This window comes from Pseudochaenichthys georgianus, chromosome 4 (genome assembly GCF_902827115.2).
Source record: "Pseudochaenichthys georgianus chromosome 4, fPseGeo1.2, whole genome shotgun sequence".
In the NCBI taxonomy this organism is placed as follows: Eukaryota; Metazoa; Chordata; class Actinopteri; order Perciformes; family Channichthyidae; genus Pseudochaenichthys; species Pseudochaenichthys georgianus.
The window spans coordinates 37,964,535-39,117,967 of record NC_047506.1 but is presented as its reverse complement, the minus strand read 5'-3'; the positions used below and the strand labels follow the sequence as shown (position 1 = coordinate 39,117,967).

Below are 1,153,433 nucleotides of genomic sequence, written 5' to 3'. Positions count from 1 at the left end.
CTTATGTTGCCATGTTAGCAAAGTGCTACCTGGCTGTATCTGCTACCTCTGTCCCTAGCGAGAGTGTGTTCTCCACAGCAGGAGACATTGTTAGTGCCAGCTGCCAGCAGATCTGCCCTTTCGGCAAGCAATGTGGACAAGTTAATCTTTCTTTAAAAAAACATGAACATACAATGACAAGCAAGTCCTAATGTCAAACTGGCTGCTTAGGTGCTAGTACAGTACAGTTCAAATACAGATTATTTCAGTTCATCGAAATGCTGCACCTTAATGTTTATTTTATTATATTTTGTATTTATTTGAGTGAATACATTATTCACAGTTTAATAATAATAAAAAAAAATATATATATATGTTTTTTTTTGTGAAAAAAATTCTGCTGTACCGAAAACGTACCGAACCGAACTGTAACCAAAAAACCGAGATACGTACCGAACCGAAATATTTGTGAACCGTTACACCCCTACATGCTACACAAATTACAACATTTTGCAGATCTCACTGCATTCTCAATAATAATAATACCACAAACTATGTTTTAATTAAAAAGGATAAATTGTTACTTTAAAACCACATCATTGACTTAAATGAATTAATAAGAGTGTTTATCTCCACTTGGAAACAAGCACCAGAGAAAACCTCATCTGAACACCTGCGCCGTCTAAATTACACAGAAAACAAACCGAGCACAGGCAGACCGCGCTGGTAAAAAAAAGCAGCTGATTGCGCAACAGCACTCTCGCAAAGTGCGGCAACAGATCAAGTACATAAACACAATAAACATACCAACGGCGTCACCGGAGCCTCACACCCACTGTCGCCTGGTTCTCTCTCCGTGGCTTTGAGAACAAGAGACCGGCCATCACAAACTACACCCCTTTTGTAGCCGTGTTGCCGGAAGCGGCATTCATATTTTTTCTACAGCTCGCTTCTGAAAAGTAGCATACACTATCCAAAATAAACAAATACCCTCTCCTCGTATTGAACAATACTATAATAATAATAATAATAATAATAATCTAAATGAAACCACATAATTATTTATTAGTCCGTTTTTCACAGATATTATTACATAGGCCTATTGACTTTCGTCTCGACAATGCCTTATTATTATTATCTCTGTTTTTTTCTAATAATAAGGATTGATGTTATGGACCTATTTGGCCTCGATTGTAAATAAAAGGAGCCAGATTTATTTAGGTGAAAAAAGCAATATTACAAATGTAAAAAAATATATAAGAAGTTGTAGCGCCAGGAAAAGGGAGTCGGAGACGGTGTATTCAGAACGGAGTTCCACTCTTTATTATCCATTAAATATATAGAGGTCAACACATCGTCTGCTCTGCTTAACGAGCTAGCAGGAATGGAGGCTAACTCTCCAGGTGTTCCCACTAAAGGGTCCGTGTGGCAACACAATAAGAGAGGTGAATTATGTCCCATAACGTGTCACCACACAAGCCCCCCCAGAATTCACGTGTAAACAAAATCCTTATGGCGGGGAGGAACAATCCGCCTGCCCCCACGAGACCTGTGCACCGGAGTCGGTACAGCGACCTCCGCCCGTGCGGCCCCTGACAGAGGAGGGACCGGAACAACAGGTCCACACTCACTGACAGGAATCAAAGCCGGGGGTCGGCCCCGTCTCGGCGGCCGAGCCAGCACCACCGGCTGGTCCACGTCCAAGTGAGCAGCCTTCACCCGGTCAACCGAGACGTGCTCAGCCTTACCGCCCATGTCGACCACCAGGTGTTTTTCACCGTGTTCCAAAACCCGGAAAGGTCCGTCGTAAGGGGGCTGCAGGGGGCCTCTGTGTGCATCGTGACGGATGAAGACGTGCCCAGCTGAGCGTAGCTCCGCGGGAACTTGAGACCCTGGCGCACCGTGCTGAGTAGTCGGGACTGGAGCGAAAGCCTCCGCCGCGTCACGCAGAAAAACTCGCTGGGCCGTGGCAGTCCAGGGAGCTGATGCATTTGGGAGGAAATCCCCCGGAACTCTCAGCGGCTGACCGTAGACCATCTCCGCTGTAGAACACTGCAGATCTTCCTTAGGTGCGGTCCTCAGGCCCAGCATCACCCAGGGCAGCTTGTCGACCCAGTTACCGTCCGTAAGGCCGGCCTTGAGGGACGCCTTGAGGGACGCCTTCATGGAGCGATGAAAGCGCTCGCAGAGGCCGTTAGCCTGCGGGTGGTAAGCGGTAGTCCTGTGCAGCTTGACCCCCAAACCGCCTGCCACAGCGTTCCAGAGCTCGGACGTGAACTGAGAGCCCCTGTCTGAGGAAATGTCTGATGGGGTGCCAAAACGACAAACCCACGTTGCAATGAAGGCCCGGGCAACGTCTGCGGCTGATGTCGAAACGAGTGGAACTGCCTCCGGCCAACGGGTCGTTCTGTCCACCATGGTGAGGAGGTAGGAAAACCCCTGAGAGGAAGGCAACGGACCAACCAGGTCAATGTTGACATGATCAAACCTCCTCTCAGGCACCAGGAAACGCTCCAACGGGGCCTTCGTGTGGCGGTGCACCTTAGCGCGTTGACAAGCCACGCACTCCCTGGCCCAAGTCCTCACATCCTTTTTCAGCCCATGCCAGACGAACTTCGCGGCCACCAAGCGGACCGAAGGTTTAACGCCGGGGTGTGATAGGCCGTGCACCGTCTCGAACACAGAGCGCCTCCAGCTGGCAGGGACGACAGGCCGCGCCAGGCCCGTGGAAACGTCACACAGGAGGGTAATGCCCGCATCGCCGAACACTACGTCCTCCAAGCGCAGCCCCGCGCCCTCCACCTTCAGAGCCTGGACGCCGGGATCTGTGACCTGGTCCGCCGCCATGTGAGTATAGTCCAGGCCCAACTGGACGGCACCGATGACGACTCTGGAGAGGCAATCAGCAACCAGGTTCGACTTGCCAGCCACGTGCTTAATGTCCGTAGTGAACTCTGATATGTAGGAAAGCTGCCGCTGCTGACGTGCCGACCAAGGCTCCGCCACTTTTGACATGGCGAAGGTGAGCGGCTTGTGGTCGACAAACGCCGTAAATTCACGGCCTTCCAGCATGAAACGGAAGTGCCGCACGGCCAAATAAAGTCCAAGGAGCTCTCGGTCAAAGGCGCTGTACCTGCGTTCTCTGGGCGTCAGCTGGCGGCTGAAAAAGGCGAGCGGCTGCCAAGCGCCCTCCACCCACTGCTCGTGCACTGCGCCGACCGCGTAGTCCGACGCGTCCGTGGTGATGGAAATGGGAGCCGTAGATGATGGGTGTGCCAACAAAGCCGCCTGAGCCAACGCGGTCTTGACCTCAGCAAAAGCGACGTCCGCCTCTGCTGTCCAGTCGATCGCCTGGACGGGGGTCTTGCCTTTCAACGCTTCATACAGCGGCCGCATGATGTGTGCGGCCCGGGCGATGAAACGGTGGTAGAAGGTCACCATCCCCAGAAACTCACGGAGCGACCGGGCTGTGAGCGGGCGAGGAAAAGCCGCAACAGCCTCCACCTTCGCTGGCAGAGGTGTCGCACCGCCCTTGGTGACGCGGTGCCCCAGGAAATCAATGTCAGACACCCCGAACTGGCACTTTGCAGGATTGATGATTAATCCGTGTTCGTTGAGCCGTGTGAAAAGGGCTCGGAGGTGGGACAGGTGCTCCTGCACTGAAGCGCTGGCGACGAGTATGTCGTCGAGGTAGACAAACACAAACGGCAGGTCCCGCAGTACCGAATCCATCAGGCGCTGGAACGTCTGAGCGGCATTCTTGATTCCAAAAGGCATCCGCAGGAACTCAAAAAGTCCAAAAGGTGTTATCACTGCCGTCTTGGGAATGTCCAGGGGGTGCATGGGCACCTGGTGGTATCCACGCACCAGGTCCACCTTGGAAAACACCCCTGTACCGGCCAGATGCGCCGAAAAGTCCTGAATGTGCGGCACTGGATAGCGGTCAGGCGTAGTGGCGTCGTTGAGTCGGCGGTAATCCCCGCACGGGCGGAACCCGCCGTTCGGTTTGGGGACGACGTGCAGGGGGGAAGCCCAAGGACTGTCAGAGCGGCGGACAATGCCCAGGCGCTCCATGGTTGCAAATTCCGCCCTCGCCACAGCCAGCTTAGAAGGGTTCAACCGCCGGGCCCTGGCGTAGACAGGAGGCCCCCCGGTAGTGACGTGGTGCTCCACGCCATGCTTAGTGGTAAGCGCAGAGAAGGTGGGCAGCGACAGGTCTGGAAACTCGGCCAACAGTCTGAGAAACGTGTCTGCCCCTGACAGCGAGCCCGACAGCCCGTCGTACGCTGCGCTGCCAAGTGTGCACACGAGGGAAGAAAACGTCAAGGCATCAATCAAACGCCTATTCTTAACGTCCACTAAGAGTCCATGAGCACACAAAAAATCCGCTCCGAGGAGGGGAAAAGAAATGTCCGCTGTCACGAAATCCCAGCTGAAACGCTGTCCTCCGATGCACAAACACATAGGCCTCACGCCGTACGTGCGAATGGGACCGCCGTTAGCCATCGTCAATCGCGGTCCGTGCCCTCCCCGGGTGACGTCTTCACTCGACGCGGGAACTACGCTCCGTTGAGCGCCCGTGTCACACAGAAACAGGCTCCCCGAAACGCTGTCGCTGACGAAGAGGAGCCTGCACGTGCCGCCGACGCTCAGGGCCACTACCGAGCGCCGGCCCCTCCGTTTCCCGGGGGTTTGTAGCTGCACGGAGCGATGCATCTCTTCGCCCTTGCCCCGAAACGTGCGTGGTAAGAGCACTCTCCGGTGTCTCCACGCCGGCTTGCCACAGCCGTGTCCGGCCCCCGCCATGCTGTCTTGACTGCAGATGGGCCGCTGAGCGTCGCGGCTAACGTCTCTGCACCGGGCTGTTGTGTAGCCAGGAAAAAACGATCCGCTTCCTCAGCCAAGGCACGCGGCTCCGTGACAGGCGTGTTGGCCAGCGCCGTCTGGACCCGGGGAGGCAAGTGACGCAGGAAAATCTCCGTGAATAAAATCCGGGGATCTTCCCCCCCTAGCAGATTTAGCATTTTCTCCATTAGCTGAGATGGCTTGCTGTCTCCCAGGCCTTGAATGTCAAGTAACTGGCGGGCCCTCTCCTTAGCAGATAAGCTAAATGTCTTAAGGAGAAGGGCCTTAATCGCCTCATATTTGCCATGATGTGGGGGGGCTGCGATGAATCCCACCAACCTGGACGACGTAGAGCAGCCCAGCGCTGCTACCACATGGTAGTATTTCAGGTCCCCGTCACGGACCTGTCGGCAGGCGAAGTGCGCCTCCACATGTGCTAACCATGCCTCCGCGGCGTGCTCCCAGAATTCCGGCAGCTTTACGAACACATCGCGTTCAGCCATGCTCGTTAATTTTCCGGAAACTTTCTCGGAAACGTCAGGGTCACCAGTGTAGCGCCAGGAAAAGGGAGTCGGAGGCGGTGTATTCAGAACGGAGTTCCACTCTTTATTATCCATTAAATATATAGAGGTCAACACATCGTCTGCTCTGCTTAACGAGCTAGCAGGAATGGAGGCTAACTCTCCAGGTGTTCCCACTAAAGGGTCCGTGTGGCAACACAATAAGAGAGGTGAATTATGTCCCATAACGTGTCACCACAAAGTAGTAATAATAATAATAATATTCAAACGTTTTTATATAGAACAGTTCAAGCCAATTTACAAAGTGCTTTCACATAATAACATAAAATCACTTAATTGAGGTAAAAGTAGCAATATTACAAAAAAAGAAGTAATAACTTTATTTATATAGCACCCTTGCACAAGTGCTTTCATATAAAAAACAACACATTTAAATACACAGAGAGAATGAAATCAACTTATAACCAGCCATTAAACAATTTAAGAACACAGAGAGTAAAACAAACAGTATCAATAAAACACAAATACAATCACATAAAAGCTGTACTTGTAGTATTTAATGTGTATGTGTGCGAGGGTCTAAATTAATTATTAAAAAAGCTAATATTACACCATTAATACTGTATGCCAAAACTACAGTATGGCCTTCTGAATTAATAAATACAACATAGTAAACAACGTTTTTTATAATATGGTTACTATTAACCCGCAGTGCAATTGAATGCAAATCCCTGTAGTGTAGGAGTATTACAGTATTTATTACCACTCTTCGACTCATAATTTCCCTTCAGAAACATTAGGTTACAGAGTGAAACGGCGGCAGATAAAGGCCACAAAGTAAGCCGTAGGTGTGCTAAAGTTATAAAACTCAACGAGTATCTGGAATGGAATTGCATAATTTAAAAGGATCCAGGATGTACACATCAGGAATGGGCTTGGCAGTCGGATGGAAACGTTGCTATTTGTATTTTCCACTGCTTTTCTATCAGTAAATGCCTGCCTTCAACAATGTGAGCTGTCGGAGAACAGGGGAGCAAACGAGCTCTGAAATGCCGACTTCCTGGTAAAACACACTCGGCGCGACCTTTACTTAACGGACAAATTGAGCCGGAGCACACTTCCGACTCTTGAGTGAACACCGTTGAGTAGTTTGAGGCAGTGTGTGTGAGTGTGAGTATGTTAGTGTCGCTTGGTATGTTCGGGGCAAACGCATTTTGTTAATTTCCCTTGATTTTAAATGTTAGTCTTCTTGATTTGTTGGTATCAAAACCGAATGAGTTGCTCGTTTCATTATATTGGAGTGACTTCCAGATGTTTGCAGTCTGCCAATGACCTTTGAATCAGAAAACATCCCATGTGGTCCAGCTGGAGTCTCCTCTGCCTCCTGATCCCTGCCTCTGTCCCTCTTTCTGACACTTCATCTTTATTCCTCACATACATGTCTTCTTCTTCACTAATGTATTCATCTCCTCCTCTTCCTCCTGCTCTGACCTTCCTGGTCTCTTCAGTGAACTCTCTTTTCCTTTTCCTCTTTCTGTTCGTCCTGATCACTTCTCAGATATGTCTTTGTGTTGTTATTGAATCACTCCAGCTACTCTGGCCTGCAAGAGTCTACTTGTGAAAAGCACTGGTACAAATGCTTGTATAACTTTACACGTTAGGGCCATGTAGCTAATAAGTAGCTAGCCTATAATAAATATAAAATCAGAAATTATTTATCAAACGCACGCAGGCAGCTTTGTTTAGACCCAGTTTGACGGTAAAGGATATATCCTGGTTTAATTTATCTGGCTTCATAACTGTGATGTGTAATTTACGTGGATTTAATAGTACCGCATAGTTTAGCAAATAAAGTGATCGATCTCCCAGCTAGCGCTGTCTGTGTAGTATTTTGTAACATAACGTCCCAAAAAGTGACCGTCTGTTAAACGCTATCGATTCAAACTGCAGCGTTTTATAAAAAAAAATGTCAATCTCTGATCTTTAGTAACAATAAAACTAGTGGAAGGGGAAATGATCCCAGGGGAATGTGATCCACCTTCAGGTGCTGGGACAGCTCGCTCCCTCTCTGCAGCGGTGTGAGCCACAGTCTGTGTGAACGCTGCTCCGCAGTTTAATGCAGGGCCGTAGCTACGTTTTTAACGGGCCTAAGATCATATTTAAAATGATTCTGTTTTAATTAATGCACTGCTTGTTTTGTTGCTTGAGAAGCTTGTGGACATAGTGTAGGTTTGTTTCTACAAGTACAGTTTTAGGGACACAAAGTTAGGGGGGCAGCTGGGGGGGCAAGGCTCTACAGTGGGGGGACAGCTGCCCCCCTGTAGATCCGCCCCTGGTACCTTGTAAGTGTGAATGAATATTTGCAGATGTCAAGGTTGCAGTTCAGATCAATTGTAATCAAGCACTCAGTTTTAGCATTAAATTGCATGGATGAGACTGCAATTTTAACATTTAATAAATGTAATTTTGAATACATATATTTTTTCCACAAACGAAACCTGGAGAAGTGAAATTAAGAAGTATTGAATGAGTAAAGCGGTAGCTGTCATGAAGCCTGTATACTGCTGGATTATTTAAATAGACATATGTGTTCTGTTGGACGTTGTGAGATGATGACATGATATTTACTTTATATTTAGACACAGATAGCAGTAGTGGTCGCTTTAGGCCAGAGGCCTGTACTACGAAGCTGGTTCAACCTAACCTGGATATGTTTGAGTTAGCCAGTTGGCCTAATCCAAAACATACGCGCTCTCGCTAAACGGTCCTACGACGCGGGTTATCAAGTGGATCGCTCAAGCCAGCCGTGTCCTATCTAGTTAGGTGCGCGTTCACATGAAAGGGGTGGTATTTGGAGCATTCGACCAATCACAAACATGGACAAGCGTACTGACAGCGCAGCGCGTCATACTTCCTGAATGAAAAGTCAACTATAATATTAGACATATGAAGACGTTACAATTTAAACATCCATGACTAAAACACATGGATTATCCAGGATAATAGCCACATAACATTACCTACAGCTGGTAAAAGAACAAATGTTTGAATGCGTACATTAACAGGTTTATGATATCACTGCCCCGTCTAAGACACGAGTGGATTTGACTTTAATTACATTTGACTCGAGTGTTTCGTCAACTTAATGTGTTGCTTAAAATAATACTTCTGCATACAGTATGTGAAACAAACAAACAAAAAAACTGAGATCATTGTTTTTGGAGCAAAGAAGGACCGATTAAAAGTAATCGCAGAGCTTCAGTCGGCAGACTACAAAGTAACTCACAAAGCAAGAAATCTGGGTGTAGTGATGGACTCAGACCTGCATTTTAACAGTCACATTACAACAGTTATTAGGTCTGCATACTACCACCTGAAGAATATATCAAGGTTTAAAACTAATGTCGCAACAGGATTTAGAAAAACTTGTCCATGCTTTTATTTTCAGTAGACTCGACTACTGCAATAGTTGCCTTGCCTTGCCTTTAATCCTAGATGTGTTCTTAAGGTGATGGTAGTCTTTCTTCTAAAACCTTTTTTTATAAAAGTATGTCTTCTTGTTCATGGTAGGTACAGTATGGTTTAAGTAACGGAACGATCAGCTGATTGTCATTGCGTACAGGAAGTTAATGGTTTATTTAGCACTTAATAGTGGCTACGATCCTGACAAGACATGTTGCACATGATTTATCACTGTTCAGATTTAAATAATAATCAAGGGTTATAGAAACGATAACATGTATAGGTTTTGTCTCACAAATGATCCAAGGTTTAAGGCCTTCTTTTTTGAGAATAAACCTGAAAAGGGTGACTTAAACGGACATCCATTGAGATTCAAGTATCTTGGCCCCGTTGGAGAACTACATATCTGATATAGAAGATGTCAAACCTGAAACCTTAATATTAATTCATAGTTGTGTTAAAAGGTTCTTACATTCCAATCTTCCAGGTTTTTTTTGAATAAGCAGTTTCTAGGCAGGTGAAACATTTCTAATTATATTTGGTAGTCCATCAACTTTTTCACACAGCTACCCGGTGATATCAAGCTCCTTATTTACACAAAAAAATAAATTAGCCATCTTATAAAACCATTCAAATGAATCTTTATAATGTTTTAAGACAGGGGTGTCAAACTCAAGGCCCGGGGGCCACATTCGGCTCGCGACTTCATTTTATGTGGCCCCACAAGAGATTGCAAAGAATATAATATGATTATTATACGGTTACATGCTACAGAAGCACGTTGCCCATAAACTACATGTCCCACAATGCATCTCAAATATGACTTTTTTCTCAGAATTTGCCTTTTTTTCTTCAAAATATGCATTTTTTCATAGAATTCCTTTTTCTCAGAATTAGATTTTTATTTCAAAATGTCACTTCTATTTATTTTTTCTCCAGAATTTGGCTTTTCTTTTTAAATCATTTTGGGACATACGCACTGAAGAGACTTGCCCTAGACTTCTGCTTTCAGACGTAGTTAATTATGAAGTTATTACCCTATCCGATGATAATCCAATGCAGAGGCAATGATGTAATATAATACATTATTTTATATATATGATATATTTATATGTGTATTTTTATATAGTCTTAAAGTTACAACCGGCCCTTTGAGTGCAACCATAATGCTGATGTGGTCTGCGATGAAATTGAGTTTGACACCCCTGTTTTAAGATGTACCTCTCATAAGGCTTAAACAAACCTGAGTCAAGGTGTAATGGAGGATGTCAGACTCGATCACAACAGGTCTCTCAGGTGATTTGACAGGGTTGTTATGAATGTGTCATAAGAGCAAGAAGACCGGGATGAAAGAAACACGAACCCTTTGAAATCCACACTGGTGTTCCAAAGAGCTGAAGGTCACCCGTTTCATAGCTGAAGCAAAAGTGTCATCTTTATTTCACACGACAACCAAACCTCCCTAATTCAAAAATGATTTAATATAATACTTTCATATTTTCTTCCCCAAAACACTGATGTCTTTGCCTATTATGCAGAGTAGATCTACTGTGGATTAAGGAGCATTGAGTCACATAAGTGTACCAGTCTACTTTTAGGTTATTTTAGTTGTAGGATCAATGTGAGGTAGTTACTCTACCTTAGACCTTCCCTTTAGATGTGTTATTTCTATTAATGTCTTTAGATGTTTGCCAGCATCAGGCAACACTATACAAATCTGTATTCTCTTCTTTTGCCTTGAGCTGGTCAATTATACAATCAATTTACAGCTGATGACTTTGGTGCTGTCACCGGAACCTTGCTTACTTCCTACTATGTGTAATTTACGGTAATCTTCAGCAACTACAAAATAGCTTTATAGAACCTTCCTTTATTGTGTCGTTCAAATCTTCTTTTATGACACTGATTTTAAGTTGATGTCTCAAAACAGTAGACACTTTGAGCAATACCTTTCTCATTACACATAGTGTTTTGATCTTTCGTTCATATCATATATTAAGACATTTTCCTCAGCTTTGTATTTGCAGATTCAATGGGAAAACAATTATGCTAATATCAGGTTCATATTTGTATGTAGTGTCTCTACTGGGACATGTCTCCATGCTTTAATGTTCTCATACTGCCTGTGCTGCAGCACCTCTTTTCACCCTCTGTCTGAAACCAGAGCCCAGTCTGCTCTGATTGGTTAGCTGGCCGGCTCTGTTGTGATTGGTCAACCTCTTGAAAGGGACTTTAGCCTTTGCATAGCATTTACTTGCAAAAAACCGAAATAAAACAGTACAGGAAAGGAAAAGGGCCTCTTTAAGTTTCGAATCAAGAACGTTTGGTCAAAATAGTGCAAGAACAGACTCATCCGTTCTTAAGTAATGTAGGTTGTTGGTGTTGTTTTTCTTGTCACTTTTGAAATCCCCTTATTAAATAATAATTTTAGAACATAGTAACTATAGTGCCCAGACATTTGTCATGAATGCCTTTCAGGTATATTTTCACATTAATGTCAAAGTATGTGTTAGAACGAGGCAGTTTTACAGTCTTTTTTAAATGTTTGAAAATGTTTGACATGATGCTGGGTGTCAGTTCCTGAGATGAAGCATGTAATTGTACTTCAAAGGCAAAGGGACTGAATCTGGAAATACAGCACTCTTAACTATTTGACAGCGCACACTGTCATGTGTGACAACAAGCCCTGAATCGGAGTGGCTTGTCACTACATGTGAAGCTTTCATCTGTAATAGCTTCAACTTGGAGTGAATTATTAAGACTTTAAAAATTGCATTTTTAGAGAAACCCTAATTGCTTTAAAAATGCCGGCATTAAGGTGCTGCGAAGAAATACGCAGAGTGGAAAGTGACAATTAGTTTCAGCATCCCCTGTGTTTCAGTGTGTTATTGTAGAAAAATGCTCTTTGTGGCTTCTGACAAATAAAGCCATAACAACTCGCTGAGCATGCGTGAGTTTAACAAACCAGGGGCATATGCTGTAACACACATTTACTGATCAAAGACCTCTTCATGTCCATTTCCCTCCCTCCAGCAGCCCCTCTCGTCCCCAGTCTATTTGACAACTCCATTAGGGATCCATTACAGAGACAATATGAAAAGCAGCTTCATTTTCTTTTTCCACAACACTGAAAGGATAGCCATACGTAAACCCAGTGATGATAGTCCTGATGGGGGGGGTTATTATATTATATTAGTGCATTTACTATTTTCACCCTGTTACTTTCCCAGTCATTTGCTTATCAAAAACATTGTGATGCAAGAGTTAACATCCCAACTTACTGTAGACTCGCATTGAATCTGCTTTATGTTACATTTTATTAATTTTTAAGGAGATCGCATGTGTGTGTGTGTACCAGCTAGCAAATTCTCTGAAATCAGTGTGCATTATTAAAACAACATTACCCGCTATAAAATACATGCAAGCAAGCATCACGAAGCAACACATCACAGCCAAGAAATATAAATCAAACGCAATTGAACTTTATTAATATAAGCAACAACAATCTGTCTCTATATGCATTTATATATATAGATATATATGAATATATATTCATCCGGGAGAATATATGCGCCAATTTGTGGCCTTCAATTGTATGAATGGAACCACAGGCACGTTGTCGCTGTCTTTGGAAGTGGAAAGTACAAACAGTAGTAACAAACTTTGAAGGACACAACTCAATGGTCAGTGTTTTGAAAATGTTCATCTTCTGTACTGCTTTTCTTCATTTTGTTAGCCCCTGGGATCTTCATGCTTTACAGTCATGTGCCATACCGTGCCGGACGCAGCAATGTTCAATCCTGTGCCGATCTGTTTGGTACAGCGGAGACAAATAGGCTCCTGCGCGTTATTGTTAGTGTTCGGACATAAACAAAGGGCTCTATTTCTAGCCTCACCACTGAAGGTCTATGATAGAGATGTTATGTCTCCTAGTATGTTGGTTCAGAGACACTTATGATGAACCAGGTCCAGATTCTGGTGCAATCTGATAGGAATACAACTGCCTCTCAGTTACTTACTAGAAGGGTTTTATGCTCTGCGTTTTGTCTGCGAAAAAAGACAATTATGATCTGGTATTTTTTTGGCTTTTAATTTAAGTGCAAATGATTAACTTTCATGTAAAACAATACATATTTTGCAAATATCCAGCGTATTTTTGGTTGAAACATATAGGTTTCTTCATTTCATAATTTCAACAGTAGCCATGTGTGTGTACTAATACATAATTGCTGTAAGATTGATTAATTTAAGCTACTTTTAGAAATGTCTTGGTGATAGCTAATATATTAAGTGCCCATCCACCACCACTGTGCTACATATGAATGTCACGATACCTCTTTCAATAAATGACTGATATTGTGTCCTGTTGAGTCATGAAGCTTAGCGCAAGTTCAATAAGGAAGACCTAACACGAGTCACTTACACGTCACTCGATGGCTCCCTTCCCCCCTCATTAAATATGAGGGCGTCACCCCTCAGCAGCCAATAGCTGCACATGCTAAATTCCTTAAATGCCTGCTCTTCCTCCCTGTCAGTTGTCATTTGCAGATGACCGCAACCCGCCTCCACCCCTCTCGCCTCCAGTTTCCTCCAGGACAAAGCTAAACCTTCCCTCTTCAGACCGGTCTCACCTACTCAGCACCACCACCAGTGTCTAGACCCCGGGGATTTCATCGGAGCGGTGCTTTCCCTCCTGAATGATTATCCTGCAAACCGAGGCCTAATCGCCAAACACCATTACATTCTCCTGTTGTATTATCATGGCAATCATTTTATTCATATGACGTGTAAACAATAAATATGTAATTCTTACATCACGTCTCTCCGGTTTGAACTCCATTAGGGACATCACTCATTTGAGACCAGGCTGAAAGGAACAATGAAGGACCTTGACCTTCTGATGGAAAATGAGGGCAAGACTAATCAACAAGAATATAAAAAGATGGTGATATTTTTTCCTTTTAAGAGGAAATAAATAGACCCTATTGTTCTTTTGCTGGTTTCTCCTTTCCTGCAGTGTGTTATATCAAATATATAAATGCAACACTTTTGTTTTTGATCCCATTTTTTCATGAAATCAAATTTCTAAGACTTTTTCTAGGTATACAAAAGGACTATTTCTCTCAAATATTGTTCACAAATGTGTATAAATCTGTGTTTGTGAGCACTTCTCCTTTGACAAGATACTCCATCCACCTCACAGGTGTGGAATATCAAGATGCTGATTCGACAGTATGATTATTGCACAGGTGTGCCTTAGGCTGGTCACAATAAAAGGCCACTTTAAAATGTGCAGTTGTATCTTGAAAAGAGACATTTAACAAAATAAGAATGGGGGTGTGACCACCATTGGCCTCACGCAGTGCAACACATCTCCTTCCCATAGAGTTGATGAGGTTGTTGATGGTGGCCTGAGGAATGTTGGCCCGCTGCGCAAGGTTGCTGGATATAGGCTGGAACTGGAACAAGCTGCTGAATACGCCGATCCAGCATCCTGAACATGTACATGATAGGCTAAAGGACTGGACATTTCCGGCACATCTCTAAGCGGTTGGCCAATCACAACATAACCGGACAGTTTACCAATCAGAGCAGACTGGGCTCTGGTTTAAGACAGAGGGTGAAAAGAGGTGCTGCAGCACAGGCAGTATGAAGAAAATAAAGACCTTTTTGAACATTAAAGCATAAACTCTAGAGACATGTCACAGTAGAGGCACACAAATATGAACCTGAAAACGAACAAAGTATGTCCTAATTAAACTACCAATAACTGGTCATTATTGAAATGCATTGCCTAAAGAGAAGTTAAGCTTCACCATCACTGCTGATCAATGTAGTGTATACCTGTGTGGTTCTCTGTTCATCTCTCACCCTGACAACATCTGGGAAAACCTTGGAACTGTGTCTGGGTGGACCACACAGGGACTATATTAATGACAGACACACATAAAGGTGGCACCTGCCTGTGTGACATGCTGGTAAAAGAAACAGGATCCAAAATGATAAGTGGCATTCTGCAGGATACTAGAACTGCACTGCCAATATGACACACACACACACACACACACACACACACACACACACACACACACACACACACACACACACACACACACACACACACACACACACACACACACACACACACACACACACACACACACACACACACACACACACACACACCTGAGCGGACATGTCAGAAGTGAGAGGTCTGGCAGGTAGAACATTGGTATTTCTCTTAAAACTGAGAAGTGCTCCAAAACCTGGCTGGTGTTTGAAAGACCTGTCGCAAACAGGAAGTGGGTATTAGATGAGCTGACAAGCTGTCACCAAAACTCAGTTGAGCTGCACTTAATGTACAAAGAGGAAGGGCCAAAAGGTATGTCTTCTTGCTACATTACTTCAATACTGCTTTTCATCTTTATGAGGCTGCTTCCATCTAAACCCCCCACAATCTGCCCGGCAGTTGTCCACATCTTTTATCAATTTAATTATTATTTTTTTCTACACCCTGTCTTGTCCCTCGGCTCCATCAAAGTCCATGCCTTACGCTTATATGCCACATTCTATTATGGTTTCTCCAAAATAATGTCGAGTATAAAACTCCCCGGGGACTTTCTTGCTGCTTTTACTTAACTTGACAAATAGCTTGAGTCAGATGTGTTGATTCACTGGTTTAGCTGTGACCGGTACCAATCAAATTAGTAGAAAAGTAGTATTTCACATACATGTACATGTGCATACATGTTGTCTTTCACAGGTTTTATGTTTTTTTTTAATTTAAACGCACTAAACGACAAACAGGCAAAGCTTTTCGCAATGATACTCTCTCAGGAGATGGTGGGAACCAAACCGAGCAAAGAAAAGACATTTACATTTATTATGTGACCAAAACTACATATCCAAACGACGTAGGATAATTTAGCCTGGTGTCTGCAGAATGTATACATAAGAAAGTGTAGGCTAACATTTCAGCAACAATTATCTTTTTTAACATTTTGATTGTCTATTTTGTCAGCCTATTACCCTAACCCTAATATATGCACACAATACCTATTGCACCTTTGTCGGTGCTGAGAGAGGGATTGCCCTCTGTTACTCTTCCTAAGGTTTTTAACAGTTTCCACGTTAATTGAGGGGTTTCTTGGGAGTGTTTTAGTGGGGTTCAAACTTGTTTTTCTACAAATAATGTAATCTGCTCAATGGCAGTGTGTGTAATTATGCTGAGAGTAGTACAACAATCTCACTGTGAGACTTAAAGGTAACTTGTACTTGCATGAAATGACAAACAATATTAGCAGAAAAACACCAACAGAGGACAGTCAAATAATTAAAATGTTTAATGTAAAACAAACATAGGATTGTGAGCAACACTCATACATTTTAACTGCATGTGAAAGTATATGGTAGCATACATCTTAATCAGAGAACAATTAGTTAATTGCAACTGAGTCATTAAAAGGAATGTTAAACTTTTTTTATAATGCAATCAACACTAACATATAAACCAGAGTCAGACATTAAAGCCCTGGCCACACGAGGACGATAACGGTCGTATCTGCTATAGTTCACTATCAGATAGACTGTTCGGCCACACGAGGCCGACATGGAAACGCAGAAAACGATAACGGATCCGAAGGTGGGTAGATCTGTGGAGGAAACGCTCTGGGGAGGCAAACGGTTCTGTGTGTAGCCTACGCCTATATGATCATTTCCTGATAACGATGACGCAATAGCCCCAGTGTTTCGAGCAAGGTCCCGGTATGTCGCAGGACAGTGCACCCAGCAGGAGCTCCCAGCTAGATTTGATCGATATGGACATAAGCGCGAGTGAAGTCTAATCGGACAGGAGAGGAGACACGCAGCTCTGCATGATCACCTGCAGCTCCGCCCGCTGTGACGGAGCGATGAGCGGAACAAAACACACACTTCATCATCAGATCATCACCTTTAGCTATTTTAATTACTTGTCAAACTACCTAAACTAGTTATAAATATGTTTATTTTGACTGTCGGGTCACTCATTACTGGATCAGCCAGCTGCATGAGACCACGGATACTGACGGGCTGTCAGGAGAGGGGGAGGAAAAGAGAGGCTCCGTCCTCCATGTATTATTATTATTTGTATTATTATATTATTATATAGAGTCGTTATTCATCTGTTTTAAAGCTCAATCAATAACAAAGAAGACCTTTGACCGGCACTTTTCTAATTTTGTCCGGAAGATTTAAACTTTAACGGACATGTTGACCGGCGAAACCCCACCACTGCTGCTGAATCCAGCGAGGAGAATAAACAGAAGGGCAACCATGGCAACCATACATGCACGAGAAGTCTTCTTCGCTGCTTTTGGTGTATTTTGTGGCCGAAGTACAGCGCCACTTACAGACCTGGCATATGTACTACACAACAAGTCCTCCAACTCATACGACCAAATGGGCCGATTTTTCAGGCCCTTATTACGACCAAATATGTTGTTTGTTCAAGCGTTTAATACGTCCTATAATTAAGTTTTAAAGTTTTCGCCCTCTAGTGCTCCCATTGAATGCAAACGTTACAGATGGTCGTTTATTCACAAATAACCCTCTAAAAGTAAAATCCTAAATTGTAGGATTGTTTGGCCATTAAAACACTTTTTGATTAGATTTCTAGCGAGAAGTGTAGATTGTACTTTTAGAATCCACATCCAGTCGATATGTAGGATCTATAGTTTGATAGATATTACGAAGATGATTTGAGGAATGCAGCAGCCTCCATGTAAAGTTACGGGTTGAAAACAGTATTTCCGGTCTCAACGTTTTCATATTAAAACCAATGATCAAATGATTTAACAGTGATATCTGCAGTACTCATCAGTTTATCCTTATTAATTATACGACATTTATTGGTTTAAATTGTGTACAATGCTTTTGTGTTTTTCCCATAGGTCTTTCTCTTTCGATTCTGAGAGACACCTTTCTTTTTTCAGAGGTTTTGATAGGCTAAAACATCTATTGTTTTAGCCGCGATGCATTTCGGGATATGGTGTTTTTGTGATATGAAATCGGAAAAAAATTTTTTTTACATAAAATAATACTTTATTCCGAGTGTTCTTGCTTTTCTCTTTGGAAGTCAACACATAACGGCATTGTAATACACGGTTCGGCTTCTTTAAATATTACATATCTTTCGTAGATATTTATTCATAGAGCCCTGATCAGAAGACCATTTGACAAACTGTAAGAAATGCCGCCAAAACTGAATACGTGACGTGGATCATAAATATATTAGCAATTAAACAACATCTTCAATTTCTCTTCACACAATACGTCTCCTTGCAGTATCAACACTAATTCGGCTGACTTTTATATTTGATCCAATTGGTAGATAGGTTATATTTATATATCATGGTGCACAGCTGATAGAAAGGGATTTTTTAAAAGATATTATTTACAACCTTTCCATCTCCTCATGCAGTTGACTGTTACAGGTCTATACAGGTTCATGGTACAATGATACTGTAGTGATCTCTACAATAACACAGTTTAGTGCAGGACGTCCAAAGATATTAACAGGAGGATGTGCAAAACAGAAAAACTAATAAGGCTTTATTTAAACATTAAAGAATACGTTAAGTTAAGGTCTTCTTTTGAATAAGAAAAAAACGTTGGGGTTATCCACAGATAAATATGGAGTTTGACAAAGTACTTAACGTCCACTATATTGCATAGTTTACTTTGGCACTTGACAATCACCTTCCCTGAATTTGACTCAGGTGTAACTAAAGTCTGATTTAAGGGTTGTTTATATTTCACATCATTACTCAGAATCTGCAAGGTAACTAAAATAAATGTTGTGGAGTAAAAATACCAGGTTAACCTCTGATTTTTAGTCGAGTAGAACAAAGTAGTACATGCTGCTGTAACAAAAACATTTCCCAACTTTGGATCAATAAAGTATATCTTATCTTATCTTAAGATGATCGATGGCTAGTAGCTACTGCCATATTTTCAAAATGTGCCTCTGAACCTTGACAAGTGCATGTTTCAGGCTTATCAATGAACAACAGGAGGGGTCACAGACATAAGACCAGCTGTTAAATAAAGCTCTTCTGACCTTAGGTGTCATGTGGGTATATTAATTCACCCATTTATTAATTATATGTTTTAAATTTGATAACACCACTGTGTTTCGTATCCCCTAAACATCCAGGGTGTACACAGTTTAATACTGGCAACTTGTAATTGTGGGAAATATGAAAATGTCTTATAAAGAGACGTGCCATAGAACATGTTGCGAAACACACAATAGCCAGCATGTGTAGTTCTGGGGGGGGGCTGGAGCCGGGGGCTGGACCCGTCCAATTCCAGTTTTGGAGAGTCTATCGTGGTTCCATTCCATTTCATAGAGCTGTGACGCTCAGCGTAACCTTGTCGCACTGCCACTCCAACATCCAGTCACAGGGCTTGATGACTAATCACGGGGTTTGCAAAGCAAGGCGGATGTTGTAGTCCCAAACGATAGCTGGGGATTCTGGGTAGTGTAGTGTCTTCGGAAACTGTCGTGTCTTAACTCCGAAAAATCGAAGGTTAAAAACACAAAAGCATTGTACACAATTTAAACCAATCAATATTGTGTAATTAACGCTAAGGATAAACTGATGTTTTTTAGTGGATGAGTAATGCAGATATCACTGTGTAATCATTTGACAGTGAGGGGAATATATCCGGTTTTATTATGAAAACTTCGAGACCGGAAAAACGGTTTTCACCCATGCTAACTTTACATAGAAGCTGCATACACGTTACGCGAGACCTCAAATCATCTTCGTAATATCTATCAAACTATAGATCCTACACATCGACTGGACGTGGATTCTAAGAGTATAATATACACTTCTCGCCAGAAATCGAATCAAAAAGAATTGTAATGGCCAAACTATTCCACAATTTAGGATTTTCCAGAGAGGGTTATTTGTGAATAAACGTCCCTCTGGAGCGTTTGCAATCAACGGGCCGGGAGCATGTTGTTTCTTACACAACCACTAGAGCACCTCTAGTGGTTGTGTAAGACACAACATACACTTTAAAACGTGTCTCTGGGTCGTAATAAGGGCATGAACAATCGGCCTATATGGTCATTTTTTGTAGGAGGACAGGCTGGTACTACAGCGTCTCCAGCGCTTTCGAGCGGTCTCGTGTGAACGGACACGTTTCTGGTGCCTGTTGCGTGTGGACGGAAGACTTCTTTGATAACGATTGCGGTCAGTTTGCGTTATCGTCCTTGTGTGGCTCCAGCATAAATGTCATGTTACCAATTATACAGTTGCAGCTCCCTGTTCATGTGTGTTTGTTATCTTGCTGATCATGATAATTGCCATGTAATCATGTTTACGTGAAGGATTTGTAATTAAGCACCACTTAAACTAAGCGTAATCTGATTATGCTCGAATGCATTCCTACAGTGTCTTAATGAGGCCTTGTATTAGTTTCATAAAGACGAGTCCAGAGTCTTGTTGGAAAATCTGAATATCAACATAGGTATAACGTTTTTGCTGCTGAAAAACTGTATTCTTTCTGGTTCAGGGCTTAAAAAACTTTGCTCTTTTACTTTCCCTTTGTCATCCTTGGTATTCTTCCAGCTTCTTGTTGTCCTGCTGCAGAGTTCAGGACCTCTGACTTCAGATGTATTAGACTGTCAGTGGACTCAGCAGTACCTTATTTGATACCTCGAGCTCATGTTGTGCGTGTGTGTTTTGTTGAACTTGTTTGAACGTGCATAGATGTGTGCAAGTCGAAATAGTGCAGTGTAATTGCGTGTGTGTTGCCCGCATAGTGTGTAATCATCACCTGTACCTCAGTGTGGGAGTCACAGGTCAGGGATTTGGAGCTTTAAGATGCTCTGCACTCACACCATCCACACAAACACAATTGAAGCGGATTAGGCCGTGGTCCTCCGAAGGAGACTTCACTACATCTGGATTGGTCTTACCTCTAGATCTGAACAGTGTGTACACAGAGGTAGTGAGGACATGTTTTGTTCACCAGTGGTTTTAGCTGCTTTAGAAATTAAGTTCTGATCTTAGTAAAAAAAACTGCTTTGTGGCCTGTACTACAAAGCAACATTTGGGGTAAGCGAGGTAACTTTGGGTTAACTCTGAGTTTTTGGTCTTTTGACGCTGGTTCACCTTTCGCGGGGTGAATAATAGGCATGGTAACATGGTGAAAAGCACCGTCTATGGACCAATCAGAGATCAATGCTTAACGGCCCCTACACACGGCGGCGTGCGTTGTCGCTTGCCGTCGGGGGGGGCTGAAACTCGACAACCAATCACATGAATCTTCCGCCCCAGACACACAAGCACGCGGTTTGATTGGCTAGAGCTTGTACTGGGATATGATTCGATTGGCTGACGCGTCCGTCGAGGCGTCAAAAGTAGAACACTGCTCTACTTTTGCAGCGAGCACCACGAGAGAAGCTACGCTTTGCTCCCACAATGCAGTTTGGTGAATTGTGACGTCACCCCATTCAAAGTGAATGGGCAGAAGCGTTGAAGCCTTATGGCCCCGCCGTGTGTAGGGGCCTTAAGGCTTTGAAGACATATTCCATGCTCAAGGAAACACAGTTTGAACTGCCAAAGGCAGGAAAGACGGTTATCAATAAATTGCTGACTGTGCGAACATATAAATGTATAGAATATCACTGCCCATATAAAGAACGATCTAACTATTATGCATATATATATATACTCTCTCTCTCTCCCTCTCTATATATATAGAGAATATATATATGCATAATAGTTAGATCACTCTCTCTCCCTCTCTCTATATATATATATAGAGAGAGAGTATATATCACACTTTGTACTAATTCGGTAGAATGCCCCATATATAATCTCTCTCTATATATGTATATATATATATTTATAAAACGGACAAGTCAAATCAAGCAATCTGATTTGTTCTTAGCCGTGATATACTGAGTGTATACCATGGGTAGAATTGTAAGTTACTTTTCACAACAAGTCAGTATCCCTCCGCATCTGAGAAAAACAGTATACAGTTGGGCTGAAAAGCAATTCAAACTGGAACAAGAAAGCAGCGGAGAAGTAACGGGGCAGAAACCCTTCTTTTTACACAGTGGTCCAGACATAGACATCAAACGGCAAAACATATTCAGTGTGCAGTTCCTTTGGCATTAGGGCAGGGATCTCTAGATACTTTCCAAGGTTTGACATAATGAATTGTGCTACTTTTAAAGAAAGTAACGATGTTTTCAAATCTGTAATCAAAGAGGTCCGCAAAAACGCTATCGACCAATCAGATTGCTTGATTTGACTTGTCAGTTTTATAAATATATTTACACTTCTTCCGTTACGAAACAAACTTACAAAGCATAAAATGGAAACATTTAAGATTAACTTCGACCTCCGGGGTGGCCTTACTATGGAGTAGTGGATTGAGCAGTGCCTATCTCCAGAAAAAAAGCACCTAAACGACAACATGCAGAGCTACGTGAAGAGCAGGTAGACCAACTGGAAAAGTACCACCATTCAAAAGCTTTCTGATGCGGGTCTTGAAACAAAGCAGAGAAATGATGACCGTTAGTGGCCACAGGTGCGAAAGCTCTCTCCAGAGCTACTGGAAGCCGAATCTCGGGGACCGGAGAAAGTGGAGCAATATTCTCGCCACGCCAAGCAACAGCCTAGATTAGAACAACCTCAACCTATACAAGTAACCACGTAAGCCATGCTACTGATGCTGGACAGGTTTTCAGTGGGTGCACAATAAACGGCAACATACAAATGAATGTAAATAAATAGCCAAATAATGGATCAACGCCAGTGGCGGATTTAGACAATTTTACATGGGGTGGCAAGAGGTTTTGGCAGGGGTGCATGGGAGGATGGATGAATCCACTACACAAAACACTAAAACACAGACATACATTTAAACAATGTATTGTTATAGTATCCCAAATATTAACATGCCTAGTAATCAAACAAAACAAGACATATTTTGAAACATAAAAGTTTCAGCAAAATTAAAATAATACAAGAATTACAATAATTTCTCAATAAAAAAATATACAACAGCAGGCAAAATACAAGTAGACTATATCAAATTTGACACACAAGTGAAATTACTTTTGTACAACTTAAGTCCTTGGATGTAAAGACATCACCTATCTATTTTAAGATAGCTTGAGGCGCCGGTTGTTGTGCTGTGTCTATTGCTTTTGCATGCTCTTTCTCAATTCTGAGAATCGTTAGATTCCTCAGTCGGTCCTCTGCCATGGTTTTGCGCAGGTGATTTTTTACAAGCTTCAAAGTTGAAAAGCTTCGCTCACACCCTGCAGTAATCACTGGCAAAACAATAGCAATCTTACATAAGCAAAAAAGTTAGAAGAAAACCTCTCGAAAAGGTTCCAAGAACTTCACAAACTCAGTCAGACTGGACGGGTTTACTTTGCCATTTGTTCTGTTTCTTTCCAGAAGTCTTTTTGCCTGGTGTATCTCAGTTTTCAAGTCTTGCCAGTCAGAGCCATATGCCTCTCTCTAGGTCGTCCTCAGACGAGCCCTCCATCGTCGCTTCCAGTCATCCCGGTTCTCCATACATCTGGCCAGTTCATTGGTACTTTGTGCTCCTGCGTCGTTCTTGAGTACGTCCACGTATGTTTGTGCGGGACGTCCTCGTGACCGATTCCCGTGTGTTGGTTCCCACAGCACCAATTTGCCGGCTGGCAGCTCTTGATGCCTTTGGCAATTTCCTGCTAGTCTCATTCTCCTGGCTGCAATTTTCTCGCTCACCCTTGGTATTCCTTCGTACAGGATGTTGTTGGTTAAATGTACACTCTTGCTGATGTTAAATACTGCTCGCAACATTCTGGTGTAGCATCAGTCTAGAGACTTTTGCAGGGTTGGCTTCAGGGTCCAGCATTCACTGCCATAGAGGAGAACTGACTCTACCGTTGCATAGAAGAAGCTGAGTTTGATTTGACGGGTGATGTTGGAGTTCCATACACTGGTCATGCCATTCAGGGCCCTCCATGCAAGTGCCTTTCTCACCTTAAGATCTTGCTCGGTTGAGTTGACCCATGAGCCCAGGTACTTGAAGTCCTTGACTTCTTTAAGCACAGTGCCTTCTGTTGTTGTCAGAGGTGGATGTTCCTGTAAGATGTTATAGGTAATAACCTCAGTTTTCTTGGCGTTTAGCCTCAGGCCAACCTTGGCACACTCTGACTCCACTCTGTTCAGGAGTTCCTGTGCTTGCTCCACGCTGTCGGAGAGCAGGCTGATGTCGTCCGCATAGTCCAGGTCTGTCAAGACTACTGTGGGGTGTCGTCTCGACCTCCTTGGTGTTAGAGTGAAGCCGAGATCCTGCTCTCGTCCACTGATGGCCTTCCTGAGCGCGTAATCCAGGACCATGATGAAGAAGAAGGGGGCCAGGGTGTCCCCTTGCATTACCCCAGCCAGGATGTCAAACTCCTCGCTGTTGCCATCTGGGGTCACCACCCTGGCCCTTGTTCCTGCGTACATGGTCTCTATTGCCCAGAGTAGATTGGGAGGGACACCGTAGGCCTCAAGGATCTTCACCATTGTGCTTCTGTGGATCGAGTCAAATGCTTTTTTGAAGTCGAGAAAACACAGTACAGCTAAACTTTGAAAAGCGCCTGTCCATCTCTCTGATCATTGAGTCAACGACGGGAGTGAATATACCTATTCTGAAGGAATCTTTGCTGTCAATATGTGTTCTCTGTCTGACTGTAGATGTTACAAGACTATCATGTAGTCTGCTAGATGTGTGTCTGGTTCTTTTTGATTTGGCAATGATAGAAATGTTGCAGCCATTGCATGTTTTAATGACTGTATTCCACAGCTCATTCAAATCAAATCAAATCAAGTTTTATTTATATAGCACATTTATAAACGATTTTTGGTCGAGCCAAAGTGCTGTACATATAATAAAAAATAGACTACAGTAGAGACACTTTACAGCAAATACAACAGCACAGATTGTTCAGAATATCAGTATGAGAAAAACGACACCCTCTATCCTTAGACTCTCACATCGTACAAGGAAAAACTTCCAGAAAAAACCCCACAGTTTAAGGGGAAAAACCTCAGGGAGAGCAACAGAGGAGGGATCCCTATCCCAGGACGGACAGACGTGCAATAGATGCCGTGTGTAAATCGAAGAGATAATACATTTTACAGCATATAGACCGAATGTTAGGAAATGCATGTGTCTGTAATAAGAAGATGAATCCACGAGGATGTCAGCAACAATCCTGTGGAAGCCATCAGGGAAGCAGCATGGCGAGACCCAAGGCAGGACCGCAGAGATGGGTTCAGCCACGACCCGAAGTCCACGACTTAATCCAGAAGGATACAAGACACAGGACTACAGAAAGAGGATCAGCCGTGACTCCGGATCCCGGCGTAGATATAGATACAAAACAAGAAAAAAGATTTGGCTGGGTTAATCGGAACAAGAGAATACACAGACATAGAGGGAAAAGGTCATTGGATAAAAGTTATTCTTGATAACCCTCTAGAAAGATCTCATGAACTTCCCCACTCAATCGATCAAGAGTTCTATTAGATAAGAAACAGAGATAGGGAGCACAACAAATCATCAAAGCTCTCTTCTTTGCGATATTCTTCAAAGGTCAGTCTGAGGGTTTCAGTAAGGTCAGCTGCTTTGGTAAGGTCAACATTAGGTGACTGGAGCATCTCAGATAAAAACTTTGCTTCACCTAGCACTTTTCTGAAGACAGCTAGGAGACCTATGAAATTAAGGTACATTTGAGAACGTAGCCCTCTTGCGTCTACAGCTCTCTGTGGATTGGCTTCATCTGAAATGTCATCCAGCACTCTTATGACTGCAGTCAGCCTGTTCATGAGGTTTCTCCATGCAGCATAGCGACAGGCCCATCTAGTGTCACTAAGTCTTGGTAGTTCCCGTGGGGCCCCAGTGAACATTTCTTTCTGGACATCCATCCACTTATTGTGAACATATGAGCCTGACATGAATGTATACAGTCTTTCAAGCAACATGAAAAAACATGCAGCTTCAGGGACACTCTTCACACAGTCAACAATGACAAGATTCAAACAATGAATGTATACAGTCTTTCAAGCAACATGAAAACACATGCAGCTTCAGGGACACTCTTCACACAGTCAACAATGACAAGATTCAACAATGTGCGTTGCAGTGAACATAAAATGCATATTTGGCCACTTCCTTAACCCTTGTTTGCACACCAGAGCACCTGCCACTCATGACTGCAGCCCCATCATAGCCTTGGCCCACCAGGTTCTCTTTGTATTCCAGCCCATACTTCTCAAGACAGGAAATGATTTTCTTTGTCAAACTGGCTGCATCCAAGTGCTCTGCTTTTTGGTACTCAAGGAAGCTCTCCTGAACCACACCATTATAATAATAGCGTATGACCAGAGACAGCTGCTAAAATGTTTTTATATCTTTAGTCTCATCTGCTAAAATAGAAAAGTGTTCTCCTTCTTTAACCTCTTTTATATTATCTTCTCTTACGATTTCTGCTAAGCATTCTAACATTTTGTTTTGAGTGCCTTTGCTGGTGTACTTTGCATTCCTGGGACCCTGTGACAATCGTCTTTTAACTAAGGGATCGTGTTTACTTACAACATCTAAAATCTCAAGGACATTTCCCTTGATTTTGGAAGTTTCAGACTCATCATGGCCACGTTGGGAAATGTTTTGAGTAGCTGTCAAAAGTAAAATCTCGGCCAAAGTTTTTATGTATTTTTGATTTTCGGTTACTTGTTTTTGATTTTCATCTCCCATCATTCCAAGAATAGTTGTATTTCTCCCGGCCATGCTTTTGTATTCTGTCCATCCAATCATGGCATTTACATGTGTGTCTGATCTGGCATGTACACTGAACCCACTATCTTTGGAAGTGGCCTTCTTCCAGTTTGAATAGCCATGTTCTGCTGTGAAAACACTTGCTTTTGCAGAAGCAAAATGTCTGCATGCAAAACAGTATGCTGCATCTTGAGAGAGGGAATACTCAAGCCATGGCCAAGAACTGTACCACTCCTTGTGAAAGCTTCTCTTTGCTGCTCCATGTAGTGTTTTGGGAAATGTCTTAAGATTGGGCTGCACAGCTGCATCATCTTTGCATTTTGATATATCTAAAAGAAAGATATAGAATTGGTCAATATAATTATCTAATGCAGGCGTAAAGTTGTTCTCTATCATAGCATTTGTTTTATATATTTGGTTTGATCATAATCACTAATATAATAAGATGCATTTGTAAATCTTTACACAAGTAATCCTATATAACACATACAACAGAAAGTAGGTATTAGTATTAGTAGTATTTTATTTTACATTATGTTGTATGTCAGGGACATGCCTTGCTATGATACTGTAATGGATGGGGAATAAAAACATACCATGTGGTCCAGCTAGAGTGGTAACTGCCTCTCTGCCATCTGCCTCAGCCTCCTTCTCACTTCCTGCCTCTGTCCCTCTTTCTGAGTCTGAACCCTCTTCTTCATTTCTCACATCCACTTCCTCTCTATCCATATCTTCATCTCCTTCTGTGGCCTTCTCATGTTCTGACACTCCTGGCCTCTCCACTGTACTCTCCTCTCCTTTTTCATTTCCCTCTCTCTTGTCCTCATTTTCAGTTCTCTGACGTTTTGTGTTAAAAAAACAAGTGATATTCCCTTTTCTCTTCATTTTTATTCCAACAACTCCAGGCCTGCAAAAGTCAAGATGTGAAGCACTGGTTAAAATCCTCGTAATACATTACACTGTCTGGCCTTTAAGAAATTCAAAAAACTTAAATTAAATCAGAAAAGTAAAAATCATTAAAGCAATTGTGTTCAGACTATTTACTAGTTTGACGGTACACCTCTATTTACAGTCTATGCGGTAAACATTTGCGATGTAACTTGTTTTCATTTGTTAATTCATTGCTGTGACATGTAAGGGTAACCTACGTATCTTTTAAACTGCTTAGCTAACTAAATTAAAATGATCGATCACCTAGCTAGCTAGCACAGTCAATGTGTAATGTGTTATTGGCTAACGAAACGGCCTGAAAAGGAGACCGTCCGTTAAACACAATACAAACACGCCGTTTTGAATAGTGTGTATTAAACTCTTTGTGTCTTTACTTACAATACACAATAATACAAGCTTATACAAGGACAAAATGGTCCGACGGGCTACGTACAGTAACGGTCTTCACCTCCAGATGCTGGGGACAGCTCAGTCGCTGCTCTCTCTCTCTCTGCAGCTGTGTCACCCGGAGTCTGTGGCCCCGTCTCAGGTCGACTATTTTAATTTCCTCGCTCCTCGGTCTCACCGGAAGTTGATTTGCCTGCGCCATCTTGAGTACCGTCCCATGGCATGAGAGCAGCCAGCGGAGTGAAGAAAATACATGAAACTCACGAGAGTCACTCCTCAGTTTATACCGTGTTTTGTTTCAATTAATGTTTCATTTAGTTACAAATATGTGATATATCTGAACAACAAAGTGGTCAAAAATCATTTTATTCATTTATTGGAAACATTTTCATGATCGCTTTTTTCGTTTTACATTTTCATTTATTGTCATTTCCATTCAGTCAGTCATTAAGTGCTATTAAAATGTTAATGTGCTACATATCCACACAAACAAACAAAGTGTGCAATCCAATGAATGTTAATCTAACTGGGTTTTGATAGATAACATATCTCTTTTTCTTCTCTCAATTATTTTATTTCTATTGTGCACTCTAATCAATATTAATCAAACTAGTGTTCGTTTATACATTTTAAGAATGTCGTTTATCTTTTTTGAGAATGAGTTCTTATTTTATTTTATTTATTGGGGTCTACAACAGATGATACAAATGTTTGTGTCAGTAAATGTGTGGCAGGGGTGTTTGTGAAAATAAAGGCGACAGAGCTGCTGTCAGACGAACAGCTGTGCTGCGTCATCACAAACGGACGTCGCTTCACGTGACGCTCCGGAGGAAAGGACGTCCCATTGCTCTTAAAGCTCATTTCCCTGCTTCTCGTGGTTTCCTTGCGTCCCTCCATGCTTCCCTGGTGGGAGGGACTAGACGCAGGGAAATGACGCAAGTGAGGGAAGCAAGGATTTAATTTAACCGACCTGACACAGGGCCTGTGTGTACGCTGCGCTTCGCTGTGCGCGCATGATGCAGGACCGTACCAAATGTTTTAGGGGGTTTAGGTTACTCATTATTAAAATAGGTAAATCAATTGCTTGTTATAATGATTGGAGAAGGTTGTTGTGGACATAGTGGTCTTTCGATTTACTAATAACAGTTTTAAGAACCAAAAAGTTAGGGGGGCAGCTGGGGCGGCAAAGCTCTTTAGTGGGGGGGGGCAGCTGCCCCTCCTTTCCCCCCGTAGATCCGCCCCTGATCAACGCTCTCTGTCTAATATGTTCGCTAGCTGTTAGTGTTGTTGCATAGCAACCACCTCGCACTATGTTTCGTGCAGAAGGCAACGGAGGGACTATTTTATTTTGAACATCATTATTTACCAATAAAAACTATTTAAATTAAAGTGTGTATTTTTCTTTCATATTGCCACACTTGCTAACCGTTTTATAAAAGCAATAGCTCACTTACATTTTACAAAGAAAGTTTGCATTATGATTTTTATGAATTGTATACATTGAACTTTGAAATTTGATTAGAAATTCACTTTTATTGATTTAATTGTGAAAATCCTCAATTATTAACTATTTAGAGAAGGGAAGGTAAAACAATCTTAAGAGGTTAAAGGTGGGGTAGGTAAGTTTCAGAAACCGGCTCGAGATACACTTTTTGTTATATTCCATGGAATGCTCTTAACATCCCGATAGCAATGAATATCTTAAGTGCTTTGACAAAAAATCATCTGTAGAAGCCGTAATACTGTACTTTTTTTTTTTTGGATGGCCTACCTGCCTGTTAGCCTTCCATCGGGGCACAAACTTATCTCGTGCCCTCATTGGTGTGTTGGAGGAGGGGCTCTATAAGGAAGTGGAAGATTTTCTCCGGTTGTGTATTTTCAAATTCTAGCGATCTCGAGCTGGTTTCTCAAATGTACCTACCCCACCTTTAATATAATACTTTTTTACTACAGTGTATGTACTATGTTTCGGTAGTGACCATTTTTGTGGAGGAAGAACATTCCAATACAGTCTGAAAATACGATATAAAAATGTATGGTTCTTTTACTAGATATGTGTAATTTGGATACGGTACAAAATATATATATGGACAAAGTTTTGGGAATAAAACATACAACATTTCAAAACATTTACAACCTGACTTTGGTACAATTCAGTAGCGTGGCCCATATATATATACAAGCAGTTTCACGTACAAACTAATGTTTATTTAACACTGCTAGTGGCCACACATGTTTCTCAGCTGGTTTCTCTGATAACCTTACATCCAGGCATTAGAGGTTTTTACTGGAAGTCTAATTGCCCCAAGAAGCTCCTCCTTTTAAAATCCAAAAGACATAGAATGTTAGACAGGTAAAACACCCAAAAAGCGGTTTCATTTAAAAAAATCTGTGTTTCGTCAGACTTTGGATGGTCTTTATTTTTCAATTTAATTGGCAGCTTTTATCACCTTTCTTATCATTGCTAGATGGTGACACTAGGACAAAACATGTTTTTGCAGTCTGGAAATAAAGTTGATTGTGCTATTTCAAATTTCAGTGTTATTCTATTTGAATAACTGCCTATAATACTAAAACCAGTATCACTATCCTATAATAATAGTGGTGTAACTCTATCGGTAGTGGCATTTTGTCCTTTTATTTTCCATGGTAACAGATTGATTAATCTACAATAAGCCCTGTTAAAAGTCCATCCTTGTCTTCTTCTAGCAGTGAGGAACACCTGTCACACACACACACACACACACACACACACACACACACACACACACACACACACACACACACACACACACACACACACACACACACACAGGTTTTGTGCAGGGGTGAGACATCTGCTGTTTGTTGTTCACAAATTATTGATAGCAGTAAACAGAAAGTTGAGGGGAAACCAGGCATTTCTCATGCTGATGAAATTTTCACGACCTGTCAGCCCATTCAAACCATCGCTTTGTTACGGAGCGGGACGGCACGACAACGAGACGCGTCGCCGCCACATATATCCCACAGCGAGGCAAAGAGGCACTGACGGGGGGAGTGACAGAAACAAAGAATATACACGGTGAAAAGAACGGGGACAGATGGAACTCTTTCTCTTTTTTTCCCATTTCTCCCGGAGCCTTTTGTCCCTGAAAAACCACCTTCACTGGAATCATTTATACGCTTTTTGTGATGTGAATGGATTCCTCACTTATATATTTGAATATTTCAGATACATTTGCATCCCCCTATTTTGACAGGACATTTAAGACCTTTCCGAGAACATTGTCATGATTTAAATAATTGTATATTAATGCATTTTGATTTAGGGGGTTTTAAGTTGGATTATTTAGAAGAAGAAAAAAGCATTTCATGATCCAATATTCAAAGGTGTATTGTATAAACCTTAAACATATACACAACTACAGTGTAATTATGTAATGTATGAAACACTTAGATCGCAGGTTCCTCAACAGTGCAGTTTACAAAAAACACATTTCCCATCTACCATAATGACATGCTTGACATGTGCTATAATGTGATCAGCAATGGACCACAATCATGTAAATGCTTGTCTCTCACCATCTGTACCCCCGTTACGTTCAAACATGTGGCATATCAGAAACGGAATACCTTCATTCGTCCCACAGAGTGGAAATGTACATTTGTTGCTAGGAATAGGCTTTGTTTTTGCATTTCAGGCCTCGGTTGCACATTGTGATGTTGATTTTGTTCCCTACTTTTGAGAGTGTGGTTTTGTGTGTATGACAGGTATGAAATGTGTGTGTAGATCAGGGAGGAGGATGGTCATAGGTCATCAGATCAGAGTTAGTGTTTGGTCATGTTCCTTTTTTTCATCAACTGTAATCACAGTTTCTAGTCTGGTGCACCTGCAACCACACCACCAGTGATGTGAATGCATGATGACATCACTGCACCGATGTGAGAAGAATTTCACTGAACTTCAGCAAGACGAAATAACCTGTAGGCTATTACTGTTTAACCAAGTGTGTCAGGTGTCTAACCCCATACGTAACTTTACTTTACATCATTTTACCACAAGCTTTCCTTAACTTTTACAATTATGTAATGCAAACATATTGTAGAAAGTGAGAATTTGAAAAACATTGGCATTTGAGATAATCTGAGGACTGTTTGGCTACGGTTAATTTTAAAGCTACACTACACCAGATAAGATTAGGCCAGCCTGTCCTCCTACAAAAAACGACCATATAGGCCGATTGTTCATGCCCTTATTACGACCCAGGGACACATTTAAAGTGCATGTTGTTTCTTACACGACCACTAGAGGTGCTCTAGTGGTTGTGTAGGAAACAACATGCTCCCAGCCCGTTCATTGCAAACGCTCCGGAGGGACGTTTATTCACAAATAACCCTCTTTGGAAAATCCTAAATTGTGGAATAGTTTGGCCATTAAAATGCTTTTTGATTCGATTTCTGTTGAGAAGTGTATATTATACTCTTAGAATCCACGTCTAGTCGATGTGTAGGATCTATAGTTTGATAGATATTATCATAGGCGGCGCGTGAGGCTCAGGTTTGGGAAGGCTAAATTATTTTTTTTACCTGCCGCTGCCCGCCTCCGGCGTCTATAGAAAAGAGATCAACTCAGTGTGCGGAGTTTAAATCTCTCAAGTCATATTACAGGACAAAGGAAATACAGTTTAAACTGCCGTATGCAGAGAAGACGCCGACGTGTCGCACTTATCATTCATATTACATCATCAATCACATCATCACTCATATAATATCATAATTAGGGCTGTCAAGTTAACGCGTTAATAACGCGTAATGCGTAATGACGCAGCGGAAACAACCGGGGTGGTACGACTTCCCCAGGGCCTGCAGGACTGCATGTCCATGATCAGATGTCCACATGCGTTGCACTTGTCTGCAGACTGCTGGAACCCAGAGTACAGAAAGTCCTCTTCACAGAAAACCCTTCCTGCGTCATAGTAGAACGCCTTCCCTCTCAGCCTTCGACTACAGGCGCTGCAGGTGAAGCAGCCGTCATGGTAGAGGCTGCCCATAGCTTGGCAGGCCTGGCTGGCTCCATACACCGTCTTGTTGCACTTAACCCACACTCCTGTTTCAGCGGAGAGTGGAGTCCCCTGTGCCGTCCTGGCTTGCCGTGTCTTTGTCCCCCCGATCCGCTGACGGCGGCTTCTGGGCTGCCTGCTAGAGAGATGTCTTCCTTCTCCTCCGGCTCGCTGATGGCGGCTTCCGAGTCGATGCTGAATAGATTTCCTCCCGATCTTCCTTCTCCGGTCCGATGATGATGCCTCCCGACTGCTGGATGGATGTCCTCCCGATCCTCCTTCCCCGGTCCGATGATGATGCCTCCTGGGACGACTGCTGGATGGATGTCCTCGAGGTCCTCCAGTCCGCTGATGACAGCATCCGAGTCGACCTCCATGACGAGAGCCAGATCCGTCCTGATGTCGTCTAGGGTCCTCGCAGGTGTTTTCCCGACCGCACACTGGCTCCAGTGGTACCAGTTGTCCCCCTTTCCTTGTAGGCGGACGGCATGGGATGTCCTCTGGGTCACTCGGTAGGGGCCGGAAAACCTGGGGTTGAGCCACTTTGTCCTGATGACAGTCTGCCTCCTGCGTCTCGGGTCCCCCTTTTGGCGTCAACAACCTGTGTGGAGAAATCTGATACAAATCCCTCAAGCCTACGCTAATTGTGCAGCTTCAGAATCTTAATACTTGGACTGTGCCAACTAAATAAGAACCCCAACATCTTTAGGTAAACTAAATAACATATTTCAATAGCTCTGAATTTCTGACAAGCATCTGTGTTTATTTTTAAATGAAATCCTTGAGATCCCATTAAAAATCTAAATATGATTTGAACTGCTAATGTTTCTGGTAAAGAAACACACTAATGTTATGGATACAAAAACAACCAAAATCACAATACTAACAAAGTGAATGGCTTCCTGGTGATACTGCTTCTACCCGTCAGTGCTTAGATATTATCCCGCTGGAAAAATGAATACAGAATTCCAACAAACTGTCCTCAAATGTCTTTCTATTATAAATGTAGATGAAATGTATATCCCCATAATGACCTAAACAATAAAGTATATGGCTTTTACTTCTTTACCAGACTAGTTACATGATGTTGTTTAAATTACATTGTGTCTCATTACATTACTATGTTTTAGCTTTAACTGTAAATATGTTCTTTCTACATTTCAAACCTCAGTTACTTTAATACCTGTTGAAACATTAGTTGACACATTACTCACAGGTCAGCTTCTTCAGTATTCCATTCTGGACTTACATCTCTCTGGTAGCCCCTTGGCCACAGATTCTTTATCTGTGTTACCTGCTATAACTCAATCAATATTAGAGACATGTCAACATTCATCAAACAGTACGTTATCCCCAAATATGGAGCAGGTCAATTCTAAAACTGTCAATCAATGGTCAGATTGAACAATGGAGTTGGAGCAGCAGGTTCCTTTCAGTCCCTAAATGAAAAAAAAAATGTACATTGTGAAGTTTACACTATACACACACACACACACACACACACACACACACACACACACACACACACACACACACACACACACACACACACACACACACACACACACACACACACACACACACACACACACACACACACACACACACACACACCATTTGTATTGAATGTGAGAGGTTCCAGGTTGTTGTGTTTAATATTCATGAGAATATTTGTCATTGTTCAAATGATAATACACATTAGCATAAAGCATATTTGTCCACTCATATGTTAAGAGTATTAAAAACTTGAAAAATATTCCTCTAAGGTACATTTAGAACAGATCAAAAATGTGAGATTAATTTGCGATTAATCGCGATTAACTATTTTTATCGACTGACAGCCCTAATCATAATATATCATATATTTCCTTATCTGAGTCAGCTTCTCGAGCCATATCTGGCCGTGCAACACTCACAGTGTCACATACTGTATCCATGAGTATTATTTTAAGCAACACATTAGGTTGACGAAACACTCAACTCAAATGTAATTAAAGTCAGATCCACTCGTGTCTAGATGGGGCAGTGATATCATAAAACTGTTGTACGCTTTCAAAGACTCGGTAGTTTATTTATTTATTAACCAGTTGTTCTATATTCACTTTGCAGGTGCAACCATGTGGCTTGTATCCTGGATTGTATGTTTAAAGTTCATATTTGTCTAATATTAGTTTACTTTTCATTAATGAAGTATGATGCTGCGCTGTCAGTACACTTGTCCCAGATACGACTTTGGCTTGTTCCTGTTTGTGATTGGTCAATGTTGCTAACCCCACCCCTTTCGCGTGAACGCTTTCAGCTGGAGAGAGAAACCCTGGCTTGATTTACCGAGTTGATAACCAGCGTCGTAGGACCGCTTAGCGAGATCTCGTTTGTTAAGGTTAGTTATGATAACTCAAAACATATACAGGGTCTGTTGAACTGGCTTCATAGTACAGGGCACAGGTGGCTGCATAGCAGCGCTAATGTCAAAGACACCAACATTATAGGCTACATTATATTTTTATTTTTACCAGGATGCAGCTTCCATGTAAAGTTAGCGTGGGTGAAAACAGTTTTTCCGGTCTCGAAGTTTTCATAATAAAACCGGATATATTCCCCTCACTGTCAAATGATTACACAGTGATATCTCCATTACTCAACCACTAAAAAACATCAGTTTGTCTTTTTTAATTACACAACATTGATTGGTTTAAATTGTGTACAATACTTTTGTGTTTTTAACCTTCGATTCAGAGAAACAAATAATTTTTTAGGAGTTTAGACACTACAGTTTCCGAAGACACTACACTACCCAGAATCCCCAGCTATCGTTTGGGACTACAACATCCGCCTTGCTTTACAAACCCCGTGATTAGTCATCAAGCCCTGTGATTGGATGTTGGAGTGGCAGTGCGACAAGGTTACGCTGAGCGTCAACAGCTCTTTGAAATGGAATGGAACCACGGCAGACTTTCCAAAACTGGAATTGGACGGGTCCAGCCCCCGGGTCCAGCACAGTTTGCAAATATGGCGGTAGCCATCGATCATCTTAAGATAAGATAAGATATACTTTATTGATCCCAAGTTGGGAAATGTTTTTGTTACAGCAGCATACTACTTTGTTCTACTCCACTACAATTCAGAGGTTAACCTGGTATTTTTACTCCACTACATTTATTTAAGCTACTTTGCAGATTCTGATTAATGATGTGAAATATAAACAACCCTTAAATCAGACTTTAGTTACACCTGACTCAAATTCAGGGAAGGTGATTTCCAAAATAAACTATACAATATATTGGACGTTAAGTACTTTTGTCAGACTTCATATTTATCTGTGGATAACCCCAACGTTTTTTTCTTATTCAAAAGAAGACCTTAACTACTTATAGTATAGTATTCTTTAATGTTTAAATTATTAGCCTTATTAGTTTGTCTTTTTTCCCCATCCTCCTGTTAATATCTTTGGACATCCTACACTAAACTGTTTTATTGTAGAGATCACTACAGTATCTTCTTGATATTTTCTATTGTATATTTCTATCATGCCTTCTAGTGTTTCTGTTCTCTTTTAAAGGATTGGTTCGGTCTAGTTTGACTTTACACCTGTATTGCATTGTTGTATCTCAGGGAAACATGATTATTTTTAGACAAAGACAATTGTTACATTTAATCATATTATTTATTAAAGGAATTAAAAACAAAAAAAATCTATAAACTCTAAAGAAAAAATATTTGTTTTATCTCATTACAAACCCTGTTACATCTGCTCCTTCATGTGATTAAAACATATTTTTTGAAATATCCAGACCTCAAAAATACCCATCTTTACAGGTAAACAGTCAAAAGATCACACAGATTTAATAACCATATTATTTTAACCACGTATTTGGAAATATAGCATTTAATAGAAGGACAAGCCATAAGGCTTATCATTGACCATACATTATAAAGAAAAGAACCCAAGGCCAGGTTTTACAGATTGTGCAGGGATAATAGCGCTGTATACAAAGAGCTTTGAGAGGCACTGTTGATAATTTGAATTAACCCACAAAGTGAACAAAAGCTTTAGAAGCCAGACAAGATATGAGAAAAAAAATCCCTTTTCTTCTAAAAAATCCTCTTCAGGGTTGTTTACCTCTCTCAGCGATATGGTCCTGCTATTCCTGGCCTCTTTATTAACTCCTGCTGCCGCCTTTGTTATCTCCCCACTGTGCAGTCTGGAACAAGTGGCCACCTTAAGTGTTCTTCAGTTCTGCGCCTGTTGTGGAGCTTATTTCTCAAACAACTCGGTTTGCGGTTCATGGTGTGGAGAGATATGGCAAAACTTTACAGGAGAAATCACTTAGGTGCACGTGATAGCGCGAGTGCCTGTTGTTTTGAAGCCGACAATAACAGAAACATGGAAACACTCAGGGCATGAAGAAGAGAGTTGAATTCGGGAAAATGTTGTGCTTTCCGTTTGTGTAACATATGTTAGAACTAGAGTAAGGATTGCATAGGCGTAAAATATCCAAATTACCACTCTCTGGAATTGTTCAAATATGTCATACTCTTCTTTTAAGTTAATCTGCGCTTTTCTTAATTCTATGACTCTTGAGAGTTAGTTTCTATGCCTTAAGATTTGAAGTTCGCTCCAATTTTCTCAATGCTTATAAATGTTCTTGCTTTCTCACATGTCTTCTTCAATATTAGTTTTAGGAAACTGATGGGAAAATTAAAGAGAATGGATATTTATCAAAGATTTTCCAGCCTATTCTCCAAATAACAATAGGCGCTTTCACACCGGAGTACTTTTCACAGTATAGTTCCGATATAGTTCCGAAAATGTGCGTTCACACCAAAAAAATCCAGAACTAGAACTTAGTTCATGAGAACCTTTTCACCCCCTTTACAGTCCCTGATAGAGAGCAGGTACTTTCATGGGTGAAAAAGGTTCCCATTTCTGATTGGCTGGGCGGATTGCAAACCACGCCCCCGTAAAACTCCAAAAAGTTTTGTGAAGCCGCCATTTTATTATCCTCGCATTAGCATTATTAGCATTAGCCCAGCGCACAAACGCAGAGAGACTAACTTATGGCAACACAAAATAAAACATGGGAGTGGTGGAGATGAGGAGGTGTCGGCATTCTGGCGATTTACTCGGAAGGCTTCAGTAGAAGCTACTGGGAGTCCCATGCTCTTAACCTTTTATTTTTTCCAGCAGCCAGTCCCCAACTCCGGAGACTTCCGGCCGGGGACTTCGGGTGGCAGTAGCTATACGCCGTGAAGTTGTACCCAAAGCAGAAGAAGTGACGTCAGCGGCTTCATTTGCCTAATCCTCCCTCAGGGACTTATTCCGGTGTGAACGCGATCTGCTCTTTAGTTCATCAGAACTAAAGAGTTCTGATGAACTGAGTCCTCATGAACTAATTACGGCAAAGTACTTGGTGTGAAAGCGCCTAATATTCCCATACCAATTAACTCCAAATCCCAGTAAGTGCATGTTTGGTGAACGTAAAATAGGTAAAAATGTCGTTCTGAATCAAGAATTGTGGTGTTACAGAGAAGGTATTCTACAGATTGATTTACATTTCCTTTTTTGGTACTGGTCGGTTTTTTTTTTAATTATAATGTGGAAAAGTATAAATGGTTATTTCCTCCAAAAATCATATCACAATTGCAATTTTAGTAATCACCATTGAATGTTTCCAGATCATGCAGCCCTAGACTGAAGTTCTTCCTGGAGCGGTACAATGGTGGCAATTGGTCAGAAAGTTTGAAAAAGAGTAAGGAAGAGGAGGATGCATTGAAAGGGTCATGAGGTTCACCTCTGGCAGAATCATAATAAGGTCAGAGGAGCCAGCTTATCCTGGTTGGCTAATCTCATATACATGATATGCAAATTTCATTAAGCAGCTCTGGGGTCAGGCCTATAGAAACCTTATGGCGCTCCACATATTACACAGAACAAAGGGTCTTAGGATAGCCACCATAATTAAAAGTGTGATTTAAAACACGGACAGACTGTATTGTACGTATTATAGCAGACAGAGATGACTTTGGTGCTAATCCCTCCAACACATTATGGATTAAAATCCAAATTGGACTCAAAACAAGCTGAATGAATTGCCATTTTTTCCAGAGCACTGTGTTTAATTAGATAATCATTTTAAGCTCTTTTAATAAGACATACGTATGATATTGGTAAGGAATTACTCCATGAAGCGTCTTCTGGAGCATATTCACTTATATTCATATTCAATACAGGGTTCTGAATATATTTGAATATTTTGTTTTATAAACCCTTACATAATTAAAGAAGTACGTTCTTCAGCTTTTAAACTATATATGCTGTAGCTCTAGAGGAGTATTCTCTGAGCTGTTGAAGAAAGGGTTGGGTTTATATTATTTCTAAAGAGTCTAAAAGACAAATAATACAAAACATATATAATATAATAATATATATAATTAGGTTTTATAGTATGGAGTTTGACAGGGTCAAATGTGCAACAATTGCCCAAACACTAACATTAGCAGAAAAGCGATGCACTTTCAAAAACGATGCAAATATAAAAAGGAAAGAATATATATATATTGAAGCTTGTTGGCATTCAGGGATTTACGTTGGCCAGCTGTCCCTGTAACATATAGTATGTTTTTTAATTGTCAGTATCTTTGAAAGGCCTGGAATAGCTACTGCATGTTATCCATCTAGCTTACAGCAGATCTGTAATAATATCGGAAGGCTGAAATAACATCTGTGGTTAACACAAGATATTTTCTTGTTCAGTTCTAAGACATAAAATACATCTGTAAATACCCTGCTGGTGAATGTATAAAGCTTGTTTGTGTCATAAGAACAGAAGTTGCTAACAAGTGGCTAAATGAGTCATGAAAACATCACATCAACATTAGCCGCCAACTTAGCGATGTTGATGCATGCTACTGTAAGGAATACATCAATATTTATATGGTGTAACTTAAAATGAATAACACTGTTTTATTCTGTAACCGGATGTTCACGACATTGTCGACAAACTTGACTTCCTGTCTTTTCAGACGGTTTTGGTAGCATTAGTATGTAGCTAATAATATGTTTAGCACGTGAATATAAGGAGAAATGACACGTGGTGTTGTACAATAAACACAACAATACTATTATTAGGGAATGTTTAAATGACCAATAAACAAGATAGTAAAACAAACAACAGGGAATGAAGACAGACAGGACGTGCCTTGAACCCGCCCCCGTCAACTCTAAGCCAATTTTTTTGAGAAAAGTGCCGGTCAAAGGTCTTCTTTGTTATTTATTGAGCTTTAAAACAAATGATATGATTCGATATTAAACAAACTAATTATAGTAGATTAACTACATTATTGAAAAGTGCACAGTAACTTATAATAACAGAGCGCTCTCTCTCTCTCCTGACAGCCCGTCAGTATCCGTCTCATGCAGCTCGCGGATCCAGTAATGAGTGACCCGACAGTAAAAATAAACATATCTATAACTAGTTTAGGTAGTTTGAGAGGTTTTTAAAATAGCTAAGTGTGATTTTCTAACCTGAAGTGTGTGTTTTGCTGCGCTCACTGCTGCAGGTGATCATGCAGAGCTGCGTGTCAGGAGCAGCTGATACTGATCTCTCTCTCCCGTCAGTTTAGATTTTACTCACGTTTATGTCCATAACGATCAGATCTAGCTAGTTCTAGCTAATGATATGACTACCTGCTTATCAAGACACCTAAACAATAAGTGTCGCTATGCAACCGGGTGAGGCCGCAAAGTATAGCGCAGCATTTTGCATTTATTTACATGCCTACCGGAACCCCGAGGCATTACCAACAGATCAACGCACAATCAACCCATACAGGACATATCTTTCTCCACATTAAATGTTAGACATTATAATAATAATAATTATTATTATTAGCTAGTCCGAGTCCGACCCTTGTCAATTAACTACAGGGGTCCCTCAGGGCTCTGTTCTTGGTCCCCTCCTCTTCTCCTTGTACACAAACTCGCTCGGATCAGTCATTAGCCCGCATGGTTTTTCATACCACTACTACGCTGACGACACCCAACTAATTATGTCCTTTCCCCGCTCAGAGACCCAGGTCGTCGCACGCATCTCTGCTTGTCTACCTGACATCTCTCAGTGGATGTCTGCTCATCACCTCAAGCTCAACCTTGACAAGACTGAACTGCTTTTCCTTCCGGGAAAAGATTGTCCCACTCTTGACCTAACAATCAACATCGGCACCTCTGTTGTTTCCCCGACTCAGACTGCAAGGAATCTGGGTGTGATCCTAGACAACAAACTGTCCTTCACTGCAAACATCGCTGCTACAACCCGTTGCTGCAGATACACGCTCTACATCATCAGGAGGATACGTCCCCATCTGACCCAGAAAACAACGCAGGTTCTGGTCCAGGCTCTCGTCATCTCACGCCTAGACTACTGCAACTCCCTCCTGGCTGGTCTACCTGCATGTGCCATCCGACCTCTGCAGCTCATTCAGAATGCAGCGGCTCGTCTGGTCTTCAACCTTCCAACATTTTCCCACACCACTCCGCTCCTCCGCTCCCTTCACTGGCTTCCGGTAACTGCTAGAATCCACTTCAAGACAATGATACTTGCATACCATGCTGCGAATGGATCTGGCCCTTCCTACATCCAGGACATGGTTAAACTGTACACCCCAGCACGTGCACTCCGCTCTGCATCAGCCAAACGACTCGCTGCACCCTCACTGCGAGGGGGACCCACGTTCCCATCAGCAAAAACACGTGGGTTTGCTATCCTGGCTCCAAAATTGTGGAATGAGCTCCCCATTGAAATCAGGACAGCAGATAGCTTACACACCTTCCGGCGCAGACTGAAAACTCATCTCTTTTGACTCCACTTCGAGTGATAGAATTACTAACAAAGAACTGCTACCAGAGCACTTATATACTAACAAAGGACTGACTTATCTAAAGCCAGTTGAGTAGCACTTGAAATGTTTTAGCTCTATGAAACCTGATGTACTTATATGATTCTGTTTTCCTCAAGTTTGTATCTTGTTGGTCGAATGCACTTATTGTAAGTCGCTTTGGATAAATGCGTCAGTTAAATGTAATGTAAAACAAATGTAATGTAATAATAATAATAATACATTTGATTTATATAGCACACTTTAAAGACAACGTCATCTCAAGGTGCTTCACAAAGCTATAAGGAAAACATAAATACAAATATATCTAAAGGAGCATATTGAATAAAATATGGCAATATAAAAAATTAAAATAAAAAGTTAAGAGCATAAAAGGTTTAAAAATAAATAAATAAAATAAAGGACAGTCAGTAAGATGTGGTGCGGAACAGGTGGGTCTTGACTCTTGAGGCTTTTCCTAAAAACTTAGAGTGATGCCGAGGTCCGTATGTTCTCTGGAAGCTGATTCCACAGACGTGGACCCAGGGAGGAGAAAGCACGGTTTCCCATGCCGACCAATTTTGTCCGCGGAACAGCCAGGAGATTGGAGCTGTCTGACCTGAGTGTGTGCGTGAGGTATGGGAATGTTTGCTGGTTAGCAGTTCCTGTAGGTAGGTGGGGCCAGTGTGGTTGATGGTGTTGAAGACCATTATGAGGACTTTATAGTTGATCCGGTGTGTTACAGGGAGCCAGTGGAGTGAGTGAAGGATGGGGGTGATGTGCTCTGATTTGCGTGTTTTTGTGACTATCCAGGCGTCACAGTTTTGTACATATTGTAGTCTCTGAGTGGTTTTTGCTGGAATGCCTGCAAGCAGAGAATTGCAGTAATCAATGCGGGAGGTGATGAAGGCATGGACCAGTTCACATTATAATTGAATATTCTTGTTTGTCGCATAAGTGGTGCAACTGATGCGGTATTGTGCTAAGGGGAAATTATTAACATTTTGACCGGAGAGATTTGGATTTGCCGGTCTTCAGCATATTTTACCGGTCAAAGTCCGGTTATTACTCTGATATTAGGGCCGAGTCACCATTTTGTAATTTCATTGTATCATCGTACTGCAACACACACACACACACACACACACACACACACACACACACACACACACACACACACACACACACACACACACACACACACACACACACACACACACACACACACACACACACACACACACACACACACACACACAGTGCACCACCCGCAACTCGTAGTGATGGGCATTTATATTCCCTTCGGGGACACGAATCCTTTGATTCAGGTCACTTTAAAGATTCGTTCACTGATTCGTTCACCGGTTCGCGAACGACTTCTAGTGATTTGCACGTTCGCGAAAGATTCGTCTTAGTACTTAATTCGTTCAGTAAGTCTTCACTACTGCCGAAGTCCGTACAAGAAGTTTGCTGGCGTAAAATGTATGATATTAAAACACATTTTACACCTCACCTTGTTGCCCCATAAATTATGCTCTGGGAATAGGCTACGTATTATTTAAGAAATATAATTGGCCATTGTTAAATCTCATAAATGTGTGCCTGACTATACGATGTATTACAGCAGGCTAGCACGTTATACTTTCAAACCCATGCACGTACTATGTGGCCTAACTGAAATCCCAAAGTATTAAACTCCATAGACTGTATGTACCCATCTATGTTTACCTAGGGTGACCATATTTTGATTTCCAAAAAAGAGGACATGCTGCCCCCAGCCTCGAGATACTTGATGATACTCAACGTTTATTCAAAGATGCCTTATTGTTTTAAAGTATGCCTCCTCTGTATGGATATAAAATTATTATTTATATTATTTTACTGTATATAACACAATAATATCTCTCTATAACCAAAGACACACCAAACCAAGGTTACTCAACAATCAACATGCTTTATTATGCCTAGAACTATCTCTGACAAATCTCAAATGCACAAGAATAACTTAAACATCAACCTGTAATAAAATAATAGCTCTCTTTTCAAGTCTTACTGGACAAAAATAAATAACAAAATATATGAAATAGTAGAAAATAGAAAATCCAGCTTTAACAAATAATCTCTTTGTATCTTGTCAATGTAAACAATAAAACAGTAACCTCACAAAGATACTAATCCAATTATTTTAAAAGTGCACTATGCAGTTTTGGATTTCACATTTGCATAATTGCCATTAGTGAACATAACATAACATTTGATTACCTAAATCAAACCAAACACATTTTGAGGCACCATGAACCAAATATAAGCCTACTTTAAATGTTTGTAAACACAATTCCAGGCCCCTTCATTGTAAACAACCACAGTGAAACGACAACTTTTCACATATTTCTAGCTTCTAGCTAACAGTTTTCTAGGGTCCCAATTTAAAATTTAAAGTTTAAAGTTTCTCTCCCACAGCTACATAGCTTTCTCTCTCTGCATAGCTGCATACTTCAATCTTCTTCATCCTGCTTTTCTTCTTCATCCCCCTTGTCTGCCCATCGATATTTAGCTGTGGAGCTGATCTTTCCCAGCAGTTTTCGGTTGCTCAACAAATAAGCATGAAAGTCTTTGCAAGACATGTCTTTCAAATTGTATTGCACAAATAGAATCCCCTTCAGTGACTCAACAGACAGCTGGTTTCTCTCCTTGGTCCACTGGCTCTGCATCAGTGAGAAAACCCTCTCAACATTTGCATTGTGAGAGGAAAGTGCAAAGACAAACTGTGCAATCTTCAGTAGTTCTGAGTAACATGCAATGCTTTTGGCCTTCTCAAAATATTTGGTCCACTTCTGGTGCACCTGCAGGCCACTGAACTCCTCATCACGGTTGCACCTTTCTGTGAATCTCTTCAGATTGGTGACCTGGTCAAAACACTTGACATCATCAATTACCACCCCCTTCTCTCCTAAGAACTTGATGCAGGCCTCCACATCATTCCACTCTGGTGGCTCACTCAGATCCATCCACGTGAATGTGGAGAACTCTTCCATGGGAGTCATCCACTTCTCCAGATACTCCAGACATGTACTGTACAGGCCTTGCACATCAGCACAGAACTGGTCATATTCCTTACCAAGTCCATCACTACGCTTTTGTGCCAGTAGTCCCTTAACTTTAAGGGACATGAAGTTGTTGCTCTTGCGTTCAAGAAGAATGGTGTGGATGCTGTTCATTATTTTCTTTACCTCCATAATGGAGTTCTTCTCCTTTTCCATGTCTTGAATGTGGGTGTGGAACGCAGACATGAGTGAGTGCATGTGCCAGAGGTAGATCTCACTGAATTCGTTTTCAAAAAACTTCTTGATCACTATGGGTGGTTTTTGCTGAGACAGAAAGAATGCCTTTAAGGCTGGAAACATCTGTATCATCCTCTCAATGCCTGGGAACAATGACAGCCACCTTGTCTTGCTGTGAGAAAGCATCCTTCTGTATTCAATGTCAACAAAATCACAGTACTCCTTCAGGCTCTCAGTGCGCACAGTGTAAATGTGGAAGTACTGGTAGATTTTGAACATGATATTCTCGAGGTCAATATCTATTGTGTCTGCCCCATGATGAACACAATTATTCAATATGTGTGCTGGGCAACCCACACCGATCAGTGTGTTCTTCTGCAGCAACCTCTTCAAATTTGCAAACACATTCTTTCCCCCTTCATCACGTCGGATTCCTCCAAAGTTTGTGTTGCAATTGTCGCCCGTAAATGCAATGCATTTTTCAGACAAATTGTTTTTTGCCAATGTTTCAATGAGATATTGTGCAATGGTTTCTGCTGTCTCATTTGGTGTGTCTTTAACCTCGATTAATTTAGTTTGCATGCCACCCCTCTTCCAGTCAAAGTACTGGATTATGATTGGGAATATTTTCACTGCTCCGTGGTTACTCCCGTCTGTAGAAACACCACAGTACTGGATTTCTTTGAGTGCTTCATGTGCGACATCAATCGAGTGGGGCGCTATAACACCATTGACAATGGCTTCGGTTTTAGTGCGCGCACTACTGAATTTTTTGGCAGTGTCAGAGTCTGGAAATGCTTTTTTTAGCAAGGCACTTGTGCAATCCATAGATCTGTAGCGGTTGTGATGTTTCACAGTGTGAAATGCAAACGCACCCTCCGCTGCATTTACAGCATCCTCTGTTTTGCCTGGTCTAACAAAGAAGTCTGTCAACTTTGCCGACAAACTCTCACCTTGCACAGCTTTCCGATGTTTGTCTGTGTCCATGTGCGCTTTAAGATCGCCTGCACCTTTATTGGACACACACGTATGTGCAAGCTTTGCACACGGTGCACTCCGCCTCCCATTTGTTCCGACCGGGTCGGTACATTTGGAATTTCTTCTGCAATTCATCTGTAAAAGTACATTTGCGCTTTGGCATTGTGAATGTGAGCTGCGGTCCGCTCTGTCCCCTTCCTCTGTTTGTGTGTCAGCGTAGTTGTAGAGCCGCCCACAAAGCTTCAGACTCAGGGATTACGTCACACACGCAACAGAGTACCGTAGTGTGCAATGCGCCAGTCAATTTAAGTACATGCAAACGGTCCGCGAAACCCGGACATTTTCATGAATTTATAAACCCCCCCCGGACGACCCGGACAGGGCGTGAAAAGAGGACATGTCCGGGCAAAAGAGGACGTTTGGTCAACCTAGTTTACCTTTACCTAGCGGCTAAGCTAGTGGGACGCTACGGAACCCAGCTATCGGCCCTCTGAAGCTTTTAGGGCCGACAGGGGGAGGAGAATGTCCCGCTAACGCTGTGTGTGTGTGTTTCACATTAGCGGGACGCTACGGAGCCCAGCTATCCGCCCTCTGAAGCTTTTAGGGCCGACAGGGGGAGGAGAATACAACGCTGTGTGTATTTATCGCTAAGCTAGCGGCTAAGCTAGCGGCTAAGCTAACTGGACGCTACGGTTCAGGTATCCGTCCTCTGAGGCGGACAGGTTGAGGAGGATGTCCCGCTCCTGTGTGTGTGTGTAACAGAGCCCCAGATGAGAGGGCTCTGATTACAGTTTTAATCCTCTGTCAAACTGCATGTTTTCTGCTATATTTGATGAGAGATAAAATGATTTTCTGCCACAGGAGTTTGACAGAGAATAACTGAAAGTACACAGTAGCCTACTTGTGGTAGAAGTCCAACTAGTACTGAGTCCAACAGTAACTTACTTCATTGTATTTGTGGTAGTTGTCTAACTGAGTCCAACTCTGTGTAGACGGAACATCCAGTATTTCGGAGGGGCCCTAACGGGACCCTCCTCTTGAAAGAAAGGGATATAAGATAAAAGAACTGTAGGAAACAGTTCTGAACTGTTTCCGCCAGTACTTTAAGTTTGTCGTTCGCGAACAGCTTCTCTTTAGCTTTTGGCGGAAGGCGGCGACTCAAACAAAATAATCGTTTTGTGGGAGGAATCAGTTAGCGCTAGCTAGCACCAGATGCTAACCACAACGATCTCCGGTAGATACCCACCGGTGCGCGAGCTTCTCTCTCTCTCTCGCTCGCTCGCGCACACACACAAAATGGCTCAGGCCACCGCCACACAAACACAGAGCAGAGCTTGAATGAAACACAGAGACCCAGAAGTAAGCTACTTGTACTCACGACGCTTATTATGTGCAGAATCCCTCTCGCTTTCAGGTGGTTTTGATTGAGTGTCCACACGTGGAAGTTTAAGGACTAAAAAACGATATTTTTTTTCACTTTGCTGTTAGCAAATCATTTGGCGCTCTAGCTAACAGGAAGTCACTCAAGTGTCACAAAGTAATTTAGCCTATGGGTAGGTCAAAAATCGAATGGGTGGGGGCCATTGGCCTAATCATATCACCTGTGTTGGCTTTATGTTTTTGGTCAAACATTTGTTTGTTTCACATGCATTGATGTAATCAGTAATGTTTCTAATTTAATTTAATAAAAATAATAATAATAATAAAAAAAATAAAACATATTTCTTGGGGGTGCTTACCCCCTAAACGCACCAGGAGTGTCTGCACCACGCTGCGCTGCGGCTGCGCTGCGGCTGCGCTGCGGCTGCGCTGCGGCTGCGCTGCGGCTGCGCCACGCTGCGACCTCCTCCTGGGACCTAACACACCAGGCGCGTTTCAAAACGTTGCGGAAGCGGAGCGTCGTGTGTGCAGCCTCGCAGTTGTTGTTGATTTTGGAATATTTCCTGGACATTTGTACTTCTACAAGTAGTAGGCTAGTTAAATGGTTTATGTTTGTGTCTGTTTAAATTGGGTTTATTGTTGTTATTTCCTATTTTATTGTGTTGTAGACTACAGACACAGTTAATAATAATTGTAATATTCCAGTTATAAACAACATGAATCAAAGATGTGTTGCTGTATTTTAGTGGTAAAAAAATATGCATTCATCATCATAATTATTGTATATATATATATATATATATATATATATATATATATATATATATAATTGACAGTGCCTGTAAACCGGAGGAGAACGCTGGCATGTATTCTCCTACTTGAAAGACGGTGGTGGGGGGGAGGAGAAGGAGCCGGTTTTGGGTGCACCCCCTCAACCAGCAAAGCAGACAACAAGGTGATTTTCATCACTTCCTGCCGGCCGTAACGCGGCACTAGGTGCTTCAGCACCCCCTAGCCCCCCCTGGCGCCGCCCCTGCTTGTAAGTAGGCTTCCTGGACTCTTTTTGGCTAATCCTGGGCTCAGAGTTAAAAAAAAAACTACACTACCCTGGTGTAGTTTGTTTATAGAAAGTATAATGAACCTGTGTTTCCCAAGGATCTTATATTTTGCAATATTCTGAATCCAATGGAAGAATTCATCTTGGTAGCCATTGCGATTCTAATTACAGTTTGGCCTACACAAATACTTCATCCTTGCACCACTGTATTCTTTTAAATGACCTTAGCTAACCATCCCTTTAACAATAGACATGGCAAATCTGAAGCAATCACATACCAATCATTTCTGTAATGTAGTGTTGGGTCCATGATGCACCTCTGATTCTAAGAAAAGGGCCAAGAAATGAACCAACCAACCTCCCTATCAATACACCCCCCGCCCCCTTTTCTCTTGTGGACCCTTGGATTCTTAGGGATGTGCATTGTTAATAATTCAGCCTTGAGGATGGATTGTGGTCTTCATTTTGGAGCATGACATACCTTGCTCCACTGAACAATGCACTCACGCCCGGGCCCCTGATGTGTCTTCAGAGCCAAAAATAGGAAAAGCTTTTTTTCCCCCGTAAGATGGCTGCTTTTGAAATGCATGGTGTCTTAAAAGACAGGGTAAAGAAAATGGACAGGGAAGACAGTAGCAGTGATTTTCTGAGAACAAGGCACCGGAAGATCATGGGTATTTTTTCGAAACGTCCCTTTTTCCCCTATTTTCTCTAATAGTTCATTTTTGCTCAATTTCCTCAGTGTTTCCACTTTTTCCTGTTTCGTGACACATTTTCATGCGGTGACATATTAGTATCCATCAGTTTTGAAGGGCGATCTGGGAGGCCTGTCGACTGCTACATGTCATACATTATAGCGCAGAACTCATTTCCTGCCCGAGTTTAACAATGGCTGTGTCCTCTGAGAGGTGACACTATATGAGGGACACATCATGAGCTCAGATGTGTTTCAGATGGTGTGTGAGTGCATATGTGTGTTAAAAACAAGACCAAATATGGAGAAAAGGGAGAGTGAAAAATGCATCTGTCCTCCAATGTGACATTCAGTGTCCGGCTGGCTTCAAACTGTGTGATTCATGAATCACATGTTGGGCATTCTGTTTGATTATAAATAGCAGTACTTAATGAAATGCTCAGGCTCTTTCTAAAGCTACAATACTGCTGAAGTAAATGTGTCTTACTCTCACTCGCAGATGTATAAGAGGTCCCTTACAATTATTTTTTAAATACTGACCATTTATGTATTGGTTTATTGTGTTATGTCACGGTTTAGGGGAACCTAGACATAACATAAATGTGCAATTGGCCACATTTTCCACTCCTGGAAAGGTCAGTTACACAATTTAAAAATCAAATTAGGAGTTTAATATGATCAGGGAGGTATACAAATAATAAAACGAGTACAACAGAGCCAGTTTATTTGCTTAAGCTGGCTTGATATACCCATCTCTGATAACAATAACGAATTTGCCACACAGGCATACAGATTAATTATTCTTACTAACATTCACATAACACAAAACCGTCTAGTGTCATAAAGATAGTGGTTGTTAACAAATGACTAAATAAACTACAAAACCTCATCATGCCAACACGAGTCAGCCTTTAGCTTAGCGATGGTGATGCGCAGCCATGCAACACGCTTCAAAAAACATAAATCTTGTGTTAATATGTGGAGATTATCATGCTGAACAAAACATTCGGCATAAAGCTTATTTTCTGCAATATACCGAAATCCAATAGGGAAATCCGATTGCTTTTAATGAGGGAGCCCTTGCCCTTGATGCTCTAAGTCATAACTGCACCACTTTATTTTGCTGATGTCATTAAGGTGGTCAAAAAACAGGCCCAATCACCACGGTTCACCACACACACATGCACACTCTCTAAGAGAAGGATAGAGATTGGACACATAAATAAAAAATCATAAGGGTCAACACGTTTTTTTGATGCTTCTACAGTATGTAGTGCTGCGTACCTGGACTCACATTCAGGTTCAGGTCCGGACTCAAGTCCAGAGGTTCAGGTTCAGGTCCGGACCTGAACCCATGTCTTGTGTCAAGTTGTGTGAGTAACTAAAGTGAACTTATTGTGAGATAATTATCAATTTAAAATTAACAATAATCAACTCAAATTCAAACTCATCAGGTTTATTGTGCTCCCATCTAACTTGTGTCTACATTTCTCTACAAAGTACAAATGTAGAAAAAACACTTTTTGCCACTTAGTCTACAAATGACTTATGACAGCAACTACAGTGAACTACTACAAAGTTCAAACATTTATTTCATTTACCAAACTAAAGTAACCAAACAGTCCCTAAAGCGTTGCTGAAAGGTAGAGTGTAGAGTAGACTATACGCATTACACTGTTACACACCTACTATACAGTATAGGCTAAACGGTAGTGACTGTACAGTCAGTGTACTGTACTGTCTGTACATGTATTTTCTACAACTCTACATGTGTACATTATACAGTACATACTACATACATAGTGATGTACATACATACTGTTAGAAATTAAAATCAATGTTGATATGGCGTAATTTTGAATTAAATACACTATTTAATTTAAATCAGTTTTATTCTGAAAAAACCGGAAGTTCACACTATTAACTTAACTAATACTTTTATTCTGAAATTGTTTCACTTCCGGTTAGCATTAGCATGTGGCGAAAGGCTACGTTTTCAAACCGTGAATCGAAGGTGAAATGACATGTGATGTTGTACACTGAGCACACTGGGATTAGCACTCATTTATTGACGCTGAATAACGTTTATCAGGGAATGTTTAAATAACAACAGACACCAGAATATACGTAAGTGCTAGTTTTTTTGCGAGTCCACGTACCGGTTCCCGACGTTCCGGTTTTAACCGGACTTGAACCGAAACTTTTTACAAGTCCAGTACCGGTTCGGCTTGCCGGTACGCAGCACTACTTCTATGGTTGGCTATATGAGCCCTCAATTTGTATTTATTGCTAACAATCAATTACTGGGTTTATCTGTCAAACTCAAATTCTAAGTTTATTATACAATCAAATCACATCTTAACCTCTAATTACACACCATTATAAACAACATAATGATCCTATATATATATATATATATATATATATATATATATATATAATCTTGAAGTATACCTCATATATATATATGAGGTATACTTCAAGATTACTAGAGGATACTGTCATCCCAGTACAGCTTAAGGTTTGTTTAAAAAAGTAAAACAACCTTCATGTTTTGCTGGCAAAGGCTTCTAGTGGTCATATGGAATTTTCACCGGCTGAACAAAGGTGGAAGAAATGTCGAGGACAGAGGGGTCAGCCAAGTGTGTGACTGCTGTTCATATCTCTTTACTATGCATCCAGTCAGTTTCCTCTGGACTTTTCCTGCAAGCTGTTTTGGTTCATGTGTCTTTACATCCATATTTGAAACAGATCGGGAAACCCTAAAAGGCATACTAGGACTTGTTGTTTGTAAATATATTGATCTGGAATTATTTGAGTAATTTGCTGTCTTTATTTTCTCCCATTTTATTATTTTCTCTGATGATGGCATTTTGACTAAAATAGTTATTTGTATGATAATGCAGGTCCTTTCTCTGCCCCTGGGGCCTTTGTTAAGGTATTGCTCTGGTATAGATTCTGAATATATTCAATAATAATAACAGTAGAGGTAATGCCGATGGCCCTGAAGGACTTCTAGGGATTCCATCGTATCCGTCCAAAGGCTTTATGTAATCGGCCTAAATAGAGATATTACTTGATCTGTCTTCTGCTAAGATGAGTGTTGTCTTCTTTAAGTGAGAGAAGTAGCTAAGGTGAATAATGATAATGAATCTCAGAATTGGTAGACAAAGACTGTAATGGAAAACTTCTGGAGCAATGGACTCGAAACACAAAGAGACATGGAAGAGCTGTAACTTGATGGCAAACAGCTGAAAGTTTATTATGAAGTTATGGCCGAGAATTGACAAGACATGTGCTGCAGCCACGAGGTGACACGGCAGTTGCTCAAATCAATTCTGAAGAATCTTTCCCCTAGTCAGAGATTCTAAATAGTTAAGAAAGAAGAAATCAAAATTCTTCATATTAAGACTAAACAAACAGGGCAACATAACTTGTAGGGTGTCTGCCAGAGAGATTTGCTCATCTTATATGCAGGACTTCCAGCTGTCCCTGGACATAAACTATCATGTGTAAGCTTGAAAGAGACAGAGCTGCCTCTATGTGAGAGAGATAACAGCAAATCTCCAAGGCTACATGCCTCTGCCATGAGAAACCAGAAACAGAGAGTAAAGAATGATGATCGAGGTCAAAGGCCAACACCTAAGCAACAATATTCCTCAAAACAGACCAGGGAATGAGACTCACCGGGTTCAAGCTAATGTTATTTGTCAATTCTCAGGCAGAAACTTCCAATACACCTTCAGTGTTTGACATCAGTACCAGGTTATTGTGCCATGAGTTTCCATCAAATGCAACTATTTAAGTCATGGGCGTCGCAGCCATTATATGAGGGTGGGACAAGTCCCCCCCACTTTTTCAAATGATTAGTTTAGACCCCCCCACTTTTACCATGTGGAAAGTCCATTAATCGGTCTATCCAGTCGCCGCACTTTGTAGAGCGCTGTGTCAGTGCTTCACTATCAAATCCATTCCACTTGCTTATTGAGAGAATGCCCAAATCAATGAAACTCCGTACCATGTTTTCACTGCTACTTTGTACCAAGGCAGATTCTCACATAGCGCGCATGTTCAAGGACTGTTGTCATAGTTGGACAGCTCAGATCTGTTGTATGAAGCGATGCCGGTAGCGGAGGTAAGGCACACACACCAAATGTTCAGGAAATGGTTCATACAGCGAAAATCAAAGCTAACAATCTCTTGGTTTTATATGTTTTCTCCCCCAGACAACATGGACATAAGAAACAAAATGTCAAAGAAGAGGAAAGTAAGTCATCAGCTGGTAGCAGAACAGTTAACAGTGATGGCGGCGGCGGCTCACTTCTGGAGAGGAGTTTCGTCTTTATGTCATGATAGAGAGATACAAATACTGAATAGTTTAGATGAGAAAAGGCATCGAAATGCCAGGTTACTAGTATTTATCATGTAAACAGGGAACATGAATAACCCGATCTCTCTGTGCTCATGTAAACACCATGATGTCCATGTACAGATGTAGCGCTTCGTTTCAGACGCCTACCCGGGCGGGTCCGTGATCGGCACGGGGTGGGCCCCTGCTGAAAAGGAAAACCCCCCCGCAGGACTTGAAACGCCCCCTTGATAAATACATTTAATTATAATGAAACCAGCAGCAATGGATCATGGATCCACCAGGGGGAGCCGTGAAAAGCTGCCACACTGGAACTCATGTGAAATAAACAGCTGATCTACAGGGATCTGATATAGCGGATATTTGTTAAGATCCATATATGTCACGGATAGGATCACATTCTGTGCTTAAGTAAGAGACATGTAATCATTTACTAAACATCACCATGTTTTTATTTAACAAAATAATGTTTAATTCACGTTGGCGTAAGTACAAAACCATCGCTATGTTTTTAGATCAGGAAATGCATCCAGGGTCAAACAAACGATGTTCGATCGTGATCCTCGCGATCATTTAATGTATCATATTTCGCGAGTTGAAATGAATGCACTACATTTAATCCACGTGAGTTTACAACAACGACAATAATCGCTTTGTTTTTATATCACATCCGACGCAGCGGCTCTCTACCGATCATCCTAATCCCACGGGCAAACAATAATATGTACAGTGTTCATAGTTTACTGTATTATTAGTGTCTAATATTACTGCTATAATAATCACACATTGAGTTGTTGAAATCAGACCGTCGTTTTTTTTAAACGCTCTGAATGAAACAGCAGCTCTCAGGTGATCAGCTGTGTGTTTACACAATAAAATATGCATAGTAATTTAATACCTTCCAACACACATTGTAAGAACAGTTCTGTTTCATATGAGTGTTGAGAGCCGTATCCACAAATCTACTAATTTTGCCCTCAGTGCACCAGATTGATGCATTTAACTTCAATTTAAATAAAAACATCTTCTGTTGTAACAACAATAACATTATAAATAGTAACATAGCATGGTATTGCACATTTACTGTAGCTTTGAGTGTTACTGGCCTGAGATTTTTTTATGACATGAATGAAGGTGACTGAGGCTTTTTAATATAGACTTTTCAGTGTCCCACATTTTGCACAGAACTGTCCCACATTAGGAAAACAGATTGTCTGAGACAACTTGGCACTAAGAGTACTAATATGTCTACCATTTCTTGTATGAGTTTAATATCTGCATGTTCTCTTTTGGTTTGATTAGGACACATCCTGGGGATTTCAGAATGTTACTGGATTTTGATTTATTGTATCGGCTTCATGTCGCAATATATTCCCGAAGTCTGAAATGCAAAAATGTTCCACATTAGGGCAATTCACCCTACATTTAATCATTTTGTTTATTTTTAACGAAATAAATGTGGTTTAATCCATCATGAAATTAATGTAGGCTATTTACTTAGTACATATCTGACATTAACGATTAACACACTGTTCATACTGCTCACAGGCTGATATCTAGTGTATTCATACCCCTCACTGTTTATTCATCATTCAATTCATTATATATTTTATTCTGTAGATTGTGAACATTACTTTTCACTTTACTGCTTGTTGCACCTGGTTAGAAGCTAAACTGCATTTCGTTGTCTCAGTACCTGTAATCTGTGCAATAACAATAAAGTTGAATCTAATCTTGAGCAGGAACTAATGTAGGCTATTTACTTAGTAGGCCTACATATCTGACATGAACGATTAAACACGTTTGTGCATTCTTTATGAATGCAAACCGAGTCATTTCGTTTATTTTTAACGAAATAAATGTGATTTAATCCACATAATTTACTGTGTTAATTGTTTACTTAGTATTGTTTAACTTGAATGTTCTTCACTTTTTAAATGCCTCTGTGATGTGCTGCTACCCATTTCCCCTCGGGGACTAATAAACGAATACTATGACATTAACGATTAAACACATTTGTGCATTCTTTATGAATGCAAACCGAGTCAAGCCGACTCTAATAAACGAATACTATATATTGAACGTCTATTGAATGGCCTTTGTATGTATACAGTAGTATAGCCCAACCATTTACACCTTCCTTTTTTCCCGTCAAGAGTTTGAATTGGAGAAAGGTAATCGGTGGTGCTTTTATAGCCTATTGCATAATAACTGTGTGATTTATATTGCTTTTCAAATGCATATGGCCACCCATTTACACGGCTCTTCCCGTCAATAATATGAATAGAACTTAGTTAGATCACTTTACATTTCTGCGAATGAATTTGTAATCACACACGTCTCCCCATCCCGAAAATAAAAAGAGGAAACAATTTTCAAGTTCAGTTTTCACCATTTTATTTAAAATAACTGACATACAGTATAAACACATGCTGTAGGCCTATCTGCTGCGGAAACCAGGACGAGCGATTTCGGGATCTGTTTTTCTGAGGCTCCTCAGTCTCTCGTTTACCCGGCTCCTGATCTTATGCCACTGGTCAATGTTCAGATTTGGGAACCGATTGGAAACATAAGACTCAATCTGTTGCTTCACATTGAGGGGAAGAGGCATTTTCCCATTGGTCCCAGTCCAGTTGGTTATTTTCACCATTCTCCCATAGCCTATGTTACAAATGGCGTTATGGCCATGAACATATTAGCAGCATAGATCTCAGGGCGATGCTGTCCCTTAAAAAAGCTGTCCTGGTAAAAACTTTCCTCTCGTTCTGAGGAAACAGCCCTGGTGGGTTCATCAGGAGTGACCGCCGATACTGAGACAACGAAATGCAGTTTAGCTTCTAACCAGGAGCAACAAGCAGTAAAGTGAAAAGTAATGTTCACAATCTACAGAATAAAATATATAATTAATTGAATGATGAATAAACAGTGAGGGGTATGAATACACTAGATATGCAGTATGAACAGTGTGTATGAATATGCTAAGATATATAAAGTATGAAAACGGTAGGACCATACCATTCTCCAGCCCCAACCCCCACATGTTTCATATGTATGTTGGGGACCCTTTGTTTAAAACTAATTGGCCATCGGAATGTGTGGAGTCACATTCCACAGCTCTCCCCCCTCCTGTGATCCCCCGCACACAGAGAAAGAAATATCAAACATTTAATAAAAGTGAAAAACAATGAACAAGACTTAACGTATTCATCATAATTAATTATATTTATTTCGTTTGGATGTAGGTGATCTTCTACTATATGACTGAGTTTTGGGGCGGTGGTGGCGAAGTCGATAGGGACTTGGCTTGGCAATTGGAAGGTCACCAGTTCAAGTCCCGGCAAGACCAAGTGCTACCGAGGTGTCCCTGAGCAAGGCACCGTTCCCTACACTGCTCCCCGGGCGCTGTTCAAAATGGCTGCCCACTGCTCCTAACACTAGGATGGGTCAAATGCAGTCAGTGTGTTTTACTGGAGCCTCAGTTCGATAAGAGATTATTTTCTGAGTTCTTTAACTTCGGTACTCTCTCTCAAAATGGTAATGTGCATAATGTTTTAATTATACTTCTTATCATTCAGAAGCTTTTTGTGTGTGTTTGTTTCACTGAGTGCTTATAGGCCATTTCCATCCCAGTATTCAGTTAACTATTTATTTTCTGTGCACATTACATAGACTAGCTAATATTCTACCTAGGACTTTGAGTCTTCAAAATGTCCAATGTCACAGACTGGGACTTACTTTAGAGTCAGTTGTATTTACATTCAGTATGATGTTATGATTCAATGTGAAAGAGTATACTCCTCAATAAATAGTGGTCACTTCACCACCTCTCTTGACATCTAGGCGCTTGAGAGTGAGTCAGAGGCAGAACACAGGGACAGTGGAGAGAGGTCCGTTGCTGAGGTGAGTGATGAAAGGGAAATGACAGTTTAGAGTAAATTGTGATGTGGACTCTCATCCCAGCATTGTAAGGAAATCAGTGGGGGCATCATATGACCAATATAGACAGAAGAGCAACATTTATTTGAAGTCAATGATACCATTTCTAGGTGAACTTAACATCTGTATGGAGTCTGATCAGTCTCAATATTAATAAATGCTCACAGAAGGATTCACAAATGTATTTTGCGATTTATATATAAATGACTCTCCACAACAATATCTCTCAATGCACTCACAAATATTTATTGTTGTATATAAATGTACAAAAAATGGGCATTTAAACTGCTTTTTATTCATTCAAAGACGGCTCTGAATTAATAATCAAATATGTTTCCTTTTTTTACTACTGGATGAAATTACAAAATGTACCCATCGTTTTCCTCATGCTAGTATAGCCACATAAAAGTATCAAACCACCATCTACTATTTCTTTTTCGTGGAGGGGGGTTAATACTTAAAGTCTGATGTTCCGAAACTTCCTCAAAATAGCGTCCTCAATATAGCAAAGAAGTCATGATTTTATAGGAACGATCTTTGTGTCTGTGTTTATTTTTAGAATTAATTTGCTAAGTATTCCATTAGGGTTTATCTAGGGATTATCTACAATTCCTAGACAACTTGACAAAATCAACTCTGTTCATATAAAAATCATTTTATATGATCCAAACTCAAAGCAGCTACTAAATGGAACTTGTTGTAAGATTGCTGACTGATTTATGACATATGATGCTATTTTTTATTTTTGTTGGATTTAGAATAAAACAGAATGTTTGGCCTTCCATATTTCTTTTCCATTCACAACAAAACCAACAACGTTTGCATAGTTCTGATATTTGTCCATGTTTAAATACGTGTTGATACTGCCAGGGGAAACGTTTGCAGAGAAGCCAAACAAAACGGTCTCTTCTAGCGGACGTGGTTTATGACCAGTGAGACCAGGAGAGAAAACACGGCTCATGTTGTCTCTCCTGGTCTCTGATGATTCACTATATCAGAGATAAATATTCATTCTGTCAGAAGAAGAATAAACAGTTGCAGCATTTCCAAGCCGTGTGCACCCTCTGGCTATTACAGACAGCCTCTAACAACCAGCACATAACTTACATTAGATGAATACAGTTATCAATTATGAATGACATGTGTTGTTGCATATTAGGGTGCATTGAATTCCAGTTATGAGTAGTGAGTGATTCAACACATTTCTAACAGTGCCCATCACTGTGAGGAATCCGTGCAACTGCCATGGCCCTGTGTTTCTCTACAGCAGAGTATGCCTGCTCAAGCTGGAGCCGATCACGTCACACCAAGATGGTCGACACAGCCTTGAATGACACCTGCCGCATCATCACGGGACAACACCTGTCCCGTGCCTCTATACGCTAGCCGGCATCTCTCCCCCGCACATCAGACAACTAGGTATCGCTCAAGATGAACGGAGAACACAGGAGACAGACATCAGACACCCCTTGCATGGCCACGTAGCACCCCCACGCAGGCTCCGATCCAGAGCCAGTTTTGTGCAGACAGTCCTGCCCCTCCAGACAACCAAACAAGCAGCAAGGACCAACATCTGGGAAGATGAATGGCAAAGAAATGACACACGAGCTCTTGAATGGCTGGACAGAGGAATCACACCAACGGAAAGCCTCACTAGTGGCCACGACCTTGGCTGGACAACCTGGAAGTCACTGCGTGTGGAACAGGGGAGGTGCAAAGCACTGATGAAAGTGTGGAACTACACCACAGAAGACACGTGCAGCTGTGGATCAGTGCAGACAATGTCCCACCTACTGGAATGTACCGATGCCCCCCGGTGCAGTCCAGAAGACCTGGCAGAACCTACCCATCAGCTGTGGCCTGTGCCCGATACTGGCAGAACGACATCTGAGATTGCTACGGACTCGAAGAAGAAGAAGACTGTGAGGAATAAGAGGCTGATGAGTGAAGACAGAATCTACACGGGCATGGTGTGATGACCAATGAGCAGTGTGTCCGCCATTTTATAATGAGAGGACAGCTATGTGCCGGTTCGCTCATTTACAGTATAGTGTGCTAATGTACCGCAGTGATATAACCTCACCAGGGAGCCTCAACGGTGTGAAACTGTGTGGATGAACTGCCATCATCAGTGTCTCATAGGCACACATTTAGTTAGACATTTGTATTTACATTTTTTTTTTATTACTTTGATTCATTTTTTTTACCTTGGAAGGATTCAATAGTCAATACACAGTCAACACGTTGTTCAAAAAAACGTATATGTTGGCAAAGAGTATGAATAACACAGGACAAAACAACATGTATTATTGATTGCTTTGTCATAAAGCAGCTTTATTTTGATTTTCTCTCGTGAATGAAAAGAAAACTCAATTATTATAATTATTACATTATTAATAATTATAAGAATATATATTATTATTGGTATTATTAATGTTTATTATTAACTAACGTAATAATAAGTAAATCACCTAACACTCCAATTAAACAAAAAACTGAGGTAATGGTTTTTGGAGCCAAGGCAGAACGTATACAAGTGAGCGCTGAGCTTCAGTCTGCAATGTTCAAAACAACAGATAAAGCCAGCAATCTAGGTGTAGTCATGGACTCTGACCTGAGTTTCAACAGTCACATTAAAACAGTTACTAAATCAGCCTACTATCACCTAAAGAATATATCTAGGATTAAAAGACTAATGTCACAGCAGGATTTGGAAAAACTTGTCCATGCTTTTATCTTCAGTAGACTGGACTACTGTAATGGTGTCTTCACATGTCTCACTAAAACATCTATTTGGAAGCTGCAGCTGATTCAGAACGCCGCTGCTCGAGTCCTCACTAACACTAAGAAAGTGGATCACATCACTCCTGTTCTGAAGTCTTTACACTGGCTTCCTGTGTGTCAAAGAATAGATTTCAAAATACTGCTGCTGGTTTATAAAGCACTGAATGGTTTAGGCCCAAAATACATTTCTGACCTCCTGCCAAATTATGAACCATCCAGATCTCTCAGGTCTTCAGGGACTGGTCAGCTTTCTGTCCCCAGAGTCAGAACTAAACATGGAGAAGCAGCGTTCAGTTATTATGCTCCAAATATCTGGAACAAACACCCAGACACCTGCAGGTCCGCTGCAACTCTTACTACTTTTAAATCCAGGCTGAAGATTTTTCTTTTTGTCGCTGCTTTTAATTGAACTGTTCATATCTTAGACTGCACTGTAACTTTTATCCATGTATTTTTTCTTTTAATGTTTATTTTATTAGCTTTTATTTTTAATGACTGATTTTAAATGCCATTTTCTTAATGTCTTTCATTTTTTGTAAAGCACTTTGAATTGCCTTGTGTTGAAAAGTGCTATATAAATAAACTTGCCTTAGTTAGCATATTTGTTGTCATGTGACCATACATCCAGGAAGCACCCATAATTTCTATTTGGCTGTGATGGAGAGATCACGTGGTAAAATGGTAAATGTTTTTTTGACAATAAACCATGTTTTGGGTATCAAAGTAAAGTTTCAACATGTCAGGTATAATTACTGTTATGACGAAGCAAAATTAACAAGGTCTAAACATATATATCATACATGTTGGTTATTTAGCAGGGTGGGTAAACCATGTCAATCATTTTGCTAAAGATTAGCATGAAGGACAGTTTTTGTCCAAAAAAGTGACTATGGGGTAAATTGAGTCAATGATTATAGCCATTTGTGATATATGCATTATTTTCATTTTGATTCGCCCAAATATTAAGTCCCCAAATAAATCCTCCTTAATTGATCTAATTTTAATAAATATAAATAAATAAATAAATATTCATCTGTGGGAGTATTTGCTAATGATGTGAGTGACCACTGTGTTGTAGCCACAATTAGGGACACTAAGGTCCAAAAGGTTAAACCACGTATCATCACAAATAGAGACAAAAAACACTTTGTGGAGCAGGTTTTTTTTTACATGATCTGTTTGATTTTGATTGGGGTAAAATTAATCTATGTGCTGATGTAGAAACTGCATGGTCTTATTTTTATCTTGGTTTTATGAAAATTATAGATAGACATGCACCTCAGCGTACATTTAGAGTGAAGGGACGAAACAATCCCTGGTTTTCTGCTGAGCTGTCCAGTCTACTTCATGAGAGAAATAATGCTTGGGCTAAGGCTAGGAAATCAGGCTCAGAGGTAGAATGGCTACGTTTTAGGCAGCTAAGAAATAGCTTCACATCTCAAATAAAAAGTGCTAAATCAAAGTACTATTTGTCAGTTACCACAGAAAACCTGAATAATCCTAGGAAATTTTGGAAAGCCATAACATCGATTTCCACTGGTGATATCCCAAATGAGCTACCTCCGTGCCTTACCACAGCATCTGGCATTATATCAGACAGGGCTACTATGCTAAATTGCTTTAATAAGCATTTTGTGTCTTGTGGCTCTATGTTTGATTCTGTCACTGACTGTACTTCTGCTTCTGTGAACGCTCCAATCCTTGACTGTGAACAATGTGGTCTGGAAAACCCTTTCAGTTTTACTCCTTTAACTATTGGTATTGTTCATGAAGCATTATCCAAGTTAGATCCTAGGAAACCGGCTGGCGCGAACATCTTAGAACCTTTCTTTTTAAAGATAGCTGCAGATTGTATTGCTCCACCTCTTACTTCGCTTTTTAACCTCTCCCTCAGCACAAATGCAATTCCAAAAGTATGGAAGTCTGCTTATGTCTTGCCTTTACTAAAAGGAGGGGAGGCAACTATTTTAAATAACTATAGGCCAATCTCTAAATGGTCAGTTCTGGCTAAGGTGCTCGAACGACTTGTGAGTAAACAAGTAAAGGAGTTTTTATCTATAAATGATATCCTGTCTAAACATCAGTCAGGATTCAGAAAGAAACACAGCACCATCACTGCCACAATGAAAGTGGTAAATGACATTACTAGTATTTTAGATAATAAGCAGAGTTGTGCAGCTCTGTTTATTGACCTTTCCAAAGAGTTTGACACCGTTGATCATTGCATCTTAAAGCAGAGGCTACTCAGTATTGGCATGTCCAGCCTTGCAGTGGGGTGGTTTGTGAACTACCTCTCTGAAAGGTCCCAATGTGTTCATTTTGATGGACTGTCTTCTGAGTGGTTAAACATTTCTAATGGTGTACCACAAGGTTCTGTTTTAGGACCACTTTTATTCTCCATATATATTAACAGCATAGGTGATAATGTGGATGAAGCTACTTTACATTTTTATGCGGATGATACTGTGATGTATTGTGCAGGTCCCTCCATTCAGGAGGCTGTTGTTAAATTACAGGCTGTTTTTAACACTATTCACACTCAGCTCTCTGAATTAAAGCTTATTTTAAATGTGGATAAAACCAAGGTAATGCTCTTTTCAAAAGCAAAAAAGACACCAGAGCCTGTTTTAGATATTGTAACTACGCAAGGAACAAAACTTGAAGTTATTGCCTGTTACAAATACCTTGGTATCTGGCTTAATGATTGTCTCTCTTTTAAACTTCATGTCAATAACCTGCTAAAAAAACTGAGGGTTAGGCTAGGTTTCTTCTACAGGAACAAGTCCTGTTTCTCGCTTGAGGCCAGGAAAAGGCTCTGTGACCTTTTTACCTGTGCTGGACTATGGGGATCTGGTCTATATGAATGCACCTGCCAATTGCCTGGTCAAGTTAGATGCTGCGTATCACAGTGCACTACGATTTGTGACAAACTGTAAAGCATTAACCCATCACTGTACCCTGTATGCAAGGGCTGGTTTGCTTTCACTAACTGTACGGAGGCTCAGTCACTGGTACATTTTTATATACAAAGCCATGTTAGGGAAACTTCCATCTTATATCTGCTCCCTGATCTCTCGGAGAATTGTAAGTGGCTACTGCCTGAGATCGCATGCTGTGGTTTTATTAAATGTGCCAACTGCTAGGACTGTCTTAGGGAAGACAGCTTTTAGATGCGCAGCTCTTCTGTCTTGGAATAGTCTGCAAATTAAATGGAAACTGAACAATCTGGTGCCACTAAATGTTTTTAAAGCTCGGTTGGATGCTACTCAATCGGAAGCTATTGGTACCTGCTTATGTGGATAATTATGTAAATGATGCTGTATGATGTCCTTTTGTTGTTCTGTTTATGTGTTTATGTTTCATGTGGAACTACTTGAGCAGGTCTACCTTGAAAAAGAGATCAATGATCTCAATGGGATTTATCTGTATAAATAAAGGTTTGAAATGAAATGAAATGAAAATGATTGACAGAAGACATCCCAAAGTAAAGGTTGTTGTTGTCATTTGACTTCTATCTCATTTTTCCTTGCCTAGCTGACAACGAAAGTACAAATTGGCTCATCTTACCCCACTCTACCCTATATATTTATAACACATTTAGAGCCGAGGGTCCCTCCCATAGGGTCCCTAAAAAGATGTTTGTGAATGTTCCAAACATATTTCGAGTAAACTTCTATTATTTAGCTAATGTGCGCAGGACTTGTCATACTTTACCAAATATAAATATGCAAGTAATACGCAGAATACACTTTTAAAATAAATGTTTCATAAGCATCTTAAAAAGAAGGGTCATATTTTCTTTATTTTCACTGCTTTAATGTGTTGCTCCATCTTTATAACCCTCTATTTCTGACTTATTAATTCTCCTCAATCATCTCCTCTGTCTCTCTCTGTCATCATCTCCACTCTGAGATGACAAGTCCCCCCTGCTCCTCTTCCTCCATCAGTCTTCCTCTCTGACACCCATCTGTGTCAATATATGAAATGCGGGAGGACTGACAGGCCGGCTACTGCAAATACCTATCACCTTTTATTCCCCTAGCGGCTAAAGCCTTTTAAAAGTGTCACAATGGTGGGTGCTGGTAGGCAGGCGGTCTTATCTCCCCCAAACACCTGTACCTGTTCCATAGTGCCATTTAAGGCCTGATCGCTGCACAAATAGGTGACAATGCGGATTTTTGTGTCCCTTTTAAGAAATGAGGCATGCTATGCGATTAGAGGGCCCTGGGGATTGTGAACGCCCTTCTCTCCAAACACCTCTTTCTTCCTGACTCTCAGATACTTTTGCTCATTCTTTTTCTTGCCTCTCATATTTGATCAAATGTTTTGCTGTTTTTTGGGGGGTTTTCTGAGATTTTGGACCTGTTAAAATATCTACAATATAGTATTAGGAGGCATCTGAGCAGCTAAGACTTACAAGGTGTTATTTGAAGAGGTGACTGACGGTGTGAAGTGTGTGTTATTATTTTCATTATGAACCCACAACCTGCTGTTGTCATTCGGATGTGTTGTAAGCTACTTACTGTAAGACAATTCCTGATACTAGTATTACCTGATATATATATTCATCTATTTTCCAAAAGAGTAATGCATTTGAACAGAGTCTACTAAGTATATACAGTATAGGGCGTTCTTTCATTTTTTCGAGCTGCGCACTTGGCTCGAAGCCTGGATGCGTCAGCGTAAAATGTTTTATGACAGAAAAATCAATAAGTGTGTGACATGTGTTTATGCGGACTTGAGGATGGTGTTGAGGCATCTCTCGAGGCGGCGGGAACACATTTAGAGCTGGGGAACCGTAGACTTCCAGCTCTGTCACAGAGGGGAGAAGGAGGGGCTGTCACGCCGCTCGCTTCTTCTTCCTCGACTGCTGGCCGAAATCCTGGGTTGGCTGCGCCTGGGCTGCAGCCGGAACCGGAGATTTCCTAGGCCAGCTCGCCCTCGTCCCCTGCCTGGGCTGGGGACGAGGGGCGGACTGCGACCTCTGCGTTTTCGGTATTTTTAACCGAGCAGGGTTCGGGGCAGCTTGGACAGGAGGAGGGAGGCAGAGGAGACACGAGAGGAGACACGAGCGGAGCCGAAAATCCCCTCGGGAACGATGGGCATGTCAAGCACATCCTCCTTTTCCCGGTCTGGGAGGTTGGTGAGGTTGAGTCATCTAGCTCCTTCCTGCACCACCATGATCCCCATTGTTTTGCCCGTGGCCTGGACGGCGCAGCGTTTGACACAGAGACAAATGTCTGTGACTGCGGCCAACTCGTCCAGAACGGCCGGTCCAGGATTACTCGACATATCCTCACAGAGCTCCGCTTGGTATGCGGTTAGCAGTGAGGAAACGTTCAGAGCCCTGGCGGACAACGCTGCGGCTCTGTAGGACCGTTCAGTCATGGTCGACTGGAAATGGTCCACCTTCGCTGGCAGCGTGGGGTTCCTGCTTGGTGACGGGCCCATCCTCGGTAGAAGGTGGGCTGCCACCAGCAGTTCCATCGGCGGTATGCGGAGCAGGCCGAGCCTCCGCGGGCGAGACCCTGGTGAGGTCTCGCCGGGAGCTCCCGCCTGGTGAGGCGTGGGGCTCCGTTCCCGCGTCTCTTGCCGCCACCGGGTCCCGGCCTGACACAGAGTGGGATCCCGGTTCCGCAGCTGCCGGGAGCCCCAGACCGACACAGTGAGGGGCTCAGTCTCTGCGGCGGACGCCCACGTGTCTTGATTGCCAAACGGCGAATCAGTGCACATGAGGGAGTCCTGTTCCAACAAGCTAGCTTGGTGTGCTAGCCGTCGGTGGAGGCTCGTTCGGGTGAAACGGGCACAATGCCTGCACGAGCCGGGGTTGTAGATAGCCTCCTGGGCGTGTTCCAGCCCGAGGCAGGACGAGCAGACCTGGTGTGAGTCTGTGCCTGCTATCTTCAACCCGCAGCCGCATGACTGAGCCTCCGAGTCCCTGACTCCTTTGGTGTGAGGGGGAGAGGCATCCATTTTGTTCGCCTCGTGGCGTGGAGAGGACCCGCTCGTAACAGGTACGTCGTTGAGAGAAAAGTGTTACCAACCCGTCCTTAATCCGGAGAAAAAAGGGACGGTGTGGGTCCTTTGTTCTCAAAGAATATTGACTGGTGTGTCAATATACTTCTAATCCTTTTCTCCTCCGTGAGAGAGAAAAAGAAAAGCGTCCTCGCTACCGTGGTGACGGTAGTAAGGGGAAGCTAGCTAGCAACAGGTGTGTTGCTAGCTTGAAAAAATCAGACCTACCTTACTTTCCGGGGAAGAGAAGGGCGAGGTCGATTTCAATACTAACTGGCGTTAGTATTACCGTCTTCCTGCAAAGCAGAAGGAGTAGCCGGCGAGCGCCCGTCGACCGAAATGGTTTTATTTGGGTTCAGTCTGTCGACCGTTAAGCTTGTCCGGCTACTGTAGAGATGTGCTCTGAAGCGAGAAGAGGTGTTTGAATGACGCATGCATTGTGGCGCAAGCTACTTATAGGGGATGAATTCCCTGACACTGACGTCAAGATCACCAGCCAATCAGGATTGGCGTAATGAGATTGATGCTTCGCAATGAGGCGCATCCCATAGTGAGACATCGAACGGAGTGTTATGAATGAGAACTCTGAATGTCTGAATTGACCAATCAGAATCAAGTATTCAACCAAGCTGTGTAATCATTTGGATGAGGTGGAATATCAGAAGTCTTTAGCAGTAGTATAATTGAGTTGGGTGCAGGCAAGGGAAAAAACATTTGAAAAAAGAAGGATTGTTTTGAAAGCAAATTGGATTACAAATAGGTCGCTGTTTTTTCCAGAACTGTTTCAGTGCCGTAAAATTACGTGCTCCTTTTCATAGATTGTTCCACGTTTGGAAGTCTACTTGATGGATAAACAGCATTGTTCCCACATATGTTCCCCCAGTCATGTTTGGAATGACAGGGGTGAACAGTGCTGTTAAACAGAAATCTCAAAAGTGTTCACTTTGGAGACTGTTAAGGATGTAAAATATGGTTCAATAACATACAATAATTTCCATTATCGACAATAGATTCAGTGAGCCCTACCTAGTGCCCTCTATAAAGTAATATCTTCTTTCCTTTTTAATTTACACTTGTGTATTCTGCTTTACAATTTGAATCACACAGACATTTGAAAGGTTATTTGAAAAATCTCATTAATGGAGTACTCTTGAGCATTTCTGAAAAACCTGAAAGTTAAGGTTGGGTGACATTTACTTTATCAATATTTTGTTAGGATATTCCTCCAATAATTGCCAACACATTAATTCAAAGGTTAAAGTAAATGTGGCCTTGAAGTATACTCACGTGACATCTCAGGGGCTCGTCATATGGACACTTTTATTACTCACTTTCTCTACTCAGCATTACATAGTGAATCATCAGCTCAGCTCTTGTTTAGCAGTGGCTTTTTTTCGTTGCCACAAAAGGCTGATAACCAGGGGTGCACATCACTTTCTTAGTGAGTTACTCAGATGAGTACCAGGAGACCGCATTTGGTACGTAGCGTGGTGTTAATAAGTGCAGTCTTCCTCACTCTCCTCCTCAGTGTCTCCTTTACTGTCCTCTATTTCCACTTCTTGCATGGTAGATGATGAAGATGCTGCAGTCTTCCTCACTGTCCTCCTCAGTGTCTCATTCACTGTCCTCTATTTCCACTTCTTGTATGGTAGATGATGAAGATGCTGCAGATGCACCTCCCTGTCCCTGTATAAGCCTCCCATTTTCCGAGTTAAATGGTGTACTACTCCACTACATTTATTTAATACTTTCTTTACTTTACAGATTTGTAATAATGCTGTGAAATATAATCAACTCTTAAATCAGACTTTAGTTGTTGTTTGGACATGTCTAGTAGTTTACTGTGTTGACAAGAAACACGTGTAGACGAAATATGTGTTTTGTTTTGAAGAGCTATCAGGTACGCAAAGGCGCGTTGTGACACAAGTGACGTTACGCATTTCAGATTTCTGCCACGCATGCGTACCAGTTATGTGCACCCCTGCTTTTAACACACATTTTATTAAATACACATTTATGTCTACGCTCCCAACATGTAAGAATAAACAGACAAAACACATGTACATTACACAATTGTTGATTTTTCTTGTGACACTATGCTTGTCATTTAAACAATTACTTTCCCTTGTTTGTCCTGCATATCAAATCAAATCAAGTTTTATTTATATAGCACATTTATAAACTATTTTTGGTCGAGCCAAAGTGCTGTACATATAATAAAAATAGCCTACAGTAGAGACACTTTACAGCAAATACAACAGCACAGATTGTTCAGAATATCAGTATGAGAAAAACGACACCCTCTATCCTTAGACCCTCAAATCGTACAAGGAAAAACTTCCAGAGAAAAAATGTGAGAAACCTCAGGGAGAGCAACAGAGGAGGGATCCCTCTCCCAGGACGGACAGACGTGCAATAGATGCCGTGTGTAAATCGAAGAGATAATACATTTTACAGCATATAGACCGAATGTTAGGAATTGCATGTGTCTGTAATAAGACGATGAATCCACGAGGATGTCAGCTACAATCCTGTGGAAGCCATCAGGGAAGCAGCATGACGAGACCCAAGGCAGGACCGCAGAGACAGGTTCAGCCACGACCCGAAGTCCACGACTTAATCCAGAACTCAGGATAGAGTATCCAATACACAGGACTACAGTAAGAGGATCAGCCTCGACTCTGGATCCTGGCGTAGATATAGATACAAAACAAGAAAAAAGATTTGGCTGGGTTAATCGGAACAAGAGAATACACAGACACAGACAGAGAGGGAAAAGGTCATTGGATAAAAGTTATTCTTGATAACCCTCTAGAAAGATCTCATGAACTTTCCCACTCAATCTATCAAGACCCGAGTAGTTCTATTAGATACAGATAAGAAACAGAGATAGGGAGCAGATGCACTCCCCCCATACTACATTACATTACATTACATTGTATTTAGCTGATGCTTTTATCCAAAGCGACTTACAATAAGTACATTCGACCAGGAAGACACAACCTTGAAGAAAACAGAATCATATAAGTACATCAGGTTTCATAGAGACAAGTATTTCAAGTGCTACTCAACTGGCTATAGATAAGCCAGTCCTTTATTAGTATATAAGTACTCTGTTAGCAGTTCTTTGTTAGTAATTCTATCGCTCGAGGTGGAGTCGAAAGAGATGAGTCTTCAGTCTGCGCCGGAAGGTGTGTAAGCTTTCTGCCGTCCTGATGTCAATGGGCAGCTCATTCCACCATTTTGGAGCCAGGATAGCAAACCCACGTGTTTTTGCTGATGGGAAATTGGGTCCCCCTCGCAGCGAGGATGCAGCGAGTCGTTTGGCTGATGCAGAGCGTAGAGCACGCGCTGGGGTGTACAGTTTAACCATGTTCTGGATGTAGGAAGGGCCAGATCCATTTGCAGCATGGTACGCAAGTACCAGTGTCTTGAAGTGAATTCTAGCAGTTACCGGAAGCCAATGAAGGGAGCGGAGGAGCGGCGTGGTGTGGGAAAATGTAGCAAGGTTGAAGACCAGACGAGCCGATGCATTCTGGATGAGCTGCAGAGGTCGGATGGCACATGCAGGTAGACCAGCCAGGAGGGAGTTGCAGTAGTCTAGGCGTGAGGTGACGAAAGCCTGGACCAGAAGCTGCGTCGCTTTCTGGGTCAGCTGGGGACGTATCTTCCTGATGTTGTAAAGCGTGTATCTGCAGCAACAGGTTGTAGCAGCTTTGTTTGCAGTGAAGGGCAGGTTGTTATCTAGGATCACACCCAGATTCCTTGCAGTCTGGGTCGGGAAACAACAGAGGTGCCGATGTTGATAGTCAGGTCAAGAGTGGGACAATCTTTTCCCGGAAGGAAAAGCAGTTCAGTTTTGTCAAGGTTGAGCTTGAGATGATGAGCGGACATCCACTGAGAGATGTCAGCTAAACAAGCAGAGATGCGTGCAACGACCTGGGTCTCTGAGCAGGGAAAGGACAGAATTAATTGGGTGTCGTCAGCGAAGCAGTGGTATGAAAAACCATGCGGGCTAATGACAGAGCGAGTTTGTGTACAGGGAGAAGAGCAGGGGACCAAGAACAGAGCCCTGAGGGACCCCTGTATGTCTAGTAAGCACAACTAATATGCATTTAGATAAGACAATTGGTTAAAAATTGAATCTAGTTATTCATAATAATAATCTGTGGTAAATCAGGATACATTACAAGTTTTTACTTATATATTTGTGGGTGGATGAAAACAAATACACATTGGGTGTTGTAATAAAGAATTGCATGACAAGCTGTTGAGAGGAATCAGAGGTTCTTTTAACATATCAACTTAGTTTTTTTACTTACAAGTATTGCAGTGACGTGCGTTGAGGTTCATGGCTGGTGAGGCACTGACTCTTTCAGAGTCAGATTTACAAATATTATATTTTGACCTTAATCGAAATATTCGGTTATTTTCAAAAGCTTTTTTAGTCTGATGCTTCGATTCATTTGAAACAGACCGTTCAACAAAAGGATACCTAAAATCTAAATATTGGATTGTTCTTTCTTAGTAAGATCCCATTTTCATTACAATTGGGGTCTTACCTTGACTTGAAGATGAAGTCCATGCTATCCTTCTGGACAACAATCTATATTACTTTTTTGTAAAAGTCCTCCTTATCTTCCTCTAGTTTCAAAAGTCTAGTTTGTTGTTTGCGTCTACCGTCTCTACGTAGAATAAGAGGCAGAGCTCGCCCCTGCCTCACTTCTCATCGCTACCCATAGTTGTCGCGGAGCTCGGCAAATTTGCTGATTTTGACTATAAAAAGCGCTTGGAATCATACATAAATCACATTTACAACACAGATCAGTGGAGACATTTTATTATTATTACTATTTCGTTTTTCTTTAGTTGTTTTTCCGTTACATTGGAGTGTGACAGGTGAGGCTTTGCCTCCCCTGCCTCCCCTGACTGCACGTCGCTGAAGTATTGGCTTAAAGTCCCTTAATTAGCTGACAACTACATAAGGAACAGTAATAAAGTAACATCTGCTACAGAGTGAATGTAAACAGCTTGCCTGTGAAGAAACATCTCACACAATGAGTATAGGCATCTCTAACAAACTAAATTCAATGGTGTTCTTCTGTGTTGTTGTGCTTCAGTGGGACGGCTCATCGCTGCAAAATGTTGTATCAATGTTTTATCTGAATTTCCATCAAGAAGCTTTTTAAAAAGGATTACACACCGGATTATCTCCTTAGTCATCAAGCTTCTGAAGTTTTGCCAAATCTGCACTGAAATTATGGGAGGAAGTTAAGGTCAAATTAAATAATGATAATTTTTCCAGAGTAAACACGACACACACATTAACAGTGCCTTTCGATCAATACTTCCACTATGAGATTTTGGTCCAAAATGCCATGTAGGATCTAGTATAACTAATATGTGCTTTCTTATATATATATTAATATTTTAGCTTATTGTGAAATATTGCCTGTTTTTGTTTACCTGCTATGCCACTTTTGCTGTAACAATGTAAATGTCCCCGCTGTGGGACTAATAAAGGATTCATGATTCTGATTCTGATCATATAGACCTGGTGCTGGATATGCTAAATGAGCATGATGCACAGAACACAATACAACTGTATTATGCATAAAGAGTTCAGACTTTTATCTATTTTAATCCAATTATAGGTATTTTATTACATCATAATGGTGTTTTCACCTGGAGCATTATAAACACTAATTTGAATGTAAATGTGGATTACCTCCAGTCTTCCAGAACAGTTCTCTGTGTTGCTGCCTGAGTGAGGCTGGACACTCAGGGAGCCGTTAAATCCAACACTTAATTAATATGTGGACTTTAATTAGCTGTCACCGGGCTGGGAATAAGGCAGCGACACCGGGGGTTTGTACACGGCCCTGGTAAATATTAACAACCCACTCAAATAATTGTTGTTTACAGTGTTCTTATAAATGTAACATAGAATACAAGTTATTCAGTTTATTAAGCTACAAGGTTTTGTTCAATGGAAGCAACAAGCTGTCATTACTTGCTAAATGGTGCATTAGAGCTGATAAAACAGCTGTTTCCATGAAGCCAATAGAAACATTTGAAATAAAGAGGACATGTTATGCTCATTTGCAGGTGTGTGGGAAAGAAACTCCCTCTGGAGGGAACACAGGGATTTTAGCCAGACCATTTACATCAGTAACCACTATCACAACACTTTTTCGGACTATTTTATTTTAATAATAATGTACAGTATGTCTTGTAATTGCACTGTTTCACTGTTGAGGAACCTATGACCTAAGTTAAAATACCTACATGTTTATTATAATAATGTCTCTCTCTCTCTATTTTCTATCACTTTCCGCTGGAAACAAAGTAAGACAAAGCTAATTGTTGAGCACCCTGCCTGCCTTTCAGGCAGTCAGAGAAAAATAAATTGGACAGCAACCACATCATCATTTATTTAACTGAGAAGCTCAATAGTTTTATTTCAGAGCAACATGCCTGTTATAATATTTCAACCCAGTCTCACAGCATTTCGTGTTATAGTCACAACATTTAATCTATTGATTCGTGTTCACCAACACGATTTACCCCTTTTTTTCGTGTCACACAGAACGATTTTAAAAGCAATGTATTTCTATTGGTAGTATGTTTCGTGCCTGCAGCACGTCTTTTTGTCCGGTCGGGTCTTGGAAGAACGGAAGCTGTGTGGTTCATAAAACCATTTTCTTACTCAATATCAAGCCACGATTATTGCTTTTATTTTAAATCGTATAATTTCTGACTTTTTTTGTCGTCTGTGAGGAAAATAAATGGGGCTCAGAGCCTCAGAATACTGAAATCTGTATATTTTTAAATATTTTTTTCCTTCTAATTTGTTATTATTTTCTAAATAACAGACTGTTATTTACTCACCAATAACACACAATTATCCTTGCTTTTATTTCTTTGTTTAATTCCATAATCTCGGGCGTTTTTGGCGTCCGTCAGGAACTGAATTTCAAAATAAAAATAACCGGAAACAGACGTAGGCCTATAAGGGACATTTCGAGCATCATTGCGATACACAGCCACAACTGATTACCCAAGATCCTCAGCTATGGTTTAAGCTCGCTGATTGGATGTTTTAGCCGCAATGCATGTAGGGATATGGTGTTAATGCCATATCGAATCCGAAAAACATTTCTGAGTTTAGGATGGCCGAAGACACTACACTACCCATAATCCCCAGCTATCGTTTAGGCCTACTGTCCCCGTGATTAATCTTCAAGCTCTGGGATTGGATGTTGGAGTGGCAGTGCGCCAAGGTTACACCGAGCGTCAAAGAGATGTTTGAAATGGAATTAAACCACGCCAGACTATCCAAAACTGGAATCGAACGCCCCCCTAGAACTACACATGCTGGCTATTGTGTTTCGCTAAATGTTCTATGGGACGTCTCTACTGAACGTTTTCGTTTTTCCCACAATTAGAAGTTGCCAGTATTAAACATATTGGTGGTATCAAATGTAAAACATATCATTAATGAATGGGGGAAAATCGCTTGTATCCATAATGGGCAGCATTAATATATACCCACATGACAGCTCATTGTTACTTTTGTAATTCTACTCCACTACAATTCAGAGGTTAACCTGGTATTTTTACTCCACTACACTTATTTGAGTTGCTTTGCAGATTCTGATTAATGATGTGAAATATAAACAACCCTTAAATCAGACTTTAGTTACAGTAAAATTCAGGTAAGGTGATTGTCAAGTGCCAACAATCAGGAGAGATATTTGATAGTTGGTGCTTGAGAAGACTAAACATTTATCTTTAATTGACATGAATGGAAACGAGTAATAAAGTATATTCATTACTCGTTATTCTCTACTAATAGTTAATTAAAGACTGTATAATTGCTATTTTGCACATCCCTTTCAAGATCTCAAGATTGTCTAAGGTGTATTGACATCATATACACAAATATGGTGTAGTTATGCAATGAATGAAAAACTTGGGTCACAGCTGAGGTTCCTCAACAGTGCATTACAAGACATCTATCAATATGTGTGTACCTCCACCATTAAACTGTCATATTCTGCAAATTTCTTATACTATCTACATACATAAGAGTATCATTCTAATATCAGTTAAAATAAGTGCTTCAACATAGTTAACATTGCAGGAAAGCAATATATTAGAAGTACTTTGTCAGGCTTAATAGTTATCTGTAGATAGATACCCCCAAAGCTTTTTTTCTTATTTGAAAGAAGACCTTAATCTAAAGTATTATTTAATGTTTAAATAAAGGTTAATTCGTTTTTCTGTTTTGCACATCCTCATATTAATATCTTTGTACATCCTGCACTAAACTGTTTTATTGTAGAGATCACTTATAGTATCTTCTTGATTTTTTATATTCTATATTTCTATCATTGACCTTTTACTTTCCCCCTATGAAAGTATGTACTCTTAATATTTTTTTCATCAAATATAACACATACAAACAATAATTCAATAACGTGCTTTAAGGCGGTGCACACAAGGTACACACAGCCATAATAACTTTGTATTATTAGTGTAGGACACTTATGTATGTACAACATCTGAAGATGTGTAGTTTTATTCATGTTCTCACATAATTTTACAGCATATTGCTATACTATTTCAGACTCAGTATCTACATTCTTATATTCAAAGAAAATCAGTAATATCTTTAAAAACTACAAGTCCTTTTATATCAGCTGTGCACCGTTCTGGTGTAAATATAACCTATCTATGAATTATATGAAATGTAAAAGTCAGCTGAATTACTGTTGATACTGCAAGGAGACGTATTGTGTGAAGAGAAATTGAAGATGTTGTTTAATTGTTAATATATTTATGATTCACGTCAAGTATTCAGTTTCGTCGGCATTTCTTCCAGTTTTTCCAAAGGTCTTCTCATCAGGGCTCTATAAATAAAGAACTACGGCAGATCTGTAATATGTAATGCAGCCGAACCGTGTATTACAATGCCGTTATGTGATGACCTTCAAAGAGAAAAGCAAAAACACTCGGAATAAAGTATTAATTATTATTTTTTCGGATTTTATATGGCATGAACACCATATCCCTACATGCATTGCGGCTAAAACATCCAATCGGCAAGCTTAAACCATAGCTCAGGATCTTGGGTAATCAGTTCAGTGGCTGTGTATCGCAATGATGCTCGAAATGTCCCTTATCGGCCTACGTCTGTTTCCGGTTATTTTTATTTTGAAATTCAGTTCCTGACGGACGCCAAAAAAGCCCGAGATTATGGAATTAAACAAATAAATAAAAGCAAGGATAATTGTGTGTTATTGGTGAGTAAATAACAGTGTGTTATTTAGAAAAGAATAACAAATTAGAAGGAAAACAATATTTAAAACAATACAGATTTCAGTATTATGAGACTCTGAGCCCCATTTATTTTCCTCACAGACGACAAAAAAGTCCGACATTATACGATTTACATAAAAAACAATAATTGTGGCTTGATATTGAGTAAGAACATCTTTTTATGAGCCCCACAGCTTCCGGTCTTCCAAGACCCGAACGGACAAAAAGACGTGCTGCAGGCACGAAACATACTACCAATAGAAATACATTGCTTTTAAAATCGTTCTGTGTGACAGGAAAAAAAAGGGAAAATCGTGTTGGTGAACACCAATCAATAGATTCAATGTCGTCACTATAACACGAAATGCCGTGAGACTGGGTTGAAATATTTGTAATAAGTGCATTTTAAAAGGGACTTAAATGCCCGTGATTTGTTCCACAACGGTATTTTTTCATTAGAGATTAAAGTGAAAGTAAAACTGCTTTGAAGCAATGTCATCACAGTGTGGCAGTCTGTAGGGAGAGAGCGGGTTTAGTGGATGGCGGGGATAAGAGGCTCTTAATGGAGAGCTGCGCTTTCTCTTCTGTTATGGCGCATTTCCACTACAGCGCGGTTTAAGCGTGCCTTGCCCTGCCCGTTTTTGGTTGCGTTTCCACTAGGCGTAGTTCCGGCTAGCGGGTACTTTTTCACAGTTTTCTGGCTCTCTAAAATCGAGGTTCTTTCCGGGCCAACAACCGGGCTGAGTATGCTAAACTAGTGAGAGAATTGCTGGCAACTACAACAAAATGAACATATTTTACTGTGATTTAATTGTAATACACGTTTCAAAATGATGCCGAAGTAACAACATAATGATACCGGTTAGTAAAAACCATGAATTCATGCTTTGACAAGTCTGCAGACAGACGGCAGGCGAAAAACCTTTTTAAAATGCGTGTTTTCTGAATGGAGATCGGCTAAGCTAACGTTGTATGCTCTGACCGTCCACACTCACAACAACGGCCTACAGACATAAATAAACCAGCGACTGTATTCGCCATGACACAGGCAGTCTGTGGTTTGTACTTGTTTAACTTTTGTCTAGTTTCTGAACAGATATGAGGAGCTGTGAGCTCTGAGTGCTAAGAGCTAACGGCTGATGTTTGGTTTTGTGTTTCGTATGCGCAAAAAATGCGCATTTAAATAGTATCTTGTCACTATATCTCTTTACGTATCTTACATCATTTGTAACAGTTGTTATTCATGTCAGCTCATCTGAGGGCAATAAGGGTTAAGCTAGGGTTAGGGCAGCATTTCTCAAAGTGTGGGGCGCGCCCCACTGGTGGGGCGCAGAGATGTGATAGGTGGGTCGCGAACAAAAAAATATAAAACACATTTATTTATTATTTATACACTGGTGGAATATCAAAACAACAGCCCGCCCGGGGTGCAAAACGTATCAATGAAAAGCGACCCTCTACCACACAAAACAACACCTATAGATAACCCAATTTGTGTTCTTTGAAATTGAAAAGGATATTGCATTGTGTTTGTTACTTTCGTTGCAGTTGTATGTCTTAAGTGTAATTTGGCATGCTTTTATTTTGAAGGCAAGTTTACGCTGTTGACAGTTGTTGTTGCTATGGAAACAAGAAACGTTTCACAGCGGGCGGAACTTGTCAAAAAGTCCGCGATAATAAAGCCCACCCATTTAGAGGGAAGATATGATTGGTCAATTGTACTGTCATTTGACATTACTCTCGTTCAGTTACTATAGCTGGCCCTCTGTGAATTCATAGCTGGACGTCCAATCAGCTCCTGTCTTCACAGACTCGCAGCGAGGAGCTTCTTTCATTTAACCCTTCACATTCAAACAGAAACTGAATAGGCAGATTCAAAGGATTTATTTCTTTGGAAATGTTATTTTAAATACCATTTAATCAAGTTATTGTTGGTAAAACTATTGACAAATATAACTAAAAACATATTTAAAAAAAATATATAAAGAAAAATATAATTTGTTTTAATGTTTTTAAATATTATTTTGTAGAATATCTTAGGCCCTCAGAGACCGGCTCGCCACTGGTAAAAATCTCTCATACACACGTGTGAAACGCTCTCACAGACACACACAACAGCGTTGCAGTCAGGAAGAAAAGCAATATGGAGCGAGAGAGCGAGAGAGAGAGCAAGAGAGAGAGCACACCTTTATCTATTTAATAAAGTTGTACAAAATAAAGTAAGAAATCATTCCAATGTGTACTATAGGACAGTAAAAAGTTTAAAAGGGGAGTGATTAGTCAAATATGCATAAATAAAAAGAAAGAATGCTAACTAGGTAACATAAGATAAGAATAAACAAGTTTAAATGATTTGTTGTGATCATATTCTAAAGATGTTTGGATTATTGAAAAGTATACAGCTCCCTTTCATCTGAGTGTTGAAAGCTGTATCCATAAATTCATGTTGGGCTCAAAGTAGGGCTGCTCGATTATGGCAAACATCATAATCTCGATTATTTGGGTCAATAATTGATATCACGATTATTAAAAACGATTAACCATTTACTTTGAAAAACATCAATTTATTGAAGAAAATAATTTGAAAAGTATGTTTTTAACAGTTGATTACCCTGAACTTTAAGTATAATTCAACTGAAAAACCTATTTAAAAAATAAATAAAATCGTTTTATTTCGATTATGTTGTTTTCATAATCGTTGCAAGCCAAAATCGTAATTGCGATTAAAATACGATTTAATTGAGCAGCCCTAGATTGCACCAGATTGATGCATTCAACTTCAACATTTAAAAAAAATCTTCCTGGGGGTGCATGCCCCCGGACCCTCGAGGATGTGACGTCCACCACCAAATAAAGCAGGTTAAAATAATTAAATTGCATACATTTTATTTGAGTAAACACTGAAAACGGGTCCCACAGACCCAAACAGCACTCAAAGGTTAAAGGTAGCATATAATAATGTTAAAATGTGCTAAATATATATACTGCAAAAAAACAAAAAAGAGGAGTAAAAGTAGCTCACTACTTGTTTTATTTTTTTAAAGTAACCCTCATCCTAAAAAAAGTTGGAGACCCCTGGTATAGAACGATACATTTGACAATTTTAAGCTTGGCCTACCATTTTATTGGAGCGATGAGGAACAGGTGGGGCTTGAAAAGGCCCACCTGTTCAAAGTGGGGAATGACAGAAAAAGTTTGAGAACCACTGGGTTAGGGTGTTCTGGGCCGTTATGACTATTACAAACAAACACATTTATGTCCACAAAAAGAAAATACCTTTATAAAATCTCTTTATTATTCAAGCAAACTATTTTAATACCAACATAGATTCATAGATAAGTGAAAACAAAGGTAAGGAAGTTAGAAATATTTTCCCCGCTGTTCTTATGTCAGGTACACTGAAGGAACAGTTTATCTCATACTTCAAAAACTATTTCAGGACTTCCCAATTCAAGTCATGACAAAAATATAAATCTTTCATTTTCCCACGAGGGCTTGTATACATTCTACAACCTATATATATCAAATCCTATCATACTACATAGCACATCTCGTGATTTCAAATAAAGTGGTGTTCATGCTGAATACGTGAACTTCACTCTGCAACGGCCGAAGCAATGAAGATGTTTTTTACTTTTTATCTAGACCGATATTAATGAATTGGTGGAAGGATGTAGCATGGGCCGATGAAGAACCCATACATTTTTTAGACGTTTCTCTTTAGGTATTAAACACAAATGTTGAGTTTATGATACATGATGTGTCCTCTGTAGCCCAGGTACAGGTTTGGTACAGGTACAGGTACAGCTACCTTTGCCCTTTCATAGCACTCTATAGATAGGGGTAACATTGCAATCCATTAATAATTGGACACATCTATGAGCGGTCTTTTTGCTCCTCCTATTCCTTCAGAATTGATAGAGTGAACATGCATGTGCATATGTAAAAAATATTCCAAAACGAATGTATCAGCATGAATATGACAATTTATTAATTAGGAAGGTATGATTGAAAAAACAAGGGGTTAAGATAATGACAGGTTACTCACAACAGTCCTTTTGCATTGTGGGTTGTTTCACATTGCATTAGTATTGCTAGGCTTCCAAGTTCCTTTAAGTCCATGTGTAGTCTTTTAGAGTAAGTCAGCCCGATAGCCAAGTACAACAAGTGGGAGTTTCTGGCGTCTTGTATAACATATGTTACTGCTGTGGAGGAAATACATTTCTGACAAAACCAGTCATAAGCGTTTCCTGCAGAAAAGGACCTGAGGCCAGATCAACTGTCAAACACGAAGCATTGCCGCTGTCACAGATGATGAGGAGCACAACATAATGAAAGTCTGAAAAATGCAAAGACAAAATCATTTCAACCCAGAGCCTGACAGGAGATTGTGTGACGAATAGAACACTACACACATGTGGGATTGATGTTGTACTTTAATGGAAGCATTTTATGTTTTACTTTCACAATTTTAATCAAGGTCATCTTATATTTGGATCACCAGAGTAGATTAATTCTGTGTTACTCAGAGTCAAATTGTTGTTATTCCCAAGATGTTGCTTTGATGTGAAATGGTGCATACATTAACAAATATCGATATACTTTACACCTTTTTTATATTATCAGCAAGTGGAGCACACTCCTGAACTGTTCGCCAGAGCCTCACAGCGGAGTTACTGCGGAGCGCATAAAGCAGATCCTTCTGATAGCAGAGCGAACAGGTACAGGAGGGGTAGTTAACCGATCGCAGATGGCGTTGTGCTCGTGGACGGATAAAAAAAGATGAAACCTAAATGGGTCGCGAAATATACTTTGGTGGACGTCAATATACCTGGGCGGCCCGCCCAAGTAAAGTCTATGTGTGGGAAACCCAGTACACATACTGTAATGTTGCGCATAGAATCTTGTAACAAATGTTTGTAGTGGCCAAACAGTGGTACTACAGCTTCGTATCAGTCATTGGGCCGGAAAATAGATTGTTTACCATTGACTTACATTGGGAAAGAGACGTCTGTTAATCAGTGGACATTTTTGTTAAGATAAAGCAACTCCCATGTATGGTCACTAAAATAACATTTATGTAAATGATTAGATCCTAAAAGTTGTAAAATGCGCCAAAAGCTGACACCATTGTTATTTTCCCTCTCCATTCATTAAACTGAGCCTAGACTCGCGTCTGACAGACTCTGTCCGTGACAGAGCTGACTGGAGGCGGGGCTGAAGAAAAACGCAAGTGCACATGCTCAATGGGCCCAGCACCCCGGATGATTTGGGTATATTGGTGCCCAAGACTGAGGCCATGTTGGCTCCAATAAACACTTCCAACGCTGTATCCAGTTCTCTTTATACACCCAGGGCCTCAGGGTACTGGAGGTGTACAGATCGTAGAGGTACAGCACGCTGCAGCAAAAATCAGCTTCTCCAAAGAGCAAATGATGGCTGCAGCGATGTTGGGATGGACTTGATGATGGCAGTGTAAAATTCACCATCATTGTCTTTGGCAGGCTGAACTTTTTCATTCATTTTGCTGAGGAGCTGATGTTTTGATTCCATTGAAGTCCCGGGTGATGATGGAGCCCAGGAAGCGGAACAGCATCGACTGAATGGGGATAATGGGGTTGGTGGGGCTGCGTTTCTCCTGATCTCTCCTCCAGTTTTACAGGAATCTGTCTCTACAGACCTGTCTCTCTGTTTATCAGTCCTGTCCATCTAACTGTCTGTCTGTATTCCTCACTGGTATCCCAACCCAGTCTCACAAATAAACGTGTAATAACTATGTTGGTCCACAACGTAGGATGTAGTATTTATACGAAAACGCCTCTGAAATTGTAAGATCCCTACGGTTTTTTTCACCATTCATTCCAATGGCTGGCGTCTATGTCACGTGATCTTCACATTTCTCCCTACAGAAAAAAAAAAACATGGCCGAACTTCGTTTTATTCTCGGTGTAAAATGCCTATTTAAAGTTACTTTGGCCATTAAAATGCGTTTTGATGTCATTTGATGCGAGAAATATGAGTTGTTATTTCAGATTATGTGTGCAGTGGATGATCTCTAGTTTGCTAGTTATTACGAAGATTACTTCAGGAAATGGTGTCTATACAACGTTTTCATTGTTACCAAGGTGGTTGCTAGGGACGCTGCTATCGATATTATTTCTGTTATGTTGTGTAACTGTTTAATGGTGTTATCTTTATTGCTACCCCCTTCCCCGTCAAAGTATAGTGTTGGTCCACAGCGCAAACGTATTAGTTTAACAAAATCCGCATCTAAAATGGTGCAGAAATAGTTATTTTCCCCTGTACAATTCCAGTCTCACATCTCACAGCACATCGTCATTAACAAATACCGGAAACAGACCGAAAACACTTTATTCCGAGTGTACTTGCTTTTGTCTTTGAAAGTCATCACATAACGGCATTGTAATACACGGTTCGGCTGCATTAAATATTACATATCTGCCGTGGTTCGGTATTTATAGAGCCCTGATGAGAAGACTTCTAGACAAACATGAGGAACTGCCGCCAACACTGGAAACGTGACGTGGATCATAAATATATCAACAATTAAACAACATCTTACATTTCTTTTCACACAATGCGTCTCCTTGCAGTATCAACACTAATTCGGCGGACTTTTATATTTGATCCAATTGGTAGATAGGCTGTATTTACACCATAAAGGTGCACAGCTGATATAAAGGGACACCTAGTGGTTAAAGCATGTTATTGAATTTCATTATTAGATATTAATAGAATCCCTATAAAGTATGTTCATTACTCGTTATTCTCTACTAATAGTTAAGTAAAGACTGTATATAATGACTATTTTGCACATCCCTTTCAAGATTTTCTAAGGTTTATTGACATATCATAAAGGCCTACACAACTATGGTGTAGTTATGCAATGAATGAAAAACTTGGGTCGCAGGTTCCTCAACAGTGCATTACAAGACATCTATCAATATTTGTGCATACCTCCAGCAATGTTAACTATGTTGAAGCACTTATTTTAACTGATATTATACATATGTATTATACTCTTATAAAATGTATGTAGATAGTATAAGAAATGTGCAGAATATGACAATTTAATGGTGGAGGTACACATATTGAAATATGTCTTGTGATGCACTGTTGAGGAACCTGTGACCAAAGTTTTTCATCTCCGACCTTGTCAGGTATTGAACAATCAATAAATAAAGAACACAGAATTATTAAATATAAAACACAGAATTTGTGTGATTATACTAAATGATTTACAAATAAACACCACTGCATATGTACAACTATACACATGCAAATGTTTCCAACTTGGGATCAATAAAGTATATCTTATCTTAAGATGCTCGATGGCTACTGCCATATTTGCACAATGTGCCTCTGAACCTTGACAAGTGCATGTTTCAGGCTCATCAATGAACAACAGGAGGGGTCACAGACATAAGACCAGCTGTCGTGTGGGTATATATTAATGCTGCCCATTATGGGCACAAGCAGGGCCGGACTGGGACAATAAGTCAGGCCGGGAATTATACACCCAGCCAGGCCACTACCAGTTTTTTGTGCCATTTTGCTGGATCTATTTGTCAATTATTACAGCGTTGCTGCCCATAGTGATAGCCCTCTAAATCTACCCAAAAATAAACATATGGACATGGGTTACTATTTTAAAAAATGTGCAAATCTATTTAGGAACCTATGTGAACATATTTTAAGTGGGGGTGTACCTCAAATCCTATAGGGGGGTCCGGGGGCATGCTCCCCCGGTAAGATTTGTTTTTAAATGTTGGACTTAAATGCATCAATCTGGTGCATTTTGAGGGGGAAATAAAGAGACTACACCCATATGAAACATAACTGTATACATTTAAATAATCATAAAATCATAAAAACATGGCCATAACCAATAACATACCATATCCAATATGAAAAAACATTGAAACTTGTTTATTTTATTGTTTTGGTTCATTTATAGTTGTGAGTGTGTCTGAGCTCCTGAACCAGCCTCACCCTTCTCCCCCTGCTCCTGAGGCAGAAGCAAAGACTCGTTTTAGCTCTCAACAAGTTTTAATAGTTTATCTTACCTTTTTTCACCTAGTTAACGTTTTTTAAAATTATTATTCATGCATATTTTATTAATCACTCCCCCCTCAAATGGAAATAGGTGTTTACATAAATGGTGACCAAACCGTTTGAGACCCACTGAGATAACTTAGACTAAGTTAACTATCTAAGCACTCAGAGAGTCCTTTACCTCACCTGAGCTGAGGTTATCAATCTCTCAGTCTGACAGGAGAGGACTCTCCCTCCACCTTGTTGTTGAAAAAGCTCCTTATATCCGTTAGCGCAGCTAGCTAGCACCAGATGCTAACAACAACAATACACGTAACCGGCGAGCGCGCTTTATCTCACTGGCTCGCGCCACACATACACACACCCTCCCGAGCTTGAATGACACACAGAGACCAATCGAGGGCATTAGTATGATCTGTATGAAAGTGGTCATGTCGGCAGGCCACATCATGTAGACAGCCAGTCACCCTCTGTGAGGCAGAGTCAGACCCAAATTTGCGCAGCGTTGCATTCACAATACAAAAAAAATCTTTAGGCCAGCAGGCCACTTAACATGCCAGGCCATCGGGAAACCTCCCGGTCCTCCCGATGGCCAGTCTGGGCCTGGGCACAAGCAATTTTCACCCATTTATTAATTATATGTTTTAAATTTGAGTGTTTCCTATCCCCTAAACCTCCAGGGATGTACACAGTTTAATACTGGCAACTTATTATTATGGGAAATATGAAAACGTCTTTTAAAACTACAACTCCCAGTAGAGACGTGCCATAGATAGAGGACATGTTGCGAAACACACAATAGCCAGCATGTGTAGTTCTGGGGACGGAGGGGGAGGACGCGATGGACCCGTTCAAATACAGTTTTGGACAGTCTGCCGTGGTTCCATCCCATTTCAAGTGCTGTTCGACGCTCTGCACACTCTCCAATCACAGAGCTTGAGGACTATCACGGGGTTTGTCAAGCGAAGCGGAGAGAATACTTACTTCCGGGTGTAATATTCTGTAAAGCAAATGAGCTGCTCCGACCCTCGGTCCTGACGGACTCCAACTTGTGTTTATTAATCAAACAATTAAATAAACAGAAGGATAATTATGTGTTATTGTTGAGTAAATGGAGAATTGCACAGGGGAAAATAACGTATCTATTGTGGTGATTGACATTATTCACCCACAGATCTATGGGTTAGGGTATTGTTCTGCACGGACATTTTAGTGAGCCGGACTTCCTGTCTCCGCCGGTCTTCGCTTCCCGGGCATGAAGCTGTTTACATGTGTTTTGAGATGCCAAATAAAAGTCTAGCTTGTACCTTTGATACCCCGCCTCCGACTCCCATCTCTCGGCACCACACTATGCCACAATTTTAGATGCGGATTTAATACGTTTGCACTGTGGACCAACACTATACATTGACGGGGAAGGGGGTAGCAATAAAGATAACACCATTTTACCCAACATAACAGAAATAATATCGATAGCAGCGTCCCTAGCAACCACCTTGGTAACAATGAAAACGTTGTATAGACACAATGTCTTGAAGTAATCTTCGTAATAACTAGCAAACTAAAGATCATGTACATCCACTGCACACATAATCTGAAATAACAACTCATATTTCTCGCATCAAATGACATCAAAAGGTGTTTTAATGGCCAAACTAACCTTAAAATAGGCATTTTCCACCGAGAATAAAACAAATGTCGGCCATTTTTTTTTTTTTCTGCAGGGAGAAATGTGAAGATCACGTGACATAGACACCAGCCATTGGAATGAATGGTGGACAAAAACGTAGGCATTTTATAATTTCAGAGGCGTTTTTGTAGAAATACTACGTCCTACGTTGTGGACCAACGTAGTTATTACACGTTTTTTTATGAGATTGGGTTGGGTATCCCCTGAGTGAAAGAACTGTATTCAGAGAAACCTGCAACAATGTTTGTTGTACTCGAGTACAGTGGCAATAAAGATATTCTGATTCTGATAGCAATGAATTCCTTTTTTCCATTAACCAAGAGGGATTCAATCAGGTTCCTCTTGCAGCTCCCCACTTCACATGCTCTTTCTCTCTGTTTGAGCTTGAGCTTGTTGGGCCCTTTGCCAACAGTTAGATCTCAGTGGGGCCCATCCATATGGCCAACATGTTCGGCATTCATTACAGGGCCATTTAACACGTCTAATTGTTCAACATTTGACACCTTGTCAAGACAATTAGCACAGATAATTCCTGTGTAAGATATCGTGATGTTGATCTTGTCACAAACTGTTGCAGCATAATACATAATTGCCTGCTGTTTTTATATTGACATTGCTGCTACCTGTATCTGCTGTACATAATGAGACGTTTCCTATTTCACGCTCAAGTTGTTGGGATTATCAGGCATTCATTTGAAAGATGATTTATTTATTTTTGTACTTTCAATAGAGGCAAGATTTATAGAGACTTGGTTCAAGTTCTGGCTATAAATAATTCTTGTTGTCCGTTTTTCATTTCAAAACAATGTCAATTAATGAACAGAACCCAGTAGATTTATATTTCATGTAAAAGGACTTCGGAATATAGTAATCGGTAGACATCTTTGAACGTTTTTAAATAACATGGGACATATCCTGCTCATTTTCTGGTTCTTATTTGGATTGGGGGTTTCTACTCTAACCAGTTTACAAAAAAACATAACTTTTTATCTTAAAATCTATTAATCTCATTAGATCTGTCTAGGGGCCCGTCCACACGGAGATGATTTCTGTTGTATCTGCTAAAGTTCTTTATCGTATAGACGGCTCATCCACACGAAGCCGAAACCGATAAACGTTGAAACCGGCTCCCAAAGTGGAGTCTGGAGACGACACATGGAGGCTCTGTGTGTATGCCCTATACGATCTTTTCCTGAATCAATGACGCTATAGCCCCGCCTCTCCCCACCTCTCCTGCTCACCCCACATCATTGCTGATGAACAACAACAACAATGGCGGATCACAGGGTTGCGTTCGTGTTCCAGACGCTACTGACCATGATACAGATTTTAGTGCAAAAATCTACAGCTCCTCTGCCACAACCATCAGCAACAAGTGGACATGGAGAACTACATGAACTACCTTGTTTGTTTGTGCCTTATGCCCATGCTCAGGGGTCTTATTCGCTACTTTTGGTGTATTTTGTGGCGGAAGTACAGCGCCACTTACAGGCCCGGCATATGTACTCAAGTGTCTCCAGCGGTTTCGAGCGGTTTCGTTTGGACGGACATGTTTCTTGAGCTGATTCCGTGTGGATGGAAGACTTTTTTGAAATCGACTTAGGTTCTAAATCGGTTTCCTCTCCGTGTGGACGGGGCCTAAATTCACCTCTATTCACCCCTGTCTATGTCTCTACGGCCTCATTTATAAAGCCTTGCGTAGGATTGGTGTGGGAAGGTTGCTTACGTAGGAAAAAGCAAATAAATCCGCACCAACACTTTCCGATTCATAAAAGACTGCGTACAGGCGCAGGACTTGCGTACGGCACATCCTACGCCGGTTTCCCTTTATAAATCACAATCAACTCGATATGCGGCGCAGCTTTTGCGGGCTTCACGTAACGCCCATATTTGCCTATAAATAGTCAAAGAAACGCCCATTCATTCATTCTGACTGACTGCATGACGAAGATAGCAGGAAATGACGACAGAACAGCTAAAAAAGACATCTCACACCGTGTCAGATTTTGGTTATGTTGGGGAGGTCGAGATAAATCATATTGTTTGGTGGATGCAGTTTGAACCAGAGTAGCAGCATGGAGGTCGGATCGTCACCAAAATAAATAAATAAGTGGTCCGAAAAAGATTAATGACAGAAAAAATACACATAGCCTTCCTCAGGCAGTGTGTTTGTAGGAGACACCGCCTTGATGAGAAACTGTAAGAAATGATTGGGGAATCCCTCCGGAGTGGAGTCATGACGAATACAACTAATGTGTTGTGTTATATTAGCTGTACAATGTACCACATATGGTGTTCTTAGTTTCCATACCTCCTGTGTTTTACGAGCAACTTATCAAGTATTGGCGAACGGCATAAAACATGATTAAACATGATAGTATATAAAACCATGCTCATATCAATACAACATATAGAAATGCAAAACGGCGTGAGTTTAAAGTAATTCTCTCCTTCTGTTTACCGCATCATTTATGAGAATATATTTCTTAAGAGAACATAATCGAGGGGTGATCAATAACATTTCCGTATATATGTATTTCTCCAAGTTATGTTTTTGTGTGCACTGAGGAGTCGCAAACAGGCGTTTGTTTAATCATGTTAAGATTGGCTTTAATCAATGTTTGAAAATGAATTCTTCATATATGATAAATGAGAGGTAACATTTTATTTATGGTATTGTTTTCACATATTTCTCTCCATTCTTCCTTCTGCCAACGGTGTCGCAGTTTATCGTCTCTCCCGTTGTTGTGCTTAGTGCGTATACGCATGGGTCAGAGTTTGCGTGGAGGACCGCACATTTTCCCTTTAAGTTTGTTTTTTATAAATCGCAAGCAGTGCGTAGAAACTGGCCTACGCCATCTTTTGTGCGTACGCACCGTTTATAAATGAGGCCCCCGTTATTTTCGGTTTGTCTTTGAAAAGTGGTTAGAGGTTCTTAAATGTAGTGATGTATATTATAATGAGCCTGCATGTGAAAGGGAAGGGGAGCCACACGTTTCTATTTATTCATCTATATTCATGGATTCTTTCGAGTAATATACGTATATCTTAGTCGATAATATTAGAAAATATTGAAACATTTAAATTTAGATTGAATTGATTGTTTTATCTGATATTAGATAGGAAAGAGACAGGAAGTAACTCATCACATTTGAGAAGAGCCAGAGCATGTAAGGCTATTTCGCTTGATAAATGACTCAAACCGTTCATTTATAATCACGTCTTTGGTAAGTTATCTTCCCTCCATCAACCGCTCATTTGAAAACAAAAGTGTATTATTCTGATTTAGGCACAATAGCACTTAGGGAGGGTAGTCATGACTAACCAATCTGTAGGTCGGCAGTAGGCCAATCGGTAATCTTCTGTCCTGGTTTTTGTGGTGGGTTCCGCTGCCGGCACTAGTTGGTGGTGGCCAATTCAGCATGTTGAATCTTTTCACCCAAAGAGAGAAAAGACTCGTTCAGATGATAATTGAGAGGATAAACAAAAAGTGATGAAAATAAGCATACATATAGGTGGTTCCTTTGGCCTGTTCGGAGAGGGTTTGGAGCTGGTGTTGTGTTTCCAGTACAGTGGCGATTAGCTCCAGGTCCCAAAAACATTCCACTGAGGCGACAGCAATCTGCTCAGCCAGGTCCAAGAACCGAGAGAAGCATACGTGATACTTTTTTAAGTAGTAGTGCCGAGATCGCAGAGTAGTTACGATGTGATCAGCCACATATAAACGTTTCATTTATTTATTATTTAGAATTCACTGAATGACAACCTGTTTTCTACCATTGTAGTAGTGACATTTACCAATACATTCAAAGCATTAATGGTAAATAATTATTATGGCATTTCCTGGGTGGAAAAGGAGAGAACAAACTGGGTCTTAATTGGTTTGCAGTTGGTTCAACTTTAAGAACCAGTTGGCTTTTCCACCCACACGTTGAACCAACTACCAACCAAACTAGCCGGAGTGTGGAACTAGATCATTTCAGTGAAAAAGGGGTTACCCTTTCATTTCAATTCACGGATAAAAGCAGTGAGCGATGAATGAGGCCCATGTTTTTCCGTTTAGCTTGTTTTCCTTTTTTTATATATTACCTGCTGTAATGGAGAGTTATTTTCTTTCACACATTTGCATAACCTACCTGCTGGTTGGCATTTGTTTTAGTCTTTGTGTTCTGGTAAGACTTTTTGCCCAAGATGCAGAAGACATGAGGCGCTTGTTGATGCTAAGTTTTCTGTTCTGGGAGATTTCGGCATATTATCAGGGTTTGTCATTCTTCCCTGTCCTTTTACTGTATTATCAAATATCAATATGGTTATATATTTTAACCATGTCTTTGCATATATTCCATACCTGTCCATGGTGTGTGTGTACAACATGGATGACTGTGTTAGCGATCATATGTCTGCAAAGCTTAATGCAATGTTGCTATGTTGAGTAATCTGAGCAGAAGACCAATGAAGATATGTCCTTGATATTTGACGTCACTGTGTATGTCATTGTAAGAGAGAGACATACTAATGTTCGTGAAAGTAGACTCTTCCCAGGAGAGAGATGGATGCCAGAGTTAACTCCTGGCATCCATCTCTCACTATTCATCTTCCACATATTTCATCCCATCATCCCTTTTTCTCAATCTCCTCTGCTTGTTCTTACCACCTCTTCATAATTTCTATATATTTGTTTCTGATTTCGTCACAAAACATTGTCCTCCTCCCTCGGTTCACATTCCTCTCTGTCCTTTCTACCTGTACCCTCTCTCTCCTCTTATCTTACATTTTGTGTCTATGTCATTGCAAGTTAACAGGTCAAGCGTAAAGGCTAATCTAAATTTCATTCAGTCCATCACCTGGGAGTTGGGAATAAAAAGGAAAAGGGGGAGATTGCCTCTTTCTCTAACACTATCTTTTTTCCTTTCACTGTCTATTCTTCTCTAGGTCTTTTGCCCTTTTCCTATTGCTCTGTTTTGTAAACCATATGTTATTGCTGTCGTGCTACTGAAGGGCACCGTATCAAAAGACAGGTCAGAAACACTGAAAGACTTGGTCCAAAGACTGTCAGTTTGGTTTGCTTTATGAATACTACAGAACATAACAACCTAGTAGACAGACCTTTACTTGACCTAAGGTTTGTGACGTAATCAAGAAAGGATTTGTAGACATGAATCGTGACTTCAAAATTGTAACTCTGTGTTAATGCACTCCCTGTCAAAAGGCCTGAAGCACTGCACTGTAACTTTTATCCATGTACTTTTTCTAAACGTAATTAAACTCCATGACATTTATGATGAAAAATAGTGTTTTGGTAACACGGAGTGTTTTGGTAACACTTTTAAAGACTTTGTTATGGAAGCAAAGCAGGGGAGGGGGTGTGTACAGCCTCCTGAGGGTCCGATTGTGGATGTCATGCGAGCAAAATATGGTGAAGAAAGTCTGTCTAAATTAAATCATATTTTAGACTGCACTGTAACTTTTATCCATGTATTTTTCCTTAATGTTTATTTTATTAGCACTGTAACTTTTATCCATGTACTTTTTCTTGTAATGTTTAATTGAACTATTCATATTTTAGACTGCACTGTAACTTTTATCCATGTATTTTTCCTTAATGTTTATTTTATTAGCTTTTCTTTTTTAATGCTTAATGTCTTTCATTTCTTTTTTGTAAAGCACTTTGAATTACCCTGCGTCGAAAAGTGCTATATAAATAAACTTGCCTTGCCTTGCCTTGAAGCGTACTGTAGACTAGATACATTGTGTAGCAGTGTTTTAGGTGGATACCGTACCATTTAAATATTTGATTATGTTCATTCACCTTACTCTAAATTTGGAAAATCTGCCAACAAATGTAGCATCTGCTGTGGTAACTGAGACTTACTTCACGAAGCAGTGTTAAATGAGGATAAGGCAAGGATGAACAAAACATTGCCTTTCTTGGAAGGGCACTCTAAAAAGGATGATTATTAGACAGCAGAATGGTCTCAATTCAAATCATAATTAATTGTGGCAAGAAGATAATGTTTTAGTTTTGTTTGTATGAAACTTGTCAGAAGGGTCGAGCATGGGCCAAGGACGAACCTAACCCTAATCACAGGTTTTACACACACAATATGTTTGTACAAATGCAAACAGCATAGGAATATGTCTGCTCTTTCAAAATGTCCTATTAGTTTAATATATGGATGTGTGTGATAACTGATCACTACATAAATATGTCTTCCCCCAATGGTTGTGACAGAAAGCTTTTCGTTCACGAGATGATTAACAAAATGCTACACAAAATAGTTTATTTCTTCCTTAGATATCACTTTTTTTCCGGTCAAATGATGGTGATTCTTATCTCTTGGGATCTCTAATAGGCTGTCTTCAGTTTCCTTTTTTTCTAGTTGTCAGATAAACTAATAATTACTGTAAGATTCCAGAGTCATTGGTGAATATCAGAATATTTGTGAAAAGGAGGTAAGACGTTTTTAGGAAAATACATTTTTCTCTTCAGAATGATTGGTGAATGAGTTATTTTCTTTGGGTGGGGAACTTTGGCTATGAGGTAGTGTGGCAATCTACCAAGTGAGAGGTTGTTGGTTAGATCCCGGCCCCTTCTGTCAACATGTCAATGTATCCTTGGGCAAGATTCCTAACTCCAAGTTGTTCCCAATGACCAACATTTGTTTAATGTTGCATCTTGCATGGCTGCCTCTGTATGACTCGCTTAATGCTGATTGTAAGTAAAAGCACTTTAGAAACACAGTAATTTACTATTGATTTTGTATTGGGCTTCACCAAAGCAGATCTAGTAAACAGGAATACTGTGGACAAACACAATCCATTGTATCCAACTGCAGCTGTTGAGGCCAGTGTAAAAAGCATTATAATGAAGCAATACACGGTTCAAATGTCACCTTTCCGTTGCACTTACAACTCATGCACATGTGCGACCTTTGACAAGTTGTCTTGAAAACCCATAGAATGTGGTTAATCTGTATTATTTCCTCATTGTTGGAAAAAGCTGCTGTAAACCTGTACAATCTTGGAAATCCAATCTATATTGCATAGATGTCATTGAAGCTTTTAATTTAGAGAAACCTTGTTTACAATTGAATTTGTTCGCATTCATGTTGAATACCAAAGAAAGAGGGTGGCTTTAGAAACTTGTACTTTCCTGATACATTTACACCTTGGATATTGTCCTTTTATGGTGATTATAAGCCAGCTATGTTGGTCTTGTTGCCTTGAAGAAAAGTTCACAAATTGTCAAACTTTCCAGAAACAAGAATATTCTATATTGTGATTACTTATGTTGGTTTTCATAAGAAGGTTAAGGTGTGTTTAAGTGTGTGATCATAGGTATTTTGAGCACATCCTGCACCTCCTCTGAAGAATCACACCCAGAGGATCACACTTAATCACATGCACTTAAGAAAGCACATTGACGGAGACTTAACAATGTAACTGCCACGGCAGGTCACAAAGCAGTCACATGCTCAAGACGTGTCTTCAGGACAGAAGTGTATATAACAGTATGCATGAATTCTTAAGATTGACCTCCATCTGGTCTCATAATACACACATGCACACAGAAGGATTCACTCTTGTATTTCATGATCCGCAAAAGGATTCACACTTGTGTTTTTCAATGCACAAACAAATGTGTTCTGTTTCATATACATGTAAATAAAATCCAAATACAGAAAAAAGATTTACATATGTATTTTTTATCCACACATTTGTTTTCCGTTTAAAACCGCTGCACCTGCAAACACAAACCGCTTTCTGTGCACGGATCGCTGTGCATTCGTGTTTTTTGAGACTCCCCTGACGGTCACCCGATTCGTACTTGTAATTTGTTCTATCTACAGTATAGCCAATCAGATGTCTACTTCATTCTAAGCCAATCACATGAGCGCACCCCCATGAGGGTAAGATGTTATGCGTTCATGACGTAGCACTTCATAAACGCATTTTGCGCTGTCAGGAGCTGACAGGTCCATGGAGCCTACCTGCAGGCGCTAATCTCAGGACCGAAGGACCATAGTCACAGTCTCACTCCCTGATAGTCCAATAGCGATGCTTGGTCAGGGTCCTTTGACGTGCAGTTGTGACGTGCCGAGGCTCCTTTAGCTTCATAAACGGATGCAAAGAGCTTTCAACTTATTGCAATGTATTCTCATCGGCGTCGGTATTTGAAGCTCAGGGAAGCACCGCAGCGGTCCATGTCGGCGGCAGTTAAGATAGTAATAAGGGCATTTCTACCGTGAGTTCTGTGTAAAAAAGCGTTAGCATTAGTTAGCATTTTTTCGCTCAATGCTAATTCAAAGGCTTGGTATTACTCTTGTGTTTTTTTTAGCTAACAATTGTTCTTATTGTCAGTTAGCGGAGTTTCTTACCTTTAAAAGGGTATGCAACATTAATAGTTTCATACATGTTAAGAAGCCCTGAGACATAGTCTCGTAAAAAAACGGTGGGAGGGGTCCACTGGGGGGACCTTCGGGCTTAAGAGGTTAAAGCACATTAAATTGTACGTCACCTCGTACAGGCTGTCTGCTGGGTCCATCTTTGGTTGGTTCATTCTGTTAGGGTTAGTGAAACAGGCAGGACCCAAATGCAGATTGAACAGAGAAAAATACCTTTATTTCAAGGTTGTAGGTGACAAAAAACAGAACACTACCCTGAGAACACAGTCTCAGACAAACGACGAACTAACAGAAAAAACATAACTTAAATACACACAGGACTAATCAAGGAAACAAGAGACAGGTGAGGAGGGATGAGAAAACACAGGGGCACCAGGTGAACACAATCAAGAAAACAGGTAGGAGGGAACAGGTAGGAGGGAACACACACAGACAGGAAACCAAAGACAGATCTAAACAAGACAAAACACAACGCAGACAGATTGTGACACAGGTAGCAACAACACAAAAACTGAAAGACAATGAACCGACAAGGAACACAGGGGAAGACAAGACTAAATACAAATAGGGTTAATCACAGGACAATCACAAGGCAAGGCAAGGCAAGGCAAGTTTATTTAAATAGCACTTTTCAACGCAAGGCAATTCAAAGTGCTTTACAAAAAAAAATGAAAGACATTAAGCATTAAAAAAGAAAAGCTAATAAAATAAACATTAATGAAAAATACATGGATAAAAGTTACAGTGCAGTCTAAAATATGAATAGTTCAATTAAACATTACAAGAAAAAGTACATGGATAAAAGTTATAGTGCAGTTTAAGATATGAATAGTTCAATTAAAAGCAGCGACAAAAAGAAAAGTCTTCAGCCTGGATTTAAAAGTAGTAAGAGTTGCAGCGGGAGTTTGTTCCAGATATTTGGAGCATAATAACTGAACGCTGCTTTACCATGTTTAGTTCTGACTCTGGGGACAGAAAGCTGACCAGTCCCTGAAGACCTGAGAGATCTGGAGGGTTCATAGTTTAGCAGGAGGTCAGTAATGTATTTTGGGCCTAAACCATTCAGTGCTTTATAAACCAGCAGCAATATTTTGAAATCTATTCTTTGACACACAGGAAGCCAGTGTAAAGACTTCAGAACAGGAGTGATGTGATCCACTTTCTTAGTGTTAGTGAGGACTCGAGTAGCGGCGTTCTGAATCAGCTGCAGCTTTCTAATAGATTTTTTAGTGAGACCTGTGAAGACACCATTGCAGTAGTTAAGTCTACTGAAGATAAAGGCATGGACAAGTTTTTCCAAATCCTGCTGTGACATTAGTCTTTTAATCCTAGATATATTCTTTAGGTGATAGTAGGCTGATTTAGTAACTGTTTTAATGTGACTGTTGAAACTCAGGTCAGAGTCCATGACTACACCTAGATTTCTGGCTTTATCTGTTGGTTTGAACATTGCAGACTGAAGCTCAGCGCTAACTTTTAAACGTTCTGCCTTGGCTCCAAAAACCATTACCTCAGTTTTATCTTTGTTTAATTGGAGAAAGTTCTGACATATCCAGTCATTGATTTGTTCAATGCACTTACTCAGTGTTTGAATTGGAGCATAGTCTCCTGGTGAAATTGTTACGTAAATGTGTGTGTCATCTGCATAGCTATGGTAACTTATTTTGTTGTTCTTCATTATCTGAGCCAGTGGTAGCATGTAGATGTTAAAGAGAAGAGGCCCCAAGATGGAGCCTTGAGGAACCCCACATGTCATATTTCTCAACTCAGATGTGTATTTACCTATAGAAACAAAGTTGTTTCTATCCTTTAAGTAGGATTTAAACCAATTTAGAACTGTTTCCGAAAGTCCCACCCAGTTTTCCAGTCGGTCTAGTAATATGCTGTGGTCAACAGTGTCAAACGCAGCACTGAGATCTAATAATACTAACACTGAAGTTCTGCCACTGTCTGTGTTTAAGTGGATGTCGTTAAAGACCTTTACAAAATCAGTCTCAGTGCTGTGGTTTGGACGAAAGCCTGACTGGAACATATCGAAACAACTATTTAAATGCAAGAAATTACTCAACTGTTGAAAACAACTTTTTCAATGATTTTACCTAGAAATGGCAGGTTTGATATGGGCCTGTAATTGTTCATTACTGAAGCATCTAGATTATTCTTTTTTAAGAGCGGTTTAATGACTGCAGTTTTCAGGGCCTGTGGAAAAATACCTGAGTGAAGAGATTTGTTTACTATATGAAGTAGTTCTGAGGCCATGCAGGGCAAAACATCTTTGAAAAATCCTGTTGGAATAATATCAAGGCAGCAGGAGGAGGATTTCAGAAGTTGCATAATGTCCTCTAGGTTTTTATCATTAATCTGATGGAATTGTTTCATGATGTCTGCATTGATGTTAAGTGGACACAGAGACAACACATTTGCTGTTCCTGATGCAGAGGCACTGACTGCTTGTCTGATGTTCTGAATTTTGTCAGTGAAAAAGGAGGCAAAATCATTGCACGCCCTGGTGGTTAGAAATTCAGAGGCTACTGACACTGGGGGGTTAGTTAGTCTGTCGACGGTAGCAAACAAGGCACGTGCGTTGTTTTTGTTTTTGGTAATGATGTCAGAGAAGAATGATTGTCGTGCGTTTTTCAATTCCAAATTATAAAGGCCAAGTCTCTCTTTATAAATGTCAAAGTGAACCTGGAGATTTGTTTTTCGCCACCTGCGTTCAGCTTTTCGACATTCTCTTTTTTCTGTTTTAACGGTCATGGCCTTTCTCCATGGAGATATTTTCTTCCCAGTCACTTCCTTTACCTTAATTGGAGCAATGGCATCTATAACATTTTTGAATTTTTGAATTAAAATTATCTACGAGCTCATTGACTGAGGTGTTAGCAGGGGCAAGTGTGGAAGAAAAATTCTGAGTAAACATTTCCCTAGTATTTTCAGTTAAATATCGCTTTGTGGTTACCTCTTTTTGAACACTTGTGTGAACAGAAATAGAGCTCTCAAAGAAAACACAGGAATGGTCAGACAGTGCAACATCGGTCACCACAACTTTAGAGATATTCAGACCCTTTGAGATAAGTAAGTCCAGAGTGTGCCCCTTATTGTGCGTGGGCTCCGTCACATGCTGAGTCAGTCCATAGCTATCAAGAACACAAAACAGTTATTTTGCCCCTCTGTCCTGGGGGTTGTCAACATGGATGTTAAAATCACCAACAATGACTAGACGGTCAAAGTCAATACACACTACAGACAGCAGTTCAGTAAAGTCATCAAAAAAGCTTGCACAGTATTTGGGTGGCCTATATATATTTAGGAACAGAGCTCGAGAGGAGCATTTCAGCTGAAGGGCCACATATTCAAAATAATCAAAGTTTCCATACGATGTCTTCCTGCATTGAAGGGAATCATTGAACAGAATAGCAACTCCACCCCCATTCTTATGCATTCTTTCCTGAATCATAAAACTAAAGTTGGGAGGGGTTGATTCGATAATAACAGCTGAACTGTTATTTTGTTCAATCCAAGTTTCTGTTAAAAACATAAAATCAAGATTGTGCTCAGTGATAAAATCATTGATTAAAAATGTTTTTCCTGCCAAAGACCTGACATTTAATAAAGCTAGTTTAAGTTCGTTAAACACACTATCAGTCATGTTTTTTGTAACAAGCTGTGGCTGACATGGAATCACTGCTAAATTAGATAAACTCACACAAACGTTTGAGCGCTTCCTGTATCTAAGATGATTCACCGTTCTTAATCTATTACCTATCAAGACAGATATCGGCAAAGCTAGGGCCCCGGCATGTCCTGGAAAGATTTGAGAGTGCCATACGCCCTTGCGCCTGGACCCAGCAGATATCAGTTTGCAGCGTTTTGTACACACACATCCCTATCAGGCTTTGAAGGGGAGGGAGGACCCACCACCCTGCTCCTCTCATCATAGGAGGGCAGGGTGAGGGCTACACTGTAGGAAGGGGGGTTTGGAAATCTGCTTCCATCTTCCTTGTATTGTTTTGGTTTGGATGATTGTGGTAGGCATGGTGATGAAGCCGGGGGAGATGGTGCGCATCTCTGCTTCGGTGATTTTGGTGGGCTTCGGTGAGGGGCGGGGGTAAAGGATATGCTGCCAGCCCTGCGTATCGCCTTAGTTTGGTCTTTGAAATCCAGGAAGGAATCGGTGTATCTCTCTGTATCTCCTTCATGTGTTCAACGATCTCCAGGATGGTGGGCGAGGGTGAAAGGGTGAACCGTGTGTTTCATAGGTCTCCCATAATCAGAACATTCCTCAGGCGGGTGCAGTGATACTTCATCAGGGTTTTCTGCGCGATGTGTTGTGTCTTTCTCCTGTTTTGATTCCTCTTGCCGCTTGTCCTTGGCAGAGGGAACAGATTGATGACGCAGGCAGTTGAATATGTTAGGCTGCGGCCACACGAGGACAAAAACGGCTAAACGCATAGGATTAACGCAAACGCAATCGCAAACAAGCTTCCGTCCACACGCAATAGTTATCCGGATAGTGTCTGCCCACACGAGACCGCTCCGTTTAGCTCCAGCCGCTGGAGAAGCTGCAGTACATATGCCGAGCCTGTAGTGGCGCTGTAACTTCCTCCACAAAAGCAGCGAAGAAGCATGGTTGTCATGGTTGCCCTTCTGTTTATTCTCCGCGGTGGGGGCCGAGGGAACCGGGCAGAGTTTTTCGCCAGTCAACGTGTTTTAAAGTTTAAATCTTCCGACAAAATGATAAAAGTGCCGGTCAAAGGTCTTCTTTGTTATTTATTGAGCTTTAAAACAAATGAATAACGACTCTATATAATATAATAATAAAATACACAGAGCCTCTCTTTTTCCTCCTTCTCTTCGGACAGCATCAGTGTCTGTCTCATGCAGCAGCTGATCCAGTAATGAGTGACCCGGCCGACAGTAAAAATTAAACATATTTATAACTAGTTTAGGGAGTTTGAGAGGTAATTAAAATAGCTAAGGGTGATGATCTGACTTGAAGTGTGTGTTTTGCTGCAGCGGGAGGAGCTGCAGGTGAGCAGAGCTGCGTGTCTCCGTCCTGTCAGATTAGACTTCACTCGCGAGAGAAAGATAAATAATCTGAATTCAGGGTGCAGTTTACTTTGACGCGGGGGTGAGCAGCAGAGGTGGGGAGAGGCGGGGCTATTGCCTCATCATTATTGCTGTAGATGTTGCACAAACAACTGTAGCATGGTCAATAGCGTCCGGAGCACGATAGCAACTCTGTGATCCGCCATTGTTGTTGTTGTTGGTGGCGAAACACTTCAGCACTGGCGCGGGGTAAGCGGAGGTGAGCAGAAGAGGTGGGGAGAGGCGGGGCTATTGCGCAATCACTATCAGTGATCTGAAAATGTTCGGATAGGGAGCACACACGGAGCCGTTTGACCCCCCAGAGAGTTGCGTATGCCTTTCTATCCACCTTGGGACCCGTTATCGTTTCCTCAGTCGTTTAGTGCCGTATTCGGTCGTCCTCGTGTGGCCGAACGGTCTATATGACACTAAACAGTAACGCAAACGACCGAATTCGTCCTCGTGTGGCCGCAGCCTTAGAGATAAACAATTTTACTCCTGACTTGTTCAGGCAAACTCCATTTGCCTTGAAAAGATGTCTGCGGTCCCAGAAAAAGTTAAAATTGTCAATAAAATGAACAGAATGGTCAGTACAGGCAGTTGAAAGCCAGGTGTTCAGTGCAAACAATCTGCTGAATCACAGGACAATACAAAGACACAGCTGGGCAGGGGGAGGCAGAAACACAAGGGCAACAGACACAATCAGACAATCAGACACAGGAGGAAAAACACTGGAAGGAAGACAAGAGACAGGGAGAACAGAATTGCAAAATAAAACCCATAACAAGACAGACAAAACTAAAATCGTGACAGAAAGTGGCAATGTACTGAGAGTGGAGATGTCCTGAGATTAGCGCCTGCAGGCAGGCTCCATGGACCGGTCAGCTCCGGACAGCGCAAAATGCGCACATGAAGCGCTACGTCATGAACGCAATAAATCATACCCTCGTGGGGGCGCGCTCATGTGATTGGCTTAGAATTGAGGAGTAATCTGATTGGCCATAGATAGAAAAAATTACAAGTACGAATCGGGTGACTGTCAGGGGAGTCTCAAAACACCCACACACGAATGCACAGCGATCCGTGCACAGAAAGCGGTGTGTGTTTGCAGGTGCAGCGGTTGTAGACGGAAAACAAATATGTGAGGATCAAAAATACATTATGTAAAACTTTTTTCTGTGTTTGGATTTTATTTACATCTATATGAAACGGAACACATTTGTTTGTGCATTGAAAAACACAAGTGTGGATCCGGAAATACAAGTGTGAATCCTTTGGTGTGCATGTGTATATTATGAGACTGTTCGGAGCCCATACATCTGCAGTGTCACCTGTTTTAAGACAATCCAGATGGGGCTCTTGGAGGAGTCTAATAATAGATCGATGATTTGCTGCTTCATGTTCAAAGCCACATTAGGGTTATGGATAGTAAATAATGTACCTATGATATCACAATGACAATTTCCCAGTTCATTATGCTTACTCACGGTGAGGCAATTAGTATTTTAATAATAATAATAATAATAATAATAATGCATTACATTTGTATTAGAGCAATTACAAATATTGCTTACTTGAGTGAACATTGACAATAATATATAAAGCTAAAGGCATGGCAAGTGATAACAACGCTCTCTGATGACGTTGCCATTGGCGTTTCTATGGAGAGAGCGACACTCAAATGTTGCAGAGAGCTGCAGTGCTACTGAAAAGGATAATAATAATGAGGAATTCTCTAACTTGGTGTGTTTTTCAGCTGAACTACTAATTACGGTGTTGGGATGATCTACCGTAATACCCTACTCTACCCTAATATACCCTACGTTTAACTATATTGTTAGTGTTACAGTGGCTTCAGTGTTTTTTTGTTTTTTTTCTATGGATTTTTCATGTGTAGGCTCTGTTGCCTTTCTTTTTTTAACCTCCTAGCGTGAACAGATTTTCAGATGTAAACGTAATGACAGGATTGTGCTTTGCTGGAATTCATCATTCCTTACCAACATGTTATGGGTTTTTGTTCAGCACTTGAAGGTGCAAGGCTGGTTTCATCTTTATCATGAAAGTCACAAGAGGATGTTGACTGAGTCATTGGAACAGATGCTTTAGTCATGTTTACACATGTTAGCCTTCTAGCTAAGGTGACTACTGCACTACCACCCACTTATCCTTTTAATTTTATTTAGATATACATATTTTTCCTTCTCCTTTTTTTCTTTCTTTCTTCTTGATGCACTTTGATAGTACTCTGGACATTCAGTAGTCAAAATGTATGTCAATAAGGTGCAGTTGCCCTACAGTTGACAATATCAACGATTACTCTTGAACCACTGTAAATCACAGTCTTTACACAAGAAGCAGTATCATGAGGGAAGTAGTCACTCCCTTTCTTGAGTCAACGACTTTTGGACTAATTAAAACTCATGAAATATAACAGATTTAACTCAATATACACAACATGTTGTTATCTGGTAATGCACTCATACTGAATGTACCAACTCCATTAGCTACCTCCCCAGTCCATGACCTGTGTAACCTTCTCAGTGATTATGTGTCATGATGGATGTGTTCAGGTACCTCTATTTAATCATACTGATAGTCATGATGGAGAATTTACTGCCTAGAACTGGCAGCATGGCAGTGACATATGTTCACATGTCGACACATACACCTTCATACCCACACCCGCACACATGCAACAACACACGAGGGCTGCCAATGCAGAAGTCCCTTTGGAAACATAGCTAATGGCACTCCAGAAAGCTAGCCATCTGTATGACAGAGGGGTGCACAGGGGGTTGGGACAAGTGTACACTGACTTTACAGTCCTAACTGTCGGCTAAATTCAGGTTTCAAAAGGAAGAACATACCCCACTGTGAAGGAAATCCTGAAAAACAACAACATTTTAGTTAAACTCTCAACTAAAAAACAGAACAAAAAACTCCATGCCCCTAAAACAGAACAATAAACAAAATAACTTGGCAAATGAAGTAAAATTGTTCTAGTAGAGTATTGTGAACATTTGTAAAGACAGGGTTACAGCAAATATGATGAAACCCTTAAAAAGCATTTTACATCGGAAATACAATGTACTCTAATAATGATATAGTTCTATACAATTTGAGTACTATATACTGTATAAATGTCTGCAGTGTTTGACAAACGGTCCAAGGCTCAAGGCCAAAAGCCTGAACATAACATTTCCCTATGTTGAACGGTTAAACAAAAGTCTAAGAAAACAACAAAGCCCCACCCCAAATGTGTTGGCCATGTTTTGTGTTTCTGTCTATAATTGCATACATTTTTAAGAATTGTGGCATTGTTTGAGAGTTCCATGACTAAAGGCCAAGAGTCAGGAAAGCCACATCCCAAAGGGGGACAAGGTAACAATCAAAGAGAACTATGAAGTCCCTTTTGGAAATGCTGATTTTGCCACTTTAAAATTTGAAATGAGCCCAACTTATTGTCCAGTAAAACATCTCATAATTCTACACTTCCAGTAAAGCTTTTTTACAGCATTGTTTATTATGGCTGACAACACTTCAAGGATCTTGAGATGCATTTAATATATAGTGTCTAAGTTCCTAGGACTATTTTAAGAGAAAAGGGTCAGAGTAATTACACATTTCACCAGCACAGGACAACCAAAGAGACCCCCTATCATGCATGGGTGGGGGTCCTATGGTAGTGACTGTGTAGTGCTAAGATAACCCCAAATGATCACTAATAATTGGCAAGTCATATTATCTTTGTACATGAAATCTCACTGCAGCTAAGCCCCCATGTTTAACATCCACATTTGGAGACTACTGGATAAGTTCTTACAGAAGCTGTTCCACAAGCTCAACATACCCAGAAAATACATAAAGGTATTCTTGGCAGAGTGTGTCAGATAATGCTTGTCAGTCACAATCTCAACTCTTACTTCACATTGACCTACCAATTTCACAAGATATTACGGTCTTAGCAAATTCACAGCTGAACAAAATGTCAAACCCATCCTCACTAAGCTATTCAACAGTGCACTCATCCACTGGACATACTGGAACCATATACAGGGCCGCCCCTGGCCAACTTGGGGCCCCAAGCCACATTGTGAGATGAGCCCCCCCCCCGCCAACCGACAGGAGTGAACACTTTTTTTTTGGAAACAAAGTAAGCTACTTTGCAAATATAATTCCTGTTTATTATTATTATCAACACTGTTACTTTTTTATACAGTGAGGTAAATGGTAAATGTGCATGTATGTCGTTCAGTATGTGTTTACAGGTGAATACGTTTGCATTTCCTGCCAAATACTAGCCTCAAAAACATTAAAATATAATTAATGCAAATAAACTACTTCTACTAATAATAATAATCAATTCAATAATATAAATACTATATTATTTTTATTATAATATCGTTGTAATATAGTCAAGACAAAACATGCTTATGACATGCTCAAAAACTGATATTTCTTAAATCTGTATTCAAATGTAGTTCCCTCTGTCAGCAATGTATCAACAACTACACACACATTTCTATCAGTATTTCTCTGTGTTGTGGTTGACATGATGATGACTGCTAGGAGTTAAGGGGAGAGGCTGAGCATCACCATGATGATGACTGCTAGGAGTTAAGGGGAGAGGCTGAGCATCACCATGAAATGTGCAAATTGACATAAAATTATTAAAAGAGGAAAAATTGCTCCATATTTTTTAGGCTGTACACTTTAACTGTTATGTAAGCCAACTAGACAGACACTCTTCCTCCTGTACATTAGCAGATAAAAGGCATCATACTTGAATGAATGTTAAATAAAGAATGCTGGAAATAACTGCATGTCCATTAGCCTATATGCTATGCAGAGACTGCCTTCTTCATGTCGTGAATTGCAGCTGATGTTTTAATATGGCAATTGGCAATTTGACTTATACAACATTCACAAGTTGTACATTTGACACATAAAATAACCCACCTTGCTCTAGTTTCTTCATGTTTTGTTTTTTTCCCTCTTGCTTGCGCCAAACTGAAACTGTTTTTTCACCGACATCTCTTCACCTGCACTAGTGGCCGTATCAAAGCCGTGATTGGTCAGATGTCGATTCATTGCAACGGTGTCGGGTTACACACGTGCTCCCCTTGTCACCTCTCACTGGCGCATGTCAGAGGGGGGTGCGCGGAGAACTGCGCACAGCAGCTGAGGCCCTCTGGGCGGGGCCCCCTGCGCAAGGCGGGGCCCCATGCAGCCTGCGTGATTGGCCTGTAGGGAGGGGCGGCCCTGACCATATATATCACTATATATTACCTTGTGTAAAGGTCATCTGCTCAGTCGTCCACACTATTTACAACACGGTTCACGAGGCAGCGAAACACCGCAGGCATGCTACATGTTCCGGGCCATATGTGCATGGCTGTATGGGCATCATTCCAAAGGTTGTGGTGAAAGGTTCAAACTCGTGAGCTTGAACAGACCTGCCACTATCGCTTTAGAAGGTCAGTGTTTGGGTCAAAGGATCTGCAGAATGTACTTGAAGACGAGTGAAACCAGGTAAAAGCATGAAGCTTCAGCAGCACCGTGACTCAGATGTCGAAGTGTTTGTGTTAATTGGCTGACTTTCTTCAACATCAACATTATGCTGAACGAGACGTGTACCAGATCAGAACACAGCAAGGGGTAACTCTCACTGAGATGAATGAGCGTAGAAACAATGACTTATCCAAATGTCATACACATACAGATTCTCCTGTCTGAGATATGTCCCAATCAGCTTGGGAAACACTGTCATTACCAGCTCATCTGCAACATCTCCTGCTGAGGTGCTGGTTGGCATGGCACATGGTTGATCTCCCCTGGACAAGTTCCACATGAAGGACATACAGAATGAATGACTTGTTAATATGTGCAGACCTTAATATGTTAGCAGACTACTCAAAATAAGGCTTTACGTGCCTTCAAAAATGTAATTAGATTTGTGGACTTTTGTTAACTTCAGTATAAAAGACTCCCTATTATGCTTTTAGGAGTTTTCCTTTTCCTGTTTTGTGATATATACAGTATGTTTGTTATGCATGTAAAAGGGCTTTAAAGGCTGAAATCCCAAAGTTACCTCCAGAGGGAGTTTATCCCCCCCCGCTGTAACGCCTCCATGGGCTGGTGCTGCAACACATTGTGGCTAAGGGGTGGAACATCTCTTAGTGGTTGCCCAATCACAACAGATCCTGCCAGTTAACCAATCAGAGCAGACTGGGCTCTAGTTTCAGACAGAGGGTGAAAAGGGGCGGCGCAGCACAGGCAGTAATATAAAAATAAAGAGCTTTTTGAACATTAAAGCATAGAAACATGTCACAGTAGAGGCACAAGATACTAATATGAACCACATAATTACCATATTTGTCTTCTTAAGCATAGCATGAGTATGTTCCGAGTGTAATCCGAGTCAGTTAGAAAGAACACACATTTGAGGAAAGTCATTTCCCAACTGTAATAGATGCTGACGTTTACATTGTGTCTTATGAGAACTGCAATATTATATAAATGCCACATCTTGAGTCAATGCATTGGCTGGTTATTTTTGAGTTAAAACAGACTGAACAAATACTCCATTCACTAAAGGTGATACATCTAACTCACCTGTGCAGACCGCAGTACGTGGGACTGTAGGCCACATTGACCACTGTGCAGCCATTCAAATGTACCACTTTAAAAAACAAAAGTAAGGCAAGGCAAGGCAAGTTTATTTATATAGCGCTTTTCAACACAAGGCAATTCAAAGTGCTTTACAAAAAATGAAAGACATTAAGCATTAAAAAAGAAAAGCTAATAAAATAAACATTAAAAGAAAAAATACATGGATAAAAGTTACAGTGCAGTTTAAGATATGAATAGTTCAATTAAAAGCAGCGACAAAAAGAAAAGTCTTTAGTCTGGATTTAAAAGTAGTCAGAGTTGCAGCGGACCTGCAGGTTTCTGGGAGTTTGTTCCAGATATTTGGAGCATAATAACTGAACGCTGCTTCTCCATGTTTAGTTCTGACTCTGGGGACAGAAAGCTGACCAGTCCCTGAAGACCTGAGAGATCTGGATGGTTCATCATTTAGCAGGAGGTCAGAAATGTATTTTGGGCCTAAACCATTCAGTGCTTTATAAACCAGCAGCAGTATTTTGAAATCTATTCTTTGACACACAGGAAGCCAGTGTAAAGGCTAAGTGTTTACTTTAAATTGACAAAATGTAATGTAAAATCACCTAAAACAAAACAAAGCTTAACTTTTTCCTAAATGACAGATGTCTATAACATCTGAAAAGTGAAGCAGAGAATAATTTGTAGAAAAATAGAGGAATAAGAGGAAGTTGACAAATTGAAAAAAGCACTCAAGAATTAGAGGTGAGACACACACAATAACAAATAAATAGGTGAGCGAGGAAGATTGTCAGTGGAGAGGAAGGTACAGGTGGCTGGACGCGGCAGATGGAGGGTTCAGACCTGGCTTGTTTTCCCTGAAATGTCACAACTGTAAAAAAGGTTTTATAAAGCATCAATCACGGAGAAGCTGCACCTCCAGGAATAGTCATGGGGTTTCGGAAATGAGGCCCCCGCATTGAACTGCAGAGGCAATCACCACTGCACGGTTCAGGTCACCACACTACTCACAGAGCGGAGGAAATGGAGAGGAGAGGACCGGAGAAATAAATGAGGAGGGCGGAAGAGGGAGGAAAGAGACAGGTGAAAAGAGAACAGGTGGACATGTTGTTATTAAAGCTGCTGGAAGCACTAACGGTTCTTTAGATTTGACTTTAAGTTTGACTATCTCCTTAAAAAGCTTTCAGAAGATCACACAGGTTTTACAGACTGACACTGCGGTAATAAACATCTTCTACTCCACATTTAGCACAACACACATGGATAGCCTGGTCAGACATGTGTATGCATAACTGTCAACAAGTCGAAGTGTCTTTGTGCAAGATATCCAAGTTGCTCCCGTAGAAATGTCTACAAAATGTATTTTGCTTTTAATCTGTAAAGCACTTTGAATCGCCACATTCTGAAAAGTGCTATATAAAAAAAATTGCCTTGCCTTGCCTTACAAAAGTCGTGTATGAAGTTTTATTTGCCTGAAAGGGTCACCCAATAATATGTAATGCACTGTTATGTTTTCATTGGTGTATAATCCCTAGATAGATAGATAGATAGATAGATAGATAGATAGATACTTTATTGATCCCAATGTGGGACATTATTTCGTTACAGAAGCAGCAGTGTGTTCACATTTTTTATTTTAAGCCAAAAACGCATCAAGCCATTCCCAATGCGAACCTTATGCTAACAGTGTTTGCCGCTCTTTGTGATTGATAGAAAGGGAACAGGATAACTGAATCTATATTTTCTTCCACAACTCTCTTTTGTTGTACTGCATCTCACAGAAACATATGTGAGTGCCTTGTGGCCGTCTTCTGCCTGCTTGTACTGTTGCATTGCAGCATGTCTTGGCATGGATCTACCACTTAAAACAGTGTCATACAGTTGTTCCCTGTAATGATACAGGGAACAACTAATCATTCAAATGAATCGTAGCTTTAAAGGTAAAACGCAGGATACCTTTAAGATATTAGACACTTTTGGATTTTAAAATGTCGACAAACTAAATACCGTAAAGTCATGAGAACCCACATTTTTTGCATCTACAACTAAGTAGTTGCATTAATCTGCTTACCATACCTCATAATCAGCCTGTGTCAATCCACGTGAGCCTTTGGGATTGAATGAGGCTTTTTATGGCCTCTGTTTCACTGATTTCTGGAAGCATATGACATTTTATATGACATGCAAAGTGCTTCAGGTCCCCGGGCATTTATGGACAACATATTTTAGCCTGACTTTACACAGGGGTGAGAAGCAAGTATTTTATATTGTGTGTGTGTGTGTGTGTGTGTGTGTGTGTGTGTGTGTGTGTGTGTGTGTGTGTGTGTGTGTGTGTGTGTGTGTGTGTGTGTGTGTGTGTGTGTGTGTGTGTGTGTGTGTGTGTGTGTGTGTGTGTGTGTGTGTGTGTGTGTGTGTGTGTGTGTGTGTGTGTGTGTGTGTGTGTGTGTGTGTGTGTGTGTGTGTGTTTTCAGCTTGATTAATTAGAAGATGCTCGGAGGTCATTTATGTTACTGGGTTGTGTTGCTGATTTTACATTCTCTTGCAGTAGTGACAGCTGGTAAAATGTAAGGAGAGTGTTATTTGTTCTCCTTTTATTGGTGAATTTAAAAGGAAAGGTTTAGGGTTTTGGGAATCTTGTTTTTAAAAGCCAGATAGTAACTCCATTTTATTTTCTAGGTAAAGAAGGGAACTTCTGGGATTTTTAAGGCACAGTGCTTTAATTTCTTATCTGGATGTATCTTTTAATTTGATCGAGAACAAAAGGTGCAACCTCAATTGGCCCAAATATCTACAGCCACTATAGAATATCAGATAGAATGTTTTTTTCAAACCTTTATTTATCCAGGTGAATCCCTTGAGATCATTGATCTCTTTTTCAAGGGAGACCTGCTCAAGTAGGTTCCACATGAAACATAACAAACATAAACAGAACAACACAAAGGACATCATACAGCATCATTACAGGGATTACAATTTACATAACTATCCACATGAGCAGGTGCCAACAGCATCCAACTGAGCTTTAAAAACATTTAGTGGCACCAGATTGCTCAGTTTCCATTTAATTTGCAGACTGTTCCAAGACAGAGGAGCTGCGCATCTAAAAGCTGTCTTCCCTAAGACAGTCCTAGCAGTTGGCACATTTAATAAAACCACGGTATTCGATCTCAGGCAGTAGCCACTTACAATTCTCCGTGAGATCAGGGAGCAGATATAAGATGGAAGTTTCCCTAGCACGGCTTTGTATATAAAAATGTACCAGTGACTGAGCCTCCGTACAGTTAGTGAAAGCAAACCAGCCCTTGCATACAGGGTACAGTGATGGGTTAATGTTTTACAGTTTGTCACACATCTCAGAGCGCTGTGATACGCAGCATCTAACTTGACCAGGCAATTGGCAGGTGCATTCATATAGACCAGATCCCCATAGTCCAGCACAGGTCAAAAGGTCACAGTGACTAGCCTTTTCCTGGCCTCAAGCGAGAAACAGGACTTGTTCCTGTAGAAGAAACCTAGCCTCACCCTCAGCTTTTTAAGCAGGTAGTTTACATTATTTGCATTTGTTGAGTGTAACACAGTAGTTGTTTAAAATCATGAGGTAATATGTAATAAAATCCAATGGTTTCCATGAATAAAACCAGGTATAATCAAACCTGATAGGAAAAATAGGTTGCAATATATTGATCCCTGATAAACTGTTATCATAATCCTCTAACTTGTTCCTTTTTATTATTTTGATAGAGGATGGAATGAATGCATTGTTGTATCAGTCTGGAGGGAAATGTGTCTAACTCTAACCCCAGAATTTGATGTTCAGAATTTGTTCAATTGCCTTCAGAATACTCTGAACTTCCCTGTGCACAGATGCTGCGTTAGGGGCTGAAGATAATGATGTTCTTTAAAACAGTTCTTTACTGTATGCTGTACAGTCACTGACTCGGGACTCTAATTCATGTCTATCAGTGTCTACTGAATTACTACATCTTAAAACTGTTTGCTAACATGTTTATGTGAAATATGACTACTTTTTGTCAGGTGCGAAGGAAAAGGAAAATGTTGTATAATTGGAATGTGAAACACTTTCATATTTTAACTCAAATAATCTGTCAGAGTTAACAGTGAGACTTCATGGGTTATCTTTGACAGCCCAAATTGGGACAATTGGCGACATTTTATGAACTATTTTTTAGTTTTACCTTCAAATAAAATGCTTATGATAATCTGACTGAACTTCTAGATTGTTTGCATATTCTCTCTCTCTCTTTGACCCATCTGACTTGATTGTGATAATATTGTTGTGTTCCCTAAAATAACTGATAGATATTATGGCCAACACTTAAAAAAACAACTACGGTTTCATCAACATCCAACAGTTTCTAGTCATGGAACGTTGTCTGATTAAAACATTAAGTGTCCCATCGTGAATACAAGACTATTAAACTATACTAGACTATTACATGTCTTCCATTATTAAAGGCATGAGTTTTTTTCAAAGGCTTAAGTGGCCTTAATTGTCTTTCCTTGAACATTTACCTGAGCCTACTTGTTCAGTCTGAATAATGTATTCACTTGTTCTGTGAATGGGAACATATCTAAACGGGGTTATTAACTGATTAAGTCTTTGTCTCATGGACAGAATGACTCAGACATTCAGGATTAATATGGAAAATTACCTCAAGCAGATGAAGAAATCTAATCATGAACTCATATAAAATGTGTATAATGTGTGTGTGTGTGTGTGTGTGTGTGTGTGTGTGTGTGTGTGTGTGTGTGTGTGTGTGTGTGTGTGTGTGTGTGTGTGTGTGTGTGTGTGTGTGTGTGTGTGTGTGTGTGTGTGTGTGTGTGTGTGTGTGTGTGTCTGCCTGTGAAGTTAGTGTTTCATTTTCTATGTACACTTATTTTGTTTGTTACTTTAATTAAGATAAACATGCCATGCGTGCTATTTGTTCATATCAACTTAGAACAATATGCTGGGAATCAAGTCTGTATCAGTGTTTCCCTTACGTACAAGCACACTACAGGCGATTGCCTGGGTCAAATATGTTTTCACTAGCTGTAACTACTCTGATAGGTTAGGCTCAGAGAAGAGAAGAGAAGAGAAGAGAAGAGAATGGGCCAACTTGCAGGAGGCAATGAAGGACTCTATCATTATTGGCTGAATCAGACAATACACAGACTGAGTATCAGGGAACCAGCAGGGTAAATAGTGGGCAATCTGACCTTTTGGGGGCCTCAATACACATGGCTTCATTTATTGTGTCATCAGTCATAAAGCTAGGAAACCACTGCTGTAATATATACAGCACCCAATAGAGTGACAATCAGCTGATCCCAGTTGAGTATAAATTACTCAAATGGGAAGTCTCACTCAATTTCAAAGCATAATAAACTGCAAGTCAGGGGATATACAGTATTTAAGTCTTTCCTCTACGGGCTAACATTACATTACATTACATAACATTACATTTAGCTGACGCTTTTATCCAAAGCGACTTACAATAAGTGCATTCGACCAACAACATACAAACTTGAAGAAAACAGAATCATATAAGTACATCAGGTTTCATAGAGCTAAAACATTTCAAGTGCTACTCAACTGGCTTTAGATAAGCCAGTCCTTTATTAGTATATAAGTGCTTTGTTAGTAATTCTATCGCTCGAAGTGGAGTCGAAAGAGATGAGTTTTCAGTCTGCGCCGGAAGATGTGCAGGCTTTCTAACATCTTCAATTGCTGAAAGAGAAAGTTTGCAAGCTCATCTCGCTAAAGCTAGCAAAGCTGAACGGATTGTAATCAACTGTTGATTTAAGTTGGGTATAAGGCTTGAACAGCAGTTGCGGCTCCAGAGTATTTGTGTTGGGTAATCTATGGTAGGGCTGACCCATACAGTGGTGGGGCTCCAGTCAGGATTTGCAATGTAGGCCTATTTACATCAGAGGTCGAGTTAACCGAATATTTTCCGTCCATGACGGATTCTGTTTAACAATGACAGAAAAATCTGAAAGCAGTTGGTAATTTTGACGGATTAGAACAAACTCGAAACAGCGCCAAAGTTTCCCCGCAGCGAGGCTCCTGTGTTATGCATGCCTGCCAAAAAGGAAATGATACCGTTTCCCAACCCAACTTGGCCGTACAAATCATTGAAATGTCTGTGAGTTTTGGCTTCACGCTGTGCGCACTCCCACGAGGTGCAGTGGGCATGCATAACACGGCGCTAACAATTCACGAGCGTGTGCCCCCCCCCCCCCCCCCCCGTTGACAGTTCGCGACTGTGCTCTCCCCCCCCCCCCCCAGTTGACAGTTCTCTCTCTCCCCCCGCCCCCCCCCCAGAGTGTAAAGGCCGACGAAATGTTTACGATCCTCTCCGTCAAAATGACGGGCAGTGAAAAAGTCTAGCGCAACCTCTGATTTACATACACTCTATATCGCCCCCCTTGACAGTGAAACGCCACGCGTGAGGTTTAGATTATTCCCCCACATTGTAGTAAATAAAAAGGTCGACCTGGAGCCAATCCTGCAATTTCCCCACAAGTGAAAGAGTTGACATGCTGAAAACACAGACACAGGGGGGTCTGGGGGGATTCTCCCCCAGGAGATCTTTTTAAATACTAAAATAAAATACACATTCTGGTCTTCTCTTGAGAAGAAAAATAAATAAATCTATTACTACACGACATATTTAAAAAAAATGAATGCCATTTTAGTTTTTTGTTACTTTGTTCTGAAAGCTGAACCTGCTGCTCCTCACAGAGAGAAGAGGGAAGAGGCTGTGAATTACTTTACATTGTGGATAAGGGTGGATAGCCCCCATTGTTCTGTGTGTCAACATGAAAGACAGCCCACACACACATCAATCATCAAACTGTGGGGTCTTATTTCAGAACGTGTTGATTTCTATCAACACTTAATGTTGTATCGATGTATATAGAGAGATGTACTACAGCAAAAGTATTCTCCGTCGGGACTTCCTGCAACAACACCACGCCGTTATCGTGATTCTGATTGGCCAGAAGACATTATCAAAGATGTTCTATTGAGAAGACGATCACTACGTGACAAAAGTTTTCAAAACCGTTTCTAGTCTTCGGTATTTCCAGACGAGTGGCTACGGAAATCAGTCTGACTAACTGCTGTCTGTGCAATTTACTCCGCGCGAGTTGGCGGACTTTATTTTGCTTACTTTAACATCATTGTTCATGGTGGGGCTAAGCCATTTCTTGGTATGGCTGTAGCCTACCCCAGCCATACCCTGGCACCGCCACTGTTGAGCAGTAAAACGTATGATAAGATTAACCTCTTTTAGTTAGCCTCTGTGATAAAGAATGTTACAAGATTGACTAAATTAAGCTAAAGTATGCTACGGTGTAACATCAAAACGCAGGAAAACAGGAAGTGACAACACACGATCAGCGTAGAAATTCCCATCCTTGCTTCAGCATATACATTGCATTTAGCATAAATCTGTTAATGTCTGGCCATAGCGAGATGAAGAATGAGTAGGTGTCATATTGAAGGAACTTCATGCTGTTCAGATTAATTACTGCAAGTGCAGAAACCTGACAACTCGCACCCCCCTCTGACTTTGCATTACACACCAAAGTGCTCGGCTACCTAACCACACGTTCACCCTGGAGCCACTTCACTTTTCACAAGCTTTAATGAGTAAATGGAGGAGTAGCAACAGTCTCTAGGCTTCTCAAGGTCACGGACTGTAATGTGAATCGCATGAAGTTGGTGATTCAGCAGTGGGAATCACAGGACAAGGAATAGTAGATTATACAAAGTTTGGATCACCTGCAGGTCTGATTTGGCTCATTGAATGTTTTATTAGAGAACCCAAGTCTCCCTCAAACTTTTTTACAAATTGGAATAATGTATTCAAACATATCTTATAAAACATATAAACTTGAAATAATACTGTGAGCGTTCAGGCTCAAATACATTATTTGATAAAACATAAATGCATTTGGACATTTAGACACTTTCACCCTGTGTGCAAGGCCAGTTTGTGGCAAACATAGGGTAACCACTTTCATACAATCGACCGCCAGATTGGGATTTTCTTTGTTAGTTTTCAGAAGAACACGCAGGAGGTCCAAAAGTATTCTCTAAAATGTACAGAGAAAAACAGAAAAAGTTGGAGATTGCCGTGTAACTGGCAGAAAAGTATTGATGATCTGGTTGTTGCCTGGGAGAGTTATTGGAAGCTGGATTTAAGTAAGTAAAGTGAAGCTCGATGATTTATTCTAATGGCATACTGGAGTTTACATTCATCATCAGAAATACCCTTTGAGAAAGGTGCTTGTCTTGATGGTTTAACAGCATGATGGTTTACAACCTGACTTCTAAATGTTCTCAAAACGTTCCAGCAATGCTGTGATGTTTCCAGATTCCAGCAACTACATTTGACTATGTTGACTACCATATACGTGATAGTAATGAAAACAAATTACCTGCAAGTTTTAGTAAAGCAGAATTGTCCTTTATTTACCTCCAATATTCATGAGCATATAGATCTGGTACTGGCCTTCAAATTATTTGTTTCTTTTTTTCATCATTAATAGTGACTAATGATGGAATATTTCCAGGCGCATTGTGTATACCTCCTCCAGTTTTGTCCTATTTCAGTGATATTTTTTTTTAAATAGAATGGGTTGAAATCTGACCGACCTTCCTTAAGACGTCAGACTGAAAAGGGAATTGTCAATTGAAAGACTCCAGCGTGCTGCCGGGCGCATTCAAAGGTGAAACGCGGAAGCTTTGAAATAAAGTTATTACAGGGGCAGCCGTTTCATCGCTTAAGAGAAAAAATCAAAATAATTGTGCTCGTCACAACGGGAGACGAAAATGAAGAAAAGAAAAAAGGCAAACATTAGAGATGAAAGACAGCCACAGGTTAGAGCGCAGTAAAAACCATTTCATTTGGCCCATCGTCTCATTTCCATCTTGAAAGCAGGTCTCTTTTGTTCTTTCTCACCTCCACCCCAGCCTCACGCCCACTCGTCTTTTCTCTTTTCCCTATATTACTCAGCCTTTGCAAAGGCACAATGCTGATCATTCTGTGAAGGCCTTTGTACCATTATTTGAATTAACAAATCCCCTGCAGGGTGCGGAAATGAATGCTAAAGAACAAAAGACATTTTACATCTGTAGAGCTCCAAAGGGGTCTTCTTTCAACCGTAGATAGTTTTTCTTGATTTCACCTTTTAAACAAGTGGTAGTGACAGTTTTATGGTGGTGATCTCCTGACGTTGCATGCAACAGCATCATCACTTCAAAATTGTAATTTGTTCAATTCTGCGGTGAGGACCAAATAGCGACCTGCAAAACCAACCACTCCAACAAATGTCTTTCCCATTTAAAATACTTGACATTATTTTTTAGACAGTGATAGTGGAGAAAAAGATAACATGTGGGGTAGGTGAGTAAGGGTAATGACAGGAAGGGAACCAGGGACTCGTTGCTCGGGGCATTTGTGGAATTTGTTGAATGAAGTAACCTAAGCCCTCAGCGATCAGATTAACCCAATGTAGTTTCTAGGCTGAACACATGGCGCTTTTAACATGAAAAACTACGATGGTATTGAACTATTTCGCAGAGCATGTGACTGTCAATTTGAATAACAGTCAGCTTTGGTTCACACCAGGGTTCCAGTGATGGCTTTCAAGCAGTACTACCTACTCGAAAATTGTTTCATCAACCCGATTAAGATTTAGCATTCTGACATTAGGATCTATCTCATAACATTTGCTAGCTTCGTCCGATTTATTTAATCTTGGACACAATCTTATTTGTATTAGTCACAGTCACTTTATGTTTGTACAGTAACAATTCCAATGAGTTTTGAGTTCAAAATGATGTCCTCACTGTAATGAGGGCACCAAATCAGAAAATGCACATGCAAAACTGAGTTGCTGTATAACATGTCAAGTAAAAAAAAAAAAACGAGAAAAGAATACCATGCCTAATTTGTCAGTGTGAAATAGTTTCATAGTTAGCCCTGACACTTTCCCCCAATATATGAACTGACAAAAGAAATCTGCAGGATGTTGAGGAATCTCAGGCATACCCCCTCCCTCTCTCCCCTCCTCCCTCTCAGCCTCTATCTATGCTATTTTCAGAGGGAGAGCAGTAAGTGAAGTATTGTGAGAGGTGATACAAAAGCTTCCTTCTCAGGGGAGCGAGAGGCAGAGGAGAGAGTTTGTAAAATATGCTGCTGACTATTCATCTCCCTGCTTTACCCAGGCTCCTAGAGAGGCCACTTCATATGCTTGGACACAAAGAATGTTCACTGTAAATAATGCAGGTATTCCACAATTTCTCCATATCTCACTTTTTTCACCCGTTTTTCTCCAGGCCATTCGAAACGCCGGATCCATTCCAGCATATCAGCCGTAAGTAAAAATATGACACATTATCATAGATGCATTGTGTTTTTGCTCCTGAAACCCACAGGCAGTTTGTGAATGGGTTTGCATTTCCTGCTCCAAGCATTTGAGGTCACTTTGCAAGGAAAACACTTGATTTGATTTACCATGCCATCCCGTTTTCAAGCTGTGTAATCAACCCTTTTTTTTTTTTTTTAAATTAATGTCGTTTATCAGGGGTAACATTATATGCATCTTGTTTAACTGGTGGTGAGTCACCTAGATCAATATCGTGTTTGAAAAAAGTCGTATAGGAAGGTACGTCAGAAAACAGCTGCTTATTCTGTGCAGAATCAGTTCGACCACATCTGCACGCTGCACATCAGGTAAGTGAGCTAAGATTGGTTAACATCTCCAAATTAACATGTGGGCACTACAGAAAAGGAACAGGAGGTGAAATGCATCCTGGACAACCCCCCATATATGTTACGGCCACAACATAAAGAATCATTTCCGGCCTCAGTTGTGACCCACAACACATATTGACAGGCCAGACCTGATAAGGTTTACAAGAAAATAATGTGTAAGGTGTATTTATATCAATATTTAAAAGCAAACTGAACTGCAAACTAAGTTTAACCCTCTGGAGTCAAAGGGTATTTTCTCGATTTTTAGATGTTTTCTTAAATCACCTTTTAAATGTATTTCTTCTAACATGGCACCCCATGTGTTACATATCAAAATGTTCAGGACAATCTCTGGTATTGCTATATATGCAAATTACTCACCTTAGAGCACTGGTTGATGAGATAAGTAGCTCAAAAGCTTAAAATGTGACATCCGATTTTCGGAAAATCTTCAAAGCTCTTGTGAAAACACAAATGTACTCATGTGATCGAATTGTTTTGGTGTTTTAGATTTGGTTACCAAAGTCTTAGGATCACAAAAGAGGTGAAATATTTGAATTACACTGTATATAAATGTGTTATTCATGTCTAAAATAAAAAAAATTAAATTCGAATTTTGAGTAAAATAGGTGTTTATCACTCTACTTTCACCACAGCAGGGACTGAGATACATTAGGACTGAATAATGACTTCATATTACATACCAAGGTTCATGGGATGTGTAAAAATACAAATTGAGCATTCAAACTTTTTTTTCAACCAACAATTTATTATAAATATGTTTTTTTCAACCAACTATTTATATAAATATAAGAAACTGGAAAATCTAACTATTTACAATATTGAACATCAGAACTTTCAACCAACTATTCATTATAAATGTCAAGACAGTGTCAAGGTCTTTGTCTGTCTTCCAAGACAGTGGGTCTGGCTGCTGTGTAGGTGGGGGTGATGGTGCATGGGCTGCTGTGTAGGTGGGGGGTACAAGTGCTATACGAGACCTCCATGAGACCTCCTTGCTGGCTGGGTTGAAGGAGATGGCTGTGGTGGAGCCTTTGTGCTGAGGTGTATCTTGACCTGGTGGCAGCCGCAGATGGAGGTGGAGGCAGCTGTAGTGATGCTGGTTTGCTGGTCCTTGGTGGTGATGGCTCTGGTGAAGGCCCTTGAGCCACGGTAGATCTTGACCTTGGGGCAGGCACAGATGGATGTTCTGGCTGCTGGATAAACGCCGCCTGTGGGCCACTAGGCCCAGACAGCTGTGAAACATCTCTGCAAAACAAATTAAAATGTAGGACAATAATTACAACTAATTTCATTGAAATAAAGTTCAAGTAAAATGTTGCTCATGCACAAATAACAATGCACACATAAAAAGAAAGTTTGGGAGGTTGGAGAAGGAGTCTCTCTCGATCTCTCTCTCTCACACTCACACACACACACACACACACACACACACCACACACACACACACACACACACACACACACACACACACACACACACACACACACACACACACACACACAGGTATTTCCAGTTACTTTACATTCAGTATAAAATCACAGACACACATATACATAGGCTACATCTGATTACACAGAGTAAACGTTTGCTAATGGAGTCTATTTTGTCCCAATAAAAAGTTCATGACTATCGATAAAAAATATTTATCAATAAACCTATTGTTAATTTTCGCGGTATTCCCCACACATTGCCAGTAGGCCTACACTATTACTGTAATATTTACACTTACCCATGTCCAAATGGATCCTTGTTGTTGTCTTTGTGTTCTTCTTCTTCAGAAGAGTCGAAGACTTCAGGTTCTGAGGCTCTATCTTCACTGCTGCTAGTGAAAAAAATCTCTCACGAAGTGGGCAACTGTAAAGTTTTTTTTAGCCATTTTCTCTGTCTCTCTCTCTCTCCCCTCACAGACGTAAACTGATGGGAGACACGTGGTTTATGTTTTGTTTACTTGGTGGGTAGGTCCTTAGTGATTTCTCGATGTCCATTGGTCATTTCAGACCATGATGGCTGCCGGCCGATATTTCCTTGACGGACACACGAATCCACCAATCCCACACAGTGTAAAGTCAAGCTGCTTTGAGCGGCCATATTGGCTGCTGTGCCCTGGTTACAGTCTCACAGGAGATTCCAGTGATTCCGCAGATATCTGAATCATATTTCTACTCCTTATAATCGAAAATATATAATTAATTACGTACAATTATGCGCACCTGGACGCGCCGGCGCATCCACCGACTCCAGAGGGTTAACAGGAGAACTGGCCAAAAAGCGGAGGGAAATCCAGGCCAGCCACACCAGGGGAAGTAGGACCCAGAGTAGGACCCAGATTAGGTGCCCCCCCCCCCCCCCAATCTAAGAAATAAAAAAGCTGAAAGTAGACTACCTTCTCCCCCATCCTAGAAACAAACAACAAAGGAAGTAATGGCAGACTTAAGAGTAAACTCATATACTAAAGGTGACTGAATGCCGCAGTCCTTCAAAACCGTCCTTCTTCGCCCAGGGTGGAAGGCCGAGAGAGAAACAAATGGGGGGGCTGGTAACAATTCCCAATATCAGACTATTAATATCTGGTTGAAATGTGCTTATGTAGGTGCTTTGGTGTATTGTGTGTGTAAATGTCTTTGTATGTAAGGGCCTTTAATTTGACATGTGCTGCAATCATGCTTCAATTGTGCTAATGTGTTTTTGCCTGTGGTTATATGCTCATGTATGTTTTATCAAAAGCCAAGGGACACCTTTCCAGGGACTACAGATGAAAGGTAGCCTCTTTGCTAAATCTGGTACATGTACATGATTGATGTGCTGATCTAAATTAGTATGAATTGTTCCTTCTTAAATAAATAAATACAAGAAAATGTTAATATTTGCCAAATGTGGGCAATATGTTGATGAAGAGCTTTTGTAGACCGTATCGTTAGCCAAACCAAGGTCAAAGAAGGAGGAATGGAAAACTTTATAAAAGAAAATGTAAAGTGAAGGCTCGAACAGCATAGTCGGGTCTGTCCAAGATATTAAAAAGCTTGACAGTGATATGTTTATAAGTAGTAGCTGATAATAGCAGTAAGCAGTAGCTGATAATACAGCTCATTCACAGACCTTTCTGCACCCTGCATCCACAGCAGCAATTTGGGAATCAGGATTGTCAACACTGTTGTTTCCCAGCAGTTGTCTATGACTGTATCTTTGTCAGCGTGCACCACATATGATGGCTGCCCACAGTGCATATGCTTGACTGCTCCATTTGATTGCTCACTCCAGCAGCACTCTGGGAAATGTTAATAGGGGGCAGTTAACATCAGATACAGTTCACCAGCATCTGTGCTCTACCCACCATCACCCTGATGGAGAGATGGATAACACATTTTTAAAAAAAAATAGTGCCAATTTTTACTTAAAGGGGACCTATCATGCAAAATGCACCTTTTACGTCCTTTATACATGAATATGTGTTCCCGGTGTTCCAGGGAACTCACCAAGTGTCAGAAAACACAACCCTCTCTATTTCCTCCTTAGCCAAATCTCTAAAAAAGGGGCTGCAACGGATCTGAAAAAAACGGATCCAGATTTCAACACTTTTCTACGTCACAAAGAGGTGCTCCGCTTATTGGTCAACTCTGCACCTATCAGGGGAATGAGCCACGGCCACGTGCATTGCCAAACCTCTCATTCGCATATAGGCTATCGGCAGGCTAAATCAACCCCAGTCACATCTGTGTTTTTGCCTGCTCTTGCCAGGATGTCTAAGCCAGTTAAACGTTGTGCTGTTGACAAACTAATGCTAAACCCGGGATCAATACCAACCATCCGGGACCAGGCCAGTGAGGACACATCCAATTTTAAAGCTGTAAGTTTTTATTTAGCGGTGTTTTTCCTGATAAAGCTATCTCTAGCTTGTAGTATGTAGCAGCATGTAGCATGTAGCTTTGCCGTATCAATGTCGCCTCAAACCCAAATAGTAATCGGTTAGGTGTTTATATGTTTTTGTAACATTTTATTTTGTACGCTCCGCAGTCTTTGCTTTGTCTTTTATTTTAATTATCAGGCATTTGCTAACATGTTCAGACATACTGCCATAATGGCGATCTGTGTGAAGGCTGTAAAGCCACGCCCTAGCCGATAACACAAGCATTTATTCTCCTATTTATTAGTATTTTGTATCCTCTAAAATTATATTGAGTAAGTTATAATAACAAACGTAATTTTCTGTAGGTAAGTGCCGTTATTTTCAGCGTTATATATAAAAGCTTTTGTGATTGTAGTCTGTAAGAACGATCAGATATCATCGATCTGTAAGCTAAGCTACGCTACGCTAATGAGACATGCCGTTTTTTGCAGCGTTATATGTAAAAGCTTTTGTGTGTTTACTTGTTCGCACACATGAATATAAATGGGGATGTGTTAGGATACAACACTGTGTGTATGTATGCGAGGGGACACACACACCACGAGTAAAACGGAGCTAAAGCCCCGTTGGTCTGTTGTTGTTGTTGACGAGGCCTTACCTCTAGCAACATGCTAATTAGTGGCTAGCACTCATTACAGTCGGTCTACTGAGCTCAGCCCCTCTCCAACACATCATCGGTATTGAGTCAGAAACACAGCATGCACGTTACGGTTCAAAACTAACTCAGATTGGAAAAAGCAAAGAGCTTTGCTAAATAGAGAGTTTTAGCCCCATCTTTTGGGATTTCAGACTATATTTATCCAAATAGTATTTTCTCATCCTGAATACTACATTTAGATGATTTTGTTCTAACTATGTTTTCTTCTTTACAGTCCAGCACCTCACATTCTTAATAATTAGTGACAATTTGTACATCCTTTGCTATTATTTAAAAATGTTTGTATCATGGCGGAAATGAAAGACTACCTGGCAGCCCTGCACTACAATGAAAACGCTGAGCGTGCACAAGCCACTACATCCACTGGAAACCCTCTGTATAAACTGCAGTTCCCAAAGGCCAGGAAGGGAGAATGCAGAGCAAAACCAGTAAAGACCGTAAGTGTTTAAAATATTTATTATACAACTATTTACAAATATAAAATAAAAAAATTAGGAATAACTTTCAGTTTTCTACATGCATATACTAATCTAAACCACATTTTTTGTTGTGCTTTTTTTAACATTGCACAGGCTACGTGGCCAACTTGATGGACCTCATCTTCGACCAAGTCTTTGTGGACCCTGCACCATTATGAGCGACCTGACAGGGAGGAGGTTATCGCCGGGTATGCTACACGGTTCAATTTGGCTGCTGTCTGAACCCAACATAGACATTTCGCGGATCAGGAAACTCCCTGCGAATCCTGAGGACAACGCAGGCCGGAATCACCACTCTGATCCTGCGGCCAAAGAAGCCCCAGCACCAGCTCACAAAGCTTCTGTAGGCTAGATACCTGTGACGCCTGAAATCATTAAAAAATATATTTAGTATCATTTATACAAAATACGAGTACATTTCGGTTTTTTTGTATGGGTTCAAAGAACCGTTGATTTTGACAATAAAGTTCCGAGTTGATATCAAATGTGTTTCAAAAGCATAAGGTTGTGTGTGGACTTTTGTTGTCGTACACATGGGTGTGTTATGCCATTGCTGTGTAGTATATAATATAATAGTGCATGTACAATGAAAGATTGCATAAAGCCATATACACCAGTATTTATTTCCATGAACAATATTAGCATTCGTTTTACAATTTCAGTCAAAACAAACAAACCACTCACTGCTCTATTTGCCTCAACTGTAGTCCACCATATTCAGCTCTGTAAATATTCAATGCATTCTGCAGGGAGAACACATTCAGGCACACAGGCTCCAATCCAGGATGGTCCACCATACAGGTTACAGAGTCCTCAAGTTCCTGCATCCGTCTTGACACCTAGTGTGATATATGTTCACCTAGTGTGAACATATATTGAATGACATGTGAAAAATGTATTCTCTAAACAGACAACTTAGTGAAGCTATCAAAAATGTTACCTGTGGTATCTCCATGCAGCACACATTCTCCGTTCAGAAGGCATGGTGGCGCAATTTGCACATTTAAAAACACATGAAAATGCACACATTGCTGACAACTGAGGTGTTGGACTTAGTTAGTTAAGTTGTTAGTTATTGAACTTTCCAACGGTTGTTACACGATGTTGGAAGAAAAGGACTGTAAACTATTAATAAACGCAATGAGGCCATTGTATATATGCTGAAAATATGAATGTCTCCCTTTATAAATATATATATGTATCGCTGTTTTTGCGTTACAAGCTCTAAGTTATAAACTGTACACATTGCATTCTTGCTAATTAGCCAAAATATGAACGGAATAAGTAGCAAGCATCGTAACAGAGTAAAAATAAATAGGGACAACAGCTTGTCAACTAACCATTCAGAAACATCTTGCTGCAACCGAGATGTTTGCACCTCCACCAAAACCTCCGCTGCTTCAGGGTCAGTCTCTGGATCAAATTGATAATATGCTTGAACACATCATTGCTCTGAGATGACATGTTTATTACACACTCGTAATCACAGCAAGCATGGTAACGTGACTCTCGTCTGCTTATGCCTGCTCTTCTGCAGGGGGGCGTGGTCAGCTGCTGCTCAGAATTTTCAAAGACAGGCTTGGAATAGAGCGAAAATGAGCGAAACGAGGCATGGCTAAAAAATGATCTGTTTGGTATTTTGAAAAATAAAATGTATAAATATACCTTATATAGGTATGGTCATACACTATATCATTTAAATATAGCATGATAGTGCCTTTAAAGCAAGGGGATTACAGTAATGCCTCCAACTAATAAACTGTTTGAGAAATATAGCTTTAGAAAAAAAAGTGGTTTTGTGGCACAACTTGCCCCCGGTGCGGGGTAAGTTGTGCCATTAGAGACAATACAATGGGGTAAATTGTGCCATTGATAATTGAAGTAAAACAGATCATTTTAATCTCAAACAATAATGCTATATAAAAGCAAGAAAAATGCAATACACAATTATTTATTTAATGTTTATTTAAAGTTTTAACAACATCAAAGGCCACTATTCTATAACAAGGCCTATGAACACCTAACATTCTACTTGTCCAATGCTGCAGGGAAATATGAACTTCTGTTCCCTACTGGCTGTACCACCAAGTGTTGTGGTGTGGCCAATTTGCCTAAACAAGGCCTAGCGCCACATGAACACATACTCAGAACACCACCTTCAACATTCTCATAATCGTCATCATCGTCATCATCATCATCATCATCATCATCATCATCATCATCATCATCATCATCATCATCATCATCATCATCATCATCACCACCACCACTCGGGACATCTGAACTCTCATAATGAGTGGCATCGCTAAGTGGAATCGGAAAGTCACTCTCTTCTGAGCCACTGGAGAGCACTTTCTTTTTGGGCTTTGTTGGTTTTGACCCTTTCAGAGCCCCCTTCTTATTTCCACTCCTTTTCTTCTTTTCAGCCCATTCCTTTTCTCTGCTGTGTGTCTTCTCCAGGCCATCTTCTGCCTCATCATTGGTGGTGGAGCTTTCTTCTGAGCTACTGTACACAGCTGTTTTCTTCTTGGTTTTGGTTTGATTTGCAGCTTTCAGAGCCCTTTTCTTCTCTCTTTCATTCTTTCTATTTTCCTCTATAGCCTTTTTATCTTCTTTTTCTTTGTGAGCTTTCTCCAACTCCATCTTCTCAGGTGTGTCGGTCACGATTCTTGTTTTCACTTTCTTTCTTACAATTTTTTTTTTTTCTGTGGCTTTTGGCAAGGGAAGAAGGACTTCTGGAGACACGTAACCCAAGTGAGCAGAAGAACCAGATTTGTCACTTGATAAATGCTCGGGATTTGGCAGAGTGGCAGGTGGCTCTCCTGGGTCTGGATCTGCTTCAAGGAAAGGAAAGGAACTTTATTGTCATTGAACACAGGGAACAACAAGATTACGTGGTAAGGTGGAGGGTAAGCCTGAGCCATGCCACTATGTGCACCGCCACTATTGGCCTACCAGACATTTTTTTAAATACCTGTGACATGTGTTGGCTCATGAGATGGTCCATGCAGGTGAGCAGCTGCACTGGTGGAGGGCTCTTCTCCAGGCAGGTCAGCAGTGGCACTGGGTTCATCTTCTGGATTTGCCCTGTCTGTCACCATTGATGGTACATAGTCTTCTTCCGGGAAGATGTCCCTGTTGAAAGGGTATATGCCTGTTGCTCTGAAACCTGAGGTTATGTTTGTTGGTGACATTGCAGAGAGGAACGCTTGCTTCACAAGTTCCGAGACCTCATAGATCGATACGGTTCGCCCAGGATGTGATCGCATCCACCCATCCATCGCTCGGTTATAGTATAGGTTTTGAGTTGTCCATAGACAGTTTTGTCTAATGGTTACAAGCGGTGTGAGGTGTGAGGTGGCAGGGTGAGCACAATGACCCCATTCTCTTTAGCAATTGTCACTGACTTGAGTGAGATGTGAGACTAATGGTTGTCCAGAATGAGCAGGACTGGGTGATCGGTGGAGCAGTTGGTGTGGCGGATGAAGTGCTTCAGGAAGATGAGGAAGGCGTCTTCATTCATCCATCCAGACTTTGTACAATGACCAATGGAACCTACTGGTGATCCATTGAGGAGGCTGTCCTTGAAGCGGACACGCGGGAAAATGAACATGAGTGGGACTGCATTTCCAGTGGCGTTTACTGCACAGGCCACAGTGACGAGCTCTCCTCTTTCAGCAGATGTTACTGAACCCACTTGTTTCTTCCCTTTCTCTGTGACAACCTGCTTGGATGTCTGCACTGCCGTCACACCAGTTTCATCCATGTTGTACATCATGTGTGGAGGGAAGCTGTACCTGGAATGAAATAAAAGGTAGTGCTGATGATCAGAGATGTTTAAAGCAGTTTTAACATACTTGGATGTGATTGTGTGTGTACATGTCAACTCTGCTGCCGAGGACAGAAGACCCTCTAGAGATGCTGTGCCCTCTCGCCAGGCTGCCAGGCTACCTAGCCAGGGTGTGGGTGGGAGGGTGGGGGAGAAAGAGAGAGGGGGGGGGCTCGGAGTGTTCATGTGATCATATCAGCATGTCAAAGCCAAATGATTATTAAGTTATCTGTCCATCACTTTAGAGAGGTTATCAAATAACTCCCCCACGTTGTGCTTATTAAAGACAGTAGTTCTTCCAAGAGAGGTTGCTTCAGGAACGTGGCTTGCCAAATGGTAGCGTGCTTTAAAGGCGTTGAACCAATCAGGTCCTAGAAAAGGTTAAAAGTTGATCAGCACATTGCAGTTTACATTCAGATAAGTTGAAACTATCCGCTCCAAATAACTATCGAATAGCCTATACTTGATCTAACCTAGTTTTGTCGTCTCTGGTCCAGCTGGCAGGCATGTCAATGCTATTTCTTTATGCAAACTCAAAAGCCAGTTCACAGCATTTCATGACACCTATGCCATGAAACATTGCTGCTAGTGTCTTAATATGGTCAGCCAGCTCTTTCTCCATGTTCTCATTGAAGACTCGTTTGGCGACTGCTGTTCTTTCATAGCCTGGCTTTGTTAATTCTCCTATTTTTTTTCTTATCCATATATATTTGTATGGTCATCCTGCAGATCTTCATCTCCTTTCCAACCTGACATATGGTCTTCCCCTGTTGCACCTCTTTCACTGCTCTTTCCAACTCCTCAAGAGGAGTTGAAACCCTGTCTGTCTTCCTTTTGTATTTACGTGGCATGATGGATTTTGGTCTAAAATTAAGAATGTCACATAGTTTTAGTGATCAAATGTAAGAATACAATGTACAATAACAATAAAATACAATAAAGTAATATATAGTAAATAATCATAAGTTAACCCAGGCCCTTTGGCACAAATCACCCCAAGCCCACCATTTTGAAAAAAATGCATCCCCCAGCTGTTTTGAGTATAGACTCATGGTGTAGCTTACTAAAGCACTAACACTTGTGTGAACTGTTTTCAAAGTTGTCTAAATTATTCAAACACAGCAATCAAAAAACCTTGATCATAGAAATGTTACTTTGGAGGGCAAAACATTGTTTTTTGAACATAAATGTGCTTACCTCTCAAGCCATGTGTCTCCCTTCTTTGCAGGATGATTGAAATGGATGCCTCTTCAAAAATATGTGGTCACATGACCAACTTCTTCTATGGTTTTCTAGATAACGGGGGTGGCAATACTTGCCCCTTGGCACAAATTACCCCACTCTCCCCTACTGGTCAATTTTGAGATTTTGTGCTATTTTGATTCTATAACATGTTTTATTTCAGGCTTTTGGAAGGAAAACGTACAAAATACACATTTAAGTGTTTATTTGACTATAGTTTGTCTATTTGCGTCTGTAGATTTCTACTATATTCACCAAATGTTAGCATTCTAACGTAACATAAAGTACCGCGACCGCTGTGTGCACCATGTCAACAGAGATATCGTTGGAAAGCTGTGTCTCTCCTGCACAATCTCATCGGATCCAAATATGGTCATTTCCTTTGTATCAGTAACCAATCGTGAAAGCACAAAGGGGTCTTAAACCAAGAAACTAAATCTCATTGGCTGGTGATTCGTTCAGATGCGTCATGTGGTGTGCTAAAACACTTCCTGGTTAGCTTTCCGCTAGAAATTGAAATCTCAAAATGGCAAAAGAACGGCAAAAAAAACGTGCACAGAGAAGACGACAACAATTGTCACTTGCAGGAAGCAAGGTTATACAAAAAACAAATGACCCCGAACATGAAATACCTTCACGGAGTGAGTCGATGCGCAAGCTATCATCCAAAGAACAGGAGGGTTTAGCTAGCACCTCACTACAATCTTTAAAGGTCGTTTTCTCAAAATGAGTTTTTTCTCCTACTCTGAGTTCGAAATTTCAACTTCAGTAGCACGTACATACACCAAACCTTCCAGTTATATTCCTATCAATATTATGAAGGCTTTTCTGTAAGGGTTTGTTCATATATCATTCATAGCCTGAAGTATTCAACATTGTTTACCTAAAAACATGGCGAAAATGGATATTTTAGGGCTGTTGACAGTATTTTCTGATTTATGGAGTGATAAAAAGAGATATCCAATATCCCTTCCGTAAAAGCCTTAGATACTAATATGAATACAAAATGAAACAAGAATTTTGAACATGGCTTTATCCAAAGTTCAGATTTTCGATTCCTGAAATGTGTTAAAATATGTATATGTACTGGATAAAGTGTTTAAGTCATGGATGTTTAAAGTTAAACGTCTTCATATTTGTCTAATATTATAGTTCACTTTTCATTCATGAAGTATGACACTGCGCTGTCAGTAAGCTTGTCCCTATTTGTGATTGGTCAAATGTTGCTAACCCCGCCCCTTTCATGTGAACGCTCTCTCAGCCGGACAGAGAAACCCTGGCTTGAGTTACTGAGTTGATAACCAGCGTCGTAGGACCGCTTAGGGAGAACGCGTTTGTTTTGGGTTAGGTAAGCCGGGTAACTCAAACATATCTAGGGTATGTTGAACTGGATTTGTAGTACACACCTCTGATATGAACGGTGAAACGTAACAAAAATGTGCAATGTAATAAGGACAGTTCAATGTTGTTAGTTTTTACATCTGTTGGGTTCGTTGTGTTTCAGAATCATAATACTTTGTTTATCCCACAGGAAATTGTGTTTTGTTCGTTTACAATGATTAAAAGAAAATAGAATATACATATAAATAAAACATATTGTCCTACAATATATATCACGTATATAACAATATATACAGTGGTGTTTTAATAGGATAATAATATTGAATTGCACAGTTTGAAAGGGTTTGGCTTTTGATGGTGGAATAAGTCCAGTTCCAGTGTATTGACTTTGAGTTCCCAACGTTCTGAGGGAGGAGTTAAACAGTGTGATGGCCACAGGCAGGAACTACTTCCTGCAGGGCATCTTGGTGGAATAAATCTTGCACTGCAGCCACTCATGTGCCTGATCTGCATGTCATGGAGTGGGTGGGAGACATTTTCCAGGAAGACCTGTATCTTGAATCTCCAACACTGCTCAACTTCCACAACATCACTGGCCTTGCAAATAAGTTTGTTGATTAATTATAGCGGAGAGAGTCCCATCAAACCCCCCTGGAAATTGGTGCCATGTTTGTGTATGTGCATATTACTCATGGCTTTGTGACTGAAGTGTGCACTGGTGTGAACAGGATTTACATCACTGTGTGAAGAAGGTGTGAAGCAGAAAGACAGTTAGGTACATCTCGTCCAATGGTCCGTCTACCACTTTGGCTACTGTTGCTCTGTCACAGTTATCTCTCACACACACACACGCACGCACGCACACACTGTTAGGAGATTTAGTGGACAACTCGTCCGCTTTCTTAAAATCTCCTCGCGTCCCTACACAAGCCATTATCTTACATGGAGGAAACCCAGCATACAAGTAACCGTTAAACAATAATCCACTTTAATGGTAATATACAATGCAATACAATCAAGTACAATCAATACAGTACAAATTACATACAGTTCTGTGGGATCCCACATGTACCTGATACTCACGTGAGCCAGCCAGCCAGCCAGCCAGCCAGCCAGCCAGCCAGCCAGAGGAGAAAGAGGCCGAACACAGCGGGGTTTCTGTTTATATCCCTTGCTGACCCAAGGAGGAGTTATCTGCGCCTCCCTTCCAGACCAGTGATTGGCTGCCCAAATTATCATCAACACCCCACATCAGGGATGACTGTATGTTAACTCCTGACCTTCCCCCTCTTCCTGTGTCCTCTAAAAACCACATGTTAGCAGACCCAAAACCAGCCCAGTTTTCTACACAAATCATTTTCAAGCTTCTTCACAGTTTGCATGAATACATACAAATATTTCCTTACAATTCCCTCTTTTGCACTCTTAAAAAAGAGAGTGCAATTTATACAAGGCACTTGCAAAAAACTGCATCCTTGTCTGCTGAGTCTCCATACTTTTTATTCTCAGTGTCCACAGTGAAGGGCACTCCGTCCAGGCTCTCGTTGCAGATGACGCAGCGGAAGCAACCGGGGCGGTAAGACTTCCCCAGGGCCTGCATGTCCATGATTAGATGTCCACCTGCGTTGCACTTGTCTGCAGACTGCTGGAACCCAGAGTACAGAAAGTCCTCTTCACAGAAAACCCTTCCTGCGTCATAGTAGAACGCCTTCCCTCTCAGCCTTCGACTACAGGCGCTGCAGGTGAAGCAGCTGTCATGGTAGAGGCTGCCCATAGCTTGGCAGGCCTGGCTGGCTCCATACACCGTCTTGTTGCACTTAACACACACTCCTGTTTCAGCGGAGAGTGGAGTCCCCTGTGCCATCCTGGCTTGCCGTGTCTTTGTCCCCTCTGATCCGCTGACGGCGGCTTCCGAGTCGATGCTGAATAGATGTCCTCCCGATCTTCCTTCTCCGGTCTGATGATGATGCCTCTCGGGACGACTGCTGGATGGATGATGGATGTCCTCGAGGTCCTTCTCCTCCAATCCGCTGATGACAGCATCCGAGTCGACCTCCATGACGAGAGCCAGATCTGTCCTGATGTCGTCTAGGGTCCTCGCAGGTGTTTTCCCCGCCGCACACTGGCTCCCGTGGTACCAGTTGTCCCCCTTTCCTTGTAGGCGGACGGAATGGGATGTCCTCGGGGTCACTCGGTCGGGGCCGGAGAGCCTGGGGTTGACAGTCAGCCTCCTGCGTCTCGGGTCCCCCTTTTGGCATCCACAACCTGTGTGGAGAAATCTGATACAAATCCCTCAAGCCTACGCTCCGGGCTCTGGGGCCCTCGGCTGTTTGACCCACCAGTGCGTGGCAACTTGGAGCCTGTTGGTGGGGTGTCTTACAATAACAGACGTCTGAGCACAGGTTTTCTAAATTAATTGTGCAGCTTCAGAATCTTAATACTTGGACTGTGCCCACTAAATAAGAACCACAACATCTTTAGGTAAACTAAATAACATATTTCAATAGCTCTGAATTTCTGACAAGCATCTGTATTTATTTAAATGAAATCCCTGAGATCCCATTAAAAGTCTAAAAATATGATTTGAACTGCTAATGTTTCTGGTAAAGAAACACACTAATCTTATGGATTCAAAAACAACCAAAATCACAATACTAACAAAGTGAATGGCTTCCTGGTGATACTGCTTCTACCCGTCAGTTCTTAGATATTATCCTACTAAAAAATGAATACAAAATTCCAACAAACTGTCATCAAATGTCTTTCTATTACAAATGTAGATGACATGTATATCCCCATAATGACCTAAACAATAAAGTCTATGGCTCTTACTTCTTTACCAGGCTAGTTACATGATGTTGTCTGTTGAAACATTACTCACCGGTCAGTCTCTCCAGTATTCCATTCTGGACTTACATCTCTCTGGCAGCCCCTTGGCCACGGATTCTCTATCTGTGTTACCTGCTATAACTCAATCAATATTAGAGACATGTCAACATTCATCAAACAGTCTCTTATCCCCAACTATGGAGCAGGTCAATTCTAAAACTGTCAATCAATGGTCAGATTGAACAATCGAGTTGTGCCAGCCGGTTCCTTTCAGTCCCTAAATGAAAAATGTACATTGTAAAGTTTACACTCCCCCTTTTTTACACATTCTCATGTGTAAACAAAAACCTGTATGGGAAGAAAACCTTCAGGTCATAATGGATTATAAGACAATACCAAACATTTTTCCCAGTAAACACTTGAGAGTGTTTCTCTCCATCATTCAGTCCTAAAAGAAACAGAATTCCAAATGTCATAGTTTGAGTTTCACATTCTTCAAACCGCCACCTTCTGTGGGAGTGAAACATCATGAAGCAGATTAGATACGGTTTCCCCTTTTGTGCAATGTTAGGAAACCTCTCATTTCACACATTATTATCACACAAAAATAATGTGTTAGTCCAAAACATGCTTGATTAGTCATCGTTTTAAATCATGCAGTTGCACTGATCAGGTGCAGACATACACTCACTCACACTCACACTGTCAGGTTGTAAAGTCAGGTTTGGTCAGGTTCACCGCAGAGTCAGTCATTGACAGTGCCTTCCCAAGTTACCCTGTCGGTCAGTTGGTCTCAGTCTTTTTGGCCATGTGTCGTGCCCTGCAGAGATGTTCCAGCACAGGCCAGCATCCTCCGTCTATACAAATCTGTATATATGGAGCGCCATCATTTATTAATTCACAATTACAACTATAATGTTCAAGATATCTCCAACCCCTCCTTGCTGTTTCCCACATTCCCTGAAAAGTGTCTAGCCAAAAAAATGTCACTTCCTTATTGTACTATTACTATTACTGCAATTCATTTACACCTAATTAGTATTAAAATGACTAATAGATCTATTTCAGAAACATGTGTACTTCACTATCTTGTGTCAAAACATTACTAGGATCTGTAAAGATCTGCTATTTATTCCATAACTCATTCTATCAATTTATCTTCAATTCTGGTGCACTTAAAGAACAATGTTCTTTAACCGTGCGTGGAACTCTGGGTGTCTGAACATGAAACCAGTACCTCAAATTGAAATACTATATTTTGTTTAAAACCAGCTTTCCCTTCAACATGACCTATATAAATAAATATTTATCTGATCTTATAGAGCTGTTACTAAAACTCTCCCTTTGAACAGATCAATACTGCAACAAATTAAAACACTACCAAATTCACACACGAATAAAAAGTCCAGTGCATACTTCCTTCATGCCCCCCCCCTTTTTTTTTTTATCAGTGTGTATTAGACTGATTTTCCACTTCCCTTTAATAGTTCCCCTCTTTTCCGCTATTTTTATTTACCACTTGACTAATTTATGGTCCATACGTCTTCTTATCTTCACTTATTTATCAAGTCAATTCAAGTTCTTTACAATACATTAGTAGATACCTTGTGGAGTCTTCACAATAACTAATCCCCTCTAGGATATGAAATCCATTCATCTTCAAGCAGATACTATGTCCTTATCTATGTTTTGTTCACGATAACAATGGTATAACAACCACATGTCATCCATTCTGGTCCACCCAAAACCAATGTTAAACTCTTTAGCAGTGTGTGGAACCCTGGATGTCCAAACATGCAACCATTCCTCCCTCCTTTATCAAGGATTTAAAACAGAAGTAATTTCATATTTCCTATGGTAATAACTATGCTACAATGGTGAAATCAATTATTTAGATTGGAATACTATATCTGGCTTGGCACCAGCTCTCCCTTTAACATTATCCATACAGATAAAGATTTGTCTTATAGAGTGGTTCCTAAAACTATCCCACTACTTTATTCACACGTGAATAAAAATGTCAAAGAATATTTTGTTAACCTGATGAAAAGATTGAAGAATATGGTTGTATTCTGAACCCTCAGTGTGTTCTCATTTTACTCTAATAGTTTACTGCTATTTTTAATTTAATAAATCTTTCTGCCTTTACGTATTTATGCTTTAAATGTGCGTTTTGTGAATAAGTGTGTTTATGTGCAAACTCACTCATTCCCGTTTTCCTTTTCTCCTCCTCTGGTTTTCTCAAGCCGTGACCCCGGCCTCCTAATCGACCATGCCAACTCCTCTGATTCTGTGTTCTCTTCAGTCCATCAGCTGTAACTTCATCCGCTGTCAGCCATTGGCCCAGTTACATCTGCATGCGCCCTCATGCCAATGTTCTTGCACTGCTTTACATTTCATCTCCTCCTTTACAGTCTCCCTGCTGTTTTTATGGAGGGCGGATTCTGCTCATGTCCCACACTTTGCGCTTGTGCTCAGCTTGGAACTTCATGGTCCCCTCTGAGGGACTGATGAGCGTAGATCTCTGCCCGTCAGCATGCTGTTTGGTTCTGGATGCCACAGGTGGAGATAGTTCTGGCTGCAGTCTTGTTGTTGTTGTTTCAGCTCTGGTTCTCTGTCTGTTCGATGGAGAAGGAGGAGTCTCCCGTTGGGTTAGGTCTTTTGTCTGCTTGGAGGGTCGGGATCGTAGCCTTTTCTAACTCAGAGGGGGAGTCCAGGTCTCGGGACGCATTACCTATAAAAAATCTAGCACACTGAGGTTAAATAAATCCAACCCTTTCCACTCTGACTCTTTGTAATCATACTATCTGTCTTAATTGTTAAATGCCATCTAAACAACCTAATTGATGTCTACAAATGATATTACAAAAACTCACTCTAAAAATTGTTTCATCCATTGCTACATATGTACCCAACATAACTCTTTCAGGAAACCATTTTCTCCTATACATTGAAGTTATACATGTATCCAGCATCACATATTCCACACACTACGAAAGAACATCTACATATTTTCTCCAATATTTTAAGCTAGTTTCTATAGCAAGATTATCATGTGTGACATAATAATCAGATGTCTTGTTTGCTAACCAAGAATATTAAACTTTAAAATGTATTTTGGCCAGTTGAAGTCCTGCTTACTTCATCCTTAAACTCTTCTTTAATTTGAAACCAAAAAAGGTCTTCCTTCTCCACCATGATCCTATCTCTATATCAAAGTCCAGACAAACTGATGATTTATCTTCAGAAACCATGAGGAATGACTCATAAAACACTATTCTCCCTTACTTCAGTTCTAAATCAAATAAGCCAGACAGGAAACCCCCTTTAACCACTTGCTTATCCTATTAATTTTGATCAAAGTTGTGTTACAAGCAGGTTAGATCTGTAATGAATTAAAATCAATATTTAAAGACGCAATATAAGTTAAATATATTGTTAAGCTAATTACTGTTTTATTGTGAAGGCCTCTCTGGCGAACAGCGGCCTTTGGCTTTTATTTTGAAAGGCCGTTCCGGAACAGCGAGTCCGATTCCTAGAAACACGGCAAGTTGACAATCGTTCTAATGCATTAACTATAGTCGTGAAAGAGACAAGGAGGGGGAAGGCGTGTGGAAGCAAGCAATGAACTGAAAATGCCACCAATCCTGTTTTAACGTGATGGGGAACATTGAAAACCGAAGCGGGCATAAGCACCTCTGCCATAACTGACAAGCGTTCAAAAACCTTTCTGCTTATCCCTTATGCTACTACTTTTTGTGTTATTCATAACCTAAAAATACAATTGTGATGAATAGCTTGCTTTTGTATCATTACATTTACCAACATAAAACAAGGTCTGTACTAATCAACAATGACAACCTACGCAATATATTGACTTCGCTTTTATTTATCTGACTTAATTAACGTGCTTCCCCCCCTTTCAGCCACTAGATGGCAGCAGCAGAGCACAAATGAGCTTCACTCTTCTGAGCGAATGTGTGATTATCACAGACAATCGGTCACACAGATTATTCAGGTAAAAATCACACAGATTTATTCCCCGTACAGTTTGTCCGGCTTGATAACGTGCTACATATGTCGTCACGCAGGACTCTCTGCCTACCTTGCGATCAACGTTATGTTTACGTCAGCCTTTCAAATTAATTTTTACAGACAAGGGAAACGGGAGCCGGTCTCGTCACAATGTAGGTGACGTTAGCGCTCTCTCCCAAGGATTTAACAGATAACAGTCCACTGACACTTTTGCTTATTCGGTCTCAGACTGCTATTTTACCCCCAGTTATAAACGGCGGATCGATCTGAAATATCGATCATCCAGGTTTCGCCGTGTGGGACTCACACCCACATCCCACGAACTGCACCGCTCCTACGCCACTTCAGGACTAAAATACCTGAGATCCACGCAAACTGCTCTAATTTCTCGTCACGCAGGACTCTCTATACCTGGCGATCAACGTTCACGTGTTATATATAACTTTCCTAACATGGTAAAAAATATGCATTGTATACTCCATTCAAACTTCAAAAACACTCTGAAACGCCTACAGACAATCCTACACGGCCCTGCTATTGTCCGAGGCGTCTAAAAGTGCTTGTTCCCGACCCAGTGTGGTCGTCTGAATCCCTCCACAGCTCATGTTTATTCAGCGTCGAGATCACCATTTGTTAGGAGATTTAGTGGACAACTCGTCCGCTTTCTTAAAATCTCCTCGCGTCCCTACACAAGCCATTATCTTACATGGAGGAAACCCAGCATACAAGTAACCGTTAAACAATAATCCACTTTAATGGTAATATACAATGCAATACAATCAAGTACAATCAATACAGTACAAATTACATACAGTTCTGTGGGATCCCACATGTACCTGATACTCACGTGAGCCAGCCAGCCAGCCAGCCAGCCAGCCAGCCAGCCAGCCAGCCAGCCAGCCAGCCAGAGGAGAAAGAGGCCGAACACAGCGGGGTTTCTGTCTATATCCCTCGCTGACCCAAGGAGGAGTTATCTGCGCCTCCCTTCCAGACCAGTGATTGGCTGCCCAAATTATCATCAACACCCCACATCAGGGATGACTGTATGTTAACTCCTGACCTTCCCCCTCTTCCTGTGTCCTCTAAAAACCACATGTTAGCAGACCCAAAACCAGCCCAGTTTTCTACACAAATCATTTTCAAGCTTCTTCACAGTTTGCATGAATACATACAAATATTTCCTTACAACACGCACGCACACACACACACACACACACACACACACACACACACACACACACACACACACACACACACACACACACACACACACACACACACACACACACACACACACACACACACACACACACACACACACACACACACACACACACACACACACACACACACACACTGCTCGCTCGGTTGCCTCCCTGGCCCCAAAATGCTGTGTGCTGCTACTCACATCCAGAGAAGCATTGGGCCGTACACACAAACACAATCACATACGCAATGATTTATGGCCTCCAATACAGTCAATAAGAGCCATGGCCAAGATGAAGGACTTGCGAGTAGGACACACAACAACAACAACAACAAAAAAACACACACACACACACACACACACACACACACACACACACACATATGTTGTCCATTAGCTAAGTGTACTGGAGAAAGCATCTCAGCACAATGGTTCACTTTATTAGATTCCTGTTTAATGCCACTGCTGCCTCTGCTGCCTCATGTGAAGTGTAAAGGTGTATTTAACCTTTGTAAAACTCACAATATGACATGTGGATTGGTATGTAATTACCATGAAACCAGCAGTGTGTGAACTTTGATTGACACACATGGTGTAAACAAATTACATCATAGACCTTACTCTATAAATCAAAAATACATGTGTCATAAACCCAAGGCTGAAATCAGCATGACCTACTCATTCTGGTGGAGGAGCTATATTCAATGTTTGACATTTCTAAATTGCCACAGAACCATTACTTCGTCATACAATGTCTTGTAATGTTCCGCTATGGTCCTTGTGACAACATAGCACTGTATGAACTTGTGTTAGTAGTAGTAACCATGCCGCTTTCGTCCGCCCAGAGTCCGACTGGTATGCGTTTGCGTGCCTGCTTCATAAAGCCAAACCTCGCGGATGAAATCAGTTGTATTAATTTCTTATGTCTCTATCTGCAGCTTTTCCGGAGTCATTTCTGTGGTTTAGTTATATTCTTATAAAAAAGTGTACTCGTGTCAATAAAGGTTTTTTTAAAACACAACTGCGTCCGAGGTCGGTCTTATTTCTTAAGGTGGACTGAACCATGAGTGTGGAGTAACGTTGTATCTTTCATTTAAATGAACTGTAACCTTCACCCAGGTATGTAACATCTGTTCTCAAATGAACACGTGAAGTAAAGTTTAATATTTATAGTTTCATAGATTTATAATGAGTTATAATGAGAGGTGATCAACGTGAATGCTCAGGTTCCACCTTAACACGCAGACACGTTGCTTCACCATGAGCAGCAACCTTTATATATACAGTCTATGGCAGAAACACTGAAACTCTGAAACTCTTGCTAAGTTTCTCCATCGTTGTGTACAAACTGGATAAAACGCGTGCTTTTTGTTGTTGTTCAGGAGTTGATCTGTCTCTGCCCCTGCCCCCGCCTCGACGTAAGCGTGACGTATGTGGTGCTTTTGCTCTCGCCGGACAATTTTTTGGTGCTTAAAACGAACCGGATTCCGGAACTAAGAGGCTGCTCCGCTGCGGTGTGAAGAGGAAAACCCGGTGCTTTTCAAGCTCCAGCTCCAAACCGGCCCTGAAACACCGTTGGTGTGAATGAGGTAATAGGTTCCTAAATAGATTTGCACATTTTTTTAAATAGTAACCCATGTCCATATGTTTATTTTTGGTTGGTAGATTTAGAGGGCTATCACTACGGGCAGCAACGCTGTAAATATTGACAAATAAATCCAGCAAAATGGCACAAAAAACTGGTAGTGGCCTGGCTGGGTGTATAATTCCCGGCCTGACTTATTGTCCCAGTCCGGCCCTGGGGGAACATAGCATGCTAAGATATAAAAATCAGAGTTTTAGCATGGTAAATAGTACACAAAAGGACCTAAATAAAACCCAACATGTTTATTGTTAATTGATAGCATTTTAATGATTTTTAAGCTGAAGTTAGCCTTAGCTCAAAGCACTAGAAAAAACAGCCTCACAGATCTGCTGATATGGCTGTAGAGTGTTGTCATTGGTAAGGCTTAACATGTCCTGTCAACATGGTTCTTCTATTTGTGTTATAACATACATGCTTTCCATTAACAAGACATTTGGTGTCTTTTCAACTTGTGAATACATGGACAAAAATGGCAAAATCCTTATTTTTTCGGATTATATCATTTTGTGGGTTTGAATAGTAGGCTACTACTGACAGGCTATATTTAATCATTTAAAAAAAGACCTACTTATTATCCTTCACATCCTGTAATAGAAAGCAAATTACCCTTTTACCTGACCTTCTTTTATATCCCATATTCTCTTCCCCAGTCTTTATGTCTCCTCTTCCTTCTTTTTATGCTTTATTTTTCTCGTATCCACTTCTCCTCCCATTTTCTCTCACTGGCATTTGTATGCCTAATAAACACAGCAGTGTCTCTTAGCTTGAAAATAAAACCAACTTTTTTTTAGGGAGCAACACAAGCTGTGCTTTCACATAAAACAACAGTCAATTAGACTTAAGACGCTGAGTCTCTTCCTGGGCCATAAAACATGGTTAACAATGTGCAAACTACAAACAAGAAGCAAACACACTCTTTGTCCGCAGATGTTTTACTTTTTCGTTTCAGGGCCTCTTTGAGAACTTTTTATAGTATGTTTGTGGTTTCCATTGGATGTTTATGGCTTCTATATTATAATGTGCTTACTAGGGATGTAACGATACCAAAAACTCACGGTACGATAATATCGCGATAAAAAGTCCACGGTACGATATTTATCACGATATTGAAAAGTAAAGAAAGAAAATGTGAATTTTTTCTTTATTAAATAATAAATCTGATTTGTACAGCATTTTAGTAGGATAGTAGTATTTTAAAGTGTCAACAATATAATAATCAGACCCTGCAATAGAATACATCAAGTTTCACTTTAGTTTTTCAAGTAACTCAACTCTAACTCACAAACTCACTCACTCAGCATATGAGCATGTCCACATTTCGAGGTAGAAGCTGGGATGTTTGGGCGTTTACAATATCCACTGCTCTGGAAAAAACTCTCTTGCTTGGTACTGATGTTGCTGGGACAGAGATTGGCCATGGGTGACAGCAGTGGGTCAAACTGTGCATTGTCTCTCCACCTCTTCGAAAACAATACAGTTGTTGCCAAGAAGGTGAGGCTTTTTGACTATGGGATTAGTTTTGTATCATAAAGATAAAGCAACACGTTCTCAGAATAAAGCAAAACTATGAGTTTAAAAGAAAAAAAACGGAGTCAAGCAAAATAAAATACATTTCAAAAAGAAAACTATAAGTTGCAAACACATCATTTGTGTAATTATGTAAACTATAAGTCTTTTTTCTTTGTTTTAACATAGGTTTTTGTTTGCAGTTCTTGTTTCTTCTTTCTCAATGATCAGACTTTTGCTCTCGCTGCAGCTCTCTCGTTTGGTACTTGTCAATGTCTCTAGGTTTGTACATGTAGCCCTGTAAATACGATGTCCTTTATTGTTATCTGTTGTTTTATGTTCATGTTGTAACCTACTTGCTGCCATGTTGGACAGGTCTCCCTTTAAAAAGAGATTGATGATCTCAATGGGACCACCTGGTTGAATAAAGGTTTAAAATATATATATATATATCGAGATATTCGATATATCGTTACATCCCTAGTGCTTACTGAGGGATTGTCCGAGAAGGTTTTATGTTTCTCTGCTAGAGCTAGAAGATGTTATTCAGAAGTAGAGCAAAACAAGTACCGGCCTCTAGATCTGTTTCCTGTGGTTTTCAACTAAAGGTTAGGTCACAAGATAAAACTGATGGGTTTATCACATGTATCAAAAGATTGTAAGAAAAACTAATTAGGATTGAGTTGTGTTCACTACACATTTTCTTGGACGTATAGTTGCAACAATTAAGGACTTTTACCCAGAAAACCCATAAGTAACTTCGGCACATAAGAAACAGCACTTCCATTGATCTTTTTATTAACACAAACTTGGCTTGTTTGTGATTTATGCCACAAGTTGTTTGTTCTTTAACATTGCCAAGTTGTTTCCTGTTAAGACACATTTTAATTTTGAAAGGACTGTATGGGTGGAATGAGAATATATTGATGTGAATTATTTCTTAGTAAATTACAATCTTAGAAATAATTTAAGGGTACTGTATGTTGAAAATCTAAAAAAACGAATGGATAGTTCCCATGTAATTTATACAGACACACATAGACACAAGCGGATGAATCCTAGCTTATATGGCCCTTAGTCTTTTTTGGATGTCTTATCTTGGCTGGTTTCTTCTGTTCTGAAACATTGGATAGTGTGGCCTCTTAGGACCATACTGATAAGGCGGACTGACAAGTGAACAGTGTTTTAAAGAACTGCTCGCAACCTCTAGATATTCCGTTGAGATTAAGATATGTTTACAGAGAAAATAACTTTTCATAAAAAAATGTACTGGTTCAGAAACTCTTTAACAGTAGTTACTAAAAGTTTTATAGTGGTACTCAAGTTGTTTTAGGTCATATTTGAAACCTTACCAATTCATAAGATACTTCCTGATTTTGCGAATGAAAAACAAAGGTTTGTTAATGCTAAACTGATTGTTTTGAACAAATGTCTTAGTGTTGCAATCGAAAGTCCTATTAGCCGCGTTCACACTGCGGTACTTTTCGCACAAAGGTTCATGCGAACTTAGTTCATGATCGCGTTCACACCAAAAAGAGCCGGTACTAAAAGTAGTTCATGCGAACCTTTTTACCCCCTCGAAAGTCCCTGCTCTCTAGCAGGGACTTTCGAGCGGCTCTTTTTTGAGAAAAGAGCTATATTCCTGATTGGCTGGGCGAATTGCAAACCACGCCCCGTAAAACTCCCAAAAAGTTTTGTGAAGCCGCCATTTTATTATCCTCGCATTAGCATTATTAGCATTAGCATTAGCCCAGCGGAGAAACGCAGAGAGACTAACTTATGGCAACACAAAATAAAACATGGGAGCGGTGGAGATGAGGAGGTGTCGGCGTTCTGGCGATTTACTCGGAAGGCTTCAGTAGAAGCTGCTGGGACTCCCAGCAGCTTCTACTGAAGCCTTCCCCAACTCCGGGGACTTCCGGCCGGGGACTCCGGGTGGCAGTATACGCCGTGAAGTGGGTTGCGGCCTGCCAGTAAACCCAAAGCAGAAGAAGAAGAAGAAGAAGTGACGTCAGCGGCTTCATTTGCCTAATCCTCCCCCAGGGACTTTTTCTGGTGTGAACGCGATCTGTACTTAGTTCATGCGAACTAAAGAGTTTGCATGAACTAAGTTCGCATTAACCTTTGTGGGAAAAGTACCGCAGTGTGAACGCGGCTATTGATACCGTCTCTCTGGATACATGAAGTTGAAACCTTCTAGTCACAAACTAAAAACATTTTGAACTTGCTGGCCTCCAGAAGGTCCCTAAACGTATTGTAATGAATGATTTCATGCTAATACATACATTAAAAAGGAGTAGCCTACAAGTGGTGGTAGTTGCAGTATGGTCAAGCTTCATGTGACAGAGTGTCTGCCTGCCCTCACCTTGAGGTAACTGTGTTAGTGCTGTAATGTGATTTGACAAACACTCCATTCTCATGTGACACAGTTAGAAACAGTCAGCAGATACACTGGCCTGTGTGTGTGTGTGTGTGTGTGTGTGTGTGTGTGTGTGTGTGTGTGTGTGTGTGTGTGTGTGTGTGTGTGTGTGTGTGTGTGTGTGTGTGTGTGTGTGTGTGTGTGTGTGTGTGTGTGTGTGTGTGTGTGTGTGTGTGTGTGTTTCTGTGTGTGTCATGGGCCACTTGTGAATCTAAAGAGGACTTTGTCAGTGTACCACAGAGTGGATCAGGTTCTCCTTCTCTTAAAACCCTCTATGGCATGACTTTTTATTTTGGGAGGAAAACAATGTTTCGCCATGTGTTTTAGGAGCTTAGGGGTTCCTGATATTATATCAATTATAAAATGTGACCCCCCCTCACCCCTCGACCAGGGGTTGGTTTGTTGCCTCGGGGCAACAATATACTACGAGGGTATTGAAACACCAAGGATTTCTACAGTTCAGAAGAAATAGAAAAAACAACTCTATATGAATTCAAAATGTTTTATTGTGTGTGTGTGTGTGTGTGTGTGTGTGTGTGTGTGTGTGTGTGTGTGTGTGTGTGAGTGTGTGTAAGTGTGTGTGCATGTCTGTGTGTGTCTGTGTGTGTGGTGTGTGTGGTGTGTGTGTGTGTGTGTGTGTGTGTGTGTGTGTGTGTGTGTGTGTGTGTGTGTGTGTGTGTGTGTGTGTGTGTGTGTGTGTGTGTGTGTGTGTGTGTGTATGTCTGTGTGTATGTGTGTATGTGTGTGTGTGTGTTTGTATGTGTGTGTCTTTGTGTGTGTGTGTGTGTGTGTGTGTGTGTTGTTGTGTGTGTGTGTGTGTGTGTGTGTATGTCTGTGTGTATGTGTGTATGTGTGTGTGTGTGTGTTTGTATGTGTGTGTCTTTGTGTGTGTGTGTGTGTGTGTGTGTGTGTGTGTGTGTGTGTGTGTGTGTTGTGTGTGTGTGTGTGTGTTTGTTGTGTGTGTGTGTGTGTGTGTGTGTGTGTGTGTGTGTATGTATTTGTGTGTGTGTATGTCTGTGTGTGTGTGTATGTGTGTTTCTGTGTGTATGTGTTTGTATGTCTCTGTGTGTGTGGGTGTGTGTCTGTGTGTCTGTGTGTGTTTGAATGTGTGTTTGTATATATGTGTGTGTATGTGTGTTTCTCTGTGTATGTGTTTGTATGCCTGTGTCTCTGTGTGTGTGTGTGTGTGTGTGTGTGTGTGTGTGTGTGTGTGTGTGTGTGTGTGTGTGTGTGTGTGTGTGTGTGTGTGTGTGTGTGCGCGTGTGTGGGGGGGGGGTGTCTGTGTGAGAGTGTGTGTGCGTGTGTGTGTGTGTGTGTCTGTGTGTGTGTGTGTGTGTGTGGTCTGTGTGTGTGTGTCTATGTGTGTGTCTGTGTGCCTAACCCTATGTTGACCTTCACTGTCCTCACTGTCAGACGGAATAGCCCTAACAGCCTGATCGTGTCCCTTCTGCCCAGAACATGTTTTGGGGTCCATTTCCTGTAAATATCAGTAGATGGTAAAAACATTGATTAGGGTTATCATTTTACAGCTAAGCACATTTGCACACTTGCATGATATTGCCTAGAAAAAGGTGGTCAAGTGGCACGGTGTTGCCCTGAGGCAACGAACAAAAAAACATAGTTTTAGCTAATTAATAAATACTAGGGCTATCAGTCGATTAAAATATTTAATGGCGATTAATCGCATGATTGTCCATAGTTAATCGCGATTAATCGCAAATTAATCGCACATTTTTTATCTGTTCTAAATGTACCTTAGAGGAATATTTTTCAAGTTTTTAATACTCTTATCAACATATGAGTGGACACATATGCTTTATGCTAATGTTTATTATCATTTGAACAATGACAAATATTCTCATGAATATTAAACACAACAACCTCTGAACATTACAAATATTTGCCTCAATTCAACGTGGAACCTCTCTCATACAATAATAATAATCATGTTGCGCGCACTATCCGTGCTGAGTGTGCTGACTTTTTGTACACTGTCCCACAAGTCAAGTGCTCGGCGCAGTTGTGTGGATAGAGCGCTCCTCTGTTTTCATTTAAACAGCTCCTTATATCCGTTAGCGCAGCTAGCTAGCACCAGATGCTAACAACTACAATGCACGTAAGGTCTCTCTCTCGCTCGCCAGGGCCACACATACACACACCCTCCCGGTCCTCCCGATGGCCAGTCGGTGCCTGCCGGTGAGCGTGGAAGTGTGGTCTACCACAAGCGGACGGCAGGAGCAGGGCTGTCAGCATCAGCTTGTCGATGGTATTTTAAACTCGATGCGCTCTGAAACTACGGGGCGGCCGAGGAAAAAAAAATACACATGCGTTAATCGCGTTAAAATAATTAGTGGCGTTAATTATTTTTTGCGTTAACGCGTTATTAACGCGTTAACTTGACAGCCCTAATAAATACATAATCAGTCTTTAAACAATCAAATATACTTCTTTACGTATTCATGCACATGCATGTATTTTTTATTTTAAGTTGTGTACATTTCTAATATGTTAAAAAGTTAAATGTACCTTACCAAGTGGTGGCCCTGAGTCCCCGAGAGGGGTCTGCCTGCAGACCTCCACTCTCAGGACAGTTCCGGTGCAGACCTCCACTCTCAGGACACCTCCACTGTCAGTACAGGAAGTGCACGCTAAGAATTCCAAAATAAAATCACCACTATCAGTACAGTGCCACTTTCCAAACAGGAAATGCACGCTAATACAACATAAAATAGCACTGACACTTATTATCTATATATATATCTATATAGATATATATATATATATTTATTTATATAAATACGACATCTTGTATTTTAGTTACACCCACTAGACAACAGTGGAAGGTTCGAGAAACAACCTTGTTTGCCGGGTGCACCGCGGCGGAGGTGGAGAGGTTCCAGCTGGGAACCTCCACCCCGCTGCGGGACCCGTGGGACCCCTGGACGGTGCGTCTTGGTCACGCTTCATATCGGCCGGCGCGGAGGCCCTCCGACAGTGTGTCGCGTTTGCCATTCGATCAGTGAGAGGAGAGGAGAAAAATGCAACATCAATTGTCAAAATCCGTTAATATATGGATGAGTGGGGGGGGCTGGACACAGGACACCCGAGACCAATGTCCCCGGTAGAAACCGGGTGAATTAACCTAAACAATAATAAAACCGGGTGTTGCGAGGTAGGGGTTTTTACAACCCAACTCCTCACCGCGTGTTGTTTTGACGAGTCCTGCTTGAAATCATAACAGGGAAGGAATTAGAAGACACCAGGATACCAGTTAAACAATAATCCGTTTTAATTAAACAAAGTAGTAATAATGCAATACGATATAATATAATACATTACTTATACAATTCAGATAATCATATAAGCAATGTGTGGAGTACTCCCGCCCTTATTCACACACTGCGGACATCCTATTCGTCTTGTCAGAGCATGAAGAGAGGGCCAATCACCAGAAAAAACATTTCCCTAATACAAAAGAAGGGGTGGCGTTTCATTGGGGAGATACCAAAACGCTATCTCACAGGGAAATCAGCGTCTGGCAGCTTTGAAAGCCACAGGTGTTGGGAAGGCACCCCATTAAAACTCAAGGAAAATGCCCCTCCCCATTTGTAAAGCCTATCGATGGTTTAACCCAGAAAACATTATCAGGGATAATCTTTACACTCCAAACAGAAATCACCCTTAATTCTGCATCTTCCTTCTTCACAAATAGCTTAAAACCCTCTTTTGATAAACAGGTAAACAGTCAAAGAAAAAACTATTGTGCTCATCTATTTCTAACAAAAAAGGGAACATTGTTTCAGAAATCTATAAAAAATCTCTCTATATTGGAGAGGAAAAATGTACCTTTTGTTCCTTCAACTATTAACACACAGGAATGTATAAACTCACACATATACTCATTCAAGATACATAGATTTCCTTAAAACCTGGCCTGCCAGAGATCTCAAACAGAATTTCCTCTCCCCTGCCCACTCACCCTGTGCTGCATACCTCGACCTCCCCCACTGCAATAAAATTTATTTTTTACAGCCCTTTATCTCTCGCCATTTTAGTCCTCACATTTATGAAAGGATCAAAACAGAGAAATCACTATAAAACACAAACACAGGTATTGCTTGAACAGTATTCACTTAACTGCTACTATTTGATAATTACCAGGGAACTCAACAGACCTCTTTTAATGTCTGGAAAGTGCAACAAGACTTTTTGCCCTTTTACATGTATCACACTTCTTTGGTACAATATCTCACATCAATTTCCACAATTCCCTCTTTTGCACTCTTAAAAAAGAGTGCAACTTACACAAGGCACTTGAACCATAACTATTGTCGCTCCTCTCCACTGTGTTCATCTCTCAACATTATATTTAGAGCCCTTTAAACATTTAGAAACAGCCCTTCATAGCAATTTCTTATAGCAGAAGGAGAGGGAGACCAAAACATGTCAAAAAGCTGAGTCCCCATACTCGTCCTCCCCCTCCGAGACATAGGCCAACAGAGGCATTTGATACGGGGGGGAGAAGCATCTTTTCCTTCAATGGTGGAACTGATTAGTCTGACACATAATGAGCGGATGCACGGCACACAACAACACCCACAGGTTAGTCTTTGTCCATGGATATAACTCGAATGGTTTCATCAGACCCCTCTGAGGGCAGGATGGGCTGGTTACACGCAGCACATTTAGGCGCCAGGACCCTGTGGTAGTCTTTCAGACAGTAGATTTTATTCTCAGGGTCCACAGTGAAGGGCACTCCGTCCAGGCTCTCGTTGCAGATGACGCAGCGGAAACAACCGGGGCGGTAAGACTTCCCCAGGGCCTGCCGGCCTGCATGTCCATGATCAGATGTCCACCTGCGTTGCACTTGTCTGCAGACTGCTGGAACCCAGAGTACAGAAAGTCCTCTTCACAGAAAACCCTTCCTGCGTCATAGTAGAACGCCTTCCCTCTCAGCCTTCGACTACAGGCGCTGCAGGTGAAGCAGCTGTCATGGTAGAGCCTGCCCATAGCTTGGCAGGCCTGGCTGGCTCCATACACCGTCTTGTTGCACTTAACACACACTCCTGTTTCAGCGGAGAGTGGAGTCCCCTGTGCCGTCCTGGCTTGCCGTGTCTTTGTCCCCTCTGATCCGCTGACGGCGGCTTCTGGGCTGCCTGCTAGAGAGATGTCTTCCCTCTCCTCCGGCTTGCTGATGGCGGCTTCCGAGTCGATGCTGAATGGATGTCCTCCCGATCTTCCTTCTCCGGTCCGATGATGATGCCTCCTGGGACGACTGCTGGATGGATGTCCTCGAGGTCCTTCTCCTCCAGTCCGCTTATGACAGCATCCGAGTCGACCTCCATGACGAGAGCCAGATCTGTCCTGATGTCGTCTAGGGTCCTCGCAGGTGTTTTCCCCGCCGCACACCGGCTCCCGTGGTACCAGTTGTCCCCCTTTCCTTGTAGGCGGACGGCATGGGATGTCCTCTGGGTCACTCGGTCGGGGCCGGAGAGCCTGGGGTTGACAGTCAGCCTCCTGCGTCTCGGGTCCCCCTTTCGGCGTCAGCAACCTGTGTGGATCTGATACAAATCCCTCAAGCCTACGCTCCGGGCTCTGGGGCCCTCGGCAGTTTGACCCACCAGTGCGTGGGCAACTTGGAGCCTGTTGGTGGGGTGTCTTAAAACAACAGACGTGTGTGCACAGGTTTTCTAAATTAATTGTGCTGCTTCAGAATCTTAATACTTGGACTGTGCCCACTAAATAAGAATCCCAACATCTTTAGGTAAACTAAATAACATATTTCAATAGCTCTGAATTTCTGTTTATCTTCAAATGAAATCCCTGAGATCCCATTAAAAATCTAAATATGATTTGAACTGCTAATGTTTCTGGTAAAGAAACACACTAATGTTATGGATTCAAAAACAACCAAAATCACGATACTAACAAAGTGAATGGCTTCCTGGTGATACTGCTTCTACCCGTCAGTGCTTAGATATTATCCCACTGAAAAAATGAATACAGAATTCCAACAAACTGTCATCAAATGTCTTTCTATTATAAATGTAGATGAAATGTATATCCCCATAATGACCTAAACAATAAAGTCTATGGCTTTTACTTCTTTACCAGGCTAGTTACATGATGTTGTCTGTTGAAACATTACTCACAGGTCAGCTCCCAGCATTCCATTCTGGACTTACATCTCTCCCCGCAGCCCCTTGGCCACTGATTCTTTATCTGTGTTACCTGCTATAACTCAATCAATATTAGAGACATGTCAACATTCATCAAACAGTGTCTTATCCCCAAATATGGAGCAGGTCAATTCTAAAACTGTCAATCAATGGTCAGATTGAACAATCGAGTTGTGCCAGCCGGTTCCTTTCAGTCCCTAAATGAGAAAAAAATGTACATTGTGAAGTTTACACTCCCCCTTTTTTACACATTATCTCATGTGTAAACAAAATCCTGCATGGGAAGAAAACCTTCAGGTCATAATGGATTATAAGACAATACCAAACATTTTTCCCAAATGTACATCCATTATTTCCACAGTAAACACTTCAGTGAAATGAAGTGTTTCTCTCCATCTTTCAGTCCTAAAAGAAACAGAATCTTCAAATGTCATAGTTTGAGTTTCACATTCTGCAAACCGCCACCTCCTGTGGGAGTGAAATATCAAGTAGGTTAGAAAGAAACCTCTCATTTCACACATTATTATCACCCAAAAATAATGTGTTAGTACAAAACATGCTTGATTAGTCATTGTTTTAAATCATGCAGTTGCACTGATCAGGTGCAGACATACACACACTCACACTGTCAGGTTGTAAAGTCAGGTTTTGGTCAGGTACACCTCAGAGTCAGTCATTGAGAGTGCCTTCCCAAGTTACCCTGTCGGTCAGGGTCAAAGGTCAGTTGGTCTTTTTGGCCATGTGTCGTGCCCTGCAGAGATGTTCCAGCACAGGCCAGCATCCTCCGTCTATAAAAATCTGTATATATGGAGCGCCATCATTTATTAATTCACAATTACAACTATAATGTTCAAGATATCTCTGTTTTCCCAAATTCCCTGAAAAGTGTTAGCCAAAAAATGTCACTTCCTTACTGTACTACTACTGCAGTTCATTAACACCTAATCAATATCAACACGTCTAATAGATGTAATTCAGAAACTTGTGTACATCACTATTATCTTGTGTCAAAACATTACTAGGATCTGTAAAACTCTGCTATGTATTCCATAACTCATTCTATTAATTTATCTTCAATTCTGGTGCACTTAAAGAACAATGTTACCCTCTTTAACAGTGCGTGGAACCCTGGGTGTCCTGAACATGTAACAATCACTCCTTCCTTTATCAAGGACCTAAAAACAGAAGTAATTTCATCAATGGTTTGTAGCTGAACTTAGGAATCATCCCTCATGGTAGGTATGTTTTTACTTTTCAACATCTCTAAATGTCAGTTAATTACCAACTAAATGAATGTCCATTAGGAGGTGGTGCCGCTAGTCCTCTAAACTCATAATCTGGTGCCGTGCGCTTCCTGTGAAGCTGCAAGTAAGAATTTAAAACCACTGCAGGGTGGGTCGAGCGACCCATCCTCTCTATTGGTCGTCAATAATATGCACCCTTCTAATGGGTGATTGAAGGCCCCACATTATTTCCCATTTCAGCATCAGCCCTCTTTACTCTAAAATTACCTTTTAAATAGGAATATGTAGAAATGGAACAAATATTCAATCTTCAGAAAAGTTCTTAACCAATGTCTATCTGGTGAACAGCCAACATATTTTAAAATGTCAGATGTATAAAAATAAGCCTAAATACTCCCTTACCCTCAAAGTCCAAATCTAGACACAAGGTGAACAGTTTTGGTAACGGACAATTTAATCTAAAAACAAAACAAAATTGGACTTGTGTCCTTGTTATTTGTTCTTCAAAATACATTAGCAAATACCCTGCGAAGTATTCGCAACCTAACTAACCCTCCCTAGGATATGAAATCCATTAATCCCTTTACTCATAGTTAGTTTATATGTCTAAATTATTATGTGTGACCTAATAATCAGATGTCTTGTTTGTCAACCAAGAATATTAAACTTTAATCTTTTCAGTATTCCAGACCATCATTTAAACAATCAGCCTCCCCTCTCAAACACTAATGTTGTTGTTGTACACCACCCTCTGGAAAACTCTTGCACAGTTATGCTGTCAAATCATCGCATAATTTCCTCAGAGTCTGAACCGTCTGAGACCAGCCTGTCTCAAGATATTGTCACATTGTGAACAGTCAGTAATGCGTTGTCCTCTGCAGCTGTAGTCAATAGGATCAATGAAACTCTTGCACTGGGATGTCCTGAGGGGGAAGGCACCTCTGGATCAATGTGCTACAGTCAGCAGACACACTTGTCCTCTGCACAGCAGGAATCCCCAAAAACTGCTGTTCCTCTTCCCACCACTGTTGCCTTGGCAACGAGGTACACGCAAAATGTCAAACCCTCCTCAGATGCGTTCTTTGCACAGTTCTTCTGTTTCTGTAGTGAGCAACTCTTCACCAACACACTGATTCAGAGTACAACCCAAAGGTGGCGCACAACTTTCCAGTGCCGCTTTAAATCACAATAAAACCAGCAACTGGAGATAAACTCAATTTAAATCTCTCCCCCAAAGGGTTACAAAATAAAACGGCTGAGTGTCTATATGGTCAGGAATGCTGAAACATGTGAATGTTAAAACAAATCAATGGCAGTAGTCTACCCAGATTCTTTACTCTTTTGTCTAGTTGAAGTCCTGCTTACTTCATCTTTAAAATCTTCTTTAATTTGAAACCAAAAAAGGTCTTTAATGGTATCAATTGTGGACTTCCTTAATCTGAATTGTAAATGCAACATATGTTCTCTTTAGAACACAGATATGACAGTAGCTGCTGAAACTGGTTCATAGCAGTTTTCTGTCAACCTAGTTAAGCATGTTGTTGTTATATCTAGTAAATATATTTTTATTTCATGTTTAATCACAAAACAATATGACATTATTTAGAAACAAGTTTTACTCTCTCTGAACACTTCAAAACATCCACTTGTCTTTCTCTTTCCTCCCTGTGCCCTGCAGCTGCCGGCTCAAGTTTCCTCTCATCAATCACCGGTGTGTTTGTGCAACACCTCTGTCATGCGTAACCATTTAACAGATTCATTCTGACTGACAAACTCATAACAACCTCCCGTTTACTTTCTACTCTTTCTTCATAAACTTACAAACACAATTAATGTCTACTAATGATATTATAAAAACACTAGGTGGAATAATCCACTATTATGTTCAATTTGAATCAAACTTTAACCTGCTTCATATACTCAGCAAACAGTATTATTACTTTCCCTCAACGTTACTGTATGCAATAAATGCCTTTGAAATATAAGTAAACTTCTCAGTAAATGACAAATACCACGAAATTCACAATGCAATGTTTCTTATTTATTTAAATATCTACGACACATTGATCTATTAATCTTCAATGTTATTCCCTCCTTTTTCAGAGGAAAGCTGTGAAGTGGGGTCTTTCTCAAACCCACGCCTCCAGCCAACTTGACTTCGCAATCCTTTATCTGACTTTTCTCCCTTATCTTTGTTTAGTTTCCTCCGGCTTACTAATCCGTGCTTTTTTTGGTTTAGGTCACCCAGTTTTTTTACAAGTTGTCGTTCATAAACATTTAGAGCTGAGCTTAAATTTCCTAGAGCTTCATCTCCTCCCACTCTGTCTTCTTCTATCATTTTTTTTTTTTTTTTTTTTAATGGAGGAACCCAAGGTCGGCACAAGCCTTTTTCTTGTCTCCCTGTTTGAGTCCACTGAGAATCAATCTCTCAGTCTGTCCCTATTTGCTCTCGGAAACTTCCGGGAATTGGGACGTGTAAATCTTTATTTTTAAACTGTCCCTCCATGGTGATTATATCTTATTTATCTGACTAGGTTGCTATGTGTTCAGTGTTATTTATTAATATAATGGACAATACTCGTCGTTACTCCTAACGTAGTTAATGTAACTGTCCTGCCCTTAATTCAAATGTGTAACTCTTTTTAGTGTAAAAAACTGAAGTATTACACCCCCACTTTGAATGATGTATATTTATATATATATATATATATATTATATTATATTAATCAAGAAGTACTACCAGAAGCACTTATAATGCTATTAACGGACTGGCTTACCGAAAGGCAGTTGAGTAGTACTTGAAATGTTTTGGCTCTATTAACCCAGATATATATTTCAATTATCCTGTGTTCTTATTTTTTATTTAGTCTAACGCACTTATTGTGAGTCGCTTCGGATTAAAGGCGCCAGTCAACTGGAATGTAATAATGCAAGAAGTACTACAAAATACCTCCACCAGATGGCGGCACCTCACCAGTTCCACCTCACTTGAGGGGAAAGATGCTTCTGAGAGCAACCAGCTTAAACTATGCGTATTTATCTGGTCTTTTCTCCCTTATTTATTAGTAGTTATTCACATAAAAGTATTCCCCGTACAGTCTATCGAGCTTTTTTGGTGCGATGTTTATTTCAACAGATAATGCGACCTTAGAATGCGCTTTCGACACGGCTTTTCAGCTATGTGACATCCTCATGGAGCCGAAACCCAGGTCAACAGAATCCTTTATCGTCACGTTTAGCTTCTTAGATTAATAACCCCACAGAACAAGAGAACGAGATTCCGTTCGTTTCAAAATGGCTTTTTGAAATTTGCGTATCTCCTCTTGGTATTTAATTACATATAATACACTCCAGCGTCCTATGAGGCTGAAGAAGTATTATTCAGTTTCGCCCTGGATGGATATCTTTTCAGGAAATCCACTGGACTCGCACCGACTGAAATTGCCGACTTGATTTCTTTAGAAATCAACGGGGCCTTGCACCATTTCTTACATTTCTCGTCGCTTCACGTGTAGCATCCTCAACCTTTGCTTTATCATCATAGAGTAGTCCAAAGTTACCTACTTTATTCTATATGTACTGCATAATTATACCACAATTATAGTCCGTCGTTACCTATCTATGTTAATGTGGGCAGTACACTATCTTATGAGATCAGTAGTCCGTCGTTACCTACCTATACTAATATATGCATTGCATTATTTAATCATCTAGTCGATGACACTGAGAAATATTCCTGACAACTCTAAAAAATTTGAATATATCCAAATCACAGATTTCGAGTGTAACGGGTATCCGTGCTTACCTGTGTTTTTGTATAGAGCTCTGTTTTTAGTTGTCAGAAGTATTTTGAGGTGCCCCCCTGGACTGCTTCGTCCGCTGGCTCCTGATGTGACTCCCTGTGAACTCCCACTCGCTAACGTCGGGTCACCACTTGTTGCGAGGTGGGGGTTTTTACCACCCAACTCCTCACCGCGTGTTGTTTTGACGAGTCCTGCTTGAAATCATAACAGGGAAGGAATTAGAAGACACCAGGATACCAGTTAAACAATAATCCGTTTTAATTAAACAAAGTAGTAATAATGCAATACGATATAATATAATACATTACTTATACAATTCAAATAATCATATAAGCAATGTGTGGAGTACTCCCGCCCTTATTCACGCCCTGCGGACATCCTATCGTCTTGTCAGCACATGAAGAGAGGGCCAACCACCAGAAAAACATTTCCCTAATACAAAAGAAGGGGTGGCGTTTCATTGGGGAGATACCAAAACGCTATCTCACAGGGAAATCAGTGCCTGGTAGCTTTGAAACCACAGGTGTTGGGAAGGCACCTCATTAAACCTCAAGGAAAATGTCCCTCCCATTTGTAAAACATATCGATGGTTTAACCCAGAAAACATTATCAGGGATAATCTTTACACTCCAAACAGAAATCACCCTTAATTCTGCATCTTCCTTCTTCACAAATAGCTTAAAACACTCTTTTGATAAACAGGTAAACAGTCAAAGAAAAAACTATTGTGCTCATCTATTTTTAAGAAAAAGGGAACATTGTTTCAGAAATCTATAAAAAACCTCTCTATATTGGAGAGGAAAAATGTACCTTTTGTTCCTTCAACTATTAACACACAGGAATGTATAAACTCACACATATACTCATTCAAGATACATAGATTTCCTTAAAACCTGGCCTGCCAGAGATCTCAAACAGAATATCCTCTCCCCACACCCTGTGCTGCATACCTCGACCTCCCCCACTGCAATAAAACTTATTTTTTACAGCCCTTTGTCTCTCACCATTTTAGTCCTCACATTTATGAAAGGATCAAAACAGAGAAATCACTATAAAACACAAACACAGGTATTGCTTGAACAGTATTCACTTAACTGCTACTATTTGATAATTACCAGGGAACTCAACAGACCTCTTTTAATGTCTGGAAATTGCAACAAGACTTTTTGCCCTTTTACATGTATCACACTTCTTTGGTACAATATCTCACATCAATTTCCACAACACATATGCTTTATGCTAATGTTTATTATCATTTGAACAATGACAAATATTCTCATGAATATTAAACACAACAACCTCTGAACATTACAAATATTTGCCTCAATTCAACGTGGAACCTCTCTCATACAATAATAATAATCATGTTGCGCGCACTATCCGTGCTGAGTGTGCTGACTTTTTGTACACTGTCCCACAAGTCAAGTGCTCGGCGCAGTTGTGTGGATAGAGCGCTCCTCTGTTTTCATTTAAACAGCTCCTTATATCCGTTAGCGCAGCTAGCTAGCACCAGATGCTAACAACAATGCACGTAAGGTCTCTCTCTCGCTCGCTCGGGCCACACACACACACACACACCCTCCCGGTCCTCCCGATGGCCAGTCGGTGCCTGCCGGTGAGCGTGGAAGTGTGGTCTACCACAAGCGGACGGCAGGAGCAGGGCTGTCAGCATCAGCTTGTAGATGGTATTTTAAACTCGATGCGCTCTGAAACTACGGGGCGGCCGAGGAAAAAAAAATACACGTGCGTTAATCGCGTTAAAATAATTAGTGGCGTTAATTATTTTTTGCTTTAACGCGTTATTAACGCGTTAACTTGACAGCCCTAATAAATACATAATAAGTCTTTAAACAATCAAATATACTTCTTTACGTATTCATGCACATGCATGTATTTTTTATTTTAAGTTGTGTACATTTCTAATATGTTAAAAAGTTAAATGTACCTTACCAAGTGGTGGCCCTGAGTCCCCGAGAGGGGTCTGCCTGCAGACCTCCACTCTCAGGACAGTTCCGGTGCAGACCTCCACTCTCAGGACACCTCCACTGTCAGTACAGGAAGTGCACGCTAAGAATTCCAAAATAAAATCACCACTATCAGTACAGTGCCACTTTCCAAACAGGAAATGCACGCAAATACAAAATAAAATCGTACTGACACTTATACATAAAGTATATTTAGATATAAAAATAGGGACACCTTGTATTGTTTACTCTCAGTACAGCACCACTTTCCGAACAGGAAATGCACGCTAATACAACATAAAATAGCACTGACACTTATTATCTATATATATATATCTATATAGATATATATATATTTATTTATATATATAAATACGACATCTTGTATTTTAGTTACACCCACTAGACAACAGTGGAAGGTTCGAGAAACAACCGTGTTTGCCGGGTGCACCGCGGCGGAGGTGGAGAGGTTCCAGCTGGGAACCTCCACCCCGCTGCGGGACCCGTGGGACCCCTGGACGGTGCGTCTTGGTCACGCTTCATATCGGCCGGCGCGGAGGCCCTCCGACAGTGTGTCGCGTTTGCCATTCGATCAGTGAGAGGAGAGGAGAAAAATGCAACATCAATTGTCAAAATCCGTTAATATATGGATGAGTGTGGGGGGGGGGGGGCTGGACACAGGCCGTGGGGGGACACCCGAGACCGGGCAATGTCCCCGGTAGAAACCGGGTGAAATAACCTAAACAATAATATAACCGGGGAAAAGTGGAAAAAAGTGTCCGAAAATAGGCACTCGTGAGGCGGGCAGAGTCCCCTGTCAACTCCCGTTACATATCTCCATGGTGTCATTTGAGCGAAAAACTTTTCAATCAATCAATCAATCAATGTTTATTTATATAGCCCAATATCACAAATGTTACATTTGTCTCAGTGGTCTTCACAGTGTGTACAGAATATCAGTATGACAATACGACACCCTCTGTCCTTAGACCCTCACATCGTACAAGGAAAAACTTCCAAAGAAAACCCAGTTTAAAGGGAAAAATGGGAGAAACCTCAGGGAGAGCAACAGAGGAGGGATCCCTCTCCCAGGACGGACAGACGTGCAATAGATGCCGTGTGTAAATTGAAAAGCTAATACATTTGCAACATAGGTAGTCCAAATGTTTGGAAATGCATGTGTGTATAATAGGAAGATGAATCCACGAGGATATCCATCCAGGACCTATGATCCAGGACCACAGCCACGACTCAAGATCCAGCGCTCGCGATCCAGGACACAGGACCGCAGGATCATCCATGACTCCGGATCCCAGCGTATATAGACACCAAAAAGAAAGACATTTGGGGAAGCTGGGTTAATCGGAACATGAGAACCAGGCTGGGGGGGTCAAAAGGGCTTGACCAAGGACCCAAAGTGCACGATGGTCGGACTCATCACCTCCGTGATGAGTCTCCATTGTGATTTGAAAACTTCCATCAAACGAGTCCTTCTGTGGGCGGGAAGAAAACGCGTCAGAATCGTCACTTCCTGTACTGACAGTGGAGGTGTCCTGAGAGTGGAGGTCTGCACCGGAACTGTCCTGAAAGTGGAGGTCTGCAGGCAGGCTCCCATGGAGTCCCCTGCAGTTTTTCTTGCAGAAAGGACTGCTCCACCCCCAGACAAAATGCCACACCCATATAATTCCCTCATTTTATTGGACACCATCATGTTAGGTGACATTGTGTATATTTAAAAAAATAAAAATATTTAGAGGGCCAGTGTGAGGTAAAAAAAAGTGGTTTGTTGCCTGAGGGCAACAGTATGCCATAGACTAGAGCAGGGGTGGGGAACCTTTTTCCTCTCAAGGGCCATTTCAATGTTTTCAACATCCTCCGAGGGCCGTACAAATGATTGACCTCTGCTTAAAAATACTAAAATCACAGCCCATTCATTTCACCTTTCTTTCATGCTATGCAAAGAAAAAGCAACCTTTTAATCCAGATATCTTACAATGACTCGCACATGCATTCACATGCACGGTTGTGGCATGACCACCAAAACAGAAAGATATGGACACAAGATGTGTGCAAATGTATTTAGTTTCATGTGGACATGACGATTTTTGCACTTTGAGAGCAACATTAGGAGATCTATGGATATATTTCTCAACACCCATATGAAACAGAACTGTAAGCAGATTTATTTTTCTTTATGGATATTTTTATTTGGAAATTCAGTTCCTGATGGACGCCAAAAAAGCCCGAGATTATGGAATCAAACCAATAAATAAAAGCAAGGATAATTGTGTGTTATTGGTGAGTAAATAACAGTGTGTTATTTTGAAAAGAATAACAAATTAGAAGGAAAAGAAGATTTAAAAGATACAGATTTCAGTATTCTGAGGCTCTGAGCCCCATTTATTTTCCTCACAGATGGAAACAAAAGTCCGAAATTATACGATTTAAAATAAAAGCAATAATTGTGGCTTGATAGAGTAAGAACATGTTTTTATGAACCACATAGCTTCCGGTCTTCCACGACCCGACCGGAGAAAAAGACGTGGTGCAGGCACGAAACACATTACCAGTAGAAATGCATTCATGACTAACCAGTCATGCATTCATCACTTCACGACTCGACTACTGCAATAGCATCCTCTACGGCATACCATCCAACCTAATCAATAAACTCCAACATATCAAGAACTCTGCTGCCGGCCTCCTCACCCACACCCGCTCCCGAGACCACATCACTCCCGTCCTCCAGAACCTCTGTCCGTCAAAGAATCAACTTCAAAGTCCTCCTCATTACTCACAAAGCCCTCAACAATCAGGCCCCCCCCTACCTCACAGACCTGCTGCACCACCACGCCCCTTCCCGCTGCCTCCGCTCATCAGAAGCCAACCTCCTATCCATCCCCACCCGCACCAATCACCGGACCTGGGGGGACAGAGCCTTCTCCGTCGCTGCCCCCTCCCTCTGGAACTCACTTCTCCAACCCATCAGAGACTGCACTGACCTCACCACCTTCAAAAAACTCACAAAAACTCACCTCTTCAATCTGGCTTTTAATGTGTGATTGTTTTTGTATTATTTGACTTTAACTTTAACTATATATTTATGTGTTGTTCCTTCCTTTTCTTTTCCCTTCACTATATCTGTAAAGCGTCTTTGAGCACCTGTAAAAGCACTAACAAATTAAATCTATTATTATTATTATTATTAAATACATTGCTTTTAAAATCGTGCTGTGCAACACGAAAAAAAGGGGGAAATCGTGTTGGTGTGAACACGAAATGCCATGAGACTGGGTTGCATGAGCACCCTGACCCGCAGTTTACCCCCTTCCAATCAAACTGGCTTAACTGCAGAGGCCCACAGGAAGGCCTGGTGGTAGCCGGATAACAGGCAGAATGACAGATCAACATACAGCAGGTCAGCTCTGCTCATTGCTATTTTCTAATGCTAGTTAGGCTGCGTGTGTAAGTCTTGTTTTTCCAACAGTTCACAAGTTCTGCATGACAGATAGCAACATTTTCATGTACTCAAAATATGGTTTATGTTTTTCTTTAGCTGTCTAGATTTGAGGCTTTGTGATTTAAAGAGTTACCTGATTGACAGAAGGCTGATTTGACCACTAGTTGCTAAATGTAAGCTAACCGCTAACTGCTGCTAACAACAGTTAGCTGTTAGCTCAGTTAGCATCAAGAGTGTTCGAGCAGGCAACTTGTTGGTAATATTAGCTGGTTTGATATGTCTTGGGTTGCTGCATTTACCTGATGTTTGGTTGTTAATAAAGTTGTTGAGACAGAAGTTTTAGATCATGCCACATGGTGCCAATCATATGCATACAAGACACTTAACAACATGGTCATGTAACATTTTAATGATATACACTTCCAATTATTCAATTATTTCCAAAGTTTCTATAGTGTAAGACAAATGTACTATGATTGAGGACACATTGGAAGCTTTGGAGTTTGAATTCAAATCCAATTAACTATTGAATCAAATTATCTGATGAAATTAAATGTACTTTTACCGTAACATTTTCAAGTAACGTTACTTAGTTTTGACAACCTAATATCCAAATGGAGGTGCCTCTGCAGGTTAAAAAAATAACCATGTGCTCTGCTGAAAATATTAGCGCAACCTCATGACAAATCAACTAGATTCTCTTTCTTGGTCGACATTCTGTTTCTCTCGACATCTTATACACATATGGAAGAGCAAGGTGCGTCCTTTAGCTTACAACTCATCTTGTTTTCTATAGTTTTATTTGAAAAAGAAGAAAAAGCAAAAGGAGGTTTGAAAAGATAATGATTTGTTGGCATCTGAGCTGAGTTAACCTGGGTGTTTTCCAGCCAAGAAACATATCCAAAATAGAACCAGATATAGGAGCTGACAACCCATATCTATAATGAGAAAGTATATACAATGTGTTTTAATTTTAAAACAATTTTAAGCATGTAAAGATCCAAATATTCTAGTTCTTCTTCTATTTCTACATTTACTAAAGCCAAAATGCTTTATCTCCTTGAAAGGGAATATACAAGCAAACCCAACCCTTAAACAGTTATTAAAGAGTAAATATAAAACAAATAAAAACAAGCTTAACTAGATGAACATTCATTGATTTTCCAAAATATAAAGTGCACTCCAATGTGGGCATAACTAATCTGACAAAAAGGCCAACACTCACCAGTGACTGCCTGTCTCTCAATAATTCACATTTTCCTGACTTTCCAAACCTTGTAAGGGGCTATAGTGGTTCCAACTGAATACATAAATCTCTGAAAACTGCTAAAAGATTCAACAAAAGAAAGCAAGTTATGCTTAGCTTTTTCATTCAAACGTTTATTCATTAGCAGAAACTCTTGGCTACGGATTGAGACCCGATTTCTCAATAGCAACACTGTCTTTGTTAATGATGCCGTTGGATGATTACGCTGAGTGGAGGAAACGTACTGCTCAAGAATGCAAATGTGAATGGAAAACATAACTTGTATAATAATAACTATTGATATTCAGATTTATGTTAGCATTGCATTTCAAGAGTCCTCATTATATACGCTAACCCTTTCTTTCTGACTCCATATTGTATGTTCAGTTCCACAAACACCTTTTATTTGAGTTTGATTCACTCAAAAGGAGGTATGTCCTTGAGAAATGTGTATAGGACGAGAGCAATTACTTTTTACGATTTATTGTATAGAAACAAATGAGTATGTTTTTTTTACAAAAATGAAGAGACCTTGGCTCACGAGTTCATTTCTCTTCAGTGTGTTTGAGCAGAGCATGGACTCATCTGATGAATAATATATAAAAAGCGAGGACCATGACCATATCTAAGTTTAGTTCGTTGAAAGTGAAAACTCTGCAGTAAAGTATACCACAGACTTATTCTATTGTATCAGAGAGAGGGAGACTGATTTGGTGTATTTCGGAGAGTGTGTCGACCGCTGACTCTGCCTTTTTCCCGCGCCTGGGTTATCTGCAAGGGGTAATGAATGGAGTCCAATGGCTTTAAGTTGAGATGAATGGAGACGAGCTCTGGATTCAGCACAGGCCTTATCATCACTGGAGTATGAAGGTGGCTATTAAACAATGCCTACAACATAGGGTGTGTACAGGAAGCAAACTGTAGTGATTGAACATTAAGATTGCTATTCTTTTAATATAATGGCAAAGAAACCCAGTTATTCACACAGTGTTTCTGTTGTTATTATTAATCCTTGAATTAATCCTTACTTTTAATGAATGATTAACCCATTTTCAGTTGAAACTGTTTGCAGCATATTTTTAAATGATGTTGTAGTTGTAGATATGTTGGGGTTTTACCGGTTTTAAACATTGTGACTTCCATATAATTTTTTTTTTGCATTTTCTTGTCTAATTATATTACGTTAAGGGTTCCTGCACAAAATGCAATATTGATATTAATCAAATGTATTGTGATACCCTGGTGTTAAAATGATACAATATCTTATCTTATTATTTCCTGTTGTTTTAAAATGACGGTGCCTTAGCCCTATTTATTACTTAATATATGTGCATTCATATGCACCAGTGGGGCCGTTAGGGCTCAGTTTGAAACCCATCACACAATGTGCATCTGGCATACTTGTGCTTGATACAAAAAATGGACACCCACTGAGTAAATCATTAAACATGAACCCCATTTCCTGCAGTCTTTAGTGATGCTATAAAGGTATGGAGAAAGAAAATAAATCATTCAAAAACAATGCTTTATTCAGTCTGATATTTGGAACATAACAAAAAGAACAATATATTGTGGACTGCCAGGGAACTCAGTTCTTATTTTTTATAAAATAAATTAATTAAAAAGGGTTTCATATTTTCCTAGGTAACTACAGATCTCAGGATTGCTTCAAGATTTAAGAGTTGAGTGTAACTTTGGTGTTTTCAGATCAGCCACCACATTTGTCCTGAGCATAAATGAGAGGAAAGGTCCTGTGGCAGACACAAGTTAAAAGACTACACATATTGTACTGCAAAGATAGAGGGGTGGCAGTGTGTAGTGTTTGGATTCATTTCCCTTCTGCTCCTCCCAGGAGCTGCAAGTAAACTATTGTTGGATGGATAAAATGTCAACATCCTGATTGTTTGCCTGAAAAACCATTTAGAATTAGGGAAAAAACATAGCTCTGTACTTATCTTTCGACAATCAGTGTTTATGATAACCGGCCTTAGTTTCTTTGAGTCTTACATTTAAACAGCACACCCGAACAACAACAAAAAAACATTTCATAACACAAGCAAGATACCAAACAAAGTGCAATTACCACGGTTTATGAAAACAAAAGGGTAAAGCCCATTTCCATTTAGTAAAAATAGGCCCTCTTTGAATGCATATGAAGTACATTTGTTTATTTTCGGAGCAACCAGGCTTTCATCTGACAAGAGCGACAGTGAGTGCAATCAATTAGTAGTGTGGAACAATCAGCAAGGCATACTCACAGCACTGTGCTGGAACAGTAGTTTCTGATAATTGGTAGACTGTCCTCCCACTGACGTGATGAATAACCATGACGCATCTGGAAAAAAGGAAGTCTCTAATATTCAGCGACACTTCAAATGAAAGTGAAGAGTGTGTTTACGAGACATACAGAGGGAGAGGGGGGTTAGGTGGAGGGATAGTGAATTATATAGTGAGGGAGGGAGGGATGTTCAGTGTGTGGTTCATTAACTCAGTAGATGTAATCAGAGGGAGGGAGTGAGACATTTGGCCATCGATTAATGAGCAGCAGGGGTAGTGGTGCTGCAGCCATACTGTATGTGCTCTGACTGAACTCCTGTCAGCTCTGATGTAGCAGTCTGTGGATGATCATGTTTACATCTTTGGCTACAGATGCTCCGGGGTCGGACATCGTGATGTGTGGGAGTTCTAATGTTGTAGAAAAGTAATCATCTCTATTTCATGGTGTAAACAACATTGTGACTTCTCGATCCAATGCATCTGGGAAGGGACATGGCTGTATACAGAATACTGGATGCAGCATGTTAGGCAGGCGCCAGTTCCTTCCTATGAAAGCTGCTCACGGCTCAGTCGAATGAATGGAAAAACACTGGAGTTATCATGATTTTAGTGTTGTGTGTGTGTATAGTTTCCTATTTTATTTTGAAATTCATTTTCTCCTCATGTGTCTGCTTCCTGTCTGTGTTTTCCATCCTGTCTGATTGTCTCATTGTGTTCACCTGTTGCCCCTGTGTTTCACCTCCCCTCTCCAGCTGTGTCTTGTTTTGTACTTACCCTTGTGTATTTAGTCTTGCTTTCCCTTGTGTTCCTTGTCGATTCATCGGCTCTCTCGCCACTCCCATGTTTGTCCCTGAAGTGTTTTGGTTCTGGTCCTTTCTCATGCTCCACTGTTCGGTAATGTTAAGTTGTTCCTTGTTTTTCTTTGTCATCGGCTTTTTTTGGAAATGAAAGCTCGCATTTTCTTAATACTCCTTGATTCCCTTTTGTACTGCGTTTGGGTCCTGCTTTACCCCAACATCATGACATCATTTGTTTTAAAGCTAAATGTACAACTTTTAGGACCACATTTTTTTAAATAGGGGCTATTGAAGGGTGCATGAATGAGTCCTAAAACCCCCAAATTAGTTATCATTTGTATTTATTTATATATTATTCTGGGTTGTGGATTTAGCTCCATAAATTATCAATAGGTGAACAAGTATTTTCCGACCCAATGACATCACGTGACTAAAGTTTCAGTTCCTCCGTTTAGCCACGACAAACATTTTCTGCAACACCCTGCTCACATCCTGGGGGCTTGACAGGTGGGATGGCGGGACTGTCCGTGCTGCACGTTGTCACATTGATAATACATGTTGTGTTATGTCATAATCTATTTGAAAATCACATCAACCTAATGTGAATTCATCAAATATTAGAACATACAGTGTGTGCCTATCACATAAAGAATATAAAAACACATGCACTGAATATATCATATTTTTTTTGTTTTTGCTATTGTTATAAATGTTATTTCATGTGACAATTAGTAGTTGGTAGAGTTGAGAAATCCACAGCCATTCATCATAGTTATACATGGAAAATGTACTGTATACTGCATCAAAAACAGCATTTGAAATACTTTATAAGCAGAGTTTTCCTAGGAAAATACAGTTTATCTGTAGATTGGTCAGTAGAAGGGAAGGAAACACTGTTACTGACATGCACGTCAGTTGCAATATGAGCATGCAGAGTAAAGATGATAACAAATAAAGCATGCGTTGGGTTCACAGAATGCTTCTCCACCACAGAGCAGCCACATGAGACACATTATGGGCCCACCGTGTGGCGCCGTCAAACTGACATCTCACAGTGATTTAACCCAGCTGGTAGTAGATGGATCCATGCTTACCTTCAAAGTCATCCGTCTCCCGGCTCTCCGAGAGTCTAAAAGTCTCCCGGGACACAGTGCAGCATGTTTGCCATTCAAGTACCTCTCAATTACTGCTTTTAATTCCCTTCCTCTGCTTGTGTGTCTCCATTAGCGCTGACATTTATCTTGAGATATAGAACTCTATAGCCACTTTTTCTAGTCATCACCATAATCCCTGTCTTCTGTAGGGATATAGACAAACTGTTAGCATGGGACATATTAATCAAACTGTGTGTCAATTTATTTTAGCCTCTAAAAAGCTAATTTCTATTTCAGGCTCATATGCTTCAATCTAAATAATTTGATTTAAAGAATTATGTTTTTTATATTTATTTAGTCCTGGGATTGTATGCTTTGTAGTGTGCTTCCAGAGCAAGTGGTTTCAGGTATTATAATGATTAACCTCTATTTGTAAGGATCACCTTAATTGGCTTATTTGAGAAAGCTTCAGTGTAGTTATTATGATAATTATACTTAGACATTAGGGTTGCCCAATAAATGTCCATGATTGGAATATCAGCCAAGGAGCCTATAATGTGACTTTTCAAACTGTGTTCATGTAACACAGTAGACTGGATAACACCATGGAAAGGTATAGAGTTTCACAAACCTGTTGAGAACTTGTAATCGATATAAAAAGATGGTGTGGGATGAAATAACCGGTCAGATCAGAAAGACGGTGCTAAAAGCAAAGCAGCAGGAAGCCTATTCTAATTGTTCAGCCTTATTTCTGCTTGATGCTTGAACATTCTCAGCCTTTGTTTCTGAATGCTATTGAAATCAACTTAAGTACCACTCAACCAGCGAGTTTGGCACCATTTGTTCTACTGGCATCCAGCAGTCTGATTGCCACTTCCACTGACAGGACATTTAGGAAGAAACCAGAAAGAAGCAGAGTTTTTAATGGATTGCATTGCCTAATTGTATAGTGACAAAGAATGCTACTTATTTCCTTAAATCTGTTAATGAGCATGTTCAATGTGAATTGTTGTTGATGCTATGTAGAGTACTACCCTGACTAGAGCAGGGGTTCCCAAAGTGGGGGTTGCAAGATGATTCAAAATAATGATTCAAATTGTTATTATTATCCAGTGTTTCCCCACATAATTTGATTATATTTGTAGGGGCACCGCAGTTTTTAGGTATAACATTTTATATAATTCAGGCTATGAATGATATATAAACAAACACTTCTGTAAAAACCTTCATAATATTGATAGGAATAAAACTGGAAGGTTTGATGTCTCTACGTGCTACTGAAGTTGACATTTGTCACTCAGAATATGAGAAAAAACTCATTTTGAGAAAACGACCTTTAAAGATTGCAGTGAGGCGCTAGCTAAACCCTCCTGTTCTTTGGATGATAGCTTGCGCCTCGACGCATTCCGTGAAGGTATTTCATGTTCGGGGTCATTTGTTTTTTGTATAACCTTGCACAATAACGTTCACAATAATTTACATTTTTTTACTATGTTCAATCTGAATTTACTTTAAAATAAAAAAAAATCTATATTGATTCTGATGCTTTTACGTCCAACTCACAGGTGTAAACTTGCTTTGAGAAAAAAGATTATTAATTTTCCCCTTTTAGAAGTGAAGTTATGGTCATTTGTTCTGGGAAGGTCATTGTTCGAGCCTGAGACCTGGAAAATAGGCTCGGGGCTTAACAGGTTAAGAATCAAGATTGAATCAAAAATAGAGAGCAAAACAGGGTGGACCCAAATGCGTCCTGCACAAAAAGAAAAAAGACCCTAATGGCAGGTAATCAGCAGAGCAGGGCAAGGCAAAACAAACATAATAAAACTCTCTGACGCACAACAAGGATCTGACAACGACACACAGAAAACCAGGACTTAAATACAAGCCGGGCTAATGACAAGGACAATACACTGCTGGGGAGGACAGGAAAAAACACAAGACCACCAGATGAACAGAATCAGGGCACATTCTCAATTCCCAGTTTGCACCTCCACGATTCCTCTCCTCGACTCCGATTCTTGCGTCTTGGTCCCGCCCTCCGGAGATGCGAGTGGAGGCCTATGAAAAACAGCTATCGACTAACCTATACAAATAAAGAGTGGAACATACGCCTGTTATAGTTATGCTTTCTATCCAGACCTTAGTAGCTGTTTTCATGTGTTAACATCAAGTCACAATTAAAGCAGACATAAGTAGCCCCATATCCAGGGGAGATGTCATCAGTGCACGAGTAAACCAACGTTCAAGGGCAAAAAGTTTGAAAGCAGATTTGATACATTTCATTCATATAGCACACTTTAAAAACAACGTCATCTCAAGGTGCTTTACAATGAGGAGGGAAAAAAAAGAAGAAAAGTTTCTAAGGAGGATATTGAATCAAATATGCTAATACTTAAAAGGTTAAGAGCATAAAAGGTTAGCATAAAATAAAGGACAGTCAGTAAGATGTGGTGCGAAACAGGTGGGTCTTGAGGCTTTTCCTAAAAACTGAGAGTGATGCCGGGGTCCGTATGTTCTCTGGAAGCTAATTCCACAGACGTGGACCCGGGGCAGAGAAAGCACGCTCTCCCATGCTGGCAAGTTTTGTTTTGTCCGAGGAACAGCCAGGAGATTGGAGCTGTCTGACCTGAGTGTGCGTGAGGTATGTAAATGTTGTCTGGTTAGCAGTTCCTGTAGGTAGGTGGGGCTAGTGTGGTTGACGGCGTGTTAGACCATTATGAAGACTTTGTAGTTGATCTGGTAGGTTACAGGGAGCCAGTGGAGTTAGTGAAGGATGGGGGTGATGTGCTCTGATTTGCATGTTTTTGTGAGTATCCGGGCGGCACAGTTTTGAACATATTGCAGTCTCTGAGTGGTTTAAAAGTAACAGCGGGAACAATTACATTTGCAGAGCTGTCATTGGTCATCGAGATAAATCCAGCCATGCGTCACACCTCTTTTAACATCATTGTTGTCGAAAATACGTCAACCGAGGATACATCAGTGTTTCCTCGCTCATATCTCTCCAGTAATTCTCGATCCTTGATTCTAGATGTGCATTTAAAGAAGTGGCATGTCCTTCACCATGGCCCGCTGACCTCGATTTCCGGGTCACTACCGGAAGATCCTTTCACAAACGAGCTGAGGACCAAGATGCAGAACACGGGAAACCAGGGATAGTCGGTAACCAGCTTTATTGAAGGCAATAGGCTGGTAGGAGACAAAACGGCAGATAGTTGGCAAAGTGCTGGTCGGAGACAGGCGAGGATCCAGGAGAAAGCAGGACGGGAGTCGCAGGTACAGCACGGGTCAGGGAGCAGGCGAGGCAGGCTGGTAAGGGACAGGCAGGGTCGAAACCGGGAGAGCAATCTGAAGGGTAATGTGGGAAAGACTGGCATGCTGCAAAGTACGATCTGGCACTGAGGTGAAAGTGAAGTGGGCCTAAATCCTAATGGAGCTGATGGGTGTAACAGCGTGAGAGAGAGAGACAGGGTGTGACTACCAGGTGACTAAGGAATGTTAATGCAGAAAATAGGTGAGTGAGAAAGCAGACTGTGACAGAACCCCCCCCTTAATGGACGGCGCCTGACATCTAAGAAAATTCTAGGAGAGAGAAAAAAAAAAGAAAGAAGAATCAACAAAAACCCTACAGACACAGGGTGGAAGGTGGAGGTATGGGAAAGGTTAGTACTCATCTGAGAATGCTCTTTCGGCCTCTCCCTCCTGGAAATCCTCGTCCTCCTCCTCCTCCTCGTCCTCCTCCTCCTCCTCCTCCTCCTCGACTGATGACGCTTCCCCCTCCTCCTCGACGAAGCCTCTGGTCTGTAGCGGACGAGTGCTCCCTGGCTTAACGCCTGGTTGAGCGTGGGTTCTAGAAGGCTGCTCCGGGTAACGCAGGTGGAAGTCGCGGATGAGTTGAGGGTTGAGGATATGATGAGCAGGAATCCACTGCCTTTCCTCAGGACCATAGCCCTCCCAGTCCACCAAATATTGAACCCCTCTTCCTCTGCGACGGGAACGGAGTAGACGACGAAGGGTGTAGGTAGGACCCCCATCGATCATCCTAGGGGGTGGTGGTGGAGGGACGGCGGAAATCATAGGAATCTCCCGGACAGGTTTAATCCTAGAAACGTGGAAAGTGGGATGGATCTTCATGTTCCGGGGCAAACTCAGTCGAACCGCTGCGGGGTTAATGACCTTGACAATCTTGAAGGGTCCAATAAACCTGGGCGCTAACTTCTTAGACTCCACCCGAAGGGGAATGTTCTGAGTGGAAAGCCACACCCTCTGGCCTACCTGGTACAGAGGTGCCTTGGTGCGTCGGCGGTTCGCTGATGTGGCGTACCGGTTAGCAGACTGAAGCAGAGTTGTTCGAGCCTGCCTCCATGTCCTCCGACAACATCTGATGAAAGCCTGGACACACGGAAAGGTAACCTCCTTCTCCAATGCAGAGAACAATGGGGGTTGAAAACCGTATGCACACTGAAAAGGGGAAAGACCAGTAGCGGAACTGATGAGGGTGTTGTGGGCATACTCCACCCACAGGAGTTGTTTTGACCAGGTCGTTGGATGATCGGAAGCCATGCAGCGGAGAGTGGTCTCCATCTCCTGATTCTTCCGTTCGGTCTGGCCATTGGCCTGTGGGTGGAAACCGGAGGTGAGACTGACCGTCGCCCCGATCAGTTCACAAAACTCCCTCCAAAACACAGAGGTGAACTGGGGCCCCCGGTCGGAAACCAAATCAGTCGCCAGTCCGTGAATGTGAAAAACGTGGAGAAGAATAAGTTCTGCCATCTCATTAGCTGACAGGATCTTAGGCAGGGGTACGAAATGAGCCATCTTACTAAACCGATCTACCACCGTCAAGATGGCAGTATGTCCGTGGGACGGTGGTAGACCGGTCACAAAGTCCAATGAAATATGTGACCAAGGGCGACGTGGGACCGGTAATGGATGAAGGAGGCCAGCTGGCGCTTGGTGAGATGGTTTGTGCCGATTGCACACAGGACAGGCGTTCACAAACTCCCGGGTGTCAGCCTGCAGCGTGGCCCACCAGAACCGTTGTAGGACCATCCCTCTGGTACGTTGAATTCCAGGGTGGCAGGAAAGTCTGGAGCTGTGAGCTCACTGAAGCACCTCAGCCCTCAAAACCTGAGGCACAAACAAACGGTTGAGAGGACAAGAACTAGGACCGGGTTGGTCCACCAAAGCGGTCTTAACCCTCTCCTCAATCTCCCAAGCGAGGACGCCAATCACTCGAGGAGCAGGAAGAATAGTGTCCGGAATAACCCAGGTGTCTCCCTCCCTCCCTCCCGAACTGCCGGGACAGAGCGTCGGCCTTCACGTTGCGGGAGCCCGGGCGGTAGGAGAGGAACAAATTAAACCGGGTGAATGCCCAGCTGTAGTGCGAGCTCCTCGTCAATGATGCTAACATCTGATCCGGAGTTGATAAAAACAGCCAGAGCCTGAGATTTGACTGTCAGGAGGAGTCGAGCATGGCACAAGGGTCTTAGATTGGGGATCAGCTCAGAGGTTTGGCCCACCAGTATACTCCCCATTACTGATGAGCTCTGCCTTTTACCGGACAACGGGAAACCATATGTCCAGCCTGACCACAGTAGAGGCAAAGATTACCTCTTCGACGTAATTCCCTCTCCTCAGAGGTAAGACTGGTACGACCCACTTGCATGGGCTCGACCTCCCCGTACCGTGAGTCAGAGTAGGAATGGGAATTCTCCGCCGAAACCGGAAGTCGAAATCTCCCGGAAACCGGAACTTTCGACAAAACGGCAGGAGACAAAACGCCAGATAGTAGGCAAAGGGCTGGTCGGGGACAGGTGAGGGTTCCAGGAGAAAGCAGGACGGGAGTCGCAGGTACAGAACGGGTCAGGGAGCAGGCATGGTCGAAACCGGGAGAGCAATCTGAAGGGTAATGCGGGAAAGACTGGCATGCTGCAAAGTACGATCTGGCACTGAGGTGAAAGTGAAGTGGGCCTAAATACTAATGGAGCTGATGGGTATAACATAGTGAGAGAGAGAGACAAGGTGTGACTACCAGGTGACTAAGGAATGTTAATGCAGAACATAGGTGAGTGAGTGAGAAAGCAGACTGTGACAGATCCAGAATTATTAACAGTTTTCAAAATAACACAGGAAACACTGACATTATTGTCATCATGCTCAGATACAACAACATTTTGTAGTCCCTCTAAAAGACATACCATACATATAAGAGCAGTGATCAAAGCAGTATTGGCAGCAAAAATAATGCACTGGTTGTAATAAGTGAAATATACATATTGACAACTTGTTTAAAGTTACAACATGTACATATGTTTAAATACATAAATACAAGTTATACTAAATTGGAAGTGTTTATAGATGCATTTTACATGTTATGCCACCTTTTATTTACACACTTAAGGTAATTTCAGATGTATATTTACTTAATGTTGTGAAGTCATATGTATGAATATTACAGGAGTAATTAGTGTTCTCATTCATAACACTCCGTTCGATGTCTCACTATGGAATGCGCCTCATCGCGGAGCAAACAGAAGCATCAATCTCATTACGCCAATCCTGATTGGCTGGTGATCTTGACGTCAGCGTCAGGGAATCCACCCCCTATAAGTAGATTGCGCTACGTCGCATGCGTCATTCAAACATCTCTTCTCGCTTCAGAGCACATCTCGATGGTAGCCGGGCTAGCTTAACAGTCCTAAGACTGAACCCAAAGCTAACTTTCGGTCCACGGGCGCTCGCCGGCTACTCTTCTGCTTCGCAAGAAGACTGTTAATGCTAACACACCAGTTAGTATTACAATCGACCTCGCCGTTTCTTTCCTCGGAAATGAAGGTAAGGTTTTGATTTTTTCAAGCTAACAACACACCTGTTGCTAGCTTGCTTTCCCTCACTACCGACACCACGGTAGCGAGGACGTTTTTCTTTTTCTCTCACAGAGGAGGAAAAGATTAAAGAATATTAACACACCAGTTAATATTCTTTGAGCAAAAATCGACACAGTCCTTTTTTCTCCGGATTAAGGACAGGTTGGATTGTACCTGTTACGAGCGGGTCCTCTCCACGCCACGCAGCAAACAAGATGGACGCCTCTCTCCCTCACACCAGAGGAGTCAGGGACTCGGAGGCTCGGCTCTGCGGCTGCGGGTTGAAAATATCAGGCACAGACTCACACCAGGTCTGCTCGTCCTGCTTCGGGCTGGAACACGCCCAGAAGGCTATTGACAACCCCGGCTCGTGCGGGCATTGTGCCTGCTTCACCGTAAAGAGCCTCCGCCGACGGTTAGCACGCCAAGCTAGCTTGTCGGGACAAGACCCCCTCATGTCCGCTTATTTGCCGGCTGGCAATCAAGGCGCGGGGGCGTCCGCCGCAGAGATTGAGCCCCGCACTGTGTCGGTCTGGGGCTCATCAACAGCGGCAGCTGCGGAACCGGAGTCCCGCGCCGTGTCAGGCTGGGACCCGGTGGCGGCAAGAGACGCGAGAACGGAGCCCCACGCTTTACCAAGCTGGGGCTCCCGGCTGGACCTCACCATGGTTTCGCCCGCGGAGGATGTCCTGTAATTGGATTATATGGAGGACGAAGAGGGTGAATCTGAGTTCCTCCTGTCTGATTCGGATGAGCAAGAAGACGATATCTTTGTGTCATCGGCTCAGGCTGCAAAGCCGGGAGCGATGGCTGCTCTCCCGGGCGATAGCACACCAGCTTCGCCCTGTCTGAGCATGGACCTGCAGGCCGTGTGTCAGCGTGCCGCGTCTAGACTAGACATCCCATGGTCTGAAATGGCCAAGGAGACCTCCAAGTCCCGTTACGAGGGGAAACATTTTCCCCAAGCAACGAGGACAAAGAGGCAACGAGGACAAAGAGGCAACTCCTTCCGGTCTTCCCGGAGATGTTGGATGAGGTGTCGGTCTCGTGGAGTGACCGGCCCTTTAGCAACAAGGCCCCAATCCAGGGTGCCTCCTCCCTAGACTGTGACGGTATGGAGAGGCTCGGCCTGCTCCGCATACCGCCTATGGAACCGCTGGTGGCAGCCCACCTCCTACCGAGGCTGGTCCCGTCACCAAGCAGGAACTCCACGCTGCCAGCGAAGGCGGACCGATTCCAGTCGACCATGACTGAACGGTCCTACAGAGCCGCAGCGTTGTCCACCAGGGCTTGCTGCTAACCGCATACCAAGCGGAGCTCTGCGAGGATCTGTCAAGCAATCCTGGACCGGCCATTCTGGACGAGGTGGCCGCGATCACAGACATTTGTCTCTGTGTTCAACGCTGCGCCGTCCAGGCCATGGACACGGCAATGGGGATCATGGTGGTGCAGGAAAGGGCTAGATGGCTCAACCTCACCAACCTCCCAGACCGGGAAAAGGAGGATGTGCTAGACATGCCCATCGTTCCCGAGGGGATTTTCGGCTCCGCTCTCGCCTCCATGCAGAGGAGATGCGAGTCGAAAAAGAAGGAGGACGAGGCCCTCCACCTCTGTCTCCCTCGAAGGGTCCAGCTGCTGCCTTCACAGCGGCAGTCCTTCGCCCAAGCTGCCTCGAACCCTGCTCGGTTCAAAGTACCAAAACAGCAGAGGTCGCAGCCCGCCCTGAGTCCCCAGCCCAGGCAGGAGACGAGGGCGTGTTAGCCGAGAAAATCTCCGGTTCCGGCTGCAGCCCAGGCGCAGCCAACCCAGAATTTCGGCCAGCAGTCGAGGAAGAAGAAGCGGGCGGCCTGACAGCCCGCCCTTCTCCCCTCTGTGACAGAGCTGGAAATCCACGGTTCCCCAGCTCTAGATGTGTTCCCGCTGCCTCGAGAGATGCCTCAACACCATCCTCAAGTCCGCAAAAACACATGTCACAATATTGTTGTTGTTTCTCACATAAACCATATTCCGCTGACGCATCCAGGCTTCAGGCCAAGGGCGCAGCTCAAAAAAATGAAAAGAAAAACAATAAACAGTCCGTCAACTGTTCCCCTTCTGAGAGCAGCTACGGCCTCTCTCAAAAGGCGGATAATAGACGGGTCTGTGAAGGCACCACCGTCACGCGCATGCGCAGTGCCGGCTGGGGTTGAGAAGGCACCACCGTCACGCGCATGCGCAGTGCCGGCTGGTGTTGTGAAGGCACCACCGTCACGCGCATGCGCAGTGTCGGTGGGGATTGTTGAAATGGGGTACCACCGTGTTCAGACACTAGAGGGCACTATAACATAACAAATAGAGACTCAGAGGGTAAGAGACGTGACATCTCCGCTGGCTCTAAGGAGCATACAGTGGAAGATGCTCACAACATCTGCTTGGGTTTTCAAGACAGTAACACGGGGCTACAGACTCCAATTCGCTGTCACCCCCCCACGCTTCTCGGGCATTCTGTATTCACAAGCCAGAGGAGAGTCAGCCCATATTCTAGAGAGAGAGATCCTCTCACTTCTAGAAAAGAGGGCTATATCTATAGTACCCGCCGAGCAGAGTCAGAGCAGCTTTTATTCCAAGTATTTCCTCGTTCCCAAACGGGGAGGGAACGGGATTCGGCCAATACTAGATTTGAGGGTTCTGAACGAATATCTAAAAAGATACGAATTCAGAATGCTCACTCACACATCTCTGCTGCGTCTCGTGCGACAAAACGACTGGTTTACATCAGTCGACCTGAAAGATGCGTATTTCCACATCCCAGTATATTACCCACACAGGAAATATCTGAGGTTCGCATTTCAGGGGATCTGTTATGAATACAGAGTACTTCCCTTCGGTCTGTCTCTCAGTCCAAGAGTGTTTGTACGATGTACGGAAGCCGCGATAGCCCCGTTAAGACAACAGGGTATTCGCCTGGCGACCTACCTAGACGACTGGCTGCTTCTCGCACAGTCGGAGCAGGAGGCTATTACGCAGACAAATGTCCTCGTAAAGCACCTGCTCAACCTGGGTTTCATAATAAACACAGATAAGAGCATGTTGTGCCCAGCACAGACTGTACTCTTCCTGGGTTTACACCTGAACTCGGTGCCCTTTTCAGCTCGCCTGTCAGTGGAAAGAGTGAAAGCTTTCAGAGCTTGTCTCGCTCATTTCCAGCTGCGCAAACATGTTCTCTTCAGATCATGCCTGCGGTTACTGGGGCTCATGGCGTCAGCATTCCTGGTCGTACGACTGGGACGCTTACACATGAGGGAGTTTCAGCGCTGGGTAGCGCGTCATGGCGCGCGGAGAGTAATGGTTACTGTGAAATGCGTAATGGCACTGCCACTGGCTGCACCCGACTTTTCTAGTACGGGGCGTGCCTATGGGTGTTGTCCTGGTCACCACGGACGCATGTCTGACAGGCTGGGGAGGTATTTACGAAGGTCGTCCGGTGAGGGGTCTCTGGAGCAGAGACCTCCAGCGGGCGCACATAAATTACCTGGAGCTTTTAGCGGTGTTCCTCACCCTAAAACGCTTTCTGCCTTTTCTCAGAGGACATCATGTCCTCGTGAGGACAGACAACACGACCACAATATCGTATATAAACCGCCAAGGGGGTTTGCGTTCTCTCCAGTTACACATGCTGGCACGCAAACTGATCTTAGGCAGACGTCTCCTCTCTCTGAGAGCGACGCACGTACCAGGAGTGATGAACCTCGGGGCGGATCTACTGTCCAGAGGTGCACCACTATATGCAGACTGGACTCTACATCCAAAGATTGTGAGTCAGCTGTGGGTGCGTTACGGCAGAGCCGCGATAGATCTGTTCGCATCAAAAGAAAATTCTCAATGTCATCTGTTCTTTTCAATATGCGATTTAAACGCACCGTTAGGCGTGGACGCGCTCGCGCACGTTTGGCCTCCGGGCCTTTTGTACGCGTTCCCACCCCTGACTCTGATACCCCCAACTCTGGCCAGAGTGAGGGAACAATGCCACACACATCCTGATAGCTCCGCACTGGCCCGCAATGTACTGGCTGGCGGAGATATATCAGCTGCTGTGCGGGCAGCCATGACAGCTCCCACTACGCAGGGACATACTGTCTCAGGCGGGGGGGGGCGATCTTTCACCCACACCCAGAGCGCTTGGCACTATGGGCCTGACCCGTGAGTGGTACAATCTGAATACAGTGGGACTCCCTCAGAAGGTGATAAACACTAGTGCGAGAGCTTCCTCCACCAGGTCTCTTTACGACTGTAAGTGGAGGGTGTTTGAGGAGTGGTGCCTTCAAGAAGGGCACATCTCTTTTCAATGTCCTGTCGGGGTGATTTTATCATTTCTACAGGACTTGATCGATAAACACAGAGCTTTCTCTACGATCAAAGTGTACCTGGCTGCTATTGCTGCATGCCATGTGGGCTTTGAGGGAAAGACGGCTAGCCAACATCCTTTGGTCTGCCGTTTTATGAAAGGGGCTCGCAGGCTCCTCCCTGTTTCCAGGTCACTGGTGTCCTTATGGGACTTGGCAGTGGTTTTAGATGGGCTCACTCTAACCCCATTTGAACCCCTTGAAGAAGCTGACATGAAGCACTTGTTACTCAAGACAGTGCTGTTACTGGCATCCGCCAAGCGAGTCAGTGACATTCATGCGCTATCTGTACATCCTTCATGCAATCAGTTCGCCGCAGGGCAAACAAGAGTGTTGTTGAAGCCCAATCCTGCCTTTATACCTAAGGTGGTTGGTTCATGTACCCCAATTGACATTGAGGCATTTCCTCCGCCGCTGGTTTCCTCCGGGGAGCAGCAGCAGGATCTGTTGTGTCCAGTCCGGGCTTTACACACATATATGGACAGATCAAAAGAGTTTCGTCATAATGACCAACTCTTTGTGTCCTGGGCTAACCCTCAGAAGGGCAAGCCCGTTACTAAGCAACGGCTCTCCCACTGGATTGTGGAGGCAATTGCTTTGGCCTATACGAGTCAGGGTTTGCAGGCACCTTTGGGTCTGCGGGCTCACTCGACTCGGGGCCTGGCTACATCCTGGGCTTTGTTCAAGGGTGTTTCCATCCAAGACATTTGTGCAGCAGCGAGCTGGTCCTCGCCGCTCACTTTTGTCCGCTTTTACAGGCTAGACGTCTGTGCTCCAAGTGTGGCCCGAGCAGTGCTGGGCACCTTGTTGAGTCAGAGCTCTACCTGTTAAGTTCTGGTTGGTTTGGTGAATTTCGAGATAAGCTCGTCTGGCAATACGGGAGCTACAATATCCCATAGTGAGACATCGAACGGAGTGTTATGAATGAGAACTATAGGTTACTTACGTAACCCCAGCCCTCAGAGTAACATGAAGTGAGATGTCTCACCAGACGGCCCTCCTTGCTATGGTGAAGCGAGAAGAGGTGCTTATTTTGAATGACGCATGCAACGTAGCGCAAGCTACTTATAGGGGGTGGATTCCCTGACGCTGACGTCAAGATCACCAGCCAATCAGGATTGGCGTAATGAGATTGATGCTTCTGTTTGCTCCGCGATGAGGCGCATCCCATAGTGAGACATCTCACTACATGTCACTCTGAGTCCTGGGGTTACGTAAGTAACCTATAGTTTCTTTATTTGTTGCATTTCATTTGTTTGTGAGGAGTAATACACAGCATGTTATGATTATGTGGTAATTACACATTATACTGTTGTTGTCCTTACAGTTTCACACTTCTCCAATTAAAGAACCATATGTCAGCTCCTGTAGTGGTTGCTTTTTTGGCGGAAGGTTTTTTGGAAGAACTGTTGTTGCATTTGTCACAAATATTAAGCTACAAAGGGTTTAATGCAACAACTGTATGATATCAGCTTTTAAATCATAAAGAAAAAAAACTACCTTTAAACTGCTCATAAGATCAATATAATCATGAACAATGAGAGGAATAAGATCCCTTCCCAGTGGCTGGGTTATTGGGACATTAATTGTAGCTATATATCTCTACACACACGCAGACACACACACTTACACATGTCTAAACACATGCAGTCATACACACAAAGCAATCACATTGGGTTTAGTCAGGCAGTTAGAGGCTGCCATGTTGTTGCTGCTTCCTCTTAGGGAACATGTATATCAAGAAAAGCTTTTACCCATCCACTCTCTCTCGTCGCTTGATGGGCCCTCAGGCTGATTTGGCAGCAGAGTGACCAAATTCGTCCAATTAGGAGTCATCCATGGCATGTTTTGGCTTCTTCTGACATAGCAATTCTCCACGCAAACAGGGAAGGAGACAAGTACAAGACAGGATTATAGTTTAAGAACACGTCTGGTCTGTCAACATGTAGTATGCATGTGTGTTTTGCTGCGTTGGTGTTTTGGTGGCTGGCGTCCTCTTATTTTTAATCTCAGTCTTGCTCCGCAGGCACCGCGGTCATGCACAATCTCTTCTGTTCTGTGGCACGACACAAAACTGCAGACATGTACACACACACACTTAAACACACACTCACACACACCATATCTCTTCTGCTCAGCGCCGTGCCTTTTGGTGAGTGTTCACAGAGTGTTGACACAGGCGGAAGCCAACTGTGTCCGTCATATTTGGCGACACAGTCAGTGAGTTTCTGTGCCATTACTTAAAGACTGCTGACGTGCACAGCCAACATGTGATGGGGAAGCTACACACAGGTTCCACTGCTTCTCATATCAATCAATCAATCAATCAATCAATCAATCAATCAATCAATCAATCAATCAATCAATGTTTATTTATATAGCCCAATATCACAAATGTTACATTTGTCTCAGTGGTCTTCACAGTGTGTACAGAATATCAGTATGACAATACGACACCCTCTGTCCTTAGACCCTCACATCGTACAAGGAAAAACTTCCAAAGAAAACCCAGTTTATGGGAAAAATGGGAGAAACCTCAGGGAGAGCAACAGAGGAGGGATCCCTCTCCCAGGACGGACAGACGTGCAATAGATGCCGTGTGTAAATTGAAAAGATAATACATTTGCAACATAGGTAGTCCAAATGTTTGGAAATGCATGTGTGTAATAGGAAGATGAATCCACGAGGATATCCATCCAGGACCGATGATCCAGGACCACAGCCACGACTGAAGATCCAGCGCTCGCGATCCAGGACACAGGACCGCAGGATCATCCATGACTCCGGATCCCAGCGTATATAGACACCAAAAAGAAAGACATGTGGGGAAGCTGGGTTAATCGGAACATGAGAGTACACAGGTATAGACAGAGAGAAGGAAGAAGTAAGATGTCCCCCGACAAACTAAGCCTATATCAGCAAAACTAGGGGCTGAATCTAATCAGCCCTAACTATAAGCTTTATCAAAAAGGAAGGTCTTAAGCGCACTCTTAAAAATGGATAGGGTGTCTGCCGCCCGAACACAAACTGGAAGCTCATTCCACAAATGTGGAGCTTGATAAGAAAAGGCTCTGGCTCCCATTGTACTTTTAGAGATTCTAGGAACAACCAACAACCCTGCATTCTTGGAACGCAATGCCCTAGTAGGACAGTAGGGTGTAATGAGTTCTTTAAGGTAAGATGGCGCCTGCCCATTAAGGGCTTTGTAGGCGAAAAGAAGAATTTTAAATTATATCCTGTGTTCTCCTGTGGGAGCCAGTGTAAGGCAGCCAGAACAGGAGTAATGTGGTCCCTTTTCCTAACTCTGGTTAGTACACGAGCCGCAGCATTTTGAATCAGCTGAAGCGACTTGATTGACTTCTTGGTACTCCCTGATAATAAAGAGTTACAATAATCCAGCCTTGAAGTAATAAATGCATGGACTAGTTTCTCTGCATCGTTTTGAGGCAAGATATGCCTGATTTTTGCAATGTTACATAGATGGAAGTAGGCGGTCCTTGAAATTGATTTTATGTGGGCGTTAAAGGATAAATCCTGATCAAATATAACACCAAGATTCCTTATAGTCTCACTGGAGGCCAAATTAATGCCATCCATAGTTAGTATATCTTTAGATAATTTGTTTCGTAGATTCTTCGGGCCAAGTACAATAACTTCAGTTTTGGTCGTGTTTAACATCAAAAAGTGTAAGGTCATCCACGTTTTTAAGTCCTTAAGGCAGTCTTGAATTGTATTTAGATGATTTCATCAGGCTTGATTGATAAATATAGTATCTATAGAATAAGAATATAGTATATAGAGTATTATCCGCATAACAATGAAAGTTTACAGAATGATTCCTTATAATATTGCCTAACGGAAGCATATATAATGTGAACAAAATAGGTCCGAGCACTGAGCCCTGTGGCACTCCATGGCTAACTTTGGTTTGCGTTGAAGATTCATCGTTAACACGTACAAACTGAGAGCGTTCAGATAAATAGGACCTAAACCAGCCTAAAGCAGTTCCCTGTATGCCAACTAAGTGCTCTAGTCTTTGCAATAGGATATCATGGTCGATAGTATCAAATGCAGCACTGAGATCGAGCAAAACAAGAATAGAGGCAAGTCCCTTGTCTGAGGCTATTAGAATATCATTTGTGACTTTAACCAGAGCTGTCTCTGTGCTATGATGTGCACTGGCTCCCCGTTTCACACCGCATCCACTACAAACTCCTGGTCCTCACTTACAAAGCCCTGCACCATCTGGCCCCCCCCCCTACCTCACTGACCTCCTCACCCTCTACCAACCACCCCGGTCCCTCAGATCCTCCTCAGCCGGTTTGCTTTCAATCCCCAAGGCCAAACTCCGGAGCTTCGGGGACAGAGCCTTCTCTGTGGCAGCCCCGAAGCTCTGGAACTCCCTCCCCCAAGACCTCCGTGAGTTTGAGTCCCTCACCCTGTTCCAGTCCCGCCTGAAAACCCACCTCTTCAACTCTCTATCCATAAGCCCCCCCCCCCTCTCAATCAACTTCCTCCTGACTGCTTTTCTGTTGTGTTTTGTTTCTTTTTGGTTCTGTCTTTGTTTTTGTTTTGTTTGTCTACCCTCCCTCCCAAATGTAAAGCGTCTTTGGGTTCAGAAAAGCGCTATATAAAATTGATTTATTATTATTATTATTATTATGTGTTCTAAAGCCAGACTGAAAATCTTCAAATAAATCATTGTTTTTTAAGTAATCACACAACTGTTTTGCGACCGCTTTCTCAAGAATTTTTGAGAGGAACGGAAGATTAGAAATAGGTCTATAGTTGGCTAAAACCTCTGGATCGAGGTTGTGCTTTTTAAGAAGCGGTTTTATCACTGCTACTTTGAATGATTGTGGAACATAGCCTGATAATAAAGACATATTCATAATATTTAATAAAGAAGTGCTAATTAATTGAAAAACTTCCTTCAACAGCTTAGTTGGAATTGGGTCTAACATGCATGTTGATGGTTTAGAAGAGAGAATCATTGAATGTAATTGTTCAAGGTTAATGGCTGAAAAGCATTCTAGTTTACTATCTAGTGTAATATTAGAACTTACGATTCCGGGAGCTGTTGATAACATTATACTGGTCAAAGGCAAGAGGTCATTAATTTTGTTTCTAAGAGTAACAATGTTATCGTTAAAAAAGCACATAAAATCATTACTACTGAGTGCTATGGGAATAGAAGGCTCAATGGAGCTGTGGCTCTCTGTCAGCCTGGCTACAGTGCTGAAAAGAAATCTTGCATTATTCTTATTCTCATCTATTAATGAAGAGTAGTAGGCTGCTCTCGCTTTACGCAGTGCTTTCTTATATTCATTGAGAGTAATATGCCAAATTAAACGAGATTCTTCAAGTTTAGTGGAACGCCATATCCTTTCAAGTTGTCTAGACTTTTGCTTTATTTTGCGGGTTTCGGCATTATGCCATGGAGCTAATCTATGTTGTTTTATTTTCTTCTTTTTCAAAGGAGCAACAGAGTCTAATTTTATTCGCAGCGCATCTATAGCACTATCAACAACATGATCAATTTGGGGTGGTGTACATTTTGTATAAGTTTCCTCCCCTACATGCAGACATGCTATCAAGTTAAGTATTGGTGGAATCTCTTCCTTAAATGTGGCTATAGCACTAACAGGTTTCTGCTGCAAGAGCTTTTGACTAATGCTTTGTAGTCTCGTAATAGTACTTCAAAAGTTACTAAGAAATGGTCGGATAAAGCAGGATTATGCGGTTCGACTAATAGTTGCTCAATTTCAATACCATAAGTCAGAACAAGGTCGAGAGTGTGATTATAACAGTGGGTTGGTTTATTTACACTCTGACAGAAACCAACAGAATCTAATATAGAGTTAAATGCAACAGTAAGGCTATTTTTATCATCGTCAACATGAATATTAAAGTCACCTACGATAATTACTTTGTCTGTTTTAAGAACCAAAGTTGATAAAAACTCAGAGAATTCTGATAAGAATTCTGAATAAGGACCTGGTGCACGATACACTGTAACAAATAAGATTGGCTGCAAAGTTTTCCAGGTCGGATGCGTAAGACTAAAAATAAGGCTTTCAAAAGAGGTATAATTTAATTTTGGTTTAGTATTGATAAGTAAACTTGAGTCAAAGATTGCTGCAACTCCACCTCCTCGGCCCGTGCCTCGAGCAATATGAGTGTTGACATGGCTGGGTAGAGTGGCCTCATTTATGCTGACATATTCTTCATGTCTCAACCAAGTTTCAGTGAGACAGCATATATCAATATTATAATCTGATATTAAATCATTTACCAATATTGCTTTAGATGCTAGAGATCTTATGTTTAAGAGACCACATTTAATCTTCCTGTTTTGTTGCACTGTAGTAGTTGTTACATTTACTTTTATTAGGTTATTATGTATGACACCTCTATTAGGTTTTACCTTAAATTGTCCTTGGGCAGACACACACACCGCTAATATTGGGTATTTTATTGGGTTCGGGATTCCTATGGGTGACTGCCTAGGAGAGAGCGCAGAGAAGCGTGTAAGACTGCGACTCTGCCTCCTGGTCTCAACTCCAGTTTGTCATGGATTACGTCCACAAAGCCCTGAAATGTTTGCCGAAATGAGATCTGCACCTTTCAAAGTAGGGTGAATGCCGTCTCTCTCAATCAGACCAGGTTTTCCCCAGAAGGCTGTCCAATTATTTACGAAGCCCACATTGTTTGCTGGGCACCACCAAGACAACCAGCGCTGAAATGATGACATGCGGCTATACATGTCATCATTGATCAGATTGGGGAGGGGACCAGAGAAGATTACGGTGTCCGACATTGTTTTAGCATAACTACACACCGACTCCACATTAAGTTTGGTGCATTCTGTTTGGCGTAAACGAACATCATTACCACCGACGTGAATAACAATCCTACCGTATTTATGTTTATTTTTAGCCAGCAGTTTAAGATGCGCCTCAACGTCGCCCGCTCTGGCCCCCGGAATGCATGTGACTGTGGAGGCTTCGGTCTCTAAATTCACGTGTCTCATAATAGAGCTACCAATAACCAGAGTTGGCTTCTCAGCGGGTGTCTCGCTGAGTGGGGAATATCTGTTAGATACGTGAACGGGTTGGTGGGGACCTGCGGGTTTCGCTTTATGCCCCTTCTAAACAGTCACCCAGCCTCCCTGCTGCTCGGGAGTTGCCGGGGGACGGCTAAGAGGACCTACCTTTTGCCGGTCCGCACATGTTAACATGGGCTTTACTTTAGCTGAGTTACTTTCTAAGATGCGGAGCCAGGCTTCAATGGCTATGATTCCCGCCTCCAACCTAACAACTATACTACATTTAACACATGTATCCTTACCAGTAAGGGAGGCCGGGAAGTAACCAAACATGAGACAGGAAGAGCAGGAAATAGCACCAGAGGGTGGGGAAAGAGCCATGGCTAGCTATCAAGCTAAAGTAGCTACCGTTAGCAAACCCGAAACGAGTGTAGGCAACTGTGGAGTTACAGTTACAGTCGCTAAGAGAAGGAGAGTTGTGAGTGCTTAAGCTGTAGTAACGTGTGATTACAACGTCAGGCAGTTGCCGTGATCAAGAGTTTTAAAACGATCGATTAAGTTTAAGTTAATAAGCTATCAGCAACAGAACAGGCACACGGGATACCCGGAGATGACAACAACAACCGGAAGTTACAACGTGCTCACCGCAGTAGGTTCCTCCGCAGTAGGGGTGTCAAACTCAAGGCCCGGGGCTAGCTTTCATATGCACTTTAATTTTAGAAAGAGTTAATTAGTCTCATCTTTCAAGTTTAATCATATGTTTTCTGTCTGGGTGATGGCTAACCCTAACCCTAGCAAAATCAACATGCTGAATTTCGGTCATTTGGCAGACAGGTTTGGAGATGAACAGATTAGATGTAACGGGATTACGTCATCAAGATACGAAAAAAGTAAAATCTACATAATAAAACAGGTAATCAGATTACTGTCTCATTAAAAAACAGGATTACAATTTTATTAAAAAAAGGGATCAGATTATATTTATTTTTGGAAACTGTACTGTGCTGTGGGCTAATACTTTAAGTGTGAGTCTATACGCCTACTGCCTGAATCTGCTTTATGGTTTTCACTTTCGTTGGTTCATATGTCCTTTTTTGTATTCATTAGGTGAACCTATATCAATGTTCATAACATCTCATGAAAGGCGGGTCTTCCTATAAATAAAATCTCTGAGCGGAGGACTCATAGTCTTACATAATAGTAAAAAACATATTATTGATATTACTTTTTCTTTTGCATATTAATTTGATATTGATGTAATCCAAAAGTAACAAAGTCATCAGGTTACATTATTACAGTTATTGTAATTTCTTCTAGTCCGGTACAGTGTGTGAATACATCGTTGGTTGCACACCTGAAGTTTTAAATAAAATGAAATAATACTTTAGTTTGTTATAGAAACTAGTTGGATAACTTATTTTGTGTTAGAGGCAGAACCTTTGCTGCATTTCTTTATTAAATGGCCTTTAGAATGGCTGTTGTACAATACAAGTCAAATCCCCTTGAGTGTTGGTGATTGATATGGGCATTATTCATAGTGTTCTGACATTTTATAGACAACACTTGTTTGAAAATAAGCAATTACAGAAATTATTATTTGCAGCCCTAAAGCCAACACCATGTTTTCATCAGCTTTTCTTGATAACAAAATGGCAACATCTAGCCACACAGTAGTTTTAATTGTAGCTTTGAATGGTGTCACAAAGATGTCTGCCGAAAATGTTTTCAATGTCAACTGCTTTCTTTTTGGTTCAATGATGGCGGGTAGGTCCATCTCTCTTAACACATATCTAAAGTAATATTAGATTGTTGGCATTTGAGTGTTGTACCAATAATCAAGGTCCCCAGAGGATACATCCTACTGACTTTGGGGATACCCTTAAGAAAGAGTGGTAAAACTGCTTGCGATGCCATGAAGAGAGCGGTGCCACTTGACTATGCATCGCATCGTGCACCGTTCGAAATTCACCTTTCGAAGCGCAACCAATCAAATAACAGCTCGAGGGGGGCATGTTAAAAAGGGGAGGTTACCAGAAACAAAACGTATCTGGTTGTTTTCAACAACCAATCAAGGCTGTGCTCCTCGTGGTGAGCAAAGAGCTAATTACATATCATCTGAAGGCAGATTTACTTTTCATTTTGCAAAACCAACAGGTAGACCTTTTTTATTTCAACATAAACATTGTTTATCTCAACAACTATTTGATAGCTTATCATGAAATTAAGTGCAAACATTAACCTCTTCTACAACACACCCCTGATACCGGGGGGAAAAATGCAGGAAAACAGCGTCTGAGGGCATCTTAATATTTAATAAACTATGAATGTTTTATATCCATGTAATGGGAAGAAACTCAGCTAACTGATCATTTTTATTTTATTTAAAAAAACAAAGCTAGTGCTGAGCCTATGAATTAGCCACGAGCGAAAAATGCTAACGGGGTGTTGCACAGAAACTCACTCATAACTAGGGTTGGGTGTAACGCGTTACAGTAATATATTACTTTTTGCTGTAACGAAGTAATGTAATGCATTACTTATGAAATATGGGTAATATATTACCCGTTACAATGCTCAGTAACGCAGTTACAACACATTTGAATCCAAAATTAAATGGTGTTTTATTTTTTAAGAATTTACTAACATAGTGAGACGTTCGGACACCAGAAACAAATTGTGCGGGTATGTGAAGGACCAGGGTACAGAAAAAACAGGAGTGCAGGTTGAGGTGCAAAAATACGGATTTTATTGACCGAATACAGTATATGTACAGTTTTAAGATGGGTAATACAATCAATTAGGTTTAAACAAAAAGGTGTAGATATAAACAGACACAATCTAGCATGTACACGCATAAGCAGAACGTCACAAAAATGGGTGACATCCTGTATGCTCTTCTGTCCAAGAGAAACTCACATACCCCCCCTCATCTCCACACTGCAGGAATGTATAGCACCACTGGTCAGTCCATTATTGCATGCAGGGGAAAGAGGCTCTAAAAAGGGGTGGCCTCTTCAAACACCCCTCAGGGTTTGAGAGGAATGGTGTAGTCCAATTAGCTGACACGTCTATAAAGGCAGGTGTTTTCCATCAGCTCAGCCTTTTGCCAGGAGCAATGTGAGCTGTAAGACACTGACAATAGGATTACACACAACACAAATCACAATAGATACTTTAATCTCTGTAATGTAAACAAAATCATAACCTTTACGATGTGTGTTCGTTTGTGAGGCTTGTAGCCCTCACAGGGTAGTTTAGTAAACCTGGTGTGTTTACCCTTCAGACTTTGCGTCGGGATCTTCGGGGCAGTTGAATGTTATGCACCCTCTATTCAAAAAAGAGAACGGAGCGAAAAATACAAACAACAAATTGTGTCAGGTGCGCGAGACCTGCTCCGGTGCGCGTGCATCATTTCCAAAGTGCTTCCACAGCAGTGACACACATCTGTGGATAATCATTCATATGAAAATGGTTAAAAGCAACCATCACTAAACGTCAGCAGCACTGCATCTACTGCAGACAGTAGCAACAGGTCAGATGGGGACATCACGTTACCCTCCGTTGTGGACACTAGCTTACTCCCGCCTGACTCGCCGCCCTCGCCCCCGGAGCAGCAGTCTTCGTTGCCCGAAACTACGCCGCCCCTCTGCGGCCCGCAGGTGCTAGGATACCACGCAACACAGAGCCTGCCCAGGTATATCCAAACAAGTACCCGCCTGTACAGTGGGGTTAGGCGGTCATTTTGCAGCTTGTGGTATAAAAATAGACAATGGCTAGAATATTCATGTGAAAATAGTGCCATATTCTGCCATGCCTATATTAATGTTGGGTCAAAAATAATGCATACAATAGCACAGATGCCTTCAACACGAATGGCTACAAAACTATCTCATATCCCAAGTTTATCAACAAGCTGATGTTGCAGCTGAAATGTTCTCCAGGTCACAACGTCAACCTCACATGATGATGTGATACCAGTTTTCAAGTGTAAGGGAAACTTCTGTGTAGCAATGCAGTGGGAGTCACCGACTCAGGAAAGAGACACGGGAGGAGCAGGAGCTTTGATGTCAAACACTGATGGTTTATTTGGAGTTTCGGCCGGAGAATTCACATCACAAGTCACAGCAGCCACGATCTGACTGCACGGTATAGTTGCCACGTCAATTCTGAAGAACTCTACCCCAGACCCATGTATTTAACTAGTTCCGAGAGCATCATCAAGATGCTGCATAACAAGATAACATCATAACACCTCTATCAGCTGACGCCAACCGGCAGGAACAGGGAGACAGAACACTGAGAGCACAGCAGCCAAGGCTACGAGGTGCGTGTGCTCAGTCAGGACAGTTTGAACTGATAAACTGGGTCAAAGTTATGGGCCTTGGAAAATATTCCCCAACATCAAGCACAGTAAATATTCTCTTCCCAGAGTATATGATGGGACCAAGGGGATGATTTAGTACATGGTTTTAATAATACTTTTGCTTTTCAATGTTTTCCATTTCAAACCATGAGCTGGGTTAAATAATATTTGCCTTGATTTACAATATGTTCTCATTTGTTTTATCAGTACAGGTTTGAAGCTATTGTGCTTGTCCTTGCTGTTAGAGAATATTTCTTCTCTCTTCCAAAGTGTCAAATAATAATTCTTCCTTACTTAAGATATTTAACCTTATTGCCTGTTGACGTTTTACGACCAAACCCTGGCTCTGTTATCTCTCTTAAGGAATGGGAGGCTCCAGCTATCTTGATAAACCAGTTCAACTCTCGGTCACAACATGTGTTACGGCTGTGGGAACGCTGGCTTCTAAACACCACTGACAAGTGATTGAGTATTTCTAGTTGGGGGATATGACAGAATCAAAAAGAGAGCCACAGGACACAAAATGCTCATTAAAACAATTTAACATAGTGGCCCTATAGTGCCAGATGCTGTGGTAATGCACGGAGTGCTCATTACGGATTTCGATGTAATGGTTTTCCACATTTTCTAGGATTATTCAGGTTTTTTGTGGACAGATAATACTTAGAACTTTTGATTTGAGATGTGAAGCTATTCCTTAGCTGCCTAAAACAAAGCCATTCTACCTCTGAGCCTGATTGCTTAGCCTTTGCCCAGGCCTTGTTTCTCTCATGTAGGAGACAATTCAGCAGAGAACCAAGGATTGTCTCGTCCCTTCACTCTAAATGTACGCAGGGGTGCATGTCTATCAACAATTTCCATAAAACCAAGATAAGAATAAGACCATGCAGTTTCAACATCATCACACAGATCGATTTTTCCCCAATCAAAGCCAAACAGATCATGTACAAAACCCTGCTCCACAACATGTGTTGTGTCTCTCTTTATAATAATGTGAGGTTTGTCCTTTTGGACCTTTGTTACATTACATTACATTACATTGCATTTAGCTGACGCTTTTATCCAAAGCGACTTACAATAAGTCCATTCGACCAGGAAGACACAACCTTGAAGAAAACAGAATCATATAAGTACATCAGGTTTCATAGAGCCAAGCATTTCAAGTGCTACTCAACTGGCTTTAGATAAGCCAGTCCTTTATTAGTATATAAGTGCTCTGTTAGCAGTTATTTGTTAGTAATTCTATCGCTCGAAGTGGAGTCGAAAGAGATGAGTTTTCAGTCTGTGCCGGAAGGTGTGTAAGCTTTCTGCTGTCCTGATGTTAATGGGGAGCTCATTCCACCATTTTGGAGCCAGGATAGCAAACCCCGTGTTTTTGCTGATGGGAACTTGGGTCCCCCTCTCAGCGAGGGTGCAGCGAGTCATTTGGCTGATGCAGAGCGTAGTGCACGCGCTGGGCAGGGCCGCCTTAATGCACGGGCTGACCTGGGCTGAAGCCCAGGGGCCTACGGAGATCAGGGGCCTATCATGAGCCAATAAAAAAGTTTAAAAAAAAAAAAAAAGTTTTTTATTTCGGATGTTTTAAAAAAACATTTAAATAAACAAAGTCTTGGCTTTCAGAATATGAAACTTTTATTTCCAAAATCACACGATAAATATATTTTTGAAGCTTGTAAAGGGAAGATGACAGCTCTCATTCGCCAGTCGCCACTCACTCCTCCTCCCTCCGGCTGACATTATGAATGTAAGGCGTAGAGTAATCATAGATAACACGGCAGGATCCGTTACAGTTTGTTTTCATCTGGTTTCAAATAAACAAAGTCTTGGCTTTCAGAATATTACAATTGTTTCGGCAAATTCAGATGATAAATAAAACGTTGAAGCTTGTAACGGCATAATTACAAGCGGAGAACGGAGTAACTTGACGCATAAGTTACTCCGGCATAACAACAGCCAGTGTTTCTCGTGAGTGTTTTCTCCGGGAAACAAACACAATACACACAAACGCAAAAATACACAAACACACACACGCGAGCTTTCCCCAGACCAGTAATCCAAACGAAAATATCTTCCCTCCGTAGTATTATGATCATTTGCTCCGCTAATCAATCAGATCGATGGATTCCAGAGATTTTTCTCAAACATGATGACTCCGAAACAGTCAGTGGGCACCACTTAACAGCCAATCAGAATGAGAATATGTTTCACATGTGACTTATTCAAATTGCGAGTGATTGAGTGACAGGTGAAGGTTTTTGAGAAGAAAAAGTTTGAGAGTGGCGCTCGGGAAAGGAAATTGTTGAGGGAAAAGGAGTTTCGAGACAAGCAGCTATTACAAAAAATGCCGAAGCTTACAGGTTATTTTAAACCTGTAGGCCAGGATGAGGAGGAAGGACAGATGAGTTCTGTACCGAGCAGTAGCGGTGCCGGCCGCGGGGCCTCGGAGCCAAGTAGGCCGTCCGGTTCTGATAGCGATGGAGTAGCGGGAGAGGAAAAACAGACAGGAGGGATGTTGGAGGAGATGGAGAGGACGACGAGGACTTGCTACGTGGAGGGGAGCCAACGGCAACTGGAAAAATACATGAGGGAGGCCCGATACGTCAGTCATCTGGAGGAGAGGACCAGGCGCGCGTAGAGCAGAGTGGAGAAGTGCGATCACAGAGCCTGCCGAGGCTATAAATTACTTTCATTTGTTGTTTAAATAGGGGGCCTACAAAACCTATCAGCCCCAGGGCCTCATGGCAGGTTAAGGTGGGCCTGGCGCTGGGGCAGTGGCGTAGCCAGGAATTATTGTGTGGGTGGGCCTGGAGAAATGTAGGTGGGCCAGGGGGAGACATTAAGTGTGGGGTCTGAGCTGAAACTTCATTAATGATTGTAATGATTTTTTAATGCACCAATAGAACTTAAGCATAAATTAGCAGTGAAAACAAAAACATAGGCACGGCGGCCTCAGAATGTGTGTAAAACTGACATCCACATAGGGATGGCTATCGTTAAGGCTTTAACGGTACTACTACTTTTATCGATAGCGCTTACGCTTATGCTCCAGGTTCAGTACCAACCACATCATAAAGTACGCGGACGATACAGCAGTGGTGGGACTCATCAGGGACAACAACAAACAGGCCTACACGGAGGAGGTGAAACATCTGACAGACTGGTGTAACACCAACAACCTGATCCTGAATGTCGATAAAACAAAAGAGATGATTGTCGACTTCAGGAACAAAAAGCACCCACCACTCCACATCAACGGCACAGCAAGTGAAGACTACAGGCAGCACCAAGTTCCTGGGGGTGCATATCACAAGCAGTCTGACCTGGTCCACTCACACTACATCACTATTTAAGAAGGCACAGCAGCGCCTACACTTCCTGCACAGCTCCCCCCTCCCATCCTCACCACGTTCTACAGAGGAACCACAGAGAGCGTGCTGACCAGCGGCATCTCCATCTGGTCGAGAGACTGCAACGCCAAAGACTGGAAGTCTCTGCAGAGAGTGGTCAGGACAGCAGAGAAGATCATCGGAGTTTCTCTCCCTCCCATCAGAGACACCGCTCAGAAACGCTGCCTAACAAAAGCCCAGAACATTTTTAAAGACCCCACTCATCCTCACCATGCTCTGTTCTCCCTGCTGCCCTCCGGCAAGAGGTTCCGCAGCATTAAGAGCAGAACAGCCAGATTCTGCAATAGCTTTTTCCCCAAGCCATCAGACTGCTGAACAGCAAGCAGACCAGTAACATAAAGATTACATTACGCTGTGTAAAGGGCACATATTTGTTATATAGTATGTCTATTTTATTTATATGTATAGTAAGTCTTTATATTTTAAACGCACACTTTATCTTTAATTGTATCAGCACCACGTCACTATTATTTATTTATATGTACAATTTTAGCAAGTTTTTATATTGTCCTGTTCCTGTAAGCCAGTACAACGAAATTTCGTTTTAATAGTACACTCTGTGTCTTGTTGAAATGACAATAAAGTATGTCTATGTCTATGTCTTATCGATCCGGTCCTTTAACATTACTTTTATCGGTTCTTTTGGAGAAAAAAAGAAGGTAAACTAACTAAACAAATTGTGAACAAAACTAACATTGCTTTTTATTTAAATTAAAATTAAATTAAATACATAATATTTCACATCAAAAGAAACAACAATGTTTTAACAAATCATATTAAATAATGTGATGACAGAACTGTAAACAGAATAGCTGAAACTTTAACAAAATAAATAACTCAGTTTCCTCTAATCATTAACCCATGTTTGTATAATGTAGTTAACTCGGTGTGTCGCTGCTAGCAAACATAACACCTGACGTGGAAACGTTCCTCGTGGATGGGGCTACAGAGCTACTAGAAAGACAGTGGAACCCGGTGCATTCCTCCGTCTGGATGTGGAGCACTTTTGCTAAATGTTTAGACAAATTGCTCGTGTTACCGCCCTCACATGATAAACTCTTATTCCACTTTTGATAACGAGTATTGTCCACATAGACACGGCTATAGTTTAACCACACCTCGGAGCGCGTTCTCTCCGCCATCTCCTCTGTGTGTGTGTGTTGCTGCATGTTGTAGCAGCTGCGTGTGTGTAAACTGCCCCGCCCCCTCTCACACAGACGGGGGCGAGATCTCTTAAACGGAGTTGGCGACACTTAAACTGCAATGTAATGTTTGTGTAGCAATAATACATACAACATATATCGGGGGCACAGGTTGTTTATCCTTGACAGTCGCACAATGGGCACACACTGAGTGTTTTCATATTCAGCAAATGTGTACATGCTAAACTGCAGACCTCAAGATGAAATAATACTTTCATTCACTCACGGCAAAAGTTACTTTACTTACTATAAAAACTCACGGTAAAAAAATGCACTCCCTATTCCATTGTCATGAAGGTGGAATCTAACTATATCCAGAATACGTTTTATTGGATCCAGGCAAGAAAGATGTTTATTTCTGCTGTAAAGTTGGGCATTTTAACATGGGGGTCTATGGGAATTGCTCCTTTTTGCATCCATCCCCTGTCGGCCACTAGATGAACTGCAGTTTGTGGCACTTCCTTCTGGGCTTCCCGGCTCTGCGCTATGAAGCGCTGATTGGCTGTGGGTGGGCCAGACGTGCATGTGGGTGGGCCCAGGCCCACCCGGGCCCACCCACAGCTACGCCGCTGCGCTGGGGTGTACAGTTTAACCATGTCCTGGATGTAGGAAGGGCCAGATCCATTCGCAGCATGGTATGCAAGTACCAGTGTCTTGAAGTGAATTCTAGCAGTTACCGGAAGCCAGTGAAGGGAGCGGAGGAGCGGAGTGGTGTGGGAAAATGTATGTCCCTAATTGTGGCAACAACGATTTAGTAGTGTTAGAAAACTGGTTCAAACCAATTTAAAATATGAATATAGTCTGTGGTGTTGGTAGGCAGGTATATATGATATAACTCGTGTTAAAAGAACATATGAACTGTACAGAGGTCGCGTTAACCGAATATGACGTTTTTTTTTTAACAATGACGGAAAAAAATCTACCGCTGTGTACATTATAGTGCTATTTATTCATGTGCTACATGACAATACTTTTAATAATAGGACATATTGGGAGAAAGATGAGTATTAACATAATATTTATCTTGAGTATTTAGCAATGTGATATCTAATTACATCTAACGTATTGCTTTGGTTGTACACCTTGCTCATTTAAGGGTTTTCTTCATTACATATTTAATATCCTGTAGACTGGGAGCAGATAGTCTGACTAATACCAATTTACTGTTAATTGTGTTTGTTAAATTCTCCATAGCACATTACAAGAAAACAATCCTATTAGTTTGGTCCAAATGAAAAACAATTGGTTTGGATTTTCACTTTTAAAATGCTGATAATGGCTCTGAAATGATTAATGCCTGCACTTTAGGTGCTGTGCAAAACATAACTGCCCACTGATCTACAGAGAAAAAGAACTGAGAGAGAAAAAAAAGGAATAAATAAATGAAATGGCTCTAAATTGGGCATTTCCAATGAGGGATGAGAACTGAAAGCTAAAAGCAATTAACGGAATCAGAGGTCGGTCTCTGCGGGTTCTTGAACTCTGATTAAATGTTCTGATTGCCAGAGAAATCACTCCTTAAGAGGGCGATCCATAGCTGCCTGTACTGTAAAGTGGCATATCTGCACATTCATTATGCGCAGAGATAGAGGTGTTTTCAGACAAACGCTCATAAGGACTCTGTTAAACATCAAAGGGTAGTATTTCACAGATGGTACAAGCAGCTCAAAAGCTTCCAGGCTTGTCTCAGAGGATCCTTGGCTGCTCCAGGCTGATGTGTTGCAGCCTTTTTGCCAACAGTGTCCCTAGGCGTGATGTAAAGGTTCCACTTCCAAGATAGCAATGCTACCATTCGTGCAGTTGTCTGTTTGTCTGTGTTTCACAGTTGCTGACGTCCTCTGGGTCTTCCACACGAACGCATCCTTGAGCTAAAAGTGGATTCAGGCTGATGAAATTGTCATGGCCCAGCAAGTGTGGGAAATGTACAGTGGTGTGGATTGAGTGGCCAGTGATAGACATGGTGGAGGAAGGGATGGGGAGAAAGAGAAGTAGAAGACAGTTGCCTAAAGCAAAAAGGCACAATTATTTATTTGAGAAAACACACTTTGAACCTTCCCTTCAATCCCCATTGGTTTCACTGCATCTACTAGCCATCAATAGATTATGATGCTACAGTTGTTTTTATGTCTGTTAAAATGATATGAGTGCAACAGGAAAGGCCATTATCAAACACAAACCCATAGTGCTGGTAGTGTCCAGTGCATGAGTTAGCTTGTTTCACTATTAAGGAAAGCCTGTTTCTGTTTGCCATTAACCCTTTTACTAGCTATCAGCAACTCACTTTAGTTGTGTAATAAACTCAGACTTTAGTTGGTTCTTTCTTGTGGCTTGCTCATTTGGAGCATTATATGTGTTGCGTTTGCTCAACCACCAAAGTTAAACTATTTCAAAGACTGCAGGTCAGGTCAGGTCACTCCAGTAGCCTGAGGGCCGTTGGGGCATTTTGATGACATCAACACCCATCTCCTCACATCTAGATCCTCTGCCAGTCTCTCTCATAGTTCTTGTTATATGTCTGAACCACTTCATCTTTTTTTCTGTCAGCGGTTCGACAAACCCTGCCAGAGTTGTATGTACGATGAATTGTCATACAGGATCCTCTTGTAGCGACACATATCCAAGGCGTCCACTCTTTTTTCAATATATCTACATCTGTAGACTGTAATGTATGTTATCAGTGAATGCATCCGATTTACTTATTTATGGTAGTTGAATGGTTCCATCAACTCCATATCTAATTTAGTTGCAAGCTGGGATGTATCAATGGTCGATCTTCTTCTCACTTGCCTGTCCGAAGTGTTTAACATAGACCAAAGGTATACAAAATGGTCCAGCATCTTTCCATCAGCTATCAAAAAGACTTCAGAATAGTTGAAAGGATACCTCTCATGTCAACTTCTCATTACATGTTACGTGTACATGTCACTCAGAAAACAATGTGTGTGAACACTACAAGCCAGCCTTGCAAAGACTACAGTAGAAATGAATGGTCTTTTTCTGACTTATGGATTGTGTTGCCTCTGGCGGTAATGCACAGCAGGTTGAGTGGCATTTCCATTCCATTTCCCTCTTCACACAAGAAAAGGTTTGGGGCCAAGGCTTATCCGTTGAGCCTCCATGCTGCTATTTTTGTATGTTTCTGTGATTTAGAAGTGTTATGAAGCTATTAATTTGAGTTCAACTCGGCACAGATTTGAAATATGAATTCACCTCACCTCCAAAGAAAGGCCTCCAACATTGACATTTCCGTCTGGTTGGCCATGTGGACTTGAGGTTGACCTTTGAGCCAGACTACCAATGCTGATGGAACGGCTCTGGCTGTCATGGCTCCCATTAACCCATAGTTCCTTGCTTCATGGGGTCATGGTTCTGTTATTTCAAGATAAATTAAAAGATCATTCAAAGCCTTGCACAGGCCCTGCTCTACTTTTAATCAAACAACCGTCCGGGGTTTCAAAGAGTGAGCACGGACATGCATGCAGAAAATTACAGCAGAGAAAAAAGCAGAATGAAGGGACGTTACTGCAGACAACATGAATGAGGGCGGTTCAGAAGAAGAGTGAAAGAATCTTACCTGCTATGTTAATATGCTCAGCGGAGCGCTTATGAAATGAAGAGATGGAGGTTTAATCGGTGACATTTTCATTCATTTGGTGTCAGGTAGATCCTCTCCCCACCGCTGAGCTTGACATATAAGGCTGTTTTCTCACACATTTCAGATTAATTGTGCACCGTAGAACAGCGGGGATTGACTCAGAACTGGCGTGAAATATATATGGATTACTCTATCCCCTGGTAAACCATGTAATGTTATTATTGTAAAGCAATTGAAACGGCTGCTCACTTGGTGTGTAATTATTATGTGATCTGAAAATAATCGGACCTGTGGGTATGATATTAACAGCCAATTTCCCTCTATCTACCTCACATTGATCCATTTTGAATGTGGTCTTAGTTAAGTATGAGTGAGAGGTTTAGGTGCCTAAACGGCTATTCTTTACAGTCAGATGCCGTATTATAGTACCCTTTTTGTAGTTCCATAATGTGTTATTCATTGTTTATCATGGGTTTATACGCTTGGTTTATTCATGAATTTAGATGTGATGTGATGCAGAATATTTAGGAAGGCTTTATCAATACCAACCACATTGAAAGCATATTGGGTATGCTATCCCGACTAAAATCTGAAGGATGCAGGGGTAAACCGAAGTGAAGGAGGAGGAGAGCCGGGGTTTTTATGGAGAAAATGAGATACAAGCCCCTGTCATCATGGACAACGTAAGATCACTGGCTCATGGATTGGACGAGCTAAGGCTGTCAGCTAGGACTCAGACAGAATATCTGGTGTGTAGTTTATTGTGCTTTTCGAAAACATGGCTGCACCAGGATATACAGTATCTGACGACAACCTTTCTATAAAACGTTTCTATCTGTTTAGGCAAAACATTTTCTATCAACGTTTCCTTCAACAAAATTCCCATCAAAAACGTTTCCAACATTTCCTTTGATGGCTTCTGGACAGTTTGGGCCGACAAAGATTGAACTGAGAGTCTTTAGAAGGTCTCTGTGAAGTGGAGGAAGTCCGGCCTCCTTCCTGTGCCTCTGATGCCGTGTCCTAAGGACTTTTATTGCACATTTTTAATTCATAGTTGTGATTTTTTTATATAAATATTTATTAATTGTATTCTAATATTTTGGTTGATTGTTTGATTGATTTATGCAGAATTTGTTCAATATCTACATCGTTTTTATCCTGTTTAGTTACACTTAGCTTTTGGAGCCAGGCCGATGCACAGTCACAGTCAAATGACTTTTATACCTAGGCCCTCTGACCCCCATCCATTCCCTCGAAAAAAAAGAAGAGTTATTACGTCACAACGTACACTTCAGCGGAATATCAAAACAGCGGTCCGGGGTGCAAAACGCATCAATGACAGCGACCCTCAGTCTACCACACAAAACAACACCATTTATATAAACACCTATCATGACAGGGCACCCACAGCAAAGTAACAATTACAAATGAATGAAGTCGATGAAATGACTTAGGCCTACCTTTGATGATCAAATCACTTAAACACAAAGTCTATCCTCCTGTCCTTTTTGGATGAAGCACTTGATGGCGGGTCATGCAGCTGATCCTTTGCCACTCCAGTTTATCATTGGAACTCAATCTTGAAAATGACTCGGTTAATAATTTCGCAATGATGTCATCACTATCACTGACATGAGCCATCATGAACGAACTTATGCTAATCATAAATCTATCGATCATAAATCTATCGTTTAGATTTATGATTCGAAAATAATAAAAGTAGGGTAGACATGTGAATATCCGACTGAACAAAACGTGCATTTATCTAACAGGTTCGTTTTCCACAGATCTTATTTCGAGCTATTTTCCAAAATCCTATGGAGAAAACCCATTGCTTTCTGTCGAGGGAACCCGAGCACAGCTTACTTCCGGGTTTTAGGACGCGTCACTGCACCCCTTGCATAGACCTCACAGCGGGCGGAACTTGTCCGCGAAAATAGATCCCCACCCATTTAGAGGGAAGATATGATTGGTCAATTGTACTGTCATTTGACATTACTCTCTCGTTGAGTTACGATAGCGGGCCCTCTGTGAATGTTGAGAGGGACCAACAAGCTCTCCCGTCTTCACATAACTCGCAGAGACTGCATTTAACCCTTCACATTCCAACATAAATTGAACAGGCAGATTCGAAGGATTTATTTCTTTGGAAATATTATTTTAAATACAATTAAATCAGGTTATTTTGGTAAAACTAATGAAAAATGTAACAACAAAAACATATTAAAAAAATATTTAATATATATATATTTTTTTTTTATGTTTTCAAATATTATATCTTAGGCCCTCACAGAGGGCCTAGAGGGCCCTGACGGCTCGCCACTGTCTAATTAATGAAAGAGAATGGCATTGAACATAGTAAACTAATCCATCAATAGATCAAGTAGTCAGTATATCAAAAAGAAATATCATTAGTCCAGCCAGCTTATTTTGCAGAGTGGCAAGAAGGAAGTTACATAAAAGACACAAACAGAAGCTTAATTTCAAGTATACAATGTTAAAGCAGTAGTTCAAATAAGTATTTTCCAATTACATAAGCGCTACAAAAGAATATTACATGGTTGGTCGGATCTGATCAATTCATCAATTCTTCCCGTGAAGTAGACTCAACCATTCCAACAAAAGAAAGGCTAGATCACTGCGTTTAATTGTGAATGTAATTTGCTTTGAGAGATTTTTAAGTGCTTCCCTCTGTCTCTGCGCTCACTAATTGGCAAGATTCACATCCGCTCATTTGTATGCTCGTACACCTTTGTACAACATAATTGAATCACCAAATGAATATTTCCCTCTATATTTATTTTCACCACAGGAGTTTGAAATGATTTTGTAATGGCAAATCAAGCGAGGTTATTGTGATATTAAGCCATTGCAAATGCATTTACATGGGGAAGTAGCAAAGCCAATAGCGTGCAGCATTTAGCCTTATACAAAAGTATTGACAGCACAAATACGTTTTTTTTTCCTACTTCCCATTTCAAAAAACTTAGAGACTTTCCTTAAAAACAAGTCCTAAATCAAATCCTTGCATCCTTAATGTGTCATGCTGATCTATCTGTAAACCAATGTCATTAATAGGGCCAAAGAAAAGGACTAGTTATTTACATTGACATACAATGTGAGTATAGCACTAGCATAGCGTGTTGCCATTGTTTACCACTGTTATTTGTTCATTACACGAGCATCCCATTGTTCTCTCTATACCGTATGTCCTTCCTGTTCTCTCTCTCCTACCTTGTTGCTAAATGATGGCTCATTATTATTCCAAACCTTTAAAGAGAAAAAAGGGAGGGTCTTGTTGAAGACATTTCTCCTCTTCACTCCCTACCGTTGTCACTCGTTTGCACCTTTATAGATGCATCACTTCCTCCACCTCGCCACCCACTCCTACATCTTCTACCAAACCCATTAATCTTTATCCTTCATCATTCCCTCATTCATGCCTCCCTCTATCCCTTATCTATTTCACTGCCATCTCTGCACCGTTCTGTCTTCATTTCCCAACAACTCTCTTCCTGTCGGAGATGCGCAGTCAATTTCCACATGGTTGACTGTTCACCAAGTCAACTATCTGATATTTCTTTGGTGCTTTGATGACAGTATTTTTAACACCAACCTTTTATGAGGAGATGCCTCTAAATTCTGTCGGGAGATTTTAATATCACAACTGAATTGGGCAGTTGAAGTTACAATTTAGTGTAATAAATGTAAGACTGTGAATTGAGGTTTCCTATTAGTAATTGACCACAGCATCAAATATTCTGCATGATTGTCATGTTGTAACGAGAGAAGGTAAAACCCTATTCAAGTGTGGACCAATTTTTCTTCAAATAAACTGATCCCACCTTTTGGATTGGGACAACTTAAAAGACATCTGCGACATCTGCGCTCTGCCACACTCACACTTAGGTAGGGCCACACCTCATTTACTGATACCAAAATCCTTCGGGATCGCTTAAACAGATTTAAGAGAGTTGTCTGAATTGAAACAGCAGTTAGTTTTACCTGGTTCTTCAGGAGTTAGTAGAGGTGAGATCTTGCTGATGTTGGTGGATCTGAGCCAAGCAGTAAACTTACAGGGACTCAATAACTTATGTTAGGTCAATTAGTAGGTCTGAGTAATTTACCGGAATAAGTTAACAGGCCTCCCGACTCTAACAGCACATAAATCATATTGCACAACAGATGTGTTGTAGTCAGGGCTGCACAAAACTGGTACGCAGGTGCGCATGCGCACCTCCCCCAAAAAAAGAGCACCGGGTCGTTTGAAAAAAGGCTCATTTGCGTACCAACATTGAGAGAGAGGAGAGAGAGAAAGATATTTGCGAGTTGCATATGAACTCAGGGCCGGCCCGTAGCACTGGCGTTATAGATGTTCGCCTAGGGCGCCATATCTGGGGAGGCGCTGAGCTGGCAGTTCTGGGAGGGAAAAAAACATTTTTGACCGTTGGTGCTAATCCTAATTTTCGGCCTTGATGTAACAATATTCATAATTAAGTAAATGTAACACCCTTTTCACCCCGGGTACATGTTTCATTTGCCCTGTACAATGGGCGCTGTAAGTGATGAAAATGGGGGATGTTGGCTTATCTGGCACCCTCAGCTCACAGCCAAAGTGCGAGTGAGCGTGGGAGCGAGGGAGAGAGGGAAGGGTGCACCGGTTCCGGCGCTGTTGTTATTAGCATCTGGTGCTAGCTGCTCTAACGGATATAAGAAGAAGATGTTTCTACAATAATGTGGAGGGAGAGTCCTCTCCAGTCAGACTGAGGCTGATAACTACAGCTCAGTGAGGTAAAGGACTCTGAGTGTTTAGATAGTTCACTTTAGTCTAAGTTATCTCAGTGGGTCTTAAACGTTTTGATCACAATTTATGTAAACACATATTTTCAAGGCACTCCTTTATAATTATTGGGATAAAACAGGTTTGAAATCATTCCAATGTATACTATAGGACAGTAAACCAAAAATATCCTTTAAAACTGGAAAGATAAAAAAAAATGCATAAATAAATAAATGTTAAGGTAAAATAAGCTATAAACAACAAACATAAAATAAGTTACATTAATTTGTTATTGGCTATGGTAGGTTATGTTCACATACTTATTTGATTACATCCACTTGTCTAAGATGACAACAGAGACTTTCGACCCAAAACCAGCTGTTGACTTGTGGATGCAAGCAGCTAATCGCAGACTCAACCAGAGAGAAAGAAGTAGGCCTACATCATCAGCTACCATGTCTGACAGAGAGGAAGACAGTGAGGAGAACAGTCAGGAGAACAGTGAGGAGAACAGTCAGGAGAACAGTGAGGAGAACAGTCAGGAGATCAGTGAGGAGAACAGAGAGGAAGACAGAGAGGAAGACAGTGAGGAGAACAGTGAGGAGAACAGTGAGGAGAACAGTCAGGAGAACAGTCAGGAGAACAGTGAGGAGAACAGTGAGGAGAACAGTCAGGAGAACAGTCAGGAGAACAGTGAGGAGAACAGTCAGGAGAACAGTGAGGAGAACAGAGAGGAAGACAGAGGAAGACAGTGAGGAGAACAGTCAGGAGGGTAGTGATGACAGCTTGTAGGATTACTGGTCGTGCTAATGTTGTCTTGTGTTCACCTCTGCATGTGTGTTCTGTGTTCACCTCTGTGTGGTCAGTGCCGTGTGTCTGGCAAATAAAGTCAAGACCCCCTCAAAAGTTACGGTTTATTTCATCTTATGGATGAGCACCAAGCAACATCTCCAGGTGCTCCTTTGAGAACCATGGCAAAAAATGTATGTGCACCCCTGGTTATAGTCTTTATTGTTATAGGTGTTGTGTTCTACCAGGACCTGCATGCAGTTCTACTCCAAATTGCTTCCAGGTGTGAGCTCATAACCTTTTCCTGGAGGGTTGGCCTTAGAAATATATTTTTGATTCTATCTTGTCTATCCATCCTCAGTGGTTTCCATCCATTCCCCCCCCCCCTCTTATAAGACTCTCTGCATTATTTTCTCAGCTTCCCTCTCTCTTAATTTGAGTCCCTTCCATCTTCCTCTGTCAGCGCTTTACCCACAACACTTCCTTTCCTATTTTTCCTCCACATGTTCTTCCCACCCCCCCCCAGCTCCTTCCCTTTTTCTCTACAGGGGAGTGTAGCGTTGTCCTGTGGCAGAGAGGATGATTCATGATTGACTGGCAAGGGAGAAGGAGACATATTAATCAAGAAGCAGCAGTATACTGTAGCTCCGCCATAATGCAAATGGAGTGTTAATTGAGTGCTGGATGGCTTTGAATAATGGCCCGGGCTTTTCACTTCAATCAATGCACATCACAACAATGGGCTGCAAGCTTTCACAATGTAGGATACATCCCATAATGCTATAAAGCTTTTTTCAGCTCTTTGTTTTACAATAACATTAAAAGGGTGGCTGTTTATGCTCGCATATTAGAGTGAAGATTTTATTTGAGATAATTCACAGCTTACAAAATAGATCCGTGGTTATTCTCCGCATCTGTTTTGATATGCCAGTGTGAAATGAGATTAAAAAATGAATGCAGCAAACGGGAATGGAATGATGATATCAGGTTTATTCAGCATGAGACTATATCAAAAATAAATGAGCAGCCACAAGTGTGGTGTTAGTTGCTGGGAAAACCCTGGTTGACTTTTCAATTTCAAAATCTGAAGGAAATATTGATATATTACAATTATGACGTAACCTTACATTTGTCAATTTCTCTCATCATTAGGTCAATATCCGAGGTATAGGCAAACTAAGCAGCTGCTCAGGGCCCTGTGGCAACCAAAGGGGCTTACATGTGCCACAAGACAGCCTTACACAAAGCCCTATAGAGTGGCACAGGAATGAGTCCTAAAACCCTGATGTAGGTAATTTCTCGTGTTGGCTTTTAACTTTGGGCACTTGCAATCAAGCTTAATGTAGGGATTATCCTGCTGAACAAAACCTTTATAGTAGTATAAATCTGTCTTTACCAAAACATTTCTTCAATATACAAAGATCTAATGGAAATATTCCATCGCTTTTTGTCGAGGGAGCTCTATCGATTCTAACTTCCGGGTCACCTTAAAAAAAATAGATAATCACTGCACTCACTACAAAAGTTGCGTATGCCCCCACCTCCCCCCTTGGGGTGTCAATGTTCTCAACTTGTATAGAATAGATAATGAACACACAGAAAGGGATTGAGGGAAACAGCTATTAGGTTAGAGTTCAGCATTAAAGGGCATCCGATCCTTCTTCTGGTGAAAATATACCATCCAAGTAATTCAATACTAACGTCACAGCTGTTTCAGCAGCCCCACATCGGCCGCAGCCATCTTGGTTGTTTTTAAAAAGCTTCAATAGTGCTCAACTGTACAGTCAAATGCAGCCATTGCAGATAAATGGTTGTGATTGATAGGCTGCTAAAAATATGTCCAAAGCAGAAATCCCTAAATGGCATGACCCCACCATATATTTCTGAGCGGCACCCTTACACGCCCAACCGCCCTCTCCGGTCAGCTGATCAACTGCTCCTGAACGTGCCCAGAACCAAGTCAAAGCTCAGAGGGGGCCGTTGCTTCTCTGTAGCGGCTCCCACACTGTGGAACAATCTGCCCCTGCATATCAGACAGGCCTCCACACTGCCTGTTTTTAAATCGCTTCTTAAAACCCACCTCTTCTCCTTAGCGTATTAACATCTTTTAGAGCGTTGCTTTTATTGCTTTTAAATTGTCTATTGTTTTTACTTGTACTTGTTTTATGGTGTGTGAGCTGTGCTGTGTTATTTTTTGTATGTTTTGTTTTATTTATTTGACTGTACAGCACTTTGGTCTGGAGGTTTAAAGTGCTCTATAGATAAAGCTGTATTGTATTGTAAGGGAAACAGACATTTCTGCCAGAACAAATTTGGTTCATCAGTAACATTCTTTCTTGAAACATCCGAACCAAATGTTTCGTACAACACACTATCATTGTAACTTGTGCTGGCCAAAAATCTATTACCTTTCAAGATTGTTGTGTATCCCCTTCTTTTTGTTACCTCTTGCCTTTGCAATTGGTTCTTTGCCATACCGAAAGCAGAGGTAGAGGTCTTATCTCTGCTGAATATGCTATAAGCTCCTGTAACAGGTTGGCTAAGCTACTGGATTTAACTGTGAAAGTGACTGGATATTACCAAACACACACAGACATGCATACATGCAAATATCATCTTCACTCCATGTCAACAAACATCTGGCAAACACTTATCCCCACAACAGAACCCCACCCTGTCCCTCACTGGAGACTGATTGACCCATTAGCAGCTCCTCCAATAGAAAACAGGAACTAACTGGGCACCGGTAATGCTATCCAGCCATACCTTTAATTACAAAGCATCAGGCTGCTAAATGAGCTCTGCTGAGAGACCCTGTGGGGAGGACAGATCGGCATGCACGGGATCTCACCCGCTGCAGAGAGGTTCTTCGTCGCCATGACACTGATCTATGGGATTAAGACTCTATTTCCTCATTCACACCAACGCAACTCCGGTTCAAGCTCCGTGCTAGAGCTTTTCAGGTTCAGAACCGGTTCTTCGGTTTAGCTCTTTTCACACCGCCCAGAGTCCGACTGGTGCTGCGTCATTGCGTCATCGTTTGCGTCATGACGTAACCGTTTGCGTGCCTGCTTCATAAAGCCAAACCGCGCGGAAACCCCACCCACAGATGACACTGACAACAACAACAATGGCCGATTGTGCTCCAGCTTCCTCTGTACCTCTTCGGAAGACCAGATTCCCAGTATGTAGCTGGTCTCTTCAGTGGACCACTGCTGCTTGTTAAGTTTCTCCATCGTTGTGTACAAACTGGATACAACGCCGGCTTTTTGTTGTTGTTCAGGAGTTGATCCCGCCCCTGCCCCTTCCCCCGCCTCGACGTTAGCGTGACGTATGTGGTGCTATTGCTCTAGCCGGACAATTTTTTGGTGCTTGAAACTAACCGGATTCCAGAGCTAAGAGGCTGCTCCGCTGCGGTGTGAAGAGGAAAACCTGGTACTTTTCAAGCTCCAGCTCCGAACCGGCCCTGAAACACTGTTGGTGTGAATGAGGTATATGTTGAGGAGAAGCCTTGGAGCCATGCCGAGCACTGCTGTCGGCATCTGTGATTGAAAATCACTCTCTGTTACAGGAGTTAGGATAAGGTGGGAAAAGTGAGTAATGTCATTATGCTTATCATTGAGAGTACTTCTATACTCAGTTTAACTATCGACAGTATATGCATTGAGGAAAAAATTGATTATTCACATACTTGCATTGAGCTTGTTTTTTTATTTACAATGACCACAAACAATGCTGTTATTACAATTTCCACATTGTGTCTATGAACACATAAGGCACAGCATGGAATCTTGACCAAGTATGACGTGTACCTGCACACCACAGTCGTAGCACGTTCTCTAACTACTGCTTCTGTCTGTCAACCCTCCCTCAAATATTTCAAACTGATAGTTACGGGGGAACATTTTTTTTCTATTGTATGTAGGGATTTTTCGGGTTGAACTGTTCTACACATGCACACACACTATATAAACACCATAGCACAGGCTTGGATCTCCCTTGCAATTGAAGTAGAGCATCTCTGAGTCGAGATTAAACCAGGTGACAAGCGCACGGCTGCTGACATATCTGACTGTATCATAATTAGTTTATTATCAAGCTATCTGTTCAGAGACAAGTCCTCAGGTGGGCTGTTTCAAACACTGCCGGGCTGACACTGCATTTACATTTGCATTTTTCTGTCCGTCTTTGTGGCACTAAAAATACAAAAATAAAATGAATTTTCCCATATAAATTACATGATTAAACTAGCACATTAATAAACGGATGTTCTGGAGGTCTACACTAGTTTTTTGTTAAACTTTCCTGTGCACTGTCCACCCTTCGAAACTCCCCCCAAAAAGCACCTTTGTTAAAATATAAAAAGTCACATGATCAACTGCCTCAGATGTTTTTAAAAACAAATTTTGGTCAACTGTTTTTTCCTTTAGAGCCGCTATTTTGTTTGGTTTAAAATCCGGAAGGAGACAACCATCAAATGAAATCAGGACACTGCAAAGTAATAATGATATAAGACAGAATTTAACAATTGTGGAAAGTCTTTATTAATAACTATTACCATTTCTTTATCCTCTATACAGCAGTTAAGAAATAACATGTGGTCTCTTTTTCCCCTCTCTCTCCAAGTGAGGTTCTTACCCTCATTACCTCTGCCCGTCCTACCACCTGTCCTCTGGACCCTATCCCTTCAAACCTCCTTCAGACTATGGCTCCTGATATTCTACTGTTTCTCACCCATTTCATCAACACTTCTCTAACTTCTGGTCACTTTCCAAACAGTCTCAAGGAGGCAAGAGTAAACCCTCTCCTAAAGAAACCCACTCTCAACCCGGCTGATGTTATAAACTACAGGCCTGTCTCTCTCCTCCCGTTCCTGTCTAAAACACTTGAACGCGCTGTCTTTAAACAACTCTCCTGTTATCTCCATCAGAACAACCTTCTGGATCTGCACCAGTCTGGTTTCAAGGCAGGTCACTCCACAGAAACTGCTCTCCTTGCTGTCTCTGAGGAACTGCACACTGCTAAAGCAGCATCCCTCTCCTCTGTCATCATCCTTTTGGACCTGTCTGCTGCATTCAACACGGTGAACCATCAGATCCTCCTTGGCACTCTCCAAGAACTTGGAGTTTCAGGCTCTGCACTTTCCCTCCTCACCTCATACCTCAAAGACTGCACCTACAGGGTAACTTGGAGAGGGTCCAAGTCCGACCCTTGTCAATTAACTACAGGGGTCCCTCAGGGCTCTGTTCTTGGTCCCCTCCTCTTCTCCTTGTACACAAACTCGCTTGGATCTGTCATTAGCCCGCATGGTTTTTCATACCACTGCTACGCTGACGACACCCAATTAATTCTGTCTTTTCCCTGCTCAGAGACCCAGGTCATCGCACGCATCTCTGCTTGTCTAGCTGACATCTCTCAGTGGATGTCTGCTCACCACCTCAAACTCAACCTTGACAAGACTGAACTGCTTTTCCTTCCGGGAAAAGATTGTCCCACTCTTGACCTGACTATCAACATTGGCACCTCTGTTGTTTCCCCGACTCAGACTGCAAGGAATCTGGGTGTGATCCTAGATAACAACCTGTCCTTCACTGCAAACATCGCTGCTACTACCCGCTGCTGCAGATACACGCTTTACAACATCAGGAGGATACGTCCCCAGCTGACCCAGAAAGCAACTCAGGTTCTGGTCCAGGCTCTTGTCATCTCACGCCTAGACTACTGCAACCCCCTCCCTTCCTCCTGGCTGGTCTACCTGCATGTGCCATCCGCAGGGCCGCCCCTGGCCAACTTGGGGCCCCAAGCGACATTGTGAGATGAGCCCCCCCCCCAACCGACAGGAGTGAACAACATTTTTTGGAAACAAAGTACTTTGCAAGTATAATTCCTGTATATTATTATTGTCAACAGTTACTTTTGTATACAGTGAGGTAAATGGTAAATGTGCATGTGTCGTTCAGTATGCGTTTACAGGTACGTCTGCATTTCCTGCCAAATACTAGCCTCAAAAAGATTAAAATATAATTAATGCAAATAAACTACATCTACTAATAATAATAATAAATTCAATAATATAAATACTATAATATGTTATTATAATATAGTTATAATATAGTCAAGACAAAACATATGACATGTTCAAAACCTGATGTTTCTTAAATCTGTATTCAAATGTAGTTCCCTCTGTCAGCAATGTATCAACAACTACACACACATTTCTCTCAGTATTTCTCTGTGTTGTGGTTGACATGATGATGACTGTTAGGAGTTAAGGGGAGAGGCTGAGCATCACCATGATGATGACTGTTAGGAGTTAAGGGGAGAGGCTGAGCATCACCATGATGATGACTGTTAGGAGTTAAGGGGAGAGGCTGAGCGTCACCATGATGATGACTGTTAGGAGTTAAGGGGAGAGGCTGAACGTCACCATGAAATGTGCAAATTGACATAAAAATGAATAAAAGCGGAAAAAATGCTCCATGTTTTTTAGGCTGTAACTTTAACTGTTATGTAAGCCAACTAGACAGACAGTGTATCTCTCTTCCTCCTGTACATTAGCAGATCAAAGGCATCACATACTTGAATGAATGTTAAATAAAGAATGCTGGCAATAACTGCATCTCCATTAGCCTGTATGCTCTGCAGAGACTGCCTTCTTCATGTCGTGAATTGCAGCTGATGTTTAATATGGCAATTTGACTCATACAATAACCCACCTTCGAGTGATGCTCTAGTTTCTTCGTTTTGTTTTTTTCCCTCTTGCTTGTGCCGGACTGAAACTGTCTTTTCACCGACATCTCTTCACCTGCACTAGTGGCACTATCAAAGCCGTGATTGGTCAGATGTCGATTCATTGCAACGGTGTCGGGTTACAGACGTGCACCCCTTGTCACCTCTCCCTCTCAAGGGGGGTGCGCGGAGAACTGCGCACAGCAGCTGAGGCCCTCTGGGCGGGGCCCCCTGCGCAAGGCGGGGCCCCATGCAGCCTGCGTGATTGGCCTGTAGGGAGGGGAGGCCCTGGCCATCCGACCTATGCAGCTCATCCAGAATGCAGCGGCTCGTCTGGTCTTCAACCTTCCTAAATGTTCCCACACCACTCCGCTCCTCCGCTCACTTCACTGGCTTCCAGTAACTGCTAGAATCCACTTGAAGACACTGGTACTTGCGTACCATGCTGCGAATGGATCTGGCCCTTCCTACATCCAGGACATGGTTAAACTGTACACCCCAGCACGTGCACTCCGCTCTGCATCAGCCAAACAGCTCGCTGCACCCGCACTGCGAGGGGGACCCAAGTTCCCATCAGCAAAAACACGTGGGTTTGCTATCCTGGCTCCAAAATGGTGGAATGAGCTCCCCATTGAAATCAGGACAGCAGAAAGCTTACACACCTTCCGGCGCAGACTGAAAACTCATCTCTTTCGACTCCAATTTGTGCGATAGAATTACTAACAAAGAATTGCTAACAAAGCACTTATATACTAACAAAGGACTGGCTTATCTATAGCCAGTTGAGTAGCACTTGAAATGTTTTAGCTCTATGAAACCTGATGTACTTATATGATTCTGTTTTCCTCAAGTTTGTATCTTCTTGGTCGAATGCACTTATTGTAAGTCGCTTTGGATAAAAGCGTCAGCTAAATACAATGTAATGTTCCTATTTTAAAATCTGAGTGAATGGACGGCCCATGTTTGAAATCTAGGTCAAAGGGTAAACCAGACAATCTAATTTGTATTCATGTAGCCTCAGTGGCGATCCTAGAGTCTGCGGGGGCCCTAGGCAAACATTCACTGGGGGTCCCTCGAACCAGCTTTTCATTACCACGCACAGCCGACAGTGGATAAATTATACCCAACTATAACAGTCCTCACTGTTGTATCATTGGAATTGCCAATAGCCATATTTCATATTGAATTAACAATGTGCTGTTTATATCAATGTTCCAAAAGTCCTGGAAAATATGGCAATTGGTTCATGGTAGTATTAACTATTATGTATTACAGTATGTTACATTTGAACATAAATGCACATTTTATAAAGTACAATAAATGGGTAAGATCGTAAAAGATGTATGAAAGCATTACAGTATTCTTTAGCTATCTGCAACCCAACAAAGATAGATGATCAAAAGGTAGTTATATTTGGACACCTTTATGGGTTTGTGGCACATCGTTTGTGTGTGCGTGCATGCATGCGTGCATAAGTGTGCGTGCGTGTGTGTGTGTCATATATCACCTAAGATGAGGAGAATTGATTCCTGAGATGCAGCAATAATTACATTCCACGAGAACAATTGGATTGAAAGCAGGACAGGCGGTGTGTGCCGGTCAGAATGTGCAGAAAAATAACTGCGAACGCTTTTTATCAGCTGTGACGATCAAGGTCACATCTTCAGCAGTGTGAACCCAAGCGCACTGACTAATCAAGATTCTGCACGGGTTAAGATTTGCCACATTATTTGAGGACTACGGGAGGTTATGAAATCATCTGTTATCTAACCTCTATAGGGGACAGCTGCATGATGGGAGAAGAGCTCCCCAGAGATGCAAGGGTTAGCTGACCACAGATAATGCCCCCGGGGACACAACAATGGCTGTATTGCAAATAATGTGACATCAAGTTTCAGCTCATATTGAGGCATTTTAAAATCTTATTGAAACAATACAATGTTGATTGAAAATACCTCATATTCTAACAAGGAAGACAATTTGTTGGGGATTCAAAAGGCATTCACTTATTGCTATGTGAACAAATCAAGAAAACCAAAAAGGTCACAATAAGGGGAAAAGAGAAAACACTTAGTGACCTTCTACACCAGTGGTCGGCAACCGGTGGACCGCGGTCCGGATCCGGACCCAGGCGCCGACCTATACGGACAGTCCTATCCTATATGGATAGTTGATACCCATGTTCTGCACTGTCAATGCCACACACAAAAAACCGTTTTAGCCATATGTCTTCAAAATGTTTAAAGAATTTGTAATGCAAACGCTTACATGTCGTATTTAACCAACTTAAACATTGCGTTAAAGCTACAGGTGCCAATTTCTCAAAGATGCTCTAAATAACCATCTACTTCTCTGATTTGGTCAGCAGTTTGAATCAGCCTGGAGTTGTTCCTATTCACGGCTGTTAATTTATTGAATGATATCTCAGAGAGAGGGAAGGTATGATGGAAATTGATGCAGCTTATAGGCAGGACTTTGAGTAATAACAACCCCTTGAATTTACATATGTCATTCAAGAGGACATATTCTGCTCATTTCCAGGTTTATATTTGTATGTTGTGTTTCTACTGTGACATGTCTCCATGCTTTAATGTTCAAAAAGCTCTTCATTTTTCTCATACTGCCTGTGCTGCAGCACCTCTTTTCACCCTCTGTCTGAAACCAGAGCCCAGTCTGCTCTGATTAGCTGGCCGGCCCTGTTGTGATTGGTCAACTATTTAGAGACGTGTTGGAAATGTCCAGTCCCTTAGCAAGTAACGTACAATGTGTTGGAGTGCTAACCAATAGTAGCGAGAGTGTTACAAAATGATGTCATTATGGGCAGGGCATGGAGTGTGTGGGAGAGGAACTCCCTCTGGAGGGAACACAGGGATTTATATTTGCATGCACAGAAACCTATAGAACACTCTCCATGAAAGGGAACATGCCAAAGAAAAGGGCCTCTTTAGAATGTGTGAGAAACTTCATGTTAAGTGGTTATTGCTAAAGCTACAGCAGCTTTCATGTGGCCTGGACATAATGTCGGTTGGACACAGCGGCACTTGCTTGGTTAGTGCTTAACAGACATGCTGTAACACACTTAAACACTTGCTGCACCATGTACATTGCACCATTTGCCTTCATTAAACAACGGGTCGAGGCAGATGACCTTCACTCTCATCGCTGGGGGGGAACGTTATGTTGTGTCTGTGTTTAGACCCCAGGCCTGTACGTTTATCTTTGTTATCTGGCTTGACTAACCCTAACAACTGTGATCCTGCTAACGATTCCTACGACAGTAAACGAACAGTTTCAGAATCAGGCTATGTGCTTACTTACATTAAAATGTTAAGGTGTGCAGCGAACCAATCACAAGCTTAGAAATGTAATAGTCAGAGGCATACTTTATACAAATGAAGACTAAACTATCATATGAGACAAATACTGTGTTTGTCCCACACATAATCCAGAAGAAAAGCAACACTGATAATTGCAGGACACATGGGGAGACAATACATTGTACATTCATAAATTGACAAGTTTGTAATATCACTGCAAGTAGTCCTGAGTATAATTGCATGTGTGTATTGTATTGTATTGACATACTGTATTGCTTAGAGATGTTTGTCTTGTGAATTAAGAATATAAGACATTTAATTTATCCTCAAATGAAAATATGACATGTATGACAATATTTTAGTCTTATTATTTCATTTGCAGCCTTAGCAGTGTGAAACAGACTAATGAGACAATTACAAATAATACAAACAATGACATAATTCAAAGTGGTTAACAGTAACTTAGCATGGCAACCTACTGTACTCAAGAAACGGACACATGTAAATGAATATAAATGATATGAGAAGATATGGAATATGATAAATGCTGCAGGTCTTTGTCATGCACTTAAGAGTACAATTAATGGAAACCTAGGTTTTATATATTGTTGTATCTGATAGTCTAGTACATGTAAGTACATATTTACACTTTAATTTAATGGAAAATAGAAAATATATTAACACATACATATAAGCATGTTCATTACATTTTAGGTTCTTTAATATCTCTTAAAAAATACCAAAAGAGTAAAAAGATAACTTCTACACATTTCCTTCTCCACCGTGCTATTTCGATGTCAAACCGCTGCCTGTTGCTACTTGTGTCTCCTTGACGTAATCCTTTCACGGTGGGAAATTGTACTTTCTGACTTCTTCTGCATGAAGCATATTATTAGCATTTTTAGAAACCATGGACATGTCTCAAGTTTTATAGAGATCAGTCATGACAGAAATGAATCTAAGCCTGTTTGATGTAAAGAGAGTGGTTAGTATCCCTGATAGCTCTCCTCTGCTTCATGGTAACCTCCGTGAAAATGTCCAAGGGCTCAAGGGTCCACAAGAAAGGGAAGACAGAGGTACTTGATTTTGTTCTCCAGTTAGCTGTAGAGGGCGAATAGTGGAGGAAGGATAATTGAAGGAGCTTCAATACTGTAGATGCTGATCCAGATCCCCCAGAGGGCCGGGGGTTGGGGGGGGGATAGGCTTCATGCTGGACAGAGAATTAGAGGGAGGATTTGCTGCAGGCCTCAGCTCCTCTAAACCAGTCTTCACTCATCATACTCTTGAGACAGGCAGGCTCACTTTCTAACACCACTGTAATACTCATTATTAGTTGAGAGTACTACCAAGCAGAGGGACTTAAGGTTCTAACAGTTCAGTAAAGAACAACAAAGTCATAGTATTAACATTTCATTTTGTGTTAGAAATCTATCCGTGCAAACTTCATGCCATAAAGAATAACGTTAATGAAGAATGGTTTAAGGTGTCGGACGACCCTGATCACTTTCATTCAAAATCAATATACATTATATTAAGCTTTACATAAAATGTCTTACATAAGAGCTGATTTTTTTTATAACACTTATAATAAATCTGATAAAAACTGTGGCCTCACCCAAGTAGTAACCAACCCCTTTCCACTCTCAAATAATAACTATATTCACATTCAAATGGGAAAACTATATGCAGCATATTTTATTCAACATAAGGAGGGCTGCAGGGAAGAAAAAAACAAGGAAATATATATAACATGAGTGGGCGATAACACCATTTTCAGTTTCATATTCTACTGTCCCATGTTAACATGCTTTAATGTTCAAAATTATGGGAGAGAAACTACCTCTGGAGGGGCATTTGGGAGTTTAGCCTTTGCAGACCATTTATATGAAAAAATACCTACATAACACACTACAGGAAAGTAAAAACCCCAAAACAGCATACTAGAGCCGCTTTAATATACTGTATGCATTCCTTAATTTGTACAGCTACTGACCAAGCCCTAGAGTTCCATTAGTCTTCCAAGGTCATTTAGCCATGGCTCATTGTGAATATCTAGACACATATTATTTTTGTGACAATGTTTGAGGAATACTCTGGGTTTACAGATACAATAATGTAGAACATTTGTCATGAAAAAAACAAACCATTTGATATTCTGGTGTTCAGAATGTTATGCCAAACCGCAGTAACTCCCTGGAGTGTTTGGTTGCCTGGCTGCAAGCACTTTGCAACAACTGTTAATTATATTTCTCACACTACACTTTTTGGACAGATTAAAGAAGAGAGATATAACATGTTAGGTAATAACATTAGGAGGTGCTAGTAGATAGATATTATCACTCAGCTACAAACAGTGCTAGCTGTTCCTCCCATTTATAGTCTGTATGCAGAGCTAGCCAGAGTTAACCTAAAATACTATGATTGTATTTCCCCATTGACAAATTCATCTTCTAAGTATGTTAATGGCAGATTAAGCATTTTAGAAAGTCTGAATTGTACCAGACAGAATCTCAACAGATATCAACACTGGATAAATCATGTGAGTCAAACAACAATTTATCTAGAAGAATTTGTGATCCAACCCAATCCAACTTTATTTATAAAGCACTTTAAAACCTCCAGACTACAGTGCTGTACAGAGAGATTAGGGGTGTAACGGTTCACAAATATTTCGGTTCGGTACGTACCTCGGTTTTTAGGTCACGGTTCGGTTCGGTACAGCAGAAAAAATTATCACAAAACATAACATATATTTTTTTATTATTATTAAACTGTGAATAATGTATTCACTCAAATAAATACAAAATATAATAAAATAAACATTAAGGTGCAGCATTTCGATGAACTGAAATAATCTGTATTTGAACTTTACTGTACTAGTAGCCTACTCACAAAACATAAACTATTAGTTTTGGGTTTTTAATTATTATTAAACTATGAATATTCACTCAAATAAATATAAAATATAATAAAATAATATCTGTATTTGAACTGTACTGTACTGTACCTAAGCAGCCAGCTTGACATTAGGACTTGCTTGTCATTGTATTTTCATGTTTTTTTTAAAGAAAAATGTACTTGCCGAAAGGGCAGATCAGCTGGCACTAGCAATGTCTCCTGCTGTGGAGAACACCCTCTCGCTAGGGACAGAGGTGGTAGCAGATACAGCCAGGTAGCGCTTTGCTAACATGGCAACATAAGGATATTTGCCGTTTGTAATAGCTTTGGCTCGGTCTGAAGTGTTTGCGAGTGGTGGAGGCTCAAATGCTAGCGGGAGTTGGGTTTGCACTTCAGTCTTTTGGTACCGGTGATATTCACGTTCGGGTGATGCCTTTTCAAGAGTGTGCACGTTTGATGTATTGCCAGCCACGTAACCAATGTTAGTTGAACAATGCCGACAAACAGCTTTGGTTCGGTCCACCTGTCTTTGTCCGTCATCCTTGTACGTAACTGCGAAAACCAAAATGTTCCCAAACCGGAGACTTCAATGATGCTGGAGGATTTTTGAGCTCAACTTTATCTGCGTTCGCCATTTCGACAGTTCCTCAAATTACTGACTACATTTGAATGCATCCCTCTGACCAGCTCGTCCAATGAAATGACTTGCTCGCTCTATGACGCGTTGAACACAATGGGTGCAAATTACTCTGAATGCTGCGACGCAGCACCTGAGATTACTTCCAAGAAGTTGTTCACGTTCTCAATTTTTTACGTTTAACGTTACATGCGTTCGGTACACACGTGTACCGAACCGAAGGGCCCGTACCGAATAATTTCGGTACGGGTACGTGTACCGTTACACCCCTAAGAGAGATACATAAAATATAAAATCACACAGCTCAGCTCACCAAACATAACAATAAGTATAACATCACATAAAAGATACGAACACAAAACAAACCAGAATAAACGTAACAATTACTAAAAGGGGATTAGGGGCTCAGTACCTTTTACATTGTGCCTTGATGCAGAACGTTCAAACATGTGGTAAACGTTGTGAAAGGGTCAACGGCAACAAGGCAACACATGTACTTGTTTAGGATTAGAAAAAGCTACTTCTGTAACATCCTGTGACTTAGTAACTAACGAAGCATCACGTGTCAAGTGACTAAAAGTTGTTGGTAAAAATGAAAACAGTTGGTTTCACTGAGTCAGACTAAACTAGTCAGTTGTTCAATTCTAAGTTCCTGCTGTCAACAAGTCACAGGGTCCTTGGGCATGACTTTACCCTAAATCGCTCCTATTGGCAGGTCTATGTTATTGAAGTAAGTTGCTTTGGATAACAGTGCCAGCCAAATGATATGTGATGTAATGAATATCCTGTGTTTGTTTGACCAATCCACCACCGAGTGATGTTACGTATTGCGCCAAGGCTTCGGAGCGTGTGTCGAGTAATCCCAGAAGCTTTTTGTGAAGCTTGTATCGAGGCTTGTATCGTTTTGGGCCAGTGAAGTCACCGATGACAAACGAAGCCTCGCTGCCTGTCGATACCACGTGACTGCTTCAGGAAGCGATTCAGATCGGTTGAACCGTTGAACCACAACGCTCATAATACCCATGGATGTATAATAAGAACCATATTACCCCTCCTGTACCCGGGCCCGGTGACACGATGGAATCAAGAGAGCTCAGACCCTCTCTTATAGAGGTCTGAACATGTCATAAGTATAAATAGATACAAGCATGAATAAATGTAGGAATAAAAACATCAATAAATACAGGAATAAATATGTTGCAGTGTTTTCAGGGAGCTTTAGTGTGTGTGCTGTGGCTCAGCTGGAAAGCAGTTGACTCATGACCGCAGGTTCAACGACTGAACAATACGTATTGTTGTTTATAAAAGCTACAGTTAAATGAGATAATGTAGTTAATAAATGTATTCTTTGATATGGTTTAGCCTTTCTCAGGCTACAACATGGTTAAGTTTACGAATATTATTAAGGACTACAAATCCGTCTTTGCAATGTTTACCAGCCTCCTTAGGCTTTTCAATCACAATCATTCAACTGGAATAAAAACAATATTGTTAACATGAAAATATGATTTTATGTTCGTTGTTTAGAGTTATTCTAAGGCTTTACTCATTGGGAACTCGGTATGAGATAGAGCACACTGTTAAGATGTCCAATCGGCCTGTTTTACACACTTTGACCAATAGGGGGGTTTGTGTTCAGATGAAGCCCATGATGAAGCCTCATGAGATGAACCCTTTTGAGAACCAATTGTCTGGAAAGCTTCAAAGCTTCATAAGGCTTCATCTCACCATCACTACCTCCATCACAAGACTGGGGAATTTAAACAAGAGGTAACTGGGCACAGGTGGAACCAATTAGGGGCGGGGCTGAAGCTGATGAGAGTGGGAGACACACACAAGGGTAGGGAGTCAAGAGTTGCGTTCGGATAGTTTAAAAATCAGCTCCTAAGTTCTAACCCTATCGTCTATTCCTTGACCTCTGAGTGAAACGTCACGGGGTTAAGGGATAGTGGATAGGAGAATTCAAAAGGACTTCGGAGAAGAGACTGCGGTACTTTAGAGAATCCGAATGCACTTTCACTATCCAACGTGTTTATGATGCGCCAGCGGACATCATTGTGTGCTTCTGCTGCTGTGGGGAAACCATGGAAACTACAGTTTTCTATACAGCGGACTACAACATGGATGTTTAATAAGAACGAGGGACTCATCTGGAGACTCTGAACCGTGCTCTGATGCAGTTGTGTTATGCTTTATGAATGTGGACAACAGAGAAACATATTCTTCAGGACCAAAGTTGGAATTGAAATAAAAAATGAAAGTGAAACTTATGCTCGTCACCCTCTCCCTCCGGTCCACATTAATACAAATGATCCCAATACGTATGATTGCATGAACTATGAAAAGATCTTAAAATCAATACAGATGTATTTATTATAAACGTTAGTCCTTAACACCTATCACTGTGTACATCACCATTCAAACATCTTTTAAAAGTTGAACAAACCCCACACAGCTCAGTGAAATGTTGACTTTATTTGATCATTTCAGTAAAAACTAACGTTCATATTTCTCTTTTTGATTATAATACTGATGAACGTTCAAAACAAAGCACTTTGGCTGCTTACCACATACGTTTTAAAAAGCTTAATAAGCACCGTAACTTTCATGATATAATTTCTCCGTCATAATCGTTTGTGTCCGTGAACGGCCGACTGTTGTGTGACGTCAAATGCCGCGGCTGCAATGCATTGTGGGGCAGCATTTTCTCCTCTCCTTTCGGTTAGGGAGGTCCAGTGGTTCCTAAGCTAAAGGAGGTTATAAAGGAAGTTTGAAACCTCCTTTCCTATCATCTAGAGAATTTGAACGGCACTTATCATGGCTGCCACTGAGGGACTTCCGGGTCATTTCACTCCGTTAGGAAGGTTCCTAAGCTAAATGGACTATTCGAGCCAAGGAACCTGGAATGAAACGTAACAGGTGAGTGTCAAAACAAAACAGGAAGTGGGAGACAATACAAAAATGGACTAAACAAAAACATGGAAAATGACTAAACACTTTTGACGGGACACAACAGGGACATCATATTGATTACATTAATAATTCAACTTTTCTCCATCAATATCTGCTATGACATAAATTCCTCAATGAACCTATCCCACATCCATAGTTTCTATTTGCACCTACGAAATGCAGTTTCTTTTCTTGATTGTGAATAGGAAATATGTACATATGCCAGTAAATATGCATGTTTAGTGCTTACACAAAGTCAATCACATCTGTTTATTTCCGTGTAATAAGTCTGAAAAACAGTCCTGGCATTCCTTGTAGATTTCACGCAAGGCTTTGTAATTGTGTTCCACTGCGGTTCTGCATCAAGAGATCTTTAAAGAATAATTCAATCATATTAAGACACACCAGAGTCTTTATAACACACTATTGGAAATTTGAGTTACGGTAGATTATCCATGGTTTTATAGTACGAGGCAGGCTTCTTTCAGCGAAAATGGGCCCTTATTTTTTCTGTCATCGTGGGTAGCAATGAAAATAAAGCACCTACTGTTGCGATAAACCTCCAAAATCAATCAGGTTCATTTAATGCTTCATGCGATCTTTATTGAATCCTGTTATGAGACTGCTCTGTTTTATCAAATGAAATAAAATCATGTTAAGCTGCAGAATGTGCTACCAAGCAAGCATACTCGAGATTGAGAAACACCCTTCCTGTTTGTCTTCTTCTGCTGTTTACTTCCTGTGTGTCTTCTTCTGCTGTTCCCTTTAGTGTTTACTTCCTGTGAGTCCAACCCCTATCTAGAAGTAAGGTTCCAGAGCCGACGCTGTGCGTAGAGGTGAGCCCAACCAGATCCAACTGGTACCGCTCCACCTCCCGCACAAGCTCCGGCTCCTTCCCCCCCAGAGGTGACGTTCCACGTCCCCAAAGCCAGCTTCTGTCTGGTCCGTCGAGACCCTCTGCTTTCACTGCCACCCTTCTGGCAGCGCACCCGACCCCATCGCTGTTTCCCGTAGGTGGTGGGCCCGCGGGACGGAGAAGCGGAGGTGTTGCCCCGTGTTGCCTTTTCGGGCTGTGCCCGATCGGGCTCCGTGGCAAGCCCGGTCACCAGACGCTCGCCGACGAGTCCTCCTTCTGGGCCTGGCTCCAGAAGGGGACCCCGGGCTTCCTCCGGGCCGGGTATCCTCACTTCCTGTGTCGTCTTTCATGAGGTATTTTGAACCAATCTTAGTCTGGCCCCTTGCCTGAGACCAATTTGCCATGGGAGACCCTACCAGGAACACAAGGTTCCAGACAACACAGCCCCCAGGTTCATCAGGGCACACAAACCACTCTACCATGGTAAGATTCTGGTTCTTCAGAGAGGACAAGATCATTTCAGTATGAAATATAAAAAAACTAATATTTAACTGTGAAAGCTCCATGTCCTTAAGATAGAAAGGCACAGCCAGAGAAGAGCAGAGCAAGGGGGAAAATATATTGTGAAATTGCAGAGGCTCAGAGAAAAAGCATATCGACTTGGACTGTCAATTTGTTGACATTAACCAGGTATTACTAGACAGCATCCCTCATTCCAGCATTGTTCAGGAGAAAGCCATGGTCCCTGGCTCCGTTCTCTGCCATAATCAATGCAATATTTTGTGTGGGAGATGCGACATTGACTGCTTGAGGCGCTGAAACCCAGCCTGCGTCTCCTCTCCTGCTATGCTTCACGGGCTCATGCTGCGCTGCTTTTCAGCCTGGCTTTTCAGCCTGGCTTTTCAGTATCAAAATCCCATCATTTCTACTCCTAATCCTCATTCACTCTGCAACTGCTGTTCTTTCCTAAAAAAAAAGGCAAAGAATCAGCTGCAGCCATCGTTCCTACCCTCTAACCACGCCCGTGATTATTACGAATCAGTTTCAAAGGGTTATGCACTAATGCCATTTAAGTACTGAATTAGATGTACACACGCAGATGAGTCATTCGAAGTGGTGCGTGCAGAAGCAGAAAAGCTAAAAAAGCAAAGCAACAGAGGAATATATAACATCCTATTGTCCTTTAACTGTTGTTTTAAAGACAAAAGGTATTTTTCGTGCAGTTGAGTAACAACAGCTGCAAGAATAAAGGCGTGAAAACTCCACTTACAAGCTTTTCTTATCACACTCTGCTTTACCTTCCCACTATCCTCAGATCTGAATCGGCTCTCCAGAATTTAGCATTACTTTATGGTCCTGTAAGAGCCTTAATCCTACCCTGTTCTCTACGTTTTTCTTTGTCTTGTATCTCTCCCTACCCTTTCTTCTTTGATTATCTGCTCTCTTTTTTCTCCTCTGCTTGTTTTCCCTTGTCTGCGCTGCTTTAAATAGCTACTCATGTCCTCTATTTTTGTATCTTCGCTATATGTATGTAGAGAGGTGTATGTTTCCTTTGACCTGGTTGGAACAAGGCAGAGTATACAGCCTAGGAGTAGCAAAGCAATTTATTTATATCTCTGCCTCGCTTGACCCCTTTTTGTGGAAATCAGATTGGCTCTAAAAACTGTCTTTTTAAGGGCAAATCCGGGGTCTCGTTTTGTGCACGGGTAAATCTGACATTTCCTGCCCTGTCGAGGTGTTAGGTTGAGAACCCCCGCTGGTTATTCTCCCAATTGCACAGGCTCTGAGAAATATGGTTTGGCAGTGGGCTTAGTGCTAACAAGAACAGCAGCCGGTGCGTGATCCACATTGAACCCGTGCAAATCCAAAATGGGTCCTTAATTGTCCATGTTCATCCAGAGGATTAGAAAATGTCAGGTTTAGGTTTTTGTAAAAGCACATGTTTTCTGTCCATATACCAGGCTGCTTGTAACAGAGGTAGCTCATTTTATTTTGTTCATCTACTGTAAGTGTATCATTACATTGCATTTAGCAGACATTTTTATTCAAAACAACAAAAGTGGATTCAACCATGAAGAAAACAATCTCAAAAAGCAAAAATCCTGAAAGTACAATAGCTTTCAATAAGCCAAACCATTGCGCTACTGCGTTGGCTTCAAATAAACTATACCCTTTAAAGTGCTATTTAAGGGAGTGAGAATTGTAGTCATATATTTTTTCATTTCTAAGGGGCAGTGGAAATAGGTGGGTTTTCAGACCGTGACGGAAAATCTGTAGGCTTTCTACTGCCCCTGAATCAATGGGGAGGAGCCTAATATGTAAATGTACATTATGTGAAGAAAGGTCTATAATACATATTGTATATTAATATTAGCCATCAGCATGTATAGTTAAAAAATACGTTTTTAATATCAGCATCACAAAAAACAATATTGTCAAGTCAATAGATTAGTACAGGAACAAGTCTAAAAACCTGGATATTAGTTAGTATTTTACAAAATCTGGTTCCCTCTTCTCAAAGGCAGCGTTTTTTAACATGTTTTTTCGTTATATGCCTGATTAAAATCTGTGGTTAACGCAGACTTAAGAGATTTTCGTGTTTTGTTCTCCCCAATTTTCTTTTTTATCCATTTATCAATTATTTAATAAAGTTAGATTCAAACACGTTGTTTTCATTCATCTTGCGTGTCTTTATAAACAGTTAGTTCACATACTGTACCTCCACCATCTGACGGAGGTGCCAGTGAATTCTCCTTCTGCTCGCTGCTCAGTATCTAGTGTGGGACACCAGATGGCAAACCTGAATGTTGTAGCCCCTCCGTTGTACCTAGATGCATTATTCAGAGCCTATTTATCACAGGAAAAGTCTCAGCGTGGCCACATTAAACATCCACTGGCTCGTTTGTTTATGCCTTATTTATGCCTTCAAAACACAGAGCAAGGCTGTAGAATTAGTGACCTATATTTAACCCTGTGTGAATATCCCTGCAACATTTAACAGTCATCATTTTATTATGTCATGTTGTTATGCTACATACTTCTTAGATGGGAATTCATAAAAATGGAGGCCTGTCATCTACCTTTGTACATCATATAGCACAACATTCTTGTTTCTTGCATATACTTGAAATACACCTTATTGTGGTTACGTTTAATTATCTGCCATCATGGTGATACTGAGGTTCATACAGTAGGGTATCTGATCCAGTGATGTCTGTGAACTATAGCAGATGTAATTACGTTTGCACCATATTGATTTTTTCTCCTTTGTCAATCCGCTTGCTCTCTGCTGGTGTTCTGTCGAGCAGGAGAGTGATGATTGTATCAGGGTAAGCCAGGTCCAACCCGGTTTTGATTTGCTTACATGTACACACAAACACACTCCTCGCTTCTCGGATGCAGTCAGGGTCAGGATCCGTGTGATCGATAGCCAGCAGGACCTCTGGAGGTCCCGGTTCCATAGTTGGTGAAGAGAGCCACATCCGGCCCGCCATACATTCTCATCCAGCCCGCACGACGGGGGCGACTGTGGTGTTGGCAGAGTGATTAGTGCGTTCGCGCCCCACTCAGTTTTTTTTGTACAACGTCTCGTGAGTAATGTGCAGTACCGGAGTCCAACAGAGAGGCAGCAGCTGCGGGACGGTAGACTGCGTACTGCAAAACATTCCCTGCCTTGAAGAAGAAGTGATCCTTCGTTCTGAAGAATCTGCTTTACACGCTCCGCAGCACAGCGGTAGCCCCGCTGCGACAGAGTCCAACAGAGAGGCAAGAGCTGCTGGACAATAGTCTAGAAGTGATACTTTGTTAGCGTGAAGAGTCTGCCCCCATTTGGGCAATATACAAATCGCTGGCCCATGAAAGTGTCTATTGGATACATTTTGGCCCTTGGACAAATAGACATCTATTTGTGTATGTGAATTTGAGTCTTTAACTAGAATTCACGTCTAGATTGCTGTTTTGCTATTTGCTAGAATGTAAAATATGTTTGGCCAACCTTGAATAACAAGGAACATTGACTTCATGCTTTTGTGCATGAGAACGGAAGCAAGGCAAGGCAAGGCAAGGCAAGGCAAGGCAAGGCAAGGCAAGGCAAGTTTCAACACAAGGCAATTCAAAGTGCTTTATAAAAAACGTGTGCTTTTTTTAAAGCACACTTTTTCTTCTAAAAATACAGTAAACAAATACAGACTACTGCAATTGTGTTCATTAAACATGCAATTTACAAAATGGCTACTTTGCAATAATCAACTTTATGTGCAATACATTTTCTTAATATCTCAACACCTTAACACTTGGCTTTTAAAATCATGCTACTCATGTTCATCCATGGCTGTGATTGTGTGCTTTTTGTCTGTGTTTGTTTCTTTTTTTTAATGTTAGGTCACTTTAGCTGTAACGCCGTACAGTTTCCTGATGCGGGACCAATAAAGATTCTGATTCCTAATAAATAGGTAGAGAAAATAGGGTACATTAGAGTTGGATAGGCTCAGTTCTCATTTGCTATTAAAATAAGTTGTTTTTGTGCACATTTTTCTTTTATTGCGGGTTTTATCACATTATAGTTATAGTGGAAACAATCTGCAATACGTACCTTGGGAGGTTACTATATATTGGCTCAACACACTAAAGAAACACCTGCACACTTAACAAATGATTCATTCACCTTCTGTTTAAATTGTGACAAAGCCACAATCCAAGATGGTGCAGTATTATCCATATTATTTGACTTTCTTCTGCTTAAACGTCTTGCAAAAAAATCCTGGGAGTTATTTGATCAATATGGAATTCTCCTTTCAAATTCATTGCTCCAGATAACTTACCAGCGGCCTCATCTATAAACGTTGGGTACCCTCAAAAATACCAAACAATGTGATTTGTCTCCACCTTCCCAAAAGAACCAACATCTGACACGGAGTGAAATGTCTTTTTTAACTGTACTGTCGTCATTTCCTGCATCTTCTTCATGCAGTCAGTCAAAATATTAATACTGGGCGTTTCTTTGACTATATATAGGCATATATGGGCGTTACGTGAAGCCCACAAAAGCTGCGCTGCATTTCGAGTTGATTGTGATTTATACGCAAGTCCTACGCCGGTACGCAGTGTTTTATGAATCGGAAAATGCCTGTTCGTATTTATTTGCTTTGTCCTACGTAAGCAACCTTCCCACGTAAATCCTACGCAAGGCTTTAGAAATGAGGCCCCAGGACTGATTGATGTGGAGTTCAGACTAATAATTAAAACCAAATAAACATCAGCAGAATAACCTAAGGAAAAACATGTTTTTGTAAGATTGTATTCAACAATTTTATTTAAAATGGTGACACCAAAATCCAAAATGGCGCTGTGCTACGAGAAAGCAGATATACCTACTATTAAATCAGTTGCTTTTGTTTTCTTTGCTCTCTTCTTTAAAGTCAACTTTGAATTTGAACTTGCCACTCTCTGTCTTCAACCTCTCACTATTGATTCCTGATGGTTCTATGAATCAATATTGAAGGTTCTTTCGTATTTGATGCTGTGGTTGACTGACTGATGAACAGCCCGGACTCGATATAACTAATAACATGAAAGCATAAACAACAGCAGTATCCATAACCTAAGAAAATGCAAACTTTTGTAAACATTTTTCACAGAAGTTGTATTCAAAACAATATGGAGCAGATTGCCCCTGTACATCATCACTGTGCCCTTTGAACAAAACCAATTGTATAAATATTGTTGTTCTTCTGTGGCGTTCTGGAGAGGGGAGCCTTCTGTGCCAACTATGAGTCCTCAATGGTATTAAACAGTGTTTGTTCCAATTACCACCAAGATGAATTGCGGACCATCCAATCAATGGCTCTCAGAGGATTTCCGCTGCTATGATAAAAAGGCAGAGATAAAGGGCTCAAAGTATTTCTCATCCCCAAATGTCATATTGAAATCCTGAGGGGTGATTGGTAAACAGGAAGTGATGCCAAAAGGTCACAGTGGTCTTAATTATCTCACAGACAGATGACGAAGGGCTCAACAACGTATTGGGCATGTAAACATAAAATGATTTGACCTTCTTTATTGATTATGTTTGCATAGTCATGTATTTGTTTGATAGATTGAATCAAAAGGAAATTAGCTACGCCTGTTTATTGATCTTTCCAAAGCGTTCGATACCGTCAATCATCATATCCTGAAGTAGAGGCTGACCAGTATTGGCATATCCAGCCATACAGTGGGGTGGTTTGTGAACTATCTCTCTGAAAGGTCCCAATGTGTTCAGTTTGATGGGCTGTCTTCTGAGTGGTTAAACATTACAAATGGTGTTCCACAAGGTTCTGTTTTAGGTCCATTATTATTCTCCATCTATATCAACAGTTTAGTTCAAAATGTGGATGGAGCAACTTTACATTTGTATGTGAACGATACCGTGATGTATTGTGCAGGTCCCTCCATTAAGGAGGCTATTGATAAATTGCAGGCTCTTTTTTTATATTAGCTTGCGGAGCTTAAGCTTATTTTAAAAATATTGATAAAACTAAAGTAATGCTTTTTTCAAAAGCCAAAAAGACAACGGAGACCACTTTGGATATTGTTACTACGCAAGGACAAGTACTTGAAGTGGTTGCCTGTTATAAATACCTTGGTATCTGGCTTGATAATTGCCTTTCTTTTAAACTTCAGGTCAATAATCTGCATAGAAAGCTGAAGCTACGTCCCGCCAACACAGCACCCAGACGCCACACAGCATTCTCATCTGTTTGTCCTTACTGGTGTCATTTTCTGGTTGCTAACGCCATTGTAACACATAATCACTGATGTTCCGCTGTAACGGTGGAAGACCATAGTGGTAGACTCAACAGAACAGAGTGGGCGAGCTGACCAATCAGAGCACAGTGGGCTCACAGGGAGGGGGGGGGGCAGGAGCTCCAACAAGCCGTTTAGGACAGAGTGAATACACATACTATACAACACATTCTATACAGAGATGCTGTATGAGAAACCAATGTGAGTTTGGAAAATTGCACAATATAAATATATTCTACTACTGTATACCTCCACAATGGAATAATGATCAGTAGAAATGGCCATGACATGGGACCTTTAAATAGCCTGTTTATTCGTTATGTACAAGGATTACTGTTTATCATCCCCCTATTAAATTACACTGTATCAGCCAGTTAACCAAACAACCGTGTATCTATGAAACGAATAACCAACACCCACATCTCTCTAACAGTTACTAATTTGTTCATCAATTTAAATGGATTTTCCTTATTGCGTCATATTTTGTTTCCTTGTTAGCGCTTAATGGTTTATCATGGAAATTAATTTCCGTGCAAGATAATTTAATTCACTGTATTTGGGTTTTCTAGTGCCAGTGATTAATAACAGGGTCCAGGCTAAATCCATCTTACTCAGAAAGAGTTGATTATTTCATTAAGGAATTTCCCGGAGAAAAAGACCTTGGTCAAATGTGCCCCTGCTGTATTGTTTACCACCAACCCACTCCACAAACACTCCGCCCCTCTACCCTCCTGTTGCCCTTCATTCCTCTCCTCCACCATCACTCTCCTTTGTCTCCTCTTTCTCTTCCTCCCCTCCAGGGATCCAGCACATGTATAAATTACACTTTTGTCACTATTAATTAAGATCATGGAGAATTAATGACACCAATTTGAAAGAAAGTGTTAACGAGTATTACCATGATATTCCATACCCTAGCTCACTGGTCAACATTTTGCAAGAAACAGTATGATTTTCTGAAATTGAAAAAGAAAGAAAAACACAATCAGGGAGGAAGTAAGAAACATGCATTCAAAAGCCCAAACATTGTAAATGTATCAATAGTGAAGATTCAGGCATGAGAGACTGTGCAGATAAAATAAAGTCGCCCAATGTAAACTCTTTGGTGGTCAACAGAAAGTATGTTAAGAGTCCATGTTATCCTTTTTGGGTTTTCCCTTTCTTTTGTTGCGCATGTACATGGTCTGCAAAGGCTAAAATCCCAAAGATTCCTCTAGGGAATTTCTCTCTGAATTGATTCACACTTGTAGTGCATTTATTTGATGCATGTAGCTAGGGTCAGTGGATTAGGGTTAGAAGCTGGAATTTCCGTCAGACAAGAGTCTTTATTTGGTTGATTACAGTCATAGTCTGTAATGTGTGTATTTAAAAGGCTGTTCAGAGTAAAACAAAGTGGTTGTCATCTAGACTGTGGCAGCCCGCCATATTCCAATTTGTCCTGGGGCAGTTTCCTAATGAACCACAACACATATTTATAAATGTATCAGTGGGTGGGCTGGCTGACCCTCACTGGGCTCATTCCTACTTGTTATTGAACTGGGACAGCTCTGGTGGAGGCTTTAAAAGGAATAATTGGAAGTTGTCTCACAACTCAATAGTTCCATAGTGTGGCAACTGACTTTGCCTTTAGGAGATGGTGCACTGACAATAGCATGGTGATACAACACTCCGTTATTTAGAGAGATAAACCATTTCATGAGTCAATCAAAGAGCACAATCACTCTCTCAGATTCAAAGAAGCACATAGATTCAGTCAGCATCCCAGTCAGTCAGCTAAAAGGATCTAAAGTCAGTGAGGCGGATGCATACAAAGTCAGTCATTGGGTCAAGTCAGTGAGACAGATGGAGATGAAAAGATCAAAGTCTGGGAACTAGAGGGAGCAGCAGCCCAGATGGCCATGGAGACAGATCCCAGCCCAAGTTAACAGTGTCCCAGCCAACACATTACCAGACAGTGTCTCAGCAGCAGCCAACTGCCCCGGAGCTCAGCAGGCACACTGTGGCTGCCAGCTCTTTTTCAGGCTGGGAAATGGGTCACACCGACACGATCACGGTCAGAGTCTGATGCTGCAAAGCCACAGGACACAAAGCCTTGATTATCCAAGAAATGTCAAACAGTTCAAAATCTTATGTAACATTTCACCTTTCGATACAAAGGAAACATAAATACAATACAATTCATTTTGTTTTTTTCAAATACAAATTTGCAGAGTTTTAGTATGGAATTAACAAAGATTCAAAGTCAATATGTTTACAATGGCTTTGCATTATGTACTTTATACAGTTAAACAACCTCTGTCCATACGCTCTTGTTTTGGATAAGGAAAACGCAATTTGGCTCTATCTTTTTCACATTCATCCAATTCAATTAGAAAGTACACATTTAATGGGGTGTTTTATTTAAAGGGGACCTATCATGCAAAATGCACTTTTTGATGTCTTTTATACATCAACATGTGTCCCCGGTGTGTCAGGGAACTCACGCAGCGTCAGCAAATATAACCCTCTCTCTTTTCCTCCGTATCCAAATCTCTAAAAACGGGGCTACAACGGAGCTGATCCAGATTTGCGTCCAATATGACGTAATATCTGAAATGTGGACCCACGGCACTATCAGAAAGTTGCTATCAGAAACAATGCTCGACTGTTTTGGACGTAATATGGTCGGTGTTTACATTAGCATGTACTGGAGAGCATGTGTGTGAAGAAACAGGAAGTAAAAAGGAACTCACCTTGTGGTATAACCGGCAAGAGATAAAGCCTTTGAGCTCCATACTTTTTCAGAAGTAATCCTTGATAATCCATGATATGTCGTTTCATCACGGCAGTATTTAGTTTAGACAGTAGCTGCAGGGTCCCGCATGAGCTCAGCCCCCTCCTCCTCCACTTTTTTTTTTTTAAACCCTTATACCCAAAATCAGCACTTTTGCATGTTTTTTTTGTATTTGTATATATCCGAGACCTATGCTATTGCCTAAAAATATCATGATAGGTCCACTTTAACTATTTAAAAAGCTTTAATTTCAGGATTAATATTAAACTTCCCAAGATTAGTAGCACTTACCCTTGCTCAGTTCTGTTTACTCAAACTAGCTAACGCTAGATATTTGTATGACTTTCCTACAGTCACAGACACATATTTCAATAGATGTATCATAAATCTGGAAACTGAAGACTAATTCAGTGTGCCAAATTCTTGAGCTTGCTTGTTGTTCTTGATTATTTGCCTTTGTCATTTAGCTAATTCTCAGTTAGCATTTGAAGCATGTGATAACATGTCGTTGCATTATTTCTGTTTACTAAAGCTTTGAAATATAAAATATATGACTGTGGTTTGTATTCCACTGTAGTGTTTCTAGCTGAACAGACAGGCAAATATGTGATGTACAGAAGAACTAGCATCCCACAATAGAGAGTCATTGGTCAAAATGCTGTTTCAGATGATTTCGTTAGCATCGGATTCAGTGGGCAGCGGTAGTGCCATATGGTTTAAATGTTGATTCATACAATTTCATTTGTACCGGTTTCAGTGGACAGTTTAGAGTTATGTGGTAGAGATGCAGCATCACAGAATTTCATTAGTATTGGATTCAGTGGAGTGTTTTGTCTGCCACTTCAGAGACCTTTTGCACTCTGCCAGGAAACCAGTCTGGGGGAAATGCTGATCTACGGCCTGTTTTCAAAGAATGTTTGATGAGGAATTCAGAGGAGTTTAGCCCCTCTGGGTCCTGTAATTGACTGTGGATTCAAAGTCCTTGAACCTCAGAACTGTATACGCATGCAAGCATACCCACTGCTAAAATCTTTCCCTCTTCAACTCAATCTCCAACTCTGTTCATTTAATAAACCACAGCTTCATTTATATATATATATATATATATATATATATAAAAAAAAGGGTACTTAAACTTCATATTTTCTAGCATTCTCACTACAGAATGCCCAAAGCCATGCTTAAAGTACCTTAACTTTAATTGAACAAACATTTAAAACGGTAATTAGGTAATTAACTTCTCTACTAGCAATTTACAGTTTAAGGCCATTCCATTGAAAACGTCACTTTCTAACTGCCTACAATAGAAGAGAGGGGGAATATTAAAACAAAAGTGAACTAATGCAAATTGTACTGTATGTGTCTAACTGTCTTTGAGAACTTTAAAAAATAAAATCATATCAGGACACTAGTGTGACTCTTTAAAATGTGCTTGCTTGTCTAACAAACTTAAATAATGATAACATAAAAATACCCAACAATGAGTTTGTGAACTAATTCTGTGCATTTACCTCATAGATTAGATAACATTATGTTAGATTATACTTTATTAAAGAGATAAATACTTTTGCCAACATGACAACATATAGAAAGAATAACAGGCACGATAATGAAAAAAGAGACCTGACTCAAATTGGGAATGCATGACAGTTAAAAGATCAATATAAATTGTAGAGGGCATTACAAATTAAAGCCTACTTCTCCTCCCTCGGGCCATCTCAATGCTGTTATGAAACAGCTTTTCCTGCTGATATCTTCCCTGCAGTCGTTCTCTGAGAATACTCATAGAGATCGTTAGACAAAAATAATTCCTTACAAAAACTCCCAGTGTGAAAGATAATAAGGAGAGGACTCTTGAGCAAGGGAAGGACAATATGTGAGGAGGTTTGGCTGAGCCTGATGTTAAGTGTAATAATAATTAATATTCATTGCATTTATTTCTGCACTTTTCTAAGTTCTCAAGGAGCTTAACATTACATGTTAGATAGATCAGACATGTACTACATCAAAACTGTGGACAATACCCACAGGAGCAATTTATGGTGAAGTGTTTTGCCCATAAACTGTATATCTTGCCCAAGGACAAAACAACATGTTAACAACCACTACTAAAGAACTGATATGCACTTCGATGTTATGGTGTTAAGGACCTTACAGACACTTGGACTCAAACGCACGACTCAAAAGAAAGTTTGTTCAAAAATAGTCTTTACTTTGTAAAAGTATAAAGTTCAAACAAAACATCACTCCTAAGAGGCAAAACATAGCAAAGCAAATTACAAACTAAATAAACTTGACTATGGTCACAAAATACAATAATCTCTGGGCGAGACAAGCTGGCTCTCTAAATGGCAGAAGGCACAAGACGAACTGGCACAGGACAAAGGGAGACAGGACTATTTATACATGAGGTAAGGGGGAACAGGTGGAAACAATCAGGGGCGGGGCAGACACTGACGATGGCGGGAAAACACACAAAGGGAGGAAGTAAAGGGACCTGAAATGAGACCAGAGGTAAGTACAACATAAAACAGGAAGTGCAATGACAGGACTAGACAGGTGAACAAAAAGACTTGACTAAACATAAATCTAACCTGGGCTATGAACTAAACGTGAAACAATAACATGAACCTGATTAACATGACATGAACAATTTAGCAGACATGACGGGATGTTACATATGGTTGATCATGGGTATGCTGCAGATGTGCGCCACAGGTGACCAGAAAAACAAAGAAACTCCAAATAAAGCCCATTAGGCGGAAGTCCATTTTATCCCCTACCGTTATTAGCTTACGGTGCAAGCATCTAGTTGAAAAAATAAATTAATCAGTACATTAAAATAGCATTTGGTTTTTAATTCACAGTGTAATTAACTGGACATTTATTGACAACCTGATTGTAGATAATATGGCCACATTGTGGGCTTGTTTATCATTTCTAAACCACCTATGTTCATTAATATGTTGGGCTTAATTCAATCTGTGTCAGCAGTCTTTAGAAAATACATTTGGTGAATCTGTCTATAAACAGTACAGAACTAAATACAGTGACAAGACACAGCTTAAGAGGGCCGGTAAAGACACATTGGCAGAGAAGAGATCACACACACACAGGTGGAAAGAATCACAAAGGCGTGAATACACAAAGAAAGGAAGCAAAACAAGAAAAGAGACAAGGAGACAATATATTTCAAAATAAAACAGGAAACATGAAACACAAAAACCAAGATCATGACATTAATCCTGTGACTTAATCCGGTCACTAGGGCACAATGGAAACAAGTTATAATGTCACCTTTATGAAGAACATGTTAACATACAGGCTGATATGTCTTGTTTAAATTCAGATGGTAAATTAGGCTGTGTTTGTGCCTCATTTTGCTCCGAATACTTGAGGGTAAGTGTTCATATCTAAATTACCCATTGCTTCAGGGTTGACTGAGATTTTAACATTGAGCCATCTCTATCTTTCCCACTCTCTATCAGTCTTTCTAGTACTAAATATTTCTAAAAAGCCCTCCATTTCTATTTTTTTCTCCTGCTGGGAGCCAACTGTCAAGATCATTTTTAAATGTTGGGAATTTACAAAAAAACATACTCGTTCCACCAAGTGGTAGAAAGTGAATAAATCAGATTTCTGCAGGGATGGCAAAATTAAACACATACTTTACTCAAGTAGAAGTACAGATACTCGTGTTCAAAAATACTCTGGTAAAAGTAGAAGTACTGACTAAACTTCTTTACTCAAGTAAAAGTAAAGAAGCATGGGCTTCTAAAACAAAAAGTAAAAAGTACCCATAACTATCATCTGTTTTAAAGAGTAATTGACCTCATTTTATATTAATTGAACAATAATGTCATTGTTAGCTAATGAATGTTTCAATGCTGAACAACGGCAACAACGTTTTCATTGGTCCCTCTTCTTTAGAGAAGACCAGGAAATGATGGATACACGGATCGTGTTCAAATTAATAGGCACGCAATGACTCTAAATAATAATAATGATCACGCCACAAAACACACATTCAAACTAAAGTAACACACCTGTACAATGTAAAGGAAACGTACAGGTTTTTGTTTTAAACATGTAAGAAGTAAAAGTAAAAAGTCTTCAGAAAGTAGTGGAGTAAAGTACTGATACCAGAAACATGTACTTAAGTACAGTAGCAAAGTATTTGTACTCCACTACTTCCCACCTCTGGATTTCTGACCGTCGTAACTAAATCATGCATCTGAAAAATAAATTATAAAATATGCTGTTACACTTAAAGCAAGTTATATTTTTCCTTAAAACTATTATTTTGGTACTTTCAGCATTTTTCCCAAGTGCAATAAGGAATTACTGACTTTTTAGGTGCGATCACTTTCAGTTTCACTTCAGGTAAAATATGTTAGATTACTTTTGACTTTTGAAGATAGTAAATAAATCCACGTAATTAAAAGAGTCATACCCACTGTTAAATAATGGTTTACAGAAAGAAAATAATTTCCACTGTGAACAGCTGTTGAGGAAAAAATGTAAAACAGAACTCAAGAGGAGAGTAAGAGGGAACATTTGCTAAATTAGACACTGGGGAAATTACTGCCAACAACTGAGAAAGAAACTTCAGTTTGAAACAAAGCAAGCTTTTCTTTGATTTGATTCAGATACAACAGACAATGGTCCCGGAGATAATTGATCAATCATCTGGATAATCTGGTAGCTTGTCTGGAAACGGTCCGGTTATCTAAGTGCTTATGCTTCCCAAATTGAAAGAAACCATAATTATCTTTAAATATGAGTTTATGCTGTGTGGCAAAAGTAGAAGGAACCACATTAATGACCACGGTGTTAATGACATCCAACCAGTCGTGCCAAGCCTACCATTACATCTTTGCTTCCACAAATTAGCAATTGTATGGAAATTGTCTGTCTTGAGGATTTTCTGAATGAATACATCATGTACTTGGATTGAGACTGGATGTTCCCCTCTGTCTGCCCCCCCCCCCCCCAGGCCCCCCTCTCGACCCCCCTCTCAGTGGCAGTGATACTTTGTATCCATGCCCTCACAAAGGCATAATCAATTCAAGAGTTTGTCTTGGGTCATTATTACCTGCTGGAGGACCATCTGTTCACTGAGGCTGGCCCAGGACTCTGCCAGACACACACACACACACACACACACACACACACACACACACACACACACACACACACACACACACACACACACACACACACACACACACACACACACACACACACACACACACACACACACACCCTCAAGGCTTGCCAGGTAGATTTGGATCGCAGGAAGAAGTGATATGTTGAATAATTTTGCCTCCAGGTTCTGTAAATGGAAGAAAAATCCCCTTGACAATACGAGCCTGTGTACATTTACATTTTCTTTATTGTTCGTACATACATTTATGGTTCCATAGTACCCTGTCCATCTGCATGTGTTTGTCTCTAGTAATGTGACATGTGTGAGCAACAGTGTAATGAGTGGGCGTACAATGTGTGCATGTGTGTGTCAGGTACAGATGGTGAAGCCATCACCTAGCCAAGTGGTTAAGCTACTGGTTAAGAGTTGCAAAGCAACATATATTTACAGCTAACAACATCCTGACTGACTCACTAATGCTACTTTTAAAGAAAAACAAAACAGCATATAGCAGGAAATAGTCAAAAGGAAGACATGTAAAACATTATAATGCATGTTTGATGAATCTTGTAACCCGACGATACCCAACCCCTATCAATAGATACAGCCAACACACTCTCACTCCCTAAATGTCCAGGAGCGACGCTTGGTCAGGGTCCCGTGGCGTGCAGTTGGGACGCGCCTAGGCTCCTTCAGCTTCATAAACGGACGCAAAGAGCTTTCAACTGATTGCAATGTATTCCCATCGGCGGCGGTATTTGACACTCAGGGATGGTCCATGTCGGCGGCAGTTAAAGGCAATGTGAGCGTCCATTCCCATTGGATAACGGAGAATTGTACACCCGGAAGTAAGTATTCTCCTTACTGTCGATTGATTTGACAGTGATATCTCCACTACTCATCAACTCAAAAACACCAGATTAATACTTGTTAATTGAACGACTTTGATAGGTTTAAATAGTGTACAATGCTTTTGTGTTTTTCCCCTTCAATTCTGAGAAACAACTTGTTTTCTCTGAAATGTGGTGCGCCAAAGAGACTACACTACCCACAATCCCCAGCTATTGTTGTGACGACGCCTGTCCGCTTTGACAAACCTCGTGATAAGTCAACAAGCTCTGTGGATGAAACATAAATTCATACAAAAAAAGTCCAACCCTGTCCCCTAAAAATTGCGTTCCCACAGAACTAAACTGCATTCTGAATTAGGTTTAGCTAGAAACGTATTTTCGCCCATGTTACGTTTGTTATGAACGTATCTCAAATACGTTTATTTTCTACATATCTTTGCCATTTATTGTCTTGCTTATAATAATGATAGTCATTTATAAATATCATTTTAGACCTCACATTTGAAATCGAGAATCGGGCTCCATATATGGTTGAATAAAAATCAGTAGGCGAGGCTGTACTATCGCCAGCTGTTACTCTCATGAACGAGGCAGAAAATAATAGTTTTAACATGCTAAAAAGCTGCTGTCGTTTATTGCACCTCAAACATTAAAACAAATCCAGAGTTACGTGTTTCTGTACTTCCTCTAAGAAGAAAGGACAGTAACAGAAGATCTCTGTGGCTTCAGGCTTGATCGCCATTCAAATTACAGCATTGGTTTCCCCAAAGTGGGCGGGGCTGTAACATGATGTAGATTTTACTCTCATCAATCAATCAATCAATGTTTATTTATCTCAGTGGTATTCACAGTGTGTACAGAATATCAGTATGACAATGCGACACCCTCTGTCCTTAGACCCTCACATCGTACAAGGAAAAACTTCCGGAGAAAACCCACAGTTTAAAGGGAAGAATGGGAGAAACCTTAGGGAGAGAAACAGAGGAGGGATCCCTCTCCCAGGACGGACAGACGTGCAATAGATGCCGTTTGTAAATTTAAAAGATAATACATTTGCAACATAGGTAGTCCAAATGTTTGGAAATGCATGTGTGTATAATAGGAAGATGAATACATGAGGATATCCATCCAGGACCTATGATCCAGGACCACAGCCACAACTCAAGATCCAGGGCTCGCGATGCAGGATCGCAGGATCATCCATGACTCCGGATCCCAGCGTATATAGACACCAAAAAGAAAGAAATTTGGGGAAGCTGGGTTAATCGGAACATGAGAGTACACAGGTATAGACAGAGAGAAGGAATAAGTAAGATGTCCCCTGACAAACTAAGCCTACATCAGCAAAACTAGGGGCTGAATCAGCCCTAACGATAAGCTTTATCAAAAAGGAAGGTCTTAAGCGCACACTTAAAAACGGATAGGGTGTCTGCCGCCCGAACACAAACTGGAAGCTGATTCCACAAATGTGGAGCTTGATAAGAAAAGGCTCTGGCTCCCATTGTACTTTTAGAGACTCTAGGAACAACCAACAACCCTGCATTCTTGGAACGCAATGCCCTAGTAGGACAGTAGTGTATAATGAGTTCTTTAAGGTAAGATGGCGCCTGCCCATTAAGGGCTTTGTAGGCGAGAAGAAGAATTTTAAATTATATCCTGTGTTCTATAGGGAGCCAGTGTAAGGCAGCCAGAACAGGAGTAATGTGGTCCCTTTTCCTAACTCTGGTTAGTACACGAGCCGCAGCATTTTGAATCAGCTGAATCATCTAGTATTCAGAACCATTCTATTTATTCTAACGTAAATTACATGCCAGTGTTTTATCTTTTTATTACTTATATTGTTATACTTTATTTGCTATGTGTTACGGACCTTACAGACACTTGGACTCAAACGCACGACTCAAAAGAAAGTTTGTTCAAAAATAGTCTTTACTTTGTAAAAGTATAAAGTTCAAACAAAACATCACTCCTAAGAGGCAAAACATAGCAAAGCAAATTACAAACTAAATAAACTTGACTATGGTCACAAAATACAATCATCTCTGGGCGAGACAAGCTGGCTCTCTAAATGGCACAAGACGAACTGGCACAGGACGAAGGGAGACAGGACTATTTATACATGAGGTAAGGGGGAACAGGGGGGAACAGGTGGAAACAATCAGGGGCGGGGCAGACACTGACGATGGCGGGAAACCACACAAAGGGAGGAAGTAAAGGGACCTGAAATGAGACCAGAGGTAAGTACAAAATAAAACAGGAAGTGCAATGACAGGACTAGACAGGTGAACAAAAAGACTTGACTAAACATAAATCTAACCTGGGCTATGAACTAAACGTGAAACAATAACATGAACCTGTTTAACATGACATGAACAATTTAGCAGACATGATGGGATGTTACAGTACCCCCCCTTCTAGGGACGGCTCCTGACGTCCCAGGAACTTCTGGGTGATCCCGATCAAAATCTTTAATCATGGCCGGATCAACAATGAAACTCGCTGGGATCCATGTTCTCTCTTCTAGACCGTACCCATCCCAGTCCACAAGGAACTGTCTTCCTCGCCCTCGCTTACGAACTGCCAGCAGTCTCTTTACAGCGTAGACGGGGCCTCCTTCTACCATCTGGGGGGGTGGAGGGGGTTTAGAGGCGGGTACCAATGAGCTCTCCCTGACCGGCTTGATCTTGCCGACATGAAACGTTGGATGGACCTTTAATGACCTGGGTAGACGTAACTGCACAGACACCGGGTTTATGATCTTCGATATCGGGAATGGACCAACAAACCTTGGCGCTAGCTTTCTCGACATGACGTGGAGGGGTAAGTTCTTGGTAAGGCAAGGCAAGTTTATTTATATAGCACTTTTCGACGCAGGGTAATTCAAAGTGCTTTGTAGCTAACCAAACTCTTTGTCCAGGCCGATACGGTGGAGCAGGTCTCCGGCGTCGATCCACCACCTCCTTCATCCGGCTGGCACTGCGCAAGAGAGCCCGACGAGCACCGGCCCAGATCCGGCGGAACCGACGGACCATAGCGTGAGCTGATGGGACCGTGACCTCGGCCTCATTGGCAGGGAACAGAGGTGGTTGGTAGCCGTGCACACACTGAAACGGTGTGAGTCCTGTTGCGGAAGTGGGCAGCGTGTTGTGGGCGTACTCCACCCACATCAAGTGCTTGCTCCAGGATGCCTGGTTCTGGGAGACCAGGCAGCGCAAACAGGTCTCTAGCTCCTGGTTAATGCGCTCTGACTGGCCATTCGACTGGGGGTGATATCCTGAGGAAAGACTCACGGTGGCTCCAAGGAGATGGCAGAACTCCTTCCAGAAACGGGAAATGAACTGTGGGCCCCGGTCTGACACAATGTCCCTGGGAAAACCATGAATGCGAAAGACATGACGTAACATGACCTCTGCCGTTTCCTTGGCAGAGGGAAGCTTGGATAGTGCAATAAAATGTGCCATTTTACTAAATCTGTCCACCACCGTCAAGACGGTGGTGTTACCTTCTGATATCGGTAGTCCGGTGACAAAGTCCATCGAGATGTGGGACCATGGCCGATGCGGAACAGGAAGTGGCTGCAGCAACCCCATCTGTGCTTCAGTGGAGGTCTTGTTCCTGGCACAGACAGTGCAGGCCGCAACATATTCTGCCACCTGCTTCCTCATAGCCTGCCACCAGAAACGTTGCTTGATCATGAAAGTTGTGCGTTTCACTCCAGGATGACAGGTGAGCATAGACGTGTGAGCCCAGTGTATTACCTGTGATCGAACGGAAACAGGGACAAACAACCTATTTCGTGGGCAACCCCTAGGTGCCGGGGTCTCACCATTTGCCTGCTTCACCACCGATTCTATTGGCCATGAAACTGCTCCAACCACACGGTTAGGTGGAAGGATGCTCTCGGGCTCTTTGGCAACAGGTTCAGGATCGTACAAACGTGACAATACATCAGGTTTAACATTCTGTGTGCCTGGTCTGTATGACAATACAAAATGAAACCGATTAAAAAACAATGACCATCTAGCCTGGCGTGAGTTCAGTCTTTTGGAGTTCTTAATGTATTCCAGGTTTTTATGGTCAGTCCAAACTAGAAATGGTTGCTCAGCCCCCTCCAACCAATGACGCCATTCCTCCAAAGCTGTTTTAACTGCTAAAAGCTCCTTATTCCCCACATCATAGTTCCTTTCTGCAGTTGTCAACTTACGTGAAAGGAACGCACATGGGTGTAGCTTGTTGTCCTGGACAGATCTTTGGGACAGCACCGCCCCAATGCCATCGTTGGAGGCATCCACCTCCACGATAAATTGTCTCCGTGGATCTGCCACTGTGAGGATTGGGGCAGTCGTGAACAGTTTCTTGAGCTTCTGGAAAGCTTCATCCGCCTGTATATTCCACTTGAACATGACATGGGGAGAGGTTAAAGCATGTAAAGGTGCTGCAATGCCACTAAAGTTTCTTATAAACCTCCTGTAGAAGTTTGCAAAGCCTAACAATTGTTGCACCTTTTTCCTGTTGGTGGGAGATGGCCAATTGGCCACTGCACTGACCTTCTCTGGATCCATCTGGATTTGATTGGCCGAGATGATGTACCCCAGGAAGGAGATGGTCTTGACGTGAAACTCACACTTTTCAGCCTTGCAGTAGAGTTGATTCTCCATCAGGCTTTGCAGTACCTGGCGGACATGATGGGTGTGGGTCTCCTCATCGGGTGAGAAGATCAAGATGTCATCGAGATAAACGAATACAAACTTGTTGAGATAATCCCTCAGCACATCGTTGACAAATGACTGAAAAACTGCCGGAGCATTGCATAATCCAAATGGCATGACTAGATACTCGTAGTGACCACTGGGAGTGTTAAAACCGGTCTTCCACTCATCCCCCTCTCGTATCCTAATGAGATGGTAAGCGTTTCTCAAGTCCAGTTTGGTGAATAGTTTTGCATCCTGCAAAAGTTCAAAGGCTGAAGACATGAGAGGGAGTGGGTATCTATTTTTAACTGTTATTTCATTAAGGGGACTATAGTCAATGCATGGACGGAGGGTACCATCTTTCTTATCGATGAAGAAAAATCCAGCGGCCGCTGGGGAGGAGGATGGTCTGATGAGTCCAGTTTTTAGAGAGGAGTCAATATAGGACTTCATAGCCTCCCTTTCCGGTGCAGAGAGAGAGTAAAGTCTCCTTTTAGGGATCTGAGAACCAGCCAACAGATTAATGGGACAGTCATAAGGTCGGTGGGGAGGTAGGGACATGGCCCTAGTTTTGTTAAATGCTTCCTTTAAGTCCTGGTAACACAAGGGCACTTTAGACAGGTCGGGATAATCCGAAATGGAGTCAGGCTTATGAGTGTGTTTGTCTTGTTCCTTTTCAGGTTCTGTGGAGAACCTAGGAAGGTCTGAACAGGTCAGCCTACAGCCTGGGCCCCATTCCTTAACCCTCCCTGATCGCCAGTCAATGATCGGATTATGTTTGATCAGCCATGGATAACCCAAAATCAAGGGGTGTAGTGCAGAGTCAAATAACTGGAATTTCATTTCCTCTATGTGTGTATTGTCAATGGTTATTTGGACAGGTTCAGATACATGGGTTATTTTAAATAATAACTTGCCATCTAAGGCACTGGCAGTAACAGGGGAAGTCAACGGAACAGCCTTGATGCATAGTCTCTTTGCCAAACTCCAGTCCATCAGACTTTCGTCGGCACCTGAATCGACTAATGTCCCCACAGTAATGTCTTGGCCACGCACTTGAATATGTACCATGGTCAATGAACGTGGAGGGAAATCAGTTGCAGAGAATTGGCTCACCAGCTGCATGGGTTCCTCCGGTGCAGCCGAGGGCGCTGGTTCCTTGGGCGAGGCTGAGGAAGGTGGACTGGAGCTCCATGGGTGTCGAAAGGCAGGTGAGTACCCCATGTGGCTCGGAGGTCGTGCACTGGTTCTGATTCTCTCCTTCTGCCTTTCATGAAGCCTGTTATCAATGCGAATTGACATGGCAATGATGGAATCAAGATCTGTGGGTAGTTCATGGGGTGCCAACTGGTCCTTTATAGAGTCTTGTAGACCATTCATGAAGGCATCAATTAAAGCAGGGGTGTTCCACCCACTGTCTGCTGCTAGAGTACGGAAATCTATTGCATAGTCTGTCACTCTCTGTTGTCCCTGTTTGATCTGCATAATGACTCGTGAGGCTTCTCTGGAAGGTGATGAATGATCAAACACACGGCTTAGGGTCTGGGTAAACATGTTCAGTGACTGACATATGGGCGAGTTTCTTGACCACTCGGCTGTAGCCCAAGCAGCGGCTCTACCAGACATGTGGGACAACATAAAAGCTACCTTAGCTTGGTCCGAAACAAAGGCAGCAGGGTTATGAGCAAAATGTAGTTCACACTGTACCAGAAAGGGTCGACAGTTACCAGAGTCCCCGGAAAACCTCTCCGGAGGAGCCAGGCGAAGCGTCGATCCAGGTGGGGTGGTGTGATCCGAAGCAACAGACGGTGGACCTGGCATTGCTGGAGTAGGTGCAGAGGAACCGTCTTTGAGGGGTGAGAGAACTTGCTGCATTTGAAGTGCCAGGTGATTTACTTGGTTGGTTACAGCTGATTGGAATTCATCCTGACGATCCGTGAGACCAATCATTCCTTGGTTGATGGAAGACAGCTGTTCAGCATGGAGGGTTAGCTTAGCATCCTGCGCCAACACATCGGCCTTGAAGGAACCGGAGTCGGCTGAGTCCATTTTTTGGCCAGTTCGTTCTGTTACGGACCTTACAGACACTTGGACTCAAACGCACGACTCAAAAGAAAGTTTGTTCAAAAATAGTCTTTACTTTGTAAAAGTATAAAGTTCAAACAAAACATCACTCCTAAGAGGCAAAACATAGCAAAGCAAATTACAAACTTGACTATGGTCACAAAATACAATCATCTCTGGGCGAGACAAGCTGGCTCTCTAAATGGCACAAGACGAACTGGCACAGGACGAAGGGGGACAGGACTATTTATACATGAGGCAAGGGGGAACAGGTGGAAACAATCAGGGGCGGGGCAGACACTGACGATGGCGGGAAAACACACAAAGGTAGGAAGTAAAGGGACCTGAAATGAGACCAGAGGTAAGTACAAAATAAAACAGGAAGTGCAATGACAGGACTAGACAGGTGAACAAAAAGACTTGACTAAACATAAATCTAACCTGGGCTATGAACTAAACGTGAAACAATAACATGAACCTGTTTAACATGACATGAACAATTTAGCAGACATGACGGGATGTTACACTATGAGTTATAGCTGAAGCAAATTATGTTTCTGAAGATGTGTAGTCAATTCCACCCTTCAATGTAGCATACATGTGAACTCTCATTACAGAAACAATACCGGAAATGCACGTTTTTAAAGATATTACTGATTTTCTTTAATATAATCAATCAATCAATCAATGTTTATTTATATAGCCCAATATCACAAATGTTACATTTGTCTCAGTGGTCTTCACAGTGTGTACAGAATATCAGTATGACAATACGACACCCTCTGTCCTTAGACCCTCACATCGTACAAGGAAAAACTTCCAAAGAAAACCCAGTTTAAAGGGAAAAATGGGAGAAACCTCAGGGAGAGCAACAGAGGAGGGATCCCTCTCCCAGGACGGACAGACGTGCAATAGATGCCGTGTGTAAATTGAAAAGATAATACATTTGCAACATAGGTAGTCCAAATGTTTGGAAATGCATGTGTGTAATAGGAAGATGAATCCACGAGGATATCCATCCAGGACCGATGATCCAGGACCACAGCCACGACTCAAGATCCAGCGCTCGCGATCCAGGACACAGGACCGCAGGATCATCCATGACTCCAGATCCCGGCGTATATAGACACCAAAAAGAAAGACATTTGGGGAAGCTGGGTTAATCGGAACATGAGAGTACACAGGTATAGACAGCGAGAAGGAAGAAGTAAGATGTCCCCCGACAAACTAAGCCTATATCAGCAAAACTAGGGGCTGAATCTAATCAGCCCTAACTATAAGCTTTATCAAAAAGGAAGGTCTTAAGCGCACTCTTAAAAACGGATAGGGTGTCTGCCGCCCGAACACAAACTGGAAGCTGATTCCACAAATGTGGAGCTTGATAAGAAAAGGCTCTGGCTCCCATTGTACTTTTAGAGATTCTAGGAACAACCAACAACCCTGCATTCTTGGAACGCAATGCCCTAGTAGGACAGTAGGGTATAATGAGTTATTTAAGGTAAGATGGCGCCTGCCCATTAAGGGCTTTGTAGGCGAGAAGAAGAATTTTAAATTCTATCCTGTGTTCTATAGGGAGCCAGTGTAAGGCAGCCAGAACAGGAGTAATGTGGTCCCTTTTCCTAACTCTGGTTAGTACACGAGCCGCAGCATTTTGAATTAGCTGAAGCGACTTGATTGACTTCTTGGTACTCCCTGATAATAAAGAGTTACAATAATCCAGCCTAGAAGTAACAAATGCATGGACTAGTTTCTCTGCATCGTTTTGAGGCAAGATATGCCTGATTTTTGCAATGTTACGTAGATGGAAGTAGGTGGTCCTTGAAATTGATTTTATGTGGGCATTAAAGGATAAATCCTGATCAAATATAACACCAAGATTCCTTATAGTCTCACTGGAGGCCAAATTAATGCCATCCATAGTTAGTATATCTTTAGATAATTTGTTTCGTAGATTCTTCGGGCCAAGTACAATAACTTCAGTTTTGGTCGTGTTTAACATCAAAAAGTTTAAGGTCATCCACGTTTTTAAGTCCTTAAGGCAGTCTTGAATTTTATTTAGATGATTAATTTCATCAGGCTTGATTGATAAATATAGTTGAGTATCATCCGCATAACAATGAAAGTTTACAGAATGATTCCTTATAATATTGCCTAACGGAAGCATATATAATGTGAACAAAATAGGTCCGAGCACTGAGCCCTGTGGCACTCCATGGCTAACTTTGGTTTGCGCGGAAGATTCATCGTTAACACGTACAAACTGAGAGCGTTCAGATAGATAGGACCTAAACCAGTCTAAAGCAGTTCCCTGTATGCCAACTAAGTGCTCTAGTCTTTGCAATAGGATATCATAATCGATAGTATCAAATGCAGCACTGAGATCGAGCAAAACAAGAATAGAAACAAATCCCTTGTCTGAGGCTATTAGAATATCATTTGTGACTTTAACCAGAGCTGTCTCTGTGCTATGATGAGTTCTAAAGCCAGACTGAAAATCTTCAAATAAATTATTGTTTTTTAAGTAATCACACAACTGTTTTGCGACCGCTTTCTCAAGAATTTTTGAGAGGAACGGAAGATTAGAAATAGGTCTATAGTTGGCTAAAACCTCTGGATCGAGGTTGTGCTTTTTAAGAAGCGGTTTTATCACTTCTACTTTGAATGATTGTGGAACATAGCCTGATAATAAAGACATATTCATAATATTTAATAAAGAAGTGCTAATTAATGGAAAAACTTCCTTCAACAGCTTAGTTGGAATTGGGTCTAACATGCACGTTGATGGTTGAGAAGAGAGAATCATTGAATGTAATTGTTCAAGGTTAATGGCTGAAAAGCATTCTAGTTTACTATCTAGTGTAATATTAGAACTTACGATTCCGGGAGCTGTTGATAACACTATACTGGTCAAACGCAAGAGGTCATTAATTTTGTTTCTAAGAGTAACAATTTTATCGTTAAAAAAGCACATCAAATCATTACTACTGAGTGCTATGGGAATAGAAGGCTCAATGGAGCTGTGGCTCTCTGTCAGCCTGGCTACAGTGCTGAAAAGAAATCTTGCATTATTCTTATTCTCATCTATTAATGAAGAGTAGTAGGCTGCTCTCGCTTTACGCAGTGCTTTCTTATATTCATTGAGAGTAAAATGCCAAGTTAAACGAGATTCTTCAAGTTTAGTGGAACGCCATATCCTTTCAAGTTGTCTAGACTTTTGCTTTATTTTGCGGGTTTCGGCATTATGCCATGGAGCTAATCTATGTTGTTTTATTTTCTTCTTTTTCAAAGGAGCAACAGAGTCTAATTTTATTTGCAGCGCATCTATAGCACTATCAACAACATGATCAATTTGGGGTGGTGTACATTTTGTATAAGTTTCCTCCCCTACATGCAGACATGCTATCAAGTTAAGTATTGGTGGAATCTCTTCCTTAAATGTGGCTATTGCACTAACAGATAGGTTTCTGCTGCAAGAGCTTTTGACTAATGCTTTGTAGTCTCGTAATAGTACTTCAAAAGTTACTAAGAAATGGTCGGATAAAGCAGGATTATGCGGTTCGACTAATAGTTGCTCAATTTCAATACCATAAGTCAGAACAAGGTCGAGAGTGTGATTATAGCAGTGGGTTGGTTTATTTACACTCTGACAGAAACCAACATAATCTAATATAGAGTTAAATGCAACAGTAAGGCTATTTTTATCATCGTCAACATGAATATTAAAGTCACCTACGATAATTACTTTGTCTGTTTTAAGAACCAAAGTTGATAAAAACTCAGAGAATTCTGATAAGAATTCTGAATAAGGACCTGGTGCACGATACACTGTAACAAATAAGATTGGCTGCAAAGTTTTCCAGGTCGGATGCGTAAGACTAAAAACAAGGCTTTCAAAAGAGGTATAATTTAATTTTGGTTTAGTATTGATAAGTAAACTTGAGTCAAAGATTGCTGCAACTCCACCTCCTCGGCCCGTGCCTCGAGCAATATGAGTGTTGACATATGCTGACATATTCTTCATGTCTCAACCAAGTTTCAGTGAGACAGCATATATCAATATTATAATCTGATATTAAATCATTTACCAATATTGCTTTAGATGCTAGAGATCTTATGTTTAAGAGACCACATTTAATCTTCCTGTTTTGTTGCACTGTAGTAGTTGTTACATTTACTTTTATTAGGTTATTATGTATGACACCTCTATTAGGTTTTACCTTAAATTGTCCTTGGGCAGACACACACACCGCTAATATTGGGTATTTTATTGGGTTCTGGATTCCTATGGGTGACTGCCTAGGAGAGAGCGCAGAGAAGCGTGTAAGACTGCGAATCTGCCTCCTGGTCTCAACTCCAGTTTGTCATGGATTACGTCCACAAAGCCCTGAAATGTTTGCCGAAATGAGATCTGCACCTTTCAAAGTAGGATGAATGCCGTCTCTCTTAATCAGACCAGGTTTTCCCCAGAAGGCTGTCCAATTATTTACGAAGCCCACATTGTTTGCTGGGCACCACCAAGACAACCAGCGCTGAAATGATGACATGCGGCTATACATGTCATCATTGATCAGATTGGGGAGGGGACCAGAGAAGATTATGGTGTCCGACATTGTTTTAGCATAACTACACACCGACTCCACATTAAGTTTGGTGCATTCTGATTGGCGTAAACGAACATCATTACCACCGACGTGAATAACAATCCTACTGTATTTATGTTTATTTTTAGCCAGCAGTTTAAGATGCGCCTCAACGTCGCCCGCTCTGGCCCCCGGAATGCATGTGACTGTGGAGGCTTCGGTCTCTAAATGCACGTATCTCATAATAGAGCTACCAATAACCAGAGTTGGCTTCTCAGCGGGTGTCTCGCTGAGTGGGGAATATCTGTTAGATACGTGAACGGGTTGGTGGGGACCTGCGGGTTTCACTTTATGCCCCTTCTGAACAGTCACCCAGCCTCCCTGCTGCTCGGGAGTTGCCGGGGGACGGCTAAGAGGAGCTACCTTTTGCCATTCCGCACATGCTAACATGGGCTTTACTTTAGCTGAGTTACTTTCTAAGATGCGGAGCCGGGCTTCTATGGCTATGATTCCCGCCTCCAACCTAACAACTATACTACATTTAACACATGTATCCTTACCAGTAAGGGAGGCCGGGAAGTAACCAAACATGAGACAGGAAGAGCAGGAAATAGCACCAGAGGGTGGGGAAAGAGCCATGGCTAGCTATCAAGCTAAAGTAGCTACCGTTAGCAAACCCGAAAAGAGTGTAGGCAACTGTGGAGTTACAGTTACAGTCGCTAAGAGAAGGAGAGTTGTGAGTGCTTAAGCTGTAGTAACGTGTGATTACAACGTCAGGCAGTTGCCGTGATCAAGAGTTTTAAAACGATCGATTAAGTTTAAGTTAATAAGCTATCTGCAACAGAACAGGCACACGGGATACCCGGAGATGACAACAAGAATGTATATAAGAATGTAAATACTGAGTTGAGAGAATAGTCAGGGGATTTGGGTGATGGGAGACAAGAATGTATATAAGAATGTAAATACTGAGTTGAGAGAATAGTCAGGGGATTTGGGTGATGGGAGACACATCTATGTAATCACAATTTCAATAGCTTACCATTAAATGACAGATATACCTTTCTGTCTGATGTTTTACAAATCAGATATTAATGTGTAGAAGTAAAACATCCATCCATCCATCCATCCATCTTCTCCCGCTTATCCGTGGTCGGGTCGCGGGGGTAGCAGTTCCAGCAGTTCCAGCAGAGAGCCCCAAACTTTCTTTTCTAAAACATGAGAAATAATATAGCAATATCCTGTAAAATGATGTAAAAACATGAATAAAACTACACATATTCAGATGTTGTACATACATAAGTGTCCTACACTAATAATACAAAGTTATTATTAGTATGCTGTGTGTACCTTGTGTGCACCGCCTAGTGGTTAAAGCATGTTATTGAATTGTTTTAGTTGAATAATGTTATTTGATGAAAACAATAGTACATACTTTCATAGGGGGAAAGTAGAAGATCAATGATATAAATATAGAATATAAAAAATCAAGAAGATACTGTAAGTGATCTCTACAATAAAACAGTTTAGTGCTTTAGTGTTAATTTCGTCAGCTATTTTTTTATTTAATTATAGTCTTAGTCCTGTGTTAACTTTCCTTTTTAGTTTTAGTCATATTTAGTCACCTTCATCCTGTTTTTATTTAGTCAAGTTTTAGTTGACTAAAAGTCTGAGCATTTTAGTCTTATTTTAGTCGACTAAAACAGTAAACATTTTAGTCAAGATTTAGTCGACTAAAAGTCTGAGCATTTTAGTCTTATTTTAGTCAAAGAAAACTTATTATTTTAGTCTACTTTTTGTCAATGAAAACTGTTGAATCTTTTTTAGTCATCAGATTATATAGAACATTTCAGTCAAACTAGTCTAATAATAAATAATAATTCCTTACATTTATTATAGCGCTTTTTCAATGACTCAAAGCGCTTTACACATATATCATACATGCAATGGTCAGATACTGTGGACAATACCCACAGGAGCAAGTTCAGGTGAAGTGTCTTGCCCAAGGACACACCGGCTTTACAGACGCAGCAGCGGCGGGTTTCACCCCTTGATCTGATGATCATTGCACAGTGCACTGTGCCACACCGTCCATCTTCACGCCTCGAGGTCATCGAGGCGCTTTTACAAGTACACATTGGTATCATACATGTACTGTGGACAATACCCACAGGAGCAAATCCGGGTGAAGTGTCTTGCCCAAGGACACACCGGCCTGACGCAGTGGGGGCAGGAGCGGGTTTCGAACTGGAGTTCCCCAGCACTTTTGTCATTTTAGTCAAACGTATTTCACAATAAGAATATATCTTGTCCTTATTTGATGAAAAACACAGGTTGAATGATTAAGAATGCAGCTTTGCAGAGAGTATCTGGTCAGGTTTGTGGTGTTTTTACCAGCTGTGTTATGGCCACATTGCTTCCCTTCTGATAAAACAATGCATTCACTTTTTTTCTCCGCCTCATTGTAGCGAAAATGGGCCCAAATATCACATTGTTTCTTTCTCCCAAGCAGTGGTGGCTTTAGACTTTTTCGTTGTCAGTAATTTTGACGGACAGGATCGTAACATTTCCATCTTAATCCATTATTATCCGTCGAGTGCACAATTTATCAATCACTCGCGCTGACGGGGGGGTATTCGGTTAACGCGAGTGCGACCACTGTTCCCAAGCCCTGTTGTTGCCATTTTATTTTCTGTTAAATAAGGTTAGTTAGACCATGAGTTAGACTCGAGTTTTCCTGACAGTTCACAGTGTGCCGCTGCCCGGTGTAATTCAAATATACCGCCACTCGCAGCACAGACACACAGCTGCTGCCCAGCCGCAGCACCGGAAATGGAACTGCTGGGAGAAAAACTGACTATCAGAGATGTAACGTTATCTTTGATAATATTTCGTCTCCTCATTTTTCGTCAACGAAAGTAAAGAGAGATTTTGACAGTTTTTATTTAGTAAACTACATTTTCGTCTCGTCACTTTTCGTCAACGATATTGCATGATGATTTTGTTACAGTTATTGTTTACTGCCGTCGGTGCCGTCTCGTCATCGTCTCGTTTTCGTCATGGAAAAAAAGGTCGTTGACGAACATATTTCGTCATAGTTTTAGTCAACGGAATTAACACTAGCTGGATTTACAAAGATATTAATATGAGGATGTGCAAAACAGACAAACTAATTAACCTTTATTAACACTATTCTTTTAAATAAGAAAAAAGCTTTGGGGGTATCTATCTACAGATAAATATTAAGCCTGATAAAGTACTTAACGTCTAATATATTGCTTTCCTGCAATGTTAACTATGTTGAAGCACTTATTTTAACTGATATTATACACATTAATGATACTCTTATGTATGTAGATAGTATAATAAATGTGCAGAATATGACAGTTGAATGGTGGAGGTATACACACATATTGATTGATGTCTTGTAATGCACTGTTGAGGAACCTGTGACCCAAGTGTTTCATTCATTGCTTAACTACACCGTAGTTGTGTATATGATATGTCAATGAACCTTAGCAAATCTTGAAAGGGATGTGCAAAATAGCAATTATATACAGCTTTTAATTAACTATGAGTAGAGAATAACGAGTAATTAATATACTTTATAAAGATCTGCAGATAAATGTTTAGTCTTCTCAAGCACCAACTATCAAATATCTCTCCTGATTGTTGGCACTTGACAATCACCTTACCTGCATTTGACTCAGGTGTAACTAAAGTCTGATTTAAGGGTTGTTTATATTTTACATCATCAATCAGAATCTGAAAAGTAACTCAAATAAGTGTAGTGGAGTAAAAAGACCAGGTTAACCTCTGAATTGTAGTGAAGTAGAATTACAAAGTAACAATGAGCTGTCATGTGGGTATATGTTAATTCTGCCTATTATGGATACAAGCGATTTTCACACATTTAGTAATTACATGTTTTAAATTTGTACACACCAATTTGTTTCCTATCACCTAAACCTCCAGGGCTGTACACAGTTTAATACTGTCAACTTCTAACTTTGGGAAAAACGAAAACGTCTTTTAAAACTACAATTCCCAGTAGAGACATGCCATAGAGAACATGTTGCGAAACACAATAGCCAGCATGTGTAATTCTGGGGGGGGGCGTTCAAGTCCAGTTTTGAATAGTCTGCCGTGGTTTCATTCCATTTCAAAGAGCTTGACACTCGGCGTAACCTTGGCGCACTGCCACTCCAACATCCAATCCCAGAGCTTGAAGATTAATCACGGGGTTTGTCGCAAAGCGGACAGGCGTAGTCACAACAATAGCTGGGGATTGTGGGTAGTGTAGTCTCTTTGGGGCTCCACATTTCAGAGAAAACAAGTTGTTTCTCAGAATTGAAGGGGAAAAACACAAAATCATTGTACACAAGGTACTCTGGTGTTTTTGAGTTGAGTAGTGAAGATATCGTTGTCAAATCAATCGACAGTAAGGAGAATACAATTACAATGAATACTTACTTCCGGGAGTACAATTCTCCGTTATCCAATGGGAATGGACGCTCACATTGCCTTTAAGAGCTGCCGACATAAACGGGTGCGGTGCTTCCATGAGCGTCAAATACCGCCATTGATGGGAATACATTGCAATCAGTTGAAAGCTCTTTGCGTCCGTTTATGAAGCTGAAGGAGCCTCGGCGCGTCCCAACTGCACGCCTCGGGGTCCCTGACAAAGCGTCGCTCCTGGACGTTTAGGGAGTGAGAGTGTGTTGATACAGCAGATTGTGTTAGATATTTATGACCTTGAGAATTGTTTGTCTAGGGTAAAAATAAAAATTGCAGATTTTAAAACAATCAGGTTTTGACAACGGACGGTATTACCGAATCTGTTCCAGTCTGGGTCAGAACGTGTTCATATTCACATTCAGGAGGTCAGTATAGTGTGTGGCATTGGAGCTGTCCAAAAACTAAGAAAAATGTATCTCCTGTAAGGGAAACTTCTGCAGCAATGGAGAGTCAGGACTCAGAGAGACACGGGACGAGCAGGAGTTCTGATGTCAAACACGGATCTTTAATACAAGTATCGGCCAGAGAAATTCACATCACAAGTCACACAGTCAAAGGTTCTGACTGCACGGGTGGGTTGCCATGTCAAATCTGATCAGCCTCGCATCTTGGTAGACCCTTTAACTAGTTTACAGAGAGTCAACCCACATATTGGGGGAAGGTACGTGAACACCTGGGAAAAATGGAGATGTCTCTGACATCCGTGGTGCTTAGAAGCCCGTGTTCTCACAGTCGTAAAACCCCCCCTGTGCCCGCCAGGTCAGGCCATAAAACCTGGTAGTATCAACATATGAGTCCATTATCACATTCCTTACGGGAGATTAGAAGCAGGGATGGTCATAAATGTCAACACACAGAATAAGTTAAATATTTAGAAGTAAAGACAGAATTATTCCCTTACATCTCCCATCAACGCTATTATTTAAATTGTGCCTTTTTCTTCCATTTCTAATCCTTTTTAGTCTTACTAGTAATTTCCCATCATGTTTGATTGACTTTGGTTCCAGCAGGCTTTTTATTCTCTCACATTGCTCATTACTTAGTTTTCAGTCACAGCAGCACGTTGAATTCAGTGAAAAAGCAATAAAAAAAACACAATATAGCACTTGCTAAAAATACTTTTACTTGGTGAACATACATTAGTGCGTCTGTTGCAGATAATGAGCCATATAGTTCATTCAAGATAACCCTAACCCTAACAATAAATAGCTTTTTGAACATTAAAGAGCCTGTGACAGCCTCCCAACAACTGTTGTGCTATGAAATATTGGGCTACTAGTCATCTCGAACCATCAGTTTAAAAAAGAAGGTGCGATACCGTTCCGATAAATATCAATAATTTCAAATATCGCGAGGAAATGCCTTCGACTCATTTTGAAGTTTTGGGGGAAGCCGGAAGTGACGTCAATGCGGGACCTAACGCTTCACTGTACGGCGAGAGAGCCAAACACGGACAAAGTGTGTTGTCATGCGTAGAAATGGTGAATTACTGAGTTTAGGCACGTTAATAATGTTTTAATGAAGTTGACTACAGTATATTCATATTTGTCAATTCGGCGAACATAAACATAAATGATCGTGGTGAAGATGATTACATTAGGATTAAAATCGGAGCTGCTGAATTTCCTCCTGTCGGATGTGATATAAAAACAAATCGATTATTTTTGTATTTGTAAACTCAAGTGGATGAAACTACATGTATTAGTGTTTTCATGTCAATTCTGCGAACATATGATACATTAAATGATCGTGAGGATGATGATTTAAAAATCGTTTGTTTGAGCCGGTCTGCATTTCCTGATGAGAAAACAAACCGATGTTTTTTGTAGTTGTAGTACACCAACATGGATTAAACGTGTGTTTTTTTTACCACAATGTTGGGGAAATTAATGGATAAAATGCACAGATTATTATTATTATTATTATTATTCCCACTCCGATCGGGACACTAGGTCCACCATTTCCCCACAGCGAGGCTCCCCCTGTTGACAGTTTACGTGGGCTAGGCTGGGCTGGGTGCAGTGGCGGACTGGCCATCGGGACGAATCCCGATGGGCCGGTACCGAAGTGGGCCGGTCGAGAGTCCCGGGATGATTTTTAGTCCCAGTCCACCACTGGCTACATCGCCCATATTGACACACCTAATTCCTAAACTTCTAACAAATACAACATAAACCGATGCTTCAGCTTCATATGAGCTCTCAGACACGTTCAAAATTAAACTGTCATCGCTGTCTGAGCTTGCTGCTGTGTGCGCCATCGTGCGTTTGCATGCAGATGCTGGGATCCTGAACGGTGCAGCTGGAGGAACAAAATACAAATATGAATCTGAAAAGGAGCAGAATATGTTGTCTTTTCAGGGTAAATGTTGTTATTCTTCTCCCTTTCAAGTCAATCATTGTTGATGGTGAACAAAAACACAAAGGCTATTTTTCTAGTTTCTTAAAAAGGATTTTTTTGGAGCTTAAAAAAGTCCCTCTGTCTCAGATTTGAAACTAGAATGGCTTGTTTAGTTTAAGAAACAGTACTTTTCACACCCCCACAGTTTTCACACCAACACCACAGTGCATTGTACACACACACACACACACACACACACACACACACACACACACACACACACACACACACACACACACACACACACACACACACACACACACACACACACACACACACACACACACACACACACACACACACACACACACACACACAGTGTGACTCAGTGTCATTTTTAAGGGAGGGGGAAGGTGACAGTGTTTGTTTGTGTGTGCACGCTGAGACAGTGGTAGGCGATAATGAGTGATGTGCGTTAGCTGTTCAGCAGCATGATCTGGGCTATATTTAGATGTGTTTTTACAGAGGGCTTGAGAGAGGGTGTGACTTTCAGCAAAATATAAGTTTATTATGTATGAGTCACAAAGTGAGTGAGCAAAATAACCCCATTTGTCTTTGTGATTTCCTTATGACACTTCTTGTGAAAATATGGCCGTTACTCGCAGGATATCTAATAATAATAATAATATATTAATTTTATATAGCGCTTTTCTGAACCCAAAGACGCTTTACATTTGGGAGGGAGGGTAGACAAACAAAACAAAAACAGAACCAAAAAACAACAGAAAAGCAGTCAGGAGGAAGTTGATTGAGAGGGGGGGGGCTTATGGATAGAGAGTTGAAGAGGTGGGTTTTGAGGCGGGACTGGAACAGGGTGAGGGACTCAGACTCACGGAGGTCTTGGGGGAGGGAGTTCCAGAGCTTCGGGGCTGCCACAGAGAAGGCTCTGTCCCCGAAGCTCCGGAGTTTGGCCTTGGGGATTGAAAGCAAACCGGCTGAGGAGAATCTGAGGGACCGGGGTGGTTGGTAGAGGGTGAGGAGGTCAGTGAGGTAGGGGGGGGGGCAGATGGTGCAGGGCTTTGTAGGTGAGGACCAGGAGTTTTTAGTGGATGCGGTGTAAAACAGGGAGCCAGTGGAGTTCTTTGAGGACCGGGTGATATGATGCCATGATTTGGTGTGGGTGAGGAGTCTGGCGGCTGCGTTCTGGACACGCATCTAAGCTCATTATTGAGTACATTATAGTGTTAAAACAGTAAAGAAAAACACAATGGTGTGGACTAATTTATGATGTCTATCTCTAAGTTATTCACTTATTGGTTGTCTTGTAAATGCCCCTCAAGTAGAGCCATTTCTGTCACATTAGCTGCCACAGAATTCAAAGCAAGAGTGATATAATATTGGCTTAATAAGAGACATTGTGCACCTGTCACTTAACCTGACAATTATGACCTGTTAGGGCTGTAATTAAAATAGATTTGTCAAGAAATAGGGACAAATTGTACTCATGGAAACAGAAGTGGGGGAAAATAAATGTTTTAATATAAGCTAATGGGCTCTTAGATCGATGGGTGTTAATTAATGTTTCTTTCCACATGATTTGAATGCCATTAGCCATTATGTTTCTATCTTAGATTCCAGTTTTGGCTCCCACAGCTAGGTTGTCCTGCCAGCCAGCTCGCCAAAATTCTGCCAGCAAGTCAATATGTCAGCCTGGGAAATCAGTACATTTTCTTTTCAAATATGACTTCCTGTCAGGCTGTAAATAAGAAGCTGTGTTCTTGGCTAAATATATAGGAAAGTTAAACTAATGTAATCACATTTGGAATGTTTTCTTGTGCTTACCCTTACTCCACATAGACTCTTATTTATCGTCATGAATCCTTATTAGTGTGATTGTATACAAATGTTTTTTATTTATTTTGATTGTCTTGGACAATGTCTTTTGTTCTTAATGTGCAATAAGTATACTACCAATTGTTACCACTGTTCCACAATTGCCTCAGAGCTCAGCGTTGCACTCGAGGCTAGGTTAAAACTATTAAAGCATTGTGTCAAAAAACAGGGCTGCTAATTAATTGAGACCAATGGATTTGGTCAGAGTGTTGGAAGAGATTCTCGGCCTTGGCCGTTGAAGTGTCTGAAACCTCCTTCTCAACACTTTAACTTATTGCGTAACAGTGCAATTCTAGGAGGTGCAAAACAATTTTGTCAAAGATCGAAAACAAAGTCTGAGCAGACCTTGGGATCATACTGTTAATCAAACTGTATGTAAGCATTTGCATAGCTAAAGCCTCCTGGATTCTTTCTGTGGGACGAATAAAGGTATTCTTATTCTGATTTTTGGTGGACATAGGTGGAGGACGATAAAGCCCCTCCCCCCTATTCTCATGTACACGTTTCCATACATGTGTCCATGGTCACGCTCCCTGCACTACATTGACACTTGACCTTGTTAGTTTTCTTGAGAGGGGAGTTTTACCTTTGTCAATTTTTCGATCGTTACTTTAGTACCCCATTAACTTCAGAGAATGAGAAGAATTGTTTACCTGAACCTACTCTGACGGTGGCCTTTTCTTGACACTCTAAATTCAACTGTTTGTGAGCCCTTGATTTTAACCTTGTTCATACACAATATTATGCTCCTAACATTAACTACTAGGGATGTAACGATACCAACATTTTTTTTTACTTACATTTTATTTTTCCATTAAATTATAAATCTGATATGTAAAGCATTTTAGTAGGATAGTAGTGTTTTAAAGTGTCAACAATATAATAATCAGACCCTGCAATAGAATAAATCAAGTTTCACTTTAGTTTTTCAAGTAACTCAACTCTAACTCACTAACTCACTCAATCAGCATCATCAAGGTTATCTTTTAAGAATATGAGCAGGTCCACATTTCCAGGTAGAAGCTGGGATGTGTGGGCATTTACAATACCCCCTGCTGTGGAAACAACTCTCTTGCTTGGTACTGATGTTGCTGGGACAGAGAGATATGCTTTGACCATGGGTGACAGCAGTGGGTAAAACGATAGTTACGGCTGTAACTACGGTTCTATGAGTCCCGGATGACCGCCAGAGGCGGTGCTTTAGCACTGGATATGTCCATCGCGCGCATGCGCAGCTCGAGTACCAATAACAACAAAGTCACCTGTGACCCACGTGACACCGGCTATATCAGCCGGTATTGTCAGAGGATCTGTTCCCCGAATCTTCTCGCGAGCACACAAGAATTCTGAGTGACAGGGAACTCTGGCGGTCATCCGGGACTCATAGAACCGTAGTTACAGCCGTAACTATCGTTCTATTTCGTCCCTACTGACCGCCAGAGGCGGTGCTTTAGCACTGGATGACCTATACCAACAATGTCATGAAGAATCCAAGCCCTTGCTCACCAATGGAAGCAGCGGAGCTCGGCAAAAGGACCACGCCCAAAGAATGGGGAGTGGCGACATTGACCTGATGACAACTGGAGAATGTGCCAGAAGACGCCCACGACGCCGCGGCGCAGATGGTCTCCAGGGGCACCCCTCTCAGGGCAGCCCAATATGTTGAGATGCTCCTTGTAGAGTGGCATCTCAGCCTGGTGGCAGGGGGCGGCCACTGGCCCCGTAAGCCTGTGAGATGGTATCGACAACCCAGTGGGGAAGCCACTGGTTAGAGGGCCTAACCTCCTTTAGTGCCGCCAGGGCAAACTCAAGAGTTGCTCCTCCTGCCGTATACAGGCAGTAGCCTTGATATACGCCCTTTGGGCACCCCCCGGGCACAGCAACTTCGATGTGCCGTACTCCTGAATGTCAAAGCGTGCCAGCTGGGCAGGCTGATTGAAGTGAGTTTGTGGAAGGACCCCGGGCGGGAATGCCACATTTGCCCAAAGGGCAACGCCTGAGAGTCTCACCTCGGGCATGTATTGTTTATGGAGAAGACATGCAACTCCCCGACTCGCTTCCCTGAGGCTATGGCAAGCAGAAATGCTGCCTTTGTGGGAAGCCACCTAAGCCCCACCTGGGCCAGGGGCTCGAAGGGAGGAGGTGATAGGGCATCCGGCAGCAAGGGCAGGTCCCAAGCCGGAGCCCTCGGGGTGCAAGGGGGACGCTGCCGTAAAGCCCCTCTCATAAAGAGGGACACTGACCTGTGGCACCCCGCCGTGGCGCCGTCGACCCGAACATGTTGGGCAGAATCGCAGCCACATAAATTCAGAGTGGAGTGAGAACGTCCACTATCTAGAAGGGACTGTTGTCTAAGCAACAATGTACATGCTGTCCCCAAGGAACACGCACATTCTTGCCCCCCAGTTGGGGTAGAAAGTGCGTGAGTGCAAGCTGCACGGCCCGAAGCTCTAGCACGTTGACCCGGCGCGCACTCTGCTGGGCAGACCACTGACCCTGAACGGTCCTGCCCTGCCGCACTGCACCCCACCCTGAGAGACATGCACCTATGGTGATGGTCTCCTGGCGGGATGGGATGGCGCCCATGGGCACGCCTACCAGAGATAGGCCCCGCCCCTCCAGCGTGACGGAGAGTGGAGCAATGCTGCGACACCCTGACTTCACTGTGCCTGTGCCACTTGGCGTCCAAGTGAAGGCTGTTCAGCCACATCTGCATGGGGCACAACGACAGCGGGCCTAAGGGCCCAGCGGCCGAGGCAGCTGCCAGTCTGCCCAAGGGCCGGAGGAACTGAATATAAGGCACCCTCTTGCCCGGCCCACGTGGAAGTAGGCATCCCTCGGTTGGGAACCACTCCACCTGTGCGTATGCAGTAGTCAGCATATAGAATGGCAGCACCTTCAGGAATCTGTTGATTTCTCTGAGGTCCAAGATCGGGCGAAATCCGCCGACTTTCTTGCTCACGAGAAAGTATGCCGAGTAGAACCCCCTGGCTAAGCAGAGGGTCTTACTGGGTTGATTGCGTCCTTGGACAAAAGGACGGACAACTCTTGGCCCAGAGGTAGGGCCCCTGCCGGATCGCTGACGACTGTCAATTAGACCCAGCCGAAGGCTAGGGGCCGGAGCTGCGGTCCGTACCCCTGGGTTAAGGTGAAAACCACCCAAGGGACGGAAGTACAGACTGCCCAGAAACTGAGCTGCTGCTGGGAAAGCAGCCGCCGACCACCCCCGGGATTTCAGAGCCCAGCCCCCCGGACCCTGGAGCCTCTTGGGGGGGTTCCGGTAAGGCTCTGGGGCACGAGGCCGCCTGGAAGGCGGGCGACATGGGGCACGAAAGTCATTGGGAGGCGGTTGAGTGGGCCGCTAAGACCTCTGCAGACCACCCCTGTAATCCAGCGGCTGAGTGCGGCTGCTAGAGCGGCCCCTGGGCCTGCTGGGAGTGGGCACAGGTCTGCGAGGACCCGAGTGCTGCTGCCTGGTCTGCCTAGCTTGGGCGGCACACTCCAGTGCCTCCAGGGCAGCTGATCTAAACAGCTCCCCTGGCTCGACTGGTACGCGACGGAGGACTCTCCGTCAACCGGAGGAGGTGCGTCAGCCGAAGGAGGGGCGCCAACCGAAGGAGGGGCGCCAACCGAAGGAGGGGGGGGGGGGCAGCCCGCTAGCAGCCCCTACACCGGGCCCAGGCTGAAAGGCCAAGAGGCGACTTCATCATGCCCCTATCGGCAGCTAGCCGATCCACTTTAGAGGACAGCCTATTTCTAGTCCTTCTATTGGGGGGAGCACACAAGGCCATCGCTCCCTCAAGTCGCCGGGAACGGCCGAATTGATCTGGAGGAGTACGTGACAAGGAGAGGTGTCTGTTGGCTGCTGCCAGACGTTCCACCTCAGTGATTCGAGCCACTCTGAGCACCCGAGGCATGCAGCTATAGCTTATGCAGGCGTTTACCGTGAGAACCTCCCTCAGATGCTCGAATTTCGTCCCCACTGACCGCCAGAAGCGGCCGAGGCAGAAGGGGCAGCGGTCGTGGGCGTCCTCGGGCTCAAGAGAAACCCTACAGGCGCTACATGAATGAACCATTCTGTAGGTAGCCAGATGCAGCGTAGCCGGGAGCGGGTGCGGGAACACAGCCTTCACCAGCTACCTGCTTAATGGAAAGAGTAGAGCGTTGCTGCTACTCGCCGAACAGAAAGAGGGATGTAATTACACCCACGTTACGGCAGAGGGAGCGGGAGCGAGATCACTGCCTTCACCTAGCTGGATTAGTAAATAAGGCAGTTTACCAAGAGCGGGGGCGAAAACACTGCCTTCACTGGCTGAGCTAGAGGCGAGTGCCAGATGCAGCGTAACCGGGAGCGGGTGCGGGAACACAGCCTTCACCAGCTACCTGCTTAACGGAACCAGGCAGTTTAGCGTCTACCAGGAGCGGGGGCGAGAACACTGCCTTCACTGGTTAAATTAAGACGAATGCCAGATGCAGCGTAACCGGGAGCGGGTGCGGGAACACAGCCTTCACCAGCTACCTGCTTAACAGAATAAACAAGGCAGTTTAGCGTCTACCAGGAGCGGGGGCGAGAACACTGCCTTCACTGGTTGAGTTAGAGACGAATGCCAGATGCAGCGTAACCGGGAGCGGGTGCGGGAACACAGCCTTCACCAGCTACCTGCTTAACAGAAAAACAAGGCAGTTTGGCATCTACCAGGAGCGGGGCCGAGAACTGCCTTCACTGGTTGAGTTAGAGACGAATGCCAGATGCAGTGTAACCGGGAGCGGGTGCGGGAACACAGCCTTCACCAGCTACCTGCTTAACAGAAAAAACAAGGCAGTTTGGCGTCTACCAGGAGCGGGGGCGAGAACTGCCTTCACTGGTTGAGTTAGAGACGAATGCCAGATGCAGTGTAACCGGGAGCGGGTGCGGGAACACAGCCTTCACCGGCTACCTGCTTAACGGAGAAACAAGGCAGTTCCGCGTCTACCAGGAGCGGGGGCGAGAACACTGCCTTCACTGGTCGAGTTAGAGACGAATGCCAGATGCAGCGTAACCGGGAGCGGGTGCGGGAACACAGCCTTCACCAGCTACCTGCTTAACAGAAAAAACAAGGCGGTTTGGCGTCTACCAGGAGCGGGGGCGAGAACTGCCTTCACTGGTTGAGTTAGAGACGAATGCCAGATGCAGTGTAACCGGGAGCGGGTGCGGGAACACAGCCTTCACCGGCTACCTGCTTAACGGAAAAACGAGGCCGTTTGGCGTCTACCAGGAGTGGGGGCGAGAACTGCCTTCACTGGTTAAGTTAGAGTCGAACGCCAGATGCAGTGTAACCGGGAGCGGGTGCGGGAACACAGCCTTCACCGGCTACCTGCTGAACGGGAAGAGTAGAGCAGTGCTACTACTCGCCGAACAGAAAAAGGGATGTAGCTACATCCGCATTACCGGTAGAGGGAGCGGGAGCGAGAGCACTGCCTTCACCTAGCTGGGTAAAATAAAGAAGCTAACAGTATACGCAAGACGTTAGCCGAGCGGCTGCTGCTAACGATCAAGCGAGATAACACAGTCAAGTCAACGATCAAGTCAAATAACACACATGTTTAAGACCAGATAACTAGCTTCTAAAGAATAGAATAGCACAGAGCCGTAGTTACAGCAGTAACCATGGCCAGGGCTCACACGGCATCTAACCGTAGTTACAGTAGTAACTATGGCCAGTACTTACACAGCTTAGAACCGTAGTTACAGTCGTAACTCTGGCCAGTACTTGCACGGCTTGGATACTTACACAGCATAGAGCCGTAGTTACAGTAGTAACTCTGGCCAGTACTTGCACGGCTTGGAACCGTAGTTACAGTAGTAACTATGGCCAGTACTTACATGGTTTAGAACCGTAGTTACAGTAGTAACTATGGCCAGTACTTACACGGCATAGAGCCGTAGTTACGGTATTGCCTATGGCCAGTACGTGCACGGCTTGGACCGTAGTTACAGTAGTAACTATGGCCAGTACTTACGGCTTAACCCCGTAGTTACAGTATTAACTATGGCCAGTACTTACACAGCTTGGAACCGTAGTTACAGTAGTAATTATGGCCAGTACTTACGGCTTAGAACCTTAGTTACAATAGTAACTGTGGCCGGTGCCTAAAAGTGTCAGCCAACGGCTACCCACTAGACAATATAATATTGGGAGGATGAAATCCTCCTTAATGGCCATACATGCAGAGCACACGGCACACACAGTGAAGATTGTTCTCTGCATATCGTCCTAGTGCTAGGAATCTAGAACTAGGAGCAGTAAATACCACGATATAGCGCTACTGCAACCATACCATGCGTTTACCGGGAGCAGCATCGAGAGCACTGCCCTCACCGGCTGAGTTACATAATGAAGCTTAACCGTACATGCAAGGTGTTAGCCAAGCGGCTGCTGCTAACAATCAAGCAACCAAGTCAGAACACAATGTTAAGACCAGATAATTAGCTTCTAAGAAAGAGAACAGCCCGCATAGAACCGTGTCTGGTTACAGTAGTAACCGCACATGCCGAGCACACAGCACCCGCCGTGAAGATGTTCTCTGCATATCATCCTAGTGCTAGGAGTCTAGTACTAGGAGCAGTAATACAACGAACTAGCGCTACTGCAATCAAACCCTATGCTACAGGGAGCGGGAGCACTGCCCTGAGTTAATAGTTAAGCTCAACAGCAAGGTGTTAGCCAAGCGGCTGCTGCTAACAATCAAGCGACCAAGTCAGAACACAAATGTTAAGACCAGATAATAGCTTCTAGAAAATAGAAAGTACTTACCTTACTTTCTGCATCTAAACGAAAAACGGGTTTAAAGTATGACACTCTTGGCTTTCCATACTAAATCGAATGAGGGACGCAGCCAAAGCTGGGACTCAAATGCTAATGATAGCTCGGGCACAACGCCACAAGCAGAACTTTCAAAAGAGCATAAGGGCAACTTTATGGGAGAGGAAGCGGGAACACTGTCGTCACCAGAAAGTCTAAGCCACAAACAATAAGACGGTAATCAGGACAACTTGGCTGGGAGCGGGTGTGGAAACACAGCCATCACCAGCAACAAGCTGACACAAACCTGTCTGTCGAGGCTCTGCACAGCTGGCGCAGCTCCTGGAGGACGCGTCTAACGACCCGTAGCCCCGACTGTCAGTCACGAAGCTCCCCGCGGCCAGCTGTTTGCAGAGAAATCCCTCAGATCAAACGTTCAAACCTGAACGCTGTAGGCTACGAAAACGTAGCCACGGTACCCTCGCGCAGCGAGAAAATGAAAAGGAACAGATCCTCTGACAATACCGGCTGATATAGCCGGTGTCACGTGGGTCACAGGTGACTTTGTTGTTATTGGTACTCGAGCTGCGCATGCGCGCGATGGACATATCCAGTGCTAAAGCACCGCCTCTGGCGGTCAGTAGGGACGAAATAGAACTGTGCATTGTCTCTCCACCACTTCAAAAACAATACCGTTTTTGCCAAGAAGGTGAGGCTTATTGACAGGGCGAGATATAAATATACTGTTGGTACTGTAAATACGATGTCCTTTTGTGTTATCTGTTGTTTTATGTTCATGTTTTAACCAGTACTCAAGTTGTAAAAAAAAATCAGGGGGGATGGTGGATTTTATCATATGGGGACATAATGTGTGCTGATAACCCGCCGAGGGTGGGAGACCAACCAGCATAAAGGTAATTATTATACTCCTAAAACAACATGCATGTTATGGATGTTCAGATACTCCTTTCATTGCTCTTGACCAAGGCACCTCAGAATTAGAGTCGGTCCCCGGGCTGCCATGGCACCACTAACATTTAGGGTCAAATGCAGAGGACAATTAGTGCAAAATCTTCTTTTCACTTTAATTTAAAGGGGGGGAGGGGATACAAAAATGTGGTTATAATGGAAGTCTATGGTACAAATCTTGTAGGTTAATAGTCCCTCATTTATTATTCAGATGGATCAACTGATTATACTAATAATAAAGTCAAAATCGTTTTTAGAATATTTAATTATAGTGTATTTTTTCCAAAAAGCAGTTACTGGTATACGATCAAAACTGGTATCTAAAGGGTTACATTTGTATCGTAATTAATTAAATCATTATGTAAATTAAACAAATTTGAAAAATATTGATCCGTCATCATCTTATTGCAGTTAAAATACAAATATTTTATGTTAACATTCCCAATGTTACTTTTTTTAACAGGGCATTAAGTGCAAATTGAAATTGTTTACAAAATATGAAAATATTAAAAGATTATACAAAATAGGATCAATGCCTACTCCACTCTCTCCCATCTCATAGAAGTTTCCAAAGATTTTCATAATCATGCTTTTTGGTCTCAATTTTTCTGGCTCTTGCTTTCGGATTGTTAGCTAAGCAATGGCTTTGAAACCAAGTATTGACATATACCTCTGGTCTGAACTTGTTCAGTGGAGGGCCAACACACTTGATGAAAAGCAAGGCTGACATGCTTTTTACCTCTAGGGAGCTTCTAGTTGTGGTTAAAATGTTCATCTGACTAAACCCACGTTCACACTCAGCTGTGGAGATGACCAGAGTGTTCACTGCTTGAAGGAGGGGTTTCAGCTCTTCTGGTGCTGGTGGTATCATGTCATCAACAGTTTTGAGTCTTACCAGCTAGCTAACACGAGAGAAAAACTTAGCGAAACTCCAAACTAAGTTGTTATTGCTGCTTAAGTCCATATATTCCACCTTTGGTGACTAAAGTAGTGAGTACTGACTAAGATTACTGACTCTTGACTTACCTGAAATGTTATTTTTAGTATTTTAAAATATGAAGTCCCTCACATCGCGTTGTCCTCCTGGTCGCTTGGCCATTGTGATGACCGTTACCTGCGCTTCTGGCATCGATCAAACAGGCGCATCACGGCGCTCTGGTGCCCTCTAGGGCACTCGCATAGTATAGCGTCAGTGACTTGGTAAAAATGTCATTGCTCCCTCGCCCACAGTATTTTACTCAAAATGCGCTAAATTAATGTTGAAATAGCAGTAATACCAGTGCCACGTTCATTGATAACATTACATAAGGGATGGAAAGGGGGAATGGCAGTTTTAGAAGGGGGATGATTTTGACCGTTTTTATTTCAGGGGGGATGCCATCCCCCCTCATCCCCCCTCAACTCGAGTACTGGTTGTAACCTACTTGCTGCCATGTTGGACAGGTCTCCCTTGAAAAAGAGATCGATGATCTCAATGGGACCATCTGGTTAAATAAAGGTTTAAAAAAAAAAAACGCGGTATATTTTGTCACTCACGACGGTATTGAGACATCTATTTACCGCGATATCGCAATATTCGATATATCGTTACATCCCTATTAACTACCATAATGATCTCATTCTGAGTCCTTTACTACTACATTGCATACAAGTATATTTCATGCAACAAACTGTATCTTTCTACAAGAGCTCTGGCAAGAACATTTAAAAAAAAATGTTGCACCGCACTTTCTGCACAAAAGAATATGTCCAAGAACTATAAGATATGTATTATAGCATGGAGCTTTTACTTTATTTTCTCTCTTTTTACATCAAAACAAAAAGAGATTATAACTGCCCTATATTTTCCTATTACTGTTCAGTCCTCATTTTAACTGTCAACTCTCCTTCTTTAAATTGGTTTTCTTGGTTTATGTTCCATCCTCTCTTCAGTACCCTGCAGCAGCATTCCCACATCAATGCAGACCCTTGTGTTGTTTTGCCAAAGGCTTTTCAGTCTGAAAGCACCCTAAGTGCCGTTTGAACAGTGTTGGGACTAACGCGTTACTGTAACGCCGTTATTTTTGGCAGTAACTAGTACTCTAACGCATTACTTTTTAAATTCAGTAACTCAGTTACCGTTACTACATGGTGCGTTACTCCGTTACTCCGTTAGTTTTTTTATATAGTCAACAGCCAGGCGAACTGAGATGAGAACTGTACTTAAGTACAGTACTTGAGTAAATGTACTTAGATACTTCCTGTGTCACATGCGGAGACAGGCTGTGGGCGTGTTTGTGTTGTTTACTAACAAGACTATCATGGCGGCGGCGGAGCTCAAGTCTAGTTTCTCCACCTGGAGATATTCTCACTATTTCGCTTTTGTCGAGCACAAAGAAAAGAAAGTTTCTGTTAAATGTAAGTTCTGTCCTGGCGGGTCAAAGATCCTATCTACTGCCCAAAACAGCAATTCAAATCTGTTGAAACATCTGCAGAAACAACATGCTAGGACGAAGCTAGTAGCTAAGACCACAGACCCAGACTCAGCCGACGCCACTCCACCTGCACCTAAGCAACAGCGGCTGGATTTTAACCAAGGGACTGCTAGCCAGGGAAAAGTCGATAAAGCCATTGCACGGTATGTTGTAGAACACATGCAGGCTATTGCTACAGTGGAGTCACCCGCTTTCAAGGAGCTAGTTAGCATGATAGCATGTCCGGGCGGCACACGGCATATGAAACGGAAAACTTTTTCCAACTACCTGGAGAAAGAATATACAAAAATGGAAAGCCAGCTAATATCGATGCAATCCAGATTGCATATAATGCATGTCAAGTTGATCAACAGATTGTATTATTCTCCAATGCAATAACAGTACTGACATGAAGGCTATAAGGGCATTAATGGCAGCCCTTTTTTAAGTAACTAAAAAGTTACTTTTCACAGTAACGCAAAACTTTTTGGTGTAAGTAATCAGTAAATTAACTGAGTTACTTTTGAAATGAAGTAACTAGTAATTGTAACTACTTACTGGTTTTCAGTAACGAGCACAACACTGCATTTGAAAGGCTCACCTCAGGGCGAAGAGCTTCAGTATCACACAAAGACAAGCAGTCACTCCATGAGCTTCTAGTTCGAGAATCATTTGTTCATCTGTTGTCTACATTACCAGCCAACCATTCAGAAAATCCGGTTGCCAACATTCATAGCAACATAACAAATAAATTGGCCCTTTTTACAGCAGGAGAGGCACAGGTGTTACTAATAAAGTTAATTATGGGTTTTCCATTCAAGGTTCATAGAAGGCAATGACAGTGTGACAGTGAGCCAGCATGAACAATATCAGGACCCAGAAACTGGAGCAGCTTAATGGAATCCAGTCAATGTTAATGGTATTATTCACCCGTATGCCATTCCCACTGAGACATGACAACATGTCCTCCATAAAAAGCCTTCCAGCATGGTCCCAATGATCGGGTGGTGAGTCTGTCACCTGGCGGCTTAATGAGCTGGCAATTTACCTTTTCGCCAGAGGGACATTTTATGTCAAGTTTAGGATACAAAAGAAAAACACAAAGTCCTAAAAATAAGCGTAATTATTAATTAGTATCAACCTTACCTGATCCCTTGTTCTTACCTTTTTTTAATGTGTTATTGTAATCGTACACACTTAATTGGTTCATCGTCAAAAATAATTTAAGATCCAAGGCGCCTGCTACAGAGAGGCACTTTGTTCAGAACATGGGCTTATTAAGAAGAACTGGAACAGTGTTACAAAATGGTGCCCAATTATGTTTGTTCTATGAAATGTGTTCACTAGGAGCATGCATTGAACAAAGAAACCCTCTGTGAGTGTCCATGCTGCTGCATTGTTGGCACATATAATGTGTGCCCCTGTGTAGGAATCAAAAGAAGGAAGTAGGAAGGAAGGAAGTACATGTATAGGACAAAGATAACTGAATATCAACATGTTCTGGAATGTATGAACTTTATATGCAATGACCACTGCTCAATTAGTTTAGTTTATTTGTATATATATATTAAACAAGTACAATGCATACAAATACAATAAACAGAGAAAATATCAATTGTGCCAGATTAAGCTATTGGCTCATTTCCATCTAAACGTTTTGTAAGAGCAGAGTCAGGGTTTTGGGAAATGGGAAAAGACACGAGGTACGGGTAAAGTAAATGTATTTATTATAACTAAACAAACTAACCAATATGAGGTGTGTGAGTGTAATATAAGCAGTGGTTATGTGTGAGCACGATGTAGTGCCAAGTGTTGCATGTCAAAAACAAAGATGATGCCAAACAAAGGACAAAACAGATAGCTGTACTCAGGAAGGAGTAGGCCAGCAAAGAGAGAGCTCGAGACACTCTGGAGCAGGGCTTTAAAGGTGCAAAATGCACTTTTTTATGTATTTTATACGTAAATGTGTCCCCGGTGTGTAAGGAGACTCACAAAGTGTCCGAAAATAAAACCCTCTCTCTTTTCCTCCTTACCCACATCTCTAGAATATAATAGAATAGTTTAATGTCATTATACATGTACAATGAGATAAATGATTCTCCCTTTCAAGGGTGCCATCAAAACAAAAACAAAACATCACAACATAAGACAACAAAATACACGCAGCATACATACTTAGGAATAAGGGATACAAGAATAAAGAAAAAGTGCAGTAATTATTTCCAGGAGTATACAAATAAAATCTGTAATGTAATAAATAATAATAATAATAATAATAATAATAATAGTGTGTATTTATAATAATAATAATAATAATAATAGTAATGATATATATGTACAGAGTCACATTGATTCACATGTCAGGTGTTAAGAGCAATGATGGCTCTTGGGAAAAAACTGTCTTTGAGTCTGCTTGTGTTGGATGTGATACACCTGTAGCGCCTGCCGGAGGGCAGCAGGTTGAACAGGTGAAAGCCGGGGTGTGAGCCGTCCTTGATAATGTTGTTGGCTCTACTGAGGCAGCGGGAGGTGTAGATGTCCATCAGGGAGGGGAGAGGGCAGCCGATGATCCTCTGTGCTGCTTTTACGACTCTCTGGAGCCTCATCCTGTCGGCCTCAGTGCAGCTGGCGTACCACACTGTGATGCAGTATGTCAATAGGCTCTCGATGGTAGAGCGGTAGAAGGTCACCAGCAGCTTAGTGGCCAAGTTGTTCTTCCTGAGCACCCTCAGGAAGTGCAGACGCTGCTGGGCCTTCTTGATGACAGCTGTGGTGTTTTCCTTCCAGGAAAGGTTGTTGGTGATGAGGACGCCGAGGAACTTGAAGGTGTGGACCCTCTCCACACACTCGCCGTTAATGTCGAGGGGAGCGAGGTCGGTAGTATTCCTCCTGAAGTCTAAAATGGGGGTACAACTGAGCTGATTCAGATTTGCTGAGAACTTGACGTCATCACTGAAATGTGGGCTGGCTTAACAATGTGTGACGTGTTTTGGAAGTAATATGGTCTGTGTTTACATTAGCAAGCATTGCCAACACTCAGAGCTAACGCTGTATTGGATGTGTAAAAAGCCGGAAATAAAAAGTATTGTCCTTGTGGTAAACCTGTGCATTGGAGCTCCATACTGTTTCAGAAATAATGCTTGATGTGGTTTGAAACATACTATGGAGTTTAATCACGGCAGCGTTTAGCTGAGTTTCTGCAGTTTGACAGCCTTCTCTTCACAGAGCTCACTGCTTGCATTCGGCCACTCCAAAGGGGCGTGGCCAGCAGTAGCTCGGTTACATTTAAACTGTTTTCTTTTACGAAACTGTGTCTCAGGGCTTCTAAACATTTAACAACCTATTAATGCAGTGGTTCTCAAACTTTTTCTGTCAGGCCCCCCCTTTGGAGGAAAAAAAAAGTCGGGCCCCCCCAAGTCAGGCTCAGTGGCGGCACCAGAGATTTATTTTGGGGGTGCTGTGGGGTAGCTTGACGTTTCATAGAGGGTGCTCAAATATTTAGGGTTTCCCATTAATGTGTCCCGGGCGCTACAGTGGAATTTTCTACTGCAACAATCCCCACGCATATACACAACGTACCTGCGACTGTTACAATGAAGGCTTGATATCAGCTCACGGCATATAGGTGTAAGCAGGGGTACAGTGCTATTTTTATAGGTGGTGTGTGGACCTCACATGGGGGGTCCGGGGGCAAGCTCCCCCGGGAAGATTTTTAAATATTGAAGTTAAAAGCATAAATCTGGTGCACTTTGAGAGCAACATTAAGATATCTATGGATACATCTCTCAACACCAGAGGTCGCATTAAAGGGATAGTGGAAATTGAACCCCAAATAGTTTCGTTTCAACTTATATACAAGCATAATTACGTACCAAAACAATCACACCTGATTAAAAAAATATAATAATTGCCTTACACATGTTAGAAGCACTTTATTGCAGCTTCCCCGAACTTTTTTAGAAACTAAATGATCGATTCAGCCAAACCGGAAGTGAGGAAAACTCAGGAAGACGAAACGATAACAAACCATGGCGTCTATGCAGAATGAACGTGGAAGGGCAAATATACCAGACAAAGAAGAAGGATTGTACGAGGTATCCAGTGATGATAGCGAGTCAGAAACATCCTCTCGGCTTTCCTGCGAAAATGTAGTTTTAGGAATCTGAATCCGGTTCAGTAAGTGACGATGGTGAGAATATTGAGCCAGACGATGGACCATTACGTCCTTATTTGTTCGAGCCCGAGGAGATGGAGTTAGTTCACGGCATGGGCAATGGCGAGGATGACCAGGACCAGGCGCCAGATGATGTACCCCTACGCACAAATAATCTTGACTGGTAGGTCCCTAAGCATAGCTCACGCTAGGCGCTATATTATATATTGCAAAAGTTGGCATGCATGCACTGTAGGCCTATGGCTATGCCCGAGGATGACTGCATGTAGGGTACATTTCATAACATACCAGGGTCAGGTTCACATAAATTATCTTGTCACATTTATTATTGTATATGTAACAGCCTTATGGGCATTAATTACATGAATACATGTAAATTAATTGTATACTAGCATGATATACAGCTAGAGCCAATCAGTCTTTTGACGTAGTATGGTCCTAATCCTAGGCTAGCCAGGCTGCCTGTCAAGTGTAGGCTGTACTCACAGTACTGTTAGTCTATCATGTCTATATGATGACTGTAGTGTACACATTCGACACTGTGTACCAGATTATCGGATGACGAGGCCTCCGGTCGCCTAATCGACAGGCAATAAATGGAGTTGTACACAATGGTACAGGCTTATGATGCATTAAATCAGCCAGAAAACATAATAAAATACTCGTGCCTCGTCCAATGTTTGTGCCCGTCTTCCTTTGTTTTCGTCATCACCCGAAGATTCCCGAAGTATTTCGTTTCATTGAGAGGGCGTGGTCGGGAGCAGTACAATTGAAAATAAAATGAAACTAGTCGCATGAAATAAAAAAAAATGGTTTATTATGCTTATTTTTAATAAAAATACATAAGTTAAACCCAAAATTCGCGGATTTCCACTATCCCTTTAACCGAATATTTTCCGTCTATGACGGAATTTTTTTAACAATGACTGAAAAATCTGAAAGCCGTCCGTCATTTTGACAGATTAGTACGAACTCAGAACAGCGCCAAAGTATCCCCTCAGAGGGGCTCCGTTATTATGCTGTGTTATGCATGCCCGCCCGAAAGGAAATTATATAGTTTCCAAACCTAACTTTGCCGAACAGATCAACACAATTATTTGCTTTACGCTGTGCGCGCTCTCGCGAGGTGCTGTGGGCATGCATACCACGGCGTTGACAGTTCATGAGCGTGCTCTCTCCGAAAAAGTATAGCACAACCTCTGCTCAACACCCATATGAAACAGAACTGTAAACAGATTTACTTTTTCTTTATGGATATTTTACAAATCACTCCCTTTTAAACTTTATTCTTTTTTTAATGTCATATAGTATTTTATACCTGTTTTTAATTTATTCTCTTATTTTTTTATAACTATAATGATCATATAAATGTGTGCCTCGGAAATAATTGTTTACATTAATGGTGACCCAAACGTTTGAGACCCACTGAGATAACACTGAGAGAGTCCTTTAGCTCATTGAGTCTCTCAGTCTTACACGAGAGGACTCTCCTCCACTTTGTTGTTGAAAAAACTCCTTATATCCGTTAGTGTAGCTCGCTAGCACCAGAAGCTAACAACAACGATCTCCGGTACCCGTGCTCTCTCTCTCGCTCTCTCTCACTCGCGCACACAAAATGGCTCGTTCCACACACACACAGAGCCAAGCTTTAATGAAACACAGAGACCCTGATGTAATAGTACTGTACTGTACAGTGGCGAGCCGTGACTTTTATACCTAGGCCTTCTGCCCCCCCCCCCCTTCCCTCGACAAAAGAAGAGTTATTACGTCTCAGCGTATACTTAATAACGCATCAATGACAGCGACCCTCCACCACACAAAACAACACCATTTATATAAACACCTATCATGACAGGGCACCCACAGCCAAGTAACAATTATAAATGAATTAAGTCGGCACGGCGGCCCACATTGAAAATGACTTAGGCCTACCTTTGATGATCAAATCACTTAAACACAAAGTCTATCCTCCTGTCCTTTTGGATGAAGCACTTGATGGCGGGTCATGCAGCTGATCCTTTGCCACTCCAGTTTATCATTGTAACTCAATCTTGAAAATGACTTGGTTAATAATTTCGCAACGATGTTGTCACTATCACTGAAGTGAGCCATCATGAACGAACTTATGCTAATCATATATCTAACAATCATAAATCTATCGATTAGATTTATGATTCGAAAATAATAAAAGTAGGGTAGACATGTGGATATTATCCGGCTGAACAAAACGTCCATTTATCAAACAGGTTCGTTTTCCACAGACCTTATTTCCAGCTATTTTCCCAAATCCTATGGAGAAATCCCATTGCTTTCTGTCGAGGGAATCCGAGCGAAGCTTACTTGTATTACGTGATTGAAAATGATATAGATTTGTATTAAACTTGAAGACTTTGTATACGTTAAGCATTAACAAAAGTAATCGACGAGGCCATACCCATAAAGTATTTGCACTATATTCTAATGCAAGGTTCAGTATCATACAAGTAGGTTAGAACATACAGTACATGTTCTGACATGTATTACGATGATGCAATCCAAAAACAGCTCGCATACTCTGTCCTCTTGAGACTTTCTCGCTGACAACGACATGTCTCCCAAGGGCAAATATACAGTAATTACAAACCTGTGTGTATCCCTGGAAATAAACGCACACACGCACGCACGTGCACACACACACACACACACACACACACACACACACACACACACACACACACACACACACACACACACACACACACTAAACAAGTGGTGATGTTTTTTTACTGTGTGTTTTTGACAGCTGCCATCAGCCACCTCTGCTTCCAATCCTTTTATCTGACTACAACATAATGCTTGGCCCAGGGGAGATCCACACCCACACACGCATGCAAATGTACTGGCGTCAATACCTCCATCTCCCCATCCCTCCAACCGCAAACACCTCTGCTGTTTGATCTCTCCTATCCATCCCTCTGTTTAATCCCTGTTTCTCTCTTGGCCTCCACCAAATGAAATGCAAATAGCTCGGCATAACCTGGGGCGTCATTTATCTAAATTAGAGTGCCGAGTGTGGATCCCCAAAGGGCGCCATATGCTAGCGTAGTTAGCGTCATTAGCTTCATTAGCCCGTGTCAGACCATTAATTACACATCAAGCCTATCAGTTAGCTGGGGCTTGGGGTTCTCATCCACTCTAGACTTCAATGGGCAGGGAGAAAAAAGAAAGACAAGCCTTTATCTCTAGAAGTGCTAGAGCATACTGTCTCAGCATATTTAACATGTGGGAGTTGTTAGAAAAGAACAGAAGTAAACTCTGCAATCCAACAAGTCCTCCAACTCATACGACCAAATGGGCCGATTGTCCAGGCCCTTATTACGACCCAATATGTTGTTTGTTCAAGCGCTTAATACGTACTATAATTACGTTTTAAAGTTTTCGCCCTCTAGTGCTCCCGTTGAATGCAAACGTTACAGATGGTCGTTTATTCACAAATAACCCTCTCTGTAAAATCCTAAATTGTAGGATAGTTTGGCCATTAAAACGCTTTTTGATTAGATTTCTAGCGAGAAGTGTAGATTGTACATTTAGAAGCATGTTGTTGTTTGTCGAACGGACTGACGCACTGAGTTTGCACCTGAACAGAACATCCAACTTCCGGGTTTGCTGGACAGCACAAGCCCATGCACAAGCCGGTCAAGTTAGAAATACCATACGGGTCAGAGGACACCTCCTCCATGACCATCGGGGCATCCTCGACGCTGTGCCCGAACGCAGCAAGCCGGTCCCGGTCCCCGCCGCTCCCCTCGTCCACAGCCCCCGGCGTCCCAGATCTCCGCTCCCCCGCACCGGCAGCTCCACTTCCCAGTCGACACAGCCCAGCCAGTCCGTCTCCGGCACCCCCCCTGCCCCCCCCCCCCCCCCCCCTAGAACCACCCATGCTCTCAATCTATCTCTCAATCTATAAGGAACCACAGTAGACAAAAGGTGTTGCTATAGCAACGCGTCATGTTTGTTGACACGCAAAATCAATAGCACGAAAAGGGGTGGGGTCAATATGACCCGCTGGGCGGAAATAGGTATAAATGTCAATTTTCTTCAATCTGACTTCATATTGACAATTTTTAACAACATAGGGTGCTACATAACACACTTTCAGGAAAAGTCACGGACTGGGAGACTTTAATATTTTATTGAAAAAAAGTTACATACAATAAAAACAGCTCTGGGTCAAATTGACCCGATTGGCGGTTCTAGTGTTAAAGCCAGAGTTGCTCCAATATACTTTTTTATTATATTTGTTAGTTGCACGTGGAAGTTCATTGTATAACCTGGGGGAAAAAATCCAACCCATTATCCTAACCTTCAGATCCTACAAATCCTTGAATCTTTAACTCAAGGTCCAGTTACAAGCTTTTTCCACGCTTCTTTTAACTACATTTCATGGTCATCTGTGGTGTAATTAAGTTCAGTTATGTGGTCAAGGAAGCCTCTTCTTTCCTTGTTCATCCACTGAATCCTGGTCGATTCAACGCCTTTCAAATCCATTTAAAGATCCGATATGTTGTTCAGGAAATCTGATTTGCCCTGTTTATTCCGATACTTTTTTTAATTCTTTGCTTTTTCACTAATGTTGTCAACTATTATTAGCTTAATCGTATCTGCCTGATACCAAAACAGAAAGCAACACTGTACCAACATCTCGTAAATACAAATATATGTATATAATTGGGTTGTTTTTCACCAGTTAAAACATAACAGCAAGGTTCTGACTATTTGACAGAAATAAATAATGAAGTAATCAATTAATATTGTGTTTTAAGATCTGATTCAGATCTTGTCTTTTGGGCCAGCCACATCCGCCTGTTCTGTTTCCCCAAATCCACCCGCTACAGAACAAAAAAGCCTGACATTCAACTGTAATGGACTGTATAACCTGTTGACTTGAGGGTAATGCAGTTTTTAATGGACAGGCATGAACTTTCATAGCCGGGAATGCAGCACAAATGAGAGCGAGGGCACAAAAACAAACACACAGCTAAGATAAGAATGTTGGGCTGTTATTGTTTTCCGTGTCTAACATCCTAAGACGTGGCCTGTGGTATTCAAGAGATTTAATGCAGAGGGGAGAGGGAGAGATCCATAAAGCCTCTACTCTGCCTCAACACCCCAGGGGGAAGCCATCTTTAATTCATGAACACTATAAAAATAAAGGTTTTTCTCTGAAGGCCCTGCAGCCTGTAACAAACTCTCACAGCAACATGGCAGCGGCCAGATGTTGATGCTGTGGTTACGGATAGATATCGGCACGTGAGACTCAGGCAGGTTATATTTTATGAGGAAATTAACATTCTAGCTTCGGCTGTGCTATTAAATGGATTCCAATAAGCTGCATGTTATTTTGTCTCTCTGCAGACAACAGACACATGACAGCCAGATAGTAAATGAACAGACTGCCAGTTACAGTACCACAGCAGATGAATGAACTACATTGAGGGCATTAATATGCATTTTATTCCACTTCATGTACCGAGAAGGGTATGTCTGATGGATGCGCATATTCAATATACTGGCTTTATTTTTGAAATATTTAAATCGGAAACAATTCTCCAGATGGTATATCATAATTGTGATGGTATGTACGCTAGCTTGTTATATAACAGCATATCTCGTAATTTAGCAAGTCATTCTTTGACCTAACCTAATTCAATATATACATTTTATTTGTAGCCTTGTGGAAATATATTATTCTGTTGTTATTGGTCTCTATTTCACACACACACACACACACACACACACACACACACACACACACACACACACACACACACACACACACACACACACACACACACACACACACACACACACACACACACACACACACACACACACACACACACACACACCTGGAGACTTATCCTAACCTTAACCATAACCAACACATGCCTAACCCTAACGGTACGTCCACACAGCAGCTTCAGAAGAATCTTCCACCGCTTCCAACGCTTCTCTGCCCATTGACTGTGAATGGGGATGACATCACTTTGCCTCGCTTTTCGCCGAACTGCATTGTGGGGGAGCGAAGCGAAGATTTCCAGGATGTCCAGGATTCAAAAGTTGAGCAATGTTCAACTTTTGAAGCTGAGCTGGAAGCGCCAGCCAATCAAACACGTTTATGCAAATCTGACATTAGAAGCGCTAGCCAATCAAACCGCGTGTAAGCAGGGAGAACCAGACCGCAGTTCATTTCCTCATATTCCAAACGAGAAATTACGGTAGCAAATCACCCGGTTCTTTACGACCAGAACTATTAACGGGATACAAACCAGAGGAACCAGGCATGGAGGGAGGTGGCAGAGACAGTGGGTGAAACTGGTAGGTTTTTGCCTGTTTGGGGAGTTTATATATATATATATATTGCTCGCATAAAAACCCCGGGGTTTTTTGCTTTGTATGTCGAGGGCGGGAGATTCATGTGATTGGTTGTTGGTCGCATTGCTCGCAAAAAATCCCCAAGCTGTCAGACACGCCCAACTCCAAGATTTTCAAGATTTTTGAAAAGCTGCTGTGTGGACGTACCGTAACCCTAACCCTTAACCTTACCCTTACCCTAATCCTAACCAAGTCTTCACCCTAAAATTAATGATTCCCCTTATGGGGACCTCCAATTTGTCCCCATAAGGGAGGCCAGTCCCCACATGTGACTGTGTAAACAGATTTAGGTCCCCACAAGTATAGTAATGCTAGGCCACACACACACACACACACACACACACACACACACACACACACACACACACACACACACACACACACACACACACACACACACACACACACACACACACACACACACACACACACACACACACACACACACTTAAACAGACATACAGACGTGCATCAAATACGGAGATATGTCAGATAATAAAGTGGTGCAGGAACGAGTCCTAAAACACAGAAATTAGTTCCCATTTTTACAACTTGCGTTCCCTCGTCTTGATTCCTGCATTCTTTAAACATTTTCTTAAAACAAGCTGAATAGATTTTAAGGTTTTGTTATTCAACATAAAATGTGTCAGTAAACACAAGGGCTGCCCACTAATACTCAACTTAACTTTAGTCGGCTAAAACAGTCTTAGTTGAGCAAGTTTTCAGTAGTCTACTTGTCGCTGGAAAACCAAGCCAGTTTCACAAACAACGTGTAATTACTACAGTGGTCCATAGGGCAAAACCAGAGCCGGTTCTGACCAATTGGCTGCCCTAGGCGAGATTTTAGCTGGTGCACTTTGAGCAGAAATACTAGAGACTATAGGGTGTACAACTTTAAACAACCATATGAAAAAGATCGGTTTACATTTTAATAATCAAATAAGTATGTGAACATAACCAATAACCTACCATGGCCAATAACAAATAAATGTAACGTATTTTATTTTCGCTTTACCGCACCGTTGTGACGAAAAGAGAGCTGAGCCAGAAGGCAAAGCTCTCTGTCTACCGGGCCATTTTCGTTCCTACCCTCACCTACGGTCATGAAGGATGGGTCATGACCGAAAGAACGAGATCGCGGATGCAAGCGGTCGAGATGGGTTTTCTCCGCAGGGTGGCTGGTGTCTCCCGTAGGGATAAGGTGAGAAGTTCGGTCATCAGGGAGAGACTCGGAGTTGAGCCGCTCCTCCTTCGCGTCGAAAGGAGCCAGTTGAGGTGGTTCGGGCACCTATTTAGGATGCCACCTGGGCGCCTCCCTAGGGAGGTGTTCCAGGCATGTCCAGCTGGGAAGAGACCAAGGGGTAGACCTAGGACCAGGTGGAGGGATTATATCTCTTCGCTGGCCTGGGAGCGCCCTGGGACCCCCAGTCAGAGCTGATTGATGTCGCCAGGGAAAATAAAGTTTGGGGCTCTCTGCTGGAACTGTTACCCCCGCGACCCGACCACGGATAAGCGGGAGAAGATGGATGGATGGCATTTTATTTTTGTTGTTCATTTATATCTTATTTTACCTCGTTAATGTTTATTTATTTATGCATTTTTTTTTTTATATATATTTACTGTCCTATAGTATATATTGGAATTATTTGAAATTTGTTTTTATTTATCTTAATAATTATAAAGGTGTGCCTTGGAAATATTTGTTTACATAAATTGTGATCAAAACGTTTGAGACCCACTGAGATAACTTAGACTAAAGTTAACAATCTAAACACTCAAGAGTCCTTTACCTCACTGAGCTGCAGTTATCAGCCTCTCAGTCTGACTGGAGAGGACTCTCCCTCCACCTTGTAGAAACATCTTCTTATATCCGTTAGCACCAGATGCTAACAACAACTACAGCTGTACCGGTGTTCTCTCTCTCTCTCTCTCTCTCTCTCTCTCTCTCTCTCTCTCTCTCTCTCTCTGAGCTGCGGGCGCCTGATAAGCCAACATCAGTGATGGACGCTGCCACAATGGAACTCATATGAAATAAACAGCTGATTCCTCACACACACTAGCCTGTTGTTTCTATGCATAAAATAGTGAGTGACATGCCTCTGATTAATAATTATATAACTTATTTTCTCCATAAAAGCTGGTGGGTTGAAAGCAATACGGGAGTTTAAAATAACTATATTGTAGAATATAGAAGAATTGTGATGCCGTGGATTTATCTGAAAACTGACAGCATAATTACATTTATGGCCCGGCCGGGACACACATATTTATTTAGATATGTTTTAAACAAGTTTAAATAAAAGGCTAGAGTGTTTCTTGCTCTGCCAGGTACAATAAGTGGGATTTATCTTGTATTACTACACTGTAGAATATCGTTTTGTATTCCCACTGTCACGGATATAATCATATTCTGCATTGAATAAGATACATTTAATTGTTTTTAAAAAATCATATTTTGTTTCTATTTAACTAAATAAATGTGGTTTAATCCACGTGAGTTTCCAACTACAAAAATAATCGGTTTATTTTTGTATCACATCCAACGGGAGGAAATGCAGCACGGCTCTCACTACCGATTTGTAATCATAATTGAATCATCATCTTCACGATCATTTATATTTATGTTCGCCGAATTGACATGAAAGCACTAATAAATATGAATATGCTTTAGTCAACTTTATTAAAACGTTATTAACGTGCTTAAACTCAGTAATTCACTAAAAAGAGGTTTATGGAGCCTCGTCATCTCACTACGGCTAAACAAGAATATTTACTATAATATTATACTATTGTTAATAGTTTACTGTATTATTAGTGTTTAATATTACTGCTATAACAATCACACATTGAGTTTATTGTTGTGCAATGTTAAAATCTGAAGAACTTCTACTGTAGCTTGAAATGCTTTTCATATGTATACAGTACAGTATACTATAGCCCAACCATTTACACCTTTCTTCCCGTCAAGAGACGGTTATCGATGGTGCTTTTAAAGCCTATTGTATAATAACTGTGTGATTACTATTGCTTTTCAAATACATATAGGCCACCCATTTACACCGCTCTTCCCGCCAAAAAACCAAAACAGAGGAGTTCAGTTTTCACCGTTTTATTTAAATTAACAATGACATGACCAATTAGGCCTATCTGAACAACACACTCTCACTCCCTAAGCGTCCAATAGCGACGTTTGGTCAGTGTCCGTGGCGTCCAATTGTGACGCTCCTAGGCTCCTTCAGCGTCATAAAGGGACGCAAATAGCTTTCAACTGATTGCAATGTATTCCCATCTGCGTCGGGATTTGACGCTCATGGAAACACGGCATTCGTTTATGCCGGCTGCCCTTAAAGGCAATGTGAGCGTCCATTCCCATTGGATAACAGAGAATTGTACACCCGGAAGTAAGTATTCCTCTTACTGTCGATTGATTTTACAGTGATATCTGCACTACTCATCGACTAAAAAACACCAGATTATCCTTGTTAATTACACAATATTGATTGGTTTAAATTGTGTGCAATGCTTTTGTATTTTTCCCCTTCGATTCGGAGAAACAAATATTTGTTCTGAGTAAAGGATGGCAGAAGACACTACACTACCCAGAATCCCCAGCTATCGTTTGGAATACACCATGTGCTCTGTTTGACAAACCCCGTTTTTTGATGGCTGGCGTCTATGTCACATGATCTTCAAATTTCTCCCTGCAGAAAAAGAAAACATGGCCGAAATTCGTTTTATTCTCGGTAGAAAATGCCTATTTTAAAGTTAGTTTGGCCATTAAAATACGTTTTGATGTCATTTGATGCGAGACATATGAGTTGTTATTTCAGATTATGTGTGCAGTGGATGTACATGATCTTTAGTTTGCTAGTTATTATGAAGATTACTTCAGGAAATTGCGACGTTTTCATTGTTACCAAGGTGGTTGCTAGGGACGCTGCTATCGATATTATTTCTGTTATGTTGTGTAACTGTTTAATGGTGTTATCTTTATTGCTACCCCCTTCCCCGTCAATGTATAGTGTTGGTCCACAGCCTAAACATATTAGTTTAACAAAATCCGCATCTAAAGATAGCCTACGTTATTTTCCCCCTGTGCAATTCCAGTCTCACATCTCACAGCACATCGTCATTAACAAATACCGGAAACAGACCGAAAACATTTTTTAAAAATAATAATAATACTTTATTCCGAGTGTGCTTGCTTTTCTCTTTGAAAGTCATCACATAACGGCATTGTAATACACGGTTCGGCTGCATTACATATTACATATCTGCCGTAGTTCTGTATTTATAGAGCCCTGATGAGAAGACAAACATGAGGAACTGAAAACGTGACGTGGATCATAAATATATCAGCCATTAAACATCATCTTACATTTATTTTCACATAATACGTCTCCTTGCAGTATCAACACTAATTCGGCTCACTTTTATATTTGATCCAATTGGTAGATAGGCTGTATTTACACCATAAAGGTACACAGCTGATATAAAGGGACACCTGGTGGTTAAAGCATGTTATTGAATTTAATTATTTTTATTATTAGATATTAATACGATCCCTATAAAGTATATTCATTACTCGTTATTCTCTACTAATAGTTAATTAAAGACTGTATGTAATGACTATTTTGCACATCCTTTCAAGATTTCAAGATTTTCTAAGGTTTATTGACATATCATATAGGCCAACACAACTGTGGTGTAGTTCTGCACTGAATGAAAAACTTGGGTTGCAGGTTCCTCAATAGTGCATTACAAGACATCTATCAATATTTGTGCATACCTCCAGCAATGTTAACTATGTTGAAGCACTTATTTTAACTGATATTATACATAATGTATTATACTCTTATAAGATGTATGTAGATATTTCATCTCCGGCCTTGTCAGGTATTGAACAATCAATAAATAAAGAACACAGAATTGTTGAATATAAAACACAGAATTTGTGTGATTATACTAAATGATTTTCAAATAAACACAACTGCATATTTACGTGCGTTACACATGCTGATGTAACGCAAATGTTCCAACTTGGGATCAATAAAGTATATCTTATCTTAAGCTGATCGATGGCTACTGCCATATTTGCAAAATGTGCCTCTGAACCTTGACAAGTGCATGTTTCAGGCTTATGAATTAATGTAATGTAATGTTATCACAGGGGTCACACACAAGCTCTTCTGACCTTAGCTGGCATGTGGGTATATATATTAATACTGCCCATAATGGGCACAAGCAATTTTTTCACCCATTTATTAATTATTAATGATGTGTTTCCTGTCCCCTAGACCTCCAGGGATGTACATAGTTTAATACTGGCAACTTCTTATTATGGGAAATACGAAAACGTCTTTTAAAACTACAACTCCCAGTAGAGACTTGCCATAGAGAACATGTTGCGAAACAGAATAGCCAGCATGTGTAGTTCTGGGGACGGGGTGGGGGAGGGGGGGGACGCGGTGGACCCGTTCAAATCCAGTTTTGGACAATCTGCCGTGGTTCCATCCCATTTCAAGTGCTGTTCGAGAATCGGCTTAACCCTCGGAGCACACTCTCCAATCACAGAGATTGAGGACTATCACGGGGTTTGTCAAACAGAGCACATGGTATAGTCCAAACGATAGCTGGGGATTCTGGGTAGTGTAGTGTCTTCTGCCATCTTTTACTCCTGGGAATGGACGCTCACATTACCTTTAAGGGCAGCCGACATAAACGAATGCCGTGCTTCCATGAGCGTCAAATCCCGACGCAGATGGGAATACATTGCAATCAGTTGAAAGCTATTTGCGTCCTTTTATGACGCTGAAGGAGCCTAGGAGCGTCACAATTGGACGCCACGGACACTGACCAAACGTCGCTATTGGACGCTTAGGGAGTGAGAGTGTGTTGATCTGAACGAGGTGTTTCGGGATCAGTTTTTTGGGAGCCCCTCAGTCTCTCTGTAACGAAGGTAACTATGGAGTCAGATTTGGGTCAATATTCTAGCGCGTAAAACAAGCTACTCACGAGTGGAAAATGTGCTTTTACACGCGCATACAATGACCCTCGCGCGCAGATTAAACCCCCGCGAGCGGTTCTGCGCCCGCGAGCGGCTCTGCGCTCGCGAGCGAGAGGCTCTGCGCTCGCGAGCGAGAGAGACAGCCCTATTGCTTGCTCGCGGGAGTGTCAGCCTCGCGGAGTCTGTCTACGCGTGCGTGAAAAGTTTCTGGCACTTTGGGGCGGGAGCCACTGGACTTTGATTGTCAGCTTCAAGGAAACCCGGAGTTGCCAGGTTTGATAAATACCTGAACTACCAAGAGCCGAGGAGTGACGGCAGCAAAATCAGTTGGACCAGATTGAATAGTAAAGTTGTCCATATGTGTATATATAATTGTTGCATTTAAGTGATATATTGGTTGTAAAAATTGTTTTTTTATTTGCTTGATACAAAAGGACATTCTTTATAACCAATTGCTTTATTATCACGCATTTGTAATATTTGTATGCTAGAACTTTTTATATTCTTTTTGAAAAATAAAAAATAAATAGCTCACTTGTCATTCATTTTTATCCTTAATTATCAATCCAACACTGAAAAGGTGGTCCTTGTGAATAATCTCATCACTATATTCCCTCAGCTGAAAGTCATTTACAACAATAGTTTGCTGAAGATTAAGTTTGTTTTAACCAAGGTATAAGGTTTTTTTAGGTGTGATTTTATGAATTATCTATTCTGTCAACATTTGTTGAATTAGAAAAATATTAATGTTTTTAAATGTTAACAATTATTTTCTTAATGACATATTGTGCTAATGAAATCCTTGTAAATAAATGTCCAATGAATTTATTCTTGCATTCGATTTTTTGAATAAAAACCATATCCACCACCTGGTACAGTAATCGTCATTGACACACAATGTGCAGATATAACACAATCAAATGTTAATTCTGGTTAAAGAAATATAACACAAAATGTGCAGAAATAACAAATGAGTGTGTTCATCTTGGTTACACATTTATGACACACAATGTGCACATTGTGTGTTAGGGGCATGCAACACATTTTGTGTGTAAAAATGATTTACACATAAATAAACACAACACGTGTTGTCCCTGAGCACACTCTGTAGGTGTGTTGAAATGAAACACATGTTGTGTCATATTTCACACATCCCTTCTAAGAGTGTACAGCAGACAGTAGCTAGCAATTTTCGACAGATACAGCCCACTCAAAAATATATTGTTTTATATAAAATACATGTATATATATATATGCAATTTTCGACAGATACAGCCCACTCAAAAATATATTGTTTTATATCAAATAAATGTTTTTGCTGCCGTCACTCCTCGGCTCTTGGTAGTTCAGGCATTTATCAAACCTGGCAACTCCGGGTTTCCTTGCAGCTGTCAATCAAAGTCCAGTGACTCCGCCCCAAAGTGCCAGAAACTTTTCACGCGCGCATAGACAGACTCCGCGAGGCTGACACTCCCGCGAGCGAGCAAGAGGGCTGTCTCGTGGGGGTTTAATCGAGTAGCATGAAGCTGCAGCGTCGGAGACAGCAGTTACAGGACCGCACTTGTAGAACCGCACACACAGGTTCCGCGTCACGGCGGCATGTGACGGAGCACGTTCACATTCAGAGAATGTGAGTAATGTGAAGTACTTTTACAGTTTTATTTGTTTAACATTAATAACAATTCCGGTGTCTTGAAATGAAGTGTGATTAGCTAACATTAACTATGATGGTGTTAAGGCAATACAAACAAACATCTGTTTGCTTATGATAGCTTCTAACCGTATTAAAGTCTCTAAAAACAACTATTCGTTAGCTATAGCTTTCGGCAAAAGCATTACCAAAAGCATTAGCTTCGTTAGCATATTTGATCATTTGTTTAATGAAACTAGCGTGATTTTGGCAAGCCCAACTAGGTGTCATAGTTGAGTAATTGAATCACTAATTACAGTAAGAGTGTGAGTAATGTGAATCATGTTTTTTTTTTAAAGTTAACAACTATTCTGTTGTATTGAACAGCCATACAAGCAACAAGTGTTAAATGTAATCTGTTAGCCTATGATGACTCACTGCAAAACCAACTGTTAACCATTTTGTTTATTTGTTTAATGAAACTGTATGTTATGGTTATGTTATTTGACAGAGGCTTTTATCCAAAGTGACTCACACAAAAAACATAAAATAACCATAATTAACATTAGAATTTCAATACAAATAGTTACATAGTCAAGTTACATTACTTATTACAATTTAACAGAGTAATTACTCATCTGTAACCGAAAAAGTAAACTTCCCAACCCTAATGATTAATTATAGTCAGCTAATTAATTAAACTTCAACGGATGACAAAAGCATGTCAATATGTCCACTACATTAAATCAGCAGTAGCCTAAGTTCTGTCTTCAGTGTAAATGCTTCTTTAATAGTCATTGTATTACAATTTGAATTGACACGAAGGACTCCCAAGAACTCAGATGCACGATTATTTCTTGACTTCAAAACTATCTTTTAATATACAAAAGATTTCTCAAAGTAACAAGGTATTTAGGATCTACTAGGACACTCAAAAGTTCACTAGGTTCGACTAGGTTGCTCAAAGTTACACGAGGAAATACCGACATGGACTTAGTGTTGAGACAAGACGAACCGACAAAAGACAACAGGAAAACAGGGCTACATATACACAACAGTTAATGAGGCACAGGCGCAAACAATTCAGAACAGGAGATCACTATCAAGCTGACAAGTGACACACCACCACAGGAAGTGATGACACATGAAACGAGAGGACAGAGTCAACATCAAAATAAAACTGCAAGGCCACCAGAATAAACACAAAACAATAAGCTCACAGACTCTAACGCTGAAACCTTACAGTACCCCCCCCTCTTACGGACGGCTCCAGACGTCCCTGAAGCCTGAGACTGTTCTCTATCGAAGTCAGATATAAGGGTCTTGTCCACAATGGAGCTGCCTGGGATCCAACACCTCTCCTCTAATCCGTACCCTACCCAGTCGACCAGGAACTGTCTACCTCTGCCCCTCTTCCTTTCAGACAGTATTTTGTCCACATTGTACACTTGACCCCCGTCGACAATCCGGGGAGGTGGAGGGGGCGTGGAGATGGGGACCAGTCTGCTCTCTTTGACTGGTTTCAACTTGCTGACATGAAACGTGGGGTGGACCTTGATGGATTTAGGAAGACATAAACGGACAGCAACAGGGTTAATCACTTTGGCTATGGGAAAAGGACCAACGAACCGGGGAGCCAGCTTCCTGGAGGCGACATGGAGAGGAAGATCCTTGGTAGATAGCCACACTCGTTGTCCGGCCTGGTACTTGGGGGCCTGGACGTCGTTTCCGGTCGGCCAATGCCTTCATGCGAACGGCACTCCTCTGCAACATATGGCGAACTCCCGCCCAGACCCGACGGCAGCGGCGAACCAGAGCATGGGCTGATGGTACGGTGACCTCCTTCTCGAGCTCCGGAAACAAAGGAGGTTGATACCCATGGACACATTGAAAAGGGGAGATACCAGTGGCTGATGTGGGTAAAGTGTTGTGCGCATACTCCACCCAAATCAGATTCTTACTCCAGGTGGTAGGTTTCTCGGACGCTAGACATCTCAAACAGGTCTCCAAATCCTGATTCATCCTCTCCGCTTGTCCATTCGACTGTGGGTGGTATCCGGAGGTCAGACTAACAGTGGCTTGGATTAGGTGACAAAACTCCTTCCAAAATCGTGACACGAACTGAGGGCCTCGGTCTGAAACGACATCACTGGGAAAACCATGGATCCTGAACACATGGGACAACATGGCCTCTGCTGTTTCTTTGGCATTAGGTAACTTGGGCATGGCGACAAAGTGTGCCATTTTAGAAAAACGATCAATCACAGTGAGTATGGTGGTATTGCCTGCCGATGTTGGTAATCCCGTCACAAAATCCAACGCAATGTGAGACCATGGTCTGTTGGGAATGGGCAGAGGTTGGAGAAGACCTGCCGCAGCTTGCCGAGAAGTTTTGTTCCTGGCGCACACAGGACATGCCGCCACATATTCTGCAACATCCTTCCACATCCCCGGCCACCAGAATCTGTGTCTCACCATGAACAGGGTCCTTTTGTTTCCAGGATGACAGGTAAGTACAGACGTATGGGCCCAATGAACAACTTGAGATCGAAGTTGCTCCGGCACAAACAAGCAATTCTGAGGACACCCTCTTGGGACAGGATTTCCAACGTTTGCCTGTTTGACCTTGGCTTCAATGGGCCAGGTCACCCTCCCTATCACTCGGTCTGGCCGCAGAATGGGATCTGGACTCTTGGGGACTGGCTCAGGATCAAACATCCTGGAGAGTGCATCAGGCTTTCCATTCTGCGAACCAGGTCGATATGACAGAGTGAACCTAAATCTGTTGAAGAACAAAGCCCATCTGGCCTGCCTAGAGTTCAGACGTTTGACCTTCCTGATGTATTGCAGGTTTTTATGATCCGTCCAGACCAGGAAATCCTGCTCCGCTCCCTCCAACCAGTGCCGCCACTCCTCCAAAGCAAACTTCACCGCCAACAGTTCCCGATTTCCCACGTCGTAATTCCTCTCAGCAGAAGATAGCTTACGGGAGAGATATGCACACGGATGAAGCTTGTTGTCCCCCGCTGACCTCTGGGACAGTATAGCTCCAACGCCGTCGTTGGAGGCGTCCACTTCCACCACAAACTGTCGGTGGCGATCAGGTACCGTCAGGATGGGAGCTGTGGTGAACCTCCTCTTCAGTTCCAGGAAAGATTTCTCTGCCTGTGGATTCCACACAAACTGAACATGGGGAGAGGTAAGGGCATGGAGAGGAGAGCCAATAGCACTGAAATTGCGTATGAACCGTCTGTAAAAGTTAGCAAACCCCAGGAATTGCTGAACTTTCTTTCTAGAGTCTGGTGTGGGCCAATTAGCCACGTCACTGACCTTAGCTGGGTCCATTTCCACCTTGTTAGGGGAAATCACAAAGCCCAAAAATGCCACAGTGTTCACATGAAACTCGCATTTTTCGGCCTTTACAAACAAATGGTTAGCCAGGAGTCTCTGAAGAACAAGGTGAACATGGTTAACATGAGTTTTCTTATCTGGGAAAAGATGAGAATATCATCGAGATACACAAAACAGAAAACATTCAGGAAATCTCGTAACACATCATTAATGAGGGCTTGGAAAACAGCAGGTGCATTGCAAAGTCCAAAAGGCATTACCAAATATTCATAATGTCCCGTAGGTGTATTGAAACCTGTTTTCCACTCATCCCCCTCCCGGATGCGCACAAGATGATATGCATTCCTTAAGTCAAGCTTGGTAAATATCTTGGCTCCCTGTAACAGATCGAATGCCGTAGGGATGAGTGGAAGGGGATATCTGTTCTTAACTGTGATCTGATTAAGTGGACTGTAATCAATACAGGGCCTTAATGAACCGTCCTTTTTCCCTACAAAAAAGAAACCTGCTGCTGCTGGGGATGATGATGGCCGAATCAAGCCAGCTTTGAGTGATGATCCGATATACTCTTCCATGGCCTCCCTTTCAGGACCAGAGAGAGAATACAACCGTCCTTTGGGGATAGTAGAGCCAGAGAGAAGGTCTATGGGGCAATCATACGGTCTATGGGGAGGCAAGGAAGTAGCTCGTGTCTTGTTAAACACCTCCTTAATGTCAAGGTAACACTCTGGCACTTTGGATAAGTCAGGAAAGTCAGAATGTTTAGAAGAAATGATACTGTCCCTATCTGACGTCTGTTTACAGTTCTCAGATCTGGGCGGTCCACTCGAAACTGTATGAGAGGTTAAACATGAACGAGAGCACTCACTCCCCCACCCCTTAACCTTTCCTGTAAGCCAGTCCATGTGAGGGTTATGTTTAACAAGCCAAGGGTAACCCAAAATGAGAGGCTGTTGAGCTGAGTTAAATAAATGAAAGCTAATACGCTCACGGTGCTCCTGATCTATGACAATTTCTATGGGTTCCGTGTGATGAGTAACTGTACATAAAAGGCGTCCATCCAATGCGCTAGCCTCTAATGGCTGATCTAAAAGGACAATGTTTAAGTTCAACTCTTTAGCCAGCTCCCAGTCTAACAAGCTCTCATCAGCCCCAGAATCAATTAATGCATCCTGAGTCACAGTCTTATCCTTCAGTTTCATTTGTACCTGAGTCAGTCTTCTCGAGGAAGGGTTGAAAGAAGTCACTCGGCTCACCAGCGTCCCTCTTCCCGCTGATGAGCCTGATCTTTTGCCCGACAGGCTGCCAGAACATGACCCTGCTGGCCGCAGTAGAAACACAGCCGCTCCCGTAGGCGGCGCTGACGCTCCTCCGGAGTGAGTTTGGCTCTTCCGAGCTGCATCTGTTCCTCCGCGGCGCTAGGGGTCGCTGGTCGCTCTGGAGACGAAGTCCGGGTATTACTCCGCCAACCGTAGTGTTCCCTCTGTAACTCCCGTCCGAACAGTGGAGTGAAAGCTGTTTTCTCCCGACGTCTCTCTGCTAGACGTTGGTCCACCCGGATAGCCATGGCGATGAGCGAGTCCAATTCTACAGGCAACTCTAATGGAGCTAACTGATCCTTTATGGGATCCGCTAATCCATGCAGAAACGCATCAAAAAGAGCCGCTGAGTTCCATCCACTCTCCGCTGCCAGGGTCCGGAACTCGATCGCGTAATCCGCCACTCTCCTCTGCCGTTGTTTGATGTTCACCAGGGCTCTCGCTGACTCTCTCCCGGGTGCTGTCTGGTCAAAAATGTTTTTCATAGAATCCATGAATAACCTTTACGACTGGCAGACAGGCGAGTCTCGGGCCCATTCAGCTGTTGCCCAGGCTCCCGCTCTTCCCGTCAAGTGAGATACTATGAAAGCTACCTTAGCTTGATCAGTGGGAAATGCTGCGGGCTGATGTTTGAAATGGAGATCGCACTGTATCAGGAATGGACGACAGTTTCCAGAATCCCCGGGGAACTTCTCCGGTGAAGCGAGGCGGAGTGAAGACGATGGCATGGGTATTTGAACGGGGATCTCAGCAAACCCGACCTCCGTTGGACCGGAAAACTCTGCCGCAGGAACAGCAGGACGTGCCTCGAGGTGCGTAAGTATGTCATGCATCTTTTCCGCCAGGTGATTTATTTCCATTGTCACTGTTGACTGGAAGTGTTGCTGACGGGCATTTAAGTCCTGAACTCCCTGATTCATTGTTGTCAGCTGTTCCTCATGGTGATGCAGGCGTGTTCCTTGCGCCTGAAAAGCCGTCTTTAACACGGTGGAATCGGCTGAGTCCATCTTGTTTGGTCGGTTCGTTCTGACACGAAGGACTCCCAAGAACTCAGATGCACGATTCTTTCTTGACTTCAAAACTATCTTTTAATATACAACAGATTTCTCAAAGTAACAAGGTATTTAGGATCTACTAGGACACTCAAAAGTTCACTAGGTTCGACTAGGTTGCTCAAAGTTACACGAGGAAATACCGACATGGACTTAGTGTTGAGACCAGACGAACCGACAAAAGACAACAGGAAAACAGGGCTACATATACACAACAGTTAATGAGGCACAGGTGCAAACAATTCAGAACAGGAGATCACTATCAAGCTGACAAGTGACACACCACCACAGGAAGTGATGACACCTGAAACGAGAGGACAGAGTCAACATCAAAATAAAACTGCAAGGCCACCAGAATAAACACAAAACAATAAGATCACAGACTCTAACGCTGAAACCTTACATGAATTCATTGTAAATAATCTTTACTGTGCTGACTGCCTGTTTACCGTTTATCAGACAGTGTCATCATTTTGACATGGTTTGTAATATTGCATGAGGTGTTTTAGTCAGTTATTGAGATTATTAATGCATATCAATTGTGCACCAATGCCTTAGCCTATGCAATACTTTAGATGACGTCTTGTTCTTATTGTTTCAAAGGCATGGCCAAAGGTTTGCCTTCTGGACTCTGGAGGCCAGAAGCTTGCTGGAGGGAACCCTTCAGCCAATATTCAGAGTGCCACGACAGGTTATCTCCCTCGAGAGGGAACAGCAGACCCCGCCTCACCCCCAGTGAAGAAACGGCAGACCCCGCAATAAAAATAAATAAAAATGTATTCTGAACTGAAATGCCTCTCGGTCAAACTGCTTGTTTATCTTTTGCAGGCTGGTGCATGAACACACTAACAGTTGTTTTTCAGTAATCTAGCACCTCTTCGAAGACACCTTTGATTTATTAATAATAATAATGAAACGAGAATTATGATACTGTAGAAGGAACAGTGTTTAACAGTGTTGTTTTCTTTTGAATAATAATGAAACGAGAATTATAAACATAACCAAAACTAAATTATATATATAAACATTCATGTGAACGTGCGTTGACCGTCACGCGAACCCCGTCACGTGCTCCGTCATGTGACGCAGGACCTGTGTGTGCGGTCGTGACGCGGGACCTGTGTGTGTGGTTCTGTAACTGCGGTTCTGTAACTGCTGTCTCCGACGCTGCAGCTTCATACTATTGGAGTAATCTGCGCGCGATGGTCATTTTAAAAGCACATTTTCCGCTCGTTAGTAGCTTGTTTTACGCGCTAGAATATTGACCCAAATCTGACTGACGGCTTTTGGGGCCTTGTAATATTGCACATGTGGGTTTGCACTTTATATAACGACTTCCTTTTGCACAGTAATAATGTCACTCAGCACTTTAGTGAACAGTTTGCACTTTATTAGCATGATTTGCACAGTAGTTTGACATGGCCTATTTGCACATTTTTATATAATCTATACTATTTATTGATGTAGTAGTTGTTAAATGATTAAACCGTATTATTTGGAATGTCGTCTGGCAGATGCTGGTCGGTCCTCGGCTCCACCTGAAAAGAGAGGGGAGTTATAGCGAGAGCGCCGAGAGTGTTTATGATTGTGTAAGATTGACAGCGGATGAGATTAGTCATTGTGTGGAGATGTCCTGTTTTAGCGTGTATATGTCATGACATTAAGTTGCATTCATTGTAGAAGTGAACACTGTAAAGGTTACGTCCATCGCTTACCCATGCTGTTTCGTCCTGTGTCCGCTCCAGTGTGTTTGGCCAAAAGGTCCTCAGGGGAAAACAAAGTTAACAAACACTGACTAAAGAAGGTTCCGGGACGAACCAAGTGGCGGGATGGGCGTAGGGGTTTCTGTTGTAGTTGGGAATGTATTTCTATATATTATGGTCAGTTATAATGTGGGTTGTGGGGTTACATTAACGGCTGGCTGGCTGGCAGGCTGGCTGGCTGGCTGGCTCTTTATGGTGGTTGTGAAATAAAGACACTATGGTGTGCAACTCTACCTCCTCTCGTGTTTGGTTCTTTCACTGGAAATCCAGCCGCTAAAAGGGTCGCTGTCTCACACTCTTGTTTACCCGGTTCCTAATTGTATGCCACTTGTTCAGGTCTGGAAACCGATGAGAAACATAGGACTCAATTTTCTGCTTCACATTTTGGGGAAGAGGCATTTTCCCATTGCTCCCAGTCCAGTTTTTTCTCTTCACCAGTCTCCCAAAGTTTCAAATGGCGTTATGGCCATGCATACATTAGCAGCATACATCTCCGGGCGATGCTGGCCGGCGTGACCCCATGTGTCGGGGCGTGACTTGTGGGCAGTGGGCACTAGTATGCTGACGTTGTCCGTGTCAACAGGTGTGACAGTCCGCACACACACAAGTAGTGCTGCGTACCGGTACGCCGAACCGGTACTGGACTTGTAAAAAGTTTCGGTTCAAGTCCGGTTAAAACCGGAACGTCAGGAACCGGTACTTGGACTCGCAAAAAAACTAGCACTTACGTATATTCTGGTGTCTGTGGTTATTTAAAAATTCCCCGATACACGTTATTCAGCGTCAATAAATGAGTGCTAATCCCAGTGTGCTCAGTGTACAACATCACATGTCATTTCACCTTCGACTCACGGTTTGAAAACGTAGCATTTCGCTACAAGCTAATGCTAACCGGAAGTGAATAATTTTCAGAATAAAAGTATTAAGTTAATAGTGTGAACTTCCGGTTTTTTCAGAATAAAATTGATTTAAATTAAATAGTGTATTTAATTCAAAATTACGCCATATCAACATTGATTTTAATGTCTAACAGTATGTATGTACATCACTATGTATGTAGTATGTACTGTATAATGTACACATGTAGAGTTGTAGAAAAGACATGGTGTACAGACAGTACAGTACACTCTGACTGTACAGTCACTACAGTGTAGCCTATACTGTATAGTCGGTGTGTAACAGTGTAATGCGTATAGTCTACTCTACACTCTACCTTTCAGCACCGTTTCAGGGATTTAGGCTCAGTCAGCTCAGGGACTGTTTGGTTACTTTAGTTTGGTAAATGAAATACATGTTTGAACTTTGTAGTAGTTCACTGTAGTTGCTGTCATAAGTCATTTGTAGACTAAGAGAAATGTAGACACAAGTTGGAAGGGAGCAAAATCAACCTGACGAGTTTGAATTTGAGTTGATTATGAGTTAATTTTCAATTGATAATTAGCTCACAATAAGTTCACTTTAGTTACTCACACAACTTGACACAAGCCATGGGTTCAGGTCCGGACTTATAAGTCCGGACCTGAACCTGAACCTCTGGACTTGAGTCCGGACCTGAACCTGAATGTGAGTCCAGGTACGCAGCACTACACACAAGACCGCAATTATGGCAGAAGCAAAAAAGCCCCAAATATATCATTTTCACTCCGAGTGGGAGGATGATTATTTTTGTATCTATTCCAATTCAAAGTCCATCTGTCTCATCTGCAATGCGAGCGTGGCTTTATCGAAGAAGGGTAATTTAGGAGCGGCATTTCAAAAAAATGCACAAACGCTACGAGACGGAATTCCCTCCTAATTCTGCCCTACGCTCCAAAAGGGGAGGGGCCTGAAAGGACAGCTATGCACAGCAGTCCATTTCCACCAGGCCCAACAACAAGAGTAAGGCTGCTACCATAGCATCTTATCGTGTCAGTCACGTTCTTGAGAAACACATGAAGTCTTTCAAAGACGGCGAAGTTGTGAAAGAAGCATTCCTGGAGGCTGCCGGCGCGCTTTTGGGGACAGTAAAAATAACAGCAGTATTTCAACAGGTTTTTGATATAATAAAAACTCAAGTTAGATACCGTTATTAATCAGCTGTAAGTTTTAGTTTATTTGAACTTATTCATTATAATTATAGTACAAAATGGTATAAGAATGCAAACATTAAGATCTGTTCTGTTTAAATTGATTATAGTCTATTATCAATTCAGGTTAAGAAACTAGTGTTGCTTGCATCCTATTTTAAAGGCATTTATTTTTATACTCGACTAAAATGCAACACAAAAAAAGGGTTTGATTATATTAATTTTTTCTTTTTTATTGCACTTTGGCAGCAGATTCCTGAGTAGCTTCAGATCTGAGTCGTCTTATTAGTAAGCCTCATTTATACTTTTGTAGCAACACTATTTTTATATAATGGTAAAGAAAGGGTTCAGAGTATTTTCTTTTTTCCCTGTGTCATATGTGGCAGCACTGTTCAATGTTTCTTGAAAACATTACCCACTGTAGTGTGACGTGTGAATAAACTCCAACTCTTTATCAACAACACTGTTGTGTAACTTCAGTTAAATACTTGTATGTGTGTAGACTAGAAAGAGGTAAGATAAAGGATATGCAGTATTTTATGAAGTATTCATCGTACGAAGGTCAGTTTTATACAAGTAGAAGTGTGTATTTACCTGGTAGTATACGGCTGTCAGTAATGGCTACGCCTCTCTATTTGGACTGGTATATCTCGGCAGACTGGCTACTTTAAAAGTAGCTCTCGGTTCAAAAAAGGTTGGGCACCCCTGGTCTAAAGGGTAGAGTATAGGTTATTTACAATCTGTCAGCTCACCTGTGCAAGTCTCCGGGACTGGTAACAATTGGGAGCTTCCATTCTTCCTTGATTCTCACAAAAGAAAAACGTTGCAAGTTATGCATTTATCTCCGGATTTGAATCCCATCGAGCTGGTCTGGCACTTGATGAAAGACTACATTCGGAAGGAGGCTAAACCAGGCTCAAAGCAGGAGCTAATGCAAGCGATACAGGATTTTTGGATGACAAGACTGACCCAAGACACCTGTTGTCGACTAATTACAGGCCTCAATAAAGTCCTGCCATTGGTTGTGCAAAATAAAAGTGGACATAGTGGAAAGTAAAATTGACCTTGTCATCAGGTGCTATAGGCTATTTCAATAAAAATATAAAATAATTGATTTGTGTATGTGTTTTACTGAACGAGCATACTGTACTGTGATCTACATGCAATTATCAAACATTTCATTAAAGTAGGGCTGTAAAACGATTACAATTTTTTATCAGATTAATCACAGTTTAAAAATGAATTAATCATGATTAATCACCATTCGAACTATGTCCAAAATATGCCATTTATTTATGTATATTGTTGTGGGAATGGAAAGATAGATGAAAGAAGGCGGATATATCCATTTAACATACAGTATGTTTATTATAACATTTTTCTGTGTGTCAAAATGAAAGACAGCCCACATCAATCATCAAACCGTGGGGTCTTAATTCATTACGTGTTGATTTCTATCAACGGGGGAGTACTTCAGGAAAGTCGACAGAGGGGGGGCTAGTGGAGTACTTCGTGACCACAGAGTGTGAACGTGGGGGGGGAGTCTCCCTCCGCAGCCGGTTGGCGTAGTTTTGGCACAATTCCGTTGTACACACCGACGTTAACAGCAGCCCAACACTTTACTCGCTGTCCTCCACGATAACATCCACCTTTCCAGATTTTTGGTTTGCGTTGAGGAACACCAACGCATCGACATGTGAGGGAAGGAGGCTTGACCGCTTTCGGGTGACAGTGTTGCCTGCCAGGGAAAAACCCCTCTCACTCGGGGTGCCTGTGGCTGGAATAGCCAGGTAGCTCCTCGAAAGCTTGGCTAAACGGGGGACGCGGGGCGCGTTTTCTGCCCACCACTCCAGTGGGTTATTCACTGTGGGGATATGCAGTGTCCGCTGGCAGTAATCCCGTAGCTCATCATCCGCATCACTGTAGACCCGTTTTATTTTGCTGCTCGTCTGCCTCTGTCCTGTGCTGACGCCGGTCCGCTGCTCACTGGTGCTAGCATTACTGCTAGTGCTAGCTGTCGGCAGCGGGTGTCTCATCTTCAGATGGTTGCGCATAGCAGATGTATTTGTGTGGTACTTCAGTACAGCTGTACACAACTGACACTTCACTGTGGAGTTGGTTACATCTTTGTTGAAGTACTGCCATACATAAGAATGTCGGACAAGTTTTGGAGCATTTTGCAGCACCTCGTTTACCTCCATTTTTTTCACGACTAGTTGACTAGGGCCTACAGCGCCGACTAGTGGTAATGGTAGTCGACTAGTCGACTAGTCGACTAGTTGGTGAAACCCGTAGAGCTCGGTGAGACTCATTAAAGGAGCGCAATGTCTTTTACGCACGGCCTAAAAACAAACAAATAAAGAATGTCGGACGATCCCAGGACATCTGCTGACGCAGAAACGTTGTTAAAATCACTCAAAGCCTCCCGCAGTGGGAAATTAGGAGCATGCACAAGGAAGATGAACGAAATGAAGGCGTGGAGGAGGGGAATGTGGAACATGTGAATGAAGCTTTGGAAATGTTCAAACAAAATATAAATGACTTGTGCAGTGTTCATGAATCCATACAGCAACTTTTATCAGAGGAGGAGAGAGAGGAGGATCATGTGGACTGGTTTGAGCCACAAATTACACATTTTGAATATTGTATGAAAGATGTGGATGTGTGGAAAAGAGAAAAACTTGCACAATCAAAAATTCATCCCCATGACAGCATCTCTAATGTTTCACACAAGTCAAGGAGCTCAACAACCTCTTCAGTCTCCTCAGCATGTAGAAGAGCGTCTGCTGAAAAGGCTGCCCTGCTAGCCAGAGCAGCTGGGTTAAAGGACAAACATGCACTGCTATTACAACAAACAACACTAAAAGCTGAACTGGAACAAATGGAACTGGACACAGAAATCACAGCATCTGCTGCTAAAATAAAGGTTCTGCAAAGCATTGACGTGGAGGAAAAAACGGAGGATGGAATGAATGCTTATCTGGAGGAAAGAAAAGAAAAAAGCACAGACACTTTGGATCCTGAAATCTCAGCCATGGAGTTCATGCCATTGGGTGCAGTGCCTAAAACACCACTTCAGAGGACTGTCATTAATCTTCGCAGCCCTCAGCAACCCACAACACAGTTTAGACCTTTCAAAATGCCCACAATGCATAGCTCCACCCAACGCAATAAAACCCATGATAACCTCGACACTGTTATACAGAGACAGACAGCTATTGCTGACCTCATCATTATGCAGCAGAAACTTACCTTGTTACCAACAATGGAGATAAAAGTGTTTGATGGTGATCCACTTGAATATCAGTCCTTTATGCAAGCTTTCAAACACCTTATTGAGGATAAAACAGCTAGCAGTCATGACAGGCTCTACTTTCTCGACCAGTACACTTCCGGCCAGCCCAAAGATCTCGTTCGCAGCTGCCTGCATATGGATACCCAAAGAGGTTACACAGAAGCCAAACAGCTGTTAAAGGAGCACTTTGGGGACGAGATCAAAGTAACCAGCGCTTATTTGGAAAAGGCAATGAACTGGACATCAATTAGACCGGATGACGGCAAAGCGCTTCAGGCATATGCAATGTATTTAAGAGGATGCTGCAATGCTATGCAAGATTTAAAGTACATAGAGGAACTAGATATTCCTTCCAATCTAAGATCAATAATATCTAAACTCCCTTACAAACTGCGAGAAAAACGGCGGACAGTGGCTTATGATATATTACAGAGAACGAAGGAGAGAGCTAGATTTCGTGACCTTGTGGAGCTTATGGAAAAACAAGCTAAAATACTCCTGGACCCATTATTTGGGGATATACAGGATCGCCACATCTCTAGCCCAAGGATGGCCACTAGGAGCAAACCCATGAGCCACAGAACACCTAAAAGTAGAGGCAGCAGCTTCGCCACCATCTAGGAAAAGGCTGACATGTCAAAAATGTCAAAAGTGTCACCCAACAATACTTCACATTGACAGTCCACTTCTACAAAAGCCTCCCCCTACTGAAACAAAAGGAGCGTGGGTCAACAGTGCACTTGTCTCGGCTGGTGAAGCCACCACTGGGGCCGGTAGGGATTGTGCCCTAGCCATAGTGCCTGTTCGAGTCAAGGTTCACAAAGGAGATAAGTTTATCTCAACCTATGCTTTTCTTGATCCCGGCAGTTCAGCGTCATTCTCCACAGAGAATCTAATGAGAAGGCTGAATCCCAAAGCACGAAAAACGACAGTCGTTCTACGAACAATGGGTCAGGAACGACTTGTAAAGAGTTACGAACTCAAAGGATTGGAGATGGGACATTTAGATGGCAGTACTTACATTGACCTACCTCAGGTGTACACACAGAGTAAGATTCCTGTCTCAAAAGAAAATGTACATACCCAAAAGGATCTGGAAAGATGGCCTTATCTAAGTGACGTACAGCTGAAAGAAATGTATGCTGACATAGAGCTTCTAATAGGAGTTGATGTTCCTAAGGCAATGGAACCTTGGGACATATTAAGAAGTCAAGGAAATTGACCATATGCAGTCAGGACAGTGTTTGGATGGGTGGTGAATGGACCACTCAATATTTGTACTGCTGTGGAATCCGGACCTGTGGTCACAATGGTCAACATAATATCAGTAGCCAACCTGAATGATCTCCTCATCACACAATACAATCAGGACTTCTCGGAAAAAGATTATGAAGAGAAGAAGGAAATGTCAGGGGAAGACAAAAGGTTCATGGAGATAGCATCAAGCTCCGTAGAACTCAAGGATGGACACTATCACCTACCCTTGCCTTTTCGAAAAAAGGATATAGTTATGCCTGACAACTACGAAATGGTAAAACAACGTACTCTAAATCTCCTAAAGAGGTTTAAGAGGGATGCAGAATATGCCATGGAATACAAAACATTCATGGAGGATGTGTTAAAAAAGCGTTATGCAGAGAGAGTGCCACCAGAACAGCTTAAAAGGAATGATGGACAGATATGGTATATACCTCACCACGGTGTTTACCATCAACAAAAGCGCAAACTTAGAGTTGTGTTTGACTGCACTGCATCATGCAAAGGCACATCTCTTAACAAGGAACTTCTCCAAGGTCCAGACGTGGTGAACACTGTCATTGGAGTTCTGCTTAGATTCCGCCAAGAACAAATAGCTTTCATGGGGGACATCGAGGCAATGTTCTATCAAGTGCAAGTCCAGAGAGAGCACAAGGACTTCCTTAGGTTTCTGTGGTGGCCAGATGGAGACACTAAAAATTCATTGGAGGCATATAGAATGAAGGTCCACCTCTTTAGCGCTGTGTCCTCACCTAGCATTGCTAACTATGCTCTCAGACAAGTGGCAGAAGACAACAGCTTCAAGTATGACGAAGAGGTAACTGAAACAATCAATTCCAACTTTTACGTTGATGATTGCCTCAAATCAGTGGCCACAGTTGAACAAGCTATTAAGCTTATCAGAGACCTCAGAGACGCATGTGCCAAAGGAGGTTTCTCATTGACCAAATGGGTCTGTAACAACCGTGAAGTGCTTGCAAGTATACCTGAGCATCACAGAGCAAAGCTATTCAAGGATCTGGACTTTGACATGGAAAACCTGCCAATTGAAAGAGCACTTGTAATCAAATGGGATACAGAGAAAGACTCCTTCATATTCAAAGTCAATATCAAAAACAGAGCTCTTACCAGGAGAGGGATCCTCTCTACAGTCAGTTCCATCTACGACCCATTAGGATTCCTCTCCCCATTTATCCTTAAAGCCAGGCAGATCCTCCAAGAGCTATGCAGGATAAAGTGTGGATGGGATGAAACCATCCCAGAAGAATACTCAAAACAATGGCAGAAATGGATCACAGAGTTGGAGCAGCTTAGCAAATTTCAAGTGGACAGGTGTATGAAACCTGAGAACTTTGGACCAATCAGGACTGCAGAGCTTCATCACTTATGTGACGCAAGCGAAAAAGGTTACGGCACCACCAGCTATCTTCGCTTTACAAACAGTATGGGAAGGGTCCATGTTTCATTTATTTTGGGAAAATCAGATCACTATTCCCAGATTGGAGCTTACTGCAGCCACACCTGCAGTAAAGGTGGACAGGATGTTGAAAAGGGAGCTTAAAGTGGACCTCAACGACTCAACCTTCTGGACAGATAGCACCTCTGTCCTCGGATACATCAGCAACCAGACTAAACGATATCACACATTTGTGGCAAACAGAGTTTCAGTGATCAAGGACCTGTCTCAGGAGAAGCAGTGGAGGCATGTGAGCTCCATAGACAACCCTGCCGACGACGCATCCCGTGGGCTGCATGTAGAAGACTTTCTAAATACATCAAGGTGGATAACAGGACCTAAGTATCTGGAAAAGGAAAAGGAATATTGGCCAAAAACACCTAAGAACCTGGGCCTCATTCCATCAGAGGACCCAGAGGTTAGAAAGGACGTAGCAGTTAACAGTTTGAGTGTCCACGAAACCAACCCAACCAGCAAACTGTTTGAGTATTACTCATCATGGAGCAGACTGCAGAGAGGGGTTGCTTGGATACTTAAATTAAGGGGAATTCTTTTTCTGCTAAATCAAAGAAGGAAATCTGCAAAGGCTGACCTTGCCCCAGATTGGACTCTTTTGAAATCCTTAAAGGACAAAATGAACAAGCTAAAGTTGACATTTGGATCACAGCATCTGTCTGTGGAGGACATTAGAGAAGCTGAAAGGTCAATAATTCACTCTGAGCAAAGACGTCACTTCTCTCAGGAACTTGCATTTTTGGAGAAGGGAAGGCAAGTAAGAGCAAGCAGCACTATCAGGAAGCTGGACCCAATAGCCTTAGTTGAAGGCATGCTAAGAGTGGGAGGACGAATAAGCAAATCAGCAATGCCAATGGATCTGAAGAACCCCATTATCCTGCCCAGAGACTCTACTGTATCCAAACTGATCCTGGGCCACATCCATCAGCAGATTGGACACTCGGGGAGAAGCCACATGCTCTCAAGACTAAATCAAAGATTCTGGTTGCCTCGTGCTAACTCGGCAGCCAGAAAGATAATCAGAGCCTGTGTTTTCTGCCGAAGAATGCTAGCCACAGTTGGAGAGCAGAAAATGGCTGACCTCCCAGAGGATCGGGTGTCTCCAGATCTACCACCCTTTACTCATGTTGGTATCGACTTATTTGGACCCCTGGAGGTTAAACGAGGCAGAGCAAATGTAAAACGTTGGGGAGTGATCTTCACCTGCCTTGTGAGTCCTGCCATACATCTGGAAGTTTCAAGCTCATTGGACACTGACTCCTGCATCAATGCTTTGCGCAGATTCATATGTCGCAGAGGGCAAGTGACAAGCATCAGGACCGACAACGGCACAAACGTTGTGGGAGCACAGAAAGAGCTGAGAGCTGCTCTTAAAGACCTGAATCAACACAAGATTCAAAATGCATTACTCGGGGACTGAGTAAAATGGACTTTTAATCCGCCATATGGAGCCCACCATGGTGGAGTTTGGGAGAGGCTCATCAGACCTGTAAGATGCTGTGTTCCGTTCTAAAAGAACAGAGATTAGATGATGAGACTCTACAGACAGCTTTGTGCGAAGTTGAGAGCATCATGAATGACATACCATTGACTACAGTTTCAAGTGACCCAAACGATCTCGAACCCCTCACGCCAAATCACCTCCTTCTGCTAAAGACAAAACCGATTATGCCACCTGGACTCTTTCACAAGGAGGACTTGTACTCATGGAGGAGATGGAGACAGGCACAATACCTCACAGATCTCTTCTGGAGGAGATGGATAAGAGAATATCTCCCAACCATGCAACAGCGAGTCAAATGGCACAACCCCAAACGGAACCTTCGCCCCAATGATCTCGTCGTCATCGTGGATAACACTGCACCAATACATTCCTGGCAACTGGGCCGGGTGATAAAGACACTGTCAGGGTCGAAAGGGCTTGTCCGAAGTGTAGCACCTTACAGTGACCAATTGACAAGCTCTGCCTGCTTCTGGAAGCGGTTGATTGAACACAAGGTGTCATGTGCTAGAAACCTCTGACACCCAGTATCACACACACACACATGCCCCCCCCCTTTCCTCTTGAACTCATGCAAACACACCACACAAACATTGGACTACAGTATGAACTATGACAATGATTGTATATTGATGACAGTTACATTTTGAGTAACTGTTTGTTTTTTGGCTCTATTATAATGTATTAATTGTTTTGCTACTGCGTCAACAATTAGGGGCCGGTATGTTAGAGCCACAAAGTTATTATTTCGAGTCATAATTTGATAAATGATTTAATGATGGAAAATGATTTATATTGCCATGGTGAATATGTTTTGATGAAATGATTGTTAATTTTATATCGTAAATAGGATCTGTTTCCTTGTACCTTCCGGTGTGTATTTAAGTGAGGTAATTGAGGACAGCCGGGGTGCTCGGAGACCTGATGAGACCGGGAGCGGAACAGTTTTTCGACCGCAAATTGCAGACAGAGATTAGTGTTGCAAATTGGACTGCACACAAAGTATAGTTTAGTTTATATAGGAAAGCATATCGCCGAAATATTGTTTGAAGATTTGTTATTTTGAGACTATTTAAGTCAATACTTTTTTGTAAATAAATTACATATCTTTTGACTGAAAACCTTCGGCTGCTTATTGTATTGGATTGCGTGTCGTCAACCCCGCTCTATAATACAAATGAAATACTGCTCAACAGCCCCCCTCAAGGTGATCAACACATGCAGGGCATCATTGCCGGTCTGAAAGGGTATCTGGAATATCAAACATGTAATTAAAGTTTTAAAAACAGTGACGGGGTCCAAACTCAGAGGTGGAAGAAGTATTCCGAGTATTTACCTAGGTAAACATATGTGTTAGAAGTAAAGGTCCTGCATTCAAAATTGTCAATTGCCCAGGTGAAAAGTATTATCATCTGAAAGTATAATGAATCATTATTTTATTAGTATTAAATAAATACTGTATAGGTATTTTTTAAACTTATATTTAGAAATACTCTACTCTAATTATTGATGCATAAATGTGGCATCTGCCACAGGGTTAATGTATGATATTACTTAATAATACAATACATTATAATATATTATATGGTAATTTAATTTGTATTTTATTCATTTCTTATTTCATAGTTTCTCATTATTATTATTTTTACTTAGTATTACATCATCTCAAGCTCAACCTTGACAAGACTGAACTGCTTTTCCTTCCGGGAAAAGATTGTCCCACTCTTGACCTGACAATCAACATCGGCACCTCTGTTGTTTTCCCGACTCAGACTGCAAGGAATCTGGGTGTGATCCTAGATAACAAACTGTCCTTCACTGCAAACATCGCTGCTACAACCCGCTGCTGCAGATACACGCTTTACAACATCAGGAGGATGCGCCCCCAGCTGACTCAGAAAGTGACGCAGGTTCTGGCCCAGGCTCTCGTCATCTCACGCCTAGACTACTGCAACTCCCTCCTGGCTGGTCTACCTGCATGTGCCACCCGACCTCTGCAGCTCATCCAGAATGCAGCGGCTCGTCTGGTCTTCAACCTTCCAAAATGTTCCCACACCACGCCGCTCCTCCGCTCCCTCCACTGGCTTCCGGTAACTGCTAGAATCCACTTCAAGACAATGGTACTTGCGTACCATGCTGCGAATGGATCTGGCCCTTCCTACATCCAGGACATGGTTAAACTGTACACCCCAGCGCGTGCACTCTGCTCTGCATCAGCCAAACAGCTCGCTGCACCCGCACTGCGAAGGGGACCCAAGTTCCCATCAGCAAAAACACGTGGGTTTGCTATCCTGGCTCCAAGATGGTGGAATGAGCTCCCCATTAAAATCAGGACAGCAGATAGCTTGCACATCTTGCGGGGGAGACTGAAAACTCATCTCTTTCGACTCCACTTCGAGCGATAGAATTACTAACAAAGCACTTATATACTAATAAAGGACTGACTTAACTAAAGCCAGTTGAGTAGCACTTGACATGTTTTAGCTCTATGCAACCTGATGTACTTATATGATTCTGTGGAGTCCACTCTAGAGTGCTACATCTTTATGGAGGGTGGAGATCTAGAGTATTTAGTAAAACATAATTTTACGAAACTTTCGCTACTTTTTTAACTTTTGGACTGAGCTTATTACAGAGATGAGGACTGCTACTGCACTTGCCGTGTGTGAGAGGGAAGGGAAGAGAAGGTGGACTGTCGCATGCAATGTTTCTGCACTTAACTGTTTTTGAAGTCATGTGTTTCATGCACGTAGCCTCCTGATATTTTGATATGAACGTAAAACTTTAAAAGTCTCCTGATTTAGGGTGTGAATTAATGCTTATTTGTTATTCATTACCAAATATGCACTGCGCATTACGCGGCTGGTTATGCATTTGGTTGGGGGGTTGGCTGCATCAATTAATAAGAAAATCCATAAATTAATAAGACGAGAGTGTTTAGACCGGAGAGTGCGTGCGGACCTGTCGGTTAGATAACAGGCGTGTGCAAGTCCTGCATCTGTACGATACAAATTTGTGAAAATTATACCGGGCACTGTAACTAATAACTCATCTGGTTACGTTATTACATTGACCCCTCCCCCCAAAAAAAGGACATTGATTATTGGCTTCCTCAAATGTATACCCCATGCCACGCTACTGTGAAGGGCGTGAATACATTTTATTCATAACATGGAAAGACAAAGCTGGCTTGAGTTTGGGAATAGTTCTTAACTGATAGTAACTATTTTAACAACAGAGCTCTGAATGTAATCACAACGAACAACAAAATTGGGTTGAGGTTACTGGCTAGATAGCTACTGGACATCGGAGGAACAATAATAATCACTTCAGTTATGTAAATGTTTTAAAGAATATATATATTTCCTACTCAGCCTTTAATGGCCTAAAGAGAGTCCCAGAGAGGCTGTAGGGAGATCTTAGATTTTAATGGAAGGTGCTGTGTTAAATAATCAATGAAGAAGTGACAATAATGTTATACTTTCTTATGATTTTTCCGATACGGAGCATACAGCCTGAATAGAACTGGGCCCAGGATGGAACCAGTCAAAAGCTCTTTGACTGTAAAAAGTGGAAAACTTTACAATACTGAGAATGTCTGATAACGTTGAGTGTTGTACCCTTTAAATAACCACTCAGTATGAATGGAGCCTCTATAAAGACTCTCAATCATTTCATACACTGCCATTTGCTTTTATTTGACCGCAGTGGTTTCAACCATTTTATCTCCGGGACCCATCGGGGTGTTGGGGTTATTGTATAATCCGAATGTGTTTTATTCATGGATGAGAGAATATACAATGGATGGTAACTTTGAGGTTGTTTTAATATATCATTTATGTGGGATTGTGAATATAGTTATTTTGTGATCCTTGCATTTTACTTTGCCGTCCTGGCAGTTCTCTGTGCCATTATTGACAGCTTGTTTTATGCTCTGTAACTACAGCAGCTGACAGGGTTGTGTCAAATGAAATGATTGGTGTGAAGAAGTGTTTTGGGAAAACCTCTCTCGATCTTTTTTTTTGTATCCACTGATCACACTAAACGTGAACGACAGTCTCACCAGCAGGCCAGCGTTTCAGTAATTTATGATTGCAGGGTTAATCTACTGTACACTAGTGAAAGCTAGCAGAGGCAGCAGATTACCTGTCAATCTGTTTGGAGTATTTGATATCAGAGAAATTATTTGAAGGGCGACTCTGTTGCAGCATACCAACGCTGTCGCTCCTCACCTCTTCAAAGCCACCCATCTGTTTATGATTATGAGGACCAAACAAACAGAGCTGCCGTTGCACCAGCAATCTTATTTAAATACATATTATTATATTAGGGGATGTCTAATGTCTCAGCCAATGTTTAGAGAATGTTTGTTGTTTTTTTGTTGCATTTGATTCTCTTTGTCTTTCACAATACATTATTACCTGTAATTTTGATAATGATGACAATACATACAGTTTTAATAGCAATACCTTTCCATTCCTTCAATTATATTCTTGGGTATTTTTGCATTGGTAAATGCATGTATAAAGGCATGGACAATAAAGTTGAACAGAGACTGCATGCTTACTGTTCATGTCAACATACGGAGTCATTGACGGATATCAATGACTCTTTGGATGCAGGGCTTATCCGGCCTTCATCATCTCCTGCTGGTGCAGGTTTTTTCTTCGTGGGTAAGAATGATAAGACTCTGCGCACATGCATTGACTACAGAGGACTCAATAACATCACTGTCAAGAACAGGTACCCCCTTCCACTTGTTTCTTCTGCATTTGAACTGTTACAATGCGCTACTATTTTTACCAAGCTGGACCTACGTAATGCGTACCATTTGGTGAGAATCAGGGAGGGGGATGAGTGGAAGACAGGATTTAACACTCCTAGTTGACATTATGAGTATTTAGTCATGCCTTTTGGACTCACCAATGCACCTGCAGTCTTCACACAACCTAGCTTTACTTAGCCAAAATGGCAAATAGTCTTACCTTTGCTGTTTTTCTGATCAAAAGTTGTGTTCAATGGCATTACAACGATACAAACGCTGCTGAAGGTTAATCCTTAGTGTAATCCAATGTATCTGAGTCACTTTGAAATGATTACTGATAATCCATCAGCAATAAGCCTAGTTTTCAGTCTTTAGATTTCTGAGCGTAACATAGCTTTCAGTTTGGGCAAACTGCGTGTGCATCACTCTCACTCCTCAATGGAACGTGGAGGTGGATTTAGGAACCTCCCCTTCGATTATATTGGCTCTAACGGTTCAAAAGAGATGTCAATCACCAAAATCAACAAATACACTCAAATGACCCCAGAGGTGGGTTTTTTTGTGCTAAACCTCTCTAAAAAGGTCAAATGTCACTTGCTTTGCATCAACCTTGATACAGGGTACTTATTATATGTTATAGTTTGGATTCCTAAAGCTTTTAGTCTACTATCCCATCATTCAAGGGTGGTTTTCACAATAAGTAATGTTTTCTTTTAATAATATACATGTTTTTACTATGTTCAATCTGAATTTACTTTAAAATAAAATACATCTATATTGATTTTGACTTTTCTACATCCAACTCACAGGTTAATCATTGCTTTGAGAAAAAAGATTATTAATTTAACCCTTTTAGAAGTGAAGATATAGTCATTTGCTCTGGGAATGTCATTTTCGAGCCTGAGACCTGAAAAACAGGCTCTGGGCTTAACAGGTTAACTTTAACTTTTAAGCTAGCACACATTATCTATCTATACATCTGTCTATATATCTATCTATTTGTCTATAAATCAAGCTAGCTAACATTTGCCATCCATCTACATAGTTATTAGCTAATCTTAGCTACACATCTAACAAGCCAAATGTGTGGTTCTTGTTGTTTAAATTAGAATAATTGTTTACCAGACGTCTAGTCTCCTCCAGTTCTCTGCTGAGCTCAGGCCTAGGGTTAGACTCCCAGCTGTTAGCATTAGCAGGCTGGCGCATGAACGTAGCAATTCTCTCAACGTCTGTACTGCGGTTTTTGGGGCCCCGGGACCCCCTGTTGTGTCTGACATGCTTCATCCAGGTTTCCTGGATCAAGAAACCCCTCAAAGTGGGGCCAGACACTGGTTGTCTGCTTGTTCTCTGCAGGCGACTTAAGCCTCAGAGTTTAGACCGCTGTAGCCCTGTACCCAGTTGAGTTGCTGGTGTTCCTCGCTGCATTAACCTCTTAAGCAGATCGACTCCTGTTGACCAAGCATATAAGGCAAACACTTTCCTTGAGGTGTATGTCGATCTTCCAGGGGAGAGAGCAGGGTAACAACATATAATTCTCCTTCAAGACATCCCAGTCCCCTCATATCTATGGCGAGGCCCAAGTTCATCTCCGGAGCTCAGAACAGGTTGCGTAATCATTCCTTCTTTGCCTCGTAGGCTGGGATGACTGGCTGAAGAGTGTTTTGTAGTTTTTTGGCCAACCAGGGCATTTTTTGTAGAGACATAATTGAAACGGGGAGACAGAGGGGATGACATGCAGCAAGTGGTCCCGGGCTCCACGTGGTGCCTGTAAATGTTCTCCAGCTCTACCAATTGAGCTATACGGCAGCCCCATGTCTTCTTTTGACTAGCTGTGTACATTTTCTACATGACATGCTTTTTTTTTTTTATTTAAATATTATACTTTGACTTAATGATATTTCTATGACAAACTTTACTATGTAATTTTTCTATGACATACTATTACCATTCATTACATATTACTATATTTTTCATTCCTTTCATGACTTTTAAAATTACTTTGTTCAAAAGAAAAAGCCTTTTTTGATGTATAACTGCATATAATGGAGGCAGTTAACTCATCAAACGAAATGCATTTAGTCGCTACATCTACAAGTGCATGTAAACATTCCACCATGCAACAAGTGAAAGCCATATATGAAAAACACCAAGAGCTCGTCTGAGATGGAATGATGCAAAGTGGAAAAGTGTGCTGTGGTCTGATGACTCCACATTTCAAATTGTTTTGGTAAATCATGGACGTTGTGTGCTCCGGGCTGAAGAGGAAAAGGACCATCCAGATTGTTATCAGCGCAAAGTTCAAAGGCCATCATCTGTGATGGTATGGGGGTGTTGCCCATGCTCAAAGGTACATACAGGTTTTGGAGCAACATGTGCTGCCATCAAAGCAACGTCTTCTTCAGGGACATCCCTGCTTATTTCAGCAAGACAATGCCAAGCCACATTCTGAATGTGTCACAACAGCGTGGCTTCGTAGTAAAAGCGTGCTGGTACTAGACTGGCCTGCCTGCAGTCCAGACCTGTCTCCCATTGGAAATGTGTGGCACATTATAATACGCAAAATTAGACAACGGAGACCCCGGACTGTTGAGAAACTGAAGTCGTACATCAAGCAAGAGTGGGAGAAAATTCCTCCAACAAAGCTTCAACAATTACTGCCCTCAGTTCCCAAACGCTTATTGAGTGTTCTTTAAAGGAAAGGAGATGTAACACAGTGGGAAAGATGCTCTTGTCCCAGCTTTTTTGAAACGTGTTGCAGGCATCCAATACAAAATGAGTGAATATTTTCACTCATTTTTTTCCTTTTAATTTCTCATTATTTGGTGCAGGCACGAAACATACTACCAATAGAAATACATTGCTTTTGTATTTTTGCTCGTTCTGTTTGACGCGAAAAATGGGAAAATCGTGTTGGTGAACACGAATCAATAGATTACATTTTGTGACTGTAACACGCCACACAAATGCCGTGAGACTGGGTTGCCTCCCCACATGATTTATTGAAAAAGAGCTCCAAAGTATGGTGATGTTTCGGTCACAGACATCAGCCATAAACTGCATCTAACTAGAAACGACAAGGCAGTGTAGCAGCAGTCAGAGGGAGACTAACAAACATCTTATTTTAGAACTAGCCCAGGGACTTGCTGTGAGAAAATAGTTGCTGCTCTGGTGTCACACCCCAGTCAGAAAATGGTGCTTTCAGATGTAATACTGTAACCTTGCAGATTGCCTATTTATCAAATATTGAATCATAATTCAGATTTAAATAACTTTTGGAAGGTTTCTTTTTTATTAAAAGCAAAACAACATTTGATATAATGGGGCCTTATTATGCTGATTTTAAGGTTCATAATTATGTTTTGTGTCTCTACTGGGACATGTCTCCATGCTTTAATGTTCAAAAAAAGTCTTTATTTTCCTCATACTGCCTGTGCTGCAGCACCTCTTTTCACCCTCTGTCTGAAACCCGAGGCCAGTCTGCTCTGATTGGTTAGCTGGCTGTCTCCGTTGTGATTGGTCAACAACGTTGATATGTCCCTCCCTTAGCCTATCACGTACAATGTGTTGGGTACTAGCCAATAGAAGCGTGAGTGTTCAATATATAAGTATTTAGAACCTTTACTTAAAGGGGACCTATCATGCAAAATGCACTTTTGTACGTCTTTTATACATGAATATGTGTCCCCGGTGTGTCAGGGAACTCACCAAGTGTCAGAAAACACAACCCTCTTTCTTTTCCTCCTTACCCAAATCTCTAAAAACGGTGCTGCAACGGAGCTGATACAGATTTGAATTTTTCTGACGTCAGAAAAGTGGTGCTCTGCCTATATGGGCAACTCTCCACCTATCAGGGGAATGGGGATTGGGCCACGGCCGGCCATTGCTGCTCGAAAGCGCTGGAGATGCTGTAGTACATATGCCAGGCCTGTAAGTGGCGCTGTACTCTGCCACAAAAGCAGCGACGAAGACTTCTCACAGAATCAGCCCTTGCAAAAACAGGGCTGGAAAAGAGCAAATAGAGCTAAAATGCATGATGTTTGGTATTTTGAAAAAAAAACTTCACAGACATGTTTTATATAGCTATGGCCCTACAATGTTTCAAATATAGCATGATAGGTCCACTTTAAGTAGAATTACTAATACATTAATGTCAAAACACTCAATTTCAATTAGAAGTCCAACATTGAAAATGTACGAACAGTATCAGAGTTACTCATTCTGCAGAAAAATGAACTTTTACTGTTGTAGCCAGACAAAGTTCTGATACACAAATTATACCTGTTTACAAATGTATTTTAACGTTTTATTATGGTTTAATATTACACATAATTTGAAAAGTTTATCATGTTTAACATGTTTTTTTATTGCAGAATATTAATCTGAAAAGTAACTAAAGCTATTAAATGAAGTGGAGTAAAAGTACATAATTCACCTTTTAAATGTAGTTGAGTAGAAGTATGAAGTGCTGGAGCATTACATGGAGATATTCAAATAAAGTGCTTTAACGTAGCACTTAAGTACTTATCGTAAATATACTTTACTTTAGTTACTTTCCATCAGGGAGGTAGTGTAAAAAGGTAGTGGGTCTTATTTGGCATAAGGCATTGAGTCATCTTTGAATCTAACTAGCAAAGAACAATTTTATAAAAACAACATAAAGTGTTTCATTGCAAGGATTTATTTCCCACTGGAGATATGCATCAGGCAGAAAGCCCACTGCAGTGTGTGGCTGTAACGGGAGGTCAGCAGTTAAATGAACTTGTGTTCCCTTTTACTGAGAGGATCCTTCATCTGCATTGAGCTAGAAGTAATGAAAGTGTGGTGAAGCATTCAAGATTGATGCCAGGGAACTCCCAGACCTCTTCCCTCTGCTTTTTACCCTCTCCCCTTCATCTATAAACACTCTGCTGCCTTCCTGTTTTCAACACCTTTGCTTTGAGTCGCAGCCATTGCCTTTGTGCCTTTTCCCTCCTCAATGTGTCTATGGTTCCCGCCTCTCCAGGACCTCTAATTGTCTCCGTCTGTGTATGCTTTTCTCCCCTTTGTCCTTAAACTCAATCTCTTTTTGATCTGCTTTTTATAACAAAATACGCTAAACTAGGACAATGCAGCGACCGCTCAGACATCTTGGACTTATTCAGATATGAAATTATTTAGAATTGTAAAATGTCCAATAGACAATCATCAGTGTCAACAGTAATATGCTTGTGTAGTGGTGTAAATACTTAGAGTCTTTGCCAAATGTTCCAAAAAAAATAATGTTGCAGATACAAGACAGTATCCACTACATGAAATAAGACAAGGCACACATGTAATGAAGTTGGATTGAATAAATATCTTTATTTTTTAAGTCCTTTTTTTCATGGTATCCACTTGTTATTAGCTGTGGCTTAACAACTTGCTTATTACTCCTTTTGTTTAAACCTGAAGTAAACCTCTCTGTACGATGAACAATGTTCACTGAATAACAACCTTTAACTCCAACTGCAGTTTCAAGCCAATTGATTTTATTTAGCTGATTATTCCTTTACCTATTTATTTGTATCCCAAGCAGTAATAGATTGGGTCCGTTTTTAATTATGAAGCATGTTAAAGGGACAGTTAAACTTGATGACATACCAAAACAAAAGCTGGGAGGTTTTATACAGCTGATCTCCAGACCGAAACCACACACACACACACACACACACACACACACACACACACACACACACACACACACACACACACACACACACACACACACACACACACACACACACACACACACACACAATATTTGCATGCATTTCACTGAGGTTTAATGATGCTGTTTAGAAGCTGTGAACTGAACCAGAGCTGGTTTTACACACACAGAGTTCACACAATTTCACAACCCCCCCAAAGCTATGACTTCATGTTGCTACGTTTTTGGTGCATATAAAAGTGTTCTGAAGCCCTAGTGGCCATAGCCAGCTATTTGACCATTCTTAGAAAAAGTAACAAGCTACGACGCTGCTAATCAGGAAGTACTCGTTTGAGGACATGGGGACTTTATTATCATTCATGTAAAGTGAAGGTGTAAAAGTAAGCCAACGTGGTTTGGAAAGATTTGAGAAGAAACAAATAGTTTACAAGAGTATAAACAGTTCTGACATGTGGTACAACTTATTCTACACCATTTGTATTCTGTATTCTTATGTGATTCATTTCAAGGGAAAATAGGTCATCTTTAAATGATGTCATAACTATCCTTTACTTGTTACAACTTTAAAGTATGCAGCATTGACACAGATTGTATATGTAATATACAAAATATTTATAAAGCAGATTCTTCAAAAACCACTCCTATATAGACCCAATACGAGTGGATTGTTTTGTCTCCAACTTGAACATTTAAAATACACCAAAACATTCAGATATATGTATATATTTTGTTCTTCCTTTTATTTCAAGCTTTTCTTCAGTGTCAGGTGAGGTCTGCACTCCTCTTCAGCCCAGAGTTTGGGGAGTAGCTACTTGATGGTTGAGGGCTGTTCTCAGGGCCGCCCTGGCCCTACAGGCCAATCACGCAGGCTGCATGGGGCCCCGCTTTGCGCAGGGGGCCCCGCCCAGAGAGCCTTAGCTGCTGTGCGCAGTTCTCCGCTCAGTTCTCCGCGCACCCCCCGCGAGAGTGAGAGGTGACAAGGGGAGAACGTCTGTAACCCGACACCATTGCAATGAATCAACATCTGACCAATCACAGCTTTGATACGGCCACTAGTGCAGGTGAAGTCTGGTGTTGGTGAAAAGACAGTAGGCTTGTTTGAGACAAGCGAGACCTGCGCAGTTGCGATCAACGTCTTGCTAGTGTGTTGCATTATGGTTAGTCATTTTGTCCGACTTGCTCTGGAGGCTCGCCTACATGAGACGTTGAAATCTCGCGGGACAAAGACGCCTGCAGCCTTGAGAGTGAGGCGCGGCGAGGTGGCGCAGTTCCTCTCCACGGGCTGCGGAAGCGAAATGCTTGATGGGAAACGGCTCGCTGGTATCTCGAGCTGAGCGCTCATTGGTGGTTTTTACCCCGTGCTGCTGATGAAACTCTCTAATTGGCTCGGCAAAAGTTTGTTGTTGTTTTGTGTCAGTTTTACGTCGGCACATCCATTCCCATTTTTCATCATTGTTCCACAATGTTTATCATCATGAAATTAATATCTATGTTATACTTGCACTGCTTACCGTTTCATACTTTATATATCTTAGCATATTCATACACACTGTTCATACTGCTCACAGGCTGATATCTAGTGTATTCATACCCCTCACTGTTTATTCATCATTCAATTCATTCTATATTTTATTCTGTCTATTGTGTACATTACTTTTCACTTCACTGCTTGTTGCACCTGGTTAGAAGCTAAACTGCATTTCGTTGTCTCAGTACCTGTAATATGTGCAATAACAATAAAGTTGAATCTAATCTTGAAATACAAATGTATTTCATTTCATTTCAAACCTTTATTTATACAGATAAAATCCCATTGAGATCATTGATCTCTTTTCCAAGGGAGACCTGTTCAAGTAGTTCCACATGAAACATAAAAGCATAAACAGAACAACAAAAGGACATCATACAGCATCATTTACAAAATTATCCACATAAACAGGTACCAATAGCTTCTGATTGACTAGCATCCAACCGAGCTTTAAAAACATTTAGTGGCACCAGATTGTTCAGTTTCCATTTAATTCCAAGACAGAGGAGCTGCGCATCTAAAAGCTGTCTTCCCTAAGACAGTCCTAGCAGTTGGCACATTTAATAAAACCACAGCATTCGATCTCAGGCAGTAGCCACATACAATTTTCCGTGAGATCAGAGAGCAGATATAAGATGGAAGTTTCCCTAGCATGGCTTTGTATATACAAATGTACCAGTGACTGAGCCTCCGTACAGTTAGTGAAAGCAAACCAGCCCTTGCATACAGGGTACAGTGATGGGTTAATGCTTTACAGTTTGTCACAAATCTCAGTGCACTGTGATACGCAGCATATAACTTGACCAGGCAATTGGCAGGTGCATTCATATAGACCAGATCCCCATAGTCCAGCACAGGTAAAAAGGTCACAGAGACTAGCCTTTTCCTGGCCTCAAGCGAGAAGCAGGACTTGTTCCTGAAAAAGAACCCTAGCCTAACCCTCAGTTTTTTTAGCAGGTTATTGACATGAAGTTTAAAAGAGAGACAATCATCAAGCCAGATACCAAGGTATTTGTAACAGGCAACAACTTCAAGTTTTGTTCCTTGCGTAGTTACAATATCTAAAACAGGCTCTGGTGTCTTTTTTGCTTTTGAAAAGAGTATTACCTTGGTTTTATCCACATTTAAAAGAAGCTTTAATTCAGAGAACTGAGTCTGAATAATGTTAAAAACAGCCTGTAATTTAACAACAGCCTCCTTAATGGTGGGACCTGCACAATACATCACAGTATCATCCGCATAAAAATGTAAAGTAGCTTCATCCACATTATCACCTATGCTGTTAATATATATGGAGAATAAAAGTGGTCCTAAAACAGAACCTTGTGGTACACCATTAGAAATGTTTAACCACTCAGAAGACAGTCCATCAAAATGAACACATTGGGACCTTTCAGAGAGGTAGTTCACAAACCACCCCACTGCAAGGCTGGATAGGCCAATACTGAGTAGCCTCTGCTTTAAGATGAGATGATCAACGGTGTCAAACGCTTTGGAAAGGTCAATAAACAGAGCTGCACAACTCTGCTTATTATCTAAAATACTAGTAATGTCATTCACCACTTTCATTGTGGCAGTGATGGTGCTGTGTTGCTTTCTGAAGCCTGACTGATGTTTAGACAGGATGTCATTTGTACATAAAAACTCCTTTACCTGCTCACTCACTAGGCGTTCAAGAACCTTAGCCAGAACTGACAATTTAGAAATTGGCCTATAGTTATTTAAAATAGTTGCCTCCCCTCCTTTCAGTAAAGGCAAGACATAAGCAGACTTCCATACTTTTGGAATTGTATTTGTGCTGAGGGAGAGGTTAAAAAGAGAAGTAAGAGGTGGAGCAATAAAGTCTGCAGCTATCTTTAAAAAGAAAGGTTCTAAGTTGTCCGGGCCAGCCGGTTTCCTAGGATCTAGCTTAGATAAGGCTTCATGAACAACATCAACAGTAAAAGGGGTAAAACTGAAAGGGTTTTCCAGACCACGTTGTTCAGAGTCACAGACTGTGGTGTTTACAGAAGCAGAGTTAGTGACAGAATCAAATAGAGAACCACAGGACACAAAATGCTCATTAAAGCAATTTAGCATAGTGGCCCTGTCCGATATAGAGCCAGATGCTGTGGTAAGGCACGGAGGTAGCTCATTACGGATCTCACCGGTTGATATCGATTGTATTGCTTTCCAAAATTTCCTAGGATTATTTAGGTTTTCTGTGGTAACTGATGTGACGACCACTCCCCCCTTCTGCCTGGCTGTGCTCCCTGCCTTGCTGTCCTCTGGCAGGTACTGGGAGTGTCGTCCTGTTTGTGCCCGCCCATCTAGAGGCGGAGCCACAAGAGGGTATAAAGGTTGCCCAGCTGCAAGGATCACTCTCTGATTCAGATCCTGGCATGCTGCAGCAACCTCAGCCTACAGCCTGTGCTAGGTTTGATGCACCCTCCAACATGCTACAACACCCTTCCACACACTCACACACTGCTCACACTACTGACAGTCTGATTCTTACCACATTATACATCAGAGGTGTTCTTCAACAATCTGTTAAATAAACATATATTTTCATTTAACTCTGTGTGGCCTCCCTGTTTGTTCCAGCCTTTGGAAGGTTGTAACACTGACAAATAGTACTTCGACTTTGCACTTTTGACATTTGAAGTGAAGCTATTCCTTAGCTGCCTAAAATGCAGCCATTCTATCTCTGAGCCTGATTTCCTAGCCTTTGCCCAGGCCTTGTTTCTCTCATGAAGGAGACTAGACAGCTCAGCAGAAAACCAAGGATTGTCTCGTCCCTTTACTCTAAATGTACGCAGGGGTGCATGTCTATCAATGATCTCCATAAAACCAAGATAAAAATAAGACCATGCGGTTTCTACATCAGCACACAGATCGATTTTACCCCAATCAAAATCAAACAGATCATGCACAAAACCCTGCTCCACAAAATGTTTTATGTCTCTCTTGATGATAATGCGAGGTTTAACCTTTTGGACCTTAGTGTCCCTAATTGTGGCTACAACACAGTGATCGCTCAGAAGAATATTTATGGGGAACATTAGTTAAAATGAGATCAATTAGGGAGGATTTATTAGGGGACTTCATATTTGGGCAAGTAGGACTCAGTCCACAATCTGAGTAACATTCAATGAGATACAAAGGTTTTTAAAATCCTCTGACACTGCAGTTAACCAGTCCCAGTTAAAATCTCCAAGTAGCACTATTTCCTTGTAGTCTAGTTGTGATAAAAGATTTGCTAGTGAAGACAAGGAGTCCTTGACAGCTGAGGGGGGTCTGTAACAACCCACCACCATGACCTGTTGACCCTTTGCCACTTCTATATTTAAGGCTAAAAATTAAAATTGCTTACTGATAGATTTGGAAACTAATGTGGTTACACTGAACTTATTCTTAACATAAATTGCAACGCCACCACCTTTATTAGGCCGGTCGGTACGATACACATTGAAACCATTTAAGGCAATGTCAGAGGCCAAAATAGACTTATTTAGCCATGTTTCAGATAAGACAATGACGTCAGCGTCAGTCGATTTTGCCCAGATACGGACAACATCTAGTTTACCTAACAGACTGCGCACATTCAAGTGGATGAAACCCAACCCAGACCTAGCTTTAAAATCAGCAGGAGTAGCGATCTGATTATTACTACTGGGCGGACCAGGGTTAGGTTGTACATTTCCTGACAGTAATAACAACAAAAAAAACAGGCATCTTTTCCTCTTAAATGACACACATACATTGTCATCTAATTTAGAAACACTGGATAAGTCTGCGAGAGTGTGATTAGAGCCTAAGAAGCAGTCCTGAAGAACCATCATCGCAGGAAAATAAAAAAGACAAACATATTTTGTCGAGCAGATTGACTGTGACAAGGCAACCGGTAATTGTTTGAGCAACACATCCAAACCTTTGCAGGGGATGCCCACTGCAGGTGGCAGAACAGACCTGAATCCAGTAATCTTCTCAAAATGACTAGAGATCTTCTCATAGTCCAAAACAGTTAACAGGCACAGCAGAATCCCGATATGGGCCATTTTCCCAGACCAGCAGAGCATCCGGATAGGCGTGCAAGCAGGCCCGAAATGTGGAGGCGCTCCGTTCTCCTCGCGATATCCCCGGTGCAGAACCTCCTCAGTACAGCAAGATAGGCGAAGCAGGACCAGCTCGAGGCGTAGAGGCGCTCCGGTCTCTCAGCGATATCCCCGTGGTAAAACGTCCTCGGCACCGTAGAGCACGACAGGTGGAGCAGGTGGATACAGGCCTCCGCTACAGCAGGTGTAAAGCAGGCCGCAGCCCGAACGCGAAGCCGCTCCGGTCTCTCCGTTACGCCCCCCGGGGTAAAATCTCGCCAGGACAGCAGCACACGACAAGTGGAAGCAGGTCCCTGCCACAGCACAACTGGGCCGGTGGAAAAAGGGGGCCCAAACAACAACGTGCAGCCGCTCCGTCTCTCCGCGACTTCCCGGGAAAAACCTCCCCACAACAGCACAGGTGCACAGGTAAACCTCCTATCCACGCCGACGGAAGAGAGGCAGCCCTGCCCCTCACTTTCCACGCTCCGTGAGGCGGATGAGAAAATGCGCTCCGCTCGCTCTGATCGACGAGTGTAGAGTGACTAGTAGTATTTACTTAGTACATATCTGACATTAACGATTAAACACATGTGTGCATTCTTTATAAATGCAAACCGAGTCAAGCCGACTCCGGAGGTGGCGGTATGCACCTTAAAGTTGTTTGCAATCCGCCAAAAAACCGAGAGAAGAAGAAGATGAAGCCGACTCTGAGCTGTCAGACTTCAGGCGAGCTTTTTGAGACCTCCCCCGGCTGCGATCGGCTATTCTCGTCTACTTTCGCGGCGAGCCACAACGCGTCTCAAACAAGCCTAGTTTCAGTCCGGGGCAAGCAATAGGGAAAAAAAACAAAAACATGAAGAAACTAGAGCATCATCCGAAGGTGGGTTATTGTATGAGTCAAATGTACAACTTGCGAATGTTGTCAAATTGCCAATTGCCAATTGCCATACTAAAACATCAGCTGTTCACGACATGAAGAAGGCAGTCTCTGCAGAGCATATAGGCTAATGGAGATGCAGTTATTAACAGCATTCTTTATTTACCATTCATTCAAGTATGTTATGCCTTTTATCTGCTAATGTCAGGAGGAAGAGTGATACACTGTATGTCTAGTTGGCTTACATAACATGCTTAAAAAACATGGAGCACTTTTTCCCCTTATATTCATTTTTATGTCAATTTGCACATTTCATGGTGATGCTCAGCCTCTCCCCTTAACTCCTAACAGTCATCATCATGTCAACCACAACACAGAGAAATACTGATAGAAATGTGTGTGTAGTTGTTGATACATTGCTGGCAGAGGGAACTACATTTGAATACAGATTTAAGAAGTATCAGTTTTGAGCATGTCATAAGCATGTTTTGTCTTGACTATATTACAACTATATTATAATAAAATAATATAGTATTTATATTATTGAATTGATTATGATTATGATTATTATTAGAAGTAGTTAATTTGCATTAATTATATTTTAATCTTTTTGAGGCTAGTATTTGGCAGGAAATGCAGACATATTCACCTGTAAACGCATACTGAACGACATACATACACATTTACCTCACTGCATACAAAAGTAACTGTGTTGATAATAATAATAAACAGGAATTATATTTGCAAAGTAGCCTACTTTGTTTTTTTGTTACAGCAGCATGTAAAACATACAATTTATTGTTAATTTGTAATTCTACTCCACTACAATTCAGAGGTTAACCTGGTATTTTTACTCCACTGGATTTATTTGAGTTACTTTGCAGATTCTGATTAATGAGGTGAAATATAAACAACCCTTAAATCAGACTTTAGTTACACCTGAGTAAAATTAAGGGAAGGTGATTGTCAAGTGCGAAAAATCAGGCAAGATATTTGATGGTGCTTGAAAAGATTAAACAATTATCTGCAGATCCCTATAAAGTATATGAGTAACTCGTTATTCTCTACTAATAATTGATTAAAGACTGTATATAATGGCTATGTTGCACATCCAGTTCAAGATTTCAAGATTTTCTAAGGTTAATTGACATATCATATACACAACTGCGCAGAGGCGCGGGAAGGTATTTTGAGTGGGGATGCTGAGGTGCTGTCCGATGTGCTAATTACGCACCAACGGGGGGACAAAACCACACACACACAGTGGCATAACAATGGACTCCAGTGAACACTATTACGGGCCCTATAGAGCACGCACACGTATTATTTTACCAACAATCTGGAATTTATTGGCTACATATTACACAGATTATGCACGGCTGCAGCAGTTATAACCATAAAATAATAATTAAAATACCACAAACATGATATTGATACATATACAGATTATGCACATGATTTAGCAGACTTAGCATTTTTAGAGAGAACAAATTCCAAGATACGTTTTTTCCCCATGTCAGTTAGTGGCGAGCCGTGACTTTTATACCTAGGCCCTCTGACCCCCCTTCCCTCGAAAAAAAAGAAGAGTTATTACGTCACCGCATATACTTCAGCGGAATATCAAAACAGCGGCCCGGGGTGCAAAATGCATCAATGACAGCGACCCTCTACCACACAAAACAACACAATTTATATAATCACCTATCATGACAGGGCACCCACAGCCAAGTAACAATTACAAATGACACGGCGGCCTACATTTAAAATGACTTATCACTTAAACACAAAGTCCATCCTCCTGTCCTTTTGGATGAAGCACTTGCGGGTCATGCAGCTGATCCTTTGCCACTCCAGTTTATCATTGTAACTCAATCTTGAAAATGACTCATGAACGAACTTATGCTAATCATACATCTATCGATTATATTTATGATTCAAAATTAATAAAAGTAGGATAGACATGTGGATATTATCCAGCTGAACAAAAAGTGCCTTTATCTAACAGGTTCGTTTTCCACAGACCTTATTTCAAGCTATTTTCCAAAATCCTATGGAGAAAACCCATTGCTTTCTGTCGAGGGAATCCGAGCGCAGCTTACTTCCGGGTTTTAGGAAGCGTCACTGCACCCTTGCATAGACCCATGGACCACAGCGGGCGGAACTTGTCATAAAGTCCGCGAAAATAAAGCCCGCCCATTTAGAGGGAATATATGATTGGTCAATTGTACTGTCATTTGACATTACTTTCTCGTTGAGTTACTATAGAGGCTTCTCAATTCTTAAATGTCTCCTCCTCGACTCCCCTCCTCAAGACTTAGTCCCGCCCACAGGAGATGCGAGCGGAGGACCGAGGAGGGGAACAGAGGAGAGAGGAGGGGAAGCAGCAGATGTTTAAAGAAGTGAGAACTCCTCTCTCCTCTGAGCGGTCATATTAAAGCGACGTCCGTTCATTATTACGTGGCAACAGCTGCATCAGCTGTCGAGTGTTTTGTCATATTTTATAATCTCTGTTCTATATAAATATATGCAATTTAAAGTATGAGAGCACTCTCATAATAACGTAACACAATCAGAGACTTGATATATCCCCCCCCCCCTCTCTCTGGTCGCTGGAATTGAAATTACAGGCCAAAAGTTGTATTTGCAAGTATTACAAGTAAGCAGAGGACACCAAACCAACTGAGACCTGTCTGTCCGCCGCATCTGCGCACTGTACAACACACACCGACACACTGTACAACACGCACCTACACACTGTAGCCTACCACACACACACACACACACACATAAGAGGCTTCTCAATACTCAAATTTCCCCTCCTCGACTCCTCGACTCCTCGGTCCTCCGGTAGTGACCCGGAAATGAATTTCAGCGTGCCATTTTGAAGGACGTCTCATTTCTCTAAATGCACACCGAGGACCGAGGATCGAGCATCGAGGAGGCTCTCTGGAGGAGCTATAACCGAGGATACACTGATGGTTCCTCCACGGCTCCTCCGCAGATGCATTTCCGGCCGGACTTATCTCAGCCAATGACAGCTCTGCATGCATCCCCTGGATATTATTTGAGAACCTGCTCTCATCGCAACGCGATGTTTACAGTGAGAACAGCTGTGAGGTCCTGCAGAAAGCAGAGCAGTGTGTAAAATATATATCACTCAGTATAACAGACCTACTCTCTTTATTTGCTTTAGTTTAGTAGATATCTACAAAGAGTCCATATTTTTCTAAAACCATTTAGTGCTTCACAATAAAATACACAACGGCTGTTGCCTGATTATGCTTTAGCAGCTGTAGGTGTGTGTGTGAGATATTCTAAAAAATAATATTTGAAAACATTAAAAAAAAACATTTAAAAAATATATATTATTATATTATTATATATATTATTTTTACCCTACTTTTTCATTAGTTTTACCAACATAACTCGATTTAATTGTATTTAAAAAACATTTAAAAAATTTATATTATTATATATATTATTTTTACCCTACTTTTTCATTAGTTTTACCAACATAACTCGATTTAATTGTATTTAAAATAACATTTCCAAATAAATAAATCCTTCGAATCTGCCTGTTCAGTTTCAGTTAGAATGTGAAGGGTTAAATGCCGTCTCTGCGAGTAACTGTGAAGATGGGAGAGCTTGTTGGTCCCTCTCTATATTCACAGAGGGCCAGCTTAAAGAGGCTTCTCAATACTCAAATTTCCCCTCCTCGACTCCTCGACTCCTCACCGACTAAAAACTAACAAAAAAAACTTTTTTATTTGTCTTCCCAGAAGCAAAATAATGTATTATACAGTTCTAAATTATCATTTAAATATATGCTTTTTTTATTATCATTTAAATAATAATATATCATAAAATATATTCTCAGGCACAATGAAATGAAATAAATATATATAAAATAAATGTGCAGACAGGGGAGCTCCGCTCCGCCTGCCTGCTGCTAAGGGGTGCTGCAGCGCCCTCAGCACTATGGGGGTTATTCCCTATCTGTATTCAAGAGCATGGTATTTAAATTTGAGAGCATACTTTATTGATTTCTTTCCCTCAAACCCTGTCCTCGCACTCAAATAGTGCTGCTTGCACTTAGATTTGCTCTGCTTCTGCTCAAACTGTGCGCTTGCACTCAGATATATTGCTGCTTTCAGATTTATTCTGTGTGCGCTCAAAACTTTTGTGCAACAATCCTGTCAAAATCCCTCAACCAATAGGAGGCCAGGTGTCCTTGCGGGTGCGTTCGCTTTACTTATTACAGCGTCCCGTAAGGGCGGTTACTCTTTGGTTTATAAACTCCCGCCCTCCACGGCTTTATAACATGGCATGTACTGCACTTGTTTGATTTACAACTACCTTACATAATAGCTACTTTCAGTGGCGGACTGGGACTAAACATCAGCCCGGGAATAAAATAAAGTCGTCCCTCCGTTGCCTTCTGCACAGAACATAGGTGGTTACTATGCAACAACAATAACAGTTGTAAATCAAAACAAGTGCAGTACATGCTGTGTTATAAAGCCGTGGAGGGCGGGAGTTTATAAACATGTTTTACTTCTACACATTAATATCTGATTTGTCACATCACAGACATAAAGGTATATCCAGCATTTAACGGTATGCTATTGAAATTATGATTCCATAGATGTATCTCCCATCACCCAAAACCCCTGACTATTCTCTCAACTCAGTATTTACATTCTTATATTCAAAGAAAATCAGTAATATCTTTAAAAACTACAAGTCCCTTTCTATCAGCTGTGCACCATTGTGGTGTAAATATAGCCTATCTACCAATTGGATCAAATATAAAAGTCAGCCGAATTAGTATTGATACTACAAGTATTGTGTGAAAATAAATTAAAGATGTTGTTTAATTGCTGTTATATTTATCATCCACGTCACTTATTCAGTTTCGGTGGGAGTTCTTCCAGTTTGTCCAGAAGTCTTCTAATCAGGGCTATATACATAACAAACTACTGCAGATGTGTAATATGTAATGCAGCCGAACCGTCTATTCAGTGGCGTAACAAGGTTGTGATTGGCCCCGGTGCAAATATTGTTTTGGGTCCCCCCCCATTGCCCCAAACATAAGCGCACGATGATGCGCTCACACACGCACGGACATACACTCTCTCTTGTCCTTTCTCTTTTGAGCGCCGCTCTTGTGCTTTGGTTTGCTGTATATTATAAATGCAAGCTATTACATGTTTTATAATGCTGCCGAACTTGCTGCTGCTAGCTACAGTACAGTACAGGTTGATTAAACGGTTCGCTCATCACGCAAGGTATCACATGACATGCATGGGCACCTGGCCGGCTCTGGGCCCTGGTGCGTTGCACCGGCTGCGCCGTCGATAGTTACGCCACTGCGTGTATTACAATGCCATTATGTGATGACTTTCAAAGAGAAAAGCAAGCACACTCGGAATAAAGTATTATTTTCCTTCACTTTTTAAATGTTTTCGGATTTCATATCACGTAAAACATGGGGCTAAAACATCCAATGACGAGCTTCAACCATACCTGTGGATCTTGAGTAATCAGTTCAGTGGGTGTATCAAAATGTCCCATTTTTAGGCCTACGTCTGTTTCCAGTATTGTTTATGACGGATGTTTTTTGTTATACACACATTCCTTTACATTTTAATTTGAATTTACATTTAAGTATTTCGTGAGGCCTTCTAAAATGTTTTCATATATAACTGGGGCTCTAGTTGAAGAGTTTGTAAATGAACATGAACCCAAGCTTTTACCCAATTTTAAACCCCAAATCGATGCAAAAAACCCACAGCAACATAGAAAAGACGGTCCTAATATGACCCGGCGCTCTAGTTAATAGACAAAATAATTTCATACATAATATTATTAATGACTTTATTTTGAAATTCAGTTCCTGACGGACGGCAAAAAAGCCTGACATTATAGAATCAAACAAATAAATAAATAAAAACAAGGATAATTGTGTGTTTTTGTTAGAAAAGAATAACAAATTAGAAGGAAAAAAATATTTAAAAAATACAGATTTCATTATTCTGAGCCCCATTTATTTTCCTCACGGATGGCAAAAAAAGTCAGACATTATACAATTTTAAATAAAAACAATGATCGTGGCTTGATATTGAGTAAGAAAATGTTTTTATGAACCACACAGCTTCCGGTCTTCCAAGACCCGACCGGACAAAAAGACGTGCTGCAGGCACGAAACATACTACCAATAGAAATACATTGCTTTTAAAATTGTTCTGTGTGACACGGAAAAAAGGGGAAAATCGTGTTGGTGAACACGAATCAATAGATTACATTTCGTGACTATAACACGAAATGCCGTGAGACTGGGTTGGATAAGTATAGAAATTAAAGATATCTGGAAACTGTGATTTGAAATCCAGGTCACTACATGGCATACAGGAAGGTGTGTGACGCCCAGAGTGGTCCAATGGTCGGTGAAGGTCTGCACTGCTCTGGAGGTCTGGATCTGGACTGGGACCTGGACAAGGAGGAGCTTCAGGAACCAGAGCCCATCATGGACCGCATGCAGATGCAACATGTAGACTGCCAGAGATCAGGTACGATTACACTCACAATATCCTAACCCATGTGTCATTTAGAGGGGGCTTATTGTGCTCTTTGGGTTTTTTCCTTTCCTATAGGGTGTTTAAAGTGGTCTCTCCCACGCTACCGCCCCCCACCCCTGCCTGAAACGCATCCATTAGAATACTTTGGTTACTTTTGTAACATAGTGACATCACCATGTAAAAAGATATCACTTAGCAGTTGACCAATCAAAACAGAGCCGGCAACTAACCAATCAGAGCAGACTGGGCTCTGGTTTCAGACAGAGGGTGAAAAGAGGTGCTGCAGCACAGGCAGAAAGATAAAGAACTTTTTGAGCATTAAGGCATGGACACATGTCACAGTAGAGGAACAGAATACAAATATGAACCTGAAAATGAGCATAACGGGGCCCCTTTAAGATGTCTACCGGTTTGGTAAAATGGACCAATTATATTAATAAAATAAAATTAGGGCTGTCAGTCGATTAAAATATTTAATCGCGATTAATCGCATGATTGTCTATAGTTAATCGCGATTAATCGCACATTTTTGATCTGTTCTAAATGTACCTTAGAGAAAACATTTTCAAGTTTTTAATACTCTTATCAACATATGAGTGGACAAATATGCTTTATGCTAATGTTTATTATCATTTGAACAATGACAAATATTCTCATGAATATTAAACACAACAACCTCTGAACATTACAAATATTCGCATCAATTCAACCTGGAACCTCTCTCATACAATAATACAATACAAAGTGCGTGTGTGTGTGTGTGTGTGTGTGTGTGTGTGTGTGTGTGTGTGTGTGTGTGTGTGTGTGTGTGTGTGTGTGTGTGTGTGTGTGTGTGTGTGTGTGTGTGTGTGTGTGTGTGTGTGTGTGTGTGTGTGTGTGTGTGTGTGTGTGTGTGTGTGTGTGTGTGTGTGTGTGTGTGTGTGTGTGTGTGTGTGTGATGGATCGTTGGAGCTATCCTATGTGCAACTCAAGGCATATGCTCGAACGGGAGCTGCCTGGACACTGCAATCATGTTGCGCACTATCCGTGCTGAGTGTGCTGACTTTTCGTACAATGTCCCACTGTCTGGCTACCTGCATAAAGTCAAGTGCTCGGCGCAGTTGTGGCGAAATGTCGCTCCTCTGTTTTCATTTAAACAGCTCCTTATATCCGTTAGCGCAGCTAGCTAGCACCAGATGCTAACAACAACAATGCACGTAAGGCAGAGATGGAGTACTCGAGTCCTGGACTCGGACTCGAGTCGGACTTGAGTGCCGATTTTCGGGACTCGTGACTCGACTCGGACTCGCGCACTGATTGACGCGACTCGGACTTGGACTCGTGAATTCTCGCACAGGATGACTCGGACTCGGACTCGTGAATTCCCCCCCCCCCACGATGACTCGGACTCGACTCGTACATTGACGCTCGGACTTGGACTCGGACTCGAGCACATTTTCTCTGGAGTCTGATGTCCTCTATCCTGTATGGCGAGTTCACGTACTGGGCCCCGCTATTCCAGTCTAGAGATGTCTACAGACACACCCCGCATCATGCTGTATGCTTTCACACATTCTGCTTCCACATTGGAAAAGAGCAGCGCAAAATGCTCGTTATGTGGAAACAATATAGAAGAGAAGGCTCCGTAACACATTACTCTAAGGATCGAGTTCAGACATATAGGCTGTCTTGAACACTATCATCAGAGTAACGTGATCTAATCAATAAATAAAGATTCAGCCGATAACGAAAGCACATACTTAACATGCAGAATGACGTCATTTTGCATGCTAAGTAGCCATGTGCTTTCTGGGGATAAATCTTTATCGGTAAACTGATTTAACCCGTAAAAGTTCCTTCAAAATAAGAGTCCCGATCTTATTACTATCAAAATAAAAGTGCAAAACGAAAACTTTACCATAGGAAAATATTGGCATACAAATAGAATCACTTCTCTAAAAGGTAACTCATTTTAAATATAGTTTATTTATATATAATAATAATATTAATATTAGAAATAAGCTTTATATTTGTATAGCACCTATTACAAGAATTGTAGCCAAACTCGCTTCACAGCAGTTCAATAGACAGGATAACAGCAATGTAGAGGAGCAGCTACATTTCAAAACATATATCCACGAAGATTAATACATGAAGACTTGTGACTCGGACTTGACTTGGACTCTTCTTAAGTGACTCGGAATTGGACTCGGACTCGAACACAGGTAATGATGACTCGGACTCGACTTGGACACTCCTTGGGTGACTCGGACTTGGACTCGGACTCGACTACGACTCTCCCTTGGTGACTCGGACTTGGACTCGGACTCGAAGAGTGGTGACTCGAGGGTGACTTGGACTCGTGAATTGGTGACTTGACTACAACACTGACGTAAGGTCTCTCTCTCGCTCGCTCGGGCCACACATACACACACCCTCCCGGTCCTCCCGATGGCCAGTCGGTGCCTGCCGGTGAGCGTGGAAGTGTGGTCTGCCACAAGCGGGCGGCAGGAGCGGGGCTGTCAGCATCAGCGGGGCTGTCAGCATCAGCTTGTAGATGGTATTTTAAACTTGATGTGCTCTGAAACTACGGGGCGGCCGAGGAAAAAAAATACACATGCGTTAATCGCGTTAAAATAATTAGTGGCCTTAATTTTTTATTAAGTTATTAACGCGTTAACTTGACAGCCCGAATTAAAATACCTTCAACATTCAGTGACCAGCATATTCCAAATTTAAATTCAACTGGCCTTGCAGCTAAACACAACTTATACACAGTAGATAATTCAATACAAAAAGTCTATGAGAACTAGTAATTGGGATACAATCATTTATAAGCTCAAACTACAAGCCAAAAGCCTCACTCTCCATGAACGACCAATGCCTTGCAAATGACCTGAATCAGTTTTACTGCCGCTACGAAGACAAACGGCGCTTTCACACCAAGTACTTTTCCCAGGAATAGTTCCCGGAACTTTTCCCCGGAACTTTTATTTCCTGGAACTATCTAGTAAATCGCGTTCACTCCGGAATAAGTCTCTGAGGGAGCCGCTGACATTACTTCTTCTGCTTTGGGTTTACTGGCAGGCCGCAAACAACTTCACGGCGTATACTGCCACCCGAAGTCCCCGGCCGGAAGTCCCTGGAGTTGGGGACTGGCTTCAGTAGAAGCTGCTGGGACTCCCAGCAGCTTCTACTGAAGCCTTCCGAGTAAATCGCCAGAAGCACCGACACCTCCTCATCATTCCACCGCTCCCATGTTTTCTTTTGTGTTGCCATAAGTTAGTCTCTCTCCGTTGGTGCGCTGGGCTAATGCTAATAATGCTAATGCAAGCAAATAAAATTTGTTTTACGGGGCGTGGTTTGCAATTTGCCCAGCCAATCAGAAACTTTTTCTCCCCAGGAAAGTCCCTGGGTGAAAAGGTTCGCAAAAAGCTCTAGTTCCAGATCTTTTTGGTGTGAACGCAAAATCCCAGGAACTATCGGAACTACTCCTGGGAAAAGTACTCCGGTGTGAAAGCGCCAAAAGAGTTCAGTCCTGTCACCATCTCCCGTGACACCTCCCAACAGCTTCAGTGTCCTACTTTCCCACACCACTGCCCTCCCCCGACACACCACATCATCTCTATCAATGAGAGAGATGTAAACAGTCTTTTAAAAAAACTCAGTACCAGAAAATCTGCTAGCCCTGACAATGTCTCCCCCTCCACCCTGATGCACTGTGCCGATCAGCTGTCTCCGGTGTTTACTGACATATTTAACACCTCACTGGAGACATGCCACGTACCAGCATACTTCAAAACCTCCACCATCATCAAGGATCACAGGATTAAATGACTACAGACCCGTCGCTTGACCTCTGTGGTTGTGAAGTCCTTTGAGCGCCTTGTCTTGTCCCACATCAAATCCATCACAGACCCCCTCCTGGACCCCCTGCAGTTTACCTACAGAGCCAACAGGTCTGTAGATGACGCTGTCAACATGGCCCTTCACTTCCTCCTCCAGCACCTGGACACAGCAGGAACCTACGCCAGGATCCTTTTTGTGGACTTCAGCTCCGCCTTCAATACCATCATCCCGGCTCTCCCAGCTGCACGTGCCCGACTCCACTTGCAGGTGGATCACAGACTTCCTGTCTGACAGGAAGCAGCACGTGAGGCTGGGGAAACATGTCTCTGACCCCCGGACCATCAGCACTGGTTCCCCTCAAGGCTGCGTTCTTTCCCCTCTGCTCTTCTCCCTGTACACCAACAGCTGCACCTCCAGTCACCAGTGTGTCAAGCTCCTGAAGTTTGCACACGACACCACCCTCATCGGCAGTGGCGTTTTCTCCTGGAGGCCAAGGGAAGCCAGGCTTCCCCTGTTTTTTTGGATTGTAGTTATAATTTTAATAAATAAATAAAAACACTTCGTTTAGTTTCGGAAATTCTTTGTTGTGTGTTGCTGCCGGCCCGTCTCTCCCCCATTCTCATTGAGTATTTTACAAAGAGTGAAACAGCGCCCCTGTTGATGTTATGGTAAAACAGTAGATGGGACTCTCTGTTGCGAGAGGAGGCTAGCCGAAATTGGCTTCCCTTGGTGAACAAAAATGGAGTGATTGACCAATCAGACAAGGCTCACGTCATGCCCCTGCCAACCTGTGATTAGTCAGGACCATGCCAAGGGACCAAACGTCGCTCCTGGACGATTATGGAGTGCATTGGAGCATAAGAGAAAATCCACGGTAACGACCCACTTTGATTCATTCAACCATTCGAAAATGCTTTCTGCTGCTGCGGACAAGAAAGCCAAACAACTCACGTTCACCGAGGCATCAACCTCCAAAACCCTTTCGAGGGCTACAAGAAATGAGGTGAGAAGCCCACAAGATTGAAACATGAAAACAGAATGAGGCGGAGAAGTGTGTGTGTGTGTGTGTGTGTGTGTGTGTGTGTGTGTGTGTGTGTGTGTGTGTGTGTGTGTGTGTGTGTGTGTGTGTGTGTGTGTGTGTGTGTGTGTGTGTGTGTGTGTGTGTGAGAGAGTGTGATTAAAATAGCCCAATTGCTTTTACAATAAATAAACATTGGATGTGTTTCATTGAATAGTAAAGGGGTTTAACGTTGGTAGCAGGTTGTGTGTGAGAGAATAAATAAGACAGTCCAATATTTAAAAACAAATATTTACCATATTTCGCAACTTTCCGCATATTTCGCAACTTCCCGCAATTTCACCGCATACAATCACATAAAAACCCTGCATGTTTAATCGCATAATCAAGGATTTTAGCCCGCGTTTTTCTGGAGGGTCTAATTACATTAATGCACACAATGTACAACAATATCTGTTTTCTTTTTTTTTAATGCTGCCGATGTGTATTCCAGATTTTATTCCTCTTTATTCCATTCCATTGCAATGTAAATTCTGTTATATTTTACCATCTTTTTTTATAATTTAAAATATTTTTCTAGTTCTCTACCTGTGTTTTTAATTCTTGTTTTACTTGTATGTATGCACCACGACACCAAGTCAAATTCCTCGTACGTGTAAACCTACCTGGTAATAAACCTGTTTCTGATTCGGATATTGTGACATGCAGCTGATCTCATGTAGAGCAGAATGAAAAGGTGATTATGTTGTTCGACTAAAAGAACAATTACAGCTCATAAAACATGCTATGTGCTTTATGTCACTTCCATTAACAATAGGAGTTTGTGAATAATTTATAAAACATGTTGACACCTTAATGAGAATCCAACCGCTCATAACTTTAGAAAATACAGTTTGATAAATAAAAAGTATTACCTAAATCAGCTGACGATGCCTTGTCTCATGTTGTGTTTGTTTTGATTGTGACATTTATTCCTGTAATTCACTATGATGTGATGCAGATGCACCATTTCCTTCAAGAAAATGTTCTGCACCTATGACCTTTTATGATTTAAACATGCTCATATCATAAACAGTTTTCTTTATTAATCTTGAAGCTGGTAGATTTTCTCAGCATGCCAAAACACATTTCTGTCTCATCTTAACAAGTATTTTATTTGCACAGAAGTTCTTCGGAAATCCTTTGACGTAAATTGAAACAACCTGTCACTGAAGAAAAAAAGAAAATTCAGCCTTTAATGTGAGAAGTTTGCCTCTGCCAGCAGCTGCAAAAGAGAGACACTTTTTAAGTACCCTAAAGCTAGACTTGAGTTCCTCAGCTTTGAAGGACTCTGTTTTGAATTGTTCTGTGTGAGTAGTAGTCTTCTATCCTTGCAAGTGCTTCTCAAGAAGGAGGGCTGATCGTTTTAGAACTCAAAATGAGGCATTTTTCACTCAGCCTTTAATTTTCTCAGCCGCGGCTCTGCGGATCTCCGCACACACACACACAGCCCGCTGAGCAGGCTGAGTTCCGCGGTGTCTCGCTGTCTCGCAGACCCCACGCAGTAACCAGGAAAGGACACCAGTAATCCAGCTCACATTGTTATGACATGTTATGCATAAAACAACCTCTAGATGTCTCTGTGGTTCGAACAGAAAGCCCTTCAGCTAGCTTCCACTGAGGAAGTTGACATGCTAAAAAATCACTGCTGAAGATTTTGGTCAACTTTTGAAAGGTTACCATATCGTTTTTGACATATTTTAGTGTCAGAGCACTTACTGAACATATTTAGATAACTTGATGCACAACAAAAGTTTTAACAAGAGTGTAATTATTTTTTGATTTGGCCTTTTATGGTAAACTAGCAATATGACTTTTTCAGAGTTTCAGAGATGTTTTCCAATAATATATGTTAAATAAATGGCTAGATTCATGGTAATATTAAAAAAAAAATGTAGTACTGCCTTTTGAGTTTCAGAGTGATACTAATGTATATAGCACCTTTCATGCATGGCATGCAACCCAAAGTTGCACACAGATGAGCAAGTTAGGCCAACACAGAATATAGACATTTGCTGTTAGACCAGGGGTTTCTTTTTAGGCTAATTCAGCATATACAGTAAAATGAGCAAGTATTTTTGTTATTATGAAAAACACTTAACATTACCTTTTTCCCCAACATTTTTTTTTTACAATTATAATTTATTATCTTTTATGAATATGTCTGGTTGTATATGGGATTACACTTTCTCAGAATAAAGCAAAACGATGAGGTTAAAAGGAAAAAAACTGAGTCAAGCAAAATAAAATAAATTTCAAAAATAAAACTATAAGTTACAAACAAATCATTTGTGTAATCATGTAAACTATAAGTCTTTTTTCTTTGTTTTAACATATATTTTCGTTTGCAGTTCTTGTTTCTTCTTTCTCAATGATCAGACTTTTGCTGGGGGTGCGTCCCCATTGGCTACTCAGTTTTTGAGTGACATCTCAGTCCTCCAGCGATTGTACAGTGCAGGCAGCTGTGGTGCGGTAGCTGAGCGTGGATAGAACACCTCCAGAAGAACAAGCATTTAAATTATTATAATAATACTACAAATGAAAATATATGTGACCTGCTCCATCGAAATCAGTCGCATTGACCCGAAGACACATTTTGAGTTGTATACACTGTTGGAAAGAGGATATTCCTAGCTTTCTAATGATATCAGGATTGTTTTTGTACTCCATATATTAAGCGAAATATGTCACATTATATAATGACTGTCACCGAGTCCTCATTTTGAGAAAAAGGCCTTTAAAGTGTCCTCTTCTCTGGAATCCATCGATCTGATTGATTATTAGTGGAGCAAATGATCAAAATACTACGGAGGGAAGATATTTTCGTTTGGAGGGGAAGCTCGCGAGTGTGTGTGTATACGTGTGTGTGTGGGGGTGTGTGTGTTTGTGTATTTTTGCGTTTGTGTTTGTTTCCCGGGGAAAACCCTCACGAGAAACACCGGCTGTTGTTGTGCCTGCTGTGGCTTTAAATTACTCCGTTCTCTGCTTGTAATTATGCCGTTACAAGCTTCAAAGTTATATTTATCATCTGAATTTGCCGAAACAAGTTTAATATTCTGAAAGCCAAGACTATGTTTAATTTAAATCAGATGCAAACAAACTGTAACGGACCCTGCCGTGTTATCTATGATTACTATACTCTTACGTTCATAATGTCAGCCGGAGGGAGGGGGGGCGGCGCTGCTGGAAGAGCAGAGTGCGAGTGAGAGGTGCCTGTCTTCGTCCCTTCACAAGCTTCAAAAATGTACGTATCGTGTGATTTTGGAAATAAAAGTTTCATATTCTGAAAGCCAAGACTTGGTTTGTTTAAAATAAAACAAAACACCCGAACCCTGAAAAAATAGTTTTTTACGTAAATCCACGTTTATTCTGAAATGAGCCGTTGCGACTTCCGACTGATTTCGATAGAGCGGGTCACATATGTAAGTATTGATCATTTGTGTTGTTTGTGCTGTACTTAACGGTCTGTTTCTTTATTGTGGTAAGTGAGAAGTAAAGCTGTGCTATGAAAGTTAGCTTTTGCTACCTTTAGATCCATAACAATGCAAGCTAAGTAGCCTAACAGTTAGCTACATAGCTAGCAGTGAGTGAGCGTTCAGACACCGGCGCACACACTCAAACGGACTTGTGTGCCTGACTCTACCAACAGGCTTTCATGATTCTGTTTAGATATGCAAGTATAAGCTATGATAGCTTATTTTATTAACACGCTAATTTCATATGAAAATCAATGGAGACTGAGTTTGTAGGAAAACCTACCGTCCATAATAATAATAAATTATATTTCCATAGCACTTTTCTTGAACCCAAAGACGCTTTACATTTGGGAGGGAGGGTTGACAAACAAAACAAAAACAAAACAAACAAAGAAACAAAACAAAACATGACTGCCCCTGAGCTGTGTTTTATTTGTTAACTTCATATTTTTCATCTCCTAAAACATTTATCTTCCTCTCATATTAACATTGTGGTGTCCAGAGTCTTATCCCGTTTTCCCACTTCCTCTGAGGGGACAGCACGGAGGGGGGGCATGAAGAGAGGCCTGCACCATCTTCATCCACGCTGGGCGTGTCATTTCATTTGACCAAATGTCTTTACATATACATTTAATACATTTTATTATTATCCACCTTTTTGTTGTGTATCCTTTTATTTAAAACATTCTTTGAGACTTCTTCTTCTGGTTCAAATTTCAATAAATGTAATTTGTATAATCACTCTTTTGTCTTTATTCTACATGAAAATGTTAGAGATTCCATTCAAATCTGTTGATTATTCATATCTTCCTCAGGCTAGGAATAGTATGTTGAGTTTTTAATGCAAAATGTATATCATTTTCTCACAGGATATATAATGAGACAACACATTTTGTATCCATTGTGTATGAATGCTTCAGCTCTTCTGACCAACATGCAGCCTAGGTCTGCTCTGTCTAATAAAGCAAATCTGCCACTTTTATATTGTAGAATTGGTTAAATTAAAGCAGTCTTTAATTGTTTGTCCTAAACATAGCAATATATGCTTTTGAAATGTAACATGTCTTTGAATAAATAACAGTATACAGTTTATATTGTGTATCACCTTTAGCTTGAAAGTACATAGATGTGTTTTTTTAATCTATACAATTAATAGACAGACACTTTATCAATCCCAAATTGGGAAATCATTGAACAGCAGCAGTGTGTTCAGGTATTACAATATTGAAAGTTGGAATAAAGTATATACTACACAACACAAGTCTAATGCACCCCTAACAGACCCGCTCACCTGGGACATTGGTGTCAACATCGAAAACAAAAAATGAGGGAGCGCAAACGAGAGAGCTGCAACGAGAGCAAAAGTCTGATCATTGAGAAAGAAGCAAAGAGAACTGCAAACAAAAAGATATGTTAAAACAAAGAAAAAAGACTTATAGTTTACATGATTACACAAATGATTTGTTTGCAACTTATAGTTTTATTTTTGAAAATTATTTTATTTTGCTTTATCTTTATGATACAAAACTAATCCCATATGTGTATGTATATATTGCTCATTTTCCATAAAAGAAACCAATGTATTTCAGTTTGTGTTTTATTTGAGTTTGATACAAATTTCAGTTTTACACAAATACTGTACTGTATATGATGATTGTTGAAAATTCACTTTTACCATAAAAGGCCAGCTCGACCTGCTGGTAGAGGCTCATAAAAACAAAACTGTGTGGTCAGTAAAAAAATAAAAATGGTTTGTGGTTATTTGTGGCCCATTTGATACAAAAATGCAAACAAATAATGTTTCCATAGATTTTTTCTTGGTCTGGCAGTTAAAGGGTTAATATTAAATGCAACTCAAACAAATACAAGAGAAAATAAATATCATACCATGTTTTTACTTAACGGTGGGGTGTCATTTATTTCAGAAAACACTTTTTGTTATATTCCATGGAATGCTCTTAACATCCCAATAGCAATGAATACATTAAATGCTTTGACAAAAAATCCATACAGAAATGTCATCTGTGGAAGCCGTAGCACTGTAAAAAGCACGACTAATCATTTCAGTCGGCCCGGCTAAAATAACTGGATGGCCTACCTGCCTGTCAGCCTTCCATCTGTGCACAAACTTATCTTGTGCCCTCATTGGTCATGTGCGCGTTCGTGTGTGTTGGAGGAGGGGCTCTGTAAGGAAGTCTGAAGGAAGAGGCAGATTATTTTCGGGTGCGTACTTTCAAATTCTAGCGCACTCGAGCTGGTTTCTCCAAAATTACATACCCCACCTTTACGTGTATAATGTAAGACAACAGCACAATGTTACCTTAGAAAGGAAGAAACCAAGATATGCAGGATCCAAATTGATTTTATTGATAGGAAAACCTGCCTTTAATGAAGCAGATTCAGCCAGTAAATACACCAAAACTGAAACACATACTGTCGTGTTCAAAATTCCAGGAAAGACAGACGACTTCTAAGTTTAACTATTTATTATGAGCGAGCAAAAGATATATAGTCAGTTGGCCAAGGACTCCGTCACGTCATAGAAATCACAGGCAGCAGAGCTGTAATCTGTACGTCTATTTCCGGACAAGAGCCTCGAACCTTGTGCGGGCCTACATTTTTATTACACAGGGAATTGCCCGTACATTTATGATTGGTCAAGACTAGCTGAAGAGATACTGCGGTTTAAGGCCCTGCCACACCTACCCGATTTTGGGAGTCAGAGGCAGTTGGGCATTTGCGGCGCCCTACTCAGGTTAGTGTGTCCCGCACCGTCTTTGCTTTACGGCACATTTTCACACCTCCCGCAGCCGAATATCGGCCAAAGAAATCACTCTGATTGGCTGTTGCCTCTTTTGAATGATGAATACACACTACCGCTGCCTGCTGGTAAGGACAGTTTTGCCACTCGTCGACTGAAGTCTTTGCGGTGTGTTCGTAGGCGGGCGGCGTAGCCGACACGGGCGGCGTAGCGGACGTAAAAGTCGGGACGCCTTCAGTAGGCGTTCTTTGGTCTCAGGTTGGTGTGTAGCGGCCTTTAGACTTGGTTATCTTTGGTTGGTGCACAGACTCAGATAGAGTCTCTTGGCAACACGATCCTCCAATCAGCATTCGGCCAGCCTGTGGAAGTCCCTCCCTACTCTGGCACCATCATTTGTAATTTGTTTTTTCTGAAGGTTTCTGCAGATATAGTGGAATCTTCATAATGCTGCTTCCTAGCTACAGTGGGGCAAAAAAGTATTTTAGAGAGTATATATAGAGAGGCCTGTAATTTTCATCCTAGGTATACCTCAACTATGAGAGACAAAATGAGAAGAAAAAAATCCAGACAATCACATTGTAGGATTTTTAAAGAATTTATTTGCAAATTATGGTGGGAAATAAGTATCTGGTCAACTACAAACTCCACTATGGCCAAGACCAAAGAGCTGTCAAAGGACACCAGGCTGGGAAGACTGAATCTGCAATAGGTAAGCAGCTTGGTGTGAAGAAATCAACTGTGGGAGCAATTATTAGAAAATGGAAGACATACAAGACCACTGATAATCTCCCTCGATCTGGGGCTCCACGCAAGATCTCACACCGTGGGGTCAAAATGATCACAAGAACGGTGAGCACAAATCCCAGAACCACACAGGAGGACCAAGTCAATGACCTGCAGAGAGCTGGGACCAAAGTAACAAAGGCTACCATCAGTAACACACTACGCCACCAGGGACTCAAATCCTGCAGTGCTAGACGTGTCCCCCTGCTTAAGCCAGTACATGTCCAGGCCCGTCTGAAGTTTGCTAGAGAGCATTTAGATGATCCAGAAGAGGATTGGGAAAATGTCATATGGTCAGATGAAACCAAAATAGAACTTTTTGGTAACAACTCAACTAGACGTGTTTGGAGGAGAAAGAATGCTGAGTTGCATCCAAAGAACACCATACCTACTGTGAAACAGGGGGGTGGAAACATAATGCTTTGGGGCTGTTTTTCTGCAAAGGGACCAGGACGACTGATCCGTGTAAAGGAAAGAATGAATGGGGCCATGTATCGTCAGATTTTGAGTGACAACCTCCTTCCATCAGCAAGGGCATTGAAGATGAAACGTGGCTGGGTCTTTCAGCATGACAATGATCCCAAACACACCGCCCGGGCAACGAAGGAGTGGCTTCGTAAGAAGCATTTCAAGGTCCTGGAGTGGCCTAGCCAGTCTCCAGATCTCAACCCCATAGAAAATCTTTGGAGGGAGTTGAAAGTCTGTGTTGCCCAGCGACAGCCCCAACACATCACTGCTCTAGAGGAGATCTGGGCCAAATGGAGCAGCATGGAGGAATGGGCCAAAATACCAGCAACAGTGTGTGAAAACCTTGTGAAGACTTACAGAAAATGTTTGACCTCTGTCATTGCCAACAAAGGGTATATAACAAAGTATTGAGATTAACTTTTGTTATTGACCAAATACTTATTTTCCATCATAATTTTCAAATAAATAATTTAAAAAGTGATTTTCTGGATTTTTTTTTTTACTCATTCTGTCCCTCATAGTTGAGGTATACCTAGGATGAAAATTACAGGCCTCCAGTGGCGACTGGTCATTAGGGGCAGGTGGGGAACAGCCCCACCTAGTGTCAGCAGAAAGTATTAAAAATAATGATTACAAAAAAATGCAAAAAATAAATTAAAAAATATATAAAATATATTTTAAGATCATGTTTAACCTCTTAAGCCCTGAGCCTGTTTTTCAGGTTTCAGGCTCGGAAATGCCACTAACACAACAAAGACTATATCTTCACTTCTAAAAGGGGTACATTAATAATCTTTTCTCTCAAAGCAAGGTTACATCTGTGAGTTGGATGTAGAATTGTCAGAATCAATATAGATGTTTTTATTTTAAAGTAAATTCAGATGGAACACAGTAAAAACATGTAAATTCTAATGTCCGCCTAAAAAAAACCCATTACTTATAGTGAAAACTACCCTTGAATGATGGGCTAGTAGACTAAAAGCTTTAGGAATCCAAACTATAACATATAATAAGTACCCTGTATCAAAATTGATGCAAAACAAGGGAAATTTGACCTTTTTAGAGAGGTTTAGAAAAATAAAGTCCAAGCAGACTCACCTCTGGGTAATTTGGGAACCATCAGTTCCATTTGAACTTTTTCACTGTAAAAATCATTGTATTACTTTGAATTATCACTATTGGTATTCATTCCATCCAAATACAACTGTTCTGAAAAGAAAAAAAAAAAAAATAATATAAAATAAAACATAGTTTTCTGTTATCCTCTGAATTAGCCCCGAACGAAAAATAAAAATGGTTTACTGTACCGAAAATCACTCCTAGCTCCCTTATTACTTATCCTAGCTGCACATCCAACACATTGTTTATGATCGTAAAGACACAGAATCTAACGGTGCCCACCTCAACACTGAAAGATACAAACTCGTGACGTTATCAACAAAAACGTACATCAAAACAAGTGGCGCTAGTGCTAATGCGCTAGGCTAACATGGCTCACCTTCCTCTTTGTCTGGTCTAAACTGGTCTTCAATGGCATTAAAACGATAAAAACGATGATGTAGTTAATCCACAGGTTAATATCCAATGTGGCTGTGTCCCCTTTGAAATGTTCTGATAATCTATAAGCAATAAAACTGCAATTCCGTTATCTGCTGTCCGCTCTGTGCTCCATGCACTCTGGGTCCTGCAATTCCTGCTTCCTTACGTAGTAAACAATAAGCAAAGTCTGCTGCGTAATGTACTTAAACTGGCTGGCATTCTTTATACTTTACGCAGGACCATATCTCTGGAACCCATTGGTCGATGTGGGTGATTTACACCTTTTTCTTAACCATTACATCCAATAGAATCGATGGGCAGTTCCCAAATCCACGTAAACATTACCATTGCGGACGTAATAGAGAAGCAAACGAAACATATCTGAAAGTACAAGCCTGGACGGCAAAACTTTATACCCAGTATATTGCCATAAATATGATGATGGGTTATCAGTAACAATTTCTACGTGACACAAAGACATTGGATTAACCTTGAGCGGCGTTTTTATTCCGTTGAACACAACTTTTGATCACAAATCAAAAAAGGTAAGACGTAATTATTGTAAAATCTCTGAAACCGGATGTTGTTTACTTTCTCTTTTCTGGCTGATAGCTCCAGGAATTCGAGGTCGTACAGTGATGATATTACATGTGTGGAATCTGTGGAGTCTCAGCTTTAAATCGTATATCTTGTTTGTGCAGTTACGATAGTAATAAGGGCATTTCTACCGTGAGTTCTGTGTAAAAAAGCGTTAGCATTAGTTAGCATTTTTTCGCTCAATACTAATTCAAAGGCTTGGTATTACTCTTGTGTTTTTTTTTAGCTAACAATTGTTCTTATAGTCAGTTAGCGGCGTTTCTTATCTTTAAAAGGGTATGAAACATTAATAGTTTCATAAATGTTAAGAAGCCCTGAGACATAGTCTCGTTCAAAAACGGTGGGAGGGGTCCACTGGGGGGACCTTCGGGCTTAAGAGGTTAATCATCTGATTCGTCTGTACATTGCTGTTTTAGTCTGTGTTCTTCTAATTAGTGTCTACAGTGTGTGCCTGAGCTGTTTAGAGCCATGTGGGACAAAACCCGATCATGCCCCTCCCTCTACTCTGCTCATGCTCAGAATATTTTCCTATTTAATGTGTGTGGCAAAAAAATAATGACCATAGGGGCATAGAGCTGCCATCCCCACCATACGTCATCTCACATCATTCAGAGATGATTGGCTGTAAGTACGTGTGCCGCGAAAAGTGTGGTGTGTGAAGAGGAGACGAGAGAGCTGCAGTGACACGTTCTAAAACCCGGAAGTAAGCTGCGCATGGCTTCCCTCGACAAAAAAGCAATGAGATTTCTCCATAGGATTTTAGAAAATAGCTCCAAATAAGATCTGTAGGAAACAAACCTGTTAGATAAATGCACGTTTTGTTCAGCCGGATAATATCCACATGTCTACCCTACTTTTATAATTTTCGAATCATAAATCTATTGATTAGATTAGATTTATGATAGACTTTTGAAACTACAAGAAGATAAGGAGGACTTTTACAAAAAAGTAATAGAGATTTTTGTCCAGAATGATAGGCAAATGGACTTCATCTTCAAGTCAAGGTAAGACCACCATTTTATTGAAAATGGGATCTTACTAAGAGAGAACAATTCAATATTTAAATGATAAAATGAAATTGTTTGGGTATCCTTTTGTTGAACTGTCTGTTTAAAATTAATCAAAGCATCAGACAAAAAAAGCTTTTGAAAATAATATTATATTTTGATTTAGGTCAAAATATAAGATGTGTAAACCTGAAGTGTCAGTGCCATCTAAGTTTTTTGTGCCCCACCACTTTTGTACATATAAAAACGCCACTGCAGGCCTCTCTCATCTTTTTAAGTGGGAGAACTTGCGCAATTGGTGGCTGACTAAATACTTTTTTGCCCCACTGTATGTGTGGGAACGAAGCTCTCCCAAAGCTCAAGGTCGGAGTGTTGTCCTGTTTATGAATAACTCTGTATTCTTTCAGTGTCTGCACCTGACCTTGCTGCTCTGTATTGCAGACTAAAGATGTCTATTTATTCCAAGTCACAGCCACATAAGCACAATAAGCTTATGATGTAATAATAAGAATCATTTTTTCTAATGTTATATAAAAATAGCCTCCACAATACTACAGTTTAAAAAAGCAGAAATAAAATCTAAGCTGACAGAAAATGCTCCATTTTAGTTTAATACACACAGTTAAGCTCACACACACTATTTTATTAACATATAGGCTCACCTACTGAGTTAAAAAAGGAACAAAGAAAGTGAAAACCATAAAGCAGTTTCAGGCAGTAGGCGTATAGATTCACACTTAAAGTATTAGCCTACAGAACAGTACAGTTTACAGAGAAGAGATAACATCTGATCCTTTCCACAAAATATGCAATATGCCCTTTTTTTGTATTCTGGTAACATTGTATTCTGCTAGTAATCCCCAATATTTCAGAATGTAACGGTAATCTGATCACGTCTTTTCTATGTAACTATAAGGAAATACAGTTACCAGTTTGATGTATCCTGAGTATGTTATCCCATTTCATGTAATCCATTCCATCACTCCCCAAGCCTGCCTCCACTCTTCGTGTAATTCATTTTCTACATAAAAGTTGGTAAAGCATTTTTTCCACGTATAGGGTGTTCAGACCCCGGCCCCGACCCTGACCCAGAACTGATGGAACCCATCCAGCCGTCTGTCTCCGTTTCACCTCATGGACGATTCGAACGTCTTCAGGAAGATCCCAACTATATCTCCCACTTCACCAGGGCTCCGGGCCATAAAGGCCAGCGAAGAATCCACTCCTTTCTGCTCAGGTGATTCAAGGATTGCTGAAGTAGCAGTTGTAGAACTCAAGTCTTAAATTCCCTTCTGCAGAAACTGTAGGTGATTTTATGACTTGTATGTGTTTCAGTGATCCGCTACAGTAGCATTAGTAATAGCCGGTGTCACCAAATCTACCAACATGGACAATTTATCGTGTTAATACTTTGAGGACATATAGGCCTGAAAGAATGGACTGGAAGGAATTGTGAGGGAACCGTGTGGAATACTTTACAGTCCTTGCCACCATATTAATGTGACATTACACATCTCTGTTTTTATTCTGCTTATTGACTGTCAGAAATTGTAATGAATGAACAATGCAAAGTTATTAGAGCGGTTATGCCATTTTTACCAACAGGTGTAACCAAAACCTGCTTTGTTTTATCCCAGGAAATTGTTATTGTTCCTCATTTCCAAATTTGGATCAATAACATTGTATCTGATCTTATTTACTGCTAAAGCATTACAGTATGATGGCTCAAAACATTTAGGAAGAGTAAGAAATACTGATGTACTTTACAAATACTAGACAAGATTATTGAGAATGTTCTAACCTATTTTCCAGGTCATGCTAGGGGCAATGCTGCATTATGGAGGCCCTGATTGTAATTATATAATGTTCTCTTCTAACCTTTGTGTAGGCTCCCATGCAAGCTTGGACATCCATCCCAGCTTTAACTCTTAAACTGTAACCCTATTGTCCAGACATCTGTTTCAGCTCCAAAGGCAGGAGTGATAGGATGGTATCATAACTATTGGGCTAAATTACCAGCTTTTCAGCTTTTTTCTTGACTGCTATAATCCTAAAGAAAGACAATCTTAGGATACACTTTATGTTCACCAATTAAATGGACATTTTAGTTAATTGATTGACTGCACAGAGAGTCCGAAGAAGGTTATCGTATTAAGTGTCTTGTTTCCAGATGCTGCAAAACTTTCCTAATTTCCTCAGAATCATAATAATGAAATAAATCAGACATATGGTACAATGATGATATTTGATCGGATGAATAATTGAACCTGTTTTTTTATCGATTGGAAAAAAGTATTGCAGTTTTACGAATGTTAAATATTGGCCTTTTCCAAATATATAAATGAAAAAGGAAGTGAAACGTGCATGCCGACCTTTTGGTACCGTAAATCAGGTTAAGTCAATAACATGCATTATTCATTGTTCATTTTTGATGAATGTTTAATAAAAAATAAATAACTCAAGGATTCTTAGAGCTTATACTAAACAAACCCCATGCATCCTCTGAGACAAACTAAAATATAAAGTTGACAGCACAATCTCTTTATCTATTTCTGTTTATTCCCTTTTTCATAGGTACTTCCTGGCAGGGGTGGGGCTTTTTGTCCTGGGTGTCCTGATTGGCTGGTTTATACGCACACCTGCCGTTAAACCACCCTCTGCTCCGGCCGCCAGCTCGGACCTGCTGGAGGATCTGCTGAAAGGAATCACAGCCGATAAGATAAACGCTCTGCACAGGTATTAAGCACTCGACTCTGTGTTATTTTAAATAAGAAATAGGGAAAAGGTAACACTTTTTGTTGTAGACACAAAGTGGAAACAGGAGCGTGTGACATTGTGCAGATCCATTCACTCAAAAGCCCTTGTTCAACTCAAGCTGGCTTCACAGTGAGAGACAGGTGCTGAGTGGTCACAGAGAACTGTTGAATAGGAAATACAGGAACAAAACAAGGCTTAATGTGCTGAATGTGATAAGTTGCAGAATGGATGGATTGTGCAAACCAATTTATCCGTTATCTTTATTGTTCCTGACTGGTGGTGAAGAGAGGGGATAGAATAATTGCAAACAGACTGAGCTTTTTTTTCCTTTTGATTGAGTGACTAAAACAGGTTCACAATACTTATTGTTTTGTTTAATTTTGTTATTTTTAAAAACATATTCATTTGAGAGTTATCTCCAGGTGAATGTTTTTTCTCTTTAAGTCAAGCTTGCAGTAGGTTACCTAAGCATTGTGTGTTGCACTGATGTGCAAAGGTAAAAAACAAGCAATCATAACTTCAGCAAACTTATTTTTCAAGGTGGATTAACGGGTACAGCCAGTTGAGGTAGTATTCAGTTTAGAATTGTTTTCCGCTGTCTGTCCACATTTCTTTGTGACATCTCTTTCCGCCATTTACCTTTTTTCTGAGAAGCACATCTGAAAGTAGCATTACTTGCTGCACAACTTTGTATGGATACATTCTGTGTGGATGGTTGGATGTACAATTGTAGAACTCAAGCTTTGACACCATATACAGTAATGCTGTAGCAACTTGTTGACACTTTTCCTATCCTCTACTGATTAGTTGTTTTTTTCACAAGCACAATCTTCCCAAATCTTTATTTAAAAATTGTAGTTGACTAAATCCAACCATAAGACACAGTGGTTGTGATTGAATTGTCAAAAGATTCGCTCATATTGTCTTTTCCTAACCACTATTCCTTGACCTTTGTGTAAAATGTCACAGGGTTAAGGAATAGTGGTTAGGAGAATTCAAAAGGACTAAGGAAAAGAAAACTGGGCTTCAAGAGAATCCGACTGCACTGACACTATCCAACGTATATATGATGCGCCAGTGGATGTTGTAAGTAAGTTTGGCATAAGTTGTAAAATGCTTAATAAGTACCGTAATGTTCATGATACGCATTTCTCAATCACGATTGGCTGTTTCTGTGAACGGCCGAATGTTGTATCATGGTAAATGTTGTAAAGGTATTGTGGGACAGCATTTTCTCCTTTCCTTTCGTAAAGGGAGGTCCAGTGTTTCCTAAGCTAAAGGAGTTTATAAAGATAAGATAAGATAGAGCTTTATTGTCTCCCTTAGGAGAAATGTGTCTTGGGCATCGAGATAATACACATAAAACATTCAGGTCAATCAATCATAGATACAGAACAGAGATCACATATCACATGGCAAAGAAACAAACAAGAAACATACAGGTACAGCACTTTCCCTATTGCACATACATAATTAAATTGCACTTTCCCTATTGCATTTATACATACATCAAATATTGCACCTTCCCTACTGTATTCATACACACATCAATATTGCACTTTCCCTATTGCACCTTTGCATAGTGTCCGTCAAATTGCACATATCCCTATTGTGTCCATACCAATAGGTAGGTAAAGGACGTTTCAAAGCTCCTTTCCTATCATCTAGAGCAGGGGTGCCCACACTTTTTCAGCTTGGGAGCTACTTTTAAAATGACCAAGTCAAAATGATCTACCTACATTAAAAATGCTAAACATATATTTATTTATTCATATACTGAGTATACCTTATGTTAGTGTACCTTGCATAACTGCCCGTATGGCACAATACAACTCAGTACATTTTTGGTCATTACGTCAATTTTATACCCTTTCTTTAGTAGAAGTATATCAATTGGAAGAGTAACTATATCAGCCCTGCCGGAGATTTGCATTGAAAAAAGAAAGAAAATGTTAGCCATATCATCCATCCTTACTATGGCATTTGCCACTTGATTGACGTACAGTTAAACCAGTCTGAGATTTAATTTTTTCTAACACGCAGTTCCCCATGCAGTGCATTTTCACCAGGCCCAACAACAAGAGCAGGGCTGAAGTCGAATAGTCCATTTAGCTTAGGAACCTTCCTAAAGGAGTGAAATGACCCGGAAGTCCCTCAGTGGCAGCCATGATAAGTGCCGTTCGAATTCTCTAGAATGATGAGAATGATAGGAAAGGAGGTTTCAAACTTCCTTTATCACCTCCTTTAGCTTAGGAACCACTGGACCTCCCTAACCGAAAGGAGAAGCGAAAATGCTGCCTCACAATGCCTTGCAGCCGCAGCATTTGCCGTCACTCAACAGTCGAGAAATTATATCATGAAAGTTACGGTGCTTATTAAGCATTTTAAAACGTATGTGCTAAGTTGCCAAAGTGCGTTGTTTTGAACGTTCATCAGTATTATAATCAAAAAGAGAAATATGAACGGTAGTTTTTACTGAAATTATCAAATAAAGTCAACATTTCACAGTCTTTACTGAGCTGTGTGGGGTTTGTTCAACTTTTAAAAGATGTTTGAATGGTGATATACACAGTGATAGATGTTAAGGACTAACGTTTATAATAAATACATTTGTATTGATTTTAAGATCTTTAGTTCATACAATCATACGCATTGGGATCATTTGTATTAATGTGGACCGGAGGGAGAGGGTGACGAGCATAAGTTTCACTTTCCTTTTTTATTTCAATTCCAACTTTGGTCATGAAGAATATGTTTCTCTGTTGTCCACGTTCATAAAGCAAAGCAGCAGCATCAGAGCACGGTGCAGAGTCTCCAGATGAGTTTACAGTAGTCCCTCGTTCTTATTGAACATCCATGTTGTAGTCCGCTGTATAGAAAACTGTGGTTTCCATAGTTTCCCCACAGCAGCAGACGCACACAATGACGTCCGCTGGCGCATCATAAACACGTCGGATAGTGAAAGTGCATTCGGATTCTCTAAAGTACCGCAGTCTCTTCTCCTAAGTCCTTTTGAATTCTCCTATCCACTATCCCTTAACCCCGTGACGTTTCACTCAGAGGTCAAGGAATAGACTTATAGGGTTAGAACTTAGGAGCTGATTTTTAAACTAGCCCAAGGCTGCAGTCGAATAGTCCATTTAGCTTAGGAACCTTCCTAACCGAGTGAAATGACCCGGAAGTCCCTCAGTGGCAGCCATGATAAGTGCCGTTCGAATTCTCTAGATGATAGGAAAGGAGGTTTCAAACTTCCTTTATAACCTCCTTTAGCTTAGGAACCACTGGACCTCCCTAACCGAAAGGAGAGGAGACAATGCTGCCCCACAATGCCTTGCAGCCGCCGTTCACGGACACAAACGATTATGACGGAGAAATTATATCATGAAAGTTACGGTGTTTATTAAGCTTTTTAAAACGTATGTGGTAAGTTGCCAAAGTGCTTTGTTTTGAACGTTCATCAGTATTATAATCAAAAAGAGAAATATGAACGTTAGTTTTTACTGACATGATCAAATAAAGTCAACATTTCACAGTGTTTACTGAGCTGTGTGGGGTTTGTTCAACTTTAAAATATGTTTGAATGGTGATATACACACTGATAGGTGTTAAAGACTAACGTTTATAATAAATACATTTGTATTGATTTTAAGATATTTTCATAGTTCATACAATCATACTTATTGGGATCATTTGTATTAATGTGGACCGGAGGGTGACGAGCATAATTTTCACTTTCATTTTTTATTTCAATTCCAACTTTGGTCATGAAGAATATGTTTCTCTGTTGTCCACGTTCATAAAGCATAAAGCAACAGCATCAGAGCACGGTGCAGAGTCTCCAGATGAGTCCCTCGTTCTTATTAAACATCCATGTTGTAGTCCGCTATAGAAAACTGTAGTTTCCATAGTTTCCCCACAGCAGCAGAAGCACAAAATGACGTCCGCTGGCGCATCATAAACACGTCGGATAGTGAAAGTGCATTCGGATTCTCTAAAGTACCGCAGTCTCTTCTCCTAAGTCCTTTTGAATTCTCCTATCCACTATCCCTTAACCCCGTGACGTTTCACTCAGAGGTCAAGGAATAGACGATAGGGTTAGAACTTAGGAGCTGATTTTTAAACTATCCGAACGCAACCCAAGGCTGCTACCATAGCATCTTATCGTGTCAGTCACGTTCTTGCGAAACACATGAAGCCTTTCAAAGATGGCGAAGTTGTGAAAGAAGCATTCCTGGAGGCTGCCGACGCGCTTTTGGGGGACAGTAAAAATAACAGTAGCATTTCAACAGGGTTTTGATATAATACAAACTCAAGTTAGATACCGTTATTAATCAGCTGTAAGTTTTAGTTTGTTTGAACTTATTCATTATAATTATTGCACAAAATGGTATAAGAATGCAAACATTAAGATCTGTTCTGTTTACATTGATTATAGTCTATTATCAATTCAGGTTAAGAAACTAGTGTTGCTTGCATCCTATTTTAAAGTTATGTCTTGTTATACTCTACTAAAATGCAACAAAAAAAGGGGGCAGTTTGGAATTGGGCCTAAATGAAGTTGCCAGAGAGAAGGCTACTTTTTAGGGCAGAACCACGTCCAGTTTTTACACCAAATGAAATCATCATTGAGTTTAGGGATGCACGATAATTATCGGTCCGATATTAGGAATTATGACGTCATCCCGATAAACCCGATACCAGTATTAATAGCCCCAATAATATAAAATATATTTTTTGGGTAAAAAAAAGGAAAAAATACTGCGGTGTGGGTGGATTGGGATGAGGGGCGCTTGTTTTTCACTCGGCTCCTCCCGTTTTGCCAGTACTGTGGTGTTAGTGGTTTAGGAAGAGGGGAGTTCTTTACAAATCCAGCGCTCCCTAATACTTCGAACCTGATCAGTCACCTGAAACATCGCCATCGCTACGATGGTGTGATAAAAGCATACAAAGACAATAATACAATACAAAGTGTGTGTGTGTGTGTGTGTGTGTGTGTGTGTGTGTGTGTGTGTGTGTGTGTGTGTGTGTGTGTGTGTGTGTGTGTGTGTGTGTGTGTGTGTGTGTGTGTGTGTGTGTGTGTGTGTGTGTGTGTGTGTGTGTGTGTGTGTGTGTGTGCGCGCGCGCGCGTTGGAGCTATGTGCAACTCAAGGCATATGCTCGAACCGGAGCTGCCTGGACGCTGCAATCATGTTGTGCACTATCCGTGCTGAGTGTGCTGACTTTTCGTACAATGTCCCACTGTCTGGCTGCCTGCATCAAGTCAAGTGCTCGGCACAGTTGTGGTGAAATGTCGCTCCTCTGTTTTCATTTAAACAGCTCCTTGTATCCGTTAGCGCAGCTAGCTAGCACCAGATGCTAACAACAACAATGCATGTAAGGTCTCTCTCTCGCTCGCTCGGGCCACACATACACACACCCTCCCGGTCCTCCCGATGGCCAGTCGGTGCCTGCCGGTGAGCGTGGAAGTGTGGTCTGCCACAAGCGGGCGGCAGGAGCGGGGCTGTCAGCATCAGCTTGTAGATGGTATTTTAAACTCGATGCGCTCTACAACTACGGGGCGGCAGAGAAAAAAAAATACACATGCGTTAATCGCGTTAAAATAATTAGTGGCGTACATTTTTTTTAATTATCGGTTATCGGTATCGGTCTTGAGAAGCAGGAAGTTATCGGTATCGGTATCAGTCTCAAAAAACCAATATCGTGCATCCCTAGTTTATTATAAACATGACTACTTAAACTCTTTATAAAACTACAACTTCTGTAGAAAAAAACTCAATAAATTACACGTTATTTGACTATTCAAACTTGCTTCCCTTCTTACCTCATTATGCGTTTCTTGTCATAGCTGAAATATGCTTGGTATGTTGCTTTTTCAAAGTCTATGTAGCATTTGCAGAAGTTTTTGCTGATGCTGACTCATTTGTATCTTTATTTTTCTGAGCTGTTAATGTAAATCCAGAAAAAAACGTTTCACTATTCCTTTTTATTATGTTAAGAGATGTGCGGCATAGACAATGTAACTAACAGGTGACAGGAAGAAGCTAAAGTACGGTACTGTATGTCTTGTTGTTGCCAAAGTGGCGAAGTGGCTTGCATGGATAATAGCACCATTATTTGAGCTCCTCCTCTGTTCATTTGAAAAGCCTTAAACAAACCGAAAACAAATGCAGGAAACTTCCTTCTGCAGAAAACTTTAAACAACAAAAAAAGTGTTTTTAGAATCTTCTTTTGGAGAAGTCACTAGTGCATAGAAAAAGAACAAAACAGTTTTGAAGATAATAGTATTTAAGTACCACAACACCTTAGCCATACTTTGGAGCAGGAAGAAATTAAAGATTTATGAAAATTACCACAGTGTTTTTCACAACAAGCTTTTTTAACAAAGTGGTCATGGATACTTGCTCCTGGTCTAAACAGCTCTCTGGAGTTAAAAAGTGTTACATATATTTAAATAATGTAAGAAAACACAGTATGAATACAAGAACATGGCCCAGTCGAAAGCCTTAAAGTAAAAAACTGTTCATTTTACTTCAGCTTATGTTCTCTAGCTGCTTACTCTGTCAGTATTAATGTGAACAAACTGTACTTTCTTTTGGAACTTGGAGACTTCCAGGTGAACTCTTTGTGGGACTTAATACAAAAAAAGGAGAAAATGTTGTGCACCAAATCTAAATGACCTTAAAACAGATTAAGAAGCTGAAAAGTGGGTTGAACGTAGGGGGGTGCGGTCGCTAGGGACACGCCTTGGAAAAGTCAATTGAAATGTTTGTGTTTGAATTTGAGCTGCTTCAGACACTAATCAGTGAGGTGGAGCTGTGGTCCATCCCCACCATCTTTTTACAGCACCACTTCTCCCAGAGAGTCCTCACCACTCAAACAGCTTGTTTCCTCAGAGGAAGCGGAGCTACAGTGGCCTTCACAAGTTATATTTAGATTTATATATTTATAAAAATATGTTTTTGGCAACACAATCTCACTCCCTAAATGTCCAGGAGCGACGCTTGGTCAAGGACCCCGTGGCGTGCAGTTGTGACGCTCCTAGGCTCCTTCAGCTTCATAAATGGACGCAAAGAGATTTCAACTGATTGCAATGTATTCCCATCGGCGGCGGTATTTGACGCTCATGGAAGCACCACATCCATTTATGTCGGCAGCGCTTAAAGGCAATATGAGCGTCCATTCCCATTGGATAACGGAGAATTGTACACCCGGAAGTAAGTATTCTCCTTACTGTCGATTGATTTGACAGTGATATATCCACTACTCATCAACTCAAAAACACCAGATTACCTTTGTTAATTAAACGACATTGATAGGTTTAAATTGTGTACAATGCTTTTGTGTTTTTCCCCTTCAATTTTGAGAAACAACTTGTTTTCTCTGAAATGTGGAGCACAAAAGAGACTACACTACCCACAATCCCCAGCTATTGTTGTGACGACGCCTGTCCGCTTTGCGACAAACCTCGTGATAAGTCCACAAGCTCTGTGATTGGATGAAACATAAATTCATACAAAAAAATCCAACACTGTCCCCTAAAAATTACGTTCCCACAGAACTAAACTGCATTCTCAATTAGGTTTAGCTAGAAACGTGTTTTCTCCCACGTTACGTTGTTATGAACGTATCTCAAATACATTTATTTTCTACATATCTTTGAGAAACATATTTTCTCCCACGTTACGCTTGTTATGAACGTATCTTCAGAGGTGGGAGTAAGTCCTACATGTGCAAGTCATGAGCAAGTCTCAAGTCTTGACCTACAAGTATCAAGCAAGTCCCAAGTCACTGTGGAGAGAGTCAAGCAAGTCAAGTCAAGTCATTGCTCAGGTCAAGCAAGTCAAGTCATACGAAATTCTGATGAATAAGCCCAGTTTCCGCATTTAAATCAGTTAAAAGACAGTGGTTATGAAAATGGATTCAAACCACACTATGATCTTCATTACATACACAGCTAATCATTTGAAATCTAATTTAGACCAATGACAATCATATAATGGTACATACAGTGGGGCAAAAAAGTATTTAGTCAGCCACCAATTGTGCAAATTCTCCCAGTTAAAAAAATGAGAGGCCTGTAATTTTCATCCTAGGTACACTTCAACTATGAGAGACAGAATGGGGGGAAATAATCCAGGAAATCACATTGTAGGATTTTTAATGAATTCATTGGTAAATTCCTTGGTAAAATAAGTATTTGGTCACCTACAAACAAACAAGATTTCTGGCTCTCACATACCTGTAACTTCTTCTTTAAGAGCCTCCTCTGTCCTCCACTTGTTAACTGTATTAATGGCACTTGTTTGAACTCGTTATCAGTATAAAAGACACCTGTCCACAACCTCAAACAGTCACAATCCAAACTCCACTATGGCCAAGACCAAAGAGCTGTCAAAGGACACCAGAAACAAAATTGTAGACCTGCACCAGGCTGGGAAGACTGAATCTGCAGCTTGGTGTGAAGAAATCAACTGTGGGAGCAATTATTAGAAAATGGAAGACATACAAGACCACTGATAATCTCCCTCGATCTTGGGCTCCACGCAAGATCTCACCCCGTGGGGTAAAAATGATCACAAGAACGGTGAGCAAAAATCCCAGAACCACACGGGGGGACCTAGTCAATGACCTGTAGAGAGCTGGGACCAAAGTAACAAAGGCTACCATCAGTAACACACTACGCCGCCAGGGACTCAAATCCTGCAGTGCCAGACGTGTCCCCCTGCTTAAGCCAGTACATGTCCAGGCCCGTCTGAAGTTTGCTAGAGAGCATTTAGAATGATCCAGAAGAGGATTGGGAGAATGTAATATGGTCAGATGAAACCAAAATATAACTTTTTGGTAAAAACTCAACTAGACGTGTTTGGAGGAGAAAGAATGCTGAGTTGCATCCAAAGAACACCATACCTACTGTGAAACATGGGGGTGGAAACATCATGCTTTGGGGCTGTTTTTCTGCAAAGGGACCAGGACGACTGATCCGTGTAAAGGAAAGAATGAATGGGGCCATGTATCGTGAGATTTTGAGTGACTACCTCCTTCCATCAGCAAGGGCATTGAAGATGAAACGTGGCTGGGTCTTTCAGCATGACAATGATCCCAAACACACCGCCCGGGCAACAAAGGAGTGGCTCCAGTCTCCAGATCTCAACCCCATAGACAATCTTTGGAGTGAGTTGGAAGTCTGTGTTACCCAGCGACAGCCCCAAAACATCACTGCTCTAGAGGAGATATGCATGGAGGAATGGGCCAAAATATCAGCAACAGTGTGTGAAAACCTTGTGAAGACTTACAGAAAACATAAGGGACAAGATATATAGAGTTTACTGGCCAAATTAAACTTTCTAAATGCCAAACACTATTTACTATTTGCTTACAGTGACATTCAGTGGCAGTGTACATTTCTTTATTCTCTAAGGTTATGTTAACCTTGGAATGGCATTGTATGTGTTTACAAGCATGCATATATGTATTGCTGCATTCCTGTCCCTTGTGCCTGAATGTGTGAGTTGGAAAAAACAGCCCTTGTCAAAACAACACTGTGAAAATATGACAGCCATATCAATAACACTGTGTTGGTGTTCCCGATTACATCAGAATGTGAATAGCAATATTATGCTAAGAGATGAATACAAATCCACCTGCATATTAAGTTAGACAGCAGCCAAACGGACACATTGTGCAATTTGCAGCAGTTACATGTAAATTATTCCCAGTGATGGTGTTGAAATAAAGGGGAGGCATATTTTATTCTCATGGAAATTTCTCGCTGACATTAAGGGATTGTGATAGAGGGAAGAGTGGGGGGACAGAGAGGAGGCGTTTACTGGGAGAGTGGAATTTAGAGAAACAAATGAAGATGGAAAGGGTGAGCAGGCGTCAAAGAAGGAATTCAAACAAAGAGAAAGGACGGGGGCATCTGAGGCCATGATGCACAAGCATGTCATTTTCTGGTCATTTGTTATTTCCAACCCATAATTATTATGACTATTAAATAGTTGACTTTTCCCTAAAAGTGACGTATTTTGTACTGACACATTAGTCACATTTTTGGACTTCCTAAACTTGTTTCAAAATCCACAAAATGTTTTGTTTTTTCATTGGTTGATGAAGTTTGCTCAGTTGCAAATATTAATTTCCTTGCTAATAAAGAAGCATATACAACTATTTTCAAGGTCAACAGTAACGTTGGTTGAATTATTTGTAAAATGTTTCAAACAGATATCGAAAAATATATTTAGATCCTTATGCTTACATGTTCAAGTGTGAGCTGCACCGGAGCAGGTTAATTCTCCAAATCCGCATACAAATGATGCATTCAGGCGCATTATTTAGTGTAGATCACCTGCATTTTGGCGGGGCTTAAATCCCAACACACAATCCCTGTAGTTAATCGCTTAAAAAGTGGAAAATATACTTAGGCACATATAGCAAAAGAGAAAAAGCCTTTATGTTGCCTAGTATTCATCTTTTCTATAGTAATTATCATATTTTAAACTATTTTAGAATTCACCTACAGATCTACCCAAATTAGTTTTAAATCTTTTAAACATGCTGAATTACCTACAACTGATTCATAACTCTATCAGTCTGTTTCTTTTACAGTGATCATGACTCAAAGCCTGTTCTGCATTAAAACCAGTGGTGTAGTCTACGTGATACGCTGGTATACGCCGTATACCCACTAGAAAATGCCAGTGATTTCCGTATACCCTCTTAAAAATGAACGATGACTTAACAACATCATTTTGTGACTGCGCTTTCACGCTTTCGCCTCTTCGTTAATACTTTTGGACGTCTGGAGCTTCCGTGGCCTGTGGCCTGTTGCTAAGCAACAGCAACACACGGCTCTGACAAACCCCAAGTTTCTCTAACGTTATCAGAATTTGATCCGTCCACCATTCAAGTTCGCGGAGCGCTAAACAGGAAGAAAACATGAAACGAAAACAGACGACAATATTTCAATGTTTTCCGAAGTTTTCCCCTATTACCACTATAGAAGAAGAGCCATGTCAGGTGGCTGTCCTAAAGGTGGAAAATGTAACCGGTAAGTGAAATTAGCATTAACGTAACTGTAGCTAACTTGCTAACTTGCTAGCTAACTTGATCAATGTTAGTGTGGTGGATCAATGGAAGAGAAAGGGAGGGAGATACTGCGTGTGTGTGTGTGTGTGTGTGTGTGTGTGTGTGTGTGTGTGTGTGTGTGTGTGTGTGTGTGTGTGTGTGTGTGTGTGTGTGTGTGTGTGTGTGTGTGTGTGTGTGTGTGTGTGTGTGTGTGTGTGTGTGTGTGTGTGTGTGTGTGTGTGTGTGTGTGTGTGTGTGTGTGTGTGTGTGTGCAGTCATAAACAGAACACAATGTTTATATTATCTCCTTGTTTCGGACACAGGTGAGAGCTCCTGGCCAGCCTTGTGGACTGAAAGTCAGGCTATGGAATTTAAGAACAGACATCCTTGGTTAGAGTGGAGGGACAGAAAGTTAGGTAAATAGATTAGACGACATGAGACGTCCAGAGCACACAAAATAGCCCAGGAGCTCACGGAGAAGGGTGGACAGGATTTAGTTGGAAATTTGGTGAGAGCTGTGTCAGAGACTGTGTTTGCAGAGACAGATTCTGTATTCAGAACAGCATACTATCTTGCGAAGATGAACCAACCTTTTACTGACCATGATAGTCTCATTGAGCTTCAGGAAAAAAATGGTGCCAACATGGGCACTAGTCTGCACTCAAAGTACAGTTCCACAAAAATTGTAAAACACATAGCAAAAGAGATGCAGAAAAAAATAGTTCACAGTATTGTGACATCTTCAAGCAAGTTGTCTGTTCTCATTGACGAGGCTACATCTGCAGGGCTTGTGGACTAACACAGTGAACCCAGTATGGACATGTTGAGTGCTTTTTCAACCCTCATTTATTGAGGTGAAGCTTATTTGTTAATTTGTTTCTTGTTTGAAGCTAATTTGTCTTGTAGCACTTCAAGGATGTTTGCTTGTTCATTTAAGCTGATACAGTACATAGTTTGACAATGATTTATGGAAGATAATAGGGCTGAAGAAGTTTGAATAAAGTAATGCATTGAAAAATAGGTTTAAAATGATTATTGTGTGATATTTGTGCAGATCTATGCGAAACAAAGATGTTTTTTTAAGTGTAGAATATGATGTGTGGGCCAGGACATCTGTAGCATGACCATATGTATTGTATATTACTTGAAAATTGCAGTAGGCCATGTTGAAATTTTGATGAAAATGTCGATTTAATTGTTCAACCCTAGAAGATAAGTGGGCTTTTTCCATCATTGTTCATTCTTTTATTTTTTTATTGTTAATGTCACTGGCAGTTAAAAGTCACATACAAATGCTTATAATACATTGACATGTCGATAACACATAACCAGTCTCAAGACTAGTTATGCATTAGTGAGTGTGATGGTGTTCATGAGGTGTTGCTTCGAGACAGGTGTCGCTCCGCGATGCGTCGCTCTAGGATGGATGAATACAATTATTACAGTATACCCACTACAAAAAAGTAGACTACACCACTGATTAAAACTACCCAATCCCTATCATGCTTTTTGGGGTTTTCCCCTTCCTTTACTGTGTTCTATAGGTTTTAGTGGATGTCAATGGTCTGCAAAGGCTAAAATCACAAAGTTCCCTCCAGAAGGAGTTTCTCTCCCACACTTCCCGTAACATGGTGACGTCACTACAAATTAAAGTAATGTGTTATAGCAGAACGTTTAATACAGCATATTTCTGGTATATTCATTTTATTATGTCATCTGATATATAAGAAGTGTGTTGAATTATGTTATCCCTAATATATGTGTGTTTTTATATACTCTTGTGTGTACTTAATTACTTTGTATTAAATAGTAGCAGTCTGTATAGGCTGTGTAGACTGACACAGACGTTTCACGTTGGTTGAACACTGTTAGACTGTTAGAGCAACAGCAGCAGCAACAGCGTGCAGAGAGAAGTTTTTGCGACTATTGACAATTTACTGTTGTGCATGCGTAACATGCAGTATAACATCTTAATCGCTGGATTCTATCAAAGTACTTAATGGGTCCAAAGAAAACCATCGCTGCGGAGGAGGTCGAGGACATTAAAAAGTCGCTCGACTTCCTGGCGGAGGACATTTCTGCTGTCAGGTTGCAGCAGAAAAACATTTTGGACCTTGTAAAAGAGGTTAAGGATCTGTGGATCCAGAATTATGAGAAGGACAAGAGGATAACTTACCTGGAGAGCAGAGTGGAGGACCTTGAGCAATATACCAGGATGAACAATGTTATCGTTACCGGGCTCAACATAAAACCCCGGTCATACGCTCGTGCTGTGACCGTTAACAACAGGGGTGAGCCCGGGGAGCTTGATGTCAGCTCCACGGAGCAACAGGTGGCTGCTTTCCTCCAGTCCAAGGGGATCGAACTGGGCTGTGAGAACATCGAGGCATGCCACCCCCTGCCAAGGAGTAACGCTGGCAACAAACCGGCTATTCTCATCAGGTTTGTGAACAGGAAACACAAAACGGCCTTACTCAAACAAGGAAGGAAGCTGAAAGGATCAGATGTCTACATCAACGAGCATCTGACCAAGTACAACGGTGACATAGCCAGAAAGGCTCGCTTCATGAAAAAACATAAGAAAATTCAGAACACCTGGACAACAAACTGCAAAATATTTATAAAGCTAAACGGAACACCTGAGGAGGCCAAAGTACTGGTCATCAGAAACATGGAGGATCTGGATAAATACCAATAATCTTCATGTTCTGGACCACACATAAGGTAACAAGCACACACAACCATGACTCACACTGAATGGAGGCAATCATCTTCAATAGGGGAACATTTTAATATGTCTCAGATGATCAAGGAACAAGACCAACTGTTGCTAAAAACATTTGAATACACTGACTATAAAACAAAAGATCTGGATTATGAAATAGACCCGGACAATAATTTCTTCTCTTCTATCATCAACAACTGCTGTTATTACACTGATCAACAGTACAACCAGAGCATATCATCAGAGGGCAAGCTATCTATTATTCACTTCAACAGCAGAAGCATGTATGCGAACTTTAACCTCATCAAGGAATATTTAAATCAGTTTCAACAAACATTTAGCATCATTGCCATATCTGAAACTTGGATCACGGAGGACAAAGGCATAAACTTTGAGCTGGAGGGCTATGAACTCAGATACATCAATAGACAAAACAAGGGTGGTGGAGGAGGAGTAGCCTTGTATGTGGACAATACTTTACAATTTAAGGTGATGAATTATATGTCAACAGTGATTGATAATGTATTGGAATGTATCACGATTGAAATCTGCAAAGAAAAAACGAAAAATGTAATCATCAGTTGTATATATAGAGCACCCGGCTCTAGTATTGAGATTTTCAAGGACTGGATGGAGGAAATATTCTCAAAAGTGATTCATGTTTTTATTTGTGGTGACTTCAATATTGACCTTCTAAATCCAAATAATCACAGCATGACAGAATAATTTATCAACACAATGTACAGTATGAGTTTATATCCAAAAATTACTAGACCGAGCAGAATCACATCGCATTGTGCTACTCTCATAGACAATATATGCACAAATGACATAGAAAACAATACAGTAAGTGGACTCTTAATAAATGATATAAGTGACCACCTACCAGTATTTGCAGTTTATGACAAAAACTACAGTAACAACATGCCGGAGAATGCTACTCAATACAGACGAGTTAGATCAGAGGAAGCAATGAACGCTTTAAAAAATGCTTTACTGGCACAAATATGGGATGATTTATACAAAGAAAACAATATTGACAGTGCATATGATCAATTCCTGAGAATGTTTTTATCATTATATAATACATACTGCCCAATTGTCAAATACAGTAGAAAAATGAAATATGCAGAATGTCCATGGATCACAAGGGGTTTACAAAATGCCTGTAAAAAGAGAAATGCATTGTATAGAGATTTCATGAGAAATAAAACAAAAGAGACAGAGATTAGATATAAAAAATATAAAAATAAATTAACAATTATAATAAGGACCTGCAAAAGTGAATACTATCGGAAATTACTCGACAAAAATAAAAACAACATTAAAGGAATATGGAGCATACTGAATAGTATTATAAAAAATGGGTCTAGAAAAGGGAGTTATCCAACATACTTCATTGACAAGGATAAGGAAGAAGAAAATATGGATGTTGTATCCAACAGTTTCAATGATTTCTTTGTAAATGTTGGACCTAAATTAGCAGGTAAAATCCCTGATGGAGGAACATCAGAAGAAAACTGGAAAACTTAATAAAACGTAATCCTTTCTCAATGTTCCTCACAGCAGTGGATGAAAGAGAAGTTGTTCATATTGTAACGAAAAGTAAAAACAAAAAATCAACCGATTGTGATGACATTGACATGACTGTATTAAAAAAGGTTATAGATGTTATTTCAAAACCATTCACACACATATGTAACTTATCATTCCAAACTGGTGCATTTCCTAACAAAATGAAAATAGCAAAAGTCATACCTTTGTTCAAAGCTGGGAACAAACATCACTTCACAAACTATAGACCTGTCTCACTTCTACCACAATTCTCAAAAATTATTGAAAAGCTTTTCAATAACAGACTGAACAATTTCATAGAAAAACACAAACTTCTCACCGAAAGTCAATACGGATTCAGAGCCAATAGATCAACATCGATGGCTTTAATAGACTCACTTGAAGAAATTACTAGCTCAATTGATCAAAAGAAACATGCCATTGGAATATTCATTGACCTAAAAAAAGCATTTGACACAATTAATCATGACATATTAATAAAGAAACTGGAACGTTATGGAATCAGGGGTGTAGTTTTGGAATGGGTAAGAAGTTATTTAACCAACAGGCAACAGTTTGTGAAGCTGGGAGTGTTGTTCTTCATATTTGGACATTACATGCGGTGTCCCCCAGGGGTCAGTATTGGGGCCAAAACTATTTATTATGTATATTAATGAAATATGCAATGTATCGACAGTACTCAAGTTTGTTTTGTGTGCTGATGACACCAATATGTTTTGTTCTGGGGACAATGTACAGCTACTATTAGAAGAGATCACAGCTGAAATATGCAAACTAAAGTTATGGCTAAACAGTAATAAGTTATCATTAAACATGAATAAAACAACATTAATCATATTTGGAAATAGCAATACACTAGCATCCATTAAGATAGATGGGATTTTAATTGAGAGAGTTAAAGAACATAAATTCCTTGGAATCACAATTGATGAGAAACTGAGCTGGAAACCACACATAAAACATATTCATTCCAAAGTCTCAAGAAGTATTGCAATTTTAAGGCAAAACAGATTCTTGATACAAATTCCCTTTACATTCTTTACTGTTCATTGGTGTTACCTTATTTAAGTTACTGTGCAGAGGTTTGGGGCAGTAATTATAAAACTACAACACAATATTTTACAAAAAAGAGCAATAAGACTTATTACAAATGTCGGCTATAGGGATCATACAAACCCATTATTCTTAGAGCTAAAATTATTAAAACTGTCAGATCTTGTTGAATTCCAAATTGCACAAATCATGTTTAAGGCAAAACACTTTCAATTACCTGGGAATATTTAGACATTGTTCAATGAAAGACAAGGGAATTATAATTTACGTGGTTCATTTACATTCACTAATGTTAGGGTGCGCACAACAAAGAGAAGTTTTTGTGTTTCTGTCTGTGGGGTGAAGATCTGGAACAATTTGAGTGAGGAGCTAAAGGGATGTCCAAACATCAAAGTATTTAAAAAGAGGTATAAAGACACAATTCTCACAAGGTACAGGGAGGAAACTATAGGTTACTTACGTAACCCCAGTCATAAGAGTAACATCAAGTGAGATGTCTCACTATGGGATGCGCCTCATCGCGGAGCAAACAGAAGCATCAATCTCATTACGCCAATCCTGATTGGCTGGTGATCTTGACGTCAACGTCAGGGGAAATCACCCCCTATAAGTAGCCTGCGCCACAACGCATGCGTCATTCAAAATAAGCGCCTCTTCTCGCTTCACCATAGCAAGGAGGGCCGTCTGGTGAGACATCTCACTTCATGTTACTCTGAGACTGGGGTTACGTAAGTAACCTATAGTTCTCATTCATAACACTCCGTTCGATGTCTCACTATGGGATATTGTAGCTCCCGTATTGCCAGACGAGCTTATCTCGAAGATCACCGATCAACCAGAATTGAGTCCCGACTCAACAAGGTGTCCAGCATTGCTCGGGCCACGCTTGGAGCGGAGACGTCTAGCCTGTAAAAGCGGACAAAAGTGAGCGGCGAGGACCAGCTTGCCGCTGCACAGATGTCTTGGATGGAAACACCCTTGAACAAAGCCCAGGATGTAGCCAGGCCCCGAGTCGAGTGAGCCCGCAGACCCGAAGGTGCTTGCAGATTCTGACTCGTATAGGCCAAAGCAATCGCCTCCACGATCCAGTGGGAGAGCCGTTGCTTTGTAACAGGCTTACCCTTGTGAGGTTTAGCCCAGGACACGGAGAGTTGGTCATTAAGACGAAGCTCCTTTGATCTGTCCATATATGTGTGTAAAGCCCGGACTGGACACAACAGATCCTGCTGCTGCTCCCCGGAGGAAACCAGCTGCGGAGGAAATGCCTCAATGTCAATTGGGGTACACGAACCAACCACCCTTGGTGTAAAGGCAGGGTTGGGTTTCAACAACACTCTCGTTTGCCCTGGGGCGAACTGAGTGCATGAGGGATGTACAGACAGTGCATGGATATCGCTGACCCGCTTGGCGGATGCCAGGGCCAGTAACAGCACTGTCTTGAGTGACAGATGTTTCATGTCAGCTCCTTCCAGGGGTTCAAATGGGGTCATTTTGAGCCCATTTAAAACCACTGCCAGGTCCCATAAGGGCACCAGCGACCTGGAGACAGGGAGGAGCCTGCGAGTTCCCTTCATAAAACGGCAAACCAAAGGATGTTGGCTAGCCGTCTTACCCTCAAAGCCCACATGGCATGCAGCAATAGCAGCCAGGTACACCTTGATCGTGGAGAAAGCTCTGTGTTTTTCGATCAAGTCCTGTAGAAATGATAAAATTACCCCGACAGGATATTGAAAAGAGATATGTCCTTCTTGAAGGCACCACTCCTCAAACACCCTCCACTTACAGTCGTAAAGAGACCTGGTGGAGGAAGCTATCGCACTCTGAATAGTGTTTATCACCTTCTGAGGGAGTCCCACTGTATTCAGATTGTACCACTCACGGGTCAGGCCCATAGTGCCCCGCGCTCTGGGCGTGGGTAAAGGATCGCCCCCCCCCCCGCCTGAGACAATCTGTCCCTGCGTGGTGGGGGCTGCCATGGCTGCCCGCACAACAGCTGATATATCTCCGCCAGCCCGTACATTACGTGCTAGGGCGGAGACATCAGAGTAAGTGTGTGGCGTTGCTCCTTCACTCTGGCCAGAGTTGGGGGTAACAGAGCCAGGGGTGGGAACACGCACAGAGGACCCGGAGGTCAATCGTGTACGAGTGTGTCCCCGCCTAACAGTGCGTTTAAAGAGAACAGCTGTCATTGAGTATTTTGTCCTTTTGCGAACAGACTTAACGCGGCTCCGCCATAACGCACCCACAGCGGACTCCCGATCCTTGGATGAGGAGTCCAGTCTGCATAGAGTGGTGCACCTCTGGACAGTAATTCTGTCCCGAGGTGCATAACTCCCGGTACCTGTGTCGCTCTCAGAGAGAGGAGACGTCTGCCGCTCCAAGGGATCAGTTTGTGTGCCAGTGTGTGTGACTGGAGACAACGCAACCTCCCCTGGCGGTTCATACACGATATCGTGTTGTCTGTCCTCACGAGGACATGGTGTCCTCTGAGAGAAGGCAGGAAGCGTTTTAGGGTGGGGAATACCGCTAAAAGCTCCGGGTAATTTACGTGTGCCCGCTGGAGGTCTCTGCTCTAGGGACCTCTCACCGGGCGACCTTCGTAAATACCCTATCAGCCTGTCTGACCTGCGTCCGTGGTGACCACCTGGGTTTAGTTTTATTATGAGGCCCATGTTGAGTGGGTGCTTTACGAGGACATTTTTCCCCGTAATCTGACTCCGCTCGGTGGGCATTATAGATAAAACCCTTCTTTCTAGGAGAGAGAGAACCTCTCTCTCCAGAATATGTGTTGACTCTCTCTTGGTTTGTGAAAACAGATAAAGTATAACTGTTTTGAGAAGCCCAGGCAGATGTCGTGAGTATCTCCTGCTGTATGCTCCTTAGAGCCAGCTGAGATGTCACGCTTACGGCTCCGGCCGGCACTGCGCCTGCGCGTGCCGGTGGTGCCCTTACAGCTCTTGCCGGCACTGCGCATGCGCGAGACGGTGGAGCCTTCACGACCCCTGCCGGCACTGCGCATGTGCGTGGCGGTGGTGCCCTTCAAGCCCCAGCCGGCACTGCGCATGCGCGTGGCGGTGGCTTCACGGACCCGTCAATAATCCGCCTCTTGAGAGATGCCGTAGCTGCTCTCAAAAGGGGAAGAATTGGCGTGCTGTCCTTTACAGCTCTAGCCGGCACTGTGCATGCGCGTGACGGTGGAGCCTTCACAACCCCAGCCGGCACTGCGCATGCGCGTGACTGTAGTGCCCTTAAAGCCCCAGCCGGCACTGCGCATGCGCGTGGTGGTGGTGCCTTCACAGACCCGTTTATTATCCGCCTTTTGAGAGAGGCCGTAGCTGCTCTCAGAAGGGGATTTATAGTTAACGGACTGTTTATTATTTTTCTTTCAATTTTTTTGAGCTGCGCCCTTGGCCGAAGCCTGGATGCGTCAGCGTAAAATGGTTTATTTAAACAACAAAGATGTGACATGTGTTTTATGCGGACTTGAGGATGACGTTGAGGCATCTCTCGAGGCAGCGGGGACACGTTTAGAGCCGGGGAAAGAACTTCCAGCTCTGTCACAGAGGAGAGAAGGAGGGGCTGTCAGGCCGCTCGCTTCTTCTTCCTCGACTGCTGGCCGAAATGCTGGGTTGGCTGAGCCTGAGCTGCAGCCGTAACCGGAGATTTTCTCGGCCAACTTGCCCTTGTCTCCAGCCTGGGCTGGGGACTCGGGGTGGACTGCGACCTCTGCGTCTTTGGTGTTTTAAACCGAGCAGAGTTCGAGGCAGCTTGGGCAGAGACTGTACATCCGAGTCAGACAGGAGGAACTCAGAGGTATCCTCTTCGTCCTCCATGTAGTCTAACTCTAGGACATCTTCCGCGGGTGAAACCATGGTGAGGTCCAGCCAGGAGCCCCAGCTTGGTAAAGCGTGGGGCCCCGTTCCCGCGTCTCTTGCCGCCACCTGGTCTCGGCCTGATATGGCGCGGGATTCCGGTTCTGCAGCTGCCGCTGTCGATGAGCCCCAGACCGACCCAGTGAGGGGCTCCATCTCTGCGGCGGACGCCCCCGTGTCTTGATTGCCAGCCGGCAAACCAGTGGACATGAGGGGGTCCTGTCCCGACAGGCTAGCTTGGTGTGCTAACCTTCGGCGGAGGCTCTTCATGGTGAAGCGGGCTCAATGCCCGCACGAGCCGGGGTTGTCAATGGCCTCCTGGGCGTGTTCCAGCCCGAGGCAGGACGAACAGATCTGGTGTGAGTCTGTGCCTGACACTTTCAACCCACAGCCGCAGAGCCGAGCCTCCGAGTTCCTGACTCCTCTGGTGTGAGGGAGAGAGGCGTCCATCTCGTTCGCCGCGAGGCGTGGAGAGGACCCGCTCTTAACAGGTACGTCGAGAAAAAAGGTGTTACCAATCTGTCTTTAATCTGGAGAAAAAAAGGACAGTGTGGGTATTTTTTCCTCAAAGAATATTACCTGGTGTGGTAATATTCTTTTAATCCTTTTCTCCTCCGTGAGAAAAGAAAAGAAAAAACGTCCTCGCTACCGTGGTGTCGGCAGTGAGGGAAAAAACACAAGCTGGCAACGGGTGTGTTGCTAGCTTGAGAATCAAAACCTTACCTTAATTCCAGAGGAAGGACGGCGAGGTTGATTATAATACTAACTGGTGTGTTAGTACTATACTCTTCTGCGAGGCAGAATAGGGTAGCCGGCTAACGCCCGTCGACCGAAATTAGCTTTTGGTTCAGTCAGTGGACTGTTAAGCTAGCCCGGCTACCATTAGAGATGTGCTCTGAAGCGAGAAGAGGTGTTTGAATGACGCATGCGTTGTGGCGCAGGCTACTTATAGGGGGTGACTTCCCCTGACGTTGACATCAAGATCACCAGCCAATCAGGATTGGCGTAATGAGATTGATGCTTCTGTTTGCTCCGCGATGAGGCGCATCCCATAGTGAGACTTCGAACGGAGTGTTATGAATGAGAACTGCTAAACCATAACTGTTATGTTCTTGTTTTGTATTCAATTTATGAATTTATGTATACATATGTGTATATATATATTTATAAATATATAGAGACAATTCTCTTAACTTGCCTGTATATATTATATGAATGATTATATGAATTATTCAAGGTTAAGGTTGTTGTTTATTGTTATCAGACTATGATACTACAGATTATTCAATTATTATTTAAATATTTCGTTTAGTTATTGCATTCATTTGTATAGTACTGTATCATATCTGTATCATCTTTTGTTTAATTTGTATTTTCTTTGGTTTTACACGCTCGAAAAAAAAAAATAAACTAACTAAACTAAACTGTATAACAAGAAGCTGGAAATATGAGAAGTGAAACATTTGTATTGAGAGTAGTGGGGATGGGAGATATGAGATATCCTTATTTGGACACAGCGTGGCAGACATCTGGAAGGCAGCAGAGTAAGATGGGTGTGTGTTCATTGCAGTGGCTATATGCTGTACAATTACTGCTCAACTATACCTGTGTTTGTGTTTTATTGATTTCTCTCTGTTTTATTCTTTCATGTTGTGAGTACTAAATTGCCACAACATTGTGAAGTAGTTGGCTTAAATGTGCTTAATTACTCTGTATGAAGTAGGAGCAGTTTTGCATGACAGGAGACTAGAGATGTGGGAGAGGAGATATCCTTATTTAGACACAGGGCAAGTATCTGGAAGGCTATGTCTAAATTAGGTGTGGGATCTAAAGTAACTGATATGTATTACTTGTATTGGCCAACTATAAACAGCTAGGTCGTAAACATATCTTTAAGATACCAAAAGTATGTGAAGCTGTGTGTGTATTGAACTGATGGGGGAGGGGGCCGGAGAGAGGGAAGTATATGCAGAAAATGTGTGTGTATGCAGGGCGCAGGAATGTGGAACCACGGACACCAGATGTGTTTGTTTTGCCTCAAACTGAAGAGACTCTTTTTTCTGGGCTGCCTCCTGGCTGGCTCGCACTGATTCGCTGCGACAGGCTATTGTTTTTTATATCTCCCGATAGATGGGCCCTATAGGAGCAGCATCCGACACATCTCCTCCCCGTTGTTCTTACATGTATCCTGTTGTGTGCTTTGTCCGGTCTCTTTTTTCCTCCTGCTGCCAAGATAATAAGATCTAACAGCACTCGGACCAGAGCAGGGGTACCCCTTTTAACTTGTATTGGTGTTCTTTTACCATTAAAACAGATTATTGTTTAACCTTATCCTGGTGCTTTGAATTTCTTCTTTGATAAATTTGACTAGCTCATCAAAGGACGCGCGGAGCCGAGGTGGGTTTCAGACCACTCCTTGCTCCAACAAGATGTAGCGCTTCATTTCAGACAGTTTGAAACGCGAGCGCCGTGATTGGTACGTGATCTGCCCTCGCTCAAGGGAAAACCTCCAGCTTGACTTGAGACCGCCCCCGTGATAAATAAATGTAATTATAATGAAGCCAGCTGCAATGGATCATTGATCCACCAGGGGGTGCAGTGGGGTTCCACACTGGAGCTCATGTGAAATAAAGTCAGATACAGTACGCTGGATGTACAGCGGAACTTTGTTAAGATCTATATGTCACGGATATCATACTCTGTGCTAAATAAGAGACATGTAATCATTTACAAAATATCACCATGTTGTTATTTCTCAAAATAATGTTGTTTAGTCGAAAAAAACGAACGGGAGGAAATGCAGCCTGGCTCTCCATTTTGAATCCTAATTTAATCATCATCTTCACCACAATAATTTATGTTTATGTTCACCGAATTGACATGAAATCACTGACACATATGAATATACTGTATTCAACTTCATTAAAACGTTATTAACGTGCCTAAACTCAGTAATTTACTACAAATATTTATATTTTAATGGACCCTTGTCGGCAGATCAGGATCCCGACGCGTAGCGGAGGGATCTTGATCAGCATGAAGGGTGTTATTTTCCCCATAAGGAACAAGTCGCTGCAAATTATCCCGCTTATTACATGGCCACATTCTCAACAAAGTAACGACATGACTCCCAATATTAATTGAAATGCTTTTATGGATTTAGAAAATGTTTTTATTGATTTAAAAAATAGTTGTATGTATTGATTTAAATTGACATGCATCCGCTAAGAAAGATAGTCCGTTGTTACCGTTTTTTAAACAGTCTGAATAAAACGGTAGCTCTCAGCTGTGTATTTACACAACTCTCTCCCCCCCTCCCCCCCTGATCTTTCTTCTCCAGCAGCTCAATTAACTGCAGGTTACTCTGAGTGACAAGCTTACAGTTATACACAACACTGTCATTGCAAGTGACCCTCAGTTAGTTGACCTTTATGTTCAACTGCTAAATTCGTTACTGATAAAAAAGGGCTTATACTGTAATTACCTTAACCACTAGAGGTTTTCGTATAGCCCACCATCAAATCTCGCTATTAGAATGCAATTTTTAACAACATAGGGTACTACATAACACACTTTCAGGAAAAGTCACGGACTGGGAGACTTTAATATTTTATTGAAAAAAAGTGTGTGTTGTGTGTCAACACACATCGCACAAATTGACCCGATTGGTGGTTATAGTGTTAAATAAACTCACTAATTAATGAAACAAGTTCAATACGCATTATTCTTATTCTTATCATTCTTTATGAGCGCAGAAATAGTCTTAAAATCAGACCTGTTTTTTAAATGAAATCTGACGGCAGGCAGTTAGCTCTGATCACCTATGATAAATGCACCACACCTAATCGCTGGCCATTCAGCCACAGAGCTCCCTCTATACAAATCAAACTGTAGACGGTGTGAAAGCACCTATTGTTTTAAATAATGGTCGGAATGTGACCTGTGAGCCTTCTGAATTACCGTGGGACAGCACATTCTAAACTAAAATGTTCAATCAATAAAGTAACATCTTATCTTAATAATATCTTCATATTAATAATAATAATAATAAATCATACAGTTTGTGTCCGAAAGGGAGCAGGAGGAAGCAAACACAAAAATATACAAAAAATATATTGCATATTAAAGCAAACGATTGTAAAGGTAAACGTATGAGCATAACAAATAAAGAAGTGTAATGTAAACATTTACATTATTATTATGATTATTTAATATATAAAGACTATATATTATTGAATTACAAGATTAGATATACTTTAGTTGATCTAAAATATTGATGTGTTCAAATGCTCTTCAAAACACAACTGCAAGTCCATGAAACTTGACTTTCTGTATTTGTGAATGAAGCGCCATCTCCTGGTTAAAACCTGAAATTGAAAATCTGGCAACGCCCTCTTGGAAAATAGTGGGAGGGCTTAACATTCCTCAATACTGGTCTTAGGCAGGTCGTAGGCAGGAAGCTGTAAGCTGGAGTCTGAAATGAGGTGCTACATCTGTATGTTACATTCGTGCTTGGCTTGCGCTCCAACACATTGTACGTCATATACTAAGGGTTGGGATATTTCCAACAGAGCACACTGGGCTCTGGTTTCAGACAGAGGCTGCAGCACAGGCAGTATGAGAAAAATAAAGAGCTTTTTGAACATTAAAGCATGGAAACATGTGAAAGTAGAGAAACAAAATACAAATATGAACCTGCTAATGAGCTTAATAGGGTGCCTGTGGAAGCTATTCTGTATTCATCACATGTATTTAATGTATTTATTTGTTATTTTTTGTTTTGTAGAATTAATTGATTTACAGCCATATTATTTAAGTTAAGTTTTGTTCCAGCTAATATGCTTTTATTTTGAATGTGATGGGTCAATTTGGGCACACAGCTGGGTTTATTTAAGGCAATCAGGGCACAGCAGCAGGCAGTGGGCACCGGGAAGGTATATGGTTTTTTACCAGTGTCAGGGCTGAGTTTCAGCAAACATTTAAACATCTTTTGCTGTATTGTTCCTGCAAGGTGAAACTAATAAATACCACGAAAACGTTGATGCCTTGTCTGGACAATGGATTAATTAACGGCTCCTGATCTGCGTAAGATCTGCTAACTGGTGCCTCAGTGGCCTTTTGAAATGTTGGTGTTGTTGACAAATAGCCACTACATAAAGTAAAAAACCTTCCTTATTTGAAGAGGACACTTTTATTGTTTTTTTTTGGATTTTTTGCATTGCATGGACGTTTGGACTGCACACCACCGCGCTCAGGCTGAGATGATTGTGCTGATCAGGGGACAAAGGAGCATGGACGCCGGCGCATCAGCGTTTGATCTGGAGATCTGAGACAATGCTCATTGACTTTGTGAAACTTTGAATTGCCTGTTAAGGACACGATCGGAGAACAGAGGACCACCCACGGCTTAAATGGACGCCGCACAAACCTACTCCACAACAACATAACATTGGTATGTGAAGGATAATCTGTCAGCTTTATTGGAAAAAAGCAAACTTATTTGGAGTGACTGAATTACTGTTTCGCTACATGTTGATGAATATTGGGAGTTGTTGGACTTGAAAAGACTTTTATTCATAAATCTCCGACGTGAAGTGTCAATATAATTGCCTGTGTGAACTCAATCAGACAATATGGAGCAGCTGGTTGAGACAAACGAGACAATGCCTGTGGTTGATTCAAGTGTGGAGAATGTTGCTCCGCCCGAGCCCTCTGTAAAACGGAGCCTCAAGTTTACCCCAAAAGGCTTGGCGTTTTACATAGAAACGTGCCAAGAAAAGAGATCGGCAAAAATCAAGCAGGCCAAGAAATACATTGAACCAATACGTGTCTGGATGAAATCTACTGACAATGTGAAGTCTGTGCTAGCTCATTTGTGCAACTTCATCAAGTGTTATGAGGACGCTAAGAACATGCATGAGTCTTTCATAGATATGGATTTGCCCGAGGAGGAGGTCAAAAGGCAAAATACATATTTCAATGCAACAATGATGACATTTTGTAATTTCACAACAAATGCTGTTTATTCTGCCAACAAACCAGCCACTCACTTGAAAAATGCTCACAGTTTAAGTTAAAGACACAAAATGACAAGATACATTTCATAAAGGAGCATGTAATTTGTTTTGGTTGCTTGAAACGGGGACACATAAGCAAAGACTGCAGGAGTCGATTGGATTGCAGTGTGTGTCAGTAAAAGCATCCATCAGTCCTTCACATTGAGCAGAAGGGTATAAGTACACCTTGTAATGAAGCACACGAACCTGTGAGCACTCTTGAGTGTAACATCTGGTCAGTCTCAAACATGTGGCCATATACTGTAGGGGGCGGAGATGAGTGCAATGTTGTGTTTTCAATTGTTGCAGTTCAAGTGAAAAGCCAAATGAGTGACAGAGTTATACAGTAAGGGTAATTGTGATTCTCACAATTAGGGGCCGGAATGTGGAAGCTATTCAGTATTCTTCACATTTATTTAATGTATTTATTTGTTATTTTTTGTTTTGTAGAATTAATTGATTTATAGCCATATTATTTAAGTTAAGTTGTGTTCCAGCTAAAATGTTTTTATTTTGAAGGTGATGGGTCAATTTGGGCACACAGCTGGGTTTATTTAAGGCAATCAGGGCACAGCAGCAGGCAGTGGGCACCGGGAAGGTATATGTTTTTTTACCAGTGTCAGGGCTGAGTTTCAGCAAACATTTAAACATCTGTTGCTGTATTGTTCCCACAAGGTGAAACTAATAAATACCACGAAAACGTCGATGCCTTGTCTGGACAATGGATGAATTACCGGCTCCTGATCTGTGTAAGATCTGCTAACTGGTGCCTCAGTGGCCTTTTGAAGCTTTGGTGTTGTTGACAAATAGCCACTACAGTGCCTTCAACAACACATTTCTACAACAATAATGTAAGAAAATGAGATTGGCTGGAAAAAGGTGACGCTCTTAGAATATTTTCCTATCTTAATCATAATTTAAATGAGACGGAGCACACTAGAACCTATTACTAATTATAAGCTTCGCAAAATGGTCAAATTATAGTACATTATCCCGATTTTACATTGTACAGACAGAAGTCACTGTTTCCTCGCATTAACTATATATGTGTCTCCAGACAATCCAAAACTTAATGTGTACTGTATGTGCGAGCAAAAGCTCTAAAAAAAACTCATTCCAACGGCTAAAATGACCCGCGCTGGGGCTTTAAGTCATTTTCAGCCAAATGTTAAAAACATGTTAGTGCATCTATCTCTTTAAGACTCATAAGTATATGTTTACTCCCAGTGTTACTTGTAAATGCAACTAGGTCAGTCCTTCTCCTTCAGTGGAATGCAAATGAAATAAGGAATAAATCATCTGAGGGCGACAAGTCAAATTTCATGGTAGGACTGGCCATCTGCATAGTGTGAAATATGGCTTGTGCATTCCAGCTTGAACAGAGAAAAAAGAGCAAGCAACAGCAGGGATGAATAAGAGACTGAGAGAGAGTGTTGATGGGGTTTCTGCTGAGTGTGCATGGTTACTGCTCAGTCAACGCTGGGTCTCATTACGAGGAAACACACTCCGGTTACAACACAGGGGATCTGCTATATATGTATACAGTATTAGGGTGTTTTTATGGGTTTATGAGGTCAATTTATCTGCTTTTGTGATGACTGGAGTTGATTTACAATGTCTGTTTGATTCAATAGGAATAAAAGAGGTTTACAGTAACACTTTAACTTAGAGGAGAATCCTCTCATACTGTTTTTACTTCTCTTTCTCAGTCTATGCACACAAAACTTACTCTGCTTTTAAAGTCAATCAGTCTCAGATTAAACGTGAATTTTTACCAATTTTAATTGTACAAAATTGTCAAAGCCATCAATCTGGTGCACTTTGAGCACAACATGAATTTATGGATACAGCTCTCATCACTCAGATGAAAGGGAGCTGTATACTTTACAATAATCCAAACATCTTTAGAATATGATCACAACCAATAACAAATCATTTAAACTTGTTTATTCTTATCGTTACCTAGTTAGCATTCTTTCTTTGTATTTATGATTTTACTAATCACTCTCCTTTTAAACTGTTTTTTTTTCTTTTTTACTGTTCTATAGTACACATTGGAATGATGTCTTACTTTACCTATATTAAATAGATAAAGTCTCGCTCTCACTCTCGCTCTCTCGAACGGGTACCGTGTTGGCTAACCCTGGGTTAAATCATAAAGACCAGCTGCCTTTTCATTTTCTCTGTCTTTATTGAACACCTCATCACAGCATTTGGTGTTAAATAACACCTCTTCCCCTTCATCAGTGCCCAAAAGTAGATTGTCATCACCCAATCTGAGTTCAATCCCCATTATCCCTCATTAGGAAACATGTTGCAGTGTTAAGAATTATCCTCAGGGCTGACATCAGTGCTGGTAGTGATGTGTTAGTGGTAGGTAAACTGAATGTCATCACTGATCATGCCATCATCCGTGCTGGTATAGATGTGGAGACAGAGGGCGGAAACATCATCACCAGGAATTGTCATCCATCATTGAATCTAAAGGTCCCCTATCTTGCAAAATGCACTTTTTGATGTCTTGTATACATAAATATGTGACCCGCTCTATCGTAATCAGTTGGAAGTCGCAACGGCTCATTTCAAAATAAACGTGGATTTGCGTAAAAAAATAGTTTTTAGGGGTTCGGGTGTTTTGTTTGATTTTAAATAAAAAAAGTCTTGGCTTTCAGAATATGAAACTTTTATTTCCAAAATCACACGATGAATACATTTTTGAAGCTTGTAAAGGGAAGATGACACCTCTCACTCGCCACTCTGCTGTTCCGCAGCGCCACCCCCCCTCCCTCCAGCTGAAATTATGAATGTAAGGCGTATAGTAATCATAGATAACACGGCAGGGTCCGTTACAATTTATTTTCATCTGATTTCAATTAAACAAAGTCTTGGCTTTCAGAATATTAAACTTGTTTCGGCATATTCAGATGATAAATACAACTTTGAAGCTTGTAACTGCATAATTACAAGCGGAGAACGGACTAACTTGACGTCACAGCAGGCATAACAACAGCCGGTGTTTCTCGTGAGGGTTTTCCCCGGGAAACAAACACAATACACACGACTACACACACAACACACACAAACTCGCAAGCTTCCCCCAGACCAGTAATCCAAACAAAAATATCTTCCCTCCATCGTATTTTCATAATTTGCTCCGCTAATAATCAATCAGATCGATGGATTCCAGAGAAGAGGAAACTTTGAAGGCCTTTTTCTTAAAATGATGACTCGGTGACAGTCACTATATAATGTGACATATTTTGCTAAATATTTGGAGTACAACAACAATCCTGATATCATCAGAACGCTAGGAATCTCCTCTTTCCCACAGTGTATACAACTCAAAATGTGTCTTCGGGTCAATGCGACTGATTTCGATGGAGCTGGTCACATATTATGTAAAAATGTTTGCTGTATTTGGATTTTATTTACATGTATATGAAACGGAACACATTTGTGTGTGCATTGAAAAACACAAGTGTGAATCCTTTTGCGGATCATGAAATACAAGTGTGAATCCTTCTGTGTGCATGTGTGTATTATAAGACTGTTCTGGGCTCATATGTAACTCCTTCGTACTTGGCAGAAGAATTAACAAAAAGGCATCATGAGTCAGAGATATGTGTGCCTCGTTTAACCAAATTCTACTGTTGGCGCCCGTACCTGTCTTCCTTAAAATTCTGAGAAGGAAGGAGAATACTAAAATGCTAAAATCAATACCTCCATTATTATCCATTTCTACCAATAGCTTTGACTCAATATGTCAACACTTTTGTGAAGGCAGGAGTGTGCTTTCAATAGGGAATGTTTCTGATCCAGGGCTCTGAATCTGATCCTCGTCTCAGATTTGTTATAAACCTAAAACTATAACAGCGAGGATTTGTTCTCTGCTTTAATGTCTCCGTCTGGTGCTTCACTTCACTGTCTTACACACACACATATGAGCATATAGAACACACACACAGCTTGTTGGATTTAACAGCTTTTTACAAACTGGTACCTGGAGCTTCACACTCAAATACGTTTGACTTGAGTTAATTGTGTTTTTGTCTCTGAGTGTCTTAGTACCACGGTGTGTGTCTGAGTCACGAGGATAACGACAAAGCTGTATCCCTTGTGAGCTGGACATACCTGCCTTATTAGCCGCGTTCACACTGCGGTACTTTTCCCACAAAGGTTCATGCGAACTTAGTTCATGCTCGCGTTCACACCAAAAAGAGCCGGTACTAAAAGTAGTTCATGCGAACCTTTTAATCCCCTCGAAAGTCCCTGCTAGAAAGCAGGGACTTTCGAGCGGCTCTTTTTTGAGAAAAGAGCTATATTCCTGATTGGCTGGGCGAATTGCAAACCACGCCCCGTAAAACTCCCAAAAAGTTTTGTGAAGCCGCCATTTTATTATCCTCGCATTAGCATTAGCATTAGCCCAGCGCAGAAACGCAGAGAGACTAACTTATGGCAACACAAAATAAAACATGGGAGCGGTGGAGATGAGGAGGTGTCGGCGTTCTGGCGATTTACTCGGAAGGCTTCAGTAGAAGCTGCTGGGACTCCCAGCAGCTTCTACTGAAGCCTTCCCCAACTCCAGGGACTTCCGGCCGGGGACTTTGGGCGGCAGTATACGCCGTGAAGTGGGTTGCGGCCTGCCAGTAAAGCCAAAGCAGAAGAAGAAGAAGTGACGTCCGCGGCTTCATTTGCCTAATCCCGTTTATCTTCTTCCAATTTCTTATGAAACCCAGGCTTTGACAGATGCGATACGAGATGTACCGCCTGTAAAGCGACTTCGTCCCTGGAGCGAGCCAGAAAATAGCAGGTCGTCCAGAGGAAACCACCCTCTCATCCCTCCTATGTGTAGTGGCTCCAGCCTTCTCTAAACAAAGCGTAGTATTTACGTGTCACAAGAACGCGGATATCTTCAAAAATCTTTAGCGAAAGAGTCTTTCAAGACATCCGCGGTTGTTAATTTAAAGAGTGAAGCAGAATGAAGTGTTGAGTAAAGTAAAAATTCTCCGTCAGCTACATAAAATGACCAATAAAAGCCTTGAACCTTGAAAACATACTTAAAGGGCAAAAGGTAAAAATACTTGTTCTTCACAACAGCCCAAGTGTTTTTCTTTTCTTTTTTATTATGAATATATTGCGAGGTAGCTTTTGAAGTTGACCAAGTAACCAAAACGTTTATTTTAACTCATAATTGTACAAAATACAGTATTTGTTGATTATAGTTTATATTTTGTATGTATTTATTAATTTCTTTTTTATTCCTTTAAAAAGAAAAAATCTACTTTGTATAATCTTAATATGTAGTATTCAACCCCACATTCACTCAATACAAATTACATGATACAATAACAATTAATTAATTAAAAAAAAAAAAGTACATTTCCTGAATGAATTTACTTAGTAACTGTCTAACACTGGTTGGTTTGATGTACTATTTACACTGCTATATATTGTATTTGAGTGTGTCTTGCCCAAGGATACTTTGGCATGTTGTCACGAGGTGGGACGAAGCTGCAACATTTAATTAGAAATTGGCATAAATCATTGCAAAGACAAGTTTATTTGTAAAGCATAAATACTATTTAAAGTGCTTATCCTGATGCTTTAAAAATATTAAATACAAGTTTAAAGAAAGAAAAGCAGATGTATAAGCACAGGATTTAGATGTAGAGGCAATTGAGTTCAAAGACAATTAGAAAGGACGCTTTAGAACCTTCCTTGACAGCTAATTATTTCTATATAAACATCAGGTCTGTATTTTTAAAATGTTCTCCTGTGTTTGCCAGGACTATGTTCACTGGTCTGTGGAAATGTGTTAGAGTAGTTAGTAGCATAACACATGCACACAAATACCTGCTCTGCACCACAATGATTCTACTATTGGCTGATGAGCCAGCATGAGAGCAGTTTGATGTTCTGATTAGAAATGGGACAGTCCTGATCGTCAACGCCCTTTCCCCATCACCCTCATAAGACTGATTTAAAGTGTGGTTATGTTTTGTCAGAAAATATAATGTTAAAAGTGATCGCTGTCCATGTTTCAAAATGAACGAGTCATGTTGGGACCGTAGAGAAGTTTGAGTGCTTTGATCAGTAGCTTCAAAATGTTTCTTGCTCGTTGTCTCCCAGATGTTGCGCAGTTGAAGCCTTTCGAAGAACAGGGGAAGTGACAGAAAGGCAGAGTTCAGCCCTTTTATGTCTCTTGCTGATGACATACACATATTTTCTCTCACACCTCTGACTTCTAACCATGCCGATAGTTTTGGATTTGATCCAGGTTTTGAGATGTTTGTCTCAGAGACTTCTGCCTCCATCTCAGTGCATTGGAGGTGAATGGAGAGAAGCGGTACAGAATCTGCTAAAAGGAGGCCTTTAAATCAGCCCCATCTCATAGGAATTCCGTATATAAATAGTACTAATAATTTGTTGCAAATGACGTTTCCAGGACTTAATTGCCTAACAATCCCAAGACATTTTGAGTTGTGCGTGTGATTAGGTTCTGGCAACAAAAGCACTTAAGTTAAGGTTAGGGAAATATCAGTAACACATTAAACATGTCCTGTCTCATTTTCTAGTCCATTTTTTGTATGTTCTATACTTAAGGACACACTGTTTCCATAAACGAACAGAAGAGTTCCCAATTATTAATTATGCAGTATCAACATGTTTGCAACATTTTGCAACAAGGCAATATGTTAATAGGGTCTGAGCTGCAGAATTGCTAGAAGATAACAAGTGGTATTTCTAAACCAAAGCAAACCAATCAACCAACAAGCTACATATTCATATACAAATTCAATAATGGTCTATGGACTAATATTTTGAAGGCTCATGTTCAGGCATGCTTGCGATTTCTGTGACTACTTGTGTGACAGTCTCAAGTGGATATTACGAGGTTGGTTCAAACACTACTTCATGACAGTTCATTAATGATCAATACATTTATGTTTGCGCACATGTAACCCAGGTCACAAAGGGTTAACCACACTGAAGTGCCTTAGCCAATTGTTACACAGAGTTTACAACAAATAAGTGCCTTTGCCAATCAAAATTCAGCATCATTCTGTAGGCGGTCAAGACACAGATACAAAAGAGATATATACTATTTAAAAAAAAAGCACTTCTATAATAGGAGGGCAAAGGCCAGGTGTTCAAGTGTGTGATGTCGATCTGTGCAAGTGTCTGCTCGCGTTTGATTCAAGAACACCACAATGTTACAATTAACTTTCATGAACTGAAACCATGAAATCAGAACCTTGGTTAAATAAAGGTGATTACTGTCTGAGAAGATCATGTTCATGCAACATTGCGTTCTGCCTTAAATTACTGGGCCTACTTGTACCTACATAAAATAATTTAAAGAGGGCATATCATGCTCATTTTCAGGTTAATATGTGTAAGTGTCTCAATTGTGACATGTTAACATCCTAACCCTAAGCCTTGTTTTAACCTGACTGTTCTGCAGCACCTCTTTTCACACTCTGTCTGAAACCTGAGCCCAGTCTGCTCTGATTGGTTAGCTGGCCAGCTCTGTTGTGGTTGGTCAACCAGCTAGAGATGTGTTGGAAATGTCCCACCCCTTACCATATCATTGTCACGATTCTTGTGTTGTGTCACGTTTTTAGTTTTGTGTGTCTGGTAGTGGGTGTTTTGCTTGTCATGTTTTCCTATTGTCTGGTCTTTTTCCCTGTGTTTTCCTCTCTGTCGTTAGTTTCCCTGGTGTGTCTAATTTCCTGATTGTTTTCACCTGTCACCCCTTCTGTGTCTCCTGTGCTCATCAGTGTCAGCCCCGCCCTGGATTGTTCCCACCTGTGTCTTTGTGACGGGGCTCTATTTCTCCGTTCAAAACACTGGCGTAGTCGGTTGGGTTAAGCTCCAAAACTTTAATAACAGCAGCAACACAATTAAATAACGAACCAGCACAACTTAAACAGAATAAATAAATGTCCAAATCAAACGTCCATCACTCCCGGAGAGTAAACGTGTTCAGCTGTTGCCTTCTCTGCAACGATCTCTCGAACACGTCCCAGCTGTTGCCTTCTGTGCAACATTCCCCGAGTTCCCCTTCCAGGGCCAACCCCGTCCCTTATTAACCCGTAGCCCCTCCCACCAGGCTTACCGTAAACAGGTGTAAGTAGTGATATTCATACCCCTTTCGTCACATTAGTATGCATACAAGTGACAGGTGGTGTGACGGGTGACACCTCTCCCTACTTATTTTATGACCCCTAATAAACCTTTGATGTGAGAAGACAGGTGTCATATGTTTATGATCCCCAATAAACCTTTGATGTGTTAAAATCACAAACTTGCCTTTTAGAGTCAGTCTGAAAATACATTTGTTACAAAGTAATTGACATTCTACCAGTTGTAAAATGTTCCTACATAAAAGTGTATCTAAAGGTATGTTGGTGAGAGAACAAAAAAAATTCTAAATTATAAAACTGCCATTAAGAGTCACATTCTTAACATCTAGTTCGACAAAGTATTTTATTTTCTAGTTTTAAAATGTTGCATTAATAAAAGTATCTTGGCGAGAGAAAAAAAAAGGCAAAAATATGACTAGTGTCAGTAAACAAGTGTTAAAATCACAAAAACTTGCCTTTTAGAGTCACAGTCTTTAAGAAAAAACGTGTTACAAAGTGATTGACATTCTACCAGTTGTAACTTTTTCAAACAACAAACTGTACCTAAAAGTATCTTTGTAGCAGAAAAAAGCAAAAATCAGTAGTCGTCAAAAACTACATTGTTTAACTGGATTGCCTTACTTAAATAAAAAACTGCCATTAAGAGTCACATTATTAAATAACATCTATTTAGACAAAGTATTTAATTTTTCTAGTTACATTTTTGCACACATAAACGTGTATGTTACAGTTCCTTTGTGAGAGAATTACGCACAAATCTGTCATCTCAAAACATTTTATTGCACTATTATATCTGTTTTATTTGTTCTATGTCTTCTTGAAATTTGAAATGATCAAAATAATAGGTTACTTACGTAACCCCAGGATTCAGAGTAACATGAAGTGAGATGTCTCACTATGGGATGCGCCTCATCGCGGAGCAAACAGAAGCATCAATCTCATTACGCCAATCCTGATTGGCCGGTGATTCTTGACGTCAACGTCAGGGGAAATCACCCCCTATAAGTAGCCTGCGCCACGACGCATGCGTCATTCAAAATAAGCACCTCTTCTCGCTTCACCGTAGCAAGGAGGGCCGTCTGGTGAGACATCTCACTTCATGTTACTCTGAGACTGGGGTTACGTAAGTAACCTATAGTTCTCATTCATAACACTCCGTTCGATGTCTCATTATGGGATATTGTAGCTCCCGTATTGCCAGGCGAGCTTATCTCGAAGATCACCGATCAACCAGAATTTAACAGGTGGAGTCCCGACTCAACAGGGTGCCCAGCACTGCTCGGGCCACGCTTGGAGCGGAGACGTCCAGCCTGTAAAAGCGAACAAAAGTGAGTGGCGAAGACCAGCTTGCCGCCGCACAGATATCCTGGATGGAAACACCCTTGAACAAAGCCCAGGATGTAGCCAGGCCCCGAGTCGAGTGAGCCCGCAGACCCAAAGGTGCTTGCAAATTCTGACTCGTATAGGCCAAAGCAATCGCCTCCACGATCCTGTGGGATAGTCGTTGCTTAGTAACAGGCTTACCCTTGTGAGGTTTAGCCCAGGACACGAAGAGTTGGTCATTAAGACGAAGCTCTTTTGATCTGTCCATATATGTGTGCAAAGCCCGGACTGGACACAATAGATCCTGCTGCTGCTCCCCGGAGGAAACCAGCTGCGGAGGAAATGCCTCAATGTCAATCGGGGTACACGACCCAACCACCTTTGGTGTAAAGGCAGGGTTGGGTTTCAACAACACTCGTTTGCCCTGGGGCGAACTGAGTGCATGAGGGATGTACAGACAGTGCATGGATATCACTGACCCGTTTAGCGGATGCCAGGGCCAGTAACAGCACTGTCTTGGTTCAAATGGGGTCATTTTGAGCCCATTTAAAACCACTGCCAGGTCCCATAAGGGCACCAGCGACCTGGAGACAGGGAGGAGCCTGCGAGTTCCCTTCATAAAACGGCAAACCAAAGGATGTTGGCTAGCCGTCTTTCCCTCAAAGCCCACATGGCATGCAGCAATAGCAGCCAGGTACACCTTGATCGTGGAGAAAGCTCTGTGTTTATCGATCAAGTCCTGTAGGAATGATAAAATCACCCCGACAGGACATTGAAAAGAGATGTGCCCTTCTTGAAGGCACCACTCCTCAAACATCCTCCACTTACAGTCGTAAAGAGACCTGGTGGAGGAAGCTCTCCCCCCCCCCCCCCCGCGCCTGAGACAATCTGTCCCTGCGTGGTGGGGGCTGCCATGGCTGCCCGCACAGCAGCTGATATATCCCCCCCAGCCCGTATATTGCGGGCTAGGGTGGAAACATCAGAGTAAGTGTGTGGCGTTGCTCTTTCACTCTGGCCGGAGTTAAGGGGAACAGAACCAGGGGTGGGAACGTGTACAGAGGACCCGGAGGTCAATCGTGTACGAGTGCGTCCCCGCCTAACGGTGCGTTTAAATCGTGCATTAAAGAGAACAGCTGTCATTGAGCATTTTCTCCCCTTGCGAACAGACTTAACGCGGCTCCGCCGTAATGCACCCACAGCGGACTCCCGATCCTTGGATGAGGAGTCCAGTCTGCATAGAGAGGTGCACCCTTTGACAGTAATTCTGTCCCTAGGTGCATAACACCCGGTACTTGTGTCGTTCTCAGAGAGAGGAGACGTCTGCCGCTCCAAGGGATCAGTTTGTGTGCCAGTGTGTGTGACTGGAGACAACGCAATCTCCCCTGGCGGTTCATACACAATATCGTGTTGTCTATCCTCACGGGGACATGAAGTCCTCTGAGAGAAGGCAGGAAGCATTTTTGGGTGGGGAACACCGCTAAAAGCTCGGGGTAATTTACGAGTGCCCGCTGGAAGTCTCTGTTCTAGAGACCTCTCACTGGCCGACCCTCGTAAGTCCCCTGTCAGCCCGTCTGACCTGCGTCCGTGGTGACCACCTTCCGTGAAAGGACTGCACCCGTAGGAGCGTCCCGCACTGGAAAAGTCGGGTGTAGTGCCACTACGCATTTCATAATCACCAAAACTCTCCGTAAGCCGTGGCGTTCGGGGTTTAGTTTTATTATGAGGCCCATGTTGAGCGGGTGCTGACATTTTCCTCCGTAATCTGACCCCGCTCGGTGGGCTTTATAGATAAAACCCTTCTTTCTGGGAGAGAGAGAACCCTTCTCTCCAGAATGTGGGTTGACTCTCTCTGGGTTTGTGAAAACAGATAAATTATAACTGTTTTGAGAAGCCCAGGCAGACATTGTGAGTATCTCCTGCTGTATGCTCCTTAGAGCCAGTTGGGATGTCACTCTTGTGGCTCCGACCGGCACTGCGCATGTGCGTGACGGAGGTGCCTTTACAGCTCCAGCCGGTACTGCGCATGTGTGTGCCGGTGGTGCCCTCACGGCTCCAGTCGGCACTGCGCCTGCGCGCGCCGGTGGTGCCCTTAAAGCCCCGGCCGGCACTGCGCATGTGTGTGGCGGTGGCTTCACGGACCCGTCAATAATCCGTCCTTTGAGAGATTCCGTAGCTGCTCTTGAAAGGGGAAGGATTGACGGGCCGTTCTTTACAGCTCTAGCCGGCACTGCGTACGCACGTGGCGGTAGTGCCCTTAAAGCCCCAACCGGCACTGCGCATGCGCGTGGCGGTGGTGCCTTCACAGACCCGTTTATTATCCCCTTTTTTGAGAGAGGCCGTAGCTGCTCTCAGAAGGGGATTTATGGTTAACGGACTGTTTATTGTCTTTCTTTTCATTTTTTTGAGCTGTGCCCTTGGCCGGAGCCTGGATGCGTCAGCGGAAAATGGTTTATTCAGACAGGAAGATGTGACATGTGTTTTATGCGGACTTGAGGATGACGTTGAGGCTTCTCTCGAGGCGGCGGGAACACATTCACGGAGGGGAGAAGGAGGGGCTGTCACGCCGCTCGCTTCTTCTTCCTCAACTGCTGGCCGAAATTCTGGGTTGGCTGAGCCTGAGCTGCAACCGGAACCGGAGTTTTTTCTCGGCCAACTTGCCCTCGTCTCCAGCCTGGGCTGGGGACTCGGGATGGGCTGCGACCTCTGCGTCGTCGGTGTTTTAAACCGAGCAGAGTTCGAGGCAGCTTGGGTGTCGTGAGTATCTCCTGCTGCATGCTCCTTAGAGCTAGCTGAGATGTCACGCTTACAGCTCCAGCCGGCACTGCGCGTGGCGGTGGTGCCTTCACAGACCCGTCAATAATCCGCCTTTTGAGAGATGCTGGTGCTGCTCTCAAAAGGGGAGAAAATTGGTTTTATTGATTTTCTATTCATTTTTCTGAGCTGCGCCCTCGGCCCTCGGCCTGGATGCGTCAGCGGCAAATGTTTAATGACAGAGGAATCAACCAACGTGTGACATGTGTTTGTGCGGACTTGAGGATGGCGTTTACGCATCTCTCGAGGCGGCGGGAACACATTCATGGAGGGGAGAAGGAGGGGCTGTCACGCCGCTCGCTTCTTCTTCCTCGACTGCTGGCCGAAATTCTGGGTTGGCTGAGCCTGAGCTGCAGCCGAAACCGGAGATTTTCTCGGCCAACTTGCCCTCGTCTCCAGCCTGGGCTGGGGACTCGGGATGGGCTGCGACCTCTGCGTCTTCGGTGTTTTAAACCGAGCAGAGTTCGAGGCAGCTTGGGTGTCGTGAGTATCTCCTGCTGCATGCTCCTTAGAGCCAGCTGAGATGTCACGCTTACAGCTCCAGCCGGCACTGCGTGTGGCGGTGGTGCCTTCACAGACCCGTCAATAATCCGCCTTTTGAGAGATAGCGTTGCTGCTCTCAAAAGGGGAGAAAATTGGTTTTATTGATTTTCTATTCATTTTTTTGAGCTGCGCCCTCGGCCCGGATGCGTCAGCGGCAAATGTTTAATGACAGGAATCAACCAACGTGTGACATGTGTTTGTGCGGACTTGAGGATGGCGTTTAGGCATCTCTCGAGGCGGCTGGAACACATTCATGGAGGGGAGAAGGAGGGGCTGTCACGCCGCTCGCTTCTTCTTCCTCGACTGCTGGCCGAAATTCTGGGTTGGCTGAGCCTGAGCTGCAGCCGGAACCGGAGATGTTATCGGCCAACTTGTCTAGTCTGGCCGCAGCGCGCTGACACACGGCTTGTAGGTCCATACTGAGACAGGGCGAAGCTGGTGTGCTATCGCCGAGAGAGCAGCCATCGCTCCCGGCTTTGCAGCCTGAGCTGGTGACACGAAGACGTCGTCTTCTTGCTCATCCGAGTCAGACAGGAGGAACTCAGAGGTGTACTCTTCGTCCTCCATGTAGTCTAACTCCAGGACATCTTCCGCGGGTGAAACCATGGTGAGGTCCTGTCGGGAGCCCCAGCTTGGTATAGCGTGGGACCCCGTTCCCGCGTTTCTTGCCGCCACCGGATCTCAGCCTCTCGATATGGCGCGGGATTCCGGTTCTGCGGGTGCCGCTGTCGGTGAGCCCCAGACCGCAGTGAGGGGCTCCATCTCTGCGGCAGACGTCCCCGTGTCTTGATTGCCGGTCAGCGGATCAGTGGACATGAGGGGGCCCCGTCCCGACAGGTTAACTTGTTGCGCTAACCTTCGGTGGAGGCTCTTCACGGTGAGGCGGGCACAATGTCCGCACGAGCCGGGGTTGTCGATGGCCTCCTGGGCGTGTTCCAGCCCGAGGCAGGACGAACAGATCTGGTGTGAGTCTGTGCCTGACACTTTCAACCCGCAACCGCAGCACCGAGCCTCCGAGTTCCTGACTCCTCTGGTGTGAGGGGGAGAGTCATCCATCTCGTTCGCCGTGAGGCGTGGAGAGGGTCCGCTCATGACAGGTACGTTCGAGAAAAAAATGTTTACCGATCTGTCTTTAATCCGGGGGGAAAAAGGACAGCGTGGGTCTTTTTCTCTCAAGGATATTACCTGGTATGGTAATATTTCTGTAATCCTTTTCTCCTCCGTGGAAGAGAGAAGAAAAAAGTGTCCTTGCTACCGTGGTGTCGGTAGTGAGGGAAAAAACACAAGTTAGCAACTGGTGTGTTGCTAACTTGAAGTCAACACCTTACCTTACTCAGAGGAAGAACGGCGAGGTTGACTATAATATTCTTCTGTGAGAGAATCGGGTAGCCGGCTAACGCCCGTCGACCGAAAATTAGTTGGGTTCAGTCTGTGGACTGTTAAGCTAGCCCGGCTACCATTCGAGATGTGCTCTGAAGCGAGAAGAGGTGTTTGAATGACGCATGCGTCGTGGCGCAGGCTACTTATAGGGGGTGATTTCCCCTGACGTTGACGTCAAGAATCACTGGCCAATCAGGATTGGCGTAATGAGATTGATGCTTCTGTTTGCTCCGCGATGAGGCGCATCCCATAGTGAGACATCGAACGGAGTGTTATGAATGAGAACTGCATTGTCTCACTGAAACACCCCTAAAAATCACAAACTGCCATTAAAGAAACCCAATTCCTTACAAAGTACTTCATATTCTACCAGTTGTTAAGTGTTGCATACATGAAAGTGTATCTAAAAGTATCTTAGGGTGCGTTCACACCTGCCTTGTATAGTCTGGTTGAATCTAACCCTGGTGCGTTTAGCCGCTTGTTGCGGTTCATTTGGATCGGTGTGAACGCAGTCCGAGACCTCTGAAGTGAACTAAACAACCGGACTCTGGTCCGCTAAAATAGGTGGTCTCGGAGTGCTTGCTTGCGAACTCTGGAGCGGTTCATTGCTGGTGTGAACGCAGTCCGCACCAAAACATAGGAAGCGTAGTATTTACGTGTCACAAGAACGCGGATATCTTCAAAAATCTTTAGCGAAAGAGTCTTTCAAGACATCCGCGGTTGTTAATTTAAAGAGTGAAGCAGAATTAAGTGTTGAACAAAGTAAAAATTCTCCGTCAGCTACATAAAAGTAATAACACCTGTCTTCGGTGAAACGCCCCTCCTTACTGCAGAACGTCTCTCATTATGTTATAATGTTTTTTAACGGACGTTGTCTGATTATATAATGATATGCGCGGCCCGCAAGTGTCTGTTGATCTCCAGATTAACAACAGCATGAGAATAACCTGCCGAAAGTGCCGATGCTCCATGGCGGAGGCTCCGGTAGAAATTGCCGGGATTTGCGTTTTTCCGGAGACGTCGCGAAGAGACTGAGCGGCTCCACCTGTTGCTGCCTGCGATCTGCGATTTACGGATGCCTGCTCGTCGCGAAGAGACGGAGCAGCTCCACCTGTTTCTGCCTGCGATCTGCGATCTACGGAGGCCTGCTCCCACCTGTAGAATACGGCTGTACTGGAGAGGTTTTTACCCCAGAGTCGTCACGGAGAGACGGAGTGGATCCACACTTCGGGCTTGGCCTGCTTCCACCGGGCGTGTGCTGCTGTTGCAGAGGCCTGCTTTCACTCCGGGGATACCACGGAGGGACCGGAGCGCTTTCCCGCTGCTGTTTTCGCCTGTCCTTTGCTGCTGTGCTGATTTTGCTCCAGGAACATCGCGGATACTTTGTGCTGGTCTGGGAAAATGGCCCATATCGGGATTCTGCTGTGCCTGTTAACTGTTTTGGACTATGAGAAGATCTCTAGTCATTCTGAGAAGTCTACTGGATTCAGGTCTGTTCTGCCACCCGCAGTGGGCATCCCCTGCAAAGGTTCGGATGTGTTGCACAAACAATTACCGGTTGCCTTGTCACAGTCAATCTGCTCGACAACATATGTTTGTCTTTTTTGTTTTCCTGCGATGATGGTTCTTCAGGACTGCTTCTTAAGCTCTAATCACACTCTCGCAGACTTTTCCGGTATTTCTAAAGTAGATGAAAATGTATATGTGTCGTTTAAGAGGAAAAGATGCCTGTTTTTTGTTGTTGTTATTACTGTCAGGAAATGTACAAAGTAGTCAGATCGCTACTCCTGCTGATTTTAAAGCTAGGTCTGGGTTGGGTTTCATCCACTTGAATGTGCGCAGTCTGTTAGGTAAACTAGATTTTGTCCGCATCTGGGCGAGCTCGACTGATGCTGACGTCATTGTTTTATCAGAAACATGGCTAAATAAATCTATTTTGGCCTCTGACATTGCCTTAAATGGTTATAATGTGTATCGTTCCGACCGGCCTAATAAAGGTGGTGGCGTTGCCATTTATGTTAAGGATAAGTTCAGTGTAACCACATTAGTTTCCAAATCTATCAGTAAGCAATTTGAATTTGTAGCCTTAAATATAGAAGTGGCAAAGGGGCAACAGGTCATGGTGGTGGGCTGTTACAGACCCCCCTCAGCTGGCAAGGACTCCTTGTCTTCGCTAGCAAATCTTTTATCGCAACTAGACTACAAGGAAAAAGTGCTACTTGGAGATTTTAACTGGGACTGGTTAACTGCAGTGTCAGAGGATTTTAAAAACCTTTGTATCTCTTTGAATGTTACTCAGATTGTTGACAGTCCTACTCGCCCTAACATTAAGTCCCCTAATAAATCCTCCCTAATTGATCTCATTTTAACTAATGCTCCCTATAAATACTTATCTGTGGGAGTATTTGCGAATGATTTGAGTGATCACTGTGTTGTAGCCACAATTAGGGACACTAAGGTTCAAAAGGTTAAACCTCGTATTATTATTAAGAGACATACAACATTTTGTGGTGCAGGGTTTTGTTCATGATCTGTTTGGGTTTGATTGGGGAAAAATCGATCTGTGTGCTGATGTAGAAACTGCATGGTCTTATTTTTATCTTGGTTTTATGGAGATCATTGATAGACATGCACCCCTGTGTACATTTAGAGTGAAGGGATGAGACAATCCTTGGTTTTCTGCTGAACTGTCCAGTCTCCTTCATGAGAGAAACAAGGCCTGGGCAAAGGCTAGGAAATCAGGCTCAGAGGTAGAATGGCTGCATTTTAGGCAGCTAAGAAATAGCTTCACTTCAAATGTCAAAAGTGCAAAGTCGAAGTACTATTTCTCAGTTACCACAGAAAACCTAAATAATCCTAGGAAATTTTGGAAAGCCACAAAATTGATATCCAGCGGTGAGATCCGTAATGAGCTACCTCTGTGCCTTACCACAGCATCTGGCTCTATATCGGACAGGGCTACTATGCTAAATTGCTTTAATGAGAATGTTGTGTCCTGCGGTTCTATGTTTGATTCTGTTTCTAACTCTGCTTCTGTGAACACCCCAATCCGTGACTCTGAACAATGTGGTCTGGAAAACCCTTTCAGTTTTACTCCTTTTACTGTCAATGTAGTTCATGAAGTCTTATCTAAGCTAGATCCTAAGAAACCGGCTGGCCCGGACAACGTATAACCTATCTTTTTAAAGATAGCTGCAGATTGTATTGCTCTTCCTCTTACTACTCTTTTTAACCTCTCCCTCAGCACAAATGAAATTCCAAAAGTATGGAAGTCAGCTTATGTCTTGCCTTTGCTAAAAAGAGGGGAGGCAACTATTTAAAATAACTATAGGCCTATCTCTAAATTGTCAGTTCTGGCGAAGGTGCTCGAACGCCTAGTGAGTGAACAGGTAAAGGAGTTTTTATGTAAAAATGATATCCTGTCTAAACCAACACCCTCTCACTCCCTAAGCGTCCAATAGCGACGTTTGGTCAGTGTCCGTGGCGTCCAATTGTGACGCTCCTAGGCTCCTTCAGCGTCATAAAGGGACGCAAATAGCTTTCAACTGATTGCAATGTATTCCCATCTGCGTCGGGATTTGACGCTCATGGAAGCACGGCATTCGTTTATGTCGGCTGCCCTTAAAGGTAATGTGAGCATCCATTCCCAGGAGTAAAGGATGGCAGAAGACACTACACTACCCATAATCCCCAGCTATCGTTTGGACTACACCATGTGCTCTTGACAAACCCCGTGATAGTCCTCAAGCTCTGTGATTGGAGAGTGTGCTCCGAGGGTTAAGCCGATTCTCGAACAGCACTTGAAATGGGATGGAACCACGGCAGACTGTCCAAAACTGGATTTGAACGTGTCCACCGCGTCCCCCCCCCCCACCCCGTCCCCAGAACTACACATGCTGGTTATTCTGTTTCGCAACATGTTCTCTATGGCACGTCTCTACTGGGAGTTGTAGTTTTAACAGACGTTTTCGTATTTCCCATAATAAGAAGTTGCCAGTATTAAACTGTGTACATCCCTGGAGGTTTAGGGGACAGGAAACACTCACATTTAAAACATATAATTAATAAATGGGTGAAAATTGCTTGTGCCCATTATGGGCAGTATTAATATATATACCCACATGCCAGCTAAGGTCAGAAAAGCTATATTTAACAGCTGGTCTTATGTGTGTGACCCCTGTGATAACATTACATTACATTAATTGATAAGCCTGAAACATGCACTTGTCAAGGTTCAGAGGCATATTTTGCAAATATGGCAGTAGCCATCGATCAGCTTAAGATAAGATATACTTTATTGATCCCAAGTTGGAACATTTGCGTTACATCAGCATGTGTAACAGTTAAATATGCAGTTGTGTTTATTTGAAAATCATTTAGTATAATCACATAAATTCTGTGTTTTATATTCAACAATTCTGTGTTCTTTATGTATTGATTGTTCAATACCTGACAAGGCCGGAGATGAAATATCTACATACATCTTATAAGAGTATAATACATTATGTATAATATCAGTTAAAATAAGTGCTTTAACATAGTTAATAGCTGGAGGCATGCACAAATATTGATAGATGTCTTGTAATGCACTATTGAGGAACCTGCGACCCAAGTTTTTCATTCAGTGCAGAACTACACCATTTGTGAATATGATATGTCAATAAACATTAGAACATCTTGAAAGGGATGTGCAAAATAGTCATTATATACAGTCTTTAATTAACTATTAGTAGAGAATAACGAGTAATGAATATACTTTATAGGGATCCTATTAATATCTAATAATAAAAATAATGAAATTCAATAACATGCTTTAACCACTAGGTGTCCCTTTATATCAGCTGTGCACCCGTATGGTGTAAATACAGCCTATCTACCAATTGGATCAAATATAAAAGGCAGCCGAATTAGTGTTGATACTGCAAGGAGACGTATTGTGTGAAAATAAATGTAAGATGTTGTTTAATGGCTGATATATGTATGATCCACGTCACGTTTTCAGTTCCTCATGTTTGTCTAGAAGTCTTCTCATCAGGGCTCTATAAATACAGAACTACGGCAGATATGTAATATTTAATGCAGCCAAACCGTGTATTACAATGCCGTTATGTGATGACTTTCAAAGAGAAAAGCAAGCACACTCGGAATAAAGTATTTTATTTGTTTTAAATATTTTCGGTCTGTTTCCGGTATTTGTTAATGACGATGTGCTGTGAGATGTGAGACTGGAATTGCACAGGGGAAAATAACGTAGGCTATCTTTAGATGCAGATTTTGTTAAACTAATATGTTTGCGCTGTGGACCAACACTAAACATTGACAGGGAAGGAGGTAGCAATAAAGATAACACCATTAAACAGTTACACAACATAACAGAAATAATATCGATAGCAGCGTCCCGAGCAACCACCTTGGTAACAATGAAAACGTCGCGATTTCCTGAAGTAATCTTCGCAATAACTAGCAAACTAAAGATCATGTACATCCACTGCACACATAGTCTGAAATAACAACTCATATTTGTCGCATCAAATGACATCAAAACACATTTTAATGGCCAAACTAACTTTAAAATAGGCATTTTCCACCGAGAATAAAACGAAGTTCGGCCATGTTTTCTTTTTCTGCAGGGAGAAATTTGAAGATCACGTGACATAGACGCCAGCCATTGGAATGAATGGCGAAAAAAAACGGGGTTTGTCAAACAGAGCACATGGTGTAGTCCAAACGATAGCTGGGGATTCTGGGTAGTGTAGTGTCTTCTGCCATCCTTTACTCAGAAAAAATATTTGTTTCTCCGAATCGAAGGGGAAAAATACAAAAGCATTGCACACAATTTAAACCAATCAATGTTGTGTAATTAACAAGGATAATCCGGTGTTTTTTAGTCGATGAGTAGTGCAGATATCACTGTAAAATCAATCGACAGTAAGAGGAATACTTACTTCCGGGTTGTTACGGATGCTGTCTGTCTGTTCTTTAATCTGCCTGAGTGTTTTCAGCTGTGTGTGGGATTATGCAAATTAGCTGTGTGGTTGCCCCAACATCATTGGCTGTCATCTCCTGGTCCACTTCCGAGGACACTGATTGGAGCACGCCAGGCCCGACGTTCTCCAATCCCTGTGCAAGCCCAGCGCACACCTGCTGGAGAGGACTACAAAGCTGTGGACAACCATCACTCTGGAGGCTCTGCTGCGATCAGACGCCTCGTACCTTTTGCTCGTGTGTCATGGACACTACAGACTGTGTTTAGTGACGAGTGTCAACTTATGTATTCAGTGTCGAGTGACAACTTATGTGCTTACTGTTGAGTGTTTAGAGTAGTTTAGTTAGTGTTTCGAGTAGCTTAGGATTTGTGACTGTTGCCTTTAGTTTAGCTGTGTGTTTTGTGTAGACCCCCTTTGTTAGTTGTACCACTCTTGAAGTGAGGTTTTGTTTTGTTCTCTATTTTAGTATATTAGTATGTATTTTCCCTGTAAGCCTTTAGACTCCTTTTGAGTCCTCCCTTAGTTTGGTCAACTGTCAACCTGTGCCCTTTTGGCCCTTTTGTTTGTTTCAGGCTGCCTGCCTGCCATTTTGTTACACCTTGCTTTATAATAAAACCACTTATAATTATACCAATACTACTCTGGTCGTGTCGTTTCCCCTTTGTTCCCCCTAGCCAATTGGGAACGTAACACGGGTGTACAATTCTCCGTTATCCAATGGGAATGGACGCTCACATTGCCTTTAAAGGAATGGTATGCTCATGACACTCATTTTAAAAAAATTATCATCCGATAAAACAGGCCAGTCTCTCTCTTTTTTTTTTTAATCCGATGACATTATCAGTGATTTTAAACTGATTATATACCGAAATAACATCAACACTGTGGGCGCCGCCATTTCCCGGACGTGACGTAATCCATGCGTTTGGTTTTCGAAGACACGTTGATCTCCATGTTATTTACTGTAGTTTCTCTCTTCAAATATGCCTCACTGTATCGCGAAATATTGCCATAATTCGGATAGGAACAATCCACGGAATGCTCGGTTCCATCTGTTGCCAAAAGGTAAGCATAAGAAGTACATTCGGAGGCAGTGGCTAGCGAAATGTGGCCGGCCCGAACCGAGAGATTTACAGGCTCATGTATGCAACGAACATTTCACATTTCCGGACGACTACTCTGAGAGTATGATCAAACATAACATGGGATTTAAAGAACAACCATTACTCAATTGAGATGCAGTACCATCGGTCTTTCTGGTGTCATCACCGACCAGGACACCAGTTCGGCCAGTAGAGAAATCGCCCTCTGCAAGTGTGAAGCGACGGAGGAGCAGAAGTAGTGCTCGGAGTAAGAATAAGGTATGTTATAGCGCATTTCCATTGCAGTGGCTAGCCCCGTTTTAACGTCCAGGCCAGGACAGTTTTTGGTGGCCTTTCCATATAGCGTAGTACCGACTAGTGTGTATTTCCCCCCAGTTTTTCCGGCCCCATAAAATCGTGATTCTATGGCCAGGGACAACGAAGCTGAGTATGCTAAACTATAGAGAGGGAATCGCTAGCAAGGGTGGTACTACATGCATACATATAGTATCTTATATCATCTTCCCATTATACACACATGCATTGTCAAACATTTGGACTACCTATGTTGCAAATGTATTATCTTTTCAATTTATAACACAAATAATATTAAACTGATCTTTTAGAGAGGGCAATTGAACAACAGGTCATCAGACACTCATCAAAGGACGTACATCAAAGATGTATTATACCATGATAAACAACACCTCATAAACATACGACACCTGTCATCACACGTCATAAAGATTAGACATCACACCTCACATCAAAGGTTTTTTTAATAGGGGTCATAAACATATGACACCGCCAGGAGCGCTGTGGCCGCCAGGAGCGCTGTGGCTGCCGGCCAGGAACGCTGTGGCTGCCAGCCAGGAACGCTGTGGCTGCCGGCCAGGAGCGCTGTGGCTGCCGGCCACGCGCGCTGTGAGGGCATATTATTTAATAATAGCATATTATCTTCTCTTTAATAAGTATCCAAATCCATTAGCAATATGTGCAAAACACATTTTCTCTAGAAAAGTTGTCGAAGGTATTAGTCATGTAGTAGGAACACAACCTTTTCGGTTTCACAACAGTGATGTTTGTTTGGCCTTCTTTACATCTTTAGTGGAGTTATTGCATTGCTAGCATTTGTTGTTGTGTGTGAAAGCAGGCAGCCCAGTCTTAAACTGAACAAATACTGAGGTTCTGTTTGGATTTGTTCTTGTTTCTGAAATGTACTGCAGCTTAACTAAATGATTGGCAAGGTGGTATAGTGGTTAGCACTTTAGCCTCACAGCAGGATGGGTGTTTCTGTCTAGAGTTTGTTGTTCCTGTATGGATTTATTCACATGGTGCAAAGACCTGCACGTTAGGTTAATCGGCCCTCTGAATTGCCTTTTGTGTGAATGATTGTCTGTCTTTCTGCGTCCGCCCAGCTCAGGGTCAGGCTCCGGGATATGCTGCAGACCTAGTACACGGCCTAGCACAGTATGTATCTCTGCCCTACAGGGGTATCAAATATGGATGGGAGAGTAGAATTGATTTAACCACTCAAATTCTTATAAAGCTTCTTGTACTGTGTATGATGGTCATTGGAGACTTTACAATTCATTCGGAAATAATTGTAAATATAACCTATTAATTAAGCAGATTAATGGTGAATTTATTGTTGAACCTAGATTCAAGGATGCAAGGGCATGCTAAGCTACTCAATTTGTTTGTATGCGCCCCTATAGCACCATAACCTCACACCCCCCCCAGTATATAGCAAATACCAATTGTATAAGGCATCCTGATGAAAAAGGAGAGACACAATTTGTCTGTATGCCCGGTCAAACCATCTCCAAATACATATTATTAGTGAAAGTGTCAATAACAACCAATACGGTTTCATATACAGATGTAGCGCTTCGTTTCAGACGCCTACCTGTGCGGGTCCGTGATCGGCACGGGGTGGGCCCCTGCTGAAAAGGAAAACCCCCCGCAGGACTTGAAACGCCCCCTTGATAAATACATTTAATTATAATGAAACCAGCTGCAATGGATCATGGATTCACCAGGGGGAGCCGTGAAAAGCTGCCACACTGAAACTCATGTGAAATAAACAGCTGATCTACAGGTATCTGATATAGCGGATATTTGTTAAGATCCATCTATCACGGATAGGATCATATTCTGTGCTTAAGTAAGAGACATGTAATCATTTACTAAACATCACCATGTTTAATTCACGTTGGCGTAAGTACAAAACCATCGCTATGTTTTTAGATCAGGAAATGCATCCAGGGTCAAACAAACGATTTTCGATCGTCATCCTCGCGATCATTTAATGTATCATGTTCGCGAGTTGAAATGAATGCACTAAATTTAATCCACGTGAGTTTACAACAACAACAATAATCGCTTTGTTTTTATATCACATCCGACCGGAGGAAAATGCAGCGGCTCTCACTACCGATCATCCTAATCCCACGGGCAAACAATAATATGTACAGTGTTAATAGTTTACTCTATTATTAGTGTCTAATATTACTGCTATAATAATCACACATTGAGTTGTTGAAATCAGACCGTCGTTTTTTTTAAACGCTCTGAATGAAACGGCAGCTCTCAGGTGATCAGCTGTGTGTTTACACAATAAAATATGTATAGTAATTTAATACCTTCCAACACACATTGTAAGAACAGTTCTGTTTCATATGAGTGTTGAGAGCTGTATCCACAAATCTACTAATTTTGCCCTCAGTGCACCAGATTGATGCATTTAACTTCAATTTAAATAAAAACATCTTCTGTTGTAACAACAATAACATTATAAATAGTAACATAGCATGGTATTGCACATTTACTGTAGCTTTGAGTGTTACTGGCCTGAGATTTTTTTATTACATGAATGAAGGTGACTGAGGCTTTTTAATATAGACTTTTCAGTGTCCCACATTTTGCACAGAACTGTCCCACATTAGGAACACAGATTGTCTGAGACAACTTGGCACTAAGAGTAATAATATGTCTACCATTTCTTTTATGAGTTTAATATCTGCATGTTCTCTTTTGGTTTGATTAGGACACATCCTGGGGATTTCAGAATGTTACTGGATTTTGATTTATTGTATCGGCTTCATGTCGCAATATATTCCCGAAGTCTGAAATGCAAAAATGTTCCACATTAGGGCAATTCACCCTACATTTAGTTTATTTTTAACGAAATAAATGTGGTTTAATCCATCATGAAATTAATGTAGGCTATTTACTTAGTACATATCTGACATTAACGATGAACACACTGTTCATACTGCTCACAGGCTGATATCTAGTGTATTCATACCCCTCACTGTTTATTCATCATTCAATTCATTATATATTTTATTCTGTAGATTGTGAACATTACTTTTCACTTTACTGCTTGTTTCACCTGGTTAGAAGCTAAACTGCATTTTGTTGTCTCAGTACCTGTAATCTGTGCAATAACAATACAGTTGAATCTAATCTTGAGCAGGAACTAATGTAGGCTATTTACTTAGTACATATCTGACATTAACGATTAAACACGTTTGTGCATTCTTTATGAATGCAAACCGAGTCATTTCGTTTATTTTTAACGAAATAAATGTGATTTAATCCACATAATTTACTGTGTTAATTGTTTACTGTACAGTAGTATTGTTTAACTTGAAGGTGCCTGATGTGAACATTTCCAGAATGTATTGTCTTCACTTTTTAAATGCCTCTGTGATGTGCTGCAGACCATACCGTTCACCAGCCCCAACCCCCCATGTTTCCTATGTATGTTGGGGACCCTTTGTTTAAAACTAATTGGCCATCGGAATGTGTGGAGTCACATTCCACAGCTCCCCCCCCCCCCCCCCCCTCCTGTGATCCCCCGCACACAGAGAGACACAGGGAGATCGCTCTTCTGGAGTGAAGAGAGCGGAAATAATGATATTGCAAGTTAGAAACGTAAAATGCATTTTGACAGACACTTGGGGGAAATATGCTGCATTTTGAATGTCCGATAGTCCACCATTAACACCTATTCCGTCTCGTCTCATCAACGAAAACTAAATATACATGACATACTTTGTTTTATAGATTTCGCATGAGAGCAAAAGGAGAATATCCGTGTGTAAGAGTGAAAATATGCTGCATTTTGAATGTCCGATAGTCCACCATTTCCATCGGAAATATCAAACATTTAATAAAAGTGAAAAACAATGAACAAGACTTAACGTATTCATCATAATTAATTATATTTATTTAGTTTGGATGTAGGATTTTTGACTTTGTTTAGAGCAGTGATCTTCTACTATATGAACATTTTGGACCCAACATCACAAAAAAAACGTAAAAACAGATTTTGAAAATGATATTATTTATTATTTAACACAAACATACACAACGAAACCATTTAAAAGCTGGAAATATATACATGGGATGTCACTATGATAATGTGAAAGTTTGATTGAGGTAGCATGGGATTTCATTCTGATAAGGCAAAAGTGTTATTATATATATATATTAGGGCTGTCAGTCGATACAAATATTTAATCGCAATTAATCGCACATTTTTTATCTGTTCTAAATGTACCTTAGAGGAATAAGGGAGGACTCAAAAGGAGTCTAAAGGCATACAGGGAAAATACATACTAATATACTAAAATAGAGAACAAAACAAAACCTCACTTCAAGAGTGGTACAACTAACAAAGGGAGTCTACACAAAACACACAGCTAAACTAAAGGCAACAGTCACAAATCCTATTGCAAGTTTTGAATACTCTTATCAACATATGAGTGGACAAATATGCTTTATGCTAATGTTTATTATCATTTGAACAATGACAAATATTCTCATGAATATTAAACACAACAACCTCTGAACATTACAAATATTCGCCTCAATTCAACCTGGAACCTCTCTCATACAATACAAATTGTGTGTGTGTGTGTGTGTGTGTGTGTGTGTGTGTGTGTGTGTGTGTGTGTGTGTGTGTGTGTGTGTGTGTGTGTGTGTGTGTGTGTGTGTGTGTGTGTGTGTGTGTGTGTGTGTGTGTGTGTGTGTGTGTGAGTGAGTGAGTGAGTGAGTGAGTGAGTGAGTGAGTGAGTGAGTGAGTGAGTGAGTGAGTGAGTGAGTGAGTGAGTGACGTGAGTGAGTGAGTGAGTGAGTGAGTGAGTGAGTGAGTGAGTGAGTGAGTGAGTGAGTGAGTGAGTGAGTGAGTGAGTGAGATCGTTGGAGCAATGTGCAACTCAAGGCATATGCTCGAACGGGAGCTGCCTGGACGCTGCAATCATGTTGCTGCAATCATGAGTGTGCTGACTTCTCGTACAATGTCCCGCTGTCTGCTTCCTGCATCAAGTCAAGTGCTCGGCGCAGTTGTGTGGATAGAGCGCTCCTCTGTTTTCATTTAAACAGCTCCTTATATCCGTTAGCGCAGCTAGCTAGCACCAGATGCTAACAACAACAATAGCCGCGTTCACACTGCGGTACGGTAATGCACGTAAGGTCTCTCTCTCGCTCGCTCGGGCCACACATACACACACCCTCCCGGTCCTCCCGATGGCCAGTCGGTGCCTGCCGGTGAGCGTGGAAGTGTGGTCTGCCACAAGCGGGCGGCAGGAGCGGGGCTGTCAGCATCAGCTTGTAGATGGTATTTTAAACTCGATGCGCTCTGAAACTACGGGGCGGCCGAGGAAAAAAAATACACATGCGTTAATCGCGTTAAAATAATTAGTGGCGTTAATTTTTTTTTGCGTTAACGCGTTATTAACGCGTTATTAACGCGTTAACTTGACAGCCCTAATATATATATACACACATTATGTACAAAAATCAGTTTTTTCTGTCTTTATCTGTGCCACGCTTCAAAACGGTTTCTGTCAACTACGACACAGAGGGCAACATCACAGATTCCTCCTCCTCCAGGTCAAAAAACAAGCTTAAAGCTTGACTCACGTTCAGAGTTCTCTTCATCATAGTTGAGTCTTCAAAACTCTAAATCTATCTAACTATATCTAAATTCTCAATGTTTGTCTGTCACTTTACTTCAATCGCAGTCTCCCGCAGCCTCTCTTCGTCTCCCGCCGCCTGTCTTCGTATATCTTCATCTCTCTCCATTTCCCGCCGTCTCTCTTCGGTTCCCGCCGTCCCTCTTCGTCTCTTTTCGTCTCGTTTCGTATCACTCCGTTTACCTGATTACCTCACCCCCTCCCTGGTAAATACATCCTGTTGAGCAGAATCTACAGTTTCCAGTATTTTCCGTTTCGTAAAATGATAAAATACGGCGAAGATATTAAAATATGTGCTTCCATTATTCATACTTCTGAAATATATCTGTATTAACTTTATATCATCGTATGTCCGTGTTTATTGGGTATTTTTGCATGAAACAAAGACTGGCATATTGTTTCAAGCCAGTACCTTCGACAGAAATACACATATACATCATGTTGAGCAGGATCTAGAGTTTCCAGTATTTTCCATTTCGTAAAATGATCAAATACGGCGAAGATATTCAAATATGTGCTTCCATATTTCATACTTTTGAAATGTATTAACTTTATATCATCGTATCTCCGTGTTTACTGGGTCTTTTTGCATGAAACAAAGACTGGGATATAGTTTCAAGCCAGTACTTTCGACAAAAACACACAGCAATGTTGTCCGGACTGTTGTTTTTATGCGGCACCGGCTTGAACAGGTCATGTGATCTGATCACGCCGGCGTGACGGTCGACTCCAAAGGGTGAATATTAAATACATATAAGTATTTTTACAACTTGTATTTAGAAATACTCTGTTGTAATTATTGATGCATACAGTACATGTGTTCATCCATTCAATGTGGATAATGTGCTATAATGGGGTTAATGTATGATATTACTTAATAATACAATACATTATAATATATGATGTGATAATTACATTTTAGTTTTATTCATTTCTTATTTCATAGTTTCTCATTATTATTATTTGTATCGCTCATCTTATTTTTGATTTTATTAATCTGTGTGAATCTGTGCTGTCCTGTTTTTCACTCTCACCCTTTTGCTGTTTGAACTACTGAATTTCCCCACGGGATTAATAAAGGTCCATCTTATCTTATTGTATAAGTTGATTTACTTCAATCTACTGTACAATATTACAAGAAATATACTGCATAAAGCAAACTATATACGTTATTTGATCTAAAATATTGATGTTTCTACAACACCCATTGTGTATTTTGTGAATGAAGCGCCATCTCATGGTTAAATCCTGTAATTGAACAATTGGGGAAATTGGGCAACGCCCTCTAGCAATTTGGCAACACCCCCAGCCACTGGGCTTTTGACTGGGACACACCCATTTGAGTCTGATCTGGAGTGCTACATCTGTATATTCTTTATTTTGAGTATACACTGTATCATACTGTCTTTATTTTACCAGCTCTTTAGTGTATTCATATTTGTAATTTCCTGGAGAAACGTCACATTTAAACTCTTGTTTCCTAATAGAGTAAATAAAGATGCTCTCTTAGCATCCCCTCGAGCACCGTTAATGTTTAAAGAGCCCAGCTTTATGTCACGCATAATTAACTTATTGTTGCATCCTAACAAAATCAAAAACCTGGCTGAAGAAAAATAAAAAATAAAACCAAGATGTACTTATTCATCATTCTTTGCAGTTTCCTCTCTAATCCTCTGAAGTATCTTCTTTAACCGAGCCTTCTCTGGGCCGCTGAAGAAAGGTTCCCCTAAGGCTTCTTTGCGCCGCATGAGAACCCTGGCAGTATTGTGAAAGATCTGCAAATCTGCAAAAAAGTCATCTAATTTCACCCCCCTCCACCCCTTAGTTTCCGCCAGAAAGGATCTGATCCTCTGGAAAGAGAACTCCTCTCCCTTTGCTACCTCAACGATGTCAAAGAATGACTCGCTGTCACTGTCCTCTGAGTCCTCTGAGACTCCCTCTGGCTGAGAGGAGGAACACAGCGACTCCCTCTTTGACACCTTCCCTTTCTGAGCCACACTTCCTTTGCTCACTTGTTCGTTTTTCCTTTTAACAGGTAATCTTAACAAATCCTCATCCAATCCCACATCCTCCAGAACAGACTCAGCCACTCTGGCTGCAGTGTGCTCACTATCTGCTTTCTGTGTGACCTGAGTGTGTGTGTGATACTGTGTGTACCGGCTGCCTGTGTACTTTCTACGCGTGAAACCGTTGGCTCTGCCACGGACCGACTGACCTGCGGTTCCACCACCGGTGTTTCCGCCACGGGCGCGGGCCCGAGCCCGGCCGTGGACAACGCAACCGGCAGCGGCTCCGCAGCTGGCGCGGACTCCAGCACCGGCGGCCCGGCCGTGGACAAAGGGACCTGCAGCGACTCCGCCACGGGCGCGGACCCCAGCACCGGCGGCCCGGCCGTGGACAAAGTAACCGGCAGCGGCTTCGCAGCTGGCGCAGCCCCGGCCGTGGACAAAGCACCCGGCAGCTGGCGCGGACCCCAGCACCCCGGCCGTGGACAAGGCAACCGGTAGCGGCTCCGCCGCGGGCACCGTTGGGCCGGCTGCGAGCGCGGACACCACGGGCGCGTCACAATTTTAAACTTGAGTCAGATTAAGTTCCCCTTCATCCTTTTTCAGGACCATAAGCACCTGTCTCCTAAAAGACTAAAAGACACAACGTGCTTGAGGTGCGGGGATTTACAGCCCAGGGGGATCAACTTAATGGGAGACGCAAGCTGCCCGTGTCGAGCCAGCTCTCTCTCCAACAACTCGTTTCTCAGAAACGGGGGTACATTAGAGATGATGATTTTTTTAGCTGCAGTGACAAGGGGTAGCACGGGTAACAACGTCCCTTTAATCACTAGCCCGCTTTCCACCAGCTGGTTAGCTTTTTCTGTGCAGTCTAAAAAAAATAACCACTGCACTGTTTATATATATATATATATATATATATATATATATATATATATTATATATATATATATATATATATATATATATATATATCTATATATATATATCTATCTCTATCTATCTCTTATCATATATATACTATCTATCTATCTATATCTCTCATCTATCTATCTCTGCTATCTGGATATCTCTATATCTCTAGTGCCTCTCTATATCTATCTCTATCTGAGATTACCTCTATATCTCTCTGCTCTGCGCGCGCGCGCGTCGCGAGCGCGCGCGCGCGCGCGCGCGCGCGCGGCGCGAGCGCACGCGCGCGCGCGCGAGCAGCGCTCGCGCGCGCGCGCGCGCGCGGCGCGAGAGAGAGAGAGACGTTTTGTTTAGTTTAAGGTCAAATGCCATAGCTGATCCCAACAATCTGCAGCAGAGCCGTGGTGCATCAGTGACATGTGTCATATTCAATGTATTATCATAATGTCAGGTTGAAGGAGCGTCAATCCAGTCAGGAAGGTCAAAGGTTCAAAATCCATGTTCAATTTAAAGAGGATGCACACTGTTAAAGAAAAATGTCTAGGTTATCAAATCCCAGTCATCACTGTATGCTGTGTAATGCATAAATCATGTATTGTTATACTTTTTTTATTATTGCATGGAAAGTGTGCACAAATGTTTTACTTGCACAATACATATCTGGTCAACTGAGCTCTGCCATATAACTTCTGCTTTATTAGCATCTTAAAATGGAATAAATGGAATACTTTGCAGGAGTGATTGCTTCAGCTACACAGACTAGCCTCCAGTTTCAGAAGTTCTCTGCATTTTATTGAGTCATTTACATTATAATGTCAAACCCCTGTAGATACATACCAAACACTGTCTAATAGTTAGTCAGTAAAAATGTAAATGTTAGGGTGAGTCACTTGATCAGTGAAGATAGTAAAGCAAATACCGAATACTGAAGTGCCACATGTGAAATAATCCACCTCTAAAATGGTAACTAAACAATTCAACTATTTTCTCCTGTTTGAGTAATATTTGTAAAAAAAAATCGAACTCTTTGAAGTAACATCTTAGACGTTCCAAAAGAAGAAAACACTATTTATATTGGAGAATTTTTTTTATAGCGGTACTGTATTATTTATGGTCTTATTAAAAAATCCATAAGGTCAATAAGACATTTTTACCAAAAACATTTACCTCAACCTCTCAATGGATATGAATACTTTATTTAATCAAACATTTAATTTGACTGAAGCATATATTCAATCCTTATTAAATTATAATTATTATTGGATTGATTGATTTTTTTTCTTTTTTAAATCGTCATTTTAGTTTTTACTTCAAACGTATTGGTATTTACAGTAGTATCATTAGCAGTATTATTTGCTTACTTGCGTATACTTATTTATTCATTTGTTGATTGTAAATGTATTATTGTTATGATAATTATTAGGGATGCTCCGATCAGGGTTTTTGGGGACGGAATCAGTATCGGCCGGTGCCGATCGGATCATAAGGTGGGTGGGGGCTATGGGGATCTTCCATTTAAAGTGATGTTTAAATCTCAGTCAATGGGGCTCATTTTTATATTGCTTCAGTTTATAATCGTTACAGATCGAAAAGTTCCGATTAATTTTTCAATACATGATGCGCTTCCACAAACAACAACCAACATAATTATTACATTCAAATGAAGTACATTATTCAAGTGTACATTAACTTTGGATAATAACACGGGAGAAATTAGCGGAAGCGCTCTCTTTTCCTCTCTCTCCCTCCCCTGACAGCCCGTCTGTATCTCATGCAGCTCGCTGATCCAGTAATGAGTGACCCGACAGTGAAGAATAATCATATGTATAACTAGTTTAGCTTGTTCCAGAGGTAGATAAAATAGCTAAGTGTGTTAAGTCTAACTCTTAGTGTGTGTGTTGCTCCGCTCACCGGTCCGTCACAGCGGGCGGAGCAACCCTGTCTCCTAAAAATTACGTTCCCACAGAACTAAACTGAATTCTCAATTACGTTTAGCTAGAAACGTATTTTCTCCTACGTTACGTTCGTTATGAACGTATCTTAAATACGTTTATTTTCTACATATATTTGCCATTTATTGTCTTGCTTATAATAATGATAATAGTCATTTATAAATATCATTTTAGAGCACACATTTGAAATCAGTAGGCGAGGCTGTAATTTCGCCAGCTGTTACTCTCATGAGCGAGGCAGAAAATAATAGTTTTTAACATGCCAAAAAGCTGCCGTGTCATTTATTGCACCTCAAACATTAAAACAAATCCAGAGTTACGTGTTTCTGTATATCCTCTAAGAAGAAAGGACAATAACAGAAGATCTCTGTGACGCCAGATGTGGTGTTGTTAATGCAATATGATATCCGAAAAAAGACACTACCATACCCATAATCCCCAGCTATCATTTGGTACTAAAGTCCCATTGACAAACCCCGTGATTAATCACGCCCCCCCAGAAATACACATGCTGGCTATTGTGTTTCGCAACATGTTCTCTATGGCACGTCTCTACTGGGAATTGTAGTTTTAAGGCGAGACACGGCAGGCAAAAACATTGTTTTTCAAGTACTGGTCAATTTTGAGATTTTGTGCTATTTTGATTCTATAACATGTTTTCTTTCAGGCTTTTGGAAGGAAAATGTACAAAATACACATTTAAGTGTTTATTTTACTATAGTTTGTCTATTTGCGTCTGTAGATTTCTCCTAAATTCACCAAAAGTTAGCATTCTAACGTAACATAAAGTACCGCGAACGCTGTTTGCACCATGTCAACAGAGGTATCGTTGGAAAGCTCCGTCTCTCCTGCACAATCTCATCAGATCCACATATGGTCATTTCCTTTGTATCAGCAACCAATCGTGAAAGCAGAAAGGGGTCTTAAACCAAGAAACGAAATCTCATTGGCTGGTGTACATTTCTGACAACGTGATTCGTTCAGATGCGTCACGTGGTGTGCTAAAACACTTCCTGGTTAGCTTTCCGCTAGAAATTAAAATCTCAAAATGGCAAAAGAACGGCGAAAATAACGTTCACAGAGAAGACGACAACAATTGTCACTTGCACGAAGCAAGGGTATACAAAAAACAAATGACCCCGAACATGAAATACCTTCATGGAGTGCGTTGATGCGCAAGCTGTCATCCAAAGAACAGGAGGGTTTAGCTAGCGCCTCACTGCAATCTTTAAAGGTCGTTTTCTCAAAATGAGTTTTTTCTCTTACTCTGAGTTCGAAATTTCAACTTCAGTAGCACGTAGAGACACCAACCCTTCCAGTTATATTCCTATCAATATTATGAAGGATTTACAGAAGGGTTTACAGAAGGGATTATACAGAAGGGTTTGTTCATATGTCATTCATAGCCTGAATTATACAATATTGTATACCTAAACACATGGTGAAAATTGATATTTTCTGATGTATGAAGAGATATCCAATATCCCTTCTGTAAAAGCCTTAGATACTAATATGACTACAAAATGAAACAATCATTTTGAACCTGGCTTTATCCAAAGTTCAGATTTCGATTCCTGAAATGTGTTAAAATATGTGCATATTTAATGAGATAATGGTTCAATTTGCATATTTAAACATGCTATTCCAGAAAACTTGTAATACAAAAAACAATTGCCTTATTGGAAGTAATTAACTGGAGACATTTCTAGCTGATACCTTTAAGTTAAAAAAATTAAAAGACGTTTTCTTTTTTCCTAAAATTAGAAGTTGACAGTATTAAACTGTGTACAGCCCTGGATGTTTAGGCAATAGGAAACAAATTGGTGTGTACAAATTTAAAACATGTAATTACTAAATGGGTGAAAATCGCTTGTGTCCATAATGCGCAGCATTAATATATACCCACATGACAGCTCATTGTTACTTTGTAATTCTACTCCACTACAATTCAGAGGTTAACCTGGTATTTTTACTCCACTACATTTATGTTAGTTACTCTGCAGATTCTGATTAATGATGTGAAATATAAATCAGACTTTAGTTACACCTGAGTAAAATTCAGGGAAAAGGTGATTGTCAAGTGCAAACAATCAGGAGAGATATTTGATAGTTGCTGCTTGAGAAGACTAAACATTTATCTGCAGATCTCTATAAAGTATATTGATTAATCGTTATTCTCTGCTAATAGTTAATTAAAGACTGCATATTATGGCTATTTTGCACATCCCTTTCAAGATTTCAAGATTTTTTAAGGTTTATTGACATATCATATACACAACTACGGTGTAGTTATGCAATGAATGAACAACTTGGGTCGCAGGTTCCTCAACAGTGCATTACAAGACATCAATCAATATGTGTGTATTCCTCCACCATTAAACTGTCATATTCTGCACATTTCTTATACTATCTACATACATAAGAGTATAATTAATGTGTATAATATCAGTTAAAATAAGTGCTTCAACATAGTTAATATTGCTGGAAAGCAATACAATAGACGTTAAGTACTTTGTCAGGCTTAATATTTATCTGTAGATAGATACCCCAAAAGCTTTTTTCTTATTTGAAAGAAGACCTTAACCTAAAGTATTCTTTAATGTGTAAGGTTAATTAGTTTGTCTGTTTTGCACATCCTCATTAATATCTTTGTACATCCAGTACTAAACTGTTTTATTGTAGAGATCACTTACAGTATCTTCTTGATTTTTTTACATACTTCTATCATTGACCTTCTACTTTCCCCCTATGAAAGTATGTACTCTTAATATTTTTTTCATCAAATAACATTATTCAACAAAAATAATTCAATAACGTGCTTTAACCACTAGGCGGTGCACACAATGTACACACAGCATACTAATAATAACTTTGTATTATTAGTAGGGCTGTCAAGTTAACGCGCTAACGCAAACATTTTTTAACGCCACTAATTTTTTTAACGCCACTAATTATTTTAATGCGATTAACACATGTTTTTTTTTTTTCCTCGGCCGCCCCGTAGTTTCAGAGCGCATCCAGTTTGACAGCCCCGCTCCTGCTGCGCGCTTGTGTCAGACCACACTTCCACGCTCACCGGCAGGCACCGACTGGCCATCGGGAGGACCGGGAGGGTGTGTGTATGTGTGGCCCGAGCGAGTGAGAGAGAGACCTTACGTGCATTGTTGTTGTTAGCATCTGGTGCTAGCTAGATGCGCTAACGGATATAAGGAGCTGTTTAAATGAAAACAGAGGAGCGACATTTCGCCGACAACTGCGCCGAGCACTTGCAGGAAGCCAGACAGTGGGACATTGTACGAATAGTCAGCACACTCAGCTCAGATAGTGCGCAACATGATTGCAGTGTCCAGGCAGCTCCCGTTCGAGCATATGCCTTGAGTTGCACATAGCTCCAATGATCCATCACACACACACACACACACACACACACACACACACACACACACACACACACACACACACACACACACACACACACACACACTTTGTATTGTATTATTGCATGAGAGAGGTTCCAGGTTGAATTGAGGCGAATATTTGTAATGTTCAGAGGTTGTTGTTTAATATTCATGAGAATATTTGTCATTGTTCAAATGATAATAAACATTAGCATAAAGCATATTTGTCCACTCATATGTTGATAAGAGTATTACAAACTTGAAAAATATTCCTCTAAGGTACATTTAGAACAGATACAAAATGTGCGATTAACTATGGACAGTCAGTCGATTAAATATTTTAATCGACTGACAGCCCTAATTATTAGTGTAGGACACTTATGTATGTATAACATCTGAAGATGTGTAGTTGTATTCATGATTTTACATAGTTTTACAGGATATTGCTATACTATTTCTCATGTTTTACTTCTACACATTAATATCTGATTTGTAAAACATCACAGACAGAAAGGCATATCCGTAATTTAATGGTAAGCTATAGAAATTGTGATTCCATAGATGTGTCTCCCATCACCCAAATCCCCTGACTTATATTCAAAGAAAATCAGTAATATCTTTAAAAACTACAAGTCCTTTTCTTTCAGCTGTGCACCGTTATGGTGTAAATATAACCTATCTACCAATTGGATCAAATATAAAAGTCAGCCGAATTACTATTGATACTGCAAGGAGACGTATTTTGTGAAAAGAAATGAAAGATATTGTTTAATTGTTGATATATTTATGATCCACGTCGCATATTCAGTTTTGGCGGCAGTTTTTCAAGTTTGTCCAGAAGTCTTCTCATCAGGGCTCTATAAATCAGGGGTGGGGAACCTCCGGCCCCCGGGCCGTATACGGCCCACGAGACCATTCGCTACGGCCCTCGAGGTAATTTATAAACATATGCAAAAAAGAAAAAAATTAAAGAAATCTAGACCGCAAAAAAAATAAACAAGCGAGTGCCTGTTTTTTCTGGCCAAGGTCAGGGTCCTTGAACACATCACGAGCCTAACGTGTCATCACGTGGTATATGTCTCGTCTGACAGGGATGCAGTTTTGACGGAGAGCACCAGAACGCCGCTCGGCCACTTCCACAAATTGCAGTACCCATAAGGAGCTGTATACATGCTGCAGTTCTTGCGTGGCTGTGTCTTTAGTTGTAAGCCCAGTGGCATCTGTTCATCTGTCATACTGTCAATAACTTTGTTGTTATTGGCATCTGGTTAGCTAGCTATGCTAACGAATATAAGAAGCTTTTTCTACAACCAGTGAGGTAAAGGCACATCTTTATAAAAAATAAGTTATAAAGGGGAGTGATTTGTAAAATATCCATAAAGAAAAAGAAAATCTGTTTACAGTTCTGTTTCATGTGGGTGTTGAGAGATGTATCCATAGATCTCTTAATGTTGCTCTCAAAGTGCACCAGATTGATGCTTTTAACTTCAACATTTAAAAAAAAAAAAAATCTTCCCACGGGAGAACACCCCCCTAGAGGAGGTTAGCCCCCCCCCCCCCCCCCACACTTAAATCATGTTCACATGGATAGGAAACTAAATACATTTGAACACATCTTGTGTCCATATCTTTCTGTTTTGGTGGTCATGCCACAACCGTGCATGTGCATGCACGAGTCATGGTAAGATATCTGGATTAAGAGGTTGCTTTTTCTTTGCACAGCATGAAAGTTTCAAATTCACTATTGTTTTGTTTTAAGATTAAAAGTTTTAAAAAAGAAAGATGAATATTCAAGAGGTCTTTAAAAACATCACACTGATCATCAAAAGTTCATAAAATGCTCATGAATATTCCAAAATATTCTGAACTTGCCACAATCATCCAAAATTCATGAAATGCTCATAGTCATGAAAAGTTCATGAAATACTCATGCACACTTTTTGGGGTTTTAATTATAATGTTGTGATTGGCTGGATCATGAAAAGTTCATAAATTGCTCATAAAAGTCTGTCATGAGCAAAACAGGAACTTTATATGAATGAACAATGTTCATAACAATTTCATGAACTGCTCTTTAAAATGGTTCATGAGCATTTTAAGAATTTTGGTTCATGAACATGAAAAGTGAACATATAATGAGTTGTTCATGAATGTTTCATGAGTGCTCATGAAGTCATGAACTCCATCTCGCAGGGGCTATTTATATTTAATAATACAAATAATACATTTCAATAGCGTGCTTTAACCACCAGGTGTCCCTTTCTATCAGCTTTGCACCGTTATGGTGTAAATATACCAATATATCAATTGGATCAAATATAAAAGTCAGCTGAATTAGTATTGATACTGCAAGGAGACTTATTGTGAAGAGAAATTGAAGATTTCGTTTAATTGCTGATATATTTATGATCCACGTCACATATTCAGTTTCGGTGGCAATTCTTCCTATTTGTCGAGAAGTCTTCTCACCAGGGCTCTATCAATAGCGAACTACGGCAGATATGTAATATGTAATGCAGCCGAACCGTGCTGTTATGTGATGATGTGACGGGGTTCTATTTCTCCGTTCAAAACATGGCTTAGTCGGTTGTTTAAGCTCCAAAAACACTTTATTTATATCAGCAAAAAAACGGAACCAGCACAATTTAAACAACAAAATAAAATCCAAAACAGGCCGTCCTGCACTCATCAGAGTAAACATGCTCCGGTGTTGCCTTCTCTGCAACCATCTCCTGAACATGTCCCAGCTGTTGCCTTCATTGCAACATTCTTCTGAGTCCACCCTCCAGGGCCAAAACCGTCCATTTTGAGCTCATAGCTCCTCCCACAGGCTTACCGTCAACAGGTGACGCAATTACCTCAAACCACATTGTCAACATAAAAGAATCCGACCCAAACATAAACAGGTTAACCACCTCTTAACATAATCATTTAACAAATTAACAAATGCACAATAAATAATAAATTGCATGGTTCATTTGGGGAGAGAGCAGGAAATGTGTGGTGTGTGTGTGTGTGTCGGCTGTCAGTGGCGGAGTCAGTCACTCTGTGACCCGCTCCATCACAGATGACCTCCAAAGAGAAAAGCAAGCAAACTCGGAATAAAGTATTTTATTTTTAAAAAATGTTTTTGGATTTCACATCAACAGGAAGTCCGGTTAACTAAAATGTCCGTGTGGAACAATACCCCAACCCATAGATCCGTGGGTGAATAATGTCAATCACCACATTACACAGATCCCTTCACATTTACATTTTAATTTACATTAAAGTATTTTGTGAGGCCTTCTAAAATGTTTTTAAATATAATTAGGGTTGTAGTTGAAGAGTTTGTAAATTATTGCGTTACCTGGCTGTGGCAACATCGATTTAATACATTAATGTAGTCTTTGTTTCTGCTAAAAGAGGTGGCAACCAGCTGGGGCAACAATAAAATCTGCGAACTCGAGTGTGACTATTAAAAAATAAATAATTATTATATTAATATTGACAATAACAACCGACCGTCGGGGAGCATTCTCATGGCGTCTATTATCAACGCTGTGGGAGGTCTATGAAGGTCTATGGGACGCCCTGCCCGTTGAAAACTGACTTTCAAGGGGTACCCTATCCGTAATAGAGTGACGGGGAGGGGCCCTGACCGACCGTCAACATGTGACGGGTTGGGAGTGAGAACGTGTTGAGAAAAGTGTCATCTATTTTACGTCATGTGATCGGCAAGTATAGAGAGCACCGGTCGATCGGCCGATATTCACTCTCGGCCGATAACGATCGGCGGCCGATCGATCGAAGCATCCCTAATAATTATTATTATTGGGGCGGTGGTGGCGAAGTCGATAGGGACTTGGCTTGGCAACTGAAAGGTCACCAGTGCAAGTCCCCGGCAAGACCAAGTGCTACCGAGGTGTCCCTGAGCAAGGCACCGTTCCCTACACTGCTTCCCGGGCGCCGTTTAAAATGGCAGCACACTGCTCCTAACATTAGGATGGGTCAAATGCAGAGAAACTATTTCCCCACGGGGATTAATAAAGTATATCAAATATTATTTATTTCTCTCCTTTTCTCTCACTTCTCTTCCTATTCCCTCTCACTTGCAGTTAGTTAGTCTAGAACTACTCTACATTTCATGTGTTAAATAAAAATATATGTCTTAAGGACTCATCATGGAGACACTGATGGAAGCATTGGAGAGGGGTTAGGTCCATGTTGACTGTACGGTAAGCTAAGGAGAAGTTTGAGCCATCCATGGTGTCACTCTGATGAAGTGTGGATCCTGTGGGAATATCTCCTGCTGCTTCTTGTACTCTTCATTGGCAATGTGCTGACAAACCAAACAGCATGCACGATACAGCATCTGCAATCCTAATGACTGGCAATGCTAATGCAGTATTTGGCTTCCCAATTGTCACATGTAAACAAACCCTTAGACTCTTATTGCACTATTCCACCATTTTTTCTTTTTGTATTTACTTGCACTATTTTTTCAGTTTTATTGTGTTGCACTGTTGGAGGAGCCTGTGACCTAAGATTTTCATCGTCATAACTACACTGTAGCTATGTACGTATGACCAATAAAAGCCTTGAACCTTGAACCCAACAGACAACGTGGATTTGTAGCTATGGGAAAGGTTTCAATGGTCATTATACAAATATATATAATAAAGACGTGGAGGACTTTCTGATACAATATATGTGCATTTATCCTCTAAATAAAACTGAGTTAAATAATATGTCAAAGATATCCCATTAGTACAAAATAAGATTATACATTTCTATGTGTCTTGTAATACCCCATAGCAACAGTCTTCAGTAAACCCTTCAATAATCAAACACAAAAACAATTTGGAAGAAAATACAATAATAAATCCGTGAATAAAAATCAATTCCATGAAGAAACAGCTTGACAACATGAATCGCAATCCAATAATTGTAAGCAGTATGTGCTTCATTTTAATATGTACTGTGTTTTCTATGTTGGTAAAATCCTACAGCTGGTGTGTATTTGAAAAAGACATTTAGAAAAAGAGCCCTTTTAATGTCGTGTTCAGCATTCTGAGCCAAGGCTGTGGTAATCATGCAGCGAGCTCACAATGCAGTAATATAAATAGCTTTGTGTGTCCATGTGGGGATATACTTGGTAGTTTGTAAGAATGTCTGCCTGTTTTCCACTCCCCTTTGTGGCCGTGAAATGTTTAATGTAGGAACATGAAAAGTCTCTCTTCACACTGCTTTACTCAAGACACCCATCCCACTTTTCTCCTTACGTAACACTCAACATCTATCATTCCTTACACTCCTTCCTTAAGAGATGACAAGAGAGACAAAAGTCAATGTTGCGCGAGTTGATGGGAGAGGGTTTTGTTTGTGGCTGAGATGTGACAAGACAGTCAGACATCAACTAAAAAAGGTTACGCAGCCAATCAGCCAGGAACATAGCTGAGAGCTGCCACGGCAACAAATCAGCAGTGTTGATGAGGGCTGGTGCTAGAGGCGCTCGGCGGGGAGCAAGTGTGTATTTGTGTGTGTTTGTGTCACTTACCATCAGAATAGATGTCTCTGCTGCCTGTCATTTTCATGTACATCAAACCGTTTGCCTTGATGGCTGCTGACGATAGTTTGACACGTTCCAACCAAACGCAGAGCCTCTGGTGGCCCGGCACGCTGCTGGCTGAGCTTCTGAGGCTGTTAAAGAAAGAAGGTTCCAAAGTTTCACACTCATTATTCTTCTCTCTTTTTTTCTTCTTTTTAGAAACCATTTGGAATTTCCCTGGCGTAATTCCCGGCCCCCTCCACGCATAAATAAACAAATAGTCGTTACAGTCGTTTTGCACAGCTCAGTGCAAATTACAGTGGAAAATCATTTATCTGGAGCCGGTGGGAAAAAAGGGCCGTTAGGATGGCTGAGAGCCGTTCACTCATTCAAATGCACATACGAGCGGATTGTGTACCGGTTGGTGAGCACCTGAGTTTACACAGTGAGAGCGTGTGGCCCCAATGGGAAGGCTTTTTGCCCCTTTTATGCTCTTAAACTTTTATTTAAACATTTTATATTACCATATTTTATTCAATATGCTCCTTTAGATATATTTTTATTTTATTTCATTCTTCTTATAGCTTTGTGAAGCACCTTGAGATGATGTTGTCTTTAAAGTGTGCTATATAAATCAAATGTATTATTATCACAGTAATGATGTATTTTTGTAGGCCAACCAGGATGTTAGCATCGCAAGGGCTCCATCGACAAAAAGCAATGGAGATTTTCCATTGTAATTCGGGATTTATGCAGGGAAAATAAGCTTTGTGGCAAACACGTTTATGATTTTTAAACGTTTTGTTCAGTAGTAAATCTCCATATTGTATATATTATTTGAAGGGTAAATGCAATCTAACATGGCTGCGTGTCACCACCGCTATGCTAAAGGTGGCTAATGTTTAGCGCTATGATGTTTAATCGTTTATTTCCTCACACTCCACTGTAGTAATACTATGTTACAATTAAAAGTCTGACATTTAGTAAGAAACTTGTTAGGATACTGTAAGTAAAGAGGAACTTCAACATTTGGTGATATGGCTTTTTGGGTTGTCACGTTTTCCATAGTCATTTGATCCAGTGTCAATAGAAACCGATTAATAAGCAGTGATGGAAGTAAAACAAAAAAAAAACGTTGGTCTGAAAATACTCCATTACAAGTAAAAGTACAAAAGTATTACCATCCAAATGTTCTTAAAGTACTCATGAATCTGAATGACCATTTTATATTCAAATGTATTATATCGCTTTATTATAATGAATGATCCATGTATGTGAACACAATTTTACTGCCAGGTATCGTAATCCATAAGAAGAATGTCATAATTTATTTTATTACATTTTGTGTTAAACATTTGAATTTAATGAGTGGGTAGTGAGTAAAGAGTTCATTCTTTTTATTTCAAATTGTTGTGGATTAGAAGAATGTGTTACAACCCGGCTCCTGGGCTGCAACATAAAGCGGGGAGGCGAGACGAGGGGTATGATAAATAATGTTCATTTATTCAAAACAAACAAGTACACAAACAACAAGAACCGGCAACAGGTCCCTGACGCTGCACAGGACAAGTGCCCAGAGAAGACAGAGCGACATAACGGCTGGGCTCCTCCTATATCCTCTTCCTTTCCAGGTGTAACTCATCCGGCAGGTGCGCCTCATCAGACAGCTGCAGCTGGAACCTGCAATCACACACACAACCAGACGGCACCCCACGTGGTGTGGAGGGGTCGTCACACTCCCCCCCATAAGAAAGGAGTTCCCCTAAGAACACCGTTAAGTACCCGAATAGCTAGGAGCTCTTCTCCGATATTCCGGCGTGGACAGAAAACGACTCTGACCAGTCCCCTGACCGTGCACCGGGAAGAACCCGGAATGTCCCTCCAGAACCCGCAACCTAGACCCTGGCAACAAACCCAAGACCTGACCCCCAGGTCGCTGCCGAACTGCCCCACCCGTCCGACATGCGTGACATGACCCAACATACAGAGACACATCTCTCCTCAACCCAGGCCAAAAGACATGCCGCAACAGGTAACCACATGTTTTACGGACACCCAGATGTCCCGACTGCCCATGCGCTTTTCTGAGGACCTCCTCACGAAATCTGACAGGAACCACAATCTGATACGCTGGCCCACCACTTTCTGACCAGCAATCCCCCTTGCAGCTGACAAGACCTGGTGACACCATTTCCATCCCCGGTGGAGAGAACCGCCTCAAAAAGCGGACTGAGGGAGACATCCGCTTTCTGCTCCATCACCAACTCACTGCGGGATACCGACAACAACCAGTCAGGAATAACCACTGAATCTGTCGCACTGACCTCTTTACCCTGCTCAGATCCCTCCTGTGCACGGCTCACAGAACAAGCCACCAACACTGCAGGTGAGCACTTGACATTCTCCCTTGCCTTAACAGTCACAGTGGGTGAAGATGACTGCATGGTAGGCGGTGGACCCTCAGCCCACACACGGCTGCCAGCCAGGCCGTTACCCAGGATAACATCCACACCACCAATTGGCATTACAGGACGGACCCCCATGGCGACCTCACCCTGCACCAGACCTGAGTTAAGCACAACAGAATGCAGAGGAACAGGCACAACAGTCATTCCCATACCTCGCATCCGGACAAAATCCCCAGTATATTTTCCCCCTTTGAAAACACCTAACTCGAACAGATTTGCTCTTACAATCCCTCTTATGTTTTCCTTCATCCTCTTATCCCCAACATCCAAGCGGAAATGTTCAGCAACACCGATCAGCTGCTCACGTGAGAAACCCTCCAGTAGCTCCTCTGTAGGCGCTCTCACAAACTCCTCCACACTCTCCATCATGCAAACACGGAGTGCACGTTCACGCTACCACACAACCTACACGCTACCGTGGCCCGTCCCTCTAACTGCCTTCAGAAACTAGCTAAACTCCCCGCTAGTCTTCAGGTGCTAATTATGGCGGGTACTTATGCACTGTTCTACCGTAAGCTCGGCGAGGCGACCGGCAAACTGGCAACTCCACCTGCAGCCTCGGCGTGCTCCCGAGCTAATAGCTCTAACCACTTTCACACCGCACTAACAGCCCCCCCTACGACCTTCAAGGAAGACCGTACTATACCTAACAGGGACAGATACCACGGTAACTAATGATCTGTCTCTACTTGCTGCCATACACTCTCCGTGTACTTGAACTGCCAAACACTCACCCCCGCAATGCTACTCCCAGCCAATCAGCTGCACAAAATGACAACAGCAGCTGTGCGAAATCCGTCCCCACAACGGACATCCAGTTCGCACACGTTTCCCAGGTCCAAAGCAACGAGCCCCCATATGTTACAACCCGGCTCCTGGGCTGCAACATAAAGCGGGGAGGCGAGACGAGGGGTATGATAAATAATGTTCATTTATTCAAAACAAACAAGTACACAAACAACAAGAACCGGCAACAGGTCCCTGACGCTGCACAGGACAAGTGCCCAGAGAAGACAGAGCGACGTAACGGCTGGGCTCCTCCTATATCCTCTTCCTTTCCAGGTGTAACTCATCCGGCAGGTGCGCCTCATCAGACAGCTGCAGCTGGAACCTGCAATCACACACACAACCAGACGGCACCCCACGTGGTGTGGAGGGGTCGTCACAAATGAAAGTAGCCTCCAATGGAAATACAAAGTAAAGTCTAGTCGACATAACTCAAAAATGTACTTCACAAAATCTCTTCATATTGTTTTAACCAGACCTTTTTTCAGGCTTCTAACCAAAAACATGTTCAAATACCACAGACATCGAGAGTGGTTTAATGCTAACTAATTTATAGGTTTTAAGACACATTACTGCACTACTCTATTACTTGACCGTAGAAAAATATCAATATTTGTTTGGTTCAATTTCCAATCATTTATCAGCATAAATGTTCTTATGCATGTGTTAGAAAAATCTTACTCGTCACCGGCTTGAGTTTCAGTATCAAGATACATATATTTATTATACTTGCCAAAATGGAAATAGTCATCACATACAGGCAAAATGGTACTACTAGTTCCCCGAACAGTGTCCTTCACATACTTATATACGAGAGAGGGTGTTACACAGTCACAAGATGGAGGAATACAGGTTCAATGTCACAACCTTAAGGAGAACCCGAATGCAGCACTCGAGAAACCAAGGACAATTGGTAATAAACTTTATTGGAGATTCCACTGGATCTGAGGAATACCAACCGAGCAGTTTAACGCATCGGAGGACAGCGGGCAGAAGGTGAGTCAAGGACAGGCAGAGAGTCAGGGAGTAAGCGAGGCACTCAGCGTAGATACAGGCAGGGTCAGATAACAGGCCAGACAGGATAGTTGAGGGACAGGCAGGATCAGGGAACAGGCAGAGCAGGCAGATCGAGGACAGGCAGGGTCGGAACCGGGTAGACAATCTAGTGTCAAACGCGGGAAAGATAAGCATGAGGCAAAGTACAATCTGGCAAAGAGTGTGTGTAAGGTGCGGGTTTAAATACTGGGAGAAGCTAATGGGTGCAGAAGAGAAAGAGAGTGAGCTAACGAGTGGGTGTGGAAAACAGGTGAATGGAAAACTACTGGTGAATGATGGAGTAGACTATGACAGAACCCTCCCCTTAATGGACGGCTCCTGACGTCCCTAAATTCTAATCTACAGAGGAGGGTGGGAGGTGGGATTAGTACTCCTCTGAAAAAGTTATTTCGGCCTCCCTCTCCTGCCCCCTGTGGGAATCTGCGTCCTCATCAGAAGCCGGCCCCTCGCTGTCCTCCTCTGAAGAGCTGACGGTAAGAGGAGAGACTCTCCCTGTGTCTCTGCCCGTCAACGTGACGGTCTTAGACGCTTGCTCAGGATTACGCCGATGAAACTCCCTGATGAGCCGGGGGTCCAACACATGACGAGCTGGAACCCAAGCCCTCTCCTCAGGGCCGTAACCCTCCCAGTCCACCAGGTACTGGACTCCTCTTCCTCTGCGACAGGAACGAAGAAGTCGTCGGAGAGTGTACGTAGGCCCGCCGTCAATCATCCGGGGGGTGGTGGGGGAGGGACCGCAAGAACCAAGGCACTCTCTCGGACAGGTTTGATCCTGGAAACGTGGAAGGTGGGATGGATCCGCAGAGTCCGAGGCAGTCTTAGCCTTACTGCTGCAGGGTGCTTGGAGACTATACAGCGTAAGGTCGTCTCCATCTTCTGGTTCTTTCTTTCTGTCTGACCGTTGGATTGCGGATGGAAACCGGATGACGGACTGAGGAGCGTGCAGAATTCCCTCCAGAACACCGAGGTAAATTGAGGACCACGATCGGAAACCACATCAGCCCATGGAGCCGGAACACATGGAGCTCCGCCATCTCTTTAGCTGAGGGGAGCTTGGGTATCGGCACAAAATGAGCCATCTTACTGAATCGGTCTACCACCGTCAAGATGGCAGTGTGTCCGTTGGACGGTGGCAGACCAGTAACAAAGTCCAGAGAAATGTGAGACCAGGGGCGATGAGGGATAGGCAGAGGTCGTAGGAGACCAGCAGGAGATTGGTGAGAAGACTTGTTTTGATTGCAAACAGGGCAGGCATTAACAAATTCCCTGGTGTCCTCCTTAAGTGTTGCCCACCAGAACCTTTGCTGGACTACCTCCCATGTACGTTGGATCCCAGGATGGCAGGTGAGTCTGGAGTTATGAGCCAACTGGATAACATCAGACCTCAACGTCTGCGGAACGAACAGGTGGTTCGGAGGACAGGCACTGGGTCCCGGCAGATCCTGCTGGGAGGCTTTGACCCTCTCCTCCACCTCCCAGATGAGGGCGGCGACGAGCTGAGGAGTCGGAAGGATGGTGTCCAAGCCCCTGGGAATGTTACCTCCCTCTCCAAACTGACGAGAAAGAGCGTCAGCCTTAATGTTCCGAGAACCAGGGCGGTAGGAGAGGGAGAAATTGAACCGAGTGAAGAAAAGGGCCCATCTAGCCTGTCGGGAATTCAGTCTGCGGGCCGACCGGATATACTCCAAATTATTGTGGTCGGTCCACACCAGGAAAGGTTGACTGGTCCCCTCAAGCCAGTGACGTCACTCCTCCAGAACCAACTTCACTGCTAGCAGCTCCCGGTTTCCCAGATCATCATTTCTTTCCGCTGGAGTTAAACGCTTTGAAAAGAAAGCACAGGGATGGAGTTTTTGGCTGTTCATTGCTCGTTGAGACAGGATGGCTCCCACCCCCATATCAGAAGCATCCACCTCCAAAACAAACTGTCTTACAGGATCGGGTACTCGGAGGATGGGGGCGGAGGTGAACCTGGCCTTAAGGTTCTGGAATATTGATATAAGTCTCCATGGAAACTCTTTCCGGAGCAGACAGGGAGTACAATCGACCCCTGGGAGGGCTGGTGCCGGGATGCAGGTCGATGGCACAGTCGTAGGGCCGGTGTGGTGGTAAGGAAACGTACCCTCGACTTGCTGAATACTTCCTTGAAGTCCAGATATTCCGGTGGAACCCCTGTAACATCTGGAACTTGGCTGGGGTTCACCGAACGCTGAGGCGCGGAAGCCTGTTTCAGGCAGATCAGATGACAAGAAGGACTCCAACTCAAAATGGCTCCCGTCTCCTAGTCAATGTTAGGGTTGTGGCGGCGGAGCCATGGATAACCCAGGATCAGCGGAATATGTGGAGACCGGAGAACATGAAACTGCATAGTTTCGTGATGGTTCCCAGACAGGAGCATGTGAACGGGTACAGTCTGATGAGTCACTGTCCCCAGCAGGTGACCGTCTAAGGTGTTGGCTGGAACTGGGCGAGACAAAAGAACCCGGTCTATTCCCAACTGCAGCATAAGCATCTCGTCCATAATATTCGCGTCCGAACCAGAGTCAATAAAAACCGCAAGAGCCTGAGAGCTATCCGGTAATATCAACCTGGCGTGGCTCAATGGTCTCTGAGCGGGAACAAATCCAGGGGTTTGGCTCACCAGTATGTTCCCCATTACTGCTGAGCCTTGCCTTTTACCGGGCAGTGAGAAACAAAATGGCCGGCCCGGCCGCAGTAGAGACACAAGTTACGACGTCTGCGATGCTCACGTTCCTCCAAAGTGAGGTTGGTGCGACCCACTTGCATGGGCTCATCCCTCCCTGGTTGCGGCTCTGGAGTGGGGTGAGGAGTCGCAGCCAAACTCGGACGTCGGGGCGCCCAGGCATGTTGAACTCCCTCCGATCGTCGCTCCCGTCTCCGTGTCTGGATGCGCCGATCCATGCGGGAAGTCAGTTCAATCAACCCATCCAGTGAATTGGGCAGATCAAACGACACCAGCTCGTCTTTAATGTAATCCGCCAAACCACGCAGATAGGCGTCACACTGGGCTGCAGAATTCCAGTTGCTGAGGCGGCCCTGGGTGCGAAACACAATGGCATAATCCACCACAGATCCATTACCCTGGCTCAGGTTCAGTAGTCCTCCTGCAGCGTCTGGACCCACAGACACGGGTCCAAACACCTTGCGCAGCTCCGCGGAAAAAGCGGGGAACAAAGAGCAGGCGGGTGTTTGTTGCTCACACGTGGGAAAGACAAGCATGAGGCAAAGAGTGTGTGTAAGGTGCGGGGGTTTAAATACTGGCAGAAGCTAATGGGTGCAGAAGAGAAAGAGAGTGAGCTAACGAGTGGGAAAACAGGTGAGACAGGTGAATGGAAAACTACTGGTGAATGATGGAGCAGACTATGACATTCAAGGCAGTATACAATGCATTTTTCCCACGTCAGAAATGATCATGCTTGGCATATGTCTATCTCCATAGAGGCTGAATCATCATGTTAATCGTTGTCACATAGCTATGCCTAAAACAGTGTGTAATGATGCTCTTCTAGGTACATTAATCATAGCCTACATCCTGCCATACACACTGTTATACTCTTGGGCCTTCGTTATCATGAAAGAGTACATTTAGTATTTTCCCAACAGCATGTAACATGTATTTGTTCCCTCAGGCTGCTTGTAATACTTTGTGGGTTCATTTGTGATGATGTGAAATATGTTTATGTCATGTAACAGGCCCCGCTATGCAGGGCGCGATGACAGATAGTATTCCTGCAAAAACAGGAGAAATGATGAACAGCCAAATTCTTAGCTGCTCGTTTGGCGGGTCTTGCCAGAATTTATTATTCATTTGGCACACACAATTGTTAATGCCCTTAACCATTTGACACAACACACACACACTTGTTAATGCCCTTTTCTGTCTTCAATATAAACACTTGTCTATATATATTCATGTCTTCAATATATTTGAAATAAACACCATGACTTAAAATAAGAATTTCTCTATTCAGATATTGATTTTGTAATCAAACCCTTTTAAATACCTTCCCAGGTAAAGCATCATAAACTAAATCTGTGATAGCATTAGCAGTCAACAAGCATTTATGTATTAACTCTGACCATAGAACACATACAGATAATACAAAACACACACACAAAATACTTAAGATATAAACCCGGAAAATATGTAAGTACAAAATGTACAGGAGCTGTAAACAATTACATTTACTTGCATTCACTTTTGATCAAAGAGCTCAGTTATGCTATATTAAAATAGTGACCGCCATTACACACACGCGCACACAGCAACCACGAGGCAGTCTCCTACGCAGCATTGAAGACAATAAATAATGTCCAAACACCACCTCAAACACTAGGACATTGTGACACAACACTACCGTGGATTCTTATAACACTTGTGACAATATGGACACAAAACTGACCTGCAAAACAGGAGAAATGATGAACAACCAAATTCTTAGCTGCTCGTTTGGCGGGTCTTGCCCAAGCCCCCAGGAAGTGCGCCGGAGTCTGATGAGAATATTCGTGCTGGTCAAACGGCGGTACTACACTTCCTTTAGGTTGCTGGGCCCGGAAACACTTTTTCCCATTGACTTACATTGGGAAAGAGTGGTCTGTAACTCGTTGGATAATTTTTTTTAAACTAAATAAACTACCCAGTATGAATGTTTGTATAGCCCTTATTAAAAACATTCGTTCCTCAAGTTGTAAAAATGTGCTAATAACGTTATTCTGAGAGTTATTTCCCCCGGCATTATGAACGCCCATCTAACCCACGGGACCGCGCCGCCCGGCACGTTCAAGTTACGTGTTCAGTACTCCATGAGTTTCTCTTTACCCATGGATGCACAATAACAACGGACCCATATCGCCTTACTGCCAGCCCACAGAGCTGTAATAATGGATATATTGCACATGTTTGCTGTAATTCATCATTTGTAAAATATTATACTACATGGGCTGTATGATGTAAATCTTGTCCCGTAAATGTTGTATTAAATAAAGTTAATATTACCGACGTAGATTAACGTCCCTGTAGCTTCTTATTGCACTTGCAATTGTTTTAGTTACTTGTGGGCTACTTAACATGAATAATCACAGTTACTATCCTTTTACTCCATCACATTTCAAAAATAAATAGGCTATTGTTATTTTAACTCCACCACAGTAATCCATCATCAGCTTTACTTTTTAGATAAAGTTTTAACTCACAATTGATCATAACAGGCTTCAGCATATACATTTCATGTGGTTTCATGTACAACCCACACAAGTATCATGCTAAATGAAGCTCTGTTGCTTGGATATCACTAGATCCTGATGTCAGCGTAATATAAAAGTACATAACGATTGATGTGTATAATTTAGCATAATTTACTAGCTAGCCGCTAGCTGCTAACTGCCGCTTCGTTAATATAAATCCAGTACCATGCTGTCATGAACGTGCGGTGCTGTTACGTGTACGCAAATTCACGTGCTTAATGTGAACGAGCCTTTTGGGCGGCGTGGTTAAAGTTGCGCATGCTCTATGAGTGCACATACGGGTACTTCTCAGGCATGCCGGGTAATCTGTGACGTTTCGCTCTCTCAAAAGTTGGGCCATTTTGTCATCATGCGCTAATGAGCAACTCTCATAGGAATGAATGAGGCCCCGCCTCCCACGCTGTATCCAGTTCTTATTATACATCCATGGTCTTGGCAGAATGTCAAGCCAACGGCAGCTCCGTCTCCACATCAGTCTGTTTACGGCAGGCGCAAATCACAACAAACCCCTTTACGGCAGTGTTACCCTGCCATCTACTGCCCCCTGCTGTCCATTGTTAAACAGGTTTCTAAAATGATATTAAATATAAACATACAATTGTGATCACACACTGTGTGGGTCACATATCATTAGCCATTATAATATATTTGCATAGTTTTTCTTCTAACATTGGCTGGGTGACATTCAGACAAATTAGTTTCTGCCGTTTCTCTTTATTCATTATTAGGATTATACCTATAAGGCATTCATCAACAATTCCCTTAATAAGAATGTATCCACTTACTGCCCTGCAGTACTTACCCCCCTGTGAGTTTATTTTTACGTCCCTGGCTGGGTAATTACCTGAGCTTGTTATAAGCTGGGGACTTTACAATACAATACAATACAACTTTATTTATAAAGCACTTTAAACCTCCTGACCAAAGTGCTGTACAGGCAAATAGATAAAACACAGCTCAGCTCACACACCATAAAAACAAGTACAAGTAAAAACAAAAAACAATTTAAATGCAAAAAAGCAACACTCTGAAAGATGTTGAAACGCCAAATGTTAAAACGCTAAGGAGAAGAGGTGGGTTTTAAGAAGCGATTTAAAAGCAGGCAGTGTGGAGGCCTGTCTGATCTCCAGGGGCAGAGCGTTCCACAGTTTGGGAGCCGCTACAGAGAAGCAACGGTCCCCTCTGAGCTTTGACCTGGTTTTAGGCACCTTCAGGAGCAGTTGGTCCGCTGACCTGAGAGGGCGGTTCGGCGTGTAATGCTGTAGCAGCTCAGCAAGGTATGGTGGGGTCATGCCATTTAGGGATTTAAAAGTAAATAAAATAATTTTAAAATGGATCCTAAAATACATTTTAATACCAAGGTTCGTAACGGTGGGCTTGGTATACGGATTCAAGGGACCCAGGTCTACAGAAGTGGTGTCAGTGGTGCTACCAAAAACCATTACTTCTGTTTTTCCTTCATTTAGTTTAAGGAAATTGCACGCCATCCAGGCCTTTATGTCATCTTCTTTGTTAGAGGGACATAAATCTGGCTATCGTCAGCATAGCAGTGGAATGCGATGCCGTGCTTTCTAAAAATGGACCCAAGAGGGAGCAAATAGAGGGAGAATAGCAGGGGGCCTAATAATGAGCCCTGTGGGACCCCATACAGGAGTGGAGCAGAGGATGACTCGGAGTGACCAAGGCTGACAGAGAAAGTTCTGTCCTTCAAATATGACCTGAACCATTCCAGGGCTTTTCCCTCAATGCCCACCCACTTCTCCAAGCGAGAGATCAGGATGTCATGGTCGACTGTATCGAAAGCAGCAGTCAAGTCAATAAGCAGGAGCACAACGCAGTCCCCAGAGTCAGTAGATACGAGGATGTCATTAAAGACTCTTAAAAGCGCTGTTTCAGTGCTGTGCATAGTTTTAAAACCGGATTGGAAAACCTCCAGTATGTTGTTCTCTTCCAGAAAAAACATAATTTGACTGTAGACAATCTTCTCCAGGATCTTTGACATAAAAGGCATTTTGGAAATGGGCCTAAAATTAGCCAGAACTGTGGGATCCAGGCTGGGTTTTTTAATACGAGGTTGCACTACTGCATGCTTCAGGTTTTCGGGGACCTTCCCTGAGAGCAGGCTGCTGTTTAAAACTGCCAGCACAGATGGTCCAACAGTGGGGAAAACCTCTTTAAAAAGTTGAGGCGCGACAGGGTCATTTGGAGAACCAGAGGGCTTTAACTTGGAGACAATCTCCTGTACTAAAGACAGGGCTACATGCTCAAACTGATTAAAGACAGCAGAACACGGTGCAGGAACTGAGGGGTCAATTGCAGGAGCAGAGATTTGAGCTCTAGTGGAGTTTACCTTATTAATGAAAAAGTGAAGAAAATCTTCACAGACCGCGGTAGAGGTCTCCATAGAGCTATTCTGGGGGGCATTAAGGACCAAATCAATAGTCTGGAACAGAACGCGTGGCTTATGACGATTTGACAGAAAGATGTCAGATAAAAGTTTGCTTTTTGCCTCCTTCACAGTGATCTGATAGAAACGCCAACACTCCCTCAATATTTCAAATGAAACTTGCAGTTTGTTCTTTTTCCATTTACGCTCAGCTCTACGGCAATCCTGTCGGACAGCCCGAGTCGTGTCATTTAACCAAGGCTCAGATTTAGTTTTAGGTTGCCTGGTTTTTAAAGGAGCAACAGTGTCTATGGCAGCTTTGCAAGTAGAGTAAAACCATGAGCTAAGCTCATCCGTTTCAGGTGACATAGGTTCCCGATTCACACAGTTCTGTTTAAAGGCAACAGAGAACTGACCAGCAGTGGAGGGGTTAATAATGCGAGCGCGCCGAGGAGCAGCGCGCGGTTTAACCGTTTTATAAGCAAGACTCACATCAAATAATACAGGCATATGATCAGAGAAAAAGGCGTCACAAATCTCCAGGTTAAGAACAGGCAAACCATAAGATAAAACAAGATCAAGTGTGTGTCCGCGTTCCTGCGTTGGGCCAGACACAGACTGCACAAGATTAAAGGAATCAACAAGGTCTAAAAAGTCCTTTGCCATAGCTTTGTCGGGGCAACACACATGAATATTAAAATCCCCAACAATAAGTACACGATCATATTTTGGCATAATTTCAGCCAAGAAGTCAGAGAAATCGTTTAAAAATCCCTTATTGTATTTGGGAGGTCTATAGACCACAGCACACAGCACTGTATGAGAGCGACCAAGCTCGAACACGCTCAGTTCAAAGCTGCCGGGTGAGAATGTCAGTGAAAGCTGCTGGCATTTAAAGTCACTCTTAAAAACAGTTGCTATACCTCCACCTCGGCCTGACGTCCGCGGAGAGTTAAAATAACAGCAATGCTGCGGTACAAGTTCTACTTTGACATTAATGTAGTTCTCTATGGTGGAACGTGCCGATTTTCAATTTCAGTTTGTGCGCGTGCATTTTACACGCTCTACACACATTCACATACACGTGTACTCTTTGGAGTGTGAAACCTACAGGTAATTACTTAGCCACTGTTCTGTCTTCCACATCAATGTCCCTCTGATCAATAAAGGTATTAGCAGCAAGCGCTAGCAGCTCTGAGGCTAACGTCCCCAGGGGATGCTTCTGAAGCCATACAGTAGATTGGACTCTTACAGATTCACCAAATCGTTACAAAATATCCCTTTAACAACATCTCTAATCTAGTATTGACTCTTTTAGTTCTTAAAGTAGTAATGAAAAGACATCAATTCTTGATTATCAATTCATAGTAATGCATAATACGTTATAATAATCACGTACTTCAACTGGTTCAGAACTCTGCCGCCCGCATCATCACCAGAACCCCCTCCATTAACCACATCACTCCTGTTCTTCAGCAACTTCACTGGCTCCCCGTCAAATCCCGTATCGTTTTTAAGATTCTGCTCCTCGCATTTAAGGCCATCCATAACCTCACTCCTCTGTACCTCTCCGACCTCCTACACATCAACACACCCATCCGCACACTCAGATCTTCTGCTTCCCTCAGCCTCACTGCACCCCCCTTCCGTTTAACCACCATGGGGTCTAGAGCCTTCAGCCGCTCTGCACCCCGCATCTGGAACTCCCTCCCACCTGACATCCGCAACACTGACTCTCTCCCCATTTTCAAATCACGCCTCAAAACATATCTCTTCACACTCGCATATCCACCCTGATCATTATCATCACACATCCTCTGTTTTATTTATTTGATTTGTTATATACTGCATTGTCTTATTTATGTTTCTTATGCTGGTGTTAGGTATTGTGTATCTTGTTTTGTATGTGTTTGTACGGCGACCTTGAGAGCCTTGAAAGGCTCCTATATAAAATAAATGAATTATTATTATTAGTATTATAATGTACCGTGTAATAGACTTATTTCAGGAAATGGGTATAACCATGCAGTGTATAGAAAGGCAGTGTGTATGATTAACTGTGACAATTCATACAGATATTGTTACATACTGTAGGCCAAGTAATAGGATATATGTATTGCATATAGTAAAAAAGATGAAAATGAGTTGTATGTGTATTGCAATGTGTCATGTGGTTAAGTACAATGTGTTAATAACATGTGGGGGAATCAGAGAATGAAGACCCGCTCCCTATGCAGGAATGAAGGGCTCATTATAAACACAAATGGTTTATTAATTAGATAATTCATTTCATGATCAGTTGACACGTCATATATTGGCCAAGGCCATTAATACATTATAATTATTTAAAATCTTAAAAATATTTGAATGCTCAATTCTTTGAATATAGTGTTTTATAAAACCTGTATATTAATTCAGGAAGCTGATGTTAGGGTATGTGTGGGATTGTAGTGTGTCAAACAGGAAGGTGCTTTCAATATGTTAACTACAGATGCAATTGACTCATACTAAAGAATAAAATACTTTACGCAATAAATGTAAGGTTTAATTAACCAAAATCTGGAGAAAAAAACGTCTGGAATATAGTTCTCTCTATAATGTACTGTCCAATGATGCACCAGTCTGATCTCCAACTGTGCACTAAATATCTGTACAATTACAATATGCAAAGCAAAAGCATTTAAACACTACCTATATTACTGCCCACTTTTAAGGGGAAGAACTGAAATATACCTGGGCAATATTAGCCAAACTCCAACATTTTTCAAGGCTCTTAAATGCATTTAAGGTTTATTAAGGTTTTATTAAGCCCGTAACTCGTTATTTCCCTCTGTTGAGTTGTAAATACGTTTCACTCTGTTCTGTAGCCTTGATCTGGACCATGGTTGCAGACTGCACTGAAGCATTATAGTGTGGAAACCTGGGCCAAAGTAAACAAGAGGCAAAAGTGGCCGAGTATGCACTTAATACAGCTGTACTGTATATAACTTTGTGGAAATGTGATAAAAGTATAATTATGTACCCATATGACTCTTGAGTCTAAGTGTGTACCAATTAGTCCATGTGAGGCATTTGCTTATTTTTTGGAGAGGTTTGGCTATAAGTACTTTTCTATTTTAGTTTTACTCTCATCCAAGGATAACATGAATAGATACTGCACATATTGTTTATTACACCTGGCTGAGATCTAATCACACCACCTCCACATGTAGTCTCGCTCTCACTGTCAGGATCTCGACACAAACTGATGAACCCAAATCCACGACCCAGAGACAAAGTCTTGAATGTAAAAACAATTTAATTTAAAATTTCACAGATCAGGTTATCCCCAGGTATGTCATTTATTTCAGAAACACTTTTTGTTATATTCCATAGAATGCTCTTAACATCCCGATAGCAATGAATATATTAAATGCTTTGATCATCTGTGGAAGCCGTAGCACTTTAAAAAGCACGACCAATCATTTTAACCGGCCCGGCTAAAATAACTGGATGGCCTACCTGCCTGTCAGCCTCATCTGTGCACAAACTTATCTCGTGCCCTCATTGGTCAGATTTTTTTCCGGTTGTGTATTTTCAAATTCTAGCGCACTCGAGCTGAGGCCTGCAATACGAAGCAGGATTTTCGCTTAGCCGGCTAACTTCAGGGAAAACTCAGGGTTTCCGGTCCTATGACGCTGGTTCTCTTTTTAGCAGGCTAGATCTCCATGGTAACTTATGCTGTGCGGCTAACCTGCCCCGGAGCAGGTTAGGTTGCAGGCTAAGAGCTCAACTCAGTGAAAGCACTGCCTGCTGACCAATCAGAGCTCCGTGTGCGGAGTTAAAAGCGATCAAGTCATATTACAGGAGAAAGGAAATACAGAAAAACTGCCGTTGCAGGAAAGATGGCCGGCAAAAATCACCGACTGTGTGAACGTGAACATGAATAGAATATCACCTCCCATCTTCAGATAAATCTGACTATTATAACATTAGCGTTAAGAAAGCTTAATTAAATATCTGCCACGACATAAGTAACCGGATCAAAGTAACAGTACAGTCCGCGGCATATCACATCATCATATTTCCTTATCTGAGTCAGCTGAGCCGTATCTGGCCGTGCAACACTCAGTGTCACATACTGTATGCAGATGTATTATTATAAGCAACACATTAAGTTGACGAAACACTTGAGTCAAATGTAATTAAAGTCAGATCGTGTTTTAGACGGGGCAGTGATATCATAAACCTGTTAATGTATGCATTCAAACACTTTTTCTGTTACCAGCTGTATTCACCTTGCAGGTGCAGCTCTGTGGCTTTGATCCTGGATAAAGTGTTTAAGTCATGGATGTTTAAAGTTTAACTTCTTCATATGTCTAATATTATATTTGACTTTTCATTTAGGAAGTGCTGCGCTGTCAGTACGCTTGTCCATGTTTGTGATTGGTTCAATGCTCCAAATACCACCCCTTTCATGTGAACGCGCACCTAACTAGATAGGACACGGCTGGCTTGAGCGATCCACTTGATAACCCGCGTCGTAGGACCGCTTAGCGAGAGCGCGTATGTTTTGGATTAGGCCAACCGGCTAACTCAAACATATCCAGGTTAGGTTGAACCTGCTTCGTAGTACAGGCCTCTGGTTTCTCCAAAATTACCTACCCCACCTTTAACAGAGTAGGTACTGGAAATAACAAAAGGTGCTCACAAGGAGGAACAAACTAGGTATAACAAAAAGAGAACTTAAGCCTACAAAATTAACAAAATAAACAAAACCTGACATGAGTAAAAGCGATCCTTTCTTAGCTGAGGCTAGGCACGACCATTCGGAGAAACAAACAAGACGAACTGACACAGGACAGGGGACCGACAGGACTATTTAAACATGAGGTGAGTGGGAACAGGTGGAAACAATCAGGGGCGGGGCAGACACTGATGATGGCGGGAAAAACACACAAGGGGAGGAAGAAACAGGTTCTATTTCGTATATGGCTTCGCCCTCTAAGGCTATCGCTATTGGGTAATCCCCAGATTCAGCGCCACCTCTGGCTGCAGCAGGCGTCTGTCACAGAGCCGGCCAGGAAGGTATTACTGGACGCTCCGATCAGCCCGGACGGGCTGTTCGGACCCCAGTTCCTCGCCATGGTGGAGTCCATGAAGGAGGCTGCGGAACAGGCGGACGACATCCGCCAGCACGTTAGCTGGCTCCAGCCTGCAGGGCGGTCACAGCGGCACCAACACCCGCAGAAGCCACAGCAGCCGCAGCAGCATCCAACTCGGCCACAGCAGCATCCAACCCGGCCGCAGCAGCATCCAACTCGGCCACAGCAGCATCCAACCCGGCCACAGCAGCATCCAACTCGGCCACAGCAGCAGGCGGAGAGATGCCCACTGCAACCGCAGCCGCAGCGTCAGACTCGACCTTCGGCGGCGGCAGGGGCGCCGTTTCGCGTCTCCGGAAGAGGAGGCTTCCTCACAGCCCTTTCGCTCTAGGCCCACCTTGGGTTGCCTCATGGGCAGCGGCGGCGAGGGCTCTGGCGTGGCTCGTCGCCATGACGACCACAACACATCTCGAGCATGTGCGCCCGCTCTCAGAGTGGCAGCGCGTGTGTCTGATGGACAGATGGATGAGCAGGCTGATCAGCAGAGGGTACACCCTGCAGTTTGCCTCTCTCCCCCCACAGTTCAATGGGATACAGGAAACACTCCTGTCATCCCAGGAACAGTGTCTTGTGCTCCAGTCAGAGCTGCGGGTACTCCTGTTGAAATAAGCTATTTCCAGGGTTCCTCAAGGGGAAGAAAATCAGGGGTATTACTCCCGCTATGTTCTTGTCCCGAAAAAGACAGGGGGAATGAGACCCATCCTCGATCTGTCAGCTTTCAACGAGGCAATAATGAAAAGGCCTTTTCACATGCTGACGATCAAACAGGTGCTAGAGTGTGTTCACCAGGGAGACTGGTTCACCTCTATAGACCTGAAGGATGCATACTTCCACATACCCATCATCCCTGCGGTTTTCATTCCGTCTGCCGTTCGGTTATTCCCTTGCTCCTCGCACCTTTTCAAAGTGTGTAGAGACGGCGCTGCACCCGCTAGACAGAGGAGGGATGAGAGTACTGTTTTACCTGGACGACCTGCTGCTGATGGCTCGCTCCAGGGAGGAAGTTGCTTTACAGACGGTACAGCTCGTATCGCATCTGTCAAAGCTGGGTTTCGTAATAAACTGGAAGAAGAGCTGCCCTCATCCCTCCCAGAGTATTATTTACCTGGGTGTGGAACTGAACTCAGCCCGCATGAGAGCGTGACTCTCACAGCAGAGAGTGGAGGCACTGACAGCTCTCCTTCGACACGTCACACCCCACAGCGTGGTGACAGCCCTCTCCGTGATGCAGCTGCTTGGGATGATGGCAGCCGGTCACGTGGTGATTCCCCTGCGTCTCATTCACATAAGGAGACTCCAGAGGTGGTTTATTCGCCTACGCATCGACCCCGTGCGACAGAAGAGGCGCATGGTGGCCATCCCTCATTCCGTGGGTTCAGACTTAACTCCGGATCCAAGGAGATCGCAGTTCATCTGTTTTACGCCCTAACCTGGCTTTTATGTCAAAGGTCATCACAAGCTCTTTTAGGTCAAGAGTGATCACCGTGGATGCTTTTTTTCCGCCTCCTCACAGATCGGAGGAAGAAGCCACGTCTCATCTCCTCTGTCCTGTGCGCGCGCTGTCCTGCTATGTGGCGCGCACGGCTGCCTGGCGCCGTTCTCAGCGCCTGTTTGTGCACTATAGAGAGCGCTAGATCGGGCAACCTCTGTCTGCAGAACGGCTGAGTGAGGCTGTGTCACAGGCATATGTCTCTGGGGTGGAGCCCTCGGAGAACATCAAAGCGCACTCCACCAGAGGAATTTCCTCCTCCACGGCTTTGCATGGAGGAATGTCAGTGGAAGACATTTGCACTGCTGCATCTTGGTCTTTCCCCTGTTCATTTATTCAATTTTATTTGAGGGATGTCTCCCATTCCTCTCTGACACACCCTGTACTGGGTGTCCTGTCAGAGTGAGTGACGTCAGGGATCCAGCTGTGCGCTCTCCTGCCTGTCTGAAACGCAGAGAGCTGCTGGGCCTTTGTCGCTGGGCAAAGTGTGACCTTCGTCTCAGCGGCAGGTATGTATTGTTCCCAGCCTTCGTCCCCTCATGGAAAATATTCATGTTTTGCTATGTTCCAGGGACGGTGATGCGCCATTACGCATGGCACAACAGGTATGGGTTGTTATTGAGCAGGTGTGTCTGTGCTTCTAGTACCGAGCGGACCCAGTGGGGCGCAGACTACATCATGCTTCGCCCTTAACCCAATAGCGATAGCCTTAGAGGGCGAAGCCATATACGAAATAGAACTGAAGTTACCTACTGTAACTCCAGCTTCTATGAGTATTGGCGTAGCCCTCTAAGTGCTGGGCCCCACTGGCTCCACGAATAGCTGAAGAAAAGTTATATTGTATGGGAGCAGATTGTCGGGCCTCCTTCCTATTTATACCGGAAGGCAGCCCGAGGGTGGGGGCCACCTGGCGGGTGGGCGTGGACTACAAGTGTTTCAGTGCTGCGCGGGGGCGCAGGGGGATTACCCAATAGCGATAGCCTTAGAGGGCAACGCCATCTACTCATAGCAGCTGGAGTTACAGTAGGTAACTTCAGGTCTGAAATGAAAGAAAAGAGGTAAATACAAAATAAAACAAGAAATGACGGACAACATACATAAACACAACTAACACATTCGACGAGACACAACACTCACTTTTTATTGATTGTTAGGCATTCATATAAATCTTCATTGAATGTAGCCTGAGGAGTTTACTTATTCAGATACAATGTCCAGATCGCATGCTAATCCATACATAAATGTGCTTATAAAATCTTGCAATATAGATGTAACTTAATTCCAAATAAACGTTATTCATACACAGCACAACATATGGTTTCAGACACACTACACAAAAGGTATTGGTATCTGTATCCTGGGGGAGACAGTCATTTGACAGGCTGTGTACATTTGTCAAATGGGTGTTATAACAGTGTAGTGCATGGTGTAATATGGCTGTAATATCATGGTTACATGCATTTCATATGGGTCTTATAACAGTGGAATAAAGGTGTTATAACGCTGTAACATAGGTATAATATGGGTGTATTTCGGTCATATTAATGTGTAATATGGATGTAATAATAGTGAAGTATGGCTGTAATTTTGGGCCTAATAAAAGTTTAACAGTTTAAAAATGGGCATAATAAAGGTGTAATGGCCAGGTAATATGGGTTTAATAGCAGTGTAACAGGGGTGTAATAGCGGTCTATTAATATGGGTGTAGTGTATAAAATAGCAATGCATTATTTTTCCAAAATATTTATGTGGATGACAATTTAGGGTTAAAGTGACTAAGTGGCAGTTATAATCAAATTGGTTTGATTTTTAATGACGTGTGGTTCATTCAAATATGACATCAGAGCATGATACTCAAGAACAGTTATACAATCCCTAAGCAGCATAAGATATATGAATAGATGTTGGATACTTTAGCCGTGTCAGGAACTCTAAAGCACAGAAGGAGGTCTGGATGTGGAGTGAGACAAACATCATAGCAGGAGCTCTCGAGCTGTCTCTGCTTAAAACTTGAAAGGGAAGGCAGGAGAGAAGAGAGGATTCTGTGAGATGAAAAGCGAGAAAATAAAAGCCAGTTGGAGGATGGAGAGAAAAGGAGGAGAGACACACACACATAAATGTGCCTCAGGAGAGAGTCTGAGAGTGACAGGCTGCTGCCACAACTGTACCGGCTGTGAGTAAACTGTCAAAACATCCACTGGTCCGCCTGGCAGCCCTCCCATTCCAAAGTCTTATTATCGGTCTTTGTTTCTTTCTTATTTTGCTGCCCCATAAGGGAAACTTCCAACATTAAACTGGCTGATGACAAAAGTAAGAAGAATGCAGGACAGAAACAGAATGTATAACAGTCACATTTATTTAGTTGTTTCCTATGTCAGCTGGTCAGTTGCAGCCAAAATATACCTATTAATAACCATGATTCTGACATTTGAATGACATCCTCTTTATTTGGCACACACATGTACATGTATCACACACAGTGAAATTTGGCCTGTGCATTTAACCCATTCTAGTAATATGAAATCAAATCAAAGTTTATTTATAAAACACATTTAAAAGCGATTTTTGGTCGGGCCAAAGTGCTGTACATGTAATAAATACTACAATCACATAAAAACACATTACTACAATCACAATAAAAGACAATAAATGTAGTAGGAGCAGTGGGCAGCTGTGGGGGGGGGGTTATGTGCCATGCTCAAGGGCACCACGACAGTGACCACGTCTTAATTTGGTCTGATGTGGGTTTTAAGCGCCACCCATTTATCAAACCAAAAAAAGAGTTTCATTCGAATATACAGCAAATTGCAGTTTTTTTGTACAACTTATTTTGTATCTAACAACTTTTTTCAAACAAATAAAAAAAAACTATTTGGACACCACAGCATGTACAAAAAGCATTATAATGCGACACAAATAACCCTGGGTTATGACTCTAGAATAAAATAAAACATCACTGTTGTATTCACAGCAGTATCAAAATACGCTTAGAGGTAGTTTTATGAGCCATCAAGATTACTTCAAAGTGAAGACAGCTATTAACAGAACATAACTCTGAATACCAATATACCAATAATTTGTAAAAAAAAAAACAGTGGATTAATTAAAACTACACTGAACAAAAATATAAATGCAACACTTTTGTTTTTGCTCCCATTTTTCATGAGATGAACTCAAAGATCTAAAACATTTTCTATATACACAAAATAACCATTTCTCTCAAATATTGTTCACAAATCTGAAAAGATCTGTGATAGTGAGCACTTATCTTTTGCCGAGATAATCCATCCCACCTCACAGGTGTGGCATATCAAGATGCTGATTAGACAGCATGATTATTTATTGTACAGGTGTGCCTTAGAAAGTCCACAATAAAAGGCCACTCTGAAACATGCATTTTGCTTTATTGGGGGGGTCTGGGAGGGTCCGAAAACCAGTCAGTATCTGGTGGGGGTGTAACGGTTCACAAACATTTCGGTTCGGTACGTACCTCGGTTTTTTGGTCACGGTTCGGTTCGGTACGTTTTCGGTACAGCAGAATTTTTTTTCACAAAACAAAACATATATAGCCTATATATATTTTTTTTTATTATTATTAAACTGTGAGTAATGTATTCACTCAAATAAATACAAAATATAATAAAATAAACATTAAGGTGCAGCATTTCGATGAACTGAAATAATCTGTGTTTGAACTTTACTGTACTAGTACTCACAAACATAAACTATTAGTTTTGGGTTTTTAATTATTATTAAACTGTGAATATTCACTCAAATAAATACAAAATATAATAAAATGAACATTAAGGGGCAGCATTTCGATTAACTGAAATAATCTGTATTTGAACTGTACTGTACTTGCACCTAAGCAGCCAGTTTGACATTAGGACTTGCTTGTCATTGTATTTTCATGTTTTTTTAAAGAAAGATGAACTTGTCCACATTGCTTGCCGAAAGGGCATATCTGCTGGCACTAACAATGTCTCCTGCTGTGGAGACAACCCAGTCTCACGGCATTTCGTGTTCACCAACACGATTTTTAATCTATTGATTCGTGTTCACCAACACGATTTGCCCCTTTTTTTCGTGTTGCACAGCACGATTTTAAAAGCAATGTTTTTCATTTCATTTCAAACCTTTATTTATCCAGATTGGTCCCATTGAGATCATAGATCTCTTTTTCAAGGGAGACCTGCAGCATATAGGTTCCACATGAAACATAAAACAATAAGGACATTATACATTATATTTACAGGATACATAGTTATAGACATTTACAAGTGCCCATTGTATCAGCAAGCATTTCATTTACCCTAGCTTTAAAAACATGCAGAGGAATGAGATTGCTCAGTTTCAATTCTTGCTGAAGATTGTTCCAAGCAAGTGGAGCTGCGCACATAAAAGCTGTCTTACCTAAGACAGTCCTTGCTCTTGGCACATCTAACAAGACTACATCATGTGACCTCAGACAATAGCTGCTTGCAACTCTCTGTGTGATCAGAGAGCAGATATAATACGGGAGTTTACCCAACAAAGTTTTATAGATAAAAGTGTACCAGTGACTGAGCCTCCGTACAGAGAGTGATGGTAAACCTGCCTTGGTATACAGTGTACAGTGATGTGTAAGCGCTTTACAATTTGTGACAAATCTCAGAGCACTGTGATACGCAGCATCCAATTTGCTCAGGTAATTGGCAGGTGCATTCATATAGACCAGATCCCCATAGTCCAGCACAGGTAAAAAGGTCACAGTGACTAGCCTTTTCCTGGCCTCAAGCGTGAAACAGGACTTGTTTCTGAAAAAGAAACCTAGCCTAACCCTCAGTCTTTTAAGCAGGTTATTGACATGAAGTTTAAAAGAGAGACAATCATCAAGCCAGATACCAAGGTATTTGTAACAGGCAACAACTTCAAGTTTTGTTCCTTGCGTAGTTACAATATCTAAAACAGGCTCTGGTGTCTTTTTAGCTTTTGAAAAGAGCATTACCTTGGTTTTATCCACATTTAAAAGAAGCTTTAATTCAGAGAGCTGAGTCTGAATAGTGTTAAAAACAGCTTGTAATTTAACAACAACCTCTTTAATGGAGGGACCTGCACAATACATCACAGTATCATCCGCATAAAAATGTAAAGTAGCTTCATCCACATTATCACCTACACTGTTAATATATATGGAGAATAAAAGTGGTCCTAAAACAGAACCTTGTGGTACACCATTATAAATGTTTAACCATTCAGAAGACAGTCCATCAAAATGAACACATTGGGACCTTTCAGAGAGGTAGTTCACAAACCACCCCACTGCATTGCTGGATATGCCAATACTGAGTAGCCTCTGCTTTAAGATGCGATGATCAACGGTGTCAAACGCTTTGGAAAGGTCAATAAACAGAGCTGCACAACTCTGCTTATTATCTAAAATAGTAGTAATGTCATTTACCACTTTCATTGTGGCAGTGATGGTGCTGTGTTTCTTTCTGAATCCTGACTGATGTTTAGACAGGATATCATTTATACATAAAAACTCCTTTACTTGTTCACTCACAAGACGTTCGAGCACCTTAGCCAGAACTGACAATTTAGAGATTGGCCTATAGTTATTTAAAATAGTTGCCTCCCCTCCTTTCAGTAAAGGCAAGACATAAGCAGACTTCCATACTTTTGGAATTGTGTTCGTGCTGAGGGAGAGGTTAAAAAGAGAAGTAAGAGGTAGAGCAATAAAATCTGCAGCTATCTTTAAAAAGAAAGGTTCTACGTTGTCCGGGCCAGCCGGTTTCCTAGGATCTAACTTGGATAATGCTTCATGAACAATACCAATAGTTAAAGGAGTAAAACTGAAAGGGTTTTCCAGACCACATTGTTCAGAGTCAAGGATTGGAGCGTTCACAGGAGCCACACAGCCAAACAGAGAGCCACAAGACACAAAATGCTCATTAAAGCAATTTAGCATAGTAGCCCTGTCCGATATAGGGTCAGATGCTGTGGTAAGGCACGGAGGTAGCTCATTTGGGATATCACCAGTGGAAATCGATTTTATGGCTTTCCAAAATGTCCTAGGATTATTCAGGTTTTCTGTGGTAACCGACAAATAGTACTTTGATTTAGCACTTTTTATTTGAGATGTGAAGCTATTTCTTAGCTGCCTAAAACGTAGCCATTCTACCTCTGAGCCTGATTTCCTAGCCTTAGCCCAAGCATTATTTCTCTCATGAAGGAGACTGGACAGCTCAGCAGAAAACCAGGGATTGTTTCGTCCCTTCACTCTAAAATTACGCAGAGGTGCATGTCTATCTATAATTTTCATAAAACCAAGATAAAAATAAGACCATGCAGTTTCTACATCAGCACACAAACTGATTCTACCCCAATCAAAATCAAACAGATCATGTAAAAAACCCTGCTCCACAAAGTGTTTTTTGTCTCTCTTTGTGATGATACGTGGTTTAACCTTTTGGACCTTAGTGTCCCTAATTGTGGCTACAACACAGTGGTCACTCACATCATTAGCAAATACTCCCACAGATGAGTATTTATGTGGAACATTTGTTAAAATTAGATCAATTAAGGAGGATTTATTTGGGGACTTAATATTTGGGCGAGTAGGACTGTCTATAATCTGGGTAAAATTCAATGAGGTACACAGCCGAAGGGGCCCTGTAGCAGCCCACCACCATGACCTGTTGACCCTTTGTTACCTCAATATTCACAGCTAAAAATTCTAGCTGTTTACTAACAGATTTGGAAACCATATTAGTTACACAAAACTTATTTTTCACATAAATGGCAACGCCACCACCTTTTTTAGGCCGGTCAGTACGATATACACTGTAACCATTTATGTAAATGTCAGAGGCCAAAATGGATTTATCTAGCCACGTTTCTGATAAGACAATGACATCAGCATCAGTCGAACTCGCCCAAATACGGACAAAATCTAATTTAGGTAACAGACTACGCACATTTAAATGAATTAAACCTAGCCCAGATCTAGATATAAAATCAGCAGGAGTAGCTATTTGACTAATACTGCTCAGTGGACCTGGATTTGACTGTACATTTCCTGATAGTAACAACAATAAAAATACCAAGCACCTTTTCCTCTTAATCAACACACATACATTGTCAGCTGTTCTAGAGTCACCAGCAAACTTCGCGAAAGTGAGATTAGAGTTTAAAAAACAATTCTGAAGGACCATCGTGGCAGGCATGTGAGAAAGACAAACATTTTCCGAAATGAATGTCCGCGACAGTGCAACCAGCAATTGTTTGTGCAACACCTCCGAAACTGTACAGGGGATGTCCACTGCGGGCGGCAGAATTCAGTAGATTGTTCAGGACGACTAGCGATCTTCTCCTTGTCCAGCACAGCCAAGAAAAGGCACAGCAGAAACACGACACCCGCCATTCTCCCAGTCCAGCACAACAGTATCCACGCTGTTCCCGGAGCAAGGTGGAACCAGGCCTCGGCTATAGCAGCACAGCAGAGTAGAGAAGGTAATCCCACCGCGTTACACCGGCTATTTAATCCACTTTACATCTCCGCCGGTAGCACAGGCGCGGAGAGGAGCGGCGATACGCGGTATGAGGAGTGGCGAGAGGAGCATGTATGTAGGAGCATGTCATGTATTTCTACTGCCTGCAGCACGTCTTTTTCTCCGGTCGGGTCGAGGAAAACATGTTCTTACTCAATATCAAGCCACAGTTATTGCTTTTATTTGAAATCGTATAATTTTGGACTTTTGTTGCCGTCTGTGAGGAAAATAAATGGGGCTCAGAGCCTCAGGATACTGAAATCTGTATTTTTTAAATCTTTTGTTCCTTCTAATTTGTTATTCTTTTAAAAAATAACACACTGTTATTTACTCACCAATAACACTCAATTATGCTTGCTTTTATTTATTGGTTTAATTCCATAATCTCGGGCTTTTTTGGCGTCCGTCAGGAACTGAATTTCAAAATAAAACTAACCGGAAACAGACGTAGGCATTTCGAGCGATTACCCAAGATCCTCAGCTATGGTTTTAAGCTCGCTTATTGGATGTTTTTAGCCGCAATGCATGCTGGGATTTGGTGTTTATATAATATGAAATCCGGAAAACATTTTAAAAGAATAAAATAATACTTAATTCCGAGTGTTCTTGCTTTTCTCTTTGAAAGTAATCATATAATGGCATTGGAATACACTGTTCGGCTGCATTGTATATTACAGATCTGCCGTTATTCTTTATTTATAGAGCCCTGATGAGAAGACCTTTGGAAAAACTGAGAAAATGCCGCCGAAACTGAATACTTGACGTGGATCATAAATATATTCAACAATTAAACAACATCTTCAATTTCTCTTCACACAATACGTCTCCTTGCAGTATCAACACTAATTCGGCTGACTTTTACATTTGATCTAATTCACAGATACCATAACGGTGCACAGCTGATATAAAAGGACTGTAGTTTTTAAAGATATTACTGATTTTCTTTGAATGTAAGAATGTAAATACTGAGTCTGAAATAGGATAGCAATATGCTGTAAAATTATGTGAAAGCATGAATAAAACGTGTCCTACACTAATAATACAAAGTTATTATGGCTGTGTGTACCTTGTGTGCACCGCCTAGTGGTTAAAGCACGTTATTGAATTATTGTTTTTATGTGTTATAATATAACACATAAAAACAATAATGTACTCTTAATATTTTTTTCATCAAATATTATTTGAATATTTGAATACAAATATGAGGAGTACATACTTTCATAGGGGGAAAGTAGAAGGTCTGTGATAGAAATATAGAATATAAAAAATCAAGAAGATACTATAAGTGATCTCTACAATAAAACAGTTTAGTGCAGGATGTACAAAGATATTAATAGGAGGAGGTGCAAAACAGAAAAACGAATGAACCTTTATTTAAACATTAAATAACAGATTAAGGTCTTCTTTTAAATAAGAAAAAAACGTTGGGGGTATCTATCTACAGATACATATTAAGCCTGACAAAGTACTTAACGTCTAATATATTGCTTTCCTGCAATGTTAACTATGTTGAAGCACTTATTTTAACTGATATTATACATATGAATTATACTCTTATGTAGATAGATAGAATAAGAAATGTGCAGAATATGACAGTTTAATGGTGGAGGTACACACATATTGATAGATGTCTTGTAATGCACTGTTGAGGAACCTGTGACCCAAGTGTTTCATTCATTGCATAACTACACCGTAGTTGTGTATGATATGTCAATAAACCTTTGAAAATCTTGAAAGGGATGTGCAAAATAGCCATAATATACAGTCTTTAATTAACTATTAGTAGAGAATAACGAGTAATGAATATACTGTATTACTCGTTTCCATTCATGTCAATTGCAGATACATGTTTAGTCTTCTCAAGCACCAACTATCAAATATCTCTCCTGATTGTTGGCACATGACAATCACCTTACATGAATTTTACTCAGGTCACGTGTAACTAAAGTCTGATTTAAGGGTTGTTTATATTTCACATAAGTAATCAGAATCTGCAAAGTAACTCAAATAAATGCAGTGGAGTAAAAATACCAGCTTAACCTCTGAATTGTCGTGGAGTAGAATTACAAAGTAACAATGAGCTGTCATGTGGGTATATATTAATGCTGCGCATTATGGACACAAGCGATTTTCACCCATTTATTAATTATATGTTTTACATTTGATAACACCAATGTGTTTAATACTGGCAACATCTAATTGTGGGAAAAACGAAAACGTTCAGTAGAGACGTCCCATAGAAAATGTTGCGAAACACAATAGCCAGCATGTGTAGTTCTGGGGGGGCGTTCAATTCCAGTTTTGGATAGTCTGGCGTGGTTTCATTCCATTTCACACAGCTGTTTGACGCTCTGCGTAACCTTACGGGGACTGTAGTCCTAAACGATAGCTGGGGATTATGGGTAGTGTAGTGTCTTCGGCCATCCTAAACTCAGAAATGTTGACAATCGCAATGATGCTCGAAATGTCCCTTATAGGCTTACGTCTGTTTCCGGTTATTTTTATTTTGAAATTCAGTTCCTGACGGACGCCAAAAAAGCCCGAGATTATGGAATTAAAGCAATAAATAAAAGCAAGGATAATTGTGTGTTATTGGTGAGTAAATAACAGTGTGTTATTTTGAAAAGAATAACGAATTATAAGGAAAAAAATATTTAAAAATACAGATTTCAGTATCCTGAGGCTCTGAGCCCCATTTATTGTCTGAGCCCCATTTATTTTCCTCACAGACGGCAACAAAAGTCCGAAATTATACGATTTAAAATAAAAGTTGTTCACGTTCTCAATTGTTTACGTTTAACGTTATATTCGTTTGGTACACTTCGGTACACACCTGTACCAAACCGAAGGGCCACGTGTACCGTTACACCCCTAGTATCTGGTATTAATAATAATCATAATAATAATCATGCTGTCTAATCAGCATCTTGATATGCCACACCTGTGAGGTGGGATGAATTATCTCGGCAAAGGAGAAGTGCTCACTATCACGGATTTTTTCAGATTTGTGAACAATATTTGAGAGAAATGGTTATTTTGTGTATATAGAAAATGTTTTAGATCTTTGAGTTCATCTCATGAAAAATGGGAGCAAAAACAAAAGTGTTGCGTTTATATTTTTGTTCAGTGTATAAGGATAAAACTCACAGTGTGAACACAATATGTGCTGTGCACTGTCCTGACCAAAGTGACAGCAAAAATAACTGTTTTCCAACAAATAAGAAAATGTACATGACACCATGGGAGGTATAGCAAATATAATCAATCCACATGAGATAAATAACCTGCCAATTCTTATAGAATTAACCGTAGAATAAAAAATCCTTCATGAGCAATCTTAAAATGGCCTTGGTCTGATACATTAACTATTTTCCAAAATGAACAGTACTCAAGGAAGCAAAGCTTCCGGGCTTTGATGAACCCCTCTGTAAAAACACCTTTAGATTATCTGACAAAGTAGCTTCATGTTTGTTATACGGCAGAGATTGCTCCCTAGAATAAGTCAAGTTAACTTCTTCTGCTTCTTGGAAAATCATTACTGACACCTGTGCTGCTGTGTGTACCAATCAACAGGCTGCAGAGAGAAAATGGAGGCAGGTTGAGAGAAAAACAACTGATACACTCAAACCAATTTAACAATGATTGAATATATTGAACAAAATGCTGATATACTGGGCCAATCATGGCCTACAAATGCTGGAGTGTGGACCAATATTGTATGTCCGTGAGCTAAGGCTGTCCTCATCAAAATATATCATCTTCCTCCCCAATTGACAAATTGTTGATTTTTTGACAGATCTGTAAAATGTAGTAGTAGTAGTAGTCCTTACGGATAATCAATCAAAGATATACTTATAAGTTACACAAAAACAAGTTATAGAGAATACTAACAGCATCAGAAATGACTCATCGAAATCTTGCTTGGCTTAAACCAAAACTGTTGAGTCAACTTAGAGTGTGCAGCCGTAATGTGAACACATTTGTCTGTGTTTGTGTGTGTGTCACGCTGACTGATAGCCATGCCCCTCCAGCCCAGTGTGTAGTGCCCTGTGAGACCCAGCAATAAACACACAGCCATGCGTCAGCCATGAATCTTTGCCATCACACAGCCGGAGCCACACAAACACACTGCTAAGACGCTACAAATTTCTACAGCAGCCATGATACTGTAGCTGCAGTTACCCCGTAATCCAGTCATCCCATCCATCTAGAGCTCCCCCTCGAAGGGCCTGGGTTAAACATTGCTGTGTTGCATTCACAGCAGTATCAGAAACAAGTGTAAACAGACTCAGAGCTAGTTCTACAAGCCAACACGATTTCTTAAAAATAAAGAAAGCTATTAAAGGAACATGAGTCCCAATCAGTGACGTGCGGTGAGGTTCATGGCTGGTGAGCACCGACTCTTTCAGAGTCAGATTTACAAATATTATGTTTTGACCTTAATCGAAATATTCTGTTATTTTTAAAAGCTTTTTTAGTCTGATGTTTCAATTACTTTTAAACAAACCCTTCAACAAACGATACCCAAAATCTAAATATTGGATTGTTCTCTCTTAGTAAGATCCCATTTTCATTACAATTGTGGTCTTACCTTGACTTGAAGATGAAGTCCATGCTATCCTTCTGGACAACAATCTTTATTACTTTTTTGTAAAAGTCCTCCTTATTCTTTCACACACAGTGACATCACGAGCTACCCACAATGCAACGCTCAAAATACGCCATTTTCTGGTTAGGGACATAATGATCATTATTTACAATTTTACATCCATTATCATTATTTCCACAGTAAACACTTCAGTGAAAAGAAGTGTTTCTCTCCGTCCTTCAGATTTTAGTTTGAGTTTTACATTTGCAAACCGCCAACCCCTGTGGGAGTAAAATATCAAGTAGATTAGAAACGGGTCACATGTGCCGTTTCCCCTTTTGTGGAATTTTTAGGAAACCTCTCATTTCCCTTTGAGCTCCAGCATAATATGTTAGTCCAAACACATGCTTGGTTAGTTATTGTTTTAGAATCATGCAGTTACACTGATCACATGCCGGCATTCATTCACACTCACACCGTCAGGTTGTCACGTCCGCTTTGGTCAGGTACACCCCAGAGTCAGTCATGGACAGTGCTTTTGTCACACTGTCAGTCAGGGTCAAAGGTAATTTGGTCTCGGTCTTTTGGCCATGTAGTGCTCTGCAGAGTCTTTTCAGAGGTAATTCAGCATAGGCGGGTACCCTTTATCTACAAAAAAGATATCATATGCGGAGCGCCATTCCTTATTCATTCACGATTTCAACTATGATTTTCAAGATGGTTCTAACTTTTCATTGGGACTTCTGCCTCCCACCTTTCCTGAAACTTGGTATAAAACTCACTTCCTTAGAGTACTACTACTACTGCCATTCATTTACACCTAATTAGTATTAAAATGTCTAATAGATCTATTTCAGAAACGTGTGTACATAACTATTATCTTGAGTCAAAACATTACTAGGATCTGTGTAGCTCTGCTATGCATTTCATAACTCATTATACTCAATTATCCTTAGCAGTGTGTGGAACCTTGGGTGTCCGAACATGCAACAATTACTCCCTCCTTTATCAAGGATTTAAAACAGAAGTCATTTTATCCCTCCTATGGTAATAACTATGCTACAATGGTGAAATCAATACTTTAGATTGGAATTGTATATGTGGCTTGGCACCAGCTCTCCCTTTAACATTATCCATACAAATAAAGATTTGTCTTATAGAGTGGTTCCTAAAACTATCCTTTTAATGGTGATCAATATTGTAACAAATGAGATCACTACTTTATTCACACGTGAATAAAAATCTCTTAAAGAATGATTTGTTAACATGATGAAAAGATTGAAGAATATGGTTATACTCTGTCATGTCTCCCCCTTTATCCCTCAGTGTGTTTTAGGATGATTCTCATTTTACTTTAATAGTTTCCTCTTTACTGCTATTTTTAATTTACCAATTGATTATGGTGAATAAATCTTTCTGTCTTTACGTATTTATGCTTTAAATGTGCGTTTTGTGAATAAGTGTGTTTATGTGTAAACTCACTCATTCCCGTTCTCCTTTTCTCCTCCCCTGGTTTTCTCAAGCCGTGACCCCGGCCTCCTCACTTCTAATCGACCATGCCAACTCCTCTGATTCTGTCTTCTCTTCAGTCTATCAGCTGTTCAATCCATCCGCTGTAACTCTTTTAGGCAGCCTTTGGCCCAGTTACATCTGCAGCCCCCATCATGCCACTGTTCTTGTACTGCTTTGCATTTCATCTCCTCCTTTACAGTCTCTCTGCTGTTTTTATGGAGGGCGGATTCTGCTCTCATGTCCCACACTTTGCTCTTGTGCCAAATCTCGTGGCTCAGCTTGGAACTTCATGCCCTGCCTGAGGGACTGATGAGAGTAGATCGCTGCCTGTCAGCAAGCTGTTTGGTTCTGGATGCCACAGGTGGAGATAGTTCTGGCTGCAGTCTTGTTGTTGTTGTTTCAGCTCTGGTTCTCTGTCTGTTCGATGGAGAAGGAGGAGTCTCCTGTTGGGTTAGGTATTTTGTCTGCTTGGAGGGTCGGGTTCTTGGCTTTTCTAACTCAGAGGGGGAGTCCAGGTCTCGGGACGCATTACCTATAATAAGTCTAGCACACTGAGGTTAAATAAATCCAACCCTTTCCACTCTGACTCTTTCTAATCATACCATCTGGCTTAGTTGTTAAATGCCATCTAAACAACATAATTGATGTCTATTAATGATATTACAAAAACTCACTCTAAAAATTGTTTCATCCATTGCTACATATTTACCCAACACAACTCTTTCAGGAAACCATTTTCTCCTATAAATTGAAAAACGTACATGTTTCCAGCATCACATAATCCACACACTACCAAAGAACATCTCCATATTTTAAATCCCACTGTTTCTTAGAACAATAGTAAACCTGCAGAGCACACTAATCAGATCACAGTAATGAAATTTGACTCAAGTGTAGGCCTATGTCTACTTTCAATTATACTTATTACTTGTGCTGAACATTTATTTATATTGTCTAAATTCCTTGTCTATGATGTGCAAACAGTTCGAGTGTAAAATGTGTTTTTCTCAATGTATTTACACTACATTCCTTATTGTTTTGTACCAGTTTTCCAAAATCAGTTCTAACTGCCGTGCCGTTTCAGGAAAGGTGGCGGTACGGCTACACAATGTGTAAGTGGTAGGGGTGTAACGGTACACGTACCCGTACCGAAATTATTCGGTACGGGCCCTTCGGTTCGGTACACGTGTGTACCGAAGTGTACCGAACGAATATAACGTTAAACGTAAAAAATTGAGAACGTGAACAACTTCTTGGAAGTAATCTCAGGTGCTGCGTCGCAGCATTCAGAGTAATTTCCTCACATTGGGCTCATCGCGTCATAGAGCGAGCAAGTCATTTCATTGGATGAGAGGGCATGCTATGAGAGCTGGTCAGAGGGATGCATTCAAATTTAGTCAGTAATTTGAGGAACTGTCGAAAATTAATGGCGAACGCAGATAAAGTTGAGCTCGAAAATCCTCCAGCATCATTGAAGTCTCCGGTTTGGGAACATTTTGGTTTCGCAGTTACGTACAAGGATGACGGACAAAGACAGGTGGACCAAACCAAAGCTGTTTGTCGGCATTGTTCAACTAAAATTGGTTACGCGGCTGGCAATACATCAAACTTGCACACTCTTGAAAAGGCATCACCCGAACGTGAATATAACCGGTACCAAAAGAAAAAAGACTGAAGTGCAAACCCAACTCCCGCTAGCATTTAGCCTCCACCACTCGCAAAAAGTTCAGACCGAGCCAAAGCTATTACAAACGCCAAATATCCTTATGTTGCCATGTTAGCAAAGCGCTACCTGGCTGTATCTGCTACCTCTGTCCCTAGCGAGAGGGTTTTCTCCACAGCAGGAGACATTGCTAGTGCCAGCTGATCTGCCCTTTCGGCAAGCAATGTGGAAAAGTTCATTTTTCTTTAAACAACATGCAAGTCCTAATGTCAAGCTGGCTGCTTAGGTACTAGTACAGTAAAGTTCAAATACAGATAATTTCAGTTCATCGAAATGCTGCACCTTAATGTTCATTTGATTTATATTTTGTATTTATTTGAGTGAATATTCACAGTTTAATAATAATTAAAAACCCAAAACTAATAGTGTATGTTTTGTGAGTACTAGTACAGTAAAGTTCAAATACAGATTATTTCAGTTCATCGAAATGCTGCACCTTAATGTTTATTTTATTATATTTTGCATTTATTTGAGTGAATACATTATTCACAGTTTAATAATAATAAAAAAAAATATATATATATGTTTTGTTTTGTGAAAAAAAATTCTGCTGTACCGAAAACGAACCGAACCGTGACCAAAAAACCGAGGTACGTACCGAACCGAAATGTTTGTGAACCGTTACACCCCTAGTAAGTGGGTACCAACATGTTCCTTTTTTAACTTGATCCGGAGTGCATCTGCAGTGCGTTCTACAACTTCCCATGGTCCACTGCATACAGGTTGCAATGAGTTCATCTTGTGGACTTTTACATTTACCCAATAACCTGATCCAACAGAAATATTCGTCATGGCCCTGGCATATGCTTCCGCCTCAATATTTCTAATATCTAACACTGGTTCTCCTCTGTATTGTGAGGTGCTACCTTGTGTTGGATATTGCTGAGTGGGGCAATCTCTGGCCAGATGTCTACAATCTCCACATATGAAGCAGCCATCATTCCTTCTTCCTCTCCATTGTCCCTTTTGTTGATGCTGTATGGGAGTGTATACCTGTGCATGCGGCTGTACTTGGGTAAGAAGATACACAGGTATTTGCTGTTGAAGATACTGTGGTGCTTGTGGCTGTACTTGGACAGGAGTATACACAGGCGGTTGCTGTACTTGGAGATAATACTGTTGTGTCTGAGGTTGGAATTGTGTAGGATTGTATTGTAGTACTTGTGGTGGGTTTTGTATTTGTTGATGCGGACAATATCTGGACCAATGGTCCATCTGACCGCATGTGTAACATCCCGCTTTCTTGAAACCCTTTCCTCCGCAACTTCCTCTACCTCTTTGTTGGTACTGCATCTGATTTTCTGACACCATCTGAGCTTGAACTGTTAGCTGTGCCTGCATTACTGTCTCCGTTTCTATGGTCTTCTCTGCTGTAGTTGCCATTTTGCCTTGCCGCTTTCTTGTTTTTATTAGCTTCGGTATCTCTTTCAGCTATTGGTAGCTTCACGAGTCTCCTTGCTTGGATTTTATCGTCCTCATCAAGTCCCATTTTTGCTGCCTGGTGTCTGATATCGTGGTGGCAGGGCCCTCATGTCTCCCAAGCACAGGTGGTCTTGGGCTATGTATCTCTCCAGATCATTCACCCACTTTTCACCTCCTTTGGTGAGTGGAGGTAGCTTTGACACTAATGTCCCTGTGAGTCCATGGTTGGCATTGAAATCCTCTTCTTCCAGCCGCTATCAATGGCATGGCGGTATGTGCACTGGTCTTGGTTCTTCTAGTTTTGGGGCATGTCCCAGAGTAATGTTGCTCGTTTTCGTTGCTACTATTATTCTCAGGAGGAGATGCAAAACTGCGTTGTTGCTGTGACTGTTCATGGTATGGGGAGTGTCTACTGGTTTCAGACTGTGTACCGCTGTCGTCATTTTCATCTAGTGCCCATTGGAATAGTCAGGAGAGTAGTTTGCTCGGCGTTTTCTTTGAGTTCTTCGTTCTTCTTATTCTCTCCTTTGTCTATCTGCCATCATGTCCTGGAATCTTACATCTTCTTGTCGTCTTTCCGCCAGAAGTTATTGGTATGTATCTCCCCCCCTTTGTCTTTCTGCATTAATGTCATTATGGGCTTCAACTGCCTTCCGTCTTTCTTCAATAATGTCATTATGGGCTTCATCTGCCTTTTGTCTCTCTTCCATTCCTCTGATGAGTTCTGGTTCCATTCTTCTGCCGAGTTCTGCTTCCATTCTTCTGCTGAGTTCTTCCATTACTGGCAGATCTTCTGCTGCTACCACATGTAAGCTGTTTGTCAATCCCTGGCTGGTATATTTTAGATGGAGAATCAGATTTGCAACCATAACTTTTCTTTTTTCAGCTTTTTTCATAGCGTTTTTAGCAGGTCCATACCGAGGGGGTTGTCCGGCTTTGATCCATGCTTTTTCCTGTTGTAGGTATTCAGCATTCTCATGTTCAACTACAGCTTTTCTATGGGCTTCCGTTGGTCCAGGTTGATCATCTGCTGGAATCAATCCTCTCGTTTGCCACTGCTTGAACAGTTCCTCTATTTGGTTCCATGTCTTCTGTATTTTAGTGGGAACTGTCCCAGCATCTGACCAGGTGTTTACTCTCACCTTAATATCTGCAGTTGTGCCTGGCACTGTGAGTGCTCTTAACTTGGTGTCTTCTGGCGACATGTTTCTTAAGTACACGGATAATATTATTAAGTTATCAAACATGAATTACTAATCCTCTGAATAGTACATTTGTATTCTTTATAAAGATATCCTATGTCATCTGAACTTAACTTTAAAATCTGGCAATTTTATTTTTTAACTTTTTTTTTACAGAATTTAGAAAAATAAATTTAAATGTTGTAAAACTGAGATTGGAAAATTAAAATTATGCACATTTTTAAAATCTAAATAAATAAATGAAAATGAACAGTGTATGGTTTTTACTTTGTAATATGAAAATAGGAATATGGTGCAAATCCAAATAAACCGTGTACAGTGTATACTAAAGTTTATGAAATGTTGCAAATGTCATCAAATGTGTTAACTACAATACTTCAATTCAAAGAAACCACATGTAATCTTTATCTGTGTGGTGAAGAATGTATTAACTGTAATACTTATTATGTCCGCTAGGGGAGCTGTTTTATTTGTAACTCCTCTCAAATGTATCAACTAGTACTTCCGGTTCATAAACCTACTTCCTGTTTATTTCCTCAAAATATAAAGTTCAAATTACTTTCTTTGAAAAGCATGAAAAACAAAACAACTCAATCTACTCTCAACGTTAATCTACACCATCCCTGTGTATTTAATCAGTAGTTACCGGTTGTATCTTTACTCAAACTATTTCACCATCTAGTAATGCTAACTGGCTTAGTAGTATAGCATTAACCTCATGTGACGCATGACAACACAATCTTCATTTATCTTAGCTCTAAATTCTATAGATGCTGACCAAAAGCTGATCTCATACCAAATTGTTTCGGCTTAGAACATCAAACAAAAATATACTTTTCGGCTTAAAAACTCCACACAATATACTTTATTAAACCAGACTACGCAGGTTTAACACATCAAACATATAGACTAACATGAATGGACCCAGTCCAGCGTAAAACAGATCAGGTCTGGACACAGAGGTATCCCAGATAACATCTAGTGCCTCCCCAGAAGGTCTTAATACTATGTAATATTCCCATTAATCGGGCGGCGCCGAAGATACAACAGAGACTAATAGAAACACTATATACAAACTCCACACCACTTGCAATCACCACGGAATTAAACAGGTAACTGTCTCACCTTTTGTTTAGGCCCAGCCAAAAACTAATTGTCTGCAGCCTAGTGTGATGCTAGTTAGCTTGCAGCCTTCCCCTCTCTTCCAGCTCAATCCCGCTTCAGAGTCCACCCAGGGACGCCATGTTAGTGTATTCTAGAACCCTGAAGGCAGGAGAGACTGAAAAGAGTCAAGGGAAGCTTATAAAAGTTAACAGCATTTAATTACACAAAAGATGCGGTGGTGTACAAAATGAAATGTGTGAGTGGAGGCGCTCTCCTCATCCGACCGGTCAGTCCAGGGCCCTTTCTCATTTCATCAAATCCCCCTCCTCGACTCCTCGGTCCTCCGGTAGTGACCCAGAAATGAATTTTAGCGTGCCATGTTGAAGGACATCTCATTTCTCTAAATGCACTCCGAGGACCGAGCGTCGAGGAGGCTCTCTGGAGGAGCTATAACCGAGGATACACTGATGGGTCCTCCACGGCTCCTTCATGGATGCATTTCCGGCAACAGAGATGTTTCAAAGAGTCGTGACGCACGGACGGACTTATCTCAGCCAATGACAGCTCTATATGCATCCCCTGGATATTATTTTATTAACTGCTTTCATCGCGACGCGATGTTTACAGTGAGAACAGCTGTGAGGTCCGTGCAGAAAGCAGAGCAGTGTGTATAATATATATCACTCAGTATAACAGGCCTACATTACTCTCTGTATTTGCTGTAGTTTAGTAGATATCTACAAACAAAGAGTCGATATTTTTCTAAAACCATTTAGTGCTTCACAATAAAATACGCAGTGATATCTCCATTACTCATCCACTAAAAAACATCAGTTTATCCTTGTTAATTACACAATATTGATTGGTTTAAATTGTGTACAATGCTTTTGTGTTTTTAACCTTCGATTCGGAGAAACAAATTGTTTTTTCGGAGTTTAGACACTACAGAGTTTCCGAAGACACTACACTACCCAGAATCCCCAGCTATCGTTTGGGACTACAACATCCGCCTTGCTTTACAAACCCCGTGATTAGCCCTCAAGCTCTGTGATTGGATATTGGAGTGGCAGTGCGACAAGGTTACGCTGAGCGTCAAAGCTCTTTGAAATGGAATGGAACCACGCCAGACTATCCAAAACTGGACTTGGACGGGTCCAGCCCGGCCCTCCCCCCCAGAATTACACTTGCTGGCTATTGTGTGTTTCGCAACATGTTCTATGGCACGTCTCTACTGGGAAATGTAGTTTTAAAAGACGTTTTCGTATTTCCCACAATTAGAAGTTGCCAGTATTAAACTGTATACATCCCTGGAGGTTTAGGGGACACGAAACACATTGGTGTTATCAAATTTAAAACATATAATTAATACATGGGTGAAAATTGCTTGTGTCCATAATGGGCAGCATTAATACCACATGACAGCTGGTCTTATGTCTGTGACCCCTCCTGTTGTTAATTGATAAGCCTGAAGCATGCACTTGTCAAGGTTCAGATGCACATTTAGCAAATATGGCAGTAGCCATCGATCATCTTAAGATAAGATACTTTATTGATCCCAAGTTGGGAAATGTTTTTGTTCCAGCAGCATGTACTACTTTGTTCTACTCCACTACAATTCAGAGGTTAACTGGTATTTTTACTCTACTACATTTATTTTTGTTACTTTGCAGATTCTGATTAATGATGTGAAATATAAACAACCCTTAAATCAGACTTTAGTTACACCTGAGTAAAATTCAGCCTTATCAGTTTGTCTGTTTTGCACATCCTCCTGTTAATATCTTTGGACGTCCTGCACTAAACTGTTTTATTGTAGAGATCACTACAGTATCTTCTAGATATTTTCCATTCTATATTTCTATCATTGACCCCTATTTTGTATGTAGGCTACTCTTAATATTTAAATGTTTTCATCAATAACTAAATAAATATAACTTATTCAACAACTACATTCAATAACGTGCTTTAACCACTAGGAGGTGCGGTTTAGACCAGTGGTCTAGTTAATAAAACATAATAATATCGTACATAATATGACTATTCACTTTATTGTGAGTTTAAAACAGAACGGTAAAGGAAAATACAGTTTCAGTCTCTCGATGTGAAGCTTATGCATTGTACCATGAACCTGTATAGACCTGTAACAGTCAACTGCATGAGGAGTTGGAAAGGTAGTTCAGAAAATCAGTAATATCTTTAAAAACTACAAAAAAGTCCCTTTCTATCAGCTGTGCACCGTTATGGTGTAAATACAGACTATCTACTAATTGGATCAAATATAAAAGTCAGCCGAATTAGTGTTGATACTGCAAGGAGACGTATTGTGTGAAAAGAAATGGAAGATGTTGTTTAATTGTTGATATATTTATGGTCCACGTCACGTATTCAGTTTTGGCGGCATCTTCCAGTTTGTCAAAAGGTCTTCTGATCAGGGCTCTATAAATACATATCTAGGGCAGATATGTAATATTTAATGCAGCCGAACCGTGTATTACAATGCCGTTATGTGATGACTTTCAAAGAGAAAAGCAAGAACACTCGGAATAAAGTATTATTATTATTTTTTTTAATGTTTTCCGATTTCATATCACATAAACACCATATCCCGACGTGCATTGCGGCGTGATTTTAGCCTATCAAAACCTCTGAAAAAAGAAATGTATCTCTCAGAATCGAAAGAGAAAAACCTATGGGAAAAACACAAAAGCATTGTACACAATTTAAACCAATTAATGTCGTATAATTAACTAGGATAAACTGATGTTTTTTTAGTGGATGAGTAGTGCAGATATCACTGTTAAATAATTTGATCATTGGTTTTATTATGAAAACGGCGAGACCGGAAATACTGTTTTCAACCCGTAACTTTACATGGAAGCTTGCCGCATATACACGTTCTCCTGACGAAACCTCAAATCATCTTCGTAATATCTATCAAACTATAGATCCTACATATCGACTGGACGTGGATTCTAAAAGTACAATATATACTTCTCGCTAGAAATCTAATCATAAAGCGTTTTAATGGCCAAACTATCCGACAATTTAGGATTTTACAGAGAGGGTTATTTGTGAATAAACAACCCTCTGTAACATTTGCATTCAACGGGAGCACTCGAGGCCGACAATTTTCAAACGTAATTATAGGTCGTATTAAGCGCTTGAACAAACGACATATTTGGTCGTAATAAGGGCTTAAACAATCGACCCATTTGGTCGTATGAGTTGGAGGACTTGTTGAAATATATAAGTCATCATGAACACATCTGTCCATCAGACAGAGGGCTGCTGTGCCTTCTGTCATCATTAATGGACGTCTCTTTAAAATGACCGCTCAGAGGAGAGGAGTTCTCATTTCTCTAACCACCTGCTGCTTCCCCTCCTCTCTCCTCGGCTCCTCCGCTCGCATCTCCTGTGGGCGGGACTAAGTATCGAGGATAGGAGTCGAGAAGGGGAGTTCGAGAAATGAGAAAGGGCCCAGGTCAGCAGGTAGAAGAGGTCAATCCTTGGCTTGCTCTTCCTGTTGTCATCTTAGGTATTCTCCTATTGGCCGGCGTCGTCAGGGGGCGGGTCCAATGCAATTCCTGCCTTTTTCTATTGTTAAATTACATCATTCTGGTGTCTGTGGTTATTTAAACATTCCCTAATAAACGTTATTCAGCGGCAATACATGAGTGCTAAACCCAGTGTGCTCAGTGTACAACATCACATGTCATTTCACCGTTGATTCATGGTTTGAAAATGCAGCATTTCGCCACATGCTAATGCTAACCGGAAGTGAAGCATTTTCAGAATAAAAGTATTAAATGAATAGTTAGTGAACTTCAGGTTTTTCAGAATACAACTGATTTAAATTAAATAGTGTATTTAATTCAAATTACGCCATATGAACATTGATTTTAATTTCTAACACTAGCTGTTTAGATAATACACAGAACATGAAACAATAATAATGTCAACAGCCACACTAGTAACTCTGTGATGCTGTACTTAGCAGCATTACCTTGAGCTAATTGCTAATGTCAGCATGCAACATGCTCACAATTACAATGTTTACATGCTAATTTCCAGCAAGTAGCCTACAGTTTTAACCATGTGTACTGTCTAAGTGCAATATATTATGTTAGCACATGCCAATCAAAACTAGACATAAAGTTAGGATGAAACTGAATATAGTTGTGCATGTACATGGGTTTTCTCTGGAAGTGTTTCCTTGTACGATCTGAGGGTCTAAGGATAGAGGGTGTCGTTTTTCTCATACTGATATTCTGAACAATCTGTGCTGTTGCATTTGCTGTAAAGTAGACTGTAGGCTATTTGTATATGTACAGCACTGTGGCTCGACCAAAAATCGTTTATAAATGTGCTATATAAATAAAACTTGATTTGATTTGATCCTACATAAAAGTGTAGGATGTACATTGTCGTCTTGTTTTTCTTGTTTTCTTACTTACTTTTTTTCTGGTTTCAATGTAATCACTTCTACTACTACTAATTTACTTACCGCTAGTAATTGTCATAGTCAAAATGTCATAGCAATTCATTACATTATTTTTGAGATATTCCAATAAGGACCAAAATGGTGGACTAATGGACCAACCCAACCACTGTTTGACTGCTCTTTCGCTGGTTAACAACAGCAACAATGAGCATCTACATAAAGTCCATACAGTACATCTAAATGTAAAACATTGTAATTCAATTAAATATCTTAGTACATGCAGTAGTATTTCTTAGCAGTATTTATCTAGCATTAAGAGGCAACACACAGGCAAGACAAACAACAGTACAATTCACCAAAGTATTTTGGTAGAGGTTATATTACCGTGTTTAGGACTGTTTTCAGAGCCATATGTTGTCATCAACGCTTTGTAATGAGCATCAGGGATTTTTTTCCTGTGGGAATCTGTAGAATGAGCTGAACTGGTGGTGGTAGTTATGAAGGATGTGCAACATATTTTGAATTTCTCTTTTTTTAACCCTTGTGTTATGTTCACATTTCGCACCCTTTGGTAATTTTCGGGTCAAATTGACCCGGGACATATTTCAAGGTTTAAAAACAATACAGAACTAAATTCAACATGCACAATTCCTTATATATATTGTCTTTAACTCATTCCCCAACAATATAAATGAAATATATGATTAGTTTTTGAAAATACACTTTGCTAGATCAAATTTAACAATGGAAGTGTCCATCATTTTTTGTGATAAAAATGTAATTTATGTTTAAAAAAAAATACACTGTAATAAAAACTAAGTTTACATTTTGCTCATGCTTTTCTAGGACTAATGTAAATGAAACATTTTTTCATTAATGTTTATTATTTTTAATCTGTCATATAATAATCAAAGCCCTGAAGGAAATAAAGCAATTTATCAGCAATTGGAACACAAGAACCACACAGCCAAATGTATTTGGCTGTGAAATATAGAGAATGAAACATCCATATAAATTACATAGAACAGATATGAACACAAAGCAAATAAAAACAATTAACAGTCACTATTCATAAAATACAGTATATCCGAAAAATATATTGATGAAGTGACGCTGCAGAACATCATGTGAGTCAATGGGCAAGTCCGTTTAGGAAACACATGATGTGCAGAACTTCTTCGTATGTATAGCACAGATGTACTTGTTGCAGTTGCTGCATGTAGTCTGTGTCTTTGAGTCCTTTGAGGGTCCACAGACCTCACAGCTGGCTGTGGGGGTCTTCCAGAAGCTGGCTCTGAGTCAAGTTCATCTTCCAATTTGCTGTCAAATTCTGAGTTTACCTCCACATTATCCTCATCTTCAGAAATGTCTTCCTGTTCCACTTCACCGTGTCCTTCTAATGCATTCCACTCACTCTCATCCATTATTAGCTCCAAGGCTCTCTGAGCAGAATATCTTTTGGCCATTTTGTTGGTAGATAATTGTAGTTCTGCACTACACTGTTACTACACTGAGGTTATGTCTCTGTTTAGTCCCTCCTCCGGCGTGCAGGTGCGAGGGGGGACAGTGCGAGAAAATGTAAAATGTTTATACATTTCTGGAAGATCTAAAATGTTTTTAATGTTCTAGGATAGTTTTGTGTGCACACTACAAAGGGTAAAGATCAAGGGAAAACAGGATCAAACAGCTTCTCTATGCATACCATTTTTTTGTATTCATTGAAAATGGAAATCGGGTCAATTTGACCCGAACACCACACAAGGGGTAACCTTTCAATGTTCTTTTATCTCTCTGCCTAATTTCCTTTCCATTCCTCTACCCCTCTTAGCGTAGGATGATGAGAACGTTCCGATACATAGACATTTCTAGATATTTTTCCCAACTATATTTCAATTATAAAGTTTTCATGTGTTTGAGATCTTGCCAGGAATTAGCAGTTGGGTTGAGATTGATAGCTTGTGTTGGTGTACAAAGGCACAGCATAACATATTGCGTTTTAAAGATTAAAGAGCTCCATTGATATCAGTCTCTCTAATGCCTGCAGCTTGAATGACTTCAAAAAGTATTTGCATATCGGCACATGCATGCACATGAGAACAGGTTTCATCATGATGCCTAATGTTTGTCATCCCCCTGGGGTGACGCATTGACTTCAAACAGAGCAAGGTGAGCAGTGACTACTGCGAATCACTGGAGTGCACAGGAGAGAGTTAAGTGTTACATGGGATGTGATTGCATGTGCTGCCGCAAAAACATGCTCCTCAGGGCTTAAATTATACAGAACATTCAAATCATACAAACAACTTCCAGCTTACCCACGCACAACTTTGTAAAGTATGTGATTTCCATTTCATCACATCTAAGTGTCACATTCAGAGTGAATCAATGTGTTAATGAACAGTTTTAGTTGGGGAAATGCCAAACACACTTGACAGACTCAAGAGTGATTACACCAAAGTGGAAGCAACATTTAGTTTCAAATTAATTTAGATTAAGTCAGGAAATTGAATAAGTAATAGTTTCCGACAGGAATTTGATGCTAACGGGAGCTGTCTTTCAGCTTGGGAGAGTGTGCGTTTAGATGGATGGGATCATCAGGAAGTGTGAATTACATTTTTTACAGTAAACTGCAATATCTATTTTCAACTTCACAACTGTGTGAATAATACTGACCAGCTTTGATGTCAAATATGATACAACTTTCCTTAAAAACAGATAATCTTACAACGGTTATGTGAATCAGGGTTAATCAATCTTCTAAATATGACATATTCCCTAACATGACTTATAACTTTTCAGGTTTGAGAGGAAAAACACATGTTCGCAACATAAATATAAGATTTACATTCCATATTACAGTAAATTCATCAAATGAAATGCCCCATTTGCTGTTCTCTAGGTTCTAATGGCTGTCGTAAGGATTCTTAACGTAGAAGTCTCTGGAGGAGGCAAAGGTTTTGTGAAAAAACAAGCTAAGTTATAGAAAGGTTGCATCTACCTGAATTAAAACTCATTCATTGCAAAACCTTGCGACCATGCGCTACATGAAACAAATATAGTACTTTGTGTGCCCAAACATGCATGAGTCTAGCTAAAATTGTTCTACATTCACTTAGAAAGTTATGTACCTTCAGTGAAGTGTGACCAACCTTCCTGCTGTTTTTTACAGAACTAATTTATCTCAAAATATCTAACAACTTTGAGAATGCAGTGCAACAGACGTGCTGAGTGGACTGGTTTGAACGGGAACAGGTATTTTATTGAATATCTTCTAGCTGTGTGTGTGTGCTAGTGTATTCACTGCATGAGTCTATGATGAGAGGGAATTAGACAAACCTTTACAAATGGATCAATGATGGAGCAGAGGGAGGATTACAACATTCATGAAGCTATTAAAGCCCATGATACCGAACCATACACGATCACGGACATGTGCAGCCTGCTAAAGGAGGGACCTCAGAGAGTTGGATAAGGCATGAAGGATCAATGATGTAAAATGGAAGAAGCGGATCTCCTTTACTATGGTCTTTTCTACCTTATCTGAGGTTAGCCCGCTCATAGTTGTGGTGGTATTAACCCTCTGGAGTCTAAGGGTATTTTCTCGATTTTTATATGTTTCCTTAAATCACCCTTTAAATATATTTCTTCTAACATGGCACCTCATGTGTTACATATACAAATGTACAGGACAATCTCTGGTATTGCTATAAATGCAAATTACTCACCTTCGAGCACTGTGTGATCAGATAAGTAGCTCTAAAGCTTAACATTTGACATCCGTTTTTGGAAAATCTTCAAAACTCTTGTGAAAACACAAATTAAAAAATGTCATCCAATTGTTTTGGTGTTTTAAATGTGGTTACCAAAGTCCTAGGATCACAAAAGTAGTGAAATATTTGAATTACACTGTATATAAATGTGTAATTCATGTCTAAAATTAAAAAAATTCAATTCGAATTTTGAGTACCACAGCAAGCACTGAGATACATTAGGACTGAATGACTTCATATTACATACCAAGGTTCATGTGATGTGTACAAATACAAATTGAGCATTCAAACTTTTTTTTTCAACCACAATTTATTAAATATTTTTTTTTCAACCAACTATTTATATAAATATAAGAAACTGGAAAATCTCACTATTTACAATATTGAACATCAGAACTTTCAAACAACTATTCATTATAAAAGTCAAGACAGTGTCAAGGTCTTTGTCTGTCTTCCAAGACAGTGGGTCTGGCTGCTGTGAAGATGGGGGTGATGGTGCATGGGCTGCTGTGTAGGTGGGGTGTACAAGTGCTATACGAGACCTCCACGAGACCTCCTTGCTGGCTGGGTTGATGGTGATGGCTGTGGTGGAGCCTTTGTGCTGAGGTGTATCTTGACCTGGTGGCAGCCGCAGATGGAGGTGGAGGCAGCTGTAGTGATGCTGGTCTGCTGGTCCTTGGTGGTGATGGCTCTGGTGAAGGCCCTTGAGCCACAGTAGATCTTGACCTGGGGGCCGGCACAGATGGATGTTGTGGCTGCTGGATAAATGCCGCCTGTGGGCCACTAGGCCCAGACAGCTGTGAAACATCTCTGTAAAACAAATTAAAATGTAGGACAATAATTACAACTAATTTCATTGAAATAAAGTTCAAGTAAAATGTTGCTCAAGCACAAATATCCGGGTGGACCACAACGTCCAACTTCATTCGTTACTACAAAAAACCCCACAGAGAAAGGTACTACGTGAATGTGTTGTGTTAGCTAGAAAGCTAACGTTAAGTTTAAGCTACGTTAGACTTGGTTTCAAATCGATTAAGCATTGGAAAGAGAAGACAAAACGGTAAATGAACACTAGAACCGCCAAGGGATTCATTTTGACTAACCCTGATACTGACGGGCTGTCAGGAGAGCGAGAGGAAAAGAGATGCCTCGTTTATTTCCCCTGTGTTATTATCAGAAGTTACTGTAAACTGTACTACTTTTAGTAGTTTCTTTAAATGTTTTAATTATGTTGTTTTTGTTTGTATAAGTGCATCATTCCTTGATTTATTGTAAAATGAATCTGAACTTTTTGATCTGTTATGATGATAAACTGAAGCAATTTCAAAATGAACCCAATTAAGTGAGTTTTAAATCGTCCTACTTAGTTTATAAGGAAATTATGAAGAGGAACAAATGAAATGATTTGAAAATAATATCTATGTAGGTTCTCAATTAGCTGCAGATGTTTTAGTGAGACCTGTGAAGACAACATTACAGTAGTCCAGTCTACTGAAGATAAAAGCATGGACAAGTTTTTCTAAATCCTGCTGTGACATTAGTCTTTTAATCCTAGATATATTCTTTAGGTGATTGTAGGCTGATTTAGTAACTGTTTTAATGTGACTGTTGAAACTCAGGTCAGAGTCCATACACCTAGATGTATGTTGTTTTGAACATTGCAGACTGAAGCTCAGTGTTAACTTGTATATGTTCTGCCTTGGCTCCAAAAACCATTACCTCAGTTTCATCTTTGTTTAATTGGAGAAAGTTTTGACACATCCAGTCATTGATTTATTCAAAAAGCGATACTTTATAAAAACAAAAGATACAAATGAATCACAGCTGGAGATGGATCACTTAAAGGTGGGGTATGTAAGTTTGAGAAACCGGCTCGAGATACACTTTGTGTTCTATTCCATGGAATGCTCTTAACATCCCGATAGCAATGAATATCTTAAGTGCTTTGACAAAAAAATCCATAAAAAAAGTTCATCTGTGGAAGCCGTAGTACTGTAAAAAGCAGTGACGTGCGGTGAGGTTCATGGCTGGTGAGGCACCGACTCTTTCAGAGTCAGATTTACAAATATTATATTTTGACCTTAATCGAAATATTCGGTTATTTTCAAAAGCTTTTTTAGTCTGATGCTTCGATTCATTTTAAACAGACCGTTCAACAAAAGGATACCTAAAATCTAAATATTGGATTGTTCTTTCTTAGTAAGATCCCATTTTCATTACAATTGTGGTCTTACCTTGACTTGAAGATGAAGTCCATGCTATCCTTCTGGACAACAATCTCTATTACTTTTTTGTAAAAGTCCTCCTTATCTTCCTCTAGTTTCAAAAGTCTAGCTTGTTGTTTGCGTCTACCGTCTCTGCGTAGAATAACAGTAGCATCAAGAACCTGTGGGCTCACGTGCGCCCCCTTCAGTGCGGCAGAGATTATGGCTGCCTCCCCTGGTGCTTTGTTCATTGCCGTTGTATGATGAGACCAGCGAGCCTAAATATCATATATACGTGAAATAAGTTATTTAGAGACTATGGATGGCGAGGGTAAATGTAATAAAGGGATCTAGAAACATTACATTGGTGACCTACAGTGAGATGGTGCAGGCATGCGCTTAGGGCCCGCTTTCCAGCCAGTTTCTGTGGGTTGACGCATTCTGAGGTGAGATCTCATATGTGCCTCACCTCACCCCACAGTAACTGGCTTGAGCGCGCTCACAAAATAAGTGCCCACGCTACATTAGTGCCCACGCTCCAGCCAGTTACTGTGGGCTTACGAGAGGCAGAGCTCGTCCCAGCTTCACTTCTCATCGCTACCCGTAGTTGTAGCGGAGCTCAGCAAATTTGCTGATTTTGACTATAAAAAGCGATTGGAATCATACATAAATCACATTTACAACACAGATCAGTGGAGACATTTTATTATTATTACTATTTAGCAGAGGTGGGAGTAAGTCCTACATGTGCAAGTCATGAGAAAGTCTCAAGTCTTGACCTACAAGTATCAAGCAAGTCCCAAGTCACTGTGGTGAGAGTCAAGCAAGTCAAGTCAAGTCATTGCTCAGGTCAAGCAAGTCAAGTAAAGTCTTACGACATTCTGACGAATAAGCCCAGTTTCCACATTTAAATCAGTTAAAAGACAGTGGTTATGAAAATGGATTTAACCCACAATATGATCTTCATTACATACACAGTTAATCATTTGAAATCTTATTTAGACCGATGGCAATCATATTAGATTCATATTAACCCCAGAACTGCAGACAATATAGCTAGGACTCAATCAAAAAGTCTGTTCAAAAAGGCAGAATTCCAGGTAAGAAAATCATATATGGCATTTGCAATTATACATATTTAATTTAAATTGATGTTAACACTAGAACCGCTAACACCTAGATATCATTTTCAAATCATTTAATTTGTTCCTCTTCATAATTTCCTTATAAACTAAGTAGGACGAATTAAAACTCACTTAATTGGGTTAATTTGAAATTGCTTCAGTTTATCATCATAACAGATCAAAAAGTTCAGATTCATTTTACAATAAATCAAGGAATGATGCACTTCTACAAACAAAAACAACATTTAAACAAACTACTACACGTAGATGAATTACATTATTCAAAAGTTTACAGTAACTTCTGATAACAACACAGGGGAAATAAACGAGGTCTCTCGCTCTCGCTCTCGCTCTCTCCTGACAGCCGTCAAGGTTAGTCAAAATGAATCCCTTGGCGGTTCTAGTGTTAATTTACCGTTTTGTCTTCTCTTTGCAATGCTTAATCAATTTGAAACAAAGTCTAACGTAGCTTAAACTTAACGCTCGCTTTCTAGCTAACACAACACATGCACACGTTTTTTTTGTAGTGACGAATGAAGTTGGATGTTGTGGTGGTCGTGTCACTGATCTTTATGCTGCAGACTCTGCATACCGCTGTTCTCTTCTTATTACCGTCATCGACAAAATAATCCTTGAATCCAAACTTCACTATTTTTGGAGTAAAGCTAGCCGCTGCCATGTTAACTGAGACTCCTGCCTTCTAGTGGGTTGCCAGGTTTGCGCGCATGGCGCTATAATCACGTTTTTCGAAAAAACTAAACGTAATATCTCACTACAAAAACAAACACAAATATTTAATTGTAAACAGTCAAGTCCTTTCAAGTAATCTATCTCAAGCTTAAGTCAAGTCTCAAGTCATGAATACCAAGTTAAAGTCAAGTCTTTTATCAATGTTAGTCAAGCGAGTCTCAAGTCAAAAAATATGTGACTCGAGTCCCCACCTCTGCTATTTAGTTTTTCTTTAGTTGTTTTTCCGTTACATTGGAGTATGACAGGTGAGGCTCTGCCTCCCCTGACTGCACGTCGCTGGTAAAAAGCACGACCAATCGTTTTAGCCGGCCATCTGTGCACAAACTTATCTCGTGCCCTCATTGGTCATGTGCACGTTCGTGTGTGCTCTGTAAGGAAGTGGCATATTTTTTCCGGTTGAGTATTTTCAAATTCTAGCGTACTCGAGAACCAGAAAAAAACATTTACTTCTCCAAAGCCTACGCACTTCTCCCAGGACATCTTACCCGCCAAAGTCACTTAGAAAAGGTGCTTGGGGCGCAGATTAGGACCTAAAGAGACACCCTTGTTCCTATGCAAAGTCAGTGGAGCATCCAAATGATTCTAAAATCTGATATTTGATGGTGAAATGGATACATAATGGACCCCTGGGCTCCATGTCGAGTCTATTGTTGCTCTTAAAACCTGCTCAAACATCAGCCATGCCTAATGTGTACCAATTGCAGATTCAACAATCACTCAAGACTTCAATTTCAATGTAATACTATGTAGTCAAGCACACATACATACATACATTGTGTCGGCAATAGTTACAGGCTGGTTTACTGTAGCCCAATATCAATCTCTCACACAGAATGCATGCATGTAATATACATATACAGGTGAGCCCTTTGAATTTAAGTTTGAGTGTCATACATTCAAAATGGTCCCAATAAAAGGGACCCAGTGTCAAAAAGCAAAACGCATACAACACTGGCAAGTGAACCTGAATGCATCTCCCTCTTTACAATGGGTGCAAGCAGAAGAACAGTGCACAAATCAACAACCGCAGGTATTAAAGTCTGTTCTTACCTTTAAATGTCTGCCTCCAGGCTTTCGGGGGCTCTAACACAACAACATTTGAGAGTGCCACACAAAGTCAAGCCTCATTTTATTTTTTCCCTGTAGATTTTATTTTGAGAAAATGTTTCCCCGGAGCCTCATTTGCCCTTTTAGAAGTCAGAATCAGAACTATTTGTATTAGACCCGCAGTGGGGACGTTTTGTTACAGCAAAAGTGACAGTGCATATAATAGTCAAAAAAATTAAAATAAATAGTAAGCCAATATAATAAATATAGAGGCAAGCACATGATAAATAAAATAAGACAAATAAGTACAAATTACAAACAGGGCCCAGGGCTTGAGAATGAGGCTGGGATATGTTGTGTGTGTGTTCATAAAGTATGTGACAGCTTGTATCGCCAATTATCCAGTGTATTCCAGGATAAGTGAAAGGTATGACTGGAGAAGGAGAAAGACAGAAAATGTGTGAATTCAAAGGAAGCAAGAAAGAAAAGGAAGGAGAAAATGGCACCATTACAAGAAGCACGAAAAGGAGATGCGCATGGTAGACTGAGCGAGGTATTAGAGGTGTGATCTTAGTCAACATTCACAGCCATCCCGCTTGGATTTTCTGAAGGGTTAATAATCAATGCCAACACATTGTGCCCGGCCAATAAACACACAGCTAGAGATCTACCATGACCGGGTAAATGGAGCAAGAGAGGGGGGAGAGATTGATTTTGATTATAAGGAAACCGCAACTCTCTTTGGCTGAAGGAAGAAAATGCCTGTGTTCAACTGATGATGTTATTCTTAAACAGTCTTCCTTAAATTAGGCAATCAGACAAACCAGGCAGTGGAAAAATTGGTGTTGCTCAACCATGGCGGTGTAGCCCTTATGTAACATGTGTGACCTTTCCTCCATCACAAGTGAGGAAAGTACAAAGTATGTCTGAATTCTTAAAATTGTAAGTTACATTAAAAGATAGTTTTGACTGTTAGCTTTCTTTTTGAACAAACAGATGTTTTTTTCACCAAATGCACTTTGTGAACACAATACATTTCACCAAATGTGTTTACTTGGGGCCTAATAAATCTGTTGCAACTCTGTCCTTCTTCCAAAAACATTGGCAGAGTTGATTGTTTCTCTACCCACAATGGCTAGAATCTGTCCTCTTCCATACCTTTGGATGGTGCATTCATGTTCCCTGCAGGGCTCAGATGCTTAAATGCGTATGCATGAGCAATCTGGTAAACCAGGTAAACAACACAAAGAGATGCTAATCGAAATATTAGGCTATGGGCTACCAGTCCAAAATCCAACTGGGTAATTTTAAAGCTGCATTTACTGTTGTTATGTCATAACAATGACTTATCTCACACAACAGGCACAATGCAAAGTTGTTATGAAAGACATGTTAACAAAAATATTCAGAAAAGAGAGTCTTGGATATTAGCACATACATTTAGCATATAGCATTGTTTGTCTCTTAAATTGGTATTTTAAGCGGCAAAATGTTTATCTATCTATGTATTAGTTTTAAATGTTTTCACTGATGTTCACCAGGTAGTTTTCCAGAAATTTTTAACTGAAAATAATAGTTTTCTGTGGCTGATGAGAGCATAATTGTGGGCCAAAAAAACAAAACAATGACTCAGAAAATGCATGTGATCATTTTCTGTGTATTCATCTAACCAAATCCATTCCATATACTTGATAGTCATTTATTACATCTTATATATGAACTTCTTATCAATGCCAGTTTAATTTGCAAAATTAAGTAACTTGCTGCACCTTCTGCAAAGTAAACATAGCATGTGCAACTTCTTACTTATACAACAGATTGAGATTCTTCTTTCTTTGTGGTGTAAAAGTATGACATAGGCGAAAAATTCAACCAGCGTTTTTGAATGTATGTCTGTTGTTGAACATGTTGTACATGTGCATCAACGACATTGCAAATCTGAAAATGTAATGTTTTACTGTGCACTGGTAAAGCCGTTCCGTATCACCCATTAATGGAAAACATACAGTAGTTATGTTTCCGAGGATTTAGGATTTCAAGTCAACAAACAACAAACACAACCTTGAGATATCTACATGACTTTAAAGTGGACCTATCATGCTATATTTGAACAATATATGCTAGGGCCATACCTATATAAAGTATATAAATATAGTTTTTTTTTCAAAATACCAAACAGATCCTGCATTTTAGCCATGCCTCATTTCGCTCTATTTTCTCTTTTCCAGCCCTGTTTTTGCAGGGGCTGAATCTGTGACGTAGCTTTAATGCAAATGAGCTGCAGCTGACCACGCCCCCCTGCAGGAGAGGGGAGCGTGCTTTGAGATCAGCTGCTGGGCTGTCAGAAGAGGGGAAGAAAAAGAGATCTCTGTCCTCCGTGTTTTATTCTTATATGATTATTAGACCCTCCAGAAAAACGTGGGCTAAAATCCTTGATTATGCGATAAACATGCGGGGTTTTTATGTGATTTTATGCGGTGAAATTTTAAATATTGGGCTGTCTTATTTATTCTCTCTCACACACAACCTGCCATTAACGTTAAACCCCTTTACTATTCAATTAAACACATCCAATGTTTATTTATTGTAAAAACAATAGGGCTATTTTAATCACACTCTCTCACACACACACACACACACACACACACACACACACACACACACACACACACACACACACACACACACACACACACACACACACACACACACACACACACACACACACACACACACACACACACACACACACACACACACACACACACACACACTTCTCCGCCTCATTCTGTTTTCATGTACTTGTTCGTTATCTGACCAGCTTCAATCTTGTAGGCTTCTCACCTCGTTTCTTGTAGCCCTCGAAAGGGTTTTGGAGGTTGATGCCTCGGTGAACGTGAGTCGTTTGGCTTTCTTGTCCGCAGCAGTAGAAAGCATTTTCGAATGTTTGAATGAATCAAAGTGGGTCATCACCGTCGATGTTCTCTTATGCTCCAACACAGTTGCACAGGGTGCAGAATAGTTTCCCCCCACTTTCGTGCAAGACATCGGGGTACTGCTTTGCCCGGTCTTTAGCAGAAATGTTCGTCGGTAAATGAGATGGATTCGATTTTTTCATCTTGGCGTTTTCTCTCTCGTGTGAGTTCCACACGTTCACTCTACGGTGTTGTTTACCTTCTGTGATGCGCGAGCTGATGACGTTGCGTCGTCGTCATCGTCATCATCGTCATCATCATCATCATCATCATCATCATCATCATCATCATCATCATCATCATCATCATCATCATCATCATCACCACTACTTCACGTCAAGACGAGTTCACTTTTTTTTTTGGAAAAATGCGGGGATTATGCAGCCTTTTGATAAATATGCGGCCTTTCAAAAATCTGCGCCATTTTGCTGATTATGCGGTAAATTCTGCGATCGCAGAATCGCGTTTTTCTGGAGGGTCTAGATTATATAGAGTCATTATTAATTTGTTTTAAAGCTCAATAAATAACAAGGAAGACCTTTGACCCACACTTTTCTAATTTTGTCCGGAAGATTTAAACTTTAACGGACAAAAAAATATAACTGAAACTCTGCCGCACAGTCCCCTCGTCCCTTGGAGGAGGTGGATATGTGGGTGTTTGTCATCTGCTGGTGGACTAACCGGAGATAATTACAGTGCTTGCCTCGACGGGGGGCGGGGACGGGGAGGGATTGCATTGAATAACAGCAGCAGGAGCAAACGCTTGCCTCGGGGAGGGAGAAAAAGTGCCACGGCGATGTGCCACATCGGAGAATAAACAGAAGGGTAACCATGGCAACCATGCACGTGAAGTCTTCTTCGCTGCTTTTGTGGCAGACTACAGCGCCACTTACAGGCCTGGCATATGTACTACAGCGTCTCCAGCGATTTCGAGCGGCAATGGCTGGCCGTTGCCCAACCGCCCATTCCCCTGATAGTTGGAGAGTTGCCCATATAGGCGGAGCTCCTCGTTCCTGACGTCAGAGCATTTTCAAATCTGGATCAGTCTGTATCAGATCCGTTGCAGCCCCGTTTTTAGAGATTTGGGTACGGAGGAAAAGATACATATTCATGTATAAAAGATGTACAAAAGTGCATTTTGCATGATAGGTCCCCTTTAAGCGGGTTTTGTATAAAGCACATTCAGGTAAAATAGTCCTATGCAGTAAGGCCGTAATAGAGATAAATATCTGAATCAAGCCTAAACCAATCTATACATTTTCCTTCCTTTTGTCGCTCTGTCACCACACACAAACAATCAGAATCAATTAAAGACAGCATATGTTTTTGTTATATATTTTTGGAGATAATATATGAATAAGGGAAGATCAATATAGGCTAAACAGTGTCTGTACATTTTGCAGTTTAAAATACAGATAAAACCCATCCCAACACATATTCCATATAAATATATATAAGATTCAGAATTAGAAATATAAATACTTTTGCTAGCAATATTGGGGGTGGAGTTTATTAGCATGAACATATAACTAAGAAGATAAAGATGAACAAATTTGACTTTTTATAAAACATTTATATCTTAGGTGTCTGTTTTGTTCTAGCCTCTTTACTTAAATGATATACATTTGGCTTGTATCAATTAACCATCCTGTGTGTTGAATTGTGATTATTTAATATATCTCTTTGATTAACATTCAAACTATTAGATAACATTTGTCTACATTACAAAGACCCGTACAAAAAAGTATGTTTGTTGAAAGTGACCTCATTGAAGTGAATGTGAAGGTCAAGCTGATAAGAAACGTACATGGAAAACTTTGCAGCTATTTTTATATAAAACATTGCACTAAAGCTTTGTCCAAACAAAGCTTACAGATATAACTTTGATATTGACTTGTATTAGCCACAATCTACATATTCTGGATTTTGGAATCAAACCGTCGCTCTTCCAAAAAAGACCACAGAGACCTGTGTGATGCTGTGACCCTGACTGTTAACCATTGTTCAGAACCTTGGGTCATACACCTCAGTGTAGCCTGCAGCCCCCCACAGCCTGACATATTTGATCTGATCTGATAAAACACCCCCACCGGCCCTCACACTCTGCCCTCATCACATCAAAACTTGTTCTGTGTTCATCACAGTTGTTACCCTCTTGATCAACACACACAGTTTCCCTGTAGTTTAAGATCTGGTGATTTCTGGGCCCTTCAGTGTATGACATGTTGTTTACTTGATTTGGCTGGACACTTTAACTGTGCATTCACAGGTGTTTAAACAGAAGTTCTCCAATAAAAGCTGTGGTATTTGAGCCCCTGCTATTCTCAGGGATAAGACTTTAATACAGGGGTGGCCAACCCGAGGCTCTCGAGCCACATGCGGCTTTTTGTCCAGTCTCATGCGGCTCGCATGCACCTCAGTTCATATCGAATTTTAATTGTGTGTTTTTTTTGTTGCGCATATGTATCCCAGTTCACAAAGGGTTAACAACACACAAGTTCCAGCCCAATCGTTACACAGAGTTTTCAACAAAGAAGTGCTTTAGCCAATCAGAATGCAGATCCTGCAGTACTGGAGGCGGGCTTTACTGCACTCGCGATGTGACAGTGAAGGGAGAGATCTGCTTCCGATCGGCAGAAATATAACTCGGATAGAACCGTAATAACTCAATATAATGTTGTCAAATCAAAACGGTAACAATTTGCAGTTGTATGTGTATGTGAGAAGGCCTGCTCCAGGAAAGCTGGCTACTGACATAGAAGGACTCCCGGATTTGGTGATTTGCGGTAAAGAAATAGAGAGAAAGTGCATCTCTGTCAGCAGAGCTAGGTACAAGTTGAGATGTCATGCGAGGAGAATGAACTAAAATACCATCCATCCATCCATCTTCTCCCGCTTATCCGTGGTCAGGTCGCGGGGGTAGCAGTTCCAGCAGAGAGCCCCAAACTTTCTTTTCCCTGGCGACATCAACCAGCTCTGACTGGGGGATCCCAAGGCGCTCCCAGGCCAGCGAAGAGATATAATCCCTCCACCTGGTCCTAGGTCTACCCCTTGGTCTCTTCCCAGCTGGACGTGCCTGGAACACCTCCCTAGGGAGGCGCCCAGGTGGCATCCTAACTAGGTGCCCGAACCACCTCAACTGGCTTCTTTCGACGCGAAGGAGGAGCGGCTCAACTCCGAGTCCCTCCCTGATGACCGAACTTCTCACCTTATCTCTAACGCAGCGTCCACACTACAGCTCCAAAAATAGCTTGGAGCTGGGCGTGTCTGGAGCTTGGGGATTTTATTCAAGCAACACGACCAACAACCAATCACATGAATCTCCCGCCCCCGACATACAAAGCAAAAACCCCCGGGGATTTTATGCGAGCAATATATATATAAACTCCCCAAACAGGCGAAAACCTACCAGTTCCCCCCACTGCCTCTGCCACCTCCCTCCATGCTGGTTCCTCCGGTTTGTGTCCCGGTAGGTGAAGAGGGTCTGGTCATACAAAACCGGGTGATTGCTACGGTGATAGTTAGTTTCTCCTCCGACTTTTTTTGAAATATAGAAATGAACGGCGGGATATCTCTCCCAGCTTAGACGCGGTTTGATTGGCTGGCGCTTCAGCTGTCAGATTTTGGGAAACGGGATTTGATTGGCTGGCGCTGGCTACTCCGGCGTCCAGGCGACCAGAAGTTGAACATTGTTCAACTTCTGGTCGCCTGGGTCGCCTGAGACGCCTCGCTCTGCTACCCACAATTCAGTTCGGCGAAAAAGCGCGGCTACGTGACGTCACCCCATTGAAAGTGAATGGGCAGCTTGGAGCTGCTTGGAGCTTTCGACGCTGTAGTGTAGACGGGCCGTAAGGGAGACACCAGCCACCCGGCGGAGGAAACCCATCTCGGCCGCTTGTATCCGCGATCTCGTTCTTTCGGTCATGACCCATCCTTCATGACCATAGGTGAGGGTAGGAACGAAAATGGCCCGGTAGACAGAGAGCTTTGCCTTACGGCTCAGCTCCCTTTTCGTCACAACGGTGCGGTAAAGCGACTGCAATACCGCTCCCGCTGCTCCGATTCTCCGGCCCATCTCACGCTCCATTGATCCCTCACTCGAGAACAAGACCCCGAGATACTTGAACTCCTTCACTTGGGGTAAGGACTCATTCCCTACTTGGAGTGGACAGTCCATCGGTTTCCTGCTGAGAACCATGGCCTCAGATTTGGAGGTGCTGATCCTCATCCCAGCCGCTTCACACTCGGTTGCGAACCGATCCAGTGAGTGCTGAAGGTCGCAGACCGATGAAGCCATCAGAACCACATCATCTGCAAAAAGCAGTGGTGCAATCCTTAGTCCACCGAACTGCAGACCCCCCCCCCCCCACGACTACGCCTCGAAATCCGATCCATGTATATTACAAACAGGATTGGTGACAAAGCACAGCCCTGGCGGAGGCCAACCCTCACCGGAAATGGGTCCGACTTACTGCCGAGGACCCGGACACAGCTCTCGCTTTGGGAGTACAGAGATTGGATGGCCCTGAGTAGAGACCCCCTCACCCCATACTCCCGCAGCACCTCCCACAGTAACTCCCTGGGAACCCGGTCATACGCCTTCTCCAAGTCTACAAAACACATGTAGACCGGATAAGCGTACTCCCCCCTCCAGGATCCTTGCGAGAGTAAAAAGCTGATCCGTCGTTCCACGACCAGGACGGAATCCGCATTGTTCCTCCTCAATCTGAGGTTCGACAATCGGCCTGACCCTCCTTTCGAGTACCTTGGAGTAAACTTTCCCGGGGAGGCTGAGTAGTGTGATGCCTCTGTAATTGGCACACACCCTCTGATCCCCCTTTTTGAAAAGGGGAACCACCACCCCGGTCTGCCACTCCTTCGGTACTGTTTTCCGACTTCCACGCAACGTTGATGAGACGTGTCAACCATGACATGAACTAAAATACACTTCATTTATTTTTAAATAACTCATGAATGTGTGTGTAGAGATACAGACAAGGAGAAAAAAGTCCAGGCATATTTTTATTAAATTATTTAAAGAAATCGCAAATGTGCCCTTTCATGCATTTGAGCCCCTTCCACATCCTCTGCACATTTCAAAGAAGCAACATGCATAGTAAGATACGAGTTTGTGTGTGAGACACAATATTAATGATTGACAATAACTGGCCTCTGGTCTTAATAATGGTAGGAGAGGTTTAAGCCAATTTCTGTCAATATCATGGACTGTGACATTTATTGGAAATCTGGCTGAGCGGAGGTAGCCTATGTGTTTCTGTATGTGAGAGGGTGTGTGTGTCTATGGGAGGGTGTGTCTTTGAGTGTGTGTGTCTGTGTGTCAATTATTGTACATTTTTAGATTTTCATTTTGTATGTGTGAGAGATCGAGATGGGCACATAGAGGAAGAGAGTGAGGGAGCACACAGAAAGGCTGAGAGCAAAAGAGAGAAGGAGAGAGAGAGAGGTCGGGGACATACACCCAGCATGTGTGCCTGTGTGTATGATGTGGCCCTTTGCAGTAACAGTCAAATGATTGGCTCTTTACCTCTGATTGGTTGGCCACCCCTGTTCTAATATATTAAGACTACTTTATGAATATGGCCCACTCCACTTCAGATGGTGTCATGCTCTATGGGTTGTCATGCCAGAATGTTTTTAGTATTTACTACAGATATGCTGACCATCAGAGGTCTTTGGCCCATAGAGCAGTCGTATTAGTGTTTTTCTTTAGCCCCGCCTTTGATCCGCTCAAATACATCCAGTCACGGCTTAATGAAACAAATCAAGAAGGAGAATAACTATGGGATCTGCTTTTAAATAAGGGCTATTCAAGTGTTTGTACTGGTTAGACAATGGGACATTTTCTTTTTTGGCCAAATGACGTCACAGACTAACACAGACGTTGTAGTACCACTGGCGCTCCAACAGATTGTACGTGATATGCTAAGGGCCGGGACATTACCAACACAGGTTTAAGCAGTTAACCAATCACAACAGACCCGGCCAGCTAACCAATCACAACAGACTGGGCTCTGGTTTCAGGCAGAGGGTGAACAGAGGTGCTGCAGCACAGGCAATATCAGAAAAATTCAGACGGAAACATGTCACAGTCAAAGCACAAAATACAAATTATCCTGAAAATGAGCATAACATGTCCTCTTTAATCAAATGTTTGCTGAAACAAAAGTCTAATATAAATACATATAATAATGGCAACCATTGTGAAATATGCTTGATTTTCAGAAATCTTGGGTGTTTTTGCTCCCTGCTCAACTATGCTTTAAACTCATTCTCCCTCTTTCAGATTTCATCAGTCTCCAGGTTGCAGGTGTGAACTCGCTCTTTGATACCATAACACCACTTTGACTTAGAAGTTTGTGTCACTTTAACCACGCTTTATCGTGTAGTTTTTAATCCTCCCTATTTCACGCCAGCGGGACCAGTCAGTAGCTCTTAAAAGTACATTAAGCCAGCTGCAGGAAAATTGAGGAAGATTATTTAGAGATTAGAATGGTAAGATCACCTGCAATACTTGTTGTATTAAGCAAAAGACCATCTGTCAATCACCCACCCATTTGTATGATACCTTCTGCTCTGAGGTTTATTGGTGGTTAAATGCCCCCTCCCTCTTTCTTTTCAGTCACATTTGAAGCAAGAGAGCCCGCCTCTGCAATTCAAACCGGCCAATCAGGTCATGTCTTAAATTAAACCGAGAAATACACGTTTTTTTATACATTAAACAAGATAAAAAATGCATCAATTAATGATCTAGTTTATTAACAATGATACTTCACTTTCCAAACATTTAAATTAGCCATATTCCTCTGGGAATTGAACTTAATTGCCTTCCAATAAGTCATATATCCCCTTACCAATCACAATTTAGACCCCACCTACTTCTAAGGCACATATGAGTATAGTGTAGGGGCGTGGCCCCTCTATGGGCACTAGCACAAGATGGCTTCCAAGACTGAAGGAGGACTGCAACACTGGTGATGGCTTTAAATATTGTGTATGTTTAACATATATTAAATAACTAGTTTTAACTTAAATGCAAAGTATGCTCATTGCTAAATGGATATTACAAAACCATACATGAAATTAACAACATTCTTGTGTAAAGGTCCTTACACACCAAGCCGATTTTCGGCGTCGATAGATGTCTGGCCGTCGATGAGTCCTGTCGACCTACTCAGATTGGTGTGTCCCGCCACGTCATGTATTTTCGGCCATGTTGAATGCCTCTCTCTCCCCTGACAGCCTGTCAGTATCTCATGCAGCTCACTGATCCAGTAATGAGTTACCCGACAGTGAAGAATAAACATATTTATAACTAGTTTAGCTTGTTCCAGGTAGATACAATTGCTAAGTGTGTTAGGTCTAACTCCTAGCGTGTGTGTTGCTCCGCTCACTGGTCCGTCACAGCGGGCGGAGCTGCAGGATTTCTGCTTCACACACATTGCATACCGCTATTGTATTGTCTTTTACGGACACCTTAAAATACTGCCAGACTGGTGAGCTTGTTTTGCCGCGCACAGAGAAAAGTGTCATGTATTTTACGTCATGTGATCGGTTCTCCTGATCGGCCTTTATCGAGAGTACTTGCAATTGTTTCATCATGTCTCTTGGCCCGTTGGCGGAACTTGTGTCTCTCCGCAATTACGTTTACCTTCGGCACGAAATGCGCCCGTAGTGCAGTCACGGCATGGTTGAATGTAGTTCCCGTTTCAGTTAATGGGTAGAACATCCTCTGTGCTTCGGTTCCGACCAAGCGGCAAACTCTGGGGAAGAGCCAGGACGCCAATACGGAAGTGCCACACACTGCAGTTCATCTAGTGGCCAGTAGGAGCAGGCTGCAGAAGGGAGCAATTTCCATAGACCCCCATGTTAAAATGCCCAACTTTACAGCAGAAATAAACATGTTTACATCGTGGTTCAAAAAACCATATTCTCTGTATAGTTAGATTCCCCCTTCATGACTACTGTGTGGGGGGTGCATTTTTCTCAACTCATCTGTTTAAGTAATATTAAGCCTTACATATTTTTGCATAAATTAGGGCGTGATCACTTTGATGGACATGTACATGCCTCACTGTCAGCTAACAGCAACTTGTCCACTCTGCTAGGCTACAACCATAGAGGCTACAACGTTAGTTAGTTGTAGTTACTGTACTTGACCCTTTAGCCGTGTTCGTGGTGATTGTGCTTTTTAGGGAATATTGTTACAAATACCAGACAATTAAAATGTTGTGCTGTGCTCTTGAATGTACTAACAGAACTTCCAAGAAGTCTAAAATGATAATATTATACATGTTAACCCCGTTCGCAGGTGTTTGTGTGCTTGGTAGCTTAACTTGCTACTTATTAGCCAGTGTGGAAATTGATGTGAGATATTGTACCAAAGAACTGTGATACATGTAGAAGGGCAGAAAGTCTTGTTGCACTTTCCAGACATTAAAAGAGGTCTGTTGAGTTCCCTGGTAATTATCAAATAGTAGCAGTTAAGTGAATACTGTTCAAGCAATACCTGTGTTTGTGTTTTATAGTGATTTCTCTGTTTTGATCCTTTCATAAATGTGAGGACTAAAATGGCGAGAGACAAAGGGCTGTAAAAAATGAGTTTTATTGCAGTGGGGGAGGTCGAGGTATGCAGCACAGGGTGTGTGGGCCAGGGGAGAGGAAATTCTGTTTGAGATCTCTGGCAGGCCAGGTTTTAAGGAAATCTATGTATCTTGAATAAGTATGTGTGAGTTTATACATTCCTGTGTGCTAATAGTTGAAGGAACAAAAGGTACATGTTTCCTCTCCAATATAGAGAGGTTTTTTTTATAGATTTCTGAAACAATGTTCCCTTTTTTGTTACAAATAGATGAGCACAATAGTTTTTTCTTTGACTTTTTACCTGTTTATCAAAAGAGTGTTTTAAGCTATTTGTGAAGAAGGAAGATGCAGAATTAAGGGTGATTTCTGTTTGGAGTGTAAAGATTATCCCTGATAATGTTTTCTGGGTTAAACCATCGATAAGTTTTACAAATGGGGAGGGACATTTTCCTTGAGTTTTAATGGGGTGCCTTCCCAACACCTGTGGCTTTCAAAGCTGCCAGACGCTGATTTCCCTGTGAGATAGCGTTTTGGTATCTCCCCAATGAAACGCCACCCCTTCTTTACACTAGGGAAATGTTTTTCTGGTGGTTAGTCCTCTCTTTATGCGTTGACAAGACAAATAGGATGTCCGCAGTGCGTGAATAAGGGCGGGAGTACTCCACACATTGCTTATATGACTCTTTGAATTGTATAAGTAATGTATTATATTATATCGTATTGCATTATACTACTTTGTTTAATTAAAACGGATTATTGTTTAACTGGTATTCTGGTGTCTTCTAATTCCTTCCCTGTTATGATTTCAAGCAGGACTCGTCAAAACAACACGCGGTGAGGAGTTGGGTTGGAAAAACCCCCACCTCGCAACACCAGCTAAGGACGTAACCCTTTATACATACATATACATTTTAGTTTATGATTCAGCCTTGGGTAAGACTTTTATAGTCTATGGCTATGACGCCCATAATGCTAAACGGGAGCAAATGTTAATAGGGGACCCAATTATCCCAGTGGTGGCCGCCGGAGCTAACGGAGCCGCAGGGGGCTAGCTCCAGCCGGCGTCCCGGAGCTAGCCCACTGCGGCTCCGTTAGGTCCGGGTGGTGTAGTCCGTCTTTTCTCAACTTGTGAATGACAAGCATTAAGAATAACAAAATATAGCTAATTCTCTTGCAGATTGTCTCATTTGATTATAAATGTAACGTTTATATAGGGGAACTACACTGTTAGCAGTAACTTGGTATGCATGTATTTCATGTTAGCTTAGCTTCTTAGCCTGAGTTAGCTCTGTTTACTTTCAGTTCGGAGGCAGCAGGTCCCACCTCGGCTCCGCCTCTTTGCCCTTATTTGGAGCAGGCGGGATTAGACTCTGACGTCACAGTCGAACCGTTAGTGGCCGACTCCGCCTACTAAGGGCTTCTCGGCAACTCTGCAGAATCCTATGGGTGACGTCACGGACACTACGTCCATTTATATATACAGTCTATGGTTCCGACGCTGTGTAGCAGTGTAGCACGTATACGGGTATCTGGCCACTTGGCTCCTTCCACGTCGATCACGAGCATATCGTTTTGGAACATTTTTAGCCATGTTCCAAATGGCATAGGTTCTCCCGGACACTGAAGAAAGGTGGGAGGTAAAGGGGTATGAACCACGGCCATCCTCATCGCCAGTGTGTTGTGTATTAGTAAAAGAACATTAATGAAGCACGGGACAGAGGATACGGGTACTAAGCTCTTTACTGTTGCTCATGCTTAACCGCCACATCATCAACTCCCGGGCATACACTTATTCTATTAACATTGGATGTTACTCTGGTTACACTGCTTCCCCTATTGGCAGGAGTATATCAGAACACAACAATAGGCATATGACAAGCATGATCATTTCTGACGTGGGCCTCAATATATCTTTCCATTTTATCATTTAATAACTTTAATTTGACTTATATGCCTTGATCATAAAATATAATACTGGTTAATTACTCTTCAGACTTATTTTGTTATATGTTGCCCAGCATTTCAATAAATTATGGTAAAACTAGGGTTACATTAAGGGAATTGCTGATATTCAGTAAGCGAATAAACTAGTAATCATACAATCAGTAGTAGACAGGTTGGAAATAATCTAAAGGAGGAAAAACTGAAAAGGAACACAGAGGAAAAATCCATAGTAATCCATCATCACACAGGAAACCTGTGCGTGTGAAAAACTGTGCCAAGTAGAGTAGGTCAGAGTTGAACCGTGAAGAATGTTTACCATAAACAGTTTGAATACTAATTTCAGCATATGCCTTCCTTTTTAAAAAAAAGTTTAATCCTGTTTTTCTGTCTCATATTTATGTGACCTTTTCTTGATGTCAAGATGCAGTCAAGCATACAGTACAACCAAATTATTCACTGCATCCTATAAATAACGGGAAATACCATAATAATAAAGTTATGTTGTTCCCTCTGGAGGGAACACAGGGATTTTAGCCTTTGCAGACCACTTAGCTGGACACAAACTTTCTAAACAGTAGAAAATACATATCCTAAAAAGTTATCTTTCCTTATTTGATTTGATTTTTGTTAACCTTGGTTGTCAGAAGTTTTCTCAAGGTAACATCTGGCTGTAGCTCATGACTGCTCAAAAGAGTCACGTGCCGTACGTCTGTCACAGCAAAGATTGCTGAAGAAGTCCTAGATAAAAGAAAATGTGATTCCAGCATGTTGAGCTTTTATCATGTTGCCTTTAATAGTTATTTATATCTTATCATCCCATTACCAACTATAATTATGCCCAGTATGACAATGTTTGGAGGAATGGATTTATTCTAAACAGATTTTTAAAAAGAATGTTTTTCGGTCATTTATATATAACTGGAAAGTATGTAGAAATACCTGCTAAAATAACAAATTATCTCTTATTCCCTTTCTCCTGTGTTTCTATGCAAACCCTGCCATGTTTTTGTTTGATAAATATAGCACTGGCATTTGTACTTGCAGACTTTATACAGCTGAGCAGCCATAAACGCACTGCATGCATATATGCACACAGTGGCAGTAGGAGTTGCTTTTAGGAGTAATGGTCTTGTTTTAATTACTTATTCATTAATTAAGTGGCTATTCTCCCCCATGCCCATTTTTGATTAAACATGAGACTTCAGGGTCTTCACTGTGGATCAGAGTGGAATTCTCTTAAAGCTGTCAAGCCACTTAAAGTTATAATGAAAAGGCAAAAGTGTTCTTGAAGAAGCAGTAGGGGTAATGGTCTTTTTGTCTTTTCACAATTGTCGTCGAGTGCCTCCTCTCAAGCAAGCCCTTTGTTTCATCAGCACTAGAGTTAATTGTCTTTTAACAATTAATTCCTAGTCCTTTGTCAAGTTTTGTTGTTAGTGTTTTGAATAATATTCAATAAACCTCATCAGTATTTTATGTTCATTTTAACATTAACAGTCTGGGTATGAAGTGCATGTAAATGGTCTGCAAAGGCTAAAATCCCAAAGTTTCCTACAGAGGGAGTTTCTTTCCCACACAATGTCTAATGTATAAGGAATAATTGCAAACCTAAACCAATTTAAATTTTCATTTAGAACCACCATTAATCAACAAATTGCCTCGGGCCCAATGCACATAACAACTAAAACAATTGGAGCTGGGCAGAGTTCTCCTTTGCTCAATAGTAATGTGTGCATCAGGGTTTTTTTAATATGAAATATGTGTGAATCAACCAACTAAATCCACCACAAATCACCAACTTTATGCATTATCAGAGGAAAGGATTGGAAACTAAGACAAGACTGAGTAGTGTACCACCTTGCACTTAGATTTGCTCTGCTTCTGCTCAAACTGTACGCTTGCACTCAGATATATTGCTGCTTACAGATTTGTTATGCTCTCAGATTTATTCTGTGCGGGCTCGAAACTTTTGTGCAACAATCCTGTCAAAATCCCTCAACCAATAGGAGGCCAGGTGTCCTTGCGGGTGCGTTCGCTTTACTTATTACAGCGTCCCGTAAGGGCGGTTACTCTTTGGTTTATAAACTCCCACCCTCCACGGCTTTATAACATAGCATGTACTGCACTTGTTTGATTTAGAACTACCTTACATAATAGCTACGTTCAGTGGCGGACTGGGACTAAAAATCAGCGCGGGAATAAAATAAAATCGTCCCTCCGTTGCCTTCTGCACAGAACATAGTGCGAGGTGGTTGCTATGCAACAACAATAACAGATAGTGAATGTTGTCGTTTAGGTGCTTTTTTTTTCTGGAGATAGGCACTTCTCAAACCACTTCTCCATAGTAAGGCCATCCCAGAGGTCGAAGTTAACCTTAAATGTTTCCATCTTAAGCTTTGTTAGTTAGTTAGTTAGGTTCGTGACGGACGTAATGTAACAGTTGTCAGATGCAGAGGGATACTGATTTGTGAAAAGTAACAAGAACTATTCCCTGGATATACGCTCATTATATCACGGCTAAGAAACATCAGATTGCTTGATTTGACTTGTCCGTTTTATAAACATATACTAACTGTGCTTAACCACCCCCCCCCCCAGTTGTAAATCAAACAAGTGCAGTACATGCTATGTCATAAAGCCGTGGAGGGCGGGAGTTTATAAACCAAAGAGTAACCGCCATTACGGGACGCTGTAATAAGTAAAGCGAACGCACCCGCAAGTACACCTGGCCTCCTATTGGTTGAGGGATTTTGACAGGATTGTTGCACAAAAGTTTCGAGCCCGCACAGAATAAATCTGAGAGCATAACAAATCTGTAAGCAGCAATATATCTGAGTGCAAGCGTACAGTTTGAGCAGAAGCAGAGCAAATCTAAGTGCAAGCAGGCACAGTGCGAGGACAGGGTTTGAGGGAAATAAATACATAAAGTATGCTCTCAAATTTAAATACCACTCCCTTGAATAAAGATAGGGAATAACCCCCATATTCCAGAGCCTAGGGCCAGCTGCTGTGAAGGCTCGGTGACCTCGGGTTTTGAGCCTTGTCTTGGGTACTATCAGCAACAGCTGGTCAGCAGACCTCAACCTGTTAAGCCCCTTCCCCCCGATACCGGGGGGGAAAACGTGTTATCTGAGGAAACAGTGTCTGAGGGCATCTTAATATTTAATAAACTATGAATTTGTTATATCCATGTAACGGGAAGAAACTCATCTAACTGATCTTTTTTTTTTAAAAACCCACAATGATAAGGCTGATCCTCTGAATTAGTAACGAGCGAACAATGCTAACAGATTATTGCACAGAAACTCACTCACAAAACCCTTATTAATTATCTTTTCTGCACATCCAACCCATCGCGACTTTTTAAACAAAAACAGACATCAAAACATGTGGCGCTAGGTAGCTAAAAACGCTAACATGGCTCACCTGTGTCTTTGTCTGGTCAAACGTGGTCTTCAATGGCATTAAAATGATAAAAACGCTGCTGAAGTTAATCCATAGGTTAATCCAATGTGTCTGTTTCCCTTTGAAATGATTTCTGATAATCCATAAGCAATAAACCTGCTTTTCCGTTTCCAGATGTCAGAGCGAGAGATAGCTTCACTCTCATGCAAAACCCACACTTTTTTGTGTTAACGTTGGTGTCTATGTGAAAACTCCCCTTCGATTCTATTGGCTCTAAAGGTCAGAAAGAGATGTCAATCACCAAAATCGACCAATGGGTTCCAGAGAAACGGAAGAAACGCCCATTTCCATCCAAATGACCCCAGAGATGGAGTTTTATTTGCTAAACCTCTCTAAAAAGGTCAAATGTCACTTGTTTTACATCAATCTCGATACAGGGTACTTATTATATGTTGTACTTTGGATTCCTAAAGCTTTTAGTCTACCTTAACATCATCCAAGGGTAGTTTTCACCAATGGTGTAGTTGGGCGTTGGACGCGGAGGTACGCGGTGGTACGCCGTACCCCCACTTATTTGGAGCATGATCTTTTTTTTAATAGTCTAATAAATATAAAATCATTGCCAGTGTTATCAGTTGCAAGTGTGTATTAGTTGTAATAATGACAGAAACGCTCGTGACCTCGCGGCGAGCTGGGGGTGTATGGGGATTATTCCCTATCTTTATTCAAGGTATTTAAATTTGAGAGCATACTTTATTGATTTATTTCCCTCAAACCCTGTCCTTGCACTCAAATAGTGCCTGCTTGCGCTTAGATTTGCTCTGCTTCTGCTCAAACTGTACGCTTGCACTCAGATATATTGTTGCTTACAGATTTCCTGTGTTCCAGCTTAAAACCTTCTCCTCGCACGCAGGTTGTTTCTGTGCGCTCGTGAAATGTCTGCTGCTCTCAGATTTCTTCTGTGTGCGCTCGGATCTTTTGTACAACAACCCTGTCAAAATCCCTCAACCAATAGGAGGCCAGGTGCCCGCAGTCACCCACTGGTCACCCACTGGGGGTGTATCAGTGACACTTGTGCACTTGTGTGGCATTGTTTGGGATGACATGATTAAAATAGCGTCCCCCCAGTAAAAAAAATCCCCACTACACCACTGGTTTTCACTATAAGTAAAAAAGGATTTTGGACAGACACTATAATTTACAGTTCTCATTCATAACACTCCGTTCAATGTCTCACTATGGGATGCGCCTCATCGCGGAGCAAACAGAAGCATCAATCTCATTTCGCCAATCCTGATTGGCTGGTGATCTTGACGTCAGCGTCAGGGGAAATCACCCCCTATAAGTAGCCTGCACCACGACGCATGCATCATTCAAACACCTCTTCTCGCTTCAGAGCACATCTCTACAGTCGCCGGGCAAGCTTCACTGTCCACAGACTGAACCCAAATACCCATTTCGGTCGACGGGCGCTCGCCGGCTACTCCTTCTGCTTCGCAGAAAGACGGTAGTACTAACGCCAGTTAGTATTAAAATCGACCTCGCCCTTCTCTTCCCCGGAAAGTAAGGTAGGTCCGATTTTTTTTTAAGCTAGCAGCACACCTGTTGCTAGCTCGCTCCCTCTCTACCGACACCACGGTAGCAAGGACGTTTTTTCTTTTCTCTCCTCCACGGAGGGGAAAAGGATTAAAAAGGAGCATACTGCCACACCAGTCAGTATTCTCTGGGAATAAAAAACCCACACTGTCCTTTTTCTCCGGATTAAGGACAAGGTGGTAATACCTTCTTTCCCGTCCCACCTGTCAAGAGCGGGCCCTCTCCACGCCACGAGGCAACAAAGATGGACGCCCCTCTCCCTCACACCAGAGGAGTCAGGGACTCGGTGGCTCGACTCAGTGGCTGCGGGTTGAAGATCTCGGGCACAGACACACACCAGGTCTGTTCGTCCTGCCTCGGGCTGGAACACGCCCGAGGCGCTATCGACAACCCTGGCTCATGCGGACATTGTGTCCGCTTCACAGTCAAGAGCCTCTGCCGACGGCTAGCGAGACAAGCTAGCCTGTCGGAACAGGACCCCCCCCATGTCCATGGACCCGCCGGCCGGCAGTCAAGACACAGGGGCGTCCGCCACAGAGAGCGAACCCCTCTCCGTGTCAGTCTGGGGCTCATTATCGGCGATGGCCTCAGAACCGGAATCCCGCGCCCTGGCAGGCCGGGACCCGGTGACGACAAGACACGCGGGAATGGATTCCCGCGCTTTACCAAGCTGGGGCTCCCGGTTAGACCTCACCATGGTCTCACCCGCGGAGGATGTCCTCGAGTTGGATTATGAGGAGGACGATGAGGAGGACGCCCTGGCGTTCCTCCTGTCCGACCCATATTCGGAGAGAGAGGTCTCTACACAGACAAATGTCCTCGTAAAGCACCCGCTCAACATGGGTCTCATAATAAAACTAGTATTGGTTATTAAGTAATGCGTAGTGGCACGACACCCGACTTTTCTAGTACGGGACGCGCCTACGGGTGCTGTCCTTTCACGGAAGGCGGTCACCACGGACGCATGTCAGACAGGCTGATAGGGTATTTACGAAGGTCGCCCGGTGAGAGGTCTCTAGAGCAGAGACCTCCAACGGGCGCACGTAAATCACCCGGAGCTTTTAGCGTTGGTCCCCACCCTAAAACGCTTCCTGCCTTCTCTCAGAGGGCACCATGTCCTCGTGAGGACAGACAACACGATATCGTGTATGAACCGCCACCTCGGGACAGAACTACTGTCCAGAGGTGCACCACTCTATGCAGACTGGACTCCACATCTAAGGATCGTGAGTCCGCTGTGGGTGCGTTACGGCAGAGCCGCGTTAAATCTGTTCGCATAAAGAAAAAATGCTCAATGACAGCTGTTCTCTTTAATGCACGATTTAAACGCACTGTTAGGCGGGGACGCACACGTACACGATTGACCTCCGGGTCCTCTGTACGCGTTCCCACCCCTGACTCTGTTACCCCCAACTCTGGCCAGAGTGAAGGAGCAACGCCACACACTTATCCTGATGGTTCCGCCCTAGCCCGCAACGTACGGGCTGGCGGAGATATATCAGCTGTTGTGCAGGCAGCCATGGCCATCATAAAAAGGCAGTGTGAGAAAAATAAAGAGCTTTTTGAACATTAAAGCATGGTGACATGTCCCGGTAAACATATGAACCTGAAAAATAGCATAAAAGGGGCCCCTTTAAGCGTAGTATATGTGTAATATTATTGTATGGTCTCTGTATGAAGGTAGATATGGTGCAAAATGTGAGAGCGTGTAAAACCTGATGTGAGCACTGGCAGAAAAAAAATCTGAGCTTGTGTGCATACATTTACACTTGTATACAATATCCACGTAACTGTGAATAAAATGTACACTTGTAAAAAATATCCACGTAACTGTGAACCAAATTTGAAGTCACAGAAGAAAAAAAAAAGTTTTGTAGCTTGTAGAAAAAAAATGAAATCAATCAATCAATGTTTATTTATATAGCCCAATATCACAAATGTTACATTTGTCTCAGTGGTCTTCACAGTGTGTACAGAATATCAGTATGACAATACGACACCCTCTGTCCTTAGACCCTCACATCGTACAAGGAAAAACTTCCAAAGAAAACCCAGTTTAAAGGGAAAAATGGGAGAAACCTCAGGGAGAGCAACAGAGGAGGGATCCCTCTCCCAGGACGGACAGACGTGCAATAGATGCCGTGTGTAAATTGAAAAGATAATACATTTGCAACATAGGTAGTCCAAATGTTTGGAAATGCATGTGTGTATAATAGGAAGATGAATCCACGAGGATATCCATCCAGGACCTATGATCCAGGACCACAGCCACGACTCAAGATCCAGCGCTCGCGATCCAGGACACAGGACCGCAGGATCATCCATGACTCCGGATCCCAGCGTATATAGACACCAAAAAGAAAGACATTTGGGGAAGCTGGGTTAATCGGAACATGAGTGTACACGGGTATAGACAGAGAGAAGGAAGAAGTAAGATGTCCCCCGACAAACTAAGCCTATATCAGCAAAACTAGGGGCTGAATCTAATCAGCCCTAACTATAAGCTTTATCAAAAAGGAAGGTCTTAAGCGCACTCTTAAAAACGGATAGGGTGTCTGCCGCCCGAACACAAACTGGAAGCTGATTCCACAAATGTGGAGCTTGATAAGAAAAGGCTCTGGCTCCCATTGTACTTTTAAAGATTCTAGGAACAACCAACAACCCTGCATTCTTGGAACGCAATGCCCTAGTAGGACAGTAGGGTATAATGAGTTCTTTAAGGTAAGATGGCGCCTGCCCATTAAGGGCTTTGTAGGCGAGAAGAAGAATTTTAAATTCTATCCTGTGTTCTATAGGGAGCCAGTGTAAGGCAGCCAGAACAGGAGTAATGTGGTCCCTTTTCCTAACTCTGGTTAGTACACGAGCCGCAGCATTTTGAATCAGCTGAAGCGACTTGATTGACTTCTTGGTACTCCCTGATAATAAAGAGTTACAATAATCCAGCCTAGAAGTAACAAATGCATGGACTAGTTTCTCTGCATCGTTTTGAGGCAAGATATGCCTGATTTTTGCAATGTTACGTAGATGGAAGTAGGCGGTCCTTGAAATTGATTTTATGTGGGCGTTAAAGGATAAATCCTGATCAAATATAACACCAAGATTCCTTACAGTCTCACTGGAGGCCAAATTAATGCCATCCATAGTTAGTATGTCTTTAGATAATTTGTTTCGTAGATTCTTCGGGCCAAGTACAATAACTTCAGTTTTGGTCGTGTTTAACATCAAAAAGTTTAAGGTCATCCACGTTTTTAAGTCCTTAAGGCAGTCTTGAATTTTATTTAGATGATTAATTTCATCAGGCTTGATTGATAAATATAGTTGAGTATCATCCGCATAACAATGAAAGTTTACAGAATGATTCCTTATAATATTGCCTAACGGAAGCATATATAATGTGAACAAAATAGGTCCGAGCACTGAGCCCTGTGGCACTCCATGGCTAACTTTGGTTTGCGTGGAAGATTCATCGTTAACACGTACAAACTGAGAGCGTTCAGATAGATAGGACCTAAACCAGCCTAAAGCAGTTCCCTGTATGCCAACTAAGTGCTCTAGTCTTTGCAATAGGATATCATGGTCGATAGTATCAAATGCAGCACTAAGATCGAGCAAAACAAGAATAGAGACAAGTCCCTTGTCTGAGGCTATTAGAATATCATTTGTGACTTTAACCAGAGCTGTCTCTGTGCTATGATGTGTTCTAAAGCCAGACTGAAAATCTTCAAATAAATCATTGTTTTTTAAGTAATCACACAACTGTTTTGCGACCGCTTTCTCAAGAATTTTTGAGAGGAACGGAAGATTAGAAATAGGTCTATAGTTGGCTAAAACCTCTGGATCGAGGTTGTGCTTTTTAAGAAGCGGTTTTATCACTGCTACTTTGAATGATTGTGGAACATAGCCTGATAATAAAGACATATTCATAATATTTAATAAAGAAGTGCTAATTAATGGAAAAACTTCCTTCAACAGCTTAGTTGGAATTGGGTCTAACATACACGTTGATGGTTTAGAAGAGAGAATCATTGAATGTAATTGTTCAAGGTTAATGGCTGAAAAGCATTCTAGTTTACTATCTAGTGTAATATTAGAACTTACGATTCCGGGAGCTGTTGATAACACTATACTGGTCGAAGGCAAGAGGTCATTAATTTTGTTTCTAAGAGTAACAATTTTATCGTTAAAAAAGCACATAAAATCATTACTACTGAGTGCTAAGGGAATAGAAGGCTCAATCGAGCTGTGGCTCTCTGTCAGCCTGGCTACAGTGCTGAAAAGAAATCTTGCATTATTCTTATTCTCATCTATTAATGAAGAGTAGTAGGCTGCTCTCGCTTTACGCAGTGCTTTCTTATATTCATTGAGAGTAATATGCCAAATTAAACGAGATTCTTCAAGTTTAGTGGAACGCCATATCCTTTCAAGTTGTCTAGACTTTTGCTTTATTTTGCGGGTTTCGGCATTATGCCATGGAGCTAATCTATGTTGTTTTATTTTCTTCTTTTTCAAAGGAGCAACATAATCTAATTTTATTCGCAGCGCATCTATAGCACTATCAACAACATGATCAATTTGGGGTGGTGTACATTTTGTATAAGTTTCCTCCCCTACATGCAGACATGCTATCGAGTTAAGTATTGGTTGAATCTCTTCCTTAAATGTGGCTATAGCACTAACAGATAGGTTTCTGCTGCAAGAGCTTTTGACTAATGCTTTGTAGTCTAGTAACAGTACTTCAAAAGTTACTAAGAAATGGTCGGATAAAGCAGGATTATGCGGTTCGACTAATAGTTGCTCAATTTCAATACCATAAGTCAGAACAAGGTCGAGAGTGTGATTATAACAGTGGGTTGGTTTATTTACACTCTGACAGAAACCAACAGAATCTAATATAGAGTTAAATGCAACAGTAAGGCTATTTTTATCATCGTCAACATGAATATTAAAGTCACCTACGATAATTACTTTGTCTGTTTTAAGAACCAAAGTTGATAAAAACTCAGTGAATTCTGATAAGAATTCTGAATAAGGACCTGGTGCACGATACACTGTAACAAATAAGATTGGCTGCAAAGTTTTCCAGGTCGGATGCGTAAGACTAAAAACGAGGCTTTCAAAAGAGGTATAATTACATTTTGGTTTAGTATTGATAAGTAAACTTGAGTCAAAGATTGCTGCAACTCCACCTCCTCGGCCCGTGCCTCGAGCAATGTACACTTGCAGAAAAATACATATTTTTTAAATATATTTTCCATTACAACTGCAACTTTATTTATTACAACCTCTCAAATCAGTCATTACAACTTGACGAATCTGCTCTGTGGCAGTATAAATCGACAAATCTGCGGTCTTGACTTTTGCTACACTTCTTGCGATAAATGTGTCGCAAAAGTAATTTTCACCTGTAGATGTGGATGTAGGGAGGGGCAGAGCCATACAATTGAAGAGTTACGACAACGGAAGTCCAAAAACGGTTATCGTCACGTGGTTCATGTAGACGAGGATCGTTCCCCGGAAGTTCATGGCGGGCAATGTGAATGCAATGATAACAGGAGATAGAACTACGATTTTTGGTAATTATTAGTGAATAAAGGTTTTGATTTGCAATATTTATACAACAAATCGATATGTGTATGTATTTACATCAATATGTTTTAAAAAATAAAATAGAATTTGCTAATATTAAGTGATAATATTAGGATTAGTGTGAACAACTAGTTTACATGTTACTAACAGTGCCTTGGTTAAAGAGCCTGTTGTTGTTTATTTATAGCTTTGAATTCTTTAAAACCAATCTTCTTAAACTTGTATGGTAGTCAGGAGGATCACTTTCTAATGTTTATTGATATATTTAGCGGGAGGGGATCTAAAGTAATGCTTTAAAATTCCGATCAGATTAATTTCTACCATTTTCTTAAATTCATGGTAGTTTCAGTAATCCCCTGGTAATTGAGGACACAAATTATCTAAATGACTAATGTCATCTTTATGGCTTTCAGAAAGGACAGGAGACCGACAGGTGACTATCAAATGACTAGCAGCAGCAGCATGATGATAATGATGTTAAATGTGTTGTTTTAGGAACATCCATTGCAAATACATGGAATTCAATAAACATTGAATAGCATATCATGCAGTTTGTCTATGCCTTTTCCTCCGTGTTGTCCTGGTTTGCTGTGCTGCCTCCTAGTCGCCACCATGGTTTGCTGTGCTGCCTGGGGATGCTCCAAACGCTCAGAGAAAGGAGTACGAATGTACGGCTTCCCCACTGACACAGAGCGGAGGAAGCAGGAGCAATTTCACGACCAACAGCAAAAAAAGATGTGATTTATATACAAACACTGCATTTGCACTTTTTCACAAAACGAAAACCACACCATTGGGAAAGCTTAATGTTTTGTTTAATACAAAAAAAACAGGGAAAGGCTTGAAAAACACTGAGAGTTGAGACTCAGGGTGCAGGGAGAGGGTCTCAGTGCAGGTATTCAGGCTCCATTGAATCCCCCTCTGGTTCTTGTGCTGAAAGAGGGAGTAACAGACAGGAGAAAGGGTTATACACACCTATATAGCACACCTATTGGATGGGAAATTGCCTTGGGGAGATAAGGTGTGGTCTCTGTTCCCAACTGAAGTTATAGAACTTTATTATTTGTGAGTTTAACAAAGTATGACAAATGGCATCAGTAACAGATGTGATATGAATTTCTATAAAGTTGTCTCACATTCTTGGTCATATTGTATATACAGTATGTAATGAGTATAACATGTCCAGTAAGTATAAAGTATTTCCTAATACTGTGTATTCAACCACTATGGAATATGTATGTGGGCAGACACAACTGAGTTGTTCTGTGTGTGAAGTAACCTCAAGTCACTCGTTTGTCAAGACAAAAAAGGGCAAGACTAGGCTGAGAGCAGAGGCTATACCCACCATCTTCGTGCATCGCCCTGTGGTCAAAAAGAGAAGGGCCCCTGCACCACGATTCACCCCGGGACCTGTATCTACAAAGCCCATAGCTCATGATCACAGCGATAGTGTGAAAGGTGACACAGGTATAATAATGAATGAACTCTTAGTAACAAAAGTAATATTTCTTATTTCTTATTTTTAAGTGGTATAATATGTTAAATGTTCGAACATTTACAGTGCCATGTCTTCTACTTACATTAGTCTCAAGGATTGAAGGAAGAAGGGAAGGGATCACTGCCCTCCACCTGCCAGCACCCAGCCAGAGGAGCGCAAACAACAAAAACAAGCAAGGTGTCCCGTCATGTACCTGGAAGTTTTGGTTGGCAAAATGGAGTAAGAGAGGGACTTGAAAAACCTTGGTGGCTCGCTACTCATGTTGTTACAGTTGTCTTGGTTACAGCTCTCAATTTTTTTTTGTTTGTGCCATTTACACATCTTTAGAAAATATGAAAAAATGTAAGTGAAATCAACCTCTTCTCTGGAGAACAAACTTTGATTTCTCTGTCTTGTGAGTTTGCAGTCTTGCTCCTCCACCTGTAACATCACTGCCCCTCCACCTGCCATACAGTAGGTTACTAACAAGATTACTTATATAATACAGTGATATAATATATGTTTAGTATGCTTACTTATATAAAACAGTAGTATTAAACTTACCTTGTGTTTTCACTCTCACTTAAGTCCCTCTCCCTTTGCCATCAATCCAAAATCAGCTGAGCTGCAACATTATACAGACGAGTAATAATCAACATAATCACAAGGACACAATATGGCTCTGCTAAAAACACTCACTCTTACACGCACCAAAGTTATATTTATCTAATATTTAACTCCCTCCACCCCCGCATACAATCCCGTTTAGAAGCCCCTCTTCTCTAATTCAACAACGTTGGACGAAATGACATTAAGAGAATGGAATTTACAATTAAAAGGCTGTTCAACGTGTGTTGCTAACTTGATCGGTAACCTAGCTTAATCTGTTATCTGTAAACGTTCCCTAAATCTACTACTTTAGGGATAATCCACTGACATCCTTTAATACACATGTTAATTTGAATCAGATGTACTGATAATATCCGCAATATAAATCTTTAAACTTCTTCTTACCTTTAAAAGTCCGTCACGAACGGTCTATTATGCTGCAACTCCACAGCTCTGCTAGCCTTGGCGCTAACTTCCGGGGAACGATTGAGAGGCTCCACGATCCGCCATTGCTGTAAAAAAGTGGTCCATTGGAGTGAACGGAGATGTCGTAACTCTTCTATTATACAGCTCTGGGGAGGGGGGTTGGAGCGAAGGGGCGGAGCTATCAGAACAACGAGGCTTGGGTCAGTCACAGTCAGGTCGAACCGGATGACTGCGGGGCTAACTGTTCGCTAACGGTTCGTGTCGCTACCAGTCCGCTGACATGGCGCGTCAATCAACGGTAAGTTTTGCCCATTCAATTACTTTGAATATTATTATTGTGATTGAGGATTAAATCCGCTTTGAAGACCACCGTTTTATATCGTGCAGTTTAGCGGCAAAATAACGTCAGTCAGCCAGCTAACGCTAGCTTTGTTGAGTTTATGCTAGCTAAACAAGTAGTGGTTGTAGTCTATGTAAGGGATAATGTGCTGCGACGCTTCGCGCCGGGCTCCTGATCAGCCTGTCGGTGTTCTTTTCCCCATAATGACCAAGTTGCTGCACATTATCCCGCTTATTACATGGCCACATTCTCAACAAATTAACGTTATGACTCCCAATATTAAGCCATGTAATAAACAGCAGTAATTAATATATTATAGCCTACTGCTTTGGCACTAACGGTTGATAACCATTTATGAAAATAAAACCAATTGAACTGTACTGAAATAATGAAAAGTTTTATAATTGTCTTGGGCTCGTGCTGTGTTTTTAAAGCCTTTGTAAATTATCCATGCAGCTAACGTCGAAGTAGTGTATGTGAAATCAACCTCACAATAAGATGTGTGTATATTACAATTATTAATGTCATATTTCAAGATGATTACTTAGATATTACAATATGGTTGGTTGAGCTGGAGTTCATTATTGAGCTTACAAGTTAACGTCACAGTCATCTGAAGAACGAACCCAAACCTTGTTGTTTTTATTAATTGTATTACAAATTGATATCAAATAAACAGTAAGCATTGGTAACACAATTTCCAAAGTTACAGTAAAATAAAAAGGACCCTGACTCGGACAATACACAATCCAACATGTTCAACAGAAGAGAATCAGTTATATTGTTTGTACACATGGTACTTTACATATATATCTGTTTGTTTAAGGTGTCCAGGTGATGCAGACAGGCTGGACCAGAGAGTGAGAGACAGAACTGGACTCCTCACAGCAGTGAACTTCAGCACAGGTACTAAGACTCTTTTTTCATACTGTACAAATAATCTAGAAATATATTGGTTTAAATGAATGAAGTATTGACTTGAATACACTGATATACATTCCATTAAACAATACCAAATCACCTACACATCAGTTAAGTTGAGGGTTTTTTCCATGCAAAAACTCACATTTAGATGTTAACAAGCAATATGACAGCTTTCTAATTTAATGTATTGAAGGCAAATATATTTAACACATAGTGAGAACTGCTACTATGTATCTCTCAATATTGTCTGTAAAAAACGTGGTAAAAGTTATTCTTTCAGTGAGACAACAGAGCAAGCTTCTACAGTTGCACTACGTTTTGATAACAGTTAAATATTATTTTGATAATAACATATATTTCAATGTTGATGAATTTCATACTGTTCATTCATAATCTGATTACAATAAAAAAATAATTATATCAACAGCCCCATAACACACAAACACACCTCTTTCATAAATAACACACTTGTTCTGCAATAATATGTTTTATGTTTCCTGTAATTTTTGTTAGGAAAGGACATGCCCGAAAGACATGACATCTTCTCCTTCTCTGAGGGTCAAGAAGAACATCCAAGAGGAACATTAAAAGCTGATGTTATGAGATTTTAAGACCAGTACAGGACATTCACTAAGAAACTACTTTTATTGTGAGAACAAAGATCTGCACACCGAATATTTTTGTAGTCTATCAGGACCATCATTTGTTTGTGACACTGCCTGCACCTCAGAGAAGGGGTGGTTATAGTCAGGCTTATAAAGTGTGGCAAAAAACATAGTCAGCTGATCGAATGCACCTATTTCCACATCTATTTCTATTTGCCTCACTTTATGAGCTTCACATCACCTGTGCCTTGTACCGCAGAGTTTGCAACATCACAAATAAATGGGGCCAATCTTCAGTCAGATGTGAATGTGTAATATAACATTTTCAGTAAGAATAATGGACAAAAGGAGTGCAAATACAATTTATTGAAATGTGAACCAAAAGTTAATCAAATGTTTTAAATAAAAAGCACATATGGATAGAAGGTGTAAACACATGTAGTCAAATAAAGTGACAGACTAGGCCTGTGCAGTTGGTATTAGCTATGCCCAGCATGGGCTCCTCCACCAGGCCTGGTCCTCCTCGCTGAGGAAAGACCCTCAGTCCTCTCCAAACCAACAGACAGGACGTCCATCACACAGAGGTTTCTCCCTGAAGTCTCTGCAGCCCTCTGGACACCACGCTGTCTCAATCCATCCACACTGAATATGAGAGGGGGAAAATGAAAATAATAAATGCTTTAGACAATAAGAAATATAAAGTTGACTGTTGAGTTGCTCAGTTTTTTTAAATTGTCAATACTATTACTGTATAACTAATATATCAGGTTAAGAGGCACCTTCAAATAAAGATTGGTCTTTAAATACATGTTGTCTTTTGAATTGTTTGTCTAAAGTCAAGGATCTAGAACTGGTACTTAGTTTTAATGATACAGTATGGTTGTTATGCTGTTTGGAGGAGGCCTCACAGGTAAGAGCACTAACTAGCTACCATCACATGTACCTTAGCTTGACTTAAATGTATTAAACGTATAGTTCAGTGATGGCAAAATATAAATAACTAATGTCATGCAAACATATTAATATTTGCTTGATTCCAGAGTTGAATTTAGCACAATTGCATACAAACGTTTAGGGATTTTAAGATTCTGAAGTCTTCGTTCTAAATAGAAAATAGCATGGATAATTTACAAAGTCTTTAAAAACACAGCAGGAGCCCAAGACAATTATAAAACTTGTCATTATTTCAGTACAGTTAAATTGGTTTTATTTTCATAAACGGTTATCAACCGTTGGTGCCAAAGCAGTAGGCTATAATATATGAATTACTGCTGTATAGACCATAGATATATATAAACTAGGGCTGTCAAGTTAACGCGTTAATAACGCAAAAAAAAGTTAACGCCACTAATTATTTTAACGCGATTAACGCATCTGTATTTTTTTTCCTCGGCTGCCCTGTAGTTTCGAGTTTAAAATACCATCTACAAACTGATGCTGCTGACAGCCCCGCTCCTGCCGCCTGCTTGTGGCAGACCACACTTCCACGCTCACCGACTAGCCATCGGGAGGACCGGGAGGGTGTGTGTATGTGTGGCCCGAGAGAGACCTTACGTGCATTGTTGTTGTTAGCATCGGGTGCTAGCTAGCTGCGCTAACGGATATAAGGAGCTGTTTAAATGAAAACAGAGGAGCGCTCTATCCACACAACTGCGCCGAGCACTTGACTTTATGCAGGCAGCCAGACAGTGGGACATTGTACGAAAAGTCAGCACACTCATGATTGCAGCAACATGATTGCAGCGTCCAGGCAGCTCCCGTTCGAGCATATGCCTTGAGTTGCACATAGCTCCAACACACACACACGCACACACACACACACACACACACACACACACACACACACACACACACACCACACACACACACACACACACACACACACACACACACACACACACACACACACACACACACACACACACACACACACACACACACACACACACACACACACACACACACACACACACCATTTGTATTGTATGAGAGAGGTTCCAGGTTGAATTGAGGCGAATATTTGTAATATTCAGAGGTTGTTGTGTTTAATATTCATGAGAATATTTGTCATTGTTCAAATGATAATAAACATTAGCATAAAGCATATTTGTCCACTCATATGTTGATAAGAGTATTTTAACTTGAAAAATATTCCTCTAAAGTACATTTAGAACAGATCAAAAATGTGCGATTAATTTGCGATTAATCGCGATTAACTATGGACAATCATGCGATTAATCGCGATTAAATATTTTTAATCGACTGACAGCACTAATATAAACACTAGATGACTCACCCGCGCTGCTGGCCAATAGAGACCGACGTTGCCACTTGTCCGCCATCTTGCCACAGGCAGTTCTCTCATTCATAACATTATGGTTTACTATTTAAATAACCATAGCTTGCTCAATTTTCAACCAATTTTCAAACGGTTTGGTTTTTTATAAACATCAAAGATGTAGTTATGATACTGCATACTTATAATCATGGACTTTCATATGGAAATAACATTAATCAGATAAAGCAATAGCTATACACACACACACACACAAGGTATTTATATTAAATATTTGCTGGTGTATATATTTAAAATAAATTATAAATAAATTATCAAATTAAAATACATTTATAATTTATAAATAAAAATCGGTCTCATGTTACCACTCTGTAAGCCAAGAGTTGTTAATTTAGCAATGCCTTAGCTTGAAGAACAGGGACACAACTAATGACAATAGCATATGTTGGTATATTATTTAGATATTCACACCTTAATCAGAAGAACCAAACCAACATAAAATGTGCTCACAGACAGGCCAGTTCTGTCTCATTTATCACAATTATTTTTGACATGAGATCTTCATATCATCCTAGTTTTGTATTTAGTTTCTCGATTTGTAAACAAATCCAGAACCTTTGAAATATGTTATTGAAAAAAGACCAATAATAATATAAACTGTACCATGTGTCCTTTTGTGTCCTTCTGTAGTCCATTTGTGGTTTGTCTTGTCTCACCCGGCTGATATATCACAAAATCCACTGTTTAAATTGTTCCCTATATTGCCCCTATGCCCCTGTAAGGTGTCCTTGGGTGTTATGAAAGGCGGCCCCCCAAAATAAATGTATTATTATTATTATTAAGAAGAACAACTTGGTGTGGTGTAGGAAGCAGGAGCAGGTTGGGAGAGATGGGGCTTCAAGGTTATTTGTTTTAAATGTGTCTTGGAGATAAGGACCAGCTGCACACAATAAAATACAGTATAACACAAAACCAATAAGACACACGGTGACACATGGCACACCAACAATCAATCATCGTCCAGCCTCAGCTTTGGTATTCTTTCACAACCATGTTATGGGTTTATTAGACTGAGCAAACATAAACATATGTGGGGAACATAGTGCTGCGTCTCATGGAACATGAATATTTAATAAATACATAGTAGTTGGCGATATATGCTCCTAGTGATAGCGATTCACCATTAAACATCCGTAGGCTGCACATAAGTCCGGCATAGTCAGGTACTTCTGTAAACACAAAGCCAGCAAATTCCTGTATCATAATGCAAGATGTTTTTAACAAGCCAAACCACTTGGAAGAAATCATGTGTAACTTAAGTTATGTTAAAAAGAAAGAGCAGTTCTGCCTCTCCCACTAGTGTAAAGTTGCTGGGTCAAATTTGTAATACTAGGTCTCACTCACAGCCTCCTGTTATTAGCCAGCTAATAAATACAACCACATACCAGTGGCGGCCGGCCCATAGGGGCACTAGGGGCGCCGCCCCACCTCTTGCCAGATACAAAATAAAAATTAAATAAAAAAAAAATAACTTTAAAAAAAATATATATAAAAAATATATATATTTTATATTTAAATTTGTAATGAACAAGGTAAATATCATACAATTAGTATCACAAAAATGTATAATCTACAATACAATCTCGTTTAAAATTGTGTTACGATGTCTAAAGTTACTGATAAGTCACCTGTTTCCTGCCTGGCCTTGCCCATGGCATTAGTTTATCATTACAGGGCAGAGCCCCCGAGCGAAACAGCAGCAACCAGCAGGTTGCAAAAGTCTCAATAGTAAACTGTGCCGCCGAAACATAATTTCAGCCAATCAGCGCCGTCAAATATTTTGGTCACGTGGGCGCTCACGTTGGCGCCCATGTTGCTTACGTGCGTTGACGTGAGGAGTTGTTTTTTAGACTCGTGAGTGACCAAGGTGACGCAGTATTTGGATGAGAATGGTGTGCAGGTGGAGTCGCCGGAACCTCGGTCCGCCAAAGAGCTACTCTCCAATCCTTTTGAAAGGAGAAGTTTGGGAGATAAATTGATACTTAAAGACCTTGGACCGGACCAACCCGATTTGTATATATCACAGCAAGCTCGTGAAAAAGACAAAACGTATCAACAAGGCTTCTCACATGGCTAGCTGGATGCAAACAGGTAAATGCTATCTTTTGTTTCACATGCTTGCTCTTCAAACAGCCGGGGACAGATACGATCTGTTCAGAAACTAGACAAAAGTTAAACAAGTACAAACCACAGACTGTCTGTGTCATGGAGAATACAGTCGCTGGTTTATTTACGTCTGTAGGCCGTTGTTATGAGTGTGGACGGTCGGAGCATATATAGCGTTAGCTTAGCCAAGCTCCATTCAGGGAACAAGCATTCTAAAAGGTTTTTCGCCTGCAGTCTGTCTGCAGACTTGTCAAAGCATTAATTCATGGTTTTTACTAACCGGTATCAGTATGTTGTTACGTCGGCATCATTTTGAAACGTGTATTATAATTAAATCACGGTCAAATATGTTACTCTTGTTGTAGCTGTAGCTCCCGAGCCAGCGCGTCTTGTTTGAATGATGCGAGTAAACACAGCTGACAGCTGCGGTGAAACTCGAGCGACTAGATAGGAGCGTTTAGAGCAAAGCGAATATTCGCATCGCGTCCGGTCTGAACGCAGCATTAAAGCGAGCTCCGCGCTGCACTGGAAACGCGCCATTACATCACCAGAAGTCCTAATTTAAGGGGTCATTTCTCCCAATGTTTACTCACTATATCAGCAGCCCCACCAAAAATATTTTCCACCAGCCGCCACTGCCACATACACAAAGAAAAGCTGCAATTTCAACATGTCCAAGCATCCTGTATCATAGCCATGCTAATAATGTTTCTAATAAACCAAACCGATTGTAAATCAGTCAAGATTTCAGAGAGTTAAGAGTATTTTTGTGCAGATCACTCACCTTACAACAGCTACCATAACGCGAATCAGAGTAACTGTTGACTGTGGCAAGATGGCGGCCGGTCAGCTATGCTGGAAAATCTCCCATGAGCCATCTAGTGTTTATATATATATATATGGTATAGACTACAACCACTACTTGTTTAGCTAGCATAAACTCAACAAAGCTAGCGTTAGCTGGCTGACTGACGTTATTTTGCCGCTAAACTGCACGATATAAAACGGTGGTCTTCAAAGCGTATTTAATCCTCAATCACAATAATAATATTCAAAGTAATACTGGGCAAGTAATGGGCAACATTTACCGTTGATGGATGTGCCATGTCAGCGGACTGGTAGCGACACGAACCGTTAGCCCCGCAGTCTCCAGTCACCCGAGCCTCGTTGTTCTGATAGCTCCGCCCCTTCGCTCCAACCCCCCTCCCTACATCCACATCTACAGGTGAAAATTACTTTTGCGACACATTTATCGCAAGAAGTGTAGCAAAAGTCAAGACCGCAGATTCATCGATTTATACTGCCACAGAGCAGATTTGTCAAGTTGTAATGACTGATTTGAGAGGTTGTAATAAATAAAGTTGCAGTTGTAATGGAAAATATATTTAAAAAATATGTATTTTTCTGCAAGTGAACATTTCATCTCTAAGTTCATTTTTTTCTTCTGTGACTTCAAATTTGGTTCACAGTTACGTGGATATTTTTTACAAGTGTACATTTGATTCACAGTTACGTGGATATTTTATACAAGTGTACATTTGGTTCACAGTTACGTGGATATTTTATACAAGTGTAAATGTATGCACACAAGCTCAGATTTGTTTTCTGCAAGTGCTCACATCAGGTTTTACACGCTCTCACATTTTGCACCATATCTACCTTCATATCTCTGCCCCAAGCTTAAATTGGTCAGCAGGCTGTGCTTTTAAACGAGTGGATCTCCTATCTCAATTATAACATGCACCGGAGCAGGTTGGGTGTTCAATACAAGTTACCAAGGCGATATCATCTGGTAGGATGTATACCACCGTCAGAGGACTTAAAAACCCAGAGTGTACCCTGAAGTAACCTCGCTAACCCCAAATCCTTCTTCGTAGTACAGGCCTCTGATATTGTATGGATAATGAATGGCAATGTGTTGTACAAGATGTAGCTTTTACAATGTAAAGCTTCCAGATGTTCAATGTTTTGCCCTGCTAATGAACTTCCTGCCAAAGCAAGCCTTCAGAATGGCTGTTGTTGATACTTTAAGCAGCATCGTATGGGATTTATTCTTCATAGAGCTTTTAATGTCACACATTTTGACATGCCTGCAATAAATAACATTGTGCATTTCATTTCGCACCTGTGTGCTATTACAATTCAAAAAGCCTGCCTTAAACAGATCCCTTGTCAAATGAAACAGTTTAATGATTTAAAGATAATGATGTAATTTAATGACAGCTGTTTTGGGGCTTTTCTGTGTTCTGTAAATTGAATTACCCAATAGAATGGGATGGTATTATATCAAAAAGGCAGAAGATAGGGTTAAATATATGACTTGGATGGGGTCGTTACTCAAAAAAAGTAATATATTACAACACACACGCACACACGCGCACACGCACACACGCACACACACACGCACACACACACACACACAGGGGCATCACATCAGGGGCAGTAAAGCACCGGGCTCACACTCCATCGTCCCCTCACTCGGAACGAGACCCAAAGATACTTGAACTCCTTCACTGGAAAAAACTAGTCAGAAATGTTCTGAATATGGTGAGAATCAATACTGGGGTATATCCTCCATGCTAGAAATACTTACATTTATCTACATGGACATACCATACATGACCTAAATCTTGTGCACACCAGAATCGTCCATGTCGTATAGTGATTGAACTCTCAGATGGTGTACCCTCCTAAAGGCCTCCCTTCTGTTTTGCACCGCATAGAGCACTCAGTGGTGTGTTGAATCTTCTTTATTGGCAGCCTCAATCATCACTAAGGCTCCACCTTAACGCCATCCCTGGCACCTGAATAAAGATTTCCTATCATGGAGCTTGAGCACAGGCGCCACGCTCCTAAAATGGGACAAATGCAAATGGGACGAGAGAAATCAAATGTGACTAACGCGTACTGAGACAGAGAAAATCAATTGTCTCCTGAACAAATGGACGAGCTATTAAAATGATCGTGTGCTGCAGGAGCTGCCAGCAGAGGCAACAGCGACTCATAATCCAAGTGTGCTCGGCCAAGGAACACACACAGAGCTTCCACTGAGGCAATTATATCCACACTCTGCATGAGAACAAGTGATTGATATGCCTGCTATCATGCTTACTGCCCTTAAACAAGTCATTACATTTTTTTTTTTAATTTGTCTGTTCCTCTTCCAAAGGCGATGGTGCAACGATGCTAATGACTTTGCTTTGAAGCAACATCACCATTTTCCAACTTCAACAACACAAAAGCTTTTGACTTGTTTATAAATCTAAGCTTGGAACTTAGGGACCAGACTTTGAACTGTTGTTTTAAATCACGATGAAGAGACGTTTATTTTCCCTCAACACGTTTGTCAGTGATATGGAGATAAATGTAGCCTTAGATGCCAGAGACAAGATATGAATACAAAAATAAAAGGCTTTTATAAAACAATTGCAGCTGGCTGAAGTTTTTATAAACAGTTCTTTATCGTTCTCTGTGGGGTAGAGAGGCTTCAGAGGAGAGGATTCAATCGACTCATCAGATAAAGACGGGCGCTGGGCTTCAAATACATCCTGTCAACACTTAAAAAAACATCAGAGCGTCTCTGTGGTCAGGAAAATACATTTAAATGGCACACATGTTCCTGCTTTTTTAAGTTTCTGAACTTTTTTTAAATAATATTCCCTCCAAAAATACAGATCATGCACATTAAATATATTCTCGATTCTATTATCTAGAAGAATATCCCTTTGTCTTAAAAAAGGAGATATGTCTAAATGGTATGAATGTGAAAATTCCCTTCTGAAATGACAGGTTTAGTGGAGTCTACGTGGACCCATTATAGTTTTCATCAATCAGATTACAATATGACAATGTGGTCCACTGCTTTGAGTGACCAGGTTCCTTAATTCAAATCGTACTATCATACATTCCCCCTTTTCAGGGCTGGACTGGGACAGACAATTGGCCCAGGCAGTTTGGCCCAGACTGGCCAACAACCATGAAACAAAAACACAGTAGCGGCTCCTGACCAGAGGAAAATGCTAACTATCAGTGCACACAAAACTACCAATATACACAAAGGTGTAACTTTGGTTTGAGAAGTGGGGGGGGGACACAAAACACGGGGTCTGGGGGTCCTCAGCCAGAAAGATTATCTTGATTGTAATACCATTTCCTGCATTTCTACAAACATTTAGGGAATATGGTGATAAAAAGTCCTCCTTCTGAATTGTTTAATATAATTTTAAGCAGTGGAAAATGTTCACAATTAATGTTGTGTGATTCAAAATAATGTGAGATTCAATTTCCACAAAATGTTCTTCTTTTATTTATGGTCATATAACTATAGACAGGGAGAAACAAATATGTACACATGGCGCTCTCCAAAAAGAGGAAAGTGGACAATGAGAACAGAGCTTTTAACCCTGAGTGGACAGACTCATTCATGTTCATCCTGCCCACTGGGAGCACAGAGCCACATACCAACACGTACCTTTTATAATTCAATCACATTTACGTGTTCACCAACATGATTTCCCCATTTTTTACCGTGTCACACAGAACGATTTTAAAAGCAATGTAAATAATAACAAATTAGAAGGAAAGAAAGATAAAAAAAATAGACAGAACGATTTTAGAAGCAATGTATTTATATTGGTAGTATGTTTCGTGCCTGCATCAAATAATAAGAAATTATAAGTATTCTGGGTCTCTGAGCCCCATTTATTTTCCTCGTGGACGGCAAAAAAAGTCAGACATTATACAATTTTAAATAAAAACAATAATTGTGGCTTGATATTGAGTAATAAAATGTTTTTAGGAACCACACAGCTTCCGGTCTTCCAAGACCCGACCGGACAAAAGGACGGGGTGCAGGCACGAAACATACTACCAATAGAAATACATTGCTTTTAAAATCGTTCTGTGTGACACGAAAAACAGTTGTCGGCAGTCAGCGAACCAGGCTGTTGACGTCCGGCCGTTCTGTGATTCTCCAGAATACACAGCTGGCCAGCGGCCCACCAAATCATTAGGATTTGAAAAGTTTACATGTACCTGAACGGGCCGTGAGAAAAAAAATATATATATATTAAGTTGAGTCAGCCTAAGAGGCACGTCGGCCCACCGGGAAAGTGCCCGGTATGCCAGTCCAGCCCCTGTTAGTCAGGGCTGGACTGGCCGGAGAGACGTCATCAAACAATAAACAGTGAGGAAAAGACAAATACTACTTAATGGAACACTGAGCCCGCAATTGCTCTGTCTTCAGGGAACATAAATCATTTTGCCACGATAATTGACATCATTAAAACTAATTAAAATGAACACAATTTAATGTTGTAAACCCCTTCCCCAAACAGTGATTATAAAAATCGTAATTTACCAATCCTAAGCACAGCAGGACCGTCCATTTCGGCTAAATACAGAAGATGTTAACCTCTCAAAAAGCTACTGGAGTGAACCTGCATTACTGAACACTAGGAACGGAGACTGAAGTTATGTTGAACAAAAAAGGTTTATTTCGGTTAGGCTGTAGCAGGGGACAGAGCAGGAGAGATGTAATCCAGAAAAACAGGGGATAAGGGAATCCAAAAAGCCAGGGCCAAGGAATATACTAAGAACTGGAGCGGAGGTCAGAATCCAGGGATCTGGGGTGGCCGAGAGAGCAGGCTGAACCAGGGGAGCGAAGGAACACGGAGGAGCACAGCAGGTAAGAGAGGTGGCTGGGCGTGGCAGGCAGAGGAGCAGGTAAGTTGGTCACTGGACAGGGAGAGCACAAGGTTAGAATTAGCAACAAACACTTAGGGTGCGTTCACACCTGCCTTGTATAGTCCGGTTGAATCGAACCCTGGTGCGGTTCATTTGGGTCGGTGTGAACACAATCCGAGACCTTAAGTGAACTAAACAACCGGACTCTGGTCGGCTAAAATAGGTGGACTCGGAGCGCTTGCTAGTGAACTCAGGAGCGTTTCATTGCTGGTGTGAACGCAGTCCGCACCAAAACATAGGAAGCGTAGTATTTACGTGTCACAAGAACGTGGATATCTTCAAAATCTTTAGCGAAATCTTTAGCGAAAGACTCTTTCAAGACATCCGCGGTTGTTTAGTTAAGTAAAAATTCTCCGTCAACTTAGGCCTACATAAAAGTAATGAATGAATGTTTATTTATATAGGCCTAGCCCAATATCACAAATGTTACACTTGTCTCAGTGGACTTCACAGTTTGTACAGAATATCAGTATGACAATACGACACCCTCTGTCCTTAGACCCTCACATCATACAAGGAAAAACATCCGGAGAAAACCCACAGTTTAAAGGTGGAAATGGGAGAAACCTCTGGGAGAGCAACAGAGGAGGGATCCCTCTCCCAGGACGGACAGACGTGCAATAGATGCCGTGTGTAAATTGAAAAGATAATACATTTGCAACATAGGTAGTCCAAATGTTTGGAAATGCATGTGTCATTAAGAACACCTGTCGTCGGTGAAACGCCCCTCCTTACTGCAGAACGTCTCATTGTGTATGTGCTATAATGTTTTTTAACGGACGTTGTCTGATTATATAATCATATGCGCAGGCTGCTAGTGTCTGTTGATATCCAGATTAACAGCAGCATGAGAATAACCTGCCGAAAGTGCCGATGCTCAATGCTTAACATGTCTACTTGCATTTGGATACTGTAACCCTAACCCTATACTCGGTATACCCTGCCAAATGTAATTGTTCTTGCTTTTTTAAGTGCTTAAATGCTTATTTAGACGTTGTTTATTCTCTTTTCTTTAGTGTCATTAATTGTTTGACTGAAAGCTCCTACACGGCATGTTCCACACACAGGTGTTTTTTTGCTTGTTGTTACTCTTTAGTCTGTGTTCAGACTTATCAACATCTTTACTCTCTTGTAGCTTTTCTTGCAGCTATTAGGAAATGTGCAGCCAGTAAGCCATTACAGTGTGACAGAATACACACTGCAACTTAAGCATTTCAATATAATTCATTACTTATTCACTTTCACCTGTCCTTTCAAACTGCTACATCAAGAGGGTTTTTATTTTCTGAAAAGCTCTGTTAGTTTTGGCACACAGGTTTGGCACGTGACCTAATTTCCTGCGTTGCTCCTCTAACTTCATTCTGAGAAGAGCTAGACCAAAAACACCTGATGGGATGGGAAAGTCATTTTGTTGTTTAGCAGCGTAAGAATGTTTTCACTTTTCTGGTAATGATCTAGAATCATGATTGCATTCCTCGCCTCCTGATGAATGCAAGTCAAATAGTCACTGTTTGTTAAGCTTTTGTTTTGCCTCCAATATCCTTCATGGCTATTTAGTTGAACTCACACACACACTCCACTAAACAGTGACCAACTACCTTAAACCGTCTGAAGAATGGTTCATTGTCAAAGGACCTGTCTGTAAAAGTAGCTTTGTTTATAACACAATCAGTCAATATATTGCTCAATTATTTACATTGTTTGGTAGAACTTGAAATAAGTAAAGTAGTTTCTACTTCGGACAATTTATGATAATACTTCATCCTCCTTTTTTTTGTATTTTCCATTCGTATATGACTTGTTTGCATACACACACTTTTGTAAAGATAGACCCATGTCATTTGTGGAAATGGGGTAGTCTACTCTTAACATGTTTGGCAAAAAATACATTAGCCCACAGTAGTGTAGATCACCACACACACATGCAAACACAGACACACTCAAAGTCACTTGAGATATCGTCAGAACGGGCAAGTCTCCCAAACCACAGGAAGTCCTTCCAACAGCTTGGCTTGTAGACGAAGGTCTCTGTGAGCACACAGACATAAAGAAAATCACACACTCGCGCACACGCATCAAAGCGCGACACACACACACACACACACACACACACACACACACACACACACACACACACACACACACACACACACACACACACACACACACACACACACACACACACACACACACACACACACACACACACACACACACACACACACACACACACACACACACACACACACACACACACACACACACACACACACACACACACACACACACACACACACACACACACACACACACACACACACACACACACACACACACACACACACACACACACACACACACACACACACACACACACACACACACACACACACACACACACACACACACACACACACACACACACACACACACACACACACACACACACACACACACACACACACACACACACACACACACACACACACACTTCCTCCTGCTGCTGCTGCTCCTGGCGAGCTATGAGACGTGGCCGGCTGACTAGAGAATCGCAGAATTGTGTGTTTGGGCCATCTGCTGCTGAGACTGATATAGATGTCACTACCACACACACACACAAACTAGACACATACTATAGGCATGCACACAGTTTGTCCACACACTTGCAGATAGAAACTTAAAAAGATTGTAGCAATTATACTCGTACATATCGCATTTATACATAGACAGAAGACAGTTGGAAAGATTACTTGCAGTTGAAGTAAGCGTTTTTGAGAAATATGTTCATTTGTGTTGTTTCAGAGGTTTAGCGTGCAACCATAGGCTCCGACTTGGACAAAGTTGAGTTGGGAGACTTTTAAATGTACTAAATTGACAGTATAGTAGTATGTCAGTGGCGAACCGTGTCTATCACAACTGGACCTTCTGTAGACACACACCCGCCACCCCCCCCCCCCCCCTCCGCGGCATTATAATGTCCGTCTTTTCACTGAATTGTCGTCTTGAAAAGGGTACTCACAACAATTCCGCAACAACTTCATCTTCACCTGTTGCACTTGTCATTTCAACGTTAAAAACAATAAAACGGCATGAATTGCTTCGTCGCATTAATCTAGATCCTCTGTCTCGAGCCAATTAACTAGCGGGCATTCTATTCTAGAGTACCCTGGAACCGAGGGGAACTCTGAAAGAATACGCCCATTGGCTACAAATCAATATATGATTGGTTGATCAAACTGTCAGTCCAAAAGTACGCTCTCATTCAGTGCAACGGCCAGGGCATTCGATCAAGGACGTAGATTACCTTGGTTGAAGGATACTCTACCCAGAGACCCAGAACAAGATCTGATGGGTTGCTTTCTTTTCCAACACAACACCACTGACATGCGTAGTGCATGCTCCGAGAAGGACAAACAAATCAACGTAACACTGTAATATTACAGATCAACAACACAGATACGATTCTCATTTATTCATTTTATATACATTTTATTACGAGCTGCCAGATTTGCTACATTTCTGTTGTACATGTTGTTTTTAGATTCCTTTTGTCCTTTGGAGCAAGTATGGAATATGAAAGAGACATACTCACCAACATTGGAGAAGTAATCAATCAATCAAAAATACTTCATAAATCCCAGGAGGATATTATGTTTTGTGACAGTTGCACCATCTTAAAATAAAATATAACGTTTTTAAAAGTAAAGTAAAAGTAAAAATATGCAATTAAAGTCCTTGTATATATCCTACTTTCGAGCAGTCCCTCTAATAAATATCATGTCGAGTTTAATTACGTTTAACTTTAAACAATTTAGACTTTGTACATCTCACCCAGTATTGAAAGCCCCTTTTAGTTTGTTGGATCTCGTGAAGTCAATCGGTTCCACCCCTCGCGCTGGTCCCCTCGTCCCGTACGGTTTCTGTCGAGGTAGAGGAGGATCCAAAGATCCCGGAGCTAGCAGCCACCAGCGTCCAGAGGTGTTCCCAATCGAACATACAGAGATCCTGCCGACAACGCCATTTGTTATGGAAATCTAGGACCCAAATACGGCTGGAGAGTACAAGTCAAAGTGATCAAAACAAATAAATGGTGAATCGAGAAAAGCTGTCTTTTGGTTATTTATTTGAAGCTTCAAATACACGATAGAATAATTCAATGTCACAAGTCGAACGGAGTATAAAATATGTCTGCCCGAGAGTGAGCAGTACAATGAAAAAGCAGAGATTATATATGAAAAGAGTGGGAATGTTATAACTCGTGTTCAAACGGCGAAATTGTTATGAGACACCTTCTGGCCTTGAGCAGATAGCATAACGGTTCTTGTGTGACTGTGTATGAGTCTCCCAGTCGCCAAAACAGCTGTGACCTTGCAGCCCCTGGGAATAAACCCATAAGAGAATATAATAGAATAATAATGGTAAAAGCACATCAGGAAATAAGAAGCATTTGGTTTAAGCATATGAAGGATATAATAAGAATGATATAATAAAAATGTCCACTACACCAATCAGCCACATCGTCTTAGGTACAGGAACGCCCATCTGGAGACTCATGGTGAAGACAAGGTGAAGCTCTCGGTGCAATCCTTGTTGATGGCATCTTTCCGACCGCCTAGCCAGAGAGATCGACCTGGCGGACTGAATGTCACTGAGGGCAGATTAATGGACCAGGGAAGGGAGGGGAGCCGAGAGGGAAGCTCTGCTAACCCAGCTAGGACCTAAGGCACTACATCCAAACCTGCTCTTGGCTGATGTCTAGCTCCGGGAACACCCAGGACTGTGAGGTTACATCACCCCATATCAACCGGTTGCATTTTGTGAAGGACTGAAGGCAGAGTGCAGGGTTGCGTTCCAATAGTCCATTTAGCTTAGGAACCTTCCTAACCAAGTGAAATGACCCGGAAGTACGTCAGTGGCAGCCATGTTAAGTGCCGTTCCAATTTTCTAAAAGAAAGGAAAGGAGGTTTCAAACTTTCTTTATAACCTCCTTTAGCTTAGGAACCACTGGACCTCCCTTGACGAAAGGAGAGGAGAAAATGCTGCCCCACAATGCATTGCAGCCGCAGCATTTGCCATCACTCAACAGTCGGCCGTTCACGGAAACAACCGATTATGACCGAGAAATTATATCATGAACGTTACGGTGCTTATTATGCATTTTAAAACGTATGTGGTAAGTTGCCAAAGTGCTTTGTTCTGAACGTTCATCAATATTATAATCAAAAAGAGAAATATGAACATTAGTTTTTACTGAAATGATCAAATAAAGTCAACATTTCACAGTGTTTACTGAGCTGTGTAGAGTTTGTTCAACTTTTAAAAAGATGTTTGAATGGTGATATACACACTGATAGATGTTAAGGACTAACGTTTATAATAAATACATCTGTATTTATTTTAATATATTTTCATACAATCATACGTATAGGGATCTTGTATTAATGTGGACCGGAGGGAGAGGGTGACGAGCATAAGTTTCACTTTCCTTTTTTATTTCAATTCCAACTTTGGTCATGAAGAATATGTTTCTCTGTTGTCCATGTTCATAAAGCAAAGCAACAGCGTCAGAGCACGGTGCAGAGTCTCTAGATGAGATCACAGCAGACCCTCGTTCTTATTATACATCCATGTTGTAGTCCGCTGTATAGAAAACTGTAGTTCTCATTCATAACACTCCGTTCGATGTCTCACTATGGGATGCGCCTCATCGCGGAGCAAACAGAAGCATCAATCTCATTACGCCAATCCTGATTGGCTGGTGATCTTGACGCCTCATCGCGGAGCAAACAGAAGCATCAATCTCATTACGCCAATCCTGATTGGCTGGTGATCTTGACATCAGCGTCAGGGGAAATCACCCCCTATAAGTAGCCTGCGCCACAACGCATGCGTCATTCAAACACCTCTTCTCGCTTCAGAGCACATCTCTACAGTAGCCGGGCAAGCTTCACTGTCCACAGACTGAACCCAAAATACTTTTTCGGTCGACGGGCGCTCGCCGGCTACTCCTTCTGCTTCGCAGGAAGACGGTAGTACTAACGCTGTTAGTACTTGGAAATAAATCGACCTCGCCCTTCTCTACGAGAAAGTAAGGTAGGTCCGATTTTTTCAAGCTAGCAAAACACCTGTTGCTAGCTCGCTCCCTCTCTACTGACACCACGGTAGCAAGGACGTTTTTTCTTTTCTATTCCCGACGGAGGGGAAAAGGATTAAAAGAGGAGCATACTACCACACCAGTCAGTATTCTCCGGGATTAAAAGGCAAGGCAAGTTTATTTATATAGCACTTTTCGACGCAGGGTAATTCAAAGTGCTTTACAAAAAAGAAATGAAAGACATTAAGCATTAAAAAAGAAAAGCTAATAAAATAAACATTAAGGAAAAATACATGGATAAAAGTTACAGTGCAGTCTAAAATATGAATAGTTCAATTAAACATTACAAGAAAAAGTACATGGATAAAAGTTACAGTGCTAATAAAATAAACATTAAGGAAAAATACATGGATAAAAGTTACAGTGCAGTCTAAAATATGAATATTTTACTCAAAGAACCTCCCTTAGGAAATCCGAACATTTCCGTCCATATATTTAATTTAGACAGACTTTCTTCACCATATTTTGCTCGCATGACATCCACAATCGGACCCTCAGGAGGCTGTACACACCCCCTCCCCTGCTTTGCTTCCATAACAAAAAGTCTTTAAAGTGTTACCAAAACACTCCGTGTTACCAAAACACTATTTTTCATCCGTCGATGCCAGATATTCCAAATATCTCTGCTTTCGAGCAGTCCCTCTCATAAATGTCATGGAGTTTAATTACGTTTAAACATTACAAGAAAAAGTACATGGATAAAAGTTACAGTGCAGTTTAAGATATGAAAAGTTCAATTAAAAGCAGCGACAAAGAGAAAAGTCTTCAGCCTGGATTTAAAAGTAGTAAGAGTTGCAGCGGACCTGCAGGTGTCTGGGAGTTTGTTCCAGATATTTGGAGCATAATAACTGAACGCTGCTTTACCATGTTTAGTTCTGACTCTGGGGACAGAAAGCTGACCAGTCCCTGAAGACCTGAGAGATCTGGATGGTTCATAGTTTAGCAGGAGGTCAGAAATGTATTTTGGGCCTAAACCATTCAGTGCTTTATAAACCAGCAAAAGACCCACACCGTCCTCTTTCCCCGGATTAAGGACAAGGTGGTAATACCTTTTTTTCCCGTCCCACCTGTCGAGAGCGGGCCCTCTCCACGCCACGAGGCGACAAAGATGGACGCCCCTCTCCATCACACCAGAGGAGTCAGGGACTCGGTGGCTCGACAGGTCTGTTCGTCCTGCCTCGGGCTGGAACACGCCCGAGGCGCTATCGACAATCCCCGGCTCATGTGGACATTGTGTCCGCTTCACCGTCAAGAGCCTCCGTCGACGGCTAGCGAGACAAGCTAGCCTGTCGGAACAGGACCCCCCCATGTCCATGGACCTGCCGGCCGGCAGTCAAGACATGGGGGCGTCTGCCACAGAGAGCGAACTCCTCTCCGTGTCGGTCTGGGGCTCATCGTCAGCGATGGCCTCAGAACCGGGATCCCGTACAATCTGAATACAGTGGGACTCCCTCAGAAGGTGATAAACACTAGTGCGAGAGCTTCCTCCACCAGGTCTCTTTACGACTGTAAGTGGAGGGTGTTTGAGGAGTGGTGCCTTCAAGAAGGACACATCTCTTTTCAATGTCCTGTCGGGGTGATTTTATCATTTCTACAGGACTTGATCGATAAACACAGAGCTTTCTCCACGATCAAGGTGTACCTGGCTGCTATTGCTGCATGCCATGTGGGCTTTGAGGGTAAGACGGCTAGCCAACATCCTTTGGTTTGCCGTTTTATGAAGGGAGCGCGCAGGCTCCTCCCTGTCTCCAGGTCGCTGGTGCCCTTATGGGACCTGGCAGTGGTTTTAAATGGGCTCAAAATGACCCCATTTGAACCCCTGGAAGGAGCTGACATGAAACATCTGTCACTCAAGACAGTGCTGTTACTGGCCCTGGCATCTGCCAAGCGGGTCAGCGATATCCATGCACTGTCTGTACATCCCTCATGCACTCAGTTCTCCCCAGGGCAAACGAGAGTGTTGTTGAAACCCAACCCTGCCTTTACACCAAAGGTGGTTGGTTCGTGTACCCCAATTGACATTGAGGCATTTCCTCCGCTGCTGGTTTCCTCCGGGGAGCAGCAGCAGGATCTGTTGTGTCCAGTCCGTTACTAAGCAACGGCTCTCCCACTGGATCGTGGAGGCAATTGCTTTGGCCTATACGAGTCAGAATCTGCAAGCACCTTCGGGTCTGCGGGCTCACTCGACTCGGGGCCTGGCTACATCCTGGGCTTTGTTCAAGGGTGTTTCCATCCAAGACATCTGTGCAGCGGCAAGCTGGTCTTCGCCACTCACTTTTGTCCACTTTTACAGGCTAGACGTCTCCGCTCCAAGCGTGGCCCGATCAGTGCTGGGCACCTTGTTGAGGTTGACCTGTTAAATTCTGGTTGATCTGTGATCTTCGGGATAAGATCGTCTGGCAATACGGGAGCTACAATATCCCATAGTGAGACATCGAACGGAGTGTTATGAATGAGAACTATAGGTTACTTACGTAACCCCAGTCCTCAGAGTAACATAAAGTGAGATGTCTCACCAGACGGCCCTCCTTGCTATGGTGAAGCGAGAAGAGGTGCTTATTTTGAATGACGCATGCGTTGTGGCGCAGGCTACTTATAGGTCGTGATTTCCCCTGACGCGGACGTCAAGATCACCAGCCAATCAGGATTGGCGTAATGAGATTGATGCTTCTGTTTGCTCCGCGATGAGGCGCATCCCATAGTGAGACATCTCACTTCATGTTACTCTGGGAACTGGGGTTACGTAAGTAACCTATAATTTCCATTGTTCCCCCACAGCAGCAGACGCACATTCATGACGTCCGCTGGCGCATCATAAACACGTTGGATAGTGAAAGTGCATTCGGATTCTCTAAAGTACCGCAGTCTCTTCTCCTAAGTCCTTTTGAATTCTCCTATCCACTATCCCTTAACCCTGTGACGTTTCACTCAGAGGTCAAGGAATAGGAGATAGGGTTAGAATGTAGGAGCTTGATATTAATCCTCTCTTCTCACTTTATAAAAGTGTATTGTTAAACTAAACAAAATAACAGACAATGAAATACATGAATGCAGGAAATTAAAATAAAACAAAATACTCTTGAATGTTTTTCTTTTTTTAATTATCTTAAAATAAAATACCTTCTTTAATATTTCTAATTGCTATTATGGCTCCATTAGTTGGAAATGGTGGCATTTTGAAAAGAGGGCATTGCATTTTGTGTTTTTAATTATTTTCCCAAAGAAAAAAATTGCTTTATTTAGTTGGATTGTCTTTGTTAGCAGCTTTTCTGCAGAACCTTCCTGTTATGGAGATATCAGACTCTGGCATTGCTCAGTGCCGTGCTGGATGGCATATTTGTTCTTCGCCAAAAGGCTGAAATTCCAGTCAGTTCGTGGAAACGTCTTTATTGCTGAACTTTTGAGTCCAGTCCTCTCAGAGTCAGAACAATAAAGAGAGTAAACAACCAGCCCCAAATAAACCCACAGAGGAGACTCAAATAAGGCCTGGATCAAATTGTATTGACATGCCCTTCATGCAATTAGGAAAACGGAATTGACAACGACTGACGGCTCCTGTGAAGCGCTGAGAGTGTGTGTGTGTGTGTGTGTGTGTGTGTGTGTGTGTGTGTGTGTGTGTGTGTGTGTGTGTGTGTGTGTGTGACACAGAAAGAGGCTCACCCACGTTTGACAAAACCAATAGAAACTAGAAAATGCATTTCTTGCAGAAAATGCGTGCGAATGCTGGAAACTGTGAACATTTATGGCTGAATTTAGCTGAAAATGCAGAAAAAGCTGAATATGTTATTAGCTGAATAGTAGCTGCTTTTAGCTAAACAAATGCAGAAAAAGCTTAATATTTAAAAGAAAAGGTTTAAAAAAAGGTGTAAACAACTACTTATAGCCCCAATGTCCTGAAATAGCTGAATAATGTAATAGTTGAATGGTTTATAGCTGAAATGAGGCTGAAGGAGTTAGATATTAGCTGTAAGTAGTAGTGAATGAATGTTTACAAACACCTGTGTGTGTAAACCCAGAGATCAAAGTTTAACATGATGACGACTTAAGACCATTTACCAAATGCATAGAGAGAGAGAGAAATTCAGTGTGTGTGGTAGATAGCTGTTCAGTGTGTGTGGTAGAGAGAGAGTGTGTGTGTGTGTGTGTGTGTGTGTGTGTGTGTGTGTGTGTGTGTGTGTGTGTGTGTGTGTGTGTGTGTGTGTGTGTGTGTGTGCGCGTGTGTCTGCGTGCGTGCGTGCGTGTGTGGGGGGGGGCAGATGTGTATGTGTGGCCTCAAATATTTCAAAATGAAAAACTAAAAATACTACTCGGGGGATATAAAGAGAGCTGCATTGTTGCAGGACAGTTTGTCTCTGCCTGCCACAGTTTGAGAGAATCAAACTGAGCTGACACACCAAATTCTAAGCAGTTTGTATATAACTGTTTATGTGTTTATTTGTGTGTATTCGTGTATAGATGTTGCAACTTAGAGCTCTGGCAATATATGTCACTATGGTCATGCTAATAAAGCTATTGCATTTAATTGAGTGTGTGTGTGTGTGTGTGTGTGTGTGTGTGTGTGTGTGTGTGTGTGTGTGTGTGTGTGTGTGTGTGTGTGTGTGTGTGTGTGTGTGTGTGTGTGTGTGTGTGTGTGTGTGTGTGTGTGTGTGTGTGTGTTTGAGAGAGAGAAAGTGTGTGTGTGTGTGTGTGTGTGTGTGTGTGTGTGTGTGTGTGTGTGTGTGTGTGTGTGTGTGTTTGAGAGTGTGTGTGTCTGTCTGTGTGTGTGTCTGTGTTTGAAAGAGTGTGTCTGTGTGTGTGTGTGTGTGTGTGTGTGTGTGTGTGTGTGTGTGTGTGTGTGTGTGTGTGTGTGTGTGTGTGTGTGTGTGTGTGTGTGATGTCTTCACAGCTGGACTGTTGAAGTCTGCTGCATGTCAGTTGGAGTGATGACATCATCGTGTTCCATGACACAGGTGTTTCTATTTGAGCTAAAGAGCTCTGTAGAGATCACAGGTTTCCATTGTTCTGAATGAGAGATGAACCTCTTACATGTGAACGTTTTGTGGAAGAACCGTAACAGATATCTGTGAAATTTCAAAACGTGAAGCATGTCAAGGAAGTTCAGTATCTGAAGTGTAATTTTTGTGTAGTTTTGGGTTAATAATGTGGCCTTTTTGGCAGTTTAACTAAAGGTGTGCGGCTGCTACCGTGAGGAAATATCTGCCTGAAATTACAATGGGCTTCAATGGAGGAATGTTGAACGTTTTTGTCACTTAATGCCCTCAAGAGGCATTTTGTTTAATATGTTTTCTTACTGTTTTCTTATTTTCCAAGCTAGGAGAGGTTTTCCTACGTTTTCCATGAAAAAATATGTCTGAGGAGTGTAGGGTTTGGGAATTATGGCAAGTTTAAAACATTTTTGGGGGAGAATTTCAGGCACCGCTGCACTCTGTTTTGAGATCAAAGCACTCTAGAGTTAATGAGCTGCTCCATCCACTCCAATGTTAAGATCTGGAAAAAGCCTCTCTGCTAAGCTCCAAACTAATTCCAATATCTGAAAAGGTTGAAAAGATATCAAAATTATTTTATACAAGTTTTATAGCTGAAGGTATTGTGATCATTTGAAAGTTGGAATGAAGTGTCTGGCTGAAATTATGTGGAAGGAGATGCATTTGGCGCAAAGTGTAGGAAAAGTGGATTTGAAGGCATCTCCCATTGACTTCAATGTTACAAAAATAGTTTAAAAAGCTGAATATTTCAAAAAGTATGAAATATTTTTGAAAAAGTTGAATGTTTCTTATCAATTGCTGAAAAGGCTGAATAGTTTAATATTTGAATGGTTTCTGTAGCTGAAAGTAAGCTGAAGTTATGGAGAGCTAAAGTATTGGCTGATTTGAAGGCTCTTCCCATTGACTTCAATGTTAAAAAAAGAGTTTAAAAAGCTGAATATTTCAAAAAGTATAAAATATTTTGAAAAAGTTGAAGATTTCCCATCGATTCCTGAACAGGCTGAATAGTTTAATATTTGAATGGTTTCTGTAGCTGAAAATAAGCTGAAGTTATGGAGAGCCAAAGTATTGGCTGAAATAAGAGGAAGAATAAAGTTTTGAAGTACTATAGTGGAATGCTGTATACAGCATTCGCACTAATAACTCAGCTTTTCCCACTGTTCCCATTGAGATCAGTTTGTAGAAGTATTGCCATTGTTGCCAAACATTTTACATGCTATATGCATTTCTCTTCATTTAAGTATTTTAGGCAATCTTTTATTAATATTTTCCACTCTAAAAGAACATTTTCAAGAATGCCATCTAAGGAACTTTCCTTAGAAGCCTTCAAAAGTCAACAAAAAAGTTGAATTTATGAATGTACAATGTACAATATACTGGATGGTCGCAGACAGTTGCAATATTTCTAATGTTTTATATAAAATATAATTGATTGTGTGGCCAAAAGATAATACCACATGAATAATTGTCATTTTATTATTGTTCTAATGTTTTATAGCAAGTTTGGCGTTGACATAAGAATTGTGTGTAGTGGCATAACAAAGGTCTTTATTTTTCTCACACTGCCTGTGATGCAGCACCTCTTTTCACCCTCTGTCTGAAACCAGAGCCCAATCTGATCTGATTGGTTAGCTGGCCAGCTCTGTTGTGATTGGTTAACAACTTAGAGATGTCCTACCCCTTACCCCTTTTATGATGTACAATGTGTTGAAGGGCTATAGCCAAGACAAGTGCAGGTGTTACATAGTTATGTTACTGTTGAAAAAGCCCCAAAGTGACACGTTATTGTTCCTTATTTTTGTTATTATATAGAGTTAATATCTGTTTGTGATGGTTATCATAGTGGGGAGGGGCTAACCTACGTTTCATTGGTGACGTCAGAAGGTAATGGACTTCAGTCGAAGCTGGGGTGCAGATAGTGCGTTAAGTGTCATGTGCCCAAATGAAAAGTGAGTATTTGTCCACAGTATTGCTTGTGATGTTGTTTTGCTTTGTATTATTCCAGTTATGATAACATCTGTGCCAATGTGGTTTGTAATGTCATCACGCCCGCCTCAAAGCTTGGGAATAGATACGCTACGTCGAGTGCCAAAAAGTTATTGTTAATATTGTAATCTAAGCCGTAGTTTATGCTGTTGAAAGTAGATGTTCAGCTGAATGCGAGGTGTTTAGTGTATTACTTTTATTGCAAGCATCTTTATTCCTGTCTACCGCTACCTGTCATGCAAATTGCTTTGCTAACTCAATGACAGGAAGTGGCACGTCTCTAGCTTTTCACAATAAAAGCACCAGCTGCCGCTTTGTCAGTGAACAGGAAGTTGAATGTCAGCATTAGAGCTTACCTAACTTTGCATGTCTGTAAATACCTTATAAGGAGTGTTTGACATTCTGTATTAATGTAAAGAGAGTGAAATATAGCTGTAGTTGTTTTATATCTATTCCTCTGTTTACTATAATTGGAGTTTAAGAGGCATTGGTTGTACTTTTTACAGTATTACGGCTTCTACAGGTGACATTTTGTTATGGATTTTTTGTCAAAGCACTTCACATATTCATTGCTATCGGGATGTTAAGAGCATTCCATGGAATATAACAAAAAGTGTATCTCGAGCCGGTTTCTGAAACGTACCTACCCCACCTTTAAGGTATGATAATATTATATATATTATTATGTATGCCTATTTTATCATTTATCGATCTGTATTTTGTTATGTCTCTTATAGGAAAACCACACACTGACCCATACAAATGTACATGTATAAGATCTGTATGACTGCAAAGAGAAGTCAGTAAAGGAAGTCAGTCATCATCTCAGCTCTTAATTTCTCTGCTCTGGACATCTGGAGTGGAGTGCACCAGCTGGGCGTAACTCTGTTGTAAAATCACAACAGACTAGTATCCATAGTAACGTAAAACAGGCAAGCAGGAAAATAGCGATGGCAGTGCGTCTTGTTTACATGTTTAAGAACGAAAGAGCATTAAGAAGATAAAGAGTCGTCCGTGATCGAACAAACCCACTGGACATCTATTTAGTGAGCTGATAGAGTTTTCAATTCGGCAGACAAGCCCTTTTTGATTTAATCAAGGAGATCTCCCCTCAGCAACAGAACGGATCAGACAGAAACGCTGCGCTCTGCCCAACCTTGCAGGTGCTGATTGCGCTCAGATTCTACGCGAACGGGGCCTTTCTGTGGGAGACATGATTAATGTTCATCGCACAACTGCATGTCAGGCTATTAGACAAGTTTCCTTGGCTCTCCAGCGTCGCCTTAGGAATTATATTCACCTTCCAACACAAGAAGAAGCAGCAAAATCCTCCTGGCATCCGTGAAGATATCGGTAGACGACTTACCCGCAATCACATAATAAACAACATATAGCCCTGTATATTTGTAATATGAATGCTGTTTTTTGCAATTGCATTTCAATAAGGTCCCATCGTGACCACATATTTTCATTAGGCCGTTTTATAGCCTATTTTATTCAAAAAACATTAAATAACAACATTTGGAGAACTATTAACATGAAATTGAGATAAAGAACAAGTACAACAAATATGATTAGAGAATGGTGAATGACACTGCAATGGAGGTGATCTCTGGGCCAATAAATCTCGGCCTCCGTTACGGATTGTATAGCTTCATTGTTGTTGATTGTGTTCACCTGGTGCCCTGTGTTGTCTCCTCCCCCCTCACCTGTGTCTTGTTGGCTTGATTAGTCTGTGTGTATTTAGGCTCTGTTTTTTTCTGTTAGTGTGGGTGTGAGATCCTTGTTGCTGGTGACAGTGTTCACGTGGACAGTCATATTGAGGCTGCGTCATGTACCACAATGAGAAATAAATGCCCACACCGGGTTGTATTTGGGACATTCTGCCTCTGCCTCCTTGCTTGGTCGGGCCGCTCAACGGTCAGCTTCAGACACATTGTCTTCTTCAGTGATTCTTTGCTGATTCTTAGGAATGATAATTTCGAGTCTTAATTTCTCCAACTCAATTTTGTCATGTTCCGCTCTCAGTTTTGCGGTCTCCACCTCTACACAAACTATCTCTTTTTCCACCAGTTCACGCTGTAGCTCTGTAAAATCCCTCTTTTTTTTTTCGGGGTGTGGGCGTCATTTTTCTCTTCTTTTGGTATCCATCACTTCGTTATCCAAGTCTTAGCTTGCTCTGAATGGAGGAGTTTGAGTGTTAAATTATGTAGACGTGTGTTGCTTGGCAACAATTACTGTTTTGCGTGTATTCACGTGGACGCGCATCTTAAGACCAGGCGCAGCTACGACTGAGACTAGACAGGCTTGGTGCACTCGCTGTAAATTAAAATCACTAAGTCGGACGTAGCTAAGCCCGACGTTAGAGTTAAGACCTACTTTCTTACGCCCAGCCACTTAAGGCCACTCCTGGCCTTAAGTGGTGTTCTGGCCGACAAACTGGGGTGAACTTCGTCATAAATACAGAGCTAGTGCCAAGACAGAGTTATCCCTATCTCTCCACTACAGTCACGAGAAATAAACAAAATAATCCAATGGAGCTTTTTCAGGCGGGGGGAGGGAACTTTGGGATTTTTAGCCTTTGCAGACCATTTACATCACACATGTCAAACTCAAGGCCCGCTAATTACTATTAGATCTGGCCCGCCGGTATATTGCACGCACAACTTCTCTCAATCCTGAGGGTTTCCTCAGCTCAGAGCCTGACCCCAAACATTGATGAACTTGCACCCAAGATGAGATGCCAAGTATCTGGCTTGAACTAGCATCACAGAGCAGCAAACTGAGTTTCAATGGATGTTTCCTTTTGCACTTTTTTTCTTGAGACAACAAGGCATGTTTGTTTTTTCTTTGAGGGAAATTGTTTTTTTGAAGCTGTTGTTGGCCTGTGGAAAAATGTAATCATTACAAATGACTCTGGAAAAGCTGCAGATAGAGCCATAAGCAATGAATGCAACTGATTATTTAATGTTTAATGTTGTTTTTATAGGCAATAATTTAAGCTAGAAGTTCATTTCAATACGTTTTGCAATAAACATTGAACTAGTCCGGCCCTCGACTAGTAATCATTTTTTTTATTTTGGCCCACTGTGTATTTGAGTTTGACACCCCTTATTTACATGCACAAAAACCTATGTAACACAATACAGGAAACGGAAAACCCAAAAACTATCAAAGGGCCGCCTTAAAAAAAATCCTGAGTTTCTGAAAGTATCTCGGTACTTTGTATCAAGAAACAAGTCAAATCAAATATGTAAGGTCCCACTCAAATCTGTAGGGAATTTATAATTGATCCAACACTGTTATAAAAGCCATTGTTCTGTCTGCTGCTTGCAGGTCCTTCTCCAGCCTATCAGATGACAGCGAGGAAGCCGTAGCCAGGTACCTCTCCAGGCAGTGGGTGGGACTCGGTTTGACTGAGGTCCATCTGTCCAATCACACTGTTCTGCTCAGCTTGCCTGGTTCCACACCTAACACCATCACTGACAGGTCGAGTCACCAGTGTTTCCTGCCCAACGGGATCCCATGTGACCAGCGTGGACCGAATGATCTGCCCAAGCAGCAGTTCTCCTACGCAGCCTACTCTGCTGTTGGAAGTCTGCAGGTACTGTACCATCGTCCTGTCTTGACATTTCCTTAACCCTCCTGGCTGTTGTACTCTTTTCATGCTCTTCCTCCTCCTCATCACTCTATATTGTCAGATTGTGTAAGTGTCTTTTCCACCGGCCACAGAAGGGTCATCAGTAAAGGTCATCGTTGGGTCTTTTAAATGTTAGAGCTTGACCTACAACGGTTCAGGTTCAGAGGTGTCTCAGCAATGTTATTTCCAGCAAGTCAGGCAACAGTATAGATGTAATTACCCATGCCAAGGTTATGTTTTCAGCACTGTGTTTATCTGTTAGCAGGAAAACAGAAGGATAAATACTAGACAAGGACAACCCATACAATAACGAGAGTGGCTTGAAATCACGAGGCAGGTGCAAAATATATCTTTTGCTTTTGTTTCTATTGCTAGAGAAGGCTTCTGTGCGGCATTCATGTGTTATTGGAATAATCAGAAAATGCACTCACCTACTGGGACATTTCACGTGAAGCTCCCTCCAAGTGGAAAAACTAGCTATCGATGTGTTGTTTACAAGCTCTGAGCAAGAAAAATAAAACATCACTTCTTGTTGGTAGCCTTCTTGGTATGAATTTAAGCTTCTCTGGAATGAAGCTTTCCGAGACGCACATCATTGAATCATCAGCCTTTGTGGAGGGCTAAGCTCTCTGATAGCCAGTTGTCACGATCTGTCTGTGTTTTGTCTTGCCTTTTTCTGTCTTTGGTTTCATGTAATATTTTGAAAAGTGTTCACCCCCTGTCTTGCCTGTTGCTTTCTGTCTGTGTTCCCTCCTACCTGATTACTCGATTGTGTTCACCTGGTGCCCCTGTGTTTTCTCCTCCCTTCTCACCTGTGTCTTGTTTGTGTGATTAGTTTTGTGGGTATTTAAGTTCTGGTTTTTCTGTCTGTCTTTGTTGGTTCATTGTTTGTCTTTGACTGTGTCACGGGGTCGTGTTCTGTTTCTGACGCTTTCCTTGGAATAAAGGTATTTTTTCATTGAAATCTGCGTTTGGGTCCTGCTTGCTTCACTCAACCCTAACACCAGTCTTGTTTATATTTGTGTTTTCTGGTAGAATGTCAACTTGAGATGTGGCATAAAGAACATTTTAACTGTTTTTATAATAAATTGTAAAGAGCCGGTGGTTCAAGGTTCTCAAGGCATTTTTTGTTGCAGTTTAGGACCTTATCTGAAGTATCTGTAACCACAACTACTATATATCTATACACTTTACTTCATCTGATGCAAACAATCTGCTGCAAACCTTAAACTCTGCACTCTCAGTCCTCAGTAGTTTACCTATCGTAACAATCAATACTTAAGTATATTTTTAGCTGAATAATTCATATTAGTGTTACAACAAACTATTAAGAAAGTCAGCCCCAAAGCTTCTGACTCACTGTTAACCTACAACTTATCCATATAGCAATTACATTAGTGAGTGCAATGCAATTGTAAGGGGGAAGGGACGTTGGTTTTTTTAATGGTTATTTTAGACCTGCGCATGATATGCTGCTGGCTCCAATGTTTTTCTGTTAACAATAAAGAAACAAGAGTAATCTGCCCTACTCACACCACAATCCTGTTCCCCAAATTTGGGCAGTGTTTAAATACTTGCACTTCCAGGCAGGGATCTGAACTCCTGTTATAGTAGTATTCGTTTATTTGTCCCAGTAGGGAAAATGGGTTGCAGCACATCACAAAGGCATTTAAAAAGATAAAACATACGTCAAGGTACAAGCTGTGATTTAAAAACTTGACGCAACCTCCATCGTCATTTGTTTGTAGAGTATGGTTTTTAATCTCAGATTTGGCACTCGGCAGTCCCCATCTTGTTTTTTTTTTTGTACCAGAAGTGATTTAGAGAAAGGAGCAAGTTAATATTATTCCAAAAATATTGTAAGGGCACCAAAATGAACTAAAAATAGTAAATTGAGGTCGTCATGTGAGTTACCTCTATCACAGGTTAGCACCCTCCTATAGCATACACTGCTTCATCATCTACCTGACTCTGAATATGATTAAAAAATGTATCCAACTGTACAGTAAGTGAGAAGTAGGGTCATTTTCTCATAGACTACTACAGACCTATTTTTAATAACCATTGGAGTCCTTATTCTTAGAAAGAATGCAGTTTAAAGGCACTTTCACATTGATTCTAGTTTTTAGACTTCTATGGTAATGATCCAATTCCCAAAAGTAGAAATGGAGCATTAGGATAGAATATAAATATGACACCTTCTGTTAGGGATGCTCTGGGGGCCGATCGCAGATCGCTGGAATCAGTATCGGCCGATACTGATCGCCGATCCGAGTGGGTGGGGGCTATGGGGATCTTAAATGCAAAGTGATGTTTAAAACTCAGTTAATGGGGCTCATTCACTGGTGCTTCCCCAAACAACAACCAACATAATTATTACATTCAAATGAAGTACATTATACAAGTTTACATTAAAGGGGACCTATCCTGCAAAATGCACTTGTGTATGTCTTTTATACATGAATGTGTCCCCGGTGTTCCAGGGAACTCACCAAGTGTCAGAAAACACAACCCTCTCTATTGTCCTCCATACCCAAATCTCTAAAAAAAGGGCTGCAACGGATCTGATACAGATTTGAACACTGTCCTGACGTCAGGGCGGTGGTGCTACGGCTATTGGTCAATTATCCACCTATCAGGGGAATGAGAGGTTGGGCCACGGCCAGCCATTGCTGCTTGAAAGCACTGGAGACGCTGTAGTACTGTACACATGCCAGGCCTGTAAGTGGCTCTGTAGTCTGCCACAAAAGCAGCGAAGAAGACTTCCCTTGCATGGTTGCCCTTCTGTTTATTCTCCGCTGTGGCTCTTTTTCTCCCTCCCAGAGGCAAGCGTTTGCGCCTCCTGCTTTAAAACAAATGAATAATGACTCTATATAATCATATGTAAGGGATAATGTGCAGCGACGCGGTCATTATGGGGAAAAGAACACCGACAGGCTGATCAGGAGCCTGACGCAAAGCGGAGGGATCTAGATCGGCATGAAGGTGTTTTACCAACCTGATCTCACCAGAATGCGTGACTCCACCACGACTCCTTAACACCACAATGCGTGGTGGAGTCACGAACTTTGTTACATTTACGTGTCGGCACCACGCAAACAACCCCAATGTAAAGTGAATGAGGCTCCTTTGTCGTGGTGCACACACGCATTGCTACAACGTCCCGCAGTGAGCTTTTATTCTATAAAACGTTTTTTTTAAATCTACTTTATAGCTTGTAGTAACTCACGGGAGGCTTCTTTTATTGTATTTGTATTCATAATAATTTTAATTTTTCGTCAGAATGTAAAAATTACATTAGTTACGAATTTGTGTTCTCAAAAAACAGTGCATTGTGTGTAATGCAACTGTGATTTTTATTAAATTAGTTAGCTTTTAAGGAAGGCCAGAGCTTCAGCTGTGTCAAATAGATTGTTCCCTTTAGTTAACGTTATTTAAAAGATAATGATCATGTCCCCTGTATTGTATTACGAGCGTCCATTCCCATTGGATAACGGAGAATTGTACACCCGGAAGTAAGTATTCTCCTTACTGTCGATTGATTTTACAGTGATATCTGCACTACTCATCGACTAAAAAACACCAGATTATCCTTGTTAATTACACACCATTGATTGGTTTGAATTGTGTGCAATGCTTTTGTATTTTCCCCCTTCGATTCAGAGAAACAAATGTTTTTTCTGAGTTTTAGGATGGCCGAAGACACTACACTACCCAGAATCCTCAGCTATCGTTTGGGACTACACCATGTGCTTAGCTTGACAGGCTCCTCCAACAGTGCTACGCAATAAAACAGATAGGCCTACACAGAAAAAATTGTGAAATAGTGCAATAAGAGTCTACAAGTGATTGGAATATGATATATTAGATAAATAATTTCTAAGTAGCAGCCAGATGAATGTTATGGATGTTGTTTCTAAGTTCAGATGTTTAATAATCGTATAGCCTGTGGGATGAAGCTGTCTCTGTGTCTGGTGGTTTTAGTCCGGATGCTGCGGTACCGCCTGCCAGACGGCAGCAGACAGAACAGTTTGTGGCTGGGGTGATGGGGTCTTTTATAATCCTGAGGGCTTTCTTTAAGGTTAACCTGGTATTTTTACTCCACTACATTTATTTTAGTTACTTTACAGATTTGGATTAATGATGTGAAATATAAACAACCCTTAAATTAGACTTTAGTTACACCTGAGTGAAATTCAGTGAAGGTGATTGTCAAGTGCCAACAATCAGGCGAGATATTTGATAGTTGGTGCTTGAGAAGACTACATTTTTAACTGCAGATCCGTTTAAAGCATATTCATCACTCGTTATTCTATAATAGTTAATTAAATACTGTATATAATGGCTATTTTGCACATCCATTTCAATATTTTCTAAGGTTTATTGACATATCATATGCACAACAGTGTAGTTATGCAATGAATGAAAAACTTGGGTCACAGGTTCCTCAACAGTGCATTACAAGACATCTATCAATATGTGTGTACCTCCACCATTACACTGTCGTATTCTGCACATTTATTATACTATCTACATACATAAGATAATTAATGTGTATAATATCAGTTAAAATAAGTGCTTCAACATAAACCATGCAATTTAAACTTTGTCAGGCTTAATATTTATCTGTAGATACCCCCAAAGCTTTTTTCCTATTGAAAAGAAGACCTTAACCTAAAGTATTCTTTAATGTTTAAATAAAGCCTAATTAGTTAGCACATCCTCCTATCAGGCACTAAACTGTTTTATTCTAGATATCATTTGAGTATCTTCTTGATATTTTCTATTCTATATTTATATCATTGACCTTCTACTTTCCCACTATTTTGTATGTACTCTTAATATTTAAATGTTTTCATAAAATATAACACATTCAAAAGTGCTTTACAAAAATGAAAGGCATTTTAAACAGTCGTTAAAAAGCAACACAATCTTCCTGCATTGCAATTACTCTAAACGTGCAATAACGTGCTTTAACCAGTAGGTGGTTTGGGTTAAAAAGCTGTAAAGTTTACAGTGTTAACAAAATAAAATATACTGCTGTTTCTGGTTTAGTTTACGACCAATATTATTTTGTTATTGTTTTGATATTTGTAACACAAAAGTGATGGAAAAAATCCATAGCAACACAGAAAAGATGGTCTTAACATGACCCAGTGGTCTAGTAGTTAATAAAAAACAATATCAAAACAAAATATGACTACTAACTTTATTGTGAAATTAAAACACAACGGTAAAAGAATAGTTTCCGGTCTATTCTGAGCCCGATCTCTGTAGATAAATAAAGAACTACGACAGATGTGTAATATTTAATGCAGCCAAACCATTTATTACAATGCATTCACGTGATGACTTTCAAAGAGTAAAGCAAGCACTGCTGAATAAAGTATGATTTTCTCTTTTACGAAACCTTTTTTTTCATATGGAATGCAGTTGGAGGTCAACCAATCAAAGCGCTTGAGGACTGATCACAGGGTTTGTCAAGCTAAGCACATGGTGTAGTCCCAAATGATAGCTGAGGATTCTGTGTAGTGTAGTGTCTTCTGCCATGTCATGTAGTCATGTGTCATGTCTTGTTTCTCCAAATTGAAGGGGGAAAATACAAAAGCATTGTTCACAATTCAAACCAATCAATGTTGTGTAATTAACAAGGATAATCTGGTGTTTTTTAGTCGATGAGTAGTGCAGATATCACTGTAAAATCAATCAACAGTAAGGAGAATACTTACTTTCCGGGTGTAAAATTCTCCGTTATCCAATGGGAATGGACGCTCGTAATACAATACAGGGGACATGATCATTATCTTTTAAATAACGTTAACTAAAGGGAACAATCTATTTGACACAGCTGAAGCTCTGGCCTTCCTTAAAAACTAACTAATTTAATAAAAATCACAGTTGCATTACACACAATGCACTGTTTTTTGAGAACACAAATTCGTAACTAATGTAATTTTTACATTCTGACGAAAAATTAAAATTATTATGAATACAAATACAATAAAAGAAGCCTCCCGTGAGTTACTACAAGCTATAAAGTAGATTTAAAAAAACGTTTTATAGAATAAAAGCTCACTGCGGGACATTGTAGAAATGCGTGTGTGCACCACGACAAAGGAGCCTCATTCACTTTACATTGGGATTGTTTGCGTGGTGCCGACACGTAAATGTAACAAAGTTTGTGACTCCACCACGCATTGTGGTGTTAAGAAGTCGTGGTGGAGTCACGCATTCTGGTGAGATCAGGTTGTGTTTTACATGATCCCGCTTATTACATGGCCACATTCTCAACAAAGTAACGACATGACTCCCAATATTAATTTAAATGCTTTTATGGATTTAGGAAATGATTTTATTGATTTAAAAAATAGTTGTATTGATTTAAATTGACATGCATCCGCTAAGAAAAATAGTCCGTTGTTACTGTCGGAACTATCGTAGCAACGGCAAGAACTGCTTCGATAGTGTTTTTGAGGAGCTTTTTGATTACAGATTTGAAAACATCGTTGTTTACTTTAAAAGTAGCACAATTCATTATGTCAAACCTTGGAAAGTATCTAGACATCCCTGCCCTAATGCCAAAGTAACTGCCAACTCCCTGCAAAAACAGGGCTGGAAAGAGCAAATAGAGCGAAATGAGGCATGTCTAAAAATAATTTTGAAAAAATATATATATTTATATACTTTATATAGGTATGGCCCTACAATATATGTTGCAAATATAGCATGATAGGTCCACTTTAACTTTGGATAATAACACAGGAGAAATTAGCGGAAGCGTTCTCTTTTCCTCTCTCTCTCCTGACAGCCCGTCTGTATCTCATGCAGCTCGCTGATCCAGTAATGAGTGACCCGACAGTGAAGAATAAATATCTTTATAACTAGTTTAGCTAAGTGTGTTAGGTCTAATTCTTAATGTGTGTTTCGCTCCGCTCACCGGTCCGTCACAGCGGGTGGAGCTGCAGGGTTTCTGCTTCACACACGTTGCATACCGCTATTTTACTGTCTTTTTTCGGACACCTTAAAATACTGCCAGACTGGTGAAGCCATTTTGGCGAGCTTGTTTTGCCACACACAGAGAAAAGTGTCATGTATTTTACGTCATGTGATTGGCTCTCGCGATCGGCATTTATAGAAAGCACAGATCGATCGGCAGAGAGTGAATATCGGCCGATATTGATCGGCGGACGATCGATCGGAGCATCCCTACCTTCTGTCATCAGACCCCTATTTCTGCCATGTGACATAAACGTATCAAACTGAACAGTTTAACTATTAAAGTTATCATAATGAGAATGACAGGGTTTGACATTATATTTTGTTATATTTTGACTGTTCCCCCAGCTAGCTGAATCTGAGCTGAAAATGGGGCAACAATCGCTAGTCACCAACTGCACTGAAATCATTTTTATTTACTGTGATAAAACAGTTTAAATTTAATTGGAATCCTGAGATCTAGAAAGAAGGAAAAAGTGAGTTTGAATGCATGTTAGTAAATGAAACCATGTTCTCTTAAATGGGTCACACAGATATATTTTCTTATAAATAGAGCAAAAGGGGACATTTTCTTGGTAGACTGCCTCAAGCCATCTCTCAGAGACAAGAGGCAGTTCACACACATTATACATTCAATTTATTCAAGAATAGACGCACAACACCAGCAAACTCGACGTGGAAAGTGTAAAGAACGGTCTGCGTCATGCTAGATGCACTGTTAATCTCTTCACTCTTTCAGGAGCGTGAAGGTTACTGGGAGTTATTATGCATGTAGTCCGCCCACACCAGCCAGCAGACACACAAGCTAAGAAACAGTCACACTATTTTTAGAGGGTTGTACTTCTCTGTATCCCGGGAACAGAGAAAGGTGTTGAAGGAGACACTTGTTATTCCCCGAGCCCCTGCAGGCCTGAGGGCAGATGAAAAGTTGGAGTGAGTCTTTGAATACCAAGTTTTCCTCCTATTTTCTCTCTCCTTCCTCTTTCCTCACTTTGCTCAATCCATCCAGCTGTCCGCTCGTCGGAGTCTACCTAAAGGAGGGTCACAGTCATCCATCACCGGATTATTTCCTTGCTCTCTGTTCCTGGACGCTGCCTTGTATTAAGCGGCAGTTTGCTGGATCTAAACGTGGCTTTCAGACAATTAAATATGGCGTTTGTGATGGATGGATGGCGGGCCACAGCGAGTATACCGGGTTAATAAGTCCTGCTGTTAGTAGCACTGTTTTGCTGGTGCTGCGGAACTGTGATCTGACACACACAAACACACTTATACACACACTTGCGGAAAGACGGTAAAAAAAGTGACATATCAACGTGGTTCGAAAGAAGGATAATTGGATCCTTGCTTGTTGTATGTAACATTGCAATATGCTGCTTGAGTTGCATATAACACACATTTTGCTTTCATAATAGAAAGTAGTTATACAGACTGCTAACACTCCTGTCCAGGGGCGCAGGAAGGGGGGTGCTGTGGGCGCTGCAGCACCCCCTAGCGGCAGGGAGGCGGTGCGGAGCTCCCCTGTCTGCACATTTATTTTATTTTTATTTTATATATATTTATTTCATTGTGCCTGATATATTTTATATTATGTTATTATTCAAATGATAATTTAAAACGATATAATAAATAATTTTGCTTCAGGGAAGAAAAATAAAAAAGATGTGGAATAAAGTTTTTTTGTTAGTTTTTAGTCGGCTAACTTTAACGTGACGCACAACAACACAAGTAACTGACATGGCGCAAAAACGCTAAATCTGCAAAATCATGTGCATAATCTGTATACTGGTCAATATCATGTTTGTGGTATTTTAATTATTATTGTATGGTTATAGCTGCTGCAGCCCTGCATAATCTGTGTAATGTGTAGCCAGTACATTCCACATAGTTGGTAAAATAATATTTTACATCTTTGTAGTGTGTGTGCAAGTGCTTTTGTGCGTGCTCTGAGTGGCAAAGTCACGCCCATCTACTTCCGGTCCATGGGACCTTATTTCAGAAAAATTATGTATTGAAGTCAATGGAGAGAGAAAACATATCTTTCTATCCCGTTTTAATTGTGCCATGAATTACACATATGATGTTTGTCAATCTTAAAAAATCATTTCCATGTCAAAATAGTCACAGTTTGTCTTAAAACTGTTGAAATATAAGACTATGAAAAATACGCAACTAGAAAGACTACAAATCCCAGAGTCATGTAAGTGATGTCACAATTGTTTGCCTCCGTTAAATATAAGAGATAGTTAAGATAACTTTAACAAGATGCCTGTGTATTAGTACCAGGTTATTATCATACCAACAATGGGTCTTGCTCGTTCTTTCACTTCCCGTCTGATGAAAGGACCAGGATTGGCTGGATCAAGCACATTAGTTAGCATTGCAGCCTTGACATTTGTATTAGCCTTAACATGAAGTAACCCAACATGTTAAACAGTAAGAGTAGTAGTCATATTTCGTGAACCCTTTGAAGAGTACTGTCACACCGGTGTGATCATTCTATAATACACCATTTAAGCCCGGGGGAGAAATGCTAACGCTAACGCTACATTAGCATCGGCAATCTTTTCTACTTCATGCTATCTGCACAAATGGTTGACATTAAACATTAAAAAGATCAGGCAGTTCAGAGACAATCAAGCAAGGCAGGCAGCTTTGCATGACATTCATTGTGGTGATAGTGAGTGTAGTCAATCCCTTTTTTGACAAGACAGTAGTGACGGCCATCTTGGTGACGTGTGTTGTTGCGCAAGAGATGTAGTTCATTGAGAGTTTCACACAAAAAAATGTGTTACTTCACAGTTTTACGACACATTTTTTTTGTTTTGACTTGCAACATTCTCTTTTAAATTGACAAACATCATATGTGTAATTCGTGGCACAATTCAAACGGGATCGAAAGATAATCTTTCTCTCTCCATTGACTTCAATACATATTTCTTTCTGAAATAAGGTCCCATGGAGTCCATTGTTATGCTGTGTGTGTGTGTGGTTTTTCCACCCCCCCATTGGTGCGTAAATAGCACATCGGGCAGTGTCACTACCCGATCCGTCCCCCTGCCCGATCTGCAGTGCGCATGTGCGAGATGGTCTGCCATATTGGACAACTCCGTACGGCAACCCAAGTAGGACACTTGACACAGTGGCTTTTGGCAAAGCACAAAAAGAAAACTCGAGAGAGGTGAGTTATTGTTATTAAAACGTGACTTCACTATTATTTAACAACTCTTTTTATTGGGTTGTTTTATTTGGGGTTAAGTACATTGTCAGAATAAGTGAGAAATGGATTTAACTTCTGTTAGACAGCTATATGCCATACATTCACAGCAAATATTTATTCAGTATGATAGCAGTCTAACAGAAGTTAAAGGGTTAGGGTTAGGTTGTCAAATATGGCGGACCATCTCGCACATGTGCATTGCAGATCGGGTAGTGACAGACAGCACCCCCACTCAAAATACCTTCCCGCGCCTCTGCTCCTGTCCACAATACCAAATCATAATGCAGCAATAATCATAATACAATAATTGGCCATGATTGGAGGTGGGATGTGAGGCCGAAAGAGGGGGGGTTTCCTGAGGTAGTGTGGAGATTAATTATAATTAGTATCATATGTATTGCCAAGTACAAGGAAATGCAAATAATTTGCTCTGGTTAACAGTGTCTGGTGTTAATTACATTAACACTAAAAGGGAAGAAAAATCTAAAGGAAAAACAAAAAATGTAGATTATACCAAAAAGAGAAATGTTGACACGAACATTTTAATATACAAATAAAGTACAGTAAAAATATGACCAAATGCTATGAAAAGTTATTTTTGAATTATTACGATTTAAAGTAGAAAGCTGTGCTGATTTTAAAAAAAGAAAAAAAGCTTTTCATAGAGAGATGCAGTTTTTGTATACAAATCATTGTGGAGTTACTTTTAAACAGAGCCTATCGGGTTACACTACAATACATTCATTTATTAGTTTTCAATTACATGGATCTTGGAAAAAAGGCAATGACACAATGTATTGTATTTATCTGGTTAAATAAAGGTTAAATAAAATTAAAAAGTATGCAGTAATCCATAAAAACATGCATTAGGTGAACTATATATGTGTCTTCTTATGAACTCTAACACGCTGACTTATTTAGTTCAGATAGTACAACCTTTCTGTGATCTGTAAAACTGCCCTTTGGTAGTCATGACAAATAATGAACTAAACTATCTTATAATGTATGCTGTCAACCTGGTATACCAGATATTTGGTTAATATGTTTCTATTTTCTTGACACAAATTCTTAAATTAAATAACAAATTAAATTTGCTTCAAATCCAGCTTGATGCCAATGACCAAGTTGAAGGTAAGGTAAAGGCACAGGCTTTATTACGTGACTCAACCCTCGCTGCATCAAAAAGCTCACTGATGCTTGATAAATGCTCCCTTTTAAGCCCTCCAAGGATAGGCTGTGGGGAAAAAGCCTCTGACAAATTCAACACAGCAACGGAAAGTACTTCTTCCCTTATCCTCTTCCCACTCTTTTTCACCTTTTTATTTCTTCCTTTCTGCTGTCTTTTGGATACAATCCCATTTGTATCCTGAACAGTTTTTATTTGGAATACTCAAGTAATATGTATTGCCCAGGGTAACTGAAGATCTATACATGCACTGCTGATGGGCTTTGGTTATCCCTGTCAAGGCTTGTCATCAGATCAGTGTACTCTCTGGTTACAGCTGCCCCCTGAACTCTGAACAAAGGGAAAAGCTGAGAATTCAGTTAGAAGGCTACACACATACTGGGAGGACTGTGGTTCTGTGAGAAATAGTACAAAGTGTTTCTAGTTTGTATGTGCTCTCTTCTACATTCAGAACGCCGCTGCTCGAGTCCTCACTAACACTAAGAAAGTGGATCACATCACTCCTGTTCTGAAGTCTTTACACTGGCTTCCTGTGTGTCAAAGAATAGATTTCAAAATATTGCTGCTGGTTTAGCTTTGAATGGTTTAGGCCCAAAATACATTTCTGACCTCCTGCTAAATTATGAACCATCCAGATCTCTCAGGTCTTCAGGGACTGGTCAGCTTTCTGTCCCCAGAGTCAGAACTAAACATGGTAAAGCAGCGTTCAGTTCTTATGCTCCAAATATCTGGAACAAACTAACAGCAACCTGCAGGTCCGCTGCAACTCTTACTACTTTTAAATCCAGGCTGAAGACTTTTCTTTTTGTCGCTGCTTTTAATTGAACTATTCATATCTTAGACTGCACTGTAACTTTTATTGTTTATTTTATTAGCTTTTCTTTTTAATGACTGATTTTAAATGCCATTTTCTTAATGTCTTTCGTTTTTTGTAAAGCACTTTGAAGTGCCCTGTGTTGAAAAGTGCTATATAAATAAACTTGCCTTGCCTTGCCTTGCCTATAACAAGCTTGAGAACTGATAAAAGGATTGAAGGGCTATAAGGAACATGATTTACTTCCAGCGAGGTCCACATCATCCATCAGCCTTTACAAGTCAGAGAAAAAGGTGGTGCAGTCAGGGCTCGAGCTTAAGGACGTCCCGTCGTCGAATAAATTAGGGTCGGGGAGGATAAAAAATAATTTTGGGACGAATTTGGGACGAGTGTTAAAATAAAAATACCCTGCTAACTCTACTACAAACGGCGATGAAAATGAAACCGACCTCACGTTTTGTGAAGCACACAGTTATTAAACCTCCTTGTCAACATAAACACACGTGCACAAAACATTTAGCAACCCGCGAAATACACACTATCACACGCGCGCACACACACACACACTTTGTATTGTATTGTATGAGAGAGGTTCCACGTTGAATTGAGGCGAATATTTGTAATGTTAAGAGGTTGTTGTGTTTAATATTAATGAGAATATGTGTCATTGTTCAAATGATAATAAACAAACATTTGCATAAAGCATATTTGTCAACTCATATGTTGATAAGAGTATTCAAAACTTGAAAAATATCCCTCTAAGGTACATTTAGAACAGATAAAACATTTGAAATTAATCGCGATTAACTATGGACAATCATGCGATTAAATATTTTAATCGACTGAGAACCCTAATAATTAGTCCAGCCTTACTCTGCTTCTGGTTGGCTTACCCTGACAATGTTACCCGTATGTCACTGATTTTCCTGGCCCGCAAATCCGTGGGTCTAGCTATGTACTGAGTGTGTGTATTGCGTGGGTTGAGTGATGTACAATGACAATGGCATCCCGTGGAGGAATTCTGAAATGTTTTACCGTTACATCACAAAAACGCACAGCAGAACCAGACCCTGGAGCGCCGGCCTCTTTATTTACTTACTCCTCTGCATCCCCTATGGGTAATTACGCTGAGATGAGAACTCTCCATTGCATTTAGTCCTTAGTGTAACCAGTATGTCAGGTGTGTGAAAACTGGACCAGTAGTCCAGGTTCTTAAAGGATGGGTAATAAATGAAGTCGAACACCAGAGTGAATGAAGTGAATACTGAGATGTTCTAAAGAAAAAAATATATATATTGGCACAGGAACAACATTCTTCTAAATAAAGCGCTTGACACTTGGGTGCACCCCAAATAAAATAAAAATTAACCCCCAAAAGAAAATAGTTCTTGGTTCAGTTCCTCTCAAAATCCTCTCAAAATCCTACCACTGGTAGCGGAAAGATGTGGTGTTCAGGTTGTCATTGGTAGCTCGCCATCCCCCTCGTCAGGGAGAAAATCCACAATCCAGAATCTTCTTATCCAAGGGCATCATAAAAACCCAGCCGAGGAAAATAAAATAACAATCAAAACTCCCGCTTTCCAAAGCAGCTCCAACCTCCAACAACAGCCCCAGAGATTGGTCCACCGCGGCCCCGGTAAAACTCTCAATTTGCGCTGTTTTGTGCATATAATGATCACAAGTGTCTCCGTTCTTCCAGCGTGACGCTGCTCCCTCACACACACATCTTCAACGTGCCCTCAATAACCTAAGTAAGGAGGCAGGACTTGGCGGATTTGAGTCCAACTGCAATCATGTGCGTTATGAACCAATGAGCTTTGTTCTTAAAAGTTGACCATTAAACTAAAATATACTACAAAATAACTAAATAAATAATAAATTATTATTAACAAACAAAATACAAGAACCTTGTAACCTTGGTTTATCCAGTGGGTTACATTAGCAATATTCTGCGCCTCTCCCCATGTAGGGATGGGTACCGAGCCCCGGTATTAAACGGGCCCCCGGCCGGAATTATTAAAGACAGTGGTACCGTTAAGCTCCGACGTTATCGAACTTTTTATCGGTACTGGAGACATTTAAAAAATATATTTCATATGTATTATTGCTACATAAACATTATATTGCAGTTTTAGCTTCGCCAACTCTGTTTATAATATGCAATAAGACTACAAAATGCGTCTATGATGTATTTTCGATCTTTCCAATCCAGACGAGATCTCTCTCCCGTCTGTGTGCGAGGTGGCGGGGCAGTCTGTAAAGGTCTCCTGACTATGTTACAGACTGTCATCCTGGTTAGTGGTTACTCTGGTTTCTGTCTTCAGGACAGTGTTGGATTTGTTTGTTAATTGGATGGGACTTGATTGGATTCAATATCAGAGTAATGTTCTCGTTTGTTTGAATATATTTGACCTTTGTGATTGACTGATTTACTCAAATAAAAAGGTTGATGAATTATCATCTAATGATTTGTATGATGTTTTATTTATGTTAAAGGTCACTTTGAATGATTTTAACTAATGATAATGTAGAAAAACTTCTATTTTAAATTTGGGACGGTCCACATTAATTTCGGGACGGCTTAGATTGTATTTCAGGAATAAAGTATCTATAGAATATAATTGGGAGGGATCAATACCTCTTTAATGGTCACACATGCAGAGCACACAGCACACACAGTGACATTTGTTCTCTGCATTTAACCCATCCTAGTACCAGGAGTCTGGTACTAGGAGCATTGGGCAGCTATTGTACAGCGCCCGGGGAGCAATGGGAGTGGGGGGGTTGTCTATATATATATATATATCCCATTTTCATTTCAGATATATCTTTAGGAGCGAGGTCAAGCGACACCTTTAAATATGACCATGCCAGTTTTTTCATGGCCAACATTTATCCTAACTTCCTAACAAGCTATTGTGACAGAACTATAAGACGTAAAACTTAACTATACGTAAATTCATATTTGAATCTTTAGATTTTCTACATATTTTGATATTCGACTCTCCTTTTTTATGTAAGGAATCATTAACGTAGGTCTTAGGTTTACATATCTCTCCTTGTATCAGATCATTCTCTCCCAAAATAAAGATCCATAACATGGACGTGCAAAAGTTAAGACTGGCACAGTGTCCCTGGGGTAAATGATATAGAAAGTTAGACAGCGATGATTCATTGTCTTGCTATTGGATTGTTTTGGCTAGGATTGGAGGAATCATGAAAATGACTCATCTTTAGATAAAGACGTTTATTGCTTGCCCTGTAAAGGATAAATATCACCAGGGAATTGATGGGTTTTAGAATGGATGTTGGCATACAATGTGATTGCATGCTTGAATTTGCTTGTTTGTTCATTTTGTTTCGCTTGGCCAAGCCTTTAAGTCTTTTCCAATATTATTACTCAAAAACAAATTTCCATCACAGTGGATACAAACCCATAACAACTTTATATATGAATGGAAGAAACAGCATCCAGGATATGTGGAGTGGGAGGCTGCACACACCCTGCTGTCTGGTCAAGTCTGGACAACCTGACATTGAAGCTGGCTGTCCCTTCATTCAAATCAAGGTTGGAGAATGCTACACCCCAGGTCTGGTGCCTCTGGGCAATGGCTGACATCTCTACCGAGACAGCCCTAGATTTACAGTGTATTTGAGAGGTTAAGAACTTTACTCTTTGATGGAAGATGTAATGTGCAAAGTGCTGCCCTTTATCAGAAACTACTTTTGACCTTCTGCTGTCGGAGGCAGAAGGATGAATGGGCTTGTCCCCTCTGCTACTATCAGACTCAAGACACCTGACAGGAGGGGAAGACGTGACATGAAGATCAGTTTCTAGATTGACAGAAATATCCTGCTGTTGAAGCTGAGAGCAACGGCCGGTCACTCATTCCTCTTCTGGAGGACACGGGTGTGAGTCAGTTGAACTAAAGCTTTCTCTACAGAACATAGTTTAATGGTGTTTTTTTAATGAGTTTGAGTAGGTCTTTCTTGAGCGCAGCACAAATGAGTCTTACTTTATCAACATTGAAGGCTTTTGACATCATATTTTGGTAGATTTTAATGGACAATAGGACTTGGGGATTGGATTGAAAAAGAGCCCAAAAAGGTTAGGGTTAGGGTTAATGTCCCTCTTATACAGCGGTAGAGTATGTCCAATGTAAACCAAATAAATATCAAGCACAAGTACAGGCACGAGCAAAAAATAGGACTCAAGAGCACAACCAGGCAATAAGTTCTTTAGTCAAGCGTTTAATCCAAAAGGTAAAAATAAAACAGACAATGATCAAAAGATGTACTGACTTGAAGTAACGAAAAACAACCAACTAAGTTGGTGGAAAACTACTAGAGAAGCAACAAAAAAAACAACCAACTAGGTTGGTACAAATGCTAAGCAGCTAGAACAATAGCTTACATCAGAAGAGAAACATGGAGCACTTTCCGCTATACAGACTAGACAAACTGGCACTGACCAAGGAAACAGCACAGACTAAATACACAGGTGAGGAGTGATCATTAGGGACAGCTGAGGCTCATTGAGACCAGGCAGGTGATTAACAGGGAGAGAAAATACACAGGTGAGGGAGTGAGGCGATCAGCCAGGGCCAGGATGTGACATAAAGCCTGAATAGATAAGGCAGGAGCCTCGCCTGACTGCAGGTGCTTCATCCATGTTAGGTTTTTCCCAGTGCCTTAATTCTACTGGAAACTTGGTGATGGCAAAGATTCTTACTGAAAGTTCTAGAATATGGGTTTGTAAGAAAAGCTGTATATTGAGGATCCTCAAGGGGTAGCAGGGACCAATGTGTCCCTATTTAACAGTTTGTCTAATATCTTGCTTTAAATTATCTTGTTTGTCATTTTACCTATAAATGTAAAGCAAGAAAAAAAACACCAGTTTGTGACCAAATGTATTGTTATGTTACGGGATAGAGGTTGGTTTGGATTGAAATAGCTACAAGTGGCATTACTTAAATTAGAAGTCACATTACAAATAACGATCAGTGAGTTCATCTTCACACAGTACACAACACTGTTCTGCTGGTGTAAGTCATGGGGTTTTGTCTGACCCATCCATTCACCAAAACCTCCTCCCTAAGCAAACTGTATCTGATGTTGTCCTACGTCACCTGTCCTGGAAAGTAAATAAGCATGTTTACTGAAGTATTGTACTTCCTACTTGCCTTACTTAAGTATTTACTGTACATGTAATGCTACTTTATTTCTCTACTCCACTACATTGCAGAGGCAAATATTGTACTTTTCACTCTACATATGTAACACTAATAGTTACGTTTAATATACACTGAACAAAAATATAAATGCAACACTTTAGTTTTTGCTCCCATTTTTCATGAGATGAACTCAAAGATCTAAAACATTTTCTATATACACAAAATAACCATTTCTCTCAAATATTGTTCACAAATCTGAGAAAATATGTGATAGTGAGCACTTCTCCTTTGCCGAGAGAATCCATCCCACCTCACAGGTGTGGCATATCAAGATGCTGATTAGACAGCATGATTATTGCACAGGTGTGCCTTAGGCTGGCCACAATAAAAGGCCACTCTGAAACGTGCAGTTTTGCTTTATTGGGGTGGTCTGGGGCGGTCCGAAAACCAGTCAGTATCTGGTGTGACCACCATTTGCCTCACACAGTGCAACACATCTCCTTCGCATAGAGTTGATCAGGTTGTTGATTGTGGCCTGTGGAATGTTGGTCCACTCCTCTTCAATGGCTGTGCGAAGTTGCTGGATATTGGCAGGAACTGGAACATGCTGTCGTATACGCCGATCCAGAGCATCCCAAACATGCTCAATGGGTGACATGTCCGGTGAGTATGCTGGCCATGCAAGAACTGGGATGTTTTCAGCCTCCAGGAATTGTGGACAGATCCTTGCAACATGGGGCCGTGCATTATCATGCTGCAACATGAGGTGATGGTCGTGGATGAATGGCACAACAATAGGCCTCAGGATCTCGTCACGGTGTCTCTGTGCATTCACAATGCCATCAATAAAATGCACCTGTGTTCGTCGTCCATAACAACGCCTACCCATACCATAACCCCACCACCACCATGGGCCACTCGATTCACAACATTGACTTCAGACATCTGCCCTGAACAGTGAAAACCGGGAATCATCCGTGAAGAGAACACCTCTCCAACGTGCCAGACGCCATCGAATGTGAGCATTTGCCCACTCAAGTCGGTTATGATTACGAACCGGAGTCAGGTCGAGACCCCGATGAGGACGACGAGCATGCAGATGAGCTTCCCTGAGACGGTTTCTGACAGTTTGTGCAGAAATTCTTTGGTTATGCAAACCGATTGTTGCAGCAGCTGTCCGAGTGGCTGGTCTCAGATGATCTTGGAGGTGAACATGCTGGATGTGGAGTTCCTGGGCTGGTGTGGTTACACATGGTCTGCGGTTGTGAGGCCGGTTGGATGTACTGCCAAATTCTCTGAAACGCCTTTGGAGACGGCCTATGGTAGAGAAATGAACATTCAATTCACGGGCAACAGCTCTGGTGGACATTCCTGCTGTCAGCATGCCAATTGCATGCTCCCTCAAAACTTTCGACATCTTTGGCATTGTGCTGTGTGATAAAACTGAACATTTTAGAGTGCCCTTTTATTGTGGCCAGCCTAAGGGACACCTGTGCAATAATCATGCTGTCTAATCAGCATCTTGATATGCCACACCTGTGAGGTGGGATGGATTATCTCGGCAAAGGACAAGTGCTCACTATCACAGATTTTTTCAGATTTGTGAACAATATTTGAGAGAAATGGTTATTTTGTGTATTTAGAAAATGTTTTAGATCTTTGAGTTAATCTCATGAAAAATGGGAGCAAAAACAAAAGTGTTGCATTTATATTTTTGTTCAGTGTATATCAACACATGATATGCTAATATGATATATTACTTAACTGTCTTTTTTCTGAAGACTCTAAAATGAAAATGCTCTCATGCATGTATTTGTTAGTGATAAGAACAGGATATTATAATAACAATAAAATACTGTGAAAAGAGACTTTTCCTTTTCATACTTTTGCTACATTTTACTGATAATACGGTACCACTTTACGATGAGACTAACCTTATAAAGGGTTTACGAATAGTTTGTTATTCATTTATTAATTAGGTTGTGAACACTTTATAAATCATGAACAAGATTGTATAAGACATGAGATCGACAGGGCAACTGTGACCGATTGCTTGCCAAAATAGTGAGCCCACATTTATCTGGACTGCTAAGCCTTATATTGGCTACTTAGCTTACTTCGTCTTCTTCATCAGCCAGCATCCTTGGTATCTGTTGCTCACTGAGTTAATTCTCGCTAAGTAGGCTTAGTCTCAAATAGTGAGCCTGTGTTGATGTATGAAAACTATGTTAGAACTGGTTTATAAATGGTTCTTAATGATTAATAAAGTGTTTATAACCTAATTATATCCCTTTACAATAAGACTACCCTTATAAAGGATTCATAAAGTGGTACCGATAATACTTCTACCTTGTATTATCTCAAATGGTTCATTGTGCAGAATGATGACTTACTTGTTGTACTTTCAGTACATTTGGATGCCAATACTATTGTACATTTACTTAGAAGTAGGATTTTAAGACATTTACTTGTCAGGGAGTATTGGAAGACCATAGTATTTCTACTTTTGCTAAAACAAAAATACTTCCGGTCCTCTATCAATATTACTACGTGTATGCATAGTTTATTTTATCTGCGATGTATGCCAGCACACAGAATTTAGCAAGAATATGTTCAGACTAAAAAACTGGCCATGGCTTGTTTTTGTTCTCTCTACATCTCTGGCACTGTACAAGGTGTATTTCTTATTTTATCACAGTGGCCCCCCATGTCCCCCCTCCCTATACATCCAGTCACACACCTCCCTAATTTCCATAACCTCACTCCCTCCAGCCTACATCCTCCAGATTTACCTCAACCATATGCATACAATCACTTGCACACAAACAAACCAGGCTACCAATTATAAATATGACATTACTTATAGACCATTATATTATGTTTCACAAGCAGGTTAACATAATGTGTACATAATATGCATATGTACACTTGTGCATTGGTAATCAGAGAGTAAACATTTGCCTTCTCTGTGTAAACTATGAATGCCATGTTAGAACAATCTAAAATGATATGCTAATGAATGAGTAATTGGATCCCAAAAGAATAAACTATATAATAGACTCATATATATGGAAGCCCTTATATTATTTGGCTTTTGTCAAGGCATTTCACTTACTCATCTTTTAGTATAGCCACATTTATTCTATGAAAAATATCAATCAATCCATGAATTTATGAATCAATCCATGAATTTATGAATCAATCAATCAAAAATACTTTATTAATTCCAGGGGAAATTAAGTTTTGTGACAGTTACACCAGCTCATAATAAAATAAATACATATTATTTAATAATAATTTTAAATAAAAATGTGCAATACAAGTCCTTGTTCCCACTGGGACGCAACTTCTTGGACACGGGAACGAGGCAGGACATCCTCCACAACACAGGGACCCTCTGAAGACTCATGATGAAGACATGATGAAGACTCAGGCTCATGTTGAAGACATGATGAAGAGTCAGGCTCATGGTGAAGACATGATGAAGACTGAGGCTCATGGTGAAGACATGATGAAGACTCAGGCTAATCGTGAAGACATGATGAAGACTCAGGCTCATGGTGATGACATGAAGAAGACATGATGAAGACTCAGTTTTCATCAGGCTCATGATGAAGGCTCAGGCTCACGATGAAGACATGATGAAGACTCAGGCTCATGGTGAAGACATGATGAAGACTCAGGCTCACGGTGAAGACATGATGAAGACTCAGGCTCATGATGAAGACATGATAAAGACTCAGGCTCATGATGAAGACTCAGGCTCACGGTGAAGACATGATGAAGACTCAGGCTCATGATGAAGACTCAGGCCGGAGCATTCACAAGGTAAAGTCACAACTTTCATTATGAGATCCCAAGCAAGCTCTGAACAAAGGGAGACAGGAGCACAGATCTATACAGCAGAAAAGGAGGGAACTAAGAGCCCGCCTTTTCTCTAATTAGTACCAGACATTTGGAACAAAAGCACCTCTGTTTTGCAACTCCTCATGTGCCCCAAAACCCCTCACCCACAGGAAAGGCAACATACCTTTTGAGAAGTTACACAGGAACATGAAAGAAATACTGATAATCTATAAATACACAGATTGGATTAAAATATTCTTTGACAATGACAACTCAGGCTCACGGTGAATACATGATGAAGACTCAGGGTCATGGTGAAGACATGATGAAGACTCAGTTTGCATCAGGCTCATGGTGAAGACATGATGAAGACTCAGGCTCACGGTGAAGACATGACTCAGGCTCACGGTGAAGACATGATGAAGACTCAGGCTCACGATGAAGACATGATAAAGACTCAGGCTCACGGTGAAGACATGATAAAGACTCAGGCTCATGATGAAGACATGATGAAGACTCAGGCACATGATAAAGACTCAGGCTCACGATGAAGACATGATAACGACTCAGGCTCACGGTGAAGACATGATGAAGACTCAGGCTCATGGTGAAGACATGATGAAGACTCAGGCTCATAGTGAAGACATTTTGAAGACTCAGGCTCATGGTGAAGACATGATGAAGACTCAGTTTGCATCAGGCTCATGGTGAAGACATGATGACTGTGAAAAAAACTTCTGATGCAGCAATGTAGAACCAATGTTCAGGAAAGGATGGAAACTGGAACGTCTTTAGTCAATACACTGATATTTGTTGAGAGACTACGGCCGGAGAGTTCACAAGGTAAAGTCACAACTTTCATTATGAGATACCAAGCAAGCTCTGAACAAAGGGAGACAGGAGCACAGATCTATACAGCAGAAAAGGAGGGAACTAATGATGAAGACTCAGGCTCATGGTGAAGACATGATGAAGACTCAGGCTCATGATGAAGACTCAGGCTCATGGTAAAGACATGATGAAGACTCAGGCTCATGGTGAAGCTTTCAATGCAATCCTTGAACCAGCTATCCTCCTTTATCTCATTGCTTTACCCATAATCCTCTGGGCCCTTCTTCAGATTTCAGTGGGGAAAGCAGTTGTTCCAACAATCATGCTAGCCGGCTTTAGCGCACTTAGCTTCTCCCCGATGTAAACAAGATGATAAAACAGTGGCACGAATGCAAAAAGCAGCAAATCAACAGTAAAAAAACAAACAAACTCTTTACAAGAAAGTTAAGAGAGGGCAAAGCTTAATATGTTACGAATAGAAGTTTTTTAATGAAAAATAACAAGTTTGATCCAGGCTGAATGATTGTTAGGATAGCGTTATAGGCAAAGATACATATTCCAAAACTCTCTACCTACCAAATAAAACTATATCTTATTCAGTTCACCATACTGTTTTCCAGTCTAAATGATTTCAAAGGTAATATGCAGCTTTTGAATGAACAAGACACTTGAGCTGCCTTATCCCTCATTAAGCACCATCATTTAACATAACATGCTAACTTATGAGATATGTAATTAAGGCAATTAGCATTATTTAGAAACTAGAAGTACGTCATCATACTCATCTTCACATAAATCATGGCTCTTACAAATATGAACTCTGCCTCTCGAGCTTAATGAAGTCCTTGCAATTCCAAGAAAAACTGTTTTTCCTCATTAATATGCAAATGAAAGCACATGTGCTCTAGAATCTAATGAAATCATCTCCTCTATAGGGCTGTGTAATTATGAATATACTAGTATATAGTTTTTTTGCACAATAATTTATTCCTAGGATTGTGGCTGCATATGGCAAAAACATAGACATATCGTGATTGCATAATGATATTTTTATCATCAAAAATTGTGGATATAAACCTTTTGGACGGAATATGAACCCATAAGTGTAGTTTAAAATTGCAGTTTAGCAAATTATGCAGCAGCTTAATGGCACTTCTGCTTTATTGAAGATTAGTAGGCCTGTGTGTATAACTTATAGTATCACTTCTTATACCAGTTTTCATGTGCAGCAAAAATCTGCATGTTTCTATATACTGCCAAATCACATACTACACATACATTAGACATAAAAGAAAAGTCAACAACAAGGTGTTGTAAATTGTCTTAAATTGTAGGTATTATTTACACACACAATTATGCCACGCATATGAAGCTTTTTATTTGAGTGAATTCATATTTCCTGTCAATCAGTTGTATGGTTATGTCTTGGTGGGTTTGAATTGTACATTGCACATTCCCTCCCATGCTTGCCTTTGCAAGTCAATCAATCAATCAATCAATGTTTATTTATATAGCCCAATATCACAAATGTGACATTTGTCTCAGTGGTCTTCACAGTGTGTACAGAATATCAGTATGACAATACGACACCCTCTGTCCTTAGTCCCTCTGTCCTTAGACCCTCACATCTTACAAGGAAACACTTCCGGAGAAAACCCACAGTTTAAAGGGAACATGGGAGAAACCTCAGGGAGAGCAACAGAGGAGGGATCCCTCTCCCAGGACGGACAGACGTGCAATAGATGCCGTGTGTAAATTGAAAAGATAATACATTTGCAACATAGGTAGTCCAGATGTTTGGAAATGCATGTGTGTATAATAGGAAGATGAATCCACGAGGATATCCATCCAGGACCTATGATCCAGGACCACAGCCACGACTCGCGATCCAGGGCTCCCGATCCAGGACACAGGACCGCAGGATCATCCATGACTCCGGATCCCAGCGTATATAGACACCAAAAAGAAAGAAATGTGGGGAAGCTGGGTTAATCGGAACATGAGAGTACACGGGTATAGACAGAGAGAAGGAAGAAGTAAGATGTCCCCCGACAAACTAAGCCTATATCAGCAAAACTAGGGGCTGAATCTAATCAGCCGTAACTATAAGCTTTATCAAAAAGGAAGGTCTTAAGCGCACTCTTAAAAACGGATAGGGTGTCTGCCGCCCGAACACAAACTGGAAGCTGATTCCACAAATGTGGAGCTTGATAAGAAAAGGCATGGTAAATGGTAAAACAATTTGACCAAAACATATCACCATGAAACTTCCCCAGTTGATTACTAACTATAGGATTTTTTTTTTGGATTTTAGGTTTGTATGAATTGTTTATTTAAATATGGAAATGACGCAACACAAATCTGACCATTGGATATAGCCAGATTCAAAATGGTGTTCCTTTTCTCATTTTCATGATGGAGATAAAGGTTTTTACTGAGGTAATTGTTGAGGGATATCTCTTTGTAGTACACCATCAATCCAAAGATTACTGTTAAAAGTCATAATAAATGTATGTTTTGGGAATTAAATGTTCGATAAATCAGGTTCAACCATGTGACATGTGCAGCATCGCTGGATAAAAAGGTATTTGCCAGCACTTGCCCTCTTCAGCCTTCCTCTCCTTAGCCGCGTTCACACTGCGGTACTTTTCCCACAAAGGTTCATGCGAACTTAGTTCATGATCGCGTTCACACCAAAAAGAGCCGGTACTAAAAGTAGTTCATGCGAACCTTTTTACCCCCTCGAAAGTCCCTGCTAGAAAGCAGGGACTTTCGAGCGGCTCTTTTTTGAGAAAAGAGCTATATTCCTGATTGGCTGGGTGGATTGCAAACCACGCCCCGTAAAACCAACAAGTCCTCCAAATCATACGACCAAATGGGTCGATTGTTCAAGCGCTCAATACGACCTATAATTACGTTTTAAAATTGTCGGCCTCTAGTGCTCCCGTTCAATGAAAACGTTACAGAGGGTTGTTTATTCACAAATAACCCTCTCTGTAAAATCCTAAATTGTAGGATAGTTTGGCCATTAAAACGCTTTATGATTAGATTTCTAGCGAGAAGTATATATTGTACTTTTAGAATCTACGTCCAGTCGATATGTAGGATCTATAGTTTGATAGATATTACGAAGATGATTTGAGGTTTCGTCAGGAGAACGTGTATATGCGGCAAGCTTCCATGTAAAGTTACGGGTTGAAAACAGTATTTCCGGTCTCGCCGTTTTCATAATAAAACCAATGATCAAATGATTTAACAGTGATATCTGCACTACTCATCCACTAAAAAACATCAGTTTATCCTAGTTAATTATACAACATTAATTGGTTTAAATTGTGTACAATGCTTTTGTGTTTTTCCCATAGGTTTTTCTCTTTCGATTCTGAGAGACACATTTCTGTTTTCATAGGTTTTGATAGGCTAAAATCACGCCGCAATGCACGTCGGGATATGGTGTTTATGTGATATGAAATCGGAAAACATTAAAAAAATAATAATAATACTTTATTCCGAGTGTTCTTGCTTTTCTCTTTGAAAGTCATCACATAACGGCATTGCAATACACGGTTCGGCTGCATTAAATATTACATATCTGCCGTAGATATGTATTTATAGAGCCCTGATCAGAAGACCTTTTGACAAACTGGAAGAGATGCCGCCAAAACTGAATACGTGACGTGGACCATAAATATATCAACAATTAAACAACATCTTCCATTTCTTTTCACACAATACGTCTCCTTGCAGTATCAACACTAATTCGGCTGACTTTTATATTTGATCCAATTAGTAGATAGTCTGTATTTACACCATAACGGTGCACAGCTGATAGAAAGGGACTTTTTTGTAGTTTTTAAAGATATTACTGATTTTCTGAACTACCTTTCCAACTCCTCATGCAGTTGACTGTTACAGGTCTATACAAGTTCATGGTACAATGCATAAGCTTCACATCGAGAGACTGAAACTGTATTTTCCTTTAACGTTCTGTTTTAATTTCACAATAAAGTTTATAGTTATATTATGTACGATATTATTATGTTTTAGTAACTAGACCACTGGTCTAAACCGCACCTCCTAGTGGTTAAAGCACGTTATTGAATTTAGTTGTAGAATAAGTTATATTTGATGAAAACATTTAAATATTAAGAGTAGCCTACATACAAAATAGGGGTCAATGATAAAAATATAGAATGGAAAATATCAATAAAACAGTTTAGTGCAGGACGTCCAAAGATATTAACAGGAGGATGTGCAAAACAGACAAACTGATAAGGCTGAATTTTACTCAGGTGTAACTAAAGTCTGATTTAAGGGTTGTTTATATTTCACATCATTAATCAGAATCTGCAAAGTAACAAAAATAAATGTAGTAGAGTAAAAATACCAGTTAACCTCTGAATTGTAGTGGAGAACAAAGTAGTACATGCTGCTGTAACAAAAACATTTCCCAACTTGGGATCAATAAAGTATCTTAACTTAAGATGATCGATGGCGACTGCCATATTTGCTAAATGTGCATCTGAACCTTGACAAGTGCATGTTTCAGGCTTATCAATTAACAACAGGAGGGGTCACAGACATAAGACCAGCTGTTAAATAAAGCTCTTCTGACCTTAGCTGTCATGTGGTATTAATGCTGCCCATTATGGACACAAGCAATTTTCACCCATTTATTAATTATATGTTTTAAATTTGATAACACCAATGTGTTTCGTATCCCCTAAACCTCCAGGGATGTATACAGTTTAATACTGGCAACTTCTAATTGTGGGAAATACGAAAACGTCTTTTAAAACTACATTTCCCAGTAGAGACGTGCCATAGAACATGTTGCGAAACACACAATAGCCAGCAAGTGTAATTCTGGGGGGGGGGGGGGCTGGACCCGTCCAAGTCCAGTTTTGGATAGTCTGGCGTGGTTCCATTCCATTTCAAAGAGCTGTTTGACAGCGTAACCTTGTTGCACTGCCACTCCAATATCCAATCACAGAGCTTGAGGGCTAATCACGGGGTTTGTAAAGCAAGGCGGATGTTGTAGTCCCAAACGATAGCTGGGGATTCTGGGTAGTGTAGTGTATTCGGACACTCTGTAGTGTCTAAACTCCGAAAAAACAATTTGTTTCTCCGAATCGAAGGTTAAAAACACAAAAGCATTGTACACAATTTAAACCAATCAATATGGTGTAATTAACAAGGATAAACTGATGTTTTTTAGTGGATGAGTAATGGAGATATCACTGCGTAATCATTTGACAGTGTGGGGAATACTTCCGGTTTTATTATGAAAACTTCGAGACCGGAAATACTGTTTTCACCCACGCTAACTTTACATGGAAGTTGCCCCATATACAGTACACGTTCTCCTGGCGAGACCTCAAATCATCTTCGTATATCTATCAAACTGTAGATCCTACACATCCACTGGACGTAGATTATGAAAGTACAATATACACTTCTCGCTAGAAATCTAATAAAAAAGCATTTTAATGGCCAAACTATTCCACAATTTAGGATTTTCCAGAGAGGGTTATTTGTGAATAAACGACCCTCCGGAGCGTTTGCAATCGACAGGAGCATGTTGTTTCTTACACGACCACTAGAAGTGCTACACTTTAAAACGTGACTCTGGGTCGTATTTAGCTGCTGAACAATCGACCTATATGGTCGTTTTTTGTAGGAGGACAGGCTGCGTAAAACCCCCAAAAAGTTTTGTGAAGCCGCCATTTTATTATCCTCGCATTAGCATTATTAGCATTAGCATTAGCCCTGCGCAGAAACACAGAGAGACTAATTTATGGCAACACAAAATAAAACATGGGAGCGGTGGAGATGAGGAGGTGTCGGCGTTCTGGCGATTTACTCGGAAGGCTTCAGTAGAAGCTGCTGGGACTCCCAGCAGCTTCTACTGAAGCCAGTCCCCAACTCCGGGGACTTCCGGCCGGGGACTTTGGGCGGCAGTATACGCCGTGAAGTGGTTTGCGGCCTGCCAGTAAACCCAAAGCAGAAGAAGAAGAAGTGACGTCAGCGGCTTCATTTGCCTAATCCATCCCCAGGGACTTTTTCTGGTGTGAACGCGATCTGTACTTAGTTCATGCGAACTAAAGAGTTTGCATGAACTAAGTTCGCATGAACCTTTGTGGGAAAAGTACCGCAGTGTGAACGCGGCTCTTGTTGGCCGACATAATGACAGTGTGAGTGTGAAGGCACTTTGTTAGTGATAAGAGTTAATTACAGGCTGGATATGAGCAGCCTTCAATCAGTGCACTGCAGAAACAATCCATGACCTCCTCCGTCTCATCCCTGCATTCCTCCATGTCCCTCCGTTCAGAGACTGAAAGAGAGCATGCAGGAGTCAGACTTTACCTAAAACCAAACCACTTTACAAAAAAAAATGTCTACCTAAGAGCAGGAATGGAGATATATGTATAAAGCTGCATCGAGGAGGACATTTCTCTGCAGGGTCTTTATTGTCATACAGAAAAATATACCTATTGTCTAATAAATATACCTATTGTCTAATAAACAGCTAAGATAAAACAAACAACTAAATTGTAGGCCCTGAAATGTATACTTCTGACAGAATGGTCAATGTTTCAAAGATTACAAAGAAGTACAGCATTGGGAGAATATTGATTTTTGTTGAGACATCATGTGTTTCCCTCTGCCGATGCACACAATCAGTATAAAGATTATTACATTTTCTTCAGTCTTAATGAGATCATGGGTCATTTAATCATGGATTGTCTGAACACCAGCTCCTGATTGGTTGGATATCCCTGGAGCTCCTTTAATTGTTGGTCCAGATCATTTCCTCAGTTGAGAAAATCATTAAAATGCTACTACTTCGATTTCTACAAACAGCACGAAAAACATCTCACTATTTAAGCCAGCTCTCTTGTTCTTTGTTTGTGAATAACTTTAGTGTGTGGAATGTGCTATATAAATAAAGTTTGATTGATTGATCAATTGAGTATTTCATCTCAATGCCACAACAACACTTGAAATAACAAAATGTAGATACTAGTTTAATTTACTCATATTTAAATGTTTGGATCTGGCTTCATTACATGCTGCCAGTACAAATTGAAATGACACATAAATTAAAAGGTGTGCCTTATTTTACTCTTAACATAAGATTTAAAAAGGACCTATCATGCTCCTTTTCAGGTTCATATTCATATTTAGTTATTCTACTGTGACATGCCTCCATGCTTTAATGTTCAACAAGCTTTTTATTTTTCTCATACTGCCTGCAGCACCTCTTTTCACCCTCTGTCTGAAACCAGAAACAAGTCTGCTCTGATTGGTTAGCTGGCCAGCGCTGTTGTGATTGGTCAACAGCTTAGAGATATCCCGTCCCTTAGCATATCACGTACAATGTGTTATAGCGCTAGCCAATAGAATCTCAATTGTTACATAGTGATGTCACTACGTTCACTTGAATCACACAAAGGAGTGACCCAATGGAGGCGTTTCAGGCAGGGGGGGGGTTGTGGAAGAGTAACCCCCCTCTGTAGGAATCACAGGGATGTTAGTCTTTTACATACAAAGAAAACTATACGACACTATAGGAAAGGGAAAAGTATAATAGGGTCTCTTTAATTCTGTGCATATGAGGTCTATTGATACATTTGAAAAAAAAGGAGTTGGAAGGAGTTGGTTTGCTTTAAAAATAAGATGCAGATTTGGGTGATGATTTTTTATACTACATACATAAACAATCAAACCAGAACAAAAGATCCACAGTTAGATTAATGCTGCAACAAAGTTCATAGATATTGAACGCAGACCTTCTTATCATCCTTCAAAAACTCAACCAGAACTTTTGTAAATGCGTTGATGTGCTAAGAGGAATGAATCATCATCTCAACAGGAGAGGGATGCTCGCAGCTTCAGCCAGACACCGGCCACTCACATTGTTAATTTCATTACCGCGCCGAGATGAAACGAAAAACTAAAGGCGGAGAGGGCGGAAGAGGGATGGATCTAGCTCAAACCGCAACATCCGTAAAGAGATTCTTCAATATTTCAATTTGCTGCGCCTTGTACTGTTCCACAGTATGCAGTTTAAATGGAGGACTTTTATGATGCAAATGCAGGCAGGAGCTATACATCTCTCTTGCTCTCCTCTCCTGCGCTCCCCTGATGCAAAAGATGTGCTCTCTCCTTTTCAGACACACATATACACACTCACACTGAGGCGCTATCCCCGCACTCTGCCTAGCTTTCTTTCCACTGCAGCATCGTGTTACACTCGCCCCCTGGCCACATGCAAAATTAATCAGGTCCATGTGATGTAGGGAGGGGGGAGAGGGGTGAGAGAACAGAAAGGAAGACAGGGAGAGAAAGACCCCAAAAAAGTAATGCTTTGACTTTCCTCGACAACTTCTAGGTCACTTTAAATTGGACGATGATAACTCAGTCAGCCGCTTAATCACACACGTGCACGTCGCTCCCCGATCCTTACTGGAAACCCGGTGCATATCTGTTCCTGCCCGTGATGCTGACTGAAGCATCTCGAGGCAATTTACGGCATTTTTGTGGGATTTCAATACAAATATGTAATCTTTGGTTTGTCTAGTAGTTATGAAATAGAACAATTAAAACTGTTCCTTTTTTTGGTAAAGAATGTCTAAAATATGGGGCTATATAGTTTACCAAAGAAAAGCTGGTGAAATTCTTGCATTGCTTTAATAGGGTGATTGTTAAACTCATTCAATGAAAAAAATGAAATACGTTATATCATAATGTACACTCATTAAGATCCTTTTGAACCTAAGACACTAACAGTGTTGTAAGATTTACTCTAAACATATTTTATCAATATGTATTTCTAAGGCCCTCACAATTATTTTATATTTACATTCATTGTCAGTTTTGACACGTTAAATCGTGTGTTTTGTATGCACCTGTTCCTATTTGATCTTCGTTGGATTTCTGAAAGGCGTGTTCTCTGTGGTATCGGCACTTTATCAACAACACCGTACAACGATGTTGGTGACAGGAAGCAGTGCAAACACACACTATGTTAAAATAATCCCAAAGTATCAGGTTGTATTGAAGTGCTATGCTCTTATAATGGCTGCATAAAGAATGACTACATGCAACTCATATGTTTACATTTTCTTTACTGATAGGTCTATAGTTTCGTATTAATGTACGAGTGATGTATCCTAATTACGTAATCCACTTATATGTATTGCATTACTCCCTGGCACTCTTCAAAGAACTCAAAGGACAGCAGTTCAATACCCTGTCCTTTTACAAAGTGAGCTTAAACACACAGCTAACTGGAGCATACACAGACTACCTGACATCTGGGTGGAGTATTACACACAAACATCCAGGGAGAAGCTTTAATTAAAGAGCATGTAATGATTTCAGTAACTGCTGACCCCTTGAACCCTCTGTGCTGCTCCTCTTCACCAGGGGGAGGTGGTGGATGTGCAGTACGCCGGCGTGGACGACCTCCGGAGGGCCAAAGACAGCCTGAACCTCACCAACCAGATCGCCCTGGTCAAGCTTGGCCGAGCACCTCTACTGTACAAGGTACGATCCAATCTAACCTCTGCTACCGCTCTGCTCCGCTGATAAGGGAATTGCATGCATGTGATTTAACGCTGTACTTGAGATCTATGATACTATAATCCTGCAGCAGGGAAACATATACTTTTGATCTTTAAATAAGTGCAAGGTATGACTCAGAAAATTATGTTCCTGAGCCTTTAAACTAAATCCTTCCTGATCTCGGGTATTTTATTATACTTGCATCGCGTCGTACCTCACTGCATTTTAAAGTAAGTTAATAAAGCCTGCTGCAAACAGATTTGTATACTGGCCGGTCATGCATCACTTAATCTTCATTTTATTTCTTCAATAAATGTATCATACTTGACTCGTGTATCCGCAGGAAAACTGTCTGAATCTATCCGTCTCAATAAGAAGTAGCATTAGCGACGCACTGATAGATTAGGCCTTCTCCTGCTTGGGTGTGCGCCCACGTTCCGCTCTAAGCAGTTTTCTTATCAATTAGAAGATGACAGGGAAAATATATATTCCAATCCAGTTAATTAAAACATAAATAGCTACTTACATGTTAATTACTCACACATTCATCTTCAGTTTCAATTAAACTAAAAGTAATTTAATTATGCAAATGTGAAAACAAACTTAATGTGGATGAGATGGAATATTGAGTAATGTAAATGTTTACTGAGAGTAGCTTTGATGTTCTCCATGTATGTCGGATGTATGTCCGTTGACTTTGAATTAGTAGTTAAACTGTAAAATGATTGTATTAAATTATAATTATGTTTACCATGTTAAATGATATTGATATCCTTTCATAACTGAGGTTTAGATGCAAGACGGGGAAACAAGCTTTTTTCCGGAGAATCTGAAAGCTTTGACTGCATGCTTTGTGCAGTAAAACCAAAACCTGTAATGTGATAGAGACTGTGATGACTCAACAAGCATCCACAATCTGCATCTATAGAAAGGTTTATTTGGTGATATATTCGCCTGTATGTATCAAACTTAAAACAACTTATATATTGCTAAAAGCTCTGGGAAGACTAGTTAATGAGCCTTTGGTTGTTCCAACTAATGTCTAATATCTAACTATCTTTTAACAGATAAACATTTCTACCTCCATTTCAACTGATCAAAGTTCAGCCTCTGATAAACACAGAATCTAGTTTAAAGCTCTGGAAAAAGCTTAACAAATTAACCTGGTGCTCGATTTGTTTTGGAGCTTAAATGCACTTAAAATGTTATATGGAGAAAACTTTGATGTAAATATGTTTTTGGCTATAAAATTATGTATCCTAGTTTCATTTAATTTCCCTTCAGTTAACAGATATGTATATGTTAAGGGGTTGTAATGAATTATTAAGTAAGCTAACTACGTTATGTATACATGTCACCACTGCCATGTAAGTTGAGTATGCTACGTAACTTGACATAAGTCACCATTAAGCTATGGTTTCAATCTGGACACAAACAGCATTGTTTTGGTATTTGTTATCAGGGGGTTTCACTTTTGCTTTCAACCATGTTTCACCAGTTAGTGGCTGTATTTTGCAGATAAAGGTGTGAAACTCTGGTTAAAGCTACAAAGACGACCTTGGGTTTGGAATGTTTGCCAAATTATACTCTTATTTGAAGTCCAAAATGTCCTTTTAAGTAGTTCAATAAATGCAGGCACTAAAAATACAAGAAAGCAGTTTCCTCTGCTTTATTCATTGAACATGACTCTACTTCCGAATGTGAGGCTGGTGAGAAATGACAGGCTAATGAGCCATAACAGGGGTAAATGGAGGTTAACAAATAAAAGTAGAGTAAACGTTCAAAGAGGGGTCAGCATACTGCATTTGCATTCCTACAGTTAGAGTTTTAGAAATCCATTAAATCAGTCTGCACCTCCTGCCTCATGGGAGCAGGCCAGCAACAGCTGACCCATTTGTCCTGCTCGCCCACAGTTTGTGACAAATTTGATCATGTGTGCTCCATAATGTCTCCGTGTGTCAGAGAGGAATGATCGCCCTTTACGTAGAACTGGGGAGGAATGATGGATGAGCCTTGTACCCGCACTAATGATCGTGTGACGGTGACCGCAGGCCCAGTGTTAACATACGCTACACTCATGTTTAATACAAACATGGAGCATACGTTTGAACCATAAGTCATTTAGTTCCATTAGTACTAGCTAATTTGAGAATCACAATATAGAATTGGGATATTACGTTATAATATGTTCTTTATGATTAATGGTTTTCCACACATTTTACTAACACGTTATTTCATACGTGTATATGAATGTCAATCATGTATTTGTGTGCCTTCTGTAATCATGTACCTGTGAAAGTAAAGGCTTTCACACACTATAGGAACATGATCATGCCAGGATACGGACAAGCACATTTTTCCTTGCTTGAAAATATTATGCCTCATATCTATATGTACTGAGAGCGATGATAATTAGCAACGGTTAGAATAGGTCTTCTTTGGCGTTTGTCTTTGGACCTCCAGCTCTGTTGAGGTGAGCCAGGCGTTTCATTGTCCATGTCGATCAGACCACAGTATTCAATGACCTTGATCTTGGTGGTGGTAAGTCCTATCGCTAGGCATTTGCATTTAGCATTATTTGAAGGTGCTGCCTGACCTGAAATAACTATAGTCGCTTTCACACCGCAGGACTTGCGGCACTAAAGTACCACGGCACTAAATCCGCCAGGGGGCTAGTGCCAATCGCATTCACACCGCAGTACTTTCCCTGAGGCACGATTACGCTGACGTCACTTCGTCTTCTTCTTCTCTGGGTTTACTGGTAGGCCGCAAAACCACTTCACGGAGAGTACAACAAAAAAACGAGAGAAGAAGAACTACACGGGGGAGGGGGTATAAAGCCCATCCGCTGTATGAGGCGTTTGTTTACTTTCTGACCTCAGACATGATGGAGTTCATAAGGGTAATTTACAAATAAAATACCCCATTATAACAATGGACTTTATCTTTATGTATTTATTATATATTACCCCCTCAGGCTGATTTTGGAAAAGGACATGGTGTGTTTTTCCCTTATTTATCTAAAACAAATGACATGATACATTACTTGTGTTTATGTGTGTAAGACTTGTGTTTCTGATCAATTCAACCACCTGTCTGCTCTCACATTCTTCTATTCTGCAAATTTGGGGTGGGACACAATAAATAAAGCTTCGCCAGTTTGTTTGTTTTATTGCACAGTCAAGACATACCAATAACGGCATCATGCTGTTCCAGGTGTGTCGTATGCATGTAAATTGAAGTTAAATAACAGTGTGAAATGTAAAATAAAGTGTAAGTAGTTTCAAAACAATGTAACAGTGGCAATATATATAGCAGCAGACACGGCTTAGTGCAAGTTAGGTGTCAGTATTAAAAAACAGTGGCAATATATATATATATAATAACAATAGAACATCGTTACCACTCTTATTATTGTGGTCTTTAATTTTTTTATAGTCCTGCCTGAGTTTCTTTATTTTTACCCGGCATCCGTGTGCACTGTGCACGATTCCCAGCTCAAGTAGCGAACATCGCTCAAAACATTTGGAGTTGGGAACTGCTTTCTGTAGAAGCTGCTGCATCCCGTCCTTGGAGTAAATTGCCAGAAGCGCCGACACTTCCTCATCATTCCACCGCTCCGGTGTTGTAGTACGTGTGGTCATAACTGCTTTAAAGTACAAAAAAACTACTCGCTCAGGTGTGGATGTGGTTTTGTAGCGAGGAAAAAAATGGCTGCCTAACAAAACAAATTCAGAGTCTAACGGGGCGTGGTTTGCAATTCGCCCAGCCAATAGAAATAGAATAGAAATTGGCACTCTTTTGTCACCAGGTTCGTACCACCTCTCTAGCAGGGACTAAAAAGTACCAAAAGAGTTCCCGGCACTGAGTAGTCCCGGCGGTATGAACGCGACATTATTGGTACTAACGGAACTAAAGAACTAAAGTACCAGGGAAAGTCCTGCGGTGTGAACGCGGCTTATGCTTGTTGCGGTCTACAGACGTGGTCAATACATTACTTGACCACTTTTTAGGCTTATAAGCCCATACGCTACTTTTAGGGGAGGTCAAGTAAAGGATATCGTTTTCCACCCTGTGTTGTGGGCCGTAAACATGCCGTGTTAAACCGTCATTTCAATTGTTTTCAAAGTTGACGCGCGGAAGGCAGTGCTCAACATTTGAAAGTAGTTTACATTTTGGAACTCAGCATACATGGGACAAGGGCCAAACAATTGACGCTGACAGATATGTTCCTTAAATATCAGTTTACAGGAGGAGTTGTTTGTTTATGTGCGGGGTGATCAATACCCTGACTATAAGATCTATCCAGTGTTTCACCTATATTCATTTCATGAGCACTGCTGCTAAAATGTCATTCGATCATTAATAACCTCTTGTGTGCAGAACCCACCTACACTCGCAGAGACATAAACAACAGTTTCTAGGAAAGCACTTATATGTATTAATACTTTAAAAAACATTTTATGGATTAGATCAGAAGGTATGGTTAGCTGTTTATAATTGCTGTTCAACTTGCCTGAGTGCCCTTGAAAAGTTGTCTGAAGAGCAGACACCCAACCACCGACCCACGGGCCCTGCGTCTTCAGGCGGTAAAATACGCTGCATGTGTGCAGCCCTTTATGTCTAGGGATTCTAGGGAGGAAAGAATGGAAGGAGTGGATCTGGTATAAGCTGCTTTAGTCAAGGATGACAGGATAAAGAAGGTTTCTATTTGTGTTCATTGAGGTGGATTACGTAGCCTCAATATTGTTGTTTGGATAAAGACACAACACATAACTAATAATTGTGTACTTTACTCAAATGGATTGGTATCTACCTTTTATTTGCAAATAATATTTATAAAGAAATGCCTTCTTTATTTGACATGTAAAAGTCATGTTCTGTGTGAGAATATGTATGTCCAACAACAGTTCAAACTTTGTTTTGCATTGACCTGATTAAAAGCACGGGGGAACAAATATAAAAATAGTAAAGGCCTTCAGTATGCAACATCATGTGATTTTGTTCATGAGCAACAAAAGTGTGTTAAAGGTCCCATGTCATGGCCATTTCCACTGATCATAATTCCATTGTTGTGGTCTACTAGAATAGATTTATACTGTGCAATTTTCCAAACTCACATTGGTTTCGCATACAGCATCTCTGTAAAGTATGTGTATTCACTCTCTCCACTAAATGGCTCGCTGCAGCTCTTGCCCCCCCCCCTCCCTGTGAGCCCAGTGTGCTCCGATTGGTCGGGACCAGTCGGGACGTTGTGAATCGCGTTGAGCTCCGTGGAGGTGTGATTTCCTTGTTTAGCGATACACAGAGAAACACAGCCAAACTCACCCTGAGCACACACAAAGTCACAGCCGAAGTAAAAACAATAAGTGTGGCTTGATATTGAGAAAGAAAAAGGTTGATAAACGCTGTGAGAATGGGTCTGCAGAGAGAATTTTGCTGCGATCCCAACTGTCTGTTATCAGCCTGCAGCCAGGGAGGAGAGATCAGCAGAGCTGCCTGCACTGAGTGTGTGTGTGAGGAAGTCTGTGGATTGGTCAATTTGGACCAATCAGCGGGGGCTTAACGTAACGGCTGCGCGGACGTAACGTAACGGCTGCGCGGACGTAACGTAACGGCTCCACGGATTGGTCCATTTCGTTCCGGGTACGACATGACATCAGATGTCCCCGGAAGAATCAAATGGATGATGACGTTTCACCAACGAGGCGTTTTGGACAGGTATTTTCTGTGTTAGAGTTTTACTCGCTACAGGGTGTATTTTGAGGGTTTTGACTCTGCACACCGCTTACATGCATAAAAACCTTCATAACACACAAGGGGACAGGTAATAACCGGAAAAGCATGACATGTGACCTTTAATTTCAACATGAGCAGAACACATGGTAAACAGCGTGTGTATGGTACTTGCATGACGTTCTCTGCTTTTTCGTAATGTAAGTGGTTGATAACCGGTGTGTGTAAAGTTAAATGAGTGTGTGTGCTTGTGTGCAGGGTCTGCAGTCAAGGACAGAGTTGTGATGAGAGGAGGTTGACCCTGGTTGGTGTCACATATTCAATAAAATACTCATCCACCCTCATAAAAAACAAGGACGCTACATTTCCCATGGACAACAATGAAATACTGCTGTATGCAGCCCACTGCCTCCCACCCAGCAACTATTCTCTCACTGCCATTAATGTGGGATGAATAAACACCTATGCAGTGTAACCTTTGACAGCATGAGAACCACAACCAGCCATATAAGGAAACTCTGACTTCAAAAGGATGAGATATAATAAGTCACTGCAGTAATTATAAATGTACTTTCTATTCAGCAAAGTAAGACCACAGAGATGTCACCACGTTCACACTTTAGAGGCTTCTCAATACTCAAATCCCCCTCCTCGACTCCTCGGTCCTCCGGTAGTGACCCGTAAATGAATTTCAGCGCGCCATGTTGAAGGACATCTCATTTCTCTAAATGCACACCGAGGATCGAGTGTCGAGGAGGCTCTCTGGAGGAGCTCTAACCGAGGATACACTAACGGCCCGTCTACACTACAGGCATCAACAAATCTTGAAGCTGGGCGTGTCTGAGGCTTGGCGATTTCTCGCGCCCAAGGCGACCAACAACCAATCAAGAATCTCCCGCCCGCCCCTGGCATACAAAGCACTAGCAATGTTAAAACGAAGTAAACTGGATATAAAATCCCCAAACAGGCGAACACCTACCAGTTCAACCCACTGTCTCTGCCACCTCACTCCATGCCTTGCTCCTCCGGTTTGTATCCCGGTAGATGAACAGAGACTGATCATACAGAACCGGGTGATTCACTACCGCTAATGCTCACTACCGCTAATGCTCGTTCACATCAAGCACGTCAATTTGCGTACACGTAACAGCACCGTGCGTTCATGACAGCATGGTAATGGATTGTTATTATGATGGATTTGACGGCAGTTAGCAGCTAGCGGCTAGCTAGTAATTATGCTAATGTACACATCAATAGTTATGTACTTATATTACGCTGTAACAGGATCTAGTGATATCCAAGCAACAGAGCTTCATTTAGCATGAAATAATTATTGCAATAAGTGCAATAAGCTTCTTAGTGCAATAATAAGCTACAGGGACGTTAATCTACGTCGGTAATATTAACTTTATTTAATACAACATTTATGGTACAAGATTTACATTATACAGCCCATGGAGTATAATATTATCACAAATGATGAATTACAGCAAACATGTGCATTATATCCATTATTACAGCTCCGTGGGATGGCAGTAAGGCGATATGGGTCCGTTGTTATTGTGCATCCATGGGTAAAGATAAACGCATGTAGTGCTGAACACGGAACATGAACGTGCCGGGCAGCGCGGTCCCGTGGGTTAGATGTGCGTTCATAATGCAGAGGGAAATAACACTCAGAATAACGTTATTAGCACATTTTTACAACTTGAGGAACGAATGTTTGTAATAAGGGCTATACAAACGTTCATACTGGGTTGTATATTTAGTTTAAAAAAAATTATCCAACGAGTTACAGACCACTCTTTCCCAATGTAAGTCAATGGGAAAAAGGGTTTCCGGGCCCAGCTACCTAAAGGAAGTGTAGTACCGCCGTTTGGCCACAACTAATATTCTCATCAGACTCCGGCGCACTTCCTGGGGGCTTGGGTAGACCGGGGCCCTTTCTCATTTCTCTAACTCCCCTCCTCGATTCCCTTCCTCGACTCCTATCCTCGATACTAGTGCCGCCCACAGGAGATGTGAGCGGAGGACTGAGGAGGGGAACCGAGGAGAGAGGAGGGGAAGCAGCAGGCGGTTAGAGAAATGAGAACTCCTCTCCTCTGAGCGGTCATTTTAAAGAGACGTCCATTAATGATGACAGGAGGCATAGCAGTCCTCTGTCTGATGGACAGATGTGTTCATGACGACTTATATATTTACTTTGATTCATTCACAGTGCGGTATAATGAGACAATAACAGGCTACAGATGCACGGACCTCACAGCTGTTCTCACTGTAAACATCGCGTCGCGATGAAAGCAGTTAATAAAATGATATCCAGGGGATGCATGCAGAGCTGTCATTGGCTGAGATAAGTCCGGCCGTGCATCATGACTCTTTGAAACATCTCTGTTCCCGGAAATGCATCCGCGAAGCAGCCGTGGAGGACCCATCAGTGTCTCCTCGGTTATAGCTCCTTCAGAGAGCCTCCTCGAAGCTCGATCCTCGGTCCTCGAAGTGCATTTAGAGAAATTAGATGTCCTTCAACATGGCGCGCTGAAATTCATTTCCGGGTCACTACCGGAGGACCGAGGAGTCGAGGAGTCGAGGAGGGGGATTTGATGAAATGAGAAAGGGCCCGGGTAGCCTGGACCGAGCGACCTACGAAATGAGACGGTCTAGCCTACGGAGCGCTTCGTATTTAAGTCACGTGATACGCGCTGTTCGGTTGCGCTGCTCCAGCAGCCTGCTAGCAAATTAGCTTACAAGCTATCTCAGCTGAAAAAGATCCAGAAACGTTACTTTTATTTTTTTACTTTAACCATTTTGTGGAGATCACCGAAAATAAAGAGGACCATGGCCAGGTAAATAAGATGAAGCTGTTCCTTTAGCCCCCAGTAATGTTACATTAGTAAGTTAACAAGTACATTAGGCTATATATAGCTGATGTAATTTAATCATATTATTTCATATTTTAAATAAATCTTAATTTTTCTGTACTAATAAAACAATACGTTTTTTTAATGAAAAAAAGCATGTTGTATAGATTGATTCTTACAATAACAATATTAGTTTTCTAATCTTAATATATAGCTGTGATTATAACAGTTTATATTCTCCTTCTTCCCCTGAACCAGCCCAGATGATGTCCCACTGACCCCAGGTCAGCACCTCCAGGTCCAGCAGCACCGTGACCCTCCGCTCTGCTGAAATACACAATTAAACATTTTCTATGATCTATTTTTTGTATTAATAAAATTAAACAGAACTTAAGACAGTTGAATGACCTAGAGATATCCTATTATTCCACTGCGTATGTTCACATGTTGTAAATAATGGTTAAAATCTCAGTAAATGAAATAAACAATGTATTTAACAATTACTATTTTAATTTAATTTAGCATTTTGATTTTCATCTAATCACAAAGTAGAGGTAAGAACATATGCATCCTCTCTCTGCAGCTTCATGTCTTCTATTATTATAACTTTCATCATTGAGACAGAGGAAATCAATCATGTTATTTAACATCACCAGCAGTAACACAAATATCAGCAAAAGTGTGTTTATGGAGTTGTTTATTTGTATTATATGTGCAGCAAGTATATACACTGAACAAAGAAATAAATGCAACACTTTTGTTTTTGCTCCCATTTTTCATGAGATGAACTCAAAGATCTAAAACATGTTCTATATACACAAAATAACCATTTCTCTCAAATATTGTTCAGAAATCTGAAAAAATCTGTGATAGTGAGCACTTCTCCTTTGCCGAGATAATCCATCCCACCTCACAGGTGTGGCATATCAAGATGCTGATTAGACAGCATGATTATTGCACAGGTGTGCCTTAGGCTGGCCACAATAAAAGGCCACTCTGAAATGTGCAGTTTTGCTTTATTGGGGGGGTCTGGGTATAGAGTTGATCAGGTTGTTGATTGTGGCCTGTGGAATGTTGGTCCACTCCTCTTCAATGGCTGTGCGAAGTTGCTGGATATTGGCAGGAACTGGAACACGCTGTTGTATACGCCGATCCAGAGCATCCCAAACATGCTCAATGGGTGACATGTCCGGGAGTATGCTGGCCATGCAAGAACTGGGATGTTTTCAGCCTCCAGGAATTGTGTACAGATCCTTGCAACATGGGGCCGTGCATTATCATGCTGCAACATGAGGTGATGGTCGTGGATGAATGGCACAACAATGGGCCTCAGGATCTCGTCACGGTGTCTCTGTGCATTCACAATGCCATCAATAAAATGCACCTGTGTTCGTCGTCCATAAAATACGCCTGCCCATACCATAACCTCACCACCACCATGGGCCACTCGATTCACAACATTGACATCAGAAAACCGCTCACCCACACGACGCCACACGCTGTCTGCCATCTGCCCTGAACAGTGAAAACCAGGATTCATCCGTGAAGAGAACACCTCTCCAACGTGCCAGACGCCATCGAATGTGAGCATGTGCCCACTCAAGTTGGTTACGAAGACGAACCGGAGTCAGGTCGAGACCCCGATGAGGACGAAGAGCATGCAGATGAGCTTCCCTGAGACGGTTTCTTTGGTTATGCAAACCGATTGTTGCAGCAGCTGTCCGAGTGGCTGGTCTCAGACGATCTTGGAGGTGAACATGCTGGATGTGTGGTTACACGTGGTCTGCGGTTGTGAGGCCGGTTGGATGTACTGGCAAATTCGCCTTTGGAGACGGCTTATGGTAGAGAAATGAACATTCAATTCACGGGCAACAGCTCTGGTGGACATTCCTGCTGTCAGCATGCCAATTGCACGCTCCCTCAAAACTTGCGACATCTGTGGCATTGTGCTGTGTGATAAAACTGAACATTTTAGAGTGGCCTTTTATTGTGGCCAGCCTAAGGCACACCTGTGCAATAATCATGCTGTCTAATCAGCATCTTGATATGCCACACCTGTGAGGTGGGATTATCTCGGCAAAGTGCTCACTATCACAGATTTTTTCTGATTTGTGAACAATATGAGAGAAATGGTTATTTTGTGTATATAGAAAATGTTTTAGATCTTTGAGTTCATCTCATGAAAAATGGGAGCAAAAACAAAAGTGTTGCATTTATATTTTTGTTCAGTGTAGAAGCAACTGTTTGTGTAATCAGACAGACTCAAGCTATAATCGTTAAATATCTATTAAAAGAAAGGACACATACAAAATCAAATTCTGAAACTAAGACACAAGTCTGTAGGACGGCAGTAAGCAGAGGTCTGGGTGGAGGATGTTCCTGATCGCCGTTTTGCTTTCTCCAGCACCTCGGGGGGTCCAGGTGGATGGCAGCTCTGTCCTGATGATCCGCTGTGCACTTTTCAGATTAGGGGTCCTTCTCTAGCAGATCCATTTCTCCAGAATTTAAAAAACTCACTCTTCCATTGCGCATTGCAGCCTGGGATATGGTAGACCGCGAAGGATACATCAGATGTATCCTCCAAATCCGGGAAAAGAAGGCTGCATTCGTGGGCCGCATTCGGAGGAGTCTCGTCTTTTTTTAAAATTGGGACAGCCTTCTTTCGGTGGAAGTGACGTATGCGGTCTACAAATGCAGCCTCCGAATTGAGACACAGCCATAAGTTGTGGTACATTTACACTGCATTTTCTACCCAGAAATTACACAAGGGGGAAAGAAAATCAGGACGCAATTGCAGAATAAAAGAGGGCAGGCAGGTATAAAAGTGTTAACAAAAGCGAGCTTTATCGTATTAAAGCTGGGGCAAAATAACTAAAATAAACTATAGGAGCAGACAATGTGAAACAAGAGGAAAATAAACAAAACAAAACAAGGAACAAACCGGTAAGACTTGGTGAATACAGGAGTGAATGATCGGAAAGGAGCTTTGAAACTTCCTTTATAACCTCCTTTATCCAAGGAAGCACTGGACCTTCCTTTACGAAAGGAAAGGAGAAAATGCTGTCCCACAATGCCTTGCGGCCACAACAATTGCCGTGACACAACATCCGGCCGCACTGTTTCGGTTCATGTGAGGCCCACCCCAAAATGCTCTCATTGGTTGGGACTCGTGATGACGCCCATCCTAAGCCAATACTGATCAACATCCCACCCCTCCTGTAACCCATGGTTTTTCTGTATGTGACTTCAGAGCCAGTGAGCAACAGACTTATATACGGAATAATACAACAAATCTTAATGCTCGATAAAATGATTGTCTGCGTTAATGAATGAATCCGTTAACGAGCCCAGCCCTGCTCTTTATTTTAACAAACAAGGGCCATAGAGAGATGTGGAAGACTTTTGTGTGCAAGCCTCTTTCCAACCAGTCAAAAATAAGTACCGCTACCGTTTCAACAACAATGTACACAACCCCACCTCCCTAACACAAAATGAAGTAGAAACTCAAAGTTGGCTATGAGATGATTAGAGTGATGCATATGCAAAGTAAAGGGCTTGTTATTTCTCTTGGCATGTGTTGTATAACAGCTGTGATGTGTAAATTGGCAGTTATTTCCTTTTACTTTAACATCTTTGAAAACAACGAACACGTGCTAAAATGAAATAAAAAAGGTTTTGAATCATGCTGAGATATGAGTTGTCGCAGTCTTGCCTGCACAATTAAAGCATTTTTAGCATAACATGTTTCTTATTGTGTGCCTCCAGCTATCCCTCCTGTCTGAACTGGGTTTTGGAGGTGTTCTGCTTTACATTGACCCATGTGACGCCCCCCCTGGAAGCCACACCTGGCATCAAGCCTTCAGAGTAACCCTCAACCCAGGAGGAAACCCTGCCATATGTAAGTGCCTTTTTATTAGTCAAGTTAACATATACTTGCCTATTTAAGTTTGGGAAAACCGGAAAAATCATGTTTCTCTCGGTATTTAACACTAAATCAGGCTGTAATAATTGTAAAAAAAACCTTGCATTATGCTCTACCTGTTTGTGTGCTTTCTGTCACAAAACACAAGTTATTCAAATAAATGTGCTTGTTGCATGTTATAGCCCTTTCTTTACCCAATTTCTAATATGCCTATACACTGACATTGTTCATAAAGGGGAAACATGCCCACAGAATAATTGTCCACTTAGCTGCTTCTCGATATTGTGACTTTGAATATCGCAAAGATCATTTCATTTAAAGAGAAGATATTATGCCAGTTCTCAGGTTCATATTAGTATTTAGTGCCTCTACTGTGACATGTCTCCATGCTTTAATGTTAAAAAAACTCTTTATTTTTCTCATACTGCCTGTGCTGCAGCCCCTCTTTTCACCACTGTCTGAAACCAGAGCCCAGTCTGCTCTGATTGGTTAGCTCGCCAGAACTGTTGTGATTGGTCAACCGCTTAGAGATGTCCTACCCCTATCACATTCAATGTGTTGGAGCGCTACCAATAGCAGTGCGGGTGTTGCATAGTGATCTCATTATGTTGCGGAAGTAATCAAAGGAGTCCAATGGAAGCGTTTCTGGGGGGGGGGGGAAGTGTGTGGGAGAGAAACTCCTAACATTTGGATTTTATCCTTTGCAGACCATTTACATGCACATATAACATATATAACACACTGCCGGTTAGGGAAAAGCATAATAGGACCTCTTTAAAGCCAAATCGTATTGAAGCTGGAAATTCAACCTTTCTACTCATGCCAGATTTAAAAATAGCCTTCATATGACGTGGGAAACAAATACTTCTCCCTTTTTTAAAGTGTTTTCAAACCTTTATTAAACTCATTTTTATTATAAGCACTAAATAAAGTAAAGCTCAATGCAATTATACATATTTGGGAATCTGGTCATTCCCTGAAACACATGTTCTACCTTGGCCTCAGGCAGAGGACATTATATCTCTCTGTATCTCTGTGACTCGTTGCTACTGTATTTAAATCCCCCTCCCAAGATGGATGACCTCTCCGACCCTCAGTCTTGTCCCTACTTCCTGTTTTTCTGCCCGGTCTGGCCAATGGGGACGTGTCATTACCGCTGAAGTATCTTTAGTCCTTGTAAGAGTCCCACTACCAAGACCCTGTAGAGCCCCGCCAGATGTCTGGACTGCTGTGTAAGAGTGTGTGTGTATGTGTGAGGGGATGTGTTTAAGAGAGAGAGAGACAGATGCTGGCTGTCTGCGCTCCAGTCCCCTGTGCTAATACAGCTCAGAAGAACAGAAGATGTGAAAGGACACCTCATTATTCATATCAACCAGACTTTATTCAACTGCCAAATACTGTTTTTATTACTGGGAAATATTTCTATAAATGAATCAAAAGAAATGGGGTCTACCCATTAGAGCAGGTGTCTCAGACTCCAGGCCCGCGGGCCAGACGCGGCCCGCGAGACAGTTTCTCATGGCCCCGTTGTTGATATCATGTAATAGTGTTAATCTGGCCCGCGCGTTTACGTTTTCAAATTTTAATTACATTTTTGGATTGATCCCGCTGCTGGCAGGGAACTGCTGCGCGCAGTTCCCTCGCCCCTCCCCCCTCCGAGGGAACTCCGCCACGTCAATCAAATGCGTGCAGTGAGTGATCCAAAAGTGACAGAGTGGAAGGAAAATATATCGCCCAGTCATGTCTACATCAAAACTTTCTGTGCTGAATGCACTGAATAAGAAGTTGCAGGGCCAGGGCCAGCTTGTCAGTGCAGCATATGACAATGTCAAAGCATTCTCTACAAAACTGGTGTTATGGAAAGCCCAGCTCCCTCAGAAAAACCTCTGCCATTTCCCAGCATGCAAGGCTCTCATGGACAGGGGCACAGCATTCAGTGGTGAGAAGTATGTTGATGCCATTGTGAAGCTACAGGAGGAATTTGATCAGCGGTTTGCAGACTTCAAGACACACAGAGCCACTTTCCAAATGTTTGCAGACCCCTTCTCCTTTGATGTGGAAAATGCCCCTGGTGTGCTTCAAATGGAGCTCATTGACCTGCAGTGCAATTCTGAGCTCAAAGCCAAGTTCAGGGAAGTGAATGGGAAAGCAGACAAGCTTGGACAGTTCATGAGAGAATTGCCCCCCTCCTTCCCTGAGCTTTCCAGGATGTTCAAGCGGACCATGTGCCTTTTTGGGAGCACATATGTGTGTGAACAGCTCTTCTCCACCATGAACTTCAATAAGTCAAAGTACAGGTCCAGACTTACTGATGAACATCTTCAAGCCATACTAAGGGTTTCAACGGCCTCCCTCAAACCAAATGTGGCTCAGCTGTGTGAGAGGAAGCGCTGCCAGGTCTCTACCAGCAAGGAGTAGGCAAGAGCAACTGTAAATAGTTATGTTGTGAAGAACCGTTCATGTTAAGAAGATGTTGAAGAACTGTTAATGTTGTATTTTTTAATACATTTTTTGTGGAATACTTGAAGCGGCCCAGACGTGCCCAGACTCTACGTCCAGCGGCCCCCAGGTAAATGGAGTCTGAGACCCCTGCATTAGAGGGATACTTAAACCCTAAAATCATCAATTGTCTTTCACAAATAAATGCTTCAGAGTAAGACAGTTTTAAATATTTAAAAAAGTTAGGTTTGAGTGACATGTGTTGGAAAGTAGTGAGCAGAATGGATAAATAAGATTATGCTGCAATAGCTTGTTCTGATATGAGGCCTGTAGTACTACGAAGCCAGTTCAACAGACCCTGGATATGTTTGAGTTATCTGGCTTAACTAACCCTAACAAACGAGATCTCGCTAAGCGGCCCTAGTATACGACGCTGATTTTCAACTTGATGAGTCACCACAATATAGACAAGCTTACTGACAGCTGAGCGTTATACTTCATGAGTGAACTCTAAATTATCATGTTATACAAATATGAAGAAGTTAAACTTTACACATCCATGACTTAAACACTTAATCCAGGATAAAAGCAACTAAATTGCAACTGCAAGGTGCAGAAACCCAATACACGGGGGCTCCAAGGAGATCCTCTCGGTCCTTCTTGGATATGGCGGTAAATCCTAACCACACGTGACGCGACGCCATTGTTGCCAAGGACATCACCCGCCCCGCTGAGGCGGCCACCCCATGGATCAGATTATTCATCTGACCAATGCAGCGGTCCGGATAATCGCTACCGCCATGAGACGGGAGGGCGGGGGTGTCCGTCTGAGGGGTAATCAGGGAGACACCCAACACGCCAAGATTATTAGCCGCAACCGCCATCTGTGTCCCGAGCCTGAATATTTTATCCAAATATTCTAGGGTATCTCGGTCCCGTGACAGCGGGGGCAGAGGTTTCTTTCTCTCCGCCCAACCAGCTGCCTGCGGAAGCAGATGGGCCGCCAGGCTCTCGTCGAGGAGGGGCACACCGGGACACGCCGTGTCCGAGCGGCCCTGCACCCTGTTGATACCTGCCATGGCTGCTATTGGGGCCTTCGTCCTCAATGGCTCCCACCATGTCGCCTCCACACTAGGGGTGTTGACAATAATCGTTTCTACGATGCATTGCGATGCGGACGTGGACGATTTGGTATCGAAGCAGTGACGGAAGATAATCGGTTATAGCGTAGTAACGTTGCTTCCTGATTTTCCGGCCGCGGCTTTACTATAACGTTTTTTTCTGTCACTTTAATATCAAATCGGTCGGTGACGCAGAGATCAGGGAACAGACGTGACAGCGGCACAGCAACACGGAGCAGTCTACTTTATCCACCAACACAAGAACACCAGTCCAGAACCAATAGCAGAAGGACCCGCTCTGAATCACTCCGTGTCGCTGCGGCACAGGGATTTATGTTTTTCAAAAATAATTGCGTTACAATCATGTCAGGTTTTTGGTGGATTTAATTAAGTCTTGGATTGCAAAGTATGAATGTCCTCTAGCAATTTTCAGACGATATACGTGTGTAAAGTTTGTGAAAGCAGGAGGAAAAAAGCTTCCGTGATCACCGTCTCCTCTCCGTTCGTCCAAGCCCCGCCCCCTCCCTGAAAATAATGAGTGACAGGCTGATAGTGACCCGATAGAAACTTTATTATTCACTTAGATATAATGAAGATAATTTAATCTCATACATTCATGGGATTTATGGAACAGTAAGACAGAGAATGTAAGTGTGCACCCACATGCAGTATTTTTGTTTGTATATGCTATTGTAAATACTCCTGTTGTCTGCTGTGTTCAGACTCAAGTCCTGTGTGTGATGCCTCATTCAGGACATTCAGTGTCCTTTTTTTAACAGAAGACCGTGGCTAGAAGCTGCAGCTAGACTGCAGAAGCATTATTTCACACAACTTCACACACAGATATAGGGAGGCTAGACCTATACTATTCATTTATTTTGGTTTATAAATTAATGTCAAGACATTTATGTTATTGATTTCTGAAGCACTTTCTAAATAATAAAAAGAGAGTTCATATGTATTTACTGCATGTATGCATTGATGAAAAATAAGCCATGTGCAGTAATATAGAAAATTGAGGATGCAATGCATTGGTATGAATCGCGATGCATCGTGATGCATCGGGATATCGAATTGAATCGAATCGTTGGCAGGATAATCGGAATCGAATCGTGAGACCAGTGAAGATGCACAGCCCTGCTCCACACACTGCCAGATATCTGGCAACGGGGGCGAGACGAAGGCCGGATGCCCTGTGCCGTAAAACCCCTGTCGAAGGCGGCTTACTGGCCTCGGTGGCAGCGGTGGGGGGAGCGGTAGGCCCACACGCTCCGCTGTCAGGGTCATCACCGCGGGGAAGTCCAGGCGCGCAGACCTGTGTGCTGGATCCTCCTGGCCGCTGGACCCGGAAGTACCAGACAACGAGGCGTCCTCGTCGTCTTCCTCCACCCGGCCCCTCGGGATGGCGAACACGAATGGCACCTCGTCATCCTGTTCACCACCTCGAGGTCCTGATCCGTATTATTCTATTCAAAATGCATATATTTTTCTACAAGGAGAACCCCTTTTAGGGTCTACCTACTACAAACATAACACATCAGCTTTATTTATTTTTTGAAGATGATGCTGCAGTGTTGTTTAAAAGCCTGGCTCATTAGACACTCATGTACGCTAACGGAAGTATCATTGCGTCTCCTGGTGGCAAGACGAAGAAGAAGAAGTGAGTCGTTCCGGGGTTTGGTGCTGTACTTCATACATACTCAAACAATCCCAGGCAATTTGGTGAAATGTAGGCCACTTTTCATGTGCACTTATGTGGCAGGAACAGAGGCGTACCCCACTGCTCTGCGTGACTGCTAAGAAGCTGTTGCATTGCACCTGTTTTGTGTGATTGAAAGGAGTGTTTCCTTTCAGGCTCTCTGTGTTTTTAGAGCTTTAAAACACCCCTCAGTGATTTCAATAGCATCTTCCTTTTTCAAATGGAAAAATAAGACACAAGGAGCTGACAGGAGTGCTCCCCAGTGGAAAACGCAGCCAGTGGAGGAGCTGTTTAGAGTAAATGTAATTCCGCTGTTTGCCATGGCTCTGTATAGCATTCCCCAGACTTCCCCCCCCCACCTCTCAGTTTATTGTTTGGACTTTGTTGTTTTCCTCTCTCCACCCTCTCCTCCCTCAGCTTGTTAATTTGACTCTTCCTTGTAGCGTTGTGTCGATGCCGTGTTGTCGTGCACTGCCTGCTGAGACAGCTTCAGCACATCAAAGCCTCTGCCTCCTCATACATATATTGCTCCGAATTCTCTCATGTAGCATGTTACTGAATGTTTGGATATGTGGGTTGTCTATATGTGCGTTCCAACCCAGTCTCACGGCATTTCGTGTTATAGTCACGACATTTAATCTATTGATTGGTGTTCACCAACACGATTTTCCCCTTTTTTTCGTGTCACACAGAACGATTTTAAAAGCAATGTATTTCTATTGGTATGTTTCGTGCCTGCAGCACGTATTTTTGTCCGGTCGGGTCTTAGAAGACCGGAAGCTGTGGGGTTCATAAAAACATGTTCTTACTCAATATCAAGCCACGATTATTGTTTTTATTTTAAATTGTATAATGTCGGACTCTTTTTGTCGTCTGTGAGGAAAATAAATGGGGGTCAGAGCCTCAGAATACTGAAATCTGTAATTTGTTATTCTTTTCTAAATAACACACTGTTATTTACTCACCAATAACACACAATTATCCTTGTTTTTATTTATTTATTTAATTCCATAATCTCAGGCTTTTTTGGGGTCCGTCAGGAACTGAATTTCAAAATAAAAGTAACCGGAAATAGACATAGTATCATTGCGATACACAGCCAATGAACTGATTACTCAAGATCCACAGCTATGGTTTAAGCTCGCTGATTGGATGTTTTAGCCGCAATGCGTGTAGGGATATGGTGTTCATGGCATATCAAATCCGAAAAACTTTTTTTTTAAAAAGAAAATACTTTATTCCGAGTGTTTTTGCTTTTCACCATATATGTAAACATGTATTTCCATTTGAGGGGGGAGTGATTAGAAAAATATGTGTTACAACCTGCCTTAAGGCTGGAACAAATAGGGAGGCCACACAGAGTTAAATGCCAAATATCTGTTTATTTAACAGGTTATAGAAAAAGACCTCTGATGAATAGTGTATGTAAGAATCAGACTGTCGTGTGAGCAGTGTGTGGAAGGGTGTTGTAGCATGTTGGAGGGTGCATCACATAACACAGGCTGTAGGCTGAGGTTGCTGCAGCATGCCAGGATCTGAATCAGAGAGTGATCCTTGCAGCTGGGCAACCTTTATACCTTCTTGTGGCTCCGCCTCTTGATGGGCGGGCACAAACAGGACGACACTCCCAGTACCTGCCAGAGGACATCAAGGCAGGGAGCACAGCCAGGCAGAAGGGGGGAGGGGTCGTCACACCCCCTCCCTTAAAATGGAGGACCCACTAGGATCCTCCAACCTGAGGCACAAAAACACAACCACCAAACACAATAGACACAACCAAAGTCAACCTTGAAATGTTCGTACAACCTGCAAGCACATCTGTAGCCTCTTGCTCAACCCCTCAGCAACTTTGGTACCCAAGAAGCATTTTAAGAGAGGGCAACTAGAAAAAACAGACACCCTTGCAGGGAGGAAAACACTAGTTAACCTAAGAGGTTATAGCCCTGGACATGGCATCAGCCACTGTATTATCCACACCTTTGACATGCCTGATGTCCAGATGAAAAGGCTGGAGGAAGAGACACCAACGCATAAGGCGTTGATTTGGATTCTGGAGCGAGTGCATAAAGGTTAGGGTCTTTATAGACCACCAGGGGCCCAACTCCACTCCCGACATACACCTCAAAATGTTTTGACGCACAGATGAGTGCCAGTGCCTCCTTTTTAAAGATCGAATAGTTTAATTGATGAGTTACATTTCTTAGAGAAGAAACTCGCCGGGCATTCGGAGCCGCTCTCATCAACCTGCGCGAGTACTGCCCCAGCTCCAACCTTACTAGCATCCACATGAAGAATGAAGGGCTGGTCCATCTGGGGAGCTGCTAGGACAGGAGCAGAGCACAACACAGTTTTCACAGCCTCAAAAGCCTGTTGACATCGAGGAGAATTCAAACTTGACCATAGGGCTGAGAAGAGAGGTGAGGGGCGCAACCACCGTAGAGAAATTCTGACAGAACCCACGATAGTACCCCACCATGCCCAGGAAACGAGAGAGTTCTTTTCTGGTTGTGGGAACAGGGAACCGGTCAATTGCCAGCACCTTTGCCTCACTGGCTTAACCTGTCCTTGGCCAACTACTTTACCCAGGTAGGTGACTGTTGCCTTAGCAAACTCACACTTTGCCAAGTTAACGGTCAGACAAGCCCAGGCAAGACGTTCAAACAGCGCATTAATGTGTTGGAGATGTTCCTCCCAAGTGTCACTGTATACTAAAACATCATTCAGATACACAGCGCAGCCAGCAAGACCTGACACCACCTGGTGCATCAGGCGTTGAAACGTGGCTGGGGCATTTCGTAACCCAAATGGCATTACAGTGTATGAGTACAACCCACTGGACGTGATAAATGAGGCGAGAGGTCCCGGGTTCATATCCCGGACGAGTCCCCACTTGTTACAACCTGCCTTAAGGCTGGAACAAATAGGGAGGCCACACAGAGTTAAATGCCAAATATCTGTTTATTTAACAGGTTATGGAAAAACACCTCTGATGAATAGTGTATGTAAGAATCAGACTGTCCGTAGTGTGAGCAGTGTGTGGGTGTGTGGGTGTGTGGAAGGGTGTTGTAGCATGTTGGAGGGTGCATCAAACCTAACACAGGCTGTTAGGCTGAGGTTGCTGCAGCATGCCAGGATCTGAATCAGAGAGTGATCCTTGCAGCTGGGCAACCTTTATACCTTCTTGTGGCTCCGCCTCTTGATGGGCGGGCACAAACAGGACGACACTCCCAGTACCTGCCAGAGGACATCAAGGCAGGGAGCACAGCCAGGCAGAAGGGGGGAGGGGTCGTCACATGCATGAATAAAAATAAAGAAAATGTTAACAAGGTGAAAAAAGGTAATATACACTTTTAAAGTCTTTGCTGGTGCCTCAAAGAGGAGCGAGATAGGTGATAACTATAAATGAACCGAAAATAAATAAATTAACAAGTTTCAATCTTTTTTTATATTGGATATGGTATGTTATTGGTTATGGCCATGTTCTTATGATTATTTAAATACAGTTATGTTTCATATGGGTGTTTCCATCAGTGACGTGCGGTGAGGTTCATGGCTAGTGAGGCACTGGCCATTTCTCAATGTCGAGTATACCTGCTGCTGCAGAGCCCCTATTTCAAGTATACTACGTCATCGAGTGGCGCTGAATGCTGGGCATTTAACATGCATTTAAACAGTCCTTCGGCGCCACTCAATGACATAGTATACTTGAAATAGTGGCTCTGCAGCAGGTTTACTCGACATTGAGAAACGGCCACTGACTCTTTCAGAGTCAGATTTGCAAATATTATACTTTGACCTTCATTGAAATATTCTGTTATTTTCAAAAGCTTTTTTAGTCTGATGTTTCGATTAATTCAAAACAGACCCTTCAACAAAAGGATACCCAAAATCTAAATATTGGATTGTTCTCTCTTAGTAAGATCCCATTTTCATTACAATTGTGGTCTTACCTTGACTTGAAGATGAAGTCCATGCTATCCTTCTGGACAACAATCTCTATTACTTTTTTGTAAAAGTCCTCCTTATCTTCCTCTAGTTTCAAAAGTCTAGCTTGTTGTTTGCGTCTACCGTCTCTGCGTAGAATAACAGTAGCATCAAGAACCTGTGGGCTCACGTGCGCCCCCTTCAGTGCAGCAGAGGTTATTGCTGCCTTCCTTGGTGCTTTTCATTGCCGTTGTATGATGAGACCAGCGAGCCTAAATATCATATATACGTGAAACAAGTTATTTAGAGACTATGGATGGCGAGGACATGTAATAAAGGGATCTACAACATTACATTTGTGACCTACAGTGAGATGGTAACAGCAGGGTTGCCAACTTCCAGAAATGGAGAAACGGGACGCATGTGTCCCCCGCGCGCGGAGATTTTCGGGTTTCTGGCGGATTTAGTTACTTTATTTCGGTTTTAGGGTTAGGGTTATGTTATTTAATTATTTTGGGGGAGCCAGCCCCCTAGGGTTCGAGGGGTCAAACCCCCCAAAACCCTCAAAATGCATAGAAAACTATGCATACCTATTACACAATACAAACACAATGGTCTTACACCTGCATTAGGCTACAACATCACATTGTACATCAGCATGTTCAAATCGGATAGGTGGGCACTAGGGACATCTGGGCACCTCGATGTACAAACAACAAGACAAATGGTATTAAGTAATGCAAAGTATACATGATGTGAACATGCACGGTACATCATTATTAGACTTAATGTTATCCTTCAACCAACCATTTTCCCAGCATTTTCCCATCAATCAGCTGACTGACACACACACACACACACACACACACACACACACACACACACACACACACACACACACACACACACACACACACACACACACACACACACACACACACACACACACACACACACACACACACACACACACACACACACACACACACACACACACACACACACACACACACACACACACACACCAGAGTTCCCGTTTTTTCGACGGTCAACATGTGACAAAATGAGAAAAGTGCCGGTCAAAGGTCTTCTTTGTTATTTATTGTGCTTTAAAACAAATTGATATGATTCGATATTAAACAAACTAATTATAGTAGATTAACTACATTATTCAAAAGTTTACAGTAATTTACAATAACACGCCCCTTACGAAAAAACACTATAGTATTACTATTGAGAATTACTATAGAAATACCACAAAAAACTGCTATAGTATTTCTATGGTGTTTTGGGACACACTATAGAGAATTACTTTAGTAATACTATAGAGTTGGCTATGGTGATCTTATAGTGAAGTTACAGTTATACTATAGTGTTTCCTGTAGTATTTATATGGTTTTTCGGGCCACTATAGGAAATTACTATAGCTATACTATTGAGTTTTACGTAGTATCACTATAGTGCTTTATATATTATTTCTATGGTTTTTTGGAACACACTACAGAAAATTACTATAGTAATACTATAGAGTTGGCTATGGTGATCTTATAGTGGATCTATAGTTAATTAGCTTTAATAATTATGTATTCATCCCTATAGTAAGTATGGTATCAACAAATTCAAGTTAGCAAGCAGAGCAGTTTCAATTTGAAAGATAGGGACTTTATTAACAAAATAAAATACATTGTTCACAGAATATGAATACGAATAACTTAAATGTAAAACATTTACAAGAACAATTTCAAGCCCGAAACAGAAATGGTTGGGCAATGAAATTAAGGGAAAAAGTGTCCCAACCCCTATATATAAACACATTTCACATTCATATACTTACAACCCATGCCTCTCTACCAAGTCAGAGATGCAAACTTTGACACGTGTGAGGCTGGTCTTCTCGGTAAGAATGGCATTAGTTTGCAGTTCATCAAATATTTCTGGAATTTTCTTCTTAAGTAGATCAGTTAGGCCGTTCAGAAGAACTGGTTCTTGGCTGAACAAAACAATAAGAGCAAGCACAGCACAAAGTAAAGTTCTGGCCTGTGTGATTTTTTGAAACACAATTTAACAAGCATGGTACGTGTATACCTGAGTTTGACAGACTTCTCTTAGGACAGGCTGAAGATCCGGTGCTTCAGAAAAGTGCACTTGGAATCTGTCAAAGTTACTGATGTTCTCACTTCTATCAACAGCTATAAACTCTTTGAAGTCTGTGTTGTATTTTAAAATCCTATCCAGGATAAATCCAAATTCACCTGTTACTTCCAGGAGATGGTTTGTGCTTTGGACACTGTAGATTATTCTATTAATTTCCTTTTTGCTAGGACTTTAACAGATTCCTGCAGCTCATTCCCGCTTCCTGTAATTATAAGAAAAAGACAAATTCATCCTGATGATGACTAATCATATTATGCCAGATTAAATTAAATGCCATCATCTATCATCTTCTAGTTAAACCCATTAATACACACCTTATATAAATTATAAGCAGTATGGTAATTTTAAATTAATTAACTTCACCCATAAAGACAACTTCTAGAGAAGCACAGGGGATATTCTGCTCAGCCTCCAGTGGCGTTTTCTCCTGAAGGCTGGGTATTTCTTCATATTTTTTATTTGTATTAAAAAACATCTCTCCGCTGTTGTCAGTGAGTATTTTACAAAGACTGAAACAGCGCCCCTCTAAATTAATGTGTGGTGAAACACAGTATTGCACGCTACACTCACTCTATACTACACCCGAAGTCCGCTGTGTCAGGGACATGTCAAGGAAAGCCCGCCGGCCTTCCCTCCCAACGATTTGATTGGTCGGAAGGAAAGCCCGCCGGCCTTTCCCTTCCGACCAATCAAATAATCGGAACGGAAGGCATGCCGTGCGTGACGCTGCATCTCACATACACAAGTTGCCTTTCGCGACAAGAGGCAGATATGAAATCTCCCTTCTACACAATATAATATTTGCAAGTATAGAGTAGTGACTGATGTTTTAGAAACAGGTAAACTGTAGTGTACACATACTACTAATAACTTTAGTGCGAGTAAGTTACGTATTTGCACTGTAAGAGACTGTATATCAACGCAGCATGGATAATTTACAAAGGCTTTAAAAACACAGCAGGAGCCCCAGACAATTATACAACTTGTCATTATTTCAGTACATTTCAATTGGTTTTATTTTCATAAACAGTTATCAACCGTTAGTGCCAAAGCAGTAGGCTATACTATATTAATTACTGCTGTATAGACTACAACCACTACTTGTTTAGCTAGCATAAACTCAACAAAGCTACCGTTAGCTGGCTGACTGACGTTATTTTGCCGCTAAACTGCACGATATAAAATGGTGGTCTTCAAAGCGGATTTAATCCTCAATCACAATAATAATATTCAAAGTAATACTGGGCAAGTAATGACTAGACTAGAGGTCCACCCCCACTGAAAATATGTTCACATGGATAGGTTCCCAAATACATTTTCACATTCTTTAAATAGTAACCCCTGTCCATGTTTATTTTTGGGTAGTAGATTCAAACTATAGGGCTATCACTATGGGCAGCAACGCTGTAAATATTGACAAATAAATCCAGCAAAATGGCACAAAAAAAGACTGGTAGTGGCCTGGCTGAGTGTATAATGTTTGAGTGTGTGCACACGTGTTAGTTTTAAAGACCCCCATAGAGCTCAGTTTATAACTCGAACCCTGATTGTGATGCAGCAAACATTGAGAAAGGTTGAAAAATGATTGGTTGAAAAGGTTGAAATTAGTTATTGAGTGTTATTATGAATTCAGACTTATTCAAATCTGAGCTGTAAAACTAAAAAATAATTATAGTCTTGACTGCGAGACAATGGCAAAATAATATATATTAAATTGATTGTACTCGCGTATAAAAAGTGTTAGGCAGCATTGTTAATGGTGCAGATGCTGATCTTGGACATGTTTCCATCCATAATAACAACAGGGCATCATGCCTAAAATATATGCCATGTTCCAGACTAGTGATATAGCCGATCACTAGAGGGAAATGGAAACTGTGTTCTCCCTTTGTGGAAAAAGAGAAAATAATTGTTTCTGGCACATTTGACTTATCGGAGGCAGCGTGTTTTTTGCCAAGTTGATGCCCCTGGTAGTGAGGCAATTTCCGCTATCCTTTGAATGTAGCTGCCATGTGTGGGGTTTTCTGTTCACCGATTTATTTCCATATCCCCTCGCTGTGTTCGACAAATGAGAACTGCTGGCCATCAGTTTGTGACTGCTATCTGTACGTGATCTCTTTGATAATTTACACCACTGGCAATGGTATAATTGTGTTAACCTTTATCATGAAGCACCTCTTTCCAAGCGTTCTCTGATGTATCCAAACAGATACTGTTCAAACGACTTCCCTGTTCTCATTTCTGAACTGGTTGACAGGTTTGTTATTTAGAAACCTATGTTGGAATCAAATGAGCCCAATACATTGTGACTGGCATATTGATTTAAATACAAGGTTGCTACAAGACATGTTTACCGATGGTTCATTTTAAGAGGAAAATAAGTTCCTCTGAAGAACTTCAGAACATGTGATTTAAGCATCTCTACTATCATTTGCTCTGATGAAGGAAAAACACAATCGCTGATTATGTAGTCAATCAACTGCATTTCCTAGAATTACATTGGATACTAATACTTTTTTTGCCAAGTAGATTTTGGCTGAAACGTAGTTTCTGTATTGATTATTTTCACGGCCCACATATTTTTCTCCCAATCCAGAAAGTTTAACATTCTCGAACCACAAATAAAACAGTTTGAGTTTAACAAGTCCAGGACTTTCAAATTGGAAAACAGCAGGGTTGGTGACACGCAAAATGCATAATTTGACAGATGTATAATTGGTAGGGCTGTCAAGTTAACACAACATTTTTTTAACGCCACTAATTATTTTAACGCAATTAACGCATGTGTATTTTTTGTCCTCGGCCGCCCCGTAGTTTCAGAGCGCATCGAGTTTAAAATACCATCTACAAGCTGATGCTGACAGCCCCGCTGATGCTGAAAAGTCAGCACACTCAGCACGGATAGTGCGCGCAACATGATTGCAGCGTCCAGGCAGCTCCCGTTCGAGCATATGCCTTGTGTTGCACATAGCTCCAACGATCCATCTCAGTGTCTCTCCACACACACACACACACACACGCACGCACACACGCACGTTTAATATTCATGAGAATGTTTGTCATTGTTCAAATGATAATAAACAAACATTTGCATAAAGCATATTTGTCCACTCATATGTTGATAAGAGTATTCAAAACTTGAAAAATATCCCTCTAAGGTACATTTAGAACAGATAAAACATTTGCAATTAATCACGATTAACTATGGACAATCATGCGATTAAATATTTTAATCGACTGAGAGCCCTAATAATTGACCAGCCTTACTCTGCCTCTGATTGGCTTACCCTGACAATGTTACCCTTATATCACTGATATAACTCCTAGTGTTTTAACCTAACTATACCAACCAATAAAAGGAATTAGTGGAGCTTGGTGTGGCATGACCTTATCAGTGGGGGAAAATCCAACAACATGCTGTGGAATAATTAATCAGGTTCTTACTTTTCGATGCACAGTGATCGTGTTTTTTCAAAAATAATCTATTGTGGTGTTCGGGATGTTCTGCTGTGAAACAAATGGCCTTTTTGTCGAATAAGACATTTTTAGGAATGTCAAACTTTAGAATCTCTTGACCATCCCAAATGGGCAGTTTGCATTCTGAATATTTAATTCACTTACTAATAGGTTAAGGAAAGGTGATGGCTACCGCAACTTCAAAATAGTGTGGTCATGGCAAGTTCACTATTATTCCATTATCTATAGGGTTAGTTAAAGGGTTAAGGAAAGATTGAGTTCCTGATCAATTTAAGTTCTGTGACAGCATGTGTTCTGCATGAATATCATAGGGCTAGGGTTAGCCCATACCCATCACACTTGCATCGAGTTGCCGATAATACATCCATACAAAAGTGGGGTTTATGTTGGCAAAGGAAAAAACTTTTCATTTTATCTTGCTAAAAACACCATCTAGGTGTTTTTTGTTTCAAATTAGTCCTTTTGACCCACTGTTTTCAGCTAAAGGGCTCTTAACACAAGTGAAGACTAGCTGATGTGGAACAAAGTGGAACATTTCACAAGTAAAGAGCGATATATTTTTCTCAGGTGGTTGGTACCAAAAACAGAACTCAAAGATAAAAGAAAATGAATATTGGACTTAAATTCACAACTTCTGTATGTAAAAGTCAGATAACCATCCAACAACCATCCACATCCATGATCTCCAAACCATAACACTCTGCCTCACTACATACATGGCACAATGTTTCCTGTTTATTTGCATTGAACATTGGCATTATCGTGAATTGTGAGGTACATAATCCTCCACTTCAGCATACTTAAATTATTCATTATAATGTATGTATTTTGGTACCAATTCAAACTTTTAAAAAAAAAAAACAATACAGGACTTTTTACTGGTTTAAATTGAACCTAGGATTAACTTTGGGTTTTTTGTGTCGAAGATATGATCATATGTTACATGGAAAGTGGTGAGCTTTGCATTATCCATTCAGGAAATGTCTGGATACTGGCTGCTTGAACATTGAAAAGACTCACTCAAATGTATCCTTCAACTACTCTCTTGTCTTTGAAACACTGTTTTTTCAAGTGGTAATACCCCTTCAGCAACAAACTCAAAGTGACATGAATAACACTAAGCATCCTATCAAGTCAAATGGTTCCAATTTGAAGGCAATTTATTTGGGATCACAATTGAAGTTCTCAGCCTGCTCAAAGTAAGGGCATTCAGTATGAAGTGAATCTATCACAGAACTCCTGACTTCCCTTTTTCTCCCAAGGTGAAAACTAGCTTTTAGTGAGTTCTGTTCAGGAATTAGATCACGCTGTAATGACTGAATGAACACAAGTAGAGGACTCAATAGCATGACTCAGAGACTGAGGCTTAGGATGCAAAAAAGGTATTTATAGCCAAGGTTCGGTACACGGGAGATCAGTCAATAAGGCTACCAAAACAGACGAGGAGTAGGCAGGGACCGGGTCAGGACACAAAGCTGGGTCAGGTACACGTGGAATCAGATACTAGGAAAAACACTGCTGGAACGCTAGGAATAACTACGACGAACTGGCACTGAAGGGAATGTGGATGCAGACTAAGTAGACAGAGGGAGAGATAATAATGGGACACAGGTGAGGCTAATTAGGGATGGGAAGCAGGTGGAGTTTAATCAAGGTCAGGAAAGCTGAGACTGAAATGAGAGAAACAAAAATGAAAACCAGAAAAATAACAAAAACATCAACATGCTGGCTAGGCCCTTACACACACAGTTTTCGGAGGAAGATCTTTCTCTGTTCATTTTGTTGAGAGTAGGACTTTGCTGGATTCATTATAGTGAATTGGCTGTTTAGTGGGACACTACTGAACAGTCGAGATTGGGAGCTGCAGCTGTAGCAATAGCATCAGTGCGGGCTGAATTATGCATGGAGGTTAAAGCTTCTGAAAGCTTCTCCTCATGATTTATTAATGTCTGCTTGCAGATAGGAATGGATTAGGTCTGCGGCAGGGAAACCAAACAACGACACGGTCACAATGTTCACGGCGGAGTTGTGTTACAAAACGGGATTGGAATCAAAGCCGGAATGATGATGTTATGCTGTCGACTTCCAACATTTGTGAAACGGTGGGTGCTCACAGAATTTTAAGTTTCATTCATTGTGTATGAGACAGACTCACAAACTGTGGGAAGACAAATGCCTCACCTTGAGCTGCTCTGAAGAGCCCGGATGAAGCCGACTGCTTCATAGTATGGCACACTGGGATCCAGTGGTGTGTCCAGCCTTTTGACTGGGGTCTATATAGAATCAAGTCTTTCCAACTTATGCAAGTGCCCCACTGCAATACAATTTAACAGCATGCCTTGCATTTGATCAGAACACATCTTAAAGAGGCCCCTTTATGATGTTTGGGGTTTTTCACTTTCCTGTAGTGTCTTCTATAGGTTTTGTGTACATATAAATGGTCTCCAAAGTATTTATTACAGAAGTGGTTTCAGGGAAGAAAGTGCCATTGATTACCAATGTATTTTTTGTTAAATTACCAGTGATTTACGTATTGAGAATTTAATATAATAAACCATACTTTATCTGTTTGTGAATTAGAGAAATCTGTTATTCCAGAGTGATTGGATAATCGAATGAGAGAATACAGCATTAGTATCTTCCTAAGACCTAAATATATCCAAAATATATGGGATGACTCACCATACATAAAAAAAAGATGAGTCTTATTTTATTATAACTACAAATGCAAGAAGAAATAGCTCTGTAAATAAGAACAATGTATGTTTTATGTAAAATACTGACTTTTGATTTGTCACGTCTATGCCATCATTAGGTATTTATACAGGCAAAGGAAAAGTGTGCCACCATGCTAAACTTGTATTAACTGTGTGAGTTAGAACCGAGCAAGACAGAGATGTTTCAACATTCTTTCTTCCCCCAAAGCCTCCGTCATCGTTATGTCTGAGTTTGTTGAGCTGCTCACCTCTGTCTGCTGCAGATCTCCATCCACATTACTGCTTGGTGACTTCAACATCCATGTCGACACCAGTACATGCACCTTTGCCTCTGAATTTCTTTCACTACTCGACTGCTTCAACATCACACAGCACGTCCAAGGTCCCACCCACACCAAAGGTCACACGCTGGACCTAGTGTGCTCTATTGGCACCCCTCCCTCCCATCTCCAGTGCCTGGACCTAGCTGTTGCGGACCACCATGCCATACTATTTTCTGTTCCTGTCCTTCTGCCCATGCAGCGTGCGAAACGCACCATCACATTCAGGAACACCAACACACTGAGTGCACGATAGCATCCCACCTAGCCTCCATTCCCCTTACCACCACAGTGGATGGCCTGTTGCTCGCTACAACACAGCTCTATCCCTCAGCCTTGACTCTCTAGCCCCCCTCAAAACCCGGACTGTCTCCTTTACCCGTTCGGCCCCTTGGTTCACCACTGAACTCCGTACCCTGAAGGCTTCTGGTCGTCGGCTTGAGAGACTCTAAAAAAGAACTGGCCTCACCTTCCACCATGAAGCCTATCAGGACCATGTAAAGGCCTACAAAGAAGCCCTCTCCCGGGCTATGTCTTTGTACTACTCCACCCTCATTGGCAACCAACAATGTCAACCGAGAATGCTGTTCTTCACCATAAACCGGCTTCTCCTTCCCCTCGACCCACCCCATCCTCCAGGTGCTCTCGACCTCTGCTCGAAGGCAGCCCTACGCACCATCTGCCCCATCATAGTTGACATAGTGAACTTGTCCCTGTCTTCTTGCATAGTCCCAACCTGCCTCCAAATTGCCTCAGTCTCTCCAATCCTGAAGAAGCCTGGCTTGGACCCGGAGGACCTGAACAACCACCGGCCGATCTCAAACCTTCCATTTCTCAGCAAAATCTTGGAAAGAGCAGTTGCCACACAACTGCAACACCACATGTCATACCATGAGCTCTATGAACCCCTTCAGTCTGGCTTCAGACCCCACCACAGCACAAAGACTGCCCTCATTAAAATCACAAACGACCTCCTCATCGCATCTTATTCTGGCCTCATCAGCATTCTCATCCTCCTGGACCTCTCTGCAGCCTTCGATACCATATACCATACCATCCTCCTCAGCCGCCTGTCTGACTACCTTGGCCTCAGTGACACAGCTCTTGCCTGGCTCGAGTCCTACCTCTCTAACAGGAAACACTGTCACCATCAGTGACTGCAGCTCCCCTCCGGCCCCAGTTAACCAAGGTGTACCTCAAGGCTCTGTGCTTGGACCCCTCCTATTCACCATCTACATGCTCCCACTTGGTCAAATCATCCGCCAACATGGTCTCAGCTTTCACTCTTATGCTGATGACACACAGCTCTATCTCTGTACCAAACCGTCCACTCAGCTCCCCCCTCAATCCCTTGTCAACTGCCTACATGACATACAAAACTGAGCAAACCTGCTCAAAATCAACAGCAATAAAACAGAGCTCATAATTGTGGCTCCCAAGGCACAGCTCGAGAAGGTTGGAGACCTGCTTCTCTCCATTGACAGCTGATCCATCTCCCCGTCCACTGAAGTCCGGAACCTAGGAGTCATCCTGGACACCACCCTCTCTTTTCAGGCACACATCAAATCTGTTACCAAATCCGCCTTCTACCATCTCAAAAACATTGCCAGACGCCGGCCTTCACTCTCTGTGGCAGAAACACTTGTACACTGTACACTGCCTTCATCACATCGCATCTGGACTACTGCAATGGAGTCCTGTCCGGGGTTCCCAGCAAAACTCTGGACAGGCTCCAATACGTCCAGAACTCTGCCGCCAGGCTTCTCACCCGCACCAAGCCATGGCAACATATCACTCCCACACTCATCCACCTACACTGGCTGCCGGTCAAGTCCCGGATTCAGTACAAAACACTCCTCCTCACGTACAAGTTCCTCCATACCCTCGCCCCCCAGTACTCATCGGACCTCCTCCATCCCTTCACCCCTTCTCTGAGTCTGCGGTCCTCAGACACGGGCCTGCTCTCCATCCCCCGCTCTTGCCTCCTAACTGTTGGTGACAGGGTGTTCAGTGTTGCGGCCCCCACCCTCTGGAATGCACTTCCTGCCGAGATCCGTAATGCTGCCTCCCTGGACATCTTCAAATCATCATTAAAAACACACCTGTTCACCCTGGCCTTCGGGCCCTAGCCCTTTCTTGGTCCCCCGGCATCCTTTATTTTTTGTTTGCCCCCTGGCCTTCGGGCCCTAGCCCTTTCTTGGTCCCCCGGCATCCTTTATTTTTTGTTTGCCCTTTGATTGTCTGTTTGTTTTGTTTGTCCACCATGTACAGCGACCTTGGGTCCCTTGAAAGGCGCTATATAAATATCATTTATTATTATTAGCTGTGTATCCTGTGTAGCGCGAAATGGAAGAGCAAGAGCGCCTGAGATTAAAATATCCCCTATAATCTGTGTTTTTAATCATGTTGCAAGTACACATGGTGGTACAGCCCTGAGCTCACTGAGACGGCAGGATCCCCTTCACATCCTCACACACCGCTATAATCCTCTCGTACTGTCACAACAGCTACATCTGCTACCTGTGTCATACACAATCCTATTATCTCCCCTTTACAATCTAAACACCACTGGAGGTGCCTGACATCATGTTGCAGAGATAGACAGGTGCATCCTGTTTGAAAATCCCGTCACACCGGCTTTGCTGAACTTTGCCTGCCAGCCTATTTCACGGCTGATCCATCATGCATGTCAAGTGTGTCTGTTTAACCCACTAAAGGACACACTTGGCCTTCATTACACCATTTCCTGACTCCCAAAATGCTTTGCTCTCAAGTTTTGTTGCTGGCATGATTCTGGTTGTGTGTGGGTTGGGATGTTGGGTGTGCAGCAGAGCTTCAAATTGGCTCTCCTTGCCTTGCGTCGAGAGCCCCAGTTTTCCGAGGTAATAGACATGCAAATAACAAGGTGTGGGGGGGGGGGGGCATATGTGCTTATATTTCCAGGCGCCATTACGTCTCTGCGCTTGGTCAATAACATTATGGAAATGTGCCGTGGAGTCTTTGGGTCTCACTGTTTGAGTTGGATAACAAGGCAGTCCAATGAGCCTGTTAGCGCGGAGACAGTGACAGAATGAGGTGTTTGTATTGTCGCACAATGTATAGAAGCGGGAGGGGGAGACTGTAGAAGAAAGGCAGCGGGCGAAGTAAAAAGTACAAGTGATCAAAGTTCCACACTTCCCTGTTTACTCCATTTACCAAAGGAAACATGTGCAAACACATTTTCTCACTTTGTTTCTTCGCTGTCAAAGTTTATGTTTGTCGAGTTTAATTGCTTATCAGAATCAACATCAGGTTGCAATTTGAATCCACTTGCATAAATACGCTTATTTTGTTTGGACTGAGGCATGCTTCAACACAGCAGTGGTGGAGAAAGTATTCAGATGTTTTACTTGAGTTAAAGTACCAATACCACACTATAAAAATACCCAATTACAGGTAAAAGTACTGCAACTAGAATGGAACTTAAAGGAAGTATTTAAGTACAATGAGGAAAATGTACAATTGTTTTATTATTTCAAAGCAGAAAAAGCTAAAATGCATACATTTGCAAGATTGCTGTCAATTAATTTGTATGTCAACCCAGCATGGTTTTAGTAACTTAAATCAAATGTTGGATGGTTTAATCTATACCAAATAATTATAATTCAAGAGTTTTATCTAAGTTGTGTGTGTCAGAATCATAATTTGCAAAGTAACTATGAAATAAATCTGTGAAATAATTTAAGTGGAGTTTTAATGAAGCTCTTGATGCTGGTTGTGAACATAGACAAAAATAAGGAGTGTCTCAGGGATTTCCTTTATGATTTATTGTGAACTGAATTGAAATGTGCAGACAGATGCAAAGGCACACATGTATTACTTGTTATTGAAAGGGGTGTGTGGTTTTAAAGAAAGGAAACAAACATAGGCATTATCTACCATTAAAGTCTAACAATTTACCACAACATTTTACAACTACTTCTAAACAGATAAAGGATTCCACTTAATACAAATGTACTACTAAATCACTAACATAAACTACTATCTTTAAGTAACAACACACATCACTTACTTGTAGTCAAGGACGCACACAAACTCAACTATCTTTCCATTATGTGAGCAATCTGTACAGGAGCACAAATACACAATTATTTCCTAAATGTAGTATAGTAGAAGAATACAGTACTATGAAATGGAAATACTCGGGCAACCCTGCCACAGACTTGTGGATTTTCCGATGCCGACAAATGAAGTTGTGGTTTATCTAGAGCGCGTTTTCCTTAATTGCCTTGGCATAATTATCGCCATTCTCAAGACAATTTCCGCGCCCGGAGAGGTTTGTTTTGTCTGCCATTTCCGAAGTGCATGTGTGTAAGAATAGAGTCCAGTGGGAGATTTGAACATCTGTGTCTCACTGCCTCTGTATGCCCAGGAGAGAGCTGAGAATAGATGGTTTGCCTATAAGGAATGTGCTTCAGCAGGTGGAATATAAAAAGGAAGAAAATAAACGATATAACATATGGTTAACCTTGCACTTACTTATACTTTTGTACGGTTGCAGCTTGCAATCATTACACTTGAATAACGCTGTAATTATGTTGTCCTTCATGGGAGTAAGCATTTAAAGAAGACAAAATGAAATAGACAAAAGGTTGTTGTTAGGGCAGCTATTCTGAGACGGTTAGTCCTGTAAAATGTTTTTATTATTTACTTTTACCCAAGAGGATACATATTGCAAGAATGGATGTTGGCTGTATATGACTATTATATAAGCTTCATTTTAAAAAAAACGATATTAAGTTCTGTGAGATCGAGTGCATTTAAAATGTATATTGATAAAGGTGTCATCAGTGAAGTAAAAAACTAAGTTGGCAGGCTTTGATATTTTGAAATATGTTCAACAGAATAAATAAGATGTGTGTACAACTTTGATGTCTGTTTGACCAGTGGTGGAAAGAAACTAGTTCATTTACTATTGTTGTACTGTTCTTAAGTATGATGTTGAAGTTCTTGTTTAAAGTATTTTCATTAGAATCTACTTTATACTTTTGCTCCACTACATTTAAAAGGGAAATAATGTAATGTGTGGGGCAGAGAAACTCTCTCTGGAGGGAACTTTTAAAACGTAGTCTTTGCAGACCATTTACATGCACAAAAAACGATATAACATAAGGTGAAACCCAGCTAAGCATAATAAGGCCTCTTTAAACGGCAAATATTTTGCTCAGCAATGAATCCGATCCCTCTAGTTGCTTGTCTCGTAATGGTTTTCACTTGGAATAGGTGTGGCAAAGTTGTTCAATTGTTGGAATTAGTCGGACTTGGGTTTTGTTGTTATCAACTGTTGAGCAAATCTGTACATTTGTGTCATTCTCACAGTAAATTAAGTTATAAAACATGGATTGCATTTCATATTCTCAAAATGTTTCTCTGGAGCCGTTGTTCTCTTATTTTTTCAGGTTCAGCAGCCCATTATAATTCTGTTTTTAGTCTTCTCTCCACACAAAGTAAAGCCAGGATGAATGGCAAAAAGCATTCAGGCAGAATTAGTAACCAAACCCTCTATCTCCTCCGCCGTTGCCTCTTCTGGCCAATTAAGCCGTTTTCTATTCTATGCCTCTATCTTTTCTGGCACTTGCTCCCTGCAGCTCATTTAGGATGAGAAAGACACTTGGCCAAATACCAAAGTGTTTTCCTCTCCTCTCTGTTCCATGTGTCTTCATGTTGGTCATTATCCAATTTGGTTATCATGATTCTCGGGCCTTGATGCCACTAGCCCAGTTCAGACTATCCAAAAATATGTACTATTTCTGGTTTAAAAAATATCTGGTTCACATAACATTTTGTGGTGAAATATTCAATAGTTATTGAATCATTTTACACAGAATCACAAATGCCAACCTGATGTCGGCAAACGAGGACACATTATCTGGGAAACAAGAATATGTGTACAAACATTTGCCAATTCATGAGGTAGATTTTAAGATGATTACAGGATAATGGATATGACCCCCTTGTGGTACTATAGAGACAGTCTTGGGATCACCAAAGTGATAATTGTTCATCCTCTGTAGATGAAGAAGATGTGTAGAACATTTCATTGCAATCTATAAAAAAGTGAATGAGATATTCAGTCCGGCCCAAATTGGTGGACATTATAAAAGGAGAGAAAGACCAACCAGGGATTTCCCATTCTGAGAGCCATGCCATGAGCAATGGCTAAACATGTTGTTTAGTTAGACGTTGTCATTATGTGAAGCTTAACAATAGAGAGACTGAGAGAGGTGATCAAACTATTTATAATTGTATCCCTTCAAAAAAGGCATGGTGCCAGTGGTATCAGACACTGTTCAACAATCCGGTGACCACTTTGGTTAAACCATGTGATGCTCTAAGTTGGTGATTAGCTAACTATCTAGCATAAGGTTTCTTCACGCAAAGCTGTTTTTTGGGGGGGGGGGGGGTTCTCCAGAGTGAACTGTCCCATCTTGCATTCTCCACAGGACCAGCAGCAGATGGTAGTGGCTGTGGAATTGTTAATGTGTGGACTTGGTGAAGGCTGGGCGGCCCATTGTCACACATACTAAACATTGCTGTAATGCAACAGTTCATAAGCGTAGCTGACGTCTCTTGCACTGTCTGGGAATCCTCTGGGAATTCTCAATCTGGCCCCGGAAAACACAATGTGGAAATGTGACGATTAGTTGAATTGAGTTGAGGTATAAATGGACTGTGTGTGTGTTCCGACAGATGTGAAAATGTAAGAGCAAAAAAAACGGTGTTCGCAGTCTCAATCAAGCCTTCACAGACCCCTGCAAAGGAAGTGACCTTCATGAGAGGACCACATTATTATTATATAGTCCCAGTTGGGTCCTTATATAATATTGCAACAGTATATGTAAGGGATAAGGGATCTCGTCAGTATCCTGATCCTGAACAATAGTTAATTTCACCATGTAACAACTGCAGCAACAGTAACATGACAAGGTTTTCTATAACTGCCAAACTTACTTTTATTTTCCATAAACAAGTCTTGAAACACTGCCAGAGCCCATGCAGTGTTCCTTAGTGTTTACTTCCTGTATGTGTTCTTCTGCTGTTACCTTTAGTGGTTACTTACTGTTAGTTTTATTATGTTGATTTCTCTGGCGTTGGGCCTCTCTCTTTTTATTTTATAAAGTTTAGCCCTTCCTGCACTCCAAAAATATAAAAATGTATATTCAAAAAGTATTCCACTGTGTTTTCAGATAGAGAAAACTAATGTTTGTTGTACATAGCTACCGTTAAATTGACCAGACTTCTTTCTGCAGAATGATATGACTGCACATAGTCCCTTGATCCATAGCAACAGTTTATTTTCCTTAGCAATGGTCTGTTTGAGAATCAACAAACTCTGGAATGTCCACATTGACAAATCAGAATTGAGTATTCAACTTAGCCATGTTATACATTTTGTGAACTGTATCCTCTGTTTAATACTTATATATACCTTTTTTTTCTGACAGCTGTTTTTAGAAAAAGTTGACAGAGCAAAAACCTTGTATTTGTATTAAAGGTCCCATGACATGGCCATTTCTACTGATCATAATTCCATTGTTGTCTACTAGAATAGATTTACATTGTTCAATGTTCCAAAATCACATTGGTTTCTCATTGTCACAATTCACATGTTATGTCACGTTTGTAGTTTTGTCTGTGTTGGTGTTTTTCTTGTCTTTGGGTTTCCTGTCTTATTGTGTTAAGTGTTCACCCCCGTTTCCTGCCTGTCTGCTTTCTGTCTGTTTCCCTCCCTGATTACCCGATTGTGTTCACCTGTTGTCCTTGTGTTTCTCCTCCCCTGCCCGGCTGTTTCTCGTTGTCATGATTACCCCTTCTTGTATTTAGTCTTGTCTCTGTCTGTGTTCAGTGTTGGGTCATTGTTTGTTGGTGACGGAGTTCACCGGAGAGTGTTCTGTTCTGTGTTTGTCTGTATCCTTGGAATAAAGGGTTTCTCAAGAGTTATCTGCATTTGGGTCCTGCTTCCTTCACTCATCCGTGACACTCATACAGCATCTCTGTATAGTATGTGTATTCACTCTCTGTCCTACACGCCTTGTTGGAGCTCCTGCCCCCCCCTCCCTGTGAGCCCAGTGTGCTCTGATTGGTCAGCTCACCCACTCTGTTCTGATGAGTCCACCACCGTTACAGCGGAACATCAGTGATTACAGATGTAGCACTCCAATGGGTGTGTCCCAGCCAAAAACCCAGCAGATCCCAGTGGCTGGGGGTGTTGCCAAATTGCTAGAGGGCATTGTCAAATTCCCCAATTTGTTCAATTACAGGATTTAACCATGAGATGGCGCTTCATTCACAAATACACAAAGACAACTGGGTGTTGTAGAACTTAGTCTGTTTGCAATGTTTGCAGCTCTGCAGTTGTGTTTGCTGAATACTGTAGCATTTAATCACTTATTTGTTATGGTTTTCACAGGCTACTATAATGAAAAAACATCAATATGTTAGATCAAATAAAGTATATAGTTTGCTTTATGCAGTATATTGTTTGTAATATTGTTGGGGTGTTTTTACACAGTACATTAGATTGAAGTAAATCAACTTATACATTAAGATAAGATAAGATGGACCTTTATTAATCCCTGTGGGGAAATTCAGTAGTTCAAACAGCAACAGGGTGAGAGTGAAAAACAGGATAGCACAGATTAATAAAATCAAAAATAAGATGAGCGATACAAATAAAAATAATAATGAGAAACTATGAAATAAGAAATGAATAAAACTAAAATGTAATTATCATATCATATATTCTAATGTATTGTATTATCAAGTAATATTATACATTAACCCCATTATAGCAGATGCCACATTGAATGGATGAACACATTTATGCATACAAAATTACAACAGAGTATTTCTAAATAAAAGTTGTAAAAATACTTATATGTATTTAATATTAATAACAATGATTAATTTCAGATGATAATACTTTTCAGGGTTAGGTCCGGTCTGACAACGCTTAGCTCTCTGCTGCAGAGAAGATCACTGCTCTAAACAAAGTCAAAAATCCTACAGCCAAACGGAATACATATAATTAATTATTGTTAATACGTTAAGTCTTGTTCATTGTTTTTTACTTTTATTAAATGTTTGATATTTCCGGCACAGACCCTTTCATACCGGTGTTGTGTCAAATTATGCACCCCCATCATGAAATGCACCCCTTGTCACGGGAACGCGCATTTGTAAATGAAACGTTAAGACCTTAAAACGATGCTTAAAACGAAAACTAAACGTCCAGGTTTTTTTTAATGGTAATTTACAGACTGCGAGTCGCTTAGTGGTAGCTCATATAGTCTTGATTCTTGTGGTTAAACTTTTCGCTCTGTATTTTGATGGTAGTGGTGTCGAATCCTGGATTTTTCATTCATTCATCACTTATTTTACGTTCCCACAGAACTAAACTGCATTCTCAATTACGTTTAGCAAGAAACGTATTTTCTCCCACGTTACGTTTGTTATCAACGTATCTTAAATACGTTTATTTTCTACATATCTTTGCCATTTATTGTCTTGCATATTTGTCATATAATAAACAAAATATATGTTTACAAATGTTACATAGTCTTTGTCAGCATATGTTTGCCACGTTATGCACCCCTTGCTATCTTACAACATAAAAGGGTCACATACATGAAACTTGCACCATGCATTGGTACTAGTCCTACATCCATACCCTAAAAACATGGTGATGTTTTGTAAATGATTACATGTCTCTTATTTAGCACGGAATATGATCCTATCCGTGACTTATGGATCTTAACAAATATCCGCTATATCAGATACCTGTAGATCTATCAGCTGTTTATTTCACATGAGTTCCACTGTGGCAGCGTTCTAATCACGGCTCCCCCTGGCAGTGGCGTTTCTATATGTACAAAAGTGGTGGGGCACAATATATTTATCATTTAAATATTGAATTGTTCTCTCTTAGTAAGATCCAATTTTCAATAAAATGGTGGTCTTACCTTGACTTGAAGATGAAGTCCATTTGCATATCCTTCTGGACAAAAATCTCTATTACTTTTTTGTAAAAGTCCTCCTTATCTTCTTGTAGTTTCAAAAGTCTATCATAAATCTAAATGATGGATTTATGATTCGAAAATTATAAAAGTAGGGTAGACATGTGGATATTATCCGGCTGAACAAAACGTACATTTATCTAACAGCTACGTTTCCAACAGACCTTATTTTGAGCTATTTTCTAAAATCCTATGGAGAAATGTCATTGCTTTTTGTGGAGGGAAGCCATGCGCAGCTTACTTCCTGGTTTTAGGACGCGTCTCTCTCCTCCTCTTCACCTGCTCTTCACACACCACACTTTTCACGGCACACGTACTTACAGCCAATCAGCTCTGAATTATGTGAGATGACGTATGGTGGGGATGGCAGCTCACTGCCCCTATGGTCATTATTTTTTGCCACACACATTAAATAGGAAAATACTCTGAGCATGCGCAGTGTAGTTTTTACAGTGTGCCCCACCTAGCCCTCTCCCGGTTTCCTCCCGTGGTCATATTTGTTAGGATTATGTTTTAAACAGGACCCAGGCGCAGGCAAGGACTGAAGATGTTTAAATAGTTTATTGCTTCGGAGACTCAGGCAGGTTTGGTGATATGGAGGTCCGGAGTGGAGGTAGGCAGTGAGAGGCTGGACTGATTACAAGGCAGGCAGGTATGATGCAGACAGGTTGGCTGGAAGCTCTGGTGGTCGATGGCCAAGGGATTGCACTGGAAACACAAGAGAAACTAGTTACAAAAAGGTACGGAATTACACGCAGACAGGATAACTGAATGGGCAGCCAGGAGGATGTACTACCACTGATGTAGAAAACAATCTGGCGGTGAGTTGCTGGGAGACTGGAGTAGATAAGCTGTGTCCTGATTAGATGATGAGGGACAGCTGAGTCGGACGGCCAGGTGAGAGCAATCAGGCTGCTGCCTGCAAGGGAAAACACACCCTCTCCACACACAGGGGAACAAACAGGAACACAGTTTGGACCGTGAAAACCAGAACCAGAAAATGACACGTAATGACAAACAGATGAGAATGCTGCGTGGGGTCTGGGTGCCGTGTTGGCGGGACGTTGCGGGGCTCGCTGCTATGAGGCTCGAGGAGTGGACAGTGTGAGCTGGATTACTGGGGTCGTTTCCTGGTTGCTGCGTGCAGTCTGCGAGACAGCGAGACACAGCGGATTGGTCCAAATATGACCGTTACGTCACTATGACCAGGAAGAAAAAAATGGAAAAAGAGAAATCTCCAACGAGGCGTTCTGGGGCAGCATAGACAGGTATTTTCTGTTTAAGAGTTTTACTCGCTACAGGGTGTACTTTGAGGGTTTGTGACTCTGCAGACCGTTTACATGCAGAAAAAGCTACATAACACACAAGGGGACGGGTAATAACCGAAAAACATGTCATGGGACCTTTAAAAAAAATTGCCTACTACAATTTCATGTAATGTGAGCCAGGACGATTGAGAGCTATATAAAATGAAATGAATCCCCCTTAGGTGTTATTATGATGGACATGTTCTGTACTGGACAGGTTGTCTATCAGCCTCATGCTAAAGCAGCTTTTCTTATCCCCTGGATGAGTATGCAGTGAAAGTAGATGGGTGGTAAGACCACCAGAGGGGAACTCATGGGCAACTTCATGACGCTGGGGACTCCTGCATGGCAGAAGGATGGTCCAGCAGTAACGCTGGTTAAATGCAGGCTCAACAGGCTTAGCTTTTATCCTTTTTCCAACTAAAGACACACTTTGAAACCTCCTTTAACGAGACACTTAACCTCACAACCCAACCAGAGGACGGAGAGAGACTTCCCTCTTGGGGTCGAACTAAGTCCGTCAAATCAAACAGTGTGTGTTTATCCCTCTTTGACTAATTTCCCCCGCCTGTCAGGGTCATTATTTAATTCTCTCCCTCTCTCCGTAAGCAGCTTTGAAAGCGCCACTCTGAGTTGAAGCAAGTAGCCGAGCATGTCTCCCCTCAGGCTTACACACCAACTGCAGTGGGTCAGACTCTTCAACTGTGAGCATCTCTATATGGCGAGATAGTCCAAACAGTAGCGACTTCTCTTTACCGCAGGGATTAGAGCCCCACTCCCTAATTGCAATGTAGTGGTGCCCTCTTGTGAAGTAGCATGCTTTCATTCACTTACGAATAATGCAAATATATGATTCTACACAAGAACCAATTACTCATAATGTAGCCATGCAGACAGGTTTGGTTCAAGAATGAAAAATGTCTCCCTATTGGTGGTGTTTGTATGTAATTGTACACAGGTATGTAGTTTAAATTAAGAATAGTGGTGAAGAGAGACCAATCCCTTCGGAGACTTTTAGGAGAGGGAGTTTTAGGAGGGCCATGATCTTTCACTTAGGTTAACAGTATGGAAACCACAACTGAATGGTGGTTTAGCAAATTATATTCTTTCTTTTGTCTTTTGTGATATTTATCCAAAATATGAAAATGACATTCAAGGTCCAAGGTGAATTGCATAGCTACATGCAGGAATCTAGCAGCAGACAGGATTTCACGTCCTGTTTTTCATGTCATTCGACTATCAGTAATCAGTTTTAAAAAAAGATACAGAACAGTACTATCTAACAGCAGGGGATACATATTTTGATCACAAATAATAGCTGGTCGAAATATTGCTGCCGAATGCAACCAAAGTAGAAAAATAACAGCCACATCAAAACCATTTCAATTCACATTAAATGTTTATTAACAGCGGCATATCGTTTGGTCTCTCATATTTTTTACACAGAACATTAAGGAGTGATGATTAACTAACTTTCCCCCGAAGACTACAGGTGGACTTGGGAGGGATGTTGTGGTGGTGTTTGGGCAGAAAAGCAGCAGCAGCAGAAGAGATGGCAAATTGCAAAGCTTAAATAGAGCACGATTTAGGACAATCATCATTGGTGCTAAAGTTGAATGCTTTGACCCATACATCTATGACATTGGAATACTTTCTGTATGGTTTGTGTTGTCATTAGTCTATTTTAGATACCTTTCGCTAAATGACCAACATTACATGTTACTAGCCAGTATAAAATAAATGTTGAAAATGTAGCATTGAACCTAATCACATTACTCACAAAGAACTGACTCCATTAGTGGAAATCTAAATCATTGTGTACGCCTGTACTTGTTTTTATATCACTTATTTTCTTCGAAGATGGACATGGTTTCTTGCTGGAAGCAGGAGGTTGGCATATTGATGAAGGTCACTTCAGTCTGTTTTGTGTTTACCCTCAGCTATCTGGGGGTTATACCTGCAGTATTACAAGAAAAGACGGGAAAAGAGCTAGCCGGTTAGCATGCTCATACTAAGAGATACATAATACTATAATACATATGTCAAAACTCTTTCCTTTTTCACATTCTGATATTGTATGTCAATATTTTTGAATGTCTGAATACAATTGTTTGGCCATATACAGATTGAACGTTTAAACATTTGAAAAAAATCAACAGGAACACCTTTTTACCAACACATTGTTCCACTTAAGAAATAGTTTCTATGAAATCAGTTTTTTTGTGTTTCGACAGTCCTTCAGCTTTGATAAATATGCCAAGTCCAACAAAAGGCATTCTGGAAAATAAATTAATATATTAATATTTATGGAATTTTGTTTATGGTGTCATCTTTTGTGATGCAATTTAAGAGCATAAATTATTGAGCTAAGATGAATTTCAGTGTGGGAAAGATTCATACTCTATGGATTACGATGTATTATTATTCAAAATTACTCATTACATTCAGTTCATACATATTGTATGTCTAAAACTCACAAGAACAGATATACAGCGTGCAGGGCCAGCATGGGTTCATATACTGCATGGGCAGGATTTCTGGCATTTAAATCGGTATCCCCACATATGGCCCTCATGGAAATCAGCCTAATTCTGCTTGAACCTGGCTTCTCTTGAGGAAGCTTTGCACATGCTGCCAAGGCCAAATTCACACAATGGAAGTAATTGCGAGTGGCATGACCTGTATGGGTTATACTGTATACACAGCTGTGTGTAACCCTGGTGTGTTGCTGCTTTCTCTTCATTTCCTGGTTAGAGGAAGTCATTTCTGGGCCACAACCTCTGCACTGTGAATAATGCACCTAGTTGGGCGTCTGATGACTTCTCTCTGGCTTCTTACCTCCTTTTCTCCCTTATGTTAATAAAAAGCACGATGCTTTTCCCTTACTCTTAGCATTATGTGCATTTAGAGATATGCTTTTACAGTTGACTGACATGTTTTAATGTCAATTTAAACTGCATTTATTTATGGGAGAAAATAAAATGGACACTTTAACATTCTATTGAGGTCATTTTCGCTCGTAATGAATTGTACAGATGTATTAAAAAAAATATGTCTGTCATCCATTAGTTAAATACAAGTCAGAAAATAGAACACACCAAAGCAGTAAAGAAATTAAAGTAAAACATATTGAGATAAAAGTAAAAAAACACGTTATTTTCCATACAATATTAATCTAAAACATCACAAAATAGGACCCCTTTGAAACAGTGATTCATAGCTTGTCGGTATGGTCCCCATGAGTGCAATTTTTTAAGTTAGAAAATGATGACCTTTCTAGTATTGTCTTTCTTCTATCTAATAATATTTTCTTAAATGCTTCTATGACTCCTGATCTCTCCCTGTAATGCAACAGCCAGACAAAGGGAAATAAGTATTCTGTTCAGCTCTCCGCACAGCTTGTGGAGGGTTTGGTCTTGTATAGCCTTGTCCTTAATAAAACCTTGACCTTATTAAAATGTTCCTCATAATCTATGCACAGCCAAATCTCATTGATAGATTTATGGAAAAAACGTACTGCCTGCCTGCATCCTCTTGCACATCAAAGGGCAGTCAGTTAGGCTTGCAAAGGCCAGGGCAGGAGTTATTTTTGAAGACTAACAAGAAACAATCTAAAGAAGAGATGGTCCCAGAGCAGGCTTTTAATATGCATGTATGTACAACTCACTAAAGGCATTGTTTGTCACGTTTTTGTCACTAGAACAGATAGCCATGACCTTACTAGGGTATCGTTTGAATTTCCACAATTCCGATTCTACTTTTCGATTCCGGGGTAAAAAAAATGATTAAGTTCTTGTTGAGAAAAACAAGCATATCTGCCTTCGCAGGCATACCAGGAATAAATGTTTGAACATTTTAAAGTAAAATGCTTCAATCTGGTGCACTTTAAGCAGAATTACTAGAGACTAGATCTAGGGGGTACATAAACACCCATATGAAAAAGATCGGTTTACATTTTGAATAATTAAATAAGTATGTGAGCATAACCAATAACCTACCATAGCCAATAACAAATACATGTAACGTATTTTATGTTTGTTGTTCATTCATATCTTATTTTACTATTTTATGTATGCATATTTTTTTATCTCTCCAGTTTAAAACGATATGTCAGGTTTACTGTCCTATAGTATACATTGGAATGATTTCAAACCTGTTTTATCCCAATAATTATAAAGGAGTGCCTTGGAAATATGTGTTTACATAAATTGTGATCAAAACGTTTGAGACCCACTGAGATAACTTAAAGTGAACTATCTAAACACTCGAGTCCTTTACGTCACTGAGCTGTAGTTATCAGCCTCAGTCTGACTGGAGAGGACTCTCCCTACACATCATTGTAGAAACATCTTATTCTTCCGTTAGAGCAGCTAGCACCAGATGCTAATAACAACAGCGCCGGTTCCAGTGCCCCCTCCCTTTCTCCCTCGCTCACTCGCACTTTGGCTGTGAGCTGCGGGCGCCAGATAAGCCAACATCCCCCATTTTCATCACTTGCAGCGCCCATCGTACAGGGCAAATGAAACGTGTAACCGGGGTGAAAAAGGGTGTTACATTTACTTAATTATGAATGTTCTTACATCAAGGCCGAAAATTAGGATGAGCCCCAACGGTCAAAACATTTGTTTCCCTCCCAGAGCTGTCAGTGCAGCGCCTCCACAGATCTGGCGCCCTAGGCGAACATCGAAAGTGTAGGTACAACGCTACATATCCCGCCTCGCCGCAGTCATACAGTAGGCTACGGAGAGCGGCGAGAAACATTTCCTCAGGCATCGAAAAGTGGAACCGAAATTCACATTTCTAAATGATGCCGTTGGAATCGAAATGTTGGAACCGGTTCCGAACCGGAACCGGTTCTCGGTACCCAACCCTAGACCTTACCGTGACATTTTAAATTACATTTGTCCAAAATTAAGCTGTTGGTAAAGTGATCGTATAGATGGTTGTCCTCCAATCAGAAAGAGGATGTGGTTTATTTTTCTCGGATGAAGGAATGTTCTGTGCAAAAAGTTGGTGAGTGTGTGTTTTTTCTGAGGCAACACCTGTTGTAATGCCTCTGCCGTTAAGTTGCTCAATTCTCTGCTTGTCATCGTACGTTCACAAGCTTCAATGCCGTATACATCCTCTGAATGCTGCGATAATGCTTGACTATTCATACATGCAAGACTTTGTTTTTATTTGAACTTAGACAAAAAAAACCTGTGTCGGACCTTGCCATGTTACTATCACGTCATTATTTCAGGGAGGGGGGTGGCTGGCTGTGATCGGAGGAGATGGTGGTCGCTGATGTTGTCATCCCATCTTCGCAAGCCTCAAACATGTATCTATCATCAAAATATGGTAATAAAAGGTTCATATCCTTAAATCCAAGATTTAGTTTGTTTAGAATCAACCAAAAACCAGAAAATGACCAAAACACAACTGTCTTTGATAAATCCACAATTTATTTCAATAAAGCAGATCACAAATGTGTGTTAGTGTCAGGGTTTCCGCTAGGATTTTTTCTCGCCGGTCAAATGTCCGGGCAGAATTCATTTTACCGGACTAATTTGAAACTTACCGGTCATATTTCAATAATAATAATAATAGTTGTGTAGCAGAGTTTCCGTTAGCATGTAATTACCGGACTATGAGCAGATATGCTTCAGTTTAAAACTCAGTTCACGGGGCTCATTTTTATATTGCTTCAGTTTATAATCGTAACAGATCGAAAAATTCAGATTCATTTTTCAATAAATGATTCCACAAACAACAAACAACATAATTATTACATTCAAACAAACTACTTGTAGTAGATAACGTACATTATTCAGAAGTTTACATCAACTTTGAATAATAACACGGGAGAAACGGATCCTCTCTTTTCCCCTCTCTCTCTCTCCTGACAGCACGTCAGTTTCTCATGCAGCTCCTGCAGCCCGCTAAACAGAGGGCGGGGCTTCAGGTGATTATGCAGAGCTGCGTGTCTCGGTCAGACTCAGCAGCCGATCTGATCTCTCTCTCGCGTCCGGTTACACTTCATTCGCGTTTATGTCCATATCGATCAGACCCAGCTCTCCTGATCGGCCTTTATAGAGAGCACCGATGAAACTATTAAGAGTGAATATCGGCCGATAATGACCGGCGGCCGATCGATCGGAGCCTCCCTAATTATTACCAGACATTTTGACCGTCAGGTTTTGAATTTACCGGTTTTTTATAAATGTTACCAGCTAAAAACCGGTAATTACCGGCTAACGGAAACCCTGGTTAGTGTGTGTGAATGTTAGTAACCCTGCAGTTGGCACTTTGTTGCGCTGTAATTTGAGGGGTAGCAAAGACAGGGAAAGTGCAAAATAAATGCAGTTCATCGATTTCCAATTAGAAATGTGGACACAGTTTATACATATTTATACAGTCTCAAAACATTGGAACTACTTTACAAGATATCACCAGCTACAATATTGAGAACTTTTTGGTGGACATTTCAATTGGTCTCACCCATAACGGTTACCATCATGTATTTTTAACGATTCCATTTTAATATTAAGTGTAATTTGGCATGCTGTGTGGCTCATAATGAACACTGAACTCTCTGAAGTGTCTATAGTACGTATATAGGGTAAGACTTAGACTACATGGGAGCTCTAGCACTTCACTGGTGTCTATGGATTAGGGAGCTTTGAGAGGCCACTTCAGTGTCTTCACCCCAACATGTCTGTAGTCATGTCTCTTAATACCACATGTCTCTCTTCTTCTTTCCCCCTTCATCTTTCTATGGTTTTGGCAGATGCTGACAGTGAGTACACCAGGGTGTTAAGAGTGTCATTAGGCTTTCATTAAAACACCATCATCATTAGAGAAGGATTAGTGATTCCCTGGATCCACCACTTCAGCAGCTCAGGAATATCAGGACACAATAGTCTATTAAGTCTATTAAAACAACAATGTTGACTGCCCACCAAGAAGCACCATTTGGCTTCCAACAGATACCCTATTTGTATTTATTTTTTCTCTGAGTAAGAGACGATCTACTTTGGATTGACCTGGAACTGTTAAAAGTGTGCCAAAAACGTCTTGGTGATTCACTTGGTAGCATGTTTAAACTCTCATTTACACAAACATTCTGCACAAACACACATACATTTGAACAATGCTCCTGCAGAAAAACGATTTTTACTTCCTCTAGATTATGAAATATTAATGTCTTAGACATATTCCTTTAATGCGAGGTGTTATAGTCATCATGACCTGACAGATACACCTTATAGTATATCTGACTTGCATCAGGTAATAAAAATGTATATGTATAGTTTAATTAAGCATCTTGAAGGAGAAGTACAAATATTTTCACAAACCTCTCTGTGTGACTACCTTTCTGTTCCATCTGTTAGAAAAACAGAACACTCAACCTTGGCTCTCCTTTTACATTCTGATCAAGTTCCAATTTTTTACGAATGCATTCTGTCTGACTGATTACCATTTTTTACAGACTTTTTGTCAGAATAACTTGGGCAGATACCCCTCTGGATGAAGACAAAAATACCTCCTCCAAGGCTGCCAACAGTGACCCATGACATGGCCTGAAGCTTGAAATATAACCAACATTTAGAATACTATTAATTTCAAGCAGTTGCTTTCAGTGGGAACGGTTATACAAAAAAACATAGTATTTACTACTTTACTTTAGGTACTCAGTATTCAGTATTTGGTTCAAGTTTGCACCAAAGGCCACTAAATCGAATTGATTTGGATTCAGTTATCTCAATAACTCACGCCTTACTCTAAGGCAGGGGTCACCAACCTTTTTTAGGATGAGAGCTACTTTCAAAAAATAAAACAAGTCGGGGCTACTTTTACTCCTCTTCTTTTTTTATTTTATTTTTTTATATATTTAGCACATTTTAACATTAATATATGCTTACTTTTAACCTTTGTGTGCTGTTTGGGTCTGTGGGACCCGTTTTCAGTGTTTACTAAAAGAAAATGTATGCAATTTAATTATTTTAACCTGCGTTATTTGGGGGGGGACCTCACATCCTCTAGGGGGGTACGGGGGCATACACCCCCGGGAATATTTTGTTTTAAATGTTGAAGTCAAATGCATAAATCAGTTGCACTTTGAGCACATCATGAATTTATGGATACAGCTCTCAACAGTCATATCTTATGTTACCTAGTTAGCATTCTTTCTTTCTATTTATGCATATTTTACTAATCACTCCCCTTTTAAACTGTTTTTTGTTTTCTTTACAGTCCTATAGTACACATCGGAATGATTTCTTACTTTATCTATAGATCACCTTTGAAATAGATAAAGGTGCTCTCTCTCTCTCTCTCGCTTGCTCGCGCGCGCGCTCACAGAGGCTATGTGCTCCTCCGTAGCGATGATAGCTTGCGTTAAAAAATAATAACATATTTGTAAAGTGGGGGGACACAAACGGGATTTCGAAAAGTGGGGGGGACATGTCCCCCCTGTCCCCAGTGGAAATGACGCAATGCGTGTGTGTGCGTCAAGTGCAATACATATATGCAAGTTGCAACACACAGAGTAAAACTCTGCCCTCATGTGCTGTATAGGCTGGCACGACTAGGCTGTCCAATGGGGCTGATGTGTTGAGTAGATTCTGCCAGAAGGAAAGGTCACACTCCTTATGTAGTGTGCGGTGAGCTGCCGCTCCACATTGCTTTTCTTCCCGACTGCAAGGCTGGTCCCGCAAATCAAGCAAGAACGTGATTGGTCGATATTCATCGTGGGGTGGGGGGAGGAGGGGTGTTAGATAGACATAGAGTTGTAGTAAGTAGATAGAGTTCCTATGATTGAGGTTTCGTTTATGCATAGGGTAGATTATTTTAATTACATTTCCTTTTTAGTTTTGTGTATTTTTTACATTTTGGATTTGCTTGAAGAGCTATTTTTAGAACATGCCCCGCGGGCGACTCACGTTGCCCCTGTGGGCGTTGTTGGTGTTGGCTACCCCTGCTCTAAGGTTAGCTTGCCATTGATATTTTATATATATATGTAGTGTAGGTATATTATTGTCTTAAACATACAAGAAGTAGAGTGCTCAGCCATGCTCTTCATGATGAAAAGCACATTGCAAATGTTTTGCTTTGTTATTTTTTCAATGATACGATAAAATACGATAATACTTTAATGTCAGATCAAATCTGACATTTTTCTCGCTTTAAAGCAGCTCCATTCAACACATCACTAAGAACAGTTAACATAACATTAATTCATTGACACCATGTTCAAGACACTCGTATGACATTTGACCTGGGATTTGACTCAGTACCTCAGATTCTATGTTAACAATTAATATATTTTGATTATGTTTGGGCCAGATTAGCCTTTATTAGAGGGATGCATCGGAGAGAGGACGATAGAGGGGATGATGCGTAAAGTTACTGCAGGCCAAATTCAAACCTGTCTCCGCTGCAGCAGTGACTGAGCTCCAGTACATCGGTCAACATCTCTACCAAGGGATCTATTGGGCTGCCTGCTTTGTGTAATGTTGAACCTTTTAATTGCATTTTCAATATAGCAGAACCAGGGATGTTTCAGTTTTTATTCCACACATTTTTCTTCCATGTCAAAATCCATCACTTACATTACCCACAATGCAACCACACTTATATCTGCACAGGTACATTGGTCTTGGCTGAGAAAACGATATAGTACATTTTCCACAAATTATGCAAACATGCCTTTGTGGTGATCATTTCAAGACAGATATGACATTAAGGAAAGCGGAATGCTTGGACCACCATGGAGCGGCCGTCTGGTATTCGTTTACACAGTAAATTTGCTTAAAAGGAATTAAAATCTAATGTCTGAGACTGTGGAATAACATGTCAGAAACAATGCCATCTCCAGCCCCTTTGAGGCAAGCGCTGACATAATGAAGATCCCACTATATGTGATTAGATTTAGACAAAAGCCATAACAATTATTTCTCACTGACTGGCCCGAGCTGCCAAAGGCAAAGGCAAGAACGGGAGAAATGACTACAGACCGGATGAAACACAACATGAATAATTCGGAAATTAAAGGCAAAACTGAATTAATTTTGGCATTGTGTCTTCTCTGAATGTATTTCTCCCTGTGTCTATATCCCTGTCTCTCCATTTCTGTCTGCTAGTGTGAGCTTAGCAAAAATGTCTAATGGTGAGGTGTGTGATATTCCTTGGACGGGAGGAGATGACCCTCCTGCAGTGCTTATTAGCTGTAATGCATTCCTCCCCTGTGCTTTGATCACTGTGGGAGACAGTGTGATGCTTCCTGCCATCTCATTTGTCGCATGTTTACATTTCCTCTCCCTTTCATCCATCTTTCACGGCCCCTTTCTCATTATGTGTTTGAAATATCCACATGCATGTTCACTGAGACATGTACAAAGGCAGGAATGAGCCAAGTTATGGGGTTACATATTTGATGTGTCTGATAAGGTATAATGTGTTATAAATTGCATGTTACATTATACGTTATTTTGGTCAACAGACTTGGCTTTTAGAGTGGTATCTTAGATCTATGTTTAGCTAATGCTAGAAGTATGCAGTGGTGGAAAGTGAGTGCTTTGACTCAAGTACCATTCTCAATGCAATACTTTGACTAGAAATGTAGTATGTTCACAGTGTGGTTTTACTCAAGTAAATATTCTGAATACTTTTCCCATCACTGGTGGTATGGCAATGTTGGAAGATAACAAGTATCGTGGTCTGTCCCCTAAAGCTAATTCTATAATTGTATAATTTCTGGAAGAGTTTTAGAGTTTAATTGCAAGAAAATCCACGGTCATAACATGTAATCTCTTCAGTCACAAATATTGCATTACCTTACATCAGGGGTTTTCAAAGTGTGGGAAGGTGAGCCTCCCCTCAGAGAACATAAGAACAGCCGCGCCCCCCCTCCCAATTATTATTGCTATTATTATTGTTGTTGTTGTTGTTGGTGTTGGTGTTGTTGTTGCTATAATGCAGGGGTATTATTATCCAGTGGAATGCCCTGACCGACTGGCCTAGTTAAATCGTCAAATGAAATCGCAGCACACAAGGCTCGCGTCTTGTGCTGCATTCACTTGCACTCGAACATTATGGATTTTCTCTCATACATGTCCGATGAGCCACAACTTTTATCTCAAAACAAAGCTGCCAACTGGGGTGGCAGCTGGGGTGGCAAGGCTATTTTTAGGGTGGCAGTTGCCACCCCGGTAGATCCGCCCCTGCTTGACCGGTACTTGCTTTTGATCAAAGTCAATGCAGAAAACCCGCACTCACACAGGTAGGCGGAGGTGAAGGGAATGAGCACATTTACAGCCTTTTTGGCGAGGTGGGGAAACTCGGTCTCCACAGACAGCCAAAAGTGTGCAAGTGACGTTTTCTGCCAGACGCTGTCTCCTCTCTCACTTTAGGTAACTTCACTAAAAATCAATCCATGTTGCCGCACGCATAAAGTTAGCTGAAGTTAACTAATAATAATAATAATAATAACACACACAAAGCTGTGGCAGCACATCACTCTCACCCTCATCCACCTCCACTGGTTGCCGGTCAAGTTCCGCATAACTTATAAAGTCCTCCTCCTGACCTACAAGTCCCTCCATGCCCTTGCCCCCCAGTACCTATCGGACATCCTCCACCCACATGCCCCACCCCGGAACCTGCGGTCTTCAGACTCTGGCCTGCTCACCACCCCCCGCACCAAACTGAGAACCTTCGGGGACAGAGCCTTCAGTGTGGCAGCCCCCACCCTCTGGAACGCTCTCCCTGCGGAGATTCGCAACATCCCCACACTGGACGCCTTCAAAAGGGCCCTCAAGTTCCATCTGTTTGCCAAGGCTTTCGGCCCTTAAATCGATCTGTTGTTTTGTCTGTCTGACCTTTGTTTTGTTTTGTTTGTGCTTGCCCTATTCCTGTAAAGCGACCTTGAGTCCCTTGAAAGGCGCTATAGAAATATCAGTTATTATTATTATTATTATTGAAGTTAACTAGCTTAGAGTTAACTTCTTCTAAGCTGGGGGTGGATGAGATCCGCTCTGGGCTCTGGGTGTTGAGGGACTGTCATGGTTGACACGTCTCATCAACGTTGCGTGGAAGTCGGAAACAGTACCGAAGGAGTGGCAGACCGGGGTGGTGGTCCCCCTTTTCAAAAAGGGGGATCAGAGGGTGTGTGCCAATTACAGAGGCATCACACTACTCAGCCTCCCCGGGAAAGTTTACTCTAAGGTACTCGAAAGGAGGGTCAGGCCGATTGTCGAACCTCAGATTGAGGAGGAACAATGCGGATTCCGTCCTGGTCGTGGAACGACGGATCAGCTTTTTACTCTCGCAAGGATCCTGGAGGGGGCCTGGGAGTACGCTTATCCGGTCTACATGTGTTTTGTGGACTTGGAGAAGGCGTATGACCGGGTTCCCAGGGAGTTACTGTGGGAGGTGCTGCGGGAGTATGGGGTGAGGGGGTCTACGGCCTCGCGGGCCGTATACGTCCCACGAGACCATTTGGTATATGGCCCTCGAGGTAATTTATAAACACACGCAAAAAATAAAAAAATTAAAGAAATCTAGACCGCAAACTAATTAAACAAGTGAGTGACTGTTTTTCCTGGCCAAGGTCAGGGTCCTTGAACACAGCACGAGCCTAAGCTGTCATCACGTGGTATATGTCTCGTCTGACAGCGGTGTAGTGCTGACGGAGAGCACCAGAACGCCGCTCCGGCACTTCAGAAAGTGCAGTACCCATAAGGAGCCGTACACATGTCGCAGTTTTTGCGTGGCTGTGTCTTAGTTGAAAGCCCAGTGGCGATCTGTTCGTCTGTCATACTGATCGTACATAGTCAATACCTTTGTTGTTATTAGCATCTGGTTAGCTATGCTAACGAATATAAGAAACTTTTTCTACAACCAGTGAGGTAAAGGCACATCTTTATATGATCATTATAGTTATACAAAAATAAGAGAATACAGTAAACGGGTATAAAATACTATGACAGTAAAACAAAGTTGTTATTAATAAACAAGAATACAGTTTGAAAGGGGAGTGATTTGTAAAATATCCATAAATAAAAATAAAATCTGCTTACAGTTCTGTTTCATCTGGGTGTTGAGAGATGTATCCATAGATCTGTTGCATTCGCACCTAATAGTCCGTTCTCAGGTGCGCACCAGACCACAGTTTGTTACATTGTTTCATTTTTCAGAAGGTTCGGACTATAAACTTTAAACACAAGTCATGTGCACGGAAATGCTGTTCAACCATTGGTCAGACAATAAGGGGGTAAAAATGCAAATCCTGGCAATTTCTACCGGAGCCTCCGCCATGGAGCATCGGCACTTTCGGCAGGTTATTCTCATGCTGCTGTTAATCTGGAGATCAACAGACACTAGCGGCCCGCGCATATGATTATATAATCAGACAACGTCCGTTAAAAAACATTATGACATAATGAGAGACGTTCTGCAGTAAGGAGGGGCGTTTCATCGACGACAGGTGTTCTTACTTTTATGTAGCTGACGGAGAATTTTTACTTTACACAACACTGTTCAACACTTAATTCTGCTTCACTCTTTAACTAAACAACCGTGGACGTCTTGAAAGCGCTCCGCGCTCTTGTGACACGTAAATACTACCAGACTATAAAGACTATAAAAGGCTGGTGTGAATGCACCCTTAGGGTGCGTTCACACCTGCCTTGTATAGTCCGGTTGAATCGAACCCTGGTGCGTTTAGCCGCTTGGTGCGGTTCATTTGGGTCGGTGTGAACGCAGTCCGAGACCTCTTAAGTGAACTAAACAACCGGACTCTGGTCCGCTAAAATAGGTGGTCTCGGAGCGCTTGCTTGCGAACTCTGGAGCGGTTCATTGCTGGTGTGAACGCAGTCCGCACCAAAACATAGGAAGCGCAGTATTTACGTGTCACAAGAACGCGGATATCTTCAAAAATCTTTAGCGAAAGACTCTTTCAAAACATCCGCGGTTGTTTAGTTAAAGAGTAAAGCAGAATTAAGTGTTGAACAGTGTCGTGTAAAGTAAAAATTCTCCGTCAGCTACATAAAAGTAAGAACACCTGTCCTCGGTGAAACGCCCCTCCTCTGCAGAACGTCTCTCATGGATAATGCTGCACATTATCCCGCTTATTACATGGCCACATTCTCAACAAAGTAACGACATGACTCCCAATATTAATTGAAATGCTTTTGTGGATTTAGAAAATTATTTTATTGATTTAAAAAATTGTTGTATTTAAATTGACATGTATCCGCTAAGAAAAATAGTCCGTTGTTACTGTTTGAACTAACGTAGCAACGGCAGGAACTGCTTCGATAGAGTTTTTGAGGAGCTTTTTGATTACAGATTTGAAAAAATCGTTGCTTGCTTTAAAAGTAGCACAATTCATTATGTCAAACCTTGGGAAGTATCTAGATATCCCTGCCCTAATGCCAAAGTAACTGGCAACTGAATATGTGTCGCCGTCTGACCTATGTCTGGACCGCTGCGTAAAAAGGATGGTTTCTGCCCGTTTCTTCTCCGCTGTTTTCTTGTCGCTCTTGTCTTGTCAGTTTCAGCCAAACTGTATACAGTTAAATCGAACGGACTTCTTTGTGCAGATGTGAGTGTCCTTAACAACGGTCAGTCTGTTCTGGATTAAAAACGTGTCACGTGTTTTGAATTGACCAATCAGAATCGAGTATTCAACAAAGCCATGTAATAATGTTTTTTAACGGACGTTGTCTGATTATATAATCATATGCGCGGGCCGCTAGTGTCTGTTGATCTCCAGACTAAAAGCAGCATGAGAATAACCTGCCGAAAGTGCCGATGCTCCATGGCGGAGGCTCCGCTAGAAATTGCCGGGATTTGCGTTTGTACCCCCTTAATGTCTGACCAATGGTTGAACTGTTAGCATTTCCGAGCACATGACTTGTGTTTAAAGTTTATAGTCCGTTTTGCCCGTGTGAACGCAAACCGAACCTTCTGAAAAATGAAACAATGTAACAAACTGTCGTCTGGTGCGCACCAGAGAGCGGACTATTAGGTGTGAACGCACCCTTAATGTTGCTCTCAAAGTGCAAAAAAAAATAATTTCATGTTCACATGGATAGGAAACTAAATACTTTTGCACACATCTTGTGTCCATATCTTTCTGTTTTGGTGGTCATGCCACAACCGTGCACGTGCATGCATGCGTGAGTCATGGTAAGATATCTGGATTAAGAGGTTGCTTTTTCTTTGCACAGCATGAAAGAAAGGCATGCTTTCAACTTGCAAATAAATAGATACCAATGTGGACGTCATATGTAATGTGAATGCAGGCATAAAATAGGTGTATGTTATTCTGTCATAGGAAGTGAAGCACCGTGGACTCAAATGCAATGAACGGAAATACTTCACTTGAAGACTTAACAGAGAAATTCCTTTTTTCAAGTATCCAGTACAGTATTGACACGCAAGTCGAGACAATGCAAAACCCAACAGAACTTTCCATACATGTATACTTCTTCTTCATTTGCTTTTAACAACAGCTTGCATCCATGTTGTTGCACTACTGCCATCTTACGGTGCTAGTAACTTCTTGCAAAGTCCATTGTTCATATTTTCCTCATCAATCCGGTTATTCGAAGAACATCCTCTTGCTAATCCATTTCCTCACAGTCCACTGTACTCCACCGTTTCTTCTTCCTCACACATATCACAAAATCCAGTCAGTTATCCCAGCCCTATCCTGTATGGAATAGAGTTTTCTTCCTCTTGTCTCCCGATCCCATACAGTATGTGCTGCCAATGATTCCCCTGCCAGAAATACTCTTCCCCTCAGATTTTGACTATTTTATTTTGCCATCTATTTTGTCCTTCCTGTGCACCTATTTTTGCAAATCTGCCCACCCTCACCCAATTCCCCAACTTCCCATGTGGGGAGGAACCCGAAGGCAACCTTAAAGCCTCGATTATTGACAAAGACTATAAAAGAAAAGGAACAGAACTTTAATATAAGCAGAACTAATCACAGTCATAAGATACAGCTGGAGAGCACATGGAATAACTCAAGGGCAGCAGGTGAATAGAACCAGGTGGGAAAACACAAAGAATGGAAGTAAATCAAATCATAACCAAGGGCTGTGAAACTTTTGAAAAATAAAACGGAGGAAGGAAACACAAAGAAATGCCATGACACCATCTCAGGGGATTTGTGCTGTCTCAGCTACGTTGCATAACCCTCTAAGGTAAATGCTGCTGTCCCATTGTATATGTATTGAACCCTTATTAGTTGTGGCACATTGTGACTCACTGAGGCTTTTTAGCATTGCATCACTGTGACTTCTCCTAGGACAGGGGTCTGCAACCTTTTTGACCAAAAGAGCCATTTTGCCCACTTTTCCACCAATTTCTTTTGTCTGGAGCCGCAAAACATATTTGATAGCTTGATAGCTTATAAAGTTGTATATATTGTTACATCAGACAAAAACTACAGTTGTTTTGCATTTATTATTTATTACATTATAGAAAACGGTTTACCTCTAATAATAAACAAATAACTCTTATAAAGGAGAATTAAAAAAAATACACTGGCCTACTTTAAAATAAATCAACACAGCACTTGGGGAGTTCTCTGCACATGTGAAGAAAATGGATATAATTCAAATGGGCCCACTTTGAAATAAATAAAACATATAGCTGCACCCTGAAAAGAGTTAACTGATTGAATTATGACTGAAGATTGTCAGCTGTCATCCTCTTCCGTGTTTTGCCTTCACTACGTAAAGGCTGCAGCACCTTTGACAACTTCTCTCTACATATCAAACATACCGGTAAGCCAGCATCGTTTGCTGTGAAAGCATATACTTCGTAGAAAGCATATAACACGCAGAATTAAATCTAGTGTTCCTCCGGTAGGCTACTTTTCTTTGATTTATCCATAGTTCGCTCATTGAGCCGGGGGTCAGGTTATTAGTCTACAAGAAAAGGCGCTGGTGCGACCTAATTAAATGAATTGTTTTATGTGTCACAGTATCACCTCAAAATACAAGATACGAAACATTTTCAACCCTGCAACAAAATATAAATAGTCCTACAAATATCTTTATTTTATTTCCTTCTTATTTTTGTCTAAGCTCAAGGGAGCCAGAGCATAGGGCTTAAAGAGCTGCATGTGGCTCGAGAGCCGTGGTTTGCCGACCCCTGTCCTATTTGTTTTAACAATAAGGTACATTTCTTGACTAAGATACATATTTATAGTCTTGCACTATGCACCATAATATCAATATAACTACATACAGAGCAAGCCAGGGATTAATGGATGTCCACACCACAAATACAACCCAGTTATTGAGTTTCTTGAACCTTGTTGGCATGGGAATCACCGCGTGACAACGTTATTACATTCCACTAGAAGTCAATCAATAGTGAAATAATACACTGTTAAAACATCCATCATCATTTGTCACAGTTAGAACATATTTCATCAAATGAGAAAAACATGTTCCCACTGTTCTTTTCTTTGAAGAATGTCAGTGAAATTAGTCATGACATTTTGAAATAAGAGTCTTAATATGACTAAATGCTTCTTGATTGGTGGAACATTCTCAATATTCGCCAGACTTCTTTAGAAAAATAGGTTCTTCGATTAGTGTGTAATTGATTGTGGCTTGTTCAAGATTTGAGCAACACAGCTTCATTTATCTCAGAACAAATTGGTAAATGATCGCAACTTAGTAGTGTTAATTAGCAGGCCTATAATTCAATTTGTTGGCAAGCTTTAACACACTTTACAGACTGTTGCAGAATAAATAAATGATTAGATTGAAAATAACTTTACTCCTGAGTGTTGGAATAACTCATGCAGACATACTCATGCAAAAGGAGAGAGCAAATACATATCATAAGGAAGTGTTCGTGTAAGTGTTGAGACACTTTCAAATATCTTGAAACACACACACACACACACACACACACACACACACACACACACACACACACACACACACACACACACACACAGCTGTAACATATAGGTCATTGTGCTGTTTGTCTGCGTTTGGAGAATTTTCCTGAAGAACTCCAAACCTCTTTTCATTATGTTAACTAGATAGGAACGTGATTATTCCAACAGACCTTGACACATGATTTTAAAAGACCAAATCACTTCATAGTTTGCCAAGCTACCCTTCCTGTTTTCTTTCTTTCATCTCAAACTATTCAATGATTTACCTCGAAAGACTTAGGACCTTGTATAAGAGACATTCATCATTAATACACCCCCTGGCCTAGGAAATGAAATTGTTCCATTCATAAAGTTCCACCTTGTTAGAAACCATATTTTATATTAAAATCAAACAATACAAAACATGGTTTGAAAGATTGAACAATGGACATCCCTGTACATTGTAACCTTTTCGCAGTTTAATTATTTAACTACAGTAAATGAAAACATATGTTCTTTTTGTACCTTACTGTAATCAAAACCAATTTAAAGATTCTTAAAACAATAATTCATTTAATTACTAAGCATTACCTGCAAATCTAAAGCCTGATATAACTTTTTCCTTTGTGCTATATTTGCCGTCCAAAAACACACCAATGGGCCACGCTGTTGAACGGGTGGACGTGTTCCTTCAATACCACAAACACATACAGTTCACACACTGTAGCTTATGTTATCCCAATAGAGTGATGTTATGATGTCTTTTTTAAGTGTAAATGCAATCAGCAGTAGTAAAAAGCTAACTTTGTGTTATAAACAAACTACATCACAGTAACAGGACTTCTCGTCACCACGGCTAAGCTAAAGGAGGACTCTTGTTGCCAAGATGAGGTGAAATAGTTTATAAAGTCACTTGTTAGCAATCACTGTTTATATGATACATAGAAGCTTTGGGCATTCACAAGTGGGGTATTTACTGACTCATATTCTGTCATGTTACCATGAGAACATCAAGTAAACATGTTTTACCAAGGGAAGTGCACTGCTACATGATTTTCTAGAGAAGACTAAAAGCATTTATTTTCTTCCATGCACTCAAACCTACCATTTGTTTAGACGTGCATTGAGAAACTCACACAGTACAAAGTGTGAACGCTTTTAGTCCTGTAAAAAACATATATAAGTAGTGCACTTTTTCACTTGGCAGAACTTTATTCCACCTTTTTAAGAGATGAAAGAACACATTGTTTGATTATCCTGGAAAAACGTTTTTATACTACCTCTTTTTAGTCATGAACACAAGAGTGGCAATTATTAACATCAGACTTAGAAATTGTTTTTATTCTGGCGTGTAAGGGCTTTTTTCATCTCCATTAAACCAAATGCTGTTATATAAATATCACCGCAAACGGAGAACATTAGATTGGAATCACTTACTCAATAATTAAGTGTCTTTTTCTAAAAAATAGAAAACTTTTGTCAGACTCTAAAGGCTGACAAATGGACTTCTAAAATATTTAAAATGGAAACCCAAAATCAGACAATACCTTATCCAGTGTATTGTCTATAAAACAGAGACATTATGTTTAATATCAGGTGGATTCTCTGTTCCTGAACACGTCAATCTGTTATCTAAGGACTCTTGGAGGATGATTTTTTTTGTGTGCCCTGCACATCATGAAGTCAGTGGCTGGTCCTGCATGCCTCTGAGAATATGTCAAAATGTCAAAGGCCTGCACTGGTCTCCATATACACAGAAAAAGCACTGGTCAGATAGAGCCAGTCTGTCACTCCAGGTATCAGTTCATATCAGTGTTCTCTAATGGAAAGACTGATTTACAGAGCGTGCACACTGTCCAGGTATTGATTTGCAGAGTTCTTGCTCTGCTGAACATACAGAGGATGGAGAGAAGGGAACCATCATCATGAGATCTTAGCTGTGTGTTTGGAACCAGAATGAGTTTAGAGTTGGTTAACAGCGTCTCCTTAGAATATCAGATTGTCTGCATTCCACTTATATATTACCATCCATCCATCTTCTCCCGCTTATCCGTGGTCGGGTCGCGGGGGTAGCAGTTCCAGCAGAGAGCCCCACACTTTCTTTTCCCTGGCGACATCAACCAGCTCTGACTGGGGGATCCCAAGGCGCTCCCAGGCCAGCGAAGAGATATAATCCCTCCACCTGGTCCTAGGTCTACCCCTTGGTCTCTTCCCAGCTGGACGTGCCTGGAACACCTCCCTCGGGAGGCGCCCACGTGGCATCCTAACTAGGTGCCCGAACCACCTCAACTGGCTCCTTTCGACGCGAAGGAGTAGCGGCTCAACTCTGAGTCCCTCCCGGATGACCGAACTTCTCACCTTATCCCTAAGGGAGACACCAGCCACCCTGCGGAGAAAACCCATCTCGGCTGATTGTATCCGCGATCTCGTTCTTTCGGCCCACTTTTCGTCACAACGGTGCGGTAAAGCGACTGCAGTACCGCTCCCGCTGCTCCGATTCTCCGGCCCATCTCACGCTCCATTGTTCCCTCACTCAAGAACAAGACCCCGAGATACTTGAACTCCTTCACTTTGGGTAAGGACTCATTCCCTACTTGGAGTGGACAGTCCATCGGTTTCCTGCTGAGAACCATGGCCTCAGATTTGGAGGTGCTGATCCTCATCCCAGCCGCTTCACACTCGGTTGCGAACCGATCCAGTGAGTGCTGAAGGTCGCAGACCGATGAAGCCATCAGAACCACATCATCTGCAAAAAGCAGTGGTGTAATCCTTAGTCCACCGAACTGCAGACCCCTCCCCCACGACTACGCCTCGAAATCCGATCCATGTATATTACAAACAGGATTGGTGACAAAGCGCAGCCCTGGCGGAGGCCAACCCTCAGCGGAAATGGGTCCGACTTACTGCCGAGGACCCGGACACAGCTCTCGCTTTGGGAGTACAGAGATTGGATGGCCCTGAGTAGAGACCCCCTCACCCCATACTCCCGCAGCACCTCCCACAGTAACTCCCTGGGAACTCGGTCATACGCGTTCTCCAAGTCTACAAAACACATGTAGACCGGATAAGCGTACTCCCAGGCCCCCTCCAGGATCCTTGCGAGAGTAAAAAGCTGATCCGTCGTTCCACGACCAGGACGGAATCCGCATTGTTCCTCCTCAATCTGAGGTTCGTCAATCGGCCTGACCCTCCTTTCGAGTACCTTAGAGTAAACTTTCCCGGGGAGGCTGAGTAGTGTGATGCCTCTGTAATTGGCACACACCCTCTGATCCCCCTTTTTAAAAAGGGGAACCACCACCCCGGTCTGCCACTCCTTCGGTACCGTTTCCGACTTCCACGCAATGTTGATGAGACGTGTCAACCATGACAGTCCCTCAACACCCAGAGCCTTCAGCATTTCTGGACGGATCTCATGCACCCCCGGGGCTTTGCCACTGTGGTGTTGTTTGACGAGCTCAGTGACCTTCCCCCGGGAGATTGGTGTCGATCCCCCGTCATACTCCAGCTCTGCCTCTAACATAGAGGGCGGAGTTGTCGGGTTCAGGAGTTCCTCAAAGTTTTCCTTCCAACGCCCTAACACTCCTTCAGTTGAGGTCAACAACGTCCCATCCTTACTGTACACAGCTTGGATGGTTCCCTGCTTCCCCCTCCTGAGGTGTCGGACAGTTTTCCAGAACAACTTTGGTGCCGCCCGAAAGTCCTTCTCCATGTCTTCTCCGAACTTCTCCCACACCCGCTGCTTTGCCTCGGCCACGGATGAGGCTGCTGCCCTTCGGGCCTGTCGGTACCTTGCAACTGCTTCGGGAGTCCCCCGGGATAACAAATCCCTGAAGGCCTCCTTCTTCAGTCGGACGGCTTCCCTGACCACCTTATATATTACATTGCATTACATTTAACTGATGCTGTTATCCGTTAAGTGCAATCAACCATGAAGATAGAAACTGTAAAAACTAGGAATACTGCAAGTACATTGGCTTTAAATAATCCAAACCTTTATAAGTGCTACATACAGAAGTGGAAAATGTTTTTTTTTCTGTTTCTCCTGATATTATTGCTGAGCTCGTTCCTCCATTTTGTTGCCTGGAGAGGAAACAGGTGTTTTTCTCTCGAATGATACCTGGTTCCCATTCGCAGTAATAGCAAGCTGATTGGCCAATTTGGTGCAAACCGTAGGTTATGGAGTGTATGGGCCTGTCCTGGAAAGAGCCTGATCTATTAACATCACGGTAGCTCAGTACCAGTGTATTGAAGCAGATTTGTAGGAACTAACACAAATCCACTGTTGAGTTGCATATCTGGACATGTAGGATCCAGTGTTCTTCGAGATTAGCTTGAAAAAAGGCCAACAATTGTATGGAAAGGTAGATAGTCAACTTCTAAAACCTAAATCTAAAACGTCTCTGAAAAGTTAAAGTGCTTGGAGGGTTGGATCAAGCCAAGCCCGCATTTTCGTTTCTATATATGGCCAATAACATATCTTCTTTCAATCATTGTTGGCCAGTTAACACTTGTAGAATTCCCTGATACCTATTTTCTGAATGACTTCAAGGGATACATTAATTACATGTTAGAAGCTTGACAAGACAGGATTTAATGTAGATAGGGAGAAGATGAAAAACCGAAGTCCAACATCAAAGACAATCGTTCTCAAGCATCTCTTAATGAAGGGTTTAGAGAGTTCTGGAGGATCTGCAAACGAAGAGCTTGAAGCGATAAGTGCTCTTATGTAAGGTCCTCTTACCCCTTTCATGTCATGTTCGCACCTCAATATTGATGCTCTCAGAAAAAATATTCGGCTTGTATGACAAAAAGAAAGCTCTTCATCGTTCTGGAAAAATTAAATATTGTTTTCGAGACAAACATTTTTTAATTACGGCAAGGACATAATGGAATGTACACGTTTTTTTCTTTCTGTGAAATAACCTTTACGTACAAGGTTACAATTCATATTATTTTTGCTTTATTTGTAGTTTCAGTTAAACATCACCCCCCGGCCTGAATCTCTGAGTGTGACATCACTATGTAAGACTCATGCTTCTATTGCCTAGTGGTCCATCACATTGTGCGTGATAGGCTGAGCTGGCCAGCTAACCAATCTGGGCTCTGGTTTCAGACAGAGGGTGAAAAGAGGCTTTTTGAACATGTCAGAGGAGAGACACTCAATACCAATATGGACCTGAGAATGAGCATAATATGTCCTCTTTAAAGTTAGTCAGGAATCACTTATTAGAAATGTATTAATTAGGCCCATTATTTCATATATTGCATGTTCCTTGGTAAGTGTTACCCTCGTTTCTAGCCATGCTGTCACACATCTTCTCTACCAGACGTAAACGACATTGTCTCAGAGGGGAATTTTCCTTTTCCCAGCAATGTAATGTCAGACAGCACAACAAACAATGACAACAGAACACTTAAACAGTTAAAGACTGAATCAGGTGTTCCCCAAATCAAGCCCCTTCTCCCTCTATTCCCTTAATCTCCTTTTTTGTCCTTTGCTTCCCCTCAGCTCGTCTTCTTTCAGCTTTCTACCCATGTCACTTAATCTATTCACATTTTGACATTACCTGCATCCTCTCTTCTAACCTTGTATATTTTTTCTCAAATATTTGTATATTGCCTCCTGACCTTCCTTTTTGCCTTATTTCCCGTCCTCACTATTCGTTCCCTGCTCTCTCCCCCTTGTCGTACATGGATTATTAATCATCTCGTGGAGTTGGAATGCCGCTGTGGCACTCTCTACACCAGCCACATAAGGCTATTGACTAGAAGTTTGGTTCAAAGAAACCACAAGGGATTATTTTCAAGGGTTGCTGAATTTGTCCTCGCAGCTAAGGTTAGAATATAGATTATTCACAAACTTGGACAAAGTATGGATCAGCTGCAAGAAAAGAAAAGAAGCAACAATATGATTCAGTTATTGGGCTATACAAGATGCAACTAGCTTAGAAAATGATATATAAAGGACACTAATGAATCGTGTCTCTGTCGGTTATGGCTGATTGCAGTTTCCCTTTTAATGTGAAGATACTGTAGGAAATTCATTACAACTCTTTTTATCAAATCAGAAATCCTGGCAATGATTAAGACTGTGTCATTGGTTATTTTAGTTAATAATTACTTTAATATATTAAGATATGGTGAGATATTTCAATTAAACTCATACTTCTTCTGTTAGCATAGATAGCTCTCCTCTTTGATGCCACAAAAAATGCAAATGTACCCTTTATTTAGTTAGTTTAGTTTGTGTCGAGGCCCTTTGGAGCCATTCGTTTCCATGTCTTAAAGTCCTATTATGCTTTTTGGTGTTTTCCCTTTCCTGTAAGTGTCTAATATACAATAGGTTCTGTGCATGTTAACGGGCTGCTGTGTTTGCTCCTGTGATAACATAATGACAACACTATGTCACACTTGAGCTTCTATTGGCTACCGCTCCATCACATTGCATGTAATATGCTATTCGGTTGACCAATCACAACAGAGCCAGCCACCTAACAGAGCAGACTGGGCTCTGGTTTCAGACAGAGGGTGAAAAGTGGTGCTGCAGCAAAATAAAGACCTTTTTGAACATTTAAGCAAGGAGACATGACAACTGAAAATAAGCATGATATATCCTTTTTCAAAAACACACCAATGAAATGATGCAAACTTCAAGCAAACAGCCATCTTGACATGAGATCACACCAGCCAACACGAGGACTTTACTTAAACCCTGCCCATTTTACGGACGCTTCCTTTAATTTGATATCAAAAATACATCTGTGAAGTTGTGTTTATGCACACAGACAGACAGACCTTTTTAGCTGTGTGTTGCTTCATCGTTGCCGCAGCTGGTAAAAAAACAAACAAATGAGTGACATTACATATTGGGACTTTTGCCATGATAACCAGTCATTCACGTGGTTATAAATATATTTTGACATTCCAAAAAGGTGTGCAGCTGGCGGCAGGAAGTCTTTGGAGACAGCAAGAATATTCCTGATAAAACTGGAACAGCGTTTGGTTTTCCACAGTCTTTGTCAATGTGTAATTACGGCTAGGTTTATCTCAGCAGACTGAGGGTACACAGCCTTCTGACAGTGTGTCTGGACTAATCTCTCCCCAGTCAACTGACACACTTTTTACTAGAGCAATATCAGAGATGCGTTTCTCTAACACAGGGCTTGCATTTCATACAAGTATTCAAACTGGCTTACTGCAATTTTATCATTTAGTTTTATCAAACTAACATTTATCTTGCTAGAAGAATGTTGCCATTAAATGCCACTTATACATGACACACTGTATTTATATGCTGTGCACCTACTGTGTCTATATTCAGGGCAGATACAAGACAAACTGAGAGATTTCATTTAAATAACTTAAAGTCTTTAAACGCATATCCTTTTTTAATGTCTTTGCCTAACCTTATGAGCCACGGCTGGAATTACAACCATCTGATTGCTGAGTCAGCCTCACAATCTGGACTTAACCTCCCATAGGAGATACTCACATTGACGATACGTTTAACAGGGATTGTAACTAATGAGGGTTTTAATCACTTATTACCTGCTTTTACAGAGTATGCCAAAAATAATGTGTCAGTTTTAAGGTTTAGTTTCCTTTTTTCTACCTTTTGCTGTGTTTTCAGCGGGTCTCCTTAGATCTGATACAGATTTGACTTTTTTGGCTCTCTGACATGACTTTCCTTTTATATGGGATGCACAGTGCCTACTGTCAAAGGAATACGTGTGAATAAAATGCAGAAGAGTATTATTTATTATAACAATAAGCTCTCTGAAGAACCAGCACCTTACCGTAGTAGAGAGGTTTGTGTGCCCTGATGAACCTGGGGGCTGTGTTGTCTGGAACCTTGTGTTCCTGGTAGGGTCTCCCATGGCAAATTGGTCTCAGGCAAGGGGCCAGACTAAGATTGGTTCAAAAGACCTCATGAAAGACGACACAGGAAGTGAGGATACCCGGCCCGGAGGAAGCCCGGGGTCCCCTTCTGGAGCCAGGCCCAGAAGGAGGACTCGTCGGCGAGCGTCTGGTGGCCGGGCTTGCCACGGAGCCCGGCCGGGCACAGCCCGAAAAGGCAACGTGGGCAACACCTCCGCTTCTCCGTCCCGCGGGCCCACCACCTACGGGAAACAGTGATGGGGTCGGGTGCGCTGCCAGAAGGGTGGCAGTGAAAGTAGAGGGTCTCGACGGACCAGACCCGGGCGGCAGAAGCTGGCTTTGGGGACGTGGAACGTCACCTCTCTGGGGGGGAAGGAGCCGGAGCTTGTGCGGGAGGTGGAGCGGTACCAGTTGGATCTGTTTGGGCTCACCTCTATGCACAGCGTCGGCTCTGGAACCTTACTTCTGGATAGGGGTTGGACTCTATTCTTCTCCGGAGTTGCTCAAGGTGTGAGGCGCCGGGCGGGTGTGGGGATACTCACAAGTCCCCAGTTGGGTGCTTCGTTGTTGGAGTTTACCCCAGTGGACGAGAGGGTCGCCTCCCTACGCCTGCGGGTTATGGGGGGGAAAACTCTGACTGTTGTGTGTGCTTATGCACCCAACAGCAGTTCAGAGTATTCGGCCTTCTTGGAGACCCTGGAAAGAGTCCTGTATGGGGCTCCTGAAGGGGACTCTTTAATCTTGCTGGGAGACTTCAACGAACATGTGGGCAATGATGGAGACACTTGGAGGGGCGTGATTGGGAGGAACGGCCCCCCTGATCTGAACCGGAGTGGTGGTTTGTTACTGGACTTCTGTGCTAGTCATGGATTGGCCATAACAAACACCATGTTCGAACATAAGGATGCTCATAAGTGTACGTGGTACCAGAGCACCCTAGGCAGAAGGTCCATGATCGATTTCGTTATCATCGGACCTGAGGCCGTATGATTTGGACACTCGGGTAAAGAGAGGGGCGGAGTTGTCAACTGATCACCATCTGGTGGTGAGTTGGGTCGAGTGGCGGGGGAAGCCTCTGGACAGACCTGGTAAGCCCAAACGTGTAGTTCGGGTGAACTGGGAACGTCTGGAGGAGGCCCAAGTTCAGGAGGCCTTCAACTCACACCTCCGGCGGAGCTTTTCGGGCATTCCTGTGGAGGTTGGGGACATTGAACCAGAGTGGGCGGTGTTCAAAGCCTCTATTGCCGAAGCCGCGGCGGGGAGCTGTGGTCTCAAGGTCTAAGGTGCCTCAAGGGGCGGTAACCCTCGAACCTCCTGGTGGACACCGGTGGTCAGGGAAGCCGTCCGACTGGAGAAGGAGGCCTTCAGGGATTTGTTATCCCGGGCAGCAGCCTCAGCCGTGGCCGAGGCAAAGCTTTCGGGCGGCACCAAAGTCGTTCTGGAAAACTGTCCGACACCTCAGTATTCTTTTACACTGTAAAGTATTTCATTTAACATTCAGTTTTTAGCTCATCTTATTCTATTTTAAATGTATAGTTTATTTATTCCACATTTACTTTCACATTGGTCTTGCAACCCTCTCTTACACATTTGTATTCATTTTCTTTTTCTGCTCGCACTTTTTTAATGTTTTAATTTTTTTTTAATTGTTTCTTGTCTTACTATTTAAGTTGCATTTTTTGAGGAGCTTGGGACTTTAGAATGTATGTGTGCTAACTACACTGTAGCTACTGTGCAGATGACAATAAAGCATTTTAATTTAATTGAATACCTTTGTATTTAACACATCCAATAATTCAACTTTGTGATCCCTTGTTAATATTATGTCAGTGATAGTGAAATCACAGGTAGTTAGACATATCTCCAACATTTAGTATAGTAAATATCACTATTTTGGACAAATTCTCATTATGAAATTCCCTACCTAAAACTGCACTTACGGCCCGTCCACACAGCGGCGTGCGTTGACGCTTCCCCATTCACTTTGAATGGGGTGACGTCACTTTTTGCAGAAATGCATCGTGGGAAGCGACGTGGAGCGTAGCTGGTGTGGCTCGCTGCAAAAGTTGAGCAATGTTCAAGGCGTCAGCCAATCGAATCATATGCCAGTACAAGCTCTAGCCAATCAAACCTCTGCTTGTGTGTCAGGGGCGGGAGATTCATGTGATTGGTTGTTGGTCGAGTTTCAGACACGCCCGCCGGCAAGCGTCAGCGCACGCCGCTGTGTGGACGGGCCGTTACATTTGTAATTTATAGGTAATACAAAGAAAAGTGAAATTGACTCTTAAAACTGAATCAGTCATTGAAGAGGGGAGCAATAAGTCTCCTCTGTATGTTATATGTATGTTATATATGTTATGTTTCCATGTGGATATGGTTACCATTGTTCTTTCTGCACTAGCTAACTTTTTTCTGTACAAGTGATATTCATTTGTGTCTTTTGGATCCTGCCTTAAATCACAAGCAAATCACACCAGGATGCTACTAAACAACCACACACGTACCAATAACAATAAGAGTAGAATGACAACAGATGAGTTGGCTAAATGCAATCATAAAAACATAGTTATTTCTTCATTGTAGTCATTATACCAGCTGTGAAAATTAACCACCAGATTTGAAGTGCTCACATCATACAATGTTTTTCCATCAGTTAAAATGTGTTGCTTTGCTGTATTTGACTGCTGTTTCATAGCTAGGAGAGCAGCAAGGTGATTGGCTGAGAGAACTATTTATTTAGGGTTAATCAAATAGAGAAGTCCCGAAAGAGAAGGAACATAATAATTGTCATGTCTAATATGTGTACTATGTAATTGTAAAGCGCTTTGAGCACCTGTAAAAGCGCTCTAATAAAAAATGTAATGCATTATTATTATTATTATGTATATTCCTTCATTCCAATCACATTGGATTGACTTTCAAGCTGCTGGCAGCAACATACGGTCATGTTACCAATCTATCACAAAACGCACCACTTATTATCCCTCCTATATCAAGACCATGACATCTAGGTGCTTCAGATCTTATTTCACTTTAATTAAAAAGGACAAAATATATTATAAAATAATTCTAATTCAGACTGGCTGATGCTGGGATGTCTGCTGCTCGAATGTGTGTATAACCAACTCAATACATCTGTTGACAACAAACTGCTTCATTAGGCCTTGTTGTACCTAACATATCTTCTTCACTGCATTTTTAATATATTACTCAGGTATAACTGAAGTGCTTCTTATCATTCTGCATTGTTTGATTGGATTCAACTAATTAGCTTGTGGGTCTAAAGCTCTATGTCTATTTCCGGAAAAAATTACCACGTCACTCAAGATAATCCACAGAACTTGTTGTGAGCAATGTTATGTTAGAGCTATTTTGTTTTTTACTGAAATATATTGGCCAACCGTTTCATGGCGGTCATTGACAAGAGACTCACACGGACTCCCTGAGTTAGCTTATCATTAGCGAGCTAGCTTAACACTACAGCTTAACCGGGAATTATGCTATTATTGTTTGCATCTCCGACTGTCCCAGCACCACAATAAGGTCTGTGCCTTATCACAAGGTCATAATTCCTGGGAAGAAATATTGCCAGTAAGCTTTCAACAGATATGTTTGCCACAAGCCAAAGGCAAACTACATTATTTCTATTACAATCAAGGGACAGAAATCTCCTGGACTGATATGTCTAACTCTCTGGAACTTACACCAAAACATATACATCTAGATCGACGAATAGCACTACAGGTCAAAGTAAACATATGAAATATTGTTTTTTACAGGGGAACTGTCCCTTTTACAAATAAAGTGTTACACAATTAGATTATTGTCATAATGTCCCTATTGTTGTGAGAGTCACGTTACTAAGACTGTGTCTTTCAGGAAAATAGATTAAAATGTTATTATTTTATTGTTATTACGAGATTTCACAAATACATACAACTGGCTACAATAAGCACAAAATAAATACATTATTACTGTTAAATGTTGATTACTTTTTAAATGTAAAAATAGAAGCACAATGGGACCCAAAACTACATCTGAAATGGAATTGGAATAACACTGGGATAACACGCTGTTACAAAATCCGTCTTTTTCCTTGATTTTCACCTTGATTTCCGTTCTGTATTTCTGTATTTCTCTCTAGCTGAGGTGTCAAGAGAAGCCGGAAGAGGTCTGACGTCTCTGTTGGTGCAGCCCATCTCCACCTTCCTGGCCAAGAAGTTACTGTCCTCTCCGTCCACTGGGCAGGGAGACTCCTGTGTGCCTCTAGCCAGGCCTCCCAACACAGGTAAATACACAATGAAATAATTATATCATGACGTTAAACTAAATATAAAGTAAAATCACCAATATTATATGCAATCACAAAAAATAAATACAAATAATAATAGTTCTTGAAGGAAAATCCTTCACTAGTAGTTCATGTGTCACTACCTATTTGGCCAGAAATGTAGAGTAAATAATAATAACCAACCGTTTAAAAAAGGTTTGTTCTCTTGCTCAAGCTCACTGTACTGTAGTTTTAACTGTTCCGTGTTACAGCCAGTACGGAAATGTGTCTGTTCAAATGTGTTATTAGACTTTCAAAAGAGTTAACACCATGTCCTCCATTGTGTCCCGTGGCAGCACTAATGGAGATACTGGGGGATGGGTCACTGTACCACCAGAATGAGAGCTTTATCTCCGTTCTCAGGAATATATCAATCGTCTATTTTCCAGTTGATGTCAATTTGAGTGGTTGTATTGTGAGTTCAAACAGCTGGAATAAGCTTGAATCGCCAGGTGATTGGACCAGGTGTTTCGAAAGATTTTTGAGGAAAACAGCAGTTTCTTCCTGGAAAGAAGCCAGTTGAGTTGATTAAGGTGTATGGGTAAGATATACCCAGCATGCACACCTTTTCCTTTTGTTATTAGGAATGTCCAACATGGAGTACAGATGTGTGAATATCTAGAAATAGCACTGCGTAGGAAGAGCTGGAGGTCATAGCTCAGGAGACTTTTGGGTGGACTTTGCTTATCCAGCTGCCTCCAAATCAGGAATGCAATGAATGACTGTATTTGTGTCTATTCTGTCGGCATGAAGAGTTCATAGCTGTCTGATTATATCATCATTTTACCTACAGATCCTCTACTGCAGTGTTTCTCAAACTTTTTCATACCAAGGACCAATAAAAAAACACTCCACAAATATCCAAAAACACATAGTTTTTTACAAATCGCCTGAAAATGGTACAAACAACAAGTGGAAACATGTGCGATGAAGGTGTTTATCTGGGCTATATCATGCAATCGAAAGTGAAACTTAAGCTTGTTCCATTGCGGAGATATTCCCACGAGAGTGCGAAAAACTTAAATAAATGTATTTCTTTCAAATGTGACATTTTACCAATATATTCACGGACCACTAGGGGGCGCTCACGGACCAGCAGTGGTCCGCGGACCACACTTTGAGAAGCACTGCTCTACTGTTTCAATCCAATAACACATGTTGTAGGGATCCCTTTCAGTCTTCTACAGTGTATGTCACTGATGGGTGTTTATAATTACGAGACTAACCCCCCTCCTATCTGTAATTCAGAGTAGAGTTGAAATGATTCAACAGTTAAAAAATACATTGAAAGATTATTGGCAAGTATTTTGATAATTGATTCATCATTAAAGACAATTGAGTGAGAATGTTTTGCAAACGGGTTATTTCACTGTTTGTCAGACTCAACAAGACATTCAAAGTTGTCACGTTGATGACCATAACCCTCACCCTAACCCATGTTTCTTTGACTATAAGCACGTTTGGTCACGCCTAAACCTCCCCAAACCTTAAACAGTCAAGTCAGATTCTAACAATGATTTTCAACAGCTTGTAAGGCAGAAACACTTCCGGTTGTTTTGTTAATAGGAGATCAGAAATAGCTCATTTGTTCTCAAGGGAAATTAAAAACAACATGGTTTTGTGTTGAATTTAGAGCACTGAAAAAAAGAAGTTAAAGCATCACTAATTCAGTTGTTATAATTGTAGTGATAATATAAAAAGCCTGCATTTCCTCTAGTAATGTATTTTGTGTGTGTGGATGCTGCTTGTAGAGGCTTCTCCACTTTTCCGAACCACAAAGTAAAACTGCCCAACATCTTCGACACGGTGCTACGTTTTGAGCTTCAGCACCCATTATTGTTGACCTTAGGAGTGGGTAAGGAAAGAGCAAGAGGAATAAAGGTAAGGAGGCATGCAGAGATATCATTTAGTCTATATATTATAGGCCTTTGTACCTCTCACCAAGCAGGCTGGTTAGTGACTCGTGTCGAATGTTACTCTCCAATATGTCAAGCCTCTACTAACACAGTGCGATCTAAGCAAGGCCCCCCAACAAAACATGTCTTTAAAGATTATTGTGGCACAAACAGTCATATTTTACAAAATAATTTCCAAGCAGTGCGAGATTATAGACTTTTGTTATGTTTCCTTTGTGTTCATGGAAAGAAAGTGTGTATTGTATTTAGAGTTGAGAGTAGGATGTTATTTATTACTAGTGTCATGTTGCAGGTAAGCTGCTGTTGTTATTTTGGTATTAGACTAGTCATGTTCATACTGCATTTCTGTGACACTGTGTAAAGTGTTCTAATACTTTTTAAGCAACTCTTTTAACCATGTACGTTTGCTAGCCAGTTAGCAGCTAATGCGAGACTGACCTCCACGTTGGTATCAGTTTTATCAGTGCGATATGGTAGCCTTAATAATGAGTAGTATGACGGAGCCCCGTCGCAAAATTGTTTGTATGTTGTAGGCCATTTTGCAATGACTGAATATTTATATAGAAGAGTATAAGTATACATGACCCTCAAGAGTTTGAGATGAGGTGTAACCTTTTGGTTTTAAATATGCCCTATTATGATCCTTTTCAGGTTCATATTTGTATTTGTTCCCTCTACTGTGGCATCTAGGTTCTTTAATGTTCAAAAAGCTCTGTACTTTTCTCATACTGCAGCACCTCCTTTCACCCTCTGTCTGAAACCAGAGCCCAGTCTGCTCTGAACTTGTTGGCTCTGTTGTGATTGGTCAACCCACTACAGGAAAGGGAATACTCCAAAAGCAGAATAGGGCCTCTTAAGTAAGAACATGACAATCTCTGTGTACACAATGAAAGTTGAATACGCTGTGTAGTGATTGGGAACCTAAGGTTATATTGTATTATACATCTTACTGAAAACCTTTATTACATGTGTAGATTGAGCCTGTGTGACATCAATCTGTGCATGATACGATTGCTCACTGCCCTTCATGTACTACAGTCCTTTCTTATAGCAGTTGTATTCTATTCTTGCTCTTGTTATTTTGTACCTTTTTATAATTACGGTGCAGTTTTGATTGCCTTGAAATGTAACTTGTCTCTAAGGTGTGCCTCACGGTCAGGTCATCGCAAATGAGATGCCATTGTTAATTAACCTGCTGTGAATGAGGTGAGGGAGGCTCTAGGAGCCACAGAGACCTTTCTTCACACGACAGAAGAATGAATAGATATATGGGATTACATAAAGAGATAGCTTCTAATGATTGTAGCTTCCAGATTCCTCCTTCAAGGCAAACACGCCAATAAAATATAAGAGAATCATGGAAAGACATTACAGACGCTGAGAGCAAAAACTGCCATGCATTAAAAAAATCAATCAATCCTACAGAAGAGGAAATCAGCAAGTGCAGCAGTGTCTTCAGCAGCAGTCATTTCTCACACGTTGAAAGGAAACCTTTTAAGTAACCCACATATAAATTAAAGCAGAACATGTCTGGAATAAATATATATATGGACAGTTTAATTTCCTTTGCCGAAAAGAGATGAATAGACGATAAGAGGACGGCAGGGATATGTCCCCATCATTCCAACAGGAGGGTGTAAATATGGAAAAAGAGAATGCAGAAAAAAAGCCAAACAGGAGAACTAAAAAAGGAGGTGATGAAGGAATACTTTAAATGGCTGTTTGTAAAGCATCTCACCTTCTTAGCGATATTACAACGTGTTAATGTGATATGGTTCCCATCATACAAATAAAAGGCTCTAATTTATGATTTTGCAAGATTGAATGTTGAAAGGATTTATAGTACGGCCGCATATACGAAACATTTACATTTGCCTCCCTCACACGTCTTTTCTTTGTGGATGAAAAGGTGAATACACATTTGTCCCCAGCAGCGAAGTACATTTGCATTGTGTTGTGCTTAGCTTTGGTAAACCTTTCAGGCAAAAATAGCCACTGCAGGACAGGGTCACCTGCATATGTGTGACTTTTCCAAAAGAGTGTAAAACAAAGCAAGTTGCTGTTTATGGGCACAGCAATGATTGGAGATAAAAGCTAAAATAATCATGGCAACACATTTTAAAGAGGACATACTATTCTCATTTGTAGGTTCATATTTGTATTTAGGCTAGGTTTCTTCTACAGGAACAAGTCCTGTTTCTCATTTGAGGCCAGGAAAAGGCTAGTCACTGTGACCTTTGACCTGTGCTGGACTATGGGGATCTGGTCTATATGAATGCACCTGCCCATTGCCTGGTCAAGTTAGATGCTGCGTATCACAGTGCTCTAAGATTTGTGACAAACTGTAAAGCATTAACCCATCACTGTACCCTGTATGCAAGGGCTGGTTTGCTTTCACTAACTGTACGGAGGCTCAGTCACTGGTACATTTTTATATACAAAGCCATGTTAGGGAAACTTCCATCTTATATCTGCTCCCTGATCTCACGGAGAATTGTAAGTGGCTACTGCCTGAGATCGAATGCTGTGGTTTTATTAAATGTGCCAACTGCTAAGACTGTCTTAGGGAAGACAGCTTTTAGATGTGCAGCTCCTCTGTCTTGGAATAGTCTGCAAATTAAATGGAAGCTGAACAATCTGGTTCCACTAAATGTTTTTAAAGCTCGGTTGGATGCTAGTCAATCAGAAGCTATTGGTACCTGTTTATGTGGATAATTTTGTAAATGATGCTGTATGATGTCCTTTTGTTGTTCTGTTTATGCTTTTATGTTTCATGTGGAACTACTTGAACAGGTCTCCCTTGTAAAAGAGATCAATGATCTCAATGGGATTTATCTGTATAAATAAAGGTTAAGAAGAAAAAGAAGTGTTTCTACTGTGACATGTTTCCATGCTTTATCATTCAAAAAGCTCTTTATTTTTCTCATGGTGTTTTTCTTTTCACCCTCTGTCTGAAACCAGATCCCAGTCTGCTCTGATTGGTTAGCCGGCCAGTTTTGTTGTACAGTAAATGGTCCACCGCTTAGAGATGTGTTGCCAATGTCCCGCCCCTTAGCCTATGAAATACCATGTTTTTTAGTGCTAGCTGCAACTGTTACATAAGGATGTCATTATGCTAGGAACTAAACAAAAGGAGTCCAATAGAGGCATTAAGCCTTACTAATGTATTCATCAAACATCCTTGTCTTTTCATAATACGATGTTTAGTTCAGTTTTGGACTGATTCTGTAAAGGATTGCTGCACTTAAGTACCAGGTAGCATAAGGAGTCTTGACATACTGAGGTGTAAGGCTCTGCTGATGTGTGTGGTTAGACAGAGTGTGTATACTGTATGTGTGTAAGAGCTAGAGAACGATGAGATGGATACAGTAGTAAGAGGTAGAGTAAATCCCCTCTTATCTCAGCATCACAACCGCAGGCCTCTACCACACTGCCACCTCCTGAGCCCTCACTCCCTCTGTCTGAGTCCTCTGTCTTTCACTTCAGCCTCTAACCATGCACCCCCCAACCCTATCTCACCACAGCATTTTTCGTGGAGGGGGGTCGTCATCTCTCGCCAGCATGTTTCCCCATTCTACGTGTGCACGGTCTGTCCATTTCCATTTATCCCCCAATAAATCCAAGCAGCTGGTCAGTGAATGGAACACTGCTTTCTGCAGTTTCCCATGTTGCACAGATAACAGTCACACACACACACACACACACACACACACACACACACACACACACACACACACACACACACACACACACACACACACACACACACACACACACACACACACACACACACACACACACACACACACACACACACACACACACACACACACACACACACACACACACACACACACACACTGTTGTACACCCATGATGCCCGAGTGAGTCACATAGGCAATCAATGTAGAACCCTCAAAAAGCAATGGCCAAAGACCTGAGTGCAGTGTGTGTGTGTGTGTGTGTGTGTGTGTGTGTGTGTGTGTGTGTGTGTGTGTGTGTGTGTGTGTGTGTGTGTGTGTGTGTGTGTGTGTGTGTGTGTGTGTGTGTGTGTGTGTGTGTGTGTGTGTGTGTGTGTGTGTGTGTGTGTGTGTGTGTGTGTGTGTGTGTGTGTGTGTGTGTGTGTGTGTGTGTGTGTGTGTGTGTGTGTGTGTGTGTGTGTGTGTGTGTGTGTGCATTGTTTGTCACTTCCAATGGCACACTTTATTTGGTATTAAAGCTATTGAGAAAATAAAACATTTGTGGTTTATTTCTTAATTTATCTTATTACACTTTCAATTCAATACCTTTATTTATCCAGGTAAAATCCCATTGAGATCAATGATCTATTTTTCAAGGGAGACCTGCAGCAGTAGGTTCCACAAGAAGACATAAAAACATAAACAACAGAACAACAAAAGGACATCATACAGCAAAATGTACAGGGATTACAATTTACATATCTAACCACATGTACAGGTACCAACAGCATCTGATTGTGTAGCATCCAACCGAGCTTTAAAAACATGTAGTGGTACTAGCTTGGTAATTTTCCATTCGTTTTGCAGACTGTTCCATGTTAGTGGAGCTGCACATCTAAAAGCTTTCTTCCCTAAGACAGTCCTAGCACTTGGCACATTTAATAAAACCACAGCATGCGATCTCAGGCAATAAGTACTTTCAATTCGCAGAGAGATCAGGGAGCAGATATAAGATGGTAGTTTATCCAACATGGCTTTGTAAATGAAAAAGTACCAGTGACTGAGCCTCCGTACAGTAAGTGATGGAAAAACCGCCTTGGTATACAGGGTACAGTGATGCGTAAGTGCTTTACAATTTGTCAAAAATCTCAGTGCACTGTGATACGCAGCATCTAACTTGCTCAGGTAATTGGCAGGTGCATTCATATATAACAAATCACCATAGTCCAGCACAGGTAAAAAGGTCACAGTGACTAGCCTTTTCCTGACCTCAAGCGAGAAACAGAACTTATTTCTGTAAAAGAAACCTAGCCTAACCCTCAGCTTTTTAAGCAGGTTATTTACATGAAATTTAAAAGTGAGACAGTCATCAAGCCAGATCCCCAAGTATTTGTAACAGGTAACCACTTCAAGTTGTATTCCTTGCGTAGTTACAATATCCAAAGCAGTCTCTGGTGTATTTTTAGCTTTAGCTTTAGAAAAGAGCATTACCTTGGTTTTATCCACATTTAAAAAAAGCTTAAGCTCAGAGAGCTGAGCCTGAATAATGTTAAAAACAGCCTGTAATTTAACAACAGCCTCGTTAATCGAGGGACCTGCACAGTACATCACGGTATCATCTGCATAAAAATGTAAGGTTGCTCCTTCGACATTTTCACCTAAACTATTAATATAGATAGAGAATAATAGCGGACCTAAAACTGAACCTTGTGGTACACCATTAGTGATGTTTAACCACTCAGAAGACAGCCCATCAAACTGAACACATTGGGACCTTTCAGAGAGGTAGTTCACAAACCACCCCACTGCAAGGCTGGATATGCCAATACTGACCAGCCTCTGCTTCAAAATGCGATGATCGATGGTATCAAAAGCTTTGGATAGGTCAACAAATAGAGCTGCACAACTCTGCTTATTATCTAAAATACTCGTAATATCATTTACCACTTTCATTGTGGCAGTGATAGTGCTATGTTGCTTTCTGAAGCCTGACTGATGTTTAGACAGGATGTCATTGTTACATAAAAACACCTTTACCTGCTCACTCACTAGGCGTTCAAGAACCTTGGCCAGAACTGACAATTTAGAGATGGGTCCATAATTGTTTAATAAGGTGGCCTGACTGGCCTCCCCTCCTTTGAGTAGTGACAGGACATAAGCTGACTTCCATACTTTTGGGATTTTGTTCGTGCTGAGAGAGAGGTTAAAAAGAGTAGTAAGAGGTGGAGCAATACAATCTGCAGCTATCTTTAAAAAGAAAGGTTCTACGTTGTCCGGATCAGCCGGCTTTTTAGGATCTAGCTTGGTTAAGACTTCACGAACAACATCAACAGTAAAAGGAGTAAAACTGAAAGGGTTTTCCAGACCACATTGTTCTGAGTCACCGACTGTGGTGTTCACAGAAGCAGAATTAGAAACAGAATGAAACGGAGAACCACAGGATACAAAATGCTCATTAAAACAATGTAGTATGGTGGCCCTATCCGATATAGTGCCAGATGCTGTGGTAAGGCACGGAGGTAGCTCATTACGGATATCACCGGTGGATATTGATTGTATGGCTTTCCAGAATTTTCTAGGGTTGTTCAGGTTCTTTGTGGTAACTGACAGATAATACTTAGATTTAGCACTTTTGATATGTGAAGTGAAGCTATTTCTTAGCTGCCTAAAACGCAGCCATTCTACCTCTGAGCCTGATTTCCTAGCCTTTGGCCAGGCCTTGTTTCTCTCATGTAGGAGACTAGATAATTCAGCAGAAAACCAAGGATTGTCTCGTCCCTTCACTCTAAATGTACGCAGGGGTGCATGTCTATCTATAATTTCCATAAAACCAAGATAAAAATAAGACCATGCAGTCTCAACATCAGCACACAACTCGATGTTTCCCCAATCAAACCCAAACAGATCATGTACAAAACCCTGCTCCACAAAATGTTTTATGTCTCTCTTGATGATAATATGAGGTTTAACCTTTTGGACTTTTGGGTCCCTAATTGTGGCTACAACACAGTGGTCACTCAGATAATTCGCAAATACTCCCACAGCTGAGTATTTATAGGGAACATTAGTTAGAATGAGATCAATTAGGGAGGATTTATTTGGGGACTTAATATTAGGGCGAGTAGGACTGTCAACAATCTGAGTAACATTTAAAGAGATACAAAGGTTTTTAAAATCCTCTGACACTGTAGTTAACCAGTCCCAGTTAAAATCTCCAAGTAGCACTATTTCCTTGTAGTCTAGTTGCGATAAAATATTTGCTAGCGAAGACAAGGAGTCCTTGACAGCTGAGGGGGGTCTGTAACAACTCACCACCATGACCTGTTGACCCTTTGCCACTTCTATATTTAAGGCTAAACATTCAAATTTCTTACTGATAGATTTGGAAACTAATGCGGTTACACTGAACTTATTCTTAACATAAATGGCAACGCCACCACCTTTATTAGGCCGGTCGGTACGATACACATTAAAACCATTTAAGGCAATGTGAGGCCAAAATAGATTTGTTTAGCCATGTTTCTGATAAAACAATGACGTCAGCGTCAGTCGAGCTCGCCCAGATGCGGACAAAATCTAGTTTACCTAACAGACTGCGCACATTCAAGTGGATGAAACCCAACCCAGATCTAGCTTTAAAATCAGCAGGAGTAGCGATCTGACTACTACTACTACTGGGCGGACCAGGGTTAGGTTGTACATTTCCTGACAGTAATAACAACAACAAAAACAGGCATCTTTTCCTCTTAAGCGACACACATACATTGTCATCTACTTTAGAATAACCGGAAAAGTCTGCGAGAGTGAGATTAGAGTTTAAGAAGCAGTCCTGAAGAACCATCATCGCAGGAAAACAAAAAAGACAAACATACTTTGGCCATTATGTATGAACTTTTATTGTTATCTTTTTTTAAACTGTAGTATGTGCTCATGTGTTTCATTGTTGATGTATAGGCTGCTGCCTCAATATGCTTAAAGAAAGGAAGACACATTTTTATGCCTATAAATAGTCAAAGAAACGGCCATTCATTTATTCATTTTGACTGACTTTATGAAGAAGATCGCAGGAAATGACGACAGAACAGCTAAAAAAGACGTCTCACACCGTGTCAGATTTTGGTTATTTTGGGGAGGTCGAGATAAATCATATTGTTTGGTGGATGCAGCATGGAGGTCGGATCGTCACCAAAATAAATAAATAAGCGGTCCGAAAAAAGTTAATAACAAAATACACATAGCCCTCCTCAGGCAGTGTGTCAGTGTGTTTGTGGCATTGGGATATATATGTTTTAAATCCTCTGGAGCAGAGAGAGGAGCTGTGTACTATTGTTATTGATTAATGCATCAGTGTTTCTTAGGGTCAAAAACACTAAACTCACAACTTAAAATGAAAGCGTTTAGTTTATTTAATAAAAGAGCATATGTTCAGGGGCGCCGCCAGGGATTTTGAGCCCCATGAAAATATATCACATTGGGCCCCACCACCAGGCACAGGCCACTTTGTTTATAAATTACCTCGAGGGCCGTACCAAATGGTCTAGCGGTCCGTATACGGCCCGGGGGCCGGAGGTTCCCCACCCCTGCTTTAATATAATAACATTAGTATTAATATCATAACCAAAATGTCTGATTAACATTTTGTTTACAGACTGATCACTCAATGCTTCAAACTGTCCATCATCCTAAATAGACTAAAAGCAGTTTTTTGTTTTATATAGATCATTAGCTATGTGGGAAAATACTGTGTTTTAAATGTATAATGTTGTATAATGTTCGCTTTTTGTTATATAGTATTCCAGTCTCCCTTCAGATATGTTAAGTGGCATGTCATTCAACACAATGCTGCTCACCTCCTTCAGTTGGGAGAAAAGCTGGTTCAGGTTCAGCCTTATGGGGGGACAGGGCTGCTGAGCTTAGAGATGGATCTGTTGGACCTGGCACCAGGGGGAGGGACAACTGATTTAGTATGAATAGGCGCTAAAAATGTGCCTGCATTTATTAAAGGTAGGGAGGTAAGAATGGAGAAACTAGCTCGAGTGCGCTAGAATTTGAAAGTACACAACCGAAAAAAATCTGCTCCTTCCTTCAGAGTTCCTTACAGAGCCCCTCTTCCAACACACACGAACGCACACATGACCAATGAGGGCACGAGATAAGTTTGTGCCCAGATGGAAGGCTGACAGGCAGGTAGGCCATCCAGTCATTTTTGCCGGGCCGGCTCAGATGATTGGTCGTGCTTTTGACAGCGCCACGGCTTCCACAGATGACATTTTTGTATGTATTTATTGTCAAAGCATTTAATATATTCATTGCTATCGGGACGTTAAGAGCATTCCATGGAATATAACAAAAAGTGTTTCTGAAGTGAATTACCTACCATACCTTTAAATATCAGCTAAAAGAGCAGTGAAATTAAAGACCTCTGAATTTTCTGTAAAGATATTAACAGTACTTAATGTCAGCTTAGTAAACAAAAAAACATTAGCTAACAGACTAATTTCCACCACTCATGGACCACACCCACCTTTTCTTGTGAAAAACTGGGTGACATACTGTCACGCGTTAGTCCCTCTCTCTTGTCTTTATCTCCTTTCTCTTCTTTTCTTAGAGCCTGACTTTGTTGGTTGTTGAAACATGGTACAACACACGTATGTAGGCTAAGTACTAGCATCCCTCCTCACATGCTTTCACTCTCTGCAAGTGCCGGTGCCGCACTGCGTTTGGAGGCAGGACCAAACCATTACATGTAAATAGAAGGGGGTGTACAGAGGCTTTGGGTAATTAACTTTTGGAATTAAATAAGTTAAATGAATCATAAGTTTAGTGAGTAATTTATCAATATAACGTTCTATTAATGTTAATTATTGATTAAAGGTTACTTACATTTTTTTTCTTAATGTTTAATGTTCTGAACATTTTGGGGCCCCTGTCAGTCATGGGCCCTTAGAATCGTCCTAACTGTTCACCCCCTTACGGCGCCCCTGCATATGTTCAATGTGAAAAGTGACAGTAGATATAGATAAGTTGCAATTTGGTGCTATATATATATAAATTGTGTGACAGAAACTGTTTATGCTCTGTGTACGTATTTGTGTGTGTGTGTGTGTGTGTATGTGTGTCTCCCAACTCTCTGATGACAGATTCTGTGTAGACCAAGCATAACGTACATCCAATAGTTCTGCAAGGCAGGCTTCTTTCTGAAGTGTTTCCATTACATCAAATGAGTTCCAAAGAGGGAGAGAATGGGCGCGAAAGAGGGAGAGAGACAAAGGGGTGGGAAACAAAGAGAGGGAGCGAGAGAGAGTAATCTGTCTCAAATCGATTGGCTGCACCTCTGACCACTCCTGGGATCCAACTATCATTAGTTTCCATCTGCCCGCCTCCTTTTATTTTTTTCAATTCCTTTTCTTCTTGTTTTTTCTCTTTTAATTCCCATTCAATTAAGGCTGGCTGTATTGGCTGGCCATTGGTTAATTGCTCAGGGTCCCTCCGTGGAGATCGGTAGACCCTAATGAGATGATGCGGTCAAACTCACAGTTCACTCAGCACTGCTTTTTAGTGTGTGTGTGTGTGTGTGTGTGTGTGTGTGTGTGTGTGTGTGTGTGTGTGTGTGTGTGTGTGTGTGTGTGTGTGTGTGTGTGTGTGTGTGTGTGTGTGTGTGTGTGTGTGTGTGTGTGTGTGTGTGTGTGTGTGTGTGTGTGTGTGTGTGTGTGTGTGTGTGTGTGTGTGTGTGTGATACATATATAAATCAGTTTTTTTTGTCTGTGCATGTTTACATTGATGTTGCTCTCCCTGAGGTTTCTCCCATTGTTTCCCCTTTTAACTGTGGGGTTTTCTCTGGAAGTTTTTCCTTGTACGATGTGAGGGTCTAAGGACAGAGGGTGTCATTTTTCTCATATTCTGAACAATCTGTGCTGTTGTATTTGCTGTAAAGTGTCTCTACTGTAGGCTATTTTTATTGTATGTACAGCACTTTGGCTCGACCAAAGATCGTTTATAAATGTGCTATATAAATAAAACTTGATTTGATTTTTGATTGATGTCTAGTTTAAAGGCTTATGCTTTTCAGTGATATCCGTTTTATAGCATTATCTGTTATCCTGCATGCTTTATATAACATATTTTTGTCCATGCTGTTATAGTTTTTAATATTTGTTACTTATTAATTAATTCTTACTTTTACTGAGTTGGTCTGTTTGTTGTGAATTTGTTGATAATATATATGTTATTTAATTATTTTGCCTATTTTACCTCCTTGTATTACTTGGAATTGATTCTATCATGTATATCCGGCAGTGGCTCAGTCGGTCGGGGCTTGGACTGTGAGCCATAGGGTCGCTGGTTCGAGTCCCTGACCAGACCTAAATATGGAGTGTGGACTGCTACTTGGCCCTGCTGTGGTGCCCTTGAGCAAGGCACCGGACACCCCCCTCTTTTCTACAGTCTTGAGTTTTGCTGGAATCTTTCTGGCTTATGTCTATTGACTCATTTGGATGAATACCTTGTGTGATGTAGTGTCATGTATGTGTTAGTAGTACATATGAAGGGGTATTTTCAGCCCTTTTAGATTGATTAAGCCCATGAACACATCCTGTCCCCATCAGGCCTTGGGGTCTAGGCTCTGACTCTATCTGTTGAGCACACAATTACTCACCTACTCCATCACTATCTCCAAGGCGTGCTGCAAGCCCCTGTTTACCTTGTCAAGGCTGACTGATTGGAAACACATTGATACACTTACACATAGGCAACATACCAACACAACCTCTTCTGCTACTGCCACCTTCATGTTCATGCAAGTTAATAGCTCATACCTGAATTGAAATCAGAAGATTCACTCGTGTGTGCTTTGGCTAATCTGTAGCTGTTATTTATTTATGCTTGGTTAATTATGGTGCTCTCATAGACCTTGTAACAATACATCAGTTTGTGAAGTTCCTCAAGGTTCCTGAAATTATATGATTTATGTTTTATGTAAGATTGAGTCAGATTTAATACAATTCAAACCTAATTGCATTCATTTAATTTAATTTCAAACCTTTATTTAACGAGATTGGTCCCATTGAGATCATAGATCTCTTTTTCAAAGGAGACCTGCAGCATATAGGTTCCACATGAAACATAAAACAATAAAGGACATTAGACATTATATTTACAGGATACATTTACATAGTTATATACATATACAAGTGCCCATAGTATCAACAAGCATTTCATTTAGCCTAGCTTTAAAAACATGCAAAGGAATGAGATTGCTCAGTTTCAATTCTTGCTGAAGATTGTTCCAAGCAAGTGGAGCTGCGCACATAAAAGCTTTCTTACCGAAGACAGTCCTTGCTCTTGGCACATCTAACAAGACTACATCATGTGATCTCAACCAATAGCTGCTTGCAACTCTCTGTGTTATCAGAGAGCAGACATAATACGGGAGTTTACCCAACAAAGCTTTATAAATAAACGTGTACCAATGACTGAGCCTCTTTACAGTAAGTGATGGCAAACCTACCTTGGCATACAGGGTACAGTGATGAGTAAGTGCTTTACAAAGCATTAGTGAGGTTAGCCACTGATCTCATGTACAACAGCCTGGGGAGGGTGGATCATGAAATCAACCTGTGCAGAGCAGAACCTGTTTATGCATCAAAACCTGGGAGGCATGTGGCGCAGTGGATAGAGCCTTGGTGTTGGGATCATAACGCTTGACCAAAAAGCTCACAAACCACTTTGGTAATGATTTGATCTTAGGTATACCTTTATAAGGATGCACTATTGAGGGTGGCATTAGCTCAGTTGGGAACAAAAGGGTTGCCGGTTCATATCCCAATCGGACCAAAAAAAGCAAGGCACCAAACCCTCAACTGCTCCCTGGCTCTGGAAACAGGGCAGCCTCTTTGCTCTGCCACCTCTCTTTTCTGTATTTTATAGGTCTTATGCATGTGTGTATTTGTAATGGGTGTGCTTATACAATAACAAAATGCAAAACTGAATTTCCCCTTGGGGATTAATAAAAGGTCTTTTTATCTTATCTTAGACTACTTTATTTAACTTTGTTGGTTCAGCCTTTTACCATTTTATTATTATCCTAAATGATAAAAAGAGGGCCATTACTCAACAGTGGATGGTCCATAGGGGCAAGTGATCCCATCTCACACACACACACACACACACACACACACACACACACACACACACACACACACACACACACACACACACCACACACACACACACACACACACACACACACACACACACACACACACACACACACACACACACACACACACACACACACACACACACACACACACACACACACACACACATTATTAGTAGTATTACACTCATCCTTAATCAATACATACTGTAGAAATAATCATGGGCGTAATTTCCTCTGGGGACAGGGTGGACATGTCCCCCCCACTTTTCAAATGTGTTTATTATTATGTTTTACACAAAGGGTCATCTTCACGGAGGAGCATCTGTGTGTGCGTGGCACAAGCGCATTTTGTGTGTGAGAGAGAGAGAGAGAGTTACGGGGTTGTTGTTGTGAGCATCTGGTGCTAGCTCGTAGCTAACGGAGATTAGAAGCCCCCCACCTAGAGGATGTGAGGTCATCACAAATAAAACAGGCTCACATGGAGAGGATACTATAAGTTTGCGCACTCATTACACTACACATTTTTCTTCGATTAGTTAGCACCAAAGTCCCTAATATATTTGTAGAAAGGCAGGAAATGGAATTAAATTGAGAACATTGTTTCATTGCGGAGGACCCCCTCTTTTGTTCCCCCCCCACTTCTGAAACCAAAGCTACACCCTTGGAAATAATCACAACTAAAGAATATGATTTCAGCAAGTGAACCGTGCCTGAATTTTCTTTGTCTCATTTTCTACCTTTCTTAAAAATGTTTTTGAGCATATGCAATTATTTCTCTCTGTCTCCCTCTCTCTCCCACTCAGAACTAATGCCAAAAGTGTAACAAATTTCCGAGGCAATCACATTGTGTGGCCGCGGAGGGAGAGGTGAGCGAAGCAGAACAACTTGAAATGACTTTATAGAAGGACTCCCCGGCCCTTTAATTAAACCACTATTGATTGCTGCGTGCAGGTTTCCCACATTCACTTACTTCTTTTTCTTGTCAACTCTGCATTAATTACCCTGCAGAGAGCGGCGCTGAGACGCTTCTGAATTTAGACTCCGTGATTATATATCAGCTCTTTTCATTAGGTGCCGCTTATGGTTTGAATCTATGTGTTCGTTGGTGATGAAATTGCATTATTATTATTATTGCAAAATGTGATTCATTTGATATGGCAACAGGTGGTTGTTAATCTGCTGAAATATGAGTAATATATTGCATGTTGTGTATGTAAAAAGAATGCAGGTTTTTTGACGCCTTTGGCAGCATTAATATTTAAAGGGGACCTATCATGCTATATTTGAACAATATATTGTAGGGCCATACCTATATAAAGTATATAAATATAGTTTTTTTTTCCTACATTTTAGCCATGCCTCGCTCTATTTGCTCTTTCCAGCCCTGTTTTGCAGGGGCTGATTCTGTGACGTAGCTTTAATGCAGATGAGCTGCAGCTGACCACGCCCCCCTGCAGGAGAGGGGAGCGTGCTTTGAGATCAGCTGCTGGGCTCTCAGAAGAGGGGGAGAAAAAGAGATCTCTGTCCTCCGTGTTTGATTCTTATATGATTATATAGAGTCATTATTCATTTGTTTTAAAGCTCAATAAATAACAAAGAAGACCTTTGACCGGCACTTTTCTAATTTTGTCCGGAAGATTTAAACTTTAATGGACATGTTGACCGGCGAATACAAATCTAACTGAAACACTGCCGCATGGTCCCCTCGTTCCTTGGAGGAGGTGGAGAGGTGAGTGTTTGTCATCTGCTGGTGGACTACCGGAGAGAATTACAGTGCTTGCCTCGACGGGGAGGGATTGCATTGAATAACAGCAGCAGGAGCAAACGCTTGCCTCGGGGAGGGAGAAAAAGAGCCACAGCGGAGAATAAACAGAAGGGCAACCATGGCAACCATGCGCGGGAAGCCTTCTTCGCTGCTTTTGTGGCAGACTACAGCGCCACTTACAGGCCTGGCATATGTACTACAGCGTCTCCAGCACTTTCGAGCGGCAATGGCCGGCCGTGGCCCAACCTCTCATTCCCCTGATAGGTGGAGAATTGACCACTAAGCGGAGCACCAGTTCTGTGACGTAGAAAATAATTCAGATCTGGATCAGTCTGTATCAGATCCGTTGCAGCCCCGTTTTTAGAGATTTGGGTATGGAGGAAAATAGAGAGGGTTGTGTTTTCTGACACTTGGTGAGCTCCCTGGAACACCGGGGACACATATTCATGTATAAAAGACGTACAAAAGTGCATTTTGCATTAGTTTAGTTTAAACTAGTTTATGTCCTCATGCTTTTATACATTCATTGCTAATAACCCTTCATAAGGTGTCCAGTAAACTGGATTTTTTGAGAGATGTTTTGGTGCTACATGGAACACATTTGAATCTATAGGCTGTTGCAAAAATAATTGACTAAAATGGCTATTCAGGACTTAACAAGAGTTAATAAAGATGGTTTACCAATGTGGATGCTTTTTTATTCCTCAAGCCACCGATGAATGGTTTAACATTAACATTCTAGTTCTGGAGACTGGATGTCAGCGTCAACTGTTGACTTAATTTCAAAAATGTTCTTATTCTGATCAATTGGATGCCATGAAATTGTTGTTGATGGAAGCCATGGAAGCTATTCATGAGAACATTGTGCAGCCATGTAAAGCTCATTCAACTACACTCCAGCAATTCTGTCTGACTCCTGGCTAACATGGTTAGCTTGCCCATTTCACCAACCAGTGATCTTACGTTGCCCATGATGAGAGTGCAAAGACACAGCTTATTGTCTAATGTGGACCCAGCTCTCCTCCTTTGTTTCTTTGGTTTACCTAGCATCTTCTGTGTCTTTCTACAGATTTCAGTGAGGATAGCCATTGTTCCAACCAAAATGCTAGCAGGCTTTAGCGCGATCAGCTTCTCCCGGGCGTAAACAAGGCAGCCATGAGTTTGCTGTCCAACAGTGGAGTGATCAACAAAGCTGCAAATCAATGGTGAAAAGAAAACTAAGTAAATCTCTCCCTACAAAAAAGTTTAGAGAGTGCACAGCTTAGTCAGTAATTAATAGAAACATATAAAGTAAGATCAAATAAGAAAGCTTAAAGATGAAAATAATACAAATAGCAGAATCAACTGCACCAGGCTGAATACACGATTGGCATGCGTTGAATGTAAATAGCTATTTAACTTATATAGGTCTCTTACTAAGTCCCTTTGGATAAAAGCGTCAGCTAAATGCAATGTAATGTAATGTAATGAAAGGCAATTCCAGACAGGCTTCTTTGTAGTTTTATCAGGAGGACTTTCTATAATACTTTTTTTTAGGTTCAGTCATGTATGATATTCCTTGGAGTGGACAGAGGTTAAGTATCTTGTTTAAATGTATTTTGAGAGACTGAAGGCTGCGCAGAGAGAGGACCTGTTCTTTGAAGGAAAACCTTTCCTACCACCCTGCTGCTTTCAGGGGAGAACATGAAATGCCAAAACCTATGGCAAGCCATTTTTAGAATGTATTCCATATCCTTGATATCAGACGGCAGCTGCCGTAAACTAGTGCACGCACATGTCAACTAGTAAGTCATTGTGTTGAACTTACTAGAGAGAATAAAACCACAACTAGTGGGCTGAAAATATCCACTAGTTAGGAAAAAGCCATACATGTTGAATCAATAACTAGTTGCATACAGTTGCTCACTAGTATGACAAGCATTTGAGTATTTATTCCATATCCTTGATATCAGACGGCAGCTGCCTACACTAATTGGCTCTTTGATTTCACTTGTTAGATATATGGTCAAACTAGTTAGGCACTCTGCTTTACTAGTTAAATAAAACATTTCACTAGTCGCTCTTTTTCAGCAACTAGTGGCACTTTTGTCCGACTAGTTACCACGTATGCCTTACTAGTGACGCCAGGAGCAGCACTAGTAACGCCCAAAGTCCCAACGTGTAAGCTTTTTTAAATCAATAGCTAACTAGTTGCATTGCAGTTGCTCACTAGTGTGGAAAAAAGCCAAACTAGTCGAAGGAGGAAAGGTCTTACATGTAAGAAAAATGTGTAACATGTAAGGTCAAAAGTCTAACATGTTTATAACAAAAACCTGACTAGTGAGGAAAAAATGCCCTCCACTAGTTAACTAGTAAGAAAAACATCAGTGTCACTAGTTTTACTAGTGACTCTTCTAAGGCTTCAATAGTTAACTAGTGAGCTAAATTGTTGTGTAACTAGTTAACTAGTAAGGTAAAAACAATGTACTAGTGTATCTAGTGGAAATTTGGACCTCACTAGTTAACTAGTTGCGCATTTTGAGCCCTCACTAGTCAGCTTAGAAGACCAAAAAAGGCTTCAACTAGTGAACATGTTGCCTTCACTAGTTAACGTGTATGCTGCAATATACATCCACTAGTTAACTAGTTGCCGTTCATATGGCCAACACGGTTAACTAGTCAGCCATATGCAAATGAAGCAGGCGGGACCCAGATTTTGATTGGTCAGTGTCCAACACTGAGTGAAGAGCCTTATAAGCATAGATTTTTTTCTAGGTAGGGCTGTGCCAATGCAATCAATTTGACGCAAACATCCCAGTATGACTTAATGCAAAAAAAACAGTAGTTTCAGTGTTAATTTATCAGTCTTAAATTGTTATGCCTCCATAAACAAGTTAAGCATTTGAGACTATGTACAAAAACTATAGGTTACTTACGTAACCCCAGTTCTGATGTAACATGAAGTGAGATGTCTCACTATGGGATGCGCCTCATCGCGGAGCAAACAGAAGCATCAATCTCCTTACGCCAATCCTGATTGGCTGGTGATCTTCACGTCAACGTCAGGGAATCACCCCCTATAAGTAGCTTGCGCCACAACGCATGCGTCATTCAAAATAAGCACCTCTTCTCGCTTCACCATAGCAAGGAGGGCCGTCTGGTGAGACATCTCACTTCATGTTACTCTGAGGACTGGGTTAGTAGAAAGGAGATGTGTCCTTCTTGAAGGCACCACTCCTCAAACACCCTCCACTTACAGTCATAAAGAGACCTGGTGGAGGAAGCTCTCGCAATCTGAATAGTGTTTATCACCTTCTGAGGGGAGTCCCACTGTATTCAGATTGTACCACTCACGGGTCAGGCCCATAGTGAAGGATCGCCCCCCCCGGCTGAGACAATCTGTCCCTGCGTAGTGGGGGCTGCCATGGCTGCCCTCACACAGCTGATATATCTCACTCCGCCGCCCGTACGTTGCGGGCTAGGGCGGAGCCATCAGGATAGTGTGTGGCGAAGCTAGGAATATCCTCTTTCCAACAGTGTAACAACGCAAAATGTGTCTTCGGGTCAATGCGACTGATTCGATAGAGCAGCTGTTGGAGTCTACCGACCAGGTCCGTCCTCCGCGCAGATCGTTTGGATATGGCCAGAGCGGGGTCGCCGTCCGGATGCGCCGATGACCGTTCTTAGTTCTGAGGGAAAAGAATTGTGGTCCTAGACACTATTCTCTGTTAGCTGTACAAAACTAGACGTTGCACTCCAATAGATGTTTCTTCAAATAAGCACTTTATTACACAGTTCAACAAAGATATATCAATCTGATACTATACCACAAAAGCGCCTGCCGCCTTGGACTCCTTCTTGAGTTCCCACCGTGACAAGCTCGTCAGTGTGAGATCCCAGTTGAAGTGAGTCCAGAGTATGAATACATCCTGCTTATATACTGTTCCTAGCTGAGCCCCCACTTTTGCTGCTCTCTTGTGGTTAATCTGCCTTTGCTGACCCTAGCAACTCTAGGTTAGCCTTTGGCGCGCTTGTGTACTTCCTTATTTGCTTTCACTCACAAGACTGCCCTTGTGAACTGTTGCGCCTGCTTGGTGGGTGATTAGTGATTAGTCTGCAACCTTTGGCTTATCAGTTTGGACATAACAGGATGCCTCTGTTCTTAATCTGGTTGACCCCGCGTTTTGTACCACACAGTATTGACACCGTATATTTCCAATGAGGCTGCTCAGCAGTTGGACTTTAACACAGTACTGTACTTTTCCACTCAGACAGCTCAATGTCTTTTCCATGATAGGCCCACTATTTCTTATATTCACTGCCACATTTGCCTTATTTTTATCCTTCACAGGTCACATATATCTAACAAGTGAAATCAAAGAGCCAACTAATGTAGGCAGCTGCCGTCTGATATCAAGGATATGGAATAAATACTCAAATGGCTTGCCATATCCCACTAGTTGCTGAAAAAAAGCGACGAGTTTAATGTTTTATTTAACTAGTAAAGCAGAGTGTCAAACTAGTTTGACCATATATCTAACAAGTGAAATCAAAAAGCCTACTAGTGTAGGCAGCTGCCGTCTGATATCAAGGATATAGAATAAATACTCAAATGGCTTGCCATACACGCCACACTGGACAATGTGGCACTATGTCTGATTCAGATGGTGAAGTAAGGACACATTCTCCATTGACTTTAGTAAGTAGAATATCATGTCAGAGCTATGGAATCTCCTTTCACATTTAATTGAGATTTTGAACGTCTGACACATAGTCTGGTCCCTTTGAATCTGTTCATCAACCTTTTAAAACTTAACTCAGATTTACCCTTTACTTGTAGCAGAGGCCTCGGTGTGTAAACCCATTCTCATGAAGTGGAATTACTCAATGACAAATCTCCCTCGCCGCTCCCTGTGAGTACGTCTGCAGATTGATGGAGGGATGGAGGATGGAGCGGAGCTGGGGTAAGTGGGCTGTCATGGCTGTAGTGCTGTGCTCTAGGCAGGGACCTCTGTCACACACAGTTTGAATCCCTGCTTCACATCTTTCCTGGCACCCCCTCTGCATTTCCCTCAGATATCCAGCCATCGACCCCCCAGAGCTCAAAGCCGTCCAGCAAGGCAGCAGAGCTGGCAGACACAGTGACTGCTCTGTCAAATTCATCGTATGGCACTTTGTGTGTTTGTGTGGGTCTGGTTTTACTATTTTACAGAGTCAGTTTGCATTTTTAAAACATCACATACATTATATTCTATCATAGGTCATTTTGGTTGTTCCTCAGTTCTTTATTGGGGGGATTTACACTAGGATGACTAGATTATAGGTGCTCAAAGAGTTGTACAAGCCCTTAGTCACTAGCATACAAAGTAAATTATAGATATTTGTATCCCACAAATGTACAGCTCCATTATCATATTCACGTTTCGGATAAAACATGAATGGGTCACTCAGAATGACAGACGGTGAAAACGCTATGTGTTGGTACTAACAGAAGATCATTGTAATACTGAGCGTTTAGGGTCAGGGTTGTGTAAATGGTTTAAAGTTAGGACATATTTTTTGTGGTAGGAACTTTATGCTAAAGGGTTATATTTAATGAAATCAACATAACAAAGAAAACAATTGCCGTATCTGCCAAATGGCTCTGTAGAATATTTCAATTATTTTCCAAAAGCTTCTGGGGCCAGAGTGGACGCAGCGAAAACAAACTTGATGATGGGCTGTCGGCTGGTGTTATTTTTGCACGCTGCATTTGAAGAGTGGTGTTTTTAAACTTGAGCAATCACACACTGTGGATGAACTTTCAGATGTACTAGCAGCTTCTCTGATTTTGTTTTCCTGTCTGTACGCTTACACTGCGACAGCATCTTTGACAGAGCCTGCGAGCCGTGCTGTTTCTAATGTATATCCTCTCGCTGGTCGATTACCAACTAAATAATGGTTCAGCATCCTCCTGTGTCAACACATTGGGGACCATTTCCTATTCGCATAACAATGTCCAATTGGCAAAGGCTGGTCTAAAATAAGGATCATGATTGAAAACAGCTTCAGGGAATTTCAAAAAGGTAACAGCAGTTTGTCTTTCTTGTTTTCCTAGAACGAAACGAAGATTACTCTGACTGTTGGAAATCAACTGTCCTCCAAGAAGATCTACAATGTTGTTGGTTACCTGAAAGGAAAGAGAAACCCAGGTTTGTACAAATCCTCTGCAGTTTTTTAAAGATCTAATTGTAGTCTTAATTAACGGAAACAGGTTCACTGTTCACTATTAAGTTTAGTTTAAGGTAATTTCAGCCCTGTTTACAAAGTGCTGATTCTGGCCCTTTAAATGTAACCGTAACAACAACCACATCAAGGGCAATTTCTGAAAAAGTATGGGGCTCAAACGCTTTCTCTGTCTTTACCACAAGGACAGTACCTTTTTATATCTGGTTTCTTCACACATATTCTATCCTGTACTGCGTTAGCTCCGAGTGTTAGCGATGTTCGCTAATGTAAACACAGACCATATTACTTCCAAAACATGTCGCGCATTGTTTCTGATACAGCATATATCCTGACATGTTCTTTAGTGTTTACCACTAGAACAGTGCCATTGTATGTATTATATTACAACTTTACCCTTAAGTCCCTCCTGTAGACAACCTGCTGAATACACACACACACAGCTGCAGGGAGGGGAGTCAGCTAGCCTGCTGTATATGGGGATGATAGGTTTGGCCGTGGGTGGGATTGTTGCCAGGAGGTCAATGTAAAGCCAGCCCACATTTCAGAAATATCTTCATGATCGCAGCAAATCTGGATCAGCTCCGTTGTTCCCCCATTTTTAAGATGTGGGTGAGGAGGAAAAGAGAGAGGGTTGGTATTTTCCTGACACACCGGGGACACATATTTATGTATAAACACATAAAAAAGTGCATTTTGCATAAAAGGTGACCTTTAAACATGCCAAAATAACGCAAGTAATATTCAGGGTTTTTTTGCTATAAATGTTGGTATTGATACAGTGAATTACAGCTATTACTCAAAAACTGAGTTTAACCTACTGTCGTTTACCAACGCACATTGAAGCTCGAAACATTCAGGAGAGTCCTACTGTATAAGCTACTTTTTATTTCTATTCATTTTTGCTTATTTTTCCTGACACAGCTGTCATTACATGAATGAGTTGCAGAATGACACGTTTAAACTGCACATTCCTTTTGTGAGTTCTCCCCTTTCTTTCTGAATGGAACTTACACATTTATCAATGATTTATTGAATTGTAAAGACAATTATAGATACCTTGACTTTCCGGTTTTAGCTTTCCGAATTTGAACATTTTCTATTTATTTCTATTATTTTTTTTATTACAGAAAAACAACTGTCACCAATTCTCTGAATTGAACACTTATCTGTTATTGGAGTATTTAAATAAGTCACATAAAAGAAAATAAGCAGCATAATAAGGAACTAGGTTCACCAGCATTTATTTTCCTATCTGGTGCGGTCCAGGCAGTGAACAGTGGATTATCAGATGTATTTAGTTTATTTTGGACAAAATGGCTGCTGGCATTGAAATGATGGGTGAGAGTGGACAATGGGAGCTGTGCAGTACATAAAATAGAAAAGGTTAAAGGCTTTGACCTTTGTTTTTAAACGTTTTATTTTCCTTTCGTCCTGGTTAAGCATCGGCTCAGGTCATTTCCAAACACATTATGTCCATTTAATGTTGAAATAGCAGCCCAGCCCTCTCTGCTCAGCTCCCTTGCCCTTACCTTTATCCATTCTCATTCTGCAGAGCATGTCGCCCCTTGCCCTCGCCCCACAGTCTTCCTTGTCTCACGTCCTCCCCCTCTACTTGTAACATACAGCTTCTGTACCTGTCCTGCCTAGTCCAAGGTGGAAAATTACCTTGCTGATTTACAGTGTGACATTAGGAAGCAATAATGGGCCCACTATAGCAGATAATCTGGGCCACAACTCTCTGGAAGGAGTGACAGTTTTTACTGGTTGTTTGCTGTTTGAACATATGCTCTTCACAGCTCATTTATCTCCTCCCTAATCAGAAAGAAAAATTCATGCACATTCGCACGGTTTTGACTCATAGGAATGAATATATCATAGGCTGCAACAATATATATTACTCCACTTTTTAGCACAATATATCCCAAACACTGTAATCAGAAGATAAGGTTGTATTTAATGTCAAAGTCACAGAGAGTCTACATTACAGTAGGATACATTAGAGTTTATATTCAAAACAGCCGTGTTTCGATCTAAATTGTATTGCACAAATGAACTCAAAATATAGGCAAACCAAAAATATGAAATAACACTTGTTTCCATCAACTACTGCTATGCCATTATTCAGAGTTGCTTGGTGTTTACTTCCTGTCTGTCTTCTTCTGTTGGTTTATCTGATGTCCAGCGCTCTGTCTTTTAACCTATTTCCTCCTCTTGTTCTTTTCTTTTTCTCGGAACAGTTTAGCAATCATGAATCCAAAATGTCGTTCTCTCCACAAATATAAAAAATGTATTTCAACAAGCATCCATGATTTTTTTCTAATGGAGAAAACTAATGTTTTTGGCCACACTGACTTTAAACTGACCGAACTTCTGTCTGTGAATTGATATTCACCTAATCAAAATGTCTAATCGGTTTACTAACAAAAAGAGCATATTGCAGAATGGTCGATATTCACCTAACAGCATTGAGTATTCAACTTAAATGTTAATGACCTACCTGACTATTCTTTCTTTATTCCATATGTAACACAGCCACAGACTGTGAAAATAATAACAATATAGGAAAGAAAAATCAACCATCATCGATTAAACAAACTGACTGTTGAACTATCAATGTCAATTTGACAAGGGCAGTGAAAACACAAGACAGATTACTGATGCTTTTTTATGAATGCTTCACGTGTGAATCCTGAACAATAAGCATACCCATGACAACATTTACAATTAAATAGAAACAAATAAGCTAATAAGCTTTCACATATGACTGATTCCAAGCAGTTTACAGTAATGGTTGATTTACCCTGCAAGCTGCTCTCTGTGCAATAATGTGTTGTCAGATTTCTGAGGCTAAGCTAGCAGGCTTCTCTAAGCACATCTTTTCTCAAACAAAGTCATCAGTGCTCTGTGCTGGAGTGATGAGCTTTGCTCTCTTCTTCCCTCCGCCTGCAGGAAGCTGCTTTGTGCATCCACACTCAACAGTCCCTTTGTAGATAATGTAAGGTGTGCGATGAGACCTGGGGCATTCGTGAGTCAGTATTTGTAAGGGAAACCAAACATAGACACTCTACTTGAATACCCTTTTTACCAACACTTTTACTGAGCGATAGTATTATATATTTACATTTGATAAATCTATTTAATACAAGGCTTGGTTGAATACTTAATCCTGATTGGTCAATTTGCATGGTTCAGAGGTAGATAATACTCAATCACACACTGCTAATGAGGAAAATCCATCCACCGAAAGTAGTCCGGTTGATTCAACGGCAAATGTTAACAGAAAATATTTCCATCCGAAATCTTCATGGTATACTATTTTAATATTCACATTAATATTTGTCGAGAGCCAAAAATCTTCATGACGGCTTAGAATATTCTTCATTCTGCTCTTTTTTGTTAGTAGGCCGTTAAGGACGTCATTCTGATTAATGTGCAGTCATATACATCTACAGAAAGGTCAATTTAAAGTCTGCAGTGGCCAAAAAAACATTGCATGCAGCATGACATTTGGATTGATGAAGGCTAAACTATCCTCAGTAAAGAAAAAAGAAAACAGCGCAAGAGAAGGAAAGAGATTAAAAGACAGAGCGCTGGATGTCAGAAAAATCAAGGGAAGAAGACAGAGAGGAAGTAAACACTAACCCCCAGTTTCCACTGGGTCTGTCTGCGCCGCGCTGCGCCACGGTTTTGGTCCGACCTCCTCTAGCGCCATAACCCACCGGACGCGTCCCGGAAGCATTTCAGAAGCGTATCGTCGTGCGTGCAGGCTCGAAGTTTTGTTATTGATTCGGGTATCCTGGACATTTGTACTTCTACAAGAAAGTAAGTAGGCTACGTAGTTAAATGTTTTATTTTTGTGTCTGTTTACATTGTGTTTATTGTTGGCAAAAATAGGATTCATCCTAATTTTAGAGAAGCGCTGCGCCGAGCCGCTTCTGGGACGCGTCTGAGCCGTAACGTGGCGCGTGTGGTGGAACAGCACCCATTGACTAGAGTGGCCGCGATCCGTACGACCGCCGCGGCGCAGCGCGGCGCAGCGCGGCGCAGCGCGGCGCAGTCGGACCCGGTGGAAACTGGGGGTAAGGCCCCGTCCACACAGCAGCTTTAAAAAAATCTTTTTTTTTCAGGATTTTCAGGATTCAAAAGTTGAGCAATGTTCAACTTTTGAAGCTGAGGTGGAAGCGTCAGCCAATCAAATCCCGTTTATGCAAATCTGACAGTACAAGCGCTAGCCAATCAAACCGCGTGCAAGCTGGGAGAGCCAGACCGCAGTTCATTTCCTCATATTCCAAACGAGAAATTACGGTAGCAAATCTCCCGGTTCTTTACGACCAGAACTATTTACCGGGATACAAACCGGAGGAACCAGGCATGGAGGGAGGTGGCAGAGACAGTGGGTGAAACTGGTAGATTTTCGCCTGTTTGGGGAGTTTATATCCAGTTTACTTCATTTTAACATTGCTATTGCTTTGTATGTCGGGGGCGGGAGATTCATGTGATTGGTTGTTGGTCGCGTTGCTCGCAAAAAAAAACCAAGCTCTCAGACACGCCCAGCTCCAAGATTTTCATGATTTTTTCAAAGCTGCTGTGTGGACGGGGCGTAAAGGGAACAGCAGAAGAAGGCCCAAATCCAATCCAATCCACACCCTACCCCTACACAAGCCCTCAAACAGCGAGTCTGCATCGGTGCTGACTTCAACTGTTGCCATACATGACCGGAGTCACGCTGTGTGTGTCCGTCAGGAAACACGCTGTTTATAAGTAGTTCCAGCAAACATCCACTGATAAATTCAACCCGATATCACGGCAAGACGTGAACATGTGGCGATTTACCATGCTGGGAGACGTGAAGATGTCACAATTTCATCCCTTCAAACGTGACAGTTACACGGTATTGTTAACCCATGTTAACCATTGGAGAAATAACCGGAAATGCCAAGCAAATGCTACCCCGACGGTCAGTTGTTATTGTCAATATTAATATAATAATGATTTATTTTGTAATAGTCACACTCCATTACGCCACTTTTCTTGTGCCAAAACTGAAAACGATCATAAATATATAAGCAATTAAACAACATCTTACATTTCTTTTCACACAATACGTCTCCTTGCAGTATCAACACTAATTCGGCTGACTTTTATATTTGATCCAATTGGTAGATAGCCTGTATTTACACCATAACGGTGCAGAGCTGATAGAAAGGGACACCTGGTGGGTAAAGCACGTTATTGAATTTTATTATTTATTATTAGATATTAATAGGAGGATGTGCAAAACAGACAAACTAATAAGGCTTAATTCAAACATTAAAGAGTACTTTAGGTTAAGGTCTTCTTTTGAATAAGAAAAAAGCTTTGGGGGTAAAGAAGAAGAATATGGAGGGATGAAACCCTCTTTAATGGTCACACATGCAGAGCACACAGCACACACAGTGACATTTGTATCTACAGATACATATTAAGCCTGACAAAGTACTTAATATAATTGCTTTCCTGCAATGTCTTGTCTATGTTTAAGCACTTATTTGTTTATTATTAAACTGATATTATACTGTATTATACTCTTATAACATGTATGTAGATAGTATAAGAAATGTGCAGAATGACAGTCTAATGGTGGAGGTATACACACAATATTGATAGATGTCTTGTAATGCACTGTTGAGGAACCTGCGACCCAAGTTTTTCATTCATTGCATAAATACACCGTAGTTGTGTATAATATGTCAATAAACCTTAGCTTAGAAAATCTTGAAAGGGGTGTGGAAACTAGTCATTATATACAGTCTGTTGTGACAACACAGTCTTTAATTAACTATTAGTAGAGAATAACGAGTAATGAATATACTTTATAGGGATCCTATTAATATCTAATAATAAAATAATAAAATGCAATAACGTGCTTTAACCACCAGGTGTCCCTTTCTATCAGCTCTGCACCGTTATGGTGTAAATACAGCCTATCTACCAATTGGATCAAATATAAAAGTCAGCCGAATTAGTGTTGATACTACAAGGAGACGTATTGTGTGAAAAGAAATGTAAGATGTTGTTTAATTGCTTATATATTTATGATCCATGTCACGTTTTCAGTTTTGGCGGCAGTTCCTCATGTTTGTCTAGATGTCTTCTCAGCAGGGCTCTATAAATAGAGAACTACGGCAGATATGTAATATTTAATGCAGCCGAACCGTGTATTACAATGCTGTTATGTGATGACTTTCAAAGAGAAAAGCAAGCACACTCGGAATAAAGTTTTATTTTGTTTTTAAAAAACATTTTCAGATTTCACATAAACCCCAAATCCCAGCATGCATTGCGGCTAAACCATCCAATCATCGAGCTGAGGATCTTGCCTACGTCAGTTTCCGGTTTAATTTATCACCGATGTATTTTGTTATACACACATTCCTTCACATTTACATTTAAATTTGCATTAAAGTATTTCGTGAGGCCTTCTAACATGTTTTTAAATATAACTACGGTTGTAGTTGAAGAGTTTGTAAATTAACATGCACCGAAGCTGTTGCCTGGCAACTCAATCGCACAACGTCACGTCCGTTAATTCGACATCCACACGCATGGATTAACATCGATTTAATACATTAATTTAGCCTTTGTTTCTGCTAAAAGAGGTGTCGACCAGCTGGGGCAAAAAGAAAATTGGCGTAATCGAGTGTGAATATTAAAAAATAAATCATTATTATATTAATATTGACAATAACAACCAACCGTCGGGGTAGCATTTGCTTGGCATTTCCGGTTATTTCTCCAATATACCGTGTAACTGTCACGTTTGAAGGGACGAAATCGTGACATCTTCACGTCTCCCAGCATGGTAAATCGTCACATGTTCACGTCTTGCCGTGAAATCGGGTTGGATAAATTGCGATGTTAACAACCTCATGATAACCTCATATGTTTTTAACTTAGGATCATACCTGTGTTAAGTCTATAAAAAGGTAAATGTGTGCATTTTATTATAAACTTGTGTATATTTACAGACCGTTGCAAAAACTAAGAAGCTTATAAACATCAGGTTTTAAACTAAATGAGCTTTAGAAAAAGGTAACACAATTATAGATGTTTGGAGTTTATTTTAGTTATTCATTCTTATTTTTTGTCCAAGAGATGCTGATTTGAAACCGTTGTTACATACAGCTACGGCATTTCCTGTTTCTGCCGGAGAGAGTGTTGGCCGTCCCAAAGCTTGCCGCTGTATTCACACCCTCAACCTGAAAGGAGGAAGCCTCGTTAAGCTGCGAGTGTCACTCCGTCACGGAGTACACTCCGTCACGGAGTGGGAGTGGGTATGGTGTGGTTTGGAATTGGGCCGAAGACAGACAGGAAGTAAACACTAGACAGTGAACAGCAGAAGAAGACAGACAGGAAGTAAACACTGACAGAAACACGGAATGAGCTCTGTCAGTGTTTAGAGACTGGTTCATGGAAAATAAAATGTGAAGAGGCTTGGACAGTTACAGAAAACGGCACGTCGATTGATAACATGACCTCCAAAACATATTTTCAAGGTTTAAAAGGTAACAGGGTCACAGTACCAATAATTAACGGTACAAAACAATAGCATGAATCCCTCATTAAATACATCCCTGGAGTTCAATGCAACAAGGGGAAACCTATATTCAAAGATACCAATAGATGTTGTAATAGGCTCTTTAAAGAAGTTATGAAAATTACAACAAATTGCTTTAGTATCCCAAGTTGTTTAAAATATGTTATTTTTCATCTCTCTTTGAAAATGACCATGGAGATGATTGACTCGTTTTGAAAAATAGGCTATAGGATTTAATTGAAATTGTTCTTGCATCTTCAATTCAAATTGGAATCTACAACATGTTTTCATATTGGTGCAGGTGATTGCTTAGCAACACATCTTTAACCACAGTTATTGCTTGTGACTGTATTGGGGATTTCTCTTTTTTATTTTTCTAAATGTGGCCAATACATGCATAAATACATTTGACATGTGCTACAGTAGCAATATTCACCTGCTGCCAAAGACAAAGATGCATTCATGTATCTTCACTTCTCATTCTATATTTTCTTAGATCGCTATGTGCTGGTTGGCAGTCGTCATGACAGCGACCAGGGAGGCGGAGCTTCAGCCATCATGAATCAGCTGATCGCGGCGTTGACAGAGCAGACCAAACAGGCATGGGTGCCAGACCGAACCACTGTGTTCTGCTCGTGGGGGGGCTCAGCCCTGGGGAACATCGGGTCCTATGAGTGGGGAAAGGTCAGCAGGCACAAGTGCATCTGTTTTAGTAAATGTCAACACAAAGGTCAAATATTTTGACCTTTTCATGTATTTAAGAAAGAAATACAAAAAAAGGCTGCAACATATGCTACTGCTATAGGGCTTGTTAGCATTTAGCAAGCTATGGGCCAAATACTAATCAAAATGATAAAGAGAAGGTTCACACAGCAGCCTTTTAAAATGTATGTGGACAGAATTTACATTAAAAAGAGAAAAGGGGATTAAAACAGGAGTTCCTTTGGTTTTCTCTCAGGATAGGAATAATAGATTTGAAGAACAATCCACCAAGGCAGCAATTGAGTAGTTCTCATGTATAATTGACTACTTCTAATTTATATTCCCATGTAACTCTATTACAGTATAGCTGAAAATAACTCTATGGTGTTGTTCTTTAACAGGAGGACCCCCAGGGAGTCCTCAATTCTGTTCACAGTCACTGCAGGGGGGCCACTAAATCGTTTTTTCTTTCTTTCTATGTCTGAAAAACACTTTACATTTATATGAGTCCAACATAGTATTGGCAAATACAAACCAGCTTATTTGCTTTAAAATTATTGTTTTCAGCTAACTGTGATTTCATAGTGCAGTCACAGTTAGCTGATCTGTTCTAAAGCAGCACTTATTACCTGGAAACTAGTTCATTACGGCTACATTATGCATCAATAAGAAATGTGTTTAAACATTGAAATGTAGGATGTTACATATTATTGGCCCAGTTTAATATAAAAATGTTATACATAATTAGTACAGGTTTCCCTAATCTATGTAGTAACAAAGGATTAATGGTTAAATCATATAAATAAATTAAAAATAATAATACATGAATAAAAAGTATTGAATTTGATTGAATTACATTACAACCTAATATACTTATAATTACACAATTGTGACCAGACAACCATGATACTGTAAGGAATATCATTGGCAGAGTAATGATGACAAACTGTGTGTGTGTGCGTGTGTGTGTGTGTTCCCTTCAGGATAACAGTGTTGTCCTACAGAGCAGTGCCGTGGCCTACGTCAGTCTGAACTCTCCAGTCAGAGGGACGGAGACTCTGCGAGCCACAGCGTCTCCAACACTGCGGCAGCTCACCTCGGATATACAGAGAGTAAGTGCTAGCACTACTGCACTAACATCAACCAATCATTACTGATCATTGAATCCGCAGGTGGCAATTAGGCCACATTGGAGACAGAGGAAGTGTCGTAGGGTGTTTGACATAAAGAACACTGCTCAATGGCATAATGTAAAGTCCATGCACTCTAAATAAGAAATAGAGTCATCTTGACGTCACTTGTTTGTTTGTTAACTATGGTGTCCAAGCTTTAAGTTTATGCATTTTAGCCATTGCCATCTTGGTTTTTGGCATTATCCATATTGTTCTTTTGAACCATCAACCTGAATGGACACAGGATCGCAGAGCTATAACACAGTTCAGTCACTTTGTTCGCAACAGACGTTTTTATGACCCATTGAAGCTTTGGACATTTCCGATTCAGGTGTTTACTGACGTATTTTATGTCCTGGAACAAAACATGAACATCTTACAAGATTGTGTAAAACTCAGACCTTAATGCAGGCGCTTAAACAAAAACACGTCAAAAACGACAACAACTTCTAGACGAGGTAAAATGGTGAAACACAAAGTCATTTCTAGGACTCATTTCTGCACCACTCCGTTGTCTTTACTTTTTAGACCCAGAGGTTACCACTTGTTAATAATACGAATATAATCTCCTCACTCTTTATACTATTTCCAATATTGTTACTTTGTTGGGATTTTTGTTTAGTTGTACGCATTGCGAGTTATATTGGCCAAGCTCTGGGTCGCCCCCAGTACTTTCTAAAGTATGAGACAGCTTTCCCAATGTTGACTAAAACCTTATTGTATACCTTCCTACATTTCCTAAGGATGCTAGCATTTTATTAAGGCATGGTGTTGCTGTTGAAGAGAAAATTAAGGACACCCTGCTTTGCTTTCACATGCTGCTGCCTCGGCATTTCCCATGTTAAATGGGTGTAGACAAATTATAAGAATGTCTATTCTATTGATTTTAATGATATATTTTATAATTCCTTATAATGTAATACAATGAAAGCATTTACCCCGTAATAAATCATATGACTGTTTTAACTACTGTTTCATTCAAGTTAGTTAGCAATATACTGTATGTATAAGGAAATACCATTTTGACTCTTCCACCCATACTGTGCTAACTTTACCTCGATCAAAGTTGCCAATGTTGCTCCACTTTTACGCTCTCTGCGCTCCGCAGTCATTCATCTCTACACTTTTTATTACAGATTGACACAACAGTTAACACAATAATGAGAACATAATCACAGGAAATGGGGAGACTGTGGCTGTTCTTTAAAGGAAGTCACCTATTCTGTGAGAAGGGGAGGAAGCCACTCTCGGTATGATCTAAATAAAAATAACTTCAATCTCTCCACATCCCACTTTCACATGCAAACTGCAATGGCCATTCGACTGATTAAGTATAGCAGCTGCATGAGTCAGCCTCCCAAACCGTCTCTGTATTCCAACCTGGGGGTGTTTTGCAGATACGATCAACGCTCGCAGACATTTTCTTCCCAACTTTACCGTCTATTCAAACTTTGAAAACTTTTGAAAAAAGTAAGAAAAAACGCACCTCCTTGTCACTTTCTCTCATGTCCTTCCTCTGCCTCCACTACTGCCGCCGCCTCCTCCTTTTTTTGTTCTTCCCTTTCTCCCTTAAGCACAACATCCCTACCCTGCTCCCTCCTCTTCTATCACGTCGTAATCTCCTCTTTCATCAGCAGCGAGCACCGCATCCCACCACCCTCTCATTTTCCTCATTAAAAATATGCCTCTTACTTCTCATCTGTCTTCACTCTTTGTCTCTTCAGGTCATGCTGTGCAGTATTTTTTATTTGTGTCCTCGGGTTAGTCATCCATCCTCAAGGGAAAAGTCATGGTCTTGCCAGGCACCTAGACGCGTACAAGAGGTCAGGAGTGAACAGAACGCACAGCGTAATGTCCCTTTATTCCCCTGCATTGACCATAAACCAACCAATTAGTAGGGCCTGGCCCGCCCGGTGTACCTGTGACATTCAGCTGCAATGAAGCTGCAGACAGCCTCTGCCACAGCCACAGAAAGAGATTAAGGAGACAGAAATAACTTTTGATGTCCTTTAATGACATATCTTTTCACAGAATAAAAGAAACGGTTCCGACAATGTGTGTACATACTTGACATAAGCTTCTCCTCTTCTTCTTTATTAAACATTCATTCATTCTGTCAGAGTTTTTGGTAAGCTTTCATGCTTGTAGCAGCAACTCCAGTACTGTCTTCTTTAGGAAATATGGTTTTCCTACATTTTACTCTCAGAAATCACTCTTACCAGTCATAAGTGTTAATGCTGCTGTGGTTAAGAAAAGATCTTGCATAATCCAATCTGAATTGCCTCTTCTTTAATTGCGGGAGGACGGTTTCTCACTGAACTCGACACTTTTTCAATCTTAGTCTTGCTCTATATGTCCAGCAAATGATGGTGCATCAATTCCGCTTGGTAATTGTACAGTTTTTACTTGAACATTTGTTTGTTTTTCTAACCCTTGCGCAATCCCGTTTGTCTATTATATTACATTACATGTCATTTGTTAGACGCTTTTATCCAAAGCGACTTGCATACATTCAGTACTGTGGACAATCCCCACAGGAGCAACGACATGCTGACTGCAGTGGGACTCGAACTGGCTATCCCCTGATTCGAAGTCCAGCACACTAGCCACTGAGCCACAGCCTCCCTTATATTGCCTTAACCACTAAAGACCAGATAACACACAGGGTGTCAAACCAGAACATGGCTTGTCCACTTCAGAAACAATTGTGTTTATTTTATAAACAACGGGTTCATGTTGTTGGGTTCTCTCTCTCTATGGGTTCTCTCTAGAGCAGTATGCTCAAATGTTTGAAGAACCTGTATTGCCCTTACCAGCAATGTGTGTACATGTTAACTAATGACAACGGTTGAATGCATCATTACTTACATGTACTTACCAAAGAATCATCCAATAATCCCTCTTCAGAGTTTACTTTTTATTGACCCCGTCGTCTCCTCTTGTCTCGCCTCGTGGTACCTAATTGTCCATTAGGTGACAGCTGTATCTCTGGCATGCTCTGTGCCTCTACTCATTATCTCAAGAGTCTCAGAGCTGCCCCATGTACGCTCCCCCAACTCCAAATATTGAGAAGCACGTCCAAGCATGTCGTTGATCTTGTTCGTGCAACAGCCGTAATACTTCCTACTTATCTTACTTTGCTGGGAACTGTCTTCCAGGTTGAGGTGCTGCACCACTGATACTTTTGGAATGGGTGCTTGGGAACCAATTATAATGCAACTATATTTCTCCTGTAGAGGATTTACTCAAAAAAGGGCAACGACAGGGGGGTGATAGACAAAAATAAATAAACCAAGTGAAAGGAGATACAAAGGGAAGCTTTAGAGGCTTGAAGAATACAAATAAATAGAGACAAGCTTGTGCTTTAATTGGCTATTGTTACAGAGATGGCTTGGTGCAGGGACCTCCATTTTACAACAAATGGTCATCAGTGGACAGCACATTGTTAGACTGAAAAAGAGCAGCGAGGCAAATCCTTCATCTGATCTTGCTCCAATCAATTGTGATGAACCTGTACACAGGAGATACAGGGAGACATGGGTATGTAAGATGGTGATGGTTGTGTTTGCAGAATGCAGGATTTTAAATGCATAGACTCGGGTTCCCACAATATGTTGGTTAATGTTTTGGAAAGGTTGTGGATTTTGTTAAATATATGGGTACCACTTTACAATAAGACTACCCTTATAAAGGATTCATAAAGGGTTTATAATTAGGTTGTAAACACTTTATTAATCCTTAAGAACCATTTATAAACCAGTTCTAACATTATCACCAACACAGGCTCACTATTTGGCAAGATGACTAAGCCTTATATTGGCTACCTAGCTTACTTCGTCTTCTTCATCAGCCAACATCCTTGGTATCTGTTGTTCACTGAGTTGATTCCCCCTTTCCATCTTGATGTTTCTTGGCATCTCTTATGACCATTTATTTACGAGTTACTAACATGTATAGTTGCCAAAAGGGAGCCTTATTGTAAAGTGTAAAACACATTCCCATTTAGTAATGAGTTACAACCGTTTATAATAAGGCTTAGCAGTACAGATAAATGTGGGCTCACTATTTGGCAAGCAACCGGTCACAGTTGCCCTGTTTATCTCATGTCTTATAAAAGCTTGTTAATGATTTATAAAGTGTTCACAACCTAATTAATAAATGAATTACAAACTATTCATAAACCCTTTATAAGGGTACTCTTATTGTAAAGTGGTACCAATATATGAAAGGTCTAATGAGCCCTTAAAGTATTTGTTCCTCGTCCTCATGTTTCCAGATACCTGTAGGATTTCTGAAGGTTAATAGACTTTTACTTGGAGTGCTTTACATTACATTTCATGAAACGTTGATTTAACATGAACGTCTTTGCAGACCTAGAAGGAGATGTGGTGGCTAAGGCTTGGAGAGATAATCCAGCCACCAACACCGACTGGAGGTAGACACTGGTGATGGAAGAAACAGTGGTAAACTATTTCCCACCAGACACACTCGGCGCCTCAAGCATTTCAGTATGAACCTGCTGCATTTGTTTCCTATTTGACATGTGTCTGGTTCATACACACTGAGCATCCCCACAGGCTGGGCTCCTGACAGCAGTTCTTTGAGCTGGTTCCTGAGGGGCCAGATTTGGGACTGGTTCCTTCTGGGCACGTCTTGAGGTTGGTGCCTGAGGGTCCGATGTATGGGCTGGTTCGTTTGAATCTGGTTTTTAAGATTGTTCCCGAAAGGCAGGTCTTGGGGATGACTGAGAGTCAACCACATTCTCTCAAACTATCTGTGTAATGTATATTGGCACAACATGTATTCACAACTTTGCCTGTTTTCCAATACGTGGTATTTTGAGGCCACTTTGTATTCACTGTGACACACTTATCTTGTACTCTGTGCTAGAGTATGGTCTGACTGGAAAAATAACGGCTGATACTTTAATAGAATCATGACACCATGACATGCTTTCAAACATGAAGAAGTGATGACAATAGACCGGCTTCAGAATCACCCCGTAAATGGTAAATATGACCATCATCTGCATTAGGGAATATGCAAGAAGTGTAATTTACACATCTAATTTATATGTTTTCCCACATAAAACCAGCAGAAATGAAGCTCTAAATAAATCACCAGAATGAGTCTGTGACTTTATGGCCGTGCAGCCTTCCAGGATGGTTCAACAGCACACTTGGCATAATGTTTGACATAGTACACTGTCGGCAATATGTTTGAATTATACCAGCCCTTGTATTGTCAGGAAAGGTATTGTGCGACTGCGGCAGGCCAGATGAATATGCATAACCACGAGGAGAAGCTGCCTCGGCCTCACAAAGTATTTATACAACTGTCATTGCGGCCCTTTCATCACAGTTTCACAGTGACAGGACATAAGTAAAGGAATGAATGGTATAATATTTGTTTGGTGAGGAATGAGCCTTGTCAGTACTTGTGGCTGTGACATTCGTCAGGTGCTGTGGTGAGATGCATTTTTCAGACAGTAGTTTGCCTTGTCTGCAGGTGCCATGTAAGATTGTAAAAGGTAAAGGCAGGTGCAGTTAAAGCCCTCTTTAGATTAATTTCTACTAAATAAATGCCAGCTAAATAAATTAAAGACACATTACAGCCTTGGAAGATACATAATTGCTTAGCTAGGATTAATCAATGCCTATTCCCTAAGTGCATGGTTTCTCTGTGGGCAATCTTCTGCAAGCTTGACTTTTAACCCAATCGTTTGATCAATCACTAGACAGGAAAGCACAGAGGAATTATTTCCTGTGATTGGGAAAATAAATTTGAGTGGGTAATAAATAATGCACTGCATATGTTACAGCATATTGTACAGTACAAGATGAATTATTCATTGTTCCACTGACAACCAATCATAATACATCCACACGCAGGTTGGGTTTTCTGTATGGTCATGTGGCTTCAAACCAATCATTGTCCCAGACTGGCAGACAGGCAAGGGGAGTGACCAATGAGGGACAGTGGCTTCATTTTTGGTCTATGAAGTATGAACTGGAAATGGTACTAAGGCCCATTCCCAAACCGCCCCCTACACCCTACCCCTACACCCTACCCTACACCCTACCCCTCCGTTTGCGCGTTCACGCGGAGGGTCCGCCATATTGAGGGCTGTTCCAAAGCAACGAGTGTGGAGGAGGAGTGGGCTATCAAGCCCTCAAACAGCGAGTCTGCAGCGGTGCTGACTTGAGACCGGTCTCTACCTGACCGGAGTCACGCTGTGTGTGTCCGTCAGGAAACACGCTGTTTACAAGTAGTTCCAGCAAACATCCACTGATAAACTGCGATGTTAACAACCTCATGATAACCTCATATGTTTTTAACTTAGGATCATCTTTTTCAGTCTAGAAAAAGGTAACTGTGTGCATTTTATTATAAAGTTGTGTATATTTACAGACCGTTGCAAAAACTAAGAAGCTTATAAACATCAGGTTTAAAACTAAAAGAGCTTTGAAACACAATGAAAGATGTTTGGAGTTTTATTTGAGTTATTTATTTAAACTTTTTTTCTAAGAGATGATGATTTGAAACCGTTGTTACATACAGTTACGGCACTTCCTGTTTCTGCCGGAGAGAGGGGAGGCCGTCCCAAAGCTTGCTGCTGTATTTACTCCCTCCATCTGACAGGAGGGAGCCTCGTTGAGCTGCGAGTGTGGCTGCAGGCGGAGTTCACTCCATCACGGAGGGGTAGGGTCGAGGGAGTGGTTTGGAATTGGGCCTAAGTTTGCACTGAAGAGGGTTAAAAGGGGTGCTTTTATTAAAGGGGCCCTATTTGACTAAAAAGTCATTGCGTTTTGTGGATTCAAACACTTTACATATAGCAATTTCTTGAACAGGCTGCTGTAAGTAAAGAGAAAGCTGGTTACGCCAAATTATATTGTGATACGTTTGTCAACACACTACAGAACAAGGAAAACCCTAAAAAGCATAAGAAGTCCTCATTTTGGTTGCAGTACTTTGTTATGTTCATCATATTGCCTTATTGAAAGGTGTTTTTAGTATTTAGTCAACCCCTTTTTACATACACAGTCGGAATGAAACAATGAAACGAGTCCAGGGGTATTTCTAGAAACATATACTATGAGGGCGATACTGTGACGCTGATATTGTGTATAAGATTATCAATTAGTGCGAGAACATGACACCCGTATACAAGATGGCGCTGTGTCTGAGCGTCTATTTGACACAATTTTCATATTTTTTTTGTATTTATATCGTTTTTGAGGAACATAATATTGTTTTCTGGCATCACTTTAAAATGTTACGAGAAAAATCTGCATTTTGGTATGAGGGCGCACGCTGAGAGTAAGGGGGCGCACACTGAGTAAGGGGGCGCATCGCTCCTGTTACCCGGTTTAGACAAAACACTAATTATTATTCAGTCACACTACAAGATATACATTTTCAATATTGCAAATACAATATATACCTTGGAAAGTTGATATCAGTGCAGAATATCTTTCTGTAGTCATCGACTACATTTCTTTTTTAAATATTGACATCAGTGCATAAGCTCTTGGTGTAATCGTAGTTCAAAGGCACCCACAATCACTCATATTCTACTAACATATTTTTCATACAAGCAATAGCACTCTCATGAGGCTCTTGAAATGTAATTGGTAGTGCACTGTTTAGACATTTTCATATCCAGTCACTGTAACTGCACAAAATGTGTTATTTTCCCCTTGACTCTTTTTAATTGAAGGTCAAGTAATGATTGCTGTGACTTTTTAGATCCACTCTTTCTGTGTTTTCGTGTCTCTCACTCCATCCAATCTCCCCTCCTGTTATCTCTTTGTCTCTTTAATATCCCAGTCTCTCATTTCTGGATGGCTGGGAGATGTTTTCAGTTCAACAGCTGCAAATGGCTTTTCCAAAGACCGCAGTCCGGAACAGAATGATTATCATAATCATAATGCAAAGTTGTTTTTGTCATTTGGCACTTTGTTGTTGCTGTGGGTTGCATTGTAAATACGGAACATCAGTCCAAAACCTTCAGCTTATTTGTCTCATTTATCATGTGTCATACACAACAAGATGTTACGGTCACATGTATCTTTTCTGTTCAATGGAACAAATGTCCACAGTAGATAAATAGGATGAGAACACACATCAGGTTCCAGTTAAAAAATTGTTTTTGGTATTTTACCATCTGTTCAGTATAAGAATAACAACAATAAAAGATTCAGGCACAACTGGCCCAACAGATAAACTCTCTTTGATACCATTTTTGGAAATACTCCCTCTGGAGGGAACTACTGTATGGGATTTTAGCATTTACTTGCACTAAAAACCATTATAACACACTACAGGAAAGTAAAAACACCATAGGGAACACCAATACGCCCTCTTTAAGGGAGGTAGATAGATAGTAGAAAGGAGATAGTTGTTCGTAGTTAACAAACCTGAAGGTCGATTTATGAGGGGATTGACATGAAGAGTTGTTAATGTGCTATAAACTGCGTGAAGCCCTAAATCCATAGATGAACAATTTTAAGTATCTGAAGAAAAATGTAAAAGAATGTTGTGTTTAATGAGCTATTTTCATCTAGTGATTTCCGACAGGAACTTCAACTAGAGGTATATTCACGTGACAAAGAAGATCATACTGTACAGGTCTTTAGTTCAATTTAATTTAAATTAATACACATTCTAATGCACTTTTGTTTTGACATTTACCATATTCTTTGCTAGTTGCCATTTCTTTACTTTGAAATATTTATCCGCACATTTCTCCAGGTCTTTCCTCCTTCTATCTTTGGCTCTCTTTTTCTTTTGCGTTATCATTCTTTCTGCAGTTTTGCCAAGCTGCACCTGTACTAGTCTATTTAGGACCAAGACCAAGGCTTAACTGTGCACCAGGTGTAGAATCCCTGTCCTATACTGAATTGAGTTAGCATTACTGCTGTTGCTAGCCAAGCTAACAATTTCTCCTAGAATTTCCACATATATTAAGTAACAGTTTTGTGAATTTGCCGGATACAAATATTTTAAAAGTATTCAAATGTTTTCATGAAGTGATGTCATTTCTTAATACTGAATATGTATGTAAGCTATCATGACATTGTGCCAATATTTTTCCACACTTCTTTTTGGCGCCTCCATTATGGTTTCAAAACAGACTATTGTTTACTGATGGCTGAATATTTCCTGAAATACTTGTGGTGTTCTTGTAGCAGATATTTCACAGGCAAAATGTCCTGAATCTTACTGATAATGCTTTGGTTTGTGATCCCTACAGGGATCCATCCTGCAATCTTGTGTTGTGTGTGCCAAAGGGAAACCTTTTTCGATTGATGTCTTGGCTGAAATTCAAGCTTAACCTCTCACCCTTGTTTTCCTCAATCTAACGGGTACACAAATATATAGAGCTGAATTTGGAAGAATGTATGTGACCTGAGGTTATGGCATTTACTCAACACTTTAAAGGCCTGTGCAGTCTTTGATTTCAGCTATAAAGAAAATGGGTAAAAGAGAAAAATACCTCGACTTAACTCACAAAGTAGGATTACGTATAGAGATAGACTATCGTTCCATCTCCTGGATAGAAGATTTAAAGTCAAGACATGTACCTCTTCTCTCCTTTTCCTCTCTCACAACCAGACACAGTGTCGGAGCAGGGAAAGAGAAACAGAGACGGTTTGAATGAAAGTAGATACCTTTAGAGAGTGAATTATATAAGAGGGAGGTGTAAAAAAGGGGGATGCAATGGGAGGATAGAGAGAATAAGAAAGTGAGCACAGACGAGAGAGAATGGATGATTTCAGCCTGTGGTGCCACACCAGGAATCAATATTTAATTTCTTTGTCTGCTACAGTATGATAAGGAGAGAGCCAAATCATTTGAGATATTTTCTAACCACTCGATACCACTCAATCTCCAAAATGGTATGTGCTACAAAGAGCGGCTTGCAGGACCTGAACGTAAATGCTTGAGACAAGATCATCTTCCATTGTGAGTCAATTAAGACTATTTGAAGGAGGCTATGTCAGAGTTACTTTATGTTTTTATTCGAGAATACAAATATAATATAAGAAAGAAACCATGCATGCACAAAGGCCAAAACAACAAATCCTCAGAGGACAATTGTTAACATGATACATGTTTTGTGTCCCTTAAAGAGGCTCTATTATGCTTTTGGGGGGTTTCCCTCTCCTGTAGTGAGTTATATAGGATGTTGTGCATGTAAATGGTCTGCAAAGGCTACAATCCATGTTTTCCCCTGCCTGAAACATCTCCATTGGACTCCTTTGTTTACTTCGGTAACACGAAGACATCACTAGTAACACTTGTGCTTCTATTGGCTGGTGCTCTAACACATTGTTCGTGATAGGCAGGGGAGTGGAACATTTCCTATTCATAAGTGATGGACCAATCACAACAGAGCCGGCCAGCTAACCAATCAGAGCAGACTGGGCTCTGGTTTCAGCCAGAGGGTGAAAAGAGGCGCTGCAGCACAGGCAGTAGGAGAACAATAAAGAGCTTTCTGAACATTAGAGCATGGAGACATGTCCCAGTAGAAGAAAAAAACATAAATGAACCGTAATCGAGCATAATATGTCCCCTTTAATATTAGCATATATCCCAATGATGTAATTTAGTGTTGGGAACCGAAACTTGGTTCCAGATGAGAACCGATAAAAAAATGCCGGGTACCGGGTACCCATACAAAATACACAATTTTGGTTCTGCTTCGCGGTTCCTAAACGCGGTAGACCCTGTATTCCACCGGATCCGTCTGCGCTGCGGTGACCTGAAGGAATACAGGGTAAGGGTGTTCTGGAGAATCACAGAACGGCGGGTCGTCAGCAGGTCGTTGACGGCCGGCTCGGTTCGCTGACGGCCGGCACCGCCCTTCATTTTTTTAAACGGCATCATGTAAGTTGCGGCGACAGAGGTCCACAGTTGCCCCGCAGCGAGGTTCCCCCCGCCCTCCCGTAGACAGTTCACGAGCTCAGTTACTTCATAACACCAAAGATGGGTCGCGGTAAACGCTCTGAAGTGAGGCTCCACTACACTAAAAAAGAAAAAGACAAGGCACATTGTAATGCCTGTTAGCCTGCCACAGGCATAGCTCAGTTCAAATAAAGCACAGCTATTGTGCAATACATTTGTATTGCATGTATATTTTGTATTTGTAAAAATGTCAGTTAAAGTTTAAAAGAATAAATATATTTTTGTTATCTAAACGTTTGCCCTCTTTCTTTTACAATTTTGGAATCGAAACGGGGAATCAATAAGAACCGGAATCGATAAGCAGAACCGGAATCGGAATCGATACATTTCAAACGATACCCATCCCTATTTGTTGGTCTTTGCAATCTCTTCACTGTAGCCGTAGCCTTCTGTCAATATGCCAGGTGTGTCCTTGGGCAAGACAATTAACCCCATATTGCTGTAGATAAGTTGCTTTGGTATAGGGGTTGTCAAAATAATATATAATATTTTTAGTGCTGTCAAAATTATCGCGTTAACAGCGGTAATTAATTTTTTGAATTAATTGCGTTAAAATATTTAACGCATGTGCAGAATGGCCCGCCCATACGTGCCACCAGTGGCAGCGCCAGGGTATGGCTGGGGTAGGCTACACCCATACCAAGAAATGGCTTAGCCCCACCATGAAAAATGATGTTAAAGTAAGCAAAATAAAGTCTGCCAACTCGCGCGGAGTAAATTGCACAGACAGCAGTTAGTAAGATTGATTTCAGTAGCCACGGTTTTGAAAACTTTTGTCACGAAGTGATCGTCTTCTCAATAGAACATCTTTGATAACGGCGTGGTGTTGTTGCAGGAAGTCCTGACGCAGAATACCTTTGCTGTAGTACAGGGCAGAGCCATATAATAGTACTAATATGGCTCTGGTACAGGGGTGCACCTAACTGGTACGCAGGTTATGTGCGTAATCTGAAATGCGTACCGTCACTTGTGTCACAAAGCGCATTTGCGTACCGACGTACTTGTGAAGCTTTTCCAGAAGGCGGTTAGATCACCGGATGACAGAGTCGGTCTCCGTGTGCACAGACAGGGCTGCTGTTAACGTCGGTCTGTACAACGGAACTGTGCCAAAACTACGCCAACCGGCTGCGGAGGGAGACTCCCCCCTTCACTGGAGAACTGCGCTAAAACAGCTGATCACAACGTTCACACTCTGTGGTCACGAAGTAGGGCTGTGGGCTGTCTTTCATGTTGACACGCAGAAAAATGTTATAATAAACATAGATACTGTATGTTAAATGGATATATCCGCCATCTTTCATTTATCTTTCCATTCCCACAACAATATACATAAATAAATGGCATATTTTGGACATAGTTCGAATGGTGATTAATCATGATTAATTAATTTTTAAGCTGTGATTAATCTGATTAAAATGTGTAATCGTTTGACAGCCCTAAATATTGTGTAATATCTGCAATTACCAATGGAAAGTACAGTACCTCCACAAATGTATATGGCCGAGCCACATCAATCGGCTCCTATCAACATGAGGAAGTAGTGGTTCTTCTTGATGTCTTATGTCCTTCTCTTTCCCAGGAGTGTCGTCGCAATCTCATTCGAGCAACTTGTATGTACAATGTGAATCTTTAGGTCCTCCCACCAGCAATCCAATACTAGATGCATTACTGAATATTGCCTCATTAATTGTGACTATTGTTTTTCTAAAGCACTGACCCAGGCAGAAACCATCATGAATTGTTTTAACTTGCCCACTCATGGATACAAGGTAGACAGTCAGTGCCTGCTATATGGCATACTTGCTCACAAATTGGATTGCTCAGTGGTGGTATGGCTGCTCTAATCACAGGCATTCATGCAAATCAAGTTCAGATGTAGTTCATTCAATATCTTGGTTGAGCAGCAGCAGTTCCAGTAGAAAGCTCAACTGGCGAAGACAGAGGTTGAGCTTGTAAAGTGGGTGGATGCTGGACACAATAAAAACAAGAGTAGCACAGTGTAATCCAATTTTATATACAGTGTACACATCCCATATGAAATCCAATGTAACATCACTATAACCCGTCTAAAATATGCATTGTGTTAAATCAACACCTCTTGCACAGTCTCAAATGAACATTGAAAGATAAGAGACGGCTAATAATGCAAGACTAAAGAATTGGATTGCATTCAATTGTGCAGTTTTTACTTTCATTGTGTCATTTTTGTGACGGATATAGGATAATGCACCATGTTGTATTAAGCCTTGTTCAGATTTCCAGCCCATATCTGTTTGTTGGGTTGTTTTACAGATTGATTTTAAACTTTCTCGGCAGCAATAAGACCCTAGATGCCATTTTATTTTTGGAAATTAGATCCAAAATACTTTTTAAAGTAGTATGAAATGCAAATCCAATTACATTTTTGAATCATTGGATGAGGACTACTTTTGTATCCAGTCAGTACTTGGCACGAGCACACTTTCTGCACAGTGAAGCCAGCCATCAAAGCAGCACGGAACATCACAATGTATACCAGCCTCCTCCATAGCCCCAATCATATTCAGTGAAGGAGGAAGAATGTTTCGATAATATGTGCTGCAGTGATGATTGATAAGTCTTGCATTGCAACTCAACGGTGTTATTGATTGGAGGACGAACCGTTGAGCCTTCATTTGTCCTGCTTCCGCATTGGAAAGCTGCCTCACTGGCAAAGCTATATGTCATCACTTAACACAACTTTGGACTGAAGTTAATATAAATTCAACTTAATCAGATTTGACTAATATATCTATTGATTAATGATCTCATAGATTATTGTACTGATAACCTGTGAGGGTCACTTGTTATGTATGGTCAACATTACATTTAAAACTGCAACCATCCGAGTGAAAACCTTTCTCTCTCTGAGATAAGTACTGCATGCTGACATGTATTATCTGAATCAGAATGAGGTACATTTACACATACAAGGAATTTGCTTTGGTGTATGGGGGTTGCTAACATATAAAACATGAGAACAAAAGTAAAAAAGAGAGTTTATATGACCACAGAGTTTGAAGGCAGATGTTCACTAGTTCTCCCTGAAGAGAGAGTCCTTCCTGGGATGAAACAGATCTCTCTGCGTAAAAAGCTGTATTCAGAGAGTTAAAGTGAGCATCATTTTGTTAGGTAACTGATTACATTGATTGACTTGCTCTGGGCTTTATAGGCTTGCCTAGACTTCATCTTAATTGTTAAGTAGTCAGTGCTTGTGCGCATTGGCACTTAACCCAGAGATAATTAGCGAGCATTTACTTGGCTGTTATATATTCTGACATTTATAATTGGAATGTAGTTGTTTTGTCTTACTTTGTTGAGCTACTGATACTACAAGGCTTATTACCCAGTATATTCTTATTTCCTTTTAAATTAGAAAAAGTAATTCTGTGTTTGGATTTAAATAACTTTACCGGTAGCAATTTCATGAATAAAGAGAAAGCTCGTTACGCCATACAATATCGTGATAAGTTTGTCCTCTGGATGCAAGCTTCCCTTATGAATATAAATCAACTTTCAAATTGTGCACACATGAACAAGCATTTATTCGCACCCTGTTAACTCCCACAATTAGCCATAAGTGGGTAATGAAATGCCTTTCATGAATATTGATATGCTTGTAAATTTATTTTGTCCTTCCAGCTTTTTTTTAATTTCTGCTGGAGTAAATGGAAAGGATTACAAATAGAAATATTGTGCCACCGAGGTACATGCTGCCAGGTCGAGGCAAGGTTAAAGGTATTATTGACTTACCTTCATTCAGGTTTTGTGACAACAGCGACGGTCAGTGTTCAGACAACAAACAGCCTTCAGAAAAACTAAAATAGAAAAAGTTGACAACAATGTGTCAGTGACAGTGGTGGGGGTGATTGGACACCAGAGCTCTCTCCCCTTGACAGACCTTGATAAAAAGAAGCTAATTAAATGCAATGTGACAGAAGAACATGGTGACTGCAGGCAGGCTGAGCAGATGTGGACAGTGGAGATAAGCCTCTAATTGATTGACGCTTGCATTCTGTTTCCTTCCACTAACCACATTTGTTTTATACAGCAGCCTTGTTATTCTTTCAATTAGGAACAGCAGCGGAGAAGGGTTCAACCCAGGTGACAAACTACATGTAAGCTGTGGAGAACTGTGACAAAAGCTTGAATCGTGCAGTTAGCCGCCAGCCAAATGTTAATCACAGCCTCCCCCTCCCCGATAAGCACTGTACCGTTTTTAGCAATGTTTGCTTGTCCTTGACTGTTCCTGATGAAATCAACATTCAAACTACTTTTAATGGCTGCAATTAGTCAGCCCTTTCTCTCTCAATGGCACAACACAAACAAACCATGTCACACTAATGAAAGCTCAGTGCAAGTTCAATCAGGAAGACCAAGCTCTTCATTCATATTACATGTCATTTCAATACTCTCTCCTCCCTCATTCAGTGATCGGGGGCGTCACTCCCCAGCAAACAAATCGCTCCTCTCTCCATTCTCACAAGCCTATCGTTGCACCCGCTAATCCCTTTAAATCTGCTCTTCCCTCTTGTCAGCTGTCATTCCAGGTGACAATACGCAACCCTCCTACACCCACACGGAAAGAAAGTATATGAACATATATATTTTTAATATATGTCACATATTTTCAACATATATGTGATATATATGAAATTGGACCCCTACATATATGTCTCTGAACATATATGTACATATATATCCATATATGCACATATATGCACACACATATATGTACATATAGGTTGCACATATAGGTTTCACATATAGGTTGCACATATATGCACATAGGTTTCACATATATGCACATATAAGTTTAGCCTATATGTGCATATATGTTTATTTACACCTATGTTCAAGGTTTATACATAGCCTACCTACATAAAAGAATACAACACACAAATTGTATAAGTCATTAACATACATTTATTGTCAATAAATGTCAATTATTTAGTGTGTGTGTGTGTGTGTGTGTGTGTGTGTGTGTGTGTGTGTGTGTGTGTGTGTGTGTGTGTGTGTGTGTGTGTGTGTGTGTGTGTGTGTGTGTGTGTGTGTGTGTGTGGGATCGTTGGAGCTATGTGCAACTCAAGGCATATGCTCGAACGGGAGCTGCCTGGACGCTGCAATCATGTTGCACACTATCCGTGCTGAGTGTGCTGACTTTTCGTACAATGTCCCACTGTCTGGCTTCCTGCATAAAGTCAAGTGCTCGGCGCAGTTGTCGGCGAAATGTCGCTCCTCTGTTTTCATTTAAACAGCTCCTTGCATCCGTTAGCGCAGCTAGCTAGCACCAGATGCTAACAACAACAATACACGTAAGGTCTCTCTCTCGCTCGCTCGGGCCACACATACACACACCCTCCCGGTCCTCCAGATGGCCAGTCGGTGCCTGCCGGTGAGCGTGGAAGTGTGGTCTGCCGCAAGCAGGCAGCAGGAGCGGGGCTGTCAGCATCAGCTTGTAGATGGTATTTTAAACTCGATGCGCTCTGAAACTACGGGGCGGCCGAGGAAAAAAAATATGTATGCGTTAATCGCGTTAAAATAATTAGTGGCGTTAAAAAAAACGCATTATTAACGCGTTAACTTTTTAACAATAATGTACAATTATCAAATATTTAATAATTTACTAATCTTAAACTGATCAGCTGACGTCGAGCGGATATAAACACCTGGTTCCGGTCCTGGGTGAAATAACTAAACAAAAAATGTTGCTTCATACAATAAAACATACCTCAATCTGCATTGAATGGAAATAAGTACAATGATTAATTCATGTAGTTATATAGAACTTTGGAATAATATGCACATTACCACATTACCTTGCAAAGACCTATATATACAGTATGTATGTATGTATGTATGTATGTAGGCATTCTGTATGACATATATGCAAAAAGACAGATATATGAGCTATATATGAGGCATTATGTAGGAGATATATGCAAATATATGAACCTGACTTTGGCATATATGTGGAAATATATGAGCTATATATGACACATATATTTCCTATTAATCCACATATATGCACATATATGAACATATATGAACCTGAATATGACATATATGCAACATATATTCTGCATATATTTGCCATATATTGGGATATATGTTCATATACTTTCTTTCCGTGTGGGCACCCCTTCGCCTCCCGTCTCCTACAGGGCCAAGCTAAACCTTCTCACTTCAGACCGGTCCCACCTACTTATCACCACTGTGAAGAAAACTTCTGTTCAGCAATGCAGTGGAAAGGAATGGAAGCTGGAATCCGCTTAGTCAGACACCGAAGTTTATTAAAAGTCACACGGCAGGAGCATTTACAAGGTATCTCACATAACTCTCATCATGGAAAGACCCTGCCAACACTGAGGACACAAAGGCAGGAACACCTCTATATGTGAAAAGGGGGAAGCTGATAACCGCGCTTTCTCTAATTAGTACCAGACATTTAAGAACAAAGAAGGGTCTGTTAATGCCAACTTGCATCCACACTTCCCCCACAGGAAAGGCATCGGGCCTCTTGACCGTTGTCCTCTTCAAATTACAAACAGGACACATACAAGAAAAGACTGAAAGTCTCAAAAATACACAGATCAGATTAAAATATTCTTTAACAGTTCCTTTCTTTTTATCAATTTATTGATAACCAATTAACATTAGTCTAAGAATATTTCAGTCACTACTTAAATCAAATAAAAACGTCCTCAGAGTTGTGTGGGTTCCCATTACATTAATTACATCAAAAGTAGAATAAGATTGAAACATTCAACCACAATGGTTGATACAGACAACCACAATAGAAAAATCATCTTTCTTCAGTGTTTGACTTATTTTGTCAAAAAGCACAATAATAACACACATGCAATACAAAAATATAATAGTAAAATATATGTTTCAAAATCAAGATCTTTTATCATTTATCACTCAGTTAATCTCATTCATCAAACACAAATTCAAAATCAGTTTACATCTCAAAGATTTACTACAAGGCAATTACTTATTAAAACACAATTAGAATTTAGGATTATAAGAAATCCAATTGAGGTATAAAATCAGAATCATGAGAGATCCAGTTAAGGTATAAATTCACAGTGATGAATCTGTAATCTGTAAAGTTACAGTGTCCTCAATCTTTAACATTACTTTACGTTTATTTCAGTACGCTTATCCAAGAGTAAGGCACTTAGTAGTACATACATTTTATTCAAATACATTTCTTCAAAATCTGAAAAGGAAAAATCAGACATTTTATTGTAACAACCTGAGGAAGGAAAAATCAAAACATCTGTTCTTTATTCAAGGAAAAATCAAAACATCTATTCTTTATTCTGAGTGTCAACTTTAAATTAATTTATCAATCGCTGAATGGGGGTACCCAAGGTGCAGAAACTGCGATGGAGACCCATGGGTCTGGGAGGTCAGCGTCGTACATCAACATTGTGTCATTTACAGTTGAATACCCCACTAGCCTCTGTGGGGCTTGGAGGGCAGTCTTGGCAACCCTGCGTATGGCTAATTTAACTACAGTGATCAAACAAGGTCACTAGGATTAGCACAACCAAGATAAACACTGAAACAGTAACAACACATTTAACCAACCCCGCTCCCCAGGATCCAAGGATTCCACTTAAATCCCCAAATGTAAAACCATGAGTTTCATGCAATTATTTTATTCCCTTAGCCGTATCATGAACCATATCCATAACTTCAGGTGAGGCATCAGAGACGTAAGAACAGCACTCAGCTCCAATCACTTTACATGTGCCCCCCTGGGCAGCTAAGAGGAGGTCCAGCGCCATGCGATTCTGTAGTGCTACTGTCCTAACTTCCTGTAATTCTTTGTGTTCAGCTAACATCGCTGTGTTAGATACATTTAGATGATTTTCCACTACTTTGGACAATGCCATGATTTCCTGCTGACTAACATAAATGCCGTACCAAGGCAAAAATAGGCTCACTATCTGTTGTCCTTGTGTAATGGACCTGCTGTTCCTGTGTAGAGAGGGAAGTATCGCTGCAATCTCATTTGCCTCTACTTTACGGATTAAAGGAATTAGGTAGGCTAGATAGCAGGTGCCATAAAAAAACGTCATACGGCACACAGCCGTAGGCCCGGTCGCCACAAACTAAGTAAACTCTCTGTGGGAGGGGAATTCTGGCTAATCTTACCCTCACTATGGTATTACAGTCGCTGTGTCCCACATCTGGAGAGGTGTGAGATCCTGCTTCATTCTGGAAACAGATGGACACATTCTTCCATTCATGTACTACAATTGGGGGAACATATACTGAACAGTCACGTGTAGGGGGATTGCCTAGGGGTATTGGTTGCGTACAGTCATGTATTTTAACCTCAACGGAGTCCACTGTTCTGGAGCCAAACCAGGGTACAACTGTTACCAAAGCTTCAACTAACAAAGATGCCATGTGTGGTTGTGTTGTGCATGTTGGACTTGTGGAATTAACCACACAATTAGTTTGGGCCAGAGCTAACTGGAATCTGTATTCAAAAGCTAGGTTAATGTATTTCTTCACATATATTAGTTTTAAAAACATCAATCGTTTGAAACCGTCAGGCAGGTAATTTGTATTTACTGTATCAACGATGAGAGAGACTAGACCCTCGTACTGTAACGGTTTCTCAGAGTCCATTGGGTAGGAAGGGGTGTAACAATCCTCAGCCTCATCGCTAATTCTGGATGCTATGTCATTCCAGCTCACTAAATCATAGTCAGCTTTCGTGAAAGGAATTGGGCTAAACATGGGAGAATGCATAGATTCTGGCATATTTTGGCACAGCCAACAGTTGCTAATATTGCGTTCATGTGCGTAGTCTAACATTAAACTTACAGCAGAATTAGTTTTAGTTTGTTTAAAAGGAGTGATTAAGGCCTTTTTTGAAAAATATACATCACCTGCTGAGTATTTAAGTGGAGTGGATAGAACATTTGTTTTTCTATCTGGTCCAGAAATGTTGCATGCAGTAGCACCTGGATTGGGAACCTGGTAATCTGGTTTCCTCATTCTACATGTTGCCGTATCCCTTATCAGTGTCTTAAACTGTTCTACAGTGCTACACCACAGTTCTGGGGGCATTTCTTCAATGGTGTTGAGAGCTATTCTTACCCCCTCCGATGCGATCCCGACCCCATGGTACTGGTCCCTTGGATATATCTCCCACGTTGAGTAAACTAAGGACACAGGAAACACAATAATACAGTTAGATGCGTCACATATTGAAGCTGGACAGTTAAAAGAAACAGTCTCTGATTTCTGATCAGGGAGGGAGACAATCCTCCTGATTCTTCCTCCTTTTCTCTCTCGTTGTGTCTCTTGCAACATACTGAATGTCTGTGTGGTGATTGGATACAACCTGTCCTTGTCGCTAGGCACTGATTTGCCCGTTGGTGTCACCACCAGGTATAGTAGACCCAGAATGACGATGATGATGACTGCCTTCATACTCCAGCATCCGGTAGAGGAGAGAGACGACATCTGGAAGCGTGAATCCACTCCGGTCTACCTTGTACTCTCAGGGCTGTTCTGGTCACTATTAACACCTGGAAAGGACCTTTTCACCTGGGAGACAGAGCATATTTTTCAAGAGATTTGATTAGTATATTATCACCAATCTGAAAGGGGTGGGTGGGCTCCTCTCCCGGCTGGGGGAGCCTGTCAGCCACCTGCCTGTGAAACTTTCTCAACATGTCAGTTAGATATTTGACATAGTTAGTCATGTAATCATCTGTCCACAAAAGAGTGAGTTTGTGGGGTGTTACTGAGGCGCTAGATCCTGCGAACATTACCCTTCCCATCAATACCTCGTGTGGGCTAAGCCCTGTCGTTGCATTTGGTGAGCTTCGAATGGAGCACAGAACTAGCGGCAGCGCGTCTACCCATTTTAGTCCTGTGGTCAACATTGTTTTAGTGAGTTTCTCCTTTATAGTCAAGTTCATTCTCTCAACCTGGCCTGAGCTCTGTGGGTGATAGGGAACATGCAATTGCCATTTGAACCCTAACACTGTAGCTAGACTCTGGGTTATCTTAGAAATGAATGCTGGACCTCTGTCACTGTTAATTCCTGTGGGCACACCAAATCTAGGAATAACATCTTTGAGAAGACACTTTACAACTGTTCTAGCATCTTCTTTTCTGGTAGGGTAGGCCTCTACCCATTTGGAGAACTGGCACACTATTACCAACAAATATTTGAATCCTTGGCATGGTGGCATATGTGAAAAGTCAATTTGCATATTTACAAAGGGCCCCGAGGGGGGCGGTAAGTGTTCATGCTGAACTTGACCACTTCTTCTTCTTGTCTGCTGGCATATCATGCATCTGTCTACAAGGGTCTGTGTAGCTAGTGTAATGCCTGGAGCAAACCATTGTGACTTTATAATCCCATTCATCCCTCCTTTTCCTACATGTGATTTGCCATGTGCAACATGTGCCAAAACATGGAGGAACAAACGTGGACAAACCATCCGTCCGTCTGGGTGGAGCCACAAGCTGGACTCAGCGTCAAGTGTACAACCTCGTCTTAGCCATAAATCTTTCTCCCTAATATCAGCGAGGGCTTGCATGTCCGCGACTTCATTAAAGGAAGGCAAACAAATGGGTTCTGCGGGTTGTGTTCAGGGGCATTGGAGCACCATAGAAAAGCAGGAAACTGCTGCTTGTTTAGCCGCGGTGTCGGCTAACGCATTTCCACGCGAAATAGGATCATCAGAATTTGTGTGAGCAGCACACTTAACTACTGCTAGCTGTGTAGGGAGCATGATAGCGTCTAATAGCTCAGCTACTAACGCATGATGTTGAATAGGCTTACCGGCCGATGTTAACAAACCGCGCATTTTCCACAAGACACCAAAATCATGGCACACACCAAATGCATACCTGGAGTCTGTGAAAATGGTTGCAACTCTATCTTTAGCCAAAATACACGCCCTGAGCAGAGCATACAACTCTGCAGCCTGAGCCGACGTGCCATTTGGCAAGGCCCGGCTTTCTAAAACCTCCCAGTCGTTCACAACAGCATAGCCTGCTAAGTGTACTGTGTCAGAATTGATAACCCAGAATCAGATCTGAATTAGGGATAGGAGTTTGCAACATATCAGTTCTGGGGGAAGAAGACATGTCAATCGTTGTGACGCAGTCATGTGTTATTTCAAAATCTGGAATTGGCACCAGCGTAGCTGGGTTTAGAGGGGGAGAGCGTTTAAGTGTGATGTGTGGGCTTGAAAGAATTATCGCTTCATAACCAGATCGCCTTGCTGCTGTCATATGCTGAGTAGCAGAGGTGTTCAGAATATGCAAAACTGCATGTGGGACATGTACTACACAGTCACTGGCCAGTACAATGGGAGAGGATTGTTTGATAACAATTGCAACTGCGGCCACTGCCCACAGGCATGCAGGCATACCGAGCACCACAGGGGAGAGTCGAGATGAGTAGTATGCAACAGGCCGGAAATTAGAGCCATGCTTCTGTACCAAGATGCCCGTTGCAAAGCCCCCTTTTTCATGGACGTGCAGGTGAAACGGCTGATAGTAATCAGGGAGCCCCAGGGCAGGAGCTGATGTCAGGGCTCGCTTTACATTACATTGCATAAGTCCTGAAAAGCTGTGTGCATGTCCTCAGACCATTGAACAATGTTAGGAGCAGCCTGCAGAGTGGCAGCACGCAGGACAGAGTCCATAGCAGCGTACTCGTATATCCAATGTCTGCAGTAGTTTGCCATGCCCAAGAAGGAAAGCATCTCCTTCTTTGTGCGGGGTGGTGCCACTTTGTTCAAAAGACAAATCCTTGCTGGCGAGAGGAGTCGGTGTCCATCCCTCAGAATGTGACCCAGGTATGTGACCTCAGTCTGGCAGTACTGCAACTTAGCCAGGGATGCTCTGTGTCCGCATTCAGAAAGTCTTTTCATGAGCAGAATGGAGTCGATGCGACATGCGTCCATGTTGGGAGAAGCTAGCAACAGGTCATCTGCGTACTGAAGCAAGGTACTACCTCCTGTAAGGACCAAAGTGTCCAGATCTCTCTTAACCGCTGCTGCGTACACAGTAGGCGATTCAACATACCCCTGTGGGAGGCGCGTGTATGTGATTTGTTTACCTTTAAAAGTAAATGCAAACAGATACTGGCTGTCTGGATGCAGAGGAACAGAGAAAAATGCTGAACACAAATCAATGACTGTATAATATTTGGAATCTGAGGGCAAAGACGCAAGAATCAAATTAGTGTCAGGCACTATAGGAGCTGTCGGAATGACAATAGCGTTAATAGCTTGCAAATCTTGGAAAAACGCCACTCATCAGGGCGATTGTGTTTAGGTATGGGTAGAATTGGGGTATTACACGGGCTGGTCGTGTATCTCAACACGCCCTGATCGAGCAGAGATTGGATGACTCCTTCAATTCCCAAAATGGCTCTATGGGGTAAATTGTACTGCCGGATAGCTGGCAATCTGGCATTGGCTTTAAGTGTGACTCTGTGTGGAGGGGCTGAACAAACAAACCCCACATGATTCTTGTGTTTAGCCCATAATGTGGCCGGAACCTCAGAAATATCTGATGGGGGTCCATATTGTGTGGGTGCAGGTGGCTGTAAATAAAGAAATGTGCTTTGAGGGAGAGAAATTAGCTCAGAGAGGCGCAGCATGTAATGCTCTTCTCCGAGGTTAATTAGATTATATGTGTGGATCACTTCCTAAAGTCACCGCTAGTGTGAGGTGAGGAATCGTGTCTGCAACATAAAGAGCCTGCTGTGTGGTTGTGAGCCTCAGGGGTAATGCGCACCCCTGGGGTCCTACAAATAGAAACTGCTCACATTCCAACTGATCTGAGCTGTTGCAAAAACCTCTTACTGATAGCGCATAGTCATCTGATGGGTTAAAAGCAGCTGTGCAGTGACAATTCAACACAGGCCGCATAAGGGACATTAAGGAAGCACACACAGGGGAAATGCTAACAATTTTCTGAATTCCTGTTGTTGAGAAAACAGAAATCATGTTGAAATCTGGAAATAACCAACAATAAAGGTTGTCTTGAGATGATTGAATGAATTGGACAGCTTGATAGACTTTGCTGTCAGGAATAGCCAAAAACAATCCGTCTGGAGTGCAATGTATTGTTGCCTGTAATTTACAAAGCAAATCTCTGCCCATTAGATTAATAGGACTTCCATCTGAAATAATGAAAGAGTGTTGGACATTTGACCCATCGATTGAAACATTAGTACTCTCTGAAATGGGCTCGGACATAGGAATGCCATAAACTCCCATTGTTGTAACAAAATGATTAGTTGCTTCACACACTTTGTCCTTAGTGCGCACTGCTGACAATGTTGCTCCGCTATCAATCAAAATATCTACCGCCGTACCACTAAATTCAACGGGCATAATCGGATCTTCACGCGGGTTATTGGAAAGGCGAATTGTTGCTGCTTGAATGGGGAAATGCTGTGAAATTGATCCTATTTCTCCATGGCCTCCCTATCGTCTATTAAATTGACTTTGCTGACCGTTTTGCCCCTGTTGAGCCTGCCTGTCGTAGTGACTGGTAAGGGGAGGGGGGGCAATAATGCAGGGTGGCGGGGGGGCTGGGGGAGAGCAGGCAAGGATTGTGTATTCTGCTGCGCTCCCCACCGTCTTTCGCACTGCCCGGCCCAGTGGTCCGTCGCACCGCAAACATGACATGGCATCAACTTTTTGGAATTTTTGTTCTGCTGCTGTCTGCCCTTGTCTTGATAACCCTGTGATCTTCCCTGATTTTGATACTGCTGTGTGCGGTTTTGTCCCTGAAACTGCTGGGAGTTATCCGCACTCTGATAAGCCTGTGTATTTTGAGGCAACTTTTGCATCAGCTGGGCAATTCTGGGGGTCAGAAATATCTGGCTTCTATGCAAAGCACGCATTGTGGCTATCGTGGGTTTCCAGGTTTTGACTTGCCAGTCAGGAGTAGCCATCATGTAGGCTTGAGCTGTTTCAGGGATTAAATTATGTAACAAACTCTGTATGGCGAACAAATCATTGCCCTCCCTTTTAATGCCCACATTATTATCCCACACTGTCATGAAACGCTGGAGAAATTCTGGGACAGTTTCTGTTGGGTTCTGTACGCAAGCCATCACTTGGGAAAATCTGTGTGAGTCTTAGCGCATGCTCTAATAGCCACAGCAGCGACGGTCTGGATCCACATATCACGCGTCTGTGCCAGAGGCCAATCACCTGCAGGCGTACAGTCAGGAAATGTAAACTCGTCCCTGCACGTGGGCCAATCTGCCTTGTATGTTAGGATTATCAGCTGTTTAACATCATGAACCAAACGGTTATAAACTGGGCAGACATTAGTCAACCACGACAGATACTCATCTGTGCTTTTAGTGGGACTGGGAGCGTGATTAGTGACATCCATGACCTCAGCGGGTGTCCAAGGCTTATAAACTGGAACTTCTCCTATCAGAATTGTCGGTGCGGTCACAGTTTCAGCAGAATTATTATCCTGAGATGTTTGCAGTCTCGTGATAATTCTATGCAGGACATATTTTTTAAAACTGCTGCCGTACGGCGTGTCTGGATTATATAACATTGTTGTTGCGAAACTAGAGGTGGGTGTTTGTAATGGGCTTCTGTCTGACATTTCCTCTCCACTGTCCGCTGCACTTTGTTCCTGCTGCTCAATTTCTTGTTGTCTATACTGTCCTGCCTGATATGTCAACCCATTTTGATTCATGATAGCTGCAGCTGTCATTAACAGATCATCATCGGAGTTTCTTGCAACAGGATTTGAGAGTCCTATCGCGGGAATTATTTGTGTACAGAGAGCTACAGCCTGCATTTCCTCTAGCAGCCCAGCGCCTGTTAGAATGGAAATTAGCTGAGCTGTGCTGGGAGATTTCCCTTGTCTTTTCAGCCAATCGTACATAACTGATTTTGCAATGGCTGCAACGTCCTTTCCGTGTCTTTCCTTAATTCTGGACATGTTCTCTGATGTAACATCAAAAGCAGCCTCTAGGCTAAGCAAATGACAATTTGCCGCACATTTAGAAACCCTATCAAAGCCTTGAGCTCAATGGAGCCTCGCTCGGTGCCAACTGATTTTTCATTTTTCCGCTCATCATAACCTCTTTTTTCTGCAATAGCCATCCAAGCTTTAACACATTCCTTCATGTATGTTACATCCCAGGAGCAATTCGCCTCATTTTCAATTAATTTGAACGCCTGCCACAACACGGCCATGTCAAAAGTACCAGTTAACGGCCAATCAAATAGAATCGTACCTTTCTGACTATTCTGTTGTAAGTGTTCACAAAGTAACGAGGTAAACGGCATAACTTTAGACCAATCCAAGCTTCTTCCGACAATTCCAGACAGCATATTAGGGGAAAACATGTGCGTGTAGTGGCTGTCTGTAATAGGATTTTTTGGAAGTGTCTTGGTGCGTGAATTGTTTTTCCTCTTACCAACCGAATCGTTTGTGGAGACAGTATTACCCATGTTTAACGGTTAGTACAATAAAACAAACACTGCAATTTAGACAAACAAACATAAACTCTTAACAACCATCAGCGTCACAGAGAACTCTTCCAACTTTAATTTAATCCGAATTAGGGAGACTTTCAGAGGGGGTAGAGAAATATCTGTTTAATTATGAGTGCCTTCTTACTCATAATCCTTGTACAAGTGCTAAGAACGGAATCTGTTGAAGAGCAATAACTAATTTATTCTCAAATCAACAAACACTATGCTTATTTAGTGGTACTTTACTCTTCGTCTAAGAGCATAGACTTTAATTTTGTCTCACCCTTTCTTCCAAAAACAACAGCCAAATTCAGCAACTCATATATCACATTCTCACACCACGTTTAACCGCTTTCTTTAGTTCGAAATTGGCAGTGCCGTGGAAATAATGTGACGATGTGCTGTTTTCCTCTCTCTTTGCCTGCGGCTCTCCACAGGGGGGAAGAGAACAGACAGGCAGCAGGAAACAATGCCAGCTGTCGATTTAAGCAGTTTAACCTCTGAAATCTCCAGAATTCGGTGATTTGTTTCAATACAAATCTATCACATTGCTTCTAATGCAGAAGCTCCACTTTACTGATGCTCTCCTTTAAGGTCTCTCCGAATATTTGCTGTGTGTAATTGTCCGGTAATTTAATTCCGAGAATCACACACAGAGGAAATCAATGAAAGTCGATATTCCCAGGTTATTTATTAGCCCCAAATATTCTCATTGTTTTTTACATGAGCTGTGCTTGTTCTGTAGGCACATGCCCCAGCAACAACCACAGGGTAAATCGGCCAGGACAACATCCCCTAGACACCAATTTCCAAGGTTATTTATTAATCCTCCAAATGTAAACGAGTAGAGAAACCAAAAAAAATTGCAGCCGCTCAGTTTCACAGGTAATTTTATGATACCGTCAATCACAGATTCTGGTAAGGCAATCTCAAAATAGAAATGTACACTTACCAGTCTCTGAAGATCTTTTGGTATCTCGTTCGTGATGCCAATTTGTGAAGAAAACTTCTGTTCAGCAATGCAGTGGAAAGGAATGGAAGCTGGAATCCGCTTAGTCAAACACCAAAGTTTATTGAGAGTCACACGGCCGGAGCATTTACAAGGTATCTCACATAACTCTCATCATGGAAAGACCCTGCCAACACTGAGGACACAAAGGCAGGAACACCTCAAAATGTGAAAAGGGGGAAGCTGATAACCGCGCTTTCTCTAATTAGTACCAGACATTTAAGAACAAAGAAGGGTCTGTTAATGCCAACTTGCATGGTCCACACTTCCCCCACAGGAAAGGCATCGGGCCTCTTGACCGTTGTCCTCTTCAAATTACAAACAGGACACATACAAGAAAAGACTGAAAGTCTCAAAATACACAGATCAGATTAAAATATTCTTTAACAACCACCACCAGTGTTTAGACCCCGGGGGGTTTCATCGGAGCGGTTCTTCCCCCTCCTGAATGAGTATCCTGCAAACTGGGGCCTAATCGCCAAACACCATTCCATTCACCTGTTATAATTATGGTAATCATTATTACATTCATATTATGTGTCCCGGTAATACATATGTATTTCATACATCAACGTCTCTCCTGGTTGAAATGTCATTTGAGAAATGCAAAATCGTATACAACTCATGGTTCATTATTTCAAGGCCCTTATAGGTACATTTTGGGTAAACAGCAGTTGAGGGCATCTGAAATGTACTGTAGGGATCTGGATGAAGTTTCCAGTGAGCACACATAACAGCTGAACTGTTAGCTCTCAACAGCTCAGGTTCTGGACAGTTCATGTCCTTAACATGGCCAAATCATTTGGCTCAAATAAATCTATCTGAATACCACAGTCAGCCAAAATCCTCAACCTCGTCCAAAACGCCAAATTCACAATCAGTGCGAAAAATAAAATGTAGTTCGACCTACACAAGATATAAAAAATATATTCTCTGTAACATGGGTCATAATGTCAAAGAAGTCAGAGGACTCCGTGAACGGCTGACTCTTACACCCTTCTTCCCCACAAACATTTAAAAAATCCCAATTTTAGTTTGGCCGCTCTTCACCACATCATGAAACCAGCTGCGTCTGAAGCATCCACTGCTTCCTTCAAAAGACATTGCGGGGAAACTTGTCACAGTCCTCACTTTGCCACTCTCCCGTGAGAATTATGCAGAACATCCAACATTTTTTTTTTTAGTCAGTTTATTGAACATGTCAGAAACAAAAACATACAACAATAATATATATATATATTCTCTTTTTTTCTTTTTTTTCCCTCACTCAAATTAATAATTATAACAAAGTACAAAAAAACAAATAATAACAGCAAAAATAAATAAATAATAATTCTCAGATAGTCTCTGTCATGTTCAACCTAAACTCTATACACCTCATTAACAATCCGTTGCTATTATAAATCTAAAACATTGTGGGCATTTGTTCCCACTGCCTTAAATGTCAATTCAGGGTTCATGTTGTTACTAAGGAAGCATTAACTAAAGAGTTCAAGAGTTGTATCTAGAACTCAGTTATTTATTTTAAATTGGGCTAGGGTTGGGGTTGGCAACTATTGGCAAATCTGTGGCTTATAATTCTACTAAACCCTCATAAGCATATCTGCCCTCTTTCCTCAAGTAAACCCCTCTCATCTTACCAGTAGCGTGGGGTGGGGAAAAATGTAGGGGAAGCCAATGTTTTTGGGTCGGGGGGGGGGGGGGGGGGGGTGGGTCAATAACGTAACCAGATGAGTGATTACAGCGCCCGGTAACATTTTACACACATGTGTATCATACAGATGCAGGACTTGTACACACCTGTTATCTAAGCGACAGGTCCGCACGCACTCTCCAGCTGAAACTCTCGTCTTATTAATTTAAGCATTTTCTTATTAATTTATGCCAGCCTCCCCCCACCAATGCAATACCAGCCGCTCAATGCGCAGTGCAGATTCGGTAATTAATAAATAAGAAGCATTCATTCACAAACTAAATCAGGAGACCTTTAAAGTTTTACGTTCACATCAAAGTATCAGTATGCGTTGTGTTGATAATGGACGAGACCCGCAGAGTCAGCGTAAAGTTGAGACGATCTCTGTTTAATGTCTGAATCTGATAACAGATAAAATGATCAGTTTTACATACATTTCCCTCAGTGACTCCTCTCATTGGAACGTTTACAAAAAGGGAAGAGGAAACGTGAGGGACACAATATATACAAAAAGTAAAATCACAAAGAAAGGAAATGAAAGTCCTCACAACAATAAACTCCTGAGCACAGCTCTCCGACCTTGCCAGGTATTTAACATTCAATAAAATGAAGAACACAGAATAAAATAATATAAAACACAGCATGTGTGTGATTATACAAAATTAAATTAAATAAACCCCACTGCATATTTACATCTGTTACACTAACACACACGGCAAGTGCAGCAACAGTCCTCGTCTCTGTAATTAGTTCAGTCCGTAGTCCAAAAGTAACACACAAATATAAACAATCTCATCTATTCAGCTGATCGGGCCCTATATGGCATGCTATCTGCGGTGCTGATTTTCAGATAGCACCCTGTGCTAATTAAACAACTGCAATAAAACAACTACTTCAGACTGAACACCTGCAGCTAAATCCAGGCAAGCACAATAACCAACAGAACCACATCAGAAATGGCACACATAGCTACACGGGCAGTTCAGGCAACAGGTATGCACAGAGAGAAAGGGGTGTGCATTTCACTCACCCTATTTGAAGAGGAAGGCCATTCTCCTGTCTTTCATGGTGGCGAAGTGGTCAATAACAATGTCATAGAACTTCCCAGCGGCCTTTAGGTCCTCCACAACAACAGAGTCAATGGATATTGTGGCTAGGTTGACAAGTCTGTCCTGTCCACACGTGTTCCTCAGATACGTTTTGATCCTTTTTAGACAGGAAAAGGAGCGCTCTGCTGATGTGCTGGTGGCTGGTATCGTGAGCATGAGCTGGAGCAGCTTGTAGACCTCGGAGAGTGTGCCCTGTAGGTCATCCTCAATAAGAAGCTGTATCAGCTCTCCTGGTGGCTTGTGAAACAGCCTGTTGTTGTACAGCGTGTGCAGCTCATTCCTTAACTTCTGCTCATCAAAGAATGGATACGTGTTGATCAGCTGAGCCAGCTCACTGCTGGGAATTGCATCAGGGTTGCAGAACGATGTGAATGATGTGTGTTCCAGTATCCGAAAAAAGTGCAGGTGCTCCATATCTGCAAATCTTTGGGTCATGTGCAACACTATGCCGTCAACAATCTGGAAGTAAAGACGCCGGAAAGACACAACCGTGTCCTCATCTCCTTCTTGTTGCTGGTTAAACCCCTGCTCCAGGTCGTCCCAGCCGCGGCGACGTCGTTTACGTCGGGGCACAGGATCGCCGACTGCTTTGACCGTGTCATCGTAAATGCGACTGAATGTCTCATCTGTCCTTGTGGCTTTGAGAGCGCTGAGAGTGCTCATGATCCGATCCTGGCATTTTTTGATGTCCGCCGTCTTGCTTTGCAGAACCTGGAAGAGTGGTTCTGTGAGGCCAAAAATGGACTGAAAGACCCCGAGCAGGAAGGTGAAGTCAAAATCCTCAAGTTTTTGCTTCAAGGAAGCACTCTGTGCAATGGTCTCTTTGTCCCATCCCGGCTCTGTCATTATCCTGTCAAAAGCGATACAGAGCGACCCGCGTCCTTCATGGATGGCGTGTACTGCGCGGCTTTTAAAATTCCACCTCACAGCAGAACCCCCTGGTACACGCACAGCTCGATCAACTTCAGACAGTAGTGCTGATCTCTTACAAAAAATTGTGGAAGGCATCGAGATTGGCAAAAAACAGTTTGGCTGCTTGGATGTTGTTTGTGCCTTGTGCTAAAACCAAATTTAATTTGTGAGCATAACAGTGGATGAATAGCGCATTGGGGCAGTGTGCTTTCACTAAAGCCTGAATGCCACCATGCTGTCCACTCATGCAGCTTGCTCCGTCATAAGTCTGACAAATCAGTTTGTTTGTTGGGCTGTAGTTCCCGATGGCTCTCATGACAACTGATGTTACAGCTTTTGCATCTCTTTCTAAGCTGACATCAAAAAAGCCGAGGAAACGTTCACACACACTGTCTTTTTCATTCACATATCTGATTATGATAGTGAGTTGGCACTTATTGGAGATGTCTGATGTGTCATCCACTTGTACAGCAATGAAAGGAGAAATGTGTATTTCTTTATCAGTCTCATCCTGGATACAACCAGCTATGCTCTCAATGATGTCATTTTGTATGGTGTTTGACATACTGCTGAAGACTGTTGACGATCCCAAGTGCTCCGCGAGTGCAGTGTCAAACTCTGCAAATGCACGTACCAGCTCTACAAAATTGCCCCTGTTAGAGCTGCCAGCGGCCTCATTGTGTCCCCTGAATGCTTGCTCTTGACGTGCAAGGTACAGGGCAGCAATGATGAGTTTCCTCAGAATATCCCGGTTCTTTTGTACTTGTTCGTTGTGCTTCTTTGTGCTAATGGTTCTTGCTACATCCAGAGCCTCGTCAATCCTGACGCGTCCAAAAAGCTTTAATTTCACAGCACAATCTATATGATTTTTAGATTTACCGTGCCTCTCAATTGCCCGTGACAGGTTGGCAAGGTCGATGAATCCTGAAGTTGCCCAAGGATTGTTCAGGGAGCACGAACCCTTGTCAAAAAGAAGACATGGCCAGCAAAATAGACCCTGAAGTTTAGCGCTTCCAGTTAGCCACTCCGTGCGGACATAATTGTCCTCATTGAACGTCCGATTAGATCCCTTATTCCTCTGTGTACACAGCTCGAGTGCGGGCATTGTCCTGCCATCTGCTTTAATTTTTAGTTGCTGCTGTAGCGGAAGTTTAGTGAAGTTATGCTTAATTAAGTACGCCAAATCTCCTCCCTCCATAATGCTTCATTTGCTTGATAATTTCTAACGGCGGTGATGACAGTTACAGTATTAAAATTGATGTTGATGTGATTGGATGGCAGTGTCCAATCAAAATCGCCAGCCGCCAGCCGCCCCTGAAGGGAAGCTAGAGGCAGCTGGCTTCCCTTGGCATGGCCCTGACCAATCACAGGTTGGCAGGGGCATCACGTGGGCCTCATCTGATTGGTTAATCCCTCAATTTTTTTTCACCAAGGGAAGCTAGATTCTGCTGCCTCCTCTCGCAACAGTGAATGCAATCTACTGTTTCACCATGACATCTAGAGGGGCGCTGTTTCACTCTTTGTAAAATACTCAATGAGAATGGGGGAGAGACGGAGAGACGGTCCGGAAGGAACACACAGGAAAGGAGAATTACAGAAACAAAACAAAGTGTTTTTATTTATTTATTTAAATTATAACTACAATCCGAAAAAACAGGGGAAGCCTGGCTTCCGGGAGAAAACGCCACTGCATCTTACTGCTTTTCTTTCTCTTTTTTGTTTGTCCTCTCTGTTAGAGACAGCTTCTGAGTTGCATTCGTGGGGGGAACTGCCCTGGACCCAATGTCAGCTCGCTGCAGTTGCCTGGAGATGTGAATTTCTTCGCCAACCAACTGGCGGTGCCCACAGTGGAGTTCGCCTTCCAGCAGACCAAAGCAGAAGAGGTACTCATGCCAACAAACCACTTTTTTCCCTTCACTTCCAATGCTCTTATTTTGCAAACCGATGGCCTTTTAGACAAACCCTCTCATTGCCTCACTTGAGTGTTATTCTAATGGGTATGTTCAGTAAGGTAAGATTTAAACCAATTAGCAAAAGTACAAGGAATGCCAACAAAACTGTGGAGTCTACTTGTCTACACTACAGTATCAAAAGCAGTGCTTAAGTCAGCTAGTACTTAAACTAAGAGCTTGCTATTTTCTGCATTGAATTTTAGGTAATTTACAATCTTTATTTATGCTTTATTGGGTGCTATGATTAGCATGGAATCCATATGGTTTACTTGAAAACACTTGTGGGAGTTGATCAGATCCTATAACTGATTCCCTAAAAGTTCACTCAATGGCACATCGGAAACTAGTCGGTAGTTGTTAACATTTAAAGCATCTTAATTGTTTTGCTTCAGAATGGGACTTAAGCAGTTTTTTAGGAAGTTAGAAAGATATCTATCTCAAACTAGTGGTTTACTATGTTAAGAATATATTCAATAAACAAGTTCAAATCAGTTAAAAAAGGAATGGCATCTTAAAAGCCGGTTGTGGTTTTTATTTGTGAAATAACATTGCCAGGCATCTCAACATTAACCAGGATTGTTTCGGATTTCATGACATACAAATAATGACTGAGCTTCATTACTTGAGTTATGCTAATGGATTTGATCACTGCAGTGCAGGGAATATACTCTAATTCATGCAAGACACAATCACACCGTGTTTCCCAGCTGTGAACGGCTTTATTTGGAACTGCTGTTAGCCATGGGCCACAACTTGTTTATCTTAAGCTCTTAATTTGAAGTCAAGTCTTTCCTGGGAAGATGCACGCACCTGTCAGTTGTCAGTGTGTATAACAAGCTGAAGGAAAGTGTCATCGGTAAGTACACCTACAATGGTCACCGCAGCAATTTGTCCAGTTCTCACACACAGTGGATGTGATAATAAGCATCTGCTGCCTATAAGACTAATACTATTATTTAGATGTATCAAGACCATTTGCAGACTTGATACACAGCAATATGGATTATTTCTCTATAAACTCAACACATGCACATCACAGAGCTGACAAATTATTCATGCCCCATTTACCTCTGCTAAAAATGCAGTATTGGTGTTTGTTGTACCGCCTTGGGATGGAAACACAAAGATTTAGCCCAAGCTAAGTCGGCCCACTCAAATTCAGAACTGCTGGCTAGGATGGCAACTTTGAGCCTAATTAGTGTGAACGTTCTTCATGATGTTTATCCGGCCCCGAGGCATCCTCACAACCTGAAAATAATAGGTATTGGAGGGTGATATCTGCAGGCTTCAGAATAAAAAAGGGAAACCCTGGTTTAATGGAAAACAGTAAGATGTATAAATAGGCTTGGCTCTGTTTGGGGGAAGTCCAGTATGCAGACATTAGCATAAGCTTATTAGCATTCATACTGAACTGTAGTGTTAAAGATCAATGGGTAATCCCATTTCCTGTATTATTTAATTTCTCTACTGACACTATGGAAAAGCAGAGCGAGAATAGAGGTAACACATTTTCGGGCAATGCATGCCTTCAAAAAGAGAGTAGTAAATGCCTAGCTAATGAAAGGATGCTTGTATGAAGTATTATGCAATATTCTGGGCTTGGTTTTTGTTTTTGATTTGATTAATTAGGGACTCGGTACAAAACACAGGGGACACATGACCCTCGACATTTGCACAGTCTCCATTTGTCCCACCCAAGGAAAGTAACAGAGTACTTTTTGATTAACTGATAGAAGATAATAGTCTCAACAATGCCGCTGGTACAGTAAGTTGTTCCACCTCTAAAGCATGCAATCCGTCAAAGAAAAACAAGAAAAGCTTACATTTCCTGTTTAGTCCCCCTAAAGCTTATAATTGCATCTTTTTTGGGATATCTCAAGGAAAAGACTGGAGAGGAGCTTACGTTTTGAGTGTTTCATTGCAAGGAAAAGCAAAGTAACCCAATGCAATCTCTATAGTCATTCAATCATTCCCTTATCGACTCGTTTTCTGTTCTGTTCTTTGGATTTATTTATCTAGGTTATATAATCATGCTATTCTGCTCCATGCAGCTGGGTCATCATGTTTTGGTGTCAACCTGTTCTTGCAGTTTTTGGAAATGGAAGTGGTTTCAAAGTACAAATGGTGTACATGCGGACAGGAAGTCCAGGACAGCTTATGCAGTCCTCTCACTACGGATTGGAACTTTGACTTTTAGTTGTGTGCACTCTCCAATTATGACCACGGCATTCTTGCAATAAATATCATTTATTATATCCAAAAACTGCGTGTGTTTGCAACACAACACGGTCAAAACGGTTTGCTCACACAGCCTCAATCAGCCACACCTGTGCCGGTGAGGTCACCTAAATACCCTGGGCCATACAAATGGGCACAACATATGCTATACTCTCAATACATGTCTACTAAAACCTTAGGTGTCCAAATGATGGCACATTGTCCATTTAGAATTTTCCCTCAGCAGATTCAAAAAGTTTAATGGAATATGGCCCACACCTGAAACTCTACTTTTCTTATATTGTACTTCTTAAATATATATTTAAACTAGTGCTGTCAAAATTATCGCGTTAACGGCGGTAACACATTTTTTAAATTAATTGCGTTAAAATATTTAACGCATTTAACGCATGTGCAGAATGGCCCGCCCCATACGTGCCACCAGTGGCAGCGCCAGGGTATGGCTGGGGTAGGCTACACCCATACCAAGAAATGGCTTAGCCCCACCATGAAAAATGATGTTAAAGTAAGCAAAATAAAGTCTGCCAACTCGCGCGGAGTAAATTGCACAGACAGCAGTTAGTAAGATTGATTTCAGTAGCCACGGTTTTGAAAACTTTTGTCACGTAGTGATCGTCTTCTCAATAGAACATCTTTGATAATGTCTTCTGGCCAATCAGAATCAAGATAACGGCATGGTGTTGTTGCAGGAAGTCCCGACGGAGAATACTTTTGCTGTAGTACAGGGGTGCACATAACTGGTACGCAGGTTATTTGCGTAATCTGAAATGCGTACCGTCACTTGTGTCACAAAGCGCATTTGCGTACCGACGTACTTGTGAAGCTTTTCCAGAAGGCGGTTAGATCACCGGATGACAGAGTCGGTCTCCGTGTGCACAGACAGGGCTGCTGTTAACGTCGGTCTGTACAACGGAACTGTGCCAAAACTACGCCAACCGGCTGCGGAGGGAGACTCCCCCCCTTCACTGGAGAACTGCACTAAAACAGCAACGTTCTCTGTGGTCACGAAGTACTCCAGTAGCCCCCCCCCCTCTGTAGACTTTCCTGAAGTACTCCCCCGTTGATAGAAATCAACACGTAATGAATTAAGACTCCACGGTTTGATGATTGATAGGTGTGAGGGCTGTCTTTCATTTTGACACACAGAACAATGTTATAATAAACATATATACTGTATGTGGATATATCCGCCTTCTTTCATTTATCTTTCCATTCCCACAACAATATACATAAATAAATGGCATATTTGTGTAGTTCGAATGGTGATTAATCATGATTAATTAATTTTTAAACTGTGATTAATCTGATTAAATGTTTTTAATCGTTTGACAGCCCTAATTTAAACATATATGACACAGTAGTATTCATGTTTTAATAAGCCCACGTTTAAAATAAATGCAGTCAATTAAAGTTGAAAACTTTTTCTAATAAATAGTTATAGACAATGAAAATAATGTAATTACATAACAAGCTTGAAATATACCCTTCATATTTTCCCTTATTATAAGCAATGTGATGCTTCTGTGTGAAGGTATGAGCAGCCAACAAGCAATGCATTAAAAGCTCTGATGTAGGATGTTTTTTTCTTATTCATATATTCAGCATATTCAAATATCAAGCCTATGACATACATTTCATTGATTTTGCTAACTTGTGACTTCACTTATGAGGCAATGTACCTCACCTCTAGTGAGTGACCCAGCCCTTCGTATATTTTTCTGTATGTGGCCCTCAGTGAAAACGTTTGGACACCCCTGGCTGAAACGGACTGTTTTTCCAGAATTCAAACTCCCGGTGACTCATAACGGGTTAGAACACCTGTGGAGAGCTCGGAAATGTTCGATGGCAATCATTTCATAGTTAGAAAAGTTAATAAAACGCCTCTACCTCCGGGCCTAACAGAAGGCCAAACATACATCACTCAGGCCAGTTTGAACATTTTATCTACTCTCAGACGCTCAGTGAATATCAGGCCAGCTATATATCTCAGATGATGAACTCAACTGTGAGGAGAAAGGTCAGACACCCTGTAGGCGTGAAGAAGGTATCCTGAGCAGTGACCTGCATGCATTATCACACCCCCGACACCACTCTCCTCTTGATCTATTAAATGACAAATATGTTGAAATGTAGAGGTGGTTGTGTTTCAGAAGTGTGTAGCAGTTGCAATGTTCTTGCCACACTTTTTGTTTGTAACTAGTGCAATGTGTGGGCTAAAAAGTAAGATTTGAACGGCATGTGTCCTTAGATATAGAAACACCATCATTATTAAATCAGATTTTTCACCTTTCATCCCGACAACACTGTCCGTTTGTGATATGATGAGCCCACATTTCTCCCAGTTATGTTTTACATTTATATCTTTTTAACAGTCATGTACTGTGTTATTCATATCTCTCCCACACACAGATTGTGTCCTGCTCTTTGGTGTTCATGCTATGACATATTATCAGTGTTGTCATGGTGAATAGCCATTATTTTGAAGAGGAGACGGCAGCACATCTGTGATACTGATTTTCATATTCTCTCCTACCAAAAATAAAGTATAGAATGGCAAATGGTGGTCGGTAACTGCAGATTCAGTTAGATACTGAATTTAAGTAGCATTTTCTGGTATGTGATGTTGCAAATCCTCTATTCCACCACATTCATTGGACGGATCATTATGTCCAGAAGTTACTTTTCGGATTAGGATTCTAGATAAGATATTGTCAACTCATTGCTAAGATTAAACCCTAGTCCCTAACCATTTGGCTTGTAAAACATGTCTTTTCGAAGCCCTTTGCCATTTTTAGATGTTAATTGTTCCGTTTCATCAAAGACACATATCCCCTCTTACATCTTAGTTGGTTTCATTTGAAAAACTGTTGGTGGCCTTTATCCATTATTTCAATAAAAAAGAGAAACTATTAAAACTTCTACTGAACCTTTAGTACTGGTTCCTAATATAGTCGTTTTATATTTAATTACAATTAGCTTAACCTTTTAGCTACAACAGCAGTTTACATTGTTGAATTAGGTGGGGCATGGGAAGGGAGTTGCCAAGTAAAAAAAGTACAACATTTCAAACTTTTTGTAGGGATAAACCTTTTTTTAACCACTGTCAAACACGTGATAGGTATGTATTTAGCTTGTGACAGAAGACCGGCACTGACGTTAGTAGACAGACGTTTGTTTGTTACAGGACATTCTTCCAGGAGGCGCTCTTGGGAGTGAAACCAATTTATTGTGGGTTAGATTCGGCTTCTGCGGCTCAGGGGTTAGTTGATTTCCTCCTATCGGAAGGTCAAGGATTAGTTATCGGGCCCCTGCAGTGAACACGTTGATGTGTACTTGGGCAAGATACACAATATCTCACATTTGCTTCCGATAGCTTGTATGAGTGTGTGGATGTAAGTCTCCTTGAATAGGTGGCACCTTGTATGGCAGCATATGGCTCAGCTGACTTGAAGATGTAAAAGCACTCTAAGGGGGGAAAGTCTGGATGAAAGTTATATTAATGCAGTCCATTTACCTTAAGCGATCAATCGCCATATGTGACGAGTTACGGGAGATGTATCCGGATGAGCATCTTACTATGTAAATGTATCCTGTAAATATAATGTATGATGTCCTTTATTGTTTTATGTTTCATGTGGAACCTATATGCTGCAGGTCTCCCTTGAAAAATAGATCTATGATCTCAATGGGATCAATCTGATTAAATAAAGGTTTGAAATCTGGGCCGATGCCTAACTGAGGAAAGGACACATCTGTTCCTGTCTTTGCCCGAGCACACAACCAGGTTCCTGTCTTGTTGGCATCACGTTTATCAATAGTGATTGACAGCTCTTGGTGTGGACATCCCTTCCTCCCAAAGGAACACAGCTCATAGATATCTGCCAGACAAACAGTGATGTGTACCTCCACCTGAATGTGAAATGAGGGAACTGAGTTATCTCACACCTGTGTAGAGGTGTGTGTTTATTCTGTGGCAGACTGGTGTGTGTAATATGATCAAGGTTAGAGCAGTAAGTATCTGTACGTAAAGGCAATGCAGAGGTCGCAGGTTGATTAACACGACGGGTGGCGCAGTGGTCTGTGCGTTTGATCATCAGATCAAGGGGGCATTGGGGAACTCTAGTTCGAAACCCGCTCCCGCCCCACTGCGTCAGGCCGTTGTGTCCTTGGGCAAGACACTTCACCCGGATTTGCTCCTGTGGGTGTTGTCCACAGTAGATGAACATTACATATATGTATGATCTGTATGTGTAATGTGTATTTTTAAAGTGCTTTGAGAGTCATTGATAAAGCGCTATAATAAATAAAAGGATTATTATTATTATTATTATTATTATGTATGCATTATGTTTCTTTGGACAAATAAGCCGACATAATTAAAAGGTAATACCTATATAATACACATATCCATTATCGTGGATTCAACAAAAAATATGTGTTTACAATGTATTTATCCCTAAAAGTAACTTAGATAAACACAGTTTCAATTCAGAACTTCTTTTTGGTGTACTTATTGTTGGCCATGTTGCAAAGCTTTTGAGAAACATTACATTACATTGCTTTTAGCTGACGCTTTTATCCAAAGCGACTTACAATAAGTGCGTTCAGAATCATATAAGCCAGTCCTTTATTAGTATATAAGTGCTTTGTTAGTAATTCTATCGCTCGAAGTGGAGTCGAAAGAGATGAGTTTCCAGTCTGCGCCGGAAGGTGTGTAAGCTATCTGCTGTCCTGATGTCAATGGGGAGCTCATTCCACCATCTTGGAGCCAGGATAGCAAACCCACGTGTTTTTGCTGATGGGAACTTGGGTCCCCTTCGCAGTGCGGGTGCAGCGAGCCGTTTGGCTGATGCAGAGCAGTGTGCACGTGCTGGGGTGTACAGTTGAACCATGTCCTGGATGTAGGAAGGGCCAGATCCATTCGCAGCATGGTACGCAAGTACCAGTGTCTTGAAGTGAATTCTAGCAGTTACCGGAAGCCAGTGGAGGGAGCGGAGGAGCGGCGTGGTGTGGGAGAATTTAGGAAGGTTGAAGACCAGACGAGCCGCTGCATTCTGAATGAGCTGCAGAGGTCGGATGGCACATGCAGGTAGACCAGCCAGGAGGGAGTTGCAGTAGTCTAGGCGTGAGGTGACGAGAGCCTGGACCAGAAACGTTGGGATGTTGGTCTTTGCAGACCATTTACATTCACACAAACCTATATAACACACTACAGGAAAGGGAAAACCAAAAAAGCACATTAGGGCCTCTTTAACAACTGCCTGGTGTGACCTGGCAGTGACCTCAGACATATTATTCCTATTGTGAAAAAAGCATCAATATAACAAAATATGTACAAAGTCTACTATTTGAACATATTCATTTATGTGTATATTACAGATAGGAACCATCTCTAACATTCCTTGATAATGAGAACCAAACTGAAAAAGGGATAAATGCAGGCACATGTATCTTTCTGCATTTTTAATCTAGAATCTTTAGAAACAGATGCATGTTGCCTCTTAAGTACAATCAATGTCACACACTCCTTTCTTTAATGTGTAATTATTTGAGTGATGTTATCTTAAATAAATAAAAGTAAAGAAAGTTCTCTGCTGTATTGAGGCTGAAGGCTGAGGTAGCAGAGATGAGTGAAGACACCGGGGAGCGTACTGAACTCATTTAAGTAATATATTGAAACAGATACATATGGTCCCAACCACACAAGGCAACCTACGCATCTGTGTTCTAGCATTGTTCAATATTCCAAACAGACCACTATATGTGATCTACTGTGTGTGTAATTGTATTCATTCATCCTCGTATGCCCAATAAACAGAGTTGCGGTGCTGGTAATGTGTTGGGAAACCACCAGATGTTGTGTCGCAGGAGTGGGCTTCGTTAAACATTTGTTTTCTCGTTTAGCAGCTGTTTTTCCTCTCCCCACATGAAAGTTCTCCTCTGTGCAGTCATAACGTTCCATACGCTGTCCTGTGATTATTCACCTCCTGCGATAATTGTACAAAGTTTGTTTTAGAAAGTTTTGCATGCTTGTTTTAAGATAGCTGAGGCATCACAAAGATGTTCATTTGCATAAGAGTGTGGAGGCAGAATAAAGTTTGTTCTTGAGATGAGCTTGGTTTATTCATTTAAAGCAGTTTGGTGCATCAAAAGGAAAGAAGCAGTGTTCATTTTGGCTTTGGTTGTGTTGATAATTATGTACCTTCTTGCTTGTCAGTGTTTCCTGGGAGACAGACCCAATCTCAATCACTCTGCTCTGTGTATGTTCTTATATACTTGTCCACACTGTAATTAGGGCCGAGCACCCACATCATTCTATAACGCTCCCTGCAATGTTGCCCAAAGGTCGGCCCTTGCTCAGGTGTGGTAGGTGTGATGGAAACTTCTAAAGCAATGGAGACGAAACTCAGCGAGACACGGGGAGAGCAGGAACTTTGATGGCAAACACTGATGGTTTATGTGAAGCTTCGGCCGGAGAATTCACAAGACGAGCCACGCCACGAGTTGACACAGCTGCTGCCAAGCCAATTCTGAAGATCTCTACCTCAGACCCATTTATTTAGCTAGTTCTGAGAGAATAATCAACATTGCAACTTATATCTGCTCCCTGATCTCACGGAAAAGTGTAAGTGGCTACTGCCTGAGATCGAATGCTGTGGTTTTATTAAATGTGCCAACTGCTAGGACTGTCTTAGGGAAGACAGCTTTTAGATGCGCAGCTCCTCTGTCTTGGAAAAGTCTGCAAATTAAATGGAAACTGAACAATCTGGTGCCACTAAATGTTTTTAAAGCTCGGTTGGATGCTAGTCAATCAGAAGCTATTGGTACCTGTTTATGTGGATAATTATGTAAATGATGCTGTATGATGTCCTTTTGTTGTTCTGTTGATGCTTTTATGTTTCATGTGGAACTACTTGAGCAGGTCTCCCTTGGAAAAGAGATCAATGATCTCAATGGGATTCATCTGTATAAATAAAGGTTTGAAATGAAATGAAATTGTGCATAACAAGATAAAGCACAATAACACCTCTCACAGCTGACACCAACAGGCAGGAATAGGGAGACACAACACTGAGAGCAAAGCACCCAAGGCAGGTGCCTGTGCTCAGTGAGGTCATTACAAACTGATAAACTGGGTCAAAGTTACGGGCCTAGGACAATATTACCCCAACTGTTGGTACTTTCATAACATGAACATTACGTTGTATGTTCCTCACTTTATGTAGAGCAACATAATGTTTGTTAAGTGTGTGTTCTCTAGCACCACATAGTGGACAAAGGAGCTGGTGCAATATTTGCAATATGTCATGACAAGTGCATCACACTCCATGCAAGTGATGTTCACTCGTGCAGCCTGTCTCTACCATTCGAGGCAATTCACTGCCACGTCAACTGGAGACCTGGAAGTGCCTCCAATGTGCATGGACGCGTGAGGGCCTGTCCATCACTGCCTGCAGCTTTATGTTATGGTTACTCTTAAAATGGCTTATTAATTTGACATTTAATGAATTGTTTTATTTGTATTAGTTTAGTTGACAAAAACCATAAAAACATTTATTCCAGTTTAAGTACTATTTATGTAATTGTACTCATTACGTTTTTCAAATGTTTTATTTGTTTCTGTAAAATCCCATTTCATATTGAAAGTGTCTTTGAATCTATCCAAATCCAATTGTTATTGACATTTAGTCACTTGTTTCACATATGATTGTATCTTAAATCAATTATTTGATGTATTTTATATTACAATGTCTTATATTATTATTGTATTATTATATGCATAGTTATTCGTTTTTTTTATAGTAGGCATTTCATAACATTAGTTGGCCCAGTGAACAAGGTTCCCACGTTATTGTCATAATAATGAATTGCCATGTAACACTGTACTTTCTAAAAACTCCTTCAAGGGATCTTTCCACACGACTGACATCTTGAAATAAAATTGTATCGTTGCCATGCGTGGGAGTAGACACATGTCATCAAGAAGTGATATTGGCTCTGACTGACCGGAAAGTAACTCCGACAGGCCGTTGATGTGAGGAGAATATTTGACATCCTGTCATCTCTGCTGCTCCGCAGTCCGGGCCACATTCAGGCTGGGAGAACAAAGTCCTCACACAGCCAGGGATCTTCATCTTGACTTTGGCATGTACTCCGCTTAGACCGGAGGCCATCATCCCTCTGCAGATAATTATATCCTCCAAGAACTGTAAGAACCTGGGCTGTGACATCTTGTGCCCTCTCGGCTTCTGTGACATCCTTTAACTTGGCTTTGACAGTGTTACTGTCTGAAACACAGCTCTGCAGATGATGGTATCAGTAGACCTATCCGACATGACAACACATTGTGCTTCCCTGGTTGAATGTCTTCTGAAACAACAGCTTATTGCTCCTCCACCCGCACCCTCAGCACTGGCTCCCCGCAGGGCTGCGTGCTGAGCCCTCTACTCTACACACTTTACACACACGACTGCTCTCCCATTCACCCCTCCAACTCCATTATCAAATGTGCGGATGACACCACTGTGCTCGGTCAAATACATAAGGGAGACGACGAGTCGGCATGCAGAGACGAGATCCTGAGCGTGGTGTTCAGCTAACAACCTATATCTGAACACAAGCAAAACAAAATAAATCATCATAGACTTCAGAAAGCACCGTCCAGAACACGCCCCCCTTCACCTCAATGGAGAGAGAGTGGAGAGGGTCTCCACCTTTAAGTTCCTGGGGGTTCACATTTCGGAGAGCCTCAGCTGGACAGCACACACCACTGCAGCAGTTAAGAAGGCCCAGCAGCGACTACAGTTCCTGAGGGTGCTTCGGAGAAACAGACTGAACAAGAAGCTGCTGGTGTCCTTCTACCGGGCGACCATGGAGAGCGTGCTGTCATACTCCATCTCGGGGTGGTATGCAGGATGCTCAGCTGCGGACAAGAAAGCCCTGCAGAGAGTGATCAGGATGGCAGAGAAAACCATCGGCTGCCCCCTGCCCTCTCTGGAACACATCTCCACCTCCCGCTGCCTCAGCAGAGCTAATACACATAGTTAAGGACAGCTCTCACCCAGGTCACAGACTGTTCTCTCTCCTGCCTTCTGGGAGCTTCAAGTCACGGACAAACAGACTAAAAAACTGTGTCTACCCCTGGGCCGTCAGGCTGCTTAACCACCACACTTAATGCAATAACCGTAATCATCTTCAAACATATACACCTCATACACATTTTTAATGCACTTTACAACTTTATCAATATTTTTAACTATTTATTCCCCCCGTATGATTGCTTATGTTGTCTGTCCTACTGCCGTGTTTTTAATGTTATGTTTGTCTAGTTTTTGCACACTGGGACAGAGTTGCACTCTGAATCTCGTTGTATTTTTTTGTGAAACGCTTTAACTAACTATAATTATCTTCTTAAATTATCTACAAAATTAAGCTCCAAACATATGCTTTCATTATCTGCCATCTTACCCTCATTGTGACCCTGCAATGAGCTCTCTGCAGCAGAAACACAACACTGTAAATCAGCCTCCTCAGTGTTCACCTTTTCATTGTGCACTGCTATTTACCTTCTGTTGGTTCAGTCAGAAGTCCACCTGGCAGTCGTACATTGTTGATGCCCTCAGGTGTTGATGTTGTAACCTCCTGTCTTGTAACTGCCAAGTGGAGACGAGAGCTGTTTCTAAAACCTGGTGAGAAACTTTACTTACTGTGAAAGGCAAAATGTCCAAGCAGTATATACCGGAAGATAAACACCTGATCCAAAAGGTGGATAACACCAACTAGCAGGGCAATAAAAGGTCTCCTATGAAACATTTCTAAATACACAATGTGTACAAAATATCTAAATTCGTACAAAAGTATGAAAGGAAAACATGCGTATAACACACGGAAATGTCTGTATCGCAAGAAAAAGGTGAACAGTGAAAAAGCTGATTACTTGTGTCGTCTTTGTGCCACAGAGAGGTCATATTTATACAAAATATAACAACAATGAACAAGACAAAGATTTGAATTACAGCCGGTCATAAAGTAAAGTGTTATATTTGCACGCGGGTTAAAGTCCTAAACACGGCCCAGTTGTCTTTTTTAGGGTTTTCCCTTTCCTGTAGTGTTTAATAGGTTTGTGTGCATGTAAATGGTCTGCAAAGGCTCCAATCCCTATGATCTGTTGAACACCAGCCAAATATGCCAGAACGTGCAGTGTTATTGATCACACGGAATATTGTCCTGACCAGTGATGGGGTCGTTACTCAAAAAAATAATGTATTACACATTACTTTAAAAAAAAGTTATTACTTTACTTCTTTACTCTCTACATAAAGTTGATACATTACTCTTTACATTACTTTTGCTTTACTCAGCAACAGCTTATATAGCCAGTATATCTCGGAAAGATGTTGATTCCACTGTGCAAATGGGCAAAATGTCCTCTACTGTAAAGGAGGCTATGAGCCTGTCCATCTCTGCTTTAGTTACCGTTGGAAATTCTACTTTTTGCTGGTTGTTCGGAGTCGGCACACACTCAACATCATCACTCTGGGTTCGGGGGTCTTTAGCTACTAGCTTCTTGTTAGCATGTTGCCTTTGCAGGTGCTTGGAGACGTTTGATGTTGTGTTTGCAGCAGTGGATAATAGCTTCTGGCCTGGACACAGTTTGCACCTTACCGTCACATTCCTGTCCTTTCTTCAGACAAATTAAAAATAATGGGTATACCTCCACCCAGGGGTTAAATTGGGCCGGGGCTGTCCGTGGCTCTGACGTCACCCTCGCACATTCTCATATGTTTACAAAAAACGATATGTTAAAACTTTTCTCGTTCTTAATATAGACTATATTTAGGGTCGATATGTGTTGACTTTACTTTAAAATAGAAGATCTCTGTGACCGGATATAGTTTTTCAGCTTTGTGAGTATGTCTCTGCTCCGATCAGGAGCTGCAGCTCCTCCGTGTAAAGAGTCTGCAGCGGTGCCGCCAAACCACCGACCCGTATTGTAATCCCTCTAGTCTGTTAAAGGGAGAATCTAGTAATTGTTTCGCGCAATGTTAGTAACTGTATGTGTGACTGCTGAATTTATAACAGTTACGTGTTACATTACTGCGTTACCAAAAAATGTAATGTGATTACAGTGACGCGTTACACCCAATACTGGTCCTGACAACTTGGCAGTTGGCTAACCATAGTGAAGGTAAATTGGCAGCATCTCTCAAATCGTGTTCTATTTAAAAGTCAGCATTTACCCATTTACACCAATTCATACTGAGGCAGAGGCTGCCCTAGAAGGTTTCCCCTTCTCAAGAGACTAACATTCAAACAAAATTGTAAATGCTATCAGGAGCAATTTGGGGTTCAAGTATCTTACATTGATATGTTGCCTGCAGGGGCTGGGGATCGAACCACCAACCTTCTGATTGGTGGAAGTCAGCTCTTTGCAAGGGTGGCTTAACTTTCAACTAGTGTTAATGCAGTAAGTAGCAAGGCAGAGATTCAGGGTGTGGAGTCTTCAGTGAGAATTAGTGCTGTCAGCTTGTTAACTGTCGGCTGGATGCTGACTGACAGGTGGCTGGCTTGTTTGGAAAGCTATTGTGACTGACGACCACAAGCAGGATACTAGCAGGCCACAATTGAATCTCCAAGACGCATGGATGCTTTCCTGTGTGACCTGTGTGAAGTATGGCTTGCATAAATGTGGCTAGGTGACAAGTGGCAGTGGAGTGGAAAGTAAGATATTATACCATACATCCTTAAACACGTCATTTATCGCATATTTGACAAGCTGCTTTGTGTTTGGCAGCAATGTCCTTCACAGCAGTGTTCCAGGAGCATCAGGTCGCAATCTATCATAGGAGGAATACCATTTTATTACACCAATTTACAGTGGCATTTTGTCCATTTCCAATATTCATGTTGAGCTGTAAAACACCGTAAATGGCGTCTTGTTAAGAGGCAGTAGATATCTGTGCCGAACTGATCTGGAAGTCTGAAGCTGATGAGGAATGATGGAAGGATATTACATCTGCACCCAGCTCTCCCCTGCACAGCTGTCAGGCAGAAACACCTTTTGGTGCTTCTAATGGAGATGATACCAGGGAGCAGTCACGCAAACTGAGGCAACCTAACACACACCCACACACACAATCTCACACACACGTGTATCTCCATACCTCTTACTCAAGGTAATTCCACTTTGAAGATGGGGGATGAGTGAGGGTGTGAGAGCATATGAATAATGTCTGTGGAGTGGATGGAAGGTGAGAATTAAGATGTGGAAAAGGTGATAAAGTAAGAGTAAGACGATGGGATGTTAACATCTATAAATTATTACTATATTACATTTGATAAATCTCTGCCAAGAGGACTCTCAATTGCTAAAATGTTTGTATTGATATGTTCATTAGAGTTTAGCAGAAACTGGGCTGGATTATTGTACAACACAACAGGAAGATGATAATATCATCAGGCGATGAGTTACTTTATTCATCTGTAGTGTTTTTGTATATTGACTTGATGAATGTCTTTTGTTTGAGCTTGTTGGACTGGCATTATAAACATAAATTGAAGTGATATACCATAGAATATATATTATATGTTACTTTTATTAACAGTGCCGTTGATCGATTGTAATTGCTTTAAACACAAAAATAGTCTGGGAATTATCATGATTAATCACAAGTTTAAAATAATAATATTAACTTGTATTTGTGGTGTTCTAATGAAAAAACATGACAAACTGGTAGAGAAATCAGATGGTTTCTTTATCATAAAATACATTTATGAAATAATGTCTGACAAATGTCCGACCCTTTGCAAGAGCTTCTGTATGGAGAGCTGCTGTGATTGCCCCCTGTATAATGTACGCTACACAGGGCATATGCTCGTATGGTATTATTCTTGGTGCTGCTATTCTACTGCGAGCTCCATCTGTTCCTACAGTGGTGACCATTTCCACTATCTCACAATCTTGTGCAACTTCAAGAAACTGGCGGATAGTTTGGTGAAATCCCTCTCTGTGTTCACCACACCTGAATGCAATTGCCATTTCTCAGATTAGGTGTGAAATTGCTTACTGCTTACTGAGGTCCAGTAGTCTAAAGGCCCTGACACACCTACCCGATTTTGGGAGTCAGAGGCCGTCAGAGGCAATCGGGCATTCGCGGCGCCCCACTCAGGTTGGTGTGTCCCGCACCGTTGTTGCTTTACGGCACATTTTCACACCTCCCGCGGCCTCTCAACATGTTGAATCGGCCAAAGAAAGTCTCTTTTGAATGACGAATACACACTACCGCTGCCTGCTGGTAAGGACAGTAGTCATTGCCACTCGTCGACTGAAGTCTTTGCGGTGTGTTCGTAGGCGGGCGGCGTAGGCGGGCGACGTAGGCAACGCAGGCGACTTAGCGGACGTAAAAGTCGGGACGCCTTCGGTACGCGTTCTTTGGTCTCAGGGTGGTGTTTAAGTCAGTGCGATACATGTAGCTTGGGCCATTATTCCGCTTTATTTTCCTTTTCACTGCCATGCAATTCATGGAAAACGGATTTATGGCAGAAAGTCTGGGTCTTGTTGCTGTGATTAATTTGCGTTAACGTTGATAGCAGTGGCGGCTGGTGGAAATATTTTTGGTGGGGCTATGGAAATAGGGACCAAGCGATACTAAGGCGGTCCGGGGAGATCCTCCCCCGGAAGACATTTTTGAGAAATGACCCCTTAAATTATCTGGTGATGTTAGGGGGGGGGGGGACAAATTGAGGCTTAAAAATATGAGATAATCCATAATCTTCAGTGTGGTTAGCTATGAATCTTCCAAAACTGTGCAACAGTACAGTAGGCGCACACAAACTGCAGAACACTGATGCTTTGGGAACACTCAAATGATTTAATTCCAATTTAAAATCAGGAGACTAAATACGAAAATTATGTGTGTGGGTGTCATACTTGCCAACCCTCCCGATTTCATTGCCCTCTCCCCGGTTTCCTCCCGGGGTCATATTTCTCCCGATTTCTGACAAAATCAGATTTACTCACGACTGTTTCCACTCGGACTTTAATACAGCTACACCATTGTTTGGTTTCCATGGTAGCGCGTCTCTTTATCAGCGCGCGCAATTCAAAGTTTGAGAGGGTGAGGAAGATGAAAACTGAACAATAATCGACAACTCCACCCTCTGCTCACTCCTTTCCTGTAAAATACAGGTCCAGCCCACACATATGCTCCATGGTGCTACAGTCAATCAATCAATCAATCAATCAATCAATCAATCAATCAATCAATCAATCAATCAATGTTTATTTATATAGCCCAATATCACAAATGTTACATTTGTCTCAGTGGACTTCACAGTGTGTACAGAATATCAGTATGACAATATGACACCCTCTGTCCTTAGACCCTCACATCGTACAAGGAAAAACTTCCGAAGAAAACCCACAGTTTAAAGGGAAAAATGGGAGAAACCTCAGGGAGAGCAACAGAGGAGGGATCCCTCTCCCAGGACGGACAGACGTGCAATAGATGCCGTGTGTAAATTGAAAAGATAATACATTTGCAACATAGGTAGTCCAAATGTTTGGAAATGCATGTGTGTATAATAGGAAGATGAATCCACGAGGATATCCATCCAGGACCGATGATCCAGGACCACAGCCACGACTCGCGATCCAGGACACAGGACCGCAGGATCATCCATGACTCCGGATCCCGGCGTATATCGACACCAAAAAGAAAGAAATGTTGGGAAGCTGGGTTAATCGGAACATGAGAGTACACAGGTATAGACAGAGAGAAGAAAGAAGTAAGATGTCCCCCGACAAACTAAGCCTATATCAGCAAAACTAGGGGCTGAATCTAATCAGCCCTAACTATAAGCTTTATCAAAAAGGAAGGTCTTAAACGGATAGGGTGTCTGCCGCCCGAACACAAACTGGAAGCTGATTCCACAAATGTGGAGCTTGATAAGAAAAGGCTCTGGCTCCCATTGTATTTTTAGAGACTCTCGGAACAACCAACAACCCTGCATTCTTGGAACGCAATGCCTTAGTAGGACAGTAGGGTATAATGAGTTCTTTAAGGTAAGATGGCGCCTGCCCATTAAGGGCTTTTTAGGCGAGAAGAATAATTTTAAATTCTATCCTGTGTTCTATAGGTCTGCCAGTGTAAGGCAGCCAGAACAGGAGTAATGTCACAGTTTGCTTTCTCACTCACCTATTTTCTGCATTAACTTTCCTTAGTCACCTGGTAGTCACACCCTGTCTCTCTCTCACTCTGTTGCACCCATCAGCTCCATTAGTATTTAGGCCCACTTCACTTTCACCTCAGTGCCAGATCGTACTTTGCAGCATGCCAGTCTTTCCCGCATTACCCTTCAGATTGCTCTCCCGGTTTTGACCCTGCCTGTCCCTGACCAGCCTGCCTCGCCTGCTCCCTGACCCGTGCTGTACCTGCGACTCCCGTCCTGCTTTCTCCTGGAACCCTCGCCTGTCCCCGACCAGCCCTTTGCCTACTATCTGCCGTTTTGTCTCCTACCAGCCTATTGCCATCAATAAAGCTGATTACCGACTATCCCTGGTTTCCCGTGTTCTGCACTTTGGTCCTCAGCTCGATTGTGACAGAACGATCTGGCCAGAAATGGACCAAGCAAACACCGGGTCTCCTAGAGACCGCTTTGAAAGGGTTGAGGATGCCATCCAAAGACAGGAGGTCACGATAGCTACCTTAGCTACCGAGACCCACCAGACAACCTCAACCCAGGGACAAATGCTGGATTACCTTACCTTCCAGATGCAACAGATGGGCGCCACGGTACAACAGCTAACTGCTACCATGGTTGCTACCGCCCCTCCGCCCACAGCTCCGATGCCCGCTCCAGCCCCGGGCCCGACGGGATACGCTCCGGAGCCTCGTGTGGGAACGCCGGAACGCTACGCTGGTGAGCCGGAGGGATGCAGTCCTTTTCTCACAAACTGTTCCATATTGTTTTCACTGCAGCCCCACACCTTCGCCTCCGAGGCGGCTCGTGTAGCTTTCACCGTTAATCATCTGACGGGAAGAGCCCGGTTATGGGGAACTGCAGAGTGGGAGCAGCAGACGTCAGCCTGCGCCTCTTTTGCTGCATTTTCCGCGGAGATGCGGAAGGTGTTCGGTTCCGTTCGTCTGGGTCCCGACGCTGCCGGGGGTCTGCTGAGTTTGAGCCAGGGTTCCGGCACGGTGGTGGATTACGCTCTTGATTTCCGCACCAGCAGCCGCCGCAGCAGCTGGAACGAGCCGGCGCAGTGTGACGCATTTCTGAGAGGATTAGCGGATTATATGAGAGATGAGCTGGTTTCCTATGATCTCCCTGCTTCCTTGGATGGGTTGATTGAGCTCACCTCTCGGATTGACAGACGAATCCAGACCCGGAGAGGTCTGGATTCGTCTCCCAGAAACTTCCGGTTTCTGGGAGATTTCGACTTCCGGTTTCGGCGGAGAATTCCCATTCCTACTCTGACTCACGGTACGGGGAGGCCGAGCCCATGCAAGTGGGTCGTACCAGTCTTACCTCTGAGGAGAGGGAGTTACGTCGAAGAGGTAATCTTTGCCTTTACTGTGGTCAGGCTGGACATATGGTTTCCCGTTGTCCGGTAAAAGGCAGAGCTCATCAGTAATGGGGAGTATACTGGTGGGCCAAACCTCTGAGCTGATCCCCAATCTAAGACCCTTGTGCCATGCTCAACTCCTCGTGACAGGCAAATCTCAGGCTCTGGCTGTTTTTATCGACTCCGGATTAGATGTCAGCATCATTGACGAGGAGCTCGCACTACAGCTGGGCATCCAACAGGTTCGGTTGCTCCAGCCGGTACCGGCTAATGCTTTGGATGGTCACCTACTGGGAACAGTGACACACCAGACGACGCCGGTACATATGCTCATGTCGGGGAACCACCATGAGACAATCCAGTTTCATGTGCTACGGTCCCCCCAAATCCCTCTGATTTTGGGCTATCCGTGGCTCCGCCGCCACAACCCAAACATTGACTGGGCAACTGGGTCTATCTTAGGTTGGAGTTCCTCCTGTCATCAGGTTTGCCTCAAGCAGGCTTCCGCACCTCAACTATCTGTGGATATGAACCTGGTTCCGGATGTTACTGGGGTTCCGGCAGAATATTTGGACTTTAAGGAGGTTTTTAGCAAGGCTAAGGCGACATCTCTCCCACCTCATCGGCCCTATGACTGCGCCATTGAGCTACATCCAGGAGCAGTTCCACCCAAGGCCCGGTTGTACTCGCTTTCGGCACCAGAGAGGAAGTCCATGGAGACTTACATCAATGACTCTCTGGCTGCAGGAATTATTCGTCCTTCCACATCACCCGCAGGAGCAGGTTTTTTTTTTGTGGCGAAGAAGGACAAGACCCTGAGACCCTGCATTGACTATCAGGGCCTGAACGATGTCACGGTGAATAATCGTTATCCCTTGCCACTCATCTCGTCAGCATTCGAGTTACTACAGGGGGCTACAATCTTCACTAAGCTGGATCTACGAAACGCGTATCACCTGGTACGAATCCGTGAGGGGGACGAATGGAAGACCGCCTTCAACACCTCTTCAGGACATTACGAGTACCTGGTGATGCCATTTGGACTTACCAATGCCCCTGCAGTTTTCCAAGCATTGGTGAACGACGTACTCCGGGACATGTTGGATCGTTATGTTTTTGTTTATCTGGATGACATTTTGATCTTTTCAAGGAACCTCAAGGAACACGTCCATCATGTCCAGACGGTCCTCCAGAGACTTCTGGAGAACTCTCTGTTCGTCAAGACGGAGAAGTGCGAGTTTCACACTTCCTCGGTCGCCTTTCTCGGCTACATCGTGGATCAAGGAAGTGTGGAGATGGATCCTTCTAAGGTTTCTGCGGTTACTTCGTGGCGGGTCCCTGATTCCCGGAAGGAGCTGCAGCGTTTCCTGGGATTCGCCAACTTTTACAGACGGTTCATCCGTGGCTACAGCACCGTGGCCGCCCCGCTCACCGCCCTGACCTCGTCCAAGGTGACGTTCCGATGGTCCCCTGCAGCCGAGGAGGCTTTTCAGGACCTCAAGGGCCGGTTTACATCGGCTCCTATCCTGCAGGTACCAGATCCTGCTGGTCAGTTGGTGGTGGAGGTGGATGCTTCTGACGTTGGGGTGGGGGCCATCCTGTCGCAACGTTCTGGGGAGAACCAGAGGCTCCATCCCTGTGCTTTCTTTTCGAGGAGATTGAGTCCGGCGGAGAGGAACTATGACGTGGGGAATCGGGAGCTTCTAGCAGTCAAGTTGGCGTTGGAGGAGTGGCGACACTGGCTTGAGGGGACAGAACAACCATTTCAGGTTTGGACCGACCATAAGAACCTGGAATACATCAGGTCGGCCCAAAGACTGAATCCCCGACAAGCCAGGTGGTCGTTATTTTTTACCCGGTTTAATTTTTTCCTCTCCTACCGCCCGGGCTCCCGCAACGTTAAGGCCGACGCTTTGTCCCGGCAGTTCGAGAGGGGGGGAGACAACTGGGGTATTCCGGACACTATTCTCCCTGCTCCTCGGGTGATCGGCGTCCTCACTTGGGAGATTGAGGAGAGGGTTAAGACCGCTTTGGTGGACCAACCCGGTCCGAGTTCTTGTCCTCTCAACCGTTTGTTTGTGCCTCAGGTTTTGAGGGCTGAGGTGCTTCAGTGGGCTCACAGATCCAGACTTTCCTGCCACCCTGGAATTCAACGTACCAAGGGGAGGGTTCTAGAACGGTTCTGGTGGGCCACGCTGGAGGCTGACACTCGGGAGTTTGTGAACGCCTGTCCTGTGTGCAATCGGCACAAACCATCTCATCAAGCGCCAGCGGGACTCCTTCATCCATTACCGGTCCCACGTCGCCCTTGGTCACATATTTCATTGGACTTTGTGACTGGTCTACCACCGTCCCACGGACATACTGCCATCTTGACGGTGGTAGATCGGTTTAGGAAGATGGCTCATTTCGTACCCCTGCCTAAGATCCCGTCAGCTAAGGAGACGGCAGAACTGATTCTTATCCACGTTTTTTGGCATTCACGGACTGGCGACTGATGTGGTTTCTGACCGGGGGTCAGTCTCACCTCCGGGTTCCACCCACAGGCCAATGGCCAGACCGAACGGAAGAATCAGGAGATGGAGACCACTCTCCGCTGCATGGCTTCCGATCATCCCACAACCTGGTCAAAACAACTCCTGTGGGTGGAGTATGCCCACAACACCCTCATCAGTTCCGCTACTGGTCTTTCCCCTTTTCAGTGTGCATACGGGTTTCAACCCCCATTGTTCTCTGCATTGGAGAAGGAGGTTACCTGCCCATCTGTCCAGGCTTTCATCAGACGTTGTCGGAGGACTTGGAGGCAGGCTCGAACAACTCTGCTTCAGTCTGCTAACCGGTACACCACATCAGCGAACCGCCGACGCACCAAGGCACCTGTGTACCAGGTAGGCCAGAGGGTGTGGCTTTCCACTCAGAACATTCCCCTTCGGGTGGAGTCTAAAAAGTTAGCACCCAGGTTTATTGGACCCTTCGAGATTGTCAAGGTCATTAACCCCGCAGCAGTTCGACTGAGTTTGCCCCGGAACATGAAGATCCATCCCACCTTCCACGTTTCCAGGATTAAACCGGTCCGGGAGAGTCCTATGATTCCCGCCGCCCCTCCACCACCACCCCCTAGGATGATCGATGGGGGCCCTACCTACACCCTTCGTCGTCTACTCTGTTCCCGTCGCAGAGGAAGAGGGGTTCAATATTTGGTGGACTGGGAGGGCTATGGTCCCGAGGAAAGGCAGTGGATTCCTGCTCGCCATATCCTCAACCCTCAACTCATCCGAGACTTCCACCTGCGTTACCCGGAGCAGCCTTCTAGGACCCACGCTCAACCAGGCGTTAAGCCAGGGGGCATTCGTCCGCTACAGACCAGAGGCTTCGTCGAGGGGGAGGGGGAAGCGCCATCAGTCGAGGAGGACGAGGATTTCCAGGAGGGAGAAACCGAGAGCGCATTCTCAGATGAGTATTAGCCTTTCCCCATACCTCCACCTTCCACCCTTTGTCTGTAGGGTTTTTGTCTATTCTTCTTAGATATATATATATATAGTTTTTCTTTTTTTTTTTTTCTCTTTTTCTCCTAGAAATTTTCTTAGACGTCAGGAGCCGTCCATTAAGGGGGGGGTTCTGTCACAGTTTGCTTTCTCACTCACCTATTTTCTGCATTAACTTTCCTTAGTCACCTGGTAGTCACACCCTGTCTCTCTCTCACTCTGTTGCACCCATCAGCTCCATTAGTATTTAGGCCCACTTCACTTTCACCTCAGTGCCAGATCGTACTTTGCAGCATGCCAGTCTTTCCCGCATTACCCTTCAGATTGCTCTCCCGGTTTCGACCCTGCCTGTCCCTGACCAGCCTGCCTCGCCTGCTCCCTGACCCGTGCTGTACCTGCGACTCCCGTCCTGCTTTCTCCTGGAACCCTCGCCTGTCCCCGACCAGCCCTTTGCCTACTATCTGCCGTTTTGTCTCCTACCAGCCTATTGCCATCAATAAAGCTGATTACCGACTATCCCTGGTTTCCCGTGTTCTGCACTTTGGTCCTCAGCTCGATTGTGACAAGTAATGTGGTCACTTTTCCTAACTCTGGTCAGTACACGAGCTGCAGCATTTTGAATCAGCTGAAACGACTTGACTGACTTCTTGGTACACCCTGATAATAAAGAGTTACAATAATCCAGCCTAGAAGTAACAAATGCATGGACTAGTTTCTCTGCATCGTTTTGAGGCAAGATATTCCTGATTTTTGCAATGTTACGTAGATGGAAGTAGGCGGTCCTTGAAATTAATTTTATGTGGGCGTTAAAGGATAAATCCTGATCAAATATAACACTAAGATTCCTTACAGTCTCACTGGAGGCCAAATTAATGCCATCCATAGTTAGTATATCTTTAGATAATTTGTTTCGTAGATTCTTCGGGCCAAGTACAATAACTTCAGTTTTGGTCGTGTTTAACATCAAAAAGTTTAAGGTCATCCACGTTTTTAAGTCCTTGAGGCAGTCTTGAATTTTATTTAGATGATTAATTTCATCAGGCTTGATTGATAAATATAGTTGAGTATCATCCGCATAACAATGAAAGTTTACAGAATGATTCCTTATAATATTGCCTAATGGAAGCATATATAATGTGAACAACATAGGTCCGAGCGCTGAGCCCTGTGGCACTCCATGGCTAACTTTGACTGAAAATCTTCAAATAAATCATTGTTTTTTAAGTAATCACACAGCTGTTTTGCGACCGCTTTCTCAAGAATTTTTGAGAGGAACGGAAGATTAGAAATAGGTCTATAGTTGGCTAAAACCTCTGGATCGAGGTTGTGCTTTTTAAGAAGCAGTTTTATCACTGCTACTTTGAATGATTGTGGAACATAGCCTGATAATAAAGACATATTCATAATATTTAATAAAGAAGTGCTAATTAATGGAAAAACTTCCTTCAACAGCTTAGTTGGAATTGGGTCTAACATGCACGTTGATGGTTTAGAAGAGAGAATCATTGCATGTAATTGTTCAAGGTTTATGGCTGAAAAGCATTCTAGTTTACTATCTAGTGTAATATTAGAACTTACGTTTCCGGGAGCTGTTGATAATACTATACTGGTCAAAGGCAAGAGGTCATTAATTTTGTTTCTAAGAGTCACAATTTTATCGTTAAAAAAGCACATAAAATCATTACTACTGAGTGCTATGGGAATAGAAGGCTCAATGGAGCTGTGGCTCTCTGTCAGCCTGGCTACAGTGCTGAAAAGAAATCTTGCATTATTCTTATTCTCATCTATTAATGAAGAGTAGTAGGCTGCTCTCGCTTTACGCAGTGCTTTCTTATATTCATTGAGAGTAATATGCCAAATTAAACGAGATTCTTCAAGTTTAGTGGAACGCCATATCCTTTCAAGTTGTCTCGACTTTTGCTTTATTTTGCGGGTTTCGGCATTATGCCATGGAGCTAATCTATGTTGTTTTATTTTCTTCTTTTTCAAAGGAGCAACAGAGTCTAATTTTATTCGCAGCGCATCTGTAGCACTATCAACAACATGATCAATTTGGGGTGGTGTACATTTTGTATAAGTTTCCTCCCCTACATGCAGATATGCTATCGAGTTAAGTATTGGTGGAATCTCTTCCTTAAATTTGGCAAAAGCACTAACAGATAGGTTTCTGCTGCAAGAGCTTTTGACTAATGCTTTGTAGTCTCGTAATAGTACTTCAAAAGTTACTAAGAAATGGTCGGATAAAGCGGTTCGACTAATAGTTGCTCAATTTCAATACCATAAATCAGAACAAGGTTGAGAGTGTGATTATAGCAGTGGGTTGGTTTATTTACACTCTGACAAAAACCAACATAATCTAATATAGAGTTAAATGCAACAGTAAGGCTATTTTTATCATCGTCAACATGAATATTAAAGTCACCTACGATAATTACTTTATCTGTTTTAAGAACCAAAGTTGATAAAAACTCAGAGAATTCTGATAAGAATTCTGAATAAGGACCTGGTGCACGGTACACTGTAACAAATAAGATTGGCTGCAAAGTTTTCCAGGTCGGATGCGTAAGACTAAAAACGAGGCTTTCAAAGGAGGTATAATTTAATTTTGGTTTAGTATTGATAAGTAAACTTGAGTCAAAGATTGCTGCAACTCCACCTCCTTGGCCGTGCCTCGAGCAATATGAGTGTTGATATGGCTGGGTGGAGTGGCCTCATTTATGCTGACATATTCTTCATGTCTCAACCAAGTTTCAGTGAGACAGCATATATCAATATTATAATCTGATATTAAATCATTTACCAATATTGCTTTAGATGCTAGAGATCTTATGTTTAAGAAACCACATTTAATCGTCCTGTTTTGTTGCACTGTAGTAGTTGTTACATTTACTTGTATTAGGTTATTATGTATGACACCTCTATTGCCCCTTTCACACCAGCGCCTTTTCAGCTCCGGCTCGGAGCTAGAGCCTGAAAAGCGCTGGGTTTTCCAGTTCACACCGGAGCTGCGCCGGCTCTTAGCTCCGGAATCCGCTTCATTTCCAGCTCCAAAAAATTGTCGGTCCAGAGGCAAGAGCTTTGGAGCTAAGAGGTGACGTCGCTTACGTCTCTCTTACGTCGAGGCGTGCAGGAAACTAAACCCACCTCCCATGGGTCGACTGTTATGCGTGCCTATAAACACACTTTATAAAGTCAGGCAACACTAACCAGGCTTCGTGTGATTCTGTTTATTTGTGCCTTACTTTGACCATCCGTTCGCTGTTATAGATCATTGTGGAGAGAGGCAGACGTGTTGTTTTGTATTATTGCAGCTATCGGATGCAAGTAGTCAGTTTAGCTTCGGTTGCTATGCTAACATCACCCGTTTTATACCAGAGAAACTTTCATAACAGCATTGTGATGCCAAACAGTGTCAATTCAGACTGACACACATTCGCTAAGGGGGAACTGGGGATATGCATCAGCTGCTTGTGTGAGTCGGACAGTGATACTTTAGAGCGGCCGCTGCAGTGTGAGCTAACCGGGAGCTAACGGGAGAATAAACTCCTGTGGACGAGCAGCACTGCAGCGGTCGGTAAATGCTGCAGAAACACATTGATAAACAATGAACCACATCACTCTGGAGCAAAGCATAAGGTTGGAGAAGTCGTTATTCAATTTATTCTGGCTTCGTGTGATTAAAAGCAACACGATCATCGACCCGACGCAGTTGTTGTTGTTGTTGTGAGCTGCCGTTGGGGGGCAAATCAGCGATGTAAACGGTGACGTCATGACGCAGCAAGGGCAGCTCTGGGGCGCCAGTGGGCGGTGTGCACAGAGCGGGAGCTGAAAAGGGAAACCGGAGCTGAACCAGAAAAGCTCCCGCTCGGAGCTAGAAACTGAAAAGCGCTGGTGTGAAAGCCGCATATTAGGTGTTACCTTAAATTGTCCTTGGGCAGACACACACACCGCTAATATTGGGTATTTTATTGGGTTCGGGATTCCTCTGGATGACTGCCTAGGAGAGAGCGCAGAGAAGCGTGTAAGACTGCGACTCCGCCTCCTGGTCTCAACTCCAGTTTGTCATGGATTAAGTCCACAAAGCCCTGAAATGTTTGCCGAAATGAGATTTGCACCTTCCAAAGTAGGATGAATGCAGTCTCTCTTAATCAGACCAGGTTTTCCCCAGAAGGCTGTCCAATTATTTACGAAGCCCACATTGTTTGCTGGGCACCACCAAGACAACCAGCGCTGAAATGATGACATGCGGCTATACATGTCATCATTGATCAGATTGGGGAGGGGACCAGAGAAGATTACGGTGTCCGACATTGTTTTAGCATAACTACACACCGACTCCACATTAAGTTTGGTGCATTCTGATGGGCATTGCCCTTACAACTACAATAAACATGTAAATGTTAATCTACAGCTCCGGCGATCCACTAGCACCGTAGTCTCCACCTGCAGACAACTACTGTAGCGTCACCTTGGATACAAGTCCAAACAACTCACAGACACACAGGCCAGGGCGCTGACACTGCGCCCTTTGAGAATCAGATCTGACGACGCTGATTGGCTGAAATTATGTTTCGGCGGCATAGTATACAGATAGCAACAGTCAGCTTGTTGGCTGCTGCTGCTCTGGCTGAGGGCTCTTTCCTACCGCCCGGACGAGAGAGGGTAATGACACACGCTGCAGCCAGGCAGGAAACATGTGACTTATCAGTAACTTTAGACATCGTAAAACAATTTTAAACGAGATTTTATTGTAGATTATACATTTTACTGATACCAATTATATAATATTTACCTTGTTCATTAAAAATAAAAAACAATAAAAAAAATATATATTTTTTTAAATATATTTTTTTATTTATTTTTAATTTGTAATGACAATCGAACATGTGGGAAGAGGGTGGGCGGCGCCCCTAGCGCCCCTATGGGCCGGCCGCCACTGGTTGATAGTCCTGTATGTATGAGTTCATCGAGAAAATCAAGACCAAAAAAAAGTCAGTTGTGAACTGCATTGTGTTTTAAATGTAGCTTGTGTCATTTATTCAAACTCCTGAATTTCTCCGCATGGATAAAGGAAGGTCCATCTTATCTTATCCGCTTACTTTTCCGGAGGAAGTTTCAGACAATGTGGTAATGTGATTAATAGGGATACATTTGTTGTAATGCAATAGGGTTTCCTAATAAATCGTGAGCATTAACCTGTAACGTTGATAGTCCTAATTGTTACTTTAAAATATTATTTGTTAGTAATTAAACTTACTTTTACCAGTTCCCAACAGCTTGCAGCTACTTTCCCTTGGAGACTGAACAATGAAGGCAATAGAACAGAAAAATACTGTATTATTGTTAATGTTGTCTATTATTAATAATATAAGGTATTGCAGTGTTATTGACTCTGACTGAAATTGCCTACCCTATTGTTGTATGTGCAACACTGGTTGTACTCCCAGAGGGATATTTAAATATTCACGTTTTAAATATTTGTATCTCCATATCTGTTTATTAGGCCATTAACTAATGTTGATATAAGCAGATGCTATAGAACAGTAGCTGACTTCGCAGAAGTGATTTATTAGTGGATGGTTGTTTGGACCAGTTAACACTTCAGGAGAAGAAGATAATCAGCACTTTCTGTAGGTCCAGCTTTTTATTAAACTCCCGAAATACAGATTGTCAAGAAAACTGCTACCAATCTTTTCATGACAAAGCAGTTTGTTCATGAAAGCGATTATTTATCATTATTTTAAACCTCTTCAGCACGTATTCGCCTGTTACTGCAGGAAACATGGCAACATTTGGTACCACTTTACAATAAGACTACCCTTATAGAGGATTCATAAAGGGTTTATAATTAGGTTATTAATTAGGTTGTAAACACTTTATTAATCATTAAGAACCATTTATAAACCAGTTCTAACATAGTTTTCATACATCAACACAGGCTCACTATTTGGCAAGTTGACTAAGCCTTATATTGGAACTAGCTTACTTTGTCTTCTTCATCAGCCAACATCCTTGGTATCTGTTGTTCACTGAGTTGATTCTCCCCCCATCCATCTTGATGTTTCTTGGCATCTCTTATGACCATTTATTTAAAGGTCCCATGTCATGCTTTTCCGGTTATTACCCGTCCCCTTGTGTGTTATGAAGGTTTTTTTGCATGTAAACGGTCTGCAGAGTCACAAACCCTCAAAGTACACCCTGTAGCGAGTACAACTCTGACACAGAAAAGACCTGTCTATGCTGCCCCAGAACGCCTCGTTGGAGATTTCTCTTTTTCCATTTTTTACTTCTTATAGTGTAGTAAGTACAGTGACGTATTGGGTATAGTGACATAACGTCTCCACGGATTGGTCCAAATAGACCAATTTGGACCAATCCGCGGACTTCCTCACACACACACACATTCAATCTTTTCTCAGCTGCAGCTCCGGATTTCTCAGCCTGAGACGGTGAGACGCGGCGGGGCTCGGCCTGGGCTCGTTCTGAGCACACACGCAGACTCACAGCCAGGCTGCAGGTGTGTTTGTGTGCTCGGGCTGGGTTTCGCTGTGTCTCACTGTCTCGCAGATCTCCCGCAGCAAGCCAGCTCACAATGTCCGCCTCTTGGTTGACATTTTGTTAGATACAAAATCATACAGACAGGATCAAGAAAAGGTAGAGAAAAACGTTTTATTTCTCTGTACGATCCTTTCCATAATTCTGTCAGAAAAGTATACTAACCAATCTGAGCAGTGGCAGAAACAAGCACTGTTAGTGGATTTACATTTAAGCTGCTCCATTGCCTGATGGGATTACATAGCAGTCCATTTGGCGGCTGTAGCTCTTCTGCTCAATTCTGGACCAATTTCAGAAATTGCTGTCCGCATTAGGCACAAAAACCTGAGAAGATACAGAAGTGACACTTATCCTATACATTGAAAAATACTACAGTTATCCTTTGACCTATCTATTGGTTTTAGCCTCAAAACCACATCAGACCTTGATGCTGTAAGGCTCAGTTGTTATGCTGTGTGTGTCAGTGGCACATATGTTTCTGGTGTACAATCAGGTGAAATAGAACCTTGGACCAGTTTTGAGACATATATTTGGCTGGTTTGGTGAACAGCTTGAGGACACATCTGACATGTATTCATAGAAAGCTTGATTTGTGTGTGCTCAGACACATATAATGGCAGCTTTTTTCTTCATTGCTATGTTTGGGTATTTATGGGCTACACAAAATAACCTGTCAAATAGGGTATTAGGGAACCTTGGCCTGTTGTCTCTTTCTAATACTGATATTCAGCAAGTTATTTCAGTTATTTCGGCCATTGATGTACAGTAAATAAATGGACTAGTCTGTGTCCAACATATGGCTGCATAAAATATCGGCCTGATGTCATCTGACCGATAGGTTTCTGGATAGTTCTGCTCAATGTGGAAAGTGACCCACGTAAATGCCTACTTATTCCCTGTCAATCCAATTATGGGCAAACAGGTGTATTGTGGGTGGAGCTGTGAGGGCAACTACCTGTCACACAAGCACCCAAGCCCTTAATTGTGCATTATTTTAAGGCTGAATATAATTTAAACAAGTCAGTTGATTAATAAAAGTTGTCATACATGTGTCAATTAGGGCCCAAAACTCATTTAAGAACCATACCTTGAATTAGGGCTGGGAGATATATCGAGTTTACACGATTCATCGTGGATTGCACAACCTGCGATGTCGTAAATGACCACGTCGTGAACATCGAGTATTATGTTGTCAAATCAGTTTCCCGCCGCGGCCAAAATGAGCTTTCCTTTCTCCCTCATAAGGTGACCAGATTCTCTAAATGAAAACCGGGGACATTTTGAGTTTTGCGGTCAATATATCATTAACATATCCAATTGCCTTCACTGTTCACTGTAAAGAAAAAAGGGGGACAATTCTGGTTTAATGTAATTCGAACATTTGAACTGTTGGATACAAACAGAAGGAAGATAGCTCATATATGAGACTACAAAGGTATTTTATTTTGAAACTGTACATCAGATTGTCCTGATTTTCTCTGATTGACTAGATGGGGTCTCCTGCTATCACCCTGAAGTGAAATAAGTATTTGATTGACTTCGATAGACTATTTGATTATGGACAGTTTCTATTAAATAATAATCAAAATATAGATGGACAATAGATCTAATTTGAGATTTTAAACCATACATTTTAAATTGTGCTTCAGAAAGTAATGTTATTTTAGGAGTGTTGTGAGATGGTGTCAACATCAATTGAAATGAGTCACCCAGTGGAAATGTCAGATATGTCTTCATAACTGTATCCTTACATTTTACATTCACTCAGTTATAATGTGGTAGTTAAACGTAGTTTGTTTTAAATGATTATTGATCACATTATATAGTACATATTTCTTAATTTAAGCTCCATTATATATGAATATGTTTGGTGTGTTTTTTAGGTATATTTGTTATTGACCGAGTAAACGCTTTTATTTTGAAGGCAGTTTTTACAGGCCTCTACCGTAATGCATAGGATATTCGCGCACCGCAATAGAGAACCGCAGTGACGCGTCCTAAAACCCGGAAGTAAGTTAGCATTTTTACCACGTCCGGTTCCTTCGATAAAAAGTGATGCAATTTCTCCATAGGATTTTGGAAAATAGCTCCAAATAAGGTCTGTGTTTGACACAAATTGAAGAGACAGATCACGTTTTGTTCTACGACATTAAATACATCACCAGTGACCCCGCTGGTGATTTTTGAAGAGTTTACGTGTCTGAAAAACAATGGTTGTTAACAAGTGGCTGAATAGGACTGCAGAAGTTGTCGAGGCCGGAAAGACTATGGAAGATAGGTGCCGAGGCTGACGAACTTGTTCAAAAAAAGAACAGCACTGGGTCCGTAATTTGGTGGTGGTTTGGTTACCATAAGGATGACGTTTCTCAAACAACGGTAATCTGTAAAATATGCAGCAAATCCGTTGCCGCCAAAGGTAATAGTACCTCAAACCTACGACTACAGATTTGTGGTCCAGTAGAACCTGTGAGCCATATCTCAGCTTGACCGTTCATTACGTCGACAACTGGGAGTTGAAGAGTGCATGCCTCCAAACGTCCTTTTTCCCGGAGGATCACACAGGCGAGATAATAGCGCAAGGTTTACAAGAGGCTCTCCTGTCATGGAACTTACCAGAGGCTCGTCAGGTGTGTATCGCCACAGATAACGGGAGTGACATCGTCAAAGCTGTGAGCCTCAATAAGTGGAAAATACTGCAATGTTTTGGCCACCGGCTGCACCTCGCAATTGGTGAGTAGGCTATCCGTCTGCCTGTGTTATGTTTTTAATATCAGCGATGTTACAACCATACTTGTCAACCCTCCCGATTTTCACGGGAGACTCCCGATTTCATTGCCCTCTCCCGGTTTCCTCCCCGGGTCATATTTCTCCCGCATTTCTGACATAATCAGATTTACTCAGTACTGTTTCCACTCTAATTTTAATACAGCTACACCATTGTTTGGTTTCCATGGTAGCGCGTCTCTTTAGTAGGGCGCAACTGAGGGTGAGTAAAATATATCACAGAAAACAGAACAAGAATCGACAACTCTACCCTCTGCTCACTCCTTTCCTGTATTTAATACAGGACCAGCCCACACATATGCTCCATCAAGGATGGTGCTACAGACCGCAAGGCAGTGCACTTACAACTACAATAAGCATGTTAATGTTAATCTAATACAACTCCGGCGATCCACTAGCACCCCCCCCCCCCCTCTCGCATTCTCGTGAATGTTTTTGTTACTGTGCTGTATTTAAAAAATATTTGCCAAAAATATTATGGGTGCCAACTCCACGCTGATTGACTGAATTGTTGGATTTCTGTTTATTTTTCTATATTGTCAGAGAGAAGCATGAAAGACTCCCGCATCGATTGTGCTGTGTTGGTGTTTGTAAGAAGGTAGTGAGCAGTTTCCCAGTCAGCTGGAAAAAGAAGAGAGATCTTGGCACAGCACAGCAAGAGCTAAACTTACCTGCACACCAGCTGATCAGTGAGTCTCCTACCAGGTGGGGCTCCCGAGCCAAAATGATTGAGCAAGTGCTGGAGCAGGAGCGAGCTATCTCACAAGTCTTGGCCGCAGACAAAAAAACAAGGCATCTGGTACTGACCTGGCAAGACCTGGAAATCAGGAAGTCAGTGCTCAAGGCCCTAAAACCCCTCCTGGAATTCACTGACGCGTTATCAGGGGAAGACTATGTTACAGTGTCTTATGTAAAGCCTGTGCTTCATCTCTTCCACTCCAGCATCTTGGCAATTCAGGATGACGACACCGCACTTACTCAGTCCATCAAAGTCTCCATCCTGGATTATCTGAGGGAGAAATTTGATGACCCTGCCACCAACGACCTGCTGGACATGGCTGGCTTAGTGGACCCCAGGTTCAAAACAAGATACATAGCGGAAGACAAGCTAGAGGAAACCAAGTGCAGAGCCATATCAGAGATGGAGGCAATGCTGTCTGAGTCTGACCAGGGTACAGCTTAGTCATCTGCTACACAACATCAAGCACCAGCAGTATCAGAACCACCAAAAAAGAAAACCCTTGGAAGCTTCTACAAAAGGGCAACAACATCCTCTGCTCACATCACATAGAGAGCGGATTGAAACAGAGTGATTTGCCTACTTGCAATCTGTCGATGCTGACAGTGAATCAGATCCCCTGCAGTGATGGAAGACCCATGAGGAAATGTTCCCAAACTTGAAAAAAGTGGCAAACAAGTATCTGTGTATGCCCGCCACCAGTTTTCCATCGGAACGATTATTTAGTACCTGTGAGAATATAGTTACATGCCATCGAGCATCTCTCAAACCCGACACAGTTGATAGACTTGTGTTTTTGGCACAACACCTGTAGATAAGCAGTTAGTACTGACTGCAGACATGACACAATCTTGCACAAAATGCAGCTATTTTTTTGTTTATAGTTTTTGACCAAACCAGTTTGACATCATGCACTGGTTTGTTGAATTAAAAGAAAAGATGCACTTTGATTTAAAATGTCTAAAAAGTCATTTTATTTATGTTACATTAAAATGTCCAGTGACATGCACAAAGAGTGTACTTTAATTTATTATTTTATTATTGCACTTTCAATATGTTTTGATATGTATAAGGGTTTCTGCGCTTTTTCATTGAGCTCTGTTTTTGCCCATAGAAATAGGCAACAATATGTATGTAGGCCTACATTTATTTTAATATGTATTGAATAAATACTATTTAGTTCAACTCAACTTTATGATTTACCGCACATTTGTCTCATTATTTTACATTCCCTTTTTTCTAAGTATATATTTTGTGTGTGTTGGTTAAAATCGTTTTAATAGAAACCACTAATGAAGACAGTATAAATAACAATGGTTTAATTCAGACATATGTTGCAGGGACTACTAGAATCATCATACTGGCGTGACTGTAAACATCAAGGGGTTAAATAAAAAAAATGTATGTGTTTTAGAGGAAATTTCAGAATATCGCGATATATATCGTGTCAGTAAATATCGCAATATAATTTAGAGACCATATCGCCCACCCCTACCTTGAATATGTTTATTTCTGCCTTAGAATTGGGCATTTGATCTTAGAGTCCATGAATATTGCCTTTTAGAGCCAGCCTCAAGTGGCCATTTGAGGAACTGCATTGTTTTGGCAAATTCAAATTGGCTTTTGTTATCGGCACTGGAGGTTGCCACGTCGTGTCTACGTTCAAAATACTTGATCGATATTTGACCATGAGCGAGACTTCATTATATGTATTTCTCTGAGAGGTACAGCCTGCATAATAATGACATGAGCATTAGTGACACACTGCTGAATATTGAACCAGTTAATTTAGCAAATCTAGTTTTAGGACATGAATTAAATGAACATAATTGCTCAAAACTTAGAAAAAGAACAAATAATTTAACGAGATTATTACCAGCCAAATCTATTATACACTACCATACTTTTAGTATGATCCATTATTTTAAGAAACCACCAACCTGACCCTTTATTATAAATATGGTACAGTAGGCCTATATGTAATCTGTTTACTTGAATAATAAATAAAAACATAAAATAAAGTAAACTATGAGAACTGTAGTGCACAGCTACTGGTACAACTTTAAACTGCACTGCAATAACCCACAAAACAACCCCTATCAAACATCTCTCCACCCTGGTGTGTTGAGATTTGGCCTGTTTGATGGTTTGACATTCTTCCCTCACGTCAAAGTGTTCCTCATTTGAAACATCACAGTGTGAGACGTAGCTGTCACTTCTCCCCCCGCCGGCTGCTGCACGTCAAAGCGCAGCTAAACAAAGTTTTGTACTGAATCAGCTTTGAGCATGTGTGACTGACTGTGGATAAATAAAAAAGGCAGTTGCCAGATGTTTCATCATTTCTAATATACTTTAAGAGCAGCCTGGTTTAAGCTTAAGATCACAATATACAGTTACTTATCAGCTCAGCTGACAGCTGGTTGTCTGATCCGAATTCCAATATAGCTTTGTTTCGCAAAAGCTCATCATAAAAGGTTGAACACAAGGTTAATCTTTTCTCTCCTGATCCACTTATTCCTGCTGCTCCACCCAGACACAAAGTAACATAAACTGAACTCTGAGATAATGACATCGCAAGAAAATCAAGGAAATAATTGTAAAATAGAACATCCCTTACATACAAAATAGGCATCAAAAACAATTGGCCACGTCGCATGTGTCTTGGCCAACAAGTTGCATATGAACACGTCGAAAAATACATCCAACTATCATGTCATTATTTTCCTTCATGACAGGAAATCACTCTACAGACCAGCAGGCGGCAGTAGTATGTTATTGTAATGAAGAAAAGGAAATCATAGATTTCCCATTTTTTTTAAGATTTCCCGTTTAACATTATGGCATTACCGTCAACAGCCCTAATACAAACATTCAAACAAAGCAGTGTTCGCCGACCATCACCCCTTTGACTCAGCACTTAGCTTGAGTAACCCTTGAACTCCAAAGCAGTCCTGGTGCAATTATGCAATAATACCCAGCTGCAGCTACAGCAAGCCCGTGGAGATTGAACCTGCAGGAAGTTGAAGGAAGTTGAACTTCCAAATATTGTCAGAAGAGAGCTCGCTTTAGGTCAGGGTTAAGTTATGGAAGAGCGTGGTGCACTGGCTCTCGGCTCTCTGGCTATCAAAGGTGATAGGGGGGGTGAAGGGCGTTGGAGACTCCTCCATTTGTGTCATAGGTCTCCCATAATCAAGACATTCCTCAGGCGGTTGCAGTGATACTTCTTCAAGGTTTTCTGCGCGATGTGTTGTGTCTTTCTCTTGTTTTGATTATACTTGTTGCTTGTCCTTGGCAGAGGGAACAGATTGATGATGCAGGCAGTTGAATACGTTAGAGATAAACAATTTCACTCCTGACTTGTTCAGGCAAACTCCATCTGCCATAAAAAGATGTCTGCGATCCCAGAAAAAGTTAAAATTGCCAATAAAATGGACAGAATGGTCAGTACAGACAGTTGAAAGCCAGGTGTTCAGTGCAAACAATCTGCTGAATCTCTCCACTCCTCTTCTGACTGGCGGTAGAGGGCCACTGATGAACACCTCTGAATTTAGAGAGCTGACAGTTTCCAACAAACATTTAAAGTCTTCTTTCAGCACTTCTGACTGTTGTTTCACAACATCATTTGTTCCAATATGCAGTACCACATTCTTCACAGTCGGATGTTCAGCCCCAATATGCAGGATCTTCTCAGCCAAGTCAGAGACCGTATCCTTGGGAAAACAGAGTACTTTGGTGTTGTTCTTATTACACAGACCTTGTACATCTCTTACAGCAGAGTCACCCACAATCAGAGTTTCAGGCCCAGTCGTTAACTTTCCCTCTAGCCTTTTACTTTTGGAGTAGCTATTGGTCCTTACCCTGCTGTGTGAAGAGGGCATGTTATCCAGGTCATCAGAAAGGGATCTCCGGTTCTCGGTCAGCGGAGCGTATCTGTTCTGCATTGGCACACTTGGTGGTTTAGGAGGATTGTTTGTAGTTCTCCCTTGAGCAGCTGTCCACGACTGTTTCCTAGTATGACAACCCAGTCTCACGGCATTTCGTGTTCACCAACACGATTTTTAATCTATTGATTCGTGTTCACCAACACGATTTGCCCCTTTTTTTCGTGTTGCACAGCACGATTTTAAAAGCAATGTATTTCTACTGCCTGCAGCACGTCTTTTTCTCCGGTCGAGGAAGACCGGAAGCTGTGTGGTTCATAAAAACATGTTCTTACTCGATATCAAGCCACAGTTATTGCTTTTATTTGAAATCGTATCATTTTGGACTTTTGTTGCCGTCTGTGAGGAAAATAAATGGGGCTCAGAGCCTCAGGATACTGAAATCTGTATTTTTTAAATCTTTTTTTCCTTCTAATTTGTTATTCTTTTCAAAATAACACACTGTTATTTACTCACCAATAACACACAATTATCCTTGCTTTTATTTATTGGTTTAATTCCATAATCTCGGGCTTTTTTGGCGTCCGTCAGGAACTGAATTTCAAAATAAAAATAACCGGAAACAGACGTAGGTTTTAAGCTCGCTTATTGGATGTTTTGGACGCAATGCATGCTGATATTTGGTGTTTATATGATATGAAATCCGGAAAACATTTTAAAAGAATAAAATAATACTTTATTCCGAGTGTTCTTGCTTTTCTCTTTGAAAGTCATCACATAACGGCATTGTAATACACGGTTCGGCTGCATTGTATATTACAGATCTGCCGTAGTTCTTTATTTATAGAGCCCTGATGAGAAGACCTTTGGAAAAACTGAGAAAATTCCGCCGAAACTGAATACTTGACGTGGATCATAAATATATTCAACAATTAAACAACATCTTCAATTTCTCTTCACACAATACGTCTCCTTGCACTATCAACACTAATTCGGCTGACTTTTACATTTGATCTAATCACAGATAGGTTATATTTACACCATAACGGTGCACAGCTGATATAAAAGGACTGTAGTTGTTAAAGATATTACTGATTTTCTTTGAATGTAAGAATGTAAATACTGAGTCTGAAATAGTATAGCAATATGCTGTAAAATTATGTGAAAGCATGAATAAAACGTGTCCTACACTAATAATACAAAGTTATTATGGCTGTGTGTACCTTGTGTGCACCACCTAGTGGTTAAGGCACGTTATTGAATTATTGTTTGTATGTGTTATAATATAACACATAAAAACAATAATGTACTCTTAATATTTTTTTCATCAAATATTATTTGAATATTTGAATAAAAATATGAAGAGTACATACTTTCATAGGGGGAAAGTAGAAGGTCTGTGATAGAAATATAGAATATAAAAAATCAAGAAGATACTGTAAGTGATCTCTACAATAAAACAGTTTTGTGCAGGATGTACAAAGATATTAATAGGAGGAGGTGCAAAACAGAAAAACGAATTAACATGTATTTAAACATTAAATAACAGATTAAGGTCTTCTTTTAAATAAGAAAAAAACTTTGGGGGTATCTATCTACAGATAAATATTAAGCCTGACAAAGTACTTAACGTCTAATATATTGCTTTCCTGCAATGTTAACTATGTTGAAGCACTTATTTTAACTGATATTATACATATGAATTATACTCTTATGTATGTAGAGAGAATAAGAAATGTGCAGAATATGAATATGTTTAATGGTGGAGGTACACACATATTGATAGATGTCTTGTAATGCACTGTTGAGGAACCTGTGACCCAAGTGTTTCATTCATTGCATAACTACACCGTAGTTGTGTATATGATATGTCAATAAACCTTTGAAAATCTTGAAAGGGATGTGCAAAATAGCCATAATATACAGTCTTTAATTAACTATTAGTAGAGAATAACGAGTAATGAATATACTTTATTACTTGTTCCCATTCATGTCAATTGCAGATACATGTTTAGTCTTCTCAAGCACCAACTATCAAATATCTCTCCTGATTGTTGGCACTTGACAATCACCTTACCTGAATTTTACTCAGGTCACGTGTAACTAAAGTCTGATTTAAGGGTTGTTTATATTTCACATAATTAATCAGAATCTGCAAAGTAACTCAAATAAATGCAGTGGAGTAAAAATACCAGGTTAACCTCTGAATTGTAGTGGAGTAGAATTACAAAGTAACAAAGAGCTGTCATGTGGGTATATATTAATGCTGCGCATTATGGACACAAGCGATTTTCACCCATTTATTAATTATATGTTTTACATTTGATAACACCAATGTGTTTAATACTGGCAACTTCTAATTGTGGGAAAAACGAAAACGTTCAGTAGAGACGTCCCATAGAACATTTTGCGAAACACAATAGCCAGCATGTGTAGTTCTGGGGGGGCGTTCGATTCCAGTTTTGGATAGTCTGGCGTGGTTTCATTCCATTTCACACAGCTGTTTGACGCTCTGCGTAACCTTACGGGGACTGTAGTCCTAAACGATAGCTGGGGATTGTGGGTAGTGTAGTGTCTTCGGCCATCCTAAACTCAGAAATGTTGACAATCGCAATGATGCTCGAAATGTCCCTTATAGGCCTACGTCTGTTTCCGGTTATTTTTATTTTAAAATTCAGTTCCTGACGGACGCCAAAAAGTCAGAGATTATGGAATTAAACCAATAAATAAAAGCAAGGATAATGGTGTGTTATTGGTGAGTAAATAACAGTGTGTTATTTTGAAAAGAATAACGAATTAGAAGGAAAAAAATATTTAAAAATACAGATTTCAGTATCCTGAGGCTGTGAGCCCCATTTATTTTCCTCACAGACGGCAACAAAAGTCCGAAATGATACGATTTAAAATAAAAGCAATATATTGAGCTTGATATTGAGTGAGAACATGTGTTTATGAACCACACAGCTTCCGGTCTCCCACGACCCGACCGGAGAAAAAGACGTGCTGCAGGCAGTAGAAATACATTGCTTTTAAATCGTGCTGTGCAACACGAAAAAAAGGGGCAAATCGTGTTGGTGAACACGAATCAATAGATTAAAAATCGTGTTGGTGAACATGAAATGCCGTGAGACTGGGTTGAGTATGAATAGGGGTTGAAGAGGCGCTCTTCCTGGGTGATAACAATGCAGGCCAGCAGGTCGCAACACAGATTTCAGAGCGCTGGGCACTGCCTGTTATCCGTCCTCCCAAATCCCATGGAAATGTTTTACTCTTAGGCTTTGCACCCAGGGAGGACTACCACTTGTAGATGTATTACCTGGTACACAGCCCTCCTGTTCCTTGGAATCCTAGCTGCTAACTAGCTGTGAGTTAGCATGCCTTTGTCCATTATTTTTTCAACACTGGTAAAGTGGTGTCATTCCAACCTAGTCCATTCACTTCCAGGTTAACTTCCAACTATTGCATTTTCATTTACAACACGGCCATCTTCTGTAGAAGTTTAAGGAAGTCATCTGTAGAGAACGGAGGCATTTTGCTGCCAACTAGCTTAAGCTAAATAGCATGCAGTACCAGGCTTTAGCTGTTGCTAGGCCTAGGCCACGCTACTGTAAGACTGAGGTTGTCGTAAAAATATTGAACTTATATGATATATAAATGCAGGAATTTAACATTTATAAAAGTATTCTTATTTTTAAACATTATATCATTATTAAAGCATGATTGGAAAACAATCGAAAAGTTCCGTAAGCAGTTGTTATCACCCAAAGACAGTTTGGGGCCCATTTACTATCAAAAAACAACTTGAAAAAACAATTCCCATTCATCTGCCTTTCTGATTTTTTAAGATATTTTCCATTTGTTCTCCTACATTCTTAAATGAATGTACTTTTTTAGTTGCTGCTCTTTACTCCCCTGGCATCTAGTCTTCTTTATCTTATCCTCACTGTTTTGTTATCACTCCTATGAGAGAGAATAAATGAGAGAGAATAAATGCTACCTAGATGAGAGGGTATACCCTCTCATCTAGGTAGCATTTATTCTCTCTTAACCAGGAGAACATATTCTAGTATGTGACCTTAAACTGTCAAAGCCACACTTTAAAGTAATATTAATATGTTGAGTAATATTCAAAAGACCATCGATTAATATTTTTTATCCTTAAAATCACTTTCATTGTCTGGTGCCATGACTTCGGTGTAATAAAGATACATTTCAATATTACTGCTTTATTGTCAATGTCAATAAGGCAAGTAAATCATATTCTGAAAATAAAAAACAGATAAACTGATTTAAGGGTTTAACCTCCACTGCATCCTTTAGTTATTCATCTTCATCACTCCCCATTTTCAGTTTTGTACCCTCTGAATCTTCCCTTCTCTCTGCCTCATCCACATCACTTTAATCGGAAATGATAGCTTCCCCCCATCCATCCCTCTTTCTCCTGCCTCAGTAGCACCCAACTGTCTCTCTCACACACACACACACACACACACACACACACACACACACACACACACACACACACACACACACACACACACACACACACACACACACACACACACACACACACACACACACACACACACACACACACACACACACACACACACACACACACACACACACACACACACACACACACACACACACACACACACACACCCTCCACAGATGTTCAGTCCAATCAACTGGATTAGAGGGTTTAGTATTGGTATCAATTACCTCCTCAGGAGCAGACGCTGCCAAAATAGTCCCAAGCCAAACGTCTGAACCCTCTGGAATCTACAGAGGAGAGGCTGGAAACGTACGGGGGTAATATATGTGCGCTATTTAAGGACTTTTCTTATTGCAGGGGTGTGCTGATACATTATGTGAGCTGGGGAAATAATAAGGTTCCTTCTGAGTAAAATCTGTGTACTCACTTTGTCGTACCGATACTTCATCCAGATATAAACCTTATAACTCCAAGACCGCTATTCACAGTGGATCCATTTGTCCATAAGGTACAAATCATGCATTGACTTTCAGTCTCACTACATCTTGCCGCCTCTGGAGCTGCTGCTGTTTCACATTCTTTTTTATGGCAGGAACCACTTAGGGGTCAAATTGATGATTGAATATGTTTGGTGCGTCTTAGAATTCCTTTGAGATGTAATGCCTTCGCTGAGGAGGATATCTTTGGTTTGTTTGTCAGCAAGATAAAGGAAAATACTGACCCTATTTTCATAAAGCGAATCATTCTGATTTATCTGATCAATACAATAAAGATTATTAAAAAAAAAAATACTGACCCGATTTTCAGGAATCTTCTTTTTGTAGTTCAGATTTATTTCCTACTCTACTTTGATAGAGATTCACTTCTATGAAGTAGAAGGAAGATCAAGACAAAAACGAGAGAATGAACAACATGCGGGAAGACAGGAATAGTTCTATATTCATGATTCATTAAGGATTACACAATGCCTTGTTCTTGAAACCATCCTGCATGCAGAGCACATAATGCACAGTGCAAAGGTGTGAGGAGAAATGCCCACAGAATGAAGAATTTAAATGAAGCAGAACAAGAGAGTTTTTTGTATTGTGATGGAAATTGGGTCTTAGACTTTGCGCTGAAAATAAACGCCTCAGAAGCTTCTATTATTCTGCCACAATGTCACTCTGCTGCCAATTTGGAGATGTTACCAACAAGATCATTATATATGTTTGGCAAATCTGTAGAAGTAATGAGATAATGTCAACCAGTAAATGCGTTTAGAGCAATGTCATAAACATACATTAATATTAAATACATTTAAAGGAGGAATGCTGGTAAATCAGTCTGCTGCTCTAAAAGAATACAATTAGTGATGTTTCAGTATCTACAGTATTGTCTACAGCTGCATTATTCTGTGGGAGGAGCTTCTCTTGAATTCATTTAAATGTATTGAATCCCAGTAGCGTTCGGAAGGCAGCAGGACACATTTGATGATAAATGTGCAGCTTCTAATTTGAGAGGTGCAGCAGAGAGCCGGTAACCCTGATCACGTGCAAACTACAGAGTAAGCTTCTGAAAAACCACACACAGATCTACACACACTCTTCTGCCTGATTGGGTGAGAAAAGTTGGTTATATGGAGTGTGTTAGAACTGTGCATCACAGCCTTCTGTTTAACATGTTTTAGTAAAGGTTGCATCCCATGTTAGTGCTTCATTGCAAGGACAGGTGGTCAGAAAGGCCAAACAGGTGGGAGGTCATAGATTTATTTTTTAAAAGTATTCAGATGTCACTAGTTAATGTATATTCCTCCACTATGGCAGCCTGACCGTCAGACCAGCATACATCACAGAGGAAGGTGTGGTTTGTGAGAATCGGCTCAATTAATAATTAGGACATTGAAGGTGGTCACTGCCAATTTGGACTGATCCGCAGTTTTGTTGAAATGTGATTGGCTCAGTACATTTGCATTGTGACCGCAGCTGATCTTCCTTAAAGTTCAACACACCTTACGCCTTAGCTGTCAGCTAGCTGCGGCTAGCTTTGGGGCTAACCAAAGCCTCTACCATACCACAGCGCCCTGAGCTGGACAGGTATGATTTGAGGGTGTTGGTGTATATTTGGCAGTGTAATGAAATCATAATTACCAACGTGCCTTCATACATACTCACTCTTGTTTTATTGGGCACTTGCTTGTGTTGAACTAACAACCTGTGCAGAATTGTATTTATTTAAAACAATAGCCTGGGGGGTAGTCAACGGGCAGTAACCCTTTTTTTAGTATGGGGGAGTTGGTAGATCCTGTTTAGCTGGTTATTTCAAAAGTATAGCTTGCAAGCTAAAACATGTGGGAACACTTTGATTTTACCACACAATGAGAAACAAAGCCTGGTACCTGCGTCTCGCACATGGTTGTTCCACAAGATTCTGCTAGAGCAATGCTCCTGAATTGGCCCTTTACGTGTCCCTTTGCAGAGAAATAGCTCATAGCATTTCATTGGGCAGCTTTAGCTGGAAAGAACACGTGGCACAAGATGTTGTTTCAATTTGTTAGAGGGAAAATTGTATTTGCGAATGATTGTAGACACATGTGTTGACCGACCGACAGTGAACTATAGAACGCCGTTTTCATCTTACTTGTAGACCATGCGTTGGGGACAGCTGCAGATGAGGTATTACCTGAAATACAACTCACTGGGTTTGGGTTTACCAAAGGTCATCATGAGAACAGGATAAATCCAGCTTTTATTACAGAACTGATCTCTGAGGAATGGCATCAGTACTTTTGGTCTAGTATGTATTTCCTTTGTGGAAAAACAAAACTCTGAACAAACATTTAAACGACCCCACTATCCTTCCAACCCGACAATCTAATCTCGGACTAATGAAAATCTTTTAATTGGTTGACAGTTTGTTAAATCAGGATGGAGGAAAAACTCTGAGATACACGAGGCCATTAAGTACAGTATTGAATGAACAGTTAAATGAATGAATGTGCATAGAAATAACGTTTTATTACACATTTTACTGACATTTTTACGAGGCGGTGCAAGGATACGGCTGTGGTCAGGGAGGAACCTCCATCATGTTTAAGGTTTATTGCGAACTGACTCATCAGTCTGAAGCCTGTTAAGTTGGAGTACATTATCTTAAGCAAACCACTTAAAGAAGCTGCAAAAGAACACAACCTCTCTGCGTCAATGTAGCTCAATCTCCCACTCATTCTTTACTGCTGTTTGAAATTACATAACCGAACCCCCATGTGAAATGTCTCTTAAGTGGACGATACGGGGTCATAAGGCTGTTTGGAGTTCAAACTCATAACCTTGTTGCTAATTTATGACATATAGAGAGGCTGTGGGCTATAGCATGGATCTCTGCAGACCCTGTGCAACTCTTTTCTCTGGGTCAGCAAGCTTAGAAAAATGTGTGTGGAGGTATTTGTAAATCTCTATGTTCTCTCATGCATGTTTAATACATTCCCCCGATTGTGTTTACGTCACCATTTCCTCAAGCTGTTCTATACATGTCTGTGCATATGTTTGCATGCTGTTTAAGTCTGTGCTTTTTGTGAATATGTGTAGGGTGCAGGAGCAGGTTTTTAGTGAGTGTCCTTCAACTGTTCTGCCCCCCCACCCGCTTACAGCTAGCACAATGAGTGTAATAGGATCATACATGACTGAATGCATGCAAAATGCCCCAGTCCCTGCGCTGTCTTTGTGTGTTGTCTTGTCACGCAGCCATAACACGGACTGACAGGCCAACATGCATCTAATTTCATACGCTGGAGGCTGGGATTCACTTGAAGAGAATGCGGAGAGACACGTAAACACCCACATGGCCATACATCCAAATTAGGCACATATGCATTTCTAGGACAGTCTTGTAGAAAACATGTGTAAAAAGATGCTCAACCCAGAACATTACTGACATGTTTCACTATGCTTATAGGTCAGAACATCTAAATTGGATTCAAAATTCAAAAACATACTTTATTAATCCCACCAAGGGGCAATTAGTTACAAGCTGCGGGTACACAGAGAAACACAGAAACGCATACAAAAAAAAGCATACACCAAGGACCTTAATGTGGAATAAGATCTATAAATAAATAAATGATGTTAACATATTTTAGAGTAGTTCACATTTGGATGACAGAGGTTATCAATGATTTGAAATGGCTGTTAGTTTTACAAGCAGGTAAACATTCTGCTGACCTCAGACTGAGTATCCCTAATTAATATTCGGAAATGGTCAACGGATTAACTAACTTTGTGGTTATATTGTATTTATTTTGGACATAACAGCAACAACTATTGATTAAAAGGATCCAGAACATTAGAATAAAAATGAACTGAGTGGAACATTTTGTCTAATGGACAAATATGGAAGCTGTAAAGGATCTTAAAGCGCAAAAATGCTGTCTCCCCCTTCTGGCAGTGAGAGTAATAACCATATAGAAGAGACCATTGCGGCAGCGTTGGCTAAGAGAAATCAGCATTGTGTCAACTTGTTTGGCAAGAGCTCATAGTGACAAACCTACACAGTATCATCAGCTCTGTCTGTTTCCCTTAACTTAAAGTGTTTTAGTTTATTTCAATTTATTGTTTTAGCTCTACATAACTTTCTCTTATCTGGTTATCTCTTTACTACGGTGGCCCTGAAGTACAAGTCAAAACAGCATTTCACAAAACACCACAGCATTTCACAAAACACGACGTACTTTACTGAACAGCTCTGATAAATGCAGAGTAAACTAAACCTGCCCAGAACAACATGGCAGGGTTAAACTACTGGTGAGGACAGTGGATAACTGTCAGCAAGGAAAACAAGGTAAAGCTAAAAAGAGAAGGCTTGTCGGACTTTCTGGACAGAAAAGCTATGCAAATGTTAATAAAAGCAATGTTTTGTTGTGGTAATGTTGTGGCTGGCCGCCCGGATTCTCAGTTAATGCAGGATAACCATGTTAAAAAGCTAGTTTTTTGTAAGTAGGTTTAATTTGATATTGGTATATTAACAGAAAACATTTTAGACTTTAGTTTCACGGTGTTACCTGTTGCAAAAACAAAACAGATAATTAAGTTTGCAACTTTAGCAAAATGATGATTCCTTGAAGAAAAACTAAGAAATGTCACTTATTCACCTGGAAGTACCATTATTGGTCTCTCACTAATGATTAAAGGGGCCCTAAAATGCTCATTTTCAGGTCCATATTAGTATGCTGTGTCTCCACTGGGACACGTCTCCATGCTTTAATGTTCAAAAAGCTCTGTATTTGTTCTCCTACTGCCTGTGCTGCAGCACCTCTTTTCTCTGTCTGAAACCAGAGCCCAGTCTGCTCTGATTGGTTAGCTGGCCAGCTCTTTTGTGATTGGTCAACCGCTTGGAGATGTCCCGCCCCTTAGCCTATCATGTACAATGTGTTGGAGAGCTAGCCAACAGAAGCACGAGTGTTGTATAGTGATGTCACTATAAACAGAGGAGTCCAATGGAGGCGTTTCAGGCAGGTGGGGAGTGTGGTAAACAAACGTCCTCTGATTCAAGATTCAAGGCTTTTATTGTCATTGGTACATAGCTTCAGTGTAGTTATATCGAGGGACATCTTAGGTCCCAGGCTCCTCCAACAGTGCAACACAATAAAAGGTTTGATTTTCTATTGGCATATTAACACAAAAAACATGTTAGGCTTTAGAAACAAACGTTTGGATTGTATCCTTACAGACAATGCACATAACCCTTCAAAAAAGCATAATAGGGTCTCTATGGTAAGAAAGAAAATGTGTTTAAACTTGGCCAACAAACTTGAGAACAGCTGAGAGCTTCCTCCGAAGGTACACCTGCATCTGAGTTTAATGACATTTGTTTGGCATACTTTAGCACTATTTAAATGGTTGTACACCAGTTGGGATTGGCTGCCAGTTAACAAAAACATCACCATCCGCTTGTGAGACAAATAAAACCTCTATGAACAAGACATATTTACCCAAACAGAACACACTTTAAGTCAACCCTTCCTTATGAAGGTTTGCCAACAATCATAATGTGTGTACTGTTGAATAGATTGATCATTTAAATGTTGTTTTTGGTGCTTTTGATCTACAAAGAAAACTTTTGTATGGGTTCACCGTTTATGCCTTTTGCAGCATTTTCATCCTGCTACGAATCCTCTGCACTAAATTCAACATTTTAGTCATTAGAGGTAGTAAACATATCCTGAAAAGTAATTGAAAGGAGGTATTTATGGTCAGACATTCTGTTTTATCTATGGCCAGCCTTCCCTGAAAGTGTAATTCAATTTGAAAGCCTTTCACGGTTTGTGTAGCATCATGCTCCTCTGCCTGGGACCCAATCCAAAATGATTTAAACCCGGAAGGCTGCTCTGTGGTGAATGCAAATAGAACATCATCCATTTCTCAGTTTTGGGCTTTGACCTTAACTGGAGTCATGTTTTACTTTGAGTTTATATAGGGACTTCTGAGCCTGGGACAAAGAGATAATAGTAAAACCTTCTTTAGACCACTTTTCCCTCAGAGATAAAAAGCATAACATTTGAAATGTTACAAAGGTGTAAAGGGTTTAACTCAGTGGAAAGAAAGTGGATGTGTAGTCATGTGAGTAAAATAAGATTTAGCGTTTCTGTGTGCTGGAGGTGAAGAGGCACAGACGATCTGTTCGCACACTGCACTTATTTGCTGCTGTTTGCGTTACTCTTTCTGATGTAATCATTTCCTGCATGAAAATGATTTCAAATCATATTTAATATATGGTGTTCATCTAGTGTTTTAAGGCTAGCGTGTGCTTCAAACTAATTTGTCCGACATGTTGTCTGATCCTGTTTGTAGCCAAAACTGTTGGAATTAAAGAGCCTGTGACACCATCCCAACAACTGTTGTGCAATGAAATATTGGGCTACTAGTAATCTCGAACCGTCAGTTTAAAAAAGAAAAAGCGATACCGTTTCGTTAAATATCAATAATTTCGAACATCGCGGGGAAATTCCTTCACTCATTTTGAAGTTTTGGGGGAAGCCGGAAGTGACGTCAATGCGGGAACGCTTCGAGAGCCAAACAAGGACAAAGTGTGTTGTGTCATGCGTAGAAATGGTGAATTACTGAGTTTAGGCACGTTGATAACGTTTTAATGAAGTTGACTACAGTATATTCATATTTGTCAGTGCTTTCATGTCAATTCGGCGACATAAACATAAATGATCGTGGTGAAGATGATGATTACATTAGGATTAAAAATCGGGAGTGAGAGCTGCTGAATTTCCTCCCGTCGGATGTGATATAAAAACAAATCGATTATTTTTGTGGTTATAAACTCAAGTGGATGAAACTACATTTATTAGTGCTTTCATGTCAATTCGGCGAACATATGATACATTAAATGATGAGTGAGGATGATGATTAAAAATCGTTTGTTTGAGCCGGTCTGCATTTCCTGATGAGAAAACAAACCGATGCTTTTTGTAGTTGTAGTACACCAACAACGTGGATTAAACGTGTGGTTTTTTACCAAAATGTTGGGGAAATTAATGGATAAAATGCACGGATTATTATTATTATTCCCACTCCGATCGGGACACTAGGTCCACCGTTTCCCCGCAGCGAGGCTCCCCCCGTTGACAGTTTACGTGGGCTGGGTGCAGTGGCGGACTGTGGGTGCAGTGGCGGACTGGCCATCGGGACGAATCCCGATGGGCCGGTCGGATAAGTAACTAGCACATCCCCCATAGGCGGCGCGTGAGGCTCAGGTTTGAGAAGGCTACATAACTTATTTTACCTGACGCTGTCCGCCTCCGGCGTATATAGAAAAGAGATCCACTCAGTGTGCGGAGTTTAAATCTCTCAAGTCATATTACAGGATAAAGGAAATACAGTTTAAACTGCCGTATGCAGAGAAGACGCCGACGTGTCGCACTTATCATTCATATTACATCATCAATCAGATCATCGATCATATAATATCATAATATATCATATATGTCCTGATCTGAGTCAGCTTCTCCAGCCTCATCTGGCCGTGCAACACTCACAGTGTCACAGACTGGATGCAGAAGTATTATTTAACACATTATGTTGACGAAACACTCGAGACAAATGTAATTAAAGTCAGATCCACTCGTGCCTTAGACGTGAACGCGCTCTCAGCTGGAGAGAGAAACCCTGGCTTGATTTACCGAGTTGATAACCAGCGTCGTAGGACCGCTTAGCGAGATCTCGTTTGTTAGTTTGTTGTTGTTAGTTTGTTTGTTACTCAAACATATCCAGGGTCTGTTGAACTGGCTTCGTAGTACAGGGCACAGGTGGCTAGCAGCGCTAATGTCAAAGACACAGACATTATACATTATATTTGTATTTTACATCCCCCACTCCCCCCGTTGACAGCTTACTAGCGGTACCGAAGTGGGCCGGTCGAGAGTCCCGGGATGATTTTTAGTCCCAGTCCACCACTGGCTACATGACCATATGATCGCCCATATTGACGCACCTCATTCCTAAACTTAGAAGATACAACATAAACCGATCCTTCAGCCTCATATGAGCTCTCAGACACGTTCAACATTAACCTGTCATCGCTGTCTGAGCTTGCTGTTGTGTGCGCCGTCGTGCGTTTACATCTGACTGTATATATATAAAGGTTTACATGCAGATGCTGGGATCCTGGACGGTGCAGCTGGAGCGCTGTGCCCGCAATGACGTCACCCATCATTTGGCGGGACTTGAAGAATCCGCGAGAAGATCCAGCAAATTGTCAACATTGAAGGCAGATTAATGGTTATCAAAGTACAAATATCCAAAATCAGTTCAGTAACGGTTTTCAAGGGGACAATATGTACTCAAATTGATGGGTTTGGATGATGGGGGAAAACCGTGTCACAGGCTCTTTAATGAATGTGCAGTGAAACTCTTACAGCATGTGAGCTTATAGGAATGAAATGAGAGTCCGATCAATTTAGCAAGACATATAACTGCCACATGTTCAAATATTACAACAAGTGCAATGTAATGTAAGTGCCACATCACGTTTTTGTATTACTTTTTTGCTTTATAATAAGTAGTTGGTTTCTGTCTGTGTTGCATGTAATATATTTCCAGATTACAAAATATGGATCTTACATCTGTTTACATATCTCTTCTCATGTGATCTATTTTCAGCCTATCACACTTGGTATAAAGTATGATGCTGATGAACTTGGATGTTGTGTTCGGCTGTTGTTCGCCATTCATTGGAAGACAGTTTGCACGAGAGATGACAAAAGTTCTGCATACATGTAAAATAACAGTACACATAGAATAAAATTCGTTTTTAGTATTTAATTTGCTGGACTGAAAGACTTATGCTTCACATCGGACGCAAAGTACATTTTTTGTCGGTGAAATTACATGTAAGGTCCAACTCAAGCGATCTATCATGTGTAGTTTTTAGTTACAAAAATAAACACAAATGATGACGCGGTAAAACCTGCTCCCACACTCCATTACAATGAACACATATGCCCTGCTCCGTGCATCATACCTACTGTGTCAGCTTGCCCTAAACAAATGTTGGGTATAAAATAAAAAAACATGTAAATATATGTTTTGTTTTTTGTAAAACTTTACATTCACGCCATGTTTTCATGGTTTTGACGAACATTCGCAAAATACATACATTTTAGGCCTCTGGTACGATGGCAACAGTGTTTTCGGAAAGGGAAGGAAAGTTGTCCAACTTACCAAGGCAACATTGTGTTGGCTTAATACTGAGTAAAGCAATGTTTGTTAGAGAACTTACTGAAGCTTAGTTGGTGTATGAAATGGTGCTATAACCTATTACTGTTATCTGCTGTGAACCGGAGGAACAACTCCCCTAGCTATGTGGAAAAAATGTGTAGTCCCGCCTTTCCATCAAGAACCCTTTTACCAACATGAAATCCTCCGGTAAAATGTGTGGTGGTTGCCCTAGTGGAGCCTTTCAGCCGTCTGAACCAGTGGACCATGGCGATATGGGACATATCCAGGTGAACCTGTATCAAACCGTGTGAAGCAGAGCGTTGGCTAATAAGTATGCTCAATGAACACAAATCACATAAAAGAAAGTCTGGGAAATAGACCAGCAGAGCATTTCAAGAAAAGAGGTAAATGTGTGCTTTAATGTGCTCCGTTGACAGCAAGAGTAGATAAGTATATACTCCAGAGGCTCCATGCAGTCAAATGTAGAAGACAGCTGCAGTTTGTTTTCCATTTAAATGTCAGGATATCAGGAAACCCCTGATTAATGTCACCAAGAAATTACCCTTTTAAAGTTTATGATTGTTATGAAGTAATTGGAGACTATTGTTCTCACTTAAGAGGAATGAAGCGCATGCAATCATTCATCTGCATTTGGGCAATTGTGTTTCCTATAAGTCATTGTCTTTTTCATAGATCTGCTTTGCAGCACTTTCTGCCATGATCCTAGTGTTATGTCACAATTTTAGTTTTGTCTGTCTTGTTATGGGTTTTATTTTGCAATTCTGTTCTCCCTGTCTCTTGTCTTCCTTCCTGTGTTTTTCCTCCTGTGTCTGATTGTCTGATTGTGTTCACCTGTTGCCCTTGTGTTTCTGCCTCCCTCTGCCCAGCTGTGTCTTTGTATTGTCCTATGATTACCCCTCTTTGTATTTATTCTTGTCTTCACCTGTGTTCCTTGTCGGTTCATTGTCTTTCCTGTCTCCCTCCATGTTGGTCACGGTCAGTTATTGTGTTGTTGTTACCTTGTGCTACCTGTTCGATTCATGCCGTGTTTTTGTTCATCAGCTTTTAAAATAAAGCTCGCTTTTTGTTTATAGACCGTTTTACCTTTTTTGTAGTCTGCATTTGGGTCCTACCTTTTCCACGATTCTAACACTTTACCAACCACAGCAGCAGGCCCGATGCCATTGGAGGTCCAGGTAGGGCCAGGCTTGGAATGTTACGCACATTCTCATGCATGCTGTTGTTACCGTTGTTTTTGTCGCCGCGTACACAATGCGCAGTTGCAAAGGTGGTTTCTATGTTGCTGCTTGTCCGTATTTGCGAGCACATTCGTTTCCTTTAATGCTGTTAGCTTCATAGTCAGCCACGTTTTAATTGTAATTAATTTGTGCTGGCCACATGACGGTTTTATGGGCCCGATAATCACAGTATGTTTGCTTTTGTATGCTATACAGCAGTGTTTCTCAAACGTTTTCATACCAAGGACCACTTAACCAATAAAAAAACACTTGCGGACCACATAACACCACAAATATCCCAAAACACAACAACAACGTTTTTCTAGAACAGATTATAAATCGCCTTGAAATGGTACAAACAAGTGGTAACATGTGTGGCGAAGGTGTTGCCCTGGGCTATATCATGCAATAGAAAGTGAAACTTAAGCTCACTCCATTGCGGAGATATTCCCGTGACAGTGCGGAAAACGTAAATGTATTTATTTATTTCAAATGTGAAATGTTACCAATATACTCACGGACCACTAGGGGGCGCTCACGGGCCACCAGTGGTCCGCGGACCACACTTTGAGAAGCACTGCTATACAGGTAATGCAACCCGTAAAACCTTTAAGACTTTTTTTTTAAGTAAAATCCCTCTTACATTGAAAAAGAACATGTCAAAGGTCAATTTTCTTTTCACGGACTATAAGATTTGGCAAAGACTGGGGATCTTGCAGGGTCACTATATGCAAGACAGAGTGTGAGCAGAGCAAACTCACACTTCAAGTTAGAACACTTAGCTATTATAAAAACCTCTCAAACTAAATAAACCCATATAAACTTATGTTAGGAAAAGGTTCTAAAAACATTTTTTTTTTCATAAAACTGAACTTTATTTGGATTAAAATTGAAGCCATTTCAATGATTCTTGACAAGACATGGAAGGTCTGAAAAGACATGGTCCTTACGAAAAATTATCCGGCCTTTCTCCCATAGGCTGGCAGTAGCCTCAATATTGGATTTGTATGCAAGGCAGTTCAAGGCAGGTTTATTTTTATGCCATAATTCACAATTCAAGGGCAAAATACGAGTTAGCAAGCTAGCCTGCAAGCTAGCTGTCAAGCTATGTAGCTGTGGTTAGTATTTTAAACCTGACTGTATCAATACTTTAAAAGTGTAATGGCTAACTCATTAACATCAAATTGCATGGATGTAATATGTTTAAGGGGCACAACATATTTATTGAACCTGACTACAAGCTAGCTTTCAAGCTAGGTAGCTGTTTTTAGCATTTAGAGACCTACCGTACATTAACATTTCCTACAATTAAAGTGTTATGGCTTACTCATTTACAACATATTGTATGGCTTCACTTTTTTGTTATATTTTTTGGATGAAAAACCTCCCAATAATTGAATGGAGTTCATTTTTTAATGTAGCAATACCGTTTTAAAACTGATTTTACTCTGTGTGGGACAGTTATATACACTTTAACAGTTGTTTGGTGTCAGGCCATAATATGACTGCTGCTCATTGTGTGTCAGTAATACAGTGGAGTAGCGAAACAGTATTATCCCATGTTTGTCTGTGTTATGTGTAAGAATGTGTAACGTTGCTGCCTCCCTGGCCAGGTCAGCATTGTAAATGAGATTTTGTCTCAATATTTTCATCTGGTTAAATAAAGGTTAAATACAAATACAATTCCCCATTATCCTGTATGGGGTCCCACAGGGCTCAGTATTAGGCCCCCTGCTATTTCCCTCTATTTGCTCCCTCTTGGGTCCATACTTAGGCTGGAGCCACACGAGAACGGTAACGCAAATGAACTGAAATTGTTATCAAAAAGTATTCCGTCCACACGCAATAGGCACCAGAAACGTGTCCTTCCACACAAGACCGCTCGACCCGCTGGAGACGCTGTAGTACATATGCCGGGCCTGTAAGTGGCGCTGTACTTCCGTCACAAATACAACAAAAGCAGCGAAGAAGACTTCCGAGCATGGTTTCCATGGTCTCCCTCAGCAGCAGCTGATCTCTGATATCTCTCTCTCCTGTCCGATTAGACTTCACTCGCGTTTATGTCCATATCGATCAGATCTAGCTAGTTCTAGCTAATAATATGACTGCCTGAGTGTCTGAGGAAACTCTGCCGTGCGGGGGTCTGCTGGAGGCACCTGCTGGGTGCACTGTCCTGCGAGATACCGGGACCTGGCTCGAAACACTCGGAAAACTGTTGTTGTTTTTGGCGAAACACATCAGCAATGACACAGGTGACACGGGGGTGAGCAGGAGAGGTGGGGAGAGGCGGTGCTATTGCGTCATCGTTAATCATGATCGTGATCGTTAATCATAAAATGATTGTATAGGGCGTACACACAGAGCCGTTTGCCCCCCCAGAGCGCTTCCTCCGCAGATCAACCTTGGGACCCGTTATCGTTATCTGCGTTTCCATGTCGGCGTCATGTGGCCGAACCGTCTATATGATAGAGAACTGTAGCGGATACGACTGTTACCGTTCTCGTGTGGCTCCAGCCTTAGAAAGCACGGCATCGCATTCCACTGCTATGCTGATGATAGCCAGATTTTTGTCCCACCAAAAAAAAGAAGGAGGGTTACTCAATTAGCCCACTGTCAAAGTGTCTAGAGGACACAAAGCCCTGGATGGCGTGCAACTTCCTAAAATTAAATGAAGGAAAAACAGAAGTAATGGTTTTTGGTGGCACCACTGGCATCACTTCTATAGACCTGGGTTCCTTGGCTCAGTACACCAAGCCCACCATTACGAACTTTGGAATTAAAATGGACCCTGCACTAAAACTTGAGTCAGATGAAATCTGTGGTAAAAACAAGCTTGTATCACCTTAGGCAGCTAGCCAAAATAAAACCTTTTCTCCCCAGACAGCAGGTTGAGACAGTAATCCACGCCTTCGTCACCACTCGGCTGGATTACTGTAACTCTCTTTACATGGGGTTCAGTGGGTCATCCCTCGCTCGTCTGCAATTGGTGCAAAATTCAGCCTTTTTAAAGGAATGGTCCACTCATTAGATAATTAATCAAAACTTCAGTATTTAGTGAAACATTATGTTTAAACCATACCCTGAAGAAATCAGCGATATTCCCCGGTAAATAATGATTGTATAGCTCTTTTTTATCAAAACCTGTATATTCCGTTTGGCCGCCGCCATTTTTGCCATTTTCAGTAGTCACGTGATGGTCGTGACGTCATCCATGCGTTCACTTTGTCAACACACGGAAACATGGCGGAGTATTTGAGTTCGGACTCGTCAGCAGAGGAAGAAGTTTTGACCAATGTGAAGAGATTGGATGGGGGAATTCAGCCATACATATCAGTATGACAATACGACACCCTCTGTCCTTAGACCCTCACATCGTACAAGGAAAAACTTCCGAAGAAAACCCACAGTTTAAAGGGAACATGGGAGAAACCTCAGGGAGAGCAACAGAGGAGGGATCCCTCTCCCAGGACGGACAGACGTGCAATAGATGCCGTGTGTAAATTGAAAAGATAATACATGTGCAACATAGGTAGTCCAAATGTTTGGAAATGCATGTGTGTATAATAGGAAGATGATATAAGATACTATATGTATGCATGTAGTACCACCCTTGCTAGCGATTCCCTCTCTAGTTTAGCATACTCAGCTTCGTTGTCCCTGGCCATAGAATCACGATTTTATGGGGCCGGAAAAAACTGGGGGAAAATACACACTAGCCGGTACTACGCTATATGGAAAGGCCACCAAAAACTGTCCTGGCCTGGACGCTAAAGGACGTTAAAACGGGGCTAGCCGCTGCAATGGAAATGCGCTATAACATACCTTATTCTTACTCCGAGCACTACTTCTGCTCCTCCGTCGCTTCACACTTGCAGAGGGCGATTTCTCAACTGGCCGAACTGGTGTCCTGGTCGGTGATGAAAGACCGATGGTACTGCATCTCCATTAAGTAATGGTTGTTCCATAAATCCCATGCTATGTTTTATCATACTCTCAGAGTAGTCGTCCGGAAATTTGAAATGTTCGCTGCATACATGAGCCTGTGAATCTCTCGGTTCGGGCCGGCCACATTTCGCTAGCCACTGCCTCCGAATGTACTTCTTACGTTTACCTTTTGGCAACAGATGGAACCGAGAATTCCGTGGATTGTTCCTATCAGAATTGTGGCAATATTTCGCGATACAGTGAGGCATATTTGAAGAGAGAAACTACAGTAAATAACATGGAGATCAACGTGTCTTCGAAAACCAAACGCATGGTTTACGTCACGTCCGGAAAATGGCGGTGCCCACAGTGTTGATGTTATTTCGGTATATAATCAGTTTAAAATCACTGATAATGTCATCGGATTAAAAAAAAAAAAAAAGACTGGCAGAGACTGGTCTGTTTTATCGGATGATAATTATTTAAAAATGAGTGTCATGAGCATACCATTCCTTTAACTGGCACACGGAAATATGAGCACATTTCCCCCATTTTGGCTTCGCTCCATTGGCTGCCAATACATTTTAGGATTTCAAAATCCTTTCATTTACTTTTAAATCCCTAAATGGCATGGCCCCGCCATATCTTTCTGAGCTGCTACACCCCTACACGCCCAACCGCCCTCTCAGGTCAGCTGCTCCTCCTGAATGTGCCCAGAACCAGGTCTAAGCTCAGAGGGGACCGTTGCTTCTCTGTAGCGGCTCTCACACTGTGGAAGGATCTGCCCCTGCATATCAAACAGGCTGCCACACTGCCTGCTTTTAAATCGCTACTTAAAACCCACCTCTTCTCCTTAACGTATTGACATTTATTTTAATTGCATTGCTTTTAAATTGTCTATTTTTTTTACTTGTTTTATGGTGTGTGAGCTGTGCTTTTTGTGTGTTTTTGTTTGTTTATTTGACTGTACAGCACTTTGGTCTGGAGATTTTAAAGTGCTTTATAAATAAAGCTGTATTGTATTGTATCTTTGGCCATCACCCACACAAATGTTTTGATTAGCTGTATTGTGTTCAGGTTCATGATTGTACACTTTTTAGACCATACAATTATGATGCTCAAACCCACACTCCAGACACCCACCATTGTGCCCTTTTCAAGGTCTGTTTGCAAAGGCTTAAGGACCACTATAAGTAACCCATTCATATGCAAAGCTAGTGTGGAAATGGAGTTGCTGTTGCATGCAGCTGTATATATGGAGACTCATTTGAAATTGGAGGGAGAGTCCAATCATTTTTCAGAGGCTGAGTTTATGTCCAATGCTTACTTCCTCTATTTAAGGAGTTCTTCTATGGCTTGAGTTATCTTGATATAGTTGTCAATGTTATAGAATTGTTTTAATCTAACAGAGTTCTGTCAACACTTCCTACTGCAATTTAGACTTATTGAGTATTATTAGCTTATTTGGAGGTGTAAGCTTTTCCATCATTTCACATGGTAAACACGTTGAATGTGTTTGTTGCTATAGGTAGTAAAAAAAACGTCAACCGTTTTGAATGTACCCTGATCAGTTGTATACACTTTAGTAACCTGGTGACCCACCCTGTATTAACTCTCAGTATCATCCCAACAGATGCTTACACACTTAGAACAGGTGAATATAGATCTGTAAAACTCAATTTAATATTCTTGCTAGATAATTCTCAAAGGGATACTGCACTTCATAAAAATGTGCATTTGTATATTAATACTCAACCCTGCATGTAACCTTGAATTATTGAAGAAAATATTGTTTTCCTTGCATGCCAGAGTGAACAAAGAATCCAAAAACAGTTCTGATGAATTAATGGCATGAATTAAAGTAAATAGGGGCAACATTTAACAGCTTCTAGGATATATACAATTACTATACAACCATAATACCTCATGTATAGAATAGTACAGTCTTAATAGTCACGTTTACCAATGAATACCACACCAGCATATGTAGTTTGACTGAAGGTGAATAGCAGTGGAGGGGCACACTGTCAACTGGCCGCGGTTTTCATGTGGTTAACATGAACTTGGTAAGGTTTAGCCTACAAAGTTACTTGGTTACGGTTTAGTAAAGTATGTTTGTTAAGTCATCATTTTCCTGCTGTTTCCCCACAGGACCTTGACAGCAGTCTCAAGGGTGAAAGATTTCATTTGTTTGACTCATTCATTCACCCTGACCTCCTTCTTATGTAGTCATATTTCATCTCCGTACCCTCACTCCCTCCTTGGCTCCAACCATAAGGACAAATAAGTTTACAGTTGAAACCCACAACATTTTTTGGACATCATCACAACTCAGAGTATCCGTAGCCACATGCAGAAAGTACATTTTCCTTATTTTTTCTTCACTCATAACATCCCTTACAACGGTGCGGTACTATTATCATATAGTGCTCTTATCCTTAATAGATTTGCAGAAGGAAAATGGAAAATACTTTGTTACCAATGATGGGATGAAGTGATTTCACCCGACCAACTCCAAATGCAGATTGAACCAAACACTGGCATGCTAATGGAACAGCCTTATTAACAAAAACTGCCTTCATTAAAAAGGAACGGGACTCCAGCTTTGATTTCATACTTGTTGAGTCTGGCCATCCAAATGCTCTCGATATCAGAATGAGGTTGCAGCTTCTTCCTTTGTTCCCTCAGTGACACCCAGTGGTGAACCATATAGACAGATGGAGGGAGAAATGATATGATGTGGATTTAAAGAAAGCAACATTGAGAGACAGAGCCAGAGAAACAGAGTGTGTAGGCTTACTTTAGGAACCCCAGCTGATTCCAAATGAATATCTTATCACAGTATTGATCCAGACACTGTCACCACTATTCTTTATCCCACCTCCTGCTCTCAGTCCCTCTCTTTTTCTCCCTCACTGTCAAATTCAAATTCGTCCCATTCCTTTCCCTCTCCTTCTCATGGTGCTCCAGGGTATAATCAAATAACTGCCACAGAGATGGAGTGTATCAGGAACTGGCATGCAGCTCAGTGCATGTGAGCATGCTTTTTTACCTAATGTCCTGACGGAAATAGAAAGACCCTCGAGGGGTTAGTCCGTGGACAGGCCTGGGTTTAGGTTTTGAGATTATAGTGAGGGATTTTGCAGGCTCTGGTTTTAAATAGTCTTTCCTGTGATCTTTTTATATTGCACTTCATGGAGATTATGTCAGTCACACACACTTGCAATTTCCTGTGCTTTTCAGCATTTTCACACGGAGGATCATTTACATTTGCCAGGTTAGTTAAAGTTTGTGTTAGATCAGGCAGAGAAGAATGAGGTTACAAAGTTGCAAGACAAATTCAGTATGTGCATTTTGTATGTATTATTCTGAAGCATAAACACTTCAGTTGTCCTGGCAATTTCTGAAAGGAGAATTCACACTTCAAAACCTTTATTTTTGATATAGTTTATTTAACAGGGACAGTGCACATGTAAGGTCACGTCAACTTGTTCATGTCTTTTATACATAAATATGTGTCGCAAGAGATTCCGAAAAGTTTCAGGAAAGAAGATTCTAGTTTTCATCGAGGATCCGAAAATGAGCTGATCTGATTTCAAACCGGAGAGACGTGATGTAAGGAATACATATTTATTGTTTACACGTCATATGAATGAAATGATTGCCATGATAATACAACAGGAGAATGTAATGGTGTTTGGTGATTAGGCCCCGGTTTGCAGGATAATCATTTAGGAGGGAAAGCACCGCTCCGATGAAATCCCCGGGGTCTAGACACTGGTGGTGGTGCTGAGTAGGTGGGACCGGTCTGAAGAAGGAAGTTTAGCTTTGTCCTGGAGGAGACGGGAGGCGAGAGGGGTGGAGGTGGGTTGCGTGTGGTCACCTGAAATTACAACTGACAGGGAGGAAGAGCAGGTATTTAAGGAATTTAGCATGTGCAGCGATTGGCTGCTGAGGGGTGACGCCCTCGTATTTAATGAGGGGGGAAGGGAGCAATAGAGTGACGTGTAAGTGACTCGTGTTAGGTCTTCCTTATTGAACTTGCGCTAAAGCTTTCATTTGTCCACATTGTGATGGTATAACTGTCATTTTGGTCAGGCAACCATTAGCCACTAACCGACCAAGGTAACGCCCACCAACGTATCACCAGAATCCCCTCTATGAGCATTATTTCTAGAAAAATGAATTAAAAAAAACTGAAGATTGCTGTGTGTTTTATTGTAGCAACCAGTGAGACACTTCTTCTTTCAATTTATCCTAATGGATGAAAGGAGAAAGCACAAAGGACGTCGGGTGCTTGTTCTGCTCTGAATAGATGAACCATGAAACTCCTGCAAAAACAAGACATGAGAAGAAAAGACACGTCTGCCAGCGCTAAAGCAGCGAGCAGAAAGCTGAGCTCATAAAGAAAAAATAACAAAAAGTTGTTTGTTTGATTGGGCCTAATGATGCCTGTAATGTTTAGTTGATTTTTTTAACTCTCCGAGGTCAATGTTCTGTTTTAGCAATGATAATATAATAAATGAAACCATGTCCTTTAAGGAAACATATAATGTAATGACATGTGTGACAATAATAACAACAATGGAAGAACATGGGGGGAGAGAAACTCCCTCTGGAGGGAACTTTGGGATTGTAGCCTTTGCAGAGCACTAAGGCTGCGGCCCCACGAGGACGAATTCGGTCGTTTGCGTTACTGTTTAGTGTCATATAGACCGTTCGGCCACACGAGGACGACCGAATATGGCACTAAACGACTGAGGAAACGACAACGGGTCCCAAGGTGGATAGAAATGCATACGCCACTCTCTGGGGGGTCAAACAGCTCCGTGTGTGCGCCCTATACGGACATTTTCAGATCACTGATAGTGATTGCGCAATAGCCCCGCCTCTCCCCACCTCTTCTGCTCACCTCCGCTTACCCCGCGCCAGTGCTGAAGTGTTTCGCCACCAACAACAACAACAATGGCGGATCGCAGAGTTGCTATCGTGCTCCGGACGCTATTGACCATGCTACAGTTGTTTGTGCAACATCTACAGCAATAATAATGAGGCAATAGCCCCGCCTCTCCCCACCTCTGCTGCTCACCCCCACGTCAAAGTAAACTGCACCCTGAATTCAGATTATTTATCTTTCTCTCGCGAGTGAAGTCTAATCTGACAGGACGGAGACACGCAGCTCTGCTCACCTGCAGCTCCTCCCTCTGCAGCAAAACACACACTTCAAGTCAGATCATCACCCTTAGCTATTTTAATTACCTCTCAAACTCCCTAAACTAGTTATAAATATGTTTATTTTTATAGTCGGCCGGGTCACTGATTACTGGATGAGCTGCTGCATGAGACAGACACTGGCGCTGTCCGAAGAGAGGGAGGAAAAAGAGAGGCTCCGTGTATTTTATCATTATATTATATAGAGTCGTTATTCATTTGTTTTAAAGCTCAATAAATAACAAAGAAGACCTTTGACCGGCACTTTTATAATTTTGTCCGGAAGATTTCAACTTTAATACACGCTGACTGGCGAAAAACTCTGCCCGGTTCCCTCGGCCCCCACCGCGGAGAATAAACAGAAGGGCAACCATGACAACCTTCTTCTTCGCTGCTTTTGTGGAGGAAGTTACAGCGCCACCTACAGGCTCCTGCATATGTACTGCAGCTTCTCCAGCGGTTGGAGCTAAACGGAGCGGTCTCGTGTGGGCAGACACTATCCGGATAATTATTGCATGTGGACGGAAGCCGTTTGCGATTGCGTTTGCGTTAATCCTATGCGTTTAGCCATTTTCGTCCTCGTGGGGCATGCACAAAAACCGAAACGGAAAACCTCAAATAGCATGACAGGGCCTCTTTAATAACCTTTAGCCAGCTAACTAGCTTACATTATCACTTACGTTAGCTTTAGCCAACACTTTCTCTATGATTTCATACATTATCATCCTCACTGATAAGAATGAAAAAGCCAATTGTTTTATTACGCATATTGATAAGAAAGAAAAGCACTGAACACACACATTTGAGATGAGAGCATCAGATTTGATAGAACAAACGCACCCTTTGTCTCATTGGTACTTGTGGCAACCAACAGCCCTTTGCATTGTTGCTTTGCATTCTCCTTTGGGTTAATGAGTGCAAATCCCTGCAGAACAATTACAAATCTACACAAGATATATGTGTGTTACATTTCTGGATCCACCTGCCTTTAGTCCTCAAGCTCTGATTGTGTGTGTGCATGTTTTAGGCCTTCAGAGGAAGTCTGTATTGAAGAAATACCCGAGACCATTAACCAGGCTTTACTCTGTGCTGCTGCCTCATCAGCCACTAACTCCTCTAGATCCTTCTGCGGTAATACCAGCGCCTCAGAAGAACCAGCTGAGGGAGAGGAGAATAATAGGAGACAATGAGGGATAATTGAAGAAAATGTGGGGGAATTAGGGCTCAAAAGGAATGGGATGATGAGAAAGTAGATTGCAGAGAGGTGGTGGGGGGGCTGTTGGTCAGAGAGAAAAGTCATTGAGGGAACATTATAAAGTTTAAGTTTAAAGTCACTTTTAGAGGAGGAAACTGTCTCTCTGCAGTATTTGGTTTTACATCTGAACTCTAGACTACACTGGATTTGAGGGTTCAGGCTCCCACATTGTCTAAATTCAGATCAAATAATCCCAACTCAAAGCTATATGTTTTCACAATGACAATAACAGTTTAATAAATACTTGAGGGCAGAACACCTTTAGTCAAGGTTAATCCAGATTGGATCAAATTACAATCTTGTACATTTTGAATTTTAAAGTGGGAAGAAAAGGTTTGGAAGTCAATTTGAGAAAATAAATATATGGAATTAGATATCAATATTGTGATTTTGGGATTAAAAGGTTATATATGCATTGTGAATGCGTTGCTCAATACAATCAACATTTTCACTCTTAAATAGAAAAACTGATATACAGCAAAAATATAAACAGTGTCTTGTGTTAACACAATCTCAATTAATTAACCAATTAATGAATGTATAATATAATACATATTGTAAACATACAACATTTTAGAATGCTTTAATTCAGCAACATTGACATGTTGGTCTATGCACTGCTGAATTACAAACATGATAAGAATAGACACAAACCCAAGTTAGCATAAGAAAACTCAAAGGTCAAAAAGAAAAAAAAATCTAAACACTGATTGGCTCATTACAAGTATAATGAATTTGAGAGAAAATGTGTTATTTATTTAAAATATACAGCCAATAATACATGCAACTTGAATTTGTAGTCAACTTGGTAAATGTGAATGATACCAAAACCCTTAATTCCTATTTTCTGTTGATGTCTGCCCAGATATTTCCCCATTCTCTTTAAATATTGTCATTTAAAACACATATCTGACTAACTCATAAGGGACAAGCCACAAAACTAAATAATTGTCAGACGCAGTTTGAAGCTCATACTCATATTTTGAGATACCCCTACCCGAGGTAGAACAAATGACAACAATGATTTGTATTATCTTTAGGGTCTCCCATTAATGAAATTGATTGTTGTCAAATTTTATTTTGGGGGAAAACTACCCCAATCCCTGAAAAAGAGCCAAATTAGACCAGGCCGAATATGGGAAAGGTGACAAAAAAGCCCATAACTTCACAATGACCACTCTTTTCCTCTTCAGATTTGCTGAGGTATGAACCAGGTGGCTGTCCTACATCACCAAATAGTCAGACAATTATTTAACTAAAAAAATACTGAATTATAGTCCTGTACACTTAGCTTTAGTTTAGACGGAAATTGTACTTTTGGTGATAGGAACATAGGAAAAATATACCATTACTGAATTGTCTAGGGTGCTATTGAACACTAACCAGTAGTTGTATGGAAATATCTGGTACAGTTCTATTGCAAATTAGATGTCTTTAGACATAGGCCTACCTCTTCTCTGAGACAGTCAAACTCCGAATGGGGGAGAAGTGGCATAATAGCCTATACGTTAAGAATGCTCACTCTGATGGTCATTATATTTGGAGAGGGAAATACCAGGTGGCTGAACTACATCACCAAATAGTCAGAATAAGAGTATCCCAATACAATAATGTGTATTAGTTCTAAATTGCATGCCTCTAAAACATAGGTGTAAATAGTACATGTTTTATTGAAACTGGAACCTTAATTCAACGTACAGTATACAAATCATCAAATAATTCGGTGAGAGATCAAGTATATATATACTAGAATATAATGTTAAATGTCAGGTTCCTCAGAAACGTTAGGGGACACATGTTGACATTCTGCACAGCAGGACTCCATAACAAGGGTTTGGGTTCGGGCTGTGACACCATATCGCTGTCTGAAACATTGCTCTTTACATGTTGTTGAAATGCATCCTCTGTTGGCGGCAGATTTTCCGAGGCTGCATCTGTTGTTGATGCAATTATGAACCTCAGTTCATCCAAGTTTGTGCACATCAGTCCAAATTCCTTTTTCCCATATAGCAGAAGCGCAAATTCTCTTGCGACTGGCAAAGACTCTTCCAAGCTGGCAGAGTCCAAAATGGGCCAGATCTTTGAGCTCGCTGAGATGGACCTTGAGTTTGGTGAATGCTGTTGTCTTTCCTATTCTGTACAAAATAGTTGTTGTGCCACAGCCAGTGAGTGCATGACATGCTGGTAGACAGTTACTGTAGGCATGTGGTTGCCGCCCAGCTTCGGGACCATCTCCAACTAAACGGCCTTGTAACGAAGGTAACTTCGTTACTATGGACTGACGGCTTTGGGGGCCTTGTACTATTGCACATGTGGGTTTGCACTTTATATAACGACTTCCTTTTGCACAGTAATAATGTCACTCAGCACTTTAGTGAACAGATAGCACTTTATTAGCGTGATTTGCGCAGTACAGTTTGACATGGCCTATTTGCACATTTTTATATAATCTATACTATTTATTGATGTAGTAGTTGTTAAATGATTAAACCGTATTCTTTGGAATGTCGTCTGGCAGATGCTGGTCGGTCCTCGGCTCCACCTGAAAAGAGAGGGGAGTTATAGCGAGAGCGCCGAGAGTGTTTATGATTGTGTAAGATTGACAGCGGATGAGATTAGTCATTGTGTGCAGATGCTATGTTTTAGTGTGTATATGTCATGACATTAAGTTGCATTCATTGTAGAAGTGAACACTGTAAAGGTTACGTCCATCGCTTACCCATGCTGTTTCATCCTGTGTCCGCTCCAGTGTGTTTGTCCAAAAGACATATCAGTATTGTCATATTCTGGACAAACTGTGAAGTCCACTGAGACAAATGTAACATTTGTGATATTGGGCTATATAAATAAACATTGATTGATTGATTGATTGATTGATTGATTGATTGATTGATTGATTGATTGATTGATTGATTGAAAAGGTCCTCGGGGGAAACAAACACTGACTAAAGAAGGTTCCGGGATGAACCAAGTGGCGAGATGGGCGTAGGGGTTTCTGTTGTAGTTGGGAATGTATTTCTATATATTATGGTCAGCTATAATGTGGGTTTTGGGGTTAAATTAACAGATGGCTATAAACCACTGATCATACATGCACATAATATTATAGATTTTCGTTATACCCATTATGATGACGTGTATTTATAATGGATTACCTGTGAATTGTTTCTCCCAATAAGATCCTCTATAAAAGAGCCAGTCTTCAGTTGGAGGAAAGTGGTGAACACCTCCATGCTGGCTGGCTGTTCTCATATGGTGGCTGTGAGATAAAGTCACTATGGTGTGCAACTCTACCTCCTCTCGTGTTTGGTTCTTTCACTGGAAATCCAGCCGCTAAAAGGATCGCTGTCTCACAGGCGTCTTTGAGAAATTCCAGTCCGGTTTCCGTTCCGCCCACAGCACTGAAACAGCTCTGGTCAGAGTCACAAACAACCTGCTGATGGCGGCTGAACCTGGTTCCCCATCTCTCCTCATCTTCCTGGATCTGACTGCAGCATTCGACACTGTCGGCCATAACATCCTCCTTCAGCGCCTCCAATACACCATCAGACTCTCTGACTCCGCCCTGAGCTGGTTCCAGTTCTACATGTCTGGAACAACAGAGTACGTCTCCTTGGGAGGTGTGAGATCCCAGACACACCCTGTCACCCGTGGTGTCCCTCAAGGGTCGGTCCTCGGGCCCACTCTGTTCACCCTGTACATTCTTCCCCTTGGCCGTGTCATCAGCCAGCATGGAATATCATTCCATTGCTATGCTGATGACACGCAGCTATATATAAAGACAGACCCTATCCCTAGTGATGGCGAGATGAAGCCTTATGAAGCTTTGAAGCTTTCCAGCCAATTGGTTCGCAAAAGGGTTCATCTCATGAGGCTTCATCATGGGCTTCATCTGAACACAAACCCCCTGTTGGTCAAAGTGTGTAAAACAGGCAGATTGGACATCTCAACAGTGTGCTCTCTTATACCGAGTTCCCAATGAGTAAAGCCTTAGAATACCTCTAAACAACGAACATAAAATCATATTTTCATTTTAACAATATTGTATTTATTCCAGTTTAATGATTGTGATTGAAAAGCCTAAGGAGGCTGGTAAACATTGCAAAGAGGGATTTAATAATATTCATAAACTTAACCATGTTGTAGCCTGAGAAAGGCTAAACCATATCAAAGAATACATGTATTAACTACATTATCTCATTTAACTGTAGCTTTTATAAACAACAACAAATACGTATTGTTCAGTCGTTGAACCAGGGACCCTGCGGTCAGGAGTCAACTGCTTTCCAGCTGAGCCACAGCACACACACTAAAGCTCCCTGAAAACACTGCAAGATATGTATTCCTGTATTTATTGATGTTTTTATTCCTACATTTATTTATGCTTGTATCTATTTATACTTATGACATGTTCCGACCTCTATAAGTGAGGGTCTGAGCTCTCTTGATTCCATCGTGTCACCGGGCCCGGGTACAGGAGGGGTAAGTAATATGGTTCTTATTATACATCCATGGGTATTATGAGCGTTGTGGTTCAACGGTTCAACCGATCTGAATCGCTTCGTGAAGCAGTCACGTGGTATCGACAGGCAGCGAGGCTTCGTTTGTCATCGATGACTTCACTGGCCCAAAACGATACAAGCCTCGATACATGCTTCACAAAAAGCTTCGGGGATTACTCGACACACGCTCCGAAGCCTCGGCACAATACGTAACATCACTACCTATCCCACATGCATCCTCACTGTCACCATCACCATCATCACCATCATCATCATCATCATCATCATCATCATCATCATCATCATCATCATCATCGTTCCCATCAACATCCTTTAACACCTGCATTGAGGAGATAAAGGCTTGGATGCAACAAAACTTCCTGCAGCTAAATAGCTCCAAAACAGAGGCTATTTTAGTTGGCACACCAAACCAGGTCCAGTCATCCCCCATAACCCACATCACCTTTTCTGGCCAAAACATACCTCTCTCCACATCAGTTACCAACCTGGGTGTAAGATTTGACTGACATCTGACCTTTGACACCCACATCAAACACCTGTGCAAAACCTCCTACTACCACCTCAGGAACATTGCAAAACTCCCTGTGAGATGCTGAACAACTGGTCCATGCCTTCATTTCCTCAAGGCTTGACTATTGTAACGCTCTCCTCATCTGGACTCCTAGCGGGAGCCTTCAGAAGCTCCAATACGTACAGAACAGTGCCGCTAGGATCCTGATGAGGGTGAGAAAGTACAACCACATCACACCCGTCCTTCATTCCCACCACTGGCATAATTACAAGCGGAGAACGGAGTAATTTAACGTCACAGCAGGCATAACAACAGCCGGTGTTTCTCGTGAGGGTTTTCCCCGGGAAACAAACACAATACACACAAATGCAAAAATACACAAACACACACACACACACACTCGCGAGCTTCCCCTCCAAACGAAAATATCTTTCCTCCGTAGTATTTTGATAATTTGCTCCACTAATAATCAATCAGATGGATGGATTCCAGAGAAGAGGAAACTTTAAAGGCCTTTTTCTCAAAATGAGGACTCGGTGACAGTCACTATATAATGTGACATATTTCGCTTAATATTTGGAGTACAAAAACAATCCTGATATCATTAGAAAGCTAGGAATATCCTCTTTCCAACAGTGTATACAACTCAAAATGTGTCTTCGGGTCAATGCGACTGATTTCGATGGAGCAGGTCACAAATATGTGTGGATCAAAAATACATATGTAAAACTTTTTTCTGTAATTGGATTTTATTTACATGTAGCCTATAGGAAACGGAACACATGTGTGTGTGCATTGAAAAACACAAGTGTGGATCCGGAAATACAAGTGTGAATCCTTCTGTGTGCATGTGTGTATTATGAGACTGTTCTGAGCCCATACATTTCTGCTGCCAAGTAGCCGAAGACTGTATGGTTAAATATTCAAAAAGTCAACACATTCCCCCAGGCCTAGTTTTATTACATTTCAACCACGTGCATGATCTTCTCCTTACTTACAAAAAAAAGGTGCTTTACTGAGCATCTGTATCTCTAATAAAGGCACTCACTGGCCAAAATAATATATTTGGCTCACTGGCTTTCCAGTGATATATAGGTATGCAAAATAGGATTTATTTAGCCCTAGCCAAATATGTGTGGGGGCATAGTACCCCTTGCACCCCCTTAGGAACATTGATTCTGAAATGTGTTTGTATAACAAAGCTTGTTAGCAGGCTTTCCCTCATAATGTTTAACAGTCAGCAGATGGAATGAATCCGTTTCATGATTATGCCAACTCATTTTTAAGCTATAGTAGCATCAGGGATGAGGATGTGTTTTACCTGTAAGAGGAACATTCAGGCAAACTAAAGTTAGCTAGTGTGTGTGTGAGTCTGTGTGATTGTGTGTTGTGTGGATTTCCCGAGGAAATACACAATAAAAAAAATTCTGATGTAATGCAATAAGGTTGCTTTGTTCGCCACTCGTCATTAACACCGTATTATCTGAATTCGTCAGTTATATTTTGATATTCCGAAAGTCAAGGCGTTGCTCTTATTTAAAACTGCTCAAAAAGGCCCTGTCCCATATATACCCTACTTTGTTGCTATCAGTCTGTCATTAATTATTTAGGGAGACGGAAGGAGGGAACCCTAAAATGACCAAAACACGAGTTTTTTACGTAAATCCATGATTGTCTCTGAATGCGTCGTTGTAACAACCGACTGCTTTTGATACAATCACATAATGTCAGGGGGAAAAAAGTGTGTGAATTGTGAACTGTGAATTGTGTTATTATAAGAAAGAGATGTTCTAGCAGAATAAGAGTCAAAACACAATTTTCAGGTGATCTTCCTCAAAGTTATTATATGGGCTTCTTCTCTACGTCCAGGCATGAACCCCACATGGAGTCTGGAGCTGGTGTGAGGTGTGATGCTTGTTAGAGTTAGACCACAGAGTCTGGTCCTGGAAAATGAGGAAAATAACCTCCCATGGGTTTAGCGCTCTCTGGCAGGGACCAGGTGGTTCATTTAAATGATTCCTTTGTGGTTCTGTGTGAAAGGTATCGCTTTGTGTGACCATGCTGCGGTTTTACCTGCTCCTTTCAGCCGTTCCTCCAGCCCTTGAGGTCATAAGATGCTGGGTTATACAAGTATCTACTTCACTGAGGTCACACAGCTACGGAGATTAGGGATAGAGGTGGGAAGTAACTACATTTTTCCCAATTACTGTACTTAAGTACAATTTTGAGATACTTGTGCTTTACTTGAGTATTTCCATGTTATGCTACTTTGTACATAATATACCACTACAATTCAGATGTTAATCGTGTACTTTTACTTGAATACATGTATTTAGTACCTTTAGTTACTTTACAGAGGAATGATGATGTGAAATATAATCAAGTGTTAAATCAGACTTTATTTCCACCTGGAGTAAATTCACAAGCTACCCTGCAGTATACAAAGTCATTCAAACTAGCTGCACCTTTACCAGCTTTGAGAACACTTTCATGATCAATCATTATAACATATATTATTCTGAGATGGACCAATCCGCATAGTTAGTACTTTCACTTTTGATACTTTTGATAGAAGTATATTTTGTTGCTTATACTTTTGTACTTTTACTTGAGTAACATTTTGAATGCAGGACTTTAACTTGTAACAGAGTATTCCTAAACTCTGGTACTTCTACTTTTACTTAAGTAAAATAACTGAGTACTTCTCCCACCTCTAATTAGGGAGCAACTGTGATGATAAACTGATGCAGACGTATATTTGTATAGAAAAGGCATATGTATACTATGTATGAATACTTTATATCTGCAGTTAGTCATTGTTAGCTGCACACAGGGCAGACCGGACCTCGCCATATTCCTCCACCTCCAGAGTTTTAAGCCCACAGTTTTACAGAGAGGGAATCCAATTACATCCAGCACCTGGAAGGACGGAAAGAAAGAGAAAATATAGACGGATATAGGACAGGAGAAAAAAAAGAAAAAATAAAGAAAATCAATGACAATCCAACTGAGGTGGAACTAAGCTTGACAGCACAGCTCCTCTCTTTGCTTGGACCCATTTAGTTTTTTCCCGAAGCGATAAAAGCGACTGTTGTGGTGTTTATTTCACATGAACTCCCCACATTAACCTCTCCAGCTCGCTCAAGGATGTTTGGTTTCTTTTTTCATTATTTTCAGTTTTCCTCTTCTTTCTGTTCCTGACTTTGTCCCTCCTTGCAGCCGCTCATTAGCTCTTGTCTCCCTCCGACTGCTTCCTCTCCCTCATGTGTGAGTTTGGATTACTTCACACGGATGTTTCACTTGTGTTATTCTTCAAGGGTCATTTTCATCATAATTAATGTCCTGAGTTTTAGTAATTCGTAATATTCCCGTAGCAAAAAAATCTATAGAATACTATAGAAAAATCTATGGACGAATTCTATAGACATTTTCTGTAGAATACTACAGGATTTTTGCGGATATACTATATAAATTGCCTATGTGTTTTACTATAGATTCTGGGAAATAATCTATAGAATACTATAGTACTATAGAAAATATATACTGTGTAGATGTTTTTTTTGTAGAAAAGAATCTATAGAATCCTATAGAAAACCCCATGGATACTTTCTATAGAACTGTTCTGTAGAATACCATTCTGTAGAATACTATAGAATTTGGTGTTGGTCCTGATGGAGAGAGGTGTTGGTCCTGATGGGTAGAGGTTCTGCTCCTGATGGAGAGAGGTTTTGGTCCTGATGGAGAGAGGTGTTGGTCCTGATGGAGAGAGGTTTTGGTCCTGATGGAGAGAGGTGTTGGTCCTGATGGAGAGAGGTTCTGGTCCTGATGGAGAGTGGTTCTGGTCCTGATGGAGAGAGGTTCTGGTCCTGATGGAGAGAGGTTCTGGTCCTGATGGAGAGAGGTTCTGGTCCTGATGGAGAGTGGTTTTGGTCCTCGTCCTGATGGAGAGAGGTTCTGGTCCTGATGGAGAGAGGTTCTGGTCCTGATGGTGCGCAGCCTCCAGCCAGAGGGTTGTGTTGAAGGCAGAGCTGAAGTCCACAAACAGGATCCTGGCATAGGTTCCTGCTGTGTCCAGGTGCTGGAGGAGGAAGTGAAGTGATAACTATTAGTAAACCATAATGATGGATGTTATTATCAGGGCATTGATTATTTCATAAGTTTAGAAGGGGGGAACATAGTCTAACAACAGTTAGCTTTTGTTAATTTTACCTCGAGCCAAACTTCTGAGACTTGTTTCTGAAATCCCTTTCTCTTAATGTGAATACATACAAAATAAAACAATGGAGGTTACTCTAAAACTAACCACTGGATTGCTTGTCTAACATGACCTAGTCCATAAGTGAGGTAAGGGTGGGAACAATGAAACGCACCCTCCCAGGCACTGCGTGTTAGCGAAGTACAACTGGGATTTCGAAGAGGAAGATATGCTTGGTCAATTCTTAATAAAAAAGAAAAACCAACAAATTGAGCACTTGAGTCTTCATTAGCAGCGCCTAGCTACAGCTGCGGAGCTTCGGTCAATACCACTAACAGTCTATTTCCTTAAAATGGTACATATCGCTGAATCTATATTTTCATCTTCAGGTGATTAAATCTGCATAATGTCCCTGTACTATAAGATTCGAGCATTTTGTAATCCAGTGAGGAAATTCAAGACCAGTCAATATTGATTGATTATTACATGGCTTAGTTGAATACTCGATTCTGATTGGTCAATTCAGAACACGTGACACGTTGTTAATACCGAACAGACAGACCGCTGTCAAGGACTTATTGACCGTTGTTAAGGACGCTCACATCTTCAGAAAGAAGTCCGGTCGATTGAACTGTATACAGTTGGGCCGAAAAGCAAACTGCATGCAGTTTGCTTTTGGAACTGGGACAAGAAAAACAGCGGAGAAGTAACGGGGCAGAAACCCTCCTTTTTACGCAGCGGTCCAGACATAGACATCAAACGGCGACACATATTCACTTGCCAGTTACTTTGTCATTAGGGCAGGGATATCTAGATACTTTCCAATGTTTGACATCATGAATTGTGCTACTTTTAAAGCAAGGAGCGATGTTTTCAAATCTTTTTCAAAGCTCCTCAAAAACGCAAGCAGGTCCTACCGTTGGCTTTTCAAACTGACAAGAGACGCTCTCACTGTTTTTCAAATGTAACAGTTTGAAAAGCAAGCAAACTGTCTGATTGTCTTTAGTTTTCCGCTGTCGTGTGATAGCAACATGGAGGATTTTAACATTCATTTTAATATATTTGGAGAGCACAGTAATTTGGAGTAATAGTTAGTGGCTGATGAGTCCCTAGTGAAGAAAAGAAAAAGACAAGAGGGACAAGAAAACAGCGGAGAAGTAACGGGCAGAAACCCTCCTTTTTACGCAGCGGTCCAAACATATACATCAAATGGCAAAACATACAGTGTGCAGTTACTTTGGCATCAGGGCAGGGATATCGAGATACTTTCCAAGGTTTGACATCATGAATTGTGCTACTTTTAAAGCAAGCAGCGATGTTTTCAAATCTGTAATCAGAAAGCTCCTCAAAAACGCTATCGAAGCAGTTCCTGCCGTTGCTACGTTAGTTCAAACAGTAACATCGGACTATTTTTCTTCGCGGATGCATGTCAATTTAAATCAATACATACAACTATTTTTTAAATCAATAAAATCATTTTCTAAATCCATAAAAGCATTTCAATTAATATTGGGAGTCATAACGTTACTTTGTTGAGAATGTGGCCATGTAATAAGCGGGATAATGTGCAGCGACTTGGTCATTATGGGGAAAAGAACACCTTCATGCCGATCTAGATCCCTCCGCTTCGCGTCGGGCTCCTGATCAGCCTGTCGGTGTTCTTTTCCCCATAATGACCGCGTCGCAGCACATTATCCCTTACTTAAACAACACTAAATAAAATGTTAGTGTTTTCTTCAAACTCAGACTCTCTGCTGCGGCTGTACCTCAAAAGACAAAACAATTGTCTGATGATCTTTGTTGAACAAGGTCTGATTGTCCTGTACATGTACAATGTGGGGTATTTTTAAATACTGTACTTTACTAAACCACATTCAATATTATGTTAGACACAAGTTAGTTATTACTCACATATCAAAGTCTTTTCATCTCCAAGATGGAAGAATAGCTGGGTGCTGCCTGGAGAGACTGATGAGAGGGACACAGGCTGGCTTCAGCAGCTTTCCACACAAAGCCATCACATCTTCTCTTCCATCGTCCTCACTGTCCACTGGTGCTCTGTCAAAAGAGTGAACGTCACAGCTGTCATGTTAACCCTTTGTTACACAACATGCAACCAACATGTGTCAAAAGTGACCCGAATTAGTTTTAATTGTAAATATCTTTGCAATAAATTACTTTAACAATTCAGGATTCCAGGGTATACTACGAAGCAGGATTTTCGCTTAGCCGGCTAAATTCAGGGAAAACTCCGGCTTTCCGGTCATCCGAAGCTGGTTCTCTTTTTAGCAGGCTAGATCTCCATGGTAACTTATGCTAAGCAGCTAACCTGGTCGGGACCAGGTTAGGTTGCAGGCTAAGAGCTCAACTCAGTGAAAGCACCGCCTGCTGACCAATCAGAGCTCAGTGTGCGGAGTTTAAAGCGATCAAGTCATATTACAGGAGAAAGGAAATACAGAAAAACTGCCGCTGCAGGAAAGACGGCCGGCAAAAATCACCGACTGTGTGAACGTGAACATGAATAGAATATCACCTCCATCTTCAGAGCAATCTGACTATTATAACATTAGCGTTAAGAAAGCTTACTTAAATATCGGCCACAACATAAGTAACCGGATCAGAGTACATTAAGTACAGTCCGCGGCATATCACTTCATAATGTATCATATCTCCTTATCTGAGTCAACCTAGCCGTATCTGGCCATGCAACACTCACAGTGTCACATACTGTATGCAGAAGTATTATTTTAAGCAACACATAAGTTGACGAAACACTCGAGACAAATGTAATTGAAGTCAGATCGTGTTTTAGACGGGGCAGTGATATCATAAACCTGTTAATGTACGCATTCAAACACTTTTTCTGTTCCCAGCTGTATTCACCTTGCAGGTGCAGCTCTGAGGCTTTGATCCTGGATCAAGTGTTTAAGTCATGGATGTTTAAAGTTTAACTTCTTCATTTTTGACTAGTATTAAAGTTCACTTTTAATTCAGGAAGTATGACGCTGCGCTGTCAGTACGCTTCTCCATGTTTGTGATTGGTCGAATGCTCCAAATACCACCCCTTTCATGTGAACGAGCACCTAACTAGATAGGACACGGCTGGCTTGAGCGATCCACTTGATAACCAGCGTCGTAGTACAGTTTAGCGAGAGCGCGTATGTTTTGGATTAGGCCAACCGGCTAACTCAAACATATCCAGGTTAGGTTGAACCAGCTTCGTAGTATAGGCCCCAGGTTAGGTTGCAGGCTAAGAGCTCAACTCAGTGAAAGCACCGCCTGCTGACCAATCAGAGCTCAGTGTGCGGAGTTTAAAGCGATCAAGTCATATTACAGGAGAAAGGAAATACAGAAAAGCTGCCGTTGCAGGAAAGACGGCCGGCAAAAATCACCGACTGTGTGAACGTGAACATTAATAGAATATCACCTCCATCTTCAGAGCAATCTGACTATTATAACATTAGCGTTAAGAAAGTTAATTAAATAGCTGCCACAACATAAGTACACTGAGTGCAGACGTCAATGTGTCTCATTATCATTCATATCACATCATATATCTCCTGATCTGAGTCAGCTGAGCCGTATCTGGCCGTGCAACACTCACAGTGTCACATACTGTATGCAGAAGTATTATTTTAAGCAACACATAAGTTGACGAAACACTCGAGACAAATGTAATTGAAGTCAGATCGTGTCTTAGACGGGCAGTGATATCATAAACCTGTTAATGTACGCATTCAAACACTTTTTCTTTTACCAGCTGTATTCACCTTGCAGGTGCAGCTCTGAGGCTTTGATCCTGGATCAAGTGTTTGAGTCATGGATGTTTAAAGTTTAACTTCTTCATATTTGACTAGTATTAAAGTTCACTTTTCATTCAGGAAGTATGACGCTGCGCTGTCAGTACGCTTCTCCATGTTTGTGATTGGTCGAATGCTCCAGATACCACCCCTTTCATGTGAACGCGCACCTAGCTAGATAGGACATGGCTGGTTTGAGCGATCCACTTGATAACCCGCGTCGTAGTACAGTTTAGCGAGAGCGCGTATGTTTTGGATTAGGCCAACCGGCTAACTCAAACATATCCAGGTTAGGTTGAACCAGCTTCGTAGTATAGGCCCCTGGTATTCCTCAATTAACCTGTTTTGGATCAACACCAATTCTATAGGATTCTATAGATTTTTTTGCTAAGGGTTCAAATAAATAATGTGGCATGAAGAGATTAACATAAAACAAATGATGAAATAAAACATGCAAGAATAACCAAACACAAGCACAGTAAGAAACATCAACACTAATTTGAAAAAAATAGATAATAGAGAAAATACAAACAAATACAGAAGGTCACTGTAAACAAAAAAAAACCCAGAGTGGGACAATCCCATACTTTCAATATAAGGGGGAATAGCAGGCCCCTGGACTGATCCTTGGTTTCGTCAACATGTTGCTGCTAGCAGTAGTTGGCTGTTTTCTGTGACATATTGCTTTTGACCGGCGGGTCTTGTTACAGTGCTAACGTGCTTATAGAGACTATAGAGGAGGAGGCTGGTGTCACCAAGTAAAGTGTCTTGAAGGTCTTCGGAATCATGAGATTGTTTTCATACTATATAAATGGTTTTATTGTTAAAATAATTGCAAACTTTTTTTGGGCTTCAGCTTTTTTGCCTTCACATGATACGTAATTTGTTCTTTGGTTACCGCAAAGTTGGGCATGTGCCTTGCGGTACAAAAACTGTTTTGCTTCTATGGTTACTTCTCCTACTCGCTTGCGGTGATTCATTTTCGCTTTCATCTGATTGGTCGCCCTTTGAAAGTTCAGCAGCAATCAAGGTCAAAGTAGAAGTAATTTGAACTTTGAGCCTTCTTAATTAGGCTGAACCGCTCCATCCATAGAAACACAGCTGCAACATCAGGGCAGAGTTATTTTACCGCTTATCATTGAGATGCAGCTTTACCCCCTGATCCCACCGGAAGCATCTGTGCTGCGCCGCGCCGCGACTTCCTCCTGCGTCATAACCCACCAGGCGCGTTTCAAAACGTTGCGGAAGCGGAGCATCGTGTGTGCAGGCTCGCAGTTGTAGTTGCAAACTAATTCTTGAATGGTATTGCTAAATATAAATGTGTTTTTTTTTTATCAGCCTCAATCCATCTCCATCCATCTCGGCTGCGGAGCCGCTGCCGGGTGCTTTGTCCACGGCCGGGGCTGCGCCAGCTGCGGAGCCGCTGCCGGTTGCGGAGCCGCTGCCGGTTGCTTTGTCCACGGCCGGGCCTCCGGTGCTGGGGTCCGCGCCCGCGGCGGAGTCGCTGCAGGTCCCTTTGTCCACGGCCGGGCCGCCGGTGCTGGGGTCCGCGCCAGCTGCGGAGCCGCTGCCGGTTGCTTTGTCCATGGCTGGGCCCGCGCCCGCCGGTGGTGGAACCGCAGGTCAGTCGGTCCGTGGCAGAGCCAACGGTTTCACGCGTAGAAGGCACACAGGCAGCCGGTACACACAGTATCACACACACAGACACTCAGGTCACACAGAAAGCAGATAGTGAGCACACTGGGACGGGTGGCGCAGTGGTCTGTGCATCCGATCATCAGATCAAGGGGTAGTGCGAGGGAACTCCAGTTCGAAACCCGCTCCCGCCCCACTGCGTCAGGCCGTTGTGTCCTTGGGCAAGACACTTCACCCGGATTTGCTCCTGTGGCTCCTCGATGACTTCGAGGCGTGAAGATGGACGGTGTGGCGCAGTGCGCTGTGCAATGATCATCAGATCAAGGGGTAAAACCCGCCGCTGCTGCGTCTGTAAAGCCGGTGTGTCCTTGGGCAAGATGCTTCACCTGAACTTGCTCCTGTGGGTATTGTCCACAGTTTGACCATTGCATGTATGATGTATGTGTAATGTGTGTATATGTAAAGCGCTTTGAGTCATTGAAAAAGCGCTATAATAAATGTAAGGAATTATTAATTAATTATTATTATTATAATTACTGCAGCCAGAGTGGCTGAGTCTGTTCTGGAGGATGTGGTAATGGATGAGGATTTGTGTGGCTCAGAAAGGGAAGGTGTCAAAGAGGAGAGTCGCTGTGTTCCTCCTCTCAGCCAGAGGGAGTCTCAGAGGACTCAGAGGACAGTGACAGCGAGTCATTCTTTGACATCGTTGAGGTAGCAAAGGGAGAGGAGTAGTCTTTCCAGAGGATCAGATCCTTTCTGGCGGAAACTAAGGGGTGGAGGGGGGTGAAATTAGATGACTTTTTTGCAGATGTGCAGATCTTTCACAATACTGCCAGGGTTCATGGCTCATGCGGCGCAAAGAAGCCTTAGGGGAACCTTTCTTCAGCGGCCCAGAGAAGGTTCGGTTAAAGAAGATACTTCAGAGGATTAGAGAGGAAACTGCAAAGAATGATGAATAAGTACATCTTGGTTTTATTTTTTATTTTTCTTCAGCCAGGTTTTTGATTTTGTTAAGATGCAACAATAATGTCATTATGAGTGACATAATGCTGGGCTCTTTAAACATTAACGGTGCTCGAGGGGATGCTAAGAGAGCATCTTTATTTACTCTATTAGGAAACAAGAGTTTAAATGTGACGTTTATCCAGGAAACTCACAGCACTGCTGAGAACGAGAGTGACTGGGGGGGGGGGGGGGGAGGGTTTCTTCAGCCATAAGCGCAGCAATAGTGGAGGGGTTGCCATTCTCTTTGCGAGGGGCTTTACACCCTTCTCCTGTGCGGTCGATGAGGTCATCCCAGAACACTTGCTCAAAATAAATGCTGAATTTGAAAAAGTTAAAATATGTTTTATACATATTTATGCTCCCAGTGTGGGCGCAGAGAGGCTTTTGTTTTTTGAGAAACTGAAACACACTCTTAGCACCTGTGATAGTGAGGAGTATCTGTTCCTGGGGGGTGACTTCAACTGCACAGAGAACCCTGTGCTGGATAGGAACCACCAGGAACCGCATGCTGCCTCGAAGAGTGCCTTCATAAGACTAACATAAAGCTTTGAGCTGTGTGATGTTTGGAGGCACTTCCACCCGGGCCAGCGGCAGTACACGTGGGTGCACTCTAGGGATAACCTGGATCGTGTCTATGTTTTTAACCATCACATGAATGTGAGCAGAAGCTGCTCCATCAGTCCAGTGGGAATCTCTGACCATTCCCTCGTACAAGTCTCAGTTTGTATTAATCATGTTAAGTGTAATAGTGCGTATTGGCACTTTAATGCTTCTCTGTTGGCCGACAACCATTTTAAAAATGTTTTTAAATTATTTTGGGAAAACTACCGTTTATCTAAGAGTGAGTACAATTCTCTTCAGCAGTGGTGGGATGTAGGTAAAGTGAAGATCATGCAGCTTTGCCTGCAGTACACTTTCAATGTCACAAAGGACATGGCTAGATCTCTGAGAGCTCTGGAGAGAGAAGTGGTGGAGCTGCAGGGATTGGCAGACTCCACAGGAGAGCGAGAACATGTTGACGTTTTCAAAAGTAAAAGCTCAGCTCTGTCTGACCTGCTGGGGTTTTCTGCTCAGGGTGCTCTGGTCAGATCCCGGTTTCAGAACATCGTGAAAATGGATGCTCCCTCTCACTTGTTCTTTGGTCTCGAGCGTAAGGATGGTCAGAGGAGGCTGATGCACTCCCTGCGATCCAATGCTGGGCAGCTCCTTCAGGAGTCCGCCGACATTCGTCAGTGTGCTGTGGAGTTCTACAATGAGCTCTACAGAACAGAGTTCCAGGCCGAGCCAGAGGTGGCGCAGTCGTTCTATGAGGGCCTTCCTAACGTCCCTGAGGAGGACCATGTTGAGCTGGAGGCGGAGCTCTCTGCCCAGGAGCTGCAGGAGGCCCTGCAGAGCATGCAGAGTGGGAAGGCTCCTGGCATAGACGGCCTGCCTGCAGACTTCTATAAGGCTCTCTGGCCAGTTATAGGTGACGGCCTTCTGAGTGTGCTCAGAGACAGTCTAAGTAACGGGAGGTTGCCTCTGAGTTGCAGGAGAGCTGTGCTCACTCTCCTCCCTAAAAAAGGAGACCTGCAGGAGATTAAGAACTGGCGTCCTGTGTCTCTACTCTGTACCGACTACAAGCTGCTTTCCAAAGTGTTAGCGACGAGGCTGAGGAAAGTGATGGAGCATGTCGTTCACGTAGACGGACATACTGTGTACCCAGCAGGTTGATAACTGACAACGTGACTCTAATTCGAGATGTTTTGGACCTCTCCGGTTCATTGGGCTGTGAGCTTGGTCTGATTTCTCTAGACCAAGAAAAGGCTTTTGACCGAGTTGAACACCAGGACTTGTGGCAGACGCTGGAAGCTTTTGGGTTCAGCTCTGGTCTCATAGCCAAGATCCAGGTCTTGTACAGGGACATTGAGAGTGTACTGAAGATAAACGGTAGTTTGTGTGCTTCTTTTGAAGCTCAGAGAGGAGTCCGACAGGGCTGCTCTTTGTCCGGGATGCTCTACTCCCTGGCCATAGAGCCTTTTTTACACCGGTTAAGGTCAAAATTACAGGGTTTTTCTTTTCCTGGCTGTAGGGATGTTTTTAAATTGTCTGCGTATGCGGATGACATAATGGTCTTTGTTAAAAAACAAGATGACATCAATGTTTTAACTGAAACTGAGCAATTTTTGCAAAATCTCATCTGCTCGAGTCAACTGGGGGAAAAGTGAGGCCTTAGCAGGAGGAGAGGGCAGTATTGACAGCTTGTTGTTACCTGGGGGCCTTGGTTGGAAAAGGGCAGGGTTAAAGTACCTGGGTATTTATATTGGTGATGACATATTTTGTTTGAAGAACTGGGACGGGCTTATAGAGTAAGTGGAAGGCCGGTTAAAGAAGTGGAAGTGGATCCTTCCCAAACTTTCTTTTAAAGGGATAATCCTTATTTTAAACAACCTTGTTTCCTCCATGCTGGCTCACCGGCTGGCGTGCACCGACCCACCCGTAAACCTGCTGTCCAGGGTGCAGGCTCTCATGGTGGACTTCTTCTGGGACCGCATGCACTGGGTCCCTCAGAGCGTCCTGTTCCTGCCAAAGGAGGAGGCGGGACATGGCCTGGTTCACCTGGCAAGGAGAGGGGCGGCCTTCAGGCTCCGGTTCGTCCAGAGGTTCCTGACTGGACCTGCTGACCTGGTCTGGAGACCCGTAGCTCGGGCCTTATTGGAGCGCTGGGTCTGGCTGAGTCGCTGTTCCTAATGGACCTGAAAGAATTACGCCTGAACAATCTCTCGGGTTTCTATGGAGGTCTCTTCAAGGTGTGGGGACTACTCACAAAAAAGAGAGAGAGAGAGATTTTTTTGATTTTTGAAAAACACTTTTATTTAGAATTTCAACAAACAAACTAAAATGTTCACTTATTTACATTGAGAGAGAAATTCCATTTTTTTTCCTTACACAAAGACAGAGTTAAAAGTGAGCTCCTCCCCCACCACAGAGCACACAGCTGTAGTGAAACACCACCGGGTTAAGAACTCTTCTATGCTTCTCATCAGACAGTGAAATCTAAAATCTACGCTCACTTGTGCCTTTACCAAAGATAAAAACATGTGATTGAGCTGCTGACCGGCTGTACTGTTTATTTTGTTTTTCCTGCTTTTGTAGATCGATATTTTTGCCTGCCCCACAATAAAATGCAACAGTTCCCACTTCCCTGCATTCTGCTTCTTGTAGCCAGCACCACAAATAAAAGCAGTCTCTGTAAAAACCTCCCCACAGTCTGAAAACACAGTTTTTAAAACATTAAAAAGAGGCTTCAGTCTGTGACAGTCCAGGTAGCAGTGAGTGGTCGTCTCTCTGTGAGTGCAGAACGGACACTCGGAGGACACGGTGGGGTTTATCTTCGACACAAAGGCGTTAACACCCAGGGCCCCGTGGAGGATCCTCCACTGCAGGTCTCCTGACCGCTTGTTCAGTGGAGGTTTGTAGAAGAGCCTCCACACTGGTTCACAGGCCCCCGGGCCGTTAAGCCTCTGTTTCCACACCGTGTCTCTCCTCTCGCTTAGCTTCTGCTTGTTCAGGGCCAGAGTGCAGAGTCTATAAAAACCTTTCCCATTCAGCATGTGGAAGTCTGCATGGAGTCTGTGTTTGAGTCCATCCTGGTCTGCTAAAATCCAAATGTCCGGAAAAGGGTCCCCTTCGTCAGGGGTTTGCTTCCTGTTGGAATACTCCCGCAGCATCTCCATCTCCATCAGATAGCCTTTGAACCCACTCGTTCAGGATGGTTCTGGTGTGGCGGGCCGACTTCAGGCCGAGCAGAGAGGCCACGGCCTCGGTGTTGTGGAGTCCAGGACCTGCAGCATCCACGATGTTCCTCAGCTTCACGACCCCAACGGATTGAAGCCTCTCAGTGAATGCAGGTCTGCTGCCGTCCTGGACGTCCAGCCGGGCCCCCCACACCAGAGGCTCTTCCAGGAGCCAGAACAGAGATGCTGCGGGACCCACTCTGGCCCATTTAAAAAGTGTCCATACTTTAAAAAGTCCTTTGTAAAACGGAGGCAAAACACACACACGAGTAAAATCACAGTTTGTTAAAAACAATGACGCATCCAAACCCAGGCCTGCTACCCCCCTTAAAATGGTGCTGGCTACCGGCCCCCAGACGACATCATCGCTTCCTGTCAGGTATCTTTGTAAAAACTGGAGTTTAAAAGCAGCTGCTCGACTCTCCAGGTGCACCAACCCTTGCCCCCCTTCTTCCTTTGGCAGGTACAGCGTGCACTGAGGAACCCAGTGCAACTTATCCCAAAAGAAATTTAAAATAATGCCTTGCAGCTTTTTTAAAAGACCAGCAGGGGGCTCCACACACTTTAGCTTATGCCAGAGGCTGGATGATACCAGGTTGTTGATGACTAGCACCCTGCCTCTGTAGGACATGTGGGGAAGCAACCAGCGCCACTTGTTGAGCTTCCCCTCCACCTTTTCTAAAACCCCTTCCCAGTTTTTCTCCAATGTGACCTCATCTCCAAGATGGACCCCCATATACTTTAGACCCCCCCTCTTCCATGTCAACCCACCTGGGAGTTGAGGGAGGCCACCAGTCCACTCCCCCACTGCTAGGGCCTCACTCTTATCCCAGTTGACCTTTGCAGAGGAGGTCTTTTGGAAAGTATCCACCACCTGCCCTAGCTTTAAAACATCCTGTTGATTTTTTATAAAAACAATGATGTCGTCTGCATAGGCCGATAAAATAAAACGTGCATTAAAACCAGGTAAAACCAGACCCTCATTAAAAGAACGGATATTATGTAGCATTGGTTGTTGCGACAATGGGACAGCCTCCTGGGGTGTCTGGATATATGGTCTCTCTGATCCGTTCCCCCCTCCGTACCCTCTCTGTCCCCCTCTAGCCCGCCCCCTTCCTGGTGGGGCTTTATGTGGGCACTGCTTGAACCAGTGATCTGGCTGTCCGCAAATGAAACACACCTTCTGGTATAAGTCCAATCCAGGAGTCATTCCAAAGCCACCTCGACCTCTGACCCCGCTTCTGAACCCACCCCTCTGTTGCCAATAACTATTATCGTAGCCAAATTGGGGCTGACTATAGGGCGGACCCTGGTTGGAAAGGCCCCCTTGTGGGTTTTGCTGCCCCTGTGGCTGCACGGCCGGCGCTACAGGGTGAACAATCAACTGTTTGGCATTCTTTTTGTCATGCTGAACTGTTTTCCGGGCTATTTCTAGCTGCGTTCGCAGTAACAACTCCTCTTCCTCAGTTTTACTCTCTGTATGTTGTTTGTTAAATCTACTCAAATGATGGGCTAAATGACGTTCCCACGTCTGTGTGTTTAACTGATCTACCTCTGGATTGTCCTCCATCAGACTTTTAATTTCTTTCGGCACCGCTGCAAGCACTGCCTTACGGAACATCTGTATATGTTGGTCATTATTATCTGGACTGTAGTCAGTTGCCATTGTGTATTGTTGACGTGCCCTGAGCAACATGGTTGCTGCAGCCTCTCCAGGTGTAAATGTAAATGACAGTGAACCGTAACCTCCCCCTGTCTGTGGGAAATGCTCTCTCATTGCTTTGCCCAGCTGGCTGTGAATATCGTTAAAGGAAATAGGCACGTCATCTTTCATTGTTGATGTTCCTGATCTATCCTCAACTCTTTCTACCTCATAATAGGAAGTCTGTTGTGCCAGTATTCTCCTGAAATCTCCCAGACAGATAGTCTGTCCTACAGCCATGTCCGCAAACCTTCACATCCAATGTCTCCCTCCCTCAGTAGGCAATGGCATTTTATCGACCAGCGCATGTATGTCCCCTAGTGTGAAAGGATGATAAGCCGTTTTCCCATTTTGCGCGGCCACTAAAGGCGCCTGTAATACTGGAGCAATAAAAGCATGCTTGGTGGGGTCTTCTGCGGTGTGGTGAGAACTTAATCTGTTACGGGGCATTGAAAGAATCTGACCTACATCCACTCGTTCACTGATTGTTCCCGTCAGAGATATCTGCTTAACTTTGCACCTCGCCCTCCTGCTGTCTTCCTCTTCCTGTCCTGCTTGTTCCTGCTGAAAAGTGTCCTGATAGCTGTCTTCACGACCCTGGCCTCCTGCTTCATTGTAAAACCCCTCAGTTTCATGGCTTGCTGTTTCCCTATGCCTTTTATGGCCAGCTGACTTTCCCCCACTTCTGTGGTTCGCTGTCTCTTCCTCACTTTCATGGCCCGACGCCCCCCCCTCAACGCATGGGTAATCAGACGTAGACGTCTGGCGTGATCTGTTCTGAAAAGGATCACATTTGTCCCCCTCCTCAGCGCGCCTGCGTACACCTGTGTGCTGGCCTCTCCTCTCCCTAATTTCCTTTATATCTTCTACCGAGCCCTCATATCCGCTCTGTTCTTGTCTCCTGACTTCCTCCTTGCGTCTATCTTGCATCTGTTGTTCATAGCACCGCCTTTCTCGTATTTCCCTCTCGTCTAGGAGGTCAGTTATGTATGTTATGTCTGTCTGTGTAGCGCCTGAGTGGCTCTTTGTAAGATCTGTCAGAAGGGAAGTCAATTGTTCTGAGGTGAGCTCCCTATCAGTTGGTCGACTGTCCCTTCTCGGGGAAACCACCTCCTGGTCTGTGTTAAAACTAGGCCTCCGCGTGGTGTGTGCGCTGTCTATTCTGTCTAACGGGGAGGAAACTTGTGTTTTTTTAACATTTAGTCTTTTCTTTGGAGTAGGGACGCCCCTTAACGGACTCAACGCTACTGTTCCCACCATTCTATAGTTCCCTACGCTCATGGCAATCTCCCCTCCTTCTGTGTCCGATGCATCTGCCACTATCATTTGCAATTTATTTGCGCTTTCGTCGGGTAGAGAATAAGGGGGAGGGGGCTGTGTAATCAGACTACCTAAGTCCGGGTAAAGGAGAGAAGAGCGGGTGGGAATAGCCGGATTTTGTATGGGCCCCGTTTGAGATTTCTGCTCTGAGTTAGAGACAACATTATTTTGCATTCTTTTAAAATATTCAACTCGTTCTGCTACATAGTCAAGAATGTCTCAATTTGTAGGCACCTTCGTGTCTTTAATACCATGAGGGAAGAGAAGAGTGTTAACTTCATCTGTTTTTATGGGGCTTTGGATTGCCATTGCACCCGGGAGATTTTCCGTCTGTGACGGGAGGAATATAAATTCCAATCATTGCGAGGGCAGCATTGTGACAAACCCTCCTCAATCTATCTAGTGCCTGTTTTTGTTTGTTCCATTTGCTACGGGCAAACCATCTGGGCTTCTGTTCGTTTAGGTGTGCAAGTTGCTTTACAATCTGTCTTTCATATAGATTCAATGCTGTGCCCAAATTACCTACGGTGTCGTCATCCCCCACTCTATTCTCTGTTATCATTTTATCGTGTAGGAATCGGAGATCTGTACAAGCCTTTTCTTTAGCCCCCTATTTGATTCCACTTAAAATCAATCTCTTAATCTGTTCCCATTGCTCCCGGTAACTCCCTGGAATTTCAGAATTGTCTTTACCATTCTGACGTTCCATATTCACTTCGCTTTTATTTATCTGACTTAATTGATATGTGTTCACTTGTATTAATATACTGGGCTATTGTCGTTGTTACTATTAACGTGCTTCCCGTCTTCAATACCGGCCAGCAATGTAATGATTAAACTCTAAGCTTGAAGCTAAACCATATAAAAATGGTTACCCCCTTTCAGCCACTAGATGGCAGCAGCAGACCACAAATGAGCTGCACTTTTCTGAGTGCATTTTCTGAGTTCTGCAGACAATTGCTCACACAGGTATTTTAGGTAAAAATCACACAGATGTATTCCCCGTACAGTTTGTCCAGCTTTTATAATGTGATGTTTATTTCAACAGGCTAGTGGACCTCGAATGATGCTTCGACACTCTTAAAGAATGTGACCATTCCATGGGGTATAAACCCAGGTCGTAAAGAGCCCTTTATCACACGTTAGCTTTTCAAATTAAGTTTACAGACAAAGGGAAACGAGAGCCGGTCCCGTCACAATTGTGGTGAGGTTCGCGTTCTCTCCCTCGATTTAACATATAACAGACCTCTGGATTTTAGCTTTCAGCCTTGGTCTGTTATTTAACCCCAGTTTTAAACGGCGACCCGATCTAAAATATCGAGTTGCCAGGTTTTGTCGTGCAGGAATCAAACCTCGCAACCAACAAACTGCACCGTCTCCACGCCACTCAGGAATAAACTACCTGTAGATCCGCGCCAAACTGCTCTATTTACCTTACGCAGGACTTTCCGTCTACCTGGCGATCAACGTTTACGTTTTGTATATAACTTTCCTAACATAGTAAAATATGCATTGTATATTCCATTTAAACTTTAAAAACACTGTGAAACGCCTACAGACAATCCTAAAGTTTTAGCGTATCCAATTACAGACAGTTGATTTTCATAACAGGCGTCTGCGTACCTTATTTGTAGAGTTGTGCAGGGCCCTGCTGATTGTCTGAGATGTTTGAAAGCGTTTGTTCCGGACCCATTCCGGTCGTCTGGATTCTTCCTCAGCTTTGTTATCAGACACGTCGGGTCACCACTTGATGGAAATTTAAAGGGATAACTGGTCCGCTTTTCAAATCTCCGCGCGTCCCAAACAAGCTGGTTATCATACAGGAAGAAATCCAGAGCTACCAAGTAACCGTTAAACAATAAATCTACTTTAATGGTAATATGACAATGCAATACAATCAATACAGTACAAATTCAATCCAGTTATCTTTGGGATCCCATATTTACCTGATAATCACGTGAGCCAGCCAGAGGAAAAGACTGAACACAGCGTGGTCCCTGTGTTTATACATGCTAACAATGGGAGGAGTTATCTGATCCTCCCTTCCAGACCTCCGTGATTGGCCGCCCAAATATCACCAACACCTCAAATCTTAGGTCTCCCCAATCACAGTAGCTCAGCTCCATTATCTTCTAGATCTAAGTTGAATGCAAGTCAAACTCTCACCTTCCCCCATCTTCCTTTGTCCTCAACAGCACATGTCAACAGGCCCCAAATCCAGCTCACAGTTTTACGCATCATTTCCCATTTTAAGCTTATTCATAGTTTGCTAACATGAATACATACAAATATTTCACTACAGTTATGACGCAGGAGGAGGTCGCGGCGCGGCGCAGACGCTTCCGGTGGGATCAGGGGGTAAAGCTGCATCTCAATGATAAGCGGTAAAATAACTCTGCCCTGATGTTGCAGCTGTGTTTCTATGGATGGAGCGGTTCAGCCTGATTAAGAAAGCACTGTGCTCAAAGTTCAAATTACTTCTACTTTGACCTTGATTGCTGCTGAACTTTCAAAGGGCGACCAATCAGATGAAAGCGAAAATGAAGCACCGCAAGCGAGTAGGAGAAGTAACCATAGAAGCAAAACAGTTTTTGTACCGCAAGGCACATGCCCAACTTTGGGTCCCTCAGAGCGTCCTGTTCCTGCCAAAGGAGGAGGGGGGACATGGCCTGGTTCACCTGGCAAGCAGAGGGGCGGCCTTCAGGCTCCGGTTCGTCCAGAGGTTCCTGACTGGACCTGCTGACCTGGTCTGGAGACCCGTAGCTCGGGCCTTATTGGAGCGCTGTGGTGGGCTGGGTCTGGCTGAGTCGCTGTTCCTAATGGACCTGAAAGGATTACGCCTGAACAATCTCTCTGGTTTCTATGGAGGTCTCTTCAAGGTGTGGGGTCTACTCAAAAAAAAAAAAAGAGAGAGAGAGAGAGAGAGAGAGAGAGAGAGAGAGAGAGAGAGAGAGAGAGAGAGAGAGAGAGAGAGAGAGAGAGAGAGAGAGAGAGAGAGAGAGAGAGAGAGAGACCGTTTATAGAGTCAAATCCACATATTGGGGATGGGTGTTTACATCTGCAGACACAGGAGATGTCTCTCACATCTGTGGAGCTTAGAAAGCCAGCGTTCTCACAGTCGTAAACCATTTTGTGACTGAGAGTTGAACTGGTTTATCAAGATAGCTGAAGCCTCCCATTCCTTAAGAGAGATAACAGAGCCAGGGTTTGGTCGTAAACGTCAACAGGCAATAAGGTTAAATATCTTAGGAGTAAGGAAGAATTATTCTTTGACACTTAGGAGTAAGACAGAAATATTCCCTTACAATAATGACTAATGATGTCACAATGTAACTCTCATGCTTCTATTGGCTAGAGCTCCAACACATTGTACGTAATAGGCTAAGGGGCGGGACATATCTAAGCAGTTGGCCAATCACAACAACAACAGATATAGATAACTAGCATTAACTGTATCTGCTGAGCATCTTTGGCATTGATTTAGGTTGGGATAAGTGTCAAACATCCCGACATACTGCAAACTAAATAGAACTTTATATTGTTTTAAATAAGAAATATAACGTGAATTCTCCCCACTTCTGTCAAATGACACCACTAAATATATAGAGATGTATCATTTCAAGGATAATATATTGTATTGTCTGTACTGTGAGATACACTGAAGTGTGCTAGAGTTCTTTCATGCAGGTTTTGTAGTGTCTTCACTTCCCTGTTCCCTCAGCTCTCGCTTTCATCAGTTGTCACGGCAGCTCTCTGCAGAGATACTGTCAGGCCTATAAACAATACATTAATGACTTCAGACAACGCTAGCATCGCTTTATCAAAAGAACGCCTCAAAGAGTCTTTTTAAGTCTATAAGGTTAGATTTTATGATGTAAGGGTTTACATAACGGGTACAATAAAACAGCCATATCAAGGTGTACTTGCAGCAGGTTATTCAAGGAGTAAGGATAAAAGTTATTTGTGGGTGATAACTTTTTCAAGGGGATGACAAGGTGTATCATTTATAGATAAAGATTTAGTAGTCAAATAATTTTTATTTTGGACATAAAAAGATAAATCCGTTAGCCAATTGATATTATTCCGTGACCTCCTCTATCTATCTATATTTTATGTTATCTAGAAGGATTAAAAAGTTGTCTAAGAACTTTTGCAAGTCTTTTTTACAGCAAAATTCCTGTCTATGCCAGATCCTCACTGGATGTGTGTTGTGGAGGTTAGTATTTTGGGTCAAAGTACAATTTGATCTCTGACCGGAAATTCTGCTGGAGTATCAGCATGCAGCTATGACTTTTGAAGCTGCTGGAGAGCCAGCACTGCTGCAATGTCCAACTGGCGCTTGGTGCTGTTGAGTGCTGTAAGGCATTTTTAGTAGGTTGATGGGTCAATACTAGACTTTTTTGCCAGATAATTCTGTAAGACTAAACAAGAAGACAGAACATGTCAGCCTATTAAGGGTTTCACACACTGCCAACAATGTGTAGTACTTTGTTGTTGTCATTGTGGGTTTTTCTGGATTTCATCCATTTCGGACTTGGAGTCCAAACAAAGTAATTCTCAGAAAAATAAACTGCATTTTCAACACATCTTTGATAGAAATATTTTATTTGTTGTTCTTTAAGTCAGTTGCATGGTGCATTAATGCCAGGCAAGTTGAAAAAATCCTCAATGACATGCAAGTTTGCAACCTAGTGCCCTTGCCCTATGTGTTCTATTGACCATAGATACTACTTTATAGTGTGACTGCTACCCTTTCCTATCTGGGTTGCCCGGTCATTTTGTGTGAACATGTGTGTATTTTCCATGGAAGAGATGTTTTTTTACTGCAACAGTTCAACACTGCTCGCCCCCTGTCTAATCACCATTAAAGAATACTAACTAAGGACATAACATAAATCCTTTCCCAAAACGGATTCCTTTCACCAACATATAACTGGCATTAAACATTCCATCAATGTTTCTTACAGAGAAGCAGGATCAAGATGGCAGATAAGATTGACACTCTGATTCATGGCATATTTTCAGTCCTATCATTATCTGAAGAAGAGAATGTTTACGACCTTGCTTTATTCATGTTCAGAAGTAAGAAGGAGGTTGAACTGAGGCAAGGCAGAGTGGAGAATTCTGCCTTCAGAAAAAGGAGAGATGAATAATTCTCCAACAATAACAATGTTATCTACGAAAAGGTTGGGATGAAAGGACGGGCTGATTTGTCTGTCATCTTCTTGATCATAAAGTTAAAGGGGCCCTATTCTGCTAATTTTCAGGTTCATATTTCTATTTTGTGTAGGGTGACCAGATGTCCCGGCTGCACAGCATTTTCACGACTTTTGGTGCGTCCCGCAAATTGAGACGATGTCCCGCATATTTCATTTTGATTGGCTTAAACGCTTTTCTTTAAAATCAGTTTCATCCAATGGCTGTTGAGAAAGCAGGGAAGGCTATCATCACGGGAATGTGTTTGCTGTCAATCAAACTGTAACACACGGCGGGTGCTGGTCAAGTGTTAACCAATGAGAGTAACTCACTCACACACCCCCCTCTTTGCAAGAGTACTTTTTAAATTTCACATGGCAGTGAATACGACGTCAAAAGACACCGAGAATGCGATTCTCACAAGAAACGTTTCGCTCACAAAGAGACATCCCACTCTATGGAGACATTCCTACTCAAACCAAAAAATGATGGCCACTCAGACAAGGTAACAGCAGCAGAAATAACCAGTGTTACCATAGTGACTGTGGTAACAAGCTAGCGCCGACCATTTTTCCAGACTCTGAGATAGTAAAGAAAATGTCATGTGGTCGTACAAAAGCAGCGTCCATAATACCATATGTGCTTTCCCCTGCCTCTGTGGAGACTTGTTTGACAGAGTTAAAGACACCAGTGGTTCTAGGTGACAAAATAGCACACACTGTGGGGGGGCCCACCTGCTGTTGCTGTGATGGACAAAACTGAAAGCTATTTTATTTGATGTATTATTATGTTTCTGTTCCCTCCAGGCCAGTTTTGATTTGTATTTATGGTTTTATTTGATCTATTAATTTATGCTGTGCCTACTTGTACAGGTAATACACTAGTTGAATTAAGAAGATGCATTTCTAAACACTTGAAGTGAATAATGCCTGCTGCCTTGGTTAGCCTTAGTTTACTTTTCTTTGTTAAGATACTAAATTTTTACTGCATTTTGACTTTTTGCTCTGTTGTTACGTTTTTTTCTTTTCGGGGGGGTCTGTGGGGGTGGGCGCTGTTGAGAGGGTGTCAACAAACATACTCGTTGTCCCACATTTGGTTTGTTGGGATCTGGTCACCCTAATGTTGTGCCTCTACTGTGTCAGTTCACATGTTTTATTTTTCAAAAAGATCTTTATTTTTCTCTGCCTGTGCTGCAGCACCTCTTTTCACCCTCGGAAACTGGAGCGCAGTCTGCTCTAATTGGCTAGCTGGCCCAAAATAGCAGAATAGGACCCCAACCATTCACTAACACAGACTGGTTCACATATAAATGGTGTTCTTTTTTCAGTAATGACCGCCTCGTTGCACATTGTCCCGCTTAATACACGGCCAGATCCAAACAAAATTAATGAATTGATTCCCAATATTCATAATATTGCTTCTGCTAAGAAAAACATATTATATTCCACGGTATGTCTTTCTGTGATTGTCTTGTGATTATGTCTTTGAAGCAGTTTATGCAGTTGATGTGAAAAGTTATTTTGCACATGCAGGAATTGAAGATACTGCAATGTTTACTTAGAAGAATATGCTTGAAGAAAAATAAGTCAAAATGGTGTTATCTTTTTAAGTTGGTGGCAGGTATAGACAGTTCAGACTCTCCAGCTTAAGCATGTTTTTAATGGTTGACTGCAGTAGGAAGCCTTAGCATCCAAAGGGAGTCCATGCCAACACAAGGAGAGTAAACAATCTCCACATGGGAAAGGAAAGCTGGCTATTATTTATGTTGTTAATTCCAAGTAGGGATGTCCTCAGACAGGAACATGCACTTGTGTTCAACCTCTAACCCCTCAGTATGAACTTTTTTATTTTACACAGCAAGTATAAGGTATGATATTTAAGAACAATTTACATTTTTATTTAGCTCTTCCAATTTGGTCATCAAATCATCACTCTGCGGAAAGTGCATGACAGCATTTTTGCGAAAGGATGATAATTTGATACCAAAGAGAAAGGGTATAGAGCAAGAGCACGCCTAAGATCAAGGCGAACAGAGGGCCTGTACTGTGAGAGATGAAGTGAGGGGCAGATGAGCAGTACAAAGGGCTCTCAGTACAAAGTGAATGGAGCGCTGGTGTCTTTGATCGTGGCTATCTCTCTCTTTGTTTAAAGGCTTTCGCTCTCCAAAACCCCTTCATCCTGACCCTGTGAAGTACAGAGCAGAGTGCTTCATTTGGCCCTGTGCTTAGCTCCACGTGGCCATGGCTAATGGCGCTGTACTGTACCGAGGAAGGAGAACCAGCAGGTGGATTATCTTGAGTGTTAAAGTGCATGTATGTGTTCATGGGACATTACATTACATTGCATTTAGCTGACGCTTTTATCCAAAGCGACTTACAATAAGTGCGTTCGACCAACAAGATACAAACTTGAAGAAAACAGAATCATATAACTACATCAGGTTTCATAGAGCCAAAACATTTCAAGTGCTACTCAACTGGCTTTAGATAAGCAAGTCCTTTATTAGTATATAAGTGCTCTGTTAGTAATTCTATCGCTCGAAGTGGAGTCGAAAGAGATGAGTTTTCAGCAAGCGGCAAACTCTGTGGAACAGCCGGGAAGCCAATACGGAAGTGCCACACACTGCAGTTCATACATGGGCCGTTAGGGACTGGCTGCAGAAAGGAGCAATTTCCATAGACCCCCATGTTAAAATGCCCAACTTTACAGCAGAATAAAACATGTTTCTACCCATGGATGCAATACATATTATTATCGATATAGTTAGATTCCACCTTCATGATTATGAATCTGTGAGTGAATTGTTTTCTAACACGACCCTTTTATTTATATTAGGTCTTAAAGTTTTTGCATAAATTAGGGCGTGGTCACGTTGATGGACACGTACATATATATATATATGAATTTCAATCTGGCTTTAGAACATCCCACTCCACTGACACATGCCTTCTTTATTTGAGCTACTACATCAAACAAGAGGTGGACGAGGGCAAGTACTGCGGCATGGTGACGCTGGACCTACACAAGGCTTTCGACACTGTCAATCACCCCATTCTGATTGACAAGCTAAAAGCAATTGGTTTTGATAAACTATCGGTGAGCTGGATGCAGTCCTACCTGGAGGGGAGAGAACAGATGGTGGAGGTAAACGGTACTCTGTCCCCCCCCCCTCCCAGTGAGCTGTGGTGTTCCACAAGGAAGCATATTAGGTCCGTTACTGTTCCTAATTTATGCAAATGACATGTCATCAGCATGTGACTGCAACTTGTTCCTGTTCGCAGATGACTCAGCCCTGCTGGTCTCTGACGGGAGCAGATTGCAGGTTGAAAAAATCCTCAGCTTCGAGCTCGGCAGAATCTGCACCTGGCTCGCCGATATTAAATTATCATTACACCTGGGTAAAACAGAGTCCATTCTCTTCGGTTCGAAACATAATCTCAGCAAATCCGACGACTTCTCAGTTGCAGTGGGTGACATTATTGTCACAAGTAAGAAGGAAATTACATACCTAGGATCTATTCTTGAGGCAAACCTCTCCTGTGACAAAATGGCATCCAATGTAATAAAAAAAGTCAATCAAAGAACTAGATTCCTATACCGGATCTCCTCTCTAGTAAACCAAAACACCCTGAAAACTCTGGCAGGAGCACTCATTCAAGGGTACTATGACTATGCTTGCACGTCATGGTACCATAGCACCTCCAAGGCGCTAAAAATAAAACTTCAAACATCGCAAAATAAACTGGTCAGACTACTGCTTGACCTTTCATCTAGAACCCACCTCACCTCTGCCCACTTTGACAACCTAGGATGGCTTAGAGTAGACGACAGAGTACAGCTACTTGCAATGGGCCTGGTCTACAAGATCCACTACACCTCTATGGTACCCATGTTCATGTCAACACTCTTCCCAAAGGTCAAGGAATAGCATGATCATAACACCAGAGGGAGCTCCACAAATCATGTGAAACCCAGATTTGGCACAAAAAAAGGGGAATACACGTTTCGCAATTATGCCACATCAAGGTGGAACGCTCTTCTCACAACTGTAAAGGAAAGTAAAACTATACTTACCTTCAAAACCTCTCTTAAAGAGCACCTTCGGGGGAGAGCATTGCAAAACTGGCCCCGGTAATGGTACAAATCTCAACCTGTCGTCCAATGGACAGCTTCCCCCCCCATCTATGTATATACTCGCATTTTAGACTCTGTTACTAACAGTATATCTGTAGACTTGGTATGTCTTAAATGTCCGGTTAGGATGTATTAGAACGAAATCTAAAATGAAAATTGTAAATAAGCAATCGGTATGTAAAATACCACCTGTATGTAAATTGTAAATAAGCCATCTGTATGTCAAATATGTCTTAAATGATATGATGAATTGAAAATGGGGGACCCTGATGTAAACAAGACGAAAGTCTTTCTCTGGTCTGCATCCCCTTAACAATTGTATGTTTTGAGCTGTACTGCACTGTACCCAATATACAAGCTGTTAATAAACTTTTCAATCAATCAATCAATCAATCAATACATGCCTCACTGTCAGCTAACAGCAACTTGTCCACTCTGCTAGGCTACAACCATAGAGGCTACAACGTTAGTTAGTCATAGTGTACTTGACCCTTTAGCTTTAGCCGTGTTCGTGGTGATTGTGCCTTTTAGAGAATATTGTTACAAATACCAGACAATTAAAATGTCGTGCTGTGCGCTTGAATGTACTAACAGAACTTCCAAGAAGTCTAAAATGATAATATTATACTAGGGTTGCCAACTTTGGGTACCTGGCTGGAGTGAGATTTTGATATCATGGGTTTAATTACACATATGCGCACTAAATGACTGCTATCGTGTCAGGAGCAGGACATTATTATATATAGGATATAATATATACAATATATGCAAATACACAATATTGGACAGACTTTAAAGGCAAGGCAAGGCAAGGCAAGTTTATTTATAGAGCACTTTTCAACGCAAGGCAATTCAAAGTGCTTTACACAAAAAAAAAAAAAAAGAGCAAGCATTAAAAAAGAAAAGCTAATCAAATAAACATTAAGAAAAAAATACATGGATAAAAGTTACAGTGCAGTCTAAAATATAAATAGTTCAATTAAACATTACAAGAAAAAGTACATGGATAAAAGTTACAGTGCAGTTTAAGATATGAATAGTTCAAATAAAAGCAGCGACAAAAAGAAAAGTCTTCAGCCTGGATTTAAAAGTAGTCAGAGTTGCAGCGGACCTGCAGGTTTCTGGGAGTTTGTTCCAGATATTTGGAGCATAATAACTGAACGCTGCTTTACCATGTTTAGTTCTGACTCTGGGGACAGAAAGCTGACCAGTCCCTGAAGACCTGAGAGATCTGGATGGTTCATAGTTTAGCAGGAGGTCAGAAATGTATTTTGGGCCTAAACCATTCAGTGCTTTATAAACCAGCAGCAGTATTTTGAAATCTATTCTTTGACACACAGGAAGCCAGTGTAAAGACTTCAGAACAGGAGTGATGTGATCCACTTTCTTAGTGTTAGTGAGGACTCGAGCAGCGGCGTTCTGAATCAGCTGCAGCTTTCTAATAGATTTTTTAGTGAGACCTGTGAAGACACCATTGCAGTAGTCGAGTCTACTGAAGATAAAGGCATGGACAAGTTTTTCCAAATCCTGCTGTGACATTAGTCTTTTAATCCTAGATATGTTCTTTAGGTGATAGTAGGCTGATTTAGTAACTGTTTTAATGTGACTGTTGAAACTCAGGTCAGAGTCCATGACTACACCTAGATTTCTGGCTTTATCTGTTGGTTTGAACATTGCACACTGAAGCTCAGCGCTAACTTTTAAACGTTCTGCCTTGGCTCCAAAAACCATTACCTCAGTTTTATCTTTGTTTAATTGGAGAAAGTTCTGACACATCCAGTCATTGATTTGTTCAATGCACTTACCCAGTGTTTGAATTGGAGCATAGTCTCCTGGTGAAATTGTTACGTAAATTTGTGTGTCATCTGCATAGCTATGGTAACTTATTTTGTTGTTCTTCATTATCTGAGCCAGTGGTAGCATGTAGACGTTAAAGAGAAGAGGCCCCAAGATGGAGCCTTGAGGAACCCCACATGTCATATTTGTCAACTCAGATGTGTATTTACCGATAGAAACAAAGTTGTTTCTGTCCTTTAAGTAGGATTTAAACCAATTTAGAACTGTTTCCGAAAGTCCCACCCAGTTTTCCAGTCGGCCCAGTAATATGCTGTGGTCAACAGTGTCAAACGCAGCACTGAGATCTAAGGGCATCTTAAAGGGCACAAAGTTTCATTCACTAATGAAAGTCAAACATGTTTCCACTGTTTTATTGTGTGCATAGGCCTGTCGTGATAAACAATTAAATGAGTTATCGTACGATAAATAAAAATGAACTCGATACATTTCCATTTACATGAGGATGTGACTAGCAGTTTGAAAGGATGGACTTGAATTATTATTATATATTATCATTATGTCAGTGGTCTAAAATGGTCATACAACGGTGCCGACAATATTATCGTTTATCGCAATAATTTCTGGGAAAATGTATCCAACAAAATTAATTATCGTGAGAGGCCTATACATAAAACACACACAAACAAATCTACAGACTTACTACAAACTGCCAAATATATTAATTAACACACTCTCACTCTCATATACTCTTTGACTCTATTTTGGCCAAGTAGAACAATAAACAGCAGACTTTTACTTTTTATCATTTCTACTGGATCTTAGATCTGAGCATGCGCAATACGGGTCGGGGATTGACCAACCGGCTCCCACTGCTCTGCTGTCTGTTAACGTTGTTAAGAGTGGTGGGGGCGGGGAGGGAGCGGCGGCGTGTGTTGCCGCTTGGCGGTGGGCGTGTCTTGAGCTTGGGGAGTCAACACGAGCAACACGACCAACAACCAATCACATGAATGTCCCGCCTCGGACATACAAACCAAAGCATTCATGCTACATCCATGCTGGCTAAATATACTGTCTATGCTTGCCAGCTGTCCATTCAAACGAAGTACACTGGATATAAACTCCCCAAACAAGCGAAAACCTACCAGTTTCACCCACTGTCTCTGCCACGTCCCCCCATGCCTGGCTCCTCCGGTTTGTATCCCTGTATGTAAAGAGGGACTGGTCATAGAGTACCGGGTGATTCCCTACCGCCACGATAATTTTCTCCTCCATTTTTTGACATATGGGAAATAACTGCGGTCTGGCTCTCCCAACATACACGCGGTTTGATTGGCTAGTGCTTGTACTGTCAGATTTTCATACGAGGGATTTGATTGGCTGACGCCTCCGTCGAGGCGGCAAAAGTAGAACATTGCTCTACTTTTGCAGCGAGCACCGCGAGAGAAGCTACGCTTTGCTCCCACAATGCAGTTCGGCGAATCGTGACGTCACCCCATTCAAAGTGAATGGGCAGAAGCGTTGAAGCGGCAACGCACGCCGCCGTGTGTAGGGGCCGTAAGGGCTTCACGGCAACTCTGCAAAATCCTATGGGTGACATCACGGACACTACGTCCATTTATATATACAGTCTATGGTTTTCAGTCTGCGCCGGAAGATGTGCAAGCTCTCTGCTGTTTCAATGGGGAGCTCATTCCACCATTTTGGAGCCAGGATAGCAAACCCACGTGTTTTTGCTGGTGGGAACTTGGGTCCCCCTCGCAGTGCGGGTGCAGCGAGCTGGACATAAGCAATGGTTTAAACCTGCAATAACTGACTGAGTTCAGGCAGCAGGAACAAGATTTAAGTTGATATATGAAGCTTGTTTGCAATCACTTGCTTATTCACATGTCCACCATGCCAACAATATCGGGGGTTTGATCCCTAGCCCCTGCAGTCAACGTACATGTGTGTCCCTTGACAAAACACTAAACCCCAGGTTACTCCCAATAGCATTGCCAATAGTTTGTAGTGTGTACATGAGCAGGTGGCTCCTTGTTTGGCAGCCTCTTGTTCTGTAGGAATGTGTGTGAATGAGTGAATGCTGACTTGTATGTGTAAAAGCACTTGAAAGGGTTACAAAGAGTATAACATTCAGATTTTAAAGGCAATCAATTTGTCCATACTTTTGAGTTTTGCCATCTGGTGAATGTGCGTTCCATATTCACCTTCTTTAAGCACTGGGTTTGGGCTCTACCCTAAGAGAAATATTATAATATTTGTTTGCTGCACAAAACACCACTCTTTATTTCTGTAGTTTTTGCACTGAGAAGGTAGTTTTAAAAACAATTGAAAGCACCTGGGTCATTCCGTGTCCACGAGAAACTTACATTTTTAATTCTGTTCAAAGCTTATGTTTAAACTATTAATTCAAAGTTATGTTAAATATTATTACCAAATATGGCACTGGGATTGTTGTTCTTAGCTAAAAACAACATTTAACTCCTACAGCTATGAAATTATGTATGGTCACAGATAAAATGGTTTACATGTCAAGCAAATGTGTCAGTATTCGCCCACAGAAATGTTAAATGGATTGTTTCGGGCCCCAGGCAGTGCCTCAAAGTATACATTTAGACAATACACAATGTCCTGCTTAATTTCAGTGGCCTCTAATGTACACAGAATCATAAAAACGATATGACTTTCAAGCCAATGTTGCAATTTTTAGTTGGCAAAATGGCCAAATGTGTGAAAATACTATTTGCTATAAGTATTTTGTGTATGAAGTTAAGGTTCCCTTCCACTTTTTCTTAATGTTTAAATGGACTAATATTAATATATTGTTCCATTTAAAGAATATGATGAGGCTCATGATGCCCAATCAACTACACATGCATATGTTACAAACTCAGGGTATAGGACCCAATTGCACGACCCAAGTATTTGTAAAATACTTTATTTTCAAATAGAAAATAACACTTTCTAATCTCTTGATGAGATGACGAAAAGTGAAAAAAAGAAAATCGCTCACGTAGTGAGGAACAAAAACATCATGGTATCAGGAGAGCATAGATCTGACCTAGGCATGAGACAAGACGAACTGACAAGGAACACTGGAGACTGGGGAATTTAAACACACGACAACAAGACACAGGTGGAAACAATCAGGGGCGGGGCTGGTGCTGATGAGCACAGGAGACACACAAGAGGTGGATAATCAGGAAACCTGGGGGGTATACTACGAAGCAGGATTTTCGCTTAGCCGGCTAAATTCAGGGAAAACTCCGGCTTTCCGGTCCTATGAAGCTGGTTCTCTTTTGAGCAGGCTAGATCTCCATGGTAACTTATGCTTAGCGGCTAACCTGGTCGGGACCAGGGGCCTATACTACGAAGCTGGTTCAACCTAACCTGGATATGTTTGAGTTAGCCGGTTGGCCTAATCCAAAACATACGCGCTCTCGCTAAACTGTTCTACGACGCGGGTTATCAAGTGGATCGCTCAAGCCAGCCGTGTCCTATCTAGTTAGGTGCGCGTTCACATGAAAGGGGTGGTATTTGGAGCATTCGACCAATCACAAACATGGAGAAGCGCACTGACAGCGCAGCGTCATACTTCCTGAATGAAAAGTGAACTTTAATACTAGTCAAATATGAAGAAGTTAAACTTTAAACATCCATGACTCAAACACTTGATCCAGGATAAAAGCCTCAGAGCTGCACCTGCAAGGTGAATACAGCTGGGAACAGAACAAGTGTTTGAATGCGTACATTAACAGGTTTATGATATCACTGCCCCGTCTAAAACACGATCTGACTTCAATTACATTTGTCTCGAGTGTTTTGTCAACTTAATGTGTTGCTTAAAATAATACTTCTGCATACAGTATGTGACACTGTGAGTGCTGCACGGCCAGATACGGCTCAGCTGACTCAGATCAGGAGATATATGATACATTATGAAGTGATATGCCACAAACTGTATTTAATGTACTCTGATCCGGTTACTGATGTCGTGGCCGATATTTAAGTAAGATTTCTTAACGCTAATGTTATAATAATAATAATTGCTCTGAAGATGGAGGTGATATTCTATTCATGTTCACGTTCACACAGTCGGTGATTTTTGCCGGCCGTCTTTCCTGCAACGGCAGTTTTTCTGTATTTCCTTTCTCCTGTAATATGACTTGATCGCTTTAAACTCCGCACACTGAGCTCTGATTGGTCAGCAGGCGGTGCTTTCACTGAGTTGAGCTCTTAGCCTGCAACCTAACCTGGGGGGTATACTACGAAGCAGGATTTTCGCTTAGCCGGCTAAATTCAGGGAAAACTCCGGCTTTCCGGTCCTACGAAGCTGGTTCTCTTTTTAGCAGGCTAGATCTCCATGGTAACTTATGCTTAGCGGCTAACCTGGTCGGGACCAGGTTAGGTTGCAGGCTAAGAGCTCAACTCAGTGAAAGCACCGCCTGCTGACCAATCAGAGCTCAGTGTGCGGAGTTTAAAGCGATCAAGTCATATTACAGGAGAAAGGAAATACAGAAAAACTGCCGTCGCAGGAAAGACGGCCGGCAAAAATCACCGACTGTGTGAACGTGAACATTAATAGAATATCACCTCCATCTTCAGAGCAATCTGACTATTATAACATTAGCGTTAAGAAAGCTTACTTAAATATCGGTCACAACATAAGTAACCGGATCAGAGTACATTAAGTACAGTCCGCGGCATATCACTTCATAATGTATCATATATCTCCTTATCTGAGTCAGCTGAGCCGTATCTGGCCGTGCAACACTCACAGTGTCACATACTGTATGCAGAAGTATTATTTTAAGCAACACATTAAGTTGACGAAACACTCTCGAGTCAAATGTAATTAAAGTCAGATCCACTCGTGTTTTAGACGGGGCAGTGATATCATAAACCTGTTAATGTACGCATTCAAACACTTTTGCCAGCTGTATTCACCTTGCAGGTGCAGCTATGTGGCTTTGATCCTGGATAAAGTGTTTAAGTCATGGATATTTAATTTAACTTCTTCATATGTCTAATATTATAGTTGACTTTTCATTCAGGAAGTATGACGCTGCGCTGTCAGTGCGCTTCTCCATGTTTGTGATTGGTCGAATGCTCCAAATACCACACCTTTCATGTGAACGCGCACCTAACTAGATAGGACACGGCTGGCTTGAGCGATCCACTTGATAACCAGCGTCGTAGGACCGTTTAGCGAGAGCGCGTATGTTTTGGATTAGGCCAACCGGCTAACTCAAACATATCCAGGTTAGGTTGAACCGGCTTCGTAGTATAGTCCCCTGGAATGACAGGTAAATGGTGAGTGACAAAACAAACATAAATCAACATGAAAATGAAACTCCCTTAACATTTCTGTCGGTGCACAACAGCATATATCTATCATTACATCAGATGTGATTAAAAAGGGTTGGAGAAAGCTGGTTAAGATCATGGCATTGGATATCTAGTGAGATAGAATGTTCTGGATGAGCAGCAACATCCTCAAAGGCTGCAGTGTTAGCCATACTTAGGTGAGGAAAAGCCTGTAACTGTGTGTTAGAAAAATATCACTCGACACCAGGTTGAGAATCAATGATCAGGTAACTAATTTATTCTTGCAAGAAGGAGCAGAGTTAAATCACATACAAAGGATATGGGTTAACTCACACATATGGGGTATGTTGCTCAAAGGAACAGCAAAAAACATCAGGCTGATATAGTCCAAAACACAGGAGATAACAACAAAGTCGTACATCGAGGTGGCGCTAATATCAGCAGCGGGTGTCGGAAAGTCGGGTCATCTGCGATGGGTCATCTAATAATATATCAGCAGAAGTAATCAATTGCTGCTCTCAGAGTAATAATTACAATAATGCTTGAAACTGAGTAATGAGCTTCAACAACTGCATACCTTCCTGTTTGTGAGCGGCCATTGTTCAACCACATTTGTGTACACGCATCTACATCCTCTGGTTTTAAACCAATCATTGCTCTGAGTAGACACGGCAAAACAACTTTGTGAAAGGGCTACTCGCAATGTAACCAGGTATTGGGTGGAATGAGGCTGCTTTTTGGGAAACGCTGCACATATTCAGCTTGACATCCAGAACAGGGGCATATTTTGAGGCAGATGTTGCGTTCAATAATTCACATATTTATTCGGAGGCAACACTCAAGCAGGCTTCATAAAAACTTTCGGTTTATGCCTTGCAATGTGTAAATATGTGAATTATTAAGTTAAAGCTCTACTCCCCTAACGTGCCCACGTAGCTGCTGCCACATTGCCTGCATCAGATTGTTGGCGAGGTTCATCCCAGATCCAAGCTGCTTTTCCTGGATAGATATTTAACGATTTCCTTAAAATCTAAATGTTTTTCCTACAGAATCATAAAAAACTCTAGGTTTTTCCATTTATGTTCAATATGATGAACAACAACTTGCTAATCAGAGTTATGCTTAAACTCTGAGAACGCCTAACTTACTGAATGTTTTATCGCTAAAATACCCACAACACACACAATACATTTCTCCAGGCCACACAACATGATGCATTTGTATTACAGTAACTCCTATCGAAACACATACACCTATTTTAAATTATTCCAGGACTAAATGATCGTTATATTCGATAATGCTTACCCTTACCTTTGCCTTTGAAGCCAATGTTCAATGGACATTTGGGTGTAGACACACAATTCATGTTCAACCTTTCATCGAGCCTAAACAGTATTTTTCTTCACCTGGGCTAAGTGTTTTAATGTGCATATCTTCACCATAGCCATATCCACAATCTTTCCCCAACCTACAAAACTGTAGAAAAGTGAGACAGGGTTTTGCGGAATCCCCCATTATCTGACATTCTTGTCTGGTCATGGATGGACATGATATAAAAAGACATTGGACTGTCAGGTAGAGCCACATTATGTTCCTGAGCACATCAAACATTGTTTCTGAAATAGTTTGAGCTTTTTTCACTCCATTGTGTTCAGACAGCCCAGTAGCTTCCCTAAATTCTCCTCAACCTAACTTGCCAAATGTTAAAGCTACCCCTATTAGCCAAACCAGCAATATAAAACAGTATAGAAGCACAGTAATAGAAAAACATATAGCTTCCAAGTTTGACGTGTAGTCATAGTTGGCATCAACCTTTTTTCCAGCCTGTCCAAAATAAATACTAAATAGGATGATGTGCTACAAGTGTATATATCTATATATATATATATATATATATATACGTTTTTCAGATATTCATTTGTTCTGTGCTATACAGGAAGAATTCTAGTGTTTGAACCTTTGAGATTATTGGTCGTGCTACTTAATCTGACTGCAGGAAAAAAACGAATCCTCTACAAAGGCAGCGGCGGGACTTTGAAGTCAAAATGAGGTGCTTTGTTTCGGGGGAATGAAAAAAATACGCTGAGGTGGCAATGAGGTAGAGTTTGGGTGTGTGACTTTGTGTGTGGGACTCTATGTGTGTGTGTGTGAATGTATATTTTTGACAGCAGAACAAAATGTCCTGGCAGCAGGGTGGCCTTGAGAGCAGTTACTGTTGTGTTCCTGTCAAAAGCTTGACAGGCCACTCCACTCTTGGAAAATAATAGAACAAACTAAAAAACAACAGATGAGAAAAGCTGTTTTTTCATTTTGGCTTGGACTGTAAGAATGTCACAGAACATGTTTAAATGAGACAATGATTTCACTTGAAATTACAAGAGAGATGAACATGTTCAATGTGGTATAATGTGTGACAAATGCTTCTTTTGTTTCCTTCATCTCAGACCACCAGTTTCCTGTCTGAAGCCCAATTTTCTGCTGAGTCGCCGGAGACGCTCGATCCACTTTTCAAGTTCCACGAGACCATTGCTAAGGTAAAACCACTATCACATCAATCCCATTTCCAACATCTAGCAATAGCATTAGCAGCCCGATGCTATCCAATATGGTTACAATAGGGCAAAGGTCCTTACACACCAAACTGACACCAAAGAACACGTCCCGACCAAGCGGCAAACTCTGGGGAAGAGCCGGGACGCCAATACGGAAGTGCCACACACTGCAGTTCATATATTGGCCGATAGGGACTGACTGCAGAAAGGAGCAATTTCCATAGAACCCCATGTTAAAATGCCCAACTTTACAGCAGAAAAAAACATGTTTCTACCCCTGGCTGGAATAAATATTATTATGAATATAGTTAGATTCCACCTTCATGATTATGGATCTGTGAGTGGATTGTTTTCTAACACGACCCTTTTATTTATATTAGATCTTAAAGTGTTTGCATAAATTAGGGCATGGTCACATCGAGTGACAGCTCTGTCAAGTGACTGCTGCTGTTAGCTTCTTGTCTCTCTGCTAGCTGCTCCGTGAAGCTAGCTACAGGGACTCTGCCTGCTCAGCTCATCCAGGAAACACAACTTGAAGCCGGCCGTGGTTGTTTGTTCTTCATGCTTATATATCGGACTATTGTGACTCGCTCTGCGGTTGAAACAGACAGTGCATGAATGCGGTTTTGCGGTAAGTGAAATTCGAGTACTTATTTATGTGTATTTTACTGTATTTAATGATTTTAATCATCTACGTAATGAATGTTAAGGCTTGGGTTAGCGTGTAAGCGAGTGGTAGCTACATCGGTGCTAATGATGATAATCGTAGCCTCCAAGTTAAAATCATAGACTATATATATAAAGGTTACAACGAAATAGACAAGTGTTAAGCGTTAAGTAGGATAATACTGTAGAACAAATGGCTTCTGTTTGAGGTTGATAAAATAAGGTCATCCTTGTAACTTAGACAGAGATATTTTATTACGTAGATAGGAACTGTATGCATCGCTAAGGTTACTTTAAATCCACTATGCTCGAGTATGTCGACAAGCTAATGTCGAAGTAGTGTATGTGAAATCAACCTCACAATAAGATGTGTGTATATTACAATTATTAATGTCATATTTCAAGATGATTACTTGGATATTACAATATGGTTGGTTGATCTGGAGTTCATTATTGAGCTTGCACGTCAGTCATCTGAAGAACGAACCCAAACCTTGTTGTTTTTATTAATTGCATTACCAAATTGGTATCAAATAAACAGTAAGCATTGGTAACACAACTTCCAAAGTTACAGTAAAATAAAAAGGACCCTGACTCGGACAATACACAATCCAACATGTTCAACAGAAGATAATCAGTTATATTGTTTGTACACATGGTACTTTACATATATATATGTTTGTTTAAGGTGTCCAGGTGATGCAGACAGGCTGGACCAGAGAGTGAGAGACAGAACTGGACTCCTCACAGCAGTGAACTTCAGCACAGGTACAAAGACTCTTTTTTTCATACTGTACAAAGAATCAAGAAAGATATTAGTTTAAATTAATTAAGTATTGACTTGAATACACTGATATACATTCCATTAAACAATACTAAATACTAGATGACCTACACATCAGTTAAGTTGAGGGTTTTTTTCCATGCAAAAGGTTACATTTAGATGTTAACAAGCAATATGACTTTGTCAGCTTTCTAATTTAATGTATTGAAGGCAAAGATATTTAACGCATAGTGAGAACTGCTACTATTTATCTCTCAATATTGTCTGTAAAAAACGTGGTAAAAGTTATACTTTCAGTGAGACAACAGAGCAAGCTTCTAAAGTTGCACTACGTTTTGATAACAGTTAAATATTATTTTGATAATAACATATATTTCAATGTTGATGAATTTCATACTGTTCATTCATAATCTGATTGTCTTTGTAGCTCACTGTTGAAATAAAAAAAAACATTACAATTACAAAACAATTATATCTACAGCCCCTAAACACACAAACACACCGCTTTCATAAATAACACACTTGTTCTGCAATAATATGTTTTATGTTTCCTGTCATTTTTGTTAGGAAAGGACATGCCTGAAAGACACGACTCAACATGTTCTCCTTCTCTGAGGGTCAAGAAGAACATCCAAGAGGAACATTAAAAGCTGATGTTATGAGATTTTAAGACCAGTACAGGACATTCACTAAGAAACTACTTTTATTGTGAAAACACAGTCAGCTGATCGAATGCACCTATTTCCACATCTCCACTCCATCAGCTGATTATTTCTATTTGCCTCACTTTATGAGCTTCACATCGCTTGTGCCTTGTACCGCAGAGTTTGCAGCGTCACAAATAAATGGGGCCAATCTTCAGTCAGATGTGAATGTGTAATCTAACATCTTCAGTAAGAATAATGGACGAAAGGAGTGACAATACAAATACAATCTATTGAAATGTGAACCAAAAGTTAATCAAAAATGTTTTAAATAAAAAGCATATATGGACAGAAGGTGTAAACATATTAAATGTATAAGTAAACACATTTAGTCAAATAAAGTGACAGACTAGACCTGTGCAGGTGGTATCAGCTTTGCCCAGCATGGGCTTCTCCATCAGGCCTGGTCCTCCTCGCTGAGGAAAGACCCTCAGTCCTCTCCAAACCAAAAGACAGGACGTCCATCACACGGAGGTTTCTCCCTGAAGTCTCTGCAGCTCTCTGGACACCACGCTGTCTCAATCCGTTCATCACACGGAGGTTTCTCCCTGAAGTCTCTGCAGCTCTCTGGACACCACACTGTCTCAATCCGTCCACACTGAATATGAGAGGGAAACAATTAAAATAATAAATGCTTTAGACAATAAGAAATATAAAGTTGACTGTTGAGTCAGTTGACTCAGTTTTTTTCGATTGTCAATACTATTACTGTATAACTAATATATCAGGTTAAGAGGCACATTCAAATAAAGATTGGTCTTTAAATACATTTTGTCTTTAGAATTGTTTGTCTAAAGTCAAGGATCTAGAACTGGTACTTAGTTTTAATGATATGTCTGGTTTGTATGCTGTTTGGAGGAGGCCTTACAGGTAAGAGCACTAACTAGCTACCATCACATGTACCTTAGCTTGACTTAAATGTATTTAAGTGATATCAAAATATAAATAACTAATGTCATGCAAACATATTAATATTTTCTTGATTCCAGTGTTGAATTTAGCACAATTGCATACAAACGTTAAGGGATTTTAAGATTCTGAAGTATTATGCTAAAAACTCAATAACATAGATTATTATTTATAGTTTTGCTGAATAGTTTCATGTCTGCTTACCTTAGAAACGTAAAATGCGACGGCAGTGTGCATATGGGGAGCATGTTAGCTTAGCTTGGTAGCTTCAGCTAGCTCTGGAACTTCCAGCTTGGTGGCAGCAGGTCCCGCCTCGTTGCCCTTATTTGGAGCAGGCGGGAGTTGAATTCTGACGTCACTGTCGAGCCGTTAGTGGCTCGACAACTCTGCAGAATCCTATGGGTGACGTCACGGACCCTACGTCCATTTCTATATACAGTCTATGGTTCGGATGTCACCTCACACGTCGCCTCACGTCTCCTTACCAGCAGGCGTCGGTAGTGTGTATTCGTCATTCAAAAGAGGCAACAACCGGAAGAAAGACTGCGTGATACACCGAGAGAAGAGGAACAGACTGTGTGATATAAACAAACAACAAATAGCGTGTGCGTTCCATTTTCACAGCGAGAAGGGAGAAGCTCATGGGGCTTTCCCAAACCTGTGTCGAGAGCTGAGTTAAATGAAATCTCAGATTTGCCTTCTTAATAGTTTGTTTGGGTCCCTCACTTCCGTTTCGCTTCTCATGCACTGATTCGCTAAGCTGAACAGCCAATCAGAGTGATTTCTTTGGCCGACGGCCTTTAGTCTTTAGTCTCCCGATTCAACATGTCGAATCAGTGGCGGAAGGTGTCGGGACGGCCGAAAAGACACGACGGTGCAGTACACACCAAGCCACACCAATCTGAGTAGGGCGACACGACGCTCATCGACGGCCCGACATCTATCGACGCCGACAATCGGCTTGGTGTGTAAGGACCTTTAATTGAGCCCTTTTGATTATCAAGTGCAAAGCAAGCCAAAAACAGGGAGGGAAAAAAAATAAAACACATTTTTTTTATCTATATTGAGTACCAAAACAACAATTAGTTTGCATTTCTTCAGCCAATTATTTTTGCATTTTTCATGCGCACAAATTGATAAATAACAAGAAAATGCTTTTATCTCTGTTGCTAACAACTATCTAAAGGCTGGCAAGACTGAACATGCTGCCTTTACTGTTGTAATACATCTAGTTATTCGGACAAATTGGTTACGGGAAATACAGGAAAAAACATACTTGATAAATATTTTAGCCTTGCCATTAAATGTTGCTTCCATTTCAGTCCCCAAAAAACACTTATATTTTGGAGCCTGAAATAGAACCAGGCTATAGTGCTGAATCATTGGAATATAGTCTCCGTCCACTAGTGGTAACACTCAAGAAAATTATGTTGAGCTACATGCCATGGTGAGCAAAGAAGAAGTATAGCTCTTTTTTTTCATTGTGTTTTTGTTGGTATACAACTAAACTGCAATCTCAGTTGAATATTGAGGTAAACCTATTTTCTAAACCCGGTAAAAGCTGTATATTACAACAAGACACACACTCAACGAAACCACTTTTTAGGTCTTTACTTTTTCCAGTAAAGCAAATCTAATGAAAAAGGTGTTGGCTGTGGCCCCAAAATTAGAACAGGTATTCCATTAATCAGAAAATCAACATGTCAAATATTGTTTTTTCTTATATTGCACAAAAGAAAAATACAAACTGCAGTTGCCAAATTATGATTTGTATCTCATCTAGCAGTTTGGATCTGTTCTTGTAACCCCCACTGTTAGGAGGACCACTCATTTCATCTAATGGTGCATTTCCACTACAGCGCGGTTTAAGCGTGCCGTTTTTGGTTGCGTTTCCACTAGACGTAGTTCCGGCTAGCGGGTACTTTTTCACAGTTTTCTGGCTCTCCAAAATCGAGGTTCTTTCCGGGCCAACAACCGGGCTGAGTATGCTAACTAGTGAGAGAATCGCTGGCAACTACAACACAATGAACATATTTGACCGTGATTTAATTGTAATACACGTTTCAAAATGATGCCGAATTGACAACATACTGATACCGGTTAGTAAAAACCATGAATTAATGTGTTTAGAACGACAAATGAAATTCCTTCTGTTGATTCTTATTTTTATTTTTTTTAATGTTTGGCCATCACTTGATGACTTTAATGCTTTGTCTACTCTAGACTAGACCAACATTACATACATACAATTTCTATAGTATTGTTACAGAATTAGTCACATTTAATCAAAATAAATTGTTATGTGGGATGGATTCGCTACTTTCCTTCTTTATCTGGGCTTGGGACTGGCAAAGTGACCCAAAAGAGACACACTGCAAGCCAGGGCGGGATCAACAATGGCTTTGCGCGATTAATATTCAGTCTGGACCTATGGTCCGGACCATCGCGTAGTGTGTCTCTTTTGGGTCACTTTGCCACCTCTCTGCTCGAGTGCAGCTGCCTGTGAGTGCTTTGGGACGGCGGAGGGGCTCAGCACCCGCTGCTCGTTGAGGAAAGTAACTGCGTAACGATTACGTGCTATCACGTCAGATTCTCCAAACACCAGAAAAGTCTCCAATAACACCAGAAAAAGTAGCTGGATTTGTCGCTAGTCGCTTTTGACAAAAAAAAGTAGCCGGAGGGGTTGGAAAGACGCCCGATTTAGCGAGAAAGTCGCCAAGTTGGCAACACTGACGTCACGGCTCCGCCTACACTGCGTTACTATAGTTACTACCCCAGTTCCTAAACTGTAATGGAAATGCAGCATAAAGTGAGCCTGGCCTAACAAGGCCTAACGAGGCCTAGCCATACCGTACTAAGCCGAGTGAGGCCCTGTAGTGGAACAGCGCCATAATAGATGCCCCTAACTGTCACATTTTACAAGTTACATAAGGGACAGTGACAGTTTCATTATCTTTTATGGAGGCTGGTTCAAAATGAGCACACTTTATTTTGGTACCTTGGCAACACATGTGTGAATGCGAAATTACATTTAACTGCACTGCAAAAATGTACAAACTGTTGCAGGGAAGTTCAGACCTCTCCAGATAAACAAACAAGGAAGCTATATTTAGGATCACAGAGAGGAAGAGAAGACAGACAGAGTTTAATTTGGGTGAGAAGAATGAGTGAGAGGACCACAAGTTTAAACAAAAGAAGCATTTTTTCTGGTGAAAAGGGTGCCATCTGTGTATTTAGACTTTTTTAAACTTTCTGTCTGCAGTGTAAGCCCGTTTGATGTAGGCATGACATACAATGCGACTTTAAATGGAGAGGTGACAGGTAATTTGGGAACAACTACCCTGACAGCAAAAAGGGTGGTTTTTCAGAGCGGTGCAGTGATGATATATTTGTTTAGGCCGAACTGGTAGTAAGCATTGCCAAGGCTGCCTAGACAAGAAGCAATGGTGTTTTTACATCGTATTTCTATATTTTGCAGAAAGAATCTCTGGGGCAAACACATTTTAACTTAAGACGTCTTGTTCATAAGTATCCCAGTATTACACTGTGATTTTTAAAGCGTAAATGCAATCGCAAAGTTAAAAGCTAATCTTAGGCTACAAACAAACTGCATAACGGTCGCATGGCAGCGCATCACCAAAGCTAAGCTAAAGGTGGCTAATGTTTGGCGTTTAGTCGTTTATTTAGTCACTTGTTTGCAACTGCCGTTTTTATGTCGTAGAACAAAAGCTGAACTTCTCTTCAGCTTATGTTAACCACAGACTTTATTCCAGGTGTCTAACGACAAGCAAGTTGGAAGTTGTGAAGTGCTAACTAATTACTGGGTTTTAGGACTCTTTCCTTATAACCAGTCCATGATTCTTTCTGTCCTACTATAACCAGTCTATCAGTCTCTTTACTACTATAACCAGTCCATCAGTCTTTATATCCCAGTACAACCAACCCATTAGTCTTTCTGTCCCACTATAACCAGTCCATCAGTCTTTATATCCCAGTCCATCAGTCCCCCTTTAACCAGTCCATCTGTCTTTGTGGCCAACTATAACCGGTCTATCAGTCTTTGTGTCCCGCTATAACCAGTCCATCAATCTATGTACCACTATAACCAGTCGTTTAGTCACTCTGTCCTACTATAACCAGTCCATCAGTCTTTGTGTCCGGCGATAACCAGTCTATCAGTCTCTGTACCACTATAACCAGTCCGTCAGTCTCTGTCCCTCTATAACCAGTCCATCCGTCTCTCAGTATAGTCCATGGATTGTCTCGCCATACACTTTGTCTAGTCTAGTAATAGTGTTCGGATGAGTCAATAGCCCTGTGTGTGCATGTCTGTTTCCAACAGATCCTTTAATTAAACACTAATGGTTTTCTAAAGCTGCTTCACAGTAAAAAGCCTTCTAATAACAAAAGTTATGATGACCCCTCAACTGAACGGCTCAATGTCCCCATCATTCTCTTTCATTTATACATTTACAAAGCCGATTTTTAACCGGCATAGTATTCTGATTCTGATTCTGAAGTAAAACCAACATTGGTCACACAAATCACAGGTTCATTGAAAGCTGAAAAAGGAAGAACTGCAGCATTTGTTACTGTGTGCAACTATGGTCTATAGGGGAAGATAATGCAAAAGGTCCTCAGGGTGTGTGTAGGACGGTATTGTCCACTGTGCAGGCGACCTTCACGTCCATCCCATCCCTGCTGGATGGTGATTGCTTGGCTGACAGGCTTCTTGTTGGCAGATCATTTTTCTCTCTTGATGTTCTTTATTTTTTTTCAACACCTCCTTCATCTTTCGCAATGACCTCTCCGCAAAGACAAAAGAACGAGAACAGGTCATTCTCACAGATACACATTGCTTCCAAATATGGCGTGCTGCATTTCATTCCCATCGAAGAGTTACAGGACTGTTCAGTACCACTATTGATCTTTTTGGACTGACAGAAGACGAGTCAACAAGTCTTTCAAATAAAACATTTTCATGACTGCCCTTCATAACAACTAACTGTGTCAATACAGAATGCGGACTTTGATAGAATACCTGCCTAAATGATATTGATATAAAAACTGAAAAGAAACCATTGCAAGAAATGTAAATGATCAGGCAAAGTTAAGTAGTAAGTATTAAAGGCAGTGGAGGATGTGAATAGAAATAAACCAACATGTACCATAGTGTGTTCACATCTCCGCCTCCACATGTTGCCCAGCTGCTTATGGAAGGTTCAGTCCTTTCAGAGATAAGTGTGAACAGCACTGTTAGCCATTTTGTCGACTTGCCTTTTCGTGAAATGGGCAGAGCTAATTTACGTGTCCTTTCATAAGCAGTGCATGTCAGATTTTGTATGTGAAAGGTAAGAACGGAATAAGTGGAGCTGAGGTATGCTTCCTCACCACATTCTGTATAAGTGACATCACAACTAGAAAAAATACCTCAAATAGAAGTATGTTCGTATCTATGTTAGATATTTGATAAACGTTGTAAAGCCTTGCTTTCTGGACTAGCCAACCAGAAATGCATCTCACCCAAAATCCTCCAAAAGCGAAAAAATGTAGTGTTTCCAAATTACCAAATTCTGGATAGGTGTGTGTATTTCAGTGCTTTAACATAAAATATCTTTGCATCAAAATCAGAAACTGGTTTAGAGAAATTACATATTAAAAAAATAAACAAAAATTGGACAATTATACAAATATTTTTAATAAAAACATATCTGCATAAATATGACAAAATACCCAGAAAATAATATCTGCAGTATTGGAATTTAAAGTGGAGAGCTGTGCAGATTTTAAAAATATGTAGCAATAGAAGTAGTGGGTATAAGTATACAGAGGGTCTGTGCGAGGTTAACAACATTACAAATGAACACAATTTGCTCACATGATGTGCATAAACAGTAATGCAAAAAAGTCAGTGTCAGTGGGGGTTCAGGGCGTTGTTGATGAGGCCAGTAACTGACGGTTACAGTACTTCACTGGTTTGGCATTGGGGTCACAATAGGATGGTTACTTGCGGAAATAACAGTGGTGAGGGTTCTCTTACTCTACAAATCATGCTTTGTTGTAGTCATACTCGCATCATGGTCTGTGATCAGAGGCTCATGATGATATACTTCTGATGAAAAACGCATCTGTCACCATCCACAGACAGTCTCATTATAAAAATGAGTCCCATTAATCAGCCCCAGGAAATGATGTACTGTATGAATACATATAAAAGGGGCCTTGTTTTGAATACATTCAAAATAGTCAGGGGTAAGGGTCTATGCTTGTACCAGTGTGTTACCTATAATCTATTAAAATATACCCTGGACTCAAAACCCAACAAGTTGAATGGGTGGGTTTTTTTTTTATTCTTGAGGACTAAATAGAAGAGACTCATTGTGGTATAGTTCAGCATGATACTCTAAGGTAGCTTTTAAAACAAATGTATTTATGTCATGAGCCACTTAACATGCAGGCAGGTGGTTTTCCCCTCTAAAAAGACAGCTCTATCTCTCCTCTACACTTCTAATTGAGTGATAATCTTGCTATTTGTAGTAATGGAACTACAGTTAATATAATACGATGGGGAATGTAAAAAGGAAGTATATTTTTATTTCGAATATAACCTCTTTTGAGCTTACATTTGTTTACATTTTTGACAAATTGGCACCATTAAGGTGTGCCAAATAAAATATTTAAATATCCATTTTCTTATGTACCAATGAAGGGAAACAGGAATTGCTAATAGCTTAGCAACATAGTGTGAAACTTAAAATCAGACACCAGAAATCTTTTAATCGCCCCACAGAAGGGGAAATACATGGGGTCTGACCCATCCTAGTATTAGGGGCATATTGTATTTTGTAAATGCTCAGGGAGCAATATGGGGGGTGGTACCTTGCCAATGGGCACCTCAACAGTACTCAATCGTTCTGAGACTTGATTAGCAACCTTCTGGTTCCCAGGCCTAGTTTCTTCGAATGCATTTAATTTAATTTACTTTAGTTTGATTACACTCCATAACTTCTTTGAATCAAGTTGGTTCCATTTTGTATTTGTTTAGCATTATTTGTATATATTGAAATCAATAAAATACATTTAAATTGCATCTAACTCTGTGTTGAAGCTTCACAAACAAATCACTTGGAATGCATCAAAAATGAATATAGCTGTTAAATAGCATATGCTTTATAATTACAATATAAACCATTACATTCCACAAAAGAATAGACCCTCAATGTGCAATGATGTTAATAATAATGCTTTGTGATGCTTTCTGAGTTCCATAGAGCACAGGAGAGTTTGGATGTGTTTTGTATATTGCTTACCTTTATCCAAAAACTGGTAAGGAGACAAGTGTTTAAATGTAATGGGCCCTAACTGACTGAAAAGCCCCTCTGGTGACTATAAGAAATATCATGTTTTCCTCAGCCCAGGCACATTTTATGAAAATCTGCATCCTCAGTCTTATGGGTATTTTGAGCTAGAAAACATGTAATTGCTGCCCTCTCCATCTCCTCTGGGTGTGACCCTAGATAACAAACTGTCCTGCACTGCAAGCATTGCTGCTACAACCCGCTGCTGCAGATACACGCTTTACAACATCAGGAGGATACGTCCCCTCCTGACCCAGAAAGCAACGTAGGTTCTGGCCCAGGCTCTCGTCATCTCACGCCTAGACTACTGCAACTCCCTCCTGGCTGGTCTACCTGCATGTGCCATCCGACCTCTGCAGCTCATCCAGAATGCAGCGGCTCGTCTGGTCTTCAACCTTCCTACATGTTCCCACACCACGCCGCTCCTCCACTCCCTCCACTGGCTTCCGGTAACTGCTAGAATCCACTTCAAGACACTGGTACTTGCGTACCATGCTGCGAATGGATCTGGCCCTTCCTACATCCAGGACATGGTTAAACCGTACACCCCAGCACGTGCACTTCGCTCTGCATCAGCCAAACGGCTCGCTGCACCCTCGCTGCGAGGGGGACCCAAGTTCCCACCAGCAAAAACACGTGGGTTTGCTATCCTGGCTCCAAAATGGTGGAATGAGCTCCCCATTGACATCAGGACAGCAGAAAGCCTGCACATCTTCCGGCGCAGACTGAAAACTCATCTCTGTCGACTCCACCTCGAGCGATAGAATTACTAACAAAGCACTTATATACTAATAAAGTACTGGCTTATCTAAAGCCAGTTGAGTAACACTTGAAATGTTTTGGCTCTATGACGCCTGATGTACTTTTATGATTCTGTTTTCTTCAAGTTTGTATCTTGTTGGTCGAACGCACTTATTGTAAGTCGCTTTGGATAAAAGCGTCAGCTAAATGCAATGTAATATCATGAGGAAAGAAGGACTCAGTACTTTTCTTCCTTCCTCTACAAGACGATTGAACAACCAAAACACATCTAAATGGCAAGTTATATTCGAACAAAACACATCTTATATTAACCTTTCCAAACAAGAGCTACCTTGATGTTGAAAGCAAGGCAAGACCTAAAACAAGCAATTGAACGCACAAGCCTCCGCACACATGCATTTATGTTGGCTAGCGCTCCAACACATTGTAGGTGATATGCTAAGGTAAAGGTGATATCTAGGCAGTTGACCAATTGCAACAGAGCCAGCCAGCTAACCAATCAGAGCAGACTGGGCTCTGGTTTCAGACAGAGGGCGAAAATAAGTGCTGCAGCACAGGCAGAATGAGAACAATAAACATGTCATAGTAGAGGCACAAATATGAACATGAAAAGGAGCATAATATGCCCTATTTTTTCTTTCAAACTTTAGTTTTTATTGAGTTAAGTTTGTATAAAAAGGAGAGACAAAACAGAAAAATCACATTGTACTTATGGCTTTCTTGGCTTATAACAATGTTGGTAACGATATGTACAAGATCGTAAATAAAATACAAATAAATAATAAAAAATAAATAAACTGAAATTCAACAGTCATGGTCACAATTGATACACAGATATATTAAGTAGTCCCTTAAAAAGCATATGCATATGTCCTAGCCTTTTTCCACAGTGTCATAAACGATCCATTTCTTCCATTTACTCTCAAACTGATTTACTCTCATTCTAAGTTGGTAAGTCATTTTCCCCATTATATATACCTCTCTTATAATATCCATCCACTGGTCTTTAGTAGGTGACTCAGCCTTACACCAATTTCTGGTTATTGCTTTCTTGCTTGTTGTTAACAGTATCTTAGTTATATATCTATCAGTACTAATCACGCATTCATTTATGTTTCCAAGGTATACAATGGCGCATTCCTTGGGTATTGAATAACCCAGAATGTCTACAACAGTTGCATGAATATTTTCCCAAAAGGTATTTAGTTTATGGCATTCCCAAAAAACGTGTGTGTGATTTGCCTCTCTACTACCACATAACCGCCAGCATGTTTGTTGTGTACTGTACCGGTTTGTTTACTCTTAATTTTAGGAGTTATGAAGAATTTAGTGAGGTTTTTCCACCCAAACTCTCTCCAAGTCCTTGAGCTTGTGGTGGTTTGTAGCGATTGGCACATGTTGAGCCATTCCTCTGTTGTAATTTCAATGCGAAGTTCCTTTTCCCATTTTTCCTTGATGTAAACAGTAGAAGTAGCCCTACTATCTCTTATGTTTTTGTGTAGAGCTGAAGTTGCCTTGAGTCTGATCTGATTGTATGTCCGTATCAATATATCAATCACTCCGTTTGAGGATTTTGTTTGTATTTCCTTTATAAAATAGTCTCTCAATTGTAGATATCTAAAAAAGTCACTATTTTCCAATCCGTATTTCTCTTTCAAATCCACAAAACTCATCATACTTCCGTTCTTTGTTACTGTACACATCGCTGTGATTCCTTTTGTCTCCCACTTTTTAAAGTTTTGATCACCTAGGTTTGGTTTAAGCCTATTGTCATAGGCAAACCAGCTCAATATTTGTACTTCCCTTTCTAGTTTGTCCTGTTTAATTAAGTCAAACCAAGTATTCAGAGTATGGAGACTTATTGGATCAATTGAGTCCTGTTGTAGTGCCTTAAATGTTTCGACATTACCAATTAGAGACTGGATTGGGATGCCGGAAACCTTCATCTCAATGTCTTTCCACTTTGCACTATAGTCCTTATCACACCACTTAATTACTGAACCTAGTTGTGCTGTATAATAGTAGTCTTTCAGATTTGGTAGTGCCATACCCCCCTTTTCCTTGGGCAATTGTAATGTACAACATTTAATTTGCGGTTTCTTACCATTCCATATAAATCTAGAGATCATTTTATCCCAAATTTGAAACTTTTCTTTGGGAATTTTAATTGGAAGTGAGTTGAAGAAATATAGCAGTCTAGGGAATATGTTCATTTTAATTACTTCAATTATTGAGCTTAGGTCTAGTGTCAAGGTTGTCCATCTCTTAATGTCTTTTCCGATCTGTGAGTGGATCTTGTCATAATTTATTTTGTCGAGATGAGTCAGTTGTTTTGTTAGCGTCGCCCCAAGATAATTTATAGATTTCGAGTCCCATTTTAATTGGATGTTGCTCTTAATTTCTTGAGTGGGGGTATAGTTAAAGGCCAAAATCTGTGTTTTATTAATATTCACCTTGTATCCTGAATGGTCACCATATATTTTAATAAGGTTCATCAGTTGGATAAAGCTGCTATTGAGGTTTTCGAGATATATTATAGTATCATCCGCAAATAGACTCACTATGTGTTCCTGTCCTTTAATCCTAATTCCCTGCAGCTCTTCACTTTGCCGTATAGCCTGTGCTAGAGGTTCAATGTATAGAGCGAAGAGGAGTGGGGACAAACAACATCCCTGACGGGTGCCTCTTTTTAATACTATTCCTTCTGTTAGACTACCATTCATTTTTATTCTAGCTGTGGGATTTTGATAGATAGTTTCAATGCATTTAATTGAGGCCTTATTTAATCCAAAGCGCTCTAGTACTAGATAGAGAAAGTTCCAGTTCACGCTATCAAAAGCCTTTTCAGCATCTAGACTTACCAAAAGAGCACTTGTTTTTTTTGTTTGTATTGAGTTCATAATTTGCAGAGTCCTCCTAATGTTGTCTTGTGTTTGACGGCCCACAATAAAACCAGTTTGTTCTTCACCTATTAAATCAGTCATAAATGTCTCATATCTCTTCGCTATAATAGATGTATACATCTTGTAGTCCACATTGAGAACAGATATGGGTCTGAAGTTGCTACAGTATTCTGTGTCTTTCCCCTCTTTGGGAATAACAGAGATCATGGCCTCCTTCCATGAGGGTGGCAACCGCCCCTCTCTAAGAGTCCAGTTAAAAGACGACGTGATAACGGGAATGAGTTCTTCTTTAAACGATCGGTACCACTCTGACGGGAAACCATCGCTTCCAGGGGATTTATTAGCCTTAAATCTGGATATGGCTTTGGCTACTTCTTCTGGTGTTATAGGGGCAGTGAGATTGTTGTTTTGAATCTCTCAAATAGTTGGTAAATCAAGAGAGTTAAGAAATTGTTTCTTTGCTTCATTAGATGAGGGAGGTTGAGCATATAGATTTTCATAGTAATCTTTGAATATGTTTTCTATTTCCATAGCATCATGCCTCAGTAGTCCTGAGCAAGGATCTCTGATTTTGTGTATTGTATTGATAGTCTGTTGTTTCCTAACTCGCCTTGCCAGTAACCTAGTAGCCTTTGGGCCCGCCTCGTAGTAGTCCTGCTTTACAAATCTGAGTTTTTTTCTCTACTTCTCCTCTCAGGATTGTGTCTATTTCCCCTTTAATGTTCTTTATTTCCTGAAGCAGTAGAGTCTTGTGAGAAGTTTGATATTTTATGTCAAGGTTTTTAAATTTTTCAACCAAATTAAGATAAGTGGTTCTTTTGAGTTTCTTTTGTTGTGCAGTGATATATACTATCACTCACCAGACTACAGCAGATTCTGTTGCTGCGGTCCTGAGTCCTGGACCCTCTATCCTCATTTTCTGAGCATTTCCCTGATTGCGTGAGGGACCGCTGGCAAGCTGCTGCCGCGCCTCCGCCGTAACTTGTTATTTTTATTTTTTTTAGCTGTCCTTGTAGCTTGAATCAGTCTGTTTGTGCTCTATTGTTCCAACCTACACTACTTATCCAGTCTGAAGTCAAAGTAATTCCACAGTGTTTTGCCTGCAGCCTGCCTGGTGCTGCACTGTTTACACCCGGCAGCCCGAAGCTATCCTAGCTGCTAAACAAGCTAACCTGGGACTTTTGGGACTTCTCTATGCTATCGGTGACTGGATACCCGGATCTGGCGTGCCTAACACCTGCCTGACCGGAGCTGTCTGTTCCTGCCTACCAAGTCGTCCATCTGACTGTGGTTCTTCTGTCTTACGAAGGCTGCCTCATCACAGTAGCTGGTCCCTGCTCACACGTTACCCGGCTAACCTGCGACTCAGCCACGGGCGTGGGTTTGGTCTCCCTGCCTGGGGACCTGACACACTGTTGACCGCTGCTATATCCTGGTTCTACTGTCCCCTAACCATCACCCGGACTACAATAACGCTGAACTGCACCCTGACTGACTTCTCTCACCATGATGTTCAGCAGGCTCGTCATTTGGGCTGCACTGTGTTTCACAGTCACTAACGCTGCCCCGCAGCTGAAATACTCCGCTACGGAGCTGCTGTGTCTCCGGTCCCACCTCCTGATCCCCCCAACTCTGCTTGCCCATCGGGACATCCTCAAACGTCCCAGATATGTACACCGTGGATCACGTCGTAACTTTCAGTACACAACTACAAACCAAAACACAAACATCCGCTCTTTTTGGTCTACCGAGCCTCGCTCCGCCACTCGACCTGTCAAACACACTGTGCTACTCTCCCTGCACAAAGCACACAGCTATGCACCTCTTGGCTGTTTAAAACTGGCTCTTCACAATATCAGATCCCTTACTAGCAAGGCACTGCTTGTTCATGAGTTTATTCTTGACCACAAACTTGACTTGCTATGCCTCACTGAGACCTGGCAACAGCTAAATGATTTCTCACAGCTAAACGAAGCGCTCCCTCCTGGCTTTGCTTATGTCTGTGAACCCCGTGTGACTGGAAGGGGTGGTGGCCTTGCTGTCTGTTACCGCAAATACATGAAACTCACCACTGTCACCGTCCCTCATCACTCCTCTTTTGAGTGCCTGGCAATGAAACTCACAGGATCTAAACCTACCATTATTGTGACTATCTACAGACCACCGAAGCCCTCGGCTGCTTTCCTCACAGAATTCTCAGCCTTTTTAACAACAATATGTGCTATGTCCCCCACTATCATCCTCCTGGGTGATTTTAATATTCATATTGATAACCCCACTAATGGTTTAGCAAAGGACTTCATCTCACTCCTTGAGTGCCTTGGTATTACACAATGTCAATTTTCCAACCCACAACAAAGGCCACATATTAGACCTAGTCTGTTGCACCGGTATCACTCCTTTTAACCTCACTGATGCTGAGTTCCCCATCTCTGACCATAAATCTGTGCTTTTTGAGGTAAATGTCCCCCTATCTAAAACAAGAGCACTGCGGACCATCACCTTCAGAAACATGAAACGCATTGACCCCAGAGACCTTAACTCCCTTATTGCCTCCGTGCCCAGTCCACCCCCATCCTCCTCCTTGACCGCTGCTGATCTGGTGAGTCACTACAACAACTGTCTCATCTTCCCTGGATGCGCTTGCTCCCCTGAAGTCTCGCATAGTCTCATTTGTGCACACTGCTCCCTGGTACACTGCTGCCCTCCACCAGCTAAAAACCACTGGCCGGCGTCTTGAACGTCTGTGCAAAAAGACTGGACTCTTAATCCACATTCAGCTCTACAAAGAACATCTCTGCCTTTACAAGAACGCCCTCACCACCGCTAAGTCCACCTACTACTCCAACCTCATCAGTTCTGGAAAAGGTAACACAAGAAACCTCTTCTCAACTGTCAGACACCTACTTCAACCCCCCACAACCCTCCCCACAGACATCTCATCTGCTGACTGCAATGACTTTCTGAATTTCTTCAATAGCAAAATCAACACCATCCACCTGCAACTGGCTGCATCTACAACCTCCAAAGACGACCCACAGTGGCTGACCTCCACCAGCCACCAGCTAATCCCCACCCTGTCCAATTTCTCGGCAGCTACTGAGTTCTCCATCACTGAGCTTATCCGTAAATCCAAACCTACTACCTGTCAGCTCGACCCACTCCCCACTGCCCTCGTTAAAACCTGTGTGCCCTCTACTTGCCCCTTGATCACAAGAATCATTAACTCGTCCCTCGCAACTGGAACTGTACCGCCAAACCTCAAAACTGCTGCAATAACACCAACACTCAAAAAACCTGGAGCTGACCGAGATGACCTGAATAACTACAGGCCCATCTCTAACCTCTCCTTCATCTCAAAAACCCTTGAAAGAGTGGTTGCTGACCAACTTCAACAACACCTGGACAAAAACAACCTTCATGAACCCTTCCAATCGGGTTTCCGCTCAAAGCACAGCACCGAAACAGCACTGGTAAAAATCACCAACGACCTCCTCCGTGCAGCTGACTCTGGACTGCTCACCATCCTAATCCTCCTTGACCTCACAGCTGCCTTTGACACCATCTCACACACACTGCTTATCGGGCGTTTGGCGGACATCGGGATCACTGGTACTGCACTCTCATGGTTTTCGTCCTACCTCACAGACAGGGAACAATATGTCCGTCTCAGCACCCACCGGTCAAGCTGCTCCACTGTCTCACATGGTGTTCCTCAGGGGTCAGTATTGGGTCCACTCCTGTTTATTGTCTACCTGCTCCCCCTTGGCACTATCCTCCGTCATCATGATGTCCATTTCCACTGTTACGCCGACGATACCCAGGTCTACATTTCCAGCAAACCCAACACTGCCCTCCCCCCAACCTCTCTCACCAACTGCCTCCAGGACATCAGGAGCTGGATGAGCAGGAACCTCCTAAAACTCAACGGCAGCAAAACCGAAGCCCTGCTGGTTGGCACCAAAACCACCCTCTCCAAAACCTCATCCTCCCCTGCCTCCAACCTCATCATTGATGGCCACTCCATCCCCTTCTCTGGCCAAGTTAAGAGCCTTGGTGTCATCCTGGACAGCTCCCTCTCATTTGCACCTCACATAAATAACATCATCCGGACTGCCTTTTTCCACATACGCAACATCTCCAGACTCCGCCCATCCCTTTCTCAATCGAACACTGAAGTCCTGTTCAATGCATTTGTCACGTCCCGCATCGACTACTGTAACGCCATCCTCTCAGGCATACCCACCAAGCTCATCAATAAACTACAAATCATACAGAACCCCGCAGCCCGGATCATCACCGGCACCAAGGCCTCCGAACACATCACCCCCATCCTCATCCAACTCCACTGGCTCCCTGTTCAATCCCGTATCAACTTCAAAAACCTACTGCTCACTTACAAAGCCCTACATAACCTGGCCCCCACTATCTGGCTGACCTTCTTCAGGAGTACACCCCCTCTCTCTCGCTCCCTCCGCTCCTCCTCTGCTGGTCTGCTGACCGTCCCCACCCCACGCCTCGTCACTATGGGTGCTCGGGCTTTTAGCTGCACTGCTCCCAGACTCTGGAACTCCCTCCCCCCGCACATCCGACAGTCAGACACAATCACCTTATTCAAATCCCAATTAAAAACCCACCTGTTCAAATCTGCTTACTCACTGTAGTGCTCCCCATTATATGTTTCATTTGTGTCCACTTGACTGTCTCCTCCATGATTTCCTGTTTGTGTTTTTATCTTGTTCTGTTGCCTCTTAGCTTTTATTTTATTTATTTTTTATTTATTTATAATTTTTTTTTTTTTAATAGTACGGTGTCCTTGGGTGTCATGAAAGGCGCCTAAAAATAAAATGTATTATTATTATTTTATTATTATATTAATTGTCCACACATTACGGCTTTTACGGTGTCCCATAGAATGGTCGGGCAAATGTCTTCAGTATGATTTTCCTCTATACATCTTTTAATTTCCATTCTTATCTGTTCGGTTTTTGATTTGTTGTTCATTATGCCTGCATTTAATCTCCAGGTAGTGTTTCTCTGTTTGCTATTCAAGTGTACATTCAGGTGAATTGCATTGTGATCTGAAATATCAGCCACCCCAATTTTACAGTCTTTAACCTTATGTAGATCCCAGTTATTCATTAATACATAGTCAATTATAGAGTGAGTTTTGTGTGTGCTGGAGTAGTGTGTATACTCTTTTTCCATCGGATGCAGTTCTCTCCATACAGTACATCAACCATCCCCCGTTCCTTCAAAAATGTGTTAATGAATTTAGCAATATGATTCTTATTTCTTTTTGTGCTTGTTGTGTCTATTTTATGATCCAGTATCACATTAAAATCACCTGCACATATTACAGTGCCTTCTGATTCTGAAGCTATAGTTGAGAATAGGGATTCATAGAAATGTTTGGTACTCTCTGGAGGAGCGTATACATTGATTAACGTGACCATTTCATTTTCTAACTTTCCTTGCACAATAATGTAACGTCCCTCTTTGTCTTTAATTTCCTTCAAGCATTCAAAATTAGTTGAGTTTTGTATTAATATCGCTACTCCTCTCTTGCGACTCTGTCTGTATGTACTATGGAATGTGTTCCTATAGCCACATTTCTTTAGTTTCTCGTGTTCTTCCAGAGATAGGTGTGTTTCCTGTAAAAAGATAATTTGGGCCTTTACTTTCCTCATTTTCAGAATGACCTTGTTTCTTTTAATTGGGTTGTTCAGCCCGTTTACATTCATTGACACCAGTGAGATATTATTACTCATAATATTTGTGTGGGGTAGTATACTCTCTTGTATGACATATCGTAACCATGACTACTAGTAGCTGCTCTGAGAACACTGTGCAGCTCAACAAAAACAATGAAGAAAAAAACAACAACAAAAAACAACAGAATAGTCGAATTTGAACTTCCAAAAAAAAAGGCGTTCGCCTGCCACGTTGCACTCGTGGGTTGAGGGGAATGTCCTATAGAGCATGGGGGCCCCTTCCTAGTAAGGTATGGTCTATTCATCCAGTAACTCTTACACAACAACTTCATAACAGAACATATAGATGTAGCTTCCGATCAGTAACAGTTAAAAATACCTTATCATTTAGGGATTAAATTAGGGTGTGTCTGGTGTTAATCACCTGTGAAAATCAGCACTTTTGTCCTTTTGGATGTACTCCCATACATGTCCGTTATTTCCTCTGAAACCCTTGTAACCTTTGTTTAGCTTGCACGGCCGTGTCCTCAGAGTTTCCAACCCGCTGCCACGGCAGTGTTTTCTGCAGTTGCTCCTCTATCCCCGGCGCGCTGCCCCGGGAAGTCTCTATCTGAATGCCCCTCCTGGTCAGCTCGTCTGCAGCCTCTTGTGCGCTCTCGTACGTCCTCGGGCCGGATTCCCAGTGGACTCTTAATCTAGATAAGGGTGTCTGGAAACGGATTCCTCTCTCCTTTAAGGCTTTTTTTTATGGTGATGTACTCCTTTCTTTTCTGGAGTATTTCCGTGGCATAATCATGGTCGAAAAACAGCGCCCGATCCTGGAATTTGATTCTTTTTTTCCAGGCTTCCTTAAGAACCATCTCCTTAGTTGTGTACTGGAGAAAGTTCACCACGATGGATCTTGGCGGTTTGTCGGAGGCCGGTCTCGGCATAAGGGATCGGTGCGCCCGCTGAATTTGCAGGTCACTTTCAGCCGGCAAGGAGAGCTCGGTTGTCAGGAGCCGCTCGATAAACTGCGTGGTGGAGGTGCCCTCCGCTCCCTCTGTCAGGCCAAAGATACAGATGTTGTTCCGTCGGTTTCTTCCCTCTTGGTCCCTGTTTTGCAGTACTCTCTGCTGTTTCAGCGCTTGGGTAAGAGCCTCTTTTACATCCATGTCCCAATCTTCTATCTCGCTAACTCTCTGTTCGGCTAGCTCAATCCTCGTGGCTTGTGATGCTAGCTCCTTCGTTGTTTCAGTTAGCTTTTGGTTAATGCCTTTTTTAAAGTCTTCAAGTTCTTCCCTCATTTCCTTTTTAATTTCTTCTTTAAAGGACACAAACTGTGATTTCAGCTCAGTTTTAAAGTTCTGAATTTCCTTTGCAATATATTTTAGACCTGTACGCAGTACACCCATTGCCTCAGTCTCCATGTGCTCGACATCTACGCTACCCTCTGTGTCCGTCATGTCTTCTCCGTCTGTATTTTCAGGTTGAATTGCTGAGTTTCTTACACTTTTTGGTCTCCGTTGTCTTCCTCCCCTTTTCATTTCTGTTTAACTGGTGTTTATTTATTTATAATCTTTGTATTTTGGGGTTTTCATCGAGTGTTGATCGGGAGCTGGTCGTTTATGCTGTCATCTTGGGTTCGGTCCCCACCGGAAGTCCATAATATGACCTATTTAATGACAAAACACCAACTTAAACATTTGTTTTTAATCTTGCAAAGTGTTAGATTTCTAATTTCTGCATTAGGACAATACTAACATATATTAAACTACTTTTTCAGCACCATGGACACGTTAAGTTTCTGGGCCTGTGCCTACTTTAAAAAGACTCTGCTCAGGTGGTTGCAGTTATTCCGATTAATTAGCTCTCTATTCAGGCTGAAGGTGGGCAGAGCTATGCCGGTGTGAGGTAACCAAGCGTGATGTGGTTTTACGAACGATATAAAAGTAAAGTCATCCTTAATGGTTGTAGGAGTGGGAGGGAGGTGTCAGCAAACACCCACAGAGTCCTGAGGGGAGTCTAAACAGGTCAAATACGTTAACACCTGTTTGGGCGAACTTTGACTGTAAGGAAATGGAAAAATACAACCGCATAAATTGTTATATATTTGCCAGATATAATTCCAGTTCTGTAGATCAGGTCATCAGTGTAAGAGCTTTGATATAAATGCCTATGAGTTACTATAGTATGAAGTCTGCAGCCACATTGGGCATGAAGAGAAAAAGGGATGTCATCATGTGGCCTTAATCTTCACATCCTTTGAGATCAGGCAAAGTGCCAGATGTTATTTGCGTAAAATAGAGAGAGAGGCACAGAATGACAGTTACGTAAAGACACAAGGCCAAGGGTACACTGACACAACATGAAGGGTAAATGGGAGGAGGCAGAGATGTTATTCTCTGTGTTAAGATTCCGAGGCTGAAAGCCTGCGTGACCTCTCTTGTGGTTTGTGTATGCGTATATGTTCCGTAATGTCAGGCAGTCTCACTAATTATCAACAACTATTCTATAGATCAGTGGTTCCCAACCTTTTTTCCCAAGAGCCCCCCCAAATGACTCCTGTTGGAAGGGCCGCGCCCCCCCCCACACACTTACAGGGGGGTGTAATTAAAGTTTAAAAGTCACAAAAATGCTACAACTACTGTCACAAACTGGATGACTGTAAAGTATTTTGTTAAAGGAGGATGACTATTGGAGTGACTTTGATGGTTATTGGACTCAGGATTAATTAATTTGGATTCCCACTGTATGAAGAAATTAAAGGACGGCACAAGTGGAAACAATTCACAAAGGGATTAAACTGTTAAACATAAAACACATGCTCAAAGTAAACCGGATTCAAAAGTCGTAAATAATCTAAATGGAGGAGACCAATCTGATCGGAGCAACTGTGACAAATAATCCAACCGAAACCGGCATGGACAATGACTATGTTTTTAAAAATGCGCTTATCCAGCAAAGCCTGGTTTGGACACCTTACGGGCAGAAGAAACATTTATATCAAAGAAATTATACATTTTTGTATTTTTATGCCTTTAATAGCTACTAACTTGAATTTTTATTCAAATGAATTAATCAATTATTTGTTATATTGTATTGTAATGAAGAGACAAGGCTTTTAGTGACAATCATATATTGAGTTACAATTATATGTAAAGAAAAAAAGAAGTCTAAATATGATATTTGGCCACAAATCATCTGAGGCCTGGCACCCAACCTGGCTCCCAACCTGGTAACCACTTGTTACGGCCTATAGGATTTTGGACCCCAAAGCAAAAGACTGGAGAGAGATGGTCGATAAACAAAAAGCTTTATTCAAGCAGAGAACAAAAAATACGGCAGTGGAGTCAGGAAGTTGGCTGGCAAAAATCAAAACAACGAGGAGAGCAGCGAGACACACCGGAGGGTCGAAACACAGAGGAATTATCTGGCAGGGAAGTGGCATGAGGACCGGGCTTTTATCTCTACAGGTGAAGAGGTGAGTGGAAACAGGTGTGCCTCGTCTGCTACTGGGAGGAGCCAGCCAACTCCCTGTCGCACACCAGCCCTGCAGAGGAAAACAGAGAAGAGAGGGGTGAGACAGGAAATAGCACACAAAAGCACACAACAAAAATACAACTAAACAGAATCATAACACCACTGCTATAGATGGAGAAAACAAAACACACACTCTTCTAGTCTTAGTGTAGTTTCATATAGGTCATGATGTAGTGTAATTTGGTACAGTTAGTCATACATGTACACTCTAAAAAACGGTTCATGGGGTTAGTAGATTCCACTTAAAAGAAAATACTTTTTCAACATAACATTTTTTGTTTTTTACCTCAACTTAGTTTACAACTCATTTTAAGAAGTCAGTCAAACTGAAAAAGAACCAAAAAAAATGTAATGATTTTGAAAAAAATATTTCTGCGTTCACTCAACTATAGGGATATACTAAGTTAGAGTAACTCATATCTATTGAGTTTCAACGGTATAGTTTCAAACTGAACACCGCATGTTGAGTTGGAGCGATCTGCATTCATCCTGAAAGTAAAACACTTGATAGCAGTGGAACAACAGGATTTGCACCTAATAATCCATGAAGTTACCTGGTAAGTAGCCATTTTTCATCTTAATTTACAACAGCTGCTTACTGCATATACAGTGTAACACAAGCTGTAAGGTAGTCATTAGTTACTTGTTTTAAGCTACTGTAGCATACTGATAGCTAGCTGTGTGTATCCTTTGTCTCCCAGTTGCAGTCAAAGTTCATTATTTGTAATACATTATATATATTCTTGTTAGAATTAACGTTACATTTGATGAAAAGTGATTTATTTGTTCTTGTAAACAAGCCTTTGTTTTTCTTTCTCAACATTAAAATGTTCTCCTTTTAAGGATGATTCGGTGGAAAGAATAAAATACATTGCTATCCGGTGCTTGGTGGTGTGTCTTCGTGAAAAGGAGGAACTCTTCAAGGAAAGCTTAAGTAAGTAAAGACAATGTTTAAATCCTACCATAACTTGTGTTAACCTGAAACACAATGCAATGTTTTCAAATCTGATTGCACCAAAAACACTGAAATGTATTTCCTAATCTACATATGCCACGATGGTGAAGTGGAAGTTAGCAATGAGGTGCTGAAGATTGTCTTGAACAGGGCTGCGGATGCAAGAATAGTGATGGAACGAACAGAAGTCCTTCAAATCTCGGATGCGACAAGAGCCTGTGCAATGCTAATGGGGCTAATACGCATTCAACCTGAACTACCTAAAAGAGATGTTAAAAACGTTGGAAGCAGATTCATGCCTTTATTTAAATGTTTGTATTTACTTTTATTTCATATTTGAGAACATTTTTTATAAAAAGGTCATTGTGTAAAGAACATTTTAAGATAAACTGTTAAAAAGTGGAACTTAAATGTGTATGTTATTTTTGACTCAAATAAATGAGTTTCTAATAATCAAACAAATTAAGGTAACAATTTGCATGGACATTTTTCAGTAGTATGGATTTAAATAAATAAATTACAATAGCTTAAATTAAACAAAATGCAACTTAATATTACTCCATCTGTACGATTAAAATGAAGTTGGTTCAACTTAATTTAGTTTTTAAAGGTGACAGCAAATTATGTTTGTAGTACTGAACTAATTGAGTTAATCAGATTATAAATGGGTACTCGGATTAACTTAATAATCGATTACATTGGAAATACTTAAAAAGATCAACACAAATTGTTACCTCAATTTATTTAAAGGTGGGGTAGGTAATTTTGGAGAAACCAGCTCGAGTGCGCAAGAATTTGAAAATACACAACCGGGAAAAATCTGCCACTTCCTTACAGAGCCCCTCCTCCAACACACACAAACGTGCACATGACTAATGACGGCACGAGATAAATGTGTGCACAGATGGAAGGCTGACACCTGACAGGCCATCCAGTTATTTTAGCCGGGCCGGCTCAGATGATTGGTCGTGCTTTTTACAGTACTACGGCTTCCACAGATGACGTTTTTTTATGGATTTTTTGTCAAAGCACTTCAGATATTCATTGCTATCGGGATGTTAAGAGCATTCCATGGAATATAACAAAAAGCGTATATCGAGCCGGTTTCTCAAACTTACCTACCCCACCTTTAAGTAGAGCCGGTGTATTTTTTTTAGAGTGGTCATTTATTCTCAATATTAATTTCATATCTGTGAAGAAAACTTCTGTTTAGCAATGTGATGAAAGAATGGAAAACTGGATTCTGCTTTATCATCCACTGAAGTTTATTGAGAGTCATACGGCCGGAGCATTTATCAAGGTGTCTCATCATTTGAAATACCCTGACAACACTGAGCACAAAATGGCAGCAGCACCTCTATACATGAAAAGGGGGAAGCTGCTAACTGCGCGCTTTCCCTAATTAGTACCAGACATGTTGAAAACAAAGAACGGCCTGTTAATGCCAACGTGCATAGTTCACACTTCCCCCACAGGAAAGGAGAGCGCCTCTTGACCTGTGCCCTCCTCAAGTTACAGGCAAGAGCATAGGTGACTTAATGAAAAACATATCTTTGAAATAACAGATTCTCAGAAAAGCTGAGAATCACGAGACACAAACAGATCCCATTAAAATATTCTTTAACAATATCCCTAGGGTAAAGGTATGTCCAGGTATGTCCTTTAATCAAGATGATAATCGCATAAAGATGTATACAAGATATATAGGAAATAAAATAATTGACAACAAATAGAGTTAATTGTGGTTGTTCCTTTCAATTGCTGGGGATACGATATCTATAGACATATGGTATACATGGATAGTTGCGTATACCTCTAGTAACTATCTATCTGGAATTGACATCAACATAATGCTTTTTGGGGGTTCCCCTTTCCTGTATTGTGTTATATAGGTTTCTGTGTGTGTAAATGGTCTGCAAAGGCTAACATCTTAAAGTTCCGTAGGGGCAGTAAATACAACTACGGAAATGTGCATAATATGAAGAATAAATTAAGCTTTTTTTACAGCTTTTCCGTATTACATTTTCTCTTTCCACTATCTCTTAGTTTATTTTTCCTCATCTTTCTCACACTGGGTCTCCTTCTCTCTCTCTATTTCTCTTTCACACACACTCTTTCTCTCCATGGACTGGTGTGTGTGCAGTGTTAGTGTTGTAGCTCAGGGACTGTGCCTACATTTTCCGTCCCTGGACTCATTTGTCAAGTGTGGTTTTGGACACATTGGGATTGGAGGATTCAGGGTGGCAGGTGGCTGCAGCAGGCATTTCTCTCCCTCTATTCCTTTTTCCCGCTCTCCTCTTGTCTCCTTAGCTCCCCTGGCCCCTTATACTGTCAAGCCATTGTAAATATGGCATTGTTAACAAGTTGACTTCCTGTGATTTGGCAAGACTAGGTTGTCATTGTTCAGGCCAATAAACTATAAGGCCCATGTTGACTTGTCTCTGTTGCACACTGAAGGGCATACACATTATTTGAAAAGGTTGCAGTGTGTATGAGTAGATGTGAGCATTATGTTTTGTCATTGTGGTTGCCTTGAAGTAAACTTAACTGCTGCAGCAGATCAGAAAAAGAGCTTATTTATTTCTTCTTTATTTAAAATAGATATATTTTAATGCACCTTATTTATTAACATAATAACTGTTTACTTTTAATGTATATATTAAACCAAAACAGGATTTGCAATGTGTGCTATTCTGTATTCAAATGTAAGTACATTTTTTTCAGTTGTCATAAAAAATTCAAAAGTGGTGTTGCACGGTGAACCGATACTAGAAAGGTATTGTAATACCCTGCCGTTAAAATCGTTACGATTCTTCCATTTCACTAGTATTAGTACTTTAAGAATGACATATTTTTAATAAGAGCCGTATTTCCTTTGTGTGTTCAGCGCTCTGCTTCCACTCCCTGCAGCCGTGCCTGCAGTGCCTCCCTGTGATGTGCCATTTGTTTTCTCTCATGCACGCTCTAGCTGTCATATCATGTGACAAAACGAGAAGCATAGCTGCAAGTGCGAGTGCTATTGCCGATGCGCCTCGGCTTGTAGACAAAAAATACGCAAGAAGCGACATTTTGAAGTATTTTGGTTACATCTCCGACGGCGAGGGCAAGCCTACAGACACCACTAGGTGTTCTAGACTGAGTAATGAACATTTTGAAACCCTTGTCTTACTAGACCAAAACCAGGGGCGGACTGGCCATCTGTGTGTTCTGGAGAATCACAGAACGGCCGGCCGGCCTTTTTTTAAACGTCATCATTTAAGTAGCGCTGACAGGTGACAGAGGTTCACAGTTTCCCTGCAGCGAGGCTCCCCCCGCCCCCCCATTGACAGTTCACGTTATTCACTTATTGTGTTGAATGTCATTTCTTATTAGCCGCGTTCACACCGCAGTACTTTTCCCACTTTCGTTCCGAAATGTCGCGTTCACACCAAAAAGAGCCGGAACTAAAATGAGTTAATCAGAACCTTTTTTACCCCCTTTTCAGTCCCTGCTAGAGAGCAGGGACTTTCGTGGGAGAAAAAGGTTCCTATGTCTGATTGGCTGGGTGGAATGCAAACCACGCCCCATAAAACTCCCAAAAAGTTTTGTGAAGGCGCCATTTTATTATCCTTGCATTAGCATTATTAGCATTAGCCCAGCGCACAAACGCAGAGAGACTAACTTATGGCAACACAAAAGAAAACATGGGAGCGGTGGAGATGAGGAGGTGTCGGCGTTCTGGTGATTTACTCGGAAGGCTTCAGTAGAAGCTGCTGGGAGTCCCAGCAGCTTCTACTGAAGCCAGTCCCCAACTCCGGGGACTTCGGGTGGCAGTATACGCCCGAAGTTGTTTGCGGCCTGCCAGTAAACCCAAAGCAGAAGAAGAAGAAGTGACGTCAGCGGCTTCATTTGCCTAATCCTTCTCCAGGAATTTATTCCGGTGTGAACGCGATCTGTACTTAGTTAATGAGAACTAAAGAGTTCTCATGAACTAAGTTCTCATGAACTAAAGTGGGAAAAGTACTGCGGTGTGAATACACCTATTGTTTAGTACACAAATCTATTTTGAATTTTGACAAAAAAGTAGTTTGAGATGATGCTGCTATTTTAGTTAATACGGATTATTGTCATTTTACCTTGAATGCCATTGCTTTAATATATTTATGTATTGTCCTCATTATTCAAAAGTTTGTGTTATCACTGAAATAAATTCCAGGTTTGAAATAAAGCACCATCATTACATTTAAGACGGTTTCCCCTTTTTTAAGTATCGAAATCGCAATTCTTGACTTGGCATCGTTATCGAAACAAAAATGTTGGTATCGTGACAACACTATTCAAAAGTAACGGAAAGTAATCAGGTTACATTACTTTCATATTGTGATACTTAGATACTAGATCACTACGGTGGTCAACAGGTGCCAACACTCTACAGCAGTCCATTATCCCTTCCAATATTAATTGGTGAGATAGGTTAGCTAGCTAGATTACAGCAAATCTGCAATAATATTGGTATAAATCTTGCAATCAGCCAATACAACTTTCCACCATCAGTGACAGTTGGCCAACTTTTTAATCCCCAAACATCACCCAGCTGTGTGATTTACTTTTAAGTGTGGTTTGAGCTTCTTGCAGGGTTTTGTGTTTGCAGCGTTTCGTCATGCAGCTTCATTTAGTGAACCCAAAGTTGGTGAAGATGTTTTAATATCTGCATAATTTCTGAAGCTGCAACATGTGCTTTGCACGTTTGCAGCTCTCGCCCACCGTAGTTTAATGATTACATTTTTATTTAATGACACTAAAAATGGTCACATAATATATTTGTTATGTATTCCTCCCAACACTGGTGACAGCTGCTTCATATGAATCATGTTATTTTCATCAGATCCTTCTACATCAATATTCTTAAAATAAAGTTTTGCCACCTGGACACATTGACATACCTTTAGAGCAGCAAAATAGTGTTGAGGACAAAAGAGTTGAGGACAGTATACTATCCTGCCTCAGGATATTTATTTTCAACAGGTATTTCCTTGTCCCAAGACACTTAGACTATATTTTCAAGCGATTCACAAGTATCATTGGAATTGATTCCGTGTCCTTGTCTTTGAGGAAAACACAAAGGCAAGCGTTGAGGGAGATAAAAGGTATGAACATAGATAGGGAGAAAAGAAGGGCAGATGCTAACAGAGCAAACACACCCAGAAATGGACAAAAGGACAGAAGGAGAATGACAAAGTAGCAGATTAGCCTGCAAATACAGATAACGGCGATGGTGATGAAGACTAAATGCCTGAAACTACAAGTGGGGATTGTATTGGTAATAACAGAAGGGAGGGTGTAGAGAGAATAAAATAAGGGAATATTTAACCAAAGGAAAGACAGAAAAATGGCAAATAAAGAAGTGGTAAGATAAAGGGGAACATTTTTAAATAATAAGAAATACAGGAAATGAAAAAGGGCAGGAAGGAGAGAGAGACACGAATGTTGTAAGGAGAGTCCGATGAAGACGACAGATTAATTGGAGGGATATTTAGCACATTTTATCTCAAGGTCTTTGGTTATCCGTCTTCTTTATTGAGTTCTGTGAATCCATTACTTAACCTCCATATCCCACGTCTGTCAAAAAACACAAATGTCATGAGATTTGATCATTAACGGAAGTTAGCAATTTCTGGACTGAAAACATATTTGATGGTGATTTAACGGCAAAAGAGCAATGTCATCAAAACAAAGAGGTACAGTGTTTATCATTTTAAAATGGTGAGATTAAAAAAAGCTTTTATAAAAGGACCAGAACTACATCTGATACCACATAACAAACATGATAATTACTCATATGGCAAGGGCATCTGCCAGATCTGGATATTTTCTAATAGCTGGCGGGTTGTGATATACAGAATGATGTCATCCGTATAAAAAGCACATACATAAAGTTCTTAGAACTTTAAAATGACATACTGGGTAAACACACCTTCAATTGTCGTTTGAAGGATGGCACACTCTATAAGTGAGCACAGCGAAAGTTTTGTAGAAAGTACAAGTTACATCAAGCAAGCCATCACGTCCAACTGAATGTATTGTATGCAGGATCTACAGGTTCCTACATCTCGCAGGCTGCAGCTTAAGCTAGTTGGTAGCAAAATGCCTCCGTTCTCCACAGATGACATCCACAAACTTATACAGAAGATGGCTGTGTTGGAAATGAAAATGCAACGGTTGGAAGTTAACGTGGAAGTGAATGGACTATGTCGTGGGAATGACACCACTTTACCAGTGTTGCAAAATAATGAAAAAGGGTATGCTAACTCACAGCTAGTTAGCAGCTACAAGGATTCCAAGGAACAGGAGGGCTGTATACCGGGTAATACATCTACAAGTGGTAGTCCTCCCTGGAACTCTCTGGGTGCAAAGCCTAAGAGTAAATCATTTTCATGGGATTTGGGAGGACGGATAACAGGCAGAGCCCAGCGCTCAGAAATCTGTGATGCGACCGGCTGGCCTGCATTGTTATCACCCAGGAAGAGCGCCTCTTCAACCCCTAAACAGCTGTGGACAGCTGCTAAAGGGAGAATTACAAACAATCCTCCTAAACCACCAAGTGTGCCAATCCAGAACAGATAAGCTCCGCTGACCGAGAGCCGGAGATCTCTTTCTGATGACGTGGATAACCCGTCCTCTTCACTCAGCAGGGTAAGGACCAATAGCTACTCCAAAAGTAAAAGGCTAGAGGGAAAGCTAACGACTGGGCCTGAAACTCTGATTGTGGGTGACTCTGCTGTAAGAGATGTAAAAGGTCTGTGTAATAAGAACAACACCAAAGTACTCTGTTTTCCCAAGGATACGGTCTCTGACTTGGCTGAGAAGATCCTGCATATTGGGGCTGAACATCCGACTGTGAAGAATGTGGTTCTGCACATTGGAACAAATGATGTTGTGAAACAACAGTCAGAAGTGCTGAAAGAAGACTTTAAATGTTTGTTGGAAACTGTCAGCTCTCTAAATGCAGAGATGTTCATCAGTGGCCCAATACCGCCAGTCAGAAGAGGAGTGGAGAGATTCAGCAGATTGTTTGCACTGAACACCTGGCTTTCAACTGCATGTATTGACCATTCTGTCAATTGTATTGACAATTTTAACTTTTTCTGGGACCGCAGACATCTTTTCAAGGCAAATGGAGTTTGCCTGAACAAGTCAGGAGTGAAATTGTTTATCTCTAACATATTCAACTGCCTGCGTCATCAATCTGTTCCCTCTGCCAAGGACAAGCGGCAAGAGGAATCAAAACAGGAGAAAGACACAACACATCGCGCAGAAAACCCTGAAGAAGTATCATTGCACCCGCCTGAGGAATGTTCTGATTATGGGAGACCTATGACACCAATGGAGGAGTCTCCACTGCCCGTCACCCCCCCTGTCAACGCCTTCGAGGATACTCTTCATTCATCCCCCAGCTCTCTCTACTCTCCGCTCACCCTTTCACCCTCGCCCACCCCCCTGGAGTTCGATGACCGCATGAAGGCGACTCCCAACTTTAGTTTTATGAGTCAGGAAAGAATGCATAAGAAAGGGGGTGGAGTTGCTATTCTGTTCAATGATTCCCTTCAATGCAGGAAGACATCGTATGGAAACTTTGATTCTTTTGAATATGTGGCCCTTCAGCTGAAATGCTCCTCTCAAGCTCTGTTCCTAAATATCTATAGACCACCCAAATACTGTGCAAGCTTTTTTGATGTTTTTAACAAACTGCTGTCTATAGTGTGTATTGACTTTGACCGTCTAGTCATTGTTGGTGATTTTAACATCCATATTGACAACCCCCAGGACAGAGGGGCGAAATAACTGTTTTGTGTTCTTGATAACTATGGACTGACTCAGCATGTGACGGAGCCCACGCACAATAAGGGGCACACTCTGGACTTAATTATCTCAAAGGGTCTGAATATCTCTAAGGTTGTGGTGACTGATGTTGCACTCTCTGACCATTCCTGTGTTTTCTTTGAGAGCTCTATTTCTGTTCACAAAAATGTTCAAAAAGAGATAACCACAAAGTGATATTTAACTCAAAATACTAGGGAAATGTTTACTCAGAATTTTTATACCACACTTGCCCCTGCTAACATCTCAGTAAATGAGCTAGTAGATCATTTTAATTCAAAAATTAAAAGTGTTATAGATGCCATTGCTCCAACTAAGGTAAAGGAAGTGTCTGGCAAGAAAATATCTCCATGGAGAAAGGCCATGACCGTGAAAACAGAAAAAAGAGAATGTCGAAAAGCGGAACGCAGGTGGCGAAAAACAAATCTCCAGGTTCACTTTGAAATCTATAAAGAGAGACTTGGCCTTTATAATTTGGAATTGAAAAACGCACGACAATCGTTCTTCTCTGACATCATTAACAAAAACAAAAACAACGCACGTGCCTTGTTTGCTACCGTCGACAGACTAACTAACCCCCCAGTGTCAGTAGCCTCTGAATTTCTATCCACCAGGGCGTGCAATGATTTTGCCTCCTTCTTCACTGACAAAATTCAGAAAATCAGACAAGCAGTCAGTGCCTCTGCATCAGGTACAGCAAATGTGTTGTCTCTGTGTCCACTTAACATCAAGTCAAACACCATGACACAATTCCATCAGATTAATGATAAAAACTTAGAGGACATTATACAACTTCTGAAGTCCTCCTCCTGCTGCCTTGATATTATTCCAACAGGATTTTTCAAAGATGTTTTGCCTTGCATGGCCTCAGATCTACTTCATGTAGTAAACAAATCTCTTCACTCAGGTATTTTTCCACAGGCCCTGACAACTGCAGTCATTAAACCGCTCTTAAAAAAGAATAATGCTTCAGTAATGAACAATTACAGGCCCATATCAAACCTTCCATTTCTAGGTAAAATCATTGAAAAAGTTGTTTTTCAACAGTTGAGTAATTTCTTGCATTTAAATGACTGTTTTGATGTGTTCCAGTCAGGCTTTCGTCCAAACCGCAGCACTGAGACTGCTCTTGTAAAGGTCTTTAATGACATCCACTTAAACACAGACAGTGGCAGAACTTCAGTGTTAGTATTATTAGATCTCAGTGCTGCGTTTGACACTGTTGACCACAGCATATTACTAGACCGACTGGAAAACTGGGTGGGACTTTCGGAAACAGTTCTAAATTGGTTTGAATCCTACTTAAAGGACAGAAACAACTTTGTTTCTATAGGTAAATACACATCTGAGTTGACAAATATGACATGTGGGGTACCTCAAGGCTCCATCTTGGGGCCTCTTCTCTTTAACGTCTACATGCTACCACTGGCTCAGATAATGAAAAACAACAAAATAAGTTACCATAGCTATGCGGATGACACACACATTTACGTAACAATTTCACCAGGAGACTATGCTCCAATTCAAACACTGAGTAAGTGCATTGAACAAATCAATGACTGGATGTGTCAGAACTTTCTCCAATTAAACAAAGATAAAACTGAGGTAATGGTTTTTGGAGCCAAGGCAGAACGTATAAAAGTTAGCGCTGAGCTTCAGCCTGCAATGTTCAAAACAACAGATAAAGCCAGAAATATAGGTGTAGTCATGGACTCTGACCTGAGTTTCAACAGTCACATTAAAACAGTTACTAAATCAGCCTACTATCACCTAAAGAACATATCTAGGATTAAAAGACTAATGTCACAGCAGGATTTGGACAAACTTGTCCATGTTTTTATCTTCAGTAGACTGGACTGCTGCAATGGTGTCTTCACAGGTCTCACTAAAACATCTATTAGAAAGCTGCAGCTGATTCAGAACGCTGCTGCTCGAGTCCTCACTAACACTAAGAAAGTGGATCACATCACTCCTGTTCTGAAGTATTTACACTGGCTTCCTGTGTGTCAAAGAATATATTTAAAAATACTGCTGCTGGTTTATAAAGCACTGAATGGTTTAGGCCCAAAATACATTTCTGACCTCCTGCTAAATTATGAACCATCCAGATCTCTCAGGTCTTCAGGGACTGGTCAGCTTTCTGTCCCCAGAGTCAGAACTAAACATGGTAAAGCAGCGTTCAGTTATTATGCTCCAAATATCTGGAACAAACTCCCAGAAACCTGCAGGTCCGCTGCAACTCTTACTACTTTTAAATCCAGGCTGAAGACTTTTTATTTTTGTCGCTGCTTTTAATTGAACTGTTCATATCTTAGACTGCACTTTAACTTTTATCCATGTATTTTTTCTTTTAATGTTTATTTTATTAGCTTTTCTTTTTAATGACTGATTTTAAATGCCATTTTCTTAATGTCTTTCGTTTTTTGTAAAGCACTTGTGTTGAAAAGTGCTATATAAATAAACTTGCCTTGCCTTGCCTTACTAAGATACCCAATACAGTCTCTTCACCCTCTGTCTGAAACCAGAGCCCAGTCTGCTCTGATTGGTTATGTGGCCGGCTCTGTTATGATTGGTCAACTGCTCAGAGATGTCCCGCCCCATACCTACAATGTGTTAGAGCAATAGCCAATAGAAACGTGAGTGTTACATAGTGATGTCATTATGTTACAGAAGTAATGAAAGGAGTCCAATGGAGGCTTTTCAGGAAAGGGGGGGAGTGTGTGGGAGGGAACTAAATATTTTAGTCTTTGCAGACCATTAACATGCACCACAACCTATATAACACACTATAGGAAAATCCCAAAAAGGGAAATAGTATCTTGAACTCCTCTAACTGAACGATTTATCCATGCCTACATTTCCTCCCGCCTGGACAACTGTGTGGGCTGGGGGGCAGGTCTCTTCTGCCCGGGGCCCCCAGAGTATCTTGAAACGCCCCTGCTTCCCCTCTTTCTACTCATAGCCAACCTCCATCAATCCATGCCCGTTGATCGTCTTTGTTTGTCCAACTTCCCCCACCCCAAACTTCCCTTATATTGTAAAGCAACTTTGAGTCCCGGAAAAAAGCTATAAAAACTTGATTTATTATTATTATTTTATATGAACTTAAAGTTAAAATGGGTTAGTTAACCATTGTCATCAATAGTGCCTCAGAAAGTGTAATAATATAATAAGTTTATGCCTACTGTTTTCAATTCATCACATTTAAGAGAAATTATAATATTGATTAAATACAATTCTTCAGGTATTATTATTATTATAGAATGATTTAGTTGTATTATTTTTATTATTAATAATGATTTTTTTTCCCTTTTTATTTGAATATTTTAGGTTTTTTGTTAGGCGGATATGAAACATATATTTGTGTGGTGAAACAAAAGGAACATCGACCTTCTAGTTTTTCCCATCAATTTTACCAGAACATAAAACCAGAACACAGTCAATCATTCAGCAAAAGTACCTGTAATCTGATTACTGCACTCTACTAAAAAGATTTTTGTGAAGCCGATTATTGTAACACAATTGCTTCCCAGCCTTGTCCACTGTCTTTTTGATAAATGCTCAAGAAGAGTGGATCGTTAAAGCAGCCGTTAAAGAGAGATTATTGCAGAGCAAAAAAGAGAAGGGGAAACAGAGGCTGCTCCATCCACTGACATCAAAGCCTTGGCCTGTGTGTTCATAGGCTGGATTTATCTCTGCCCTGCGCTTGTATGGCCTAGGGGGCTTTTTGGAGATAAGATTTGCCCTCCTTGTACATTCTCCGGGGGGCAGTAGTGAACAAACAATTTAGAGGGTCAACATCTATACATGTATCTTAAGCTGAAAACCTAGGGCAAGGTCAGTCTCATGTTTCAAAAGTTACCAAGTCGTAATCACTTCCCCAGCAGCGATTAACTATGACAAGTATTTACTAAAGTAGCAATGGATTCAAACCTTTTTAAAAGCATTCACATATTTTACCACATACCTGAATATGTTACATGTTGTGTTTTATTTTGGTATAATACAGTTATATTATCACTAATCTCAAAGAAGCACAACTTTGGGGTGAACATGAAAACATAAAGGCTACACTATAACCCTTTAATGCACAAATATAAACCACATTTAACTCCTCTAACCTTTAATACCTCCAAAGTAAAATGTAGTCCACCATCTTAGGATCCAGTATCATTAAAATGCATCGCTACCTTTTATTATGCACCATAAGTGGGTCTGCCACCTGTTATGGGGGTCACCATTCACTGAAGCGTGTCCAGACACCTGCAATAATACAGGCCTCACAATCTATCTTACCACCCCCCATTCTTCCAGTCACCTCTCTGCTTTATTTTTCTTGATTATTTCTTAGACCCCATTTACACGCAAACGCGTATGGCTGGGGTAGGATACAGCCATACCAGGAAATGGCTTAGCCCCACCTTAGCCTCACCATGAAAAATGATGTTAAAGTAAGCAAAATAAAGTCCGCCAACTCGCGGGAATTGCAGGATTGGCTCCAGGTCGTCCTTTTTATTTACTACAAGACAAATGTGCCTTTTTATTTCATACAGTTCAATTTGGATTGAGACGGGGAAATAATCTAAACCTCACACGTGGCGTTTCACTGTCAAGAGGAGCGTGTATGTAATTACATTGCAAATACTGACTTGAGCTCCACCACTGGGTTAGCCCTACCATAGATTACCCAGAGCCATATAATAGAAGAGTTACGACATCTCCGTTCACTCCAATGGACCACTTTTTTACAGCAATGGCAGATCGTGGAGCCTCTCAATCGTTCCCCGGAAGTTAGCGCCAAGGCTGGCAGAGCTGTAGAGTTGCAGCATAATAGACCGTTCGTGACGGACTTTTAAAGGTAAGAAGAAGTTTAAAGATTTATATTGCGGATATTATCAGTACATCTGATTCAAATTAACATGTGTATTAAAGGATGTCAGTGGATTATCCCTAAATTAGTAGATTTAGGGAACGTTTACAGATAACAGAATAAGCTAGCATACCGAAGCAAGTTAGCAACACACGTTGAACAGCCTTTTAATTGTAAATGCCGTTCTCTTAATGTCATTTCGTCCAACATGTTGAATTAGAGAAGAGGGGCTTCTAAACTGGATTGTATGGATGGATGGGTGGAGGGAGTTAAATATTAGATAAATATAACTTTGGTGCGTGTAAGAGTGAGTGTTTTTAGCAGAGCCATATTGTGTCCTTGTGATTCTGTTGATTATTACCTGTCTGTATAATGTTGCAGCTCAGCTGATTTTGGATTGATGGCAAAGGGAGAGGGACTTAAGTGAGAGTGAAAACACAAGGTAAGTTTAATACTACTGTTTTATATAAGTAAACACCTTATCTCCCCAAGGCATTTCCCATCCAATCGGTGTGCTGTGTGTGTGTATAACCCTTTCTCCTGTCTGTTACTCCCTCTTTCAGCACAAGAACCAGAGGGGGGTTCAATGGAGCCTGAATACCTGCACTGAGACCCTCACCCTGCACCCTGAGTCTCAACACTCAGTATTTTTCATGCCTTTTTTTTGTATTAAACAAAACATTAAGCTTTCCCAATGGTGTGGTTTTCGTTTTGTGAAAAAGTGCAAATGCAGTGTTTGTATATAATTACATCACATATTTTGTTGCTGTTGGTCGTGAAATTGCTCCTGCTGACTTGAACCAGCCATTTTTTCCTCCGCACTGTGTCAGTGGGGAAGCCGTACATTCGTACTCCTTTCTCTGAGCGATTTGAGCATCCCCAGGCAGCACAGCAAACCATGGTGGCGACTAGGAGGCAGCACAGCAAACCAGGACAACACGGAGGAAAAGGCACCGACAAACTGCATGATATGCTATTCAATGTTTATTGAATTCCATGTATTTGCAATGGACGTTTTTGGACTTCCGTTGTCGTAACTCTTCTATTATATGGCTCTGAGATTACCCAACAAAAATACTCTGGAGCCGCCACTGGCAGCAGAGGTGGGGAGAGGTGGGGCTATGGCTTCATTGTTATCAGGAAATGATCGTATAGGGCGTACACACAGAGCTGTTTGGCCCCCCAGAGCGTTCCGTTTGTAGATCTATCCACCTTGGGACCTGTTATCGTTTGCGGGGTCCGTTTCCGTTACGGCCTCGCGTGAACGAACGAAAGAAAAGTAGCAGATACAACCGTTTGCGTTCTCGTGTAAACAGCACCTTATTGTAGCCCTCCTCTATCATCTCCCCTCCTGAATGTTTAGCCTCTGGTATGGCCCCTGTAGAGGATATATACAGAGGGCCTGAATTAGAGAAGATGCCGTACAGATTGTCATATTCCTCAATACAAATTTTAAATCAAAACATTTAAAAACAGCTCTATGCATACTTGCAAGTGTGATTACTCATCAGAGCCATCATGTGGGACTCCCCCTTCAAACGCAAAGCAATTTAACCTTCAGATTCACAGAAGTGCCTCATAATCGTAGACTTTCACCTCTTTGACAGCACTCCAAACAGACAGGCATCTGTGGTGCTTTAATCACAGAAGGATGTAATTGAGAAAGAGCTTGTCTGCCTCTGGAAAATCTTACTGAATAAAACATCGCCTAAGTGGTTTCTGCTGGGCCACACTGCCTGAGTAAGAACCTTATGCTTTATTTTGGTGCCCAAGTTAGGTTAGAGCAGCCAGTTTCAACGTTTTCATGAATAGAATGTCTCACTTTATAAAAACAATTGTTTACTTTAAGCTCAGCACTTAGTGTTTACATTTCAAAATAAGCCCTAGATCGTTTTTCCGTGGGCAGAATTACCTGAATTGTTTAACAATTGTTTATGCTTAATAAAGGAAAAGAGCATTATGGAAGGCAAACTTAATGTAGAAAGACCAGGCTGTATACATTGCTATATCTTGGAGCCTGAGGGACTCACACATGCGGGCACTGTGGCCTTGGCATCATTCACTAACCAATCACTTGTACTGTTCATATCTAGTTCAACAGTTATTGTTGAATACTTTAAACAAGATGAATCTTGTACTTTTTGTAAGGGGAGCTTGTGAGGTGGGATGGATTATCTCGGCAAAGGAGAAGTGCTCACCATCACAGATTTTTTCAGATTTGTGAACAATATTTGAGAGAAATGGTTATTTTGTGTATATAGAAAAGGTTTTAGATCTTTGAGTTCAACTCATGAAAAATGGGAGCAAAAACAAAAGTGTTGCATTTATATTTTTGTTCAGTGTAAGTTGATTAGAAATTCCTTTATAAGGTTTTGTTTTCTATTAATAAGCACGTATTTTGGTAAAGTTCGATATGGCACCTAATGGCATGGCAAATGGTTTGTGAGCGTGAATGAGGGGTAACAATCACTGGATTAGTGCTATGCAAATATATTCCATTTTACATTTATGTCCACTTACATAGAATATTTCAAAAAAAACATTTCATCACTGTTATACGATATGTGGAATATTAACAATACAATCTAAAGACAATTGATAGGAACATTTCAGTTATTGAAATATTTGTTCTCTTATTCATGTGCACCTTTACAGTGTGTGGGGCAGCACATTGTGCGATGGCCAACAGGTGCAAACGTGTTACAACATCCCAACATATTTCCATTAAGAAAAAACACACTGCAGCTCAAAAAACAATGAAAATATGAAAACACATCAATTTACATTTGTAAAAAACACAATTTACACATGTAAATTAATGGTAGGGATAGGTAAGAATGGAGAAACCAGCTCGAGTGCGCTAGAATTTGAAAGTACGCAGCCGAAAAAAATCTGCCTCTTCCTTCAGACTTCCTTACAGAGCCCCTCCTCCAACACACACGAACGCGCACATGACCAATGAGGGCACGAGATAAGTTTGTGCACAGCCGGGCCGGCTAGAATAATTGGTCGTGCTTTTTACAGCGCCACGGCTTCCACAGATGACATTTTTGTATGTATTTATTGTCAAAGCACTTCATGTATTCATTGCTATCGGGATGTTAAGAGCATTCCATGGAATATAACAAAAAGTTTCTGAAGTGAATAACCTTCCCCAACTTTAAGAAACCTCTGCACAAACTTGAAAAACATGCGCATTGAAACATGCAACATTTTTTTTACTAAAAGCGTTGCATAAATGAAAATCTGCAAATTAAGAAAGCTATAGCTAACAAAGGTAACCTAGTCATTTCATATTCTGACAAGACGCTAACAATTATGAAACTAACTAACTCTAACAACAGCGAAAGTTGGCCAACTTTATAATCCCTGACCGCCAACAATCGCTCTGGTCCCAGCTGTGTGCATCACCTTTTAGTGTTCACCCAGGTATCTGTTTTGAACTTCTTGCTGCATTTTTTAGTGGCAGCAATTTGCTTCGCAGAGCTTTTAGTAACTGCACAACAGAGAGGAGCTGAAGACTGTACAGAGGGAGCTGAGGTGGAAAATCAGAGAGTGGAAAAACAGCTACAGGAAGAGGATGGAGGAACAGCTGCAGCAGCGGAGTCTGGAGAGGCCTGAAGACCATCTCTGGCTACAAAGAGCCAGACTGTGGGAAAACGACCTGAATATTTTCTTGAGTAGATTTGATCAGTCAGGCACCCCTCCCCCGACCCATTCCCCCCTGCTGTACCCCCCATTGTCCCCACTGCCCGGAAATTGCCCTGTCACCTCTCCCATCCCTACTCAGCCCCCGACCATCGGCTCTCAGACACCTCTCCAGCCCCTGTTTCTTTTCCCCCCGCAACCCCCCCATCCGCTGACGGCACTTTTTCCCTCACAACCAACCAGGTGAGGAGGGAGCTTCAGAAGTGTAAGGCGAGGAAGGCAGCGGGTCCAGATGGCATCAGCTCCTTGCTCCTCAAATCCTGTGCGGACCAGCTGTGTGGGATTGTGGAGTTCCTCTTCAACCTGAGCCTGAAGCAAGGGAGGGTACCACAACAGCTACCGGCCGGTGGCGCTGACATCACAGCTGGTGAGGACCCTGGAGAGTCTAGTCCTTGGACACCTTCGGCCCCTTGTGAGACCATCGATGGAACAGCCTGACATCAGGGTGGATGATGCCGTCATCTACCTGCTGCAGAGGTCCCTCTCCCACCTGGAGAAGGCTGGGGGCTCTGTGAGGATCATGTTCTTTGATTTCTTCAGTGCCTTCAACACCATCCAGGGCCCACTCCTTGGGGACAAGCTGCAGCTCTCAGGGCTGGATCACCACCTCACCTCCTGGATCCTGGACTACCTCACCAACCGTCCTCAGTACGTGAGGACCCGGGAGTATCAATCAGACACGAACATCAGTGTTTTCACGGAGAGATACCGCAGGTCCTTCCTTCCTGCAGCCGTCAGACTATATAACCCCCACACACACAACAACACAGACTATAACAATCCTTGTTATTAAATACAAACTATGTACAATATGTGCAATATATAGGCCATAATAACTGTGAAATATATACCTGGCTGCTAAATCCTCAGAACTGTTACAGGATGTGTTTTTTTGTATTGTGTACCTTTTTTATCATTTATTTGTATCTTTAATTTTGTTTATGCATGCTGCACTTAACATTAAGCTGTCTTTGGCTCTTTTCTGCAGTAATAATGTAAATGTCCCCTCTGTGGGTCTAATAAAGGGATTCTGATTCTGTGCAAGTTTCGTCATGTTGGCGAATGTTTTCTAAATCGGGTCGTTGTAGCGCATTTGCAGCTGTCGGCCACCGTACAATTGGAGGAAAAATCATAATATCTCTGCCAGTCATTCAGCTAGTGAGTGAACCAGAGAAGAAGTGCATCAGTCAGTCAGTCAGTCAGCCAACCAGCCACACACTCAGTCCTAACTGCCCAGTTTACAGCAGACTGCTATAAAACACGAGCGGCTGACAGCCACACTCACTTGTGTCTGACACTCCGGAGTTGCTATGGCGTTACTACAGCAGCAGCCTTCATTGCCGCGGTGACAAGCTCCTTTATCACCTGTTAACAGGAGGTAGAAGGTGTGCGTGTGCGTGTGCACGTTTGCGCACTCTTGAGAAGGCAGTGAAGCAAGTACAAGCCGTTGGTTAGGTGTGTGTGAGCGTGTGTATAGGTGGTTGTGTGTGTGTGTGTGTGTGTGTGTGTGTGTGTGTGTGTGTGTGTGTGTGTGTGTGTGTGTGTGTGTGTGTGTGTGTGTGTGTGTGTGTGTGTGTGTGTGTGTGTGTGTGTGTGTGTGTGTGTGTGTGTGACACAGACAGGCGTGAGTGTGTATGAGAGCTGACAGCGGCGTCCAGGTTGACAGGCTTTGTAATGGAGGAGAAAGTAATTTGTTAGACGGATCCTCCTCTGCGAACGCCTGTGAGGCTCCCTCCGTTCATCCTTCTCTCCCTCCATAGCATCTTCTGTAAATCTTTCTCAACCACTCTTTCTTTCCCACTTACCCTCCATCTCTCGCCATCCTTCTTGTCTAACGCTCCTCCTCCATCCCTCTCGTCCTCCTCCCTTGCCCAGCTCGGGCCCTCATCCATCAGGCCTAATGATGAAGCTGCTGCCCTGCGCATCTGAGGCCATGCTTCATAGTTTCCAGAGCTGAAATCCAGCCTTAGCGGAGCGGGAGTACGCTACAGCTGTCGAGCAAACTGAGGCTTATCTTTCATAGTCTGATTAGGGATCAAAAACGCTTTTGTCAACCATTGGAATGAGATTGATTGTGTGGTTTCTTGATTACAGGATCAAGAAGGGAATATGTTTTTATTAAACAATTATCGTAGGATTTTTTCTTCTGACCACATCAGTATTGATGTTTGTGTTTTTTAGTTGCAGATACCAACAATTCTGTGTGAAATTAAAAAAAACAGCAATCGAAGAAGCCTTAATGGGAAAGGCCAAACATTTATGTATGTCTCCAGACACTGCAAAACTAATGTTGTAAAGAAAACATATTATGCTTATTTTCAGGTTCATATTTGAATTTAGTGTCTCAACTGTGACATGTCTCCATGCTTTAAAGGTCCCATGTCATGCTTTTTCGGTTCTTACCCGTCCCCTTGTGTGTTATAAAGGTTGTTATGCATGTAAACGGTCTGCAGAGTCACAACCCTCAAAGTACACCCTGTAGCGAGTAAAACTCTAACACAGAAAAGACCTGACTATGCTGCCCCAGAACGCCTCGTTGGAGATTTCTCTTTTTCCATTGTTTACTTCCTGGGTATGGTGACGTGCCCATACCCAAATGGACCCATTGGTCCAAATGGACCAATCCGTGGAGCTCCTCTCACACACACACACACACACACACACACACACACACACACACACACACACACACACACACACACACACACACACACACACACACACACACACACACACTCTCTCAGCGGCGAAACTGTGACTTGCTGGTGGGGGGGTGCTAGTGGAGCCTGTCAGATGGGGGTGCTGCAGCCCCCTCAGCATCCCCCCCTTCCCGCGTCCATTCGCGATGCCTCGCTGTCTCGCAGACCCCACGCAGCAAGCAGAATGAACCCAGCTCACACTGTGCGCTCCTCGCAGCAGCGAGCCACGCAACGTCCCGCCAACACGGCACCCAGACCCCACGCAGCATTCTCATCTGTTTGTCATTACTGGTGTCATTTTCTGGTTGCTAACGCCATTGTAACACATAATCACTGATGTTCCGCTGTAACGGTGGTGGACCATAGTGATAGACTCATCAGAAAAGAGTGGGCGAGCTGACCAATCAGAGCACAGTGGGCTCACAGGGAGGCGGGGGCAGGAGCTCCATCAAGCCGTTTAGGACAGAGAGTGAATACACATACTATTAGGGCTGTCCCGAATACCATTTTTGGGCTCCGGATATTCGGTAGTAATCAGCAGCGAATATTCGTTCCGCGTGCGGGGGGGGGGGGGGGGGTGCGCAGTAATCAGCAGCGAACCGCTTCGACACGTGTATTTCGGTTTATTGCATTCTTTTTGTTATTCTACAGTACTGTTGTTTATAGTTATTTGTTAATGTACTGTATATAACCCAATGTGTGTTCTTTGAAATTGAAAAGGATATTGCATTGTGTGTGTTACTTTTGTTGCAGTTGTATATGTCTTAAGTGTAATTTGGCTTGGCTTCCTATTTTCTATGGACATGCTTTTATTTTGAAGGAGAGTTAGAAGAGCTACACTGTATGGAAACAACGTAACGGAGATTAATGGAGAAAAAGTAATATCTACATATAAAGACGGAGAAAGTAAACAATAACGTTTATGGTTAAGTGTTAGCACCCGCCAAAGAGGCACAAGCTATTACGTTAGTATTGGAGATTTCATTAAATAAAATAAATAAAAACGAAAAAAAACAACAACGAATATCCGAAAAAAGAAAATGAAACCCGAATAGTACTCCAACGAACGAATATTCGGATATTTGGGTACAGCCCTACATACTATACAGAGATGTGCGTTTGTAAAATTGCACAATATAAATCTATTCTAGTATACCTCAACAATGGAATTATGATACATGTATACAATACATTTCTTGACATGGGACCTTTAATGTTCAAAAAGGTCTTTATTTTTATCATACTGCAGCACTATTTTTCACCCTCTGTCTGAAGTGTACAGTCTGTTAAATTAAATTCATGAAGTAATACATACAATCACTACAATTTGATGGACAGTAGTGCATAATATATCAGTTTCATTAATAAGAAGAGCAGATCAGCTGAAAATGAGTTGGTTATGCATGCTTAAACATAGCCAATGATGCAAGTGATCTAGAAGTAGCAGGTAAATAATTCCAATCTGTCTGTTTAAAATTGAAAAGAAACATACACAACATACTACATGAAAGGGAAAACCCTAAAATTCATGAAAGGGCCTCTTTGAATCCAGTATTTATGTAATGTTTTTTTACAGTTAGCATTCCAAACAGGGATATCAAAGAAAAAACTTGTTTAATTACCTTTTTAAACAATAGTGCTCTATTCTTAAAATCAAGCTAACTAGCAACACCCATGCAATACAAGAACAGTGTTGCGTCTGTATTCAAATCTCTTTTCATGGAACATGCTGATTTCCTGGGATATGTTGTTCCAGCCAGTCTTTTAGCATGGGGTAAGCACACTTTCTGCTTACCCCAGTTCAGAATTAACAATATCAACCGATTTCACATAGAGTTTATGGAACCGTGTTCTTGTGAATAGCATCGGGCTCCAGAGTTCTGGCACCTCACCAAGGACGATTCCACACAGGAAAGGAGTTCAGTGAAGTATGATGCCAAACAGGTGTTTGTGTCTGTCTTGGATCCAAGTGGATTGATAGTCTCACAGTGCATCATCGTACGAGACTAGTGGAAGTGCCAAGCTCTTAGAGAGATTGTCTTTTGACCTCCATGCCTGAATTGTTGCAGTCCATCATCCTCGCTTATAGTTTTGCTATTCAAATATCTGTTGAAGAGTACCAGGAAATATAATAATTAGTGACATCAGAGGTGGAGAGGTATGTGTTCCACAGCCCACAGTGTCTTTCTATTGCACATGTGAAAGAAGAGTCCTTGAAGTGACAGCTTCACTGCACCCAAGTCTCTAAAAAACGGCATCTCATTGCGGTTTCTTTTATTTCAAAAGCAATTTTCTTCCAACTTCTTTTGAAAACTCACTCAGTTCCAAAAACGTTGATATCAAGTTTGCAGGCTTATAAATGTAAGATAAAAGTTGAGTATAACGTGCACAAAAATACATCCATTTCTATGCTTTTCTTTAAAAAAAAAAAGGTGTTTATGTCATTGGAGGAAGCCCAGATTAAAAATTAAATTGCTTTTGAGTAAAAAAAAGACAAAACTATTCAGAAAAACATAGATAATGCAATATTTAAATGTAATAATGTAAAATGTAATAAAAAACCCAGCTGCAGTGACATTGATTTATTTGTATGGTCATATGATAAAATAACTATTTGCATTATGTGTTGATATAATAAGGGTGTGCATTGCAATCAGTATTGAACACATTCCTTGTTAAGTCATGCAAGGTGTTAACAAATGTAAGATAAATTGTTGCTCATCCATAGCAGAATACAATTATGTGCAGAATAAAATGACTCTTCTGGAGTCTGTACTTAACTTAAAATCCCCGAAAATACCAAGTACTGTTGAGGTGCAAGACACTAGCTCTCCACTGCTCCTAAAACCATGAGTTGTATGAGGATTGTGAGGGGCGGGAGCAGGGTTAGCCTCGTACATATCACACCAACAAGTACTGGTAGCTGGAGAGGCATCCTTGGGCAAGGCATTGAACCGAGAACTGCTCTTAACTGTCTGAATTTCTCCATAGATCCTCTCTTCTAAGACATATGCATGTTACGGCCCGTCCACACTACAGCGTCGACAGCGTCGGAAGCGTCGACAACTCCAATCTGCCCATTCACTTTCAATGGGGTGACGTCACATTGCCTCGCTTTTTCGCCGAACTGAATTGTGGGTAGCATAGCGGTCCGTCTCCGCCGTCTCCGGCGTCAGAGGTTGAACAATGTTCAACTTCTGACGCCGGAGACGCCGGAGTAGCCAGCGCCAGCCAATCAAATCCCGTTTCGGAAAATCTGACAGCTGAAGCCGTAGCCAATCAAACCGCGTCTAAGCTGGGAGAGATATCCCGCCGTTCATTTCTATATTTCAAAAAAAGTTGGAGGAGAAACTAACTATCGCCGTAGCAATCACCCGGTTTTGTATGACCAGACCCTCTTCACCTACTGGGATACAAACCGGAGGAACCAGGTATGGAGGGAGGTGGCAGAGACAGTGGGTGAAACTGGTAGGTTTTCGCCTGTTTGGGGAGTTTATATATATATATTGCTCCCATACAATCCCCGGGGGTTTTTGCTTTGTATGTCGGGGGCGGGAGATTCATGTGATTGGTTGTTGGTCGTGTTGCTTGAATAAAATCCCCAAGCTCCAGACACGCCCAGCTCCAAGCTATTTTTGAAGCTGTAGTGTGAACGCTCCGTTACTGTGCAGGTTTGTATCGAGACGTATTGTGTTAAGGTACTGTGCATGTGTCTACCTGTGAAAAACTGAAGCAGCTTAGTTAAGAAGAAGCCACATATGAATCCCCCGTCATTCATATGTGGCTTCATTTTCTTAAGTAAGTTGCTCCTCTTCCCTGCCGTTTTTACCTGCAGCATGCATCTCTTTACTGCTAGTGCACCTATGATGGCACCATATTGTGAAGTGAAGTGCTGCAGTGCACAGGCTGTGGACATCATGCAGAAACTGCTGGAAGGCGCCGTGCAAGAATAACTTTTATCCCCGGTGTAGTTACTCTTGTGATCTAACCTATACTAGGTTCGATCACAAGTCACACTTTCGCTGACTTACTCTTCCCCTGGATTCTTTGAGAGCTCCACCAAATCCTCCCTCCATTTTGCTCCTGTCCATTATTTTACAGAGTGGAGCTGCTTTGATGCCAGAAGATGTCTTTCTTTCCCTCTCTTTTTTGCATGAATACTCTAGTGAGCCCCGTCTTGACTTACACCCACTCTGCTATCTCTCTCTATTAGTCACTCCCGCAATCTGCCCTGCAGTTGTGTTACAAGTCCCACTAAAGCCAATTAACGGAGCCAGAAACAAATTCATAATTTGGCAAAAATGGCTCTTAAATTGACATTTTAAAAAGATGTATGCGCTTCGAAACCATGCTGATGAGTTCACACTTTTCTGCTGCTCCTCAGAGGGATGGAGAGGAGTGTATGCCCACTCATGCCCGAGAAGATGTGCACTGATATCAGCGTGCATGCACATAGACATATTGGGGGTTCATTCAGGCACACAAAACATGGCTGTCATGTGGCTGTGTGCACTTTTTAACACCACACACTCTCGCATGCTGTAGGCAGAGCTGGAAGGTATAGTGCTGTAACTTTTAAACCCCATGTCTGATGAATTATTAAACCGAAACATAATGCAACTCTACTCCATTGGTGTGTAAGAACACCACATAGCAAAACAGCCCAAGGCTTCTTTACTGCGATAAGCATACTTCTGCTTCTTTTTATATTATTACCCTCTTGTTTTTTATTTCTCTTTTTGCTTTCCCTTCTAACTCTGCTGTCAGTTTCTTCCCTCTTGTTGCAATAGTAACTTCTCTAACTTCTCCAACACACAACAAGATGCAGATGATAAACAAATGGATTGGCATTACCTTTTAATCAATAGAGAGAGGAAACGGGGTCGCTCCTGGGGTGCTGTTGATGGAGAGAAGTTAGATGTTTGAGGGAAAACGCCTCGGAGACCGGAAGATTCGGGCCAACACACTCAGAGGCTATACGTTGTTTGGGTGCCAGATGGTGTGTGTGTGTGTGTGTGTGTGTGTGTGTGTGTGTGTGTGTGTGTGTGTGTGTGTGTGTGTGTGTGTGTGTGTGTGTGTGTGTGTGTTGTGTGTGTGTGTGTGTGTGTGTGTGTGTGTGTGTGTGTGTGTGTGTGTGTGTGTGTGTGTGTGTGTGTGTGTGTGTGTGTGTGTGTGTGTGTGTGTGTGTGTGTGTGTGTGTGTGTGTGTGTGTGTGTTGTCATTTGGAATATAGAGTTTCCACTGGGAGTTAAAAGAGGAGTTATCAGGCTCAGATGATTGGCAGGCAGGGGAGAGGTGAGGTTTTCATTGTGTTTGCCCGCGATTAAAGATAAATGTGAGCGAGTTCTCACTCCCAAGAGACCCGATCTGTGTGTGTATGTGTGTCTATGTGTGTGTCTGTGTGTGAGGGTGTGTGTCCTCTCACCGCCTCCATCGCTGTCACAGCCGATCACAGCCCATCAAACCGACTGAAAGCTGAGTTGACAGAACTGTTTAATAAACACAGACACCCTCCAGCCACACAAAGGTAGAAACTTTAGAGAGACAATAAGATACCACCAACACAACGTTCCATCAGCTCAACTTATTTATATACTGATGGTTGGAGACACCTTCTGCCAGACATAATAACGATATATGGAAAAAATACAATATAAGATGCCAACTTTTGGGACTTTAGGGGAATTTGTTATACCCTAAATATGCAATAATTGGAAAGAAGGCTAACGTTGTGCCTCCAGTCTGAGCGAAGAGAGACCGCTTGTGTAAATGCTAATTCATCAGAGAAAGTCAGCTGCTGGCTAAACAGTCTAATATATCAGTAACGGCTCAGAAACCATATTGACCCCAAAAACACTATACAAAGCAGTAGGGTATGATAGGATGCTTGAAATCGCTTTCAATAAAGATCGAATGGATTTATTACAGAGTGGCAGGATATTTAACCTGTTAAGCCCTGAGCCTGTTTTTCAGGTCTCAGGCTCGAAAATGACATTCCCAGAACAAATGACCATATTGTCCCTTCTAAAAGGGGTACATTAATCATCTTTTTTCTCAAAGCAAGGCTACATCTGTGAGTTGGATGTAGAAGTGTCAGAATCAATATAGATGTTTTTATTTTAAAGTAAATTCAGATTGAACACAGTAAAAACATGTAAATTATAGTGTTTGTCCAAAAAACAAAATTACTTATAGTGAAAACCACCCTTGAATGATGGTAAGGTAGACTAAAAGCTTTAGGAATCCAAACTATAACATATAATAAGTACCCTGTATCAAGAGTGATGCAAAACAAGTGAAAGTTGACCTTTCTAGAGAGATTTAGCAAAAAAAAACACTTCTGGGGTAATTTGGGTGGATTTCACCTATCTCTGGCCCCCCTTGTATTGGTCGATTTTGATGATTGACATCTCTTTTTAACTGCTAGAGCATCGAGAATTGAGAGGGAGTTCCACATACACACACACGTTACCAAATAAGGAGTGAGTGTGATGCGTAGCCAAAACCGGAAGCTGCATACAGAGTGTATGCAGCGAAGGTGGCTACCATTAGCAGCTAATATTTATTCTCCGATTTTTACATAAAAATGGAATTATAGATTATCAATAATTTGTTCAAAGTGACAGACACATTAGATTAACGTATGGATTAACCCTCAGCAGCATTTGTATCGTTGTAATGCCATTGAACACATTTGAATGCCATTGAATCTTCTTTAGTCTCTATGTCTTCTTCCTGTTCATTACTCTCTCTGTCCTCTACTCTTTCTCTTTGTTCATTCTCCCCCTCGTTGTTCACTTTTTGCTCCTTCTCACTTGTCGCTCCTGCCAGTGAATTAAAAGCAATTCAGAAATGTAGTTCATTTCACTTGTTTGTTTGCATTATTTTTTTTTAAATCTGTTTTGTTTGATTCCCAAAAGAGAACAAAGATGTAAGCAATATTATGACATCATAACTGCAATAGATAGATGGGGTTATTAAGCCTACATTATTTTGTGTGACTGTACCTGCAGTTCCCTGACTTCCATCACTTTCTCTCTCTCTCTTTCTCTCTGCCTGTCCTGTCTCTTCCTTACCAAAGCTGAGCTTCGACTGACTGAAAACAATACAATGTTATATCTTCAATGTTTTAGTCAAATTGAAATGAAAGAAAAGCATTACAACGTTTGTTAAAAGGTAATCCTTCTGACATTGGATGAATGTAATTAACTTTAGCTCTCTAGCTAGTTTTTATTCACGCAATTTAAACCAAAGTATAGCCTATAGCTGCAATATAAGTTAGTGTGCATGTTGTCGGACGTCCACTGACTAACGTAGAGCGTTCACACAGGATCTGCTGGTCCTATTATGTCCTGTGAGGAACAGAAACACAAGCAGCCACTGTACTCAGACCTCTAGATACCTCATCACTCCTTCGCTGCTCCGATACAAGTCCGGGCTGCGGTGGTTTGTTGATATATGTCGTCTTCTTCTGCTTGCTTTAACCGAGGCTACGTAGTTATGCAGCGCCCCCAACGGCAGTAAATGGAAGTACTACAAATAATCCCTTTTAGTGCAGTTATTTCACAAGTTTAGTTATATACACAGCTCGGAAAAAATGACCGAGGTCCGGACCTCGGTGACCTCAATGGTGGATACGGCCCTGCCTGAGACACAGTTTCATGAAAAAAACTACCCGCCGCACCCGGATTAGGGTCCTCTCGGGCTTAACAGGTTAATGGGACCTGTCTAGTTACAGTATAAAGCAAGTAAATACTGGACAAAAAACCTTAATGATGGTCAATATTAGAGATGTCCTAATCCGTTCACGTGATCGGGGATCGGAGCCGATCACGTGATCGGGAGAAAAAAATCGGGGATCGGCAATTTTTTTTTTTTTATAAAATATTTTTATTATTTTCTTTAATGTTACAAAACAAAAATGACCATGTTCACGTCTTAAAGTCATCCTGAGGCCTTAGTTTTGATTTAAAATTACACAACATCATGTATGTGTTGCTTCTCTTGGGCTTGTTTTCATAGACCTGGGGGGTATACTACGAAGCAGGATTTTCACTTAGCCGGCTAACTTCAGGGAAAACTCGGGGTTTCCGGTCCTACGAAGCTGGTTCTCTTTTTAGCAGTCTAGATCTCCATGGTAACTTATGCTGTGCGGCTAACCTGGTCGGGACCAGGTTAGGTTGCAGGCTAAGAGCTCAACTCAGTGAAAGCACTGCCTGCTGACCAATCAGAGCTCAGTGTGCAGAGTTTAAAGCGATCAAGTCATATTACAGGATAAAGGAAATAGAGAAAAACTATAGGTTACTTACGTAACCCCAGAACTAAGAGTAACATGAAGTGAGATGTCTCACTATGGGATGCGCCTCATCGCGGAGCAAACAGAAGCATCAATCTCATTACGCCAATCCTGATTGGCTGGTGATCTTGACGTCAGCGTCAGGCGAAATCACCCCCTATAAGTAGCTTGTGCCACAACGCATGCGTCATTCAAAATAAGCACCTCTTCTCGCTTCACCATAGCAAGGAGGGCCGTCTGGTGAGACATCTCACTTCATGTTACTCTGAGACTGGGGTTACGTAAGTAACCTATAGTTCTCATTCATAACACTCCGTTCGATGTCTCACTATGGGATATTGTAGCTCCCGTATTGCCAGACGAGCTTATCTCGAAAATCACAGATCAACCAGAATGTAACAGGTAGAGTCCCGACTCAACAAGGTGCCCAGTGCTCGGGCCACGCTTGGAGCGGAGACGTCTAGCCTGTAAAAGCGGACAAAAGTGAGCGGCGAGGACCAGCTCGCCGCTGCACGGATGTCTTGGATGGAAACACCCTTGAACAAAGCCCAGGATGTAGCCAGGCCCCGAGTCGAGTGAGCCCGCAGACCCGAAGGTGCTTGCAAATTCTGACTCGTATAGGCCAAAGCAATTGCCTCCACAATCCAGTGTGAGAGCCGTTGCTTAGTAACAGGCTTGCCCTTGTGATGGTTAGCCCAGGACACGAAGAGTTGGTCATTAAGACGAAGCTCTTTTGATCTGTCCATATATGTGTGTAAAGCCCGGACTGGACACAACAGATCCTGCTGCTGCTCCCCGGAGGAAACCAGCGGCGGAGGAAATGCCTCAATGTCAATTGGGGTACACGAACCAACCACCTTTGGTGTAAAGGCAGGGTTGGGCTTCAACAACACTCTCGTTTGCCCTGGGGCGAACTGAGTGCATGAGGGATGTACAGACAGTGCATGAATATCACTGACCCGCTTGGCGGATGCCAGGGCCTGTAACAGCACTGTCTTGAGTGACAGATGTTTCATGTCAGCTCCTTCCAGGGGTTAAAATGGGGTCATTCTGAGCCCATTTAAAACCACTGCCAGGTCCCATAAGGGCACCAGCGACCTGGAGACAGGGAGGAGCCTGCGCGCTCCCTTCATAAAACGGCAAACCAAAGGATGTTGGCTAGCCGTCTTACCCTCAAAGCCCACATGGCATGCAGCAATAGCAGCCAGGTACACCTTGATTGTGGAGAAAGCTCTGTGTTTATCGATCAAGTCCTGTAGAAATGATAAAATCACCCCGACAGGACATTGAAAAGAGATGTGTCCTTCTTGAAGGCACCACTCCTCAAACACCCTCCACTTACAGTCGTAAAGAGACCTGGTGGAGGAAGCTCTCGCACTCTGAATAGTGTTTATCACCTTCTGAGGGAGTCCCACTGTATTCAGATTGTACCACTCACGGGTCAGGCCCATAGTGCCCCGCGCTCTGGGCGTGGGTGAAGGATCGCTCCCCCCCCCCCCCGCCTGAGACAATCTGTCCCTGCGTGGTGGGGGCTGCCATGGCTGTCCGCACAACAGCTGATATATCTCCGCCAGCCCGTACGTTGCGGGCTAGGGCGGAAACATCAGAGTAAGTGTGTGGCATTGCTCCTTCACTCTGGCCAGAGTTGGGGGTAACAGAGCCAGGGGTGGGAACGCGGACAGAGGACCCGGAGGTCAATCGTGTACGAGTGCGTCCCCGCCTAACAGTGCGTTTAAATCGTGCATTAAAGAGAACAGCTGTCATTGAGCATTTTTTCTTTATGCGAACAGATTTAACGCGGCTCCGCCGTAACGCACCCACAGCGGACTGACGATCCTTGGATGTGGAGTCCAGTCTGCATAGAGTGGTGCACCTCTGGGCAGTAGTTCTGTCCCGAGGTGCACCACTCCCGGTACCTGTGTCGCTCTCAGAGAGAGGAGACGTCTGCCGCTCCAAGGGATCAGTTTGTGTGCCAGTGTGTGTGACTGGAGACAACGCAACCTCCCCTTGCGGTTCATACACGATATCGTGTTGTCTGTCCTCACGAGGACATGGTGTCCTCTGAGAGAAGGCAGGAAGCGTTTTAGGGTGGGGAACACCGCTGAAAGCTCCAGGTAATTTACGTGCGCCTGCTGGAGGTCTCTGCTCTAGAGGCCTCTCACCGGGCGACCTTCGTAAATACCCTATCAGCCTGTCTGACATGCGTGGTGACCACCTTCCGTGAAAGGACAGCACCCGTAGGCGCGTCCCACACTAGAAAAGTCGGGTGTAGTGCCACTACGCATTACATAATAACCAAAACTCTCCGCACGCCGTGGTGCGCGGGGTTCAGTTTTATTATGAGACCCATGTTGAGCGGGTGCTTTACGAGGACATTTGTCTGCGTAATCTGACTCTGCTCGGCGGGCATTATAGATAAAACCCTTCTTTCTAGGAGGGAGAGAACCTCTCTCTCCAGAATATGGGTTGACTCTCTCTGGGCTTGTGAAAACAGATAAAGTGTAACTGTTTTGAGAAGCCCAGGCAGATGTCGTGAGTATCTCCTGCTATATGCTCCGAGCCAGCTGAGATGTCACGCTTACGGCTCCAGCCGGCACTGCGCCTGCGCGTGACGGTGGTGCCTTCACAGCCCCAGCCGGCACTGCGCATGCGCGTGACGGTGGTGCCTTTACAGCTCCAGCCAGCACAGCGCATGCTCGTGACGGTGGTGCCTTCACGACCCCAGCCGGCACTGCGCGTGCGCGTGGCGGTGGTGCCTTCACAGACCCGTCAATAATCCGCCTTTTGAGAGATGCCGTAGCAGCTCTCAAACGGGAAAGAATTGGCGGGCTGTTTATTGGTTTTATTGATTTTCTTTTCATTTTTTTTTTGAGCTGCGCCCTCGGCCTGGATGCGTCAGAGGCAAATGTTTTTTGACAGAGGAATCAATCAACATGTGACATGTATTTGTGCGGACTTGAGGATGGTGTTTAGGTATCTCTCGAGGCGGCGGGAACACATTCACGGAGGGGAGAACGAGGGGCTGTCACGCCGCTCGCTTCTTCTTCCTCGACTGCTGGCCGGAATTCTGGGTTGGCTGAGCCTGAGCTGCAGCCGGAACCGGAGATTTTCTCGGCCAACTTGCCCTTGTCTCCAGCCTGGGCTGGGGACTCGGGGTGGGCTGCGACCTCTGCTTGATCGGTGCTTTAAACCGGGCAGAGTTCGCTTGGGTGAAGGACTGCTGCTGCGAGGGCAGCGGCTGGACCCTTCGAGGGAGGCAGAGGTGGAGTGCCTCGTCCTCCTTCTTCTTCGTCTCACACCTCCTTTGCATGGAGGCGAGAGCGGAGCCGAAAATTCCCTCGGGAACGATGGGCATATCCAGCACATCTTCCCTTTCTCGGTCAGGGAGGTTGGTGAGGTTGAGCCATCTCGCTCTTTCCTGCACCACCATGATCCCCATTACTTTGCCCGTGGCCTGGACGTCGCAGCGCTGGACACGGAGGCAAATGTCCGTGACCGCTGCCATCTCGTCCAGAGTGGCTGCTCCCGGGCTACCCGACAGGTCCTCGCAGAGCTCCGCTTGGTAGGCGGTTAGCAGCGAGGACACGTTCAGGGCCCTGGTGGACAGCGCTGCAGCTTTATAGGACTTTTCAGTCATTGTGGACTGAAAGCGGTCCGCCTTTGCTGGCAGCGTGGGGTTCCTGATCGGTGAGGGGCCCACCTTCGGCAGAAGGTGGGCCTCCACCAGCGGTTCCATGGGCGGTATGCGGAGCAGGCCGAGCCTCTCCATTCCATCGCAGTCCAGGGAGGAGGCACCCTGGATTGGGACCTTGTTGCTGAAGGGCCGGTCTCTCCACGAGACCGACACTTCATCCAACATTTCTGGAAAAACCGGGAGGAGTTGCCTCCCTTTGCCCGCTGTTTGGGGAAGATGCTTCCCCTCGTAGCGGGACCTGGAGGTCTCCTTGGCCATTTCAGGCCACGGAACATTGAGTCCGACCGCAGCGCGTTTGCACACGGCCTGCAGGTCCAAGCTCAGACCGGGCGAAGCTGGTGTGCTGTCGCCCGGGAGAGCGGCCCTCGCTCCAGGCTTTGCAGCCTGGGCCAATGACATGGAGGTGTCCTCTTCTTGTTCATCCGACTCGGACAGGAGGAACTCCAGGGCGTCCTCCTCATCGTCCTCCTCATAATCCAACTCGAAGACATCCTCCGCGGGTGAGACCATGGTGAGGTCTAACAGGGAGCCCCAGCTTGGTAAAGCGCGGGAATCCGTTCCCGCGTGTCTTGTCGTCACCAGGTCCCGGCCTGCCAGGGCGCGGGATTCCGGTTCTGAGGCCCTCGCAGATAATGAGCCCCAGACCGACACGGAGAGGGGTTCGCTCTCTGTGGCGGACGCCCCCGTGTCTTGACTGCCGGCCGGCGGGTCCATGGACATGGGGGGGTCCTGTTCCGACAGGCTAGCTTGTCTCGCTAGCCGTCAGCGGAGGCTCTTGACTGTGAAGCGGACACAAAGTCCGCATGAGCCGGGGTTGTCGATAGCGCCTCTGGCGTGTTACAGCCCGAGGCAGGACGAACAGACCTGGTGTGTGTCTGTGCCCGAGATCTTCAACCCGCAGCCGCAGAGTCGAGCCACCGAGTCCCTGACTCCTCTGGTGTGAGGGAGAGGGGCGTCCATCTTTGTCGCCTCGTGGCGTGGAGAGGGCCCGCTCTCGACAGGTGGGACGGGAAAAAAGGTATTACCACCTTGTCCTTAATCCGGAGAAAAAAGGACGGTGTGGGTCTTTTATTCCCGGAGAATACTGACTGGTGTGGCAGTATGCTCCTCTTTTAAATCCTTTTACCCCCGTGAGGAAGAGAAAAGAAAAACTTCCTTGCTACCGTGGTGTCGGTAGAGAGGGAGCGAGCTAGCAACATGTGTGCTGTTAGCTTGAAAAAATCGGACCTACCTTACTTTCTCGTAGAGAAGGGCGAGGTCGATTTTAAGTACTAACGGCGTTAGTACTACCGTCTTCCTGCGAAGCAGAAGGAGTAGCCGGCTAGCGCCCGTCGACCGAAATGGTATTTTGGGTTCAGTCTTTGGACAGTGAAGCTTGCCCGGCTACTGTAGAGATGTGCTCTGAAGCGAGAAGAGGTGTTTGAATGACGCATGCGTTGTGGCGCAAGCTACTTATAGGGGGTGATTTCCCCTGACGCTGACGTCAAGATCACCAGCCAATCAGGATTGGCGTAATGAGATTGATGCTTCCGTTTTCTCCGCGATGAGGCGCATCCCATAGTGAGACATTGAACGGAGTGATATGAATGAGAACTGCCGTTGCAGGAAAGACGGCCGGCAAAAATCATCGACTGTGTGAACGTGAACAATAATAGAATATCACCTCCCATCTTCAGAGCAATCTGACTATTATAACATTAGCGTTAAGAAAGCTTACTTAAATATCTGCCACAACATAAGTAACCGGATCAGAATAACATTAAGTACAGTCCGCTGCAGATCACTTCATAATGTATCATATATTTCCTTATCTGAGTCAGCTGAGCCGTATCTGGCCGTGCAACACTCACAGTGTCACATACTGTATGCAGTACAGTTGACGAAACACTCGAGACAAATGTAATTAAAGTCAGATCCACTCGTGTCTTAGACGGGGCAGTGATATCATAAACCTGTTAATGTACGCATTCAAACACTTTTTCTGTTACCAGCTGTATTCACCTTGCAGGTGCAGCTGTGTGGCTTTGATCCTGGATAAAGTGTTTAAGTCATGGATGTTTAAAGTTTAACTTCTTCATATGTCTAATATTATAGTTGACTTTTCATTCAGGAATTATGACGCTGCGCTGTCAGTACGCTTCTCCATGTTTGTGATTGGTCGAATGCTCCAAATACCACCCCTTTCATGTGAACGGGCACCTACACTTAACTAGATAGGACACGGCTGGCTTGAGCGATCCACTTGATAACCCGGGTCGTATTACCGTTTAGCGAGAGCGCGTATGTTTTGGATTAGGCCAACCGGCTAACTCAAACATATCCAGGTTAGGTTGAACCAGCTTCGTAGTACATGCCCCTGGTTACTTATTTCTCTCAAATCTGGCAACAGAGTGGGCAGGGCGCAGTGTCTAATAGTAGCAGTAAGCTAACGAGAGGCTACGTTCAGCTGGTGACTCGGGAGTCGGGACAGAGAAAATGTCAGGAGTTTGGAAGTATTATAAAATTGAAAGCGAAGGCAGTGTAACAGCCAGATGCAATGATTGCAAGGCGGAGGTTCCGCGTGGTGGAAAGACAGGGACATCCCTAGTCAATATCATAGAAGACTCATTACTATGTCAAAGTTAAGTGCCAATGTTGTGTTAACATGTTTTTTGTACTGTCCCCAAGTGGTGAAAAAAAAACAGCCCCACACATTCCATGCCTTAATTTGCATACTTCTGTACTTACCCATGCCGTTGTTTGTGTCCCAATGCAGCGTTTGGCTAAATCAATCCACTATGGTGAACTCATAAAGGTCAAAAAGTTGAGTATGAAATACTGGACACTTCTCGCACACAAGATTCGCCATCTTGGCTGCAAAACCAAGGACCAGCCACAATTTGGTTTGCTTTATCAAACACATAAAAGGTCAACTTGATTTGCGACTACACTATATAAAAGGTAATAACATGTTGGAAAAAAAACAACCGTTAACTCTTTTGGAAATTTGAGCAGTTTGTAATGATTTACTACTGTGACGATAACGTTGCTAGCTAGATAGCTCACAGCAGCTATCGTCACTTCCGGTGAGGGAACAGAAGTGGAGTGCACTTTGAGACAACACAAACGTTCACACACTGTGCAGGTGTTCAGAGTGTGCAACATGTTAGTGTACTTAGGAAAGTATCCAAATTGAGACTCAACTCGTAACATTGACATTATTAGCCTTAGGACCACCATGCTTCAATATTAAACTATTTTGCTGAAAATGAACAACATTTGACCCCAATGGTTAGAACACTGCAAGGTTGAATTTGGTTTGATCGCTTTTTTATGGTTTATTTTGTTGCTTTGTGTATTGTGCCCGACTTTACTTTTTGTCTTATCTTGGGATCTTATCCATCTTTGACCAAATACATTTTCTTCTTTGGTTCGATAAAGTTAAATCCGCTATGCTTTGATGCCAATAAAGCACCTGTGTGGGTTGCCCATTGCTGTGTAGGGTATTCATATAATCCAACAGCTGCTTATTATAAAAAAAATATCTTCAATTGTAAATTCCTTAACTTTTTGTGGTGTACCACATTTTATTTTAAGTTGCAAAATAGTTGCCACTTATGTTACAAAAAACTGATAGCGCTAGCAGTCAGTTCATGTGTTAGCATTGACAAGAGTTAATGCCAAGCGCTATGTAGAGCAAATGATCCACCAGGGACACAGGGTGATTTTGTTGTCTGTGTTTTCAGCACTTCAAATCAGGGACAGTCTCCAAAAACCTGCTGCATTTCTCACTTCCTTTGCAATGCACACTTCAATTGACTCCTCATGGCTCTTTGAGTTAGCAGCAGCACCATATGTTTCCTAGGAGCACAAAGAACATTCTTTTCATGGCGCTTTCCACTCTTTTCTTTCTCATGTTTTTCGTCTTCTTTTTCACATTTTCTTCCCTCTCATATCCCGTGACCTCAACTTTCCCTTATTTATTCTACTGATCTCCTTCCTTTTTCCTATTATTCATCTTTCATTATTTTATCCTGACACCTTGCCCTCTTCTTTCTTATCTTTGTTTCTTCATCCTTACTCTTCACCACCTTGTTATCTTCTACCTCCATACCCCTTCTCTCATCAATTTCCCATATATGTATTGCGTATGCATGAATATTCATACCGTGCTCCACATACTGGAATCAAGTTATTATACTTTGTCTCTGCTCTTGTCAATGTTCTGTGATATCTGTAAAATAAACTAGTTGGAGTAGTATAACTTGAGGACATGTAACATAGATACATTCTAACAGACCTGCAATATTTTTGCTGACGAACACATCGAAACCAAGGCGAGACAAGCTTTTATACAAACACAGCAATATGTAGCCACTTGGCCTGAAAGGCTGAGGGACTTCCTGAAGGGTGCAGCAGCAATTCAGCATCTGGTTAAAATACTATGAATATCCACTTAAACACTCCCGAAATATAATAGTCACAATGTAAATGTCAGCCTGTGTGTGTATTGTGGCCATCTTAAGGTCAATAAAAGGGCACATTTACATTTTACAAGAGAAAACACACAAACATTCCCAACATTCACATTTTGTTCCACGACATAAAATACATCAGTAAATACCCCACTAGTGAATGTCTGAAGCTTCTATGTGTCATGAAAACAGTGGTTGCTAACAATTGACTAAATAAACGTCATCACGCAACACAAGTCCGCCTTTAGCTTAGCGATAATGTTGAGCATCTGTGCGACCATGCTGATTGCATTAAAAAATCCCAAAGTGGTGTTAATATTTGGAGATTATCCTGTTTAACAAAACATGATAGGTATCATAGACGTTTGTTGGCAACAAAGCTTATTTTCTGCAATATACCAAAATCAAATGAGGAAATCACATTAGCTCTTCTTTATTCATAGACTATAACAGAAGCAGCTATTGGCCACAGCTGTTCCTGTGTGTGCAGTAACATGTCAAAGTTCATTCCAGACAAACTAATAAGGCTTTATGTAAATATTAAATAATACTTTAAGGTCTTCTTTTGAATAAGAAAAAAACTTTTGGGGTATCTAGAGATAAATATTAAGCCTGACAAAGTACTTACTGTAACGTCTAATATATTGCATAGTTTATTGTGGCACTTGGCAATCACCTTCCCTGAATTTGACTCAGGTGTAACTAAAGTCTGATTTAAGGGTTGTATATATTTCACATCATTAATCAGAATCTGCAAAGTAACTAAAATAAATGTATTGGAGTAAAAATACCAGGTTAACTTCTGAATTGTAGTGGAGTAGAATTACAAAGTAACAATAAATTGCATGTTGTACATGCTGCTGTAACAAAAACATTTCCCAACTTGGGATCAATAAAGTATATCTTATCTTATCTTAAGATGATCGATGGCTACTGCCATATTTGCAAAATTTGCCTCTGAACCTTGACAAGTGCATGTTTCAGGCTTATCAATGAACAACAGGAGGAGTTACTGATATAAGACCAGTTATTAAATAAAGCTCTTCTGACCTTAGCTGTCATGTTGGTATATTAATGCTGCCCATTATGGAAACAAGCAATTTTCACCCATTTATTAATTATATGTTTTACATTTGAGTGTTTCCTATCCCCTAAACCTCTAGGGGTGTACACCCTTTAATACTGGTAACTTCTAATTATGTGATATACGAAAACGTATTTTAAAACTACAATTCCCAGTAGAGACGTGCCATAGAACATGTTGCAAAACACAATTAGCCAGCATGTGTAGTTCTGGGGGGTGGTGCTGGACCCGTTCGAATCCAGTTTTAGATTTAGTCTGCCATGGTTTCATTCCATTTCAAAGAGCTGTTTGAAGCTCGGCGTAACCTTGGCGCACTGCCACTCCAACATTAAATCACAGAGCTTGAGGACTAATTACGGGGTTTGTCAAGCAAAGCGGATGTTGTAGTCCCAAACGATAGCTGAGGATTATGGGTAGTGTAGTGTCTTCGGCCATCCTAAACTACCAAAAAACTATTTGTTTCTCCGAATCGAAGGTTAAAAACACAAAAGTACTCTACACAATTTAAACCAATCAATGTTGTGTAATTAACAAGGATAAACTGATGTTTTTTTTGTGGATGAGTAGAGCAGATATCACTGTAAAATAATTTGACAGTGAGGGGAATACTTCCGATTTTATTATGAAAACTTCGAGACTGGAAATACTGTTTTCACCCAGTGAGGGTTGACGCCAACTTTACATGGACAATGCCGTCAATAGAAATGAATAGGGGAAAGACGTAGTATATACACATTCTCCTGGTGAGACCTCTAATCATCTTCGTAATATCTATCAAACTATAGATCCTACACATTCACTGGACCTGGATTCTAAAAGTACAATATACACTTCTCGCTAGAAATCTAATCAAAAAGCATTATAATGGCCAAACTATTCTATAATTTAGGATTTTCGAAAGAGAGGGTTATTTGTGGATAACCCTCCGGAGCGTTTGCAATTGCCGCAAATGGTTGTTTCTTACACGACCACTAGAGGTGCTAAACTTTAAAACGTGACAATAGGTCGTAATAAGCTACTGAAAACCTATTTGGTCGTTTTTTGGAGGAGGACAGGCTGCATTTGGGCCCAAAAATACTTTTTCCCATTGACTTACATTGGGAAAGAGATGTCTTTAAATCAGAGTTTAATTTTTTTAAAGCTAAATCAACTAACCAGCACAAACACTTGTATAGCCCTTATTTTAATCATAAGGGACTAATTGTTGTAAAATGGGGTTAGAGTTATTTTCTCTTTCCATTCATTTGACTGAGCCAAGAGCAGGAGATCAGTGCAAGGCTTAAGGAAAACTGAAGTGCACTAGCTCTATGAGCCAAGATAAGGGTACTTTTTAAAATGTAAGCCCTACGCTGTATCCGATTCTTGTTATACATCCATTGGTCAAACAAACAACATAATTCACCCAGGTTCGTGTTTTTTTTGTTTTGTTTGTTTAGTCAAATGTTGACTTTAAATGTAAATCAATAACTTAAAGGGGACCTATCATGCAACATGCACTTTTGTACGTCTTTTATACATGAATATGTGTCCCCGGTGTGTCAGGGAACTCACCAAGTGTCAGAAAACACAACCCTCTCTCTTTTGCTCCATACCCAAATCTCTAAAAACGGGGCTGCAACGGATCTGATACAGATTGATTGTGAAGCTGACAATTGAGCGGCTAAGCAAGGAGGCAGAGGCAGAACGTCCAAAAATATAACCCGGTGTGGGCATTTATTTAAAACATGGGCACAAAGTTCACCGCCTCAACCTGCGGTTCTCCTTTAACCCATCCTGCAGCCACAAGGATCTCACACACACACCCAGCCCTCTCAACAGACAGGGCAACAGAGCCTAAATACCCACACTCCAATCATCACAACAAGACACAGGTGAGGGGGGAGGGGACACCACAGGACACCAGGTGCACACAATCATCAGCCACAGACAACCTATACTGTGCAATCACACCAACACAGTGCCATATCACCCGGCCTGAAGCCGTCAGTCCATAGTGACGAAGCCACCTTCGCCACATTTCCTTCCCCCTCTCCCCCGGAAGCACAGTGTCTCTACAGTCTCGTGGGTCCGGGTCCGCCTCCTCGACTCGCAAACGCTGCTCCTCCTGCTGGTCTCTCGTCTCCTGCTGCTCGTCTCTCGTCTCCTGCTGCCCCAACAGCCGTGGCCCCCTGGTTCGTTCCAGGCACAGCCACCCTGAGCCATGGTTCCTCTCCTTGGTCCCTCCTCTTCCCTCTCGCAATTGTCACCTCCTCACTTGGTCAAATCCCACTTCTGACACCAATTGTGAAGCTGACAATTGAGCGGCCCGACCAAGCAAGGAGGCAGAGGCAGAACGTCCAAAAATATGACCCGGCGTGGGCATTTATTTAAAACATGGGCACAAAGTTCACCGCCTCAATCTGCGGTTCTCCTTTAACCCATCCTGCAGCCACAAGGATCTCACACACACACCCAGCCCTCTCAACAGACAGGGCAACAGAGCCTAAATACCCACACTCCAATCATCACAACAAGACACAGGTGAGGGGGGAGGGGACACCACAGGACACCAGGTGCACACAATGATCAGCCACAGACAACCTATACTGTGCAATCACGCCAACAAAGTGCCATATCACCCGGCCTGAAGCCGTCAGTCCATAGTGACGAAGCCACCTTCGCCACACTGATACAGATTTGAAAATTATTTGACGTCAGGAACGAGGAGCTCCGCCTATATGGCCAACTCTCCACCTATCAGGGGAATGTGGGGTTGGGCCACGGCCAGCCATTGCCACTCGAAAGCGCTGGAGATGCTGTAGTACATATGCCAGGCCTGTAAGTGGCGCTGTAGTCTGCCACAAAATCAACGAAGAAGACTTCCCGTGCATGTTGGCTCTTTTTCTACCTCCCCGACGAGGCAAGCGTTTGCGCCTCCTGCTAGGCAAGGCAAGGCAAGTTTATTTATATAGCACCTTTCAACACAAGGCAATTCAAAGTGCTTTACAAAAAACAAAAGACATTAAGAAAATGGCATTTAAAATCAGTCATTAAAAAGAAAAGATAATAAAATAAACATTAAAAGAAAAAATACAAGTTAAAAGTTACAGTGCAGTTTAAGATGTGAATAGTTCAATTAAAAGCAGCGGCAAAAAGAAAAAGTCTTTAGTCTGGATTTAAAAGTAGTCAGAGTTGCAGCGGACCTGCAGTTTTCTGGGAGTTTGTTCCAGATATTTGGAGCATAATAACTAAACGCTGCTTTTCCATGTTTAGTTCTGACTCTGGGGACAGAAAGCTGACCAGTCCCTGAAGACCTGAGAGATCTGGATGGTTCATCATTTAGCAGGAGGTCAGAAATGTATTTTGGGCCTAAACCATTCAAAGCTTTATAAATCAGCAGCAGTATTTTGAAATATATTCTTTGACACACAGGAAGCCAGTGTAAAGACTTCAGAACAGGAGTGATGTGATCCACTTTCTTAGTGTTAGTGAGGACTCGAGCAGCGGTGTTCTGAATCAGCTCCAGCTTTCTAATATATTTTTTACTGAGACCTGTAAAGATACCATTACAGTTCAATCAGGAGAGACATGATGTATGGAATACATATTTATTATCGGTCACATTATATCAATGGAACATAATGATGACAGTTCATCACAAATGAATGAATGTTGTTTTGGCGATTAGGCCCAAGTTTTAGTAGGATATCAATCGGGAAGGGAAGAACCATTTCCGATGAACCCCCCTGGGTCTAGACACTGGTGGTGGTTATAAGTGGTTAGGTCCGGTTGGAAGGGAGAAGGTTAAGCTTGGCCCTGAGTTGGAAGCAGGAGGCGAAGGGGTGGAGGAGGGTTGCGCGTTGACACCTGGAAGACAGCTGATAGAACAGGGGAGAGCATATATAGAGGGGTTAACAGGTGCGATGATTAGCCCTGTAATGAAGGGGCGTGATAGGTTTAGCTGAGGAGAGGCGCTCCCTGTCATTTAGATACAGGGAGCAAGTATTGCCATGACGCGCAATACGGAGTGTTAGGTCTTCCTGTCTGAACTTGCGCTAAGCTTAATTTCAATCAGGAGAGACATGATGTATGGAATACATATTTATTATCGGTCACATTATATCAATGGAACATAATGATGACAGTTCATCACAAATGAATGAATGTTGTTTTGGCGATTAGGCCCAAGTTTTAGTAGGATATCAATCGGGAAGGGAAGAACCATTTCCGATGAACCCCCAAAAGAATGCAGGATGAAGTACTGAATGTGAATCTTACCTTGCGGATGCGGCGGAAATCTATGGATGAAAAGGAGGTTAATACATGTGAGGATATAAGCGACTGATGCCTCCCGGGCATCCTTCCTGGACGTACAGGGCTTCCCGGCCGTACGGGGCATCCCGGACAGACGGGGCAACCCGGATGGGGCTTCCTGGACATACAGGGCGTCCCGGAAGTACGGGGCATCCCGGAGGGGGCATCCTGGCCGTACAGGGCGTCCCGGACGTACGGGGCATCCCGGAAGAACGGGGCATCCTGGACATACAGGGCAACCCGGACATACGGGGCTTCCTGGCCGTACAGGGCATCCTGGATCGTACAGGGCATCCACACAGGGCTTCCCGGACGTACGGGGCATCCCGGAGGGGGCATCCTGGCCGTACAGGGCGTCCCGGACGTACGGGGCATCCCGGGTGAGCGGGGACTACCCGGACGCACCGAGCGACCCGACCAGTGCCCCGGGTGCCCGGAACGTGCGAGGCTTCCCGAAAACAATTTTGCGGGGCAACCTGCTTTAGCAGGGACACATTATACAACCCGAAGGTTTTACAGCCTGGACATGCAGGTTTAAATAACAGAATTGAACATGAGCCGTAGGGCAACATACGTGCTGACATGCTAAGAACCCCCACCAGTTATATGCATACGTACCAATTTGTTTAAGGTTGGAGAGACCTTTGGATAGCCAGCACGGCATTGAGGTCAGGGCGAATGTAGGATGAGAAAGCGGAGGAGGACCACCGTCCGAGTTGTTGCAGGGATGAGGACGAGACGCCTTGATTGGCAGCGGAAGTAGCTGCGCCTATTCTGAAGGAGTGCCCCGTGTGTAGAAGGGGTGATAACCCGGATTTAATGAGGACTTGTTTTAAATAGATGTTGAACTGTCTTTGTGTTAAAGGAAAATTCCCTGAGATGAGGAATAATGGCGAGAGGGGGTTCGAGGTAGGTCTAAGCCGTAGAAACTTGATCATGGCTTTATAAGGGCAGAATTGAGAATCGATGCGGGCGGCGATGACGGAGCAGGCGCCGCCGCATTTGGAGTGTTTAAGATATAAACTAAGATGGCTGGCGTGAAAGGATAAGTCAGAAAAGCTGACGTCTCTATTGGAATTGAAAGTGAGGGAAGCGGTGGTAAATTCGCCTGGTCTAAGAAAGGCATAAAAAGCTAGGAGAAATAGAGCGTCGAGTAGTGCATCGATGTAAGGGGAGAATACCCCGCTTCTAAGCTTGGAGAGCATGAGGTGTAAAGTGGAGAGTGTAATAGGGCGTCTCCGGTCTGAAACGGGGGGGTAAGTTTTAATGAGACCTTTGAGGATGAGTTTGACTGACTGGTTTGCGAACAGGCTGGGAAAGCCGAGATCGGAACGCGAACGTTAAACTGAACTCCTGCTAAGAGGCCCCGGATGTATTGGGGTTTGAGGTGGCGATCAGTGGCGCAGTAGCACATGAAGGCACACACGGTGGAGATGAGAACAGGTTTAAGTGTGATGCCTACGGAAAAGCAAAATGTCACAAACATTCTCCAAGTGAATCATATGTTTTGAGGGTGGACGCGCTAAGCCCTTCCTCATAGACCTGCTGATTCGAGGTGCCTTTCTAGGGGGCTTCTATTTAAGAGAGAGAGAGGAGATGCAGGGGAGGAATCCTGACGGGTTGAGTGCTGGCTCCTGGGCAGAGGTTCCGGAACGTCTTGTGGGCTGACTGCGGTAATCTATGGATGAAATGAGAGATTAACATGTGGATTAAACGATCTGCCGGAATCACTGCCGGGCTTACTGTACATCATAAGATGCTGACCCGAAGGTCGACGGCCGGAATCTCTTACGAGAACGCTACCACTAAACAACGGCCGGAATCGCTGCCAGGCTTACTGTTCTCTGCTGGGCTTACTGTACATCATAAGATGCTTGACCCGAGAGGCACCGGCCGGAATCAGGCCGGGCTTACGTACTACCACTAAACAACGGCCGGAATCACTGCCGGGCTTACTGTACATCATAGGATGCTGACTCGGAAGTCGACGGCCGGAATCAGCGCTGGGCTTACGTGAACACTACCACTAAACCTTGCCGACACGATGGTCGATGACCTGCGATGCAGGGTTAAAATGCACAGATGAACACTACCACTAAATGTATAAATACCAGGAAAGAGAGATCTTGGATGGCCGTCTGGTTGTTGTAGGGATGAGGAATAATTACCTTGATTGCGGCAGGGTTGCTGCACCTATCCTGGATGAAGCCCTGGAATGCTATTAAGACACCACCACCAGTTATATGCATGTTTACCATAGGTAAACTGAGAGATCTAGGATTGCCGGCACGAGTCGATGTCCGGGGGAAGAGGGAGATGTAGACAATGTAATGCAGCTGTTAGCTTGAGTACAATGAGACATGAATGTTATATCCTGGCTTATCGTAAGCCATGTGAGCATGACCAATATAAATGAGACAATATGCGCAGCATAAAATGATGTATGCTTAGGTAAATACTGAAACATGACCCATGATATGGGACTAGCTTAATTAGCAGTTTAATTACGCCACGGTGAGACATAGATGCACTTGATTGGGTGATTAGACTGTCTTCTATCATATTACGTGAGCTTCTCTTTCTCCCTGAAGAAACTCCCCAAAAACCCCACGGATGGGCAGCATCCGTGAATAAAACGAAGACTCATTGAGTGTCTGAGTGAGTAGATACGGCCACTGCTAATGTGTGGCGTTAATGCGGGTGGGGGGGGGGGGTTGAAAGATTATTTCCATGTGGTTCCTGCGCGAGGTACTGGCAAAGCTGCGGTTGCGCCTGGGGCATACAGACCTTGGATGAGCGTCCTTGCAGGACTGCAGATGTGGAGGAATGTACGATATGGGTGGTAGCAGACGTTTTCGTTAAAGTTATGATAAATCTCTCGTCTTGCCTATGCTGCACCTGACGGCTTTGACTATTATTCCCGGAAAACAGCCCAACAAAATAAAATACTCAGTTACCTCTAATCATTAACCCATGTTGTATAATTTAGTGAACTCTGTGTGTTGCTGCTAGCATACATGACACCTAACGTGAAAACGTTACTCGTGGATGGGGCTACAGAGCTGCTAGACAGTCGAAAACGGTGCATTCCTTTGTCTGAATGTGCTGCACTTTTGATAAATATTTAGACAAAAGCTAAACTCTTATTGCACTTAGGCAACGAGCATTCTCCACGTCGAGACGGGTAAAGTTTAACCACACCTCGGAGCGCGTTCTCTCCGCCACCTCCGCAGAGTGCTCCGCTGCATGGAGCAGCTGCGTGTGTGTAAACTGCCCCGCCCCCTCGCACGCAGACCGGGGAGAGAGATCTCGTCTGATCGAAAATACATCATAGACGCATTTGTTTGTCTTTTGCTTATTAGAAATGAGTTGGCGCCATTCATTTCAGGTAACGCTGTGTTGAAGCTTGAAACTGCGTTAGTTACTGAGCATTGTAATGGGTAGTAATTACTGCATTAATAATGCAAGTAATACGTTACTGAAACTCCATACTGTAACACGTTACACCCAACACTGCCTGGAAACTCACCTTACCCTGAACTAAAGGTAGCAATGCATCGTATTGAACTTCCTGTCGGCTCCCAGACCGTAGTCGAGGAAAGGGGGGGGGGGGGGGGTGACTCTCTGTCGTCTCCCAGGGCAGAAGCACACGCTTCGGGTTCAATAACCCATTTTTTCGGAAAGACTGGAGAGAGGCGAGCTCTTCTTGGGAGGGTCGTTGCATTTATTTAGCTCTTCTGTTTCGTAAGATCACAGAAATTCCTTTTTCTGCTGCCTTGTTTACTTCTAGAAAACATGAATCCCGCTCGCTCTACCATACCATGCCCAGCACACCTGCACGCGCCACACCCCTCTCTTAAAGGGGTAGTGATCTCGCTCTGCATGCCCCGAATGTCATGACAATATAACGAAACATCTCGTGAATTTGCTGCAACTGCCTTTAGAGGTGAGGCGCAGGAGGAAGTAGCTCCAATGGGATGTAGCTTGAGCCCTGCCTGCCTGCAGGAGGGGTTGTGGTTGAAGCCAGAATGGGTAAAGCTTCGCATGCGATGAGGACCCGTTCCGCGTGAAGCCGGAAGCGCCGCATTTGAGCGGCCATGAAACCAGTGATACCCTCTTGAGAGACTGAAGGCGTACGTCAATTGTTTGGGTGAAGTAGCCCGTTTCCATTAAGCTGGAGGAACTTCCGTGGAGCCCGATTTCCTTGTCTTTTCCTCCCAAGTCCGGGTTTGCGGGCGGCCGGCTGGAACCGCTAGCCGACTGGGGAATGCCGCCTGTAGCTTAATCCGCCAGACTGCGGAGCTGATGAATAATGCCTGGAGCTGGGACGAAGCCCTGCTGCTGCTTGCGCGTTGACGCCTGGAAGACAGCTGATAGAACAGGGGAGAGCATATATAGAGGGGTTAACAGGTGCGATGATTAGCCCTGTAATGAAGGGGCGTGATAGGTTTAGCTGAGGAGAGGCGCTCCCTGTCATTTAGATGCAGGGAGCAAGTATTGCCATGACGCGCAATACGGAGTGTTAGGTCTTCCTGTCTGAACTTGCGCTAAGCTTCATTAGTCCAGTCTACTGAAGATAAAAGCATGGACAACTTTTTCCAAATCCTGCTGTGACATTAGTCTTTTAATCCTAGATATATTCTTTAGTTGATAGTAGGCTGATTTAGTAACTGTTTTAATGTGAAATAGTTACGTAAATGTGTGTGTCATCCGCATAGCTATGGTAATTTATGTTGTTGTTTTTCATTATCTGAGCCAGTGGTAGCATGTAGATGTTAAAGAGAAGAGGCCCCAAGATGGAGCCTTGAGGTACCCCACATGTCATATTTGTCAACTCAGATGTGTATTTACCTATAGAAACAACGTTTGTTTCTGTCCTTTAAGTAGGATTCAAACCAATTTAGAACTGTTTCCGAAAGTCCCACCCAGTTTTCTAGTCGGTCGAGTAATATGTTGTGGTCAACAGTGTCAAACGCAGCACTGAGATCTAATAATACTAACACTGAAGTTCTGCCACTGTCTGTGTTTAAGTGGATGTCATTGAAGACCTTTACAAGAGCAGTCTCAGTGCTGTGGTTTGGACGAAAGCCTGACTGGAACACATCGAAACAGTTATTTAAATGCAAGAAATTACTCAACTGTTGAAAAACAACTTTTTCAATGATTTGACCTAGAAATGGCAGGTTTGATATGGGCCTGTAATTGTTCATTACTGAAGCATCTAGATTATTCTTTTTTAAGAGCGGTTTAATGACTGCAGCTTTCAGGGCCTGTGGAACAATACCTGATTGAAGAGATTTGTTTACTATATGAAGTAGATCTGAGGCCATGCAACGAAAAACATCTTTGTTGGAATAATATCAAGGCAGCAGGAGGAGGATTTCAGAAGTTGAATAATGTCCTCTAGGTTTTTATCATTAATCTGATGGAATTGTGTCATGGTGTTTGCATTGATATTAGGTGGACATAGGGACAACACATTTGCTGTACCTGATGCAGAGGCACTGACTGCTTGTCTGATTTTCTGAATGTTGTCAGTGAAGAAGGAGGCACAATCATTGCATGCCCTGGTGGATAGAAATTCAGAGGCTACTGACACTGGGGAGTTAGTTAGTCTGTCGACGGTAGCAAACAAGGCTTGTTTTTGGTAATGATGTCAGAGAAGAAAGACTGTCGTGCATTTTTCAATTCCAAATTATAAAGGCCAAGTCTCTCTTTATAGATTTCAAAGTGGACCTGGAGATTTGTTTTTCGCCACCTACGTTCAGCTTTTCGACACTCTTTTTTCTGCTCTCACAGTCATGGCCTTTCTCCATGGATATATTTTCTTCCCAGTCACTTCCTTTACCTTAGTTGGAGCAATGGCATCTATAACATTTTTAATTTTTGAATTAAAATGATCAACTAGCTCATTTACTGAGATGTTAGCAGGGGCAAGTGTGGAAGAAAAATTCTGAGTAAACATTTCCCTAGTATTTTCAGTTAAATATCGCTTTGTGGTTACCTCTTTTTGAACATTTTTGTGAACAGAAATAGAGCTCTCAAAGAAAACACAGGAATGATCAGAGCTGCTGTAATTCAATGCAATCCATCCCCGTCGAGGCAAGCACTGTAATTATCTCCGGTAGTCCACCAGCAGATGACAAACACCCACCTCTCCGCCTCTTCCAAGGGACGAGGGGACCGTGCGGCAGTGTTTCAGTTAGATTTTCGCCGGTCAACATGTCCATTAAAGTTTAAATCTTCCGGACAAAATTAGAAAAGTGCCGGTCAAAGGTCTTCTTTGTTATTTATTGAGCTTTAAAACAAATGAATAATGACTCTATATAATCATTCATATAAGAATAAAACACGGAGGACGGAGATCTCTTTTTCTCCCCCTCTTCTGACAGCCCAGCAGCTGATCTCAAAGCAAGCTCCCCTCTCCTGCAGGGGGGCATGGTTAGCTGCATCTCATTTGCATTAAAGCTACATCACAGATTCAGCCCCTGCAAAAACAGGGCTGGAAAGAGAAAATAGAGCGAAATGAGGCATGGCTAAAATGCAGGATCTGTTTGGTATTTTGAAAAAAAAACTATATTTATATACTTTATAGGTATGGCCCTACAATATATTGTTCAAATATAGTTTGATAGGTCCACTTTAAATGAAACAATTAATTAATTAACATGCATATTAGCAGTATATTGGCCCTTTATTAGTCATTATAAAACACTTATTAATGCCTTATTCTACATGACCATATTCTATAAGTATAGCCATTAGTTGAGAGTTTTTCCTCAATAACCCTCTAATTAGTGCTTATTTATTGCAAGTAAGGAAGTTGTTGTACATTTTGTTTTGGTCTTAATATGCTCTGCTCAATATGGGCCTAATAAGGCAGTAGTACCACAAGAATAGTAATTATCCCATAATAACACTTAAAAAATATGATCTATTCTTATGTAACAAGACATGAAACTATAAGTGTTAATTAAGTCTAAACAACTCAAAAGGTATTTCTATCTAAGAATATGTTTTGGGGTATTGGCAGTTCAGCTACCAATAGCAAGGTGATATTGACCTGTATGTTTCATATTTGCACATTTATATTTTTGTAAAATTTGTATTGAAGGTTAGACAGGAAACCGGGTACAGGAAGTAGGAGAAAGTGAACTGAATAGCATGGCAGTAGACTGATACTAATTTCTCCTATGCAACCTGAAGAGTAAAAGGGTCAAGTCCGTCAGAAAGCAATGACGGTAAGTGTAAGCCTTAAGCCTCTTACACACCGAGCCAATTATCGGCGTCGATAGATGTCGGGCCGTCGATGAGCGTTTTGTCGCCCTACTCAGATTGGTGTGTACTGCACCGTTGTGTCTTTTCTGCTGTGCCGACACCTTCCGCTGCCAATTCGACATGTTGAATCGGGATGCCGTCGGCCAAAGAAATACTGATTGGCTGTTCAGCTTAGCGAATCAGTGCATGAGAAGCGAAACGGAAGTGAGGGACCCAAACAAACTATTAAGAAGGCAAATCTGAGATTTAATTTAACTCCAGCTCTCGTCACAGGTTTGGGAAAGCCCCATGAGCTTCTCGTTGTAGAGTGAAAATGGAACGCACACGCTATTTGTTGTTTGTTTATATCACGCAGTCTGTTCCTCGTCTCTCGGTGTATCACCCAGTCTGTCTTCCGGTTGTTGCCTCTTTTGAATGACGAATACACACTACCGACGCCTGCTGGTAAGGAGAGTTATTGCCACTCACGCATGCGCAGTTCGTACGTGCAATTTGGCCGTCGGCTGAAGTCTTTGCGGTGTGTTCCAGTGCGAAACATGACCAAGACGCAGGAGACGTGAGGAGACGTGAGGCGATGTGAGCCGACGTTCTGTTGGGGCGTGTTCTTTGGTGTCAGTTTGGTGTGTAAGAGGTTTTACATAAACTCTGTTAAAAATCAGTTTTTATTAAGAAGTACAGACTGTATGTGTTCTCAGCCTTGGAGAAACTTGACATGTGTTGGTATGTGTCTGAACCTATCAATAGTGTTTTAATAAAACAGATATTTCAACGTGTGCTTACTTTGTTCATGTACTGTTGAGGCACTTTAAAATAGGGAACATATTCTTAGGTAGAAATACTTAATTTTGACTTAATTGACACTTATAGTTGCATGTCTTGTTACATAAGAATATATCATATTTGTTAAGTGTTATTATGGGAGAATTACTATTCTTGTGCTACTACATAATAATAATAAATAAGCACTAATTAGAGGGTTATTGAGGAAAAACTCTCAACTAATGGCCTATTGCTTGTAGAATATGGTCATGTAGAATAAGGCATTAATAAGTGTTTTATAATGACTAATAAAGAGCCAATATACTGCTAATATGCATGTTAATTAACATCTAGTTGATGGTACATTTGTGTACCTTAATATAAAGTGTTACCTAATTGTTAAATGCAAAGCTAACCCATGCAATCTGCTGGAGGCCCTCAACCATGCTTAGCTTTGCTCCCTTTGTTGTTTATCCAACGTTCTTCAAAATGCATATGAACAAAGGAGAAGTGTTTGTGCACTTCTCATTTGATAAATACCATGAATGTATATACTAACCTGTGAGAAAGCTGTCACTCAGTGCACGCTTCTGTTTTCTGTAATAAAAAGCAAGCCACACTGCACAACCATCTGTCAATCTTCCTGTTATCTAAATTTGTCAAAATTGGTTTTTGACCCCTTGTGAAGAACGAACACACACACACACACACACACACACACACACACACACACACACACACACACACACACACACACACACACACACACACAACACACACACACACACACACACACACACACACACACACACACACACACACACACACACACACACACACACAGCCATCTGCTGCTGTAATGAGCATGGTTGAGCACCGCCATTTGCAGTATCAATCTTCCAGGCTACATATGTCAGGCAATACCATCCAGAAACGGTGCGCAGGGGGCCCTTAATGGTTGCCAAAGTATGAATTCATTAGCACCATGTCCGAGGGTTGTCATTCACTTCTCACAATTATATAACCCTCTTCACTCTAACAAGACCTCGATCTCTGGTGGCCGACAGGTGCAAGCGCACTACAACAGGCAAAAACACTTCTATTAACATGTTGCACTTTCAAAAAGTATGCAAATATAAAGCACAAGTGTGCCAAAACGCATCCAAATGAAAAACATCTTCCCTAACTTGGCCACACATGTGCAGCATTTAGAAAATAATCACCAACTTGACGAAATGGGAAGGATTTACTTAAAGTGTGGCATAAACAAAATGCTGCAAATACAAAATGCTGCAGGAAGCTCAAAACACAACGGAATAGAAGACCCTAAAAAGTAATGCACACAGCCGGGGCCGTAGCACTTTTTGGCATAATAATAAATTATATTTATATAACGCTTTTCAAGGGACCCAAGGTGCTGTACAAACAAAGCAAACAGACAATCAAAGGGCAAACATCAGTCTGTTTCATAATTTTGTTTTGTCAATATATTTTGAAATGACTTTATGGCTATGTTAGCAAGGTAGCTTACAGCAGATCAGTTTTAACAATGGAAGGAATCATGCAATCACATGGTTAAAATAGGCTAAAACATACTTCTTTTTTTTTTATAATTATAATCCCGAACGTCAACAAGCGCTCCAGTCAAAGCTGTGTGTATCACTTGTTAGTGTCCCTGTTTCCTTGGTGTTTTCCGCTTCTTGCAGCTTTATTTTTATTTGCATAACACATTTCTCCTAATGGCAGTGATTCGGGCCGTTCTTTTTCGTAGCGCGTAAGCACCTTTCGGCAACTATATCGAGCAGAAAAAAGAAAAAAACTAGCCACTCTGACTCGAGTCGGACTCAAGTGCCGATTTTCGGGACTGACTCGACTCGGACTCGCGCACTGATTGATGAGGACTCAAACGCGGACTTGTGAATTCTCGCGCACGATGACTCGGAGTCGACTTGTACATTGGCGCTCCGACTTGGACTCGGATACGTCAGAGTAATGTGATCAAATCAATAAATAAAGATTCAGCTGATAACAGGAAAGCACATGGCTACTAAACATGCAGAATGTTGTCATTTTGCATGCTAAGTAGCCATGTGCTTTCTGGGGCTTAATCTTTATTGATATAATTTAAACATTCACTATAGTAATTGTAGCGTCCCTGGCTGAATGATGGTCAGACTCTCCAACTGATGGCATCTGTTTATTGCACACCCTTGCTTGTATACAATACTGGTCGGTGTTTCCATCCCACCACATGTGCACCTGCAGGAGGTGCAGCGCACACTCGCTGACCAGATACTGTGTGTGGAGAGGACTTATCCGGACTGCCTTATTGTTCTTGGTGACTTTAACAAAGGCAACCTCAGCCACAAGCTCCCAAAATACAAACAGTTAATTAAATATCCCACCAGAGAGGGGAATATTTTGGATCCCTGTTACACCACCAGAGAGAGAGCCTATCACTGGGCCACTCTGACCACACCATGGTCCACCTTATTCCTGCATACAGGCAGAAACTCAAACTGTGTAAACCTGTAGTGAGGACATTCAGGCAGTGGAGCAGTAAAGCTATGGAGGAACTTCAGGCGTGTTTGGACTGTACAGAATGGGACATATTTAGGACTGCTACTCAAAGTCTGGATGAATATACAGAGGCTGTGACATCATACATTAGCTTCTGTGAGGACAGCTGTGTAACAACACGCACCAGGGTGAGTTTCAACAACAACAAGCCCTGGTTCACACCAAAACTGAAATAGCTAAGATTGCAAAAGGAGGAGGCGTTTAGGAGTGGCGATAAGGCACGTTTTAGACCCCATTTACATGGGAACGCAAACGAAACGCAAACGAACCAAATTTGATATCAAAAAAGTATTTTGTTCACACGGATACGGCTCAATAAACGTGTCCCTTCACACGAGACCGCTCAACCCGCTGGAGACGCTGTAGTACATATGCCGGGCGGAAGAAGACCCCCCGAGCATGGTTGCCCTTCTGTTTATTCTCTGCAGTGGATTTAGCAACATGTAGTTCATGTAGTTCTCCATGTCCACTTGTTGCTGATGGTTGTGGTAGAGGAGCTGTAGATTTTGCACTAACATCTGTAGCATGGTCAGTAGCAGTAGCTACTGGGGAGAGGCAGGGCTATGACTTAATCGTTATGAGAAAAATGATCGTATAGGACGTACACACGGAGCTGTTTGGCCCCCGAGAGCGTTCCGTCCGCATATCTATCCACCTACGGACCCGTTATCGTTTTAGGGGTCCGTTTCCGCGTTTCCGTTACGGCCACATTTGAACAAACGGGCTATACGAAAGAGAAAAGTAACGGATACAACCCGTTTCATTCCCATGTAAACAGCACATTAGAGAGTCAAAGTACGTCTTTAGCAAGGCGGTGAGAGATGCTAAATGACAATACTCTGAGAAACTCCAACACCAGCTCTCAGCAAACGACTCTGCTTCTGTCTGGCGTGGTCTAAAGGTCCTTTCACACCAAACTGTCACCAAAGAACACGTCCCGACGGAATGTCGCCTCACGTCTCCTGCGTCTCCTGCGTCTTGGCCATGTTTCGCACTGGAACACACCGCAAAGACTTCAGCCGACGGCCAAGTTGCACGTACGAACTGCGCATGCGTGAGTGGCAATAACTCTCCTTACCAGCAGGCGGCGGTAGTGTGTATTCGTCATTCAAAAGAGGCAACAACCGGAAGACAGACTGTGTGATACACTGAGAGACGAAGAACAGACTGCGTGATATAAACAAACAAAAAATAGCGTGTGCGTTCCATTTTACATTTACAATAATATTAATATTAGTAATAAGCTTTATATTTGTATTGCACTTTTTATACAATAATTGTAGCCAAACTCGCTTCACAGCAGTTCAATAGACAAATAGTATAAAATAACAGGATAAAAGCAATGTAGAGGAGCAGCTACATTCCAACAAATATATCCTTGTGACTCAGACTTGTGACTCAGACTCGGACTCTTCTTGGGTGACTCCGACTCGAACACAGGTAATGATGACTCTGACTCGGACTCTCGGACACTCCCTACATGACTCGGACTTGGACTCGGACTCGAAAAGTGGGCACTCGAGAGTGACTTGGACTCGTGAATTGGTGACTTGACTACTACACTGCTCTGTGGTACATCATCAAATTGTCCTCCAGCAGATGATGTTTGACATTTCTTTTAGGAATGTATTCAATGACATGAAAATACATGCAATTTTGTCCTTCATCCTTTTAGTGTCGGCTAAAAAGTTTTTTTTTGACAATATCATTATCTTAACGTGATAATGATTGTAATACCACCGGCTCTTTGACAGGTTCAATGTTTTCCGATCCGTTTGTATTTTCTCACACTAAAATGTGGTTTAACTCTGTGTTTATCCAATTAAAGCTTTGTCAATTATATAGGTTCATAATTGCTTGTCTCTGGGAGAAAGAATTTCCCTTTGATTTTTTTCTGTCAGTAAAAATCAAGAGACACACACACACACACACACACACACACACACAAATGCAGTGTGTTTGGAGAGAAGTACTGCTGATGGTACCATCTGTTATTAAAGCTCAGGCGCGTTGAAGCAGGGAAAAGATGTAACCAGCTCATTGGATGTCTGTGTGTGTAAATATTAGTCCTGGCGCGAGCCATTGGTGCTGGCTGGGTATTCACATGAACAACAGTTTGTGGGCTTCTTTTGGATTTATGAGTATATAGGCTTTGTCAGAAATAACCATAATCACAGCAGCCATATCTAGGAACATCATGAATTGCTGTGAAGAAATTGGCTGTGCAGTGTGCAGAGATACAGTCTTAAAGGCCCCAATAGGCAATATCTGCACAAGTGTTTGGTCTCCTTTAGATGATAAAGTAAGTTGATTAGACAAAGCTTTTGTACAAGTGAATGAAACATACTCAGTGTTTCCCCTAGGTTTACATAGGGTGCTGCCAAAAATGTTTTGATGAATTTTTTTTTTCTGGAGCAGAGAGAGGAGCCGTGGATTATTGTTATTGATATCGTACAGTAACAAAGTATGAGTACATTAAAAAGTAATAAAGTACAGTGTTACACTGTACTGTATTACTTTTATTCAAACTGTATTCCCTTCTTATCATGTAGCCTACACTTCTTCCTTTCATTGATACATTTAAATCACCTGGCTATACAGCATATAACATACCTGCTGCAACCCTGTGCTGCTGCTGCTTCTCTCTGCCTCATCCTCTATTGCTGGAGGCAGCTCCACCTCATCTGATATCTGATATGAAAGCAATCGTGTTATGATCATATTGAGCTATTGGTGTGAGTCCAGTGCTTGAATTGGGCCGGTACTCACCGGCAGGGATTTTGGGCCCCATGAAAATATATCACATTGGGCCCCACCACCAGGCACAGGCCACTTTGTTTATAAATTACCTCGAGGGCCGTATCAAATGGTCTAGCGGTCCGTATAGAGCCCGGGGGCCGGAGGTTCCCCACCCCTGCTTTAATATAATAACATTAGTATTAATATCATAGCCAAAATGTCTGTGATTAACATTTTGTTTACAGACTGATCACTCAATGCTTCAAACTGTCCATCATCCTAAATAGACTAAAATCAGTTTTTTGTTTTATATAGATTATTGGCTATGTGGGAAAATACTGTGTTTGAAATGTATCATTTAAATTAGATGTTAGCTTTTTGTTTTATATATATATATATATTAGGGCTGTCAAACGATTACAATTTTTAATCAGATTAATCACAGCTTAAAAATTAATTAATCATGATTAATCACCATTCGAACTATGTACAAAATATGCCATTTATTTATGTATATTGTTGTGGGAATGGAAAGATAAATGAAAGAAGGCGGATATATCCATTTAACATACAGTATCTATGTTTATTATAACATTTTTATGCGTGTCAAAATGAAAGACAACCCACACACCTATCAATCATCAAACCGTGGGGTCTTAATTCATTACGTGTTGATTTCTATCAACTGGGGAGTACTTCAGGAAAGTCGACAGAGGGGGGGGGGGGAGTACTTCGTGACCACAGAGTGTGAACGTTGTGATCAGCTGTTTTAGCGCAGTTCTCCAGTGAAGGGGGGAGTCTCCCTCCGCAGCCGGTTGGCGTAGTTTTGGTACAGTTCCGTTGTACAGACCGACGTTAACAGCAGCCCTGTCTGTGCACACGGAGACCGACTCTGTCGTCCGGTGATCTAACCGCCTTCTGGAAAAGCTTCACAAGTACGTCGGTACGCAAATGCGCTTTGTGACACAAGTGACGGTACGCATTTCAGATTACGCACATAACCTGCGTACCAGTTATGTGCACCCCTGGGCTGCAGTCGGATAGTTTAAAAATCAGCTCCTAAATTCTAACCCTATCGTCTATTCCCAACCTGATCTCACCAGAATGCGTGACTCCACCACGACTCCTTAACACCACAATGCGTGGTGGACTCACGAACTTTGTTACATTTGCGTACAACGCAAACAAGCCCAATGTAAAGTGAATGAGGCTCCTTTGTCGTGGTGCACACACGCATTTCTACAAAGTCCCGCAGTGAGCTTTTATTCTATACAACGTTTTTAAAATCTACTTTATAGCTTGTAGTAACTCACGGGAGGCTTCTTTTATTTTATTTGTATTCATAATAATTTTTATTTTTCGTCAATGTATTATGTTGCATTAGTTACGATTTTTTGTTCTAAAAAAACAGTGCATTGTGTGTAATACAACTGGGATTTTTATTAAATTAGTTAGTTTTTAAGGAAGGCCAGAGCTTCAGCTGTGCCAAATAGATTGTTCCCTTTAGTTAACGTTTTTTAAAAGAACATTATATTCCTATTTAATCATGTCCCCTTTATTGTATTACGGAGAGCAATGTGAGCATCCATTCCCATTGGATAACGGAGAATTTTACCCCGGAAGTAAGTATTATCCTTACTGTCGATTGATTTTACAGTGCTATCTGCACTACTCATCAACTAAAAAACACCAGATTATCCTTGTTGATTACACAACATTGATTGGTTTAAGTTGTGTACAATACTTTTGTAATTTTCCCCTTCGATTCGGAGAAACAAAGATTTGTTCAGTTTAGGATGGCCGAAGACACTACACTACCCAGAATCCTCAGCTATTGTTCTGCGTTGCCTCAAGCTCTGTGATTGGTTGACCTCCAACTGCATTCCATATGAAAAAAAACGTTTCGTAAAAGATAAATCATACTTTATTCAGCAGTGCTTGCTTTACTCTTTGAAAGTCATCACATGAATGCATTGTATATAGTACACATCTGTCGTAGTTCTTTCTTTATCTACAGAGATCTGCCCTCAAAATAGACCGGAAACTATTCTTTTACCGTTCTGTTTTAATTTCACAATAAAGTTAGTAGTAATAATTTGTTTGATATTATTGTTTTTTATTAACTACTCATGTTAAGACTATCTTTTCTGTGTTGCTGTGGGGTTTTTCCATCGCTTTTGTGTTACAAATATCAAAACAATAACTAAATATATCTGTCGTAAACTAAACCAGAAACAGCAGTATATTTTATTTTGTTAACACTGTAAACTTGACAGCTTTTTAACCCAAACCACCTACTGGTTAAAGCACGTTATTACACGTTTAGAGTAATATTGAAATCTTGAAAAGGAATGTCCAAAATAGCAATTATATACAGTTTTTAATTAACTAATTAATTTTTAGAGAATAACGAGTAATGTATATACTTTATAGGGATCTGCAGATAAATATTTAGTCTTCTCAAGCACCAACAATCATTACATTACATTACATTGCATTTAGCTGACGCTTTTATCCAAAGCGACTTACAATAAGTGCGTTCGACCAACAAAATACAAGCTTGAAGAAAACAGAATCATAAAGTACATCAGGCTTCATAGAGCCAAACATTTCAAGTGCTACTCAACTGGCTTTAGATAAGCCAGTCCTCCAATCAAATATTTCTCCTGATTGTTGGCACTTGACAATCACCTTCCCTGAATTTTACTCAGGTGTAACTAAAGTCTGCTTTAAGGGTTGTTTATATTTCACATCATTAATCAGAATCTGTAAAGTAACTAAAATAAATGTAGTGGAGTAAAAATACCAGGTTAACCTTAAAGAAAGCCCTCATACTGACGCTGTGTACAAGAAGGGGATCAACAGACTCTATTTTCTGAGGAAGCTGAGATCCTTCCACGTGTGCAGCAAGATGCTGGAGATCTTCTAGTCTGTTGTGGCCAGTGCACTCTTCCTTGCTGCGGTCTGCTGGGGGGGCAGCATCAGAGCCGGTGACACCAGCAGGATCAATAAACTGATCAGGAAAGCTGGGTCTGTCATCGGCATCAAGCTGGACCCCTTTGAAGCTGTGGTGGAGAGGAGGACACTGAACAGGCTGTTGTCCATGATGGATAACCCACCCATCCTCTCCACCTGCAGCTGGACAGTCAACGGAGCTCCTTCTCCAACAGACTGCTGCAGCTCCGCTGTCACAAGGACCCATGCAGGAACACATTCCTGCCCACTGCCATAACTCTGTACAATAAATCACCTCTGGCTGGAAGAGAACTCTCTGCTCCATAGTTTCTCTAATGCAACATCGCTGTACATTGTACACATATATAATCTGTTCAATATTTGATATTCCATATTCCATTGTCATATATTTTTGAATATGTATATTTGCATATATAATATCTACATGTATATTTTTTATTTCAACACGTAGCCTATATTTTCTATTTTCTTTTTTTTCTATTCTTGTTTATTTGTGGTTTTGTTTTATTGTAAAATGCCTTGTCTTTTATGCTGCTGCAACAAAACCAATGTCCCAAATTGGGATCAATAAAGTACCATCTTATTTTATCTTACATCCGGACTAAAACCACCAGACTCAGGGACAGTTTCATCCCACAGGCCATAAAACTATTAAACACCTGAACTTTGAAATAACATCCATAGCATTAATCTGGCTGCTACTTAGTAAAGATTTGTTTAATATAATCCCTTGTATAGACTCTTATTGCACTATTTCACTTTTTACTATTTTACTAATTTTCTTTTTGTATTGACTTGCACTATTTTTTCTGTGTATCTGTTTTATTGTGTTGCACTGTTGGAGGAGCCTGTGACCTGTAAGGGGGGGGGGGGGAGACGTTCGATTCCTGTTTTGAATAGTGTGCCGTCGATGGGTTTCATTCCATTTCAAAATGCTGTTTGTCGCTCAGCGTACATTTCGCGCACTGCCACTCCAACATCCAATCACAGAGGTTGAGGACAAATCACGGGGTTTGTCAAGCAGAGCACATGGTGGAGTCCCAAACGATAGCTGAGAATTCTGGGTAGTGTAGTGTCTTCGGCCATCCTAAACTGAACACATATTTGTTTCTCCGAATCGAAGGGGAAAAATACAAAAGCATTGTACACAATTGAAACCAATCAATGTTGTGTAATCAACAAGGATAATCTGGTGTTTTTTAGTTGATGAGTAGTGCAGATAGCACTGTAAAATTAATCGACAGTAAGGGGAATACTTACTTCCGGGTGTAAAATCCTCCGTTATCCAATGGGAATGGACGCTCACATTGCTCTCCGTAATACAATAAAGGGGACATGATCAAATAGGAATATAATGTTCTTTTAAAAAATGTTAACTAAAGGGAACAATCTATTGGACACAGCTGAAGCTCTGGCCTTCCTTAAAAACTAACTCATTTAATAAAAATCCCAGTTGTATTACACACAATGCACTGTTTTTTTAGAACAAAAAATCGTAAATAATGCACCATAATACATTCTGACGAAAAATAAAAATTATTATGAATACAAATAAAATAAAAGAAGCCTCCCGTGAGTTACTACAAGCTATAAAGTATATTTTAAAAACGTTTTATAGAATAAAAGCTCCCTGCAGGACGTTGTAGAAATGCGTGTGTGCACCACGACAAAAGAGCCTCATTCACTTTACATTGGGGTTGTTTGCGTGGTGCAGACACGTAAATGTAACAAAGTTCGTGAGTCCACCACGCAATGCAGTGTTAAGGAGTCGTGGGGGAGTCACGCATTCTGGTGAGATCAGGTTGTCTATTCCTTGACCTCTGAGTGAAACGTTAAGGGATAGTGGATAGGAGAATTCAAAAGGACTTAGGAGAAGAGACTGCGGTACTTTAGAGAATCCGAATGCACTTTCACTATCCGACGTGTTTATGATGCGCCAGCGGACGTCATTGTGTGCGTCTGCTGCTGTGGGGAAACTATGGAAACCACAGTTTTCTATACAGCGGACTACAACATGGATGTTTAATAAGAACGAGGGACTACTGTGAACTCATCTAGAGACTCTGCACCGTGCTCTGATGCTGCTGCTTTGCTTTATGAACGTGGACAACAGAGAAACATATTCTTCATGACCAAAGTTGGAATTGAAATAAAAAAGGAAAGTGAAACTTATGCTCGTCACCCTCTCCCTCCGATCCACATTAATACAAATGATCCCAATACGTATGATTGTATGAACTAAAGATCTTAAAATCAATACAAATGTATTTATTATAAACGTTAGTCCTTAACATCTATCACTGGGTATATCACCATTCAAACATCTTTTAAAAGTTGAACAAACCCCACACAGCTCAGTAAAGACTGTGAAATGTTGACTTTATTTGATAATTTCAGTAAAAACTAACGTTCATATTTCTCTTTTTGATTATAATACTGATGAACGTTCAAAACAAAGCACTTTGGCAACTTACCACCTATGTTTTAAAATGCTTAATAAGCACCGTAACTTTCATGATATCATTTCTCGGTCATAATCGGTTGTTTCCGTGAACGGCCGACTGTTGAGTGACGGCAAATGCTGCGGCTGCAAGGCATTGTGGGGCAGCATTTTCTCTTCTCCTGTCGGTTAGGGAGGTCCAGTGGTTCCTAAGCTAAAGGAGGTTATAAAGGAAGTTTGAAACCTCCTTTCCTATCATTCTCATCATTCTAGAGAATTCGAACGGCACTTATCATTCCTTTAGGAAGGTTCCTAAGCTAAATGGACTATTCGACTTCAGCCCTGTACTATAGCAACGGTATTCTCCGTCGGGACTTCCTGCAACAACACCACGCCGTTATCAAAGATGTTCTATTGAGAAGACGATCACTCCGTGACAAAAGTTTTCAAAACCGTGGCTACTGAAATCAATCTTACTAACTGCTGTCTGTGCAATTTACTCCGCGAGTTGGCGGACTTTATTTTGCTTACTTTAACATAATTTTTCATGGTGGGGCTAAGCCATTTCTTGGTATGGGTGTAGCCTACCCCAGCCATACCCTGGCGCTGCCACTGGTGGCAGGGGCGGGCCATTCTGCACATGCGTTAAATGCGTTAAATATTTGAACGCAATTAATTCAAAAAATGAATTACCGCCGTTAACGCGATAATTTTGACAGCACTAATATATATATATATATATATTGTATTCCAGTCTCCCTTCAGATATGTTAAGTGGCATGTCATTCAACACAATGCTGCTCACCTCCTTCAGTTTGGGGAAAAGCTGGTTCAGGTTCAGCCTTATGGGGGGACAGGGCTGCTGAGCCTAAAGATGGATCTGTGGGTCCTGGCACCAGGGGGAGGGACAACTGAGTTAGTATGAATAGGCGCTAAAAATGTGCCTGCATTTATTATATGTAAGAATGGAGAAACCAGCCTGAGTGCGCTAGAATTTGAAAATACACAACCGAAAAAAATCTGCCCCTTCCTTCAGAGTTCCTTACAGAGCCCCTCCTCCAGCACACACGAACGCACACATGACCAATGAGGGCACGAGATAAGCTTGTGCACAGATGGAAGGCTGACAGGCAGGTAGGCCATCCAGTTATTTTAGCCGGGCCAGCTCAGATGATTGGTCGTGCTTTTTACAGCGCCACAGCTTCCACAGATGACATGTTTGTATGTATTTATTGTCAAAGCACTTCATATATTCATTGCTATCGGGACGTTAAGAGCATTCCATGGAATATAACAACGTGTTTCTGAAGTGAATTACCTACCATACCTTTAAATGTCAGCTAAAAGAGCAGTGAAATGAAAGACCTCTGCATTTTCTATAAAGATATTAACAGTACTTAATGTCAGCTTAGTAAACAAAAAAACATTAGCTAACACAATCATTTCCACCACTCATGGACCACACCCACCTTTTCTTGTGAAAACTGGGTGACATACTGTCGCCCTTTAGTCCCTCTCTCTTGTCTTTCTCTTCTTTTCTTAGAGCCTGACTTTGTTGGTCGTTGAAACATGGTACAACACACGTATGTAGGCTAAGTACTAGCATCCCTCCTCACATGCTTTCACTCTCTGCAAGTGCCGGTGCCGCACCGCCTTTGGAGGCAGGACCAAACCATTACATTAAATAGAAGGGGGTGTACAGAGGCTTTGGGTAATTCATTTTTGGAAGAAAATAAGTTAAATGAATCGTAAGTTTAGTGAGTAATTTATCAATATAACGTTCTATTAATGTTAATTATTGAGGATTGATGAAAGGTTACTTACATTTTTTTCTTAATGTTCTGAACATTTTGGGGCCCCTGTCAGTCATGGGCCCTTAGAATCGTCCTAACTTTTCACCCCCTTACGGCGCCCCTGCTCACCGGTACGCAGTACTGGCACTTCGGATGTTTACCCATGTGGTGCCGGCTGCCGGCGGCACGTCATGACGCAGGACAACAAATATGCCCAGCCGGCGGCCGGCAAATATGACCAGCCGGCGGCATCTCATGACGCATCTCATGACGCATCTCATGACGCGCCGCAGCGATAGACTAGAGCAGAAAAGACATCACATAATGTTAGCATTTCGAAAATGTTAGCGTGACTTAATAATAGTGTGAAAAGACAGCGGTTGTCGCCAGACAAGGATTCCCTCTCTCCTTTCCTGCTGAAAGATGGTGAGTGTACTCAGGGACGAGGAGTCATTTAACCAGCCGCCATTAGGAGTCAGGCTTTACTTTCTTTTATATCCATAAAGAAAAAATAAATTGTTGTTCCATATGGATGTTGAGAGGTATCCATATATCTCTTCATTTTGCTATCAAAATCTAACTTCAATATTTAAAAAAAAATCTTCCCGGGGGAGCATGTCCCCGGAGCATGTCCCCTAGAGCAGAGGTCTTCAACAGGGGGTCCGCGACCGCCAGGGGGTCCGCGGAGGTACTGCAGGGGGGTCGCGAAATCTTTGGTTGATTAGACAATTTTTTATATTTCTTAAAAAAAAAAAGATTTCCACAAATTGAAATGTCTTTAAATGCACATTAACATGAATCCAACATATTGTAGTGCACGGAGAAATGGAGGCAGAAGACGTTATCTTTCAGTCAGCAATGCACGCATTCAACTACACACAGTAGCTATCTCAAGCTAGGCGTCGGTTCACTCACAGCAGGACACTACCCCGGACCTGTCCCACCAGGCCTCCTGTACACAAAGAGGAGGACCCGCCCCTATCGCTGCTGTGCCTATCACGAGGCCGCATGACACACGCTGGCTCTGTCAGGTTCCCCGTGATTGGCCGAGAGCCTATTCAGTCCCCAGGTTACTAAGGACCCAGACACAAGGACGCACGCTGCAATATTATTGATAAGACCATACCTTTATATATATATAAAAATGTATCGTTTTGTAACTCGACTAAAAAAATCCACAAGCACAAGAGAGATACCATCCACCTCAGAAACCACCAGTGAACATGCAAGTGGCGAGGCGGAACCTGCTGCTGATGTAGCAGCTAATAAGGGTAAGCGCAAACGAGAGAAAACCCGAAAATATGCAGACAATTATTATTGGTTTTACCTTTAAGGAGACAGATGGCATTGAATTTCCAATGTGTGTCATTTGCTCTACTGTTCTTTCAAATGAATCTATGAAGCCATCAAAGCTGCAGCGTCACTTGGAGACAACACACAGCCACTTAAAAGATAAACCTGTTGAATATTTCCAAGCTAGCCTCAAATCCCTCCAAGGTCAACAGATATTGATCAGAAATCAGCCAAAGTTGGTGAGCTAGCTTTGAAATGCTCTTATCAAATTGCTCTTCGGATTGCCCAGAAGAAACAGCTATACAAACTTGCAGAGGATGTAATATTGCCTTCAGCAACCGATATGTGTAAAACAATGTATGGGAATGATATTGACATTAACAAACTGAAAAAAAAGTATTTAGTCAGCCATTTTAAATATCAATCAATCAATCAATGTTTATTTATATAGCCCAATATCACAAATGTTACATTTGTCTCAGTGGACTTCACAGTGTGTACAGAATATCAATATGACAATACGACACCCTCTGTCCTTAGACCCTCGCATCGTACAAGGAAAAACTTCCGGGGGAAAACCCACAGTTTAGAGGGAAAAATGGGAGAAACCTCAGGGAGAGCAACAGAGGAGGGGAGGGATCCCTCTCCCAGGACGGACAGACGTGCAATAGATGCCGTGTGTAAATTGAAAAGATAATACATTTGCGACATAGGTAGTCCAGATGTTTGGAAATGCATGTGTGTATAATAGGAAGATGAATCCACGAGGATATCCATCCAGGACCGATGATCCAGGACCACAGCCACGACTCAAGATCCAGGGCTCGCGATCCAGGACACAGGACCGCAGGATCATCCATGACTCCGGATCCCGGCGTATATAGACACCAAAAAGAAAGAAATTTGGGGAAGCTGGGTTAATCGGAACATGGGAGTACACAGGTATAGACAGAGAGAAGGAAGAAGTAAGATGTCCCCCGACAAACTAAGCCTATATCAGAAAAACTAGGGGCTGAATCTAATCAGCCCTAACTATAAGCTTTATCAAAAAGGAAGGTCTTAAGCGCACTCTTAAAAATGGATAGGGTGTCTGCCGCCCGAACACAAACTGGAAGCTGATTCCACAAATGTGGAGCTTGATAAGAAAAGGCTCTGGCTCCCATTGTACTTTTAGAGACTCTAGTAACAACAAACAACCCTGCATTCTTGGAACGCAATGCCCTAGTAGGACAGTAGGGTATAATGAGTTCTTTAAGGTAAGATGGCGCCTGCCCATTAAGGGCTTTGTAGGCGAGAAGAAGAATTGTACATTCTGTAAGGCAGCCAGAACAGGAGTAATGTGGTCCCTTTTCCTAACTCTGGTTAGTACACGAGCTGCAGCATTTTGAATCAGCTGAAGCGACTTGACTGACTTCTTGGTACACCCTGATAATAAGGAGTTACAATAATCCAGCCTTGAAGTAACAAATGCATGGACTAGTTTCTCTGCATCGTTTTGAGGCAAGATATGCCTGATTTTTGCAATGTTACTGTTATAGCCACTGCTACATTGTGCCCTTAACTCTGGTTGTGTGTGTAGATGTAAATGAGCTGTGCAGTTCCTCTGCTATCATTGCCGTCCCGACCTCTCAACATCCGTGGGGATTGGACAGACGTCACCCAATCCCTGCTCGCTTCTGCCACGTCATCCGGGGGAGGAGTATAAAGGCTGGGCACGGACACCATTCAGGAGGCTCTGTATTTTGTGACAGACGCCTCAACCCCCTCATTGTGACAAAGCCTTCATTCCGTGATTCTGTTAGACTGCTTAGCAGTGTGTTGTAGCATTTTTGTGTGTATTGCTTAGATCCAGGTGATTAGCACCTGTAGACCCGCACCAGCTGTGTTCTTCCACAGTCCGTTTTGTTTAGTGTTTTGTTTCCACTTTAGAAGTGAGATTTTCTTTCCTTTTGTATATCTGGGCAACTCTCTTTTGGAGACCCCTTTTGTTGGATAGTGACAGCTTGACCCGTTGTTGGGCCAAGCAGTTTGTGTACATCATTTTACTTACTTGCAGTAACAAATAAACCACCGGTAACGTATACCAATTCCAATCTGGTCGTGTCGTGTCCTTTTGGTCCCCCTAGCCCAATTGGAAACGTAACAGTTACGTAGATGGAAGTAGGCGGTCCTTGAAATTGATTTTATGTGGGCGTTAAAGGATAAATCCTGATCAAATATAACACCAAGATTCCTTACAGTCTCACTGGAGGCCAAATTAATGCCATCCATAGTTAGTATATCTTTAGATAATTTGTTTCGTGGATTCTTCGGCCAAGTACAATAACTTCAGTTTTGGTCGTGTTTAACATAAAAAAATGTAAGGTCATCCACGTTTTTAAGTCCTTGAGGCAGTCTTGAATTTTATTTAGATGATTAATTTCATCAGACTTGATTGATAAATATAGTTGAGTATCATCCGCATAACAATGAAAGTTTACAGAATGATTCCTTATAATATTGCCTAACGGAAGCATATATAATGTGAACAAAATAGTTCCGAGCACTGAGCCCTGTGGCACTCCATGGCTAACTTTGGTTTGCGTGGAAGATTCATCGTTGACACGTACAAACTGAGAGCGTTCAGATAGATAGGACCTAATCCAGCCTAAAGCAGTTCCCTTTATGCCAACTAAGTGCTCTAGTATTTGCAATAGGATATCATGGTCGATAGTATCAAATGCAGCACTGAGATCGAGCAAAACAAGAATAGAGACAAGTCCCTTGTCTGAGGCTATTAGAATGTCATTTGTGACTTTAACCAGAGCTGTCTCTGTGCTATGATGTGGTCTAAAGCCAGACTGAAAATCTGCAAATAAATCATTGTTTTTTAAGTCACACAGCTGTTTTGCGACTGCTTTCTCAAGAATTTTTGAGAGGAACGGAAGATTAGAAATAGGTCTATAGTTGGCTAAAACCTCTGGATCGAGGTTGTGCTTTTTAAGAAGCGGTTTTATATATACATTTTGTGGTCAGCAGGTAGCTTACAGTGGGCTGAGCAGTCTGTTACTGGAGACAAAACTGATGAGAGCAGTGAGACTGAACCCAGAAGTTAGTCTCCTGCAGCTTAGAGTAGATGGTTTGAAAACTTAAACACAGTTGACGGCTGAATCTTTTCTTTCCTTGTTACCTTCCATCGAGATTCACATTTTCTTGAAACAACAGGAGACTGTATACCCTACCTACATTCTTCTGGTCTACCAATGTTGCTATACTGCTATACTTTTGCTACTCAATTGGGAACTGAGTGTTGAGAAAATATGTTCTCTGGCACAGGATTGCGGTTTGCTTTTGGCCCAAAGGCAGTAGACATCTTATTGTTACAACAGCAGCCTAGCCGCCAGCTGAACCCCAGTTCATATCGGCTCACAGCTTCTTTTATTCCCTCTGTTCCAAAGCTGTGAGCGGACTCCATCCCTGCTGCGATCACTGTGTTCAGAGGGGGAGAAAAATCAAATATGTCTTTGTCCTCAATCCTCATTGCTGTGGGTTGGTGTGGACCCAGCATAGTATTATGAAATATGATGTCGGGAAAATGATAAATAATCACTTAAGTTGTAAAGCTTCTTTAGTATGTCCGTATGCTGTATCAGCTCTTTAGTATTTAGATCACTACAACTAAAGAAAATGTTGCTTATTTCACAAGAAGATAAGCTGGTTTGTCAAATACATTCTCAATACACTTAAGTGTTTTTCTTACGACAATGAATGCATAAAACATTGGCTATTATGTAACATGATAAGTATTGCTGTGACTGGAAAGTGGGGTACAATCCAAGTATGTCTGAAGGCAAAAGTGTCCATATAGTGTTGCAGGGATGATATAATTATGAGGTTCAAACTAGCATTTAGCATCCCTCATAGTTCTCTCAACAAAAGCCAATGCGATTTTTCCAGAAAATAAGCTAACACATTTTTATGATACCAAAACATTGTGTTCAGCAATATAATCTTCACAAATAAACCCCTTTTAATGACTCTAACCCGCAGTTGCATTACTTTAACATCAATACCACTAGATGAGTGTTGCCGTGTTTAGTGTCATGACCTTTAATATATAAAAGAACCTCTGTAGTCCCATTAAACCACTTGTTAGCCACCGCCTTTTATAAGACACGTAGAGGCTTCATAATATATAAGTGGGCAATTCCCTGATGTATTTTTGTAGAGGAGCAGAAACAGTTTAGCCTGTCTTATCCAAATATCTTTTTTCAGGCATCTAACCAAAAACACATTCAAAAAACCATTGACTTCGAAACAAGTAAAGTGGAGGGGACTGGTTTCGGATTGAAAACAAAACGGCAAATAATGCAAGAACTGGTCTCTGAATGTGTGTGTAGAGTTATTTGCCATAGTTTAACTGCAAATTGTGTATGAAAATGTTTGGTTCCCAAATCTGGCACTACAATTCTAGGCATGAACCCTACTCCGAAATGTTTGCCCCGCTCTTTAAGGGCCTGTTGCCTATTGATGGTTAATTATTAACTCGAAAATGTGGTGTCCTCCAGTATCTTAACACCAGACTCCATCTCCACCGTTAACTGATTGAAAGTGCTTGATAATGATTGTCTTTAACACAATTAGTCACACTTTCATTTTCCACTGCTTCTGGGTTTGCTTCTGATGAGTACTGGTTGTGTCAGGTAAAATGTGTTCGATTGACAGCTGTTGAAAGGGTCTATGGTATAATTACACCAAGTGCTTATTGTGCCTACTGTGTAGACATTGTGAAAGCTTCACATACTGTAGACTGCCACTTCTGTAATCCTGTAACCATTTGCATAGCATGTTGGCAGCTTAGATTGGCACATCACATGGATTTCCATCATATTTGATGCAGACATTTTTGCCCACTACATGATGAATAAATACCTTTGGTAATCCATTATGTTTGCATCTAGTACATCAAGTCAATATTTGTATTTTTGTAATATTTCGGTTTATACTGTAGCTAACCTCCCATTGACGTCAGCTGTAAATGTTTGGCCAAATATCAGATATTAGCATGCTAATTGGCTAAATGAAGATGTTAGCATTGGGTCTGTTCAAAAAAGTAAATGATGAGGTAAAATTAGGGTTGGTAAACAATGTAGATATTGTGCCTAGATGTTTAGGTTTATGAAACATGAGCTTTTAGACTTACTCAACTGCCCCAAAATGCATTGCTTCTTTTCAGACTGTCCAGAAAACCCAAAAAGACAACGTTTACCCAGGAGACTTCTGTCCAGGGGCCTCATTTATAAAGGGATATACGCTCAAAAACTGGCGTACGCCAGTTTCTACGCAATGTTTGCGATTTATAAAATACTAACTTGACGGGAAAATGTGTGGTCCTCCACGCAAACTCTAACCCATGCGTACGCACTAAGCACAACAACGGGAGGGACGTGAAACTGCGACACCGTTGGCAGAAGGAAGAATGGAGATAAATATGTGGAAATAATACCATAAATATTACCTCTCATTTATCATATATGAAGAATTCATTTTCAAACATTGATTCAAGCCAATCTTAAAATGATTAAACAAACGCCTGTTTGCGACTCCTCAGTGCACACAAAAACATAACTTGGAGAAATAAATAAATACGGATATGTTATTTAAAACCACCTCGAATATGTTGTGTTAATGTTATGAAATGTTTTCTCATAAACGATGCGGTAAGCAGGAGGACAGAATTACATCTAAACTGATGCCGTTCTGCATTTCTATAGGTTGTAGATACGAGCATGGTTTTATATACTATCACGTTTAATCGTGTTTTATGCCGTTTGCCAAGACTTGATAAGTCTCTCGTAAAACACAGGAGGTATGGAAGCTAAGAACACCATATGTGGTAAATTGTACAGCTAATACAATTTACCAATTTAATATATAACACATTAGTTGTATTTCCTTTAAATGGTGGATTATGGATATATAGTTGCTGTAAGAAAGCTGGAACACAAACCACCAAATACAAACAAATAATTCAGATCCAGTCGTCATGACTCCACTCCGGAGGGATTCCCCGATCGTTTCTTACAGTCTCTCATCAAGGGGGTGTCTCCTGTCCCCGGTACAAACACACTGCCTGAAAGGCTATGTCTATTTTTTCTGTCATTAACCTTTTTCGGACCACTTATTTATTTATTTTGGTGACGATCCGACCTCCATGCTGCTACTCTGGTTCAAACTGCATCCACCAAACAATATGATTTATCTCGACCTCCCCAAAATAACCAAAATCTGACACGGTGTGAGATGTCTTTTTTAGCTGTTCTGTAGTCATTTCCTGCTATCTTCTTCATAAAGTCAGTCAAAATGAATGAATGAATGAATGGGCATTTCTTTTACTATTTATAGCCAAATATGGGCGTTACGTGAAGCCCGCAAAAGCTGCACCGCATTTCGAGTCGATTGTGATTTATAAAGGGAAAACTTTACCACTTATCTTTGTTCTAAGCCTAACCAAGTTGTTTCCTGTGAAGATGGAAATATAATAATATATATATAAATGGCGGAATGCATACATTTGAAACATTTTACTGGTCATCTGTAGGGTAACACGAAATGTGTGTATAAGCTTTTGTAATAAATCATACAGTATTTCCTATACATCTGTTGCATAATAATCTGTTTGGTTTGGAATGCAATTTTGAACCCACTCATGGTACACAAACCACCCATAAAACGTGATTGTCATTGTGAGCATGTTAGACTGCCGACTGTTATAGTGACGAGAACAAACATTTCGGCCCTCTTGCATTTCCCTTTAGCCCTGCCTCCAATACTCTGCGTCACAGTGGTTCTCGGCTCAAATGAATGGAGAGGGAATTTAACTAGATTTGGCTTTTATAAGGGTTCGTACTTGGTAGTTGATTTAGCTAAAGCAAAAAATGATTTGCTGATTAACAGATGTCTTTTGCCTAATTTTAGTAAATGGGGAAAAAAGTATTTTTAGGTCCAATGACATCACAGACTGACACGGGATTTGTAGTGTCGCCGTCTGGCTGCTACAAACATTTGCTTCAACAATGGGCACACTACCTGGAGGCTTGGTAAGAGCTCAATGTGGTGCTAATATGGTTATCAGATCTCATCTTGTTAGTCCTTACGTGGGCATGTTTCCTCTATCAAACCCTGTGTTTAAACGAGGGATGTGGTATGGCCTCAGGTTACCTCAATCAGCGGTTATTAGAGCATACCTTTACCTGCGTGGAAATATTTCAGAGTAGCACTTTATCACTTTAGAGGCGATGCACGTGTACTGTAATGTTTGTTTATGCACTCGAGCATAACTTGGAAAGATAAACTAAATGCCACCCTCTCACTCTTACTGTACTTTGCCATGCTGCATCTATTCATGTGCTGCCGTTACATAACTTAACTACTAAGTTTATGGTTTATTCATGAGGCCTATTTTGGCCCAGAGAACTGGGCGTCCTGAATCAGAGGAGAATCTCTCCATCTCTCCGCGGCCTCGGGGGAAAACAGGCAGGCAGGCGAATGAGATCGCAGACTCGGACAAAATTACCACTTCAGTGGCTGAGAGAAAGAAAATGATCTTCGTCACCTGCTCTACCTCTTCCATCCACCCGTCTGACCATCATCATTGCCTTTTTCTCGCCTGCTACGTCGGTGTATGCTCGCCTGCGGGGATGTGTGTCCATGTGTGTGTTTAAGTGTCACGCCGCTCTGAAGTCTGGATGCCTACACGCATGTATACTTATGTTGCACGGCAAATGATGCTACCAATCTGCAGAGGACAGGAGTTTGACTGAGGGGCTGTGTGAGATGTGCGTCACTGAGAATACATGATGGCTTCTCTGTGTGCAGGAGAGGCAGAGAGGAGGTAGCTGGCATGCCACAGGAGAGCCCTCTGCTGTCTGAAGTACTAACCACTCAACATGTCCTCCATTCACCCAGGCTCATTTTCTGACCATTTATATGGCGTTGCTTATCAAAATGCATAGCTATATTTGCGTAGTTCGGAAATAAGTGATTGTCCCCCTGTTTTTCTTTCACTTAATGTTTTTTTCATGATTTCCTCACTCATAGAACATTATTATATTATCAAATGCAATTGTACCCTTTCTCCTTCATGCTGGCTTTAGATTGGTCTTTTATCACTGTAAGCAACAGGAATTGAAAAGCGGAATAGACAGATTTCTAGCTGTGGTATGAATGTCTTTGAATGGTAAAGAGCCATTTACCACAGCAGGAAAGCTTTCCCTGTGTTTCAGTCTATTTCCAATTGGGAATCCTTTTATTCAGGCAAAAAAGTAAAAACAAAAAGTATAAACTGTTATGTGGTCGTTTTATACACAAAGACTTTATTTATTTGTGTTAATTGATCAGCTTGAACGATTGTCTCAGAGACTGTTGTCATGCAAAATAACAAAAAGTATGATTCCTACAATCTGCGCCTACAACACCGTGCCTAGTGTAAAGACATCAAGTAATACATTTTATCGTCTTAGAGGCGACATTATGGCGGTGCGTTCAGGGACCTCAGTGGAAAATCGGCTCTTTCCCGTGTCGACCCCCCATGGGCCGAACTTCCTTTTATGGAGAGTTTGGCGGCGGACTGGGTCACCAGGGAGTACCACAGCTTCCTAGCTGGGGCTCCACAGCTGATGGCCTGTCCCCTAACGCAGTGTTATGGGGAATGGAAACTCAGCTGTGTATTGACTGAGTGGATGGACAGGACACTGAAATGGGGTTACTCACTCCAGTTTTGCAGTGTCCCTCCTCCATTCAAAGGCATAAGAGAGGCAAAGCTATCTTCCCAGGAGGGGATAGATTTCCTTGCCCAGTTATTGGGCCTAGTGCAGCCGGGTGATTGGTTCACAACCATCGACCTGAAGGATGCTTACTTTCATGTCATAATTGCTCCAGAGCACAGAAAGTATTTGCGTTTTGCCTTCCAGGGGATAGCCTACGAGTACAGCAGACTGCCGTTAGGCTACTCCTTGTCCCCGCGCACGTTCAGCAAATGTGTGGCTGCAGCCGCTGCGTGACCGAGGCATGAGGGTTTTCTTTTATCTGGACGACCTCATAGTCATGGCCAGGTCCAGGGAATGGGCAATGTTTCATACAGCCCAATTGATCCTACACCTAACCAAGTTGGGTTTTGCGGTCAATTGGAAGAAGAGCACTCCCATACCTCACCAGCAGGTGCAGTATCTGAGGATGGTGCTCGATGCAGGCAGGCTATGCGCAGGCTAGATCCCAAGAGGCACAAACGACGTCTGGTGACCATCCCGCCCTCAGTGGGGGGCAACCACCGATACTGGGGGTCCCCGGAGCATCTCTGGAGGGGAACTCCACTGAGGTGAGTGACCTCCTACGTCACGGTGTTCACAGACGCATCCGTGACAGGATGGGGGGGGACCTGCATGGAGAGAGCTATAGGTGGTCGATGGTCTCCGACAGAGACGCGGCACAACAACTTTCTAGAGCTGCAGGCAGTAGTGTTGGTCCTCCAGCATTTCTAACCCTTAATACAGGGAAAACATGTGCTGGTGAGGAGCGACAACTGTACCACAGTAGCGTACATCAACAGGCAGGGCGGGGTCCGCTCCGCCGCCTTGTTGACCACAGCGGAGAAACTGTGGTTATGGGCTTCATAGAATGTGTTGTCTCTGAGAGCCCTCCACGTCCCGGGACTGGAGAACAGGGGGGGCGACCTCATGTCAAGAGGCGGACCCCTGCCAGGCGAGTGGGTGCTTCACCCGGAGGTGGTGAAGCAGATCTGGGCCCAGTTCGGGAGAGCGGAGGTGGACCTGTTCGCCAGCAGGCGCAACAGCCAATGTGCCCTGTGGTTTTCCATGGCTCGGCGGGACAGTCCGCCCTTGGGGATGGACATGTTTGCACACGAGCCATGGCCAAAAAAGCTGCTCTTCATCTTTCCACCGCTGCACCTCATTCTCCCCCTCCTGGAGAGAGTGAGACGAGAGCATCTGTCAGTCATCCTAGTGGCTCCAGATCTCCGCGGAGCGCCGTGGTTCGCAGAGTTGACACAGATGATGGTGGGCCAGCCCTGGGTGATTCCTCAGTTCAGGGTGGCGATGTCACAGGAAGCAGGTGCAATAGGGGCTTTACCCACTCTGGGCCAACCTCTCCAGGCTTGGCTCCTGAGAGGGACAGGCTGAGACGAGGGGGATTGTCTGACAAGGTTATCCAGACTATCCAGGCAGCAAGAGCGGGATCCACCACAGCTTGCTACAGGCCAAAGTGGTTGGGATTTCAGCGATGGTGTGAGGAACGGAGTCTAGAGCCCCCATCTTGTTCGTAGGGCTCTATTCTGTCCTACTTACAGTTATTGGTGGACAGAAAGAAAAAAACTTGAGGCTCTGGTCACAGAACCATTTGAGCCTCTGGTAGGTAGGTATCTGACCCACCCCCCTCCCCTGGACATAATGCACTTATGTTTTTTCCATGCTCCTTTGGGACCCGGGGAACATGGTGCGCAGTAAGCCCCAGGCGGGGCTGGAAGACGCTCTCTCAGGGGGGGAGAGCCTTCTTCACTATTTTTTCATGCACACTCTTCACGAGGTAAGCGTGTCTGAGTGTGCTCTACCAGCCAAGGGATCTGCGGCCTTGTCTTCTCCACGGTCATAACTGGAGGAGAGGGAGTGGCGGCGCAGTGGCTGTTAACCACAAGCCAGTCAGGGCCGATGTTGTTGGATCAGCCTGTGTGAGATATAACAAGGGGTTACGTATTGTAACCCTAGTTAAGCACAGGCGGGGCCATCTACTCGGGGCACTGTCTGTCCTATACCGCTCGCTGAAGAGGGTGTTGTAGGATGACGGTCAGGAGGCGAGGCCACCTTTTATACGGTGTGATTGCGCCCGCAGTCAGGTAGGGCCGGCTACGTTTATAGAAGTCTCAGTAGGTGAATGCTTGCATGGTATGGTTGACAGGCAGTACCCATTGAGTCCAGTAGAGGTGCTTGTGCTTATTTTTGATTTGATTTTGATTTGATATACTTTATTAATCCCCGTGGGGAAATTGTTTCTCTGCATTTGACCCATCCTAGTGTTAGGAGCAGTGGGCTGCCATTTTGAACAGCGCCCGGGGAGCAGTGTGGTCCAAGTCCCTATCGACTTCGCCACCACCGGGCTACAATACATAACCCCTCGTTTTGCTTCACGCTATACCTTTGTCCAACTAGTCTTGGGTGTCTGGAACACTGGCAGCCCCTTCACTCCGCCACCTCTCCATTTAAGCATGTCCTGTTTGTGCATGTGTTTGTGTGTATTTTGGGCCTGTGTTTGTGTGTATTTTGGGCCTATGTGTTTAATTGTAAAAATATGACTAGAGTGAAGAATTACCTCTCCAGGATTAATATAAGTGATATTAACTTGAATCTATTAAAGCGCTTTGACATTCACAAACTGTTGGCCATGCCATTGGGAGCAACTTGGAGTTGAGTGTATTGCCCAAGGACACATTAACATGTTGACTGTGGGTGCTGGAGATCGAACCACTGACCTGCTGATTTGAGGAAGACCGCTCACAGCCACAGCCACCCTAACTTGTAATCAAATGGCTTAGGACCGCCATGGTCTGAATTTGATTTAGCAATTAAATGATATAGCTATGTTATAGAAATGTAACCTAATACGCACTGTTTTGATCCCATACAGTCACACCTTGTTAACTTAGAGTTGTCATGGGATGTAACAAAGAGCAATTAGTCAAAAAATGCAACATGAAGAAATAAAGAGAAACATAGACTTAATAATAAACAAATTCCATTGTGGAGGAAGTGGCACAATGAAACACAATGATCATTCGGACAAAGGTCAACTGAGTGGGTGATATTTCTCATAATGTCAACACATTAAAAATGTATGTAAAAACGTGTTCCAGTCCAACAAATGCTGAAGTGACATTTCAGATGTGTATCTATAGGATTACAGTTTATACTGACTCACAGATCAACACTCATAGAGAAATCTCCATTCAAGCCTTCTACCCGGTGTCTGGCGGATTTATGTTTTTATTGGCAAGACGAATGAAGAAAAAAACAAAGCTATAGCTACGTCAGTTTGTTGGGTATATTGTTAACTTTACCTTAACTTAACTGAAGAGTTCAGTTAAGTTCAATCCATTATAATGTAGTTAAGTTCAATCCATTATAATGTATCAAGGAAGGAAATATAGAAATGTGGGAACCTGGAGTTGGTATCCAAGGCCTTTTCCATCCTCAACCACTCCGGTTGTTTTAAATACTCTTATCAAAAACTTTAAAATTGGATTATTTTACATATTTGCAATCACTCTGTTGAAATGTAAACTGCTCAGCGAAAGAGGAATAGTTTACAAAAAGTCAATAGTAAACAAACAAATGTCAAGTGTGTACTAACACAACCCAGTTTCACGGCATTTCGTGTTATAGTCACGAAATATAATCTATTGATTCGTGTTCACCAACACGATGTCCCCCTTTTTTTCGTGTCACACAGAACGATTTTAAAAGCAATGTATTTCTATTGGTAGTATGTTTCGTGCATGCACCACGTATTTTTGTCCGGTCGGGTCTTGGAAGACCGGAAGCTGTGTGGTTCATAAAAACATGTTCTCACTCAATATCAAGCCACGATTATTGTTTTTATTTTTAAATTCTATAATGTCGGACTTTTTTTGCCGTCCGTGAGGAAAATAAATGGGGCTCAGAATACTGAAATATGTATTTTTTAAATATTTGTTTCCTTCTAATATGTTATTCTTTTCGAACTAACACACTGTTATTTACTCAATAACACACAATTAACCTTGTTTTTATTTATTTGTTTAATTCTATAATCTCGGGCTTGTTTGCCGTCCGTCAGGAACTGTATTTCAAAATAAAGTCATAATCAGCCTTAACTATCAACAGAATTGCGTTGCCAGGCAACAGCTTGGGGTGAAAACAGTATTTCCGGTCTCAAAGTTTTCATAGTAATCTGCAGTACTCATCCACTAAAAACATCAGTTTATTCTTATTAATTACTCAAAATTGATTGGTTTAAATTGTGTACAATGCTTTTTATTTTTCCCCTTCGATTCGGAGAAACAAATACTTTTTTCGGAGTTTTGGATGGCCGAAAATGAACTAGTTCAGTTCATAGTTCATAATTCAAAATGTTGAACTAAAGTTCATGGTTTCAAAAATGAACTAATTTATAGTTTATAGTTCTTTTTTCAATACGTTGCTGCGAGCTATTATTTGTCTCCTGTACGATGTTAATGGGATTTGGGTGGTAGTGGATCTGTTTTGGCTCTCTTTTTTATTCGCCACTCGCACATACCATGAAAGGCTAGTCGTGTGCTTATTCTCAATGTGCCATTTAAGGTTTGTTGTCGACGTCGTCGATGTACGGACTTGCTTTTTCAAACCGGGCGGACACAGTTTACAGGCAAACGTTTGATTGTTTCCGTCTGAGTCAGCACTGACTTTAACGTAAAACTCTTTTAAATGCTCATACGCCGACGCCGTAGAGCAGGGGTGGGGAACCTTTTTCCTCTCAAGGGCCATTTCAATTTTTACAATATCCTCAGAGGGCCGTACAAGTTATTGACCTCTGCTTAAAAAAACTAAAATCACAGCCCATTCATTTCATTCTGTGCAAAGAAAAAGCAACCTCTTAATCCAGATATCTCACCATGACTCGCGTATGCATGCACGTGCAGGGTGTGGCGTGCTCCCCTGGGAAGATTTCTTTTTTAAATGTTGAAGTTAAAAGCATCAATCTGGTGCACTTTGAAAGCAACATTAGGAGATCTATGGACACATCTCTCAACACCCAAACACAACTGTAAGCAGATTTTCTTTTAATGTATGGATATTTGACAAATCACTCCCCTTTCAAACTGTATTCTTCTTTATTAATAACTGTCATATAGTATTTTATACCTGTTTACTTTATTCTCTTATTTTTTTTATAACTATAATGATCATATAAAGATGTGCCTTTACCTCACTGGTTGTAGAAAAAGCTTCTTATATTCGTTAGCATAGCTAGCTAACCAGATGCTAATGATAACAACACAGTTATTGACTGTCTGATCAGTATGACAGATGAGCAGATCGCCACTGGGCTTTCAACTAAAGACACAGACACGCAGAAACTGCGGCATGTGTATGGACTTATCGGTACTGCAATTTCTGAAGTGCTGGAGTGGCGTTCTGATGCTCTCCGTCAGAACTGCACCCCTGTCAGTCGAGACATATACCACGTGATGACACGTTAGGCTCGTGTTGTGTTCAAGGACCCTGACCTTGGCCAGGAAAAACAGGCACTCGCTTGTTTAATTAAAGTATACGGCCCGGAGGCCGGAGATTCCCCACCCCTGCCGTAGAGTCTCACTCTGAGCGAGTGCTGCTGCAGCTGCTCTCGGCTTCGTCCATACTAATTCATTCATTCATTCAATGCTCGCCGGTTCCGCGGCTCCACATTGTTTGTTGTGAGGAGTCTGATATATTTAATATATTTATATTTTAGTGCGACAGCCAGGGGTGACAGGCGCGTACGCGTCACATGCAGCTTGCTGTTGCCAGATTGGGTGGTTTTCCGCATTATTTTGAAGCCTGTTTACTGTGTGTTTTAACTGGGTTTTCGGCTGAAAGGCATATGAAATCTGGCACACTTTTGAACGCCGTTATATAATACAGTGCTGAGAATGAACGCACTTTTGAACGCCGTTATACAGCGCTGAGAATGAACGCGTTCTCAATTACGTTCATCTAGCGGAAATACAGTACGTTCAGTTCACGTTCGCCCAAAATATGAACGCGTTCATGAACGATCGTTCATTGAACGCGTTCAGGTACATCACTGCCGAAGACACTACACTACCCATAATCCTCAGCTATCTGGACTCGAACGGCCCATGCAATTTAATGTTACTTTGTAATTCTACTCCACTACAATTCAGAGGTTAACCTGGTATTTTTACTCCACTACATTTATTTTAGTTACTTTGCAGATTATGATTAATGATGTGAAATATAAACAACCCTTAAATCAGACTTTAGTTACACCTGAGTCAAATTCAGGGTAGGTGAAGACAAGTCAAGTGCCATCAATCAGGCGAGATATTTGATAGTTGGTGCTTGAAAAGACTAAACATGTATCTGCAGATCCCTATAAAGTATATCATTACTAGTTATTCTCTACTAATAGTTCATTAAAGACTGTATATAATGGCTATTTTGCACATCCCTTTCAAGATTTCAAGATTTTCAAAGGTTTATTGACATATCATATACACAACTATGGTGTAGTTATGCAATGAATGAAAAACTTGGTCACAGGTTCCTCAACAGTACATTGCAAGACATCTATCAATATGTGTGTATACCTCCACCATTAAACTGTCATATTATGCACATTTCTTATACTATCTACATAAATAAGAGTATAATTAATGTGTATAATATCAGTTCAAACTAGAGAATGCAATTCCTGAAGAAATTGCTAGTGGGAATGCTTTATGCTGAAAAGCTGACGCTAAACTGCTATGCTAAAATGTAATGTGTAAGAAGAAAGTGAATCATTTAGATTAAAATGAAAAGTGTAAGAAGAAAGTGAATAATTTAGATTGAAATGAAATGTGTAAGAATAAAGTGAAGAATTTAGATTGAAATGATACATGAACACTGGGGGCTTGAATGTGTGATGAGAGAAGAAAATAAAGTAAAAAGGCTTGGAAAAGCAGCAGAATATTTGAACCGCAAACTTCTGAACTAAGTTGATGGCGAATGATCTGTCGCCATGGCAACGGCATTTGATGACACCCCATAATACGCTTAGATGCGTTGATGGCTGCATCGTTACCAAACCTATGAAGTATTGGGCTGTTTGGAGTAATTTCAATGAAGTTATGAGAAAACCGTGTTTCAAGTCGAGCATTGTGTTGTGGAAACGGCATATGGTGAGATCTCAGAGTTGGCGTAGAGCTGTTGAGGCATGGACCGGTGATATACAAGTGAAGATTGGGGGACGATTGGACCGTGTCCATTGGACTTATAGCGACATCATGTTTTATGGCGAGGGATGCGTTTCCATGGAAACGGCATATGGTGAGATCTCAGAGTTGGCGTAGAGCTGTTGAGGCATGGACCGGTGATATACAAGTGAAGATTGGGGGACGATTGGACCGTGTCCATTGGACTTACAGCCTCATCGTGTTTCATGGCGAGTGGTCTGTCGCCATGGCAACGGCATTTTAGGCTAGTGACAATGGCCCCAAAATGTTGAGATACCCCTCCCGGAGTTAGGAAAACACACAACTTACTTTTTCCTCATCTCTAAGGCCCCCCATACATGAAATGGATTGTTGTATACAAATATTTTACTGCAAAAGTGGTGAAACTGATATAGAAAGTTAGACACCCCACACTAAAAATAAAGGTTGGCTGTCTGGGGGTTGAGGCATAACAACTCATGTAGATTCACAATGGAAAACTTGGCATACCTGAGGTCAGGACATCCTTCTGCATTATAGAAAAGACTGAATGTCAATATCTTACTGTAAATTGGAGATACATGCATATAAACACATCTCTATCACTCATCCACATTGTCATCAAAAACAACATGGCTCACATTTGGGCAGTCAGAGCAAGAGCAAAACTCTGTGCAGGTCAAGGCTACTGAAAGACATTGGCATTTTCTGCTATCATTGCACTTTCCGTCCTTACAGTATAGGTGGGTGATGTCTCTGACTTCTTTAGGTGCAGGTTCTTTGACGAACATCACTGGTTCAATAGACCCATCTTCTCTGAGCCTCCACCCTCTACCAACTGGGTTCCAGAGATGAGGCTTGGCCACATGGCTGTGACACCACACTGCGGTCTGGTACATGGCTCTTAATACATGTTGCTGGAAGGCATCTTCTGTTGGGGGTAGATTTGCAGCTGATGAATCTGTTGTAGATGCTAGTGTGTACCTCAGCTAATCCAAGTTGGTGTAAGGACGGCCATCCTCCCTTTTCTTTTGGCCATACAGAAGGAGGGCATACTTTCTTGCCACAGGAATAGCCTCCTCCAGACTTCCAGAAAGTCCAAAACTGGCCATCTCATTTAAGTCACTCAGATGGGTCTTAAGTCTTGTAAACACAGTAGCCTTCCCAATTCTGTACAAGCTGCTTGTGATATCACAACCTGTGAGGGCGCGGCATGCAGGTAGACATGCACAAAATGCTGCATCAAGCTTCTTTGCGATGGGACAGACTGGGACAAACCTCTCCCTTGGGCCATGTCCAGAGTGCATGAACACCGTTGAGGATCCAAACATTCCTTTGCTGGAATAATACACAAGCAAAACCAGTACGTCGGTATCATCACATCTGATGAAGACCCGAGAATGAGACTCTGCTAGATGTATTGCATGTAATACCAATCTGGTGTCAGCCTCCTCCTGCTCACTATACAGATCTGTCAAGTTGTCAACACCTGACTTGCTGACCACTTTGACCTCCTCACCATTTTCAAAGCCACCTGCCAAAATGACTGTGTTCTCTGAGGAGATTCTCTTGGGCCCTATATTGGCTATGTAGTTGCTTACAAAGCTGCATAAAGTAGCCTTGTTACCACCGACCTTGAGGTATTTCCTGTAGTTAGGAACTTTGGCTTTGCCTGTGATGACATGTGTAGATCTGCTTGCTTGGATGGTGCCTCTTCTTTGCCTTTCCAGGTCTTTGATTGAGTGTGGATGATCATACCTATCAAACACTAGAGCAACACAGTTGTTGTTTTCCTTTTCCATTAGTGTTGTGATCTTCTTCCAGACACACTCACCCAGGTCATTGAATGTCTGAAAGCCTGAGTCAGGGAGACTCTGTAGAAGAGCCATGCCATCGATGATGTATGCCGATGGTTCAGCAACATTAGGCAACTGCTGTGTCTCTTCAACTACTGACTCAAATTTTTTAGCAAGGTCGGCTTTTGTTGTATTTCTCATGCTTCCATCAACATAAAACAAAGAGGGGGGGACAGCAGCAAGTTCATGAGACATCACAGTCTCCATGGATACCTCTCTTTGCTTGGATACAGCAAGTAATCTTCGAAAGAGCACATCTGAGTCCATGTGAACCTTTCTAGTACTGACTCCACCTGATGTTTTCATGTCTTTGAAGGTTGCACACTGTTTTCTTTTCTCAGGATCCCAGAAGCTCTTTGCCAGGCGTTGTTCAATAAAGATGGCATTCTGCTCAGCACCATCTTGGAGGAAACTTGACAGCTCTTTTGCAACTTTCTCAGATGCAACCTGACCACTTGCAATATTGATCAGTTCCTCAGGGATACTATCAAGGTCAAAGGGGTTCTGCTTCTGCTCCACAGCTTCCATTATCTTTTGTATGTCTCCCTCATCTCTGTCCATTCTAGAGGCTCCATGTTCGTTGTGTGCTTTTGGGCCCTTTGCATCAGTGTCACACAGGTCTTTCATGGCATCCACGTATGCTGTGGTCACATGCCTTGTCATCAACCATCTTGTGAGAGCTGCCTTTCACAATGTGAAGCCAACAACTCCACCCTGACTCTTGCCTTCTCGGTTAATGGTTTTCTCCAGTGCCTGATCAGTCGCCACACAGTTGAAGCTGTGATCCTCTGACCGGCGGGTAACAAATCCGCCTTCTTGCATGAATGTGTATGCTTCTGGTTGTTCATGTTCAAGAGCTTTCATTTCTGCAACATAGACCGGCATGTACTTGGCATAATTGGTTATTCCAGCAGCTCTGAACCAAGGGATGACTTCACACATGCTATTCAGGTGAAGTTGAAAGTCTGCTTCACGTTCTGAACGAAGGATCCTTAGCAACAGATCAGCACCCTTGAGGAACATTAACCAATATCCAAAAGTTGCTGATTGCTTAGCCCCTTCAACTATGAAAGTCTTGAAAATGTTCTGGATCCCGGTAAGTTCCGTCTCCACCTCACCGATAAGCTGTTGAGCAGTGGCCTTGTCATTACCATGAAATGCATGCTGTACATCTCGTAGGAGTTGCTCTTGTGCTCCAGTTATTGCACATTTGCCTTTCTTTTCAAGCCATGATTGCATGGCTTTCCAGAAGAGCCTGAACAGAGCCTCAGTGGCTAGCTTTATGCTCCTTATTCCTCTTTCCAGCTGCTTCCCCTGAAGCAACTGTTGGGCTGTGCCCTCTGCATAAACGTCTGACTCAGTGAGTATGTCAAACAGTCCGCCATCACCATAGAGCTTTCCAATGCTTGCAAGGTAAGCCATTGTGATATGCATACCTCCTAGTCTCATTGTGATCTTCCCTTTTAAGAGCTCTGGTTTGTTACACAATATCTGTTGCGCTTTGCTATAAATTGCAAGGTCTTCAGTCACAAGCACATGGTGTTGTCCCAGTTCTTCAGCTAGCTGTACAAGATGTATCATAGCTGTATAGATGGTGGACAAATCTGAGGGTGATTCTCTTATGAAGGGCATGTATAGTACACTGGCTACTGGACAAGGTGTGTCTGATGTGAAGGCATTGAATGCAGACCACGCAGGAATATGCTGTTGATTCACGCTCTGGTTTCGGGATAGCTTCCATACCAGGTCTCTGCCTTCTGCTGCTTTGGAGACTGCTGTGTTTATGTGTAGTATCTCAGGTTTGGGAAGTTCGGGCGGTTCTGGTCGCTTTGGAGGTTTGATCTATCTGTAACCAGAAATAATAAGATAAGCTTGTTATCATATGCATTAAATATCAACTCAGAACACTAAACCTCACCAAGTATTCATATTGAACACCCCTACCAATTAATTTGTACTGTGACTATACACATGAAAACGGAATGAATACAAATTCAAATAATCCAAACATACCTGTGAAGTTTCTGTCCATTCAAGTCAGCTGTGTTCAAGGTTGAGAGAGACCTCTCTGGGACTTGTACTAGAAATTCATATGCAGTGGAGACATGGCCTCTTCGGTACACAACAGATGCCATAGCATGAGTTGTTTGCTTCCCGTCCAGAGTATCCTCATTCTGATCAAAGTTATCGATGGCTGCATCAACAATTCCATGTTCAGTGACTCCAGTGAGGCCAGTTGGGATGTAGACACCACTCTCTGTCCTTGATATCTGGTCTGCTGCCACAGATATGAGGAACTGTCGAACCTCTGTATAGGAAACACAGTGCCCCATTGCACTGAGCTCATTGATGAGTGACTTACTGCCAAATTGATGATGAATCAAAATGGCAAGTCCCAGTGTGATTGGCGTATGGATGTGACGGCACTGTGCAATGAGATCATGGCAGATTGCAATGACACGCAGATTGTCCTTCAAAGCTGGTTCCTCATCACAGGTCTCGCAATTTCTGTGAGCATTTGAATCAACACACCAGTTCACAAAGTCATAAACATTGTTTGGTACATAGTTGCTGCAATGTAGACGTGATAGTTGATCACTGCTGACATATGATTTATGGTCATGGTCAACCTGCTCCATGCTCTTTCTCAATATGTCTGCAAATCTATGTAGTATTAGCCTGTCAGAGAGACCTTGACTTTGCTGTTGTGTCTCACAGTCTGCTGTCGAAGCTGTTGTCTCTTCTGGCTTGTCTTCGAGTTGTACAGCTCTCATTGCCAATCCCATGGGCACACTTTCAGAGCATACCAAATCAGACTTTCCAGCTCGTTCTACAAATACCAGCCTGTGCTTGTAATGCAGTAAGAGCTTTTCCTTCAGTTCCCAGGAGCTGTATTTAGTGTGTTGGACCGTCTCATCTTCTTCCCCAGACCTCAGTGTCTTCAGTATTTCATCAAACCTCCCAGCCAAGGAGTTGAGGGTCGTCACTTTCATTTCTTTTGAGAAAACTGTTTTGTCAATGAGTTCAGTCAGCTTAATAAAAGCGTTGTCATAAATACTGGTCTGCTGTTCTGATTCTTTTTTTCGTCTGGCAGCTGCTATATTTAGTTTAGAGATATAGTGTTTAAGGCAGCTTCTATGATATTTGGCATCATATGCAAAGAGATTCGGATATGAGAGCAGCCGAAGATGTACAACTTCATCAAGCCTTTCTGATGCTGTATGAAGGACCTTGTCTCGGGTACTCTTACCTGTACCAGTCATAATGGCTGTCAAAGGTTCTGGTCTTGATCTGGCTCTCCCACAAATGAAACAATCTCTTTGTATGTCAAACGATAATGTATCAACCCTACTCAGTCTTCTTGAAGAGACTGATGCAGGTATGCTCTCACTTTCAACATTTGCAACTTGTTGCTCACTGATATTGGTCTTACTGGAGTAGTTTGCCGTGCCATAAAATGCTGCTTCTTATTTTAAGTTTCGTTGCCTTGCTCCGCTCTGTGGGGGTGGGGGGGGGGGGGGGGGGGGGGTTTATCTGCTGGTGGACTACCTGAGAGATATACAGCAGGAGAACACGCCGTCCACCGCGGAGAATAAACAGAAGGGCAACCATGACAACCATCCTCCGGGGTCTTCTTCGCTGCTTTTGGTGTATTTTGTATTTTTCCGTATGCGTTTTACTGTATGCGTCCTCGTGGGGCCGGGGTCTAAGCCAAACTATATCCGGTCACAGAGATCTGCTATTTTAAAGTAAGGTCAACACATATCGACCCTAAATATAGTCTATATTAAGAACGAGAAAAGTCTTAACATATATATCGTTTTTTGTAAACATATGACAAATGTGTGAGGGTGATGACGTCAGAGCATCGTCCTATGTGCCGGGCTTAGCCCCGGACAGCCCCAGCCCAATTTAACCCCTGGGTATTTGTGAGGGAGCTCCTATATGGCATTACCCCGCTGAAGCTCACCAATGTTTAATATATTTCATAATTCAAAGTTTTGTCAATTGTTTTGTTTATTGGTCAAATACTGGTTTCTGAGGAGTTTTACTGGAATGAAAGAGCACAGAGTACAGAAGCAACAAAGCAGCATTAAACCTGACCTTCACAGAGAGGTTGAAGTTCATGTGGAGAGGAGGCTTCAGTAGTCTGTCTGCACTCTGTTTAGTTGTGCTATCTTACAATCAATATAGTAAATGTGAGGTAAAGTGTGTCGCCAATGTAACCGGTTAGAACTCAAAGTTGCGATGAGGTCTTAAAATCTATGGAAAGGGTCTTAAAAAAGGTCTTAAAAAGGTATTAAATTTGATTTCAGGATTCCTGCATATACCCTGTACAACGATTTGGATCCACTGTTTGTACATCACTCTCCATTCTGGTAAAATTAAAAAAAAAAAGAAAAAATATATACTTCAGAATTTGTACAGTATCTATGTTGTACTTAAACTGTTTTTGTTAGGCTCTATTTACAGTATTGTTACCAGTGATACTAATTAAGCCAGAAGAAACGGAGTCTATTGTGAATATAGGCTACTGGACAGGCTCTGTTACATTAATGAAACATTAAGCTAGGTCACTTTCCAGTTAGCTAATTAGCCATTTTATTTGACAAGGTCCCATCTTTTCACAGTCCAAAATTATTTGCAATGATTTACCTGTCAGTTTGTGAAGAAACCCACGTAGGCAATGAGATGCAGATAAAGCAGGTGGAGTCAAATACTGTAGTATAACTTCTTGATTCTCTACAGAGCTGAATGACTTGCTGTTATGAGGAGCATAAGCTTGAGTTGCTGGGCCGTCGATAAACAATGTGAGCAGAGACACATATTGCCCTCTTGAAGGTCATCCTACGTGAAGAAGACACCTCCAACACCACGTTTGCCCCCGCCGACCTCAAAGACAGCGCCAACTCCACTCTGTATTTTTTCGACGGCATGACGTGGCCGGAGGTTTTGTGCGCGTACTGCGAGAGCGACCGGGAGTACCATCACGTTCTGCCCCATCAGGAAGTGGATAAGTATCCTTATGGTCCTCTTGAGAGTAAAATCAAGGTGTTGCAGTTCTTAGTGGATCAGTTTCTGACCACCAACATCGCCCGCGACGAGCTGATGTCCAACTACTACTTCGTTAGTAGTTCTATTGCATTTTAGGCCTGCATTTTCTCTGCACTAATGTTGAAGTTGCAATATTTTACTTAAAAAAATAACAATTCTCAAGTTGTCATACCTTTTAGGGACTTCTACTCAAGATAATTTCTTAATATTTTCCACCCCTGATAAGTGAAGTCAAAATAAAACGTATTGGTGATACTATAGATTTAATTAGGACTATTTCATATTTTAAATTATGTCCCAGGAATGTAGGGTTTGGGAATTATGGGCAGTTTTAAAAAAATATATGAAGGCAAATTTCAAGATTTCTCACCCTCTAGCTGTGACATCACGCACTCTAATTAATGTTAAAATGTGAAGAAAACCTCTAAAACAAGGTCTGAACAAATGTTAATATCTCTAAAAGTAAGAATCAGATTTAAAAGTTGTTTCACACGAATAATGTCAGAATGATTTGTAACATTTTAAAGTTCGAATGAGGTTTCTGAGTGAAAGTTTGAATGAACGGTTAGCAGTTGAAGTTGCATGAAGATTTGTTGAAGTCTGAAGATTTCCTCCATTGACTTCAATGTTAAAAATGTGATGCATTATGGGATGTATCTCTGGAATTATGAAAGTTATGAATGAGAAAAGTAAGAGCCATCGATTCCCGACCGAGCTGAACGTTTTTATGTTTGAACGGAGTTTCTGCAATGTTCAATGCGGGAAAAGAAGAGGGCCAAAATACCGGCGGAATAATAATAATAATAAAAATGTGTCCGTAGAAGAACAGTTACTTCAACATAGTTCACATTGCAGGAAAGCAATATATTAGACGTTAAGTACTTTGCAGGTTTACTATTTATCTGATACCCCCAAAGCTTTTTTCTTATTTAAAAGAAGACCTTAACCTAAAATATTATTTAATCTTTAAAATAAGGTTAATTCGTGTTTCTGTTTTGCACATCCTCCTATTAATTTCTTTGTACATCCGGCACTAAACTGTTTTATTGTAGAGATCACTTACAGCATCTTCTTGATTTTTTATATTCTATATTTCTACACAATAAATTATACTTTCCAGTATAATTTTCCAGTTTAGTTTATGATGGATGTATTTTGTTATCCACACATATATGTTTTTGATATTTGAACCTACACCTGCAACAGTCAAAGACAGGCAACTGTTGAGGAGTTGGAAAGGTAGTTTCTGAAGATGTTACAAATAAGGTACACACAGCATACAATGCCATAATAACTTTGTATTATTAGTGTAGGACACTTATGTATGTATAACATCTGAAGATGTGTAGTTGTATTCATGTTTTCACATCTGTTTACAGGATATTGCTATATTATTTCACATGTTTTACTTCTACACATTAATATCTGATTTGTAAAACATCCCAAACAGAAAGGTATATCCGTCATTTAATTGTAAGCTATTGACATTCTGATTCCATAGATGTATCTCCCATCACCCATATCCCCTGACTATTCTCTCAACTCAGTATTTACATTCTTATATTCAAAGAAAATCAATAATATCTTTAAAAACTACCAGTCCCTGTCTATCACAGTTATGGTGTAAATATAGTCTATCTACCAATTGGATCAAATATACAAGTCAGCCGAATTAGTATTGATACTGCAAGGAGACGTATTGTGTGCGGACAAATTGAAGATGTTGTTTAATTGCTATATTTATGATCCATGTCACATATACTGTTTCGGTGGCAGTTCTTCCAGTTTTTCTAGAAGTCTTCTAATCAGGGCTCTATAAATAAAGAACTACGGCAGATGTGTAATATTTAATGTTTCATATTTTCCTATGCTGAACAGAATCACTTTCATATTTTAACAAATGAAAGATTTCTGCCATTGGCCCCAATAATTTGTTTCTAAAAGGTATAAGAGGCTGTACATTGCATCCATTCAAGTTCGAGCAAAACACACCTTGACACTGGTGACCAGTGGCGGCTGGTGGAACATATTTTTGGTGGGGCTATTGATAGAGTGAGTAAAACATTTTTTTTTGGGACAAATGACCCCTTAAATTAGGACTTCTGGTGATGTAATGGCGCGTTTCCAGTGCAGCGTGGAGCTCGCTTTAATGCTGCGTTCAGACCGGACGCGATGCGAATATTTGCTTCACTCTAAACGCTCCTATGCATCGCTCTAGTCGCTCGAGTTTCACCGCAGCTGTCAGCTGTGTTTACTCGCATCATTCAAACAAGACGCGCTGGCTCGGGAGCTACAGCTACAACAACATGAACATATTTTAACGTGATTAAATTGTAATACACGTTTCTAAATGATGCCGACGTAACAACATACTGATACCGGTTAGTAAAAATCATGAATTAATGCTTTGACAAGTCTGCAGACAGACGGCAGGCGAAAAACCTTTTAGAATGCTTGTTCCCTGAATGGAGCTTGGCTAAGCTAACGCTATATATGCTCCGACCGTACACACTCACAACAACGGCCAACAGACATAAATAAACCAGCGACTGTATTCTCCATGACACAGACAGTCTGTGGTTTGTACTTGTTTAACTTTTGTCTAGTTTCTGAACAGATCGTATCTGTCCCCGGCTGTTTGAAGAGCAAGCATGTGAAACAAAAGATAGCATTTACCTGTTTGCATCCAGCTAGCCATGTGAGCAGTGGCGGCCGGCCCATAGGGGAGCTAGGGGCGCCGCCCCACCTCTTGCCAGATACAAAATAAAAAATTAAAATTAAAATTAGATAAAAAAATATATATTTAAAAAAAATATATTTAAAAAAAATATATATTTTATATTTACATTTTTAATGAACAAGGTAAATATCATACAATTAGTATCACAACAATGTATAATCTACAATACAATCTCGTTTAAAATTGTGTTACGATGTCTAAAGTTACTGATAAGTCACCTGTTTCCTGCCTGGCCTTGCCCATGGCATTAGTTTATCATTACGGGGCAGAGCCCCCGAGCGAAACAGCAGCAACCAGCAGGTTGCAAAAGTCTCAATAGTAAACTGTGCCGCCGAAACATAATTTCAGCCAATCAGCGCCGTCAAATATTTTGGTCACGTGGGCGCTCACGTTGGCGCCCATGTTGCTTACGTGCGTTGACGTGATTTGTTGTTTAGACTCGTGAGTAACCAAGGTTACGCAGTATTTGGATGTGCAGGTGGAGTCGCCGCACCTCGGTCCGCACCCAATTCCGTGCAAGAGCCACTCTCCAATCCTTTTGAAAGAAGAAGTTTGGGAGATAAATTGATACTTAAAGACCTTGGACCGGACCAACCCGATTTGTATATATCACAGCAGGCTCGTGAAAAAGACAAAACGTATCAACAAGGCTTCTCACATCATGGTGACACTTACATTAATTGCAACAAATATAATAATAATACGTTTAAATCCCCTTGCCTGAGGTATAAAACCCATTGAATTATTGAATGATAGTTGTCGCTTGACATTTGACACCATATAATATATAAATATATCAATACAAAACTCAATGTATGCCTGTACAAGTAGATTCAATAGAGGAGTGCTGTTTTCAAGACTTGGGGCTCACTGACAGTTGACCAAGTGTCCATCAAAAAGCAGCAGTTATGACATATGACCCTTGGCCAGATTAATACGTCCATAAAATAAATATTCCTCTCTTTTTCTTCCTCTATGTCACTTGAATTCACAGAGATACGGCAAACCGCATGCTGTTTCCTCCCTGAGATGTAGCTAAGACAGATGGTACTGATTCCATTATAGTCTAAAAGGTCAGAAGAGGAGAGGAGACGGAAGGAGGGAAGGTCATGACAGCAGAGGAGGAGAAACATAGAGAAGAGTTGCTCAGGCTAGTTTGTTCTACCTTCCACTCGACTCCAACTGTCATCTTCCTTTAGTTAGGATTGTCTTTTCCTTTCTGTTATGTCACAGCCTCTTTTCTGCCTTTCTTCCTGCATCATTATCCCTTGCCGACTCTCCTCTCTCACAGCCTCTCCCTCTCTCTTTCCGACTCCTCTGCCACGGAAAGAGACGATCCAGAAATAAGGCCATAAATAAGAAATCAACGGCCTTTTCTGTCCCACCACATTACAGGCTTTTGATGTATGCTTTCTGCAGTAGTATTACTCACCGGCTTCAAATCAATGCTCTAATCTTTCCCCTGCCAGATTGATTTCAGTGGAAGTGACAACAGCGTGGAGAGGTGCAGAACAGATCTGTACACAGTAGGCCATTTTCACAACACTAGCAAAGTACTGTTATATGGGGATAGCTGCTTAGGTAGATGAATAAGATGCCAGATATCACAAAGGCACAGAGGTGTGGAAAGCTGGTCTTTAAATCTCTTAAACCCAACTGATCCATACTGTTTTTATATGCAAAACATTCAACAAAAATATACTTTAAATGTCTGTCTAAGATCCTCAATAAGACTGAACCGGTTACTTGTGAGTTTATTTATTTGTTGCGCTGTAAACAGCGCAGAGGTGTTCAAAGCTGGGCTTGGTCTTTAAATCTCTTAAATCCAACAAAACAAAAAAATAATTATCTACGATGTGATGTGAAGTAACCATTTACTCAAGTACTGTACTTAAGTAAAATGTGTTCTTGACTTGAGTTTTTCCATTGTATGCTTCTTTGCACTTTTACCCCACTACAATTATTTAGTAACTCAACTTAATAATTATAATCAAAGCATGATATATGTGATTCTGAAATGGACCAATCTGCATAGCGAGTACTTTTTTTAATATTTAGATGCCAATCATTTTGTACTTTTACTTGAGTAACATTTTCAATACTGTACTTTTAATTGTAGAAGAGTATTCTTACACTTTGGTATTTTTATTTAGATTTTAATACTTCTTCCACCTCTGTTTCTTTTTTTGCACCACAAGAATAATGTTGACGTAATTTCTCAATACAGGTATTTTTTCTAAAATGCATTAACAGTTGTGCCTCTTAAAACTACCTTGTATGAATCAAATTGGAGTGAAATGTTGTTTAATCCAAATTTGTGTCAACGCTCCTCAATCGTGACTTAAAAACTGAGACTCAAGTTTCAAACCCCTTCATGGCCCAAGGTCTCTAACAGTAGTTGCTTAAAATGTCATTGCATATTTATTTTTTTCAAAGTGTACATACTAAATGGGGCAGCTGTAGCTCAGGAGGTAGAGTGGTCTTCCACCAATGTATAGTTTGATGGTGTAATTCCCTTCGGTCAACATGGCAATGATACTTAACCCCAAGTTGCTCCAGATGGCATATCCAATGGTGTGTGAGTGTTATTTCCCTGAGCAGGTGGCTCCTTGTATATCAACCTCTGCCTCTGTATGAATGTGTGTGAATGGGTGAATGAAGATCAATATATAGAAAAGCATTATGCAGTCCATGTATCATTACAATTAAGCATTGCCCTACTTGTGTGCAAACGACTTACATTTGTATTTTTAAAAAAAATGAAACTTTGGACTTGCAAGTATCCTTTTTTTCCATTTGTAGTCATTAGAAAAAACACTTGTAAGAGGGCTTTGATTACATGCAGGTTAACAGTCAGTTTGGAGCCAAAAGTTGAATGAATTGGCCGAAATGCCTTCTCTTAACCTGTTAATCACCGAACCTGTGTTTCAGGTCTCAGGCTCGAAAATGACATTTCCAGAACAAATGACCATAACTACACTTCTAAAAAAGTGAAATTAATATTATTTGTTCTCAAAGTAATGATAAACCTGTGAGTTGGATGTAGAAAAGTCCTAATCAATATAGATGTTTTTTATTTTAAAGACAATTCAGATTGAACATAGTAAAAAAACTGTAAATTATAGTGTCCGTCCAAAAATTATGTTTTACTTATAGTGAAAACTACCCTTGGATGATGGTAAGGTAAACTAAAAGCTTTAGGAATCCAAAGTACAACATATAATAAGTACCCTGTATCGAGATTGATGCAAAAAAAGTGACATTTGACCTTTTTAGAGAGGTTTATCAAAAAAAACTGAGGTGATTTGGGTGGAAATGGGGGTTTTACCGTTTCTCTGGAACCCATTGGTCGATTTTGGTGATTGACACCTCTTTCTGACCGTTAGAGCCAATAGAATCGAAGGGGAGTTTTCACATAGACACCTTTAACACAAAAAGGTGGGGGCTTTGCGCATGTCGTTTTGCATGAGAGTGAAGCTATCTCTCGCTCTGACATCTGGAAACGGAAAAGCAGGGTTTATTGCTTATGAATGATCAGAAATCATTTCAAAGGGACACAGACACATTGGATTAACCTATGGATTAACTTCAGCAGCGTTTTTATCGTTTGAATGCCATGTTGCCGGTTTTAGCTACCTAGTGTCACATGTTTTGATGTCTGTTCTTGTTATTATCTCTGCGAGTTCTTATCATAGAGTGATGATGTATGTACAGGGATGCACATACATGTTTTGCCCTGGTTCTCAAAGGAGCACCTGGAGATGTTGCTTGGTGCTCATCCTTAAAATGAAATAAACCGTAACTTTTGAGGGGGTCTTGACTTTATTTGCCAGACACACGGCACTGACCACACAGAGGTGAACACAGAACACACATGCAGAGGTGAACACAAGACAACATTAGCACGACCAGTAATCCTACAAGCTGTCATCACTACCCTCCTGACTGTTCTCCTCACTGTCTTCCTCTGTCTTCCTCTCTGTTCTCCTCACTGTTCTCCTCACTGTTCTCCTCACTGTTCTCCTGACTGTTCTCCTCACTGTCTTCCTCTGTCTTCCTCTCTGTTCTCCTGACTGTTCTCCTGACTGTTCTCCTCACTGTCTTCCTCTGTCTTCCTCTCTGTTCTCCTGACTGTTCTCCTCACTGTCTTCCTCTCTGTTCTCCTCACTGTTCTCCTGACTGTTCTCCTGACTGTTCTCCTCACTGTCTTCCTCTGTCTTCCTCTCTGTTCTCCTGACTGTTCTCCTGACTGTTCTCCTCACTGTCTTCCTCTCTGTTCTCCTCACTGTTCTCCTGACTGTTCTCCTGACTGTTCTCCTCACTGTCTTCCTCTCTGTCAGACAGCTGATGATGTAGGCCTACTTCTTTCTCTCTGGTTGAGTCTGCGATTAGCTGCTTGCATCCACAAGTCAACAGCTGGTTTTGGGTCGAAAGTCTCTGTTGTCATCTTAGACAAGTGGATGTAATCAAATACGTATGTGAACATAACCAATAACCTACCATAGCCAATAAGAAATGAATGTAACTTATTTTATTTGTGTTGTTCATTCATATCTTATTTTACCTTAACATTTATTTATTTATGCATTTTTTTTATCTCTCCAGTTTTATAGGATGTTTTTGGTTTACTGTCCTATAGTATACATTGGAATGATTTCAAACCTGTTTATCCCAATAATTATAAAGGAGTGCCTTGGAAATATGTGTTTACATAAATTGTGACCAAACCGTTTGAACTTAGACTAAAGTGAACTATCTAAACACTCAAGAGTCCTTTACCTCACTGAGCTGTAGTTATCAGCCTCAGTCTGACTGGAGAGGACTCTCCCTCCACATCATTGTAGAAACATCTTCTTCTTACATCCGTTAGAGCAGCTAGCACCAGATTCTAATAACAACAGCGCCGGTACCGGGCGGTGCGCCCTTATCTCTCTCTCTCTCTCCCTCGCTCACTCGCATTTTGGCTGTGAGCTGCGGGTGCCAGATAAGCCAACATCCCCCATTTTCATCCCTTACAGCGCCCATCGGCAAATGAAACGTGTAACCGAGGTGAAAAGGGTGTTACATTTACTTAATTATAAATATTGTTACATCAAGGCCGAAAATTAGGATGAGCACCAACGGTCAAAAATGTTTTTTTCCCTCCCAGAACTGAAAGCGCAGCGCCTCGCCGGATCAGGCGCCCTAGGCGAACATCTATAATGCCAGTGCTACGTGCCGACCCTGAGTTCATATGCAACTCGCAAATATATTTCTCTCTCCTCTCTCCTCTCTTTTTTCTTCTCCCTTCTCTCTCTTCTCTCTCTCCCTCTCTCTCTCTCTCTCAATTTTGGTACGCAAATGCGCCTTTTTTCAAATGACCCGGTGCTCTTTTTTTGGCGGAGGTGCACATGCGCACAAATTTGATCTTAGTACATTAGTTGTTTATTTTTCTGTCACTTGGGGGCTGCAGAGCAGGTAAAAGGAGGCCCCCCTCCTGACTGTCATCCCTTTCTCTTCAGCGAGCGGAAGTGAAACACTGAGCAAGAGACATGAAAAGATAAAGATAACGGGAAAAGTGCACCGGACCTGCCCGACAAGCCCTGGCCTGATCGCGGGGGCTGATCCGCACCGCCTGTGCTTCCAGTGCCTGGGGCCGGACCACGCCGAAGACGGCCTAAACCTGTCGCCGGCCTGCAACGCCTGCTGAATGATCCCTCGGCTAAGCCGCCGACATTGCAGGGATCATTTTCGGGTGAGGTTCGGCCTGCAGGAGGAGCCGGAGGATCAGGACCTCGAGGTGGTGCAGTTGGGGGAACAGGATGACAAGGGGCCATTCATGTTCACCCTCCCGAGGGGCCAGGAGGCCGTGTTCCCGGAGGAGGAAGACGACGAGGACGCTTCGTTGTCCGGTACTTTCGGGGTCCGTCAGCCAGGAGGGTCCAGCACACAGGTCTGCGCATCTGGGCCTGGGCACCTCACCCGCCGCAGTGGCGTTGCGTCACGTGGCCGAGAGGATCTCCTTGGAGCCCCCGTGTCCATGGAGGGGCTCTTCGGGTCGATATCCTCGGTCACCCAACGCTCGCGCTCCTCCACGGGCTTCCCTGCAGGCGAGGGAGAGCAGCGCGTGTATACATCAGGGCTCCGCCCTCTACTGGGCGCTATGGGTACAGTGGGCGGAGCCCTGATGTATACACGCGCTGCTCTCCCTCGCCTGCAGGGAAGCCCGTGGAGGAGCGCGACCCGAAGCCTGTGAAAGATATAACGAGGGGTTACATATGGTAACCCTTGTTATATAAGCACAGGCGGAGCCCTCTACTCGGGGCACTGTCTGTCCTATACCGCTCGCTGAAGAGAGGTGTAGGATGACAGTCAGGAGGCGAGGCCTCCTTTGGTGAAATGCGCGTGCAGTCAGAAAATATAGAAATCTCAGTAGGCGAATGCTTGCATGATAAGGTAATACCCATAGAGTCCAGTAGAGGGCTCCGCCTGTGCGTATATAATAAGGGTTACCATACGTAACCTTCGTTTCTGGCCATTTGGTAAAAGTTATATATTCATTCTCAGCTATGTTTTTCTCTGTAGGTTGGATGCTATCAAACCTCCCACATATAAAGCCATTACATGCTGTGTCCATTCCAAAGAATTTGGCTTAGAGCAGCTTGAAAACTAGAGGATTGCAGTGATTCATTGAATTATCAACCAATAAAACTAGACTAAAAAGTGTTCTGCCTAAGCTATTAGCAGGGGTGCACATAACTATTTTGCCCTGGTTCTCAAAGGAGCACCTGGAGATGTTTCTTGGTGTGCATCCTTAAAATTAAATAAACCGGACCTTTTGAGGGGTACTTGACTTTATGAACGGGGGCGGGCGCGCTAGTGAGCACGCTCATGAACTGTTCGCTGTTCACTGCAGGGTTACTGTGCGGAGCGCATAAAGCAGACCCTTCACGCAATAGCGAGGGGTAGAGTGAGGGATCACAGATGCCGTCGTGCTTGCGGACGGATTAAAAAAATTTAAACTAAATGGTTCGCGAATTATACTTTGGCGGCCATTAATATACCTGGGCGGCCCGTCCAAGTAAAGTCTATGTGTGGGAAAACCTACTACCTTACCAGTTCTTATGCAACTTGCAAATATTTCTCTCTCTTCTCTATCTCTCTCTTTCTCTCTCTCTCTCATCTCTCTCTTCTCTCTTTTCTCTCTCTCAATGTTGGTGCGCAAATGCGCTTTTTTTCAAATGATCCGGTGCTCCTTTTTCGGCGGGGGGTGCGCATGCGCACCTGTGCACCAGTTATGTGCAGCCCTGGCTATTAGCCATTTAACTACTTGGCAACATCCTCATAAGAACCAAAATAGATGTAATGGTTCCCCAGCCTCTCTGCCAAACAGGAACAACATTTCTTGGAAAAAGTAAACATTGGACAATTATCTTTGCCTCTACGCTGCATTGTATGCTTTGTGCCTTCAAATGGGTTGGCCACATTTAATGATTATTTGTTTAGGGCCATGGATGTCCGTCAGTGGCTCAGTCAGTCGGGGCTTGGACTGGGAGCCGTAGGGTTGCCGGTTAAAGTCTCCAAACAGACCTAAATATGGAGTGTAGACTGCTACTTGGAGAGGTCCCAGTTCACCTCCTGCCCTGCTGTGGTGCCCTTGAGCAAGGCACCGGACACCAAGCTCTGAGTAGAACCACAATGTCAGTGACACCTGGGGAACCTGGTTATGTTAACATTAAGGCATGAAATTAAGATTAGCTATAGTTTAAAATGATTTAGCGTATTTGGTTTAGAAGAACTTGACAGTGATGTCACTCTTCAAGAAGAAACACTTATAAGTGTAAGAAATTGATCATTCTTTGAGAGTAAAATCTTGGCAAAGGCAAACAAAATACAGGACAAAAAAAGTGGTTCTTCTTTTTTTAACTTTACAAAATAAAGTTAAAAAAAAGGTAATTACAAATTAAAATCAGGAATGCAGTGATAGACAAGACTAGACATTAGTGACCGTAACGTTAATAACTTAATCTAAACATGGACTAACTCAACATGAAACAAATAACCTAAACCTGATAACTAACAAACTAAATATGGCATGAGAAACAAAAACTGAACATGGCAATATTAAACTTTTCAAAATGTATATGCAAGTTACCTTCTGCAACCTGGTTCTAAACTGGCTTCTTAAATGTTAAGCGGGAAGTTAATATAAGTCTATATTTATAGACAAGTGAAAAATACATTTCTAAGTCATCTGGAAATGATATATTGATGTTTACCAGTGACAGTGAGAGGCCTGAGTGAGTACTGGGGCTGTTTCCTCACCTGATCCTGCAGCGAGGTTTCTGGCAGTCTGCCTCTCACTCTCAGTCCAGTGTTGGTCAGTCCTCACATTCACATTCATTGTTGTGTGTGTGGTGGGTGCCGCTGAGTGGATGAACTGGGTACTGAGGTTATCATCCAAGAGTCTGCTCAACTACACACAGGCTCAGCGGCCAGAAATGAGGCAGGTCAGCAAGAACACGTGCACGTGCACACACACACACACACACACACACACACACACACAGTCATATAGCCATATTTCACACTGACCTTTACTTTCTTTTCCGTTTTCAGCTATGGAGAAGAAAGGCCTTACTCTGGGTTTTTTTCCCTTTATTGTAGCAAAGGTGTGTTTCGCACATTTTATACACAAGGGAAATTCATTGTTCCTTAAATAATGTATACAAATCATTCTATAATATACATTAGGCAAATCAAAAATGTAACGGAAATGTGCATAATTGTGTAAGTTTCCCATCTGTGAAAACAGTAATAAAAAAAAAAAGGTTTAGCGGTTGACTTTTTTTATTTTTTGTCAGGATCATTTCAGCCACATGATGTTGAAGTGCACCACTTCCCCATGTTTTAAATGTGACAAAATAGATCACCATATTTATCTTGTCACTCAGGGTTTCCGTAGAAACCACATCATTCCCCAGTCTTCTCTTAAAGCCCTTAAATGTTGCGGTGTGCTAAAATTGTCACAGCTGGCCGTTGGAACTGAAGTAATATTAGGAATTTCAGCTTCCAGTAACTGCTAGAATCCACTTCAAGACACTGGTACTAGCGTACCATACTGTGAATGGATCTGGCCCTTCCTACATCCAGGACATGGTTAAACCGTACACCCCAGCACGTGCACTCCGCTCTGCATCAGCCAAACGGCTCGCTGCACCCTCACTGCGAGGGGTCCCAAGTTCCCATCAGCAAAAACACGTGGGTTTGCTATCCTGGCTCCATAATGGTATAATGAGCTCTCCATTGAAATCAGGACAGCAGAAAGCTTACACACCTTCCAGCGCAGACTGAAAACTCATCTCTTTCGACTCCACTTCGAGCAATAAAATGAAAATAAATACAAATGAAATAAAAAGCACTTATATACAAACTACGCACTTATATACTAACAAAGCACTTATATACTAATAAAGGACTGGCTTATCTAAAGCCAGTTGAGTAGCACTTGAAATGTTTTAGCTCTATGAAACCTAATGTACTTATATGATTCTGTTTTCTTCAAGTTTGTATCTTCTTGGTCGAATGCACTTCTTGTAAGTCGCTTTGGATAAAAGCGTCAGCTAAATGCAATGTAATGAATTGGTTAATCACAAAATAATAATACACCAACATAAAATGTACCCCTTATAGACAACACTAATGTATTGCATGAACGTTGTATCTCCTTAACTGTCTCCATGTTTCCCTTTTCCCTTTCTACTATCTTATGTAAATAAATGCAGAATCAAAACAACGACTAATAATCATCTTTAAGAAAAAAAACAATACGATAAATTAACAGAATACTAGGGAGAGGATACAGAAGATAGAAGTGCAAAAGAAGAAGCTGTGCATCTTGTAAGGCACTGAACCTTATCCTTAATGTGAAAATGAATACAGCTCAGGGTAAATCATGCATGTGATGTCCTTGGCTGATAAAGGTTATTCCAATTATAGTGGGGCACTGAGAAATACAATGTTTCTTGCAGTACAGCGCGGGGCTGTATTTCCTGTCAGATGGATATAATCTAGGTGTGGAATAAGGGGATCGATCCATCAATAATCTGAGCAGTGAGGTTATGCACAGGGGTTGGTTAGAACATCGAAGTGCAGTGATACTACACTCAAATAAAAATCCAAGCTGTGGCCATGCCAAGTCCTCAGCCTGCTAAGAGAATGGTCACATCAGTGCTACTGTTTGCATCCAGATGACAAACACTTTGCTATGAGAGCAGAGCCAGACAGACACTCTGTAAATTGGACGATGCTTCTCAGTACGGGGCGTCAGCACAAGCAGGACAATCCATAAATGTTTGCTCACACTGCAGCCAAAGGTGTCTCAATTATTTATTTTCCCCAAACAAGGCAGCTGTTGTCTAATCAGTATGAAAAGAAACATGTTACATCATTTATCAGACTCTCAATTTGCAATCTGGACCACAAAGGTATGTTGTGAATGATCAGATCTGAGACTCTGCGGTGTAGTCAACAAGACGCAACATGAATTGATTGACTGAATTGTTGGATCCTCCTAAGTACCAGTCAGGACTAGACCATAACATATCAGATGTTGTTAATACCTAGATGCAACCGGAACATCCTCTTGGATCCAACGTTCATGTTACACATTCACATTATAGATTTTGTCTTCTGGATATTCTATTATTTAATTTAATTTTCTTTATCTAAAGTTGGTTGGTTGGTTGGTTGGTTGGTTGGTTGGTTGGTTGGTTGGTTGGTTGGGTTATCGAGTGGTTGGTTGATTGAGTGGTTGTTTTGTTGATTTTATGATTTTATTTGATTGAGTGATTGATTGGTCAATTTACAAATATTGGGCTGATAGGTCCATTATAGGCGTGTTATATTTGCTCTGGTGAGGGACATGGATACATTCTCTCGGACACAATAAACAAGTCACATTAGCTCCCCAAGGACTTATACCTGGAAAAATAATAATATGCAGCGGTCACTTATCTTGAGAAATGGGTCATTGTCCATTTAACCTGTGCATGTCATTACAAACCTTATCATACCCACAACTTAATCAGACTTTTTGTTGTGCTTACGCTGGGATGACACATGAATACTGTAGTGGAGAAAATAAACTAACTTAATTTAAACGTCTTTTGTCTTTGTTTTGTCTGCAGATGACAGCAGAAGCCATTCTCCGCCTGGTCAATGATCCTGTGCTGCCATTCAACCCTCTGGACATTGCCCTGGATGTTCAAAACAAACTCAAAGGTAACATGGACGGTGATACAATGCTTGTTATAGTGGTGATGAAAATCTGTAAAGTTATACATTTTGTAATTTAGCAGGTGGTTTTAAGACCTTTTTTTGAAAAAAATACCACAGAACAAGGCCATACAGCCACAATCGATGAAGAGCTAGAAAGAAGAAAAAAAACAAGAGTCATTGAGCAAATCAGATAATAATGGTTTAAAATGGCCAAGGGGAATGAACAAATCCAGCTTGGAGGCACGTTTCTGTTCGTCCCTTTAAATGGGACATAGTATATTGGACATACATGTTGCATCACATACTACTGTGAAGCCAGACTATTTGTGTAATTCTGCAAGGGGAACACATTGTCAAAGATAACAAAGCAATTGCAAAAAGATACATAAAGCATAAAAAAAACCTAAAATAAAATGTATATTTGTATAATATTGATATTCAATAATATTATTTGTTAGATACTTCAATTGTCAAATTGAATAAAGAAATTGCAAATAGTGATTGAAAAATGTGAGTTTATATAAGTGATAAACGATATAATTAATACAAGAGATAAGCAAAAGCTTTTTTTATTTTTTATCTGAAATGGCTGGTGTTGAGTGTAGGTGGGTGTAGGGGCGTAGCTGGGGGGGAGGTTAGGATGATGATTCCAAGGGCCCAGCACTGGGGGGGGGGGGGGGCCCAGAAAACACTATTATTATCTTTTTATTAATATGGTTTGATTATTATCCTAAAGTAAGTTAATGTAGATGATTCAAAAGTATAATTGCTTGTATAAAAAAAAAACGTCACAAAAGAAACAAACAGGTGCTTGTTACTCTGTTTGACACAATGAGCACCCCTCCCTTCATTCATTGCATGGTATGGGCGCCTGAGCAATGGAGCAAGCGGAGCAGGTGCATCCCCACAATTGACCTTGGGGGAGCAAACGTGTGCTTTTGCACCCCCACTTTTTAATCATATGAAAAATATGATATGTCCCCCACAATATATCACTGTAAACATAAGTATGTAATTTCAATCGAATTAATAATACGCAATGAAATAACTTGTGCTGATTATAGACACTTAATACCGAGTTTTTAAGTTTCCAAAGATTGTGACCCCCCCCCGCATTTCGCTCACAATGGTTTGATCAACTGCCTCCCACCCACAGCAGTCCTGATGCAGGTAGGCGTGTAAAATTAAATCACCGCGACCAGTCTGTCATTGGTGGCAGACCTTTTCAGTAAGTTGTTCAAACAAAGAATATGTTAGACATGTCTTTACTTCTACCACTCAATACAATAAAACACATTTATAATCATCACCTTCTCTTCATTTTCGCTGCATTGAATTACAGGTCACTCTTTATGTTAGCTAGCGGTTAGCTGACATTTGCTAGCCAGCTAGTAACATCAACCAGTGTGTGTGTTTGACTAGCTAGCTACCTGGTAGATCGAAGCCCATTAGAGTTTGAGTTTATTAGGATCCCCATTAGCTGTTGCATGACAACAGCTAGTCTTCCTGGGGTCCACACAAAACATAAAACATTACATTCGACAAGGCTTTTACAGAACAGTAAATAGAAAATAAAAAACTGATTTCCGAAGTCTATTTTCCTTAAAGCATTGACTTTCATATTTTCCATCATATACCACTTATTTTCTGATTTCATTTCATTGGAAAGAAAATAATGATAATGATAATAAAATAAGAATAAAGTACTTATATATATCTGTATTTACAGATGCCAGCCTTCAATTCTCTTAAGGTGCAAAGTACCTGAAATGAAAATAAAAGAAGAATGAATTATAGAATGATAGACGATAATATGATAGAAGCCCATCTCCTACTTTAACTAACCTGCACACTGATGATGTGGTGGTGACAGTGCAGACTCAGGGAGGAGGCAGATAAGGAGAGAAAGAGACACAGGAGTTACAGGTAATGGAAATATCAGTCAGCTTAAAGTGTAGGATAACATAACAAATTAAGACACAAATATTTGTATACTATATTCCCCCCTCTCTCCCTTTCTTTACAGAGTAGCATAAAGATTGTGTATTCAAACCAGTTCAGTGTACTCATAAGTGTATTGCTCTCCTTAATGTAGAATGATGTGGTGACTGTGCAGACTCAGGGAGGAGGCAGAGGAAGTGAGAAAGAGACCCAAGAATTACAGGTAATGGGATATCAGACAGCTTAAAGTGTAGGATAACATCCCTAGTCAAAAAATTCTATAGGAATCTCTATACATTTTTGGAACCCTATAGGAATCTTTAGGATCCCATAGGATTTTGAGACAGTTCTGTGCTCTCTATTGCAGGAAATTGCACGTACAGGTGTTCATTAAATTAAAAAAATTCTGCCATGGAGGTGGTCGTGCCTGACCCACTCCAAACCACCCATTGCCTGCCAGTTACTAATCTTGCACCCCCACTTTCAACTATAACTAGGCGGCACAGCAGCGCACCAGCAGCTTGCAGCTTGAACAGACTGACAGGAAAATGTCCTCTACAGCTCATGAATCAGGAGCTCAGAAACGAAAGAAAAAACGTCAGCAAGAGGAAAATAATAAAAGAGGTCGACAGCTAGTCACCAAGTATTTTCACAAGAAAGGTATTTATTCACAGAACTTGTTTTGAAGCCCATAACAGCTTGGCCAACATTGTGTGGCTGACGTTAGCTACCTGTTGCTATCAAAAATTAGATGAGTGTAGATAGATGAGCCCAGTGAATTTGTATCCAGCAGCTATGCCCTTTTGCTATGGCTAGCTAACCTAACATGTATAATGTTACATGCTAATCACATCTGCTCTAATGCACAGATGCGGCTTCAGGATCAGTACCCCTTCCCTCAGGCCAGCTCCCAGTTGAAGGAGAGGGAGGTAAATCAGCAGGGCCTGGGGTTAACAAACACATTTTAAATATGCTTACCATGCATTGAATACAACTTTAGGTAATATTCACATTTAGTTACTCTAGTTCTTCCAGTAATTGCAATACCATTGACCACTGGCACATTACATTCAGGTTGTTACAGTAGCTATAGCTAGATTTGAGCAATTGGAAAATATCTATACAAATGATTATTATTATTATTATTATAACAATTAAGAGATAGCTCGAGCTGTACTGTGTTATTACTATTATAGGGCATTTTATAAATTATGCACTATGGATACTCTAGAGCCAGGGCCCTCGAGCGAGGCAGCCAACGAGGAGAGCAGAGGTGAAGAGGCAGAAGTACCAGTACAAGAAGAGGTTGAGGACCATGAAAGCAGCACAGATGAGGAGGAGGAAGCAGCTATGGACAGTCAATGTCAGGGACAAAGTGAGGCTCCGACACAGGATGCCACAGATACTGAGCCACCTGTAGTGGTGTCTGAGGTAGAAGATCTGCTATCACTTGACCCAGGGTTGTTCCCAGCTAGGATGAGTGACAAGGACAGGGCAACTATTGTAAAGAAATTAGCAATGCGAGAAACAGATCAAGAATTTCCACATGATTCAAAGGGAAAGAGATTTCCAGATTACTTGAAATACACCAAAGCAGATAAGGGTAGGGGAAAAGTGAAAAGGGACTGGTTGATTCACAGTGAAAGTGCAAATGCACTGTTCTGCACCATGTGTTCTTTTCTCCAAGGAGCAAAAAAGACCCTCTCTTAGTGCTTTGAGTAGTGACCAGGGATACGAGATGTGTGACGTCGAGTGGCGTCGCATGTATGATACATTCCCAAGCCATGAAACAAGTAGGAATCACAGGGACTGTTATTTGCGATGGAAACACCTACAGTGTTCGGTTATGACTGCATGTGGCGTTGATCATCAGTTGCAGAGAGAGCTACAGTCTGAAATTGAGAAAAACAAAGCTATCTTGCAGAGACTCCTTGATGTCACTCTGCACTTTGCTTTCCGAGGTAAAACGCATGCTTTGGGCGATGTCCACAATGGAAATGTTGTAGGTACGCTAGAACTTTTGTCACGATATGATCCACTCTTGAAAGACCACTTAGACAAAATCAGGACATCCAAAAAAGGAAGCCAGCTAACTCATTATCTGAGCCCAGACAACCAGAACGAGTTTATTGAATTGTGTGGGGGAAAGGTTTTAAAAACCATTCTGACGGAAAGGGAGGATGCCATATACTATGGAATCATTTGTGATGCAACGCCTGACATCTCCCACACCGAGCAACATGTTGTGCTCATAAGATATGTACATTATAATGAAGACACAGGCGAATGGGAGATCACTGACAGATTTATTGAATTCAAAGAATTCAACGGAAAAACAGGATGTGAAATAGCAGGCATGATGGAGAGTGTGCTTCTGGATCTAGGGATAGACATTAGTGATTGCAGGGGGCAAGGGTATGATAATGGGGCGAATATGTCAGGGAAAATCAAGGGAGTCCAAGCCCAAATACTGAAAAAGAATAATCTTGCTACTTTCTCACCTTGTGCCTCCCACACGTTGAATCTGGTAGACGTGCATGCTGCAGAATCGAGCCCTGAAGTGTCCAACTTTTTTGGTTACATTAACCGCCTCTACATATTTGTAAGTGCCAGTCCATCTCGTTGGTCAATATACAAAAAGAAAACAGGTTGCTCTGTACATAGGCTATCTGACACTCGCTGGAGTGCGAGAATTGATGCTGTGAAACCTGTGGCAAAGCACCTGCCTGGTGTCATTGAAGCCCTTGCTACCATACTGAGCTCATGCAGTCTCACAGGTGAGGCCATATCTGAAGCTGTTGGTCTGAGGAACTACCTCATGTCATTTGATGCCATTGTCCTTCTCACCATTTGGGTGAAAGTATTGCAATCTATTGATGACAGAAATGTGATACTCCAGTCAGGGAAAATCTCAATAGAGGTGGAGGCAGGTAATGTTGCTGCACTAAGAGATGAGATGCAGACTCTCGGAAATGGATGGGATGCTATTCTGTCTGAGGCATCAATGGTAGCTAAGGAAATGGAGGTTCCACCTCATTTCAAAAAAGAACTTTTCCGTTTTCTGTGTTTTTCACTGCCATGGACCAGATCAGCGATACTCAACCCGCGGCTCGCGAGCCGCATGCGGCTCCTTTAAGACTAGTTGCGGCTCTTTTAAGTCCCACTTAAAAAAATTAATTAAAAAAAACGAAAAACAAAAACATTGTCAGCAGAATTCATCAACATTTCATTATCACTCACAAGTCACACATCAGTCATCACACACATCAGTCTATTAAGCCAGCCCCCCCAATCCCTCTGAACAACCAATCACAAATGATTTCAGGTTTCGTGCTCTGATTGCAGGTGCGCGAGATAATTGCTCCGTCACACTGGGAAAACTAGCTTGCAGCACTATGCAAAAATGGTAAAGAAATATAGGAAACGAAAATATGAAGAGGAATATCGAACATTTAAAGAGGACTGGGAACTCGAGTTTTTCTTCGTCTCCACCGGTTCGGGAAAATGCATCTGCCTGCTTTGTGACAACGTCATTTCACAATTTAAAAAGGTCCAATTTGCAGCGCCATCACGACACAAAACACCCGAAGTTCAGTACCGACTTTCCGAAAGGTGGAGAGTTGAGGGCGGAAAAGCTGGCGAGACTTAAACAGAACCGAACTGCTCAAAAAAACGTATTCCACACTAATACGAGTGAAAGAGCGACAGAGGCATCCTGTGATGATCAGTAACCATGCTGTCTGTTATCTGTTGTTATGGGCAGTCAGCAATGTGTGTTTTGTGGTTGCAGTGAAAATAATAAATCACAGTTATTGCACTGTACATTATGCTTTTCATTCCTTAGTAACATATTACTAGTATCCATATTCTCAAATGCATAATGGTTTCAGGGAGGAAAGGAGCGTTTTTGAATTGTGGCTCTTGCAAAAATATTTCTTCGTCAATGTGGCTCCTGATTAGGACAAGGTTGAGTACCACTGGACCAGATCATAAGTGACTTGGACACTCGGTTCCAAACAACAGCAAATATTGTTGAAGAATTTGCTGCCATACTTAAAATTGGGAAGTTGAGTGACAGTGTCATGGCTTCTGTGTGTCAGCCACTGAGGGAGAAATACTCACAGGATCTCACAGATCAGTTTGAGAGTGAGATAAGGCATCTCAATAAAATATGTTCTGCCACTTTCCCCCCTGATTGTAGCTCTCTTGATCTACTGAATGCAATATACAAGATGGAACTCCAGAGCATTTTTGGAGACGTTTGCATTGCCCTCGGAATTTTCTTGACGCTCCCAGTTACCGTAGCTGGTGGTGAAAGATCATTTAGTAAGTTGAAACTTATCAAGAGCTATTTAAGATCTACCATGTCACGAGAGAGGTTGAACAACCTTGGAATGTTATCGATTGAAAGCAAGCTGGCTCTGTCACTTGATTTCAAAGAGCTCGTAAAAGATTTTGCCACCAAGCAGAGATGGGGACTCGAGTCTGCGACTCGGACTCGAGTCGCACTTAAATCGCACACACAGAGACTTGAGACTTGACTTGGACTCGTGACCAAAATACTTCAGACTCGACTTGGACTCGTGTGTTGGGACTCGTGAACAATCATTGTGTTTTCTATTTTTGGCGTATTAAAGGTGGGGTAGGTACATTTGAGAGAAACCGGCTCGAGATCGCTAGAATTTGAAAATACACAACCGGAGATAATCTGCTAGAGGCTGCTACTTCCTTATAGAGCCCGCCTCCTCCAACACACACGAACGCGCACATGACCAATGAGGGCACGAGATAAGTTTGTTTCCAGATGGAAGGCTGACAGGCAGGTAGGCCATCCAGTTATTTTAGCCGGGCTCATTACGCAGACGTGCGCGCCTCTGTTACTACCTCGTAGTAACACAATAGCGACCGGCGGCACACCTGCGGCTGTACCGCTTGTAATTAGGTTCAACTACAAACACTTCGAACAAAACGCCGGCGGCGGTGTGAATTGCTTGTCACACTTGTTTGAGTTGAGTGGCATTGACATCCAACTCTTGACATGACATAAAAAAGGTCGGTAACGTTAATCATTACCCGCTTTTAAGTACTTTTAACAGTTTCCCTGCGGGGGATTAATAAAGTATTTGTGATACTGATTTCTGATTCTTTAGTGTTTTGCTTATAAGTTGTTTGCATTTAGCTAAAGTGTGATGTTTTCCTCATATTGCATTGCAATAGCCTGTTTAAAGTGATCATATAACAAACAACTCATCAGTACTGATACTGTATGCTAATAGATATAGGAGTGATACTAACACAGTAAATGCTTTGAATTTCTTAGATATAGCTGTGCAGTATTCTTAACAGACTGGATAGCAGCAGACAATAGAAGGCTTATTACAACCAGAAGAGACATGAGACTTTTATTTTTTTAGAGACTTGAGACTTGACTTGGACTCGTGACCAAAGACTTGAGACTTGACTTGGATTTGCAAAAAAAGTCTTGTGAACATCTCTGCCACCAAGAAGGTCCAGCGATTGGCGTTCGGGATTTAGGGATACAAATCCAGTCTATGACAGGATTGTGGGATGTTTCCCTATAGTAAGCTGACAGGCTACAGCCCACATTGTGAACAATTACTATATGATGCATAGTCCTCTAGCACTACCTCTAGCACTACATTGTACAATCTTCAGTTAATTTATACTTTTGTCCTTGTGTTGTTCAAATCTTAATTTAATAAGTCAAAGAATGTTGAGATGTTTTGTTTGTTCATTCCTCTATTGGGTGTAATTTTCAATTAAATAGACACAAGATAAAGTTGATAGTGAGTGCATGTTGATTTCTTGCAGTCCATTACAGTTCATTAACTTAACGTCTACAGGGTTTTCGAGGTTGGGTTTCATCGTGTCGTTTAGGGGGTGGACGCAAGGTCATGACCCCACCAGTATCCAAGAATCCTGAATTGTCCCCACCAATAGCTCAACACTTGTCACTCGCACCTCCTCGAATTACTTGCACGTGTAACAGGTAGGGCTTTAGCACTCTGCTGAGAAAGGCAGCAACCCGGCCGCTACAGCAAATATGCCTAGCTAGTGCGACTCAAGGTTCTTTGGTAGACTATTGCATCGGTCCATTCATTGAAGATGAACGCAATGCAACATCCTTTACTAGGCTCACCCACCAACAGTTCAGGTGCTGAACTGCTGATCCGAATGTATAGGTAAAAACCATATTATGCGTTTTCATCAATAAATAAATGGCCACAATTTTTTTAGCGTGTGCGCTGACGCGCACTCGCATGGATTGGGGGCCCACAAATAGATTATTTCATGGGGCCCAGCATTTTCAGCTGCGCCCCTCGGTGGGTATGTTTATATTCTTTATAAAGAGTTATTGTTGCTGGTGTTGTGTGCTGAGTAGGTTACAGCAGACTCTTTAAGGCGGAGGGGAGAAGGTTCAGCTTCCTGACAGTCTGCTGTATGAAGCTGTTACTCAGCATGGTGGAGCGGGCTCCGAGGCTCCGGGATCTTCTCCCAGATGGCAGGAAACTGAAGAGGCCATGTGAGGGGTTAAGGGGGGAGGGGTCATATGCAATGCTGGTGACTGTGCAGGCTGTAAATGTCCATGAGGCAGGGGAGTGAGGCCGCCATTATCTCCCCAGCTGCACTGAGATGCAGCTGGTGGGAATCGACTCGATGCAGCCACTTGCTCTATTTAGCTGTTTGATTACAGTTTATTATAACTTGGGTTTTACTCTCATGGCTCAGGCCATCAGTTCCAACAGTTATAAGAATGTTCAGCTTACCAATGTCAATCCTTAGATCTCAAAACACATTGGCATTGACATCAGCCTAGTGTTAACAGTTGACCGTTTTTGCGGGACAACACAGCATTTATGTCATTTGATAGCTTGATAGCTTATAAAGTTGTATATATTGTTACATCAGACAAACACTACAGTTTTTTTGCATTTATTATTTATTACTTTATAGAAAACACTTTACCTCTAATAATAAACAAATAACTCTTACTGTATAAGGAGAATAAAAAAAATACACAGGCCTACTTTAAAATAAATCAACACAGCACTTGGGGAGTCCTCTGCACATTTTAAGAAAATGAATATAATTAAAATGGGCCCACTTTGAAATAAATAAAACATATAGCTGCACCCTAAAAAGAGTTAACTGATTGAATTATGACTGAAGATCGGCATCTGTCTTCCTCTTCCATGTTTTCCCTCCAATACGTAAAGGCTGCAGCACCTTTGACAACTTCTCTCCACATATCAAACATACCGGTAAGCCAGCATTGTTTGCTGTGAAAGCATATAACTCTAGCCATGCAGAATTAAATCCTGTGTTCCTCCGGTACTTTTATTTTCTTTGATTTATCCATAGTTCGCTCATCGAGCCGGGGGTCAGGCTATTCGTCTACAAGAAAAGGTGCTGGTGCGGGACCGTAGCAGGATGTGACGCATATTTTAGTTGACCTAATTAAAACAGTTTTTTAAAAATATATGTGTCAGTATCACCTCAATACGAAACATTTTCAACCGTGCAACCAAATATAAATAGTCCTACAAATATTTTTATTTTATTTCCTTCTTATTTTTTTTGAGTAGAGGGCATACAGAGCTGCATGTGGCTCGAGAGCCGTGGTTGCCGACCCCTGAGTTAACAGCAGCTGAACTAACTAATGTTTACAACACTGTGAAGCCCTCACAGTCATATAGTTCCGGTCATTCTTTCAGACTCAGATATTGACAACAAATAACAAATGGACGATTGTTTGATGGAAACATTTTTCTTCAAACCACATATATTTATATGTATTTAAGACCTAAAGGTTAGATGGACATATTATTGAAATCTATACTACCTCGTAGCATCGCAGTAACATGTCACATTGGTGACACCAATGGCACCTGCTCCACTTTCTACCCCCCTACTTTCGGCCCCCCTGCTTTGAGTACAGCTAGTGATAAACTCTGCATTCTTTTTGAGCTCAACTTCACACCTGTACAGTGTGCAACCCTGAAATGCAGTGACAAACTGTCCACACAAAAACAGACAGACAGAGATGATGAAGTTCAGAAGGTAAAAGCAATACCACCGTGTCTCTTACAAAATCCTGTGTACAGAGAACTTGTGTATGCATACAACTACTGCATGCATAAGTATCCATAAGTACAGTATGTATAAGTCACATTTAATCAGAAAGCCTGTCAGCTGCGGTTGATGTTTATCACCGGCAGCCTGTTTTTTATGTTTTAGGTTATTTTACAACCAGTGTGATCATCTGACAGTGTGTGTGTCTTGCCACATCCAAGCTGCTTTTTACCATTTTTGCCACATTCCCAGATCTAGGATCTTTGATACAATAGCATACAAAGTTTATGGGTATATGTGAACAGATTTAGCATGTCTGTGACTGTAATTTTTGATATATCAGTTCTCATTCATAACACTCGATATCTCACTATGGGATGCGCCTCAACGTGTATGCAAACAGAAGCATCAATCTCATTACGCCAATCCTGATTGGCTGGTGATCTTGACGTCAACGTCAGGGAATGCACCCACCCTTTAAGTAGCTTGCGCTACGATGCAGCGTCATTCAAACACCTCTTCTCGCTTCAGAGCACATCTCGATTTATCAGTAACCGGGCTAGCTTAACGGTCCACAGACTGAACCCAAAGCATTCGGTCGACGGGCGCTTGCCGGTTACTTTTTTGCTTTGCAAGAAGACTGAGCAATATTAACACACCAGTTAATATTGTAATCTGCCTCGCCATTTCTTTCTGTCGAAATAACGGTACGGTTTGATTTTTTCTTCAAGCTAGTAACATACCTGTTGCTAGTTTTTTCTTCCCTCCACACCGACACCACGGTAAAGAGGACGTTCTCTTTTCTCTCTCACACCAGAGAAGACAGAGATACAAAAAAAAAGGAGGTATTAACACACCAGTTAATATTCTTTAAAGAATAAAATCTACACTGTCGCCTTTTTTCCTTTCGGACTAACGGCAAGGTTGAATTTTTTTCTCAATAACGTACCTGTTACTAGCATGTCCACTCCACGCCGACACCCCGGCGATCGAAGATGGACCCTTCTCTCCCTCACACCAGAGGAGTCAGGGACTCGGAGGCACAGACTCACACCAGGTCTGCTCGTCCTGCCTCGGGCTGGAATACGCCCGGGAGGCTATCGATAACCCGCTTCACCATTAAGAGCCTCCGCCGACGGTTAGCACGCCAAGCTAGCTTGTCGGGACAGGACCCCCTCATGTCAGCTGATTCGCCGGCTGGCAATCAAGACATGGTGGCGTCCACCGCAGAGATTGAGCCCCGCGCTGTGTCAGACTGGGGCTCAACAACAGCGACAGCCGCTGAACCGGAGCCCCACACCGTTGGGGCTCCCAGGCTGGGACCCGGTGGCGGCAAGAGCCGCGAGAGCGGAGCACCGCGCTGTGTCAAGCTGGGGCTCCCAATTGGACCTCACCACCCACGGAGGATGTCCTGGAGTTGGACTATATGGAGGACGAAGAGGATACCTCTGAGTTCCTCCTGTCTGACTCGGATGAGGATGACATCTTCGTTTCATCGGCTCAGGCTGCAAAGCCGGGAGCGATGTCCGCTCCCCCGGGCGAGAGCACACCAGCTGCGCCCGTCCTAAGCATGGACTTGCAGGCCGTGTGTCAACGCGCTGCGTCCAGGCTGGACATCCCATGGCCTGAAGTGGCCAAGGAGACCTCCAGATCTCGCTACGAGGGGAAGAACTTTCCCCAAGCAGCGAGGACGAAGAGGCAGCTCCTTCCAGTCAGACAGGAGATGCTGGACGAGGTGTCAGTCTCGTGGAGAGACCGTCCCTTTAGCAACAAGGCCCCAATCCAGGGTGCCTCCTCCCTGGACTGTGACAGTATGGAGAGGCTCGGCCTGCTCCGCATGCCGCCCATGGAACCGCTGGTGGCAGCCCACTTCCAACCGAGGCTGGCTTCGACACCGAGCAGGAACGGGCCTATAAAGCCGCAGCTTTGTCCGCCAGGGCACTCAACGTCTCCTCGCTGCTGACCGCCTACCAGGCGGAGCTCTGCGAAGACATGTCGAGTAAACCTGAGCCTGCCGTGTGGGACGAGATCGCAGCGATCACGGACATTTGCCTCCGTGTGCAGTGCTGTGCAGTCCAAGCCACGGGAAAAGCACTGGGAATGATGGTGGTACAGGAGAGAGCCAGGTGGCTCAACCTGACGAACCTTCCAGACCGGGAAAAAGAGGATGTTTTGGACATGCCTATTGTTCCCGAGGGCATATTTGGCTCCACTCTAGCTTCAATGCAGCTGAGGTGCGAGTCAAAAAGGAAGGGAGACGAGGCTCTCCAGCTCTGTCTCCCCCGAAGGGTCCAGCCGCCACCTCCAATGGTCCCGCGGCAGGCCTTCACTCAAGCTGTCTCACGTCCTGCCCGGTTCAAAATACCAAAGCAGCAGAGACCGCAGCCCGTCCCGGGTCCCCAGCCCAGGCACGAGGCAAGAGGGAGCTGGCCAAGAAAATCTCCAGTTCCGGCAGCTGCCGCTCAGGCGCAGCCGACCCAGGTTTTCAGCCACCAGGCGAGGAAGAAGAAGCGGGTGGCCTGACAGCCTCCTCTCCTCTCCTCTCCCCGATGAAGGAGCTAGAAGTTCCCTGTTCCCCAGCTCCAGAGCACGTTCCAGTGTTGGATACTCACGTGTTTTCGGGGTGCCACCATGCCCCCATCTTCCCGCCGCCTCGAGTGATGCCAGAACGTCATCCTCAAGTTCGCGCCATCAGGGAAATGGACTTAACTTCGAAGACAGCAAGTTCCGCTGCCTGTTTAAGTCACACAAACACATGTCATCATTGTTGTTTCAAAATAAATCATTTTCCACTGTCGTTTCCAGGCTTGAAGCCAAGGGCGCAGTCAATAAAAATGAAAAGAAAAACAAGAGCCGCGGTAGATCTGTTCCCATCAAAAGAAAATGCTCAATGTCAGCTGTTCTTTTCAATGCGCGATTTAAACGCACCGTTAGGCGTGGACGCGCTCGCGCACGTTTGGCCTCCGGTCCTTCTGTACGCATTCCCACCCCTGGCTCTGATACCCCCAACTCTGGCCAGAGTGAGAGAACAACGCCACACACTTATCCTGATAGCTCCGCACTGGCCTGCAATGTCCTGGCTGGCGGAGATATATCAGCTGCTGTGCGGGCAGCCGTGACAGCTCCCACTACGCAGGGACATACTGTCTCAGGCGGGGGGGGGCGATCTTTCACCCACACCCAGAGCGATTGGCACTATGGGCCTGGCCCGTGAGTGGTACAATCTGAATACAGTGGGTCTCTCTCAGAAGGTGATAAACACTATTCAGAGTGCGAGAGCTTCCTCCACCAGGTCTCTCTATGACTGTAAGTGGAGGGTGTTTGAGGAGTGGTGCCTTCAAGAAGGGCACATCTCTTTTCAATGTCCTGTCGGGGTGATTTTATCATTTCTACAGGACTTGATTGATAAACACAGAGCTTTCTCTACGATCAAAGTGTACCTGGCTGCTATTGCTGCATGCCATGTGGGCTTTGAGGGAAAGACGGCTAGCCAACATCCTTTGGTCTGCCGTTTTATGAAAGGGGCTCGCAGGCTCCTCCCTGTTTCCAGGTCACTGGTGTCCTTATGGGACTTGGCAGTGGTTTTAGATGGGCTCACTCGACCTCCATTTGAACCCCTGGAAGAAGCTGACATGAAACACCTGTCACTGAAGACAGTGCTGTTACTGGCCCTGGCATCCGCCAAGCAAGTCAGTGACATTCATGCGCTCTCTGTACATCCTTCATGCACTCAGTTCGCCCCGGGGCAAACGAGAGTGTTGCTGAAGCCCAACCCTGCCTTTATACCTAAGGTGGTTGGCTCATGTACCCCCATTGACATTGAGGCATTTCCTCCGCCGCTGTGTTCCTCTGAGGAACAGCGGCCGAATTTGCTGTGTCCAGTCCGTGCTTTACGCATCTATATGGACAGGTCAAAAGAGTTTCGTTGTAATGACCAACTCTTTGTATCCTGGGCTAACCCTCAGAAGGGCAAGCCCGTTACCAGGCAACGGCTCTCCCACTGGATTGTGGAAGCGATTGCTCTGGCTTATACGAGTCAGGGTTTGCAGGCACCAACGGGCCTGCGTGCTCATTCTACTCGTGGACTGGCTACATCCTGGGCTTTGTTCAAGGGTGTTTCCATCCAAGACATTTGTGCAGCAGCGAGCTGGTCCTCGCCGCTCACTTTTGTCCGCTTTTTCAGGCTAGATGTCTCTGCTCCAAATGTGGCCCGCGCAGTGCTGGGTCCCGTGTTGAGACAGAGTTCTGCCTGTTAAGTTCTGGTTGTTTTGGTGATTTTCGAGATAAGCATGTCTAGCAATACGGGAGTTTCAATATCCCATCGTGAGACATCGAACGGAGTGTTATGAATGAGAACTATAGGTTACTTACGTAACCCCAGCCCTCAGAGTAACATGAAGTGAGATGTCTCACCAGACGGCCCTTCTTGCTAAGGCGAAGCGAGAATAGGTGCTTATTTTGAATGACGCTGCGTCGTAGCGCAAGCTACTTAAAGGGTGGGTGGATTCCCTGACGTTGACATCAAGATCACCAGCCAATCAGGATTGGCGTAATGAGATTGATGATTCTGTTTGCATACGCGTTGAGGCACATCCCATAGTGAGACATCTCACTTCATGTTACTCTGAGGACTGTGGTTACGTAAGTAACCTATAGTTTTGGATTCTAGACAGAACACTGCAGTACGGTGTTATATTGGTGTGAGAGTGTGTGTGTGTGTGTGTTTGACTTTTATGCAGAGGCATAACTCATTACAACTAGCCAGTCAGAAGATAAATCCTTATTACCCTCGACATCAAACATGAACACACACCAACAATGACAAAAGAAACAATTCAGTCGAAATCGTTTACATGCACACACACATATGCTACACACACATCCAGTAAATGCACAAAGCTTTCTTCTCAGACATTTTCTCCAGTAAAAAAAGATGTAGTGTTGGTTGAAGTGTTTGGCTGAATTTGTCGATCTCTCCGCTCATAATGCCACAACACAGCAACCTTGATTTCCGTCATTTATACAATTCAAATCAAGTGTTTTTCTTATGAAACCTCCAACCTTCAAACACTTACATTCAATTGAATTATTTGAAAATAGCCAAAATAATGAAATCTGTTTAAGAGTCATTTATAAATGCTAGTCTTTCCAAAAGACACATTAAAACCTTTTATAACACACAACATCAGTGTCATTGACCATGTTAACGACTAGTCCTTTTAATACAGCAATAAACTGTCCTCTATTTTATGTTGGCTCTCAATTTCTCTCATAGCTGTGTTTCTCCAAATGTACTATAGAGAGGTGCAGTGGGTGCATATTTTGTGTCAGTTAGTATTGCACAGGCTCCCTCGCTTTTCATTGGATTTCGATATATTGCAGAAAATAGGATCTGTGGCAAACACACATTCATGATACTTACGTGGTTTGTTCAACAGGACAATCTCCATGAAAATAAAAGACTTTTATAATAGTTGAAGCATAAATGCAATTGCCAGAAGTAAAAAGCTAACAACATGCTATAAACAAACTACATGACAGTCACATGACTTCACCTCCACTAAGCTAAACGCAGCTAATGTTCGGCGTGATGACGCTTAGTAGTCTCATATAGCCACTTATCAGCAACCGCCGTTTTGTGTCATCAGTTGGGGGTATGTAACCAAAAAACGAATTCATAAAACCATTGACACGGGAATCTGGAAGGGCTAAAACTCATTGATGCTATAGTAAGTACAAATCAAAATGTTTCCAGCCTTAATTATTCCTTAATGAATAATTCCGGCATGTTTAAATCTGCAGTTTAGATGTGTTGCATCGGGTTTGTAACAGTATTGTAACATTTGATCATGTATCATGTATAGGTAAAGGGGAAGTCGTATACAATCACATATAAAGTCTTAAGACTGAAATAGTAAAAAAAAAGTTAAATCCAGGAAAGTCCTCTGTGGCCTCCATACTGTAAAGTGATTGACATATTATTTATCATCCAAAGAGTGCAACTTGCAAAGTAAGAAGAACGCAGCACTTTAGTCAAGGTCTGAATGTAACCCCGTATACATTTACATTGCCAAATATTCAGCATGCTGTACAAGCTCTCAGGCCTTCAGAACCAAAATCAGCTCATTCAGTCACAGTCTCAGAGTGTGCAAAGACTCTGTACTTGAATATTAAGCTGACCTTTAAAAGAGAATGCCCTACAAAGGCATTGATACATTTAGCCTGCCTGCTGTCTTCACTTGCAAATATCGAATAAACTAAATGTTACTTTTGTTTTGCACCAAGAACAACCCGAAAGTACTGGAGTAGTTGTGAGGGTGAGATTTATGAATAAATAATCAGTCCAGGGTCTGAGTTGCTTTGTGCCCCACTATTGTGGATAGGCAATAATAAACCACACACGTACAGAATTGATTATTCATGCTGGAGATGAAATTAATCTATTGTCCAATGTCTATCAATCATATCAGTAACAGTTACACATTATTGGTAACTTTGCACATAAATTGTGAGATGAAGGTCAGAGCATCTCTTCATAAAGGCCTCATTTTCACATCAAAAAAGCAGAACATATTGAGCCAGCGCTGCCCCTGGCCAACTTCTTGCCCTACACAAAGGTGAGTCATGAGGCCCCCCGGGTCTGTACCCTAGTCATCACTCATGTCTCTCGAGCATTGACGGGGGGAGCTAGTGGAGCAGCGGGGACACTGCTGGACACGGTGGAGCACATAATTGCACCGCATTTGCGAATAACATGAATTGCGCCGCCATTCCGCATAGGATGAATAATTGCAACAAATTTGAGGCCCTTTACGCAAGATGAGGCCCCACGCACTCTGCGTGATCTGCATGTAGGGAGGGGCGGCCCTGTATTGAGCCAAACCATAACACAGATTTGCTTAATGTTTCTCTTGTATCCCTGATTATCTAATAACTAGTCTTTAATTAAGATCATTTGGATGGGGACTTGAGGTTAGACCGAAAACATTTTGCTTGAGGAAGCAAGAACAAGAGTCCAAAGTCATGCTAGTGGCTCCTTCATAGGAGCATTGCTAGCAAGCCATGTCTCTTCATGTCAGTCAGTCTTGTCTCTCTGTCCTGGCTGGCCAGTCCCTCTTTCCTTCCTCCTTGTCTGTCTTTCTATATGTTCTTCTTGTCCGTCCGTCTTTCCGTCAGTCTTTTGGTTTGTCTTTCTGTCCATCCAGCCTTCCTTTCGTCTGCCAGTCTGTCCGTCTGTCCGTCCATAGGTAGGCTTGTATTGCTGACTCTCTGTTTAGATACAACTGCCAACTTGGCTATGTTGAATAAGTTGTACAACTCACAATCACTAACTCAGTGACAATAGCCTATTTTTTATTCATTTGGTTGATATATTTTCAAATGGTGAAACCCTAATCCTAACCCCAGGAGAACAGGGAGAGGAGTAGGTTCCACAAAAATGGGCAAACATGGAATGGCTACGTAATAATGTATAATAATCTATCGATGTATATATAATATAAATTATTTATGTAGTGTTTTTCCATCAACAAGGAGATAAAATACCAGATTTCAAAACTATTTCTGAATATCGTGATCCAGGTCAAGAAGCCTAATCAACCTAATGGTGACCCCAGATTAAATCAAAAGAACTGCTCAGGAAAATTACCTTTTGGTGGAATTTGTTTCTGGCAGCTGCTCTTTCCAAGGTCAGTGGACTGTAACGGCAGGTAACAATGTGGCTTTGAAGCTATCCCTCTCCTTTCTAAGTGATCTCAAAAATGAAATAAATTAAATCAAATGAAACTCATATAAGCGACTTTACTCAGTGTTCATGTTATGTTATGGTTTTCTCTCTGTGGTGTTAAGAAATAAAGTATCTGTCAAACAGGTTTTATTTTAGTTGCATCAGCTTTACAATACACAATTGGACATCAAATCCCCACATGTTATTGCCCTTATGCTTACATTTAGTTTTACTATTTTCATCAGCTGTGTGTCATCAAAAAGAGGCTGTTTGTGACAGATTTGGGGCTCTTTATTGTGGTTATCAAAGTGGTATTAAATGTAATTCCAGGTGGCTATATAAATGTCTTAAAGTTATAAATCTGACTTTGGGAAACGTGTGGATCCTCTCAATGCTTTGTACCGAGCATCTATTGTTCAACAAGATAACAGGTGGGAGAGGGCTTTTATCTTCGCTGGTTAAAAATACAGAGAGGCACCAGATGGACCGAAAGAAGAGGAGGAGGAGTAGGACAGTGAACTAAATATTTTCTGAGTGTGTGTTTGTGTGTGTGTGTTAAACAATATTGAGGCATGATAAATAATGTATGTTCTGTTTGGATGCAGTGTGTTGGTTAATGGCAGTGGTTGCATGGTAAAAGCTGGCATGTAGATAGTAAGATTTGAACAGCCTAAGTAGTTGAACAAAAGAAAAAGAAAGAACAAGTAGGATGAGCCACTGATTCCAAAAGCCACCACTTCAAATTGCATTTCAGTTACACTGAACAAAAATATAAATGCAACACTTTTGTTTTTGCTCCCATTTTTCATGAGATGAACTCAAAGATCTAAAACATTTTCTATATACACAAAATAACCATTTCTCTCAAATATTGTTCGCAAATCAGAAAAAATCTGTGATAGTGAGCACTTCTCCTTTGCCGAGATAATCCATCTCACCTCACAGGTGTGGCATATCAAGATGCTGATTAGACAGCATGATTATTGCACAGGTGTGCCTTAGGCTGGCCACAATAAAAGGCCACTCTAAAATGTTCAGTTTTATCACACAGCACAATGCCACAGATGTCGCAAGTTTTGAGGGAGTGTGCAATTGGCATGCTGACAGCAGGAATGTCCACCAGAGCTGTTGCCCGTGAATTGAATGTTCATTTCTCTACCATAAGCCGTCTCCAAAAGGCGTTTCAGAGAATTTGGCATTACATCCAACCGGCCTCACAACTGCAGACCACGTGTAACCACACCAGCCCAGGACCTCCACATCCAGCATGTTCACCTCCAAGATCGTCTGAGACCAGCCACTCGGACAGCTGCTGCAACAATCGGTTTGCATAACCAAAGAATTTCTGCACAAACTGTCAGAAACCGTCTCAGGGAAGCTCATCTGCATGCTCGTCGTCCTCATCGGGGTCTCGACCTGACTCCGGTTCGTCGTCGTAACCGACTTGAGTGGGCACATGCTCACATTCGATGGCGTCTGGCACGTTGGAGAGGTGTTCTCTTCACGGATGAATCCTGGTTTTCACTGTTCAGGGCAGATGGCAGACAGCGTGTGTGGGTCGTGTGGGTGAGCGGTTTTCTGATGTCAATGTTGTGAATCAAGTGGCCCATGGTGGTGGTGGGGTTATGGTATGGGCAGGCGTATGTGATGGACGACGAACACAGGTGCATTTTATTGATGGCATTGTGAATGCACAGAGATACCGTGACGAGATCCTGAGGCCCATTGTTGTGCCTTTCATCCACGACCATCACCTCATGTTGCAGCATGATAATGCACGGCCCCATGTTGCAAGGATCTGTACACAATTCCTGGAGGCTGAAAACATCCCAGTTCTTGCATGGCAAGCATACTCACCGAACATGTCACCCATTGAGCATGTTTGGGATGCTCTGGATCGGCGTATACGACAGCGTGTTCCAGTTCCTGCCAATATCCAGCAGCTTGGCACAGCCATTGAAGAGGAGTGGCCCAACATTCCACAGGCCACAATCAACAACCTGATCAACTCTATGCGAAGGAGATGTGTTGCACTGCGTGAGGCAAATGGTGGTCACACCAGATACTGACTGGTTTTCGAACCCCCCAATAAAGCAAAACTGCACGTTTCAGAGTGGCCTTTTATTGTGGCCAGCCTAAGGCACACCTGTGCAATAATCAGCATCTTGATATGACACACCTGTGAGGTGAGATGGATTATCTCGGCAAAGGAGAAGTGCTCACTATCACAGATTGTTTCAGATTTGTGAACAATATTTGAGAGAAATGGTTATTTTGTGTATATAGAAAATGTTTTAGATCTTTGAGTTCATCTCATGAAAAATGGGAGCAAAAACAAAAGTGTTGCATTTATATTTTTGTTCAGTGTACATTACTTTTGAATAATGCCTTCAATGTTGCTTTGGCCATCACTTTGAATTATTTCCACTTCTCTCTGTTTGATATGTGATGATACCCATAAGCCTCAGTCCGCCTTGCAATGTAAAAGAGGGGTACATTTTAATTCAGTATTCTTATTTGTAGATAACGCACAGCCACACTGTTGAAGGATTAATCCAAACATAGTGTAATGCTAATGATTAGCTTAGTTGATTACTCGTTTCTGATTGTTCATTATCACCAACAGACCCCTGCTCAGGAGAACAGACCGTTGCTTCGGAGGATTAAGGGACTATGTGCAGTCAATCAAAGAGCGGAAAGAAGTCCGGTCAATTCAACGTCAACAATGACAAACAACAAACATTAGTTTTCTCCATCAGGAAACACCATGGAATACTTTTTGATAATAAATGTTTAGATGTGTAGACAGCACAGAACTTTAGATCCATGCGGCTTAACTGTCCCCAGAAAAGAAAAGAATAAGAGCACAAGAGAAGGAAATAGATTGAAAGAAAACAGGCAGGAAGTAACCACTGACGGGATCATGGTATGGGCTCTGGCAGTGTTTTTCTTACCGGGAGCAGTTCGCTCACTTTTAAATCACTAAAATATATATTCTTTTTTTTTTCAAGCTGTTTATTTATCTAGTAGGTACATAGGCTCATATCTTTGACTACAGTACATCTTTAGTAGTGATTATTCAATCTTGAAAGACATCTCATTTTGGTCTCAGTTTAGCCTCTAGGGCCAGTATTTCTGGGATTTGGATTTAACCAGTGAGTTTTATGATAAAGGCCAAGATAAATCTTCAATGAAGCTGTCTCAGTGTATTGCCCAATTAGCAGCCTGAGACTCGACAATGAGAGTTGAGACACGATATGCATGCAGATATATAACAACTAATATCTGAAAGATAAAAAAAGCTTTTGTCTTCAGTTTATAGGCTCCAAATGGCATTGTGACCAATGTATTCCACCTCTTATGCTCTCTACACATATGTTTTACCTGCTTCCAACTAAACCCGATCATAATAATTAGTCACAACTATTTGTCTACATACTGAAACCAGAATGCTTCAGATAGCAAAATCTTGTCCTGTTGCCTACATATTCAGATGCATTCATATATGCAGATATCTGTTTATAGAGGACACTGATTCAACAGGGACCGTTGTATACTATTTGGTTATTTGGAAGTGCTTCATCTGTGCTGCAGCACAGCTGTAGACAAGACTACATGAGTTACAGTTGGTTTGAGGCGAGCAGTTTCGAGATTGATGCAAGTAAATTCGGTGGCGTTTTATTTGCCATGCAACATGTTTTTAATTAATTTAGATGTTCTCCCCGACTGGTATCTCCATAGTCACGGCAGCTATTTTTGTTCTTAAGAATCTCACATCAGCATGTTGTTATGACTCATGGAAGCTGTAGTCATTGAATACTTTTTTTATTTGGGAAGACAAGGTGCTTACACAACAAGATTTACATATAGCTTAAAATAAGGACAAAATAAAACACCACTATGTTTCTGCTTTGTGGGAAGTCTGTTAAAACAGTACTTTGTGAGAAATACTATTCCGTTAACAAAGCTAATGGAACAGACGCTACCTGGGGGAGGGAACAGGACTCTCGACTATATACTATCCAGCTAAATACAACAAATATGTTTCTTTGTTCACCAGAGGTTGTCATTACAGAAACTAACTGTCAGAAACAGGGTAAAGTTAAACAAAATAACACTTACTCAAAGTGTTTATGTCTCCCTCCTATATGTTTTTATGTATGTGTGAAGAATCTTAGAAGATTCCACAGTGTACTGTTCTGAAGGCGATGTTAAATGACAGTTAGATGCCTCACCGTCTTCTATAATGTGTGAAAGATGCAAGAAGTCGGTGACGCTCTGCCTGATTGGCCAGCTGCGTTATGTTATGCAAATGAATTGGGTGAAAGCGTGTGAGTGGTAAATAGTATTACCCAAAGAGACCAGTAGGGGTTTTGTCTTTGGTTGTAGGACTAGGGTTACAATATGTAACTATCGTTTGAGGATATGGCTGTGTGCTCTGTGTGTGTGTGCTCTGTGTGTGTGTGTGTGTGTGTGGTGTGTGTGTGTGTGTGTGTGTGTGTGTGTGTGTGTGTGGTGTGTGTGTGTGTGTGTGTGTGTGTGTGTGTGTGTGTGTGTGTGTGTGTGTGTGTGTGTGTGTGTGTGTGTGTGTGTGTGTGTGTGTGTGTGTGTGTGTGTGTGTGTGTGTGTGTGTGTGTGTGTGTGTGTGTGTGTGTGTGTGTGTGTGTGTGTGTGTTTTTTAGCAGGCCCCCTGCGGCAGAGGCCCAGTGATATTTAATGCATTTTTCACAGCCTGTGTGAAGCTCTGCAGTATTCGTGACTGGCAGTCATGGAGGGGACTCAGATCAAACAACCAGAGCTAATTGCAACCCCCCAAAAACCTTTTGTTTAAATCACTATTCTCCTTTATTTTCTCTTTTTATATTAAACTGCCTTTGGTCTAGTCTAATCTGACATACATCTCCATTAATTTACTGTAGTGATGGTGCTCAGTAGCATGGCTGCCTTTGACTGCAGTACCAAAGAAAGGTAACAGGCTCTTGTCAGTGCTGTTTTTTCTAGAATACACTGAGGAAATCAAAGTAATGTGTGTGCCCATATGCATGAATTATACTTACTCTTGGATTTAACTTAAAGCCTATTGTATGATGTACAATTTGTATTAGGTATATCTCAGTGGCAAGACCTTTTGCTGTATAATGAGATTGAAGGTATAGTTGACAAGATGACCACAGTAATGAAGCCCAGCATTTTGACGAAAAGCGGGATTAAAGTGACAAATGAAAGGGAATCGGGGTGAGTTGTCTGGCCTCTACAAGCAGCCAGAGCAGCTTCAATATGTGTTTGTAATATATTCTCCAAGTCTCTGAACTCCACAGGAGGGATTACCAGCATTATTTCAAAGATCACATTTGCTGTGGCTAAAGGCTGAGTCACATCAGAAAGGAGCACAGCAGAATTCATTTTGCAAATATAGTGGGTGAAAAAGCTTGTTGACACTACTTGCAGGGCTAAATGCTTTATACCAGCCATCTGGGAAACAAACGACAGTAGCAATAAATCTCTGCGTACTTTGATCTGGTTTCTGAGCTAGAGTTAGTAACTTAGATTAGTTAGGAACCGTAGCTGGTCAGCAGTACAAGCTCCAGCTATAGCTGATTCAAAGTGATATTACCCCTTTGTGTTTTAATCAATCAATCAGTCAAACTTTATATATTTAGCCATATACAACAACTTACACATTAGTCTGATATGGCTTTACAGTGTGTACACAGCGTATGACAAACTGCATCACACAGCAGCAACCTATCAATCACAAGATACACAAAGCCTAAAGCATACAAATCTTTATCCTTTATTTTACTTTAAATGGGGCCATAATTTACTAAATGAACATCATGCTATATTAAAGAAAACTTAAATAGAAGTGAAGTAGCGATTCAGATCCCAACATGTTTAAAAATGTTATTGGCATGATAAATCAAGTGAGAAGTAGTGTCCTTTTCCCATAGACTTGATAAATATGATTTCCTTTCTTGCAACTAATGGAGTTGCCCAAAAATATAAAAATATGAATTGTAAAAAAGGGAGGCAGAATCAGTCATCACATTTAGCATTGCATCTAGGTCAAATGTCCTCACAGAGATTTAAAAAGCAAAAAAAACATGACACAGTAAAAGGAAATACTCATGAAGGTGCTTGAAAGAAATGGTTTTTTGTATCTTGAAAACGTTCAATAAATGAATCAACCTTTCAATTACAAGGTACAAAAACACCATAGCATACACGTCTTTATTCTTTTTTTTACTCTGAATCGGGCCATCATTTACAAAATGATTGTCATGCTGTACTGAACAACATTTGAAACTTGCGGTATGTACGACACAGAGGTTGCTCCTTGTTTTTTTACTGAGGAGGCTAAAAACATTTAATGTAAGACAGAAACTCTTTACAGCACTAAAAGCAGTCATGACATTTCACATAAGATCCTGGTGCAACTCCCTCCCAGAGATTTTAAAAAGCAAGAAAGAACTCACAAGAATCAGCAAGCATGCAACCAAAAGCATCAGCACCCGACCCCTTAGTGGGAAAGAGGCAGACATTTATATTGAATCTTAAATCATGTGATTGAGGTAAAGAAGAAGCACACTACTGCATCCTCCAATTAGCTTCAGCTGAGGTTTAGAACCTGTTTTGGCATGGAAGAAGGACTGTGCTTAAAAACAACCAATAACACTTTCAGGGTACAAATGACATGTGAGTATATACATTAAAGGTGGGGTAGGTAAGTTTCAGAAACCGGCTCGAGATACACTTTTTGTTATATTCCATGGAATGCTCTTAACATCCCGATAGCAATGAATATCTTAAGTGCTTTGACAAAAAATCCATAAAAAATGTCATCTGTAGAAGCCGTAGTACTGTAAAAAGTACAACTAATCGGATTGGATGGCCTACCTGCCTGTCAGCCTTCCATCGGGGCACAAACTTATCTCGTGCCCTCATTGGTCATGTGCGCGTTCGTGTGTGTTGGAGGAGGGGCTCAATAAGGAAGTGGCAGATTTTCTCCGGTTGTGTATTTTCAAATTCTAGCGATATCGAGCCGGTTTCTCAAACTTACCTACCCCACCTTTAAGTGATACTCCTATAAAAGCAGAATATGTTCCTTTATAAAGTGTCAGCTAGTAGTCATAATTACAAGCAAGCAGCTGTAATTTTAAAGATTCTGCATGTTTACTTAGCATGGAAGGCATTTGGAATTTGCATTCATGCATATAACATCGATATGGAATTGCATTTATGTATGTATTTGCTTCATTACATTTAGAACATGAGCACAGCTTATCATGATCAACCCATATACGCATTAAGAACATGGCAATCTAGAGCACTGTGCCTCGTTTGTAATGAGTAGTGTATTTTGTTAACATATATAACATTCAGAAGAACTGGAGGGTTGTTTGCTGACATCTTGTCATCTATAATGGATTCCCTAGGGGCATTAGAAACAATGTATTCAGCTATATGAGTTAGTAGAAAGAGGCAAGTTTCTTCTGGAAATTTGAATTTCCTATAGATATATTTCATCAATAACCGTACTTGTAGGAACACAAAGCAGTAGAACAGTCAGGTGCCTGATTGTAATTAGTGAAGTAGTGTTAAACCTGTAAAGCCCCAAGGACCCCCTCGGCGGGTCCTTTTTTTTTTCACGAAACAGTGTCTCAAGGGATCTTAATATTTAAGAACCTATTAATGTATTATACCAGATTAACGGAAATAATCTCAGCTAGCTGACGATACAAACCATTTTTACCAAAACAAAACACAAGTCTCATAAGAAGCATCTAAATGACCCCTGAGCGAAAAATGCTAACGGACATTGGCACAGACCTCAAGATAAAAGTAACCTTATTACTTATCGTAGTTGCACATACAAGATATCCGATTAAAGCTGAGGTTCCACAGATTATTTAGGTATATATATCATCACTAAGTGATCCGAACTCGCGACAGGGGAAGCAAACTCAGACATCACAACACTTACCTTTATGTAGCTTTTACGGGAGATCCTCTCACCGTAGCTGTCAATCTGATCAAAAGACTTGTTCAATGGCATTAAAACGAGAAAAAACGCAGCTGAATATGTTAATCCATAGGTTGATAATGTTTCTGGGTAATATTTTTTTTAATTTATAATCCATAATTACATTTGTATGTAAAAATCGGAGGGTAAAAGTTAGCTGCTAATGGTAGCCACCAGTTATCGCAGCTTCCTGTCTTGGCTATGCGGCAGTCTCACACACACACATTACCAAATAAGGATTATGTGGGAATTCCCCTCGATTCCATTGGCTCTGATGGTTAGAAAGAGATGTCAATCAGCAAAATCGAACAAGGGGGGCCAGAGATAGGTCAAATCCACCCAAATGACCCCAGAAGTGTTTTTTTTGTGCTAAATCTCTCTAAAAGGGTCAAATGTAACTTGTTTTGCATCAATCTTGATACAGGGTACTTATTATATGTTGTAGTTTGGATTCCTAAAGCTTTTAGTCTACCATCCCATCATTCAAGGGTGGTTTTCATTATAAGTAATTTTTTTGGACGGACACAATAATTTACATTTTGTTACTGTGTTCAATCTGAATTTACTTTAAAATAAAAACATCTATATTGATTCTGACACTTCTACATCCAACTCACAGGTGTAACCTTGCTTTGAGAAAACAGATTTTGAATTTAACCCTTTTAGAATGGAAGATATGGTCATTTGTTCTGGGAATGTCATTTTCGAGCCTGAGACCTGAAAAACAGGCTCGAGGTTTAACAGGTTAAATAAAAAAGGTTGTTGGGTAATGAATGACCAATCAGTGATGGCCAAGGACATAACCATATACGTTAGCATGCAGAAAAACAGCTTGAGCAGCAGCCTCTCTGGCTTGGTCTTTTTGTGCCCTAGAAAAGTTACTTTATATGTTAATCATATGTTTCACATTAGAGAAATGTACCCAGTCAAAGAGATAGTGATCTAAAGCTAGTGTAAAAAGAAAATTAAGTAGGTAGAAAGTTGCAATCAAAGTGTATTTATATAGCCCAATATCACACATTTTTAAATGTTTCTAAGGGGACTTTACAGTTTGTACAGAATACCCACACTCTGTCCTTAGACCCTGACATCAGACAAGGAAAAACTTCCACATTACACGCCATTAAACACGATATTGCTGTAACTGAAAATGGTCAAAAAGTGCTCAAACTTCACATCTGTGCCAACAGTCCAGCCGTGAAAACATTTTTAGATTTCGTCAATTGCCATTGCCATGGAAACACAATGCTCGCCATGAAACACGGTTTGTTATAACTTCAGTGAACATGCTCCGAACGGCTAAAGAATTCAAAGGTTTGGTAACGATGCAGCCCTCAAGACAACTAAGCGTATTATGGGCAGTGGCGTTTCTATATGTACAAAAGTGGTGGAGCACATAAAACTCAGATGGCTATATATAAGCTTCTGCAGTGAGGTTCATGGCTGGTGAGGCACTGGCACTGACTCTTCGGGTTTACAAATATTATATTTTGACCTAAATCAAAATATAATATTATTTTCAAAAGCTATTTTAGTCTGATGCTTCAATTAATTTTAAACAGACAGTTCAACAGAAGGATATCCACAAAATGTAATTTTATCATTTAAATATTGAATTGTTCTCTTAGTAAGATCCCATTTTCAATAAAATGGTGGTCTTACCTTGACTTGAAGATGAAGTCCATTTGCCTATCCTTCTGGACAAAAATCTCTATTACTTTTTTGTAAAAGTCCTCCTTATCTTCTTGTAGTTTCAAAAGTCTATCATAAATCTAAATGATGGATTTATGATTTGAAAATGATAAAAGTAGGGTAGACATGTGGATATTATCCGGCTGAACAAAACGTACATTTATCTAACAGCTACATTTCCCACAGATCTTATTTTGAGCTATTTTCTAAAATCCTATGTAGACATCTCATTGCTTTTTGTGGAGGGAAGCCATGCGCAGCTTACTGTACTTCCTGGTTTTAGGATGCGTCTCTTCTCCTCTTCACACACCACACTTTTCGCGGCACACATACTTACAGCCAATCAGCTCTGAATTATGTGAGATGACGTATGGTGGGGATGGCAGCTCTATGCCCCTATGGTCATTATTTTTTGCCACACACATTAAATAGGAAAATATTCTGAGCATGAGCAGAGTAGTTTTTACAGTCACAGTTCACTTAGACAGTGAGAAGGAGGGGCAGGATCGGGTTTTGTCCCACATGGCTCTAAACAGCTCAATAGGCACACACTATAGACACTAATTAGAAGAACACATACTAAAACAGCAATGTACAGACGAATCAGATGATTAAACATGATCTTAAAATATATTTTATATATTTTTTTATTTATTTTTTGCATTTTGTTGTAATCATTATTTTAATACTTTCTGCTGACACTAGGTGGGGCTGTGATGTTACTTAATTTGGTGTTACCATGGCAATGGATCATTCACCATAAACTACGGTGTCGCTGTAACTCCAATGGACACGGTCCCATCGTCCCCCAATCTTCACTTTTATATCACCGGTCCATGCCTCAACAGCTTTACATGAAGTCTGAAATCTCACCATATGCCGTTTTCATGGCAACACATCCTTCGCCAAAAAATACGATGTTGTAATTCAATGGAAAATCGTCCAAACAGCACCAGACTTCAGACTATCATTAATGGTCCGGCCCTCAACAGCTCTGTCAATTATGGGATGTCATCATGTGCCGTTGCTATGGCGACAGATCCCTCGCCATGAAACATGGTGTTGTCGTAATTCAATGGAAAATCGTCCAAACGGCACCAGACTTCAGATGATGGCTAATGGTCCGGCCCTCAACAGCTCTTTGTCAATTATGGGATGTCATCATATGCCGTTTCCATGGCAACGCGTCCCTCGCCATGAAACACAATGTTGTCCTAATTCAATGGAAAATCGTCCAAACGGCACCAGACTTCAGATGACGGCTGATGGTCGGGCCCTCAACACCTCAATATGACAATAGTGAGTTTTCCTCAAAAGCTGTTGCCATGGCAACACCTCCCTCGCAGTTAAGCACAATATTGCTCTAACTCCTGTGTAAATGGTAAAAAAATGTTCAAATGTCACATGTGTGCTAACCGTCAAGCCCTCGACACATATATTTGTTAGTTTTGAGATTTCTTCAAATGTCGTTGCTATGGTAACAAAATGGTCGCCGTGAAACACGGTTTCCTCATAACTCCAGTTAACATGCTCCAAACGGCCCTCAACACATCTAAGCATATTATGGGGTGTCATCAATTTCCGTTGCCATGGCGACAGATCCCTCTCCATCAAACACAATGTTTGTGTTACTGCTGTAACTCAAAGACATTGTCCCATTGGCCTGAAACTTCCCACGTTTGCCAACGGCCAAGTCCTCGAGACACCTAGACACACACGTCGACGTGCGGACAACAGCCTGCAGAGCGTCGAAGACCCGCTCAACGCTGCTTGCAGCTTTAATTAGATTTATTTTTAGATTATTTCCAAGTCCAAACAATCATAATTATTGGAGGGCCACAACTCTGTGATTTAGCATAGTTGAATTTAAGAAGCCAGTTCAGGCACTTGATTTTCTAGATGGAGCTTTAAAAAAAAAGTAAGCAACATTATAATTTAAATTGTTCAAACGTGTTATAATGCACACACAACTATAATATGTTTCTCGATCTATACTGTATATCAAGAGCAGTGTTGGGCAAGTTACTTCCAAAATGTAATACAGTAGCCTACATATTACGTATTACTGTCTTTTTTAAGTAATAAGTTACATTACAATATTACTGTCTCTGAAATGTAATGAGTTACACTACTTTTATATTACTTTTGAATTACCAAATTAACCGCAAAAGAATGGCTAGGTATTTGAAATGCTAAAATGTAGTTTAGTGCAGCTCATTATACATCCAGTGGAGGCCATTAAGGCTACTAAGAACTTGTATTACACGGCTTAGTTGAATACTCGATTCTGATTGTAAATTCTTAACATGTGACACGTTGTTAATGTAAGGGAAACTTCTGCAGCAATGGAGAGTCAGGACTCAGAGAGACACGAGGAGAGTTGGAGTTTTGATGTCAAACACTGGTAGTTTATTACAAGCATCGGCCGGAGAATTCATATCACAAGGGGGACACAGGGACTACAGACGAAAAATAGCCTGTTGGCTAACTCTGGCGCATTTACAGAAATGTCAATTAATGTGCACTGTCCCTGTCAAATAAATATAAAAAAAATAAATAAAAATAAGTCACAGCAGCAAAAGGTTCTGACTGCATGGGTGGGTTGTCATGTCAATTCTGATCAGCCTATCTCTCGATAGACCTTTTAAACTAGTTTACAGAGAGCTAATCAGCATATTAGGGGAAGGTATACGTGAACACCTGGAGACACTGAATCACTTATCCGACTCATTGGCTCTGTGACCGAGAGTTGACCGGTCATAAAACAGGTAATGTCAACAATAGCTGAGACTTCCCATTCCTTAAGACAGATAACAGACTTAGGGTTTGGTCGTAAAATGTCAATAAGCAATAAAGTTAAATATCTTAGGAGTAAGGAAGAATTATTATTTGACACTTAAGGAGAGAGAATAAATATTCTCTAACAGTTAATACAGTAGTAGGCTACAGACCACTGTCAAGGACTATAATGACCGTTGCTAAGGAGGATCAAGAAAGAGAAAGGAAAAGAGGTTAAAAGACGGAGCGCTGGACGTCAGATAAATCACCAGAAGAAGGCAGAGAGGAAGTCAATCAATCAATCAATGTTTATTTATATAGCCCAATATCACAAATGTTACAATTGTCTCAGTGGTCTTCACAGTGTGTACAGAATATCAGTATGACAATACGACACCCTCTGCAGGGCATGACATTAAGGATTTTGGGAGATGGCCCTGTGGGCCATCTAAGCTAATTTACAGATGGCCCTGAGTCCAATAGAGATGGCCCTGAAAAATGCGCGCGGACGAAATGACTCACGAAAGGTTTGGGGGACCTGCAGGTCTTAGATGCTGTCTGGTGCATTCTCTAGAATTATAAGATGAACCACCACAATATTATATTGTAAAATTTCAATTGTATTCTTAATTTCACTTCTTCTTGTTTGTGTTTGCTGATTCAACGACTCAATGGCCCTCTGTCTGTCAGAGGGCCACTGACTGGGGTTGAAGATGGAACATTTTGAAGGGACACTCCCTTTCTGTAGATCTTGGAATCTTTTCTCCAGGTGCTTGATGAGCACATCTGCAAACACATACAAAATGTCAAATTATAATCCCTGTCTCTGGACCACCATAAAAAAATCATTTATATCATAACAAATGTGAAATTATATTCCTGTCTCTGGACCACCATACAAAAATTATCTATTAAAACATGTTATGCCCATATTTACTTATGAAGAAAATATTTACTTTTGAAGAAAAAATATTGAATATTTACTTTGAAGAAAATATTATTGGGCACATACCTATCACTTTGATTCTCTTTTTTCGGGGGGGGGGGGCTGCAGCTCAGTCTTTCTCTTCTTTCCAGGTTGTTCACCTTGCTTTGGTGGACTAACAAACTGAAATTCCCGCGAAAATGTGGTTGCATTCGATTCATTGTCCGGGTAGTATTCAGTTGCGCCACTTATGTGACAGACAAGAATAGTCAACTCTAATGTCTAACACTTAATGTGGAGAAAGAGATGTCCTGTATGGGTTGATTGTGCGTTGATCTGTTGGTAATGCCTCGGGGTTCCGGTGGGCATGTAAACAAATGCATAATGCTGCGCTATACTTTGTGGCCTCACCCAGTTGCATAGCGACACTTATTGTTTAGGTGTCTTTTAATAAGCAGGTAGTCATATCATTAGCTAGAACTAGCTGTATCTGATCGATATGGACATAAACGCGAGTGAAGTCTAATCTGACGGGAGAGAGAGATCACCTGCTGCTGCTGACGAGTCGACACGCAGCTCTGCATAATCACATGCAGCGGTGAGCGGACAACACACACACTTCAGGTTAGAATATCACACGTAGCTATTTTAATTACTTCTCAAACTACCTAAACTAGTTATAGATGTGTTTAGTTTTACTGTCGGGTCACTCATTACTGGATCCGCGAGCTGCATGATACTGGCATAATAGATTGCCCGATCGGGCCACCAGCAGGTGAGGCTTCATTGCCCGAGCTAAATGCTAGATGGCCCCGGGCCATCGGGCCATCCTTAATGTCGAGCCCTGCTCTGTCCTTAGACCCTCACATCGTACAAGGAAAAACTTCCGAAGAAAACCCAGTTTAAAGGGAAAAATGGGAGAAACCTCAGGGAGAGCAACAGAGGAGGGATCCCTCTCCCAGGACGGACAGACGTGCAATAGATGCCGTGTGTAAATTGAAAAGATAATACATTTGCAACATAGGTAGTCCAGATGTTTGGAAATGCATGTGTGTATAATAGGAAGATGAATCCACGAGGATATCCATCCAGGACCGATGATCCAGGACCACAGCCACGACTCAAGATCCAGCGCTTGCGATCCAGGACACAGGACCGCAGGATCATCCATGACTCCGGATCCCGGCGTATATATACACCAAAAAGAAAGAAATGTGGGGAAGCTCGGTTAATCGGAACATGAGAGTACACAGGTACAGACAGAGAGAAGGAAGAAGTAAGATGTCCCCCGACAAACTAAGCCTATATCAGCAAAACTAGGGGCTGAATCTAATCAGCCCTAACTATAAGCTTTATCAAAAAGGAAGGTCTTAAGCGCACTCTTAAAAACGGATAGGGTGTCTGCCGCCCGAACACAAACTGGAAGCTGATTCCACAAATGTGGAGCTTGATAAGAGAAGGCTCTGGCTCCCATTGTACTTTTAGAGATTCTAGGAACAATCAACAACCCTGCATTCTTGGAACGCAATGCCCTAGTAGGACAATAGGGTATAATGAGTTCTTTAAGGTAAGATGGCGCCTGCCCATTAAGGGCTTTGTAGGCGAGAAGAAGAATTTTAAATTCTATCCTGTGTTCTATAGGGAGCCAGTGTAAGGCAGCCAGAACAGGAGTAATGTGGTCCCTTTTCCTAACTCTGGTTAGTACACGAGCCGCAGCATTTTGAATCAGCTGAAGCGACTTGACTGACTTCTTGGTACTCCCTGATAATAAAGAGTTACAATAATCCAGCCTAGAAGTAACAAATGCATGGACTAGTTTCTCTGCATCGTTTTGAGGCACGATATGCCTGATTTTTGCAATGTTACGTAGATGGAAGTAGGCGGTCCTTGAAATTGATTTTATGTGGGCGTTAAAGGATAAATCCTGATCAAATATCACACCAAGATTCCTTACAGTCTCACTGGAGGCCAAATTAATGCCATCCATAGTTAGTATATCTTTAGATAATTTGTTTCGTAGATTCTTCGGGCCAAGTACAATAACTTCAGTTTTGGTCGTGTTTAACATCAAGTAAACAATAACAGGAACACGGAATGGAATCTGTAGTTTGTTTAGTATATGGCCGTGTAATAAACGGGATAATGTGCAGCGAGGCGGTCATTATGGGGAAAAAAACACCCGACAGGCTGATCAGGGAACACGACATGAAGCGGAGGGATCTTCATGAGCCTGAAGGGTAAACACCAGGGGCCTCATTTATAAAGGGATATACGCTCAAAAAATGGCGTACGCCAGTTTCTACGCTATGTTTGCGATTTATAAAATACTAACTTGACGGGAAAATGTGCGGTCCTCCACGCAAACTCTAACCCATGCGTACGCACTAAGCACAAAAACGGGAGAGACGAGAAACTGCAACACCGTTGGCAGAAGGAAGAATGGAGAGAAATATGTGGAAATAATACCATAAATAAAATTGTACCTCTCATTTATCATATATGAAGAATTCATTTTCAAACATTGATTAAAGCCAATCTTAAAATGATTTAACAAACACCTGTTTGAGACTTGTTGGAGATGTTATCTCTGCTCCACGCCAAAATTGTTGGAGTAGATATCTCTGCTCCGCACCGATCCTATATGAGTTTGCTTTAAAAGAAGGAAAACTCAAAACAACCAGGACGAGGGTTAAACAATAATCTGTTTTAATAATAAACGGTAATAATACAATACACTTCTCAAAGGGGTCAGGCCTCCCCCTGCTCTGGTCCTAATGCCGGGAGAACTTATCATCTTGACTGCAGCAGGAAAGAGAGCGAACCCAAGGCCGAACAGGCTTACATAAAAGAATAAAACAGGAGGGGTTGGGTTAGCTGGTCATCTTTTCAGGTCATCTCATTGGGAGATGCAAAAGATGCTGTTTCGCAGCGAATCAGCGCGTGCCAGCAGAGGACCCGCAAACAGTCTCAGTTTGAAGCAAAACAAACACATCTGGCATTCGCTGTCTCATATTTCTGCAGCCTCCACACACACATCCCCCCACATTCCAGAGACCTCAGTTGTGTCTAAAGGATATTCCCTTGCTCACAAAGATAACACAAATATTTCATCTCTCATATCTCCAACTTCTGGTTACACAGACTTCTTATTATTAATACAAAGTCATTAAACCCACACATATACTATTAAAGATATGTAGACTTCCCTGAAACATGACATGCTAGAGATCTTAAGCAGAATATACTCTCATCCACCTAGCCCCCTGTCCTGCATACCTACACCTCCCCCACAGAGCAATAAAACCCTGTTTACTCCAACCAGCCCATAATGTTTATAGCTATTTTAGTCCTAACATTTATGAAAGGATAAAACAGAGAAATCAATATAAAACACAAACACAGGTATTGTTTTGAGCAGTAATCCCATCTAGCTGCTGCTAGACACTTCTTCCCCAAACATCTTTAACGCACACACATCTTTATCATTAACAGAAGTTGATTGTTCTTTTTAGCTTAAGGGCTTCTGTGAACTTCCTTTCACCTCGAAGTCCGCTTTACTGGACTGAATACATTTATTGATAATTCAGAAGGACTATTGTCTCTCTTAACTGTGTGACTCAATTCTCAAGGCTTTGTATGGGTCTGCCTGTCATGCATCATTAACTACAAGAATGTAACTGCATTACATCTGAGGAAAATCTCCCCTGGCTTCCCCTGTCACTTGCCCAGACTATTGATAATTAACAGAGAAACTCAAGGGGCTTCCTTCCATATCTTGAAATTGCAATAAGACTTTCTGCCATTTCAAATGTAACACACTTCTTAAATATCAGATGATAATAATCTTCAGACTCCTCAGTGCACACAAAAACATAACTTGGAGAAATAAATAAATACGGAAATGTTATTTAAAACCACCTCGAATATGTTGTGTTAATGTTATGAAATGTTTTCTCATAAATGATGTGGTAAGCAGGAGGACAGAATTACGTCTAAACTGATGCCGTTTCGCATTTCTATAGGTTACGAGCATGGTTATATACTATCACGTTTAATCGTGTTTTATGCTGTTTGCCAAGACTTGATAAGTCGCTCGTAAAACACAGGAGACAGAAACTAAGAACACCATATGTGGTCAATTGTACAGCTAATATACAACACATAGCTGTATTTCCTTTAACTGGTGGATTACTGCGGGGGGGGTTGAGATGCACAGGCTGCAGAGGAGACGCTGCGCACAGCTGATCGACAGCTGGGACACAAACCACCAAATACAAAAACATAATTCAGATCCGTCATGACTCCACTCCGGAGGGATTCCCCGATAATTTCTTACAGTTTCTCATAAAGGGGGTGTCTCCTGTCCCCAGTACAAACACACTGCCTGAGGAAGGCTACGTGTATTTTTTTTGTCATTAACCTTTTTCGGACCACTTGTTTATTTATTTTGGTGAGGATTCGACCTCCATGCTGCTACCCTGGTTCAAACTGCATCCACCAAACAATATGATTTATCTCAACCTCCCCAAAATAACCAAAATCTTGCACGGTGTGAGATGTCTTTTTTAGCTGTTCTGTCGTCATTTCCTGCGATCTTCTTCATGCAGTCAGTCAGAATGAATGAATGGGCGTTTCTTTGACTATTTATAGGCAAATCTGGGTGTTACGTGAAGCCCGCAAAAGCTGCACCGCATTTCGAGTCGATTGTGATTTATAAAGGTAAACCGGCGTAGGAAGTACTGTACGCACTTTCCTCGCCGGTACGCAATGTTTGGTGAATCGGAAAATGTCGGAACATTTCTGTACCTATTTTTTGGATTTCTACTACGTAAGCAACCTTCCCATGTGAATCCTACGCACGGCGTTATAAATTAGGCCCCAGGGCTGCAGTCGGATAATCCAAAAATCAGCTCCTAAATTCTAACCCTATCGTCTATTCCTTGACCTCTGTGTGAAATATCACGGGGTTAAGGGATAGTGGATAGGAGAATTCAAAAGGTCTTAGGAGAAGAGACTGCGGTACTTTCAGGGCACTTTAGAGAATCCGACTGCACTTTCACTATCCGACGTGTTTATGATGCGCCAGCGGACGGCATAAATGTGTGTCTGCTGCTGTGGGGAAACTATGGAAACCACAGTTTTCTATACAGCGGACTACAACATGGATGTTTAATAAGAACGAGAGACTACTATAAACTCATCTAGAGACTCTGCACCGTGCTCTGACGCTGTTGCTTTATGAACGTGGACAACAGAGAAACCTATTCTTCATGACCAAAGTTGGAATTTAAATTAAAAAGGAAAGTGAAACTTATGCTGTCACCCTCTCCCTCCGGTCCACATTAATACAAATGATCCCTATACGTATGATTGTATGAAAATATCTTAAAATCAATACAAATGCATTTATTATAAACGTAAGTCCTTAACATCTATCACTGTGTATATCACCATTCAAACATCTTTTAAAAGTTGAACAAACTCCACACAGCTCAGTAAACACTGTGAAATGTTGACTTTATTTGATAATTTCAGTAAAAACTAACGTTCATATTTCTCTTTTTGATTATAATACTGATGAACATTCAGAACAAAGCACTGCTTCATAAGCACCGTAACTTTCATGATATAATTGCTCGGTCATAATTGGTTGTTTCCGTGAACGGCCGACTGTTGTGTGACGGCAAATGCTGCGGCTGCAAGGCAGTATTTTCTCCTCTCCTTTCGGTGAGGGAGGTCCATTGGTTCCTAAACTAAAGGAGATTATAAAGGAAGTTTGAAACCTCCTTTCCTATCATGTAAAGAATTCGAACGGGACTTATCATGGATGCCACTGAGGGACTTCCGGGTCATTTCACTCGGTTAGGAAGGTTCCTAAGCTAAATGGACTATTCGACTGCAGCCCCGGCTTATAGAGAGGCGAAGTCCCGCCCATCTACTTCCGACATACTTGCCAACCTTGAGACCTCAGAAATCGGGAGCATTTCCAAAACCACCAAAAATACGCAACTAGAAAGACTACAAATCCCAGAATCCCGGTCCCGCATGCTGGCTCTTACGGAACCGACTAACTCCCCTTTTGTGTATGTACAGCTCTCAACATGCCCAGACTTGTAGTGATTTTCACCTCGTTTAATACTTTTCACCTCATTCTGAAAGAAAGAAGTGAAATGTTCCAACATGACGGCCGTCTTGGTGTGTGGTGCGAGACAGGAGATGTAGTTCATTGAGCGGTTTCACACAAACAAATGTGTTACTTCACAGTTTTACGACACATTTCTTTTTTTTTTTACTTGCAAAATTATCTTTTAAATTGACAAACATCATATGTGTAATGCGTGGCACAATTCAAACGGAATCGAAAGATAATCTTTCTCTCTCCATTGACTTCAATACATAATTTTTCCCCCGGAAAGGGAGGGACTTCGCCTCTCTATTAATTAATCTACCCGCACAATTTTTCTCTGGTGTCGGAATGTCTTGCGATGTTGGTAAATTCTTAAAAAACAAAACACCATTTAATTTCGGGTTAAAATGTGTTGTAACTGCGTTACTGAGAAGTGTAACAGGTATTATATTACCCACATTTAATTAGTAATGCGTTACATTACTTTGTTACAGCAAAAAGTAATACATTACTGTAACTCCCAACACTGATCAAGAGACCTACATTTTGCTTGTCAAACATACATCATACATTTTAGTTGAAAGACATTACATGTTACTGTACTTGTTAGACGCTTTTTATCCAAAGCGACATACATACTCAATACTGTGGGCAATCCCCACAGGAGCAATTTGGGGTGAAGTGTCTTGCCCAGGGACACAACGGCATGCTGACTACAGTGGGGTTTGAACCTGTGACCCCCTGATCCGAATACCAACGGGCAACCCACTGCACCACACGCCAAAGACTGTTGTATATTCACTTTCCTTATTCTTTCTTTTTATTCTGCTTATTACATCTAAAAACAATGTTTACAAGAAAGGAATAATTCACTCATTGTAATGATGAACAACAACTCTTACAAAGTCCTGTTACTTATTACTATTTATGGTCTAAATCTGGATAAAAAGGTTTAGTTGTTCAACATATTTTAACAATTTTTCTTAAGTAATGCAACAAAAATGTGAGCCATTAATATAGCTGATTGAGAATCAATTCAACCGAGATGAAAGCCAAAGCCAAAATTCATAAAAACATCTGAAGTCTTTGGCGAACTGAAAAGTAAAAAATATCCCATCAGATAAAAGCATCACCCTAAAGCTCGTTTGTCTTCCTCTCTCTTCTCTCTGCCGCTGCTATCACAAGAGGCCAAGTCCCAACTGTATACCCAAATACAAATACACTCACATACGGCCCCGTTTGTCATAGAATGTGATGGATTGCAACAATCAAACAATATTTCATGAGTCCCAGCTGGCTGCGAAGAGCCAGAGCCATTTAAATTTGTAGGAGAGAACAGATCTCTTTGTCTATTTTTGTCCCAACTGTCTCCCCCTTTCCTATCAGATGAGTCACGCTCTGTTCCCGGCCTACTGTGACACACACACATCCACAAACACACACCATAGTCTGTAGATTAAGGTGATGTGTTATACATTCATAGTCTCTTTTTGATTAAGATTGTAAAAAGTAAATATAATCCGAAACCACCTGCTGTGACTTCAGACAATTATTCATAGTCTCAAAGTAAACTTTAGGAAGGAAGCCCTTTATTCTCAAACACATCTTCAGACACTAAACATGTTATGCACATAAACCTTACACTTCTATACAAATTGTTATTTTTCTATTCTCTTATTTATCTTTATATTAATATTGTAAAATTCTGCAAATCGTCTTTTCCGTTAACAATTATTTGTATTTCTCAAAATAATAAGTATTGTTTAGTTTGCCTAGAAGAATAAAGACTTATTAGCTGTGTTCAAATCTTTTAAGAAACAAAAGAATGGTATAATCTCTAATAGTATAGTCGTACCAGTTGGACGCAATGCAGACATTTGAAATCTGGCTTTTCTCAACATCTAACCATTGTTGCTAGCTGCACAGGTCCTTCCAGCTATGATGGCGACTTGACAAAAAGTTGCGGTCAATATCAAGATCACAACGCAAGGAAGACCTCTTGAATGCTATTTTATATTCAAATTATTTGGAGCTTTGTTTGAAGGCAAAAGGACAAAAGAACATGCAACCAGGTGTCCATAGCCAGAAATGCTCTTAACACCCGGGCACACATCAGATTATGTTTTGAATGTATTTCATTTCATTTCAAACCTTTATTTATACAGATAAATCCCATTGAGATCATTGATCTCTTTTCCAAGGTAGACCTGCTCAAGTAGTTCCACATGAAACATAAAAGCATCAACAGAACAACAAAAGGACATCATACAGCATCATTTACAAAATTATCCACATAAACAGGTACCAATAGCTTCTGATTGACTAGCATCCAACCGAGCTTTAAAAACATTTAGTGGCACCAGATTGTTCAGCTTCCATTTAATTTGCAGACTATTCCAAGACAGAGGAGCTGCGCATCTAAAAGCTGTCTTCCCTAAGACAGTCCTAGCAGTTGGCACATTTAATAAAACCACAGCATTCGATCTCAGGCAGTAGCCACTTACAATTTTTAAATGTATGGGTTTTAATGGATATTCCTTATTATATGATGACTTTAGTCCCTTGTCGAGCTGCTTCAATTCCCCTACAGTAGATGAATAAAGGCACCTCTTACAGTATCTTCAGCACTGTTGTTAATTAAACTGAACATTAAGACACAAATACCATCTGTGCTGTGCAGGTGTCAGTAATGCAAAGATGTTCCACATACACATGTATATTAGCTGTAACATTAATTGACTAATAATTACAATAAATCCTGTATACTTCCTACATAATAATTAGAAGAATACATTTAAAAGGCTTATCAGACCATATGTATATCTTCATTGCTCCATTTTATTTGTGTGCTTTTTTGAGGTGTTTAAATGCCCTTCAAGGCATAACAATTAAATTGCCCAAAATTGTTACAGATACATGAAGGCAAAGTTAGATTGCAACTTCTCTGTTCATTTGCAGTTTTTCCGATGCCTATATGAATAAGTTGACAGACGCTACATTCCTTAGGGTGAGATTGTTCATTTGTTTTTTCTGTTTCCTTCTCTTCTCCCTGTATGTGTTTAGACACGAGTGTGGTAACTCAGTCCATGCTGTCCACAGCCTCCTCTCTGAGAGACCACGCAGCTTTCTTCCAATCAGAAACCATGCGGCCGGCAAATGACCCTAAAGAGCGAGACCCCTCCCACGTACGGATGCTGAATGATGTACTCCGCGACCTGGAGAAGAGCTTCATCCTCCCACAGACACCGCCTGGAGTGTACAGGTAAGAGACTGTCTCAGAGGAACCCGGGAGTGTAAACACCATATATATATAAAACCTCAAAACCTCAACAATTTGAACAGAGTTGACATTTTTAGTGCAATCTAGCATTGTGTGCATTATGTTTTTGGTATTGTTCTCCTTTTTTAAATGAGAACATTCTATTTTTCTTATTTTCTCTTCACAGTTGACATTAAAAGGTCTTAAAATCAGCAAGCAGGCAATCATCGTCTGCCTCCCTATATACTTGGTTCTGTTATTCGAACAATCTGAAACTGTTGTATCTTTTGTATTTGTTAGCATACGGAAAATCCAGCATTACCTGACACTGGTACCCTGTAGATGTGTCTTAAAAACAAGACTGTAATGTTAAATAGGTCAAATATCTCATTTTTGGTATTTTTCATAGTGTGTTACTGCCACCATATGTTAATCAGTGGAATGACACAAATGGTTGTCAGGAATATGTGCTGCATGGCCATGCGATGGGATTATACATACAACATCTCTTTCTAATACTGTTCTTTGTGCTCTTTAGCACCCTTGGTGGTCCACAGGGGCCCTTTAAAATTAAAGATATATGAAACAATATTTTGAGTGCAGGGCATGTACATGCATATTGCATACTTAACACTTACACATACGGTCATATTTTTTGTGATATTTGTCAACTTTGATGCTGAATGACGATTGGCCGGTTAGCCCTTGGGGTCTTGTTGTCTAGATTCAGACTGCTTTGCTTTAGAAATATGTCAGACTTAATGCTAAAACATTGTCTTTTTATTTATTCCATGGTGCCACTCTGCAGTGCAGGTTTGTGGTGGTACATGTTCACGTGAGTTCTGAAAAGCAGACATTCATCAGGCAGAAACAAACATAAATAGTGCTGTTTAGAGGGTTTGCTAAATCCAACTTTGAGCACTCATGAGCAAACCTCAGTGTAAAGGGCAAGGGTTTGTGCATGTCATATGTCTGACTTACCAATGAAAAGGCAAATTAAACCATATACAGAAACTTTATTTTTAGTGAAGTATAGCGGTCTGCAAAAGGTGTTGGTTAACATTGACATAATATAGTGTTCTAATGATTGTCTTCCAGTAAAGTGCTAAGAAGTATTTGTTTGAATAAGATGATGAGTACAATTGTGAAATGTATGTCAAGAAAAAAATCATAAGGAAATGTGTCATTATGATGTCACATGACTTAATGTGGCAGTGGCGGCTGGCCAATAGAGGGTGATAGGGCGCCGCCCTCCCTAAACCACACACAGATACACAAATTAATTATACAAATTGTCAATATGTATGTGTTTAAAATATGGAATGCACCCATAAATATGTATAAAATATGATTTAAAAATATTTTGCTAAATATATATGCTAACTGTATGACTGAAGTTCACGAGGCGGGTCTCTGTAGCAGGTTAGCCAATTGCTGATTCAAGATATGAACGTGTCGTAAAATGTAGCCAATCATCACACAGTGTCCTCAAAACTACTTCCGAAGGGGCGATTATTGTATCGCCCCAAGTAGGCAACTGCTACGCGGCTGGACGATGGCCACAGGATTGCGGTGAGGAAACACAATGAGGAGGTGGATAAAAACAGGCATATTTTATCCAAAATAGTGACGTTTTGTTGGGCTTTTGAGTTGGCTTTGCGTGGGCATGACGAGACGGACTCTTCAGTCAACCCTGGCATTTTCAGGGGATTTGTGGATTTTGTTTCCTCTCTGCACAGAGGAGCACCTGAAGACCGCCACCGTTTTTAAAGGTTCATCATAGACGTATACACCACATTGATTTTAAGAATAATTATTATTAGTTTGTTACATCTTCAGCTTTGTGTATTACTGTTGATTATACCGTTGTTCTGTAATATATATATATATTTATAAAACGGACAAGTCAAAATCAAGCAATCTGATTGGTTCTTAGCCGTGATATACTGAGCGTATACTACGGGTAGAATTGTAAGTTACTTTTCACAACAAGTCAGTATTCCTCCACGTCTGAGAAAAACAGTATACAGTTGGGTTTTTCAAACTGGAACAAGAAAGCAGCGGAGAAGTAACGGGGCAGACCCCACCTTTTTACGCAGCGGTCCAGACATAGACATCAAACGGCAAAACATATTCAGTGTGCAGTTCCTTTGGCATTAGGGCAGGGATCTCTAGATACTTTCCAAGGTTTGACATCATGAATTGTGCTACTTTTAAAGCAAGCAACGATGTTTTCAAATCTGTAATCAAAGAGGTCCGCAAAAACACTATCGGCCAATCAGATTGCTTGGTTTGACTTGTCAGTTTTATAAATATATTTACATTTCTTCCGTTACGGAACAAACTTACAAAGCATAAAATGGAAACATTTAAGATTAACTTCGACCTCCGGGGGGGTCTTACTATGGAGGAGTGGATTGAGCAGTGCCTATCTCCAGAAAAAAAAGCACCTAAACGACGACATGCAGAGCTACGTGAAGAGCAGGTAGACCAACTGGAAAAGTACCACCATTCAAAAGCTTTCTGATGCAGGTCTTGAAACAAAGCAGAGAAATTATGACCGTTAGTGGCCACAGGTGCGAAAGCTCTCTCCAGAGCTACTGGAAGCCGAATCTCGGGGACCGGAGAAAGTGGAGCAATATGCTCACCACGCCGAGCAACAGCCTAGAACAACCTCAACAAGTAACCACGTAAGCCATGTTACTGATGCTGGACAGGTTTTCAGTGGGTGCACAATAAACGGCAACATACAAATGCATGTAAATAAATAGCCAAATAATGGATCAACGCTCTCTGTCTAATATGTTCGCTAGCTGTTAGTGTTGTTGCATAGCAACCACCTCGCACTATGTTTCATTATTCATTATTTACTAATAAAAACTATTTAAATTAGAGTGTGTATTTTTTTTTCATATTGCCACACTTGGTAACTGTTTTATAAAAGCAATAGCTCTCTTCAGGCCGTGATATATGCTCATTATATCACAGCTAAGGGGGTTGTCGACCCTCCGTGCAACAGGGCAGGGCATTTTGGTGCATCAGGAAGAAAACAGCCCATTCCTACACTCAGTCTCTTGTAATGCTCTACAGACACAGATAGACATAGAGAATATGTTCAGTGCCATACAGGCATTCTCCAGGGAAGAAATAAAGAGAGCACAGCAACAAGATCAGGTGATGGGCAAAATGTATGGACACAAAGAGAAAAACAAGCGACCCACTGTACAACAACTGAAACACGAGGGCCCAGAATTTAAAGCTCTAGTCAGAGAGTGGAGTAGGCTTGAAATCAGAGAAGATGGAACTATGCACCGCAAAACTCACACAAAAAGTCAGCTTTTGCTCCCAGATGTATATCGTCCACTTGTTCTGAAGGAGCTCCACAACTAAATGGGACACTTGGGAACAGAAAGGACAGTAAACTTGATAAGAGAACGTTTCTTTTGGCCCAAAATGCATAGAACATTTTGTGACAAACGTGTGTGAGTGTCTAAAGAACAGACACGCACTCGCACCTATGATGAGTATCAAAACCACTCACCCATTCCAGCTGGTCTCTGTTGATTTTCTACATTTGGAAGAATGTAGGGGGGGTTATGAATATGTACTTGTCATAATGGACCATTACACTCGGTTCGCACAAGCATATGCAACTACCAACAAATCAGCCAAGACTGTTGCAGACAAACTGTTTCATGATTTCTGTCTCAAGTTTGGTTTCCCAGAAAGACTGCATCATGATTTGGGGAGGGAATTTGAGAACAAGCTGCTTCACCACCTGAAAACACTGTCAGGCATTCGGGGGTCTCACACTACTCCTTACCATCCCCAAGGAAATGGACAGACAGAGAGATTTAACAGGACGTTGCTGTCAATGCTGAGAACACTTACTGAAGAACAGAAACATGACTGGAAAAATCACCTCACTAAAGTCGTACATGCCTACAGCTGCACAGCTAATGAAGCCACCGGCTATTCTCCATTCTTTCTCCTGTTTGGCAGGCCACCCCGACTGCCTGTTGACCTGCTGTTTGGAATTTAAAATCAGGACTGCACAGGCTCCTACCAGGACTATGTGGAGAAGTGGCAAAAGAGGATGACTGAGGCTTATGACATCGCCTCTTGAAATGCTTCCAAGTCAGCTGATAGGGGAAAAAAACAGTATGACAAGACAGTGTATGGCCCCACACTGCAGGTTGGCAGTCGTGTCCTGGTGAGAAATGCGGGGGATAGAGGAGGACCAGGTAAAATCCGCTCCTACTGTGAAGACAACATTTATGTTGTCAAAAGTCAGAAAGGTGACATCAGTCCAGTGTTTGAGGTAGTGCCTGAAAGTGGTGGAGGCAGGACAAGGATCCTCCACAGGAATCTACTTTTACCATGTGACTTCCTCCCAGCCACAGATGACAGATATCAGGCTACAATCCCAACTCGAACAAAGAAAAGAAACAATTACACAAACAGACACACATCTGTGACCAAGTACACACAACAAACAAATGTTGACGAGGAATCAGATGATGACTTTAATGATGTAACATTCACCTGGCCTTCAGCGGAACACCAAAGGATGCCTGCGCTTAACCCCTCTGCTCAGAAGTTCCATCCTCAAGAGGGAAAGATGATCTCGGGAACGAGGGAGCCACTGCAAAGCAGGGAGGAGGAACAAGAGGAGCAGGTTCACACAGTGACATCTGACGAAAGGTGAGGAGAATGTTGTGACAACAGCTACAGAGAGTTCAGAGGAGGAAACAGTGGAAGACTCGGAGCAGAGGACAATGTATCCAAGATGACAAAGAAAGCAACCACAGATTCTGATTTATGACAAGCTTGGCCAGCCTAGTTTCGCAGAGAGAACCATTTCCACCAAAGAGATAGCTTTAAATGGCTACTGGCGGCCCTGGTAATGGACTTGGAAATACATTTAAAAAAAAATTTAAAAAGTAAATGACACTCCTTTCCTCTGTGTTAATGTGATTGTTGGCTGACATTTGTGTTGTGTGAATTGGGTTCCAGAATTGATTTAGAAAGGAAAATGATGACCCTTTTCAACAGTATGGACTCACGGTTTTGTAATATGCATTAAAGATGCAGATGTTTGGGTGTTAAAAAAAGAAAGAAAAACTGATCAAATCAGTAGTATTCACAACTGCAGTGAACAGCAGCTTGTGCATCTCATTAAGAACTGTTTTATTCAAAATGGCCCATTCTCTTGTTTTACAACCCATGTACTTGTTTAAGACTAGTAGGTGTAAAGGACAATGTCGAGACGACATTTTGTAAGTGGGGGAGAGTGTGACGATATAGATCACAACATGTTATGTTTATTGTTGAAGCAGGTTTAGTTGGTGCATGTAGTTGCCTGTTTTCGCCACAAGGCTCCGCCTGAGGGCCTGAATGTGAGGAAGAGCGTTTCTTCCTCGGTGGTGGAGAAGACTGTAACGGAGTTTTTGGAAATTTCTAGGGATGCACGATATTGTTTTTTTGAAACCGATACCGATAACTTCCTGCTTCTCAAGACCGATACCGATAACCGATAATAATATAATATATATATATATTAAATGTACCTGTAGTTTTTGCACACCTGGTGGTAAAAAAAGACTAGTAGTGAGCAAATGACATGAGCATTACTACTATGAACAAAACAAAGCCAAGAACAGTTTTGACTCTTCAAAGTGACCATATTTATTTTCCCAAACAAATCTGGCAAACTTCTTCTTTTTCAAAAGCCTCGTCGATAGGTAAAAGCCCCGGTGCCTTTGCAGCTGGCTTTGGATTCGCCGCTAGTTTAGCAGCGCAGGCGTCTTCGTACGCTTTTAACACACCATCGTAGCGATGGCGATGTTTCAGGTGACTAATCAGGTTGGAAGTATTATAGCTCGTTGCCTTTTTCCCTCCTCGTGTAACTTCTGCATTGCATCTGTTAATACAAATAGCAAGCGAACTATCTAACTCTGAAACTTTGAAATAGTCCCATACTACCGACGACATGTTTGTTTACTGTCCTGGCTTCACGGCCGCACACCATTTACGTCACAGCCAGGCATGAGAAGGGAGCGCTGGATTTGTGAAAAACTCCCCTCTTCCTAAACCACTATACCACACTACTGGCAAAACGGGAGGAGCCGAGTGAAAAACAAGCGCCCCTCATCCCAATCCACCCACACCGCAGTATTTTTTTCTTTTTTTTACCCAAAAAATATATTGTATATTATCGGGGCTATTAATACTGTTATCGGGTTTATCGGGATGACGTCATAATTCCTAATATCGGACCGATAATTATCGTGCACCACTAGAAATGTCTTAATAAAGTTGCCACAAGTGAGAAAAGACAAGTGATGTCCGCCTGAGTCTTTGAGTGCAACATAACCAGACACAGGCAGCACAGGCAGTATGAGACAAATAAAGAGCTTTTTGAACATTAAAGCATGGAGACATGTCACAGTAGAGACACAGAATCAGGGCCGCCCCTGGCCAACTTGGGGCCCCAAGCGACATTGTGAGATGAGGCCCCCCCCCAACCGACAGGAGTGAAAACATTTTTTTGGAAACAAAGTAGGCTACTTTGCAAATATAATTCCTGTTTATTATTATTATCAACACAGTTACTTTTTTATACAGTGAGGTAAATGGTAAATGTGCATGTATGTCATTCAGTATGCGTTTACAGGTGAATACGTCTGCATTTCCTGCCAAATACTAGCCTCAAAAAGATTAAAATATAATTAATGCAAATAAACTACTTCTACTAATAATAATCATAATCAATTCAATAATATAAATACTATATTATAATATAGTTGTAATATAGTCAAGATAAAACATGCTTATGACATGCTCAAAAACTGATATTTCTTAAATCTGTATTCTAGTTCCCTCTGTCAGCAATGTAACTACACACACATTTCTATCAGTATTTCTCTGTGTTGTGGTTGACATGATGATGACTGCAGGAGTTAAGGGGAGAGGCTGAGCATCACCATGATGTGCAAATTGACATAAAAATGAATAAGAGGGGAACAAATGCTCCATGTTTTTTAAGCTGTAAACTTTAACTGTTATGTAAGCCAACTAGACAGACAGTGTATTCTTTCACACACACATACGGGTATTGGGCCGAGGGCGACACCGTACTTCCGGTATCCGCCATTTTACGCGAGGTGCAAGCAGGCCGAGGGTTTAGCCGTACACCGTATAGGTGTTGCTAAGCTTCCTGTACTGAATATCAGAGTCTATTGCCTTAATCAATATCTAGTCAACTCTAAAATACCACATATATGCAATGGCATGATAATATTATTGTGAAACGTGGGGTATTCACCTGGTGTTTCCAGAAATTAGACGTAGACGCAGCCAAAATCGACGAAGGCCACTTTCGAGGGTCGTTTTTCCATACATCTGCAGGCAGTCTTTAAGGGCAATCCGACAACCCACACAGCTCTAGTTTACGCTGGTAACGACCTAGAGCACACCCCTCCAGTCCAGAGATGTAATCCGAAGACATGCAGCGATTTCTTCGGTCGTTAATTCAGAATAAAAACGTAGTGCGCTCTGCCTGGCTACATTAGCTAGATGTTTATATTTGCACCTCCAGGATATTTGCACCTCCAGGAAAATGGCGTATTTATATATATATGGCGCGCATTGCATTGTGGGTAGTTCGTGACGTCACTGTGTGAAAGAATCACTCTTCCTCCTGTACATTAGCAGATAAAAGGCATAACATACTTTAATGAATGTTAAATAGAGAATACTGGAAATAACTGCATCTCCATTAGCCTATATGCTATGCAGAGACTGCAATCTTCATGTCGTGAATTGCAGCTGATGTTTTAATATGGCAATTGGCAATTTGACTTATACAACATTTGCAAGTTGTACATTTGACTCTTACAATAACCCACCTTTGAGTGATGCTCTAGTTTCTTCATGTTTTGTTTTTTTCCCCTCTTGCTTGCGCCGGACTGAAACTGTCTTTTCACCGACATCTCTTCACCTGCACTAGTGGCCGTATCAAAGCCGTGAATGGTCAGATGTTGATTCATTGCAAAGGTGTCGGGTTACAGACGTGCAGAGTTGGGTGTAACGCGTTACTGTAATAATATTACTTTTGTCGGTAACGGAGTAGTGTAATGTGCTACTTTTACAATTCAGTAATCACACTACAGTTACTAACATTCCCCCGACACGCGTTACTTCGTTACTTACTAAAATCATTCATAATCACACTGACAGACAATAAGGGTTTCCGCCGCAGGTTTATATGTACGTAATCTACGCGACTTGCGCGTCCACATCTCCACGTGCAGTGCTGCATAAACATGGCTGAGTCAGCGATAACTTTCTAGGGGTGGAGGTATGCCCATTATTTTGAGTTTGTCCGAAGAATAGACAGGAATGTGACGGTGAGATGCAAACTGTGTCCAGGCCAGAAGCTGTTATCCACTGCTGTAAACACCACGTCAAACCTCAACAAACACCTGCAAAGAACACATGCTAAGGTGAAGCTAACGCACACGCTATGTGTTTGTTTATATCACGTAGTCTGTTCTTCTTCTCTGTCTTCCGGTTGTTGCCTGTTTTGAATGACGAATACACACTACCGCCGCCTGCTGGTAAGGAGAGTTATTGCCACTGACGAATGCGCAGTTCGTACGTGCTCGGCGAGTAAAGTAACGAGTAAAGTAACGAGTAAAGTAACGAGTTAGTGTAATATATTAATTTAAAAAAAAAGTAATATTACTTTTTTTAAAAGTAATATGTAATATATTAAAAAAAATTAGTAACGACCCCATCTCTGCAGACGTGCTCCCCTTGTCACCTCTCACTCTCGCGGGGGGGGGGCGGAGAACTGCACACAGCAGCTGAGGCTCTCTGGGTGGGGCCCCCTGCGCAAGGCGGGGCCCCATGCAGCCTGCGTGATTGGCCTGTAGGGAGGGGCGGCCCTGCACAGAATACTAATATGAACCTGAAAACAAGCAGGATTTGTCCTCTTTTATCAATTATTATATGTACAGAGTTGCTTTGACTGTAAATGGAAAACTGAGAAGCTACTGTATGTTAGGCACCATCACAAAAGGGCCAAAAGAGCTAGTTAAATATTTTAAAGGTTTTTCAGGAATCTTCAAAGAACCACAATTTCATATGGATCACTGTAAACAAGAATAAAAATGAGCAAATGTAAGTAAAAAAGCTATTTAATATGTCAACATCATATCTAGGCACCCACCCACTTCTATATATAGGTGATATAGGAAGAAAGAAAAAGGTTGAAATATGGATACAGATATTTATATAAAAAAGGTAACATCCTCTCTGCCCTAGTTCCTATGACTTGGCAGAGAGAAATAAAAAATAAAATTACATCAACGATGGTGGCCATGACAATGCCAATAATTCTCAAAAAATAATTATACCCAGCATAAAGGAAAAAACATTACCCTCCCTCCCCCTTTCTGACCCTCCTCGCCCCTAATCATTTTCCCTCAGTCCCTAAATCACATGCAGCCATGATTTAAATCTGCCGTCAGCCATCTGGGCATCCATTTATTTGTGTTCCACATATGGAGCAGAACAGCCATAATGTAACATAAAACATTAGCTTCACAGTGTACTCATATTTATTCCTTCTGACAAAAAAGGGGGGAATAATTTACACACAACAGTGTCTGAAATGTTTTACCAAGCAGCAGCTTTTCAGGGCAGCAGTAATTCATTGGCTCTGCACTGTGCATGTACAAGGAAGTGAGAGATTAGTTGGAGAATTTCGTTTTTGGTGAATCTGTCGCGCTAGAGAATAAACACAATAAATCATAGCCCGTCGCATTTAGTCGGCTGACCTTGAATGATAGTGGAGACTTTTTCTCCGAAACTATATTTCTATCTCATCAGAGTAAATCTTCTTTAGATGTTAGCATGCATGCTGTCTCTCCCCCCCCCTCAATAGCTCTTTAGCAGTCTACTTCTCAACCAGATTCTAACGGAACAAATGGCTATTGCGCTTCAGTGTTATTCACAGTTTATGGCAGTAATATACATGTTAATTGTCCTCAACTGCCATTAGCATCCGAGCTCAAAATTAGCTGCTCCATCATGCTCGGAAAGCAGTAAGGCTTAATAGCGCTCATTTATAATGGAAGTTTCCATTCTCAAACACGACTGAGACAATTAGACTAAGAGCACTGAACATTCTATTTCAAATGTGCTTTTTGACCGTTTATGTGGACAAAAAAAACAGCGGTACATTTTCAAACAACATATGACACTTTGGTGTGCAGCATTGCAGCGAGATACACCCCTAATGAAGCCTATGATTTGTTTTTTGTGGTTATGTGAATGACGCTCATTAAGTTGCACACTGAGCCTTAAAAACACTTTCGGAGAATCCAATTTACTTTTGTGAAGAATGTTTGGATAAGTTTGTTGTCAAGCTGTGAATATTCTGTTTAAGAGAAAGCTGCTGCTGACACTGCTGGAATAAGATTCAGGATAATAACCGCTCCTGGTCACCAGCAGGGGCAGCATGGGGTCCCGCTGGGGGCCAAAGGGATTTTAACTCCATTTGTATCCAGAGTTTAACAAGTGTAAAGATCCACAACTGCATTCTTGCTTAACTTACAGTTAGCAGAGCCCATCCATCCATCCATCCATCTTCTCCCGCTTATCCGTGGTCGGGTCGCTGGGGTAGCAGTTCCAGCAGAGAGCCCCAAACTTTCTTTTCCCTGGCGACATCAACCAGCTCTGACTGGTGGCCCAAAATATATACATGTTTAAGTGGGAATGCGCTAATATCTCCCATACCATTAGCGTCCTATCAATAAAGAGAAAAGCATTAAATAAAGACTCAAATGTCTATCTTCAGTAAATAATCCCAGATGTTACAAATCTTGTTTTACATTTTTTAACCAACTTTAACTGTGAGTGGCTGAGCTCAAGATAACAAATATTTTCCAAAAATTGCATATTAGATATGTATTATATTTTTTAAAAGACAAACATAACAATGCAAATAGCAGTACAAGGACAATGGTCACACACAAAAGGTATTGCAATAGTACATGGTTAACTCCAAAGCATAAACTTACTTTATTATTTATTTATTTATTGATGTATTAGTTTATTTATGTATTTATCTATTTTTATTTACCCCTTTCTCCTGATGTATTATTTGTATTAAACTCTGTATTAGCCAAATGTAAAAGACAAATCTAACATTATTTTATACACATAATTCTGCTGGATTTAAAAGAGCTCTGAAGAAAAGTGCAATGCTAGTGAAGCACATAGACATGAATACAAGACAAAAAGTGTGCATCACATAACACAGACATTCTACTAACTAAATACTGACAGCCCCCTGTGGTGGTGGTGAAGTCCCTCCCCTTCCGGGGGAGCTCCATGGGACCTTATTTCGGAAAAAGTATGTATTGAAGTCAATGGAGAGAGAAAGATTATCTTTCAATCCCGTTTGTCAATTTAAAAGATAATTTTGTAATTCAAAAAAATAAAATGTGTCGTAAAACTGTGAAGTAACAAATTTGTTTGTGTGAAGCGCTCAATGAACTACAACTCTGGTCTTGCATACGTCACCAACAGCAAGATGGCCGTCACATTGGCACATTTCACCTCTTTCTTTCAGAATGAAGCGAAAAGTATTAAAAGAGGTGAAAATTACTACAAGTCTGGCCATGTTGAGAACTGTACATACACAAGGGGAGTTCCAGCATGCGGGACCGGCTTTACAAGGTTTCGGTGAGTAACACGAGTGTAATGTGTAACGTTAATGTCAGCTAGCTAAATTCACCTACGCGACTCTGGGATTTGTAGTCTTTCTAGTTGCGTATTTTTCATTGTCTTATATTTCAACAGTTTTAAGACAAACTGTGACTTTTTTGACATGGAAATTATTTTTTAAGATTGACAAACATCATAGTGTAATTCGTGGCACAATTCAAACGGGATCGACTCCATTGACTTCAATACATAATTTTTCAGAAATAAGGTCCCATGGGACAGAAGTAGATGACAGCGTGACTTCGCCACTCCTGCAGTTTGAACACAAACATATTTGGTTGCATATATCTGTCCTTTCCTCTTTGTGTTCTTGTGTCCTTTTTCGGGACATGTTTCTTATGACTAGAGTGAATGCACTTATTTAAACTGGCAAAGGCCACACACACACACACACACACACACACACACACACACACACACACACACACACACACACACACACACACACACACACACACACACACACACACACACACACACACACACACACACACACACACACACACACACACACACACACACACACACACACACACACACACACACACACACACACACACACACACACACAGTTACTGGTTTTGTCCTCCAGTACCTCAAGTAGAATACTGAAGACAAGATAATGTAGCCATAACTGATTAAATTATAGATTTGGTTTTTGGGGTCAGATCTGGACCTTGTTCTAGATTTAAACGAGCCCTGACAGCTGTCTTTAAAAAAACAATGTTGCCACTCATTAACCCTAACAAAACATTACTAATGGTATTGGCCTATTTTATTAGTCTAAGCTCTTAAACGGATTCTCAGTTTCGTTTCATGAAGCATCATTTTGGTAAGCCCACTTCAAATGTTATCTGCCAATTAAATGTCTGTTATCCGTTGTCATGAGGAGCATTGATGGAGGTTATATCTTTAAACTCCTAATTGGCTCCAAAGCCCTTGGCTCCAAAGTCATTTTTAAGGTGGATCACAATGTCAAAATGGTTAGGCATTGACCTTTAATGGCCGTAGCATTTATGACGGGAGCAAAGGAGAAAGTTCGAGGACGAAGTATAACAAACATTATTAAGGAGGAGGGTGGAGTGGATAGGTTTAACAAACACAGGACTTCCTCCCAGGGGGTCGTTGTTCTTGTTGTATTGTGTTTCGGCAATGAGTAGACAGTGTTTGTCATTTAGAGATGGAAAGTAAAATATATGCATACAAATGAGACAGTGGTCTGTACTGATTGTATGTACAAAGAGAAAAACAAATTATAAAGAACACAAACAAACAACGACTAAAGTAATCCCCTACATTCACTGCCAGTAAGCCTCATACACACGATTATGTATCAGGAACATTGTTAGATGAGTATATATGCGTGTAATGCATATGTACAACCCAGTCTCACGGCATTTCGTGTTCACCAACACGATTTTTAATCTATTGATTCGTGTTCACCAACACGATTTGCCCCTTTTTTTCGTGTTGCACAGCACGATTTTAAAAGCAATGTATTTCTACTGGTAATGTGTTTCGTGCCTGCAGCACGTCTTTTTCTCCGGTCGGGTCGTGGAAGACCGGAAGCTGTGTGGTTCATAAAAACATGTTCTTATTCAATATCAAGCCACAATTATTGCTTTTATTTTAAATCGTATAATTTCGGACTTTTGTTGCCGTCTGTGAGGAAAATAAATGGGGCTCAGAGCCTCAGGATACTGAAATCTGTATTTTTAAATATTTTTTTCCTTCTAATTTGTTATTCTTTTCAAAATAACACACTGTTATTTACTCACCAATAACACACAATTATCCTTGCTTTTATTTCTTGGTTTAATTCCATAATCTCGGGCTTTTTTGGTGTCCGTCAGGAACTGAATTTCAAAATAAAAATAACCGGAAACAGACGTAGGCCTATAAAGGGACATTTCGAGCATCATTGCGATTGTCAACATTTCTGAGTTTAGGATGGCCGAAGACACTACACTACCCATAATCCCCAGCTATCGTTTAGGACTACAGTCCCCGTAAGGTTACGCAGAGCGTCAAACAGCTGTGTGAAATGGAACGAAACCACGCCAGACTATCCAAAACTGGAATCGAACACCCCCCCAGAACTACACATGCTGGCTATTGTGTTTCGCAAAATGTTCTATGGGACGTCTCTACTGAACGTTTTGGTTTTTCCCACAATTAGAAGTTGCCAGTATTAAACACATTGGTGTTATCAAATATAAAACATATAATTAATAAATGGGTGAAAATCGCTTGTGTCCATAATGCGCAGCATTAATATATAGCATTAATATATACCCACATGACAGCTCATTGCTACTTTGTAATTCTACTCCACTACAATTCAGAGGTTAACCTGGTATTTTTACTCCACTGCATTTATTTGAGTTACTTTGCAGATTCTGATTAATGATGTGAAATATAAACAACCCTTAAATCAGACTTTAGTTACACCTGAGTAAAATGCAGGTAAGGTGATTGTCAAGTGCCAACAATCAGGAGAGATATTTGATAGTTGGTGCTTGAGAAGACTAAACATGTATCTGCAATTGACATGAATGGAAACAAGTTATAAAGTATATTAATTACTCGTTATTCTCCACTAATAGTTAATTAAAGACTGTATATTATGGCTATTTTGCACATCCCTTTCAAGATTTTCAAAGGTTTATTGACATATCATACACAACTACGGTGTAGTTATGCAATGAATGAAAAACTTGGGTCACAGGTTCCTCAACAGTGCATTACAAGACATCTATCAATATGTGTGTACCTCCACCATTAAACTGTCATATTCTGCACATTTCTTATTCTATCTATCTACATAAGAGTATAATTCATATGTATAATATCAGTTCAAATAAGTGCTTCAACATAGTTAACATTGCAGGAAAGCAATATATTAGACGTTAAGTACTTTGTCAGGCTTAATATTTATCTGTAGATAGATACCCCCAAAGTTGTTTTCTTATTTAAAAGAAGACCTTAATCTGTTATTTAATGTTTAAATAAAAGTTAATCTGTGTTTCTGTTTTGCACCTCCTCCTATTAATATCTTTGTACATCCTGCACTAAACTGTTTTATTGTAGAGATCACATATAGTATCTTCTTGATTTTTTATATTCTATATTTCTATATTTATACTTTCCCCCTATGAAAGTATGTACTCTTAATATTTTTTTAATCAAATATAACACATAAAAACAATAATTCAATAACGTGCTTTAACCACTAGGAGGTGCACACAAGGTACACACAGCCATAATAACTTTGTATTATTAGTGTGTATGTACAACATCTGAAGATGTATAGTTTTATGCATGCTTTTACATAATTTTACATCATATTGCTATACTATTTCAGACTCAGTATTTACATTCTTACATTCAAAGAAAATCAGTAATATCTTTAAAAACTACAGTCCTTTTCTATCAGCTGTGCACCGTTATGGTGTAAATATAACCTATCTATGAATTAGATCAAATGTAAAAGTCAGCCGAATTAGTGTTGATACTGCAAGGAGACGTATTGTGTGAAGAGAAATTGAAGATGTTGTTTAATTGTTGAATATATTTATGATCCACGTCAAGTATTCAGTTTCGGCGGCATTTCTTCCAGTTTTTCCAAAGGTCTTCTCATCAGGGCTCTCTAAATAAAGAACTATGGCAGATCTGTAATATGTAATGCAGCCGAACCGTGTATTACAATGCCGTTATGTGATGACTTTCAAAGAGAAAAGCAAGAGCACTCGGAATTAAGTATTATTTTATTCTTTTAAAATGTTTTCCGGATTTCATATAATATAAACACCAAATCCCAGCATGCATTGCGGCTAACACATCCAATCAGCGAGCTTAAAACCATAGCTGAGGATCTTGGGTAATCGCTCGAATTGCCTACGTCTGTTTCCTGTTATATTTATTTTGAAATTCAGTTCCTGACGGACGCCAAAAAAGCCCGAGATTATGGAATTAAACCATTAAAAGTTATTGGTGAGTAAATAACAGTGTGTTATTTTGAAAAGAATAACAAATTAATATTTTAAAAATACAGATTTCAGTATCCTGAGGCTCTGAGCCCCATTTATTTTCCTCACAGACGGCAACAAAAGTCCGAAATTATACGATTTAAAATAAAAGCAATAACTGTGGCTTGATAGGTATTGAGTAAGAACATGTTTTTATGAACCACACAGCTTCCGGTCTTCCTCGACCCGACCGGAGAAAAAGAGGTGCTGCAGCCTGCAGGCACGAAACACATTACCAGTAGAAATACATTGCTTTTAAAATCGTGCTGTGTAACACGAAAAAAAGGGGCAAATCGTGATGGTGAACACGAATCAATAGATTAAAAATTGTGTTGGTGAACACGAAAGGCTGTGAGACTGGGTTGATATGTACAGTATACATGCAGCAAATAACTATACTCATACAAATCTACTGTATACATACACACATGATGCAGATAGGCTATACCAATAGCAGATCGTTTTATAGAGTGTGTATGCATTAAAAAAAATGTTCCCAGGCTTCTTGAAATGTCCTGTTGAATATAAAAGTGAATATCTGATATTTTCAAGTTTCATGCAGGAAATAACGTCCATCAACCACTGTGAATGAGTGGGCGGGACACTGTCCCTCCATTTAAGCAGGATGGCTCGACGAGCTAGGAGGAGAGCAAAGGACAGAGATCACCGCCATTCTGCAGTTAAATGCATCTCCTTTCCTATAACCCCAAATATGGCAGCAAGAGGATTTGGAATCAGTTCAATACTGAACACCTGGGATAAAGTGTGAAAGATCTCTGTCCAGTACATACTGAGGCTAGGGCAGGACCAGTATGAGGGAGGCTTCAGCCGTTTGGCATGTATCACAGTTTGGACACATATCAGGATACATTTCGGATTGTTTGAGTTTTTAAATATGAGCTCTATGTACCACTTTGAACTGAATTAAGCAGTTAATTAACCAGTTTAAGTATAGAAGTCCATGTATCTACTGGAAGCGAAATGCCCATATCCACCTCCCATGCTGCCCTGAGCTTATCTGTGGAGAGACACTTTAGATATGACACCTTGTTATAGAGGGCTGAAATAAGCCTGTTCTGGGACGGGTTTAAGGAGAGGACAGTATCCACAATGGTTGTATCGGTACTAGATATAGAAAGGCTGGGTAATTGAGAGAGCATATAATGCCTTGCTTGTAAATATCTAAATAAATCAGATTTAGGGAGATTTCATTTTTTGCTCAGCTGCTCGAATGATGCCAGAGTGTTATCTTTGAAAAGACCTTGTCAGGACCTCGACACAAACTGATTGACCCAAATGCATTACCCAGAGACAAAGTCTTGAATGTAACAAAAATGTATCTTTTATTTCACAGATCAGGTAATTCCTTTTAACAGAGTAGGTACTGGAATTAACAAACAGCGCTCACAAGGAGGAAAACACTATGCATAACAAAAGAGAACTTAAGAACGAAACTTAAGCCTACAAAATAAACAAAACAACAAAACCTGACATGAGTAAAAGCGATCTTTTCTTAGCTGAGGCTAGGCACGACCATTCGGGGAAACAAACAAGACGAACTGCACAGGACAGGGGAGAGACAGGACTATTTAAACACGAGGTGAGTGGGAACAGGTGGAAACAATCAGGGGCGGGGCAGACACACAAGGGGAGGAAGAAACAGTGTCTGAAATGAAAGACAAGAGGTATGTACAAAATAAAACAGGAAATGACAGACAAAATACATACAGTAAACACAACTAACACATTTGACGAGACACAACAGATCTTTAAAACAAGTGATTCCTTTCCTGCCTCATTCTAAAAAGCAGCAATCTAAAATGGATGGTTTAATTAAGTGATTTTTTATGATGTGACTCAGAGGGGAAAAGTTAGACAGGCCAAAGTACCTCCTAAATTGAACCCATATCCTTAAAGAGTGTTTGACCACTGGGTTTCTGATAGATTTGATTGATAGTGGAAGTGTGGATCCAAGCAATGCAGGAATAGATATATTATCCTCTGAGTGCAATTCCATGGCCACCCAGTTTGGGGGATTGAGGTGTTCGTGGAAGTGAGACCAAAATGTAAAGCGATGCAGATTAGTTGACCAGTAGTAAAAACAGAAGTTGGGAAAGCCCATACCACCATTAGCCCTGTTTTGTTGTAGGTGGGCCTTGTTGAGACGGGGACGCTTACGCTGCCACATATACAGTAAGAGGTAATAAGGGAATCCAGTTGAATGAAAAATGATCTAGGGATAAAGAGATTGAATTATTTTAACTAACAAGACCGGCAACTAGGGGTGTAACGGTATCCGTATTCGTCCCGAACTATCACGGTTCGGACGTCATGGTTCGGACGTCACGGTTCGACACATGCAGTCACACGACGGATACGCCTTTTTTTACGAGTGGGAAAAAAGTCTGTCACTCAGGGCAGTATCCATTACACTATATATAACCCAGGGGGTGGTATTGCGCCTAAAAGCTGTTTGCCAGCCGCCCTTGAACAAGAAATGAAGAACAAGAAGAAAACACAACAAAAGGAACAAAATACAAGAAGAAGAAAAGTTAGTATGGCGATTTCAGATAACACACAGGAGCTAGAAGACCCACCTGCTTCGTTTAAATCAGCTGTGTGGGAACATTTCGGGTTCCCTGTGGACTACAATAACGATGGAGTGCGAGTGGTGGATCGGACGAGGGTGGTGTGTCGGTGTTGGTGCGGTATGCTGTGTAATACAGTTAATTATTCAAAATGTCAGAATTCCTTATTTGTATACTGAAACTTGCACTACTGTTCAAATAAAATAACAACAAACCTGGAATTATGCATTTGGGACTTTTCTTTTTCTTGTTGTACCGAACTCGTATCGAACCGTGACCCCCAAACCGAGGTACGTACCGAACCGTGAATTATGTGAACCGTTACACCCCTACCTGCAATCATTTTAAACTGTTTGGGTGGTAACAGTCTGCTCAGTCTGCATCATAATAATGGTAGTGATAACAACTAGCAATGGCCATTGGGCTGATAACACTTTAAATGGGTATTTGGCAAAACTCTTAACCGCTGATCTGCTGTTATTTCATGTCAGTAAATGCACTTAGAGTTAGGATTTTTTTCTTATCATACTGATTTTTGAATTCAATTCCAATTTCAAATGTATTTTTGTTTTTAAAACGAGAAAAGGCAAGCTTAAAGTAATTGGTTTTAAGGGCTTGTTAAAAGGATGGTAGGGTGGTTGACAGTCTGATGTGGTTAGGGGGGAGGGTCAAGAGGGAGGGGCAGAAACAGAGAAAGCCCTGTCACACCAGGTCCAGTGCTTAGTTATTTCCCTTACAACTTCTACAACCATGTGCTTCAAGGAGTACAGCACTAAAATAAAGTGTTGAAATTCACAAAATATCAAACATACCCCCTCGCGTTTCAGTTTAAGTATATACTGTAATAGGTAACAGCAGAGATTACCATTTTGACCCCTCATTTAAGCGCTTGTCTATCTAGCTTTTGTGAAACAGGTTGCAAGTGTGTTTCAGATTCAGTATACAGTATAAACATTAAAATGTTCCTCCCATGTAATTGTCATACATTCACATTTGTAGCATTACCTGTCCTGAAAATGCTTAAATAATGTTTTATATCACTTCTAACAATGATGTCATACCCCATATAAGTCTTAAAGAGGCCATGTTATGCTCTTTGGAGTTTTCCCTTTCCTGTCTGTTATATAGATTGGTGTGCATGTAAAGGGTCTGCATTGTTCCTGTTTTCTTACAGTGCAGACGCTTTTCTGCTTGATCTTGCCTCTGCTTACTTTTTTATGCTGATTTTCCTATTTTTCTTTTATGAAAACTTCGAGCAGCGGCTCCTGGACATTGACTTATCACTGGGACTGTTATTCTTCGTAAATAGATGGAGGTTTTCAGTAGCGTGGCCTAGCAACAGCTAAAGCATGCTATTTAGCTTAAGTTAGTTAGCAGCAAAATGCCTCCGTTCTCTGATGACAGATGACTTCCTTAAACTTCTACAGAAGATGGCCATGTTGGAAATGAAAATGCAACGGTTGGAAGTTAATGTGGAAGTGAATGGACTAGGTTGGAATGACACCACTTTATCAGTGTTGCAAAATAATGGACAAAGGCATGCTAACTCACAGCTAGTTAGCAGCTAGGATTCCAAGGAACAGGAGGGCTGTGTACCGGGTAATAAATCTACAAGTGGTAGTCCTCTCTGGAACTCTCTGGGTGCAAAGCCTAAGAGTAAATCATTTCCATGGGATTTGGGAGGACGGATAAGGCTGTCAAAGCCTGGGTTTCATAATAAATTGGAAGAAGAGCTGTCCTCTTCCCTCTCAGACAAACGTTTATCTGGAGTGGAATTAAACTCAGCCAGCAGCAGAGCGCGGCTCTCGCGGCAGCGAGTGGAGAAACTGACAGCTCTCCTCCGGCATGTCACAACCCACACAGCCCTCTCCGTGATGCAGCTGCTCGGCGTTGACGTCAGCTGGTCACGTGGGGATTCCCCTGGGTCTCTTCCAACAGGGGGACACTCCAGAGGTGGTTCATTCGCTGCAGAAGCCTGCTGTTTTAAACCTATTGGTTTATAAACTGCAGAGCTCGCGGCATTCCGCTGTCCCAGATATGCCTCCTACACACGGTCATAATAAATCCACGAGCACCGTTATAACGCCTCGTGTGGACAGCATACACACACCTCTCATCCTCTGGGCGTGTACGCGCCTCATGATGAGAGACGAAGTGAAATGCAGCGTGTGGAAACTCCCTCGCAGCCCTTTTGCCTCACGGGCAGCGATGGCGTGGCTCGTCACCATGACGACCATTACGGCACATCACAGAGAAGCAGTTCCATGGGATACAAGAAACACTCCTGTTATCCCAGGAACAGTGTCTTGCGCGCTTTTTACCCCCGCTATTTTCAAAATCTCGGAAAAGAACGGGGGAGTCGCCCTGTTGCTGTACAATCAAACGTGTTGATTTGCACAGACAACAGGCCACGGCTATGGAAGCAGCCTACCTCAATCGCCAGGGAGGAGTACGATCTGTGCAGCTTCTGAACGCAGCCAGGCGGCTGCTGTTCTGGGCGCGCACACACGTTGCTCTCCATCAGAGCAATGTATATTCCCGGCGAATTGAACCGAGGGGCTCGCAGAACGCAGCAGCCGTTATGCGAGGAGTATGGAGACTCAGACCTGTGTCACGCACACTGGCGCCTCAGTGGGATTTGGCTTTGGTGTTACGTGCACTAAAGCAAAGCCCCATTTGAACCAGATCAGGTTCCCCTTAAACTGTGTTCAGCCAAAGTAGTACTGCTTTTGGCTCTATCAGAGAAAAGGGTGAGTGATTTGTCTGCTCTCTCTGTGTCTCCGGATCCAAGGAGATGGCAGTTCAGCTGTTTTACGCCCTAACCCGGCTTCATGCCTAAGGTCATCACAACTCTTTTAGAGTCGAGAGTGATCACCCTGGCTGGCTTCTTTCCCCCTCCTCACAGGTCGGAGGAAGAAGCCACGTCTCATCTCCTCTGTCCTGGCGCCGTTCTCAGTGCCTGTTTGTGCACTATAGAGAGCGCTCGATCGGGCAACCTCGGTCTGCACAACGGCTGTCACACTGGCTGTGTGAGGCTGTGTCGCACGCATATGTCTCCTCTGGGGTGGAGCCCTCGGAGAACATCAAAGCGCACTCCACCAGAGGAATTTCCTCCTCCACGGCTTTGCACGGAGGAATGACAGTGGAAGATATTTGCACTGCTGCATCTTGGTCTTCCCCCTGTTCATTTATTCATTTTTATTTGAGGGATGTTTCCCATTCCTCTCTGACGCACCCCGTACTGGGTGTCCTGTCGGAGTGAGTGATGTCAGGGAGCAGGCTGTGCGCCTCTCTCCTGCCTCTCGGCACGCGGAGAGCGGCCCTTTTTCCCTCTTATAGGAAGGATGTTCCTTTTTCCTCTGACACACTTCGTACGGAGTGCCTGATCAGAGTGAGTGACGTCAGGGATCCAGTTGAGCTCTCTCCTACCTGTCTGACACGCAGAGAGCGGCTGTTCCCCCTCTATGATCGCAGGATAAGGTGGGACCTTCGTCTCTACTCTCTCACAGCGGCCGGTATGTATTGTTCCCAGCCTTCACCCCGTCGGGAAGATAGGCATGTTTTGCTATGTTCCAGGGACGGTGATGCACCATTACGCATGGCACAACAGACAGGGGGGGTTATTGAGCAGTGTGTCTGTGCTTCTAGTGCCGGGCGGACCCAGTGGGGCGCAGACTACATCGTGCTTCGCCCTTAACCCAATAGCGATAGCCGAGGGCGAAGCCATATCTGAAATAGAACTGAGGTTACCTACTGTAACCCAGCTTCTATGAGTAAATGGCGCAGCCCTCTAAGCGCTGGGCCCCACTGGCTCTACGAATAGCTGAAGAAAAGTTATTTTGTATGGGAGCAGATTGCCGGGCCCCCCTTCCTATTTATACCGGAAGGAGGCCCGAGGGTGGGGCCCACCTAGCGGGTGGGCGTGGACTACAAGTGTTTCAGTGCTGCGCGGGGGCGCAGAGGGATAACCCAATAGCGATAGCCTTAGAGGGCGAAGCCATATACGAAATAGAACTCTGCCATTTACTCATAGAAGCTGGGTTACAGTAGGTAACCTCAGTTTCGCTCCCACACACTCCCCCCCCTTGCCTGAAACACCTCCATTGGACTCCTTTGTTTACTTCAGGAACATAGATACATGATCACTATGTAACACTCATGCTTCTATTGGCTGGCTTGATAGGCTAAGGGGTGGGACATCTCTAAGCGGTTGACCAATCACAACAGCTAGCTAACCAATCAGAGCAGACTGGGCTCTGGTGTCAGACAGAGTATGAGAAAAATAAAGAGCTTTTTGAACATTAAAACATGGAGACATGTCACAGTAGAAACACTAAATAGAAATATGAACCTGAAAATGGGCAGAACATGTCCACTGTGACATCTCACTACTTAAGGTTCAGCTCCATTTGCAACCATACCTTTAATAGATTCTCACTGAGAGGCGGCGGACGCTCAGATCACTGTGCTGCTGTCGGTGCTGGATGGACGCTGCTGCTGCTGCTGCTGCACAGTGAGTGACACTTGGGGCAGGAGACATCGTTTAAACCCAATTTGTTGTGTTGCAGAGCAGGAGGCAGGCTCCATTAAGAGTGGATGTCAGGCTGCACGGGGCCTCTCTGATCGATAGCAGATGTCTTTATGTACACTCTGAGGTGCTCTTTCTAACCTCTTTCATAACTGGATATCCACAGAGAGACACTGGATGACAGTCTGTTGGTCAGAGGAAATGGGCATATGAGATTATATTGGCTCTGAGGCATTGCTCTCTTATTCTTTCTTCTATTTTCTTCTTTTTTGTTCCCTTTTGCTCACCTGTTAGGGATAATATCGGAAAAGTTGTTCTATGGTTCCTAGCTTTTTTATCCCCCGTAACAAGCATGGAACTTACCATTGTCACTTTCCAACATACTCTTGTAATACAATTTTAAAAATCAATTAGTATGGTATTATTGTTGGTATTAATGCTCCATTACCTTCATTTATGTCGCTTGCATTTGCTATATTATTGTAGGACATTGAGAGCCTTTAGTAAACAAACCTTTAAACAAACACATTAACTCTCTTTTGCTGTTATCTTTAACGCTCACATTGTTACATGTGACATCTCTACCAGCCAATCAGAACAACCATTGAGCTGGATGCGTATATTTTGTAACATTTCAACTTTAAAACGTAATGCTGGTGTTACCGTTTTCTGGAATGCCCTTAAAGAAGCCAACGAGTTTGGGTGATCTGACCAGAACAGTTCACTTACTACGTACAGACACCATCATTTCATTCAAGCAAATTGTAAAATAAATGTAATAATTGTTATAGAAATGTTAGGGTTATCGAGAATCAATAGTCAGCCACAGCCACCATTCTTTTCAGAACAGTATGAAAACCAATTTAGAGAAACTTGAAAATAATCTGGAGAGCATTACAACGGATTCTGTTTCATATAGACATCTGTTGTGTTATTAATGAGAAAGGTATGTTATCATTGTATGGCAACACAGTTGAAAGTGCAGACTTTATACCCTTTGTGTTGGCTGCAGCATAGAAGAGAGTATGTTGTCATAAAGTCAAACACAGAAGATTCCGAGCTAGCACACATGGATTATGTGATGAGTGACAGCTACTTACATCAAGCAACACACGTATAAACATTACGTTATTTAAATATTTATAGATAATAACCATTCAAAGCAAATATATAGCATACAGGAGCCTCACTGTAGGTGTAGAGATACATCTGACTTTGAGTCTACAATTGTGTGCTGAAGGTCGAGGTTCCTTCACACCCTACAGCTCACAAACGGTGTCTTAACAGATGAAAAATCACTCCATTTACTCCGTAAGACTGTCTGTTCAGCCACTTTAATAGAAATCAATGTACTTCAGCCCAGAGGGCAGCAGCACTGTGCAGTCTCTGCCGCTCTGACCTACAAGCCACTGCTCCCCCCCACCCGAAGGCTTGTCTGCGTCTATGTATGTGCCGTGTGTGCATGATCGTGGGTACAGCAGTGTGACATGAAGACAAAGAGACATGTAAAATGATTATAATGAATAATCATGTGGCCCACATTGCTTACACTGGGTGCAGGGTGTCATTACCCTCTTTCCAACATCTAGACTGTTTCAGGGTTTCTTAACACAGAAAACCCATAGAATCATTTTCCAGTTACCCAAAATGTCTTTCTGGTTTCACTCAGAAAGCAGTGTGAGTCAAAACAGTAGATGGCGGTTCCTGTGATCATTCTTTTATACAAGATACTTATTTCATCTTTTTTTTTCATTGTTCAAATGAGCAATCTTCTGTCAAGTTCAAACTAAGTGGCTTTTATGATAATCAACTCGGTAAAATGATTTGTTTGTCAATGGAGTCTGGTATCTTCGAGGAGAACGTAACAGCCTCCAGGTACACTGTCTCCATCTGAAGGACCTTTTCTGTGGTTATAACAACTTGGTCAAAAACGCCCGGGCTACTTATTTTTCCAACCTCATCTCCTCTAGTAAGCACAACCCCAGAGTGCTATTTAAAACCATAAACACCATTGTCCAGGCCCATCTCAAAGCTCCCATTTGTGTCAAAAGTTTTAGAAAAAGTCGTTGCTAATCAACTCAATACATTTCTGAATGACATTAACATCCTTGACAAATCCCAATCAGGTTTCAGAAAACACCGCTCCACAGAATCAGCTCTCCTCCGGGTCTCCAGTGACCTCATGATGGCATCGGATGCAGGTGATTGCGTGGTTCTGGTGTTGTTGGACCTGAGTGCAGCGTTTGACACAGTGGACCACGCCATCATGCTAGATAGACTCAGGGAGTGGGTAGGCATCTCAGGGTCTGCCCTCCAGTGGTTTGCCTCGTACCTCAGTGGGAGAAGTTTCTCTGTGGCGGTGGGCCCGTTCTCATGACATAGCACTCCCCTATCTTGCAGCCTGCCCCAGGGTTCTGTTTTAGCCCCCCTTCTTTTTGCCCTTTATATGCTCCCATTAGGCCGCTTGATTAGCAAATTCAAGAGTGTCTCGTATCATTTGTATGCAGATGATATCCAGTTATACTTCTCCTTCAAACCCGCCAAAATGGAAAACTTAAACACCCTGGTTACATGTCTGTCTGCAATCGAGGAGTGGATGTCAAGCAACTTCCTACAGCTCAATGCATCAACAACAGAAGTATTGGCTTTAGCGGCTGGTAGCATCGCCTCTAAGGTAGCAAGCCGCCTGGGTTCCTTCAGTGGTAACGTTAGGGCAAACATCAAAAACCTTGGTGTTACAGTACCTTCGATCAGTCTATGCTGCTAGACAAACATATCAAACTCCTGACCCGTGCCTGTTTTTTCCATCTCAGGAACATTGCCAAGCTCAGGGGGGTTCTATCAAATGCAGAAATGGAGATGGCTATCCATGCCTTCATTTCATCCCGGCTTGATTATTGCAATGCCCTTTTCTCCTGCCTCAATAAAACATCGATAAACCGGCTACAACAGGTCCAGATCCTTTCCGCCCTGCACTGGCTCCCTGTCCATCTCAGAACCCAATTCAAGGTCTTGGTTTTCACATATAGAGCTGTCCATGGCCAAGCCCCAGCCTACATCAACGACCTGATCCACCCTCACATCACAACCCGGGCCCTGAGGTCCTCTGAGCAAGGCCTCCTAAGGGTGCCCCGAACCAGGCTAAAAACTAAGGGGGACTGTGCCTTTGAGGCGGTGGCCCCAAGGTTTTGGAATAAACTCCCCCGGACACTGAGAGCCTCTGTCTCAGTAGAGATTTTTAAGGGGCAGCTAAAGACTCACCTGTTCCGACAGGCCTTTGGGGCGCCGGAGGAGGTGCGCTTGTAGCTGTTTTTCATTGGTGTTTTATCCTGTGTTTTACCTGCTGTGTTTTATGTTATACTTGTACTATGAATTGTGTATTGTGTACTGTATATACTGTAAAGCACTTTGTACATTCGTGTTGAGAAGGGTGCTATATAAATAAAGTTTTACTTACTTACTTCCTTTCCGATCAATCTTGTTGCATTTGGTTTATTTCAACCAATTGTGATTGTTGGAACAATGGAAAGACTGATCAAGGTGGTTTTGAGTTGTATTTGGTTTCTATTGAGTCAGAATGAAGTATATTTCTACTAGCAGGAGCAAGGTCAAATTGCTGTTTCTTTCAATGGAGACTGGTTTCTTTGAGGACAACATATTGATTGTATGTTTTTTTAGTTAATAAGCTGTAATAATTAATTGAATTTATAGTTAATCTATTATAGAGTATTCACATTTATTCTATACATTTTATATTGCGTATTCTTTAGATACTCAATAGATATATGTATTTTCTACTGTAGATATGCATGTATTTACTGTTTATGTTAATCAATTATTGTATTTCATTATATTTTCAGCTGACCTGTAAAGCCTGTTAACAGGCGGCTATTGTTTAGTTTATTTAATTATTTTGAGCGTGTAAAACCAAAGAAAATACAAATGAAACAAAAGATGATATAGACATGATACAGTACTATACAAATTAATGCAATAAAGAATAATAAATTATTGTGAGAATAATGGTTCCCAAATGTGGATTAAGTATATTAAGGTGCAGTTGTCGGTGCCTTGTTCAAGAACATCTTGCTCGAGGACACCTTAGCACCTCTCCAGCTATCAGTCCACATTCAATATGTGTGGTACGATCGGGAATTGAACCAGCGACCCTTCGGTTCCCAAGCCAAGTCCCTACAGACTGAGCTACTGCTGCCTCATATCTAATGTTATCTACATTATTATTGTTTTGACTACTTATCCAATGTAACGCTGGTCACATAGCAACAGAAAGAAGCAACACTGTGTGTGTGTTGAAGCAGGAGCGGGTGGTCTACAGTCAGTACTAGTGGGTTATTTGTCCAGTTGGAACGAGGCAATTTTCCACTTATATGAAGTTATTCACACACATTGTCCTCCTTCTCTCTCACCTTCTCCCTATAGGAACCTGCTGTACAGCCTCCCAGGGAGGACCCCTCAGTTCTCCGTGCTCAGGTTCTCACAGGAAGCCGTCCTGCATTGCAACGTCACCAGCAGAGCTCTCAAACACAACTCGGCAGCCAAGGAAGTGCTCTGCCACAGCACCATGAACCAGTCTCTGTCCCTCATCCTCCGGGCCATCCGCTCCGCAGAGAGGCTGGTGTGTTTTGGCATGGGCTTGTTTGAAAATTACCCAAATGATAAAAAATGATTAAGCTGACAAAGACCCACAAGTGAACATAATGCACTTGAGGAAAAATGGCCACTTTTCCAGTCAATAAAGTCCAAAATCCACAACCTTATCTTAAGTTAAGAATCCACACACTCATTGGGAGGGAACATAAAAGAAAAATACAAAAATCCCATAGTGGTATTTGTACCCGTCATAACTTCCTTAATAACCAATATTGAACACAACAATATCCAATCCCGAATCAAGTAAGAAATGTTTTTTTTAACGATTTTCATTTAAAGGGTCGTGAATAATGAATGTATTGAAATCAACTTGTTGCACACTAGCTCTTTGATATGCAAATAATGTGGACTTCTGACACATATTGGGTTATTTAAATTGCACTATACCCTCTCCCAATGATAGCAGACCAGCAATAAAAGGCATAGGACATTTGTTTAAATATAACATGTCCTTCACCTGACATTTGTACGGAGCCCTGGAGGGTTCATAGAGAGAAAAATAAATAAAGCGTGCGCACGAGTTATTAAAGCGTGCGCACGAGTTACTAAAGCGTGCGCACGAGTTAATAAAGCGTGGCCTCGTTTTGTGTGTGTGTGTGCGTGTGGGCATTTGTTTATTACATTACATTATATTTCATTTAGCTGACGCTTTTATCCAAAGCGATTTACAATGACCAATTACAGGGACGTTCTCCCTGGAGTAACTAAGGGCTAAGTGCCTTACTCAAGGGCACACTAGTGGTGGTGTTCCTGGCGGGATTTGAACTCACAACCTTCCGATCTTCACCCCACCTCACTATCCATTAGACCACCACTATCAGTATTTATGATAGTATCGTTCGTTCCGGTGCACTCCGGCAGGACTATAGCACATCGAGATTAAGATTAAACGAATTTCTTTCATTTGGGAATACACATATAACTATGGAGAACCAGATTTGTGTAAATTACTGTTCGTGGTAATTTGAAAACAAATACCGGGGGTGTCGGACACACACAAACACACCGAACACACACACACACACACACACATCATGCGCCCCGGTGACAGGACATCTCCTTCATAAAACGAGGGGAATACTCTGGTAGTTCGATGTGTGTAGGTGTGTGTGGTTAAACGTAGCAGCCTCGACCTCTATCCAGCGGTTCTAATGAAGGGCAAGGCAGTGAAGTAAACAGTAAAAGGCACCGCTCTTTGCAGCTGGTGCTGCTCTTCTCAGATTCTGCTGGGTTACACGTTACTGCCTCCAGTGCCCTGTACGACGAAGCCAGTTCAACAGACCCTGGATATGTTTGATTTACCCGGCTTAACTAACCCTAACAAACGCGATGTCGCTAAGCGGTCCTACGAAGCTGGTTATTAACTCAGCAAATCAACCAGGGTTTCTCTGTCCGGCTGAGAGTGCGTTCACGTGAAAGTGACGGGGTTACCAACATTTGACCAATCACAAACATGGAGACGCATGCTGACAGCGCAGCGTCATACTTCATGAATGAATAGTGTAAATAGCAAATCCTGCTTCGTAGTACAGGCCATGGTGCCACAGAGATTTCATAAAGTGAAGGATGTTTTCCTTCTATAAAACAGCTGTGGGCAGCAGATACTGTAAGTCACGGACAGGAATCCCTCAAAATAAATCAAACGTGGCCACGTTTTACTTTCTCGTTCGCACGAGTTAATAAAGCGTGGGCACGAGTTAATAAAGCGTGCGCACGAGTTAATAAAGTGTGCGCACGAGTTAATAAAGCGTGGCCACGTTTTATTTATTTTTCTCTCAATGAACCCTCCAGGGCTCCGTACATTTGCTCTTTTTTAGATGCATTTTATCCAAACAAATCCCATTTTTTATTAAAGAAAACTAAAGCATTAATATTACCTGATACAAAAAAAGGTTAGAAAAATCTGAATTATGTCTCTTCAGGTGTAGAAAGAGAACATATTGTGTTAACACTTTAGATGCAGCCATCGTGACACAGGGGTAAGATAAAATAAATTCACTTGACAATTTCCTGATATGGTCAATATAGTTTTGTGACAACATCTGTTTTAAGAGACAGTTTTTTTTAAAGGATTAATGTCAAATGTTTTTTATTCTAAAAGCTTTTGGAGAATCACATTTTCACAATTTACCAGATTTGGCCAGAGTTGTGTTTGCTGAATCTCCGCAATGAATACATTTAAAAATGGTGTCACCAAAGAATTTTAAAACGGCAATTGGCAGTAATCTAAAAATGCCTTGTTAAGAAATAAGCCATACTACTGTCAGAACCTTTAGCTGCTCCAAAATCACTGTAAGCCATGGCATCTTAAAACCTGTTACTGTTGTTGAAGAGCAATAACTCACGTTTCAAACAACAGATATTTAAGGGATTTAATGCTTTAAGCAATTCAAATTAAACCCTATTTTTATGTCCTGCAGTGTAGTCATTGGGTAGCACCCTTAGAGTAAAACAGTTAAAATGACTTTTTCAGTTGTGTGTGTGTGTAGATGACTTTAGTGAGCTTAGACATTAAACACCCGCTCATCGCTGCAGAGACTGGGGGTCAGTACCTGCTTACGGATGCCTCTGGCTTTAGGCTGGATCCCCAAACAACACAAACAGGTGGGGGAGCATGTCCTTGTTGCTCACACTAGCTTCTCCTGCTAGTAAAGCTGGTTAAATCCTTGCTGTCAGATGAAAAGAAGCAGTTGGCTTCATTGTAGGAGGCACATTGTGGTAGTCTATCCCTGTGCAAGCCAACAGAGCAACCGGAGGGTAGCATTGAGAGAGACAAGGGAGGAAGAATTCGAAAATAAATAAGGGACTGATATTGAAAATATTGTCTGTAATATGGCACTCCTTTCAAATGTTATCAGCATATTAAATACCGTTATTGGCAAATACAACAAAATGACTTGATAAGGTGTTGGATTGAAATAACTACGTTATTTACAAAGTAAAAGTGAAACGTAACATTGTGGACACAAGTCCTCTCGTAGTAACAAGTCAGATTGCAAAGAAGTCAATGGAAAAAAACCTTGACAATTGATTATTACCTTGGTAAACATTTACCTGATGGGTTTATCGTCTCATTTAAAATCTCAATTTTGTTTCAATAAAGCACAATGTTTACTTGTAAGTGTGGTCCCATTGACAGTAAAATAGACACAAAAGCAGGGTATTCTTTTGGACATGGCTACCTTGGGATTGACACAAACCAACGGGTGATGTCACAATTACTATGTCTACTTCATACCGTCTATGAAGTCCTGTGTTTTGTGCCTGCTTTGTTGGAAAAGTTGGATGGTAGGAGCTCGGTTGTCGCGAGTTGGCTTGGTGTATAGACGGTCGCCTGTTCAAGTCCCCGAACAGTCCAACTTCGTAGTGTGGACTACTGAACAATGGCCATTTGCTTTCAGGTCAAAGACCTTCAGAACAATGGCATGGCACACCTTCACTTAAAGGGATAGTGGAAATCCGCGAATCTTGGGTTAAACTTATGTATTTTTATTAAAAATAAGCATAATAAACAATTTTTTTTAATTTCATGCGCCTAGTTTCATTTTATTTTCAATTTTACTGCTCCCGACCACGCCCTCTCAATGAAACGAAATACTTCGGGAATCTTCGGGTGATGACGAAAACAAAGGAAGACGGGCACAAACAATGGCGGACATTCAATAGAATTTTCATGTGAATAGCCGACCTTTATTATGGTGAATAGATGTGTTTTGTATGGCTGTAGTGCGACAGCAAATGCAGAGAATGGCGTTTCGACGCATGCGTTTCCAAGAAACCCAGCCATTCGTCGTCAGTGGGTGAAATTTGTTCAGATAACACGGGCAAACTTCACGGAGCCGAAGCTGACGAGTACTTCGGCAGTCGTGTGCTCCCGTCATTTTACTGACGATTGTTTCGAGATTCCTCTGTCTCTAGCTCAAATTGAAAGTGGAATACATAAGAAGTGAGTATTTTATTATGTTTTCTGGCTGATTTAATGCATCATTAGCCTGTACCATTGTGTACAATGCCATTTATTGCCTGTCGATTAGGCGACCGGAGGCCTCGTCATCCGATAATCCGGTACACAGTGTCGAATGTGTACACTACAGTCATCATATAGACATGATAGACTAACAGTACTGTGAGTACAGCCTACACTTGACAGGAAGCCTGGCTAGCCTAGGAGTAGGACCCTACTACGTCAAAAGACCGATTGGCTCTAGCTGTATATCATGCTAGTATACAATTCATTTACATGTATTCATGTAATTAATGCCCATAAGGCTGTTACATATACAATAATAAATGTGACAAGATAATTTATGTGAACCTGACCCTGGTATGTTATGAAATGTACCCTACATGCAGTCATCCTCGGGCATAGCCATAGGCCTACAGTGCATGCATGCCAACTTTTGCAATATATAATATAGCGCCTAGCGTGAGCTATGCTTAGGGACCTACCAGTCAAGATTATTTGTGCGTAGGGGTGCATCATCTGGCGCCTGGTCCTGGTCATCCTCGCCATTGCCCATGCCGTGAACTAACTCCATCTCCTCGGGCTCGAACAAATAAGGACGTAATGGTCCATCGTCTGGCTCAATATTCTCACCATCGTCGCTTACTGAACCGGATTCAGATTCAGTTCCTAAAACTACATTTTCGTAGGAAAGCCGAGAGGATGTTTCTGACTCGCTATCATCACTGGATACCTCGTACAATCCTTCTTCTTTGTCTGGTATATTTGCCCTTCCACGTTCATTCTACATTGTTTGTTATCGTTTCGTCTTCCTGAGTTTTCCTCACTTCCGGTTTGGCTGAATCGATAATTTCGTTTCTAAAAAAGTTCAATTATTATATTTTTTTAATCAGGTGTGATTGTTTTGGTACGTAATTATGCTTGTATATAAGTTAAAACGAAACTATTTGGGGTTCAATTTCCACTATCCCTTTAATAGGTCTTTTTGTGTTTTACCGTGTGAGTAGATGATAAAACGTTTTAGTTTGTGTAGCATGGACCGTATGAAAAGCATCCAAATGGCTGATAGTCACGTCTACTTAATATGCTGGTAACAATCGAACCAGGAGCAAAATGAGTCCTGACACGATACGAAAACCAAACGCTTTTTAATAATCTTCCTTCATTTGAATCAGCCAGTACTTGAAAACAGCTACATTCTGCCACACTTGGCTTCTCAGTCCTAACTAAGCAGCATTCATAACAATCTCCCAGAGTAAATGAGTTGAAACACTCCAATGCGTTGGCGCTCATAAGTGAAGATAAACAGCAGAATGGGAATCACAAGGCGCAGTAATTCCAGATGGATGCATTTACAACCATTATGCACTGTTTGACAATTGTTCTCTATCGCTACTTGTCATTCTCTGCCATTTTCCCAATGTCTGCAAACTCCTAATGTTTTACATAGCATCAGTCAATGATATCCATCTGCCTGCTCTGTCTCTTTATTCTCCTCACATTCTCTCCCTAATGAATGCCACCATCCAGTCATCTCTCTCATTGTGCAGCACTTTGCTCAGGACCAGAGATTAAGGACTTAAAAGCTGACATATTGGCTTCTAATAGTCTGCACAGAGCCCTGAGAAATACCGTTTGATATTAATATCTCAAAATGCTATTCCAAAAACATAATTGTTGTGAGGAAGGGCAATGGTTCTTAAACTGTAATCAAATCTCAATCTAGCCAATCAGAAACCAGATCAGCAGGTCTAATCCTTTCAAATTCCACTGAGTCATGTGATTCACAGTTATGTAACAAATATGCGTAAATGGGTTTTCTGGGTTTTTTGTAGTTAGGCATGATGTTTGCTAGAATAGTCTGTGTGAAAAAAGCGAGTAAAGCACTATTTTATACCAAAAAAACAGTTTCATATATAAAGTTATTTGTAATAGTTTGAATGTTTTTTAGCATGATGGAAAGAGAGCTGTAGCTTGTATTATTTAGTCTGAATTTTGTACACTTTGAAATGAGAAACCGAGAAATACTTTTGGATAGAAGGATCATTTTCATTTCATTTCAAACCTTTATTTATCCAGGTGTATCTCTTGAGATCATTGATCTCTTTTTCAAGGGAGACCTGCTGAATGAAATCTGAATGTTGTACACTTTGAAATGAGAAAAACCGAGAAATACTTTTGGATAGAAGGATACCAACATTATTGGCCGTGTTTGAAACCTCATACTGACGCACCAGCCTTCTTAAGTATGACATTCACACAGCATAGTATGTGCATTTCTTGTATGCAAGACATGCAAGACGAATGCCACGTGAGAAAGAATATCTGAGTATGCAGCATGATCTTACAGTGCTCGACCCAGTCAACTGCCCCACAATGCATTGCATCTGGGTGCTTTGTGACTGAGTCGGTTTTATAAGATGTAAAGCTAAGCTAAACACTGTTCATTTGTCACTTAATTAATGAGTATACATCATTTTAAATGCAAAAAAAAGTAAATATTTAGAGTCCCAATATGTGATCAGTTTATTAAAGTAAGGCCTGTTTGGAAATGAGCTGCACGTTTTTCAGGGATGTGAGAGCCGCTGGCGGTCATCTGATACATCTTTTACCAATACTAGTAAAATTATACTAACAGTAATCGTTAATCTACTAGGTTGTATGTAATATGCAGTATGTGCACATTTTGTATGAGGTATGTAGTCCCTTAGTATGTTATTTCTTACACAGCGATTACTACAATTGCTTCTTTATATTCCCAGTTAATCAGTTTATTCCTAAAACCCTGTGTCCTAAAATGAATGTTCCAATACAACTAAACTGCATTTTCAATTACATTTCAAGGGAAAGTATTTCTTCCTGGATTATGATCGCAGTTTTAAACTATTTTGTAATGTTTAGGCAACAGAACTATGAGGCGCAATAATAAATCTTGTTACGCTATTGAAGTTAAGGACTTAAATGGGTTAAAGTGAACATCGACTTTAGTTTCACACGAGCCACATTGGATGAAAGTCCCTTTTTTGTGTTCATCCATCCAACCCGATCTCTGCTATACACTGATTTATGTTGACCTTGATCAGAAATGCATTTGTAATAAACAAAAACAATTCTAATCCAGGAGAAAATATCTTTCTCAAGTTAATGAAAAGCTAATTTGTTGGATGGAAACATAATTGTTGGGAGTTTAACCTACTGTTCTAGTATTTAGTGCGTCCACAGTCATAATGATGAAACTGGTTATTTTTAGTCTCGAAAACGTGTTTTTGAATAATTACATTGAATGTGCAACACATTTGATACACAACATTTCGTAGGGAAAATTTGCTATTTAATATTTGATTGTCAAATGTCTAAATAAATAGATTTGCAATACTGATGAAATGAAAGCTTTTCAGGGATCCAAAAAATAAATGTGCATTGCTTTAAATCATGTGCCTTTTATGATAAAAATGCTTTAATGTATAAGTATGGAGACCCAAAACATTGATTAAAATCAAGATTTGCATGTTAGAACACAAGGTTCATTTTTGTAGCAATGCAATTGCATACAAAATCAATAGAAAACACACCATGTGTGTAGCTACAGCTAACATAGTTAAAGTTTGCACATTTGCTACTTGTGGTAAATACAGACTGCTAAAACCCTCACACTTTTGAAAATGGATGAATTATGCAAGGTGAACATTTAAAATCTGCACGGTACGTTCCCGTATCAAGAGAAAAGTTGCATTGTTGAATGTTTTTTGTAATCAATGTATTGTTTAAAGTTAAGGCATACTTTTTATTGACACTTTCTGGGGCAAAAAGTTAGCATACTGTAAGCAGCATCAGACAACATTCAATCATGTCGGAAAATTGTGTATGTAGCACAGATATAACTAGAGACATCAGGCAATAGGATCACACCGGCTGCCACGGCAGAGTGGTGCAGTGATGACGTCTTTTTCTCGGGCGACCCAGAAGTTAGCATCACAAAGGCTCCCTCGAGAAAGCAGTGGCTTCTAAATATGTGGCATAATAACACGCTTGCATCGCTGCATGAATCTTCTGCATCTGTTCTGTTTTATGCTTGCATGATAACACGTTATCATTACTTACTCATTATTGTGCAATGACTTTATGCTTGTTTGTGCTATTAAGCATAAAAAAGGTTCTTGACCTTGTTTGCTCAAAAATAGGTTGCCATGTCTTTTGAGTTGGATTGTTGTAGAACTAGTAGTAACGTAGAAACAACCAGGGCCTCCACCCTACCTCTTAAGAGGTCTCAACTCATAGGAGGGAAACACCTTAACTTGTTTGTACAATGAGGTTTTGACTGTGTACAGTATTTATTCAAACATTAAGAGGCTTAAGTTGATTTTAATTGAAATAATCAATACCTGCTTTATCGTGGAATTTGCGCAAAATTGTAAATGTTCTTTGTGATGTTTCTGTTTAAATAGATTCTCCAAATCTTTGCATTTAACCAGAACACAAAGTCACTCTGTATTATATTATGAGTTTGCTGAGTTGTACATTCAATCAAACTGAACAATAAAAAATGTCTTCTTTGAAAACCTACCAAACACTTTTAAATGTAACTTTTAAATAAGCTGACTTTGACTCTCAAATGTAACACTGTTATTATGAGTTAAGTCATTGAGTATGGCCTCATTTCTGTATGCATGACTTCTTTTCTTCAGTAGCATAAGCAGGGATTTGTCTAGCATGTTTTATGTCCCTTTTGACTGTTCAAGTCTTACATTTCTAATGCAATAAAGACGATTTTCAAAACGTTTGTATGTTGTTGCTTGTGTCACAGAAAACTGTTAAGACAACACAATAGGACACTCATCGTTCACATATTTAAAACTAAACATTTCTGCAACAAAATGTTTGCTTATGCATGTGGCCTAACTTCTGTCCCTGCTAACACATTCGGCCTAAATGTTTGGTTTTTTCGTGGTTTTTTCCATCAGTTTTTCCATTATTTTTCATTAAGTCTGGATCACTCTGTATTTGTGTTCTGATCAAGTCTTGAACGACACCGCTTTGGTTCCGGACATCTCTAAGTGGTTAACCAAGCATGAAAAAGACTGAAGTACAAATACTTCAAACTAATTATACTTAAGTTCAGTTTTCGTGTTTTATCAAATTAAAATCCCAAAATTGAAAACAAATAATATGATACTCTGGGCCAGCCCTTTACTAGTGAAATGTACTTGGGTTCCTGAGTTGAGCATAACAGTCAGTCAGATGAGAGGAGGAATTATTTTATGTGCAAATAATAAAACAGATGTATTTCCAGTGTCTGTTATGAGCCCCCATACTACACTTCTCTGTCAATGCTATGTTTTGTATGGAGCCTAACCATCACACTTAATATGTATTTATAACAAGGCTTCAAAGTTTTAAGTAAACATGGCTGAATGACTTCTGTCTGAGCAAATTACATAGTAATATATATATATATATATATATAAATAAATACAGGAATTAATAAATGAAATAATACATTAATAAATAAATTATAAAAAATAAATAAATAAACAATTACAACAGTTTTAAAAAATAGTATAAAGATAAATAAATAAGTGAATATAAATACAAAATTAAATACAAATATAAATAGATGAAAAATGATAATCATGAAAACATAAACTCATGGACCATGCCTTTATTACACAGTCTACTGCTCTATGGGCACATACCGCACAGTTCATATGCTGCTCACACATAAAGCAACATCGGGGACGTGCAGCATCAGAGGACCGTGCGCGTTCACGCGTCACGAAAGGGGCGGGATGAAGAGGAGAGAGCGACACAGAAGAGAGGAGGAGTATGAGGTGTGATTTGTGCCAATGAACGAACTCACTGAGCTCACTAACGTGTCGATCGTCGCCAACCATGCCGTGAACTATGCCGCGAGAGAAGTAACGTGACACTCTCGTCGCCACCCCTCTCGTCTGAGAAGCTCGGTGACGAGAGGGGTGGCGTCTGAAGTTACTTTACTTTTGTAGTTGGGCCATTCTACAGAAAAGGTGGAAGTACTGTCACTTACTTTTGCAGACACCAAAATACATGACGTTGACCTAATACTCACATTCATTATTTATGTTGAATAAATAGAGATTGTCTTTGCAATGGTACTAAATAAAAAAATGTAAACAATTGTTTTATACATAAATTGCTATTTATTTAAAATGCCAAGTTCAAGGAACTGCCTTGTCACTTTGATCATACATGGAAGTGGAGCCTATAGTTGTCATTTACATTTTATTTTTTCAATAAATAAATCTCATTCATAATTACATAACATTACATACATTAAATATAACACTGAAATGGTAACAAAAAACGCAAATGATTATTAATAATATCCAATAAATGTCAGTCACCCAAAATTACGTCATTGGTGTTACTGCTGCACAAAACGCTTTTATTTTGAAGTAATGTACTGTCTCTGAAGTGCCTCCTGTAACAAGAGATCATTTGAGGCAGTGGACAAAGACATGAGGAAAGTCAGATACTTCTTACTTTGTTTGTTAAAGGTGTCATTTTATCTTCAAATGTTACGTGTGTCTTTCAAGTCTGTCATTAGTGTTACTCATTGCATAGGGTGAACATTTGAACATTTGAATGGGAAAATGTATTGTATTGAAGAGTTAAACGATTTTGATATTGACTGAAGCCATATTTGGTCTGACACATTGCAGCCATTTTGTTAAAATGGTGGTGTTTTCTCCAAATTGTCACTGGTGTTACTCTTCTGTAACACGTAACACCAGTGACATTCCTATACAAATAAGCTTTGTATAATGTATAACAATAATAAAAATACTTTAAGCTCTACTTGTTGTGGATTCATCAAGTTAAGAGTTAGTTATTGCTATTTAACAGGTTTTAGATGTTTTTAGAAGGAATATATTTCAGCAGATTTGTATCACCCAGATTCCACCTTTTTTGTAGAATGACTCAGTTATCACCTAATAACCCAGTAATGTTACAGCTACGCAGTTGCTATTCAAGCGAGACTCTATTTCAATATAGTTTTGGTATTAAAATAATGTTACACCCCTTGTATGCCCTGAACGCAAAAACAACCACAAACAAGAATATATATTTGTAATTATCAAAATGATAACAAAGGCTGAAAAAACAGGAGAAGCCTGTCTTCCCTTGGTCTCCAGCAGAAAACGTCACTGTGTATCACCAAGTTTTCATAGTTTTGTGTGTGAAATAGATCGCTGCAGTGAACACGACTTTATGTATTTGTTTATGGTTTATTTGATATGGAGGGATGCAGTATATAGAAGTTCAGAGAAGAAGCAACCCCTATATATTGTTTATTTTATTTCGTTTCATTTTGACACCATGATAGAGGCAAATATAGAGTTAATGTGCGGAGATTGTAATGTCCCGTTTAGTCAAATATGTATTGTTTTATAATGTTTAGTTGAAAAAAATAGTCACTGAGCTACATTTTGCTGCACTCAAGCATACTGTACATCTGAAGACAAGAGTTGTGTCCCCAATTGGGGGAGTATTGTATATTTATATTTTGTATAGATGGTGCAACTATACAGAGCTTTGGCAATACTATATGTAACTGAGGTCATGTTAATAAAGTTATTGAATTGAGTAGTATACCTTTAAGTGAGCTGTCAGGATTAAACAAAGGTTCACCAACACATTGCACTCGACTGCTGAGAAAGGCTGTGCAAAGACCTGAAACGATGTGCTGCAATGTCTGTGTATTTTTGAAGAAAGTAATAACTCGCACTGAGTCTTAATACATTACTTTATTTCATTATTTTCGCCCTTCATTTGAGAAACACTATCCAATGATTTATTATGTTTGTGTTACACACACACCATTACTGAATTCATTCTAAAAATAAGAATAACCTACATACAACAATAGGGAGCCCTGGCTCAAGGACGGACAAAACAAGGACACCACACATGATTCTTTTCCAATTACAGTATATTTATTTAAAGAGAGTAACTAAATTGTGATATCAGTTTAATCAGTAATGTGTGTGTAGTGTATGGGTGTGTGATGTGTCAGCAGGGCTGGGCTGGGACCATAGGTCAGGCAGAGAATTATACACCCAGCCGGCCATACCAGTTTGTTTTGGGGGCGTTTTGCTGGATGTATCGTCAATATCTACAACGTTGCTGCCCTACTCAGTTGCAATTTCCCTTGTGCTGGACCCTGAATCTTGACTTGTCTTGTCAACCTCCTCAGCATCTGCTAGTACTGAATAAGAACCGGCATTGGGATGGATTAAACTCTGATCAATAACTATAACTTATTGAGAGAACATGAACATAGCTTGCTTATACTGTTGTCATTACATTTCCTTTGGTTGTGTTCAGTGTCAGTCATAGCCTATTGAAACCGTTTCCTCTGTAAGTGCCAGTTCTGTCCACTGAGCTCTGCCTGCATCTCTCCCTCAGGGCCATCGCCATCAGCATCATCTGATAGTGGAACTGAATGAGGAGAACATGTAATCATTACATTCAACAACTATCAACAACTATTTATGAAATAACATTGTTCAAGAACATATATTATGCAACACTTATTTTATCACTAACAAGTTGACCCTGTATTTGCATGGCCTAATACCATAATGATTGTCTCCCCTTTATAGGCAACATAACCATCTCAAGTTATTCACTCACAGTATGAGGGGTTTGTAGCCCCACAGTTAGCTGCAGTCTAACGGTTATATTACATACATTTGCCTTGAGTAACATTAAGGACATGTTTGGGTTTTGTGTTGCCTTATAGTCTGCAGTCACACAGAGCCTGCCACTAACTTAGCATTGGACTGAGAAACTGTTTTGTTGACAGTCGATGTGCACATCAGGCTACACTATAGAAAGAAAAGTGGCTCATAATAGTGGCACTGACACTAGAAAAGTGGATCACATCACTCTGGTTCTGAGATCATTACACTGGCTTCCAGTCTGCCAAATAATTGATTGTAAAATACTACTGCTAGTTTTTCAATCACTAAATGGCATAGGACCGAGGTATATAGACGACCTCCTCCATCACTATGAAGCATCCAGGAGTCTCAGGTCTTCTAGGTCGGGTCTGCTCTCTGTTCCGAGAATAACCACTAAACATGGAAAAGCAGCTTTTAGTTATTATGCCCCAACAATTTGGAACAAACAGCCTAAATCATGCACGTCCGCCGAAACACTTCCTATTTTTAAAACTAAAAACGTACCTATTTGCCGCTGCTTTTAATTGAGTTGCCCATACTCACACTACAGTATGCCTTTTTAGTCATGTATTCTGTACCTGCTGTGTTTATTTTATTTCCTTTGCTTATTATGCCTGTTTTTAAATGCATTTTTAATAATGTATTTGTTCTTAAATGTCTTTTGCTTTTAATCTGTAGAGCACTTTGAATCGCCACGTGCTGAAAAGTGCTATATAAATAAAATTGCCTTGCCTTGCCATTCTTTCACACACACATACGGGTATTGGGCCGAGCGCGACACCGTACTTCCGGTATCCGCCGTTTTACACGAGGTGCAAGCAGCCGTACACCGTCTAGGTGTTGCTAAGCTTCCTGTACTGAATATCATAGTCTATTGCCTTAATCAATATCTAGTCAACTCTAAAATACCACATATATGCAATGGCATGATAATATTATTGTGACAAGTGGGGTATTCACCTGGTGTTTCCAGAAATTAGACGTAGATGCAGCCAAAATCGACGAAGGCCACTGTCGGTTTTCCATACATCTGCAGGCAGTCTGTAAGGGCAATCCGACAACACACACAGCTCTAGTTTACGCTGGTAACGACCTAGAGCACACCCCTCAAGTCCAGAGATGTAATCCGAAGACATGCAGCGATTTATTCGGTCGTTAATTCAGAAAAAAAACCTAGTGCGCTCTGCCTGGCTACGTTAGCTAGCTGTTTATATTTGCACTTCCAGGATATTTGCACCTCCAGGAAAATGGCGTATTTATATATATATATATATATATGGCGCACGTTGCATTGTGGGTAGCTCGTGACGTCACTGTGTGTGAAAGAATAATGTTCGCTCACTTACTTGCTGCTTCGTCATTCTATACCATACAGGGGTTCTGAATAAATCAGTGATTTTAGCACATTCCGCTGCCTTTTTGTTGCAGGATGGGGGTCCATCCTTCCACAATAATTAACCTTGCCGTCAGTTTCAGTCGGTCCAGTCCACACTAATGTAAACAGCAGCGCGCTGGTCTCGTGAGAAACGGAGAGTGGAACAACCAATCACATCTTCATTATTCTCCTGAAATTCAAATGTGCCCATTCGCTAGTCTGACAGGTGCGTGGTTCTCACTGCGCCTCATACCGGTGCAACTTTGAACACCTTCAATATATGCCGCATTAATGGATTTGGCCTGCAGTCACCGCATCTGGGCTGAATTAAACACGTATTATTTTAGTCCTGTGTGTTTATTAGAGGCGATGTCAGCAGGCCACATATTATGCCAGCTTTGCGTTCACAAGACATACAAGCCAGAAACTGGCAATCGAAACATGCTACAACCTGAGGGACAGTGAATGAGACACACAGACACACACCTTGAGGGAGGGAGGGACAGCTGATCGCCGTGCAGCAATCAGCTGTTCCCGAGCAGAGAGAGAGAGAGCTGCTAGACACAACTCTTATTAATCCCCGTACCAGATAGGCTACTATACAATGCTAACGGAGGCGAGACGTACTTTATTCACACGCTTATCCACACGCTTATCCACATGTACGTTATTCACGCGCATATACACACGTACGTTATGAACACGCATATCTAAAATAGCACTTTCTAAGCTACGCCGCCGCCACCACGTGAGCGCGTACTTTGAGCGCAGCTATGATACGTCGCCGTGACGTCTGACATCGTCGTGACGTCGCCTGTATTCTAGGTCAACCCAGAGCCATATAATAGAAGAGTTATGACATCTCCGTTCACTCCAATGGACCACTTTTTTACAGCAATGGCGGATCGTGGAGCCTCTCAATCGTTCCCCGGAAGTTAGCGCCAAGGCTAGCAGAGCAGTAGAGTTGCAGCATAATAGACCGTTCGTGACGGACTTTTAAAGGTAAGAAGAAGTTTAAAGATTTATATTGCGGATATTATCAGTACATCTGATTCAAATTAACATGTGTACTAAAGGATGTCAGTGGATTATCCCTAAATTAGTAGATTTAGGGAACGTTTACAGATAACAGATCAAGCTAGGATACCGAAGAAAGTTAGCAACACACGTTGAACAGCCTTTCAATTGTAAATTCCGTTCTCTTAATGTCATTTCATCCAACGTTGTTGAATTAAAGAAGAGGGGCTTCTAAACGGGATTGTATGCGGGGGTGGAGGGAGTTAAATATTAGATAAATATAACTTTGGTGCGTGTAAGAGTGAGTGTTTTTAGCAGAGCCATATTGTGTCCTTGTGATTATGTTGATTATTACCTGTTTGTATAATGTTGCAGCTCAGCTGATTTTGGATTGATGGCAAAGGGAGAGGGACTTAAGTGAGAGTGAAAACACAAGGTAAGTTTAATACTACTGTTTTATATAAGTAAGCATACTAAACATGTATTCTATCACTATTATATAAGTAATCTTGTTAGTAACCTACTGTATGGCAGGTGGAGGGGCAGTGATGTTACAGGTGGAGGAGCAAAACTGCAAGACTGCAAACTCACAAGACAGAGAAATCAAAGTTTGTTCTCCAGAGAAGAGGTCGATTTCACTTCAATTTTTTCATATTTTCTAAAGATGTGGAAATGGCACAAAAAAAAACCTGAGAGCTGTAACCAAGACAACTGTAACAACATGAGTAGAGAGCCACCAAGGTTTTTCAAGTCCCTCTCTTACTCCATTTTGCCAACCCAAACTTCCAGGTACATGACGGGACACCTTGCTTGTTTTTGTTGTTTGCGCTCCTCTGGCGAGAGACAGCAAGCGCATTTCGTGGCATCTGCAGGCAGTGGCAAGTCCTTCCGGCATATGCCACAGAGGCCGCTACTCTGTTTTAGCTGTGGCAAGTCCTTCCGGCATATGCCACAGATGCCACAACTTGCCGAGGCATCTGCCGCTGCTCAACGGGAGTTGCCACAAGATGCCAGAGAGAACGTTTACGGTAGCTGCCACTCGCCTTCCGTGGCAAATGCTGCTATTTAAACCCGTATTTATCGTGTAAAATGTCGCTGTTTAGGCACGACTTTATCGAACTGATCTGTACACAGGACTGATGTGCGATCTCTATTTTTCAAAAAGATTTTCATCATTTCTATTCAATTTGACTTGAAGCATGGTTTGCTAAAATAAACAAACGTGCTATATTTATGATGAAATATTGGCGAGTGAGGGTTGCAACGCCCTTGGCAATTGTCGCTTCTTGAGGGGAGTTTCCACTGCTTGCTACGATAAACCAGGTATATGACTAGTAAAGACAAATAATTAACAAATAAATATCTGTATGGACAAAGCAACTTGTACACTGGTGTTATTAGACTTGGCTACAGACTTAGGGCAGCTGTAACTGATTGCAGTTGCCACTGCTAGTGAGATGCTAAGGTTAGTATGAAGGAGGTCCTTGATATATTTCCATTAGGCAAAGGACTTATATTTGCCCCATGCCTTCAGCAGCAGCAGGCCATTCACTTTGATTTGATCCAGTTATGAAATGTCATCATTTCGACAATAAAGAAATGCTACATAAACGTTATCTTGCATGTTTTATCGAACCATCTCCGTTTCTAACTTTCAATATTTAAAAAGAGATCTCTCTCTCATCTGCGTGCGGGGGTGGGGCCTCACAGACATGCTGCTGCGCTGTGCACACAGTTCTGCCGGTAATGAATATTAGGATACATTTTGTGAGGAAACTTTTCCACCAATAATTCCAATAAGTATTCCAAAATGTATTCAATTCAGGTTTACGAAAGTAACTGTATTCGGATTAGTTGTTTTTCAAATGTAACGCGAGCTGAATACAGTTAGGCTACTTGGTATTTGTATTCTGATTACGTAACGCCGTTACATGTATTCCATTACAACCCAACCCTGTGTACAGATCATCAGTCCTGTGTACAGATCAGTTCGATAAAGTCATGCCAAAACAGCGACATTTTACACGATAAATACGGGTTTAAATAGCAGCATTTGCCACGGAAGGTGAGTGGCAGCTACCGTAAACGTTCTCTTACTCTGGCATCTTGTGGCAACTCCCGTTGAGCAGCGGCAGATGCCTCAGCAAGTTGTGGCACCTGTGGCATATGCCGGAAGTACTTGCCACAGCTACCACAGAGTAGCGGCCTCTGTGGCATATGCCGGAAGGACTTGCCACTGCCTGCAGATGCCACGAAATGAGCCAGGCCCTACTGCCTCTGGCTGGGTGCTGGCAGGTGGAGGGCAGTGATCCCTTCCCTTCTTCCCTCAATCTTTGAGACTAATGTAAGTAGAAGACATGGCACTGTACATTTTCGAACATTTAAAATATTATACCACTTAAAAATAAGAAATATTACTTTTGTTACTAAGAGTTCATACTTATTATACCTGTGTCACCTTTCACACTATAGCTGTTGTAGAGGCTAAGCCAACGCTTTAAGCCTCTGAGGATCCGCTTGGTGGGTGTAATTGACGCACACAAGTTTTCTGCCGAATAAAGGTCAGAAACAAAGTTTCCAGTTTGAAACAGTCCATTTATTTCCATTGTACTGGTTTCCATTTACTTGCTTCTTTCCATATTCACCACACGATATTACTGTTTACACAATACCTTTGCTTTGCTTGTAATCCCGTGTTTGTGTGTGTGTGTGTTCTCCGTGTGTGTGCTCCTTGTGTGTGTGTTCAAAAACTGTATGGGCCTTCCGGCGGAACCTCTCCCCAACACACATAGGTTCCTAACTTTATACCCACCGTTAATTGGCTCCTACAGCTGTGATCATGAGCTATGGGCTTTGTAGATACAGGTCCCGGGGTGAATCGTGGTGCAGGGGCCCTTCTCTTTTTGACCACAGGGCGATGCACGAAGATGGTGGGTATAGCCTCTGCTCTCAGCCTAGTCTTGCCCTTTTTTCTCTTGACAAACTGGTCTGCATCAACATGTGCCTGCGGAGTGACTTGAGGTTACTTCACACACAGAACAACTCAGTTTTGTCTGCCCACATACATATTCCATAGTGGTTGAATACAATGACCAAGAATGTGAGACAACTTTATAGAAATTCATATCACATCTGTTACTGATGCCATTTGTCATACTTTGTTAAACTCACAAATAATAAAGTTCCATAACTTCAGTTGGGAACAGAGACCACACCTTATCTCCCCAAGGCAATTTCCCATCCAATAGGTGTGCTATATAGGTGTGTATAACTCTTTCTCCTGTCTGTTACTCCCTCTTTCAGCACAAGAACCAGAGGGGGATTCAATGGAGCCTGAATACCTGCACTGAGACCCTCACCCTGCACCCTGAGTCTCAACTCTGTGTTTTTCAAGCCTTTCCCTGTTTTTTTGTATTAAACAAAACATTAAGCTTTCCCAATGGTGTGGTTTTCGTTTGGTGAAAAAGTGCAAATGCAGTGTTTGTATATAATTACATCACATATTTTTTTGCTGTTGGTCGTGAAATTGCTCCTGCTGACTTGAGCCAGCCATCTTTTCCTCCGCTCTGTGTCAGTGGGGAAGCCGTACATTCGTACTCCTTTCTCTGAGCGATTGGAGCATCCCCAGGCAGCACAGCAAACCATGGTGGCGACTAGGAGGCAGCACAGCAAACCAGGACAACACGGAGGAAAAGGCACCGACAAACTGCATGATATGCTATTCAATGTTTATTGAACTCCATGTATTTGCAATGGATGTTCCTAAAACAACACATTTAACATCATCATCATGCTGCTGCTGCTCCTGCTAGTCCTTTGATAGTCACCTGTCGGTCTCCTGTCCTTTCTGAAAGCCATAAAGATGACATTAGTCATTTAGATAACTTGTGTCCTCAATTACCATGGGGATTACTGAAACTACCATGAATTTAAGAAAATGGTAGAAATGAATCCAATCTGAATTTGAAAGCATTACTTTAGATCCCCTCCCTCTAAATGTATCAATAAACATTAGAAAGTGATGCTCCTGACTACCATACAAGTTTAAGAAGATAATATTGGTTTTAAAGAATTCAAAGCTATAAATAAACAGCAACAGGCTCTTTAACCAAGGCACTGTTAGCCTAACATGTAAACTAGTTGTTCACACTAATCCTAATAGTATTACTTAATATTAGCAAATTCTATTTTATTTTTTTAAACATATTGATGTAAATAAATACACATATCGATTTGTTGTATAAATATTGCAAATCAAAACCTTTATTCACTAATGATTACCAAAAATCGTAGTTCTATCTCCTGTTATCAATGCATTCACATTGCCCGCCATGAACTTCCGGGGAACGATCCTCGTCTACATGAACCACGTGATGATAACCGTTTTTGGACTTCCGTTGTCGTAACTCTTCTATCTATATGGCTCTGGGTCAACACATTCAAAATTGATGGAGGCGTTGGCGTACGTTGACACCTCAGTGCTCCGCTCAGTAAGCTTCGTTATCTGTTCTTTGGCACAAGTCACACCTCATAGGGTGAAGGGGGGTGGGGGGCAGAGATAGAGTAATGAAAATGATGGCGACCGTTGCAGAGGAGATAAGAATCCAAACAAGCCCCTGTCCTGTCCCCGACACCAGTCTCAGCCCTCTGTCCGTCAAACTCACGCGGAAGCACCAGCAGAACAGACAGTGGAGCGTACGCTTCGTTTACCTGCAGTGCTGTGAGTACCGACACAACACGACGTTACAGACCCGAGCACAACACACTGATGGACCGCCACAATACAAGCTAGGACCCACATCTGGTTTGTCACAGCAGAGTACATGCACACTTATCATATTTAGGATTCGTAATAGGGGGGGGGGGGCTCTCTCGACAGGGGGTGTTGGTGGAAGTGTTGGGAGAAGGGGGGGGGTACCACACATTCCTTTGGAGGTATGGTATCCAGCCAGGGCTATGATGGATGCCCAGGCCAACCGACACCCGCTCACAGGTTTCTTCAACTATAAGAATAACAGGGTTTTTATTTGTTACATTCATCTGGAATTCATTTACTTCTTACAATATTACAACATAATGTTCTATTAAGATTTGTTACAATGTTTTAAGAGACTATACATTAGTTTTTTCAAATTGTTTTAACTTACTATATTATAAATTGTGTCATGTTATTTATGACTTGCATTATTATGATTTCAATTCACATCTTTTTCCAACACACAATACTCTACAGACTTTTTTCATATTTGTTGACATGCATTATAAGGTTTTTTTTAATATATTTTTGGTCATACTATACTATCACTTTGTTCATGATATTTCCGACATACTATGAATTATTTTCATATTTCAACATACTATAATAAGACTTTAAATGATATTTTTAACATACTTTACTTCGACTTTTTTGTCATACAATACTATTATATCTTTTGTTTTTTTCCGACTTGTTATGCTATGACTGTTTTAATACACTTTGTCTTTATCCTTCACGATTATGGCAAAAATGAACACCACAATTATGTTGATCAATGTTGAGGTTATTTATCACTATTATTCATTGGTGTGAATTGGTGTTTATAAAAGTATTTACAAATGTGCTTTCGAAATGGAATAAACCGCACAGCCTTTATTTCCACTCTGCTAGATTATGAGAAAACAGACGTTGCGATATTACATTTAACTGCAATATGTATTGCAATCTAAAAAAAATCACAGGAATAATTACAGAAAAGAACAACAGACATTCTGCAGAGCACAGAGCCACCTACACCAACACCAACCAACTAGAGCAGGTCAGCCCAATGAACCCCTGCTAGTAGGACATCACCTGTAAAAGGGTAATGCGGAAATGTTTCATATTATATTTCTAACCTCCTTCAACATAGATACGCTTTTTTAATATGCTGAAATATGAACCATTTTGTCTGTAAATGTAAGACCATAACAATGCCAATCAACATTTCCCTGATGCCAAACGTCACTTCATAAAGTTTTTTTTTTTTTTCAACTACGTCTAACACCCAGATATTCAGCCTGCTATCAAAGCCATTTCTTATATTGTAGAATATGGACGCAGAAAATGTTTGTCCTTTGTGCTTAAAAAGTGGCTGAAATTATTATTAATATCTACAGTATTCCACACCTAATAAAGACTACACTTCCTGGTCCCTCACTGCTTCACTTCTGCTTTGCAACTCGCAACTGGTGGTGAGACATGTCGCAGCAACATTTAGAATTATTTTTGTTATGGTCAGGGATTGTCTCAACCTGTGCAACAAGTTAGGAAGTGAGTCATTTAAGTGTGTCAACTTTGCCGATACTTTCTGACATACTTTGGCAGACAAATCAGACACTGAGGCGTCAAAATCAAAATGCCATTAAATGTCCATTAAGGTCACTTTGTCCATCTTTCTATGTCAATCTTTACATTATGTCTGTCTGTGACACGAGTTATTGAGCCATTATGTTACATGCCTCGGCAGCTGTGAGAACACAGACAATATGAAAAGATTATAATGACACGTCTGATGACTGACGCCATATGTCCCACCCTCAGCCATCTTTAGAGGGGTGGAGGGAGAACAGCAGAGGATTGATAACACAATCAGAGACAACGCTCAGACTGATTCCAAATGACAGCTTATTTCTAGTGATGACAGGAGGCCTGTAGAGTGGATGTGATGGATTTGAATGCGACAGAAAAGTGAGCTGCCTCATCAATACATCCATCAACATGTGCTGACAGGAGACTGAGTGTTATCATTTACATCGAAGTAAAATAGTATGCATCTTATTACCTATTTTGTGCTGTTTTCAGGGTATAACTGTATCCAAACTGAGGCAAGGTGTTGATATCTCAGGGGGGAAATTGGTTTTCATGACAGTCAAAAAAAAAAAGAAAAGGTTATTCTGTATATTTCATAAAAAGGCTGCTGTGACAAGACAATTTCCCAACTTGGGATAAATAAAGTATCTATCTATCTATGCAGAATGTATTATACAAACATAAGAAATAATAATGTAAAATAAAATATAAACGTAGGAAATTATTTTAAAATGTCCAATAAGCGATACATCAAATACAAATAATAAAATATCATATTTCGTGTTGCTACAAAAGTATAAATTAGGCTTACTAATAAGACAACTCAGATCTGAAGCTACACAGGAGTCTGCTGCCAAAGTGCAATAAAAAAGACAACATTAATAGAATGAAACCCTTTGTGTTGTTGCATTTTAGTAGACTAGAGGTTCCTTTCACCACCATGACCAACTTTCTGCACACTATTTCGCTTATTTCACAGCTGCTTAGTAGAACAATTACTTATTTGACAAAACATCCTTTCTGTCTTCCTCTGCTGTTTCCTTTGGTGTTGACTTCCTGTTGCTCTTCTGCTGTTCTCTTTAGTGTTTATTTCCTGATTTCTCTATCTTCCAGCGCGCTGTGTATTTCTCTCTCTTGATTTCTTGTTCTTTTTTACTTTTTCTTTACTGGGAAAGTTTTTAGCCATTATGAATCAAAGGTGGTGTGCTCTTCTCTGATTGAGAAACACACAGCAAATGTGTTTCTTGGCCTTGGCTGACATTAAGTTGATTGGACTGATATGACTGCACTTAGTCCCTTAATCAGAGCCACCTTAGCGCTGATCTGCTATCAAAAAAGTGCAGAATGCTAAATGTCCTTATTGACCAATTCAAATTGAGTATTTAACTAAGCTGTGTAATAAAAAGTAATAGCAACTGTACACAATTACAGACTGCAGCACAGAGAACAGAATGCATTTTGCACAATGGCATTCCAGTGGAGTTTGTGCTAGTGATGGGTACTGGTGGCGTGTCTCATTGGAGGTTGATGTCAGCAGCTGGAGGGCAATCGTTTTAAGGTAGGGGCTAGGGATGCCAGCGATTATTCGAATATTCGTTACAGTCTCCATAATCGAATATTATTTTTAAAAATCGATTTTATTTATATATATTTTTTTTATTATTTATGTATATATTTTTTTTCAACCAAAATATATATATATATATATATATATATATATATGCTAATAATAGTAATAGTATTAATAATTGTAAATGGCCATTGGTCACACCACCAGTTTGTTTTACTGTAAACTTGGAGGAAGCCTGCGTGCAGAGCAGCCTGCTGCTGCAGCACGCTACACACCGGTGGTTTGGAGTATTTTCTATAATGTGGGCTTTGGATCCAAGACTCCACTATCACTGAGATATGACACGTTGGTGGAGAGAGAATGAATGATCTGATGGACGATGTGCACAGCTTTGAGAAAATGTACAACACTGTGAGTAAATTGAAAAGCAGATGGAGCAGTAGAGGGGGACCGGTGACAGCGAGAGCTCAGATGAGATACCACGGCTGCGAATACAGTTATTTCACTTTCTGCTGCCTGCTGGTCATGTGGGTTTGTTATTTTAACAGACTGTACTTTCCACTTCATACCTGCTTTTATCTGTGTTTCTTTTATCTGTCTCTGAACTGGAAAATTAAGTCATCGTTCAAAATCTGTGGTACATTTGAAACTCTGATACAGTCTTGTTTGTTTTATTATTTTAACTGCGGTTTATTTAATTCACCTCTTCCTCATTTTCTTAATAACACACACAATTTCAGCTGATCATACTCTCAGCAGACAACACATTGCACAACCTTTTGCAAATGGCCATGTGCACCAACAGACATTGGACATATTGGACACCTGCATTTTGACAGTCCTATCAATGTACAGTACTTTTTTTTGTTGGATTGAAGAAGAAATACTTTCTTGTATTATTCTGAAAACCTTTTGTCTGTACAGATCTGTGTGATATCAAGTAGATCAGAACTTTGTGACTTATCTCTGATTGATCTGACTAAGCTCTTTTTCCCCCCATAGATTTCTTGACCATTGCAACAATATTGGGAACTGGAATCTTAGGTGAGTAATTCTATCTTCATAATTAAGATACAGATATAACAAACATCAACTATGAGTCCAATAACCTCGACATCAAAGTCGTAGCTACTAAACTTCTAGATATCACTTGTTGCACACGACCAATTTCACCATTTAGCAATTATAATTCCAGGAAAACATTGCCTACATTATAGTTTGATTAAGGGAACACACATCTGATCACAATTAAAGGTGGGGTATGTCATTTTGGAGAAACCAGCTGGAGTGCACTAGAATTTGAAAATACACAGCCGGAACAAATCTGCCACTTCCTTACAGAGCCCCTCCTCCAACACACACGAACGCGCACATGACCAATGAGGGCACGAGATAAGTTTGTGCACCGATGGAAGGCTGACAGGCAGGTAGGCCATCCAGTTACTTTAGCCGGGCCGGCTAAGATGATTGGTCGTGCTTTTTACAGCGCCACGGCTTCCACAGATGACATTTTTTTATGTATTTATTGTCAAAGCATTTCATATATTCATTGCTATCGGGATGTTAAGAGCATTCCATGGAATATAACAAACAGTGTATCTGAAATAAATGACATACCCCACCTTTACGTTATGATGAGTTTGGTCTGTGGAAGACCAGTCTCCTCACATCTGATATGATCGGATTGGGGATAGTTTAGCAAATAGTAAATGTGAACATCGATTGGATATTAGAAACATTCTCTTGACAAGAGACAGATTACATCAAATTGAGCAACCAAACCTTTTGGCACACTCTTCCCAGTGTTGGATAGGACCATATAACAGGCAAACACTACTGTATCATTCTGTCTTATTTCTCCATCAACACCGACTACATCCTGAACATGTCCTTCAAAAAATAGGTGTCACACAAACACTTGGCATGTATGACTCAACTTATGATGGTAACACTTTTTGTGAGCTATTTTCTCTCTCTACAAGACTGCCTTTTTATCATATCAGTTCATTTGGAACGTAATTAAGACTCTGTCCATCTCTTGGCTTTCATTGGCAGAGCAAACTTAATGGTGGTTTATGAAGTGTATTTAACACCTGAGAGTTTTTTTAGTCAAGGTGGAAATTACATGGCACATTACATTTAACTAGTTTGTTTTTTAGCGGGGTCCTCATGTAGTTAAAGGTGGAGCCCTTCCCAGTTAGTACTTGTTCAAACACTTAAACCTCATATTGTAATCAGCACTTACCATAAAATGTTATGGTAAGTTTGAGCAAGAGCGGAAAGAAGCATGTATGAGAGAGAATGATGAGCTGTTAAATTGTCACAAGGGCAGGTGGATGGGCTGACTAAAACATAGACGTCATTAAATCTACTGAGGTGGGGGTCAAATTCAAAAACATTTCTTCAATTTCTAGGTCTTCCAGTAACGATATCCCATGCTGGACTGGTGCCTTTCCTCTTCTCTTTTCTCGTTGGCTTCTTTGTCCAGGTAAGTAATACATGAACTCAATGGACGCTTATTTTCTTAAAAGACTGGCATGGTCTATGGAAATATAAGATACTGACACAAAGGAGTCTTAACAGTTTGAAAAGGAGATCCTGGATGAAGAAGAGAAGAGATCGCACAAATTAGATGTTAACATTTTGGTTTAAAATGAGAGAATCGACAAGGAGAAGGTTACATGTTTGGAATACATACTGCATTTGACCTCATAAAGTCTGACTTTACGGCTTACACAATATCCGATTAAGTCAAATCTAACAATAACAGAGCTAAACTAAGAAAACTGTGATGATGAAACAGAATGTTATAGACAGAGGCTACTAATCATGTTCTCTTTCAGTGTCTGGAAGAGGCTTTGGTGGCTTTGTTGTGATCAGGATTTCTTAAAATAAAATAAAGGGGAACCTACTCTGCTTTTTTGGGTTTTCCCTTTCCTGTAGTTCATTCTGGAGGTCTCCTATTCAATGTCTATAAAGCAGCTCCAGAGGTTATAATGCATGACATCACCAGTTAGAGACTCAAAACCCCATAAGCTCATGTGCATGATTATTGATTGAACGTTCCTGTAAAAATAAAAAACAGGAGTTCCTAATTTGGGTGACGTTCCCCTTTAAAGAGGCCCTATTGTGCTTATTGGGGAAATGCTTTCCTGTAGTGTGTTATATAGGTTTGTGTGCATGTAAATGGTCTGCAAAGGCTAAAATACGCACAGGCATTATGAGAAAGATGAAGAGCTTTTTGAACACTAAAACATGGAGACATCTCATGAGAGGCTCGAAATACAAATATGAACCTGAAAATGAGCATGATATGTCCCTAATACATACGTAATACAAACCTGAAATAATGGCATACAGTGTTTCTCACAGATCTGAAATAAACTTGGGGGGGTGCTGGTAGCGGGGGGGGGGGTTGAGGTGGCGTGCCTTTGTGACGTGCAACAACATTAACATTAACCTTTCTGTTGGTCGCTTGTTAGCAGACCCTTCACGCGATGGCAAAGCGAACAGGTACAGGCAGGGCCCATAGTGATAGCCCTATAGTTTAAATCTACCACCCACAAATAAACATATGGACATGGGATACTATTTAAAAACAATGGTAAATGTATTTCGGAACCTGTCCATGTGATTTTAAGTGGGGGTGGACCTGAAATCCTCTAGGGGGGTTCGGGGGCATGCTCCCCCGGTAAGAGTTAAATCAGTGGTTCCCAAACTTTTTCAGTCGGGACCCACTTGGGTATTGGAACCCCCGGAGTTAAATGCATCAATCTGGTGCATTTTGAGGGGGAAATAAAGAGACTTGATCTATGGAAACATCTATATGAAACAGAACTGTATACATTTAAATAATCATAAAATCATGGCCAAAACCAATAACATACAATTTCCAATATGAAAAAACACTGAAACTTGTTTATTTATTTGTTTTTGGTTCATTTATAGTTGTGAGTGTGTCTGTGCTCCTGAATCAGCCTCTCCTGTCTGGCAGTGGCAGAACTTCAGTGTCAGACAGAACTTCAGTGTCAGACAGTGGCAGAACTTCAGTGTTAGTATTATTAGATCTCAGTGCTGCGTTTGACACTGTTGACCACAGCATATTACTGGACCGACAGGAAAACTGGGTGGGACTTTCGGAAACAGTTCTAAATTGGTTTAAATCCTACTTAAAGGATAGAAACAACTTTGTTTCTATCGGTAAATACACATCTGAGTTGACAAATATGACATGTGGGGTTCCTCAAGGCTCCATCTTGGGGCCTCTTCTCTTTAACATCTACATGCTACCACTGGCTCAGATAATGAAGAACAACAAAATAAGTTACCATAGCTATGCAGATGACACACAAATCTACGTAACAATTTTACCAGGAGACTATGCTCCAATTCAAACACTGAGTAAGTGCATTGAACAAATCAATGACTGGATGTGTCAGAACTTTCTCCAATTAAACAAAGATAAAACTGAGGTAATGGTTTTTGGAGCCAAGGCAGAACGTTTAAAAGTTAGCGCTGAGCTTCAGTCTGCAATGTTCAAACCAACAGATAAAGCCAGAAATCTAGGTGTAGTCATGGACTCTGACCTGAGTTTCAACAGTCACATTAAAACAGTTACTAAATCAGCCTACTATCACCTAAAGAACATATCTAGGATTAAAAGACTAATGTCACAGCAGGATTTGGAAAAACTTGTCCATGCCTTTATCTTCAGTAGACTCGACTACTGCAATGGTGTCTTCACAGGTCTCACTAAAAAATCTATTAGAAAGCTGCAGCTGATTCAGAACGCCGCTGCTCGAGTCCTCACTAACACTAAGAAAGTGGATCACATCACTCCTGTTCTGAAGTCTTCACACTGGCTTCCTGTGTGTCAAAGAATAGATTTCAAAATACTGCTGCTGGTTTATAAAGCACTGAATGGTTTAGGCCCAAATTACATTTCTGACCTCCTGCTAAATTATGAACCATCCAGATCTCTCAGGTCTTCAGGGACTGGTCAGCTTTCTGTCCCCAGAGTCAGAACTAAACATGGTAAAGCAGCGTTCAGTTATTATGCTCCAAATATCTGGAACAAACTCCCAGAAACCTGCAGGTCCGCTGCAACTCTGACTACTTTTAAATCCAGGCTGAAGACTTTTCTTTTTGTCGCTGCTTTTATTTGAACTATTCATATCTTAAACTGCACTGTAACTTTTATCCATGTACTTTTTCTTGTAATATTTAATTGAACTATTTATATTTTAGACTGCACTGTAACTTTTATCCATGTATTTTTTTCTTAATGTTTATTTGATTAGCTTTTCTTTTTTAATGCTTAATGTCTTTTTTTGTAAAGCACTTTGAATTGCCTTGCGTTGAAAAGTGCTCTATAAATAAACTTGCCTTGCCTTGCCTTGCCTTGAGGCAGCAGCAAAGACTAGTTTTAGCTCTCAACAAGTTTTAAAAGTTACCTTTTTTCACCTAGTTAACTTTTTCTTTTTTTTATTCATGCATATTTTACTTATCACTACCCTTTCAAATGGAAATATATGTTTACATAAATGGTGACCAAACCGTTTGAGACCCACTGAGAACTTAGACTAAGTGAACTATCTAAACACTCAGAGAGTCCTTTACCTCACCTGAGCTGAGCTTATCCCGAGCTTGAATGACACACAGAGACCAATCAAGGGCTTTGATTTATGATCTGTATGACATGGCCATGTCGGCAGGCCACATCATGTGGACAGCCAGTCACCCTGTGTGAGGCAGGCCACTTAACAGGTCAGGCCACCGGGAAACCCCCCGGTGCTCCCGATGGCCAGTCCGGGACTGGGTACAGGAGGCCTAGAGCGAGGGATCATTGTCCACAAGTTAATCGATCGCGTGACCATGGCGTCATGGTCACGGACGGAAAAAAAGAAGAACAACAAATTATTAAAAAACAACAAACCTAAATGGGTCGCAAAATATACTTGGACGGCCGTTAATATACCTGGGTGGCCCACCCAACTAAAGTCTATGTGTGGGAAACCCTGGCATACCTTGGCCAAAGATCCAATTCTTGCCCCAAAATACAATATATTCTCCTCTTTTTCATATGAATGGGGACATAATACATTTGTTAGAGCCAATTCATTGACTGAACACAAGCTCTTCAAATGCTCCAATCCACACTTAAACAAGAAAATGCTCCCTGCGCTAACATGACTTGGAAAAGATCAATCATTTCTATAAAGGGAGCTATTACCTTCTGTACAAATATGTGATTGTCTTCTTAAATGTCCACAACATAATTATTGCATTGGCAAAACAACACCGTCAAACAGCACATTGGTTCAGATTCAAACGCTCCTATTGCAGTCAGATTTATGGATATTCACATCCAATTGATATTCTTTTGTGTCAAAGGCTTCGTACTCGTTCTATCTTCTCTGACATTTATGGGAGATTATTGTCACTGAAAGTTATGTTGGAGCCATAATGACATGGTTTGAATGTGGATTTTTAACATAAGTGTTTTATTTCCTGACAGCCAAAGCTAATAACATAAGCTGTATTTATTGATATTCCTTCTGTTTTGTGTCATTTAATGTGTTTTATACTCTGCAATTCTGAGAGATCCTACAATGTGTAATGGGACAGGTGTGTGCCATCCCCAGTCCTCACAATGACACACAATATACAGCTGTTGGATTTCTGTTAGACATCATTCCCACTTCAGGGCGCTCTAAACAATATTATGATGTATAGACATTTGGGGGAAGCTGGGTTATTGGGAACATGAGAGTACACACTTACAGACAGAGAGAAGGAAGAAGTAAGATGTCCCCCGACAAACTAAGCCTATATCAGCAAAACTAGGGGCTGAATCTAATCAGCCCTAACTATAAGCTTTGTCAAAAAGGAAGGTCTTAAGCGCACTCTTAAAAACGGATAGGGTGTCTGCCGCCCGAACACAAACTGGAAGCTGATTCCACAAAGTGGAGCTTGATAAGAAAAGGCTCTGGCTCCCATTGTACTTTTAGAGACTCTAGGAACAACCAACAACCCTGCATTCTTGGAACGCAATGCCCTAGTAGGACAGTAGGGTATAATGAGTTCTTTAAGGTAAGATGGCGCCTGCCCATTAAGGGCTTTGTAGGCGAGAAGAAGAATTTTAAATTCTATCCTGTGTTCTATAGGGAGCCAGTGTAAGGCAGCCAGAACAGGAGTAATGTGGTCCCTTTTCCTAACTCTGGTTAGTACACGAGCCGCAGCATTTTGAATCAGCTGAAACGACTTGACTGACTTCTTGGTACTCCCTGATAATAAGGAGTTACAATAATCCAGCCTTGAAGTAACAAATGCATGGACTAGTTTCTCTGCATTATTGGAAGAGTCAAGAAGGAATAGTATAATTAAAATATTGAAATCCTTTCTTCTATTTAGCTCACCTGTTGTTTTTTAACTACTGGTTAATTTTTCACAGTTTACAAAATGTCAGGTTTCATTGAAATATAAAGAACATTAGTTGTAAATTGCGGAAAGCTTTCAGTAATGATTTAAATCAATCAAAAAAGAATTATGAGTGACATGTCTTTGGGGGAACTTCTGTGTAGCAATGCAGGAGGAGTCACCGACTCCAAACTGGGTCAAAGTTATGGGCCTTGGAAAAGACTTCCCCAACATTGTCCTTCAGTTAAATCTGCACAGCTAAATCATACACAACAGCATACAGTAGAGACATGTTTGGACACGTTGAATTCTAGCTGATCTAGTTCCTCATGTAAGATAATAGAACATAATTAAACCATACATGCTGTCATGGTGATCACAGATAGCATACATAGTATTTTAATAAGCTTCCCTGTCATTCACAGGAGTATGAATAGATTGATTTGTTCAAATGTTCAAATGGTATGGACTCCAAAGGGCTGCAAGTGTTTGTATGACTCAAACTTGAACCCATTTTCAAATTGGTAATATATATGTTCCATTCTCTTTCATGTAGGCTTTGCTTATCTACCTGTTTGTGGAACTGCTTCAGAAATGTCAAGTGGTGCAGCTAGAGTCTCTAAAGGTAAGCAGCACAACAAAACCCATGTCTGCATTTAAAGGGGCCCTATTGTGCTTTTTGGGGGTTTTCTTGTAGTGTGAGATGAAGGTGATGACAACATTATGAAACTCACACTTTCATTTTTTGTAAAAGTAAAAAAAATGGTTATGTCATATGATAAGGGACGGGACATCTCTACATGTAAGTGGTTGACCAATCACAACAGAACACTCAAATGAACCTTAACATGACCATAAGGTGTCTTCTTTAACTTGTCTTGTCATGCTCAGTTTTTTTTACTTGCACAGCATTTTTGTTTATATTTACAGCAAACAAATACAAATAATTAATTTGAATGTGGGTACAATTTGCACTGTTCAGGAACCTGCCATCTAAGTTTTTCATACATTACATAATTACACCGTATGTTATGACAATAAACCTTTGAATCTCAATGGACTACAATGCATGCCATTAACAGCTGAAATTGTTCTCGCTTATCCTTCTCATAATCAAGCTAAACATTAAAATGTATAATGAATATTAGTCACACATGTTGAAGAACTGTTTATATTGTTTAGTCGGCTGAATGTGTGTCTGTTGCTCTCAGACAGGAGTAGCAGAGTGTATTGTGATGGATCCGGTGGGGGGGGAAGCAGCCGGCACAGAGGAAGAGGACGACGATGATAGTGAAAATGCACAAGCAGGTAAAATAAAGGTTCCTATTAAATATGATAAATCTAGATGATTTTTTTCCTGTTCATTCCAGTTACCTCCTAAGTTGAACGATATCTCTAAGTTTCGTTTAATTTGTATTTGTCCCGCTCATGGTACGCAAAACCCAATGTACAATAATTGCCAACAAAACATGTCTCTACAAACACACCATTGAGCGAAAAGGAGCAGGGAGAAGAAAACAAATCTTATATGACCTGCCCCTTTCAAAAAAAAAAAAAAAAATAGAAATACTTATTTCCCACTTGACGGTTAACGGAAAGAAACAAAACAACAACAACAACAGTTAAAATAATAGTGACATTTGTCACAACTGCGCTTTCTTTGATACACCACTGTATATATTGTAAATATACATGTTATATGTGTATACAGTATATAGTACAATGTGCACATTTCACTTTAACTTCTTATGTTTGTATACATGTTTTTTCATAGGACATTTTGATTTATGTAAATATATTTATCTTCATTTAATTTTTAACTTTCATTCATAATGTTTATATAAATATTTAGATTTGTATTATTCATCTTTTTTATTCAATTTAATAGAGAGCAACTGTCACAAAACTAAAGTCCCTTCAGGATGAATAAAGTATTTCTGTATTTCATTTCATTAATTGGCTCATGGAATTATTCTAATAAATACATCATAGATAAAAGTGCATTGGAGACGTCATGTTTATCTTTATTCTAAGTTTCTAGATCGTATTCAGAATTAAACTTAATCCTCTTAGTCGACTTGACCACTCATCAGAGGCTACTTCCTGTCCCATTTAAAGTCCATCCCAAAACAAAACTGTGTCCAGCTGTCAATAATTGTTTACTTTGAGATTACAAATCATATGTTGTTCACATCATCTATCCCTGCAGTTTTATCTAAGAGGGTGGAGAGGCGTTAGCATTTATTTCTAGCAAGCAGTTTAAAAACAATTATCATGAATCAAGTTCTGATGCAAATGTCCACAGGACTGTAACACTGTATTGAGCTGCAGCATCATATTGCACCACAAGCTGCTGCATCAGGCCCGGCTGATTTGATGACATTGATCTGTTAACTGGCTGTTCGGATCACTGATTGCATCGTGAGACATTCATCACATGGGTCTCTGTTGGGGTGATACACACACCTCTACATTCATTAACGCATCTATACAAGTCTACTTCACCAGCGTCCTTTGGAAACATCCTGGAAGAGAATACTGTGGAGAAAAGTTCTTCCTATTGCCTGTTGTTTGATCATATTTAAGTAAGAGGCCCCTGTATTTTTCAATCATGCAAAGCAATATGTTGACCCTGTTTACTTGTCCTGATATATTCAGGAAGAATGTATTCGTAGACAACAATAGACTCCTCACTGCTGCGATACTCTTATATATAAGAATATATACAACTTCTTTGCAATTTTTAGTCTGCTTTGAATGGAATTAAATGAATGAATGTGCAACTGTGTAATCCCTTCTGTATGTGGTGCAACAGTAACAACAAGGCACTAATGTGCAGCAAGATGGTCATTAATGAATACATAACCGCGACAGGGTGAGAAGGATCTTAACCCAAAGTGGAAGGATCCTGAATGACCCGTCGGTGTAATTGGTTCATGTATGATGACTTCGCTACACATTATCCCGCTTATTGCACGGCTACCTACTAAATAAATCATCAACTTGATTTGTAATATTGATTACAAATTATTTATTTATTAAAAATGATCGTATTGCTTCCGCTTGGAAAAAATAGTACCAACGGCTGGAACTGCGTCGACAGCAGCATCACTTAAAATGACGGCAGCACTGATCGGGGTTTTCTGTAACTGTCCAAGTCGGTTCAGTTTATTTTCCATTAACCATTCTTTAAACACTGCAGAGCCCATACTGTGTTCCTGTTGGGGTTTACTTCCTATCCGTCTTCTTTGGTTGATTTCTCTGACGTCCAGCGGTCATTCTTTGAACCTTTTTCCTTCTTTTGCCCTATTTTTCTTTACTTTACTAGGGACGGTTTAGCCTTCATTCTATAGTACTTTTTACTACACTGCATCCATCTAACAAATAATCATTCACTAGTATCTTTGTAGATTAATATTTTACATATTGAACAGGTGGTCACGATTTAACTATTAATGGCTTAACAGTAAAGAGCATTGAAATGCCTAATTCAAACGTACGCAGTAAATCCCAAAAGTATCAATATATTTTTACTAAAAATACAGATTTCTGATACCATGTTTTTACTTAGTAAAGTTATAATGGAGTAAAATATCTGAATATTACTTCCCGAATGCTTTTACATTCTTTATAAGTAGGATTTGTGTGTCTAGTAAAAGAAGCTTTCGTTGTCTAATCAAAAGAGACACAAACACTCCTTACCTAAAAAAGCTGCATGTGCATGCTGAGCAGGGTCTGGGTTGGAGGGGTGGCGCAGATGGTGTGTCAATGCACCACTCGGGTATCACAGATGTCTGCATTGCCATTCATTTAACTTGCTTGTTTTGACTATCATGTTTAATAATGAACACTCTGCCAGGACCACTCACATCAAAGTTATTGTACCATAAACAGGCAGTATAATAATGATGAGATGTGTGCTTCTGTCCATGAAGCATGCACAGTTGCTCAAACTGTCAACAGCAGCGATAGACTTTCAGACAAGAGCACTCTGAGTGCTCGGACTTCCACCAAAGCTCGTGGTGCATTCACTTACTCCTTAGGCGGTCCCAATTCCAGGGTTAACAACCTTTTTCCCACTTGGGTGTTTTCATGAGCTTTAAGTCTTAATGAGGGAACAACAAGAGCTCTACCAAGTGGATTGTTTTTATAATTTTTTCTTTGAATACTCTAATGAATGCAGCACAACATTCTCTATATACAATTTGAACAAATGTAAAACAAATGGTGTTCCGTTCTGTGATTAGGATCCGCTCCAAAATGTTAATGTTCTTCCTTGGCCCATGCTTAACCCTTCTGTCGGGGCTCATTCATTTCCCCGTTCCGTGATCGAGACACATGTGCCAGAGGCTCAGTCCCACCCCTTCCTTTTAGTACAGCTGATTGGTCACAATAAATCCAAACAAATGTCAGAATATTTAATTTACCACAAATTCTGAAATTCATGAATCGAAAGAATATATTAAGACCTAAATCAACACCTTCCATACAGTTTCATGAAATTCGGGCCAGTAATTGTTCTGTATTCTCGCTGACACAGAGACAAACTGAGTGGAAAACATACCCTCCTTGGCGGAGGAAATTATAGGTTACGCAGAGTATTAAAACAATTATTGACATGATAGTTTAGATCTTGTTTTTTGTTTCATTTATAATTTTGTAAAATGTTTCACCCTGTGTCATGACCGTTTGAACGTCCTTTCTTAGTGTTTTCCCACCTGTTGTGATCGTTTGCCCCACCCTAATTATTTCGACCTTTGTGTCCTTTGTTTTGTATTCCCTTGCCTACTATGGATTCTATTGCTATATATATCCCCCAACAGTTAAGCAAAACAAAAACGAGGAGGGAACAAGGAGTAATACAGATACAGAGACAGGACACATGGACAAGACAGTGTTGTATACTGTAAAGACAGAAACTGATCACATGGCAATACAAAGCTGGAGAGGGCAGGCAAAAACACAAGGGCTGCTGGGTGATTACACATTACAGACAATCATAGTTCAAACCGGAGAGACGTGATGTATGGAATACATATTTATTGTTACACGTCATATGAATGAAATGATTGCCATGATAATACAACAGGAGAATGGAATGGTGTTTGGCGATTAGGCCCCGGTTTGCAGGATATTCGTTCAGGAGGGAAAGAACCGCTCCGATGAAATCCCCAAAACCAGTGAAGTATAGAATACTGAGATGAACTGAGTTTCTTACCTTGTAGGGTGACTGTGGTGATCTGGGGATGAAATAATAGATTAACATGCGGCAGGAGGCCGGAATCACTGCCGGAGCTTACGGGTCATGCTGAGACTCTGACGGCCGAAATCAGTGCCGGTCTTATCTGAAAACGACCTGAGGGTCGCCTGCCTGGCTAGCAGGGCTTGACTACGCCGCCACGAAGGTCGAACGTCCTGCCGAAGCAGGGATCTTGTTTTTGAACAGAGACCGAAGTCTACGGTGGCCGAAGTCCACGAGACCGAAGTCTACGGGGACCCACAGTCCACAAGACCGAAGTCTACGGGGACACGCAGTCCACAAGACCGAAGTCTACGGGGACCCGCAGTCCACAAGACCGAAGTCTACGGGGACCCGCAGTCCACAAGACCGAAGTCTACGTGGACACACGGTCCACAACCTGACGTCGCAGGGTATACATTTTACACGGACACATTTGAGCACGGGCCTGGGATTAGATACTTGCGTGCAGGAGGATGTAGCCCGTGACATGTAGATGCAACATGAGACGAGACATTATTCCCTGTGGGCGGGGGCCCGCGGACTAGGACAGGAATGCAGTTTGAAATCCGATACCATAATGAGACATGTATACATGTAAACGTGTTCTGAACCACCACCAGTTATATGCATAAATACCATAGTTAGGGTCTGAGAGATCTTTGGGAAGCCAGTACGGCGCTGATGTCCGGGCGAATGTAGGTTGTGAAGGCGGAGGAGGACCACCGTCCTTGTGGGCTGACTGCGGTGATCAGTTAGAGAGATCTTTGGATGGCCGCACGGCGCTGATGTCCGGGCGAATGTAGGATGTGAATATAATGTATAATGTCCTTTATTGTTTTATGTTTCATGTGGAACCTATATGCTGCAGGTCTCCCTTGAAAAAGAGATCTATGATCTCAATGGGACCAATCTGGATAAATAAAGGTTTGAAATGAAATGAAAATGAAGGCAGAGGAGACCACCGTCCGGTTGTTGTAGGGATTAGGAATAATTATCTTGATTGCGGCAGGGTTGCTGCACCTATCCTGGACGAAGCCCTGAAATGCTATTAAGACACCACCACCAGTTATATGCATGTTTACCATAGGTAAACTGGAGAGATCTTGGATTGCCGGCACGAGCCGATGTCCGGGCGAAGAGGGAGATGTAGACAATGTAGTGCAGCTGTTAGCTTGAGTACGATAATGCTTGAATATCATACCCTGGCTTATCATAAGCCATGTGAGCATGTAACCACATATAAATGAAGGGCAATATGCGCAGCATAAAATGATGTATGCTTCGGTAAATACTGAAACATGACCCATGATATAGGACTAGCTTAATTAGCAGTTTAATTATGCCACGGTGAGACATAGATGCTGATGTGCTTGATTGGGTGATTAGACTGTCTTCTATCATCTTACATGAACTTCTCTTTCTCCCTGAAAGAAACCCCCCAAAACCACGGATGGGGCAGCATCCGTGACTGTGTTGAAGCTTGAAACTGCGTTACTTACTGAGCAATGTAACGGGTAATAGTTACCCGAACTGCATTAGTAATGCGTTGCGTTACTTCGTACAGCAAAGTAATATGTGTACTGAAACTCCATACTGTAACACGTTACACCCAACACTGCCTGGAACTCACCTTAACTAAAGGCAGCAATGCATATAACGAACGTCTCGTGAATTTGTTGTAAACTGCCTCTTGCCAGCGCGACCCTGACGCCTGTTTTAGAGGTGAGGCGCAGGGAAAGGATGCGATGAGGGCCCGTTCCTCGTGAAGGCCAGAAGCACCGCGATTGAGCGGCCCTGATGCCGGTGACGCCCTCTCGAGAGACTGAAGGCGTGCGTCAATTGTTTGCGTGAAGTAGCCCATTCCATTAGCCGGAGGAACTTCCGTGGAGCCCGATATCCTTGTCCTTCCTCCCGCGTCCGGGTTTGCGGTGTGGCCGGCTGGAACCGCTAGCCAACTGGGGAACGCCGCCTGTAGCTTAATCCTCCAGACTGCGGAGCTGATGAATGTATGCCTGGAGCTGGGACGAAGCCCTGCTGCTGTTGCGTGTGGTCACCTGAAATGACAACTGACGGGAAGGAAGAGCAGGCATTTAAGGAATTTAACATGTGCAGCAATTGTTCTGCTGAGGGGTGACGCCCACACATTTAATGAGGGGGGAGAGAGTGACGTGTACGTGACTCATTGTTAGGTCTTCCTTATTGAACTTGCGCTAAAGCTTTCATAAGGCGGGACAAAGACAGGACATAAAATCAGACATGACACAGGGGGAACACAAAAAAATACTTCATGGAGGTGAAGCTTTTGTTGTCGACAAGGAACTGTTACCATGGTTGCGGCCTGATGGTCTGATTTTCAGTGATTTAACAGCGTTGTACATCTCTCTGTGTCTCAGATACAGGTTTACTGCAGCCCGATGCTGTGTCTCTGCACGACCAATCAGAAAGCCTGGAGCCCAACCTCCATCTGCTCGGCTACCTCTTCCTCTCCCGGCCAATGAGCCATGCCTTCAACTTCATCATCCTCTTCCAGTTGTAAGTTACCATGGTGATGATGCAATATTTACCAAACTTACAAAACAACACATTAAGTGTAGGAGTGAGCATGTGGTCGGGGGTGATTTCCCCCTCTCTTCTGTCCATTTGTGTTAACTGCAACCGTAGTCATGGCGCTGTGAGCGCTCTCACAAAGAAGCAGCTCCTATTTAAGATGCGCATCTATAAAAAGGGTTGATAGCAATTGTCTCCAAACTGTTTAAACCTTTCCACCCTCAGTTTATTTCCACCTCTTCACATTTAAATATCTAGTCCTCAGTGTGGGATGTGGAGACATCAAGAGGTCTTTTAGGAGGGCCACGTGTTTTTGTTTAAAAATGTTTGGATGATGAAACTGAAATGCACCAATATTTTTTCATCTAATTCTTTGTTGACTCTTATTATGATTTACAAAGTTATTGTCTATGGTAAGAGATATTTAGCTTGGATAAAACACATTGTAAGAAAAATACATTCAGTACAGAAGCTGGAAACATCATGTGAAAAGCTCATTTCTTCCAGTGTACTGAGATCAATACTGACCCCTGACCTATACTGCCTCCATTAACCCCACATCCTAGCTTGTTACTCCTAGCATGTTACATTTCAGAGACTCGTATATAAACCGACCTTGAGGTTCAGACTTAATATGTTCGTCTGCTGCAGAGTGTTGAGATATACAGTTATGTGTCCGAGCCAATAACCGGTAACCTCCTTGCTGCTGCATCTGCAGCTCTCAGAGTTTTCAAGATCAACAACCTGTTTTTTGTCGCTGTTTTCCGACCTTAATCAAAATACAAAAATTCTAAAAATTACCCTTTGCATTCTGAAACTGGTTGTTATATCTTAGGGTACACAATGGATCACTGCTGACATTGTTTTTAGTTATAAACATACTATAATTTACGACACGAGTCAATCTGACTTTTATTCCATTGGAGTGTTTCAACTTATTGTGTTGCTTATACTGCATTTTGTGTGGGATAGAAGATATTATACATCCCCAAATCTACATCATTCAATGCGGTTATCCGGTTATTTTCATATCTTGTCACGGATGAGTGAAGGAAGCAGGACCCAAATGCAGATAACTCTTGAGAAACCCTTTATTCCAAGGATAAATGACAAATACCGAACAGAACACTCTCCGGTGAACTCCGTCACCAACAAACAATGACCCAACACTGAACACAGACAGAGACAAGACTAAATACAAGAAGGGGTAATCATGACAACGAGAAACAGCCGGGCAGGGGAGGAGAAACACAAGGACAACAGGTGAACACAATCGGGTAATCAGGGAGGGAAACAGACAGAAAGCAGACAGGCAGGAAACGGGGGTGAACACTTAACACAATAAGACAGGAAACCCAAAGACAAGAAAAACACCAACACAGACAAAACTACAAACGTGACATAACATGTGAATTGTGACAGAACCCCCCCCTCAAGGGACGGATTCCAGACGTCCCTTAAAAAAAAAAAAGAAAAAAAAAAAAAAAGTCCAAAACCCCAAGCAGGGTGGGCGGAGGGGGTCCGGAGGACGGGTCTTGGGCTGACAGCCCAGGAACACAGCGGAGGACCAGGAAGGGGTCACGGGCGGACGGCCTGAGGAGCAAGGTACAGTCCAAAAAGGGGGATTCGGGCGGACTGCCCGGGGACAAGGCAGAGAACCAGGAAGGGGTCTCGGGCGGACGGCCCGGGGTCAAAACAGAGTCCAAGGTGGGGACCATGGAGGACCGAAGGCAGCGGTAGGAAGAGTCAGGGACCCGGGTCCGAGGGCGAAGGCAACGGCAGGAAGAGTCAGGGGGTCGGGCCCGAGGGCGAAGACCGCAGCTCTCAGGGGGCCGGGCACGAGGGCGAAGACCGCGGCTCTCAGGGGGCCGGGCTCGAGGGCGAAGATCGGTGTCGACCGGACAGGATCAGGAGGCCGGGCAGGAAAGCGCTGATGGGCCAGTTCCGGAGATCGGGCAGGACCCGGTGTCGGCCGGACAGAAACCGGAGCCGGTCGGACAGGCTTCGGCAGGATCCCCCACGGAAAAGGACCAGGAGTTGGCAGGAACCCCGGCGAGACCGGTGATGGACATGGGGCTGGCAGGGCCCCCGGTAGAACCTCCAACGGCACGGGATATAGGGTTGGCAGGACCCCCGGCAGGGGAGTAGACGTCGGGACCTCCAACGACACAGGACACAGGGTTGGCAGGATCCCCGGCAGGGGAGTATTCTGCGGGACCTCCAACGGCACAGGACACAGGGTTGGCAGGACCCCCGGCAGGGGAGTAGACGGCGGGACCTCCAACGGCACAGGACACAGAGCTGGCAGGACCCCCGGCAGGGGAGTATTCTGCGGGACCTCCAACGGCACAGGACACAGGGTTGGCAGGACCCCCGGCAGGGGAGTAGACGGCGGGACCTCCAACGACACAGGACACAGGGTTGGCAGGACCCCCGGCAGGGGAGTAGACGGCGGGACCTCCAACGGCACAGGACACAGGGTTGGCAGGACCCCCGGCAGGGGAGTAGACGGCGGGACCTCCAACGACACTTGCGTAGGGGCTTGAATAGGGAATGGAGAGGGAACTCGAGCGGAGACTTGAGAGGGGACTCGAGAGGAGACTGGAGAGGGGACTCCAGAGGGGACTAGAGAAGGGAACACGAGAGGGGATTTGAGAGGGGAACTAAAGAGGGGACTCGAGGAGGGACCAGAGGAGGGACCAGAGGAGGGAACTCGAGAGGGAACTCGAGAGGGGACTCGAGGGGGAACTGGAGAGGGGACTCGAGATGGAAACAGAGAGGGAACTCGAGAAGGGACTACAGAGGGGACTAGAGGAGTAACTAGGGAAGGGAACTCGAGAGGGGAACTAGAGAGGGGACCCGAGGAGGGACTAGAGGGCCTAAAGGAGGGACTAAAGGAGGGAACTCGAGAGGGGACTCGAGGGGGAACTGGAGAGGGAACTTGAGATGGAAACAGAGAGGGGACTCGAACAGAGACTAAAGAGGGGACTAGAGGAGAGACTAGAGGAGGGACTAGATGAGTAACTAGAGAAGGGAACTCGAGAGGGAAACTAGAGAGGGGACTCGAGGAGGGACTAAAGGAGGGAACTCGAGAGGGAACTGGAGATGGAAACAGAGAGGGGACTCGAGAAGGGACTACGGAGGGGACTAGAGGAGAAACTAGAGGAGGGACTAGAGGAGTAACTAAAGAAGGGAACTCGAGACGGGAACTAGAGAGGGGACTCGAGGAGGGACTAGAGGAGGGCCTAAAGGAGGGAACTCGAGGGGGAACTGGAGAGGGAACTTGAGATGGAAACAGAGAGGGGACTCGAACAGAGACTAAAGAGGGAACTAGAGGAGGGACTAGAGGAGGGACTAGAGGAGGGCCTAAAGGAGGGAACTCGAGAGGGGACTCGAGGGGGAACTGGAGAGGGAACTTGAGATGGAAACAGAGAGGGGACTCGAACAGAGACTAAAGAGGGAACTAGAGGAGGGACTAGAGGAGTAACTAGAGAAGGGAACTCGAGAGGGGAACTAGAGAGGGGACTCGAGGAGGGACTAGAGGAGGGCCTAAAGGAGGGACTAAAGGAGGGAACTCGAGAGGGGACTCGAGGGGGAACTGGAGAGGGAACTTGAGATGGGACCGTGGCAGCCGGGACCAGATCCGGGTCTGGAACCAAGGCAGCTGGGGTCGGGACCATGGCTGCTGGGACCAGAACTGGGGCCGAAACCCTGGCTGCAGGGACCGGAATAGCAGCCAGAAACATGGCTGCTGAAGCCAGAAACCTGTCTATAAGCTCCAGCTTCGACGCCGGAAACACGGCCGTATAGGGCGCTCCCGGAGCCGGGACCATAGCCGCTGGGGCCGGCCCTGGAGCCGGAAACATGGCTGTATGATCCAGCTCTGGAGCCCGGATCATGACTGTGTGGGGCGGACTCGGAGCCGGAAACATGGCTGCGGGAGCCTGCACTGGGGCAGGAACCATGGCTGCTGGGGCCGAAACCGTGGCTGCTGGGGCCGGGACTGGAACCGTGGCTGCTAGTCTGGACTTGCGACTCCCTCTCTTAGGAGCCTTTTGGAGGCTCCGTGGGCCTCCAAAAGCCAGAGTTCCAGAGAACGGCTCCTGGACAGGAGCAGGAACTGGGGAAGAAGCAGAGGTTGACTCCAGACGGAACACGCCGAGACGTATGGTGTCAGGTTGAGAATTGGGAGGTAGGGAACTAGCATGCCTGGAGCTAGCAGGCCGGGAAAGAGGTTTGACCTCAAGGCTGCACAAAAAGTCCTCCACCCACTCGGGGAGCAACTCCCTCAACCAGGGCCTTGAGGTTACCTCCTGGCGTGCCGCAGAAATAACTGACTGCCTCTCTTCAGTACTGGAGGCATATCGAAAGTCATTCCTCAAGCATGTTAACTTGTACTTCACCGCGTACAAACTGTCTGCTGGGTCCATTTCTGGTTGGGTCATTCTGTCACGGATGAGTGAAGGAAGCAGGACCCAAATGCAGATAACTCTTGAGAAACCCTTTATTCCAAGGATAAATGACAAATACAGAACAGAACACTCTCCGGTGAACTCCGTCACCAACAAACAATGACCCAACACTGAACACAGACAGAGACAAGACTAAATACAAGAAGGGGTAATCATGACAACGAGAAACAGCCGGGCAGGGGAGGAGAAACACAAGGACAACAGGTGAACACAATCGGGTAATCAGGGAGGGAAACAGACAGAGAGCAGACAGGCAGGAAACGGGGGTGAACACTTTACACAATAAGACAGGAAACCCAAAGACAAGAAAAACACCAACACAGACAAAACTACAAGCGTGACATAACATGTGAATTGTGACATATCTTAATGACGTCGTGGTTTATTAAACGTTAAGCATGATCAACTGTGCATAATTGATTTGTTGCGTCTAGTTCGCAACTTGTATCAGCTGACAAAAACACAGAGCAGCGAGCACAGAGCAAAGAGAACCCTAGTGGCATGGAGGGGGGTTGTAACAGCTTGGGATGGTTGTGTATGAAAGTGTAAGTAAGTTGCCTCAGATATAAGTGTCAGCTAATTGACGTAATGCGTCATCTCAATAGGCTCAGATCTCCGGACCATTCGACTATTTTTGTTCTTGTTGTCTTAATGCACCACTTCGCAACTATCATAGAAATAGAACCCCACCGCCAACACTCTACCCAGTTGTCTTTGCACACCAATGGCAGACACGCACTTCACCGTCATTTTATCTGCAGCATGGTCATATCTTGTTATTTTTCACAATGGTACACTTATGTAGCAACAACTGGTAAAGTCTTGTATTGCTTGTATGTTGTCCTTGCAGCACTGACAGGACTGTATATGGTTGGTCCTGTTGGGCGCAGAGGAAGGGGACAGGATGTTAGCATGGCCGCTGGAGGGTCTTGTTATCAGTGTGCGAGCAGCTCTGTGACACCTGGCCGATCGATCGTTCCCTCATTGTGTTCAAGGAGGCTTAGTGGTCGATCAATGCCGAGGCTCGACCGCACGCACAGCCTCCGCACAAAACACGACCTGCTGCTTTTACCCTTGCCACTCTATGGTCTTTATGAACTGCCCTACATGGTGCGGCCTTTGTAGAACACACATAATGACACACTCACTGTACGCTGCACACAGGGACATGCAAATACACATGCACACACACTGACAACTCCATAAATGCACACAATTCAAGGTGATCATGCCATTTGCAGATAGAAAACACATGAAATGTAATAGTGTATTTTCAATACATAATATAACTGTGTATGTAAGTATAGGTATCATCTAAACAAATATTTTACAATGTAAAACATTTGAGTTTGAAGGATATACCTTCTCCAAATGAGTGGACAACGTAGTAGAAACTAAATACATATCCTGCTTACTGAACGTTTGTCAAATCTTCATTTCATTTACATGTACATTAAAAGAATATGAGTTCTCAGATTCTCAACGAGCAGAGCCGTTATCAACAAATATAACCAATTGCTGTAGAAGTCAATTTGTTGATGTCATGTTCTCTCCCTGAACACGGAGAATCTGTGCTAAGAAGAATGTCCTTCTAGAGGTTCAACACCAACCTTTTTTCTAATCTGTCCCCCATCGGTATGCATTGCATTGATGGATTATTTGGAATTCAGTTCAGAGTCCTGTGCAAGCCTGTCGTTGACCTTTATGTGCACACACACACACATGCAGGATTTGTCATGTAATGAAAGTGTGTATCAATCACTATTCTTTCTACCTTCACATTCAGTATCAGGCTACAGTTCACATGTTTCAAGTGGCCCCATTATGCTTTACGGCGTTCCCTTTCCTGTAGTGTGTTCTATAGCTTTGTGTGCATGTAAAGGATATTAGGAGATGGAGTGACTATCCAGATTAGCAGAAAACATATCACTTATCCCTGATGATGTTATTTACATTTCAATATGTGGAGCCAATATCTCAAGTCCTCCTTCCCTTGCTTTGGTAAATTACTCTACGTCAATAGACTTCTGTTGAGGACTAGTGTGCACGAATCCTCCTTAATCTGTTTTTCTTTAAAGATTCAAAAGGAAGCAGACTTAAAAGAGTGGGTGGAACTCGGCTCTCCAAAGTAACACTTGGCTGCTAATGGATTTGCACTCCCAACAACCAACTATTGAGAGATTACAGAGGCTTAAAATTATAAGAAACAGAACAGATGTTGAGCTACACAATCTTTTCTTGCCACTTTGTTTTGAAACTTATAAAAAAAATACTTATTTCTTTTGCTCAGTTACTTTATTAAGGCAAAGCAAACAGATTCCTGGCTTGATATAAGTGTGCAATGCTTGAAGGAAGTACATATGCAATGTAGGCAAGCACAACATTTTCCTTTAGTAGCCCCCAAAGACAACTTCTGTTTTGAGCAAATCTCAAGTAGAGAAGATGTGTAGGATCAAGGCGCTGAGCTGCAAACTAAATATATATTTTTAATGCATTCATAGCCTCAAGTGTTATGATGAAGCAACATATTAATGTTTAATTCAACAGGCTTAATAAAGCTTGTTCAACTTTGTTTTTAAAGAGCAGCAGGAGTTGATGACCGAGCACCTAACACCAGGGTAGGAATTTAGCGGCAGCCTTGACGGCCAAGTCAATAAGGCCTCCATGGCCTTTGTGCCCCTCACACTGTTCAAATCTCGAAGTTGCTTTAAAAGCATCAGAGCAGTGGTCTGGTCTCTGAACTGCATTATGCTGCGTTCACACGGACGCATGCGAATATATTCGCTGGAGTTTCCCCGCGGCTGTCAGCTGTGTCATTCAAACAGGACGCGCTGGAGAGGGGGCGGGGCTTATATCCATGTAAATACTGTGGTAGAAACCAACCAAAACAAAATGAACACATTTGACCGTGATTTATTTGTAATCCACGTTTCAAAATGATGCCGAAGTAACAACATACTGATACCGGTTAGTAAAACCACAAATTAATGCTTTGACAAGTCTGCAGACAAGACGGCAGGCGAAAAACCTTTTCAAATGCGTGTTTTCTGAATGGAGATCGGATCGATCAGGATAAACTAACATTGTATATGCTCCGTCCAAACTCACAAGCACAACAACGTCCTAAAGACAGAAATAAAGCAGCAACTGTATTCGCCATGACACAGACAGTCTGTTTTGTTCATGTTTAACTTTTGTCTAGTTTCTGAACAGATATGAGGAGCTGTGAGCTCTGTGTGCTAACAGCTAACGGCTGATGTGTTGGTTTTCTGATTCAACGTCAGTGACGGCAGGCGGAGATCCTCACGGTACGTCCACACAGCAGCTTTTCAAAAATCTTGGAGCTGGGCGTGTCTGAAAGCTTGGGGATTTTTTGCGACCAACAACCAATCACATGAATCTCCCGCCCCCGACATACAAAGCAAAAAACCCCGTGGATTTTATGCGAGCAATATATATATATATATATATATAAACTCCCCAAACAGGCGAAAACCTACCAGTTTCACCCACTGTGTCTGCCACCTCCCTCCATGCCTGGTTCCTCCGGTTTGTATCCCGTTAATAGTTCTGGTCGTAAAGAACCGGGTGATTTGCTACCGTAATTTCTCGTTTGGAATATGAGGAAATGAACTGCGGTCTGGTTCTCCCTGCTTACACGCGGTTTGATTGGCTAGCGCTTCTACTGTCAGATTTGCATAAACGGGATTTGATTGGCTGACGCTTCCAGCTCAGCTTCAAAAGTTGAACATTGCTCAACTTTTGAATCCTGAAAATCCTGGAAATCTTTGCTTCGCTCCCCCACAATGCAGTTCGGCGAAAAGCGAGGCAAAGTGACGTCATCCCCATTCAAAGTCAATGGGCAGAGAAGCGTTGGAAGCGTTGGAAGATTTGTTTAAAGCTGCTGTGTGGACGTACCGTCACTGCTGATTGGCTACCGCGAGAATGCGTCAGGCGAATTTGACGCTCGAGTTGAAAAATTGTATTAAAGAGACTCTCACACACACACACACACACACACACACACACACACACACACACACACACACACACACACACACACACACACACACACACACACACACACAGACTTATTCATTTAAAAGTGTTGCTTGTTCATACAGTTGAATGTTGGAGCTTCACTGTGCACTGCTGAATGATGATGTGCATAGTTTGACCCTTGAAGGCTGTTTCTTCTGCTCTGAAATGGAATATATTTGTTACATATTAATAGAACTTTAGATTTTTTGATTTGATTTTTGATTTGTGAATGGGAGAAGTAGAAAATGGAAAACATACCAAACACTAATTATTCAAAGTAGCGTATTTTACTTTATATACAGTAATACTAAGGAGGCATAGACCTATATGATGATATAAAGTTTGAAAAGTGATTTGTTTTCCATGTCATGTTTTTCTTATCAGAAAGTGAAGTTATTTATTTGTAAGCTCCAAATCCTAATTTTTCACTCAATGGCCTTTGTGGCCTGGCATGTGGCCTTTGCGCCCTAAAAGAATGTGTGACACCAAAATGACGAAATTCCAAGCCTGCCTAACACCCTCTCTCTATCTTCTTTTTCTTTCTCTTCTGTTCTTGTTTTTCTCCAGTATTTCTATTGGGATCAGTTATGTGCTAGCTGGCAGTGAGGCCTACGCGGCTCTTCTTAATGTCAGGTAAGTCATCCACACACACACACACACACACACACACACACACACACACACACACACACACACACACACACACACACACACACACACACACACACACACACACACACACACACACACACACACACACACACACACACACACACACACACACACACACACACACTCAAATAACCAAATAAATATTCCAGAAATCATATGTTGTTCCTTATTATCCTAGGTTACATACGCTGGTGTTCAGTATCCAATCTGATTCCAGGATCAAATGTTCTTCATTAAAAACCTTCAAATATTTCAAATAACTATTTTAATTGAGCTTTAATATTTGTGATTTAGCTTAAAGGGGACCTATCATGCAAAATGCACTTGTGTACTTATTTTATCCCGGTGTGTCAGGGAACTCACCAAGTGTCAGAAAACACAACCCTCTCTCTTTTCCTCCATACCCAAATCTCTAAAAACGGGGCTGCAACGGATCTGATACAGACTGATACAGATTTGAAATATCTCTGACGTCAGAAATGAGGAGCTCTGCCTATATGGCCAACTCTCCACCTATCAGGGGAATGAGAGGTTGCTGTGGCATGGTAACAGCATGGTAACAGCATGGTAACAGCATGGTAACAGCATGGTAACATGACGCTCATGTCAGCTGCAGCGCATGCAAAGACAGGGGTGGAGGAGAGCAAAATAGAGCAAAATGAGGCATGGCTAAAATGCATGATCTGTTTGGTATTTTGAAAAAAAACTTCACAGACATGTTTTATATAGGTATGGCCCTACAATATATTATTCAAATATAGCATGAGGGGTCCACTTTAAATGATTGATATATTAATAAAAAACGTTTAAATATCGGCACATCTGGACTAAAGTTGTTACTAATGACTCATTATCTATTGATTAATCCCAACTGAATTGATCTTTGGGATTACTTTCCCACCACTAATCTAATAAACTGATTGCTAAAGATCATTGTATTTAGAAAAACTGAACAACATTAATCATCATGATGCAGCACAAAACAAAATGTAAAAAAAGGTTTAAACTCATCATGAAAGAGAATAATACAAATAAAAAGGTTATTATTTAAATCAGTAATGCAACTCCAATAGAAATACAAGTTTCTATAAACACCCTCAATGACCCTTAAGTAAAAACATGAGAAAGAGAAGATGTAAACGAATATAGCAGCATACATTCAACACGCAACAATAAAACTAGGTCATATGACCCACTACAGTATATGTTCTTTTAACTTTCACATTACATTTTATTTGAACTAAGTTAACATTTTCTCATAGGGGAACATTTGACCCAGCATTGAGTCACCAGTTGATACTGCAGTGGTGATGATGATGATGATGATGATGATGATGATGATGATGATGATGATGATGATGATGATGATGATGATGATGATGATGATGATGATGATGATGATGTGGAGAATTGATTGAATCACAAATGATCTTTGGCCCAGAACAGAACAGCCAGAATTGTTGGCAATGAACCATGATATTAAGTGTAATACGTTACATATCTCTCACCAGCGATATAAAAGTCATGTTAACCTCATAAAGTCAATGGATGTCAAAAATGATAAGTTTCAGCTGAATGCAGGTCATTTGACTCGGATCATCGATGAATAGATTGGGGACTGCAGTAGCTCAGTCTGTGGGGAGTTGGCTTGGGAACACAAACCAAGTCCTACCACTCAAACCGGTTTAAATCGCAGGCTAAACCGAACCTCAGACACAATGGTATAGGACCTGTGCATGTGTGTAGTTGTGTGTTGTATACACAGGACTAACAAAGTGAACAACTGAATTTCCTGAATTTTTATAAAGTGGATTCTTCTTCTTTATCCTGCTCTCCAATCACCCTGACACTTGGACCAGAACAGAAGTGTCTTTTGGAAACCCTGTTGATGTTCTTTAACCTCACGCTGTCCTGGATAATGATGAAAGTATTCATTACAATGACCCAAGAAGAGGCTGGGATGAATAGATGCTGGTCAACTCAGGCCAAACGGGGGGTCAATGCTAGTCCATTCATTAAGAAAATGAAACACTGAAGCTTCATCTGATTCTTAGATTGGTTACAGTAAAGTACACATACTTTGTTACTATACTTCTGGTATCTTTACTTTACTTTACTTTTACTCCTTACATTTTCAACACAAATACCTGTATTTTCCACTTCTTACATTTTCAAAACAGGCTCGTAAATGTAGTTTTAATCTTCATTTGGGAGCGTAATAATTGTTATTTAGAGTCATTGCGCGCTTATTTTAATGTCATTCAGAAAACATGATCAGTGTATGTATGACAAGAGAGTATTACACTTTGATTAAGAAGTTCTTTAATGTTACATAATATAAAGTGAGGTCCAGTTACCACATCGACCCGTGATACGTTTCAAAGTCCTTCTTTCTTTTACTTGAGTAAAGGAGTTTAGTCAGTACTTCAACTTTTACAAGAGCTTTTTTCTTTAAACACGAGTATCTGTACTTCTACTTGAGGATGTGAGTACTTAGTGGCCTAGAAAGGCTCACCACACCAGCTGACTACAGAGACCCTGAAACTGACCCCAATGCGTTAGCTACTGTAGCTAATAACACGCGTCACAGCTTTGACATGAACACCTTCTTTCCTTGAGATCCTAAACGGCAGCATTATTATTGTGCCACCAGGTAGAAGTAAAGATAACTGTCTGCACTTCTGTTCATTGTTATCTTGGCAGCGGTGTTATAGGATGGATTATTCATGGAGAAAATGAGCAACTTTATAAATCGCACAAGCAGACTTTTCACTCTGTAAGGACACTGTGTCCAGACACAGTACAACAACCAAATGCATGTGACCTGTACACATTAGGTATGATAACACATATTGACAAACACATGCATGCAGAGAGAAGAGGTTGCTCGGTTGTACTTGCCCATGGACATCCCGGTGGTACACGGGAGGTGAACTTGCACCTCTTCAGTTACGGATGTGTGCGATCGGTACTTGAACCGGTGACCCTCTGTTCCTTTTTTTTATAACTATATTTGTACTGAATGAGTAGGGGTTTGAATATACTACATTCAACATTTTAACAAGAAACAACATTTCCCTTCCTCCAAAAAAGAAATGAACATACATGATACATACATTGATTAAAGAATGAAAGGAAGAACACGTGAAAAATGGTTGTCATCAACAATATCGCATCCCCAGTCATACTTGCAATACACAAAAAAAAACCACCCCTTTTAACACACACACACACACAACCACACACACACACACACACACACACACACAACCACACACACACACGCACGCGCACACACACACACAACAGAAAAGCTTAATATGGTGCTTAAAGGAATGGTCCACTCATTAGATAATTAATCAAAACTTCAGTATTTAGTGAATCGTTATGTTTAAACCATACCCTGAAGAAATCAGCGATATTCCCCGGTAAATAATGATTTTATAGCTCTTTTTTATCAAAACCTGTATATTCCGTCTGGCCGCCGCCATGTTTGCCATTTTCAGTAGTGACGTGATGGTCGTGACGTCATCCATGCGTTCACTTTGTCAACACACGGAAACATGGTGGAGTATTTCAGTTCGGACTCGTCAGCAGAGGAACAAGTTTTGACCAATGTGAAGAGATTGGATGGGGAAATTCATCCATACATATCAGTATGACAATACGACACCCTCTGTCCGTAGACCCTCTGTCCTTAGACCCTCACATCGTACAAGGAAAAACTTCCGAAGAAAACCCCCAGTTTAAAGGGAACATGGGAGAAACCTCAGGGAGAGCAACAGAGGAGGGATCCCTCTCCCAGGACGGACAGACGTGCAATAGATGCCGTGTGTCAATTGAAGAGATAATACATGTGCAACATAGGTAGTCCAAATGTTTGGAAATGCATGTGTGTATAATGGGAAGATTATATAAGATACTATATGTATGCATGTAGTACCACCCTTGCTAGCGATTCCCTCTCTAGTTTAGCATACTCAGCTTCGTTGTCCCTGGCCATAGAATCACGATTTTATGGGGCCGGAAAAACTGGGGGGAAATACACACTAGCCGGTACTACGCTATATGGAAAGGCCACCAAAAACTGTCCTGGCCTGGACGTTAAAACGGGGCTAGCCGCTGCAATGGAAATGCGCTATAACATACCTTAGTCCGAGCACTACTTCTGCTCCTCCGTCGCTTCACACTTGCAGAGGGCGATTTCTCAACTGGCCGAACTGGTGTCCTGGTCGGTGATGACACCAGAAAGACCGATGGTACTGCATCTGCATTAAGTAATGGTTGTTCCATAAATCCCATGTTATGTGTTATCATACTCTCAGAGTAGTCGTCCGGACATGTGAAATGTTCGCTGCATACATGAGCCTGTGAATCTCTCGGTTCGGGCCGGCCACATTTCGCTAGCCACTGCCTCCGAATGTACTTCTTACGCTTACCTTTTGGCAACAGATGGAATTGAGCATTCCGTGGATTGTTCCTATCAGAATTGTGGCAATATTTCGCGATACAGTGAGGCATATTTGAAGAGAGAAACTACAGTAAATAACATGGAGATCAACGTGTCTTCGAAAAAACCAAACGCATGGATTACGTCACGTCCGGGAAATGGCGGCGCCCACAGTGTTGATGTTATTTCGGTATATAATCAGTTTAAAATCACTGATAATGTCATCGGATTAAAAAAAAAGAGAGAGACTGGCAGAGACTGGTCTGTTTTATCGGATGATAATTTAAAAAAAATTAGTGTCATGAGCATACCATTCCTTTAAGTGTTCCATATGACTCTTTATTACCCAAGCCAAGTCCCGACAGACTGAGCTTCTTTAGCCCCAATAAGATATACACATTACCAACCTGCAGTTTGCTTGTATATCTTTGGTTGCTGTCTTTCCTATGGTGAAAGATGAACATTGTAAAGGTTTGTGCAGTAGCTCTGTGGCATTCCTAATGTGAGCCCTTCATGTGACTGAAGACTATGATGATCAGGTCACTCCGAATAGTCTAGAAAACGAGTAAATGATAACAGTGAAAAGACAAAGAAAGCCAACAAATTGGAAAAAGCTGCAACTATTGCTTTTGCAACTGGAGAACACTGGATATCAGTAAGCAGTACGCTAACGGAACTAATTCATGACAAATGATCTGTAATCGTTTGCTTTAGGTGTGGTGAAATGAGAGGAAAGGCCTTTTTCTGAATGATGCTTCAGTTCCTTCAGGTTTCACAGCAGTGTGAGAGTGGACAGGGTCCCCACTGTAGGAGCAGGTAGTGCCCACAGTATGATAGCAGCAGGGATCACATGTCCTGTGGTTCACACACTATGTCTCTGTGACACCAGCTATTACAACCTTTAGCTAGGTTTCAGATATACAGTATGAGTCAATCATTTAGAAATTATGTAATAATAAAGTTAATTATCTAACCAGTTTTTCATGCATTTCTTCATCACAACACCACACATGTATTTGTTTTTATCCCCCCTGAAAATACAATCAAATACGTGTCGTACGTATCAAGCTTGACTGTTTTCCATAACGTACCATAGGAGGAGATCAGTTTCATTGTTAGTTTGCTTTTCCTCCTACATACAAGTCACTGATATTCTTCTCAGCTCCTACGAGCGTGTGACTCAGAGAGTTATTCAATCTATTGTGTATATTCAAATGGTCAAACTAATAATTAGCAGAGAATTATTTGTTGAACCTATTTAGGTTTTCAGATCAGAGGTGGAAAAAATGATTACAACAAAAACAGTCTGACCCCCCCATCTATCGGCAACAGAATCCCACTTTCAGTTTCTCAACAATCGAAAAAGTAGTTTCTGAAATTGAATTCTTTCTAAACTGATGCACTCCTGGGAGCTGATCGCGGCCCACCCGAGTGGGAGGCTCTGACAGCGTTGGCTTTAATTAGAGGAAACAAACAGCAGAAATGTATCCCATTATCACACTAAAAGGATGTATTTCTTTATTTTCTTTTAGTTTTGTTAGATGTCTGACCCTAGTATAAAAAAGTATTCTCTACTAATGAATACTAAATAACTAATTAGGTGAGAGCCTTCACTTGAAACTGCGGCAACAGAACTCAAAAGGGTTAACTGGCGTAATTGGCCGACATGAGTCATTATTTTTAAATCCATTCATATAGCACCAAATGAATCCAATTATTTAATTTGTGCTGCCTTTCTTTAAGAACATTCTGCATCCAGATAACTTTATTGTGTCTTTTAACAATGCTGTATAGTGGGGTAGGAGTTGTCCCGTTAATCCTAAAGACACAATAGAGATAATGTATTCTGGTGTTATCGAGGTGCAGCTGTGTTTCATGCTGAACAATAAGCAATACACATGTTCTGTTACACATTAAAGAGGCCCCATCAGGCTTATTGGGGTGTTCCCTTTCCTGTAGTTTGTTATATAGGTTTTTAGGAATATCAACGCTCTACAAAGGCTACAATCCCAAAGTTCCCTCCAGAGGGAGTTTCCACACGCTCATGTGTTTACTTCCAGAACAAAGTGACCTCACTAACACTTGTGTGCAATTGGCTGGCGCTCCATACGTGATAGGCCAAGGGGCGGGACATTTAGGACACATCTCTCAGCAGTTGACCAATCACAACAGAGCCGGCCAGCTAATCAATCAGAGCAGACTGGGCTCTGGTTTCAGACAGAGGGTGAAAAGAGGTGCTGCAGCACAGGCAGTATGAGAACATGTCACGGCAGAGGCAACAAATACAAATATGAACCTGAAAATGTATTCTTTTTTAAAACAATTTAAGGAGGGTTTTCATTTGCATGCATGTCTATTCTCTTAACCCATAATAATAATAATAATAATAATAAGGGTTTACTATATCTGACACAGATCTTTATGAATCAAAACCTGAACAGTTCTGATATTAAACCAGATCCTGCCAAAACTGAAGTGACAAGAAAACATATACACTCAACTGTTTCAGATGCTTTAAGCAAGAATCCACAAGGATCTCCAAATGAAACCTTTTTAGTGAGGTTTCAGAAACTATAAAAACGTTGAATTTGAATATTTAGGTGAAATGAGTCATTTAAGGTTATGACTCTTATTTGCATTGTTCTGTCTTTTCAAACTGAATAGCATTATCATACTGGAGTCGTTCACTAAACACTCTCCAGTCACTGGAGCAAGAATCAATGCAGCACCATTAGCCTTCTTTTCGAGTGATCAAACCCAACCCCCCCCACACCTCCTCTTCCCCTCTCCCAGGCCTATAATTACCTTTATCAGTTAACAGGACTAATTTATTTGGTCATGCCCCAGTAAATACTTAACGCAAATAATATTATTCAAACTCTGGTCGGTGGGAGTGCTTGATTTGCACGCCTGGGCGCTTCATTATCAGCGCCGGGGGAGACGCTGCGATGCGTTGTGGGAGTGGGATGGCAGGATTACTGGAGTGAAAAAATCTTGTGCAGCCTTCTTTGGATAAAGCACCTTATCCCCCCTCCCCAGAGGCAGCAATCAATAGGTGCAGGGCTCTGCACACAAACTGCTCTCAGTCCCACTGCTGCAGATAGTGGGTGTCTTGGAAACAAACTCTGAGCTCTGCAGGGTTTAAAGCTTTAATGAGATCCAATTACAACCCAGGGAGCAGATTACTGTCTTAATATTCCTGCACCAGAGACTGCTGGTAAAAAAGTAAAAAAATATATATATATCGAAGAATTAAAATACTATCTTTAGGAGCACATATCACGCTAATCAGAAATGGCAATCCTTCATTTATTTCAGGTTTTGATTTAAATGGATCAATGAAGGTGTCAGATATGGCACCCCTAATTATCCTTAAACGTATATACTTGGAAAAACACTCCTTAAAATGTTAGAACATATTAAAGAGGAAATATTATGGTTATTTTCAGGTTCATATTTGTATTTTTGCAGCACCTCTTTTCACCCTCTGTCTGAAACCAGAGCCCAGTCTGCTCTGATTGGGAAGCTGGCCAGCTTTGTTGTGATTGGTCAACCGCTTAGAGACACCCTGTCCCTTATCATATCACCTAAGTGTTGGAGCGAAACCAAGGCAACAGCAAAGAAAAAAGAAAGAGAAACATTTCATATCATTTCATCTTATTGGAACAAAGTGCTTGTTCAGTGTTCGGACTCCAAAACATGTTTTTTAGTATAGTACTAAGTACATCGATTATTTATTTATATACCGGCAACAAAACCAAGATGTAAAACTCAATATTTGCCTTTTGATTTTAGTGGAGTACACTTGTATCGCCCTAGGCATTGTCTCCCACGGATCATCCTCCCCTCTACAGCTTGAGCGGTGACGAGCTAAAGGTTGAGGGCAGGCGTCCTCCAGTTAGTGCTCTTGGTAACAAAACGAATGAAAAGTGAAACAAATGGATAGTGGCACAAAGTGGTAATAAAAGGCATTATGGACATGCTTCTGTCATACTACTGTACGCAGGTAAGAGCAGTCATACTACACGGGATCACTTTCAAACAGTGGATTTTCTTGAACTTATGTGTTAATTCTTTATATCATTCTTATAAGGCTCTCTGCGTCATCTTGGCTCGATCTGAACTTACCATGCCCCATCCAGTTGAGTGGGTTTAGAGGGAGCTGTTCTCCCACAGGATTGTGTGAGACATGGGCGGGTGCTCCTTCCAGAAGAACTTTTTTAAAGTTTGAGCATATTCATCTGGTACACTTTGAGAACACAATTAAGAGGCTGGATCTCTGAAGAACTTTGTGCTTATGGAACCCAACTTTGTTGTATAGATGTGAATGGTAAAGAATGATAAAGCATGATCTCACCTGACCTAGTGCTGGTCCCGGCAAACTGCCACAGATGCATTCTGCGTGTTGTTAATGCATTAATCAAACTCTGAAATGAAAACCCCTTTTGTTTTACTCATATTTTAGTCAGTTATTATCTTTCATAGTTTTAGTCTAGTGTTATTTCACAAAATAACAGCAACACATTAAAAACAATGATGTTCTGTCTCTGGATTCACAGTCATTCAGCCCATTCAAATGAGCCTCTGCTACAGACACCTGTGTGTAGGCGTGTGCCGTTCAGTTGCAATTAAATGTGGAAATGAATTAAAGCAGGTGTGTGACTGCTTGTGTGTTTTATCCTCAGCCACATCTACGTGATCCCGGCCTTCACCTGGATTCTGACTCTCGCTATATTAGTCGCCCACACGGTCATCCAGCCAATCACCTCGCTGCTCACCCTGCTGAAAGGCATCCTGCTCATTGTCACGGTAACCTTTATTCAATTGTGTTTAATTATTATTTCCGGTTTCCTTCTTTATTGCTCATGAGTCATTTACCCACAAGGCTTTTAGGTGTTACATATGTAGTTATTATCATCCACTTCTTAAATCACACAATACTTTGCCCTTACATTTGGATATATTAATTACAATACATGGTTGTCTTTCTTTGACAGTCCTTAATGTCAAGTTCTTGCAATTTCTGCTTTTAAGGCATTCCGGCCAGTTAGCAATCATTTCTGACTTTTCTTTTTTTGAGCAAGCAGCAAAAACTAGAAGGTCTTGTTTTCACTCTGTTTTATTTGTAATAAAGTGGTTATTGCTACTGGCCCATATGAGCAGACTATTGGCTTGTGTACTGGGCTGACCTTCACTGGCCTTGAGTGGTCAGGCATGTTCAAGATTTGTAGGATTTTCTTCCATTTTGCTGAAACAAACTCACCTTGGTCTTCCTCTACCAGCTTGATATGACGCTTTATTTACCCTTACAGTGTTGCCCACCGTGTATTTAACATCATGTCTGGACATACGGTTGAGAAAAGTGCACAAACTCCCAATGAGGAACTTATAGTGGCAGCTTACTTTTACTTTTTATAATTTGTGAAATTGTGACCGGTGGGTCCAATATTTAAATACTTAAAAGTGAGTCATGTAATTGATTGGTATCTTAGCCTAAATGCTTATCACTTTACATTTCTACTGACTTTCTTTATAAAATATGAATGGCATAATACAAATAAAAATGCAATTATTTATAATTTAAACACATACAGTATATCTTACATGTGGTGCACTGTCATTGCTAGTCTGATTGCATGACTCATCGCCATGTCATGGTCAGGCCCAGCGCCCATGTAATGTAAGTAGAGTGTGCACGTGCGCCAATCTACCCATTGGTGTTCATTGGTCTCAAAATGAGTCGTGGTCAGGCACATTTATCATTGTCCTGTAGTTGGTATGTTCCTAAAACATTTTCCTTTGGTCTTGCTTGAATCCCTTTCTTTGTGTTTTCCCGCCTTTTGTGATGGTCTGCTCGACCCTGACTCTGTCCAACTGCAGTGTGAGCAAATAGCGAGATAACACTAAAGAGAACGATACAAACAAATGTACAGTGATGCCCTCTTTTAAAATAACGACGACACACAACAATATGTTCTTAATGTGATGTTCTGCATCAGTGATATAGGTGGCCATGGGGGGGAATAATGCAAAGCATACAGTACAGCTTCTGCCACTGCAACTGCATGACTTTCTTCAGTGGCATTCATGCAAAGTGGCGGCTCTACAAGTTGACATTTTGAAAGTGTTCCCACCACAGATGAGAATCTGTAGCGATCATTGTTTGACCATAAAATCACGCTATTTTCAAAGGAACTGAATGTTGGTAGTTGCCGATTAAAAGCTTGAAGATCTCCCATCATGCTATTTTTATGGACATATTATGGTTCTCAGATATATAAAAAACATGTCTATGATGTGTTTTGCTCAAAATACCAAATAGATCACCCATTCTAGCCTCATGCCACTCTATTTCAGCACTGTTAGAGAAGTGCCGATTCTGGGTCCTTAGCTTGAAAAAAAGAAAAGATGGGGGGGAGCTGCCCATCTGCCCATCTGCCCATCTGCTGCCCGAAGGACGGTTCTATTAGCACGCAGTGCGTCATTTAGCCAGGGAGCAGGAGGGGACTGACGAGCCTGCCGAGATGTGAGAGGACAGAGAGAGCCCAGAGAGGATGAGAGAGTAGAGAGGAGAGTTTCTGCAGCAGAGTTTGGAGGCAGGAGTTGGAACGAGTCAGAGGAAGGGAGGGCTGAGAGCACCGATGAGGCAAAGGTAGAGGAGGAGAGGGAACGGAGGTTACGGCGGACAGGTGCAGGATGAGAAGAGATTAGTTTGTTATGTTTGGAAAGGGGTAGAGAGAATGAGATGAAGAAGTGATCGGAGGTGTGGAGCGGGTTTACAGAGAGGTTAGAAGTAGAGCAGTTCCTTGAGAATATGAGATCAAGGACATTGCCAGCTTTATGAGTCGGTGGAGACGGAGACAGCGAGAAAGCAAAGGCGGTTAACAGAGATGTTAGTCCGTCTATCTTCCCTGTCTGGAGGTTGAAGTCTCCGAGAAGTACAGCGGGAGGGCCAGTTTCAGGGATGTGTGAGAGGAGATGATCTAACTCCTCCAAGAAGTCCCCCAAGGCGCCTGGTGGACGGTAGAGAACAACAATGGTTAGTTGTATAGGATGGGTCACTGTGACGGCATGGAATTCAAAGGTGGAAGGAGTGAAGTTAGGTAGCTTGAAGAGGGAGAAGCTCCATTTGGGAGAGAGCAGGAGACCAGTGCCACCTCCTCTGCCAGTGGGTCTGGGTGTATGGGAGAAGGAATATGCTGTGGAGAGAGCTGCTGGGGTGGATGTGTTGAATGGAGTAATCCAGGTCTCAGTGAGAGCAAGGAAATCCAGAGACTGCAGGGAGGCGTAGCCAGAGATGAAGTCGGCCTTAGGAACAGCTGACTGGCAGTTCCACAGGCCGCCTGAAACTAGATGTTGGATGTCAGTGGAGCACGTGGGATAGACGAGAGCAGGCCGGTTATATCGATTAGGAGATACACGGGGCCAGTGATAATTGCGAGAAGACACATGAACGGGAATGGAGAAAATACACATGATTATAGCATGAGGGGCTAGAAAGCTAAAGAAAAGAAAAATAAGACACCAGCAATACTTAGCTCAATCAAAGTAGGATTTGCCTGCTCTTTGCCTCCCTCGTGACTCCCGCAGGACTCCTTTGTCTTTGTCAGTCTTACTCCCGCAGGACTCCTTTGTCCAAAACACTTCGCTCTTTGTTTCTGATAGGGCCGTGGGCGTAAAGCCAGCCCACATTTCAGATATTACATCATATCAGTTAAATATCAGTTGTACCCCTGTTTTTAGAGATTTGGGTACAGAGGAAAAAAGAGAGGGTTTGTGAGTTCCCTGACACACCGGGGACACATGTGTATGTATAGAATACATCAAAAAGTGTATTTTGCATGATAGAAGACCTTTAAAATCTGAATGTAAACTGGAATGAAGAATGTCAGCAGCACAAATTGCCATTACGATCTAGCCAGGTAAAACGAGGTCAGGGTCAAGTGTCTACATGTCTCGCTGAACATTACATTCCTCAGTATCAAGATAGCATAGTTTGTGCATTAATATCTAGAGGCAGCAGAAATCCATTGTGACAGTAAACAACGGAAATCTTATTTAATGTCAATGGCACAGTATTTTTATGCGATTTAAAAACGTATTCAGATAGTAAAACGTGGCATACCCTAGACGTTTCACACACAGCTCCCTCTCCTTAGTTAAATACAGTGTCGGCAGGCGATATGTCTACATATTATGGAATATAATGAGGTAAGGCTCTTAGGCAAAGACACTCCACAGTGTCCCATAATCAGAATCTGACACGGCAACTCCCCGTGAATCTACCGGAACAAACAGTAAGCTATCATAATCAGTAAACAGAATATAAAACATTTTATTAAAGGATAGTTATAGGGCTGTACCAAATAGTTGCAGACTCAAGGCCTTTTGTCTTCTAAAGTAAAGTAAATGGAAATCTTTCAGCAGTCTTCTCCGTAACCTTCACGCTTCACACTTTACAGGCTTTTCAGCTCCGTCTTTATTCACTTGGTAAAAGTGTATATCCTTCGGCCATTTCTGATGGATGTCATGTCGCCATGACTGCCGTGCTTTCGTGCCAGGTCATGCTGGCAGAATGGATAGAAGTGGCATTGTGGTGCTCAGTGAGCCCCCACTGTGGGTGGTAGTTTTGGGCCTTTTTCAGGTCAGTGCTCGCCAGCATTAAGGGGTGTCAGCAACTCAGCGGGGGCTCTCGATAGAAGTCTTTCAACTCGGGCCAGACAGAGTACATTTAACAGCATCACATTCCACAAGGTCACACCGCCTTACAGTATTCTGCTGTGCCAACTCTTTGATTGACGCCTTCACTACGTGACAAAAGTTTTCAAAACCGTTTCTGGTCTTCGGTATTTCCAGACAAGTGGCTTCTGAAATCAATCTTACTAACTGCTGTCTGTGCAATTTACTCGGCGCGAGTTGGCGGACTTTATTTTGCTTACTTTAACATCATTTTTCATGGTGGGGCTAAGGTGGGGCTAAGCCATTTCTTGGTGTGGGTGTAGCCCAGGGGCGTCGCCTGGACCTGTAAACATTCGGGGCTTAGCCCACAGTGGCGGCGCTACAGTTGAATTTTCTACTGCAAGACACCCCACACGCACAAACACAATTGCGCCATCTGGTGTCACAAACGTGTGCCTGCATTAGCTTTGTCACGGCAATGGATTGTGGGAGATTGTCATAGCACGTGAGGATCTCTTGAGGGTAAGGTGCCTGTATTATCTCGGTGGACAAAATGTATGTTTTTATTTTATAGGACAATAACGTACTGTTGTGTTTGTTTAGTTTAATGTTAATTGTTTAATGCTCACAGTCACAACAACATGTTTTTGTGTGATTGGCTATTTGTTTTATATGATTTATCAACGTGATCATCAATAGCTAATCTGAGCACCAGAACCCAGTGTCCTTTTATGCTGTCCATTGAAATGCAGGTATGTGAGTTTTGTACACCAGTTTATTTATGTTTAATGTTTCACATTGCTCCACATGATGCCTTGACTACAAAGTCTTCCATGTTTCTACGCTTCTTCCTCTGATAGTCCGCGGCTGAAAGTTTAAAGTTTAAACACCGTCACAGAGGAGAGGTACGTACCTGTCAGCCAATAAAACACGTTTATTTCCATGCAACTCTCTGATTGGTCTGGTGGTGTCTTGCCTCTGTTGCATTCACTGAACACGGGAAAATACATTCCTGCCGTCCTCTAGGTAAAGTGCGGTTAATGTATTATATTATTGAGGGAGAATTTGTCCGGGGGTAAAGAAAAAACATCCGGGGCTTCCCAGGCGACGCCCATGGTGTAGCTACCCCAGCCATACCCTGGCACTGCCACTGGTGGGATGTATGGGGCGGGCCATTCTGCACATGCGTTAAATGCGTTAAATATTTTAACGCAATTAATTCAAAAAATTAATTACCGCCGTTAACGCGATAATTTTGACTACATTAGTAAAAAGACAAAACAAATAATTTATTTTGTATGCTGCTTTGGGTCTTTCATAGCGAGTAGAACAAATACTTCTGCATGTTCTACAGTACTGTAATACTACATAGTACAAGTGTTTGTCCTCCATTTTAAATTCATAACTGAGCTACAAATGAAGAATCTGCTCAAAGATTGTAGTTCAACCCTTTGATAAACTGGGAACTAACAGAGAAAGATGTTGACATATTTTTTACTTACCAATGTTAACATAATGACAGTTTTGTTCCACTTTCAAACACATTTGGTAGGTTTTGGTATCAACCTACCAAAACAACATATGGAGGCTGGCCGACAACAATGTGTCTGACCCAAACCATGTTCTGAACAGTGAACATGAGTTGTTACCATCAAATCAGAGATACAGGGTATTGCGATTACATATGGCTAGACTGAGGCCTTCCTTTTCGCACCGTTCAATCATCACATTTAATAAAGGGTTGAATCCCAGGTCAAATGATCGTAACATATTGTATTGTAACAAACCGTGCAAAGCCTATGTTTTGGAATATGACGCCTGCAATGCCTAGCATAATACATTGAAGAAGTCATTTCGTAAGGAAATCGGCATTCAAAGATTTAATCATATCTAGGGATAGCTCAGTCTAGAACGCAAAAAAACAACTTTAGATAAGGTAAAATGTCTTCTACTTCAACTTTAAGTTTTAAAGTGCAATATCCTTTGTGCCTCTTTATGAACTAATACATCTAAGCCATTTATTAAGGAGCTTTATACCACATGGTTTTCTTTGTGTATCAGTATAGTAACTAAGCCATACTGAAATTCTCTCAGTCTTCATAAAACACAATTTCTTCACTCAAAAGAAAAGTCCCTAAAGGAAAATCATATGCAGCAGTTTCTACTGAGCCTGCTGCTCTTTGAGTTCTGCTGCTGAAGCCTAACATTTGTCACAGTTCTTTTATCACATAAGTATATCCCCAAGGACAGATTCCTTTTTTCTTGTATGCCCCTCGCTTTTTTTTCCTCTTATAAAATGCACCATGTTAGTTCAGCTTCATCATTGACATATTGGAACGTATGTTGATTAGTACCAGAAGAGATCGATGTCAGTGTTATTTAGTCATATCCCAATCGCAGCAGGGGAGGCAGCCATGGGTGTCTTTCTCAATAATATGACAAAAAAAAGTTGTCTCAAGACTGCTAAACCTGCGCTAATAAAAAAACATAAAGAAACAGTTTAATTCTTAAAGCATTCACAAAGGGCTGCCAAGCAAACAGGGTGTCAGAGCTCCTGTGCTCATTTTACATATTTAAATTGGGTCATATGCGTACAATTGGTGCAAAATGACCTTGCAATGCAAATGAGCTCATTGCGGGGAAAAAGATCTGCGCTAACAGCAACATGCATTTACAGGGAAATGATTGGCATTTGTATAGAGTTGGTGATAACTGAATCACAGATATGGGGGGCCGCTCATACTCATTTATTTTGTCAGGATGCAAAATAAAGTTACGTCATGAAAAATACATGACTATAGCTCCTCACAGTACATGTCATTTTTGACAATAATTGAGAAGAATACCAGGGGGAAAAAAGAAATGATGCTTCATTATGATGATAATGAAGTAAAAACTAAATAAGTAACAGAAGCAACATAAAAGATCATCTTCAATTGGTAGAAATTGTTATTTTGAATATTGGCATCGGCCCAGAATTCCATAATCAGTGCTTCCCTTATTGATGAACTAACTTTTATCCTCGGTAAGTTTGACCTCTGTAGAATGTCTTCTGCTTTCAAAATGAATGCCCTAAAGCAGGTCAGGATGGTAACAGCAGGTTTTATTTTCATTTATGACAAAGGATATAGGTCAACTGTAGTCTGTTTTCATTCCAATTCAATCCTTAACAAAGAAGAACATTTGGTTTGTCGCAATCACGCGTTTATTCTACTTACACGTTGTACAGGATCATCTGATCTTAAATGCAATCGCTAGAAGTTAAAGCTAACCTTAGGCTATAAACAAATGACACTACGGTTGCATGACTTCACGGCCTTACTGCTCGGCTAAAGGTGGAATTGTCTTTGGCATGATCACCCATAGCAGTCTCATTGACCCTTGTTAACAACTGAAGTTTTTAGACACAACCTAGAAGATTCAGTATACACTAATGGGTTGTATAACCGATTTATTTAGAAGAACTAAACAATGAAATTGCTTAAGCTTGGGTTAAACCCATAGATTTTGAATGTCATCCAACCAAAAAACATTAAAACCCATAAAAACCTGACTTGGATGTACGTGATTCAGAGAGCTGTAATTCATTCCCGTGTTTTTGGAATCCATAGTTCAAAATCCATAATCCTGTTTTTACGGGAACTTGCATGCTAGATAGACCCCATCCTTTCGTAGAAAAATGTGATGTACACAATGTACATGGTTAACATTTGGAGTTGTTTTCATTAAATGGTTTAACTTCCGGCCCACATTTTTTTGGATTATTTAAGCTCCTAGTTACGATTTAAGCTCCTAGGTACGATTCAAATACTTAGAAGCTTAAAGTGAAGTGTACATTGTTGAGGTCAGTGCCTTGTCTGAAACTGCCATAGGGGAGATGAATTAATTGGAGCTGTCTTAGAATAACTATCCAAACAGCAACATTAGATCAATGGCTTCATCCCTCCAGGTGGGAGGCAGCCGGTGGAAACCTGTATGACTCCCTAAAGGATCTTCTGTCCTTGAACAACAATGGGAAACCGGACAAATTGATTTAAGATGGCATTGATAGCCCACGCACCAACAACAACCACTATGTAAATGCTTTATTGGTTCATGTTATAATAATTTTCTGAAGTCTGTTTTGCAAAGGAGGTTGACACAATAATCCTATTGCCACAACTTACTAACTGGTATTGTTTTGGGGAGGTTGTTTTACCCCATGCCCTGTAATGGGCCACTGAGAGCCATTCGCTGTACTCTGCATCAATATGAGAAAGAGCCGGGAGGAAGGCAAGGCCACTGCACCGGAAATCCAAACACCACTATCGTCAAGCACCACCATCTATGGCCAGTAGTGTAAGTAAATAAATGTGATTTTCTCTTATGGCTGAAATATTGATGTTTCTATCTTGGTTACTTATAAAGAAAACAGCAGTTTCCATGCCCTGAGCTGCCAAGATAAAGGTGGGCTAGGAGAATTTAAACAAGGAGTGATGTCACGGCAATAAAAGGATGGATATAAAGTATGAGCTGCAGTCAACGATTACTGGAAAGCAATCACAGCCAATGTATCACACCAAGATTATTTTAATCGCATTTTTCTAGAAAAAAAGCAATCCATTGATGTATTTATGACTTAGATCACTACCAGCTCCAAGTAGGTTATGTTTTCGGTTCAGTTTGTTTGTGTGTTTACAGCAGGATTACTAAAAGACTACTGGCCTGATTTTCACAAGACTAGTGGAAGCATGGCTCAGGAAAAGAGCCCATTCAACTTTAGAGTGGATCTGAATCACCGGGCGGATACACATATTATTTTGTACTAACAGCCTTGGCAGAGGTCATCGCTCTCAGAAGTCAGAAGTGCACTTCTAGCTGGAATATATGATTCCTTGTGTAATTGTTCCCATGGCGACCCATTGTCTCAGACTTTTTGAGAGAGGTAAAAGCAGACACCATTTTTAGTCCCGATAGTATTCTGGCTGTTCCTCTTACAGTCCGAAAGCTTGGAGCTAGTGCTAGCATTAGCTTCTAAACTTTTCCGGAATAATTTAGATTTTGCGATTGGAGGACTTTGATAGTTCAGTTAGTTAGCTGCTTTACCAACTTGCAGTCACCATGTCAGACACAAAGACCAGCCAATCATATTGGACCACTTTAACTACCCTAAACGATTGGGCTTTAGCTATTCTTCCAAAGAATCACTGCAACATCCTTGTAGTTTTTTAATTACATCAACCTCGTCTTGAATTCAAAATAGTAGACACACAATCTCTTAAATGCTGCCCATTTTCCAAATATAAAAATGTAAAAAGTAATGTTTACCCCGCTGAATGAAGAACATGTCAATCTGTTACTGATATGAGCCAATCTTTTTTAACACTCACATAAAATGCTGGTTATCAACTAAGCCAAACAGCCAGTATCTGAAGCATTCTGGAATGGACCATGATTTGACTTGTCCTGGGGAGTTAGGGGTGATGGACTAAATATGCTAATACTGTCAGTTCATAGAGCTACAACAGTGTTGGGCTTTTACACATGACACTTTATTAATGATGCTACAGTTAACTGTCCACTGGAGAAGTCTGTTCCAGATGTACTTGATGTGGGGGCTCCAGGTCAGAGACAATTAAGGAGCCAATATGATCAGCTAGAAATATGACTATACTGCCGATGTCAACGCAATGTCAATTGCATAGATATTAATTAGGGCTGTCAAACGATTACAATTTTTAATCAGATTAATCACACCTTAACAATTAATTAATCATGATTAATCACCATTCGAACTATGTCCAAAATATGCCATTTCTTTATGTATATTGTTGGGAATGGAAAGATAAATGAAAGCAGGCGGATATATCCATTTAACATACAGTATCTATGTTTATTATAACATTTTTCTGCGTGTCAAAATGAAAGACAGCCCACACACCTATCAATCATCAAACCGTGCAGTTTTGCTTTATTGGGGGGGGTTCTGGGGGGGTCCGAAAACCAGTCAGTATCTGGTGTGAGGGGTAGGATTAGGGTTAGGGGTAGGGTTAGGGTTAGGGTAATGTTGTGAATTGAGTGGCCCATGGTGGACCCCCCCAGACACCCCCAATAAAGCAAAACTGCACGTTTCAGAGTGGCCTTTTACTGTGGCCATTCTAAGGCACACCTGTGCAATAATCATGCTGTCTAATCAGCATCTTGATATGCCACACCTGTGAGGTGGGATGGGTTATCTCGGCAAAGGAGAAGTGCTCACTATCACACATTTTTTCAGATTTGTGAACAATATTTGAGAGAAATGGTTATTTTGTGTATATAGAAAATGTTTTAGATCTTTGAGTTCATCTCAGGAAAAATGTGAGCAAAAACAAAAGTGTTGCGTTTATATTTTTGTGCAGTGTAGGTCGATAGCTAGTTATAGAGAGAGAGAGAGCAGAGAGATTTGTACCTAAACAAAACACAAGTCTAACACCAAGCGTTTAAATCAGCACTGGTAGCGATGTTTTATACTTCATGCTATCTGCACAAACTATATCATATGAAAAGCTGAGAGTCCACAGATTCTATTAGTATATGTTTCATCCCTGTGCGATCAAAACTCACTGTTCTGTATGATAAATAAAATAACATTGTACCTTGAAAATCAATAGCGGGTACATTTGACCCGTTGGAGATTTTAGGTATACAGCGACCTCTGGCGGTTTTAGTGTTAAGTTTACACAACAGTTGAGCTTTTTCATTGATTCACTGGCAACTACACCAGCTAGAGAAGCTATGGAGAGGTGTGCTGTTTCTCTCTCTAATATGACAGGTGGCAGCGGCCCCTTAATAGTCCCATGAACCCAGGAGGGGGTAGGGGACAAACTTCTAACAAATGAAGAATAAAAAATACCTTCAAAGTTGTCTTTGTTGTCTCCACTTGAAACAAAGTGGATTTTTCTCAATATTGGAGGGTGTGTGAACCCTGTGGCATGAGGATGGGAATACTCTTCCTACGCACTGTGGCTGTCTGATGGTCAGTAAAGAGCTCCGATGCGTAGGCTGGCTGCTTGTTAAAACAATGCCTCTCATGTTATCTTAAATACTGCAGATGAGACATGTGGGTGCGGTGGATAGAGATTTGTGCTCATTAACACAAAGTTATGATTGATATCAGAAGTTTCTGCTGCTGTTTTGTAATTATTTAAAAACACGTTATCGCTTTTTCAATTTAAAGATGCATTCTACTTTTGTGGCTCTTTTAGTATTCCACCATATATTGTTTGGAAATAGCCTTTACAGCATATACCCGCATTTTTGAACATTCTCAAAATAAAATAAATCCTGGCGTCTTTCTGATTGCCTCTCTTCAGTGCTGTATATTCCTAAATGAAGCAGTACATAATTTATTCCAATCTCCAAACACTGGCCTCCGGGAGATGTTTCCCTGCTGCAAGAAAAAAAAAGAAAACACTTTATAAATGCCAAAGTTAGATTGGTACATCCAGCCTTAAAGTCAACTTTATGGAAAGTGAATGTGAAACCTTGGCAGTAAACAACTTATGAAGTTGACTGATGTTTTGAGCAGGATTTAAATAAGAGGTTTGAGGGGGTTCGTGAAGAGGCAGAGTGGGAGACATCTAAGCACCCCCCCGACACCCTACCCCTCGGGCATCTTTTTGATTCAGATTGATCCTGAAAGTAAGGCCATTGTAAGGAAATGGATGGCTTCAGACAGACACATGTTGTCTTCTTGGACACTAGTGCTTCATTCCCGCTGCATAGTTCTGCTTTATTTGACTTTATTCACTTGTGCTACCCTTTTTTCGATTTCATTGCGAGCAGTAAGATTCTCATCTGAGGCTAAAGGGTAAATGGACTGCAGTTCTATACCAATTATTCCCAACTTTCGTCCCCTTATTAACAAATCAGCATTCACCTAGTCACATACGTTCATACAGACGCATACAAGAGGCTACCTGCTCAGGAAAACTAACTTTCACACACACTTACACAGGGCCGCCCCTGGCCAATTTGGGGCCCCAAGCGACATTGTGAGATGAGCCCCCCCCCCCCCTCGACCGACAGGAGTGAACTTTTTTTTTTTGGAAACAAAGTAGGCTACTTTGCAAATATAATTCCTGTTTATTATTATTATTATCAACACAGTTACTTTTGTATGCAGTGAGGTAAATGGTAAATGTGCATGTATGTCGTTCAGTATGCGTTTACAGGTGAATACGTCTGCATTTCCTGCCAAATATGATGTCGATTCATTGCAACGGTGTCGGGTTACAGACGTGCTCCCCTTGTCACCTCTCACTCTCGCGGGGGGTGCGCGGAGAACTGAGCGGAGAACTCAGCGGAGAACTGTGCACAGCAGCTGAGGCCCTCTGGGCAGGGCCCCCTGCGCAAGGCGGGGCCCCATGCAGCCTGCGTAATTGGCCTGTAGTCAGGGGCGGCCCTGCACTTACACACCGTTGGCCATGCCATCAGGAGCAATTTGGGTTGAGCTTTTTCCCCAAGGACACATGACTACAGAGGCATGGCATCGGACGACCAACCTTATGATTGGTATTGACCACTCCACTTCCAGAGTCACAGTCACCCTTATTGGCGTAGCAACACTTCATGAACATGCCAGTTATTTTGAATGTTATTAAATGGATTAACAATTTTACCTTAATGTAAACTTACATTTTCATTAAGAGCATCAAATTAAAGTTTTGTTTATTGGGCGTCCAAATTGATGGTAGCGTGGCTCTTTAAAATGGTGGGTTTGTGCAGGACGTATCTCTGACCAATCAGTGGTCACAGTGCTTTAACTAAACTTCTATTACCGGCTGAGCTCACATTGTCCTGCAACCAAGGTTGTACCAAACAATTACTAGATAGCCTACTGTTTATTATTGAAAAACTATTTCTAGAATTATAGAAAAAACTATTGAAACCAAATAACTAAGAAGTATTGAAGACCAAAACAAATACTGAGGCTGGTTGATTAGAGCTGTGAGTGGGTGGCCCATGGGTGTGCCGGGCCTTTGGGAGTGAATGAACTATACGTTCAAACTCAACTTCTGACCTGACATATATGTTTATATTTTGTAAAATAGTTTTAACTTGTGTGTTATGCTTCTTTCCCACATATTAAATTACATTACATGTCACTTGTTAGACGCTTTTATCCAAAGCGACTTACATACTCAATACTGTGGGCAATCCCCACAGGAGCAATTTGGGGTGAAGTGTCTTGCCCAGGGACACAACGACATGCTGACTGCAGTGGGGTTTGAACCTGTGACCCCCTGATCCGAACATCAAGGGTCTATCCACTGCTCCACATGCCGCCTACATATCAATCCTTCCCACTAATATCTGCCCATTAGGTATGCAGCTGGGGAGTAGCGAAGCTTAGAAAAAATACCTGATGCAGTGAGGAACAGCTGCCTTGCATAATATTAAAAATGGCAAATATTTTAAAGCTCACCGAATGAACACCGAATATCTGGCTCATTTTAAAACTTTGGACGGAACAAAGTTAGTTGGTCCCCTGCTTCCTGTCCTTATGCTAAGCTAAGCTGCTGTAATTACTTCCTGGCTCTGGTTCCATACTTAATGGACACAAGAGTCAAATTAATCTTTTCATTTAAAGATAAGTGCAGCACAGTATAAATCAGGCTCTGTTATGCTTTTGAAGGTTTTTCTTTCCTGTAGTGTGTTCTATTGGTTTTTGTGCATGTAAATGGTCTGCAAAGGTTAAAATCCAAAAGTTCCCACCAGAGGGAGTTTCTCTCCCACTATAATTACACTACACTTTCCTTTTGGCCAGCGCTCCAACATATTGTATGTGATAGGCTAAGGGGCGGGACATTCAGACACAGTGGTTAACCAATCACCCACCAGCTAACCAATCAGAGCAGACTTGGCTCTGGTTTCAGACAGAGGGTGAAAAGAGGTGCTGCAGCACAGGCAGTATGAGGAAAATAAAGAGCTTTTTGAACATTAAAGTATGGACACAGTAGGGACACAGAATACACATATGAACCTGAAAGTGAGCATAATATGTCCTCTTTTATTATTTGAGGTTTCTATTCGGGCAGACATTTCTCAGAATAATGTTCCCTTATTGTTCTCAGTTATTATGCTGAGCTCACTGCCCTGAAAAGTGAGTACGGGCAAACAATATTCAGGACTTAAACGGTTGCCAATGCCATTCTTTTAAAGCTTGTAAAAATCTAAGAAGAATTTAATATACATGTAAATCAAAAATAATAACGCAAAGATCACATTAAGCATTATTAAATGATCTATCAGAAAGTATCAGGTATCTTTTGGATAGTGTTTTTGTTTTGGAGACCGTGGATGTGTGGTTAGAGTCTCTATGACATCATAAAACCATTGTATTCGGCCATAACTCAGGAACTATGATTTTCTTTTTACAACTGTAACTGGTCATTCTAGTTGGCATACACATGCTGAGTAAAGCGAAAATCACACCTGCTTCTCCCCCATCTCTCTTCCTCACTTCGTCTCCTCTCTTCTCCTCACTTATTTTCCTCTCCTCTTCTTCTCCTCTTCCTCTCTGACATCTGACTGATTGCTTCATATAGAAACCTGCCATAAAATTGAATAACAGTGATGCCTAAATTAAGTTGATACATCATGATCAGAGCTCCATTCAGTCATTGTGAAATAGGCCTAAATGATGCTTTAGATGTACCATCAAACACGTTGAGGACACACACACCCACACGCACACACTTTGTAAATGAATCTTATTCAGCCAACTGTGGAATTGTGTTGGAAGGTAGATTATTCACGGAGAATCGACTACAATTTCACGGCTTTCTGGAAATAATTAGCGTGACATTTATTCAGGCTTTATAATTGGTTAAGACTCCGGACCCTCACCTCTAATAAAGTTGTCATTGAACCTTTAATGCTGCCTGCTCCCATGACAGCAAGGGTATATTGCAGCCCCTGCTCGCGTCTAATCATTTTAAAAGAGGATAATGCAGCCAGGTGTGTGTGTGTGTGTGTGTGTGTGTGTGTGTGTGTGTGTGTGTGTGTGTGTGTGTGTGTGTGTGTGTGTGTGTGTGTGTGTGTGTGTGTGTGTGTGTGTGTGTGTGTGTGTGTGTGTGTGTGTGTGTGTGTGTGTGTGTGTGTGTGTGTGCGGTGAGTAGTTAAGTAAAACGCAGTCCATTCCCCTTCTGAGCACTAATGAAACCTGCCCCGTCGTGAGAGGACGAGACAACTTCTTAAAGATTTTTTAAAGAAGCCTCTCAGATGTTTCAGTCCATTTAAAAAGCATTAGTTGGCAGACAGGTATCTCACTTGAAAGTCATTATAATCAATCATCCTGTGCTCTCACTCAACACTCTCTTCACCACTTGCACTCACTCCTTCATCTTAAATGTTGTGTCTTCTTTCCTCTGCGCTCTCTCCTCTCCCTGCTTTTTGTTTCTGATCACACTCATGTCTGGGTATCATTTAGTTTATTCCCTCACCTCCTCTCTCGTCTGTTTCTCCGTCACTTCCGTTTCTTACTATTGGCTGTGAAATGATCTGCCGCCATCTGAATTTCTACACTTTTCACATCTCTCTGTCCATTAGGTAACAGGGCACAGTGTGTTTTTGTTGCACTAAAACACAAAGGTTACTCTCCTGTGTTTAGTTTGCACACATACTCAGTTCTCTGCCTCCGTGTACTCTGTAGCTGAGTGGTTACAAAAAAGCTTCCAGTGTGGATTCAGTGCTTCTCAATTCAGACGTTCCCCCCTTTTAACAGCCAGTTGACACTTTGGACAGAAAAGGTTGTGAATATTAGACACATGTTGCATTAAATCATACATATTCTGCTCATTTTCAGGTTCATATCAGTATGTAGTGTCGCTACTGTGACATGTTTCCATGCTTTAATGTTCAAAAAGCTCTTTATTCTCTCATGCTGCCTGTGCTGCAGCACCTCTTTTCAACCTCTGTCTGAAACCAGAGCCCAGTCTGCTCTGATTGGTTAGCAGACCGGCTCTGTTGTGATTGGTCAACCTCTTAGATATGTCCCGCCCCTTAGGCTAGAGCCACACGGAGACGATAACGAAAACAAACCAAATTCGATATCAAAAAAGTCTTCCGTCCACACGAGACAGCTCGACCCACTGGAGAGGCTGTAGTACATATGCCGGGCCTGTAAGTTGCGTGTACTTCTGCCACAAAATACACCAAAAGCAGCGAAGAAGACCACCCGAGCATGGTTGCCATGGTTGCCCTTCTGTTTATTCTCCGCGGTGGATTTAGCAACATGTAGTTCATGTAGTTCTCCATGTCCACTTGTTGCTGATGGTTGTGGTAGAGGAGCTGTAGATGTTGCACTAACATCTGTAGCATGGTCAGTAGCAGTAGCTACTGACATTAGCTACTGACCATGCTACAGCAGTGAGCACCAGAGTTAGGGAGAGGTGGGGCTATTGCGTCATCATTATCAGGAAATTATTGTATAGGGCGTACACACGGAGCCGTTTGGCCCCCCAGAGCGTTCCGTCCGCAGATCTACCCACCTTGGGACGCGTTATCGTTATCTGCGTTTCCCTGTCGGCCTTGTGTGGCCAAACCGTCTATATAAGATAGAGAACTGTAGCGGATACGACCCATTTCGTCTCCGTGTGGCTGCAGCCTTAGTCTCAATGTGTTGGAGCACTAGCCAATAGATGCGTTTGTTTTAGATAGTTGTGTCACTATGTAACGCAAGTAAACAATGGAGTCCAATGGAGGCGTTTCCAAGTGTGTGGGAGAGAAACTCCCTCTGGAGGGAACTTTGGGATTTCAGTTTATGCAGACCATTTACATTTAAAACCTCTTTAACATATCAAATATAATTATAGTCTATACAAAAATCATATTTTTTTTATAAATGGATAACCATGTGTGGATTATGACGGTCTGTTACTAAAATAAACCATATTTTTATTTTCTGTACATCAACATTTGTGCATTCCTCCCCCCCCACTTTTTATTTATTTATTTTTTATTTCAGACAGACATAGATGGAAACCATGTAATAGTGTACACTCTTTGATTTTTAAAACAACTTAAAAGTAGACAGAATGGATAACCATATTGATTGTAAGATAAGGACACAACGGGTTTTTTAAGTCTATAAATTAATCCTGATGTAGAGAACATTTGAAAGCAACTTAAAATAACATGCATATAGAAAGTCCAGGTATTGACTGTGGTCCATCAGTAAGTCATTTGTAGTAAAGCTTATGCAAAGGTGTGAGGGGAGAACTGCACATAAATGAATACAGCTCTTGATTTTAAATGTACTATCCAGAGGTAGTCATATGTCTTTATAAAGGGCTTACACTGTGTGAATTATAAGACAGGCACTACACTTACTATACTATAATAAAGCCATATTGTAATGTTATGTACATCAATATTTATACATTTCTCCCTCCAACAGGAATGGTCCAATTTGGATTTCCGTATTGGATTTAGATTTAAAATGTTTTTGTACCTACAAAAATCAATAAATCATCAACACTTTCACTGTCTGCGAACATAAAAATGTTTCTTTGATGTTGTTGTTGCTGATGAGGCTTTAGAGGATGTCATTTCCACCCATTGTGAAAAATACTGTGATGTGTATCTACTTTTATCTCAATCTTAACAGAACACCGTGTGTGTGTGTGTGTGTGTGTGTGTGTGTGTGTGTGTGTGTGTGTGTGTGTGTGTGTGTGTGTGTGTGTGTGTGTGTGTGTGTGTGTGTGTGTGTGTGTGTGTGTGTGTGTGTGTGTGTGTGTGTGTGTGTGTGTGTGTGTGTGTGTGTGTGTGTCTCAGGTGGCAGTGACATTTGCAGTGGGGTCAGAGGTGGGCCTGCAGAGCAGCAGCGACTTCAGTCAGATGGGGAAACCTTTCCTTATGGGCACGGTGGCTCTGGGTGAGAATCCGCTTTCTAAAATAAATATTACTTTCTTCTTTTTTTTTTCTGTCTTCATCTTTCACCTTTCTGGCCTTCGGATTTATTTCTTTTTCCAGTAAATGCTCCTTCGTTCTACAGTGCTTTAATTTCGGCCCTCTGAATGCCCATATTAGGAGAACATTAAACCAGCCACACAAAATCTGAGTTTTGGATTCAATGAGAAGACAAAACTGTAACTTCTAAATTGGAATCCTACTTAAAGGACAGAAAACACTTTGTTTCTATAAGTTACTACACATCTGGGTTGACAAATATGTGGGGCTCCTCATGGCTCCATCTTGGGGCCTCTTCTTTTTAACATCTAATGTACATGCCTCCACTGGCTCAGATAATGAAAAACAAACAGATAATTAATAATGCATTGAACAATTCAATGACTAGATGTGTCAGAACTTCAGATAAAACTGAGGTGAATGTTTTTGAAGCCAAAGCAGAACGTATAAAAGTTAGCGCTGAGCTTCAGTCTGCAATGTTCAAAACAACAGAAAGAGCCAGAAATCTAGGTGTAGTCATGGACTCTGACCTGAGTTTCAACAGTCACATTAAAACAGTTACTACGTCAGCATACTAACACCTAAAGAGTATATCTAGGATTAAAAGACTAATGTCACAGCAGGATTTAGAAAAACTTGTCCATGCTTTTATCTTCAGGAGACTCGACTACTGTAATGGTGTCTTCACAGGTCTCACTAAAAAATCTATTAGAAAGCTGCAGTTAATTCAGAGCGCCGCTGCTCGAGTCCTCACTAACACTAAGAAAGTGGATCACATCACTCCTGTTCTGAAGTCTTTACACTGGCTTCCTGTCTGTCACATAATTTATTTCAAAATACTGCTGCTGGTTTAGCTTTGAATGGTTTAGGCCCAAAATACATTTCTGACCTCCTGCTAAATGATGAACCATCCAGATCTCTCAGGTCTTCAGGGACTGGTCAGCTTTCTGTCCCCAGAGTCAGAACTAAACATGGTAAAGCAGCGTTCAGTTATTATGCTCCAAATATCTGGAACAAACTCCCAGAAACCTGCAGGTCCGCTGCAACTCTTACTACTTAAATCCAGGCTGAAGACTTTTCTTTTTGTAACTTTTATTCATGTATTTTTTATGTTTATTTTTATTATCTTTACTTTTTAATGACTGTTTTTAAATGCGACTTAAATGTGTTTCCGCTGCACTATTTCTTAATGCTCGTAATATTTTTTCATTTTTGTAAAGCACTTTGAATTGCCTTGTGTTGAAAGATGCTCTATAAATAACTTTGGCTTGCCTTGCCTTTGTCTTTAAATGGGCATGTTTGCCTTGTAGTTGACTTTCAAATATTGAAGACCATGTTAAGAGAAAATGTAAGTGAAACCACATACAAAGCTGTACCGAATGATTCCGAATTTTTCCAAATATTTTGCAAATGTTGCCAAATATTTTATGGAAGGAAGAGTCTATATGATAAGACTTTTTTCTTTTAATTGGTATAGCAAATTCGGTATTTCAGAGACAACATACAACATATAACCTTTCCATATTTAGGTGTAATATATAAGGAAAAAAAGCGCTATTTTTTTTCCATTTGAACTATTTCCTGCCATCATCAGTTAACTTGCATAATTTGGAATTAAACCCTCTAAAATGTTGTCTGAATAACAAATATAATGCTGCTGATCAAACCTTTTTCTTCCTCTTTTCATTAAGTCACCTCTATTATTGTTAGCTAAGAAACATTGTGACAAAACCAAAATAAATACATAATAGAGTGGTGCAGTGACGAGTCCAAAAACCCTGAAGTGAGTTAGCATTTTACCACTACCGGTTCCCTCGTCTCAGAGAATCACGTTTTGTTCTACGACATTAAATCCATCAGCTGTGACCCCACTGGTGATTTTTGAAGAGTTTACGTGTCTGAAAAACGATGGTTGTTAACAAGTGGCTGAATAGGACTACAGAAGTTGTCGAGGCCGTTTTACGTCATTACACCGAACACGTAAACACTCCCGCTAAGTTTGTTTGCCCTGTTCTCCTTGAAAGCAAGTACCTGCCTCCTGCAAACTGTTCAAACAAACGCTTCAACTTGTACCATTTAGAATCTGTATGTTTAAATATGGATCTTAAGTTGGCGTGACGTTCACGTCGTGCGACCCTGCTGTACTCGGCTGTAGTTCGTTTATAGCATAACGTTAGCATTTTGCTTCTGGCGATTAGATTTACGATTAGAAAATTATAAAAGTAGGGTAGATATGTGGATATTATCCGGCTGAACATGTGTATTTATCAAACAGGTATTTTTCCCAAATCCTATGGAAAAATCCCATTGCTTTTTTGTATATGTCATTCCTGCATCACTCTATATCCTTAATATTATACATTTTAAAGCAATATTTTGGATCAAATAGCATTTCTCTCCTTGAAAGGATCTTATATGAATTGTAAATATTGATATCAGAAATATCAAGCTACCTGTCGCAGCTTCTTCCCAGCAGAGATGAGATTAATGAAGAATATGCATTTATTCAAATTCCTTTAGAAATGATACAATGCCTTCTCCGCTGCTGGACAACAGTGGTAGAGAGTGACAGTGAATTGAATTGAGATGTCTATGGAATATTAATCTCTGTTTCCTCTTACCTTCGCAATGTTGAACCTTCCAAAGTCAACAAGGCCTTTTACAGTACATTGGAAATGTTTATTATTTATTATTCCTGTAAGTTATGTTATTGTCGCCTCACTGCGTCAGTCTGATATGCATATTATCTCTTCTGCTATCATATTGCTAACACTATATGTGCAATACTTGTAGCTCTTGCCAATTTATCTGCTACCTTTGCTCTTCCAAAACCATTCAATTCATGGGGAACATCCACGTGGGAGCAACTTTGGGTCAAACTTTGTAATGTGATTAAATTGCGTTACAATATTTTAAGTGTGCCCCTCCTCCTCGGTTTAAAGAGTGCTTGGAATGATTGACAGTTGAAGTTTGTTTAGTGCGATAAACATATTTATTGCTGTGTATACAAAGGGCAATATATATTAAACTTTGGCGATTAGACCCCATCGTGCTGTGATAGATTTAGGGGGACGAGAATCCGACTAGGAAAGGTGAAAGTCTTCATGAAAGACCTTGCACTTCATGAAAGAACTTGCACTGAGCTTCATCGAGTGAAAGCAAACCCAAGATTAACATTTTTAATGAGCTGTACCCACTTGGCATTTTACCTTGCTATATTTGCCGTGTCCATTTTCTTAACTTCTTCTTAGTTGTGAGAGGGGTCATTTTTAAATGACTGTCGATACATTCTGTCCCAATTGAAAGGGCTGTTGTGAAGTTTTTGACCTCTTTGTGATGTTGAGTTGTCTATGTGTGGATCTCCTGCAGAAATACGATACGATAATACGATAATACTTTAATGGTCAGATCAAATTTGACTTGCATCACAGCAGCTCCATGTTTAACATCAATATAGACAAATATCAAGACACAATCAGGAGTTAAATGTGATGAGATGTAGATAACATCCATTGGGTGATATTTATTTGTGTATCCCACATAAGCTTTATACATATATATAATGTACATCATCATATACCAATCTTCTCTAAAGTATAGTAATGCTGTAGATACCCATGATGAAAACATGAGCGATTTGATATGTTAAATGGTTACATTTCAATTGTATTATGTCGATGTTGGAAAATGTAAAGTCTGTATTCGTAGAGTTTGTCTTATTTGCTTTAAAATGAGAAATTAACTTGTTTTTTGTTATTACATGAGTGTATTTTGTATTCTCTTTTGTTTGGTTCGAGCACAGGGTGATTATTCAAATTTTATTTTGAACTACAATGTTGGTTAAACGATTACGAGAACGAAGAGTTCAGAAATAAAATGATTATTGTGCTGCATTCAACCTGTCACACATCATCATCACATTTACCTGCAGTTGTGTTTTCGTCCTAACAGGAGGGATTGTAAACGTGATGCCGCTGCTCTACTCACGAATCTCTCACAACAGAACTCAGGTACATCTCCTTTTCCTCTTAGTGTCTTAGTTTCCTCTTAGTGTACACACTTTGAATTCAGTGCTTGCTATTTCATTTAAACACGAGTTCTTAGCAGCACTTTGGTCAGCATGCTGGTTGGCTCCGTCTCAGCCGCCTGCTGCTCAGAGTTTGGTTTGGGTCAGAGGCGCTGCTGGTTAGGGCTCAGCTCTCTCTTATTCACATGCTCCAGTTTTGATTTGACAGGCCTAATATCTCTGAATAATGCATTTGAAAGCATAGATTTATTTATACTTATCATTTTGTATCTGATAATCGTAATAAAAACAGGAACAACGTATCTATTGTTGACAAATGTTTTTAAAATTCATGTTTTTTTTGTGTTAGATAAAGAAATTCTAGAATGTTTTAGGGAAAAGTTAAGAATTGGACCCCCTGCATATCTGGATGATTATCAGTAAACATTGTGAATAAAAAAAAGTTTGGGCTAATTTTGATATTGCCCTATACCTGTTCTATAATATGCACTTAAAATACAAACATTTAAGCAAGCACTTTCCTAAATAACAAGAACAACAAGGTGACACAATTGCCGATTGCTGAATAAAGAAAAATAAATGGAAATAATAGATTATCCCCAACATGATATTCTTTTGAGGGTATTGTCTTTAGAGATGTACATTTTATTTTGCATAAAATATAGAAAGACAAGGTGAAAACCCAAGAGTGTGTCACCGTCACTGACATGCCTGCTTGAGGTTGCTCACTGTGTTTTATTTGTGTCCAGATCATGTGGTTTCGGAGGGCAGTGCTAGGAGGTCTGACAACCTGCACCGTGCTCAACATCCTCTGGTAAGCACAACATGCATCCTTGCTCCTTAACACCTTAATAATAATTGACCCCTAGACAATGCATTGTTATGGGCTTATACACATTTTCACATGTCGTTAACCTTTATTTTCATCCAAAAAAGTTAGCCATGTTCTATGGAAATTGCAGATTTAAAAAAAGCTCCCCTCTGACTCTACATGTACAATGGCACAGACTTTCTCCCCAGGGGAGCGCCTGGTGCATTGTCTCCCAGAAGGAGCACCACAGGACACTGGGCTATTTTCTGTAAATAACTGCAGAGGGTTATGGATTATCGAGGAAGGATATTCAGAGTGGCTTTGTTTTAGGAACAGTAATCATTATGTTTCAGACATCACAGGGAGGTTTGTAAGGAAGGAAAACATTCACACTTTTTGCAATTGTTTGGTTTAATTTATTGAGTCTATAAGCAATGAGAATCTTGTGCAATGAGATCGTACAATCGAATTCACATTACTCTTTGACTGATCTAGTGCACTTTCACATTGCCTTATTTTGATATGGGACAGCAGTTTAGACTGCAATTGTTAGCTTAGCCAGCTTTATCAACCTTAATTTTTCTTTCAGAAAGTAGCCATTTATATTATTAAGATGTGATAAGTTCATCCAAATAATGCATATTTGGGAATGTGCTTGTTGGAGCTGTGAGGAGCTGGTGGCTGTGTGAGGGTGGCCGATTGTCGTACAAAAAGCATGTCGATTATGTTTTTATAATTTATTTCAATACCGAAGGTTACACATGTCTGCACTGTAAGTTTGACCATAAGTTATTAAATAATTACTATAATTTGAATTAGGAGAGCCACCAATTTGACAATGTCCATCAAGGTAGGTAGATAGTGAATGTTAGCTATGAACAAGCTAGTTCACGTCTGCGAGCTAATAGTTGGCTATACAGATAGTGATTGTGAAGTAGATAGCTAATGTTCACTAGCTAGCTTGTTTCAAGGTTCAAGGCTTTTATTGGTCATGCGTAGCGTACATAGCTACAGTACAGTGTAGTTATGACGATGAAAAAATGATGTTTGTTAGATAGCTAACATCAGCTAGCGAACTAGCACACTGACAGGATAATGAATGCATCCCTCTTGGTTGACTTGTTGTTATACATTTTAACACTTTAGACCTTTGTCTACCCTTCCAGAAGTGAGAGTTATTATTAACTAAGGACATCTGCTTCAATGTGGAGTACGAAAGAACGGTGTGCTTCGGTACTTTTTGTAGTTCTTTATAGCAGAGCCATCTACTGTACACCAAAAGATAAGACAGTAAAAAATAGGCAATTTTCATGTCATCCTGTCAGCCACTACAGAGGATAGATGTGGTATAAAACCATTTTATTGCTGCAGTTTACGCTGCTGTAATGCTTTACCTGAAGAACTAGCACGATGCATTAGTACTGGAAGTGGGAATAGCTGATGTGAAACTGCTTGGTGGAATTTAAGGTTGAAAGCTGACAAAAACGGCAGTTTGGGTTAAATATGTAGGCTATAATTCAAAACAATAAAATGTAGTTACTCTGCTTGTATAAGCTGATAAGTGATGGACCATGATTTACATGGCGCACATCACTGCAGAAACCTTTGAAAAAAGCCCCTGAAGCCATCAGCAGAGGTTTGAGGAGAGCGAGTAACAACATCAGCCAACTGGCATAACAACCATCAACACAAGAGTCCATGTGCAGCGGGCAAAACAGACATCTACAATCTCTTGAAAGCTTTTTTTGTTTACAGTAGAAGAGCAGAGCGTATGACAGTATTTGAGGAGAACAATAAAACATATTTCCTGCCGTTGACATAGAAACAAGTGTGTCTACAGTGGGCTGCCAAAATTAGGCTGATATTCTTTCTTTTTTTGTGAGGGAATGTTTTTGGATATAAATTAGTTTGAATGTTCCTGGAGTATTCATTTACATTTCATAAACTGTCTGCATCTACCGTTTTAGTGTTGATAATGTAATCATTTGTTGATATGTGCGTGTTTGTTTCTACAGTAGTGAGCAAACAACTAGTTTCATGCGAGCGATAAAGAGAATAATAAGCAAACTTTAACTTCACTCCACAGTTCATTTACTAATGATTAAGAGTTAAGATTGGTTGTCTCCTTGTATTGGAGAAGTCTGAAAGAGTAACTCAGGTTGGCAGGTAGCCTTACAAAACATGCTGTCAAGGGAAACAAATTGTTTTCGAGAATGATAAAAAATATTTTTGTTATTGAGTAATTTTTTCGGAAAATGTAGACAATTTAGAAAATTCTATTTACCTTTGAAAATGTGGTGATTTTGTTTTATTTTTAAAAGGTTGTACCATGCAGTCCTAATAGTCCAGTGCCTGGGTTTCTTTTTGTGCCAAAGCCCCTTTGCTGCAATTCTCTCACCCTTTCTGTCTTACAAAGGCAAATAGGCCAATAAATCATCTTAAAAAATCCTAAAATATAAAATGGCAAGCGCGAGAAGGAATATATCATTGCACCGCTGCACCAGATACACAACGATGACAAATTTCACTGAGCTAGACCCAACAATTGTCTGCATCTGACCTTTGCTGTACTTTACTGATCAGCTTCTGGCAAAACAACTTGCAGCAGCTCCACACAATAAGTCTCTCTCCTCTGGGATACTTCTCCGAGATTTATGAGCTTCAGGCTGCTCTTTTTTTCCTTTTGTGTCCAACCTACACACCGGATTCTGAAAGCAGTGTTCCGTGCCGAGGCCATGCTCCAGAATGGCAGGTTTTTTCACAGGGGAGCCCCATTTATCGATTCATGATAACAATTCAGAGTTATTTCAGTGCCCAGTAAACAGCCTTTACTTTCTCTCACCGCATATACTGAGCCCTTAGGTCAACACACGCACTGCACAAAAAACAATTTACACTTTTACTTTTAGTTGAATCGATGCATGGTTAGATGAGCCTTCACCTAAGTGCTCTGTCTTAGATGGATTTCACACTCTAACAAGGCTTTATGAGTGTGACTTGTCATCCATGTGGGTGGATTGTGGTGTTCAATAAATGGTGGGTAGTCAGCCAGTGTACGAAGTATGCTTCTACTGCTCTCAGCCAGATCATCTTATGATGAGGTTTTAAGATGTTTGTCCTCTTGGAACCAAAGTGAGATTACTTTACCCAGACTGAGAGAAGTCTTTATAACAGCAAAAGTTTAGACATCTTGAAATCCCTTCATTCGAATGGTACTGATAAGTGGCTTTTGCCCATTGTGTCATATTGAATGTAGTCAGTGATTTTGCAACAGTTCAAATTTGATGACATTTGACAGGAGAATAAGTGTTAAATAATGTCAGTTCTAAACCTCTACAAAAAGTGGGTGAAAAAAAAGTTAGCAGCTTACTGTGTCGTACCAATTATATCCAACCCTATTCTAAAAAAATAGTAGCAGTTGGTTTCAACCTAAACAAAGTAGTTCTATGTTCACCAAGCAAGTACATTTTGAAAACGGTGGCCTTATTGAATGTCCTTGTTCTATACTGTCTGGTGTTACTGAGTTCAGAAGTGGTGGAATATCTGAAGAAATATTATCCTGGTAGCCTTAATGGTATCAATCAGTGTTTAGCTGATGTCCCTCACTGTCCCAGGAACCTCACATTGAGGCAATGTGTTGTAGTGCAGACCAGTAACCTGTTTCTGCTGCCAGAAACAGGTTACTGTTTTTTTCAAACAAACCCTGGTGTCAAGGACCAAGCAGTGAGGCAACAAGGACACAGGAGTTTCTTTTTATTTATCCAAAAATATAAATAAAACTAAGAATCTTAGGGAAAAGAAAATAACTATAGATATAACAGCAACTTAACATGTGTTAACCGACCAAATCAACCTCTACAAATAGCAAACAAAGGGGGAACATGTAAGATGAACACATTCAAAAAACACTGACGAAACCCAACTCGTCCCCTTAATATGAAAGCACATGGTTTGGCCCTTTTGAACCCCCCCCCCCCCCCCCCCCCCTTAATATGAAAGCACATGGTTTGGCCCTTTTGAACCCCCCCCCCCCCCCTTAATATGAAAGCACACGGTTTGGCCCTATTGACTAACCTTAACCCTCTCTGAAGAACCAGCACCTTACCGTGGTAGAGAGGTTTGTGTGCCCTGATGAACCTGTGGGCTGTGTTGTCTGGAACCTTGTGTTCCTGGTAGAGTCTCCCATGGCAAATTGGTCTCAGGCAAGGGGCCAGACTAAGATTGGTTCAAAAGACCTCATGAAAGACGGCACCATAAGTGAGGATACCCGGCCCGGAGGAAGCCCGGGGTCCCCTTCTGGAGCCAGGCCCAGAAGGAGGACTCGTCGGCGAGCGTCTGGTGGCCGGGCTTGCCACGGAGCCCGGCCGGGCCCAGCCCGAAAAGGCAACATGGGCAACACCTCCGCTTCTCCGTCCCGCGGGCCCACCACCTACGGCAGGGGTGTCAAACTCAAGGCCCGGGGGCCAAATCTGGCCCGCGACTTCATTTCATGTGGCCCGCGAGAGCTTGCAAAGAATATAATATGTTTATTATACGGTTACATGCCACTTTACAGAAGCAGGTTGCCCATAAACTACATGTCCCACAATGCATCTCGTTTTGTGACGTGCGCACTGAAGAGACTCACAATTATTTGCCCTAGACTTCTGCTTTCAGACGTAGTTAATTGCTAAGTTATTATCCTATCCGATAATAATCAAATTCAGAGGCAATAATGTAATATAATACATTATATATATTATATATGTAGGCTATATTTATAGTTACAACCGGCCCTTTGAGTGCAACCATAATGTTAATGTGGCCCGCGATGAAATTGAGTTTGACACCCCTGACCTACGGGAAACAGCGATGGGGTCGGGTGCGCTGCCAGAAGGGTGGCAGTGAAAGCGGAGGGTCTCGACGGACCAGACCCGGGCGACAGAAGCTGGCTTTGGGGACGTGGAACGTCACCTCTCTGGGGGGGAAGGAGCCGGAGCTTGTGCGGGAGGTGGAGCGTTACCAGTTGGATCTGTTTGGGCTCACCTCTATGCACAGCGTCGGCTCTGGAACCTTACTTCTGGATAGGGGTTGGACTCTATTCTTCTCCGGAGTTGCTCAAGGTGTGAGGCGCCGGGCGGGTGTGGGGATACTCACAAGTCCCCGGTTAGGTGCTTCGTTGTTGGAGTTTACCCCAGTGGACGAGAGGGTCGCCTCCCTACGCCTGCGGGTTATGGGGGGGAAAACTCTGACTGCTGTGTGTGCTTATGCACCCAACAGCAGTACAGACTATACGGCCTTCTTGGAGACCCTGGAAAGAGTCCTGTATGGGGCTCCTGAAGGGGACTCTTTAATCTTGCTGGGAGACTTCAACGCACATGTGGGCAATGATGGAGACACTTGGAGGGGCGTGATTGGGAGGAACGGCCCCCCTGATCTGAACCGGAGTGGTGGTTTGTTACTGGACTTCTGTGCTAGTCATGGATTGTCCATAATAAACACCATGTTCGAACATAAGGATGCTCATAAGTGTACGTGGTACCAGAGCACCCTAGGCAGAAGGTCCATGATCGATTTCGTTATCGTATCATCGGACCTGAGGCCGTATGTTTTGGACACTCGGGTAAAGAGAGGGGCGGAGATGTCAACTGATCACCATCTGGTGGTGAGTTGGGTCGAGTGGCGGGGGAAGCCTCTGGATAGACCTGGTAAGCCCAAACGTGTAGTTCGGGTGAACTGGGAACGTCTGGAGGAGGCCCAAGTTCAGGAGGCCTTCAACTCACACCTCCGGCGGAGTTTTTCGGGCATTCCTGTGGAGGTTGGGACATTGAACCAGAGTGGGCGGTGTTCAAAGCCTCTATTGCCGAAGCCGCGGCGGGGAGCTGTGGTCTCAAGGTCCTAGGTGCCTCAAGGGGCGGTAACCCTCGAACCTCCTGGTGGACACCGGTGGTCAGGGAAGCCGTCCGACTGAAGAAGGAGGCCTTCAGGGATTTGTTATCCCGGGGGACTCCCGAGGCAGTTGCAAGGTACCGACAGGCCCGAAGGGCAGCAGCCTCATCCGTGGCTGAGGCAAAGCAGCGGGTGTGGGAGAAGTTCGGAGAAGACATGGAGAAAGACTTTCGGGCGGCACCAAAGTTGTTCTGGAAAACTGTCCGACACCTCAGGAGGGGGAAGCAGGGAACCATCCAAGCTGTGTACAGTAAGGATGGGACGTTGTTGACCTCAACTGATGGAGTGTTAGGGCGTTGGAAGGAACACTTTGAGGAACTCCTGAACCCGACAACTCCGCCCTCTATGTTAGAGGCAGAGCTGGAGTATGACGGGGGATCGACACCAATCTCCCGGGGGGAGGTCACTGAGGTCGTCAAACAACTCCACAGTGGCAAAGCCCCGGGGGTGGATGAGATCTGCCCGGAAATGCTGAAGGCTCTGGGTGTTGAGGGACTGTCATGGTTGACACGTCTCATCAACGTTGCGTGGAAGTCGGAAACAGTACCGAAGGAGTGGCAGACCGGGGTGGTGGTTCCCCTTTTTAAAAAGGGGGATCAGAGGGTGTGTGCCAATTACAGAGGCATCACACTACTCAGCCTCCCCGGGAAAGTTTACTCCAAGGTACTCGAAAGGAGGGTCAGGCCGATTGTCGAACCTCAGATTGAGGAGGAACAATGCGGATTCCGTCCTGGTCGTGGAACGACGGATCAGCTTTTTACTCTCGCAAGGATCCTGGAGGGGGCCTGGGAGTACGCTTATCCGGTCTACATGTGTTTTGTGGACTTGGAGAAGGCGTATGACCGGGTTCCCAGGGAGTTACTGTGGGAGGTGCTGCGGGAGTATGGGGTGAGGGGGTCTCTACTCAGGGCCATCCAATCTCTGTACTCCCAAAGCGAGAGCTGTGTCCGGGTCCTCGGCAGTAAGTCGGACCCATTTCCGGTGAGGGTTGGCCTCCGCCAGGGCTGCGCTTTGTCACCAATCCTGTTTGTAATATACATGGATCGGATTTCGAGGCGTAGTCGTGGGGGAGGGGGTCTGCAGTTCGGTGGACTAAGGATTGCACCACTGCTTTTTGCAGATGATGTGGTTCTGATGGCTTCATCGGTCTGCGACCTTCAGCACTCACTGGATCGGTTCGCAACCGAGTGTGAAGTGGCTGGGATGAGGATCAGCACCTCCAAATCTGAGGCCATGGTTCTCAGCAGGAGACCGATGGACTGTCCACTCCAAGTAGGGAATGAGTCCTTACCCCAAGTGAAGGAGTTCAAGTATCTCGGGGTCTTGTTCTCGAGTGAGGGAACAATGGAGCGTGAGATGGGCCGGAGAATCGGAGCAGCGGGAGCGGTACTGCAGTCGCTTTACCGCACCGTTGTGACGAAAAGGGAGCTGAGCCAGAAGGCAAAGCTCTCTGTCTACCGGGCCATTTTGGTTCCTACCCTCACCTATGGTCATGAAGGATGGGTCATGACCGAAAGAACGAGATCGCGGATACAAGCGGCCGAGATGGGTTTTCTCCGCAGGGTGGCTGGTGTCTCCCTTAGAGATATGGTGAGAGGTTCGGTCATCAGGGAGGGACTCGGAGTTGAGCCGCTCCTCCTTCGCGTCGAAGAAGCCAGTTGAGGTGGTTCGGGCACCTAGTTAGGATGCCACCTGGGCGCCTCCCTAGGGAGGTGTTCCAGGCACGTCCAGCTGGGAAGAGACCAAGGGGTAGACCTAGGACCAGGTGGGGGGATTATATCTCTTCGCTGGCCTGGGAGCGCCTTGGGATCCCCCAGTCAGAGCTGGTTGATGTCGCCAGGGAAAAGAAAGTTTGGGGCTCTCTGCTGGAACTGCTACCCCCGCGACCCGACCACGGATAAGCGGGAGAAGATGGATGGATGGACTAACCTTAACCCTTCAAGTATTAAAGAGTCCTCTGCCCTCGGCACGCCTTTGGCTCCTGCAGGTTAAAACCTTGTAAAGTAAATAAAAAGTTCACCCTTTAAATCAAGTATTTGGTGTACATTTTTGTGCTGGTTGACTGTAACTGAAATAAGCTATCATCACAGTTTGAGTTGGATTTGTTGTGCTTGTTGTCTATTTCCTTTAGTTTTAAACACATGACCTGAGGGATTCTGTGTTGTTCTGTGATTGCATTAAAACCCACAGTGCTGTGTCTGAACACATCCCAACGTATTGCTCACGATGCACCTGCTTTTCAGATTCACCTTTGTATTTTGCCCTCATTTCATAGACACGAATGAGGAATGGGTAAAGTGTAGCCTCACACCTTGAGGAAAGTAACAAGGTGTTCATGACCTATTGCTGTCTTTCTGCCACACATATTTTCACTATTGCTCAATTCTCTGAGACTACCAGGAGTCTAGAACATTGTATATAACCTATTAGCTCAAATCTATGATGAAAGAACTGAACATTTATGTAAAGCCTTGGAATTGACATGATTTGTTCTTCAAAAGGTGTGACGTTGGCAAGATTACAATAAGTTGACTGAAACCACCACGGCTTACACTGCATGAACGCATTTCCTCTCTCCAGCCATACTTTCCCTCATCCTCTCCCTCTCTTATCACACCACTTCTTTTTGGGGTCCTGTTCCTGCTTGACGTCCTGGTAAGCAATTTCCTCGGCCCCCATTTTTTAGACCATCATTTTGATTGATAATTATCGCCGGGGACATAATTCTGTTGAGCCGCCCGACAGAGTGAAAGACTAGTAGAATAAAATAGAAATGGTGTGTTGTTGTGTGCATTCGAGCGTAGCCACAACAAATGAATGGATAAATCTCTCAGAGCTGCACTGCCGATTCAAAGAGACCAACAGCCGGTGCTGCAGAGATGAGAAAATGTACTTGTCCATGACTTGCTTTCTCTTTCTCCCTGCAGGCTAACTTTATGGCCTTTGCTTTCAAACAAAGAACTTGTGATTCATTCTCAGGTTCACAGATCCGCCGCTTTTCTTTTTAGAATGCCTATCTGCGCCCCCAAGGATTATTGGGCTTAGCATGTGGCTAAGGAATTGAGAATATCGTTTTGCATGTGGCTCAATGTGAGTCCAGATGATTTTGCTGTGTATTCTTTACTCAAATAGGCCCTAATATGCTTTTTGGGGGTCTTCCAGGTCATTGTGCATGTAAATGGTCAGTCGCAAATCCCTGTGTTAGAGGTAAGCTTATAGTTGCTTGTGTACACATCTAGCAGACACAGAGCAACATACAGTAAGCAATCATTCTGATCTTGTGTCTGTCCTAATGAGGTACAAAGTCCAAAATGCACTCTCGTCTCTTAGCTCTATTTTTGGTCTCCCCCTAACTGAAATATATTTGTCTCTTTAGCCGTTAAATGCTCCACTTTGATGATAGTCTCTTACTTTGTTTGTCCGAGGCTGTGAATGCAGTCTACAATGGCTTTATGAAGCTTTTCCACAAAAAACAACTGCTTTTGTGTGGTGTCTTTGGACCATGGATGTATAAAGAGAACTTGACATGTTGTTGGAAGCAAGGCCCCATATTACTGCCTGGTATAAAACTAATCTTACACATCCATGGGGCCCATAGAGACATAAACCTCGCCTCCTACCACAACGACTGCATGCAGAACAATTCATAAGGCCGAGGAAATATAACTCTGGATCTGGCTTGTATTGCATTTTATACCTTGTGGGAAATAATATATCAAGGGTTAGTTAAGTGTCCGTACTTAGAAGTTGATTTACAGAATTCTCTTTCCCATTGTGAATATACGGGAAGATTTTTTTTTTGGACCAATTGGGATCATATGAAGGATGCTCAATTTGTAATGTTACAGTTTGGCAACTTTGAAAACTGGTTTTTGAGGCCCGGCGCAGGTCCTGGGGTCTTTGTGAGGGGCAGGACAACTTCCTACAACAAGACATCAGTCAATGTGCATACATCAGAAATCTACCCATCATTTTCTATCCTTGTCTTTGTGCTCTGTAAACATGATTTGATCCTACTTTTTCATCTAAAGAAGGTCTTGTCGAAATAAGAGCATCATCCATCACCACATCTTGTAGATGTTATGGATGGCATGTGGTTACATTGGCTCCATTGGCTCATGGTATCTCCACAGAACAGCCGTTAATACTTCAGCCATTCACGCTACAGTTATATGTGCCCTTTGTAATGGGATTTGACATCACACCGTAATTCTAATACATGCTCTTATCAAATCATTTGTTTAATATAATACCAGAAAACAAGGTATTCTGTGTTGTGCAGTCCTTATGTCTGTCCTTTAAACCAAGAAAGTAACTAATAGACATTAAAGCCCTTCTGTATGCTCAGCTTTATTGTAAACTGTACATACCCAAAGACCATATTGGTTTGTAGCTCAGGTACATTCTTAAAAAGTGCTGAGAATGTATTCAACGTATGTCTTTTTTTTAAATCTTTTTTGTATCTGTTTTTTAGCTGATTTGTAAAAAGTTAGTTATGAAATGACATTTATTTCTTTAAATGTGTTGGATTTCCTTGACAATGGGGTGACATGAATACATGTATAAGTGCTCAAATTAATGTTGTTATTAATTTGATTACAAATCTGCCTGTGTGTTCAGGTGCTGGGCAGTGCTGGAAATCGTGCCTCAGACGTCGACACCAGAGAGGCGGCTGGCAGCTGGGACCTCTCCAGCCCCCGGCACCCCTCTGCTGCACTCCAACATCTCTCTGGAAGCGTGAGTCTAAGTCATTTCTTCTCCTGTTGTGTGCCTTCCATTAGATGCGACCATCATTTAGTCACAGACCTACTTCTATAGCCTGTTAGTTATTGCTGCTTGACATATTATCCGTCAAGCACGTCATATTTTACTCTTGATTCAATTATGTTTCCGCAGACCTTAGATGTACCAGGGTTTATCACTTCTAAGTGGCCTGTCTGAACTTATTGGGGTCTATAAAATCAGATTTGACTAAAGCATGGTGGCCCTCTCTGTGATCTTTGATATAATAGACAGATTGATTAAATCCAAAGGGGAATTGCTAAATGTTCTTGTCAGAATACATTGATATTTATATGAACATTCGTCTAGAGTCTTTCCTTCAGGCAAATAACTGCTTTATCCATCTCCATCTCTGCATAATAGTTTTTCGGGTAGTCTGTTTGGATGACATTTGTACTTACTGTAATGAACCCTGGCACAGTACTGATTGAAAGCCAAGATGTTACTGTAAATGTTGCAGTGCAGTAAAGGGCATTGCTATTACCTGATCAAATGAACCAAAATAAAGCAGTACATGCTGCAGAGGTCACTCTGTGGCTGATGAGAACGAGCCCTTACATGATGTTGGGACCAAGCCAAGGCATTGGTATTAGGTTGTGCAGCTTTGAAGGAATGAGGGGTTTTCTCTATTATTCACTTCCAGTCTTCAGCATTGCACTGGTTGGTATTGTCTGTCACAAAGTTCCAGGTTGAGATCGGTGAAAATCCTCCTTTGAAACTCATTGCAGACCGCTTCAGTTTCATTGAAGATGACAGTTTATTCTTGACCTTGCAAAACAACTGCACACATAATGTCCATTTAGTATAGTATACATGAGCAGAGGTAGATACAAGTGTATGACCTAGTATACACCAACAGTGAATACAAATAACTGGATTCTACTGATTTAAAGTAGAGATATACATGGGTTTATGCTTGGTAGTTTATTGAGTTCAAAATAAATGATCAACGATTTACAGACGTCTCTTTTCCAATGTTAGTCAATGGGGACAAGTCTGACGGACACAGAGGTTAGGGGTTCCACAGGGCTTGGGATAAACCCCTATAGATAAACTGTTGTCTAGTTTTCAATGGCGTCCTAAGGCAATTTATAGTAGTAGAGACACTATATATTAATATGAACCTGAAAATGAGCATAATTACAGGCCCCTATCGTTATTTTACAGTTATTTTACATGTTACAGTGATGCGGTTTGCTTAGATTCGTAAATGTATAGTTTCCTGCATGTTGAGGTTTGTTATTTCATTCTTGACCTTGGAAATAGCAACTGTCAAAAACATTTCAGATTCAAAAACACGGCAACTGGACAGTGGATAGTGAAGTCCTATTAAAAGAATGTAACCCAAAATGTCCTCCATGATGTGAGATAGAAAGACATATAGTAAAATACCATCCATAGACATGAGCTCATCCCTTAAATAATTTGGCAGGCATGGAGCTCTTTTTGTGCCGTTTCATTGTCCTCTCCCATTTGGCGATAACAGCACAGTGCCAGAGTTCTGATAATAAGTTAGCTTTTTGTCATCAGAATTGAACCGCGTGCCATTCCGTTGCCGTGGAAAAGGTGACAGTGATTATAGATCAGCAGAGAATGTGTGAATGTGCACAATTAGCAGCTCTTGTACTGCATGTGTAATTATTTCAAAGCATCTTTGAATGGTAATGGCTCCCTGGCTCAGGCCTCCCTTTGCAGATCCTTCTTCATTCCACTGATTTGCAGAACAACCGTATTTCATTCTGATTGCTCGGTATGAATTTTTATTTCTGTGTTATTCTTCCCGCCCATACCCATCACTTTTCATCGTTGGTCTCTTTAAAAAGCAGAGCTCCTGTGACCCAGATGGCTGAGAGTACCTCAGCGACAGGTGCTCTCCTCCCCACAGAACCACAGCGCCCCCCAGTGGATCTCTATCATTCTTTAAAGAGAGCTCCGAGGGTTTATCCCCTCATCTGATGCAGCTTTTCGAGCAGCAATGTGCTGCTCGAAAAGCACTTTATGCAATGTAAGAATAAAGGGGACAATGACAATGTTTCAGCTTTACGTGAAATTAGTTAAATCATTTAAAAGGAATGGAAACATAATATTATATTCTTTATTGCAACGATTTGTTTAGCATCTTCCATACAATTTAATTTAACGTCCATTGCCCATTTTAATATGGGTAATACAAGTTACATTCTTAAATAAAAGTCAATAACTAAGAGACACAAAACACAACCAAAGCAAACTAAAAAGAAAATGATTTTTTTGGTAAACATTGGGGAGGTTATTTTGGAGTTAAAGAAGTTAATGAAAAGATAATAAGGCATTATTAATGGAGACAAATAAACGTCATTATTAGATATTCGGAATCATTCATATGGTGCCCTGTGATGCAGCACGACAGAACAAAACAAAAGAGGCAATTGAGTGCAGAGTCCTGGAACCCAACATGGGGTTTCTAGTTAGTAGTCTGAAATAAGATCTTTGGTTAACACACGTTTAAAAGATATTCATGTTTTTTCAATGACATAAAATACATCTGGAATCACCCTACTCGCACATGTTCAAAGCGTCTATGTGTCATAAAAACAGCGGTTGCTATAAACTACTAAACGTCATCATGCCAAACATGTTTGCCTTTAGCTCAGCGGTGCAGACAACCAGACATCCAGCAGTGATGCTATTTGTCATAGGCTAAGGCATTTATGCGTCAAACATCTTAGTGGTGTTAATATGTGGAGATAACCCTGTTGAACCAAACGTGTTAATTATCACAAATATGTCTTTTGAAAAGATCTTATTTTCTGCAATATACTGAAATCCCTGCTTTTGGGGATCTTTTGTTGTGATAACTTCCAGGTCTACCAACAGAAATACATCCTCACTGCCACACTCTGTAATGGTGTGATTTCAGTCTGAAATAAATCATACCAAAATAAAAACGGGGCCCATAGTTGATGGTCTATCAGTTATGCCTACATTGACAGTAGATTTGAGTGTGTTTCTGTAATGGCTTTTGTTCAAACGCACATAGGGATTAGTCACAATCCCATCCGCAGTGGATCAAAGCGAGGCCTTTGAAATAGCTCCCTCATTACTCACTTCCAGGCTCCACCTGACTCAAGTGCAACACTGTTTTGATGGAGATTTCCGGCCTCGCAGTGGTTGTTCATTGGCAGATGGTAGTGAATCAGAAGGCTGAGCGAGGGAGTGCAGGTACTCTGCCGCTGTGCTCGAAGCCACTCAGCCAGCATTTGTGACTGGAATGTGAGCAGCAACAGGGAGCTGAAGGAGGGTAATGAAAAGCTGAGTGACGTGAGCTGCATCTGGCTGGCTGGAGATCAGACGTGCTGCTGCATTTCAGACTGTGTACTGATGTTTCACTGTGTTAGATAGGACCTGATCTTGCTGAGGTCATACAGTGTGAAGGGGCATGTGCATCAGGTTCTATGGGCCTTAGGTAGTAATAATAATAATAATAATAATGTATTACATTTTTTAATTAGAGCGCTTTTACAGGTGCTCAAAGCGCTTTACACATATTACACATATTACACATATTAGACATGTAAATGTCAATACTGTGGACATTACCCACAGGAGCAAATGCGGGTAGAGTGTCTTGCCCAAGGACACAACGGCCTGACGCCGAGGCGGGTTTCGAACTGGAGTTCACCAACGCCCCTTGATCTGATGATCAACGCTCTAACCACTGCGCCAAAAAAAAAAATGCCCCAGTATCTACTACAAAGTAGTACTTACTTCACTTACTTACACACGGGTGGGGGGGGGGGGGCATGTGCTGCAATAACCCAGAGGAGTCGACTATTATCAATGTAAATGTACAGACCGAGAGAACGTTTCATATACTTATTTACACAATTTAGAACCAGAAAAAATACTTGATGGGAAGTGTCTTTGACCACATCAGTCAGTCTGTGTCTACACTGTATGAGCTGGAGAACAGTGCATCCAATCTTAATATACATGTGAGCTATACTTTTCACAGCAGAATACACGTTATACCATCAGCACCAAGGTCACACGATGAAAACACAGCACTCTCCTGTGAGAGCTGTGACCTTATCCTGCTTCATTGGGATGGATGAGCAGCGGTGCTCACAGAGTCCTGCATCGGGTCGGGTACCCGACGGGTGACCCGCAAAAAAGGTGATTCGCGGGTGGTATTTTTTCACCCGAACTTTTTTCGGTTCGGTTCTGGATAAAACAAAGATGATGCGAGTCGGGTCGCAGGTATTGCATAATACATATATTAAAATAATAATAATTTAGTTTAATGTTTAAATCCTCAGACCTCTCCCCCGCGGGACCGTGCATAATCATAACCTCTGCAGCGCATCAGTCTGCTGCTGAGCGCGCCACATTCTAAATGGCTGAGCTGAAGCTCTCTAGCGGAGAATACAGCATTTTCAATAACACTTCCTCAAGAGCGAAATCCAGCGTCTGGGAGGCTTTTGGTTCCTCGATGGAGGAAATAACCAACATCCCACGCTTTTTGAGCCAAATATACAACTGCGTGTGTTAATAATTGCACGTTTTCACTGCTCATATATATGCGGGTTCGGGTCGGGTTGCGGATCTTGTGCCGACGGGTCGGGTCGCGGCACTAATTGGCAATATGTGCGGGTAGCGGGGCGGGTTCGGTATTGCACGTCGCGGGGCGGGAGCGGGTCTTGAAAATCAGACCCGTGCAGGACTCTGCAGCAGCATGCCTTTCATTCAGGGCGTCAGATGAGTCCAGGTGTCGGTGTGCAGCTTGGCACGAGGCACAACACTTCTGCTCAGAAGTCAAAGGAGCCCCTTGCCCCAGGACAGCCAGGTGGGACACTTCTCGGCCCGTTGCCATGCATATTTAACTAAAAGGAGTCTGTCTGTAGGTGTCCTTCCATTTTATCGAGTGCTGTTTATCCAATCCACTTCACACTTGGCAGGTGGCTGTGCCTTGTGGTGAATGCCAGCTCTTGAGAGATATTGGGCATTGGTATTTAATGAACTACATACAGCACTTACTAATCTTTAAAACAGGGATCAGAATACCAACTCTACGATTAGGGGATGACCGCTTTACTTATGTCAATAATATTAGATTAGATTACATGTACAAGTACCTGTGCTGTTTGGTCCATTAATGCATGTGTTCTAAAATCATAAATGATTGTAATTGTTACAACTAGTCTTAGAGTCCCAGTTCTGTTTGTTGGGCTGCAATGCAAGCAAAGGGAACCAGACCTACAGCACGTTACCACAGCAGGAGACAAATGGCCAACATTAGAGTTTAAAATGGAAACACTGATTCATAGCTTTAGCCCCGCCACATGTTTTACAACCATTTGTGCCTCATTTCATATTTAGGACAATAATATTTCCCCAGGAGAACAGCCCGGCGCTGGCCAGATGCAGAGAGCCAGGCTCTGTTTAGATGAGTCCTAATGGAGATGCATGTATACAGAGGGCAGCGCTTTATGAAAGATGACTACTATTATACGAGTAAAGGTAAAACAGAAGAATTTAGTATACAAACCTAACGTCATCTGAGCACACATGTTTTGTGCTGTTTATGTGGTGTTACTAGTTAAACTTAAGTTAACTTGAACTTCATCAATGAACAACGGATGTAAGGGAAATACCTAACAGCATTTACCTTTGGCATCTTCTTAGGGTTAACACATGTAACCCATGCTAGATATGTCACTAATCATTACATGTGTATCCATGTTCTGACCCTACTACTGCTCAACGATCTGACTAGTTATTGTCCATTATACATATGATGCTCATTCATACTGTACTGTAGCACCTCTTTTCGCCCTCTGTCTGAAACCAGAGCCCAGTCTGCTCTGATTGGTTAGCTGGCCGGCTCTGATTGGTCTATCACTCCCCCCGTAGCATTTCATATTCAATGTGTTGGAGTGCTGGCAAATACACTGGCAAATAAAGCAACACTCAACATACAAAGCACAACATAACGTCACACACAATAGTGACGCTTTCAATAGCCTGGGTCCATTAAGATGTCAGAGCATCGTACTCGGTAGTATCTCCTTTAACCAACTCTTAATAGCTACATAACGGTAGCGGATAGAATAAAGCAGCATTCTTTTTAATTTCTTGGCGATATATTTGGATGTAAAGGTGTCCTAAGAATGAATGAATTAGTAAAAGCCCTGAACACTCCTCATGTGAAATGTAAAGCATTATAGTATACTCGACAAGCTGGTGTTTACCACAACTTACACACAATGTATTAAATGAAAAATAACATGAATTTCCCAAAAAGATGTATTGTTATTTACATGTCTTGTTTGAATTGACTCTTCAGACCACGACTAGATCAGAATCAGAATTGGGTTTATTGCCAAGTAGAATAAGTTGTAGAAACGGAGCAAAAAAGTAAAATATTTGAAGTACTCTTATCACAAATTAAAAAACAAAGATAAATATTTTCTCAAAATAGAAATACAACAGTACAGTTAAAATATTTAACATATTACAAATGTGACACATGTACAGTTACAGCTGGTGGACATCAGGTTTTCCCTAGAGGGTCAGAATCAGAAATCCTTTACAAGTCCCACAGCAGGAGGGTTATGGTGCTACGGCAACAGTGGCATCGCAGGTAAACAATGATAAACAAGAAAAGCACACATTAGAATCAAACATTTCAAAATAAAGACCAATGAGTACACAACAAGTTGATAATGGTGGTAAAACATGTATATAACCCTGAGCATGTTCCAGATCATCTGACTCTGTACGTGTTGTCCCTCAGGTCGGAGAGAGCAGGAGAGATAGCCACCATCCCCCTGACTAAGGTGAGACTGCTCACTCTGTGTGTGTGTGTGTGTGTGTGTGTGTGTGTTGTGTGTGTGTGTGTGTGTGTGTGTGTGTGTGTGTGTGTGTGTGTGTGTGTGTGTGTGTGTGTGTGTGTGTGTGTGTGTGTGTGTGTGTGTGTGTGTGTGTGTGTGTGTGTGTGTGTGTGTGTGTGTACTTTCTGAAGTGATTTACATAATGCCTGCCATCTATTCTGTACGTAATGGCACTTTAAGGCTCGGATGAAGCCTCAGATTTCCCTGAACGTGTTGGAGCAGCACTCGGCTGTGATGAAGTGTCTTGTTAGGCGCAATCACAGTGTTTCTGTTTTGAAATGACCCGATCAGCACGGATCCTGAGAGAAGTGCATCATCAGGGAGGGAGACATTTAAATCACACTGTGTGCATGTTGTATTAACAATATAATAATTACTATCACTAAGTCCACATCCCACCCCGTGGTGAGTGGGAGACGTCAATTGATTTACTTTCTTCCACCCCCAGCCTCTTCTGTAATTGCTGTTTACTTCCTGAACTTCTCATGGAGCCTACTTGAAAACAGTTCATCGCTGATATGAGTCGGCCTCGTAACAGTTTTACAAACACTCATTTCTATGGCTGCAGTAAGGCCAGCAAACCGTTTGATTCGAACATTGGTACATGATAATGGGGTTCGAGTTGAGAGACGTTGTTGACGACCAGATAGTTATTAGTATTCAGTTTGAACTCAGTTGATGGGTTACATGTTAGGTTAAATAACGTTCACTTGTTGTATTTCTACAGCCAATGGGTGCATCGATGGCCTTTCTGACAATGTGCCTGTTTGCCCTCCTCACGGATTGTTTACCTTTATCCAACCAAAACCTGCTCAGCCTGATTGATCAATTTAATTCATTCAATACATTATATAATTGTTGGGTTTTTTCAAGATTCATAGGTTTATTGTCACAACATACAAACAGTGTAATTATGTAATGTATGACAAACTTAGATAGCAGGTTCCTCAACAGTGCAATTACTAGACATAAACAAACATACAAATATATTTAATTAATTATTGAATAATATTGAATTACAAATATAAACCAGAACACTTCCGATATTGATGCTTACAGATATATGTTTAGAGATGATCCTGGTAAAGACCGCCTCGCGTTATTATCCTCTCAGAAGCTGTTGGTTCTGAAGACGTTCTGCACTTTGGCAACTTACCACATACGTTTTAAAATGCTTAATAAGCACCGTAACTTTCATGATATCATTTCTCCGTCATAATAGTTTGTTTCCGTGAACGGCCGACTGTTGTGTGACGCAAATGCTGTGGCCGCAAGGCATTGTGGGGCAGCATTTTCTCCTCTCCTTTCGGTGAGGGAGGTCCAGTGGTTCCTAAGCTAAAGGAGTTTATAAAGGAAGTTTGAAACCTCCGTTCCTATCATCTAGAGAATTGGAACGGCACTTATCATGGCTGCCACTGAGGGACTTCCGGGTCATTTCACTCGGTTAGGAAGGTTCCTAAGCTAAATGGACTATTCGACTTCAGCCTGGGCCCAAATCCTGGATGGGCGGGCCCGGCCCATGGGGCCCGCCCATGACGCCGGGTCTGAGTAGATATGCATTTTTCTACTGAACAACTATTTTATTATTTTTAGAAAATGATCGGCATAGTCTGGCAGGGTAGCCCCACTTTGAGAATCACTGAAATCTTCTCCTAAACCTTCGAAACAGCATTATACAATAACACATTACCAATAGTAGCTAATGGTAATCTCCTTTATCTTTGTTGTCCCTTTCTTTCCTTGTCTTAGTTTTCTGTAACACTGCAAGTACTCATTAAGAAGCCATGATGCAGTTTCCTTTGTATGTGTGCTAAAGGCCTTTACATGCTCTCACAGACACATGCTGAGATAGATAATGGTTTTGTTGGAAAATCACACGGTAGCAACATTTGCTCATTCTGTTTGGATCCAATTACACAGGAAACAGTGTGTCTAACCAGCTAACAGCAGCTAATGGAAGCACGCAGCAATTAGCTGCAGAGGCTGGCTGACAAACTAATTGGTCGTCAGAGAACACAGAGCCATTCAAGAGAATTTAACTCAGAATACAAAGTAGCAGGTGAAGATCTTCTCAGGATAGCGAGCAGAGGAAACTGCAGGAACCTCTGACTCACTGCTACTAATTATAATGAAACCCACGTTGACTGTGTCTGTCAGGAAATGGAACTCTATGAAAACGGAGAGCAGGTTGACATTAAAGCAAATTGGTGAGGACTTGATCGTGGAGTGTGACAGCAGGTGTCTGAGCTAAAAAGACACATCCGTATCTATACAACTTATTTCCACATTCTAAAATACAGAATCCTTGATAGACAAACTGTTGACAGAGTCACATGTATAGCAATAAACTGGTCATGACGACGAGGTCTTCTTTAGCCTTAACTGGCGTGGTTTATTGTCATGTGCATTGCACCACTTGACCTGCTCTCCATGAGAGCTCGAGAGAGAGAGAGAGATAGAAGGGGAGGGAACAATCCCTTATACCTGATACCTGCCGTAAGCTACAATAGCTGCGCCTCCTTACGCCTATAGCGCCCTCTTACTGTGGAACAGTTATAGTGCAGTTACATGCAGACATATTAATACTTACACTTAACACTCCCACTTATGAATGACGTGTATACTGTACAACTTTTCCAAGAAAAATAACAGTTCAAAACATCAAAAGAACATGGCAGTCAATATTACATAATAGGCAATATTTTACACACCAAACATGACCCCTGCAAACATTTTCAATTTCAGTTTGGAGACAGGCTTGGTCATAGCGTCTGCAACCATGTGATCTGTAGGACAGTAAACCAGTGTCATCTTTTCTTCTCTGATGACAGATCTAATGAAGTGATATTTTATATCCACATGTTTACACCTCTGTCGGCACACAGGGTTTCTGGCAAGTGCAATGGTTCCCTGGTTGTCTTGATAAACAACAGTTTTCTTATATACATAGGTATCCATTCCTTCGAGCAGTTGTTCCAGATAAATACATTCCTGTATTGTCAAGGCTAGAGCCATATATCCGGCTTCACAAGTTGATAGTGCCACTGTGGGCTGTTTCTTTGTTTTCCATGAAACCAGCGAGCTGTCTGTACCCACACTCACACAACACCCTGTGGTGCTTCTCCTGTCTGTGGCGTCTGCCGCCCAATCTGCGTCACTATAGGCTTGAAGCCCTAAGCCCTCGCTGCTCTTCCTGAAACAAAGCTTTTTATCTGCTGTACCTTTAAGATAACGGAAAACACGTTTTGCTGTAATCCAGTGCTCTTCTGTGGGATCAGCAACATGCTGTGATAACTTACTCACTACAAAACATAGGTCAGGGCGAGTACATGTTGTCAAATAAATGAGGCTGCCTACAGCTTCAATCTCTATACATTTTTACATCCGTCAATTGTTGTGCATCCTCATTGTAGTCTAGATCACATGGTGTTTCCCTAGTTCTACACTCCTGCATGTCAAAACGATTCAGGATCTTTTCCACATATCTCTTCTGGGATATTTTTACACAACGACTGTTCGAAGTCCATGCCTAGAAAATGTTTTAACCTGCCCAGGTCCTTCATCTTGAATCTGGTGGAGAGCATACCTTTCACCTGCTCCAGGTTTCTAGTGTTGTCTGCTGCGATGATCAAATCATCCACCCAAATCACAATTATCACTTGTCCTGACTCGTTTGACTCCTTTGTGTAAACACAGGGGTCCACTGGGTTCTGTATGAAGTGGTCTTCAATTAGACATGCATGAAGCATCTCGTTCCAATTTCGCCCAGACTGTTTCAGGCCGTAAATGGATTTTTCTAGCTTGCACACGAGCTTCTCTCCTTTCTTCTCGTAACCTTCAGGTTGTTCCATATATATGTCCCTATCAATGGGTGCGTGCAGATAGGCTGTCTTCACATCCATCTGGTGTAAAATCAAGTCGTCTTCGGCTGCCTTCTGCATAACTACCCGTACACTGGTCAGATTAGCTGTGGGGGAGAATGTCTCACCGTAGTCTATTCCTTCCCTCTGACTGTAGCCTTTAGCTACAAACCTGGCCTTGTACCTGTCGTGCCCTTCAATACCCTCCTTGATTGAGTACACCCACTTGCCTCCCACTGTCTGTCTACCCTCGGGTAACTTTGTTAGAGTAAAAGTATGATTGTCCTCCAGAGACCATTTTCCTGACTCAGGGGATATCATGGCCTCTTTAAAGGTCTGAGGTACACCACGCACTACTCTGTAGCAGTAATCTATGCTGGTAAGTGTACTGTCATCCTCGTCACTTTCTCTCTGGGCATAGTCTTTCAGATACTTTGGGGGTTTATGTTCCCGGGGGGGATATCTCCCACTGCATGAGGCACGTGACGTCACCCTAGGGTGCTTCTCGCCATCATCCTCCGGTGGCTGTTGACCGTCTGTCTGCATGTCTGTGCTCAGTACACTCTCTTTTCTCACACCCTACTCTGGAGTCCAGCTCTGGCTCCTGTGTCTGTGTCTCGTTCTCACATGTTGTCTTTGTGACAAACTTTACTAACCTGTGCTTTTGCACTTTCCCCTTACCGGGATAATAGACTAGAAAAGCGGGGCTGCCCTTGTCATGCCCTACAAAAAGTCCTTTCTCACACCTGGACTCGAGTTTTCCTCTGTCCTGTTGGTAAGCATAACACACTGACCCAAACTTGTGCATCCTGGCTAGATCACACCTTTTTCCTGTCAGTGCTGTATATGGGGTGGTGCCCGTGTGCTTGTTAAAACACTGATTTCTGGTGTAAGCTGCTTCTTGGACCGCATAATGCCATAGACTCTTAGGTAAGTTACCGTCTATTAGCTTACACCTAGCCATTTCGAAAAGAGTGCGCCCTTCCCTCTCAGCTATCCCGTTCTGGTGCGGGGAGTAAGGACAGGACGTCTCGTGTCTGATCTTGTTCCTTCTCAGCAGTGACTGAAACTCTCTATTTGTAAACTCTGTTCCGTTGTCGGACCTCAGGCATTTTACGCTGCCATACGGAGCTACATCTTCTATGTGGCCTGAAGTGCGTCACTCTTTGCTTTGAGAAAGTAAACAAACACTGCCCCTGTATACACATCTGTGAAAGACTGCATATATTTAAAGCCACCTATGGACTCATTATTTACTGGACCGGCTAGATCTGTGTTAACTAGCTCAAGTGGTGTCTTTACTTTTTCTGTGGGACCTCTGTTCCTTGTTTGAGTGAACGTTCCCTTTATACACACATCACATTCTTTGTTAGGTCTATGCTTTTCACCGTTAATGTGCATGCCTACTGTTACCGCCTGCAGCTTCAGTATATCCTCGTAATTACAATGACCCATGATCTCATGCTATGTCTGAATATCATGACTGACATTACACACATCATTTTCATTACATTCTGTTTGTAAGGCAAGGCAAGTTTATTTATATAGCACCTTTCAACACAAGGCAATTCAAGGTGCTTTACAAAAATGAAAGACATTCAGACAAAGGCATTTAAAAACAGTAAAAGATAATAAAAGAAACATTAAAAGAAAAAATACATGAATAAAAAGTACATGAATAAAAAGTTACAGTGCATTAAGATATGAATAGTTCACACAGAAGTTCCACTTTACTGATTAACGCAACGGCTCAGTTTCAATTAAAATTAAATGCAGCGACAAAAAGAAAAGTCTTCAGCCTGGATTTAAAAGTAGTCAGAGTTGCAGCGGACCTGCAGGTTTCTGGGAGTTTGTTCCAGATGTTTGGAGCATAATAACTGAACGCTGCTTCTCCATGTTTAGTTCTGACTCTGGGGACAGAAAGCTGACCAGTCCCCGAAGACCTGAGAGATCTGGATGGTTCATAATTTAGCAGGAGGTCAGAAATGTATTTTGGGCCTAAACCATTCAGTGCTTTATAAACCAGCAGCAGTATTTTGAAATCTATTCTTTGACAGACAGGAAGCCAGTGTAAATACTTCAGAACAGGAGTGATGTGATCCACTTTCTTAGTGTTAGTGAGGACTCGAGCAGCAGCGTTCTGAATCAGTTGCAGCTTTCTAATAGATGTTTTAGTGAGACCTGTGAAGACACCATTACAGTAGTCCAGTCTACTGAAGATAAAGGCATGGACAAGTTTTTCCAAATCCTGCTGTGACATTAGTCTTTTAATCCTAGATATGTTCTTTAGGTGATAGTAGGCTGATTTAGTAACTGTTTTAATGTGACTGTTGAAACTCAGGTCAGAGTCCATGACTACACCTATATTTCTGGCTTTATCTGTTGTTTTGAACATTGCAGGCTGAAGCTCAGTGCTAACTTTTATACGTTCTGCCTTGGCTCCAAAGACCATTACCTCAGTTTTGTCTTTGTTTAATTGGAGAAAGTTCTGACACATCCAGTCATTGATTTGTTCAATGCACTTACTCAGTGTTTTAACTAGAGAATAGTCTCCTGGTGAAATGGTTATGTAAATGTGTGTGTCATCCGCATAGCTATGGTAACTTATTTTGTTGTTTTTCATTATCCGAGCCAGTGGTAGCATGTAGATGTTAAAGAGAAGAGGCCCCCAGATGGAGCCTTGGGGTACCCCACATGTCATATTTGTCAACTCAGATTTGTATTTACCTATAGAAACAAAGTTGTTTCTGTCCTTTAAGTAGGATTCAAACCAATTTAGAACTTGTTCTGAAAGTCCCACCCAGTGTTCTAGTCGGTCTAGTAATATGTTGTGGTCAACAGTGTCAAACGCAAATGTAGATAATACATTCTCTTGTACACCTCCAATGTTAAATCTCGTACCGTCAGGCTCCACAAGAACATCGTTACCTTCATTGAAGAACACCTTGGCACCATTTGCAGTAGCAGATTTTACAGAAAATAGTTATTGGGGGAACGAGGGTATGTAGAGGGCGTTCTTCAACGTCACTGTACACCGGCGCCCCTCACTGTCTATGAGGCATACCTGTGCGTCTCCTCTCCCGTGTGTCAACCCGAAAGTGCGCTTCCCGTCTGCCAGCTCCATGATGTGTCTCTCCGGCTCGAAGGTGCTGTCAAAGTTCTTGAATCGATTCCTGTCGTTAATAATGTGGGACGACGCACCTGTGTCCACGATCAGTCCCTTCCTTTGGGCATGCTGCTGCTGCGCTGACCGGCTGGCGTATGCCGTCTGCGCCCCGAAAGTGAAGTCCTCTCTTCCCGCTGCTCTCCGGGCGTCGTCTCGACTCGCCTCACGTCCACCGCTGCCGCCATCTTGTCCACAGCCGCCATCTTGCACGTGCGCGTACCGAGCACTCTGTCCGCGCTTCTTTCTACACACTCTGTATGCGTGTCCCGAAGTTTTACATAAACTACACCAAACAGTTTTTGTGCAATTATCTTTTCGGTGACCCTTTTCTCCACATCGCCAACACGCCATCTCCGTCAGGGGTCCGGTCTTTTTCTTTGGCGCTGCCCGGGCCTTCATTACCCTTTCTCCCGCCTCCTCGGCGACCGGGTCTGAGTCTTCTGAGGCCTCGAAGTTACGCAACTTGGCCTTGAACTCCCCCAGCGACATGTCCGCTGAACCGTGCGTCACCAACAGTGTGAACGATGTATACATCTCCGGTAGTTCCCTCATAACCATCGCCATCATTAGTCCATCGCTCGGTGCTTCTCCTGCACTTTTGAGCGCCGTGATGATCTGCTCCGCCCTGATGACGTATTCAGTCACAGTCTCTGTGTTAGCTTTCTTCAGCGCGGTCAATGTTATATACAGGGATACAATCCGGGGCCTACCTCTGCCGATGTAGTGTTCTCTTAACACTTTTAGACTCTCTCGGCCTTTGTCCTTTGTGTCCCGGAATATCAGCCCCAAGCTTGTGTTGTCTAGGAGTGGTGCTAGTTCGCAGTATGCGTCAGCGTTCAGCTTAGTATCCAGGGCTCGCGCGTCAAAATTGTCTTTTTCAGCCCCACTACGTGCATACAGCACAACATCCGCTCTTCCCAGAGCTCGTATTCTTCTGCCCTTCCGTTAAACGTGGGCCACTTGCTTCTGCCTCTGGTCGCCATCTTTTGATTGTAGCTTAGCTTAGCTTTAGCGTCCCGCGGTTTTCCTGCCGCTAAACTAGCCTAAACTTTCAGCTAACTAGCTATCGTTATTTCGCTCTTCTGTCATCTGGGCCCATAACCTGTTGACAGAGTCACATGTATAACAATAAACTGGTCATGACGACGAGGTCTTCTTTAGCCTTAACTGGCGTGGTTTATTTTCATATGTGCATTGTACCACTTGACCTGCTCTTCATGAGAGCTAGAGAGAGAAAGAGATAGAAGGGGAGGGAACAATCCCTTATACCTGATACCTGACATCAGCGACAATAGCTGCGCCTCCTTACGCCTATAGCGCCCTCTTAATGTGGAACAGTTATAGTGCAGTTACATGCAGACATATTAATACTTACACTTAACACAAACAATTTAAATGTTTCTCTTTGGAAAAGTTTTGGCAGAATAATCTTTTTAAGTTATTTTAAAAATAATCGTCTGTGATACAGTAGGATTAACAGCTTTGCCAGAATGCATTGCTCTAAGTCAGGGGTGGGGAACCTTTTTCCTCTCAAGGGCCATTTCAATTTTTTACACATCCTCCGAGGGCCGTACAAATTATTGACCTCTGCTTAAAAATCACAGCCCATTCATTTGGCCTTTCTTTCATGCTGTGCAAAGAAAAAGCAACCTCTTAATCCAGATATGTTGCCATGACTCATGCATTCACGTGCACGGTGTGGCATGATCGCCAAACAGAAAGATATGGACACAAGATGTGTGCAAATGTATTTAGTTTCCTATCCATGTGGACATGATTTAAGTGGGGGGGGGACCTAACCTCCTCTATTTTTTTTTAAATATTGAAGTTGAAAGCATCGATCTGGTGCACTTTGAGAGCAACATGAAGAGATCTATGGAAACATCTCTCAACACCCATTTGAAACAGAACTGTAAGCAGATTTACTTTTTCTTTATGGATATTTTACAAATCACTCTCCTTTCAAACTGTATTCTTGTTTATTAATAACAACTTTTTTTTTTACTGTCATATAGTATTTTATACCTGTTTACTTTATTCTCTTGTTTTTTGATAACTATAATGATCATATAAAGATGTGCCTTTACCTCACTGGTTGGAGAAAAAGCTTCTTATATTCGTTAGCATAGCTAGCTAACCAGATGCTAATAACAACAAAGTTATTGACTGAATGATCAGAATGACAGATGAACAGATCGCCACTGGGCTTTCAACTAAAGACACAGCCACGCAAAAACTGCAGCATGTGTACAGACTTATGGGTACTGCAATTTTTTTGAAGTCCCGGAGTGGCGTTCTGGTGCTCTCCGTCAGAATTGCACCCCTGTCAGACTAGACATATACCACGTGATGATCTATGGTGATGACACGTTAGGCTCGTGTTGTGTTCAAGGACCATGACCGTTGCCAGGAAAAACAGGCACTCGCTTGTTTAATTATTTTGCGGTCTAGATTTCTTTAATTTTTTTCTTTTTTGCGTGTGTTTATAAATTACCTCGAGGTCCATACCAAATGGTCTCGCGGGCCATATACGGCCCGGGGGCCGGAGGTTCCCCACCCCTGAAGGTTATGTGAAATTACTGTAATGCCTAAAGCAGGGGTGTCAAACTCAATTTCATCTCGGGCCACATTGACTTTATGGTTGCACTCAAAGGGCCGGTTGTAACTTTTAGGGCTGTCAAGTTAACGCGTTAATAACGCGTTAATAACGCGTTAACGCACATTTTTTTTAACGCCACTAATTATTTTAACGCGATTAACGCATGTGTATTTTTTTTCCTCGGCCGCCCCATAGTTTCAGAGCGCATCAAGTTTAAAATACCATCTGCTGACAGCCCTGCTCCTGCCGCCCGCTTGCAGCAGACCACACTTCCACGCTCACCGGCAGGCACCGACTGGCCATCGGGAGGACCGGGAGGGTGTGTGTATGTGTGGCCCGAGCGAGCGAGAGAGAGACCTTACGTGCATTGTTGTTGTTGTTAGCATCTGGTGCTAGCTAGCTGCGCTAACAGATATAAGGAGCTGTTTAAATGAAAACAGAGGAGCGACATTTCGCCACAACTGCACCGAGCACTTGACTTGATGCAGGAAGCAGACAGCGGGACATTGTAGGAGAAGTCAGCACACTCATGATTGCAGCAACATGATTGCAGCGTCCAGGCAGCTCCCGTTCGAGCATATGCCTTGAGTTGCACAAAGCTCCAACGATCCAACACACACACACACACACACACACACACACACACACACACACCACACACACACACACACACACACACACACACACACACACACACACACACACACATATACACACACACACACACACACACACACACACACACACACACACACACACACACACCACACACACACACACACACACACACACACACACACACACACCCCATTTGTATTGTATGAGAGAGGTTCCAGGTTGAATTGAGGCGAATATTTGTAATGTTCAGAGGTTGTTGTTTAATATTCATGAGAATATTTGTCATTGTTCAAATGATAATAAACATTAGCATAAAGCATATTTGTCCACTCATATGTTGATAAGAGTATTAAAAACTTTAAAAATATTCCTCTAAGGTACATTTAGAACAGATAAAAAATGTGCGATTAATTGGCTTGGCTTGGCAACTGGAAGGTCACCAGTTCAAGTCCCGGCAAGACCAATTGCTACCGAGGTGTCCCTGAGCAAGGCACCGTTCCCTACACCGCTCCCCGGGTGCCGTTCAAAATGGCAGCACACTGCTCCTAACACTAGGATGGGTCAAATGCAGAGAAACAATTTCCCCACGGGGATTTATAAAGTATATCAAAATCAAATAAGGTAATAACTTAACTACGTCTGAAAGCAGAAGTCTAGGGCAAATAATTGCAAGTCTCTTCAGTGAGAATGTCACAAAATGATTGAAAAAGAAAAGCCAAATTTGAGATGCATTGTGAGACATGTAGTTTATGGGCTAGGTACATGTAGTAAATCGGCATGTAACCGTATAATAAACATATTATATTCTTTGCAAGCTCTTGTGGGTCACAGAAAATGAAGTCACGGGCCGGATTTGGCCCCCGGGCCTTGAGTTTGACACCCCTGCCCTAAAGTCACCTGAACAATGCTTTATTTCCTGTTTGGAACATGTGGTTCTGGTTCACTTCAGGCTCTTGTGGCTGAAATAAGTATTACAACTACAACACAATAATAGCCCTACAAATAATAAAAATATCTCATCTTAAAAACATTTGATCTCGATCTTTCACAGGTAAAGAAATAAAAAGCAGTTTAAATAATTGACCTGCTCTTAAGTCTTAAACAGAGGGGTAAATGTTTTACCATATTTAGCATAAAGAATGTGTCCTTTTAAATGTACAGATGCCTCTCTTTTTCTTCCTTTTTGTGTCATCATTTTCAACCCCCTCCATGTAGATCATCAATGAGCGCTACAAGGCGTACTCCTGGGTGGCTGAGCTCATCCAGGTGTTCGTAGCCATCAGTGTCACCGTGTCCTTCCTGGTCATGGGGTCCGCCATGAAACACACCAGTGAGTTCCTCCTGCTGCTGCACTCATATTAACTCATTCACTCTGTCACCATTCACAAAGCACTGAAACATCTGGCCATGAATCATCCCAGAATATCTGAGACACTTTCATTTTTTTAATTGTCAAAAGCAAGCTTAAACCAGACTAAAAATCAGCGTTTTACACCAAGCTGTCAGGATGCTAAACTCTCTCCCCTCCCTCCCACCTCTCCCCCCACATACACATCCAGCACCACAGACTTTGTATTTATCCAGACACTTAAACTACGCTGCTATGGTCAAGTAGTTTTACACAAGTTCATGTATGTATATAGCCCTACACATATATATTTTTATTTGTATACCTCTGGATTATGAGAAACAGCATTTTCGATCTCCCTGTCACAGAAAATTGACAATAAAGTTGACTTTGACTAAAAAGCATTTTATTAATCTGGCTTTTATGTTTTATAATGCTATGGTTTTATTGTGTATACATAGGCCTACAGTAATGGAAATAATAGCAGCAATACTAACCTACAAATGATTAATTCTGTATTAGAAGAGAAGATGGATAATCTCTAGTCTAAAGAATACATATAAAGTTACTGCTAGTTAGCTTAGCTTAGCATAAAGAGTTATGGCAGTGGAGCCGGCTACTTTCTGTAGATTTCTCTTGGTGCCAACACAACACACACAATCCCAAAAGAAACACAACTTGTGTCAACACTTAGTAGGCTATACAAGTTATACAAACAAGATATGATATTCGTGACATTTAGAGATGCTGGGCAGAATATTTTACATTTAGCCAAGCTAGCTGCTTCAGCTAGTCAGTGTAGTTATGCTAACGCAAAGGTTCCTTGTGTCGTTTTAAATCTCTATTACTGGGAGCTGTTCTGTAATCTTCAAAATGTGGAACTTTTGCTTGGACATGAACAGGGTGTCCGCGGGGTCTTAAAAAGTATTAAAAGTTGATAAATCAATTTAGCGAAAATTAAGGCTATTGACAACATGAAACACCCTTTAATTTAGTGCAACGACATGTTGGGAAACCCCCTCAAGGCGGCCCCATGCATAGCGTGCCGTAAAATGCTGCTTCTTATCTTAAAGGGGACCTATCATGCAAAATGCACTTTGTGATGTCTTAAATATGTGTCCCCGGTGCGTCAGGGAATATGTACAGCACTTTGGCTCGACCAAAAATCGTTTATAAATGTGCTATATAAATACAATTTGATTTGATTTGATTTGAATGTCATTATACATGTACAATGACATAAATGCTTCTCCCTGCCATCAAAACAAAAACAAAACATCACCACATAAGACAACAAAATATACGCAGCATACATATTAGGAATAAGGGATAAAGGAATTAGCCCGCATGGTTTTTCATACCACTGCTACGCTGACGACACCCAATTAATTCTGTCCTTTCCCCGCTCAGAGTCCCAGGTTGTCGCACGCATCTCTGCTTGTTTAGCTGACATCTCTCAGTGGATGTCCGCTCATCACCTCAAGCTCAACCTTGATAAGACTGAACTGCTTTTCCTTCCGGGAAAAGATTGTCCCTCTCTTGACCTGACTATCAACAGCGGCACCTCTATTGTTTCCCCGACCCAGACTGCAAGGAATCTGGGTGTGATCCTGGATAACAACCTGTCCTTCACTGCAAACATCGCTGCTGCAACCCGCTGCTGCAGATACACGCTCTACAGCATCAGGAGGATGCGTCCCCAGCTGACCCAGAAAGCGACGCAGCTTCTGGTCCAGGCTCTCGTCACCTCACGCCTAGACTACTGCAACTCCCTCCTGGCTGGTCTACCTGCATGTGCCATCCGACCTCTGCAGCTCATCCAGAATGCAGCGGCTCGTCTGGTCTTCAACCTTCCTAAATGTTCCCACACCACGCCGCTCCTCCGCTCCCTTCATTGGCTTCCGGTAACTGCTAGAATCCACTTCAAGACACTGGTACTTGCGTACCATGCTGCAAATTGATCTGGCCCTTCCTACATCCAGGACATGGTTAAACCGTACACCCCAGCGCGTGCTCTACGCTCTGCATCAACCAAACAGCTCGCTGCACCCTCGCTGCGAGGGGGACCCAAGTTCCCATCAGCAAAAACACGTGGGTTTGCTATCCTCGCTCCAAAATGGTGGAATGAGCTCCCCATTGAAATCAGGACCGCAGAAAGCTTACACACCTTCCGGCGCAGACTGAAAACTCATCTCTTTCGACTCCACTTCGAGCGATAGAATGACTAACAAAGAACTGCTAACAGAGTACTTATATACTAAAAATATTTAACGCATTTAACACATGTGCAGAATGGCCCGCCCCATACATCCCACCAGTGGCAGCGCCAGGGTATGGCTGGGGTAGGCTACACCCAGAGCCATTTAATAGAAGAGTTACGACATCTCCGTTCACTCCAATGGACCACTTTTTTACAGCAATGGCGGATCGTGGAGCCTCTCAATCGTTCCCCGGAAGTTAGCGCCAAGGCTGGCAGAGCTGTGGCATAATACACCGTTCGTGACGGACTTTTAAAGGTAAGAAGAAGTTTAAAGATTTATATTGCGGATATTATCAGTACATCTGATTCAAATGAACATGTGTATTAAAGGATGTCAGTGGATTATCCCTAAATTAGTAGATTTAGGGAACGTTTACAGATAACAGATTAAGCTAGCATACCGAAGCAAGTTAGCAACACATGTTGAACAGCCTTTTAATTGTAAATTCCGTTCTCTTAATGTCATTTCGTCCAACATGTTGAATTAGAGAAGAGGGGCTTCTAAACTGGATTGCATGCGGGGGTGGAGGGAGTTAAATATTAGATAAATATAACTTTGGTGCGTGTAAGAGTGAGTGTTTTTAGCAGAGCCATATTGTGTCCTTGTGATTCTGTTGATTATTACCTGTCTGTATAATGTTGCAGCTCAGCTGATTCTGGATTGATGGCAAAGGGAGAGGGACTTAAGTGAGAGTGAAAACACAAGGTAAGTTTAATACTACTGTTTTATATAAGTAAACACCTTATCTCCCCAAGGCATTTCCCATCCAATAGGTGTGCTGTGTGTGTATAACCCTTTCTCCTGTCTGTTACTCCCTCTTTCAGCACAAGAACCAGAGGGGGGTTCAATGGAGCCTGAATACCTGCACTGAGACCCTCACCCTCACTCTGCACCCTGAGTCTCAACTCTGTGTTTTTCAAGCCTTTCCCTGGTTTTTTGTAATAAACAAAACATTAAGCTTTCCCAATGGTGTGGTTTTCGTTTTGTGAAAAAGTGCAAATGCAGTGTTTGTATATAACTACATCACATATTTTGTTGCTGTTGGTCGTGAAATTGCTCCTGCTGACTTGAGCCAGCCATTTTTTCCTCCGCTCTGTGTCAGTGGGGAAGCCGTACATTCGTACTCCTTTCTCTGAGCGATTTGAGCATCCCCAGGCAGCACAGCAAACCATGGTGGCGACTAGGAGGCAGCACAGCAAACCATGGTGGCGACTAGGAGGCAGCACAGCAAACCAGGACAACACGGAGGAAAAGGCACAGACAAACTGCATGATATGCTATTCAATGTTTATTGAATTCCATGTATTTGCAATGGATGTTCCTAAAACAACACATTTAACATCATCATCATCATATGCTGCTAGTCCTGCTGCTGCTGCTGCTGCTAGTCCTTTGATAGTCACCTGTCGGTCTCCTGTCCTTTCTGAAAGCCATAAAGATGACATTAGTCATTTAGATAACTTGTGTCCTTAATTACCATGGGATTACTGAAACTACCATGAATTTAAGAAAATGGTAGAAATGAATCCAATCTGAATTTGAAAGCATTACTTTAGATCCCCTCCCTCTAAATGTATCAATAAACATTAGAAAGTGATGCTCCTGACTACCATACAAGTTTAAGAAGATAATATTGGTTTGAAAGAATTCAAAGCTATAAATAAACAGCAACAGGCTCTTTAACCAAGGCACTGTTAGCCTAACATGTAAACTAGTTGTTCACACTAATCCTAATATTATCACTTAATATTAGCAAATTCAATTTTATTTTTTAAAACATATTGATGTAAATACATACACATATCGATTTGTTGTATGAATATTGCAAATCAAAACCTTTATTCACTAATAATTACCAAAAATCGTAGTTCTATCTCCTGTTATCAATGCATTCACATTGCCCGCCATGAACTTCCGGGGAACGATCCTCGTCTACATGAACCACGTGACGATAACCGTTTTTGGACTTCCGTTGTCGTAACTCTTCTATCTATATGGCGCTGGCTACACCCATACCAAGAAATGGCTTAGCCCCACCATGAAAAATGATGTTAAAGTAAGCAAAATAAAGTCTGCCAACTCGCGCCGAGAATTGCACAGACAGTAGTTAGTAAGATTGATTTCAGTAGCCACTTGTCTGGAAATACCGAAGACCAGAAACGGTTTTGAAAACTTTTGTCACGTAGTGATCTTCTTCTCAATAGAACATCTTTGATAATGTCTTCTGGCCAATCAGAATCAAGATAACGGCGTGGTGTTGTTGCAGGAAGTCCCGACGGAGAATACTTTTGCTGTAGTACAGGGGTGCACATAACTGGTACGCAGGTTATGTGGTAATCTGAAATGCGTACCGTCACTTGTGTCTCAAAGCGCATTTGCGTACCGACGTACTTGTGAAGCTTTTCCAGAAGGCGGTCTCCGTGTGCACAGACAGGGCTGCTGTTAACGTTGGTCTGTACAACGGAACTGTGCCAAAACTAGCCAACAGGCTGCGGAGGGAGACTCCCCCCCCTTCACTGGAGAACTGCGCTAAAACAGCTGATCACAACGTTCACACTCTGTGGTCACGAAGTACTCCACTAGCCGCCGCCCCCCCCCCCCTGTAGACTTTCCTGAAGTACTCCCCCGTTGATAGAAATCAACACGTAATGAATTAAGACCCCACGGTTTGATGATTGATCGGTGTGTGGGCTGTCTTTCATTTTGACATGCATACAAATGTTATAATAAACATACTGTATGTTAAATGGATATATCCGCCTTCTTTCATTTATCTTTCCATTCCCACAACAATATAAAGAAATGGCATATTTTGGACATAGTTCGAATGGTGATTAATCACGATTAATACATTTTTAAGCTGTGATTAATCTGATTTAAAAATATAATCGTTTGACAGCCCTAATATGTATATGTACAGAGTCACATTGATTCACATGTCAGGTGTTAAGAGCAATGATGGCTCTTGGGAAAAAACTGTCTTTGAGTCTGCTTGTGTTGGATGTGATACACCTGTAGCGCCTGCCGGAGGGCAGCAGGTCGAACAGGTGAAAGCCGGGGTGTGAGCCGTCCTTGATAATGTTGTTGGCTCTACTGAGGCAGCGGGAGGTGTAGATGTCCATCAGGGAGGGGAGAGGGCAGCCGATGATCCTCTGTGCTGCTTTTACGACTCTCTGAAGCCTCATCCTGTCGGCCTCAGTGCAGCTGGCGTACCACACTGTGATGCAGTATGTCAATAGGCTCTCGATGGTAGAGCGGTAGAAGGTCACCAGCAGCTTAGTGGCCAAGTTGTTCTTCCTGAGCACCCTTAGTAAATGTGAGGTAAAGTGTGTCGCCAATGTAAGCAGTTAGAACTCCAAGTGGCGATGAGGTCTTAAAATGTATGGAAAGGGTCTTGAAAAGGTCTTAAAAGGTCTTACATGTGACTTCAGGATTCCTGCGTATGCCCTGATGACGTTTCTACTGACTTTGTGTTTCAGTTGACGGAGTGGTGAGCTCTCTGTGGAGCAGCAGGATGGAGGAGCTGTCTAAATCCTGGGAGAGAAGAATGGCCAACAAGCAGACGCTGTGCTCAGCAAAGAGGTGTGTTCACTCTTCTGTGTTCACCAATCTATAACTACCAGTCACTATTGTGATTGTTTCAATTACATATTGACTGATACATCTCAAAATCACGTGACGTTGAGCAACTTTGTTATTGTACTAAAGCTAATCTAAACAGGTTGACTTTGTTCTCACACTCACATTTTACACTTTAAAATAATGAATTAAAGAGACAGAAATAAATATAAAAAAGGGGACATTTCTATTTATTTACTTGTTAACTTGTGCAGCAGCTGTCCCCGGTGATTCATTATGTATGTGTCCAGCCGCAGTGTATTCTGAGTCTCCCTTCACAGAGATGAGGCGATGTGTGTCCCCATCCTTCCTCTGTTTCTCCTCCAGCGTGGCTAAAGGATTCACGTCACTGCTCGCATTCCTGGCCATCTTCATCGTGTCAGTGTGCGATCCCCAGGTACATGATGCACAGACACTCACATGCTCACAGAAGTGATGAGGAGATGAAGAGTGATGAAGATGAAGTGCTCACTGTGTTCCTTCCTCCTCTCTTCAGAGTTTTATCATCATGTTGGAGAAAGTGGTCTCGTTCTCCCTGAACACTGAGGTGGGACTGTTCATCTTCATCATGCTCAGAGAGTCCAGAGAGGACAGGTTCAAGTGAGGAACGCGGTCTTTTATTATGTGTTTTGCACACCTTCCTGTAGCGTGTTCTGGTTTGTGTGCAAAGCTCAAATCCATGTGTTCCCTCCAGAGGGGGTTTCTCTCCCACACACGAGCTGCTGTTCTTTTCAACTGCTATTAGGGTTAGATTGCAGCTGTAGGCTTGTGTAATACAAACATTGAAATACATGCAGAGGGTTGTAAAATCAAGGCAACATTTGTTTTTAAAAAGAAGATTGATGTTGTAGTGCCGAGAAATCATTTCCAAAACATGTTTTTAACAAATATTCGGCTTCATTCCAAACCTATAGGTGTTAAACCAAAACATGATTCTAACAAAATATATAAAAAGCTCCTGCCTGAGAGTGACGCCCCCGGTCACTTATTGAGGAGAGAGAGTAGTTACTTAGGAATAGTGAATAGACGGTCTTCCTGGTTGAACTTACGCTGAGCTCCATTTGTTGAGTTTCATTGAGACGTCATTTATTCTTTGTGATTCCAAATACTTTGCTGCTATCCTTTAGAAATAACTCTTCATTCTTCATTACTTTCCCAATTCACCTTCTTCATTTCACTGCTCTAAACATTCTAAATGTATTGCTACAATGTTTTATGTGAATAATTATAACTGTAGGGAAATACAATAATGATGGGGAGAATAGAGACGTGTTTATACGTCCCTTCCAATCAATGCATGATATTAAAGTGACACTGTGTCGCTGAGGCAGAAATAGCAAACAAAGCGTTAATAGTAATCAAAGCCGAATCATTATTTCAATCTAAATCGAGCTTGTGTTTTTTCTCTTAGTTCAAAATAAGTAATATTTATTCAGGAAACCAGAACATTATGCAGCTGTAAGATAACTAGTAGATATAAATAATAAATCAAATCTATTCACAGTTTTCCTCCAACGCAACATTTCAACAAATGGAAATATTCTCGATATGTTGTGGATGGTACTTTATACTTAAAGTGGACCCCTCATGCTATATTTTAATAATATATTGTAGCTATATAAAACATGTCTGCGAAGTTTTTTTTTCAAAATACCAAACAGATCATGCATTTTAGCCATGCGTCATTTCGCTCTATTTGCTCTTTTCCAGCCCTGTTTTTGCAACGGCTGATTCTGTGAGAAGTCTTCTTCTCTGCTTTTGATGCAGACTACAGCGCCACCTACAGGCCTGGCATATGCACTTTCGAACGGCAATGACCGTGGCTATCTCCTCCTGATAGGTGGAGAGTTGCCCATATAGGCGGAGCTCCTCGTTTCTGACGTCAGAGATATTTCAAATCTGTATCAGATCCGTTGCAGCCCCGTTTTTAGAGATTTGGGTATGGAGGAAAAGAGAGAGGGTTGTGTTTTCTGACACTTGGTGAGTTCCCTGGAACACCGGGGACACATATTCATGTATAAAAGACGTACAAAAGTGCATTTTGCATGATAGGTCCCCTTTAAAATAAAAATGATTTGATATGATGTTTAACTCTCTCTCCCACCCCCTCCTCCCCCCAGACACATGGTGGTCCCCCTGCCGGTGGGGGAGTGTGTGTTCAGCCTCAGCTGGCTGCTGCCCACCTACTTCCTGTTTGCGGTGACCTACGACGTCCTGCAGACGGTGGCCGACGTGGCTCACTACATCGCCGTGTACAGCCACAGTCAGGACACCCCCCCACACAACGTGACGGGGGGGCTGACAGCAGCCAACGCCTCCATCCTGCTCTGATTAGGGGGGAGGCTCTGAAGCTTCGCAACAAGTGCTTTTATATAATATGATACGATGTAGCCATTGTTTTGTCTTTGGGGCCATACTTTGAGTTTTTGTACTTTCCCATGGCATCTTTTCAAACATCCATCCATCCATCTTCTCCCGCTTATCCGTGGTCGGGTCACGGGGGTAGCAGTTCCAGCAGAGAGCCCCAAACTTTCTTTTCCCTGGCGACATCAACCAGCTCTGACTGGGGGATCCCAAGGCGCTCCCAGGCCAGCGAAGAGATATAATCCCTCCACCTGGTCCTAGGTCTACCCCTTGGTCTCTTCCCAGCTGGACGTGCCTGGAACACCTCCCTAGGGAGGCGCCCAGGTGGCATCCTAACTAGGTGCCCGAACCACCTCAACTGGCTCCTTTCGACACGAAGGAGGAGCGGCTCAACTCCGAGTCCCTCCCGGATGACCGAACTTCTCACCTTATCCCTAAGGGAGACACCAGCCACCCATCTTTTCAAACATGCTTTATATATATGATGACAAAGCACACTTGTAAATATGACATACGTTTTATTGAAGTTATATATCTTACACTATAGGTTGAATTACTGGCAATGCAGAGAATAACAAAGCATTTATTTAAATTACAATGTATGTTATAATGTTTAGTTTATTTATTATTATGAAATTATTCAATATAACCACTATAAATGTACCGTTTTGAATCACGCTTATCTTCTTTTATGCTAAAGCCACATGGTACGGCTTGAATCGACATGCATTGCTGACGACACCGGCTCAGTGTAGGGAAACCCAAAGAGTGTGTCCTTTGGAGCCGTATGTAAGTTAAATCAAAAAGTATTCCCAAACGTTTCTGCACAATGCACCGTTTCTATCCTGACAGTCACTGCGGATTGTTCTGCACTCCTCACGCGTTGCACACTGAGGCAGAAAGTCACAAGTTCTCTCAGGATTCCTCATTCCTCTCTATTTATCCTCCCTCTCTATTTATCCTCCCCACACAACTTAGAAAATCTCTAACCTACAAAAGTGACATCATTATTTTGTACAGCTAAATGATGTTCTTCATGCAGGCCTTATACTGTTCCAAGGCTGTGAGCCCATAGGGACCAGGAACCTGTGTTCGCCTGGCAAAACGGAAAGGTTGACTTTAATTCAATGTATTGTGTCAACAGGTTACACATAGTATTAGGTTAGTTAAAAGCAATAATATTGTGAACATAATGTATTTATTTAAACGTAATTGCTTTTAACTAATCTAATACAGTGTACAATTGTTTTCTGGGGCCCGTGTACTTTTTGTTTACGTCTCCTATTCACGTTTTGACCGCCGGCTCTAAGGCGCTTCCACATTGCCGGTACTTCCTGGTTAAAGTGTAATTGCTATTACTTTGCATAGCGTCTCCAGCTTTATCTACCTTCACTTGCCAAATACAGTTGTTAAGCTTTTGAATGAAGTTATAACAGTTTTTCAGGCCAGAAAATAACTATTTATACATTTTGTGATTACTCTCACTGAATGAAAGGTAGACACAGGTCTGCACTAAAAGGTGTGAATAATCATTGACATTTCAATTAGGAGAGCCACGAATTTGGCAATAGCTAGCTCGATAGCTAACATTCGCTAGATGGGAAGCTATGGTGAGTTAGTACACTCAGGGAGGTTTCATTTTGGAGATGCAAATCCAGATTGTTGCAACTTCCCTTTACATCAAGAAGAAGAATATTCCTGTAGCTCGATGAACATACAGTGGGAGTAAAGCATGCCTCTTTAGTTTCATTGTGTCACCAGCATGAGGGACGCTCAAGCTCTCATTCAATGTTTTATTGGTCATATTTTGTGTTTTCACGTGAATAAAACACAGATTGTCACTGACTACACTTTGTTTGTTCAGCACACACTCAATAAAAACACAAAACTCTTATCAAAATATATTTTATTCTGGACTTTTGTTCCACTGATCTGAGTTAAAATGATAACAGATGGATGTGATGGAAACAGGGGGAGACGCTGGCCGCCGACATGACTTTCTGCTGACAGAGAAAGGCTGAGTCAGCGACTACACTGTGGCACAGACCAGAGGAGTGAGATACTTTCAGAGCTGTTGGCTCAAGTGCTCTCAACACAGGGGAGAGAAACGGAACAGGACTCTCAATAGGAACACATTTTGGAGAAATGTCGAAATTATTAGAGGCGGAAGTTAGTTTTTTTGGTGTCGTTAAAACCTCTGTACCTAAAGCTTAAACTTAGTCGAATTGAAGGTTAAAATCCAATTCAAATGTATGAGAACTAAAACATTTCATGATGGTGTGAGATGAGTTCACTTGTTTTCAGTCAAATGTCACCAGAGAATAAATATTGTTCGACTCTGCCACTGCACAGGAAACATATATTTTAGACTTCTAACAATCGGACAGGAACAAAAAGCCAATTAGAAATGTTCCCTTCAAATTTGCACAGAAAAACATTTTTCAAAAGAAGTGTTCTTGATCAAATAAGACACATACGAAAGTCCATATTCAACCAATGAAATGGTGTCTGCTTCCAGAGCAACCCTCTTCGTGACTGTAGCGAAAATAAAAGGGGAACCAGAAAAAGTCCCTCGAGTCTTTGCTTGATTGAAAAATTACAATTTTATTCAATTTAAAGAGTAACTTTTTTTCTGAATTGTCTTCTCTGTCGGCCGTCGTTTTCTGGGACAAAACTTCCTCCCAAAAAGATCCAAGCAAAAAAGAAAAGTAAAACATTTCTGTATTAAACATAGACACGTTTAGTGGTAATCTGCTCCGGGACACGTGTTCCGCAGCGAGGCGCCTCAGATCCGCAGCTCAGGGTTTGCTATTTGAAATAGCATCAAAGTAACAAAACAAAACATTTAAAAATGTATAGAACATGTAAATTAACACTGCCAACAAATCATCAATTCACATTTTGTTTTCAAATCTACAAAGAAATTACAAAAATGTAACTTTAAATGTGTCTTTAAAAGAGTATAAAATGTGTTGTCAGTAAGGAACCTCGGAGAAAAACGTGAAGCAGAACCGAGAGAGCGAGGGCAGAGTCCGATGCATTGAATGCACCGCTCCACATGTTTTGAATTCTTTTACGTCACATCTCTAATGTCCTCCAGCGTGAACGCAGCGTCGTTGTTCCCCCACAATTTGACAAGTAGCTGTTTATAAAAAAGAATGTCCAAATATTGCTGGGATCTGCTTCAGAGCTTGACTCTGAAGAGCAGCCTCGCGCCGGCGGGATTCAGGTGTGAGGGCAGCTCCGTCACACCATGGAGGCAGAGCTGTTCCACTAAGACCTTCAACAGGGCAGAGCCAAGGAACACTTTTCCCAGAGTTCATAGCCACATGTGTCTAAATAGTATTCTCTGTTCTTTTTTTGTCGTTGCTTTTTTGCTGACAACTCACCCAATAAGTCACCTTTGATTGGACAATAGAGACACTACGACGGCCACTGATGATGCGACGTACGAAACTATCTGAGAATCTGTTGGCTGCGTTCACATGGAGATGTTCCGACTGACTTGCTTTTGTATTGACCAGCCAGAGGTATAAACCCGTCAATGTCCCCCGTGCTTGTAATGCATATCTGAACGTACGATGACACACACTACAAACTGTCAGAAAACCGTCAATGTCGCAAAAACAGATCACAAAGTCACTTTTCCTGGCCATCCACAGTTACATTCAACTTTAACTCGAAGTGTAAGGCGCCAGATATTTAAAATACAAACGAATAACCATTTGAGAGTCCTTGTTTTCACTTGTTAGCCAATTGCAAACACACAGAGCAATACAAAGTGTGTGGACGCTGCCGATCAGACGAAGAGCTCGAGTCCAGCTCCTTCGACTCCACCCTCTGTGGGTTTAGACGCTGAGAAGCTGCAAAAACATCCTCTTTTCCCAGCATACATCAGGGTATTCCATGGTTTGAGGCCTGAATCAAATTAGGTCAGAAGGTCAGCTGGAATCCTACTGGCTGGGGACGCAAGCTCCACATTCAGACGAGTGGAGGTGAGCTTCCTGTGATGTCATGAGTCCAGAGAGAAGCATCTAGATCAGAGTGCACAGAGGAGCTGTTCTTAAAGCATCTAGATGGACGTCATGTGACCGGAGGATGCACAACATGAGCTACTGCAGTGTGTGTGTGTGTGTGTGTGTGTGCGTCCTTCTCCAATCCCCCTCCCCCCGAAGATAACAAATATAAAAACATTGAAACAAGAGATCAGAAATTTAAAAAAACTAAGTGCCGTCCTATTTTATGGTGGAGGAGTTCGATATGTCCGCACGATGAGATCCAACGAGTAACGAAGAGCAACACTTTTTTCATTGTTTTTCCTTTTGATGACGACGAGCGATGGTTTAAAGATCAAAGAAAGCTAAATAGCTTCCAAATGTCGGCACATAAACGGATCTGTAACTTTTTTTTTGTCTATCAGTTTTTTTCTTTTTTTCACTGCGTCCCTTCTGCATCTCTGTGAGAGTCTCTGTGAGAGAGGGGCCGTCCGCCCCCCCGGGTCCCTCCGTCTGTTCACCCCTGTCTGGACCTGCTGTGTGGGCTGCTTCCTGTTCCTGTTTCCTGCTTCCTGTCTGTCGGTGGGCGGGGCCGTGAGCGTGAGCAGTTGGCAGGGCGAGGGCAGGGACAGTCATTTGGCTATGTACACATTCATGGTCGGTCCATGGCTTCCAACAAACAGCGGCGCTATTTCCGAAGGTCTAGTACACACACCTGGGACAGGAGGACAGGAGGACAGGGGGACAGGGTCAGAACAGGACAACACTGTCAGAATAAAAGCTGCAGAGGTCCTGAGTATACTCACAGATCCGTCTGACGCGCTGGCTCCCACTTTGTCCCCGGCTGCGTTCCAGCACACCTCAAAGATCCCCCCCGTCCCTCTGTAGCTGTGGACTAAAGCGCCCGTCTGCACGCCAGGGACAAAGAGACACGGTTTCAGTTTCCTTTTATTCTTTATTGCTGGATTTTGAACAAACCCGTAACCCAATGGTGTAGTTTCTAATTTCATAGGATGTCAAATTAAATAATGTACAGGAATAAAATGCTGTTTATTGTAATAATAAATACATGTTAAGCATTCATCTGTTTGCATGTTATCATTTCAATAAACTGTATTTATTCCTTTACAGTCTTTCATTTAACATTCGGTTTTAGCTCATGTTATTCTATTTGACATGTATGTCGTTTTCTTCTTACACTTTTACTTTATTTACATTGGTCACTTTGCACTATTTTATTTCTATTATGGTTCTTTTTGCACTATTTTAATTGTTTTATTATTGTATGTCTTATATATATGCATGTTGCTTTGTTGAAGGACCCGGGGGCTGCAGTTGGTCCATGCCACAACAACACTGGAGCTCCTGTGCTCCGTGTGTGTCAAACTGCTGGTGGAGCATTAAAGTATTTATTTGTATATCCGGTGGTTAGAAAAACATGTAACAACATTATTTTGTAACCACTGGATTAGATTTTTGCATTTTATCCATGGTATTTATTTTTGTTTTAATGCTTTTTTTTCAAATTGGATTTCCATGTTATGTTACAAGTCCTTTTAGGTTGTATTTAGTGTTGATATGCGCAGGTTCCTCGACGTAAAGCTGCATATGTGGCTGTATAAATGAATAACAAGTTAAACGTGTAGTGTAAAGAGAGGGATCGGTAAATAACTGGTCCACATGGTGATCGTATAATGCTGGCTCTCTAATGACTACGTGTGCATCTATAGAAGTGGTACGTGCATCTCGTAAGAGGGCTGTCACTACTGAGCTTTGTTTGCTCCGTGCCATGTTTGCCCGAACAGAGGGATGTCTCTAGAAACACCTTCCTCCAGTAGCTGCAGACAGACCCAAAGATAACGTTCCCCTGACGTTTCATAAAAGTGCATTTCTGCTGTTGAAGCTGCACAGCTGGCCTCGTCCTCTGTACCTGTGTATTCCAGATGTGCACACATTTGTCGAAGGAGCCGCTGGCCAGGTGGCGCCCGTCGGGGCTGAAGGCCACGCTGTAGACGGGCTCCTGGTGCTTGGTCAGCGTGTGGATGCAGATCCCCCGCTCCACGTCCCAGAGGCGGACCGTGGAGTCAAACGATGCACTGTGGACACACGAGGGGGGGGGGGGGGGGGGGAGATCAGGACATGCTTTCTAAAATGTGGACTTAGATCTCTGGGTTTAACTGAGACATTTTGATGATCTGCACTAGTGCAATAAAATAATGTAAAAAGTGTTCCAGATGTAGCTTCATGGGCACATCAGATGGGTGCCATTAATGACACAAATCATAAACATGTAATATCACGAGGAGTTTTAAAAGCTCTCATTGCAAACACAGAGAGGGGACACCTAGTGTGGTTAGCATTTTCTAATGTGTATGCATTTGTATTAGACGTTTACGTGAAAGACATAAACAACTGGGTGTTATCAGCACACTGACCCCTGACGGTATACTTTTGTTTGTACTCTTGACCCCTGTACTCTGTGCTGAACTTTTTTTCCTCCAATATTTTATTAAAAAAGGCACATTTTAAATCAAATATAAAAAAACAACTCAATTGAAATGTAGATAACAATGTGTCTAAAGCCTTCAGTAAAGCAGGCTGAATAACTCCCTGCTGAACATCTGCTGTGAGTGGCTAGCTAGCGTAGCATCCTGATGCTGTGACGCTCACCTGGCTAGCATGAGGTTAGCGCTGGGGTTGTTGGTTCCAGGCCCGGTTGGACTCCATTTGATGGTGTAGATCTCTTTACTGTGGGCCTGCAGGTCATGGACACACGCGTCCTGCTTCATACTCCAGATCTGCAGGAGAACAAGACGCATTCAGAAATGTATCCAAAGCTCAAATGGATCATTACATGACTTCTGTTTTAACGTGCGGAAGAACATTTACTCATCAGAAAGAGGGACCAGGGAATGAAGAAGTTTAGCGTATCATATATACAGCTGGAGAAGCCGAGTGTTCAGTTACTCATATGAAATGCTTTAGGCACATATCGACAGGCAATCATTTGCACCCCATTCCTCACGTTGACGTGAATGTGTGTATAGTGTTTGAAACACATGATGGGAAATGATAAAAGAAAGAAAGAAATGTCCCAGCCAGGCGAACGCTTCACGCTGAGCATCGTGTCGTGCTGTAGAACTCTGCAGAGGATTCAAATCCACATGGACTGTAATTACGTTGATTTATAGCTCATTGTAAAACCACTAGCTCCGACATCTGAGCAGACATTAGAAGACGTGCTGAAGAGCCGGGGAGATGGATGCCCAGCCATCATGATCACATCATTACGTTCTTTACGACTCAGCACTCTGAGGTCACAGGAAGAAGCTGCTGCAGAGTGATATTGATGACACCAGATGTGCAACATGTCACCGTGGCATCAGAGCTCACCTTCAACGTCATGTCGTCTGAGCAGGAGGCCAGCAGGTTCCCTGTGGGGTCCCACTTGATTGCATTGACTTCATTCTGGAGGGAGAAGAGAGTCTGTTTGAGACGTGTGTGTGTGTGTGTGTGTGTGTGTGTGTGTGTGTGTGTGTGTGTGTGTGTGTGTGTGTGTGTGTGTGTGTGTGTGTGTGTGTGTGTGTGTGTGTGTGTGTGTGTCTCCAGGGACACCATCAGAAATGAAGACGTTTAAAAGAGAAGTCAGGAATGTGTGCTAACTTCAGATCCAATGTAATGCTATCAAAACAGCAGATCAAATACTCAACAGTAAAACAACTGAAACGTTGATTTTAATTAAATGTATTATGTCAACAGATGTCACATACTGTCATAAGATTAGTTGTGGTATTTTTGTATGTATACGTAATATTATGGCTTTCAACTAACCATAGGATGCACATGAGTATTAAATATACATATCACACACACACACACACACACACACACACACACAAAGCACTCACTGTGTGTCCCTGGAATGTTTTGATGGGCCGGTCCTGTCCCAGTTTGCACACGTGGATGCACATGTCTGTGCTGCAGGAGGCGAACGTGTTGTTGCTCTGCCAGTCCACGTCGAGTGCCGGAGCTGTGAGGGCGAGTTAGAGACACGCGTGAGAGAGAGCCCAACACAGCGGGGACATTGTGAGTGACAGGAAGTGAGGCTGCTGTACCTGAGTGGAAGGGGAACTGTTGTTTGGCTTCTCCTGTGTGGGCATCCCATATGATTGTTGTCTGGCAGGACACATGCACATGTTCAGTTAGAGCTAACAGGGACTACACAGCACACTCATGAGCAATAAGGCTGCAGGTTAATTATTTACTGAACACTTCCTGCTTTACCTTGTCTACTCCTGCACTCAGGATAAAATTGCCTTTTTTATTCCACTTTAGGGCGAAGATGGGACCTTTGTGCTGGCCCAGTGTGCTGGCCAGGTTCCCTGTGGAGCGAGACAGGAGGGAGGAAACAGTTAGTGTCATCAGAAGTCCCCCCCATAGGCCGAGGAGCACGAGGCGGAGAGTTGTGATTATACATATTGTTAGTGACATTATGAAAACTGCTGGTGCTTTGACAATGCGTATCCGGTGGCAGAGGGCACTGGTTTGCTGTTGTTTGGCTGCATAGTTTATTATAGACTTATTATTTGAACTGACAACATAACAAAACAAATCAGCCTCACCATAATGTCTTCAATATGCACTTACACATCCATGGGATCAAACTAACTGAAAAGGCAAAAGTGTCCCAAGGGTTAATGGTCTAAATTACACGTCAGAACCTTGGTGGCAATATGCAGACCTGCCTGTAGGTGGCAGCATTGCTCAGTAAACAGAGCCATGAAGCACACAGGCTGTCGTGCATCAGTGCACATCGTACACTAACTCTTGATAGAACATATCCCCCGGATGTTATGGTGATTAAAGGAAGTCAGCTCACCGTCCTTCGTCCATATTCTGGCAAAGCCGTCATACGAGCCTGTCGCCAGCAGTGTGCCTTCGCTCTGCAGAGAGAGACAGAGAAGTGAAAGAGTGTGTGAAGTGAAAGAGTGTGTGTGAGCTATTTGAATACAGCTGGCTGAACTGTGTTTTACAGAACCAGCCTCACTGAGTCCGGGCTGAAAGAATGCAATGAGAGGTCTGTGCTTTCCATCAGCTGGACCTTTCCAGGAAGCATGGGTCTCTGCCCTCGGCTCAGGTTTACAGTCCACTGGCTGAGCCGAAGGAACATTCCTCTCTGACGACCTCCCGCTGCTACAGCTCCTCACCAGTAACGCACAGGGAGCTCTGGGAGTCCCTTTGGGAGTGTACGTGTACGTGCAGCACATTCATGCATGTCTGTCTTTATATCTCCTTCGTGTTCAAATGTTTAACATAAGTATAAATAAATAAGTAAAAAGGCATTTGAAGCACCATGACAACATGAAATCGCACAACAACAAAAAACACTTCTGCCATTATTGGAACTGCACCCCCGCATGGTGACCCGCGAGTTACATGGTGTGTGTCGGCGTGCTTACATTCCAGTCTAGCGAGGTGACGTCTTTGTTGCTGGGGACGTCCTGCCCCCCCTCTCGTATGCAGTGTCTCAGCACCAGCTGAGTGGAGCTGCTCGTACTGTTCTCACTCAGGTTCCAGATACGAGCCGTCGAGTCCCCAGACCTGACACACACACACACACACACACACACACACACACAATTCAGCATAAACCATGTTGAAAATGTAAATATCATAAGATAACTTCCCACCACTAATTGATAAGCTCAAATATGATTTGGAAAGGTGGAATAATTTACATTTAACTATTGCTGGGAGGGTAAACTGTATCAAAATGAACTTTCTCCCTCGCTTTCTGTACCTCTTTCAATGTCTGCCAGTCTTCCTACCAAAATCACTTTTTCGTAAAATAGACAAACTAATCTCCTCTTTTCTATGGCAAGGGAAGACACCTAGAATTAGGAAAGAGCTTTTACAAAGGCATAGATCTACAGGAGGATTAGCGCTTCCAAATATAAGACACTACTATTGGGCAGCCAATATCCACAAAGTAATTCTATGGACTAAGGAACCAACATTGAGTTGGTGTGAGCTTGAAGCCAAATCCTGTCCTAATACCTCACTTACATCTACATCACCCAGCCGGCCAACTCAATATTCCAATAACCCGATTGTTGTTTCCACCCTAAGCATTTGGTCCCAGTTCAGAAAGGCTCATGGACTCTGTGGATCCTCTATACATAGTCCCATTCGCAACAACCATCTCTTCCTCCCCCCTCACACTGATGGGGCCTTCTCTATGTGGCAGAGAGTAGGTCTTATCAGAGTAAGGGACCTTTACATTAACAATGTTTTCGGGAGCTTTAGCCAACTCTCTGACAAATGTTGCCTTCCAAGCACTCATCTATTTCGCTACTTCCAGGTCCTAAACTGGGTTAAACTAAACAACCCTTCCTTCCCCAATATCCCTCCGGACTCAATAATTGACTCAATTCTGGACATTAACAATCGAAAAAGGTCTGATTTCAAGAATTTACAATTCCGTCTCCCGTCTCACAGAAACATCGCTTGGTAAAATCAAACAACACTGGGAAGAGGAACTAGTCCAAGCCATAGATGATGAGGTCTGGGATGGCGCATTAGCGAGAGTGAACAATAGTACGTCCTGTGCCAGGCTCAATCTTATACAACTAAAAGTTGTCCACCGTATCTATTACACCAACTCTAAACTCTCCAAAATATATCCAAAGTTACGGACACCTGTAACAGATGCCACATGTCACCAGCAAACATGACTCATATCTTTTGGTCTTGTCCTCGCCTACAAGGATACTGGACAAGCATTTTACTGAGGCCTTGGACGTGGTATTGACACCATGTGCAGAAACTGCCATTTTTGGAGTAATACCTGGCCACCGAATGTTGAAGAGGAAAACTAAGGACAGTAGCCTTTGCATCTATCTTAACACGTAGAAGAATAATCCTAGAATGGAAATCTTCTATACCACCTAAAGCATCTCTATGGCTTAAAGATCTAATGTTGTACCTGAACTTGGAGAAGATTACATATAACCTGAGGGGCTCCTCAAAACTATTTGAATCTGTCTGGGGCTCTATGATAGCCTACATAGCTGAACTTAAGACACTACATTAAGGAGAAAGAGGGGGAACTACGAATGTATGTTTTTTTTTTCCTTTTTTTTCTTCTTTCTTGTGTCTCTTTTTATATTCATTTTTTTATTTATTTATTTTTATTTATTGTTCTGTCTTTGTATACATGTATGTATGTAGGTAGGTACGTGTATGTATGTGCATGTGTACATGTGGGTATACATATGAGTATATGGGTACAAGTATTACTGTTACTATTCTTATTCCCTATCTATACATTTTCTTTTAATATTATCTTCTATATTACTTTAACTATACAGGTATCTATCTTATTTATTTAGTTAGTTATTTATTTTACTAGCTAGGACCCGGGAGGGAGTGAAAGGGGAAAAATAAATAAAAATATTGACTGTATAAATGTAAACTCATTGTGCCTGACTCAATAAAAAAAAGTAAAAAAAAAAATGGAAATATCACACTGAAGCTGGGCACAGGCTAAAATCATCATCACAATGTCAATAACAAATCTGTTAACATGATTTACAGAACAATCAAACAGATGTTTCTCAAAGTCAACAGTGTTCCACTAGCATGCGCTACTTTAGCAAACTTCCAATGATGTAAAAGTAGCTCCTTCAGTTCAGAGTCCTACATTTAGATGCCTGCGTTTAAACTCTAAATGATCATATTAGGGCACCAGGATTCACTGAAACCTTGTTAGTTAACAGCAGATACACTCAAGAGGCTTTGAAGCATCCTGTGCTGCATAAGAAAGGCAGAGAGAGGAACTAGCTGTTGTTGCCTCAAACCGAGTGAGCGTGCAGTGTCAGAGAAGAGGTGACTCACCCTGAAGCCAGCAGGTCGCTGACGGGGTTCCAGGCACAGATGAAGACTTCTGACTCGTGGCCCCTCAAGACCATGGCCTTGTTCTGAGGGATCTCCACGTCTCCGTCCACCTCCATCAGGTCTGCGTGGTTATCTGAGCACACGCAGGGCCGTACAGTACACACATCAGACCAAGGTGAAACACATCCCTCGCCACAGCCCTGATCTCTGTGGAAGCATATCACTCACTAGCTAAGGCATGGGCTCCGTTCTCCTCCCCGTTGGCAGTATTCTCTCCGTTTTTGGCGTTGCCGGCGATGCTGCCTCCGGTGGCCGAGGTCGGGGCCGAAGCGGCCGCCTGCTGCTGCGCCATTTTATCTCTGTAGGCCTGCTGCCGCGTCTGAACAACGTCCGGCATCACCGCGTCAATCAGAGACAGAGACTCTATGGGCCGCCCGTCAAATAGTGTGCCATCCTAAAGAGAGGAGGAATACACAGTTAGGGAGGAGAAGAGGAGAGAGCCGAGGGGAAAGAGGAGGAGACAAGGAATTAAGGAGAGAAAAGAGAGAAAAGGTGACAAACATGTAATACGGTGAGAGGAAGAAAAGAGACAAGAAAAGGAGGAAGGAAAAAGATGAGAATAGAGGGAAGGATACATGGATAGGAGGAGGAGAAGATAAATGAGGGGAGAGGGGAAGGGGCAAGGAAAGTAGACACGAGGACAGGAGAAAGGGACCGTATAAGAGACAAGGTAGGAAGAGCAAAGAGAGAAGGAGAGGAAGAGAAGTAAGGAGATTGTAGGGGGGAGGACACAAGGAGAGAAACGACAACAAAGGGAAAGCATATAAGGAGAGAAGAAGAGGAGACGAGAAGGGAGAGGAAATGGGAAAGGATGGGAGACGAGGAGATGAAAAGGGGATAAGGAGTGTAGAGTAGAGAGGAGTGTTTCCGTGTTGTTGTTGTTGTTGTGACCCACCTCGTTGATGCTGACTTCAGCCTCCACGTACTGCAGGCCCTTCTGGATGATGCTGATCAGGGCAGCAGGGGGCACCAGAGCTCCATTGATGTTGGACTGGCTGATGTGACTCTCTATCCCGAAGGTGAACGCTGAGTGGGAGAACCCTGGAGAGGAGAGCAGCATCTCATCTCATACTGTACAACACAGTACATAGCATTTCCTTCATCATTTATTTAGGGACCATATCTTACGTTTCCTCCACTGCCACCTTGATCCTTGCACACGAGTGCTTCTAACAGTTTTCTCTCTTCATACTCGCCCACATGTCTCTTTTCTAGATAACTCCCCATCGTAGACTTTACGGTGTTAATGAAACGGTGGTGTAAGAAGTTCTAGATCCTATACTTAAGTCAAAGTAGTCTAAAAATACTCTGTTCAAAGTAAAAGTCCTGCATTCAAAATATTTATTAAGTAAAAGTACAAAAGTATAGAAAATATACTTTAAGTACCAAATGTCAAATGACTCACTATCCACAGTGGTCATTTTCAGAAAATAAAAAGGAAATAGTGACGCGTTAATGTGTCTCTAATTGTAATTGCTCAGTTTTAAAGATGGCATAACATGAATCCCTTTTTATACTGCAAGGCATTTCTATTCATAGCAGTACAGTATAGTGTATCAGTTGATGTATTATGTTATGAATAATATAAACCTGCAAAAGTCATTAGTAACTATTGTTGCTATACAATGTAGGGAGTAAAACATGCAATATTTGCTTCCAAAATGCAGTAGAAGTACACATTAGCATAACATATGACTTTATAGCAGGGGTGTCAAACTCACATTCATCACGGGCCACATTCGCATTATGTTGCACTCAAAGGGCTGTTTGTAACTTTAAGACTATATAAAAATACATAAATATTTAATATATATAAAATAATGTATTATATTGGATTATAATCGGATAGGGTAATAACTTCAGAATTAACTCGGTCTGAAAGCAGTCTGGGGCAAATAATTGCAAGTCTCTTCAGTGAGAATGTCACAAAATGATTTAAAAAGACATTCTGAGAAAAGGCATATTTAGAAGAAAACAAGTCACATGTGAGACGCATTGTGCTCCGTGTATGGGCAACCTGCTTCTGGACTTCGCCATGTAACCGTATGTATAACAAACATATTATATTCTTTGCAAGCTCTTGTGGGGCCACATCAAATGAAGTCACGGGCTGGATTTGGCCCCCGGGCCTTGAGTTTGACACCCCTGCTTTATAGGGTCTGAATAGGCCAACTTGTAGCCTTTTGGGACGTGTAAATGTGAATCATTCTCATCGGGTCTGCTGTATCATTACATATGACAGCTGAAGCCTGTGTCCATATAAAAACACATAGTAATCGTGTACATTATTTATGTGTCAATTAAAATATGTGCAATAGACAAACAGGATCTTTGTGTTAAATGTAAAGGATCAAAAGGCCTGTCATTATCTGACGCACCGCTTCTGTGTTTCAATAGAAGATTAAACAAGAATGTAAACATGACGGAATGTTTTTGATTTATGTTCGCCATCTGTGCCAAAAGTATTTGATATGAGGCGAGGGATGTGAGGTTTCACACGGTTCAGTGACACACATGAGAGAGTACTCTGCACCGATACAGGGTTACAAAGTGGGTGAAAGGTCAGTGTCACAGCGGTTAGGAAGCCGGCATTGATTAGTGACCAGCGACACATTTGAAAGACTCTTTAACCACGAGGTTTCCCTCTCTGTCAGAAAAGCACCACCAACAATACAAAGGTGTGCATTACAGCCTTTAGCACAGTTCTTAGTGTAAATACAGTCTATGCATTTAGGATTGATTTAGTAGTGGATACTACTACTACTGTACACACACTGCAGACAGACAGTGTGTGTGTGTGTGTGTGTGTGTGTGTGTGTGTGTGTGTGTGTGTGTGTGTGTGTGTGTGTGTGTGTGTGTGTGTGTGTGTGTGTGTGTGTGTGTGTGTGTGTGTGTGTGTGTGTGTGTGTGTGTGTGTGGTGTGTGTGTGTGTGTGTGTGTGTGTGTGTGTGTGTGTGTGTGTGTGAGTGAGTGAGTGAGTGTGTGTGTGTGTGTGTGTGTGTGGTGCTCTCTTCAACACACATGGTGTTGTGTAAACACCCAACATGCAACTTGCTGAAAGAATCAAACAGAGACAGGCGTGTCTCTCATGTGTGGAGTCATGCAGGGGAACGATACAGATACAATATCAGAAACAAATGTTATAAAATACATGAAATAGTACTGCTAGAAAAACATTTATTTGGCTTTAAATATAAATTAAAAAATCATGTTCCCAGCGAATTATCTTTACTGTTTTGTTGGGTTTTTTGCTACACAACACACTTTTTAAAGACAAGAATTGCTTCTCATCACTTTGGTGAAACGTTGACCAGATAGTTTACCATAGGTCAAAGCAAGTTCGTATTGTTCTTTAAAAACAAATGGGACCTGACAGTGAGGCAATGTTCTACACATATCTACTCTTGGACTTTCATAACTCATTCAAGTTTTAGGATGGGTTTGATTTTTGATGTTTTTCTAATCAAAAGCCTTGAAAAGAGTTGTTTGACCACTCCGAGCCACCGTACATGCAAACAGCATCAAGCCAGCACAGAGCACTCTTGGACAAACCCAGTGAAGAACACGGGGATGCGTAACTGCGTAAAGGCGATGGCCGCTGTGGCAGAACAGATATGATCGCTAACATAGATGATGTGCTACATGTAGCTTCATTATAGCTTTTAGCTAATGTCCTTCAGTCTTTAGCGATGAGATCAGCGCTATCTGTTGCACTCGTGTTATTAATTCAGTTGCTAGCAGGCTTGACTGTCAATAGAATGCAAACTTATAGATGTAATCTCATATGGAACATCTTCTTAACGAATATGATCATGCCACCGGATGCAGAACACATCACTCTAATGCTTGGTGACTTTCACCTTCGATCATCTCAAATGATGTGCGACACGGTATCAAAGCCAACACTTCATTTAGAAATAATGGAAATCAGAATGACATTGGATGTAACATCTGATTAGTAAGAAAGCCAAGCACTAATGAAAGCTGTTTAATAATTAATCAGCAACATGTAATGACATTTTGGGACTGATTGTGATAAGTACCTGACTCCTGTAGGTATCTGTAGACCAGGAAGTTGACCTCATCACTGCTAATGCTCATCTTTACTCCTGTTACACCATGAGGTCAGCACGCACACACAGCCTGCAACAGAGAGAGATCAGTCGGTCAGTAACACTCTGCTCAGCGCACAAAACACATACATGTGACAGCCAATAGGACAGCTCAAATGCGTCTGTATCAGAGCAGCACCTACAGTGACGCATATTAAAACATATATTCATATTTACAGATCATTCAAATGTCATTTCATTGCAAAAAAGATTGCAGTTATGTGTAGTTAAGGTTTACTTTCTAGGTAGGCTGTTCTTCTGAAAGGTGTGTAGATATAAAAAAAAGTCAGCAAGAAGATAATTGTTTTGGACAATCAATTACAGATATTGTTTTAAATCAGATAAGTAACCAATGAGGTCGCAATCCATCAACTCAACGAATAGCAGGAAGGTGACACTTCCTGTGGTATAACCTTGTGTAAGACATGTTTGTGTTTTCATGAGGTGAAACCTCACTGAGAGCCAGAGAGCTGATCCCAAATAAGGACCAGGAGACTTTCTGTGCATCGAATGGCCTTTAAGTGGATGCAGCACTCTCATGGGTACGGGGCACTAGTTTACATTTCACTTCCCAAGATGTTGGACTTTCTTGGTCTGGCCAAGCAAAACATTTAGCATGACCTCGTGATCTCTGGCCTTTGCAGAATGTCTAACCCATGAGGGCAGGGGAGGGGGGAGGGGGGGGGGGGGGGTCACTGTCAAACTGGTAACAAGCAGTTCCTGTTCAACAGTGATGCTATCATAGTAGACGCTGTAATCTATTGGAGCTCCAACAACAAGGAGCTGGAGCCGGTTCCATCAGCTCCACAGAGAGTCTCGGAGCCCGGCTGAGCTGTTTGGGGACATGTCCCTGACCCAGACACTTATCTGTGTCTAGCTAAGACACTGCCTGGCACAGTCAACTGCCCCGCCCCTTTTCCAGTGAAAAACTAAAATTGGCACCAAGTGGAAAATATTGTTGTCATGCCTAAAAGCTGCTACGTCGTGTTTTGCAAATCAAACAACAAAAAAGATCAAAATCCAGATTGATTTACTTTTTGTCCGAAAAAAGCTTCAGGCCTCCAGAGGGAGGCAAATGATAGCCAACGTGTACGTCTGTACATTGAGCTTAATTCAAAATAAACATTTGCAGTGTCAAAAGTTGAAGTATTATATGTAGATTCTTCATTAAAATATAAAAACATTACAAGCCAAGAAAAGCCCTGTATACGCTCCTGTCCACCGACAGACTGTCAGGACATCGATCCCCTACTCATTTTAATGAAAGCGTATATTGACGGCTATAATGGAGCTCTATTGACATTGTGTCATTGTTAGCCTGCCTGGCTATCGTAAATTGGACTTCTGGTAGATAAAAAATACACAGTTCAACGAAAAATTCGGAATTTGTATTTACTGCTAGTCAAATGACAGTGAATGTTTTCACCCAAAAAGGGGCATTGCCATGACAGAGGGAAAGTACCCAGAAGGGTTTCTCTCATGGAAACAGCAAGAAGACAAAAGAATACAAACAACTGCAGAGGACGATTGCAGGTCAGGACTAACGTAAACAAATTAAGAAACACCACTGAAAAAGAAGCTAAGTGCTAATTGGCTACATTTGTTGATGTTGAAATGAAACACAGGCATCGCAGACAAACTGTGCTTTATATTAGACCTTTTATTAAACACAGTCCGGTGTCGTACTACGAACACTGCACACTTTAAAGACATGCCTACGTTTAGGAACTGTGTTTATGGCAGCCACCCATGAAAATACCTCCGCACAAAGTCAAATCAACTGTCTATAAATGTGTTCCGGACGCAGGTACTCGCCACTAAAAATGACAATAATACCACGATACAGCCGATGCTGAGAGAGACTGTATTTACCACAATAACTTGATCTAAACCGTATAGTATGATATCACTATGTGGCAAAAACCAGAAAAGATATCCTAAGGAGACGAAACAAGGTGCAAGCTCACATTCTCCCTGACAGACCGCCCATCTCTATGTATGCGTCTAGCTAAAAGAGGTTTCAGATAACTGGCTAGGCAAGATCAATGCACGGCAGTACAGTGCCTGAAGCTTATTACAGGCATAAATCAACCAATACATGTACAACTGTCTCCTGTGATTTAAAGCAACTGCATACACACTACACTGACATGCAACGTTGAGGCTCATTGATTTACAGCCACAGCTGCAGGGTGCACGGTAGTGAGTGCAGCAGCATGCAGTGCAAACTGCCAACATGCCTTTTCATTCTACGACTTGGGACACAGATGGAGGGTTTTTAGATCTTGTTGTTTGGTGTGTTTCAGGTTCGTATACAAAATATATGCATGTGTTGCCTCCACTGTGACATGTGTCCATGCTTTCATTTCCAAAAAGCTCTTTATTTGTCTCTTACTAAAGATAATCCCAGTAAGAGGTGCTTTTTTTCTCTTACAAAAGAAGCACCTCTTTTCACCCTCTGTCTGAAACCAGAGCCCAATATAAGCCGGAGTGGTACACAGTGGTGTCACTATGTTATAGAAGTAAACAAAGGAGTCCATTGGAGGCGTTTCAGGCAGGGGGCGAGTGATTTGGGAGTTTACACTTTGCAGACCATTTATATGCACAACACACTACAGGAAAGGGGACACCCCAAAAAACACAATAGGGCCTCTTTAAAACAAGCACACACAGTGATAAGAAGAATAATACAAAAACGAAATAAGTGATTGTCTCGTTAAAGAAAATGCTCTTGTCTTAAGAACAATATTAATATAAGCTGAATGTAAGAGGTGGTGAGAAATATTTCCTATAATAAATGATATTGATTTGTTTATGATATGCGTTAAGACTACACATAGGGTTTAGAGAACTGAGGAAATGATATAATCGACAAACTTAAAACCAAGATGGGAGTCTGAGTAGAAGCCTGAAACCTGCAGACTGTTGAGTCACAGATCAGAGACCCTCTGCTCAGATCCCCTCTGACAGCAGCAGTGCCCTGGAGGAGCATCACTGTGTAAACAGAGCTCTGCAGTTCCCTCCTCCACCATCCCACTGCAGTGGCGCTGTGGAGCCACCATCTGCAGCGAGAGCCTCTGTGTTTACAGTGTGGGAGAGCGGGAGAGCGGGATGGGAGAAGAGAAGGGATTCTCTGTCTCTGCATTTCTTCCCTCTCTTTCTCTCCCCTTGTGACTGCTGCCCGTGGCAAACTGGCCTTCACAGCAGATCTCAAATCAGCTCAACCAGGAAGAAATGGAGACACACAAAAACACAGGACAATTAAACATGCAGAAAATACTCTGTATTATTGTGACGTATTGGTTAAAAAACAACATTGAATTCATGATGAGAGAGGGAGGTGCCACCCTTCCAGTGTTTCCCACAGATCTGAAATATACTTGGGCGGGTGGTGGCAGCGGGCGAAGGGGGGTGCGCGGAGAAAAAAAAATGTGTTTAGGAACCTATCCATGTGATTTTTAGTGGGGGTCGATCTCAAATCATCTAGGGGGGTCCAGGGGCATGCTCCCCGGTAAGATTTAATTTTTTATTTTGGAGTTAAATGCATCAATCTGGTGCATTTTGAGGGGAAAAGAAAGAGACTAGATCTATGGAAACACCTATATTAAACAGAACTGTATACATTTCAATAATCATAAAATCATGGCAATAACCAATAACATACCATTTTCAATATGAAAAAAACACTGAAACTTGTTTATTAATTTATTTTTGGTTCATTTATAGTTGTGAGTGTGTCTGTGCTCCTGAATCAGCCTCTCCTGTCTCCCTCCTCTCCCCCCTGCTCCTCTTTGAGGCAGCAGCAAAGACTAGTTTTCTCTCAACAAGTTTTAAAAGTGTATCTTACCTTTTTTCACCTAGTTAACTTTTTATTTATTTATTAATGCATATTTTACTAATCACATTACATTTCATTTAGCTGAGGCTTTTATCCAAAGCAACTTATAATGACCGATTACAGGGACATTCTCCCCGGAGTAACTAAGGGCTAAATGCCTTACTCAAGGGCACACTAGTGGTGGTGTTCCTGGCGGGATTTGAACTCACAGCCTTCCGATGTTCAGCCAACCTCACTATCCATTAGACCAATCACTACCCTCTCAAATAAAAATATGTGTTTACATAAATGGTGACCAAACCGTTTGAGACCCACTGAGAACTTAGACTAAGTGAACTATCTAAACACTCAGAGAGTCCTTTACCTCACCTGAGCTGAGGTTATCCCGAGCTTGAATGACACACAGAGACCAATCAAGGGCTTTGATTTATGATCTGTATGACAGTGGCCATGTCGGGAGGCCACATCATGTGGACAGCCAGTCACCCTGTGTGAGGCAGGCCACTTAACAGGCCAGAAGGAGGCGAGATCAGAGCAAGGAAGCGAGGGATCATTGTCCACAATCGATCGCAGATGGCGTCGTGGTCACGGACAAATTAAAAAAAAATTATATACATTTTTTTTATAAAAAAAGATATATATATACTTGGGCCCAAGTATAGTCTATGTGTGGGAAACCCTGCCTTCACAATTTGAAATCAATATCACTACGTCAATCATATTTGCTTGGTCATCAGCTGGCCTACATAATTCATTAACCCAAACACCGGCTAATGAAACATCCAATCAAAAGCTTCAGCTCACTCAGAGGTGTGAGGAAAACATAACACCTCATCAATATGCGGTAATGCGCTACCTGCTGTCACAACACATTTCACTTTGTATCAATCAAGTGTTCTTCTTAGCAACTCATTAATAACATGCACAACTTATATGAACACATTAGGAGAGTGGACAAGGGAGCGCTTGTTTTCACTGCCTTGTATACACCAAATGCAGGTTTATTAGGAAGACGGTCACTGAATACAAAATATCATAATGTATTTATCTGCTAAGCCTTATCATGGACACAATTCTGCAATAAAATGCGTATGACACTGCATCAGCTAAGTATTTTATGACAACATGCACACATACTAAACTAACCTCCGTTAACACATTATTTATGTGCGGTAGTATGTGCATGGCCATTATTTTTCAAATAATATAAGTATGCACCAGACTGAAGAACTTTTCATTATGTGTGATTAGTGCTGCGTACCTGGACTCACATTCAGGTTCAGGTCCGCACTCAAGTCCAGAGGTTCAGGTTCCGGACCTGAACCCATGTCTTGTGTCAAGTTGTGTGAGTAACTAAAGTGAACATATTGTGAGCTAATTATCAATTGAAAATTAACTCATAATCAACTCAAATTCAAACTCATCAGGTTTATTGTGCTCCCTTCCAACTTGTGTCTACATTTCTCTACAAAGTACAAATGTAAAAAAAAAAAACGTTTTGCCACTTAGTCTACAAATGACTTATGACAGCAACTACAGTGAACTACTACAAAGTTCAAACATGTATTTCATTTACCAAACTAAAGTAACCAAATAGTTCCTGAGCTGACTGAACGTTGCTGAAAGGTAGAGTGTAGAGTAGACTATACGCATTACACTGTTACACACCTACTGTACAGTATACACTGTAGTGACTGTACAGTCAGAGTGTACTGTACTGTCTGTACACCATGTCTTTTCTACAACTCTACATGTGTACATTATACAGTACATACATAGTGATGTACATACATACCGTTAGAAAAAATCAATGTTGATATGGCGTAATTTGAATTAAATACACTATTTAATTTAAATCAGTTTTATTCTGAAAAAACCTGAAGTTCACACTATTAACTTAAAGGTGGGGTAGGTAATTTCGGAGAAACCAGCTCAAGTGCGCTAGAATTTGAAAATACACAGCCGGAACACATCTGCCACTTCCTTACAGAGCCCCTCCTCCAACACACACAAACACATGACCAATGAGGGCACGAGATACATTTGTGCACAGATGGAAGGCTGACAGGCAGGTAGGCCATCCAGTTATTTTAGCCGGGCCGGCTAAAATGATTGGTCGTACTTTTTACAGTACTACGGCTTCCACAGATGACATTTTTGTATGGATTTTTTGTCAAAGCATTTAAGATATTCATTGCTATCGGGATGTTAAGAGCATCCCATGGAATATAGCAAAATGTGTATCTCGAGCCGGTTTCTCAAACTTACCTACCCCACCTTTAATACTTGTATTCTGAAAATGCTTCACTTCCGGTTAGCATTAGCATGTGGCGAAATGCTACGTTTTCAAACCGTGAATCGAAGGTGAAATGACATGTGATGTTGTACTCTGAGCACACTGGGATTAGCACTCATTTATTGATGCTGAATAACATTTATCAGGGAATGTTTAAATAACCACAGACACCAGAATGATGTAATTTAGCAACATAAAAAGGCAGGAATTGCATTGGACCCGCCCCCCGACGACGCAAGCCAAGAATTGATCTCTTCTACCTGCTGACCTGGGCTGACGGGAGATGAAGAGAGCGCCTCCTTTTGCAATTTCATTTGTACACCACCGCATCTTTTGTGTAATTAAATGATGTTAACTTTTATAAGGGGAGGTTTTAGATTGTTTAGAACAAAAAGGAGAATATACGTATAAGTGCTAGTTTTTTTGCGAGTCCAAGTCCAAGTACCGGTTCCCGACGTTCCGGTTTTAACCGGACTTGAACCGAAACGTTTTACAAGTCCAGTACCGGTTCGGCGTACCGGTACGCAGCACTATGTGTGTTAAATGGCAACCGGGAAAATAAAACCCTATTTTAAACCCTGAAGAGGAAACTGCCACACACTGCTACGTCTCACTGCACCATGTGTGTTCTTGTGTGTCCCCCCCCTCTCTGTGATAATAATATCCTCTGTGTAGGTTTCATGTCCTTTGAAGACTGTGCTGCATCAATACGTAAGGAAGACCCAAGCTGTGGCTGCTGCTGCTCTCATTCTACTCCGCAGGTGGAGAAATGGGGCTCATTCCTATTTAAAGGATCTGCCTGAGACCAGATGGTGAGCCTATTCTAAGAAATGAGATGCAGGCAGAGGGTAGGGATGATTTAAGGCATTATTTCACAGTCTCTTACATTAAAACACATCATCTAATAGTCCTGAACCCCATTAACTCACACATACAAACTGTTGCCACAATCAGGCAAAAGACGACACAAATAGGAATAGAAACTCAATGTGGTTAACCGTAAGCTTGCAGCACCCAAGATCTTTGGGTGTAATCTTAGAAAAAAGTACTGCAAATGTGCAAAATATCAATCAAAACATAGACTCGTACTACGAAAATGTGCATGTGGTGACAGCAACATTGTTACTCATTTAAGAAGGTGGTGTGTTTTTTTATAATAATGATACAGGGGGTCTCTTTTCGGTACTATAAACTAGGGCTGCTCGATTATGGCAAAAATCATTATCTCGATTATTTGGGTCAATAATTGATATCACGTTTATTAAAAACGATTATCCATTTACTTTGAAAACATCCATTTATTTAAAAAAAATGGAACAGTATGTTTTTAACAGTTGATTACCCTGAACTTTAAGCATAATTCAACTGAAAAACCAATAATAAAAAAATAATAATAATAATTTTTTTAAAAATCGTTTTATTTCGATTACGTTGTTTTCGTAATCGTTGCAAGCCAAAATCGTATTACGATTAAAATACGATTAATTGAGCAGCCCTAATATAAAGTCTTTAGTATCTCTAAAGGGAGCTTTGTGAAGTCTGAGAAATGTGCTCGGCTGATGTCACTGTCAGGCTTGATTGGTCCGTTTGTCATTTCCTATCGTGTACTTGTGTTGGTGTGGCAGAGGACTATCTAATAAAAGCAGTCCAACTCTTAGAAATCTGGTTCTTAGTCAGCACTTATTTGAGGAAGTGAGGACATATTGAAGTTTTTTGCTACTAATATCTCCAAACTCGTCTATACATCAATATACAATCATTACAAGTTTAACCATATTGGAACAAGGCAATACTTTTGCTCCTGAGCACCTCTCATTGGTTACTGTCTGTTACACAAGGATGGAACATAGTTTAGAGACGAAAGGGTTGTTTTACATGGAGCCAAGCTAATAGAAAGCACCAGAGAATAACCCACGTGTATCATGATTGCATTTTGGCCAACGTGTTTTGCCTCCTTTGCCCTCCACACGGGCTAATGTCAGTACCAGCATGCAACCAACGCCTGCACAAACATGACTGGCCATAATACTCAGACCAGAAGGGGAATCAAAACACTTCTGACACTTAAATCCTTTCCCGTTGCCTGCATATCCTGCAGTCATAAACAGATATCTATATTGCATTACACATTTAAGCGTTGTTGCTGAACTGTAAACCCCATTCAAATTGTGTTTTTATTCCACAGTGCAGTTGTGTGAGGCACAATGACAAGGGAGTTGTGTCTCCCCTCCCCCTCTCCATGGTTACTGCTCTCTTAGAGAGATTGCGTTGGCAGGCGTAGCTCTGCCTCACATGGCCTGTGTTGGGTCAGTGAGGCTGTCTGTCAGTGACAGATGGTAGCATGTAGGCAGTGCCAGCTAGCTCTGCTTGATGAGCAGCTCAACCTGCTGTAGGCAGCACGTGTGCATCTGAAGGCAGCAGGTCCATCAGCAGCGGCTATCTCAGACATCGCCCCAGTCACAAGTCCAATCACTTAAAGAATCTCTTTACAAGGTGAAGTCTGCTGCGTGAATCAGGAACATGGTTATTGGTTGCTTTGCATTTCAAATAGTGGGACTGGATATCACACGAAATACAGCAGAACAGATGCAGGTGGAGCTGCAATACCAAGTAAAAGCATCATGTTACAGGGGTACACGAGGTAACATCAAGATGTTTGCTAAATAGAGCAGTTTCTTTAGTCAAACGGCTGACTCAGTCAAAAAGACCTGTCATTTCTCTACAAGCCCTCTGTGAGCTATATGAACATTATTGAACAATTGGTAGGCAATGGGGCCGGATGTTGGTGTTGCATGTGATCTGGGTTCTGTCCGAATTGGCCAATCAGGTTTGAGCGGGCTTTAGTCGACAAAACACAAAAACGGGTAAGTCGCATTGCCTGAAATGTAATCAAAGAATTAGCGATGTTAATAATAAACAGTTTGATTGATTCAAAAATATATACATGGTTTCCACAAATGGAAAATGCAATGCAAGAAACTACAGAGAGGTTCATATTTAGCCTATGCTATCAACATGTTTATTGAAACATTAGGCTTGGCTGACGAAACGGTTCATTGCAGCATGACAATACTGACATTAACAGCCTAAGAATCAGTTGAACAAGGACATTATACTTCATGACAGTGACACTTATCCTAATGTGTCAGACTTGACATGTTTTAGATGATTTTTGATGGATATACAAGAGTTACATCTCATATCACCCAACAGAGGCTAATGAATTGATTCCATACAAAGTCTCAACTCGTTGAAGACGTCCCAGATTAAGGCCTGTTGCAGTTGTTGAGTGGTTTTATTGTAGTAAGCTCGTAATCCACATAGCCTCTAAGAACCCGATGAGCTTCTCTTTCCTGTTGCCAGTGCCACACACAGGCTGAGCTGATGTATTGACAGCTGGACGTATTAGGTGACTTATTGAGCGAAGCTGGAGTCTGGGGTTAGAATAAGGTGTGGTGTACTCTAGGGCTGCTCGATTATGGCAAAAATCATAATCTCGATTATTTGGGTCAAAAATTGTAATTGTGATCATTAAATGCGATTATTCATTGACTTTGAAAACCTCCATTTATTGGAGAAAAAAACCAGTTGATTACCCTGAACTTTAAGTTTAATTCAACTGAAAAACCAAAACAAAATCTCTCTAAAGAATGGGCTAGAAAAGGGTGGTGGGGACTACTCAGGGTTATTAAGTTAACCAATGTAGCTGGAAAGCTAACTGCTAACTTGCTAGAAAATGCTAGCATTAGTTAGTCGCTATATATCTCGTTCTTTGTGCTGTGCCGTGTACTCTGTTCTAGGGCTGTGCAATCATAATTGTAATATTGTAATACTGTACATCAAAGTTTTCTTTACCTGGTTTTAAAAGCTGCATTAAAATAAAGTAATGTCATTTGAATAACTCAAAAGGATGGAATAGTTCTGTTCTATCATTTGCCTTTGTCTCACCCACAGCCTTCAGAACCTGATACATACGATTATTTATTAGACATTAAGGAATGCATTTCAAAGTAGAGCCTGACAGTAAGTGTTTGCCATATTTCTGGATGTAGATAAATGAAAATGGCGCCATAGAAAATGGTAACGCGTGCTTTGTCACTCATGTCTGGTCTATATTTAAATATCTTCGCTCCGTTCCTCTGATTCTTCTGCTCTCTGGACTGAAGAGGCTTCGAGCATCAGGGTTAAGCAGGGACCAATGTTACGCTTTCTTTTGGACACACTAGAGAAATGTCTCAAATATTTGTGGTGTGTTTTCCGAATGGGGGCTACAAAGGAAGAGGTGTAGCATACACGCTGAAGTGAATCAATACTGTGGGCTGAATCGTTTTCAAACAAAGACTTCTTTCTTCTCTATTTTCCACACAGGCCAAACCAGGCAACATGTTTCTAAAGATTCCTGCATTTCAAGAGAAATGTGATACTCTGCAACCAGCAGGAAAGTGTAGTGAGTCATTTTGTCTTGCTCCCAAGGTCATGAAAGTCCTTTAACATGTGTAAGATAATAGAATGAGTCCGTGTGAGTTGTTGGGGGGGAAAGGTTTCTGCAGGGCACAAACAAACTGGTTTGTTGTTTATCTTTCATTCCTACCCTAAAGACCTCTGATTTAAATTCCGTTTGAAGATACTGCAAAAGAAAGCAAGCAAGCCGACTACGTTCCATTCACAGAACAATAACACACAAACAACTATTTAGAATCAAATCACACACCAACAGACCAATGTTTGACATCACTCGTTCCCTTTTGTCTATCTGTGTGTTAAAGATTATCACAAATGATCATTCATTCTTGTGAAACCAGAATTCTTTAGAATGTTATCAAAAGTACACCGTGATTAATTGACATATCAAAACTGCATTTGTAAAAGGCAACTTGTTTTTCAGAATACCATACTTAATAATGTATTGTGGCTGTGCAGAGATCAAGCCTACAAATCCAGATTCTGCATATTACCATACAGAACATCGTTGGTACAAAAACATTTCATAATGATCATTTAGAAATATGTTTCAATGAAAATGAGAATAAAGATGCTTAAATGGTCTATCAAATAGTCATAGTATCAGAAAGATGACCGCAATGAAAAATGACTCCAAATAGTTCAGTATTCACTTCCCGTGCTTTACGCAGACATTGCTTCATTCTTAGTTTCTCTTCTGTTATGAAAGTGAGAACTAGTGCTTATAGGCTATGCAAGTGAAGCAGAGTCCTGCACGGGTCTGATTTTCAAGACCCGCACCCGCGACGTGCAATACCGAACCCGCCCCCCGCACATATTGGCAATTAGTTCCGCGACCCGACTAGGGTTGCCAGAAACTGACCATGATCAAAATCGATTATTTGGCAGCCCTGGCGAATAATAATCGATTATTCTTGTTGTTATGTTTTACCCAGAACCGAACCCGGAAAAAGGCGTTTGAAAAAATACCACCCGCGAATCACCTTTTTTGCGGGTCACCCGTCGGGTACCCGATGCAGGACTCTGAAGTGAAGTACACACTGGGTGACTGAGAACACAGCGCTGACTTAAAGCATCATGAATGAAATAAACAAAGCAGAGCTGAGACTGTACAGTGAGGAGAACAAAGCCTTCCATATGGCTGACGTTAACAAAGCCTGCTGCCAAATGGGGGGGAGCAGCAGCGTCGGTGTCACAGAAAAACATCTTGCTTCAACCAGAAACCAAGTGAGCAATGTCACCAAGTCAGGCAGAAAGACCTTGGCTGTCCAAGTGTAAATAAACATGAGCATCGCCATGGAGACTGGTAGCTTCTGTGGGGGCTTTCCTGCATTGTACACTGAACTGCTGTGCAGTTCACAGGAAGTCTGCTGGATCCTTTAACGGTTGAAAACAGGAAGTCTGCAATGCTCTTCTAATGAGATTCAAACTGCGGCTTTCAAACTTTCTCCCAATCATGGACGGGTACAAAAGCAAAGAATAAACTTCAAACATGTTTGTAGGGAGAGAATGGGGATACAGGAAGCAACGGGGTTAATGGGAAATTTGGTTCGAATGGCACCAACAATGACTCTTTTCTGTTAAAGAGACTCTAACCTTGATCTGAACCAACTGTGTGGCGTATTCTACCAATTAGCCAGGTGCAGTCCACGTACTGGGATCAACAGCTGCTAGCAGCTAACAGGGAATAAACGTGTCTGACTGGAGAAGCAGTAGAGAACCGTGTTCCTGTTTACATCCTTGTGCATGATAATACACATAATATGCACGACATTTCCTTTTTAAATGTGAATCGCAATGTCAACTTGTGTGATAAAAACATGGCAGAAGACTGAAAGCAACAGAAAAGCAGAGCTAAGCATATAACAATACCTGCTAATCAGCGACGTGCAGTCAGGGGAGGCAGAGCCTCACCTGTCATACTCCAATGTAACGGAAAAACAACTAAAGAAAAACTAAGAGGATCCATTTCACTGTCTGCATTTGGTACGGACAGGTAGGACTTCAATTCTGCCTCTATTGCTTCTTTTAGGGATGGAGAAGCAGATGTGCCAGCTGCAGTTACAGCAGAGGTCTTCAAAAAGCTGGCCAGTGTTTTCTTAGCTTTCTTTTTGTGGGGGCCCTGGTTTGCTTCTGCCTCAAGGCTCTGTGATGTGGAGGTACATGAAGATGCTGCGGGACACTGTGCTTGTACAGTGACAGTCAGCAAGGACTCAAGCTCAGACACAGCTCTGGCTTGTATCTTCTCTAAGTTGTCACTGTCAATGTACTTTCTTTTTAACCTTGGATCAACAAGTGAAGCCATATCCAGCAGTTCATCAGTTTTGGGATCCTTGTATTTGTCAGTGAGGTAGTTGAGAATGGTCATCTTCATTTCTCCTGAGAGGTCAGTGTCGTCATCATCCGCTTTTAAGAGGTGTTCTTTGAACAGGTGAAGCACTGGCTTTACATAAGACACACTCACATAGTCCTCACCTAAAAAGAACTTCTTTTTTTTCTAGTCAGGATTTTTTTATATCACGATAGATACGATATCTCTGAAAAAGCATATCGTGGAGACCTAATATCGTCACGACGATATATATCGTCATATCGCCCACCCCTAATTCCAATCACTTTTTATAGTCAAAATCAGCAAATTCGCCGAGCTCCGCTACAACTACGGGTAGCGATGAGAAGTGAGGCTGGGACGAGCTCTGCCTCTCGTAAGCCCACAGTAACTGGCTGGAGCGTGGGCACTAATGTAGCGCGGGCACTTATTTTGTGAGCGCGCTCAAGCCAGCTACTGTGGGGTAAGGTGAGGCTCAGATGAGATCTGCCTCACCTCAGAATGCGTCATCCCACAGAAACTGGCTGGAAAGCGGACCCTAAGCGCATGCCTGCACCATCTCACTGTGTGTCACCAATGTAATGTTTGTAGATCCCTTTATTACATTTACCCTCACCATCCATAGTCTCTAAATAACTTGTTTCACGTATATATGATATTTAGGCTCGCTGGTCTCATCATACAACGGCAATGAACAAAGCACCAGGGGAGGCAGCCATAACCTCTGCCACACTGAAGGGGGCGCACGTGAGCCCACAGGTTCTTGTTGCTACTGTTATTCTACGCAGAGACGGTAGACGCAAACGACAAACTAGACTTTTTAAACTAGAGAGATAAGGAGGACTTTTACAAAAAAGTAATAGAGATTGTTGTCCAGAAGGATAGCATGGACTTCATCTTCAAGTCAAGGTAAGACCACCATTGTAATGAAAATGGGATCTTACTTAGAAAGAACAATCCAATATTTAGATTTCGGGTATCCTTTTGTTGAACAGTCTGTTTAAAATGAATCGAAGCATCAGACTAAAAAAGCTTTTGAAAATAACCGAATATTTCGATAAAGGTCAAAATATAATATTTGTAAATCTGACTCTGAAAGAGTCAGTGCCTCACCAGCCATGAACCTCACCGCACGTCACTGCTGCTAACGTATCACTAGTATGTATAATGTACGTTATTGCAATATTCAACGTTATTGTATATATACCTCATAAAACAAACCACACCAACATTAAAACAACAACTTTACCAACTCAACTATCAATATGGATCATAGCAAATCTACCACAGGTTGGAAAACGTGCTTCTTTTCGTCTTCTGTTCTTAGTAAAACATCAGCACTGAAATGCATTGTATGTCGATGTTTTCAACATCCTGAGAACCACCCATGTGCATTCTTTTGAATATCCACCATGACATCATATCTGCAATACCAAATATTCATGTATAGGTTTTTCATTGATTTATACATGGTATAAGCTAAAAGGAAACCTTTTACGTGTAAGCCACCGACTGCCCAGGACATCAAAGAAGCACCTCGTAAATAACATAACAATCGCAATTTAAAACTATAATGTAATCTTACTTTCTGCATATTTATTCACCCGGTCTTCTGCTCTCTGGACTGAAGAGGATTCGAGCATCAGGGTTAAGTAGGGACAAATGTTACGCTTTCTTTTGGACACACTAGAGAGACATTTCTAAAATACGTGTGTGGTGTGTTTTCCGAATGGGGGCACACACTGGAAGAGGAGCAGCATCCAAGCTGAAGTGAATCAATACTGTGGGCTGAATCGTTTTATAACAAAGACTTCTTTCTTCTCTATTTTCCACAAAACAACACGCAAATAAAACAAAACTATCAATAAATCAAGCAACATGTTTCAAAAGATTCTGGCACTTGAGGAGTAATGTGTGACAAAGTAACAAAGAAGCACCTCGCAAATAACATAACAAAGGACATTTTTCAAAAGTCTAATGTCATCTAGATAGATAGAGACAGATGTAAGGGACATATCAGAATTGTTTCTAAGAGCGAACAACAAACTTTAGAAACAAACATCAAGCTAACTGTTGGTAGGCAGGTTTATATGTGACAGAGGGATCACTCACCACAGTAGTAGGTCTGTATGCCCCACCAGTATGTTCAGTCAGGGCCTTGTACCATGGGCTCAGAACCTGCAGCAACAAGAGAGTGGACCGTTAGAGGCTCGATAGGATGAGAGACATTCAAACTATGTTGGTTAACACGTAGGACATCTGTTGCATACTAATGTCCGAGGTCATGTTTCCAAAACACATGTTTCAGGGTTTCTGTGCAATGTGACTGTACAAGACCTGTACATTAAAAGAATATTCAAAACAGTAAAGCTTTCTCCTGATCTCTAAATGCAAGTGGATGCTACAGAGCATCGTCGTACACTTTTTAAAATATATAATTTGGTTTTTTCCACCAAAATCCAGACCTTTTTTTTGCCAGAACGTTTTTCAATTGAGAAAATATGTGCATGAATAAAACATGTGTACAAAACAGATCTTCATTGATCCTCTCATACCATTTCATTCATTGATCGTTGTTGATGATAATGTGTTAATACAAGTAATAATATTGCAGCAAAAGGCATGGAAGATGAGGGCTGTGATAGGGGAACCATGTGGAAACAATGCAGATTATAAAGTCTTAAAAAATAAGCTTTGGAAAAGAGGAAGAAAATGAAAAATGATTTATTGTGAGACACGCTAAACAGGCTGATTTCATTGCATGTGTCACATACTTGGGTGACTTGGGGGCTTAGAGATACTTCTGAATAGAGATGTCCCGATCCGATCACGTGATCGGGGATCGGAGCCGATCACGTGATTTTCAAAAGATCGGGGATCGGGAGAAAAAAATCGGGGATCGGGATTTTTTTTTTTCTTTCTTTTTTTATAATTTTTTTTTTTTTTTTAAATGTTACAAAACAAAAATTACCATGTTCACGTCTTAAAGTCATCCTGAGGACTTAGTTTTGGTTTAAAATTACACAACATCATGTATGTGTTGCTTTCTTTGGGCTTGTTTTCATAGACCTGGTTGCTTATTTCTCTGAAATCTGGCAACAGAGTGGGCGCAGTGTCTAATAGTAGCAGTAAGCTAACGAGAGGCTACGTTCAGCTGGTGACTCGGGAGTCGGGACAGAGAAAATGTCAGGAGTTTGGAAGTATTATAAAATTGAAAGCGAAGGCAGTGTAACAGCCAGATGCAATGTTTGCAAGGCGGAGGTTCCGCGTGGTGGAAAGAACAGAGCTACGTTCAACACGACCAATCTAATACGCTACCTGAGAAACAAACACCAACAACAACACGGCGAGTACACAGCGGCCACTCAGGTAACGGTACTGAAACAACCGACACTTTCAGAGACTTTTAAAAGGAAAGAGAAACTGCCCCAGAACAGTGAAAAGGCCAAACAAATAACTAGATAGCTGAATTCATCGCATTGGATGACCAGCCGTTATCTGTTACCTTTTTTTTTTCTTAATGCATTGCATAAAGATCGGATCGGGAAAAATCGGTATCGGCAAATTGTCAAAATCAAATGATCGGAATCGGATCGGGAGCAAAAAAAGGTGATCGGGACATCCCTACTTCTGAACCTAACTCATCAAAATGTAATATCATCTCCATGCAGCGTCAGCCAGCAGTACATGGGGACTGAATGGTCTAACCATGTGACTGACACTCATTGAGAAACGTGAACAATGGTTCACCTCTTCAGTGTGAGGACAGACGGGGGCCACAGCAAACTATTAAACCATGATCACTGTGGACATTCACAGCAGATGGCCTTGTGTAATGTAAAGCAATACGCTGCAAAAACCTTGCAATCAACACTGACTTTGTGAAGCCTATAATGTCCTATTTTTGGTTGTACTGCGATTCAATTCTGTGGTGATTATTAAGGCTGCATACTGAGGCGGTGTTAGAGTGGTGATTGCATAATGCTGAGAAGTGCTATTTCCTGACCTTGATTCCTTGTACTCGTCCTTTCAGCTGCTCCCCTCTCTAACAGTCCTAGTGCACTGATAATGTTCCCACAAAGAGAACAGGAGTAGTTGGGTGTGGCCAGAGTGTTTATGGTTGCCGAGGGCTTGCTGGAGAACACGTCAGTGGCATGACAGGAATGAGGCTTGTCTCACAAAATAAAATGACACTTGTTTGACTTAGATTTGAGGGCATGGCTTGAGCATGATGTAATTATGTTATCTATCACATTCGCTAACCTGTCTGTCTTTAAATTCTTTAAACAGCTCTGGATGCCGGTCGGCGGGTGCTTAGCCAAGTCTGATGTGTTGGCTCCCTTGGTTTGCAGGGATCTACAACATGTCTCACAGACAGGCCTCGTGGTGTCCGTAGGCTTGCCCTCACTGTCAGAGATATCGCTCAAATACTTCCAAATTTCGCTTCTGGCGTCTTTTTTTTCAACAAGCCGAGGCGCAGCGGCAGCTGCACTCCCACTTGCAGCCATGCTTCTCGTTTTCTCACATGCTCTGGCAGCTAGGGTTAGCCTAACCCTATTAAAACGGCGCTTTCTCACCGGAGTACTTTTCCCCGTCATTCTTAAAGTACCGATACTAATGAAACAGAGGAATCGTACCGTTTTTAACGGTAGGGTATCGCGGTACCTTTCAAGTATCGGTACACCGTGCAACACTACTTTGAACTCACGTTACACTGATCATTTTGTTTATTTAAATATATGGAAGTAAATAAATCGTCCAAGGAAGGCAAATAAATCAGCGCATACAGAGCTTTATTTGGATGGTTTTTAACGTGTGAGTCAAGAAGCGGATCCCTGTTGACGTGGCACAGTTTTAGATATCCCACAAGAATGGGCCACGACATAGTCAAAGACTCCGGACCGCTGGAATAACTGATGTTAAAGACGCATCGCTGACTGGAATCCCGGTTTTTGAGATTTGTGAATGGAAGAAGGATACTCCGTGGACAGAGCATAAGGATAGCGCAACGATCACAGTTTGAGAAAAAGTTTTTAGAGAGTACTTGTCCATGGACAAGTGAGTTTGGTAATTTACTTGTCCGAATACATTTTTCACTTGTCCAGAATGGACAAAAATTGGGGCCACTGGAATCTTCTTCTTCGTCATCGTATTTTACATTTCCCCACGGTTTACGTAAGTGAGCGGTAAGATTTTACTGCATCACACATAGGGTTGGGTATCGTTTGGATTTTAACGATTCCGGTTCTGCTTTTCGATTCCGGTTATTTTTGGTTCTCGATTCCGGTTATTTTTGGTTCTCGATTCCGGTTCGTTGAGAGGGTAAAAATAAGTCCCATGACAAACTGGGAGAAAAATATATTTATGAAAACATTAAGTCAAATCTGTATTCCTATTTACAAATCACTTCATACTGTTGAATTTCTTACGGTTATTGAATACAATTATATAAAAATAATCTATGCATTGTTTAGTTAGTTCCAAGTGGTGCAGTTTGAGAATGTACAATTGGCCCAGTGTCCTCTGATGTTACACTGCAACCTGCCTGTGAGACAGAGTCCAACCACACATGTCCAACACATAGGACATAACCTAATAATAATAATAATAATAATTAGGGATGCACGATATTGGTTTTTTGAAACCGATACCGATACCGATAACTTCCTGCTTCTCAAGACCGATACCGATAACAAAAAAAAAAATTACGCCACTAATTATTTTAACGCGATTAACGCATGTGTATTTTTTTACCTCGGCCGCCCCGTAGTTTCAGAGCGCATCGAGTTTAAAATACCATCTACAAGCTGATGCTGACAGCCCCGCTCCTGCCGCCCGCTTGTGGCAGTCCACGCTTCCACGCTCACCGGCAGGCACCGACTGGCCATCTGGAGGACCGGGAGGGTGTGTGTATGTGTGGCCCGAGCGAGCGAGAGAGACCTTACGCGCATTGTTGTTGTTAGCATCTGGTGCTAGCTAGATGCGCTAACGGATATAAGGAGCTGTTTAAATGAAAACAGAGGAGCGACATTTCGCCACAACTGCGCCGAGCACTTGACTTTATGCAGGAAGCAGACAGCGGGACATTGTACGAAAAGTCAGCACACTCAGCAACATGATTGCAGCGTCCAGGCAGCTCCGGTTCGAGCATATGCCTTGAGTTGCACATTGCTCCAACGCGTGCGCGCAGACACACACACACACACACACACACACACACACACACACACACACACACACGCACACACACACACACTTTGTATTGCATTATTGTCTTCGTACGCTTTTAACACACCATCGTAGCGATGGCGATGTTTCAGGTGACTGATCAGGTTCGAAGTATTAGGGAGCGCTGGATTTGTGAAGAACTCCCCTCTTCCTAAACTACTAATACCACAGTACTGGCAAAACGGGAGGAGCCGAGTGAAAAACAAGCGCCCCTCATCCCAATCCACCCACAGTATTTTTTTTTCTTCTTTTTTTACCCAAAAAATATATTGTATATTAGCTCAATAATAGTTCAATTAAACATTAAAAGAGAAAGTACATGGATAAAAGTTACAGTGCAGTCTAAGATATGAATAGTTCAATTAAAAGCAGCGACAAAAAGAAAAGTCTTCAGCCTGGATTTAAAAGTAGTAAGAGTTGCAGCGGACCTGCAGGTTTCTGGGAGTTTGTTCCAGATATTTGGAGCATAATAACTGAACGCTGCTTTACCATGTTTAGTTCTGACTCTGGGGACAGAAAGCTGACCAGTCCCTGAAGACCTGAGAGATCTGGATGGTTCATAGTTTAGCAGGAGGTCAGAAATGTATTTTGGGCCTAAACCATTCAGTGCTTTATAAACCAGCAGCAGTATTTTGAAATCTATTCTTTGACACACAGGAAGCCAGTGTAAAGACTTCAGAACAGGAGTGATGTGATCCACTTTCTTAGTGGTAGTGAGGACTCGAGCAGCAGCGTTCTGAATCAGCTGCAGCTTTCTAATAGATGTTTTAGTGAGACCTGTGAAGACACCATTGCAGTAGTCGAGTCTACTCAAGATAAAGGCATGGACAAGTTTTTCCAAATCCTGCTGTGACATTAGTATTTTAATCCTAGATATATTCTTTAGGTGATAGTAGGCTGATTTAGTAACTGTTTTAATGTGACTGTTGAAACTCAGGTCAGAGTCCATGACTACTAGTAGCTTTGCCATGGCAATAGAAACGAGGAACCGTAACACTGCAAGTCCAAAAAGCTGTTAACGACCTGAAAGCCTGGTTACAAATAGGTGGGATGGTAATTGTTGCATTTGCAAGAAAGGCAAGCACTCGCTGAATGAATGTGAAATGTTAAAGCTGCAACCACGTGATGTAAAGGTGCAACTATTGAAGGAAAAAGGCATATGCTTTGGATGTCTAACCAGGGGACACATGAGCAAAGCTTGTAGGAAAAGGAGTACATGCCTACACTGCTAAGGAAGGCACTCTACACATCGATAAACCAACAGAGAATGAAAACGACCACGTGACTAATTGGACTAAACGATCAGTCAGTGGAACTCCTGTCGTTCTGGATAAAGAGGAGGACATCGGGGCTGGAAAAGATTGCAAATAGAAGTTTCCAAAGGCAGCAAAACTATACAAACATATGCCTTTCTTGATCCTGGCAGCACATCAACCTTTTGCACAGAAAATCTGATGCGACGGCTGAATACAACAGGACGGAAGACTACAGTTCTCCTGCAAACAATGGGTCAAAAGAAACCAGTGGATAGGAGCCATCCCAAAAGCTACTACATCCTCCAAACAGCAAGTCAACCAACTAATCCTGTTATGCCACCTGGACTCTTCGTGAAGGAGGACCTGTACTCAAGAAGAAAATGGAGACAGGTACAATATCTGGCTGATCTTTTCCGGAAGAGATGGGTCAGAGAATATCTTCCAACAATGCAACAGCGAAATAAATGGAATAAGATCAGAAGGAACTTTCTTCCTGGAGATCTCGTTGTTATTGTGGACGATTCGGCTCCCAGAAACTCCTGGGTGCTCGGACGGATTCTGAAGACACTGCCAGGAAGTAAAGGGCTTGTCCGAAGTGTTCTAGTTCAAACAAAAACAAGTGTTTTACGGAGGCCTGTCAACAAACTCTGTTTGCTCCTGGAAGCTGGAGATTAAGTGGACTACTACTACTGGCTGTAGCTAGAAAAATCGATTTTAATTTTTTTTATTTATGAACTCAAGATGAATCTCATCTATGAACTCTGACAAGAATAAAATGAATATATTTGTTTTGAATATTGGCTCTATTTATTATTTGTTGTAATTGCTATATTCTATGCAATTAGGGGCTTCGCGTCAGGCTCCTGATCAGCCTGTCGGTGTTCTTTTCCCCATAATGACCGCGACGCTGCACATTCTCCCTTACATATGATTATATAGAGTCATTATTCATTTGTTTTAAAGCAGGAGGCGCAAACGCTTGCCTCTGGGAGGGAGAAAAAGAGCCACAGCGGAGAATAAACAGAAGGGCAACCATGGCAACCATGCAAGTGAAGTCTTCTTTGCTGCTTTTGTGGCAGACTACAGAGCCACTTACAGGCCTGGCATATGTACTACAGCGTCTCCAGCGCTTTCGAGCAGCAATGGCCGGCCGTGGCCCAACCTCTCATTCCCCTGATAGGTGGATAATTGACCAATAGCCGTAGCACCACCGCCCTAACGTCAGGACAGTGTTCAAATCTGGATCAGTCTGTATCAGATCTGTTGCAGCCCCTTTTTTAGAGATTTGGGTATGGAGGAAAATAGTGCATTTTGCCTGATAGGTCCCCTTTAATATAATGGCGCATTTCCACTACAGCGCGGTTTAAGCGTGCCATGGCGTGCCGTGCGTGTAGGGGGGGAGGCGGTCTGTGTGTACCAAAAAGTTAAAATTCAGCACAAACTAGTATCCAATTGTCCAATGATGCCATACCCAGTGCAAAATGTTTTTCAATCCAACACATTTTCAGAAATGACCTCAGCTGTATCCTTTACAGCCCGAGTCAATAGAGATCAATTGATAATCTCACAGACTGACACTAAAGATCAGCCTGTAGTCATCTTGGCTGTAAAAGTCAATATTCAGGCACCATTTTAGATTTAGATGGTCAACTGAAATATTATTTACTTGATTTGTAATGCATGTTCTATCTGGCCCAGAGGTATTTAGTATACGCCCTAAATATTGAAAAAAAATGTATCTAATAAAATACTGTATTTGCTGTTGTTTCCTTATGATGCTGAAAGGTTGTGCCCATGTTAGGGATGCAACAACTAAAAATCAACAATCATACTTTACAATATGTCTTACAATTTGCATTGCACATTGGTGCACACCTTCTAAAAAGGTAAATTGTAATATTGTCAGATTATATTTAGTTGCTTTTAATTTTTAGTTCATAAATGTAACTAAATGTAATGTTAAATGGACATACGTGATATAGTGTCATATCATTTACAAGCTCCTGAATATAATCCAAATCGTAGCGTGTCAGGATGATATTGACAAATATTGTATTGTCTAAAGAATTTATATTGTATTGTATCTTGATGAAACGTGTGGTTTACACACCATGGCATATCAGATGGCTAGGAAACATACTGATGGTGACTACACTGCCAACTATTTATATAACTGCCACTACCACACGTACTGTAATTGTCATGGTGCACAGTGAACACAGCCCAAAGCTGCTCTCTGTATTAGCAGTGACACATGGCTTTGCCACAGGGCTGTGTGTGTTTCTGTTCAAACAGTGGCAGAACGACCCCAGTCTGTGGAGCTGTAGCTGCTGCGGCTAAAACCCGGGAACTGTGCGGTGTTAGTGACCACATAGGCATTGTAGGATCTCACGTAGTTTGAAATAATAAATCCAAAGGCCATTTCCCAAACACAATCACAGAAGAAACAGCTGTAAGCAAATTAAAACTTTTCTTTGAGCTATTCTAATTAGATCCCCAGCCCCTAAAGTAGAAGTGCCCGTAGGCAAGGTACTAAATCCTAAGTTGCTCCCAAAGGCAAAACCTATTGTGTGAATGTGTGTGTAAATGTTTATCAGGCTTGATGAGCAGTTGGCACCTTGTATGGCTCCAGTGTACAAATGTGTTGCGGCTTTCACACCAGCGCTTTTCCCTTTCTAGCTCCGAGCTAGAGCTTTTCTGGTTCAGCTCCGGTTTTCCTTTTCTGCTCCCGCTCTGTTCACACCGCCCAGAGCCCGACTGATGCTGCCGCTGCTGCGTCATGACGTCACCGTTTACATCGCTGATTTGCTCCCCAACGGCATTACGGCGCTCACAACAACAACTGCGTCGGGTCGATGATCGTGTTGCTTTTAATCACACGAAGCCAGATTAAATTAAATAAAGACTTCTCCAACCTTATGCTTTTCTCCAGAGTGCCGTGGTTCATTGTTTATTAATGTGTTTCTGCAGCATTTACCGACCGCTGCAGTGCTGCTCTTCCACGGGAGTTTATTCTCCCGTTAGCTCCCGGTTAGCTCACACAGCAGCGTCCGCTCTAAAGTATTCACTGTCCGACTCACACAAGCAGCTGATGCATATCCCCTGTTCCCCTTAGCCTAAGTGAATGTGTGTCAGTCTGAATTGATGCTGTTTGGCATCACAACGCTGTTATGAAAGTTTCTCTGGTATAAAATGGGTGATGTTAGCATAGCAACCGAAGCTAAACTGACTACTTGCTTTTGCTATCCTATTGTGGCATAAACCGTTTTCTACCGGCTTATTTTTATTATGATTCTACTTGTGATAGTCGGACACGACAACCTGTGGAGCCCATGTATTGATTGCATCCGATAGCTGCTATAATACAAAACAAAACGTCTGCCTCTCTCCACAATGATCGATAACAGTGAACGGATGGTCAAAGTAAGGTTAGGCTACAAATAAACAGAATCACACGAAGCCTGGTTAGTGTTGCCTGACTTTATAAAGTGCTTGTAGGCAGGCATGACAGTCTATGTTCAGGGGAGGTGGGTTTAGTTTCCTGCACGCCTCGACGTAAGAGAGACGTAAGCGACGCCACCTCTTAGCTCCGAAGCTCTTGCCTCTAGACAGACCATTTTTTGGAGCTGGAAGTGAACCGGATTCCGGAGCTAAGAGGCGGCGCCGCTGCGGTGTGAACAGGAAAAACCGGCACTTTTCAGGCTCCAGCTCCGAGCCGGAGCTGAAAACGCGTTGGTGTGAAAGGGGCAGTAAAAAGTGAAATGCTGACTTGAAAAAGTGCTTTGAATGGTCATAAAGACAAGGAAAGCAACGAGCAGGCCATTTACCATTCCATTTTTTATATATAATTTCCTCCATGTCATTGAGCTGATATTGTCTACTGGTAACTCCTCACACAAACACACTTAAGAGAAACAGACCATGCAATCATAGGAACTCCGAGCAAATGTGTTAATGAGTGTGCATCTTAAGGGAAGTCATTTTACAATTGTTGTTTCATTCATACCATTCAGAAATATCTTATTCATATTTTTATTTTTTAAACTTTACCAGGATATTTTCTGCCACAATAATATTGGTGTGAAAATGTTATACAGAAAGGTATGGTTATCAACTTTGTAAATAAATAGAACTGTATAAAATCCCAGTAATCTTGATGCTTTATTTAAAAAGGACTAAAACAGTTAACCTTAATGTCATTCATGTAACAACACCATATAAGCTCTTCTCTAGCACTGGTTCATTGTCTGCATTTGGGGAAGTAACAAGACACAGCATGGTTGTCCACAAAAACAAAACCACAATTGCAAAATACAGCAACACAATACTTTTGGTTTCTCTTAAGTTCTTGTTCTTGGAGGCGAACTGGCACCTCTCCAGGAACCATTCCACTGAACCCGGTTCCCTGTGGGCTGAGCTTCTGCCGCCCATTTCTTTGCACCCTCTCACTTTACATTAAAAGGTTATTGGGCTGCCCCTTACATCTCTCCCGTCTCATATAACAGACGGTGTAATCCATGTCAGACATAACAACCAGCCTCTACAGTAATCTGACACCTTCCAGAAGACATCAAATCTCTGCTTCCTTGTGTATATGCAAAGCTTATGGGCCACAGGCCTTCAACTCAACAAAAATGCCACATCATAAACATGGGTCATATAACGGAGTACATGTTAACACCACATCTATGATGAGATGAGTCCTATTTTCACACAAGCCTTAGATTTAACCCTGCAAAATAGATAAACACATCATCTTCTGAGGCAGAGCTCAGCCCCAGCTATGCCTGATAATAATGCAACAAAAGCCACAGCACTGCGAGGATCCCATGACATTTAGCTGGAGTTAAAGAGCAACTTGCAGGTTAGAGCCCCCAGTGAATAAATGTGTAGGAAAATTATGTACACTAGATTTTCACAAAAATATACATAAATATACACTACACACTACTGGCGTCGTTAAGACATTTTTACTTCCACATAAAAAGAACACCCGCGTGTGACGTCACATCAGGGAGAGCGGCCGGTCTAACGTATGAATAAACATGGATCACAATGCTAGTTTTGACACAGAAGAAGTTGAAAATGTATATTCGAATACATATGACGGGCCACAACCTTATAAGACCAGGAGCTGACCAGGAGCAGCCAAGGATTAGAAGAAATAACGGCCATCGGAGAGAAATGGAGCTGTGGTGTGAGGAGAATCAGTGGAGAACAGGGCAGCTGTCTTGGTGAGTGACCGGCGTTAGCTACAGTTAATGTTAGCTAACGTCACATCACAACATTGTAAAGTTAGCTATCATATATCAGGCTCAGGGTTTCCGTTAGCCGGTAATTACCGGTTTTTAGCTGGTAAAATTTATTAAAAACCGGTAAATTCAAAACCTGCCGGTCAAAATGTCTGGTAATAATTAGGGAGGCTCCGATCGATCGGCCGCCGGTCATTATCGGCCGATATTCACTCTTAATAGTTTGATCGGTGCTCTCTATAAAGGCCGATCAGGAGAGCTGGATCTGATCGATATGGACATAAACGCGAGTGAAGTATAACCGGACGCGAGAGAGAGAGATCAGATCAGCTGCTGAGTCTGACCGAGACACGCAGCTCTGCATAATCACCTGAAGCCCCGCCCTCTGTTTAGCGAGCTGCAGGAGCTGCATGAGAAACTGACGTGCTGTCAGGAGAGAGAGAGAGGGGAAAAGAGAGGATCCGTTTCTCCCGTGTTATTATTCAAATGTAATGTAAACTTCTGAATAATGTACGTTATCTACTACAAGTAGTTTGTTTGAATGTAATAATTATGTTGTTTGTTGTTTGTGGAATCATTTATTGAAAAATGAATCTGAATTTTTCGATCTGTTACGATTATAAACTGAAGCAATATAAAAATGATCCCCGTGAACTGAGTTTTAAACTGAAGCATATCTGCTCATAATCCGGTAATTACATGCTAACGGAAACTCTGCTACACAACTCTTATTATTATTGAAATATGACCGGTAAGTTTCAAATGTGTCCGGTAAAATAAATTCTGCCAGGACATTTGACCGGCGAGAAAAAATCCTAGCGGAAACCCTGATCAGGCTATAACTAAAGTAGTATTGATAGTATAGTAACGTTTCTGGCAGGACTGTTGATACTGATCCATAACTAGGGTTGGGTACCGAGAACCGGTTCCGAACCGGAACCGGTTCCAACATTTCGATTCCAACGGCATCATTTAGAAATGTGAATTTCGGTTCCGCTTTTCGATGCCTGAGGAAATGTTTCTCGCCACTCTCCGTAGCCTACTGTATGACTGCGGCGGGGCGGGAAATGTAGCGTTGTACCCATAAATATATATATATAAACACGTGTTTATATATATATCTATGGTTGTAGCCAGCTCCATATTATATTATAGTATACTATTATATGGCTCTGGTTGTACCTACACTTCCTACAGCCAGCGTAACCTGAGACCAGGGCCAGCCCGTCGCACTGGCGTTATAGATGTGTGTTTCTGCTAGCATACATAACACCTGACGTGGAAACGTTACTCGTGGACGGGGCTACAGAGCTACTAGAAAGACAGTGGAACCCGGTGCATTCCTCCGTCTGGATGTGGAGCACTTTTGATAAATGTTTAGACAAATTGCTCGTGTTACCGCCCTGACATGCTAAACTCTTATTGCACTTTTGGCAACGAGCATCGAGGCGGGTAAAGTTTAACCACCTCGGAGTGCGTTCTCTCCGCCGTCTCCGCAGTGTGTTGCTACATGTAGCAGCCGCGTGTGTAAACTGCCCCGCCCCCTCCCACACAGACCAGGGAGAGAGATCTCATCTGATCGAAAATACATCATCGACGCATTTGTTTGTCTTTTTACATATTATAAACGAGCAGGCCACACCAAGACTGCGATATAATGTTTTTGTATCAATAATACATGACATATATTTTTTAAATGTCTCCAGTACCAATAACGTTGTAGCTTAACGGCGCGTAAAACGCACGTGATGACGTCACCAACGAATCGAAGACTGAATTAGTTGGCAACTAATTTGGTAATCGATTTTAATCGATTAAGTCGATTAGTTGTTGCACCCCTAGTTGAGTTGTGTTGGAGTTTGTGTTATTCTACATTTTGACACCAAGATTTTCAGATTTTACTGCAAATGTATATCGGTTCCAAATATCGGTTATCGGTCTCCTTGATTACTAATAATCGGTATCGGTATCGGCCTTGAAAAAGTCATATCGGTCGATCCCTACTGGCAACCTCTGGATGTGGTTTTCATAATGAGCTCATTGGTATATGTTTGACAACAGCGGTGCATGGGTTAGTAGGAGCCGCTGCTCCCGAATATAGTTTGATATGCATTATGAAAAATGTAAGGAATGGGTGCTCTAATTTAAGCTACAAAGGTTAGCATGCCTGGCTAATTAGATTTCTACTTACAATAATAACTTAGTGTTGCTTACAAAGCCACAGAATGTCATATAACATTGATTGTATATAACTGTCCAGTATAGTTGGTCCCTGGACCTCTTCGTTACATTATTAAGTCAGAAGTAACATTTGACAATTTCTACAAGCAACAAACTAATTTCATGCTCTAGATATGAAAGATGATAGCTGAGATTGTTCAGTGGTAAATCAGCGATCATTATAATTGTCAATAGGGATTCATGGTGCCGATAAATAGCGCAGTGTAATAATGGAGAATTTATATTGCTATGAATTATTACGGAAATGAAGTTATAGCTGATAAATAAAGCTAATAATACTAAGCCAATTTGTTTGTGTTGAATTCTTTGAAAAGTCTGATTTGACATATACATTTAATAGGTTTGATTCGTTTTTTTATTCTTATGTTTGATGGGTTTTACATTCTATAAAAGCTAAAAGTAAAAACCACCTCATGCAATAAAAATAGCATAACTTTCCCTCAAGACTTTTCTATTCCTTTATAAGGAAAAAAAAGTATATCATGCTATACCTATAGTAGTTCAATAAAAGCGTTTTTTTTAGGTATTTAGTATTGATTACATTTTAATGTCTGATTTTGCAGATTAAGTCAAAGCATTTCATTTGAATTCTTAGGCAGCACGCTATATAAAAGCCTAAATGTGTGACGTTTTCTTATGTATTATGAGAACGAATAAATGAACATCTGAAGAGTCCGACTGGAATAATAATTTATGGGTTAGGTCAAAGCTATGGAATAATAAATCCTCCACTTTGCTCTCTATATGTTCACATTTAAAATGATTGGATTATGTTTGCCGTGTACAGCAGGTAATTAACAGTTATCAGTATTGCATTTCCTTCACCTCAATCACTACGTATGCGTCACGTGAGATCGGAGAGGTTGAGGTGCTTAGCAGTACGATCAATTGAAGTTACTTATGAAGCAGAACAATCAGCAGATAAGGAGGATGAACACATTGAGCAGGAAGAGAGGTAGCAGAGCTGCAAAGATAACAGAGGGCCAGTTGTCATATCTTCAGGTATCTGCGCACCATCTCCCACTGCACAGGCAGAAGACCAATGCGAACACAGGGCTGCTTTTAGAGGCACACGCCACCAATTTCACATTACTAGTGATTTGTGTGTCAACGTCGACAAAGCTTGCGCTAGAATACGTACGAATATCCATCCCTAGAACTAACGTGTTTATATGTTTGAGCAAGAGTGCCTCCTCATCACGCTGGACAATGGTAATGTTCTGGCTGTGTACATGCAACTTTAGACTCCACTGATCTGACAGACACGACGTTTGACATTCATTCAAATACAGTTAACTCTGTTGAGCCGCCAATGAAACTTCTGGTTTCATTAAACCATTTCATGTTTACTACAACAACACAAATATCAAAATTCAGCCCAAGAAAATAAAATAGAAATATATTTAGCCCATTACTTCCAATATTTTCTTGGGTAAGCAAAATACTTTTTGCTTCTTGAATCAATGATCTTGATTATAATAGGTTTTGAATAACAGTCACTTATTATGATGTCCTTTTATTTTGCCATATTGGAAATCTACTTTAAATTGCAACATCACATACAGCAATGTATCAAATTGAAATGACCTCAACTTTATTCTATTATGTGTTTTTTCGGGGGGTGGGTTCATGTTCAAAAAGTATATTGTGATCCTTGTAAAGAAAACATGTTCTTGCATTTGTTCAAAATGTTTAAGAATTTAACAGTACATTTCAAATCTATATTTATGTATAGATGTAGCAATTGTGCAATACTGTATGTCATTATGGTCATGCCAATAAAGCCAAATATTTGAATTGAATCGTCATTTTAAATATCCACTACACTTCCGTTGGCTCAGTCCAGGATAATTCTCAGGTTTCAGTCGCACTCAACAGCCACAATGACAATCTACTGGACGAATGGAACATGTTTGACAAAAACAGCATTGAGTCAGCAGTTCAGATAAGATCTGCTCCTGTGTTGGCGGGTCAACTGCACTGGAAGCTGCTGAATGCCCACTGTCCCCCTTTTGTCTGTTCTGGCAGCGCAGGGACACCAGCTGGATTTGGGCGTTTTCATCACCAGCTAATGAGCAATGTGATGCCATCCCAGGTTACTCGAAAGTTTACTGTGGGGCAATCAGAGGCACTGGGGTTATTAAGCAAATTACTACAGATAAATATTTGGCATGAAAGGCTCTGCTCTATAAGGTAGTCCTGAAAGAAATGAGAAGTTAAAAAAGGATTCTGCTGGGAGAACTAAACCGTCAATATTAAACAAACTTCAACATTAGACATTTGGTTTAGGAACAATCCTAACTATTAAGCAAATAATGAGGAGATTGGAGGGCTGCACCAACAGAGATTGCATAAGAGCATCTGTGTAGTAACAGTGCGAAGGTTCAGAGTATAACTGCATATATAATAATAATCAAAGTGCCAACTGAACTGTGCTAACACATTAGCTACTGTAGTCAGCTTCAATTAACTTGTGTCTTATTTATGTCTGGTCATGGTGGAAGTTGCTTTTCAATTTGAACAATTGTTTTTTCTTTCAACTCTTCTAAAAGCTTTTATTTAACATAATATATTTACACCTTAATAAATGTACTTAAACAAAAGGGTATATGTGTACGGAACCCCTAAAGGGACATACAAAAAAGAAGAAAAAAAAAGTTTCTCGTGCACACGAGTACTAACCCGTTATTTATTTGTTTCATGTCCATTTAGGGGCTCCGTATATGTGACACAAAAAGGCAAGATATTACTTTGGAAGGTAAACATGTGCATGGCCGCAGGAATTTTGTATAGCCTTCGCAGGTCAATCAAAAGATAGTACGGGAAAATGACTACAGAGTGCATATCATTTATTTGATCATGTTAACTTTGATCTCCATTAGGACTACCATAGCTGGCTGGCCATCAGTTTTTTGCCAGAAGAATTTAAACAAAGGGTTATACATAGATAGATCACGGACAAAATATTGTACATACTGGAATTGACCATTGACAATTCCCAGAATGTGGATAAAAACAGTTTCTTAATCTGGATTCTTCTTGCGTTTTTAATAGGGATGCACGATATTGGTTTTTTGAAACCGATACCGATAACTTCCTGCTTCTCAAGACAGATACCGATACCGATAACCGATAATAAAAAAAAAAATTACGCCACTAATTATTTTAACGCGATTAACGCATGTGTATTTTTTTACCTTGGCCGCCCCGTAGTTTCAGAGCGCATCGAGTTTAAAATACCATCTACAAGCTGATGCTGACAGCCCCGCTCCTGCCGCCCGCTTGTGGCAGACCACACTTCCACGCTCACCGGCAGGCACCGACTGGCCATCTGGAGGACTGGGAGGGTGTGTGTATGTGTGGCCCGAGCGAGCGAGCGAGAGACCTTACGTGCATTGTTGTTGTTGTTAGCATCTGGTGCTAGCTAGATGCGCTAACGTATATAAGGAGCTGTTTAAATTAAAACAGAGGAGCGACATTTCGCCACAACTGCGCCGAGCACTTGACTTGATGCAGGAAGCAGACAGCGGGACATTGTACGAAAAGTCAGCACACTCAGCAACATGATTGCAGCGTCCAGGCAGCTCCGGTTCGAGCATATGCCTTGAGTTGCACATAGCTCCAACGCGCGCGTGCAGACACACACACACACACACACACACACACTTTGTATTGTATTATTGTCTTCGTACGCTTTTAACACACCATCGTAGCGATGGCGATGTTTCAGGTGACTGATCAGGTTCAAAGTTTTTTTTAATTGTCCTCTAAAAAATCCAAAAGCCCTCAAACCAAATAATAATTATTGTGTGCCTGATATTTATGTTTCTTATTTGCAATATAACTCCATTGTTGACCAAATAAATGAATAAATATCCTTAAAAAATGGTTAATGAAGTATAAAAGAAGAAATATATTAAAATAAATCAAAATTGGAAAATCATGAATACAAGGTGTCACAACCTGGCTCAAGGAATAGTAAAGTGGACCGAAAATTCCAATAATATATAGTGGTAATGTATTATTATATATGATTAAAGCTGTGAGCAGCGATGAGCGGGTCTTCAATGATCCACGCATGGTTCGCTGTTGTCCGCACGTCAACGTGTCACATAGATGTCTTCCGGACTCGGCCGTAAGAAAACGTGGGAAGTTTCGGGGCGATCGGACAATGTACATGGGAGTTACAGCAAAATCGTGTTTCATGGCGGTTATGTTTCGCCATGGCAACGAGATATGATGACACCCCATAATAGGCTTAGATGTCTTGAGGGCTGCATCGTTATATACCATGAGGAGTTTTGGGCCGCTTGGAGCCTGTTCACTGGAGTTATGAGAAAACCTTGTTTCATGGCATTGTGTTGCCATGGAAACGGCATATTATTGTTTGTTTGTTTGTAGCCTTTATTTAACCAGGTGAAAGCCCCTTGAGATTAAAAGATCTTTTTTTCAAGGGTGACCTGCAGGACATTAGTTACACATGTAACATAAAAACAACAGAACAACAATAAGGATGACATAAAACATAATGTACAGGGTACAGTTTACAAAACTCTATTTACAGTTCTCAGTTTTAAACAGGTTTGCAGACTGTTCCAATTTAGTGGAGCTGCACATCTAAAAGCTTTCTTCCCTAAAACAGTCCTAGCACTTCGCACATTTAATAAAACAACATCATGAGATCTCAGGCAATACGTACTTTCAATTCGTCGAGAGATCAGAGAGCAGATATAAAAAGGTAGTTTACACAACATGGCTTTATAAATGAACATGTACCAGTGACTGAGCCTCCGTACAGTATGCCTTGGCATAGAGGGTACAGTGAAGTGCTTTACAGTTAGTAACAAATCTCAGAGCACTGTGATAGGCGGCATCTAACTTTTCCAGGCAATGGGCAGGTGCATTCGTATAGATCAAATCACCATAGTCCAGCACAGGCAAAAAGATCACAGTGACTAGCCTTTTCCTGACCTCAAGTGAGAAACAGGACTTGTTTCTGAAAAAGAAACCTAGTCTAACCCTCAGCTTTTTAAGCAGATTAATGACCTGAAGTTTAAAAGTAAGACAATCATCAAGCCAGATACCTAGGTATTTATAACAGGTAACCACTTTGAGTACTTGTCCTTGCATAGTAACAATAGAGCATTACCTTGGTTTTATCAGGGAGCGCTGGATTTGCGAAGAACTCCCCTCTTCCTAAACCACTAACACCACAGTACTGGCAAAACGGGAGGAGCCGAGTGAAAAACAAGCGCCCCTCATCCCAATCCACCCACACCGCAGTATTTTTATTTATTTTTTACTCAAAAAATATATTGTATATTATCGGGGCTATTAATACTGGTATCGGGTTTATCGGGATGACGTCATAATTCCTAATATCGGACCGATAATTATCGTGCATCCCTAGTTTTTAACAGTGCCTAATCCAAAGGACAGAAAAAAAGTTTTTATTTTCTGCTTCACTCAGAACGGGGCTTACCTACTCATCCAAAAACACATGATCGCAAGTGTGTCTTAACTGTTTAATGAAGCAAGCCAAGAGTTTCACATCGCAGAAACCCAGAAGGCTAATATCCTGACTTGTCAGGAAGCTTCAGCCAATAAGAGCCCAGGACACAGAGTGCAGTGAAACCAGGGAGGTTGCATGTTAGTCATCCGACCAACGAAGGTGCTCTACACTAACAGCTACATTTAGACCACCTTGTTTTATAGAAGGGTGGAATGTTACATAACTCTACTGAATTCATCTCGAGTGGCAACCCAGAATTTCAGAAAATATCAAACAGAATTTAGCAAAAAAATGGTTGGTCATAATGCATCACAAATGTGAAACTGATTTGTCTGACTGTGGTAAGTTAATAATGGGCATTTTAGATGCTAGAACATGCACCAAAAAAAATGCAATCAACCCATAAAAGACCAGATGAAACTCCATCTCTTCACTGTAGAACAACATTACAGATAAACGGCTGGTCATTCATTATTCAAATAAAAGCAGAATCATCACAGAATCTAATAAATCACTAGCAGTAACTCAGTTCTCATCTTTGGTCATAATCAGAACCAGTATGAAATGTGACGTATTCTAATCAGTGTTGGGCAAGTTACTTCCAAAATGTAATATATTACATATTACTTATTACACTCTTTTGAAAGTAATAAGTTACATTACAATATTACTGTCTCTGAAATGTAATGAGTTACACTACTTTAGTTACTTTTGAGTTACTTTCACCAAAATAACCGCAAAAGAATGGCTAGGTATTTTAAATGCTGAAATGTAGTTTAGTGCAGCTCATTATGCATCCAGTGAAGGGCAATGTGGTACAGCATAACACCTTTTATTACACGGCTTAGTTGAATACTCGATTCTGATTGTAAATTCTTAATATGTGACACGTTGTTAATCCAGTACAGACCACTGTCAAGGACTATAATGAAGGTTGCTAAGGAGGATCAAGAAAGAGAAAGGAAAAGAGGTTAAAAGACGGAACGCTGGACGTCAGATAAATCACCAGAAGAAGGCAGAGAGGAAGTAAACAATAACGGGACACGGAATGGGCTCTGTAGTGTGTTTAGCATATGGCCATACAGGCCCGGTTCCAGAACAAAATGACTCAGGGTGAATCTGAGATTACAGGGGGCGCAGCAGCAGTAGGTTTACATGAGCAATAGTGTTGCCCGGCAACAGCAATGAAAAATAGCATTGAGGGTCCCAATGAACAGATTATGGCATTTGTTATGTTTTGAAACCAAGCAAGTGCAATCCTGAAATATGTCATACAGTCCAAAGTGGAAGAAAGAAAAGCACAAAAGCTTCAAAGCTACTGATAAAACAAATGAGAACATATTGTAAATCAAGGCAAATATTATTTGAACCAGCTCATGGTTTGAAATGGCAAACATTGAAAAGCAAAAGTATTATTAAAACCATGTACTACATCATCACTTTGGTCCCATCATACTCTGGGAAGAGAATATTTACTGTGCTTGAAAACTGGATTACATCATCATCGTGTGAGGTTGATTTTGTGACCTGGAGAACATTTCAGCTGCAACATTAGCTTGTTGATAAACTTGGGATATGAGATCTTTTTGTAGCCATTTGTGGTGAAGGCATCTGTGCTATTGTATGCATTATGTTTGACCCAACATTTCTACAGGCATGGCAGAATATGGCACTATTTTCCCATGTCTATTTGTATACCACGATGAGCTGCAAAATGACCGCCTAACTCCACTGTACAGGCAGGTACTTGTTTAGATATACCTGGGGAGGCTCTGTTTTGCCGTGGTATCCTAGCACCTGCGGGCCGCAGAGGGGCGGCGTAGTTTCCGGCGACAAAGACTGCTGTTCCGGGGGCGAGTCAGGCGGGAGTAAGCTAGTGTCCACAACGGAGGGTAACGTGATGTCCCCATCTGACCCGTTGCTACGGTCTGCAGTAGATGCAGTGTTGCTGGCGTTTAGTGATGGTCGCTTTAACCATTTTCGTATAAATGATTATCCACAGATGTGTGTCACTGCTGTGGAAGCACTTTGGAAATGATGCACGCGCAGCGGAGCAGGTCACGCGCACCTGACACAATTTGTTGTTTTTCGCTCCGTTCTCTTTTTTGAATAGAGGGTGCATAACATTCAACTGCCCGAAGATCCCGACGCGAAGCCTGAAGGGTAAACACACCAGGTTTACTATCTACCCGCACAATTTGTCTGTTTTCCGAATGTCTCGCTATGTTAGTACATTCTTAAAAAACAAAACACCATTTAATGTCGGGTTAAAATGTGTTGTAACTGTGTTACTGAGCATTGTAACGGGTAATATATTACCCATATTTCATAAGTAATGCGTTACATCACTTCGTTACAGCAAAAAGTAATATATTACTGTAACTCCGTTACTTTTGTAACGCGTTACACCCAACACTGATTCTAATGGAGTATACGTTTATTTAGCCGTTGTACTCCATCGCGACTTACATTCAGTGCATTAAGTCACTCAAATAGTGCAACAATTATGCAAGTACATCAACTCTATTGAAATATGCTGACATACTTACTGCAAGAGCTACATAAAAGCAAATGGAGAAAGCATGTTTTTTTATGAAATGTCAGATATTATATCAGATGATCTAATCTAGCAGCTTACATTTTTACAACCAACCAAAGAGTGATTTTCCAGAGGTCGGGACAGAAGCTGGAGTACAAATAACGACCCTGGTCTCTGTGCAGCAGAGGGGCTGCAGGCCTGTAAACTTCAAAACCTTGTGGGTAAAGAGGGGGAGGGCCACTGAGCGCAGACACATTCTTTACAATGTTGAACTTGACCCATGGGGTTGCCACACACAAACCATTGACAGCAGTTACAGTGTGTGTGTGTGTGTGTGTGTGTGTGTGTGTGTGTGTGTGTGTGTGTGTGTGTGTGTGTGTGTGTGTGTGTGTGTGTGTGTGTGTGTGTGTGTGTGTGTGTGTGTGTGTGTGTGTGTGTGTGTGTGTGTGTGTGTGTGTGTGTGTGTGTGTGTGTGTGTGTGTGGGGGCTTCTTGTTTCAGCTTCTCCTTCTAAGCTGTGAGAGCGCTTAATCCTTCGATCATTGAGCTTTAATGCCATTTCTTGGGAAACTCAAAAAAGACAGAACTATGAGGCAATCCTATGAGTTTCATAGAGCATATTATTTCTTATTTTATTCAAGAAACGAATATATAAATCAATGTATTTACTCTTTAAACGCTACTATGACCCATTTCATTTCCAAACGACCCTTTGCAGAACAGAAGAACAAAGAGTTTGGGTTGTATAATGGTTGACACATACAGACTAATGGTCCACCAATGTTGGTTTTCAAAAGGCAAAACCAACAACCATCTGGCTCTAAAGTCTCATTTCTACTGTCAGCATTTGCGTGACTGTCTAGACCCGTGTGGCTTTAAAACGGTTGGCTGCCCATATTCTCAAGGATCTGTGCGGTCCAAAGCAAATGAGCGTCCATTTTGCAATGTTTGCTGTCATTTAGGAAGTTGGTACTACAACTTCCATGTTAGTCACGTAATGTCATCGGACACAAAAATACATTTTACCGTTGACTTACATTGGGAAGGGGCAACTATGAGTCAACTCATCATGTTTTGTATTTCTACATAAATCAACAATAGTACCCCAATAGTACTTTTTTTCTTTCAGCTGCTTCACATGATACGTGAATTGCTCTTTGCTCACTGCAAAGTAGAGCGTAAACAGGCAGAGAGGCTTTGCGTCTATGGTTACATCCACTGCTAGCTTGCCACACTTTGCACTTCTGTAATCTGATTGCTTGTGAATCAAAAGGTCAGCGCCAAAGGTAGTGCGCTTTCGCCTAGTATGGCCGCACCGCTCTCCCAATAGAAACACAACAGCGAGCGCAGCGCAGAGACGTTTTACCGCCAATCATAGGAAAGCAGATTTAGGGTCTCGAAGTTGATTCAGTGGATTGGAGGCGGAGCTTAAGGAAATGACAAAGCAATATCTGAAACAGCTGACAGCCTTATACAGATGCTCCTTGGGATTAAATTGAAGTTACAAACACCTCATCTTAGTAAAAGTTTAAATACGGTACAAAGCTGCATTTTCATATCTCAAAAAAAAAATAACCCCTTATAAAGTGGTGAGAATTCATATTTTTTTAAGTTATATCTTTTTTTCTTCTGTTTTTGTTTTGTTGTTGTCTGAGACGGGAATGTCATCTCCTATATGTTATTGTTATGTCCATGTTTATGTCTTTAGCCTGTAAAAAAGAAAAAAAAAGATTATTTGGCAGCCCACTTGCAATGCCTTCGCAGACCACTAGGGAACCGCTGCTCTACAGCAAACCTAATTTTGCATTACTGTAAAAAACAAACAAATAAAACAACACACACACACACACACACACACACTTGAGCTTGCAGGAGAATTGTGACACCCTTGATATTGCCAGCTGCTCTTTAGAAATTATAACTGAAAATGTGTTTTATGTTAACTGTTTGACCTTGTATTCAACAGAAATGTGAAAGCAGGATGTAACTATACTCTGTCATCATTGTTGTGGTTGTACTGAAGTGTTATCGTACTGCAGTGGATTTCATAGCTAGGGTTTGATGTGATTTTTCAGTCGATCATTCTCATCTCTGAACATGGACAGTATCCGAGGCTGTTCCATTTGTGTCTCTCTGCCTCATGTCAGACTATTACCTCACTAAGACACCTTTTCACAGCTCTTCTTTGTCCATTTTGTCTTTCCCTTTTCAATTCACAACACTGACGAGCACTGGTTACATAACTGTACTACTCCACCACTCATCCTCCCTCTGTGATTTAATAAGGCCAACTAATCAATGTGTCCTGTGTAGATAACATGACTCAGCTGCCTGCTTTGTATTATTGTGTCCTGTGCTCGACATTTGCTGTGGGAAAGCAACGTCGAGGATAAATAAGCAAATCCAGTATACTGTTAGTGTTCACATTATATTTCAAAGACCTTTGCGGTCACGGCTTAGCTACGCTACAGAAGATTTAAATGTCTAGCTTTTATTCCCTGTCTGAATTACCAAGTGAAGCTGCAAAAGAAACCGCAGATAACTCTCACTGCCCCTTTCCACCTACTGGCGTCGGGTACAGTATGGTCACAGAAACACTGCTCAAATGTGACGAAAGATGGTCAATAAGAAAAACGTTGCCAGAGCCCAAAGCTGACAAATATCAATCAGTGTCAGTGTTTTTTTGTTTTCCACTGTTCTGTCCTATATCAGCTCACAAAATATTACAGCCATTCAAAGTAGGGTATGGCGATATGGACAAAAAACACATATCACAATATTTCTGATCTATAGAGGGACGATCTTGTAGGGTTGACATGACAATTGCATTTTTCACAAAAAAAGAAATTCCTTATAAATATGAATAACTTATGTAATGCCTTAATGGGTTTAAGCAAATAGTATCGTCATCTCTTGCTTCTTCTTGTGTAACAGTTCCCTAAAAGTATCTTACTACCACCACAAAATACAGTTGTCAGTTACTGGTTAAATGTTCAGCATTTACAAAAGCACTTGTGAGATTTCTATTGACAATAAACACATAATATTTATAAGAGGGTGTCTATGACAATAAACAATAAGTGGTACTGTTGTGTACATTGCTGTAGTCAGGTAAGGTGGACTGGTTTTCTTCCAGAAAGAATCCAACCATCGAATAACTCGCTTCAATCTGCTGTTTGGAAGTTTTCTAATTGGGGGTGGACAAAATCATATAGACATAATATGATATAATTCAACATAAAAAAAGCCAACGACACGATAAAGCCCAATACGTCCTCTAAATACTCAACCAATGAACTGTTCCAACCCATTTATTAACACCTAACAACACACATTGCATGTTCAGGTGTGACCCTGGTCTTAATGTGGGTCATCTATGAAGGACATTAGAAAACGTTTTAACACTGGTTCTAGCTCGGCCCAAAACCTTTTTGGAGTCTGTTTCTTGTATGGTTACCAACAGTTCTCGGAAATCTCAGAACCCATTGCCTTTCAGTCTGATGGAAATGTAGCCTCTGGCGTCAACAAGCAATATTTGAGAAGTTCCAGTAAAGTACTTGGATATCTGGGGACAATATTGACTGGTCATTGTTCATAGTCCGATTGACAACAGATTCTGTTACAGACTACTACAGAAGAAACTATGATCATGACCACACAAAAACAAAACGGGGAAAATATCTAGGGATGCTAATCCTCAGCGATGGATTGGATTTAGTTTCAAGCTAAATGCCACCAGGATACAGAGCCAAAGTCACACCAGGCTCATGCACTAACAAAACAAAAACACGTGCATAGCTTCAGTTCTATCTGCAACATAGGAACATTCAAATCGTTTATGTCAACATTAGAAACATCAGTGACCACAACAAAGACTGTGTGACTAGCAGGTGTCCTTGATTGACACACTAAGCCCACCTAAAGCAAGCACAAACCCAAGAATGAAGGATGTGTTACCTCTGTTATACATAAACACAATAGTGAGTGTTCTTATTGTTTTTTAAAGTTCAAGGATAGCAATTTCATATGAGATCAGAAAAAAACTCAATCAAAATGTGTTAAATAACAATTTTTATTTAAAATGTCAGTTCTCGCCTAAAAATACTGTAACCTAATTAGTCTGTGAATTGTGAGTGTGGTTACACAGAGCCTGTATTAGCAGCCTTTTGAGAAGATGTTATACTCAAGGCTTATCTGGGACTGGTACATTGTGTCATTGAGTTGAGCTTCACAAGGTTGGCAAGTGGCCCGTGTGTGTGTGTGTGTGTGTGTGTGTGTGTGTGTGTGTGTGTGTGTGTGTGTGTGTGTGTGTGTGTGTGTGTGTGTGTGTGTGTGTGTGTGTGTGTGTGTGTGTGTGTGTGTGTGTGTGTGTGTGTGTGTGTGTGTGTGTGTGTGTGTGTGTGTGTGTGTGTGTGTGTGTGTGTGTGTGTGTGTGTGTGTGTCCCTCCCCCACACCGCCCATGGCTTTGGAACAACCAGCTGCAAAGACCTGTAGACAGCTTTGAATAAAATTGACACAAAAGCCAATAAAATAATACATAGTAGAATAATAACCAGTGTATTATGGCATGTGTATGTATCTACTGTATGTTGCAGACCAGTAAGGTTAAACCGCAACATTATCTTTAACTGTGGTAATAACTAAAGCAAAACTATCTGTAGGGTAAGAAGCCTACAATTATTGGACAAAATGCTTACACTGTAAAACTAGTTTCAGTTTTGATTCATAACTATTCAAAACTGTTGTTGTTGTTAACAATACTAACTTATATTTGAGTAATGACAAACAGGTACAAAGTGTAATTAAAGTAAGTAAGAAATAATAGCATTAATCCATCCCAGAAAAATACATTACAAAAAAAGGTATTAGTTTAGTAAAAAGTTAAGATTATTTAGAAAAACTAATTAATTTCCAGGGTGTATTCTTGTATAATAACACACATGATATAAAAGATATCGTTATGTTTGAGATTTTTTATAATGGTTTTAATTCAAAGCTAGCAGTAGTTGCAGGAAGGAAGCGCGCGCTCACAAACACAAACCAACCACGAGCTACCCTACGAATACATGCACGGTGCGCGCGCCTACTCACGCGCTGACGCTGCCCATCCCCCACCCCAAGAGAAAATATAAAAATAAACGTTCAAAACAGCGCAATAACCTGCCCAAACCTCGTATATACAGTCATAGGTGCTCACGCTACACGATAGGATAATTTATAACGGCAATTATAGCATAAAACCAAAAACACTCACCAAAAGCTCCAAATCACACAAGGGGGGTGCCTTCTCCTCTGTGCTCCTAATATGGAATCTCCTCCTCCACCAGCGTTATTTTCTAGCTCTAATTAAACCTCGAAAAAAGCGTTATAACGGCCTTCAGACCCGGCCAACCGGTCCTAGGAATCCCCAATGACCGATATGTGTTGGATACACGGGCATATATGAAGATAAATCCCCTTAAAAATGAGCTGAAAGGACAGTTGGGTCTAGATTGTAGGTTGCTCGCTGGTAGAGAAAAGAGCCAAACGGTTCAGTAGCAGCCAACGGCTTCAGACTGAAACACAGAGCGGCTGACCTGCCAGGCAAAAATGAGGTAGGCCTGAGCTCCTCGCTGCAGGAAGCACACTTCAGTCACATAAACATCAGAATGGGTGTCGCAGTATGGAAAAGTGGTGTGGTGGGGTGAGACTGGCGGTACATCTGTAATTACGAAATACAAATGATTAGTTAAAAAACATTTTAGACCAATTAGATTTGTTATAAGCTTAATGTTGTGATAAAGACAAAGCTATTTTTGGAGTGTTGTTGTATGAATGCTAGTTATGCTGTTATACGTAAGAGAAACATTTAAATAAACTTACAGTGTAGACCACATTTTTATTTATATGTTTGAAGTGTTACACCAAATTAGGTCATGTAATTGTTTATGGTCAGTAGTGTATTGTGAAATGTAGCACCCCTCCCCCACAAAATAATATTTTCTCCGCCATATGCAAATACCTCTCTAAATA

General features: G+C 41.7%; 3 protein-coding genes across 3 annotated transcripts; 2 read left to right on the top strand and 1 right to left on the bottom strand.

Annotated features, from left to right (window-relative positions):
• The first annotated feature begins 321,856 nt into the window (after positions 1 to 321,856).
• Positions 321,857 to 978,780, top strand: LOC117445970 (inactive N-acetylated-alpha-linked acidic dipeptidase-like protein 2). The gene is made up of 16 exons (XM_034081942.1): positions 321,857 to 322,025; positions 338,610 to 338,787; positions 340,125 to 340,286; positions 513,877 to 514,144; positions 545,680 to 545,799; positions 558,180 to 558,312; positions 617,468 to 617,611; positions 632,771 to 632,781; positions 640,263 to 640,344; positions 648,454 to 648,641; positions 649,643 to 649,771; positions 682,801 to 682,947; positions 786,453 to 786,542; positions 910,449 to 910,542; positions 950,909 to 951,107; positions 978,488 to 978,780. Exons 1-16 carry the CDS (start codon positions 321,857 to 321,859, stop codon positions 978,732 to 978,734), a joined length of 2,361 nt encoding a protein of 786 aa, XP_033937833.1. The 3' UTR covers positions 978,735 to 978,780.
• A 19,446-nt stretch (positions 978,781 to 998,226) lies between these two features.
• Positions 998,227 to 1,097,251, top strand: LOC117445686 (uncharacterized). The gene is made up of 18 exons (XM_034081496.2): positions 998,227 to 998,517; positions 1,002,698 to 1,002,739; positions 1,004,110 to 1,004,183; positions 1,009,671 to 1,009,739; positions 1,010,326 to 1,010,422; positions 1,016,750 to 1,016,888; positions 1,025,984 to 1,026,049; positions 1,035,224 to 1,035,347; positions 1,053,018 to 1,053,117; positions 1,057,104 to 1,057,162; positions 1,057,929 to 1,057,993; positions 1,068,539 to 1,068,655; positions 1,075,476 to 1,075,518; positions 1,087,031 to 1,087,145; positions 1,092,904 to 1,093,006; positions 1,093,370 to 1,093,439; positions 1,093,539 to 1,093,642; positions 1,095,163 to 1,097,251. Exons 1-18 carry the CDS (start codon positions 998,364 to 998,366, stop codon positions 1,095,371 to 1,095,373), a joined length of 1,752 nt encoding a protein of 583 aa, XP_033937387.1. The 5' UTR covers positions 998,227 to 998,363; the 3' UTR covers positions 1,095,374 to 1,097,251.
• A 44-nt stretch (positions 1,097,252 to 1,097,295) lies between these two features.
• Positions 1,097,296 to 1,153,085, bottom strand: tbl1xr1a (TBL1X/Y related 1a). The gene is made up of 16 exons (XM_034080553.2): positions 1,152,676 to 1,153,085; positions 1,126,506 to 1,126,571; positions 1,111,401 to 1,111,500; positions 1,108,253 to 1,108,398; positions 1,107,526 to 1,107,751; positions 1,107,298 to 1,107,430; positions 1,104,861 to 1,105,002; positions 1,104,281 to 1,104,344; positions 1,103,686 to 1,103,783; positions 1,103,517 to 1,103,577; positions 1,103,310 to 1,103,431; positions 1,102,795 to 1,102,869; positions 1,102,072 to 1,102,199; positions 1,101,332 to 1,101,497; positions 1,100,208 to 1,100,309; positions 1,097,296 to 1,100,116 (listed from the first exon to the last, which is right to left on the bottom strand). Exons 3-16 carry the CDS (start codon positions 1,111,456 to 1,111,458, stop codon positions 1,100,090 to 1,100,092), a joined length of 1,548 nt encoding a protein of 515 aa, XP_033936444.1. The 5' UTR covers positions 1,111,459 to 1,111,500; positions 1,126,506 to 1,126,571; positions 1,152,676 to 1,153,085; the 3' UTR covers positions 1,097,296 to 1,100,089.
• Positions 1,153,086 to 1,153,433: the final 348 nt, after the last annotated feature.

What these genes read in the sequence shown, in the direction of transcription:
- LOC117445970 (XM_034081942.1), top strand. Translation starts at nt 321,857, where the DNA reads ATGGCATACAGGAAGGTGTGTGACGCCCAGAGTGGTCCAATGGTCGGT. An exon ending in ATCCACTCCTTTCTGCTCAG is followed by an intron (nt 338,788 to 340,124) that starts GTGATTCAAGGA and finishes CCTTTTTCATAG; the next exon opens with GTACTTCCTGGCAGGGGTGG. An exon ending in GGTCCTATGAGTGGGGAAAG is followed by an intron (nt 648,642 to 649,642) that starts GTCAGCAGGCAC and finishes TGTTCCCTTCAG; the next exon opens with GATAACAGTGTTGTCCTACA.
- LOC117445686 (XM_034081496.2), top strand. Translation starts at nt 998,364, where the DNA reads ATGAAAATGATGGCGACCGTTGCAGAGGAGATAAGAATCCAAACAAGC. An exon ending in TATGGGCACGGTGGCTCTGG is followed by an intron (nt 1,053,118 to 1,057,103) that starts GTGAGAATCCGC and finishes TCGTCCTAACAG; the next exon opens with GAGGGATTGTAAACGTGATG. An exon ending in TCTCTCACAACAGAACTCAG is followed by an intron (nt 1,057,163 to 1,057,928) that starts GTACATCTCCTT and finishes ATTTGTGTCCAG; the next exon opens with ATCATGTGGTTTCGGAGGGC.
- tbl1xr1a (XM_034080553.2), bottom strand. Translation starts at nt 1,111,458, where the DNA reads ATGAGCATTAGCAGTGATGAGGTCAACTTCCTGGTCTACAGATACCTA. An exon ending in CAGATACCTACAGGAGTCAG is followed by an intron (nt 1,108,399 to 1,111,400) that starts GTACTTATCACA and finishes TCTCCTCTCCAG; the next exon opens with GGTTCTCCCACTCAGCGTTC. An exon ending in CGGAGCCCATGCCTTAGCTA is followed by an intron (nt 1,107,431 to 1,107,525) that starts GTGAGTGATATG and finishes GCGTGTGCTCAG; the next exon opens with ATAACCACGCAGACCTGATG.